The sequence below is a fragment of the Microcebus murinus genome, chromosome 1 (assembly GCF_040939455.1).
Source record: "Microcebus murinus isolate Inina chromosome 1, M.murinus_Inina_mat1.0, whole genome shotgun sequence".
NCBI classification, from domain to species: Eukaryota; Metazoa; Chordata; class Mammalia; order Primates; family Cheirogaleidae; genus Microcebus; species Microcebus murinus.
The window spans coordinates 21266755-22420187 of NC_134104.1; the positions used below are offsets into that span (position 1 = coordinate 21266755).

The 1153433-nt window shown below is 33.0% G+C and overlaps 1 protein-coding gene and 1 non-coding gene across 3 annotated transcripts; one reads left to right on the forward strand and one right to left on the reverse strand.

The window, feature by feature from the left end:
- Positions 1-226693: 226693 nt before the first annotated feature.
- LOC142874946 (U6 spliceosomal RNA) lies at positions 226694-226801 on the forward strand. Its single transcript, XR_012922532.1, has one exon. It is a non-coding gene; the product is annotated as a U6 spliceosomal RNA (small nuclear RNA).
- Positions 226802-237064: 10263 nt separating this feature from the next.
- Positions 237065-740456, reverse strand: NCAM2 (neural cell adhesion molecule 2). Of its 2 annotated transcripts, XM_012735842.2 has the most exons (18): positions 740174-740456; positions 474461-474535; positions 470819-471025; positions 468657-468800; positions 461795-461932; positions 436247-436364; positions 426101-426261; positions 423409-423554; positions 395343-395493; positions 369192-369379; positions 363806-363902; positions 346767-346940; positions 310688-310807; positions 307441-307562; positions 297543-297723; positions 267601-267805; positions 244777-244896; positions 237065-241089 (listed from the first exon to the last, which is right to left on the reverse strand). In XM_012735842.2, the coding sequence occupies exons 1-18, from the start codon at positions 740226-740228 to the stop codon at positions 240978-240980; spliced, it is 2514 nt and encodes an 837-aa protein (XP_012591296.1). In that variant the 5' UTR covers positions 740229-740456; the 3' UTR covers positions 237065-240977. The 2 variants fall into 2 exon arrangements, with proteins under 2 accessions (XP_012591296.1, XP_012591297.1); XM_012735843.2 differs by lacking the exons at positions 237065-241089; positions 244777-244896; positions 267601-267805 and adding an exon at positions 290431-291648.
- Between the last annotated feature and the right edge of the window lie 412977 nt (positions 740457-1153433).

The following is a 1153433-nucleotide window of genomic DNA, read 5'->3' on the forward strand; positions in this document are numbered from 1 at the left end:
AAAAGCAACTACCATTTATCAAGTACTTACAACAACAAAGGCATAGTGCTCAGAACATTTTATACATTCCCTCTTTTACTCTCTGTCACAGCCCTGGGAGTTGTTACACTGTTATCTCTATTTTACAGATGAAGAATCTGAACTTTCTATAGATTTACTAAATTGACCAGATGGTAGAAAGTGCACAAGTTATTCTCATGTATATTAACTAAATAGTAGGAATTTTTAAACATGTTGGAAGAGGATAAAGTTGAAGCTATTTTTATGAGGAAAAGTTTAAAAAAATTAAAATATGTAATGTTATTCTGCATACCATAACAAAGATATAATAATTCACAGAAGCATCTATCTAAACTTTTTGAGTAATATTATAAAATTTCAAAAACTATTTTCATTGCTTCATAAATATCCCTCTCAATCTAGACTTTAGATGTATTTTTCATCTATATTTGTATTTTCATGTATATATGCATTTTCCATATATATGCCAAAATTTATTCTGCTTCTTAATGGAATCTTCACAAGTAAATAGGCTGAATCCTATAATTATTTTGGAATGTGATAAATATTTCTAACATCCCTCTTTGATTTATTCAAACTCTATACTACATCTTAGTGAAAGTGCTATAAAATATCAGCAAATACTTAAAGAAATGAAATAGCAATAATGTTTCAGAGCAAAGAGTAATACATTTACTCAGCATACACATAGTTGTTTGTGGTCTTGCTATTTATTTATTAGTCTCTGGTCAGACTTTTCATATCTCAAGGTCTAATTTTTCCTCCCATGAAGATAGCACTGTCTTGTATTCTTCACACAGTTGCTGTAAGGGTCAAATGAAATCAGGGTAAAATGTTTTAAAAACTGTCAGCTGCCATATAGAGAAAAGCAATTAAGGTATTATTGTTAATAAAGTAACCATTTACAGGAATTTTTCATTTATATTCTCCACTAATGTTTCTCTGATGGAATGTTTTGCCTTAGCCACTTAAACTATGTCCACCATAGATAACCTTTACCATCTTGACTTTTTCTGGTGCCAAATAATAAAATCTGTGTTCATGATTTTGTCAAAATTCTATTAAAAAAATCCAAAGGGCTGACCTTGCCTTTATTTCCCAATGTTTGCTGTATGAAGATGTGCCACTTGTGAGACTCTGTCTCCATGGGATTTCTGTTAAAAATGTTTGATGATTTTAGTGTTAACATAAAGGATCCTTTTGGTCCCCTAACCTTAGAAGTTCGGTAACTGCTTCACCTCCGATGATCTTGTCCTTCAATCATTTCCTCTGTGGTCATGCCCTAGTTCTTATTATTTCCAGCAACCACATCCCTTCTTTAATATCAACTTGAACCTTCACACTCTTGAACCACCACTTCTTATCTTTTCAATCAAACCATTTATTACTTCAGAATTCCCAGAACATTTTTTTTTCTATCAGAACCTTCTCCAATCTATCGACCTACTGCTGCTTGTCAGCTCCATGATGTCTTTACTCATTACCTGCTATGGTTTCTATAACCTATCATTATAATCACTCTACTCCATGAGCTTTTCAATGTCCTTTTTCCTTTTCCCTCTGCATTTTGGTACCTTTAAAAAAGCCCCCACCTTAATTAAGTTTCATTGTTTACCTGTTCTATGCTTGCATCTGAGCACCTCAAATTAGCTGAAGAAAACCACACCCAGCCATACTGACTGATCTCACTTTTACCTCATGACAAGTAACCTTAATTTACTTCTTGCTCAGAGATCCTATTCAAGGTTTCTTTAGTATGTATTCTACAATTCTGATCTCAAGGACTACATCACACTTTAGTCTTTTTGTGAAACAAAAATTATAATGAACCAGAAGTATAATACAACAATTTTCCATGATCTATCTATCCATCTACGTGTATTTTAAAAAATAATTTTTATTTCAAAATATTAGGGGATACAAGTGTTCTTGTTGCATGGATAAATTGTATAATACTGATGTCAGGGCTTTCAGTGAACCTGTCCCCATAATAGTGTACGTTTTACTTTATAGGTAAGTTTTTATTGCTCACTCTCCTCCCACCCTCTCCCCTTCTTAGTTTCCAATGTCCTTTACAACACTTTATGACAAGGTGTACCTATTATTTAGCTCCTGCTTATTAGTGAGAAAATGTGGTGTTTGTTTCTCCATTCCGGAGATACAGTCACTTAGAATAATGATCCCCAGTCCCATCCACATTGTTGCAAATGACATTATTTTCAGCCCTTTTTGTGACTGAGTAGCACTCCATGAGGTATATATACCACATTTTCTTTACACCTACATTTCTGCTCTCTCGTTTTCCACCTGGTTTAAAGTTTGTCTTATCAATGTTATTAGCTAAGGACAAAGACCAAATTCTCAACTTGGGCAATAAAATTATCCCCTCTCAAACTATTTTGCCAGGTACCTTTTCAGAGTATTTTTAGTCATGTGAATTTGTATCAGTTCAAAATCTCAGTGCAGAATAAATTTCAAAATATTTTTGACTACACATTCTCTCTGCTAGGCACTAATTATATTGCTTTCCACTTACTTTATAGTAAAACTCTCCAAACAGTCTATTTCTTCTCCCATTTTCTTTTGAACTCAGTCATGTCAGATAGTACAATTGTAAAGTTTCCAAAGAAATTTGGTTGTTAAATCTGCTGAACAATTATTTGCTCTTGTCTTACTTGAGTTATTAGAAGCAATTGGCAGAGATTATTACTTACTTCTCAGAAACAGTTTTTTTTTAACTTGGTATGCAAGACCCATGTCATATTAATTATTCTCTCATCTCACCTTTCAGTCACTTTTGCTGATTCCTCCTCTAAATTTGCCATGCTTAGAGCTCAGTCTTGAGTCTTCATCTTTTCTCTGTTTATAATGACATTCTTAGTGATCCTATTCAGTTTCATAGCTTTAAGAATTGCATAAATGTTGAAAATTTTATTTTTTTCTCAGTCTGGATCTTTTATCTGAGGTATGTTTACTCAAAACATACACTTTCATTCCTCAGATTTATCACAAACTTAGTATTTTGGGGGGGTTGTTTGTTTATTTATTTCAGAATATTATGGGGGCACAAACATTTTGGTTACATGTGATGCCTTTGCCTCACTCAAGCTAGGACTACAGGTATGCCCTTCCCCCATACAGTATGCTCCACATCCATTAGTTTTGAGTTTATCCACCCCTACCACCCCTCTCCCACCTGACTGGCACCCAGTGAATATTACTACCATATGAAGACCTTAGTTTTGGTCAGTTAGTACCAATTTGATAGTGAATACATGTGGCGTTTGTTTTTCCATTCTTGTGCTTGTTCATCCATTCTTCGAAGGATAGGCTAAAACTCTATCCAGGATAACATAAGAGGTGCCAGATCACCATTGTTTTTTGTAGTTCAGTAGTATTCCATGGTATACATAAACCACATTTTATTAATCCTTTCATGTATTGATGGAAACTTGGGTTGTTTCCACATCTTTGCAATTGTGAATTGTACTGCCATGAACATTCAAGTCCCCATCAATAAATGGGCAAAGGATGTGAACAGAAACCTTTCAAAAGAAGACAGAAGAATGGCCAGAAAACATAAAAAGTGCTCTACATGTCTAATCATTAGGGAAACGCAAATCAAAACCACAATGTGATATCATCTACCTCCAGTGAGAATGGTCTTTATCAAAAAGTCCCAAAACAACAAATGGGGTGTGGGTATAGAGAGATTGGAACACTCCTACAAATTAATTAACAACCCCTGTGGTAAGTAATTTGGAGATATCTTAAAGAGCTAAAAATAGAAATGCCAGTTGATCCAGCAATCCCACTACTAGGCATCTTAGCATGTTTTAAAATGTACTTTGATTTTCACTCGGCCCTAAACTTACTTCTTTTCCATGGGCCCCCGTTTCTTTCTGTTGCTCATACTAAAATCTTAGAGTTTCCTGGACTCATCTGTTTCTCTCTAATTCCATATCAATAGCAAAAGCTGACAGTGATTACTATGTGACACATATGCACACACACAAGATACACATATATGCAAGGAATTTTCACAGCTCTCTAAGGTAGGTAACATACTCACACGTTTTTCACAGATAAGGTATCATAGAAAGTTTAAGTAGCACCTGACACTATAGTAAGAAACAGGCTATTTTGAGATTTAAACCAAACTAGTCTGGCTCCAGGGTACATACTCTCAATGACTCTATTATAGTTTCAAAATATAGTTAGAATCAAATCAGAGTTTAAGGCCTTCACAGTTACTGACTTGCTCTAAGCCACCAACATCTCTTAACTGTGGCATTGTAGACACCACAGTCTATAGGTAGGCCTGTAGTCTACCTTACAGGCCCTGCTAGAATGTCCTTCTCCACATACATGCTTGTCTTGCTCTCTCCCTTCCTTCATGTCGGTTCAGATGTTACCTTATTAAAGAGGCTTCCCCTGTTCATCCTGTAGAAAAATAACACCAGTCCCTTTCTCCATATTGCTTGGCCTTGTTTTCTTCATTGCTCAGGGCTCTGTTAGATCAGGCGAGTTTTCCTGTTTTTTCTCCCACTGCTTTTATTTCTGAAGTGCGACAGATATTAGTAGATACTCAACAAATATTTATTAAATAAATTAATCATCTGTACATGTGCTGAAAATATTCTAAGTTGTCCAGACACTTTATAGTTAAACTAAACTAAGCTGAAATCATGTTGCGCATATTCGTCTTCTTTTCAAAGGAGATTGACACAATTAGCTGCTTATCAAGTGATAAATACCAATTTTTGGATAATTTGACGTGAAAATATCTGGAACTACTTTGTCATATTCCATTCACAGGTGTAGGTGGAACAGAATAACTATTTCACATCCATCACAAGTCTGGAATTAGACAACTTCCTAGTTACCAAAAGCTGATTTAGTTGCTATACTCCTGAGACTGTTTGAAAGACTCCAGATACCATTCCCACACCCTTGGTTAGCTGTGGTAGAGCTCTCCTCTGTATTCTCTAAAATAAGTTTTCCCCAAAGTGGGGTGCATGTATCAAGGAGATCCACTGGGGTGTAAAAATAAAACATTACAATGGATAATATTTAAGCATAAAGAAAATTAATGTTACTACTATTTAATATATGGAAAAATACTGATGTTCTCACTCCATCTTATGACAAATAGGAAATTGGCTATCTGGTGCAAGATGTTCCATGAAGGGAGGGTGGTAGTTTCAACCAGGGGAAGTGACAATCTTACTTCTTTCTTTCTCCCCTAACAAGTTGTCATGGATGCCGCATACCTATTCCAGCTTCAGTGAATTTCTGGAGAATATTATTTCATTTTAACCAAAGTAAGTCTTATAAAATGGACAAGCAGCTGAAAAACATCCCTGCAAAGAACCATGGACCAATGATATTGGTAACAGTATAAACAGAAGCAAACAAGAAATGATAGAGCATATACTTCTCTTAGTTAAAGCATGAGAACTTTGTCAATAACTATGGAATAAAACAAATGTTAGTATAAGAAGATTTCAAGGGAGGATGACAAAAATTGAAATGATCAGAACACAATTGAAAATGTGCATTTAATTCTCATCTTATTGTGTGTTATACACTGAGATAGTAGTTAATTATAGTGTTTAAGCATAAGCGTTAGCAAACTGTTAAGAATTAAGCAATAAGAACTGCCAATCTTGGTTTTATTGAGAGTAGTAAGTATTCATAATTATTTTATAGGAAGATTTTTTGTGAATATAATGAAGATATAAAATAAAATATAAAATTATATACCATTACTTTTATCATTATTTAATTTCTTTTAATGTTTAAATTTTAACATCTATTTTGTAGATATTTTATACATAACAGTATGGAAGTATGAATATATAAACTATAAATGAATAGCATACATATTTGGAATATGTGCTCAAAAAATTTTAATGGCAGAGGTGCATGATTGAAATGGATTGACACTGAAAGGCTCATAATCTGCATATGGTATTCACATAAATCTCAAACCACTAATGGAATTTTTTTATTCAAGCAATTGATTAATTTGATAAATATTTAAAATCCATTTTACAGACTAGTTCTATGCATAAAAAAAGAAAGAATGCATTAATACCAAAAGGCCTATATTAAAAAATGAGAATTTTGAAAATGTTTTAGATAGTTTATTTTACATGTGGTGAAGTTAGAATAATTCATTATATTACATAAACATAATACTAGCCCTTCAAATATAGGCAGAACAAAATAACAAAAATAAAAACAAGTGATATTTTCACATAGCAGTTAAATCATGCTTATGCATAAATGAACATATATGGATTTTTAACTCTAAAAGCTTATTTTTAATAATAAATTGGTATACTTAACATAAAAACAGTGTATAATTTATACTATACAGCCTTAAACAATAAATGTTTTAAGTACAAATGCTTATATCAATGTGAATTATATTGTTCCTGTTTGTAAAAAATATAAACATTTTAATGTAATGCAATTGTGTCTCTAAGATATTAAAATATTATTCTTGAAATATACAATATGTATTGTTTGCAATTAGATAATAGTACACATTTTATAATAAAATATCTGCACATGGTGATCATTCATATTTATGGTTTTTAAAATACAAAGTATTTTAGCAAATGCAAGAAATCATCTAAGTTTGTATTCCACTTAAAGTTGAGTATTTAAAATTAATATAAAATATCCTTTTGAGAAATAATTTGTTCATGTATTTTTTTTTTGAGACAGAGTCTCACTTTGTTGCCCAGGCTAGAGTGAGTGCCATGGCGACAGCCTAGCTCACAGCAACCTCAAACTCTTGGGCTCAAGTGATCCTTCTGACTCAGCCTCCCGAGTAGCTGGGACTACAGGCATGCGCCACCATGCCCGGCTAATTTTTTCTATATATATTAGTTGGCCAATTAATTTCTTTCTATTTATAGTAGAGACGGGGTCTCACTCTTGCTCAGGCTGGTTTCGAACTCCTGACCTTGAGCAATCCGCCCGCCTCGGCCTCCCAGAGTGCTAGGATTACAGGTGTGAGCCACCGCGCCTGGCCCTATTCATGTATTTTTTTACTTAAAAGTTGGTAGTATATTGTAAGGAACACCCAAAATAGCTAAAAGAATAGTAAATCATGCTGTTATGTTCTTACTTTGTATTTGAATATCATAAACTCTTTAAACTTCCCAATTAGAATTAAGGTATTTAACATTATTTTTGAATGAGATGAATAAAAATTTTAAATTTAATTTTTTCAGTGAGAGGAACAGAACAGAGATGAGATTGTACTTTGTAAATATCAAGCTTTTTATAAGTATTGGGACATTTTTTATAACATGCTAACTTATGTAATATTTAAATTATGATTATAATTTTTCAGTTAGAAAATAGTAATTTAGTTACATCTTATTCAAATAGTGTGATTTTGATTTTGCTTCTTGGGATTCCAGGAAAGAATATGTTAGGAGAAATAAAATCTCCTGAGCATTTGTGGAATTTTGTTAAACCCACTGTGTTTTTCTTCCTTTGATACAGAAACTAAAAAGTAAAAGAAAAAGAAAGAAAAATGAGGAAATAAAGAATCTGGCAATCTTTAAAAAATGCTTCAAATAGAGAGAAATTCACAACAGTTCTATTTCCAACTCCCTGGCTCAATTGGTATTTCAATTAAATATGAGGTAGTCAAGTAGGGTAGTCAAATAAATGTAAGATAATGAAAAGATGAAGAGCTCTTAATATAATCATCCTCAATTTAGAGTGCAGATAATAAAGTGAACTCACTGATGGCAAACCCAAATGCAAAGCAGTCCAGGCATTAATATTTATCATGTTCAAGGGAAGTTCAACAATTGAACTAACATGTAAGTAGGGTGAAAATTTTTAATACCTTCGAGACACAAATTGCCTTTCTGTAAAAATGTTTGCATTATCTAATAATCAGGAGCAATTATAATTCACATGGTTGTAAGCATTTGACCCTTAGATAAAACTTCTTAACGAAAAGACATTGCCATGATTTGAGTATTAGGACATTGCACCTCCCACTTCTAATAAGACAACTAAGCCATTCAGCTTCACCTCCAAAGCATCTGTCTCCACAATCTGCCTTTGTCACCTGCACTACACTGTAGTCCCATTTCAGTGAGATATAACATCTCTCAACTTCCGTATTAAAAATATCCCCCTTACTCCTAATCTTAGATTTACACTAGCGTCCACTGTCACAACCTAAGTTACATTTCTTAGAGCAAACACCTGTGATGCTGGCATCCCTGTTTAAAATAACAAATAATAATAATAATAGACTAGCAAAAAGCAAGCCCAAACAAGTTAGCTACCTATTGCCTTACAGATAAGTTTATGACCCTAGCTCCTGATCTTTGCCAGTAATGTACTACTCAATCTTTCTCCAGACTGTTTAAGTCTCATCACATTCAAAGCTCAGCCTTCTACACGGAGGATACTATGCTCTTGCTACTGCAAACTTTTTGATTGTTTCACCAGAATACATATGACCTGTTAAATGCACTGGACCTTTACAAGTTTAAAGGTTATAAAAAAGATGCAAGAAATAAATTTTTGTACAGTGTAAAAATGTCTTTATCAAAATATGTATTTATATTACTATAGTGTATTTAATTTATGTTCTCAAATTTGTTGATATTACTGCCTCTTGTAGGTGGAGCTTAAATCCCCTCCCATTGACCTAAGATTACATGTCCAGTTTCTGCATAGGAAACTTTAGAAGTTTATGAAAGGAAGTATAGGAAGTTTTGATACACAGAGATTTTGTATGTATTTGTAAGGAACAATAAAATCTGTCATCTTGAACTTTCTGGAGTCTCTTAAAAATGTCTATTTTGAGTAACTTCAGATTTTTCTATGTAATTGAAACAGATGAAATTATCACATAAGTTATAAAATTACTCAAAACCGTATTGAAAACTCTCTTGATTAATAATACATTTATCAGGAGTAGATTTTCAATTTTGGGGTAGTAAGAGGAAAGTTAAAGCAACTTACAGACCTTTGTTTTCTTTTCCTCCAAACTTAAATCACACCTGGTGTAGAGGCTATTGACTTTAAAAGGTTGGTTATAATTTTTTAAAAATTACTTTTTAGAGCAAATCTATGAACTCAAGTTAAGAAAATGTTTCAAATTTGCTTAAATCACAGACCCATGAGCACATCTGGTCCTATTCCCCAGTCTCATAAGTAACCAGTCAGCACACACAGATGCTAATGGACATTCAAAAGATAGTCCTGTGGGAACCTGCACAAATGTGGTAAGCTGTATAGTACTAGGTTATTAGTAGTAGCATTTAAAGAGTGGTGTTATTTTTTTAATTTATATCTGGAAATAAAATTAATGCTTTATTAAAGTTCATTTCCTTTTGCTTAGTCCTCTGTGAACATAAAAAACTGCATTTCCCTCCTAATTACTCTATGTATGACTCATTTCTATAATCAGATCACCCTTGTCCTTCCTTTTTCTAAGCTAAACAAATCTAATTCATTTAGTATCCTTATTTGCCAAAAGGTTAATTATCTTTGTTTCTCTTCTTCGACCATCTCCTATTATTCTGCCCTTTTATTTAAGGTCAGCATGCAAAATTTGACACAATTATAGAAACCTGATTGATGTAGAACAGTGGAAAGATTGCTTTTCACTTTTTCCATAATTATATTTAATAATTCTCAGTATCTTCTTGCATTATATTTTATCATGGCATTTCACTGTAGATTTCACCATGGCCATAAATGCCAGTTTTAGTAATTCTTTTTGTTTTTAGCCTTATAGATTTTTTTGTTTTTAGTCTTTTTCCCCCAAAAAAGCTCTCTTCCCAATGTATTCCCACATCAACAATTTTGCAGCTCTGACAGTATCATTTATCCTTGTCTCTCTCCTCTCCAATTTATATATCTTCCACCATCAGACTGATTTTCTTCAAGTAGCACTAGTTACCCGCATCTTGCAGTTCCTTGTTAACTATCACATCAAGTCCGAGATCTTCTGGCCAGTTGCAAGGTGTTGCTTATTCCATCCCTAGACTAACCATCCCTAGACTAATGACGGGATGTCTACGCTCAGTTATATGCCCTGAAGATTCCTCCTATAAGATTATCTTCCTGCTCTATCATAGCATTTTTAACACTCTAAGTTATATTTAGTTGTCTTCCTTGTCCTACTCTAAAAACAGACTATTTGATTCACCTTTGTATCTTTATAGCCTGGAGTTCTATGCTAGTGCTAAAATAGTACATTTTGTTAGAATAAATACATAAATTAATTAACATACAAATAATATTGTGAAAATAGTAAATTAATATATTTTAAATACTTCATAATTCATAATTAAAGTTTCTCTTCAACTCTTTAACAACATCCAAATCAAAACTTTTGTCTATCCCGTAAAAGGGGGAAGCATGAATGTTATCTTGAAAGGAGGAGACCATGACAAAACAATAGTCCCATGAAATTAACTGTGCAGAGAGGGAGAAGGAGCAGGAGGACAAGCAGTAGATTCCAGGTTCATGAATCCTCGTCTAGGTTATAACTTCATAGGGAAAGGACCATTTAACTATAAAATGTCCCCAAATAAAGGAAAAGGGTTGGATGTATTAAGACTTATATTTATCTTCCCATTGGAGAATCTGGACCTCCTTGAGAAAGTTCTATACCTACACAATTTTAGATGAGAAATGGTCCTTGGTTTGTTTAGATTCAGATAAGGGCTTCAGGGTATTCCTTATGCCCATGCATCAAGTCCTAAGTGCTGTGCAGAGATAGTTTAGAGCCAGTAGCTCTATCGTATTGAGAGTGTGTGTGGACCACATTATAAAGACTACAGCTTAAAGGATGTAGGATACATACTGAATGGATATGTTTGAGGGCCCAGGATTGAACAGTACCAGCGAGAGCCATGGTGGGGATAGATCCAATAGGAGGGCCCTGCAGGATTGGACTATGGAAAAAGTACAGATGAGCTGGCCCAGCCACAACTTGCAGCCTAGATGGCAAGAAGACACCAGCTGGTAAGGAGTATTGATGCATGAGCCAGAGGACATCCCAAGGATCTAATTTAGACCTTAACTCCATTGTTCCATTATGATGAAGGTGCATAATCAGTTTTCTACATATCAGCCATAATAAGGAGAAGAATCCTTAGAAGACTGGATATTTTCCTCAAAGGAGATTATTTTAAAATGAAAGGAGCTGCATTACTATTACCTGTAGTTTTTCAAAACTCCCCTGCTCTTAGCAGAAATGGAAACTTGTGAGTCGAATAAGAATTAATACTAATATATTTTCTAGCATATCTAAGGGGTGAAATGCATTTTGCTCATTAACAGATAAATAAGAAAATGATGTGCCTCATTGCCACTGTGGCAGATGCATGGAACTTTTTGCCTCTTCACAAACTCTGTGCATTCATTCTAACCCTGCATTCAGAGTCAGAATCAAAACCTTCCTACAAAATCCAGATCTAACACATATACTTGAGCCCATCATCCACTGGGCATTAATATCTATATCCTCCCTAAATAGATTTACTAGTCATATTAATCTCTTCATTGTTTTACACAGTTTCACATCTTTGTGACTTTCTTCATAAATTACTTCATCTTTCTCATTTTTTCCAGTCCACTACTACTGATTTTTAAAAACCAAGTAGACATCTACTTCCTACATACTAGCATACCTACATCTCCCTCTATGCAAGGAATTCAGAGATGCATGATTTAGCTCTTAATTAAATCTGTACTCCTCATTTTTCTTTATTAGACTTGCTTCAACAATTAGACTTTGAATTTCTTAGGGAAAGTATGCATTGTTTATACTTATTAGATAAATCCTACATACTCTACAGAAAGTTTGATAAGTGAGTACATTATCTAAGCTTATGGCCAGTGATTACCTTTCTACGTCTACTTCATTTGTAGTTTTGTGATGTCATGCTATTATCATATATTGTTATTGCACATTAGTGGTTAATTTCCTTTCCAAATGTAGTTTTCTTATTGATTTCATACTTTGTATAGTTGTTTAGATAACTGCATATTTTAGTTAGTTTATTTTTGGTTTTTAAATTTTGCTATGTGTTCACATATTCAAATATCCATGTTTCTTATTTCCAAGTATCATTCTAACATGTCTAAAATATTGTAGAAGAAATAAAAAGTATGGAGTCAGAAGAACATTGGATAAATGTCTTAATTTCTCTGAGCATCATAGCACCCTCATAAAACTGTTAAAAACACTATTCCGTACTTTATTCTAAAGACCAAATAAGAAAGTATATGAAAGCATATTTAAATCATGAAGAACTATAAACATATTTTATTCTTTAGAAATATCAGATATTTAAAATCACTATAGTGCTAACTAATTGAATTTTTCTAAACAATTTAAAACAAAATGTCATATTTTGTATACTTCTGTAGATGTCAATAGTTTATCAAATTGATTAATCATTTTATTATTTTCTTCAAATATAACTTCTAATTGTCTAATTTAGTGTGGCAACTATAATGATATCTTTTAAACAACTATTCTGAGGGGCAAATTTTCTAGGTAAATTACAACAAACTTACGTATGTCAGTTACATACATTAAAGTGTTTATTAGAGTCTCCACTTTGCTGCCATCAAATCTGAGGATTTAATTTTACCAGTTTTCTATGTCTTCCTTTGAAATAAAAGGCCTAAATGAGATAAAGAAGGAAAGGATGATAGAAGATGTTGAATGATGATAATGACAATGAAGTTGGGTTTACATAACAATGGACCTGCATTCCAAGAAAAGGCACTTTTGCATGGTCCAAAGAGGTAAGAAAAGGCCAGGAAAAAATTACCATTGCCTCTTGTTTGGGACATAAAAGAATATATGTACATAAATAAATGTGAATATACAGGTATGCATGCACATGTACATTTCATAATTTCTTTTTTTCCTATATCTGATATTTACTCTATTGCACTCAGAGTGAGAGCCCTGGTAGATCATTTACTGTGTCATATGTTACTGATCAACACTCAACCCCACCAGACCATTGTTTCTAGAAAAATCTTATCCTAAAAATACCTAGCATCTCAAGCTTGATTTACAATTGCCATTTCATTAGCAGTCTCATATGGTCATATCAAGAAAGAAGAACTTTTTAACACATAAGATTCATTACATAATGTCTTGTTCTTGGTTTTATCATCTCTGAATTGTATATTTTCATGATATTACATTTTTTAATCAAACTAAATATTGCTATGCTGTTCATAGAGTACAAAAAAGAAAAATTCAGTATTAAGGACAATTATGAAGTGTAACTGTCATTTCTATTTGGCTATTACATTTCAGATCAATATGACAGCAGCCAGGAAGCATAGGAGGTAATCTACTCACTAATAAACTGTAAATGAAGCTCTGTGATTTATTATATTTTTAGAATTTAATGTGCACATAAATATTTCAATTTTCTCATTCCAAATGTATTCAGAAGCATTCTAATAGATAGTTGGATAACACCAAAGTCATGAGGTCTGGGATTTTAAAATTAAATTATTATTCTAAATGGAAATAACCAGTAATGAATAGTTATTTTACTTATAATGTATCATACTTTATATTTTACTCATATTTTACTTATATAGGCTTTCCCCAGGAATGTTCTTTCTTACTCTCTCTATTGGCTGAAGTCCTACAATTCCAGAATAAGGGAAACTTTTATGCCTGTAATTTCCAATTGCATTTTATTTTTATTTCTAGTGACATACAACTTTCTGAATTATACTCATGTATCTATGTATCTCTAGTTTTCCATGTTAGGTTCTATTAAAAGTATTTGAGGATATAATGTGTCTACCATCTCATTGTTTTCTACAGAACCCAGTACAGTGCCTTACATAGAGTAGATATTCAGTATATATCTCCTGAATCACTAAATTTGTAACATTACTAAAGGGAAGTTTTTTAACTCACTTTTGTTTGAGATATGAAATTAATAGATGTTGCATTCCTAAGTAGCTTGTAAAACATAACTCCAAGGAGACATTTTATAGCGAGTACTTAAGAGCCAGTTGAAGAACTCACTCATATCTAGCATATAAAAGGGTCAGATGTGTCTATAGAATATTGTAAGGAGGGTGTAATTGGAAAGATCTAAAATTTCAATCTTCAACAATGTGGAGGATGCATGCCCCTCACCTCAAGTCTGTGAGTGCAGCACTACTTGAAAAGCTTATGATTCGTCTTCTGATGCTAGAGATTCAGGGACTAATGCCTAACCCATGCCTGACAAAACTGAGGGTGGGAACCTGACTAGAGCAGCCTGTGGTGGCTGAGAAATGGAATCAGAAGATGAAGGAGAGGCCCAGTCTATACTAGGAGAGTTGCAATTAAAGTAGCCCGACATGGGGCACATGACCATAGAGCACGAAAGCACAAGGAAAGCAAAGCCTTTTGTTTCACCTTCCCCACTATTTTCAGGCCAATCCAAAGGTATGGTAAAAATAAAACATCAGATATAATAGAAGAGAGAAGAAGGCCTCCTAATCTACTTTCAAAGCGGCAGGTTTTCATCTGCAGCAGGTACCAGCTGGAAGTTTAGTAAGACAACTTACTGTTATTCTTTGAAAAAGCTATCTTGAGGTATAACTAACATAAATAAACTGCCCACTTTAAAATGTAAAATGTAATAATTTATACACTGTGAAATTATTGCCCCAATCAAGGTAGTGAACATATCATCACACCCTCAAAACTCTGCATGGCCCTTTGTAACACCTTCCTCTCATCCATCCTAACTCTCACCCTTCCATTCCCAGACAACCACTGTCTGGTTTCTATTGATATAGGTTAGTTTGTATTTTCTTAAGTTTGACATAAATGGAATTATATAATATGTTTCTTTTATTGGGGAGTGAAGCTCCTGGATTATTTTATTCAGCATAATTATTTTGTGATTAATCCATGGTGTTGTTTTTATATTCCATTTATTGAGTACACCATGATGTGTTTATTTATTAACCTATCAATGAACGTTTGTGTTGTTTTTGGTTATTACAAATAATTCTGTTATAAGCATTGATGTATGATGTGTATATATGTATATTTCTTCTTATTCCTTTGGGTAAATACCTAGGCGTGGAATGGCTGTACCATATGGTTGACATATGGTTAACAAAAAAACAGAACACAACAAAACAAAGCAAAAAAAGGTGCTAAACTGTTTTCCCAAAGTGATCATATCATGTAATATACACATCAGCAATGCATATGAGTTCCAGTTTCACCCCATCATCTATAATAACAGGAATAGTTGGCCTTTTTTAATGCTATCCAACTTCATCATCACATAATAGTGTCTCATTGTGGTTTTAATTTGCATTTCATTAATGATTAATGATGTTGAGCATCCTTTTATGTGTACATTTGCACTTAACAAAAAAGTAAACATTTTAAATTACAGAAATGATGCAGTTTATATGATTTTAAGTGACTATAAGTCTGTTTCTTGCTGATGCAACATACCAATTATAACTGCATGAACTTCTTTACATTTCATTATTTCAATAAACTGATCCAATAGGTCAGTAATTCTGTACACGTTGTTTGTTAAAAGTTACACAAAGTTATTATTGTAGTTGATATTTATTTAAAGAAAACTACATTTTAGGAAACATTAGAGTAGTTTTTAACACTCATAGCACCAGACAAGACATTTTCCAAAAATAAATGCCAAACAGAATGATAACATGATTATTTGTTATTGGAAAGATCTTTTTTAATGTTTCAATATTGGTTTCAAACAACTACTTCAGACAAAAGGCACTACCCTACCTAATGAATGAAAATTAAATATATTAATAAAATCAATAAAATATAACTGCAAAGTCAATTTCAAATTATTCTGTCTATTTTAAACACCAAAAATATCCTAAAAACCATGGGATAGAAGAGGCCTCAAATCTATAAAATGTTTTAATATTTGTAGAATTTTAAATCTAGCACAGGAAGAAATTTATGTTACGTATTCTTGGATTCATTGTTTTATTCTATTTGCCAATTATCCATACATTTCTCCCAATCTATTTTCTAACTTGGCTAATAAAATCTCCTATAGTTATTCATTGATTCAGTAAAAGTCCTTCAGTAATATTTTTTTTAAATGGGGAGGTGGTAACACTGATGAGCAGCCACAAGATATTTCCAGTTTGATAAATGCAAGTCCTTTGACATTACATTAGACCTTTTGCATTATTGATCTAATGAGGAAGAGGAACATAAGAATGGTGATTTAATATTAACTCTCAATACTAATACTTCAGCAGCATCCTGTACTGTTAGTCTACTAAGATGATTATAATAAATTGGAAAGAAAACTCACCCTAATAAACTGCCTTATAATGAAAGATAAAATGATCACAAACTCAAAAGTTTCTTTTGCCAGAGTATACATAGTCTGAGAAACTTTAATTAATTTTTCATATAAGTTTTTGATAAAATTTTACTTTGGAAAATGAAAATGCTAGGAAAGAAGAAAAGTGATTTCTACTGGTTACAACATATTTTCAAAACCCTGTTCAACACCTTTTATGAAATATAATCAGTGCTCAAAATGGAAGACAAGATGAATTACTTTTGCTGGATAGAAATCTAAGAAATATTGTCCTCTAATTAGTTATAATGTCTTGGTGGAAGAGGCTTGATCTGCCAATTACTGTCATATTATATCATATTATATAAATAAACCTTTTTAACACTTTATAATCATTTATCACTATAAATATTCATTTGCTTAAGTTATGAAACATGACATCAAAAAGCTAATTCAAAGGATAAAAATATAAAAGCAGGTAAAAATATGTGTGAATAAACCCTGGAAATTTTAGTAATTATCAACTGAGGGATCTTGAACTTCAAGATCAAAATGAAATTGACTATAATGTGGGAAAGAAGTCTTGAATCCCTCTAGATGTTTTTGAGGAGAGGTATTTACAGCACTAAAATAAGTAATACATACCTATATAATATATATAGATTTATATATCCATACATACATATCTATGTAACTAGTAAGTTAGTACTACTAGTTCCAATTCCACACTAAATCTGTTCTATTCCCAGACCCCTTTCCAAATGGTTATTTTATCTTTCAACAATGAAACATTGCTACCATTGTCCACAATATATAACCTCATTTGTCTTGGGTTACACAGAAAACAGTTTTAAAATCACCAATCCATACCGACACAAAACCCCTACTAAGTTTCAGAACGTTTTAAAAAAGTATTTTTGTCTTTACACTGAAAGAAATTATAGTCAAAATACCATGATACACATTAGTGTTTACACCTTACTGTTTATAAGTTACTTGGGTTAGTTCTTTGTTCTACTCTTCACTTTGGTTGTGTTATTTGAATTGTCGAGTCACAGTCTGAAATGTTGGTTCTTGGTGTGCTCTTGCAAAGAATGACCAGACACACCAAAAGCAAGGTAAACATGAAAATAGGTTGATTGAGAAGTGAAAGATAGGATTATAGTGCAAGAGCAAGATACAGCTTTACAGAGCAAGAGAAATATACATTTGCCATAGACAATGAACAGACCCCTTGTCCTAACAAAAAGACTTTGGTTATGGTCTGGGGTCTTGTTTTATGGAGTCTGAATTGGGCCCTCTCCATGGCTCAGATGTCACCATGAACCAATTTGCTGGACAGTTGGGAGTTATATGACCTCAGTCTTACTGCTCATGTGGATTTCCCATCAGCCTCTCTCAAAGCCTATGGGATGGGGGTCGGCGGTGAGCTGCAATGTAGATTTAAGCTAATGACATGATAGTTAGCCTCTAGTTGTCCTAAGTCACCTTCCAGACCCTATTGTACTTCTGCACTCTTTTGTAGTTGGTGTGCTAAGTTCCGATTGGCAAATTCATAAGGCATTCTCTCCTCACCTAGATGTAGCAATCGCTGCTGGGGGTGACTGCCTTTGTCTCCAGGAGGGACCGAGTCACTCACTAGCTACCTAACAGAAACACTGTTAAGTTTATTTGTTTGTTTTCTCATTTTAAAGTGTTTTTTTCCCCTCAATTCCTTTATTTTTAATTTTGTTAACTCTATAAAGTATTAATGCAGATCCAAAAGTCAAAAACAATACCAGAAAGAGGGGATCTGAGAAGCTCACTCTCTCTCTAATATCTTTTCCTCTCATTTCCATTTGCTTTCTATAGATAGATATATTCGTTTTCTAAGGGTGTCATAACAAAGTAACACAAGCTTGCTAGCTTAAAACAACAGAAGTTCATTCTTTCATTGTTTTGCAGGCTGCAAGTCTGGAGGGTCACAGTCTGTCTAAAGTCTCCAAGGACAAATCCTTGTTTGTTTCTTCTACCACCTGGTGTCTTCAGCATTCCTGGCCTTGCAGGAATATAATTCCAATATTTGCCTTCATCTTTCCATGACCTTCTTCCCTCTGTGTCTGTGTCTCCAGGTCTTGCTTTCCTATTATAATAAGGGCTCCAGTCAGTGGATTTAGGGCCTATTCTAATTTAATATGACCTTGACTTAACTTGACCACATCTGCAAAGATCCTGCTTCTAAGTAACATAACAACCACAGGTTCCTGGGAGACATGACTTTTTAAGGACACTATTCAGCCCACTATAATGGGCAATATCATTAGTTTTAGCTTTATCATTTTGGGGATTTGTTTCACAAAAATTATTAAATGTAAATATATTTCCTATTACTTCTTCCTGTGGGTTTTATTTCTCTTAACATTCTATGGAAGTTACTTCACACATGTTAAAACAGATCTTTTCTTTTTTATTTAATCAGCTGCATAGACTTCAGTGTGTAATTGTAACATAGTTTACTCAACCAATCTCATATGTTGGTGAATGTATTTTCAGTCACTATTTTTCTTGTCTGTTTTTTTTTTTTTGAGACAGAGTCTCACTTTGTTGCCCAGGCTAGAGTGAGTGCTGTGGCGTCAGCCTAGCTCACAGCAATCTCAAACTCCTGGGCTCAAGCAATCTTGCTGCCTAAGCCTCCCGAGTAGCTGGAACTACAGGCATGTGCCGCCATGTCCGGCTAATTTTTTCTATATATATATATATTAGTTGGCCAATTAATTTCTTTCTATTTATAGTAGAGATGGGGTCTCTTGCTCAGGCTGGTTTCGAACTCCTGACCTTGAGCAATCCGCCCGCCTCGGCCTCTGGCCTTCCAGAGTGCTAGTATTACAGGTGTGAGCCACTGCGCCCGGCCTCAGCCACTATTTTTCAATCAAAAAAGCAATAAAGCAATGAATAACTTGTTGCATGTGCAGTTTCTATATGTCTTAACTCCAAAAACTGAAATTGCTAAATCCAAATGTAAATACACATTTATTTTAATATATACAAAGGGACATTCTCTTCCTTAACTTCTTTAAAGGCTATACCAACTTATACTTTTACCAGTAATGTTTGAGTGTTTTTATTTCTTCTCACTGTCTTTCTCTTTCTATATATACATGTGTGTGTGTGCGTGTTCATTTTATATATATATATAAAATTTAGAGGTTATAATACATTTATAAATTTCCTTTAATTATATCTAGCATATACTATCACTTTTATAATATTTTACAATATTATGATAGTTTCAAGAATATTTTTATAAGTAAACCATTTTATATCAAAATAAATCAGAGCCATGGAATGACATGGATATTTAAGTGAGTATTTTAAGCAATTAATAGTTGCTATATTGTATAAGTTCTATATTCTCAAATGTGAATTTTCATTATATATAAATACAAAAATACTTTTTCATTTTGACAATTTTTAATTTTTCCATCTTTTCCTATGAAATTGGCTTGTGGAGCCAAGTCAGTTTTAACCTATGTTTACAAAAAAATTAAAACATGCTTTTGTATATGACTTGAGAAACTTAGAAACAGAAATGCTAAAAGAACATTAAATATCATCCAGGGCATTTTCTAGAAGTTCCTGCTTTCAAACTGATTCAAGGGATGTTCTTACAATAAGAAGAACCTAGGCAAAAAACAACACTATTTGAATGACTCAAATCCTTTCTGTAGAAATGTGCTTCCTATGGTGATTACTGGGGAGAATTTATGTTCTATGGAATGAATTGGAGATGTATATTAGATCCAACAGTTTTTTAGTTTTCTTGTTTTGCAGGCTCTTGGAAGAAAAAAAATTAATAAGAATAAGTAACCTTTGGGGAATAGTGGTGTTCTGTTTATATGTTTGTTGGTTGTTAATGTTGTTGTGTTGTGCTTTGTATTGGTATCGCAGAAAAGCAAAAAGTGAAGAAAAATGGTGGTTGTTAGGATATAGTAAGGATAATTGTTATTATTTATTGAATGTTTACAAAATGTTTGAGTGCATGCTAAGTGCAGTACATCAGCTATATCTTTATTTCTCACAAAATTCCCATTTTATAGTAAGTAAAACTGTGTATTAATGAAGATAAATCATTTACTCTCAATTCACCCAAGTAATCATTGGTGATATCAAGTGTGTCACTCAGTGTTCAGTCAGGGAACCACAAAAAGATAAATTGATAGAAATTCGACGTCATGCAGTGATTTTAGAGGTTTGACCTCATGAAAACTGCTTAAGCAGTATCTGCAAATATCTTGCCTTTTGTCTGATACTGGGTCTGTAAGTACAGAGGGCACAGGACCCAAGGAAGGATACATGTCAGGTGGGTGACCGAGAGCATTAAATAAAACCCGAAAGCACAAGATAAAGTCCAAGAGGACAGAATAAAAGCTGGGCCAGTTGTTGCCTCTGAGCCTCAGCATTACAAATGCTTTGCAGAAGATAGGCCTTCCTCACAGACCTAACAAAATCCTGAAGTAGGAGTTTATAAATCCAAAGGAGGAACAGTGGGGTGGAGGAGTATTTGCAGGCTTGGTCACTGCCTCACATTAAGGAAATGAGTTATCAAATTAGCCACGAGGTATGATAGCTACAAAATAGCTGCTACTTCACTTTCATTCTCAAATCTTTCACAACAATCTTTTCTGTAGCACAATTAGCCAGAAACACATAGGAAAGGAAATAATGGAAAAATGTATTTCGGTGTAGCTAAATTGGCAAATTATAAAGCTACGGTTAGGATTCAATCCCAGTGTTTTCTGTTTTCAAACCCTGAGTTCTCAAATCCAGTACTTTGTAGTTAGCTACCATTGCCAGAAGTTTAGAGTCTTCTCTCCATGGTTTCTGAGTGTAAGTAGAAGAGAAGCTGCTCATTTCCAGGCAATTAAAGAAAATGCATTCTCATAAAAATGATGCCTAACCAGAACTGGCAAAACCTAGCATTGTGCTTAACACAATTGCCTGGCAAAAATAAGCACTCAGTAAGTACATATTAAATAAAGGGCCCAATTGGGGAAAGTGGAGAAAGGAGGGAAAACATAAGCCGGGACAGATGAGAAAGCAGGACACAGAATGCCAGAAACCTGAATGGCCTGAAGAACCAAAAAAAAAAAAAAAAAAAAGCCTGAAAACCAAATCTTCTGAATCTTCTGAAGTCAAACTCTGGATTTTCACATGGTACTTGTGATCTAATGAATAGATGGTCTTCTTTATTTCCTTGTTTTAAACTTTCTTCTAAATCTTTACTTTAACAGAGCTTTTAACAAAGTTTTCTCTGGATTTAGTATTTTCTATAATAGGAACTAGAAAATTCTTTTTTTCTACAATCATCCATACCATATGCATATTTATAAAATGGACTTAGATTTGTTAAGAAATTAAAATGGACAGGCTTGAAACTCTGGCTCAGGTGGGGCAAAGGCAATATATCTAACCCAAACATTTGTACCCCTGTGATATGAGGAAAAATAAATAAATAAAAGGAGAAAAAATTAAAATTTATTGTTTTTAGAGACGGGGCCTTGCTCTATCACCTAGACTGGAGAGCAGTGGCATAATCATAGCTTGCTGCAGTTTCAAACTCCAATTTTTAAAATTCTTTGTAGAGACTGGGTCTTGCCATATTGTCCAAGCTGGTTTTGAACTCCTGGCGTTAAAGGATTCTCCTACCCCGGGCTCCTGAAGTGCTGGAATTATAGGTGTGAGCCATCATACCTTGCCAAGAAATTAAAATTTGTATATTCAGTAAACAGCATGAACTCCAGTAACTATCTTCCTTTAAAGCTATTGCTTTGATAGCAAAGAAAAAAATAGTTTCTGAAGAATTTTGAAGGAATGATTTTGTCAAGAAAGTGTTTATTTCTTTTATGTTTTAAGTCTGTTAGTTTTGTTTATTTTAATTTTAGTTGATAATAATAACTATAGGGATCCATGGGGTGATGTTTTGATACATACAGTATATAATGATCAGATCGTGATGACAATTAGCATACATATCATCTCAGATATTTATCATTTCTTTGTGTTGGGAACATATAATATTGTCCTTCTAGCTAACTGAAACTGTAATATATTACTGTTAACTATAGTGATCCTACAACTAGAACTTATTCCTCCTATCTAGCTGATAGTGAGATACTTGTTGAATGAATTATTCAAATAATACATTTTTTGACTATATTTTTTTAGAAAATATATTTTAAAAAATTGAACAAGTATTATATTTACTTCAGGGAGACTTTTAAGTGCAAATAAAAATGAGTAATTCTTAAATTTTTATTTTTAATATTAGATTAATATGATAGGCTAGTCTATATTATCAGAGACAATCATTCTAACATAAAAGATCATGAAATATTATTTTGTCTAGGATTTCAGTCTTAATGAAACATAAAAGCAACCTGTATCATATACAAATTATTTAAAAATCAATAGTGATAAGTGATGGATGAAAAGTGGAAATCTATAACTTTGAGAGCACTAGAGAATATCATGTGTTCCAGTTAGAGTTCATGCAGGTAAAATGTGGGAATTAGTTTTGCAAAAAGCACAGAGGAAAAAAAATGGAAAGCCAGTCATTTTTTATCTTAAAATACCATAGAGTATTCTATTCATTAGCCTTTGAAGTTTCCTGTTTTTCCATTGATTATTCAGTATAATTATAAGCATGCATTCCAACAAGGTCACCTAGGACATAACTGAATATAGAAAGCTTGAGTTTTAGTTTGGAGCCTCACTCCAAAATGGAAATGAGTGCAGTTGCTTAGAAAAATCATTCTCAAACCAATTAACACATTCCCATTCTTTCCTTTATGATGCAAATTGCCATTAAAAGCAGTACAAAATTTTACTGCACATCACTTAATGAAATGAAAAAGTTCATACCATCTAACTTTAAGATGTGGAAAGATTACCGTTATAAATGCTTCCAGCATTCTGAATTGTATCTTAAACATTTCTCAACAAAGGAAACATATAAGCCAGCCATAACTGCCAAGGCACCCTATTTTATTTAGCATATAAATATCCTGTGAGGTGGAACAATAGCGTGATTACTCATAAACACACACGTCCACACACATAACACAACCTCTCTAGTGGTCAACCTTGTGGCTCTACTTCTTCATTCACTTAGAACTTAAAGACCTACTTTAAAGACTTTCTCTCTTCAACTGCTGTTACTAATCTGATTAATACCCAACTCCATATGGGCTGCCTGTCCAATACTGAAGCCTTACTTTTACATCAGAAGCTGAAACAATTTCCACCCCTGAAATTTTATTATCACATAGAATATTTCAGTCTCTAAAATCTCACTTCATTTTTCCTCACCCTAAGGCATATATTCAACAGCTTGTGGTACTACTGCCACTGCCTTTCATACTCTGGGTTGTCTTATTTCCACTGTCTACTCCCTAACCAATCCCAACTTCTCTGAGCTCACTCTCCTTTTTCTTACATATCCTCATCCTGTACACAATACTAGATTTGCTGAAGGAAAAAATAATAACATGTCAACAACTTATTGTTGCTATTGCAAATACATTGTTGTCGAATATCGACAAATCAACCGATTCCATCTCTCTTATTATCTTATCACTCAGCTGAATTCCATATCATTAAACATTTAAAAATGTTTTTGAAACATTTTTTTTTCATCTGTGGCAGAAACATTCTTGGGTGTCTTCCTACAACACTTTTTTTTTCCTCCTCAATCTTTGCTAGCTCTTTCTCCACTACTTTGTCTCTAAATATACACAAGAAGCTGGTCTTTTTCTGGATTTTCCTCTATTCTTTCTCCATTCTTCTTAAGTTTGTTTATTCATTTATTTCTATACCTTCAACTCCAATGGTATTGCTGGTACTCGTAATATAAAAAACAAATATTGTCCCTAATTCTTCACTGATGCTCCCTGTAAGAGAATTAAGGCCCTCCCCAAATATCAGGATTATGATGACTTCCTTTAACTGATAAAAGGTGATCAGAAATGATGTATGCCATGTCTAAGTCATCTCAGTTGAAGTTTTAAGGGCTGCAATGTGTTTCTGCAATTCTACATTCTTTTTCTCTTTTCCCATGAGAATGTCTTCTCTCAGAAGGAAGTGTTTCTGCAACTTGCATTCAAAACTGAAGAAGACAGGTGGCAGAATCAGAGTGGATCATCAGCTGACATGTAATTGAGTAAAAATAAAATTCTGCGTCTGCATACCACAGAAATCTGGGATTATAAGCACTCCTTCTTGTAATTTTCCAAAAGAGTTGTTCACACTTAGAATAAAATTCAAACCACTTACTTTTCCAAAAAAAAGTTTTACATCATTTGATACTTGCCTAATTATCTAACCTCTTCTATTATCCTTCTTGCTTCTCTCAGTATGTTCAGGCAACTTGACTTTTTGTCATTTTCTCCATGGGTCATTTTTTCATCTATTACCTACACTTGGATTGAACTGTTATCCTGATTTTTGTATATGTGGCTCCTTTTGTTTTCTTCAGGTCTTGGATTAAATGGCATCTGAGGTAGACTGTTAGCAATACAAAACAAAATAAAACAAACAAAAAAACAAAAAAACCCACACACTAATTTCCCCCTTTTTATATATATGTTTTGGTAGTGCCCTTCCACACTGACTCTGGGCTTGTCCATGTGACTTGCTTTGATTAGTGAGACAATAGTAAATGTGATCCAAACAGAGCTTTCCAATTGCTCATTGGAACTCACTTCCTTTTGGTAGCTGTTGAAACCACTTCAATCCAGTGTAAACAAGATCAGGCTAGCCTATCAGATAATGAGAGGCATCTGGCCTTGATATCTTTTGGCCAATAGTCTGCTAATTTCCAAATATATAAGTGAGATCCTCCAAGGTCACCCATTTTTACAGCTGATTGAGGACACATAGGGAAACCCAGAACAGAAAAATCAGAAAACATCCCATAGAGTTCAGAAATAAAGAGATGCTGGGTGGTTTAATTCTCTATGTTTTGGGGGTATATTATGAAGCAAAAGCTAACAATCATACATCAAAGTCATTCCCTTACCATCACAAACAGAGAAGCCTCTCCATCACCTCTTAACATATCATACCATTTTAAATTATCTGATAGTATTTGTGACCATCTGATTTTTGCTTCTTTTTTCCCTGTATTTCCTCTGCTACATTGTAAGCTCTAAAAGGGCATTCTCTTTACCTGACTTCTTCACTCACATGTCCCCACAGCCTAGAACATTTTTTTGACAAATAATAGGGATTCAATGAATATATTTTCAAATAAGGAAGAAAGAAAGAAATGAAGTGTGTTTTGTAATCATAAATGCACTGTCAACACCAAACTTTAATACACTCATCCCTTATGAATTCTCTCAGGAATAATTTTGAATCTTCACCAAACACACTTAAAAAAAACATTATTTTTTTATTCTTTTATAAAAGAATTTGTTTTTATTTTGAATGCAAACTCTACGAGGTAGTAAAAATTGTATTTGTATCTATTTATGGCATCTCAAGCCTCTGCATAGTGAATAAGACCACAGATATTTAGGCAGTGCAAAATATCAGGGTGGTATTTGCTACTAGTTTTTCATTTTTTAAAAAAATTTTCCAGAATCTTCCAAGAAGTTCATGTTTTCAACTGATGGCTGGATATAAGTCAATATAGTCTTGGAAGCATTTATACATTTCCCTTCCCCACCCCACCTGACAACTCTAGGGCTACCAATAATTCAATGTGGCTGTCTTGGGCCTTCCACCTATGATGTCTTACTTTACATTAATATATATATATATATATATATATATATACACACACACATATATATATATATAATTTCTACTTCTTGTGGATCCATGTTGTGGTGTGCAAAAAATCTATGAAATTATCTAAGATCCTCCAATTTTATAGAAACTCAATCGCATTTACAATCCAGTCCTCTAGCAATGCTTGCGCATGCAAAATCTTTAGGACTATGCTATTATCCTGGGCAAAATTCTGCTGTAAGTTTTAGCTCCCTGTAAGTTCTGCTTACCTTTCCAGACTCATCCCCATAGGCAAAACTCTGCTTAGGATCAAGTTTTCTTGTCTAACTCCTTCATTTTTCTTACAACATTCCCTTTCCTTCTCTGGTCCAGGATCAAGTCACACTATCTTCTTATCTTCTAAATCTTTGCAGAAACACACTAGTTGGATTTAAATCACCAAACATTCCTATTCTTAACCTGTGTATACATCAAAGGTAGAAATTAGTAGTCAACTTAAGGAACTTTCATTAGTAGACTATCAAATCTTAAATCAATTCAGCCACTCCAAATATTAGGGTAGGGCATATCTTTTAGCAAACTCTCACCAAATATCCCTCAATAGCATGTGTTTCTGAAAACTTATATTTATAGATATATGTGTTGGAAAACAGATATTATCAGTATTTCTAAGAGTGCAAGAATGACTTGCCTGCAACAGAATCACCTGGGTGCTTGCTTAGAATGAAAACTCTTGATTCACAAATCAGAACTACTTCATGAGAATGACAAGGATTAGAGACAAGGGATTTGATTCTTTTGTATTTTAAAAATAAATACATGTTAAAAAGGAAACAATGTAAAATGTACATAAGAGAAAGTGCTTATATAGGTTTAGATGATGTAACTAATCCACTAACAACTTCACACGTACTTATCCTTGTTTTCATGTTGTAGAAATAATCCAATTCTATCCTCTTTTTCAGGATAGACTGATTACTTAGTCCTAATAAAAATGCTATCCATGTGTATGCAATGACCAAAGAGAACAGATATGTAGTGAATCCTTCCAGAAGTTAACCACACATGTAAACATAATATCATATTACAGTTTTTCCAAGAAATTTGGAAATTTTAAACACTATTGATTACATCTGAATAATGCAGTTTAGCTAATATGAGCTAAGTAGCCTACTTGGTTAGCTTCAAGACTCTGATCTTGGCTTACTTTCCAGGACTTCATATTGTAGAATGAGATTTAATTCATAAACTTGCTCCTAATAAGTCTGTGTTTGAAGAAACCTCTAAAGTAGCTAACCAACTATTCACTTTCTTAAAACAATTAAGTTAATTGATCTATGGAGATTATTAATGTTTAATATTTTAAAATGTATTTTTACAAAAGTTCTATACAAGAATTAACTTTTAAATATCCTACACACTAAGGAAAATATTTTTCCTTTCAATTATAAATAAATATTTTATACTTGCCTGATAAAAAGGTGTCAATCAAGACATTCAAGAATGCTGCTAATCAGCACAATTCACAATTGCAAAGCTGTGGAAACAACTCAAGTGCCCATCAATACATGAGTGGATTAATAAAATGTGGCATATGTATACCGTGGAGTACTATTCAGCTATAAGAAACAATGGTGATATAGCACCTCTTGTATTTTCCTGAATAGAACTGGAACCCATTCTACTAAGTGAAATATCCCAAGAATGGAAAAATAAGTACTACATATACTCATCAGCAAATTGGTTTCACTGATCAACACCTAAGTGGACATATAGGAATAATATTTATCAGACATCGGGCAGATGGGAGGGGGTGGAGGAGATGGGTATGTACATACATAATGAGTGCTGTGTGCACCATCGAGGGGATGGACATGCTTGAAGCTCTGACTCCTGGGAAGGGGAAGGGGGGAAAGACAACACATGTAACCTAAACATTTGTACCCCCATAATATACTGAAATTAAAAAAAAGAAAAAATAAATAAATAAACTGAAAAAAAAGAATGCTGCTAATCAGAATACATTACAAATACAATTATTTATTTTTAATATCAATTAAGAATAGATATGTATATTCAAAATTCTCCCAACAATTAACACTAAATATCATTCTATTTCTGGAATTGTCTTAAATATGTGTGAAACTCAGAGAAAAGACTTTGAGAAAATAGACATTATGGTAATTATGAAAATGCTCATTGAGTCTTGCAATATTAATTATTTACTCCCTAATTTAGCTTCTAATCTAAAGCCAAGTAGAATAAGCAATTAAGAAATGGGTTCTGGATCCAGACTCTCTGGTAACAGACTTCAATCATATCACAATATTAAATGTTGTCTAAGTCTCAATTTCCTAATATAGATGATTTGAGGACAAAATAAGTTATTAATGTGACATGTATTTAATGTTCACTAAATGATAGCTATTATTAGAGCTTAGAGTTTTTGATTAGTTATGTTGTTTACATATCCAAAGTAGCTCCATTTTTTTTAATGTGGACCCTTCTAGGTCTGACATTGTGTATGTGTTACACACACATATCTGAGCTTAAATTTCATTGACTACGTTTCACTCTTTGTTGTAATAAGAAAGGAATTTTTATAGAGCTGTAAAGATTGTCCCGAGGACTGTGGAGAGTCTCACATAAACCTGGAATATAAAATTCCAAGACTCAGACTAAGAAATCTACTTTTGCTTGCCAGTACGTTCCAGTAAAAACCATATGTCCTCCCTGGTAGATTTATTCAGTCACACATTTTTAAAAGACAAAATGACTGTGATTTATTCGAATTAAAATTTAAATTAGAATTATTGGTGTATTTTAAAATATCTCAACAAAATCCCACTTCTATTTTCTTTGGTTTTTATTTTACACGTGATGCTTATAAAATGCTATATCAAATAATCAGCATCTTTTATAAGCATATTGTGACTCTAATCATCACAGCTGTGGCCACAGAGACAACAGACACAGTGGGCTACTCTATTACCATATGATGTATATACTCATGTAAAAAAAATCAAAAAGTGAAGTTCATCTAGCTTCCATTCTCAAGTGATGGAATATGATAATAAAGAGCGCGGAAAGAAACTATGGAATCTCAGCCATTTCATTAACCTCATTGAAGGAAGGGAATTACCATATTAGATAAGAAGGAGGAAAAATATGACATTCTGCAGTGTATTTGTGTAAAATATAGTACTGTATATTATAATGTGAATAAGATTTTTTAAAGAAAAGACTTAAAAATGTAATCTTCTAATTTTGAAACTTTTGACTTAACCTTAAAAATCCTATTTTTCATTTTCCTCAGGCTATTCCAACTCCTTCTAATTTACCAACCAAATTGGTTTCCCCAATTCTACTGTCTGCCTATTCTAATAGAATCTACAGAGCAATGTAATTACATAATCCATCTATTATATGGGATAAAGATAGTAGAGTTAAAATGTCAAATAAAATCAAGGCTATCTGAATGAGAAATATTTTCCATTGTAATTTTTTCTTTCCTAAAGAGACGTGAAGATATACTCTTTTTACATGCATGAAATGTTATATTAAGCTTCCAAAAATAAAGGTCTCAAGAACCATTTCAAAGTACAAAGTGACCCTGGACAAATTTTCTAATTTTTCACAGCTTCAGTTTCCTCATCCTTAAAGTAGAAATTAGAAGCCAAATTGTCATTGTGCTCTCACTGTGTTAATAACCAATGGCTTTGAGACCACCAAATAATCACTTTTTTAAGAAAAGAAGTCAGTGCAATTTAGCAATTTAATGGGATTACAACAATTATAATATCAGATTGACACTGAAAACTAAATATTTAATTGAAAAGTATTGTATGGGAAAAAAGTTCATAGTACAGTTCATACCCACATGCTTTGAGCAACTCTTTTTATTTTTTATTTAATTTTTTTGTCTACTTCAGATACCATGCATTACTGCAAAAGGATGCAACCCAGAAGCAGGGAGGAAGCAAAAATGAGAGAACATATCCAGAGCCAATTATAATTATTTTGTGAACATTTTCACTAGCCCTATATATGCACACCTACGATGGAGAATGGGAATGAGAAAGAAAAACTAATCAACACTTTATCTGTAACACCTACACACACAACCCTTTGCACAGGAAATAGATTTGATCTTTGCATTGTCAGTGGATGCAAATGAAACAATTTTATTGAAACCCTGAGTAGTATGGAGAATCTGAATAAAAGAATCTAAATTTTAAAGAACATGTAGCATACCTTCTTTCAAGAAATGTATTTGAGTGTTTAATATATCAGCCACTTGAAATGCATCAGTAAAAACAAATCAAAGATTCCAGCTCTTATAAGGACATTACCTTCTTATTAATAGTAGACAAGGCAGGTAAATAATATAATACACTGAGAGCAATATGTGTTTGGGAAATATTAAAAAGAAGGAAAAAAAGAAGAAAATGAATAGGTAAAGGGGATTGAGAATACCTGTTGGCAAACTACTTTTCAGTCACTTTCAGCTACATGCAGTATAGGCAGGCAATAGTCAGAGAGGTGAATTTAACCAGGAGTTTAAAAATGAGTATTTGAAACCAAGAAAGGGAAAGGAGATCTGGGATGTAAGCAAGGGAATGATTATTGTGACTAATACATCATTAAGCCTAGTAAACAAGAGAGAGAAACCATTAAAGTATAGAAGAGCAGTTGAAAAAAATGATATGCAGGATCAATAAAATGCATGTTTGTTGGATCATGAAAGAACATAAATGAGAAAATAAGAAGAGATACATTCATTCTATATCTAGATACTTTCGTTGATCTGATGGTAAAGTGGATTGCATGAAATAGAAATGATGGAGAGATTGTAGAAATTGGTAATATCTCAAGTAATAAAGATTCTTGTCAAGAAAAAGTAAAACGGTTGATATTTTTATAAAAACATAAAGCAATAATTCAAGAACATTCTATAGTAAATCGTTGAATATTTTAATAGGAGAAATAAAATTATTTCAATCATATCAAATTTAGTAAAGGAAATGGTGTAAAGGTTTTGTATTTTATTTTAAAGTCAATATCCACCACTGAAATGACATTTGGAGGTTTACATCCACTTCCCTTAGTCCATATTTTGCAGATAAGAAAACAGTGACCCAGAGAATTAAAATAACTTTCTAGTAGACTGATGTTTTAGTATTCACAGTAAGCAATCCACTTTTGCTTGGCAGAACATTCCATGAAACACCACATGCCCTCCCTGGTAAGTATATTCAGTCACATTTCTATATCACATTGTGAATAAAGCAATACATACAGGTAAACTTAATTGTAATGTCAAAGGTGAGGAGTTTTTATATGTATATTACTTAAACTATAATTTACAATATTATTTTATATAACATTATAATAATGATATGTAATATATAGATACATACAAAAATACACATAGTTAGAAAATTATTATAACAACTTGAGGGAATATAATTTTGAATACTCTGTTTGTTAATTCGGAGGAAGGAGGAAAAACTCTCAAATACCTTGAAATTGAATTTGATTAATTGCATTTTTCCCAATCTCCATAGCAATAAAGTGCAATTTTTCTTATAGCAAAGATGTCAATGATTGTTTTCCTAACAGATGCAATAGTGTCCAACTTCATGTAATCCTGACACCCTCCTTGAATACAAGGCAATATATCATTTTGCAATTTTACTACAATGAATACCCTTCAATGTCATTTTTTCTCTTTGTAATGTAATAAATAGAGGTGAAACTATTTTATTTTCTATTCTGCATTGAGTTTTCATTTAAAAGAATAAAAATTAATATTAGACCTTTTGAATGAAATGCCATTTAACCTTCTTGTCATATTTTGAAACATGCTAAATTCTTCAGCTAGAATTGATATAACTAAATATTCTTATTCTGTCCAATAATTCTAAAAGAAAAAAAAAACAGCCTTTTTAGTGCATCTCAAAAAAATGTTAAAATCATCAGTGACAAGGTTAACATTCCAGGGCATTCAATCTATCTTTTGAATATGCATTGTCAGGCAAGCCCTAGATACCACCAAAATATGTTTCCCTAACAGTAAATCATCATCATGATTGCCATTATTGATCTGTAGAGTCAGTAACTGAATCTATCCATGGGATTCAACACCATCTATCTTGATATTATATAGCTCCATCCTCCTGCTAAACCCATTAAACTGTCATCTGTGGGTTTACATCATTTTTATTTGAGGGACCTAGTGAAACTTTGCACTTTACTTGATTTCTAAAACAGTTCTAAGACCAAACTATCTCATCAGGAAAATTCCATTATTTCCTGTTAACATCTGTTGTTTCCTGTTACATCTGTTACCAAGACTGGAGGCCACAATAACTTTAAGTGGGAGGATAGCCACCATCACAAAACATAGCATGTCATATAGAATGCACATATTTATTTTTATGTCTGCATGTGCACTTATGTGAATGTATATGATGATAATTCAATATCTATCAGAACCTGAGAAATATTATATAACAATGTCTTCAGATTCATTTAAGAATTGGTGAATAATACTATTTTAATACTGTTACCCATTTTCCCAAAGTAATGAAATAATATTAAAGAAAAAAAATATAACTAATAGAGTATATACTTCATACTATTTGCCTAGAGTTAAATTAAAGATGTTTTGGTATTTGAAATCAAGTCTTTCATTACTTTCATTTCCAAAGACTTTCCAGGGATTTATTAATGGATTTCAATGTTGTGTGTGGATATCTTGCATGCAAAGATTGTATCTATGTAGATTTCTGTTAGCAGGTGAGGAAAATATCAATAATTTCCAATTCTCAGGAGAACCCCTAATTCATAAATTACTAAAAGGTAAAGGATAACTAGAAAACATTATTTTAATATAATGAATAATTACAAGAATGAATTTACTGAAAATAAAAATGTGCTATATTGTACTTAGTATACACTCAACACATTGAAAGTAAGCATTGGATATTGTTTCAATATCAAAATTAAACATGAAACATATCTGTATTTTAAAGCTCATGTGTTAGAAGCTTTTAGGAAAAAGCAGGCACATATTTTATTCAAGAAGTAGAAATATAAGTATGTAAAAGTCTGTAGAATTGTATATAATTTGACTCATGAGTAATTGATGCTTTTGCCTATAATTTCTGTATTCTATTACATTTTATACTTAGAAAAATATTTTGTCACAATATGGCAAGCTTGTCAAACATAGGTGATGAAACTTTAAATTTTTAAATCATAAAAGGTGTGGAAAATTGAACATACATTTTCTAATATCTATTGTAATTATAAAGTAAGAAAATAAACTATAGCTAATTGAAAAAAAAATCACTTCTGTTTTTGTTCCCACATAAGTAACTGGAAAGAAAAGTTGAGAGACAGGTAAAATAACTTCTATTAACTTGATATAAATTGTACTATTCTATAAGTGAGAAAACAAAATCTCTCCTGCCCATGGTTGCAAAGCTGCACTGTTGTTTCTGAAAGCCCTGGTTCTAAACAGTAAACTTTTCACTAAACTAGCTGAGTTTGTTTTTTTTTTACTTTCTCCTAGAAGATATAATTCTCTTCATCATAGTCAAATTTCTAGAATTTGTGAAAGCAATATCACAAATATCAAAAGCAATATTTAAAGAAAGTAAACACACAATTTCCTTTTATTTTTAAATATTGTGTCTTCTTTAAGAGAATCCCTTTCATATAGGTTGATTACTATATAGATAGATGATAGATAGATAGATAGATAGATATGCAACACACAACATAACATACTTATATAAGCATTCAACAATAGGGCAATATACTGCACAACAGACTGTAGGCATCAAAAGTGGAAAATGTTGTCAATCCAGTATCCCTACTTTCAAGAAACTCACAGTCTGGTGAATTATATAATTATAATACAATTCTAACACAATGAGGATGCTGTAGTGACAAAGATATTCCCAAGGCAGGACTAGTGAGATGCTGAAAATATTTTCTGGGGAAAGTGAGAGCAGGACTGCATGTCTTTACCTCCACCATTCTGCGAATGTTATGATCACTTGCCCATCATCTTGTGGCACTGAATATAATACAGAGCACATTGCAAAGTACATCTCTCGCATTAGGCGTCTTGTAAATACTTTATAGTAAATATAGTTTAAGGTATATATTCATCCATATTTTATCATTTCCACCATACTTAGGCCTAAGCTCTTTTTCTAAACCTGGATTTAAACAGATTTTTGAGGACAAAAGTTGAATATTACTGAGAATGTATATGCCTCCATTTTTGAGGATTTCTAAGATTTGGTCAACTTATGCCTTAGCATATTGTTTTGAAGTAAATCTTATACGTTATGTCACTTTATGTTTAAATATTTCAATATGTTACTTAAAAAGATAAGGTTTTTTTCTTTTTTAGAAACTGATTATTTATATACCTATAAATATAAATATATAGAGAGTAATAAGTAACAGACAATAAAAAGGTATCGACAATATAGTAACATACAGAAAGTTGAGATGGATCTTGTTATTTGCTGTAGCCAGACTATAGTAAATAAACTTTTCAAGGTAGATAGATGAGTTGTTCATATTTAAAACATATTTAAGGTCATTTCCAAGCAGTTACTGATTTTCATATTGAAATCATTTCTTTGAAATTTTTCATAATAAATCTAAATGTGTTTGTCCAACAGAATCACATTTCATACTTTTTTTTAAAACAACAAAAACATTTATTGAACATGTGGTGGACACATTCTCCATCTTAGACATTTAAAGGAAATAAGAAATGGTCTTAAATCTGTGGACCCAGAAAAATGTATTTTGTGTGATATGTTCCAGGAAAAAAAAACAAAAAACAAAAAACAGTTATTATTTTCTGGGTCTTAAGTTTAAAAAATAATTATCTTAGCCCCACCACAAGATTACTAAGTTTACCAACAAATAAAAGGGAATGGCATGTGCAAGAATGACTCATTGGTATGAACGAACTTGGCGTGCTCAGGCAGAGGGAAGGGTTGTGTTTGGTATGTGAGGGTTTAGGTAGAGATTTGGTATAAGGAGGAAAGAAGTCAGGGGAGATATTGTGCTGAGGAATTCAAAGCATTATCCTCTAGGCAGAGGGAAGTGACTGGAAGATTGAGAAGTGAACTCAACGCAGGAGAGACTGGAGCAGCAACAGGAATTTTTGCAAGAGCTGAAAAGAGCCACTACCTGCCCTGATATAGCCTTTCCCAACTTTTTTTTTTTTTTCAGTAAAACCAAGTGACAGTTCATGTTTTCTCATTCATTTATATGCCACGAGTAAGGTACTGGGAACAGTCTACTCTGGGTGCAGGCAATAAGGGTGTACATTCTATGTGAAGAAATTTAAAACAATAATAAAACTGAGTAAAAGTCAGTCTGCTTTTTATTATCACCATGAGCTGACAAAGCTAAAATATATCAGAAGATATCTTTTGTTAGTCTAAGTTCTAAATGATTGCTGCAGTTCATGTTTAGTTTTACTAATACATCTGTAAGCTACAACATGTCACATTTGTTTTATCCGATAATAAACATTATATTAGATGTGAAATTTAATGCAGAGAATTCCTAGTTATACAGTCAACACCAAGTGCAATGAGATTCACCTACACATGTTCATCTTGAGAGGAAATTTGTAAGAATTAATAATTGCTTGACCTTCTTTCAGTTCATTTTGCATTTTTAACCTCAAAAGTATTATATAATTCTGTATTCAAGAGCTGTAGGCAATTTTTCTTTCATGAGATATATTTTTTTTCTTCTAATGTGAAGTTTTAAATGAGGTTAATCAGAAGCAAAATACATTCACAAACAGCCAGAATTAAACTTGAAAAAAAAAATATTCAGTGAAACACTAAGCTGAAATCATTCTTTGAAAATCAGTGCATGGAAAGTGTGGAGTAGACCATTAATTATGCAACCACAACATTAAGGAAATGCATCTTTCCAAAAAATGTAGAATCAAATTTCTAAGAAGACCTGGAGAACTGACAAAAGATGCTTGCTTTACAGTGTCAAAGATATCAAAAGTGGAATGGTTTACTGCCTTGATTGTTTTCATTAGTAACTGTAGGCTCATTCTAAACTGATGAATCAATAATGCCAATGTTTGTTATTATTTGGCTGTTTTCTACAATTTTTTTTTTTTTTTTTTTTTTGAGACAGAGTCTCGCTTTGTTGTCCAGGCTAGAGTGAGTGCCGTGGCGTCAGCCTAGCTCACAGCAACCTCAAACTCCTGGGCTCGAGTGATCCTTCTGCCTCAGCCTCCCGAGTAGCTGGGACTACAGGCATGCGCCACCATGCCCAGCTAATTTTTTATATATATATCAGTTGGCCAATTAATTTCTTTCTATTTATAGTAGAGACGGGGTCTCGCTCTTGCTCAGGCTGGTTTTGAACTCCTGACCTTGAGCAATCCGCCCGCCTCGGCCTCCCAGAGAGCTAGGATTACAGGCGTGAGCCACAGCGCCCGGCCTGTTTTCTACAATTTTTATAAAAGAGAAATAGCTGAAGTTTTTAATAAATAAAATTGAAATTCATGGTGTATTTTCTTTTGAAGATAATTAAATGGAAAATTTGTGAAAGCAGAAAACATCATTATAATAGATTCCCAAATAGGATATTTATGAATCTCTGCAGAAATCATCCAAGATTTTTATATTGAACACTTGTATATTTATTCTTTCCTGTGAAAGAAAATTTTCAAAACTAAAATTAATAAATATGCATTCCTTGACCAAAAAGGAGAGAAAGGTAGACTGACAAATCTGCTTATGATACCTACTAAATATTAAAAAGATCAGTTTCAATAAAGTTATTGAAAACTCAGTGTAAGTTAAAGCCCCAAAGCAAAATTATGATATTTATTAATGTAACAGATCAATATATCATCATATTTTTTCCTTTTTCCCAAAAATTAGATGTAATTCTATTTAAAAGTATATAGCAATTATTTTCCTCGTTATAATTGTTTTTTAAATTTTTCTGCCAAGATTTGACATATATGAATTTCAGTAAAATAAAACTCTCACTCTCCAATTTTTTAGCCATTATTAGCACTTATTTCAACTTATTTCTGAAAATAATTATGTCATATAAACAAGGAAGGGCTAAAAAATTGTTCATCCTGTGGCTATCAAACAAGCCAGGTATAACAGTGTCTTCATTAAAACTCCAAACACCTTGATTTAAATCACTTTGTGGCAACTCCTGGAAAAATTTAAATAAATTCTACCAAAAATTAATTGCATATATTGAATACAATTACATTCTTAAGGAATTATTATAAATGTTATTAAGTATAATAATGGCATTGAGATTATATTACAACATGTGAAAGGCCATGAAGTCTGAAATATGCTTTGTAATATTTCATCACCAAAAAAGAAAAAATTAAAGCAGAGAACAAGGAAGATCCTAAAAAGAAATAAAACAAGTTTAAAAAACATTGATTACATTTTAATTTGAATGCTGTGAATTTGGGAACTTAGTATTATATGCTATGTGGGGAATGATTAAAACTTTTGATAATTAAAAAATAAACTCTAATCAAGAATGAGTTCATCTTTTTATATGGACCTGGACTGACACACTATATTATTATGTTTTCTGAGAGAGATTGACTATCAGCAGGACAGAATAAAAGAAAACAAAAATTTTTTTGTACTTGTCTTAAAGGACCAAAATCTACATCAAAACTGTGTTAGTCTTTCACAGCAGAAATACTTAATAATATTTTGTAGGAAAGATATAATACTTTTCACAGTCTGTCTTAATCTTTCTCTCTTTCTTTCTCTCATTGTTATATCTTATTCTACCTCCATTCAGAAATTGCACCTTGAAAAATAAGCAGGTCTTGAAATTGAAAAACTATTGTAAATGTGGTAACAAAATGGTAAACCATATAAAGAGTTGTTCTTGTTGCAATGTATCATGGGAATTATAAATTAGTTTATTAGTTTATGAATTAGATTATAAATTATGAATTAGTTTATTCATTACTTTATATGAATTATGAATTAGTTTATTCATCAGTTCAGAGATTCCATGAAATACTCAGTGAGAATAAAAGAATCCAACTTAATTAAGTAATAGCCCACAAATGGTCTGTTAGTTTTTTACTTTTTATGTTCCAGCATCTCTGCTAGTTGGTTTACATATTTCTATTTCTAATTCATGAAAAAAATTAAGTAAAAGTGCACTAATCTAAACAAAAAGTAGGAGCACAAAAAAAAAAGTAGGAAAATCTTTGCACTAAGTAAGAAAACATTTGCAACATGTATAGCTGTGGACTTGGGCAAAAAAAGTACAGATCTTGCAATGAGGAAACTGAACCCAAGCAATTAATCCATCACCCATGGAAGCATCAAGACAGGTAAGGCAGCTAACCTGTATTAGTAAATATGTAGAGTTAAGGTAAATGAAGCAATCCATCAGAGACTTACATTGACAAGGGTCACAGGAAAGGAGGTAAACAAGGTGGGAGAACCTAAGTTTATATAATTATTCAAGAACCAATCTGTTTTTGGAAAGTAGAGAGAATAAGAAAAGACCATTTCTGCAGAGACAGGAGCAGAATATACAATCAGGAAGTCTAAAGGGCCAAGAATTAGGAAACTCCATAGGTAGTGTCAAGGAAAAAATTAAACCTGACAAAGTTAAAAAGATAAGGAAGATTTTATTCAAGACTATTGCAGCAGAGAAGAAAAAAGAAAAAGGTAGTTTGAACTGAACTCTCCTGAAACAAAAGTCTTGCAAGTGTAGGATAATGTTGTTGTATTTGCTAATCAGCTTTACTCAAAGCAAAAGAGTAAACTCTCTCCTTTATCATAGAAGGGAATTTTACAACTTGAAGTTAGTCTTCTATGCTCAGAAACTGTGAGCTAGGGTGCTGTCTTCCTTAACGATTGCATTTGAAAGGGGCGGCTCCCAGGTCCTTCAAAAAGACAGTCCTAGGCTGTAAAACCAGCAAGAGACTTTTAAAAATGATTTACATCTCAGAGGAGCAGAGCATGAATTTTCAAGTATATATTTTCTAAACTATATACTCTAGGAAAAGGGAGTTCAGGGGCTTAGAGTCAGGAAGAAGCCTGTCCAAGATTTAGTCAAGTTAAAGGGAACTTAATTAAGGCCATCTTGGCCAGAAGATTGTTGTTAAAATGGAGGAGTAAAGAACAGAACTATCTCCAATTAGTAGTTACCTTTGAATTTCTTAAAAGAAGACCCTTCTGTGCTTTAAAGGGTTCCCAGTCATTAAGATTAGCCCTAATTATGATCAAATGATGCCCTTCTTCATTTTGACACTTCTTTCACCAAGGCACATTTCCCTTCTAAGATTTAGGCAAAGGTATCAAGTTTTGCTTCACCAAGGTCTTCAATAGACCTGGAAAGTTGATCATAATTAAAAGGAAATGAAAGTTCCAGAGAAGAACCTATATATGTGGTCAATATTAGAGATGATGTCAGTAGATGAGGTAATAAAACTCTTTCTATCAAGTTTCTTCTTCAGAGTTTCTCTTTGGAATTAGCCAATGAGACTAGTTTGTGTGATACAAATGCAGAGAGAAACTAAGGAAGTATTTGACCATAATGCAGAATGGACAGAGAAGGGCAGCTGCTGATATTAAAAAGATAGAAGAGATACCCTGGGTATGAGTCAACCAATATGTGAAGGAAATGAGTTAATTAAAGGGTGCTGAGGCAATGTTGTGAAGAGTCTCCAGAGTGCTCACCAAATCATTCTTTTCTTCCTGGATACAAGGCTAAACAATCCCCTTCTTGCCTCCCACCACCATCTACCATTTACCTACTACCTCCATGGGAAGGTGAGAACTTAGGATCAGGTTTTGGCTGACAGAATGTGGGCAGAAGTGAGGTACCTCTTTTCCAGGTCTATTCATTAAATTTCCTTTCTCTCTCTTTCCTCTTGAAGACTAGGCAGATTAAGATGACCCTGTGAAGAACTTCATTTTCCTAAGATCCATTGGGACCACTTGATAGATGGATGCTATAGTCTGCATCTCTAGTTCTTTGATAAATGCCATCCACTAGAGTTGTATGTTTGAGAAATCTACTTGGCCTGGGAAGAGCAGAACATACACATTAGTTGTGTTATGCCAAAGAGATATTTGATCATTCATTTTAGCAATTTACTGAATTCTAGAGCTAAAATTTTAAAAAGCAAGATTGGAAATATGAATGTAGAATGTAACAACAAAAACAGAAATGAATAAAATCTGAAGGGGAAAGAAAAAGGACAAAAGAATGTTCAAAAATAGAGATTTGGGAATATCAAAAATTAGAAAACAAAAGGAGGATAAGTAGTTATAAGAGCAGAAAATAATCTGATTATGGAAGAAAACTGTAATTAAATAATGTCATTAAAATGAAAAAGTGAACATTTTTCTAAATGAGAGTTTAAACTGAATAAATAAGATTCAGGATAATGTTTATTAAATGTTTACATGAGAGACATTTTGAAATTTCATTTTAAATTTATCATAAAACTTGCAGATGACTGAAAACATTTTATTCAGTATTCTCATTTTAAGAGAGATGTAGATAAAATAATATAGGGAGAATAGATGATTAAAATTGTGTTACATAACTCTTAAAAATATAGCATATATTTTAATCAAGATAAACTATCATGAACATTTGAGCAACAGATATTTTAGGAAGATTTTTGTCTGTTTTTTTTTTATGTCAAGCTCTATGCCAGATACTAAGGTAGTCAATGTAAAAGTAGATTGGATTTCCGCTCTCTTATTCTAAGGAAATTATTAGGAAGTTGGGAAATTCTTTTTTGTATTAGAATGAAGTTTCCCTTGCATTGTTTTTATGCAACAAAGATATTAGCAAAAATATATCTAAACCTATAAATAGCTATAACATATAAACAAACAGAAAATTCTAGAATGTGATGCAATTGTAGATTCTGACTCTAAATTATTTAGCTACTAGAAACCTTTGGGGAATATGCATGAATGAGCTAAAGGTTGTTATTACATTCTGTAAATTAAAAGTAAAATGCCAAGTACAAGCTATTTTCATGGAGAGAGGAGGTATAACATTCACTGAAATTTCAATATGTCCATGATTCCAAAAAGTTCAAAAGCCACCATTATAGTTCAATTTTTTTTCCTCAAATGTGGCATATGAAATTCAGACCAATAAAATGTCTTATATAAAGTCAGACAGGTAGTTAGTTATAAAATTATAACCAGAGTTTATGTTTTCTTATCTACATTACTATTCTTTTCCAGATATTGCTAATATTTTTACTCTTTTTTTTAAGAATTCTAGAAACAATGAAAAATTTCAACTCTAATAATTTAGTTGCAGTTATATTGAGAAGCAGGGAATTTTTTACCCTGTTCTGTAAGAGCTTATAGCTGTTATATTCTGTTACTTCCTCTCAAAAATGCCTGCAACCACTCTAATAAGCATAACACTTTATATGATTAGGCATAGTTGTTAAATCTGTCTAATTCTTTCAGGCAAGATATCGTCAATTCGACTTTTTCTTTCATATCATATTGTCCACCACTTTTGTATTTGCTCTATTATGAAAGGTCTCAAAGTGTTTCCTAGGTATTTTTGTGTTGGATAACTGAAAATAGAATACATGGTAAATACAAAATGCACATTTCCAGGAGCAATTTTTTTTTTTGGGACAGAATCTCACTTGCCCCTTCTCACTTGACTTTTCCCCCCCATCACTATAATCTTCCTGAGAATTTCTACTTAAAATAGTAATATGAGGACATATTTATTGAAGGATTATGTTTGAACTCTCTATCTTTTCCTAGGTACAGGTTTTATTTTGTATAGTATATTAATATGTTTAAAATATAAATTGTGTGTGCGCTTGTGTGTGTGTGTGAATGGTGGGGATGATATGTGTACATTTTCAGCTTAGCATAGAAGAATGATACTACTGACTCCTTCTTAAAAAAATACTTTTACTTCCCACAGCTTCTTATTTTCCCATTATTTGTCTAATAATTTATCTCTAAGAAGTATTTCTTAAAAGTTTGAAAAAAAATAATCCAAATTCTTAAAAGCTTGAAAAACAACTAAGTCTGAAAAACATAAATGAAGAGAACTGGAATAATACTATATACTGTATAGTCAGTGCTTTATTGAAATAACATATTTATGTGTCCCAGAATCTCAATAACTTGAAATGCCTCACTTATTTTTTTATTCATTTATTTTCACAATTAATTAAAAATATGTTTACTAATATATTATGAAGAGTCACAATAAATAATTGATACTACTGTGAAAATAGATATATTTTGTTGTTTGAAATATGCATATTACAACTATTGCAAAAAAATAAGAACACTATCTTTTCCAGATAAAGAATAGTAGTCAATAAGTTAGTGTCTGAATTACAGTATGATATAGCACAAGGCAACACAATACGTCACAATAACAACATTGAGTACAACGTACCTCTCTGAGCTATAAACTTTGAATTGTTTTATTGATGGCTTGGCAATGTAAGTATGAGTATCTGGTTATAATTTAGCATGAACAGTGTTTCTGCAGGCATTTTAACAAGGGAAATTTTTATTGTTGGTCAAATCTAGCTTCATGCAAGACAGGTATACATAAAACAAACATGACATGTTACATCATTTTCATCATTTAGTGACCAATACATCCAAGAAACACTTTTTCCAAAAGCAAATAACTTTCCCATTTGTTATGTTAAAAAAATAAATATTTGTCAATATTGAGTTTAGTGAGGGTTGTGTATTTTACATGTGATTTTTTCACTGTTATATACATGCATAGATTTTAATACATGTAACTTTTCATGCTTAAAAATCTATATTTCATTTAAATAACTGAATTAATTAATAAAACATATCATGGCTCTTGGAGGCTTACGTTGGTTTAAATATATTAGGTACTCAACACAGAATGTGCTACTTAGACACTTGTTTCTTTCAATCTCCCTTCTTTATTCATTTAAAGTTTATGATTTACTTTCTATAATCTGTTAAAACTTAATTTACTGTCAATCCATAAATTAACAGTGTATGTCAAAATTCTCCCCCTCATCCTCAAGGCTAAAGCAATCTCTTATTCTTGAACAACCTCATCCTTGGAGTTGTCATCTCTAGGCAAATATCTCCCAAATTTTAAATTATATCTCATTTTATTTTCATTTGTTGGTCTAGTCACAAAGATGTGCTGAATACATATTTCACTCTAATCACTATGCTGGGCATGAATAGTGTCAATGAGAAAAATAAATTTCCTGTCCTTAAAGGCCTTACATTTAATGGAGGAAAACAGAATAGAAGCAAATAAGTAAATAATTTAATTTTGAAAAGTTTTCTTTGCTTTGAGAAACCAACAACACAGAATTATGGGTCAATGTATGACAAGAGTCAAAGCTGCTTTGGAAGAATATTGAAAGAAGAACTCTTTGACAGCAATGTCTCCAGCATCTTATTGATAAGTCATGTGATAATCTGAGGAAAAGACCATCCAGGCAAAAAAAAAATTAAAAAACAAAACAAAACAAGAATAATGCCTTGATATTGGAATAAGTTTGATTCAGCAAAGAAAATAAAATTGCCAACTTCAGTTTGCATCACAGAAAAAGCTTTCTAGCTATTTTATCCTTGCCACCTTATATTCAGTACTCCAGACACCAGTGTTTATATATAAAAACCTCATCAGATGCTTCACTTGGCTAGTGATAAGACTTCAGTAGCTTATTTTGAAATGTAAAATAAATTTCAAATCACTTACTATAGCTTGAAATTCCATGTCATGCTTAATCCTATCTCTGTGGCATCATCTCCCTTCAGTGTTTCCCTCATTCACTGAGATCCAACTACAATGACTTTATGGTGAAGGGTAGAACATTAATACACACATACTTTATCCCTTTGAAGTTGAAAACTGTTTGAGGTTTAAGATGTATCAGTGAAGGTGACTAGATGTATCCTAGGCTTGGAATATAATCATATTTGATAATCTGTAGAGTTATAACATAGAAAAATAGCCAGAATATTCCTAAAGTGTTGGTCTAAGAAAGGAGGTAAGAAAGCAACATGAGTAGATATAACCTGGGAAAATCTAAATTTATTATTGCTCATGCAACCCCTCCAAATCTAACCTTTTGCTCCATTACCAGGCAAGTCATTCACTGGAGTTTTTCATATTTATTACTTTTGTGCCTCACATCAAATCAGTAATCAGATCTAGTTGATTATAAAGTCTTAATATTTTTGAGTCTGTTCTCTCTACCAGAATTACCTAGGTTAGTATCACCAAATATGTATATGCTGATCTTTCTGCTTTTAATTGCTTCTTTTTGAAATGCTATTTCCATAATGCAAATCCAACCATGTCATGCCCCACAGAAAGTCTTTAGTGACTTTTTATCACCTTTAAGTGGACCTATAGGAGTAACATTTATCAGGTGTTGGAAGGTTTGGAGGGGGGAGGAGGGGATGGGTTTATACAACCAAATGAGTAAGACGTACAATGTTTGGGAGATGGACATGCTTGAAGCTCTTACTCGAGGGGGGAGGGGGGGAAAGTCAATATATATAACCGTAACACTTGTACCCCCATAATACGCTAAAATAAAAAGAAAATAACAACAACAACAAAACAAATGTAAACTTAGTAGAATTGGATATATATGTGCCTCCATCATGAATTCCACTTCTACCTTCAACCTCATCTTTTACTGTGTCCTATTTAGTAGTTCTTGCTTTTTGTTATTCTAAAATAATGACATTTAAAAAAGGAATGCTTCATAATTTTATTTATGCTTTTTTTTCCCTCTTCAATGTCTTCTTCTACCATGAATACTTGTTCACATTTAAAGACTCATTTTAAGGCATTAAAATTCTTCATTACCATAACGAAATTCACCTATACATTGATCATAGTCTCCTTTATGAACTCAATGGCCATAATATATTTTTGTTTCTCTTTAGCTTTCTTGATTACAAAAAAAAAAATTATAGTCAATGGTGACAGAGATGAATGTTATCAGCATAGAGAGAGTACCTATGATACAACAAGGAGGAAGTAGCTCTAATGGGTATTTAAAGACATGACTCAAAGAGAGCCAGCCATCATGGAGATTAGCTCTGTAGCTAGTTCTAGATTCAATGCCACCATGTGAAGTTTAACAATATGACTTTATGTCAATTTTTTCTCCCTTGCTCTGTATTGCCCATCTACATTCTAAAGCTGTCTTACTGCCCCTCAATTTACTCAAAGTTTCTTTTTCTTTCTTCATCAAGGCCCCCATAATTCTAATATGAATAAAACTCAGAATGTTCTCCAGTCCCATTGTTTTTTTTTAACAAATGTAAAATTATATCTGTTTTTTAAGTTAAAGTTTAGAAAAATAATATGAATAATTCAGCTGAACTTGATAGGACCTATGTTACAGAATATATACATATATATAGAATATATATAAGCTTCTAGATTTATTGCTCTTCATTGCTTACTCTGGATCTATAGCTAAATGGTATAAACCAAAGTATAAACTTTGGTATAAACATGGTATAAACTTCCTAGAAGACAGGACTATGAATCAAGATAGACTTCCATTATATGGAAATATGGATGAGATAAACAAAAAATATGTCATCCTCTGTTATGTATGCTATTTATCTGATATGGCATCAGTGATAAAAATGTTGTTTTATAAATGTGATCTAACCATCATATGTAACTATCATAATCACCTTCACATCCACCTCATAAAAGTATGATCAGAGATACAACCTACTATTTAATCCAGAGGTAAAGAAACAAACCCTCTTTCAAGGTAATTGCCAGTCTTAGACTCCACGTTTCCAAGCTGTATTCATTAGTTTTTTAGTTCAGTCACAACTCCATTCTAGATTATTTCTAATTCTTGTGAATCATATGGAATAAATAGTGACTGTAACCACTAATGACATAAACTAAGTACAATACAGTATTAGAATAAAAGCCAAAAACTGCAAAAGCAAATTCCATTTATAAAAGGACAAAACAATATATTAGTTGCTGACTGTTTTACTTATCCATTGCTGTATTAAAAAATCCAAAACTTAGTGGCCTAAAAGAATAATGGTCATTTATTTTGTTCCTGTATCTCTCACTTGGGTCAGGCTTGTGAAGGGTTTAGCAGGGACCATCTCTTTGATTCAAGAAGTTTAGATGAAGCAGTTGAACTAGGAACTGGAGAATCTATTTTCAAAATTGTTGACTCATATAGGTGTAAATTTAGCTATCATTTGGGATCTCAGCTATATTGTCAGCCAAAAACTCATGTACACATCACTTCAGTGGAGTCTCTCTGCTTTGTCTAGTTGAGCATTCTCACAGCATGGTGGCTTTTTACCAAAAGCAAGCCTCTCAAAAGATCATGGTGCATGCTCAAGGCATCTTTATGTAATAAGTGAAGCAGTCACAAAAAGCCATTGAGTTTCAAGGGGAGAAGGCATAATCCTTATTATAGGTCACATTGTAGAAAAAACATATGGAATGGAGATACTGTTGTGGTTATTGTTGAAAAATGCAATCCTTTTCAATAATTGTGACTACACACCCTATACTCCAAAATATATCATTCCACATTTACAATGTCTAGCTCCCATTTCAAAGCATTCAACTACTTGTTAGAGATAATGGATTTGATTGACTACTTAATTACATAGCGAATAATATTTTTCCTTCTTTGTTTCCTCATTCTTTGTTGACATGAAACAGGATGGTGGGAAGAAGCTCAGTTTAGTCTTGGTATGAGTCACATGTTGTCTAATGGTTATCAGGCTTGGGATATTTTGGCAATTCAATTTCTTTCCAAAGGACACGTACATTCTCTAGGAGTATAAAGTTCTCAGGGACCTATTTCCTCAAAGTAACTACACCTACAAGGCTTCCCTTGCCTAGCAGATTCCCAGGCAAACTAACTCTAGCTTGCTTATCACAGTACTCAAAATACATAACGCAAATAAGATACTAATAGCAAGGAATGTGCTCTTCCAACATTAGGGAAACATGGCCCATATTTGCTTCTGTAGAGGAACTCAATTGATGAACTTTGAGAAACTTCTATACCACTCAAAGGCAATGTCTTTATGTAGTCTTAGTTCAAATGTTTATGAAAAAAAGTATGCTTAGATATTATTACATTTCTAATCCCATTTTTAAGACTGTAAGTATGTGTGAATTGAATACTTTGATGTTGCATGAACTTCATGATCAAATCACTATGATCATGGTGTAAAGGTCTAGTTCATGTAGTATGAGGCTTGACCACAGAGGCAGATAAAGCAATAGGGATGCAGGGTAGGGATGAAGCAGGAATAAGTAGTTTTCATTACAAACACATGCGGAGAACAGAAATAAAGGTTAATGTATCTAGAATGACACAGCAAAACTTTCGTTTTTGTTTTTGTTTCAAAATATTGAGGGAATACAAATGTTTTTGGTTACATGTATTGTTTTTGTAATGCTTGAGGCATGGCTAGATAAGTGTTCCTGTCATCCAATTAGTGTTCATTATACATGTTAGGTAGGTTTTTGCCCATTCCCTTCTCCCTCCTGTCCTCTGCTTGATTTCCATGTAGTTTTTTCACTTCCATCTGTGCACATGTGTGCTCATCAGTTAGCTCCAATTTAATAGTACATGTGGTATTCGTTTCTTCATTGTTAAGATACTTCACTCAGGGGAATTGTATCCAGGTCCATCCAGATTGTTGTAAAAGGCATTAATTTATCCTTTTTATGATTCAGTAGTACTCCATGGTATACATATATCACACATTAATCCACTCATGAATGTATAAGCACCTGAGTTGGCAGTAAACATTCAGATGTCTTTTTTAAAAAGTAACTTCTTTCCCTTTGGGTAAATAGCAAGTAGTGAGATTGCTGGCTTTAGTTCTTTAAGGAATCTCCATACTGTTTTCCCTAGAAGTTGTACTAATTTGTAGTCCCACCAACAGCATATGAGCATTCCTTTCTCTCTGCATCCATGCCAGCATCTATTGTTTTTGGACATTTTAATAAAAGCCATCCTAACAGGGGTAAGCTAATATCTCATTGTGGCTTTAATTTGCATTTTTCCCTGATATTAATGACATTGAACATTTTTTCATTTGTTTATTGGCCATTTGTCTATCTTCTTTTAAAAAGCTTTTGTTCGTGTCTTTGGCTTACTTTTTAATGGGGTTGTTTTTTTCTTGCTGATTTGCTTCAGTTCTTTGTAGATTCTGGATGTTAGCCCTTTGTTGGATGTATAGCTTGTAAATACCTTCTCCTATTCTGTAGCTTGTCTATTTGCTCTGCTGATTATTTTCATATTTATGTAGAAGCTTTTAATTTAATCATGTCCCATTTATTTTTGTTGTTTCTATAATTGCCATTGGGGGGCTTAGTCATAAATTCTTTGCCTAAGCCGATGTCTGGAAAAGTTTTTCCTACATTTTCTTTTAGAATTCTTATAGTTTCATGCCTTACATTTAAATCTTTTATCCATCTTTAATTAATTTTTGTGAGTAGTGAGAGATACAGATCCTGTTTCATTCTTCTGCATGTGGCTATCTAATTTTCCCAGTGCCATTTATTGAATAGGGCTTCTTTTCCGTAGCGTATATTGTCGTCTGCTCTGTCAAAGATCAGTTGGCTGTAAGTGGATGGTTTTATATGTGGGTTCCAGAATAACATAACAGAGCTTTCATTTTCAATATCTGGCTTCTTATTATATTTCACCTCTTTTGTTCAGAGGGCATATATTGTTTACATTCTATGCACTATGGCTAGCACAAGGTAATCATCCACTAATGCTATATATATTTATATATATTAATAAATGAAAGAAGGACAGAACCAATGGGTTGTATTCATTGTTATGGGCTTATGACACAGAGAGATTATTGTAAATAGAGTTCATGTCAACTCTCATTTACTGTTATAATATGAAACCGTGATGTATATGACAAAAAGTCAGACAATTTTCAAATACTGAGCCAGACACTCTCTACACAATGGAAAAAATTATCTGTGAAGTAATTTGCTTTAATGTTTAGTTAATCAATTATTTAAATCTACCATATTCAATATATTTCCAGGAGGTATATGTGCTCTAATTTGCCTTTTAAAGGGCAATATTTCATGCTTAATGCCTAATCAGGAGCCAGACATAATACCTTTCACTTAGTGCATTCTTTTTAATAGATAACATGAATTCACCTTTACAAAGCACTGAGATACTGGAGTAGAAACTCAAAATATCAGTGACAAGTTTTGCAAATGTTCTGTTCAATTCAGCTACATACTCCACTAAAGCACATTAGAAGTTTGAGTTTGTTGATATTGAAGATGGGGCACAGAAGAGTGAGAAGGACAGGGTGGAAGAAGCTTACCAAGACAAAATGATCTGCATCAGTTAGGAGTATTAATTTTGTGCAGCTATGTGCTGAGAAGGTACATAAATAGCAGCAAAAATACAAAGCAACTGTTGCAACAAATTTCGTGACAAAGTCATGCACAAATCACTTCTTATATATACATACACACACACATATGTGTGTGTGTGTGTGTATGTATATATATATATATATATATATATATATATATATATATATATATATATATATTAGTTTTCCCTAAGTGGAACAAATGAGGACAATTGGATAAAATCACAATGACAGAGAAATGATTCACTTAATGCTTTATATGATTGGTATTCTGTCTAATATTAGGATTTACACAATAGAGTGGTGGGTGGAAATCCTGGATAAAAGATGTGCTTAAAGTAGAGGACATTAATCGATTTAACTTTTTGGTAAAGTTTTGTAGACATGATAGTTAACTTTCGCAACACAATATTTCTAGTGATGCAAAACACTGATAAGTACCAGGGGCATCTCATTCTAGTCATAACTACTGTCTGTACGGAAGCCTGACAGGACATTGGTCATCTTTTTCTGTGGACCTTTTCTCGCTGCAAAATGATACAGTGTGTTCTAGGTGCTACAGAACATGTAATCTTTGTGGCCAGGTGTGCATATGAATGTGATCATTTTATGAAAATTGCGTAGTTTCTGGAAAGACTTGGAGAGATGAAAATACTTGCTCTCCTACAAGGAGTTTGAGATTGATCCATTAAACTTAATGTAGCAAAAACACACTGTTTGGGATCATTGCATAGCTTGCTTTGGATTTTCATATGTTTACTGCAAATCTGTGGTATTCAATAATTCCACATAGAAATATCTATTCATCAACAAGATAAAGTTTCCATCTCAGTGCTCTCAGGTATTGAAAAATATATATGTAAACATATGCACATACACACATATATATGAATACATATTCATATATATTTGAATACATATATATGTAATACATATATATGAATACATATATATGAATTAATATATATATGTAAAATCAAGCTGTGCAACCAAGCTGTAGATATATTACAGAGATATCTAATGTAAAATAAAATAATATAAATATGACTAAGCAGGGAAAATAGTTATCTGTATTGATTGCTGTTAGAATTCACCCTAGATCACTAATGCTTAATGAAGTGTTTTTATAATCAACATTGCATTTTTTCTTAGCAGGTTGACATGTTCTCCATGTTCTCTTTAAATACTTTGAGGAGTAGTATGGTCTGAAAATGTTCACTAAAATTTATGTGTTGAAACAGTTTCCATTGTAGTGGTATTAGGAGGTGGGACTTTTGGGATATGATTGAATCATTAGGGTGGAGACCTCATGAATGGATTAAGACCAATATAAGGGGCTTCAAATAGCATTTGGCCTTTTTCTTTCTTTCTTTCTTTCTTTCTTTCTTTCTTTCTTTCTTTCTTTCTTTCTTTCTTTCTTTCTTTCTTTCTTTCTTTCTTTCTCTTTCTTTCTTTCTTTCTTTCTTTCTTTCTTTCTTTCTTTCTTTCTTTCTTTCTTTCTTTCTTCTTCTTCTTCCTTCTTTTCTTTCTTTCTTTTTTATTTATTTATTTTTTGGGGGGTGCCTTTCTGCTTTTAACACCATGTGAAGACACAAGTGTTTGTTCTCTTTGGAGGACACAGCAATAAGGAGCTATATCTTAGAAGCAGCCTTCAGACACAAGACCTGCCAGTGCCTTAATCTTCTACTTCCTAGCCTTCAGGACTGTGAGAAATAAGTATCTATCATTTAGATATATATTTGTTTCTATATTTATCATTATCTGTTACCCAATCTCAGGTATTTTGTCATAGAAATGCAAAGGAACAAAGACAGAGAGGCAGCAAGGAAGAACCGAGGGTCGTTCTACAAATAGAAGTAGCCTTTTAAGGACTAGGAAGGAAAATATGGGGTTTTTCAACCCATTAACAGTCACTTCTCTAATGTCTTCTATTTCCTGTAGGACAAAATGTGGTCTGACCTCCAAGGCTCTTCATAATATTACTTCACTTATTTTCCTAACGTCCTGTCCTGCATTCAAGAGATTAAGAAAATGTTCAGTTCTTTAAACAGGCAATGGAATGTGATGCTTTTTGGTCTACAATTTGCCTGTCATAGCCCTTCCTACTTTGTTCACTAGCCAGTTTGTTCAGTTCTAGCAACTTTGAAGGTGCATGTGTATGTCAGTGGCACGCCTTTCCTGCGGCAGCCTTGCTACTGCTTCCCCACTCCTCTCAGCACCGGGAATGTTGTGCTGGGATTATCTGTACATACACCTATCTTTTTAATCAGATAACAATTTTCTTGAAGTCAGGGACAGTGTTTCATTCATCTTTATATGTCCAGTGTGTAGCAGAATGCAGTAACTGGCACAGAGTAAACACTTGAGAGAGAAATTCAGCACACGCACACGCACACACTCACACACACACATATATAGCAAATGTTATATAGTATGTAGTAAGCACTCAGATAATTATTGAATAAATAGATATAAGACTGTATTTAATTTTAAAAATTTTTCACAAAAATAATGAGTTCTTTAGAGGAAGCTTTCATTCCATAGTAATTTCTTTAAATATGTTAGTCATCTGTCAACTTCATGTGGCTATGGTGTCCAGTTATTTGGCCATGCACTGGTCTCGATGTTGCTGGGAAGGTATTTATGGATGTTATTAATACTTACAATAGAAGGACTTAACATAAAAGCAGATGGCCCTCCTATATGGTTTGGATGTTTGGCCCCTCCAAATCTAATGCTGAAATTTAATCTCCAGTGTTGAATGTGGAGCCTGGTAGGAGGCGTTTGGGTTATGGGCGTAGATCCCTCATGAATGGCTTTGTGTCCTCCCCATGATAATGAGTACTCCCTCTATCAGTTCACTTGACAGCCAGTTCTTTAAAAAAGCCTCCTCCCTTTCTCTTGCGCCCTCACTCACCATGTGACACACCTGCCCCGCCTTCGCCTACCACTTTGATTGGATGCTCCCTGAAACCCTCACTAGAAGCAGATGCTGGCATGATGCTTCCTATACAGTCTGCAGAGCCACGAGCCAAATAAACCTCTTTTCTTCATAAATTACCTAATCTCAGGTATTTCTTTTATAGCAAAGCAAAACAGCTAACACACCCCGTAATGTGAATGGGCCTCATCCAATTGGTTGAAGGCCTTAAAAGAAAAACAGAGGTTTCCCAAAAAGAAGCAATTCTTCCTAAAGACTGAAACATAAAAACCCTGCCTAATTTTCCAGCCTCTTTGCTCACCTGAAGATTATTTCAGATTTAAGGCTGCAATACTATCTCTTACCTGAATTTCCAGATTGCCACCTACAAATTTCTAATTTCTTAGCCCCCATATTATTATAGACAATTGCTTAAAATAAATCTCTCAGTAGATAAATGATGATGATGACGATAGGTAAGAAAGGAAGAGAGAAAGGAAAGAAGGAAGGAAGGAAGGAAGGAAGGAAGGAAGGAAGGAAGGAAGGAAGGAAGGAAGGAAGGAAGGAAGGAAGGAAGGAAAAGAAAGATAGAGAAGAACAAAAGAAAGAAAGGAAGGGAAGAACAAAAGAAAGAAAGAAAGAAAATGGATAGAGCTATTAGTTTTGCTTCTGTGGAGAACCCTGATTAATACAGTTAACACATTTTAATTAATGATGGCTAAATTTTTCTTTTTTCTTTTTTCCTATCACCTAGTTCATAGCAACCTCAAATTCCTGGACTCAAACAATCCTTCTGCCTTAGCCTCCTGAGTAGCCGGGACTATTTGCATATATCACCACACCAGGTTAACTTTTTTTGTTTTTAGTAGAGATGGGGTCTTGCTCTTGTTCAGGCTGGTCTCAAACTCCTGACCTCAAGTGATTGTCCCACCTCGGCCTCCAGACTACCCGGATTACAGACGTGAGACGTTACTCTCAGCCAATGGTTTAATATGAGCTCTGTCCTTAATATTGTTCAAGCCAATAGGAGATAGATACAAATAAGTCTTTTTAATCTCTTTATTTTGAATCTTAAATAAGATTTATACTTTGGATTTTTTTTAATTGCTTTTGGCAGTGAAATGTTATATTCCCAAAAGTTGTGATGGATAAAAGAGGAAGAATATACTATGAAGATAATCTTACTTTTCATCAACTTTCCTTATGTGTCCATGTTAATTATGTAAAGCTAAATCTTAGTTTCAATGGAAGATTAGATGACTTAAGGATGTCATTACGAGATAAATTGCTTTTAAAAAAGAGTTTTGGTTGTTATATGTGTTGGGATATATTTTTATATCTTTGTGATGTGTTCTTTGGCAGAACGTCTATATAAAATAAAATGAAAAGAGTTACTCTTCTGGGTAGGTATATGTCCTGTGGAAATACTAAGAGCAATAAAGGTCATAGCAAGCAAAGTATGCACCTCCCCCTTAAAAAGATGTCCCAATTCTAATCACCAGATCTTGTTAATATATAACATTATATGGAAAAGGGGATTTTTTCAAATATGATTCAGTTAAGGTCTTTATATTTGAAAGTTATTCTGGGCCTGGTCTAAACAAATGTACCCTTAAAAGTGGAGATTTTTCCCATCTGTAATTAGAGGGAGATGGTAGTAAAGCAGAGAAGCCAGACAAATGCAAAGGCACCACTTTTGAAGATGAAGAAAGTTGGCCAGGAGCCAAGGAAACAAGACTGTTTCAGAGAGCCTCCAGAACATAATTCAGTAGGTATTGTCACTTTGAATTTAACCCAGTGAGGCCCGTGTCAGACTTCTAACCTGTAGACATGCAAGACAATAAATTTGCGTTGTTTTAAGCTACCAACTCTGTGGTAATTTATAACTCATTAGAAAATTGATATAGAGGTTTTATAGTAATTATAGTATGGAGACACACAAATAAAGTTAAAAATACAAAACAGAAAACACAATCATCAGGGAAATGCAACTCAAAACCACAATGAGATATCACTTAACTCCAGTGAGAATGGCCTTTATCAACAAGTCCCAAAACAATAAATGCTCAGATGGATGTGGATGTGGAGTGATAAAAACACTCATACATACACTGCTGGTAGGACTACAAACTAGCACAATTTCTGTGGAAAGTAAGATGGAGATACCTCAAAGAGTGACAAGTAGAACTACCATTTGACTCAGCAGTCCCATTACTGGACATCTACCCAAAGGAGCAAAAGACATCTGCACTCGAATGTTTATAGCAGCACAATTCACAGTTGCAAAGATGTGGGAATAACCCAAGTGCCCATCAATACATGAGTGGTTTAATAAAATGTGGTATATGTATACCATGGAGTTCTACTCAGCCACAAAAAACAATGGTGATCTAGCACCTCTTGTACTATTCTGGATAGAACTGTAGCCCATTCAACTAAGTGAAGTATCCCAAGAATGGAAAAACAAGTACCACATGTACTCAACATCAAATTGGTATTAACTGATCAACACTTAAGTCCATATGTAGTGATAACATTCATTGGGGTTTGGGCAGGTTGGAGAGAGACGGAGGGGATGAGTATGTTCACACGTAATTGGTGTGCTGCGCACCATCTTGGAAATGCATGATGTCCGTTTTTATCATTAAAAATTCAGTCCCATTTATAAACATGACATACTTTGTGTAATATTTTAAGGCTGAACTCATATAGCCTTCTCAGATTTACCAACTCTGAAGTCGTCTAAGCCCTTTAGCTTTCTTTCACAAAACAAATGAATAATTCACCCTTCAGCTGATCAACTAATTCAATTCACCTGATCATGAAATACACACAATTTTATTACTTGCAATGTGCTTGGCAACATCATAAAACGTTTGTATGCACTAACAAACACATTAAAGTTTTTATCCTGGAGAAAGATGTGGAGAAATATATGGTATTCACAATGTTAGTGATTAAATGTCAAGAAGCATATGAAAAGGGACATTAAGATCTTGCAAAATGGAATGAAAGAACATCTACAATTGTTCATTAATTAATGGGGAAAGTGGGGAAAAATTAGGTTTATCAAAAAAAAAATGTGAGTTGAAATTGATTAAACTATTCCAAATGACAGGAATAAGTTTCAAATGCCATGAAGCCCATATTTCAGCTGTCAGGGAGAATTGACTCAGAACAGAATACAGTAATGGATTTTGTACACACTCACAAAACACATGCATGCACACACACACCCATGCACACATGTTTTATTTTTGATATATGATTGTAATAAATTTTGGTCCCTAGATTTTTTTTATTGTGTAGGCCTATTTATTGTACTCAATAATTCATACATTTATTTCTAATTTATCTTAATAATGAAGTTGGTATTTTCATTATCTGTGTAAATGAAGGGGTGGTAGTTTATCAGAGTCAGCAAGCTGACTTCATGAGCCAAAACTCAAATACCTAATCCCAGTGTTAAATGAATTCATAAGAGAGAGAGAGAAAAAATTCAAAGAATAAATGCTTAATAAATATTTATTTTTAACCACTTCGGTATCACGCTCACCAGCCACTAAACCTTGCCCACAGCCGGCACTCATAGTCCACACGATAGCTTGTGCTGTGCATTGATGATGAATCCGTTTTGCTCTTGTGTGATGAGGAAAGCTTTAAAGCACTGAAAGCTTGTTTTATTTTACAGGCAGCTTTACTTGTAATGTAAATCAGAATAGATAACATATACATATATGTTTTCATTACGTTATTTTTAAATGTTCACAATTTAATTTTGATAAATGAAAAATTAGAAAAGTTATATCATGGCTGTCGGCTAAAGTCGACGCTTGGCTGTCAGCTAAAGTCGCTGTGCACATTCATCTGTGGCTATTGACTATAGTTGATGCTGGTACTGAAGTGGTTAAAAACATATAAATTAAAAAACAGTGAGAAAGAGAGAAAGGGAGAGAGAGAGGATAACCGGATATGAAGGATGAGAGGGCAAGGAAAGAAAGTAGGTGAAAGAGAGGAAGGAGAAAGAGAAAAAAGAAATGAAGAAAACAATACATTTCTGAAACTCTAGTGATAAATATGCAAAACTCCTTGATGCTGTTCTTCCTATGACCATTAGTTACTTCTTTCTTCAACTGAAACATAACTGTGTACTGTAGTGTCGGCCAAATCTGTATTTCAATGGAGAGATTGAATCCTGTTTCTTTCAGTAGAACCCCTATTCTTCCATTTGTTTAGTCTATCCTAGAAGCTATTTTTAAAAATGCACTTCTTTTGACATAAATTTTAATAGCTTCTCATGAACTACTGATACTATCTTCTAAAATATCTGTATTTCTTTTAAATGTCTGCTTCCATCCCTGTATTTAGATTGTTGTAACCACCACTTTAATGATTCCCAAGCATTAGTCTCTCCCTATAGGCCTACTCAAAACTCATAAGTAAAATCTATCAGGTTAATTGTCAAAATCCATGCTTACTTGCCGTCATTGCTTTAAATGGTTCTTCATTTTGTACAATATCATATCCAAATTTGTACTCTTGCACCATTCCCACTTTGCTACCCAATTACATTTCTAAGATATTTTTCACTATTTCTAGGCGTAAAAATCCTTATATCCTCTCAAGCTGAATATTACTTTCTAAATATTAATATTTAGAAATATTACTCTAAATATTACTTTCACATGCCCACCTTGTCATATTTTCTCTGGAGTTCTCCAACCTTGAATCTTTTCCCCTCACCTCTACTTGATAACTCTTACTTCCAATCCCAAGCACACCAGACCCTACTCTTGTTGCAAGCTTTCTGCTGCCAATCCAGTGCATGTTGCTCCTGGGCTCACCCTCCTGCTCATTGCAGCTATGGTCAGAACATCTATTTAGCATGTGCCAACCAGTGTTCAGTGTTTTTAGTTAACATTTTTCAGAGGACAGCAGGCATCTCCTTATTATAGGTTAGAGGGGCCAACACAGGATATGGTAGGCATCGTGACATCATGGTTAAAAGCATGGATACTGAAACCAACCAAACCAAAATACACATGCTCTGGCTTTAATAGTTACTGTCTTAGGCAATTTAGTAAGCAACTCTGGATCTCAAGTTTTGTTTTGTTTTTTTTTTCCCCAACTGTCAAGTGAAGATAATTACAGTATTGCTTTAATAGTTCTGCCATGAAAGGTAAATGAGTGCATATAGGTAAAGCTCTCTGAACAGTGCTGGGGCATAAAAATGATGTTTTAAAAATGGCTATATTAATAATAACCAGTATTATTATTACTTAAAAACCACTAACATTTGCTGAGAAATTAGGCATGTTATTAACCACTTTACAAATATTACATTTTTTAAATATCCATAACCCCATTTTACTGACAAGTCAACCGGAGCTCAGGGAAGTGAGTAACATGTTTTAGGACACACAGCTGTTAGGAGTGACAGTGAAATTCAAATCCATCTCTGTCTCATTTCAAATTCTTATTAATAAGCCCTCTGCTATATAGATTGAATGTCAGTTCCAAATAAATATTTTTGATTTTTTATTGATTTTATTGTCTTTTGAAAAATGATGCTTAATATAGCTGAAGACAAGTTGTAATGCTCTTAGTACTTTGATTTCCAAAGGCCAACAATTAGTTTACTCTTTTACTTCTCATTTTTCAGGCTATTTTTATGGTACTACATAATATTTCCAGTTTTTTCAGGTCTTTAAATATTTGTAATACTGTTACCTATGTATCTCACCATATGTTGAGTTAATCTTCCTAAAGTAAGTGTATAACAACAAAGAGTATTAAGATAGCTGGATAGTAAGGCCACCTAAAACTAAGATAAACATGCAAGTAGCCCACTTCCAATTTTAGAAAAAAAAAAATCAGAGCTTATTTGTAAAAACTAGTGCCAGGTGCTAGAATATGTGTAATGGCTATTAAAAAGCGATCAAAGTAATATATGATCCTAAGCATTTTGCTACATGTACATAATATAAGAAGAAAGCACATTAGGTAACTAGTGTGACATATTTTAAGCCTTTGAAATAATACATCCTCTAAACTATTATTATTCAAATGTATTACAAAATAAAATTTTACTAAACAAAGTAGAAATATTATAAAACAGTTATGTAAGAAGACTGCATTTTCAATGATCACTCAACAGATTTCACTCATAGTCGTAAGTAAATATTGGACTCTTTACATGCCATTGTACCATAATTTTGTCCTGCTTTGGTTGGACTTGAACTACTTCAAGTGCTTCTTCAGCCACGATTCTTTTCAACTGAATATACTTTAAAGTCTGTCATAAATATCCTTCCATTTTTTTCAAGAAATCTGGTTCAAATGTCAAGTTATTCCCCATAACCTCTTATTCCTTTTAATTTTGAAATTAATGAAAAACAGCATAAAATATACAATTTCTACTGTACAATTTATAAATATCTAATATTTTAACTATTTTATTATTATCTTATCATGCATTAGTTTTTTACCTCCCTAACTAGATTTCAACTTTTTTAACTTTATGCTTTGTCTAAAACATAATGTTAGACAATATTAGATTAATAGTTTCAGGATAGGTTTCTCAATGATTTTTTAAAATTTAAGTAAAATAAAATTACTATCATTTTCCTTCACATTTAAATATCATATTATTAAATTATTGAGGTGGTACTCGAAAAGATAATATCTGACTTGAACAGATAGGAGTTATAGAATTGAGTTTTTAGCATTTAAATTGAAATCTGAACCTCAAGCATTTGTATTTCAAATGTTGATTTCTTAGGGAATTATTAATCGTAATTATACTTTGTAAATTTTTATATCAAATGCGTTCAGATGTAAAACTTTTGTTGATGAAAATCTTGCACTTGCACATAAATTTACTTTCTGGATTAGGTTATGATTTTACATTTTTAGCAAGAACTAGAGTGTTAATTCCTTTTCTTATAGATAGAGCTTAGCAGAGTGCAAATCACATAGTGCTATGTGAAAACAATTTGTAAATTATAAAACACCACAAACTGTAAATTTTTACTACATTAAATACAAAATATTAAAAAAAGCTTTCCTGGATACATAAACCATCTCCTGAGATATTACAAATGAATGAAGAATAACAATTGCCAAGTATACAGATATGGGTCACGGTTTTAGTTTTAATAATTTATAGTCACCTCTGTTTATTAAAAGTATTTATACATATGTAAATAAACACACTCACATTTCAAAATTTTCATGAAATTTGTCACTTGACCTTCTGACAATATATGGATAATTTGCTGTGTGTCCATATTTACAATTTTCATTAAAATCTAATATTCTGACTTGAGCTCGCAGGTAGGATCACACCTCAGATAGAATCCAAACAGGGCCTGAAAAAAGAGGGCCTGAACAAGATTAAGAATAGTATAATCTTGTTTATGAACATAAATTATAATTTTCTTTGGTCCCTTAATAAAAAGCAGTTAGATTTCGGATAATATTACAAATACACAGATGGTTTCACATCTTTTCACAGCATTTATATCTTTCTTTCTTTCTTATGTGTCTTTATTTGAAAAAGTCTAAACCTATCAGGAAGATAAAAATATATAATGAGTATATGCATGTCCTTCAGCTACTTAATTTCATTAATTTCAATGTTTACTTTTATTCAGGTCTGCTTACTCTCCTTCTACTTAAACTCAGATGCAATAACACACATACACAGACACGCAGAAGTATTTGAAAGTAACTTGTTCAATTTATTCCCAGAAAACTCTATATATCTACCATGAAATAACCTTCATAATTTCTTTTTTAAAGATATTGATATTTTTTGAAGAGTCCAGCCGAGCCAGATGTCTTATGTACAGAAATAATTAAAGACCACCAAAGTGAGAACAAGCAGTCTATTCATTCAGAGCTTGTTACGCAAGGAGCCAGCCACCATCTCTTGTATTTTGGCAGTGACCCAAAGACAGAGAGTGAGAAAGCTTTATAGAAGAAAAAAAAAAAGAAAAAGAAGAAGACTTCAAGTATGTCCTGGTTGGGAACTTACCATAGGGAAGCTGTAGACAAGTTAAGTAGAAGCAATACTTCCTTTGTGATTTGTTAGTGATGAATATTTGCTTTCTCCATTTTGTCCTAAGTTGGAAGGAGGGATAAAAGCTGGGTAAGTTCTCTCTTATTCGCCAAGTCCTGGTCATTTAGAGCTGATCGTTATGGGTTATTTTTTGCCTTCCTAGACTGGCTGATAAAGATAATGATGTGACATACAATAAGTCTTATTTGGAGATAAATAGTAGGTTGACTTTATGGGTTAGTTGCTGCAGATTGTGGACCAGAGTTTTATTTTTACATTAGGTTTGGCCACTGTCCATTGGTATAATCAGTTTCTCATATGGAATGTCACACAATCTGGATATGTGTTATCTTTCCTTATGATTATAACTAGGTTAAATTTTATTGCCAAAAGTGTTACACAATTGATGCTATATTTTCATTGCATTGCATATGTAGAGGCAGAGAGTCAGTGTGTACCATTATTTGTGTGCTAATTTAATTAATTGTTTAAGGTGGCGGCCATGAGAATTCTCCATTACAAAGGTGTTCTTTTTTTTTTTCTTTTTGCAATCAGATATTAGCGAGGTGATATGTTGTAATGCTGTAAAATGTCCTATAAATATCCTGCTCTCCAACAGCATTAACCCAGTCTTTTAACTCCATTGATGAATGTTGCAGTGATGGTGGCATGATGTTTTCGATTCTGTCATTTCTTCTCTGTATGTTAGCTTTCATTGTTTAGCAAGAAAGAGCTCTTCTCCTTACCCTCTTCCCTCCTTTGTTAAAGCATCATCACATCACAGATCCATGGAAACTTTTGTTATTCATTTTTTAAATCTATTCCCATCAATCATTTTATTTCTTTTTTAAAAAAAAATCCATAATTTGTCCTAAATCTGATTCATGGGAACACCTTATAAGTAAGTTCTGACTCTTTTAATATATTCACATCAGACTTTTAAAACTTCCATGCTTTCTAGAAGATGTTAAATACTCATTTTCTATTTTGCTTGTCTTAAATATGGAATCAGTCATTTTTCCATAGATCACCGGTGCCTTTTACTGGGAGCATAGTTTCCATTCCTTTCAATGCAGATAGCTGAAATAATATTTTCTGCCTTATGGGAATATTTGTTAAGAAAAAGCTGTATTAAAATATTAGTAATCTTAACATTGAAAAAATTATTCTGTGGTGACCAAATAATCATTTTCAATATCACATATACCTCCAAATTATTACTTAATAATTTACTAACCGGAAAATGGTTTATTGAACCACAGTGATCTTTGCACTTACCTTTGCACATGGAACTACATACGGGTATTCTTGGACTAACTGATAAAATAGTTAAGACATCCAAGGAAAAAAATTCTGTTAAGTATCTTTTTTAAGGCACATATTTTCTTTACAGAAATTTTTATTTTTCAAAATGGTAGTAAGCAAATAGCAATATCAAATTCTCTTCAAATTTTGGAGTGTGGGAGAAAACAAAAGTAGGAGAAGTGAAAAGTAAAGCATTTCGTATAACATTTTTGAAGTACCCCAGGTAGAGAAAATATTTGCTAGTAGTCATAATGGGAAAATCCTTGAATTTAATAAGTAAAACAAGTTTGAAATTATTCATGCTATAAAGCAAAGGTTAGAAAATGCTTAGATTAATTATCACACTACTTTATAAGAGAATGGTAAAGGCTGACATAATCAATTATATTGTAATCTGATTGATATGTGATAAATGAGATATCATTTAAATATTAAACAACACATCAGACATGTAGAAGGAAATAGCCTAAGAGTCAAGTTTAGAAATCAATTAAAATTTTCATAATTCCTTAAAATAATTTCTACATTAAATATAACCTTTATATTTTATGTCAAGTGGATTCGATTTTTAGCACATCAAACTATCAGTAACTTACATAGTGCCCCTTCTAAAGAGATAAAGTAATTATTGCTAAAGCAATGTATTACTGGATTGCTGCAAAATGAATTTATGATAATTTCAGTTGGATTTTTTAAAAAGTGTCTTTCATTTACATATCTAAATAATTATTTATTATGAGTGTTTTCTACACTATTTCCAAGTTTTATGCTCCCTTTTAAAAGAGGAGCTCTCTCAAAACACTAAAAAATGAAATTGACTCTAAAAGTTAAATTCATACATTTACTCTTTTTAAAGTCAACTCTGATCTCATTGGGAAATTTAGTGAGAGTGCTGTATATATTAAAATGTAAAATGAAATATTAGAGGCATCTTCCAAATTAGTTAGAGAAGAAGAAAATTTAAAAAGTAGAAATTCCATCCAGATATGTTTTGACTTCTATCTGGCACATGCTTATTGATTTAACAAACCTTTATTTAGCATATATTGAAAATGAATTAGAAGTAGGAACATGAAAGTTTGTTTAAAATAATAAACACAGGAAGAATCCTATTACCTGACACTGTTCTAAGTGCTTGACTAACTCATCAATCATGCCAACAATCTTTCAAGAGAGATATCATTACTAGTGACACTTTACAGATGAGGAAACTGCAGCTCAGATAAATTAGATAATACACCTGTCGTAGCTTAGCCTTGGATGAAGGAAATGAGGCTCTAAACCAGGCAGTATTATTCCAGTCTCTTGTTCTAAATCATGTGGAAATATGCTTCAAAAACAGAAAATATGCTTCAAAACAATGTTAATCAAAAGGAAGAAGAAAAATATAAGCAATAATATGAAACTGCCTTAACATTTTAACATAAAGTATTTCATTTGAAACTTAAAAAAAGAATGAGATAAGCACACTGAATTTTATTTCCTCACAATTTAATACAGACTAACTTTCTCTAAAGTTAAGTGATTTTCCAAAAGTTTAGAAAGTGCTAGAATTAGGATCAAGTGCAGATTTTCTGAAATTAAGTAAGATTTTATTTTTGTAAGAGCAGAAAGACTGCTAATAAAAATTATCAGGATAGTGAATAATTAAATAGGGTAGAGTGGGTGCAATAATAATAATCTTAAATGTAATGCTTACTGAGTGCTAGCTACCTGTCTAAGTTCTACATATTTTAACACATTTAATCCACACAGCAATCAGGTGATACAAGTTTTTTAATTATCCTCACTTTTGAGATGAAAGAATTAAGGCATGAAGGACTTAATAAATTTGTCAAGATAGCAAAATGAATAATTAGTGAAGTCAAGATTCAAGTTCATGTAGTTTGGCTTCAGAGTTCTTGATTTTTAAGTCCAAGGAAATTCCAACATTTACATTTTGTGTGAGTGGGAGGATATCTATTATTAAGGTGGAGAATGCTGGGAAAGCAGATATTATTCCACAATTTTATCCCCCAAGAAATTGAAAAGATGAGTCAACATTTTGCATATATTATGTTTGAGATGTTGAAAACAGTGATATCCGAATGGAAATACATTTGATAATAAGAATAATATATGGGACTAAATGCAGCACATAAATTGAAATAGAAATTTGTAATTCATCTACTATAGGGGATATAAACTAAGAGAGAGAAAATGATAATAATCATAATAACCACTCTTAAATTATATACCACTCTTAAATTATAATTATATAAAATATATAATTATATATTTAATTATATAATAATTCATTACTTTTACATTTACTTTATAGTTTATAACTAGAGTGTTTGTCATACATATTGTCTCCTTTAACTAAATATATTATTTAATTTTATCTCAGTGATCAAGTTACATATGGAACATAAGAATTCCAAGGCAACTCGGGAAGAAGAGGAGTCAACCAAGGAACCAAAAGCAGCAGAAAAGTGAAATGACCCAGAGCCACAAAGAAAGAGGAAATAATTTCAGAGGAAATAAATTCACGACTTCTCAGGAGTTACCAAAAACACAAAGATACTAACTTATTGAAGAAAGCCATTGAGAATAATTAATCAATATTAACCTGATATAAAGAGTATGAGTGGTGAATAGACAATGAGAAAGACAATGACACTTTCACTTTCAAAGTGAAAGCAGAAAAATATGTCTATATTTTCAAAAGGTTTTCAGGGAAAGAAGAGAAAAAGAAAACATAATGAGCTGGAAAGATGTACTTTTTGATGTATCTTTTAAGATACATCAAACAGGAACATATTTGCTGGAGGAAAAAAAAGGACTAATAGAAAGAAACTGAAGTACAGATGTGAAGGACAAGATGGTGAGTAAATTGTATTTCTTCAGAAAAATGGGTACATGAGGACAGAAATCACCATATTCCCATGAGAGATCAAGAATAACTACAATAAGGGAAGTTTCAGTATGAAATATGAGGTAAATATCCAAAACACTAGAGACTGATGACTTCAGAGGGATAGAAGATTAATTTAGCTATTGAGAATAAGTAATAAAGGAAGAATATACCGACAAAAAAGATGGCAGAGACACTGCAAGGAAATGCATTAGTGGATCAAGAAGAGAAGCATTTTCAATAAAAACTGTGTCATCCAATATTAGGAGGAGTGGTTTCAACTTTTCCCCATTCTGTATGATTTGGCTGCCCATTTTCACCAGGTTTATTCAGTGTAGTACTCTACATCCCAGCCAGAGCAATCAGGCAAAAGAGAGAAATAAAGGGCATCCAAATTGGAAAAGAGGAAATCAAATTATCTCAATTTGATCTAGGGAACCCTAAGAACTCCTCCAAAAGATGATTAGATTTGATGAATATATTCAGCAAAGTTTCAGGTTATAAAGTCAACATACAAAAATCAGTAGCTTTTCTACACAACACTAATGACCAAAATATGAAGAAAATCAAGAACTTAATCCCATTTAGGAATAGCTGAAAAAAAATATTAAACACCTATAAGTATATTTAACCAAAGAGGTGAAAGATCTCTACAAGAAACACTACAAACCACTGATGAAAGAAATTATAGATGACACAAACAAATGGAAAAACAGCCCATGCTCATGGATCAGAAGAATCAACATTGTTAAAATATCCATAGTGCCAAAAGCAATGTACAGTTTCAACGTAATTCCTATCAAAATACCAACATCATTTTTCACAGAATTAGAAAAAAACAATACTAAAATTTACATGGAACCATAAAAGAGTTGAAATAATCAAGGTAATCCTAAGTAAAAAGAACATACTGGAGACATCATATTACCGGACTTCAAATTATACTACAAATTATACTACAAATACTATACTATACTACAAATACTATACTTCAAATTATACTACAAGGCTATAGTATGCAAAACAGCATGACACTGGCATAAAAGCAGACACACAGATCAATGAAACATAATAGAGAACTCAGAAATAAAACCATATACCTACAACCAACTGATATTCAACAAAGCAGATGAAAGCATAACACTGGCTAAAGAATAACCTATTCATTAAATGCTACTAGGAAAATTGGACAGCAATCTTCAAAAGAATGACACTGGATTCTTATCTCTCACCACATACAAAAATTAAGTTAAGATGGATTAAAGTCTTAAATGTAAGATCTGAAACCATAAAAATCCTAGAAGAAAACTTAAGAAAAATTTTTCTGGACATTGGTCTAGGCAAAGAAGTTATGAATAAGACTCTCCAAAAGCATATGCAACAAAAACAAAAATAGAAAAATGGGATTTAATTAATTTCTGCACATCAAAGGGAACAATCAACAGAATAAATAAAAAACCTACAAAATGGGAGAAAATATTCCCAAACTATGTATCTGGCAAAGAACTAATATCTAGAGTCTATAAGAGACTCAAACAAATCAGCAAGAAAAAACAAACAACCCATTAAAAATGGGCAAATGACATGAACAGGTGTTTTTCAGAGAAGATATACAAATGGCCAATAAACATGAAAAAATGTTCAATATCACTAAACATCAGGGAAATGAAAATTAAACCTACTATCATACTCAGAATAGCCATTATTAAAAAAAAACAATAGATGTTGGTGCAGGTATGGTAATAACTTATAGACTCTTGGTGTGAGTGTAAATTAATACAACCTCTATGGAGATCAGTAGGGATATTTCTCAAAGAATTAAAAGTACATGTACATTTTATCCTGTAATCCCACTACTTGGTATCTACCCAAAGGAAATGAAATTATTATATTGAAAAGATACCTGTGCTCATATGTTTATAACACACAATTTAAAATTGCAAAGATATGGAATTAACCTAAGTGTCCATCAACCCATGAATGGATAAAGAAAATGTGGTATATATACCATGGAGTACTACTCAGACATGAGAAAGAATGAAATAATGTATTTTGCAGCAAATTGGATGGACCTGGAGGCCATTATCCTAAGTGAAGTAACTCAGGAATGGAAAAATAAATGCTGCATGTTCTCACTTATAAGTGAGAGTTTAAATATGGCTACGTAAGGACACACAGAGTGATATAACAGACATTGGAATTTCCAAAGGGAGGAGGTGAAGAATGAAAAATTACCTTTGAGGTACAATGTACACTATTCAGGTGATGGGTACATAAGCCCAGAGCCCACTATACAATATATACATTAGCAGAATTCAACTTTTATCCCCTAATTGTACTAAAATTTAGAAAAAAAAATAAATAAAAGCCTAAGGAAAAAACGAAAACACTGTGGCATCTATCAGGCCACTTTCAATCTAAAGTAAGAATATAGTTATTAATCACTTTGGTCTTCTTAAATTAAAAAGTAAATTTCATATTTCACTCATAATATAATTATTAGATGCTTAGCTAATTGTTGTGCTACATAGGTAGTTAATGATATAAGACTGAATGAGTTCTCAAATGGACCTATAAAGGATTTCTGTCAGCATAAAATTTTAAATAGAAAGTGATTTTTAATTGTTATTATTATGGGGCTGCAAGAAGGCCGTAAAGTCAATCACTAAATCATTTATTATCAATTAATGTTTCAATGTCCATATGGAATCCCACTGTTACTCTATTACACAACAGGCATATGTAACAAATTAACTTTTAAAAATCTTATTTAATTTCTCTAACTACACTTTTAATTATTTTAGTGTTTATCATGTAAAGCTATTTTTCACATGCATATGTGTCTAAAATATGTTACACAACTCTTATCAGAAAACAAAATAAGAAAATAATTTAAAACTGAGAAAAAACCTAAGTTTTGCTTCTAATAGCATCTAATTTACTAAGATTTGTGAATTGCATAGAAAGTACTAGGCAAATATAAGTCCATGGTTTTTTAACATTTGTATGTGAATGAAACTTTATGTAGGGCTTTAACAATATATATGTTTATGAAATCTCCTAAGGATTTCTAAGAACATCCAGACACAAATCATATACAACAATCAGAAAAATGATGTGACAGAAAATAGTACCTAAATTGTGCCAAAATCACAGATGCGTTTTCCCTGTGCAATGACGATTAATTTAGTGCCTCAATGTAGAATTAGTCTGTGTACTGAATAGTTGTCTTGAGTATGTATTAGAATTATTTATCAGAGATTTAGCTAAATACTGTTTGAGAAACTAAGGCAAGAACAAGAAGATCCTTTTAAAAACAAAAATGAAAATTCATTCTCTAAATATGCTATGACCCATAAGGACAAAGTTAACAGTGTTAACTTATCATACAGCATGTGGCATTAGTTTCTATAGCTTCTATAACAAATTACTACAAACCTGGTAGCTTACAACAATAAAAATTTATCCTCTTACACTTCTGGAAGCCAGAAGTTCAAAATCAGTTTCACTGGGATGGAACCAAGGTATCCACTGGGCCACCTTTCCTCTGGAGGCACTGAAGGAAAATTGTTTTCAACTTCTAGAGTTGTATTCCTTGACTTATGGACCCTTGTTGCATTTTCAAAGTCAGAGGCATAGCTTCATTTTCTGACTCAGCCTTCCTGTGCTTTCCTGTTCTATAGTATATGTTAAATCTCTTTCTTTTTTTTTTTTTTCAAAATTAAGTTTCTGTTTATTTCTGATATATAGGGATGCAAATGATTTCTGTATATTGACTACATTCACTAGTCTTGCTGAACTTTATTTTAAATTCTAATCATATCTATAGATTCTCTTAAGTTTTCTATATTCATAAACATATGTTTTTCTTTTCTTTCCTCCTCTTATCCCATTTAAAAATTTTCCTTCCCTCATTTGACTGGCTAGAATCACCAAAAAAATGATAATAGAAGAAATATTAGGGGCATTCTCAAAACTTTCATGTTTGACATCTCACTATGAAGTATGATGTTTGCTATAGTTTTATTTTTGCTTTATTGTAAAAGCAGAATATGTGCATTATAGAAAATTAGAATATATAGATAACTAAACATAAAAAATAACACTATGTTTCTCTCACACGGAGATTACAATTAACACCTTAGTGAATTACAGTATGTATATTTTTTAACAGAATATTAAATTGTACATGCTGTAGTATAAAGATTATATCCTATAAACTGCTTTTCATGCTATAGGTATTTTATTCTCCATTATCTTTTGTTTTTAAAGTGTTTTCATCCTAAATGGGAATTCAATTATTTAAAGTAGCTTAAAACAAATTTATTATCTTACAGTTCTATAGCTCAGGAGTCAACCATAGACCTTAACAGGTATAGATTAAGGTATTGGCAAGGTGCATTCCTTTCTGAAAGTTCTAGAGGAGAACCATTTTATTCCCTTGAGAATTTGATTTTATCAATTTATTTCATTCAGAGAATCATAGGTTTTATTCATTAATGAAGTAATGTCCACTCGAATAGTTTTAATAATATTCTTAGTTATTTGGGGAAGTACATAGGGGTATACTTGTAATCTGGAGAGAAAGTTTTCTAGCTCAATTAACCTTGGGTGTGCTGATTCTAAAACATCACTATGTTCAAGTAGAAATACACTTAACTTTTCCTTCTATGGCATTTAGGGCCCACCTGGGTAATTCCAAATAATCTCTCTACTTCAAGATTCTTAATGTAATCTCATCTCCAAAATCCTTGCTTTCTGTGTAAAATAGCATTCACAGGTTCTATGAATTAGGATGTGGTTATATTGGGGGAGGGTCGTTCATTGTTCAGCCTACCACATTAAGTAAGGCATACAATAATCTATAATTTGCTACCTTATGCAGGTTTTCCCTTATCTGGTATATAAAAAGGATATTGTCAGGAAAAAAATTTTAATAGTTGAGAACTTGCACACTGAAAGGAGAATATGGACTTTAGAATATCATGCTTCTATAAATACATGAAAAACAGGGTAAGCTCTTGTTCTAAGAAACTGTTACTTTTTTTACCCACAAATCTCCCATAACTGATAACTATGTGAGCATTTCCAGGTTATTTATGGACTTTTCCTGTCAAGGACACTATCTAACAAGCGTTTTCCCATGGACAAAAGAGTAGAAATATAAGAATGAAAGCAGACTATCATGAGGTCAAATCAAAATCAAGAACCAGGTGAACCCAAAATGCAATCAGAGTTGTGTTTAGAAAAAGTATCAGGGTATTCATGTATATGTGTGTGTGTGCATAAAATTGGTGATTGATTTCTTACAAGTATGTGTGACATAACAGTTTGGATTAATGGTGTTGATCTAATGATATCTGTCAAACAACAATGGCAGAAAACTGCAAGGTATTTAAAATGTGTTGTTTTTTTAAAATCACAAATCAGTAACATCAGCTGGCATCTGCTCAAATGAGTTCAAATGAGAAGGCACAATCATGCTTTGGCAGTAGAGACCTGGACATATTTTGACATGGGCTTATTTTTACATGACAAGTATGCAAATTCAGAACTTCCTAAGTTCCTAATGAGGAAACAAGGCTCAGTGTACATGTGCCACAAATTGGGCTATTATGCATTAGCATCTGCTGGTTATCTATTCATACTTTTACATATCATCTCTTCAACTAGAATTGTTTGCCTGTCATGGAAAAGGGTATGGTTTAGGCACAAGACATTAGGGTACATCACAATACATTTTCTGAAAAGAAGATATTATTTCCCTTTCAACAATGTCAAACCTAAGGGTTCAAAGTGATTGCTGTGTTCGAAAGTCATGCAAGTAAAGATTTTGTATTTTGTTTTTCAGGGATTTTTTGTGGTTTATTAAATTCTCAAAGACAATATTTTGTGGATATTGTAACATATTGTAACAAACAAAAATTTTGAATCCATTGTAATGCCTAGGATAGCACCTAGTACATACTATGTAACCCCTAAAAGGATATCAAATAGAACTCATCAATGCAATTTGTGAAACAGAATCTATGTGCAGCTAAATACTTTATTTTCAAAATAAACAAAAAATATGGGCTCAACATCAGGAAAGCCCTAACTAAATATGTTGTCATGTTTTTCTCAGGCAAAATAATACTACTTAGCCACTGATACGAAGGTAGACTCTCCTCATTTTTCATCTAACTCTTTGATTTGCAGCTTGACTTTACAGACATTGCTCAGATGACTGACAATGGCTTAAGATAATTTCTCATAATGAAGAAAAAGAGCAATATATCATAAAGACTATTCTATCTGGATGCATGATCGATCAACATAAAAATTATATTTTTCAGTCTAATTTTCAGCTGTGTATAGTCTTGAAACTAAGTTCTAGACACTGGGAGATAAGTATATATAATCTTTGAAATTGCTGAAATATAAAAGGAAAGAGTCCAGTCATTTTCTGTTTTAAATTCCATTTTTCTGATTGGAATTTGGACATCATGGTTGAAGCTGGAGAAGCCATCACATACCATGAAAAATCTTTGTAAATGGAGACTCTCACAGGTTCAGTTCTCCCAAGCAGACACTGAAATGGAGTTTGGTATGCAGGATATTTCTTAATAGTGACTCTTGGGTCATTCAGAGTAAAAGATATACAAAAGAAACCAGATTAGACAGAAGAAGATTTGAACTGAGATAAAGACCCCACAACCTCTTGAGATGTATGGATTTAGAGTTGTCCTTCAGAATAGTTCCATAGTGGTGTGATGTGGCCAGAGCTTTATACTCTTGTATTGCTCATTCATTGTCTGTGAGTTACCCTGGGACAGTATGAGACCTTGGAAAAGGAAGCTCTTTGCAACTGAAACAGCCCTTTCAGGGGCTAACAACTCAACACCTGGGAAAACAAATCTTTCAATGGTGGGCATCTGAACAGTGCATCACAATGTCCAATGAAGTGATATGAGCAATAAATATTAAGTAATAAGATAGAGCAGTATCAGGAGGCCTGGACCCCTGACAGAAGTTTCTAGTCCTGGATGCTGACCTCTAGCAGCCATTGGTATGACTTTAAAAATCCAAATACACTCACTGTTGCATCTCCTCCACTAGCATGACTTTTATTAGCATTTTTATTTGAAGAACCTCAAATCTTTATCTGTAATCTAGCTCAGATATCAGACCCATACATTCAACAAAATACTTGGCATCTCCAGTTGAAAGAATGACTGCATCTTCAGTTCAGCTGGTTCAAACTAAACATCAACTTCTACCAGACAACTAATATTATTATTATTATATTAATTTATATTTTTATACAGTTATTATTCTAGTTACTATTGTATAATATTATATAATTATCCATATTAATTATAATATTAATTTTTATAACTAATTTCAGTATATGTTATAAAAATCTATGTATATATTCTTGTTTTGCAGTCTGAATTCTTAACTGTGCTCATGAAGCATTTCATGAGCTGACTTTTCTTCTATCATCTCATGGTAGTCTTTCTTTCTTTCAGTTCTCAAACTTTCTTTCAGTTCTGTAATTGGGCTACTTTCTCTTTTTTCTCTAATCTGCTGTCCATTCCATTCCCTCTTTCTGTATACTCTCATGCTCTGTCCCTTACCACCTAATTTCTATTCTTATGAAATGCCTCAAATTAGTCACTCTCTTCACATTGTAAATTAGTTGCATTTATAATTATTATATTTACCTCCAGCATATAACTTTTTTCATGTCATTACATTATTGTGTCTCCAGTGCTTACAACCATCTGGCTCATTGCAGATGATTAATAAATATTGAGTAGATTAATGAAAGCATGAAGGAATGAACAAAATTCTTAGTTTCATTTATTCCAGTTTACTCTCCTTTGTGTCACCATCCAGACTTCACAGCTTATAAAAGTAGTAAAAGGTAAACCTGAAAAACATATTAGGATCAAATAATAGACAATGGCAGATATTGGGAAAAAGTAAATTGGACTTAATTTGTTAGACACTGTGGAGCCATTTAAAAATTGTAAGAAGTCTCCAGGCAAAACCATGAGTTAAAATTCCATGCTGTAGTCAATTAAAGTTAACCAGAATATTCACTGAATTAATTGAATTCCTTCGAGAAGTATGTGGTCAGTGTTAAGCTGTGAATCATTTTACAGAAGAAAATGTAAAATCAAGATAATAGAAATCAACTGTTCTCATTAACTCTTCAGATAAAATTAAGCAGCAAAAGAGGAAAAGAATGTGGCTTAAAATCAAGGAGATATGGTGACAATTTAAAGAGAACTCCAGGAGTAGAAAGATACATAGAACAAGATGCATTAACGACAAGATGAGGTAAATATAACTGAAGGGAAATATATGTTTTAAAATGCAAAAGTACAAGATGTGTAAGTGTGACAGAAACATAGCTAAGTGTCATAGTAGATAACAAACTGTCCATAACCAGTGGTGCAGCTCTGAAGATAGCAAATATCGCACTGAATTCTAAGTAGGAACAGTGCACCCAGAGAAAATATGGTGAATTCTCAAATTATATTCTCAGTGCTTTGGCTATTTTTTTAAAAGATTTTATTTTTTAAGCAGTTTTATGTTCACATTAAAGTTGATAGAAAGGTACAGAGATTTCCCACATAGCCCCTATTCCTACCTACATAGCTTCCACCTCTATCAATATCCCCACTGAGTGGTATATTTGTTACAATTGATGAACCTACATTGATACATCATTATCATCCAGAATTTAAATTAGGGTTCACTCTTGATGTTTTACATTTTATAGGTTTGGACAAATGTATAATGGCATGTGTCCACCATCATGGTATTATACAGACTAGTTTTACTGCCCTAAAAATCTTCTGTGCTCTGCTTCATCATCTTTCCTGGGTTTCCACTCATTCCCTGGTGACCACAGATCTTTTTACCGCCTACATCATTTTACTTTTTTCAGAGTGTCCTATAGTCAGATTCATACAATATGGAACATTCTAGATTGGCTTATTTTACTTGGTAATAAGAAATTAAAATTCCTCCATGCCTTTTCATGGCTTCATAGCTCTTTTCCTTCTTCTTCTTTCTTTTTTTTGTGCTGAACAATATTCCATTGTTGGGATGTCCCACATTTTATTTATTCTCTCACTTATTGAAGAACATCTTGATTGCTTCAACCAAGTTTCAGCAATTATAAATAAAATTATGATCATTCACATGTAGGTTTTTGTGTAGAGATAAGTTTTTCAACTCCTTTGTGTAGATACCAAACAGTATGCTGGCTGGATTGTATGGTAAGCATATCATTAGTTTTATAAAAAACTGTCATGCTTGTCTCCCAAAGTGACTGTATCATTTTATATTACCACCAGTAATAAATGAGAGTCCTTGTTGCTGGCTGTTTTGTTGTTGTTTGTTTGTTTGTTTGTTTTATATACTCTGCAACATATGGAAAATTTGGGGCAAATTCAGAGGAGGACATATAGCCTGTTCAAAAGTTAATTAATAAGTTCAGTAAATGAAGAATAAAAAGAGGTGACCATACTAAGAGGCAACTAAGAGTTATGTTCAGCACATAAAGGGCTCCTCTCTGCAAAGGGTGCTGCCCAGGTAATTTCCACCAAGCCTCCCAGCCCAGAAGAAAGTGAGAACAAAGAGTAATAAACAGACTTCATAGGGGAAATGATTGCTTAATATTTTACAATAAGCACCAGAATGAAATGCTAGAGATACAAAAATAAATATTTATTATTTTCTTTGAATGATTTGAATAAAATTATATTGAAGAAGAAATGATGAAATAAAAACCTTTCTGTGTCACCCATATTCATCACAAATATTTGGATTCTATCATTTTTAATATTGAGGTAATAAGCTGACTTAAAAATTGATACTGTCCAGTATAGATATAATTATAGAGAAAAAAGTGGTGATGTGGTACAGAGGGCTAACTATGAGGCAAACCTGCTGCAGTGGAATTAATGCCAGCCGTATAGATGACCTTGAAAGTGACTATGATGGGTGTTTCCAGTGAATCGGTAGGTTCTACACCAGGAATTAGGCTGCTCCCATTCAGTGCATGGTGACACTGTATACTTTTGGGGACTCTTCAAATAGATACTATCATCATCTTCAATTTTCCTGTGGGTAAACAGAGGCTTAAATAGATTACGCAACTTTCACACACCAATACAACTAAACTGTGTATGCGAACCCATGTTTGTTGAACACAGAAACACATATTATTATTTTGATTTAAATTGACAAATAACAATTGCATATTCACGAGATAATAGTGATGTTTCTATACATATAATGTATAATGATCAAATGAGGGTAATTAGCATGTCCATCATTTCTTAACTATAAATAATACTAGCGTTTGAGTGTTAGGAAAACAGGAGAGTCAGGTTTATTTTTGATTGCAGCTCCATAACCCCAATGTCAAGTGTATGGTATTTACTTAAATATTGTTGAAATACTATTATAAATTACAAGTTTTGTAAGGTGAATTGAGATAAGATAGGAGATTATAAAGAAGAAATGTGGAGATTAAAATGTGCTCCCCAGTGATTTTAAATTGGGTGGTGTTATGGAATGAATTGTGTCTTCTCCAAATTCATATGTTGAAGCCCTAATGTGCAATGTGCCTGTCTTTGGAGATATGGTTTTTAGTGAGTTAAGTAAGGTAAAATGAGGACACGAGGTCCTAATCTGGTAGAATTCATGCTCTTTAAGACCCCTCACTCTCACTACAGGTACACAGGGGAAAGGACATGTGAGGACACAGTGAGAAAAGGGTGTCTGCAAAATGTACCCCTGAGAAGAAATTAACCCTGACAGCACCCTGATTTTGAACTTCTGGGCTCCACAAATGTGAGGGAAGAAATCTGTTATTTAAGCAATCCAATTTATGGTATTTTTTTATAGTAGCCCTATCAAAAAGGTGCTTAGATTACCATTCTTTATATATATACATATAAATAAAATATATATATATACACACATATAAATATACATATATACATACACATACATGTTTTATCAATCAAATCAGGCTTATGCATTCTTTTGTCTATGTTTTATAATTTCTGCTATCATTACCAGTTATAAATAGATATTTAAGCTTATGAATATATTCATTTATTAAGAAAAGGGTTAAAATAATATTAGTGAAATAAATTCACTCAGAACTATATTAAAATTTCATTACAACAATAAGAGTTTACAAAAGTAGGCAGAATCCTGAGTTGAAAACTGAATAAAAGTAAAAATAGTTTATGTTCCAATTTTCTAAATAATGAAAACAATATAAATATGATAAGGACAAAACTAATGGAAGCCTGAATAATGGAAAAGATAATTATGGGAATATGGAAAAATTATGAGCATTGTTCCTGGGATTGATATATGTTATGGACTGTATGTATGAGTCCTGCCCAAATTCATATATGAAAGCCCTAACCTGCAGTGTGGCTGTATTTAGAGTAAGGAAGTAATAATATTAAATGAAGTCATAACAGTGGGGTCAAGAAACAATGGGATTATTGTATTTATAAAAAGAGACATCTTATAAATGAGAGAGCTTCTTATAATGAGAGAGCTTATTCTCTCTTTCCCTTCCATGTGAACGAACAGACAAGAAGACTATCTCCAAGCAGAAGAGAGCCCTTATCAAGAATCAGATTGGCTGTCACCTTGACCTTAGACTTTCCAGCTTCCAGAACTGTTAGAAAGTAAACTTCTCTTATTTAAACTACAGTCAGGCAGTTTGTGATATTTTGTTAGGTCAGCTGAAGCAGATTAAGACAGTGTCTTTTTATTTAAAATAATTGAACTAAAAATCATATAGTTTTAAAATATCAGGTTAATAGGATGAGAAATTGAGTGCAGACTTTAATATCATAAAGATGATGTCAGAGAAAAAGTCGTGAGGATACTGTCTATTTGTAAGGGAGTGTGACTTTCAAAGACATTTTGCCCTTTATTATTCACTTCTTAGAGGAATAGAGGGAAAATTATTGCTGTCATCATCATTGTTATCATTTAGTTTTTGAGTTTTTTTAAATCTAGAATAGACACAATTCTCCTGAATTATCTCTTGTTTTTATTTTTGATTACGTCATCTTCTGCTGATATGAAACATCAAATTTTTTAAATATTCATGTAATATTTATAGTAATTGCATATTTGTAGGAAAATAACATAAAAAGTAGGACCAAAGAATATCAGTTGGGGGACACAATAAGGAAATTTCCTCATGGGGGGGGTCCTCTATGGCATTTTTTCAATACTCTTTTTTTCTATTTTTAATATCACTTCATAGTCTATGGGCTTGGTTGAGAAGAAACTAGCCTTAGCTTTAGAAGAACTAACATGATATCTCCCTTTTACATAATTCCCAACAATTTTTCTGTCACAAATAGGAATTTTATTAATATAGAATTTTTTAAAGTATGAATATATTTATGTGTACTTAAAATTGTACAATAAGCAAAAAACTTTGGAAAACACAAATTCACTATGTCATTTCCTTGATTAATCTTGAGTTGCTTTATCTCAGTTACAAAAGGTTTAAATGAAAATACTAAATAAACAAAATACATTGAGTTTCTTTGAAAAAAGGCACGGAAGGGTTAAAAGGGATTAGAGTTAAAAATATGCTAAATGAATATATAAAGATTTTGCTTTTTCCAAAATACAACTTTGTTGATAGTGATTTGGTTTTACATTCTAAGCCATAATTTCATCTTTTTCCCTTACTAATGAATAATTTATTTTCTGAAAAGTAATATTTTTTGTTTTGATATGACATCTGATTCAATATTTTAAAAATGTTCTTCATCATTTCCTACTGAAATGTGGGGAGGCTGTTAATTATTAAATTATCATCATAAATATTGGTTTTACTATTATTAATACAACTTCAGCAAAGTGTATTTGACTATGACTATTTTTTTTTTTTTTTTTGAGACAGAGTCTCGCTTTGTTGTCCAGGCTAGAGTGAGTGCTGTGGCGTCAGCCTAGCTCACAGCAACCTCAAACTCCTGGGCTCAAGCGATCCTCCTGCCTCAGCCTCCCGAGTAGCTGGGACTACAGGCATGCGCCACCATGCCCGGCTAATTTTTTTATGTATATATATCAGTTGGCCAATTAATTTGTTTCTATTTATAGTAGAGACGGGGTCTCGCTCTTGCTCAGGCTGGTTTTGAACTCCTGACCTTGAGCAATCCGCCCGCCTCGGCCTCCCAAGAGCTAGGATTACAGGCGTGAGCCACAGCGCCCGGCCAACTATGACTATTTTTAAAGTGTAATCTCTCCAACAATATATCATTCTAGTTTAATTCTTCATTATTTAGCAATATTGGAAAAGTTTACTGTTTTCTGCTTCAAATTTTTAGGTTACATGGGTCACTTTTGTAATGCTTGAGTCCCAGCTCAAGGTGTGCTGGTCATCCAAATACTGTTCATAGTACCTGTTAGGTAGGTTTTTGCCTTCCTCTCTTGCCCCCTCCTGTCTAGTGGATTTCCACTGAGTTTTACTTCCCTCTGTATATGTGTGTGCTCATCAATTAGAAGTTATTTTTCTGTTCTGAGCACATAAAAATGTTTTATAAAAAGAATGTGTTTTAATTCATAGAGAAGTTTGTAATACATAGCAATAAAAATATTTATGATATTCCACAAGAAGAATAAAACACCTTTGAGTGATATGTATAGCATTAATAATTGTTTCAACTTATATGGTTAAAAAATGTTAACACATTCAATAAGTGAGTAGAAGAGATGTAAAGATTGAAACATAATTTAAAGTAAATTCATTAAAAAATAAAATGTATAATATGTACCCAAAAATAGATCCTAAAATTTGAAAATACCATTTTAAGGGGAGGGATTATATGGAAACTCCATGGTTTATTACAAATGTATTAGAGAAAAATAAAGCATAAAACATTATTTTCATTGCCCAAGTAAAATATCTTAGTGAAAAATAATTTTAAGTAACATGCTGTGCTATGCTTAAAAACCAAGTAAGACCATCTCAATTTCACATTAGCTTTGTAACCTATGCAAATTGAAGACCGTTTTGCATTGTCATTTCCAAAGTCCAAATCTTTTGTATTTAAAACCACAACAAAAAATTGTCACTCAGAATCTAATTAGATTTGTAATAAATTCCATTTTGAAAGGTGCATCTGACAGAAAGCCCGCACTTGAATTTCACTAAAGATTTTTAATTCTTATGTTGCATTATTTGAGCCTCTGAATCTTAAGAAGCATTTAAAGACACATTTTTGTTGTTTGAGTAGTACTCTCCATCAATGTTAATGAAGATTTTTACAACATAACTTGTAAAGAACTGTTCCATCCATTAAATTAGATGGGACTGTTAGCATCATCTTGAAAAAAAAGATGCATCAGCTGTTTCCAAGTGCTTTTATGTATGAGGTATATAACGTATAGACTACAAAATGAAGTTGGCAGAAAGCATATAAAATACTCTTGATATTCTCATACAAGATTTTCTAAAACCAATGTCATTAGAAGGGGTAAAAGGTTAGATTAAAAAAACAGGCTGGATGTGGTGGCTCATGCCTGTAATCCTAGCACTCTGGAAGTCCCACGTGGAGTATTGCTTGAGCTCAGGAGTTCAAGATCAGCCTGAACAAGGGTGAGACCCCATCTGTACTAAAAATAGAAAAATTAGCCAGGCATGGTGGTGTGCACCTGTAGTCCCAGCTATTCTGGAGGCTGAGGTAGGTGGATTGTTTGAGCCCAGGAATTTGAGTTACAGTGGTTATGAAGACACCACTGTACTTTAACAGGGACGACAGAGCAAGACTTTGTCTCAAAAAAAAGAAAGAATGAATGAAAGAAAAAGAAGGAAAGAAGGAAGAAAGAAAAGGAGGGAGGAGGGGAGGGAGGGTGGAAAGAAAATGTTGGAAAATTCTGAGAAAAAATATAATGCTTGATAAACATGTTTAAAGCCAAGATATGTTTAAAACAATATTGGACATAATCTTCACATCTGTTTAAAAAGTGATGAAAAGTTGTTTCTGATCAAATCAGGGTAATTAAGATATCTATCTCCTCAAACACTTCTTTGTGGTGAGAACAGAATCCTCTCTTATAGCTCTTTTTAAATATACATTGTTGTAACTCTAGTCACCCTACTGTATAACAGAACACCAGAACTTTTCCTCCTAACTATAACTTTGTAGTCATTGACTAAACTCTCCCCACCCTTACCTTGCCTTCCCTCTACTCTCCCCAGTCTCCAGTAACCATTATTCTACTTTCTAATTTTCTGAGATCAACTTTTTCAGATTCCACATATGAGTGAGATCACATGGTATTTGTCCTTTCGTGCCACTTAACATAATGTTCTCTAGGTTCATCCATGTTGTTGCAAATGACAGGATTTCATTCTTTTTGTGGCTGAATAGTATTCCATTGTGTATATACACCAGAATTTTTTTCTATTTTTTCATCCATTGATGAATAATTAGGTTGATTTCATATCTTAGTTATTGTGAATAGTGATACAATAACTATGAGAGTGTCTGAAGAAAGTTTTAACATAAATATGATTACCTTGAGACAAAAACAGGCAAAGATAAATTTAAAATATGTGCTAATATACATTTTTGATATTTTTCACTGTCTTTTCTTCCCAATGATGTAAGGAATATTAGAAAAAGTTTAAACAGGCTCACTAAATTTGAGCCTGTTTTCTGGCTAAATGGGTAGGCTTTGGGAAATACTCTAAATGTATGTAACAGGAAAAAAAATCTTAATAATTCCAAAAGTATGAGAAAATGTCATATTTTTCAGTTTTTAAACAATATTAAAGAAAAATAGGCATTTATGGGATAAACTTTCCTCTCAGATATCACTTAACTCCAGTGAGAATGGCCGTTATCAAAAAGTCTCCAAATAACAAATGCTGGCGTGATGCGGAGAGAGAGTAACACTCCTACACTGCTGGTGGGACTGCAAACTAGTTCAACCTCTGTGGAAAGCAATATGGAGATACCTTAAAGCGATATAAGTGAATCTACCATTTGATCCAGCAATCCCATTGCTGGGCATCTACCCAAAAGATCCAATGACATTCTACAAAAAAGACACCTGCACTTGAATGTTTATAGCAGCACAATTCATAATTGCAAGGCTGTGGAAACAGCCCAAGTGTCCATCAATCCAAGAATGGATTAATAAAATGTGGTATATGTATACCATGGAGTACTATTCAGCTCTAAGAAACAATGGTGATATAGCACATCTTATATTTTCCTGGTTAGAGCTGGAACCCATACTACTAAGTGAAGTATCCCAAGAATGGAAAAACAAGCACCAGATATATTCTCCAGCAAACTGGTATTAACTGAGTAGCACCTAAGTGGACACATAGGTACTACAGTAATAGGGTATTGGGGAGGGGGGAGGGGGGAGGGGAGAGGGGGGTGGGTATATACATACATAATGAGTGACATGTGCACCATCTGAGGGATGGTCATGCTGGAAACTCAGACTTGTAGGGGGAGGGGGGAAAGGGCATTTATTGAAACCTTAAAATCTGTACCCCCATAATATGCCGAAATAAAAACAAAATTAAAGAAAAATAAATTCCTGTTGAATGTTTTACTGTACAAAATATTAATAAAAATACTGTATTTGAAGAGTAAAAATAATTGAAGTTACTCAACATTTACCAAATCAAACTGGTAGAAAGTTTATAGAATAAATATTTTATTTCATCCATATTTTATAGGTCTAACTTCCAAATATTTAAATTTAATAGCAATGTAGCCCAGAACATAAAATATTAAACACATGTAATAGGCAGCTTCTTTCCTCCAATAAATCTAATGGCAAGTGAGCTATGTTTTTGGGAAAGCAACTATAGTTTCTCTGTTTCAGAGGCTTTGGAATAATACATCTGAATACTTATGGGGAACAAGTATCTCCAGTATTGTAAAATATGGCAACACAAAATACATTGTGAATCATCCTCTGGACATCATTAAAAAATATATCAAAATGTCTGTGTGTGTTTTATGTTTCTCTTTCTGCCAAAAACATATCCTTCTATAAACTACCAAACTGTGAACAAGTTTCAATTAAGCATGTCTTATACATTTTATGTATATTTCATTATTCAATTGGTGCTCAGATGCAAATTAAAGATAGTCAATATCCTCTTTCCAATTCAGTCAATATTAAAATATAGATCAGATAAATATCTGAGAGCTTAAGCTTTTGTATACAGTTAGTCTCATTATAGACTTGACAAAGTAAATCTCCAGTCTCTTCAAAGTTTATGTATTCTAAGAAGCTTAAAATTGATTTCTAGTTCTTTAGTTAGGGCACCCTGCATTCATCAGATGTCAAGGCAACACATAGGATTCAGCATTAATTTAATGCCTAACCCTATGACGTAAATTTGTATTCTTTAATCAAGCTGTTTTTAGGTTAAAGTGACTGTATATTTGTAGTGACAAATAAAATATATAATGAAATACAAATGCTTGATCACTTATCTGTGATTACAAAATTCAAAAACTCAAAAAAAACTGAAAATGTTTTCATTACTTAATCACCTAATTGGTAGTAAAATTTGACCTGCTCTGTATCCACTTAGTGAATGAATAGATTTAAGTTTATTTATAGTTTTTCCTTTCCACTTAGTGTGACTATTCATGATTTGTTATGAACATAAAGCTGTGTTTTATTTCAGACCCCACTAGGATTGTTATGTAATATATAGTTGATGTGCACATTGCTCTCCAAGTATCTCTGAAATTCCATATTCTAAAATGGATTTTATGGGTTTCAGAAAGATACATCTATATATGCATATATATCTAGATATCTGTATATCAGGATACATATAGTTATCTAGATATAGGTAGATGTGTATGTGTGTGTGTATATATATATTATTTAAGGACAACATTAAATAAATAAAAGAAGCTTGATATTTTCCTTAAAGTCTTCTTTTCTGAGCTCTTTATAACAAGATCAGAACTATGAAAAACCACTCTGACCTCAGATCTGTATCTACTCCTGTCCACCCTGAAAGTCATGTCTACCTGGATGTTATTGTACTATCACTGCTTCACTTTTTGGAAAGTCTCAAAAGTTAAAGCGGAACCTGGAATACCACTAAAGCATCCTCCTCTACAATGGGAGAAATGAGTTCTTATGCTACAATTTTACTCAAAGAAAATGTTTCCTTGCCTCCATAGTCAAAACTGCCCATACCATGTAGCAGCCTAGTCTGACTGCCCTATGCCGAGCTTGAGTTACTGCAGGAGCCACCAAATAGTTGACCTCTTCCATTATTGTGACTGTACACTGTCTTGTCAATAAAGCAGTTGGTGTAACTCATGTCAATCCTTTGTTAAAACCTTGCTTTTGTTCTCAGTTCTACCCAGAGTCACACACAAATCCCTGCTAATGTATTTATAAGTGCCTGTGGGTAGGGCCGGGCGCAGTGGCTCATGCCTGTAATCCTAGCACTTTGGGAGGCCGAGGCGGGCGGATTGCTCAAGGTAAGGAGTTTGAAACCAGCCTGAGCGAGACCCCGTCTCTACCAAAAATAGAAAGAAATTAATTGACCAACTAAAAATATATATACAAAAAATTAGCCGGGCATGGTGGCGCATGCCTGTAGTCCCAGCTACTTGGGAGGCTGAGGCAGGAGGATTGCTTGAGCCCAGGAGATTGAGGTTGCTGTGAGCTAGACTGACGCCATGGCACTCACTCTAGCCTGGGCAACAAAGCGAGACTCTGTCTCAAAAAAAAAAAAAAAAAAGTGCCTGTGGGTTATTTACTGCTTCTCCTACCTTATGTCTGGTGACTCACTCTCTCTTCCTCTCAGCTCCACCTATGTTGGCTTCTGAGGGTCTTTTCCTCTTGCACAGTTTAAAGACTTACACTGGCTACTTCCTCTGACTGAAGTGTTGTTCCCTTAAATGTCCACCTAGTTATCTTCCTTATCTCCTTCAATCCTTTGCTAAAATGTCATACCTTAAATGAAGTTCAACGACTATCTTTTTCAAATTTTAGTAGTCACCAAATGCATTCTCTGCACTCCAAATCCCACTTAATCGGTTCCCTTTTTCTATGGTACATTAAAATTTTTCACACACAACATAATTCATTTATTTAGTAGTTGTAATGATAATATGCAATTTTATCTGCATGCCAAGTCCATAAATCAGTTTTTGTCACAGAATAGACATCTATTAAATAATTGTTGTATGAATGAATGAACTATTGAAATAATGGTATTGGTATGGATTTAAGTCAACTATAAGTTCAAAAAGTGTTGGATTACTGAAAAAATTGGATAAAGAACTAGGAAATCTGGAGTCATGTTTATTTTTCTTCTAGTAATTGATTATACTAACATTGGACAAGTTACTTAACATGGGTTTCAGTAATATAATATCACAACAACAACAAAAACGGAATTGGACAAATTAATTTATTTTCTGTCCTTTTTATTTTCTATCCTGTCACTCAATAAGTATTATATGGTTTCCTATAAAATATGTTAAAATATGTCTAACAAACAATTTATAAATATTTGCAATGCATGCTCTATTGTAGGGATTGAATAGCTGTTGAATAAATGAATGTAGGTATGAATTAAACTTTTTAAGTGTGTAATTTTAAATATTCAAATTATAAGCTGATCAGAAAATAATCCTGGGACTAAAAACAGGTTGTGGAACACAGGTACTACAGTAACAGGGTATTGGGCAGATGGAAGGGGGTGGAGGGGGTATATACATACATAATAAGTGAGATGTGCACCATCTGGGGGATGGTCATGCTGGAGACTCAGACTTGTGGGGGGAGGGGGGAAAGGGCATTTATTGAAACCTTAAAATCTGTACCCCCATAATACGCCAAAATAAAAAAAAAATAAAAAAACAGGTTGTAGAGGCACTGCCAACTCTCCCACAGTATGCACATAGAAAGTGGTGGAACGATAATATAAAAGTCATTGATAGATCATATTCTACTAAGTGTAATGAGAAATGATTCTTGTGGGACTGTAGAAAGAACACTTATGGAAGTGTGCCATGCCTGTGAAATTCTTTCTTAATCTTGTTAGTCTTAAAAATGCATCTGCAGTTGGAAATGGATAATGACCTTTGGGAAATAAAGGATGATCTAAGCTTTCTCAATCTTGTTCTGAAGAAAATAAAATATTAGTTCAAAAAGAAATGTTGGCAACAATTATTCCATATGCTGTATTTCTGAAAATGTTGCAATCCGTATCTCTAAAAAAAGACAGTGACGTCGTAGCGCATTAATTTGTACTTTCACTACTAAGCTAAAAAATAAATTGAATTCTACATGCCAATAATTGATCATACCCTTCAAATTTAGACAAAGGTTATTTTGGTAGTATTGATATACACTTTCCAAAATGAACTGGACTTGTCAAAGTATTATAATCATAAATAACTTGACTCAGAATTAGTGGTTTAGTGCTGATACTAATATTTCTATAATAGGTAAAAAAATCACTAGAGATAAATGCATTTAAATTTATTAAATCCATTCACATAAGATGAATATATTTCATTGAAAACAATCAGAATTATTAAAGCTTTTTTTTTTTTGGTCATAAATAAGTAAGAAGTTATATCTGAGCATTGTTCAAAAGATTAGGATAAACTAGGAAGGAAGATAATCCATTGTACACAGGACAGACAGGATCAGATGAAGAGAGTCCTGTGGACTTTGTCAAAATCAGTAAGAAAGAGAGAAGAATCTAAAGTAGTGTGAAGCCATAAAAGTGCTGTGGTAATTTGAAATATAATTTAAGAAAAGCCAAGTCCATAACTTATGATTCAAAGTGTTTATAATATCACAAGGACAGAAAGTAGTAGGAAATAAAACAGGTGGAGGCAAATTATCTGGTTTCTAGAGAGTCAAAAGGGCAGCATGACAAGCTATTCAGAAATAAGTGTGGGCAACCCGAGTGTAGAATGTAAGTTAAGCAGCTGCCCCTTTAAGGGTGTCTGTTAAATGTCACATATGTGGTAATTTTAAGGACCCATAGCTGTTAACCACACATAACAGAAAACCACTCTGAATAATAAGCCTTCTTGCTTATGATAATAATTGTGCTTGAGAGAAAATGTATTGGAAGTCAGGGAACCTAGATTCTAGACTTAAGTATGATATGTCTCAAACAAAAACATATCATTAAACAAATAATCTTAGAATTCAATCTCTTTTTCTAGTCTATAAAGATTATTAAACAGCATCTTAATTTCAATCTTACTGTAGTTCTCAACAGTGTTTTAAATGCATAAACAATGAGCAGTATTTATGTTGCTATCCTTCCCCTATTCTGAATCATATTAGATATAAGTAGAAATGTTTTATTTGAATTCTCTCCACTTAAGTTAGTGATCAGTTATATAATAATTAATTTGCAACACTATTTTCCCACATCTTCATGCTTTCTATTATCTCTGCTAAAAAACTCTCAATCCTTTTGTCCTTATGATTTTGAAAATCAGATTTTCTTTTACCTTGGTTCCTTCCACACCTAGAACAGTGCCAAACACCTGGAAGAAACTTAAGAAAAATATGTTTAACTAAGCTAAATTTTGACTACCCTTAGAACATCATACGATATCAAAATCAAAATGATTGCTGCAAAGTATCCAGGTATTCCCTTTATTTTGTGAAAATAGCAAAACGTTAACAACTCTGCCTAAATATTCTTGTATTGTGTTTCTTAGTTTGTGTTCCTAAGAACAATGCTTGAAATAATGACTTGAATGTTCATAGGTGCTGGGAATGACCCTAAAGTAGCAATGGAGGGTAGAAAGAGAAGAAAGGAGGAAAATTATAATACAGAGGTCAGGAAGGAAAAGTATAATAAAGGAGAAATGACTGATATTATTATTGGTGTTAGCATCTAGGATTCCATTCCCCTGGGACAACTGTGCAGAATAGACCTTAGACTAGTCATGTGACGGACAAGGAGCTGCAACATTTATCCATCAACTCCCATACCGGGTGGACGAGGTTATTACCAGTGTGCTTAACGTCCTAAACTTCTGTGCAGCTCCTTCAGGCAGGTTGAGTGTTCCTGTATTGCTTTCAAAAAAGGTGTCAGGCAAAAAAGCCAAGAAACTTCACACAGCACTTTTCAGGTGCGACACAGTCTACAAGGCAGGTCCACCACAGTTGTGCTGAAATCAGAAGTATTCTGAGGTGATGTGATATGGGGTACAAACAGCATACACTTTACAAGGAAAGCCCCTAATATTCTCTTTTTAAAATGTTACAGACCATATTCATGAAAAGATAATGGCAGTAATTTGAATATTCAATATTTATAAAATGCAAACACACCATTTCTATAAATGGGGAAATATCAACTGCATTTTCTATGTTCTTTTACACACAGCATGTCTCATAAGTTACTCAGTATATTATTTATTCATTTATGTTTATGTGTATACATAATATGTATAAATATATAGTTAGTCATATATACACATCAAAGGTTAATTATAATCAGGCACTGTTACAGACAGAGGGAACACTTATTGATAAGATAGAGAAGGAACTTCTCTCTTTAAGCTTTTATTTTATAGGGTGGAGGTTCCAGGTATTATATTATGCAAAAGGTAAGGAAAATTGGGTCATAACCATTAATATAACTTAGTGCTGCTGTCCCCAACCCCCCAGTCCTCTGGCCCACAGCTACAGATCAATGGCCTGTTAGGGACAGGGGCTCAGAGCTCTGCTGACCTGTTCCTCCCCCCCCCACGCCCCAGCCTTCTCCACCCCCACATCCCCCTGTTAGGAAGGAGGGAGGGGCACACAGCAGGAGGTGAGTGGCCAGCCAGCAAGCTTGAAGCTTCATCTGTATTTACAGTGACCCTATCACTCACATCACCACCTGAGCTCCGCCTCCACCTCACAGTCCGATAAATTGTCTTCCATGAAACCAGTCCCTGGTGGAAAAGTATTGGGGACCACTGACTTAGTGGATGTTCACAGATGGCAAAGCCTTGGGAAATTTTGTTTTCCTAATTAAAATTTAATATGTTTCATACTATATTTTCTATATTAACCTATAAATAAAGCACATCGAGTGTCCAAATCATGAAAATATATGCTAGGTTCTGACTGCATTTTAGTTTTACCTATCTCATATAGTAAATCAAATTAAATGGTTAAGTGAAATACATATTATGCTGTAGTATGAATCCAACTGAATGAAGGCTGCTTGAATTAAGTTTAAATATTCCTTGGACTGGTAACAATAATAATAACATCACCACATTGTGACTGATATTTGTTCAACAGACAACTAGGATAATAAAATTTATATAATGAGTACTTTAGAAGAGGTTAGATGAAATGAGAGCAGGGAAAAAAATGTTATTTTCATCAATAGTGATGTTGAGAAAATAGAAAGAGCTGTATTGCATAACTCCATAGTCTGATAGGTTATATACCAGACTTCCTATGTGGAGTCTGAATATGTTGTTGTCCAGACATTATTTCATTTGCAAGGAGTTTATTACGATACTTATACACCATGAAATCTGGGTCCCAGTGGGGGATCTGTCACTCCAAGTGTGGTACTGCTACTGCCCAACCAGGTTCATTCCCCACTGCCCAAGAGGAAGCCAATTCACCGAGAAACAACAGGTGTTACAGCAGGAAAAGGGTTTAATTCCACATAGTGCTAAGTTGGAAGAAGGGAAGGATTTCTTAAATCTGCTTCCCAGAGAATTTGGGAGACAAGGTTTTTGAAGACAGTTTGGTGGGCAAGGGATCAGGCAATTGGGGCAAAACCTTGTGTTGGATTTGTTCCTGTGTTGGGGGTCACAGTTCCAGTTGAGTCAGTTTCTTTGTATGGGCCACAAGTCTGAGGGGGGTCAGCCAATCCACTGGTATGTGGGACCCAGAGGATATCTCAGAAACTATGTTTAGGTTTTGAAAAGGTAATGTGATCTATAGAGAAAGTTAAGAATCTTTATGGCCATCAGGTATGTCACTCCTGACTAGCAATTATAGGGAAACAAACTAGGAGGAGCAGTGACTAATTATTATCAAGCAAACGAGGATACAGTGGCTGATTATTATTATTGTTGTTGTTGTTGTTGTTAGCTAGGTTCCTGCCTTCACAGAGTTTGAGCCTTTACGCCAGGTCTCACCTTGCACCCCCTTTATTGATTTGTAAGGGTGGTTTCAGTAACTATGTGTGCGTCATTTCACTCTGCTATGCATCAATTAAGTAAAAGGTTTAAACTCAGTATGTTCTCAAAAGTTTTACAATTAAAATGTTCTTCATAAGTTCCCTGATTCCATAAATAATTCTTGGGGAAAATAAAAGTGAACTGATAAAACCAGGGTTTTTATTATTGGAAATGTATCTGCTTGAATAAAACAATAACTTTTACCTTTCAATGGATTATATACTTTTAAAACTAAAAATATCACTTTAACCTTTTTCCTGTTATTTACTTACACAATGCTTATGAATCTAGATTTAGAGAGACTCAGCGTTAGGAATCCTCATGATGTGCACACCAGAACTGGTCAATATGTGTTCTATTAAAATATATTACATTATTCAGGATGAACAGCCATGTATCATAAACTTAAAAGAATTAGAAAATACAAAAATAATAAAGTATACCTTTTATCTATTTCTAATGTCTGTGCTTTATAGTTATAAAGGGAGAAAACCCATATTTTAATTCATACACAGCCTATATCAACAAATGAAACACTTCCAAAAATACATTGCACAATTTAGTGTCTCCTGTAGCTATAATAGTTCTTTATTTTGGAAAAAAAATAACTGTTAACCTCAATAATGGTGTTTTACGGTTCAGTGATAGAATCACCAAGAGAGTGTGCCAGTCTATGTTCTTTAAGCTACTACCTTTCAACTCTAGACATGGAACAACCTTCTGTGCTTCATTTAGTGATGTTGGGACTGCATCTTAGCAAGGTACATCTTTTCTTTCTGGCTTTGTAATCTGTTCTGTTAATAAGGAAAACTATAAGGAAATTGAAAGCAGGAGGGCAGGGGAAAAGATCGAATCTGTTCTATTAGCAAGGTGTTTCTAACAGCTTCCCCCAGAAATTAACGTAAAAACAAGCAGCAGTGAAGAACCTATCAGTTTTGGTTCCAGCTTCTTTCAGCTCACCCTTTGTGTAATCCCTTCCAGAGGGGCCTGCAACAGCCAGGCAATATCATATTCTGGGAATCTTAACCCCATTTTAGGGGATCACTTCTCCAATTTTATAGGTTTCCAGAACCCCAAATTCCTCCTGTTGCTTCTCTAGACCCATACTTATGCTACCCAAATGACCCTTATTTGCATTTTTAGCTTTCTAGCACCCATATAACAAATCACTCTCTACTAAGTTGCTTCTAGGAAAATACTTCATCTGGCTTAGGTTTTTCTGAATGACTCTTTACTGATACAAAATATTTTCAAGGGTGTATTCTCCTAGAATATTTTGCCTGAACCAATGAGTTTCATAAACCTAAACAATCTTCAGAAATTAAAAGTTAATATAAAAAAACATGCTGACTCTTGGATTGATCCTCAATATTTTTTTAGTTTTATATCCATTAATGTTGAAAAATAAGACTAAAATATTACAAGAACAGATGATAAAACATTTTCTAGTATTTAAGTTGTTCTGGCAAATAGCATTTCTGTGACTATTGACTAGTAGGTTGCTTACGAAGAGGATTATACACATGTATGCACACATACACACACACATACATACACTTTAGATTTGAAAGTTGACTCATTATAACAATCACCAGCATATTGACAATAGTTTGTATGGTTTTTGAATAAAAATAATTCACCCAGCTGCATTTTATCAGTAACTTTTCAGTAGTTTAATAGAAAAAAATTATCAATTTTTAGAAGATTATATTTCTCAACCTTCAAAAATAACACAGAAAGTACTATCATAATGCAGCAGTTATTTTTTCTTTAATGCATACTTAAATGTCTTTTAAGTAAGGCCAGATAATTTTGAATCCCTAGATGAAATTTAGAGTACTTCATGGTATTTCAACAACTATTGTAAGATCTATAGAGAAAATGAGGACTGCATGAATCTAAATTGTGCTTTTCCCTTTCTAAAATAAAAGAAACCATGAATACTTATGTCAGATTGGGAAGGGAAATGGAGAAGTAAAAACAGAGATTATATCATATATTAACTTCTAATGTGATAGAAATATGAATTACTCAAATTCTGATGGAAAAACTTTGTGAAATCTAAACCAAATTAGATAAGAGAGTACATTTTAATGACATTGGACAATTTTTATCAACCACTGCAGGCAAAGAATTGCAAAAGAGGTAATATGGATATTAAGTAATTTCCCCTTATCCTCGGAGGATACATTCCAAGACCCCCAGTGGAAGACTGAAACCTGTATATAATGTACTATGCTTTTTTCTATGTATGCATACTTAAGATAAAGTTTAATGCATAAAATAATATAATAAAAATTAAAAGTAATAACTGCTGATAAAATGGAATAATTATAACAATATTCTGTAATACAGGTTTTGTGAATGTGATCTCTCTCTCAACATATCTAATTGTACTGTACTTATGGTTCTTGTGATGAAGAAGGAGTGAGAGAGGGAATGTGAGATTGAGATGTCAAGATGCTACTCAGAAAGACATATAATTTAAAACTATGAATTTTTTAATTCTATAATTTTCTTTGATATTTTTGGACTGTGATTGACTTTTGGTAATTGAAACTGTGGAAAATGAAACTGCAGACAAGGGCAAACTACTGTAATCCCTGCAAGGGATTTTTTTGTGTGGTATATGAAAAGAGTGTTGGATTTAAATACTAATTTGCAACAAGACAATTGTAAATCAATGTTATGAGAACACATACAAGTGATTGAATAATCTTAAAATACTAAATTTTTAAAAATTACCCAGGTAACATAGGTAACTGCTGAAGGGAGGCATTCTTTCTTACATTTCTTAAGAAAACTTTAGATGAGAAGAATTCTAATGCATAAGTGTGTGTATATATACTGGAGGGCAGGCAGTGGACAAAGGACACTATAGTCTACAAGCAGGGAATGGTAATAATATACTACAACTGATAATATAAAAGCATATTAAAATACAGAGTATAATACACCTAATCTAACTCCCTCTTAAGTTTTCTGACATCTGGTTTCAAAATGCAATTTGATCTATAATTTTCTGTCCCATACATATTCAACTTGGTTTTGGTTTGGGAGGATAACCTGTATAAATTAATTAACTAATTTTGAGAATTACAAATATGTTTTATAAGCAATAAATTTCTAACAATATTTGATATAGTTCAGCCATTCCCCTTCAAAAAAAAAAAAAAAAAAACAGTTCTAGGTAGCATGACCAATACATTGAACACTTTTCCTACATACCTACATATCTACAAAGTATTTGGATGCTCCAATTTTAGGAAGCATATTTTGTGAAGAAGTGTCATCAACAACTCTTCACTGTGTCATGTTGATAACATTTTCAGTTCACTTAATTAGGTAAATTTCTTGCATACCATATTATGAGGCTCAAAAATAAGATATTAAAAGTAGAAATATGCCCACCAATTCTCTCACACTATAAAAAATTAGAGTGGTGTTAAAAAAATTAGAGCTATCAATCAGAGATTTCACAATTATTTTTCATCAAATCTCATAGAATTTTTTTTCAAAATACAAAATCAAAAATTCTAGAAGATTAGAGGAAGAGTAGTATAATAACCTAATAAGCAGGAGGAAAATAAGAGAAGGAGGAAGAGGAAGAAGTGAAGGAAAAAGGGAAACTATGATATTATCACAGCCCTTTTTCTCACCAACTTTGAAAATTATTTTTTTTTTACTAACCCCTAAGTTTTAGGAAATACAACTAATTTACTAAAATTTATAAATGCATAATTTTATCTTAATTTATTTCTGATAGTATAAAAAGTATTTAATTTTTCTTATTATACTTTTAGGCACAAAGATGGACCTTTAGACTTTTACTCTTTGAGAAATTCAGGCAGAGAGCAGTGAATATTCACAATGGGAATCAAAGATGGGGTTTGCATGTGCATTAGGAGAATTGGAGAAATAATAATGGTTATGACTTCAATATTCATAGCACATTTCTGCAGCACTTTAGGAAGTGGGGATTGATACATTTTCTTCTCTTTTAGTACCTCATTAATGTCCATGGGTAAATAAGATCCCCAAAATCTGCTTGTGGAATTTATTCTGCTCAATCTAACCCATTCCACCAAAATGTTTCCGACAGAATTACTTACATGGGGGTAGTGGGGCTGGAGCAACGTTTAAGTTTGGAATGATGTTATAATATTATATGTGATACAATAAAATTTTTGATTTATGTATTATTATAATCATAGATTTTAATAAAATCTATTTATTAAAAGAATGCTTAAGTCTACTGTTAAATTAATTGAATACTTATAATATGCAAGGTGCTATAACATGTTTTATGGAGACAGATATTTAAAAATGCATATTTAGTGTGTTATATAACTATTTTACACTAATCAAGCCTTATCATACATACTGTTTTCCTTTTTCATAAAGCTTGCTGCATTTATGTATTTATTTACTTCCTTATTTACTTATTTTGCCTGCCTGTGCTTCAACTATCCATGTGATAACTTATATTGACACCAGGAAAATAAATGGTGAAAGCAGCAGCCATCTCTCCTCAATCAAGGGAAAACATTCACATCCCCAGGAAAGAAAAAAGACAGGTCATTGGTAATGCCACATTTCCCATCAAACAGGTCATTGGCATTTGCTAAGCGTGGCTTTCTGGAAAATGTCATGTAAGCTTTATAATCATCTGGGTAAAATAGACATGGTCTACGACTGAGATAGATTTTTATATTTTTGATATAATTAATCTATGTGGCCACAGTCATTACTTGGAAACCACACATTTTAATCTTGGCCATAACATACTCAATGTCATAGGAAATCGCCTGATGAATAGTGCTGTCCCTGATTCATCCCTGCATTCCTTATGCCTTGTGACTCCTTACATACTTAAGATTTATAATAAAAGTTAATTTTGGTTAAAAAATCTCCAATTTTTGTGAATCTAACATAACAGTTGGATTTTTTGGGTATTAAAATCAATGTTTCATTAGTCAGGGTTATCCACAGAAACAGAACAAATAAGTTGTACAAATATGGAGACATGAGTCCCAAGAAGTACAATTGTTAAGCTAGAGACCCAGGAGAGCCAACGGTGTAGTTTAAATCCCAAAGCTGACAGACACAAGGCCAAGAAAGAGCTGATATATCAAGTCCTCAGGCAGGAAGGAACTAAAATCCCAGCTCAAGGCAGTCAGTCAGCAGGAGTTCCTCCTTACTCATGGGATGGCCAGAGGGTCAGAGGGTCAGCTTTTTTGCTCTATTCCAGCCTTCAATAGATTGGGTGAGTCCTACCCACATTTGGGAAGGCAATTTGTTTTACCCCGTCTGTCAATTCAAATGTTATTTTCATCTAGAAACACCCTCACAGACATACCCAGAATAATTTTTGACCAATTGTCTGGGAATTCTGTTGCTCAACCACACTGGCACACAAAATTAACCATCACCATGACACATGCTATGCATTTTTTTTTTTAATTCAAATGACATACAACTTTTGCTATACCTCGTTTTTTTTTTTTTTTTTTTTTTAACTTAAAAGTGACTTAGAGAACTCTCCCAGCTAAACTGGAATGATGAATATATATTAATTTTAATGCCTATGTAATTTTCCATGGTATGTATTTCCATAGCATAAACATAAATATTTTGTCTATTTTTATTGATGACCAGAACTTCCTTTCTAATATTTGTTACTTAAAAATATATTAGAATAATCTCATTGTGCATATATTTTTATGTAATTTCACTTTTATTTCTTTTGTACAGCTTTTTAAGAAGTCAGAATGTTGTGTTTAAAGACATACTTTTTATTTTAATAATTGTTTCCAGAAAGAATTCTAAAACTACATGTGGACACTGTCATGCTTTAAGTTATAAAATAATGGATTTTCATACACTAATTTTATTATACATTCTATACAGAATGAATAAATGTCCTAATAGCTTATGAAGGAGGAAGATTGTCTGTCACTCTTTGTTCCTTTGCTATTGCACAACTGACAGAATTGTTTCATGGAAATATTAGTGAGAAAGCTCTCTTTTTTTGTTCGTATATTTTTAAACCCTAGCTATCTTTTGATGACTTCTCTGAAACCATTACCTAGGGCCAAATGACTAGCATGGGGTACATACTGACTTCAAATAATCTTCATTTAGCACTCTGAATCTTTAAGTAGACAATCCTTTCTTTAAGTCAATGGGCTTCAATTCTCTCTTTCCTTAGGTTAGTTATTTACCAGTAAGCAGTTTACGGAAAGTGACTTCCATTAGCAATTCGCCAGATTTCCTAACCCTGTGTAAGATACGATAGATCTAGAAAAGTGGAAGCTTTTAAAAAGGAAACTGAGTAGTTGAGGGGGAAGAGGCTTATGGAAATGCTATGAAAGTTGCCATTGTGCAGTATTGTTGTAATGTTAAAAGAATAATGAAATGAAAAAAAAGAGTAGCAAAGATTTAAAGGATGGGCAGAGAAATTTGATGTCAATTATAATGAAAGAGAGAAGACATTATATTAGAGTGGTGGCAAGGGAAAAGGGTTTTAAAAGCTAGAAAATCATAAGCATTTTTGTAGTTAAAAAGGATTCCATGGAGAAAGTTTTGAGAAGCATGGCAGAGTAAGGAAATAATGGAACAAAATCCCCAAAGATATAGAAATAGATTGAACTGAGGACACAAATGACATTTGCTTTGATGAAAATGAAGGTGACTTTTCAGTGAAAGATAGAATAGGTTAGAGAGAAGGGGGATGAAGATAAAGGGAATTGTGATGCATAGGGAATGTGAATTCTGAAAGTTCATATTGAAAATCACTTTTACATTTTTCAGTTAATTAGCAATCTGAGCCAGCTTTTGAAAGTAAAAGTATGAAATGATGAACTGGGGTAACTGATCTTCCCAGCAGAGAGAAGTCTTAGCCTCTTCCACTGGACCCAGAGAAATAGAGTATGTTGCTTTATTTACCTGGCCTGAGTGAAGAGGTGGGAGGGATATGCCCATGTGTGGAGTCAAAGAACACAGGAGAAACAGTTTCATAGAAAATTCAACATCTAAATCCAGAGATATATTCTAACAAAAGTGAAATAGAGAGAAATTAGGTAGGATAGAAGATAATAAGATAGAATCCTGGGATATCAAAATAAATACTTTGGGTAGAACACGAAGTTTATAGAAAGTCTGTGAACTCTGTGAAGAAATTCACAATTGGGGTATGTGTGTGTGTGTGTGAATGTGTGTATGTACTTATGCACATTTAAATGAAGAGGCTGTTGCTTCATGCAGTGTGTTGAGAAAGCGATTAAGAAGACAAACTCAAGTCTAACCAGGAAAATTAAGGAAAGTAGGGAAAAGATTGCAAAACACACTGGATTATGTGTTAAGGAAAATAATTTAAATATGTGAAAAGCAACAATGAGAAATCATCAAAGTTTGGATGAAAGAAATTTAAGTAGGCAATCATTTATTTTTATGACTTTATCTTGCAACAATTAGTAGTGATGTAGTGGTATAATAAAACAGGCTTATCCAAACGTTGGGAGTTTTATGATTGATAAAATTGAAAACCAGAGAAAAATCAAGAGCGCTATGGATAGAGTAAGTGACATGCTTCAACATGGGCTGGATAAGAAGAAAATTAAGACTAAAAGAGTAATTATGATCTCTGAGAAATAGAATATTTTAAAGAATACATGATCATAATGAAGGAAAATATTAGATGTACTAAACATGAATGTATAATAAAGGGGAAGGATGAGATAGAATAAATAGAGACAAAAATAAAGTATTAAGTTTGGAAGGAGTGCAGTTCTGTGTTGTGAAGAGCCATTGTATTTGTTTTCTAGGGCTGCCATCAGAAAACACTATTGACTGGGTGACTTAAACAACAAAAAGTTATTTTCTCACAGTTCTGCAGACTGGAAGCCCAAGATCAAGGTGTCAACATGGTTAGTTTTTCCAGAGGCTTCTCTCCTTGTCTTGCAAATGGCCACCTTGTCATTGTGTCCTCACATGGCCTTCTCTCTGTAAGTATCTCTGGTGATTCTCCTGTTCTTATATGAACACCAGTTATATTAGGTTAGGGCCCACACATGCCACCTCATTTAACATTAATTACCTCTTTAAAAGCCCCATCTCTACATACAGTCACACTCTGAGGTACGCTGGGGATTAGAACTTCAACCTAAGAATTTTAGGGGCCAGCAATTCGGTCAATAGCAATCACATTATATCCCTGCCTGTGGGTATGAGAAGTGCAATAGAGAAGAAAATGATCAAGGAAATGTTGAAAAAAACATAAAAGATAAAAATTAAACAAATGTGAAGACAAGTAAGCTAAGTTACTCTGTGAAAGTAAGTTTGAGTCACATAATTTTGAAACACACTAGGTAGCTATTAATAATTAAATGATTAAAGCTATATTAACAAATTTATTTAGACTATTTCCCATGTCAGATGTTGAAATAACTGCTTTATCCATTTATCACGTAATATTCATAAGACCTACATGAGATTGGTGCTACTGCTAAGCCTCTTGCACAAATGAAAAATCTGGAAAGAATTTTTCTTAAAAAAGAAAAAAACTAAGGCTCAGCAACAAAGCCTCAGCAATTTGTCAACAACCAGAATAACAGTACTTGAGTAAACTGGGATGCAACTCAGGGTAGTCTGATTTTAGAACCCTTACTCTTGGTTATTGCACATAAAACTGTACTGATTTATTAAGTTTGTCAGTCTTTACTTAAAGATTGTATAGTATTAAGGATTTTACTTGCTATTTGGATTACAAATAATATAATTCTAACTAATGCTTTTAAAGAATCATTTGCAACAAATACTCATAGCCTATTCTTCTCTGTTACATAACTGACTGAAACAAAGTTTAAGTATGAATCAGGTAGGTTAAGTTTTATTTTGACTTATGTCTTTATTCTCTTTCTAAATCCGGTTTTTCCCAGCTGATCTCTGTATTTTTTATTCTCTATCATAAGAAAAGTTACCAGAGAGCTCAAACAGTTCACCACATTACTGACTTTTAAAATATTTTCCCACAAAAATGTGAATTGAGGGCTAGCCATAGCACAAGATATCCACAAAAACTAAGTAATATTATATATATGTAAAATAAATATGTGTATATATACTCATGCACACATATACATATACAAATGCATTTTTCAAAGAATATTAAGAAAAAAACTTTAAGATCTTCACACTTTTTGAAGATCTATAGTATTTTGAAACTATATATATATACATATATATACTCATACTGGTCTATGCCTTAAAAATTACAGACATTTATTATAATAATATTTCTAAAGAAAGTAGCTTTAAGTAATGCAAAAAACACAAAAACAGTGTATATAAATTAGTATTTCCCATATTTTGTATCATCGTCTTTTTAATATTCTAAATTTCCTTTTCAAAGCAAAATTCACATTTTTCTGTTATTAATATGATTATTATCCTGTTTAATAATTGATTTTCTCCAGGACCTGTTTCTGATACATTTACAGGACTCTGTGAATGTATCAGATTATTATATTTTGAATAGAACAGAAAATATGACATGGTTCACACAATAGTGATCTAATTTGTGCTAAATCATGATATAATTCAATAATAAATTATATTTAAATTCAATAAAGAATTGAACAAATTCTAACAGAAATATTTTTGAGACATTACCTGTTAGAGATTTGTATATACTATACCTTAAAGGTTTATTGTTGAAAGAATCCCAAATATTTTAGAATGATAATTTATATGTTATAATAACACCACTGATTCTTGAATTTAGGTAATAGTGAGACAAATGTTAGCCCCCACTGCCAAGTTGAGTCCCATATACTTTCTTTATCAGTCAAAGATCATTCAATGAAGATTTTAGCATATTAAGAATTCTGAATCCTAATGAGGACTGTAAATCCTTCCTCTTTCTGATATTTCTGAATAACTAGCCTACTGATCTACTGTGGTTTTATTATTTTCTAAATTTTGTAAAAGAACTTACAATCCCAGTTTTTTTCAGAGTACAAAATGTACCAAATTTTATTTTTGATTTCTTCTACTTGCTAGAATTACAGTGAAGCATTAAATCAAAGAGTTGACAGAGGTTTGAGAAATTCAGTATGCCACAGTTAGAGTTTTGTTTAATATTACAAGAAAAGAATAATTTAATTCACTTTTGACTTTTTCATCCATTATAAGAATAACTAAGAATAGTTATAGACCTTTTTAAAGGCTCATGGATTTGCTACTATAGCTAAATTTTAAACACCTTATGAACAAAAGACCATGTTATTGATGTATTTTTAATTTTTATATTCCAAATAAAACCTTAAGACTTTTGGTTTTATTTCATTGTTTTTCACTGGCCAAATACATTTGTTAAAAAGTGACCATTTTATATTTTAAGAAATTAAAATTGTATTAACATTTATTAAGTTGACTATATTAATCTACTTTCCAATATGTTTTCAAGGGTGAAATACTATTTTTATTTACCCAACACATTACTGGGAAGAGCTTAGCATAAACTGTGATTCAGAACCATGTAATGTACTGGTGGGGATGGACCACAAGAATTCTATTGACAGACAGGACACTCCCGGGAAAGAACTCATCTTAAAGGATAGGGAAACCAGACACAATGAACCTGACCTAACTAGCCCTTTACATTGGAGAAAAGGTCATCAATTCCTCCTGCTGATTCTTCTCTAGGCCATAGGCCAAATTTAACTAAATTCGAAAAGAACTATTTCTCTACAACCATTGTATGACATACTTTATTGTACCTTAAGCCAGAATAAATGGTCTAGTCTGTCAAAGGCAGCTGAGATTTCTAATATGATAAAGACTGAAGAGTACTCTTTGGTTTTAGAAACCAGAGACTTTATTTTTGACCCTGACATTAGCTCCTTTAGAATAGAGTATATAGAGAAAGTGAATGGTGACAACTCTTGAAAAAATTCTTTGGGGGAAACATGGGAGATAAGTAGGATTACACCTTCATGGGTATTGAATGGACACAATGAAGAGAGAGAAACTTCTGCTTTGTTTTTTTAAATGTCTTCTTGTTTATTTCTTACATGCCTCCTTAGAACAATCATTTTTAACAATGAGAGAAAATTAAGCCATGATATGAGAACAGAGAATTAAGCAGTAGAAAGAAAGACATCAGAGATATCAGAGAGAAGCAGTTAAATGACATGGCAGGTGCAAGAAAAAATGCAAGGATGAAAATCACAGAAGATGTGGAGAGTTGAGCCTTTGCTAGGAGCAGATCCTCCCCCATTTGTGACAAGAGAGAAAAAGAGATGAATACAGACGTAAAAACCCTTATAGAATTGGCAGCAGACATTCAAGATGGCATCCACCTTATGACTTCAGTGGTCACTGTAAACTAAGAAATGAGATCCTTTATACAAGTTATAGTGTGCCAGTGAGGAAGAAAGTAGGGGTGAGGTCCAGAAATTTGAAATGATAGTAATAAATACAGCATGTTGTAATTTTCAAAGAGGGATACAACAGTATTTCCCATTTCACAGGCTCTTTAGCACTGTGGCATTACCACTTTCCAATTAAGAATTAAAGTCTATTTTTTAGTCTTCCTGAATCTGACCAGTCCCAGTGACTGCTTTCACCAATAAAATACAGCCAAAGTAACTCTGTAAATCCCAGATGTACCCTGTAACTGGACATTCAGCTTCTGACTCCTCTTCTTGGAAGATGGGTCCTTGTTAGAAGTATGGTTGTGCTGAGTCCATCATGTTATAAGAAGCCAAAGCAATAAGAAGTGGCCATGGGGACCAGATGCCATACAGAGAGAGCTAGGGAAAAGAGCACCAATGTAGCAAAGCCACCTTGAATGTCCCACACACTTAAGAATTCAGGTGACTCTATGCTAGACACCATATGTCTTCAATGGAAAGAGATAACTACTCAGTTGAACAAAGGCAACCCAAAGAACTTTGAAACATATAGTTTATAAAGTATTGTTTTGGGGTGGTTTGCTATATAACAATAAATAAATAGAAAATAACATTGAATATGCTATTTTGGAAGGTATTAGTGTAAACTAATTCAAGAAATATAGTAGGATGTATAAAGTAATATTGAATGCCTAAATAAATGTTTAGCTTAATTTATTTAGGTAAATTCTACATGCAGTAGGATTTACTGCTGGAGTAAATCCATCCAGCAGTAGGCATGAGGTAATTATGAGCACTGATCATGAAGAAAAATACTTGGGCTTAATCTAAAGTTAATGTTTAGCCAGAACAGGTATAAGAAAATGAAAATCAGTCAAGAGAGTGGAAGATTGTAATAAAGAATTATTTGAATTATTATTTCAACCTAAAATGAATGTTTCATTATCTTTAGTTTTGTATCATTTTTATTCAAACTATGTTCTGGCATGCTCTGAATCACTGTCCTCATCCTCCTCATCATCCTAAAACCTGCTCTTTCACTGAATCTAATCAGTTTCTCTCTCCATCAAAACAATGGGTGGGAATCACTACATTTTTCCTTTGGGCTGCTGTACATAGTTTCTAATCTTTCTCAAATGATTGGCATTAATTATAGATCATCGTTCTTGGGAGGATATGTGCTTTTCCAATGTCTGATTTGGCACTCAAATTTCTCTTTGTTCCTCCTCAAGTTGCTGCTTATAATATAAAATCTAGGAAATTATATTGAATCTCGAAATAGCAGGCAGGCTCTCCTTTCCAACATTTTCACCCTAAATAAAGTTCTTCTTTTGCTGGTCTTTCTTTTCTTTTTTCTCCATCTTCTTTTTCTTTTCTCTTCTTTCTTTCTTGTTTTTTTTTTTTTTTTTTTAGAAACAAGAACTCTATTATGTCTACTGTGTTATTTAGGATTATATCAGGTTTTATCAGAGATTAGAAAAATTATTTAGAATAGGAAATGAACTTCCTCTGCATTTATTTTTAAAGCAATCTTGAGTACGTGAAATTGTTGATGGTCTTAAGCCAGCAATTTTATGATGATAAGTCACACCCCTACCTTTTCACCACTCTTCTGAACTGTGAGTCACAGTTACAATTGCCAAGGAAATCAACGAGTGCTTTACATTTTAATAACTGATTTGCTGTGTTTTTTGTTTTTCTGAGTGCCAGAAAAGAACTGCTAGTCCTTTTTTATGCCAATGTAAACTGAAATAGAATAAGATGTGTTTACTCTGATGGTGCCAAAGGGGAAGGATGTGAGAAGCTGATATAAATGAAGTTGAAGTGTTCTTTCTAGTGTTATTTCTTAGGAAATAAAAACTTAGGAAAGGGATTTGCCTAAAAAAATATGAGAATCTTAAAATCAGCAATTTATTTGGAATTCATTTTTAAATTAAAAATTGAATTGGCCCTAAATATATTCCCTGTGTTCTTCAGCAAAGAGATGAATATTTGATGGAAATTTTAATTATTTATTTATTTCAATAGATTTATGGAGTACAAATGATTTTTTTGTTACGTGGATGAATTGTATAGTGGTAAAGTTTAAGCTTTTAGTGTACATGTCACCCAAATAGTGTACATTGTACCCAATAGTAATTTTTCATCCCTCTCTCTAAGCTATGGGTATGCACGGTCATACCAGGTGTCATAATGGACATTGGGAAATCTTTAACAGCCATGCAAAAAAGGATGTAGAACAGCAGGGTGTACTCCTTGCACAATAAAAATGTAACCCTGTTTTTTCTACTCAATCTTGCAGTCTCCGTTATAGCCATTCTATTAAGCAGTGCAGTCATGTCCAAGAAAGAATAAAATACAAGGGAAGCTATTTGTCTTCTGAGGTAGCTTAGCCAGTAGAATTTATCCTCTCCTTTTTAAAATATAATCCCCATAGATAGTCAAGGTTTCCTTTATTTACATAATAAGGGATTAGACAAGTTCATGTTTATATATTTTTTTCCTTTTTCAAGTGCCATATCCTGTCATCTGAAATTGTGTGATATTTTTTTCATAGGACAAGGACCCAATACATCATTACTAAGTGATTTTATTAATAGCACTTCTCTTGATTCTCTAACCTGTAAAGAGTTACATCCACAGATGGAAAATAACAGGTCCCTGCCGACTATGTTATATTAATATTAATAGTAAACCCTGAGACACCTGCCATTCCATACTTTTTGTTAGTAAACCCGCTTTGAAATATTTTAGACAAGCAGTTGAGTGTTCATGCTGATATTGATAATCCTCATTTTCAAAGTGAATACCACATTGGCCAGTATTTATCCTTCAAGACTTTGGATTGTTGTCCATTGGGTATACCTGAGCTTCCACTTGAATAGTAAACTTTCCCTCATAAATTTGGGATGTTTCTCAAGTAGAGAATCTCAGCCTCAGGCAGTGGGACACCAATCTCAACTGCCACCTGCAATTATTCCCCATGCCATAATCCAGACACAGAGCAGGGCTGGCTGAGGCTGTCACTATGAATTCCCAAAGAATTTCCCTCTTGCTACTTAAAATGACTTCACCATAATCTACTGCAAAACAGCTGCTTGAGGATTCTGCTTGCTCCCTTCCATTCTTCATACAAGATTATGTCTACATTGCTGTTCTAGCATGGTTCATACACTGGCAGCATTGCTACACACCAGGACTTTTTATCAGTGACCTTTGTCTCTTGATGAAGTGCCAGACTCAGAGGTAAAGCTTCTGACATTTTGGAAAAAGTCAAGGTCTTAAAGTCTAAAAGTTGTTTACACTGTAGCATTGTCTTAAAGACTTCAGTTTTGTTTGAAGTTGGAGGTCACATTTGACAAAATATTCTGTCTCTCAGCCTTATATATTTCCAATAAACCACAATAGATAATATTATCCCAGTGTTTTGCAGCTGGTCAGAACCTGGGCCCAGAAGGTCAGGGAACTTTCATAGAGCAGATAAATGTAGTTAGGATTCAGACTCAGTTAAGAGCACACCCAGTGTGACCTCCATGAACAGATAAGTAGAAAGGAAGAAAGAAAATCACAAAAAGTAAGATGGATTTTATTCTTTTTGAGAGAAGGGAGTGAGAATTAATTTTTTAAATGTATGTGCACACATGTCATGATACCTTATTAAATATGAGGTGGTAAACTTTGATCAATTTAAGGAAATTCTTTTATGTAAATTAATTATCTGTAGGAAGGGCTTCCAAAATGTCCTTTTTCAAATAATAAAATAAATTGATATAACCAATGCATTATTTCTATATAAACTTGTGTTATTTTATTCCTTTTCCAAAATAGTTTTGTAATTTTTTATGAGAATAAGATTTACTAAGAAACAAAATCTCATCTTAAAAGATGCAGTGCTATTGTCAGATGATATTTTGAGAAAATGTTAAACTCAGGTGAATGATTTTCTTGAATGATCCAATACTAAACATTTAAACATAATCTTGGAACATTTTGATATTATAATTCTCACTGTGAATCTCTAAAGTATTATAAAACTTTCCCTGTTAAAAATGTGATCATGCAATATAACCCTCAATTTTTACTATAAATAATACATAACAAAAATATTTTTATTGTTCTACACTTAAATGGTAATATTTAAAAAATCAGCTAACAATATATGATGATTATTCTATTTTGGATGTTGACATTTTGTTTCTTTATTGTATGTCCTACTAGCCGAATAAATAATATTTTATTTATATTATTATTTTTCTTGATAGTTTAAATGTCTTAACCAGTTATAATCATCTGTATATTTAAAATAAACTATATTTCTACATTAGAGGTCAATTTTAAAATGTCTCTAATACTATTATTTAGCTTGCCTACCTATATTATCTATAACAGCACTACCCAATATAAATATGCAAGTGGCATGTATGATTTTAAATTTTATACTAGCCATATTTAAAAAGTTAAAAGAATGGAAAATTTATTTATGAAACTATCTTATATAAACCAGTAAATTAAAATATAAATAATACAAAATTATAAATAGTATATTTTACATTTTTATATAATATATGAAATTCATTGTGTATATTTCAAAATAACTAAAAGAATAAATTTCAAATGTTTCACCACATAAAATGATAGGTAAGTGATGTAATGGACATGCTAATTAACTAATTTAATGATTTCACCCAGTATATATATATCAAAACATCATATTTTACTCCATAAATGTATACAAGTATACTTTATCATTAAAAACAATATGTAAAAAAGAAATTTATTATGTGCTCACACATTATATCTCAATTTCAATTAGACTCTTCTCTAGTGCTCAATATTCACATTTTGCTAGTGAATATCACATCGTACAATGTAGTTCTCAGAAAGCTGAAATAGTGTCTTTAAATTGCTCTCTCCAAATTTGTGGATAAAATATTATTCAGAAATAAAAATAAAATGAATAAAAAATATAAAATATAAAAAATATAAAAATAAAAATAATATATAAAATAATATAAAAATAAAAAATATAAAAAATAAAATAAAATAAAAATAAATACCCAAATGCTATCACTTTCTCTAAATTTTAAGATTGTTTTAAACTTTTATAATAGAAAATTTTAAAGCAATTCAAAAGTAGACTCAATAATGTAATGGATTCCTTGTGTTCAATACCAAACTTCCAGAGTTATCAACTTACGGTAGTATTGCATTCCGTATCAATTCACATTTCATCTATATCTCCACCCATGTCCATCCTTTATTTTTGTTATACAATTGAATTAGTAAATAGTAAATTAGTAATTAGTAAATTACAGACATAAAATTTCATTCATGTAGAATTAAGTATATATCTTTAAAAGATAAGACTTTTAAAAAAACATAATGTCACTAATATACCTAAAATATGTATAAATACTTTAATATTTAAAGTCAGTGCTCACATTTTCAATCATTTCAAAATTGTCTAAATATTTAACCTTGCTTTGGAAGATACTTACAATAAAATACTGGTTTTTTAAAAAAGTTTATTTTCCTCTACAGATTCTCATTTCTCTGTTTCTGTCTCTCTGTCTCTGTCTCTCTGTCTTTCTCTCTGTTTCTTGCTGCCCCCTTCCTCTTTCTCTCATTTTCAATTATTTGCTGAATAAACTGTTTTTGTTTTTTGTTTTATTCCGATTTTAAAAAGTTTCTGTTGCATTTTCCATATTGTGCTCATTGTACTGCTATGGAGTAATCAAACAGTGTTCTCTGTTTGTTGTGAATGAATGGATAGGGGAAACAGATTGACTTGTACATGATTCTCTTTGTAAATTATATTAACCTAAGAAACAGACGTTATATTAAAAATGATTCAGGCAAGGTTTGGTTGCATTCTTGACCATCTTTCCTGCTATATATTGAGATTACTGGGAGGGGAGAGGAAGGCAATTGTTCTTTTTCATGGGTCAGTTTGGTTTATGGAAATAAAGGGAAAGCCCCTTCCAATGGCTATTGACCTCCAAGCACCTTTAATTCAAAAATACCTAGGAATATACTTAATAAAGGAGGGGAGAAAGCTCTACAAAGAGAACTATGAATCACTGAGGGAAAAAATTACAGATGATGTAAACAAATGGAAAAACATATCATGATCATGGATCTGCAGAAATAACATTGTTAAAATTTTCATACCACCCAAAGTAATTTACAGATTCAATGCAATGTTCATCAAAATACCAGTGTCATTTTTTGTAGATCTAGAAAAAATAATTCTATGCTTCCTTTGGAACCAGAAAAGAACCTGAATAGCCAAAGCAACCTTAAGCAAAAGGAACATATCTGAAGGCATTATTTTACCAGACTTTAAGCTATACTACAAGGAAAACAGCATATGACTGGCACAAAAAATAGAGACATAGACCAATGGAACAGAACACGTATAAAACCATCCTCATATGGTCATCTGATCTTTGACAAAGTAGACAGCAATATACACTGGGGAAAAGAATCCCTATTCAATAAATGGTGCTGGAAAAATTGAATAGCCAGATGTAGAAGATAGAAACAGGATCTATATATCTGACCACTAACAAAAAACTATTTCAAGATAGATAACAGATTTAAATCTAAGACATGAAATCATAAGAATTCTAGAAGAAAATGTTGGAAAAACTCTTCTAGGTATCAGCCTAGGCAAAGAATTTATAAGAAGAACCCAAGGACAATTATAGCAAGAACAAAAATAAATAAAGGGATCTGATTAAATGAAAATGCTTCTGCATAGCCAAGAGAACAATCAACAGAGCAAATGGACAATCTACAAAATGGGAGAAAATATCCGATAAAGTGCTAATCACAAGAATCTATGAAGAACTCAAGCAAATCAGAAAGGAAAAATCAAACAATCCCATTAAAATGTGGACAAAAGACATGAACAGAAGCTGATCAAAAGAAGATAGAGTAATGGCCAAAAATGTGAAAAAATGCTCAAGGTCACTAACCATCAGAGAAATACAAATCAAAACCACAATAGAATAGCACCTAACCACATTTAGAATGGCTTTTATCAAAATGTCTATAAACTATAGATGCTGGTGTGAATACGTAATGTAAGGAACACTTATACTGTTGGTGGGACTGTAAGCTATTGTAACCTCTATGGAAAAACAGTATGGAGTCTCCTCAAAGAACTAAAAGTGGACCTAACATTCTATTTAGCAATCCCGCTACTAGGTATTTACCCACAGGAAAAAAAAGTCATTTTATCAAAAAGACACCAGCACTAGAATGTTTATTACAGCACAATTCATAAGCACAAAGATGTAGAATCAACCCAAGGGTCCATCAATTCTTGAGGGGATTAAAAAATGTGGTATATGTATGCTATGGAGTACTGCTCAGCCATTCAAAAAATTAATTAATACCTTTTGCAACAATATGAATGGAACTGAAGACCATTCTCCTAAGTGAAGTATTGAAAGAATGGAAAAACAAACACTACATGTACTCACTACTAAATTGCAAATAAACAATCAGCACTCATGTGCACACATGGAAGTAATAGTCAGCAGAAACCATGCAACTGGGAGGTGAGAGGATGAGATGGGTGCAATCATACCTAATGTGTACAATGTACACTATCTGGGTGATGGACACACAGCTTTGATACAAGCATTACAAAAGCAATCCATGTAAGCAAAACATTGTACTCCCATAATGTTTTGAAATAAAAAAAATACTCTTTATAACAAGAAGTCCTATTTGGGGGTGAAATTTCCTGAGATCCTTCAATAGACATGTAAAGTTAAGATTTTAAAAAATCAGAAACATTTTAACAAAAACATATTTAGTTTTTTTGTTTGTTTGTTTGTTTGTTTGTTGTATAGAATGAAAGACTAAGAGTCTGATATTTTGCTTTGCCATTGTAGTCTTTCTGGAGTAAGAGCTTCATAGGTTACCAAAAAGATAAGAGCACATGGCTTCCATATGAAGGGAAGTCTTCATAGTCTTATAAAGTTTACAGGTTTCATTGGAATATATTTTTTTAGCCCAGAACAATCATTCAGTTTGTTCCTGCAAGGGAAGGGAGTTAGATCTGTTATATTTGTTTGTCACTTAGAGTTGGAAAAAATGGCCAGTGAATCTACATCATCTTAGAAATTGGTGTATGCTTTCTAACAACCTTTTATTTCCTCTGCATTTGAGAATTCACATTGCCCAGTAGATAGTAAAATTTACCCCCAGCAAGAGGCATTTACTTTGTATAAGTGTCTTATATTCAATTAAGCTTTGCATTTTAAATAGCATTTATTAATATGTTTCATTTAATGGATGATAGATCCATGTGAGAAGAGTTTGCATTAAGTAATGTAAACCAATTCAGAATTATCCTTAAGTAGTGATTTTGAATTGCTCCAGTCATAGCTAATTGCCAAAAACCTAGTTTTAAATCCTTTCCATTTGTCTTCTCTCCTAAATTTAGCAAAGAGAAAAGATGTTGATGGTTGAGGTAGTGTGTGATTTACTCCAATCAGAGAATTTTTGTCAGATGTTTATACTTGCTCTCTGCAGTGAAAGTTTACATGCCTAAAATACCTGGAAACAAACTTAGGAGGAATCATAATTGTCATATTACCTTGAAGACACATCTGGGAATTTGTGGCGTGCTTGCTTTAACCAGAAAAAATATTTAAAAATATGTATATATCTGCAATTCCTTTACAAACTTATTATGAGAAGGTCACAAATACATTGATCTTTTTTATATATGTTACATATAAAGTTAAAAAAAATCAAATACCCTGTCAACTAGACTACATATTTTTTTTTAAATGTAAACACCTAGGAAGTCAATTCTCTCTCAACTTTATATGCTTTTATTTCATATCGTAGTAATCACAAATGTAAAAAAAATACTTAGTTAAAAAATGAAAGAAACCTTCAACCAACAGCCTGATGTGGTGCATGCATGTAATAAGGAGCACATGTGAGCAAAACATGCTAAAATGTGGAAAAGGGAAATGTCTTGAAAGAAAGACAGAAGGTGTAAAATATGCAACTTTTCCTTAAATCATAGATATTATTGATCTCTATTGAGCATTACACTATCCAATTACAGAGATACATATTTCATTTAATAAGCCATCATAACGTAGCATTAGCATGTTTAGACAGAGGACAAAGGATAGCACAAATAATGATGATGATCATGATGATGAATCATAGTTTGGAAAATGGTCATGAGCATATAGTGCTTTTCAGATGTGCCCCTCTATGGCCACTATTAACCATAAGCTAGTTTACTATGCTACAATTTTTGGGAATTCAACCAAAGGAATGAGGCTCAAGATAGGTACGAAAGAAAAGGCAGCAAAGTATGAAAGAAAACTGTAGCTGAAAGTATGTGCACAGGGTAGGCAATTGAGTGTTGCAAAGAATCTCTGTATCTAATTTTATTATGAAAAGTATTTACCTGTTTCACCATATTATAATTTTTAAATTATATATATTTTCTCCCATTGCTGTGAATAATTCAGAGTTGCATCTAATTTATTAATATTTCATTTTTATAGACCCCAGCACAAGATTAAAGTTTTTATGATTTAGAAGGAAAAAAATACTCCAATATTTAATGATAACCATGACAAAAGAGATACACTGAAATTGGGGGAAAATAAATGACCTAAGTATCTTATTCCTTTCCATTGCTACCTTCATGATACCCTTCAGGCAATTAAGCTCCTTTTAATTCAGATCTTGCAGATATTAAATTCTAAATATTGAAGAAACCACATTTCATTGAAAAATGCAACACTTTCATTTTGGAATAAAAGATTTAGTTCATAAGAGATGAGACTCTAATCTGAATTTCCCATTTAAGGGTATTACATTTCATTATATGGCAGCTCTACATATAAATGAGGATGATAGATTATTTTTTCCAAACTTGTGATATTTAGAGATCCCTTCAAAAATGTTCATTTTCTCTTTACATATGGAGATTTGGGTTCTGAATTAATAAACTGCTACTGTAACACTGAAAATAGTGTGTTAGTCAATCTAAAGTTCCACTCCACATCTTCACATGTGTCATCCACTTCTTTCATAGCCATTATTTCCAGAGGCATGGTAGGTGGCCCAATTCCTAATTATAATTATAAGAACTTTACTATGCCTCACACAAGGAACAGGGAAGAATTTGCAACTTTATTTACTGTTTCAGAACCAAGCTTTTTCTACAAAAGTAACTTAGAAATCCCTAGGGTTCTTGGTGACCCAACCATCCTCTATACACAGTCTTTAAAAGTTCTAAGATCAGGAGACAAGTGGTTTCTAGTCAAATCACTCCATAAAACCTATATTTGTGAACACCTAATTAAGTGCTTACACAAAATACAATCTTAATATTTAAATTAATAAAGGAAGAACAGATGTAGTTCCTTATGTAGTTTACATAAGGAAACTTGAGTCTGAGAAGAGCTTACAAATTATGCTCAATAAGAAGTGGCTGGTAAAATAGAAAAAAAATTTTACTTATAATCACTTTGCTCCAAATACAGGTTTCTTTGTACCACAGGGTCTTTGTGTGATATTTCAGAGTCAAGCTTAATAAAAACTGAATGCCCTGTGAGACACATGGACACTGAATTCCACATTCTCTTTTTACCTCCTAGTGTTGAGCATCTTGGGATTAATTTTAGGTCATGTTTGTCATGCTCATTTACATTAATTCCCTCGGGCACTTCACCCCTCCAGAGATATTGTTAAAGAAGGATATATTCTGACACTTATTAAAGATGATAAGGAAGAGACTTTATTCCAGGGACTACTGCAATAGGGTTTTGCAGTAGAGGAGAGAGACTGAATTCAACTCTGAATACAGCATGGACAAGTGGGAATTCATAGCCGAGGAACAGAGATGATCAGTGGATGGAAAATTACTAAAAGGAAACATCAGAGGTAAATGTGTATTCTGGTAAATAGATTTAGGATTCTTGCTGAAGACAGGGCAGGGTGGTCAAATATTACCTGGGGGATGGTGGAGGATGAGGAATTTTAGTAGATGTTAAGGGTGATCAGATGTTGAGGGTGCAGGTTCTCTCAAAACTGATTCGACAAGGCTCTTGCTAAAACTGGGCTCTTGAGCACAACAAGCCCCAAGGATGAGGACTAGCTGAAAGGGCTCAGAGTACCCTGGTTAGAATCTGCACAAGGAGAGTCTTTGTCAATATCAACATTGGTCTTTAAGCTCATAATAACAGTATCTCCACCAAAGTCTTATCTTTGCATTATATATATTTTTTAAAAATCTCATGTGTGCAACCCTACCAAACTCCTTATAGATGGCCTACTTATATTTTAAAAATAAATTCTTAATTTTTGCTTTTCTACCCAACTCTCCTACAATACCCAATAGTTCCACCATTGCCATTACACCTCTGTGAGTTCCCTTTCCCATGAACACTCCAAGTTTACTAGATTTGGGGTCATAGGCATCATTGGTCTCTTCCCACTAGTCCCTCTCTACCACTCTCATTGTGATCTCAATGCTAGTACTTGAGGAAACGTGTGAAATATGGAATAGAGATATTTACCAGGGTGATGAAAATAAACACATTTCAAGGAACTCTTTAAAATAACCCACATATTTCTATGAAGAAAATTTTCTACCAAAAATGTTATTAAAAATTTTCCTTGTGCTACAATATTTAAAAAAAAAGAAATCTGTGATCATTAGACTGAAGTTACTGAACTAATTGCCCTTTGTAAAATATCTCGATCTATTAAGAGATCATCTCTAGATCTTCCAGATTTTTCAGATGCTTCTATCAAATATGGCTCCTCCTCAAATAATATTTGAACTTCTAAGAACTTTTGGAAAACAGCTACTCTCTTTAAACAAAGAATAAGGAAGAATAAAGGAGTTTTAGATTTTAGTTACTACAGCACATTGTATTTCTGGTAACTTCACCATTTTCATTTCTCGTTCTTGTAATTTACAATTAACTTTCTCCACATGGTCATACAATGGTATAAAGAACATGGAAAACTAAAAAGGGGGAAGGAAGGGAGGGGAGTGAGGGATAAAAACTTACCTATTGGGTACAATGTACCGTGTTTCCCCGAAAATAAGACAGGGTCTTATATTTATTTTTCCTCAAGAAGACACCCCAGAGCTCATTTTCAGGGGGTGTGTTATTTTCCCCTCAAAGCCTCAGCTTGCAGAACACACAGGATGTCCAGGACCTGACAGGGGGTGACAGGGGAAGCCAACCTTGTTGGTGTGTTGGTGGGGCTGCCCGCCCCTTTTCAGTCACCTCTGGAATAGTAGCTGTCATGATGGGGCAGATGAGAAGGGCTGCTCATCTTCTTTGCTGCTCTGTGACAAAATGCATGGGTTGTGCAGATGCGCTGCATAGCTATACCCATCACTAGGTCTTATTTTTAGTGTAGGGTAGGGCTCAAATGCTTAGAAATCCTACGAGGCCTTATTTTATGGGTAGGTCTTATTTTCAGGGAAACACGGTACATTATTCTGGTGATCGGGCATAGTAAAAGCCCTGATTTCAGTATCATACAATTCACCCATTTAATAAAAACACTTGTACTCCCCTAATATTTTGAAATAAAAATTATTAAAAAAGAAAATTATGCATAGGTAATAATTGAAGAAGATGAATTGGTTATTTATGTTAGCTAATGTTATTATGGGCAATTTTCTACTCTGCTTTTCTAGTTTTTGAATTTTATCTAATATGATTACATTGCTTCAATAATAAAAATCGGGTGGGGGCATTTTTTGAAATCTTAAAATTTGTACCCCCATAATATGCCGAAATAAAAAAATTAAAAAATTAAAAAAACGAAAAAAAGTAGAAAACATAAAAATGATCATAAAAATGATCATTATGGATAAATATATAGAAAAAGTGCAATAAAGAGTATGTAGCAGACTATGAATGATGTGTTTTTTTTGTTAAGAGAAATAAAATTGGGGAGGGAAGTATGAGTATGATAATGTAGCTCCCTGTATACTTTTGTATTCTTTGAAATTTTTATACAGAACATTTATTCATGCATTATTTATGTAATTAAAATAAATTCATTAAATTTTAAAATAAATTATTTTAAAAATCCTTTCTTGTTGCCACCATAATCATCCTCCTAATTTTTAATCAATCATTCAATATCTATATTTGCCATCAGCTGCTGATCCTGGATCCTGCTCTCTTTTGTATCACTATGTGAAATTCAATTTACTGAGTGTTCTTATCTCAGAGAAAAAATTTCCTTGTGTTATGCTGTATATATTTTTCTATTTTACTTAATTTAAGTTAGTATTTTCTTAATACACTTTCAAGTTTTCCTTTCTTCTTTACCAGTATTTATTCTGTTAGCCATTTCTCCTTGACATCATTAACAAATGAATGGCAAGTCTAGGTATTGTCAGTCCTTTTCATAGAGGCTAAAAAGTTTGTTGATATCTTTTATAAATCACTGTTTCTCTCTAGGAGTTATTAAAATGGAAGATGATGTCTCTCTAGGTGTTATAGCCAATAGCCCATTTTGATAAGACATTGATGTTGAACACTACTAAGGATTTACCCAAAGGGAATCACTATATCAAGAAGATACCTGCACTTGTGTTTGTCACAACACAACTCACAATCACAAAGATATGGAATCAACCTAAGTGCTCATCAACTGATGAGTGTATTAAAAAATGGAAATATATATATATAAAGATAGATAGATAGATATACCTATAACATAATTCAATTTTCACTCCCTAAATCTATTGAAATAAAAAATAGTTAATAAAAAAGGTATTGAGTAAATATGTGAGTGAATGAATCAGGAACTATCTGTTTTCTTTGGAAAGAAAGTAATTTTAGAACATAATGATATATATTGTTATATTTTACAATATTTATTAGATGCTGACTATTACAAATGAGCTAATGAAGAGCCTTTGCTTTTTAGGATAGGATTTATAGGAGAGAGGCATCCTTATGTGTATTCTTTATTCATAACTTCTATGTAAAAATAGTACTGCAAGCAGCATTCCAAACAAATTACTGATAAACAACAGAAAAGTCAGTTTCAGACAACACATGCATCTTAAAGTTTTAAAAAACTCTTTATTGCATAATCAAAAAAATGTCCTTTGTTACACATACTGAATGATTTCAAATACTGATTTCTTTGAAGCTATTTTAGAAACTGATTTCCAAAGTTCATCTTTCCATTTTAATAGCATGTTGAAATCTAGTGCATTTAAAATATCACTTTTTTAAATACTAATTTTTTCTTTTGTAGATTTTGTAATTTAAAAAATTTCTAGTATTCTTATTTCATAGATTGATATGGTTTAGTTTATCAAATGTATAGGAAAATTCAGGTAAATCACATGTTTTTCCCCCACAGAAATCTATGTAGCATCTGTTATTTTTTGTTTCAGAATTTGGTAACCAATGTGGTTATAAAGATGAATGAAAACCATTCTGTGTCCTAAAGTAATTTATATGCAAATGAATTTGAGGGAAGTAAACAGGAAATTATAATGCAATTTGTTAAGTGTAACAATTAAAGTGGAGGTAAGAAACAAGAGGAAAAACACCCATCCCAGGCTTGAAGAAAGAGATCAGAATCTTACTTAAAATTACTAGAAAACTAAATATGGTATGAATATTTTGTATTACATGGGAGTTTTTGTAGTTGCCAACTGTTTTCTGCCTGCCTAGTAATATGGGAAAACCTCCTATCCATTATCAGCATAACATTATACCTGTAATCAAACTATTAAAATATATCTTTAATAGTTTTTACTTCTTCCATATTCTATTCCTTTTTTTCTATATAATTAGTGTGATTCACTCCCTTTTCCAATATTTAGTTAAATTTCCTTTCAGATATAAGCTTCAACTTATTTGCTGAGCCTCTTTTTAAAAATGAATATTTAAATACGTGTTTTTAGTTATAGATTTACCTTTTTGACTTCCTTCCCTCTTTCTAAAATATATACTTACATAACGTTCCAAATGTATATTCTTAGGCTTGGGTAAGTCCTTTACTTTTGAGTGTAAGGGTTTTTCCTTTTTCTTCCAATCTCAAAAAAATAATTGGAAATGTGGAATGATTGGGAAATGCAATTACACAAATTATGTGTTATAACTAATGAGATAATATCTGGTTTCTGGCTAGTGGTCTACAGTCTCATTTTTAACTCAGCGGCTACTCATTAAACAAAATACACGCCTTAATACATGCACTCTCATATTTATAAAGTTTGTGCTTTTATTTTTTTAATCCTGGCTTTATTGGGATAATTTTTAGCCTTATAAATCGCATCCACTCAAGACGAAACTTAAAAAAAAAATAGCCTCTGTTGAGTCAAGATTCAGAGATAGAGCATTGGCTTCGCCAATCAGATGAACTCACAAGATACTTCAATTTGTGGGGAACCATTTGGTAAAAGAGAGCACATGTCCAGGCTTCAGAGGTGCTGGATATTGTAAGATTGAGCTTCTGTAGTGGCTATGGGATCTTCCCCTAGAGCTTAGTTGGGGCAGCCCGAGTTGGGATGGTTTCCTGAGCGTCCTGCTCCGTATTTTAGAAAGCTTTGTTTCAAGCTTGGCTCTCCTAACCCCATAGTACTTCCATGGACTATCAAAAACATCTACTCAACATCAAATTGGTACTGACTGATTAAAACTATGGTTCTCAAATGGTGGCAATGCTCACCAGGGATTCGGGAGGGGAGGGACCCAATCTTAGGGAGGTGGCGAGTATTTTGGAAGGGAAGGGCATAACTAACCCTTCTTAGGGAGAGGCAAAGATATACAATGTAACCAAAATGCCAAAAAAAAAATCAAAACAAAATTTTTTATCGGGTGGTGGGCAGGCAGTAGGGGGGAGGAGGAAAGGGGTGTATGCTTCCATAACGTGTGTGATGCACACCACCGGGGGATTGGACACATTGGGGGGAGGGAGGAGGGCAGGGGTAATATTTGTAACTATAACAATATTTGTACCTCCATAATATGATGAAATAAAAACAAACAAACAAACAACAACAAAAAATAACAATCAAACAAAAATAAAAATAAAAAAAGAAAACTCTCCTTCTGCTTAATTAGTAAGTTATATCTGCTCCAAACAAAACCAATTATTATGACTCTGAGATGGTTAAATCATAAAACCTCTCTGAAATTGAAAGCCTATATTTTTATACTATCATTGCACTTAGAGAAGTATAAGATGAGAAGCATCAGAAGCAGCCAAACAAAAAAAAGTTCTAATTGATGTATCAGTGTGTTATTTACTGATGATTGAAGGACAAACTACCCCCAAATTTGGCAGTTAAAACAGCACATACTTATTATATTACAGTTTGTATGGGTCAACAATCCAGGTACGGTGTAGCTGGGGCCTCTGCTTCACAATCTTCCATTCAGCTGTAATCAAGATGCTGGTCCAAGGTCTGTGTGGTCTCACCCAAATTCCCAACTGGAGAAAAAATCATTTGCAAGCTCACTCAGTAATTGTTGCAGCATTTCATTTCTTGCAAACTGTTGGACTAAGGACCACAGTTTTTGCTGGTGGTTGGGCTGAGGCTGCTGGTAGTTCCTCGCCATATGGCACTCTCTCAAATGGCAGTTTGCTTTATAAAAGCATGCAAGTTGAGAAGGTAATTGAGAGAGTATACTATCAATATAGAAGTTACAATCTTTTGAAACTTAATCTGGGAAGTAATATCTCAACTTTGCTGCATTCTGTTGGTTAGAAGCAAGTTAATGGCGGGGGGGGTAGATATCACATAAAACTAAGGAAATCTGGAAGCAGGAGTGGTTAGAGACCCTTTTAGAGTCTGTCTAACACAATTAGACATTAATTATCTTACATGTGACCTTTTTTCATGCTTATACAACAAACAGCTTAAAAATAAATCCATATGTTGAAAGCCATGGAAAATACTGGCAGATAGCTAAAGCAATGACATTTATTAAAGCATTAATGTAGGCTAATGTAGAAGGGGATTTAAACTTCAACTATTTGTGCAGAATGTGCAACATAGAAATTAATAACCAAAGAACTATAGCATAAAAGAAAAAAAATAATCTCTGCTTATAGAGGAAAAAAGAGATTTGCAAATTTTAGAGTATGTCTACAAACTTTCTATAATGACTGTTTCAACACTCATACAAATTGGTATTCAGTTGTGAACTATTGTAAATAATAATTGGCTATAAAATAATATGCATTATAAAAATGAGACCAAATGAAGAAATCTTATACAATAAAAAGGAAAACACCATAGCCTGGTGAAAGATTTGATGACAACCAGGGAAAATTTTAATTTGAGACTGATTATTTGATTTACAAAGAGTTATTTTTTAAATATTACTATAAGTTTATGACATGAGCAATATAGATTTGTGACTCTCCAAAGACTATCAGAATAGCCTATGGACCAACAAAAGCTAATATTATTACCTACTATAGTAAGGGAGAGCATCAACCTTACAAACTTATACTGCTTGGGAAAAGGGAGGATGGGGACAAAAAGTAGTGTTGTTAGCAATAAGACCTGTTTCTAACAAGGATAAAAATTGGCAAATCTCCTTAAATAATCAAAAAGTTTCTGGAAAGTGTTTTTCATTCCAAGGATAAGAAAATAAACTCAAGTTGTTTGGTCATTAGAAAGAAGACAGAAAAACAGGAATCTGATGTTTTAGGAAAAGTAGATGAGGGAGAGATTAATTAACAATTTTCACTTCTCCATAGCACACATTCTAAGGGTAAAGAAGTAGGGGATAAATACATTCTAGGGATAGGTTTTATCAAGAAAATGAATAGTTAAGTCCAATGCTTGCAACTTTCTAAGTGCTGTAGAAAACATTTTTAACTGCTTAAGTTACCCAAACTTACACAATTGAAAAGTGGCTGACAGAATCAATATTGGAACCTAAGAATATCTTATTTAAAAATCATTTGGGCCAGGTGTGGTGGCTCATCTCTGTAATCCTAGCACTCTGGGAGGCTGAGGTGGGAGGATTACTTGAGGTCAGGAGTTCGAGACCAGACTGAGCAAGAGCAAGACCATATCTCTACTGAAAATAAAAAAGAAATTAGCCAGAAACCGAAAAATGTATAGAAAAAATTAGCCAGGCATAGTGGCACATGCCTGTAGTCCCAGCTACTCGGGAGGCTGAGGCAAAAGGATTGCTTGAGCCCAGGAGTTTGAGGTTGCTGTGAGCTAGGCTGATACCACAGCACTTTAGCCCAGACAACAGAACAAGACTGTCTCAAAAAAAAAAAAAAAAAAAAAAAAAAAATTCTTTTAAATATTCTGAAATCAGGGATCATGTCGTCTTGCACATTGTTATATCAAACATTTAACAGTTCTATATATATAATGGGTTCTTGCTATGGACTGAATATTTGTATTCCCCACAAATTTATATGTTGAAATCCTACCCCTAAGGTACTGGTTTTAAGAGGTGGGTCTTTTTAGAGGTGTCAGGATGGAGGAGCCTTTATGAGTGAAAATAGTACCCTTATGAAAAAAGAGACCCCATAGTGCTCCTTCAGCCTTTGTTTTTTCTTTCTTTCTTTCTTTTTTTTTTTTTTTTTGAGACAGAGTCTCGCTTTGTTGCCCAGGCTAGAGTGAGTGCTGTGGCGTCAGCCTAGCTCAGAGCTACCTCAAACTGCTTGGCTCAAGCAATCCTACTGCCTCAGCCTCCAGAGTAGCTGGGACTACAGGCATGCGCCACCATGCCCGGCTAATTTTTTCTATATATATCAGTTGGCCAATTAATTTCTTTCTATTTATAGTAGAGACGGGGTCTCGCTCTTGCTCAGGCTGGTTTTGAACTCCTGACCTCGAGCAATCCACCCGCTTCGGCCTCCCAGAGAGCTAGGATTACAGGCGTGAGCCACCACACCTGGCCTCCTTCAGCCTTTCTACCATGTGAGGACACAGCAAAAAGACATCCAACTATGAATCAGAAAGAAGGCCTGCATTAGACACCAAATCTGCCATAGCTTGATTTTAGACTTACCAGGCTCCATAACCATAAGAAATACATTTCTGTTGTTAATAAGCTACCCAGTTTATGGTATTTTTTAGAGCAACCTGAATGAACTAAGAAAATCTCTGCTATATACTGGATGAGTAAATAAATATTTTATGCTGTCTCTAGCTTTATACATTGATGATGACGCCTCACTAATTTAATTGTTTTATCCATCTATTATTTACATATGCATAAATATGTGAAGAGAAGTAAATACATTGCAGCTTATTTTGTACCTTGTGATACTCAGAAGGCAGTGTAATCATGGATACATATTCTGATGATATAAAATTATTTCTTTTTTCCAACCCTTTTTACTAATAAGTAGAAATAAGATAATTTTTAAATTTATTTTAAAGAAGAATTTGCACTGAACATCTGTTCTAATTTATTTTATTCAGCTTTATTTAAATGTCACTAGTTATACACAATAATTAAATGCTTTCTAGCCATAAGTAAGAATGTGGAACTAAAAAGCTATAGACAGTGAAAGATACAACACTTTCATCTGTTTATATAGTTATTAAATATGTATTAATTGATTACTGTATGCCAGGGACAGTTTTAAGTGTTGGGTATACAGTGTTGAAAACAACATAGTTTAGATTCTAGGACCCTTACATTAACATACTGCCAGTGATAAAATAAGTTATAGTATAATCATACATAAATATACATATTTTGATTTTATATATATGTATACACACAGATATTTACATTACATATCTACATATACATATACATGCACACATTTATAGCCTATCTTCCATTAAGAAGTTTGGAAAATAACCTTTATCTCTGAACACTAACATTTGAAAATGGGCAAAGTGTTTTACTTTTTATTTTCTTTTTGTTATAGAATATTTGGAATAATTTTACTTTTACAAAAGCATATATTACTTCATAATTAAAACTAAAATTAAATTTTATCACTGAGCAAAGTTCTAATTTAGTAAGATCCTTAAAAACAATACTATAGTAAGTGTCAATATATCTAGATCTACCTAATAGACTGAATATTATATATAAATAACTTCTAATTAAATGACTTGAAATAAGTCATTAGTTTTAAAGTACAAAGCATACCTTTTTTAGACTCCATTCCCTCATATATAATCGGGGCATTTATTTGTATCATTATAAATGTCACTTCTGGTTCTAATGTCCTCTGATTTTAAATCATATTAAATTGGAATATCCATGAGGGAAAAGCACAAAGAGTAAGGAGGATGGAAAAATAAACTGATAACACAATGGTCTCTCATTAAAGTTTATACATAAAAAGAAGAATCCACAGATTTGAAAGTATGCCTTGAGTTTTCTTCATGATTGTATAAGATTTGTTGGATATATCTGCCGATTGCAATTCACAAGAATAGGGAAAAGAGACAATCTCTTAGGAAAGATACCCAATTTAAATTCTCAGTTTTCTCAAACCAGGGTCTTCAGAAAACCAGAAGCAGAATCATTACAAGAAGTTTTTTAAACATGCAGATCCCTGGGCTGCATAGAAACTGGAAGTGGATCTCAATAATTATCACTTAGGATAAATTGCTCAAGCTCTACTGATAACATCTGAGAACCACCTGAAATTAGAATTAGGAAAAAAAACTGTAGCCAGTAATAACTACAAAACAGAAACAACAGGTTAATTGCAGATTTCATCATATCTGATTTGTTTTCTAACAAACTTCTCATGTGTCATCTATTCTGTACCTGGATGATCACTGCTTCCAAGTTATGGGAATTTGAATTGATAACCTTAGAAAGAATGTACTTATTTGATATAGCTAATGCAATGTTATTGGATATAACTAATGCAAAATTTCCAGGTTAGTATAGAACTAGATTTCAGGGAATAGTACCATGGTAGGTAAGGTGGGAGGGAGTCTGTTCAAGCAGTTCAATGAGACCATAGGAATCTTTACTACTATAATCACTCCCACAGCAACCTGACTGAAAGTTCTCAAAGGCAATGCAATCCCATTGACTTTCTGATTATTAGCTCTGAGAGAAAATGTGGCTGTATCACCATGACTCCAGAGACCGTGTTCAAAGACAAAGTGGATATTCCCAAATGTTCCTTAGTGAACCAATCAATGGGTGATGATTTGCCATCCACTGAATCAGAAATGACAAAAATACAAATGCAAAACTTAAACTTATGAATTTTTTTAGCGGTCCACTTAAACCAAACCATTTCAAAGGATTTCATGTCAATAAGGCCAGCATGGTGGCTCACACCTGTAATCCTAGCACTCTGGGAGGCAGAGGCAGGAAGATCATCTGAGCTCAGGAGTTTGAGACTAGCCTGAGCAAGAGCGAGAGCGAGACCCCGTCTCTATTATAAATAGAAAGAAATTAGCCAAACAACTAAAAATAGAAAAAAAAAATTAGCCGTGCATGGTGGTGCATGCCTGTAGTCCCAGCTACCTGGGAGGCTGAGGCAGGAGGATTGCTCGAGCCCAGGAGTTTGAGGTTGCTGAGAGCTAGGCTGACACCACGGCACTCTAGCCCAGGCAACACAGTGAGACTCAATAAATAAATAAATATATCCAACAATTTTAAGAAATGCAAGTGAGTTAGAGAAAAATATTTTGGGGAAAAATAAGAGGAATATTTCTATTTAATTCTTTCATTTGAGCAATACATTTATAAACTGCAATAAATTTATAAATTTATAAAATGTTTTTGGTAAAGCCATTTGTCATTTGATTCACAAATGTTATAAATGTCATTAAGAATAATGACCATAACTTTATTAAGGTCACAAACTCAAAAAATAATGAAAAGTTGAGATTTCTCACAAGTAAAGTGCATATATAAAATAAATTTCCATGTTTTCCATAATCTCTTAAATCTCATTCATGGATTATAAATTTTCATTTTAGAGGGTATTTCTGGAAAAATAGTTAAATAAAGTAACAAGTATAAATTGATTTTATTAGAGATTTAGCTTTTCAAATCTGGCAAAGTAAAAGGTGCTTTATGATTTTTTTTTAACTGTCAATCACACCAAAGCATGAGGTAGGTTGTTCTACATATTAGTCATTTAATTTCATCTGTCAAAATGGAAAATATGTGGGTAGTCACTTGAAAGTTCAAGCAAATTTAAATGAATTAAAGGTTCAAATAAGTAATTACTGTCATTGAATAAAAGGTTACTTAGGACTAAACCTGACCACTCTGTCTATTTTATAGTCTCCAGTCAAAGTTAGGTAGCTGTATATCATTGCCACTCTTTTTAAAAAGCTGACACAGGCATTAGTATGCTGACATTGAAACTAATTTTACAAGATATTTTGAATGTAACTAAGCATGAGGCCTGAGGTCTAAAGATATCCTATTCCTCTTTAATTCTAAGGACATATCTCTGACATATTAAGTGCTATAAATCTTTTATAGATGCTGTAATGAGTGTCTCCAAATGCCATTCAATGTCCCCATGATTCTTTCAGAAAAGAGAGCTCAATTATAAGTAAATATACAAGTAGGGTAGCAAGAAAATCAATTTTTTCAAATAATTAAAATGATTAGAATTTCATAAATTAGTCAAAGTGCTCAGACAGAATTAATGATAAAGAATGTCAATTGCAAGCTTGAAATCTTTGAGAGTAAAATATTAACAATAAGAATAATAAGATAAATAGAAGGCAAAGAATAAGTAAATTACATGATGTCTAAATAATGACACGTAATGAATAAAAATAATAACAGTTTGCTGAGTGCGTACTATGTGCTAAATATATTTTATTTTTAAAGTTTATCATCCTCAAAATTGTACAAGTTTGTGTCCAAAGTTTTATTTTTTTTCTTATGGCCCAGTTGAAGTGATGCAAAGTTAAGAGACTAAGGGTCACGCAAAATGAAAGCGTCAAGGTCCAGATTCAAAATCAGATCTTGATGGTCACAAAGCCTTTTTCCAATTAAACAGAGATTTTTTAATCATTTAGATTAGAAATGATGTTATCCATGTAGTTAACTAAATAATTAACCTGGTTGGAATTCATATCAATTTACCCTTGCTATATCACAATGTCCGCCTCTTTCTCCTCTGAAAAAATTAGTGGCTCAAAATAAATCGTTTTTTTTTTCTTTGACAGTTGCTTAGCCAGGTGATTTGTTTGGTATGGGCTGGGTGTTCTAGCATGGTTTCTCTCGAGTATGTGGAGTATTAGCTCGGACCTGCATACTCTGGCTGTCTTTTACAAGTGGTCTCTCATGCTTTAAAATACTATACTTGGCCTGTTCACACAAGGACAAAAGGATTTCGAGGCAGACCACCAGGCAAGTCTCACTGGGCAAGCACTTTTTAAGCTGCGGTTACTTTGGTTACTTTACATTTGCTTCTACTAGCCAAAGCAGGGCATGTGGCCAATTCTGTGCCCAATACAATTGGTCTCTGGTAGAAACTGACTCAATCCTATGACTATTAAACAAAACTTTTTTTTAAAACAATTAGTGTTAGTCTCCAAAAAACAGACAACATTTTTGAATGAACAAGAACTTTCAAATAAGCAGTGAGTTTGCATACTAAACAGAAACAGAACTGTTGACCCTCCCTTCCAAATCTGCTCTGCTGCAGTCTTCTATATATCCAGCTGATGGCAACACTACCCTTCCAATTATTCAGGCCCAAACCATAAACCCCTTTCTTGACTCTTATCTTTTTCTCACTTTCTTCTTCCAATTCATCAGGAAATTCTGTGGCATTTACCTTGGAAATACAAAAAGTGACCACTATTCACCACCTTTATTACTAACATGCTGGACCCTGACACTATTGTCTCTTATCTATATTTCTGTAAGCAATTGTATCTCACAGTTATTTCCCCTAACTCTACCCTTACATACCTATGGCCAAACAAGTAGTCTGAATGCCTCTGTCAGGCAGAATGCCTCATTCAGATATGTCAAAACCTAAGGTTGGCTCCATATTTCAATCAGAGTATGAGCAAGTCTTTGCAGTAGCTCATAGGTACACTTAGTTATCTTAGATTATTTGCTGTCTGGATGCCCCCCCCTTTTTTTAATTTCAGGAAAATATGAGAGTACAAATATTTTGGTTACATTTGTATCTTTGCCTCTCCCTAGCAAGGGTTAGAGGTATGCCCCTCCCCTCTACAATGCTCACCGCATCCCTCAGTTGTGAGTCTACCCTGCCAACCCCCTAATCCCTGGAAAACACCACCACCATTTGAGCAGCACAGTGTTTATCAGTCAGTACCTTTTTGATGGCAAGTACATGTGGAGCCCATTCTTCCAATCTTGTGTCACCTCACTTCAGATAATGGGCTCAAGCTGGATCTAGAAAAATATAAGTGGTGCTAGATCACTATGATTTCTTACAATTGAGTAATATTCCATTGTATACATATACCAAATATACATATATGTATATGTATACTTATACCAAATTAATAATCCACTCATGTATTGATGGGCACTTGGGTTGTTTCCACATCCTTGCAATAGTGAATTGTGTTGCCATAAATATTTGGGTGCAGATGTCTTTATTATAGAATGTCTTATGCTCATTTGGGTAGATGCCTAACAATGGTATTGCTGGATCGAATGGTATTTCTATCTTTAGCTCTTTGAGGTGTCTCCAAATTCTTTTCTACAGAGGTTGCACTAATTTGCAGTCCCACCAGCAGTGTAAGAGTGTTCCTGTCTTTCCATATCCTCACCAGCATTTGTTGTTTTGGGATTTTTTGATACAGACCAATCTTACTGGGGTTAAGTGATATCTCATTGTGGTTTTGATTTGCGTTTCTCTGATGATTAGAGATGTTGAGCACTTTTTTATATGTTTGCTGGCCATTATTCTGTCTTCTTTAGAAAAGATTCTATTCATTTCTGTTGCCCATTTATTGATGGGGTTGTTTGATTTTTTTATTGATTCTTTTAAATTGTAGATATATTCTTGTTATCAGAGCTTTATATGGATGGCCCCCTTTTGACATTGCCCTTAGCAATAATTTTGGATATCATAAAAAACTTCAGGCAAAAAAATATACTGTGGGACTATGACTAACTAAAAATGCTTCTGCACAGCAAAAGAAACAACCAACAAAATAAAAGACAACCTATGGAATGGGAGAAAATATTTGAAAATGGTATATCTGATAAGAGATTAATATCCAAAATACATAAGGAACTGACACAAATCAATAGCATAAAACCAAACAACTCAATTAAAAAATGAGCAAAGGACCTGAATAGACATTTCTCTGAAGAAAAGATAAAAATGGCCAACAGGAACAGAGAGTAGAATGTTGGTTACCAGGGCCAGGGAGTTGGGGAGATGAGTACAAAGTATGTAATGGCATAGGTTGAGTAAGTCTAGAGATCTAACATATAACATGATGAATATAGTTAATAATATAGTTGATAATGATGCATTATATATTGGAAATTTGCTAAGAGAGTAGCTTTTTGGTGTTATTACCACACACACACACACACAGGGACAACTATCTGAGATGATGGATATGTCAAGTTGCTTGACTGTAATAATTATTTCACTATGTAAATGTATATAAAACATCATTATGTGCACCTTAACTATAAGCAATAAAGATAAGTTTTAAATAAAATAACAAAGAACAATTATGCATTCACATTATTCCCAGATATTGGAGTCTTCCATTAGAAACAATTTCCTCTGTGTCTAGTCCTAATTCCTCATGCAGAGAATGGGCAATAATAATGAAATAGTGATATTTTAAGCCTTTAAGTTGTAGATGTTAAATAGTTTGTAATACCACAATAAATAATTGAAACACGTAGTACTAACTTCAATGACTGATGAGTGTGATTGTATGATTGAATGACTTACAGTAACTTCTGTTCTTTTTTAATTAATCAAGATGCATTTACAGGAGCAATTCAAAATTTTTGGTAGAGCTATATCATTGGTTCCTTCATCATGAATACAGAACTAGATGCTGTATATCTTTCAAGGCACAAACTACAAATTTGTTAGATCTCCATAACCACTTCACTGAGCATGGTCACCAGAGCTGACCACAAGCAGCACTTTCCAGATAATCTTGTCAGAGAAAAAATAATGCTTCCACAGAGTAAACTGTATACCATTGCAGCCAAGGGAGTCAGAAAAAGCTTTAACTGATCTTGTGGCTATCATACAAATAATCTCTAATTAATTAAAGAATAAAAAGAAGGAAGATAGGAATCACTGCTACTGTCAACAGATACAGTGAAAGCTGATAAGATTTAGTTGGTAAGCTCCAAATCATAATTTTAACTTTAAAAACTATTTTGTAATACTATAAATGTAACTTAAATTGAATATCAACAAACATACAGAAGAAACTAAGTTGTTCAGTGAAATGAAGACATCTTAATTTTTCAATTGGCTACAAATTAATCTGCAAATAAAAAATTTCAAAGGCAATAGACTTTTATGCTGTGTGACATCTTTTACAAAAAAGACCAATCTCTGACTAAAATTTATATAGCTGGATTTTAACCATCAAAAGCAAATTATGGCAGTAATTAACTAGATCATCAGTAAATATTTTGATTTTAATTAGTTTTACCCACACTGTCATTGGCTCAGGGATTATTAATCTGTTTCATCAATAGTGCATTTCAGTTATGTTCATTTGCTTGTAATTTTATTTACATTTCTATTTCATTAAAAATCTATATAACTATATGTGTGTAATTACATATACACAATTATGCTTGATCAAAACTAAAGCCATTTTCAAAAATTAAAATGTTTTAAAAATAGGTTTATATTAAAATACATTACATTATGAAATTTGCATTTGTTACCAGAAAGGTTTTTTAATTTACCTGTTTGTTGTGATGGTTAGTGTGAAAAAAATAACTAGAATTAGGGTAATATTCCTGTAAAACTGAATCAGCTATGAAGATAACAGCTATTTACCAAGAAAAGTATGTCCCAATCAGATAACTTTTTGTGATTTTCTTGAATTACCTACAAATAATGGAATTATTTTTTCTATTCACATTCAGTTCATTGTACATTTTCTCTCCTCAGAAACTTTGTTTAGAGTTACCTCATCAGGAGAAGTTTTAGAAAATGTAAAAATATTTGGGAAAATGTGAAATGATCTGAGAAAGTAGAAAGGAGAATGGAATAGAGACATACAATTCCCACATAGCAGCAGGGGCTGAAAAGTACAAATAAATGCATCTTCTTGAGGGAATAAGTTGTGTATTAACTCCCTTTGTTCATCCACAATATTGCTAGAATATCTACCACTTGACATTTCCTAGATATTTATTCAATTAAATTGAATTAAAATGAATGCTGTATGGTTATGACTTATCTCTGATTTAATATATGACTTCTCATGCATATGAATAATTCTATTATAGGAAGAAGGAATTTTAGACTTGCTCTCTTGGTTGCCTTTCACCACTACTGCTGGGACACAGATTAGAAGTCCTGGTGTTTGCCAATGTTGCTCTTTCTCTCTCTCTCTCTCTTGCATATGATTTTTGTTATATTAGTTGTTGCCCATTCTCTGGGAGAGGTATACAAACTTAATGTAGGACTTTCTTTGCTTGGATCATCTCCATGGGTACCAACTTAGGTGATTCTAGGAAACAAAGCCCATCAGTTTATTAAGAACTTCCTTTCAGAGCTTCTTCCTGTTATTGCACTGCTGGGCTCAATTGATCTGTCCCCCATCACTCTACCACCTCTTCCCTTTTAAAATGTGCTTCTTCTCCCAATCTCCTTGAAAACTGAAATGTCCCTCTTCAGTAAACTATTCCAGTTGAGAGAAAGCAAAAATATCAAACAGGTTCCCCTACCTTTCTGTCCCCTTTTTTTCTCTTCACCTTATTATCACCTCCAGGGCTCATTTTATGATACCAAAAACCTACAAACAGCTTGCCTAAGGGTCAGAACATAATAATTATTCTTTATATGTACCCCCCTTTTTTTTCCTGAGCATCCGGATGATACTAGCTCATGAGCATTGAATCAAATTAAATTGTAATTTTACACATCATATCGAACCTAATTTAATGTAGTAATTAAAATGACTTATAGCTCTATCATTTTTCTCTTTTCAATTTGGACACCCTTCCTTCCTCTCCTTTTACTGAACACCCTCATGCACTGCATTGTGCTTAGCAGAGGAGAAGGACAATGTTGAGAAGTATCACATGAGTTCCTTTTCCTCAGGACATTTACAATGTTAATAAGGAGACAAGAAATGTATGCATAAGATTTTTTAAAATGACTGTCAAATTTCAGTATAATAATGAAGTCCAGAGAATTACATTTTCGGTATAGGTGAGTTTAGTTTAAATGGTGTCAGTTAAATGGTGTCAGATGATGGAAATGCATTCAAGTGGAAAAGTCCTGCAGGCAGTTGAAAATGCAGGACTGAAGCTCAGAGAATGCTGAAACTAGAGATTAAGGTAAATTATTCTTTTACATATAAGTAGGTGGGTTTTTAAAGGGAGTTCATTTCCATAGAGAAAAATTACCATGGAGATGAATTTAATAAGATGAATGAACACCGTTGAGACATTTGAGTCAAACAATGGATTAAAACTTGGTTCTACATTTTTTACCTATGTGCTATGGCATAAATCACTTGCCTTTTCTGATACTCCGTTTCTCATTAAGTGGTATAATGAAAAGTGTATATATTTACAGTGTATAAAATAGATGAAAGTGGTCCAGGTATAGGTGTTGTCTGCTGGCACCATCAAACGATAATGGAATGATCTGTTAATCAAACAAAGATAAGTTTATTGGTTCCACTGCAAAAAAAAAAAAAAAGTCTCAAGTCTTTGCAGTGTTTCAGAATGGAATGGTTGGAGGAAAATATGTTCAGGATATTGGAGTCTGAGGTAAAGGATATTTTTTCTAGGTCTTTCAAAGAGGAAATTAATTGGGTTTGAGCTGAGATTGTGACACAATTAAGATCAGCAGATAGAGTGAGATGAGTGCCTTGATAAGTTAGCCGTTGTTAAATAAGCAGGCTGCTTGGACAGGTTAGAAACATATTGTCTAAGGAGAGACTTGCTTGTCTCAAAAGAGCTAACTCTTTGTGTTAGAAAAAAATAATTTGTAGGAATTTCTTGAATGAAAAAGTAAAATTGTTTATTGATTTACAACCTTATTTTCCTGGGTAAAAATATCTGGACCAAATAGATAAATCATGATAATGTGGTTGATCTTAATTCTCAGTCCTTAGTTCTCAGGTGTATAGATGCAGGAAGTCTCAATTTTCACAGATGCACGATGTATTAATGCAATTATTTTCCGTGAGAGATTTGCTTTCTATTGTGAGCTACCTATTCTGACATTGGCAGAAAATTTATTCATAGCAATTCAGGGTAAATTATATAATTTTACAAATTTTCTAAATAGAATCAAGATAAACTGTCAGTTTGGTAATCCCTCACCAGATCACCTATTTGACAGTGAGCATGTATAGGGTATCAAGTGGAACAGGGTGCCATTGGTCTGCAAAATAGATGATAGAGCTTGAAGGTGCCAGCTTTGCAGCCAGATTCCCAGGGTTGAAACCTTCTCTCTGTCATGCAAGTCATGTTACCTAAACATGGATCTTGAGATGCAGAGATGATCTTCGATTACTCATTTGGGTATGATGTAATCACAAACAACTTTAGAGGAGGGAGGCAGGAGTTCAGAGTCAGTCATAAGAGATATGATGATGGAAGCAGCAGGTTGGAGTGATGTGAAGAACAAGCCAAAGAACTCAGGCAGCCACTGGAAGGAGAAAGGGGAAGGAAATGAATTCTCCCTTCAAAGCCTGCAATCTACCCTGTTGCAACTTGCTTTTAGCTCAGTGAGACTGATTTTGAACTTCTATCTTCCAGGGATACAAGATAATAAGTTTGTGTTGTTTTATACATTATGTTTGTGGAAACCTGTCACAGCAATAACAGGAAAGGAATATAACTTCTAAGTTCTTTTCATGTCATAGCTGAAAACTGAAATTCACAAGGAAAAATTTTTATTTATTTCCATATTGAGTGTATCTGGTGTTTGTTGAGCAGTGGAAGTAGATATGATCAGGTAGCAGGATAGGAGGAAGATAGTCCTAAAAACATTTTTCCAACCTAGGTGCATATTAGAGTTACTCAGAGAACTTAAACTATAGTAGGCAGAATTCTAAAGATCTTCCCACAAAATTCCCATCCTGTGGTTATTCAAACACGGATCTAGGACTGCTATAAAGTGATTTTGCAGGTGAAAATAAAGTTATTAATTATGATCAACTCACCTTAAAATAAAGAGATGGTCTTAGATAATGCGGGGTGAGCCCAATGTAATCCCATGGGCCTTAAACGAGAAAAAGAGGAAGGAAAAGAGTCAGAGAGATGAAGCAGGACAGGTCACAGAAATTTGATGTATGAGAAGGGTTCAACTCAGCATTGTGAGTTATGAATGTAGTAACTGGTCACAACTCAGGAAATGTGGGTGAACTGGGATCTGAGACCAGTCTGTACCTTATATCCAGCCAACGACACAAAGACTTTATTCCTACTACTTCAAGGAATTGAATTCTGCCAATGCCCTAAGTGTGCAAAGAAACACATTTATCCCCAAAACCTTTAGAATCATACCTGCTGACACCTGGCTTTTGGCCCCCTAAGACTAATCAGAGAAACCAGCTGAGCCACACCATATCTATACTTCTGACTGACAGCACTGTGAGATAATAAATTCATGTTGTTTGAAACCACTACATTTGTGATAATCTGTTATGGCAGCAATAGAAAACTAATATGCAAACAATATGCAAAACTAATATGCAAACAATACAATATCTGGAATGATCCCAGATCAATTCAGATTGAATCTGTTGGTAGGAGATTGGGCATGGGTTTCTTTTTTTGCAAAAAATCCTCAGATGACTTGCATAAATCATGAGAACCACTGCATTCGTCCTGTGTAAATTAAGACATTTGGGCATCCTATATCCAAAGTGAAGCTATACGGAATATATGAGATGCTATTCAATTGTACCTTGGAAATCACTTTTAAATATCTTTAAAATTGCTCCCAAAATAGTTTATTTCAAAACTATTCATACAATTCTTCCTCTATCTGCACAATGATCATTTGCATAGTCATGTAGATACCTGTAACCTAACTAAAACTTTCACTGAAAATCTTTGTCTTCTTGTAGGAAGTCCTGCTTTGTCATTTGCATACTTTATAACAGTTTAATCATGGGTTGAAACTCTTACTGTCATTTACTATGTATAGGTACACCAGGCTGAGTATTTCCACATATAACATCTCAATTAAAGAAAGAAGTAGAAGTAATCCCCTTCACATTGCATTGTTTCTGTATTCGTATTTATCAATTTTTTACTTGCTCTGAATGAAAATCAGTATTCAACCTTAGTAAACTTATATGGATATTTATATACTGTAATGTGAACATATTTCTTTTTCATTGCTAGTGATTAAATACTTGTAGTTTATCTTACTTATGAATATTTATTCATTTGTATTTGAGCAGTTCTCAAAAAATCATTTTCTATAATAAAGAACATAATATCATTAAAGCAAACATCTCTAACTATCCATACCATAGTGTCTCCCTCAATGATAATGTCATTCTCTACATTTTCTATTAAAATATTCCTGCTAAGCAGTATTCAAAGAGGCATAAGGCAAAAATTATTTCATCCTCCCAAATGCATCCTTAGCATAAATGTGACATGAATATAGATTTAAAACATTTATGTATTCACATACTAGAATGAAGTTTAGTAAAAAAAATAACAAATCAGAACAATTAATATGTCAGATTGTGGAATTTTAACTGTATAATCTAAACAAAAAAATAAATGAAAACATAAATGTGAACCCTATAAACAAGTACCATTAGGATTTTTCCATTTATCAATGAAAATAACAAAGTAAAGAAGATTAGAAAATCAAGTTGTTTTTGCTAAAACCATCAAATACAACTTTTGATTAGAGGAGTTATAGGCACTAAAATTAAGACAATAAACCTTTATTTTCCTTTGAGGATACCTTAACCTATCCTTGCTTTGTCATGTTCTCCAGGTGGATCTCAATAGTCATTAGGTTTTATTTCATACAAATAGTCCTTGAGACAGAATATCTACTTCAAAAATTGTTATACTTCATATTAAATATTAGCTATTGCAAATTTATGTTCTATTTTTATAGTTTATGCTTACTCTTTGAAAAAGTGAAATGAGGTTAGAAATTATATTTGCCTTTATGTCACATCCTTCTTGATATATAAATAAACGTGATGATTTTGGCTCAATTGATTTTTAGCTCAAGGAAATATAAATATAGAATGGATATGAATATCCTGTATTATTTTAACCAAAATATCCCTCTAGCCTCAATTCAATTGATTGAATCTTATCTTTTTTAAAACTACTTCCAAAAATACCTTAAAATTTCTTTTTTTGAAGGACATTTATTTATGACATACTCAAATGAAGTATTTTCTGAACAATTCAAGACTTTTTTTTCCTTATAGAGGAAAATGTCAAGTTATATCATTTGATCAAGGTAGTTCACACTTTGACCACTTTCTAAATTTAGTACTTTGTATTAAATTGGATTCCTCATGCATGTTTCCACAATGGCATGTTCAAAGGACCTGAAAATATTTAATTTGTTTATTGTCATAGGCTTGGTCAAATGATGAGACTGAGTATAATATGAATAAATTAGTATTTGTTAACCTCACCTTCTTCAATTTGGTTATCTTAAAAGCAGGGCTATTACAATTGTGTGTGCCCACCAGGGTGAGCACACACAAAGTGGCGCCTATGTGTCATGCCCTTGAAAAGTCTCCTCTCCTCGAATGTGGGTGAAACCTCTTACTTATTTTTGTCAGTGGAATATAGCAAAGGATCCAGGGGAATATAGCAAAAGATAGTCACTCTTGTTATTGTTACATTACATAAGACCCCATCTTAGCAGAGTAAAGCTGGGAAGACTCTTTCTCCTCTTGAAGAATTAAGCTGTCATGTCAGAGCTCTATAAGAGAACCGGCAAAAGGGCCTCATGGCAAGAACCTCTGGGTGGGCTCTGTGAACTAAGAGCATCTGTCTCCCATCTGACAGCCAGCAAGAAAAGTGAGACCAACCATACTCCTACAGTAGCAAGGAAATGAATTCTATCAATAATCCTATGAGTTTGGAAAGAGAACCCCAAGTTTGAGAAAGGAATGCAACCTAGTGAGATTCTGAGCAGATGACCAAGCTATATCATCCCTGGAATTCTGAAACACAGAAATTATGAGATAATTGGTTTGTTGTTCTAAACCTCTATGTGTGTGCCAATATGTGACAAAGCAGTAGAGACCTATTACACCCATGCATGCTTTGGTTCCTAAAAGTACTAAGACAATTTTAGTAATATCTTAGACCTTGACTATGTTTTATGTGGTGCTGAGTTGATTTCAAATGGATCTTGAAATTTTTTCTCAGTTTTTTTGTAATATAAAAAGAAATACTGTTTGCAATCTTTCAATCTTAAGGATAACAACATAGTGGATTCCAATTTATAAAGAAAATAATTCATGATAAGTAAAAATACCAATACTTAGAACTGACATATGACATATCTACATTTTATTTGACAATGATTTTATATACAATAGTTTAGTTTCTGTGCATGCAGCTCATCAAATCAAGCTTTGAGGTAACTAGGTCCTCAACAGAAAAAAATTAAAGAGGAAAGTTAGCTTTTGTAAAATCCATGCAATCATCCTTTATACGAAGAGAATGGCACAGGATGAAGTAGAGATGGGAGAAATTCAACAATGTCAAATGAGGGAGTGGTTCCAGCTAGGGCTGGGAATAAGGACAGCATCCCTGCCAGGGACTACAGAGCCAACCACAGCTGGAAGCCATTTTGATTGCTCTATAATATGCTTGATTGAGCCATCCTCTACAACTAGAGAGGAAGACAGTGATAGCAGGGTACACTTCTTTCACACGGGGAAGGAAATGTGTCCCCATTGTAGAGAAGGAAAGCCTTGCTGTTGGGAATTTTGGATGGACTGAATTAGACTTCAGATTATAAAAAAAACTAGGGTGAGAATAAATACTCATTACAGGTGTTTCAGTTTATTGCCTACTGAAGAAACTTATTTTCACACAACACTCATACCTTCCTATATTTTATATAATTATTTGCTTTTTTCCTATAAAACCACATGCATTTTAGAAATTTAAAGCAAAAATAAATGTCCCACAAACAGTTGAATAAAATAGAATAATTCTTATTCCAACCAGGTAAAGATAATCATGTTAACAGTGTTTGTAAATCTGTTTCTTTTTTTCTATTTATAAAAGTGTTTCATAGGAATGGCATTTGTGCTACCTATTTGGTAATTTCAATTTTTGTTTTTGAAATAACACCAGTGTGTGAAACATATGTATAATATTAAATGTGAGTTCTCTCTACCCCAATCCTAGAAATAAGCATATTCATTCATTATTTGTTTATCCTTCCAGTAATTTTTCATGTATGTCAGACATATATATCTATCAAAATACACATATTACTTTTATTCTGTATGATAGAAACACACCGTAATCACTCATCCTTACTTTTGCTTAAAATGGTTAAGTCTTTGGTTTCAGAATCTCAATGCCTCTACTTTGTAGACCATTGGACACTGACAGGGAGTTCAGCAGTTTAGTACAAAAGAGGTTTATTAATTGGTGCCTCTGCATAGCAATACCTATGAGAGGGAAGGGAAGGAGCAGAAGTGTCCAGAGGAGATGTAGGCCCTACAGACTCAGTTGATGACATGGTGAGGCTGGAGGTAGCATGGCCCTTCAAAATTGTCCCAATTTGGCTCATGATGTCCAAACCTTTATAATCTGGCATTAATCAGCCTTTGGATGAGGGTCACCATGGAAGATGGGGGTGACCTTGGGCCAAGTGGCTTTCTGTAGCACTAAGGCAATCCCCAAGGGCCTGACATCTGAAAAACATCTATCTGCTGAGAGAATGCCCAAAGGCTGGAGCAACCAGTCCTTCATAGCAGGGAAGTCTGGGTTGTATAAGATAAATTCCATCACACTCTTTAACCTCTGCTTTTAATTTGCAATATAAGCTAATAAATAATAGTATTCTCAACAGGTTGTAGAAAGGTATAAATGCAAAAATACACTTAATCACCTTACTATTCATTTTGACTCATAGAATTATGTAATAAATATTACTACTTCTATTATTTGTACTAGAGTTATCACCGTTGTTAAAATTTATTGAACAATTTATCAATCTAATAATACAATGTTTAAGAAAAATGATTAAAGGCCATCTTGTTATTAATCTGACAATAAAATATATATTCAAATTAGTACCTCATCTTATTCAATGGTGCATAGTATTGAAGTATAAAATTTTATTTATTAGCTCCTATAAATGAACATTTAGATATATATTGATTTTTAATTATAACAGAATTTCATTAGACATCATTCTACATAAATTTGTGTGTACATATGTGAAGGCACATGAAGATATTTAATTGCTGGGTCACCAGTTATTTTCATTTAAAAATTTTCAACAGCTACTATGTAATTACCCTATGATCAGTGTGTTCTAACTAGCAAGATTGACAATAGTTTGACTGGTATTTTCACAATAGTTTAGCTAGTATTCTCACTAACTACAGGTTTCAAACTTTATTATTTTGTGAATTATGTGTAATATGGTATCTAACTATATTAATTTTCATTTCTCTATAAATGAATATACTTATAAGTCATTTTAGTTAAAATTTGTATTGAGACAATGGCAGATTCAAATGTAGTCATTGGACACTCATTATTTTTCAAGCAAAAACATAAAAAAATTATTATTTTTTATTAGTTAATATTAATAAAATATATGCTTGTTCATGTTGGAGAACAAACACATTGAAAAGAAAATAAAATTAAATTATAATCATGTAATACCAAATATATTGTTTTGAGGTTCTGTCTTTATAATCACCACTATTTGGCCGGGCGCGGTGGCTCACGCCTGTAATCCTAGCACTCTGGGAGGCCGAGGCGGGCGGATTGCTCAAGGTCATGAGTTCGAAACTAGCCTGAACAAGAGCGAGACCCTGTCTCTACTATAAATAGAAAGAAATTAATTGGCCAACTAATATATATAGAAAAAATTAGCCGGGCATGGTGGTGCATGCCTGTAGTCCCAGCTACTAGGGAGGCTGAGGCAGGAGGATTGCTTAAGCCCAGGAGTTTGAGGTTGCTGTGAGCTAGGCTGACGCCATGGCACTCACTCTAGCCTAGGCAACAAAGCGAGACTCTGTCTCAAAAAAAAAAAAAAAAAAAAAAAATAATCACCACTATTTGATGACTACCATTTCTTAGTAAATACATATAAATTGATTCAAATTATCTGGTGGCAAGCAACAAAAACGAAAGAGGATACTTTAAACAAGCAAAGAATCTTATGTATATAGACCGGCTCACAGAAGCTATATAGAGAAGCTAAAGAACTGAATGAGCTCCAAGAATACAACCAACAGAGACCAAGCAATAATCAATTTCAGGTGCCCCTGTTAGGATTAATAATCTCTATCTGTTAAAAGTGACTATGATATTCCGCTCAAAAGCCAGGAGAAGGTTGGGCACCTGACTCTCCTCATCGGGGCTCTTTCTATTATGTGCGTGCTTTGGTGGGGGAAGGGGTGGTAGTTCACAAAAGCTAATTGGTTTGAGTTGGAAAAAAATTGATGCAGTTCCAGATGCTACAACAGATGCCCCATACATCTGTAATGGAATTTTAATGGCTTGTTAGTATTCCACTTAACAGATTACTTAATCAATCACTTTCTACTGGACATTAACTGCTTTCTAATTTTTTCCATTTCATACAAATATTGTGATTATTATACTAGTAATTGAGGTTTTCTTAGACATCTCCAATGAGCTGACTAGATGCACTGTAAACTTTTTTCAATTAATTGCCCATCAGAACATATGTACCAGTTTCAACTTCAACTGCTAGTTTAAAGAACTATTTCTAAAACAAGCATGAGAGCTTTTTTGTTGTTGTTTTATTTCATTGCTATTTCATTTGTATTCCTTGGATTTTCTGTTAGATCAAACATTTGGATATGCTATTCATGATGAGTTTTTCTTTTGTGTGTTGTCTGGACTAACCATAGTTCAATTTTTCCACTAGAAATTTTGTCTTTTAATTTTCTTTTGTAAGAGATATTTAAATGTTTTCCTTTTTAATCTTTGTATTTCATATAGATTGCAATTATTCAAAAAATGTTGCTTATCATTTACCATTTCTTTTATACTACCTTCTGTTACACAGAGGTTTTACATTTATATAGGGCCAAACTACTAAGCTTTGCTTTTATAATTTTTGCTTTTTCTCTTATTGCTTTGTAAGGTTTCTGGTGTGAAATATGGTTGCCTTTATTTTGTTTTTAATGATTAATCAGTGTACCTGCATGATAAAGTAGTAACTAGTTTATCTTTAAACTACTTAGTTGAAATCTTTTCTCTATCATGTTTTTTTTTTTTTAATTTCCATACTTGGTGTTAGTAATGAAAATTATCAGGTAGATGAACACACATAGAATTGAGAATATTCATTTTGGAAGTTCCTCTTTTGCCTCAGTTGCTTGAAAAGAGGGGTTCCCCCCTGGATTAGCCCACCATGGCCATGGGTACAATTCCTTCTTACCACCACTTTGAAATATAGGGGGAATCTGGTTCTTTATAGCCTCCCTAGCTGGATGTCTGAAAAACACAGACATTGCCACATGGCTATCTCATAGGCATTTCAAATTCAAATGACCCAAACAAAATTCTTAATTCACCAATGACTTTACAAAATCACTTTTCCCCAAGTTTTATTCGTTTGTTCCAAAAATATTTATCTAGGAACCATTTTTTTACATAATTCTCTGCTTAGTTCTCTAAGCCATAAGCCAAATCTGATACACTATTTTGAATCTTCCTAATACATTTTAATTTTCTTACTCTAATATTTTTTAAAAACTTCCTATTCAAATGAAGCTCAAAATTAGGTAATATGCAATATTTATAATAATAAGTTAATAGTATCTACTTGAAATTCCGTCTAACTTATACAATATCATAAATCTCTATGTAACTTTAAGTATAAAATCTACTTCTTTGTTTAAAAAAATATACATAAAACTGACATTTTGTAGGTCAAATGTTAGATGATGAAATTTTTACTTTTTTCTCCTGATTTTTATTATTGTATATGCAAAGTCAAAGTAAAGCACAAATTTAAAATGATCATTGAAGATATTATTTAGTACAAGTTACATTTTAGTAAAATAAAACTGCCCATATTTTGGTAATACATACCCATAAACCCTTATCTCAATATAAATATGCAACAAAGAAGTTCTGAAATATTGCGTATCTATTATCTGCAGAGAAGATTCTGAGTACTAATAGCAAGTGCAACTGCATTCAGAGACTGATTTATAAAGATTTAAAAGTACTTGAAGCATAATTGCTACAGCCAAACCAACAAATAACTCCTTTGAATTGTACTTTCTTCAAAAGCTATCAGCATAATAATCTTTGTTGATGAAATAAAACTTTTGAAAGTTTAAATGTTAATGGTAAGCTCTCACAGAGTTTATACAACTTACACAGTACCAGTTATCACAGAATGAACAATTTTGTTTTTAAAAATGTTTTATTGATCTTATGATATGAAAATAATAAGCAGTATTTTAAAAAATGTATCTTCAAAAGACAATTTAAACATAGTAAAATTTAGAATTATTAACAAAATTTATTGCAATATATTTTCACAAACATATGAAGTTAACTACAAAGTTAATATATAATATTTTTTCATATAGATTTTTCTATGAGCACAAAAGTATAATTTTTATGTCACACATCCCCATTAAGGCCATACATATTTTTAAAAGAAAATATTGCTGCATTTATTTTCCTCTGGACCCATCTAATGTCTACATTATCCTAAAGCTTCGGAATTTCATTACACAAGCCAGGGTCTTGCTGTAGTTAATGGCCGGCTTTCACTTTTGTGATTTCATATAGTTGTAACAACAGTGATATTTTTTTTAGGCTACACTCCAGAGTCTTGATAACAAGAACAGACTCCTTTTTAGTTTTGTTTTGTTTTGCTTTTTAAAGCCTGAATGTTCTTTTCTTCTTTTACTATCAGCTAATACAACAGCACTTGATTCAGTGTGTGAACTGTGAAGCAGCAAGTGAACCAGTTTTGGAATCAGGACGTCTTGATTTATGGTCTATGTGCTTTTTACTAAAGATATGGCCTATGGTGAAAGGAGTATGGTATGGTGGATTGAGCATGGGCTTTGTAGGCAGTAGAGATGCAGTCAAACACAAGTCATATCTTTTCATAGCTGCATGAACTTGGCAGGTTACTTAATTTCCTTGAACCTTGGTTATTTTGTAAATAGAATGATTATAAAAGAATAATTTAAATGTTATGCCCAATATTGCTGTATATCTTAACTAGGAAATGTTTCTAAAGAGTCTGATCCAAAAACACTTCACAAAAATTATTAGGTGTTTACCACTACTCTCTCTTCCTGTGCCTCAGTAGCTTATTTGTACATAATCCTTCTCTATCCTTATATCAATAATCAAATTGTCCCTTGATAACCCCCTGCTTATAGTCACAATCTTGTTCCCTCTACCAGAGATAGTACCTCCTGAATTCTCATTTTTAATAAATGAGATATGTGTTTCCATTTTTCTCCCATACAACCTTCTCTTAATTGCAGCTCTCATGCTCAACTGCCTTTGCTCTCATTTTCCCCATTAAGCTTGGTAAGATTTATATTCTGTATTAAAACTAGTTATGTTTTCTAGACTGTGTCCTGAAGTGATTCTAAAAAATGCATACCAACAGAAAACACTTACATGCCCACAACTATCACCATTCTTCTAAGTTGAACAAAGGGTAAGCAAGAATTTTACTTGTTACATTTTAGGTTCAATTTCATGATTGTGCCAGTCAGGGGAATGCTGATGACACCAAGTTTAAGTTACATCTCTGCTTTTCATATCCAACACATATGTTTCTTCTATCCTCAAGATTTTCAGTGCTTACCCACGTACTATTTCTATGGATGCCCCATTTTTACCAAGACACATTCCTCCCTCTGACTGAGACTTCAAATGGACACACCCAGGGACTTCCCTTCTCTACTTGCCTGGGTTTTTTCTATATTAATTATTTCCATTTTTTTCATAAAAGGTTTGGTCTTCACCTATAGATTTTTTATTTCATCAAACTCAATTAATTGGTTGTAGAGATATGAAAATTCAAAGAAAAAGTCATTTTTCCAGAGATCTTTAGAGGCTTTGCTCTACTCTCATCTACCCTCTTTTGTTACTGATGGGATATGGGATATCAATTTAATTAAAATCAACTAAGGTCTTCAGTTTACTTTGGATATTGTAACTATTTTCTCACCCCTAAGTAGCTGGAAATTTCACAATGTTACGTGATGACTAGGTCTTTTTGTTTTTCCAGTAATTGTTTTGAATAATTAATAGGCTATTGAAATCAGAAGCATATGTCCTTTTTCAGCAATGGAAAAAGTATCTTCTGTTAATTCTTGATATTTTCCTCTTTTATTCTCTAATTCTCTGTTTGGGGAAATCTTTTAAGTATGGTATTGAGTCTCCTTAATTGATCTCTTATGTCTCTGCTCTTTAATTATCTGTTTCTCAAATCTTTTTTGTTGTCATTATTGTTGTTGCTGAAACTAGGAGATTTTCTTGGCTTTCTCTTTCAACCCTTGTTATTGTTTATTTTAGTGAATTAAAACTGGCCTTTGTTACTATTGTTCTTTGCTTCATTTTGAGCAGTTTCTATTTCTGTTTCTTGGATGCAATACTTCCTGTAATCTTTGTCAGAATATAATTAAGCTTTTCCTTCCCTTAGTTATCTATTGTCCCTCAATTCCTTTTAATAGCACTAAGGTAAATTTTCCCCTCTTTACTTTTATAATTTCTTTCTTTAATGTGTGTACCTCTTGGAGCCATCTTTATAAAATAGAATTATAGATGTGCTTCAGTGTTGTTTTGCTGGCAGCAAATGGACAGAGGTGAGTGGATGGAGAGCTGGACATTTTGCTGAGGGATCTTTCTTCCTTTCTTCTTGGAGGCTGAGCTGGGGAATAAAGCAGAAGCAGATAAATTTTTCATTTTAAATTTTTTCACTAATTCCTATGTTTGGGGCCTCAGTTTTCATCGCTACCATATATGGTATCTGCTTCCACTTCATCAAGGACTTCCCCAGGATTTATCAGCAGAATCGCCGCCTCCTCTGAAGAGAATCTCTCATTCCCCAACATTTTCAAGCTATCATTTTCTCTAGACAGCCGGTCAACATTCTTCTACTCTCTCTTAATCCCATTGATTTGTTTAAAATCTCTCATGTGTTGACAATCTCTATGCCATACAGTGATTTTGTAGCTCTAGTTTACTTTTTCCTCTGCTATCATTTTAATAATCTTCACAAGAGGAGATAAGTACATGTTGTCAATGTAAAGCCCAACTTAGCTCTCTGAGGATTTAGAAGTAAATAAAACATTCGCTGCCATTTTTAGTCAGACCCAGAATTCCACAATTTGTTATTTTGTGGTGATTCTCAGTGAAAAGTGATGTCCAATCACAGATGCCTGCAAATCTTCTACAACATGTGCAGCTCTTTTTTTGCTTTCATATGCCACCCCAGAGACAGGGCACAACAGAATCTCCAGCAAGAAGACCATGAACAAGTATTGAATCAAAATAAAATAAGACAAGATAAGACTTTCCTAGGAACCTCAAATAACACTTCTTAAACTTGGAAATCACTGAATACAAAAAAGTTCCTTTTATTCAGTCTGCTCAGCCAAATTGCATCTAAATATATCTTGTCATATCCTCCTTAGGTCTCTTCATTATTTAGCTTGTTGGCACTTCTTCAGAGGTGTAATATTCAAACAAATGAAAAGATCTGTGGCTGAAAGGTGAGGTGTTTAATGTCTGTGCTCCATCCCTTTCAGTGTGCCCTAGTCAGAGCCGTGTCGAAGAGTAAGCCTACTTGCTGTTTCTACTTAAGAAACTTTATGGTTAAACTATTTTACAGTCTGCCTGCCTTGCTTACACTTTAAAGTCCATAGAATTTCTTACTTGTGATCATCTTGTAACAGGGCTAATGACCTGAAACAAAAAAAATGACAAAGAGATTTTCTGTCTCCTTCAAACTTCCCCCACTCTTTTTGGGAACTGCATTCTGGCCTGCATCCTTGAGGCAGTTTTGTTAAAACTCCCAGGTGGTGCCAGCCCCTCAGGTGGGCAGCTGGTAGAGTTTACAGGCTTTGTTTTTAGCTGAGATGGAATGATTAGAATAGTTAACCACAGTGATAGCCTAAAGCCCAGAACGCTCCCTTTAAAAGCTCCGTATTTCTGCCTCTGTTTGGGAAATTTGTGATTTGGAGATTACAAAGTCTACCATATTTCCTCCTTTGTCAGCAAAGCAAACTCTCTTTCCTTCTTCCTCAAACCCTAGTTCTGATTAGGCCTCATGGCCAAGCTTTTCGTAACAAGCCAAGCCAAGTGGCCAAGCTTTTTGTAACAAAATTGTCTTTGACAAAGAAGAAAAAACTTACATTGTGTATAGGTCACCCTATTTAATAAATGGTACTGAGAAAACTGAAGAGCAAAATGCAGAGGAATGAAATTAGATCCTTATCTCTCACCGTACATACATAAAAAGTAATATGAGTTGGAGTTTAAGACTAGAATGTAAGATTTGACAGCATAAAATTTCTAGAAAACTACATAGTACAAACTCTTCTGGACAGTGGCATAGGCCAAGAATTTATGACTAAGATTACAAAAGCAAATCTCAAAAAAAAAAAAATCAATCAATCAATAAATAAATGGGACTTAAACTAAAAAAAATTCTGCACAGAAAAAGAAATCATCAACAGAGTAAATAGAAAACAAAATGGGAGAAAACAGTCAAAAGCTATACTCCCAAGAAAGAGATAATATCCAGAATATATAAGGAACTCAAACAAATCAGCAAGAAATAAAAAGTAAAAAGTGGGCAAAAAACATGAACAGAGATTTTTCAAAAGAAGATATGCAAATTGCTAATCAACATATGAAAAAGTGCTCAACATCACTAATTATCAAAAAGAGGAAAATTAAAACCACAATGGAGATACCACCTTACTCCTGTCAGAATGCCCATTATTAAAAAATCAAATAACATTAGATGTTGGCAGAGATGTGGTGAATAGGGAATACTTACATACTGTTGGTGGGAATGTAAATTAATAGAACTTCTATGCAAAAGAGTATGGAGATCCCTTAAAGAACTAAAAGTAGGCATACCATTTGATCAAGCAATTTCACTACTGGGTATCTATCCAAATGCATCATTATATTAAAAAGACACCTGTACTCATATGTTCATGGCAGCACAATTCACAATTGCAAAGATATGAAATCAACCTAAGTGCCCATCAACTGATGAGAGAATAAAGAAACTATGATAATATGTATACATACTATGTATATATATTTATACACACACATCATGGAATACTACTCAGCCATACAAAAGCATGAAATAATGTCTTTTATAGCAACTTGGGTGGAACTATAAGCCATTATCCTGCATAAAGTATCTAAGGAATGAATAAACAAATACTATATGTACTCACTTATAAGTGGGAGCTAAATGACAGCTAGAAATAATCGTACAGAATGGTATAATGGACTTTGGAGACTCAGAAAGGGGGTAGTCTTTTTGGGGACCCAGAGGGGAACTAGGGATCAGAAATTAGCTCTCAGGTACAACATACATAATTAAGGTGGTGAATTGCCCTCATGTCACCACTATGCAATTCATCCATGTAACAAAACATCACTTGTACCCCCAAATCTATTAAAATTTATACAAAAATAATGGAATCAGAAAAAAAGCACATTAAAATAAAGTAAGCTAATTTATTACTTTATTAAAGAAAATGTTACTAATAAAATCATAAAGAAGAGAAAATATACTTACTATTTGTCAAGTGGAAGTGGATCTTCACAAAGTTCTTCATTCTCATCATCTTAATCTTGAGTAATGTGAGGAAGAGGAGGAAAAGGAGCAGTTGGTTTTGCTCTTTTGGGGTTGCAAAGGTGGAAAAAAATTTGCGTATATGTAGACCCATGCAGTTCAAACCTGTGCTGTTTGAGGGTCAACTGTATATAGTTTATGTCTCTTAAATTCCAGCTCTATTATCATTAGTCTCAGGGTGGATCATCCCATCTAAAACTATTGGAAAATTAGGCCCAGGATGTCCATATATCATATCTATACTGACTTAGTATCGTCATATATAAAGTAATTACTAACCTCATCAAAACAAGGTTATAGAGTGACATACCCCAAAGAAAAACAATAAGGAAAACTGAGTTTGGAAATAGAGCATTAGTTATTTTTCTTTCATAGTCTACTAATTCTCCACACTAATCTTCCTATAACACTGCTTTCATTATTTCTTCTTGTCTACTCCACACATTCACTGTCAAAATATTTCTACCTTGGAGTCAAAGTAGATTCCAATCCTCCCTTTATTATATTAACATATATTTTTTTGCTATTATCCAGTATGCTATAGTCAGACTAGCACTTTTCCCCTACATACATATACATGGAATAGCAAAGACAATTGGGAAGTGACTACAATTTTATCCTAACTTTATTTAAAAAAAATGTTGAAGTTATTTTAGATTTTATTAAGAATCTTTATATAAAAGATTGTATATGATTTCAAAAATGGATGAGGAAAAAATATGAGCAAATTTTGAATTTCAGCCTTACTGCAATCTAAAAGCAAGGATACACTGTGGAAAGCAAATATTTTGTGCCTCTTTGTACCTGTCAAAATATTATCTTCCACAAATTCTACATAATCTCATTTTATTTTTATAATCTTCTTCACCAAAAAGCTTATCTGAGTGTTCCAGCACCTTCGTTCAATCTCTTTTCTTTTTTTCAATCCAACTGTGCTTACTACTACAAGAGCAGCTAGATCAATTGTACAAAAATAGTAATTGTATAAATAAACAAAAACTACAGAAAATGCCTTGGTTCAATAAGTTATCACTAAAAAGCCTCTCAAAATTATTTGGCAATTAGTAAATGCTTAATAATTCACCTATGTTTAGATTTTTATAGTAAAATAATCACATCATTGCTAATCTAAATCATGTAAAGATTTAAGTATACCAATTAAAATTTTTCCAGAAAAAATCAAGTTAAATTGTTTCAAATACAATCATAAACTTATAGCATTTCTTTTTTTGCTAGTATGATCTGTAATTTTATAGCAACCATGTTCTGCTCTGTAACTTTTCTTTTTTGAACCACTCATAGCAAAATTGGTACAGCAGAAAGGATATTGTTTATCTTTACAGCATTGTTCTCTCCTGTTTCAAATCATGTTTAATTTCTTCACATTGTTGTTTGAAAAATCAGCTATTGGCTTCAAGGGTTGTAGAACAGCCCTGAAGAATTCTGTTTGTTTTACAGGTATGTAAGACATGTTTAATCTTCAGATTCCTACAAGTTCATGATGACAACAGAGTATAAAACACACGGTTTGTAGGTATTTGTAAGAATGTTCATATCACAAAACACTTGTTTTTCTTAATAACTTCCAATATTTGTTAAAATAATATTTCTTTTTTTGTATTAGCCAGTATGATTTTACAACATAGAATTTTCAGTTCAAATTTTTCTTTAATTTATTCTTTTCTCAGAGGAAGCTCCTGGAAAACCACTCTCTCCTAAGAAGCTACCCTATATAATTCAAGATAAATGATGTCAATAATTTGCCTCTTATAAGTAAAATGAAAAGACAGTATGCTAAATATTTTTAGTTCCAATTATTGCTAACACTGCTATTAAATTATGAAGCTCAAGTTTTCTGGAATAAGTTTAGAGTGTGCTTGGTATGCAATACAATTTTTGAAATGTGGAACCTAAGTTAGCATTCTGGCAAGATGTAGGTTTGGTGATTAAACATGTATATAATCAATTTCTTGCTGTAGTTGAACTTCCACCTTATGAGAAATGTACTATTGGTTCAGATTTCTCTTAGAAATTTAATGTGAGAATTTGGGCCACAATTAACCATCACCCTAATTTTTAACTTCTCCACAGAGACATCCATCTAATCTATGCAGGAAGCACCTTTTACCTTCAAAGCATATTCAAAGTTCAGAAGTTCAGAAAGTTCAGAAAGTTCAAAGTTCAGAAAAGATATATGCTGTACAAAAATGGATTCTAGAGACATAATGGCATGCTGTATTAACATAGCATTCTGATTTAAAATAACTTTTCTTCTTTTTATTTTCAATAATATTTTGACATATGCATGCCTATTTAACAGAAACTTGGAGATGAAATAATTTAATGAATGTAAGATTTTATATGATGGTTGTATAGTGAAACTCTTGAGTATAGGAATCAGATAGAAGCAAACCTCCATGGTTACATATTATTTTTCAGTGCACAGAGAGAGTATTTGTATAATAATATTTCAAATATCTTATATTTCTCTATTAGGAATGAATTAATAAGATGATAAATTATAGTACCGTGGAGGGGGAGAATGGGTTCTGAATTTTAACATGGGTATGATTACTGGATGCATCAATACTAACTTTTCATAAAACTTCTTAAGCATCTTAAAACCCAACTCTTAAAGGCAGAGCTAAACTGTAACCCAAATACATTCTGGACAATAGGGTGAGTATTCAGAAAATTTTGTTTTCCTGCTAAGTTCTCACTTCATGAATGATAATTATCAGTTACCAATAAAGCAACTGGGCTAATGATTCATTCAAAAACCAATTACAGGATCCTACTGAGTATCTGGTCTTTTTTCTTTTACATTAAAAAAATTGTTAAGTATTATAGGTGTAATAATATCTGGATTACATGTGAGTACAAACTGGTCCTAGATATCAGCTGTCCCTACTGTGTGTCTGTTCCTGAATTAAATTTGAACATGACTTAATCTTTGGCACCAGAAACTCACAATGAAAGAGCTGTTAATATTTTGTTATCAGATCATCTCTGGAGTAATATACTAAGAGTGAATTGCCTTGGGAAAGAAATACTGGGTATGCTTTTACTAGAAATCCTTATCTCACTATTTTCATGCAATATTATTATACAGAGGATTTCATTGTAAAGATTTTGAAGGACAATAAAATAGCTGCATGTAAAAAGATTGTCATCATAAAACGAGACTCTGCCTTGGATTATACGTTTAAGAGGGCAGAGGTTTTGCTTAAGTATTTGCCTTACATGATACTCAACAAATACTGATTATGTGATTGACTATCCTGGTTCAAGAACTAAATGTAGATAGATGCTTTGGGTGAGAAAGGGATTCCAACAAATGCTGCTCTGATTTTGTTTTCAGTGTTAATATATTTCCACAGTGTTTGTCTCTATAACTCTTTTCATTATCACACACAGGACCTAGGTATTATGGTTTGAGTCTGTCTCATAGAATTCATATGTTAGAAATTTGGTTCTTGGTGTGGTAGTGGTAGGTGGGTGGGCCTTTAAAAGATGATTAGGACATTAGAGGGATTACTGCCACTGTCACAGGATTGGATCAGTTACTCAGAGAGCAGGTTGCAGTAAAGAACAACCCCCCGCCCCCATATTTTGCCTCTTTCCCATGCATGTTCTTGTCCTCTTGCCATGTGATGCCTTCTACCATGCCTTCACTAGATGCTGGTGCCATGATCTTGGACTTATCCTCCAGGACCATAAGAAATGAATTTATTTTTTTACAAGTTATCCAGTCTAGTATTCTGTAACAGCAACAAAGAACAGACTAAGACATTATGTTAAAAGTCTTGTTAAAGGGGAAAAACTTGTCTGTGACTACAGCCCCTCTCACATACATATAGAGTCCCAACCTTGATGCAGTCATGTTTCTACTGAACCATCAACTTCATCCCAACCAGGTAAGATGATAGCTTCTTGAATATAAAATACATGTCCCCAAATTATTACCCAGACAGGTATGATTTGAATTTTATAATGACTGACCTTCAAGAAAAATATCCAAATTAATTGTCCCTGCTGAGAATGAACAAATCTTTAGTGGGTGGGGAGGTGATCTCAAGAAACAATCATTTGTGTCATTATTTTTGTTTTCAAAGAGAATGAATTTTTATTTCTCCTTTTCATCAGGGCTGACTTAAAATTTCACAAATGTAGCATCATATTGAATCATTACAACATTGAATTTACGATGAGGAAAGTGGTCCCCAGACTTTTATGTCCTGCTACTAGAATTCTAGCTAGCAACCCAGGTAGCAACTGATATGTCCTTCAGAAAAACGAGGCAAGAAAAAAAAAATGAGCATGCTAATTTTAATTACTTCTGCCATTTTACCTGTCCATCTTTCCATTTAACTTTTTCTTTTTTAATACTAGGCAGTCTACAGGAATAAGCAATGCCTTCTTTTCAAAGATGGGGGATATTGATATCCTTGACCTGCATGACTCAAAAGTGACTGTTTCAAACACTGATCTTAGAGTCATGTAGGCCAAGGGTGTCAATCCTGGATTCATCTGTATCTCTTCTAAGACTCAGAAGACTCAGAGTCTGTATCTCTTGTAAGACTTTACACTTTTGTCAAATACCAATAAAAGGTGCACGCCTCATGGAGTTATAATGATTAAATAGTATAAAACAGATGAAGTTCTTAGCCAAGAGCACAGTATATAATAAATGCTGGGTGAATCCTAATTATTCTTAATAATTATTCCATAATACTGATGAAGAGTCATATAGCCATCTAATTTTTGACAAAGCAGACAAAATCATACACTAGAGAAAAGAAACCTTATTCAATAAACAGTGCTTGGAAAATTGCATAGCCACATGTAGAAGACTGAAACAGGATCCTCACCTTTCATCTCTCACAAAAATCAACTCACAGTGGATAACAGACTTAAAACTAAGGCATGAAACTATAAGAATTTTAGAAGAAAATGTTGGAAAAGCTTTTACAGACTTTGTCCTGGGGAAAGAATTTATGAAGAAAACCCCAAAGGCAATCACAACAGCAACAAAATTAAAAAACTTCTGCACAGCCAAGGAAACTATCACGAGAGCAAACAGAAAACCTACAGAATGAGAGAAAATATTTGCATGTCACACATCTGGTAAAGGGCTGATAACTAGAATCTATTTAGAACTCAGGAAAATCAGCAAGAAAAAAATCAAACAACCCTATCAAAAAGTGAGCAAAGGACATGAACAGAAACTTCTCAAAAGAAGATTGATTAATGGCCAACAAACATATGAAAAAATGCTTAACATCTCTAATCATCAGGGAAATGCAAATCAAAACCACAATGCGATATCACTTATCTCCTGTGAGAATGGCCTTTATAAAAAAGTGCCCAAACAATAAATGTTGGCATGGATGTGGAGAGACAGGAACACTCATACACTGCTGGTGGGACTGCAAACTAGAACAACCTCTCTGGAAAGTAACATGGAGATACTTCAAAGAGCTATAAGTAGAACTACTGGTTGATCCAGCAATCCCATTACTGGGCATCTATACACAAGAACAAAAGACATTCTATAAAAAAGACATCTGCACTAGAATGTTTATGGCAGCACAATTCAAAATTTCAAAGATGTGGAAACAACCAAAGTGCCCATCAATTCATGAGTGGATTTATAACATGTGGTATATGTATACCATAAAAAATGGTGATCTAGCAGCTCTTGTATTATCCTGGATAGACCTGGAGCCCATTCTACTAAGTTAAGTATCACAAGAATGGAAACACAAGCACAACATATACTCACCATCAAATTGGTACTAACTGATCAACACTTAGTGCACATATAGTAACATTCATTGGGTGTCGGGCAGATGGGAGGGGGGAGGGAGGATGGGTATATACTCAGCTAGTGGATGTGGTGAACACCATCTGGGGATGGACAAACTTGAAGCTCTGATTCAGGTGTGGCAAGGGCAATATACTTAAACATTTGTACTCTGATGATATGCTGAAATAAAAAAAATTTTTAAAAAGAAAACTCAATTATTCACATTGCTGCTGATATGGGTATTTTCTTTATTATGTGGTAAGTTCACTTGAACTTTTTCATGATCAATAATTCTGTGATTTTAAAATTTACATGATTGCTTAAAGTTTTTCAATGACAATAATAAAAATCATAACTTTGTTAAATCTATAAATTTGAGATATTTTATACATAACAGATGTGAAAAGTATTAAAATCTATCTCTCCAATCAGTAAGGCACTCTAAAATTGATTGATGGATTGAATTTTGGAGACAGGGTCTGATTCTGTTACCCAGGCTGAATGCAAAGGCTTGATCATAGCTCATTGTAACTTGGAATTCCTGTATTCAAGGGATCCTCCCACCTCAGCCTCATAAGTAGTATGTGCCACCACATTTGGCTAATTGTTTTTATTATGTTTTGTAGGGATAGGGTTTCACTATGTGGCCTAGGCTGGTCTTGAACTCTGACTGAAGTGTTCCTCCTAAAACTTGGCTTCCAAAAGTGTGGGGAGTATAATGTGAGCCATTTCGCCTAGCCTCTGAGTTTTATTTTTAAGGGATTTCTTGGAACTATAATATTTCAGTAATCACCTGCCTTTTTTGATGGATACCCTTTTAAACGGAGATGTAATCTGCCTAAGGGTGCAGTTCATGTCATGGGAAAAGGAAACTACCTGTTTAGAAGATGGACCACGGAGCTTTGCTTTTATCAGGTTTGTGCAACTATTAGTTGATGGTGAAGATCACAGCTGATGTTTAAAAATTGCCTCAGATGAAAGGTGTTAGACTGGGCAAGGTGAAAATCAAGAGCTTGTGAATACATTATAGGCTGAAAGAATTTTTGGAAACTATTTCCAAGTATATGTGATGCACAACTTCTAAAATGAGTAAAAGTTTGAAATATGCTTTAAATAAAATGTTGAAAAGATGTAAGTGTAGCTACTTTAATCTTAATCAATGCAACTTGTGATGAGGTAATGAAGAGCAGGCAATCAGTCAGAACCCAATCTACCCAAATGAAATCTCAAACAACAACAGAGGATTTTTTTTTTACTTTAGTTTGTGTGAAGAGAGATGGGCAATGTAAGTGGTATGCAGATTTAATGTGCTAATGAAATCAATTCATCAAGTTTTAAATTATGTAGGAAATTAAAATAAGAAACTGTTCTGTACACAAAAGAGACTATGCCCCAGGAGAATATCAAGCCTGGTAAGAACAACCTTAACAAATTTTAGATGAGATTTTTTTAAAATACTATATATCAACTGCTTTTCAATATTCTTTTTTTAAAAGAATTTTTTAAAAAAGTTTCCCAAGGGTGTCTCTAGAACTTCTATTTAGGAAGGATTCTAGAAATAGAAGTCTGGAATGGGCAGCCAGATCCACTGGGGAACTGTTTGCCTAGCCAGTGTAACCTTGTTCTCAGAGTCTACCAACTGGGTTTGGGGTGCCCACTGAAATATCTGAAGGCATATATGTGAGTACAGATATTTTAAGAGACACAAAGCAAGTCTCAAAAAATTTTAAAAAGTAGAAATTATACCATGTACCTTCTCAGATCACAGTGGAATAAAAGTAGAAATAAACCTTAACAGAAACTCACATTTCTACACAAAAATGTGGAAATTAAACAACATTCTGCTAAACGATTACTTCATAAATGAGGAAATCAAGATGGAAATCAAAAAATTCTTTGAACTTAATGACAATGAAGAGATAAGTTATCAAATCCTCTGGGACACAGCTAAAGCAGTACTGAGAGGAAAGTTTATTTCCATAAATGCCAATATCCAAAAGTCAGAAAGATCACAAATAGGCAATCTAATCAATAGACACAAAGAGCTGGAAAAAGAACAGACCAACCCCAAACCCAGCAGAAGAGGTGAAATTAACAAGATCAAATCAGAACTAAATGAAATTGACAACAGGGAAACTATACAGAAGATTAACAAAACAAAATGTTGGTTCTTTGAAAAATAAACAAATTGACATGCCCATGACTAGATTAATGAAAAGCAGAAAAGAGAAATCTCTAATAAGCTCCATCAGTAACAAAAAAGGAGATACCACAACTGATCCCACAGAGATACAAGATATAATCTACAAATACTACCAAAACCTTTATGCACACAAACTGGAAAATGAGGAGGAAATGGACAAATTTCTAGAAACCCACAGCCTCCTTAGGCTCAACCAAAAAGAAATAGAATTCCTGAACAGACCAATAGATACAGCAATTAAAAACCTTTTTAAAAAGAAAAGTCCCAGACAAGATGGTTTCACACCCAAATTTTACCACATCTACAAAGAAGAACTGGTGCCTATTCTTCAGAAATTATTCCACAACATTGAGAAGGAAGGAAACTTACCCAAGTCATTCTATAAAGCCAATATCACTTTGATGCCAAAGCCAGGAAAGGATGCAACTAAGAAAGAAAACTACAGACCAATATCACTTATGAATATAGATGCAAAAATTCTCAACAAAATTCTAGCTAACTGAATCCAGATGATTATCAAAAAAATAATCTATTACGACCAAGTTGGCTTCATCCCAGAGATGCAGGCAGGGATGGTTCAACACATGCAAATTGATAAATATAATTCACCACATAAACAGAAGCAAAAACAAAGACCATATGATCCTTTCAATAGATGTAGAAAAAGTATATGACAAAATTCAACATCCTTTCATGATAAGAACACTTATTAAATTAGGCATAGAAGGGGCATACCTAAAAATGATACAAGCCATACATGACAGACCCACAGCCAATATCATACTGAATGGGGAAAAATTGAAAGCATTCCCACTTAGAACTGGAACCAGACAAGGTTGCCCACTATCTCCACTTCTATTCAACATACTGCTAGAAGTACTGGCTATAGCAATCAGACATGAAAGTGGATTTAAAGGTATCCAAATGGGGGCAGAAGAGATCAAACTTTCACTGTTTGCTTATGATATGATATTATATTTAGAAAGGGAATTAATTTTTAATTTGAAGAATTCCACCCTTTATGTTAAATAAGAGCCTTTGTTGAAGCTTCAGGTCCTACTTTTCCACCATGCTGTAATAAATTTTCAACTTTTGAAAATAATATACCTCTATATAGCACTAAACTCACACAGGTGATTGTCCCATAAAATTGCAAAGATTCAAGGGATCACTAGAGATATCAATGAAATATTTTTATTGGTTTTGAGAAAACAAAGCATTTTAATGACAGAATAAAAATATATATGTTTGAAAACAAAATGGTTTTCCCCTATCAGTTTTTGAACAAAACTAAAGGCGTTAACTCCTTTAATTTTCAGCTGATAGGCCATTCGTAAAAAACATTTGCTGAGGAAGTAGAATGAGACTTTTGCAAATATCCTTCAAAGAGTTCCAAGATGAATGACATTACTAGCATAACACACTTAACCTCACTTATTTATATAAAACAAGATATTTCAAAATCTACATATATAAAGATAAGCCAAAAATTAATAAAAAAGAGAATGTATGGTAAACTCTATCTCATTCTACCAATAAATCATTCATTTATAGATATCAGACTCAATATAATTAAAAAGTCCAGCACATCTCATAAACAGCTATGTTTTCAATAATAATCACTTTAATGTGTTAAAATTATTTATGAAAATATATGATAAATTTATATTGTCTGTATTAATTAAGTAATAATATTTGCTATAACAATAACTTATTCCTGAAGTAATTTTTCAAAATTTAGAAAGGCTTATATATACAAGTAATAAATTATATCAAGAAAACTATTTCTATCCTAAAATATATCACACTGATAAAAATTAATTTTGGGGAATTGAGTGAAATTATTTTGAAGAAAAAAAGAAAAATGTAAAATTTCTGACTGTTAAACAAAACATTGTTAATATATTTTTAAAACTGATAATAATGGATACCAAATCATTTGTGTTTTAATCCCATTGGGAATGCTTCACAAAGTGATATAACAGCTAAAATGCCAATATCCATATTATGCTGGGAATTAAACTCTTCATAACTATGAAATCTTACAATAAAAATTATAACTGTTTAAAAGAATTTATAGTATTTATAATTAATATAAATGTATATATAAATGTAACAATCAGAGCAAACATTTATTTGTGGTGGCTTCAACATGCTCAAGAAAATTTGATGGCTAATAATTGGTGAACACAGAAAATTTCCATTTCCTCACTGTTAAGTAGAATTCCATTGGCTCAATATCCTTATTTACATTATAGTTTCAGCAAAATCTTTTAAAAAGTTAAAAATTTTACACATTTTCAAAAAATGATAACTTTTTTAAAAAAAGTATTCAGTACCTGGTATTTTCCATGGATTATCTCGCTTAAACTCACAATAGCTCTGTAGCAGCATTACAGTCAGCTCTTGGAGATAGAGGCACTAACATTCTGAATGATTAATGGAATATTCTATGATCTCCTACCTATAAGTAGAAGGACTGAATACAAATCCAAGGAGTCAGCCACTGCAGAGTGTCCTCTTACCCAGTATCCTTTTGTGCCTTGATGTTTATCAATTTCTGAGACAAGGGCATTAAAAAGAAAAGTATGACAATCTGTGATGGTTAATTTTCTTTGTCAGTTTGACTAGGCCACAAGATACAAATATAGCTGATTAAACACTATTTCTGAGTGTGCCTGTGTGAGTGTATTTCCAGAAAATATTAGCACTTTTAATTTGTGAAGTGAGTGAAGCAGATGGCCCTCCCCAATATCATTAGGTCTCATCCTATCAGTTGAAGGCCTGAACAGAACAAGAACATTGAGTACGAGAATTGTCTTTTTTTGCCTGACTGTCTTCTACCTGGAGAATCAGTCTCTCTTACTTTTTATTTTATTAAGCTCATGGAATAAATCTGCATACTCTTAAAATGTGTAAGGCAATTTAAAGAGCATTGGTGGAGTAAATGTAGATACTCCAAAGCAAACAGAATGTAGCAGAAATCCAAGGACTGGAAACTTTTTGCATCATATCTGTAGAATTGTGGTTAAGTGGGGTTAATATAGGTAAATAATTGATGTTATTTATTTATGTTACCTACTAGTTTTTACTATTTCCCATTAATTACACACATATGCACCCACAAACACTATGTATATATCTATGTGTGTGTGTGTATACACATCTTCCTGCTTCTACAGATAATAAAATAGTAAAGCAATGAAAATGATACATAAGTGTATTATGAAACAGATTTCTGTAATGTCTGACATTTATATTCAAGCTTTCATTCTAAATGATTGGTATGTTCTCTACATAATGTATGAATAGCAGGTGTTTCAACCTCCAAAAAAGAAGCTCCTCTGAAATGGAAATAAAGTAATTGTTCTGCTTCAGCAACTGGGAGGATTTTTTTAAATGGGAGGAGCATCAATTTTGCAACCAAAATAGAAATACGGAAGGCAAGACAAGGTCAATCTTATATTAATTATTAATAATGGACCTACAAGGTTGGCTCTCAAGGCCTACAGTTGGCAAGAGTCATTTGCATGTAACATTAAAAGAGAGAGAGACCCTGATTTGAATGCATTAAAGTACATGAATATTTAAAGTTAAATATAAAATAAATCCGAATGACTGTCTAAAGCATTAACTTATGATCCATGTAATAGCCCATAGTTTATTTTGCTGAAGCTGTAATTCTTAGGAAGAAAAAATCAGAACTTGGCATAATATTTGAATTATTCAATTATAGCTTATTTTATTTTAACTAATATAATCACTTGATTATTAGAGATGAATTATGATAGTTAAATGCATTCAGATTTTTGAAGTGTTAGAGTCAATAATGTTATATTTTAAAAGTAGAAAATATTTTATTCTATTAGAGCACTTAAAATGAAGACTTCAGAATTTTTCAAGAAAATACAGAAATTGTGTATATAGGTCTATATGTATGTAGGTGCACATATGTGTATATATGTGTACATATATACACACAAATATATGTGAGTATGCAGATATATAATATATCCCTTTTCATGTGCATGTAGCACACATACACATATACTGTCTAATGGATGATGAAGAGAGTATTGTAATTTTTCTAGACTTACCTGTAGAGATAAGAACAATGCATTAAATCTAATCAGGAATCATTTTTAGCAAAGGACAGCTACTGTTCTTTGCACTTCCTCAGACTGCCTGGCTTCCCACAATTACTTGTTTTATGGAATCTGGACTTCCATCTCCAGCAGATTGACAAAGGATGTATTTGTTGGAGTGGAGTTTCAACTGGATTTACCAGAAAAGTAACTCAGAGTCCCTCATTGAAGCAGGTAAACAGCATATTATTTGGGGTTTAGGAGTTCAGATATTGCTATAATTATAAGTATCAAGAAAACAGAAGAAGAAAATTTAAAGAAAATTAATATATTTTTTAAAAATTTGTAATAAATGTAAGTGGTACATTTATTACAGGTTGAATTATTTTATAATATATTAATATATTTTACAGTGTTGAAGTCTTGAAATAAAGATGATTTTACGATTACATACACATTAATGATGTAGATATTAGTAAAACACAGTTTCATTTCAACATAAAACTTGAGTCATTCCTTCTTTTTTATGATCCATGAAAGTTAAAAAATATAAATGAAAATAAAGCAATTAACTTAGTTATCTTGAATTTTAGGATAATAATAAAAATTAGCTGAGGGCAATCAATTGATCCAACTTTGACTTGAAATGGTAAATCTATAACATAGCTCCCACCCCAAGGTTTTCAAATTAGAATAGACATTCATAGAGTTAACATGTAAATACAAACTATTATCATTATTCACGGTAATTATGTTTTGTGCAGTCACTGTGGACACTGAGACAGCCAGTATTGAACCCATTGCTAATAGGGAAGACACAGTGCTAGAAGTGCAGTTGCTGTGAGACTCTGGTCACAACATTGTCATTAACCTTTCACACAACTTTGTTTTATGTGTGCTTCTATTTAAAGGCAACTTATTTAATATATATTGCTGATTCATTAACATTGACCTCATGGCCAATAGCACTACAACTCACGCCTGAAGGAAGCTTATCTCACATATGTATTTTTTCCAGCTCCTTGCAGCCTTCCTGTTCCTTGGAGCCCTAGATGACAGTTCAACTATACTTGGGGAGCATTTTAAATAGCAAAATCAACAAGAAAAAACACACAAATGAAGAAAACATGGCACTAAATAGACCATAAAAAAGGACAAAATATTTACAGTGTGAGAGCTGAAGCAAGAAGCCGGAGAGTGGTCTTTCTCGTTTGACCTCATCTGGAAACGTTTTTTGCTTCTGTGGATATGTCTGTGAATGATGAATAAAGATCTGGAAGTACTGATTTGGGGACTGTAAATAAATGTTAGCAATTTGGCAAATTTGCAAATATTCAGTCTGCGAATAATGAAGATCTCCTGCATCTCTCTTTCTGTGCCACCGGTCCCTGATGATACAGCCCCAATGGATATGACCAGCTGGAATTTAGGTAATTCTCAAAAGCACTTGAAATACCTCAAAATAGAAAATGAGATGCATACAGGTTGATAGTACATTAGTCATAGCTCCATCATTTAGCACAGACATGAAAGAAGATATTATAGTTCACAACTAAATATAAGAAACACATCGATAAACCTTTTTCCTTAGTTAAATTGATCATGAGGGTTTTTTGTTTTGGCTTTATTTGCTTTTGTTTTCTATTATGAAGGGATTTAGGGAAAAAAGGATTGATCTGAAACTTGAATTCCTAGACCAGGGTAAGTCTGTGGGCGAAATCAATTACTTGGTTTATGGAATCTGGGCTTCTATCTCTAGCTGATTGACAAAAGATGTATTTGGTGGCATGGGAGCATCTGCGAGATTACAAAATGCTTTGGAAGCTGTTATTTCTCAAGTTTTCTTTTTCCAAACTGACAGCAACTAAAGTTGCAATATGCCACATCCTTCTGGGGTGTTTCCCAAAAGCAAATGCTGACTGACTTGTCAAGGTACCTGTGTATATTTACAGGCCACTGATTTTAAGGACATTGTTAAAGTATAGGTATCTTTCTAAAATCAGTTTTGAAGGGATTGATGTACCCTTATATGTGACTATAAAACAAGTCAGGGATATTACTAAAACCTGTTAGCAGAAGCTTAGGGACCTTAAAATCACTTCTGAGTTATTTGTAATCCTTAATAAAAATTTAGTAAATGCAAACACTTTAGGGAATATAAATGGAAATTTTTAGGTAGAAAAATGAGTACACTTGGGGACAACACTCAATATGAAATAGTTACTTTTTTTGAAAAAAAAAAGAATCCTAAAAAACATTCAAATATTAAAAATGTATTCTATATTCCAAAGAGAATATGGAATATAAAATTCAGAGGCAACATGGCAGAAATAACAGAGATTGAAGTGAAATAGTTAGAATATCCAGGAAATCTATGTAGTTGGACCACATATCATTATTTTCTTTCTTATTCAAAATTAAAATACAAAAAATATTTTTAAACTGGAAGTTAATATGTATAACTGACCCTTGAACAACATGGAGGTTACAGGAGCCAACCCCTGTGTAGTCAAAAATCCATGCATAACTGTCTACTCCCCCAAAATACGACTACTAATTAGCCTACTGTTGACTGGAAACCTTATATTGATAATACAAGTAGTCAATTCACACATATTCTGTATGTTATATGTATTTTATACTATATTATTACAATAAAGTAAGCTGAAGAAAAGAAAGTGATATTTAAAAAATCATAGGGAAGAGAAAATGTATTTACTATATATTAAGTGGAAGTGGATCACTATAAATGTCTTCATCCTTACCATCTTTATGTTGAGTAGATTGATGAAGAGGAAGAAGAGGGGAGATTGGTCTTGCTGTCCCAGGGATGGTAGAGGCAGAAAAGGGAGAGGAGATGAAAAGGAAGGCAAGAGAGGAAGGCACACTAAGTAAAGCTTTTATTGAAAAAAAAAATTATGTGTAAGTGGACCTGTGCAGCTCAACCCTGCGTTGTTCAGGGGTCAGGTGTAAAAACTTTAATAAGACTTCAATGTATTTTTGAAAAGTTGAGCAAATAGAGATGCAGTAGTTGACTTGGTAAGGTAATGAAGAAACAACTTAAAAGCAACCTGATCTGATCAAAGCCCAGAAGTGTTCCACACTTAGGACATCTGGTAACTTGAAAACAGGAGTGAAGATGGGGAGCTTGAAGTTGAAATTGGAAACAGAGGATTGGGGAGAGGATCCATAAAGATTAAGAAGGGATGTTGAAATTCATAGATCATCTGATATTCAATCACTTGGAAAATAATATTTTTAAAAAGTATTTGACAGGCTTGATACAGCAGATGAGTGAAAGCTATTTAATTGAAAAAATGTATCCTAATCATAGCCTCCTACTTTTTTAGCCATCTGTGACTGTTGGTGAAAGTATTAATGTAGTTTAAATGTTTACATAGTCCAGATAAATACTAACTCATCATTTCACCAAAGATCAAGATTCTATTTGAGGGAAATGGAGGTAGGTGGTTAGTATTCTCAACTAATTTGTCAGGAAGACCTTTTCATCCTTGCCTTTTAATTGAGTTTTGTTATAATAAACTAAATTTGGCCTGAGGATATCTCCATGCTTTAAGTCCCTACATGACAAACTTCAATCTAACTTAGTTTAAAAATGAAAAATGAAGAAGGAACAGTACAAGCATATTATTTAGAAATATAAAATCAATATATGAAAAAAGAGCTAAAAGGCTTGAAAGTATTTTTCTCTTGTGCTGCAATTTTGAGAAGGAGGGAGGCAAAAGTGGAATAGGCCAGAAAAAAGCTAGTTGTCAGTATAAACCTTAGTAACATTTAAAATATATATATATACACTTGAATGTGTTATTTTTGCTAAAATAGACACAAAAACACAACAAATAATGTTGTGAAGGGAATTTGGGCATTGCTTATAAGTGATTCATGGTATCACTCATGAATCTTACAGGGTCAGTTATATTCAAAAACCTATATTTTTGAGATAGATGATAAACAGATGATAGATGATAAATAGATAATCCTTTCCACTATTTGCTACTTGGCTTATTCTTGTTAGACTCATTTCATTAATTTCAGTTTTGTATTCCATTGCTTAAATATTAATATGAGTGTCCGTAGGGCCATCTATGCACTGTCACCTCTGCAAAATTGAGGCTTTCCCTTTTACAAAACTTTACATCTAATTTCATACATGAAGCTCATATTAGAAAATTAGCTTTAATTTTCCCACTTGGACTTCTTTTTTTCCCCTCCGTGTTGGCTCTGCCTTAAATATTCCTTTTCATCCTTTCCTCTTAATTGACTCTTCTTATAATAAACTAAATTTGGCCTGAGGATATCTCCATGCTTTGAGTCCCTACATAACAAACTGCAATCTAACTTAGTCCTTAAACTAACTGAAAGCCTAATTTAGGACTATAGTTTTGTATCAAAAAGCTGAGCCTCAGCCCATCACAGCAGCTAAACTTCAGTCAGTCACAAGCAGCCAACTGATCAGCCCATGCTGAAATAAGGCAAACACTGAGCTGTAACCCATCAAGCTATTTCTGTAGCTCACTTCCATTTTCTGTCCGTAAATGCTGCCTGCCCACATTGCAGAGCAGAGCTCTGTGAACCTCTCTTCCACTTCTTAGAGCTGCCTGATTCGTGAACCTTTCTTTGCTCAAATAAACTCTTAAATTTAATTTGTCTGAAGTTTTTCTTTTAACAGTCTTAAATAACACTCAGGGTTCTGCTCAAATCATCCCTAGAAGCCCTCTTGGGCCAGCGCAGTCCTCAAGTGATTATTGTTCCTGTGTGAATGTATCAGGACCCATTTAGTACTAGTGCCATGAACCCCATCCCAACTGTCTTACAAATAAAAGGGATTTATCAGCTCACATGGCTGGAAAAAAACAGGAGTGGAAGAGACTCTGGGCGTAGCTGGCTCCAGTAATACCTCCCTCTGTATCTTTCAATCCTGCCTTCTTCAGAGCTTGTTCTTAGAATGCTCTTCTAACTCAGAAGCAAAGATGACCATGAGAGCTTCCATGATTTCATCCTACTAGCCTATGATTCACATAGACTTAGTTCCTGCTACATTGTTCTGTTCAGGAAGCAGATTTTCACTGGTCTAGCTCCAGGCAGTGTGGCTAGGGGAAAGAACATGCTAATTAACCAGGCAGGAGTCACGTTCAAATTCTTGAACTTGTGGGTTCATTTTACTCTTATTATATCACTTGGTCTGTACATTTGCAAAAAATTTTGAACTGACAAAAGACAAATTTCCACCATGGTTTCCTTCTCTACCCTGCTATATCACCTTGCATTCAGGATTTACCTTAGATTACTGTAGCTACACTGTATTTTCTCACTTACTAAATATATTTATGAATGCATATGTGTGTTCTCATCTAGACCATAAGCCTTCTTAGGAGGCTACATTTTATAGTTGTTCTTTATGCTCAGCAACTAGTCCACTGATCTTTACCTAATAAAAGTTCAATTAGCATTTGTTGATAATCAGAATTATAGGGAAGGATGTCTAGTAATCAGTATATCTTAAGCCATCTTGTGTGTGAAAGCCTATGATAGGGAGATATTTTATTAAATATCATGTCACTTAATATTGATACAGAAAAGTGGCACCAAAGCTTAGCATCTGCCTGGAGGCCAAGTGGGTTCTTAGTTTCACAAGCCAACAGAGTAAAGCACAAGCAAGTTAATTAAAGTAAGAAAAGAAAAAAAAAAAAAGGAGACTTCCCTATACACAGGGCAGTGGTTATATCTTAGAGTAAGACAGACTAGCACTTTGTGAGTTTCTGGTGTCTTATATTATACTTTTTCTTTAATTTTATGTTAACCAGAGGGAGGATTATTCATATGATTTCTGGGAAAAGGGCGGGGAGTTTCTGGAACTGAGGGTTCCTCCCCTTTCTAAACCATGTCTGTTAACTAGTAGGAGTTGCTATGGCATTTGTAAACTCTCATGGTGCTGGTGGGAGTTTCTTTTCACATGCTATACATTATAAGCAGGGTATAAAGAGCAGTGAGGGTAACCTGAGGCTATTTTTCATCACCATCTGGGCTCCAACCGGTTTTGACTGGTTTCTTCATTGGGTCCTGTTTTATCAGAGACCTTGGTTTGGGTCCTGTGACTCCTTATCGAGTAGGGCCTGTCATTACTCTATCTCAGTCAGTATAAGGGTCTGTTATGAAGAAATGTTATATACAGGAAAGTCTAACCTATTAGCTGTAGCTCTGTTCTCCTAAAGAATAAGAATTGATTTAGTTGGTAAAGCTGCATATAAACAGGGAGAAAATAATACTGACCTTATGCAACAACAGAGCATGGTATTTGAGAAACCAAAAGTTTTAAAGAAACACATTATTTAATAAACTGGAAATAGTGGTGACATTTTAGATCTTAAAGGTGAATGGAAAGGGCATTTCATCAACATTCATGATGTTGTAAAAACAACGGAAATTACACTCCATAAACTGCATTAAGTAGCCAACCACTGTTTCTCCACATTGTTGATTATTCATGAGGCATCTGGATTGGTCTCTACTGGCTCATACACTGCCCTGCCTGGCACCCTTCTCTGTGGCCTCCACTCACTAGGTCACATCCAAAGCTGCCACCTCAACTTCGAGGTTGGCCTAGGCCACCACTGTGGCTTCTGAAGCCATCTCATAGCTCAAGGCTCTCTGGCTGTGCCTCCAGCTGAGACCTGAGCTGCGGCTTCTCATTCCAGGCTCTGCTGTGCATGAACTGAGCTGACAGTGTGACACAGGCATAAAGCTCTGGCATTCTTCTGCCTGTTCTCTCCCATTTAACTCTTAGGTAATGTGTGCCTGCAGGAAAAGTACCAATGGATCTGGAGAGGACAGGGACTTGGAAGCTGTCTAGTGTGAAATTAATGATTAAGCGCTATAAAATAATTGGGAGATTGTGGAAAAGCTGTGGCTGAAGAGACTGTTAGGCAACAGACTAGAAGGACCAGGTGGAGGGTAACCAGGTCTACATGGCTTAGTGACATGTGATATGTAGCAGCTGTCCTTGAAGTGTGGTCTGAGGATGTCTGGGTTTTCCAAGACTCTTTCACAACCACATCTATTTATTTTTATAACAATATTTTTTTCACTCATTCTCTTAGGAGCTTACAGTGTATTTTTCCAGGTACTCATAACATGAGTTTGAAGACTAAGAGACTGTGTGCTCATGTGTCTAGGACTTAAAATTGTTTTAATTTAAATACATATAACAGTGAACAACCAGACATATGAGCTACATACACTAAAGTTATCTGAGTTCTTTGATATAGTCATTCCTTGCTTTGCCTGGTTCTGATATTAATGAGTTTCCACTAACAGGGTACTATACAAAGTAAGGGTAGCCTACAATTTCAAGAGTGTAAGGGGATCTTTTAGATAAGCATCTATAATGAAAAAAGGATTGTTCTAGGAATCACAAGGCCTATTTCTAATTTTGACTAATGATCTAACAGTATTCATTGCAATGTTCACTCTTTGTTTCCTGATGTAAAGAGGGCATAAGGGTCTCTGTTCAATCTACTTCACAGATTAATTGTGGGCTTTGGTGACCATTAAGACCTCAGAAATGAAAAAAGCCTTTAATAACAGTAAATTTTAATGATATACTTCCTGTAACAATAGCTAATGTGAATACTTCTTATGTGATAAACACTGTTCTATGCAAATGGTATCTTCTGACTTGGCCATATAACTACTTTATGAAATAGATATTATTATTACCTACAATTTAGATTTAATGAAACTGAATTCTAGAGAGGTTAAGTAACTTTTTAAAAAATTAATGAATTTTATTCTTAGAGTACCATTAGGCTCATAGCAAAATTGAGCAGAAAGTACAGAGTTCCCATGTAACCCCTGTTCCCACACACCTACAATCTCTTTTGCTATCGACATTTCCACTAGAAAGGTACATTTGTTACAGTCCATAATAATAATTATTATGATCACTCAATGTTCACAGTTAGCATTAGGGTTCACTCTTGTTATACATTCCATGTGTTTGGACAAATGTGTAATAGCATATGTCCACACTGTAGCATCATACAGAATACTATCACTGCCCTAAAAATCCTCTGTGCTCTGCTTTTTCAATCCCTCTTTCCTCCATAACCCCTGGCAACAATTAATATTTTCATTGCTTCCATAGTCATCCTTTTCCAGCATGTCATATAGTTGGGATCGTCTACTATGTAGCCTTTTCAGATTGGTTGCTTTTACTTAGTAATATGCATTTAAGTTTTTTTCCATGTCATTTCATGGTTTGATAGCTCATTTTTTAGCATTAAATAATATCCTGTTCTCTAGATGTACAAGAATTATATTTATCCATTCACTCACTGAACGGCATCTTGATTGCTTCCAACTTTTGGCAATTATAACAAATCTGCTATAAACAACTGTGCACAGATTTTTGTGTGGACATAAAGTTTCAGTTTATTTGGGAAAATGACAAAGAGCATGAATGCTGAATTATCTGGTTAGTGCATGTTTAGTTTTGTAAGAAACTGCCCACCTGTCTTGTAAAGTGGCTGTGTCACTTTCATTTCCACTTGCAATAAATTAGAGTTTCTATTGTTAAGTAACTTTTTAACTTGTCCAAAGTCATGCAGCTAATAAGTGGTTGATTCAGGATTCAAACCCAGTAGCAAGCTAACAGGCATCACAGAAAGGAAAGGAAAGGAAAGGAAAGGAAAGGAAAGGAAAGGAAAGGAAAGGAAAGGAAAGGAAAGGAAAGGAAAGGAAAGGAAAGGAAAGGAAAGGAAAGGAAAGGAAAGGAAAGGAAAGGAAAGGAAAGGAAAGGGGGAAAGGGAAAGGAGAAAAGAAAAGGAAAAAGAAAAAGAAAAGAAGGTAAGAAAGAAGGAAAGAAAAGAAAAAGAATTAGAACTTGAAGCTCTAACTCAGGTGGGACAAAGGCAGTATGTGTAACCTAAACATATGTACCCCTGTAATATCCTGAAATTAAAAAAAGTTAGAAAAAATAAAATAAAAGGGTGTGACAAATAGCTTTTATTATCCTAAATAGCTACTATTATTAACACACACACACACACACACACACACACACACACACACACAGCAAACTATATATCTCCAGCCCTCTCTCCTTTCCCCATACATACACAGGCATGTAAAACTGACTCATGCTCAGAGATTTCTGGTAATTTTTGAAACTACTGTCCTGTGTAGCAGGAACAGCCCAGAATACCCTAGAGTTGCATTCCAGGAACAGGATAAGTGAAAATTGCTTACAAAATTCCACTAAATCAAATTCCTGTAGTTTCATACATATTTGCAAATGCCTAGGAAATAAAATTACAGCTCCCAAATGTTCTCCAATTACATATAACAAGGCTTTGTTAAATTTGTTAATAATCAAGGAGAAACTTGACACAAAGTAACTTAAGTAAGAGCTTTTACATACCTAATAATGATTCATGAATTCTATACAACAACAGATTGGGAGTCATAGGAGAAAGTGAAAACATTCAAACTGCTTTTCTTTTGTCTGTGATATGCATTTTATAAAGATGCCTCAAATTATTTTTGCATAGATCTACCATACTTATTCTATAATATAAAGCCTTTTTCACTCACTTTCATTTTTTTCATTTTGTATTTTTTATGCTTTTGACTTGTCAACAATGTTTTCCAATGGAAATTGAGAAAGGACTATAAACATGATACCTGCATTGTCTCTCTTCTCTTCTTTCCCAAAATGGACACAGAGATAGAAACTGCTAAAGCGAAATAAAAAATGTGTTTCTGTTATGATGTTTGAGGAAAAAAATAATATATCTCAAAAGTAGCCCTCTGGTCCCCACACTCTGCCATTAATCACCTTATGCTCCAACACAGAAAATGCACTAAATTTGGAGGGCTCACAGCAACTGATTTACTACAATATTGTTGCTTATGTATAATGGTCTTTCTAGCATGTACTAAACAATAATTGAGTTCCATGCCAGCGGCCTACTCTCTACAAGAATTGGGAGATAAGGGACAATTACACATCCCCAAGGTCTCTTTTCTACTTTAGGTAGTTTTCTTGGGGCAATTCTGATTTACACCTCTCCTCCAGCATTTGCCCTAGATTTTTCACTTTTTAATGGGTTATATTACAAGCTGTTGCATTAAAATAAGCCAGAGAGATTGCAGCAAAGTTCCACTTGTATTCAAGTTCTTGCCAAGATCTCTGTTAGTGATATGTGAGGTACATGCATAGTGAGCAAAGCTAACAGGTGGGTATATCTCACCATCACCAGCAAAAACCTACCACTCTTTTTCCAGCACTTTCCCATGGGAACATACCTAAGATTGGCCTGCTTTTTAAGATGGAAAGCAGCAAACTCGTCTGCAAATTATCTACAAAATATTTTACTGGATGCAATTAGGCAAGGAAGACTTCATGCAAGACTATTGCAATAGGGAAGTGACATTGAAGTCAACTCCACTTAAGCAAAAACACACCTTGATACCAAACTCTGCTTCCTGGTCGCCTTCACTCTGGCTTTGACTGTCTGGAGATTAGCTATCCTTCTGGTTTACCTTTCTGATCTTCAGGCCTCTGCTTCTGTTTCATTCCAATCACTTTAAGTCAGCCACATATCTTTTAATTCCACATATTTATTTTAAAATATAAATAAAAATATCAAACATTGGACTATATTGCTGACATAACAGTGGAATAAACAGGTAGGTTAGTGTCAAAGGATAAAATGAGGTCCAATAATTATCAGAGCAAGATGAGAACTTTACCTCGTTGGATGTCAAATAGTATTTTTTTAAATGCTTCTGTCAGGCACAGTTTTTTCTGTGGAAGGCAACACTCGGTTGGTCAGTAATTGATCCCACAGTCAAAAAATGCCAGGGCCATTAAAGTTCCTGAAGTTGGATTTCAGGGAAACTGATGTAATTGTTATCATTTCTATCACTCAAGAAACCCCGCTAGTAGGCTCAGGTGTGACTGAGGCAATAGGACACACCACTACTTTAAAAGGGCAGTGGGTCTCCTGGGATACAGGTTTGAGGTATCATCAAAATGTCATACCTCTAGTTGATAAATCATTAACTGTGAAATGTGTCCTCAAATCCACTTTAGATTCATTTGAAGATGTTTTCCTCCACATAAAAATGCATATTCAAACATTTATATTCAAGTACAAATTTAATGAGCTCAGGCAATGTTGAAATATGACTTTGATAACCAAGCTGATAGGCATATTAAAAAAGGATCACTGTGTTGTGTTTTCCTAAAAAAAATGTGCATTTGGAATATTGATTGCTGACAGCATTAAAACATTTCTCCATCTCTCTCTATTGAAACAACACACCTCTAGTCTCCTGATTGGAAGCAATAATGAGAGTTTCCAAAAGGTCTGCATTGTTTCTTCTCTATACCCTTGTCAGTTTAATAGTGCTTGACATGGCCTCAGCACATAAAATTCATGCCTTGCACTCATGTAATGAGATAGTGAGTCTACAGCTCAATTTGGATTCGGAGAGGTGTTTACCAATATTCTAAGACCGTTCATGATGGAATAGTCTGTTGAGCTCCTGTTAATGGCATTGTGTCCGAGCTATTTTTAATACCAATAAAGTGATACAGGTCTGTATTATACACCAAGTTCTAATCAAAATATTTTACACACCTGTGCATGAGGTCATAGCAATAGCCTGAGAGCTGATATTAAGGTATGTCTCATATTTCCTCAATAAATTGAAAATTGTTAATACCATCATATTGGTTTAGAGTCTGTATGTGACATAATTGTAAACTTTATAATCGTCTATATTCAGGTGGAAAGATAAAGGTTACCTGAGATTTAAAGTTCTAGTACTCACTAGATTGTAAGCCTCTGAAAAGTCTGCTCTGCTTCATTTGTCTTCTTATATCAAGCACCGAAGAACAGTATGTTTGTTAAGCCCAGTCATTTAGATAAAGTGTTTTGATTCTAAATATTGATAGGCTTTCCCTTACCTGCAATTATTCCTATACCTTTGGCTGCCATTGTGATTTTCAAACTAAGTTTTTTTCTCATATTAGGACTCTTTAATGTTGCCTCACTATCCCCAACCACCTTTCACATCTCTATACTCAGAGGACAGTGAATGTTCCCTCATGTTCAGTCACACTTGAACCAGTTCAACTCCACTTTTTGTGGTTTCAAAGGTTAGGCTTCTGTATAACATTTCACTGGGAGAAAATAAATAAAAGGGAATGGGATTCCACTGCTAATATTGCAATATAAATTGCAATATTGCAATACAATATACTAAATTGCAATACAATTTTCTGGATTATAGTCTATCAATGGCTAATTCAAGAAGTTGAATGTATATTAACTTTACATAAATGGTTTATACCTGTCACTTTTAGGAGCCACAACCTTTTGACTTATTCTAAACCATGAAACCATAGGCAGCACAAAATTAAACCATAGAAATACCTTGTTCAAATAAGAATTTCAAGACAGTGACAGCAGATCACAAAACCACCCATGGGATCCTTTTAAGCACATGGCCCTTGCAATCGCACAGGTTGCAAGCCCACAAAACCCTCCCACCCTGACCACAGGAAGAAAGTCTATGTATTAGTATTCTAAATTATAATTATTTGAGACTCTTTAAAAGTCTTTTCCTACGTGATGAATTATAAAAGAGATAGTCTTTAGTAAAAAATGAAGTCAGCTATTCAAGCACAATTCCTTTTTGAGGGCTATAGCTCTGAAATTCATGCATAAAGACACAAACCACATCATGTATCTTGGAGTGTCAGCACAGCTCTGTTTTGACAATAAACTTGAAGGAGAATGAGGTCATTTTTCAGCCAGCTTTGGCAAATTGCCTCTTTAAAATTCTTAGTTCCTTAACTGCAATAAATATCCATATTTCCAATCTCTAGACCTGTAAAAGAGAGTTGTAGCCCACTGGTGGTGATTTCTTACTAAAAGTAAGGTGAACAGTAGATAGCCCTACCAGGATTAAAAAAAAAAAAATCATTGAAATGAGTAGCATGGCCACTACTTGTTCCACAGGATCACCATGTATTTTGAAAGCAAATGCATCAAAAAGGACTTGAATTAAGCTAAAGTTATTTCTACTTAGGTCAATGTCCAACTAGAGAGAGATCACTACAGGACAACTCTCAATGTGTTTAATATCCAGGAAGAGTATAAGAAAGTTTTCATTTTTTTCTGCACAGGTGGTTTTTATACATTCATTTTCTCTGTTCTTGCAACTAATATAATGGTCATAATAAATAAGAAATTCTATATACAGATATAGTTTTATAAAATAAATAGAAAATATGACATAATATACTTAACTTTTTTAAGTGGAACAAAAGAATACTTGTAAGGGCTAATGTCAAAGTACAGTTATCACTGAGTTCTGATCATGTAAGTTACAGACTTTGAGGCCATTTTCTCTGTGTAGTAATTTAATTTTGTGGAACACTAGAGTCAATTAAGTCAACATTTTTATGCAATGGTTTTGTTTAAGGCATTTTGCTGTTTCCAGAGAAATACAAAACTGATGAATATGGTCTCTGACCTCAAAGAGCTAATCCTTTATTGGGTGAGGTAGGGTACATTAGGAATATATTGGGTTTATATCAGTGTATGTAATCAGTTGCAATTCATATTAATATTATACATGTTATAGTTTTATAGACAAAGTGTTATGGAAGAGCATATATGGAAGTGATGAATTCTCAGTTATGAGTCAGGGAATCTGGGTAGGTGACCTATCAGGTTTTGAAAGATGAGTAAAATTTATACATAAAAACATAAAGAAAATTCTACACAGAGAATAGCTGAGCAAAGGTACAAACACAAAGAAGTGTTTGACATGTGTAGAAATTGTACACATGGCTTCAAAGGCCCAGTTGCTTTTGATACAGGCATGTGTGGGTTATTAAATATTTCTTCGCTGTTACTCTTTTCTTAATTTTTCATAGTCATCATATAATTCCATCTATATGAAAAGACAAAGAAATCTAAGGAGAGAAAAATATAGGTAATCAATCAGGTCATAAAATGGATGGCTTTGGGATAAGCATGTGAGTTTATAATTCAACCTACATTATTTAAAGCTGAACTTCTCTCTTTATCAGTTGTCCAAGGGGTAAAGGTCCTATAACATGGAGTAGTTAGCTACAATGACTTTTTAAATTATTCATTAATCAAACCACTTAAGATGCTTTAAAATCCATTCTTTGGCAGTTATATGGTTTCAGAAATGCTTTTACTCTTGTAAAATCTTATTGTTTGCATTTATTCACTCTCCAGTGTCATTTTAAAACAATATAATGGGACCTCTGAAAGAATCACTTAAGGATTATTTCCAGAAGTTCAAGCACATCACATTCATGTAGCTTTTTTGTTCATTAAGTTTGTAATAAGTTATCCTAATATATTCTATATGAACTTACAAACAAAGGCTCTAAGACCTAGTATATTTGAAATGTCTAATTGAACTTGTAGTCAACACTAATTATTTAAGTGTGAATTTTGGACTCAAATTTTACACATTCTTAGTAACACCTCATGATTCTACTTGTTAGTGCCTTAGTGATTCAAATTAATTTTAATATTTGTTTATGGTAAATAAATCTTTTGTATAAAGCACATACATTATTTTTGCTTCTTTTTTCTTTTAACTAGTGAGAGCAGTCATGAAGGAAATTCCCTAGAATGGAGACTCAAACTATATCAACATTGATCCCATTCAGGGTGAGAAGAAAAGAGAACAATTTAGGATTTTAGGTTGAGTGACTTGTAAGGATATCAGTAATTGAGATGAGGAAAACTGAGAGGGGAATAGCCTGGAAGTATAGAGAAGGAACTCATAATGGGACACATTTAATATACATTTCTGATAGAAATCAAATTGGAAATACTAATGAGATACAGTTGAAGAGAATGTTTTGTAGATAGTTTTTAAATGAGAATATACTGTGAACAAATGAGTGGATGAATAACTACAGTTTTAGATCTCAAAAAAAACCTTTATGAATTTCAGTTTGAAGATCTTGATTAAAACTATGGGATTAGGTCAGAAGGATAATCAAAAGAGAGATGAGAAGACTAACAAAGATAACCTGAAGACTAGCAACAAGTTCTAGTCCGTGAGAGGAAGAAGAGGCAGCAATTGCTCCTGAGAATGAGTCACAAGAAAGAAAGAAGGGGAATCAAAGCAGAGAATGATTCAGAAACCAAATGGCGACCAATCAAAAAGAATATAAAGAAGGCCCTAAGTTTGGCCTTTATAAGGTAGATGATTGATTTCAGCCTTGGAATATTGGAAACAAAAAATAGATCATTTTATGTTAAGGCATATTTATTCTTAGTTATGTTGAGAAGTGAATAAAATGAATATGATAAATCAATGTTGTTTAATGAAGTTTTTATTAGTTATTAGGCTTAGTCTAATCATCTCTTGCCCCATCCTCATTCACCCTTTTCCCAAGCCAAATTTAATCCATTAGTTCAGCTGCCTGTGAGGTAAATTCTGGTCAAACCTGAGAGCTGGCTTTTAGCTAAAATTGAGCAGAGACTTGAGGGCTTTATAGTGCTTAACTCTGAGTAGATGGAGGCAACCATAACTTAATTTTAAACTACCCACAACCAATAATTATAATTCCATAATTTATTAAGTGCCCAGGAAGACCAAGAGGATTATGTAATAAACGATGACAGACCTGGGATATATCCTATGTCTCTTGGATGATAATTGCCAGAAAAATTTTGATTAAACTTTTGAGTCTGTAAATTGAAACAGGCAAAGCCAATTAATGAAGGCTGCTAGAAAATGTGCTGACAAAGAGAAATCAAACAATTTATGTTAAAGTTTTTCATTCACCACTTTAGAGTTATGCAGATTACTTTTCATCTCCAAGCCTAAATTCTACTTTGTATGATACGGTGATAATCATACCTTTCCCTTCTGTCTTACACTGTTGCTGAACAAAAAAAGTATGTGGCAGATTAGGTCAGATGGATAATAAAAGAGAGATGAGAAGACTAACAAAGATAACCTGAAGACTTTCATATACTGGGAGTTTCTGTGGCATAATAACAGCTTGCTAAATTTGTATCCACGTACCATGAATATCATTATAATTTCTTTGTGAAGTATAAGATAAATTATTTTCCATATCACAACTTTCCGTTGTAAGGCTAAAAAAAAATGTCCAGACAACACTGCTTAAAAGTTTCTTTTGAAAAGCAAAATGGCTGACTAAAAAGCTCCAAGCCCTCATTTCCTCACAGAACTGTTGAAAAACTAACTAGAAACTGGCTGAACTAACATTATAAAAGTCTAGGAAAACAGTTAAAGGCCTATACCAACCAAGAAAATAATCAAGAAAAAGCCGCATTTAAAACATTAAGAAATTTCATGATGTATTTATTCACCCTTGCTTCACAGATATCTGTACACCAATGTTCATAGCAGCACTTTTTACAATAGACAAAAAATGTGAAAAATTTTAACATCCATCAGTGAGTTAATAAACAAACAAAATGTGGTATATACTTACAGTGGGATATTATTTAGCCTTAAAAAGAAATGAAATTATGACATATACTACAACATGAGTGAACTTCATAAACATTATGCTAAATAATGTAAGCCAGACATAAAATGACAAATATTGTATGATTCCATTTGCATGAGGTACTAAGAATAGTCAAATTAAAAAAGAAAGTACACTAGTGTTTCCTGGGTAGGAGAGAATGAGGATTTTTGTTGAATGGCTACAGAGTTTCAGTTTGGGATAATAGAATAGTTCTGGAGATGGACAATGGTGATGGTTGCCCAACAATGTCAATGCATTTAATGTGACTGAATTAAATACTTAAAATGGTTAAAATGATACATTTTATGGTATGTATATTATTTTACAATTTTTAAAAAAGTATTTCTAGCGCTTTTTCTTTTGAAGTGTCAGTGCTTCCTCATAAAAGAGCAGGGATTGTTCTTACAGGTCTATTAATAACCGGGGGGAAAAAAGCCATCAATCATTCTGAATTCACTAAGTAGAGATCAGTTATTTCTACTGAAAGGAAGTTTAACATTTCCCACTATGTGTTTTTAGGGAAAAAGAGATATGGGGGGAATGTTAATGCAAGGTTTATTTTGTGTTTAATGCCATTAAGTGTAATTTTTCAGTGTAGAAAATAATATTCAGATATTATCCTCTAGGTTTATAAGTTAATATTCATTACATTTCCAAACACAAAAATCTTAGTTCATTTCAAAGTCTTTAAACTTAGAAATATCTTATTTGTGAATCTAGTATGTTTTGATTTTTTCCCTATTTTTTAAATTTTAGTCACATTTTCTTAAAGGTAGAAATTCAATTCTTACTTAAACTGTAAATAATATTTATATCAAATAGAATTAAATCATGTTAATTGAAAAACTGTAGAAATATTTTAATATAATTCTTAACAGTATAACCATGGCTAAATGGGAACTGTGAGCCTCATATGATTACATGTAATAAAAATACTAATAAATATTAACACAGGAAATTATTGGTATTTTAAAATTTTGTATTTCTATAGGTTGTTTAAAATTTATTTAAATAAATTGAATGATTAGAACATTCATTTGAATAAATGTGTTTTGGAAAATCACTTAGAGATGAAAGTAGTATTTAAAATGTCATGAAAATATTGTCATAAAACAGAATTTGTATTACACTAGGTTGCTTAAAATTTGTTTAAACATGTTTTAATGTTTTGAACATTCATTTCAATAAACTTGTTTTTGAAAAATGACTTAGAGATGAAAGTGGTATTGATACTTAAAATGTCATGAAAATATTGTTATAAAATAGTTATAATTAAATAAATATACATTTATATTTTTAAATTATACTTTTGAATATATTAGAAAATGACTTAAAGCTTGTGACAAACTAAAATACAGAAATATCCTCTTTTGATTGAAGGTATTATTCTCTGACTCGATGGGGGAGGGAAGGCAATAGTAATGTATGTAACCTTAACATTTGTACCCCCTTATTATTTTGAAATTAAAAAAAAGAAAAAAATGTGCTATTAATATTACATGAATGCTCACATATTGTGAGTATTCTATTTTGAACAATTTATTGTTTTGATCATTTGTGTTCAACCAAATTGCTTTCTACAAATCTAATTTCCACCAATTCTCTTGGAACTAATAAATGCCAAAGAGGATAGATATTTTAGCAGCTAGTTGTGGTGAGGTGGTTGGAGTTGAGCTATTTCATAATTCAGAGTTATTTACCAGTGAAATTTTCTCTGAGTTTATCTGCTGTGAGGTGCTGGAAGTGAGGAAAGTGGTTTAAAGGTGCTTTGAAAAGATTTGAAACCACCTTCACAGAAGTTAGTATAGAATAGAAGAAAAAGATAAAACATGGAATTTATTCAACTGGGATTTGAAATCATAAGCTTGTCAGCAGCACAGTTTTGTAATATTGTGAACATTTTTATCATACTTATAACCTGAACCCATGATCCAAAGGCTCTAGTTTAGACACTTTTCCTCCATTCCCCCCCTCTTCAGAGTTGCCTGAGGTTTAGATATTTGGTATAATGCACATATGTTATCTGTGCCATACCAAAAGACCTGCTGTGGCTTTTCTGTTCTTAAATTCCAGCTTTTGTTTCAAGCCCAGGCTGGCACTCTCTTCTACTCTCTCTCCTCCTCCTTTTCCCTGCTCCTCTTCTATTTCTTCTTCCTCTTCTTCTTTTCCTTCTCTTTCTTCCTTCCTACCCCTTTTCCTTTCTCTCTTTTTCTCTCATTATTGCTTTACCTGATCCTACATCATGTTTCTAGGCAATTGAAGAGAAATATCGAACCTATTAATTTCTAAGTAAAGAATTTTATTGTGAATCACTACAGCTAAATAGACTAGGATAACACATGACATTGTGAAATTAAGAGTACAGAATTCTCAGAAGTTATAGAGGTTATAAAACGTTTCACGTAGACTGGTTTCAAATACAGACTTCGTTCTGACATGGTAACTTGTCTCTATTATTTGCCTTTTCCTTGAAATTATGTCCACTAATTTTTAATTTTTTTTTTTTTTTTTTGCTTCTGTCTTCACTTTCTATTTATACAGCTGAACCGCTTGCTTGGTCCTCACCTCATTCCCTTATCTTAATTTTCCATTTGTGATGGAACATGCCTGTTTTTTAATGGTACATGCATATTTTTTATCTCTAAAAATCTTCAGGCTTCCAATTCAAGAGACCTAGGGCTGAAATAACCTCCTGCCACTTCCACAAAAAAACTATTAGTTATGAGGTCTCAGGAGTTAAGGATGTTCACTTCTACATCTTCAAGCCCTCCCAGAGTTTTCATGTCCTTATTTCCCAAAATATTTATCAAGAGGCAACTTGTGCAATGTATGCAATCAATAAATGTTTAGTGTCTGAAATATATGCTTTTATTTTTTATGAATTCTAACCACAGTTTGGTGTATTATGATGTGCCTGTGCCCTTTTGGCTTATCCAGTCAATTTTGGGTCCATTGAAGTGCTGAAAGTGGAGATTCCTAAAATTTGCAATTTTTAATTCTAGTTCTTTATTTGAGAATATGTGGCTCCATGTAAGATTATTACTAAAAGTGTTATAATTTTTTAGAAGTATATCTTTCTTGAAAATAAATTGTCATTTAAGCTTAAAACAAAGTATGAGTTGCTGTTTTTACTTTTTTGTGAGAGTTTATTCTAAGGGAAAAGTAAACTGGTAAACCAACTTCTGGATAACTGATTTCTTGATTTTGTGCATTGAAATTTCTTTGAAGGGAAATTCTACAATAATGTCACAATTATTTGATAAATGGATTTGAGGAAGCATGAAGGCAGCTGAACTAGAATTTTTAGATTTTAAAAAAATTCAACCTTAGATACAAGTAGAAGCTCTTAGGAAAATTTCCAAGACATGAAAATTGACAGATAAGATTACTGGGTTTTCTTTCACTGTATTTCAATACATTGTCTAGTGATCCTTGAAGGCTTATCTGATTTTATGTGTGTTTTCACTTTTAATTGTCTTTATATTGACTAGGCTATTTTAAAACTCTGTAGGGGTAGAAGTTAAATTGTAGAAAATAGACAGAAATGCAAATAATTCTTATCCATAGCAAGGAAAATGAGTTTTTTCTAGTGGAGATAAAATAGATTTCTGCTATGTAGAAAATATAATCCCAACTGTTGCATTTTATTTCCCTTTAAACTAAGAAACAAATTTTCATCTGTTAGCAAATTTGTTTCAGAATCTCTGATTGTGTGTATGTGTGTATATATATATGTGTGTGTGTTTATACAAACACACACACTATATATATGTATATATACATATGTATATTTTATATATAATGTTCTTTGACTTCTTTGAACTGGTTCCAACATCTTGCTAGTTCCCATATTAAATAATGAGTTTAAACTTTTGACACACATTAATTTTATATTCACATAAGAATCATACTTTTATCTTTTTTCTAGTTATAGTTTAGCAGCACAAATAAGTTACAGATAAGAGCTTTCTTGACCCTTCCTTCATAGGCCTCAATCCACATAAAAGTGGTTCAGAAGGTAAGCAGTCCTCAAAAGAAATAATTTTAGACTACCACTTCAAAGAAACTGCAGATCCTTCATAGAATTGTTAAAATGGGAACATTAAAGCTATTATACTTTTGCTTCAGAAGCAAGAATCAGGGGTGTAGTCCCCATTGTTCATTGATCAGGAAGGAGCTCCTAGTTCTGTCCTCTACAAGTCTGGTGTCTTGGGTTATGTATTAAAATTTAATGACATTTCATGAGCTTCAGCTGGTTATAATCATAGTACAATAAAATACAAAATCTAGTTTTAAGTCTCTTAGACAAGTTGTGCTCTCAAACAAAAGTTTGTTTTTATATCTTTCAAAAACCCATCTAAAATCAAAATTCATAATTTACAATTAAAAGTTTTTTCTTTCTAAGATGAATTTTCAGTGTTTTAAAAAAGGATATGTTAGCTGGGCATGGTGGCTCACACCTGTAATCCTAGCACTCTGGGAGGCTGAGGAGGGTGGATTGCTCGAGGTCAGGAGTTCGAAACCAGCCTGAGCGAGACCTCATCTCTACTAGAAATAGAAATAAATTAATTGGCCAACTAAAGTATATGTACAAAAAATTAGCCGGGCATGGTGGCGCATGCCTGTAGTCCCAGATACTCGGGAGGCTGAGGTAGTAGGGTCACTTGAGCCCAGGAGGTTGAGGTTGCTGTGAGCTAGGCTGATGCCACAGCACTCACTCTAGCCTGGGCAACAAAGTGAGACTCTGTCTCAAAAATAAAATAAAATAAAATAGAATAAATGAAAATAAAAAAGGATATATTATTGATAGATGTTAACAATCATTGTTTCCACAATTCCGGATTTTGTACTTTTGACAAGCTCCAGATCCAGATATGGCTTAAATAATTATTTATTTATTTTTATTTTGCTTATAATTACTACTTCTCACTATCACCTATCTGTTCTGAAGTCTATGTTTGAATTTCAAATAATAAAATTTTCTTTGCTCTGTTCTTAATATCTTAAATGATCCATTTTTCTTATAACTAATTTTCTACAAACATCAAATCTTTTTTCACTCTTTTACAACATAGTGAAAAAGTATCTTTTGTTATGATCCATGTTCATCTGAACTAGATTCATTTTTAACAGACTCCTGGAACAGATTCATCTCTCTGAGATAATGACATTCATAATACAGTATCAGGATGGCTAACCGATTAATGCTCTTTATATTCTGAAGAAATCCCAATGATATTCTCAACCTTTTAACAAAAAGGGAAAATAGTAATATGGAAGACTCATGAACTTTATCAGAGATAATGTGCAATGTTAACATTTTAATATAAAATTCATGTTGAATGTTTTAATATGCGAGCATTCTATCTGATATATTTATTTTAGATTCTAATGTAGTCAAACCTCTGAATAGACAGTGATTTATTTAAAAATGTATGTAGAAATAAAATGTTGAAGAATATTACATTTAAGCCAAGCAAGCATAGAAATATAATAGAGTTTTAATCATTCATAGTACCTTGATGAAAACAAATATAACAGATACAAAATATGGACAAACATTTTTCTATTCACTTCCATGGAAATTTTATTAATCCATAAAATTATGACAACACAACTATTCAATTTAGTTTATATAAAAATTGAAAAGCATTATTGAAAATTAAGAAAAATTCATTAGCATTTAAAATACATGTGGGTTGTTTAAATAATAAACGCTTTTATTTGAAAGATATTCAATATTGGTAGGTGGTTAAAAACATATTGTTCATTCAATCACCTAATCAACAAATGTGATTATTAAGCTAATAGATAAATAATATCAAATGAAATAATTTTCCACATATGTTTGTTTACATGAAGAACACTTAAACTACTTATTGTATTTTAAAATTCCTAAGATAATGTGCTATCCAATTTAATACTATACCAAAATAATTTGTAAAATTTTAACATGACTATCCCAATGACATTAATAATAATCATAATGATAATATATTTTATAACAGGATAGGGATTAAATGCACAAGATATTTAAAGAATGATTTTAGAGACTATGAAATATGAACGTAGTAACTAGTTCTGAACCATTCTTTTCATTGGCATAAAATCACCAGCAAAGATGTGAATTAGCTTGTAACATGCTGTTAAATTATCAGATGTATTTGAATCGGACTGAGACAAGAATCTTTTATTTTGAGCCTGCGTTTTCAACAAAGTTCTATATTTTCTGCCAGTTCTAGATACCTTTCCAGAAATAATGACACTTTTGTGTCTTTCATGAAGTAGAGACTACTTTAAAACATATGCTGAATAGCCACTCAGGGAATATAGCCAAACAATTGAGTTTGGAGTGGGATTATTCAAGCTAGCCCTTCACACTGCCCTCTGTACACATATTATACTCTGCTCAGGCTCTGCAGAACTCCTTTATTGTGTGCAAAGAAAATATAGTAAATTATCTCTTCCATCTAAATTTTGAAAAATAATAATAATACCAAGAATATGAATTAGGTTGGGCGGGCATAAGTCCATAGGACAACTATCCATAGAAGGAGAGGGTGTGTATCTTTCCTTAACTATTTCTTTAAGAGCTTGAACTTCTCACTGAACATCTATTTCTTAGACTTTTTTAAACCTTAGCTAGTCCAGCAGGGTATTAACCTTAATATCCAAGTCAACAATTCTAATTTTTTGTATTCTTATAATTTTCTGCAATGTTGACGTTATAGGTCTTTCACCTGCAGTTCTGAAATCCAGAAAGCTCTGAAAACTACAATATCTTCTATGACTCATTTGGAAGCCAAACCTGACTTGAACTGACATGAATTTTATAGTCTTTATTTATTGTACTCAGTGTGAATATTCATTTGTTTTGCTTTAGAATGAAGTATTATGAGGTGGTGTCCCAGAACCTGTTGATGAATGCTACAAATATACCATTTATGCATTCTAATAACTTATAAAGTCTGAAAAATTCTATATTGCATACACATATGGTCTTAAGAATTTGGATAGTTTATGGAACTGTTTTGATTATTCCCTAACTTTTTAATCTCTATAATTGCTTACACTAACAATCTATTATCCTATATTTGTCTCTTCTCTTTACAGCAGTTTCCCCTTATCCTTGGGAAGAGATACATTCTAAGTTTCTCAGTAGATGTCCAAAACCATGCCTGGGCAGGACAAAGTGAAACAGTGAGAGATTTAATTATGAATAGCACACAATTTAAAATTTATGAATTATTTATTTCTGGAATTTTCCATTTAATATTTTTATTTAATGGTTGAACACAAGTAACTGAAATCCCAGAAAGTGAAATCATGGATAATGGGGGACAATTGTACTCTTTCTCTGTTTCCTCTAGTGACATCTTTTCTCATATCAGCTCTGCTTCTTGGTGACTGTCCCACTTCCCCTATATGTGTTAGCTATTGCCACATACCTACCACAAAATTCAGGGATTTAAGGCAGTAATCATGTATTATCATTCATCCACCTGCAAGTTGACTAGTTGCTCAGAGGCCTTTGATTGATCTCTGGTTCTCATTGCAGCTCTGCAGGAAGCTAAGGTGGCAGATTCCAGCTGCACAGGATGTGTTACAAATCCACAAAGGGGTTTCCATCTAGGTCCAGTTACTCCCCACACAGAGAGCCAATTATTGAGATAATGAAGATTGCCCCAAGGAAGAAAGGCATTTTTAATATGAAAGACATCTGTGGAAAAAACAGGGAATCAGCCTCAAATCCATCTCCTTGATTAACAGAGAGTTCAGGTTTTTACAGAGGGGCTATAGGCATTGGAGCAGGTTGTGTTGAAATTAACACAGGGCTATGTGCATTGGGGCAGGTAGTGGAGGATGGTGAGTCTTGGTTTCAGGAAGCCTGTGGGGATGGGGGGGGGGGCTTCATTATCTCAATTCCTTTGTCTTACAGAAATTCTGCATTTCCAGGGAAACAACTCAAAAAAGTCAAATAATTAGTTAAAAGTTACAGAGTTTTGATTATCAATCCCCACTAGCCTCAGAATCTGAAACATGAAAGGGAGAGGATTATAGTAAACACATAGAGGTCAGTGAAATTTTTTTTTAGAGCCAGTAACAAACAGATGGGGCAATTCAGTTCCCAAGTCCCTCATCTCCCTCCTGGAACCAGCAGGTTAGGGAAGCCATGCTCTTTCCACGGTGATGCTGAGGTGCAAAATAGCAAAGATTTATTATTAAACTCCAGGAATGGAAGAAGTGGGAGGAAGGAGGAGAAGAGAGTAGAAATGATGGGAGCAAATGACTGTGTCTGATAGACTTTTAAAATATGATATTTTGGCTACTTTGTTCCCTCCCTTCTAATATTATATGTCATTGAGCATGAAGGAGATCATAATGGCTGATATGGCCACTTGTGATGGGTACAAGCACTCAAAATTAGAACATAAATAAAAACTGGAGAATAAATTACCCTATTACATTATAACCAACCCCCATTTTTAGAAATTACAAAAATGGGATTTGTACCATCTAAAATAAGTACTTCACAGTATGACCCTTGTATGGATTACTCCCAAGTTTACACACTGGGAATGTTTTCTACATTAAAATCTTTCCAAGAAGGAAACAAGTATTGATCATGTTCTGAGAGTCAACTTTGTATATTATACAGAAATTTGATGTAAGAACACAATTATTGAACATATGAAAAGTATTCTATTATCAATGTCTCATTCAAAGTTTCCACTATTTTTGAAGTGTTTAGATATTTTAGTTACATTCATACTACTTAACAATTAGCAATAACAATTAGCAATTTTCAGAACCCAATGGAATTCAATCTTTGATTTGGAAGTGCCAAGTAATATAAAATTTTAATTATAACTACTCAGAAAAGGCAAATTACACAGTTATTTAGCAAGGAAAAAGTTGGCATAGGTTTCAAGAGATAGAAGAGTTGCTCCTTCAGGTTTTAAAAAAGAAACTTTTTGTTTCCTTTTTCTGGATTTAAAAACTGTATTTCTCTGAGCATAATTCCCTAAACCTCCAGCTTGGGGCATTTGTTAAAAGTACAGATGCCCATGCACAGTCTCTTCTCAAGCCTACCGTTGAGGGAATTCTAATTGTGTGAAGTGAGATTTTTCACTTTCATGAACACTCTAGCAACTCTTAATTACATTTGTGTTGTAGGGCTCTGGAAGCTGTATGATGCAAAGTGGTTTTTCTTAATGCTGTATATTTGCTGGCTGAAATACGTCATTGATGTTTCAAAATAAAACAAATGCTGATTAAATCAAGGAAAGAATGCATGATTATTTATATGCATGAAAATTACCTTTCTACAAATATATTTATAATTGTAATAGGAACAAAATATAATGAGAATTAACTAATCAATCTACCAGCATAACACAATACAGCTGTGTCTACAGAAGTTGTCAGGCATTCAGAAATAATTTTGCTCTGAGGGACAGCATCTAGTACCATTTTGGCAAAAATATAAAGATGCTAAGGACTATGTAAGGAAAAAATACTTTCTATCTTTAGATTTTTGTAATTTTTAGATAAGCCACCTCATACAAAAAGAACAAAAACTCCCTGACTTTCATTAATGAAATTGGCACCTCTGATAGTATTCTTTAAATGCAAAAGTATTCATTCAAGGAGGTAACAGGCGTTCAACTCTCTGATTTTATAACAGTGGGTAAGATTCAAAATGTAGTAAGATAATAGTGCTAATACTCTTTTCATTTAGTAAATATAGATTAGCCATTTCCACAACAGTGGCAAAATGATTAAGAACAATTTGTGTAAAGAAAATCTTAAGAAAATGGATTTAACCCACAGAATAGCCTTGGGGGTAACTACAAATGACAGTTTCTGCTGTGCAGTTAATTACAGTAAGCCATGGCCATGAGTTCTTTATTTTCACCATCTTTTCAGAGGAAATTCAGGGAGTAATCTTTTTCCTCATAATATCCCTTCTCATTTTATTTCACACTGTCAGCTCTGGCCTCTTGGTGGACTGTTGTCCTGGTTCTTTGGTTGCTTGCTTGGAAAATTCACAAGGAGGGCCAGTGTGATGGAGTGACCACAGATGGGAGGCAATTCCACACAAACAGCTTTTATTGCAGAAAAGAAGGGAGCTATACAAAGTGACAGTATGTTCCAGAGAGAAATGGGTCAGTCTCCACTAGTAGAGAAAGAGGTTAAGGACTCCTAGGTAGGTCACTTTCATTGGCCTGGTCTGGGGGAGGGACTATAGGAGGAGTGGGATGTTACCAGGTGATTGATATGCAGGACTGTCAAGTGTTTTGCATTTTCCTGCAGTCCTTTCTCCTGATTCTCCGCCCCTAGGAACTACTGACCTCCTGCTTTTCTCTGCCATCTGCAGATTTGGTCCCTGTCTAACTAACAACACTTCAAATAGCAAAAATTGCTCTCACAAAACATTTAAGAAATGTCAGATGTGATATTAAAAAGTTTCATTATTTATATTCTTTTTTAGTTTGCCAATGCTTTCATACACATATACATTATATGTATGTGTTTGAATCACTTTCTATTAGAAAGATCATTTCTTAAAAATCAGTATATCCATCTTAATCATGGCCAAAAACCGTATATAAAATTAAGGAGTCTAGTCTCTGATACAGTAATCTCAGCCACGTGCCTTTCCTTTACTCACGTTCCTCTCCCAAGCCTGAATCTGCTGAGATTTGGGAATAGAATGTGATTGCTGGTCAAATGGGGAAACCAAGGCAATAAAACTCAAAGAATGTGCTTAAAGTTACAGCACACCTCTGACCCTTCGTAAAAGACTCAGTGACCTGGAAATTTGGTTTTACTTATATTTTGCTCATTCTACAGATTCTACAGAAGCTAAAAATGAGAAATAGTGAGGAAATATAACTAAAAACATTTATTGATTTTCCAAATATCTTCATTTTCAAATGTCTTCTTCTTCTTTATGTATTTTAATTTTAGAAAAAACTGATCAGTTTTCATGATATTATATTCATATGTCTTCTAAGGTGTAAAGCACTGAATGTTGTCCTGAAATTTAGCATTCTAGACATTTTTCCACTACGTTGTATGACAGTGGGATATGATGTGACAAAAGTGACAAATTTGAAACAGATGCAACCTAAAATACACATCTTCATAAATGCAAAGTGATCAAAGAAAAGATACCTGTTGTCAAGAGTGTGCAATTATTTCCAGTCTCGCTATATACATTGGAATGTAGTGATAGAGATGAGTCTTTTCACTGTGAATAACAGTTTGTAGAAAAATCTTAAGGAAAGCCCAAGTTGTTTCTTTAGAATATAGTCAATTATAGACCAGAAAAGATGATGTTAACAACTTCGTAAAATTTCTTATGTCTTAAATTTTATCATGTCAATTATTATTTTTTTTTTTATTTGCTGCCTTTCCATAAAGATAAACAGAAATGTTCTAAGCTAAGTCAATCTGGAGGTTTGTTTCCTTTAATAGCAGCCAAGAGCAGCTGGAAGCCTTGAGACTAAAAGAACACCTAGAATTGAGCAACAACAGCTATCAAAGGGAGATGGTAAATGACTGAGGCCTAGAGGCCTGCTGCACAGACAAAGTGAATCCTCTGGCAGCAGCTTGAGGCCAAGACAGGATCTGGTCCTGAAGAGCAGAAAGTGTTCTTTGTATAGTCTCTGCCATTTCCAACAGTTGCATCTTACAATTTTACAAAGTCTCAAACCCTTCCTCTTCCTGTCTGGCAAGCAGATGATTGAGAAGAGTGTTAAAGTATAAAAACCCACAAAGCAAAGGAAAAGGGGAAAGAAGGAAAAAAGGAAAGAAGAAAGGAAGGAGGGGAGGGGAAAAGAAAAGATGAGAAAAAGAAAAGAAAAGAAGAAAAGAAAAGAAAAGAAAAGAAAAGAAAAGAAAAAAGAAAAACTAATGTCATAAATAGTCATAATGTCCTGTGAAATGGCAATGTGTTGAGACTCACAAGTTGCAAACTCTTTGCTCTGAGGGTAAGTCATTTCAATTTTTGTAACTTAATTTTCTCATTTTAAGTGAGGAAGACTAGATTATCTCTACCATTTTTTGAATTCAAACATTCTCTACTGTCCTCCAATTCTAATGATAACACTGCCCCTACCTAGCTATGTAGCCTTAAAGTATTAACCAACTTTAGATGTTAGTTTCATCCTCTGTAATAATGGGTGAATGTAATAGTTAGCAAGGCTGGCAGATTAGCAGAATCACCTGAGATCCTAGTTAGAAATGTGGATCCTTTGACTCTACACTACATCTGAATCAGTGTTCTGAGAATCAAGGAAGCTGGGGACTTGATATTTGTCTTCGGATACAAATTAAAGCCCTAAAAAGCTACCTTGGAATCCTGTTGGAGGGAATGCCTATGTTAAAATAGATTTATAGTATTCATGTCAGATCTGCTCAATCTCGATCTTGTGAAGTGATACCCAAAGTCTATATTTAAGAAGTGCTTCATTACTTTAAGAAGTAATATCAAGAGGATGACGGAAATGAAAACTACTGGGATAGATGTCCTAGTTATAATCATGTCAAAAGATAATTTCCAGAGTCCTCCATGATCTGACATTTTGGACTGGAATTGGTCTTTATTAAAGGTGAAGCTCTCAGATATGAACAGGTATTTTCTATGTTTGAACTGGAGTAACACCAGATAATCATAATTTGACCCTTTTTCCTTACCTGTGGTTATAGTAGAGAGACTTAAAGCAAACAAACAATAAAAGGTCTGAAATTGTATGGGCCAAGTAGGTGGTCTTACTGCTATTCCAAATATTTCTGATTCTCTTTCGGGAACATGGAAGGATTGCACTTTCCACCTTCTTGAAACTATATAGGATCACATGATTTGCTTTAAAACAAGACATGTAATAGGAAGTTGCATGTATGTTTTTTCTGGGCTAAGCAAATAAGAGTCAGTATTCTTTGTAATTTTACAAAGGTGACCAAGCCATTGCTAAATACTTGCTGTTGTCATTATAAAAAAGAATGACTCTGTGCTTCCTTAGAGCAGGGACCCTTTTTATGCAATTTCAGAATTCTTGCACCTCAGATCTTTAGTACAGTGCCCAGCAACTCCTCAGTGGATTTCACCAACATGCACATATGACTTTAGGCAAATTTAGCTATATGAAGCAAAAAATACACAAACAGTCAAAAAAATAAAGTATAGTCATATGCCACATTATGGTTTTTTGGTCAACCATGGATCATATGTATGACTGTGGTCACATAAAATTATAATGAAACTGAAAAATTCCTATCATCTAGTGATGTGGTAGCCATTGCAACATTGTAATGCAATTACATATATATATATATATGTATATATATATATATATAAATTTAGTGTAGGCTAAGTATACAATGTTTATAAAGTCTACAGTAGTATAGGTATTGTCCTAGACCTTAACATTCACTAATCATTCACTCACTGACTTACCCAGAGCAACTTCTGGTCCTGCAATCTCCATTCACAGTAACTGTCCTATACAGAGGTAACATTTTAAATCTTTTATATTTTACTTTTACTGTAGTTTTTCTATGTTTAGATGCACAAATACTTACCATTGTGTTACAATTCCATCCAATACTCAATATAGTAGCATGCTGTGCAGATTTGTAGCCTAGACTATTATTCCATATAGCCTAGGTGGATAGTAGTCTGTACCATCTAATTTTTTATAAATACACTCTATTATGTTTGCACAATGGCAAAATCACCTTACAAGGCATTTCTCAGAATACATCTCTGTTGTGAAGTGATGCATAACTGTATTTATATGATGCCACCAACTCTATCTACCTTTGTCCTCAATAAGAAATTTCTTAGAGGGAGTATGAGATAAAATACAAAACTTTCTTCTTCTCTTGGTTATTTCATTATGTATTCATTCCATGAATATTTATTGAGTGCTATATATTCCAGCTACTTGAGATTGTTGCTGAACCAAATAAAAATTCCATGCTGTAGAGAGCTTATGGTTCTAGTGGAAGGAGACACACAATAACCAGTAAATCTAATAAATAAATAAATTATGTAGCTTGTTAAAATTGACAAGTATGACTGAAAATGGAAAAAGTAGAGCAAAATGAGGGAAGATTTTAGTGTCATGATGGTGTAGTTAGAGAGGAAGTTATAGGACTAAATTAAGTAGTGTAGGTAGACTCCTTTGAGAAAGTCAGATCTGAGAAAAGAGCTGAAGGAGATGAAGGAATTAGCTAAGCACATATTTTTATAAATAGTATTCCAAGCAGAATGGATATCTAGAACAAATGCCCTGAGATTTTTCTCCTGCATTTGTGATCAGTAGGCTAGTAGAGATAAGGACAGAGAATTAACAGGGGTCTTATGGGTATTGTAAGAACTATGTTCCTATTTCTGGTTAAAAGAGGAATATATTGTAAGTTTTTAAGCAGAAAAAATACATGATCTGACTTAAATATTTAAAAATCTGATGGCAAATTTCAAAATAAAACAGACTAAATAGGATAGAAGGAAGGGGAACATTTAGCATGCAATACTGACAGATGACTGTGGAGGATTTGATGAGAGAAGTGACTGGGAAAAAAAGGGTTAGGTGCAAATCACTTCATCTCTTTTATTTATTGGAAGAAAAAAATGAGAAATATAGACATTTAAAAATTTAGCAAAAATTAAAATCTAGCCTTACCAAACATTGGATATTCAGTCATAGGGACTATCATTACTGTTAGAGGGAAATACAAATTCATTCAACAACTTAAGAACAAATTTTGCATAATTTGTGAAATTGAAGCTTTACATATTATAATTATAAGCTTTCCATATAATATACGTGTGAGTGCATTCCCAATGAAACTTTTGTACATACATACATGAGGACCTGGATAATATTTTCCAATACAATTTGTTTGTTATAGCAAAATATGAAAACTCTTCTAGATATCCTAGACTGAAAAAAAAAAACACTTATAATTGTTTTAAAATAGGAACTTATAGAACTATGAGAAAAAGATATTTGTCATGGGGGAAGACAGAGTTAGCAAAGGCTTACTAGAAAGCTTTTACAAAGCTAGAAAAATATAGTCATGTCTTGGAAACAAACTACTTCAGCTAGAATGAGAGATTTCTAAAGGATATATGTGGTATAGATTAAACATCCTTAGCCTGAAAATCCAAAATCTGAAATAATTCAAACCTGAAACCATTTAAGTGCCAACATGAAGCCAAAAGTGAAAAATTACACACCTGACCTCATGTGACAGGTCAAAGTCAAAACACAATCAAAACTTTGTTTCTTGCAAAAGTTACTAAAGACATGGTATAAAATTAACTTCAGGCCATATGCATAAGATGTATGTGAAACATAAATGAATTTCATGTTTAAACATGGATCCCATCCCCAAGATATTTCATTATGTATATGCAAACATTCCAATATCTGAAAAATTCTGAAATCCAAAACATTTCTCATACCAAGCATTTCTGATAAACGATACTCAATCTGTATTTCTAAAAAGGCTGGATAACATTAAATTATGGAAGGCTTAACATGGCAAGAAATATATACTTTAGTCTGTGAACAGTGGATAATAAAGTAGTAATAAAAAAACCCAAAATCACAGACAATAAGAAAACATGTTTATTCACAACTTAAAGCAGACAGTGAGACAGTGATAACAAGTATTAGTGAACAACTATATTTGCAACATAGAGCAATAAATACCATAAAACCCAAGAGAGAGATTTGTATTAACAACTAAATTTTATTGCAAGTTTTATGCCATGATCTACAATGTAGAAAAAACGAAAACAATAAGAAGTATGTGGCCAATGTGGTTGCTGAGCAGATAAGCTTTCAGGGAGTAATGACTAAAATCTCGGGGCTGCTAATCATGTGATTAGCACACTATTCCTGGTACGGTGGGCTTGTGCCTATGGCTTGATCATCCCCTGCTTAGTAGGAAGCAAAGACTCTCAAATAAAAGACATCTGCTGAAATCACAAATACCTTGTTTACCAAACCCAGTAATGGGAAAAGCCTGCTGTAGCTCAGCTGTTATTGCTCTATCATAATTAGAAAATAATATCTGATTTCATGGGAAATCAAGAAAACAAGGGCAGCATGAAACATCAAAATGGAAAGCCTCAATAAAAAGTGATTTCAAGCATAATTGTTCTAGCCTTTTCTCTTTTATTCAAATCAATAACAAAAGGGTCCTAATCAGGTAGGTGGATACTGTTTTTATATTCTTAGAAACAAAGTAGTTTGAATCTAAATGAAACTATTATGCCAACACTAAGCTTCACCAAAAACAATATTAAACATTGAGAAACATCTGCTAAGATATTCCCAATACATTTTAAAATATTTTCTTTGACATTTGGCCAAATATGTCTTTCTTTCATTTGCTATTTTTTGCAAGCTGACTTAGAGCCAGTATTTTTGTAATTAACAGATATGTTCTCATATGCTTTTCAAAGGGCTGTTTCTCTTTAGTACAATGTAACATAAATTCAATAATATTAAACCTGATGTAAGAAGCTATAAATCACTATAATGATTATTGTTAAAAGCGATTTATTAAGTTTCTATCTGCACAGCTGCTCTCCTGTGTACTGCATAAAGTAAATTAGCATAAACTTTCTTTTGGCACCTGATATTTAACCAAGCAAACAAAAGAAGCTCCTCTTTTTGACAAAAAATGTATATATAAAGGTGGTGAAACTAGCCTTTATTGAACATGAGTGTCATCATACAATTAATTAAATTTAATTCTCACCATTTTTTTTATGAGTTTGGTATCACTCTCCTTTTGGTCAAGATGGAAAAATATGTAGCTTGCAAAATTGAAATTATATTATCATTGCAGAAAATGGAGGATTCCAATCAAGATCTCTTTCACCCAAAACTTTATCATTTTACATAAATGTCAAAATATACTAATCTAGAGTTGTTTGAAGCTACTGTATCTGTGCCTCTGAGTCTTTTGGTCTGGAGTTACTAATCAACTGTTCCCTCTCACCTCTGGGACTTCTACAAAACATCTTCCTGGATTCATTCCCTTCACTTTCCCAACTTAGAATGTTTGTTCCACATACAAATTCCTGGGTAAAAAGTCAAATATTTTGATTCAGTAGAGATAGAGTGAGGCAAGCAATTTGGCATGTGTAAGTACGAACAGGTTACTCTAATTCAGATGATCTATGAATCACACCTTGGAAAATATTATTGATTCTGAGAAGCCTTCTTTGATCACTCATGCCTAGCAAAGATGTCCTTCTTGTATTTTTACATATTGCTCTCTAAGTATTTATTTAAAATGCTCACCACACTATTACTGTGATTGTCCATTTACTTTGCAGGCCCCTTGACTACATTTAAATATTCTTGAGGCAAAGATGCATGTTATTAGTCTTTCCTTACCCTGCATCCAAGTCAGTTTTTAGGATCTAATAGTTGCTAATAAGTGTTTGTCTAAATGACTGGCAGGCTGATTGAATGATAAATGCCATTTATAAATACCATTGATAAACAATTGGCTGACCAACTGGATGAAGGTATCAGTCAATTTTATCAGCAGGTTCTTTGTTCTAAACAATAGTATCAATTATTACTGGTTGAAGCAGAAACATAAGTAAAATTATATTAGATAGCACACAGAATCACCCTGAGGCCTAGAGAAACAGAATTGAGGCTCTGCTTCTGGGGAAAAAAAAACATCAAAAAGAAAATTTTTTTAATGAAAACACTTGCAGTTGCCACTGCTACCACCTAACACTCAATGCAAAGACATTGACTTATCTGTAACCACCACTATCCTACAGGGATGCTACTTCTGAGTCAAGAACTTCACATTTAACTATGGCTTTCCCTAACACTATAGACCTCTACCACCCCTTGCTCTAGAAAAAGGATGGCTTAATGCAGCTCTGTGTTTGCATGTTGTTCACATAATCAAAGTCTCATACAGGTGTATCTGGTTGGGGGAATACAGGTTGCATGCCCACATCCTAGCTGCAAGGAAGGCTGGGAATTTGAGTCATTTCTCCTCTATGCGGAATGACATGGGGGCTTAACCAAATATAAGGACACTGATCAGAAAATGCTGGGCAGATGACACATATCCACTGTGTCAGTCAAGTATTTTTCTACACCTATTATGTGCAAGGCATTGAACCAGGCTTTGGGTGGGGGAAAATCCTCTTTAAGTTCAAAAACTCTAAGATTCACTTTAATCCAATATGACTTTAATGTGGTTTTCCTGGTGCTGAATTTTTAGAACATCTATACATTACTGAATTGACACATTTGGATAATCATAAGGGAAAATAAATCCTCCAAAACTTTTTGATTAACTTTAGAAAATAAATTTGAGTGGCACATTGGTATATAAGGGCAAAGCTCTTTCTTGTCTCCTGATAGTATTCATAAAAGGGTGAAAATAAAAACTTGGAAAGTCTGACAATAAAATTTTATTGCTAGAATGAACTTATTGGTATGGAAATGAAAGTCAGGTGAAAGTTATTTAAAATGAGGGAAAGTAGAATACCAGATCTTAACAAGGACAGGAAAATGCCTAAAACCTGACACAAAGAGCATGCATAACATTCCCTAAGCATTTCTAGATAAAATTCAAAATTCAGCCACAGTAAGGATGCACAATTTCTTACATTATATATTAGTTCACACATACATCAATATGTTATACATTAAATTTATATAGAATATATTCCTAAATATTCATGCTGGTTGTCATGAATTCATCTAGGAAGTTTTATAGTCTGTTGCTACATTCATTATTTTTTTCTTTTTATTGTGATAAAAAAATATGTATATAAGAAAAATTTGCCATTTAATTCATTTTTAAGGATAAAATTCAGTAGTATAGGTACATTCACATTTTTGTGCAATTATCACAACTATCCATCTCCAGAACTTTTTCATCTTCCCCAATTGATACACTATACACATTAAACACTACCCATTCCTCCCTCCTCACCAGCCCGTGGTAACCACCATTCTAGTTTCTGACTCCAGATGCCTCATATAAGTGGAATCATACAATTGTTGTTCTTTTATAAATGGCTTATTACATTAGTCTTTAATGTTCATCCATGTTGTGGCATGTGTTCTGAATTTAATTCTTGCCACATCCATCCATCACATTTTTCTTAGGAATCTGTGAAATATTCATAATAAAAGATATGCTTATATTCAATATGGAAAGGCATAAGTCATGCCTGATATAAATATGTCTGCTGAACTTTTGTATGTAATCGCCCACCTTGTATTAGTCTACCCTCAAATAATGAAAAATTGTGTATGGTTCACCTCACTTTCATGGTTCAACAATAGGACAAGTCAAGAAAATGTCTTTTCTTTGGTAGTAAAATAAATTTTCTACCTTGTTTCCCTATTTCCATTCACCTAATCCTGTCTATATAGCAGCCATCGTAATTTTTTTAAAAGTTAGATTATGTCATTCCTCAGCTTACAATCTAAGCAATTTTCAATGCTGTTAGAAAAAAACTGAGCTCCTTATCTTGGTATGATCTGGCTTCTCCCGCCCATCCCAAATTAGCCTCTGGCAGCCTTAGATTCTCTCACTACCTTCCAGCAGCCCTGCAGGGCTCCAAATTCTCCATTCTTGCAGACTTTGCTTTTCAGTTTCCTTGTTGTATGCACTCTTCAATTCTGTATAAAGCCATACCCTTCTCTTTTTCCTCATAGAGAGCTTGATTATTTTACATAATAGTATGTATTACAATTTCAAAATTTATACTGTGTTATTTTTAAAAAAATATGTGTCTTCCACTGGAGTATAATCTCCATAAGGACAGGCACAAAGTGTTTTTGTTTCCCATCACCAAGCCAGAACTGAGGCATGACACCTGAAACATAGCAGACACTCCAATAAATATTGATTAGATGGATGCATGAATAGTGTTATGCTATGAAATTGAAGAATAATTATTCTCTAACACATATATCTAGCAATTAGTGGATAAAATCTCATATAATTACTGGGAACTCCAGAAAATCCCTTTAGAACTTATTCACTTGTGAAACCAATATCTATGGGTCTACCCACAGGGCTGGGATTTGTGTCCCCGGAAAGTCACATGAGCATGTGAAAGAACATGATCATCGATGAGAATCTGAAATATATATCCTTTCTCCCATTTTACAATGGCTCCCTTATTTTACAGTTGAGGAAACTGAGGCACAGGAGAGTAAAATGACCAGCTCAAGGTGGTACAGCCAGAGGATGGCAGAGTTGGGTGTGAACCCAGGCTCCCTGGCTACCGGTCCCTTCCGGCACATCATGCTTCCCGTCTCGGGGGAGTTAGGTGAAGTTGAAGGATGAGACATCTACCAGTTGGCCCTGAGTAAAGTGCCAGCTGTGTAGTGACACTGACAGTGTCCTCACCCTGTGGTCAGGCCCTGGTGTTATTGCCCTGTCCTCTGAGAGCTTACTGTCCCACTGAGGAGATGAGGGCTCCCCCCAAGAAACCCTCCAAGAGAAACAGCAAGCAGTATCTAGAATCAAGGCTCACAAAGCTGATGTGAAAATGCTCAGAAAATGGCACCATTAGAGTGGTCTCGTCTTAGTGTAAGTTCTATGGATCTACTTCATAATCTTCATCCCTATCTGAAAGATGTTTACAATTGTGGGTAATACCTTCCTTATCATACACAAAGTTGCTAACATTAGATATCAAGGTTAGATGTTTCTATGGCTCTTTTTGATGATTGGAATATAAAACCATGAGTTAAACAAGTAATCTAATGATCAATGGTAGAAGAAAAAAGAAAGCAAAAAATAAAAATTCATATTTTTTGAAATCAGATAACATCGAATTTGCTTTGTTCAGACAAATATAATGATTTTGAAGTAAGAATTGTTTCCAATCCTGATTATTCACTACTTTGGAAAATTTATTATATTAATACATGTGGGGTTGCTGTCTCTAATTTATTATTTTTTATTTTATTCATTTTATTTTATTTTATTCAGACAGAGCTTTACTCTGTCACTCAAGCTGAAGTGCAGTGGCATGATAATCATACTTCACTGTGACTTTCAATTCCTGGGCTCAAGTGATCCTTTTTTCTCAGCCTCCTTAGTAGCTATGACTACAGGTACACACCCCCAGTCTCAGCTAATTTTTAAATTTTTTGTAGAGATGAGTTCTCAATATGTTGCTCAGGCTTGTCTTGAATGCCTGGCTTCAGTTAATCCTCCTGCCAAGGCCTCCAAATCACTGGAATTACATATATGAGCCTTACTCCCAGCCCAGGTGACTTTAATATTAAATGCAATTAGTAATTCTTGCTCCAGCTACATTCTTGGATTGTTGAACATCATTAAAATAAAAAATGACATCTTACACTCTTTAAAGTGCTTTCCAAAAATGTTATAATAATACATATATGTGGATGTAGTTAAGCATAAGTTTCTATACGATGTTAGTGAGTTTAATGTACAATGTCCTTAAATCATAATTGGTTTATGCATTCCTAACAAATAGGAACCAAAGAAAGAATATATAGATTTTGACTTTTAAAAGAATAATACTGTAAAATAATGGAATCCTTTCAGGTTTGTTAATGTGGTAACTAGGTCAATTCATTGATTTTGCTGCTGATTTATTCCAGAGATAGTAGCTGAGAGCAATGGCCACATTCTGTTTGACATGCTCTATTTCACAATATAATTCCCAGTTTTCCACTTCTATTGAGAGTTATGCAGACTGTTTTTCATTAAAACTATGGCATATTTTGATTTTCCCCTTCAGTTTCCCAGGGAGGGAATGTCTCTGAGACCAGTCATTTGTGTTGCATTCCCCCTTGAGAAGCACCACTATTAATTGGAACAAAAATGTTTGAATAGCAAATGTCATTGAATCTCTCAGGATGTTTCAAGTCTCTGCAGCTATGATAAAACATAAAGCAAGTCATCACTGCATTATCTGGATGAGCTAATGAAACAAGAGGAAACTTAAATTGTACCAACACGTTACAAGTGGCCTGAGAATTTTGATGGAATTCAGCAGTGAATGGCATTTACTACATATCACTATACATCTATGCATTTAACCTAGTTATAAGGTTCCAAAGATGATCAAGAAACCACCTCCGTCCTTATTGGATATTTGATCCACAGAGGGTGAAAGACAATGTCAAGGCAAAGAATAATGTGGTAAGTGGAGTGTGATGTGTTGTTGACAAATCAGGGTCAATAAAATCTGTCTATGGATTTAGGATATGTGGACTAGTGAGTTATTGCTGTGAAACTAATCACTCCAAAATTTAGTGACTTAAAACAACAAGCATATAGTTATCACTCAAGACTGCAGAATGGTGAGCAATTGGCCTTCTTTCGCATCAATAGTTGGATGCTGACTGTGATTGGGCTATCACATGTCAGGGGCCTCGACTGAGAAATTGGGCTGACTCAGTTCGGGTCCATGTGATCAATATTTTTCAGCATATTATCTCAGACTTGTTTACACTGAAGATACAGGAGACCCAGAGAAAATGTAGAAATGTGAAAGGGCTTTTGAAATCTAGATATAGGACTTGCATTAGGTCATGTGCACAACATCCTCTAGGTCAACGCTAGTTATAGGTTTTGCTAAGATTCAAGGGGTAGAAAAATGGACTCTATCTCTTGATGGGAAGAGCTGCAAAGACATGTTGCAAAGGGGCATGGATACAGAAAAGGTATAATTGTGGCCATTTTTGCAGAATACCTACAGTAGCAGATAATAAAGAACAAGTGATTTTAACCTGTTCCTGGAAGTTTGCCAGTATATTAGAGGAGGAAAGGACATTCTTTGATAATACTGAGAAAAGACAAAGATGATTCTAAATTTAATATGTTTTACATATTTTTTCATTTCATCCTTATGCCAAACTGTTTATAGAAAATTAAGGTTTTATAGCTAAGGAAACTGAAACTCAGAGAAAAATAAGTTACTCCAGAGAACTTGTACAAATAGTAAATGGTAAGTAGAAAATTGTCCCAAATTGATTTGACTCCGAAGGTGATATAATTTTGGTTTTATTGCATCATCTGTTTAAAAACAATACAGAAATCTCCGAAAATATAATGTGATCCATTAATTTGTTTGTTTCAAATCTTCTAAGCTTTTTAACCAATTTCCTTCTTATTCATTTTTAATTATCCATTTATTCATCAGTATTATTTGTTCATATATTTGTTTATTATCTATACAGGGCACAAATTTATTGTATCAAAAATGTTGATTCATACCAGAATAATTATTTATTTTCTTTTTTTTCTTCCTGAACTAAACTTTACTTTTCTCATTTACTGACACCATACCTCATATAACTCAAGACCTCTATCTTTAGCTGAAGAACTGTATTTCTCCTTATTTTAATCCAATTGATGCATGCTATTCTGAGGTTACTCTCCATAGTCCAAGGCCAAGCTCATGACCTAAATTGACCAAATCTAGCTGAAGGCTTTGGAAATAGTAACTTTGGGAATTGTTCACATAGTTGTGATTATGACAAGCACCCCTTAATATTTTGTGAAAAGAAACCAGACATAAAAATTGCTTCCTTGTAGGATGAGCAGCTAGATGAAAATGATCCTATATGATACCATAAACAATTGAGCTCATTTTCACTTTACCTCTGAATTACAAATTGTAAAACATAATGCCTTTTTTATTAGATTATTTAGGCCAGTTTTTTGTTATTGTTGTAATTATTGGTGGTGCTGCTACTGCTGTTGATTTGTTATTACTTGCAGCCAAAATAAAGATCTGCTGACCTATATCTTGTAATGTTCCCTATACCATCTCCAAATCCTCACCTTTCCCATCACAGTCCTTTTCTCTTTTGGTTCTTAAATTATTCCTGCTTAAAAAGTTGACATCCTTGTTTGCCTCATTACTGACACAAATTTATTTAGTCATTGATTTTTGTTTATCCTGTTTCAGGCTTTGATAATCTACCTAAGCTCTTCAAATTCAACTTCTTACATAGTATAGAGGTGATAATTTTGCAAGACAAATACAAAGATCAATATACCTGTAGTATTAGCAAAAAGTGGTGGTAAGAAAGTTTGGATGGATATTGAAGGAGATTGGGTTATTAAACTAACTTCCAGCTAATTATGAAGAATCATATTAAACATTCCAAGGAATTTTGACTTCTTTCTGAAAAAGAGTTTAAAAACATTGCCATTAATATCCGTACAAAGGGGAAATGTGATATTACAATAAAATAAAATTTACAAACCCTGGAAAATCAGAGGAAAAAGGAGATATATGGAGTTGGAAAGCTGTCTGATTGTTATAAAAATATAACAGTAGATGCTCATAGATATCATCTAGAATATCAAGGACCTACAAGTGTGAGCTAAAATAATTAGGAAGTCATATAACAGTGAAGGGAAGTGAAGAAAGGAGAGTGATTAATGAAGTGTTATTAGTTTCTGAAAAATGAAAGAATTATATAAAAATGGAATGACACATATGTAAGGCTTAGCTTAATTTACCTATATCAAAAACTTCTATCAAATCAAAACTTCCAATATTATGTATTATTGAAGATTTTTGGTCAAGTGTAAGATGACAATAAAACTTAGATTTATTATTCTGATCCCATTAATCAATTTATCATTACATAAATTGGTACTAAAGTGAAAATTATATCTGGTATGCCAATATGGTATCATTTACTGCCTATAATTTTGTGTTTTGTATATTTGTTTTCTATAATTTAGGATAAAACTTGTATCTAATTGTATCATCTTAGCAAAGGTATAATTTGACTTGTAATTTCTAAAAAAATTCTAACTAGTCTGTTTATTAAAATGTTTAAGGAATGAATGAAATTGATTCTTATGCTTTGATCCACAGCAACCAATAACTTCTCTTGTATACAAAACTTTAAAGACTATATCCTATAATTTATAAATCAGGAAAATGTTTGAAACTAAAACAAATATATATAAAATTTATTTTAATATCACAAAAATGTAAAGTATTATAGTTTTTAGATTATAATAATGATTATAAATAATAGTTGATGTTCATAAAACAGATAAGATAGTGTTAGAATTGTAATGGGTAATACAATGATCATGAATTTAAAAGTATAAAGTTAAAATGTTCGAGAGATATAAGTTCTAGCTTTGGTATAATATTACATCAATGTTTTTCCATTCTTGAGATACTTCACTTAGTAGAATGGATTCCAGCTCTATCCAGGAATATACAAGAGGTGCTATATCACTGTTGTTTCTTAAAGCTGAGTAGTACTCCATGGTATACATATACCACATTTTATTAATCCACTCATGAATTGATGGGCACTTGGGTTGTTTCCATAGCTTTGCAATTGTGAATTGTGCTGCTAAGATGTGCAACATTTGGGGGATGGACATGCTTGAAGCTCTTACTCGAAGGGAAGAGGGGCATGGGCAATATAAGTAACCTTAACGCTTGTACCCCCATAATATGCTAAAATAAAAAAAAAGAGTTAAAAAAATATTACATCAATGTATTATGACAAACTGGCTTTTAAAAATAAATAAGCTAATTTAAGAGCAAAAGAAAACAACAAAAACAATATAATCCTTGTAATCAAGGATTCCAGGGTATAATTCATTTTTCAGTGGATCCAAATGTCAGTGTGTTTTACAAATTTGTTTTGATAGAAAACTTATCTAGAATTCTCTACTTTAATTAAACTTGTATAAATTGATAGAGCATATTCCAGTCTAATGTATCATTTTCAGAAATAAGACTTTTACTTTGGGGCAAAGAAAGTAATTAAAAACTAAAAAATTGATTATAAATAACTTAAGAAAGTAAAGTATAGTTCAGTGAGAAGGAAGAAATTAAACAAGAAGCATGATTAGCATAAATTAGTATTTTAATGTATGAATATCTGGAAAGAAGCTTAGTTAGACTCAGAATAGAAAATAGAAAGTGACAAATATGTAAAGACAGTAAAAGAAATGTTTAAATATTTAAATGTAAATTAGGGTTAACATAACTGAAACAAATGAAAACAATAAAATAGCTCTGTTTTGCTAAAATAATTAAAGAATAAAATCAATTTATTAATTTAAAAAGCTACATGAGCCTCCATTAAGGATTTTCCAGGCTCAATTTATAAATAAATCTAGAAACTTTTTTTGTATATAAATAAGACTTAGGCTCTCTAAATATTTGTATCTTATAGAAATGTGTCATTTATAGAAGGGCAAAGTCAAATTTGGAATCATATTAAAAAATAAATTTTCACAGCTTAATTAGTTCCTCTTTAAGGCTGAACTAGTTACTTGTTGAAAACAGCTTTGTTCTCAATTATTTTGGGTGTTTAGCAAAGATAAGTTTAAATGTTGGCCTGTTCATTACCTCTATTAGACATTCAATTCAAGAAGATGGCTCCTTAGCTCTAGGCTGACAGAATGTTTATCTACTAAAGTTTAATGAATGCTTTTGGATATATGATCAATATGAAGAAATGAGTGAATAAATGAGCTATGGACATTCTACCCTATATTGGATGAGAAGAAAGGCAAGAAACTTCTTGAAACAGTGCTGCATCAGTGCAACTGGTGGCTCCACTATGATACCAATTTCCTAGCTTTTTAAAAGCAAATTACTTTGAAATTCCCCAAAGAAGGCAAATTCTCAGTTACACATACATACAAATATATGTATAATATGTACATAAATATATGTATAGTTATACATACATACGAATATATGTATAATATTAATTTATAATATGATATAACATATATATAATTATGCATACAGTAGACTTTGAACAACATGGGGTTGGGGCACCAAGAGTGTGTAGTAGAAAATCTATGTATAACTTTTGATTCTCCAAAAGCTTAACTATTAATACTAATAACATACTGTTGACTGAAAGTCTTACTGAAAATGTAAACAGTCAATTAACACATATGTTTTATGTTCTATGTTTTATATATTATACTCTTATAATAAAGGAAGCTAGAAAACAGAAAATGTTATTAAAGCAAACCACAAGGAAGAGAAAATACTATTCATTAAGTGGAAGTGGATCATCATAAGATTTTCATTCTCATTGTCTTCATGTTGAATAGGCTGAGGAGGAGGAGGAGGGAAAAATTGCATATAAATAGACATGCTCAGTTCTAATCGTTCTTGTTCAAGAGTCAACTGTATATGTTGACTTTGCTAATAATCAATTAAGAAAACAACACCCTGTAGATAGTAAGAAACAATATGGACATTAAACAGCCAGAAATCCAGAAGGCACCAGGCTACTTCACACCATTTCTTAACATACCACTGTTCCAGGTCTTTATTTTATACATAAATAAAAACCAAGATACCTTCAATCACCACCTACCTTGTCAACTAATTTTGGTATCTATAGGAGAAGGAGTCTGTTTTACTAACAAATACACAAACTTAAAAGAATTGCTAATATTTTTATAAGCAATTGAAATATATAGATTGATAACATGAGACAAAAAAGGAAATGAAATCAAATATAATACATATGGATTGTTTAAAAAATATTTAAAGCACATATTTGAAAACAAGAGAAGACAATGTAAACAAGATGAAACATTTAAAAATATATCATATTTCAAATATATTTTTAAAACAAGGCTGTTAAAGTAAATATTATAAAACATATTTGTTTAGAAATACTCAGATATGTGTGAAAAGAAGAAGAGTCACAATATTTGGTCAGAAGAATAAACAAGAGTTTGACAATGAGGAAGAAAACATGAGCATTTTAAGTGAAATTTTAAACGGTTAAAAATTTGTGACATAAGCTCCTATCGATTGTGGGAGAATGAAAAATAACTCATTATTCTTCCTTGTGTGGATATATAAATGTACACACATTTACTTATTATAACTCAGTTCCTGTATGTTAGGAGTCTCAATGTGGCTTAGCCAAGTGCCTCTGGCTCAAGGTCTTTACAAGTCTACAAAGAAGATGTCAGCCAAGGCTGCAGTTATCTCAAGGCTTGACTGGATGCCTTTTAGATCATCTCCAAGTTCACTTACATGGTTATTTGCTGAGGACATCGATTCCTTGCCATGTAGGCCTCTCTACAAAGCTGCTGACTAAGCAGGTCATTGCTTTCCCCAGAGTAAGGAATCTGACAGGCAGGGAGGGGGCAAGAGGTAAAAGAAAAATAGAGAGAGAGAGAGAGGGAGAATGAGACAGAGGGAGAATGAGAAAGAGAAGAGAGAATCTCTTATGGTCTTTTATAGCCTAATATCAGGTTGACATCCACAAACTCCTGTTCTATTGTATTCATTAGAAGAAAGTCTCTCTATGCAACTCAGATCTATGTGGGGAAGAATCCAGACAGGCAGTGATCTTTGAGGACCATCTTATAGGGTACATGTGACATGACAACTGTAATCGTCCAGTGTAAGAATTATTTGAAGAAGGTAAATATTGTCAAAGGTAGGAAAGGAAGATTTCCCTGTTAGGCAGAATCACACAACTGAAAACAAGACTGTAAACGCCATATTGAGTTACACTGTACAGTGATTTTCCTGTACATGTGAGTAGTTTCTCAAGTAGTTTCCTTCATTTCCATACCATTCTTGAGTCATCATTGCGACTCTCATTCAATTAACTGTGGATACAACAGCTAATCTCTCTTTAAATTCAAGTTTAAAGCTTCCATTGTGTACCACAAACATAGGGCTGTCCTTCTGGGCTTTCAGGAATATTAGTGTTATTTTTAATTTATAGAAAAGTCAGCTGAAATATCTGTGTCTGTGTGAAGCAGCACCTTGGCTCGCTTGCTCACACTTATGCAGAAAAGGAAGTTGGAAAAGGAATTAGTCTTGGACAATGACTGCAAGTATTGGAAGATCATGGACCTTCTCATGATAATATATATGGTGTAAGCATCAGTGTCAACTAAACTGAACTCACATATAGACCACCACCACTTTGTTTGCTTTTTACCAACTAACAAGATTTACATTGGAGGCTGCCTAAATCCTTCCTTGAAATCCTTTAGGATTGTGCTGTTAAATGGTTTAGCTGTGAGAGTGTCTACCAAGCTCCTCAAATCACCATTCTACTATTCTGAAATTCCTACTCATTAAAACAATGTAATTTTAAGTTTCTTTGAACTTGATAACAGTTCATCATTTTTTCTATTATCTTAGGATAATATGTTGTAAAACTCTTAAAGATACATAAAATTATGTGCTATTGAATTCAGGATACTTGCATATCTATTTTATGGTCTAAGATGGCAATATAGGAGGTCATTTCCAGTAAGTAGAGTTAGATAATCTTTTCTATGTTATTTATATTTATGAATTTTTGCATTCTTTCTTGTTATAATAAATTTGTCAGTGTAACAAAATGAATAATTAACAAGACCCAGCAAAAATGCATTCTATTCTCTTCATCTTCATGAATACACTTGGTTAACATTTTATTTTTTGTGTTTCATTATGGACTCGTAATTTTTCATATTCACTGTAAATTAGACAAACTCAATATTCTTTTAATCTAAAACTGTCTACATGTCCAATGTGATCCTCTGTTAATTTACTTTCTGGGTCATTCAACATGAACCAATTAAATTTGAAAGATGTCTTGCTTTTGGACATAGCAATGTATTCCAGGCTAATCTTGTACTTTCAACTCCAAACATCAAATTCAGCCAGTTCTCTAAGGAGCTGTTATTCCATTTAGAGGAAAAAAGTATTAGAAACAAGAATTTATATACTTGTATGAATCATGGACTTGAAATTCTGCATGGGAAATTTCAATGGATATAGCTGAAAAAATACTACTTTGAATTTAATTTTATTTTGTAATTCATACTGGCATGTACAATGCAGATAATAGGACAATTTTCTGCTTAAGTTGTTTATTCTTTCATTGTACTTCTTCTTAAAGTGCAAGAGACAGCTTTTGCTATGGGTCTGCTTATTAAGCTAAATCATTTCTTTATTATGTAGGGCTCACTATCCAATCTCATTGCAGGGTAAGTCACAGAAATTAAGGGCTAGGGGAGGAACTTAAGAAGTTACAGATTCTAGATAAGAGCAAGAAAAAATTAAAGAGGAAGAATCTGTGGTAAAAATTCTATTCATGTTCTTTTCATTCTTTCCACATGTCAAATCTTTGCATGAAATGAGATCTGTACAGGCCTCCTTAAGCCTTTGTTCTTGGAACCTCAATCTCCTGTCTTTAATAGAAAGAAGAGGGATGTAATATGAGGTAGTAGTTAAAGAGCTTGAACTCTGGTCCCAGACAGATAAGGGTCCAATTTTGGTTTTGCCACCATTTAAATGTATGACCTTGGAAAATGTCTTAAACAATCTTGGGCAGAGCTTCCTTCTTTCTATAAAAGAGCAGATGACAATAGTCTCCACTTTAGAGGGTTGTTATAAGGATTAAATGCATTAATATTTACAAATGTATAGTATTAAATGAGTTAATATTTATAAAACACTTAAAACAGTGCCTGGTAAAGATTATTATATAGGTTCAATATGATCCTTAAAGAATTCTTCCTAACAATGAGAGTTATTAGACCACAACATTTTTTTCATAATGAGTGTACATTTTCTCTGTCCAATCTCTTGGCAAGTTATTGAAACATTTTTGTGAAAATATGTCTTAAGACATATATAAATCTTAAAAAAAAAAGAAAAACCTATGCAAAAAGCAAAACCATGGATAAACTATTTTATGGATAAAGCATGAATAAAAAATGTTTATCAATCCTACAAATATATTGTCTTTAAACTAATACAATAGTTTAAATCAAGATAATTTATGCTTTTGAAAAAGAATACTTTAAAAAGAAAATTAAATTGTGGCTATTTGCTCTGAATATTCACATAAAACATACATCACTTCAAGGAAGGTTTACAGTAGTATAAGAAATGATTATTAAGGTGACTGTTCTTTCTTCTACTTGTATTTTATAATGGGAATTTGCCTCAATTGTTGTTTCTGATGGAGGCTATACCAGATGTGTTCCTGATGGTTTTTAAAACATATGAGGTTCCTGGGGGTTAATTTCTGCTTCCATGGAAACTACCCTGGTGTGCCCCAGTTTTAAATGACTTCCTGCAGACTGACACCTGGAGGCACCTGCTCAAAGAAACAGCTTTCTTAGGACTGGAGCAACACACAAAATGAGAAAAAAGTTTCATACTTTCTTCTGCATTAAATACAAGTTAACATTTTCAATTTTTAGGAAATGCTTTCTTCCCCCCCCCTTTTATTTCATCATATTATGGGGGTACAAATATTGTTAGGGTTACATATATTGCCCCTACCACCCCTCCCTCCCCCTGACGTGCCAGAGATTCAATCCCCAGGTGGTGCACACCGCACACATTATGTAAGTATACACCCTTCTCCTCCTCCCCCACTCTCGCCTGCCCACCATCTGATAAAAAGTTGGTGTTTTTTGTATGTTTGATACTTAGCTATAATTTTTTCAAAAATGTTCATCCAAGTACTTAGCAATACTGGCAATTTAAGAACATCTCCACTGACATGTAATGTTATTGTATTTTTATGACATTGATAACAGAATCATCAGCAAATGGGTCATTTGCTTATTAATTAATTAATTTATTTATTTGACAAGTGTTATTTGATGTGCTAACAAAAAAAGAATAAGATCCTGACCCTAACAATCCAGTAATCTAGTTATAAAACAGACCCACAAAAAAATTATTCTAAGACAAACAGGAAAGTGCAATTAATACTAAGTATACATGATAATATGTGGATACAGGTATTTGGAAGGTACACATTCCCAAGAGTGGAGCAATGCAAGTCATGTAGAACTTGTTAAAGTAAGTTAGAAGCATAAGGAACAGGGCAGTGAGAAGGCAAGCTAGGAGTAGCAAAGAGAATCAGTTTGGTATTTGGATATATACAGGATGTGGTAAGTTATTTGTAATTGTGCAAATAGTAAGTGCAAAGGAGGAAGTTTTAAAAGGCCTGAAGGTATCAATAATGGGAAAGATCATGTAATCATTGTATTATGGCTCTTATCCTATATTTTCTACGTGAAGGGGAGCCATTGAAAGCTGTACAACAAAGAAGAAACATAATTGGAATTGATTTTTCAATAGGTATCTCTGATGGACATGTTGGAAATGGGTCAGAGAACAGGAGATTTGGGTGAGGATGGTATTGTAGGGGTCTAGACCAAGAAAGATAAAAGCCTACAGCAGCAAAATGAACATATATATATATATACATATATATGAAATATATTAAATATTTGAATGGAAAAAATCAAATCAAAAGAACTTGAAGGATTGGTTGTATGGGAGAACACTGACTCAAACTACTTATTTTTAGGTCATTGGTGATTCCAACAGCTTCCATAGACAGTATTGGATGTGATGAGTTTATGATGACTGTGAGTTACTTGGAGATGACCAGCAGGAAGCTCTCTTTGTTTGATCTGAAGTGTAGGGGAAGACACTGAGCTAGACATAGAGACTTGGGGCTCATCCACATAGAAGTAGTTACCAAATTCAAGTAATGGGTACAATCACTCAGTCAGTATAAATGAGTAGACAAAAACAGCAATCATCCAAGTATAGGATCAAAGAATTGCTGAAATATCCATGCTGCTCCTCCTTATGAATGGAGTCAGTTTAAAGGTATCAAATGTTTGGTGAAAAACCATAAAATAACTTGGGAGGTCAATGACAACAGGAGAGTTTGAGATTTTCCTAGTTTATAACTAATACATACTATATACATGAAAGTTAAAAGTCTTTCTTCCTTCTTTATACTTTTAATCCCAGTTTACACAAGTGACATATTAATATCAATAGTATTGTTTTTTTCTCAATTCTTTGACAACTATTCCATTTCTTAGTATATAAACTTTAGTCAGGATGTACTAACCTTCCTCTCATAAAATATAATTAAGTTAACACCTGGGCCTTGCTTTAGAATCTTTTTATAATTACACAGAAACACATACCTTGAAGACATTATGGGTTTGGGTCCAGGTCACCACAATAAAGCAAATATTACAATAAAGTGAATGACATGAATATTTTCTTTTCCCAGTACATATAAAAGTTATGTTTACACTATACTATAGTATATTAAGTATGCAGTGGCTTTACGTCTAAAAAACAACAAATGTATCTAAACTAAAAGATACTTTTTTGCTAAAAAAAATGCTATCATTTGAGCCTTCAGTAAGTTGTATCCTTTATACTGGTGAAGGGTCTTTTCCTGAGGATGATGAACACTGACTTAACAGGGTGGTGGTTGCAGAATTTTTGGGTGGCTGAGACCATTTCTTAAGGGAATGAAGTTTTCCACATTGACTGCCTACTCCTTTAGTATGATACTTATCTGGATTATGTGATGCTATTTGATACCATTTTATCTCCAGTAGAATTTCTTTCAAAATTGGAGTCAATCCTCTTAAAACATGCCACTGCTTTATCAAATATGGCTATTCAATATTCTAAACCATTTATTGTCACTTCAACAATATTCAGCATCCTCACCAGGAGTAGATCTTATCTCAGGAAACCACTTTATTTGCTCATCCACAAGAAGCAACTCATCATCTTGAACATTTTATTGAGATTTCACCAATTCATTTATATCTTCGGGCTCCACTTCCTATTCTAGTTCTCTTGCTATTTCCACCACATTCCTCCACTGAAATCTTGAACCCCTCAAGGTTGTCCATGAAGGTTGGAATCAACTTTTTCCAAACTCCTCTTAACGTTGATATTGGGACCTCTTCCCATGAATCATTAACATTCTTAATGGTATCTAGAATGGTGAATCCTTTCCATAAGGTTTTGAATTTACTTTTCCCAGATCCATCAGAGGCATCACTATCTTAAATAATAATAATACTTTAAACCTGAAATTACTCCTTGATCCAGGAGCTGCAGAATGGATATTGTGTTGATAAGCATGATAACAATATTAATCTTGTACATCTCATTCAGAGCTCTTTGGTGACCAGATGCATTGTTTAATGAACAGTGATAATTTAAATCTTTTTTGCTAAGTAGTATGTCTCAACAGTAGACTTATAAACCATGCTGTAATCTGGACGTGCTGTCATCCAGGCTTTGTTGTTTCATTTCTAAAACACAAGCATAGTGAATTTAGCCTAATTTTTAAGGTCCCAATGGTTTCCAGAATTGTAAATGAGCATTGGTTTCAACTTAAACTTACCAGCTGCATTAGCACCTAAGAAAAGAGTTAGCCTGTACTTTGACGCTTTACATCTGGGCATTGACTTCTCTTCTCTAGCTTTGAAAGTCCCAGATGGTATCTTCTTCTAATAGAGGGCTGTTTCATCTACACTGAAAACCTGTTGTGGTAGCCAGCTTCATCTGCCCAGACCATTCAAACTTTCTCCATATCAACAATAAGGTTGTTTTGCTTTCTTAGCATTTGTGTGGTCACCGGAATAGCATATTTGATTTCCTTCAAGGACTTTTTCTTTGCATTCACAACTTGGTTAACTGTTTGGCACAAGAGGCCTAGTTTTCAACCTGTCTTGGCTTTTGACATGCTTTCCTTGCTAAACTTGATTATTTATGTCTTTTGATTTAAAATAAGAGGCATGTGATTCTTCCTTTCACTTGAAGACTTAGAGCATTGTTGAATGACTAATTGGCCTACTTTTAATACTGTTGTGCCTCATGGGATAGGAAGGCCAGAAGAGAGGAGGGGAAGCAGGTGGTTGTTGGAACAGTCAGGGCACACACAACATTCAAAGTAAGCTAAGCTCTTCATTTTATATAGGCACAGTTCATGAATACCCAAAACAATTACAACAGTGACATCAAATATCACTGATCACAAATCACAATCATAAATAATAATAACGAAAAAGTATAAAATATTGTGAAGATTATCAAAATGTGACACAGAGACATACATGAATGCATGTTGTTGGAAAAATGGCACTAATATTGCTCAATGCAAGGTTGCCACAAACGTTTAATTTGTAAAAAAATGGTATCTATGAAGCATAATAAAGTGGAATGCAATAAAATGAGGTGTGGCTGTAGTTCCAATTTTCATACTTTATGTTGTCAAATAGTCTAATATTTACATTCTGCTCTCAAATGATAATTAAGCTTCCGTTCTTATCTATCTACTGTTTCTAACATTAAAAACAAATACCCGGCATTTACAATTCTGCAATTATGTAAGTGTTGACTACTTTAGAATCAAACTGTGGGATGTGACACATAGTCAAAGAAATGCAAACTTGGAGCCTATATGTATTTCACTTAGAAAAATATGTTACAGGCATCTTTAAATAGGCGTTGAGCCGGTTCTATTATGGTTCTCAATTCAATTTTTAATTAGTTACTCTTATTATTTCTCCATGTTATATTCCTGTCAGAACAGACTGATGTGAAAAGTATATTTTGCTGAAGTGTTTCATTGGATAATATCAACGCCATTCTTACTAAAGCATCATCCACTCTATTATATATATTTGTTTATTTGGCACTGCTTTTGCCACCATGAAATTCAAGTTTAGAAAAGATAACTCAATCTGGGAATCCTACCACCAGGAAAAAAACAAATTGCAGATTCCTTAGGTAGTACATAACTTTAACCTTAGTAGTAAATTTTAGGTAAAAACATGAACATATCTTGATAAGTTTTGGAAGTAGTAACAAAAACTATGGACATAATTTTACAAGGACTTGGGAAACAAGCTAATTCTTGTTAATGATTATCTCACACTCAGTGCTTCCAATATAAAGTTTAAGATAACAAGTTGATTATTAGGGATGAAAAGTTAATGAAATACATGTATACACACCCACAAAATAGTGTGGAACCTACCAGGCTCAACTTTCTATCTAAATTCAATAAAGTGCTTTATATTAAAACTTCATTTATTAGTTATATGAAATTATGATATCCAATTATGGGTTGGGAAAATGTTGCTTTGAAAAAGAATACTTATATTCAAAGTGATATAAAGGTTAGTAGGTATAGACATTGTGAAATTTGTGTTAGATAACTAGAGCCACCTATAATGTTTGTAAACTTTATTTTGTTCTCAAATTTGGATATTGTATTCCTGGGAGCAAGAAGGTCTACTAGATATATCACTTGCCAGGGGAAAGGTAGGATTTCAGATAAAGGAGAAGGGGGTTGGAAACACAGCTCAGTTGTAGAGGTGCTGGAGCCTGCCAGGGACCTCACATAGGAAAATTGCAAAGCAGAGAAGGAAGAAAATAAAGTAAAAATAATATTGGTGAGGATCAGACCCACAGAGGCTCAGAGCCCAGTGAAAGAAAGGGTGAGGAGAGATCCCTCCCAGTGTTGTGCAGAGTCCCACGCAAGCAGGTCTGACAAACAAACCAGAACTTTTGCCCACTGGACTCAAGTGGGTTGCTGGGGAACACATGGGAGAGGTCTGGGAGCTGGACATAGATGGTGAGGGAACCCACATTGGGTAAGGAGAGATCCTTGGATAGAACTGATTGGAGAATACTGTGGGGGTCCAAGACATAGTGATCTGAGAGAGCACTCATCCCGCCTGCAGGAAACCACCCTTTAATTAGGGTGGGTCCTCTTGCAAAGAAGAGCCCAGCTCCAAGAGCCATGGCAACCAAGCATGGCACATTCAGGCACGCATGCTGACTGGGAACTGTGGCCCCTCCCCCACCTGTGGCAATCAGGAGACCAGTTTGAGCCAAGAATTTGGCAGCAGCTTACTCTTTCCAGTACAGGGGTATACTCTAGGCTAAGACCTCCACAGAGAGTTGGGCCCATGCCTCTTCCCTTGAGGGCTCCAGGATGCCCAATCTGGGAGCTCCCTGCTCCCAGAATTTTGCAGGGACATATGCCATTGGGTCAGATACACAGGCTGAGGGGGCGTTAAAGAACTGGACTCAGGTGTAGAGGGAGCCCACATGGACAGAATTGATGGGAGAATACCGTGGGGATCTCAGATATGGTGATCTCACTCCCTCTCCTAAGGAAAGCGGCTCTTTTGGATTAGGGTAGGTCCTCTGGCAGGGAAGACTCCAGCCCAGGGTGCCATAGCAACCAAGCATTTAGGCCCCACCTTCACAAACAATCCTCTAGGTCTGGAGAGCTTGTCCTGACTTTCCTTCTGGTGGCTTTTCCCCCTAGTGGCTTGGCAGGCAACCTCTCAGGCATGCCAAGGCTTTGCAAAGCCTTCAAGACTCACACAACGTGATAAATCACACTCTGCTTTGCTCCTCCATCATGGTGGACATCACACAACCCTCTGGTACCTACAGGGCCCCTCCCAAAGCATGGGGCACTCGATGAGATATCATTTTACCCTGATTAGAATGGCTTTTATTAAGAAGTCGCAACACAATAGATGCTGGCACAAATGCAGAGAGAAAGCAATGCTGGTACACTGTTGGTAGGACTGCAAATTAGTACAACCTCTATGGAAAATGGTGTGGAGATTCCTCAAAGATCTAAACATACACCTATCATCTGATCCAGCAATTCTACTATGTGGTATTTACCCAAAGGAAAAGAAGTCATTTTATCAAAACGATACCTGCACTCGAATGTTTACTGCAGCACAATTCACAATTGCAAAGATAAGGAATCAAACCCAAGTGCCCATCAGTTCATGAGTGGATTAATAAAATGTGGTATATGTGCACCATGGAGTACTACTCAACCATTAAAAAGATGATTTGATACCTTTTGAAACAATGTGGATGGCACTGAAGCCCATTCTTCTAAGTGAAGTATTGCAAGAATGCAAAAATACCACATGTACTCACTATTAAATTGGAACTAACGAATGAGCACACAAGTTCACAGAGGGAAGTAAAACTCAGTGGAAATCAACCAGGGCACAGGGGGAAAGAGGGAAAGAGAACAAACCAACCTAATGAGTACTATGAACACTATTTGGTTGACAGGCACACCTATAGCCAGGAATCAAGCATTACAAAAATTATCCACATAACCTAAAACATTTTTACCCCCTTAACAATAAGAAATAAAACACATATTTGGATATTGTAAGAACAATTACATGTGGGTTAGGAGATTTAGAGATAAATAACAGCTTATTACCTGGAAAGGGCATTGCTAAAAATGGGTATTGCTAAATTTAATTGCTAAACCAATTAAAATGAGATATTTCTGCACTGGACTTTGCTTATTCTTGATGGTTTCTCAGCCTTAAACTATTTGTGAATGAAGATTTGTTGGCAAAAATCATGTAATAATAACATAGGCCCTTTTGGAATATAACCATGCCCAAACCAGGATTGCAACTGGCTCCACACTAAGAAATTCATCAGAGAAATATAAAAAGTAAAACAAAACAGATGAGGTAAGTGTCTCTTGGTGTGTGGGAGGTGTGTGTCTCTGTGTATGGGAGAGTATATAAGGGGACAGTGGGCATAAGAAAAATTGGGTAGCTGGAAACAGGCTGAATGTCAGGAAGACTCCACAATCTGTTCCTGCACTCAAATATGGGACAAAAACTTTACTCATTTTCCACTGCACTTTAACAACACATAATGTCGATCAAGCAGTCTTAGTCTCAGGAGCTAAGATGAGCAGTCTCTGATTTTATCTTTCTAGCATATTCATATAAAATAATATAACCAGTATGAGATGAACCATCATTAAAATGAATGACACTAATCAAACAGCCTCGTTATTTTGAATACTAGTTTGAAACTGATTACACACAATTCAATAAAAAGACACATGGTATTTTCTCATCAAAATCATACAAAGAAGACATTTTCAAAATAATGCAAATATAAAAGTCTTATAAAATAATAATGTATGGTTAAATCTGCCTGCAGCTGGAACTTACCCTCTAGTGATATACATATATTTCGATTCTAATATTTACTCAAGTATTCATTTTACCTGGTTAATACCCCATTAATTCCCCCTCAAAATCGCCCACATCATGCTTGAAAACACTGCATCATTTAGTTTTACAGAGGGTTTCAAATTTATAAAACTTTTACTGCTGAAAGTGAGGAAGAAAAAATTATTTTTCTTCTATTAATAGATTTATTTTTATATTCTATAATTCTCATATGCATTTTTCTATTATTAATAATTCAGTTGGCATATGGGTATACCATGATTAGGTAATAAATGCTTTCTTCAGTAGAAGTTCTAAGACATATCATATTTCATATTTCCCTTAATTTTTTGCACTGAATAATCTTCCTATTCTATTAGGAACAAAATAAAAACATAGCACCAAGGGAAACTGAAAGCAGATAACATTAGGATGAAGTATTTAAATGGATAGCCAAAGGAGAATTCTCAGCATAAGAAATGAATAAATGACCTACAAGAATAATAGAACCAATGTGTATTAAGCATTTACTATAAGGACAATTTCATGCTATGCAATTTCTATGAGATGAATCTATTTAATCCTTGAGTACTTTTATACAAACTGTTCTATTATGCCTGTTTTAAGAAGATGAAGCAATTGGAACTCGAGGAGTCTGACTGATGTGTCCATGATCACATAACGAGCATACAGAGTATTAAGGAATATCTGTGCTTACCATATCTGCTCCCCCTCTGCTTCTGGGGCTCTATGAAGACTTTCCAGCCCTCCTGGAAGTTCCTGGAGACATTGTCACTATCCTGACTAATGAACTGTGAGAGGAAGTTGCATGTTTCACTTCTGATGAGAGTGTTCTAGGAGCACATGTTAGTTCTCCACATTTTCTTTTCTGTTGATATTGTAGCCATTGAGGCCATGAAATCACTTAGCAGAGCTGCAATATAGAAGTAGCGTATACTCCATGCCATAAGATGAATGTTTGTGTCATATGTTGACATCCTAAACTCAAAGGTGATGGTATTAGGATATGGGACCTTTGGGAGGTTAGACCATGAAGGTAGAAGCCTTCTGAATGAGATTCATGCCCTTACAAAAGAAACCTCAGGGAGAATCTTCATCCATCTCGCCATGTGAGGATGCAGTGAGAAGGTGCCAACTATGAAACAAAAATGGGCCTTCATCAGACACCAAATGTGCCAGTGCCTTATCTTGGACTTCTCAGCTGCCAGAACTATGAGAAATAAATTTATATCATTTAAAATCTACAAAGTTTATGGCATTTTGTTACAGCAGTCAAAATGAATTAAAAAATTATGAATGATAACCACCTGCTGAGCACATCTACCAGGTGCCACTGGATTTAGAATGAGATACATAAAAATTTGTTTTGTTAAGCCACTGGGATTTTAGGGTATGCTAATTAGTTGAACAGCGTATTCTATCTTGGCTAAAATATTGAGAGGAATATAGTACATTTTCCTGGTATTATTAAAAACAAGGAGAAAGAGCAACTCACAGTATGAGTATATTTTAAATGCAACATCACCAAACTGTATTAGACAATATGATAGCAACTAGTTTCTCGTGGGAAATTACAAAATTAAAAATCCATATGAGCATCTCTTGGTTTTTGCCTTTTAATAATGGGCTTGCTGACAGGAGTAAGGTGGTATCTTATTGTGGTGTTAATTTTCATTTCCCTGATGATTAGTGATATTGAGGATTTTTTCATGATTCTTGGTCATTTGTCTATTTTCTTTTAAAAAATTTGTTATGTCTTTTGCCCACTTTTTAATGTGGTTGTTTGCTGATTTGTTTGAATTCTTTATAGATTCTGGGCATTAGCCGTTTATTGGGTGTTTAGTGTGCGAATACTTTTTACTCACTCTGTAGGTTGTCTGTTTACTCTGCTGATTATTTCCTTTGTTGTGCAGGAGCTTTTACATTCAATTACATCCCATTTATTTATTTTTGTTATTGCTGTATTTGTCTTTGGGGTATTAGTCATAAATTATTTACCTAGGCTGATGTCAAGAAGACTATTTCCTATCCTTTCTTCTAGAATTTTTATAGTTTCATGTCTTACATTTAAGTCTTTTATCCATCTTGAATTAATTTTTATATATGGTGAGAGATAGGTATCCTGCAGGTAAATGGTTTTAATTTTGGATTCTCTATTCTGTTTCATTGGTCTATGTCTCTCCTTTTATACCAGTATTGTGCTGTTTTGGTTAATACAGCATTATAATATAATTTGAAATCAGGTAATGTGATGCCTCCAGATTTGTTCTTTTGTTTACATTGCTCTGGCCATTAGAGCTCTGTTTTGGTTCCAAATTAAGCTTATAATTATTTTTTTCTAGTTCTGTTAAATCTGATGTTGGTATTTAGATGAGAATTGCATTAAATATGTTATTAGGTTGGTGCAAAATAACTGTGGTTTTAGACTGTGAATTTTAAATCATTATAAGTAGGCTCAAATGCATCTTTACTAATCAAAATGGGAACCATTACAATCAACACATTTTTGCCAATGAGAAATAAGCTTGTTTATTCCTGTATCATAAAACTCCATGCTTTGGGATTCAACGAACTCTTGAATTCGTCCCGTTTGGGAATGAAGTCTTGCCAAAGTACTTTTGGCATCCTGCTGGTTGTGGAAGCGTTTTCACTGCAAAAAGTTGTTGAGATGCTTGAAGAAGTGGTGGTCGGTTGGTGAGAGGTCAGGTGAATATGGCAGATGAGGCAAAACTTCGTAGCCCAATTTGTTCAACTTTTGAAGCATTGGTTGTGCAACATGCAGTCAGGCATTGTCCTGGAGAAGAATTGGACCTTTCTGTTGACCAATTCTGGCTACAGACATTGCAATTTTTGATGCATCTCCTCTATTTGCTGAGTATTCCTCTCTGATGTTATGGTTTGCCAGGATTCAGAAAGCTGTAGTAGATCAATCCAGCAGCAAACCACCAAATAATGGCCATGACCATTTTTTTGGTGCAAGTCTGGCTTTGGGAAGTGTTTTGTAGGTTTTCCTCAGTCCAACCCCTGAGGTGGCAATTGCCAGTTAATGTATAAAATCCACTTTTCGTCGCACATCACAATCCAATTGAGAAATGGTTCTCTGTTGTTGTGTCCAAGAAGAGAAGGTGACATTTCAAAATGATGATTTTTTTTTTATATATATTTGCTCAGTTCATGAGGCACCTACTTATTGACCTTTTTCACCTTTCCAATTTGTTTCAAATGCCAAAGGACAGTTGAATGTTCAAGGTTCAGTTCTTCTGGTACCTTCCCATGTAGTTGTGAGAGTATCAGCTTCGATGATTGCTTTCACCTGGAACAACTTCCAATGGCCGCCCCCTGAGCTCCTCATCTTCAAGGCTCTCATCTTCATTGCAAAATTTCTTGAACCACCACTTTACTGTATGTTCATTAGCAGTTTCTGGGACAAATGCGTTGATGGTGTTATGAGTTGTTTCGCTGTTTTATGACCCATTTTGAACTCAAATAAGAAAATCACTGAATTTGCTTTTCGTCTAACATCATGCCCACAGTCTAAAATAAATATAAAACAAACATCAAGTAGTAAGTCATTAGCAAAAAAACATAAAGTGAGAAATGCACATTAAAATAATGTATAACATAACTGCAGTTACTCAAGAATGTATTACAATATCAAAAGACAAATTTCAAAAATGCTAAAACTGCAATTACTTTTGCACTAATCTAATACTTAGCCATTTGTCATATTATAGGTGCTAATGGTTACTGTATCAGATAGCACAGAACATTTTTAATATCACAGATTTCTATTGGACAGATGTTCTATAGAATATTATGAGGGACACTGATTCCCTCTTTATGTATTCCAGATATTGGGAGTGGCTCCAGGATTAAGTGGATGATTGAAGCAGATAGTTCCTGAAATATTTTTGCATCATAGAACATTTTGCAGAAAAGATCATTCAACTAAAAATAAAACAGCTTATGGAAAAAAATAAAGTCATGGGTTTTGTCCTTTTTTGCCTTTAAAAAGGATATACATCTATATGTATATGTAAACTTGAGTATTCATATATTATATACAATTGTGCTGGGAAATATTAGAATTTATACAGCCACTAAGCAACACAATACTACTAAACTATTATTTGTTGTTCTTGTTCATACATACACATTAAAAAATCCACACGCTCCGCTTCTATGCCTATTAGCATCCACAATATTAGAAATTCACTGCATATACAAGAAGAAGATTGTAAGCAAAAATATCTATTTTTAATTAAAATAAAATCTTATGAACTTATTTTTTACCATTGCTCCTAAATCTATGTGTGTGATGTGTGCGTGTGTGTGTGTGTGTAAAAATAGAAAGGAAAATAAATTGAACACCTGGAACGGGTTAAAATAAATAGGGAATAAGAAACTTTCTGAGCCAAAGTCAATGCCAACTAAGGCACAAATAGTTTTGTTACCTTGTAACACCTTGAAAAATTATCTCACTGTCTCAGCAAAGATTTGAGCTTTTATTTTTCTTTCTAAATCAACTTCCCATCTTTCTTAGAAACAAATTAAGAAATAGTATTTAAAATTAATACCTTTAGAAATTCTCTGAAAGAAATTTCTCAATGTACCAGTTTTTCCTCAAGTTCTACTCCTATCCATCTTTATCAAGAAAAACTGGACTACTATGAAATTCATTAAAGTAATATCTGGGGAAATACCAGCAGCTCTTTCCTCTTTGACTCATAACCATGACAGTGGAAAGGGGGAAAAAATAGCCACCATGGCCACTGGATTCCACTTTGTCTTATGATCAAATGCACAACTGGCTCCATACATGACAGGCTCCACTGTTGACCTTTGATCAGTGGCATGCCAATGGAGATAGGGCACTGGAGCAGTCTACCCTGCTAGGAGGAACATTTTATTACTGATACTGTTTGGAAATTTCAATATAGAATGAAAGCAAAGAAGCAGAACAAAATTGAGTTGCCTTTCTTGTTGTTTCATTTTATTCCCCACAGAAAATGTATTCCCTAATTTCTTGCACCAGAGGCAGATCACTGTCACTGACACCCCCCCCCCCCCCCCACACACACACCAGCTTGGCAGCCTCTCTAACTGGTAATATGGACTTCAGGTGACACATATCCTGTGACTATGTCTGGTCTACAGTGTGGAAGAGATCAAATGCTTACTTTTTCCATGGCATATCCATAATCCTATGAAAATTCAGCAGCTTTCTTTTATTATAATAGGACTCATCTTATCTCAAGTTATACAATTTGGAATAGACTTTTTCCACTTTTAACTGATTCTGGATTTAGTGTCAAATGCCCTATAAAATATTTTCGTTTATTCTGTCTATTCGATACTTCCTTAGATGTTTGTTTTGTAGTTTTGAATTATGCTAATATTCTTTAGGGCATAGTTGGTATAAACCATGACAGCAAAAGTAAGGATAAATTACTGTATGAGTCAGTGCCAATTAACTTTAAAGGAATGGATTTTCTAACCATAAGAAAAATGGCTCACAGCAGGCTGAGGGTGAAATAAAAACAAAACTGAACTAAACCTTTGAAACCATAATATATACCCCGAGGCTATTAAAAACATTATGTTAGATGGATCTAGGAAAAAAATAGTTAATAAAATCCACATTTTAACAGAATATATGTTGGGATTCAAACAAAATGAGATTTTATTCAAGTCAATTATTTTTCTATGAGAAAAAATAAATAAGAGGAAAACTTAATGAAGGAAAATTTTAACAGCAATTCACTTTAAAGTGAAAAAGTCAGAGGTAAGAATGTTTAATTTTTTGTATATATTACCAGGTATCTAATAAATTGCTATTGAGATCAACTAATAACTCATAATTTTCTTCTTCCTTTACTACACCTTTGTATTACATCTACACCTTTTCAGATTCACCATAGTAGTTCCCAATCAAATGGAACTAAACACAGAGAAAAGTGTCAAAATATAAAGGTAGATGGAAATATATACTGACTGGTTGATAAACTTATTGAATGAAAGAGAATCGCTCAAAGACTATCATGTTGTATTCTTTGAAAATGGAAAAGCCAGGTGTTGTGCTGAATAGCTACAAAGAAACCAACATTTTAAGATGATTAATTAAAAGTTGTGATATGCAATCATCTTCATCCCAATTTCAAGCTCTCCTTCCCTTCTCTTCTACTCTTTGTCAGGAATCCACAACTCTGTTAATCACTGCATATCTATAAAATCTAAAGAATTTAATTTTTTTTTTTTTTTAGTTTTTCTCAGACCTTTCTTTGAGGTTCAACTCAAATGAACTATAACCTAGAGCACTATGAGTCTTCAAAAGGAGAGGCTGGGCTACCACTGCTGAATTCAATAAAATATATATGTATGTTTTTAATTTAGGGAGATTGCTAAAACATAAACAATAGCATTTGGAAAGATTTTGATCATTGTTATTTTAGGAACATAATATACTATGTTGCATGTGTTTGGTGTTTTGTACATAAGGCTGAGTTGCATATATTTAAGTATTAAAATAATAGCTACTGAGTATATATCATAACAGATAACAAGAGAAACTTATCAGCAAAACATAGTGATTAAGAGAATAAGGACCTTTGAATCACCTACTTTTAATCTTATCTTAATGTATTATTACTGTGTGGTGTCACATATTTAACTTATCTGAATCTTTATTTTAGCACCTGTAAAATGAGGACATCACTACATATCTCATAGGATTCTATTGAGGATTTAATTCATTTATATACATAACATGCTCCTTACAAGTTTCTAAAATGTTTTAGGCATCTACAAAGTTCTAGCATATCAGTAGTCATAGGTTCTAAATTATGTGATAATCTTGAAAAGAATCAATGTCAACATGGTCTTCATCAACTAGATGTAAATTTCATAAACAAACATGGCAACAAACAAACAAACAACAATTATTTATTTGTTGCTGTGTGTTAGAGCCTGTCTGTAGCAAGTTAAAGTCAAGTCATATTCTGGTTAAGGGTATAAGTAAAGATTTCACTGTGGTTTAAATTCAGAAAAATGTGGAAGAGGTAGGAGAATTTAGCTATCCTAAAGTGCAAATTAGCATAGGCATACTGAACTAAAACAAACAAGCAAAACAAAAACAAACACAAAAATAAGCAGCAAAATATTTACATCTCAAGTACAGTACTATCTGATTGTGGTCCTTTACTCAGTAACTTGGAATTGTTCCTTAGAAATAATAAATAATACAAATTATATTTATGGGTACATTATTAAATTGATTGTTCCCTTAAAATAATGGGAACTTATAAAATTGTTTTAAAAGATATATAACCATAACAATAATAAAACATCACAAATGAGGATAAATTATGTTCTGAATAGCTAGGCTTAAGGAAACAGTGAAAAGCAAAATGTGCACTTTACTTTCAAACACAACTCATTGGCATTACAGTTTTAATAAAATATGATATCCATTGTATTAATATATTGTGGCTAATTCAAATTTTATTGACATTATGGTTTTGTTTGTAATTATTAATGTATTTGTTGGTTTTATATAGATAAAGGCCTTAGACATAAAAAAAAGCTTTTATTTTTGTGACTGCAATGATTTGAATGTGTCCTCTAAAATTCAAGTGTTGGAAACTTGATCACCATTGCAGCAATATTGGGGGATGGGGCTTAATAGGAGCTGTCCACCCGGGTTATGGGAGAACCACCCTTATGATAAGATGGATTAATGCCATCATCTCGGAAGTGAACTCATTATTATAGGAATGTGTTTCTTATAAAAAGATGAGTTAAGCTCCCCTGTACCTTCCCCTGTCTTTGTCTTTCTGCCTTCTGCCATGGGAGGACACAGCAAAAAGGCCCCTGACAGATGCCAGCTCCTGGATCTAGGAGTTGCCAGCTCTAGAACTGCTAGGAAATGTGCGTCTGTTTTTACAAATTTCCCAGTTTCAGGTATTCTGTTATACAAAATAAACTAATACAGTAATTATGTTAAAAATTGTATAAAAATACTAACTTGGTAATTTTCAAGATTTTGGTATACACAAAATTTACTCTCTCATAATCAATAATTGAGGCAACTATATGACATCATAATTGTTCTTTAGCATACTGAAAAAATATGAAAACTATATAATGTAATGATTTTAAGTGTTAATGTTTGTTAGTTTTTGCTTAGGTTGGTAAAATTTATCTCTCTTTCAGTAAGCCTATATTTCTGCAGCATAAAGACTATTTTTATAACAAGGATTTCCAAATTCACAGGATAGAAAATTTAGAGTTGAGTAAAACAAACAAGAAAAAGAAAGTTTTTTTTTTTTTTTTTTACTTTTTAAGAACAGAAAATATACATTTATAACATTCATCTTACCTTTGAATAATATAGAAGAGGGACAAAATGTGATTGCACAACAATGAGAGGTTTGTTACATATTCTGATTGTAAAAAAATGCAACATGAAATACACTGTGATTTAGGAAAGCTACATGTTGACATGAAAAAAAGATTCTGATGAAGGAAGTGAAAGAAAGACATTGGAAACAGAAAACAAAATGGGTCAATATGTGCATAGTAAGAAGAAATTAGAAAAAGTCATATGAAAGGAAGAAAGCCAGGAGAGGTCAAAAGTAGAGGAAAAGAGTCATTTATTCATTCAGCCATGGAAGTAGGCAAATGATACACTCACCAAGAACATTTTGAATTGTGGCTGAGTGCCAGGTTCCAGGTTAAGTGCTGAATACGTAGTCAGGAGTAAAATGAACACTTTGCTTATAGACTATGGCAGAGATAGTAATTAACAAAATGAAAAAACAAGGTAATATACCGTTAATTCTACTCACTATAAAAGAAAATAGAGAAAAACACCTATTCTCTTGAAAATCCTAAAAACACATTTGTGCCATCAAGCAAGAAAGGAAGGTATAGAAAATTAGTTTTCATAGTTACTCTGAGTTTACAACCACACAAGAGCAGTTTATTATTTTTTACTCAACATATGAGATTTTTGTTTTTTTAGTTTGTTTTCAGTTTTGGACAGAAGCAAATGGATTAATGGTTAATTTGGAGATAAACTGTATTTCACACGCCGATATTCCCTCACACTGTCCATTGAATCATTCATTAATTCCAAAATAGAACATTAGAACATAGAGTGACAGCTTTTGTTTTAAAATGCCTAAGTCCATCGCTAAACTACATGTTACTACTGATTCATGCAAACATTTCTGAAAATTATAATGTATTTGAGACCAGTAATAAGTTAACTTTCAAAGTCATGTTCTTATCAAATTAAATACAGCATTTCGATCTAGTATCATCACTGCAGAAATATTTTCCAAGGAACTCTAAGAAATAGGAAAACAAAACAAAGAGTTCCCTACTGTTTCTGGACCTTCAGCTTTCTCCTCCAATCCCTTAGAGCTGTGGTCCTCAATCTCTGTTATGTATAGCAGTGGTTCCCAACCTTTTTGGCACCAGGGACTGGATTCATGGAAGACAATTTTTCTATGGACCAAGGGTGGGGGAAGGGCAGGCAGGAGGATGGTTTGGGGATGATTCAAGTGCTTTACATTTATTGTGCAGTCAAACCTCTCTGCTAACGATAAATCTGCATTTGCAGCTACTCACCAGTGACAGCATCTCCACCTCAGCTCCACCTCAGATCATCAGGCAGTAGATTCCCGTAAGGAGTGCGCAACCCAGATCCCTCACGCAGCACAGTTTGCAGTAGGGTTTGCGATCCTATGAGAATCTAATGCCACTGATAATCTGATAGGAGATGGAGCTTATGTGGTGATGCCAGCGATGGTGAGCAGCTGTAAATGTAGACGAAGCTTTGCTTGCTCACCTGCCATCCACCTCCTACTGTGCAGCCAGGTTCCTAACAGGCCATGGACTGGTATCAGTTTGTGGCCCAGGGTTTGGGGCCCACAGATGTTTAGGACACATGTGAGAATCAGTCTGATCATTTTTTGTGTGTGTGTACTTAAGCAAACATACTCAATATTTAGATGAATTTCATAGATCCCATAGATGTTCTTTCGTCTATCTTTGAGCCTAAAAAATCCTAGAATAATTAGATGAATTTCATAGATCCCATAGATGTTCTTTCGTCTATCTTTGAGCCTAAAAAATCCTAGAATAATTAGATGAATTTCATAGATCCCATAGATGTTCTTTCGTCTATCTTTGAGCCTAAAAAATCCTAGAATAATCTTGAAAGCATTTTTAATTCATTGAATTATTAGAGAGTTTTCGGAAAAAAAAAAAAAAAACAACCAAACAAACAAAAATCTATGCTATGCAAAATGAACTACACCTCTTCTTTCCCAGCTCAGTTTGTTGAAGAACAGAAGCAAATATATAAAAGGCATGAATGGGTTACTGTGGGACTAGAAAGAGGGTAGTAACTGAGACAGGAAAAAATTGCACAGAAACTAAGTTATGAGGTAGAACATAAAGACTGGAAGGAAGTGTTCAAAGTACAGAAGACAGAACATTGAGGCCATAATAATCATCCCAGGCAAGGTCATAAGAGGGTCTGCGGTGTAGGCAATGAACACAGGGATTGCTTTATGAACTGAACACACAGAGACAAGGACAGTGGGTAGAGAAGAGGCTAGGACAGTTTCAACAGCTTTGTATGTATCAGGCTGTGGTGTCTGCAACTAATCACTTAGATCACTATGAAATAGAAGTGAAATAGGTTGAACAAAGGATATTATCCTTGGTAGGAAGCTGAATCTTTTCCAAATGAGTTTTCTGCTGGTGATAGAACTAATGTATTTGGTTTGCTATTAAGCACCCCTGTAAAATAAGCATTATGGAAAATGTTTATGTGGTCATTTATTTCCTCCATGGAATACAAGCCTGTCACTGAGTTTGACATTTCTATGGATATGTGACAGGATAGAGATGCATAAAGTGTGAGAATAGACCAGGTATTTGACTTTATTGGTGAACTACCTAATAATCTACAAGCAATATCCATTTGAATGTATACAATTGGAGCCCAAATACAGCTATATGATGCTTTTAAAACATCATTAATTATTTTAGAATTCCAAATATGGAAAGACTAAGAATTTAAACAGCATAATTGTCTTTTAAATGCTTCAATATCAATTTTGATATAATTTATGTCATTGAAACAAAATTGTTTATGGTTCATAATACAAGTATAGTCTCCCTCAACCTCATTGCCATCTTAGGATGTCCTTTATTTAGATTAAAATTTTACATAGCAAAAACTTAATGACTCTTTCATTTTCATAATCATTTACGGCCATTATAACATAGGTCACTCACAGCTTCTGTTATTACCAGAACATTAAAGACCCTGCTGGGGCCTCTCATTGTTATTTGCTTGACATCCACTTAATATTTACCACTGGGAACATCACAGATGGCTCAGTTTTCTTCTGATCATAATAATGAAGAATAATTGTTATTTTTATGGGTCCTTCTGGGGTACTCTGTCTGTAAGTAAATAGCTTATGGAAAGAGAGAAATTATATTTGAAGAGGCATTATCAATTGACCACACCCCATGCCACCCCCCAAAAAATTGCACAATTATATTGGACCTAGACTCCTCAAAGTTTAATCCACCAGGGAAGATATAGATAGGATAATGAGTTAAATAAACATGAAAGCACATTGTAATTGTTGCAATGCTTACAAATATTTTGGATACAAGTAAGAAAAAACAAAAACACCTTAGTCAAACTGCTTTAGCATAGGGAATTTATTATCTTCTATAATTGAAAATTTCAAAAGAAGCAATCGCTTCAGGCACAGTTTTTTTTTAAAAGTTCAAGCAATGTCATTGGTTTGTCTGCATAACTTAACTCTGTTTCCCTAGTTTACTTCATTTTGTAATATCACTGCCCAACTTCTGGGATTACATCCACATTTAGTAGGAAAGAATTTTTACACTGGCAAGCCCTGTTGAAATTCCAGTGCTTCTCTTTGAATCAGATGGCATATCATGCCCAGCCCTGAACCTAGAGCACCAAATTTATTGTTTCACCCTGGCTAATGCAATGCATATGTGCTAAAAGATGAGAATATAAAGAGACCCAGAGTTATGCTAGGTAGCTAAAGCAACAAATTGCCCCAATAATAAAATACTGTTAAAAATTAGCTGATGTGATTGACATTAGTAGTGGATAGTTTAGTCATCAAAGTCAGTTAAAGCTAATGTTTTATAAAAGATATGTATATGTATATATTTAAATTTAAAAATATATCTATTTAATACAAATGTTTGGATGTAGATCCAAGGCAACTATTATAGCATGGTATACAAGATTGTCTTCCTTTCATAAACATAATAAAACATACCCACAATACATATTCTATGATTTCTATTTTCATTCTTTATAATAAATATTGAAAGATACTTACAAGATAATCTGATTCCATAATTCTTATTTTTGGGAATTTCCCTCTAATTTTACAGTTGTGTTTTCTCGAGGATTAACACTGATGTCTTTAGAAATTCATAGAGCATGGTGTTGCAGGACAACACCCAAAGTGCATATTCTTGGGTTTCTATTTTTTTGCTTCCTTTAAATTGTAGTGAGAAATTTTCAGTCCAGACAAAATGGTGTAGATCCATTTCACTCCTTTCTTCCCTCCTCTTCTCCACTAAGTACAACTATAAAATCTTGAAATAACCCAAAGATAACCAAAAATATACTCTGAAATGCAGTAAAAAAAGTGAATGGTTTAACTGTCCAAGACTAAAGGAACACAGAGGAACATGCAACACACACACTCACACACACACACGCATACACACACACACACGCATACACACACACACGCATACACACACACACATACACACACACACGCATACACACACACACACACACACACACACGACCTCCAGGAGCAACAGAAGGCAGCCCATGTAGATTCCTTCCTCCCCTAAATCAATCAAAAGATCCTTCTGACAACATCAAGAGTACAGGAATCAATCAGGAGCCCACAAACATTAAGCAGCTATAGGGAACTCATTGCCCTTTTGGGTCAAAATCTGAAACTACCTACAAGGAAACCTCCTTGTCCACATAGGGCTGATAGATCCTCTTTACTTCTCAGAGAGAGCTTGCTAGTTCAGGGTAGGAGAGAGTGTGGGTTACCAGTGAGGGTTACCATACCCCTCCTCTACACCCTGCCAATCTGGGAAAATCCCTTCAGCTTCCTCAAGCAGCATCAGCAGGGAAAAGCAGAGTACCAGCTACAACAGGTAAAGCAAGTAGACTGCTATGATATGAATACCGTATATCTCCAAAATTCATATGTTGAAATCTAATCCCCAATGACATGGTGTTAGGAGGCGAGCCTAAATAATGCCCATTTGGGGTTAGGACCTTTATGAAATAAGTACCAGAGAGTTCCCTTGCCCCTTTTACCATGTCAAGACACAGAGAGAAGATGGTTGTCTATGAATCAGGAAGAAATCCCTCACCAAACATCAAATCTTCCATTTCTTTGATCTTGGACTTCTGAACCTTCATAACTGTGAGAAATAAATGTATAGTGTTTATAAGCCTCCCTGTCTATGGCATTTTGGTTACAGCCACCTTAACAGACTAAGACACAGAACAAAACAAACCTGTGAAGGCTCTGAAAATTCTACTGATAGCCTGAAAAAGTAGGCCAATACCTGTGGACTAAACCTAAACAAGGTGACTACCTAATAAAATAGTAAGTAAGAATAAAAATAATTAAATAGACCCAGAGTTCCTAACTGTGGAGAAATTAAACTTTCCTGGATTTTTCAGAATTCTCATAAAAAGTCATATAGTTTCCTCAGTCTTTACACACCATGGGAATTAGATCTGTAGCCATTTGTCTAATTAATTGTTCTGATCCAGAGTATAGTATAATTTCTTCTATCTATTTGAAAGGTTCCAATGATTACACAGTCCCATTAGGTTCCTAGATTAAGCCACTAAGGAACTAGGAAAAATGGGAATATCTTCCTCAATATTTGCATTTCAATGAAGAATGGATGGGCCTTGCAGAGAACTCTAGATAGTATCTGAGACATGAGGGCCATTAATAATCATTACGATTATTTTATATATTAACATTATATATGTATATCAAATGCCTAGAATAAGGACACACTTTCAGGAAAACAAGCACATCATCCTCTTTCTACTTTATCAGCAAATTATTATTTTCTTCTATCTGATCCATGACATATCCAGCTCTTCATGTATGAAGAGTTTCCATTAGTTCTCATCTTGTCTCCCTATAGGCAAGAAAATTTACCTTAGGGGGCCCTACCACTTATGATTTACAGTGAGGCATACTTAATAAGAAATCTGTTTCTGTGCTTGCTTCAGCAGCACATATACTAAAAAATGGAATGATACAGAGAAGATTAGCATGGCCCCTAGGCAAGGATGATATGCAAATTCGTGAAGCATTCCATATTAAAAAATATAAATAAATTTAAAAAGAAATCTGTTTCTGATTGAGAACACTTCAGGTATGCATCCAATATAAAAGATAGATATGAAAGCCTCAACTGACATAATAGACAAACTGATCAGAATTCAATTGAAAATCACAAATCATACAAAAAAACCAAGAAAATCATGACTTGATTGAGAAATGATAATCAACTGATGCTAACACTGAAATGAATCAAATGTCAGAATTATCTAAGGAGGATTTTAAAGCAGCTAACTAAAAATACTTCAATGATCAATAACACATTCTCTTAAAACAAAGTTTAAAAAAGGAAATAGCCAACAAAAAATACAAGATAAAAAGATATAAATGGATATTTTAGAATTAAAACATAAAATAAAAACTCACTGGGTGGACTTAATAGTACAATGAATATGATAGAAAATAAAAGAAGTAAACTTAAAGATACAACAATAGAATTCAACAGTATGAACAAGGAAAAAAGTACCCCAAAAATCTTGAGCGGATCTACATAGACCTGTGGAATAATAATAAAACATCTCACATGTATATCTTCAGAGACACAAAAGAGGAGGAGAAAGAGAGTAGAGCTAAAAGAGTATTTGAAGAAAGAGTGTCTAAAAACTTTCCAAAAGTGGCAAAATATACAAACCCACAGATTCAAAAACCAGAGTGGACCCTAAATCCAAAGAAATTCAGAACAGAGATATCATAATTAAATTTTCAAAACCCAGATGTAAAGAGACCTAAATGGAAATGTATTTTCTGTACTTTACATCAAGTAGAAAAAATGTTGATACTGGTACATTGCTATAAATTACATATGTATATTGTAATACTCAGAGCAACCACTATAAAACTATATAAAAAGATTCATCAGAAAACCACAATAAATAAGGTAAATTGAGAAGTTAAAGGTACATTTTTTTCAAAGCAATCTGATTAAAATATTTTTCTTGTTTTTGACACTCCTCCAGTTTTACAATTCTCTATTCCACATCTAATCTGACATGATTATTTTGAACCCCAGGGTCCAATTAATTCCTATAGAATTAGTTGCTGCAAACATATTTTTTTCACTGTGTAGATCAAAACACCAGTCTCGGTTAAGGTATTTTGTGCTCTTATAGTTTCTTTTTCTAACATGTACTAAAGCTCTTAGTAAATGATCTCCAAAACTATTGTATAGCATCATTTCAAGAGCTTTTATTTGAATGAGGCCATATCTCATATCAACAATGTCAGACTTCTGAGGATGAGATTGAGGTGAGAGTTAGGCATTATTATTTTAAAATTTTTCTAATGTTCAGCTAAGTTGGAGAACTAGTGATCTAAGTACTTGCTTAACAACTTTCAGTCATCTTTGGTTGAAGAGATGACATATAGTTTTAGTTTATGAACCCTTGGAACTGGAGGAAAATATGCACACAAGCAAATAAGAATAATAATTACTGAAATGATCAATAAGGCAAGTCATCATTTATTTTAAGGATGTATATTTCTAAATTTGGGACATTTAATTTATGTTGTCATGATCATTTCCCAAAGGACTTTTAACTGTCTATAACATTAAAATAAACCTTAAAAGTAAAATGATCTAAACACAAATCATAGTAAATCAGATGCAATAGCCTTGGACAGTGACTGTTTGGATTCATTTTGCTGCCATTTCTAATTATGCTTAACAATAGTTGAACATACATAATAGAACATTTGATGAGACTCTCTTAAATGCTCCTTTTGATAATATTTTTTCTAAGGTTGAATTCTTTCATTATTTATTCTCTTTTATTCTATCTTCTTTCTTTCTCCATTTATTCGTAATAGACAGATTATTTATTTTACTTTTTTCTCCACTTTGAGTTTTAAATCAGGGTTTAAATTTTCTTCAATGACTACTTTTAAATGTAATTTTAAATTCTAACTCATTTATTTCAAAGTTTAATTATATAACAAAGCTACATTAAAATTTTCCAACTTGCAAAATAAATAATCCATTTCATTTAGAAAAAAATTCAAATTTATTCACTTTAAGTCTCTCATTGTAAAGAAAAGGCTACTTACTCAGTTTATGACAAAGTATTTGTAGTAATGATGCTTTGGTTCTGCTGTAAGTTATCTCTGGTCTATGTTAAGATAAATTTTGAATTGAAATTTTGATTGATTTTGTATTTTAAAAAATTAACTCAATTTTACTTTGATGCCCTAAATAATTTTTGTGTTGACTAAATTTTCACTTGTCATTTTTACTATATCCCATTCTTATTTTTGAAAATTAAAGTTTGTACAATTAACATTAAAGAGCTTCAAAATTTCACTGCTTATACCTAATGAAAATCTTCTAAAAATATGGAAGAAGTGTTTAATTGATTACCTGACATAGTATTTTTAATAAAACCGCCTTAGAGTGGTGGGATGTTGGGATGTCAAAATGGGAGAACTTAAAAACCAAATTATACAATTATTTTGGAGTATATTTCATCAGTTATACTTATTTGTTTGGATTTTTCATACAGAAATTGAAAGGTACTGGATAAATAATTTTCATATCTTCAGAGTAACATGCATTCTTCTTTAGAAAAATCATAATTTGATATTATCAATTATACACAGCACAAATTTTGGTATGTTTTGACCAGAGCCATAGACTGTGTGTTGCATTTAAACAGTTTTATTGAGGAATATTGGTAAACAACAAACTGCTTGAGTTTATGTATACAATATGATCAGTTTTATTCAAGGTACATAACTATGAAAGTAACAAAACAATCAACATAACTATTACCTTAAAGATTTCCTTCAGCACTTTGTAATCTTTCTTTTCTATCTCACCCTATTTTCCCCAGGCCCAGGAAATTACTGATATTCTTTATTTCACTATGGATTAGTTTGCATTTTTTAGAGTTCTTTGGTGTGTTTTGTATGTTTTTTAAAAATAAATTGAATCATAAAACATGTGATCTTTTGTTTCTGGCCTTTTGTACTTGGCCAAATGATTCCGAGAATCAACTATATTGTTTTTGATGATAGTTAACTCCTTTTATTGGTAGCTAGTATAGTGGCTATTTTAATATCATACAAAATAGATTTTAAAAGAGGGTATTTTAGCAGGGATGAATAGGATCTTTTTATAATAATAAAGGGGCCAATTCATCAAGAGGACATAATAATCTGAAACATTTTTACATCTAATAATAAACTTCAAAATAAAAAATGACAAAGTAATAGAATTGCAAGGACAAATTGACAATTGACAATTCACAATTATAGTTGCAGATTTTAACAACACTGAATATTAGATAGAACCATGCGATAGAAAATCAGTAAGTGTATAGAACAATTAATTAGCATTTTTAACCACATTGACATAGTTGACATTCATGGAATACTCAAAGAGACTGCAGCAGAAAAGTTTACCTAGACATTTACCAAGATATATTGTATTTTGAGGCACAAAACAAGTTTTAATGACTTGAAAGGCATTCAAGTCATACACATTGTGTTCTTATAACACAGTTTTTTAATTCATTTACCTAATAATGTACAAGTGAAAATCATAAATGTTTCTCACTTTATAATATATGGAATATCTTAATATCTTGATAGTGAATAAATGACTAATTTATAACCCTCAATAAACATGGATTATTACAAATATGTGTATTTCAATTAGTGATCTATGAACAACTTCTTGTCAATTGGAAGAGATAGAACATAAATTATAAATAGTAAATAGTTCTCCCCTTTTAAGAAGTACTGAATTTTTAATTTAAAAAAGTAATTAAAGTATTTCATTTTTGAAATAATTTTTTCATAATTTTCTTTGGTAGAAGGGGTTATTATGGCTTCCACATGGCCTTTTCCACCATAATAGACCTCACTTTAAGAGTAGACAACCTGCAAGAGTTGGAGTTCAACTTCTTTTATAATAATTTTGGTTGAAGAATTAAACTCTGGAAGTTCTTTATAACTCTGGTGTGAAAACAAGGTAGGTGATTATCCAAATCAATTTTATTTGGGTTGATGAATTTTTTTCTAACGCCTACATGCCAATGCTCTAAAACATGTTCGATAAGGTCATTCTTTATATTTTAAGACTATTTATATTCCATTTCTTATGCTTAAATATACAGAAATAAGTAATAAAATATACTTTTAAAAATTTTATAGCTGATTCTAAAAATGTTTTTTCATTGCAAAGTCTAAAATGCATATAAAGAGTATAACTTTATATATATATACACACACATACATACACACATATATATGTCCTATTGTCCTATTGGTTTTGTTCCTCTGGAGAATTCTGACTAATACAAATTATGAAATTTTGATACAAAGAGTGGTTCTATAGAAAAAAAATTTTAAGGAAGAGTTTTCTAAAAAGGTTGTGGGATTTCTGGCATTGGCTCTCTAATCTAATTAGGTTTACAGATGCTAATGTCTCCATTTCCAGCAATGCACAAAGCACTGATTGTCCAAGTTGTGAACTGTTTCTAGAGATGTGCAAAATGTCTGTATTGGACACTGCTAATCAACCACAAACAAAAAGTAAGGAGATAGGTAGGTGATTCTGTTTATGGCACTTTAAAATATTTTTGGAAAACAAATAAATATAATGACATGAGTTATTTGCTCCTAACGTCACTGAACAAAGTAGTAAAAAAAACAAAACAAAAAAAAAAAACCCTGTGAACTCAGGCATTTAAATTTTCATCTCAAGCATCATATCAATGACTTCAGGACTTTTATGAATACCCTGAAGGAGAGCCTTATTTTCAGTTAGTCACAAGGCTGAAATTACTGAAAATCAAACTCAGAACTTCACCCTGTGACTGGCTAAATTATAAAAGAAGTTGAACTCCTACTCTTGCAGGTTGTATACTCTTAAAGTGAGGTCTATTATGGTGGAAAAGGCCATGTGGAAGCCATAATAACCCTTTCTACCAAAGAAAATAATAAATCAAAAGCAATATCACATTCCCAGAGGGACTTCAGAGATTAGTGCCACCATCAAGGACTGGAAGGATATAGGGGTGATTCCCACAACATTGCTATTTAACTCACCTATTTGGCCTCCATGGAAAATGCATGTTGAAGAACGACAATGGATTATTATAAAATTAACCAGGTAGTGCCTCCAATTGCATCTGCTCTGCCATATTTTGTTTCATTGCTTGAGCAAATTAATACATACTTTGGTATCTGATATAAAGCTATTGTTCTAAAAAATGCCTTTTTCTCCACAACTATCCATGAGGCTCATCAGTATCAGTTTGTTTTCAGCTGACAAAGACAAAAATACAGCTTCACTGTCTTTCCTCATAGGTATATCAACTTTCTAGCCCTATGTCTTAATTTAGTTTTCAGGGATCTTTATTACATTTCTCTTCCATAAGGCATCATACAGATCCATTACATTGATGACATTATACTGATTGGACCTAGTAAGAAAGAAGTAGCTACTATTATAGATTTATTGGTAAGACTCTTAAACATTAGAGAAAGAGGATTAACTATTACTAAAATTCAGGGTTCTCTACCTAATAAATTTGTAGGGATTCACTAGTGTAAGTCATGTTAAGATATATATTTTCAAGTGAAGGATAAATTGTTCAATCTGGCCTCTTCTGCAATTAAGAAAGAGGCACAGTCCCAATAGAAATGTAAGAAAGTACCTTGTAGACTTGTTTAACTAGGTAAATTGGCTTTTAAAGTTCTTAAGGTCATTATTCAATAGGACCCCTTTTGCAGCTCAACATAGAGTGGGGAACTGTCTTGAAAAGATTTGAGAATGCGGCTTTTGTCTATTGTAGTAAAATATAATTTGAAACATAGAAAAAATTCATGCTGTTTTTAAAGAAGTTGTATCAGCTTGAACTTAATGGGATTTAGACAGTTTAAATGAAAATAGGTTTCTATGTACTAAAAATATCTAGCCAAGAAGCAAGCCAAGAAATTTACTCAGTTATAATCACACACCATTTCCTACAGAAAAGTAAGGATATCTCAAAGAGTCACCCTAACAGCCACTAAGACCAATAGATTTAGTAACCACCCCCAGGGAGTAGAATCAAGCCCTAATCAAGGAAAATTTCCTATGCTGGAGGTTGGGGGAAGGGAACTAGTCATTTTTGCTGGCTAGATCTCAAAATATCCATAGACAAGTAACTGTTAAATGCCTCCATTTCCTCCTTCATTTTTTGAATGTTAGTGCCTATTGTTATATTCTGTTCCTGCCTTACAACTGTCTGAAGGGTATTCTGGTGCAGTGGTCAGGACTCTGCACTGAAGAAGTGCACCTAGGTATAATACCTGAGAAGTTATTAGCACCTTGAATTGATTTAGTTGAATAAATTCTGAAATTCTAGCTTCATACTGATAACATGAAAATATTAAACTTTAGATCTTTTGGGAAGGGGTGAATCAATTTTATCAATTTGATACATGGAAAAGATGTGAAATATTAGGGGACACAAGGAAGATTGTGCTACATCGTAACATTGGTGGTGCTCACTCAACCATGTCTTTGTTTATACTGCCTATGCATACACATTGACTATGTGCTTATTAATATGACTTAATTTGACCAATTGAACATTGCAAGTGTGATGATGCAAGAAGTTTGATAGGTACGTACACACTGGGACTTCATTTAGGAGCCAGTTGCCACATAGGTAGCTCACCTACACCATAATTTGCAAAATAATTGCCAAGTTTAATCAAACAAGCATAAAACCATTAAAAATTCTTGTTTTAAACTACTACATTTTATTTAATTTGTTTCAGCAATAGGTAAGTGTCTAACTCAATTTATCAAAGTTACTGTTGAAATATGGCAGGTATAAACATAATCATGGATGCTATATATTGGTATAAGTTGTGTGGTGCACATTGCACAAGGAACTTCATAAACATTATCTCTATATCTCCTTAAATCAATTCTTAAAGATAAATTTATTCACTTTAGAACAACTATTTTATAGATGAGAAAACCAGGTTGTAAATTTTGGTATAAATTTATCAAGATCAGAGTGAATAATAAATAGGTGCTGGAATTGGAATGTGAACATAGGTTTATTCTAATCCCAATATCTGGGTTCTTATCTATTTTTCAATATTGCTTCAAGGATTCCAGTTCTAAACACTTTGTGTCCCCATTGCAAAGATGTGCAAAATATTTTCCCATCTTTTTTTCTTTTCTCATTTGCTTTCTGACTTAGTGAAAATTTTATTGATGCTTTTCTGAGGGTTCTTTCCTTACTACCCTTATTGGTGGAGGAGTCAAACCTGGCAATAAAGCTTCCCCAACACACACTGAGTAATCCTGGGTACATGTCTCATCCCCTTCTCTGGATTCAGTTTGGGTCCTTTCTTACAAATAAGATGCTCATTTCCTTCCCTTCAGCCAATGTCTCCAAATACAAAAAAAAAAAAAAAATCTTGCAACTTCCTTCAAGAATCCTCCATTTTAAAATGACTGCTCAAAGAGAATTTGTAATTTCTTGTCTCCAGATGTGATAATATTTGTGTTTTGGACTGATTTGGGTAATTATCTGTTCCTCATATATCTCAGTCTTCCCAGGTCAGTTTCAGACAGTAATCATGATGGTGATGTGTAAAAGACAGATGAGGAAAGTGAGAAGTGTGAAAGTTGGAGGTGCAAGTAGAAAAGTTGATATGAACTAAATCACCAAGTCAATATTTTTGCCCCCAATACTAAGACATGTAAGTACTAGAAATAACTGCCTTTATAACTTGATGTATTAATAAAAATCAGAGCAAATTAAATTTTGAGGAATTTGATATAATTCTATTCTAGTGGCTACCCCCTGCCCCCAAATTTTTTAAATGCTATGTATGAAAGATGAGTTATACTGGAAAATGAAAATACACAAATGTATGGATTTTTACTGAATAGCAAAGTTATGCTAAAGATAAGTACATACACAACACACTTCACACAATATATAAAGTATATTTTGAGAAGATTCTAATTTGTGTATTAAAAACTCATGGCTTGAGTGAGGCAAAGTCATAACATGTAACCAAAATGTTTATACCCCCATAATATCTTGAAATAAAAAGAAAAAAAAAACTCATTTTAAAAACTTAGAAATCTAAAATGCTGAAGCCATATAGGGCATGAATCTTAGGAGTTATTTTCATTACCAATACTAAAAATAAAAAGAGTTTATATTTAGGTAATGGTTTGGGTTAGAAAAAACTAGAAGAAATTCTCTAAAATATTAATAGGGTTATCTGAAAAATTTCCAAAATACATCAGGTTCTTCGTTTTGACCTCATTCATGTGGTATAATTTGCATTACATTATGCCTTTTCTTTTAACAAATCTAGAATACTGAAAGAAAAAAGCATGATTTATAAATGCCCTTTTGTTCATCCATCAAAGTGCATTTAATATTGTTTTTATTTTATAGGCATAGCACTATGTGAAATTTGTAAAGCTTATGTTGAAAATTGCCCCTTTGTGGAAAGTTGTCATTTGGCTTAACTTTTTTTTTTAAAGAATGAGTTATATTTTACACTGGTTTACAACAAAATGAAAACACCTCCTTACATGTTTTTACAAGGTGATGCTGATGCTGCTGGTCTGGGGGTTACATTTTGAGAACCACTGCTCTAAACCAACTATTTATTCATGAAATTCTCTGAGAAGTCAAAAGATTGACTCATTATGAGGCTAGATGACTGAAAACATTCTCTTCTTTAAAATATCTAGAGGTATGACTAGGAAAGTTTAAAAAACTAAAAGTATTTGTCAAGTCATAAGCTCGCCCATCACAAGATATTATTCAAAATAAACATAAATGCAACACTTTATTAAAGTAAAAGTATCTTTACTATTAATATACAAATGGTGAAGTGTGACAAGTTTGATATACTGTAAGTCATACTTTCCATGTCTCTCATAAATACAAAACTTCAACATTTGCAGTATAATCTTTACAGTTTAGATATATATACAGCATTTCATCTGGACATATTATATTGAAACAATGAGAAACTTGTGGTAGTCAACTTAAGAATAGAATTTAAATTGATGTATAAGTTAAAGAAAATAAAAGATAGCATGTTTTAATGCATATTGAGCACAGCATAGAATTCACATACCAAAACAAAGGTGTTCTTTAAAACCTTTATTTCTAAGTTCATACATTTCTAACAGGGTTTAGAGGCAAATGCTAAACCATAAATATTTCTTTAAGAGTTTAAACAAATAGGTTGCTCTTTAAACAGTATCTTTTATTTTATAGTATGCATGTTGTTCTCTGAAAAATCCTATTTGCAAAATTGAATCCTAGGTTCTATCTCTGTTAATTTTCTCCTCTGGATTTCATTAGGTTTTCTTCTTTGCATCATCATGATTGGCTTTAATTTTCATCTAAGCAATGTTTCTAGTCCCTTATCCGGTGCTTTCCCAAAGTCAGGTCCTACTAACTTATCTTAAATGTAGGAGTTCAGTTTGCCTTTCTGGATTCTTTTATTTGTTTGTTTCTCTACTCTCTTATGTCTGATTGTGATTTGAAATTTCCAACAGTCACTACTTTGCTTACTCTTGTCCATGGATGGCTAAAAGCAGATGCCAGAAGTTACGTGTTTTCACTTCAGAAAAGAAAAAAAAATAGGCAGTAATGTTTAAATTTACATGATCAACAATTACGAATATTGTGTGGTCAGAATTCCAAAAATTGTATAAAAAATTTAAAGAAGTGATACCAACTAATATATTTAAGTTATTGGTAAAATCCTAAAGTGAATAATAAACTATTTTTCTAAGAATATTGTGTTATCAAATAAATATTTACCATTATATATAATTTAAAATCTTTTCTTTATAGGAGGGGAAAGAATTAATCTATTAGCATTCTTTTAATAATGTTAATTGGCTGTATTTCATGGGTAAATGTAATTTTTAAAGAGGGGTTGAGTGAGACCTCAAAGAAAATTATCTGCTTAGCAACTACTCTATGTCTCAGTCCTTTTATAACTTTCTCATTTATATGTATAATTGTTTTATTTCAGAACATTATTAAGCCTATGAGGAGAATACTTTCTTTAAACATTTCCACTTTAGGATTGAAGTATTTTATTTCTGTGGCCAGCAGCATTTGAATTTCAGCATATGTCAATACATCCATATGTAAGATGTGAGAATTTTATAATAATAATGCTTTGAAGGTTAATAAACAGATGCAAATATTTCCTCTCTAATGGAAAATAATGCTAACAGTCTTATTTTAAAAATATTTTACCTACTCATAAAGTGTGTGTTGAACATGAACTCTGGATATGATTATGAAAAAGTACTTCATGAGGGATTTAAATTGAACATTTACATTATTCTCCATGAAAAAAAAAACATTTTAAATTTAAAAAATAATTTTAATATTTCTTAAATTAAGAAATGAAAAATATTATTTCTACCACTTTGTAGTATTTTTATGAGGGATCATCTTATCAACAATAATAAAGGATAATTTATGATTCTAAATCAAATATGTATCAGAGGATTAATAAAGACCCAAGAGACACCATAGTAATTTGCTCTATTTTTAAAAGTTCTATGATATCTTTGTCTTATAACTGGTAAAATTCAATTTCAACAATATCTAGAATGTATGTAATGTATAGAAAAACAATACAGAACTGATTAAAAATATTTCCAGTGTGTATAAAAAGAATTGCTTTGTCATGCATGAAAATAAATTACACAGTATAATTTTTTATATTTAGATTTTATATTCAAGATAGAATAGTTTAGATTGAGCTTATTCATTGGATGTACATAAGACAGTTTGTTTGAGTGTCACAGATATGAGCAAAATATATCAGTAATAATGGTAATTATAGATTTTTCTTTTGATAAAGCAGAATGTCATGCTAATTCAAAGGCACAAATGCATCTTAATTACTTAAAATAAATAAAGGTATGATTATAAAGTTACAAGTAATTGTTGGCACACAAATAAATAATTTGATTAATGAAATCTATTTATATAAATATTTAATTCAAAGATTAAGATTTATAAGAAGTGTGCTGGACTAAATAACCTTTCAAAAATGCTTTTATAGGTATTAATATTAAAAATAAAGGAAAAATTAAGAATCATTACATTAATGTTAGACATTAGTATCAATAGAATGCCAATATGTCTTACCCCACAAAAATAAAAAATAAATCTTTAGAAATCAAAAATATTAATTAAATTCCTTTGCAAGTCATTGTAAAATGCAGTAACACATTAATTTGTGCCACTTTTGAAAGTAAGATAAGTATTAAAACTTGGATATTACTTTTTCCTCTTTTATGTTGAATATAGATTGTCACTGCCTAATTTCATATAACCTATCAAGGAATACAAATATTTCAGTGATATCTTTGTCTCTTGGTTTAAAATAGTATAAGATTCAGATTATTTTAACAGTACTTATATTCAGTCAACCCTTTGAAATTTTATACTAATACTTAAGAATACTCTCAAACAGTAAAAATAACATTTACACAGTCATATGGGTATGTTTAGAATAAGAATGAAGCATGTTATTCAATTCTACTCATAATTTACAATTTTCTACAAGCCATCTCTTATTTGGAAACTTTTTATAAACAGCGTAATTTGGAGCATTCCATTGAAATATTAAAAAAAATTATCACAGTATTGCCTTGCTCCTGCATGGCATGGATTTCAAGAAGTAAGAATCATTTGGACAACTGAAACAGTGCACTTCAAACAGTCTGTCTACAATTAGCTTTACATTATCTGTTAATTTCATCACTCTATGTGAGTGGCAGGAAATTTAACAGCATATATATATATGGAATATTTAAGTCATTTTTTACATGAAAAATCTAAATAAATGAGAACAAAATTTCAAATTGAGAAAACACAAAAATATTTTCTTCTTTATTATGATTTCTCCACTCTCGCAGTAAAGCACAAATATAACAATGGTAAACATGTGGAATCATTTTCTCAGTCATCCTAATTCTTTCACCATCTTCAGTTGAAAACCATGTGTCCCTATCTAGGAAAAATTAGCATTCATGGCTATTGCTTCACGGACACTTTACTACACTTATTCACTTTACACAAATAAACTAATTCAAGTATTTTGACAAGTTTTAGTACATTGATACAAAACAAAACAAATGAAAACACAGTAAAATAAAGCAAAAGAGATGATCAGACAAACATAAACTAAAATAGCAACAGTCAAAACTATCAAAGACCAGTTGGATGATCAAGTTAGTTAAAATGACCTAACCGATTTATTTGCTTAGACACTACTCAAATCCCTAGGTAGGCACAGGAATTCTGTTCTTTTCATCAGAATCTGCCAGACAGATAGCAAGAAGAGATTCCTGCATTATAACACTGCAGTGTATGGCAAAGACACTGTGGTGACTTGTTGCCTTAACATGCAGATGGTTATAGTCTGTCTTGCAGTCAGCCGGAAAAAAAATGAGAAATGGTATAAAATTGTCTCTTCTTGGCTGACAATTTCAAGCACTTTGTAAATAAAAATATTCATGAGTGCCATTAATATTACATTTAATAATCATTAAATTATCTTTACAGAGAAAAACTCCTAAACCAGGTATCTCTTCACTGTTAAAAGTTCCCCCAATGTTCTACTGGAACCCATTCTCCAACTAGTCAATATCTGAGCTATAATATGCCTGGAACACCAAAGGTTCTAAATGTGATGAGACCTAAAGAAACCTTTGGCTTTCTAGGTTAAGAAATAATCTAAAACCTGCTCCCAATTGGTATCTGTATTTATAATCATATGTACTTTTTAAAACTTTATATGTAAGTTAAAGCATGTTTCAGTTTTTACCTCTGGGAGCTTGCATAGCTTGGAAGTTAATAAATATTTTATTCTGGTATAGGCCCTACCTATCAAGTGATATTAGAAAGTTTGTTTTGAATATTTGAGGAATTTCTTCAACCAAAATTGTTTATCAAAATCTTAAAATGACTTCTAGCTAAAACATCCAGGAAAAAAAACACAGAGTGGCAATTCAATTATTTATCATTTACACTTTTATGATACATTTAAATGTTAAATAATTTATTCTTAATTTAACCAATCTTAAATTTATAATTTCCATTAGCCAATTATATGTAATGATGGAACTATAACAATGGGAAAATTAGCTCTTAAAGATTACCTACAACTATGAGCTAAAAATGTGTCTGAAGATATGATTTGAAGTCTTGGAATATTAATGACTTTTTTGATAAATTATTCTAAAAATAAATGATAATCACATATTTATAAATATATCAAGACACCATATTGATGTTGTTCCCATTTCAATTTATTTTATTTGAAGCTGAGGGCAGAAATCAATATCATTTTCACTTGCAATACATTTATTTTTCTGTGTAATCCATGATGAATGAATATGACACATATAAAGAGAGATTTAGGTAATCTTTCTAATCTAATTTTACACACAATGTATATTCTTTCAAATGGGTAGCAATTTTGATCTGGCACTTCTGTCTACCAAAAATCAATGTTGAAAATGTACTGAATAATAACTTGAAAAGAATTCTCCAAAGTTCTTCTCAATTTTTAATATCTGCTTAAGACACTGGCTCCTTCAAGCCCGTATTCCCTGAAATTCCTCTGATAAAAAGTATGATCTTTATTAACTGCTTTCATCTTAAGCTAAAAGCCACTTTAGGAATCTATTTGCCCAAGATACGTCCATAAACATGCAGGGCTTTTTTACATGTGTAGCTCACAAAGCTTTTTTTTTTTTTTTTTTTTCCTTAAGCCCCTATTAGTTAGAGACGTTGTACTATATTTGTTGGTTTTAAGAAATATAGTTCTTAAGAAATAGAGCACTTTAGCCATATAACAAATTGCAGTACGTCAGCCATAGAATCAAATTAAATACCCAAGAGTTGGTGCCAGTCAGGTCTCTATATTGAAATTCTTAACAAAATTAACAACAACAACGACAACAACAAAAGGAAATAGACCATGGGCAGGAGTGTTTGATCGTATGTATATGTGTACAAGCTATTCCAAGCTAGAAGTTTCCCAAGAAATTAAGGTCAATGGAATAGTTTTGGTCATAGGGTCACTGCAATCCAAATGCTCTTTGTAGTGTTGTTCAAGCTGTTGTAATATTGTCGTTATGCCTTGCTGTCATCTTCTTTCGATTGGATGATATCATTAGAAACTTTAATTTCTATAGTTTCTGGATTTAGAACTTCTTTCCCATTTTCTTCTTTTAAAGGCAATTTTCTGGAAGAAAATAGAAAAAATAATCTTATTTGCTAAGGTATTTTAATAGATATCCTTTAACATTTAAGTATTTTTATACAGGAAATATGCTACAATAATTAGAAAGAAAAAAACTATATTTATTAAACTAATTTCAAATTGATATAAAATAATATAAAAGATAAATATACAATGAACTTTGTTTATTGTAAAAATGTAAGGTAGAATAATAAATGAAATAATACATTTGTAAAGTTAGATGCACCAAATTGTTCATTATAGAGTGCTTAGATTTGGTAACTTGTTGCTGATATTAAAAATATAATTAATTGTTTTGGAAGGTAAAAAGTCAAAACATTTTCATATGTCAACTATATAATTTATTAGGTCTTAAGTTTTTCAAGGAAAACTAATGAATAATTGTCACCAGAATCTGTTACATAAAATTAGAAACTGGATAAATTACCAATATTCTTTGGAACTTAATACAAATAAAATATATTTTATGACTTTTTCATTTTTTTTATTTACTGTGTATGTTTTCTCTGGTCTCTTTTCACTATTATTTTGTTCTTTTCACTTTTATATAACTTATGAGAACATTGTTTGAGAATTGTTTTCAATTGGAACCTGTGGAGCAATAACAACTATTTCTTAATGTTAAGACAGCCTCATAAATCTTACTATGATGTCAATGAATCATGCTTTGCAGTTTTTTCTAACATTCTCAAATTCAATGGTATATCATTACGTCTTTTGTATGTAATTTTGGGGAGTAAATTTTTCTCCCTTGACAAAATGTTTTTTACACATCAAGAGAATTCATTATAAATAATATATTTTTTTTATTTCTGCATATTATGGGGGTACAAATGTTTAGGTTACATATGTTGCCCTTGGCCACCTTCACCTCCTGCCCCAGAGTCATAGCATCAAGTGTGTCCATCCCCCAGATGGTGAGCATCCTACTCATTATGTTTGCATACACGCATCCCTTCTACCCCCTCCCACCTGCCTGATGCCCAATAAATGTTATTCCTATATATGCACTTAGGTGTTGATCAGTGAAACCAATTTGCTGGTGCTTATCTTTCCATTCTTGGGATACTTCACTTAGTAGAATGGGTTCCAGCTCTATCCAGGAAAATACAAAAGGTGCTAGATCACTGTTGTTTCTTAGAGCTTAATAGTACTCCATGGTATACATATACCACATTTCATTAATCCAGTCGTGTATTGATGGGCACTTGGGTTGTTTCCACATCTTTGCAATTGTGAATTGTGTGGCTATAAACATTTGAATGCAGATGTCTTTTTTATAGAATGTCTTTTATACTTTTGGTAGATGCTCAATAATGGGATTGCTGGATCAAATGGTAGATCTACTTGTATCTCTTTAAGGTATCTCCATATCACTTTCCACAGAGGTTGTACTAGTTTGCAGTCCCACCAGCATATGAAAAAATGCTCAACATCTCTAATCATAATAAAAATGAAAATCAAAACTACAATGAGATATCTCTTATCTCCAGTGAGAATGGCCTTTATCAAAAAGTTCCAAAACAATAAATGTTGGGGTGGATGCAGAGAGATAGGAACACTCATAAATAGTATTCTAATTCACCACTGTGGCTTTAACCTCGCCATTTTATGAGGGAGTGAATGTTACTATGCTAGTTTCTCTGAGACTTATTTGTAATTTATTTTAAATTTTTGAATAAGAGTAATACATTGTATTCTGAAGATCAAAACAATCAGAACAAATCAGTCAAAAGTAATCATAGGCAAAAATTAATAAGATCCATTGTTGAATAAAGAACCATTGTACCAACACAAGCAGGCTCTTTACATGTTATAAATAGTGCACTCATTGTTCTTTCTACTGTTCCCAAGTACTGAAAATATTGACAATAAAAGTTATAAAAACAATGAGTCATTTCTACCTTCAAAATGTAGATAAATTTAGAGCTGTGGTAGGAGGTTAATATAATGCTTAATATATCTCTTACTCTTAGAACTATGTATTGAGGTTTTTTGTTTGTTTGTTTGTTTGTTTGTTTGTTTTTTGAGACATAGTCTCACTTTTTGCCTGGGGTAGAGTGCTGTGGCATCAGCCTTGCCCACAGCAACCTCAAACTCCTGGGCTCAAGCGATCTTCCTGCCTCAGGCTCCCGAGTAGCTGGGACTACAGGCATGCGCCACCATGCCCGACTAATTTTTTCTATGTAGTTTTAGTTGGCCAACTAATTTGTTTCTATTTATAGTAGAGACAGGGTCTCGCTCTTGTTCAGGCTGGTTTCGAACTCCTGACCTTGAGCAATCCGACCGCCTCTTGTTTTCAAGTAATCCTTGGATGATGTATTTCTGCATATATAATGTCTCACTACTTATGTTTATGTTAAATATTTTTAAAGATTACTGTTATTTCTATTATATTTTATGGTTAATACTTCTATGACTGAGACCTATAGTAGTTAAATTATATTTGTTCCCCTAAATATTGCCCAGTTCAATGGCATTGTCTTAACTAGTTTCCACCCATATCAATATAACACTATAAAGTTAATTAATAAACAGGTATGTGTTTTGTTGTGTAATATTTTGCTTCATTGAAAAGATTTCTAATTTTTGAAAGTTGCATTACAAAATCCACTTCAAAAACAATTAACTTCAATTGAGAATGTAGTAATCTCTAAATGCAATCACTAAAAAATGGCTTCAGGATTTATATTAAAACTTTTACTGTAGAGTGGTACATTGTATTTATATAAATATTAATCATTTCATCCCCTTAAAGGCATATAGAGAAGCTTTCAAAAAGAACATCATTTCTGCAGCTATTGCAACACTTTGTCTTTGATTTAGGGTGAAAAATCTAAATCAGGTTACTCTGCAAAAGAATACTAGCTGATAAAGAAAAAGAGCTATTTGCTTTGAACAATAATAAAGTTTAAAATTAATTTTGGTAAGCAGTGAAGAAGATTGTGATCACTATGCCTTTCTTAGTACTATATACGTTCAAAAGAACACATTTATTACAACTTCTTAATAATAGTATTGCTTTGAATCATTTTAATTTTAATGTACATTAAGCTAGGCACATGTTCCTCTCTGCAGGTTTACTTGAGATATCTACGATAGTTTTAAAGGAGCTATAAGGGATGCAGAAATGAATAACATAGTCTCGAACGAAGATCAAGCATCCTTTATTACATGGACTTTAAAATAATAGTTTAACTGTATTTCTTCCTTTTCTTTGAAAATATTCTTTTTGTTAATAGTATTGTGTATATTTTACTGTCATTTGAATACTTAAAGTGCTGACTAGTGTTCCAATAAACTTTTATTTTAGTAATAATCAATTTTTTTTTATTTTGAAAGTCAAAGTATTATATTCTTTAATAGTAAGATTAGTGTTGGAAAATCCAACTCTGTAACATACTTCTTTCTGTTTTTTTTCATATTCTTGCATAAAAGTAGAGATACATAGTTAAAAATGGACCTTCACTGACATTGATAACAGTTTTATTTGAAATTTCTCAATATATATGGAATTTAAATATTCATATATGCTTTCAGTGGAAATGAAACAGCATAATTCTTTTACAAATAATAATAATATTGTGAATACACATTACAAGTAATGATAATGGGTTATTGCTTTTAAAATACTGACTTAAACATAAGTAAGTATCTCAATATACATACTCAGGTTCTGTTAGTGGTGTGGTTTCATTTGGTTCATTTACTGGGCTGCCATCTTCATGATTAGTAATTCTTTCATCCTCTGTTCTCATCTCCACTATTGGCTCTTTTGATCCATCTTTCCTAGAAACAGAAAGAAAAAATAATACCTGTGAATTGTAAAAATCAATGCATTGTGGAATACAGTTTAAAGCCCCACCTGATCCTACCTTCCTCCAAATAAATCCAACATGTTCAAATTAAAAATACCACTAAGAACACTAAGAATTTTTTTAATTTAAATTTATCTCACCCTATATTTTCACTCATAAAAAAGAAGAAATTTAATATTGTTTATATCTCTTTTTCTCATCAAAATTGTGTCAATTATTTTGTAAAAGTAGTTCACATTTTAAATTCTATTGTACAGTTTCTGTTTGGAAATAAATAAAAATATTTTCTTAAATAAAATTTATAGCATGAAGTGGCTATATTTCTCCTAATATATAAATATTTTAAAATATTTTTAAAGTGTTAAAAAATTTTAGAAAAGGATTTGTAAAATATTTTAAAACATTTGAATTGCATAAGAAATATTGCTTTGATTTTAAAATTTGGAAAACAAAATATATATCTATCTTTTATTGTTCTAAATGTCTTCTAATCTATATGAAAGATTTTGAATATAATGTAATCATTGACTTTTAACATCTTTCCATGTTTCCAAGAAAATAGTTTAAATAATAAAATTATTGCAACACATATGTATGGATTTTCATTTATAAGTTCACATCCTAATGTCATCTCCTAATGAAATGTCATTTCATATTTTAGAAATCTATCAGATTCCTAATCTGATAGATTTCTAAAATATGAAAGTGCAATTCTTCATAAGTGATGAAAAAATAGAAAGCTTACTAAAAACTGCATACCTCAATAAAATGAACAAAAAGACAGAATAAAAAGGAAGCCATTTGGTAAAGGATGAAGTGAAATAGAAGGATTTGAAGGGATGTACTCTTCATACAGATTTCAAATATGGTACAGAAAAAGAAATAAGAAATGGATGGGGGACTTTGACTATCCCGGGACATAGTCTTACCATATAATCCAGCATTTGTGCTTCTACATATGCAAATGAGTTGAAAATTTATATCCACACAAAATATCTGCACATGAATGTTTATGGCAACTATATTCATAATTACCAAAAATTTTAACCCACCAAGATGTCTTCTAATGGGCAAATGGATAAACTGTGCTACATCCATACAACTGGACATTACTCCTGATAAGAAGAAATGAGCTATCAAGTTATGAGAAGATGCCGAAGAACTTTAGTTGTACTTACTAAGGAAATTAAGCCTGTCTGAAAAGGCTACCTCCTGTGTAATTCCAATTATATTATATACTAAAAAAGACAAAACTATGAGGACTATACTAAGATCAGTGGTTGCCACTGATGGGGATGGGGGAAGTAGAGATGACTAACTAGGTGGAGCACAGGGAGTATTTATTAATAGGAAAGTGAAACTATTCTATTTGTTACTATATCGATGGACACAGGACATTGAAATTACTTCTTAAAAAGCATGTAAACTAGGATTACAAATAAAACAAAGCAAACAAACAAACAACTACAATGGCCTAAAGATTTAACAGCCCCCACGAGTGCTGAGATTTTACAAACAAATACTAACGATGATAAAACACTTTTGGTGGCAGATCTGATATTGTTGCTTTTATCTAGGTGTGTATCTACCTCTAATAGATGTACATCAAAATTTGAAGAATGGGTGTTGGTAAAAATGAAAGAAAATCTGGAAGTGGATAATGAAGAATTGTTTTTATCTACGAAAATTAGATGTTTGTAAAAGATAGTGATTAAGACAGGTTTAGCCATATTCTCTGATCAGGAGCCCCAGTGAGCAAGATCTATATAATTAGTAAAGATGATTCAAGAGCCCATCATCATTGGATTTTTGTTTTGTTTTGTTTGTTTTTTTTTTTTTTTTTTTTTTTTTTTTTTTTAAACTCAATTTTTTTTTTTTTTTTATTTTGGCATATTATGGGGGTACAGATTTTAAGGTTTCAATAAATGCCCATTCCCCCCCTCCCCCCAAAAGTCTGAGTCTCCATAATGACCATCCCCCAGATGGTGCACATCTCACTCACTATGTATGTATATACCCGCCCCCCTCCCCCCTCCCACCTGCCCAATACCCTATTACTGTAGCACCTATGTGTCTACTTAGGTGCTACTCAGTTAATACCAGTTTGCTGGAGAATATATCTGGTGCTTGTTTTTCCATTCTTGGGATACTTCACTTAGTAGTATGGGTTCCAGCTCTAACCAGGAAAATATAAGGTGTGCTATATCACCATTGTTTCTTAGAGCTGAATAGTACTCCATGGTGTACATATACCACATTTTATTAATCCATTCTTTGATTGATGGGCACTTGGGCTGTTTCCACAGCCTTGCAATTATGAATTGTGCTGCTATAAACATTCGAGTGCAGGTGTCTTTTTTGTAGAGTGTCACTGGATCATTTGGGTAGATGCCCAGCAATGGGATTGCTGGATCAAATGGTAGATTCACTTGTATCGCTTTAAGGTATCTCCATATTGCTTTCCACAGAGGTTGAACTAGTTTGCAGTCCCACCAGCAGTGTAGGAGTGTTCCTCTCTCTCCGCAACCACGCCAGCATTTATTGTTTGGAGATTCTACAACTAATTATATTAAAAAATTCTCCCTGATATCAATGTTCTTGATAACATAGAGGATGATACCTATTTGGAAAAATGTGGTTATTGATGATTATTGTGGCTTAGCACAAAAGTGATTCGATTTTTTAAAAATTATAAACAATTGGGGCAAATATATGATTAAAGAACTAGCGAGTTTGGATTTTAGTTGTAACTTCCTTACCTAAAATAAACACGCATACAAACACTTTTAAACTAGAAAGTGTTTAACTTTACCGAAACATTACTGAAAGGAAATGAAAGGCTAACAAGAAGAAATAGTTACTGAAGAGAAACTAACAAGAGGAAATAGTTACTGAAGTAACTAGTTCCTCTAACAAGAGGAAGTAGTTACTGAAGTGGAAACATTACAAAAGGAAATGAAAGGCTAACAAGAGGAAATAGTAAAATCTTTATTTTCATTTTTAGTGATCTTCTTAATTTTTTAAAAAATGTTTTGTTACATATTTTCCAGGGTTATTCTATGAAGATAATAGCACATATGTATTAAAATGTATAGTTATTTTTAAACAAATAATAATATACTTGACTGAATGTAATTGTGCATTTCAATTAACACTAGGTATTACCTGGAGTCTATAAATAAACATTTAATGCTGCCTCAATGGAAGAGGTATAGGCCTCTCTATCTGTGCGGAGCTCAGCCAGGAGCACCCGCTGAAGAGAAATGACCACCTGCAAACTTCTTAGTGCACAATAAAGTAAAATTAATTAATAAATAAAAATGTTCTATCACACAAAAGCTGCATCTTTCTTCTTCAAGTGTATAATATCCCATTTTACTTGTACACTACCACATATATGACCAGTATCCAATTGACATTATTCTATTACAATAAATACTGTAAGGAATATCAAGTGCACATTTCACTTACTCTTAGTTTACCATATCTGAAGCATCCAAATAATTTACATGAGTTTAATATTCTGTCTTCTATAAATTATATTCCAAGTATATTTGAGGTGATACCAAAATTATTACCAAACTTTCAGTGCAATTATAGAATGAATGAGACAATGTTTTGTCAAAACTGGCACAACAATGTAATATGGATTGGTTTTACAATTTATAGACTGGCTAACATCATATAAATTCCTACTAGATTTCTAGAACAGATATTTAAACAGAAAATTATGATAACTATAGCATCGTGGTTAAAAGTATGTTTCCTAGAATCAAACTCTGTCCTCTGCTGCATAGTTAATAAAACACAGATGATAATGACACCAAACTAATTCCTATGGAGAGTACTTAGAATAGTGTGTGACATATATGCGGCACTCGGTCAGTGTTAACTGCCATCAGAATCCCCACAATGGAAAGAAGATTTATGTTAGGAAATACATTATTGAAATTTGCAACTTGAATAAACTTTCCAAAACTGAAAATGTTGTGATAGAACTGAGAAAAATATTTTATAAAATTTATGAATTCTTAGATAAAAAATATAAAGTTTCATGTAATCAATGGCATTTTAAGCAAAATCAAACTTCAGGATACATTGGGAACAATATTTGCAACAAATACAAAATCAAATGATTAAGGGACAAATTTTATAAGCAACAAGTAAGAGAAAAAATTAAGTAACTATGAAAATGCGTAAAGACAAAAAAGAGGCACTTTTTTTTCAAAAGTGGCAAAAAAAAAAACAAGCTCAGATAAGATCTGATAACCAGAAAAATGCAAATCTTAAATAATATCAAAATGATATTCTTCACTTAGATTGACAAAAATTAAAAAAATCAATAATATTTAATGTTTTAGAAGTTGTAAGGAATACCCATTTTCTCATTTTGGGGAAGTATGAGTTGGAATTGACTTTTGTAGGCAGTTTGCCAGTATTTTTCAGTTTTAGCCTTCAACTCTACACCTAATAGTTTGCTGTACATTTGTAAGATTAATACATAAGGATTTTCAAATCAGTACAGTTTAATATAAAGATATTAAAAGTTTCATTTAAATTTTTATAATAAAGAAGTAGAGAAATTATTATATCTAATACTATGGAATACTGCTTATTTATAAAAAGAATGAGACAGAAATTGATGGGCTGAAATGGAATATTATTGAAGCTACATTGCTCTGAAACAAAAATTTGGTGTAATTGATATATATAAATATATATGCACATACATATAAATAACTGTGTGTGGGGGTGTGTTCTAGATCTTATGTTTTTACAAACTTAGACTAAATGGAAAATTATTTGGAAGTAAATACATAAAAGTGTTTATGATATTATTACCTGAGGAGTTAAATAGAATCACTATTAAGGTCTTTGATTTCTACTTTATATATTCCTTTGTTGTTTGAGTTTTTTAATAAAATTATATATATATATATATATATATATATATGCACTTCCATTGTAACTAAAACTAAAATATTTGGTTACTTAAAGAAACACTAATACTATGCTATGTTATATTAACAGAGAGACAGAGACAGAAATAGAGAGACAGAGAGAAGTTTGCATTAAAGGTTGTAAATGTCCAAATGTACTCTGCACTATCAGATGTCATCTGGTCTATCTCGACAGGTGATATTATTGATTAATTAATAAACACACAATGTCAGAATGTAAGGCTTTCAGGAAATTCATAAATCATGAAAGAAGCATTAGAAATGATTAGTTCAACAAAGGGAGGAATGGGTAGTTATCTTAAAATGTAAATCTGTATGACTAATATTTTAAAAAATTAATTTATTCTATGTTTTATTTCAGCAGGCAATATTAATAAAAGATTTAACTCTCATATGAAGGACTTACCTGCAAAGACTTTTTACTTAAATGGAATGGAAGAAAATGTAAAGCAGGATCCAAATAAAGACATTCCAAAACAAATTTAGTACTGAAAATTCCATGTTCCTTATATCCGCATTTGACAGAAAGTATCATAATGTGACTTCTTTACTCTTTATTTTCTCAGATTTTATGATTGCTTGCTTGTGACTCAAGTTTGGGATCATATATATAGCTAAAACTGAGTAGCAGGTATTCATGCAAAGTTTGACTCGAAATAGCAGTTGGATCCTACTGTCATTATGCTTTAGCAGGGATTCATGAGTTAAAGGGGGGTTGGGGCTGAGCATCCGAAAAGACCTGATTCATCTTGTGTTCTTTTTTTTTAAATCAACTATGAGATTATCCTTTTATAAATTATGGAAGGGCTGAAAGTCATTCAAATATACCAATTAGATTCTCTCAATATCCAATTACAGCAAATTTTCACTCTCTTTTGTAATCTGCATGCCTTGTGCTTCTCAGGGTTTATGATAACTTGCTGAAATAATTTAATCTGTCTTCTGGAATATTTGAAATGGATTTTATTCTGTATCTTCACTGCTCCCCAACATCAATCTGTCTTCCTTGTTTCTTTCTTATTCTTTAGAAGAAAGAGTGAACCAATACAATAGCTATATTTTCAGATGATAAATGTGTCCTTGTCCTAGAGGTAGTAATAAACATTTCTAAGCACATATATGAATATGTCCACTAGAAGGTAAATCTGATTTATTATTATTATCATTATTTTTTTTAGCTTTTGTACTTCCCCATCCCCATGCTTTCATTATTACAAAGCTGTTAAACAAATGCATTCTTTGGACTGTTATTTCAACATCAGGGAAATAAGCACTTAAGATGCCAAGTAATTACAAGCTACAAAGAATAATTATAAAAATTCCATTTTTATGCACTACTTATTTAGAGCAATCTTAGGTTCACAGCAAAACTGAGCAGAAGCTATAAAGATTGCCCATATTCCCTCTGCTCACACACATACATAGCCCCACCACAACCATAATTATCAACGTCTCCCACCAGAGTGATGCATTTGTTATAATCAATGTACCTACTCCATTTTAGCAATGAATAATATTTCATTATTGGAATGCACCACGGTTTGTTTATCCATTAATCTACTGAAAGGCATCTTGATTGCTTCCAAGTTTGGGAGAATGTGAGAGTCAAGTTGCCTTAAACGTCAGTGTGTAGGTACTGGTATGGGCATACATTTTCAACTCCCTTGGGTAAATATTCAGGAGCTCAATTGCTGGTTCATAAGATAAGAATACGTTTAGTTTTGTGAAAAACTGCCAAATTGTCCTCCAAGGTGGCTGTACCACTGCATTCTGCATTCCCATCAGCAATGACTGGATTTCCTTTTTAAATTCTTGCCTTGAAACTTTTCCCTTTGCTGATTTTCTTTTTTGGCATATGCAATTTTATCTTGGAGGGAGGGAATATAATCCTTTTGTAAAAATAGATTTAGAGGGTACAAGTGTTTTTTTGTTACATGGCTGAATTGCATAGTGGAGAATTTTGGGATCCACGTACTCTCCAGCATTTAGTGTTGTCAGTGTTCTGGATTGTTCTAATAGCTTGTAGTGGTACAGTATCTTGTTTCCATTTTTATTTACCTGATGACATAGAATATGAAACATCTTTTCATATGCTTTTTTGGTATTTGGATATCTTCTTTGGTGAGATGTCTGTTAAGGTCTTTGGCCCATTTTCTAATTGGATTGTTACTTTTCTAAAAATCGAGTTTAAAAGTGTTTTATGTAAATAACAGTCTTTAATCAAATATGTCTTTGCAAATATTTTCTCACAGTTTGTGGCTTGTCTTTTCATTCTATTAGCAGTGTCTTTTGCAGAGCATAACTTTTTAGTTTTAATGAGATCAAGCTTACAAATTCTCTCTTTTGTGGATTGTGCTTTTGGTGTTGGATCTAAAAGTTGTCACCAAACTGAAGGTCATCTAGATTATCTTCTATATTAGCTTCTAGGGGTTTTATAGTAAATGTAAGTCTCTCTCTCTCTGTGTGTGTGTGTGTGTGTGTGTGTGTGCGTGTGTGTGTATGTATCTGTCTCTTTCTCACTTTCTCTCTCTCTTTCTCTGAGTTAGCCTGGATAGAGGTTTAGTGATTTTATTGACATTTTCAAATAGTCAGCTTTTAGTTTTATTGATTTCTCTATTGATTTTCTATTTTCGAACTCATTTATTTTTGCTCTTATGTTATCAATTTGTTTTCGTCTGCTTATGCTGTACTTTAATCTGCTTACATTTTCTAGTTTCCTCAGGTATAAATTTTGATAATTCATTTTAAATCTTCCTTGTTTTGTAATATATGCATTCAATACTACAAATTTCATTCTAGATAGTGCTTTCACTTCCTCTCACAGATTTTGTTGTGTTTTCATTTTCATTTAGATTTTAAAATTTCTCTTGAGATTTTTTCTTGAATTTTTTTCTTCTTGTGTTATTTAAAAGTATGCTGTTAAATTTTCAATCATTTTAGGTATTTTTTAGCTATCTTTCTTTTATTGATTTGTGTTACAGCTATGATTTGTTTTATTTAATATTCTATGAGAGCTTGAGACAAATGTGTATTCTGCTATTATAGGATGAAGTAGTCTATGTATGTCACTTACATTAACATATAGTTGATTGATGATGTTTAGTTCAACTATGCCCTTATTGATTTTTATTTATTATCTTTATTTTTCTTAATTTTTTAAAAAATTTACCTTCTTGTTTCTTTTTTCTCTTTTGTTCCTTTTTCTCTTTTTTCCATGTTTTTCTGCCTAATGAATCTGTCCAATTCTGATAGAGGAATATTAAAGATACAACTATAATGATGGATTCATGTGTTTTTCCCTAAATTTTGTCAGTTTTTGCCCACATATTTTGATGCCCTGTTTTTAGATATACACATGTTTAAAATTGTTGTATTATTTAAAGAATTGATCCCTTTATGATTATGTAATACCCTTTCAATTCCTGATAACTTTTCTTGCTTTGAAGTTGGCTCTGTCTGAAGTCAATTTTCAGTCCTGCTTTCTTTTGATTACCGTTAGTATTGTATATCTTTCTTTACCCATTTATTTTTAATCTATATGTGTCTTTATATTCAGTGGGGTTTTGTAGACAATATAGAGTTGTGTCTTATTTTTTGATCTACTATGACAATCTCTGTCATTTAATAGGTATATTTAAACCATTTACATTTAAAGTAATTATAGATATAGTTGGGTTAATATCCATTATATTTGTTACTATTTCTTATTTGTTGCCCTTTTTCCTTGTTTCCATGTTTGCTTTCACTGTTTTTCTGCCTTTTGCTATTTTAACTAAGCATTTTGTTTGTTTCCATTTTCTATCCTTTCTTAGCAAGTCAGTTATACATTTTTTTTACTTGCTCTATTGTTGCTCTAGAATTTTAAATATACATTTACAATTAATCAAAGTCCACTTTTAAATAACACTATCCTGTTTCATGGGTTATGACAGTTCTTGATAATAACAATTTATTCTTAATTCTTCTCTTCTATATTTTATATCATTGTCATCCATTTATTTTATAAACATATATAAAATACATTGATGCTATAATTATTTTCAATAAACTGTTATCTCTTACATCTATTAACAGTAAGACAATAAATAAAAGTTTTTATTTTACTTTTACTTCTTCCTTTGCTGAAGTACTCCCTTACTTTAAACACATCAAAAGGAAAAGGCAATCTCTTTAAAAAATGGTGCTAGAAAAACTGGGTATCCATAGGCAGAAGAATGAAACTACACCGCTATCTCTCACTATACAAAAAAATCAAATCAAAATGGATTAAAGACTTAAATCTAAGACCTGAAACTACAAAAAAAATGAAAAAAAAAAAAACATTGGGGAAATGCTTCTTAACATTGATCTGGGCAAAGACTTCTAGAGCAACATCTTAAAATCACAGAGAACCAAAGCAAAAACAGATGAATGGGATCACACACAGCTGCCTCTGCACAGCAAAGGAACCATCAACTAAGGGATGAGACAACCTACAGAATAGGAGAAAATATTTGCAAATTATTCAACTGGCAAGGGATTAATAACAAAAATATTAATAACAAGAAACTCAAGCAACCCAATAGCATAAAAATAATCCAATTAAAAATGACAAGATCAGTAGATCTGAATTTCTGACCTAAATCATTTTTCTTGTCGCCAAAGAATTTTCTTTAAAATATTTGTTACAAGGAATGTCTATTGGCAATAAATTTCCTCTACTTTTGTCTGATAAAATCTTTATTTCTTCATATTTGAAGGATAATTTCACAAAAGACAGAGTTCTAGATTGCTGGGGTTTTTCTCTCTCAACAGTTTAAATATTTCACTCTACTCCCTTTGTGCTTTCATGGCTTCTGCACATAAGTCAGATGTAAATTTTATTTTGCTCCCCTCTTGGTAAGGTGTTTTTACTTCTGACTCTCTGGCTTCTTACAGCAGGTTCTTTTTTTTATATTTGATTTTCTGCATTTTGACATTTTGAATATGATGTGTTTAGGTGCACTTTTCTTTTTTCTTTTTTGGCATTTATCCTAGTTGGTGTTCTTTGAAATTTCTGGATCTGTGGTTTGGTCCTCACATTAATGTGGTGGAATTCTCAGCCATTATTGCTTCAAATATTTCTTCTGTTCATGTATCTCTATCTTCATTTTTTGCTATTCCCTCCCCCAACCTTAGTGGGATGAAATGACTAGAATGGGCTGAAGTTGGCTATTTCTAGGGAGAAGCCTAGGGCAGAGTGGTGTTCAGTTTTTCCCTTCCCCCAAGTCGGTTAGGCTCTGACAACACCTCAGCAAGTTAGGCTCTGGTTAAATAGTTTCTCCTGTGGGTAGACTTTGTTAAGAATAGAATGCTTTGGCATGTTTCAAGGTAGTTACTCCCCTCTTTTTCATTCTCAGAAATATGAGATTTTTTTCTCCAGTAGTCACTGTAAGCACCTGAAGGTAAAATTTTCAAAAGTGTAGGGCCCCCAAAGTCTGGGTTCCCCTGGAGCTTTCAGCTGCACAGACTTTTTCCACACTGAGCCCCCAGCAATTCATCAATAATATTTCACATTTTTTTCCTATCCCAGAACTGGTTCTGATAGAGGTTTCTGCATATATGTTTCTTCTCTAGTAAATTATAATTTCCTGTACCCTTCTCTCTCTTTCTTCAATTTTGAAGACAGCAGTTTGCACTCTAACTTCAATTTTTAACAAATACAAGAATTGTTGATTGTCATATTGTTTAGAGTTTTACTTTTTAATAGGAGGAAGTAGCAACCTTTAATCTCCTTACTTATTAGGCTTACAATTGAGAATGTTAACTTTTTTTCCCCTCTATCACTGTTACCCAGAAAATACACATTTAATATTTCATAAATATTTCTTCAGTTCTTGGATCAAATCATGCTTTCTCTTACAACAAAACCTTTTATCCAGTCTATTCCCTATGCCTGAAGAGTCACTTTCCACACCCTCCCCTATACACACACACACACACACAGGAATATACTTCGGCTAGTTAATTCTTATGCTTCCTTTACATTTTAGTTCTCTCATGCCTTGCTCAGATTATTATAATTATTTTACATGGCATTTATAAGAAATATTTTATTTATTCATGATTTTTAACTAAAATTTTACTAGAACAAAAGTTTCTTGCTGGCAAGGGCTGAGTCTGCTTTTCCTCACAGATGTACTCCCAGAATTTAGGACAGTGTCTTTTTATGTATACTATCCTCTATAACATTGATCTTAATTTCTCCTCTTTTCTGCTACATGATGCTACCAAAACAAAAATAATCTAACTATGTAATTAATGTGTTTGTAATAAACTATCATAGTCATATAATTTTTGATAACATGAAAAAACTAGTCTCAGAATGTTTGGGGTCATGTTTAAATCTAGTATAAATCCAAATAATCAAATCAATTATACCTTATTTCTCATTTAGATTGTGTATCTTTTTCAAATATGAACAACATTTTTTTTTAATTTCAGGATATTATGAGGGTCCAAACATTTTGATTATAATTAATGACTTTACCTCACCCAAACCAGGGCTAGAGGCATACCCTTCCCCTACACAGTGGGTTCCCCATCCATTAGTTGTGAGTTTACTCACTTCCATCCCCACCTGATCGACACCCAATGAATATTACTACCATGTGAGTACCTTAGTGTTGATCAGAATATGTTTTTGAAAAAAAGAGTTGAAAGCTGCTTTCCGAAGGCAGAGAAAATTATTATAAAAACTGATGCAACCTATTAACCATTTGTTTCATATTCCCAATTCTTTCAGGTTATTGAACTCAGCAGGAATTATTGACAGAAATGTTAGTGGACAAATTAATAAACAGTAGAGTCAAATAAAAATAAACAGCAGAATTTACATGCACCAGCCTCTTTTGCACATGGTTACCACCATCCCTCCCAGGTAGTCAGGACAAAAACAGGAATGTCCTTTTTTGATTTCTCTCTTTCCCTCACGTCAAAGTAAAATCAATCAACAAGTAGGTGACACTACCTTAACTATATTGAAATCTATCCACTTTTATATCCCTACATGCCTGTTGGCCTTGTGCCAAAAGATTATAATTTTTCATATACAGTATTAAATATTTCAAGGTCCTTTCACGTTTTCTCCCTGATTCTACCTCTCTTTTCTCTATACCTACCAACCCCTATTACTCCATTCTTCACACTGTAGCTAATCTTCTTAAAACTCTTCTAGTAGTTTTCAATTTCAAATACAATTCCAATCCCTTGTTTTGACTCAGAAAGATTTAACACTATGGCCCCTAGATTCTCCAACCTGATATTTGTACTAGTTGCTCTCTCTCTGCCTCACATGTATTTGTTTATGAACACAGCAATCTCATTCCCACTTTAGGGCCTTTGTGTTAACTGTCTTACACCTCCCTGGAATGTTCTGCCCCTCAATTACTATGTTGCTGGTTCCTTATCATTCACCCTTCAGCTTAACTGGCATCTCCCAGTGTCTTTAATGACTAAATATCATATAACACATTATCATTCCACTTCTTAGTGGTTTTTTTTTAAGTGTTTTTTCTTAGTGTTTATCATGCCCGGACATTTTAATTTTTAGTTAATGTTTATTAACCTCCTTCTTGCATTAAAATGTGAGCTCCATTGCAAGGCTGTGGAAACAGCCCAAGTGCCCATCAATCCAAGAATGGATTAATAAAATGTGGTATATGTATACCATGCAGTACTATTCAGCTCTAAGAAACAATGGTGATATAGCACATCTTATATTTTCCTGGTTAGAGCTGGAACCCATACTACTAAGTGAAGTATCCCAAGAATGGAAAAACAAGCACCAGATATATTCTCCAGCAAACTGGTATTAACTGAGTAGCACCTAAGTGGACACATAGGTACTACAGTAATAGGGTATTGGGCAGGTGGGAGGGGGAAGGGGGGCGGGTATATACATACATAATGAGTGAGATATGCACCACCTAGGGGATGGTCATGATGGAGACTCAGACTTTTGGGGGGAGGGGGGAAAATGGGCATTTATTGAAACCTTAAAATCTGTACCCCATAATATGCCGAAATAAAAAAAAAATCTATTGTCTGTTCAGATATGAAAGAGGAATTTAATAACAGGATTTTAAATTCCTAAACCCAACAGTTAATTCTAGCTAATTTTGGTCTTTCAACAATACTACATGTGAGTCTAAAATTGCATTGTTTACAATGCCATTAATATTCTTAACTGTTCATGAATATATCTTTGGTGGATTTCCATAATATATTGCTTTTGAATTATGGTATTATGGATAGTAAACTGAACTTTTCCATTGAATTCATTTTATTAAAATTACCTTATTCAATGAAATGAGATAGAAAGAAATCAGTATTTTTTCAAATTTGGAAAGTTTAAATTAGAGAAAATATTTTTGAATTGGCAAAACAATTTGCTTTGGCTGTAACAAATGATTAAAAATAATTCTGTTTAAAATTTAGAGAATATATTGATGATTTGAGGTATGTTTCAAGGGTATATATATATTAAAGACAAGTGGTTACAAGTAAAAATAATTTTTTAATTAATTATTTAGCTATAATAGCATTTTAATGAACAACACCTTATTGGAGTAAGAAAATTGACCTTGAAGTTGCTGCACATAGTAACAAAATAAGTCAAGGGTGCTATTAACATTGTATTAATAGTTCATGTGAATGGCCCACTCAGATTTGTGCAGAACAATACCTGCCTGGACATACACAGCAACTTGAGAGGGCTGCATGTGAAAAAACATAGTGCTTTTTGAATTTCATTGCATACATGAACCTAGACTCTTTTTTAAAAAGCACACATACACAATTATTAGTCTTTTGATTGAAATATTTGTATGTAAACATATTAGTTCTCCCCAATTAGTCTATAGATGTAATGCAATCCCAATCAAAATTTTAGAAGATTTTTGCAGAAATTCCAAGTCAGTTTAAAGGATATGCAAGTCAAGAATATCGAAACAATATTAAAGAACAACAAAGCTGGAGGACTTATGCTCTCAGTTAGCAAGAATTATTATAGGTATATAGTAGTTAATTAAGTTTGTTATTGGTGAAAGAATAAACATATTCATCGGGTGTTGGGCAGGTGGGAAGAAGGAGAAGGGGATGAATATTTTCACACCTAATGGGTACAGTAAGCACCATCTGCCCTGAGGCCATTACTAACCTGCTGCTGAGTCCGGGAGGGAGGGACCTGGTGATCTCTCATGCCCAAGGGACAAGTTTCTCCAACACCACTGTGGGCCACTGTAGGAACAACAAGTACTTGGACCATGATTTCCACCCCTCCCTGCTTTCATGATAGCTGCCCACCTTACTGCTCCCATAGAAAGGGGCAAACATGCCCCAGTGGCTAGACTGCATTGGAAAAGAAGTTGATCTGCTTGAGTGTTCTCCTGGCAGCCCAGGACCAGCCTGTCTTTCCCTGTCACAGTTACAACTTGAATCTAGGACCAGAGTCAGATCCACAGGCCTGATCCTGTACCAACAGGATTTTATCAGATCATTCAGGGGCATATAGGGGAAATTTGTGAACTGATCTCAAGTGGGAAAGGAGCCCACATAGGCAGAACTGAGAGGAAAATGTGGTATGGATCTGTGCTGCAGAGCACACAATGGGCATCCCTCACCCATGAGGAACAGTCAGGGCAAGCATGCTTTTTGTCTCCATTGGGAAGGCTTACAGCCTGGTGTGGCTTTGATGCCTAACTGCAGTCAACTTTTTACTGTACTGGCTGGTTTGGCCTGCTACCAGCAGCCAGACACCGAGAGGGATCCATCAGGTCAAAGGAATGGGAGGGGAGAAAAACTCCCTTTTGCCTGCGGGACTGTGGATTCTGGACATCCACTCCCCCATGAGAAGGTTCTTTGGCATTGAGGGGACCCCTTTGACACTCCCTGGAGGCTTCCACCTGTGGTCTGGGACTGACACATGACTCCTGTTGCACCTGCCTTTGGGAAGCCTGGATACAGGCAACCCAACCCTGGTCTGCCCAGCTTTGCCCCGTCCACTTGCTTTGTCAGTGGCATAATAAAAGAAGGGAACACCTAGGAGTTCCATGGCCCTGCTCATCACATGGGATGTCAGCGCACTTCTTCTGATTGACTAGGTACCACAAACACCACTGCACCTGGCCCTCTCATGCAAGTGCCACTTCCTGGCAAGGAGGTCAACTTGTACAGACCATTACAGCATTTAGTGATTCAACTGTACAGGGCTTGGCTGACTCTTACCTGCCAGAGCCAGCTATTGGCTGGAGAATAGACTGAATGTCCCATATAATTCATACTGTTACGAGTGCACAGGGCTGGGGAAAGAGGTAAGATTGTGGAGATCTCCATCTCTCCTTCATGATATGAGCCAAGGAACTTGCCCACACGCACAGTACACTGCTGCTACAGCTTACCACTAGTGAGTATTTGAGAAAACAACCATACTATGACTATCTATATCCAAGGAATTCATTGAGAGTCTTGGCTCCCTGAAAGTACCTATAAGAAAAGACAAAGGTCCTTATCCAACATACACTACAATTACACCCTTAATAGGGGGAAAAAGTCCCATCTAAACAAAAGTAAATTCAAAAATAAGTAGTAACAACTTATCCAGATAAGAAGAATCAGAGCAAGAACTCTGGCAGAATGAAAAACAGAGCTTAATGACCCCCTGGAAGGACCACACCAGGTGTCTAGTAATAGATCCGAACCAAAATGAAAATATTGATATGACAGACAGGGAATTCAAAATATAGACTCTATGGAAATTCAATGAGACCCTAGGTAAAATGGAAAACCAACTCAAATATACCAGAAAAAATAATTCAGGATATGAGTAAAAAATTTACTAAAGATGTAGATATATTTAAAATACAAAATAGAACTTCTGGAAATGAAAGAGGGGCATTTAGAAAATACAAAGCAGAGAGGAAATTTTTAACAATAGACTTGACCAAGCAGAAAAAGAATTTCAGAGCTTGAAAACAAGTCTTTCAAACTAACACAAACAATAAAAAATAAAGAAACCAAAATCAAAAGAAATAAAGAAAGTCTTCAAGAAATATGAAATTATGTAAAATGCCCAAACATAAGAATCATAGATATCCCTGATAGAAAATAAGATAAAGCAAAAAAGTTGGAAACCTTATTTGAAGGTTTCCAATAGAGAAGGTTTCCCATAGAGAAAATTTTTCCTATTCTTGCTAGAGATTTAGACATCCAGATACAAGAAGCTCAATGAACTCCTTGAAGATTCATTGCAAAAAGGACATAACCAAGGCACATAGTCAAAAGTCTAGCCAAACATGAAGTAAAAAATTCTACAAGCTGCAAGACAAATGCATCAAATAACTTATGAAGGAAAAACCATCAAGTTAACAGCAGAGTTCTCAGCAGAAAGGTTATAAGCTGAGAGGGATTGGAATACTATCTTTAAACTTCTTAAACAGAATAATAGTTAGCCAAGAATTTTCTATCCTGCAAAACTAAGTTTCAAAAATGAAGAAGAAATAAAGTCTTTCTCAGATAAGGAAACACTAAAAGAATTCATCACCACTAGATTGGGACTACCATAACTGCTCAAAAGAGTTCTAACCATTGAAATGAAAGGTTGATATTCACCAGTCTAAAAACACTCTACGTATAAAAACACACAGATTTTATAAAGCCATAACATGAGGCATAATGCAAAGCAACTATGTAACTATCAACATGATGACTGAAACAATATCTCACATATCAATATTACATTGGATGTAAGTGGTCTAAATGCCCCACTTAAAAGATACAGATTGACAGAATGGATTTTTTAAAAAGCCAAATATCTGCTGTTTCCACAAGATCCACTTAAATCATAAAAATTCTCATAGACTAAAGGAAAGGGGGTAGAAAAACGTTCCGCAGAAAAACTTAAGAGAGCAAGAGTGGCTATTCTGATATCAGATAAAATAGACTTAAATAAACAACAGTAAAAAAAGACAAAGAAATTCAGTATTAATTATAAAATGAACAATTAAAATAGACTATGTAACAATTCTAATCACATATGCACCTAACACTGGAGATCTCAGATTCATAAAACAAATACCTCAGAAAGAAAATAAACAGCAATGCAATAATAGAGGAGAAATTCAATACTTCACTGACAGAGCTAAGCAGATCACTGAGGCAGAAAATCAACAAAGAAACACTGGACTAAAATAAAAGTATAGAACAAATGAACCTAACAGGCATTTACACAACATTCTATCCCAAAACTACAGAATATGCATTCTTCTCATCAATACATGGAACATTTACCAAGGTAGACCATATGTTAGGCCTATGTTAGGGCACAAAACAAGTCTCAACAAATTAAAAAAAAATGAAATTCTATCAAATATATTTTCAGTCAACCAGACATTTCAAAAAGAACTCTCAGAACTGTACAGACACATGGAAATTAAACAACCTGCAGCTGAATGATCATGATTTCATCATGATGAAAGTTTTAAAAACTTTTTAAATGAATTATAATAGTGAAAAAATGTTTTCATCATGATTTCATCAAGATGAAAGTTCTAAAAACTTTTTAAATGAATTATAATAGTGAAAAATGTTTTCAAAATCTCTGGATACAGAAAAAGCAGTGCCAATAGGGAATTTATAATACTAAATGCCTACATCAAAAAGACAGATCACAAATATACAAACTAACATCACAACTCCCAGGACTAGGAAAACAATAACAAACCATCTCCAAGGCCCTCACAGAGGCAATAAATAACAATGATCAGAGCATAACTAAATGAAATTCAAACCAAAAATTTACAAAGGATCAACAAATGAAAAGATTGTTCTTTGACAATATAAGCAAAATTGATAGACCACTAGGTATATTAACTGAGAATAGGGAGAACTCAAATAAGCTCAATCATAATTGAAAAGGAGATCTTACAACTAATACCACAGAAAAAGGGGCTTGGTCAGTGAGCTCCCTTGTATCCAGCACTCCCTGGTGTTGCTTGACCGGTGGCTCTATCAGAGCAGCACATGATGAAAAAGGGACGGGCATTGAAACTGCTTGGTCAACTTGTGGGCAACTCAGGACCAGCATGCTTCTCCCTGGCAGAGTCAGTGATTGACTTTTAGGGACCCAGGGTTGGGCCTGAAGGCCACTTCCATATCTCCAGATCTTAATCATGTTGCTTGGGGGAATGGAGGGGAGATTAGTGAATTAGTCTCAGGAGGCAAGGGAGCCCACATGGGAAGATCTGGGGGGAGAGTAAAGTGTGAGTCCTAGCTATGGCATGCTTGTAAAGCAACCCTCCCTGCTATGCTCCCTGCTATGCTCTCAGCTCTGGCTGGGATCCTGGGCAGGAAACCTCCTGGCTCAAAGCACAGTTATGGGGGAGCTCGAGTGGCTTGATCTCATGCCGTTGGAAGATACTAAAGGTAGACTGTAAAGTAAGAAAGGGGGAGTAAAGGAAGATAAACTCCAGACTACCAGATTGTGAATCACAGATAGCCTGACCATAAACAGACTTTCTGGTTGGGTGGGGCCACTTCAGCTGCTCTGTGAAAGCTTTACCCAGAAGCTTGGAGCAGACCTTTGACCTTTCCCAAAATAACTATCTTGTCAGCTTTTGTGGAGCCTGAAGGCAAGCTCACCTAACCCAGTTGCATTCCCTCACCTGCCTCTGCTGTGCCAGAGAATAAATACTCACCTGTAAGTTCCAGGGTCCCACTCACCATCTGAGGAATTTGAGTGCTTCTCCTGAGGGACTAGAGTTGGTCACAGGACCCCCAAACCACATCACAGCTTTTCCTTCTGACAAGCACCACTTACTGACAGGGAGGTCAATTTGCCTGCCCTTTATAACATTTACTGACCCAATTATGCAATATATGATTGATTCTCACCCATAAACACCACCTACTATCTCAGAGAATAAAGTGGGTGTGCCATTACAATTTACACTGTTAAGAAGACAGCAGGGTTGTAGAAAAAAAAGGATTTCAAAGCCCTCCATCCTCTCTAATCAAGGAGAGAAAGCGAATCAGCCCACTCACATAGCTCACCAATCCTATAGACTACAAACAACTAGCAACTGAGAAAACCACCACACTAAGAATATCTATAACCAATGCATTCATCCAGAACACAGATCACCATCAAAGCACCCACCAGAAAATCCAAAGGTTCTTACCCAACATATGCTACAAACATACCTGTATCAGTGATGGAAAGGGAAAAAGCCCAATATAAACAAAATAAAATCCAAAAATAAGAAGCAACAGCTACTCCAGATGAGAAGGAATCAGCAAAAGAACTATGGAAATATGAAGAATCAGACCAAAAGGACACCCCCAAAGGGAACATCAACTCTACAGTAATGGATACCAAACAAAATAAACATAATGATATGTTTATAATGTCATAAACAAAATGACAGAAAAAGAATTCCAAATATGGATTGTAAAGAAGCTCAACAAAATTGAAGATAAAATGGAAAAACAACTCAAAGAAACTAGAAAAACAATTCAAGAAATGAGTGAAAACTTCACTAAAGAGATGAACATCTTAAGAAAAAACAAACAGAACTTCTGGAAATGAAAAATTCACTTAAGGAAATAAAAAACACAGTGGAAAGTTTTTAAGAATTGACTAGTCCAGGCAGAAGAAAGAATCCCAGAACTTGTAGACAACTCTTTTGAATTAACTCAGTCCATCAAAAATGATGAAAATGATGAAGAAGAATAAAAAAAGCCTATAAGAATATGGGATTATGTAGAATGGCCAAATATAAGAATCATTGGCATCCATGAGGGTTCTTTGAAAAGATAAAGAAAGTTGATAGACCTTTTGCTAGATTAACCAGGAATAGAAGAGTAAATACTCAAATAAGCTCAATCAGAAATGAAAAAGGAGAATACAAATAATGCCCACAGAAAAACAAAATATCATCTGTGAATACTATGAAATCTACATGCACATAAACTCAAAAACATAGAGAAAATGGAAACATTTCTGGAAACACACAAACTCCCAAGATTTAATCAGGAATAAATTGAACTCCTGAACAGACTAACACTGAGCAACAAGGTTGAAGTAGCAATAAAAGTCTCCCAACAAAGAAAATCCCTGGACTACATGCATTCACAGCCCAATTTTACCAGATTTACAAAAAAGAACTGGTAGCCCTATTGAAGATTATTCCATGACATCAAGAATGAGGGAATCCTCTCAAATTCCTTCTATGAAGCCAGTATCACCTTGATACAAAGCCCGAAAAGATACAACAAAGAATGAAAACTGTAGATCAATATCCCTTATGAAAATAGATACTAAAATCTTCAATAAAATGGTATCAATAAAATTCAACAGTATATCAAAAAAATAATCCACCATGACTTAGGAGGCTTCATCCCAGGAATGCAAGCATGGTTCCACTTATGTAAATCAATAAATGTGATTCACCATATAATCAGAACAAAAAAAGATCATATCATCATCGAAATAGATGGATGAGCATTCAACAAAATTCAGCACAATTTCATGATAAAAATCCTCAACAAACAAAAGGCATAAAAGGAGCATATCTCAAAATCATAAAAGCCATATATAACAAACCCACAGCCAGCATCATACTTAATGGGGAATAGTTGAAAGAATTCCCACTAAGACCTGGAACAAGACAATTATGCCCACTGTCACCATTTCTATTCAACATAGTGCTGAAAGTCCTAGCCAGAGCAATCAGTCAAGAGCTCAGGGTATAAAATCAATGTACACAAATCTCTAGTACTTCTATACACCAATAATAGTCAAGCTGAGAGTCAAATCAAAGACTCAATTCCATTCATAGTAGCTACAAAGAAAATAAAATACACAGGAATATACTTAACCAAGGAGGTGAAAGATCTCTACAAAGAAAACTATGAAATACCGAGGAAAGAAAATACAGACAATATTAATACAAAAAATTGTAAAAACATATGTTAATGGATCAGTAGAATCAAAATTGCTAATGTGTTCATGTTACTCAAAGTGATTTACAGATTCAGTGCAATCCCCATAAAAATATTAAATTCATATTAATATTTCACAGATGTGGAAAATATAATTCTATACTTCACATGGAACCAGATAAGAGCTCAAGTAGCAAAAACGATCTTAAGGAAAAGGAAACAATTGGGAGGTATCTAATTTCCAGACTTCAAGTTATGCAATAAAGCTATAGTAACCAAAATAGCATAGTATTGGCACAAAAATAGAGACATAGACCAATAGAACAGAACAGAAAACTCAAACATAAAACTATTTGCATGCAGCCAGCTGATCTTGGACAAAGAAGACAACAATATACACTGGGAAAAGAACTCCTATTCAATAAATGGTGTTGGGAAAATTGGATAACCACATACAGAATATTGAAACAGGATCCATAGCTCTCACCAATCACAAAAATTAATTCAAGATGGATAAACAACTTAAATGTAAGGCATGAAACCACAAGAATTCTAGAAGAAAATATTGAAAAAAACTCTTCTAGAATAATAAACTATTGCCCTGGGCAAATAATTTTTTTAATTTTTTTTTTATTTCAGCATATTACAGGGGTACAAATGTTTAGGTTTGTATATTGTCTTTTCCCTACCCATGTCAGAGCTTCAAGGGTGTCCATCATTCAGACGGTGTGCACTGCACCCATTAGGTGTGTATATACCTAATTGTATACCCCAAATGGATGGTAAATGTGTTTGTTGAAAAACTCTTCACAAAAAACATGCACTATAAAGAGTTTAAGATAAAAAAATAATGGAGATGTCTTGAACTCTTAAAAATGCTCATGCTTATTTTTGATTGCTGGTCTTCATACATATAGAAAGATGTATATAAACACTCATATATACAAACACAAACCTGTGTGTATATACGTGTGTGTATTATTTTCTGTTTTTGCTAATTTTTTCCCATTGAGCATAATGTACTTTTGAGATGCAAAAGTATTTGTATTTTTTAAATACAAATCTATGTAAAGATAAAAGGCAAAACAAAACAAAATTACTAAAACATTTTAATTACCCTTTTACACAAGATAATTTTCTATAAAATTCGTCTCTACGTATTTTATTGGAATTCATATTCCTTTTAATTGAGACTTCACAGAGAACTCTAAATTATAAAATATAGTTGAGCTTTTATCCAAATTTGAAAGAGTAAATTCAGAATCTAACAATGTATTACATAGCACATACCACATTTTCTATACAAAGAATCTTGAAACCTACATGTAGTCACTTACACTTGCGGGAGTTGCCATAATTTTGTTATGTTTTTAAATAAGTTTGAGTTTTTAACTTAGATTCCTGTTGAATCCATTATTTAATCAATGTAAACTGAAAACTGGTAGGAGAAATAAAAACTGAATACATTTGCATAATTATCCATCCATCTATCTATCATCTTTAAATGATGGCAGTGATCGTTTTCAGTGAGCATCCCATTTTGAGGTTTAATTTTAAGCAGATCATTATTAAAGCCATTTGTTTCTATAAGGTGAAATACTAAGGTTGAGAGGTTTAAGACACAGAGCAATTAGTGCTGTGCCCAGTGTCCTATAGTCAAACTCTTTACCTTGCTTAGAAACCAAAATCCCCCAAGTAAAGCAGTCAAGTTTGACGGTGACACTTCACGTAAAGTAAGGCATAAGCCTGATACTCACAGATACGCAGCTTTTCCTTCTTCCAGTTCTTTACTTTTGCCACTGGAGCCACTTTTCTTTCCACACATTCTCCTGGTGATGCACATCAATAACCCGCATTGCCGAATAAAAAAGCAGCTGACATCTGTTACCACTAGGATTAGCAGAAGTGCAGCAACTCCAAGGCCAATGACTGCTCCAAGCCCAAGCCCATTAAAAAGTGTGTCTTAAAAAATAAAAAAAAATATAGAACCACAAGTTAGAAAATATTAAATGATTATATTAAAAATAAATCTTATCCAAGAAATAGTCACCTAAAGCGATAAGAAAAAGTGATAGTAACTCGCAGACTTCCAATCTCATGATTGTTGAGATCTACTCTCTGGTTTTCAAACAATATTTTAAGTAATTGATCTGTTAATTATTTGGATATTTTCTCAAATTTTCTCTTTAAAAAAATGTCTAAGTAACTCTTATTTTCAATATATTTCTTGATTCCCTGTGGGCAAGATAATGAATATTCTCATACCTCTAACTGTATTTTTTTGGAAAGTCATAGCCATTCATAGTTCATCAATATTGAAAATAAATTTTAGTCAAAACTCTAGTAATAAAGGTGTAAATAGATGTTCCATATGAAATTATTTTAGTTTTAAGACTTAAAATTGCAAATGGGTGGTTCCAAGCACCTTACTTTGACAGAGACTATATTTTAAAATACCTTTCTATGAATATTTAAAAAATCACCATCTTAGACTAAATGGTTCACTTTTCTTAGTTAATATTTTAACAAATAGATTAGAGGCAAATTTTTAAAGAGTTATGATACTGAGGACCTTTTGTTAGATCCTATCATGAAAAAACAGGGGAAGTTGAGAGCCAATTTTCCTTCGCATGTGGTTGCAGGAAAAATCCAAATACATGTAGATAGTACCCACCAAAGTGGTGAGTGGGAATAAGATGGAAAATGCTGATTGATAAACCAGAAATGTCAAGAGGGCACTTAGTAATAACAATGAATCAGTCATTATATGTCTGTAGTGTAATAAAAGGCTATACTACACAACTGTAACAGTATACATTAAAAAATAAGGACAATGGAAATAAATAAATTAAACTGGTTATATTGTGTTATTTAGAGGAAAAAGGAAGATAACAATTTCACAGATATTCAAAACTATTCTCAGTACATATGTTAAGAATTTGCTTACATAACACTACAAAATTATAATTATTCTTTTTAATAGTAAAACACATTTACTATTCAGCATAACCATGGAATATTTTCTATGTAACTGATGTGGAACACAAGTTACAGACACATATGCAGATATAAATTTGGTTTTTGAGAAAAACACTTTTGAAAAATATATGTATGTAAAGCAAAGTTTTCCTAAGTCATATTTTTAAACTTAAGCTTCATAGTTTAATAGTGACTTGAAAAAAATACTGACTCAAAGCAATCAGAGTAACTGCTATCATTCTAAATCTACCAGAGCAGGTCAACCTTGAAAAAGTCACACCTGCCTGAATTTTTATTGTTCTGTAGAACAATAGAATCTCATGTCTACATTTATTTTATTTTTCCAGGAAATAGATATAAGTTATTTACATTTTTTAACACTCTTGCAGCTTGCAGCTAGACTAAGAAAAATCATGCTGTTGGTGACATAGTGACCTGGATTTTTATCCAGGCAACATTGTGGTTGTCATGCTAGAACACATGCTAGAACACATGCTAGAACACAAACCTACTTCTACAGTGTCACCCGATGTGGCAAATGAGAATTCCTTAATCCCTGAATCAACAAATTTAGAGCTTACATGCCCAAGAAATGAATAATTTTTATTATAATTCTTTTGTTTCTAATAAAGAAAACCAGGTAATAAACACACAGCAGTGTGAGAAGGAAAATAATTTTTCATGCCATTTTCAGAATCTCCTTCTTCTACTAAATTTTAATATACTGCTTAGATGGTGATGATTTAAGAAAATTATTTAACTAATGTCCAGAGAAATTATTGATTTTTCACAAAGCTATTATCTTATCACATCAACCCACTTTAAGGAATGACTAGAGGAAGAATAGTATTTTTCAGCCATGGGGATTTAGTATCTTCACTTTTCCTTTTTCAAAATCCCAATAAGCAAATGGAGAGTGACATTCTAATGATTATTTACCAATTTTCCAAAGGTATATCTCTATGAATGATGTAAAAAAGAACTAGTGCCTTGTGCTATAAAAATAATATATCAAGCAAATTAGGATTTCTGTTATCAACTTAAAAATAAATAATTGCATGCATTTTCTTCCATTATCTATTTACAAATATAAATGATCTTCTTCTGAATCTATTATTACAATATAATGAAGACAACTTACCTAGGGAACACCTCTGCTTATATGTAAAACTACAATATTTTCTTCAAAATTCACATGTAATGATTTTAGATAAGCTGCACACACTTCAACAACCAAAGCTCAGAAAAACGGAGTGAAAACATACCTACATAATTGGGCTTGATCCTCTGTGGATACACTGACTTAGTGGTTCTATGGTTTGAACTTGTCACTCCTCTCCTACTTCATTTAGGTTCCTCTCACATGCAGACATAATTATAGGCAATAAATCCTACAGATCAATAATAATGTATCTGGCCCATTATATAAATTCTCATTTACCTTTCCAAAGCATAAAGAGTATTGCCTTTGTACTTAAACGCACTACATTAGGAGTCAGAAAATCCTAGTTTCATCACTTACTGTTGTATGTACTTGGGATGAGCCACCTAATTTCTCTAAATGTGAGATCCCTCTTTATTAAATCAGGGGCAGTTATGATAACAATGACAACTGCAAGCTAGGGCACTGAGTTGCTGAGAAGATTGTTGAGAATATGGTGAAGTATTAATACTTAACACCCCTAGCACTTAAATGCCTAGCACAAAGTAAAAATGTAATAAGTATTGATCATTATTATTATTTTACTATGACAAAATTCTAGAGAAACAATATTTGGTAGAAAACAATAGATCATCCAAAATTAAATGTTAAACTACTCTGTAAACATATCTCTTCATCAGCAATCTGAGGTGGGAGGGTTTCTTTTATTAAGTACTGATTATTCTATTGAGAATATAATAACTTTTTAAATTTTATAAAAAATTTATTTATTTATTTATTTCAGGATGCTATGCGGTACAAACATTTGGTTAAATGTTGACTTTGCCACACCCAAACCCTGCTACAACACTCAGAGCGCCCATTAGTTGTGAGTTTACCCAACCCCAACCCCCTAATCCCTGAAGAATAATAAATACCATTTAATCCAGCAATAGCACTATTAGGCATCTACCCAGAAGAACAAAAGACAGTCTATAATAAAGACACTGAATGTTTATGGCTGCACCCAAATGTTTATGGCAGCACCTGAATGTTTATGGCAGCACAATTCAATATAATTACTTTTTTTTTTTTTTTTTTTTGAGACAGAGTCCCGTTTTGTTGTCCAGGCTAGAGTGAATGCCATGGCGTCAGCCTAGCTCACAGCAACCTCAAACTCCTGGGCTCAAGCGATCCTTCTGCCTCAGCCTCCCGAGTAGCTGGGACTACAGGCATGCGCCACCATGCCCGGCTAATTTTTTTTTATATATATATATCAGTTGGCCAATTAATTTGTTTCTATTTATAGTAGAGACGGGGTCTCGCTCTTGCTCAGGCTGGTTTTGAACTCCTGACCTTGAGCAATCCACCCGCCTCAGCCTCCCAGAGAGCTAGGATTACAGGCGTGAGCCACCGCGCCCGGCCTACTTTTTAAAAAAATTATTCGAGTTTAGCTAGTTAGCATCTAAATGACAAATATTTGATTCATGAGGTTTTTAGCATTAAAGCAGTATTTTGATTTGCTTCATTTCCATTTTCAGAAAAAGTTCCTAGAGAAATTTTTTTAAATCATCTATAGTGAATAAATATAGATGCTAAAATAACTATTACTTTTTCTAGATAAAATAACACAAAACCTTTTAAACTTAATGATTAAAATTTTTGAAGGTTGCTTAAAGTTATTTTTATGAGAAAGTAAATATATTTTTATCATTGCAGAAGATAGGAGTGGATATCACATAGGACTATATTATAAATATTTAATTAAGTTGTCTGTTGAAATTTGTTTTTTATATATAAATTAATGATTAATAATGGATTTAAATGTTTATACTTTCTCATATCCCATGAGGTTAGGCAACAATAACTAATGAAAACTCAGTTTTCTAATGTTTTTCATATTTATTTCAGCCACAAGTTTGCTCCAACATAAAAAGTTTATTTCTACTTTGTATTTTTCAAAAATAAAACCATAACTACATATAAAATAAAATCATTGGGATTTGGGTACTAGCAATGATTTATTTTCTCAATAATGTATAGGAAATTCCTTCTTGATCAGTTAATTATGGTTAATTACTTAACAAATTGAAACTGAGCATTCATAATTATTTCAAGGATTTTAAACTCATTTTTTTCTTTTTAGCTTTCCGGAATACTTACACATATACTTTATGTGGCAATTTTTATGACAAATCCATTATGTGGGAAAACTATATTATGAGATCTGCTTTACAGATGAGAAACTGATGTTAAGAGAGGTCATTGACCAAAGTCATACAATAACCCTTAAAATTAGACCTGCACAAATGAAGCACTACTTAACTCTAGGTTTTGTAGTTTTTATACCTGTGCTAGAGCCAACATTTTACATTGTATTTTCACAATCAAATTATGAAAATATAAGGATAAGTATAATATAATAAATACATCATAAACATATTATTCTTATAGAAAAATTCCAATAGTCATTTACCTTTACTATTAGTGAAGCAACAACTTTTAAAAGCTATGTACATGAGGTACAACAATGTAAATTATTTATCTGACTTGTATCTCTGCTTTAAGCTTCCTCTTTAGTTATTTTTTTGAATTATTCTTATGAAAAATGGGATTTATATTAGAATTGAATAAGAATAAATAATTTAGGAAGCAAAAACTTTACTTCTGTCTTTGGTTTATATTTTATTATCGAAAGCAAATATGAGAATCAGACTGAGTTTCCATAACCATCCTTCTCAGCTGCATTTCTCCAACCCTATGAAAATTGGGAATTGGCTTACTAAATCTATTTCCCTAGATCTTTATGTAAATGTATTCTAATTTTCATAAAAACATAAAATCAAAGTATTAAAATAAGAAAATCTGAGTTCAATTTAAATTTGTTATGTGCAACAGTTGCCCTTTATCCAAAGTTTCACTTTGTGCAATTTCAGTTACCTATGGTCAGCTGCAGTCTGATAATATTAAATGAAAAATTCCAGAAGGAAACAATTCATAAATTTAAACTGCATGCCATTCTCATTAGTGTAATGAAATCTTATGCCCTCTTGCTCTGTCCCGCTCAGGACGTGAATCTTCCTTTTGTACAGCATTATCCATACTTTCTATGCCAGCTTCCCCATTAGTCACTTAGGACTGTCTCTGTTATCAGATTGACTGCCACAGTCTTGCAGTGCCTGTGTTAAGTAATCTTTATTTTACCTAACAATGGCCCAAGTGTAATCATGGTGATGCTGGAATATTATTATAATTTTCCTATTTTACTATTAGTTATTATTGTTAATCTCTTACTGTGTCTAATTTATAAAGTAATCTTTTTCATAGTCATGTATGTATAGGAAAAAATAGTATATACAGGGTTCAGCACTGTCTATGATTTCAGGCATCCACTGGGAGTCTTAGAACATATCCCCTGTGCATGGGGTGGACTACCATAAATCTCTTTCATGTTTCTGTTGCATAAATCAAGTCACTACCAAAACACTGAAATAATTTTCTATGAAATTTGATATATTTGATAATATTAGTTTTCAAAAACTAATATACTAGTAGATTCATAAAACCAGCCTTGTTTTTTGATTCCCTGAATAATAAATAGTTTAATATTTTAACTCTTCTTCTATGTGTACATTTAATCTTCTCCAAGTACATTGAAAATTAATTTCGAAACTTGGAAAGGTGCAATAAAGACATGGAGAAAAAAATCAAAGGGTTATAGAATGGAGATTGATTGTTGCTTCCAGAATTTTCATAAGAAATATCGCTGGAAGCAGTTAGCTAGTAATTTAAACATATGAAAGGTAAAGAGAAGATATGAAACCAATGGTCCCAAACCTTTTTGGCACCAGGGACATGTTTCATGGAAGACAATTTTTCCACGGAACTGGGGAGGGGTGGTGTTAGGATGGTTTTGGGATGATTAAAGTGCATTATATTTATTGTGTAAACTTCTCTGCTAATGATAACCTGTATTTGCAGCCGCTCCCCAGCACTAGCATAACTGCCTCAGCTCCACCTCAGATCATCAGGCATTAGATTCTCATAAGGAGTATGAAAACTAGATCCCACACATGCATGGTTTACAGTAGGGTTTGTGCTCCTATAAGAATCTAATGCCTCCACTGATCTGACAGGAGGTGAAGCTTATGTGGTGATAGAGTCATGGAGAGTGACTGTAAACACAGATGAAGCTTCCCTCACAAGCCGGCTACTCACCTCCTGCTCTGCAGCCCAGTTGTGCAGTCCAGCGTCTAACAGGACACTGACTGGTAGTACCAGTCTGCGGACAGGGGGTGGGGAACACATCATTAAAAAACCTTGTTTGGTGTTCAGCATGACATTACTAGATACCATATCTTCCCACATTACAGGTAAGTCTATGTGACTCATGATTATATGTTCTTCCTTCATCCTGCCTAGGGTCACAGAATTCCAAACATCAACTGATATATAGGAAATCTTGGCATTCGTCCACAGCAAATACATGTGTGTATATGCCCTATTCGGAAAGAGATGAGAGAAAATAAGGAGGACAAAAAAGTCCCCTGCAACTTATTGAAATTCCACCTGGTGATGTATAATCATGGGGAATGTTTGGTTTGCTTTTTAGATAAAGATAAATAGAAATTAATTCATCAATAATGTTGTGCAGTCTTATGGAAGTGAATTTAAGTTCAGAATATTTTAAAACATACTGTTACAAATATTATCTCAGAACTTGAATCATTTAAATAGTCCAGAGTTCATCCTGCAATTAAATAAATGTGATACATTGATAGAACATTAAGAGAATAAATAATGGTTCTTAAGAGTTCTGAAAAAATATTTTTAGAAATTATCTGTTATAAAACATACACAAAAGTATCCTTGAGATGCACGTATATAACCCAAAGTTTCAACAACTTTAATTCAAAAGGTTTCATGAATACCCAAAAGAAGATGACAAAATATTAAAAAATATTACATTAACTTAAAACAAAATAGTCAAACATAATAACTAGACAACATTTTTTTCTCATAGAATACTTCAGGCAGTGGAAAGGTTTTCCTCTAGTAAAGATATTCTTTTTTAAAAATTTGGAGGGTATCTAATTATTCTCATTTACCAATTTCTAGACAATTTATTTTCTAAGTTGGACTTCATGTTGATGTTTCTTAAAATATTGCTGATTTGTATTTTAACAGATTTGTAAAACACCAAAGTAAAATAAGCATCATTGTTATTTGTGATATTTAAATTTGGCATATTTAAACTATAAGAGTAATTTGTTAAAAATCACACCACTGTAGTCAAATGGTGCTCTCTTTGTTGCATATCTGGTATGCAAAACATGGAGCAGGCGTCTTTCAGCAGTTGAGCTCCATCTATTGTGGAAATAAAACACCCACATTCTCTAAAGACTTTTGTGGCTATGTAGTGACAGAAAAAAAAAAAAAAGTACCATCAATCCATTTATGCTTCACAAACATTCATTGAGTGTACACTAAACTTGTGTAGAACTGGAGGGGTTCCCTGAAATGTACTATAATAGAATTAAAGTGACTATAGTCAATAAAAACTTATGATATGCTTTAAAATAACTAAAAGGGAGGAATTGGAATGTGCCTGATACAAAGAAATCATAACACTTGAGGTAGTGAACACCCAATTACTTTGTTTTGATTATGATATGTTGTATGTATGTATCAAAACATCACATGTATCCCACAAATATATTCAATTATGTACACATAATAATTAAAAAAATTTAAAAACTAGCATAATTCTTTAGGCTTATTATATATCAACTTAAGTCTGTATTTACTTATGAAGCATTATAAATTCTCCAAATGTCATTTTAGTCATTGATTCCTGAGACACAACAAAGGAACAAAGGGATAAGATGTCTATATTAACAAGGGTATATTGTTAATAGTAAGAACTTTTGCTAGCATGATGATAATATATTTGCATTACAGAAGACACACTCCAAGATAATACTTAATTTTAAAGAAAAATATATTACACTAATTTACAAACCAGCTACCTAAGGATTTTACAAAGTTTCTTGTTTTATCTTAGAAAAGCTGTTTGTCAAGATTATCTGTTTCTTATAGACTTGGAAATTACCTTAAATTGATGTTTATTTTTGTGATATTTTCCCTAGGATCTCCTCAAAAAATAAATATCAAAATGTAGTACAAATAATGTGTATCAGAAAGTAGAAAGAGCCAATCAATGTAGAAACTAGATTCTTTAGGTCAGCAAAATCCTATTTAAAAAGAAATTTTAAAATATTTAATGTTTCATAACTTTAAAAATGGTGATGATATTGAGAATGAAGTGTAATCACCATGTTCTTCCAGTATAGACCAAATGGCAGCCTTTATATTTCATGACAGAAGCCCTTTGTCAAGAACTAAAATAATATTCCTTAACTTTATGGAGTTTTACAGAGAGATGCCTTATTATATATTAATAAGAGTTTCTATTCCCTGGAGGGAAGACTGGACATGTTCATTAGAAAATTAGTAACCAAATAATTTAAATTAGTTAAGATTCATGTTTGGAATTTAACAGTCATCTCTCAGTTAAACTCAGTGGAGAATCAAAAATAGAAGTATAAATGTTATCTTTATATATTTATAGGTCTTAAGAAAAAACTCTTCCAAAATATCAATTTTTATATATTTGAAACATTACTTTCAAATCACATTTGCTGTTGTTGCAATCCAAAATAAATAAAAGTAAAAATAAAATTTTGATTCACACATTATAAAATTCACTGACATATATAAAACCATTTATATTAAATCTGAGCACAATGTAACACTAGTTCTAATTTTCTAAACACCATTTTGTCTTCTGTATCATAACAAGGGGCTTCCTCCATTTCTGCTACTTAGTGTGTGTCCATCAATCGATGTATCCATTCAATTTTAATTCACATTTAATTTCCCTATTTGAGACAAAATGTTTGAACTTTCGAGGTTTCCAATATCTGGTCAATAACTCGTCAACTATATCAATTGGGAAAAAAGGAAGAAATCATTGCAAATTGCATCAACGAGACTATTTAAAAATACCATTTGCCACTCATTCAAAATTTTAAAAAATAAACAAACAGCAAACTTGATAGAAGCTATGATTAGATTTTATATTCTGCTTCTTCACCTTTTTTCTTTCTTCCCCTCTAAATCTAGAAAAAAATTGAATATACCCTCCCAAGATATGTGTTATTATTTTTAATTATGAACTGGTAATACATATATATGTATATTTAAATTTTATTTTAAATTATTAAGTATACATAATGGTTGTATGTCTTTATGGAGTACCTGTAATGTTTTGATACAGACAATGTGTAATGATCAAATCAGGGTAATTGGGATATCTATTACCTCAAGCATTTACCATTCTTTGTGCTAGGAATATTAGTTATTTTAAAATTTTATATTTATACATTAAAACATTCATGCACATTATAAAGATTTAAAAAGTAGAAAGATGAGATAACAAATGTTACTAGAAATTTTAATATTTTTTTCTCTCTTCAGTGAATTATGTTGTTCACCCACTTTGTGACCCATACACTATAATTGGAAATACCTAAATAATAGTTACTCTCAGTTTCACTGCTGATAAAGTTTAAATACTGAAACCTTTATATCATAACTAAAATAGAACCATATAGATTTTATTACACATATCTTCCTATACAATATATATACATATATATCTTCCTATACAATTTTATATCTATATCTATATATCTATATGTATCTATATATATTGTATAGAGACACACATTTTAGAAGCATATATAAAAGTACTTTGGAAATTCCAAAGCATTATACAAATATGTCATTATTTCAATTATTATACCTATTATTCTGAAAAATTTTATTTATAGTGAATTTTTGTTACTTTTCATTTATTTATACCATCTTTTGAAAAACAAATTAGATCTTCTCTATTTTTACCCAAAACCTTCCTAGACTTTAGAAAATGCAAACATTAGAACATTGTGGACACTCCTGAATGATGATGCATAAAAATAATTGGGAAATGCATACTTTTATTTTACATTTTATTTTACTATGGCCTAATGCTTAAAATCATTTTCATTCTTCTTGTTTTAGGTATGAATTTTACTGTTATCAGAATTAAACAAATTTTATATCTTTATACCATTTCATTTTTTTATTTTTTCATTTCTTATGTAGTAAAATTTCTTTTTGGTCATTTCCTTATTTCTAAATGTCATTTAAAAAATCTTTCTTGAACTTTGTAAGACTAATGTTAAAATGCATGAAAGCCATATAACTATTAGTAATGCTCATATTGTCACTTATATGTGACATTGACTTTTGCTCAGTTTCATTTAAGAATATATTGTAATATTTTTGGCATTTTCTCCTTCCATAATTTATTTTTTTCTCTAGTTCAACAGTAGTTTTTGTTATCATTACTGTTATTTTATTGGTATTTTACTCAATATTTTAGATAAATTCATCTTCATTGAAAAAGAAAATAAGATTAAAATTTTCATAAGATTATTAAAAAGTGAATCAAAATCACCTCCCTAAAATAAAAACTGTTATTCATTTGTGTTCTAATCTTTTACTCTGTCAAGTCTTGGTTCCCCTTTGGATAGTTCATGGTATTTATGAGATTTAAAAAATAATAATAATAATTTATAGCTGTTAAAGATCAGTTGGCTGTATATAGATGGTTCTATATCTGGGTTCTCTGTTTTGTTCCACCTGTCTATGTCTCTGTTTTTGTGCCAATACCATGTTGTTTTGCTTAGTATAGATTTGTAGTATAATTCGAAGTCTGGTAATGTGATGCTTCCAGATTTGTTCCTTTTGCTTAAGATTGCTTTGTCTATTCAGATTCGGGCTCTTCTGTTTCCAAATGAAGCACAGAATTATATTTTCTAGATCTTTGAAATATGACATTGGTATTTTGATGAGGATTGCATTGAATCTTTAAATCACTTTGGGTGAGTTCAATAAATGGAGCTGGGAAAATTGGATAGCCACATATAGAAGAATAAAACAGGATCCATATTTTTACCACTCACAATAAAGTGATTCAAGATGGATAAAAGATTTAAATGTAAGGCATGAAATCATAAGAAATCTAGACAAAAATGTAGAAAAAGTTCTAGATATGTAGAAACCTTTTCTAGCCAAAGAATTTATGACCAAGACACCAAAGGCAATGACAGCAACAACAAGAATATATAAATAGGATTTGATTAAATTAAAATCCTTCTGCATAGCTAAGGAAATAATCAACAGAGCAAACAGACAGCTTGCAGAGTGGGAGAAAATATTAGCAAACTACATGCAATCAAGGGCTAATATCCAGAATCTACAAAGAATTGAAACAAATCAGCAAGAAAAAAATAAAAAACACCATTAAAAGCGAGCAAAAGCGGGCAAAAGACATTTACATCTTTTAACATCCTGACAAAATGCATTTATTAACAACTTTTTGAGTTCACTCAAGTTTATGTTTTTCAGATATACAACTGATTACAGAACTAATTAAATGAAAATGGTGTGAGTACAACATGTAATCTCATGCATTTTTCAAATAACAATTTAAAGAAAAGACATATGTAATGCCAGTATTATCTGTGATGGTTGTGGATAGAGTATTGATATCAGTGCAGAGAAAACTATGGAGCCTTATCTAAGAGATTACATTCTGGAAAAGGAGTCTTGGCTTATAAAAATTAAAAGGTTTAAAAATATTAAAAATAAAAATTGAGTTACAATCATGAAAAAGTAATTAACTATACCAAATTACACCAGTTCATAGATTTTTTGTGAACAGTTTGAGGGATTTTTAGTTTTTAGAATCATGTGAGAGTAGTATATTCTGCTTTCAAATGAATATGTATTGAGTTCATTGAAGCTCTTTATGTATCTAGAAACAGATCTCAAAAGTTTATGTTAAAGGTGAGTACACTTTTGTGGATCTTCATTTTATATGATTTTCTAACTTTCTTATTCTTGATAATAGTATTGGCAGCATCTATATATTATTTGGGGAATTTGAAAACTTCAGATTTTAAAAATTGTGAGTAAAATTTACCAACAATTTTTAATATTACTTAATATATGAATAAAACCTAGTGTTGATATTTATATGTGTTACGTCCTTAGGCTATTTTTGGTACATTTAATAAAGTGGTAATTTATTTTCTTTCTATCATTTTATGTGTATTTAGCTAATCTTGATGCAATCAAGATGTAATGTCCCCTTTTCTATTCCATGTCCATTTCCATACTCCATACAGGCAGGTCAATTTCCTTGTTGACGATGAAATTTTATTGCTTACTAACAACTTTTTTCACACACCCTCCTTATTTGGAGGAGAAGATTGTATTTTCCATCACTTATTTTTACCACTGTTTCCATTCTCTAGTCATTTTGAATGTTTTGTGGAAATGTTCTGTTACATGTATAACTGTATGATAGATAAACTCAATAACAATCTAAAATTTTCCTTCAAATCAGTTCTCACTACTGAGAAGTATTATTTGGGAGGTGGAGGGGTAAAAATGTAGCACTAATAAACCATACTCTTTTAATTATTTGTTTTTCCTTAATTTCTAATTTAGGCCAAGAAGTTTCTAATTGAGAATATTTTGTTTAGTAATGGGAAGGGAATTATAAACATATATACTGTATAAATGGCATTTAAGTTTGTAAAACTTTATGCTTTTTTCTAAGGGTAACTTTTCCTATACATGTTTGTTTGTAAAGGTGAAATTATAAATGAAATATTTTCTCAAAATGTTTTCTAGCCCTCTGATATTACAATAATAATATTTTTGCCCAGGTAAAAATTGGTCAAAATGTGTACTCATCCTTTGATTTGTCCCAATGTTATTAAACAATTGTGTGAACCAGTTGTGAGGATAAAGTAAGAATAAGGCAAATGCCTCTTTTCTCTTGGGTATTATGATGTACTGGGAAGAGTTATTAAAATATATCATTGAGAAACTGGAATGCTGTGTGATTGTTTTTCTATTGGCAAATAATAATGTGACCTGAGGAGATAGGTGGGAGATGCATACAAGTTAGTGGCCAATGGTCACACATAATAGAGAATATAATGTTTGAATGGTTTTCAAGAATAAGAACAAGCTTTCTATTCAATGTGGGAGTCTATTTCAGTCAGAACATGGGGTGAACAACAACAAAGTATGAAAATATATGCTATATTCTGAATTTAGAAAGAATTAGAGGTAAGGTATTATAGGTGACTGGTGGGGGTTGAGTTTGGTTAGGTGATGGATAACGTTAAAAAGAATGGGACTTGCAAGTGAATGTATTAACTAAGAAGTAGGGAAACCAAAATAAAAAAATAAGAAATGAATAATGCCACCAACAAACTAGGAATTATGATTTTTTTCCCCCAAAGATAGTAGGGAGCCATTAGGGAGTACACAGAAAGGGATATAAAATCTATTGAGGATGATCAGAAGAGAGCTAGTGGAGGCCTGGGCCAGGGTAGTACCTGTCAAATGTCTGTCCAGTCTGCCTCCCTTCCTGTCCCATGCCCATATTCAAACTCTGTACAAGCATGGCAACTCCTTGTTGATGTTTGGATTGGAGAGCTGAGGAAGTAATTAGGTTCAGTCTCTTATATGTGATTAGGGATTGAATTAACATTATATGATTAATTTCCATTAATATATTTTAAAAATAGACAATGAATAAAATAATCCTATAAAATTATATAACGCATATGTTTATAATTATGTATAACTATTCTATATACTTCTAATTGAAATGACATTTTAGTGGTCCATCATATTCACCCTGCTTCTAAACAATCCTCCTTAAGTTTTTGGTATCTATCTTTTTAAACAATCTTATGTAAAAAGTGAATGATTAAAATATGAGGTTGCTATGTTTCTATGGCAATGTTGATGAAAACTTGTCAAACTCTTGGTATCCTTTAAAGTAATGGAGATTTTAACATAAGAAAGAGAATTAAAGATAATTAACTGTGCTAATTTTGAAAAAAGTCTTGGCTAAAAACAAACTAAGAGATAATAGCTCTTTTGTAATAAAAGTTTCAAATTACTGAAAACTTTAGAACTGCATATTTTAAAATGTTGCTTTAATAAATCTCACACAAGTCTAAATTATGGGAAATTATGAAATATCTAAAGTCCTTGCACAACAAAATATCTAGTCTCTTTACTGACATTGACATTTCAAATTGTTATGTATGCTGGATCTGAGATCATTTTGCCACCAAACCCTCTCCAAAAAATGGCATAAGAGACCATATAAAATACTTTTATATGTTTTATCTAACCAATCAAACTACTACTTTTGAAGTATATTCTTACCTCATTAGCTCTATACTTTGTTTAAATCTGATGATATGTATTCAGTTTGCATTCATGAATGTGTTTTATTTACCTCCCATAAAAAAGTAAAGTTTTCATTTAGTTGGGAAAAAACTTCAGAGATCTGAATTAATGTGATCAAAACAGATATTGGCCAGTGATAAAGAAGAGAATAATTTAAATATTAGCTCCTTCATTCAACCATTGCCTGACCAGTTTTATTTTTCTGTTAATATTAAAAAGTGATCCGATATACAGAAAATGGATAATAAATTTTCTTTGTGCAAATTATTTTTTCTTAAATACTATATTATAAAATTAAAACATACTTATATTGCATTATATTCCAATTGGTATTTTATAATTTGCTTTGAAATTCAAAATCATTTAACCTATTTTAAAATGAAATTTTTACTTATCTTTAAGACTTATAAATTTTCTAGACATGTGGCAAAATAAATGAAAAATGTGAACAAATATATGAATGGCAAGTATTGTTAGTTTCCTATGAATGTATGATAATATATTAGGTTTTACAAAATTTTCAGTTTTAGATATTCATTGTATTGTGTGTTAGAGATTTCAATTTCTACTTAGAGTTATACCAAACAAATCCAATATACCATATTAAAACTACATATTTTAACCATGTAGGTTCATATAAACATCTACTATAATATATTGCATCTGAATTAGTACATTTTATACTATGAGTTATAAGAGATATAGAATTCCGATTCATTTTAAAAATACCATGGCTAGAAGTAACCAAGACATATTTGAATGAGTGAATGGATAAATAAACCACTGTGCATCCAGACAATGGAATATTATTCAGCACTAAAAAGAAATGAGCAAACCATGAAAAGACATGCAGAAACTTTAAATATATGTTAATAAGTGAAAGAAGCCAATCTGAGAAGGCTACATAATGAATAATTCCAACTAAAAGACATTCTGGAAAAGGCAAATCTATGGGGATAGCAAAAAAGATCAGTGGTTTCCAGGGACTAGAAGGGGTGGGAGGGATAAATAGGTGGAGCACCATGGGTTTTTGGAGCACCCCAACTACACTGGATGGAACTATAATGGTGGTTTACATGTCATCATAAATTTGTCCAAACCTACAGAATATACAACACCAACAGGAAACTCTAATATATCCATGCACTTCGGGTGATTATGATGTGTCAGTGTGGATTCATTAACTGTAATAAAGGTATCACTCTGGGGTTGGATATTGATAATGGGGGAGGCTGTACCTAACGTGGATAGGAGGTACATGGGAACTCTTCTTACCTTCCCTCAATCTTGCTCTGAACCTAAAATTGTCTAAAAATAAAGTTTCTCTAAAAGAAAAAAATGCAATGGTAATATTTTCAAACCTGCATGGGAATGGATAATATGCTTTGATTGATTGCAGATGTTTATAAAAACAATGTTCATTCTTTTATTACCTTTAATAACTAAAAAAGAAAAAGACCATATATTAAGTAATGAGTAACAAACATATATGTCTTAAATGTTTTTAGCCTCCTACTTTTGGATGACAGAACCCATCAATGAACTATACTATTTCCTGCTTTAGTGAAATACTTCTCCCTGTAAATAAACCTTCCTGCATAACTGAGCCATTCAAAGGAAAAAAAAATCACAGGCCACTATAAAAAAAATACCATGTAAACATTTTTGGTTTTCACCAACAAACGCTGAGGAGTAGAATATTTTTCTGGTCATTTTCCTGAAGGCTCAAGTAGTTTTGCATTTAACATTCCATGCAATGATCATCCAATGCAACTTTTGACAAATTATATAGAAACAGTAGCAAACTGAAAGCATGTTGCTCAAACTTCTTTAAAACAGAAATGACAATTTGAAGAGATGACTTTTACTTTTAATATTTAAACATAAAAATAAAATACTCTACTATTAATATTTGTTTTTAAACATTTTACATTTCTCTTTGTAGTATTAAATAAGAAATCAGTAGAGAAGCAAGCAACATAGCTGCTATGCAAATTATGAGTATTGAAACTATTTATTTTGATTTCTTAAAACGAAAGGATAAATATTGAGATGCAAATATCTATTTTATTTTTAATAGACAGTAAATAAAAGGTATCATTTATATTAATAGAAAATTATCTATTTCTACCAACAAGATAAATAAGTAATTTTAAAAGATGTTTTCAGAAACTGTGTAAAAACAAGGAAGTGATTAAAATTTAATTTGATATTCATTTAAAACCATAAACTCACTGTCTGTTTATTTACATTGATCATGGGAAGTGGCTATATGTAAAAGTTTGAGTGAGAAAGATAGCAGCTGACTAAGAGAAGTATTATGATTACTGGAATAAACTGTGGTTTGTGTGTGCCTGGCCTCTTCTGTGTCACACAGTATTCTTCATTGGCCAATCAAGAAGAAAGCAGAGGAACTAGGCTGACAACATAACTTATAGGCCACAAATTTAGTAATGTCAACTTTAACTTAGTGTAATTTGTTTAAAAAAACAAATAAAAGGAGGAAAACTGAGAGTCCAAGATTCTCGACTATGTTAATGACTATTTGGTTTCTCTGATCCTCAGTTTGTTGACAACAATAAAAAAATAGAATAGGGTTAGACTATTCCCAGATTTCTTCAGATCTCTTTAGTTTCTTCATAATAGCCCAGAATAGTAGAGGAATATAGAACTAACAAAGTAATAAGTGTTTTTACTTGTGGCTTTTCTCTATGTAAATTATTGAAATTCTCTAGTCCTCACTATCTTATTGAAAATATGCGAGAAATTATATTTATTTCAGAAGAATTTTATGAAGAGTGAATGAAGCATTGCATTTAGGACATTCTTCACAGTGTCTTATATAGTTGATGTCCAAGGAGAAGCTGCTTTTGTTTTTGTGATTATTATTTTTCATAAGTTTCCAAACCTATTATTTTTGTTTAATACCTTGGCAGTGGACAAGCACAGGATGTAAATAATTTTCTGCAACTGTATTCTCATGGTGCTCAAACCAAAATAAATTATAGCGATGCAGGAACCAAAGGAATTCGAAAAAATCTCTTTAAGCATTTATGTCTGCTTTTATGAACTTTTGCTAGCAATGGACACTGCTCCACAAACTCTACATTATTGAAATTATTATCTATGTGCATGTGTTTTGTTAAAATATCATATGATCATTTTGACTTCCACTAGTGATCAAGGATTCTATGAAGACCCTAGAACTAGTTTACTCTGAAAGTAACAATATTTGATATTATTTCTAAGTTATTTTTACAAATAAGATAAATTGTTATGAGTGTGCTGATGATGTATTGGTTATACAAAATTGAAATTATTCAATTAGTTTCCAGTTTCTGACGAAGTAAATAATTTTTGAGATATTAAATTTGATCAAGTTAGACATGAAAACACACAACAAGGACAAAAAGGTTGTACCAGTAATAAAGAAAACACATATAACAAAGCTTTTCCTCAGTTTTCTTTATTACAACAATGGAGACACAGAGCTACAGAAAAAAAAATGACATTTAATATACTATGAAACACATGCATAGGGTTACATATAGTGTTGGATATTATGTTGGGGATTTTAAATAAGATGATACTGAAGACAATACACTTATAACATGTACATTTTTTCAAGAAAATAAGCTATGATGAAAACAAATGCAATTAAAATGATCAGAAATAGTCACTTTAAAACAGAAGCATTGTACATAAAATCAAAGTAATATGTGAGATAAATATATTCTAGACCGAAGCCAATGAATTGTGTAGCTTACTTTTAGGAAAAAATAAGATTATCTAGGAGACTTTTTGTAGTTCCCGTTTAGTACATACATAGAATAAAAGTAAACTCAATATAATTTCTTAAATGGTGTTATGTCTTAATCTTATGCATTCTTTGCCATGTGGAACTTTATATTTTTATTACCTAAAATGGAATGATGAAGAAAAACTGAATTTAACTGAAACATACACAAATTAAGAAAATTTGCAATATACCTAGACTTAATACAACCATTAGATTAGTTCACACTTAAAATAAAATTTAATTCAATGTCAATGAATGTATCCTTAAGAAAGTAGGTATAAAATAATCCACCAACAAAAGAAATCAGATAGACTTAATACCCTCTCAGATACACTAATAGAAGTCTTAAACATATGTATTTTATACATTCCTTAGATATTGATTTTTTCATTTTACTAAATATTAACTAAAATAGATGTTATAGAATGTTTTATTCTATTTTTAATATTTACTAGCAGATATTTTAGATGTGGAGATTAGTTAATAGTTGTGGGGAATGGAGGATTATTGCTGAAGATCTTTATTGGGTACATAATTTTAGATAATGCAACAAAACTAAAGGTATTTGAGAAACAAAGTATTGATATTAAACTCTCATCTTCATATTTCAAAAAATAAATTAGATAGAAAGTGAAGACTTTTTTGTCTTAGATAAAATTGAGATTATGGTTATATACTTGAATAATCCTTATGTGTTCATTAAGTTTTTAAGTATGATACAGTCAACAGAGAGACTATTCCAACTTTGTATTTAAAGTTAAAACTAGAATACTCCAATTTGGATGATAATTTGTAAGAGAACATATTTATAAGCCATTAGAAAGAGTTATTTTCCATTAGTTAAGTTTTAAAATATACTGTGGTCATATCTTTTGAATATTAACTATTAAGATTTAAAGATAAAATAATACTCTTCATTTTATTTATGACATAACTGATCTGGAAATGGCTTACAACCAATTTCAACTTATACTATAATCATTTCAAGGGCTATTTGTACAATATTTGTATATACAATCATTTAACCACTTGAAATATATAAATTTGAGCAAGCTATGTAATATATTAGACTTGTTGAAGGTTTTATGACATATTTCCATACCGTTGCAAATGCTAGGATTTTAAAACTTACAAATGATTAAGAGAAAATAATAGAAGAAACATAGAAGAAATCAAAGTAATATGTGAGATAAATATATTCTTGACTGAAGTTAATGAATTGTGTAGGTTATATAAAACAATAGTTTTAATTTATGGCTAGATAATGAAAGAGAGGGAGGGAGAAAGAAGAGAGAGAGATATGGGAGAGAACGGGAGAAAGAAAAAGGGGGGAGACAGAAAGGGAGAGAAACATAATTAAAAGAGAGAGATCAGCAATAAAGAAGGAAGAAAGAAAATAAATTTTTAAAACATGAGAAAACCTACCTAATTTATAAGATTGTTTAAAGGATATAACACTATGTCTGCCTTACATATATTAACCAAAATAAATCACATAAAATTACATTTAGGTAAGTCCATTATAATCCTACATCATTATTCACTGAGTAAAATCAAAACACATAAGGGCAATAAAAACATAATAATAGTATTTCATTTAGGTAATTTTTAACTGATTACTTCAAGCTCTTAATGCTGCTAATATCATAGTAAGTATTTTAAGATAATGTTAGATGACTAGGGATATTTCTTAATGTATTGCTACATACTGAAAATATCATCATGCATAATATTGGCTATTATTGAAAGCTAGATTCAAATATACCTTATTACTGTATCGGTGGAATAAAAACCCATACTGATTGATAAATCATATATAATTTTAAGATTTTATTTCACAATTCTTAGTGTAAGTATACCACATAACATTTAAAATACTTTTAATGTATCTAAAAGATACATAAAGTATCTCTGGATTCAAAAGCACATGGCTTCTTTTTGCACAATGTATTTTGTTTAATATAAATGAATAAATCCAACTGTACGTGGTTGAAACTGCTTTGGAATTTTCCTTCTTTTATTTTTGACTTATATCAAGCATAATAAATGGGTATTCTTACATAGAAAATTTTAGAATTAAATTATAATTATATCCTAATTGACTCCAATTGTATAACATGAGCACTACTATACATATTAGTGACTTTAATTATTAATTTTAAAAATGTTGAATATTTGAAAAGTCAAATTTATTTGCAATGAAATCATGTATGTATTTGTTTTATATATAAAAATTTAAATTACACTTATGTAAATGTTAATACAATACCTATAATATGTGTATATTAAAATCTTTAAACATTTGAGTTTCAAATGTTTTTCATGTCCACCAGTAATGAAGGCATATATGTGCATTTGTGTAATGTTTTGGGGAAGAATATGAGTGTCAGGTTTACCAAAATTATATTTAGTACTTATAAGCAAAAGCATTAACATAGTAGGATCTAAAATAGAAATTTACGTAAAGTTCTTCCATGTAAGAAATTTCACAGGAAAGAAGAATTTACTGCTACCTCCTAGGCACAGTCTGTGAGCATATCTGAAACATGGTGTCTGTGGGCTTACTAGTGAGCTGATAATTACAAAAGTTTGAATGGGGTAGAGAAGCTGGTAAGATTGAATGTAAAATGGAGGAAAGAAGAAAGAGTAGGAATGGGTTGAAAGGAGAAAAAAGGACATATCCAGGTCCATAAAATTAATTCTGATAATTCACATGCAGATAATGGTGATCATGTATAAGTACATCAAGTTAGTTTTATAACTGTAATAATATGATCAAACAAACTTTCTAAATGTTTTAACATTGGGAGATATGATACACTCATTATTAGACATAGACATATATTTTAGATTATATGTAGTGATTAAACCTTACACTCATCTCAACACACAAGTTTATATATACACATGTTCAGACACATAATTTATTTCAGACTCACCGTATGATATAACTACTGGATGATATGAGGAAGATATTTAAAATAAGCTTGAATTTTTATGTCTTACTTATCAAAAATCACATTAATTTAAACCTATAGACAGATGCTAATTAGACTCAAACGTAAGCTGCCAGATTTTATTGTGGCATATAACAATGGTAAAGTTCAGGTAATAAAAAAGATAACTCAGTAACACCTACATTATTAAGATTTTTTAAAACCTGAGAATTTAGAATTTCTAAGGTCTCATTTATTGAAATGCAATACCTTCAATGCTTACAGTATGTTCTCTCCAATTTCTTATAGAAAACAAAGCAAAACACAAAGTCTATTATTTCTTAAAATAATAACCTCAGAGAATATTTTTGAAGGATTTAGTAGATCTCAGATCTGTAAAATTCATCTAAGAATAAAAATATGACCAAATGAGAGATTGCTTATAAATTTCGGGATTAAAAACTGGATCTACATTCAGATGTTCAAAAAAATCTAAACTCCTTAAATGTAAACAACTGCTGAGATAAAATTTTAACTTTATAGTCTACTCTAACCTATCAAACTGTCTCATTTTCATGTAAATCTGACCTTGAGTATTCCTTGTGTCATTGTTAGTGTCCTTGAGTTATGTAAAATTTTAAAATAAATCAACTTTGTGTTCACTTAAAAAAGACATATTACATGTTCTCAAAAAATATTTTGTGAACCAAAGTCACAATAAATTCTACATGACATTTTCCTGGAAATATTTATAACTTATTGGAAAGATCCAGTAGGTTATAGTGAATGTGAAAAATAATTCTTGGAGGTGTTACTAGAATTTCTTTCTTTCTCAACACTTTCTACATATTAGTAATCAATATATATTTTTCTAGTTTCAAATATCAAGGAATATAATATGTGATTATAATTAGTTTCTAATAAATGGAACATTGGCTATGGTAATTTGAAAAACAAAACTTTTCCAATAAATTGGTTAGATTTCAATATTGTATGAATTGGGGGATCCCTTAGTCTTAGCAAGGGAGAAAGGAGAGAAGCAGAAATGTGTTTACTCAGTTGATGGTTTATTTCTGTAGTCTACAGGTCTACTGTTAGATGACAAGAAATAACAGCAGTGGACAGTAAAGAGTTTGGAAAAGATTAGTTAAAAGAAAACTCGCTACTAAAGGTAGGCCTAGCCCTAGACCTCACATGAAAGTGTTCTGCAGATATTTCTTTAAAATGAGACAGAGAGAATGCTTTTGGCCACAAACTAATTGCTTTTGATGAGTGAATCTCAAAGCCCAGATTCAAATCATTTGATTTATCAAGTAAGTAATGGTCACTTTTATGTGTGTGTGTGTGTGTATAAATCTGGTTGCTTCCTAATTTTGTTGAATAAGTAGTAAAAATCAGTTGATAGAATATGGTTTCAAGTGGAAAACACATTCTTCTCTTATTTTAAAATGACTGGAAATGCAAAACATGAAAAATAATTTTCATGCTCCCTCAAGTGGAGCTTTCTGTGAAATTTAGAATCTAGTAATACCTCCCTCCCAACTTAATTTCGTCTTCTTGAAAGTAGTGGCTAAAATATTTACTTCTGTCTCTCTGATCCTTGCAAAGAAGCTAACTTTCAGGTGTTCAGACAAATGGAATAAATAACTATATATGTTGTTAAAACAACAGGATTTGATGCCAGCTCAACACATAATACGAACCCAGTGAATTGGGTGTAACTATTTAGACATATTAAAATTTAATTTATTATTAACTATGGGGCAGTTGCAGAGAGATATTTTTACTTTATGAAAAAAAATAGTGTCGAATTTTAAAAGAAAAAAATTGTTGCGCATTTAACCTTTAAGACATTTTAGATCAAGAAAGGAAAAATAGGCAGTGCAATAGAGATACACATCTAATAAAATATCATGTTTATGTTTTATATAAATGCTAATGTCTTGAAATATTAGAAATGTTCATAAAGTAGGAAACTTACAGGTACAAGTAACAAGTGAAATCAATAGAAGTGATCCACAATTCTACATAATAAAATTACCATTTATACAATGTATGACCATGGATATTGAACTATATTTGCCAAATAATGAAATGAAAGAAGATTAGATGTAGCAAATGATTAAGTTCCAAGTACAAGTGACATGATATTTAACAAGGTCAACTTTAGGAATTAAAGGAAACTTTAAAATAAAGCATGTTATGCAGTGAATTGCTATCTGGAAGAAACAATTCTGACTAAATTTCCTTCAGTAATTTTCTGACAAATTATCCACTTCAAAGGTTGACAATTTGGAGAAGGGAATAAAAGACTAATTGTTCATGAGCAAAAACACATGCATAATTAATTGGGCCTTAGAAAAATTTTATTATAATTATATAGCCTTGTAATTACTATTTTTTTAATTTTCAGGGCATATAAGGAAATTTCATCTGATATAACAACAGCATTAAAACACACAAGACAAACTTATGGCTATAATGAAAGAAAACCCAGCAGCATTCAGCTGCCATGACTGGCTTCCATTTTCGCCTGTATTCGCTTCACAGCATTTATCTGTATGATGAAAATTGTTTTTGAAAATAGAATAAGAATAAAATAATTAAGAAAAAAAGAGTAGTTACAAATGTGAAAATAAAAAAAGAAAAAACATGACAGTAGGAAAGAAAAAAAAAGAGAAAATAATTAATGCCAGATTTACACAAAGCCATTAACAGTTACCTACAAAAATTACTTTGATACAAGACAAAGTCTAAAATATTATATAAAGCATTTCTAAATAGTTATCACACATTAACAACTTAGATGAGGATCAATATTAATAATACTTATTTCACATTACTCAGACATTATTGCTGTCACTGATTATTTAAATGTGAACATCTTTCACTTATAAGTTGAAAATATAACTTATAAGGGAAAAGTCATCAGTACTTCCACTGTGTTACCAGTAAATTCACAGTGCTATATTTAATATGAGATAAACATATTCTACAATATTTGTTGATAATTTTTTCTATCTTAATTTCCTAGAATACATATTTAATGAAAGCATTTATATTTTAATAATAAATGAACTACCAAGAAATATAAGTGATAATTACATCCTCATATAATGAAAATTTGCAATAATAGAAGCTAAAAGCATTAGCCCAGTTGGCCATAGGCAAACTCTAGATATATGTCATTGTGCCCCTTTTAAAACAATTTTAAGATGTGAAGATTATGAATGTAATTTATAGACTTATTTTTTCATTATGTGCTAAACAAAATAAATATATTGTGTATGTAGTATCAATATTTAGTTCTGAGTAAGAATTACAGAGATTTAAAATTAGTTTTCTCCAGTTAACTGGACTTCACTTTCACCATTGTTTTAGAATTTCTTTAATTTATGTTCTATAGCAACCATAAACTTAATCTTAAGACAATAATTGTGTTTTCTGCTCCTGTTGAATTATCCAGAAATGAAAGTGTATATTCATGTTACTTGAAACTAGACTAAAAGTCATCAAAATAATTTTACTCTATAGTGCATTAGAAGTATAATTTAAAAGCCCATGAAAATACAAATTAACTGAAAATTTTTAGCAATAAATTTCTTGACCATTTATATAATTTCTTTTTTTAGCTTATCCATTTGAAGACCTCGTATGTATGTATTATATGTTACCAGCCAGAATTATATTATCACTGGATGGTAAGAATGTATGATCAGAATTTTTGTCATCAAATTATATTGATAGTCAATGTTAAAATTAGACATACCAACTCAGAATAACAACAGGAGATAAAGTACACAATTACTGAAAAATACCAAGGTCATCCTTTGTTTAATTAAAGACAAAATCAAACATGTTGTAAGCCAAAAGAAATGGTTTTCAAAACAAATTTATCTCCAAGGATTTTTAAAGTATTACATTATATCCAATTGATGAATGTGTAGTATTTTTAGTCGTTAGAATTATAGAACAAATCAATAAATGCTTTTATCAGCCTCTAGTTCCATAAATAAGTTTGTGATAATTTTTATAACATTCAATTCACCATAACTTCCCAACATTCTTATTATTTATAAAAGAAATAAAATAGAATTATGCTGCATGAATATTCCAAAAAGGAACATGACTGATTCTGCATATTTTATTTTTATGTAAATCCAAAGGCACATCTTTCAAAGTAAGCACATATTTAATAAGAAATAAAAATAGGACAATATTAATAATTAGAGAATACTTTTAAAAATCAGAATCATAAACTATGTAGATCTGGTATTCACAAAGATATATGTAAAAAATTTATTATCAATAGAATATATTGTATATTAATGCAAGGTGAGCAAATTTAAAAAAAATGCTTTAGTCAAACAAAAGTACTCTAGGTTTAGCCTACTGTTTACAAAAATTACATGTCTTGATGCACATAAGTAATGGAATTTTAATTGAAAATTCATAGAACTTATTTGGACAATCTACAATGCATGATATACAAATATAAATAAAAACAAATTAACCTTTAAACTCTATTTCTTCTCCAACTTAAACAAAAAGACTTAAGACCAACTTAACTTATTTCTAATGAGTTTTAATATTTAAAAAAAATGGAAAAAATAAATCATAACTATTAGAGTGGTTGCAATGAAAGCATTTTTCCATTTTTTTCAAATACATAATATTAACTTTATAGGATTTTGTGGGTTTGAAGGCTCTCAAATTCCCCATCATCACAGCCTTTAAAGGTGCCTCAAGAAACCTAGGTGTAAATGGAGCAACTCTTAATCTATAAGGACATGTCTTTGATATGGGCTTTCCGTGAGTCCTTAGCAGTAAGTGGATGCAGTCCAGTAAATTAGACATTATTTTGTGACATTTTTATAGATAAAATAGTATGTTATTTTCCCTCTTTCCAATAAGTTGTGTTGACTTTGTATCAGCTGCACAGTCTAGAGGGGGTGGATACCATTTCCTACCTTCTCAGATAGCTTTGTCTATATGTTTGTTATGTGTTTTCCATGACTACCTGATCTAGTTCATCTAGTCTTTTCACCATAAAAGTCCTTCTAACACTGTCTTTTTTCTCCCTATTTTCATCTTCACAGAAAAACTTCTTGAAAGCTTTAAATAAACATGGAGCTTAAATTTCCTGCCCTTATGTACAGTCCTTAGCCCATTCCTACCTAATTTCTATCCCAACCACTTCAGCAAAGCTGCATGTGATAAGGACATTTCACATCTGTTTTGGTTCAGTTCTGTTGAACTCTCAGCATCATTTGACTCTTTTTACACCTTTTCTTCTTGAAATATAACTTCCAAAATGCTACACTCCAGTATTTTTCCAGTGCCTCTATTACATCTAAGTCTTGTTGGGGGAGGCGAGAGGGGATGTGGTTTCTTCTTCCCATATAATATTACAGTTGCTTGGGATTCAGTTCTTAACCCTCTACTCTTCACTAACTCAAATACTCTTTGAATATCTATGCTGTGCCAGTAGTCCTACATGGTAGGAAACATCAGTGAGTATCACATATACCAATCCTTTTTTAGAGTAATATCTAAAATTAGATATTATTTGTTCGGGGATTTTATTTTCACCCAGGCTTCAAACACCCTTCACTTGTTAAGACTGACAGACTTATGTAATATGTCTCCAAGCTGTAGCTATTTTCTTATATCTATACCCACATATCTTACTAATGATTTGACATTTCAAATTTTACAAGTACACAACTGATCCTATGTTTGATCTTTATTCTTCAAATCTTGCTCCTCCAACAATATTCTTCATCTTGAGAAATGACATCAACAATGCTCAAGTTGCCCGAACCAGAAAGCTAAAAGTCATCATCATAGACTGAATCCTATGCATTGCAAAGGCAGAGTTAGTCTAGTCAGAAATGTGTGTGGAAGTTATTCATTCCTTTCTTTTTTTGTTCCCATTCAACCATAACTTTCTCTTATTCATACGAGCTAGAATAATCTGTTTACAATGCCTATCTATTAATATAATTTTCCTGCTTAAAATTATTGCTTCTTTCAGGATCCGTTTTAAAATTATGGTTTCTAGAAGCCCTTAGATCATCTGGGTCCTATTTGTACCTTCAGTCATACACCTCCAGGTTCTCTTCCAGACATGCCTTTTCTAGTTCCTAAAGAAGATCAAGCTCTTTCTTGTCTCAGAGATTCCTTGCATGTAACATATTTTCCCTGGAGGGTTCATTCTTGCAAGTTTCCTTTGGAAAATTACTTTCTAAATGAAACCTTTCTTAGTTGTAACTATTCATTGATTATTCTAACTTGTGTTGAAATGCCTGTGTAGCCTACTAGACTGTGAAATTTGTGGGGGCAAGGGCCAGTTCTATACTTTTCACAGATTCATTCTTTGTACTCATTTAAGTACTTGTCTTAAAGCCTGGTAAATCTGGAATGAATATGTGAATAGATCTTAACGTTGCAGACCCAGAAAAAGTAACTTTACAGATGAGGAAACAGACATCAACACAAGTTATGTGTCATGAAAAAGTGTGGGAATATGAACCAGAATTCTATCCATTTTCTTTCCAAGTCTTAACCATAGCTTTCAGCTCACAAGTTTCTCAAATTAAAAAACAAAACAAAAAGCAATATTTTTAGAGAAAATTCATCACAGCATATTTTGGCTATCATTGATCCTTTATATATATTTTGACCTTTTAATATTTTTGACCTTTTGTCTATACCTGTTGTTGTTTTTGTGTTATTAACAATTTCTTATAAATATGGCAGAGCCTCTGGATGTATCACATTAAATAACCTGCTAAAAATCTATTTTTAAAATTCTGTGTTTTATCTACAAAATGATATTAAAGTTTTGCCTTCTACTTCATAGAATACTAAGTTTTATTTTAATAAAATTACTTCCTCCATATATATGTATATATATATACTAAATAAAAAATTTAGAAGGAAGAAGTATACTGTTGAATGGTAGAGGCAGTCCTTCATATTTCAAACTCACAGAGGCAATGAACTTGTTAGTATATTCAATCACTCTAATAAGGGAATCACGCTTATCATGTCACTAAAAGTAGGTCTGATCTTGAACAGATCATTAAATTTCCTATAACCATATTTGTAAGATATGGATAACTCTTCCTTATCTAACTTAGATTTAAGAATGAAAATGAGATAATGAACATAGAAGTACTTTTCAAATTAAAAAGAAAATGTCATCATAATATGATGCCCTTATTATTTCTAGAGGCTTCTGACTTTATAATTTTTAGTTATAATTGATAGCATTGATTAATATTAGCAATAAGAAGCCACCAATATCAATTACTTTTAAATGTTATAAACAATAGTAGTTACTTTCAACTGAAAGATTAATTTCATAAAACTTCTTTCAATTTTTTAAAAACCTGATGGACATTATAACAACATCATTAAAAATGAGATTAACATCAGTTTGAAATTACAAGAAGGTTAAAAAACATGACTGACCTGGGAATTTTTACTTATTTTCCAGTTTTAAAAATAGTATGTACCAATACCGATACCCTATTATAATAAGATTTAAATAAATCTTGGTTTTATGGTTTATGCTGCTTTTATATCTCTTTCTCTATATAAAGATTACACTATATATAAAAATATATATGTTATATATGTACATGTCAGTATAAAACTTAAATATTAATGGTAATACCCAAGGGAAAATAAATGTTTAAATATGACCAATATGGCAACTCATTAACAGAAGGTAAAAATGATTTTGAACCAGGATAAATTACCTCTCTAGCATGTATCTGAAAAAAAATTAATATCATGCCTCTGGACATTGGCAATATTACTAATATACTACCATGTAATGATGTAAGCACTGTTATCTTTCAAAAGTACAATCTACCAGTGTGTTGTGAAAACCAACTGACTCTGATTGTCCTGCCATATTATGAGACCCCTTGAGATTCTGGTTAAAACTCTTATGGAGTTACATTTGTGACCATTTCTGCCTCACTTTGTAAATGATTTTATGTTTCCAACATCAGATTGCTTGATCAGGCACAGATGGGCTCATCGTTACTTTTGGCCAAAACTAACAATAAGTGGAGCACCAGCCCCCACACAATTGACAGAGAAGTTGCCTTCTTTGCCAAGCTTTCTTCTGGTTTCAACAGAAATCTTTCATGTTCATTATCATCAATCACTCTTACTTTCTTTCCTCTCCCTCTGCTCATTCTCTACCTACCACTTCAACTGTCAGGGTGTCAAAGTATATTTACAAGTTAATAACCAACAGCAAGAGCAATAAGAAATGTTGAGTATGATGTGTCACCATAGTCATGATTAGAACATAGACTTAGAACTTACAATTCAGTTTTTGTTTTCATTATTAAGAAAGAATTTAAAGGACTTATCAAAAGATGATATCATATTTATGTTCAGCCTGAGAAAAAGTATTCTTTTTCTTACCTTTAATAATGTTGGGCTTTGGTGGCATGCTGAACTCATAAACTGTTGGTTCAGAATATCCCAATCTGTTGGCAGCTGTAATTTGAACTTCATATCCCATTGTCCACTGTAGATGCTCCAAAATTATGTGATCTTTATTTCCCTGAACTTTTTTCTCTAGCCATTGGTCTTCCTTATCTTTCTGTAAACATGATAAAAATATATTTTGGAAATATTCATACACTAAAGTTGTGATTTTTTAAAAAAATAACTTATCTTGTCATTGGAAAAAGTAGTTTTATTAATTTCACAAAAATAAATTTTCTTATGTACAGGAATTAAGTTACTATGTCAGTAAAGTCCCTATTATCTCTAACATTCTTCTATATAAAATTTAATGTTATTTGTATCAGCCAAAGAGTGATGACTTTATAATTAATCCTTGATTAAGTGGTTAATAATAAACCTCCATTATGTTTTTTTATATCATAAATATAAATTTGGTTTTGGATAGTTTGTTTATTTAGTTATTACTGATATGTGAACAGAGAAATAATATATACAGGAAAAAAACTGTATTGTGTCAATTAAAATAACTACTAGAGACTTTTGTTAAAAGTTTCTTGGGGGGGGATAAAATGTCTTGGAAGCATAACATGGGAATTATTTATAGACTTGTATTATCACTGAATATAATTTTTACTACTGTTATTTTTTATGATTTATAATGAAAAAGCATACAAGGGAAATTATACCTGTGAAATAGGTCATTAGCATAGGAAAATAAACATTCCTTAAACATTCCTCAAAATAAATTTATTATTCTTCAAAATAAACATCCTCAAACATTCTACACTTAAATACTATCTAATTATTTTTCTAAAATAAAAGTTTTAGGCCATATGATATTTGAATTTCTCTTTATTTGAAAAAAATAAACCATTATATCAAAACATATTTGCACTTTTATATTTATCACAGCACAATTCCCAATTCAAAGATAGGGAATCAACCTAAATGTACATAAACTGATGGAACAGACACACACACACACACACACACACACACACACACACACACACACACACCATGGAATACTACCCAGTGATAAGATATAATGGAATAATGTCTTTTGCAGCAACTTGGATGGAACTGGAGGCTGTTATCCTAAGTGAAGTAACACAGGAACAGAAAAATAAATGCCACATGTTCTCATTTGTATGTGTGAGCTAAACTAGGGCTATATAAAGGCACACAGAGTGTTACAATGGACACTGGAGACACAAAATGGGAGAGGAGGCAGGAGGGTGAGGAAAGCAAAGTATCTATGGGCTACCATGTACATACATTATTTAGGTGATGAATGCACCAAAAGCCCAGAATTCACCATTATACAATGTGTATGTGTAACAGAATTCAACTTGCCCCTTCCTAAATCTTTTAAAATAAAAAAAAAAAATGACTACAACAATTAACAAAGAAAAATAAATTGATATAATTTTATGAATTAAATCAGTTGAAGCAATGTGATCATTTGGCTTTGCTGTATGTTAACTATTTAAAAACGGGTAAGTTCCTGAACATTTATTTCTTATTTCCCTGCTCTTTATAACAAAAATGATGGTTTCAGCTGCTTTGTCAGCTTTTTCAGGGAGCAATGAAGAACACTGAGTAACTTGTGTGTACCAGGGCCTTAGGGATAATAACCATTCCACAATAATAGCTATTTTTAAGGGATAACTGTTTCCATAATAACTGTATGGAAATGAAACATTTTTCTCTGGAATCATGTCTCTAATAATCTGTCATTTATAATTGCAAATCTAATTTTCCCAAGGTATAAATAAATTATAGCCTGCTTATAGTAATAGACAGATATTTTTTAACCTCATAGCTAACTAAGCTGGACCTTACTTTATGTTGAACCAAAATTTTACGATGTTTCTTTGACTATAGAGAATAATAATCAAAGTTTTCTGAGTTTATTGTAACAAATAATTTATCCTGTAAAATCAAATTGTGGAAGTTGAATTCATAATTGCATTAAATTTATAGTACTACAAACATGGAGTGTTCTTCAGATGGAGACAAGAAGATATTATGGTTTTGATATCTTACTATATCATTCTCTCCATCTCCTTAATTATTTTGTAGTCACACAGAGCTCTTTGCAAAGGAAACAGCTTGGCCTGTTCTGAAGTTTCACCTAAACCTGAAGATATTAGCAGCCTTAATGAAGCCATGGTACACATGGTCAAGCATTTAAGCAAGAGGCACTTGCCTTGCTTTTTGAAACTTATAATAGATGCATTTGTCAAAGTGGCCTGCTTCCAACTACTATTTAAAATGTTATGAAGTGTACAGGAAAAGCCATGTGAAAAACAAACAGTTTGGGCCAGAGAGATTTTAACTTGTCTAAGTCACTAAATGACTAGTAAACCTAAGGAAGAAATGTAGACATGAGTTTGAAGTTCTTAAGACAGATGTACTAAACAGCCACAGTTTTGCCAGCACTCTCTGGCTTTACCTACTCATGTATCAATTATTCATTCAGGCTTAATTGGGTGGTGAGGCTTTTCTAGGAACTATGAACAAGATAGTGAACAAGACATGTGCAATACCCTTATCTTGGAGTTTACAAACCAGCACAGAAGATTGACATGAGTTCTTTGAGGATTGAGAGGGTGCAATAGGGGCGTGTAACAGAGAGATCCTAATAGAATCCCAGGGCCAGGAAGATCTCCTCTGGGAGAGATGGACATCACATTTACCAGATATTATAAATATTGTACCATTTTTTTTCATTTGTCTTAACCTTGTTAATGAAAGAAGGTGTGAGTTTTTTTTACAGGGATTTAGGTACAAGAATAAACAAAATGATTTTAAACCTCAGAGAGATGCATAATCACTGGGAGATGTATAAATGAACACTGTAGGCTAATGGTTTCAAATAAATTCAAAAATGTTCCATAGACATTGGCCAAAACAATAAAGCTTAAAAAGGTCAACACAAAATTAATTTTAGATGATATATGATATGTATGTATATATATGCATGCATGCAAACACATGGAACCTATAATTTGTATGCTATGTATAAAATATACACATAAATATAACATATTTTTACAAGTCATATATTTTGTTTATACATACACATAGAGGAAGGAGAGTGTGTGGAACAAGGAGACTGAAGTGTTACATGAAGACAAGTGCTACACAAGGCAGAAGAGAGCTGCATGCCACTGTGGCCCTGGCGCCACCCCACTTATTGAGTACATCCTATGCAATTATACAATTATGTTATGAATGAATATTTTTGTAGAAGTCCAAGGAGTTGAATTTTGCTTTGGATTTGAGTGGAGATGTGGGTGAAAGAGCCAGAAAATAAGCCAACAACTGAAATCTGGTTTATACCATGAAGAAAATCTATTCTTTAGAAGGATAGACAGACTTCATGTCCTTCAAGTAATCCTTCAAAAATATCATTTCTGGGAATTGGGTATTTTAGGTGAAACTTCCTGAAAAGCACAAGAGATACAGATAGTCCCTTCTGAATTAAGAATCATTTAACTCGATTCTTGAAGCTCTTAACATGATAAATTAAAAGCCCCTCCCTCCATCATTTTAAATATTTGGACTGATAGTGAAAGGAACCCAAAGGGAGTTATAATATTTTCCCAATACAAATCAATTTCACTTTCCATTCAACATTAGACAAAGAGGCATTTAAATTCCCTAATTGCTATTCCTAGGGAATAGGAAAAAAATTAAAGTGGGTGTTACCAAATACTCCCTTAGGCATCAAAATCTAAATCATGCATTTGTAGAGTGTCTAATTTACAGAATTTAAATGGCTAGGGAACAATTTAAGATAATCTAGTTGCAAAATGTTCCCCTAGGTAACTTAATGAGATGATTTGCTGAATAGGGCTATTATTAATAAGCCAATTAAATGTTGAAGGGAATCTACTGAAAAAAGAAGTCATTTGCTTTGGTATAGCTTCTCTTAAGTTAACTTTTTTGTTAGAAAATAGATAGCAGAGCCATATGACAATTAAGGGCACTTCCTATTAGTAATTCTAAAGTCATAGTATCAGCATTTAGAGAAATGCTTGCAATTATATGTATACAGAGGAGATTGGAGGAAAAGTTTAAGGGGTCATTAATTTCTTATATGTAGAGGGCTCCTCCATGCTTTTATTCATAATAAGAAATAGACCACTTTCTTTTTGGGTTCTCATGGAATACATTGGCAACAGCATTATAATAAAAATTGAATAATTCTAAAATGAGAGGAAAATAGAGGAGGCAGGCCATATTAGCTAGATGAATTTCAGGTTCTTCTGACTCTCAAGTTCTATGATTTAAGATTTTGTGCATATGGAAAGCAGTTCCTGGTTCTTGGATTCCCTGGTAACACAGTTCAATTATTCAAATTTATTTGACCTTACAGAAGGACCCAGAATTCTGAAAAATTCAAGTTGTTACTCTGACTATGAGAGAGGTGATTTAGCAATCTGGATAATATATATTATACATATATAGTATGCACATGTGTATATTCTATGAGCAAAAAGATGCTTTACTGAGATTTGGGAAGTTATAGGTGTAGAAGTTTTAGAAGAGTTATAAATTCTAATCGAACAGGTTGGATTAGAATTTAAAACTGTTCAAAATTGCCTTGTCATATCCTGAAACTTGGTAAAGTTTTTTTAGCTAGGCATATGTAACCTGATTCTAGTCTCCACCATACACATACTACTTAAATGGCAATAATCTTAATATTTCCTGTTTGTTACCTTCTGCATTTTCACATCAATAAAAACTGGCAGAGCAAGATTTTTTCCTTATTTCTCATATTTATTAATCTGCTTATAAGACTTTATAATTGCATAACATAGGCTAATTTATTCATTAATTTATTGTTGCATTTGTTCATTCAGATAACACATAGTCTATTTTATACTATAAAAACAAAAGTGAATAAAACTCATCCTCTTTACTCACAGCAAAGAAAAATTACCAAAAGCTACATACTCTTTAATGTGCATAGGTAGTTATTTTTGAGGATATTTCAAAACTTAAACTTTAATGGCTTTAAATAAATTTCAATGTACAAATGTACACATTATTAATAGGGAAACAAGTTCTCTCAACAACCAAAGCTCAATTTTACTTTTTTATTATTTTAATGACCTTTTCCAAATTACCTTTTATTTTTCTATTACCATTGAGATAGTAGACAACTTCCTGGGCTTCAAATAGCTTAAAAAGGTCAATTAAGACTTATAAACATACACCATAAGAACTGTTACTAGTCCCTAAAATACCTTCCTCACAATTGATTTTAAGCCACCAATTTTCTTAGCTCAGGAAATTTATTTAATATGCCAACACAAAGTGCTAATTATGTTCCCATAGCTATCATCAAATTAGAGAGAAAATAGTAAAAAAACCCATAGAAGCATGAAAAAACTATTTATTAAATTGTATGAAGTTATATTGATATTACAAGTACAAAGTAGATATAAAATATTCTGTACTAAAAATAACCTCTTACATTTTTCCAAACATTTTATGCAATTAATATGCTTGTCTTTATTTTCCAAATATATGGTTTAATCTTACTGACATTGTGAGAGACGTTAATTTTCATGAAGGGTCCATTAGAGATATCTAATACTGCTTTTATTACCCTAGTTCTGTTCTAATAAAGTCTGGCCTTTTATTGGGAGAGTGAACAAAGCCATGTGCTTGGTTATAAGATAACATAGTACAATGGTGCTACCTAGTTCATAATCTATAGGAAATTGTACACTTTCTATATTAGGACATGGCTGGCCTTGTCCTTTCACAGGGAAATCTAAATCAAATGTTTAAATCCAGTGTTTGCTAGAAATCAACAGTCATACTAAGAATTCATTGTATGGCTTGTGTTGTTCTGAGTATATAAAATGCCTAGTCCTATGCATAGTAGATTTGAAAGATAGGGCCAAAGAAGAAATCAAGAAGTGCAAACCTTAGAGGTGTTCCTTATTTTCATGATTCCCCTTTCTACTTTTTAAATAGAAGTTATCCAATTAAAATGCACTGATCATATCTAAATTAGTTTTCAAGTTATTCAGTTGTACTTTACTATACTGTGGAATTCATGTAGTTTGAAAAATTAATAGGTGAAGTATATTGGAATCATACAAAGAGAGCAGATGATCAAGAACCTTTTGAAGTAATTATTTCACTTTTTATTTAATCATGATGTCTCCAATTGTAACTTAAGAGCATGATGTTAACAGGATGGAGGAGATAGAGAAGGGAGAGACAAAAAATAGGGATATGTAGAATATCTTAATGTGTAGAAGTAGAAAGCATATGATTAAATGATACAGACAAGGACATGTGTGACAGAAGGGTTGTATCTGGAAGCACAGGAGCTGGGCAGTTGAACTGAGATGGGATAGTGGTTGAGGGGTAGATATAATCTCTGCAGGTAAAGTCCTTTTTGGTCATAACTACTGCAAACCATGTTTAGACAGGAAAGTCTTACATTCTGATGACTGCTGCCGCTCCCCAATTCTCTAATTTTCAGTTTGCCCTTCAAAAAATGTTAAAAAGTAACACTTACATTTGATTAATTATAAAATAAAGTCTCAAAGATAGAGCCATGTCTTTCTTATCATACAAAGGGTATTGAGCCATTCCTTCCACAAAACTTGCCTAAGTGCCTAAGTGTCTACTATTAAAACAATGTTCCCCATTAAATTGCTAGCAGCTCTAAGACAAGTAGTATAGTAGTTTATTATTAATAAATTACAGCTATGTTTGAATTAATGTAATTTATTACTATTATAAAATTAAAAACAGGCCCTAAGTACTTTTGAAATTAGAGAGGGCTGCAAATTAGAAATGGAAAGAAGGAGTATATGCAGACAGGAATGAGATGGAACTGGGGAGGGATAAAGATTCTATTTTACTGGGAGGGTAAACATAGACATTGAGTAAATGGAAAGAACCAATAAAGTGTTGCTACCATTAGATTGGGAAGAGAAAGAAAAAGGCAATAAAATGGAAGATAGAAATTACTGAAGGGAAAATTTGTCCTTATTCAAATATTAATATAAGACTAAGTTATATCAACTAATCCTTATCAAAGGTAAATTTTATTAAGGAACATTATGTAAACTTGAGTCTCTACAATCTTACCAATTTCATCATGCTTAAAACTTTATTTATCTGTATCAAAATGAATTTTACATATAATTTCTCAAAAATGGTTAATTCTAATATAAATATAAAGAAATAAAAATAAATTTGAAGTTGATTTTAAAGATATTTATATTTTAAAATAAATTATATATATGTTCTCTCTGTGTATATATATATGTATATGTATATATATATATATATATATATATATATATATATATCCCAATGATTGCCTGTTAAAAGTTGTATTCTCTTTACTTGAGGAATAGTTTTGGTTTCAACAATGAACAGGGCCTCTATGACAATATAATCAATGTGAGCCAGTGATGTGAAACATTGGGTGGTAGAGTTCTGGATAGCCCAATATTATATCATCCATAATGTCAATAGTATGCATTTTAGATATACATAACTAATGACAGCCATTAAGATAATAAAATAATTATCAGATCTTATTGTTTGGCTAACTCAAATCTTCATGTTAACCACTTTTATGGAAGAAGGTCATTAGATATATTTCTATCTAATTGAGAGATAATTTTAATTTTGTTTAGTGGGGTTTTACAAAAAGATTTACTGTACTGACAAAAAAAGAGATAAATCCACCTGAAATAAATTATTGCCCCCTTTGTTCTTTTGACTTTCTTCACATTATGAGTGTGGATGTGAATCTACCTTCTTAAAAGCACAAGATAATCTACACCAGGATAAAAGAAAGCCAACATACTTAGAATGAAAGAACATAAAGAAAAATAATTTGGATTCCTAATTTTATTGCTGAGCTTCTCCCCTAACCCTGGATTGTCTAATACATTTGTGTTCAATGTGAAAAACAATCTTCTGATTTTAATACCCTTTAGTCATGTTTTCTCCTATCCAAGTACTAACTAGGCCCAACCCTGCTTAGCTTCCAAGATTAGATGAGATCAGGCACTTTCAGGGTGGTATGGCCGTAGACTTGTCATGTTTTCTTTTATCTGCAGTCTAAAAGTACATTTTAAAAAATTAATAGCCTGTATTGATTTCATGACTAAAATGTATCTAAAACTTACTGACCACTTTCTGGAAATAAGATATTAATAGGTTTTTGAGTAAATTTGTATTGTTTTTATTTATTGTTTAGTAAATGTTTTAAGAAATGTTCATGCTGTGGGCAGCAATGTTCTTATTAGTTTCTAAACTTCACTTTTGGATAACTAGAAAGGGAAATGGCAGCCTAAAAAAGTCACAGCATTCCTAATATATATATACATGCTTTGTTAAAAAAAAAGCCACTAATAAAAGAAATGAAGAAGATGTATAATAGGAAATAATAGTAATAATAAGAAGAATTTTGTTGCTATCCACCTGCATTTTGTACCATAAATTCTTCTGAGTAGAACTGTAGGCTACAATCTGTATGGAGGCCTCTTCTCCCAATCCAATTCATGAATTTGGTTTTCCTAGACAGAGAGACTCTCTTTCTTCCATAGATTTTCCAGATGGGTGAATAATAATGACTAAGAGACCTGGCTGGAGTTGAATGATACTGGCAGATTCACTGAGAGTCCAATGAGCCTTCCATAGCTGTCTTGGGGTAAAGGCATAAAGTCTCCATGGCAGAGTATCCAAGACACACACAGCTACTCATTATTGCCTGTATGAAATCTGAGATGAAGTTGAGCTGTGAAGGGACTATTAATCTTAAATTTAAAACACTGAATTGATGTCTAAAATTAAACTGTGCTATTCAAAATCAAGTTTCCTTTCTTATGCCTCAAACTTAAATATTTGAATTTAGAAGTAGCAATATTATAGAAAATTGTGGATTTGTGGAAATTATTGAAAATTAATCCACTTACTATTAAGGACCAATTATTTAAAATTCTGTCTGCTAAAATATATTTAGTTTAGATAGCACTAATAAATATTAAGTCAACCTAAATATAAAATTCATGCTAGATCATAGGGACAGTCTAAACATTAGTAAATAAATCTTACAGAATTTTATTTAAAATTATGTTTAATTTTTATCACATTCTATGGTAGATACAAATACTCTATGATACTTACGAAAAATTTTTTTGGAAAAGTAATTTTTAATGACCTTTGACATCATTTTCACTAAAGGCAAAGAGTAAAGTCCACAGGGTTATATTCTTCATCACTCTGCAACCAGTGATCATCTTTCACACCCCCCGCACCTATCAAAAACCCCAGTGCATCTTTAAGTTTTCCAAAGTCCCTTACTAGCTAGTGCTGATTAAATTTGAAGAAAACTATTTCCTCTTCCTCAAATTCAGTGTGGCCATTATTTATTAACTTTTAAGGCTTAAACAATATGATTATTTGATTAAAATAATTTATTCTAAGGTGTGATTTTCTAATAATCCTAACAAATGTAAGTATGATTGATGAGAGAACTTAGCCCGAAGTTACTAATATCAAGTAGAATGGGAAACTTGTCAGGAACCTGGGAAAATAATATTTCATTTCTGAAATGCAGACAAGTCACATTTCACACCTAGATGAAAACCATGAGATTATTTTGATGATCTACACTCAGATCTTACAAAAAAAATTTCACCATTTATAATGATGAATTTCAGGAATAGAAAATTAGCACTTATCATTGTGGTTACCGAATATGTATTTACTCTCAATCTTTCTATAAACTCAATGCAATTCTTAATATAATTTGAAAAAACCTGATATCAAATTATAACATACTTACACTTCTATATTTCACTATGTATTCCAAGATAGGGGCCCCTCCATCATCCTGTTTGGTGATGCTGAGTTTAAAGCTCTTCCCACTGCTTGGCTGTCCATGTATGGATGGAGGACTTGGCTCACCTAGATATACAATACAATAGTTCTTCATTTGTACACATTTCAGATACCTGGAGAAACTACATTTTAATCAAAAGAACATAGTCATGTAATCACAATATATGATGTTATGCTGGATTTACCATTTAATATTCACCCTATGATGTGATATGATCTCGGATCCCCATTTTTCCTACCCAATAAGCAGAAACATTCATAAATCTAGAAGTATCATGCCAAAATTTTGAAACTTCAGGACTAAATCTATCATTTATATTGATTTTCAAACATTCTTAAAATAGCAGTGCATTATATTAAGAGTAAAACTTTATTTCTCTTATTAGTAATAACATTCAAACCTATTTATTTTCTTAATGTAAATGTATTTGGTAAACATTTATTAATATAAACATATTAACACATCAATCCATATGTGTTGTATACCTGTCAGGAATGATAATGACTTGCAGTTACTTATATGGTTTAATGAGCATTTTCTTCCCTAGATGCAAATTTGAATACAATTTATAGTATCCAGATTCATAGGCCTATGTTTCAATAACTTATTTTTCTTCTACTTCATGAGCATGCCTGCCTTTGATGTTATTCTTCAACATATAGATCACCTTGTAACAAAGATGCTTGTAATATTTTAAATAGAACAGGAATATATTGAAGTATAAGGATTTTCTGTGTGAAGAGTACCAGCACTGTTCCGCAACTTGGAATGGGAGCTCCCTTCTCTGTGTCACTGATGTGACATGCTTGGGCACTTGGGCACCTACTGGCATCTGTCTGCCTCTACTTTTTCCAATTCTCTACAGACATGATTATGGATATGGATATGATAAAACCAAGGATCTAATGCACACATTTTAGTATGTAATGTTCCAAAAACTGAAATACCCAGTCTTCTCTGAGTAATGCCAGGACAAACAAAGAACAATAGAGTAAAGAGAATTGCCCACCTCCAAATGTGAAGAACCTGGTGTTTCTCTTCTCATCAAGTTATCTTTATTTCTAATATGGTGTTTATACCTTAAACAAATAAGGAGTTTGTTTGCAGGAAGATGGTCATTAAAGAAATATGACAACAGGGTGTGTTGACATGCAAGTAGGTAAGAAAATAGCCTTGCATGATAAAGCCTTATAGAAATATTGAATAGAGAAAATGTAGAGTGTGCATTAAAATGAATTAAATTAGAGTGCAGATATTATGGCATGATATTTAGGTATAAAATATATTTTGGATGAATATATTAAAACTTCTGTAAAAATCAGTATATTTTTTTAACAATATTTAATAACAAATTATGAGAAAAATCTAAATATTATACAGTGAATTTTATAGCTCAGATCATTTAGAATCATTTCTAAACTGGAATTTAGAATGTACATGTTATACAGTATAAATTTATTTAATAATGGTATTGCAATATGCTATTTTTATATTACCATTTTGATGCAATTATAAAGCAGAAACTATTTCTATGGAAACTATTTTACATATTTAAAAATATTTATGCATATATTTATTTTTACCATACATTAAATGTGTGACTCTATTACAATTGATACTTTTTTTGAAAAAAATAAGTTTCAGAACAAAGATTCTATCACAGAGAAATAGATTAGTGGTTTATATTCATGATTACAATACAATGCTCATGCAAAAGTAGTAATAACAATACTAATCAATAATTAATAATAGTTATGGCATATTAAGTACTTTGCATAAGACCTCATTTGAGGTTCAAAACAATCCTGAGAAACAACTAAAAATACGTATTTATTACTTAAAAAATACAATGTCTCTACCCTCAAAATGCTCACTGCAGGAGAGAGGTTGACAAGTCAACAAAAGTACACTAAGAGAATAGAAGCATTATAATTTATTAATAAAAGGGAGAGAGAAAAAGGCAGAAACTGGTGATTTAATTTTGAAACACTAAGAGAGGTGTTTTACGAGCAAATAAAGGAAATGTGCCTAAAAACAGGAGGAAATAAAGTTGGAGGGCTTATTTGGAGTGTTATGGAAGAAATCATGCCATGACTGTGGGTTGATCTGCAGTCAGAATGCCCAGTACTGTGTGGAAAGAAAACAGCATTACCAAACTATAGTTCGACATCCTGATGCAGACAACTTCCTGGTAGTTAGGAGAGAACGTGTGAGATAGCAGGAAGACAAAAGTAGATATGAGAAGAAGGTGGGAAACTAAGATGATGCTATTGAGAATTACAATTTCTGAAAATTACTTAAGAATCATTTTGGAAGATGGGTTAAGGGAAGACTAGACTGGAGGTAAGATTATGAATCAAAATCTATTTGGAGTCATCTGGTGAAAAAATAATGAAGGACTAAAAATGATACTAGCCTTGGGAATAGAGAAATGGAAACTCATCTGACAGATTTTATGACAACCAGAGAATTATTGGTCACAAATTAAGGTAATATAAATTATTTTGGTCAATCTGACTATCCTAACATGTATATATAACAGGCAGGATTATGCACAGATTTTATAATAGCATTTGTTCAGTCATACTCATTATGTTTTCCCATATTTTAAATAATTTATTCAACCTGAAGGAAATGTAGGTCTTCTTCAATTTAATCTTCACTTCACATAAACTCAATTTATTTCACAATATGTCAAAATAGGATAGCTACCAGAACAAGGCTACAATAGTTATTCTTCTCCTACAGTCACTGTTGTAATGGATTAATTTCGTGGTTCATTTTTTTCTCACACTTACCACCTACATAATTTGTGGGTTAAAGGCAGTAGTCATGTCTCATCAAAAGAACAGAATATTGTACATGTTACACAGACATTTTTCTACTTTCTCACAGAATATATTCTGAGCACTACAATTCAATTAATCAGACTATGAATAAGAAGGGCACCTTCATAATGGAGACAATTTCCTGATAGCAGTTTTTACTGATTGTATTCTAGTGCACCTTTTCTTCTTGCCTTGGTCCAAAGCAAGGTTAAAGTTATTTTTAAAAGTCTGAGATGTCACCATCTTCAGAAACCACTTCAACAAAGACATATTTCACTTCCCAAAAATGTTGAAACATCTCCCTGCATTTTAAAATCTATTAAATTGTAGAGAATGGCAACAGAACAGTAATGATTACTTACGGACTGGTAATGTTTGGAAAATTTCTATTTTACTGTAGTCTCCTTGTCCTTTTCCATTTACAGCTGCAACCCTGATTTCATAAGTTGTATTTGGTTCCAGGTTGCTCAAAACAACCATTGCTAGAAGAAAAAAAAATATGTATATATGTGCCTACGTTTAGTGAATTTTAATAAGGAAAACAAATCAATCTAGTATTACAATGCTGAGTGCATAATTTCACTATAAAACTTTTTATGAAATACCTGAAAAAATAGAAAATTCATAAAAGAGAATGATTTGTGAGCATTCCTTTTTGGCACTTCTGTTTCAGCTTCTAAACCCAAGCGTTAACTTTCAAAGAAAAAAAATTAACAAACTGCAAAGTAAAATCTTTTGTTTCACCTTTTTTAATCTGCAAAAAATAAGAATGATTTGAATAAAACATCTCTTTTTTATGTATTCCAAGTATTTTGTCTGCTCCAAATGGAGTATTTCCATGGAATTTAATGGAGACATGGAGTTCAATATATAGAACACTGATTTTCAGCATAAGGTGTTTTGGTCATGTCAAAGAAGTGTCACAAAGTTGAAATTCCAGCAAATTCAGTTCATTTATTCTACAATCTCAAATCAAATCAAATTATTTAATGCTATCAGAAAGCACTCTCATAACTTGAATTTCCTCTCTGAATTTTTTTTCAATTATAGACTATATCAGACCTGGATTCAAAATGACATGAAGGAGCAGAAAGAATTTCAAAAGATATAAGAAACTAAAATTTATTTTGGCATATTATGGGGGTACATAATTAAAAAAAAAAAAAAAAAACAGATATATGTTGGTCACCTCCTATGTGCCAGGCACTGTTCTAGGCACTGGGGCAAAGTGGCCAATAAAACATGCAAAAATCAATGAACAATATAAACACAGTAAAATAAAAAGCATGTTTGGTGGTGGTATGTACTATGGAAACATATAAATGAGTCAGGAGAGAGGAGTAGTAATTTCAAATAGGAAGGTTAGGGAAAGTCTCTATGGGAAGGATTTGGAGAAGGTGAAATGTGGTCAACTACTTAATCATCTGGGCCTCACATTCCTTGTCTTTATGAAACAGGTCTGGATAACATAGCTCTGAAGATTCTTCCAGCTGGGAAATCATATGTTTCTGTGATTTTATGTATCATAGTTACCTGTCTGGTTGTTCTCTATGCTTTACTGGACTGTGAGATAATAAATGGGTGTTTTAAGCTGTTAAAAAAAAAAAAAAAAAAAACAACTAAAATTTATTAGAAACATCTCCTAGGTCATGTCAACCTTTTTAGTTTGACAGATAATTTTTGATTTCAAAATATCACATCTTCAAAGATTCTTCTGATGGAGCTAACAAAATCCCATAGTTGCCTCTATCCTTAACTGCTTTTGTTAAACAAAAACAAAGATTTAACTAGTGGAAATAGCAATGTCTTGATGGCAATCAAAAAGAAGTTATTTCTGATTTACACAATAACTTCAAGTCAAATGATCAGTTTATACTAGAAGAAGATATATAGTGGGCAAAAGACATGAAAAGAAACTTTCCTAAAGAAGATAGACTAATGGCCGACAAACATATGAAAAAATGCTGACCATCTCTAATCATCAGGGAAATGCAAGTCAAAACCACAATGAATTATCACCTACTCCAGTGAGAATTACTTTTATCAAAAAGTTCCAAAACAACAAATGCTGGCATGGATGAGGATATTAAGGAACCCTCATACACTGCTGGTGGGACTGCAAACCTCTCTGGAAAATAATATGGAGATACCTCAAAGAGCTACAAATAGAATTACCATTTGATCCAGCAATCCCATTACTGGGCATCTACCCAAAGGAAAAAAAAAGACATTGCATTAAAAAAGACATCTGCACTTGAATGTTTATAGCAGCACAATTCACAATTGCAAAGATTTGGAAACAACCCAAGTGCCCATCAGTACATGAGTGGATTAAAAAATGTGGTATATGTACAACATGGAGTACTATTCAGCAATAAAAAATGGTTAATTAATACCTCTTTAATTAACCTGGATGGTTCTGGAGCCCATTCTTCTAAGTGAAGTATCATAAGAATGGAAAAACAAGCACCACATGTACTCACCATTAAATTGGAATTAATTGGCCAACAATTATGTGCATATATGGAAATAACACTCATCAGAAATCAAGCAGATGGGAGGGGCAAGGAGAGGATGGGTAAATTCAAAAGCAATTTATGTAAACAAAACATTTTTTACCCTTATAGTATTCTCAAATGAAAAAAGAAGATATATAAAAGATTAAATCATAGATAATCAGGATCATACTTGCAGAGCTATTGTTTTACGTGAATCATGCCTAAAGATGACATATATTCAATAAATAAAATCAAATTTATTAATATATTATTTCTGATAATTATAATGCAGATTCACTTGATGACAGTTTGTCTTTTTATACTGTATGTAAATCATGGTATCTATTTAGCTTTTTATTGTAATTAATTAAGCATCAATTAATTATTTATTACATTCTATTAATGGAAAAGTAAAAAGTTGCTGAATACACTGTAGAGTTGTTTCTTTGTCTAAAATGCAGATGCAAAAATATGTAAATTACTTAACGTCAGGTAAATATTAATGACCAAAAATCATATTCCAGATATCAACCAAACCTTATTTAATCCCATAAAGAAATAATACATTTTCAATTGGCAAAATTTATAATTGTATTTCTTAATTTCTCTACCATATAAGAAAACTGAATTTGTTTTTCAGAATGCACCACCTTGTCAAAGCCCCAGGTTATAACACACAATGTCAGACTTAAGGAAGACCAATTGGGAAAAGCCTGACTGGCATAAAAGTTCAAATCATTAGAAGCTTCAAGGGTAAATGGGAAGACCAAGACTTCAATTTAACAATTTCTGACAGGCTAACAACTTGCAAGCTTTTTCACGAAACCCAAATCCAGTTAGTAACCTGGTGTCAAGAAATACAGAAGTCCGGCACCAGAAAAAGAATATAGCTACAATGAAGAAAAGTTGCGTGTATAGATGGAGCTGGGTATACAGATTATGGAAAGGGAAAAGGGGCTCTAAGAGTTAGGAAGCTAAAATGCTAAAATTTCACATTCTTTTGTCCTTAAGAGGGAAAGCTTTTGCTTAAAGTCAGAACAACAAGGGATTCAAGAGTTAAAAATTCATAACATTTTATCAATCTAATCCATTAGTAAATATTAAAAAAGTTAAAACCAAAGCAAATTAGGCTAATATGTCCCCATGCTACATATGGGCTTGCTTCCTTAGGGTAAAGAATAATACAGTTGAACATGACTGCTCTAAGACATTGTATTGACTGTCCAAAGGTGTATTTTTCTTATAAGGCTTGAAGAATAAGCACACTTTCATAAAACAGACAACTTTGATATATGCTACACCTTTCCAAATTTCTGTGATATAAAGATGCAATTGCAACCATCATCTTAAAGACATATGGTAGATTGTAACTTGTCTGTGTTGCTCAGGGAAACTGGTAATGCTTATATTCAATTGTTTTAATACAATTAAAAAAGAAAAACAACAGAATTTAAAACATGACTTTAATGGCAAATAAAATTCCACATACATTAGACAGTGTTGTGGTCATATTGTAGATACGGTCTCTTCATCTTTTTAGCTTAAAAATTGTTGACAACAGAGCTATCAAAGTACCAGAGCATATATAATAAGATAAAGATTGAGCTATTACTCAGGCTAAACAATGAAAACAAAAAAATGTCCCCAACACTTAAAAAAAAAATTACAAAGCAATTCTACATTTTACTTGAATTATCTGAGTATTTTTAGCTGTTTCTGGCTTGAATTGTCAGCATTGCTTTCTTATAATATTTCACAGGGGCCATGAGGAGCGTTGAGAGTCCCACTACCTCTACCAAAGAAAAATCTGTTTCGTTCCCAACTGGGAACAAATTTTTCCCATGTTCCCTTACATTTTTCTATTCTTAGTGTCAAGGCTGTCCCACGTGCTAACAGAATTTCACAATGCAGCAGTTGGCAGAGGAGAGGTGCAAAGAGGGCAACCATCATTGGATGGCTAAACTGCTTTTACAATGCTAGGCTAAAGCACTCACAGTTAAAGTGCATGAGGTGTTATAGATGATTTTCACAATTACAGGGTGAAAAACATGAAAGTAAACCTATTGATGCAAGTTTTACAAAGTTTATGTACAAGAAGTCAGTTTGTTTTTGACTTCTGACTATAAAGATTTTGGTACAATAACTCTTATTATGAAGCTTATTAACATTGCATGAATGACTGTAATGATTATTGTGTGAAACAGAAAGAACTCCGTACATTGAGACCAAATTAAAGAGAAGAAAAGGAAAAGATTCGGGGGAGGCAAACCTTGGAACTGTAATTTGACTTGCCTTTCTTAAATGAGAGGATATATACATTAAAGCATCTGTAATTTACTGGCAAATTACCAAACATAGGGTTTTTGAACACCCAAGGTAGGGCCTGAAAGCAAACCACCACTTGAAAAATAAAAGGCTGTGCACTCTATAATAGAGTGGTACCTCAAATTATGAAGTTAGTTAATGGAAGACTTTCTTTCCCTAAATGTGCCCATACAATAGAACAATAGATATGCAAATTGAGGTGTAGGATGGGTTCTTATCCCTACAATTTATTAGAAATTTCAAACTCCAAAATTAGATGAAAGTAGAGCTAGATTACAAACTAGTAAAAGTAGTAAAAGTTCTCTAAGGACAAATGGCATAAATTAAGGTATTTTATACCTATATTCAATCAGCATGGTTTGGAAATCAGAATAAAATTATTCTAAAAATTACAAATCATGAATTTTTCTTTGACATGGCAACAGGGATGGGTTCTATAGTGAATGTGGTTTCCCTCACTAATTTAATATTTCTTCTTGATTTACATATAATTGAGTTTTATAAATAACCATTTGTCATCTGGCTATAAAGGCAAAAACTACAGCAAAACATTGAAATACATTAAACAATGATATTTAAACTGGTAAGTGACAGGAATATATAAGACTTTTTATTTGCTTTGTTTATGAGTTTGGAAATCATCACACTTGATAGAAAATTTTGACATTTGATTCTCCTTTTATAAGAGAATCAGACTTTATTAACAGGAGCTACGCAAAATAAGGTTTTGTTCAGATAACATATAGTAAACCTCTTCCTTTTGGCTGTCAAGAAAAGCAGAGGCTACAGAAGATTTACAACCCTGGAGGGGAAAAATATTTATTAACTAATTAGGCTGGGCAACATTCTAGTGAGATTAGATTTATTCATGCTCTCTTCCCTTTCTCAAATATTAGATTTCTCCATGGGGTTTTCCTGCCATTTAGTGTAAGCAGATAAGGTCTCCCTTGATGCAGAATTGCTGTATCACCCACCTAAAATGGAACTGTTTATGTTGTCAGAAACTGTGAAACAATTCAGATAGCTATGAAAAATCACAAAGGTTAGCTGTGGTAGAGCTGATCATGCAAAATTACACTTGCTGTTAATCTCAGATAGATCTGAGAATACAGTGAAGTCCCTGAAGTTTCTCATAAGAGAATCAGCTTTTGCTCTGTAAACAATTAAAACAAGCAAAAACATTTGTTTTTTGAAAGAGAGAATTCTCTGACTCATTTCTGCAGGAGTTTTCAACAAGCTTGAATAATAATAAAAGTAAATTTTTACTATTTCTATGCATGAGTTAGAATTTTTTAATATTTTGACCCACATAAACATGACTTCAGGGATAATTTCATTACTAATGGAAATTGTTAAGCTTTCTTAAGAAGTTTATGTATGTAATCATCTCAGTTTGATTATATTTCATTTGCTTTTGGAAGTTAAATTTTCACTTTTGAACAAATTATATTGTGGTTTCATATTCCCATTAATTACATAAAAATATTATCTCATATTTTAAAAAGTACTTAAAAGACTTTATGAATTATAATATATAACATGGATCAATATATACTTTCGTATAAATAATATTTATGAATAAACTCTTTGTAATAAATAATTCATAGGTATATATATTTTTATGAAGAATAGAAAGAAAAAATAATCAAATGATTATGTATTATTTATCCTGGGCTGTTACCAAAACGATATGTTGATGGCACTATTTTAAGATCACAATCCAACATTTCAAAATTTTCATTATCTATTTACCATACTGTTTTTTATGTTGTTTTCCATCTAATATAAGTTATGCATAAAAATAAACAACTGACAATTGAGTTTTAATTGATATGAGATTTCATATAGAAAGTACATGTTATGCTGTGAAATCAGATGGCTTCCCATTAAAATATAAAAACTTCCTCTTATATAAAAACCTTAGAGTATTATTCTTTAAAAAAATAAAAGAGTCAAAAAAAATAAAATAAAATTATGGAAGTGTTGTTCAAGACTAGTGGATACAAACTTGTATGCCAAAGATGATTCCATTTCTGTAAACCAGAAAGTAGAAAATATAATATGTACAACACTATGATATTCCAAATCAAATTATAAAACACATCAAATTAAAAGGAACTTTAAATAAATAATTATTAAAAAGCATTAAAGTATCTAAACAAACTAATATACCATTTAAATCTAAAAAATTAAAAAAGAAAAACTTTAATTTAACAATGTTTCATCAAATGAAATAGTTTTCATAAAGAATTCATACATTTTCATTTCAAATATAAGATACCTTAGTATACATAAAGTTATTTATCCAAGAATTTAATTAATAGATTTTTTCCAGACCCACAAACATATAGATGTATAATTACCAAATATTTTCTTCTACAGGAAAAAAATAAGTTTTCATAAAATACTCATGTAATATCTTGATGACTGAAAATAAACTGAAACTGATTTCTCACTCACGAAATAGATAATTTTCCAAAATGTCCATACCACAAAACTATCTACTACAAGCTTTTTATGTTTTATTTTTATTTATTTTTGGCAGTTGGGTGGGGATAAGTTAATATTTTATATTAGTAATTAAATGCCCCTCTCTCCTTTGTCCCTAGAGATTCTAAACTTCATTTTAGCCATTTAACCTCCTAATAACCTCTATACATACATTTTTCTCAGTTATTCATCATGCTCCCATTACTGTATTTGGCTATTTTATTATAAGAAAGTTTTTATTATAATGAGAAGAATATATATCACATATATTATAAATATTGTCACCAACTCTCAAATATTAAGTGGAAAACAGTAATTCAATAATGAGTAGTTGAGTTGGCATTTTAAAAAAATATTTCAAACAAAACACCACTTCTAAAGAAACTGACCCAAAGAGGACACTTGCTAAACCTATAGTTGTTATCCTTTATCATTTATTCACTCTGCTCTTGTTGCTGAACATTTAAAGTACATTGTACTTCTCCTAGTAAAACTTTTGTTTTGAAGAAGAAGCTGCTTTATAGATGATATTTCATTAAAACTTAGACAAACACAGTTTGGTTACATTATCCATTTCATATATAAGTCAATAGAGGATAAGAAAGTGTACCAGCCACTAAACAGCAGAGCTTGGATTTGAGCAACATTTCCATCTTAAGTTAAAGCTTAGCATAGCCCACAATTTTATGCTAACCTATAAAACCAGAGTACAGAAAAGCCTCTGTAAAAAGGAATAAAAAAATCCTTATAAACATGAATATAACTAAAACTTATTCTCTCTTCCCAAAGACATTAATTACATATAAAAATAAAAATGACAATATTGTATATATGCTTTTCACTCCAGCTTTATTGAGAGAGACAATTGACAAATAAATCTGTACATGTTTAAGATACTGAATTTGATGTTTTGCTACATATATACATTGTGAAATAACCACCACAATCAAGCTAATTAACATATTCATCACTTCACATAGTTACCATTTTCTCTCTGTGTGTGTGTTATGTGTACATTTAAGATCTACCCTCTTAAGACATTTCAAATATACAATATGTCATTGTTAATTATAGCCACATTGCTGTTTGTTAGATCTCCAGAACTTATTCATCTTGCATAACTGAAACTTTGTACCCCTTTACAAACATTTCCCCATTTCCCTCACATCCCAAACCCTGGTAATCACCATTCTATTTGCTGCTTCTATGAGTTTGATCATTTTAGATTCCTCACTTAAGTGAGACCATGCCATATCTGTCTCTATGTCTGGCTTATATTATTTAACATAATATCCTCCAAGTCCATTCACGGTGCCATGAAAGGCAAGAATTATTTTTTAAGGCAGATTAACATTCCATTGTGTGTGACTGTTATGTGTGTCTATATATTTATACCATACTTTCTTTATTCATTCATCTATAGGTAGACACTTAAGTTGTTTCCATATCTTAGCTATTGTGAATAATGCTGCAATGAGCTGGGAGTATAGATTTCTCTCCGAGATCCTGATACCATTTTCTGTGAGTAAGTTCCTAGAACTGAGATTGCTGCCTCATAAACTAGTTCTACTTTTAATTTTTTGAAGAACCAAGTGTACAAGTGTTCTCTTTTCTCCACATCCTCACCAATACTTATCTTTTCTCTTTATGAAAATAGCCATGCTAACAGGTGTGAAGTGATATATTATTGTGGTTTTGATTTGCATTTCTCTGATCACTAGTGGTGCTGAGCATCCTTTCATATACCCACCCATTGGTCATCTGTGTGTCTTATTTTGAGATATATTAATCAGGGCCTTTGGCCATTTTGAAATTTGTCCTATATTATTAATCTGGGTTATTTGTTCTCTTGCTGTTGAGTTGCATGAGTTCCTTATATATTATGGATATTAACCCCTAAGCAGATATACTGTTTGCAAATATTTTCTCCTATTCTGTAGGCTGCCTTTCCAAACTGTTGATTGTTTCCTTTGCTGTGCACAAGAAATTTGGTTTAATGCAATCCCATTTGTCTATTGTTGTTTTTGTTGCCTATGCTTCTGAGGTCATATCCAAAAAGTCTTTGCCCACACCAATGTCAAGAAGTTTTTCTCTCTATTTTGTCTTTGTTTAAATTGCTATAGCAGAACACCATAGACTGAGTGGCATATAAACAACAGAAATTTATTCCCCACAGTTTTGGAGGCTGAGGGGTCCAAGGCAAAGGAGCCAGCATATTCAATGTTTGATAAGGGCCTGCTTCCTAGTTCATAAACATCTTCACACTTTTTTCTCACATTTCAAAAAGGGCAAGGCAGGTCTCTCAGGGAGAGGAAGTTCTCTTAAAAGGGCACTAATTCCATTCATGATAGCTCCACACACTCTCATTCCATTAGACCTTAAACCTTGAGAATATTCTCTTTGGCTCAATTCTCTACCCTCCAGGTCCTCTAGGGTGGAGGTTCTGTCTTCTGGACCCAGTGGTGCAGAGATTTTGGCCATGAAGTTTTGCTAAACAGGATTTGGACCACCAAGGCTCCAGAAGGCACTGCCCCCATGATTTTGTGCAGCCCTGCTCACATGAATGCTCTGTGCCTCAGTCCCACTCCTGCAGTAGTTCTGTGCTTAGGCTCTGTGCCAGGAGGCCTGTCCTTTGCAATCCTCATGGAGTTAGCCATGCACCCAGCGCCTGTGCACTCTGCATGCCAGTGAGGACAGTGCCATAGAACATGACCAAAGTTTCCTGCCTGTGCCCTCTAAAGGAGAGCCCGCCATGACCTACCACCACACCAGGGCCCACTGGAGCCACATCTGGGCCAGTGAGGATCCTGGTGCCAGAGTGCAAGGAGCAGAGTTTGCAATGTGAGGTGGTACCAGGAAGTCCTGCAGGCACTTCTGATCCCTCCTTTACCATGTCTCTCCTCAAGGCCCTTAAATCCTGGTCATCTGATGGAAGTGGTGGCTCTAATAATCTTCAAATTGGTTCATGATCATTCTCCATTGTCTTGAAAAATATTAAATAGTTCCTGGATTCTAATATTGAGATAGCTGATCCATACTAATATCCTCACCAAATATTTTCTTGGCCAAACATTTAATGTTTTTTCCTAATCTTTCACATATTTTTGCAAAATGTATACGGTGAAATTTTTCCAAATATTTAAATTATGCATCCCTTTTGATTAATAATTCCATGTTTAAATCATCTCTTTCTCTTGCATTTCATTAATAATATAAGTAGTCAGGGAAAACCAGGCTGCCCTTTCGATACTTTGTTTAGAAACTTACCCAGTCAAATATCTGACTTCATCACTGGACAAAATATTAGGATATGGGCACAGTTCATTCAAGTTCTTTGCCATTTTATAGCAAGGATAGGCTTTCCTCCATGGTCCAATAATATGTTCTTTATTTTTGTGTGAGACCTCATCTAAATGGCCTTTAGTGTTTATGTTCCTATCTGCATTCTGTTGAGGATTAATTAAGTATCCTATAAGAAAAGTGAGTCTTTCTCTATACCTCTCCTATTTTCTTTCTGGGTACTCACAATGATTTCCCTTAAGGGTCTGTTCAAGGCAATGTAGACTTTTACCAGCATGTATCTCAAAACTCTTCTAGCATCTACCTGTTATGCAGTTCCAAAGTCTCTTCCACATTTTCAGGCATTTGTTAGAGCAGCATTTCTACTTCTTGGTAGAAATCCCTACCTTAATTTATTTGAACAGCAATAATGGAATACCATAGACTGAGTGGCTTATAAATAATAGAAATGTATTTTGCACAGTTCTGGAAACCTGAAAATTCCAAGGTTAAAGTGCCTTCAGATTTGATATATGGTGAGGGTCGATTTCCTGGTTTGTAGTCATTTTCTGACTTTGTCTACACAGAGCAGAAGGGGCAAGGCGGCTTTCTGAGATCTCTTTTTTAAGGGCACCAATCCCACTCATAAGTGCTCTGCCCTTGTGACTTAATCACCTACAAAAGACCCCACCTTCAAATACCATTACTTTGAGAATTAGGATTCAGCATATGAATTTTGAGGTTACATAAATAATTAGTCTATGGCAATTTTCTTCCAGTAGTTTTATGGTTCTAGGACTTACCTTTAAGTGTTCAATTCATTTTGAGCTGATTTTTGCATATAGTGTAAGACATTTTAAAAATTTAATATAAGCTGTTAGAGGACATAATGTCTTTCTTAGAACACTTAATTATGTTTCTGAGATCTCATTAGACTAAACAATGTAAATCCATGCTGATTATTTTCATGAATTCTTACCACTCTAAAATGGATACAATTCAGTGATTTTTATTATAGTTCACAGGAGCACATTATAATCACAGTAAAAATACAAAGAAGAAAGGTTTAGAACAAAGTCATGTTAGACTATCTGATTAATGAGAGAATGGATCTTTAAGCCTCTTGTAGAAAAGAACCACTTGCCAGCCACTTCTGCCTATTGTAAATTCTGGTGAATCTATTCTGTCTTTTTTTTAAACAACCAAATCAATCAGGTTATTTCATGTATCCCATTCAAGACTCCCAGTCGCATTTCCAGATAATAAGGAATGAACTGTTCTTGCTTTGTCATCTATATTTTGCACTATGGAATGTATCAAACCACACAGAGACAAACCACACAGAGATACTATTAGAATGTGAACAAGATTTGGGATCAGTGCCCCACGTTCAACATTGACCAGGTTTTTGTTTGTTTGTTTTTTAGATTTTATTTTTCAAAGTTTTCTCTCTTTATTTTTAAGAAATGTGCAATATTACATTTTTGGAAAACATAATCATATTTAAAATTCTTCTTTGATAGTTCATTTCTTTCTGTAGCTAATTCAGACATCTGTATTGTTATAATAAATTGCTTTTCATTTTTCAATGAAATCAGGACAGAAAAACATACTGCTATCTCAAGATATTTGCAAACATGTGTTCCTTTCTATCCCTTGTTGCTACTTCATAGTAATTTATCATTTTCTCTCTAAATTTAAATGTTTCAAATTAATTCACATGTATGTTTGCCAAGATTTTCACATCTCTAAGAAAATTTTTATAAAAAATTCATAAATAATTCAAACACTGAATATTACATTATATTCCATAATGCTGTTTTAAAAGGTTACACATGATTTTCACATAGAATACTGTAAAATATGTTTTTTGGAGAATTTAAATTGTGAGGACAGTAATTCCATGACTAAACTTTGTGCACAAAGCTCATTTTCTTATGAGCACGTCATACAGACCAAGGATGCTCACCTGAATAATTTCATCATAAATTCTCCAAATTAAAAAAAAATCATGTGAACCTTGAATTTTAAAGCTCAAAGAATTAATGTATATATATTAAATTTTTAATAAATGCAAAGATTGTAGCCAGAAAATGTTAAAAAGAACAAATTAAGTTTACTTCAATAATTTTGATTTGGGATGTTATGGCTGTATTGAGTCATCAAATACGAGTGAAATAAGATATTTTTTAAGTCAAATATTTTCTCTTCAAAAAGACACTCATTAAAGGAAAATTGTGTTGGACTTGGTGAAGAAATCATATGACCTAATTTGTTGTATGAAGTTATAATATTAGATGTAAAAAAATTTACAATCTTCTTTTTTGAAATCCACCTGTGTTTAGTAAAGCTTAATAAAATGCAAAGAAGAATAAATTACTAATCTTAATTATTATCCTTAGGCAAATTTGTGATAATTTCCCCTTGCATCTATAGAAGGAAAATGTATATTAAGCTTATGAAAATTCAAATAATGGTACTAACCACCTGTGTAATGAAAAAGGCAAGTGTAACCTGTTTCTGTTTATAGTTCTTTTTATATGTATTAAGAAATTTGAATACTTGATATCTGCTACCATCCTTAAAACACAGATGTTTATAAAGCTTCTACCATTTAGGTCATTTAATAGGCTAATATTTATATTCAGCCAGATCTATTTATATACTTAAATTTTTGAGACTCTCTTTAGTATGTTTCTGACCTAGGATCGCAAAGTTTAGTTTTAATAAGATTACCATTTCTTGAAACAGGGACAGATTAATAGAATATTAAAAATAATTTTATGGTATAACACATATTCTTTTGAATACAGTTATGTATGAACTGCGTGATGTGTGTTCATATTTACTAACTATACTCACATAAAGATGGGAATAGTAACACCTTATAAAATGAAATTATATCCCAAACTTACCATTAGAAATGATAAACACAAATCACTGAAATAGGTACCGGAATGTGAAATTCAAAAATATTGATTGAATTTATCTGATTTAGACTAATAAACATAAACTGAGAAAAAATAAAACTCTAGTGAGTACACACATATCTACATATTACACATGCACAATTTAACATGGAGGATAAGGTAAGAATTTGTTTTGTAATTGTACTCTCATTACATTGAACAGTGTTTTGCATATTGTAGATATTAGTTTAATGCATGAAAACCTAAATTTCACTGTATAATTTTGTGATTAACACAAGAAAAGTATGATTTTTATGATTGTGTCTGTGTCTATATATGTATTTAGAAAAGAGTAGATGGCCATATTTCTATAAAGTCAGATAAATAAATTTCCACAATGTGGTTATAGGGATCCTAGTCATAATAAATCATAACTTAACTTTAACATACTGTTTAAAAATTCAAAAAGAATATCCACAGGACACCAAATTATTGTTATTGTAGACCTCTATATTTCAAGAATCAAAACATACCATCAAACAAACAAAACTTAACTATAAATATCACTTTACATTGTGAAGACTAATTCACAAATATATACAGGGGAAAATATAAATTTCAATATTTTGAGAACTAGTGAAAATGAAAATTTCAAAAATAACACAGAAATATTTATTCAGTGTAAAAAATAATGAAAATTTATATAAAGTGATATGATATACTAAGTGTCCTCCATCTTTACTAATGCATAATGGAAGGAAAAATGTTTTTACTTTTATAAACCAGAATTTTGCTTCATGTGATAAAGGAGAATTTGAGAAAAGTTCTTTCCTAGTTACAAGGATGTCTTTTTAGTAATGCCAGTACTTGAAAATAAACTCATCTATATTGTTTTAAAGGATTTCTTATGAGGCTCTCAATGATTTTCAAAGACATTAAGAATAAAATGCAAAGTCCGCTCTGTAGTCTGCAAGTCCCCATTGGATTTGATCTTGGCTAGTATCTACTTTTACTTCACTTAATTCCACTCTTAGGTCATGGCATTCTAGCCATGATGGCCTTCTTACTGACCTCTGTGTAGGCCATGCTTCTCCAGATATTTGTATGATCACTCACTTCATTCATGGCTTTGCTTAAATGTCATTTCACAAACTCCTGCTCTGACTCGTCTATAAATTGCTCCCACTCCCACTTCTATTTACCTATCATCTTTTTGCTTTGCTTTATTTTTCTTCATACATCATATCACTAAGTGATTTTAAAATAAAAATATATAATTTTGATATAATAAATATCATTATATATTTATATATAAAATTTGTATTTAATCAATCTATCAAATATATCTTCTCCTACTAGAATGCAAATTCTATGAAGACAAAAACTTCAAAGATTTGTTCACTACTGGATCTCTAGCACCTTGAAATTTTAAAGTTTACCTGAACATTGTAAGTAATTTCAATTTTTTGTTAAATTAAATGAATGATCCTGTATTATTTTAATTAAGATGATCAAGTAGGGAGCCATTTGTATTAGAATATGTATGTACGCACATACACACACATATATATGTGTATATATATGTATATGCACGCACACTCAGTTCATATCTATAAATCAGAGGGAATAAATAACCTGCCCAAAATTACACAGCATAAGAGATGAAGTCACTAAGAAACTATCTTCTAAGCTAAAGGAAGAGGAGAGTTCATTAAAAGTTTTCAGAATTTGAGCACACAGAAACATAGAAGAGGACAAATATTTGTAGGATTAGTAAGAATCATTGATCAAAGCAGGCGGTGGAAGATAAAGAATGTAGAATGAATGGCTCCACCCATAGATTGGGGTGGTGAGGAGGAGAAAATGTTACCCTGGGCAGAAAATTATAAACCTTATGCCCCAAATCCAAAGCTCTTGCCATGTGTTTCTGTGTCAAAACGATTCCGACTTGCAGGGATGAAAGACCTGTCCCAACCTGAAGCAGCTTCACGGGGCACACCATTTTTCTCTGATGTAAGAAATATGTTAACTCTCCACTGATACGTCCAAGTTACCAGAACTGCACAGGCTTGGCCTATCACCAAAGGAGATTTCCTTCTTCCTCTAATGGTAGGTAAGCTAGTAGCAGCGGCACATGTCACAAAGTGATTGAATGCTGCTTTTTGGTCTGAAGGGTGGGAAAAAGAAGTAGGAGCCATTAAGATTTTATTTTAGGCTAGGTGCGGTGGCTCACGCCTGTCGAGGCGGGCAGATTGCTCAAGGTCAGGAATTCGAAACCACCCTGAGCAAGAGTGAGACCCTGTCTCTACTATCAATAGAAAGAAATTAATTGGCCAACTAATATATATAGAAAAAATTAGCCGGGCATGGTGGTGCATGCCTGTAGTCCCAGATACTCGGGAGGCTGAGGCAGGAGGATTGCTTGAGCCCAGGAGTTTGAGGTTGCCGTGAGCTAGGCTGACGCCATGGCACTCACTCTAGCCTGGGCAACAAAGACTCTGTCTCAAAAAAAAAAAAAAAATTTTTTATTTTAGAGGAAGAGAAACTGCTATCTCTATTACTAAAGAATCTACTTATTCAGGCTTAGAGTTAAAAAAAACAAAAACAAAATTTTTAAAAAAATCTTGGTGAAATGAAGGTTTACTCATATTCATTACAATTAGTTATTGAGGAACAATTAATTTTATAACATTAGTTCCCAGAAAAAAAGCTTGTGGATTATCTTTCTGGAAACTCCAAAAAAAGAAGAAAACAATTAAGCTACTTAGATTGTTCAATTTAATTTGACCTGCACATGGTGAAATTTGTAGATGTTTGGAAATAATAATTATATAATCTTATTTGGGTATAATAAGCAAACCTAGTAATTAAGTAATCCATTAATTTGTCTCATAATGAATATATCATGATTGAGGTGATATAGATGATTTAAACTCAGTAAACTCAGATGTGCAGTCAAGATGGATAGACATGCTCATAAGTGAGCAGCTGGTAAAATATTAGTATGAAGAATAGATACTTTTAGGGCAGCAAATAAAGCTAAAAATATCTCTCCTAAAAATAATAAAATGAATCTTCATATAAAAACTTGTATTTTTATTGGGCCTTGAAGGATAGACTTAAAAAGAGTGAAAGGAAGAATAGCATAAATTCAGATATGACTATAAGAAAGTAGTATGAATGCTGGAAAGTGTGTCATCAGGCTTGAATGTTCAAGTATTTATGTAGGGGAATGATATGAGATCAGATAGAAAAAATGGTTAAAGTATTAATACACAGGAAGCACATGCATACATACATATACATGCCTATTCTCATATACATATATATGTGCAATAGTATACATATACATATGCATATGTAATAGTAATATCAATCATTTATTCAAAGTGATTATTTTAATTATAATTAAAATAATTATTTGAATCTATGATTTGATTAGAGAAATGAAAAATATTGTATGATTTATCTTTATGCTCCCTAACTGTTGATCTTTCAGACACCCTGGAATATGTGTATCCTACTTTAGATATCAGTTATATGCAATGGTGGTTTTTTAATAAAAGAAAATCAAAGCAGTGCATTAATTTAAAAGATTAACAAGAAGGTTGACAGACACTGACATGTAGGAAAAAAAGGAACAGAAGAGATGGCAATAGTAAGACAAAGTAATAACATTATCACGATGATCCACACATAAAGTGAAAGTTGTGAGAAATAGGATGGTATCGGTTTCTGAAACCCTATCTAATTGTACCAGTCTGTGGGGTTCATCAGCCCCTATAAAATGGTGCTATTGAATGAAGACATTAAAACTTTCCAAATGCAAGTATCTGAAACCACTTAGTGAATAGAGGAATGGCTCTATAATCCTCCTCAACCCTTAAAGGTATTCACATACTATAATAGAGAAAATCAATAATGTTCATAATTAATTTTAACAATCAAAAAGTCAAATGTTTAACATAGTGAAGTATATTTGCCATGATTTCAAAAATTTTAGTGATGTAATTTAAATATGTCTTCTAAAATGTTCTAGCAGTAAAACTCACTATCAAAATAAGCATGATAAGTAAACCCACCAAGAGTCGTCACTGGAATGAAGAAGACTTTTTAAGCCACATTCTAGGAAAGATCATATTTACACTAAATCCTAAAAGTATCCAGAAGAGCATATCTTTGAGCAGTGAGAATTAAAATTTCTGGGAACTATGAATATTTTCTTCCTCTTGTGGATTAAATTACTATAAAATACTCATATTTGTTTTCTCACTGCTCACAAACACCTTTCCTACATAAATTAATATCCTTTCTTTGTACCGTTTATTTGATTCATAAAATTATATAAGCAGAGAAAAACTCATTAATTTTATTGAAAAATTTAAAAAAATATTTGCATAGAAGCTCTCTTTATCATATAGCAGCAAACAGGCTAGATACATAATTATGTATAAATTTATGTCTTTATATTGAGCTATGTGAGGAAGTTTCTCACAGACAAGTAATTTTACTGAAAACTGTTATTATTCCTTAATTTCTCTCTGAGGTTAGTGATTGTATACTTAGAATGACATAGTTTAAATTCATTAAGAATGTAATTATATATAAAATTATAATTTAGCTCTGGTTCTCTTTATTGCCATAGTGAAAACAGTCTAAAATTGTCTTGTTTTGAATTTTAATAAACAGAAACCTTTACACTATATACAATTCAGAACAACTTTTCTTTCACTGAAAATATGGAATTAGTGTAGATTATTTCCCCCCTTTTTTTGCAATTCATAAGTCTGAATGCACTTGCATTCAACATAGGCAGATGCATTTTACATTCAATTTCTTCTTTACCATATGAAATATAGAATTTAGTAATGATAGTCATTTCTATTTGGGCATATTTAAGCTGCAAATAGTGTAATCATAGAAAATATTCCTTTTAGAGAATTTTTAAAAGGCACTGAAACTCATAAAGATTTTAAAATCTGTAGTATATTAGAGCTAACATTAAACACTGGTTATTTTTAATTGTTTTTATAATAGTGAAATTGAATAGTATGATAGCAGGAGATCCAGTTTCACTGAGGCAATTGTGAATATCCTGGATTAAAAGAAACACTGCAGGATAAGCACCCTGAAGCATAACTTGAACTGATGTTACAATAACCTTTAGCTACTGAGAAATCTATATACTCTACAGAAAAACCACTTCTACTACTATGGAAAAAGGCTATCCCTCATTGATTATTTAAAAGTAAAAATTTAGACTCCTGCCATTGTAATTGGTAACAAAAGAAGTTTGTTAAGATCTGGCATGCCACAGCATTTCAAAAATGAAATAATTATCAATGGTTCATTGATAGTCAATGGACCACATGAAACTCTTACTAATTGTTTAAAAAAACATGCCTGATAATACATCATACAACAAAAGAAAATGCACAGTAATATATTTTTTCACAACACCAAAACCAAGCAAAATAGAGAAGAATAAAAAAATGAAAAAATAATAAAGTCATCGGTGTTTGGGGGGGTGGGAATTGAAGAGAGAGAGAGAGAGAGAGCGAGAGAGAGAGAGAGAGAGAGAGAATTGTATCATGCAGGACAATATTCTGAGTTGCATCCCCCTCCCCCAAATGCAAGTAAAATAGACTCATATCAAGAATTGTTTTTCATTATTTTTAATGGCACCATAACACAATCTAGAAAAATTCCCTAGCAATTTAGAAAACTCACAATTTAGATAACATTATTATATGGTAAACATATTTGAGGAAATAATATATATTAATAAAAATACATAAGTAAGCTATACAGTGGCTCAGTCTATGGATCTGTTCTGTTCCCTCTTTACATTTATTCCACTGGTATTTTAACACCACCATGAATTCAAACATCTAAATGACAATGACTTCTAAATTTGCACCTCCAGTTCAAACCTCTCTAAGCCATCCTTTAGTGAAGGTGTAAATGTAAATGCTAAATCACAAGGCTTATTTCCACTCACCACACAAAATCCACCTGTTGTTTTCCCCTTCTCAGCATTCTCCTAGTGGAGATGTTAGGTATAATAGCTCAGAGTTAGCTTTGACTTCTTTATCACTCTTCTTTCTGTTCTATGTCTTATCTTCCATGTTCTTACCCATATAAGAAAATGCTCCTGGCAGCACTTTTAAAATATGTCTAGAATTTGACCACTTCTCACATCTCCTGAAGTTCCTGGTTAGAATGCTGAATATCTTTCATTTAGAAGTTCACCATTGGCTCTGAACTGGTTAACCTAATTGTTTTCTTCTCTCAACAGAGTAGGTAGAGTGATACTAAAATATTTCTGGTCAAGTCACTCACTGTGCACAAACACGCTTATGCATCAATCCCCCTTCTACCTGAAAAAAATTGAAGTCCTGTGCTGTCCTCCAGTGTGTTATATCTGTGCTTCTCAAATTTTAATGTGTATGTGAAAACCTGGTTATCTTTCAAAATGAAGACTTTGATCTAATAGGATTATAAAAGGACCCACAGGTCTGCATTTCTAATAATTCCTGATGTCAATGCCAATAGTTCACATTCATTACGTGACCTAATCCCGCCCCTAACCTTCCACCTGCCTGATTGCATCTCCTGACTGTACTTGGTTTTCTCTCATCCTACCATGTTGACCCTGTGTTTTAAACAAATAAGCCTACTTCTGTCTAAGAGCTTGTCTGTGAGGTGTTACTCCTAAGAAATCATCCTCACCTTTTCAAGTCTCTGCTCAATAGTTACTTTTAAGATAAAATGACTTATTTTACTTTGGGTAGATACCCAGTGTATTCAATGGTGGCTCAAATCAATACACTGGGTATCAAGTGTATTGAATGGTAGCTCTACTATTAGTTCTTTGAGAAATCTCCATACTGCTTTTCACAGGGTTGTACTAATTTTCAGTTCCTCCAAAAGTGCATAAGCATTCTTTTCTGTATTCATGCCAGCATCTATATTTTTTTTACTTTTTTTTTTGTTTCAGCATATTATGGGGGTACAAATGTTTAGGTTACATACATTGGCTTTGCCACACTTGAGTCAGTGCTTCAAGCATGTCCATCCCCCAGACAGTGCGCACCACACATCCATCCCCTCCTCCCCCCTCGCCCCTCCCAGCTGTCTGACACCTGATGAATGTTACTACTACATGTGCACATAAGTGTTGATTGGTTGCAATTTGGTATTAACCAAATGTGGTATATGTATATCATGGAGTACTACTCAGCCATAAACAGTATGAATTAATGCCTTGTGCAGCAATTTGGATGGAACTGGAGACCATTATCCTAAAGTGAAGCATCTCAAGAAAAGAACAAATAAACACCACGTGTACTATCTAATAAATTGGAACTAACCGAGGGACACATACGTGTACAGAGGGAAGTCAAGTCATTGGAAATCAAGCGGTGGGGGGGAGGGAGATGGGAAGGAGCAAAAACCTACCTACAGATATAATGAACACTATTCAGATGAGGGGCATACTTATAGTCCTGACTCGAGTATTACAAAAGCTACCCTTGTAACAAAAACATTTGTACCCCCTTAATATTTTGAAATACCAAAAAAGAAAAAAAAGTTACCTTTCCACTAAGTCCTACCCTGACTATTTTATTTAAGATTGCTAAAGTCTTCTAACCTTCTCAGTTCTTTAAATTCCTCTTTTTATTCTCTTCTCTCCATTGCTTTTTTAAGCTTATAAAATAGTATATAATTTAAATATTCAAAATGCATACATATACTTATATCTGAATCTATTTGTTAGCATGTAAATTTTATAGGGGCAAAGAATATTTTTGTTTTATTCACTGATGTAGCCTAAATTTTTGGAATAATGAATCACTGGTAGCATATACTAAGTACAGATTATGTTGGGTAGTATTAAAAATTATCTTAAGGGTTTTTTTGTTTTTGTTTTTTTGTTTTTTTGAGACAGAGTTTCACTTTGTTGCCCAGGCTAGAGTGAGTGCCGAGGCATTAGCCTACCTCATGGCAACCTCTAACTCCTGGGCTCAAGCAATCCTACTGCCTCAGCCTCCCAAGTAGCTGGGACTACAGGCATGTGCCACCATGCCTGGCTATTTTATATATATATATATATATATATATATATATATATATATATATATATATATATGTATATATATATATATATATATATATTAGTTGGCCAATTCATTTCTTTCTATTTATATAGTAGAGACGGGGTCTCACTCCTGCTCAGGCTGGTTTCGAACTACTGACCTTGAGCAATCCACACGCCTCAGCCTCCCAGAGTGCTAGGATTACAGGCGTGAGCCACCACGCCCGGCCTATCTTAAGTTTTTTTGAAGATGTGAAAATTAATTTGAGTATCATCTAGCTATACATGCATGTATCCATCCATCCTCCAAATAAATACTGAGTAATCAATCTGTGCCAGAACCTGTACAAGAAGTTTAGGATCTGGTGACAAATGGAGATTCACTGGAATGGCATTTAAAAGTACTTGTTTTTACAAAATTCAACACCCTTTCATGATACGAACACTTAAGAAAATAGGCATAGAAGGGACATACCTAAAAATGATACAAGCCATATATGACAGACCCATAGCCAACATCATACTGAATGGGGAAAGATTGAAATCATTCCCACTTAGAACTGGAACCAGACAAGGCTGCCCACTATCTCCACTTCTGTTCAACATAGTGCTGGAAGTCTTGGCTACAGCAATCAGACAGGAAAATGGAATCAAAGGTATCCAAATAGGGGCAGAAGAGATCAAACTTTCACTGTTTGCTGATGATATGATATTGTATCTAGAAAACCCCAAGGATTCAACCAAGAAACTCCTGGAACTGATCAATGAATTTAGTAAAGTCTCAGGATACAAAATCAATACACAGAAATCAGAGGCATTCATATACGCCAACAACAATCTAATTGAGAACCAAATCAAAGACTCAATTCCCTTCACAATAGCAACAAAGAAATTAAAGTACCTAGGAATATATTTAACCAAAGAGGTAAAAGACCTCTACAGGGAGAACTATGAAACACTGAGGAAGGAAATAGCAGAGGATGTAAACAGATGGAAATCCATACCATGCTCGTGGATCGGCAGACTCAATATCATCAAAATGTCTATACTACCCAAACTGATCTACAGATTCAATGCAATACCTATTAAAATCCCATCAGCATTCTTCACAGATATAGAAAAAATAATTTTACGCTTCGTATGGAACCAAAGAAGACCCCGAATATCAAGAGCAATTCTAGGCAACAAAAACAAAATGGGAGGCATTAATATGCCAGATATCAAACTATACTACAAAGCTGTAGTAATTAAAACAATATGGTATTGGCACAAAAACAGGAATATTGACCAGTGGAACAGATGTGAGAATCCTGATATAAAACCATCCTCATATAGCCATCTCATCTTTGACAAAGCAGACAAAAACATACGCTGGGGAAAAGAATCTCTCTTCAATAAATGATGCTGGGAAAACTGGATAGCCACCTGTAGAAGGCTAAAACAGGACCCACACCTTTCACCTCTCACAAAAACCAACTCACGCTGGATAACAGACTTAAACCTAAGATATGAAACTATTAGAACTCTAGAGGAAAAAGTTGGAAACACTCTCCTAGACATCGGCCTGGGCAAAGAGTTTATGAAGAAGTCCCCAAAGGCAATCACAGCAGCAACAAAAATAAATAAATGGGACATGATCAAACTACAAAGCTTCTGCACAGCCAAAGAAATAGTCATGAAAGTAAACAGACAACCTACAGAATGGGAGAAAATTTTTGCATCCTATGCATCCGATAAGGGACTGATAACTAGAATATACTTAGAACTCACGAAAATTAGGAAGAAAAAATCAAATAACCCCATTAAAAAGTGGGCAAAGGACTTGAACAGAAATTTTCCTAAAGAAGACAGAAGAATGGCCAACAAACATATGAAGAAATGCTCAACATCTCTAATCATCAGGGAAATGCAAATCAAAACCACAATGAGATATCACTTAACCCCAGTGAGAATGGCCTTTATCAAAAAATCTCCAAACAATAAATGCTGGCGTGGTTGCGGAGAGAGAGGAACACTCCTACACTGCTGGTGGGACTGCAAACTAGTTCAACCTCTGTGGAAAGCAATATGGAGATACATTAAAGCGATACAAGTGAATCTACCATTTGATCCAGCAATCCCATTGCTGGGCATCTACCCAAATGGTCCAGTGACACTCTACAAAAAAGACACCTGCACTCGAATGTTTATAGCAGCACAATTCATAATTGCAAGGCTGTGGAAACAGCCCAAGTGCCCATCAATCCAAGAATGGATTAATAAAATGTAGTATATGTATACCATGGAGTACTATTCAGCTCTAAGAAACAATGGTGATATAGCACATCTTATATTTTCCTGGTTAGAGCTGGAACCCATACTACTAAGTGAAGTATCCCAAGAATGGAAAAACAAGCACCAGATATATTCTCCAGAAAACTGGTATTAACTGAGTAGCACCTAAGTGGACACATAGGTGCTACAGTAATAGGGTATTGGGGAGGTGGGAGGGGGGCGGGTATATACATACACAATGAGTGAGATGTGCACCATCTGGGGGATGGTCATGATGGAGACTCAGACTTTTGGGGGGAGGGGGGGAAATGGGCATTTATTGAAACCTTAAAATCTGTACCCCCATAATATGCCAAAATAAAAAAAAAATATATATATATATATATATATATATATATATATATATATAAATAAAGTACTTGTTTTTGAGCCAAACACAGTGCCTTTTGCCTGTAATCCCAGCCACTTGAGAGGCTGAGTTGGGAAGAATGCTTGAGACTAGGAGTTTGAGGCCAGCCTGAGCAACACATCAAAGTTGCATCTCCCAAAAAAATGAAAAATATTAGCCAAGCATGGTGGTGTACGCCTGTATTCCCAGAAGCTACTCTGAAGGGTGAGGTGGGAGGATTGCTTGACTCCAGACATTGGAGACTGCAGTGAGCTATGATTGTGGCACTGCACTTTGGCCTGGGCAACAGAGGGAGAACCTGTCTCTAAAAAAATTAAGTAGTTGCTTTGTTTTTTATAGTCTATGCTTCATAAAATAATAACTGCCTTTTTAGTCATGTAGATATGAAACATATAGATTTTTAGTCATGTAGACATAGAAAGAGATATTTCTTATGAATAGTGTATTAAGTTTACCTGAAGGTGATGTAAATATTAACTATTATTGAAGCAGAAACACCATCAGAACTTTTAAAAAACCTATAAATTTGGAGTGATATATGCTGAGAGGGAGAGAGAAGGATATTTGAAAACTTTGATTTAGAAGACTAAAGATTATTAATAATTTCATAAAGTTTTATTTGACATACTGTTAATTCAAGTCACTTAAATTAGCTTGATTATTAACTTTGACTTATATTTCTATCTAAATGTGATTTTAAACAAACAGGGAAGTAAAATACCTTTAAAATTTGTATTAAGCTTGGATAGTACACACAGTTTTCATTTGTTAAATAGAAAATCTGAAATCTTTAACAAATAGAAATTATTATGAATTTCTTTATGTTTGCACTGTGATTAATCTAACAAGATTTTTCTAATGGGAGAAAACTACATTATAGAAAAGCTGTTTGAAAATGACATTTTACAATAAAGTCTGTGGTTTAGTTAATGTTAGTGTATCCATGTTGATTCATTAGTTTTGATAAGTGTACCATACTCTGTTAATATTAGAGGAGGCTGTGTGAAGGGTATATGAGAATTCTTTGAACTTTTCTATAAAACTAAAATTATTTCTACATAAAAGAAGGTTACTCTGATGACATATTTTAAATGTCATGTTGTTAGAAACATGCAAGCATGAATTTCTACCTCTGCAGATAACCGAACCAATATGTTGAACCTGATGTGCTAAGAGAGATTCTACTATAAACTTGGCCCTGACTAAATCAGAACATTGTTATTGTTCGACTAACACAGCAGGAGTTACACATGTTCCTTGGGTCAAATCATCTGTTTTATAAGATTTTAGAAGTTTTATTAGTTACTTATTTTTCACTAATTAAACCAATGACTAAGTAGATGAACATACACATGTTCTATATTTGAATGCATGAATACATTTTATGTATTCCCAGCTGTTTCTTAGGATGCAGTAGTTTTCTTTGTCAATCTATACCACAGGTATAGATTAAAACCAGGTATTTTAAAAACATTTCCACATGTTATTTATATAAATAGGAGCCATTTGTTTCACTGAATGCTGGCTATATTTATTGTTGGTATTGATACTGTGCATATTTGCACCTAAGATCTCAGTATTTAATCTATTAATCTTCACTATATTCAATTCAGGCTTCTTTTTCAAAATTGCTTTGCTGACCCATCAGGCACAGGTATATATTTTATAAATCAAAATCTATACTTCAAAACAGTCTTGGAAAAAATTTACATTGAAAACAAGAAATAACTGCTGTTCCATAAAACTGAAAATGACATTCTCTAAATATATATTGATTTTTCTTTCAGGTTTTATTAAAATAAGAACTTTTGCTGAAATTAAAAGCTAAATAAAGTTTGGAATTATATACAATAATGCCATATGTACATAACCTTAATTACAGTATTTATAAACTAAATACTATACTGAAAGTACAACCTACAAAGGCACATTAAAATTTTAGTGGAACTATGCATTGAAAAACTGAAAAATCCAACTGTGTAACTGTTTACAAATTATAGTCAGCTATTACATCCTCGATTAGTGAAAATAGTAAGAACTTGAAAATCGATAAGTTACCAATGAAAATTCTATTTAAAAAGGCTATTATCTTGAAATAAAAATTATGTCCCTTATTTTTAGAAACAAAAAGGCTATAACCTTAGCTCTGAATAAAGTAAAACATGCAATAATTCTGGTTAAGATTGAAAGGACTTCTATCAGTGATTATAGCTGGCTAAATATTTCCAAACTCAAAAAAAATAGACCATCTTGTTTGAGAGAATCGCTTTATGCTTTGTTAAAAAGTACTTAATATTTTAAAATAGTAATTTTTCATGTTTATTTTGAAAGCTGGAAGAAATTAGCTGTTTTTCAAGATTATTATTTTCTCTTCATTAAGTGTCTGATGAGGTGCATGGAAAACACAAAATGTTAAATGATATGGCAAGAACACGTAATAGAGCTCTTCCAACAAAAAGTTTTGTTACACCTGCAATACATGCTTCTTGCTCAAAATTAAGTGTCAGAATGACTCATATTCTATATTTGAATAGTTCAAGTTGTTTGTAACTGAGTTCTTCCCATTTTACCAGTTTGAAAATTACTTTCATGTTCTATCATTGGTTGGATGATTAGTAGGAATTCAACTAAACCTTGAAAAAGAATATAATAATAGGTCAGGATTTGATTGCATCCTAAACCTAGACCCAGGTGCAGAATGAGCAGGTGACGTTCATAGAAAATTAATTGATGATTTATTTAAGGTCAGAATCTATTAACTATAAAAATTTCATGCTAAAATTTTCCAGCTAAAATAATAGTATTGCAATCAAGCAAGAACTGATATTTATTTCCAGGTGATGACATCAGCAATTAGAAGTAGACACATGAATAGTATATAATGAATTATAGATATTTACTAACAAGGAAAAGTAACTAAACATGTCCTAAACTCACATGAATTAGGATAAATAAATGAAGCCATTCTGAGTAAAAAAAAAAATAGCTGAAATGTTCATGACCATATGCACCTGAATTTTCATAGATAAACGTCAATCTATTTTCTCACAAAGCTTCAAAGGCAAGGAGGTATTAACAGTGTTTTCGTCTCTTAAACTTTGAGATGCATTATTAACACAATTTAAAATTAATAAAAGAAAGGCACAAATAAAGCATTTTGTTACTATTCATATATATATACATATATGCTTTAAAATATATTTAGATTTTCAGCAATATGTTCACCTACATAGCCATAAAACCAAACCTTCTAAGTACAGCTACAAATAATACATACTATTTTCAAAAATCTTTGTACATGCACTGATTACATCACAGAATGAAAGGGAAACCCTTAAACAACAATAATGAAGTGGATGGAGGAATCTGAAGCTAAAGGGGCAGACATGTAATTTTTTTTTAAATCAATATTAGCAGTCTTGCTGAAAACACCACTGTACTCAGATACTCAGAGATTTTGCATGGATCCCTGATGGGGAATATGGGGTTTAAATGGCCTCAGTAGATAAAAAAGATCAAAATGGGAGATGAAGCTAAGACCCTTGTGTGAAACCAGGACCTTCAATGTTCTTGGAAGGAAACGAAAAAGATATGCTAGAAAACACACACACACACACACACACACACACACAAAGCTGACTTCTGGCAACAAAAACTTGTCTGGCTTGACTTTGAACTAAATCCTGGTTTGTCAGGGAGATTGAAAAATACTTATTTGAAAATTCATAACTATAGACTTGCTACCATTGTATAGCAAATTCTAAATCAAGAATTTAATTTAGGTTGCTTTGGTGCTCTCAGCTTTGTAATCCTCCAAGGCAGCTGCCAGAAGCAAAGGGATATCTTTTGTGGAATAATAGACCCCAAACCCAGGCCTTGCATTATTTCCAGTAAATAGGGCAGGCAATATATGTGATAACAATCTAAAATCTTAAAATACACTAGCAAATAAGCCACTCTGAATGAGATTTTGTTGAAACAAACTAACCAACCAATACAGCAAACAAACCAGATAATAAGAATTTGAATTTGAACATTCACAACTTCAAAAACTGCAATATTCAAAATCCAAATACAGAATAAGTAGGCCTAAAATACGTAAAAATCAAAAGAATCATAAAAAATCATTTAAAAGACAATTCAAGCTACCTTGGACAAAACCCAAATAGCATTTATGTAAATTCAAAATATGGGCATTAAAAACTTAATGGTGAGGTTAAACACCAGATTAAACATAAGTGATCAAATAATTACTGTTATGGAAGATAAAACTGAACAAATTACCATAAATTCAAAATAAAGATTGAAAACAACACAATATAAAATGTATGTAAGAAGATATCATATACTAAACTCTCAAATAACAAATTAGCATATAACTTGCATTTTAGAATAAAACTAGAGAAAGAATGGAGGAAGAAACAATATTCAAAAAGGCAATAATGTAACATTTTCCAAAACTGATGAAAGACATGTTTCTTCAAATTTAGCTATTACACTGAATCCAAAGCAGATTAAATAATACAAATCAACATTGAAACACTGGGTAAAATAGATATCATAAAATCACCCAATCAGAAAAAAAGTCAAAATATCTACAGAGAAATGATAATTCAAAACCATAACAGTAAAAGCCAGAAAAGAGAAAAAAACTTTCTGTTTAGATTGCCAAAGCAGTGTAAATATCAAATTCAAATTGTATACTCAGCTAAACTATAATTTGAAAGCAAAGTTAATAAAAATATTGTAAGATAAATTTTTTAAGAAATTAATGAAAACTATGGACTTCCTTTCCAAAATATTCACATGCAAACAATTAAAGAATTGCATACAACTTTTTAGTTTCTCTTAAGGGCTGTTACCTGCCCTCTGCTTCAGGTAATGTAAACTACATCAGAGTTGTAAACAGTAGTCTCTTGGTATCTGCAGAAGGTTGGTTTCAGGAATCCTCCTAATACCAAAATCCATGGATGCTCAAGTCCTTATATAAAATGGGGTAGTATTTGCATATAATGTATGCACATCCTTTCAAATACTTTAAATCATCTCTGGATTCTTTATACCTAATACAACGTAAATGTCATGTAAATAGTTGTTATACTATATGGGTTTTTTATTTGTATTACTTTTTATTGATTCATTGTTATTTTTTATTATTTTTGCCAAATATTTTTGGTCTGAGGTTGGTGTACCCATGAATGTGGAACCCACAGATATGGAGGGCTGATTGTATTTGGGCTGGCTTCTTTAGATGCTTTATAATAAGGCTTTTACTAAATTACTCTGATTTTTATATAATATGCTTGGTATTCAGGCGCATTGAGAAGAAGCAAAAATATAATTATTTTTTTTCTCAATTGTGATGCTTTTGAAAACACCAATTACCATATCACATAATCTGACAACACACATATATAAAATATTTATCATATACTGTCAGGGTTCTTCAGTCACTGTAAGGTCTAATCAACTACCCATACATGGAGTAGAGTGAATAAACATATTTAAAATTCCTACTCCACTCTTGTTAAATTACAAACTCCGCAAAACATTAGACTTTTTGTACTCTCCAGGTTACAAATTTGAAATCTTATACTATTAATAGTATATTTTTAAAGCTTTAGAGCACATTGCATAAAATTTGATTCCTTCTTTCCCTCTCTCCTTCCTGCCTTCCCCCCTCCTGCTTTCTGCCTTTCTCATGAGAAACTTCCTTAAAACATTGATACTTCAACTTTGTAATTTATATTTCACAGGCCTAGGCAAATCACCCTATAAATTTTCTATACAACCACCTACCATTAGCTATCCAAAACACACTGCACTATATATATACTCTATAGGGCAGCGACTTGCATTTCATTTTTTTCAACTCTTAATAGCAGGTGAAAAGTGCATAATAGTCGATTTTATAGGCTTTGAAATCTGACTTCTTGCCTGGGTTTGATTTTTAGTTCAATGTTATTTATCAATATGGCCTAGGGAGAAGTTGCTAAACATTGTGAACTCAGTTTTCTCATTTATATAAATTATACTCAACTTTTCCTCTGTAAAATAAAGGATATTGATATTATCAAATTCTTCAGATTGTGGTCAAGTTCTATTGTTAGAATCTATTTTAAGTATTTAATGTAGTCACTGAAATAGAATTGATATTTAGGAAATATTAGCCATCTTTAATGCATGTTAATTGCCCAATTACTGGAATTTTGCTTCAGCAGGGAAGAATGTGATCATTACTGAAGGTTATCAATATAGAATATGGATGGGATGAGTCAATTTTAAGAGTAATTTCACTCTCAAGGATTGTGGGTAAATTATAGGAGGTAGGAGCAGTCCCTAGCAAGGAAATGAGGACCTTGATTTTATAGCTGTGAGAAACTGAATTTAACCACAAAAGAATCAAGGTTGGAAGTACATTCTTCCCTAATAAATTCTAGTGAATACCTTAATTTTTGCCTTGTATGATCTGAGCAGAAACCTAGCCAAACGGTACCTGAACTTCTGCTCTAAAGAACTTGAAGCTAAAAAATGGGAATTGAATGCTTTTAGAAAGAAAAAGACTAATTTCCTTCAAAATAATACATACTCTGTTAATTATCATGTGTTAAATGAGAACATGCTTACTCTTTAATATATGCTAATTTTGTTCCCTGGATCATCTACTAGAATACTTGGAAATATATATGTAAACATTTTTGAGGAAAAGGGTAATATATTTAAATATATTAATGGTTTATTTAATAGACAGAAATCATTTTTATTGAAAAACTTGAGTAATAGTCATAAATAAATGAAAATGATAAATTTTGAGGTCTATATATATGCATGTTCATGACTATGCATAGACACATGGATTGTAGAATCTATTATATCTGACATTTCAAATTTCAACAAGGTTTTAAGATCCATAAAATTAGATCAGCCTTTTAGATTTTATTTATAAGAGATATGTACTAAAAAAGATATTATGGTAGATATGAGGATTTCAGTTCAGATCCCTTTTTCTGCCCAGCTGGAGGAATACAGTTAGGGTCTGTCTTAGATGCAGAGAGCTGACTTGACTATAGTTATGCTCTTACCAGAAAAGCTTGCATCTGAGTAAATGACGAGGCCAGGATATAAAAGGACTGGCTATTTTAGCCCTGGGCATACAGAGTGGAAGTAATTATCATTTTGGAGTTGGCTGAGCCATCCTAAGGCCTCCAGTTTGGAAAACCTTCCCTTCTGCCTAATCTAGGCTATGCTTCCTTTTACAGGATGTCTAGCTGCCTAACTTCATCACTGCGTCTGCTAAGGGGTAATAAATACATAGAATAGTAGATACCAGAAGCAGAAGATACTAGAGTGCCTGATGAAACAGGTAATAAGATACAGCATGCACTAGTGAATGTGGTGCATAAGACTTTTGTGATTTGTAGAGGAAAGAGTAGCCCATTTTCTAAGTAGTGCAAAAGACTACCACACCAGGTTTGAACTGGGACAGCAGGGAGAAAACTTCCTGAAACAGGTACAAGCAGTAGTTCAAGCAGCCCTGCTATGTGGGCATATGATTGATTTGGTGAGACTGATGCTCTTCAATACATTAGAGGTAGAAATAAATGTTATGTGGAATTTTTGGCGAGTGCCAGTGGAAGAATTGCAATGAAATCTCCTGCTTTCTTGATCAATGCAATGCCATAATGTCATATACAGTACAAAATTGTATATATTAAAAAACAAAAGAAAAGAAAAAATACCTCCTGGCATTCTCTACTGGAATCTGCATCATTACAGTTTACTCCATTTGCCTAATACTGCTTCTTCCTCACTCTTTTCAAAAGTGTTGATCCCTAATAAACACTTTGAACAATAGTCTGCAAAGAAAAGTTGCTTTCGATGGAATGAACAATATTTGATAGCACAAGAAAGCAACTATGATCAACAGTAAGTTAGGGTACACTTTATAATAACTAAACGAGTTAGGAATGTTCCTAACACAAAGAAATGATAAATGCCTGAGGCAATGTATACTCCAATTACCCTGATTTGATTAATACACACTATACACCTGTATCAAAACATGACATGCACCCTAATGATATACAACTATTATGTAGAAAAAATAATTTAAAATAACTATAAAGCAATGTCACTTCTATAGACATATATTTATAGAAAAGGGATGTATGATTGATTTACTTATAAAGACCCAATCAGAGGTACTATAAAATAATCCTTTCCATTATTGCGCCTCTGCGAAATTTCAACATTCTCTCCACTCTAAAGTTTTGGTACATGAAATACTAATGAACAAGACATACCAGAGCTTGTAAACTAAGATAAAAGATAGATCACAGAGTTAAAATAGAATAAATTTAATATAAACTATACTACATGTTAAAATATATACAGTACAATATAATGTAAGAAATAGGATGTCACTTGCCAGTCACTCATTCTGGGGGAAGAGGGAATCTCAGTGTGAGAGCACTTCCAATGAGTGACTGCAAAAGCTTGTTGTAGGTGGTTCAGGGTAAAATGATTCTGGACAGTGTTAAATGGACCTGAACCTGTCTGATGGAATAAATGTGAGTAAGGTTGAAAGGTTACATAAAATGACACAGTGACTCAATAAAACCACAAGGCTCAATGGCAATGTGTGTGATTAAGGTAGAAAGTTTAAGTCAAAACTATGTTATATGTTCTGATAATCAGATCATTGCTGTTACTTTACAGTAAACTTCACTGTGATTATTTACAGGACATTTCACATTTCTAGAAGCATAAATAGTTTTTCTCATGAAAATCTTCACTATATTTTTACAAAAATGAGAAAGAATAGTAAATGCTAGAAACACATGTCTTAGAATGTTAGAAGTGGTCCCAGTGGAGTTACTCAGCTTCTCTCCCAGACTAGCCATTGTTATTTATGTTCTCTTTTTAGTCACATATTTGCATTTATGCCTGTCATTCAATATGGGTGCTACACTAAGGAAAGCTTAAAAATATGTTTTTATATATAAAATGAGATCATGTTGCCATTTGATATATTAAAGCTTGAAATAAATCACATTACAAAGGTGCACAATCTCAAACAGAAACAATAGCACCAGCCCAGCCATAGAAACCTGTATGGAAAATTGAGTGGGCATGTTTCTGCAGTGCTGGAATTCAAGCAGTACAATTCATAAAGAGAAAAAAGAGACCTCAAATACTAAACAATTGAGAGGAAGACAGGCACCCTTGCAGAGCTGAGTAATAAGAGGTTGAACTGGGTCTAGAACTCTAGCCATGAGGCTTCAAACTCCACCTACACTGCCCTTTTCCAATCATTTAACCAGAAGACTAGAGGGAGAAAAAAAAATCTTATCATTGGACTGGTGAGTCTTCCACCCAGGAGAGTGTGCTGTGATGTCTCTTCTCTTCCTGGTAGGTGAAGATAATTAAAAAAGATGAATAAAATCCATTGGATGTTTTTTGCATAACAGATAAGAGGAAGGGTCTGGCATTTCTATCCCCATTTGGACTTCTGCTTTTATAGAAGACTTCTATCTTCTATGTGTCTTTGAAGTGGGGTAAAAGAAAAGTGGAGAAAGAGAACAACTCTGAAGAAACTAGGTTCTTACATTTCAGCTTAGTAAAGATGTGGAACTTTTCTCTGGGTCAAGTGAATATTACATAAAGAAAGTGGGCTGCAGTTACACTTAAAATGAAAACTGTTTAAGACAAGGGTGAGGAGCCTTCTAATGTGTTTGCACCCTAAATGTGCACCCTGAAGTCATGTATTCAGGTTCTTGTACCACAGAGACTAGATGTCAAGATGACCCAAAGAGACCTACAGCACCAGAAAATTAAGAGATATTTGACTCCTTTCCCCTTCCCAAAAGAAGATGTAGTTCATGCTTCCTCTAATCTCTCCAGGATATGGTCTAGCTGTCATGGGGGTCAAAGAAAATATTAATGCAAAATTAGACATTATTATAAGTTTTAAACTGTGCAAAATGACAAATGAACTTTTTATATACTTGAAGATGGTCATAAATCCCTCATGTCTTCCAAACACATGATTACATAACAGAAAGGGAGATTCAAAAAGAATGCCTTAAAGAAGTAATTAGATTTAAAAAACAAAACAAAACAAAAAACCCCAAAACTCATGTTTGTACTTTGCTGAGTTGAGATCATCCAATGCTTTGATTACATAATTTAAAGTACTAATTAACAGATCTATGAAAGAAGAGTCAGACATGGAAACTGGAAAAAAAAAAAGTATTGATGCAGACTTTTTCCTCAGATAAAAGAGAGCAAGCTCCAGTCATAGGATTTTGAGTAATTTTCATCTTGTTGGCAAGCTTTAAAGCTCTCCCAGTGTGAAGCCATTAAACATCTTATTTATGAAGCTTCCCTTGCTCATATTCTGGATTCACCAGACAAGTTTCTGACTCATATTTTATTTCCTACATAATACAGTAAAGGGTAAAGAAGGTACTTTCATATAGACTCTGAACATTCTAATTTCTGGGCAACCATTTTTCATTTTAAATTAACAAATGTGTTTTGCTATTATATATCAATCTTATAAACATTGAAATCTGCTTTAGATAGATGGATATATGTGCTCCAAAGTCAGGTTTTGTACTTGATCAACTTGGCCTGATCAAGGCCATTATAAGTTCTACATGGAATTGCAACTTTGTAAGAAATCTGGGCAGGGTCTATTAACATTCTCTCCAATGTGACAGGGGTCAGATGGTTGTCATTCAGCACCCACACTGAGTTTTCCGCAGTGTGAGAAATAATTCATTGTGCCTTTCTGTGTCATACCTACCAACCTCTCTTCTTTTCTCTCTCTTAATAAAACCAAATTATTTTCTAAAAAATATTATTTTTGGCATCCAAGTTAATATTTTTTTCTATAGTATTTGGCCTCACTCAGTTATTCTTTTCTGGGCATTGTCTTTATAAATCTCTACTGAACCACATAGCATGTGCATTAAGAACATTATTCAAATAGTTGATCATTAAAATAAATAATAAAAGATCACCTGTTTAAGGACATTATTTGAAGCAGGTGGTAAATAACTGATGCCTCATTGATTAATACTTCTTATATATCTCTATCAAAAGCCTGTAGTTATTCTCAGTGAAAACTGAAGAAGCTAGTGTCAACAAAGATGAGACTAGAATGATTTAATTTCTTCCCTCTTCAAGTTCACTGAGATTGAAGTTCTCTCTTTTCTTCTCAAGAGAGCTTTGCCTTTTACTGAACCCCTATGCCATATATGTTAGGGTCAGGGAAGGATCCTTATAGGATGTACACTATGATGCATTAATTTCCTCACTATTTTCTACTACTCTTTTGGACCACTCAAAGTAGTTCTATGTCTTAACCAACAGAGTCCAATACTGGTAATTTCTTATTATTTCCTACTTTATTTTTCTCTCCTCATAATGAGGAAAAAAAACCCACATTTTCGGAACATGATCAAATTTTCCACAATTGAAAAGAAGTTCTGTGAATTGTTTTGCCTTCTTTATAGAAATATAAAAGTAAATATACAATGCTTACCACTTCCGTCAGATGTGGGTTGTGGAGGAGAAGGGCATACCTCTAACCCTTGCTAGGGAGAGGCAAAGATATAAAATGCAACCAAAATGTTTGTACTCATATTTTCTTGAAATAAAATAAACTAAAATAAATTAAATTAAAAAGCAAATATAAATATGAAGGTAAGCATAAAAATATAAAATTCTATAAAAATTTCTGAGGTGGCTTAATGAATACACATATAAGACAATGGCATTTTATAGTATGACTTTAGCACCCACTTATGGAAGAAATATTAGTAAATTAAACACAAACACACATTTTAGAATACCCAACCATCGTATCTAACACATCAGAAGGCCTCTTTTAACCAACAAAATTTTAAACGGTAACTTTCCCACCCCCCAAGAATAGAACTTTGCTGATTCTATTAAGCATTTCCATCTAAAGATGGAAACCTTTCCACTCTGTATTGACATTATTCTCAAAAAGAATAGAGCAGTGAAAATGTCTTCCCAGCATCACTTTATTGAAAGAAAAAAATGCTGAAGGAAAATAAAAAGCTAATCACACAGGTATATTGAAGATAAGTTGGAATCAATCAATACATTTTGAAATTACTGACTCACTTTGAACTCCATGGGAGCGTACTATTTTCCAGATTTCTGACGCCACTTCTTTGACATCCACCTGATAGTGATGAATAGGCACACCTCCATGGGAGTCCGGTTTGTTGAAAGAAACCTTGGCTGTGGTCTGTGACAGCTCTATAACCTTCACTCCATAGGGACTGGATGGCACATCTGTGAAGAAACAAACACAAAGGAAACATAACAGGTAATGTGGGTAGCCATTATTAAGACTTATGATTTTATGAGAATTAATAATGAAGGAAAATGGCTGCTTATATCATTTAATAGATGTGAGTTTCAGAGCTTGCATAAACACCTGAATAATAATCTTCAAATTATAAGAGAGTACACACAAGTCAATTTTTATTAGCACAGCAAATAAAAAAGTAAAACATTCAATGTCACATTTCATTTATTGAGGTGATATATTAGTTCTATATTTTCTGAACAATATAAACATTGTATTTGATGTTTAAAAAAACTAGTGTGTGTTTATGTTTGTATGTGTGTGAAAGAGACAGGGAAGGAAAAGATAGAGATAAAAGAGATAAAAGGTAATATTTAAAATATAAGAATACCTTTATTATTCAATCATTGCCATAAATAATAATATCTTGTGAAAATGTAATTTTTTTTTGTTTAACAAAATTATATTACCTTTGGCCAAGTGTTAAGTATAGAAAAAAAATGTTAGTATTCTGAACTAAATAAAACTGCAAAATGTCTAGTCTAATTTCATTTATATATTATATAATTTAAGTAAAACTGTAGTTGTGATATTTGTCTCATTAAATTATTTTAAAAACAGCTATAAAATTTTTCTAGTACTTGTTATTACATCAATCTATTATTTACATCATTTAAAGTTCAATCTCCGGCCGGGCGCTGTGGCTCACGCCTGTAATCCTAGCTCTTGGGAGGCCGAGGCGGGCGGATTGCTCAAGGTCAGGAGTTCAAAACCAGCCTGAGCAAGAGCGAGACCCCCCAAAAAAGTTCAATCTCTTGGGGGAACCCTTAGTTTCTAATATGCAAACTTTTAAGAAAGAATTAGCTCAAAGGCAGAACAAGCAAAATTAGAAAATAAGAGAGAAAAAAATTTTAATGAGGAAATAAATGAAAACCGTACTCCAGAAACATCAAGTTTAGAGGCACATTAAACATTAAAGGAATTTCTCACTCTATCAATCTCGCTCTCTCTTCCCATACATCACATTTGAAATAAACTTTGGAAAGGAAAACAAATATAACTATTTTCAGAGAAAGAATATATTATATATCTCTCTATATATACTTGATTGACAAAAATAAAGTAAATGTAAATTTCTGTTCTTGATTGAGTATTCAGATAGAAGTCTCAAATGTCAGTCAAAAGTCAAATGTGCTTTATTTGCTGGAGCTAAAAAAGAGTACTGTAGATCACAAGAAATTATGCCTTATAAATGGTACTGTACAAGAGCCAGGGGGGTAGCTTTATGGTGTTTTGTTTGTGAATATTGTAAAGAAATGTCACAGTGTATATTTCAGCTATAATTAGTAACTGTAAATTAGAGAGTCTATGAAGTACATTATGTTATGACTGTCAGGTTCACAAACACATTTGTAGAAAATACTGATGCAGCCAAAAGCCATAGTGCTATTAAAGTATTGTCTGGAAATATAATTTTAAGTTATTTAAATGATACGTTTAAACTGTTATATGTAAACAGTCTAATAGTTTTCATGTGTCTTTAATCTCTAAATTAATCTATAGTTCTTTTCTTCTGTAAGTTTGGTCCAAAAATTTCATCTGTAGGTTTGATCCAAAATAGAGGAGAAAAACAATCGCGCATGGATGCCCTTATTTAGATTGTCAATTCTTCAATTTATACTGAGTGATTTTCTAATGTCCATTAGGTCTAAGTTGGACATCACAGTGATTATAGTCTTCAGTTTTGAGCACACATCAAAAGTGAAGGTAGTATATCCTTAGGAATGAGGAGAGATATTATTTTCTTGGGATCTCACCTTTGAATACATGGCAGGTATATGATTATTTATTCTTACTCTGACTGTAGAGGTGTGCACCATTCATTAACCTGTGTTCCTGACCTGGTGCATGAACAGAGAAACAAGATCTTTTTTTTTCATAGCACAAATGTCCAATCATCAAAACATAGGCCAATGACTACCCTTTTATAGCCATATAGTCTATTTTCAATGACTCTAGTTTTTTTGTTTAATTTATATTATTTTTTGGCCTCTGCTTTCTGTTATTTTATTAAAAGCAAAAGCATGCTTATGACTTGCAGCACTAGTATCTTTCTAAACATTTTTTAACATTCTGATTTTTTGTCAGCCACCAAATGTCTACTAAATTATAAGTATTTTTGAAAAAGAGACAAATATTTATATACACAGAGACATGCAAACATATATTTATACATACATACATGTAACTTTGAGCACAGTGACTAGAATATTGTGTCTTCAGGAAATATTTAATGAATTAGATATTTCAGTAATTAAAAATAATATGCAAGGATATAGAATATGTCCAAGGGAATAGTGTCTGATGTGCCTAGAATCAATACCACTAATTCTTCAGTCTCTCGATTATTTTCTAGTTGCCTTCATCCTTGATTCCTATCTATTATATACATTTCAATTAGTCAAGATATTATTTTAATAATTTCTACATTGTGACCCTTGTATCTATTTCTTCCCATTTCCTCAATTAACTCCTAAACTCTAGCCCTGTCTGACTCTGCCTGCAATGTTATTAATGGCTCTCAGCTTCCTTTTCTATTGGTTGTCCCACAAAAAATTCAATCCATATGACATGCAAATGCAAAATCAATCTGTCTACAGAACCACTCTAATCACCTCACTTCCCTGAGACGAGTATTCAGGAGCTTTATTCTTCTTACAACATCAATCTCAGTCTTTTCAGTTTTATGCTTAGGATCCTGGGTTATCTAACTAACTGAGTATATGCAAAAAGAAGAGCATATTGTGAAAGACTATCAAACACAGCCTTGTATTTCAGCTGGGGCTTATGGGTGTTCAAGCTCACACACAGTTCTCCCCTCATTGTTACCATATTTTTCTAAACCATTTCCTAGTATTTGTCATCTCAACAGTGAATGAATTCTACCCACCACTGAATGAAAACAATTGTGCAAATATATATTTATTTAATTACTTTCTTTTTACCTCTACTAGTGCACACTAGTGCTGGTATTATGTTAGATTAAGAGACTGGGTATGTTTCTCAGATCTATGGATCCAAGGAATGGCCTTGACACTTTTGTCAACTGCAACAGTGGACAACCTTTTAATTCTGTGGTCCCCAATCCCTGGGCTGTGGACCAGTACTGGTCCATGACTGTTAGAAACTGGGCTGCATCGCAGGAGGTGAGTGGCAGGCCACCGAGCTAATCTTCATCTGTATTTACAGATGGTCCCTATTGTTCACATCACCACATAAACTCTGCCTCCTGTCAGATTAGCAAGAGCATTAGATTCTCAGAGGAGCATGAACCCTACTGTAAACCGGTCACATGTGAGGGATCTAGGTTGTGCGCTCCTTATGAGAATCTACTGCCTGATGATCTGCAGTGTAACTGAGGTGGTGAGGCTAGCACTGGGGAGTGGCTGCAAATACAGGTGATCATTAGTAGAGAAGTTTGGCTGCACAATAAATATAATGTGCTTGAATCACCCTGAAACCATGCCTTTCCACACCTTGTCTATGGACAAATTGTCATCTATGACACTGGTCCCTGGTACCAAAAAGGTTGGGGACTACTGCCTTAATCTTTCACATATCAGTATTTTTCTCTCTAAAATGAAGGTTAGATTAGTACCCACTGCTAGGGTTACTGGGAGTATCAAGTAATGTAGAGCACTTAACAGAAACTGGGATGCATTAAGCACTTAGTAAATGTCAGTTATTATAATTTTTGCTAAGGATTCCTGATAACTATCCTCCTTACCTTATGTTCTCTTTTTATTCATTGACATCAATGTTTTAGTCAAAAGGTAAGTAATGGATACAATATCTTAGTTCAGCTTAGAAATTTTATGCTGTGTATAAATAGCAAAGAGCTACTGCTATGATTTAGGAGTCAGGTAGGAACAATCTCTGGTGTTGCTGTACGGAACCCGGGTAATTAAATTAATTTGGCACTAGTTTCCTCATAAGTAGAATAGTAATGATAATGCCAACATTAAAGTTGTTATGAAAATAAATTGATGGATATAAATCACTGGGCATTCACAAATACTATTCTCACTTACCCTATCCTTAAAAATAGTTATCCATGTACAAATAATGTTGGTAAACATGTTATATTTATACATATACCTTTAGTCATGGTTTGGTCAAAGTATAAATGTGAAACTTACTAAAATGTCTGTTTTGGTGATAATTTTACCATGTAACAGGTAGAGGAATAATGAAAGGAGTTGCTCCTCTGATGTTTCTTTGATAAAATAAAGACATACAATTAAATAAACAGGAACTAATAAGTGAAATGAAAGTGCATGAATCCTTACAAAAAAGGAAGAGGGTAACAATCAAATATATATATATATATATATATATATATATATATATATATGTATAGAGAGAGAGAGAGAGAGAGAGAGATATTAATGGAAATGGATTTGAAAGAGTAAAGAGCACATGAAATATTATCTTCCTGTCTAACAATAACAACAAAAAAGCTTCTGAAATGAAGATTCAATATATAAAAAAAGTCTTGAGAGGATAGGCCCAAAGGTACTAATGTGGGAGAAAAGGAAGGGAGCTAATGAATACTATACAATGTGGCTGTAAGGAGATCGCAATGAACACATATTTTAATAACATTTTCAAAATGAAGGAGAATTAGCATTTCCTAGGCTTCAGAATAAACTGAGATTATAAAATGTTGAGGACAAAAATGACAAAGATTAGTTGTCCATATGTGTGTGCATGTGTATGTGATGTGTTTTAGCTCCTTCTCAACTGCATTCTCAATTCTCAGCAATTAAGCAAAAATCAACATCAAAAGTGAAAAGAGGAAACATAAAGCAAGTTCATGCAAATTGTACACTATCACCTCATTTTTCCTACTTTATTGAGGTATAATTGAAAGATAAAAATTTTTATATGTTTAAGGTATCCAACTTGATGTTTTGATATGTATGCACTATGAAATAATCAGAACAATCAAGCTAGTTAATATATCCATTATCTTATATAGTCACCATTGTGTATGTGCATATGTGGTATATGCGTGTGTGATGAGAAAACTTGAGATCTATCTTCTTAGAAAATCTCATATATAAAACAAGTATTAACTATAAACACATTGCCGTACATTAGATTCTCTTAACTTATTCATCTTGCATAACTAAAACTTTTTATGCGTTGACCAGTGTATCCCCATTTCTCCTTCCGCAGCTCCTGGCAACTGGCAACCACTATTCTACTCTCTGCTCCTATGAATTTGACTGTTTTGTAATTACACATACGAGTGACATCACATTGTATTTGCCTTTCCATGTCTGGCTTATTTTACATAGCATACACATACACATACAAACACATGTAAATATTTTCGTATCTTGCCTAGCTGGGTTATTGTGAATAATGCTACAATGAAATCAATATCTTTAAGAAATATTACTGCTTCATTAACCCATAATGAAAGCCTATCCTTGTATTTTTCCAAAGCTAAACACTCCACCTCTGAATGAAATTTTGTTTTTACTTTATTTCTTTTTCAGAATTCTGCTTCATCAGAGAGCTCTTCTCATCTTTTTTCTTCTTTTTTGGAATTTTAATCTTTCTTCTCGATCTTATTATCATGAATTATAAATATCCTCCAAATGACAAACTTTCTTCAGTCCTACTCTCTCTTAAAACAACAAATTCTTCTCCTTCTCCTTCTCCTTCTCCTTCTCCTTCTCCTTCTCCTTCTCCTTCTCCTTCTCCTTCTCCTTCTCCTTCTCCTTCTCCTTCTCCTTCTTCTTCTTCTTCTTGTTTCCTGTCACGGTGTTTAAATAGGTTGTTCCTAATTTCTGCTCCAACATCTTTACTTATGGAAATTTGATCTCCTAGAATGCTGAGACGCTGGTGACTAACTAAGGTGTGGTTTAGAGACACTGACTCAGCTCTTTCTCCACAGATGAGAGGCTGTTGTGTTGCTTAACATAGATCAAGGAATCTGAAGAGTTTGATATTTGTAAACTCTCTTTCAAAAGGAAGTACCTACATGAATATTCTTCCAGAATGTTGCTTAAAAGATTATCATAGGTACTTTCTATTAACACTCAGCACCAAATTCTATCATTTAAGCTACTGCTCTTTATTATAGAAATGGTAGGTTAGAATCTTCATTATCCAGACTCATTTGCTGCTATGGTTCATGTAGGCAACTTAGGACAAGAGGTACATATATATGGCTTAGAATGCTGCAAGGATATGAATGCTGGTTCTATTTTTCTCAGGAGATGCATGTGGACAAGAGGACCTGCAGATGCTAATAAGGGTAGCAGCTGGATTTCCCTCCCCATTCCCCAGTCTGTTCACCCCGTTTCTGATGTGGGGTAGCTGTGATATCATCACAGGAGTAGCTTGGCAGCAAGGCTTCCTGACCTCTAATTAGCGGTTGCAGACTTGATCCCTGGACCTCATTTGAGCTATTTTGTAACATTGAAGGCGGAAGAGTGGTGGCTGTCTTCTGTCTTTCATTTTATCTGCCTTTCCAGTGATCTTATAACCACTTAATTCTCTGTAATACATTATTTTTGCTTGTTTTCCTCACCAATCTCTGTCTGATAAAAGTCCAAATAGTAAAAGCATTGATACTTAAGTAATCAAACCTCCCAGATACAGTAAGGCTATAACATGCAGAGTGTCACCATCAATTGCTCGAACTTCAGGAACTCTAGGTTGAGATGGGTTCATCTGCTTTTGTTTCAGGTGGCCATTTAATTTCCAATTAGTTTATATTTTTTTTTTTTATTATTTAAACTGTGGTCTGTATGTTGGTATCCCACCAAAATTCATATATTGAAATTTAATCCCCAATGTGATATTACTAAGAGGTGGGGCCTTAAGGGATGTGGTTATAACATGAGGCCTCTTCCCTTATGAATGAATTAGTGCTCTTATAAAAGAAGCTGAAGAGAGCATGTTTGCCCCTTTTGCCATGTGAGCACACATAGAATGCACCATCTGTGGAGAACCAGCTTTCATCCAAAACAAAAAAAAAAAAATTGAAACTGATGGCACCTTGAGTGTAGACCTCCTATGCTCTGGAACTGTGTGCAATACATTTCTGTTGTATATATGTTAACAGAGTCAAAAGTATATTATAGTATGTTATAGTAACCAGAAAGAAGTAAGACAAATTGTGAACTTCATCTAATTTTATAGCTTATCTACATCTAGTGAAATATGAAGGAATTTACAGAGTTTCAGTTTCAGATCTGTAAATTCCTTCATATTTCACTAGTTATCTGGTTTTCTCCAATTTCCAAATCTAAATCACTATTTTCTTGATTTTTCTCACAGCATTTGATCACATATGTTTACATTTTTCTCCTCAGACATAGTTACACTAAATTTCTGAATAATTGTTTTCAATTTCATTTGTTTACATGCTTTTAAGTCCATTGACTAAACTGAAGTCATCCAGGGATCTGACCTTATCTCATTTTTAACTCTCATATTCTCCATGGAAGTGTTCACTCACTCCTGAGGTATCAATAAAAATTATTTCCTCCTATATATCCAATTCTTGACACTTCTCACAAGTCATGGGCACCTGGGTCCCTTTATTATTTGGGCTTTTCAAAAATGGCTCATAAGCAAATCAAATATAACACAACAAACCCTTCATATAGCTAATAAATTTATCTAAAACTACTATGATTCAGAAATTGTACATTGTACATTGCTTATGTACAATGTTATTCAATACATTGTGTGTGTATATATATATTATATAATGATATAATGCACCATCTGTGCATCTGTGTGTATATACCACATACACACACAAGCACACACACACAGAGATATATATCTGTCCTCTGGAATAGTAGACATTACTTTGATATTAGAGTTTATATTTACATATTTCAGCTACTTGGAGAAACATGGAAATTGACAATTACCCACAGGTTATGCTATGTTGAAATCAGTCTCTAGAATTCTACCAAGATAGTTGTTCCAAGATAAATGGATCATATTGCCTAATCACTAAAAGACTCTAAACTTCCCTTGCTGTATACAAGACAGAATATAAGCATGATGAATGTTTTTAAGGAGATCCATAATTTGATCTCTCATTACCTCTCTATTCACATCCACTGGTCTCCTCACACAATTACTCCTTCTGTGTTCCATTAAGTGCCTCATTTCTTAACAGTTCACACTATTTCACAATATCGTGCCTTTTTACAAGTATCATCTTGATTCTTTTGGTCTTTCCCTTTCTTCTTTACTGGACCTGTTTCTACTCATTCCTTCAGACTCAAATCAAAAGCTGACACCTGTTAGTAACCTTCACCGAGAACTCCAATTGTAATTCAATTTGTGTTTACAAGCCTTGATTCACACTTCTATAGCAATTTTTATCTTTTGAACTCTAGCTTATGTATAAAGACCAGGTACCATATATTATTATTCATCTTCAGATTCCAAATCTAGAACAATGTCTGGCACCTACATGAAATGCATTATATATTTTTTGAGCGAGTGAATTAAGAAATGATAAGGATTGATGCAAGCATGGATTCTCTAAAAATATTGTCACATTATCCTTATTTCCTTTTTTCCATAGCAACATGAGAATGAGCTAATACAGAGGGTGTTAAGAATAGTTTCACATTCATCACTAAGTTTGCCTCATGACTTCTGGAAAAAGATCAAGATGTAGACTTTTCCGGGCTAGATCATAAAAATGATTATGTAAAAGAAACTTGGCTTTATATTCAGGTGAAGAAAGTGTGCTTCCAAATGAACTAATTTTAACCAGCTTTCAAGTTCTGTGGAATAAGCCTCTGAACAAGATACAGTCTGGGTACATGGACAAGTAGATTGTCTATAATTCTAAATCTATAGAATTCTGTTCAAGTGATCCAGCTTAACCTCTAAGCAGGTCTCTGTTCTCAAAAATGACTTACATAGGCTTATCCATGACTTTGGTGAAAATACAGAAGGCCACTTCATGATACCGTATTGGCGAAATAAATTAATCTTGAAAAAAGAGCTCAAATATTTGATTTGACAGGATATCAGTAGGTTCAAAAGATCAGCCAAAGTGACAAGATGAGATTTAATAGGGGTAAGTCTAGAGTCCTGAACTGAGGTTAAATAAATCAATTGTGAAGCACAGTATCAGAGACCTTATTTAATAGCAGTTTCTGTAAAAAAAAAAAAAAAAAAAAGATATCAGATAAGCTACTAGATGGGAACAAAGTGGCCAAATCAAATGAAAATTTATATTATTTAATAGAAATATGGTGTCCAGAATAAGTAAGGCCATTATCCCATTTTCCTATGCTTTGTTCTATGACATGTAGATCAATGTATTATATCTAAAGAAACATTGACAGGAAAAGGAAAAGTGACCAATATGAACTATAATTTGTCCATAATAATAGCTACGTAATATTTGCTGAGTATTTGCCATGTGGATGGCACTCTCCAATCTTTCCAACATGTGCTAGGAGCTCATGTGGATGGCACTCTCCAATCTTTCCAACATGTGCTAGGAGCTTCAAATGCATTAACTTGCTTATTCATCACAACATTCTCATCAGCTAGATCTTAGAATGACTGCTATGACTGCCATGGGGCACTGCTCAAAAACCCTCATGGTGCTGAGTTTCTCATTATTAGGGGCTGAATGTGTTGCCTGATGACAGGTTACAGCCAACTCCCTCCCCTAAAATTGCCCAGGGGTAGATGACTTTATTAGATAAGGATATCAATTAATGAAGCAAAGGTGAGATCGCTGTATTAAAGACAAAGGTTTAATATAAAAAGTTTAAATATAACAACAATGAATTATGAAAGTAAAAATGTTGAATTAAATTATTTGATAATAAAATTTAAAAGTCAGAGTGAAGCTCTTTTAAGAGAAGAAATGTAATACATGTACAAATATATGGAATGGCTCATGAAATCAAGATCTTTTTGAAGTAGAAAACTATAAGGAAGAAATAGCACTATATAGTCACAATTTTATTTAGCTTTATGTGTCCTACAATTTTAATTTGCTCCAAGATAGGTATGTAAACCCCCAAAGAGAGGATACTTCCTAACTAGAAAGCAGTATCACCTAATTTTATAGTGAAGTCAAAAAATATAATATGTATATATATTTTTATAATGAAGTCATAAAATATATATGCCTCTCTCATGGCTACAGTTGATATTTTGATAAATGAAGCACATGTGTGAAATATCTCATATTTTCCATAAAGTTAAAGAAAAAAATCCTTTTTTTTCCAATTTTCAATAGAGAGGAAAGATAGATCAAAGAGAATTAACCTAATTCTTGCTCATAAAAATGAAGCCAGCATTTAATGGCAAGACCTTTTGCAGGTTTTGTTGTTGTTATTGTTGTTGTTGTTAATTTAAACCAAGCATATTTCATTATCTTTTATTTAAGAACATAATTTGAGAAATTAGCAATCATTGGTTCTTTGGAATTAGTTTTAAGAATGTAAAAAAAGAATTAAAAATAAAAGAACTTGAATCATTAAGATCACTTGTAGAAAACTGTATGACAAAAAAGAGATGCTCTCCTGAGGCTAACTCTTTACTTAAAAGAACCCTTTGATATAGCCAATGTTTAATGATACTCATTGTTTAACCCATAATAATAGTAGATAATAATAAAACATACTGTGTTTATATATATTGTTCTCTAATTTGTATATATATTGTTCTCTAATTTGTAAACCTATTTTCTTTCTGTAGAATAGGTATGAATAATAGCTCATGTACTTAATTGAGCTAAAAATTATTACAATGACTACTCATAATTCAGTTTGGCAAATTATTCCTGTCTTCTTAATATATTTTACCAAGCTTTTGTTCTCCACCAGAGACAATGGCAGAAGGGAGTGTGGGGCCTATCTGAAATATTCAGATAATAAATATCTGAAAAATCTGAAATATTCAGATAATAAATACATGTGGCTGGCATCTGTATATCTTATTTCTAAACCCTGTTATAATTACATTGTTACTAAATACAGATTGTTATCTCCATTGTTAAGGACAAAGTTATTATCATATTTATTAAGATATTTAATCAATCCAAGAATGGATTAATAAAATGTGGTATATGTATACCATGGAGTACTATTCAGCTCTAAGAAACAATGGTGATATAGCACATCTTATATTTTCCTGGTTAGAGCTGGAACCCATACTATTAAGTGAAGTTTCCCAAGAATGGAAAAACAAGCACCACATATACTCACCAGCAAATTGGTATTAACTGAACAGCACCTAAGTGGTCACATAGGTACTACAGTAATAGGGTATTGGGCAGGTGGGAGGGGGGAGGAGGGCGGGTATATACATATATAATGAGTGAGATGTGCACCATCTAGGGGATGGTCATGATGGAGACTCAGACTTGTGGGGGGAGGGGGGAAATGGGCATTTATTGAAACCTTAAAATCTGTACCCCCATAATAGGCTGAAATAAAAAAAATAAATAAATAAAAAAGTTATTTCTAAAATATTGCTGTATTTTAGGGAAAAATCATATAACTGTGTATTAGAGAATACTAACAATATGTGAACTATTATGTATTTAATAATATGCAATATGTTATCTTAAACAATTTTAATCCATCAATAGGGTCATGCTATATATATATATATATCATGCTATCTCATGCATAGCATGCTATATATGCACACAGAAAAGATGTGGATGATTATTATCAAGAATGCTACTTATTTTCTTGAGTTGTTTCACTTTTCTAAAGCTTCTCTATGTTATGCATATTTGTTTATTTGCCTGAGCTTTCTTCACTTTTTAGTTTTTCTTTTGAAATTGTTTCGTTTTTATAGAAAATTTGTAAAAACAGTACATAGAGGTATTTGTATCAGAAACATTTTATCTAAATCATTTAAGTTGTGATCATGACAAATCTAGTGTGTATTTGCTACTAACAAAACATAGTCTTACAAAAGCGCTACAAAACATTTGCATTGATTATCTATAGACCACTATCACAGTTTACCTGTCATTTTAATAATGTCTTTTATAGTAAGAAGATGCAGCTCAGAACCATGAATAGAATGTATTTGTCATGTCTCTACTATCTTTTAGTCTGGAGAATTTTCCTAAGCATCCCTTGGTTTTCATGGCTTTGACACTTTGAAGTTATTTTGTAGATGGCTCCTCAATTTGGAGTTGCTGTATGTTTTCTCATACTAGACTTTGATTATTCATTTTAGCAGAAATATCATAGTAGTCATTCCATGTTCTTCTCATTGACTCTGTTAGTACTGAAGTTTAATTTTCTATTACTAGTGATTTAACTTGGACTACCTGATTAATGTAGTATCTATTAATATTAGGGTTATCAACTGTAAACTTACTATTAGGTCATTAAATATGAAATATCCAATTTTGAATCAAAAGTGTAGTTTATTGTGCCTCAAACAAGAAGCAGTACAATTAATCTATGTATGCACCTAAAGTATCGACACAGTTTTGCCATCGTAACAATAGCTTGTTTATGCCAGCAACGAAAAAATCCTGGTGAGTGAGTGGCGATGAAATTGTGAAAGGTGTTTTTCCACAGCTTGTTGAGAATTGAATATTTTTCCTTGCAAGAAGTGTTCAAAATCTTGGAAGAAGTGGTAGTCAGTTGGTGCAAAGTCTGGTAAATATGGTCAATGACAGAGAGTTTCCAAGTCCAGCTGTTGTAGTTTGAGTAGCCTTGTTTGTGTGACATGTGGTCCAGCGTTGTCTTGCAAGAGTATTGATCTGTCTCTATTGACCAATCTCAGTTGCTTAATCACAAGCATCTTCATCATTTTGTCCAACTGGCTGAGGGCACACATCTACTGTAATCAATTGATGAGGTTTCATGAAACTGTAGTAGATAATACCAGCGCTGGACCTCCATACAGATACTGATAGCTTTTTCTGGATAAATATTTGGTTTTGGACTGTGTTTCAGCACTTCATCTTTATCCAACTATTGTGTCAAACTCTTGTAATTGTCAAAAAGAATCTTTTTTATCACATGTAACAATGTGGTATATAAATGGTTAACCTTTATGTCATGACATCAAAGAAAGGCAAACTTTGAGACTATTTCTCTTCTGACACTCATTTAATTCATGTGGAACCCATCTATCCAGGTTCTTTACCTTGCCCATCGGTTTGAAATGGTCCAGTACTGTTGGAATAGTAATATCAAACTGTGCTGCTGATTCACACACAGGTTGACATTTCTACTATAGTTTTCAGTTCATTATCCACCTTGTTCTCAGCTTGCCCACATGGCTCATTTTCAAGATTAAAATCACCAAAGTAAACTTCTCAAACCATCCACATTCTGTGCGTTCATTAGCCACATCCTTCCCAAATATTTTGTTGATATTTTGAGCTGTCTGTGCTGCATTGGTTCCACGACGGAACTCATATTCAAAAATAACATGAATTTTTTACTTAACCATGGTTTCCCAAAAATTGCTCGAAAAAAATTTGAAATATAATCACAAGCCAAACTATGTATTTGAGAGATGACAATGTACCTTCACAATAAAAATAAAACAAGAAGTGACAAAATGAAATGTTAGAGATATCAACTATCAAAGAGTACTTAAGAAAATTAGACATTTTATGTTTAATAACCTAATATAATCCTTTTATAATTAATTAGTAATCTGAGGATAAGTACATTAAGCCTATTTCTATTTATTATTTCCTCATCTAACTTTCAAGTACTTGCCTTAACAACCATTGTTGTTCCTTGACTGAATCCATGTATGCTTTGTTTTTCATTAAAATTGGCTATGGATTTTTTGACATGTTCTCATCTTTTTATTTTTTTTTAACTTCATTAATTTCTGACACCACAAGTTGTTGCAAGCTTATTTTATACTTTCTCTATCCCAGTTCTGGAATCAGCCATTTCTGTCAGGAGCCCTAGTAACATTCAGTCAAGAATGATATTTGGGAATCAAGATCTGGCTTCTAGGTGTGCTCATTGCTACTGGAGTGTTGTAAATCCCACGTCCTCTCAATCCATAGAGCTACCTCAGAAATTGTTTCCTAAATGGCATTTCCAAAAAAACTCCTTGTAGAAATGGCTGCTTACAGTCAGACACATACAAATGCACACACATACACATCTACACCCCTTTACATTGTTTTTCCTTTCTTTATCCACCTACATAAATGAAAAACATGGTTCATACAGATCCCACCAAATACCAAATCATTAGTATACAGGATCATTTTAGTTTTCGACCTTTCTCTAACTGTAACTCTCTTCTTCAAAAGTGAAACAACTTTTATAATACTTCTAATATGTACCAATTTTACCAATGTCATTGGAAAAATCGATCCTCCATCACTCTAAACTCTCTCCTACACCAACCCAGGTTATGTGGACCCTCCCCTTTCCTGATCAGACTCCAATATTCCTCTCTATGCTGCTGTTTTGTTTTTTGGCACATGGACACTTCTTTTTACCCTGCCTGGTTCCCAACACACCTCACTGGACCCAGAAGTACCCCCTCACTCCATTCACTCTGCTTAGTTTTTGACACTCAAAGCCAGGCTGTTGTTGTGCTCTACTCCACCCCAACAAAGAAGCCTACCTTGTCCAATTAAGTAGAACTAAATTATTGAAGAGAGAAAATGGAAGTAAAGAAGGAAGGAGGAAAGGGAAGAAAAAGAGAAAAAGGAAAAAAATATTTTTGAAATAAAATCCACTAGACAGGTAAATCTGTTTTATATTTTTCACTGAATATGTAACAACATTTTATGCTAAACTTTGGCTCTTAATGTTTTGCCCTTTGGAAGTAAGGTAATCTGTTACAGTGTAAAACATCATATGCCAAATGATCTTGACCTTTTACTAGGTCAAATAGGCCAATGAAATATTAAACTGTGATATTTACAAATATTTGGAACTTAAATTTATGTTTTTCTTACATTTCATTTAAAGTCAGATTATATGCTTAGTGTTTGGATTCTGTAGGAAAAATTAAATTTTCTATGATATATTAGTTTTAAAGGCTCTTATCAAGGATATCATATTTATAAATATTGATGTTTAAATACATGTTTCCCACCTAAGGGTCAGTGTCTAATTTATTTTCATATCTCTATTACAATTTAAATTGAGAACAGCTTTTCTCGAAACAAATTTTTAGCCTGGCATTGTATAAAACTCGAGCTATTAGAGAAATTGCAGCATTCAAAAAAAAAATTCCAAAACATTCTCTTATTTAAAATGAATAATTTCAATTTATATTATGGTTGGGCGGAGGGAAATGCACTAATTTTATCTTCATGAGAAGGGTAGTCATCTAATATATTTTCCAATGAAAAATGTAATATACAGTAAATATTGTGATATTCAAAGGTACACAAACATTAAATATTTCTGTGAATTTAATGGTATTATTTAAATATCATCAATATAATGTTCTCTTTTTCATATATTTTTTCCCAAGATTTTAAACTCTTGATCCTAAGTAAATTCTGATCATTTATCAAGTTTAACCTAATAGAAAACTATATAATTTATAAAAATAGCCATATATAATAGTGCAAAATTAATGTATGCACATATATTGATCATATATGCAGTTATTTATAAAAATTTCACACTAATTACAAGGAAGTTCACCTAATTTCCTAAGGCTCAAAATTAACCTTAGTAGTGAGTGCTTCTTGTCAGTACAGTTGATACTTCAATTTATTACTAATGAATATTGATGTATCTTGTTACATTTCATTTTATTAGAATTTAATTTGCTTATAAAATTGTTTCTTGATATTTCTAAATGTGAAAAGCCTACTTACCATGATTTCCATTAAAAATAAATTCCTAATGACTTCATGGTAGACAATAAATATTAGTTTATTTTCTTCCTTCTTTCATCATTTCTCTCTTTTCCCTTCTGTCTTAGCTCTCTCTTACTTTGAATTTTTCTCTCTGTCTTCTAGCCTCAATTCCTTCTACACACTATCTTGTCTCCTTTCTTCCTCAGTGTAGTAAAACTTAAATTGAAGAAGAACAGCTTTTCTAGTTTATGTAATAATTTGAGTATTTTGAGCTTAATAAAAAAATTTCCCCATGTGGCCTTTACAACTGATGACATTATGCCTGAAAATATATTTATATAATAAAATGAACATCTTTCATAACTTAATATACAATTACACTTACATATAAGATCTCTATTACAAATGTTTTAAAATTTCTTCACAGAAGCTGTTTATTCTATTAAAACATAGCATTCAGTAATTTTATGATATTTCCTTATCTAGTCCTAAAGGACTGTTAATCACATTTTTCCATCTGAGCTATACAAACTATTTTTAAAAGAGTATTTTCAGATTCTAATCAATCTTGTAAAACAATGGCAAATTTCATATATATACATATATAAAACTAAATATATGGATGGGTTTCTGGTTAAAATGATTTTTTTTTTTTTGCTTTCCATGTTATTTCTACATCTTTAAACTTTAAAGCAAAATTACAGTGTTTTTATTTGAATGAAATGAAACATTTTCAAACAAAAGAAATCAGGGTTTAAAATCAGTCTTGATCAGCAAACACATTCTAAGTCTTCACTATATGTTAGATACAACTGTTATAATTTTTAAGGCACTGATTCATTCTTTTAAATAATAACCTGTATCATGACTCATAAAAATGCAAAAGATATTATTTGCTAACATTTAAAAATAAATGATACAATATTACCAATTTAAAATTTTATTTGCTTACAGAAATATTTTATATCTCAAAAATTATTTTTCTACACTTACCAGCCAAAGCAAGAATATATTCTTGAAATCTTGTTCCTATGCGGTTAGTGGCTGTGCAATTATATCGTCCAAAATCATTGTCAGATGTAGGTGCAATCTAAAATAATCATAATAATAAAAGTTACATTTCTAAAGCATCACAGAAGTTTTAAAATAAACTATAATAAGCCTACCACTTGCACACATGTTCAATTATTTACCCCACAACTCCTTGCCATAACTGTTTTATTTTCTTTACAAGCAAGCATTATAAAATAACATAAATCATTTAAAGATGTATCTACAAAGTGATACTATCCATAGGACTAGATGGATCATAGTGTATTTATTAATTGATTAAGTGGACAAATGCCACCATTTTGATGTATCTGTTGAATAGGAAAACCATTATATCCTCCTATACATTAAGTTCAGAAAGTAGCATACGCTTGAAAATAATGTATAGCAATCGATGCAGGTGTAAACTTGAAAAACGAAGGCTCGTTCCAAAAACATTGTTACCTCTGTTTTTTCTCTTTTGCTTCAGACCAGGCAGATTTAAATTTTAAGAAAGGCTCAAAATATTTGAAGTTTTCTCCCTTTCTTAAGTTTACTGAACATAAAATGCTAATGAAGGATGAGAAATTCTTAAAAGCAAAATCTTTCCAGGAAGGTATTCTGCAAGAAAATATTACCCTTGTGCAATAATCCCTGTAGACAGGTACTTTTTCTTGATATCTAATAACGGTATCTTGCCTCAATTTCCATTCAATTCCTATCATTCTCTTTCAGTTTAGGCGGAACATAACTGACCTTAATCATTACACATTTGAAATCCATAATTAAGTTAACCTTAGGGGATTCTATTGGTGAACACTGGGACCAACCTAGTAATTCTAATGTCCAGAAATCTGATCTAAAGTATCAATTTAGAAAAGAAATTTGATGATAGTAACAGATATAATTTTCAATCCCAGTAACTATTATTAAGAGAGAATATGCTCTTAACAAGAGTTGCTGTTAATTTCTACTCTATCCCAAAAGAGGGAAAAATGATTTTGTGGTAATAGGAGGCTATTAACTAAAAGTGCAATTTTGAGGTCCATTGAAGATGATAATTCTTAAATGGCACAAAAAAGCTGTGTCATTCATTTTCTAGTCAGCTGTCCATTTAGGAAAAAATCATACAATTAAAGTTTAGAAGTTTTAACAGCTCATATATGAGTACTTATAAGTGATTAAAATATTAACATTTATTATATGTGCAGCTTTTAATAAACAAGGCTAATTTAGCTCTAAAATAATTTTACTAATGAGAAAGATCTAACAATACATTTCCTATTCTACAGGCATATGCAAAAGTTATCTGTATATTCAACAAAGAAGAATGTGTTTTCTGAATCAATACAATATAAAGACAGGATAGCCACAAGAAAGAACTGTGGCTATTGCACAGATCCTTAAAATTAATAATTTAAATACAGCCATTTTCCTTGGAACAATTTTAAAAAGGCTCAATTCTTTTCTTTTCTTTTCTCTTTTCTTCTCTCTCTCTCTCTCTCTCTCTCTCTCTCTCTCTCTCTCTCTCTCTTTCTTTCCTTTCTTTTTTATTACCTGACTTGGAGTGCAGTGGCATCATCATAGTTAACTGCAACCTCAAACTCCTGGCCCAAGTGATCCTTCTACCTTAGCCTCCCAGGAATCTGGCACTATATATGGCAGACATATGCCACCATGCCTGGCCAATTGTATGTGGGGTTTTTGTTTGTTTGTTTTTTCAGAGATGAGATCTCTCCAAAATGGTCAAAATATCACCATTATCAGGAATTTGGGAAAAGTTGGTTCTACCTCTCATGGATGACCACAAGGGGTTCAAGACTTCAGTAGAGAAAGTAACTGCATATATGGGGAAAAAATTGGGAAAACTGGAATTAAAAGTGGAGCCCTTGGCCGGGCGCAGTGGCTCACGCCTGTAATCCTACCTCTCTGGGAGGCTGAGGCGGGAGGATCACTCGAGGTCAGGAGTTCGAAACCAGCCTGAGCAAGAGCGAGACCCCGTCTCTACTAAAAATAGAAAGAAATGAATTGGCCAACTAACATATATAGAAAAAATTAGCTGGGCGTGGTGGCGCATGCCTGTAGTCCCAGCTACTCAGGAGGCTGAGGCAGGAGGATCGCTTGAGCCCAGGAGATTGAGGTTGCTGTGAGCTAGGCTGATGCCATGGCACTCACTCTAGCCTGGACAACAGAGTGAGACTCTGTCTCAAAAAAAAAAAAAAAAAAAAAAAAGTGGAGCCCGAAGTTGTGAATGAATTGCTGCAATCTCCTGTGGCAACTTTAACAAATGAGGAGTTGCTTTTCAAGGATGAGTAAAGAAAGTGGTTTCTTCAGAAGGAATCTGCTCCTGATCAAGATGATGTGGACAATGTTAAAATGACAAGAGAGTTAGAATATAACATAAACTTAGCTGATAAAGCAGTGGCAGTCTCAGAGGATTGGCTCTCATCTTAAAAGATGTTCTATTGTGTGTGAAATGCTATCAAACAGCATTATATAAGACAAGAAAATATTTTGTGGGAAAAAAGTTAATTTATACAGCAGACTTCATATTTATCTTACTATAAAAAATTGTCACAGCCACTCCAACTTTCAGTTACCACCATTGTGGTCAGTCCGCCACCTACATCATCCACACCACGGCAAGACCCTCCACCAGCAACAAGGTTATAACTTGCTAAAGGCTCATATGATTGTTAGTATCTTTTAGTAATGAAGTATTCTTTTTTTTTTTTTTGAAGATTGGGGTCTCACTATGTTGCCCAGGTTGGTTTTGAACTCTTGGCCTTAAGCGATTCTCTCAACATCCCAACATCCCAAATTGCTGAAATTACAGGTGTAAGCCACCAAATATAAAGTAGTTTTTAGTTAAGGGATATACATTGCTTTTTTTAGATATAATGCTACCGCATTCTTAACAGGCTACAATATGGTGTAAATATAACTTTTATAAGCACTAGCAAACAACAAAAAATTGTGACATGCTTTATTACATTACTTGCTTTATTTGAAGTAGTCTAGAATAGAACTTGCAATATCCCCAAGGTATGCCTCTATCTAATGAAAATAAATTTAATTTATTTTATGACTCTAAGCTTTGATAAAATATAATCCATTGAAAATAAATTTATTTTATGATTTTAAGCTTTCACAGAATATAATGGATCAACAAACACAGTTGTGAACATCTAAATATAAGCTGAGACTACAGTGTTAATAAAGACACTTGCTAGTGTTTCAATCAAAAACTTGATTTCTTCTTTCTACGACTTCCATGATAAGAAAAATAATTGATGTAATAGTTAGCATCCTTAGAAATCTATTATTGACCAATTTGTTAAGTGCAAATTTGATTTATTATATATTTTATTATATCTTCCTTAAGTGTTAGCACTTATGTGACTATTACAATTATTAAATAAAAATACTTTCTTATTCCAAGAAACTATGTATGCTACTAATTAAATATTAGTAATGCTTATTGTTGTGTTTTCTTTTCTGTTATTGTTGTTTTGCTATACTTTGTTTTCAAGTTGTAATAGTTATACATCAATATTCTTTATTCAGGATTTAAATTTAATTTGTGCAAAACAGTCTGCACATAAAACATGTATGTTCAAAGTCAAAGCTTTAACCAGCATATCCCTTAGCTCTGTGCAAAGTAAACAAAAAATGTTTATTTTTCACTTTGGAGTACAAAGGAATGCCATTTAAGCAGAAGTTTAAATAGCATGAAATATTTATATAATTAAAGTATATAAAGGTTGTGTCTATAAAATGTCCCTTAACATTAACTACGAAGAATTATGAGTTGTCCCCAAAACTAAAAAATGTCAACATGAAGTAAAGCAGATATTACTCCATCATTTAAACATAAACTTAAATTTACCTGTTTCGGACTGAACTATGTCCAATCCTCACCCCTGTCAAATTGATATATCGAAACTATAACTCTCAGTGTGAATGTATTTGGAGATGGGATCTTTAAGGAGGTAATTAAGTTTAAATGAGGCCATAAGACTGAGGCCTAAACCAGTAGGCCTGGTGTCCTTATAAGAAAAGGAATAGATGCCAGATTAGGTGCCAGAACTCTGTCTCTCTTTCTCTCTCTCTCTGTGCACAGGAAAGGGCATGCGAGAACACAGTAGGAAGGTGGCCATCCACAAGTTAAAAAAAGTCCTCTCAAGAAACCAACCCCATGGGCACCTTGATCTTCGACTTCCAGCCTCCACAACTGAGAAAATATATTTCTGTGATTTAAGCAATCCAGTCTATGGTATTATATTGTGGTACTCAAGGAGAATACAGTAGTACCCCAACTGAAGTTAAATCTAACCTCATCTTTTAAACTAAGGTAAATCCAAAAATTTAGTTTAAAACTGCCCAATTTTTTGGTGAAATTGGCATCCCTGTCAATTCACGAGTAGCTAGTTCTAATATGATTTCAAAGAAACTTATTTAAATCGAAATACATTTAGACAAAGTGTCTTAATTACCAAATAGTTAGTTACCCAAACATGTGGAAATCTGATGGCTAAATTCTTTTATTGTACAAACCTTTTTCTAAGTCTAATAGTCATTAATGAGGACACCCTAAGTTAATGCAGTATAAGCATCGGATGTTACTCTAAAACATGCATTTCTTTTAGTTCATATACACTGAATTAGTGAATAAAAATATAGGAGCTTTTTAGCTAAATAAGGTGGTGCTGATTTCCAGTTATTCTACCAACATTGTAAGTTAAAAGGACTCCTGATCATTTCCATAAATGTGTATAAACTTTTGAAATTGATAAACACACAATCTGCAATTAATAAATAAAGGCATTTTATTCGAACAATATTTACAGGCCAGTCACTTGGCAGTATAAGAACAATTACATATAATCTTAATTTTAAAAATAAGATAAAATGAGGCACTGAACAAGTAAATTTGGTTTATTTAGGAACCTGAATGCAGTGGAATTGTAAATATGTAGCCAGCAGATAGGATTTAAGTATACCAGTCTGAGGATAACAAAGTTACACTGAAGTTGAATTATTGGTGCTCCATAACTGCCAAACTATTAATATTTTTTCCCTATTTGTTTCCTGATATAATTGTTTTTCTTTCTAAAAGTAAATTCAAGAAAAATAATGGTTTGGGCTAAATACCTATATTTCTATTTAAGTAAACACTAGGACAAATCAATGGGTCATAATCCAATTGACCTTTAAGTAAATAAACTTTATATATTTAAATATATATATATTTAAATATATATTTGTATATGAAGACATTTAAATATATCTAAAATGGTAGATAATTGCTAAAATAATACAATTTATTGATGTATACATGCATACTTACCTCTAATATCATCTTTTTTCCTATACTGTATGTCTTTAAATTGGTGGTGTTTTTAGCAGGTAAGACTAATTTTTCTTTTCTCCAGTGGATTGATGCTGGTGGGTTTGATTTCACATCACAACTTATATTGATAGGATTTCCTTCCCAAGAGTAATAAATTGTTTGGTTTGATGTAAACTTGGGAGCATCTAAAAAACAATATAATAAAACATATAGATAGCTTTTTAAAGTTAAATAATCATTTAGATTTAATTAGCATAAATATTAGTAATTTTTACTTGACAATAAAAATAAGCGATACCATTCTAATTTCACATACAGGTAGGCCCCGAGTTACAGACAAGATATATTCCTGAGAACGGCTTTAGGTCAAAACTGTATATAACTCAGATCCTTGATGAACAGCCCATATATGATAATAATAATAATACTATAAAGGTTCATATGTGGTAATAATAATACACTGTAATACTGTAATAATAATACTCCATATTGTAATAAGTTACAGAAGCTATTGTGTTCTTTCTTTTAATTCAAACAAAAAGAACATAAAATCATACAAGAATTCACATTTTATGACTGTATGAAAACATCACATGTACCCTGTAAAGATATACAACCATTATATACACATAATAATAAAAAATTAAAAAAAATTAAAGTTTAGCTGGGAGATAGGAGTAATTTCAAAAAAGAATATTAAATGTTAACACTCATCTAATGTTGTGTCAACCCTAGGCTAATAGGAATGTTACGCTTATTATGATGTTCTAACCAAATCAATAATAGCCTTTCCATTTCAATAATTCATCCACTACTCTGCTTAGTAATAATTGATGCCTTCAGTGGAGCGCTGCCTTTCACATGTACTATAATTCTCACTTTATCCTTTATAACTGTTCTGAGAGTGGAGTGACTGAAGCCTAATGCTTTCCCAGTGAATGATGGCATCTGCCCTCTCTCTAAATGCTTAATTATTTGTACTTTCATTTCCATCCTAATCACCTTTCTCTTCACTGCGGGCTCACCTGGACTTGCAGTGGACTTTCATTTTGGAAGCAAGATCAGAAGAGTCAACACAAACTCACAAAATTGGATGAAAAAGTTAAAACAAAAGTGCTGCTGCACCTAAGCAACAGCATAAATAATGAGACTAGCCACTGGCATAAGATGCTGCACCAACAAAGCGCTTATGCCATGCAGGTTTGTTTATGTGCACGGAAAAGACTAGTTCCCGAATTATTAATCTAATTATTTAATTATAAATTATTTTATGTGGAGCCTTGTTCATAAGTACGAACACCATTAAGTTGGATCGTCCATAATTCAGGGACTGCCTGTATTTCATATATGGCATCAGAACTCATACAAGTATGCTATTTGAATATTTCTTAACATGATTATAATATTATTAATACAAAAACATTCATATCTAGCCAACTATTAAAATATGAAACAAAAGCCAGAGTTTAGTTTGTTCTTAATCTGACAAAAGTTTCTATCAATTTAATTAATGGCTGTCTACATCTCTAGAAATTGTTTCTGGAACAAGCTATATTATAAAGTAAGAGTTTAGTATAAAATCTAGTTAAATCAATGGTTCTTATGTCACTTAAATCTAGCTAGGCATAATAATTTCTTCTATTAAATATATATGTGTGTATATATATATACGCATATATGTATATATACATATATGCGTATATATATATATATATATATATATATGTAAATAGGGTCTGGCTCTCTCACCTAGGCTCAAGTGCAGTGGCACAATCATAGTTTGCCACAGCCTAACACTCCTGGACTCAAGTGATCCTCTTACCAAGTAGCTGGCAGGCATTACCATACCTGGCTAATTTTTTTATTTTCCTAGAGACAGGTTCTTGCTGTGTTTCTCTGGCTGGTCTCAAACCCCTAGCCTCATGACATCCTGCCTACCAAAGTGCTGGGATTACTGGTGTGAGTTCACTGAATCTGGCTTCTTCTGTAAAATATTTTGAGAAGCATGCATGAAATCTAAGTGGAAATGGCAACATCACAACCAAACACCAATTTTTTTTCCTAAGGTATCTACATTTCCAATTTTTATTAAACCAGAGTTGTTCTAAATTCATAAAAAAACAATTAATTTGAATATTAACAAGTCCCCATTCCTATGATTCCATGCCAAATTTCCGGTCTCTACACCAGAACTCTCTAATAATAGCTGAGAGAAAACAGACAATATATTATATCATTTTATTTTTAATAAACCTAATTTTAAAGAAACATGTTGTTTTTACTCTTGCTCTACTCCAGAACTAGAACCTATAGAAAAATGCCAAATATTATAACCTCTTTGAACATTAATTTCCTGATTGCATGATTATTTGAGAGGATTGTTTTTTATTTTTACATAAAAACATGATTTTCAATTAAGTTGTATTATATACAACAATTAAGTTGCTGGTATTTACACTGATTATTATTGTTAGTAATATTAACTACTTAAACATAATATCGTTTCATAAATTATCAATTTCCATTGTCTGTTTTAAACATTTTATTACTCATAATGGCTAAAATAATCTATATAAAATTTTGTTATAGCTACTAATTACATATCAGATATGTAGTATAAAATTATAATCTATAGTCAAATTACAGAAGCAATAATTTTAAAAATCTCTGTCCCATTTTTAACATATAGTTTTAATGTCATAAAGCTGAAATGTTTATTGACTTCTTTCTACATGACAATAAATTTATACACCTATTCCATTTGATATTTTTAATAATTTCATAAGGAAAGTATAATCCATATTTTATCGATGAAGGATTGGGGGTTAGAGATGTCAATCTAATTTCAGTACTAATTTACTAATTTTAAGGGCTGGAAGTTGAATCCAAGGCTATTTTAACCAACATTCATTATATTCCCAATCAAACCCAGAAATAAAATTATAATATTCAATGCTAGCAACATTTTGGTAATGTGAACCCTATCATACATTATTGAGTAGCATATAATTGGAACTATTTCTCAAGAAGATAAAGAGCCTTAGAAAGCTTTATAATCTTGATTCTGCAATCCAATCCAGTTTTAGGTATCTTTCCAGAGAAAATAATTAGAAATATTATAAAGGTTTATAGAAAGGACTTTTAATGCATTATTATTTTCATAACAAAAATTCACAACAACTTAATGCTGTACAGAAGAGTATTTACTCAATAAAATAGTGGTATAGCTTTATACTTAGGTGTGCTAAATATTACACAGACATATTTGCCCATATATTTTGTTTTTTGGCAACTTTGCATGTGCCATCAACAAGCTGCCTTTAGAACTAAGCTCCACACTTCCTAAACACAGCCTTTCCACGCCTTTCGATTCTGGGTGAGTCTCCCTACTTCATGCACCCACAGCATTCATGTTCTCTGTCATGATAATCACCAGGCATTGGAAGAATTGATTTATTTCTTCCCCAAAGGATCTGCATTTGTGGGTTAGAATGTGTCTCAGTCATAAGTATTTACCTGATAGCTTACATAGTGTTCTCAAAACTCAAAAACTGCACATCAAATGGACTGAAAGTTAAACAATGACTTAAATTTAATTGAGCAGTTCAACCAAATTGAAAGGAAGATATGTCCAAGAGAGAAAACAAAAACCAAAAAGCTTCAAGTAAGAGAAGTGAAGAATCTAAGAACACATAACTACTTCAAAGAACAACTATATGAGAAGCCAAGCTTCTTGATATTCACAGTCAAAAGCTAAGCTTATATATATACACACAATATATTATTACTGTTAAATATATAAAATGTAATTTCCTTAGCATTATGCTATTTATAGAAAGGTTTATAGATAGTATAATTACAAAGAAATATAGCCCAATATGAAAATCATACATGCTAATGAAACTATTAGCAGCTGACTCACAGTCATACTCTGTCCACAATGTGATATCTATATGTATGTGTATTATATTATTATAATTTAACTATAAACTTATGGTAAGATTTGGTTTTCCTATAAAAGAAAGCAATTGCAACTAATTGCTTACTTGATGATCTCAGTGGGAACTAAATTCAGAATTACTGATGTTGAATGTAATATGTGCTACAGGCAATACATGCTATACTAAAAGCCACATTAAAAATACATATTTGTGGTGTGAGGCAACAAAATATTGATAATTCTTGTCTACAATAAAACAAGAACTAAATTTCTGTCCAATAGCAAATATCAAAACAGTAGCAAGGCAGCAATAGTTACGGATACAAGGTTAGCATATTAATGAAATTAAAGAATTGGTATTGGGTCAATGTGGGATAAAGGATGTGACTGGCACAACAACATGTGAAAAGGGTAAAAATCGTAGCAATATTTCATGTTGGTATACCAAACTTTGTAATTTTCAGAAAATAAGAAGGGCTTTTACATCATGAAAGGCTTCAAATGCTGTACAAAGGAAATATATTTTGCTTTTTAAAAGAAAAACAGAAAAGAATGAGAAGAGAAGAATATGACATGAGCAAATCTAGAAATATCAGCAATTGCTGACATATATATATCACATATATATCTCATATATATCAGATATGTATGAAAACTTTCACCATGAAATTATTAATATTATTTTCTATAAATTTTGCACATTTGACATATTAGAGTTAAATAATAATCTATAAGTTTATTTAAAATTGTGAACTGACAGATAAGTTAACCAGTTGTTTCAATGGACATGCTTGAAGTTCTGACTCCGGTGGGGCAAAGGCAATATATGTAACCTAAACATTTGTACCCCTGTAATATGCTGAAATAAAAAAAATAAAAGAAAGTCAAAGACGATCCTGTAAATTCCAGTTTGAGAATTTTAAAATACCATTATGAATTAATACAAAATGTTTAAAAGTATTAAAAATGTATTTGCTTATTTTTTTGCCTAGAATTTGTTCCCTATATTCTATGCATAGAGAAAATTAATTCCTAATTACATAAAATAAAGCATTATGGAAATATTTCTTGTCTTTCCCCAAATTCTATTAAAGTCAAAATTAATATATTATTATAATTACAATTCTAATACTAATTATAAGGAACAGAAATAAGTTTATTGGAAGAACTGGAAGAACAAATTTTTCTGAGTAAAGTAGAAAAGAAAAATCAGAGAAATCTGAACAGTGACAAGATATAAATATATCATTCACTGGGTGTGGAGGGAGAGATAGCCCTTCAGAAAGCCTCTGGTGCCAGTGAAAACCAGGAAAGTGACAAAGACTCCGTCCTTGACTAAATTTTAGTCAGGATCCTCTAATCCCATTTATCAATTAGACCATGGTCCTGGCCCTACCCCTGGCTTGCCATTAGCAAGGAATCCTGTTAAATTAGTTTAGTGAGAATTCCCTCATCTCAATTTCTGATCACCCTTGATATATGACCAAGTTATTCATTCCCCACCATTGTGGTCTAAGTCTTTGGCCCACCATTAGCAAGAATCTGTTAGGCCAGTTTATCAAGAATGCCACCAAATTTGAAATGTATCAAGTTCCTTTTAGTAATTTTTAGAAGTCTAATGACCCCCTCACTCTATTTGTTGGCTATAAATCCCCACTTGTACTTGAAGTTTAATTCAATCTCTCTCCTCTTTTACAACAGTCTTGACCACTATTGCAGTGGTCTTGAATAAAGTCTTCCTTACAATTTTAACAATTATAAGTATCATTTCTCTTTGACAAAAGAAGGTAGTTCCAAGAAGGGTGATTAAAAGGAAAACATGTTTCCCTTTCTTAAAGAGAGAAAGACAGAGACACGTCTGAAGCAAATACATCACTGATAAGAATTGTTGAATTTTTTTCTGTAAATTTTGCATATTTGAAATATTAGAGTTAAGTAATTATCTAGAAGTTTATTTAAAATTGTGAACTGACAGATAAGTTAACCAATTGTTTCAATATCAGAAAATCAAAGATAATCCTCTACATTCCAGTTTGGGAACTGTAAATACCTTCCATTTTGAATTAATAAGAAATGTTTAATAGCGTTGAAAATGTATTTGCTTATTGTTTATAGACAGTATCTGAATTTCAAAGGTGAATTTCAAAATTGCACTCTAGCCCTCTTGTGATTAAGAAATTATCAACAACTTTTACCTTTGATATAGTAAGGACATTGTAGCATCATTCACAATAGTCAAATGGACTCAAACTAAGTGCACATCAGTAGATGACTGGATACAAATAATGGAGTATATACTCAATAGAATACTAGTCAACCTTAAAAAAGAGAAGGAAATTCTGTCATTCATGACAACATGGCTGGACCTGGAGGCATTAGGTTAAGTAAAATAAGCCAAGCACAAAAAATATCATTTGATCTAACTTACATATGGAATCTAAAACATTCAAGCTCATAGAAAAAGAGAGTAGATTGGTGGTTATCAGAGACCATGGTGGTAGGAGAGACGGGGACATGCTGGTCAAAGGGTATAAAGTTTTCTTTAGAAAAGAGGGGGGAAATTGAGATATATTGCATACTATGGTCATTATATTTAATAATAATATATTACATGATTCAAAATTGCTGAGAGTAAATTTCAAATGTTCTCACTATAAAAAAAATTATAAGTATGTGAGATGATGGGTATGTTAAATAGCTTGACATAAGCATTCCACATTGTACATTTAAATCAAAACATCACATTGTGACTTGCAAATATATATAAGTAACTAAAAGTAATCTGGAGTTGGGCACACATGCACACATGCAAAACATAGTGGACAAATAAAACAGAAAATTTGTAGTTGTTGCTTAAAAGCAAAGTATTGAATTGAAAATAGCATTGACCTTGCCATTGGATTTGAGTGCCAACTCTGCCAAGTAGCAAGGACATGACCATGAGTTTGTGTTTATTAGTTTGGGATTTTTTTTCTTTTTCTTTTTTCTTTAAAGAATTAAAAATTTCCTTAAATTCTGGGAGTCCTTTCACATGGCCTTGGGACAAATTTTAAAGACATACATGAATATCATTTTCACTATATATAAAGAGGCATTGGACTATCTAAAATGTGATGTTTGCTTTTTGTAAGAATTAAATAAACTTCTCAGGGTAATGTTAATTATTTCATGTTTTTAAAAGTTTCTAGCGTACTTTACTACATAAACATACATACATTACAATGTAAATATATGTATTATAATTAAAATAAAAATAATTATTTGATAAATATTATTTCAGTAAGTTCATTTCCTTAAAAACAGAGACTATGTGAGGGAAAATAATGTAATCGTCCTTGATGGTAAAACTATTGACTATCTTTAGTCTCCCAAATGTTCTATTTAATGACTACATAATTAATAAAAAATGTATGCATTACTGCATAGATTGTAAGAAGGGGAAGATTGCAAACAGAGAGTAGTATGACTATAGACTTTAAAAAACAAGGAACTGTGCTCTCTAGCTATTATCACACTGAAATGATCCCTAAAGAGAAATTATTTAGATTTAATTAAATGGCAGCTGTACAGGCAGAAGGCTGAGCAAGAACATTTAATCAATTCTTATATCCATGACCTTGACTGAATCTCTGAATTAAAGTTACCAGCATCACGAGAAACAGTGACCAGTGCCAGGATCCGAATCTGTCACCTTCCTCAAAGTTTCATTCAGGATAAGATTATTCAGTGCCAGGAGACACAAAGAAACTTTTAAGTCTACTTTAGACTTTGTGCCAAGTTACACATGTTGTAATAAATGATAAATCTCCCCCCTCTTTTCTTTTTATTTTTTTTCTTTTTTTTTTTGCCTAATTATTGCTGAGACTAGAGCTGAAGTTGAAGCCAGTACTCATCACTGCATTCTGCTACTATGTGAGATTTTTTTTTTTTTTTTTTTTTTTTTTTTTTTTTTTTTTTTTTTTTTTGGGGTCATCCTTTAGCTTGTATATGTGAGATTTTTTGACTTGATTACTTGCATAATGCAAGCTTTCCACTTTCTATTGTCATTCCTGCTTAGGCTCTGAAATCTCTTTTCTGAACTTCATTTATTGTGGTTGGTACCTGTGACCTAAGTAAAGTCTTATTTCTTGCTGAGTCCTGGCCTGGATTCCTGAATTCTGCCGGTGCATGAGCAGGCTGAAGCTGATAACAAAGCCTAACACAGGCTCTGGGAACTGAAATATAAAAATCTTTGACCTGAATTTCCACTAGGTCATGAATATTAGAATAAGAACTCACTGTACAAACTCACTATACACTATGTGTTTTATGAATCAAATCTAAAAGACATCATTAGGGAAATATTTACAATCAATGAAAAAATATTTAAGTCTTTTAAAATCATCTTGTTAATAATCATAGGTATTGTCCTTATAAAACAGTATTGGATTGTAGCAAATCTGGCTTATACTCTTGTCAAAGCATTTAAATACTACAGTGAGTTCCTTTCTTCTCTCAGCCATCATATTCTATGGTATAAAATTTTCAACTTTTTTCTTTAATATTAGATTTTAAGAACTAAAAATAATGACAATAGCAATCTTAATGTGGAATAGGGTATTTGATTTTAAGAGCTTTGCCATTCATTTCTCACCATGACTGTACATTTTGATATATTTCAATTTATTGTAGTGGTGTGTGTTCTATATCCCTAATTAATAATTTCCATGAGAGCAAGAACAATGTTCTGCACCTGAATATATTCTTGACACTCAATAGATACTCAGTAAATAATAGTAAAATTGGTGAATGAAAACCCTGATAAGTATGTATTCTAGATATCATTACTTCATTTAAAAAGAATGAAAATAATCAAATTTGTTTGCTATTTCTAAACACAAAATTTTGGATTCCAATCCACTGTGATTTCCATTGTAATATACCGTCTTTCTTAGACTTTTATTGTTATTTTGTAAGGAAGTTAGTCCCTTATTAGCTAAGAATTAACTGAACACTTTAAAAAAATATCTTAAGCACCTTGACTCTTTTTTTCAGCTATTTGAATTTTCTCATTTGATTTAAACTGAGGGAAACTACCAAGGGAGTAAAAACTAATATATCCTTTGGCACATTTAGACGATAATTCAATTAATGATTTCATAGATCTAGTTCTACTGTATGTTCAGTCATATGCAGAATCAGCTATGGCAATTAAATGGATTCAGACCATGTACCAGGGGAATTCTAACGGCTATGTGGAATATAAAATTAGATGTGTGCTTATTGCCAATTAACCATAACACTGAATGTGCAGTTTTTGTACTAAATTTGAATCTCAGCATACCTTATGAACTTTGAGTTATAAGTATAATTAATATTAAGGGATGCCTTTATGTGACTTCTTGGCACACACTGGGTTTCTCTCTAACTTGACTATTTTAATGATACTGGCCATATGAAAAATTAGATAACTAATGTGAATTATTCATTTTTCTAGTATTATTTTTTCCTTGTTTGGATATCTCTAATTCCTCAAATCATACATAAAATACTAACAAACATACTATACTTGTACTGTGAATGGCTACTTTGTTCCTTTATTGTGACTTTATATAATCAAATTTTCCATACAGAACTAGATTATTTTTAAATTATTTAAAATTATTAAGCATAATTTCAGATGTATTATTAGGCACAATTTCACATATATAACAAATTATTTAATGGAGCACATTCATAAAAATTTTTGAATTATCAAAAAAGAATGTTTGGGATATAGATATATCAGTGTTAAAATTGTTTTATACATAACAATAATGCCTATTTTTTCAGAATTTGATGTTTAAAATAAATGGACATATTCAAATACAATTATAATCTTGATTTAGTAATGGAACTGGAGGAAATTGCTGTAAGTGAAATAACATGTGAGGTAATGAGAGTGGAAACCCTAAGATGGGATTAATGCCCTTATAAAAAGAGCAAGTGACTTGAGATCTCTATGTGTATGTTCATGCAGCAATAAGTGAAAGACAATTACTGTATGTTCTCATTCAGATTTGGGAACTAAAAAAATTGATATCCTGGAGGTAGAAAGTGGAATGATGCTTACCAGAGGTTGGAAAGAGTAGTAGTGGAGGAATGAAAAGAGGATTGGTTAGTGGGTACAAAAATACAGTTAGATGTAAGGGTTAAGATCTACTGCTTGGTAGCACAATAGGACACACCTCTAGTTAACAATTATTTTTCATATATTTCAAAATAGCTAGAAGAGAAGACTTGGAAAGTTCCCCAAACAAGGAAATGATAAATGAGGTGACGGATATCCCAATTACCCAGCTTAGTCATTACACATTATATGATTATATCAAAATATCACATGTATCCCATAAATATGCACAACTATTATATATCCATAAAATTTTTAAATAAAAAATAAATTTAATAAACATTATTGAGATATGTTCCATGTTTTCTTATTTTTCTTTTGTTGTTTTTTCTTTTTTTGGCAATCTCCAAGCCTGCTATCAGCTTCACACTTAAATGTATCTCACATTAGGCACTAGATTTGTATTAAGAAAAATTCTTCTGCATTTAGATTTCATATAACATATGGCTAAATAAGTACATTCACATACTCAAGTTGTTTCAAATATACTTAAAAATATTTGAATAACCAAATTGAGTACTATATTTTAAATTTAAATTAATTAAAGTAAAACAAAATTAAAATTTAATTTCCTCAGTTGCACTAGTCACATTTTAGGTGTTCCATAGCCACATGTAACAAGTGGCTGCCATGTTGGACAGCACATCTCTATAACACTAGCCACTCGCTAGCTTCATGGCCTCACCTTCTGTTCCTGTCTCTCTCTCGCCCACTCAGCTTCAGCAACATGGACCTCTGTGCTGTTCCTTGAATTCACCAGAACTGCTCTTGCTTGAAGAATTTGTACTTTATGTTCTTTCCCTGGAATATTCTTACCCCACATTTGCAGTGGGTCCTTCTCTTACCACTATATCTAAAATGTCACCTGCAGCATTTACTTCTAAAATAGCTTAAATTATTCAGCCAGCATTCACTCGAAAGACCTCCCAATATGAGTATGTTACCCTGATGGATTGATGTTTAGCTTAGCCATCTGCCTTTTCTGCATACAACATGAACAAACACTTACACTTTGCTTTCATTATCAAGCTTGTTTTTTTGGTGCTTCTGCTATCAACCAAGAGATGGCTTCCTTTCTATATTTCTTGTCTCTTCAGCCTGGTTACACCTGTTGCTGGATCCATGGCATAGAGCTAAGCATTGCTCCTTGAAGCTAAACTGTTTATTCAAAACTGGCTTGGGTCAGAGGATTCTAGTCAATGTGAGAATTACTACATGACATCAAATTTGGGATTGTTTATTGTGCATAATTATTATGGTCACAGTGGGTTGATGTATCTTGTTGCGCTGCTTTATTTTTTCACTTTTTGGACCTTTTCACTGTTTCCTATATATTTTGCTATTTTATTTTATTATCAGTTTTCCTTGCCAAGGGTCATAAAAGCAAGTATTTTTGCTTGCTTCATTCAATTCTGTATACTAAACCCTAGAAAAAAATGATTGGTATACATTATATGCCTGATAAGTATTATTGAAAAAATATAAGTAAAACCCTAACCTCAGTATGCCTTAATTCAAAGAATAATAAGAGTTTAGATATATTTCTTCCTCTTTATAAATCTGGATACTGAAATTTGGGTAATATAAATGACTTAATCTTAGCATTAGACCTATCAGATTCATTAAAATCAAAATAGAGCTACTGATATTACTGAAATCTGTATATTATTTTAGCAAAGTCCTCTGCCACAAGATCTTAGTATGTCTTTCAAGATCTTCAGGATGAAAAATGTCTTGAAAGTCAGTGAAAGTTCAATATGATGTGATCTCCATGGGCTGTCTCACCCTGTGGAAATTCTGCACTGGTTCCATCTGTGAAGTGTCTTTCCTACTGTGGACTGAGTGTTTGGCTCCCTACAACATTCATATGTAAACGCCCCATGCTCAGTGCGATGGTATTTGGAGGTGGGGCTATTGGGAGGTAATTATGTTTAGGTGAGGTAATGAGAGTGGAAACCCTAAGATGGGATTAATGCCCTTATAAAAAGAGCAAGTGACTTGAGATCTCTATGTGTATGTCCATGCAGCAAGAAAAGGCCATGTTAGTACATAACCCCCCAAAAAGGACCCTCACAAAGAACTGGATACTCCTGATCTAAAACCTCCAGCCTCCAGACTGTGAAAAAGAAACGTTTGTTGTTTAAGCCACCTAGGCTTTGATATTTCATTATAGCAGCCTATACTGATTAAAATACTCACTGTCCCAGTGAGAACTGGGATCCTCAGGGCAAGTCTTCATTCCAAAAAACAACAACAACAACAAAAATCTATGGTCAGTTAGAAGTAGAGTCCATGGTATTTCTGGCTACTAGAGTTAAAGAGATGCCAAGAGGCAATGATAAATCCAGTTGTTATATAAAATGCCTGTTTTTATTAATTTGCTTAATGTTTGTTCATTTTTAAGGTTTATCCTCTCAAGAGTTGGATATTTCCTAAAATTCCTTAACAACTTTTCCTCACCATAATCTCTGAAATACATTTTAAGGACAAGATTTGATCTGAATCAAGTAATGTCTGTCAGAGAGAGACGAAAAGGCATAAAATTAGAATAATTCATAGTATCTGTACACATGAGAAATGTGATACTTAAGATTTTCCCAGGGGTTCATGTAACCTTTGGGTTAAAAAAATACAGCTGAACAATAAAAGACTTTGCACCTTTCTTTTTTAATGTCCTGTTCTTTTTATCTTCTGGATAAAGAGATATACTTTGCATATTTCTCAGTTGCTGTCCTTGAAATTACCATACTGGATATAAAACCTAAATAGTTGCAGGCAGTAGAACCAATTTATGTCTGCAAATGAGCCATCTTCTTTAAAGTTTAAATGGCTTAAATGTACTATGGTGATTGTAAAAGTCAGGGTCATAAGACAAATTTTTAATCACAGACATAAAATGTGTATCTGCTATGACCACAGAATTTTTCTTATTTCTAAATATTTACTAAAGTGAGTTTCTTTAAATGCTAAAATCATGTTGACAACTTATCTACCTCATCGTATATATGCAGCCAATGGTAGTAGAATCACTGCTATATTGAGAGAATATAAAACTTGAGTAAAGAATTGTTTAATAAAGCATCTATCTATCAACTCTGGAATGTATGTAAATATAGAAGTAAGATGACACTGTGTTATAAGATTAGTTAATATTACTATAACTTTAGAATATATCTGATCTTCCTAACTTCCTCTTATACACTACAGGAATAAATGCATTTACAAATTGCTATTATGTCTAAGAAGAATTAAAGGTAGGTGCAGAAGCTCAGTTTGAAACAATATAAATAAAAAAATTCACTGTTTTTTAACATGCATTGTTACCGTATAACTGTTCAATTAAATTTATACATAAAATAATTAAGTCTAATTATTAGTTAATATGTAATGACTACCTCGTCACAAAACTTAATGATACTCTAATTGTAATCAAAAGTACTATGTAATCGGTGCTTATTGCATTAAACTACCTATCACATGCCTGTTACCTCCTTTGTTTTATAAATTAGAACCTTAGTTCAACTCTTGCTTCTTAGTAAAGTAATGCCTTTGAAATGTTGAAAAAGAACTGGCAGGATGCCAAGGAATCTGCTTAAGCTGAAACACAAAAGAGGTTTTGAGCAAAAAAAAAAAAAGGCTTAATCTTCAAATAACTTAGGTTTACTGCTATTACAGTAAGTGGGGCTCATATCAAATTATTAATATAAATAGTTTGATTCTTTCCCCCTCATTCTTAGCAACATGATACTGTAGGTACTTGGTCGTAAAGACAGTTCTGGTGTTTTTTGTACCATTTTGTAATGTCTTTGTCATTTTCATAGTTTCTATACCATTTTGATGGCAAAAGATTACAATAAAAGTATTCCAATCACTCTTAATATGTAAATATTTATTTACAACAATAGCTTTTTATGGCATTTCATGTAAGGTACTAAGAAGTTTATTACTACTATAGATTTTTTGCTAAATAAAATATCTTATAACAGATCAGGCTTCAATTACCAAAAAAAAAAAAAAACAAAACTCATTAGATAGCTTTCATATATAACATGATCATTTGGTTGTATTAATAATATACAACTACAATTTCTACTTATCTTAATATAAGATGGATAAAAGACAAATGTTAGTTACAAAATCAGAAAAAATTATAGGAGGTTATAGAAGAAAACATAGGAAAAATTCTTCTAGATATTGGCCTAGGCAAAGAATTTATGACTAAGACCCTAAAGGTAATTATAACAACAACAAAAATAAATGTGAGTCTTGTTTAAATTAAAAAGCTTCTGCACAGCAAAGGAAATAATCAACAGAGCAAATAGATAATGTAGAGAATGGGAGAAAATATTCTCAAACTATACATCCAGTAAAGGGCTAATATCCAGAATTTACAAACAGCTCAAGCAAATCAGCAAGGAAAAAAACAACCCCATTTAAAAGTGTGCAAAATATATGAACAGAAGCCTTTAAAAGAACATAGACAAATGATCGGCAAACTTATAAAAAAAATGTTCAATGTCACTAATCATCAGGGAAATACAAATTCAAACCACAATGAGATATTGCCTTACCCCTGTCAGAATGGCTATTATTAAAAAGTCAAAAAGCAATAGATGCTGGTGTGGATGCAGGGAGAAAGAAATGGTTATACACTGTTGGTGGGATTGAAGGTTAGTACAACTTCTATGGAAAATAATATGGAGGTTTCTCAAAGAATTAAAAGTAGACCTATCATTCAATCTAGCAATCCTACTACTGGGTATCTACCCAATGGAAATGAAGTCATTTTAACAAAAAGACACTTGCACTTCAATGTTTATTGCAGCAAAATTCACAATTGCAAAGATGTAGAATCAACCCAAGTGCCCGTCAATTCATGAGTGGGTTATCAAAATGTGGTGTATGTATGCCATGGATTACTACTCAGCCATAAAAAAGAATTAATTAATGTCTTTCACAACAATTTGGATGGAACTGGAGAACATTTTCCTAGTTGAAGTAACTCAAGAATGGATGAACGACCACATGTACTCTGTGATAATTTTGAACTAGTTGATGGGCACACATGGTCACAAAAAGAATTAAAAATCATTGGAAATCAAGAAGCAGGAGGGGGAGGAAGGGAGGAGTTAAAAAGCTATTGTAAAATGGATACAATGAACACTATTCAGGTGATGGGGAAATTTATAGGTCTCACTAAAGCCTTTTAAAAGCTATATATGGAAGAAAAGCATTTAAACCCCTTTAATATTATGAAATAAAAAATAATTTTAAAAAAGAATATAAGATTTAAGTAGTGGTGATGCAGAGGTAAAACAACAACAACAACATAAACCACGTTTCAACCTTCATAATACAATCACATTGATTTGCAAGTACCATAACTGAAAGAGAAGAGTAGGCTAAGTTTTAAATGACAATCATGGTTTTATATTCCAAATTATTATTTTAACCAATACTGCTTAATATATTAAATGTAGATATATACTTCATGGTATTTTCTGTACTTCTACTACAAGAATAAAATCTAAACTTTAGCAATGTCAACTGAAGAATGACCGGGTTCATAAATTTAGAAAAGAGAGCTTTATTTCTCATAAAATGTTGCAGCATGCAGGGTGGCCACTGTGACAAGCTGGAAAGTATAGCCTCTGACTGGAAGATGGAAACATGAAATTTGAGGGGAAGCCAACAGGAACAGGAATTTATGCTGAGCAGAGTGGCTGAATATACATATTTTGAATATTTATGAAAGGAAAAACATGAGCATGCACAACTAAGCTCAAGCTACTTTATGGGATCCATGTACAGAAGATGGCGGTGTTAGCATGTTCTGAGGGTGGAGTTTTCAGCCCTCTGATGTCAAAGAATGAAGCAGAGGACATGAAAACTCTCACTATGCATCCTCTGTAGCCTGGTCAGAACAACTTCACAACTTCAGCGGTCCCTTATCAGGAAGGAAGGTTGGTCAGTTGCAGTTCCAAATTCACAAAAGGAAGGAGCAGCATTAGGCAGTTATTGAAATCAGGGGTGAAACAAGTCCTTTCAGAAGCCTGATTCTGTTTTACCTTTAGAAAAGAAAGCCTAAAAATGTTTAACAAGGAAGGGGGTTTAATGAGATGTGTCTGACGTCCCATCCTGTCATGGTTGGGATTTCAGTTTTAGGGTTTCTCTGGCACTCACTTGGCTTAAAAGGGGTCTCTTCAGACAACTGGAGGGCTTAGGATTTTATTTTTACTTTTCCGCAATTAGTACAATTAATATTAATAATTATATTATTTTCTACTTAAGTATAAATCAATCTTTCATAAGCATATTTTATATAATTTATCATTAGTGAATTTCCATTATATTCATGCACTTTGGAAATATTTACAGGATTTACTTTTTAAATACATTTTCGTAATCTTTTAGAAGGTACTGTGTTTCCCCGAAAGTAAGACCTGCCCATAAAATAAGCCCTAGCAGGATTTCTAAGCATTTGCGCAATGTAAGCCCTACCCCTAAAATAAGACCTAGTGATGGGTGTGGCTATGCAGAGTATCTGGACAACCCATGCATTTCCTCACAGAGCAGTAAAGAAGAAGGGCCCTGTGAGAACTCTCATCTGCCCCATGAGAGCTCTATTGCTCAACATGAGAGATTGGGCCCAATGGTTCTAAAGGAAATAGAGTCACACGAAATACAGGATGGGATTCGGGTTTGGAGAGTCATGATAATGTTCCAGAAGAAGATGACTTAACTATATTTGAATAAATGTAGACTGTTGTACCGTACCAAAAAAAAAAAAATAACATATCCCCTGAAAATAAGCCCTAGGATGTCTTCTTGAGGAAAAATAAATATAAGATCCTGTCTTATTTTCGGGGAAACACAGTAATAATCTTATATCCATAAAATAGTGAACAGGTTAGGCAAATATATGAGCAAATAAATATCTTACTAAAATTAAAATTTACTCTGAAATATAGCAAAATGATAGAAAAATTAGATAGGATTCCAATATATTTTGTTTTGTCCTAGTATTCATGGGTAAATTTAATTGTGAAAAGTAGAAAATTCTGACTAATATATCTAAAGAAATACTACAAGAATATAGATTAATCAAAGAGGAAACTAGACTGCTAGAGACTCATTAGATATTTAAGAGACATTCATACCCAGAGATATAACAAGAAGAAACAATTTGTATATAGAATATGGACAATATAACATTCACTACTTGGAGATGATATCCACAATAGAAAAGCTTTTCAGTTGGAGTTTGAAGAAAAAAAAATAGAAATATATCCACGGAATCCATGATAAAAGTTTGAGAATTTGCTTAGTGATCGTACATATAAAATATTTTCTTTTGCTTTATATGAAATTCAGTCTATATGAGTAGAAACAACTCATAAAAGTTAACTATAAAAGTTAAAGGATACTATCAAAAACTCTAAACATCTAACTCTAAGCTCAGCTAACATTATATCTCTCAAATTAAAATTTAAAATAATTTACATATTTTACCAGTAAACATACTATACTTTCCAAGAAGGCTAAGTTTTTGTCTATAGATATTAGTGTCAACACATACAATGCTAATGAAAAAGATATTAAACAAAATTTCACAGAAGACTGAAGGGAAGAAAAGAAACCCTCCAATCTTTTTAGAATTTTTCAATTTAAACAATCGTAGATTAGGAAAATAATTTACTTTAGAATATATGACATAAAATATTCAAACAAAAAATACATTTGAAAAAGAAAAGGAAATGAAGAAGCAAATTCAAAGTGTTTCTGAAAGCTGAAAATAAGATATTCAGTTCCAGGCACTGGATTAAGCAAATATTTTCATGCATTAAATGTATTAAAATAGAATATATAGAAATTTCTCTTTATATAAAGTCAGTTTAATCCCATTATAGCCCATCTCACTACTGATAAAATTATAAAACTCTGAAAATAATACAAAACAAATTTTTTAAAAATTAACTATCTAAGGATTTTCTAAGGAAACAAAATCAGGAAGATTGTGAAGAGGAATACAAACTAGTTCTCAGGGTTTTGTTTCTTTTTCTCTCAAAGCTTTGCCCAGAGGGTAGGCTTTCCTTGAAGGGATTCAGAGTGAACTTGGCAACTACAGAGGTGATTTCATGCTGAAAACATTCTCCAGATGTCTATCAAAAGCAGACTGTACAAAATAACTTTTACAATGTCCAGGATACAATTCAAAATTGCTTGGCATTCGATGAGCTAGAAGACTATTACCAATTTTAAAAGGGAACAGACAAGTAACAGATGCAAATCTTAAAATTACCTAGATGTTGAATCTATCAGATTGGAGACTTTAGAGCAGCTATTATAGAACAGCTTTACCCAGGCTTGCCAAGGTGAAGGAAAACATACTTAGAATGAATGAAAATATAAGACTTGGCAGCATTGAGACAAACAGTTTAAAACAGAACAAAATTGAAATTTAAAGACTAAAAAAGTAGTATCTGGAATGAAACAAACAAACAAAAAAACCCCTCATGATTGGCTCAATAGCAGAAAAGAAATAAAGAGATAGTTAACTTGAAGGGGAAACAACAGAAAATTATTTAATGTGCAGTGAGGCGTAAGATAGGTGAAACTGAAAAGTATTTCATGAGCCTGTAGGATACTTTCAAAATGTCTAATGTGTATAAGTAAAATCCCACATATGAGACAGAAAAAATATTTAAAGAAACAATGGCCCCAAACAACCCAATATATTGACGAATATAAATCTATAGATTAAAGAGCTCAGCTCAACCCAACCAGGAAAATTCAAAGAATACCACATTTAGACACATCCTAATCAAACAAATAACAAAGATAAAGAAAATAGCTTGAGAGCACCTGGAGGAAAATGATACATGGCATACTCATTTCCTTCAGAGACCAAAAAGTCCAGAAGACAGTGGAAACACATTTTAAAATAAATGTCAACCTAGAGTTCTTAGTGGCAAGAAAAAGAAAATCATTTAGGAATAGGAATACAGAGGTGGAGTGGACATTTTCAGATTAAAAAAAATTAATAGAATTTATCTCAAGCAAATCAGTTATATAAGAAATAGAGGATACATTTCTTCAGGCTAAATGAAATCTGGATCTTCAATGATGAAGAAAGAGCAAAAGACATTGGATTTAGATAAATACATAAAATATCTTTTTAGTTCCTTAAAATATTTGTAATTGCTTAAAACAAAATTTATCATAATGTATGATGGAATTTTAATGAATATATAAGTATTATATATGATATAAAATAAAAAGATCACTAAATAATGGGGTTGCAAGATATATGCATGGTTTTTACATTTAATGTAAAGTGTCAAAATATTAACTCTAGGTAGACTGTGAGAATATAGGTTTTTATATTGTAATCCCTAGAGAATCACCTAAAAGATAAAATAAAAACTAAAGAAATATTGCAAATATAAATTAAAATAAAATACTAAATCTTTACATAACCCAAGAGAAAGTAGGAAAATGAGAACAGAACATACAAAAAGAAAAAAAAGTACATACCTAAATGAGATGTTATCGACAATTATATTAAATGTAATGGTCTAAACTAGTGGATACCAAACTAGGGCCTATGGACATCTTATAAATATGGCTTAGAATGAAGAATGATTTTACATTTTTCATGGTTTGTAAGAGAAAAAAAGAAACGTGACAAAGACTATTTGCAGTCCAAAAAAACCTAAAATATTCATTTCCTTATCTTTTAATTGCTGAATCATCATTTAAACACTCCAATTATAAGATACATTTACAGAAGACATATTTTAATTTCATATGAGCTATAAGTAAGCATAAGAGGGCAAGAGTAGTTATTTAAATCTTATATATAACACATCATATAAGAGATTAGCACAGAAAAAGAGGAATATTTCATTCTGATAAAAAGGATAGTTCATGAAGAAGACATATGCAGGAGAGAGAATAATGACTGCTCAAAGATACTGGCATTATTATCCCCAGAACCTGTGAACATGTTATATTACATGGCAAAAAGGACTTTGCAGCTGTGACTAAGGTTGTTGAGATGGGAGAATTGGCCTGAGTTACTTCAGTGGATACAATTAACAACTAACAGCAGTAGAGTCCCCGACAGAGAAGCAGTTGTGAAGAAGGAAGTAGAGTTCAGAGTGATGTGATGTGAACTAGACCTGCCATTGCTGGTTTTGAAGATGTAAGGGGACCATGAGCCAAGGAATGTGGAAAGCCTCTTAGAATCTGAAAAAGGAAAAATAATGGAACCTCCCCTAGAGTCTCCACAAGAGAATACTGACCCACTGATGCTTGATTTCAGCCCACTGAGAATCATGACGGCCATAACTTTTAAGATAATAAATTTGTTTTATGATATAACTAAGTTTGTTGTTGTACTTGGTTATAGCAGCAATAGGAAAGTAATACGACACACAAAGTATAAATATGCACATGCCTCATTGAGCCTCAAAATACGTGATGTAAAGATCAACAGGATTAAAGAGAGACAAAAAAAGTCACAATCATGGTAGATTTTGACACCTCTTACTCTGACAGCATAGCTACACAAAAAATTCAATAAAGACAGATTTAAACGGTGCTATCACCCACCTTGATCTAATTGGCATCTACAGAGCAAAATATCAACTGAAGAAGGCATATGCTTTGCAAAAACACATCGTGTATTCACTAAAATATTTCATATTCTGGAACATAAACCAAATCTCAATAAATATACAAGAATCAAAATCATACAGAGTATTTTTCTGAGCACAATTGAACTAAATTAGAAATCAATAACAGCAAAATATCTAGGAATACCTCAGATATTTAGAGGTTAAAAGGATTTTTATGAGTAACCATGGGTTGAGAATAAAATCAAAAGAAAAATTAGAACATGTTTTTAACTGACAACAAAAATGCAACATAACACAATTTGTGGGATGCATTTAAAACACTGCTTAAATTTTTGGGGGGGTTTATATGGTTCTTTTAGAAAAGACAAGATATATAAAATAAATGTGCTACAATTACTCTTTAAAAATCTAGAAATAAAGAGGAAGGGAAATTCAAAATATATAGAAGAATGAAATAATGAAGATAAAAGAAGAATCATCAAGCTAGAAAACAGAAATATTATAGAAAATATAAATTAACAAAACAAAAATCTGAGACTTTGAAAATATCAACAATCATGGCAAATCCTTAGGTAGGAAAAAACTCTTTCCAATAACTAGTGCTTGATCAACTACATGTGTGCATGGAAAGATAATGAACACCAACTCCACAAAAAAGAACTCAAAATGAATTATAGACCCTAATGGAAATCCTAAATCTATAAAACTGTGAATAAAAAACATAGACATAAATCTTTATACCTTTAAGTGACGTAATGATTTCTTAGATAGAAAACAAGCAGTATGGAATATAAAAGTCCAATTACTAAATCTGATATTAAGAAAATAGATTTCAGGAAAATTAAAATATTTTGCTCTTAAAAATCTATTTTAAGAAACCAAAGAAAAATGTTTATTGTAGAAAAATGAAAATATATTTTCACACAATGTTCAAAAATGTTCACAGTATGTTTTTTCCATAAATAAAATCATCCAAAATGTCCTTCAACAGGTACTAAATAAACAAACCCTATTATATCTATGAGATACAATAACAGGAACAAGTATTATAAATTATCGAGGCACTCAGACATATGTCAATGTATACTGAATGGAAGACCTCTATAGGGACAACAGTACAGAATGGGAGAAAATATTTGCAACCACACATATGAAAAGATAATATCCAAAATGTATAAGAAAATCAAATAACTCAATAGTAAAAAAAAAAACAAAACCTGATTTTAAAAATAGGCAAAGGACCTTAATAGACATTTATTTATTTATTTATTTTTAATATTTGCCCTTTGGCTATATGAATAGACATTTATTAAAAGAAGACATGCACATGGCCAATAAGCACAGGAAAAAATGATCAGCATCACCAATCATTAGGAGAAATGCAAATTAAAACCACAGTGAGCTATTTCACAACTGTTAGAATGGCTTTAATCAAAGAGATGAAAGAGAAGTGTTAAAGAGAATGCATAGAAAAGGGAACACTGTTGGGGGAGAGGTAAATTAGGATGAACACTATAGAAAATGGTATTGAGTGTCCTCAAAAAGCAAAATACAGACCTATCATATTATCTAGCAATCCCTTGTCTGGGTATATATACTCAAAGGAATTGAAATCACCCCCCAATAGAGATACTTGCACTCCCATGTTCATTACAGCATTATTCACAATGACTCAGATATCAAATCAACCTAAGTGTCTATTAATGGATCAAGGGATAAAGACAGTGTGTCATATAAACACAATGAAATAGTATTCAGCCTTAAAAAGTGAGAAATCCTGTCACTTGGAACAAGATAGATGAAGCTGGAGGAAAGTAAGTTAAATAAGCCAGACACAGAAAGATAAGTACCTCACAATCTCAATCATATATGGAATCTAATAAAGTTGAACTCATAGAAGTAAAGACTAAAATGGTGATTACCAGAGCCTTGGAGGAAGGTGAAAAGAACAGACTGGGGAGTGTTGATCAAAGGGTACATACTTTAGGATAGATGGGAGGAACAGGTTTTGAGGTCTATTGCACAGCTGGCTGACTATAGTAAATAATAACATATATTTCAATATAGCTAAGAGACTAAATTTCCAATGCCTCACCATAAAAAATGATAGGTAAGCTAGTGGACAGACATGTTAATTACCCTGAGTTAATCATTTAACATTGTATACACATATCAAAATATCACATTGTACCCCATAAATGTATACAATGAAGACTGGTAATCAAAAATAATATTAATAATATTTTTAAATCACTAAATTGTACCTCATAAATATATACTATTTTTATGTGTTAATAAAGGTAAACTAAATTTTAAAAATTAATGTAAAAATAATACTATATGACTCCATATATAAAATTCTTAGTAATACATGTATTACATAATCTAAATGTAGACTAAATTATAGTGATCAAAAATAGACAAATGAATGTCTAATGATAAATGTAAATGAAGAGATAGATTGCAAAATGACCTGGGAAGACTTTTGGGGTGATTATTATTTTGGGAAATTTTTATTTTGATGATTCCGATAGATTTTCAAGTGTACACATGTGTCAAACTGATCACATTTTACACTTTTATATGTGCTTTTTGTTGTACTCCATTGTACTTCAATAAAGTATTAAAATAAAAGATATTTATTTTTATAATTATTCCTGCTCAAGTAGAAAAAATTTAAATGTTTTACTTTGAGCAAAAGGAAAAATTGATCAAGCATTAGAAGAGTCATAAAACTAACTTTCAATAATATTTGTGGAAAATTAATATTTAATGAAAACAAAAAGTAGTCATTTTTAATAACAGTTTAATCAATGGGAAAAAAACATTGTATTGTTTTCAAGATATATTTACCCAGTCAGCCTCTAATCAACACGGTGGCAACAATAATCTCAGGAAATGTTCAAAGAGTTCTCAAAACATCTATTTACAAGACAAGATCTTTCATCCTGTTTAAATAGGAGAAACTACGTAATTTTCTGGTGAGCTTTAGTCTAAACATTTACCTCTGAATAATTCAGTAGAAAAATAAACCGATGTTTAAATCTGTAATGGAGGAATGAATCTGTGATCAAAAGCAACTTGTACTTTGTTGAAAATCAGTCCTTGAAAAATGGAGTATCCTAATACCCTAAACACTTTTTACTAAAAGATCACAACAGCAAATAATTCATACTGCAATATACAATTGTTTATCGAACCCATTGTTTTCCACCTAACTGAAACCAATGATAAATAAAAATCTCATGCCATCATATATCAGCATTTTACAATACCTTGATATTTTCTCCATCTATCACTTTGAAATTTGAATATATCCTTAGGTGCAATTTAAATCTCATTTGATCGTAGTGTTCTCATAAAGGGGGAGCTATATTTTATTCATTGTTCTTTCTGCTATCACTTAACACAAAATCTGAATATTAAAGTGGACTTTGTACATTTTCAAAAATTAGTTTCAATAAGGTTTTATGATCTATACACATAGAAACCATAGATCTTAGTCTACATTTTTATTTATTTCATATAAATACGTATGCTGGCATGCATGAAGAATAATTCAGAAGCTCCAGGCATCCTTGATAAATGTGGATATGATTGAGTAAAAGTAATTTTAATGTTTGAGGTTGAAGAGGCCCCATGAGTCTCTTTCTTCAACCATCTTATTCTATAAATAAAGAAACTGAGGTGCCAGGGATGCAGGTAATGTGACTAATTAGCATATTAGCTAGTCCTAACATTCTAGTATTGGCATATTATGAGCCATTCTGCTTTACTGTGTTTGGAAACATCAAAGATGCTCAGTTTCCATAAACTCCACTTATCTGAGTATTTCCAAAAGAGATTTCATAATAATTTTATGATATGTCAAATATCTTTGAAAGTATTTAGAAAATACAACAAAAAGAATCTTTAAATATTAAGTTTCATTAATAGAGTGCATTGCTTAGCACTTTTATAGGACAGTGAAAAGAGGACAGAAATATTCTAAGATTTCTCCTCCAAAATGGTTGGGCAGTTCAAATAGAAATCATATCTTGGCATCTTTAAGTTTTTGCTCACTTAGATTCACATTAAAGAAAACAAAAAGAAAAAAATATATATATATATATATATGAAGTAAATTTTGGTTTAAATATATAAATATCAAATTATAAAATATAAGCAAATGTGTTAAAATATTGAGAAATGTTTATAATCTGCTAACAATATTTTGACCTAAAAAAGAAACATATATATGATAATAGCAAAATGGTAGAAAAGAGTTTTAGGGGGAAAATCATATTAATTAAGTTATCAGCATCAATTCCTTCTTTGTGCATTCTCAGTATCAGGCTATTTTGTTTGTTTTTCAGGAAGTGCGATGGCAACAAAATGACTTTCCAGGAAATTGTCTAACATTATCAAACAAAATCAGTAATCCGTGATAAAAATCAAGGTGCCTTCTTCATAATCCTTTTAGAATTTGTTAATTTCTTTCTAAGAATTTCTTGACAAACACAGTCCATATATATGTACAATAATATGAAGTACTTTGTTCTTGAGAAAATATTTTCTTTCTAAAGGCATTATCCATTAGAAAATGCATCTTGTTTCACAGTTACCATTACAGTCCATCAGCATTAACGTGCTGGAAATGTTCCAATAGAAATGTTTTGTCAATAGGAGTGTCTCATACATTCCCACCAAGACAGTTATGTCCTTTCAAGCATCAAAGAACCTTCAACACTGATTATTCATAAATATTTATTGAGAATTATGTTAAATGTGTTCATTTTCTAATAACAGGTATACTAAATTATTTTGAAATTCCAAGGCAATGACTTAAGGTGAATTGTGAAGGCTTTATTCGTGTTAACTGTTCCACTTCCCAAATCTCACAAAGTTATGAACATATTTTTATTTCTTCTAAAAACTATCCTGTTATAGTCCTCCCTTCTAGACAGGCAAAAAATACTATTCTGATAAGATATAAGTACTGATATATGCTACTGAAATTAAAATACTGTTTTATAGTATATGAGGATGTAAAATAATTTACCAAACCAACTCGAATTACAAGTGAAGACATTGCTGCATGTCTGAGACACAGAATCATAAATACTATAAAGAAACAGACAAAACTATTAGGATAGATTGACCAAATGTGTTTTGGGTTAAATATAGCAAAAAAAAAAAAAAAAGATAGTCACTGTTTTCAGAATAATTAATATCAAGATCATTAGATATACTGTGAAATGTCCCATAGCATCCACTAGATGTCTCCAATAACTGTGTTTTAATGGTTACATTTCTTCCAAAGCTATGCAAATACTAAAACATAAGCTACATAAGTATTGTGATTTTTCTATAAAAATTCTTATTTTTTAAAGCAGACAAAGCCCTTTTAATAAACATACAAAAGGAAAAAAACTTACATTCAATATCAAGGTACATGCTCTTTTGGTGCCCTCCAATTCTACTTGCAGCTTCACAGTCATATCTCCCTGAATCTGACAACTTCACATCTTTAATATGCAGTGATGAGCTTCCATGCTGCCCTTTGACTTCAATACGGCCATCTGGGCTCTGTTTACATTGATTCAGAAAAAAAGAAAGATTTTATGCTTGTTTGTGCAAAATAATGACCAAATACATAACATTATGTTATTTTCTATGTTTCTCTGATGCAAAAATCATTCTAGCTGCATAAAATATTTCTTATAGCTGAGGATAAGTTTTTTAAAAATCAAACTTTTTAAATTCTCATAACAACTTCATGAAGATTTCATGTCCCCCACCTCTATAATCATAAATAACATTGCATTGCCTCCCAAATAAAACACCAATCATTCAGCCTAAAGTTTAAACATCTCCATGTAGTATAAGTTTTCTGTGCAAGCACATTTTACAACTTGGATACCATTAATTTCAATCATTTTGAATTACTTGTGCTGTTTTGAATGTCCTATGCTTTCCATAAGCACTCTTCACAGACTTGTTGCAAATATTTCCCCTGTTTTCTCTTCCATATTTACATGTCAAGATATTACTGCCCATCATTTAATTTACTGGCAAAATATCAATTTATATTTGAAATTGTCCTTGATTGCCTAAATAAATAATTATAACTTCTTTGAATTCCATATTTTTGGGGGGACACATTGCTTTTACTAAAGTCTTGTTAGAACTTCAGAATTCATCCTGTAGGATGATATTATAGTTGAAGGAATGTGAGAATATTTTTATGGAACTTCATGTAAAAGATACCTCGATGTCTAGGAAAGAAGCATTATACTTTAATATTTTTATATAGCAAATTAAGTTATAGTGGAATTTACAAGTAGTTGAGAAAAGAAAAGGTCATCCTTCAGTTACTATTTACTATGGATTAAAAACTTGCATGTAGTTGTTTTTATTAGAATGTAGCAACAAGATACTCTATTATAATAATGCAAAGTAAATTCTTCATTTTATAAGAAAAATATATTCTTTGAAATTACTAAAAAAGTGCATTTTAAATTTATAATTTTTTTCCCTTGAAAATAAACATATTTTCTTGTTATTACCTGTTGTACATGGTATAGTTTTTAACATGTGAAAACTATTGGTGTGTAGATAATATTAGCATGCTATTAGTAAATGTGTTGGTATTTAAATATCATTAATGATGTATCAGAAATTATTAACAGAAATTCTGGAAAAACATAAATTTGGGGAATTCATGTGACTCCTTAGGAAGTTCTAGTCATTTTCAGGCTTAACATTGACTCTGTAATGATGCAGGATGTGCAGCTGACTCAGATATTTTCAATAGAAGACCAAAGACATTTTTTTCTAAAGGACATGTCTCTTTTTGTGTTACAAAAAGCATTACACATATCTGAAAGAAAATTCATTTATTTCTTGGCTTTAATTCAACACCTACTGCAGATTAAGACATCTGATATTTGATTGAGACAGGTTAATGGGCATTTTAGCTGTCTGTCTAGTATTTCCAGGTTCTATCACTGAATTAAGTCAGATGATTAGATAGAAAAATGTCTGACTATACATTATTACTCCCATTCTTTACAGAAAGGTACTCTCTGAAATTTGATTTGATGTTATAGTCTTTGTCTTTCTAGAAGGTCAGTTTAAGAATTGCTTATTTGAATATTATTTCAATATTTTTATAAAAGGTTATTTTTAGAGTTTATTGTCCTTTTACGACTCCCTTAATCAAATATCCATGTGATAACCACCTTATTTGGTTTCAAATTAAATTTTGTATTGGCAATTTCAATTGAAATTATACAAAGTGTTATGTTTATAGGTTATTTTTGTGACCTTACCTGGCTAGACATTTATTATCAAATTTAGAATCCAATTGTAGTATGCAGCATATTTGAGGTGGTCAGTATTTCCTAACTTTCTTCATTACACTGTGTCCTTGAACATTTTTAGAGTCACTAACCCCTTTGGCCTTTTGAGATAGGCCAAAAATTGTGTGTGTGTGTGTGTGTGTGTGTGTGTGTGTGTGTGTGTGCCTGTGTGTGTAACATTCTACTATAAAGAGCTAGGAAGCGGGGATACAGTGCTGAGCAAAATGGAATAGTTTCTACCTTTAGTGGCATTAAAGTTAATCAGAGAATGTACATATTAATTTTAAATTACAATACAAATAAATTGTGAAAAATACCATGTAGGAAGACCACAGTTTCATTTTGGGGGTGACTAAATGGAAGGACAGGGTGGAGTCAGAGGTATGTTTCCTGAAAAATCAAAATGTGAATTGTGCCCTGCAAATGGTGAAAGAGAGGTGGTATTGACAAGTGAATTCCAGGCAGATGTGCCAGGAGGATATACGGAAGAGAGGGAAGCAAGCAGATGCACAGAAGCGAGGGCATGTCGCTCTCCTGATGTTGAACAAGCAAATAGCGACCACATGCAAAACCCAAGACAAATACATACACACAAAAAATGTGCACCCAATTTTGCAGCCTTGCCTTATACATTCTGTTGGTCTCATTCCTACTGGCATTGTTTCACTATTGAATGTAAAGTAAACTCAACTTCAAATACTTGATGGTAAAGACAATGTGTAACTGCTAAATATGTCAAAAGGAAAACCAACACTCTCCAAAGATCATAAGCATTAATTTATCTATACTAACATCTCAAAATTATTTTAATATTATGTTAATATGACAAAGTTCTACAGCCATACCAAGAATTGTAAACAGAAAGATTATTTTTCCTCCTTAGAGATCCTTTTATTTACTACTAGCTATATTCTCTTTGGTCTGGGTTTGCTCCCAGCTTTCTAATTTTCTTCCTATTTTGATTTTATGCACTGAGCTTTTTTTACAATTATTCTTTCTCCTAGCAGTGGAAATGATGTCATAAAGAGAAATAGGTGCAATAAAATTGCTTAACTTAGTTTCTTCACTAGGCCCCAGTGCTATTTTGTTTTCATTGCATATATTGTCAATAATTTATTCAATAACTAGGAATTGAAGACAATAATCATTTTAGGTAATGCATATGATAAATTATACCTGTTTAACAATATTCTAAACATTTTACATTTACTAGTTCATTTAATCCCAATGATACCACTATAAGGTTGGGACTAATATCATACCCATTTTAATATGAGGAAACTGATGCAGGGAAACATTAAATAACTTGCCATATCCTACAGCTTATAAGTGATAGCAGGTGGATGTCCAGCTGTCTGGCCGTGGAGTTCATGCTCTGAATTACTTCTGCTATATAATCTACAACCAAAACCACAACTATGAGGTTGCACTACACATCAACCACATCTATGTAACACATACTCTACTGGATTCTGGAGATGGAAAGGTAAATAAAAAGGGCAAAGCTAATAGAATGGAATAGGAATGTTCCTAACACAAAGAAACGTCAAATGCCTTAGGTAATGAGCACTCTAATGACTCTGATTTGATTAATTTACATTGTATTCCTATATCACAACAGCACATGTACCATATAAAGATATACAATTATATACCCATAATAATTTTAAAAATAAATTAAAAAGTGTAAGGAAGAATAAAAAAGGAAGGCAAACCCCTTAGCAGCCCAGGAAATAGGATATAGAGGAAGAAAATGACAAATTATAATACATGCTAGTGTAGAAGAAATTCAAGAAGAAAATCATATTTGGTCTACAGAGATAGGAAGTTTCCTATAGGTATTTCTGTCTAAACTGAAGGACAAGTAATAATGATAAGCCAGGCATTGGACTGGCTCCATAATTTTCAGGGCCTACTGCAAAATAAAACATGTATTTTCTTGTTTAAAAAATATTACATTTTCAAGCTGAAGGTATCAACACATTTAACCAAACATGGGGTCATTCTGGGTGTAGGATCCTGTACAGGTTGCATCCCCACAAAGTCAGCTCTGGCCAAGCAAAAAGGAGGGAAAGTGAAACAGAGGGAATGGCTTGAAAAAATGGCAAAAATATTTTCTGTCTCTTTAAAACATCCTGCATCTCTTTTTTGCGAACTAAAACTTGCATCCCTGCCTCAGGCCAGTGGTTGGGAGGGTCAGGGTAATGTCTTCTGTCCTTTGTGCTACAGGAGATGGCTCAGCCCATGACCTGGCTGAGGGAGATCTCGAGTGGAGGTCAGGGGATTGTCTGCAGTGGATGAGGTGGAGATGGGACAATCAGTATCATAAACTCTAGTTGAACAACACTTGCCTGAAGCTGAAAACCCACCCTTTAAAACCTCTGTATTTCTGCTTATTATCATGAAGATGGCATTTTTCATACAGTAGTCCCCATCTTCCTCATTTACCAGCAAAGTAATAAATTTATCTTTCCTTCTCCTCAGACCATTTGCCCTCATTCTTCTGATGCGGCCTTGAAGTCAAGTGCCGAGCTTTCGGTAATAAAAGTAGGTAGGAAATACGAGCTATATGGACTTGAGGGAAAACATGGTATGTTAAAGAATTGAAGGAAGCTCACGGTAGCTGTGATACTCAATATGAGGTGGAGGTAATGAGGTATAAAGGAGTTGGAGAAATAAACAAGAATACAATACAAAGCCTCAAAAGCCAAAGAAAAGGCAAATAAGAACATGGGAAGATGCTCCATATCATTAGCCATCATGAAAATGCAAACCAAAACCACAGGACCACTTCATACCCACTGGAGTGGCTATAAGCAAACAAAAAGACAGGTAATAACAAATGTTCGCCAGCATTTGGAAAAACTAGGACCCTCATGCCTTATGAGTGGGAATATAATAAAATAATGCAGGTGTTGGATAAAATGTCTGAGAGTTTCTCAAAATGTTAAACGCAGAGTAACCACTACTCAGCAATTATTAATGCATTTCTGAGAGAAATTAATACATATGTTCACATAAAAAGTAGTAGATAAATTTTCATAACAGCATTATTAATAAAGCCAAAAAGTGAAAACAACCCATTCACTGATTCATATATATATAAAAGTGGCATATCCACACAAAGAAATATTATGTAATAAAAATAAACTATTTACACATGATTTAACATGAATGAACCTTAACAATATTATGCTAAGTAGAAAAAGGTAGTAACAAAGAACACATATTGAATTATTCAATTTATTTAAAAATTCCAGAAAAAGTAAATTATATAGCTACAAAAGTATAGTAATGATTGCCTATAGCTGTCAGGGTAATGGGGAGTGGTAGTGAGGAGATTAGGGAGTGATGGGCAAGGATGACAAACATGTTCTAAAATTGATTATGTTGATGGTCGGACATCCCAAAGAAGAAAAGGCTTTTAATTGTACAGTTTAATTGGTGAATTGTATGCTATGCAAATATATGTAAATAACACCATTATAAAATGAAAGCCAATAGCAGGGGTTTGTGTGTCATGCTAGTAATTGGAGAAGTACACGGAAGATTTTAGGCTGAGGCATTGTAATTTGAAAAGGTCACTCATGCTGCAGGGTGAAGAATAAATTATTGAGAATGCTATGGTCTGAATGTTTATATCCCCCCAAGTTCATTCATTGAAATCATATCCCCCAAGATGATGGTACCAGGAAGTGGAGCCTTTGGGAGCTGATTAGACCATGAGGATGGTAAAAGATACTACAGAGAACTAGCTATTCTCTTCCTCCAAATAAGGACACAAAAAGAAAATGCCATCTATGAGAAAGTGGGCCCTCAGCAGATACTGAATCTGCCCTACCAGTAACTTGACCTTGGACTTCCCAACCTTCAGAACTGTGAGAAATATATTTCTGTTGTTTATAAGCAACCTAATTTATGTTATTTTATTATAGCAGCTTGAATAGAGTAAAAACAGAGGGTCAGGGACATCTACTGCAAATTCATTACACTGATAAAATGAAAAGGTAGTGGTAGTTAAGATGGAGAGAAAGAATTGAGTGGATTCCATAGACTTACTAAGGTGGAACTGAAAGTCTTTAAATGGGGGTTGTTGATTAAAGAAAGGAAAGAAGTATTTCCAGAATTTTGTCACAGACCCCAAGGTAGGAAATATTATCTTTTTAGTGGATTCATATATGTATATTAAATTATACTATCTGCAGACATTCACATTTAATATAAACACATGTTTTTTAATATGTATACATTCTATTCCATATTATATATTCAGTACCTTAAAAATAATATTTAAAATTCAAATATTATAGTAACTAAATCATAAGTAGAACAAACCTTTTAGAGATTTTTATTTAAAAAAATTAGACTAGGTGCATTTCAACTGACAGTTATAAAAATGCTGGTTTTCAGAATGAGACCTGAATTTTTATATACTATTACTATATGGTCGTGCTACCTATTTTAATATAATGTAATAGTTAAGACTTTAGACTTTGTAGAATCAGACTGGATAGGTTTATATCCTGAATATGCCAGCTATAAGATCTAAGACCTGGGGTAACTACTTAGTTGTACCTCAGTTTTCTGTATCAGGGGTATAATAAGAACGTATATTTCATATGATTGCTATGCAGAATAAATGAGTGAGTATTTATAAAGAGTTTAGCATCTATTAAGTATTTGATAAATTAGCACAAAACATCTGATATCCAAATATAAGCAATAAATACATGAGTTTTATACATTTATCCATCTCACTGTGATTTCCAAAAGCATCATATGTATATTCTATCTCAAAGTAAAATAATAACTTCCCCATCTTCTATTTGACAGCATATCATTGCTGTTAGACTTTTATCTTGATCCCATGAACCATATGCAAATCATTTATACTATTTTGTCCATGACCCATATGTAAGATATTCAGTAAGGCACAAAAGTATGATTGAGACAAAGAACTACCATGAAACAGGAAAATTACTACTGATAAATGATATAAAATTTCACATGACCCCTATGATATCATTATTACTTATTATGGTCATTCATTGTGATTGGAGCTCTAACAAAGTAAATTAGAATAAGGGGGATGCGCATACAATATGGTTGAACATAATTTTAACATAACTGATGTTTACTCTGACAAAATATTTTGGGGTGTGTATGCAATTTTGATTGAATTAAAAGATAAAACATAGTATTTGATATCAAGGTACTTTGGAAAATTCAGGACATGCATATTAATGCCACAATATGGGCTAGAGTAGAAAAGCTGGGACTTGAAAAATATCACTGGTTCAAGCTATTAATCCATGTAAAATTTCATTGCTTTCTCTAAGGTTAAGAAACGAGGAATAATAGAATGATTTTGAATTCCCAATTTGTCTTTATATCCTTCATAATGGAAAAGAACAAGTAAGAATATCTATCTATTAAGAAATCAATAAGAGATAACAAAGCGGAGAAGGTATTCAGATCTGAAAATTGCATCTTATTTTGAGGTAAAATATACTTTCATGTCATAAAGCAAAGAGACCACAACAGAGATCTGAAAGAATGACACAAATAATATTATGAAACTCTTCCTACTCAACATTTATTATAACATAGTCATATGTACTGTGATGATTTATGTCTCATAATTGAACTCACCCTGTGAATGTTGATATCATGTTATTAAACTACACTACTCTGAAATAATGCAAGCAGTCAGTACTAAGTACTGACTTCACCATCTCAAGGCTTTCAGGAAATCGCAAGTCATATGGATCAACTTTTTCAAAATTAAACATGTTCTGCTATCTAACACAAAGATCAAAATTACCTCTGGGAAAATAGATAAAAATATTGGACTTGGAATGGCAAAGTGTTGGTAACTATTGAAGCTGGGTGATATACACAAAGTATTTTATTTTACCATTCTTTAGTCTTTTGTCTTGTTTTAAAATTACATTCCACATTTTATCATGGAAATTTTCAGACAGTATATCCCAGATGGGATCATTTCCTGCAGCCTGTTTCCTGAATCAAGAGAATATGTAGAACAGATCAGAACCCAAATTCCAGTGTAGAGCATGCTGCTGCAGCCTACTTACACAACCATAAATTTTTGTATTAAAAGCCACAGAGATTTCGATGGCCTTTATTTTGCAGAGTTATGACAGTACAAGTGGACTAATACCCAATATTTAATGTTGTTTGCTTTTACCCACATCTGGTGAGAACTAATTATGTTTAGACAGGCTCAGTGCTAGGTATATGCTAAATATGATTATAATCAGTGATGTAATTAGTATCCAATGTCTAAGCAGTATGGGAATCTAGTTCAAACTTGGACAAATATCAGGTAATGTTCTAAAAGCAAGAAACAAATACTCAATAGGAAATAGTACAAAAATACTATAGGAAATCTTTATAAAAATGCCTGAGATATAGTACATATAAAACAAATGTTAACTGCAGTCATTACACTTTTTCTTCAGTATGTTTTTATATAAATCTCTGTAAGATAATCTATGGTAGAAAAAATACAGGATGAAGAAACTCAAAATGCTTTGGGAATATAATTTCTTTGCTCCATCTACCAAGACAAATAAGAGCCCCATTTTAAGCCTTTGGCCACTTCTTACTTAGGGCACAGAAAAGACTATGTAAAGGCTATATTAGTCATAGTCCTGTCTGTGTCTCAGTTGGATAGGACATATTATTATAGCTTTGATTTTCCTAATCTTTTTTCTCTGCAGCATCCAATCTGCTGTTAATCCTACACAATGTTCTTTTCATCTCAGGCATGTTGTTTTTTAAATCTCCACAATTTTAATTTGATCTGTTTTATATCATCCATATTTCTCCTTATTGTGTTTGTGCTTTCCTGTATCTTGTAGTACAATTGTAGTATATATAAAAAAGTGATAGGTTAATGTCCCTGTCTACTGCTACCATCATCTATGTAATTAGTGGATTCTTTTCTATTGATCAGTCTGTTTTTCCTTATTATGGGTTACATTTTCGTGCAACTTGCATACCTCAGAATTTTTTATTTTATGCCAGATATTGTGATTTACATACTTTGAGGACTGGATAATTTTTGTACTCCTTTAAATATATTTGTTCTCTTTTTTGAGATACTCTTAAATTACTTGAGAACAATTTTGCTCTTTTGAGTCTGGAGCAACCTTTACTTTAGGACTAATTTGCTCACACCGCCAAAGCAACAATCCTCAGCATTCCAGGGGTTCTTTCCATGGCTTAGCATAGTTTCCTCACATACATGCAGATTAATTTTGAGCTGAATTCTCCAGAGGAAAGCACTGAAGATCTCTAGAGTTCTCTTTCCACAGAGCTCTGTCCTTCCTGGTCCACCACTGGTGAATTCTAGTAACCTTCGTCACCCAAACCCAGAACACCGTCTCCTCAACAAGGAAAAAAAACAAAAACAAACAAAAAAAAAACTGAAGTCTTCATCCCTGTGCTCCAGTCTGGAAACTCTCTCTAGACAGTAGGCGTGAACAAAAATAGAGTTTACATCATTTGTGTTTCTTCTCTTAGGGATCAATATGCTACCCATCACATTATATATTTTGTTTTGTTGTTGCTGTGGTTGTTTAAGTTCAGAGTGTAAATCAGGCCCTATTTAATCCATTATGCATGGAAAGGGAAGGTCTAAAAAGTATTTTAAATTGGCATTAGTGCCACAGTTAATGTCAGAAAATGCAATGCATTTACCGTCTAGTGACCACATTTTGTTACAGATATGAGATTTCTTATATTATACAACATATCACTCTTAACAGCATTGCTTTTATTGGAATGATACCATAAATTTCAAAGTGCCTCACAATATATATGTACTGTTTTCCTTTTTTAAAAAATCACATTATGCCAAATACATGGTGAAATATCTATGCCATTGGCTATATAAGAAATTTTATATAACTGATGTATATAATTATTGTATATGTTGATGGTATTATCACAAATATATGTTTCTTTTTGAATATGGAGCCATGATGAGTGTTTCATATTCTGCATTTGTTGTAATGCCTCATAACTACATATTGGGTGGGAAGAAGGTATGAAACAAATCCATATAGTGTGCTCTGAATTCTCCTCAGGCTTTCTTGCCATCTAACTCATATATAATTGATTAACATAATTATCTTTAATATAAGAAGTCTGTATTTACTGGGAATATATTAAATATTCTATAGAACTTCAACATGAACAACTACTTACCAAACACCAAAATACGGAAACCACATTTTCATTAAATTATTTTTGTTATACAAACATAGAAATAACCTATCTTTAAGAGATGAGAGGCTAAAAATTAAAACTATAGATAACACAGAGATGAACACAAATATAATGTTCAGGGGAAACAAGGTTGAAAATGTTGATGAAATTTTGTATTTTTTAACTGAAAGCCAGAAGGTTTATTAAAACTTTCCCAGTATGGAGTAAAAGAAGCAATTCTACAAACATAAACCATGTAAAGGAGAAGATACACTGTGGACTTTGTCAAAAATATTAACAGAATACAAAGTACCCTATATTTCTATATTATATTTTTGTCTCTAACAGAATCAAAGACAATGATGGATTAGAAAGGTTTGTTATGAATTATTATTTTTTTTTTTGAGACAGAGTCTCACTTTGTTGCCCAGGCTAGAGTGAGTGCTGTGGCATCAGCCTAGCTCACAGCAACCTCAATCTCTGGGGCTCAAGGAATCCTGCTGCCTCAGCCTCCCAAGTAGCTCGGACAGGCATGTGCTGCCATGTCTGGCTAATTTTTTGCATATATATTATTAGTTGGTCAATTCATTTCTTTCTACTTTTAGTAGAGACAGGGTCTCACTCAGGCTGGTTTTGAACTCCTGACCTCGAGCAATCTGTCCGTCTCAGCCTCCCAGAGTGCTAGGATTACAGGCGTGAGCCACCACGCCCAGCCTGTTATGAATCTTTACAGTGATGTATATCAATCACTAGATGATTAAAAAAAAAAACACTATGAATATTATCATTAAAAAAAGTCTGGTGTCAGATGTGTTAGAGACCCATGAAGCAGAGATGGTCAGGGAAATTATATGTATCTTTGCTAGAAGATATAAAAGTGATTAGAAACAGCCTTCATCTAGCTTCTCACTGTGTTTTGGGAAATGCGGGTATGAGAAGTGTTCAAGTACTTATACTTCAGGGAAAATTGTTGTAAATTTCATGAGAGGGTATTTTTAAAAATTCTACTTAGTGGTAAAAACATGTAATGTGCTTTCTCATGGTACTGATCAAAACACAGCTCACATATTTCCTATAATTTAGGAAGAGGTAGATAAAGTCACAATATACTTCCAACATCTCCTCTACAGTACATATAAAGAAAGTGTACAGTTTCATTGCTTTCTAATTTCCTCCTTCTATAAACTTGTATATGAGATTTCCTCATTAATTTTTTTCTATCATTTATCCCTAAAGGAGAGTTTGTTATAGATAACATTATTAATTCACTAAACAAAGGATTATATCTATTCATGCAAATGTTTATAAATGAATATGCTACTATAACTTTAAGATAAAGTTGTGCTTCATTTTAAATTTTGGTTCCAATATTATCAAAGCTCCTACTACTCTACTGGGTACAGTGAACTTCAACATTGAATGCAGAGATCCATATATAGAAAATCAACTGTGTAGTGTTTCATATGCTTAAACTCTAAATTGGCTTCTCATTTTGTAAGTTAATTAACAGTGGGCTACACTTTATCCCTAGTTTACCTAAAGACCTCCAAAATTAACCTAAAAATATTCATAATTATTACCTGTTAAAATCAATAGTTTATGATATAAATTTAAGGTTGGCAGTTCAAGGACTCTCTTAGCATATCCAAAAACAGTTAGGAACTGCAGTAAGTACTTCAGTTTTGAGATAGTTTTCACTACACTTATGATTTGAAATGTGTAATAAATATACTAGATGGATAAAATACACACTGCAAGCCACTGAAAAGATAGGAATGCCCAAGGATCACAAAGATTGATGGGAGAAAATATGAAATTTCATTTGGTAAAAATTAGTTGATCTTAATAGTAGGGTATAAAGCAAAATAAGAGATAAAGGGATTGGGAGAGTGGTCGTATGTTAAGCAATGTAGGTAATAGCCAAGAATTCCAAATGATATGAAACTATTAAAGGCCTCTGAGAAGGACAGTGATATCATCTAGCTTTGTTACAAATGGATCAATCTTACTATTTTTATGAGAATCACAGAGACTAGGGTGGATGCATTGAGATCTCTTAAGTTATTGCAATAACACAGGCAAGTAATTATGATGGCCTGGATAAAGGCATCAACAGCTAGTTTTTGAGAAATTATTAATTATGAATACATTTAAATTAAGACTAGCAGGATTTTCTAAAAATATATATGTACATATAAAAATAGACAATATATAAGGATGATTGCAAGAATTGTACCCTAAAAGAAAGGACCGACCCTGTGTTGAGATTTGTATGATTGAGGGAGAAGCATTTATGGGGAAAATGTACAGTTGAACTTCATATTTTAACTTTGAAAGATGTATTTAACATTCAAGTAGAGCTGTTTTGAAAATCACTGGACACAGAAGACTGGAGTTCACTGTAGAGGTTCACAGGTGAAATTTGGAGAATGTAGAATCCAGTTAATAATTAAAGCCATAAGACTAGATGAAATCATGAAGGTGCTGAACGTAGAGAAGAGAAGCCCAAGAATAGACTCCAGACTAGGACTCTCAATTATTTAGAGGTCAGTTAGAAGACAAAGAATGATCAAAGGAGATTGAGATGAGTGAGTAGTGTGGTGAGAGAAAAACCAGGAAAGTGCACTGGAAGTCAAGTGACATGCTTCTAATGGAACACATTGTTCAACTGGGTCACCGCTGCCCCTAGGCAGAAAAAAGTGAGGACTGATTACTGACCATCAGGTTTCAGAAACAGAAGGTTATTTATTGGTAACTTTGCCAGAGAATTTCAGTGGAATGGTGTAGTCAAAGCCAGACTGGAGTATATTCAAGAGATAACTGGAGGAAGAAAGTTGGAGAAAGTAAGTTACAAACGATTTACAGGCGATTTTGCTGCAAGTAGAGAAGAGACAGCAAGTTAAAAACAATTTACAGGGGATTTTACTTCAAGTAGAGAAGAGACAGTATGTGTTATCTGTCTGTCTATATGCACAGGCATAAATATACACTTATTTAATAAGGATATGTATGTGTATCCAACAGTAATAATATTTTTGAGTTTTGATAGGAATTACCAGTGAGATAGTATATTAAAAGTCTTGGGGATAGAGAGATAAATTAGTGGACTGCAAAATGTTAGAGAGGATGGGATCTAGTATCCACATGGAAATTCAGGTCTATTTCATTCATGATAGCATATAGATTCACCAATGTTTGTGGGCAGGTGGAATAGTCATGATTTGTTACCGCTTTATTCTGATTGTTTCTATTAATTAGTAAAATAGGAAGGTGAGCTTTTTGGTTATAGAGAAGATTTGTAAGTTTGAGAATAAAAAAAAGTATGAAGTTGTTATGTAAAGTGATGGCCAAGAAAATGGGTCTAGAAAAAAATAAGATTAGGGGTAGGCAGTACAAAGAGCTCACATTAGGTTATAGGTCATAATATTCAGTAAAGACCATGCAGAATGATTATGGGTTTATCCATCTAAGTTCAGTTGTGCTACTGCTTGTGGAGAAAGAACACAGAAGTAAACTAAACTATGCCTGGTGTTTTGCCAAATATGTTTCATGAAGCAAAAAAAAGAAGGAAGGAGGGAAGGAAGGAAGGAAGGAAGGAAGGAAGGAAGGAAGGAAGGAAGGAAGGAAGGAAGGAAGGAAGGAAGGAAGGAGAAAGAAAGAATATCAACTGATTTCTTTTAGCAAATGGAAGCATTTGAGAAGAAACTTGTTTAACAGTATGAACTAACACACATATCTCTTTTCCTGTTTGTAGGTATTAGGCAGACTTGATTACTTCAATATCGGGCTCTATTATGCAAATGGAAGGATAAATGTCTAAACATGAACAAGAAAAGATTAAGGAGTAACCATGATGCAGTGACTGTAATAATGTACAATGAAATTTAAGCTAGAGATGAAAAGAAGTGACAAAGGTAAGTGGTATAGACCAAGGGAAAGATGGTAATATTCACAAATATTAGACTTAAACAGTTCCCACCTATGTGATAGAGTATAAGGAAAACTTAAGTAGGTACATTATTAAATATATATCTAAAAATTATCTGGCATTCAAGAATGAAAGATCGAGAAAGAACTTCTGTGGATCACAAAACAGAAGTAATGATGCTACCCCAAGAGATCAATCATGATAATATAACATAATGGCCAATAAAGATACTTATCTAGTAGTGGTTTTTTCCCCTTCAAGAAACACAACATGCTATTAAATCCATGGATGATCCTATAACTGAAGATGGTTCTTTAATATATCTTATTTAAACTTATTATTTGTTAACCTGTGAGTCAAGAACAAGGAAGACATTGCAACTACTGTGTTAACGTAATTTTCGTTATAATGTATTCAATTTCATTTTTTAATTATGGTGTAACTAGTATTATCTTATGTACTTGTTTTTCTTGCATATTTAAGCTTCACAATGGAATTAATCAAATGTATTATTTTGCTGCAATTTTGTGTTTTTCTCAAATATTTTCATAGATATACTATATCTACTTATATACAATTAATTCAAATTTCTTATTTCTATGCATATATTTTTAAGTTGAACCAAATTATCTGCATTTCTACATGCATTTATTCAAACTTATTTCATCATATTGATGAAATTTAGTTAGTATTATCCACTAGAATACCACACACATAATTAAAATTACATTTACAGAAAATTTGTTGTTTTGTGTTGCCCATTGATATTCACTGATGTCTTTATTTCTTTATAGCTTATGATTTTACATTTTATTCAGGGCAGTAGTAGATCACTTTATAAGAAGAAGTAAATACCAACTAAATTCTCTATGTAGGATATGCTATTTACAAGAAGAAAATAATATATTTTCTGCTGTAGAATCATATCAAAATCACTTTTAATATACAAATAGCATTTTACCAAAAAACAATTACTATAAAATTTTGAACTACTACCATGTCATGTTACAAATCTACTGATAGATTATTTCAAATGAAGCTCTTATAACAGACTTCAAATAAGAGATCATTGATAAATGATTTTTTAAAAAAATAACAATGGCATTTCATTTTTAAAAATACTTTTAGAATTCTCTCAAAAATAGTTTTTTAAAAGGACATGTTCACCATATGACTAGACTTCTCTGAGAATCTTTATTCAAGCTGTGGGCTGATGGGCTGAAAAAGATTTCAGAAAGTTGTAAATGATTGAAAACCCACCTCTCAGCAAGCTTAGAAGCATCAAGGAAGATTTCTAACATGCCTAATTATATTCCACCACCTACATCAGAGGGTGAATAGAAGTATCCATTTTGCCTATTGCCCAGCAGGGACCTATATTACTGCTCTCAGAGCACTAGTATGAAAAAAATGCATTAGGTAAATCTTAAAAATGTCATTCAACTAAAAAATCCTCTAGGAAAGCCCATTATCTCTGCAAAGGGGGAAAAAACCTATTGGCGTTAAAATCTACAGGTGCCAGAAGTTGGTGGTATGCTCTTTAGCATTCTTCTCCACAATCAGAGATTGACTTTTTATCCAATCTAAAGGTATTATCAAAATAATCTTGGATTTTATTACTAATTGAGTTATATGGAAAAGCTAACTAGATGAAAATTGAAAAAACAAGTTATTAAAAATTATGAACTGAAAAATTAGTAAATATCTATATATGAGAGCTTAGCACAGAAATAAAAACTGCATCTTAAAACTTATTAAATTTACTGAGTCAACTGAAAGATTTATAGGATGAGGAAATATTAGAAATAGAAGGGAATTTATTTTGTAAATGATGGACCTGTACCTCAGAAAAAAACATGTTAATTTACCTGATATCACAGAGCAAATAAATCAGTGTTACAACCACCCTATAACACTAATTCATTAAGCTATATTTTTATAAACTTAGAATTCCAAAGCCTACATGACTAGAAAGCCATGGGTTATACAAATTAATTTCCTTAATATAATTTAGTCTGTGTGTAGCTGTATTTAATGTCAAGATTATAATAATTTTTCTAAATAAATATTTCATGAGTGTATATTTGTGTGCAGTGTGTGTGTGTGTGCATGTGTGTTTGTGATGGAAGAAATACAACCATTTCAAAGATAGAGGATCTCTACAGAACATATACACAAGAACATTTTCTAAGCATTTCAAAATATGGCTTTTAATTCTCACCAAAGATTTAGTGGATCAAAAGATCTAGGAGATAGGATCAGTCAGATCCCAAGGAGTGAGGCTTAGTCACACATATTTGTATACAGCTGCTTATGTGATTCTGATGTATAGATTTGGTTCAAAACCACTACCCTGAATACTAACTCAGAGATTTCAATCCTTAGCAAGGCAGAATATGACGAAAACTAAAATTATTTGAGACCCTCTAATGCAACATCACAATCAAATGAAAAGATTTTCCTTTAGACATTAATAATCTTGGAGATTTGCTAGAGAAACTTGAGGGAATGAATTGACTCTCATTTGGAATTTAATATATTCTATTATCTGTAATTTCTTATTGTTGGAAATTCTATGCATTTTTATAATGTCAGCCTTATTGTCATACTGCTATCCATGGTAATTAAGCTATGTGTCTACTTCAACTGCATATATAACTCTAAAATATTTGAACAAACATACCATTATTATTCCTTTGATCATTTTTAAAACATTTTATGTTTATTTATTTGTTTTTCACATGAGGCTTCTCTCCTTGACCTCTGTTTTTAGTTTAAATGTTTTGTTTCATATTTTTTAATCAATCTTAGAATCAAGCTTTACAAATTGCCCATAATTGCATCCCAGAATGAACCTGCAGAGTTTGGAAAAAAGGAATGAATAAAATTCCTCATTAAAGTAATAAAAATAAAGGTGTAAAAAACTTCCCAGAAGCATAACTACTTATAAAGACATATGAAAATACTGTTCTTCATTCTTAAAGATAGTGTTATAAATATGCCATCATCTTTTCTATATTTTATTTAGTATATCTTATCATTTGAGGTCTTTTTCTTAAGTACACATACTTGAAACTCTACATTTTCTGTAGTTTTAAATTAATAATTGTGGCTATTTCACTCATTTTGGTGATTTCTATTTAAGGAGAAAGTTAAAAATCTTAAATTGTCTCCTATATTATAAAGATGTTGTCAATTAATTACACAGTTACATATTTTTAAGGTTTTTTTAAGTCCGAGTCTAATCAATATTTTTAGCCTGAAACAAATTAGGATATTCTGGTGAAAGTAGACATTATTTGCAACATGAACCAAAACAGAGACCTGTCAAGAAGCAAATGGTAACGGGCTTCTGATAGTGCAGAGAAATAATATGCCAAAACTGTATCTGTGGCTTTGTGGAAGGCCACTTCCATACCCAAAACTGGTGCTTCCAAGATGAAAATTGCATATTTCAAAACTGTATATTCATAAAGATATGATTGGTAAATTTAAAAGTGCTTTGATTTTATCTTCATTCTGAAATTGTATGCACCATGAAGGAAGAAACTTGTGTTTTCCATTGCAGCATTCCTTGTGCCTAGAATGGTGCATTCCAACATAACCGCATATTTGTTGATAGTTGGTAAGTGAATCGGGGCTAGTGATAAAGGAAATATTAGTCACATAAATTCCTATCACTTTAATATTGTTTCCTTGCTTATATTTTATGAAATTTATCTTCAAAAAATTTGCTGGAAGAATTGAAAAAAAGGGAAAATACATAAAAGGCTAATGTTATCTTGACATTTTGTATATAAAAATGATCTAAGAATTTTCAGTGGCAATTTTCATGTGATGTGAAAAATTCACCCCGTCATATTCTATCTTCCAATAAAAATGGTTTAAGTAAATAACTTTTTTAAAATATGAAGTTTCCTTAAGTAAGTCCAGAGCAAGAACCCCTTTGTTAAATGATAACATTAAATTACACTAAATATTTGTACATAAATAATAAAGAATATCATTCTTGAGCTTAAAACAATAAAATAATAAATGCAGCAGTGTTATAACAAATATTTATATGTTGAGATATTTAAATTGTTATAAACTTTAAAGTACCATATTTTACTCAGGTACTTTTATCTAAGGAACTGTCTATCTTTATTATTGGGAGAAATCCCTTTTAATTTGTATTTTAGTTTGCAAAAGCATTTTAAGTATGCATCTTCCAGATCATAATGCTTAAATTCATGGAAGAAAATGCTTACCATTTCTACAAAAATGTAAAGGAATGTTTAGGTGAAACTAAGTGTTAAAGTTGACTATTCCTACTTTGAATTAAAATTAAAAGAAATAATCTTAAATTTCAGTTTGAATACATCTATTTATTGAAAGGAATAGAAGTGAAATGTACTTACAGTACAAAAGAATACTGATAGTTAACTCCCACATATGAGTGATAGACATCCCTCCCAACAAAATGTTAATGTTGAACCAGTAAGGATGTTTTCTTTAACACAGAAAGACACATTATTTTTCAAATGAATGTAAAAGAACATAAAATCCTAATATTTTAATTACAAACTTTAGAGGTGATCTAAGCTCAGACTAGGACCAGCATTTCATATTTTGCTTTAGTTGAAAAAAGGAAGAAATTTTTTAAAAAATTGATTACTCTGCTTTATTTATTCAGATTATTGGCATCATCTTGAAAGAACAATTTGGTGTTAAGGATTGAAATTAAATGAGTTTCTGGTATAATGACTTGTGAATGAAGTCTGTACACGTTAATAAAGTAAAGCATATTATTTATTAGAGGGAAGTATATGACCACACAAATAGGATGATGGAGAATGGGTTGGTTCTATCCTCATTGAAGCATCTTTAAATATGTTTCACTCAAAATTTCGTAGCTAAATTATACATGACATTAATTCAAAATATGTTTGACATAAAAGCAGCATTTCTCAAAATGTGGTCTTTGTACTACATAGGTTATACAAGCTGAATTTAGGTATTCTTTTAAAAAGCAATTTTTATTGTGTAGTTTTATATTTATTTTAAAGTCCATTTAAAATATAACTAGTATATGCATCATACTTTGGATTTTATGCTAATTTGGGTAGGATAAGAATAAATAAAAATTAATTCAATTTAAAGAAAAAAATGGGCATATAACAGTCCATGCAGTATTGAATATAGAAAAGAGATGAATCTGGTTGTCAAATGACTGAAGTTTAAGAAATGTTGCTTCAAGACAGTTATAACTTATTGCTGTACATTTCAAATACTTCTTATTCAATGAAAAGTGGAATTAATTTCTATTGGATGTAGACCTATAATTTATTTACTAGGACAAGTATAACAGGAATAAAATAATTATAGATTCTGTGTCTTAAGAGTAGATAAATTACACAAGAGAGAAGTCATCAACTAGACAATATAATAAGCATGTTATAGTTATTATACAAAACATTCTATTCACATACATGAAATTGCTTACTGCTATGCTTATCATATTTTAAGAATTCTAGGAGCAAAAATCATCCCCGTGGTAGAACTTTTTCCTTTCATTTAATACTAAAATTGACAAGTAATGTAATATTTCTAGGAAAACGTTTAAATGAAACCAGTTTTATTATATGGATATAAAATCATATTTTGAAAAATTCATGGGAACAAAAAATTCTTAAGCAGCCTTTTTTTTTTCCCATGGAGCACAGCATATTCTTTTTACTACTACCTTAATGCCCTGTTTAGATACTTCTTAGAATGTGGAAGAATCATGGCTGGGTGCAGTGGCTCATACCTGTAATCCTACCAATCTGGGAGGCCAAAGCTGGAGGACTACTTGAGCTCGGGAGTTCGAGACCAGTCTGAGCAAGAGCAAGACCCCATCTCTACTAAAAGTAGAAAAAATTAGCCAGGAGTGGTGGAATGTACCTGTAGTCCCAGCTACTCAGGCAGCTGAGGCAGGAGGATCGCTTGAGCCCAGGTATTTGAGGTTTGCTAGGCTCATGCCACAGCACCTAGCCTGAGTGATGGAGAGAGATTCTGTCTCAAAAAAAAAAAAAAAAAAGAAAGAAAGAAAGAAAGAAAGAAAGAAAGAAAGAAAGAAAGAAAGAAAGAAAGAAAGAAAGAAAGAAAGAAAGAAAGAAATTGGAAGAGTCAATTGCACATCAGTATTTACTGCTATATAATATGGAAAGTATGCAAAGGCCCAGGAGACAAAAATAACTCATTTACAAGAGAGGAAAACATTGGAGGAGTGAGGGAAGATAGATGTGGGAGAAAGGGAAGAAGATAATAATGTAAAAAATCTGTGATATTTCTGAGGGAAAGATTCTGCAGTTTCTGTACCACCTAACAGGAACACAGTGCTAGCCTGGAGCACTTAGCAAAATTGTTACAAAATAGACTAAACAGTACCAAGATAACCACTGGGGCCTGGAAAAAGGCCCAGTACTTTCCTGCCCTCAAATGGCTGACTCAGACCAGCCCTGACTGCTTTAGAGGTGCTTTGGTTATCCTATAGTGCCCTTCAGCTAATTGTAATACTAAAATCCCTGCCTGTTGAAAAATTGCAATGTCATTAACATAACATGAGTTTCATGACAGTGTATGATGATGGTATTGTGCCAGCTGTGATTTGTTTCACCGTGAAGAAGCAAAGATACAATGTAAAAGCTTTACATTACTCATTGGGAAAGGATTTAAAGCAACCCCACAGGGTGGGTAGATGCGAATTTTGAATATTAGAAAGCTCCTGTTGAAGAAATTCCTGTACCACACAACAGCAAGGGCCCTTGTAAGTAACCTCTAATAAACTCATCTAACTCATCAAGCTGGGCTTAACTGAGTCATTCTTTGATCTCTTAGCTCCCTCTCAGTTTATGGGTGGTTTTTCTACCCTCTCCTGGGATTTTTCAGGCAACAATTTCTGATTCTGATTTTGTGTCTCAGAGGAAGAGACAGCAGTCTTTGCCGCTTAAGTGTGGCCTCAGAATATATCTTATCTATGATAGGAAGCTAGAGACCTCCTCTGTACTTCCCTGTATGGATGAAGATTGACGTCAAACATAAGGTCTTCAAGATAAAATCCAAATGCATATTTCTGATATTGTCAACATCCAAGAGGAATGTAATATACAGTCAAAAGATTTGGAATTTGGTGTGGTAAGACACCTTGATAGCTGAATTATTGAATTAATGTTGCTAGAGATTATTAGAGTAAACTTCTATGTAGCTATGTTAAGGGTGAAAACTAGGGGTAGAAGACTCAGTCAATTTTCTGGACAATATTCCTTTGTAGAATACATATATGTCCATACTCATAAAAATTTTATCTGGTCACTTTCATGTTAGCAATCACTAAGACTTAACATATTCACTTTTTTCATTTATCAAAAATCTAAATGCAACATAATAATAGGTATCATATTTAATAAGACTGTATACCCCCAAGGGCAATAAAAAATAACACTTCTGAATTGCTCAGTTTGTGTCAGAAATATTGTTATGTGTAATCTCATTTCATCTTCAGAACATTTTTCCCTGATTTATATAGGCAGAAACTGGAATCAGCATGAGAAGCAATGTGGTCAATGACACACCAAAAGGAACCAAGTCAGAAGTAAACTTTGATTGTGTGACAATTTCCATGACTTCCCAATATAATCCGTCAATATCTGTGATTTCAGCAAAATCAACTCGCAGCAGATTTAACTCATGGTGGACTTAAACCTAAGGCATGAAACTATAAGAATTATAGAAGAAAATGTTGGAAAAACTCTTACATACATTGCCCTAGGCAAAGAATTTATGAAGAAGGACCCTAAAGGCAATCATAGCAACAACAAAAAATAAATAAATGGGACCTGATCAATTTAAAAATCTTCTGAACAATGAAGGAAACTACCGTGAGAGCAAACAGACAACCTACAGAATGGGAGAAAATATTTGCATGTTATACATCTGATAAAGAGCTGATAACTAGAATCTATATAGAACTCAAGAAAGTCACCAAGAAAAAATCCAACTATGCTATCAAAAAGTGGGCAAAGGACATGTACAGAAACTTTTCTGAACCAGATATACCAATGGCCAAGAAACATATGAAAAAATTCTCAACATCTCTAATCATCATGGAAATGCAAATCAAAATCACAATGAGATACCACCTCACTCCAGTGAGAATGGTCTTTATCAAAAAGTCCCCAAATAATAGATGTTGGTGTAGATGCTGAGAGATAGGAACACTCATGCACTGCTGGTGGGACTGCAAACTAGTACAATCTCTGTGAAAAGTAATATGGAGATACCTCAAAGAGCTGCAGGTACAGCTACCATTTGATCCAGCAATCCCATTCCTGGGCATCTACCCAAAAGAACAAAATACATTCTATAAAAAAGACATCTGCACTAGAATGTTTATAGCAGCACAATTCACAATTGCAAGGATGTGGAAACAACCCAAGTGCCCATCAATACATGAGTGCATTAACAAAATGTGGTATATGTATGCCATAGATTTGTACTCAGCCACAAAAAACAATGGTGATCTAGCACCTGTTTTATTATCTTGCATAAAGCTGGAGCCCATTCTACTAAGTAAAGTAACATAAGAATAGAAAATCAAGCACCACATGTACTCACCATCAAATTGGTATTAACTGATCCATAGTTATGTGCACATATAGAAGTAACATTCAGTGGGTGTCAGGCAGGTGGGGAGGGGAGAAGGGGCTGGGTATATTCATACGTAACGGGTGCAGTATGCACTGTCTAGGTGATGGACACTCTTGAAGCTCTGACTGAGATGGGGCAAAGGGAATATGTTTAACCTAAACATTTGTACACCCATAATATGTTGAAACAAACAAAAGCGAAGACTTTTTAAAATTACATATAATGCATTATATTTAAACATAATAATTAGTTTAAGAGAGCTCTGCTTTTAAGCATTATGGTTTTTGGTGTCTTGTTGAAAGATATTATATTTTGCAAGGATATTTTATGGAACATTAATGTGCATAGTTCAATAGTTTAATGTCATTCACAAATAAAGAGAGGGTTATTAGCATTAGGAACCAGAAGAATATGGGAAATTGCATATAATAAGACACATTTTTTTCTCAATAGCATTTGTGTGAAATTAATATGATTCTATCTCTCATGGAAGCTGACCTGGATTTTAGTATAAAATTGTGCCCAACAATAAGAAAAAAAAAAAACAGGATCACATAGTAGTTATTAAGTTAGTATCATTAAAACTTTAACCCATATTTATTAAAGAGAAACTCTGAAAACATTTATTTACTATCTTAAATTAATCATTTATTTTATAAAAATAATAGTCCTAAGATTCTAGATTGTTTCTTAAAGCATACACTTTCAAATATTTTTGGTAACATCTATTATAAGAAGTAATTTTACACATACATATTTAATTAAACTCATTAAGAAATTTTAGTGTTTACTGACCATCATATTTTAATTAGTTTACAATAGGAAGTATCAGATTACAAACAAGTTTAAAAAATGAAAGTTTCTTCTGACTTTTCATTTCCATTTGATTGAATGGAAATATGTAAATGAGTATGAGAAGGCCAGCCATACTCTTTAATGGAATCCTAATGCACCTGTGTAGGCATGTACTATGAAGAATGAGAGACACAATTCAAGTCCTGGAACTGCCATTTACTCCCTGTGGGACCTTGACCAAACCCCTGTATTTCCCTGAGCTTCTGTTGCCTCTTCTACCAGCCTGAGAAAACAAGTGGACTTAGCTCATGGGAATATTTTGGGGATACATTGTTGCAGATACATTTTCAAAAGATAGCCTTAACAGTATCTCCCATCCAACATACTTCTCTATAATGTGATTGTGAATCCTTCCTCATCAAGAGAGGAAGTCTAATTCCTCTCTGGGAATTATGTGCTGGCTTCATAATTTGTTTGTGACCATTATAGTGTGGCAGAGGTGACAATGTGTGACTTCCAAGACAAGTTCAGAAAAGTCCACGTAGTGCCTGTCTGACCTGATTGTCTTCCAATGTTCTCTCTGGAGAAAGCCTGCTGACACAGGAGAGGACAGACTTCTGAAACAGCGAAGCTACAGACACTTTCATGTAAGTGTTCCCCAAACAGCTACAACTGAGCTTGTAGCCCACAGCCAGCAGTGACTGCCAGCAACTTAAGTGAGCCATCTTGGCTTCTCAGCACAGTTGAGCCTTCCTGTAACTACAACTACAAACAACATCTGAGAGCAAGCACATTAGAAAATCCAAGTGATATCCACTCAGCTAAGCCTTACTCAAAGTCCTGATTCACAAAATCATAAACAAAATAAAATAGTTGGTTTATGCCCCTATGTTTTGGGGTCATTTATTAGGCATTAAGAATATGAAAGATAAATTGGGATAATGTGCATATAGTGATTACTAAAATGTTATAAGCATATTGCTAGTTGAGCAGTGAATACTTCTCAAAGTCTCTGAATATTTATTCTATGAGAGGGGAGCTCTTCTAACATACCACTCCTGGACTTCCCAACTGCTTTACTTCTCTCAATAAGTATATATCTGATTGCTAACTATGGGGATACCAAATTGGATGCACTTCCTTACCGCTCCTTTTCTTTTCATTTTCAGAAAGGATCATAGGTGCTCTACTGCTCTCATCCATGATGGTAACCTTAGTGTCTCTTCTCCCAGGGCAGGGCTGCAAGGTCTAATGCTACTTGGTACTGTATAGGGTACATTTATCCAATTCTCAAGTTTAGTACAAAAACATTGACTTACCTATAGATTTAAGCCCTATGATATTTTATCCTCATTTATTTATATTGTCTTATTTGGTGATTGATTATGAATTACACAAGGAAAAGAGATTCTGTTAACTGAGATTCCACTTTGAAAAATGTACAAGGATGAACGTATTTGCTAAACAGAATTATCATGTTGTTGGATGAAATTATGTTTGAAGTATAGGACACTGAAGATATTTCACTGCCTATGACCTACATGTTTGAGATTTTATCAAAACTTTGACTGGTGTGTGCATAATTGGAACTTTAGTTTAGTTTAGTTTTGTATTTCCCAAGTCCCTATTGGGTGCCAACTAATCTGTTAAGAGCACTTTTCTGTTGAATAGATTAGTTGTAAAATTTCATTTTGACTTAGAGTTATGAGTTGTTTTCTAAAATATGGCCTGAAGACTGTCTGACACCAACTGATGAGTTTATTAAATATGCATTCCTAGGCCCCAGGCTAGACATAATAAATTAAATTCCAATAGTAGGAATCTAGAATCTTCATTAGGCTGTCCAATGGACGTTTATAGAAAGTACAATCTCATGCTTTTTCCATGACAAGAATGATATGATCTCAATAAACTCTCTGATAGTATTCAATCAAACCTTTGGTGTCAGATTTTATGGAATCTATTAGCAACCAGAATTTAATCAGAATAATAGCAACAATATAAACTATGCTTTAAAAATTATGTAATATGGCAAAGATAAAAATAAAGTTTATTGAATATTTATAGTATACTAAACATTTTGACATGTATTTTATAATGTATTTCTCATCTTTCTGATGACAATAAGGGAAATAAATATTATTGCCAACATTTGAAAGCGGAAGAAACTCATATTAAAAAGTTCAAATAACACTGCCAAAGTAGAAGCATCATAAATGGCAAAGCTGAGATTCAAAACTTGATCTGCTTTACTTCAAGGCTCAGCTCGACCATTCAACTTGTGAATTTTGTTGTTGAAGAAGCTATGAATATTAAGAGAAAAGAGGCTTACTAGAATTCAAGAAATAATTTGGGGATCTTAAAATATATTTGGTGAACCATCATGATAGAAAGACAATGGCCTTAATTTCTTTATCCACTGAATAAAAGTAGTATAGAAAAGCATGTTTGGGATTCCATAATTGTTTTGTGACAAATAAACCATGTCAAAAAAATTTAAAAGATTTTTTTAATTAGGATAATCCTTAGCAAACAGAAAATGAAAGATAATTTTTCACAGGTAGTATAGAAAAATTTTTGTGTGTGGTTGGGGTGCCCTGGACATAGATCCTAGAATAAAATATCACAGCTTTTTGATTACTTGATAAAATTTCACCAATAAAATAGCTGAATATAATTTACCTCTCATTTTCAGCATATATATATATATGTATATATATATATTAAATGGAGAGTAAAAGTTTTCTTTGAGAAGAGAACTATTAGAAATTTTATAGTAGACATGAAAATAATTAGAAAGCATAGCACTAGAAATATGAAGGTACAGTTAATAAGGGCTAAAGGCATGAAAATAGATACTTTCGAGTGATCTGATATAAATACATGTGCAAAATTCAACTATAAAATAATCTCCAATCATTTTAAATATATCATTACATTTTTGAAATTTTATGAAAATGTAATTCTTTTTGGCTTTGGCAACTGTGCCACAGTAATACCTATGATTTTCTGTTAAGAAAATATTAAAGCAAACTGTAACATTTCTCTGAGTTGCCAAAAGACTTTGATTTTAATTCACAATTTATAAATTTGATATATTTATAAATTTGATAAAATTGAATATATAAAATATATCAAAATAGCTCAACTATTACCAAAAGAGATATATTTTGTTCAAAATGTCATAAAGAAGAAAAATGGGACAAAAAAGGTTGATATATATGATAACATATTCTTTCAAAAAAGAAGTAATAAATGGGTCAGAGAGATATGCCTTTTTATCATGTTATGGAATAGCATGCTGTTAAGTAGAATACAATGAATTGAGGGCTAGAAAATATATTATGGACAAAATGATTTCTATTTATTTTTACTATCAATGTTAGTGAGTCAAAGGTACATTGATGTGCACGGATATTTTAGAAATCAGACTTTTAGCAGAAATCAATCTAAATTAATGAAAAAGTTTAAAGAAGGTTTCCCTTTAACACTCAGTAGAGAAAAGCTATCTAGTAGCCTAATTTTATAATCTTTACTAATATGAAAATGTGAGTTTCTTTATGTCAGTACTTTGCTATCTTTTCCTCCCTCTCTCACCTTTGTGTGTATTTGGAGTTTTGAATGAATAGTTGTGAAAAATAACAATAATTAAAATCCATGAAGGGTAATGAAATATATAGTAATGTTTAATTGATTTCTAAATAACTCGAATGCATTCTTGTGAAACATCACCAAAGTACAGTGATTTGTATGTACTTATTTTCTCTTTATAGATTCAAAATTATATGAAAGGACAAACCTACACTTGTAAGCACAAAGACAATTTTAAAGATTAAAATGTTAAATTATAGCCAGACTTATTTGAATTGGAATTGCTTTTTTTTCCTTTTAGTTTCAATAAAACTTTATTTACTAAAACAGGCTGCAGGCCAGATTTGGCCTGTGGGAGATAGTTTTTTGACCCCTGCCTAAATAAAAAGGAAATTAAGTGAATTCAAAATAAATATTTTCCTTTGCAAATCCCTTCCAGCACTCATCACTCACTATAGTAGTTTCTAAATGCACAATCATTTATTTAACAAACTGAAATTGCTAAGGTTTAAAGTCAAATGTACTGATTTGTGAATCTTTATTCTGTTTAAAATGGCAATATTATTTGTTTCAAGTACTTTTCTCACTGTCAATCTAGTCTCAAAGGCCAGATACTTACACAGCAGGGGTAGAGGTTAAAATTGCAGTAACATGTTTTAAAGATTTAATGTTTAGTCCAAAGTCCATGTAAGCAACTCTAAGAAAAATACCATCAGCTTAAGAATTTGTGACTTAATGAATAACATCTTTAAATATTTCATATTGACATTTTTTCTTCTTTGAAGCTACCTTTTTAAAAATTAAATCATTTGTTTGATTTCTACAAGTGACTAAGTTGGAGACTATGAGAGATTTAATAATATTCAAAACACTGGAAATTGCAGTGGTATTAGAAACTACTACATATTGAGATGCTATTACCTTATCGCCTTCAGAAAATGTGATGCCATCCATAGCTCTTTTCCAAGTGATTTCTGGAATAGGCTCCCCTTCCGCATCACATATGAGTGTGACTTGACCATTCTCGTACGTTGTCTCATTTTTAAGCTGTATTATGTGAGGCTGTACTGTAAAGAATATATATATTACTCAATCGGTATTAGAGGAAAATATTACCACTCAGACATAAAATTTATGGTGGGCATTTAAGTTTACTTTAGTAGAGTAGGAGACTATTAACTTTGTAGCAATCACAGTGACGTGCTTTGCTATATATAAAACTGTCAAGAGAGTTGCAAATTACAGGAGAAACAGGAGAAAAAATTTTAGAAAATAATGCTCATTATCATAAAATTAATTTGTGGTTGCCTAGAAACCAATGTACACATTACAATTCCTTTCAAAATTTTCCCAATTTAAAAGCTATCTTATAATTTATTTTCCTTTATTAACACCACAAAATTAAAATTTCTTCCTTTAAAGCTACATGTGTGTGCATGTATGTGTGCAAATATACATGTATATACACTATAGTATCCATTTATTCAATGATTATCTCTAGAACTGTAATAACAATTTCACCAAGGAGGGAAAATGATGATTTATCCTGAATATGTAGTAAATATAATTATATAAAAGTGTGAAAATACTTACAAAGTAAATATATAAGCATATCATTTACATATATTATTCCATTTTATTTATTTTGACTTCATTTTACTTAACTATACATTAGACATTGTAATTCTTTCTTTGCAAATTATAACTTCTATAAAAAATTATACTTACAAATTTAAATGATCTTAATATTAAAAATGTCCCTCCATAAAATTACATAATACCACAGACCTTAATTTTTGAACTTTGTGTTATCTGCATTTCTTAAATTTTTGCTTGTTCAGACAAAACTTCAATAAAAATCCAGCACTTTTTATTTTAATACAATAATTTCTTTTTAAAAATCTTTTAATAAAATTAACCAGGGAATATAAATAATTTGTTCTTAATATCAGAAAATAACATTTATGGTGTCAGAAATTTCTGATATCAGACAAAATTTTAACAATTCATTGTTTATTCTCTTCCCTTTAATGGATTCAGTTATATTCTCATTATATGTACATGCTTTTGTATCCAAAGCAACCAAAATTTGTTTAGTGTTACCATACAAATGCGATTACAATAGTGACATGACATATAATATTTCATGCATTACTTTCTATTTAAAAGGATGAAAATAGAAACTTTCTTTTATTTATCTCTTTGCTCTCACTCATGGCCACCCTCATAACAAAGAAGTAACTAAATAGTATTTCACATGATTCCACTGAGATCGATTAAAAACACCCATCCTTTGGAATTATCTCACACATTACCTTTTCTAATTAATTAATTTATTTTTATACTGAGTCATATTTGCTTAGTGTTGTAGTTTGCAAAGAAAACCATATACTTAAGTGGAGAATATTGCTGGCACATGTTAAGGACTTTCTATAATTTCTAATAGTTTTAAGTTTATTGGCTCTTCCCTCTACAGGAACAATCTTCTCCACCCTCTTGGCTTGGCCTACTTTTCATCATTAAAGCTTTTTGTGTCAAGACAACCTAGACATTATCCTTCTAAATGACTTTCCAACGTCATACCATCCATGATAATGGTCCTCTTTATCCAACACCACCTGATTTATCCAGTATCACTCTTCTTCTTGAGACATTGTATTATTCAAATTTAAGTTTTTAAATACATTTTGATATACCTGTTTATTTTCCGTCTCACTCTACTAGAATATAAGCTTTATGAAAATCTCTCTGGTTCAGAAAATGCTTCCATCAGAGAGAGTGACCACAGGACTAATCCACAAAGACCACATCCACACAGGTATTATCCTGTGGCCAGTGTAAATCATACCTCTGCACCTGCTAACTGTAACTATTGGTCCTTCTAACTCTCACAGAGTTTCTCCTTCTTCTTCCTCTTTTTGTTGTGAAAGCATTTTGATAGCAATATTTTTAAAGATGGTGAAAATATACTAGATGCTAATACTACATGTGATTTTTAGTGTTATGCTATTTAAACAGAAAAATCACATTACAAGTATACACCAGCATAACTGTCCTTCTTCTTGCAAATATGATGATGCTAAATCAATATTTTTGAAGTACTAGTTTCCTATGATTTATAAGTTCTCAAAAAAGGACAATATAGCTCTTGGTAAATATGGACAATATTTACAATTTCTTTGAATATAAAGAAAAAGGAATATTTAATTATAGGTCAATATTTATCAATTACAGCCTTACAGATGTGCTCTTTTGATATATATTGAAAGTAAAACTAATCCCTAAATTTGTCATTTAAAGACTTATGAAGATCAACACTTATATAGATATATTACAATGTAATGTAATACATGCAATTATATATAGGTGTAATTTAAATGAATTTTCTTTTGTTTCTCATGAGTCAGGGAATCTCACAAAAATTTGCATATGCAATGTTATATAATTCTGAAAATAATTCTAACTGATAGCTGAAAATTAAAAATATATTACAGAGAAGAAGAAACTAGGTTTAATTATTAAAAGTTTAAACAGTTTGTATGAATGACAAAGTAAATTGACTCATATCTTCCTCTGGATATAACAATTGTAACCACTATGCTACAATACTTACCAAAGACTTGAAGGAATGCCTGTTTTTCATCTTCTCCTGCCTTGTTTGTGGCCCTGCAGACATAAGGGCCCCCATCGCTATTGATTATGTTTCTGACAGTGAGTTCTGTATTGCTTCCTTTCAACATGTACTTTTCATTTTCTTCAATGAGCTTGCCATTCCTAAATAGAAAAAAAAAAAGGTTGATCTTCACAAATCTGACTTTATAACTCAAAAGATTATAATCAACTTTTTGAACTCTAGGCATCAATTATTTCATGGTTAGTATCACTGGCAGACATGGCTGTATTCCAATAAAAAGTATACTTTTAGCAGCCCATTAATACAATGCATAAATGTTAAAATTATCTTTAAAAATTGTTTTCATTTTAGAGACAAAAATAACATTTGAGCTATGTTGAAATTTTGACATTAGTCAGACATAAAAAGCACATCAGTTCAATTCCTACTTTGATTATTAGAAAAAATAGATTTCTTTGTTGATTTTCAATTCCATACGTAAATGGAATTTAAGTATAAATTCCATACTTAAATGCTGGTATGCCAACACATATTTTAAAAATTATGTATTAACTGGCTTCCTGGGACACATTTAAAATAATTTATATGGAAACAACCTTTAAAGAAGTTCAAAATGAATACAATATAAACATATAATAAATTTATATTACATATAAGTACTGTTAATAAAAAATGAGAGAATTATGTGAAAACACAACTAATTTGAGATATTATGCTGCATATGATGATCTAACTCATTAACTATGAGAATAAATCATTTTTATACTTCCTCTTAGACAACAATAATTGTCAATATTCTCCAAGTTCTTTCTGGACTGAATGGATCTTATTCTGCTCCCATTTTAGTCTTTGTAGCGCTTTAGAATAATCATTTTCAATACTTTTTACTATAATCTACAGAAATATTTTAAATATATTATAATCTGAAATATTTCTACAGTGCTTCTTAATATTTGTGTAATATTCTTATATTATGAATTTGCTTCACTTCCTTTTTATTCTCCTAAATTCCATTTTCTCCTCCTTCTTTTTCTTAGAGTAGTAGTTTGGGTGGCTGAAATAATTCTAAGACTCACAAATGTAAAAATTTGGGGATCTATTATTTTGGTTGTGGAGATATACTTGTCCATACAATTTTAAATTCAAAGAAAAAAATGTCTATGGAGATTATTAAAAAATCACTCTTGGGATAACAGATTTCTCTGATACACTAAAATTGTCTCCAGTGAATTCTGGTTCTACTTCCCAGAAAACACTGACATAGATAGTAATACAAGCCTTATTCTTCTATGACTCAAGAGCACTTGTTTTTCCAATTTCTCATGACATCTCTAAATATAGTGTGTAAAACATCTTTAAGAAGAGTAGAGGATCAAGGAGTTACTGTTTATTAAAATAATAATAACAAAAGCATATATACCATCCTATACTTCTCATGTATTTACTCATATTTTACTAATTCAATCTTTATGACAATTATAAAAATAACATTTCAGCATTTTTGTCTAGAATTTAATGCACATATTGGGCTTTCACCACAATTAGTGATACACTGTATTTCTCAATCTTTTCAATGAAAATCATTCATTTGGTCATTAACAATAACAATAATAATAATACAGTAGAGGTTTCAGTAGCTTACAATTTTTAAAACACTTTCATTGTCTTATTTTATTTATCAAATACAATCATCCTATAGATTTGCATTTTCTTCCTCCATCCACATTCACAAATCAGAGAACTAAAATTGATGTATATTTCAAACTTTCAATTCACAAATGAAGAGACTCAGGCTAATAGTCATAAAAGGAGCAGGTTAATTAAGTTCCGGTGTTCTTTCCAATAAAAAAAGATATTTCCCTACTTCATATGAAATACTGCGCTAAATGTGTGATGTATAGCAAATTAGTTGTCACCCATCATGAAGAATTCATAATCTTGTTGGAATTAATACAGGATAATATAGATTCCATTAATAAACTTATAATTTTTTTGATGACTGGTCTGTTATAGTAGGATAAAAAAGAAAGGAAGATGACTTATACTCTGATAATTTTCATTGGAATATATAAAAAAAAATACCTTGATTTGGTCTTTGAAATAGATGAGTGCATCTAGAACAGATTTGGAGGAAATAAGTGCATGAAGAATACATTCCCATTAATGTTTAATTAAAAAATCATTAAAGTATAATAAATAAGGTAATATTCTTAATATCTCTTTCCCAACTAATAGGTTTAGAATATGCTCCTATTGTTATTTACAGCCCATTTCTATGGGATGTCAATGTCTGAATAAGCACTCCCAGAGGATTCTGATATATTCCCTTAAGTTCATATTTTAAGTGCCCCTTTTTAAAGTGCTCACTTTAAAAAGGGGCATCATAAGTAAGTGCTCACTTATTTAAGTGCCCCTTTTCCAGGTACAAGAAAATAGGAGTCAAAATTACAGAATTAATGGCAACAATACAGAATGGTAATAATTGCATTTTTGACAATAATGGAAACAGAGGAGCCACATTTTCCCTCCCTAATAACAAAAACATTAGCCTCACATATAAAATTGCAGTTTTCAAACACTGGGCAACAGGTAGCACATGAAAGAGGCCACAGAGGATCACCATATCTTACTGCCTGAACACTTTTCAGGTTGCAGCTGGGAGAGGAAAAACCTGAACAGAGTCTGGTAGTGTATGCGGGTTGAAAGACAGATTTTCCAGTTGGAAAAGGTCAAAGTGGCTAGGATTTGCAGGTTAGAAAATGGGAGAGAAGAGAGCTGTACAAGCAATAGAGGTACAGATATCAGCAGAGGGTCCCTAACAAATCTTTAACCGAATATTGATGAGTGCATGCCAGTAAAGCTCTCTCAGGCTAGGAAAAGAACCATTGGAAAAGATAAAGTACAACAATCCCAGAAGCTTACCTAATATCAGGAATAACTTGTATTTCAACTATCCAGAGTAGAAGATCTCCTAAACACACAGCTTTAAGTTATGTCCTTAGAAAAATAATGCCTCAGTAATGGAGATAAATTAACACTAGACTAAAAGTTAGTCTGGATCCACATAAAAGAGCCCAAAAGAAAGCCTCAAGAAGAAAAAACTTTTTTCCAAGTAACTCAATTGTACTATAAAACAAAGTAGAAGAATGCTAAAATATCCAGCACCCTAATGTATAAAATTATCAATACTAGTCACGCAATAAAAATTATCAGTACAGTAAATAAACACAAGAATATGATCCATAAAAAAGGAGAACGTCAATTAAAATGATGTATAAATGACGTAGATGTTAGATTAGTAGACACGTCTGTTAAAACAACTATTAGACATATGTTCTTATAGGTTCAAGGAAGTAAAGCATGAGAATGAAAGGAGAGGAAAGGAAGACAAACAAAAGGCCTTCCTCAAACTTGTAGAGATAAAAAAAAATGGATGATTAAAATAATATTCCAGTGGTATTAAGAACAGACTAGACATTACAGAAGAAAAGACGAGTGAATGTGAAGACATAGCAAACTGAAAAACAGAAAGACAGGACTGAAACAAAGTTCTACCTGTTATCATTTCCTTGTCTCTAGTCAAAGCTCTTCAGTAATTTGTATAGTACTGATCTGATGTGGATAAATGTTTATACACACAATAATAGAGCTTCAAAAAAAAAAAAAAAAACAAAAAAAAAACCGGAAGAAAAACAGAGAGAACTGAACATTGAAATAGATGGGACCAGATGGTTTCACACCTGAATTTTACCAGACCTACGAAGAAGAACTAGTGCCTATCCTATGGAAATTATTCCACATCATATGCAAATTTATAAATGTAATTCAACACATATATAGATGTAAAAATAAATATCATTCAGATTCAATGCAATTCCTGTTAAATACCAACATTATGTTTACAGATATAGATTAAATAATTCTACGCTTCGTATAAAAACAGGGAAGACTCTGTATAGCAAAACAATCTTAAGCAAAAAGAACAAATTGGCAGGCATTACTTTACCAGATTTCAAGCTATACTTCGAGGCTATAGTAACGAGAAACAACATGCAACTGGCACAAGAACAGAGACCTAGATGGATGGAACAGAACTTAGAACCCCAATATAAAACTACCCTCATATATCCATCTTATCATTGACAAAGGAGACAAAAACATACACTGGGGAAAAGAATCCTTATGATACTGGGGAAATTGAATAGGCACATGTAGAAGACTGAAACAGGATCCACAGCTCTCACTTCTCACAAAAATCAACTCACGGTGGATTTAACTCATGGCCAACTTAAACCTAAGGTCTGAAACTATAAGAATTCTAGAAAAAAATGTTGGAAATACTCTTACAGACATTGGGCTTGACAAAGAATTTATGATGAAGACCCCAAAGACAACCATGGGAACAACAAAAATAAATAAATAGGGCCTGATCAAATTAGGACCTCACCTAGGGAAAGAATTTATGAAGAAGGTCCCAAAGGCAATCACAGCAACAACAAAAAAAGTAAATGTGACGTGATCAAAATTAAAAAGCTTCTGCACAGCCAAGGGTGCTCTCGTGAGAGCAGACAAACTACAGAATGGGAGAAAATTTTCCCAGGCTACATCTCCAATATAGGGCTGATAACTAGAATCTATATAGAACTCAGGAAAATCAGCAAGAAAAAATTCAAACAACCCCATTAAAAAGTGGGCAAGGGACATGAACAGAAACTTTTCAAAAGAAGACAGACTAATGACCAGCAAACATATGAAAAAATGCTCAATATCTTTAATTATCAGGGAAATGCAAATCAAAACTACAAGGAGACATTACTTAACTCCAGTAAGAATGCCCTTTATCAAAAATTCCCCAAGTAATAAATGTTGGTGTGATGCAGAGAGATAGGAACACTCATATACTGTGGGTGGGACTGCAAACTAGTACAACCTCCGTGGAAAGTAATATGGGGATACCTCAAAGAGCTTCAAGTGGAACTACCATTTGATCCTGCAATCCCATTACTGGGCATCTACCCAAAGGAGCAAAACACAGTCTATAAAAAAGACATCTGCACTAGGATGTTTAGAGTAGCACAATTCACCAATTGCAAAGGTGTGGAAATAACTCGAGTGGATTAATAAAATGTGATATATGTATACCATGGAGTTCTACTCAGCCACCAAAGACAATGGTGATCTAGCCCCTCTTGTGTTATCCTGGATGGAGCTAGAGCCCATTCTACTAAGTGAAGTATCACAAGAATGGAAAAACAAGCACCACATGCACTCACTATCAAATTGGTATTAACTGATCAACACTTAAGTCCACATATAGTAATAACATTCATCAGGTGTGGGGCAGGTGGGAGGGGGAGAGGTGGGGGTGGGTATATTCACACCTAATGCACATGGCGCACACTGTCTGGGGGGATGGACATACTTGAAGCTCTGACTCGGATGGGGCAAAGGCAATGTATCCTAAACATTTGTACCCTTGTAAGATGCTGAAATTTAAAAAAGTAATATAAATGAAGCTGGGAAATAATGAAAATAAGAAAGGATATGGAAGACTCAAAACATACTATCAAGCAAATGGATCCATTTAATATTTACAAATTCCCACATGCAGTAATATTAGAATGCACACTTCTACTATTATAAATTTTCAAGTATACATAGAACATTTACTAATATAGACTATAAAATAAGACTCAATAATATTAAATAAATATGATTAATAAGTAATTTTGCCTGAAAAGTATGGAATTTACTTAGGAATCAATCATGGAAATATTTATGAAATATACCCAAATACTTACAAATGAGTCAGCACACTTCTAAAGAACTAATATTAAAAATAGCATAACAAGGAAAATTTTAAAAATATTTGAGCTCAACAGAAATATAAATACCATAGATTAAAATTAGCAGGGTGTAATTAAAGAATTAGTTACAGAGGAAATGGTATGTTTATATTTAAAAAGAATAAGTGATTAAAGTCAATGAACTGTGTCCACTTTATGCAACTGAAAGGGAAGAAAAAATTAAGATCCAAGTTAACAGAAGAAAAATTATAAAGATAAAAGCAGAAATCAATAAAATACCAAAAAAGAAAAAGAAAAGAAAAGAAGTGAAACCAAAAGCTAACTTATGGATCCCATTGTGTTTATAAACTCACATATAGATCAATCAGGATTAAAAAGTAGAACAAATAACCAGTTATGATGTTATCAGGATGAGAAAGTGAAGACCACTATAAATAATACGCAAATTAATGTATAAAAAATGAAAACTAAGAATATGATAGTAAATATATATTTTTTAAAATGGACAAATTCCTAGAATTGCATAAATCATCACAGCTCAGTAAAGAGATTATCAGAATAGTCCTATATCTATGGAAAATATAAATCTGTACTTAAACCTCTACATAACAAAAACTTTAACACAGGTCCTTTCAATGGGAATTTTTCCAAACCTTTAAGTAGGAAATATAAACATTTTATACAAATTCTATCAGTTAACAGAAGCAGAGGAAATACTTCCCTACACACACACACACACACACACACACACACACACACACACACACACATATATCACTGTCTTCTACCACCATATCTCATCTCACTGCAAGGTCTTCAGGAGTAATACCATGCATGGAGCTATGATAACAATGCCTTTTTTTCCTGGACTATCTCCTCAAGGACCTGCCTGAGTTTGCTTTACTGTTAACTTTTCTCTTTTATAAGTAGAAGGAGTCACTCTAAAATAATGATAAAAACTATAGTAAATATACAAATCAATAATATAGTCATTTATCAAGTACTATGTACTATACATAATTGTGTGTGCTATACTTTTATATGACTGGCAGCACAGTAGTTTTGTTTACACGAGCATCACCGCACACAGGTGATATGCCCTGCTATGATGTTATGATGACGAAAATGTCACTAGGCGATGGGATTTTTTTGCAGCTCCATTGTAATCTGGGGGACCACCGTGGTGAATGTGGTCCATCATTGACTGAAATGTCATTATGTGGGGCATGACTACACATTATGATCCAGTGAGTTTTAAACAGGAATGAAAAGTTGTTTCAACATTTGAAAATCAATGAAATTCACCAAATTAATGGGATAACAATAAAAATTCATATTGTATTCCCAATAAATATAGATGTGTGTGAATGGAAAAGAAGAGAGGAACTTTTAGAGTCTCTGCTTTCCTCCCACATTGACTTAAATGCCACTAAGTGTTCTTGATTCTTACTGTGAAAATATCTTAATTCTGATCCTTAATTGTCTTCTTTACTGGTATTATACACTAAATTGTTCTTACTGCCCCCCCAATTCATAGGTTGAAGTCCTAAACCCCAGAGTGACTCTATGTGAAGAAAGGGTCTTTAAGGAGGTAGTAAAGGTTAAATGAGGGCCTTAATTGAATAAGACAAGTGTTATTAAAATAAGAGGAAGAGAAATCTATTTCTCTGTGTATTTGCACACAAAGGAAATACCAGGTGAGTGTTAATGAAAAGGTGGTCATTTATAAGCCAGGAAAAGAGAGCTCACCCTGCTGGCACTTTGATCTTGGATATGTAACCTCCCAAACTGTGAGAAAATAAATTTCTGTTGTTTTAGCCACCCAATGTGTGGTATTTTGATATGGGAGCCTGAACTGACTAATGCAACTGACTTTATTCATTGCACTTGGGATATTATCTCTATCCAACACTTAGTTTGGATCTTTGTCTCAAGGCTGCTACCCAATGTTCCCTGAGGCTTACAAAAATATTTTTCCACAAATATGACATATCTAGAAATAAATAGATCAAAATTTTAAAAACATGTCCTCTAATAATAATTTTATCCCTGTTAATCTCACAACCACATTCTCCCATTACTCCATTGTATATTTTACATCCAGAGACTACATAAATTATTTAGGTTTTAAGTGAATTATTATTTCATCCTACCCAAAGAATAAAACTTATGCCATATGAAGATATGGAGAGGATATATAATTGATTTAAATTGCTTGCTATGTTATACTATAAATCTGATTTATATAATGTTTTAAATTAAATATAAGAAAACAATTTTGAATAAATGCGAAACTAAGAAATGAGACAACAAACTAAGCAAAAAAGAAACCTCTCTGGAAAACCAAGCCCCTTTTCCAACATTCCCCATCTGCTAGGGAGTCTTGGTGCTCTAGGTATAATAAATTGGCATATTATTAATTGGAAGAGTATTTGCTATAGATAACTACATATGGACACACCAAAAGCTTATGTCCCCTGAAGATGAAACTAATGACAAATTTGTGTAACTTAACGTCAACTTACATAGGTGGGAAAACTGAAGTTACTATCAAACCTGGAATATCTGTGATGAAGGCTAATAGCAGATATCTAAGAAGTAAAGAACTCTTAATTCTCAGACTTGGGGTCATATTCTTCAGGGGCATACATTCTGAAACTGTAACAAGCATGTCATTTTCATATATTTGTCCCTCAGAAATGATGGAGTTTAAGCAAATATTATTTTAAAGGATAAGATACATGTACATTTCTTGCTCTCGAAGGTAGGCAGTTTCCAAGCCATCTTAACCCTTTTACACAGAACAACTTGTGTTTTATAACATTCTTAAATAAGTCACTCAACATAATTAATTTCAAAACAATGTTTATCCACCAGTTTGTGGAGTAATCAGTTTTATTAGTCAAGACAGGCCTGGGCTTGAAGTTTAGAATGTTTATCCCACTGCATGTCGAAGTGATACATGGGTATCTCAAGTTCACTTTAATTTTTCAATTTCCCACTGGTACAATTATTTTGCTTCAGTTTCCTTATCTGTTGAATAAATCTTGTTTAAGGAAAAATAATAAGTCTCTATAAAAGAAGTCTCTATAAAATCATTAGAATAAGATTGTACAACCATAGTTGTTCACTGCATTACAAAAGCTCTTATGCAAGAGCTTTTCTGTGATGCAATTAGATCTAAGATTGACTGTTAAGAGTCCACCTTACTAAACCAGCAGTTTCTGAGATATACAATGATCATCTGGGGTAAATATGTTAATATTTGATGTGTAATCCAATCATCTAAAACCATATTATCTGAAGAAATATTTTTATTGTTATGTGCTGTATTAGATGGATAAATTGGATAAACAAAGGTTGGAAAGTTAAAGAAAACATCAGTAAATACTCAGGGAAAGTAATGACAAATTAGTTTGTATTTTAATTATTTTCCGTATAATTATTATTTTTTAAAACCTAATCCTTAGTATGGACACTTTTGCACATTTAAATGTATTTGTTGCTGTTTTCTTATGATTGTTCTCTCATGATTTGTTCATGATTGTTCTTATATAATATGCTTTATGGAGTAAAGAAGTGATTCCATAAATATTTGTAGCTAAGATTTATGTACTAAGCTGCATTATCAATGTACATTTACAAAACTATTCAATTTTAAACTTTAATATTTAAACTTTAATATTTCCAATTAAGTAGTTTGAGCCACAAACTAAAATAATGGAATGTTTTAACATATGCTTGATCTTACTGGAAATCAAAGAATATTTAAAAATTCTGAAAAAAATAAGTAAACTGTGAAAGTATATATTTGGTATAAAGATATTACTAATTTGATGAGGTAAAATATTTTTAAATGAAATATTAAATTCATAGAATTTTAACCTTCTATAACAAGTGTTTTTCTGAAATATAGTACACAAATACAATATACAATTATATTCTAATAAAATATGATTTTGTATACATTCAGCAGTGGTGCCAGCAATACTAGGATGTCTATTTCAAGACACACTGAGTGGTAACATTAAAATATATGACTCAGACACAGGGTTCCTGGACCCATTTTGGCCAGAAATTTGGTCTTATAGGTAGAATAAGTACAACGGGCACAGTTTTTGACTCAGAAAATTAGGGCATGCTCATACTGTTGATTTCTTTAGCAATTAGCATCTTATATGAAAACAATAGCATCATGAATATTTTAACAAACCTAAAAAAAATAGTTTCCTACTTGCCAAAATTATTAAGATACCAAATATTATTCCATAAGCCTGATTATGGACACAAGCCACAGGGATGTGGGTGCATAACTTACCTGTACCAGGAAATGGAGGGTTCAGGAGAGCCCGAGGCCCTACAGAAAAATGTCATCTCTTCTCCTCTCTCTGCTGTGGCATTAAAGGATTTCTGAGGCATCGTGATTGCCGGCGGCACTGAAGGAAAGATGGACATAGAATAGACATAAAAACATCTTCACCAACATCATTTCAGAATTTTTTGTACCACTTTTATTTTAATGCTAAGCTACAGAACTTTATAGTTCACTCTGTTCTTTAATTACTAAAATTGACTTGGTTTCATAGTAAAAAAAAACTTTAAGATCACTGATCTGCCTTCCAATGTATAATAATTTAGATCAATTTATTATAATGCTATTTTACTATTTTAGTCTATTACACTAGACTAAATGATGAACTACACATTTTAGCCAACATGTATACTCTTATGAAATATGTTTCACAAAAAGAGAGAAAAATACCACCCTGATTTACATCAATACTGAAATCTACTTTGAGCATAAATGGATTTCCTATTTGAGATCTCATTGGTCTGTGTAATGCCATAAGCAATCAATCACTGCTTGAAGACACTGCTTTCAAATTAGGTGTCAAACCATAATGTTCTTTCTGATTAACTACACTTAATTTCTTCAAACAACTATAGAACATTTTATGAAGAGAAACTGTGTAAGCCGTAGAGAGTATGAAAATAGATTTTCATGAACTGTTCAATTTTAAAATTAAGCGTCCCCAATTTCTAACTAATTACATTGTAAAACTGTACATGCTGCACATTTTGGACATGTTGAAACTGTTACATGTTGCACTGTTTGCAATAAACAAATAACTAACATTCACAATAGAAGCTAAATTTCAAAGTACAGCATAAATTGCGACTCAACACACACTTTCATGATTTTAAATTGAATATGACAAAGTAATATTACTAAAATTAATTATATCAATCAATTTGGTTTTTTTACTATTCTAAACAACATGACCAGGCAGGCATTTAGAAGTATAATTACAATTACTTATATCTACAATAGCAGTCAGGTCAGCTTTGATGCTGTATTGTCCCCAATGATAGTGAAGATAAGAACTGATATGTAACTTAGTCATTAAACACAAAAAATTAACATTAAACACATTAAACACAATAAATCAAGTTTCTGCCTTTATGAATTTAGATATAAGAAACATGATCTGACACACTGTCTCTAAAATGACATAATAATTACTAGTATTAGACATTACAGACATTTTTAGATATTAACTCTGAATTTTAAGTACATTGTCATTTGACTTTCTATAGCCTGTTTTCCTTCCCTTATAATTATGGAAAATAACATTTTAATCAAAATGCATTGCTTTACCTTTTATGTATAAATGTAGTTGCAAGAGAACTATTACTATTTTTATTATAATAATGAAGACTTTTAACCCATTCAAGAATTACAATGAAGATAAACTCTTCAACAGAAATTCTCTCTATAGTTAAGTATTTATGTGAATAGAAATACTTCCAAATTGAGAACCAATTGCTGCAGTTCATATCCTGGTGCTACTTCTAATTGAAACTTATTTTATCTTTATCATAATTTTCTTGCCTATAAAGTATTTAAGCTAGGATCTCTAAGAATTGACACATCTTAATGTTTATATTTTATGATACATTGATTCTGCCAAAGTAATATCTGCTGTTACTTTACAGTGTAGTTTAGCAGATCAATACTAATACTGCATATTCAAATAGTACTTTGATTCATGTAGCAATTCCAGAACTATTCTGAAGAATAATAATATCAAAATCTGAGGAGGTTTTCACAAGGTTAGATGCCAAGATATTTAAGGAGTTTGTTAGCCACTGTTTTAGACTATAGAAAGCAATTTTATGTATATTACCTCATTTTGTTCTGAATACCATGTTGAGTTGGATTAAATGATTTTAAAAAGAATTGCAATTATATTTCTTCTGAAGTTCTTATTTTCATTATCCCACATCTGCCCTATTTTTACTCCCTAAAAATATTCTTTTACATTAGACTACATCCAAAATATCCAGTTTTAATATCTTTACTGAGATTTGTTTTCTGTATATGTTAAATAGTCAACACTTTCTGATAAGTTTCTATTAAAATTTTCCTTCTTTAGCTGTAGAAAACATGGTGGTGTGCAGAGAAGTGGCTCTGTAACTCTCACTAATATAGTGGCTATGCTACTATAGTTGCTATGGTCCACCATCAAGGTATAATTCCCCTCATTGGCTGCTTAGCCACCAAATATACCACTAAATTGACATTTTGATTTCCTTTTCATCAATACTGGCATCCAGCAATTTCATATGTCTTCTGAATCTTGCAAGTATTTTTCCACTCACTTCCCCTCAAATATTGCTCAGTAGATGAAAAACATGATCCTAATCAGGGAATACTTATTCATGTCACAGTTAGTGTGATTCAGATTAACCAGCACTCACTAATTCCTCCAAATTTATTCAGAGTAAGGATAACTGATTCCACTCCACCATAGTCAGGAAGGCTAGTATTTTGTGATTCTTTCCCTATTCAGGTCTAAATATAAATCATCAAATAAATTCTTATGTAGCTCCTCTGTCTGGCAGAGGCCTGCTAATCTTAAGACATTTCTTTTTTGTTTATCTTTCTCTGTTTTTAAGTTATAAAGCTGTGTGACAATTAGAAAGTCACAGAGCTACCTCAGCCCCTAGCCAAGAGAATAGATGAACCACATTAACACGGAAGTATCTTGTCGTCTTAACATTCTATATGGATATTCTCAGTCTGTATGGAAAGCAAATTAGTTTATTTCTTCAGGTCTTCTCATGACTTCATTAACACATGGTTCTTTCCATTGCATATTAATGTTGAATATAGAAAAATTGAAATGACTAAGAAACTGCATTTGTAAAGCTGATTCAAATTACTAAGGGATGGTAGAAAATGGCTATTTTTTTAGTTAATTTTAAGAATCTTCTTTGATAAGGGAGCAAGTATCCTCATTTTGGAACTTACATCTTTGACAATTTTCATATAATTAATTGCTTATATTAATAATAGCATGAAGTAAAGAATGATTGGTATTTTAATATTATGTAGACTCTCCTTATGCAATAGGACATCTCAATTATAAAGAATACCATTGTCACCACAATTTGATCATGTGATTGTTACTTTCTGGCCGTCATATTGGGCATCAATTCAAATCACAGCTGTGTTGTTTTCTCCTTTGTTTTAATTTTGTTTGTTTTGCTCTTCTCTACTGCCTCAAATGCAAATATCAGTTGTTAATTGTACTACTTTTTCATTTTGCATTCATAAGGGTGGCCAATATTAAGAGCTGTTAAATAACAGGAATTCTTTTCTTTTTGAGCTCAAAACACATACATAACATAATAAATATAAAGTATAAAATTATAGGCATAAAGAAAGATAATTAATTTTAGAATTTCATTTTTAAAAAAGTCAAGCACACTCATTACAAAAAACTAAATACATATAGTGAGTTCTTTTTAAATTAATGCAGTTTAGTGGTCTCCAATATTGAGTATCAGCATACTTAGTATTTCTGCCTTACTACAAAATTTAATTCATGCAGCATTTCCTTATATACTTGATTGTTAACAAATTTTGGGGCATTTTCTATGTATTTCAGGCTAATTTGTGACTATAGTATAGCAGTGGCATAATTCTAATAATCTGGTGAGCACTGAGTATTTTTTAATTTTTTGTTTCAGCATATTGTGAGGGGTATAAATGAAGCACTGAGTTTTAAAAATCAAACTTATCTGAGGAAAACATTAAGAACTTTATTTATCAGATTACAGGATAGTGAGGATCAAATTGGCTTATTATATTTGTTTTAAAAAAAAACTCAGGTGAGAGGTTTCCACAGACATTTAAAATTCTCTCTCAGCAAATCTTAATATAAGAAGAATCAACAATTTAATCAAAGAAATGTTGCCTTCCATGATAGCAAGTACAAAAACAGTAAGAAAACATTAATCTTACGCTTTGTTGCATTTTCATAATCATGCTTTTCTCAATTTTCCAAATATTTGCCAATGGACCTAATTACTACATCCTTCAGAATTGATTTTTTTAAATAGATCATATTCACAAGTTTGAAACTTAAATAAAATGTTAGACATTTAAAATCATTGACCTTACCTCTTTTCTGGTTAGTTACTTTTATTAATCATTGTCTTCTCTTGGTATCCATGGGGGATTGTTCCAGGAAAGCCCTTGGATACCAAAATCCAGAATGTCCAAGTCCCTTATATAAAATGGCATAGTATTTGTATATAACCTATGAACATCTTGTATACCTTTCTTACATAAATTTATAAGATGCAGGTGATATTTTATTACATGCACAGATTGCATAGTGGTAATCTTTTAGAGTATCCATCATCTAAATAATGTATATAGATTATTTACAATACCTAATGTAAATGCTGTATAAATAATTATTATTCTGCATTTTTTAATTGTATTTTAAAAAGATTTTTGATACAAAGTTGACTGAAACCTTGGATGCAGAACCAGGGATCCATGGATATGAAGGGCTAACTGCACTTGAATTTTTTGATGAAAATATTAACCCATATTTTCATGTTTTCCTCCTCCTTTTACAAAATATACTTTCTTTGTACCATGTTTCTTTTCCCAAATTAATGGTATATGTAAGAGACACATTTATGTCATTGTGTAGAAAACATTCTCACTTTTACTCAAATTGCACAGTACTCCAAACCCTGTGCATATTCTATTGCATGTGTATTAAGTCTTCTGGCCAAATATGGCCAAATATATATTGATTACAACATTTATCTACTGTAATAAATCCTGCATTTCATTACCTAGAAGTGAAATTTATAGGTCGAAGGATAAATGAATATTTCATATTGACTGAAGAAGACCAAGTCAGATATTCCTAGAGCCCTCAGTAAAATTATGCAATTTTCTAAGGTAAGAATGGATTGTTTTATAATCAGAAAAGTATAAAGGAACAAATAAAAAACACAATAATAAAAACTGAAATGAATAATTCCCATTCAACTTACTAAAGCTAATTCATAGCTAGATTTCTATGGCATTAAATCTCCAAAATAAAACACTTATTAAAGAAGATAAAAATAAATAATTACAGTTGAAAGTATGGAAACTACTGCTTTTACTTTCTTTTTGTTTCTGCCATAAAAGGTGATAATTAAAGGTCAAATTTAATATGGACGATCTCACATGCCAATAAATAAATAATAAAAGCCTAACATTTCTTTTAATTCTTGAAAGATAGTTTCACCATTAAACAGGGTCATTTTTATGGTGCATAAAAATGAGTGCATTCTATGGTTAACAATAATCTAAAGCAGAGGTACTCAAAGTGTGTTTCAAGAAAGCTAGGTCCACAGCACTCTTTCAGAGGATCGCTGGAGCCATCCTTTTTCCAATCAAGTATCTGTGCAGAGGGAATTTTTTTCCTGCAAAAGTCAGCTACTGGATTGTGCTAATGGAGGAAAAGTTCAATAATCTCCTTATCTGAAAGAGTCCTTTTTTCAGGTTCAAAAATATATCTCAAGAGATTGAATGCAGCAACTGTTCTGTGAATCCATCTGTCTTCTGTTAATCCACACATGAAAGAAATTTGCAAAAATGTAAAAAGAAGCCACTCTTTCACTATTCTTTTTGTTTATATAATATAGTTATTTTTTATATAAAATGTTATTCTGGTTAGCATATTTATAATTTTTGACAAATTAGTAACTTAACACTTTAAAATTTAAATGTGATCCTGAGATATATTTAAAATTATTTCATTTTAATGTCTACTATAACATATAAATAGGTATGACCCACATAAACAAAAGTTTTGGGAGTCTTCAATAGTTTTACAAGCATAAAAAGTTCCTAGGTCAACAAGTTTTGAGACCATCTGGAGTACAAAAGAGAGTAGAATACAATTTGGTAATTCAAATTAGCATTTTTAAAAACGTCATGAAACTACCCAGAAAAAAATGTACCAAAAGCTATAGTGTCTGTTTAAAAGTAATCTAAATGTATAAGATTTCAGAATATATTCTGAGAGAATTAGTAAAAATCACTTTTGAGAAATTCTGGAAAAAAGAATCCATTGGGATGCATAATGAATTTGAGGATTTCAGGACTGATCATGAGAAAAAACATGATGGTAAGTGGCACTAATGCACAATGAGATTGACTTAGGTGCACTTGGACAAGTTGCATGATATGGGCAGTTCCTCAAAGCAGGAGACCTTTTAGAGACAGTAAGTCTGGCCATGACTTGCTGGTGGAGAGTAAGGGAACTCTTGGGAAGAAGGGAATCTGAGGGGAGGGCACGAATGTGTCCAGGTGATGTCAATCAGTAGCATAGCAGAGAGTCTCTCAATCAACAAGCCAGTTTCTCAGAATTCAGAAGGGCAGCTGCCAGTGTGGCATCTCACATTGTCTCAGGAGTTTGTAGCTAGCAGAAGTTGAGCGCAGTTTTGCAGTGTGCAAACAAAATATGCTTATATTGGACTAACTTTAAAATAATTGGATACATAAAATTTTAAATTTGGTGTTGGTAGGCTTTTGAACTGATCATCCCAAAGACCACTATACAAAGGCTATGTTTGGTTTATGTATATTACAAGAGTAAAGGGGAAGTTGGATGATGATGGATATTATGGGGAGAAAGGGTTATTTTGGTCTGTTTACTATAACATCTTAACAATACTAGGAAATCATCAAAATATCAGGAGGTTCATAATTTTGGCAAGCTACTATTACATGTTTTTTAAAAAAATTTTGCAAGACCAACAATATTTCCACCTTTGATAAACTTTCAGAAAGAAAGAATTTTAACTTCTTTTATTCTCTTCTCTATAAGTCTTTTATTTTTGTCCCATCACATAAGTCAGATAAGTGTGATCTTAAATATACAACAGTCAATAAGCAGTAAGGAGTATGAGCTTATCCTAAAGTGTAAGAAAAATGTTTAGTGTTACAACAGAGTGATAAACTGAGTATTAATCAAAAGAAGGAAAAAATACACAGCATCATTAATCATCAGAGAAATGCAAATTAAAACCTCTATTGGATAACAACTTATCCCAGTCAGAATGGCTATTATCAAAAAGTCAAAAAATAACATGTTGGTAAGAATGCAGAGAAAGGGGAACGCCTGTACACTGTTGGGAATGTAAATTAGTATAACTCCATATGGAAAACAGTATGGGGCCTTCTCAAAGAACTAAAAATAGAACTAGCATCTAATCCAGCATTCCACTACTGGGCATCTACCCAAAGGGGAAAAAAATCATTATTTCAAAAAGATAACTGCACATATATATTTATCACAGCATTATTCACAACAGCAAATATATGAAATTAACCTATGTGTCCATCATGGATGACTACATAAAGTAAATGAGGTATATGTGTATACACACACACACACACACACACACACACACACACACACACACACTAGAATACTTTTCAGCCATAAAAAAGAATAAAATTATGTCTTTACAGCAACATAGATGGAACTGGATGTCATTATCTTAAATGAAACAACTCAGGAACAGAAAGTCAGATACTGCATGTTCGCAGTTGTAAGTGGGAGCTAAATAACGTGCACACATGGACATAAGGTATGGAATAATAGTCATTGAAGACATAGAAGAGTAGAAGTGGGGTGAGGGATGATAAATTATTTAATGGGTACACCATACACTATTCGGGTGATGGGTACACTAAAATCTCAGAATTCACCACTACACAATATATCTATGTATCTAACTGTATTTGTACTTCTTAAATTTATACAAATAAAAATAAATAAAAGCCAAAAAGTGTGAATAGTTGCAAACCACTTCAGTTAATTTTTCTTATTAATTCTTTAGACTGAAAAAAAGGAAAAAGAAACTTGAATCATATACATGCTAATAAGTTTAAAAATATTTGCCCATGATTCTAGTTTGGGGTAAATTGGGGGAACCTCACTCAACCCTCTATCTCCAATTAATATGGCTATTATACTTGGATAGAATATACAGAAAGTCTATTTGAGAACTCTGGAAAGTAAAAAATATCAGGCATATTGTAATAGAAAGATGCCAGGATTTTAAGTACCACAAGACAAGGTGTGAAATTATAATTTTTCTTTGGACTCTCCTAGCCTGAACTGAAAACCCAAAGGTGGGCATCAACATTGCCTGAGAAAGGTCCAAGAGAAGACTTCCAGTTAAGACTCAAGGGGCAGGAGAGAAATCTGGTAGTGATAGTGTCAGCAGAGAGGGCCCACAGGTGCCTAATTTTCTGAGAGTGGGGATTCTTCTTTTCCAGCCAATGAATTATGAACCCAAGAGCAAAATTCCCATTGTATTTCTGCTTCTCATTTCTTTGATCGGTTGGACCTAAATGGCATAGTTAGGGCAAAAATTGTAAATAAAGTTCTAGCTTTCTGACCAGAGAACTAAAACATGCTGAACAAAGGGATAGGAAAGTATAGCAACAATCACAGAGTGGGAAGAGCTTGGAAAAGCAACCACAACAATTTATTTATGAAATTTTGAGCTTTCATTTTTGAGCTGTGCTTATGTGGATCTGAGTAAATAGTACCAAGACTTTGTGAATTGAACTAAGAGATGAACCACCACACAGGTCCTGGAATGGTGATTGGTACACATGAAGGACAGACGTGAGCAGCACTGAAAAGTTGTGAAAATAAAACTGATTTTGAATCCATAAGTGTCAAAGGCTGGTCAGAATATGCAGTTTGATTCAAAACAAATTGATTGTCTGCAAAGACAAAAAATTCAATATTCTTTATGGAACTGAAATAAGATCCAGGGTCTTACAATGTAATATGAAAAATCCAAAATATCTATTTTTTTGCATGTAAAGAACTAAAAAAATCTCACTTCCATGAGAAATGCCAATGGCATGTTGACACGTGTTACATTATCTAAAAACTATTTTAAAGCAAATATTTTAAATATGTTCCAAAGAGTATGGTAAACCTTTCTGAAAAAAAAAAAAATGAAACATAGAAAGTCCCTGAAAAGACATACAATATATTTTAAAAAGTAAATATTAGAGCAAAATTTATATTAACAACAACAAAAATCCAGGAATATAGTGGATGTTTATGACATAGGAAAGAGTTATTGAACTTGAAAAATGACAACTAGAAATTATTCAATATTCAAAACAAAAGGAAAAATATTAAAGATTCCCAGTGAGGGATCTTTGAAATATTAATACAATTAATAAACCTCCAGCAAGACTCAGGAGGAAAAAAAAAAAAGATGACACTTATTGCCAATATCAAGATTGAAAGGAAGGACTTCACTACAGCTAAAAAGATTTTTTAAAAAGAATAAGTCTGACAAATCTATGCACATAAATTCAACAATGTTGAAGAGATTGACCACTTCCTTGAAAAGCAGAAACTACCAAAAGTTGCTCAAAATAAAATGTGTAACACAACTATTTCTGTAATTACTAAAGAAACATAATAAGAAGTTAAAAGCCTCCTGAAAAGAATTGTCTAAAACCAAATAATCTAGCTAAATCTTCTGAATAACTTGCTACAATTTCTATATCAGCACTTCCTGCTTCACCTTGCACTTTATGTCATAAAGAAAGCTTCTTTCCCTAAATCTCATGAACCAATCTCTGTTAGCTTCAGACTTGACTTCTGCGGCTCCCTCACCTCTCTCAGCCTCCACAGAATGGAAGAGAGTTAGGGCCTTGCTCTGGATTAGGCTTTCACTTAAGGGAATGTTGTGACTTGTTCGATCTTTTATTCAGGAACTATGACTTTCTTCATATCAGCGATAAGGGCTGTTTTGGTTTCATTTGTGTGTTCACTGGAATAGCACTATTAATTTTTTTCCTTTGCACAACTTAGCTAACTGCTTGACACAATAGGCTTAGCTTTTAGCTTATCTCTGCTTTTGACATGCCTTCCAAACTAGGCTTAATTATTTCTAGCTTTTGATTTAAAGTAAGAGACATGCAACTCTTCCTTTCACTAGAGCACTTAGAGACCATTGTAGGGTTATTAATTCACCTAACATCAATATTGTTGTGTCTCAGAAAATAGGGAAGCCCAAGGAGAGGATGAGATATGGTGGGATGACTAGTCAGTGGAGCAGAGAACACATAACATATATGGATTAAGTTCACTGTCAAGAGTGCAATTCATGGTACCCCAAAACAATAACTATGGTATCATCAAAGATTACTAATCACAATTCACAATAATAGATATAATAAATATGAAAACGTTTGAAATATTGTGAGAAATATCCAAGTGTGATATGGTACATGAAGTGAGCACATGGTATTGGAAAAATGGCAATAATAGACTTTTTCCAAACAGGGTGGATGATTCCATTTATATGACACTCTTGAAAAGACAAAACTATAATGGCAGGGATCAGAGTGGTGGTTTTCAGGGGTTAGAGGTTTAGAAGTAGGTGCAACTGGGAAGGAATAATATAAAGGAGTGGAGTGATGGAACAATTCTGTGTAGTGATTGTGGTAGTGATGTATGAATCTGCGTTAAAATTCATAGGATTTTCATAGGATAACATTAATTCATAGGATAACATTAGAATTCATAGGATTGCATGATTAACAAAGCAAATTTTCTCATATGTTAATTTAAATATAATACAAACATACACATTTTTAAAGATTACATTCTGTGAGGCTTTTTGAAATTTAGAATTGCTTTATAACAATTACTATCAGATTCAGTAAGTTGATGCACAGAAATAGTCCTCAAACCCTGAAGAATTCTATTCCTGATCATTGTAAAACAGAGAAAATTTTAAAAATCTCCCTCTCTGAGGGACACTTGACTATGTTCAAAGAATTCCCATCTTTAATTCAGTGTATCAGACTCTTGACCTTTTTTTAATTCATTGCTCTGATCGGCCCAATGTACTTGGAATGTCCTTTGAATCTCATTGCTTGTCTTTATCTGTCATGAACTTTAGATTGCACTGCTTCTATATTCTTCTTGTTTATGAGTGACCTAAAATGTTGGCCGTGTTTCAGTTCATCACCTTAGTTCTTTCAAAGTAACATTGTGATGTGATACTCTGCTATAAATTATTCAGAGTCAAAACTGGAATACAATTTAATTATTTAGTTAAATGATTAATTAAAATAATTTAAGTATGGTATGAAATGTGTGAACAAAATAGGCAGAAAGTAAAATTTAGATATAGATCCATTGATATACATATCTGAAACTATTTTGAGCTTAGTACAGAATGGCAGGCTGAAATATTTTGAAATATTGTTTTAGGTATAAGTAACACTACATTAAACAAAATATATTATTATGACACATTTTCAAGACCTTTGAATACCGTGTAAAATTTTGTTTGCTGCACTGAAATATATATACAAGAATGTCTGCTTTTAGCCAAGATGTAGAAACAGGTACCCAATTTATCCTACCACCTGAAACAGGTAAAAATACCATACACATTGTATAAAACACAAGTTCTCAAGACACTATATATCAATCAATAAAATCAGTAAATATTGATCTCTGAAATGTGGGGTGAAATGAGATGAGTTCTAACACTGCCTCAAATTACTGTCAAATATTGTCCACTGTAGCATGGGGCAGAGGATCCCTGTTGGAGTCTGGAAGTCTCCCTGACCGAGAAGGTAGGGCTAGTCATCCAGGGCTGTGAAGATGGCTGTATTTCACAGTGCAGAGCGCATGTGAGTATTCCTTCAGATTTTCAATGGGCTCCTTTGGTGTCTTCAGGTGAGTACTGAAAAGTGCACTAATGAGAGGAGACTGAAGTGAGGGAAAGTACTATACAAAAGAATTAGAAGGAACAATGTCTGAGGCTCAGAGTAAATGCAGAACACAGGTGGTTCCCAGGTTATGGACAGGATATATTTCTGAGAATGTCTTTAGGTTGAATTTGCATGTAACTTTGATAGTGCATATATGGTAACTTTAATAATAATGATAAAAATACCATAATATAATGACTTGCATGTGGGAAAAATAATACAATGTAATATTGTAATAATAATAATACCCCATAGTGCAATAATAAGTTACATAAATTATTGTGCTCTTTCTTTTTTTTTACAAACAAACATAACATAAAAACAAACTCATATAAAAAGTTTAGATAAGAGGAGAAATTTCAAAAAAGTATATTAAAGGTTAATACCCACCTAATGTTGCATCAAAGCTAGGCTAATAGGAATGGTACGCTTATTTTAATCTTCTAACAAAATCAATAATAACCTTTCCATTTCAATAATTCATCCACTACACTGCTTAGTAATAATTGATGCTTTCATTGGAGCACTGCCTTTCACATGTTCCATTATTCTCACTTTATCCTTTATAATTGTTCTAATAGTGGAGTGACTGAAGCCTAATGCTTTCCCAATGAATGATGGCATCTGGCCTTTCTCTGAATGCTTAATTATTTTTACTTTCATTTCCATCGTAATCACCTTTCTCTTTGCTGCAGACTTACCTCTAATTGCAGTGGGCTTTCACTTTAGAGACATGGTCAGAAGGGTAAACACAGACTCACAAAATCCAGTAAAAGGTAAGTGATGCTGTTTGTAAGTGACCATATAAACAATAAGATGAGGCTCTTGTTTAAAGATGCTGCACCAACGAACCACATATGCCATGCAGGTTTATTTACATGCATGGAAGAAAATATTTCCCAAATTATTAATTTAATTATTTCATTAGAAATTATCCTTATGGGGAATCTTGGGAGCCCATTCTTAAGAATAGAATGTGATTAAGTCAGGTTGCCCATAACCCAGGGACTGCCTGAAGTTCCCATTCCCATGAGTCGGAATAAAAAACTTCATAATGTATGGAAAAGATCTGTACCTCAGGAATAGATCAAAATAAGTCCTGGATTATTCTATCAAACCTCACAAAGCATAAAAGCATGAGCTGAATGGATTGAATTGTTTCCAAGCAGCTATGTACATTCCTCAACAAAGGCCTAAAATATTTTAAAAACACAACACAAAAAATGGTCAGCATATAAAGAGGTAAAATTCACAAGATCTAGCATTCAATCTAAAATTATTATGAAAGAAGAAGCAGGAAATATGAGACATGATGAGAAAATACAATCAACAAAAAATGACACATATGGTACTTAGTAGTCAAGAACATTAAAGCATTATGATTTAATTTCATGTATTCAGAAATCTACAGAACATATTGATCACATTAGAGAGTTGGAAGATTCTTTAGATGTCAAACATCTACATAATAATACTATGACACTGTGACTGGGATGAAATATACCCTAGATGGAATTAACAATGGATTAAACATTGCAGGAAAAAAGACTAGTGAACTAGAACATAAAGCAAGAGAGACTATTTAAAAATAAATAAATCCAAAAAAAAAAAAAAAAGAAGAAGAAGAAGAAGAAAAAGACTGAAAAGAAATGATCAGAAAATCTGAGACCTGTTGAGAAAGTTCAAGTGGCTTAATATATGTGAATCTGGAGTCCCAAAAGGAATGTGAAACAAAGAACAGTATGTGAAGATCTAGTGGCTGAAATACTGAAACATTTCCAAATTTGATAAAAATTACAATCAAAGTCATCAACAACACCCAGGTATAAGAATACTGAAGAAAAAATTCCACGAAGAGATAAAAAATCTTCAATAATCTGGTGGGACTGGAGGGATGGGACAGAGGAACAGAGTAAAGCTTACAGCGGACTTTTCAGGTAAAATAACTCAAGCAAAAAATAATGACAATTTTTAAAGGACTGAACAAATAAAAGCTGTTAATTTAGAATTCTATATCCAACAGAATATTATTTTATGTATGAAAGCAAAATAAAGGCTTTCTCAGATACAGTAGGTGAAGTTAATCATCAACAGCAGATGTGTACTAAAAGAAATGCTAAACAAAGTCATTCAAGTATCTGGTAACTGATACCAGGTAGAAATCTGAATATACACAAAGTAATGAAGAACCCTGGTGATGGTAACTATGGAGATAAATACTTTTTCTAATAAATTTCACTGCTAATCATTAACTTTAAAATTGATTAATTAATATTAGCTCATTGGCAGTTAAAAGCTGCACACACACACACACACACACACACACACACACACACACAGAGTAAAGTTGTAGGCAGAATAATGCACCTCTCCAATGATGTCAATGCCCTAACGCCTGACTACCTAGGAATATGCTAAGTTACATAGCAAGAGGGACTCTGAAAATATGTTTAAAGTTACAGACATTAAGTATGAAGAGCATCATGACAGAATTATATCTAGTAAATCTACAACTATTTGGAAGCCAGGTGAGACCAATCACATGATATTTTAAAAACAGAGAACTGTCTCCAGCAAGAAGAAGAGGAAGGCAGAAGAGATAAAGCAGGAAAGAGATGTCAGAAATATTCCAAGTATGAGAAAGATTTTAACATGCTGCTGTTGGCACGGAGATGTACAGACCCACATGCAAGGAACAGAGAGAAGTCACTCAAAGGTAATGGCAGCCTTGTGCAGGGAACATCCAGCTAGGAAACAGGACCTTAGTCCTACAAAGGAAAGAGATTGAATTCTGCCAACAACCTGAATTATATCAGTAGAGATTCTACCCCAGAGCCTCGAGAAAGAAACACAGTCCTGCCAACATCATGATTGTGGTTTTGTAATACCCTGAGCAAATCCCAGCACAGCTTACATGGATTTTTGACATACTGAAAATGTGAAATAATAAATTTGGTTTGTTTTGAGACAGCAAATTTGTGATAAGTTGTTATAGCAGAAATGAAAAAAAAAAGAGAGAGAGAATGATTGTGAGGGTTATCATTTATGTAAAAATGTATGATGAAACTACCACAAAGGCTGAAGGGGATATCGTTATGCTATATTTGTGAAGTAGTGTAACATTATTGAAGGAAGACTGAAAACCAACTACTGAAAAAATATAACAATGACTTATAGTTAATGAGCCAAAATAGGAAATTAATTTAGTCATAAAAATTATCAAAAATTAAGGAAGCAGCAATAGAAGAAAAAGGGAACAAAGAATAGATAAGACAGACAGAAAATAAATAGCAAGAGTATAGATTTTAAACTCAACTAAATCAATAATTAATGTAAATTGTGTAATACTACAATTCAAAGTCAGAGGCTATCAGAATGAATTTTAAAAAATGAAAGATCCAACTATATACTCCCTACAAAAACCTGCTTAAATGTAAATAAACATTTAGATTAAAATTAAAAGGAAGGAAAAATACCTTAGAAAAAGTAATGGAAAGAATGTTGGGTGCACCATACTAATATCAGTCAAAGTGGATTTCAGAGTTAATAATATAGTCCTGGATAAATAGAATAATTTCCTAATGAGAAAGTAGTCAATTCATCAAGAGAACATAAAATTATAAACTTTTATACATGTAATAACAGAGCTTCAAAATACAGGAAGAATGAATTGATGGAACTGCAAGGAGAAATAGACAAATCAGTAATTTTAGAAATTAAACAGCTCTCTTTCAATAACTTATAGAACAAGTAGACAACATTAAAAAGCATATAGAAGACAAGGTTAGCATCATTAGCTGACCTTAACCTAATTGATGATTACCCAAACTCCAACCAACAGCAGCAAAATATACATTTTTTTAAAGAGCACAAGTAATGTACTTGAAAAGATCTAAACCAAAAAAAAAAAAAAAGTCTCTGACCATATTAGAATCAAATTAGAAAATCATGACAGAATTATATCTGGCAAATCTATGAATATTTGGAAGCTACATAACACAATTCTAAATATCCCATAGGACAAATAAAAAAACAAAAAGGAAAATTGCAAAATATTTTAAACTAAATGGCAATGTGCACATACCCAACATATCAAAAGTTGTGGAATGTACTTGACACAGTACATATAAAAATTCTTGAGCACTAAATGCATGCCATAGAAGAGAAGAAATGTTTCAAATAAATGTTCTCAGATTTAATCTTAGTAAAGCCAAAAAAGAAGAGTAAGTTAAACCCAAATAAGCCAGAAAAGATAAAATAAAAAGGATCAGATTGCAAATCAATAAAAATGGGGAAAAAAAGAAAAAACAAGTATAAAATCAAGGAAACCAAAAGCATTTTCTTTGAGAGATCACTATATCTGATAAAATTGTAGCCAAACTGGTCAGAAAAGAAAAAGAGAGAGAAAAAATAAAATAAAATAAATAAAATCTCTTAGTAATCTAGAAAAAGGTCATTTTCTCAACCTGATACAGAACATCTCTGAAAAGCCTACAGCTAACACCACCTTTAATATTGAAAGAATGAATGCCCTACCTCCCAAAGTTTAGGGACAAGTCTAGGATGGTCACTTGTATCACTTCTATTCAACATTATACTGGAAGTTCTAGCCCATACAATAAGGCAATGAGGGAAAAGGCATATAGATTAGAAAGGAAAAAATAAAATGTCTTCATTTGCAGTGACATGATTTTCTATGTAGATAATCCTAAGGAAACTAACTATAAGCTAACTCTAAGATAAGTCTAACTATAAGCAAATTTAGTAACGTTTCAGAATAGAACATTATCTTTCTTTTAATACTTATATATAATGTCACAATTAGAAATTAAACTTAAAAGATAATGTGTTTTATAACAGCATCAAAACACATGAAATATTTAGAGACATATTTGGCAAAATGTTGCTAGGACTGTATACCAAACTCTTCACAACACACCAAGCATATGTAAAGATGTTTAATAGCCTCAGTCATTAGGGAAATGCAAATTAAATTCACTATGTGAAACCATTAAACATGTATAGAATGTCCAAACATAACCATTCTAACCACGTGAAGGTTTTAGTGAGAATGTGAAACAACTGGAACACCCATACACTGCTTCTGGAAATGTTAAATAGTACAATCAGTTTGAAAAACATTTTTGAAGTTTTTTTTTTTTTAAAAAGCTAAGTGCATACCTACCATATGATCTTGCCCTACCTCTCACAGGAATTTGCCCAAGAGAAATGAAAGCATATGTGCATACAAAGACTTACATATGAATATGTAGAGCAGCTTTATTTGTAAGCCAAAAACTTGAAGCATCCCAAAAGCCATTTGGGTGAATGGGCATGCAATTTGTGAAATATTCTTAAAATGATTATTACCAAGCAATAAAAAGGAATGACATTGTTTCATGGGACAATGTGAATGAATCTCAAAATAATTCTGCTGAGTGAGAAAAACAGTGAATCCACCTAAACAAGAGTATTATATTTACTTCGTGGTTACATTTATAAAATTTCTACAAATTTTTGTGGGTGATGGATATATTCACTATATTCATTATCTTGATTATGGTGATTATATATACATATGCATATACACATACATATCTACATATATATGTATATATAAAAATGTATATCTACATTTTATATGTGCACACTTTACCGTATATCACAAACTGATAAACTACATTTAAGATAACTGGAATTGGATTAGTAGATTGGTAGTATAAGGCGGAAGTGTTCCCAAGGTAATAGTAAAATAATTTGGATCATTTAATCTAAAAGAAAACTATATAGAAATAATTATCAAATAAAATACCTTTGTGATTAAGGAAATCACATTTTTGCACAAAATAATTAAAAACTGAATAAATCATTCCAGAAATTATAGACTGCATCCTCTATGCAAATCTCTAAGATGTACCTTAAGGCTATAAAACATTACTTTTTTTCTTGAAGGATTAATGTTCTAGTCTGAGATAATTTCATACAGAAACAGATAATTTCAAGTCAGTGTAAAAGATAGAATGTTAGGGCTGTAGAAATGGAGTTGGTTTATAGTTAAACTGGAAAATTCTATCAATATTTTCAAAAATACTTATATGGCTGGTATTTGACTTTTGGCCAAGGTAAGAACATTGGAATTTATGATGTACCAGAGATTTCCCTAGCAACTCCCAAAGTCATTTTCTGTACTAACCATTTGCACCTGATCTGAACAATTTGTGAAGCCTGGTTTGATGTATCTTAAGGGTTCCCAGCTGAGAGTTTCTTTGAGCTGCCCCTTTCAGATCTTGTTGTCTTTAACTGAAGATACAGCCCCACCTTGTATGTATATTGGGCTCTTAGAAATCTTGTGCAGAGGATTGTTGACTACATTCTTTTTCTATGGCTACACCATATTCTTTCCTGTAGAATAAAACTTTTCCATGAGTATAGTTAGCTTTCCATATCCACAAGTTCCTCGTCCAAGGCTTCAACCAAGCATGGATTGAAAATGTTTGAAAAAAAGTAATAAAAATAACAACACAACAATAAAAAACAAAACAAATTTAAAATACAGTATAACAGCTATTTGCATAGCATTTACATTGTATTAGATATTATAAATAATCTGGAGATGATATAAGTATACGTATATATGTGCACAGGTTATATGCAAATACTTGGACATTTTATATAAGAGACGAGCATCTGTGGATTGATATCCTGGGGGTGGGTGATGGGTTCTGTATCAATTTCCCACAGATACAGAGGGATGACTGTACTCTATGGAGTCTGGTGAATCCTTTCAAATACCTGAACTTGGGAAAAGTTTATAGAGGTGAACCTTACATTATGAGATCTCATGGAGCAAAATCTTGTAAGGAGGCAGATAAATTGAGAATTCCTTGCTAGAAATGATACTTGGACTAAGTCTTACAGGGCAAATGGAAATCAGCCAGGCAGAGAGGAAGAGGGAGGGAGGGAGGGAGAAGGGAAAGAGAGAGGGATAATGAACCACCTTTTACACGAAGATCGTATACTTTTCATCCTAGTAAAGTTAAATGTACCTGCATAAACAGGAAAAATATACTGTGCTTAAGAAGATCATATAGAACAGGAAAATAGTTTCACTTACAATTGAGTGGTTATTTACTTTGTATATAATGTGAATTAAGCTCTTTCTGCTGCTTATTTTCACTGTTATAAACGCACATGCTCTGGATGCCTACACTTTTATTAAAAGCCATAGGATATGACACAAACAAAAGGTGGAAACGAAAGACACTGGTCATAAGTAACTTTCCATGTGAATAAAATACCAACACTGCTTCCTAAATTGTCTTTTATTGAAGCACAGAACTCAAGAACAGAAGAACAGAACTCAAGAATGTCTCTACAAAGTAATTTAGACATTAATTGTCCTGAATGCCTTTTATCTCCACAGTGTAGGTGCTATCTTGATGGTACCTTTTATTTTATTCATTTACTCTATGAAATGTTAAAATTTTGCTTTGTTGCAGTATCTTGTGTCACCATATAGATTTCTTAAGGTTGCTATTATTCTTTTCACAAATGACAAGATACACTTATGTGCTTATCAACCAAATGTTAAAGGAAAAAATACAAAGAGCAATCCCTATTTGACCAGAAGATTGCTATCCTGGTGACAGATGAATTTAGAGTGGAGATCTGATTCAACAGTGAGAAAATTCTGCCTTCTCTTTTAATTAGGGATTACAATCAATATGTTGAAAAATGAATACATGCTTTTCTACAGCCCTCCAAATATGATATTATGCTAATAAGTACACTTAAGAAATTTGGGTAAAAGAGAAATAAATATTTAAGGGAAGGAAGGAATTATTTTAACTACTCAAATCAATCACTTACATGAAGGAGAAAGAAATCTGTGCCTAAATTGTGTAGGTGATCCATCATTTCTATCTACAATATCTATCTAGATTCTATAATCTGAACTTTTCTAAAATAATGGTTAGTTAAGAATTGAGAATAAATATTTTTGTTTTCTTATATTCTCAGACTGTTACTCTTAGAAATTTAATGTTATCATTGGGGACAAATAAAATTAGAAAATACTATGGTTTTATTAAATGCTTATTTATTGACATGGGTAAATTATATATTGTATATTATATATCATTGTGACAAATTCCTTCATAAATTTCAGCCATTAGACTGATTTAAAATAGCTGTCTATATGATTAATTCAATTATATTATTGATAAACAAAAGCCTACTTCACTGTCTTTTATACTTATGTATGCTTTACATTATAAAAAATTGTATACAATTTAAAGAAAAAATTGGACTTAATTTTTTAATTATTATAAAAAACTATTTTCCTCATTTTCTTGACTTCAAGAAATGGCTACAATAGGTAGGAATACAAAATCAGTGCCTGGGAGTCCCTGAGGTAACAAAGTACACTATACATTCAGACACCCACTTGCACAAATATCTCTGGCCATTATCATCCACTGTTGATTTTAATGTTCAAAGGAAGACCAAAGACACAATTGCTTTAAAATTGTATTGCTAAGTGTTTTTTCATCCAATTTCAATTGTTTCTGCCTCCATTACCCCAAATTTGAACCTGCCGTTAGTGGATCATTCCTTACAAATTTACAAAAGATGCGGAAAATAACGAGTCATTTTACCTCAAAAGAACATTTTATAAAAATAACACGCTAATGACCGCATTTTAAATTTAGAGGTTATTTCCAGACTTTTCATCTATATGGACATTTTCTGTGTAGCATGGAGCATATTTATTTAACTAAGTGCTAGGAATCAAATGGTGGGAGGATATATGAGAGGTTAAGCAATAGAAACCCCACTGATTCTCTTTTAAAAGAGTATGTCCATGATAGTATAATTATCTAATTAAAAGATTACATGAATTTATAGAAAAGATGGCTAGTCAAATGAGCAAATATCTCTGTTGATCTGCTTTTGCAAGATTTCTCATAGTAGGTCAGAGCCAACCAAGGCATGATAATAAATGGAAGGCAGTCACTGGGAGGCTAGTGAACAGAAAGGTCAGGCAAATTAGAAAGTTTACCTGAAGATCCAATAAAAAGCAGACATAAACACATACAAAAATATAGAAAAAAATATTTGAGAGATATCAAGAATACATTGACATTTGCTAGGTGAGAGAAATAAGCTAATTGAAAATAGAATATTGATGTTATATAGGATTTCTCTCAAATTAATTGACCAAATCTACCTGTGAATTTATTCTCAGCCTCATTCATTTTTTGCTCATTTCCTCCAAGTTCAGAATAAAAGATATTCTGTTTATGTTCAATGAAAGTCTTTCTTAAAAATGTCCTAAAACTCCAACCAAACCCTGTAGTTTCAACATCTCTACTTTCTGTACTTTCATTCTTAGATGAATGTACTTGTACATTATTCTTCAATTTATTGTAATTAGAAGTTTACTCAGGCTATGCAAGCGATATTATTCACGCTGATGTCTCTTACAACTTTGTAATTGCCAAGTTCAGCAGATGTGTTTTTGTTCACAACTTATTGGCCAGCTCTGCTACATTGGAAGACCTAAAATGCCCATTGGAAGTCTTGAAATTATGCTTGGTCCTTCTTGCCTGTGTGATACACGTGTAACATGTTAACTTTGCTTCAAATATGACCTCATTATATGGCTCACTCTTCATTTCCTTATCCTTTAGTCCAGGCCTTAGTTATCTCTCCCTTGAACTCACTTTATCTCTTTGCCTGTATCCTTCCGCCAACTTCCCTGCTCTCCAGGTTACTTGCTTCTTAATGGTAGCTCATCTTAGACCCATAGAAGAAAATCAGGTTTTTAATGGAGTATCCATAGACCTCCATTATCTTCCCTACTTGGTTTTCAGCTGCCCTTTCACAGAATCCCCAAACCAGCTAACACCATTATTACTCTCATTCCTGCTAAAAATACTAAAAAATAGATATTTTTCACATTCTAAACTCTTTTTGTTTTACATGTGGTTCTGTCTGCAATATATTCTCTCTCTCCTATTCTACTACATAATACTTTATCATCATCAGATTTATCTCACATACGAAGAAATTCTCTCCTCTTTTCAGCTACATGAGGTGCTCTTATTATAAGATAGTCTGTGAATATCCATAAGAACTGTACTTACTATATGTTTATGAATCCAGCTGCTCCATAAACAACAAAGAAGTTTAGTAAAGTCGATTATTTTAAGTCATTGAGATAAAACTATAAATGCAATAATGAAAATGATGATGTACTAGACCTGTCAGTATTCCCAGAATAACATAGTATAAAACATATAGCTAGCACTTTGCGTGTATCCGTGGAATAAACATATTAATGCAATATTAATTAATTAATTTTGTAATGATAGTAAAAAATATTCAGTTAAATTTTAAATATCTTCAAATGTGATAAAAAATTGTGATAAATGATCAGGGAAAGTGAGAGTATAAGATATCTAAGGGACACTCAGGTAGGTAATTTCAGAAGTACCCCTAGGTCAGATAATGTTTAAATTGATTGTCTAAAGAGGAAAAAGTATCAGTGGCATTGTATTTGTCTGCTTTTTTTGTGATAACAAACAGCTTTAAAATTTCAGCACTTAAAATAACTTTTATGCTTTATTTCATATTCATCTTATGTGTCTGCACTTAAACAGTATCAGCTGTGCCTCATGTTTTCATCATGGGGCCAAGGATGAAAGGGAAGTCCCTATTTGGAGCATGCATATTAGTTTCAGCAGAAGAAAAGAACAAGGGAATGTAAGAAAACATAATATTTCTTGAAGCATTTCAGCCATGGTGTGTATTATGCTTGCTTATATGCCATTGGCCAGAGAAAGTCACATGATCCATTGGATGGGGCTGTGTAATCCCCCCATTGGTGGCAGCATACTTCACATGGCAATAGTGAGTGGTGTATAATCTTCTTCAAGTGAAAAGAAGAAATATTTGTGAAAAATAACAAACGACATTATGAAATACATTACGAAAGTTATGGAAGGGGTTAAGGTAAAAAAAATCCTTACCTTAATATTTAGTATTGCTGGCATGACAGAAGAACCTAGCAAGCATATCTTTCAACTAATTGTTGAAACAAAATAGTATAAATTGGTGCAGAGAAAAGGTTTGCAAAGAGCAAACAATGTAATAAAGAGCAGAGCCTCTTTCAGAGCCAAAATTTGATAAGGAAGCAGTGTATGTGAACAAATACATGACGGGAGCATAGTGTCAGGACTTCAATATACTTGTGGGGGAAGGAGATGAATGAAAAGGAACCGGGATAAAGGCAAAATAAGTAAAGATAAAAATTCGTAGCAAGTAAATGAAAGGGCTTGGAATATAAATTGAAAGGAAGGGCATAGAACATGAGTCAGATTTTACAATTGAAGAAAGAAGTTAATATGGATAAAAGTAGTGCTTTAATTTTATTGTTACTTCTTGTGGCCTTAAACTTCTCACTGAAATATTTTCAAGAGATTTTATAAGAGAGGCATACTAAGGCAAAGCTTTCAGAGAAGCTCAAGATTTAAAAGGAGCTGGTAAGCAGGCTAAGAGTCAATAAGACTGAAGTAGAATAATTTTTCTGGCTGAGTCAAGGCAAAATGTGACAGAGAAGCACAGGTGTCTGATAGCATTAGTCAATGCAGTCTCTCGACAAGATCCAACTGCATCACCCACAAGAGGAATCAATTGATGGTTGATTCTGTGAACACTGCTATTTTGAAGAGAAGAGGTTCTAGGAATTTTAAGGTATAGAGCTGGTGACCATAAAGGGAAAATATGACTAATTAGCATAGTTCCAAAACAGGAGATGAGATTAGGATCTATGGTTGATTCTGTTAGAATAAAGTGGGATATGGAGGAGGACTTGCTTTTGGGAAGGTCAGCTTGACATAGACAAAACAGTACATTATCTTCATGGTTGATATCAGTGGCACAAAATAACATAATCCAGCATTGATCTCCCTATGGATACTAAAATAAATAAGTAGAGAAATGCAATACTAAATATTCCAGTTTTAATGTAAACCATGACAGACATGAGGACCTAAACTTTGCTAATTGGATGCACACCCATATCTGAATAATCTTTCCTTCAAAATAAATGTAATCATTATTAAACAAACACAGATCATCTAGTATGGAAACAGAACACACTATAAATGCATTAAAGAAGGCATTAAGGAACAAATTACAATAGCAGAATGGGTAATAAAGGGTTACTATGCCTGCCAGATAATATTTGTTTTTTAATGTCATATTTGAATTAATGTTTTAGTTTAAAATATATATAATTACTTATACATTTGTATTTATAACAGCATAATATAGTAAATATATACTACTTCCTATAAACATCACTTTTTAAAGAACTTTACATATATTAATTTATATTATAATTTCCATTTTCATAAGGCACTACTGAACACAAAGACTTGCTCATGATGAAATATGCTTTCATATGCTACTTTAAATCCTTTTGGAAACAAAATGTGGGAGACAGGTAAGTCAATAATTAACAAACTAAATAGCCACTGTATGTTACCTTTGTTTACTGTATATAATAGAGAAAGAGATAAGAGATGCACATAAATATAGATATGAATAGACAGCTCCATATTTAAACCTAATCCTTCAAGCACTGAAAGTGGAGTTCAACCCTCCAATGATTATGGCACCCTTAATAATGGAAGACTTTCTCTCCTATAAAGGATGCTGACAAAATTTAGATCTCCTCTAAGGATCCGGTTTCCCTATGGCTTAAATCTTGCTTGCTTAGGGCAGAATATTTAAGGAAGGGGGCCAATCACAAAAGGTTCCTATGCCATGAAAAGCAGTTGTTTTGATTTCATTTTGAAGGTAATGAGAACCATGGAAGAATAATCATAGTTTAAAGGTTTGGTGGTGAAAATGGTGGAATTGTGAGATTAAGAGTAGAGAAACCAAGCTGTGGCAATTTAACCCTTTGGACTCACTTGCTTTTTTCTCATTATCCACTCGACATTATCCACACTCAACATCCGAGTGCAAAGGGTTAAGAAAAGTCATTAGAAAGTATCAGCACTCTCATGGAAAACATGATGATAGACAAAATAGACTATGTTTAACATATGTTGAAAAATACAATAGGCATGTCTTGATAGCACCTTAGCTTACCAGGAGACATCTAGGATAACTTTGATATCTCTTTTAGCTTCATAGAATGTCATGTTAACACAGGCAGAAAATATAGTAAGAGAAGCACTTTTGGAGGAAGAGAGGTCATCATGATTTCATAAACTTAGTTATAATGTTCGGTAATAGTTGAAAAGTTAATCTTATAAATTCAATTGTTAGATTTGAGAAAAATTCAAATAAGGTCCAATAATTTATAGAAGTAATTAATGTAATTTAAAAGTGAAATTTAGTGTTATACTTTATTATGCTTATTGGACATTCAACATCTAGAAATCTGATAAATAGGCAATTACCCTCATATAGACTCTTTAAGAAGTACTGTGAAGATGACAGTGTAAAATAAGTCATGGATCCTGCCTTGAGGTATATTACAGTGTAAGAGATGCCAACGTAGGAGTGGAGAGATTTCTTCCAGCATAGAAGAGGTTAATTAGGAAATTCTTGTGTTTTGAGTTTACACAGTTGCTCTTTTAATAAACATATTGCTAAAATGAAACATAAAATGAAGCATAACATATGTGCAAATTAATGACTGCTTACCATTAACAATAACAATGATATCACGAAAGTCAATTTCTCCCCTGGCTTCCACTCTTCCTTCACACCTGTATATACCTTCATCACTCTTATTGATGTTGAGAATCTGCAGATTATTGTTTGCTAACATAGCGAACCGGTCTGGAAAGTAAGCAGAGGGGAGAAAATGATATCAGTAATTGAAGGCTGAGTCCAGTGTACTCTAAATTGCTAAGAGTTAAAATATGGCACTGTCTGGCACTATCAAACTTTTCATCAGCAAACAAATTCAAATTTGAAAGTAAAATGTAATTTCATGACTTCAATGTTTCCACTCCACACTGCTTTGTTATACCTTTTTTTTTTTTTTCTAAATAGCATTCAAGACTTTATATCCACATGAAATGGTTAGGATATTATTTTCTCCTTGGTGCTTTGAATGCAGAAATGATACATAAAAGAACAATGTGGAGAGATTAGATATCACAGACATGAAAACTTTTGACTGAAAATCTGTAGCAACTTGGTTTAGAAAAGGATAAGAAAATTTATTGAACATTCTACCTCATACAATAATTAAACTAATAATTTTGCATACCCTGAGGAGGCAGCTAAATGATACAATAATATTCAAGTCACATAAAGGATATGAAAATGGTTATACCTCAAAGTTACTTAAGGGATTTTTTTGGCTAATGAGATAATCTGTTTTAGGAATGAATAGTTCAGACTTCATTAATTTTATTTAAATCTTCCATTTGTGTGTATGTGTGCACTTGCATACATACAACAATAAGCCAGTATAGAATGTGCATTAAATTATTTCTTAAAGTAATCTGCTAAAATAGTCTGAGATGCCTAAGCAGCATTGAGTCTGGAAAATATTTTCCATGTCTGGCCTCAGTTTATAGCCATCACATTTTGTTGCAGTGCTAAAACTGTTTCTCTTATCATTTAAGGAGGGCTTTCACACCTAGTCCTATTTTGAAACATGTTATACAGGCAAAATCTTTACATATTCATTGATCTCATTGACCATCATCCATTTGCTAGATACTGTATTTAAGATATATTGATGAATAAGTCTCTATCCCCTTTGGGTCTTTTGGTCAAGTATTAATACAAATACCGTTATTTTAAGATATGTAGCCCCTAAGTTATCTACAGTCTGTAGGTTACTATGTGGATCTATTCCAATGTCTACTGCTTTTCCCCTATGTGCTTGCTTGGTAGGGAGGTTAGAGCTATCACTGAAGTCACATGTGAAAAAAGTAGAGCCTCTGTCAGTCTGGATAATTGAATGGTTGGGTGGGGTGGAATCCTGCTTTCACCCTTGCTGCCAATTGAGATTTCCATGAGAAACTATGGTAGGAAGCCACATGGATTTTCAGGTTAATTTGCCATGGAAATTCATTAAATGGGAGGGGAGAAGTTTGGGATAGACATAAAAAATAGAGGCGTTATTAGGCTCTAGACAGACATTAAAACAGTCAAGCAAGTGATTATTTGTTATCTAAGAGATAACTAAAAGGGAATGAAAGTGTGTAGATTCACAGGCTCCCTCAGAGAAAAAATACTGATTATAAAATTACAGCCACATGGTTTTCAGTCCAGGAGGTATAACTTCTCCATCATGTTTATTTCTTCTTTTGCTTGACCCTAAGAAGAGAGATTAAAAAGACTATGCAGATCCTTTCTCCTGGTAAATTAAAGAACAAACATGAAATTTCCTCACCAAAGGAAAGAATAAAGATTAAAAAAAAAAAAAAACAATCTGCAAGAAACTTTAAACTATTAAAGACATAAATAGTCCTGGAATAACTCAGAACTCCTGGAAATCCATACATTTCAAGTCTATTAAAATATCCTCTTTTAAAGTGTGTGGCAGAAAATTAGAATGAGAAAAAAATATAAATAAAAAAGTTCAAAATTAGGAGAGACACACTAATAATACTTAGATCATTGTAATATTGCATTTTCTAAGTTGTGAAAATACATATCATCTTTTAGTTATAATACTTGTTAGTGGTTACATTTCATTTGAATTAGGAAAAATCATACAGAGAAGCATTTTAATCAGGCAGGGAATACTTGATATGAAACAAAAAGAATTATAATTACATAATACACATTTTTGATGGGAATAAATTGGCATTTTTTGTAACTGAAAATTTTATTTTCAAATGGCCATTTTAATGCATTATCTCTACTGTGAGAAAACCATTAGTACATTAGGAAATCAGTAACTACTTGCTAAATCTAAATGCATGCCATTATGTATGTTTATGTATACAAAGATTTCTTTCCACACAGAAAACAAACTTGTGAAAATTGCATGTCAAATACCAAATGTGTGTTTAAAGCCCATGGACTATTGCTAGAAAGCTATATAAAAAGAGGACATCATGAATATGCATTTCCAGAATACATTTGAAGAAAGCACTGCTTCAACCAGTCACACATAATTATGGAGATTAAAACTTTTTTAGTATTACAGATTATGTTTTTCCCAGTTATACATAAATCCAATTTTCATTATCAAAGTAAGAAAAAATAAATGAAATCAGGTCATACGCAGTAAGATGTCTGCTTTATGCTTCTTTAACCTAGTTATTTCTAAGTCTTTCTTTTTCCTCATTCTACACTCACTCAATGGTTTGTCTCATCTACCCTTATAATTTCAAATACTATCTATCTATTAATGATTCAAAGTTTTTCTTCAGACCAGACCATTCCTGTGAGTTCCATAGCTGTTTAACAGTCTACCAGATGTGCCTACTTGGAAGGGTTATAATTATCTCAATACCAGCATGTCTAAAATTTAGCTCACTACCTCCACTGCAATTTCTCACCTGACATTCTCCAGTTCTGTCTTAACATACCTTTACATGGAACTAGTTGCCTAAGGAAAAATACGCAAGTTATAGAACTCTGTATGCAAGGCAAATTCCATGAGTCTTCCTCAATATCTAAATGCCCCTGAGTCTGCAAACCCAATCAAACCCCGTGTCCTGTCACTCCTCCCTTTATCATTACTTAATCTAAGCCTTCTCCCTCAGCAATTATTTCATTAGCATCTGGACTATTCTCAGTGTCTAAAGTTTTGCATTGCCTCCCATCCAATTCATTTTTACTAACTTACTAATATCATTCTCAAATATATATTAGGTAATGTCACATATTAGGTGATGTCCCCTTTTGAATAAATTACAATCTCCTTAGCAGATGTCAAGGTTCTGTTATTTGGGTTGGCTTTCTTCTCCAGCTTCCTTTCTTATTAGTCCTTTACTAACGAGCCCTACTTACATTTATCCACTAGAATAAGTATTTGAGTTGTACTTATTCATAAGTTTTAGTTATAGTAAACATATGCCAGCTTCTGGAATGTGCTTTCCATACTTTCATCTCTGGGCCATTGCACATGATGTTCTGTCTTCCTGAAAATCTCCACTGCCCTTTGCAGGGCTAATCTTTGTTTATATTTAAAGGCAACTTTTTCCTCCCGACAGGCATCTTTGACATTCTCTCTTGACCTAACTAGTTTAGGTGTTCTTCTTTGTCATTCTCTATTACTACACTTGCCTTATCACAGATTCAACATATTTTGTTTTTACTCATTTATCAATTAGGGATCTTTCCCTCTAGACTATTAATAATTTAAAGGTAATATACTTGTTTATCTTGTTAACGGTGAATCACCCACATCTGGTACACCAGATGTTTAATAACTGTTGAATGACTCTTTTATACTAGTAATAGATTATATTAAAATTCCTCTGAACAAGATGACTTCATTCATAGATTATTTTAATGCTTGCATACAATTATGTATTTTTGTTTTGTTTTGCTTTATTTTTTATTTCTAATTATGAGTACATAATAGTTTCACTTCTTTCTTAGATGTGATGTGCATCAATTAGGTGTTGATCAAAGCATTAATGAAGTTTAATTAGCAAATAGAATATTTCTCCATCAGAATGACAATAAAATTCCAGATATTCAATTTTTATAATATAATGTGTTTTACTCCCTAAATGCTTGGATCCTCCAGCATATGGATCTTTCATGAGCAACATGGAAAACCTCCACTTACATTCTGTAGGAATTTTAATTCTGAATACCTGCCCCACAGCTGTGATCAAAAGCATAACTAATAAGATGAACTTTTCCAAGCCTTTATTTTTTTATTTATTTATTTTTTTGAGACAGAGTCTCGCTTTGTTGCCCAGGCTAGAGTGAGTGCCATGGCGTCAGCCTAGCACACAGCAACCTCAAACTCCTGGGCTCAAGCAATCCTCCTGCCTCAGCCTCCCGAGTAGCTGGGACTACAGGCACGTGCCACTATGCCCGGCTAATTTTATATATATATATTAGTTGGCCAATTAATTTCTTTCTATTTTTATAGTAGAGACAGGGTCTTGCTCAGGCTGGTTTTGAACTCCTGACCTTCAGCAATTCGCCCGCCTCGGCCTCCCAGAGTGCTAGGATTACAAGCGTGAGCCACCACACCCGGCCTTCCAAGCCTTTATTGTTTCAACTGGAATATCTAAACTTTACTTTCATATCACATTAAGGCAATAGGAATTTACCAGAATCCATGACATTATTCTAATTGCCCATACACATTCCTTTGATAGTTATAAACCTAATCTTACTCCATTAGCTTTAATAAAGGAACTATAGTTCCAGAAAAGTGTTCCTTCTTCACAATTCACTTGAATACTTTAAATTCTATAATAAAAAAAATAATTACTATTTTATTTCCCTTTTCTGTTTTGTTTTTGCCTGCTATGTAACTCAGTGTTATATTTCATGTTAAACTATTGTCACTTTCCCCACATTGGATTTTCAGGTCTTAGATATAATGTAAATTCATATAGATTTGGTAAAACTGATTCCAAAATTTAAAAACTCAGTAACAAGAAATGAGAATGATAAAGTTCATTTATTGAGAACCTGATATATAGTCAAATAGTTTATTAATTCACTTAAAAATAAAGTACAGCTGGGCCTCTGTACAAGTGAGTTCCCCATTCTTGGATTCAAGCAACTACTGATGAAAATATATATATTTTTAAATTGCATCTGTATGGAACTTGTACCAAGTGTTCCCCCATAATCATTCCCTAAACAATACAGTATAACAACTATTTACATAGCATTTATATCATATTAGGTATTTTAAGTAATTTAGATATGATTTAAAGTATACTGGAGTATCTGCATAAGTTATATGCAAATGCTATGTTATTTTATATCAGGAACTTGGACATATGTAGATTTAGGTATTTGTAGGAAAGCCTAGAAATTGTTCACTGAGGGCACTGATGGAATATTATATGACTCCCGTCTTATTTACAACTCAAAATCAGTGTTTTAAAATGGATGCAATATTCTATTGTTTACAGGTGAAGAGTGATTTAGGCATAGAACCATTAGAAAGTTTGTTCAAAGCCTCAAGGTCAGGGAACACTTGGCCAAAATGAAATGTAAGATTTACATCATTCTATTCTGGGATCTTGAGACAACATGTACAAGCCATAGCATAGAAGCATCACTCTTCTATCACCACCACACTTGACCATCAATCTTTGTTTTGAGGCTTCTACTCATTTCAAAATCTTCTTGTAATTAAGATTTACAACAAACTAGGTGTACACTTGAAGCTTAAGGTTTGACAATCTGAAAATGTTTAGACACTGTTATTTTACTGCTATGAAATAAGTGCTCTTTATTATTGAGAGGAAAAAGTGCTGGAAATGTATCACACAATTACACAATTTACTCATGAGACTTGTTAATAAAATCTAAAGAGTAATGTTAAAATAATGCAAGAGGAAATAAAGTATTGCTTCTCATTAACTTATTATAATAGAAACAGTTTTAGTCCATAACTGACAAGCAATGAATACGCCAAGCTCAGAAATATGCTCTCAACATTTAAAAAATGACTATTGAACATGATTATGATACATTTATTCCTACATATTCAAAAATAGATGCTGTCTTCATTCTCTCCTTTATGCTGTAGAAGTTCCATCCCTTGGAAACACAAAACAGAATCATCCAAGATAGAAAGTATTTTAAAGATTCAATTATTTTGTACCTCTGTGCAATGCAGGTGCATTGAAAAATACCCTAAATTGAAATTGCTCCCTATGCACAATGGTAAAAGAGCATAATGTAAGCAAATTATGCTTTCAATTTCAGATGTCATATTATTCTGAAATTTTAGCTCAGTCTAAATCAAAATCATGGAGACAATTTGAGTGAATGTACTTTCTCTGTCTATTATCTATATGCACTTTCCCATAATATCTGGAACATGTAGATGTCTTGGAAAGAACAGCCCCGGAATAATAAACAGTACTCCTACAGATATTGTCTTAGGTTACATATAGTGAGCACATGGGATCATGTGTGAATTAAAAATACAGAATCTGAGTGCCACAGGATTTACTCCTTGATCTACTTAGTACTGTTTATAAGTATTAATCTTTCTCTGAAACGAGAGCAAGGGTCAGAAAACTTTTTTAAAAAAATCTTTCCAGATATTAACTACTGTAGACTTTGTAGGCCAAACCATCTGTGCCACAGCTGTTCAACTCTGTCCCCAAAGCCACCATAGACGGTATGTCACAATTGAGCACAGCTGTATTCTGATCACAGCTTTCCAAAAAGTGTCAGTGGGGCGAATTTGACTTGGGGTCCCTAGTATTTTATTTTGTCAAACCCTAGTCTAGAGCTGTAAGGCTCTCAAAATAGTTGTTTGATGTTTAGGGTCATAAATTCCAATTTCTATAATCAGCCATGTAGATTCAGTATTTTTTTTTTAATTTTCAATATTATTAGAACATATAACTTAGGGAGTTACCAAAATACTAACTGTCGGAAATAGTGGTGACTTCCTCATTATGATACAACCAGCTGACAGCAGGAGCAGGTGAGCTGCTAACTCGGCAAACAACTTCTGCATCCTCTCCTTGTTTGAATTCTTGTGGAGATACTACTTCTCTGAAAGTGAGTTTTTCTGTATGAGGAAAGTAAAACAAATCACAAAAAGTATATTATTATTTATTTCTCCAATAATATGTTCTGGATTCTATGTTTATCAGTGCTATAATAAATAATTAGGCAAGGCTAAATACTTTAAAACTTTATGATCTAATTTCTCTACCCAATAACTTCCCATCTCACTGAGAACAAAACCCAAAGATTTTACAATATTGTACTAGATCCCACATAAATTGGATTCTACCCCATAACTCTGATCCCAATTTCTCCCTCTCTTTTTAGTCACTGTGATCCAGGCAAATCGACTTCTTAGAAGTTACTTGAACACACCAAATTTGTTCTCACCCTGGGCATTTTACACTCTCTCCGATGCATTAAGATTATTTTCTGCCCAATCTCCCTTATATAAAATAGCAATATCCCTTTCAATTTCAACATTCACTATCTGTCTACTTCCATTTTATTTCTTTACTGTAAAATCCTATGGCATTAACATCTAGCATTTATGTATTTTTTGGCTTATTTATTATTTATCTGTCTCTATCTGGGGCTTGGAATAATATTGGGTACACATTTAATAAGTGCATTGAATGACTGAATGAATGAACATAGATATTTACGCTTGAGAAGAAATTTTCACAAAAGTACTGTATTGTTCTTGCAAAACATTTTTTTTACCTTCACAAATAAAGTATCAGGGAATCTCCCTTTGTATCATTTAAAATAATAAAATAACTTTCCAAATACTGTCTATGTAATGACCATTTCAATTTAATTGTTTGCTATTATGAAGTAGATACTTCAGGGAGTAACATAAATTAGGAAAATATCATTACTTGAGAAGCTTAGAATCTAATAGGAAAAACAGGCTAAGTCAACAAAACAAAACAAAAGCAACAATATGGCAAGATATTGCTCTGGTCATCAAACAGGAAGTCCTACTTTGGTAATGTTCTAACTTTGTTTTTCATATTCTGTTTCTAGATTAATATTTCAAAAGCTATAAGCATGAGCCAGCTTATATGCTTACATCTAAATATAATATATATATAATTATATATATATATAATTTATATTTTTATATATATATATAATTTTCCTCTGGTGGAAATGCTAACTATCACATATTAGTTTAAGGCACATTTTTTAAGTGCTCCAGTATTTTTAATGCAGTCCTCAGAACAAATCTATGTATGATGAAGGTTTAATTATTTTATTCATTTTACAGATGAGGAATCTGGAGACAGAGGTAAGGTAATTTGTTCAAGGTCACCAAAGCAATTGAGAGACTGGTTTCAAACCCAGAGAGTTAACAGTTTTCAAAAACAGTGTTCCTAAAAGTAAAATGATTCCTAAGTGGGAGAAAGGAAAAGGGACATAGGAAGTATCCATCTCAAGTCATAAAATGAAATGAAATTGTGAAACACCTTTTTAATGAAAATGCCTCATGGTAGAAAATCCTGGTAGAAATCATGGTAGAAATTACTCTCTACTAGATTAGTTTTCAGCTTTCTATGTACTCCTATTCATTGACCCTTCCACAAATTCTAATTCTAGAATGGTCAGTGCTATAACATATGCAATTTCATTTCTTCTAAGCAAGACAAATTATTTTAGAGCCAAAAATTATTCTTAATATATTCCATACCACTAAATAAACCACTATTTCCTATTGAACTAATGAATTTTAGTAGCTTGAGAAAATGTAAACAATTTTATTTATAGTATTTAACTAACAGAATTGGTCCCATATATATGTGTATAGCCACCTACTACCTATTATCTATTCTAAGATGCAATCTAGGAAAACATAAATAAGCTGATATTTGTTGAAAGTCTAGACTTCATCACTATACAATTCATCCATGTAACAAAGCAAACAAACAAACAAAAACAAAACAAAACAAAAAAAAAACATTTGTACCTCCTAAATTCATTGAAATTAAAAAAATATAAAACATACATTTTATGTTGTTTGAGTTCTTTCTAAGCAGCTACAGTTTGAATCAACTGAAACATAAATACAGGACTTACGGTAAATTTCCAAAACTACTGTAGCTTCTTGTGTCTGTCCTTTGGCATCTGTTGCTTGACAACGATATATCCCTGCATCTTCTATATTTGCATTGTAAATGGTTAATCGTGACCTAACGCCTTCCTTTTGCACCACTACCCTCTGGGTTGAAATTATCTTCTCTCCTTGAGGATTATACCAGTCTATACTCTCAGGTTCACCAATTGCTGCAAAGAGTCATGGAAAAGAAAGATTTGAAAATACATTTTGAATGATTGTTTTGGCACTGACATTTACTATTATATAACAATTTTAGCAATTGAGAAACAAATGTAAGTAAAAGACTAGAAATCTGAAAATCTTACAAAATTGAAAGTAAACACAAATGTTAACACAAATGTTCATTTTTGTTTATCCAACATTGAAGATTCAATCTTATTTGAGTAAGCAAAACCCAAAAGTTCCTTAGGAAATTTCCTGTACAATATTTAAACTGTGGTAGTTGAAACTATAACTGGGAAATCAATAGATTATTACTACATTTAAGTACTAAAACTGCCTTAGTTAATGAGCTAGACATAAAACACCCTTGATAGATAATAAATGAACAGAAATATGATTACTAAAATTATTTCACCTGCACAAGTATCTCTGCTAGGGTCAGGAGACAGCACTTCTATCTCTAATAATGCAGAGCTAACAAAAATGTAAATCTTTTACAATACAAACTTTGGCCTTTGATAATACTAAATTTTGAATTAATTTCCCAAGTTACTAAACTTGTGTAGATAAGGCCAATGACCATTTTAAAAATGAAGCCATGATCTCTTTTCCCAACTGAAATGAGTAGTTTCATAATTTTAATCTAAAACTGTTAACTATTTAATCATATGATAATTAGAATGCATTGAAATGATACTTACACTGCTAGGTAATTACAACCAAATCATTACAGGGTAAACATTTATTTAAGTTTTCCAATTCAGAATCTAGGTTATTATCCTCTTCTTAAAAGCTGAAGCATCCTGTGTTTGCTTTTAGTCACCAAAAGGATGTATTTCACCTAATTACTTGAGAGATCATTTGTGGAAGCAGCATACACTATTAACTCAAAGTATCAGGGGAAAATGCGTAAAGTTAACTAACATCTGCAGGACCTCTTTGAAGAAAATTATTCCTTCTCATTTTTTTCTAAGAAATGGTTTTAGAAACAAATCATCCTACTTTCTATAACAAATTAGACGTGCTTGAGCAAAAGTATGAAAGAAAGTTTGGTGAATCTTAAATGGATCTTAATTGTGTTATCTTCAGTTTTTCTAAACAAATCATAAAAACATGGTGGTTACAGGATAATGCATTTGAAGTGGGAGATTTGTTTTAATTCCTCCCCCCACAAAGAAGTAACAAAAGAATAATTTAAATGAGCATCACTTTAAATTTAAACAATACAAAAATCTCATTTTATACAGTAAATTAAATAGGATATTCTGAGAAATGGTTTAGATATTTTCATTCTTAATAATATGATAGAAAATGTCATCATGGAGAATTTATTCCAGATTTTCATAAAGCAGTCATAATTCTCTTTTTCCTGTCATCTCTAGCAAATTATAATTTTCATCAAAACTTTCCATAGTAGTTAGACTGTACTATTGTACAAAATATTTAAAAATTTCATTAAATTTTCATTTTTGCAATGTTGTTATAAAAATGTATTTACTATATATGACACTCTTTTTTTTAGCTCTCTGAGGGTATAACTATCTTCTAGTTTAAATTTAAAACAAATTTATTTTATTTTATTGAATTTTAGATGTCTATGTTTTTAAGGCATCTAGAAATTTTAGAGTTGTATCTGTATCATCATCACTGTATTAATAATAGAAAAAACACATACTAGCATTTAGATTTGCCTAGTTTTCCACATCTTTTTTTTAGAATCTTGTTTTTTACTATATTTAATATAAATAAGACCATTTTCATTACTACAGTACAATTCTTGGTGATACATCTTTATATGAAAGAAAAGAAGGTTTACTTAGATTGCCTTATTAAGAGCAAAACTCAGTACAACTGAATGTTAATTCACATTTATAAATTGCACCTGAATTTGACCTATGTAATACATAAAGGCAATTGCATTATGTAATATATTCTTTACTGATATGAATAAATAAAAATAATACAATTTCATTTTATTTTAAAAATTCATTTTAACTATTTTATTATTCTAACATTATATGATGCAATTGAATGTGTGTATATGTGTGTATGCATATACACGTAGATAAAATATGGATGATATTTAGAAACAATGACCTATATTCTTTTGCCAAAGCCCTTATGACATAATACATGATGTCAAATAGATGTCAATCTGTCCTCTACTCCCTGATATTCCATATGTCAATATAAAAAAACTATGTATTAACACACCTATCAATTCTGACCTTTGGAAGGTAAATGTACGATGAAATCATGGGCTCTATTAATGTTTAATGAGATGAGATATTTTGGTACTTTCTACACATATACTGTAAATATGAGTAGTACATATGTTATTATAACTACATTTTTTTAAGAGAATACTTTAAGGGTACTCACTATGTTGCCCAGGCTTGAGTGCAGTGGCTATTCACAGGTGAGATTATAGCACACTACAGCCTTGAACTCCTGGTCTCAAGCGATTCTCATACCTCAACACCCTGAGTAGCTGAGACTATAGGTGTACACCACATGTTTCTAATGATAGTAATTTTAATAATAATTAAATAAGCCATGCTATTCTCTAGACAGCTTTTATAATACATTTTATGTCAATAATGCCTAGTTTAATCTAGCTTTGAATTGCCTTAGTATAATCAGGATTAGAAATAAATCTAAAATATTCTCATAAGGAATTTTAGCACTAAGTGAATAATTTTGAAAACTAGGTATGACGGCTTGCATTTATAAAAATGAATATGATGAATCTAAATAGATGTAGAATGTGTTTACTTGTGAGTTCCACAATACATTGAATTAGAATTTGATGCTGAAGTATTTAAACATCTTCTGAAAAAACTCTGTTTGTACATACTTACACTGAATGAAGCCCATATATTAATGATTTCCCTTAGGAATCATGATATATGATACTTATGACTAATAGTCACAAAAACCTTGCAAACCCTTTTCTGATTAAACAATTATCTAATATTTAAATGAATATTCACTTTTTTAAAGAATATAATACTTTTGTTCTAAAATTTTCATTCAAGTGTAGCTATAACGCAATGTGACATATCTAATTTATTCACTGCATATTCACAAAGATGATTCAGTTATAATGTGTAAATTCATCCTAATATTACTATTTAGACATAAATAATATTTAGATTTATTTAAATTTAGACATACATTGTATTTATTAAGTTATTTTGTAAGTAAATGATCTAGTTTGGAAGCCAAAATTAATAAATAAGAATGAACAGAAATAAAGCCCATAGTGTTTAATATGCAAAATGTGATTATTAACACTTTTCCAATCACTACAAACCCAATGATAAGATGATACTTTTACAGAATTGGGTTTTAACTATTTAAATTTAGCCAATATATTTTATTTAGTAATAAATTAAAGCAGAAAACAGCAGTCTGAAAATATTTATAGGAATACATACCTGTACATGTGAAGAATTTAGATTCTCCCACACTAAGCTCTACTTTGCTCAGTGAAATTGTCACTTGAAGAAGAGCTGAAAAAAATGAGTAATAATCAATTGTGGTTTTAAACATGATTTCTAAGATTTTAATACAAAATGTCTAAACCACATGGTCCAAACAGCAATTACTTTCCCTACAAAATTTTATTATTTATAAAGAAAAATGAAAGTTTTGTAAAATGATATGCAACATCATATATGTTACATTATTACACATTTTACAGCCAGATCAAATAACACATTCAAGTTAATATGTTGAAATTTTGTTGTTCAAGAAAATGATCAAATTCATATTCTGACATCTGTTCCATTATATCCTGATATTTTGGCCTTATTCACAGGCTAAGCCTTATATGTACTACCAGAGTGAGCAATAACAAAAGGTTGTCCAAAAGTTGGAACTTAGAAAAAGTCCTCTACTGCAATTACAGCAATAAAAACATATATATAAATTACATTTTGGCTAGCTACTAAAATATTTCCATGCAAGGAGACATACATAGGGAAGGGAGCATTGTGGCGTAGGGAAAGGTGAATGAGCATTGATTTTCACAAGATCAATAAGCTAAGTTAAGGAACCAAGACAATGGCAATGAAATAGAGGAGATGCTCAATATTTTAAACATTTGTTGTTAACATTGAAATAAAATAGCTGAATATTCTAGAATTTTAGAAGATAATGAAAATGTCATTTTAATGTGAATTGACAGACATATTTTTAATAATATGATGAAAAAGATAGTGTGACCATTCCCCCAAATTTACTCCACCATCCCATGCTCTTAGAAATGCATAGTTGGGCTTTCATTAAAGCAATGAAACTGCAAGGGATAGATGGAAAATGCACACACACACACACACACACACACATACACACATATATACATATATATCCAAAGCTTATTTAGGTGAGTGTGAACTACACAGAGATAAGATCCAAACTTGTTTAAAAATAACAGAAAGATACATAATACTAGACAACACTGGACCAGAATAATACACATCCTCAAAGGAGGTTGTAGAATCAATCAACTCACCAGGATTGGGATATGACAGGGAGACTTGCCTCCCTTGAGCTGGGTAAAGGGGAAATGTTTCTCCTTAGATTAACTAGATGTTCTGCCATATCCAAGGTTTGGGATTTTAATTATAAACACTGCCATAAACATTCAGGTACAGATATCTTTATTATAGGATGTCTTTTGGTCTTTGGGGTAGATGCCTAATAGTGCTATTGCTAGATTGAATGGTATTTCTATTTTTAGCTCTTTGAGGTATCTCCAAATTCTTTTCCACAGAGGTTGCACTAATTTGCAGTCCCACCAGCAGTGTAAGAGTGTTCTTGTTTCTCAACATACTCACCAACATTTGTTGATTGGGGATTTTTTGATAAAGACCAATCTAATTGGGGTTAGGTGATATCTCATTGTGGTTTTGATTTGCATTTCTCTAATGATTAGAAATATTGAACATTGTTTATATGTTTGCTGGACATTATTCTGCCTTCTTTGAAAAGTTTCTGTTCATGTCCTTTGCCCATTTATTGATGGGGTTGTTTGATTTTTTTCTTGTTGATCTTTTTAAGTTCTAGATATATTCTTGTTATCAGCCCTTTACCAGATGTGTAGAGAGCAAATATTTTCTCCTATTTTGTAGGCTGTCTATTTGCTCTAATGATAGCTTCCTTGACTGTGCAAAAGCTTTTCAATTGGATCATGTCCAATTTATTTACTTTTTGTTGCTGCTGTGATTGCTTTCAGGGTCTTCTTCAAAAATTCTTTACCTAGGCCAATGTCTAAAAGGATCTTCCCTACATCTTCTTCTAGGATTCTTAAGGTTTCATGCCTTAGGTTTAAGTCCCAATTCACTATTTCAAGAACGTGGAAGCAACCCAAGTGTTCATCAATTCATGAGTGGATTATTAAAATTTGTTGTATGTATACAATGGAATATTACACAATTATAAGAAACAATGGTGATCTACCACCTCTTATATTTTCCTGGAAGAGCTTGAGTCCATCCTCTGAAGTGAGGTGTCACAAGAATGGAAGAATAGGCTCCATATGTACTCGCCATCAAACTGGCACTAACTGATCAACACTATGGTGCTCACACACGGTAGTATATTCTTCAGAGATCAGGGCTTTGGGGTGGGTAAACTCACAACTAATGGATGCAGTGAGCATTGTAGTGGGGAAAGGGCACACCTTATATCATGGTTTGGGTGTGGTAAAGTCACAACATGTAGCCAAAATGTTTGTACCCCCACAATATCCTGAAATAAAAAAAAATAAAAATAATAATTATAAACACTGGTTCTTTGGGAAAACCCAAGCTGAGAAACTAAGCTAAAAAGTAGTCTCACATGTAGGGCTCACAGGTAAGTAGAAAAAGCAAACACAAATCTTCAGAAGAATCATATCTTCAGACAGATTGCCCAAGAATTTTATAAATGAGGCTCTCTTTAATCTAAATGTACATTCTGACATTTAAAAAAACATAGCGAAATAAGGCATTGTGAGCAAGAGTTGGCAGAAGTAATAAATAGGAGAGATAAATGCACATAATTTCTAATAATTTTTAGGCTAAGAAAATAACATGATTATGTGAAAATGTTTAAAGAAATAAACTGTGTCATCAAAAGTATGAGAAAAGAACAAAATATTTAAGAAAAACCTGTCAAATATGTTGTTTAAGGTTTTAAAAATAGGTTTCATGATACTTCCCATCTTCAATTGTTAAATTAGTTCTTCCTTTTCAAACACATCTCTGGAAAACTTGAGGTAGGTTACATGGCTTTCTTCTCTCCTCTCAACCTTGGATCTTATTTTTATTTATAACTCCCCAATTCTCAGAGAATGCTTCTTATATTATAGGGGCTCAACAAATGTTCAAGTAAATATAATATTTCAGAGAGAAACAGATTAAAAAAAAGCAAAGTCAGCAAGAAAAGAACGAGAACTAGTAGAATCAAGGAAAAAGAGTATCTAAATAAACATCACAAATGCCAATTCTAGTGAAAATTCACAGAAATTTTTCTTTTAAAGAAGTAACAATTCCATAGGTGAACTTGGTTTCAGTGGAATGAGATTAACAGAGGTAAATTACAGAACTCAAGAAGTTTGAGATTGCCCTTATAAAAAGCTTGAATCTGAAAAAAAATGGATGGAGTTATTGGGATCCACAATTCTGGGGATAGGGGCAGGGATTTCATATATTGGAGAAGACTTGAGAATGCCTATAGATAGAATGGAAGGAGGCAGAAAAGAGATTTTAGGGTTTTTTAAAAAAAAGAAAAAATTATAATTATGTCCCTCATTCTCCTTTCTTTCCTCTCTTTAGTTTGTCCTTTAACACACCATCTTATTTCATGGCATCAATTCCCTTTTCTCTCTGTACTTTTAATTTGTATTTTCCCAAAATATAATCCTATAATCTCCAACTCGCAGCTAATATTCAGTGGGATAAAATACTTTAATTTCAAACTTTCTATTTGAAACTGAACCCATTACCATTTCACCAAAAATTTGCTCACTGGTCAACATGAATCAGCTTCCAACTCTTGGTGATATGATCCCTGAAATATCATTTGTATGTGCTTTTGTTTATTTTTAACAACAAACAATAATTATTTTTACTTTTATTAATACAGAATAATTATAAATATTTATGGAATGCATGTGATATTTTGATACATGCATCCAAAGTAAAATGATCAAGTCAGGGTATTTAGGATATCCATCACCTCAAATATTTATCACTTCTTCGTGCTGGGAATCTTTCAAATATTTTATCTGTTTTGAAATATACAGTAAATTGTTGTTAACTAGAGTCAGCCTAGTATGCTATCTAACAATAGAACTTATTCCTTCTATCTAACTGTATGTTTGTACCCATTAATCAGTCTCTCTTCATTCAGCCCCAACCTTCCTAGCCTCTGATAACTATCATTCTATTCTCTAGCTCTATGAGACCAACTGGTTTAGCTTCCACATATGAGTGAGACATCACAATATTTCTCTTTTTGTTCCTGACTTATTTCACTTAACATAATGTCTTCCAGTTCTATCTTGCCATGAATGAAAGGATTTCATTTTTTTTTTAAAGAACAAATGATCTGAACAGACATTTCTCCAAAGAAGGCACATAAATGGTGAACAAGTTGAAAAAAATGACCAACATTACTGATCATTAGGGAAATGCAAATCAAAACCACAATGTAGTATCATCTGACCCCAGTTGGGATAGCAATTATTAAGAATACAAAAATTATCAAATGCTAGTAAATATGCATAGAAAAAGGAGATCAATATATTGAAAAGACATCTGCATCCCCATGTTTATTGCAGCATTATTCACAATAGCCAAGATATGGAATCAATCTAGGTATCCAACAACAGATGAATGGATAAAGAAACAGTGGTATATATACACACCATGAAATACTATTCAGCCACTCATTAATTTTTATTCAATATATTTTGTCAGCCTTCATATTTCTTTTTCTGACTTTTATATCTTTACATGTCTTTTCCCTCCAAAATATTTCTTGGGCTACTGTATACACACCCTTCTAAATCTGTATTTAATTTCATTCTCCTACTCAAAGTTCTTAAAAGTGGATTTGCTTTATCCAACTAATATCATACAAATTTCAATTGAAAGAAAACATACCTTTCCAAGTTTATTTCCAATTATTCCTCTAGAATGTTTCTGCTGCTATAGATGACTAGGATTAATTCCCTCCCTTCCCACATTTGCTCATAATGTTTCCTGTGTCCTCATGAAATCTAAAATATGAGTAGATTTACAAAACAATGCATGATAGCTCTATCTATGATATCAATCAATAAATATCTTTGATCAGTAAGTATTCTCACTAAATAAATGAAACATTGTTGATAATTATATTCATTATCTACCTAATTTGAATATAAATTCATGGAAATCAGGACTCATCAATCAAACCTTTGTACTCCCAGACTGATAATGTATGAATGGATAGCAAAATAATGGAAAACCACTTACTCAGAGCTCATTGTATGCTAGGTAAGGAACATTGACAGTATTAACAGCATAAAATTTTGGAATGACTTCATTACTTTAAATTGTATTTAAGGATATCAGAGAGTTTGGGTAATGCTTTCCAATTACTACTTAAATAATTCCTACCATTGACCTTTGGAGTATATTTCCTTTTTCTAAGGAAGAGTGTATAGAAAAGACAGAACTTGAAAGATAAGGGCACTTTAAAAGTTAAATACAGTTCTGTGCAATTTTTATACTGATTTACTGATGAATGTTATAAATAATATATATTCATTGTAATAAAGTGAAATTGAGCATGGAATTAATTAGTTAATTTATATTAAAATACTTGGTTAATTTTTCATTCAGTACAAATTATCAATTCACCCCTTAATTAAGCCATATTTTTCATGGACATTTTGGTGCCTGGGCACAATGATGTATTTCACTGCTATATACAATTAAAACATATAAAGAAAACATACTTCTCTACTACATTTCTCAAAGGTCAGACTGGCTCTAAAATTGACCTCTACAGATATATTAAAATATTTTCATGCCAGTAAAACCTAGAAAACTAAAATTTGAGGTCAACCTTCCTTAATCATTGCTCTAGTGATTTAACATCCAGGGTTTCTTCTTGTGATCAGTCTAGATCTGTGTCCACCTCCAAATGACTGATTCTAGACACAAATGTCAAAAGAAAATTAATGGTTTCCTAATTCCAAAAAGTAGTCTATAGAGAAAACTGGACATGAATGATACATTTGATTGCTATCCAGCTATTCATAAATATCATTAACTATCTCACGAGACAGCCTTACATAAGAAAAGATTTTAAACCCAAAGACTCAAAAATGAAACTTTGATAAATACCTGTTCTCTGTGAACACTTCTCAAAGAAGTACATGCAATAACAATCTTTGGAGTTGGATAAATTAAAAATTATTCATCATAATCATTTAGTATTTATGAACCATATACATTTGGCAAATCATTCTTTTAAGCTATGACCCTATGCTATGGTCCTAACCTCAGGACATAACCATCGCTGATTGCATCAAGGGATATGACAATTATTTGGGAGGACAATGGAACTACATAAAATATATGAACAGAAAAACAAGAGGATGTGTATCAATTATGGCCATTAAAAAATCTATGATCAAGAATGCTTCATAAAGAACAATAAAACTAAAAAAGACCAAAAAAATGGGATAGATAGTGTTGTAAAAACACAGAAAGGAGGAGTGCATTCCATATTGGGTAAGGAAGAAATATGCAAGTAACATTCAGGAAATATAGATGAAGTTCATCTCACACAGTATATTGTTGATATATTGAAGAAATCATTTGGAAAAGACTCTGGAGGATCTCAAAAACCATAGCAAAATCTGGACTTAAATTTCCATCTATTAATTATTTATAAATAGAAACTAACCTGGCAAAATGGGCTTTTAGTTGCAACTGGTCAGGAGGCAGATGACTGACAAATCCAATTAAGTGGGAAAAGCACTGTAAGATATGCTGTAAGGAGTATCTGGGTTGAATAGTAGCCAAGAATATGAAAAGGTAGGAATGGAGGTAACAAAAGGTAGGAATGGATGTAACAAAAAAATTCAAAGTAAGTTTTCTCTGTGATTAATTAGAACATTAGTGATGAAGGGGAAAAGTCAAAGATATTAAGATTTTCTATTTCTGCCACACAAGGGTCACCAAAAAGAGAAAGAGATTCAAATATGAGTGTTTATATGTGAGAAAAGAAAGGAGGTGAAATTTGGTAAATTTTTCATATTCAGGTTAAAGCAGGAGAAAATATAAAGCCTTAAATTTATTTTATAAATGAAAATTATTTTTCCAAAATAGAACTCAGGCAATATTATAACAAATGTAATTGCTGTTTTCCATAGAGGTTGTACTAATTTACATTCTCACTGGAAGTCATTATCCTAAGTGAAGTATCTCAAGAATGGAAAACCAAATACTTACTGCATGTCCTCACTTATAAGTGGAAGTCAAACAATGGGTATATGGTCACACAGAGTAATACAAAGGACTTTGGAGACTCAGAAGAGGTGAGGATGAGAGGAGTATGAAGGATCAAAAACTATCTATCAGGTACAATGTATACTATTCAGGTGATGAGCACACTAAAAACCCTGAGTTCACCACTGTACAATTTATTCATGTAACAAAAAAACACCTAAACCCCCCTAAATCCACTGAAATAAAAATAAATAAGTAAATGAATGAATGAAGAATGAATAAATCAAAGATAATTGCTAGCCTAACAAAGCTTACATTAGTATTTATAATTTACCTAAGCATTAAGATCAAATAGATAATCAAAAGGTATTTTTTTTAATTTTACAGGAAAATAAATCCAATTAAATCATTGGCATTTTTAATTTCCATCGGGAGAACAAGAGTCCTTTGCTTTGATATAACATTTAGTGAAGTCATTTGAAATGGCCAGTTTATCACCTCCAGAGATTTAAAAACTGACAATTAATCAGTGTACTACCTGTCTCACACAAAGCAGACTTGGATTCACTTAGAATCCCAACAGATACACAGAGATAATTTAAGGCACTGATTTAAGGCACTGATTTATGTTGGTACAACGACTTGCAATATTTTTCAAGCAAGCACTGTATTTTCCTTGTCCTCCACATCAAGGGAGTTAAAAGATTAAGACACTTATTTAGTAATTACAGCAACTCTCAGAGTCTTATTTCTGAAAGGTCCTAATAAATTATTGATTATATCAAATGAATATAATTTTCTCATTGAAGCATATTTTAAAATTTTATCTACTCTGAGAAAATTATTTACATTATTTATTTATTCTTTTTTATTTCTTTTATTTCAGCATGTTACGGGGGTACAACTGTTTAGGTTATATATATTGCCTTTGCAAAACCTGAGCCAGAGCTTCAAGAATGGCCATCCTCCAGACAGTGCACATTACACCCATTAGGTATGTATGTACCTAAACTCTCCTCCCTGCTCCCATCTGCCCAACAAAAACCTCTTATAGACATTGGCCTATTTATTCTTTTTATTTTGGGGCTATTGGATTTTCACCATATTAAAACAATCTATTTGGTCATTAACTTCTGAAAATTGCAAGAATATTCATGAAATTTGTCAACCTTTGGATCAATGAAAAGAGAAACTCTAACATCCAACATTTTAGAAAATCTAATAACTATAAATGTTTTATCAAAAATATTATTTTTTCATCTAATTTTAACAAGAAAATAAAGTTAAACTTTTTCTTGTAATTCCTCTCCACCTCCATACTTCTTTATATCTACACCCAAATTTCTTTACACTTCTTATTCTAAGATAGAAAAATAAATATTTCAGTTGCTAGATTACCTGTCCTTTTTTAATTAATTAATTAAATTTCAGAATATTACAGGGGTACAAATATTTAAGTTACATATATTGCCTTTGCACCATCAATCAGAGTCAGAGCTACAAGCATGTCTATTCCCCACACAGTGGGCACTGCACCCATTAGGTGTGAATTTACCTAACTCTCTTCCCCACTCCATCTGCCTGACATCTGATGAATGTTATTACTATATGTGCACTTGTGTTGATCAGTTAATACCAATTTGATTGTGAGTACACGTGGAACTTGTTTTTCCATTCTTGCCGCACTTCACTTAGTAGAATGGGATCTAGCTCTATCCAGGATAATACAAGTGGTGCTAGATCATCATTGTTTTTCATGGCTGAGTAGTACTGCATGGTTTGTGTGTGTGTGTGTGTGTGTGTGTGTGTGTGTGTGTGTATACCACATTTTATTAATCCACTTATGTATTATTGGGCACTTAGGTTATTTCCACATCTTTGCAAATGTGAATTGTGCTGCTATAAACATTCTAGTGCAGATATCTTTTTTTATACAATGTCTTTTTTTTCTTTTTGTTAGATGCTCAGTAATGGGATTGCTGGATCAAATGGTATTTCTATTTGTAGCTCTTTGAGGTATCTCCATATTACTTTCCATAGAGCTTGTACTACTTTGCAGTCCCACCAGCAGTATGTGAGTGTTCCTAATTGTCCACATCCATGCCAACATTTTTTGTTTGGGGACCTTTTGATAAAAGCCATTCTCACTAGAGTTAAGTGACACCTCATTGTGGTTTTGATTTTCATTTCCCTGGTGATTAGAGATGTTCAGAATTTTTCATATGTTCTTTGGCCATTAGTCTATCTTCTTTTGAAAAGTTTCTGTTCATGTCCTTTGCCCACTTTTTAATCATGTTGTTTGATTTCTTCTTGCTGATTTTCTTGAGTTCTATATAGATTTTTTTAGCCCTTTATTGGATATGTAGCATGCAAATATTTCTCCCATTCTGTAGGTTGCCTGTTTGCTCTCATGATAGTTTTCTTGGCTGTGCAAAAGCTTCTTAATTTGATCAGGTCACATTTATTTATTGTTTGTTGTTGTTGTTGTTGTTGCTGTGATAGCGTTTGGGTCTTCTTCATAAATTTCCCTGATGTCTATAAGAGTTTTTCCAACATTTTCTTCTAGAATTATTATAGTTTTATGCCTTAGGTTTGAGTCTGTTATCCATTGTGAATTGATTTTTGTTACAGGTAAGAGGTGCGGATCCTGTTTCAGTCTTCTACATGTGGCTATCCAATTTTCCCAGCATCATTTATTGAATAAGGATATTTTTCCCCAGTGTATGTTTTGTCAGAGATCAAATGGCTAGATGTGGATGGTTTTATATGTGGGTTCATAGTTCTGTTGATCTATGTCTCTGTCCTTGTGCCAATCCCATGCTGCTGCTTTCATTACTATAGCCTTGTAGTACACTGTGAAGTTTGGTAAATGGATGCCTCCAAACTCGTTCTTTTTGCTTAAGGTTCCTTTTGCTATATGAGGTCTTCCCTGGTTCCATATGAAGCATAGAATTATTTTTTTCTAGATCTGTGAAAAATGATGTTGGTATTTGAATACAGATTGCTTTGAAGCTGTAGATCCCTTTGGGTTGTATAGACATTTTAATAGTGTTGAGTTTGACAATCCATGGGCAAAGTGTGGTTTTCCATTCTTTTAGGACCAACTGGTCAATCTCCTTAGTGGTGCTTTTTCTCTTGACCCTTTCCTACCAAGCTATGAACACTATTTAGTCACTGTCATCCTATACAATAAATAAAACAAAAAGAGAGAGAAAAACAAAACAACCAAATAATATGGAAAGAAAAATAATCATCTCTCTGTTTTTCTCTCAAATTACTATGCTATATCCTAATTGTCTTCATTTTATTTTCCAAAAATAAATAAATAAATAAATAAATAAATAAACAGACTAACTTTCTAGGCACCATTAATTATTCAATTTTTATTCTGTCCTCTCAATTCTGCTGATAAGCTTAGTGTTCTTAAAATCAATCATAATCTTCGTAATTTTCAAATCCAATACTATTTTTCAGTTTTCATTTAATTTGATTAAATGAAGAATTAGATACTATTTCTTTCTTCCTTCACTGCCCTGTTTTGGATACCTGCATGTTTATTCTCTGCTCATATTCCTGATTATTACTGTTTTTCATTTTTGGGTTACGTCTCTTCTTCTACATGTACCTTAAATATATGTGGTTCTTAGAAATCACATCTTTGTTTTCTTTTCTTCGAGTACTATATACTGAAAGCACATAAATGATATTAAATATGTGCACTGCTTTAAGCAGCATGCTTATACTAACTAATATAATCCTCAAACAATTATATTAAGTATATACTATTATCATTCCTATTTTACAGATGAGAAGCCTGAGGGCAGGGATGGTGGTATTGCTAATGGTCACTCAGCCAATACAATACATGTTGAAACTAGATCTGAATCCAGCCATTTGTTTCCAGTGTCTGTGCTCTTAACCACTGTACTAAATGCCCTTTGCATATAAAAAGTACTCATTGTAATGTGCCCCTTTGTGAACACTCCATACTCACCTTCTATGTGCCCACTAGGCCCTTTTCTACTTATAATTACAGATGTTGGGTTTGTGCTCATGTCCCTATCCTCAATTTTGAAGTCTGGAAACATACTTGCTAAATATGTAGGATACTCTTTACTTCGAAAAACATATATTTCTCAAAGTCAGCATATCAGAACTCAAGTGTATTCTCTTCCTGTCTTACCTATTTCTCTGTTGCCCACCTTAAGTGATGCAACTGTTATTTAAGTGATGCAAAAAAAAAAAACCCCGAAAATATACAAGAAAAAAAGAAATATATAAGAATCTTCCTCCCTCTCCTCTCTCAAATATAAACACTTGCCAAATTCAATTTACTCTTTTTCTTACAAGTTCTTCAAATATGCCTGTTTTGCATCCTCAGTGTCTTAGTTTCATTTCTCATCATTGCTAGGCTGGTCTAGTGAATGGTCTGCAAAATTGAGCAATGGCAGTTATTCAGTTTATCAGGAACATCTGAGGAACATCTGTGTGTGTGTATGTGTGTGTGTGTGTAATTTTTTTCTGCAAAAATGTGTGCATTTTTCTGTTTATTTGGTTTTAGCCCTGTTCCTGGAAATTCTGATTCAATATATATGGTGTAGGGCCTAGGGTTCTCTATTTTCAAGCAACTTCCATGTGGTAACCATTGCTTCTCAGAAGGTGGTCACCGGTCCAATACCATTGACCTCAACTAGGAGGTTCTTTGCAGTGTAGAATCTCAGGTCCCATTTTAGACCAACTGAGTCACAATCTACAATTTAATAAGATCCCCTGTTGATTCATGTGCACATTAAAGTGTCATCATCACTGGCTTGGACTATGGCAGTCCAAAATGTTTACCAACCTGTAATACAAATATACTCCCCATTGTGTATAGATAAAACCCAAACTTCTTCACATTTGACATGTAAGACCTTTAAGAGTCTGGGAAATTTTGCAAATAGACCCCACTTCCTTATTTCTCTATTTCACCTCACATTGTACTCCTTATTTATTAGAGCTCTTTCCTATTTCTCAACTAAGGATATGCCTGTTATTTTCTGTTAAAGATTCACATGAGTCTTCAGGATAGCCAGAAACTTTCAATATCTTCTAAAATGCTTTTTGTAGAGCATTTAACACATTGTATAAACATATGTTGGTAATAATTATATGATTTTAATAAGCAGAAAACATTAATGTATGTTTTAAAGTCAACATATTGCCTTACCCCAAATCATTTGGTGCTATTTAAGTTAAAATTAATCTAATTAAAGAAGTTTACTTGTTTTTAATTTCCATACTACTCTCCAGTAGCACTTAATAACTCAATTTTATTTATGCATCTGTTTCTCCACTGGACTTTATACTCTTGGAAAATGATGACAATGCCTAATTTATCTTAGTCTATCCACCCAGCATGGGTCTGGAAGAGATCCATGCTAAAATATTGGTGCATAAGGGAATTGATGCTATAGTAAAATAAAACAAAAACCAAATAAAAAGTTGTTATTCATCTCTCTCCATGGATCTTTTTGTGGGTTTTAAAAGTTGAATCCAATAAAGAATAATCTAAATCTAGTTTTATTCTCAGTAGAGTTATTACATTTTACTTACTAATCAGACAAAAGTTTATATAAATTTAATTAGTGACAAATTGAATTTTGAGTAAAAATTTTGCTACTATGTGATTATTAGTAGTGCGTATGTATGTTTCAATTCAAATATATATTTCATATGTGAACATAAAATGTACAAAAATGTGATTTAAATGATTGGTACTCAAAAATTAATTGAAGTCCAAAGGAGGTCATGTGAATGAAAAGGAAGAGCAAATAAGGTTTAAATAAGAAAATAAAGAATTAAAATGAAAGTGAGAATATCTTCAGGAAAATGTTAAGAAATGATGAGTTTAGGAAGACCATGATTGGCAGACATATTATTGTATGATTCTTACACAATCATCAGTCATCAAACTACAGAACTGAGCAAAAGTCAAATATTTACAAACCTGGGCTTACCAAAAAATTACAAAGAATACATCACACTAAAGAAGAAATATCTGTGAAATAAAGTTTATACCGATTTGAATATATTTTTGTTTTGAAAACAAACAGTATGATTTTCTTCTAAAATACATTATACAAAATTAAATATCATATAATAAGTTTAAGAAGTAAATATAGAGGGCGTAGCTCCAAAAATAATTATATACTTTATTGCATAGAAATACTCAGCAAAGTTTATTAATAAAAGTAAAATCATTACTTAATTTTAATATTTATTAAACAAGAAGCAATAAAACTACCTGTCCCATATTCTGTTTTAAACTCAATCCTTTAAGAAAAAAAAAAAACTATATTGCTATAGTAAATAAAACTAGTACTGCATAATGCCAACTAGGCAGGAAATGTCCTAGTGATGAGTGAGGTGATCTGTGCTTATGCCGCAGTCAGGCCCCGAGTCCATTATAAGACCAGGAACAGGTCGCTCATCACTTATTTTGAGTGTGACATTTAATTAAAACTAAAATATGTTGAAGAGGCAGCTAAGCTCCAGTTCTACATCCAATCCAAGTTTACTTCAACTGGCACCACTTAGACATGTAAATTATTAGCCAACTTGATGAAGCCAGCATAGAACATAGTATAAAATTTTTTATCACCACTAATACTGTGCAGTAATAAATTAAATTATGGGGGAGTGTTTGCATTGGGCCTACTACTCAAATCTCTGGATGCTTGTGTAAGTGTTTTGTATATCCCAAGCATGAGTAGTTTCTCTTCAGAATAAGATCAGCATAAACTTTATTTATAAGCCTGACAAAAGAAAGCAAACACATCTGTCACGGAACAGTTTAGTCAGAAGGTTTCACTTTCCTTCCTTTCATGAATGATAGTATAATACGAGCTATTTTACACTTACATTGTTTAACAATAAACTATGATATGCATTGTCAGAAAATGTAAAACCCATCAGAGTATCGTTATTATAAAATAGTGTAGGAAGAAAAAGAAACACAACTTCTTCACCTTTAGGAACAAAGTGTTTAGAATTAGAAGCATTAAATGAGAGACCAATAAAAGATATCACCCTTAATGTGAGAATATAACTATTATCTATTCAGTAAAAATCATGACATTATTATATCATGAGAAATTTATATTCCAAAATATTTCTATAGAAGTATGCTTCTAACTTAACTGACCAACACTTAAGTGCACATATAGCAATAACATTCATCAGGTGTTGGGCATATGGGGGAGGGGAGGGGGATGGGGATGTTCACACCTAATGGGTGTGGTATGCACCATCTGGGGGATGGACACACTTGAAGCTCTGACTTGAGCGGGGCAAAGGCAATATATGTAACCTAAACATTGTGCACCTGTAATATGCTGAAATAAAAAAAAATACAAATAAATTTTAAAAAAGAAATATGCTCCTTTAAAGCAAACAATTTAGAATGGCTATTACAAGGCATGCATCATAGTGTAATTCAGGATTTCAGTAGCACATGGTAGCAGTGATCACTTGAATAAAATTGGCATTTATAATCAAAGATATATACAACTATTTATCTATTAATTAAGTGGTTCATTGAATAACCACTAATGGAAACACTGAGGAGCTATGCTTCAGCTGATATTAAAGTTTGCTTTTATGTATCCATGGGAAAAAGATTTCATGAGACTGAAAAATTCCAACTTTTCACAAAATAAACAATTTATTTGTTCTAAATAGTGAACCAGAGTTCAATGTCTTATGCCTTCAAATCAGTTGTAGAAGCACTTTATATTGGTACAGGGGCACTTATATTTAGAACAAGATTTAAGTATTAAACAAAGAAAATGCATCTTGCAAAGAATTTATTCCAAAGTGTTCATAGAGATAGAAGAGAAAGAGAAGTTTTAAAAGGGGCAATAAATTCAGATGGTTAAAAATACAGAAAACATTCCCAGCAGGGGTAGGGAATCCGTGGCCTTCTAGGCCCTTACATGCAGCCTTTGACTGAATCCAAATTTTACAGAACAAATCGTTTTATTAAAAGGGGTGCAGTAGAGAAAGATGAAGCTTTTCTTGCCTCCTATGGTGCTTAAAAAGAACAATCTTGAAATCATGAGGCTGCACGTTCCCCACCCCAAGATGGTGCTAATTTGTTGTTACTGTCAAAAAATTAAAATGTGTTAGCAAATTCCGCATCCACTTAGAATGGAGGAAATTTCAATTTGGGAAAAATTCCTTCCAAATTGGAAGAGACAACAGATAGCCTACCCCTTCTCTCATGGAGCAAAGGGAATCAGAAGAAAGGTGAGAATTATGGGGTTGCCAGAACTTGTTCTTGTATAGCTTAGACTAAAAAAAAAAGAGTGGATGGTTTTCCACATGTTGCAAGGAAGGCTGGGGAAAAAAAGAGAAACTGAAGCTCATAATCTTGTGTGGCACTTTGTGTGTATGTGTGTGTGTGTGTGTGTGTGTGTGTGTGTGTGTGAGAGAGAGAGAGAGAGAGAGAGAGAGAGAGAGAGAGAGAGAGGGTACATGTGTATGAGTGAGAGAATAGGGTGAAGTAACTCTGTAGATGGTGATCCTGCATCAATCAGCAAAGGATTGCAGCAGCAAAGGAAAAAATCGCTGTGGCACAAGTTAGTCCAAAAGAGAACCAGAGTCATGCCATTGTGTTATCCTTGACTCCTGTAAGGTGTGGAGAGGTGCAATGTCTCAAAATCCAAATAGCACAAAGTAACTTCCATCATTATACTTGCTGTGGGAGGTTTTCTGGTAAGAGATAAATGGCTGACCCTGAGGCACAAGCCAGGAGGGAGCAAAACAGAAAGTGTAGCTTAACTCTGACAAGTCACCACCGGAACCAGCGGGAACTGAGATTGTGCTGATGCAGCATGAGGAAGTCCTTTGTCCCTTACCAAGTCATGAGTGTGAACAAACCACACATTCACCAGCACTTTCTCTAAAGACACCAGTTCAAGGAGTCAGAAAACCCACAAGAGCTGCCAACCAGAGGATGAGAATGTATCTAAGGGTCAACGTATTGGCCAGGGGTTTACATGATCGGGATTTTTTGTCTCCCCACCAGACACACAAATATCTTGGAAAGGTGTATTAAACTCAGAGTCTATCTATCATAAGATTTTGAATTAATTGTATAAACTACAAGAAACCAAAAATTCTGTTTTAGTACTTTCTTATAAATAATGCTGATATGATAATTGTAGCTCCATTGCTTTGTGAGGATTAGTATAAAGCATTTAAATTAATGTCTGATGCATACTAATCAATAAATTCTAACTACTACAATAGTAATTCCTTATCTTAATTAACTCTAGAGGGGATCAGAAAGACAAATTTTATATTTTATGTTGGTTTTACATAAGAAAATCACTCCACATTTGTACATCATTGTATTGAGGTCACCAATAAAAATTATGCTCGTAGATTCTTTTCCTTCCAAATAAACTGAGAAATTCTTTACTCAATTCTAAATTAAAATGGAATGCATTTAAGCAAAATTACTTCACCTGCATTCAATGATATTCACTAAAATGTGTAAGATTTCCCCTAATGAGGTTGTGCAACAGGCTGTAGAATTTGTTGACATATGCACAAATATTACAAAAAGTTCTAATGCTTATTTCCATGATTCTTTATTACCCCGGTGAAGAGTCGAAAATGTAGTACAAAATTTGAAGTTTTACTCTTATGAACAACAACAACAACAAAAGGCTATTTTCTTAATAATCATTTGAAGAAAATTGTGGACCAGACAATGCTTATTATAATGAAATAAATTCACTTGTAGTGACCAAATTTCTAAATACACATTAAGGAAAATCATAACACTATCAAAAGTGGTTTGTCTATGTACAAATAGTCTGGTAATAATCACAATTAAATAGTAAAGTATGCTGTGTGCTTCAATTTTCTCCCATGTAAGTATCAGTCCTCCCCCTACTGGTCTTCCTGGAGAGTTGCTATTTACACATCAGAAATATCCTCAGACCTTGCGCCCTTCTGTCCTTCTATTGCAAACATTCTACTTCTATGTCCTACCTTCACTTTGATCTTTCAGAATTAGATTGTCTTCCTCTCTCTCCTCTCTCTCTCTCTCTCTCTCTCTCCCTCTCTCTCTCTCTCTCTCTCTCAGTGGTTCTATCTCCCTCTCCCTCCACACTTCCTCTTTTTCCCTCTCCCTCCCTCCATCCCTCTCTCTCCCTCTTTTTCACTGTGCTGCTATACCTCATTTGGGGAATAATTATTTGTCTATATGGCCATATCTCTAATTAGAATGCAATTTGTGCTGAGAAAGGACAATGACTTATTCAGTTTATTAAACCCCGGAGTCTTTCTTGGAGTCTGGAACACTGCAGGCATCTATTACATTTCTTAAATAATGAATAAATACATTGGATGAATGAATTAAAAAGTTAATACATTTAAATCTAAATTTTCCAGATAAAAAGGTGCAACTCTATTCCTCACTTCCATCCCCAGGAAGGGGAGGGTAATTATTGTATGAATATTTTTTAAAGAGTTTCTAGAACCAAACCATTTTATTTGGATATCAGTTAAATAATGAAGGAACTAAATGTATCTGAATATGTTCTACTTGATAGATTGATTGTAAAGAAAGACGATTATTACTGTATCAGTGAGTTCTATAATAGGCTTCACAATCAAAATAACACCTTCACATATTCATTAATCTTTTTCATTCAAACATGTTATGTCTCATATAACAGAGCTGATTGTATAGAGGACAATTTTTTATACTTTAGTATTTTATTACTTAACAGTTCCTGAGTACCCTAACATAAGTGAAAAAAGTATTACCAGTACATATCAAAAACATATATCTTAAAATAGAACATTCACAGCCAAAAATACACATTGTATGACAAATAATTTTCAACATTATTTGCACAAGTTGCTTTTTAGCATAATTCAATGCGTGTTAATGTGTCCTGAACTTGTGATTTAAATTTCATGAATTAGTCCCTTTTGACACCAGTTCAAGGCATCTGAAAACTAAAGAGAACCCCAAACCAAAAGCAAGAGGAAGGTGCATGTGACTGAATTTCTCCCCAATACCTGATGTGGATTCCCCTCCTCATAATATGTGTGTGGATGTAGCTATCAAATAAAAATCAAAATCATGATATTTCTCATACATCTTTGGTTTCCAGGTTCCTGATTTTAATTTTTTGTACTGTTTTGCCTGCCAAAAACATCTAGGACATTGCTAGATTGCTTAAGTTCTTACCATCTCAATGCCAAGCAACCTACTCTAAGTATTGCCAAGAAGATTGTATAGGACATTTTATCTGGCTTCAAATGTACCTGAAGCTTTTGTATTCCATTTAGAATGAGGGATAAAATCATGTAAACAGTTTACTCCACTCTCCATTTAACTGATGGAAAAGAGTGCTTGGCTGTCAATTCTGGGATTACTCCAGTGAACAGCCTTTGTTCATAACCTCCAGAGAAATTTGGTTGTATTCCAATTCAATCCATCTCTTTCTTTTACAAGCCAAAGAGTTTATAGTTTAATGGAAATCCCTGACAAGTGGTTTCTGTTTTTCATGACTTGTTTATCAGAAATACTGGAATAGTACAAAGATCTCCTCCTACATACACAAAGCCCATAACAATGCCTCTTAGGACTGGGCATCCTAAATCACTGCAAAAATCCATTCTACTAAGGTAAATGATTAAGGTTAAAATGATGAATAGTTGCAGGGCAAATTTAGGAAAACCAAAGGAGGGAATTCACAATGATCTCAGCAAAGGTATCACTATTCTTGGTAAAGAATAGAAGATTCTTCCTTTTCTAGAATTACTGAGTATACACTATCCAAGATCACTGCTTTTCCAGCAATCTTTTATGAAACTGGACTTCCAGGGTATATAGCAACTCCTCTGGACAGTGAACACAGGAGGTTCCAACACAAATAAATGATTTCCCTTCTTCTAAAGGTCCATTAACAGGAGAGTACTTAAATGTATATATTTACAAGATACAATGGAACCATATTATAAATTGCTCTGTTGATTATATTTTGTGTGAGTCTCTGGATCCAGCATTAGGATCCATGGCACTCCTTAAGAAATGCATGTGATTGTAGAGGTGGAACTTTATGTTATACAAAAATTAGGAGTACTCTCTCCCAGGATCCAAGTGAGGGAGACTTTCTAACAATCAAGGGTGATTGACAGTCCATTGCAAAAACAACCTTGACAGAAATGGAGGACCTATCACCCTAAGTCATGTAAACTCACTGAGGTGGCCCCCTCATTCTAACACCCCTACACACACGTCATGCATATTTATCCTGCCTCAGAAGTATCCTGCTTCATTTCAGCTCTTTACACCTAGATGGAGCAAGTGAAAAAGTGAAATGAATTGAACAATATAATATGGCCAACTTTAGCAAATAGCATGGTAAGAAGAATATGGTCTGGATGACTGGTTATGGTCTAGTCTTTAAAGTCTACCTTTTCTGGGAAAAAAATGCTCCAGAGGAGGAAACATGAAAAGTATGTCAATTGATCAACATGTAATTTTCTGATCATCCACAAACATGAACTAGCTGTCAGATAAAAATCAAAGCTACAAATAACAGTTTCTATTACAGGCAATTGGCCTAGAATTCTGAGGAAGAGTTGTGAGTTTTTAGGAGCTTGAGGCTGACATCAGACCTGAATAAGATATTCTACCTTTGCCACATGAGAGCTGTACAGTTCAGTTAGCTTTCTGGATCTCTCATTGTTTCAGATTCTTCATCTGCAACGTGGCAGATGAATAGCACTTATGTGTATGACAAGTAGTCATATAATAATAATAATAATAATGATGATGTAGTGAGCTTGGTATAGTGTTTGATACAAAGTTTAAGATAAAAATATAGACCAACAAAACTTAATAAAATAAAATAAAAATTTGACTGTCTTGATTCTCATACTCCTGCAGTAGAACCTTTGTTTTGGTACTTGCTTTTCCAATAGATGTCTTGGTTTAACACATCTTTACATACTCCTTTTAGATTCTGAGAACTGGGCATTCTGAAAAGGTCTTGAATTTTATAATCCCTCTGAATTTTGGAATTTCTTGCATTCTCATATAACACAGAGGATATCTCACTGCAGTATGATGCCAAAGAACCTGAGAATATAACCACGAGTGTTATGTCTTAGAAATCTAGGCCAATTGCCTGCTGGATCCTAGAACACCAGTGTCTAAGCTGTTTTCCTTAGGTGGCTTAGAAATAATAAATATTTATTGTTATTCACAGTTATGGAGGTAATATCAAGAAACCAGCAAATTCTGGTGAGGGTTCCTTTCTTGGTTCATTGATGGGAACTTCTAGCTAAGTCCTCATATATTGAAAAGGGTGAGGCAACTCTCTAGAGTCTTTTTTTTTTTTTTTTTGAGACAGAGTCTTGCTTTGTCGCCCAGGCTAGAGTGAGTGCCATGGCATCAGCCTAGCTCACAGGAACCTCAAACTCCTGGGCTCAAGCAATCCTCCTGCCTAAGCCTCCCGAGTAGCTGGGACTACAGGCATGCGCCACCATACCCGGCTAATTTTTCTATATATATTAGTTGGCCAATTAATTTCTTTCTATTTATAGTAGAGATGGGATCTCGCTCTTGCTCAGGCTGGTTTCGAACTCCTGACCTCGAGCAATCCACCTGCCTCGGCCTCCCAGAGTGCTAGGATTACAGGCGTGAGCCACCATGCCTGGCCTCTAGAGTCTTTTTATAAGGAAATTAATTCCATTGATAAGGGCTTCACCTTCATGACCTAATCACCTCCCCAAGGCCCCACCTCCTAATACTATTAAATATAACAGTGGTAATTAAGTTTCAGCATATACATTTTGAAGGAGCACAAACATGCAGACCATAATACACTGTAAATAATATGTATTGAAGACTTATCATGTAAAGGAGGAATTGTTCTAAGTAATGTTAAGGATTACCAAAATGAGTCAGTTTCAGTTCAAATTGCTCAATGAATTTAGCAGGGAACATAAGACATACTCACCCGTGGTGATATTCAAGAAAGAACATGAGAATAGTGCATAAGCAAAATGTGATCATATTAAAAAGACTGGTGACAGCAATACTGGCAGAGTGCTGTAAAAGCACTTAAAAGAAGCAGTCCTGTGAGGCAGCTTTCTAGTAATTGAGCAATCAGGATTAGAGAGAAGGGAAAAGGAAAAGAGTACAATCAAAGACACAAGGAAGGAAAATAAATGGCCAGTTTTTAAGTAGTTTTCAGTACTGAGGAATTTGACAATTTGGAGACAGATTGTAGCAATGTTTCTAATACTATAACAATAGATAAGCATTAATATATAAATAGATGAAATGGAAGGCTTAGACCTGAGTAGTAGGATAATGATGTCCCTCCCCGCAAGGACAGGAAAGGCAAGAAATGAGGGGAAGGAGAGAGGGGGGAACAAAAGAAAGAGACAGATTGGGAGGTTTTTGACAGAGATGATTTTATTTTTACTTAAGTTGTTGTTGGCTACTATTATAGTTTATTCAATGCAATTTCTCAAGTGTTTAAGAATATAGTAAGAGCAGTAACAGTACACGGGTATGGAAAATAGCTTCATTTGCTTAATTGCTTGACATAAAATAGCATTATTACTTAAAACAGCAAGGAATTATATATGTATTCTTCTTTTATTTTATTTTGATTTCATTTGTGAAACGTTTTCCTGCATAGGTATCCTGTGTTTTGGCATCTTCTATAAATCAATTCAATATACTATATATTATATAATAAAATGTTGGGATTTTTATTTAAAGAAAAATATTTGGATAGCTAATAAAGCAAAGATGGTCATGGATTGTCTGTCATGGATAGACAAAGTTATCTGTTAACAATAATTCTAGTTTATGTATGTTAGATAGAGAACACTTAGATTTACCTAACGACATATGATCAAAATGAAAAAAAAAAATCACACCACATTTATTGCTTTCTTAGTAGGAAGAATAGATGAGCCAGATGTTAAAAAGAATCATGTGTTTAAGTTTAATCTAGTTCTGCACTAGTGGAGACATACTATCTTATAACCAATAAGCAATTATAATCATGTAATATTAGGATAGCTACAGAGAAAAATCTGTTAAAAATTGCTACAGAAAAAAAAAATACAGTATTAAAAATACAAGAAGGCCAGAAAGTGAATCGATTAAATAGCCATACATGTTCTAAGATCATCTTTATAATTTCACCAGATGAAATTTAATATATTTGATGACATACTCATAGTTAAGTGAAAGTTTGGAGTTGAAATTTTCTATTAGAGATAACAAACTGGTACTCAATGAATATACAGTATGGCCAGTAGAACTGTTTTGTTTGTCTCACAACATTGTTTTTTAAAAAACTGAATTTGAATTCCTTCTGAGACATCATTCACACTCAGGTTTGTTAAGATCTCTACCTTGCCTCTGCATTAATATCTATATCTACCATGTGTTGCATGTTATGTTTATACTTTATTTGGTTCTTTCTTTTCCTTTTGTAGAAAAAAATTAAGAAGGAAAAGGATGATCATCTTTCATGTATTTTTTAAAATGAACTTTTCATCAAATACAAACTTTGGACTCATATGGCATATGTGGTCACATTATATAAAATGTCAACTGGAAATTTTGTCCAATTTGCTAATGATTAATGGCAGTGAAACTCAGGGTTAAAGGAAGCATCTCCCTGCACAGCATGCATTAAAGCAGGACGAAAGTGCTTGTATTAAGTTTGATACAAATACAATTTTTCCTGGCATCCAGTTAGAATTTTGTCGACTCCAAGTGTACTTTTTTCCTTATAAGCTTTGTCTTGCCCAATTAGCTTTCAATGGTGCTTGAAATTCCCACTTGAAGTGCCTTATGTTGACCTGTCCATTTTAATCAAGTTAAATACTACCTGGGAGGAAGATATATTAGCTATCACTTAGGCACAAATTAGTCTATCTGAACCTATTACCACACATTATCAACCAACACAGAAGAGGGCCTGAGGGCAGTGGTTCTTGAAATCATTCAAATGCCAGACCATGAAGAGGAATGGTACACTTGGTGGTATACTTAATTCATTACTCTTAAAAACAATTAAATATATTTGGTTGTGCTAAATCAGATGTCATTTTATACTGCAATCTAATACAGTAGAAAAAAATCACAGATTTAAACAATTTAATAGAAGATAATTTTATTATGAATATTTCATTCATTTAAAATTTTAACAATTGTTCATACATTTTACCTGTGGAAAACATCTTGTTTCCTGCAGAGACACTCTGCTATAGACCTAAATAATAGGAATAAACAAATAAAAAAACCCCAGCAAATCTATAAGGGGATATTGATTGTCTGCTAAAGAAAGCACTCAATCTTCTTGATCTGAATAAGTCATTTATCGTAAGGCAGATCATTGTCTTTGTAAAAAATTATCAGGAAACAAAGAAAATGTAACTTTATGGAATGTACGCTATGGCTACAAGAAACATTTGAAGTTTAGAAATGTGAAAACATGTTTACACTATAACTGAAGATGCAGTTCTTAATGAGGAGCACTGATGATTTGCCCTGGTTGGGTAAGGAGTGAGGTGGGGGAGATGGATACTGTTTCAGTACCTTGGGGATAGAGCAGCCCTTCTGAACCACAGTTCAACATGAAAATTAAGCTCCAGCGCCCCAAGGTATTGTATGCAATATATTAACTTCTCTCATATGCATCAAGAATGGTATTAGCTACACACCATGCTTGAGAGAAATGAGAAAATAATTACTCAAATCATTTTCTATAAAATTTAATTCTCTTCTGAATCCCAGTTGAAAAGGCTGGGAAATAGAAGTGTTGACAAAAGAAATGATCATAGATGTAGGGAAAAAAATCAATATATTTTGAATTTATCTTCTAGGTAACATTATTAGTTTAACCACGTGACATTGTTATTATTATTACTACTATTCTTTACTCATAATCAGGAAAGACAGCTAGAAGATTACGGAGATATATAATAGCTTTTTCAAAAATTAGCATTACCTCACCTTCAAGATATTTTTCAAACCCATATAGTCGAACAACCTAGAATATACCTGGGCTTGGGATCTCAAAAATGTTTCCCAATAGGCAGAATGCTATTATTTAAGATGAAGTACAAGTTTAATCAGTCTTTGCTCCTAATTTGAAGGCAATGACATTTTGGCAAATGAAGAAATCCATAAATCTTAGTGTACTCTATTCATAAGTGAGCAAGGTCTCTTAAGCATGACAGTTTTTATTTTAGTCAAGGAACATTTAAAAGAACATTGACAGATTATAAAAGGGAAAAGTAATGTTACTCATTCATTTAATGATAGTTAAAATAAAATTATTTAAATGGTGAAACAATATTAATAATTAATTTGCTAACTAGAAAGCAAAAAACAGTGACTTAGAAATTATGATTCAGGTTACTTTTATATAACCACATCGTCTGAAGAAAGTTGAGAGATGAACTAAGCATATGGATCAGCAAGTTAATTAGACTCTTTCTTCTTGAATATTTATACCTATAAAGTGGAAATAATACTATCTTCGTTCATCTCATGGAAGAATTCCCTGCACAAATGAAAATTATTTATAGCATACATATATATTTATATTTAATTGAATTGATAAAAACACATCGTGTGTGTCACACACAGACACACACACAAATGCCTCTTCTCCCCCATTCTTTCATCTCTCTGTCTATGCCTTCCACCAAGTGTAGAATTGTAGTGTAGAAGTGTAGTGTAGAAGTGTAGTGTAGTGTAGAAGTGTAAAGTCAGTTTAAACTCTTATATTAAATGAAATGGAAGGAAGGAAGGACCGAGGAAGGAAGAGAGGGAGGAAGGAAGGGAGTAAGAAAGAAAGAAGGAAAGAAAAAAAGGAAAAAAGAAAAAAAAAAGGTCTGTTTGCAGTGATGAGTATTAGTAGAAAAAATTCTCCTCCAGGCTAAAAAATATGCCTCTTATTACGAAAAAATCATAGAAAGTGTGTACTGGGCAATGGAAATAAAACAGGTGTGAATAGAAATGAATGTGCATTTTTTCATACTTTTAATACCATAATTACATGGCAATATGAATCTACATGAGCAAACGCTGGTTAAGATAACCAATATGATTATATGGTAACTCATTTCATTCAACACAAAGTTCCTTGCTGGATAAAAAATAATTCATCATAAATTACAAAGTGGTTATATTTCACTTTCACAGTAATAATTTTAGGACTACCTGCATAGACTTTCACTCACTGAAGCATAATAAGTGGAATGCAGATGTTCCAGAATAAAATGAATTTTAAACTTTTAAATTTCAAAATTCCATTTTGGATTTTTCTAGTTAATGGATTTCCCTGAAATAGTCCCAAAAGAACTAAAATCTCTCTGTTTCATTATTCAATATATTAAACTCTGCTATAGAGAGAATGCAATAGAAAGGTGCCTATAATTCACACACTAGCCACCCACCTCCTATATTGTTTTAGAATTTTTAGTTTCCTTATTCACAAATTAAGTTTGAAATCATTGTATTCCAAAAGGCAGGAGAAGATAATGACTAACAGCATTCTCAGAAGTTTCAAAAATTCATCTTTAAATTTAAAAATTTTAACCAAATATTGAGAGGAAGGAAATTACATTGGCTTGACCACCAATATTTCATTGATGTATTTTGTTTCTTTTCACTCGGTGTGATTATTGTGACTATCTAGAAAATGCAGGTAAGAATAAAGGTAGGAAAAATAAGTAAGAAAAAGAAAAAAAAAACTTGCAGATTTATGTGAAATTTGGGTGTTATTACCAAAAACACCCAAGCGTATGACAAAATTAATTTATATAATATGACAGCTATCATTCTATCATTACATATATTTTTTTAATTTACAAACATATTTCTGTAGTAGCATATCTATATGCAAAGCTATCTTCATCTTTCTATATTTCTATCTCTCCCTGATCTATCTATCTTCCATACTATATTATCTATTTCAGCATATTAAATTACCCCAAACATAATAATCTAAAACAACAAATAGTCATCTCACAGTTCCTGTAGATCAAGAATTCAAGAATGGCTTATCTGGGTGGTTCTGGCTAGGGTCTTTTAAAAGGCAAAAGATTTATATGATCTGAAGAGAAACCAGAGTATAGGCTAGGGTCCTTTGTGTTCTTATAGTCAGGATGTCACCTGGGCAATTCACTTCCAAGATCACGCACTTATGTGAGTGGTGGCAAGAAACTTCCATTTCTGGTCACATGAAACTCTACGTGGGTTCTTTGAGAGTTCTTATGACATGGCAGGTAATTTCCCCAAAAGTGAGGGAACCAAGACAAAGTAAATGAAAAGGAACACTCAGTACTTTTTATCACCTTGTCTCCAAAACAGCACACTGCCATTTCATCTCTAATCCATTTGTCAAAAGTGAGTCACTAAGTATAATCTACACCAGAAGAGAAGGGAATTAGGTTACATCATTTGAAAAGAAAGGTATCAAAGAATTTATGGACATATTTTAAAACCATCACATATATTACCTGTCAGCCATATCATATCCACCTACTTATCTTCCTTCCTTTTTATCTCTTACCAAACATCTACCATTTACTTCTCTATCATCCTCCTATCTCTCTTCTACCATTCACCTAACTTTCTCTCTCTCTCTCTCTCAAAAGAGAAAGAAAGAATTCAATTGAGGAGTTAATAAGAAAAGTATCTGAGAAATAAAAGTATAAAATAAATAAATTATGAGCCATAGTATTTGCAACATAATTTTTGGAGAGTGGTGCAGTGGAATACTTAGACACATATAGAAAAAGGAAATAACTTACCAAAAGAAAAAAATGAGGGTCTTACATATATGCAATCAGTCAGATATAAATATACAACATAATAAAACTGAAAAACTTCACAGAATCACGAGGGAGTTAGTCATTGGTTATCTCAGGCATGGAAGTGGTGAGTGCAGTAAACAGAGAAGGGTTCAATGATTGGTAATAGTTGACCTCTGAATGAAGAATAGGTGATTTAGGGAGAGAAAGGAATCTAGCCAGAGAGAATAGCGAAAGGTTGGAAAGATGCAGGTGCATGCAATTTTGTGGTGATGAAACTTGTAAGGAGTGGTACCAGATATGTCTCAACACCCTCAATCCTCTAGTCACTGCAGGAGGTAGCCTCCTTGCATACAGGTTATTCTCAACCTTAAATGGTGATTGGAAGAATTTTGATGACTTCTAGCTCTGTGTCACTAAAGAGGCATGTAACTTTTCATAGATTCATTTCAAAGGAACAGTTGGAAAGACAGATATCCAATGAAACTAATGGATATCACAATGAAATACTGTGATAGAGGATGTCCTTGTTTTTTTGTTGCTGTTTATATATAATTTGGGCGTTTAATATAGAACGTATATGCTAAACCCAACCCAAAATATAATATGTATATTTTTGCCTGAGATCTAAATTAAATATTCTTCTAAGGAGGAAAAGCATCAAGGTTTTTGAGATTTTAAAATAAGGGTATCAGAATCCGCACAGATTTTGTATTGCATTTGACTTCAATTTGTCAAATTTAAGCTAACTAAATATTTCAAGCCACTATGGTTTTTGGCATTTCTACTCCTTCCACTATTTTTTCCTTCTAGGGAGAAATAAAAGGTTTCCTTTCATATTAAAGTAATTTCATTGTTTTGACTGTCTAGCTGAAGCTTTTAGGAGATGCAAAAAAATACAGTACTCTGTGTTCCTTGTTCTAGGACTTTATACCAACCTAAATCTGTCTCACCTTATTCAGGCAAGCAAATACCCTTCCTAATCTAGACCAATGGTTATCACCTCTGGTTGCCCATTAGATCACATTGGAAGGTTTTAAAATTTAACAATGCTTGGGTCCCATCCAAGAACAACTGAACCATAATTTAAATGAAAAGATATAGACATTAGAAAAAAAATTCCCCAGGTGATTTTTTACATGCATTTTAAAACTAGGACCACTGCTCTTTGTCTTTTTCATGCTATAACCTTATTATTTTTAATTTATAGTCTTTTTTCCTTAAATAGGACCAAAGCATTATTCTTTCTGTCATGAGTTTTTCAAATACATACATGTATGTTTTAGGAGCTGTTCTAGTGGAAAAGCTATGGATTTGTAAGCCGTTTATATTTCTACCTTCTAAGCAGTGTTTGAGTGTGGGAAAATGGCTTGGAAATCTTTTCAGAAGGATGGATGGTCTCAGGTATTCCTCAAGCTAGGTAGTCAGGTTAGTCTACTACTATGGGCACCAATTCAGGACAAGATGTCATGAGTAACTCAAAGGTAGCCAACTGTAACATGGAAAATAGCTTTGAAGGCTTACTTCTCAACATATCTTAAGTGTAAAATAAATTTTTACCAACTGGTTAGCCCAAGCATGCCTGGACTTCTTAAAACCCAAAATCTGAAAAAGAGTAATACAGCACCAAACACATTTCAATCAGTAATAATTGAATCTCCTCTAAACTTTATGAGCTATAATATTTCCCCTACAAAAAATGTAATAGTATTTTATGATTTTTTTCAAGGTGTAACTCTCTTTCTCAGATGGCCTGGAACATATCTATGCATTTTAATTTATTTCTTCCTGTAGTTCTAAGACTTTTGCTCTTTATTAATAGAAATACTGAACCTCTGGGACATCGAGTTTCGCACAACCACTGCCTGCGCTGACATCATTTTATTTCTTTGGTTCTTAAAACCTTGCAAGTGGCCGGGCGCTGTGGCTCACGCCTGTAATCCTAGCTCTCTGGGAGGCCGAGACGGGCGGATTGCTCAAGGTCAGGAGTTCAAAACCAGCCTGAGCAAGAGCGAGACCCCGTCTCTACTATAAATAGAAAGAAATTAATTGGCCAACTGATATATATATAAAAAAAAAAAATTAGCCGGGCATGGTGGCGCATGCCTGTAGTCCCAGCTACTCGGGAGGCTGAGGCAGAAGGATCACTCGAGCCCAGGAGTTTGAGGTTGCTGTGAGCTAGGCTGACGCCACGGCACTCACTCTAGCCTGGACAACAAAGTGAGACTCTGTCTCAAAAAAAAAAAAAAAAAAAAAAAAAAAAAAAAACCTTGCAAGTGTCTGCCCTATGGGTTTTCTGTATCTCTTTTAAGATTCCCTTCTTCATCTCACAATTAATAACCTATATGTATGGAGTATTAATTTAAGTATTTACAATACCTTAGCTGATAGTTCATCTGATTTTATTTTTTAAAATAAGAGGGTCTAAAATACACAGTGAACAACTATCTTTCTCATATATATTTTTTCTTCAGTCATTTTCCTACTATTCTCATTTATTCTCTGATTGGCAAAGTTTCACTCATTTGCCATACACCTCTTTCTCTCCATAACAATTCCAAAAGCCTTACCTCCTGCTTAAATACTAAGAACAAAGAAGAGAAATTTGAAATCATTATAACAAAGAGATATGTGTATTCCCATATTCATCACAGCATTATTCATAATAGATAAGATATGGCAGCAATTTCTGTAGCCATTATCAGATGAAGGGATAAAGAAAAACATGCTATATATACTCAATGGAATGCTATTCAGCCTAAAAAAATAAAATAAAAAAAAAAACAAGAAGAAAATTCTGTCATTTGTGACAACATGGATGAACCTGGAGGCTACTATGCTATGTGAATTAAACCAGGTAAAGAGACATATACTACATGATCTCACAGCAAAAAAAGTCGAATAAATACAAGTAGAGGGTACAATGAAGGTAACCAGGGTTTGGGGGAGACAGGTGGTTGGGGAAAGGGGAGATATTGATGAAAGGGAACAAAGTTTCAGTTAGACAGGAAGAATATGCTTTCAAGATGTATTGCACAGATTATCAACTATAATAAATAATAATGCATTGTACATTCTGAAATTGTAAATGAATTGATTTTAAATGTTTTTAGTACAAAAAATGATAAGTATGTGAGGTGATGGATTTGCTAATTAGCTGATTTAATGATTCCATGAGATACACATATATCAAAATGTCTTAGTTTACCCTATAAATATATATAATTATCTGTCAATTAAAATATTATAAATAAAAGTTAAAATAGAAAATAGAGATTTTTTTTGAAAAATCAAATAACTGGTTAACATTTGTCTATGTACTTTTCATATACTACCTTGTATTCTATCACCCAATATAGTTTGAGGAATTAATGGGTATTCAACAATTGTAGTGTAATGGCTGACTGAATGTATGAGACAATTTCTATGGTTTTATTTTGAGATCCATTATTTTATTGTTTTCTGAATTTTTATTTGATTATATTAGCCTGCAAGCTCTCAAAATAGATTTGTAGCTAGGGTTTATTTTACAATTACCAGGATTCTTCTTCACGCTTATACTATCAATTAGTGTAGAGGCTAAATAATGAAGGCAGCTTTTTAACTTTCAAGATCAAATTTCATTGATCAAAAACACAGCATTAACATGGTGCTCAGAAGTATGCAACTTTTGTACCAAACCATAGATTATGTTTAAAAAAATGAATCAGAGACTTGGTTTCAGTTCTTTAAATTACCTGGAATAAACTCTTTACAACTTGGCATAGGTTTCACATGAATGGAGTTGGCAAAATTTCTTGGACTGCTTGCCATTAGACCCCTTTCCAACATCTGTCCTACTGAAGTGGGGTAAAGCACATGCAATCTGCACTGAATAAATCTAGGTTACACAGTGTGAACTCCATTGCACATTCTCAGTGAGCCTGGCCAAAACAATCAGCATGTATTTATTTAATTCCATAATTTACAAACTATGGAAATTAAAATTTTGTATTCTATATAGATTCAAACTGGGAATATAGTATATAATATTTAGAATGGTTTAGAAAAAGTATCTTTTTCTTATAGATAAATCATCAGGAACTTAAGATTTTTTAAGGTCAGTAGAAATATTTTTTTAAAACACAGCATGTTTTCACAAAGCATTTTTGTTTCTTGGTTTTTTTTTTTTTGACATTTGAAATGTCAGATGACTTTCTGTTTTTAACTGAATGTGTCTGGAACACATACTGGTCCAAAATGTATTTTGAATTTATTAATAACACTTTACAAATGGAAACTATTATAGTTTTCAAGATACTTCCAGATGCTATATATAATTTAGTCTTATAGGAGATCTGGTCCTAGCAATTTTAACTATACAATAATAATACTACTAATAATACTCTTTTAAACACCACTACCACCAATAGTAATAATTGAGACATTTATTTGGTACTTATTTTTACCAAAGACTGTTCTAAATTTTTTGTAAAGATTAATTCTCACAATCCTGTGAGGTAGATATAATTATCTCCATGTTTTTTCCAATGACAATTGAAGCATAGAAGATAAATAACTGGCCCAAATTCACTATGAACCCTTAACATATGCTATTTATCTGGGGCAAAGTTTCATCTTAATTGATATGGGTATTCCTCAGATACTTCACTGGAGTTCACAGAAAGAAAATATGATATGATGATATAAAATAAACCTTATGAACTATTAGAAAATTCAAAATTTTTCCAGGAGACTAAATTTTCCAGAAGACTACATTGTCCCTCCGAGATGTTGGGTAATTTCACTAGAGACAATTTAAGTAATTAGTGACAGAACAAAAACCAGGAACTGGGTTAAGTAAACTTTCCACCCACCATTAAAGCTCTCAGATTAAAAAGTAGCTGGAATTGATAAATGAATTTAGTAAAGTCTAAGGATATAAAATCATACACACAAATTAGAGGCATTCCTATATGCCAATAACAGTCAAATTGAGAACCAAATCAAAAACTCAATACTTTTCATAATAGCAACAAAGAAAATAAAGTTCCTAGGAATATACTTAACTAAGGAGGTAAAAGATCTCTACACGGAGAACTCTGAAACACTGAGGAAGGAAACAGCAGAGGAAATAAACGGATGGAAATCCAACCATGCTCATGGGTCGGCAGACTCAACATTGTTAAAATGTCTGTACTACCCAAACTGATTTATAGATTCAATGCAATCCCTATTAAAATCCCAACATCATTTTTCACAGATATAGAAAAAATACTTTTATACTTCGTATGGAACCAGAGAAGACTCTGTATATCAAAAGCAATTCTAGGCAATTAAAACTAAATGTGGGGTATCAATATGCCAGATTTCAAACTATACTAGAAAGCTGTAGTATTTAAATCAGTTTGGTATTGGCACAAAAATAGGAATATTGATCAGTGGAATAGAACTGAGAACCATGATATAAAGCCATCCTCATATAACCATCTAATCTTCAACAAAGCAGACAAAAACATTCACTGGGGAAAAGAATCCTTATTCAATAAATGGTTCTGGGAGAACTGCATAGCCACTAATAGAAGGCTGAAGCAGGATCCACACCTTTTACCTCTCACAAAAATCAACTCACGCTGGGTAACAGACATAAACTTAAGGTATGAAACTATTAGAATTCTAGAGGAAAATGTTGGAAACACTCTCCTAGACATTGGCCTAGCCAAAGAATTTATGAAGACGACCCCAAAGGCAATCACAGCAGCAACGAAAATAAATAAATAGGACCTGATCAAACTAAAAAGCTTCTGCACAGCCAAAGAAACAGTCATGACAGCAAACAGACAGCCTACAGAATGGGAGAAAATTTTCGCATCCTACACATCTGAGAAGGGGCCGATAACTAGAATCTACTTAGAACTCATGAAAATCAGTAAGAAAAAATCAAACAACCCTATCAAAAAGTGGCCAAAGGACATGAACAGAAACTTTTCAAAAGAAGACAGAATAATAGCTAACAAACATATGAAAAAATGAAAATGAAAAAATGCTCAACATCTCTAATCATCAGGGAAATGGAAATCAAAACCACCATGAGATATCACTTATCTCCAGTAAGAATTGCCTTAATCAAAAAGTCCCAAAACAATAAATGTTGGAGTGGATGTGGAGAGATAGGGACACTCCTACACTGCTGGTGAGACTGCAAATTAGTTCAACCTCTGTGGAAAGCAATATGGAGATACCTTAAAGCGATCAAGTAGATCTACCATTTGATCCAGCAATTCTACTACTGGGTATCTACCCAAAAGATCAAATGACACTCTACAAAAAAGACACCTGCACTCGAATGTTTATCACAGCACAATTCACAATTGCAAAGCTGTGGAAACAACCCAAGTGCCCATCAATTCATGGATTAATGGATTATGTGGATTAATGAAAATATGGTATATGTATACCACAGAGTACTATTCAGCTCTAAGAAATAACGGTCATATAGCACATCTTGTATTTTCCTGGATAGAGTTGGAACCCATACTACTAAGTGAAATATCCCAAGAATGGAAAAACAAGCACCACATATACTCACCAGCAAATTGTTATTAACTGATCAGCACCTAAGTAGACACATAGGAATTACATTTATTGGTTATTGAGTGGGTGGGAGAGGGGAGGAGGGGGCGGGTATATACATACACAATGAGTGAGATGTGCACCGTCTGCGGGATAGTCACACTTGAAGCTCAGACTTGTGGGAGGAATGGGGACAAAGGCATTATACACAACTTTAACATTTGTACCCCCATAATATGATAAAATAAAATATTAACAAAAAAGTAGAATAATTAAGTAGCCTTTCCTCTGGCTTGATAGCCAACTGTCTTAAACAGGTTTCAAGTTTCCTTTCACAAACAATTCATGCAAAATTGCTGCTTTTGCTTTTAAAAATATTTTAACAAAATAATCTGATATATTTTTGCATGAGAATATTATTTTAGTAGTTAAAAATTTATAAACTTTTGTGAGAAAATATATTTGTGCTTTTGAACATTACTTTTTAAGTATATATGCCACCACCAGAGGGATAGTTGATGGTCTATAAATGGTTAAAAGTAATCTTGAGTAATCTTGAGCATTTCACAAGTCCTTTTTTAAAAAGTTTTAATTTTAAGCTTGTTTTTAACACTTCTTCAGTAGAGAAATTTTATAACATTAAAAATATGTATTTTGCTCAAACACAACTTCCTAGAATAAACAGAAGGTAGATGATAATATATCATTATGTATATGATACTGTCCTTGTGTTTGTGTATGTGTGTAAGTTTTTGTGAGTGTCAGAGTGACAGAGAAACAGTGGGGAAGAGAGAGAGAGAAGTGATTAATTATCCTAAGGTGACTGCTGTTGGGAAGAAAATATACTTCAAATTACGTAACAGAATTAGCATTTTAATATACATATGTGTATGTATACATGTGTATGTACATATACATATGTGTGTATATACATACACACAGTATTTTTAAATATCTCTGATCTTAATATTTAAAATGCTAGTCCATCAATATTCACCTGGGCTCAAGCAATACTCCTGCCTCAGCCTCCCAAGCAGCTAGGAATACTACTTAAAAGTTTTAAAGGATGATTATTTGGTCAAAATGATGCCTTCTAGTTCAATGCTAAAAAATAGAAAGTCCTAACTTTTATTATAATAATATCACCCTAGCATTGAACAATTCTGAGGGATGGACATGCTTGAGGCTCTGAGTTGGGTAGGGCAAAGGCAATATAAGTAACCTATACATTTGTACCCCGTAATATGTTGAAGTTTAAAAACTAATAATAATTAAAAATAAATAAAGGAATATCTAATTATATCTTTAAAATTTATAAACTTTTGGGAGGGAATTTTTATTAACATTGTTGGTTTCAAAGGGCCATACCCTATGTAGAGATTAGCCATCCTCTTTGTAACCCAGCAATGGACTGGTTACCTGCTGTTTCTTCCATCAATCACATTTTTTTCCCTCTTAAAATTGTCTGCTGAAGATACCTCCTTGTTGAGCATTGCATGAAGATGGTTGCAGAGGGAGGCACTCTTTCCCTTTCCACATAGAATCATTATATATTTTTTTAACATGGGTTGCAAATGCCTCAGAGAAAAATTCCTCGCCAACCCTTTTATCATCAGACTTGCCCAACATCTGAAATTACAGTTTGCATAAATGTTTAATTTAAAAAATAAACATTCTAGAGTCAAACCTAAGGGAGATGAGGGAGCTGTGTGTCTCTATCTCTTGTACAATGTCAATCCTCCAGTTTATTGCTATATAAATGCTGACAACATTATGAAATATTCTCATGTGAAGGAAATTGAAAATCTAATTTCATTTAGTCCAATTGTATCTAGAGATTACAAATGCTTCCATTATCTGCTGTAATGACCCACAGAGGGGAATTGCTCTGAGAAGATTACGCCATATGATTGAAGCCTTTATCATTATTTTAATACCTATTTGAGGATCTGCCACTTTGCAACCTCAGAAAATTGAGGTAAACAACTCTCTGAACTTCCAGTTGATTATGTCAGTGGAAAATGGCTATCTTATTACAACTCTTTACAAGAAAGAATATCACTCTAATGTTTGTTACCAAAATGACTAAAGATTCCATTTTTACATGTTTTACTCTCTTGAAAAGTGCTTTGATGTAAGCCTGAGTTAACACTAATGTTAAGAAAAAAATTGAAACACCCCATTCTATATAACTGAGAACAAAAACTTATTTTTAAATAATTTTTCCATGAAAAATAAAATATTTATGGTCATAAATATGTCTAATATTTCATCTCTCATAGTTTCATATAAAATAATGTATTTTATCTTCTATAATCTTTATGCTTAAAAATATATCCTACTCTACAATTAAAAGGTAAAGTAATGCAATTTGCCAAATTTCTAATGATTAGTGTTATGTAAATACTATTTGGTTGAGAAATAATTTAATCTATGTATCATTTTAGAAGAAACAAAATGAAGTAAATCAAAATAGTTGTTCTGATTTTTGTTCTAATAATCAATTCCTATGGCAAACTACACAGCAAATGAAAGTAAATGGTACCTATTTTGTAATTTATCTTGATATTGGGAGTTTTCATTTTAAGGAATAAAATGCCCTGGATAAAATATAACAAAGAAATAAAAGATCCTCAAAATGTCAAAAAATAGCCTATATTTTTTTAGTATCTGCAATTCAACATTTAATAATGTCTAAAACTTACAATAAACACTAAATATGAACATTGCGTAAGAAATGCCACTGAAACCATAACTATATTGCAGGATTTGTGGAATTAGATTTAACTGTTTTGTTTTTTTTATTTTTTGTATTAATGTCCTTATTAGGAAATACAGCTGTATGGCAAATTGAATTTATCTTTACCTAAAATTTCTTAAAATACAAGTCTCACATTAATTTGAAGAAGAGTAACCTTCAACTCTCCAATACAACATATGCTTTCATGAGCAGGAAAAGGAATATAAAATAGATATTGTTAATCTAGGAGAGAAATTCTATAATTAAACATAATCTTGGGTCTGTAAAGTTAGCTAGAAGGTTATTTAACCTCTAACTTTTCAGAGGTTAGGAAATAGTGTTGCAATTCATAAAGAAGTGAAAATTTTTTCTGTGAGTTGAAATGACAGAAAGAGAAAATAGTAGTCAAAATGTTCATAATGATACCATCATTTCTTATGAAATACTTAAATATGCTGAGGGTTTTACTTTCCATCTTATCTATTGTCATAGCTAATTATACAAAGTAGTTTGATAGAACTTTTTCCTCAAAAGATATAATGATATGAAACCTTAAAAAATTTGAAACCACAGTGACAATATGAGCTGATCTCTTGGGGCTCTCTGCAGGATTAAATACTCTGCTAAATAGGATGCCTGACTAATGAAAGGATTATGGAATTAGGTAGTCATGCCCATTACAGCTGTATTCTTTCTGTTCATTCTCCTGAAAATACCAACCATGTGCCTCCAGAAATAGGATTAAATATCAATCAGTAATTAATGATCCGGAAAGCAGAGAAAGCAGGGATAGAAACACAAATAATGAGCAGAAATATAAGGTTAACAGGTTTGGCCTTAAGGAAAATAAAAAGACAAAAAGAAGCATTGAAAATAGACAAACGTGATAGGGGAATTGTACTAAAACAAGATTATCTACATAAGTCTATTTTCTATTATAAACATCCAACTCTGCCAAAGTGCCTTGGTTAAAGATTCTGTTGTTCTTTGTGAGATGTTATGGGTAATAGGGAAAACATGGAAGCTCCAAATTGTATTTGTAACATACATGTGCGCACGAGCGTGCGTGCACACACACACACACACACACACACACACACACACGATGACCTCTGTGGATGTTGCTTGAACCTGAGAATTTTCTATTTTTCTGTAAGTTTGTTGATCGGTCCTTTTATGTGCTGTGGACAACAACTATCTTGAATGTAGACTTTTATAAATACTGCAGCATCATAAAATTAAATCCAAAGACCCCAAGCCTAATAGATTTAATTTTAAAATGCCTACAAAAGTGAGAAACAATTATCTTTCAATAGTTTGCAGCAAAGGTTAGTTTATCAGAGCACTGTACTTATACTTCCCATCCTATAAAGAAATTACCAAAGTTCATAAATGAAAGTAAAATTATTAAATATATATACATATATATATAGATAGATTATTTTGAAAATAGTCTTCCCTCATTTATCAATATAAAATATTTTATCTATTATGGCTATGCATACTCCTTAGATATTCAAAATCTCCCACCAAATATTTTTTCAAAAAGACCGGTGTTATGGGGGATGGACACGCTTGAAACTCTGACTTGGGATAGGGGACAAGGCAATATACATAACCTAAACATTTGCACTCCCATAATATGCTGAAATAAAATAAAAAAGAGCAGTGTTAAAAATATAGAAAAATCACTTTCGTTATTATCTAATTGGGTTTAGTAACTACCTATGTTGTATTTTTATTGTCTGTCTAAAGCTTCATTTTTTAGATCTCGCATATCTACTTATTTCATTGAGATTCTACCCTATAGGAAAGAGAACCTATGAAGTTGCCTAATAAGCATCTACATGTTTATTAAATACTAGGCATCTTAAAAAAGAATTGTTTATATCATTTTACTTACAAATAGATATTTAGAGACTACCTCGTAACAAACATCAACTTTATATATCTTAGAGGATAAGTAATTTAAAAGCAAGTAGTCATATGTGTTTAATTTACACCAATTTGATGAAATTCAGTTTTGTAGACTGAACAAATCAGGATTCGAATTCCTTTCACCTTAAAAAAAAAAAAAAAACACTGCTGGTTGTAACACAAGTAAAATCTACAAATCTTCAAATAATAGAAGGAGCACATCTTTCACTTAAGTTATGTATTGACTAAAATATTTATTGATAGCTGTTTATCAGTTAATTCTTCATCACGCAGAATTGAAAGAGAACATAATTTTGTTTTGACTATTAAGCACGTTTTATTTTTTTAATTTTTTAAATTCAGGATATTATGGGGGTACAGACATTTAATTCAGGATATTATGAAGAACCTGGAACAACAGAGCAAAAGACTATATAATTTTTGCTTTCCAAAGTTGACAATTAAGTAGAAATTACTATACTGTGTTTATGATTATGATCAATGACAAAAGAGAGAGATAATATCTCCTGGGGTTTCCAAAGCAAGGGAGATTTTTTTTAAAACCCTCTTTTGCGTTGTTAGTTATGGAAGTCTCATAGAAAGTAAATTTCAGCAGAGCAAGATGCATTGACAATTTCTAAACAGAGGCCAAGAGAAAGTATCATCATTCAGAGTGTTTATGTCCATGGTCATTTCATGTGTTAAGAATGGTAAAGGATTCTTGACTGCATTCAAGCATTCATTAATCTAGTGTAGATTACATACTTATGATATGCCAGAAAGAAAAGAATTATAAAACATAATAACTGCATTACTACTACTACTAATAATAATGTATACAGTGAAGAAACAATAGATGGTTCTATGAGGACATCTAACACTGGGACTTGATCTAGTTAAGTAAAGACAGGGTTGTGGATAGGTCTTCAGTGGCATTGACCTTTGAGCTGAGATCTGAGTGTAGAGTGGGAACTAGCTAAGTAAACAACTGATGGAGAGGTTAATTTTCTGCTGAGTTTGAGCTGTTGGATAAAGCTGCATCTACAGTCTCTATGCTTTTTAGATAGATGAGTCAATTAACTCTGTTCTTTATGTAAGCCTGTTTTATTTCACTTTTCTGTTACATTCAAATCAAAGCATCCCAACTGATTTGAGAGCATACTGACCACTTGCACTTCCATCATTTTCAGTTTATAATTTTAAATATTTCTGGAGAATTTTCTAACTAATGAATTTAATTTAATACACTAAATACAAATAATAAAGTAGACTAGGTCAATCTGCTGATATATATTTTTCAAACCCTGGTCAAGTTAATTTACATAAGTAATATAATAGTTTTGATATTATTCAATCAGAAAAGAAATACATAAAAATATATATATTACATTTCCTTGCATGTAAAATTCTTAAACTGTCTCAATCCCAACTACGTCCTTGCCAAAAGCTAAAACATAAAATATGGAAACACATTTTACTACCTGTTTATAAAAATTAAATTGGTTAAAAATGTAAAAAGATATTTTATCTTTTTATTATAAAAGCATGTTAAAATTAATTTTAAATCTTTATTTTCTTTTTGTTTGTTTGTTTTTTTGCCTGTATATCAGCCATAAGATTATCTAAGACTAAGGTGTTTAAATAATTCAATTTGATGCCCAAACTTGACTTGCCTGATTCATATGTAGACATTGTTTTAAAACTCTTTTGCTGCAATGGTTCACTCATAAAAGTATAAAATATTACAGAGAACATTATGCTATTATAAAAGTAGACACTATAAAAGTAAAAGATGGAGTTAAAATACCTTTAGCAGAAAATTGCTTATTACTAAATATCTATTCGATTTGAAAAATTATCTTCTGAACAATTTATTCATCATTCATTTAAATTCTCTGCACAGTAACAGCAATAATGACCTCTTGGTCAGGCATTTCCTGTAAGGTAATGACCATATGGATCAAGGGTCCTCTACTCTGCTTAAAAGCTTCTACTACTGCAGACACTCATTAACTCATAGGAAAAGCTTGGGCTAAGAGGTCATTAATGTTGGGAAAACAATTGCATATATGATTCACACCATGGATAATGTGCAAATGAGAAATGTCTTCATGAAATACAGTTATTATAAAATTGAAAATCAGTATATTTCAGTATGTATTTCCACTGAGTACTTTAACACAGTAAATGTTTCATTGGGAATGAATCAATACTTCAACACTCTTTAAAAAAATGTACATGCATATCTACATTTAAAAGAGGTTTAAGTTGCATATTTAATATTTTTTCTTTTAGGGAATCTTCCTGATCCTGTCTTACCTAAGTTAGATCCTTCTATTATGTGCTCACATAGGATCATATATTTTTCCTAGCATTGCCCATATTTGCCCACTTTTTAAATTCCTTATCTTTCATGAAAAATTGTCAAGTTTCATTAGGGCAGGGTTCTATCTTGCTCTTGCTCTAATTATGGCATTGCTAGGGCAAGGTGCTCTTCTAGTACACAGTAGATTGTTAATAAATGGACAGATAAATTGCTGCAGGACCCAATATACATTTTATTCAAGCAGTGATCCAATATCAATAAATTTTCTTTAGGCGAATACTAACAAAATCTCTATGAGAATTTTAAATAGCTTTCTTTAATTGGGTGTATGCCAACCGAGCATTTGTGAAAATTATGAACCTACACATGCTGTTAAAGTTAGTACTGCATATACCTATTGATAAATGGACATTCCATCATACACTGTATAAAAATTAAATCTTATTTCAGAAGTTCAGGTATTTATATTGATAATAGCATTTGGTATGATGACCAGATTTAATTCTATTACTTCTTTTTTTTTTCTTATTTCAGAATATTATGGGTTACAAATGTTTAGGTTACATATATTGCCTGTGCCCCACCTGAGTCAGAGCTACAAGCATGTCCATTCCCCATATGGTGTGCACTGCACCCATTAGCTGTGAATATACTCATTCCCTCCCACTTGCCCAATGCCCAATGAATGTTACTACTATGTGTGCATGTAAGTGTTGATGAATTAATACCAATTTGAGGGTGAGTACATGTGGAGCTTGTTTTTCCATTCTTGTGACACTTCACTTAGTGGAATGGGCTTTCTCCCTCTCTCTCTCTCTCTCTCTATATATATATATATATATATACATATACACATATATATATATATGTGTATATGTATATATATATATAACTGACAACAATCAACAATTATTATTTTAATGATATTTCTTGATAGCAAAGTATATTGTTACTAAACTTCATAGAGAAAAATCTATTATTGAGTTTCAGCATCTTTAGGGGTTGCTGATATATAATTTATTGTGGTTTTAAGTTTCATTTTTACTCATAGTGGTGATACCAAAAGTTCATTTATACCCGCAATATACCTTAAAACACTCCCTTAAATTTAAATATCCTCGACATCATTTTCCAGATAACAATAAATACTTAATGTGATGATCTTTATCTAAACAATGCTTTATAGTACCCTATATGAACTGATAATTTCAAAAATGAACTTGAATAAAATGTATACATAGAGAAAAAGAAAATGACATGTTAAATTAAAAGAACTTTGTACTGATACCGACAGGTTATGAAAAATGTATTTTCGACTATTAGAATAAAAAGAAATGAAACTATATCCAGGTGAAGGTCATTCGCAGGGAATTCTAGTGCAAATGAGGTAAACTGAGAAAAACATGTAAAATTGGAGCTTTGTGGGAAACAAAAAAATGGTAGGATATCTTTTTAATGTGCCTAGCAATTGTATGTTTCCAAGATAGGGAAAGTCAACTTTCATGCTGCTTGTGGTGAACATGTCTTAGGGAATTCATAGACAATGAAGGAGAAATAATTAAAAACAACAACAACAACAAAAAAGAAACAAAGCTAAGAAATAAACAAAAAAAACTTGGAAGATTTTATCACTCATCTTCCTTCTGTCAAGAATAAGGAGGAAAAAAGTATGTATATAGAAAGAAGTCACAGAAGAAAACCAACAACTACCTCTTAAGCTTAACTTAAGACCAGGAAAAAAGAAAGTGCCAAATAAGGAAATTGGTAATATTTTAAGTAGAGCACCTAAATAAGTCTTTATAGCTTTTAAAAAAATTAGAAATATAGGTATTCTCAGCAAAACCCCAGGAATCCCAGGAGTATGGAAATTTTCCTGTCTGCCAGAATTAAAATATGGAAACCAGTTAATAATCAAAGCTGTCAAAGAATTCTGGATTGGTTTAAGTCTGAGTCAAATTCAACACAAGGGTTAGGTCACTCATTGTTAATAACACTGATGGAAAAGATGTAATATAAATTGAAACAATTTTGGGATTCCACCAGGAAAGTATTTTTAAAGCTAGACTTATTTTTAGATTTTTTTCTTAATAATGTTTATGCTTAATTAAAAATAATGCATTTAATATATGTTTATATATCTAGCAAAATTTTGTTGTATTTTTGTATATTATTTTCCCCATAACAAGTTTAATTTTCTGTAGATCATTGACTGTATTTTTAAATGCTCTCAACCCCATTTACCAGAAAAGAAGCAAATTGTCCTTTTGAAATAAAAAACATGACTGCCATCAAGTGGCAATTTATACAATATTCAAACAATTCTGTACAATTTAAACTTAACAATGATTATTGACTGATTCTTCTAAAGAGAAAAAATATTTAGTTCAGAGGCTTTGTGAATAGGACTGTTAATATTAACTGAATAAGTTAATGTATTTATTGTTCATATCATTAATTTTAGTTTGTTTTCCATTGGTAATTTAAATATGAATACACATATTCTTTAAAAATTATTTCCTTCGTATAATTTGAGTGTAATAAAAATTTATATATGCATGACTAGTTTAAATTTAAGTAACATCAGCATTACTTGGAGGACAGGAATCTAGAACTTTGAACCATCTGAAAGCTCCTTATGAATCAAATATCATTGGAGTTATGCTTATTGCAAGGTAATTGGGAAAAATGCTGAAAATTGTATTTAAAATTATGCATATATTAAAAATAATGTGGATGTGTAAAGGGGTATTCCTGAGTTACAAGCTAAAAATGTAATGATCCATGATCATTTAGAGAAATAGATTCAACAACAAGGAGACATAATTTTATTAAAATTAACATAGTTGGTTTCATAATGGAAAAACATCATCAAGAAGGGTTATTATTGGGCTGAGTATATGCTATTTGAGTAGGCATAAAACACACAAAAATGCATTAAAATATTATGTAAAATGGTAATGATGTACAAAATAAGATTTGACACTTAAAGAGTTAAACATCAGTTGTTTGGAAATCTTAACCCGTCAATAGATGGAAAAATAATACATTAAGATAAGGTGTATTTTGTTGGAAACAATATGATCTGTGTAATACTCATAGATAATACCTCCTCATAAGTGCCCTTCAAATCAAATAAAATTATTGTATATGATCCTAACTTCAATGGATACTTTTTCTAAGTTTTTAGAAACAAGATAATATAGTAAATACACTTTCTTTTAAATTTTGCTCCCTTTCTAATTTCTAACAATGATTAAATCAAGCACACTTTGAAATATAGTTAAATACATACAGTCATGAACCAGCCCATAATAACATTCATTAATTATATAGCATAATATTATAGTTAAAATAAGCCAAGCCTTTTGGCAATTATATTTAATTTTATAGTCTGTTACTTTATCCAAAAGTGCATATCTTACACTATTTTCCCAGGAAGTATATGATAATGATACATATATTCCTGTAAGTTTCTTGTCAGAAGTTTGCTCATTAAATTATAAAAGGGAGAACTGCCATATAAATCCTACAGTAGTTCAATTTATTAGGTAATATTTTGGATGTTCCATGCACATCTCTGTTTTATGAAAAGTTCTGTTAAATTTACTGCCCTCTCATCCACTAAATCAGCTCTATAGCTTCAAGAGTTAGGCAACCAGGTACTTTTGGCTTTGTGCTTTTAAATTTTCTTAGTACAAATCAATATACAGCTTCTGGGTTTTTTAGCAAGAATTAATTCTCAATTGATAGTGCTTCCATCAATCTTAATTGCCTGATAATTTTGTGAGGATGTCAAAGTTTTAGCATCCAGCACAAACTGGACTAAAATAATCAAATATACTTTATAATTGCACAAATTGATACTGTACATCTCTCACATCTCTTACTGTAATGAGATATTCCACTCACAACTATGGGCTTAAGGTGAGAAAACATACTCTGTCCATGGTTCTGATCTTCATTTGCATTGTCAGAAGTGTTGTTACTGAACCAACACCTAAGTATATGATATGTAATATTTATGTGCTTAGATTATAAACCTCCAGATAAAACATCAACAAAAGCTGTAAATTTCCAATTTTCTGGTTCTGACATTGCAAGGTACCAGTTTTGAGGGAAACATGATTTAATTTTGACAAAATCCTTAAAAATAGATTGTGGTTAAGCAACCTACTGACAGCAAAACAATATAAAGAGATGAATAAGACAGACTTGGTATTTTTCATCATGGTGAGATGACAGTGGGAAAGAGAGAGGACAGAGGGGGAAAAGAAATAACACAGATTAATATTTGCACTTATAGGATCAAAGCTCCTTGTGACCAAAAGAGAGTGCTTTAATATCTTTAGGCCTCAAGCTTGAAATTCATGGTCCAGTAAAATCACATAATGAAAACAAAATAAATATTCTGAGGATAGATATAGGGTTGCCAATTTTTATGTTTTTAAGGACATTAAAATCAATCAAGCTTGAAATCACCTTTTGTCATCATATTTTCAAAAAATAAAGTGATTATTTTTTTAAATAATTTAAAATAAGCATATAGATTAAATATAGAATAAAGTTAGCTCTTTTTAATTTAAAATATATTATGGCTTAATTAAAATAAAACAAAAATAATATTTCTTTACTCTTTATTTTCTTTGAGTTAATGAGTAGCATTTTATGACTACTGATAGAAACCCATCATCCAATTCTGGCAACTCATAGTTATGAGAACTTAAATAAATTTCTTATAATTTCTTTGCCTCAGATTACTCATCATGAAATGTATGTATTTTTCAATAAATTGATATATTTAAATCATTTAGAACAGTTCCTGGGAATGTATGTTTTCAGTAATACTATATAATATTTTTATTATTGTTATAGAAGATTTAGTATGATCTCCAAAACTCCAATCAACTGATAATTCAGATAAGCCTAAAAGCCTATGCTTATAAACACATCTGAGATGGCTAATTTAATTTTTGGAGCATTAAAAATCTTTACCACTTCTGCATTACCAGCCTAAAAAATTGAGTGATACAAGTACACTTTCACAAAATATTTATAAAACTATTTAGAGAATAGATTCATATACAACATAGACAAAGGGATTCATACACAGAAGGGATGAGATAATGAAATAAGTGCATATTTCTGAAGACAGACTATCAGAGTGCAAATTCCAGATGTGTCACTCAACTGGCTACGTAACTTTGGGCTAGTTACTTGACATTCTTGACTCTGTTGTTTCATCTGTAAAAACTGTACTTGTCATAAGAGGATAAATAAATGTATATATGCCAAATACTTACAAATGAAAATACTTATTAATATAATACCTAAAATGTCAACAAATAAAGTTGTTAGTAAAATAATATCTTATTACAGATACTATTTTATGTTGTATTTGTTACACATAATATTTCAATAAAGTTCTGACATGAACAAAGTCAGCAGCTTGTATAGAAAATATATTTATAATTTTATAGTTATTAGGCTCCATAGTAACCGACTTAGCAAATCCAACAAAAATTCTTAAGATATGAAAATGGTAAGCATTTGAGAATGCACCGGTGGACATTTTATTATTTTTAAATTATCTTTATACATTAAAATCCCCTCAAACACCACACTAATGCCTCTAAGCAAGTTCAATGTGTTTTATGGGCAGCAAAGTGCAGGGGAAGTAATTGAAGAATCAAATGTTGACCATTATTATTAATCTAAGCCATTCACAAAACACACACACAAGTGTGCACACATATTTTCAAATACACAAGAGTGCATGTAATCTTATTGAAATCATTTTAATGTTACACAAAAGAATTTAAATATAATTTATTATAAAATTACTTTTTCAGTTTAAAACTAAAATAATGAAATGTAAACATAAAGTACAGAATAAAAGCATACCAATGATTACCAAATGTAAAAATATAGTATTTTACCTTATTTTATCTATATTTTCCTCTTTAAAAACAAAGTGTTAAAGCTGATACCAGGGAAAGCTAATATTCCATCCCCATTTCCTTTCCTGTTCTCCCTCCAGGAGTAAAATCTATCCCCAAAGTTGTGTTGATGGTCCCTATAAATAGTTTTTTCTTTAAGCTACGTATTAATATATATAATATAAATATATATATAACATTTACTGTGTTTTAAAGGTTTAGATGAATTATATCCTGTTTCCACATTTTTGAAATATTTAATATTTTAGTACTTCTACCAATATTAGATGTTTAAAAAAATGTTTAGTCACCATGATTCATGAAGATGTACCTCAGTCTTTTTCACTGGTATATATTATTTCATTGTGGGAATAAATCACAGTTTGTCTATCTTCTAACTGAAGGACACTTAGGTTTATCCACTTTTCTGTTACTACAAACACTGCAATTCAGAACAATGAAAAGTTACACACGCAAGAATATATATCAGCCAGGAAATTGCTGATGTATAGGTATATGAATCTTCAATTTCCTAACTTTAATAAATTTTATGGCTTTCTACTCCCATTAATCATGTATAACGTCCTGTTTTTGGATGACTATTCCAGCATTGGATGTTATTAGACTTATATTTTTTTTCCAGTATCCTTGGTGTCAATGGTATCATTTGTTAAAGTATGTGTTTGTTTAATTACTAGCACGATACATTGGACATTTAGTTTTCTTTCTCTATGAATTGTCTGTTGACTTTCTTTGGCAATTTTATATTAGATTTCCCTGTTCTTTTGTTATTGATGTGTACCTTTTATATATTCTGTATCTCTATTTATTATCAGTGGCATTGGTTGTATTTGTGATTGTGATTAATATTTACCTTGTGCTTTTATCATTTTTCTCATATCACAGATTTCTTTTAATTTTATGAAATTTGTTGACCATCATATATTGGATTATGTTTTTATCCTTAACTAATCACCATAAAAATCATTTATATTTTTATAAGTTTTAAAATTTTACTATTCACATAAGCTCTTTAATGCATTTGGAAAGATTTGTAACATATAGTATGAGACAAGGATATAACTTTATCTTTTCTACATTCAGATAGCCAATTTTCTGAGAATTATTAGCTGAGTTATTTCCTGACAAATTAGAAGTCAAGTTAATACAATTTTTAATTAAGCTTACTACTTGCTAGAAAAAGTACCCTACCTTGTTTTCTTCTCCAAAATTATCTTTGCTGTTCATGGATGTTTATATTTTCAAATTCACTTTAGATTCAGAAGATCATATTCATTGGAAAACTTTTAGTAAATACTGATTGGAATTGCACTGGAATTATACATTGTTTTATGAAATTGTTCATCAATATGTTACAACATATTTCAATCAATGAGCATATCTTTTCATTGTTTGGCTCTTTGGGACTTCAATTATGTTTTACATATCTCTATAAAGCACTTGTACATTATTTTTATTTTTAAATGTCTTATCATATTTACTTCTCTAAAATAGCATCTTTATATTTGAAATTAAATATACTTTTTTGTGACTTTATAGTAACTACATTTTATTTGAAATGTAGTTTCAGTGATCTTAGTGAACTCTTCAATGGACCTTAATAGTTTGCCTGTAGATTCTCTTGGATTTTCTGTCATCAATTATATCATCTGCAAAAATAATATATTTTTTTAGTTCTTTTAATTCTGTTTATATATGTTTATTTAGCTATCGTGCTGATGTGTACCTTTAATTTTAAGTTCAATCAAATCTTCGATGATAGGAATATTGTCTTATTTCTTACTTTAAAGAGAATGTGATATAAGTCCTCCATTAATTATATACGCTATTGATAGATAGATTTTTATCAGATTAAGAAAGTTATATTTTATTCCCAGCTTGATTGTAGTTCTTGTTATAAATGAATTTTAAATTATTCCATTTCTAATATCAACTGAAATAATCTTATGTATGTATATTTTTTCTCCTTCCATCCATTGATTCAGCCAACGTATTAATAGGCTTTCTAATGTTAAAGTAAACTTACATTCCTAGGGTAAAATGTATGGTGTGTGTGAATCATAAGAGTTCTGTTACTAAGGTGATTCAACTCTACTTTTGCAGAGTTCCAAAAGCTCTAGTGCTTATTACTCTCAGATACTACGATATCCTTTGTTTTTAAGCAGATTGTCCTTTCTGAACAACAATCATCAATATAGTTATTTCCAGATAGTCCAAAGTGAATCCAGTGACCTCATTATGGCTTTTGCTTTGTTGCTATTTTTAAGGCCATGTAGTTCTTTATATATCTTTATCTCTGAAAAAAGCATAATAGAAATTATAGCATTTAGTCCAAAAAAACTGCTGTGCTAAAATTCATATACATCTCTTTTGATTTTTGCAGTCCAAATTATATCAGGCATTCCTAGGTGTTGGTCTGAGTTATATTTAATAAAATTTAAGTCCGGTGCAATGTCAATTAATATATCTCATAGAGATTTGTATCTCAGTCTTCGTTTATTTTACCTATTCTTAAATCCAAGAACAACATATTTTAGATATTACTACAGATAATAATAGATAAGTATCTCTATAAATTCACTGGTTTGTTGATCTCATTCCAAGACAATTTTAGAATATACTACATGCTGTGGTGTCTAAAAATTCAATTTAAGTTTTATTTGCTGTAGAATTTACAACTTTACTTTTAAGCAAAATTTATGAGTAAAGATTAGGACATTAAACAGAATATGATATAAGCAGAAAATTTAAAGAATATAAATGGGTTTATATCTAGTATTAGTGCTAAAATATACAGGCATATTCAGATGCCTGTAATAAGTTATTTAGTGTCAGTTGAATTAACAATACACTGAGGTAGGAAGAGTGAACTATGACATTAACAATGTAAACTTTGAGAGATTCTGTAAACTTCCTTTTAGGTAAATTTCATAACCTTCAAAACAAACAGTATATTCCATATAGCTGCAGAATGCATAAATTTTTTTGTCCTGATGTGCAGGATCCAAATGTTCACAGATGCCATTATAATATATAATGAATCAGAGTTTCTATATTTCTGCTGTAGTTGACAATGCTTTATTATTATGTTTTAAAGATACTATGCAAGTAACTTTTTGATTTCATCATTGGTTTTAATGGCTTTAAAATTTTTAAGAGAAGTTATAAAAATAATCCTCCACATAAGATTAAAATCAATTAATGTTCCAACAGCTTCCCAGGATAAGGACATCTGTCCAGGTTTAAGCACTGTAGATATATAGTAACATCTGAAGCAGAATGGAAAGGGATATTCTTTAGCTCTTACAGTAAATAAGATTGCTTTTCTCTTTTGGAGAAATTTCTTTCTTACTCACAGAAGTGTACAAATGTGAAAATACCTTCAAGCCTTAAAGACTTTTCAGTGTTTGATAACATCCATGGGGGAAAATTTTGTCTTTCACTTTCTGTGCTGACTCTTGAATTGCTGCACAATTGTATGGCTGGATTGAAAACTCAGTGCCAGTGTCTTCATAAAAAAAGTATTTACAGAGCTCTACTATGATAATAAATGTTTCAGAGAGCCCTGGACCTCCCACTCCCCACCTTGTCATGTACACTGTTCAGTAATTACTTTCTCCTTCATATGGACTATATATTTTTGGTTTCTACAATTGTGTTTGAAATCGGATGATTTCAAATGCCTTTTCTGCTTTGTTTTCTGTTTTTAGATGATGCTTTATTCATCTTAGGCATGTCACTTTATCTCTGTTTGCATTGTATGTAGTTTGCCAGTGTTTTCAGCTAAAGCACTGGTTTCTGAATCTTATTAATGAAACAGTTTTCTCTTTCAATTGTATGCCTCACTCATACTCTAATCTGCAAGAAACTTCCAAAGCAAGGCTGCTTCCACAGTATAGACGAAATCTGCTATATATCTCATACCATTGCATGGTACACTCATTCATTCTTTGTTTTCTAGTTATATAAATTCTTAAGGGCACTTCATGGCTCACAAAAATCTAATACTGATACTATCTAGGCTGGCTATTACTGATCTGAAAACATATATACTTGATTTAAAAGAAAAACAGTAATATTTTCCTCTCCATTTCTTTACCATTTCTTTTATATACCTAAAAATTGTGAACTTTGTAACAGATGAGAAAAGAAACATTAATTTTAGAGAATATAACTGATGATTATGACTTTAAAAGCATGGAATTGATTATGTTTAATGGTTTTCACAGATATGAAAAATAAGAGTGAACTTTTAAAAATACTAAATGTTATTAAATTTGTCTTTACTGTTTAGGTATTTTTGTGATTTCAGAAATTTTCTAATTCAGATAAATATTTATAGAATAAAATCATGTATGAAGTTATATAAGGGGATTAAATGCAATGATATCTAACCAATGCAGTTTAGCAAATAGTGTGGGGGCTAAGAGAGCACATGGCTGTGCACATATACGTGCTGTGTGACATACAAGGAAAAGGAGAAGTGTTTAAATGTAGGAGGGAAGACATTATTCTCTTTAGAAGGATCTTAAATAATGTTAGTTATATGTATGAATTTAACTTAGCTTTTGAAGAATGAGTGTAATTTCAAGGAGAGTACACTACTTTTTAAAATTACAGAATACTAGCAAATTAAGCCTTTGAACAAAATACTTTGATGAATAACAAATAGTTTGGTTTCTCTTCAAGAAAGGTACATTCAATAATAAATTAGGAAGATGGGCTGCAGAGAGATTCTCAAAAAATTGAATATACATAAATTTTAGTCTTTGGAGTAGCAATGGTTAGTCATTGACCATTGTGAAATACACATGTTAAGATAAAATATATGGATCAGGAGGATATTTTGAGAATAAAATGGAGAGTTGACACAAAATAGAGGAAACAGAGCAGAGATTAATGCAAGGTTCAAGTAAGCAGTGAAGAAGGGAGATAGGTACCTGGACCATAAAAATAATTATAGGTAGTAAAATAATAGGATAATATTTATAAACATGAGAATGGATAAAATTTACAACAGAAATAACGTGTAGAGGAAGAAGAGAGTTCAATGGAAGAAATTTAGAAAACTCATACATCTCAAGACCACGATCTCAAAAATAAATGTGTAATGTAATGCAACCAAATTTTGAAGTGTGATATGAACTGTGGTAGGTTTTTTATAAATGTTTTCCATTCAGGTGTCATAATATCCTTGCAAGATAGGTGTCATTGTTAGACACTGATGGGAAAACAAGTTTCATAAGAATGAGGTTTGCTCAAGATCGTAGGATTCTAATCCAGGTCTGTTTCTATAACCCATTCCCTGTCTGCCACAACATGCTACCAATTGATGATACTGCCAGAGAAAGGGGAGGGAACCCATGGGAGTGTTGAATACCGTAATGCCCAAACAAACAAAAATTTCCAAATCTCCCACAATGTTCAATGGCTCTCTGACATAATTTAATCATTGGATTTGGCGATCTTTCAGATACTGGTGATATCTGAATGAATAAGTTCAGTAGTTTGGTAGAAGCAGATGTGACATTGCAGAGGAACAGACACATTTAGACAGTCCCTCATGTGAATCATGACTTCCATTTGAAGGCATTAACGTTGCTTAGCCTTTCTAAACATGTTATTTTATCAGTGTTGGGGAGGGTAATGTTTATGTCATCAAAGTTTTTATGAGTATTACTAGGATATATATAAAGCCCTAAGCAGAGGTGATTATATGATATATAATTTTGTATGCCAAGATATAGGGTATATTCTTTAAAATAATGGTCTGAAAGGACATGTATGCACGCATGTATTTATGCAATAGCAACAATATAATACAAATAATATAAATGTCATTTTTACATCTATTAGTATAGTTATCACTAATTGAATAGTTATTATATGCAAAGAATTATACATTGTTTTTAATCACAATCCTGTGGAAATATTATTTTCTTCATTTTTATGAGATTATTCATCTTAGAGTCTGATACACTTTAAGTGAGCTGCCTGTGACTGTGACTTTACAGTCAGTCTCTATCAGAAGGACTTAAATCCACTTAGACCAGGCTCTTTTCTTTTTTTCCTGCTTAATCAGCATTGTAACAATAGCATCACAACTTAATCAATGGGGAAAAAAAGACTTATTGCTAATGTCAATGGATTTCAGTCAAAAATATGCAGAAGAGATATTTAGAGTGTTCATAAATTTAACACTTTTTACAGTCTTATTTTTCATGAGAATATATAAAATACATGGGATTCTGGCTAAATGTGTATAATATGAACTCTTAAAAGAATTGTGAAGCTATTCCATTTTTAAATATTTTAGCTTCATTATGCCAATGATTTGCATACCAATTAGTTCATTATATTTTCCTTCCACTGTATTCACTCAATTAGTTTTTGTGCAACTGGCATTAATGAAAAGGATTTTTAATGTATTCTAATAGGCATTACTAGAATGTAAGGAAATTTAATGTTTTAGTGAATAATATTACATAGTATTTAGATCTATTTATTAACTTGTTCACGGCTATGAAATCTAACTTCAGTAAAGCCAAAGGGTTAAAATGTGAATGAAACTGAAGAAATATGCCCAAAATGAGTAGAAAGAACCAAATACAACAGGGGAAAAATACTAAGTTAAAAACCAGATGTAGTACATATATTGATAGGAGATCAAATACAGGAAGAGTTAGCTGAAATTTCATCATAGTAATATTGTATCAAAATAAGTAAATTACAGTTATTCTGCAGTGCAATGTATACTCCATAATGTAACCATGATGTTTAAACAAGGGGATAAGCCATTAGAACTTTTGAACATAGAGCTGAATTCACACGATGTGATTTTCCTCCATGAGTGTCCCTCATCTGGATTATACTCACTTTCTGTACCTATGGAATATTTCAAAGTGACATCTTCTAGAGTATCTGTCTTTATTTTTCCTACCTGATAAATTATAAGAACATATGATTTGACCAACAATTCTGCAGGTATATTAAATTTGTAAACATAAATTTTAAGTTTGACTTATTTTAATAAAAGTACTTTCCAATGACTTATATTTTTGCATTTCATATAATGAGCTCAATTCCAACAGTATTATAGTCTTATATTAATTTACTAAAATATACATCAATTATGATTGAGTTTAATTATATTATCATACAGGTTCCATGATTTAGAGAATGGGAGCATTGAATTATACATTCTCCTTGTAGGGATAGCATTTCTGTGATTCTGACCTCCACTGACTTCTTAAAGACTCTCTCTCTCTCTCTCTCTCCTCTTTCTCCCTCTATCTCCCCATCTAGCCATATATCTAATATATAAATATATTAGATATTGGTATATATCTATTGATATATATATATGAGACTTCAGTAGAAATTAAGATATCTAACTCATTTTATCACATGAGGCTCTTAATCATTTCAAATATAGTCATCGGATTAAAAATATTTAATGTTGAATCAAGTCATTCATATATATATGAACATATTTATATTATTCAATTTTATGTATCCATTTGGCTAGGCTATAGTTTCAGTTGTTCAGTCAAATACAAGTCTAGATGTTGCTGTGAAGGTGTTTCATTTGCAGATGTTATTAACATTTACAATCAGTTAACTTTAAGCAAAGATTATGATCAATAATATGGGTGGGCCTCATTCAATCAATTATAGGTCTTAAGAACAAAAATTGAGGTTTCTGAGAAAAGAAATAATTATGTCTCAAGACTGTAACAAGGAAATCCTAATTTCCTGTTTCCAACATGATAGCCAAACCTACAGATAAAAGAATTGCCAGTCCCCACAATTATATGAGTTAATTCCTTAAAATAAATCTTGTTTTATATATATACATATCTATATGTATGGGTGTTTATATGTTTATATATGTGTCTATGTGTATTATGTATGCATGTATATGTATTTTTATGTGTATATATGTTTTATATATCTGTATGTATATATAGATGTATATGTATGTGTATATATGTATATAGATAGATACACACATATACACACAGCATATATACTATTGCTTCTGTTTCTCTGGAGAACTGTCACTAATATGTATATTTGTATGTATAAGGACATATATATTGTAGTAATCATATGTATAAATTAGTCATAAAGTGTATATGTATATATAGTATGGGTATGTATACACATATATTCCCCAAAGGTGCATTATTTGGTTCTGAGTAGAAATATATATAAAAGCAATATTTTATATATTATTTGGGAAAATAATTGCCTTTCTGAAACAAAGATTAAACATAATTGACAATATGAATAATAACAGCCAGGGTTCACATGGATCAATAAAGCATCATATCCCAAAAGAAAAAGTATAGAAAGAGAGTAAAAATAGAAATAAAAGCTTATAATATTTTCCTTTGCATTTTCTAATAAAGTGAAAGTGGACTGGCTGGTAGCAAGGGGAATCCCTTCCCACAGAGAAAAGATAACACAATTTGCCTAGCACACAGGGTGAAATACAGCATTAAAAGGCTTATATTCCCTACTCCTCTATAAATATAATAATGTTAAAGATGGAGAAGAAATCAAAAGGCAGAGAAAGAGAATAGCAAAAATAAATGTAGTTATCGATTAAATGATCACAGATTGTCGTAGTCCTCTCAAACACATGAATCTATGAACAATTTCCAAAATAAAGGCGTTTATATTTGTCCACTTTTCTTTCACTAGAACTTAAAATCTTTTTTAATTATTATTTTTGGAATGAGATTTGTCTTGCAATAATTTCTTTGTAAGATATTATTCTATTAATAAATCATGCTCAGTTATGCAGTGAAACTCTAATGACCATAAACAATGGAATAAATAATGACCTCATCATTTTCAGAACTCACATATTATTTGAGAAATAGGAAGAAAAGAATTTCTACAGATAAAAGTTTGGAGATGTCTGTTATAACTAACTGGTTTTACTCAATGTTCACTAAAGTAGCATAAGGATGATTTAAACATCTAGCACTTTAAAATGTGTTAAAAGGAAGATTGGACTAATAGAAGAAGAGAGAAGTGCTCCCTCAGTGAGTTAACAAATTAAAAGAGTATATACACCTTTCTAGACCAGCACTAGATAGAAATATAAGACAAGCCAAAAGTGTGAGCCACATATATAGTTTTAAAATTTCTAGTAGCTATATAAAATAAGAGAAATTAATATTAACATATTTTAACCCAATATATCCAGATTATTATTATGTCAACATGTAATCAAAATAAAAAGTACTAATGGGATATTTCACATTAACCTTCAAAATCTGGTACACTTTTGCATTTATAGAACATCTCAATACAAATCCTGCAGTGATTATATGCTCAATACACACATGGCTAGTTGTTACTGTATTAGACAGTGACATTCCAGACCAATGAACTTCAGCCCTGAGCTGACAGACTGCTGTGATCATCTGGGAGCTTTAAAAAAATAAAAAAATAAAACAAACAAAAACTAATGTTTTGAGTCTACCACCAGAGATTTTTCTGTAGTTGATTTCAAATGAAGCTTTTTAAGAAAGCTTCCTGGATGATTGCAAACCATGAAAATCTTGGTCTGAGACTCAAGCAAAGGGTTGTGAAGAGGACTGCTTCCAAATTTTGTCCAGATTCTGGAGTACTGACATGCTGGTGTATGGCTGGGAGAGGTAAATAGATGAAATGCTGGTTCACAGAAGCAACACATAACATGAATCTTATTGTAGTCCACCGTTTTTTGAATTTTTCCCTTACTAAACATCTGGAAGCAAATTTACTTCCAAAACTATACTAGGTATTTTAAGTAGTATTAGGATAGCTACCTTTACTCTCATTAAAAGTAAATTAAGTAATACAGTGATGTAAGCAAGAGAGCTGAAACAGCCTATCCTTCAGACTGGTATTAGGCAACACATTTGGTTGATTATGTACTGCTTCTACCCTACATATTCTTGCTAAGTGTAAATCCACAATTGGAGAATCTAAGCAGCAATGAACTGAACACCAAGAGGATTTTCTGAAATTATTCTTGATCAAAAACTTCTAATGTGAGAAATAATTCTGTTATTTCTATTTCCATATATGCTCGATGGAATCTGGTAACTTATATTTACCGCACACTGGACTGTGTGAGCAGCTCTTGGTTTCAGCGTGTAGGCAGTGCTCACGAGTACAAGTATGTCCCAACCAATAGAATACTTTGAAATCACTTGTGTAATGTGTTCTCCGTTGCCGCAGTAATAAATGACCACAGATTTAGTGCCTTAAAGAACGCCTGTTTATTATTTCATGGTCAGAAGTATGTGCACAACATGGTAGAGCTAGTCCTCTGCACAAGGCCAAAATCAAGGTGCTGTCAGAGATGAATTCCATTCTGGAGATTCCACAGAATTCAGTTCCATGTGGTTGTTGGACTGAGATTTTTCAGTTTACTTCTGGCTTTCAGACTGGGGTTGTTGTCATCTTCCAGAGGTCACCTTCCTTCCCTGGCTTTCAGTCCACTTCCTCTACTTTCAATGCCAGCAAATGTGGTTGAATCTTTCTCATCCTTTGACTCTCTCTGCCCTTCCCTTCTACATCATGTCTCCTCTGCTTCCCTTTTCTGAGATATTTCTCTGACTGACACCTGTAAAGGCTAATGTGGTTACATTGTACTGACCAGGATAATCCAGGATAATCTTCCTATTTTAGGTCAGCTGATGGACAAATTAATTCTACCTTCAAAGTCTTTACCTAGCAGTACCTAGATTCATGTTAGATTGAATAACTACAAGATAGGACTCTTGAGGGGTCATTTTAGAATTCTCCCCACCACATATAAGAACACCCCACTACATATAAAAACTATATTTATGGTTGGGCGTGGTGGCTCACGCTTGTAATCCTAGCACTCTGGGAGACCAAGGCGGGAGGATCCCTTGAGTCAGGAGTTCAAGATCAGCCTGAGAAAGACTGAGACCCCATTTCTACTAAAAATATAAAGAAATTAACCAGACAACTAAAAATAGAAAAAATTAGCTGGGCATGGTGGTGCACACCTATAGTCCCAGCTACTTGGGAGGATGAGGCGGAAGGATCGCTAAGCTGACACCACGGCACTCTAGCCGGGGTAACAGCAAGTCTCTGCCTCAAAAAAACAAAACACATATATAATTTTTTTCATTTCTATAGTGCCTTACAAACTTTCACTTCTGCGACGGAGACATGACTAAATAAATTAGAGAAATAAAAATATATACCCAAATACTGATTAGGTACCAGTAGGATGTACTTGATTGGGATTTCTTAATTCTATATTCCAAGGCCATGTCCTGTTTTCGGACTTGTTGCTCTAAGGTTTATAGACAGCTGAGATCTTAATGCTCAGCTTAGATACCTGAGCATTGATTTTTCACTAAATGTTATTTGTACTAAGCTATCTCAATGCCCTGGTGGCATGTTACATTATGATCATTGTCACTGGATGTCAGATATATTCTTCTCTGCTTCTCTAATTTTTGTCCTGTCGGTATTCATATCCCCTGGCAGTAAAAACTAAATTTTTACCCAGAGAAAAGCTACTGGGTACCTTCAGCATTTCCACTGTTCTATGTACAACCTCTACTTTCCCAATCTTTACACTGGTAATCCTTCCAGGTTTAAGTTAACATTTTTTTGTTTCTTTAGGGAGTTTCTGCTTGCCAAATATTAATCACTTGCGTTGGTTCATAGATAAAATTTCAGCCAAGGTTCCCAAATTACCTGCTCCAACCAGTAGATGCTTACTTAACTTAGGATTTTTTTTTTTTTCTGTTTTAATTTAGCACATGTAGCTCTGGCCTGTAATCCAGGGTTTTTGTACTTGTACCTAACAGAGGGGAACTTGAAGTAACTCTTATTCTCACTTCTAGAGGAAAGAAACCTCCATTTACATCCTTAACAGGATTAAAAGAACAACTCTGCCTATCATCTAAGACCTCGTATTCACTATAACCAAGAGAGGAATAGTCAGTATAATTGATGAGCTAGAGAGAAGGAATTGGGCATGTTGATTCAGCCCCTGGCTGGGAAGGACAGTGCATTCAGCTGTGTTTCCCAATCCTTCAGTAATGCTACTGAGGAAAGCCCGTAGTTTTGAAGGAACAAGTTCAGCTCAGAGAATAAGTATTAGGATACCAGATTGCAGCCCATATCTAGGTCATGTCCTTCCTACCAGTTTTAACAGTAATAAAGCTAAAGTTTTGTTCTCCATCTGTCCAACTCCATGTTTATTTCTCAGTTGGTTTGTAACTCACAGGGGAAGAAAAAAAATGTGATTAATTATGACCCCTCAAAACACAGCAGTATCTTACATCTGCTCTGGTATTTTATCTACTCTTCCTCCACATACTCCATTTATTCAGTTTGTGCTTTTTCCACTTTTGTCTTTTGTTATATTTTCTTTCCCAGACGTTATAGATTCCTGGTGCCAGATAATTAAGTGTCTAGGATTTTGATAATCTGATATTTTCCTGGTGCCTAGAATAGTGCCTGCAATATAGTTGAAACCCAATAATTACCTATTGACTATTTCTGCTAAAATTACAAGCTAAAAATTGCCTTGGGGATAGTAAACTTGATATCCAAAGACCTAGGAAACAAACAGTGCCTGCTTTAGTTACCAAAAGAATTGTTTTATCAGCATTGTATCATAGCTCATATTACATTTTAGCTCTCTCCTTGCCATACTATTTATATTTCTTCCCATTCAAGTGGAAACAGGCAGGAAAAGGAGAGGAAAATGGTTTTTCTTTTTTCTTTATGAAAAGAATTGGTATCAAATATCTCACAACCCTGAATATACATAAACACACACATCCTCTCAAAGAAACTAAATAAATGTATTAGCTGTCTTTATTTCATATAAATAAAGTTCACCATTTAAGAACTGCTTAGTTTAGTGAGCTGTTTTTGTCAAAATGATCCTTACATACATTCTTCAAATATCTCTTAAGAGTTTTGCTGCTGTAACATGAGTACGTGTCTATGACTCTATTCCATACAATATTGCCAAAGTTATTTTATCCTGAAAATTTTTTTTTTTTTTTTTGAGACAGAGTCTCGCTTTCTTGCCCAGGCTAGAGTGAGTGCCGTGGCGTCAGCCTCGCTCACAGCAACCTCAGACTCCTGGGCTCAAGCAATCCTCCTGCCTCAGCCTCCCGAGTAGCTGGGACTACAGGCACGAGCCACCATGCCCGGCTGATTTTATATTATATATATTAGTTGGCCAATTAATTTCTTTCTATTTTTATGGTAGAGATGGGGTCTCGCTCAGGCTGGTTTTGAACTCCTGACCTTGAGCAATCCGCCCGCCTCGGCCTCCAAGAGTGCTAGGATTACAGGCGTGAGCCACCGCGCCCGGCTATCCTGAAAATTTTTGATACATCTTGCATTACTCTTTCCATAATGATGAACACATACATATGTAGAGAATCTATGAATAGAACTTCAGTAGATTCATGGAGCTTCTGGATTGGTTCCTAATACTGCACCATCTTTACTTCATCACAACTATTTTATTTAAAGTTTTGATGTCACAAATATGAGGATCAGTGAAACTTCAGTACTAGCTACTCCCCCTCAATTTTCCATAGCCCTAAATTTATTCAAAAGACATTTAAAATCAGTATATTTCCAGGATTCCATCATTCCTATTGTCAAGATTTTCTTGTTGTACTAACTCAAGCTAAAATTAATTATATCAGTGTTTAAGTCCTTCTAATAAATTGATCCTAATTTCATTTTTCCTTTTCTTTATAAACTTCTTTTCTATATTTGAGGCAGTGACAGTTTTGTTGATTTCCTGTGATGTATATATCTAAATATATTTCAGTATCTAAAACTCAATTGAAATTTTCCTTCTGTATAATGCCTGGTGCTGATAGCACATCTTAACATTTTTTCAAGAAACAACACTTCCTAGGAATTTCTAAGAAGTGAAAGATAATTATGTGGATTGGAAGAAAGAAACTCAAATCTTAAGGCATTGTAGTTAAATAGCTAATCATCCTGGCATCTCCATTAAATATGCGACCTTACTGAAATTAACTTTTCACTAACCTTTGCATAATTTAATAAATACTTCACAGAAAAGATATGGAAAGAATATTAGAGCTGGCTATTTAGAAATACAGACATTATTAAAGAAGCAGGGTATGGGTAATTACCACTCTTATTTCAACAATCTTGACCCATAAGCATTTTTCATAAAATGCTTTATTTAGATAGATTATAATTCTCCAAAACTGGAAAGCTACACAAACATAAGCTGAAAGCACAGAAAACACCCACAGAGCATCATTAGCTCCACTTCCTACACATCTTTGGTGTAGGTGAAATTCATTCACTGAAGTAAGGGAAATAAAACAAACGTAGAATTTAGGGATGTTATATCTCATCACATTGAGCTTAAAGTAGAAACTGATATTCAGATATTGTCCTCTAAAAAGAATCAATGATTTCAAATGAATATGTATATTTAATGGCAACTGTCAAAATGTAATTGTCATTTATTCAGTTCTGTTGGTCTGAGTTAATCAAGAGGTCTAGTTGTAGAATATCTGGAATGTCCTTCGAGCAATCACTCTTAAATATTGTGTGTATGTTTACATTAGACAAAGTATGTTGTGTTTTTTTGTTTATTTATTTTATATTATTTATTTATTTTTTTGCATGTTGAAGGATATCTGAGCTGATTCCAGTTTTGGGCTATTACCAATAAAGCTGCTCTGTACATTGATGTGCAGGTTTTGTGTGAATGTACATTATCATTTCTCTGGAATACATGGCCGAGAATGAAAGTGTCGGGTCATATGGGTAATCCCATGTTTAGTTTTATAAGAAACTGCAAAACTGATTTCAAGAGTGGCTGTACCATTTTACGTTCCCAGCAACAAGGTACAATTGGTCCAGTTTCTCCAAATCTTCACAAGCATGTGAGGTAAAGAAATGGGAATCAGGGGGGAAAAGGAATCGACAAGGTCCTATCCTCAAGAGCTTATAATCAAGCCAGACCAGAAACTCACAGGCTGCAGTTGACAGTTGATAGTGTAGTTCTACTGCAGTGCACTATGGAGCAAAGGCAGTCATTAGTCAGTGAGAGAAGGCAAGGTAAGCCACACGTGGAGAGGAGCAGTGACTCCAGCAGAGAAGAAACTAATAGCACTTCAATATTGGAATAAGCTGCTCTTTTAAAAAAAACAATGTGTGCCCTGCTTTCTCCAACACACATATTCCATGAGATATTTTAGTATACTTTCACCTCTTAGCCTAGTTATTTTCTGTAACTAAAAGTTATAACAATAATAATAATCCTCACTAACACACTAGGCGGTAAAAGGTATAACTATGGTTTATGGTACCCAAATTAAGGCTATTTCCAGAAATATATTGAAAATGCTAAAGACTCTGCAGTCGGGCAGATTTGGATTAGACTCAAATCCTGGCTCTTAACGTATGTATGTCACATATAATTGTGGTAAAGATTAAATGAAGTTTGTTCCTAAATGATTTATCACAATTCATGGTAAATACCACAGTATGTTGTTTCTACACATAAAAATATTTTGCCAGAAATCAGATACAGTATTGCTAAACAAGATGTTTTTGTGGGCCCGGCGGGGTGGCTCACGCCTGCAATCCTAGCACTCTGGGAGGCCGAGGTGGATACATTGCTCAAGGTTAGGAGTTGGAAACCAGCCTGAGCAAGAGAAAGACCCCGTCTCCACTAAAAATAGAAAGAAATTAGTTAACCAACTAATATATATAGAAAAAATTAGCCGGGCATGGTGGTGCATGCCTGTAGTCCCAGCTACTCAGTAGGCTGAGGCAGTAGGATCGTTTGAGCCCAGGAGTTTGAGGTTGCTGTGAGCTAGGTTGATGCTATGCTACTCTAGTCCAGGCAACAGAGTGAGATTCTGTCTCAAAAAAAAATAAATAAAAAAAGAAAGGAAGAAAGGGGAAAACAAGACGTTTCTGTGCTTTTTAGGTGAAACTACCCACCAACCGCTAAGTCTGTATGTGGGGAGAAGACGGTGTTGACCATGGAAATGAATCAAAATGAAGGCATAATTTTTAAAATAGCATTTACTATTTGGGTTTGTTTAGTGAAGAGTGTGAGATTATTAAAATTTATTTAGTGATTTATAAAAGAAATTACTGGTAACAATTCTTGACATCACTAACCCATTGTGTGTGTGTGTGTGTGTGTGTGTGTGTGTTTGGGGAGAGTGTTAGAAAAGTCTGGTAGCACTTCTGTGAATATATAGAAGGTTCCTTAGCATCCAGTGTGGTGATTTCTTCCTATTCCTCACCCTTCTAACTTACCCCCAACCCTTGTGCCTTACTCCATCACTACTGGTGATTTATCAAAGCATCCCTTTGAACTACAAAACATATTCTCCCTCTAGGGGAGTTCTAATAAATAAGATGTTCTCCACCTCATTGCCTTTTAATGACATTTTGACAGTCCTTATAGATTACAGCCCTGGGCAACTGTCCAGCTGACCTGTCCCATAATCTGTCTCTAGTTGCCTTTCTTCAAGATAGAATGCTTCATTGTGTTTCCAGACAACAAAGAAGCCCTGTCTATTGTGATAATAAAGGTAAACTTGTGCTCAAAAACCAGAGCTTGCCATTGTGGCACTTTTTAAATAACTCTGGAAGGAGAAGAAACTTTTCTTTAGGTATAATCCTTCAGTTTTTAATTATTTGTCCTTCTTAAAGGATTCTTACAGTAAATCAGTCATGGAGTGTTCTGGTGCTTTTAAATATCTCACTATTTTGAGAAGGCTTAAAGTAATCAATTATTCAGTTTGTAGATAGGAGATTAACACTTTTTCAGGTTATGACCATCAAATGATAGGGTGGTTTATAATTATCTCAATTTGTAAATAAACACTCCATTTTTAGTTTTTATATATTTCCAATCTGTTACCTAATTTGTAATACATTCAGTGAGTACAAAAATGTCAATATCCAGCAATAACACAACTCTTGCCAAATAAGCTTATTTTTCTAATATAATTTCTCAAAGTAACATGTATTTGATCAGAGGTAAGAGAAAAAAATGAATTTAATGGTTGAGCTTAATCTATTACAGCATTACCATTATTTCAGGGCAGAGAGAACAACTGTTTATTATCTGTGTCCTTCTCTAAGACACATTACAGTAACATGAGCTCTTGACTTTATAGCAGACAGTTAGCCAGCACTTCCAACCCAACACTACTTCTCAGATATTGCTAAGAAATTCCCCAGAAATCTGTCCTCTGGACAGGTTCCTCAGGATCTTCTATTCCCAACAGTTTGCCATGGTATCATGTTACTAACTTTGTTTAGGGGTTGAGGGAGGGAGAACATGTGGCAATCAACATTATTTTTTAAGCTAGCAGGACTCTTCCTTCTCCTTAGACCTCTGGTTTAGGGACACGCTCCAGCCCTTGTCTATTTTATTGCACATGTGGAATATACACTGTATTTTAATTTTTCAACAAAGCACAGAGTCAGAGCTTTTATGATAGCAGATGATAACAGAATGTAATTACAATACAGATAATCTTTGCAATAACCTGTACCTTTGTAGACGGGCCCACTTCCATGACTAACTGCAAATGTTTCTGCTCTTTTCCCACCCTGCCTCCTGTGATCAGGACCAGCTCCCATCATTACCAGATATATCACCAAGCTTCAGAACTAAAGCCAAATCCATTAAAAACCCTAGAAATGGCAATTTATTCCTAACCCTAGCGAAGGGCTCATTATCATTTCATGTTCTCAAAGTTATCTCTTAATAGGATGCTGAGAATGGAAATGTCAAGGTGTCAATAAAGCAATCACACGAAAGTACAAAATCAATATATTTCCCAGAGTCAGGATTATTTTTACATTAAATCATAACACAGAGGAGGCATCAATGTGCTAGTCCAGATTTAAAATATGATCCTGTTCAATCCCTGTTTATTAAGGTTAAAATCACATAGTCTAATCTCAAACAGGTTTACCTAATTAAACATAAAACAAAGAAAAAGAAAGTGTGTTTATAAATGTAAGCAACTAATTTTGGTTGAATTATAAAACTTACTGAGACTAAAATAAAATGATGAAATGAGAAACTTATGTTGGGTATTTTAAGAATTGAATAGTTATTTTTCTACTGTTATTTTTGCCCATAAACTAAGCAGGTACAGGAAAGAAATATTAAAGAAATTATTTTTCTTAAAATCTCATCTTTTTGGTAGAGACAGAGTCTCTCTCTCTGTCACCCAGGCTGGAGTGCAGTGGCAGGATCATAGCTCACTGCAGCCTTGAAGTCCTGGGCTCAAGTTGTTTTCTCGCCTTAGCCTCACAAAAAAGCTAGGACTACAGGCGTGCATCACCACGCCCCGATAATTTTTTCTTATTATTTTTTTTGTAGAGATGGGATTCTTGCTATGTTGCCCAGGTTGGCCTGGAACTCCTGGCTTCAAGTGATCCTCCTACTTTAGCTTCCCAAAGTGCTGAGATTACAGTCATGAGCAACTGCGCCCTGCCCAACTGTTTTATAATAATCTCTACACAGGTAGTACTGCTTTTCAAGCTTTCATATTAGTTCATAATTGGAATCTGATATATCTTTAGTTGCACCCATTAAATGAGAGTTGAAACTTACAATCATGTACACGTTGCCATAAAAAACTAAAATAAAAAAGATGGTTTAAGTCTTTTACCCAAGGTCATCCTAACATTTAAAAAAAGATGAACTAGGAATAAAATTATTATATTTAGGAGATATCTGCCCACCTAGGCCCTAAATATTACAAAGTATTCTAATTGATATTAATATTACAACAGAGACATCAATTCCATCCTCCCCTGCTGCCTAGTACAGATTGCATTTTATTAGTCTGAAGACTTTTAAATGGTTTGAAGTGATAATTAAAATGTTCCTTTAATATGTTCCATTTTATTCATTGTCAATTGATTCAAGGTCATATGCCATTGTCCACTGTTACATTCAACACTTTAAACATTTTTCTACTGCAATTTATACCTTGGAAGTATTTATAGCTTGGTATATTTTTAATATATCTTGGAAAATTCTTTCCAGCAACTAATTGTAATTAACTTCAAAGGGACTTATGATCTAACAGCATTTCAATTAATTTGGTTACTCAAGTTCACAGTCACAAAAATTTAATAATGTATTAAACAGTTATTTCATAATTCATAGGTGCAGTTTTGCTTATTTAACTAGGAAGAATGGCAATCATACCTTTTTTAAGGAACATGTTAAATAGCACAATTAAAATTATGTCTTAAGAGTTTTTGTTTAATTCTTTCTGACAAGGCATACGAAAAAGAAGACTAAATCATTTGTATTTCCATAATATTATGAAGGTTACTTTCACTGCAATAATCTAGGAGTCAGACTTTTTAAGCACATGAATTATTGATCTTTTACCTTTTGGAGAGGGATGAATCTTCTTATATTTAAAGGTTTAATTTCCTGCTGTGACATATTCTCAATCTCCGAATGGTTGACCAATTCTCATGCTATTCTGGAATAAGTACCTAGAATAGGTACCTGAATAAGCCTACATAATCTCTAACTCAAGTTTACACTTGCACGTCAGAGATTTTTGTAGACCCTTAATGATTGTGTACATGTTTCCGATAGTATACATTTCTAATTGTGAGATTCTTATTAAGTTCCCTGTGGGCAAGCCCCAACTGACAACTCAGTTCAAATGGTCATGCTCTTGTTTTCCTCTCTTGTGCTAGAGTCCCACTCTTGGGTCCCTGCTTGGCATGACAGATTCACATATAACAGAATGATTTTAATTCTCATTAAGCACTACAGTTCCATCTTTCAACCCCTACCCTAGTGTGAAGTTATAGGAAAATTTGGCAAAGATACAGACCAATAAACATCTGAGATAGATAACACTCTGCTTCCTTCTGAGTGTAAAACACACCCTCATCCACATTTTTCCACATTCTTTAAATCAAATTCACATTTGCTGGAATTTTCCTCAATTAAAAAGACAACTTGTGTTTCAACATAACAATATTCTGATTCACCTGTGTTATATGCTATATGATTGATAAGGTGTCTTGTTCTGTTCCTCTATTTTAATATTCAATAATAATCATAATGTCTATACTTTAGTTTTCAATTTTCTAAAGAAAATGTGAAAATTCTGAAAGATTTCAATGGATATGATTTTGGCTTGTTGAGATACTGAAAAATACCTTGTATAATCTAAATAAATAAATATCGGCTATCACCTGATCCATGTGCAAATTATTACCTTATAATGTTAACAATAATGTTAACAATACATTATTTAATAAATATGATGATATGAGTTAACTGTGAATGTTATAGATACTGAGCCAAGCAGCACTCTATATTACTTCATTGGGTTCCTATTGAATAAATCTGTACAGGCATCCTTTTATTTAATAAAGATACAAAAAATAGTTACATTAATTCCAACTTAACATACTAAGAAACTAAGGTACAAATTTAAGACATCCTAGATTCCAAACTGTGACAAAATCAAAGAAGTTATTAAGCATGTCATTATTTTGCAGAAGCATATTACAACATCTATAACCTGGAGTCACAAAAAAGAACATCAGATCTTCAGAAATACTTTCTTAAAGCTTTTTTCTTGTCACAAGAATATATTGGGGGTGGTGTTTCTGATGCCATTAAATGTTCAAACTCAGTAGGACAATGTGATATTTCACCATGCTAAGGAGTCTATTTGTCATGTCATAGCAGCATTGTGGAGCATAATTAGCTTAGAATAATTGGGCGGATCAAGTATAATTAGGTGAATCTACTTTTATATTACTTCACTGTAATTTATATAAGTTATTGAATGTTCTTTGAATAGATTAGTGATAATAGAAGTTTCCAAGAGCTTTCACAACATGAAGCTGTGAAAAATCTATCCTATCAAGGTGTAATAATGACTTTATTATTGCATAAATGATAATTTACAACCTTGACATAAAATTTAATACATAACAAATTAAAAGATAATAAAACTCAAGTTAAGCATCATTCTGTCACTCATATACTTCTTCTCCAAACACTCTTCATTCAATCAACTAACATTTGCTAATCACGTGTGACTTCCAAGAAAGCATACTAAATAGTTTGAGAGATATGGGATTGGATAAGGTGCTAAGTGTATTGCTATAGTCTGAATCTTTGTATCCCTCAAAAATTCAGGTGTTGAAACATAACCACCAATGTCATGGTTTTAGGAGGTGGGACTTCTGGGAACTAACTAGATGATGAGGGCAGAGTCCTCATGAGTGGGATTAGTTCTCTTATAAAAGAGACCACAGAGAGCTACTCTACCCCTTCCACCATGTAGGGACACAGCTAAAAAGTATATGTATAAACTAGGAAACCGGCCCTTGTCAGACACCTGATCGGCCAGTATTTTGAACCTGGACTTTCCAGATTACAGAATTGTGTGAAATAAAGTCCTGTTGTGTATAAGCTACATAGTCTATGATATTTTGTCATAGAAACCTAAATGGACTAAGGAAAGTACTTCTAAAGCTTTAAAGTTTTTTTTTTGTTGTTGTTTGTTTGTTTTTAACTAATGATCCTGAAAATTCCTTTTGAGTAGGCAAATACATACAGGTAATTTATAGTGTTGGTTGCATTTCCTTCCTTGTTTTCCATTTTAAATGAAAAAAGTTTAACCTTCAAAATCCATTGCTAGTTACTGAAAATTCTTTAAACTTAAAAAAAAATTTTACAAAATATAAACCAGAAATAATTTCCATAGAAAACAGTAGCTCTCAAGGATGTTAATGTGTGTCAGAATGACCCAAGAAACTTAAAAAAGTGTCATGTCCAGGCTGTATTCCATTAGAATCTGATTCAATTGGTGTGTAATAGTGCCCAGACACTAATGTAAGCTAAAATATAATTGAAAATGGCCACAGTTAGTTCTGACATGAGAAATATTCAATGTAAAACACAGAATACAGTTTTATGAGAAATTTGTGATGAGAAGACTACAGATACACATAGAAAAAAACCAATGTTCAGATTGGATATTAATATATATTTAATTTTTGTCAGCAGGTGAAATATATAATCTACATCAGTAATGAGAGATTGTAAGTACAAGAAATTGATAAGTTTCACTTTCTGACTCTTTAGTTTGTGTATGCATGTGCTATACATATACATATATTTATAAATCTATATACACACATGAAAGGCACATGTGTGTATATAAATATATGCATTATATATGCAATTTTGTAGGAACTTCAAATATGTCACATTTAGAAAGAAGGTGAATATCTGTGCCTAGAAAATTAAATTTAGAACTGAAACAAAGGAGAGAAAGGGTGAATGGAATGGGGATATATCTACTAACAAAAGATAAGTTCCATATTTATGTAGAAATTGTAGTCATGAGACCTCCAGTAGCTTCTTGCTGTGCATAACACCCCAAAAAGCAATTAAGAGAAATATTTGCCAGATGGCTGTATGCAATGATATGAATAAATTGGCAACAACCCAATTTTTCTAAAATATTTTACTATATATTAGAGAGAAGAAGTATCAACAGTCTTATAAAAGTTTTTCGAATAAAGTGGACAGTCTCATTCAGTCTACGTAAATATTCATGGCAGAACCTATGGGGTCTGTGTTAAGCTGAATGCCAAGGTTACCTGACTTTGTCAGAATATTGGCTAGAAGCCAGGTCTGATTTCCAGTGTGGCTTTCTTCCTAGCTTTAAAATCATCACAAGTTTGAAAATGTTATTAAAAAAATAATGAACAAAACAAATTTCTTTCTATCAAATAAATCCCTTTGTCCAAATTGATTTATGTAAAGTAATAAAGGTTACAACAAAGGTTATATAGTATGTGTTTAGTACCAAGTACTCTGTATAACAAAGCTATTAGAAATCTCCAAGCTCAAATATGTCAAATAATTTCAGCAATAACTATTTTGGGCACCATAAATACTATTGTTATGTTTTTATTTCATGGCAGGGCTCTCTATGAATAATTGCCATGCCAAGATATTGGTAGTAATAGATGTCAAAATTCAGAGCTATACTCTAAAACTGTAAGAAACAAGGAAGACAAAGGCAGAATCTTATTTATTTATTTAGATTTCATACTATTATGGTGGTACAATCATTTGGTTACATAAATTGGTTTTGTACTGTTGGAGTCAAAGTTTTAAGTGTGTCCATTTCCCAGATATGGTGCATTGTACCTGTTAGGTGTGAATTTACCCAACCCTCCTACTCCTTCCCACCTGCTTGATTTCCAAGGAATGTTATTTCCATATGTGAACATAAGTGTTGATCAAGTAGTTTCAATTTAATGGTGATTACATATGGTATTTGGTTTTCCATTCTTGTGATACTACAGTTAAAAGAATGGTATCCACTTCCATCCAACTTAATACAAAAGGTTCACCATTTTTTATGGCTGGGTAGTATTCCATGATATGCATATATCACATTTTATTAATCTACTCATGTATTCATGGCAACTTGGGTTGTTTCCACATTTTTGCTATTGTGAATTGTGCTGTATAACATTGTGGTGTCTTTTTTATTGAATGTCTTTTTTTTTTCTTTGTATAAATACTTTGTAGTTGGATTGCTGGATCAAATGGTAGTTCTACTTTTAGTTCTTTGAGGTTCTCCATACTACTTTCCATAGAGGTTCTACTAGTCATTTTTAAATGAGAGTACTGACTCAGTAATTGTACATATGTCAAAATTGAAAATATGGAGGATATGTAGTAACGAGAGGCCATACTAAACAGGTATGTTAGGAGATATTTGTTGATATTCAATGGGACACTTGTTGAATAATGAATGACTTTCGTTGTTAAATAAATATGACAAATATCCTGCAATGATATCAAAATTGTTTGTTCATTAATAAGAAGAAACACAAACAGAACTAATGGACATAAGTAAACTGATTTTAAATTGGCATAGCTCAAAGAAAGAACTCATATAAAATAGATGTCTAATGAACTTAATTTCCAAATAAACCTCCACAGTCATAAATAAACCAGTTTGAACCACAGTGATAGAACAAAAAATCAATATCTTAATAGTGACATATTTTTAAAAGTAAAAAGAAAAATCTTTAAATCTTGCGTGTTTCATATACTGAGGATTATATCATTCAATTTCACATGGTTGCCTATTTCAGGCCTTCTACAGCAAAGTAGCATCACCTGGAGTTTCTGTTATTTCTTCACTCATAAAATAAAATATTGATTAAGCATCTACTATGTGTTAGGAAAAGCACCAGGCCCAGGAGATTCAGGAATGAATGATACAAAGTTTGTATCCCATAGGAAACTAATCTAGTAGGCAATTTTATTTTATTCTAACTCCACGTACCCTGAGGTCATTATTCTCTCTCTCTCTCTCTCTCTCTCTCTCTATATATATATATATATATATACATATATGGATAGATATGAAATGATACTGGAAAGGAACTTTGTACGGGCAAAAATAAATGTCATTAAACCCATGTTGAAAAGTTTGTTCAGTTTATTCTTATGCACTTTCAAAAACTAGATAGTCTTATAGAGACTAGATGTTTTTCTAATTTCCTGGATGAAGTATGCAAGTATAAGTAAATAATAAGCAGATCTACAGCTAGTAAAAAATAAGAAAGTGTGGCAAGAAAAAAACGGAAAGCAAAGAACATACAATAGAAAACAAAGAAGCAAATTAATTTAAAAATTAAAATTCCTCATACACAGGAATCCTTAATATTTTATTTTTTTTAATTTTTCAAAATTTTGTTCCAAGGACTCTCTTCACAGTCTGATGACTCTGACTCAGAATTATAATTTAAATCTATAAAATAAAATACAGTTCCAAAACTACTAACTATATTTATGTAGAGTTCAACCAGGAAATTGTTGGTGTTCTTGGAATCTAGGTTAAAGACTGTAGGTTTGAGCAGCCTTTGTAATTGGAGACAAACAACTGATGTTAATATGAATATTAATAATAATGTTTGGAGCAGCAAATAATTATATCTGATATACCCTGATTTAAAAAGATGACGAAGTATACATTTTAGAAAAGCATCTCTCCTAAACTGACAATTTTTTTTTAAAAAAAGATATTAGTTAAATGAAAAATCTTCATTTATTTATGGGATTTCACTTATGCAGGTTAAAAGTCTGGGGATTTAATTTAATTATTTTTAGTTCAAGCTACTCAAAATAACTTAATGGCTTTTTAAAAGTATATAAACAAAGCATAGATGTTCTCTTTATATTCAAAGCATGTTAACTATTTATGTTAAATAACTTAAATTGATAGTGCTGTAGCTCACATTTATTAAGTGTTTCCTTTGTGCCATGCACAATTTTAAGTGTTTTACATTGCTTGATCCATGTAATAAACACAACTACACCAAGAGGTACGTAAAATCATTATCACCAAATTTACATAGTAGTAAAATGAGGCACAGAGAGATGAAGAAATTAATACAGAGTCACCAAGCTAGTAAGTGGCCAAGCATAAATTTTAACCTAGACTATCCCGCTCCAAAGCCAGTCTTGAATCCCATGACTCCAGAAAACAACTATGTTATACTGTCTCCTCCTTTCAAGAAGATCTGGGATTTATGGTTTTCAAACCTACTTTTCATTATACTTGCAAAGAATTTTTATGCAGTAATGATGGCTGGGCACCATCCTAGATTCTCATTCTCAAATTTTATTTTTATTTTTGACAGTCTCACTCTGTTTCCCTGAGTAGAATGCATTGGCATCATCATAACTCACTGCAACCTCAAACTCCTGGGCTGAAATGATCCTCCTGCCTCAGCCTCTGAAGTAGGTGGGACTATAGGCTGGTGCCAAGGTATCCAGATATTTTTTTCTATTTTTAGTATAGACGGGGTCTTGCTCTTGCTTAGGCTGGTCTCAAACTTCTGAGCCCATGAGATTCTCCAGCCTTGGCCCCTCAGAGTGCTAGGATTGTAGGCGTGAGTCATCATCCTAGGCCTCATTCTCAAATTTAGAATCCAGTAAGATCACCTAGAAGGCTTTTTTGAAAAAACATTTTCAGAACCCACCCATATTTTCTGACTCAGTAGGTTTAGGGAAGACTCTAAGCATTTGGATTTCTAACATGTTCCCAGATGATGTTGAATCTATAGTGTAGACATTATGCCTTGAGAGCCACTGTCTTAGTTGAATGGAAACAAAAAATCTAGGAGTGAGTATATCTCCTTAAAGGAATCAAATGCACAGCTAGGGATGAGAACCACTGCTTTAAATGATAGATTTTATTAAACATGTGGAATATTAAAATGGCGTACATTAAAAATAACTATAGTGAACTACACTGTATAGTTTAAGCATCACAGATATCCATCTAGTAACTATTTAATCTTCCTCTGTCTTCTAACTTCTTTTCTTCTGGATAATGCTTTTCTTTCCATTAATTTACTATACAATGATATCATTATTGTCCTTGAATTTTTCAGAATTTCATAATCATTTGTTGCCATAGAGTCATGTTTAGTTTACCTGAGCTGAGATTCTTAGATTATAAACTTGCTGTTTTGTGATTCTGGCATACACGTACTAATTAATCATAGGGGATGATGCCTGTGTCATTTAGAGGCATTCCTTGCAAAAAGGCAGTGGGAGCAGCATACTTGAAAATCATGATCTTGAGGGGATACCTTGTCTTTAGGTATCAACTTTTTCATATCAGCCCAAAGACAAATTTCTCTGAACTGGACACTAAACTCATGTTCATAGTCTTACTTGCCATATCTTCTAATAACTCTTAAAATAAGGCATACACATGCATGCTAAAGGAATGGGATGAAAATGGGAAAGCTGTTTCACTACAGAGATGGGCGTAATTATCTGCACATAAAATATTAGGAAATATCAGTAAAATCTCTCACTGTGTTTCACTTTCATTATTGTATTCTGCTGCCAAATTTCTTAGAAGTGAAAATGTAGATTTAAATAATAAAAAATTTTATTCTCTTCATTTCTGTGCACTCTAGTATATACAGGTGGAGAACAAGGATCCATAGTCAAATTATCATGGTACCCAAGAATTTTACAATCTAGGATTAGGAGAATGCAAGACAAGAAAACTCACGTGCACACACACACACACACACACACACACACACACACAAAATTTATGAGGATGATTTTGTTTCTCAAAGATTCAACCAAAATGCTGTCCAGAAATATGAAGATTAAAAATTAAAGAACCCCATCAATTAGAAGATATATTTTCAAACAATCATATTTTGATTCCTGTCATTAATTTCACTGAGTCATTCCCTGATAAATAGAAGATAGTGTAATAGAAAGTTAAACAGCAAGACATTATTTAAAAATGTAATCTGCATTTTCTATGTATCTCATTTCATGTTCCATGGAGAGCAGAAAGTTCTAAGATTTTACATATTATACCTGTGAGTTTTATCTGACCACCTATTAGTTTCTAGCTTATCTCTAAAAATTGGAAAAATAATAGCTAGAGAAACTACTAATGAAAGACAATGAAGATTTCAGTTTTCCTTCTGGTATGGTATTATCTCATTTGGAATTCTCAGAACCCATTCCTGAGGGTTGATCGACTACATGAGTCATGCAACTTCTGAGAACCATCACACAGTGTTTCCTGGTATGAAGTAAGTGCTGTCACCAATGCAAGTCCATTTTATTGTTATCCAAAGTAAGTGCCATTTTTCAAAATGCATTTCCATTTATGCTTTCATGGCACTGTTACTAGGGGTCAAGCCTGGATTTCATGGGGATAGTTATTTTATCTGTCAGCTGAGTTAGCCCAATCCCAACTTTACCTTGGTTTGTTATTCTCTTTCCTTTCTTTTTAGGGCTGCCTCCTTGTGAATAAAAGAAAATGGAGACATATTCTTTTTTGGAACCCCTCACAGTTTGGGAGCAGTCTTGATATAGTAGCAAAAAAATTATCTTGAGTTAATGTATATATAGATATAATTAAGAGCATGCAAATTACACTAGAGTTTTCTTTTCTCCATCAATGGCCATTTATTAAAGTGTATAAGCCACTGTATAAATGCTATAGAGTATTCAAAGGGCCAGGCTAAAAACATGAAGTATTTTGTCAAACAGAAGACCCAAGTTATGACATGAACAGCTCACATACATAAGCATTTTATAGGAATTTCAGACAGTTATATAACAAGACAACAAAATTTGTATAATAAACCTTTCATAAACTATCTGAAATAGACTTTCTCCTATTCAACTGAAAATAATCTATGAAGTGATATATGTATATCCTTATGCAGATATTAATTTTACTTTATCATTTTCTTATTCTCTATTGAGGTCATGAAGAAAAGCCACCCAAAGTTAGTTAGGATTATTGTCCGAATGGGGTTGCTATTCATTTTCAAAGGAAGAGGCTCTTCAAATAATCAGAATTAGAGAATGGGCTTAGACAGGAAGAGTCAGGAACTCCTGTCTCCCTCCATGTCTTGCTCTTGTGGGCCTGGATGAAAATTCTGGACATATTAGATGTTCCTTGTCAGTGGAGGAAGACTGACCCTTACCATAAACTGTAATATAAATGAGGAAGAGGATATCATCATAATGTTGGGTAATCATACATGTGTCCAAAGTCTTAAAAAAGGACATGTATATTTATGTTGGGGCAACAAGCCAAAATGGGACAATTCCAGCAAACTAGGATATAAAATTACCCTACCTATCTGAGATCTTAGATTGAGCTTGACTTAACCACTCAAATACATGGTGAAAAGTTAATTTTCTGTGTTGGTACTCCTTTATCTCTGAGACTATGGTAAAAATTCTTTTTAATGCTCCATTCTCCTCTCTGACATTTATTTTCATTAAGAAATTAGGTATCAAGTATTCGTTATATGCCAAGCTCTGCACAGTTGATTTCAGGATATATTGTCTATAATATAGAGGGGAACACAGGGAAGTTTATAGACACATTAGCAGGAGTCTTAAAGGACACATATGTATTTTTTTCCTGTTCCCCCATCCTTAAACCAGTAGTAGTTATTAACAGACCTTGAGAAGAAAGTGAATCTTGAGGACAAGAGTAAGGGTAATAAAAATTATTTTTCCTCCACTGCTAGCCTTGGATGGCCAATGTTTGATTTTATTAAGTGAACCAGCAGTTTTCCACTCAACTTCCAAAGCATTTTAATTCATTTTTCTGTAAGGTCATTCTGTATTCAAGGCAAGAAACTGCTAATTCAATGCATTTTTGATATCATTTTCTTTCCAGTAAAATACATTCTGGCCAAATTGAAAGAATGTATTTTTCATTGTATTTCTGTATGATTATTGGAACTCAAAGTAAATGCAAAAGAGAAATTTACACTAACTTTAATTGCGTTTAAATAGATAGAATCAAGGTAACTATATTAAAACTGAAAGAAGACAGATCTACAAATGAATATATACAGTAGATTCTCTTTGGGTAGACAGGAAAAAAATCTGAAGGATAAAAACAGATATACATAACTAACAAAGTATTTTCACATACATTAATTCACCTGATCCTCCATAAGTATGATATGAACCAGGTAAGTAGGAAGTTTTATAGTAACATAATTTAACAGAGAAGATGAAGCATGGACAGCATCAGTTATATCCCTTGCCACAGTTAGTAACAGTGGAGGCAACATTGAAACTCAATTATTTGTTACCAAAGGTGGGGTGGTTTCCGCTTCACCTGCCTACGTGATATTTCAGCTCCATGTTAACCGAGTTCAAGAGCTTCCCTTCCACATCGTCCGTTTCCTAAGAAATTCCTCAGCTCATTCTACTGTGAGTTTCTTAACACCCCCAGTGATCTCTATACCGCCAACTCTTTAGCCATAGAGTTGGAAGGGAATTGGCAAAGCTTATCTTTCATATTAAAATTTGCAGATATAATATGCACTAGACCTTTCACAGTTTTATTTTAGTTAGAAAATGTAAATGCTAATCAGAATCTAAGATTTAAACCCCTGAGTATTGCTTTGATTTTATGCCTCTTCATACCCAACTTTATGCTTTGAAGAGTTAGCAACAGGGAGTCTTCCCTTTTGGTTCTAATATCTATTTTATTTGCCTCATAACATTTCATTTTCATTGAATTTTATTTTTCTATAGGACGTTTGTGCTCTCAGTTTCTGGCCTCTATCATACCACTGCCGCACTATTTTATACTTTAACTGATTCACTGAACTAGTTGCTCACTTGACTCCTGGAGAATTTGATCTTGTGACCCTAGAGCCTACATGATAAATTTGATATGAGCTTCAAATATCTGATATCATAATATGGATTCTCTGTGATATAGACTCCAAGAGAAATTTAGTGCTCAGGAGTCAACCCCTTGGAAAGGGAGGCAGGAAGGGAGAATTAGGAAAAGGGGGAAATTCAGCTGTGATGCCAAAGGTAGACCCACTGGGCTCAGCTATCCTCACTAGGGACTACAGATATGAAGGCTCACCTGAATTATCTCATGTTGGGATGGAATGGTCAGGTCTTTTTACACCTATATCAATCAGTTAGATGTGGGTAACTCCTGGAAGGACGTGACTTCAGGTTAGGTGGCTCTCCGCAGTTGAAACAATCTGTAAACGTGCTGACAGCTATATCTGACTAAATTTCCAGAAGCAGGACCAGCAAGTCCTTTCATAAGGTGGGAACTGAGCAGTGCTTCTCCCTGTCTATTATTACACCGCAGCATCCCAATCACACCAAAAGGGTTTTGGTTAGAATTTAGAAAAAGTAGGTTGACAAAAGCTTCACATTCTTCAATTGAACTTAAGCTGATTGAAAATGTCAAAATATGTTTTTAGAAGTCAGATTATTTTAATTAAACTCAGATATTAATCAACCCTATCATCATTTTTAAACAATTGCCTTTATCCTCATAATAATTATATAAGGTCAACGTCAATTACAATTTTATTTAACATTCAGTCACTTACTTCCTAGGTTTGGCACATTTAAATGTATAAAATAGAGAAAAATATTAATGGAATCTAACATTTCATCTTTACAATTTGAATTGTGCATTCAGCTATATCAATAACATCTTCAGTATTGCACATGCTGTCAAAATGCATGTTCAAGAATCAGTTTATCAGCCGAGCGCAGTGGCTCACGCCTGTAATCCTAGCATTCTGGGAGGCCAAGGCAGGCAGATTGCTCGAGTTAAGGAGTTCGAAACCAGCCTGAGCAAGAGCGAGACCTTGTCTCTACTACAAATAGAAAGAAATTAATTGGCCAACTAATATATATAGAAAAAAAAATTAGCAGGGCATGGTGGCGCATGCCTGTAGGCCCAGCTATTTGGGAGGCTGAGGCAGTAGGATTGCTTGAGCCCAGGAGCTTGCGGTTGCTGTGAGCTAGGCTGATGCCATGGCACTCACTCTAGCTTGGGCAACAAAGTGAGACTCTGTCTCAAAAAAAAAAAAAAAAAAAAAAAGAATCAGTTTATCATACACACATCAGAGTAATTTTTAGTCATATCATTTTCTTATAATTTCACATGAAATAGAAAATGTCTTTTAGATTCTAGATTTTGTTTTTTACTTATCTTATAAAACACTGTTATATTGATGCCAATTTTTAGAGTTTTATGCCCTCAGGATGATTTGCTACAGATAGAATCTCATGTCATAATAGAAGCAAAAAATAGGAATTTTGAAAAAAGAAAAAATTCACATTTACTAATTATTCAATTTTTTCTTTGGAATCTTTTTTTAACTGAATATTCTATGTTCTTATGCATGCACTTCTGTATAGATCTTTAAGATAAATATCCAAAATTTTTTTGTAGAACAATATTACTGAAAGGCATAAACATAGCATATTTTTAAATTCAGTTTTTTTTATTATTATTATTATTCCATGGTTTAGGACGCTAAGTTGAGTGTTATAGTTCATACATTTTTATAATTTTACATATCTATCATTTATTTCTTTCAAGTTATATTTGGTTTCCTACTGAAATAGTGTGATACAAATAAGTGAATGATGTTTATTAATGTTCTCCATTCCTTATTTCCTCAATTGTTGCTGTAACATCTATTCCTTATTCCTAAAGTCACCTCTACCCCTGTCCTTATCACCAATTACATGAAACTGGACACACAAAAAGAAAAGTACTTTATGATCTCACTTATATGTGGTATCCAAAAACCTTGAACTTATAGAAGCAGAGAGTAAAATGGTGGTTGCCAGAAGCTCTACATGGAAAAAACAGAGAAATGATGCTCAAAGGGTACAAACGTTGAGGCAGAAATTGAACAAGTTCAGGAGGTCCAATGTACAGTAAGCCTGGTAATGAATATGTTAATTTGATTGCAGTATTCATTATACATTATGTGTGTATATATATATAAAATCATCACATTGTTTGCCCACCTTGAATATATACAAACTCTATTTGTCAATTAAATATTTATAATTAAAAATACAAATAAAATATTGAAATTTTTTATATGTTTGTCATTGTTATTTTAGTTTTTTAAATTTGCAATACATAGCTAATAGTAAGATTTACTACTGCTATTGGACTCTACAGAAACACCTAAGTGTACAATAGAGTAATCAGGATCATTTTGGGTTTGCCCTTTACTAGGTAAACCACCTTGTACTACTTAAAATCTGTGTGTGTGTCTCTCTCTCAGTTTGCTCATCTTTATAACAGGAGATTTGCCTACCAATTATGAGAATTAAACAAGTTAATAGATGTAAAGAACTTAACTCAAGTCTTAGCACACTATCAGAACTCATTTTTATATCTCCCCTCATATTTAAAAGTCACTCTAGCCTGGAATGCTTTCCTCATAAAGAATTAGAGAATGACCAATCACATGGCAAAATAAAATATTTGTAAATGAAACATCATATACTGATTACAATATAGTTTTAATAAAAAGAAGTTAGAGATGTTCATTAAAGTTAGAATTTATGCTATGATAGGCTTAAATTATGTATTAGGACACTGTCTCTGTATAATTAAAGGTGGGTTGTTTGTCTTCTCATATTTTCATTCTTAACTTTTTTATTTTTTGTTTTCTTTGTTTTTGAAAAATTCTGTTTGTTTTGGTCTTTTCATATGAAAGTGAAATGTAACACATGTAGCATATAATTCAGTAAAACTAAAGTATCAGCAAGATTAGTAAAAATGTTCTAAGTTCAATGTCAATATTTAGTTGTAACAACTGTATTTCCTCCTAAATTTGAAATAATAATGAATAGTATAGATATGTTGAATTTCTAAATAGATATTATGATATTATATGTCATGAAAATGAAGTCTACTGATCTTCCGCTGTTCTTTGTGGTTTTTCACTTTTTTCTTCATTGCTGTGGCCAGAATTATTCCCAGGAAAGGCTCCTCATGCAATGGACAGGCTGTACTTAACCTTTATACCAGAAATCAGTAACACTCTTTGTCTTTTCTGCCTGTTAGCATGGCCCAAACAGGTCAAAATGCATAAGAAAATTTATTAAATATTAAGGAAGGAAATAATATAATAAAATATCAGTATTGTATAACTAAAATACATTCACTCATTCAATTGAAAACCGAGAGTTTATTATGGACACAGACTGGCCGAGACATTGTAAAGAGATGTTTCTGTTAGCATGGACTGGGATAAAGAAAGAGATGGGGATAGAACTATCATTTTAGTTAACTTTCATCCTAATAAAAAAAAGAAGCATTGGTTTAAGGTCAATATCTATTTAATTCAAAGCTAAATATTTTATATAGAAAAGTTAACCTAAAAAAGAAAAGAAATAGCGCATGATTTATAAGTGTGTTAAACTTTTCTTTTACCTTTTCTAAAACTGTGTGCCTTTGTCTACTTTCTCTCTCTGTTCCACTAGCCTGACAACGCTAGCACATACAGATGAAATATTGATGCAGGTACTCTGGTCAACAAAACCTCTTTCCTTTCAAATCTCTTCTTATTTGTATTAATTATTAGATCTGTATTACTGATCTCAACCTGCAATTTCTTTATGAGCTCTTCCCGTGCTAGAACCATGTCTTGTTCACTCAGCATTTCTTCCCTTCATCATCTGTCCCAGCCCTTTATGGAACATTCTGCCATGCCATCCTGCCTGAATATCTCCTGTGTTCAAAATTATCCCTTCACTTCTCATTCCCCTCCAGCAAACATCCCAATTCTCTGCATCCTGTTCAGCCACATTTTTTTGTAAGGGATGTTTATTTATCTTGCCTCTACTTCTCTTTTTTAATTCACTACTAAATCTCCTTCAATTTGGTTTTAATCCCCACCATTGCAATGAACAGGCTCTGTCAAGGGTCCAATAACCTCCTTGTTTCAACATCATACCTGTACTTTACTGTCACCTTCGTTTGGATATAGTCTCCTCTACCTTTGTTTTGGAGCACTCTTGTAATTTTCATCCCACCTGAAATGCTTCTCTTTCTCACTCTCATTTGATTCTTCTCCCCTGCTCAGCTTTTCAGTATTAGTCCTCTTCTCAATTTTCCCCAGATGATCTAACTCATTCCTTCTCTAAGCTGACAAGTCATAAATGTAAGATTGCTGATGATCCATTCCCCCCAGTAAGCTGTAAGCATCATGAGGACAGTGACCTCATCTATCTTGTTCACATTTGTATCACCAGTAACTGTCTTTATGCCTGCTGCATGGTGGAAACTCAATGAGTACTTAGAATGTAGAATCAGTTAATGAAGAAAATTAAGATTAATGAAAACAAACAAGTGTCAATATTTCTCATACAGGTCTATCTAAAATATGTCTGACTTGCAGAGCTTCATAAATCCTACCAAAGACAGGAGAAATCAGATAACTCTTATTAAATATTTTTATCACAGTTGTTAAAGTAAATTAAGTCATATCATAAGAATTAAAGTACATATAGAAAGGTAATTTAAAATAAAGCATGTACATTTATCCTAAGAAAATAATTACATATTTACATGTATAATTATGAAACTTTTAGTTTGTTCTGAAAACATTCCTGTATGCTTGAATATGGAAAGGTCACAACAGGATTAGAGAACATCAAGAAGTCAAGGGAATCCATCATTGGTCTTATAGCCTATAATCAGAACATCATTACAAGCCAAATGAGCATAATTTGTCACTTTGAAAATTCTCAGGTTGAGAATCAGGTCATTTCAAATACCAATTTTCACAGGGCAAACAGGTCGTGCAGTCCACCTGTTCTGTATATTTCTCCCAGATAACTTTCGAAGCGGCTGACTCTCTATAAACTATCATTCATTACAAAAGGGACCTCCTGACGTTTCCCTTCAGATGGCCTCCATTTATAAATAGCTTTTTCTTTTAAATCTAGACAGAGTATTATTTGTAAAAGGCTTTTAGAGGGTAGTTTGACAGTGTCTAATAAATACTGTATGTAAATATTCATGACCTGTGATCTAACATTGTCAGTAACAAGATATCCAGCTTACTCTCATTTATAAAAATATTAGCAACAATAAATAATCTTGTGGAAGTTTACATATGCTAGGAATTGTGCAGGTCATTCACTCCTCAAAAGAACCCTATCAGGGGCATGCTATTCTTATGCCCACTTCACAGATAAGCAAATTAAGGGACCAAAAAGTTAAGTAAATTGCTGGAAGTCACACCATTAGTAAATGGTAGAGCTAGAACTTGATCCCCAGCAGTTTTGTTCTAGAGCAGTGGCCCCCAACATTTTTGGCACCAGGGAACAGTTTCATGGGGGACAATTTTTTCATGGACCAGAAAATGGGTGATATGGTTCCAAGATGATCCAAGGACATTTAATTTGCTGTGCAGTCAAACCTCTGTGATAATGATAATCTCTTATTTGCAGCTACTTTCCAGCACTAGCATCACCACCTCAGTTCCACCTCAGATCATCAGGCAATATTCTCATAAGAAACACACAACATAGATCCCTCATATGCACAGACGGTAGGAGTTATGCTCCGATGAGAACCTAAGGCTGCCACTGATCTGACAGGAGGCTGAGCTTATACAGTGATGGGAGCAATGGGGAGTAGCTGTAAATACAGATGAAGCTTTGCTTGCTTGCCCACTGTTCACTTCCTGCTGTGCAGCCCGATTCCTAACAGGCCATGGACTGGCCTGGGGGTGACCAGATCACTGGCCAGATCACTGGAGTTTGGGGACCACAGTTCTAGAGTCCATTCTCCTAACTTCCTGCATGCACTAGGCTGTCTTAAACAAATATACACACACAGAGAGAATTTTGTTAGGGGAAGAGCAATAGGAAGATTTAAAATCCAAGATAGGGGTACATACTCAATTCTGTTTCCAAATGTATTGTTAGCACCAGTGGCAAATCCTTAAATCAATACCCAAACAGTACATGCAAGGGACATTGGAAACCAAGAAGGGGAAGCTGGGAGGGAGTGATGGAGGGATGAACACTATTCTGGTAATATACACACAAAGAGGCCCAACTTAAGCATACACAAGGTATCCACATAACAAAAACATTTGCACTCCTCTAATATTTTGAAATTAAAAAAGTAAATGAGCAATCTGATAAGCAAAGAAATAGTAACAATAGTCTCCCAAGCTAATCAGAGTCATAAGGTGTTTTCGTTCCTTTTAGAAAATAAAAGAAAGCATTTTAAGCATATGTTCTTAAATTATTTTTCAGAAACTCCTATGAGATGAAATATGGCATAGTTCTCAGATAAGGGGCAACTGAGGACTGAACTCAGACTACCCTTCTCTGTTTTAAATTTCTTCCTGAGAGGGCCCAGAGAGAGAGCTACAAGCAGGGGCCAAATCAATAGATAACTTGTATTTATTTACAATTTTGCCTACAACTTCTGCTTTCCTGGATTATAACCCTGTCTTTAAAAACCTGCACTTGTAACCCTACTGGGAGTTAGGGTCTTAAGAGTTAGCTTATGGATTGACAGAATTAACATTGTTAAAATTTCCATAATCCCCAGGGTGATTTATAGATGCAACAAAATCTAATCAAAATACCAATACCAAAATACCAATACCAATACCAAAATACCAGTGTCATATTTCACAGATCTGGAAATAATAACTCTATTCTTCATTTGAAACCAGAAAAGAGCCCAATTAGCCAAAGCAACCTTAAGCAAAAGGAATAAATCTGTAGACATCACATTACCAGACTCTGAACTATACTGAAAGGCTATGGTAACCCAAACAGCATTGTATTGGAACAAAAACAGAGACATAGACCAATGAAACAGAACAGAAAACTCAGATATAAAACCATCCATATACTTCCATCTAACCCTTTGACAAAGTAGACAACAATATACACTGGGGAAAAGAACCCCTATTCAAAAATGATGCTGGAAAAATTGGATGGCCACATGCAGAAGAATGAAACAGAATCCATATCTCTTACCACTCACAAAAACTTATTCAAACTGGATAAAAGACTTAAGTGTAAGGCATGAAAGCATAAGAATACAAGAGGAAAATGTTGGGAAAACTCTTCCAGATATCAGCCCAGGCAAAGAATTTATGAAGAGAACCTCAATGGAAATCATAGCAACAACAAAAATAAATAAATGGGACTTGATTACATTAAAAAGCCTCTGTGCAGCCAAGGGAATAATCAATGGAGCAAATAGGCAACCTACAGAATGGGAGAAAATATTTGAAAGCGATACATACAATAAGAGGCTAATAACCAGAATCTACAAAGAACTAAAGCAAATCAGCAAGAAAAAGTCAACCCCATCCAAAAGTGGCCAAAAGACATAAACAGAAGCTTTTCCAACGAAACAAATGGCCAATAAATACATGAGAAAATGCTCAATGTCACTAATCATTAGGCAAGTACAAATTGAAACCACAGAAAGATGTCCCCTTATCCCTGTTAGAATGTTTTTTTTTTATTAAAAAATATAAAAAATAATACATGCTGGCATGGATGCAGAGAGAAAAGAATGCTTCTATGCTATTGGCAGGACTTTAAATTAGTACAACCTCTATGGAAAACAGTAGGAAGATACTTCAAAGAACTAAAAGTAGACCTACCATTCTATCCAGCAATCCCAGTAGTGGGTATTTACTCAAAGGAAAATAAGTTATTTTATCAAAAAGACACCTGCGCTTGAATGTCTATTGCAGTGCAATTCTCAATTGCAAAAATGTTGAATCAAACCAAGTGCCCATCAATTCATGAGTGGATTAACAAAATGTGGTATATGTATACCATGGTATACTACTCAGCCATTAAGAAGGATGGCTGAATGCCTTTAGTAATAATTTGGATGGAACCAGAGACCACTATCCTAAGTGAAGTATCTAAAGAATGGAAAAAAAAAATCACATGTATTCACTATTAAATTGGAACTAATGAATGGGCACACATGTGCTTAGAGGGAAGTAAAACTCAGTGGAAATCAAGCAGGGGAGTGGGGAGGGGGATGGGCGATGACCTCCTTAATAGGTACAGTGAACACTATCTGGGAGATCAACACACTTATAACTCTGACTCAAGCATTATGAAAGTGATCCATGTAACCAAAATATTTTTGCCCCTGTAATGCTTTAGAATAAAAAAAAAAAGAGTTAGCCATAAGTTCTCCTTGCTTCGTGCTATGCAATAAAATGCCTTTTTCTCTTGCTGCAAAGAACAAAACAAAATAAACATAAATAAAAACAGAAAACAGAACACTGAAGAAGCAGGATTCAGAGTCTAATACTAAGAGCAAATTAATTTTTCTCCCATTGACCTATATCAATTTGTTTAGTGGGGAAATTTCTTCCCTTGCCCCTTTGCCCCTGGGTGAAAAGTTGGGGATTAGAGATGGGTAGATAAGGGAGGTAAAAAGAACTAAAACCTTATTTGATTAGTAATGTCCAAAAATTCCCTGTGCTTCCTGGAACTGGGAGATGTTTAAAGCTAACTCATGTGTTCACAGTACTCTCCTCTAGGTATATGGAGACTTCACTTCCAGTAGCTTTTTTTTTTTTTTTTTCATTTTAGCATATTATGGCGGTACAAATTCTAAGGTTTCAAATAAAGCCCTTGCCTCCCCTGCCCCCACAAGTCTGAGCTTCAAGCATGACCATCCCCCAGACGGTGCACATCTCACTCATTGTGTATGTATATACCCGCCCCTCTCCCCCCTCCCACCTGCCCAATATCCAATTACTGTAGTTCCTATGTGTCCACTTAGGTGCTGATCAGTTAATACCAATTTGCTGGTGAGTGTATGTGGTGCTTGTTTTTCCATTCTTGGGATACTTCGCTTAGTAGTATGGGTTCCAGCTCTATCTAGGAAAATACAAGATGTGCTATATGACCGTTATTTCTTAGAGCTGAATAGTACTCCATGGTATACATATACCACGTTTTATTAATCCACTCATGAATTGATGGGCAGTTGGGTTGTTTCCACAGCTTTGCATTGTGAATTGTGCTGCGATAAACATTCGAGTGCAGGTGTCTTTTTTGTAGAGTGTCATTTGATCTTTTGGGTAGATGCCCAGTAATGGGATTGCTGGATCAAATGGTAGATCTACTTGTATCGCTTTAAGGTATCTCCATATTGCTTTCCATTAGAGGTTGAAGTAGTTTGCAGTCCCACCAGCAGCGTAGGAGTGTTTCTATCTCTCTGAATCCACGGCAACATCTACTGTTTTGCAGTAGCTTTTTCAGCAGCTGCTTTAACCCCTAGGAATCCAATGGTGTCTCTCCAGCTTCTCTCTGGTCAGTCTTCATTGCCCAGGATAGAGTCTAAATCAATCCTCTTCTTCCCTAATCCATCTCTTCTCCATATTCCAAATTGTGTCAGCTAAATACACATGCATTCTTCTCTAGGATAAAATCCAGAAACTGAGAATGAACAGAATTTAGCAGCTCCTCTTCTTTGCCCATCTCTCTTTCTACAGACTACTCAGGGATGACACAGACACCATTTATTCTGTGTCTCTCTGGCCATAGGACATTCATATTGAGATCTCTAAGTGGTCTCCTTTCTTGCCGATGGGAACAGACAGATGCATGAATCTCCTTTACTTGGGGTCTGAATAGAGTAAATTCTAAGCAGTTTTCACCAAAGATACTTACTTCAAAATATCCTTCCATAACCACACTCAATAATTCATCATTTTTATAACCTGTAGGGGGTGAGGATTTAAGGGTAATCCAAAAGTAATCAGGTATAAAGTAACTGTTTTTTTTAAATATAAATTTTAACTTTGGATTATCACACTTTCTAAAATCTTGCTGTAATCAAGTTTTGAAATTTTAACATTCAATTACTAATCCTTGAAACCCTCATTCACACAATTTTTAAATCTTATCTAGAAGTAAAGGAATTTTATATTTTCAGGCATTATTAACTTCAAGGCCATTCTTTAAGAGATGATTCATTTTTATTCTTATTTTTATCATACTTTCAAAACTGCACTTAACTATTTGCTATTAAATTAGGGACCAATTGAACAAAAATTTAAGAATAGAATGGATTTACTACCTTTCATTGGGTTTCAAAAGACATAGTTTCTGACTACTTCTTATGGACAACCACAAAACCTAATGAACTTTAGTATCTCATTTGTATAATAAAAGAATGAGATCAGATAAATGTTAAAGTTTTATTGGTTCTAACATTGTATAATTTAAAATGCACATGTGTTCTGCTGAATGCTTGTGATCCCTGGAGGGTTCTCATAAGTTTCTGGGCTGGTTTCCAAGACACCTGCCCTGTTTTAATCAGCCTTGCTTTTATACTTTGTGTATGATGAGGTCTTACATTAAATTGCACTTGAAGAAAAGGTTCCATAGTCTGAGTGTTGTTTTTTTTTTTTTAATTTTTGAAACTACTGCTCAAAGGACATTGAATACATCTAGCTCTTTATACGTTTTCATTTGTTAAAATGGACAGAACCATTTACATCTCTTGTCTTGTGTCCGTTGTGATCCTCATGGTGCTTATGATGTAATTAGCTCTATCCTTTCTCACAATTCACTGGCATTATGTAGTTTTGCCATATGCAATGTACATAAACATGAGTAGTTCATGACTTGAAAACCCAAGGGCATTTATGAAATTATTTATCAAACACTTGTTTTAATCCAGAGTATTGCTGACTGTTAATGGGGCGTCTCTAGTCAAAATTATATCCTGCCTTATTTATTTATTTATTTATGAGACAGAGTCTCGCTTTGTTGCCCAGGCTAGAGTGAGTGCCGTGGCGTCAGCCTAGCTCACAGCAACCTTAAACTCCTGGGCTCAAGCAATCCTACTGCCTCAGCCTCCCCCAAGTGGCTGGGACTACAGGTATTCCGTATACCATGCCCAGCTAATTTTTTCTATATATATTAATTGGCCAATTAATTTCTTTCTATTTATAGTAGAGACGGGGTCTCGCTCTTGCTCAGGCTGGTTTGGAACTCCTGACCTGGAGCAATTCACCCTCCTCACCTCCCAGAGTGCTAGGATTATAGGCGTGAGCCACCCACCGAGCCTGGCCTCCTGCCTTATTTTTAATAAGAGCTTGCATTACAATGGCATGAGAATACCAGGATTATTTTAAACCATAGCCACTTACAGAAATTTTTCAGTCTTCTATCTTAAATAACCCTTTCAATTTTAAAATATATTTATTTAAGAACTTTTATGGGCAATAATTATGCCATATGCCATTATTGAATATAAAGAACAATTACCTATAAAATCTGTTCTGATTTATGTACACTACTAATTATTTACTAAAACTCAAAAGTATTTATTAACAGTTGTTACTAGCTGTTAATAAATAATAGAAATAAACGGGAGTGGGAAGGCTTCTTAAATCATTTGTAACCACAGTGTCTAAAGTTATAATCATTTCATTTTAACCCTGTAAAACAGAACCAGTCAAATAAAGCTTTATTTTTGCAGAAGTATTTATTCTTAATTGTAGTAAAAAGTACATGTATAACATTCATTTATTTTAAGTTGTGATAAAAAACATCTAGAAATGTTTTTATAAAGTTTTCAGTCTAGACATTTAGAGATACTATCTATCTGACCCTTACTGACATAATTTTCCCTCTAGATTTCAAGTCTCCAGATAACTTGATGTGTTATCTCACTAATGTGCTCATTCAGTAGTGAGCCACGTTTAATGAATACCCAAGGCACAACAATTATACAAACTCTTATGTTGTATTCCCAAGGAAGGGATAACGTTTTAATAAATAACGAGAACCACTCATGTCATGACCTTCTATTTACATGGTTTATGTCACATAATAATTATATTTTGCTCAATAACTTATTTAACCTTTTAATTTTAAATTACATCATTAAAAAAGAGAGAATAAAAGACCTTTTCTCTTTTGAAAGCCTTCCACAACCCCACAACCTACATATTACTGATAATGGAATAGAGTCTGGAAAAATGCAATTGATTGATTGATATAGATTTTCCTTTCTTATTTTTTTAAGTCAAAGATAAACCAATTTGTATATTTAACATTAAAACAATCATCTGCATTTTTACTTTTAGGCAGAAGTTTCAAAAAAATTGTATTTCTACATTTTTCAATTTATCTTAGAAGATATACTAAATCACTTATTCTTAGTCATCAGATATTGTTTTATATATGAAAGAATTCAAAAATGTAGAAAATTATAAGTATAGCATCTACTGAGATAAATCTAGACTTACGTACAAATAATATTTTTTCACATTGTAAACTTTTATTAGAGAAAAAGTTATATTTAAAATTTGTATAATATAATTTCTTGAGGTTCATATGTATTGTTGTTTCGTATAGATTTCAAACAGGATGAAATTAATTACTGCCAGTAATTACATAGTTTCTTACATAGTAGTATTATAATAGATAGCTAGCATGGTCTTATGTATTTAATTTTATGAAAATGAAAAGAAAAATATTTGCAGGGCTTCACTGTAAATTATTCCTGAAATTGCTAATTTAATTAGATGTCATAGAATTCATAGAATTCAGATGTTTTTTTTTAAATTTTTCTTTTGTTGAATTGAACTAATTTCAAATGTAAACTTGAAATGTTTATTTAATAGCCATCGCATTTCATATATTACTGGTCAAATCTGGACACAGGTTACTTAAAGAAGGGGGGAAAATGAGAAGACAAAAATTTGGGACCATACTCAAATGACTATTACCCTTGTAACTTTTAAAAAGTCATTTAAGCCAACTGTGTCATAATTCAGTTCTCATTATAAGAGGACTAATAACAATTTATTTTGCCTACTCCTTAAATCCTCTCTAAAAACAATGCATTTGAAGGTAAGAAGAGAGAAAAAAAGATAAACTCATGGCCACCTGGAAATCATTACACTCATGCCATACATGATTTGCTGTTTACATAAATGTCCTAAAAGGATACATCATTTGTAGACTTTTAAAATACTTAATCAATATTTACACATACCCACAAACACACACTTTATGCAACAAAAGTTTAACTATGTCTGATAGCAATACTTTCTCATTTTCAGGGCAATTAATAATAAACCATGTCCCTCCTACCCAAATCATGCCTAGTTATTCAATTAGATCTACTCCAGGATAATAGGGGTAATACTGAGGCAATATGTTTCAAATATTATCCATATAGTTTTGCTAATTTAAAAAAAAACTGTTTGTATATTTAAAACAGTGAAGGACTGCAAATATTTTTCTTAAAGTTATAGTTCTATAGTTTTTGGAGATAACTTTTAAAAGTAAGAACTAGAGCAAATTCATTATTTTACAATAAATATTCCATACAAAATGTAAGGTCTTGCAAGCATCTAAACAGAAAAGGGGTGAATGAAACAGATGAATTAAAGGCAAGAAGAATTGAGTTCAATTGTCTTTCATCATAATGACTTGAAGCATAATCATCAAAACATTCATAAAGATTTCAAGTAAATAGGTGTATCTTAAATGTACATATTATCATGCCATTTAAAATTTACTTTTAAAATGTTATTTAAATATTAGTTCACACACATATACATACATATACCTTTAAGAGTGTCATGTTCCTAAATCTTGAAAACAGACTGGGATAAATTATAATATAGGAATTATCATATATTTGAGACAATAGAAACAGTTGAATTTCCAGGCAAGTGTTTGAAATCAGAAGATTTTAATCATAATATTACTTATATGCTTACTTATCATACTTAAGAATTATCATTAGTAATTTATTCTTAAGTATTGCATTTAAATGTTACTATGTCTTTATAAGACTGTCACATGTCTCTTCAAAAAGACAATATAATACCCAGGCACAGTAGCTCATGCCTCTAATCCTAGCACTTTGGGAGGCAGATGAGGGAGGATTGCTTGAAGCCAGGAGTTTAAGACCAGTCTGGACAACATAGCAAGATCCATCTCTACAAAAAATTTAAAATATTAGCTAATCTTGATGGCAGATGCCTATATTCCTAGCTGCCCAGAAGGCTGTACCAAGAGGATTACTTTAGCTCAGAAGTCTGAGGCTGTGGGTAGCAATGATCATGCCACTATACTCTAGCCTAGAATGAGATCTAGAATGAGATCCTGTCTTGAAAAAAGATAATATGATTTCCCGGGATTGGTTTATTTCTGGAAAATTCTGCAGACAGGGTATATTTAAAAACAGGTAATACTGTAATGCATGAAAAACAAGTAAAAATCTTCCCACTTGATTGAATTAGTTGATTTAGTCTTTTAAAGGACAGTGATAAAACAACCTTTAAAAAATCAGGAACAAATTTATTCTCTCATACTAATGATTTCTAAATTGTGATAATCTTAATTTCCATTTACTAATTTTTATAATCTCTTGATCATTTAATATAAAATCTATCTAAATTGTGTTTTACTAAGTAAACAATGAAAGTTAAATAAAGCATTAGAATTTCCCTGAAAAAAACTTACTGAAAAAAAATAAAGCATTAGAATTTTCCTGGAAAAAACTTTCCCTGACAAAAACCATAATTCACAATAAATTACAAAAAGGAGTCAGTTTACTTATTTATCAATCACCTTAATTATCACATTTTTAACCTTTTAAAAAACTATATTTTTTTCTTAGAAAATGGTTTAAAGTTCATTTAGTATGTACACAAGACATATATTAAGTTCAAAAGATTAAGAAACCTACTGGATGTAAAAAGTAGGATAATTGCAGCTTGAGAATAAATCTTAGGTCTCCTGTAGGAATACATAAGTGATTAAAATTACCATTAACTACTCAACTATTAGTTCAAATAGTATAAATATAAAATAAAGGGAGCAATTAATATTTCACTTCTTAAAATATCAACGCTTTAACATCTAGAACTATGTTTTGCTCTTTGCAGTAATTAGAAATTCCGCCATTAACGTGTTCTCTAAGTTACTTTTAAGAAGAATGACAGAAAAAAAGAAAAAGATACATCCTTATGTTTGGTATGTTCAGAGTTTCAGCTCATGTTCTGGAAAAGTTTTGGGCTTCCCTCATAATATTTTATTAAAGAATAATATATATGATAAGAATAAAAACGCGTTCATGTGTAAAGTTACCTCTCTCTGAATTTTCATAAACTAAGTAACTAGAAACTATGTCAAGAAAGAGAACCATATCAGTGTTCCAGAAGCATCTCTTGTGCTGCTTGTTATTACCATTGCAACCAGCTTCCTCATGCTGCCCTGGTCCATGACTATCACTATCCTTTTCTCTAAAATAATATATAAGTTTTGGCTATATTTTTTCTGTATATTAATGAAACTATATATTATATGGGTAATTTTTGTTTTCATTCCTTTTTTTCAACATGGTATATTGAAAATTATACATTATTATGCATATAACTTTGGACATTGTCATTGCTGTATAGAAAGGTGAATTACCAATGTATTTATCCATATTAATAATGATTTGCAATCATGTAGTTTCCAACTTGATGCTAATTGAAATAGTGCTGATATGAACATATCTGTTTTCTTTCTGTTGTGAATATATGTAAGAGTAGAAAAGTTGGGTGGCAGTGCAAAACATGTAAAGCTTTGGAATATTCAGCCAATTATCCAAACTAGTTGTATGGCAAACTTTTAAGTTAAAATCAAATAATAAACTTTGATAATTACTTTTCCATAAAGGTTTAGGGAACATAAAAGAATAGATAATTTTTACAATTAAAGTATAAATAATTTTCTAATGAAGATTGCGATTTTAAAAGTCAAAAGATATATGCTTGAAATTGAACATCATGAGCAGATTAGCTAAAGATGAAGTTGAGTATATGAATAGAAAATGGCACATAACCACATACCATTTAAGTATGAAGACCCACCAACATTGAGACTTAGCTACCTGCCAGCTAATCTGAAAAGATAGAAAATAAAAATCACATCTAGAGCACATTGGATGAATATGAGTTTTGGACAGACATTCTTATTGATTTAATGCATAAACCTAAAAAAAAAAAAACAATAATGCACATTTGTACATGTAAGAGTGTGTTAGAATTTTTTCATAACTGTAGAAGATTAAACTGTCATTTTAACTTGCTTTGTGGTACTATCAAATTACTGGAAAATGCATCATTATTTTGCATATGCACATTACTTTCCTCCTACTGAGAATATGATGCCATTTGTCCACATTGACTAAATTAATGCTGACTCCTCTATCAGCTCTGACAAACACAACTGTAAGTATAGTCTATTTACAGCAATCCCTCCCACTCCAAGTCATAAACTTCTTTTGTAAAAATAGGCTTTCGAAGTGCTAAAATGACAGTATTTGGTGAACAGTTTCTAAAATAATATGTTTCATTTTCTCTTCCTAGAAATAGCCTAGGGTTTTCAATGTTGATTCATTTCATTAGAGATTCATTGGGAACAAGGAGCAACTTCTTTCAATATTAACACTCTAGGTATTTAGTAGAATGGAAAGTTGGCAAGAAACTGGGACCAAAGGACACTGTTATTTGAATATTAACTCTTTCCAACTAATAACCATCCTAGTTTTAATTAGCTCTAGAGACCTGGATTGGTTGTTATCAACAATGGTTGTGCATTAGAATCACCTGGGGAGCTTGAAAAAATATATTCATGCCCAGGTCTGCACCACATCCTGTACCAATTAAACCTAAATCTGTAGGGGGAGCCCGGGCATCAGATTTTTAAGGATTCCCATGGTGATTCTAAGAAGGAGCCCATTTTGAGAACCACTGTACAATGCCATTAGCTTTTAAAATGCCAAAATCTACCCCACAGTTAAAGCAGGGAATGTTCAAATACTCTTTGAAGTTAGTATAATAAGAGTTACTGCGTTTTTTTCTTTTTTCTTTTCATTTCTTTTTCTTTTAAAAATCCCAACTTTAAAGCATTCCCTTGGCATATGAAGTCATTAGCATTTCGTGTACTGGCAGAAACTAATTCCCTGGTTTTATTCTTTTTACTCTACAAATTCCCCAACCTTACTATCTGATTTTGTCAGAAGTATGACCTCGATAAGCTAAATTACCTCTCTTAAAAGCACTTTATATAAAACAAACAAAAATTTTACAGTAATATAATAATAAAATCCCTCCAAAGCCTAAGTACATGTCCCCTCTAATATGTTTATGAATGCATACATATTTCACAATAAATATTCTTATCCTTTCCTATATTTAAACATCTTAGCTAGTAAACATTCTGGTAAATTCTTATTATGATCATAAACTAATTGTAATGATCAACATTCAATTCCATCTCTTTACATGTACCAACTGCTACATCATTCAAATGAAAATGTGAGATTATAGAGTTGGTGGGTTTTGCTTTTTTTATTTTTCTCATTTAATCTCATTATAGTAAATTGGACTTTGACACCTAAGTTTTCATGGTCAGTTGGGACTGTGGTGTTATTTTAGGCATAGTAGAATGAAAATATAACAAGGCTAAGAACAAGTACTCTCAGACTTACCTACATTTGAACCATGTACATTTATCAAGGAGAATTCTCAGGATATCATACTTACAAGTTTTTTAAATTTTTGCTGAGATGTCACACCTAGTTAATTTACCATTTCAACAGTATCTGTTCAGTGCATTCTCTGCCACATACTACCATAGTGAGGTTGGGGAATATAACAGTGAAAATATAAACAATTTCACTTCTTCACTATTTGCTCGGGCACTTGTCTACCAAAGCTGGTCCAGTTGGCCCCTCTAATGTGTTCCCATAGCATTTCTTACTTCCAGTAAAGGGAGGCAGATCTATTTTTTTATCTGTCTCATAGACACTATCTGCAGTGGCTGTTATTCACAGTTTTGTGGGAGGCAGCAAAGCATTGAGATTAAGAGACTGGCTTCTGAAGTCAAACCACAAGCATTTTAAATCTGGCTTCCTAATGTATCAGCTGTGTGACCCTGGCAAATTTTTTCACCTTGCTGTCCCTGAGTTTCCTCTTCTGTAAAATGGAAATGATAAATTAATGCCTGCCTCATAAGGTTGTAGTACAGACTGCATAAAGTAATTTATATAAGGTTCTCAGCACAGTGCCTAAGATTTAGTAACTTCTCAAGAACTGCTACCTATTCCCACACCCTATGTTTATCACCAAGTATATCATGGAATATATGCATAGTTAATGCTGGTTGAATGATTTATCATCTGTATTGCATTGCTTAATACAAACATTACAAGAGTACATTTTAAAAATTTGGTTTTAAAAATTATTATAGAATTATCTTACTTTTCTTAGACTATTTCTTATGTCTCACAGAAGAGCAAATGTTCCATAAAACACATTGAGCAAGTGACTAAAATGATTTGGATGAGGCACACATACATCTTAGTAGGAATAATACTGCCCAATGTGTCAAGTTGTCAAGTGTTTAATCTCTGCCAAAATCATAACTAAAGTATATTTTACAAAGATATTGGCTTTCCAGTGCACTGGGGTATGATAGCAATTGTGTGTGAAGTAACATTCTAAATTGAACAGCTAAAATAAAATTGGGTTGGTGAAGATAGCTAATATAAATTTTATCAAAGCCAATTCAACTAGAGCAAAACACTAATGAAAATGATAAAAGAGACATATGACAAAATTTATATTGGATGTTATTCATGACCATGAAACACATTAATAGCTGGTATAATAGAGATGAATGTCAAAGATAAAGCTACTGTCTTTACAACCCAAGACCAGAGTAAACATAGAGGCATTAATTTCTTTCAGAAAATATGAATTCCAGATTTACTATGAAAACACTAACAGCACTCAATTTTGACTAAGTGTTAAAACATTTTTATACTTCTCAATGGTTCCTGTAAAAGATATATGCTCCCTACATTCACTAAGATGTATCAATGTCGAAATTAAGATATATTTCTTATTCCTGTTGGGGAGTTGAACATTGTCATAACGTTGCTAAATGATGTTTTATGAAAATTAGCATGTGAAAGTTTACATCAACATTACTTAAAATATATTTGTTAAATATATCATAAGTATTAATGCTGAGTTATTTCTCAATAATGATCCATATTCATTCAAAAATATTATTAAGTGGCTACTAGTATTAGTAGCTATTCCAGGTAATGACAATATTGAACTGAAGACTGTCCCCTGAGGTCACAGAGATTGCATCTAATAGGTGAGGGAGACAGACAGCACACTGATAAATTAATACAATATATTATCTATCTGATGGTAATAAATGTTGCACAGGCAAAATGTAGAAAGAGCTTAAGAAACATTAAAGGACTGAGGGGGCTGTCACAAAGACAGAAACACTTCAATAAAGACCTGAGTATGGGATAAAGAAGCCAAGACCTGAAAGTGTCTGGAGAAAGGTATTCTAGTAGAAGTTTCAGAAAGTGTAAAGGCCTGAGGTAGGAAAAGGCCTAACTGGTGAGTAGTTGTCCCACAAAGGATGTTTGGCAAATCAGTCATTAGCACGCCAATAAAATGCATATTTTAAGAAAATTATTTTAATTTATTGCAATACACATAAGCACTCAATAGGGTTTCAGTAAGTATGATAACATCAGTTATTGTAACATATAATTCTGCCTCAACACTGCTTATTCCACTTCTCATACTAAATATAGCCTATTAGATGAGAACAGAATAGATTTTTACTTGCATAAAATGCTTAGATTATTATAAAAAGACATTCAAGTACTACCTCTTTACAGAAGAAACTATACATAGTAGTTTTGTCCCATTAAAGATGATATGAAATTAGAACTCAAATCAAAAGTATTTTTCCTCCTATAAGCACATTCCTATATTTCAATGAAACTCAAGGGAAAGATATCTAGGGAAAGGCATGCAAAACAGTGTTTGCATTTTTGCAAATGCAATTCAAGCAAGCTCTTTTCTAATGTGGAAATGTGTAGTTATATGAGTAAGTTGGATTTGAGACTATGGCTTGTTTTCAATAACACTGAAGTTGAAATATCAATCAACAAAAAAAGATATGCAAAAGGAGAATGACACTTTCATGTACCTGGCATGAATGTGGAATATCACAACATTCTTTTAAAACACACATGCATACACATTCCACACCCTTTTGACAAATATCACACAGGGATAACTTCATCCTAAAAGTATATTTGCTCCTGAATTTACTACAGCATTGGTACAGTCTGAGTCCTGAGACATCAATTCAATGTAAGTATTTCTCTACATGACCTCTTCCTTCTTCCTAGGATGATGGCTTTTTGTTTGTATTGCTTTGCTTATTTATTATCTTGGAGTGTTTTATAAACCATAATAAATATATTAATATTTATGAAACAAGGCAAATAGTGAATAAGAAATTAACATTTGAATGGATAAAACTCATCTTCCAGCACTCAACATCCATGAAGTCTTTAACATAGCAAACAACATTTGTGGAATACATAAACTTGTATTTAATAGTAGTCTAGGGAAGGTAACATAGATTTAGCTATTTAACTATGATCTCATCCCACAAAGTGTTTCAATTAGTTGAATGTCATAAGAGTGACAATTAGTGAAGTGACAAGACAACCTACACAATAGCAGAAAATATTTACAACCTATTCAACTGACAAGAGATTAATAATCAGCATATGTAAGGAACACGACTCAATAGCAAAAAAACCCAAATAAACTTATTAAAAATGGGCAAAATATTTGAATAGACATTTATGATATGTCCTTATAAACATATACAACTATTATGTATCTATAAAAGTTAAAAATAAAAAAACAAAAAGAGTGACACTGTGTAACATGGAAGTTTGAGTCCTAAGGGCTGCACAGCCTTTTCCATCACCCATTGGAACATTCCTTGTTGGAAGGCAGCCATCATTCTGTGAGGAAGCCGAAATAGTGATGAGGAGAAGCCAATGTGAAGGACAAATGAAATTCCTACTCAAAAGCTTCTGATCTGAGAGATCAGATGATAGTGATACCTACAGTCAGTCATTTAAGTGAGGCTGTTTGGGACTGTCTGGCAGCCCAATGTCCCGGTTGACAATGAAAGAGAATTTCCAATCAATCAACAGAATAGTGAGGAATAAAAAATTGTTTTTCTTTTAAACTATGAAGTGTAGTTCTGCTTTGTTACGCATCAATAAGAAACTGGAACAACAGATGAATGCTCCCTCTGCGGTGATACAGTGTGGCTTCCTGGGGACATATCTGACACTGAAGTTTACAGCAGAGTCAATCCATGATGTCCTACAGCTGCCCATTGAAAACTGACCTTAAAACAATTGTGTATTCCCCATGAAAGGGCACACGTAACAACCAGAGGTATTTACTTATATAAAGAAGTAAATACACTTTCTAATTTGAATAAAACAGTCCAGATACACAATCATCAGCCAAACAATGAAGATGGCTTTTTGACAAATGTCACACATAAAAGAAGCCAACAGCTGTTGGGATTAATTGTAGTTAACACTGGCAGCATGTTGTGAGAATGTCTTTTTAGGATTGACTGGAATTTCTGATTAGTGTTTTCATGCCAAGAAAACAATTTCTTAAGGCAAATCAGTTCATGAGTGGAGGAAAAGAGGAATCTAAGTGAGAAATTTAGTCTGTTTCAGCCATACACGACTTTGCACTGCTTTCAAATATACAGTATGAGCATTATATCAAGTCAACTATCAGGAAACATTAACTAAATGATAAAATCGGCAAATGTAGTTAGTATACTTTCCAAGTAGCCATGCAAAATATGAAGTTAAAGCTGATAATGTCACTTCTGTTTAAGGCATAAAGGCTTATTATCTTAAGTTTTTCAGAAGGAAAAGACATGTCAAACCTTAATTTCATAAAACTATTGCATGAGAATTCAGTGGCAGCTCTGAACGTTCTGACAATTATCAGAATCTGGGTGTCAATCCCTCTGGCCTGAACAGCATTTAAATATAATGATTCTTCATTCTGAATCTGCCCTTACCAATTCCAGGGCAAGTAATAAATAGTTGTAAAATATGCACTGCCTTTGTCATAAAATTTCACCCTGAACTTGTAAATATCTGACATACATGAACTGCCAAAATGTATAGTCCCTTCAAGCCTGAAGCCCAAGCATATGAGGACTATTTCATTGGTAGTAGCAATAATTAATCCTTTTTAATAAAAATACATAAATATTAAAAATGCATAACTTGAAGACATGTAATTATAACACTATCATTTGTAAGTGATTTTTACTGTCAAATAATGTATACAACTTTCTATATGTATACAAATACATATATTCTAAATGTATACAAATACTAGAATACAACTTTACATAATTCAATGAGGTAAAGGTAGATTATTAATTGTTACATACTATAAAAATACAGATTTGGAAATCCTAGAGAATGGGGTTAGCAAATATCTCAAAATTCTCTCTTTCAACCCTAGTGTCTAAGCTCATAGTATAGACTCAAAGTATAGTATTGTCTTCTGTTAAATGGCTTCTGTAGAAAATATCTATCTCTCCGGCAAAAACTCAGAAAATTAAAAATTTGCTAGGCAGAATGAATAGTTTATATAAGAATAGAAGATGATAAAGGGAAATATAGAGTAATCATAAATTAACTTAATAAATCTAAATCTTTAGATTAAATTAAAGGAAAGCACTGCTGACTATATTTGCCATAAACTGCACTAGCTTGCTTATTCCTTGCTTAAGCATGCATGCTCACACACTCTCTCTCTCTAAGAAAAATCAAGGCTACTAATCAAATTCAAGCCCATAATTGTTCTATCAGAAATAAAAATAAAGATAAAATAATTCATCCATACTAGTTGCTTTGGCAAAAAAAAGATCTATGTGAATTGTTTATCATCCTAAGAAGAAAACACCAATAAATTGTCTTTTATTATGTATTTGAATTGCTAAAATCCTTACATTTAAATTATGTGATACAAAAAACTAATTTTCAACTTAACTTATTAATTTAAAGCAATGTCATAAAAATAGTAATAGCTTAATTCCTATTCAATATAAAATCAAACACAAAAGTGCATAAAATAGTTTCACAAAATATTTAACAGAAATTATCAAACAAAATATTTCTCTTTTTATTTTATGAACTTACCTATCAGTAATATTATCCCAAGGCAAAAGCAGTGATGGTCATTATGACAAGGAAGATGGAGAGCAATTCATTTCATTGAGAGGAAAGTGTCCAGTTGATTGTCAGAAAAAGGGAAGAAGAGGGAGGGAAGGGGGGAGGGCAAGAGAGGAAGTCAGGAAGGGAAAAAAGAGAGAGAAAGAGAAAGAGAAGACAGTGAGAGAGAGAAAGGGAAAGAGATGCATGTTAACATCGCATTACTTTTTACAAGATATGATTTTCATTAAATTTAATATAATATGTAATTCCCTTCAGTTCATTGACTTATATGTATAATTTATGATAAAGAATTTTTATACAGGTATATGAAGCAAAAACAGTCACATAATTCATTGTTATTATTTGTTGCTATTCATGTGGAATGGTAAGCATTTCAAGGGCATTTAGTGATGCTATTTAAGAAATATTTCTAAATTGTTTATTATAACACAGTAAACATACAATAGTAAGTTTCTAGACAGTCCATAAATTCATTTTGAAACATGATGAACAAAAAAGGATTTTGGGTTAGAGATATGATAGGTGAAACCTTTAAGCAAACATATAATTGATATTTAGAAAGTAGTTACAAAGGAAAAAACAAATAGGGCTTAACAATGATTCATTTGTAGGGTATAAGTCACTAACACTGAATTAGTAAACACAGGCTCTACACATAATTTTCATCTAATTTTTATGTTCAAACTAAAGGTGATTTTAAAAATAAGTTGTTTGAGAGATAATTGTCACAATAGCTCCTAGAATACATTCTTTCTCTCTAATGTGGTTGGCATTGTCTTTCCAGAATACATTAAAATTGATTGATCCAATAAAATAATTGGAAATGTTCCAAGGAATTTATGTGGAATACAGCCTAGACATCTCTATTTATATGAACTTTTTAGTTGTAATAAATTGTGATGTGGGGAGATATTTTAATTTCCAGCACTTGTTATGATTTTTTGTTTTTCTCATTCCATCAACAAACAGTTCTATAATCCTAAGCCATAAGGAGTTAGTACAGCAATTATCTAGTACAGAAAAATGTTGATTGCAAAAAGAAAAATATATCATTTAATCTGTCTATTTTAACAAAACTGTGCTTCATGATCATATCCAATCTGGAAAATAAAACATATAATATTTTCATTTAGCAAAGAATTTTCATATGGCAAATACTAATAATAAATATATATTTACTATGTAAAATTTTGAAATTTGCTCATGGAAAACAAAACTCTAAAAAATATAATTTTAAATATTCTAATATAAAACTGTCCTAAATATGCTATTATTTTCCTCTTCTAAGCATTTTTATGTATATTTTGTTCATCTTTCAATTTCTATGCTACGTTATAATAAATGTGTCAAGTATCCACTTACATTTCCATAGAAAAACTCTAGAGATGATATTTTGATACTTGATTGATATTAGGCTATTTTATTAAACCAAATTAGTAAATGTATGTGAAAGACAGATGGTTAATAATGAAATTCAATTATAATTATCCATCACCATTAAAAGGATATTTCACTATCTAGATATGTTTAAAATTACACTTTCATTATTTATGGTTACAGAACTTTTTCAGAAATATTCTGATGTTAGCTTTTAGTCCAGTTAATTGGAAATGGCACTGGTGTTATCAATATAGACTTATGCTGTATGATTGATTTTATCCTAGAGTTCTACACAAATGATTCAGAAAAGGTAATAGGATAATACAAATAGCCTAGTTCTTCAAAATCAAATAAATAACAGGTGTTATCTCTTAACTGAAAGAACCCAATCTTTCATAATGATTTCACAGCATTATGGTAGCTAATGCTACCTAAACATGCTGTACATTGCTGATAGGGAAAGTTAACTTTTGGATATTTCTGTTTTCATCCAACCTTTCTACAGAGAATTTATTGTCTAGAGCAAGGAAAAAAACAAAAGGTTAAATAAACAAAATTAGTAGTTTGGATTACCAGGTGGAAATGTTGGGGTACTCATTTTAAGAATCACTTGCGAAATAATATAGATACCTACCATAGTACATATCCATTCCTCACTAATGATCATAACACTCAATTTTACTTCACAAGCCTTCTCTCCAACTGTTTTTCTCCTTAGTAAATGCATTGTTGCTACTCCCAGCAAAAATGCTGAGTCAGCTTTCATTCTCATTTTCTGTCAGACCCAACAGCTAAACCCTCCGCAGTTCCTATATGCCCACATCATTAATTCCAAAGCAAACTTTAAATTCATCCACCTCTTGTCATCTTTAATGCTACCGCCATGGTTTTTCAAGTCTACCATCACCAATGCCCTGGCCCCCCACTCTAGATTACTACATTTACATTTTAACTTGTCTCCCAATTGGTATTCTTGCTCTTCTAGCATCTATTCTGTTAACCAGGTTCATTTTCTAAAAATACAAATCAAATTATGTTACTTTTCTGCTTCAAGTCATCCAACTGCTTCCCAATTAAAAAAAGGGAAAAAATGAAAATTTAATTTCTTATTATGACTTGCAAGCATCTGTATAATTTGACTATAAAACTTTTCACTATATTCCAGTAATAATTTTCCATTTAATGAAGTCTTTTCTTGATTTAATGATGTAGGAAGAGATTTTAATTTCCAACATTTGTTATGTTTTGTTTGTTTTTCTCATTTCATCAACAAACAGTTTTATAATCCTGAGCTATAAGTAACTAGTACAGCAATTACCTAGTACAGAAAAGTTAGTAAACACAGGCTTTGCACATGATTTTCATCTAATTTTCATCTAATTTTCTGCTGAAACTAAAATTGATTTTAAAAATAAGTTGATTTAGGGTTTTATTATGTATAGATTTGTGCTCCCTAGAAAGATTTTATCTTAGTTTGGGGAATGACTTACTCAGACCATTCTTAATCATCACTCCTTGGCTCAAAGGGTATCCCCTCAGCTAATCTCTCCCTGGCCTCTGTCTAAAGATGATCTCTCACTCACTCTCTCTCTGTCTCTCTCCCTGTCTTTCTCCACTCCCCTCCCCACACACACCACCATTATATATATATATATATATATTTTCTGTCTTCTAGCTAACATGAAGGCAGCAATCCTATTTGTTCACTGCCAAGCACCTAACAAGATTTCCTACATCAGGTAGGCACTCAGTAAATATTTGCTGAAAGAATTAAATTTAAAAAGGAAATTTATACTTATTGCCTTCCGGAGAAACAGAGTCTGTGGGAAGTTCATTATCCCTGAGACAGTACTGGTCATGTGGTAAAATTGAGGCCCACCCTGGTCTACCCCAGATGGCTCAGTAAAGGCTTGACCCAGATAGAAAACAGAACACTCAGTTCAATTTGATTTTCAAGTAAAATGGATTTTTTTTGTTGTTGTTGTTTCTATAAGTGTATCCCAAATATTACATGCAGAATATTTATACTAAGCAGCTTACTGGTTAGTATAGTCACTATTTATCTGAAATTTAAATTTAATTATGCATCATATATTTTTATTTTCTAAATCTAGCAATCTCGCCACAAACTATACTCTGTGCAGAGGGATGAATGGCCCACTCTTTAAAGGAAAAGTTTTATTTAAGCCTCTTATTTTCAAAATGATATGTCAACCATAGGTTTTGTGTCTCTTAACGCCCATGGATATGCTAATTACCAGCCACAGGGAATCTCAATGCTCCAGGCTCAATTGTCATCAGTAGTATCATTGGCAAAAATGACATATATGGCAGATAGTTTGAAGGGTATCCTAAATATTTATTTATCTAAGCATACTAATTGTTGTTCCAAATATACAGGATGATTCAGGATTTAATATACCAGAATATTAGTGTATTTACATCAAAGTGCCTAGGCCTCTCACAAAAGAGGTTTCATGGCCTTGCCTTTGGAGTTATGCTTTTGAATTACTCTAAGGAAATCTAAAGAAACAACTAAATACACCCAAGTTAGCATGCTTCATAGGGAGTTATGCTTTTGAATTACTCTAAGGAAATCTAAAGAAACAACTAAATACACCCAAGTTAGCATGCTTCATAGGGATAAACTTAAGGTTGTTCTCTACTGCATTTCCCAATGTTCACTAAATGAAGGTGCACATTACATATTATGTCTGACTTCATTTCCATAGTACACTTTTAACAATACAAGACTCATTGCTATTGACAATTTTAGAAACCGAAAGGAAAAAAAATGTCATTAATTTGTCTCCAAGTAAGTTTGCGTTACTCAGAAATGTAGCTACTCTGAAATCTCTAGAGAGAGAGAGGGAGAGATTGATAAGTATCAAATTCTTCATTACATTGCCATACTTAATTCCACTGAACATTGTCCACTTTCTTTCCAATGAAAAGCAGGGAATTAGACACCAAGTGCAAATAGTTCCCTAAGATATATTTCTATGCCGGTAGAGAAATTTTCTTTTATGTTGCTAAATACATGAAAAAATGCCATAATTTTCATAATTCATTTCTACAACATTTGAATACCCTCTATGCTCCAGGCATTGTGTTACATTAATTATTTACATGACTCTGTACTCTCAAATCCCCTGGCAAGAAGCGAAATACATTTTACACTATAACCATTAGTCAAGTCCAGTATTATTGAATCTCATAAATAATATTACAGTGTAAAAATTGAAGGCAGAAGAGGATCAAACAGGAAAAGTGAATTAAACAAATACATTTTTGTTTTTCTGTTTATTTATTCAGTATTTCTTCATCATAAAATATGTATTTGGGAAATAATCGATTTTATGAGATGTATGTGAAAAGAAAATTCAAATGTCTATAAATTTTAAGAAAAATCTCAGCCAATAGCATGTTTGATGTAGTTTATAAGTGTCCAATTTTCAGTTAGATAAATATTTTAAATGTCATATAATTCATCTGCTAAAGTATTAATGAATTGCCTGCAGTTGTAGATAAAACTGATAATGTCTTTTAGCAAGTGAGAGGAAACACTTTACCCACTTAAATATTGGAATACTTTTAAACCAATGCACTTGCTTCTTCTATATAATTAGGCCAAATTTTAAAAATGTCAATCAAGTTATTATATATATATGTCTAAAACTGTACAATGTTCAATGTACATGTAAAATATATAATTAAGACAGAATTATTTTAAGGCATCTTTTTACAGAACTTTCCACATTTACGGATTGGACATGACTACAATGAAAAGGTTTAGAAAAAAATAATTTTTTTTTAAATCCCCTAATGATTAAAATTATGTTAGGTCAAAATGAAATATAATTGTCTTAAATAAAATGATTTATTATTGGATGGTTTAAAAAACATCACCAAATATTATAATATTTTAAAATAAGGTTGGTATCACTATCTAAAGATTTTATTTTTTAGATAGTAATACCAGCATGTGGAAACCTCTTATTTTTTCCTCCTAATATACCAAACTGATGACTTTGCCACTATCTGTCAGAAAACAATTTAAAACAAATGCAAACTTGCTATAAAAAGTTTAAATAGGACAATACACTAAAAAAAAGATCATCTATATTTGCTGAGAAAAAAATCAAAATGTGGAAGAAACATTCTATTAGTGCTATGCGGATTTATTAAGGTTATTTGGGAATAAAATACATAATTTATTCATTTGCTTACAGTGATTTGGCTTTTTTAAAATGCAAGGAACAGAAATTCTCACAATTTAAAAATATAAATAGTGTATAAGCTACAGCACTACACTAATTAGCATAATTAATTGTATTTATTCTACACCTACCAAGAAAAAAAAAGATTCTGCTGATTAATATTGACCTTTTATTCCACCTACAATAATTTAGCATTCTCAGGTATAATAATTTTATCATGTGTTTTAATTCAATCAACTGCACTCTACTATCATTAAGCAACAGAAAATATTTTCAAAATATTCCTCGTTTTGTTTCTCTTTGACCATCAATCTTCTCAGATGGAAACTGACCTAGAAAAGAGTAGCATCAAATATTTTCTGCAAAACTCAATGCCCCTGCTATTGCTGTCAGTGGCAGTCAAGAGTGTTTAAGAGACACAACAGAGCAAATTGGGGATCCATATGAGAAAATTGCTAGAAGGTCTACTCTGGAGGCAAGAACCACTTGATACCCTGACTCCAACATTTTCTTTGTGACTTTAAGAAATGTATTTACTTCCAAGTACCTCACAGTTTTCTTCATACCAAAACAAGACAAAATATACCCTACCAAATAGGGATAATCATCGAAGGATTAAATAAGATTACCGATGCAACCGCTCTCACTACCAGGCCCTGGCACACACGGATGTTCACTAGAGTTTAGCTTTAATTACAAATATCTTCTAAATTCTATAGGCTCCATCTCTTACATATATATTGTAGTACAGGCATTTGCAATTTGGAATAGTTCCTTAAGAAAACGTGCTACAAAGTCTTAGTCATTCCCCAGTTTAAATAGTAATAATCCCATGATCATTTTAAATGTGGTTTCTAAGCCAATGTGTAATGCATGGTAATTAATCATATTAGTGGCTGAAAGTATAACATTATAAATGTATTACCACACCCTTGTTTAATTTATCATGCAATCTATTACAATATCAAAATTTATAGCTGAAATGTGTTTCTAAATATTCTTTGAATGAAAAGCAGAAGTTTGCAACTCATATTTTCTTTAAATCAATACATTGTATTTTTCAGAACTGTTTTAGGTTCACAACAAAATTGACCAGAAAGTAGTGCTCCCATCTACCCACCATGCATTGCCTCCCCACAATCAGTGCCCTTCGCCCCAGTGTTACATTTGTTACAACTGAGGAACCTAAATTGACACATCGTTATCATACAAAATTCATGGTTTACACTAGGGTTCATTCATGATGTTGCATGTTACATGGATTTTAATAAATACATAATGACATATATCCATCATTGTAGTATCATACAAAATAGTTTCAATGACCTAAAAATCCTGTGTTCCCCAATTTATCCTTTTCTTCCCATTAAATCCTGGAAAACACTGATCATTTTACTGTCCCTATAGTTTTGCCTTTTCAAGAGTCCTATATACTTGGAATCATACAGCATGTAGTCTTTCAGATTGGCTTCTTTAACTTAATAATACTCATTTAAGTTTCCTCCATGTATTTTTTTTTTGCTTGATAGATCATTTCTTTATAGTGAATAATATTTTATTGCCTAGATGTACCACAGTGTATCTATCAACCTACAGAAAGACATCTTGGTTGCTTTCAAGTTTTGGCAATGATGAATAAAGCTGCTATAAATATCTATGTGCAGGTTTTTGTGTGGATATAAATTTTCAGTTCATTTAGGTAAATACCAAGGGGTGCAATTTCTTGATCATATGTTGAGTATGTTTAGTTTTGTAAGAAAGTGTCAAACTGTCTTCCTAAGTGGCTATACTGTTTTGCATTCCCACCAGCAACGAATGAGAATCCATGTCATTCTACATTCTTACCAGCATTTGTTGTGTTTTAGATTATGGACATTCTAATAAGTGTGTAGTGGTATCTCATTGTTGTTTTAATTTGCAATATCCTAAGGACATATGATGTTGAGCATATTTTCACATGCTTATATGTCAACTGTATAGCTTTTATGATACAGTATATGTTCATGTATTTTGACCATTTTTTAATCTGGTTGTTCATTTTCTTATTGTTGAATTTTAAGAGCTCTTTGTAAATTTTGGATAACGGTCCTTTATGTACCTTTAGAAAATATTTTTCTCAGTCTATGGCTCATCTTCTCATTCTCCTGATAGAGTCTTTTAAGAGCAAAAGTTTTTAATTTTATTGAAGTTCAGATTATTATTTTCTTTCATAGATTGTGTCCTTGTTGCTGTATCTAAAAAGTGATTACTACATGCCTGATCACCTAGGTTTTCTGCTAAGTTATATTCTAGAACTTTTAGAGTTTGGCATGTTACATTTAGGACTGTGATCCATTTTCAATTAATTTTTGTGAAGGATTTAAGCTCTGTGTCTAGACTCATTTTTTTATGCATGTGGATGTCTAGTTGTTCCAGCACCAGTAGTTTTTTGTTAAAACTATCTTCACTTCATTGCATTAATATTACCTTTGCTCCTTTATCCAAAAGTCAGTTGGCTGTACTTATGTGGGTCTATTTCTGAGATCTCTAGATTCTGTTGCATTGATCTATTTGCCTAATTTTTGCACATACCACACTCTCTGTACTGTATGTTTATAGTAAATCTTGAAGTTCAATAGCATATTCTTCCAACTTTGTTCTTCTGCTGCAATATTGAGTTGACTATTCTGAGTCTTTTGCCTCTCCCTGTAAACGCTAGAATCAATTTGTTGATACCCACAAAATAACTTGATGGGATCTTATTTGGATTGTGTTGATCTACAAATCAAGTTGGAAAAAACTGACATCTTGCCAATATTGAGTTTTTCTATGTATAAACTAAGAATATATCTACATTAATTCAGTTTTTGTTTGATATCTTTTGTCACAGTTTTGTAGTTTTCTTTATATAGTTTTATAAATATTTTGTTAGGTTTATACCTAAGAATTTCATTTTAGTAGGTATTAATATAAATACTAATTTCTTTAAATTTAAAATTCCACTTGTTCATTGCTGGTATACAGAAAAGTGATTGATGTTTATACATTAACCTTATATTCTTCAACCTTGCTATAATTGCTTATTAGTTCCAGGAATTTTATTGTAGTTGATGATTGTTTTGTATTTTTTTACACAGAAAATCATGTCATCTGTGAAAAAGACATTTGATTCTGATGCTGAATAAAAAAAAAAGACATTTTAATTTATTCCTTCCCAATCTACATACCATTACTTCCTTTTAGTTAGTTTTTTTTTTTTTAATTGCATTAGCAAGGACTTCTATTACAACGGTGATAATTAGTGGTGATACTGAATACCTTGTCCTTGTTCCTGAATCTTAGTGGAGAAGCTTCTAATTTATTACCATTAATCGAGGTGTTAGCTGTAGGTTTTGGTAGATGTTCTTTATCAAGATGAAGAAGTCACCCTCCATTCCTTTTGCAGAGATTTTTTATCATGAATGGGTGTTGGATTTAATCACATACTTTTTTTGTACCTATTGATAGGTTCCAATGTTTTTCTTTCTTTAGCCTGTTGATGTAATGGGTTATATTCATTGATTTTCAAATGCTAACCCAGCATTGAATAACTGGGATAAATGCCACTTTTGTTGTGCTATATAATTATTTTTATATTAAGGTCATTAAAATGCAATGTCTGAATTCGAATCAAGAGTTTAGTTTATCATATGTCAAAGAAGAAGCAGTATAATTAATCAAAGTATGTGCCTAAGCTATTGACACAGTTTTGCTATCTTAACAGTAGCTTATTTATATCAGCAGCCAAGAAGCCTGGAGAGCTAGTGGTGATGAAATTGCCAAAGGTGTTTTGGACAGCTTGTTGAGAATTGAATATTTTTCCTTGTAAGTAGTGGCCCAAAGCCTGGAAGAAGTGGTAGTCAATTGGTGCAGGTCTGGTGAATACAGGGAATGACAAAGCGTTTCCAAGTCCAGCCTCTGTAGTTTGAGCAGCCTTGTTTGTGCAACACGTGGCCAAGTGTTTTCTTGAAAAAGAATTGGCTTGTCTCTGTTGACCCATCTCAGCTGCTTAATGGCAAGTATCCTCATAATTTCATCCAATTGGTTGCAGCAGACATCCACTGTAATTGACTGACTAGGTTTGATGAAGCTGTAGTGGATAATACCACTAATGCTGCACCACTCAACAGACATCATTAGCCTTTTTTTTTGATGAATATTCACTTTGGGACTATGTTTTGGCACTTCATCTTTATCCAACCATTGTGTGGAATGCTTGCAATTGTGAAAATGATCCATTGTTCATACGCATAACAATATGGTTTACAAATGGTTAACCTTTATGTCCTGACAGCAAAGAAAGGCAAGCTTCAAGACAATTTCTCTTCTGATGCCCCCTTAATTCATGTGGTATCATCTATCCAGCTTCTTTACCTTGCTGATTTATTTCAAATGGTCCACTATTGTTGGAATAGTAATATCAAAGCTTTCTGTTAATTCACAGGTAGATTGAGATGCATTTGCTTCCACTACAGCTTTCAGGTCATCATTATCCATCTTTGTCTCAGGTCGCCCACGTGGCTCATTTTCAAGATCAAAATCACCAGAACAGAACTTCTCAAACCATAAACATACTGTTCATTCATTAGCCATATCCTTTCTCAAAAACTTCCATGATATTTTAAGCTGTCTGTCCTGCATTAGAACCCAAAGTGAGAACTGCACTCCACATTGGAACTCATATTAAAAAATAACACGAATTTTTGACTTATGAATGGCTACACAAAAATTGCTCTAAAATTTTTTTTGAAAGATAACCACAAGCCAGTCCATGCATTGGAAAGAATGAGGATGTGCCTTCACAATAAAAATAAGTCAAGAAGTATCAAAGTGAAATGTCAGAAATGTCAACTTAGAACTTAAGGAAATTGGACATTTGATACTCAATAACCAAAGACGTTGTTGGATTTGATTTGTTAGTGGTTTGTTAAGGATTTTTGCTTCTGTGTTTGTAAGGTGTGTTGAGCTATACTTTTCTAGTAATGGCTGTCTGGTTTTTGTATTATGGTAATGCCAGCCTCATAGAATGATTTATGAAGTTTTCCCTCTATTTCTCTTTCCCTTTGGAAAAAGAATTAGTATAGAGAATCAGTATAATTTCTTCCTTAAATGTTTGGTAGAATTCAGCAGAGAACACATCTGAGATTGGTACTCTCTATTTTTGGAATGTTATTACTTATGGAATCGGTGTCTTTTACGTGAGCCTATTCAGATTATCTATTTCTTCTTTTGTGAGTTTTCAAAGATTATGCCTTTCAAGGAGTTGGTCTATTTCATGCATGTTATCAAATTTGTAAGCACAGAGTTTTTAAAAATAATATTATTTACTACCCTTTTAATGTCCATGAGATCAGAAGTTATGTCCTCACTTTCATTTCTGATATTAGTCATTTCTGTCTTTTTTCATTCATCTTAGGTAGCCTGGATAGAAGCTTCTTGATCTTTTCAAAGAACATGTTTTGTTGATTCTCTTTACCAATTTCCTATTTTCTTTACTTTTTTTAAATGTAATTTAGAGTCTACTCAAGCCAAAGTGAAGATAGTTGCCTAAAAGACTGAGACCCAAGTATCCTTAGATATGAGCTCCATTTGGCCTTTAATACAAGTTTTTTTTTTTATTGCAAAATATTACAGGGGTACATGTATTTTGATTTCATTGATTTATTGTTTTGTTCTGTTTAGTTTGGATTAATTGTTCTTCTTTTTCTTGTTTCCTAAAGTTCAAGTTGATATAATTTTTAAGGGTAATATGTTATAAATATGATATCTTTCTTTTATGTTATTCAAACTAAAAACATACTAAATTGTTATGCAACATTAAATACTATCTCTGGTAACTGGTCCCTATTGAACAAATTTTAATGACCCCTGTATAATCCTCTCCCATAACTCTTATTAACTACTTGAACTTTTGAGTCATTTCCCAGAAATGGTGGATTTTATGCAAGACACAGGAGTTGAGATTCCAAAGGCACCCAAGTAAGATTCCTGATTCCAAGAATCACTACCCTCCATGATCTGCCCCAATGAACATGACTTGCACCAGTGCACATAGCCTCTTTTGTTAGTTATACCATGACCTGCCCAAAGACCTATGGCCTCTCCTTTAAAAGCCCATGATTTCCCTTAGTCAGATAGATAGAAATGGATTTAAGTCAGCTCTTCGCATTCTACAGGATGTCATATTAAAAATTCCTTTCTTTCTTCCCGCACAATAAATGAATCTTTGTGCAACAAGCAACTGAATCTCACGACCAAAACTCCCTTGCAGTTTCAACATTTTCACTGTGTCTTGCCTTTTTCTTCTTCAAAATCTGTACCTAATTATGACTACATTTTTTTATAATATGATTATAAAGTGCAATAGATTTCAAGAAAAGAAGGAGAAAGAGATGTAGCTAAAATTGGCAGGCCTCTCTGAACACTAGAAAAGAATGTTCATTTTTTAATTCTTACCTACTCATTCACCAGTAACACTCCCAATTTATCCCCCCAAACCAAACAAAAACCTTAAGAACCATTTCTATAGAGGTTAGTCACAAAAAAGAAAGAGAAAGTAAGAGAGAGAAAATGGCACAACAAAACCAAGAGTATCATTTGAAGATAAGGCAACAATTAGAGCAGGGTAGTGAACAGGTTATGGCAAAGGATTTAAATATTTTTATACAGGTTATCAATACAACTTGATGAAATAAAATTCAAGTCTGAATATTGTGACTAACCAGAAAGGTTCTATTCCACCAAAAAAACCTTTTTAGGAAGACAAGGACTAAGGTGAAGAATAAACAACTGCTTGCAAATCCATGAAGCGGTAAGGGAGTGCTATTATTTGAACCTGTCAAGTTCAAATAAAACCCTGCTAACCTTCGTGGCATCATTTTGTGTGACAATGTGGTCATACAATAGGAGGAGGATGATTTGGACTAACAATTGATGACTGAATGGAACTCTAGTAATATCTCAGTGTCTTTTGACTCTTAGTTTTCTGGTTACATGTACCAAAAAGGATATCATTTAGGAAGATATTTCCAAAAATATTACTCTCCACTTGGCCATCAGATGGTGTGGAAGACTAATCACTGTGTAACTATAAACTTTGATGACCAAATGCATAGAGGTGTCCCAGTTACAGTGGACAAAAATGGCAGCTGCATGCCCTAAATGTCAAAATGTGCTTTGTCCAAATACAAGTCACCTTGTTTTGGTTGATGGAAAGCTATTAAATAGAGTTGAAAAATACATCAGGTTTCTAAGGGAAATAAAGTAATAGGCATCACAAGGTAAGTCCAAATTCCTGTAGTAAATGGCCCCATCATAAGATAAGGAAAGTTATGAGAGGTCTTATGGCATGCTAAAACTAAATTACATCCACGTGTGATTACCAGTAAGTAGTCTCAGTAAAACCCTGTGACCGAAACAGAGTGACTTGGTTTGTCCCCAAATGACAAGAAGCCCAGAAATAACTAAATATGACCAATTATAATGACTTCTGTCCATAGTAAAATATGTGCAAATTCTGTTGGCAAGGCATAGCAAATACACCTGCGATTTTTACAGATTTGTTCTGTGAATAAAATATAAATGCCATAATGAATGTAGATGCTTAGGAAATATGACTGTTTTACTGTAAGAGAGTCTAAGTCAAGGGTGGATTGAGAAGTAAAAAGGTGGACTCAGTAGACCTACATGGTGTTCCAACCTTCACTGGCACTTAAGAGATAACCTTCACACCTTGGAATGTTCTGAGTGATAAGGGTGTTTCTGTATGCTTGAGGCCTTGGGCTACACTGTATCTGTGTTGAACACCAGTCTTGGTATGCCTGAGGACTTTGACCACAGAGTGCTGGTCTGTTAAACCATGTGGTTTATGGTGAACATCTATTTTTGCTCTGGACTGGTGTATGAGTACTTGTGGTCAGAAAAGAGGGTATTGAATGTCTATCTGATGACCCTAATAAAAGTTCTGCACACCAATGCTTAGGTGAAGATCCTTAGTAGACAGCATTTAGCATGAGCTGTCACACATTGTTGTGGGCAAAATTAAGTGTGCCCCCGTGTGATTACACTGGGAGGAGACACTTTGAAGCTTCTGCCTGGCTTCTCCTGTTTGCCCCATGTTCCATTTTCTTTTGCTGAATTTTGGATCCATATGTTTTCACTGTAATGAATGGTATCCATAAATATAACAGCTTGTTGAGTCCTCAGAGTCTTTCTAGTGAATTATAAAAACTGAGGATTGTTTGGGAGTTCAGCAAAACTCTAACTAACAAGGTTCATATGAGAATTAAATAAAATGGTGCGTGAAGAGTACTTAAGATAGTACCTGGCACATGACTCAGTAATTTTACTGTCATTATTATCTTAAGTCCTTATGTGTTGCATTCAGAAAGTGAACAAAATCATGATATTTATCTACCTGTGAATTAGCTGCTCTTCCCATTAGAGAGTAAACTACACAATGGTAGGGTTTTTTTTATCTGTTTGATTTACCATTTGATACCTAATACCAAAGAGTAATCACTTAATATGTATTCAATAAAAAATTAATAAATATGAATAAGAAGCAGAGGAATTATAATAAATTAGTTTGGAAAATAACTCTAAAAAACAATATTTTTCTTAAAATAGATGAAGAAAAGTTAAGTTGCAAAGGACTCATTTTGTTTTATAATGTTTCTAAAATTAGAACTTGGAATAGTAACAAAAAAGTTATGAAGATACAGATTTTGGCTCAATTTAATGACCCAGTACTCTGTGTCATCTAATGAAAGCTGGCAAAGTTAGTCTCTGGGGTTGTATTCCTTACTATAGAGGTTAGAGCAATATCTCTATTGCTTTGCAGAGATATAGTAAATTGAATTCAATAATTCCATATGTTTAAAATGCATGGCCTTTTAATTTCTTTATAAATTTCACATTCTGCTTCACAAAAGGCCATACTTTTATAATTTCCCCTAAAAGAATTTGTATTCAACTATAAAATTTTAATATTCTCCTTTTTGGATTGTTTTTCTAATTTAAAATAAAAATGAAAAAAATTCCATCATAGCAAGATTATTGGAATCCAGAACATTTCGATATTTCAATACTGAAAACTACAGAATTGCAAAAACCACTAAGACTATGCTTGCCCAGCCAAGGAGTATCAGGGATGTTGCTGCATCCATTTTTAATTGTATTTGGTGCCACCTGGTGGCAGTTGTCCAGTGTAGCTAAAATATAAATGGAGAGACTTTTCCCAGTCCTGGATGGAGTGTTGGCTGAGACTTCCAAATAACCCTGCAGTATTTCCAGGAATCATTGTTAGTTTTCTTTCATTGCATTGGTCCCATCCAGAGAGAGAGGGCCAGGAGAAAACTGGAGCCATCAGAACCCAACTTGGTACCACTATAATATTAATAATTAAGAGGTAGAACATAAGACTCTGGGAGCAGAATATAAGATTCATTTTTCAAAAAAAAAAAAAAAAAGATTCATTTTTCATTCCCACAACTAACTAGATGTGAAACATTTATATTTACCTAAATTTGTCTGGCTTCAGTTAGTGTATCTGTAAAATAGAAGTAATACTAGTAATTTCTCCTAGGATTCTTGTAATGATTAAATGAATAATACATGTAAATTCTTAGTAGTGCTCCTGACATTGCAAACAAAAATAAACAGGGAAACAAAAAGCTATGAGTGTCATATCATGTTGGTAACCACATAGAAAGCTACTCTTAAAACACCTAAATGCATTAATGCTTAATACATATGTGTTATATCAATCAACACAAGCATAGAAAAGAAAAAAAATTAGCACATGCAGAATCGATATTATGAGTATAACAATAAATAATATCCTAAGCAAAGAAAAATAAAGCAAACTGAAATATGTGAGGATGGCAGAATTGTGGAATATATTTAACATTATATTATAGATATATGTGCTTTTTTAAGAATTTTGTATATGTGTGAGGAAGGAATAAATCCTTTAAAATATCACTTATCAAAATAAAATGTCTTCAAGAGAGAAGAGTGTTGATTAATCAAGAACATTTAGCATAGTAGAGAAGGGGGCCAGAGAGACTAGCTATACTCTGGACAATAATGGAGATTTTAATCTCTTTTCTACCTTCCTACATCTGATTTAAGCCTCTTCTCTTTTAGTAAACTGTCTTTGAAGTACTTCAATCATGCTCTCTCCTACAGGTAATCACTGACCTCTATTTTGGCTGTCACCACTGAACACAATGCATTTGTCTTTATTTTTACTGGACTGTAAGCTTTTACAGTAGAATTGCTGATTTTATTTTTTCGTCTGTGTTCCTGACATCATTAATTCAATGCCATACATCAAGGACAGAAATACATGATTATATGAACATCTCTTTTTGCTTCAACATTACTATTTAGAAAGGAGATGAAAGAATATGCTAATTGGACACTTCATTATTTTAAACACAAGAACTGAGTAAGCAATTGGGACTTCCTGTTTTTAATCTATTCACAAAAGCAGTTTAATATCCTCACAGGAACTGCCAAATTTCTTTCAAGTGACAAACTTAAACTACCGTTCATGATATTTTTTGACAGATTAAACATCAACCTGGTTTCTTCACCAATAACGGATATATTTCAGATCAGTGTTGATGATGGCAACATTTAGAAATAACGATTACTTGCTTCCTAAGGTTTTGGGTAATCTGACAGGTTTCTTACAGGCCTTTGTCTGTATCTTGGTACATGCCAATCATTACCAATAACTTTTTAATTTTTTTTCATGGTTGCAATCATTTAAGTACATATGTCAAGTGTAACACTGAAATATATAATGCAAAATGTGGACTTTTTCAATAAATGTGTAGAGACAAAAGTGTATGAACTTGAGAGGACCTTTCTTTTTCATGCAGACTTTCTGCTGATCTAAATATACTCCAATTCCCTTAACAGACCACAGTCATATGTAAATTGTGATATTTTATGCCCGAAATTTGCTAAACTGGTATTTAAAGTTTTAAGCACAATTGCTTATGAAAATTTACAATCTGGTGAATCAGCAAACATTCATCTTTATGTTTCATGTATGTTTTTCAGACTTGTGACCTGTTTTATTTTTCCATTTCTTAAGAAGAACCAGGAGGCTCAGGAAGACCCCTTAATTTGTATCCAGTCTGTCAGAACTTTGGGTGGCCTGGGAAGCCCACAGACTGCAGCTGGTGTCTGAAGTAGGGACCCACTTGTGGAGCACTGAGCCCTTAACCTGTGGGGTCTGTGCAGAGGCCAGGCGGTGAGTTTCAGAATTAAATTGCAGTACACCAATTGGAGTTGAAACAGAATAGTGGCCAATTATTCAAAATCATATCTCCTACATGTATATTTCAAAAAGTATGTTTAAAGATATTTTTCCTCAAACTTAAAAAATTACCTATAGCAAAGTAGATTAAAGAAAAAAGTATTCTCATGTGTACTGAAACTTGACAAACTTAATATTAATAAAAACTCTTTAGTTTATTAACTGATTATAAAATTCAAACTAATCTAAAACATGTTTAAAGTACAAAATAATATGATTAAACTCTTTTGCCTGTCATACAGACCTATTATATCCCTTGACTGGTACCACTGCAAATTCTCTGCTCATTTTGCCTTTCCTTGGCCTGAATGTATCAATTATCAATTATTCATTGGGTGTACCTTCTGCTCTCTAGCTCTTCTAATTAGTCTATGGACTTCAAGTATACATTGGCCCTTACAATAACACTAATAAACATGTGTATATATATATATATATATATATATATACACACACATATATATCACTTATATATAATACATATAATTCATATATATATATAACTTATATAGGTTTTCACATACACACACATAAATGAGAGGACTGCAATCACTCAACACTTCTCAGTTATGAGATTGTCTTTAAGTCTAGCAAAGTAGGCATCATCTGAAATAACTTTTTATGATCATCTAGTTGTAAGTACATTAACCACTTTGGTACAAACGCACACAGCCAAGTGTAAACTTTAGCCAACAGCTGTGATATTACTTTTCTAATGTTTCATTTATCAAAATAAAATTGTGAACATTTAAAAATAACGTAATGAAAACATATATGTATATGTTACCTATTCTGATTTATATTATAAGTAAAGCTGCCTGTAAAGTAAAACAAACTTTCAGTGCAGACTTTTCTCAGTCATTTCCTACCTCAGTCAATAACAATACATGCCTATCTTTTATGTGCTTTTTCCCCCTCTATGTATAACTCATAAGGTCCAATGTTGGAATTCAATATAATTCATATATATATATTCTTTTTACATTATAACAAAACTTTTTACATTACAAAAATTCAATAGAATAGTACACACATATACAGTATATACACACATAATATACACCCTTATACATACATATATATATATACAGTCACATGTTGCTTAAACGATGGGTATACATTCTGAGAAAGGTATCATTAGGTGATTGCATCCTTGTGTGAACATCACTGAGAGAACTCACACAAATGTAGGTGGTATAGCCTACTACTCACCTAGGCCATATGGTGTATGTAGCTCATAGGTTACAAACATGTACAGCATATTACTACTGTACAAAATACTGAAGGAAACTGTGACATAATGGTAAGTATTTATATATCTAAACACATCTAAACATAAAGAGGCACAGTAAAAATATGGCATAAAATAAATGGTATGCCTGCAAAGGGCAATACCATGAATGAAGTTTTCAGTACTAGAAGCTGTTCTGGATGAGTCAGAGAATAAACCATGAGTGCATATGAAGGCTTAGAACACTACTCTACACTAATGTAGAATTTATAAACACTGCATACTTAGGCCACACTAAACTTAATGAAAATAGTATTCTATCTTTAATAATAAATTAACCTTAATTTATTGTAATTTCTTACTCTCCAAACTTTTAAAATATTTTTACCTTTTTGATTCTTTTGTAGTAACACTTAGCTTAAAACACATTATATAGCTGTACAAAAATGTTCTTCCTTTATATTTATATCCTTATTCTATAAGGTTTTTTCTAATTTTTTTTTTTTTTTTTTACTTTTTAAATCATTTTATTTGAAAACTAAGACATAAACACACACATTAGCCTAGGGTCTACTGAGGGTCAAGATCACTGTCTTTCATCTCCTCATCTTGTCCTACTAGAAGGTTTTCAGGGCCAATGACACAAATGGAGCTGTCATCTATGATAACAATGACTTCTTCTGGAATACTTTCTGAAAGGCCTGCCTGAGGCCATTTTACAGTTAATTTTTCTTTTTTTTTTTTAAGTAGAAGGAGTACACTATAAAGTAATGATAAAAAGGATAATATAGTAAGTAAATAAACCAATAACATTGTTTATTACAATTATCGTGTTATTTACTGTGCATAAATAGGTGTTCTACTTTTATACAACTGGCAATGTAGTATGTTTGTTTATACCACCATCACCACAAACGTGAGTAATGTGTTGTGCTACAACATTACTACGGCTACTATATCACTGGGGGATAGGAAATTTTCAAGGTCATTATAATCTTATGGGACCACCATATATAGTGTCCCTCTTCAACTGAAATATTGTTATGTAGCACATGACTGTATGTATATGCACATACATTTAGGTGTATGTAAGTAAAACACTGTGAATGTTTTTTTAAATGTAATTGATCATAGATTAAGATAGAAGAGAAAAAAAATCTAAATTATAATATATTCAGCAAACTATATGCCATATATTTTGTTCATTGTCCTAAACTATCATATTTAATTTTTATGAGTCAAGGAGGTTGACTAGTACAGTTAAATAACTACTTCAGAGTAAACAAACATATGGGAAAACATCAAGGTAAACTTTACAGAGATTACATGGGAAATTTAGAAGTGAGATTCAAACCTACATTAGGCTGAGCTCAGAGTTTGGAATCATTCACCTAAAAGGCTCCCAAGTAAAAGCATTAAGTAAAAGCATCTTCTATAGCAGAAAGAATGAGGAGCGCATTTAGGTTCTACATTTCTGTTACTGGAGAAAAGTTGTAAAAAAAGGCTGCTCCATTTGGCTAGAAATAAAATAACACGAATGAAAAAACTTTAAAGATCACCATTTTGCCTAGAGTATACCCTTCTAAACTTCACCTGTCTTGGTACAAATAGAAACTGTGTACTAAAATATTTCTGTCTCCCAGCTGCAAGTACAGGCAGCTGTTCTTTGCATGTTTTATGAACATCCTTTTAAAAAACACTGATCATTCCTTATAAACAAATTTCTCACTCTGGAGATTTTATAACAGGGAACACATTATAAAGTGTAATTTAATTAATTCCTCCCCTTCATTTACTTGACAATGTACAAAGATGGTGACATATGATTACTTTCTAGAATTTCAAATATGTAATTGCTTTATGATTACAAGCATACATGGTTTCTTCAAGACTACCAACTATCCTGTGTTCAAAATAATTTGTAAATGTACAAAAGCAGAATCTCCACCAAGGCATGGAGCTACTGAAATCTGTAACATTGTGTGCAAAATATAGTTAAGACTAAAACCCAAAGTGTGGCATCCAAGGAAAAATATTAATGGTATCACATAGGACATAACAAAGTATTCACATTTCTTCTCAATGTGGAAGCTAAATTTAGCTCATAATTCAAGCAGTGAATTACTTTTTCTCCTAAAATTCAGCACAGGATATGATTCCTTTCTATTAAAGCAGCAGTGAGTAACATATCAATTGAGTGAAAGTTACAGTCATGCATCCACAGATAAATAGTAAAGTCATTCTTTGGAATTAGGAACATGTAGCAGACATCTTATAGAGTCTTATCACAGAAGAATGAAAAAGAAAATCTATGGGAATATAGTTCTCTGCAGTGAATTGAACACCTGCAGGTGCAGGAACTTAGAAATTTTTCACAATGATTTGGGTTTTGATATAAAGAAGAGCTATTAGTCCAGCATGAGAGAAAAGAGAGGTGGAACTTACTTGATCAATAAGGAGACATTAAACCCTTCCTAGAACACATGCCATCATCTTAGTCAACAACGGATTAGATTTCCTCCATTGTCTTTGTTAGCAGGTAAATTAAAACTACTTTATGTTCATACCCTTATATACAATAAAGAATGTGGTTTCCAGAAGAAATTTCTCATTTTTTTAATTTAAGTTCAGTCATTCTCAACTTATTTTCTTTTTTGCTCCTAGAAAACGTCATTAAAATAATACCATCCATCCCAGTACTAGGAAATATAGCTCTAAAGCCATATATCTATAATAGCACATCTATCTATCTATCTATCTATCTATCTATCTATCTATCTATCTATCTATCTATCTATCTACACCTGGCTTCCATAGTTATGATTTTGATGTTTAGTATATGCATACAAACAAACAAAACATTAGCATAACTTTCATAGGATTATCAAGCAAGTCTTTTTCCTGCCTAGGTATATTACACTTGTATTGTAATATGTGTTCCACATACTCAGACTAAATATGTAGGGCAAACATTTCTTATGAAACATTTCTTAATGTCAAAATATTGTTGTGCTTGCTGAATATATTACTATCTAATCAGCAGTGTTTAAATGTGTCCAAAATAAATCTACTCCTTTCAGAACTCAAATATCAGTAATTTAGAATTTACCTTAATTTTGTTTGTTTCTATTGTTTTTAAAAAAGGAAAATACTTCCTCTTTTGTAATAAGAGACAGAAATATTAGAGAACAAGCATGCCACAGTAGCATGTACATTTTTCTTTTGACATTATGGTATATGGGAGCCTAAAAGAATTGATGGGAGATTGAATGTGGTTGGGATTATATCTGAATATTTTCCAGATATTGAGTCAAGGGCAGGAAGCAAAGAGTACTGACTACTAGAAACTCCCAATGAGGACTTAACTAAAGTAATAAGAACCTTCCACATACCCTTCCCCCATACAGTGTGCTCTGCTTCCATTAGTTGTGGGTTTACCTGCCAACACCTGACTGGCAACCAATGAGTATTACTACCATGTGAGCTTCTGTTGAATATTACACTAATCTTAAAGAAAGAAAGAACAACTATGAAGAGTGGTAAACTTAAAAGCTACCAGAACTCACAAGACTGAGTTATTTCCAAGTTCCATTAAGGCAGAGTAGAGTTATTTGCTAAGTAACTGGCTCATTTCTTAGGGACCCAAAGAAAGCAAAGCCTTGGAAGTAGGACTAAGCTAGTTCTAAAGTACTGGCTCTTCAAAGTTTACCCTAAAATATTTTAAAATAGGGCTTAAACAGATTAACTTAATCCTCAAATATAGCAATTGCTGTTATAAATAAATACAACTCTCTTTTAAGGAAAATACCAATATCTAGAAACTCAACAGTGTGACAATCACAAAGACCGGCATACAACAAAAATGAGTAAACTAATGAAAAATGATGAAAATATGACCCATAATCAGGAGAAAAACACATCCATAGAAATAGATATAAATGACAAATGAAGTGGAGTTAGCAGACATGTTCATGGATTTAAAGAGAAATGGAAACTGTAGCAAAAAGAAATAAAATGGAATTTTAAAGCACTAAGTGCAATATATAAGTTTAAATACTCATTGGCTGTGTATAAAAGCAGATTACAAAGTACCAAAAAGAAAAGATTAGTGAACTTGAAGACATGACAATAAAAAGTACTTTGAATCACAAGGAGAAAACAAAAAATAAATGAAGACAACATCAACCAGTTCAACACACATGCCATTAGAAAAATACAGAGTGAAAAATTTCAAAATGTTATGAAGAAATACAAATTCACTAATTCAAAAAGTTCAACAAATTAGGATAAACAGAAGTCACAATGACGTACATTGTAACAATATTGCTAAAAATCAATAATAAAGATTTTGAGAGCAGCTACAGAAAAACAAAGTGACTTTATAAACAAAGGAAAAATATAAAAACAGTAGAATAGGCAAGAAAACAGAAAGAAAATTATAAAGATTGGCAAGAAGTAAAAATAGTTCACAAATGACTTATAACAAATTTACAGAAACTCTATTAAAAAACCCTGAGAAAAAATAAATATATTCACAATGTACAGGTCAATATGCAAAAATTATTATTTTTCTCTATATCAGCAAAGATAAATACCTTTGCTGTAAAAAGAATACCATTTACAATAATATGGAAACATGAAATGCTTAGGGAGAAATTTAACAAAATATGTGTGACACCTGAACAGAGAAGAAAAAATTTCCTGAAGATCAAGTAAATTGAGAATAATTCATGATTTTAGATTAGGAGAATCAATATCACTGATAATTCTCTACAAATTGATAAAAACAATCAATGTAATCCCCCAATATATCCTGTAGACATTTTCTTCTGAGGAAATTGCCAAGAAGATTCTAAATATATATGGAAAATGAAGATTTACAATAGCCAAAACAATTCTTAAATAAGAACCACGTAAGACAATGTGCATTACCTGATTAAGACTTTATATAAACCTATAGAAATCATGGCAGTTTGGTGCTGGAATAATGATAGAAATAAATATTAATAGTACGCAACAGAGTCTAGAAATAGACCCACATAAATATGTTCAGTTGATCTGAAACAAGGTCCTATGATTATTGACTCTAGAAAGATAGATGACAATAAATATTGCTGGAAGAACTGAATATCCTTTTGGAAAAACAAATGTATCTATGCATACACTACAAGTGAAATCAATAATTTCAGTAAATATTGTTTGAAATATATAGCTTCCAAATCACACTTTATTTATTTCTGCTCTAATAAATATTTGCAGATTAGAAAATAAATTTTGATTACTTGTTATGCAAATATTTGAACACCAACTGCATATACTGGGAAATCTAAGGGAAATTCCCAGAACTATTAATAATTATCACAATTTAAGCACTTATGAAAACTTCTCACTGCAGTTGCTAAAAAAAAATGCTTCTCACAAAGAAAGTTTCAGACCTAGAGTTCTTTTCTACTTTTAAAGATTCTAAAGGAAAATTAAAGAATAAGATGTCTATTCCTAAGGTTAAGTGTCAAATGTCTATTTACCTACTTTTATGTTTGTTTTAAAAAAAATCCCCATTTTAACAGTATCTTCTTCTCTCTGAAGGAGAAATAAGTTTTTCCAGTAAGCCTGTCTGATTAAAAAGCAATCAAAGAGAGGTGACCTTAATTATGAAGCATCTTCCAGTGGCAGTTACTTAGTAATCTGCTTTCTTGCTAAGCCATGATGCCCATCACTGCTTGTTCCACAATATTTAAGATAGAGAAAGTCTTCATTTCTGCAGTCATAATATTTAATCAATTTAATATTTAGTCATAATATTTAACCTACACAATGTTTATTAATTTTATGTGTCAACCTCACTGAAGGCAAGCCCAGATATCTGATCAAACATTATTTTCTAGGTATATCTATAATAGGATATTTCTGGAAAGGATTAGCATTTCAGTTGGTGTGATGAGTAAATCACATGGCTCTCCCCAATGTGGCTTGGCATTATAAAATCCATTGAGTACCTGAATAGAAGAAAACAATGGGAAGGTAGGATTTGTCCTCTCTCTACCTGAGCACCTGAGCTAGAACACTGGTCTTATTCTACCCTTAGTGTTCCTGGGTCACAGGTCTAGATTGGAGCCTACACAACTGGCATTCCAACTCTCAGGACTTCTAACTATACCACCAGCATTCCTGGATCCCCAGATAGCTCATAGCAAATCATAGGAGTTGTCAAGCTTCATACCAATGTGAGCCAATATCTTGTAATAATAAATATGTATGTATATTTTTATATGTTTGTGTATAATCTCCTATTTATGTTATATAAACTATATATTATCATATATATACATATATGTATTATCATATCATATATATTATCATATATATACATATATTATCATATAGATACATATATACAATATACTATGTATATCGTATAATATATATCCTATTTGTGTGTATGTATATATCATAGATATATATAATCTATAATATAAATATATTTTAATATATAATTATATATTTTAAAATATATATGCTATATGGTTTTTATATTTTTAAAAATATATATAAATTCTATTGATATATATATTGTTATTGGTTCTATTTCTCTGGATAACCCTGAGTAATATACTCTCCAAGTAATTTCAGTCTATATACAGTATTAAAATATCACTACCGAAGACCTAAACATCTGCTCAGAAAAATCAGATCAAATTCATGTCAGAAAGACAACCTTTCCTTCATAATATTTTACAATCAATATAAAAACAAATCCCTGGATATAAACTAAAGGTAAAGTAAGGCTGTGATAATACCTGTAAAAATAGTGTGTCTTCCTAAAGTATATTTGTATGAACTATAATATTTAAAAATATTTTATCTAGTAAAATATTATAAATATTTCATATACACATATTCTGGAATCTTACATTTTAACATTTTTACAACAGCATATTGTGATAAAAATTATTCAATTCATAGTCTCACTTTATCCACTGTTACTTTTTAAAACTATTGAAAAATCTGGTTCTCTAAGGTGAAAGTTTCCAGGCAGAACTGCTATTTTAATATATTGTCATCTTTGCTGTGCCAGCTCCTCTCTGAAGGTTTCCTGGCCCTCCTGCTTTCCTCAGGCAAATTCAATCACACTTTTCAATATTTTACCAAGTTCCTTAAGTACAGTGGTATTGTTAAATGTATCACACTCCACCTGAGTCACCGACTATCTTCCCTACAAGACTGTTGTTAAATCCTTGGATTCTAACAGAGCATCTTATTTATTCTTCTTTTAGTCCTCAGTGGTTTGCATTGTGCCATGCCTACTGGAGGTCATAAACCTTCTCTGGATACATCTTTAATTTATACATTCTCTTGTATTGGCTATATTTTACTATCATATTTTCCTTTGGCAATAATCTTTCCCACATCTATTTTGACTTCATATTATTGTTTTTACCACATAGCTTTATAAAATGCTTTAAAATTTTGCAGAACAACTAAGAACTAAAATGTATAGCACATAAAAATTATGAATACTCATCTGTCATAAGTAACTGTTTTCCTCAACATTTAATTATCTATGAGATATACTGCTTAGTTCAGTGGGAGAAAAAAAACCTCATGAACATTGTTTGAGTAATAGTGATTGAAATACATTTTAGTAAGTTGTTATTAGCTTATACTGTGTCAAATTATTCAATTTTAAAACATCTAAGTAATGGTCAACATAGTGAAAACATTACACATCATCAGAAGCAAGTAAGCATAACTTAATTTTTTTGCTTTTGTTCTCTTTCTTGTTATATTGAATGAATCCATTGTAAAAACAATTTGCAATTCATATTAGCATGAGCTTCAAAGCCTTCCATTCTGCTTTTGCTTCATCACTGTCAAAGGTTTTCTTGTCTTTAAATGATAAGAAATCATGACAAATTTGGTGAAGTCATCATAAAATAAAATGACTTTAATGTAGCAAACTGCATTGGTTATCAATTTAAATCTCTACTAGGAATTCAGTCATATAAAGAGTAATATCACTTAAAGGATATTCATATCAGTGGCAGTGAAGTTTTTCAATTCTCTATAGTCATTTTTTCTTTCAATATCATTCACTGGTTAAGTTCCACTAATGTCGGCATGATTTCTGCCTGTTTCTCCATATTTTCCTATATTTCACTTATTGATTACACATTTCATTAAACAAGCTATCTTAGATTTCCTAGTCTTGCTTATTTTGTCTATAACAAAATCTATGAATGCAAGAAGAATAAAAGATGGAGGCATGTGATATCTTAGATTTCCTAGTCTTGCTTATTTTGTCTATAACAAAATCTATGAATGCAAGAAGAAGAAAAGATGGAGGCATGTGTTGGGCATTTGAGAGTAGAGGTGGTTGATCTAAATTGGGGGGGATTTCCCTTTTGCTGTATAATGAAAGGAATTCAAAGATGTCTCATGAAAAGAAATCTTAAACCAAGAAAAAGAGAGAGAGAAAGAGAAAGAGAGAGAGAGAGACATTGTGATTGAATGGTATGTCTATATCAATTTGGGAAGCACTGATATCTTGACATCACTGGATATTCCAATCCACAATCACCATATATATCTCTGTGTTTAGATTTTATTTGATTTCTCTCAGCGATGCTTTTAGTTTGCAGTCTATAGGTCTTCAAGTCATTTGTTAGGTATATCATATCAGTTTAAAATTATTTTAAATGCTTTTTCTATTTTGATAATTTTAAATTGTGATTTTTAATTGTATAATTATATAATATGGCATAAAATAAAAAACTGACTTTGTAATACTGAAAATAATAGTAAAGTATAGAAGTAGACACAAATAATTAAAAAACAAGTACTATATTCTTGGAGAGGAATAGTCCACATTATAAAGACAAGTGTCCTCAATAAACTAATTTAAGCATTAACAGCAATGCCAACAAAATCATAATTCTTTTTTTCCTGAAACATGAGAATATGATTAAAAAGTTAATTAAAAGAACAAATATGTACAAGTAATTACTAGCCAAAAAAGTTTCCTGAAGAAAAACAAAATAAGCAAAAAGGAGAAAAGGCCTACAAGATGACAAATATTTTAAATATTCTAAAACAATGTGTTTTTGGTATATAAATAAACAGAAAAGCAAAGTGGTCAAAATAGAAAAATGGCATGGAACACTCAAGAAGAAGTGGGCTTATAAAGAAGTACTGTTGGGATAACTAGGAACTATATGGAAAAGAGAAAATTGGATCAACTCATCCTATCATGCATCAGGATAAATTCCAAAAATGGCTGGAGATTGAAATGTAAAAAGATAAAACCATACACATAATAGAGGAAAACTTGGTTACCTTTTCTGTTGGTGCAGCGGGGGAGAACCTTTTAAAACTATAATTTAAAATGCAAAAACAATAATAAAATATTTTGATATATTTGATGACATTAAAAAACTTGCATGGCAAAAGACACCATAAGTAAACAGACAAATGTCAAAGTTGGAAAAATAATTTAAACTTAAAATATCAAATGGCCAATATGCTTAATGAAGAACATTGAAAATTAGACAAAATTTTCAACAACCTTATCAAAATAGAGAAATAGACACCCACTTCCTAGAAAAAGAAAGAAAAATAATCCAGAAACTGAAATGTCATTATTCTTACCTACTACACTGGCAAAATTCCAAAAGCTTAACAACACATTCAGCTAAGTAGGGAGTAGCTAAACATGAACCTTTATATATTGCTAGTGGGATGACAAAAAATTAAATTTTCTATGAAGAGTAACTTGGCACGTGTGACAAAATTATTGAATCATTTACCCTGTGACCAGCAATATAACTTCTGGGAATATATTGAAAATATACACTGGTAAAAATATTTTTATAAAGATTTATCACTATGGCTAATAATTTATCACTATGGCTAATAATTGGCTACTCTATGAAATGGAGGGGCAGTGCCCCCTAATCTAGTATCAAACAAAATTCCTGTCCATAAAGATCTAGTTGAATAAAGTACCCTACACCTATGCAATCATACCTCTAAAAAGGAATGAGGAACACTTTATATATAGTTATGGTTTGTAAAATGCACATAATATAGATGTTTGTACATACATGCTTATATGTGCTTTTCTCTACTTCGCTTTTTGACCCAGTAACCACACAAAATATTTTACAAAAATGACAAAAAAATAAAAAGAAAAAATAGTGAACTTAAATATATATCTAGTTATTAACCATGCACACACATGTGCAAACACACAAACATGATTCCAAGTTACTTTAAATCATAAAAAATATGTTTTTAGCAAGATATACCTTAAATACAGAAAGAACTATAAAAGAGTCTTAAACTATTTACTATATTCAAATTAGTTGTTTGATATTGATATCTAAGACCAATATGTGTATCATGGAGTAAAGCAAATATTAATTTATTTCCAATATTATTTTAAACCTTAAAAAAAGAAGATCAAGATGTAAGATAAACAGATTATACAAAACCCCTTAAAGGCTGAATTTGAATTGGAACATTCCTATGAATACTTGATTTATTTAATCTATTTCTCTATCTCTATCGCTGCATGCCTATCTATCACCTTTCATGTATCTATCATTTCCATGGCTCTGCTCTCTGAAATACCTAGAAACAAGGATCAAACTCATAGTTGTTCGCATACCTAGCACTCGATTATGGTGTCCAGCTAAAATTTCTCACTAAAATCAATCACTTCACTTTGAAGAAATGTCTGATTCCTAGTCTAGGGTAGGAAATACAGAACTTAATCCTGGAACACTTTGTTATGCCAGATAGCAGGGAATCTACCAAAGACTATTAGAGCTGTAATGAAAGGACTTAGCTAAATTGAAGAGCCTCTCATATAAAAGAGGAGAAAATTTGAGCATTAACAAGGAAAATATATTGAGTGGGTTGAAATTCATCAAATATGCTTATGTTTAAGTGTGAAAAATTATGTTTATAAAAACTAATAATTGCTTACAGATGAAGGTGTTAGGAAAGCAAAACTTTTATTTTGGAAACTAGTTATTAATGGTAAAGAATTAAACATTTATTCTGTCTTTCTGATGACAATAGTAACCATATAGTTGATAAGAGGATTTTTTAATAAAAATACCTGCTAATAAGTGAGAGAAGAATTCTAGAATTAAAATAAGCATCATCGTATGCCTGTATTACAACATCACGTATACCCTATAAACATACAACTATTATGTACCCATAATAATTAAAAATTAAAATGAAAACTAAAGGAGATAATAAAATAAGAATCTTTTCCAACTGCTGGTGGATTAATGGATCTAGGAAAAGATCATCAACAGCTGCTAACATCATTAAATGAGTCACCAAACAAACACATATCTCCTGATGGAAGAATAATTTATAGGAAATAAAGAGATGTGTGTTAAACTGCATCATATCAAGTTTACGTACACACATGTGCAGTGATTCTATAAAACTCTAGCAAAAACACTTGAAAAACATTTTCAAGTAAGTGTTGAAGTTTTGAAATTATGAAATGTTACGTCCTCTAATCTTATCAGGATAAAAAAAAACTATACAAAAATGTACAAAGTTCTGAAAACATTTATTGTTTAGGATACTACATCATTCTCAAAGAAGAGCATTTTTGCTTCCAGGACTGCAGATAAATAGTCCATTTTGATAGTTACAGAGGCCTTGAAGGCTGCATGCATCTGAAATCAGGATTGAATTAAGAAATTAGTTTCTCTCTGTGGTTGCTGCTCCCTATAAGCCTTCAAAGAATAACCTCTACTGCCTGGCATCACAGTAATATGCATAGATTTTTATCAATGAATTAATTTGTCTCCTCAAATTTCATTAGCATTTATTCTTGAAAAGTAAAATGTGGATTTAGGAAACATAACATGTTAAACTTATAAAACAATAGGTACAGTGATCTTTTAAGATTTTACTTATGGTGGTCTGAATAAAAGAGAGAAAAGGAGAACACCAAAGAATAATGTATTGTAAGCTCTTCGTGAGCACCTCTGAATAAAATAACAGCTGAAAAGCAGGGTACAAGATTCGGGATCCTGATGATTCCACCAGGAGAAAGCAGTTGATGAGGCTTAGAATGAAGAAAGTGTGCCAATCTCAGGTGATTTTTTAAAAAAATATATCTTTATTTTTTTTTTTTTTCTTTTTTTTGAGACAGAGTCTCACTTTGTTGCCCAGGCTAGAGTGAGTGCCGTGGCATCAGCTTGGCTCACAGCAACCTCAATCTCCGGGGCTCAGCGATCCTACTGCCTCAGCCTCCCGAGTAGCTGGGACTACAGGCATGCGCCACCATGCCCGGCTAATTTTTTGTATATATATTTTTAGTTGGTCAATTAATTTATTTCTATTTTTGGTAGAGACGGGGTCTCGCTCAGGCTGGTTTCGAACTCCTGACCTTGAGCAATCCGCCCGCCTCGGCCTCCCAAAGTGCTAGGATTACAGGCGTGAGCCACCACGCCCGGCCAATATATCTTTATTTTATATTTTATTACAATACATCTCATTTATTAACATCAATAAAATAATTTACTAAAGCCCAAAAGGAAAATAGTATCCTGTTTCTGTTAATAGCTTTATTTTCACTAAGAATTACTTGTTGCAGGTATGGCTTACTGGGTGTATAATATTTGCTGTGCCCAGAAGCCCCCATGTGAATGTTCAGATGCTTTAGCCCACATAACTAAAGCAGAAATGTTTAGCTTTAATGCCCAAGAAGATGTAATCATTTGTCTTTGTATCCCACAGAGTTTCAAGACTTCTGGTTCCTTATACTTATTACTTTATCACTTTTAAAATTAATAAAAGCAATAACATCATACCAATCATAATGATTTAAAAATGAAATTCAATATAATTTTCTCACTTTCTAAAAGGTAACCTGGCAACTTATTCTAGCCATAGGATACATTTTAGAAACCATCATCACTTGTTTTATGTCCTAAATTTTTGGAAATACTATCTTCTTCAGTCAGCAAATGATATAATTGTTCAAGATAAAAGATTTCTTATTACAGAAGTTACAAGTATGTTTCCAACAAAGCAAACCCTTATGAAATGTGAACGTGAAAATAATTGTAGAATTATTTATACTAGAGTAGTAAATCTTAATAATTAACAAATTGTGTTTAATAAATAAGGGTATCTAGTTTTTTTACACATAAAACTAAGTATTCATGCATTGGTATTTTATATATTTTTATAAATATGCATGCATACATATGTTATCAGTTATTCTGCACAGTTATATTGTAGACTTCTCATCTGTTCCCCAATATTTGTAAACAATTTCTTCATTCCTTCAGCATCTGGATATTCTAAACATAAGAATTTTAAAAATCTACCTGAATATTTATCCTATATAACATGTAAACAGATACTAAATGAAATAAAACTTCCATTGACTGTTGCAATTAGATTTTTTCTGCATAATTGATATATGTATTTACTTCTTGTATTCTACAAGGAAAACTGTATCGGCTGGGCGCGGTGGCTGACGCCTACAATCCAAGCACTCTGGGAGGCCGAGGCGGGTGGGTTGCTCGAGGTCAGGAGTTCGAAACCAGCCTGAGCAAGAGCGAGACCTCATCTCTACTATAAATAGAAAGAAATTAATTGGCTAACTAATATATATAGAAAAAATTAGTCGGGCATGGTAGCACATGCCTGTAGTCCCAGCTACTCAGGAGGCTGAGGCAGGAGGATTGTTTGAGCCCAGGAGTTTGAGGTTGCTGTGAGCTAGACTGATGCCATGGCACTCACTCAAGCCTGGGCAACAAAGCAAGACTCTGTCTCAAAACAAAAAAAAGAAAGAAAGAAAGAAAGAAAGAAAGAAAGAAGGAAGGAAGGAAGGAAGGAAGGAAGGAAGGAAGGAAGGAAGGAAGGAAGGAAGGAAGGAAGGAAGGAAGGAAGGAAGGAAGGAAGGAAGGAAGGAAGGAAGAAAGAAAGAAAGAAAGAAAGAAAGAAAGAAAGAAAGAAAGAAAGAAAAGGAAAGAGGCCGGGCGCGGTGGCTCACGCCTGTAATCCTAGCACTCTGGGAGGCCGAGGCGGGCGGATTACTCGAGGTCAGGAGTTCGAAACTAGCCTGAGCCTGAGCAAGACCCCGTCTCTACTATAAATAGAAAGAAATTAATTGGCCAACTAATATATATATAGAAAAAATTAGCTGGGCATGGTGGCGCATGCCTGTAGTCCCAGCTACTCGGGAGGTTGAGGCAGGAGGATTGCCTGAGCCCAGGAGATTGAGGTTGCTGTGAGCTAGGCTGATGCCACGGCACTCACTCTAGCCTGGGCAACAAAAGCGAGACTCTGTCTCAAAAAAAAAAAAGAGACTTTTGGGGGGAGGGGGGGAAATGGGCATTTATTGAAACCTTAAAATCTGTACCCCCATAATATGCCAAAATAAAAAAAATAATTAAAACTTTAAAAAAAAAAAAAGAGAAAGAAAGAAAGAAGGGAAGGAAGGAAGGAAGGAAGGAAGGAAGGAAGGAAGGAAGGAAGGAAGGAAGGAAGGAAGGAAGGAAGGAAGGAAGGAAGGAAGGAAGGAAGGAAAGAAAAGAAAAGAAAAGAAAAGAAAAGAAAAGAAAAGAAAAGAAAAGAAAAGAAAAGAAAAGAAAAGAAAAGAAAAGAAAAGAAAAGAAAAGAAAAATAAATGTATCAATGTTTGCGAAAAGAGTCATGCTAAATCTTCAGGAACAGGTGCCTGAAACTAGAGACATTAACATGTCTGTATTAGATTTTTGTAGCCTCCATAAAAAATTACCACAAACCTAGTAGCTTAAAACAACAGTAATGTATTTTCTCACAATTCTGGGGCTGAAAATATAAAGTTTGGCAGGGCCACACTCCTTCTGGGGCCCTCAGGTAGAATCTGTTTCTTGCCTCCTACAGCTTCTGGTGGCTCTCAGCATGCCTTGATTTGTAGCTGCATCACCCCAGTTCTGTCTCTGCCTGCTCTTCTGTCTCAAATGTCCCTTGGCCTTTTCCTTATAAAAACATTTATCATTGTATTTGGGGCCCATCCAGAGAATTCAGGGTCTCTCTTTGTATCAAGATCATTAATTCAATTACAAATGCAAAGCCCCTTTTTCTAAATAAGGTAACATTCACAGGTTCAGGTATTTAGGATGTGGGCACATCTTTTGGGAGTGTCACTATTCACCTGACTGCATTATATAACCATTCTTTATTGTTAAACTGTTCTAACATTAACAGAATGGCAATCATGTTTGAAAAATAATTACTACCAAGATTACAAAATAGAGGTATTTTACCTACCTAAGTTAGCTTCTAAAATGTCAGGTAAATGGTCAGTCATATATTAAAGTAGAAACATCTTTTTGGTATTACCATGCTTAGTTATAAGATTGTGTTTTGATTATCGGGGGTATTTTTCAATATTATACAAACCTATATATACTAATTATTTAATATGAATATGTCACTACCAAAATAAGTTACCTGTTGGAGTACAATGGTCACATATATGGGACACTTTTTGTTTATAATATTGATGGAGATTTTATAAAATTTTTAAAAAGGCAACATTTTTTTTCTAAATTGTATTGAATACTACAAAAATCTCTAAGCTGACTTGAAACATTTATATGCACTTTTAAATAGTAACATTTTAAAAAATGTACTTTATCATGAAATGCATGCCTCTGTTAGAAGTTCTAATTTATAAATAATTTCTGTTAAGTAATATAATTTCTATATGATACACTGGCATAAGAAGTCATATTTTTACCATAATATTGGTAGTGTATTTTTCTAATTTCTAAATTTTACAACATAGGCAACATGTGTTAAACATACTTTATAATAAGTTTACAGTAATTTTAACTTATTAATTATATTCTAATATTTTGTTATCTATTTAATAATGTATTTTTATACATGACTATGGATTTTGGGAATAATTTAGAAATGGCAATAATTGTAGCATCATTTTAAGTCAGAAAGTAAATTATATGTGCATTGGAATGCAGGTAAAAGTAATACTATAAAGTATATACATAAGATAGGGAAATAATGATAGATACAATAATATAAGGGTAAAAGAAGATAAAGAACTCAAATGGCATTGCACATATTACTTACGCCTCTTCAAGATGCTCTATTAACACTGGAAGCTAAGTGCTCAGTATAGAAGGGATACACATAGAGCCAAGCCTAAAGAAAAAGCTTTTTTTCTTTAAGGCACTAAAATAATGTTTATATATAAGTATAATTATATTTTGCTTAACTTTTGGCAGCATATTTTAGAAATGGCTACAGAGTACAAAATATGCGTGCCTTCAGATGTTACTTTTTTTTTCTTTTTTTTTTATTTCGGCATATTATGAGGGTACAGATTTTAAGGTTTCAATAAATGCCCTTCCCCCCTCCCCCCACAAGTCTGAGTCTCCAGCATGACCATCCCTCAGATGGTGCACATATCACTCGGTAGATGTTACTTTTAAAATTAATGTTAACTAAATAGTAAACCATTTAAATTTAGGAACAAAAATATCTGATGATGATGATAGTTTATCATATTGTCCTAGGTGCTGAATATTTCTTGAAAATAACTACTGATATACTGTCAGCTATGACAGATGATTATGAGGAAGTGAACATAGATCTGGCTAATGTTGAACTCAACCTCATTTAAGTAGTCCTCAGTCCACAGAAACATGTAGACATCCTGTAATTATGTAAAGACTTTTGACCTTCCAAATCTAAGTTTTCCAATATATTTGATCTCTAGAAAATGCTATACTCAAAAGTGGTAGATGAGAAAGATTAAAGTAAACTATAGTATTTTTATAGATATGAGTTTGGATGATTTTCAAAACAAGTAAAATTTAACAGGGAACATTAGGAAAAGCAGCAAATTTTCCCAGCATAGTATTTTTACACTGACACAATCAATAATAGTTCCCTCAAATCTCTTAACATATATAGAGCTGTAGTAGAAAGAGATATAACAAAACTTGAAGTGAAATCAGTAACCAAAGTTTTAGCCAAAAAGTGTCTACACTTGAATCTCAAACTGTCACCAGAGACCAAGCAACTCTGTCATGAAAGGGCACTTGTCAGGATCTATTTCTTGGTGGTAACAGTAATTCTGAAAATTACACATTTTGTCACTATTTATCACTATTGTGCCTTTAAACAAGAGATATCAATTATTTTCTACCTACTGACACTTAAAATTTAATTTGAGGAACGGCTGACTCTAAGTTTGCTTTGCATTGGTGTCTAAAACAACAAAAAGGATTTCAATGCAAGTAACCTTTTGTGGAAGAGGAATTTAGAATGTGAGTATGCCATATTTAGATAAAGCTGAGGATTTTTGAATTCTGTTATCATTTGTGGTGTTTTACAGTGTTGTTCACTAATGTTGTTTTCCCTTCTGGATACATGGTTGGATTGTATTGCCATTTTCTCTTAAAGTTAGTCATGGATATATGACTGCATCTAGCCATTTATGTGCAAATGGTAATGGCCTATATCAGGAAAAAAAAAACTGTTAAGGAACAGTAAGGATTCTGCACTTCCTTTATTTTTCTCCATCAGGACCTATAATGATTGCATATAGTATATGTTCGAATAGTTTAGGTCCAGATTTTAAAGTAAAAAAAAGCCCAGTCAACCCATAATAGATATGAAACAAGAGCATTAAATAAACATTTCTTGGCAAGTCACTAAGACTTGAAGATTTTTTGTAACTGCAGCATAACATGATCTATCACCTCAGAAATTGGTACCCAGAAGTCAAATGCTGCCATAACAATTTTTTTCAAATACATGGGACACTGACTTAGAGGTGGTGTAATATGCATCAAGGAAACACCTAGGATGACCTGGAAACATGGAATCTATGATATATGTTGTGAACTATTTGGTACAACTGTCACTTATAAGAACTTGAAAGCCAAATCTATGTACCTAAGGAACTTGGAGTCTCAGTGGACAAAAATGGGAAAAAAGCATAGCTTGGTTCTTATTAATTTAATTTGGCAAGATATCACAAGAAAGGAACAAGATGAGAAAACATTTAGTGAGTTAGCATGCAGAAATAGTAGGGAATAGTGAGAGTGCAAGTGTTGCAAGGACTTGCATGGTTAAAAGCAGCAATTGCTCATCAAAGCCAACTAGTGCTACATAAAACTGAGAAGGGCTTTGAGTGACTATGTCAATTGAACTCAGACTGGCAGCAAGGATGGACTGAAGGTTAAGACTATCATATCCACTGTTAGTAAGGAAAACTTTATCAAAATATTTCAGAACAAAAACACAAATAATATGTTTGTCACACACTAAATCCTTTCTATTGGACAAAATGTCACCAGAGAAAAGCACTGGTCTTTGAGTATGATTTCATGATTGAAGGGTTCTTTTTGGATTGGCTCCATCAGGGAGGGTGAATATATTTTACGGACAGAAAGGGAAGTTATTTGAATATTTGACAACTAATTAATACTGCAGTTTTTGAACTTACTTGTGCAGTTCACCATATATGGGTCTTTTTCCTCCAGGTACACCATGAGATTATACTTGCCTGCTTCCTTGAAATCAGATATGGACATTTGACTTACATTGGCTAATGAATTAGGAATGGAAGTGAACTGTGTCAGTTCTGGGCAGAAACCTTAAGGGACAGAAAACAACTGACCCATTTACTCATTGCCTTTGCCACGGAAAGTGTCAATATCTCTGATATGGCTGCTGCTTCAGACAGTCTTAAAGACCACGTTGAATAGACTGGTGAGGATTGTGTAGTGAGACAGGTCAAGGACTTTGGAGATTGTTACCACAGCATATTCTGATCAATTCTGAATGATTTCTTCATGTTGCTATTATGATTTTATCTTATATCAACTTGTACTTATTCTACTGCTTCTAAAACAGCTGCATTGTAAATGAAATCAGTGGAATGCTGTACAGAAATTAAATAACCCAGAATCACATACAAAAGGATGAATCTTAAAAATATAACTTGAGCAAAGAAAATAAGAATCATCAAAATATAGAGAATATGATTTGATTTATATTATAAAACTAGGCATGAATATATTGATTAAGGGTATATGTGTAAATGGTAAAAGTTATAGAGGGAGTGATTACTATAACTTAGGATAGTGGTTATGTCTAATGGTTTGACCCTGGAAGGGGCATGCCAAGGATTCTAGAGTGCTGGTAGGGTTGTTTACTTGCATTATGTGGCGGTTATGTGGGTGTTCATTTTAAAAAGATTCATTATGCTGCAAGTTTAAGCTTATGTGCTTGTCTCTGTTTTATATTCCATAATAAAATGTGTTCATAAAATGAATTGAGATTTATCTATGCTGATAATACAAAACCAAAATCTGTGTTTATTTTTGAGTATGAAGAAATTTACTCTGAAGTATTTAATAAGGTTTATGGAATTTAGTAGTAAGTTATTTTAATGTGTATACAGACTATGTTACAATCTGAAGTTAGAATATTGAGGCACTTTTTCTTTCATTCAATATATACTCATGCATAATCAAATACAAGCTATAACAGAAATGCTGATATACTGACTGTGGTAGACAGAGAACCACCCCCTGCCCCACCCCTGCCGCCCGAACTACTAAGATGTTCATTTTATGTTCCCTATAACCCTGGAAGCCTGTGAATATGTTGATTTATATGAACAAAAGGACTTTGCAGATGTAATTAAGTTAAGGGTCTTGAGAGAAGATGGGAAGCCTATCCTGAATTACCCAGGTGGGGCCCATATAATCACAAGGGTCTTCCTAAGGAAAAAAGGGGGCAAGGAAGTCAGAGAAGGCTATGTGACTACAGAAGCAGAGGTCAGAGAGAGAGAGAGTGAGGAAGCAAAAGTATGAGTGAGGGAGAGGGAGTGAGAGAGAAGGATTTGAAGACGCTACACAGATGACTATGAAGATGGAAGAAGGGGTCCTGAGCAAATGCATGCAGGAAACCCCTAGAGCCTGCAAAAGGTAAGAAAAAGGATTCTTCACTTCAGCCTTGAGAAGTAACATATGCCAACACCTAGATTTTACCCCTGTATCATTCATTTCAAATTTCTGACTTCCAGAGATATAATAAATTTGTGTTGCTTTTAGCCACTAACTTTGTGGTAATTTGTTACAGTAGCAATATGAAACTAAGATACCGACTTAGCTATTCAAATAAATAAAAAATTTATGTAAACTTTATATTATTCACTTTTCTACATATAGAATCTTGTACAGTGCCTTGGCCACAGTACAAGTTTAATATGTATTGAGAAATAAATGGATGAAGAATAAGAAATAAAATGAATAACCAGCCAAGAGAAAAAGAAAAATTATGTTAAATTACTCTAAGAGATAAATTTTAATTAATCTTGTGATGACATTTTCAGTGGTGATTTTTATGAAACCTGTTTAAGTTAAAAACCTTTTGAATGAAATATAAAATTGAATAAATATAAAGTTTTCATCCAGCACTATTATATAAGTAGAGTCAAATATGTAGCTATATATATATAATTATAGAAATTAGCATATCTAGACACAAAGTATTATTCTACATACATAGAAGTCAATGCACAATTTTAAAATAGTAAAGCATGAAGTCTAATTGGAAATACAAATTATTCCCTAGAAATAAAATGAATAATCTAGCTTTGCTTTTGGACATGCTTAGTGAATGATGGATGATACCTTTGCCTATATCACAAACCTCACCATTTACTCCAAGTATCAATTAGAAGTGTTTATATTAGCTATTATTTTCATAGGTATTAACACAACTTGACATTTTTAGATGAGGATTTCAAACTTAATTACATGAATTTTCTATTAGTTTTCCTTGTGACATAATTATTCACATACGGATCATGGAAGCAACCAAGAAAACACCTAGGGAATTTCACAAGAAAATTTTAAATATATTATTCAATGTTTTTGTTTAATATCAAGCATAATAATTTTACACCTGAAACACCCAGTTTAACTAAACATCATAACTTTAGTATGGTCAATTTCTATAAATATAAACTAAAATGTTATTAAATTTCCCATGTATATGTTTAGATATATGTATTACCATTTTTACTATTCACCTAAAACATATTTTCAACTGGTTTTGATTTGATAAGCTAATATTTCTTTTAACAATGACATGACAATGTGGTAATTTACATAGAGTCAAGAGTTATAGCACAGAGTAAGCAAATAAAATTAAATCATTTCCTCAGATATGGATGGCATTCAATGGCAATGATATTATAAAATGTCAAGTTAACATAAACATATTAACTCATCCCTGCTGACTATCCCCGACAGATTATCAATAAAAATTGGAATTAGTTATAATTATAAGGACTTTTTCCTAATACATTATATTGAAGGTTTTATATTAGTGAAAATGTTATTAGGAGAATAATTACATAGGCAAATAAAAGTTTGGGAGATCGATGCCCATAAAGTTATATGTTATTCAACATCTTTGAGAATTGCCAATATTGACTAAAAAATCCTTTTAAAAGCCTTTACAAGTGTTCCACTAAATATGTCATTAAGTATCTTTAATAAAATCTTATTGACAATATTTATTTCCCCAGGTGAACAGGATAACGTTTGCATGATTTCCAGGTGTACAAAGCTTTGCATTATCAACTGCTAGATGATAGAAAATTAAAATGTTAGCACTATTTGACAGTGCATAAAATTGTAACAAACTATCCAAAAGACATGTCATGCATAATTTTGTTATTTAAAATATATTTAGACCATATGCTAGATTTTATTTCGTATATTTCTTTATTTTCTAGTTTTTCCTTATTTAAAGTTTATAGAAGTATGAATATCTGACAATGTGATTTAGAGTAAGAAGTCCATTATCTAGCACAACATATTAGTTCTTCTGAGGACATTGGTTTCATCTTCCTATTTAAATGAAATGATGCTCCTTCAAGGAATATTCTGGGCAAGGGATTCATTATTCTTGTTCAATGGTTGCATTTTCCAAATCTAAAATCCACTCCCACTAGAATCTGCTTAAATGGGTTCTTATAAAAATATACAAATAAATCATACAAATAATTTATATACTTGAGATCGTTGCTATGCTGAACTTTTGCTATGGACTGAATGTTTGTGTCCCTCTAAAATTCAAAAATCTAATTCCAGTGTGATAGCATTGGAAGGTGGGGCCTTTGAAAGGTGATTAGTACATGAGGTGGAATCTTCACGAATGGGATCAGTGCCTTTATAAAACAGATTCTAGACAGCTAGCCTCATCCAACATGTAAGGACAAAGCAAGAGAAGACACCATCTATGAAACAGAAAGAGTTAGCCTTCACCAGATGCTGAATTGCTGATGCCTTCATCATGGATCTCCCAGTCTCCAGAAGAGTGGAGATAAATTTTTGTTCTTTATAAGCCACTAGTTTATGGCATTTTTGTTTTAGCAGCCTCATGTACTAAGAAAACTATCTACTGCCAGCAGAATTTACAGGCAAGTTAAAAATCTGGAAAGACTAGTTGAATCATTATTTAAACCTTCTTTCATTTGCTCTAATTAAATTAATAAGATGTTTGGATGTGTTAATTAAGTTGATTGTAGTAGTCATTACATAATGTGTAGGTATGTCAAATCATCACCTTGTACACCTTGAATATATACAATTTTTGTTGTGAAATAAGTACTTTTAAAAAGCAGAAAACTGTGTTTGGTAAATATAAATATATATAGTAACTGATATAAATTATTTCAGTCTATTAATTTTCAAAGACTGTGAAAAATTTTAATATTATAATGACTAGTATGACCAATAAATTTGCCATAGCATGCATATGTAAATACATGCATGTTTTAAAATTTGTTTACCTATAAAATTGATAATGGCTATTTGCTGAGGAGTTTAAAAGTAATTTAAAAGTTAATATTTGTTGTATTTGGCTATTGTGTTCGTATTTGTTTTAATTTATTTCTACCCATTATTCTTTTTTATTTTATTTTATCATATTATGGGGGTACAAAAATTGTTAGGGTTACATATATAGCCCCTGCCATTCCTCCACCTCCCCTCCCTCGCCGCCTTACCAAAACATCAAGTGTGTCTGACCCTCAGGTGGTGCGCATTGCACCTATTTTGTATGTGTAAATTCTTCTCCTCCTCTCCCCTCCCATTTGCCCACCACCCAATAAAAGTTTGTTTGTTTGTTTGTTTCCCTTTTTTTGACCTTTGGGTTACATTATATATCTTAACCTTTCCCTTGGAAGGGTTAGATATATTCCCTCCCCCCCCACTATGCTCACCACAACTCTAAGATGTGTATCTCCCCCTCCCCCAAACCCTAGTGGGCACTATCCCCATTTGATCACCACAGTTTTAATCTGACAGTACCAATTTGATGGTGAATAGATGTGGAGCCCATTTTCTTGATCTTGTGTCACCTCACTTAGGATAATGGGTTTAAGCTTAATGCAGGATAGCATAAATGGTGCTAGCTCACTGTCATTTCTTAGAATTGAATAGTATTCCATTGTGAGCATATACCAAATTTTAGTTATCCACTCAAGAATTGATAGACACTTGGGTTGTTTTTTGGGGGGGTATATTTACATTGATTTTTCAAAAGTATCTTCTAATACATTGTATTTAATTATTTTAAGATTTTCTTCTGATATTTTATATTGTCTTTAATACAATTATTATTTCATTTTGTACAGTAATAATATTCTTTAGGATTTCCAAGGTAGATTTAATTAAGTTATTTATCTATAGTTTCATTGTTATCCTATTGTGTCAAAACAATTTTTATCCATTAACATATGTTTTTCAACTCATTTTGATTTCTTGTCTTTTAAAGTTAAAAAATTTTATATTATACATGCAGATTTTTTATGTTTCACTCAGAATTGAATCAAATGACATAAAAAAATCAATAAATCATTATTCAACACTACTGTTGCTTTGTTTCTTAAGGATCTACAAATTCTAACTTTTGGGTGTAGTAGTATAAAATGCTCAATTTTTATTTTTGCCCATTCTTTATTTTTAATTTTTCTTAACTCTTAATTAAGAAGAGATCTTAATCTTTTCTGTACATGCTATCTGAAGAGTTCACAACATAGTCATTCTGTCTACTCATCTGTATGCTGATCAAGTTCTCCTATCAGATGCTAAGTTGGGAGTCAAGGTGACATCCACAACCCTTAGACAAAGTTCCTGTGAATACCAAGTATATGTCTATTTTAATACCAAAGTAAAGAATTTAGCTTACTCTTGTAGTTGTGTCCTTGAAATATAAGAAAATAATTTTTCTGTAAAATCTGATTCACTCTATTTTTTCTCTGACCAACAAACAACAATCACAAATAAGCATTCTTTTCCTTAACCATTGTCAACTACTCGTAGTGCATTTTCTGTCTGATTTCAACTTCTTTGAAATTCATACCCCAGATGTAATAGGTAATATTTTCTTCCTGGCATACAGTTCTTGTTTTTCATTCATTCATGTTTTTTTTTTTGTTTTGTTTTCATTCAAAGCGAAACATGGGGTGACAAAGTTACCAAGCTGGCCATCACAAATTGCAGGTCTCATCAGTGAGGTAGGTGCCAGGTATCCAGTTATTAATATTATTGTTTGTTCTCTAAAGAGGTGGGAAAGTTTAGCATATAAATGTACATGTTTAGAGAGAGAAATATGAAAAATGTGGTATATGTACACAATAGAATATTATTCGGCCATAAAAAAAAAAGAATGACACCTGACATTTGCAGCAACATGGATAGAATGGAGGCTAATATGTTAAGGGAAATAAGCTAGGAACAGAAGGACAAATAGAGCATGTTCTCATTCATATGTGGAAGCTAAAAAAATGATCTCATACAGGGAGAGAGAGGGTTGTTACCAGAGGCTAGGAAGGATAAGGAGCAAAAGGGGATGAAGAAGTTTTGCTTAATAGGTACAAAAATACACTTACAAAATGAGTTCTAGTGTTTGATAGCACAGTAGGGTGACTATAGTTAACAAGAATTTGTAGTATATTTCAAAATAGCTAAAAGAGAAGATATGGAATGTTCCCAACACAAGAAATGATAAATGTTTGAAGTGATGGATAGCCCAAGTACCCTGATTTGATCATTACATATTGTATGCATGTGTCAAAATATCAGTCAACCTATAAATATGCACAACTATTATATATAAATTATAAAATTTAAAAATAGAAAAACAAATAAATTAATTATAATCAATTTCTTGAATATACTTGCAAATGTTTAATTTTAGCATTTTTCTTTCATTTGAAAATGTATTTCATGATACTTTCTAGATATATATTGAAGTATTATTTTAAGATTATCTTAAAAACTACTTATAAATTGTTACTATGCCATTTTATTATATCTATTATTAAAAAGTAATAACAAACTCATAATACAAATCTGTTAAATTTGAAATATTTACATGACTGTTTTATTTATAAGTATCAATTATCTTTTACATTTCTTATGATAGAAGTACTTGAAACAATAAAATTTAGATGCAGGTTTGTCTTATTTCTACTTTTTTTTCTAGAAAGAAATAGAACCACTGTGTTGTGTAGTTTATGTATTTAGCTTTAACATTTTTCTCTTACAAAAATGACAATGACCTTTTAAAATGAACACATATGACAGTTAAAATATATTGTTTATGGAAAATATGTCATATTTTTCAATATTACTGCTAAGCAAACTAATATTTTATTTGATTGCTAATACTTCTGTAATGAGGTCATTACTTTTCACTAAGCAGATAACATATCCACTTCATTTTTGTGTTAAGATTATCACCTCTTTCCTCAGCAGCTTCTGTTAAAATTTCACTTTCATTAGAAGACTATGTTAAGTGTTTCAAATATATTGACTATATATGATTTTCCACAAGCTTTAACCATACACAGGAACAATATACCCAAACACAAACAAGCATGCACATGAAGTTAATATTCAAGATGTTTAATAATTACTTGGCATATTATGTTCCTGTTACAGAAATATAAACAAACAGATCAAAGATTAAATAACATATTCTCTACTCTATCTAAACTGCATATATGTGTTATATATATGTACCTATGTAGGTATGTTTGTATTGTTAATATTACAAAATAAGCAGATCTGTTTAGATACGTTTCACCATTTTATATAATCTGAGAAGTGGGCCATCATAACTTCAAAAATATTCTCACTAGGTTACATTAATTGAAAGAAAAGTTATCTCTGTATTTTACTTAATGTTCTATGATAGTATCAGAAATGGAAGTCAAATCTGGCCTCATCTTCTCATACCACTTATTCCAGTAAAAGTTCTCTCACTAAACTCTATCAAAAGCAATTATTTCAGTATGTTTTGCTGAGAAAAACAAGCCTCATAAATGAGACAAATAGAGCATCTTTACTAGGAAACATTATTGGATGTAGCCAATTTTTGAAAACATGTTAGATAAATATTACAACATTAGTAAAGGCTTAGGAATTCTCTGGCTTCAACAGATTAAATACTAAAGCTTTGCATAGAATTTTTTTTGGTTAAATTCGCTACGCTGGCAAAGAAAGGAATGAGGCATTTGCTTAACTTTCTTTCCATGATTGCTTTCCATCAAATCTGAAAATGAGTGGAAAATAAACTTCATTCATTTTCAATTTAAAGACTATTGTGCTGTGTTGATTTCATTCCAGTTCAACAATTTTTGAAAAATAGGTTTGTTTGATAAAAAAAAAAAAAAGGATATATGGTTTCTACTTTGACTGAAAAACCTCAATCTTTTAAAAAAATATGGTATTATCTCCAGGCAAAATTTTCAAAACAGGTTTCCAAGAAGCAGTTAGATGAACTAAATTTCACATCAAGGATGTGATACAGTCAAAGAAATATTCTGTGTTGAGAAATGATGAGAATTCATGTGGAAAAAAACTCATGATAGTTCCCACACAGAAGTGGCAAAGAAGCCACCAATGTGACATTAGTGAATGTGGTATTCAAAAGAGATGCAAAGTAATATGGAATTATATAGCATTTTCACCATACATATATGCATACAACAGACATAAATAATATAAAGAACACAGATAATAGTGATATGTAATAAAATACTTAGGAAGTGATGAGTTTTAGGTATGGATTACTTTTGCTTTTACTATAACTTATATTTATGGTTTACATAATTTAATTCTTAATAATAGCTGTGTTCAGCAATCAGCTTACAAATGTCCTAAAAATTTTAATTTAACAATCAGTTTTCCTAAGTTGATATTACAAGGTTCCAGTACATCCCTGCCTTCTAGTTTTACATGGTCTATCATTTTTTCTAAGGATAAAAACGGTGACAACATGTCCCATTGAGACTCTTCATAAGAGAAGCAGGAACAAATTTTAGTTGTTTCAGAATGGCAAAAGCTCTAGGGTGGGAATTTGAGGTTACTGTAGGAGTGGTATCATTGTCTAAAGAAAAAGAGCATGGAAGAATGAAAAAATTTATAGTTAAAATTACTATCATATGACTCGAGTTTTAAACTACTTCTTAGGCTTGGTTCATGATTCAGGAAATCAACACAATGTGTTTTGCTTAAGTTTCAAAATTTTCCTGAGAATAAGTTTTTACCCTAATTCTATGTCTACCAAACATTTCCCTTTTCCATCCTTGCTAGTTCAATTAGCAAATGTAACCCTTAAAAATTGATGTCAGTCACTATTTTAGAAGCCTACTCTAACTATTAAAAGTTCTAAAATATTGCAAGTGACTAAAACATGCTACTTGATATTGCTTTTTTATGTAAACCAGACAAAATTCAAGTTGTCTGATCATTGGATTATCCATGGATACTTGGAGATAGTGCTACATTTTAAATATAAAAATGCATTTCAATTTCACTATTAATAATTAAGAAGTATTGAGGAAAATAATAAGAGTTTGTTCAACATTACCTGGTGTGCTACTGTGTTGATTAATCTTTGAAATGGCCCTTACATTTGCCAAAGATAATCAACTTGAATGTCATTAGAAAGCAATCAAGAAGGAATTCAAATGTGAGCTATTTTTCTGTGCCTTGGCTTCATCATCTATAAAATGTGGATGACAATAGTACCTAAATAATAAGGTTGTTGTAAAGAATAGATTATTAGTATAAATACATAATACATATTTGCTCTTCTAATTTATTTATTTCATCAAATCTCACAGCAGAACACATTAATTGGAATGCCCATCAGAGATATTTGTTAAAGAAATAAAGCAATGAGACGAAAATATTCCAAGACATTTGTGGCATCTCACAACAGCCCTAGAGGTTGCCTTTAGTAACCAAGTTGTTCCAATCTCAGTCTTTGAGGGTAGAATTTAGATGGAAGAAAGTTAGAAGATAATATTAAATAAGTGTCAAAGAAGAAGAATTGTAGGCATAAATTACTGTTTTATAAAAAATATTTTTCATTGCATATAGTAAAAGTTCAAATATGTACTTAATAAATATTTTTAAATTTAATTATGTCTGTGTATTTTTATTGGCAAGGACTATGCACAGCCTGCATAATGAAGTGTTCATTTGAAACTGACTTGCTAAATTACCATTAGAAAGAAACCAGTTGAGGAAGACTCATTCAGGATAGTCACTTTGTTTGATTTGCTTCTTACAAGTGTACAGAAGATTGCAGTAGATGATATGCAATACAGTTTTGCCAGTCTTCTATCAAGAGTTGTAGCTTATTTATCTCTTAATTTTGGGCTAGCTTTTAACTTGCCTGGGCTACTAGAATGCAATTTAAGTCAGAGTGTGTCAGTTCTGATCCTAGTACACATCAACTCTTGCATGCTTCCAAAAACTCTTTGACCTCTGCCTCTAAGAACACATGGCCAGCTTGATGGAAGATGTGAGACATAATGTAAGAGAACTGAATAAACCTAGCCACGGCCCATAAAGCTTCCAGTCACAAACTAACTGCAGATGCTTGAGCAAGCCCAGCCCACATCAGCAAATATGGGCTCAGATTGAAAGAATCACCTGGGCTGGGCATGCATGGTGGTTCAACCCTGTAATCCTAGAGCTTTGGGATACCAATGTGGGAGGGTCACTGGAAGCCAGGACTTCCAGATCAGCCTGAGCAACACAGGGAGACTCTTTCTCTATGAAAACAACTACAACAACAAATAGAAAAATTAGCCAGGCTTGGTGGTGTGTGCCTGTAGTCCCAGATACTTGGGAGGCTGTGGCAGGAGAATCACTTGAGCCCAGGAGTTGGAGGTTGCTATGAGCTATGATAACACTACTGCACTATAGACAGGGCAGCAGAGTGAGACCCTGTCTCAACAATAACAACAACAAAAAATCACCCAGGCAACTCACAAAACATAGAATTGTAAGCAATAACAGTAATAGATAGTTGTCATTGTAATTATTGAGGTAGCTTTTGACACAACATTACCGTGGAAATTTACAACCAATGATAAAAGTAGTCTCTATCATAGAAAAAGTATCCATAAATATCTTTTTTCTACCTGTTACTAAAATTAGGCCTCTAGATTGAGCATTTTATGAAACTCGGGCTTTATACAGTACACGAAGGACCCAAGGCTTTTGTCATATTGAACCACGTGTCATTCCATGTAATCACTGTACCAGATTATGTTAAGAGCCTATATTAATAAATAAGATATAACATCCTACATTAAATTATTAAATTATGCATTGCAATCACAGAACAAAATTTCTCTGGTTAAATGGTTGACTTTAATTTCTTTTCCTAACCTAACAGTGTTTGCTGCCTTTAATATTTAACTTCATAGTTTCTAAACATTAACAGACCTCCACTAATAACATTAATTTATTTTAGTTCCCTGTAAAACCCAAGTGGGCCAAATCCTCATCAGATATGGAATCAACCCAAGTGCCCATCAATTCCTGAGTGGATTAATAAAATGTGGTCTATGTATACCATGGAGTTCTACTCAGTCATAAAAAATGGTGAATATACCATGGAGTTCTACTCAGTCATAAAAAATGGTGAATTAATACCTTTTATAACAACCTAGATGGAACCGGAGACAACTCTCCTCAGTGAATTATCACAAGAATGGAAAAACAAACACCACATGTACTCACTATTAAATTGGAACTAATTAATCAATACTCGTGCACATATGGAAGTAAAACTCAGTGGAAATCAAGCAGATTGGAGGGGGAAAGAAGGGATCAGTAAATTCCCACCTAACAGGTACAATGCACACTACCTGGTGATGGGCATGCTTACGAATTGACTCAAACTGTACAAAAGCAATCATGTAGCCAAAACATTTGTACACTCATAATATTTTGAAATTTTAAAAAAAAGAATGCACTGATCAGTCTAAACCACATACTCTCACATTTCACAGTTGTTCTTGGAAACAGGTAGAATAACTCTTGAGTTTAGGTCAATGAATTGTCTTTTTCACTTCAACCTGTCCCATCATTTTAGAAGAAATGTACATCTGGAGCCTGCAGCTGTGGTATTGACTTCCTGATTTATCATATACCTAATAATGACACAAGCAGCAGATCCATCCATGGGCTGCTTGCACAGCATGATTCTGGCAGAAATTCCTAAAGGCTCCGTCTATATGTAGCCTTTTCCATCAGACTTCCCAACATTTCAATGAGCAAGCTATAATTTATGGTATATCCTTTTTTGCTTAAATTGGCTAGAATGAATACTTCTATGTTTATTTTTGTGTTTTTATTTTTATTTCTATGTTTATTTTTATTTTTAGATTTTAAATGTGATTATTTAAGGACAATAAGCACTTGGCTTTAAAAATTAAACTTTATATAACAAATAGAACATTTGAGCTTCAATATAGTTATTTATTTTTTTCAGCAGATTATGGGGGTACAGATGTTTAGGTTACAATATTGCCTTTGCCCCATCCAAGTCAGAGCTTCAAGTGTGTCCATCCCCCAGACAGTGTGCACCTGAACTTAAAAAAAGGATCATGAATACTTTGTATCCTTTATCATGTCTAGGCCTATATTAATTACTTAATAAATACAGCTTTGCCATTCATAATTTGAGCCCAATTCAAAGTTGTTCAGATTTTCAGCTATGATATGTATCTAAATGTAAATTTATGACAAAAAGAGAATTGTTCCATTATTTGGACTTTGTACCAAATAATAATATCAAGTAAGACTACTGATTTTATCAAGTCTAAACTTGACATTAATTAATGTACTCAGAAGATTTCAGCACTATCGTAAATAAATATTAAAGAATAATTCTTAATGAAGGGCTTAAAGATGAAAGAGGATGAAAAACAAAGAAAAGAAGGAAGAATCTATAATGTCCATTGTACTCATAAAGAGCTGTTGAAATTAACATGTCAGAATGTAATCATTCATACTTTGATGAAGACAAAATTCTGAGATATTTGTTAGAAAAATCTGCAACATTAGAAAACAATATTATAAATAATTATCACATGAAATATCAGTGAACTACACTACAGAGAAACCCAGAAAAGATATAAGGAATAAACATACAGTTTCTTAGAAGAAACTATGTAGAAAAATGTGGAAATACACATCAAATTCTTTTAAAATTGTCACTGCCTTTAAAATGTCATAATACTTTCCCTCTGTGTTGGACCAGTGGGATTTATTCTCATTCTGGAAAACACTAGCTCCATTTTCCTTGCCGGGACTCAGAATCAGCAGCTTCCACTGCCTGGAAACTATCACCCCCTCTCAGCCACCTACTGTGATCTCATGCATCCAACATCAGTTTAAAATCATTTCCTTGGGAAAACACTCACACACACAGATAACACACACTCACACAGCTAATGCCACTACATAAATCCATTTTCCATCCCCAAATAAATGTCATTTTCTTCTTCATTGCAAATCAGTTGAATTTTTAGTCACGACATAATAACTGCCAACAGTCAAGTGACATCATTTCTTTTTTAAGTTTTCATTTTAAAACAAAATTTGAGAGTTCATGAATTTATGTCATTATTCTTACAAATCATTGATAAAGCTGTTAATTCCAACAAATTTCCATATATTTAGAAAATGCATTATCATTCTACCTAATAAACTAATGAAACCTCATCCTCTACAGCACACAAGGAACTAATACAACCAAGAAAACCTCCTAACAAATAAGGCAGCAGATTAAACCAATTATCAAACAATGATGGAGCTTTAATATAATCATCACTACTAACCAAGCAACAAGTCAAGCACTGAAGTAATAGATAAGTATCAGCGCTTAGGGACTAATGCAGGTTAAGATCACATTAGGATTTTATGAATATTTAAACCAAAGGAGAAAGGTTATACTTGAACACAGACAATAGAGTTTAACATCCACTTATCCATTAATGTTTTAATATCCAAAACTTTCAGTGGAATAAACATAAGGAATACTGATTTCTATATTTATGAGCTGAATTTGGAATTACTTATTTTTTCTAAAAGTTTGGATGTGGTGTTAACAAGATATATCCAGAAAATTTATTTTTCTTTTGTTCCTTTATAAAATTATCAAGAAAAAACTAAGTTTATAAATGAATATTCTTAAGGATCCTATGAAACTTATACTATTTTCTAATTTGACTTATTAAGTAGGATGATAATAAAATAAAAGGTATGTTAAGACACATCTGATTAGTTTTTATACATTTGGTGCCATTTTATAAAGTATGAATGATTCTAGCAATAACAAAAATATATTAGCTGCAAAGCAATTATTGTTTAATATGCAACTTAAGGCCAAGAAACAATACTACAAATCTTTAAAATCAAATACCTTACAAAACAGCAAAAAGAAAAAAAAATCCTTCATTAAAACACTAATTTCTTCTTATTGATGGGGATGCGGAATAGCTGTATGACTATCATAACCACAAGAAATTGGAGCTTATAGTCAGCTAATTTAAGAAACAAGATATGAAATTAGTACCCTGGGGCTGAAAACAAGCACTTAGAATTGAGATGTGACATTAATTAAAGTAAGAAAAAGACTATAATATTACTGTGAAGTAATCATTATGCTAAGGAGAACATATAAAAGAGAATTAGAACTGAAAGCAAATGCCCAATTATCTAGACTCTGAATGAAGTTCAAATGCAATATCATGATCTCCCAAATGAAAAATTACAGTAGAACTTTTGAAAAATAATGCATGGTATGATCAAACCGAAATAAAATGTAAACTAACAACAAAGGAAACCATAAACAAAAAAGGGAGGTGATGAGAACGAATATATAAATACCTTTATATTAGTGCTCACTAGTACAAAAAACCAGGAATGGACATAAAGTTAATAACTTCAGTATTAAACACAATTTTTTCTTTTGTTCTTACTAACACAGTGATATTGAAACATTGAAGGGAGGGAGGCTTATCTTTTAATATCAAAAAGTAAGGAGTGTGGGGAGAGAGCAAATGAGCTATCAAACACCCTAAATCCACTTGTGTGTGTGAGAGAAAGTGTGAGCTAGGGATGCAGTGGGGGAAGGGAATATTAATAAGTAGAAATGTTGGGAAGGATAAGTATGAGACACAAGAAGATAGAGAAGAATAAAGATGAAAGAAGAGGACAGGAGGGAAAGAGTAAAAGAAAGAAAAGAATGAGAGAAAGCAATAGACTATGTTTTAGGGTTACTCTAAATAACATGGCTACTGATCAGTTCCAATTACATACAGTAATTGAATGTGGAACATTCTTCCCTACTGATTTCTCTTCACCTACAACGTCCCTCACCCCTTCTTGTTAGCTTGTCTGAATTAGCTAAGCCTTCAGGGCCCAGTTCAGATCACCTCTCTTGCAGGAAGACAGAATGACCTCTCCCATTCCTGAACTACTAAGGTGCTTGTTCTTCAATGTATTTTGAGATTTAATCATATTCTGCCTCTTTTATGTCTTGGTGATTGTTTATAATAAATAATTTGTTAGAACAGATGGTTAGGCATGCATAATGATGATTTGAACACTTATCCCTAGTTCCCTGCTGATGAAGCGATCTACATAACCAATCAAGGCTATTGAGCAAGTCAAAAGAATATGATGGATTCTCATCTTGAAGAGCATCCAAGGTTACACAAAAACCTCATCACAAGAACTCATTCTCTATTTGTTTGAGAGTCTCGGTAAGCACTTGAACAGGCAAACATTTTAACGGGAAAATTGGGGAATTTTTTTCTCATTTAACATTCACCAAGAAATTTCCCATTAGAATTTGAAAAATTATTTCTAACTCAATGCAAAGCCATTTCCATGTCTATTAATATATTTAAAAGCCATGAATAACAGGCATCTTAATTTAATTAATCTATTTATTGGTCTATTCATTAAATAGAATCCAGTTACGTTTTTAACATGTCCATAATACTGAGCTATGTCGCTCAGTATTATGCACATGTTAAAAACGTAACTGGATTCTTGAAATCAAGTAATGGAGACCACCAATAATCAACACAAACACACATGTAAATGTAGAATCACAGTGAGACATGTTTTGAAGTAAAAAGACCAGGTCCAATAATCCTCAATCAGACTTCAGAGGATGAGTGAAATGATGAAAGAGAAGTGTATAAATTCAAAGGGTAGAGTAGCTTATTTCACTTACCATAATGCCCTTCAAGTTCATCCATGTTGTTGCAAATGACTGGATGTAATACTCTTTATGGATAAATAATATTCTTATATTTATACATATATAAGAATTTATTTATCTGTTTATCTGTTGATGGACACAAGTTGATTTCATAATTTGGCTACTGTGCATAATGCTTCAGTGAACATGAGAGTGCAGAAATCTCTACAAGATATTGATTTTATGTCCTTTGGATACATACGTAGAAGTAGAATTGCTGGATCATATTATTGTTCTATTTTTATTTTTTTAGGAAAGTCTATACTGTTTTCCAAAATGACTGTACCAAATACTGTATGATCTCACTTCTATATGTAATTTAAAACATCTAACTCATAGTAACAGAGTAGAAGAGTGGTTCCTAGAAGCTGAGGAGTGAGGAAAGTGGGGAGATGCTGATCAAAGAGTACAAACTTTCAGGTACAAGATTAATAAGTTCTGGGGAATCTCATGGGTAATGTGGGTAGTCATAGATGTGTTAATTTGATTGTGACAATTATAACACAATGTGTAAACATATCAAATCATTAATTTGTGTACCATGAATATATACAATCTTTATTTGTCAATTAAGTATTTTAAAATTTAAAAAGGTAAAGAGTAGTATCAATGGTATTCTGCTTTTCTTCAAAAACAACTGCCTTGAAATTTTAATTATTTTTGATATTTATTTATTTATTCATTTATTTGTCAAGTTGGTCAGTGAATATTTCTTGAGCACTTATTGTAGTAAATGGGCCAAGCAGGTGCTAAACATAGTAAGCTTTACTGATATGTCCTAAAACTAAATAGACAATCCAATAAAGGGGAAAGGCCCCTCTCCAGCACTATCTAGTTGTTGTATATCTATGATATTTATATGTGTGTGTGTGTGTGTGTGTGTGTGTGTGTGTGTGTGTGTGTGTGTATGTAGCACTCAATCAACTATAACATACTTAAAGGGAGGTTCTATGCTTTATATTTAGTCTATATCATCTCCCACAGAATCTAACAATGTGCTAGTAAACTAATATTTTCCTCTCAACACAATGGTCAGAGTGGTGATTTCATCCAAATAATCATGACAACCCCTTCACACAAGAATATGATTCACTTCTCAAGTAGAAGTCTTCTGGAAGCATCTGAAGAACAATCAATTGATCCTAAACTAAGGAATGTAAGAAAATGCAGCCTCTTATCTTTCTCTAGACATTATTGTGGCCAAACATGATGCCTGAAACCTCTCATCTACATGAAACAGGCTGACTTAGAAGAAACCCAACCCATGAAAGAGAAAAAAAGAGAATCTCAGAAAAGTGGAACTGAAATGCTGAACTCCAACCCTATACATGAACTTCTTGTCATCTCAGAAAACATATTTCAATATTTTGGAGCCAATTTTAATTGATTGCATTTCTTTAAATGCAAGACATTGCAAATTTTACACAGAGACACATATGCATGCACAATATCCCCATAGTTTCAAACTTGCAATTAATCTTATTTAGAAAAATAATGTGTATTTGTTGGGAAGGATATTTTTAGAATTATGAGTACTCAAAGCAAGACAATAATTAAAGCAGATTGTAGAACTATATAAAATAGGTATCAGGAAAAGTCATCTCAGGAGAAATTTTTCTTAAAAACCCTATTAGTAGGAACAGAAACAATTAATGCAGGGACATTTCACAAACATAGCCACAGAAGCTGGTAATAGGACTTAATAATCTGTAAGAGCTGGACTTCTAACCTTTGACCTGGCTATTAGAATGAGGATAGATCTAATATTCTAAATGCCAAGAAGAGATGTGGTGAAGAATTAAGTAGGCAGAGAAATTGAAAATGAATTCGAAGATTTTAATGTTTTCAATTAACTTAACTAATTCCTGTAGAATTCATACCTCGAATCTCCATTTTATGGCAATTAAATAATAAGGACGTTAAATAGTGACTGAGCATTCAGATTTGGGGCAGACACTAAAGGGCAATGCCACAAGCAGGGGCTGAAACTTTATTAAAAGCATTTGTTCTGTAAAATTTGGATTCAGTCAAAAGGCCACACTCAAGGACCCAGAGGCCACATGTCACCCCAAGACCCCAGGTTCTCCACCCCTGGGCTAGATAAAGCTTTCCTAAACTCTCTTTTTTTCATGCTAATCAATAGCAGTAGATATATTCCCAAGCAAATGTAGTATTGGACTGAGGACTCATGAATTGGGACTTCATATGTTTTTATGCAGGAAAATTTTGTTTTCAAATAAAGCAATAGACAAAAAACAAGGTGAACAAGGTAAAAAAAAAAAAAAAAAAAGCATAGTTGCTTCAGTTGAAGGGGAGGAAGCCCTGGGATCTTCTTGGTGTGCCACTCAATTCTCCCTATCACCTCAAGAAAATACTGATTGATGGTCCCATGTAATAGTTGTTAATAGATGACTTTTAGAGTACTCTTAGCGTCATCAAAATAGCCCAAGCTGTATCTTCTGCCAAACCCTGTAGATGTAAGAAAGAACTTTTGTATTTTCCTGGTTAGAGCTGGAACCCATACCACTAAGTGAAATATCCCAAGAATGGAAAAACAAACACCACATATACTCACCAGCAAACTGGTATTAACTGAGCAGCACCTAAGTGGACACATAGGTACTACAGTAATAGAGTATTCGGCAGGGGGGTGGGGGGAGAGGGGCGGGTGTTAACATACATAATGAGTAAGATGTGCACCATCTGGGGGATGGTCATGCTGGAAACTCAGACTTGTGAGGGGTGGAGGGGAAAGGGCATTATTTGAAACCTTAAAATGTGTACCCCCATAATATCCTGAAATAAAAAATAAAAAAAAAAAAAAAAAAAAAAAAAGAGCTTTTGGCACAGACAACACATCCACCCTTGTTACTAAGCTGTTCCTATGGTAGAGCATTAACACCGACCCTTGTAAACTAAAGGTTATATCCCAGGAGGTCCATTACTACATAATTACACTTGTATTCCCAAACAATTTTAGAAACACATTGATGCAAGACCAACTGCAATTTACAAATTATATATTAAACAGACTATAGGAAAATAAAATATTACTTATAATAAACCACATTTCCATTTAAAGAATAGGATTTTGTTATAGAGCAAAAGAACTTTAAAAACTAGTATCAGGAGGAGAATAAGATATCAGATGTTTTATGTTACTTTCAAGTGTGTACATGCCGAGAGATTCTCAAGGGAAGCCTGTCACACTTTTCTGCTAAAACCTGTGTGACGAATCAGGATCTCGGAGAATTAGGTGTAATCTAAAACACTCAAAATGTTTACCAGTTTTCTAATAAATGCTATAGAAAATAAATTGGAAGGTTTTATTCTTGTTTCAAAAGTATTCACAGACTATTAAAAACAGTTTATAAAGGTGCATACTAAAAGAGGGAGAGAAATGATGGCTAAACAAGCCATGGCATATTTGATTATGATTCCAGAGTGATTACAACTCAATGGTCAAGTCAGAAAATAATATGGAACTTTTGGACCATCCCTAACCCTAAAATAAAACAATTATCAAGAAGTTGAGGCCATACAAATTGAAATGAAGAATATTTAATAATATCATTATCCATAGTAAAAACCAGCATTTATATTAAATTACAGCAAGGCCAATAGAAGAAAAGAGAGGCATTAATTTAAGTCCTCAAATCTTAGACAAATAACTTGAGAAAAAAATACACATCAAACATTCTTAACATGAAATATTTCTATTTAGCATCGACTGATTAAAACATAAATTTCATCAACGTCAACAAATACCATCAGTGTTTCCTTGATGCAGCAGATCCATTTTGTGCAGTTTTGAAGAACAAAATTTGCTAACTATCCAAATAAGAATGATCATTGTTTGGTACTCATTTTTTTTCCAATAAGAATAATGACCCATGTTTAAAAAAAAAAAGGCCCCTAGTTTAGCTCACAACTTAAATAACCCACACTTGCTTCTTCCTCAAGATAATTATTGTGTCTGTTTGCAGCAGAAATGTTTTATATGATTCAATTTTGCCACAATAAATAGTGAAAAGATGTGCCTTTAACTGTTGAGATATAAAACATTAATGCATTTTACTGCTTTTTGAAGGACATTCTTAAATAAAATTGGCTTTTCTCGTCCTGTGATAGTGTGATAGTAAAGAATAAATGACTACTAGAACAATATCATGCCACTGTCTGAATTTTGCAAAGGAGTATTGTCCACCATTGCTTTTGTACCACTAGTGCAAAGAGCAACACGCTGAAAAATTCCTATTACTGTCTTAGTATTATTATCAAAATAGTTTTGTTTTGTTTCTAACCTTGCAGATCCCCTGAAAGCTATATTTCATATATCTGAGGTATGTTGCCACTTTGAGTACCACTAGTATATGTCTTCAATTTTAAAAGCCCTGATACCTCGAACATATGGATAACATAAGCTACCACCTTGCAAAAACAAAGTTTTATAAGAAAATAATAATGTGCAGAAAAGCAACGTATGTATTACACATGTGGGATCACGTGCAGGAAAGCAAAAGAATACAACCCATTCTTTCTAACCCTACAAAGCCAACTCTAAATGTAAGTAGTTTAAAGAGCTCCCAAGATATACTTTTACTAAATACCTGTTATTGATTCAAGAGTGAAAAGATGAATCCAGTGCAACTTGCTCAATCTTGTTGACCAATCTCCTATAATAATCTGCTTTTGAGCATTCTTTATGATCTGTACTGTCCTTTTGCTTGACCATTTGCTTGTGAGTGATAAGGCCTGATGATAACAAGTTTTCTCTTCACACATTTCTTAAATGGAGTTATCAGGATGATACCATCAGGCAATCAATGTGTCATAAAATACCTGACAGAGAGCAGTGACTGCAGCCCTTGAAGTATGAGGAGAAACAGACATTTTGATTCATTTCAAGGAGTATTTAAAGTATATTTGGGGTACCAGATATGGTTCAACTTTATTTCAAATAGATAATCAACAGTGTTGATAGAAATTGTGATAGAAACAGGTTAAGAGAAAATAAATAAGAAAGATGGGCAACATCTTTAGAAAAATAGCCACCTTGTGCAAGCTGCTTTTCTCTGTTTTCCACAGATAAATAATATGTCTCGATGCTCCATTCACAATTAAGAGCAGAATGTAACAGAAAAAAAAAAAAAGCAAAATATATTTTAGGGAAAAAGAAAAGAGGAAGAGAGACAGAGAGAGATGGGAACAGGGGCAAGGTAAAAACAAAACACAATGAACCATTATACAATATTATGCCTTTTTAAAAAAGGAAAAGAGGCTGGATGTGGACTGTATTCCCAGCACTTTTGAAGGTCAAGGCAGGAAGACTGCTTGAGGCCAGGAGTTCAAGATCAACACTAACCTGGGCAACATAATAAGACCCAGACTCTACAAACAAAGTAAGATAAAATTAGTTGGGTGTGGTAGTGCACTCCTGTAGTCCCAGCTACTTGGGAGTCTCAGGCAGGAAGATCACTTAAGCTCAGGAGTTAGAAGCTGCAGTGAGATGTAATCAACTTAGAGATAGGGGTGAGACCCTGTCTCAAAAAAAAAAAAAAAAAAAAAAACACAAAAAACAAAAAACAAAAAATTAAAGGATAAGAAGGCAAAAGCAAGTTCAAATGTTAAAAATACAATATTTTCCTTTAACAGAGAAGAGGAAAATAAAATATTATATGAAAGAATTACAATGAATAAAATTATAACAGAGCATCAACAAATTATTGAAACCAGTCAAAATATTAGTAAAACAAGCTTTAACACAATTATCATGTGATTCATTGAATGAACGGCTCAATAATTTACACAACGAACATTAATCTACACTGCTAGAGACCATGTATGGCACTTTACATCCAATGAACAGACAGCTCAGTTTGTTTGCTTTGAAAAATGCACAGACCAATGAGAGGACAAAATATCTTTCTGTTCAAGCTGAGCTCCCAGTCTTCTAGGAGAGTAGAGCTTTTCAAGTCCCGCGTTCCTTCAACCTCAAACATCTACTACTACATCCTCCAATTCAGCAGATTGAGTGTGTCTCTAATTTTGTTGGAAAAGGAAATAGTACAAATCTAAAGGGAACTTCAACCTTTCCTCTTCCACCAAGTCTATGAAGCATCTTGCTTCTGTAACCATCTGCTTTACTTTCTTCCTGTCCCAGTGAGTAGATTACCCCTGCTCTGAATCAGATCTTCTCTGATCTGTAGTGTGTGACACAGCGTGGGGGGAGGGGTGTCTCTTTCCTTGTACTACCTGCACTTGGCTTCTGGAGCTATTTTTACTTTGTTCTCCTCCATCTCCATCTCAATCTTGTGAGATTAACTTCATATTCCAGCCCCGCTATGGGAGATGTCCCAGATCTTAGCCTGGTATCACTCGTACCATTCACCCTCCTCCTGTGAAGATCCTATTCCATCCCATAGCATCAAATAACATCTCTATGCTTTCATCCTCAATAAACAACTCTAATCTTGATTTGCTTATTGAATTATGGACTTATATATAAAAAGACCAGTATTGTATGACTAGTAAAATAAAGTCATCAAGACTTGAAAAAATATAGTTACTTGCAATTTATTATTTGAGTTAGGTAGAAATGTAGAAAAGATTAATTAGAAAAGAATATATAATGAATTTTATAATCTCTTTTTCCAGATGAAAGTAAACATACTCTTTTGTTTGGAGAATAACCCTTTGCCTAGAGCTATATTGTGTGAAGAATTAATTTTGTTGCCTCTTAAAGGATAATACACAACAATTACATGTTTCCTGAAATATGTGCTCAATGATTTATTTTTATGTACATGGTACTTTGATATATCTCTTTATTCAACTGTTGCTATTAAACACACATTAGATCCAAGCTCTTTTGTCCTCTTAACTTTTTGATAATCTCACCAATTATTATCTGCATTTAATTAAATAAAAAGCTGAAGCTACTGTATTAAGGAACTAAGTTTGCTTCATCTATAAGTCGTAGAGCCATTATTTGGTCACATATTCTTTGTCCTCTTATAAAGGACAGTATCTAATGATAGTTTTATGGTAGAGAAAGATGCAATCTCCAAGTAGATGTTTTAATAAAATCTCAAAATACAATATTCAAAAAATAGCTCATAAAAGGCATTCTGGGGTACTTTCATGAAAAGATGCAGATTCATAATAATTTATTGTATTAATCTGATGTACCCTAGAGCTTATTAAGCATAGAGGAAATTATTTTTTCATTATGTAGGATTCCCATTTTCCCCTATTTTCTTTCTTTTTCCTGGCCCAGAAAATCAGAGTGCCTTGAGTGCTCTCTGACTGACCAGATATATGCTTTCCCCTGTAGGCTTGAACCCGATCTAGGGCTGGAAGACACCGAGAAGCATTCTGACACCCAGATAAAGTTCAAGCATGTTGCTAAACACATAGAAACTAGCCTTGGCCTGAGCCAAATTCATGAAACTCTCATATAAACTTTATAGCATGACCCCCTCATTAAGAACATACCTGGGTAGAACATCTTTTCCCACCCATCTGTCATGAGGATGCTGAAGGTCTCTGTATATAAATTCCCCTAATACTGTGAATGATTGGGATTGATCACCCTGGCGTTTAGTAGTTCTTCGTTTGGAATCCCAACTGGCCCCATCTTGGGACATTTTGGAGTAATACTTTGCAGAAACTTCCCTGCCACAGCTTTGGGGGCAACTCCGGCCATGAGTTCAGCCAGAAAAAACACATTATATACCTGAATTTAGAGAGTAATTATGCGCATGTGATATCTCACACCTAACTTTAATTATGTACAGAAAATATATACCCTGTGTCTCCCTTACATAATCTAGCTGGAATTTTGTGTTTAAGACCCTTGTCTTGAAACATTGAGTTTTTACTACATGCCAAATACTGTCTTAACAGTTGAAGAATAAAGAGATGAATTAGACACCTGACCTATCTTCAAAAGTAAATAGTTAAGATAAAGAAAATATTTTAGTTGATTCAACAATTTGACTATATATTTACAAGAGGCAGTATAACAAATATTCAATTAGTTCAACCCATTGTCAAAGTCTTACAACAACGTAAAAAATGAGATGAAAGAAATAATTCAGTGGGAAAAATATTTTCACTGAACTGCAATGAACATTTTTAAATTTCAATTAACAATTAAATGAAATGAGGGAAAAAAGACAAGATATAGAATGTTAGGAATAGTGACAAGTAGAGTTATTGTAATTTGCCACTATGAAAGAAAAAGGGTTTAATTTTATAACCATATTCTGTGAAAGCCAACTGATATAGTAAATTTTTATATTAAAATTATCTGTGGTGCATGCATAAAACAACACAATTCAAATACTTAAATTGGATCTTTCAAGAGTTTCCAGTCAGTGCTGAACCATATTTAACTGGTAATTCATATCATTCATCTTAAAGAATAAAATCATACCTCACTGACAACAGGCTTATTCTTAGAAAGGCATTTTAAAGGCAAGATGTTTATATTCAATGAAATATAAAAGTATAACATATTCCAACACCTGCCAAAAGTATTGTTGATCTTTACAGATTGGCAGTGACTCACAACTTTCACATATATGTTATGCTATTATCACAATTACTTGGACACCAGAAAAAATATGTATTAAAATAGAAATCATTATCAAAACTATAGTAGAAGAAAATATGGACTTTCACCCACAACCTTTGATGGTGATACCTGAGAGTTAGCAAATAATGAGGTTGATTTAGCCTATACTTTTTATATGTGATCTGATTTAGAAACAAATGTATATGATGGCAAATTCCTGAAATTCCAGTAATTTCTATGCTGGATAGTTGTCCCAATACAACATAGAACAGGGAGGAAATTCATGAGCTATGTCATAAGGAATTCTGGATACAGGTAGATATGTCCTTATTCCAAATTCCTATGCTAAAGAATACAAATAATACAGTCTCTTTTCTTCTCAACATTATTATTCACAAGAAATTATAAATTTAAAAAATCCATCTACTGTAGGATTATCAAATTATGGCCTGCTCTTACAATTTGATAAAGTCAATTCACCTTAAAATCCATGTTTTATATAGAGTTCTTATCTATGCTTGATAAAATTGCAACACTTAATTTCATAGCCAGAGATTTTCAATTAGCATACTCATTTTTGACAGCAATTTGGATGCTAGTGTGACAGCTTCAGTTTAGCTTCAAAATTGAAAGTGCATCAATGGCCAAATGTATTCTAGAGTGCTATTTTTCAACTTTTACAACAGAAATTAAACTGTAAATGAAATTCAGTTGTATGAAAATCTGGCCTCACTTGGCAGAATTCTTGGGTAGGACTTAAAGCCTGGGATACAGTACTTGTTAGTAAGTGTTTATTAAAAATAATCAACTTTTACCAAAGTAACTTTTAAAAGTATTTGATTATGATCAGTTGAAAAATTCGGCTTTTCAAATATAAGAACTTTTTTGTGACATAATACATAAAAATGAATAAAATTACACTATGAAATTGAAATAATTAAACTGCATGATTATTCATATATTGCAGCTGCTTTTACTTTACAGGAAATGAATTTCTGCAAACCATGTGAAATTTAGGTACTCTAAGCCCAACAACATATACTAAGAACATTCAAATATTTGTTAAATATATTAATAAACTGTGGAACAAGATTAGATAATATCCAAATGGTACATTTTGAATAAGATTCTGAAGTAATCAGGATTAAAGAAGAAATATATGTAATTCTTCTTCCACTAAATATATTTTAAATCTTAGTAACAGCATCAAGGTTGAAGCAAAGTTAGTTTATATCATATCCACTAGATAGTGTTGAAGAAATAAGACTAAAATTGTCAATAATGATGCACTTTGGAACCAGTTGCTCTACCTTACTGTTCAATATTTTCTATAAAATCCTTTATATCTTTGAATTGCCTAAGTCAGCTCCATTAGCACTACAGTCTTGTCTCAAGTGCTTATGTACAGTAAATTCAATATATTGGAAGTTTTTTTAACTTATTTTTAAATGGAAGAAATAGCACAATTATACACAAATAAAAAATTAAATAGGAAATAAGCAACTGACAAAGTTTACTAGGCAGGTGGAAAATGTAGGCTGGGAAACTGAGGTGGAATGACACTTTTCAGAAAAAAAATGTCCTGTCCGTATGCAATAGTGAAATCAACTGGGATATTTTGGAAACTGTGTGAATAAGTCTGCAAACATTGCATGAAGAAAAATCTGATTTACTTTTTGAAGACATAATTTCATTGTAGGCTCTGAAGTTAGTGTCCTGCCCCACCACTTACTAGATTCATAGTGCTAGACAGGTCATTTAACCTTTCTGGGCTTCAGCTATCTTAACTCTCTAGTGGAGGCCATTAATCAAATCTAACCTATGTTGCGATAAGAATAAAATCAACAATGCCTGTGAAACACAAATAGGAGTAATAATCACTTAAGTAACTCACTATTATTATGGCTGCTATTGCCAGATGTTTTAAGGCCTCCAGTAAACCCCTAACAAGATAGATTAGTATCAAATAAATAAGGGAAGCAGAAATTTCTTACTAATTTTAGATTTAATCTTTGGTCACTCTCTAAAGAAGCAAGCTATAAAGCAGTATTTTACTGGATATGATTTTCTTACCACTACTACCTCAGAGTTTGAATAAAGTAAAATTTCAGTGGGAGAATAATTTTTGAGAAATAGTTTTATCCTACTGAATGGTTTATTCAAAGACTGACTCAAAATAAAAGCATCATTTTAGCAACCACTACATTTGTGATTAGCCTCTGATTGACTTGAAAACCAGGGAATTTTATATTGCTAATAAATCTGTAGTCTATAGCTTTATTTTTTACTACATATCTTGATTTTTTTCTCATTATCGATCAATTCAATTTTATTTTTCTCACTATTCATATGATTTTTTTCTTCTAACTAAAATCAATGTATAAAAAAGTTTTCTAAAGACTGAAAAATGTAAGCAGAAATATACTACTAAGAATCTAAAATTATTGCTATGAAGAAAATATTTGAATGGAGAAAATGACAAATGAAGCTATTTTTGTAAGTATTTCTTATAATAGCAAGTCATGATATCGGTAAAGTTTTTTTAAACATCTTCATCAGTTAGCTTTCTATATTTTACATTTTTGTAAATAGCTTTGGATTATTTTTACTGGTAAAAACAATGTTGCCAAAAGGAACCTCTAAAAAGAGGAAAATATAACTAAGAAATTAAAAGTTATCTCTAAATCTAACACCCAGAATTAATATTTGCTGAAGTTTTTATAAATATTGCCTTTTTTACGTACATATACCCAAACACACCATGAAATGCAGCATGGATGTATACAGTTCTACATTTACATACACGGATTCATGATAAACATGCCATCTTGAAACGTGTATGTTATTCCATATTATGCCATAAGCAACATTACATATAACATGACGAGCTTATAAATTGCTTCCAGTTTCCACCATTATCAACTGTCTTGCAATGATCAATGAGTGTGCATTAATATTACAGACATTTCATTGGAATAAATTCCTGGAGGTAGAATAACTAGAAGAAAGTGTATGAACTTTGCAGAGCAGTTTCAGAGGTCACGTCAACTTTGATTCATACCTACAATAAATGGCAGTGAATAATTTTCCAGTCTTATCAATGAAAGCCTTTAATATTAGTCTTTTTAATTCTTCAGGATTAAAAAATATGTCATTATTATTGATATTTTGCCAATACTAATGAGATTGAGCATCTTTTAAAACATATTTTGCCATTTGTAAATTAATCATTTGCCTTTTATTTTTCTCTTTGATGGAAAGTTCTCATGCATATTAGAGATACTCCCATCTGTAGCCTTTCTTGCCAGTTCAATCTCCAATTGTATGACTGAAGTCTCCACTTGTCTCCATTTTGGCTATTTTACTCTAATCAATCTCTTACGTGTGGATTACTCCTATTAACTTGACATCCTGATCCATTTAATGCCCCTTCAAAGTACTGTGTACTCAAGAATCAATTCATTTTTATTTAAAACAAAGCCAAAACATGTTGCATAGACATTTTTAAATTTCAAATTACTGCTGATTAACTTAAAAAAATCCAAATCCTCCTATGGTCTATGAAGTTCTACATCATATCACTCCATTTCTAATCACTCTGTCTTTTTTATTCAGTATCTATTGCTACATAAAATTATCTCAAATTTTAGGCTCTCAAGATAATAAACATTTATTATTCCATACATTTTACGAGGAATGTAAATCTTGGAAAAATTGAGCTAAGCATTTCCGGCTCAAGATCTTTAATGAAGTTGCAGTCACGCTGTTTGCTAGAGAGAGTTACAATCTCTGAAGACATTTGGGGCTGGGAATTCATTCTAGGCTCCCTCACATGGTTGTTGGCAGGAGACTAGTTCTTCTCCCTGGGAACCTCCCCACTGGGCTGCTCACAACAGGATTTCCCCCAGAGCAAGTGATCCAAGAGAAAGGAAAAACAGCAGCCAAGAGGGATGCCAAAGTGTCTCTTATAACTTAATCTCTGAAGCAACATCAATTCTGCCTTATTGCATTGATCATATAAACCAATCTTGGTACAGTGTAAGAACAGACTCTTTAGTGGTTATTACACATTGCTAACTATACTCCAGCCACAGAACCTTCTTTCTGTTTCTGGCATATTACCCACTCATTCTTTCTTTAGAAACTTTGCATTAGCTGTTCTCTTTGCCTGGAACATAATATGACTGATTCTAATAAATGCATTCAGTTCTCAGTTCAAATGCATCCTCTCTGAAGAAAATTTTAACCTCTCTAATTGTGTTTACTTATTAACTTTCTCATTCTCTCTTCTTTACTAGAATATATGCTACATGAGGACAAAGAACATATATCTACCTTGCTCACTGCCAAGCATAAAGCAAATGCTTGGTAAATGATAAGTATCTTTGTGAAAATTATGTATATGCTAGCATCTATATGAAAAAAATTAATAGATAACGAATGTAACGAATATGGCAAATATTTCCATGCTTTTATTTTTCCATCATGTATTTTGCATTTACATGGAGATATACACAAAACACTAATGCACTAATATGTATATTTGTGTATATCCAATTATAACTATTGCTTAAAAATCACTTAAGTCTCTTTGGTAACGGGGAGGAGAAGGGAAGACATTTACTGAAAATTTGTTATAATATGTAGTAAAAATATAAAAAGTTTTCTAAACCCTCCTAAATATATGCATTTTTCACATTAAGAAATTGAGTTTCAAAAAAGTTAATTAACTTCTCCAAAGTCACAAAAATAATGTTGAAAGTGCAAAAACATTTTAACTAGATCTGTAGGATGTCAAAGACATCCCTCTTTGTAGCTCTACTCCATAGTGGCAAACCTAAGTCAACATGTTGAAAATTCCAAAACCACATTTATTTTCTCAATTGTTATTTTTTGTTATCAGAGAAATGGTACTAATACATTTCATTTTTAATTTGTTAACCTAAAATGTTTCTGATCAAGATGCATTGATAATAAAGAAATAATTAACACACACAAATAAAATGACTAACATTTGGCAGTGTTCACCCAATTCCAAATCTCTATTTTCCCATGACAGTAAAATGTATGCCTATCTTCCAAAGCAGCATGACAGTATAAAACATATATACAGATTTTTAAAAACAATATTCCATTATGCAGCTCTTAACATCTAAAAGGGAACAACACCAACTAAATGAGCATGCTACATACTTACATGACAGTATAGAAGCATTATAGATTTTTTTCCTTGTAATAGCAATTTTGAAGCACATTTAGTGCAAGCTCTTAATTTCACAGGGAGAAACTGGCTATTTCATGTATTGTTAATTTTCATATTTTACATTTTGGAATACATATTTCTCCATTATGTCTATTTATTTTTCCTAATTAATTGCTATTACATTGCCTGATTATTTATTCTGTTTGTGCTTTCTGGATTTGTATTTTTCAGTGTTTGTTTGATGACCATTCCCTTCAAATAATCAGCCTTTTGTTAAGTTTCCTGAGTTCAATTGCAGTTCCACACAGCTCAAGAAATGGAAAGTGTCCAGATCTGGGTTTCATTCATTTTTTTTTCTGCTTGTAACAAATTACTAACCATAAATACTGTTAAAGAATTTCTTAGACTAAATTTAAAAATTAGGTGAGATTTCATAGAATACTTCCTTGGAAGATTTTACCCCCAATAATAGCTGTTTTGTAAAACTTGGACTTTCTACAGCTGCTGAATTTTTGAGTTTCCTAGGAGACAGTAAGCTAGCGTCACTTTCTTAAAAACGATGAAAGCTCTCTTAGTCTGGGTCTATGCCTTGTTGATTCACAAGAATGAATCCTTTGATAAAAAGACTAGACAAAAATGCATGCATTAGATGATGAGATTTAAAACTATGATAGACTTAATATAGAATTATAAAGTTAGAAAAGTATTGTAAGACATTAGGATATATTACATAATTATATAGGAGGATTTATTTTTTCTCTCTGCCTTAATCAACACCTTGAAGGAAAATAACATAGAGAGAAGGACTCTTGCCTGCCTCTCTCTTTTGCTTTCTTTCTCTCATTCTTTTCTCTCTCTTCTTCTTTCTTTCTTTCTTTCTTTCTTTCTTTCTTTCTTTCTTTCTTTCTTTCTTTCTTTCTCTCTCTCTCTCTCTCTCTCTCTCTCTCTCTCTCTCTCTTTCTTTCTTTCTTTCTTCTTTCTTTCTTTTTTCCTTGTCTCTTTCTCTCTCTTTCTTTCTCTTTGTTTTCTCTCTCTCTCTCTCTCTCTCAATAAATAAATAAATAGATAAATAAATTCCAGAACCAACGACAGGTTAATTCAAAGAAAGGTCTTTTCAAATGGTTTAACAATATATTTATGATATTTTCCACTGGAATTTTTATGATGAGCATCATTAATTTAGAAATTCATCATATATGAACATCTCCTCTCAAGAATTTTCTTTTTTTCCCTCAAAAACGGATCACAGTGCTTTACATGTAGTTACAGTTGAAAGATGTTCCTGAATTTCACTTATTTTGACTGCAATTGTTTTGGTTTACATCTACGAGTTGTCAGTCAGTTAAGTGCCAAAAAATGCTATTAAAAGTCCAATTCACCTCCCTCATACATACTGTTATGTTTAAAAGCTTTCTGTATGGCCCCCAGAACTTAATAAAAAGTTATACCATATATTAAATATAACCTGAGAAGTATTATATTTGGAAGAATTAAAAAATTAATTAAACTGTCAATTTCTCACAACCTTTCAAATTGAGAATTACAGGTAAATAGGGATTCTAGTAAAAACTTATATGATATTATATTCTTTTTTATAATTTTAAAAGTAAAAAACAAACAAACATAAACAATGACTCAGAATCTAAATTAACATTGCTAAAGTCAAGATTGTTACAGCTCTATTGCAGTTACCTACAACCCTAAAGTGTCATGTTTTAAAACAGAAAGGGTATATATGTTTTGCTCTTGCTTCATCTCCAGCTGGTCAGCAGGGGGCTCTCTCATCATGGCACTCAGAGACTCAGGATGATGGTACCTCCACAATCACCAAATCACTGCAAAGTGCTTCAGCCAAGAGGTTACACATACACTCTGACTCACACTTCATTGGCCAACGTTTGTCACATGCCAGGCCCAACTTCAGAGACAAGTGAGTACAAACCTAGTACATAGTCAAAAACAGTGGGAGCTAAGTATGTTTAGTAAAGCCCATTTGTCAAAGATATGGTTCTGAGTAGCAGCTTTCGGTCAAGTAAAAAAAGTGAAAGCAAGATTGTGAGACAAATGATTTTAAGTTAATTTTATTTATTTTGTTCATTTAATTTTTTGTGCAAGGGCTTAAATGCATTTGTTTCCTTCCACTTTTGTTCTTCTGGTTATCTTAAAATCAGAAAAGAATACACTATAGTGACTTTGTTGAAAAATGATTATATATATATATATATATATATATATATATATATATATATATATAAACAAGCATTATAATTAAAAGTAATTAGTGTTTTCAGACACCTAATCCATTCTATATCAATATTAGCTAGTGAATCACAATAACTTGCTGCTTTTGCCTGTATAAATACTGTGCCACCTTCACTAAATCAGAAGTATAGATTTGTAACAAAAGAAAGCTTTAAAGTTACAATGATGAGCTATAGTAAGAATAATAATAAACTGCTAACAATTATTTAATGCCTACTAGGTGCTTCACATTATTCTGTTTAATTCTTGTAACACTATAAAGCAGATATTATCATCATTTTATCAATAAGGAAACAGGCATATAGACATTAAGTGACTTGTTCAGAGTCAAATGGCTAATAAATAGTGAAGATGGAATTCATATATGGGTAGAAAACAAGTTAATTATATTGTCTCTACCTTGTTTCTCAAGAGAGTTTGTGTGTCTGTATAAGTGGTATAGTATGTACTGCTTGTGCTTTCAAAACCAAAAAGTGCTATCTAAGTAATCATAATCACAAAATGAAAAACACATAGGAAATCAATTATAGATTTTTATTTTATAATTAGCTCTGATTATGTGTTTGCTATATTTTGCATATATATTTTCTATATTCTATTAATACATATGTATTGTCCATTATGTGCATAGCTTATGGGGGGTATGTTACCTCTACATATTATATTTTAAGGAAAAGTAAAAGATGCCATTTAATATTTATTTGCAAATTCTAAGATTAAAATTAGGTAATGTGTGAAAACACTTCATAAAGAGTAAATCCAAAAGACTCACATAAATTAACAATTATTATTCTCTTTGTAACATGTCAGAAGGTAGACAACATGATATATTACATATACAGTGTGTCCTCACATACTACCACGTTCTTTAGTCTTCTTTGAGGAATACTCGTGGGAACATTTAGGGCATAGTCAGTATATCAATGTAACAAACCAAATTCATTAGAATCTAAGGGACCAAGAAATTCGATCGCAGGAAAACACATTTATTTGTCACAATAAGACAGATAAAATGGCACAGAGATCCTTGAAAGACGTGTGCTCTCAAGAAAATAGCTCTGTATTTCTATGTATAGGTCCTGCATAGGTGACGAAGAGGACAAAGAACAGAGTTACTGAGAAAGGTAACAAACCAAACAAACTAAATAGAAAGGGGAAAAGAGGGAAGTATAAGTATTAATAGAAGAAAAGGCCAAGTACCTAAAAAAGGCAATATTCAGTGGAAATATATTCAAGCATAAGAAATGTAAAAATACTTTTGACTTACTAAACTGATTCTCTTTTGCAAGACGTCATTCTGCCTGATAACAGGAAATGTAATATAGGGAGACACAGGTAAACCTAGTCACTTGCAGTTTCCTATATTCATATCAGAATTTCCCCCTCTCCGTTTCTACGTGACATCATGTTGGTTGGGGTAAATACCTGGCTTTGGCGATCAATGCCAGCATCCACTGATATACTTCCTCTTGTCTACTGGGGTATCACTGACATCTATCTTTGTTGGCCTCTACTGCAGGCCTACAGGTCCATTATAGTTTCTGGTCTTTAGTGATTGCATTCTGCAAATCCTTGATTACTCTTGATATTATCTTATAAATTTTATGCATTGATTTCTTTGGGACTTCTCTTTTGTTGATCAAATATAGAACATACAACCTTTCCCTCTTTAAAAGCCATGGCCTTTATGATGCAGACATCTTTTAAAAGTATACTTCGTGGATTTTTAAAATACTATTTTAGACATGAAAGCTAATAAATTTATATTTTGTTCACTATATTTGCCTGTGTAGGCCCTTTTCTGGGGGCAACAATCGTGATCGGATTGGATGTTGAAAAAGCGGAAGGGTTAAAAGTGAAGGAAGGGAGGAAATCAAAGAAAAGACAGGAGGAATGCAGGAAGGGAGAGCAGAAGAAAGGAAGAAAAGGAAGGAAAGATGGAAGGCAAGAAATTAAAACTATGACAATAAACAACACATAACTTAATTCCTTAATCTGTGCTGATTAGCAGAACAAAAAAGAAAACACACACAAACACACACAGTCAAAAAAAAATGGCAGGATTAGCGAGTTTCATGACTAAGGTATGGTTGGTAGTGTAGAAGTAAAGATGAGATGGATTAGGTGAATTAGGATAGCTATTATAAATTCTAGATAAATGGAAAAAAGAGAAATGGAAGAATACTGCCAGTACTGCTTCTGGCACTTGAAAACCAGCTAAAACTAGCAACCTTCACCCTTTTCTTAAAGTCTATCTCATCACTCTTACTGGGTACCTCTAGTGTAGTGTGCCTGAGCCAGGTCATCCTGAAACTCATAATTAATAAAGGCAAAATGTATATATGAATACTTCAGCACAATTCAAAGCATTGTCAGGATCCATCTTGCTATGCTATAAAATTGTTTGATTATTGATCCTCATTACTCACTCACCTTGTTTCATTTTATTATTATTATGTATTTTGTTTTTTGCTATGGCCCTTGGATAATGACTAACATATGGTCTTAAGACTGCACATCATCTATAACTATCCACTGACACAGGAGTGAATATATGGTTTCTGGATAGTTACACTCCTTGGACTTGGCTATCTCATTTGATTCTTAACTTTCTTTATGTGCTTTTACTAAACCTCATCCCTAGTTCTTTCTATGCCTGGTCATTTCAGGCAAAAAATTTTCCCTTCATCAGCCTCTCACAATTGCTTGCTTAAAATTGTGCCCTAGAGGACACCTTAGGACTCTGAACAAAACTCAATTTAAAAAAAGTTAATGTGAACCTACAAAGGTGCTCCATTTTTTGTCCATCTTTATGTCTCAGACCATTAGAATTAATGAATATTCAGAGCAAGTTATGAAGTACATTTCAGGGCACATCATAGAAAATACTTCAGCTTTAAATTTAAATATAACAGATTTTACTAACTAATACATTGAGCCTCAGTTTATGTGACTGCAAAATGGGGATAATAATACTTCTTTTATAATGTTAATATAAACATTAAATATGCTATACATAAAGTGTCTGGTCCAATACCTGACACACAGCAACACATTTAAAAATGGATTGTGCCTCTTCTGGAATTTATTTGGATATTTCTAATATAATATCAGTGCCAGTAGGATTATTAATAATAAAACTGATTCTCTAAAGATTAATTCCCAAAACTATCATGTTATAAACTGGTCTATTGTGAAGATAGATATAGAAAAAAAAATCTAATAAGCTTTTATAGTTGGGAAATATAGTGATATAATTATTAAAATTTTGATATTATATAACTTTAAAATATGTTTACATAATAATACTAATACACATCTTTACAAATATTAGGTTTCTAAAAATTAAATTTAGAAACATCAAAGGACCAAAACAAACTAAAATTTATAGTTAAACTATTTATACAACACTAATAAATTTAAAGTAGCTTAAAACTATATGACACATATATATACTTTCAGTTTTATAAAATTAAACTCTAAAAGTTTATATGAGAGAGATCAAGCAATTTTTGCTATATTCATAAATCATTTAGATTTGCCTATCTGAAAGAGATATTAGACTAACAATTTAATATGTTCATTGCATTTTGCCATAATGAGGAAGAAGCTTACATTGGCTTAATATTTATTTGCTCTTATCATTTTGACAAAGTAAATTTAAAAGCTTTACAATTCCAATAAATATAGAAACATGGGTATAAATTTGTACAAATTATAATACAACTATTACTATGAATGTTTGCGTAAGGTATGTTTATGTGGGGCAAATATCATAAACAAAAAGATTTATGTTTAGCTTAGAAAAAATGAATAGTTATGAATCCAATCAAAGGAACTAGATTTTATTTTATTAATTAACATATACATTGAATAATGCCTAATATTATGCATTCAGTTAATAATATATTTATTTCTTCCTGTAAATAGATGGAAAATCAAGGAACATTGAAGATTTCAGTATTGTCAGGGAAAAAAAGGCATTTTCACATCATAAATATCAATTTCATTAATAATTTCTCTTTAGTTTATATTCAAAGGATAGAATTTATGTAAAATCTTGATAATTAATCCTTATGAAAATGAACTAAAAATGACTTAGTAATAATTCTAATTTCAATAAATTTAGTATTGGGAACTCATTTGTACGCTTCTTTTTATTGCTATGACCACACTTTTTTTTTATTCCATCATTTGCACCTGGAAAAAAATACATTTTCAACAGACAAAATATTCTAAATTCTACTTAAAATTAACAAGAAAAGGGGTTTTTGTTTTCTCTGGTCTTAATTGTTTCTATGCTGCAAAGCTAAATGATGATAAACTATAACAACGGTAATTCTTAGTTGCATATGTCATAAAGCCATTTTTCTAGCAGACGATAAATATCTTAAATTATTTTCTTAACTTTTGGAATTAAGCACATATGAATATTTGCTAAAATAGCCATAATCAACTCATTGCCTGCAGACTCTAATCCGGAGTCCAGGGATAAAGTGTCTTCTTCCTGTGACTGGTTATGATAGTTCATCATTTGGATAAATGTTACTACACAGACTGTCATTTCCTTTGTCCTTTAATGTCCTTTAAACATCCTTCATTTCTTTTAAGTGATTAAAAATTAATAGAAAATTGAAAGAAAAGTAAAGTAGCCTTTTAAGCCATGAAAAGTACTATATTTTACAATAATTACTTCCCTTGTATGTGTTGATTATAATAATTTCAGATTTAAGGATATAGTAAAGATCAAATCTTTCTGGGAATTTCAGTTACAATAACTTGTAACTTCAACTGGAATAAATAATCTATTTTATTATTTAATAGAACATTAGTTCATTAAATGGATACTTAAACCACAGAATATGCTATAAAACGAACAATAGAAGATGAATCAAGAGGGGCAAAGGTTAACATCTACTGTAGAATTATACTCATGGAAACATATTTAGGGAGCATGGCAAATGCACACCTGGTAAAGCATAATTTGATTAATTATAGCCAGCATGAATTCAGGCAGGGGAGGTCAGGCTTAACAAACCCATTACAATACTTTGAAGTTATTACTGCCAAAATAATTCAAATTCAATTCATAAAGTGCAGCTAGACTTTAGGAAAGCACTGGATTAGAATTATCATAGGATGTTAATAGATAAATTAAATACCATGTAATGGGAAGTAAAATTAATTAGGATAGGAGAGTATCTTTAGAAGAGAAGGCAATAACATTAGGATGGAAATATTTCAAACTAAAAATAAATTCATAATGGAGATGAATACTGTTAAAATCCTGTGTTCTCATTGACAATAGAGAAAGATTACTATGGTTAACTATAAAATAATATATTGTTATAAGTCCCAACATTAAGAAAAAAATAAGGCTATAGAAAAACTGGAGTGATGTAATTGGAAGGCCATGGAGAAACAGTTATTTTGGATTATGTTTCCTTCTTGTTGTAGGAAGAATACACATTAAATAAAGCCCAAAGATGGAATATGGATATTAGCTCATAACTTCTGAAGAAATGCAAAATTTCTTATGCTGAAGAAATGCAAAATTATATTACAAATATCTAAAAGAAATGTTTTCTCAAAATACTTAAACAACAGAGAAGTACAAGAAAAAAATGAATGCAATTTGTTAACAGAATTCTAGTTAATCCAACTAGACTATTACTTCATTTCCTATATTAAACTTTATTTCAAAAATATATCTAAAACTTACATCTTTTGGTTGATCAAACTATTGTGGTTTATAGCACACCTATAATATAGTTGGGACTGAAATAGAAAGTATAAAATCAAATACTGTATTAAAACTTAATTTCATAAATAATATTACATTTAATATTAACATATAACTTAATATTACATTAAGGGCAAATTCTACATTGTATTTTATACTAGATAATAAAATGGTTCAATCTTTTCCTAATGGGGTAAGAAAAGAGCTCTTTTGATTTGGCCACAGTCAAAAAAGCCACCCTTTGATCATGAAAGTAATAATTGTAATGTGTGCATGCTTACAAACATATACACACAAACAATGAATAAGATTAGCCATTTACAGAAGTAAACCAAACATAGTGTGTGTAAACTTGTTCATGATGAGGTATAAACAAGTTGGTGACAAAATTGGGCTGTGTTTCAACACTTTGTCAACAGTCCTGTGTGTATTCTTAGGCAAACATGACTTGATTTGGCTGATGTAAAGAAAATGTAATCTGACCCAATTACACTGCAATATGTCTAGAAAGAGCAAATGATGCTCATTATACGAAAACAAAAATAAAAAACAAATTTAAGAGAAACAATATAGTTAATGCATTTTTTACATTAATCAAACTCAACAATAACTAACAGGCAGTACTCAATTGTCAGGCATATATCTAAAGTGCTTAATACTTCTTATTAACTTATTTAAATTACATTATTATTTTCTATATTTGACAGATAAGTAAATTGGGAAACAAGAATGTTAAGTACCAGGCCTGTTGTCATACAATAAGTAAATTGTGAAGTTAGGATTTGAACCAAGGCATTATGGTTGTAAAGCAGTACTGTATAAAAACACAACACAAGCCACATATGCAATTTTAAGTTTTCTGTAGGTACATCTTAAAAAGTTTTTTAAAAAATTGAAATTAATTTTAGTAATATATTTGATTTAAACCGGTATATCCAAACAATATAATTTTAACATATGATCAAGGCAAAAATAACCTGAGATTTTTAGATTAGTTTTTCATAGAAGTCTTCTAAATAAAACACTTAGATTTTAATTTGGACTAGTCACATTCCAAGTGTTTAATAGTTCCTATATGTCTAGTGGCTACCGCACTAGGATGTATTACTCTAAAGTATGTGCTTTAAAGTATTAGGCATCCTGACTCTCAACAGGCCTATATAATGGGAACATTTACTCATTTTTTTGTTCTTGGTTCAACCAAGCCCACCAAATGATCAGCTGAAGGTAGGAATGAGGTTCCTATCTGGGAAAATACATACTATAAACCCACCATGGCAATTTTTATCCAATTCATGGTTATATTTGTGATTGTCAATTGAAAAACTATATTTGGCTTATCAATTGCTTTCTTGCTATTTTGGTTAGAATGAAGCAATTCCAGAAGGTCTTGTAAACAATGAGTTTCCTTGTGGTTCTAGATGTACAAAACTGTAGACTCTTCCTTGAACACTATAGCCTTGGCAGGCCTGAAAGAGCCATATATAATAGTATTTTTTTTCTGTGCCCTCAGTAGGTATTTATGTATCCAAATTAGTGCAATGTGAATGGGATCATCTATTGAAATCTACATGCAATTATAAAATACAGAAACTCTATATTTAAAATAGTAAACCCATAAGAGGCTATAACTGACATCTCACTGTTAAAAAATAGATATTCTACATGTCCACACATAATAAAATTATCAATATCCATAGCCAGTAATAAAAACTCAGGTAGTCTTCAATTTTATACAGCTCCAAAATGCATGAATCTTGGTTACCACATGCAGTTTAGTGAAATAATATCAGCTTCTCACAATATGTTTTAAATTTTAGTTACTATGGTATGTGGATTATATATTAATTGCATAAAGTATAAATTTTGCTGCTAACTCTTCAGTACATGGATTACTATGTAAATAACATATGTTTATCATGACCAGTGACCAATTATGTCACTTCATAGTCTCTTGGTAATTGGCACTGTGCACCTATTTAGCATTTGCCTCTTTGTTTCCCAGTGATAAACCCATGTGACTTTTAGCCAAAATGGATAATGAGAGTAGGGACTGGCCAAGAAAAATGAAACTTCAAGAAAGAAACTATTGTAAAAGTAGTAACACTGTAAATGAAACTCAAATCAAAGGTAAATGCAGTAATAGAAGAAATAACTGACTTGGGACTGTTGACACTGATTCCATGGAAGAGGTTTAGATAGGAAGCCAGAATAACTTAGCTGAGGGAGACATCGGCACAAATGAGGAAATTGGTTGTGATGAAAAGGATGAAGATATTCCAGAGGAAGTGGCACCAAAACAAAACTAAACTAAAACTAAACATTAAAGTAACTCTTGGAGATATTTCATGACATTGAACAAGTAAAGAATAAAATATTGGAAGATGATCTAAACGTAGAAGAAAACATGACAATTCAAAATTGAACAAGGCATAGAAAAGATGTTTGTTCATGATACTGATAATAAATTATACAGGGGAAGAGAGGCATGGTTTAAACTATTCTCAATAAAATTTTTACAAAGAAAGAAAGCATTTTCATTCCTAATATGTCTAATTTAAGAGTCTACAGAGTACTAAATAAATATTAGTTTACTATTTTTTCTCTATACATTTATATGGGAGTAAGGAAGGTTTTAGTGCTTTGATAAAAGTATTAAATGTCACAGAACAATAATTCTTCCATAGGCTTGTTTGCAGTTTCAATTTGCACTATCATTTTAATGATCCTCCACTAACATGCAGAGAAAGGGCTGTCTCTGTGCTCTTTAAAGGATTATTAATAGTGGATCAAATAAAACTGTAAAAAACAAAATTCACATTAAGCACTTTGGAATATTGAAGAAATGAATTGAAACATTTATAGTGAACATCTTATCTATTCTCATTTAAAGATAATTGGAACAACCTGGCAGGGTTACCCTTGCTGATAAGAATTTTTGGAATTATCTAGTGCATTAACTAAAATTATGAGTAATAGTTAAGAGGTTTTCTGTAAGACAAAGACAAAAATACAAGGGGAAATGAAGACTTTCCATGGATGCCCCCATTGGATAATTAAGGACTTTCTCTTTCTTATAAACAGATGTTCTGCTCTTATTCTCTTTGATACATATCTGCCTCATTAGTTTCATCTCTCTTGTCTCTCACTTTCAATTCATTTTAAATGGTACATCTGTGAATTTCTGATGGGAAAGTGTAATATTCAACAGTCAACCCTTAATGAGTTCCACTGTGTGTCAGGTACTGGGCTAGATTAGAAATATAAATGAAAGATAAATAAAATCACAGCTCTCTGAAAGATACTTTGGGAAAGCTGAAAAGTAAAAGTTAACATGCGAGTTTTCTAAAATAGGTGATATTCTAATATTTTCTGATACACTGATTTATTTGTAATATTCATGGTAATATCTTTTAGTTATTTTTTCAGAGGTATTCAGTATCTTCTTTGTAGAAATGGTCATATTCTTAAAGCTTCTTATGACTCTTGGTCCCTTAAAGAACTTATTTAGCTTTACTTACTTATTTTTCTTTCATACTTAGTTTTTGGACATGTACTTCTTGTCTATACTCTTGATTTTTTTTCTCTTTTTTAAGGTGAAAATAGCTGTCTTCAGGTAGATAATATATCAAAATGTGACTTTAAAATACTTTTAGAAAATGTATATATTTAACCTAATAAATGACCAATTATATTAGCCCTTCAATTTTATTATCCAGAGTCTTTTGTATGTGTGTATGTACGTGTGCGTATACCTATATATTGTTTGTGTGTGTGTGTGTGTGTATATATATATATATATATATATGATTTTTCCTCTGATCAATCTCACTCATTTGTACCAAAATGTGGCCTCAAATGAAAAGATTAAATTGTAACTCACTAGCATTGAAGGAATCAATTTGCTGGTTTATATTCTTTAACAATTATGTTGAATTTTCATTTTAGAACTGATATGTAATTTACTACTTAAAACACGAGATATAACTGGACTTGACTTTATGTTTTTCAAAGACATTACAAGATAACAATACTACTTTAATAAAATGATTATATTAGACTAATAAACTACTAGTTAGTTAATGTATATGGAGAAAGCTAATGAAATAGTTACATTTTAGTGGTGAATATCAATGTTCATTGAAATGTAAAACTCCTTTAAAAGTCAACAATTATGCCTCTAATATGCACCAATATTTTTATTATGCACTGATTTTGATTAAAGTCCCCATGGAAATTTTCCAATTGAAGTCTTTAATTCCAAATTTTCTTAAATCTTCATAAGTAATCTACCTTTTGAGAATTAAGTAGTTAAACATGACCCACTAACATCTGTACATAAGCCTTCCAATAATGTCATATCTGAAATTCCTGCAGAAAACCACTCTATAATATACATAATTTTGTAAAGTTCAAAACAAAACACTATATTTATTCATTCTGAGAACATATTTAGAAATGTTGCAATAACTAAAATTCATAAAATCATATTAAATACTTTTATCCAAGAAAATCTCAATTTCTTTAGTTACTCTTGAAATTCTAAATAGTAGTTTATCTAGAAGAGATATATTTAATTAATGTCTGAGTATATTCCTTATCTTTCAAGTAACAAATATTGCGCAAGGATTAACTGTCTTTATATAACCTTTTCTGGAGGCTTTCTTAGGGTATACTATTTCCATCTTTTTCCTGGTACATTTTCTTTTTGAATTATCTAATTGAGGATTTATTTTCTTTGTTGTTTGTATATTTTACAAACAACTCAGTTTCTCTGTAAGTTAATTTCAAATGTACTTTTTATATAAAATATAGACAATGAACAGTTGAATTTTTTCTTCATCCATCAATATAATTTAATTTTTAAGTTCTGATGTTTATCAATATTCAATCTATACAGCCAGTTACAATACCCTAAACATCAAACAAATCAAGTATATAATCAAGATTAAGTATAAAATCTGTGTCAAATGAGGCAATGGGTCTCCTTTTGCAGAGTTGACAGGGGGAACATAAACATATCTTTGGAAACAAAATACATATACATTTTCAACTTTGATGAAAAATTCTTAGAGAAGAGGCATTTGACCTACTCAGAGAAATTTCCTTGAGGAAAAGGTTTCTATGAGGAGAACATACTTTAGATAAAACGTAAAAATGAAGAAAGAAGGTAAGAATATTCTAGTCAAAGAACCACAAATGAAGGAATTGCAAAAGGACTGAAATAAAGACGACGATTTGGAACCTAGAGTTCAATGTCATTCACACGGAGAAAGATGCTGCTGGCTGTGGAGGCAGAAAGGCAGTAGTCCCGACACAGACCATCAAGGGAATTTCCCCTACGTTAAGGTATTATACTTCACCCTAGGGCTAATGACAAGGCATTAGTTTATTTTGTAAGCAGAAAAAAGCTGGTATAATAATACCAGCAAAACAAAAAGGATGCTCCTCCCACAGAAGAGCCTAGAATAGATGAGAACACTTATTGAGGTTACTACAGCATTGGACCATGATGGAAGCTTTAGAAATGAAAACAAGTGGATGACAGTCACAGATAATTTTATTTAATGGTTGAAATCTGCACAATTTGTTAATGGATTGTTTATGAGTAAGTGATGTCCAGGATAATGCCAAGATGTCTGTTGGGGCAATGGATGAATGGCAATGCTATTTACAGACACAAATATTAGGAGTTGAGAAGTTTGAGGATGGGAGTTTATAGTACATGGCCACTTCTGGATTGATCACAATGTTCAAGAGAGTCTGGCATGGGGATCCCTAACTAGAGAAGATAGAGAGTTATGCAATCTCCAAAAGAAGAATTATTCTATTTTCATGAGGAAGAGGAAAGTGAAGAAACAAAATAAGCAGTTGCCACTACAGGAGGCAGTTGGCAGAATTTCAGCCTGCCTTCCTGTCACGCACATTGTATGTTTGCTCTTAAGCACCATCTCATTCAAACCTTTACCCAATTTATTAATATTATCTTTATTGAATGATTTCCCCCGACATGATCTTCCTTTGATATCTGTGTTTACTGATCTCTTTGGACTTGACATCAAGTTATGAAGGTCATGAAAAAGTTATGAAGGCTAAAGGTAATGTCAAATTATTGATATTTTATGCCCTGCTACAAAAATTCTGTGGAACATTTGATAATTCTATTGTTGTTTTAATATGTTATATAAATATTAATAAAATTTTATTTAATAAATGATAATCACAACCAAATATTCACAAAAGACATATAAAATACTATTTTCTATTACATAGTAATAGAGCTGTAGACCAGTTCAATATTTTGGAACATGTCTGTGATATGTAACTATTTCATATATATATATATATACACACACACACACACACATACACATATATACATATTTTTTTTCATGTCTGAAGTAGGAACCAAGAACTCAAGTTGTTATTCTAGATTTCCCAATTTTTCCCTCCTTTGTCATCATATTTTGTTTTCATCTTTAAAATAGAAATATTATATCACTTGACTTGATATTCAGGTGACATAACATCCCCATTAGTATTCTTAGAAATGTTACTCATTTGTATATTTTCTACTAACACCGAAGCAGGTGGCTACTATGAATCATCATTGTTTATACAGTAAAAATAATTATTCAAACTAATAAATATTCCTACTATAATTGAAAGGCAAAGTTAATTATATTTTTCATTCAGTAAATTCTTCTAACCTAGCTATAGAGTTTGTAGTATATAAAGGTAAAATAAATATTTAGTATTATTTTTGAGATTTAAATTGAAATTCAATTCAAATGAAGTTATTATAAGAAATCTACTCATTAAAGTAAATTAAATGATATTTCAGAATTTTCCTACCTTTAAGTATTGTGTCTACCACAATAGAATATTTAATAATGCTGCAAAGTATATTTTATGCAACTCTTGGTCAAAATTCTCCTAACCAGCCACCTATTCCATTTCATATAGAGAGCTTCAATAAAGAGACCTGGCTGATCATAGGCAATTTCTTCATAACTCAATGAAAGGACTTAGCCATGCTATACACAGATAAATACATCTAACATAAATTCATTCATTAATTCATTCATTTGTTCATCATACTCTTTTAAGTGCTAAAAACAGAAGTGTCTAAAACCAATTTCTTAGTTAATATAGAATGCATAAATGAATATTAGTTTTCACAATGTTCCTGTGCATATTTTCACACTTTATAAAAAGTAAAACCAATTAAAGGGAAGAATCTTTACAAAAAAAAAAATATTTCCCTAACATTGAGACTTAATTACAGAGATAAATTGCATTCTATTTCTTAAGATACTCTACCTAGAATGATTTATTTCAGCATCAGATAATTGTGAGGCTAACTAGTATACTTAAGGAAAGTAACAGACAGTTTCAAATCTCTTTCTTAGAATGACAACTGAGTAGTACTTGGAATAATCTTTATTATTCTCAGTAAAATGTAAAATCATTTGCACTCCCATTCTGATTTGAAGAAAAGAAACTTTTTCTAAGAATAACTGTATGTTTTCATTGTATTGTATATTTCCTACTTTAAGTTGCATTTATGCAAACCAAGTAACAAAGTACAGCTTAATTATTTAGTTTAAAATAGAGTTGATAATTAATGGTCAGCACTCACAATTTAAGAGAATTGAAGACTATGTTATGTGTGCCCTGATTAAACATACTATGTTATAGGTACATTTGGAAAAAAGGTGATAGAGATGTAAAATTTCCAAGACGGCAGAGAAGTAAATACCCACAGATAGTGTATCTGATCTATAAAATTAAAAAACAAGTCTTTAAGCATGAGTTATAGCTGAACTATATAATTACATAATAAAATCACCTTCAACTGTGTAGTCCTGCCAAGAACAAACAAATCAAAAGCTCATAGAGAAGTGAGTAGTGTCAAGTAATTTGTAAGCAAGGATGTAATTCATTCATACAACAGCTAGTATTAAAACTCTATTCTGTATGTGCCAAGTGTTGAATTCAAATTGGGGATACAATGTGAACAAAAAACAGAAAGTTTTCTTCTTTCACAGGACTTATATATAATGGGAAATTATATATAATATATATAATATATACATATACATATATATATATATATATATATAAAATGGGGAAAGACACGGAATAAATGAAACAACTTACAGACATCTAATGGTGGTAAATGCTCTGGAGAAAACCATTAACGAGGGGGATGTTAAGGTGGGGTTGTTGAGGGTTGATCAATTTATAGTATCACCAGGGAAGGGCTGACTGTAAAAATGACATCTGAGAAATGTACTGAAGTGAGTGAGCAAGCCACACACACATCTGAGGAAAGAACACTGAGACAGAGTTTGCCTAGGGGGTTGAAGGAAGAGCAAGCTTGCTAGGGTGGTTGGATAAAATTTAGAAAGAAAAACTAGAGTGAGGTACTTTCAACAAGTTTACAAGCTGTTGTCTTTTATTCTTGAGTAAGATAGAAGCTATTACAGGAACTGATAGTTTCAACTTAGGTTTTAAAAGGGTCAGCCTGGCAGCTGTATAGATAAAATGCACTGGGAGTTGTGAGGATGGGTAGCATTATAGATAAAACAGACCAGCGATATTAAAAACTAAATAAGGCTTGACATATCTACTGATGAAAATACTTGAGTTTTTATTTTACTATGAACTGTTTTCGATGTTTAGATGTTACTATTTCTAGAAAAAACAAGAAACCTTATTCTGCCCATAGTCACTCCTTGATATGACATGTTTTAAAATAGAATTTGCAAACTGCTGACCCCATGGAACCAATGACATTTGCAATGTGTTTTATTGTTCCTAGAAAATGTAAAATAAAATAACAACAATAACAAAAATTGAATCAGCTAAGTTTTTAAAATTAAGAACTCACTCACAAAAAAAAAACATATACCTAGAAAGTAAAAAATAAGTCAGAATATCTGGCAACACTAGATAGGAAAACACAAAGAAAGAAAAAATGGGAGAGCAAAGCAGTGTTTCTTAACTGTAATGTGCACACATCTCACTTGGGAAAATTGCAAAAGACAGATTCCAATTTAGACATTCCGGGGTAGGGCCTGAGATTCTGCATCTTCAACAAACCTCCAGTGGTTGCTGATTAAGGTCCTTGGAGCACATGTTGAGTAGAAAAGAGCTGATGGGCAGTAGCAGTTTACTACCACTCCCCATCCTTACATCTCTGCATATTTGTTGTTGATTTTGCTGGTATTATTGCATTGATGTTTGTTAGCTTTTGGGTTCGTATTCTCTGTTTCAGAATATGGTCTCTTAGATAAAATAACTAAATAGGATGGCCTTTTTTAAACCAAGAGTTGTTATTTCATGCAAACTAGCTATATACTTATAAACAGAAAAGAAATAATATTATCATGTTTCATCATTCAAATATAGGCATTGACTTTCAGAAATACATTGCCAGACAACTTAAAAGCACTTTGTAAAGAGCATGAGAAGATCTCAATGGACAATGCAATGGAAAAGATGGGCAGGTGGCACAATAACTGAATGATGTAAACACACACACACACACACACAAAAAAAAAAAAAAAAAAAAAAAAAAACAGAAGAGAAAACAGACAGCAGTGGCTTTAGATGTCAGGCACATCCAGACACAAATCCCAGTTTCAGACAAAGTCATTTGGGCATAGGCATTTAGTTTCTGTTTGAAATGGATGTTTGTAAAAATTTCCAGCCTTGCTGCATCAATATCTGTAGTGAGAGAAACTTGAAGAACTAATGGAAAAAATTTTTTTTAATTCAGTTCTTTATTGTGGGCTTAGATTGCTACTAATAGCTAGCAGATGGGATAGATACATTAGGGAGAGAACATGCTCACAGAACTTGTCTGGCCAAAATAAGCAGTTATATTCTAAATTGCCTCATAACTTTGAGAATAGCAACATTCTTTTGGATAAATTTTTTTCAGAAAACAAAATTATTTCTAAAAAATAGGTTTCTTTATTAACAGTAGTTGTTCCAAAATACTTCTACTGGAGTAATTTTTAAATTGTTTTCAAATACAGACTCTATTTTCTCACAAAGCATAACTTCTTTAGTTCTAAAATTCTTGTATTGAGTGGGAAATATAGAATGGCCAGTTTTTGCTAAAAAACAAAACAAAAAACAAATAAAAAACTCAACAAGGGCTACTATAATATAGCCAAACACCAAAAGTGTAAATATATAATCCCTGAAACCTAAAAACCACCATGTAAGACTGTCTCTAGTGACTGGGCGTGCTCAATTTAACAGTTTGCTAAACACTGAATGTCAAGGTCAACAAACTCCAAAGTTGATCCTAAATAAAAATATCATAAGCACAAAATGAATCTCTGGAATGCAGGGCTATACAAAATTTGTCTGCATGCAACATAATTGATCATAGAGCTTGTGATTTTGAGTTTTCCCCTTATGTGAAAGTTTGAGGTAACAACACTGACATTCTGTTTTTAATTCATTTTCACAAGATGTGAAGAATTCCAACAAAAAACATTTTTTTGAAAAATTACAGTCTATAAATGCAATTATACATAATTAAAATATAGTTATATCTATCGATACTATGGATAGCAGTACATTAAACAATTCCATATGAATTATAATTATAATATAATATAATATCCATATTCTGGATTTGCATTATTTAAATTTTTATTAACACATATGGATTGTAGGAATGTCATGCTCCTCCTAAAGTGATCTAGGTAATGTACTTCCTTCATGTTTGTATGGGTGGTTAATCTGATACACATCAATATTTAACTATTTGGAAGCTTAATTTTACACACAAATTAAAAGAATTATATTATTACTAAATATAACATCATATATTCGCCATATGCAATTACAGTTCTACATTACTTTACAGAATTTCCACATATAAAACACATAAGAAAATATTTGTTTCAAGATAAATTTAGATAGCATACATGCATGTGGATGGTGATATTCAGATAGTACAAATAAATTCAATGGCTTACTCCTGATATTACTCTTAGACTGATTCCTTTATGTGAACACACAATTATTGATCACACAGAATATCAGATTTGCTGGAGATGATATTAAGCAGACCTTCATCAATTTAGCCTTTCAAAGGTCAAAGCCAAAGCTAGACAGAATATTCTGGGTCTAAATCTCAAGGCCAGGATCCAAATGTGATACATCTTTAGCAACTTATGCAATAATCTCACACTTTCCTGTCTCATTGCATGCCCAGTCCTGTCTGCGACCCAGAGTGCTGTATCTCCCCATGGTCCCAACAGGAAACAGATGGCACACTCAAATTAAGATAACACCTTATTTACAAAGGGACTAATTACAAAGTTGTGGGTGAGGTGTAGGGGAATAAGAGTGAGATCAGGGACCAAGGCTTAGCAGCAGAAGATCTGTTGCCACTCTGGTCCAAGGGACTAATGGGAGAAGAGGCAATGGGAACCTAGGAGGAGAGACAGTTGTGGGATTGGGCTAGAGTGAGCTGGCTGGTGGTGTTAGGTGAGGACAAAGTTTCAAGGAAAAAGTCAGGAGAATAAATACTCAGATCTCTTTCTTCTCTTCAGTCACTTGATTTGGCTCATCCTTGGCTAATCTTAACAGGCTAAAATACAATTCAGTTTCACAGAACAAGAATAGGGTCCAGAAGAGAAAAGAGGAAACCCGAAGAGACAAATGAAACATAACCAAAATAAATCCTCAGCAGAATATGGAAATTATCTTTGATTGTTTGCACAAATTGACATTTCCTTTCTAATGCTAGTGATTATTAGAAAAGAACTTAAGGGAAAACACACACACAGACACACACTCACCCCTATAATCTTAAAGACAACGTGAATTCTCATATAATTTTTGTCACCTTTCTTGGAAGACATATTGCAAAGTGAGATATGTCCACAAACTATTTAAAAAAAAAAAAAAGGATCAACTTAGTTTTGCATTTAAATAATAGATAAAATCAATCCATTTTAATTTGAAAAAAAATCAGCAAAACATAAGTACCCTTAAGACAACTGTAAGGCCTAACAATAGGAGAATACACACACATAAATACATTCATGGATTTCAACTGGGAACCTCTTGAAGCATACACTGTGTAGTTCTCAAACAAATAAAACTGCTCTGCACACATGCTCTGGTTATATTAATTGCCCACTGTACTTGGACTCCACATTTCAGCACTACCACATCCATTGTTATTAAAAACATTTTAAAGGTCTAATGAAAATATCTTATGTTGTTGCATTTTGCTACACTGAAGTACATTTCATTTCTCTTGATTCTGATCCCTGCAGCACTTCAAAATCAAAACTATATGTAATCCAAGTATTGTATTACACCAAATGAAGGGGTATAGGAAAACAAGATAAACTTGCCCTGACCATGCAATATATAAAATATATCTTTTGAACAGCTATCTACTGTAAGAATGCAATTCTGCTAATTATATATTTTCATACGAATAGAATGTAAAATGTGCAAGTGGATTTTGAATAGCTCTCCCCCTGCTCTCTCCAATGCGAACTATTGAACCAAAGGCTGAAACATGCTTCAGCTAAATTTTCTTTCATTTTCTTGAGGCACCAAAGTCCTCTTCGTTTCTGTTTTGAGATTCTCTTTTGCATTTCGTGGTCATGGAAAATATTCTGATATCTCAGCATCAGTAATGTTATGTGTCTCTTCAGCTTCCATACTTTCATTACTTTTTATTTCATTTACACTAAATGTGTTGATTAATAACAAGGAACATTTCATCTCTTTTAAAGAATGTTTCCTCACATGTTACTCTTCAGTCATGTGAGAAAGCCTTCAATGTATTCCTATAATGTTATTCTGCAAATGAAATATTAAAATGTCCTTAATAATTTCCTTTAAATACATCTAAGCACTTTCAATTAAATCTGAAGGTCTTATGTGGTTTCCATAAAATGCATAATAAATTAATTTCTTCCTATGATTTTCTATAATAAACTATACATGCTGAATAACAGATTTGCTCCTAGATTGAAAGCAATTAAATGAAATAACTTTCAAGAAAATAGCAATAAACAACTGGAAACTAACTTTTATTCATGGTAAAAGTCTCTAGAGATGCTTTCACATGGTTAGAATCTTATCTCCAGAAAGCTTTCCTCACCCACACCCTAGCAGAGATGGCACAGTGGTGTTCTGTGTATCAGGACCCCAGGTCTCCAGCTATGGCAGCTGGACTAGTGGTAAAAACCTAACAAGAAAGGAGCCCATCCAGTGGTTGGCCACTAGCCTGTGGCTTAGAAGCCCAGCTGGAAATAGGAGAATTCTAGCAAAATGGACATGAGATAGAGACTGGGCTGCAACTGGCACATAAGAGGCCAACGTAAGCAGAGGAACCTAGCCAATGGAGAGAGAACCAGAACACATGTGCACAGGGGGAGGTTCCATGACAGAGACAGTGGAGAGAGTGTTCAATTCTGAATGTGGCTAAGCTCTTCACTCCTACCCAGGTTCCTGAGCGTGTAGATCCTTTCACAAAACTCCCTTTTAGCATGAAGTTAAGTTATAATAAGAGACTCTCCATTCCTTGTGAACAAAAGATCCCTAACTGGAACATACATGATGGTTAATTACATCAATGAGAATAATGATAATTATAATAAGAAAAAAAATTTATAGGGTTTACTTTAGTCAAGAATATTTTTAATAAAGAGATTAAATTTTAGGCTTTCATAATCTCATATTAATGAAATAACTTTTACCATTGATTGAAAATATTAACTAATGAGTAGAAGTGGGGTAGAAGAAAAGGTGTCTAGTGCCTCTAAAATCACACCATCACAATGACCAACTATTGAAACTCAACATAAAATATTTTATTTACATGAGCAATGATTATCAAATACAAAAGGTACTATTGTTAATGTAAGCCTAGAGTATAAAACTTTACAATTTTAACTATTAAGAATTAACTTATTCATTCATATAGACACATATTTATTAAATTTTAACTATATTACCTGTGACATACAAGAGAGTTGGAAAACAGAAGAACTAAGGGAAAAAATAATAGTTCCTACCTCCATGGCATAGAGAAGAAGTATCCAAATATGACACTCTTAAACATTGACATTAAAAATGAAAGTAAATTATTATTATTTTATTGATTACCACAATATTTCAAATTGGAAGAAACTTAAGAAATGACACACGGTATGATTTCACTTTTATATGATTTTTTAAATTACAAAATTTTAGAAATGGTGGGCAAATTAGTGGTTTCTAGGAGTTAGTGGCTGAAGCAGAGGTCAGTTGGAGAAAAGTGGGTGTGGTTGTAAAAGAACAATATGAGGAATGTGAGTGGCGTTGAAACTGATCAATATCTTGATAATAGCATTAGGCAGAAAAATAAACAGGTGATAAAATTGTATATGACTTATCACCAGTTATGGTGTGAATATTTAAGCCCCAAGGTGATAATATTAGAACAGGCAGCCTTTGGGAGGTGATGAAGGTGGAATCATCATCCTTATAAAACAGACTCCAGAGAATTTTCTCACCCCTTCTGCCATATAAGGACACAGCAAAAAGATGTCCTTCTATAAACCAGAAAATGAGCACTCACCAGACACTAAAACTGCTGGTTCCTTGGTATAGGTCTTCCTAGCCTTCAGAACTATGAGAAATGTCTTTCTGTTATTTAAGTCACACAGTCTAATGTTTTTTGTTATAGCAGCCCTAGTGGACTAAAACACCACCTACCTTCCCTAACATTCATACGAATGAGTACAAGTAAAGTTGGGAGAAATTTGAGTAAGATAAAAATACCAGACCAAAGTCAATATCCTAGTTATGATGTCATATTATAGTTTTGCAAAATGTTATCATTCGGGCAACTGGGAAAGGTAAATAATGAATATCTCTATAATTTCTAACAACTACATGTAAGTCTACAATTATCTCAATAAAAATAAATTTAAAAATGAATGGGATATAGAGTTCAGCTGGGGTCTAGATTCCAAGTTCAGCTTGTATGTCTGTGAAGAAAGAATTTCAACCATATGAACTTCGGTTTTTCCCCTCTTAAATAGAGATTATAATTACCACCAAAGTAATAAATGGAGTAATAATTACCACCAAGTATCGCAGGTACTATATTATTCGTTTATTCATTCCTTTATCCATCCAAAAATAAGAGATGCATTGTGTTCCATGTACTATGCTAACAAACTGGAAATATGAATGCTACCACTTTTAATTTTACTGCTGCTGCTACTGTTATCATTAAGACTCCTGCTACTGTTATTATTACTACTACTAATTGTAATAGATATTCCTGACCTCAAGGAATGCATAAGCCAGTAAGAGAACCAAACTTACATATTTATTTGTTTTAACAAATAAATGCCTTGGTAGAAGTAAAGGCTGTTCAAGGAGCAAATAGCAGATCTCTAACTTAGATTTCTAAAAAGAGAGACTAGGAAGCTTTCTAGAGTACAGGATTGTGGATATTTGACCTCAAATCTGAAAGTTACATAGGAGTCCAGCAGAATGGAAGAGCTTTTCAGGCAGAGGAAACAGAAGTTCAAAGGCTCAGTGATCTAAGAGAGATGGGGAATTTGTGAAAAATCTAAGGGAGCCAGTACAGCTGGAACAAAGAATAGGAGAGGGGAAAACTGCAGTTACACTGCAAGAAAACACGAAAGGATGCCCATAATAAATCAGTCCATTAAAACTTCCAGTTGGCATCAAACACTTAGATAAGATCCAAAGGACCCTCCACAGTGCCCAGCAAATATAAAATAATTGATCTGTTAGAAGTAGTTATATCATTAGATGTAGTAGCAGTTGTAAAAATAACATAGTAGTAATGATATCAGTATTACTTTTAAAGAAAGTCTCTATTTAAATGAAACATAATTTTTATTGAGCTGGTTTTTATAGGCTAAATTTAATTATCATATGGTAGAAAATTTAAATATTCTGTGAAGCAAGATAGTTAAGTGCCACCTATGACAATGATCAGATGATGACCTAAAACATTTCAAAACATTAGAAATTTCTGAGCAATTTTCCAAACATATAGCACTTCAATAATTATTATAATCAAGTCTTTTTAGAGTTCTGATAAGTATAAAGCATGAGAGAATTCTTAATAAATAATATACTGTCTTTTGAGTTTAAGAAACTCACAGATGATGAGAAAAACAGAAATTTACCTAACAAAATTTAAAATAATTTGAAAAGCATTAAATGTGTGGTGTATTAATCATTGCTTTTTAATGATGCTATGGATTCTGACTCAGAAAGTCCAACACTCCATTGAAGGAAAGATGAAATTTTAATGTCACCATTAGGGTGTTGTTTTGTTTTGACATTTTATCTATGTGTTTATTTATTTTTAACAGCTTTATTGTGTTATAATTATTACATAAAAATCCCTGGAATTATTTAATATATACAATTTTATGGGGGTTAAACATATGCATGTCCCCCTGAAACCATCACCAAAAGGTAATAAACATATCCATCATCTCTAAAAATTTCTTTCTGCCCTTTTGTTTTTATGTTGTTTTGTTTTTTCTGTAATTTTTTGCATATGTGGTAAGAACACTTAACTTGAGATCTACTCTCTTTACAACATTTTAAGTGTACAATACAGTATTGTTAGATATGGGCATTATATTGTACATCATTAGCATCTTTAAAGATAAACGTTATTATTCCAAGCAGGAGCAGCAAGGGAAGAGTGTTCTAAGCACAGGAGCAGAAAATAAATAAAGTTAGAAAATGGAACTCATTCTACTAAGTGAAGTATCCCAAGAATGGAAAAACAAGCACCACATGTACTCAGCATCAAATTTTTTTAACAGGTCAACACTTAAGTGCAGATATAGTAATAGCATTCATCAGTTATCGAGCAGATGGGAGGGTGGAGGGAGGGATGGGTATATTTACACTTAATGGGTGCAGTGCACACTGTCTGGGGGATGGACAGGTTTGAAGCTCTGACTCTGGTGGAGCAAAGGCAAAATATGCAACCTAAACATCTGTACCTCCATAATAAATTTAAATAAAAAATAAAAAAGAAAATGGATGTTTTATGTAGGGGAATAGTTATAACACTGGATTTTGAAAAATGAGACAGACATAGTATATCCAGCTGGTGAAGGAACACTTGGGGTAAGCCAGGAGCATGGACTTAAATTTCATAGGGATGGGAAGTTGTCAATATTTTTAACCAAATGATTCTTTTAAGAAAATGCTCCAGTGATAATGTGGAAGACAGACTAAATGGTTACAGGGTAGAAACAAAGCAGAGGCAAAGGAAGTTATAACGATAAAGCAGGAGAGAGAAGGTGATGATGGCCTGAATAGGAAAATAATGCAATGACTAAAAAATAGGGCAGAAGAGTTTCTACCAAAGCAAAATTGAGAAAATGTAGTAATTATGTCAATATTTTATTTATCCTCTTAAAAATACCTTATTGTAAGTAGTCTATTTAGCATGATTTTTGATGCATAGGCTTATTTCCACTCTGAATATAAAGTTCTTGAGGTTCAAGATGTATTTTCATCTCTGACATATCCAAAAATTCTGTCACAGCTTCTCACTCATGGGGGTGGCTTACTAAAAGTCTACTTGAATGAAGACTAAATGAATGAATGAAATTCTCTACCAATAAAGAGAAAAGTGATAGTCATCTCTGAGATGAAATAAGAAGAGTTACAAGTTCAGATGCAATTAAATTAAAAAGAAATACTACTTTTTACATGTCTGAATAAATATAAAGAGATTTGTTTTATTCTATAACCAAAGCAAAATCACCAATGTACAGTGAGTTATCTATGAATATCAGACACTTCATCACCTTTGGCTACATCTAGACAAAGCTGGATGATAAAATAATTAATACACTAAACCTATTTATCTATTTAACCATTATAATATGATTAAAACACACATATACCCAAGCACTCAAATATACTCAGTAGCTCTCAAACACATAAACATGCTATCTTTTGTCCTAACAGGAATATTTGGGAATAAACTAGAGGTAATAATACTGAATGCTTCTATTTTTTATATGTTAGCATGAAACAAAATCAAATATACTCTCTTTGTATGTTAGATGGAATATTTTACTTAAAAGTAAGCCATATTCATAATGTAATATGAGTTAGCATTTTACCAACTTCAATTTTACTATCACTAGAATTCAGCTATTATTTCTGTTATCTGAAAACAAAAATTTGTATAATTCTGTAAATGAACCTTCAAAATTCACTGTTGTACTTCACAAAAACTTTATTTTAAAAGGTTAGATGAGACTTGGCCAGTGAAAGTCACATATCAATTTTCTCCCTAAGAAAGAGAGTAATGAGCAAATGAGTAAAACAGTATGCTAATAAATGAAAAAAAAATCATGTGGCATAAAACATTTATGCCACATAAAATATTTATGCCTATAAATAGTCTATTTTTAAAAATAGTTAAAATACACTTGAAACTGTTTGCAATGGAGTCAGTAGAAGTTAATTTCAAATTCATCTTAACATTTTGAGTTAAACAATCTTCTGTTTATTTAGACTATTTTATTTGCTCTTCCAGAAGAAACATAATATTTATTTTGTACTTCTCTTTAGTTTTTACTTATAAAATTTGCATTGTAAACATGAAAGCAAAGGTGCTGGGTTGCTTTTTAGAGCATAAAAAATTGGCTACATATGGACATTCTCATTTGCAAATATTACATTCTGAGCCTTTTTAATATGAAATTGAGAAACAGATGGAGAAACAAGGGTCTATTGTTTTTATTTTTGTACAATGACCAGTAGATGATTCTTGCTCAATAATCTTTCAATTATCCAATGTCTATTGAAGATTTATCCTACCAATTAAAAAAATGCAAACCTAAAATCTATAATACATAATTTTTTTAAGTTTAAATCATTGAATGTGAAGATATTGGGATGAAGTAAAATGCTATGTCAATTCCAAAGCTATATGTAATTTACATTAACTAATAATCATATCAGGTGTAAATTGTGGAATAATCTATGACATGAACTTTACCTAAAATATTTTGCCATAAAGTTTTCTAGAAAAATAGGAAAAATTGTCCTAAATGAAAATCTTAGACTAAGAGAATCTGGGCAACTCAAGATCACAGACCTTTTATGTGGTAGAAAATGATTCCAAATCTCATTTTTTGACATATCTACACCAAATACTGCTTCCTTTACTCTTATAAACAAACTGATAATAGAAAGAAATAAGCCTCAACAATTTGGCCAAGGTTGCAGTCACCTCAGACTGTATGTCATTATACTCATTCGACAATGGAGAATTGTCCTTGAATTTTACATCCCTTTCTGGTTCTAAGAAAGAAGAAAATTGAGAGTTTATGCACTTAAATGGCTTATGAGATTCTTCCCATAGTGCTATAGAGAAAAGGACAATTTGAACAGATTTGTGTTGTTTTCACTGGGCATAAAAATAGCCAATTATGAACCTGTACAGTTTTATATCTTCATAGATTTACCTTGTGAGTACTGTAAAACCTGTATTTTATGAATCATAAGTAATATAGAACATACAAGGCTTTTTTTGTTTTGTTTTGTTTTGGAATCAGTAACCTTCAAAATGTAAGGAAAATGAGATCAAAGTAGACTGACCCAGTTTTAAAACAGATGATGGTTAGAGAAGAAACAAAGGAAGAAAGAGGGAATGACATGTTTCAAACTCAACTGACAGAGCTATAAAGATCTTTAAAAGAGAAAACTAGACAAAGCAAAATGTACACAAAAGAAGATAGTTAAAAAATGAAATGGCTCTAATTTTCTAACAAATTTTTGCAAGTATAAGCCTGAAATAATTACTTAGCAAACCATTCAAAGAGATCACAACAGAAACTAAAGACATGCTTTTTGTTTATTTTTTTAGTAAATTATAAGGTACCAAGTTCCATTATGTGCTGCATTAAATGCATAGTCAGCTTAAACAAATCCAATAAAAGTACTATAGAAGAAAGTTTTCAGTTCATTTCCCTTGTAATACAAATTACACTTTTATCAAACTTCCTTTGTAAATGCTGAACTTTATAATCATATTCTTAAACTACATCATAAAGCTTTTTTTATTTTTTAACATACATTTCTCAGTTTATCTTTAAGGAAGATTTCATATACAATGAAATGTATATTGCTATATTGAATCACATTTAATATACAGTAACTGTTTATGTCTTAACATATGTTGAAATCCTAGACCCCAATGTGATGGTATTATGAGGTGAGACCTTCGGGAGGTAAGTAGGTGTTGTCTGGATGAACAGGCTGAATGCCCTTACAAAAAGACATAAAAAAGCTTCCTTTCTCTCTCTTAGCCATGTGAGACTATGATAAGATGATAGCAAATTATTATGTAAACAAATAAGGGGGCCTTCAGAAAGAACCTGACCTAATGGCACAGTGATCTTGGACTGTGGAAATAAATTTCTGTTGTTTAAGCCACGCAGTCTATGATATTCTATTATAGCAGCCCTAATTGACTAACACAATGATCAAATGGGATTTAAAGATTGAATACTCCAATAAAAGAAAGTCAACATATATTTAAAACATGGGCAATTGTTCCAGTTATAACGTCTTTGGAATTAAGTAGAGGTCTACTTGAACAGCATGATATGAAAATTCATAAAACTGCCATGTAGATCTGCCAAAACCTGTCTGCTCTGCAGCAAAATCTGGTTTATATGTAAGCCCCTAATTTCATTTGGGCATTAGCAAACACAGGTAAATCCAAAATTGATTATACATTAAAAGAAGCTGTCCTTTAATCACATCTTGTTTTTATCACCTTTTTGCCAGTATATGCTATTGAATTGCCATGTTTCCTAGGCATTGAACATACCCACTTAGCCATTTAATCCTGAAGAATGCCTACCTATGTAAACTGGATGCTACCTATCACCTATTGCTCCCACCAATAACTTACTGGTTCTATTCACCTCAATAAACATTTGTAGAATTGAGTACTTGATTAGCTATCAGAAACTATTTCATTATATGATGAGTATTTCCCCAATACTAGTGCTAAACTATGACTCAGGTTAGAGAATGTGGTTCTGTTAGCAATTGCTAAAAAGAGATCTGAGTCTCACATATGGACTATTCACACATAAAACCATCAACACCATCATCAACAGAGACATGACTGTTTGTAGTTTCCCTACAGTTTATAGTTTCCCAACCAATTATGCCACAAAAATCTCTCTAATCTGACTTTATGAACATGAAAATGGACAAGAAGAAAAGAGAGAGGAAGCCAGGAAAAGCAAGTGTTAGCTTCACCCTATCCAGTCTTATGGATGGTTCCAGGTTCTCCAGAAGCAAAACAATTACTCATGCTTTTCACCTTTCCCACCTACCAGACCCCACTCTACTGATGGAACAGTCCGGCACATAAACCTGGATTCTAAGATTAAGTCAGATGAGGCTGCTTTCTACCTGACACTTAATACTAAAGTAAACCTCAATAGTATCTTTATATTTACCATTTATCTCACAAAGTCATTTTATTAAAATTATTTAAAATATTTAATATTTAATTTCATTAAAATATTATATATTACCTATTACATTTTTCTAATATTAAATTGATAACAATTAATAACATTTATTTATATACTGTATCTATATGATGTACAGAAATACGATATACTTGAATATTTTTTCTAAAGAGATACGATATTAAATTTGATCTTCAGAGAGACAATTTCAATACATAAATGGAAATATAATTATATCAAACCAAGGTTAAGCAAATAAACTTGTAATAAAAATAATGCAATATTAGAAACTACCAAAAATGCTCTATTGTAGAAAAAAACTACAGCAAGTAATCAAGAGATCTTAATTTTATTCCTAGCTCTGACAAAAATTTTGGACCCTCAGATAGTCACCTAAACCCTCAATGAGAATCTCAGTTCCTCTTCTGTAAAATATGAGAAATAAACCTGCCTAACATATATCGTGATCATAAAGATGGAAAACAGGCATAAATTGTATTTTTGGTCATCTTACATGATCCATAAATGCCCACATTTCACAAGCTAGGAGAAAGTTACTTGGATGGTTCCAACACAATGGTGCACCACTATACCATGCCCAAGTGGTGAGGAAATTGTTGAATGGCAGTTTCTAAAATGAATTGAACATTGTGTTACTATGGAGTGTGCTTGAAACATCCAGATGTGGACTTCCTTAATTACTCCATCTGGAGTATAGTAAAGGTGCAGTGAATCAGAGACACAACTCCTCTATAGCACATGAAATAGCATATTCAGGGTCTTATGGAAGTGCTGGCTTAATTGTTCATTGCAACTTTGCAGGACACACTGAATTATGCATTATGATTGAGGAACGGCACATTAGATATACCACATGTGATATAATATCAATAAACTTTAAAACTCTATAGTCACCCTGTAACTTTATAAATGGCCATTTCCAAGTAATATGCTAAAGAAGAAACACTTGATTAAATATTGTGATACATATCTTACATTTGCAATTCTTTCTTAGGTATGGATTTATAGTAATATACCATCAACCATAAAATCTATTTACCTGAAAATCTTCATAATCATAGTGTTTACAGCAGTATAACTAAAATCTTCATGGAATTTTAAAAACAAGGCTTGGAGAATAACATTTATAAATGTGTCCATTAATACATGAATGGACAAACAGAATGTGGTATATACCTACAATGGAATATTATTCAGCCTTAAAAAAGGAAATTTTGACACATGCTACAACATGGATGAACACTGATGAAATTGTGCTAAGTGAACTAATCCATCAAGAAAGGAAAAATAATGCATGGTTCTGCTTATATGAGTAACTTAGAGTAGTCAAATTTATAAAGACAGACAGTACAGTGATGATTGCCAGGAATTTGGAGCAGGAGGCAATTGAAAGTTATTATACAATGGGTATAGAATTCAGTTTGGGAAAGTGAAAAAGTCCCATAGATAAATGATGGTGATGATAACAAATGTACTTACTGCCATTGAACTGTACATTTGTAAATGGTTAAAATGATACATTTTATGTTATGCATACTTTAACACAATAAAAAGATATCAACAAATTTAAAAACACCTTAATATTCTTACATTTATTAAAATATACAAAAGTCAGAATACTAAAATAAATAGGACAGCAATAAAATTTACACAACTAGTAATAACAGGTACTCAATAATTTTCAATTCTTTTAATAATACCAATAGGATTTCCATGTTTGGAATTTTCAATAAAACATTCTGAGATCCATTTCCCTTTGTGCATGACAAAACCCATACTAACAGAAAGTCTTATTTGTCTATTCCTCTGTAAAACTTTTTAATGATATTTTCTATCATCAAATATTGTCACTGAACCTTTCTCCTTCCATTCCTCTATGTTATATCAAGGGACAGAAAGTATGATTTTAACTTTTGAGGTTTAGTAAGTATTCAATAAGTATTTCTTATTTGTTTATTTATTAATTTCTTATTTTTTCTTAAATGAAAACATTAGATTTGTACATTAGAGCTTATCTATTTTTGATACAAAAAAATTTAGAGGCATCCAGTATACACGTGCCTGCTATTTTCTTTACAATACAATACTGTGAAAGAAGCCAATATGGATCATGTAATTTCTGATAATTCCACTTCCATTCAAACCTGTCATATTTGCAATCATCAAATTCTAAGTTTCAAAAATATGACAAATAATTGAGTAATATACCTTTTCTTCATTATATAACTAAAATTTGCTGATTGAAATGCTATTTGAATCACTCTATCTTAGAGTAATTATATTTTGTCAACTTCCTCAACTTTTTGAAAAGCCAAAAAAAAAAAAAAAGCAAAATATTAAAAGCAAGTTGATATTATGACTGGTGGCTATAAAGTATTATTTTCACTTCTAAATCTATGAGGGAATTCTATATCTCATAGCTACATAAACCCACTTCAACGTAGCTTCCACAACCCCACTTTAAAGACAAGAAAATGTTAATTGTCTCAAACACAAAATGAAATGCTTTTCTTAGTCATCTTGACTCCTACATGCTAATCTTTGGTTCCACGTTTGTTTTGCAATTACCCACATATTTCATTTTAAAAATTCCCAATTTACAAAGAAGTTGAGAGACAAGGTTATCAATACTTCCATGAAATTCACTAAATTCTACCAATTTGCTTCATTTGTACTAAATTGATAGCTAGCATAACTTTCTCATTTCCCCCTTCCCTCCTCATCTCTCTTCTTTTCCTCTTAAATATGAGTTGCCTAAAGTGGACCACTAAGCCTTACATTCTTCACTTATTAGATTCTCTTTCTTGAAGATGTCATTTACTCACATGAATTCATTTATCAGCTTTTGGTGTACATGTTGAAACCTCTCTCTCAATCAATGACTGCTCAGAAGCTTTGATTGCGTATTTGTAATAAACAGGCTCACATTTCTTCTTTGATAATCTTCATTTCAATTCATAAAGTTTAGAAATGTGCTCTAATTTTTTGTTTCCCATTTTTGTTTTTCTTTCCTGCTTTTTAATAATATCATCATTAAAAAGTTTTCTAGTTTCCCAAGCTCATCAGAGGCATTTCTGATTCTTTAAGTATCCTTCAAAATTAATAAATAACTACTTTCCACTTGTCCTCTCACAATATTGATTGGATGCCCTATTCCTATCTGGACTCACTATGACCAACCTAGTTAGGTTCTTACTAATTCATCAGTAGAGGTGGGAAGGGCTATTGAAATATACATCATTATCACAGTCTACCCACAGTTAGTTCTTTTGGCACACTGTTACAATCTACTCTCCCAGCAACCCCATCTTGGTCATACAATCCCTCTATCTAAAAATACCAAATGACTTCTTCACATATAACATGAATACCACAGTTATTAACACAACATTTTAGACCCAAATTTCATCCTACTTTCCTTCTCGGCCTCTAATAACTCTCTACATGACTAATCATATTTTCACATCACTCTCCTCTTCCACTCAATCCTACTGGCCTCTCCCTGACCTCTTATTACTGCTGGCTACTACTCTTTCAGTAGTTGCATCTGTTCTATAATTATACATTTAATTATATGGCATTTTGACAGTTAAGAGGTACTACCACTTAACAAGGTTTTGTTTATATCTATCATCATGAAGATTTTCCTTAAATTGATGATATATACATATATACACACACACTCACACACATATATATGTGGTTAAATGTATTTTACATGTATCCTAGATTACATATAATATCCACACTTTCATACTTTTTAGTATAGGACATTTTATGTATTAATTGTTCAATATTATTATTGATATGAATTGCCAATAGGGTGCCTATTTTAAAGACAAACTCTGAAATTAGGAAAATGGTACTGAAATAAACAAAGACTAGAAAGTTTAAAACTTTTAAATTCAAAGCATTTTGATATGCTTTGAATGCAAAGTATATCAAGAGGTAAAATAATTCTCAAGTTTTAACAATGGTGACTATTTTACAATCCCAAGAGGCCCTTTCCCCAGCTCTCTGGTATCACATTCAGTTAGAGAAACAAGTATCAACATTTTATAAAAGTGTTGTTAATTTTCTGTTTTATTGTTTAATATTTGGCCTACATAGCAACATGCCTGGAGTTTGATTTTTATAGGGTCTCTATTAAATCTATTTCACTATATTTTCTTGTACCAAGCAATAACATTACCATTCACTTTACCAGTTGTGAAATTTTTTAGCATGCAAAGGACACATTTAGCATATATATTCACGTGCACACATACAAACACACACTTTAAATTGCCAGAGTTTACAGTGTATGAGAAATTAAATACAAGACAATGTATTGTAAGAACAACAGAAAGACAAGAAATGTGTAGGTCGCCATAAAAAAGGGACTTGTGAAATCTATCTTGCAATGTCTCTGAAGGTCCCCAGAGGATGTCTCACTGCAGTTGGATTTTTAACGATTAAAAAACTTTCCAAGTAGACATAGAGAGAGGCTGGAAACAAGAAAAGTAAAATTCAATCTGGGTTTTCTTCTTTATTAGCTTTGTACTTCTATCACTGGAGAATTTCTTATTTCACCACCGATCACTTTCCTGCCTTCAAAAATAGCAGCATCGTGGTATTTACCTAGTCCCATGATTTGTTTCCTATATTTTATTTCTGCAATTCCTGAAAACATATTTCAAAAGAGGGTTAGGTAGAGAAGTGTTTGGGTGAGTACACAGTTGCAGAATTATCACCAGGAACTACCTTACCTATAGCAAAGAAGTACTATTACACTATGCCTAAGCTATGAAAAGAAACATTTTGTTTGCAAAAAGAAAGAGAATGAAACCTCTTTTTTGATTTGCAATTACTAATCTAGGAAGATATTTAAGTTAAGGAAGAAGATAATGTTTATATTATAGCTAACGTGTTATTTAACCTAAAGGGTTTTTCACTAATTTCAAGATTGAATAAACATTCACATACAATTTACATTGTTTCTGCTCCTAGAAAGTGATTTGGCATAATATACAATAAAAGGCACATAGTGTTAATTAAGTGCATATTAACAAATTACTCAAATTTTTTCTTAGATATGAATTAGCTAACTCAACTGGTTTCAGTTTGAAATTTGTATTTGAGGAAATAGTATGCAGTTACGAAATTTCAATAAGTTTTTAGATATTCTCCACAGTACATATAATTACAATTGTATTTTAATCATATGCAATTTATGTAGAGTACATGAAATTTGATAAAATAAGTTTTTAAAGTAAGATAAAACAGTATCCCTTTTGCAATTATAAAGTATCAATTTAGTGGAGTGATTCTAGGCTGGCATTTGGTTGTGGAAATATGACAGCATTTTATATTTTTAATGAGCCACAAGGTTGAGCAGCAGTGAAGAAAATGATGAATGGTATGAAAATGAAAGTGTTTTAGAAATACAAAGAGTTACTTCATAAAGTGGACTATTAACAACTTCAAAAAGAAATTCATTGATTACCCAGATAACGATACAAAACAAGAAAGCAAAAAAAAAAAGTACTTGGTCATTGTAAAAAATCCAGTACCATGAATGCCACAGGACTCTGTTTAGTTGTTTGTTTACTTATTTACATATGTCTTTCCTGGTTTAGGTACCTTTAGGTGTGAACTATGCCCTATTCATCTTAGCATCACCACCTTGGAGGATGAAGTGCTGCACCATGATTGCTGAAGGAAAAATCAGTATCATTATATCAAAGCAATAAATAAATATTATATCAAAGTGAAATGTCTCAAATATTCAAAATATTTTGAAATATTGAGCCTTAAAAATTACATCTATCACTGTCTTTTTCTCTTTCCAGCAACTGCAGTTTTAGGACTTAAGTTTCAACTACCAATTTTATCTATGCCAAAATTTAAATTAGATACCCAAAACCTATTATAATAGTTTTTAATTCCATAAGTTTTATTTCTTGTTGAAATAGCTGAAAGGATATGAAAACTCATGTTTGAGTTCATTCAAAGTGATAGAATGAAAATAAAATAAGACTTATATTAATATTTTTATTTGGTTGTTTCTCCCCCATGTACTCTAGATTTGTACCACTTATCCTTTCATTCCACAAGCAACTGAGTACCTATTCTCCAGTATACATTATATCATACAAATAATTCAGAAGTGTTGAGTGGAATGCTTTTATATGCTTTTGCAAAACACCATGTTTTGATCAGTTGATTTTATTGAATGGCAGATAGCAGTCATTCTGATTACTTTAATAAAAGGTCAATTTAAAACCCATTTTAAAAATTGATATATAATAAATCATATTTCTTATAATTACTCATTTTTCCTTGGATTTCAAAAATGATATACTTCGTAACCAGCAATCACAAATGCAAAATCTTATTTCCCAAGAAGAAAAGTCTTATCTTACAAATTCTAAAATCCCTCCTGACACGCCTTCCCCACTTACTTTTAGCTAACATTATAATTAATAGGTAGCTATTAATTATAGTAGTACAAAATATTAGTAGGTCGTGGTTCGAACCAAATCTGTGGTGACTTATAATTCTCAGTGTTTTTACTAATAAAAATAATCTTAAAAGGTGGTAATAAAATTCCCTAAAATTCAGAATATATTACAAACATGATTTTAAGTAAAAGCCAAATAAAAAAATGATTTCTTATATTTCTTGAAATATGTCAACAGTGTCTGTTACATTATCTTCATCATGGTAGTGACTTAAAGTGAATCACTACTTGTGTAGGTGGTTATATAGCTTGTCTAGGTGTTAATGGCTGCCATTATAATTAATAGATACATCATGCTTCAATTAATAATCCTTATCATGGAAAGTAAAAGTAATTCTGCCAATAAAATAGGTTACCAAGAGAGGTTGTAGAGCTTTATTTATGTTGACCTCTTAAGCGGTTATGATAGATAAACTTATGTTTGCAAGAAGAGACATAAACTAATGACTTTTGGGGAGGTCTTTTTACCTCAATGCTATGTAAACTCTTGCTAACAAATGCTTACTCCACCATAATCCTTTTGAAGAGAAACAGAGTATGTGAATGATGAAAATATCCATCTTCATATTGCTATAATTTATTCAAAACATTTAGATTGATTTCTTTTTTACTATTATTGTAATGATGATGATCTTGGGGAGAGGGGTTTGGATATGTGTAGATATTGTTTAAGAATCTTATTGTATCCTGGAACATTAAAAGAAGACTATATATATATATATGAAATATATATATCAAAACCAATTTCTTCAAGTAAAATGTTCTTTCTTTAATCAAGAAAGTGACCTTTATAAAGAAAGCACTTTGAAGAAATTAATTTTCCCTTACCTATCTCTGTCCAAATAGCTCATCTTCTGCCCCAGTATACATAATCCTACCTCTATTATAACCAATGTTAACAAATCCATGGGCTACATTCTATAATTCCTTAATTATACAAACATATGCAAACAAAACATCTACTGATTTTTTGTTTACCTAAAGAGAAATATTTTATAGATACAACCCTGCCACTTCATTTTTTCTTTTATAGCTCATTATGTTCTAAAAATAATTTATGCTACTCTACTTTTTTGTCTGTACATAGTAATTTAGGATAATTTTATATAATCAATGTAAGTAGAAAAATTATATTAGATTTATACAATGAAGGTCTTACCAGTGTTTGAAGAGTAGCCTGTAGAAATGTAGTATGATGCAAAGAAGCATAAAGAATGTCAATATTAAAACTTCTAATATTCATTAACCAAGTTCTTATGTTTTTTATGCAAACATGGTACACAATTCCTGTAAGCATACAGGTTTATAAAGGGCATATTTTTTCTGTAAAAGATTACTTTCAGGCCGGGCACGGTGGCTCACACCTGTAATCCTAGCACTCTGGGAGGCTGAGGCGGGTGGATTGCTCAAGGTCAGGAGTTCAAAAACAGCCTGAGCAAGAGCGAGACCCGTCTCTACTATAAATAGAAAGAAATTAATTGGCCAACTAATATATAGAGAAAAAATTAGCTGGGCATGGTGGCGCATGCCTGTAGACCCAGCCATTCGGGAGGCTGAGGATTGCTTGAGCCCAGGAGTTTGAGGTTGCTGTGCGCTAGGCTGATGCCACGGCATTCACTCTAGCCTGGGCAACAAAGTGAGACTCTGTCTCAAAAAAAGAAAAAATTATTGTCAATAATTCATCTTTAACTGAATTATTATTCTTTCATGCCATTCTGGCTTTAAAAATAATTATATATAATGATTAAGTTTTGCAGTTACATTTACTTCATAGTACATTTGATTATATTTAAATAATTTTAAATATAATTTTAAAAGAAACACTTATTTTTAAATAATTTTTAAATATAAATTTAAATATATTATTAAAAGTTTAATTTATGCAGACAGATCCTTTCTTAATAATTTATATTCTACCTGTTCATAAACCTACTTAACTGGATGGGCATATTTTCAAATATTTCCAGTAGCAAGATAATATTTAGATAACATTAACGTAACATCCACAATAGACTGAATATCTGTAACATATGCTACAGTTATACTGCGGCTCTCTCAAATTGTTAATATCAAATGAGCACTTTCAATCAATAACATAGTGATTTGGCATTTCCAGAGAAAACTGACTTCAGACCAGCTAAAAATGCTGTGCATACATGAAACACCTGTCAACAAATTATAGCTTACTTTTCATATATTTGCTATAGCTTTAAATTTGAATATACTTATGTCACTTTTAAAATGTAAATATAGTTATAAAATCATTCTAAGTTTTCTTTGGGTTTCAAAGTAAAGAAAGAAAAACCAACAACCTAAAATATGTCATTAGAATATATATTTTATAATTTTACTATGTATATACGTATATATATATATATATATATACACGTATATACAGACACACACAATTTTCCTGTACACAGAAGCACCATCACTAGTATGGCAAAAGATCAAGCCTTGGTTTAACAGCTCCATTATCTTTTATCTAACACTAATAACAAGAGCATAATTTTTTTTCAGCTAACTCCAATAACAAGTGCAGAAACAACAACAATAGTAAAACAAAAAAATAATTATTTGAATTTAATGCCTTAAAAGTGTATATGTATGCATGTATATCAATATACAAATATGTTACATAAAAATAACGCATTCTTAGTCATGATATGGAATAATTCAAACCAGGTGTCATTTTTTAATGTGCTAATACAAACATTAACTTAAAGATCAATCTTCATTGTCTGGCAAGGGTATGATAATGGAAAAAATTGTATTTAACAGCAAAACTCTGATCATAAAATCAAGCATTTATTGAGTTGTAAAGAATATGATAAATTCCTCAGCAAAAGATGAATCTTGTTTAACATTTTCAAATTCTGCCAACTGCATAGAGAACTGCATAGAGAAATATCCAAATTACATAGAGAACATCCCATGAGGAAGTATTGTCCTTGTGTCTGTAATTTGAAATTCATTCACTTATCACAGGGACACTAAAACAAGGACACTCCCAGCTCAGTAAATCTGGAGACAGGTCATAGAGGCATCTGTTCTCCATATACCTATTTAATGAGGTCATTTGGTACACATACCATGCATTGGGGAGTGCTTAATTTTTAGTAGCACCATTAATCTAGCTAAGAGTTAGTGAATTAAAATTATCATTGAGTTGAAATAGAACACTCCTTTGTCTAATTTGCTCAAATTTATTGACATAAAACATATGTATAAACCATTTTACAAATGACTAATAATAAATATATTAGCTGTAGTACACATTACCCTCAAAATAACCAAGCACTTTCATGACCTTGAAAAGTAATTAGAACTCAACACATTTTAAACAATGAATATTAAATGTGCCTAGTAATAGCTGTCCTCCATGATTTGGTACTCTGGAAACCCTGCTGTGTATTGATTATAGGAATAACCTTTCAGGCCATCATTTTTAATAACAAGAGATATTTACATGAGTAGAAATACTTTGTAAAGAAGAGTCACCTAATCAAAACTGAGGAAAATAAAAAAGTAAGTGTCCATGCAATGTCACATAACTTATTGCATATGATGTTTTGACTGTGGGCTTATTTAAGGCATTTGGGTTTTTTTTGTTTTTGCTGCTTTATGTAGTTTGTGTTATCCACAAATCAGATATAAGTAAAAGCAATAAAGCTTGAGTTCTTTAAAAATCGAGTTCACCTGATCAAATGGAAAAAATAAAAAACAGAGGGCCATACAATTTGAGGTTTTCAAGATAATTTCATATTAAATGGAACTCAAGAAGGAGAAGTACAGTTGCTCTGTAATTTCTTTAATTTTCTATTATTTGGAAGCGAGACTCTTGACCCTAGAAAAGACAGAAGATAGAGTAATCAAATTGCCCATTGAACAAGTTCTCTGATTTACATCTAGGTTTACATCCTCGAAAATACGGTAGCAGGCCCCAAACCAAATAAAGTTACAATAAGCTAAAAATCATTTCCTGAGATATGAGATGAATGTTTCTCAGTTTTCTGGAGCATGATGCAGAATTTCACTACCAGAAACCATCCCTGTGAATTTCTAAGAAAAGAAGAAATCAAAGTGACAAAAAACTACACTTCTCAGAGAGTGTTTTACCCGGAGGGACATGGAAACACTTGGTTCTACCACAATTCCTAGAATGATTAGCCTGGCTATTGACCACCTGCAGATGGAAGGCAGGGGTGTTGAAAAAGGAAATAAATGAGAGGAAACCACAACAAGGGGACTGCATAAAGACACCAAAAACAGGAAATAAGACAATTTTAATAAGTGCTACAACAGAGAAACTTTGCAGAATATGTATCTTAGAAGCTTTCTACATAGTTTATTCCATGAAAGTCCTAGGCTAGCCCTTTTAAGAATGCCAGGAATAAAGATTGATAAGAAATCCTAGCTCTTGGGAGGCCGAGGCGGGCGGATTGCTCAAGGTCAGGAGTTCGAAACCAGCCTGAGCAAGAGCGAGACCCCGTCTCTACTATAAATAGAAAGAAATTAATTGGCCAACTGATATATATATATAAATTAGCCGGGCATGGTGGCGCATGCCTGTAGTCCCAGCTACCTGGGAGGCTGAGGCAGAAGGATCACTCGAGCCCAGGAGTTTGAGGTTGCTGTGAGCGAGGCTGACGCCACGGCACTCACTCTAGCCTGGGCAACAAAGCGAGACTCTGTCTCAAAAAAAAAAAAAAAAAAAAAAAAAAAGATTGATAAGAGTCTTCAAAATAGCTACACTGAGTCTTCTTTTATTATATTCTAAGTTTAGAGAGTTACGTACTTGAATTAAAGTCATAATTCTTAAGATGTCCTCAGGAGCTGGTGTAATCTTACCCCCAAACTATACCTCCAGCCTCTACATTTAACGCTGTGTGCTATAGACACACTGACAGAAATTTATTTCCAACATGAACTAACATCTCACAACTCAGGACCTTCATAGATCCTGTTACTGAGATTTGTGACCTCTAATTATTTTCCAAGAATATCTTAGTGTCCCTTAGGTCACAGACATGTCACTTCCTGAACATCCAAACCCAAACAATTGCCCTATAATTATCTCTCATTATATTCTTTAATTTTCCTTTCCCCCATGGCTATTATAAAAATATAATTGTGTATGCAAATATCCCACGTCCATATCCAGAGCAGAAGAAACTCCACTGATGTAAGACACTTTACATTTTCTATCATTTTACCTCCAGAACTTAGCAATGTGCCCAATAGATAATAAACTCTTAATAAACCTCCTGAAAAATTTAAGTATGCATTAATTGGAACAAATGATATCAGAAATAAACACTATAAAAACATTGATATTAGTGCACTAAATATTGTATTGCATCAGTTTTTATTTTATTTTTATTCTCCTTCAGTTTTGTTTGCATTTTTTTCTTTTGTTTAAAGTGTCACACATACTAAGGTGAGTATTCTATTTACTAGGAACTTTACTTTCTTTTGACATTGAAGATTATATAAACATTTTTAAACTTCCCAATTATACATGTCATTTGTCATTAAGACTATAAAGGTAAGTAGTACTATGACTTCAGGGACAACTGTAAGATTCGGTACTAATTTACAGAGATTTTAAATCTACTTAGTTGTACTACAGAACTGGTTTTGCCAGCAGTAGGTAAAAGAAAACAGAGAGGTAAGATGAACTTTGGACTAAGAGAAAACCATTCAGGATTTTTGTTTTGTGCTAATGTCCATGTTCTCTTTTAGAGCTTTTGCCCAGTTTGGATTTCATTACATTAAAATATAAAACTAACACACACTACGGAGATACTTATAATTCAAGTGCTTTATATTTTGTGAACTCTGAATAAGAATTTTAATTACTTCATATGTCTATTATTTATGATCATCTTTCTCATTGTCTGACACAAACAATTCTGATAAACTTCAGAAACTTTTGGTTTTGGAAAATGATTACATTGCATGATTTTTTAAGTACAAGTATGCAGTATAATTGACCTCCTTATCAATATAAACTTGAAAACAATGCATTTTTGTATTTAAAACACTAACTTACTACCTAATGCATTCATTTTCTAGGACTGCGATTACAATGTACTACACATTGGGTGGCTAAAACAAAAAAATTCTGGCTCAGTGCTAGAGACTAGAAGTCTGAGATATCAGTAGGGTTAGATTTTTCTGAGAACAAGTCCTAAAGGGGCAAGCTTGCTGTTCCCCTGACTGCCTAACACATGGCACTGAGCAGATGCCTAATACTTGTTGCATGTGTACTTCACTGGGATACATGAAAGTGTGTATGTTGTGATTTACAAATCAAATGTCATTTTTGTGTTTTATTATGGTGCTTAAAATTAAAATTCTATACTTATAACATTATGGATGGTGATAATGATTTCTGTATAATTAGGCAAAAAAAAACACAAAAAAGAAACAAAAAAACCTTTTGAGATATTGCTATTGGTCAGCCTTTTGCAGATGGAGGTAATTTTGCATATATAATTAATTACTATCTTTCATCTTTGTTTACACATATGTAAACACCGATATTTATTTATTCTTTTTTTTATTTTCATTTATTTCTATTATTTCAGCATTTTATGGAGGTACAAATGGTGAGGTTACATATGTTGCCTTTGCCACACCCAAGTCAGAGCTTCAAGCCTGTCCATACCCCAAATGGTGCCCACCCATTAGGTGTAATATACTCATCCCCTCCTCCCCATCCCACCTGCCCAGCACCCATATTTAAAAACAAAAAATAACTCCCTCCCCTTCAATACATTTTCATCACTTAAAGCAAAGTCCCCTTCCTTCCAAATTAAATGTTTAAACTTCACATTAAGCCAGTTCTAAACAACTAAGAAATATATGAGTGATATTTCACTTTACCATTTAAGTGAGGAGAGCTGGAATTATATGGACTAAAGGTGGCTAGGCAATTTATATTTTGTAAAGTGGGTTCTACTCTACCTTCTCCATTATTGCTGATTTCCAATATAGAAAACACATGTGATGGCAATCATTACTACATTGAAATACTCGTAATAACCCTGTAATATTATGTGACTGAAAATCAGAACACTATAAATTATTATTTAAAGCCACCATAAATATTTAATAGCAGATTAACAGAATTAAAATAGCAAGACAAACTTATATAAAGGATTGTAAATAGTCAGACTATTAAGGCATATCTTCATGTCAAACCAAATTTATGTTTTAAATATTTAATCAATTTCAACAACTATTTTATTTCTATTATTTTGTCAGAGTCCTGATTTCAAAAGGAAAAGATCCAAAGAGAAGAAATTCTGTAATTCAAGTAGTTTTTTTTCTGTTTAACTCCTCATTTAATGGATTAATTAAAAGTTTCCATTCAGATTATTGATTGAGTACTTCACTTTTTTAACATGGAAAGCTCTAACGTCTTAAACTCACATAAGAAAAGGAACATGCGATGTTTTGCTACAGGCTACAATGTGTATTAATCAAATCAATATTTCTGGGATATCCGTCACCTCAGGAGTTTATCATTTCTTTGTGTTAGGCACATCCTAATTCCACTCCTTTAGTTATTTCAAAGTGTATCCTAACATCGACGATTATAGTCACTTTACCCTATAAATATACACAACTATTATGTGACCATAATAATTTAAAATTTAAAAAGATTTAAAAAAGAAGGGAATCCTGAATGCTTATCAAGGTTAACAATACAAAATGCAGCTAAATCTAAATGGCCTGATTTTTTAATCTTTAAAACAGGAACAAAAGAAAAGCACAATACCTGACAATAGAAAAAAATGTGTTGAACGGTGGTTGTTTACAGCAACCAGCTATTAACAGAAATCCAGCCAACTCCCAGGGATATCTTGGAATGACAATAATACTGTTTTCAAGAACACTTTCAAAGAAACTATGTAATATTTAATATAATCTTCAATGCTCTTTTAGAATAGAAATATCAAAGAAGATGCAGATGATATAGATTGGTACTATTCAGCTAAATACTTCAAACTACTTGGTAATGTCCACAGATGGTTTCCTTTCTATGAACAGGTACTCCGAACCTTCATTTCTTTTCAAACCTTATACTATCCTTACACCTTTACACACTGCACATTTATACCTTAGAAAGAGAGAGAGACGACATATGAGAAGCTCTCTTACAATACAAACTTAATTTTAGGCCCATCTTCCTTTAGCTTCTTCCTTTCCTCTTGTCATTTTCAGTTGCATGGCTATTGTCCAAGAATAATCTCTTTACCTAGGCCCTGGATGATTCGCCTTCCATTCATGGGCATTCTCCATCAACCAAGTTTTCTCCACTTTACATCTTCTATTCCGTCCCCTTTATTTGCTCTAAGGTTCATTACAATTTGCCAACAAACAGGTAAAAAAAAAAAAAAAAAAAAGACAAAACAAACAAAAAAACTTCCCCTTCCAAATAAGACCATATGCTTGTCTAAATGTCTGTATGTGTGTATTCTACTATTTGCACTCCCACTAAGCTATGATTTTTGAAAATGAAACATCTCACAATACCAATTTGGTCACTTTTTAATTCTGCTTAATAGGGTATGATAAATTTAGACTCCATAATAATAGACAATTTTGTCATTCAGTATTATTAATGTTTCCATATGTCTTGAAAACTTGTTCCTAATAATGTTTTGATTTCCAAAATTGTCTGCTTAAAACAAAATTTTAAATATCTGGATAGAAAATAAAAATAATAATAAAAAATAATTCAATATATACATCCACTGACTTTTTTTCTTCTCAACTGACTTTTTTCTTCAGATATTTTATAAAGTACCAAAAGGATTTACGCTAAAAAATATACAAACACATATACAGATGTGCTTATACATTAATAACATAATACATTTACACATCACTGCACACTAGAATTGAAACTAATATGGTTTGATTATTAGTGACTATTTTCACAGATGGTATAATCAGTAATGCAACATATTAAAATGCATCAAAATGTTACTTTTAAACTGGACATTTATGTATAAGAAATTCAATTAAATTTAGAAGCAGTAAATACACTGCTATTAGTATAGCTATAATAGTCGCTCATTTACAAATATATGTCAATCTTGCAAAAACATAATCCTCACCTTATTATCAGATTAGTTCATACATGTAAATGGTATATTTCACATAATTAATTATAATTATACTAAGTCCATTTAGTTGTGCATTTCCATAGCTGAACAAACAAATTGCCAAAAATAACTGTCCTGACAGTACAACCTTCTAATTTCCGGTGCAGAATTTCTTTATCTCAGCACTATTGACATTTTGCAATGGATAATTCTTTGTTGAGACTGAGGATGCTGTCTGTGCACACAGGATATGTGCACAGCTCCCTTGGTCTCTATCCACTTGATATTAGTAGCACACCAGACACCAATGTGCAGTGTGGCAACCCAAAATGTTTCCAGAAATTGCCTAACATATTCTGGGAAACAAAGCCTCCCGATTTAGAATGACTATTTTAAAGAATGAGAATGTCTGTTAATCTAAAATCAAAGAAGACATTGTACAAAACCATTTTTAACTTGTCGATAAAATGGCGCTTGTAAGAGAAATGCTATGTAAAGTATAAAGGTCTAGATTAATACATACAACAAGCTATTATTTCTGAATATAAAAAGTTTCTTATGTTAAAATACTCCCTGAATAGTATGGTCATTTAGCCCATAGTTCCCATTTATAAAACAAGTCTTGGCATATAGAACTCAGCAGCCACAAAGTCTAGAGTAAGATATTAATGTACAATGTATTTAAATTAAGCTAACCAAAGTTGCATCATCTGAAGTTTTGAAATACTATATTTCTGTTGCACTATTTTATTTTGATACTCTCACTCATTAATGTCCCCAAGTCTCTGATTTATTGAGCTTCACAACTTGACTTTAAATATTTTCTTCTGGATCAAATGACATAGTATAAGGCTATATCCTTGACTTGGATTTGCCCTTCTCCCTCGTTAACCATTTCAAATTAAAATGATCTCATGCTATGAAAGCAGAATATATAACTTGCTTACCCATTCATAAATAATTGCATCTCTTCATTATATGTCAATAGTTTCCTTGTACTTGTTGCAATCACTCTCCTTCCTAGTAATCTTTTCTACCTCCATGTAACTACTGATATGAATTCCTTATAATATTTTTATCAATGTTTAAAGGAGAAGTTTAAAGTATTTAAAGGAAACATTTTAACTCATTTTAGAACTGAATCTTTAAATCTCTTTTAGAAACTGTGGGTCATGCTTTCAATATTATAGTGGTTTAATTCCTTTAAGATTTTTTTGGGAAATATATATATATATGATTTATATTTATATATATCATATATATGAAATGCTCTTTAAGAGGTCATTTTACAGAGTAGGATTGTTTATAATAAGACAAAGAAATATTTCATTCCAATCATTATTAAAGAGGCTATATAATGTCAGAGAACTAGATGAGGAGAAAGAAAAAAGTACAAAAAGGCAAGAGTTTGGTGTCTTTACTGTTACCTAATTCCTGCTCTAATTGTAAAAATGTATCGTTCTCAAATCTCCAGGTGACCACCTTCTCATCAAAATATTCATATCTATCTCTGTTTATCCTCAATTTAAAAATGTTCAAATCAAAACTGTACCATAACATTCTATGAACGGCAACAATTCCACAGTACGATTCCAAGGTGAAAGAGTTTTGCCCCTTCTTGCCTTTTAGATCAGTTTATTACTTCTAGAGACCTATCCTACTTGTTTGGTTTTAAGAAAAGTAACAAAACGTCTTTTGTGTAACAAAATAATAATAAAAACCATATCATGTCATTTGCTCTCCACTTGCAATTATTTATTTATTTTATTGTGTCTCTGGGAGAATTTGTGCACTTGACAAATGTTTCCTTTAATGAGCCAATAAATGTGCAATAAAACTCTACAAATGTAAATTAAAATTATAGCATCGGGAAAAAAGGGAAGAAAAAGAAACTCAAATAACATCTATCTCTTCATTAACTCCAATTGCAATTCCACAATGTTTCTGCCACCCTCCCTCAAAATTATATTCAACACCCATGGTTGATCAAAGTGTAAGCTACTGGAAAGTTTCATGAATAAATATGACTTCCCGGCTCCATGTTTAGATCTAAAAATGAATCATGTCAGTACTATGTAGCGTTTCTAATATATAAATACACAGAAACATCTTTCCTGTAATTATTTTGTTATTTTGTGTAAGGACAGTGGTTAATTCACTGCAAATAAAAATGTTTAAGCCAGAATTTCTCTCCCCAGAGAGTAAACAGTTTATTGGCTATAAAGATATTGCTAAAATGAGGTACTTTAAGAACAGCTATACTATTTTTCTTTTATTGGCTATTTTTTCTTTCATTAGTCCAAAGGACTAATAGATTCCTAGTCCTATGGAAATGTGTAATATACATTTAGGGATGTACAATTGTAATATTAGTGGTGTCAAGTGCTACTAATGACTGAACATGGTCTGTGCCAGCATTGTATTTACATTGATTTTTCTCTTTTAATTCTCACATCAACTATGTGAGCTGGGCTCCATTATTATTATAATTTTAAACATGAGGAAAGTAAGGTTTAGGAAGTGTAAATAACAGCTACTAAGTGATGAAGTAATTAGTCTAATCCTAAATCCCACATGAGGTGCACCTGAGCTTCTCCTAACTGCCAACCGCTACCACGAGTTACTAGTGTTCTCCATTTTGTGCTCAAATGTGCTTTTGTTCTTACATATTATTAAGGAACCATTTGTTTTCCTTAGAGTTCAGTATACTTCAAACAAATCAGTAAATTAGACTGAGAAGACAGTGGTCAGACAGGACTACTCTCAAAGCTATTCAGGTTTCCCATCATTAACCTATACCCAAGGTAGAGGGTGTCAATACAATACCTTAAAACTCCCATTATTTTAGTAAAAGAAATGGTTCCTGTTTATAACCTACTAGGTAATATCTTGCTAGATCAAGAGACATAATAGAGTTATCTTTAAACTATCCTTTCAATGTCCCCAATAGGCATAATCACATACACAAAAATTTAATGAATAGTTTCATAGGATGATCACACAGTCAATGTTTAAGTGATGTGGGGATGATTTAGGTGATTTTAGTGACTAGTCTGTTTTAACTCCCTTTCTCAGTTTATCCAGCAATAATCAAATATATACTAATACTTAATAGATAATAGATAAGAAAATTTGGTTGTCTGAAAATAAAAAGACCTTAGAAAAATAAATTATGTGTGTGTGTATATATATATTTCTTGTAGCTTATTTTTAAATTTTCTTTTCCCCTTAGGGTATTGTAATATACATTTTTCCCATAGACCTCAAAATAAAATAAAATGGTCCCAACTTAGGGACTTATGCTAACTTCCTTATTTCTATATTTAAAAAATTTCATTCTAAGAAAGTGTTTAACTGCAGATTTATGAAGTAGAAAGGGTATCATTAATCATTTCTTCACAGATAGGAGAGAGGAATCTAACAAAAGTTAAAGGCTAGTTTTAAGTAATATAGTAGGGTATTATTCCTGTTTTGTCATGTTTTCCCACACCGATAGATCTCTTCAAGATAAATATCCACAATCTACATTTATCAGGCAAATTAATTTTGACAAAAAGCATATTGTTTAGTCAAATTTTCAATTTAGTTATCTTTTAACAATTTAAAATAAAGCTTGATATCATGATTTTCAGAATCAATGCAGTTGTTTTTTAAATCACTATTGTATATTAATAGTTGTTAGTATAGAATTACCTGCAGACATTACTTTTTCTCATATTTTAAAATTTAATTTGGAACTTATTTACACGAATGTATATACTTCTATATGAAACTTTCATATTTGTTTAATAATTAATTGTCTCAAAATTATTAATCATGAAAATTTAAAATAAGCATATATATGATCCTAGATAGTCGTGTGTTAATATTGAGGTGAGTATTCTTTGGCAATACATACTGATAAATATTACTCAGTCTATGATTACAAACCATGCCTTTAAATTGTGTCATTAATCATAAGCAGAAGACTAGTGTATGAGAAGTATATGTTCATGTATTCAATCATAGTTACATCTTAACAATTTACATTAATCTGTTAGAGCACAGGTGTACATTAGTGGTGAGATTTACAAACTGAAGGAAAAGAATTAAAATATATTTCTAAAACTTAACCATCTATTTGAATACCTGATACCTTTTATAGTATGGTAACATTGGCCAAAGTATACTCAACAATGAATTTGTATTCATGTTTAGACTCCTAATATGTAACATCATTGAAGAGATTTGTAATTCAGATATTCAACAGCACAAAGTGATAGCTTCAACAATAACTGTTGATGGGGTAGAAATGATCCATAGTATATAATGCTTATTTTATCAAAATTAGAATTTGTAATTCTGAAGTCAAACCAGTAAAAATGTTGAGTGACCTTTTAGATGTTGATTTAGAGTAAATAATTGGCATTTCTAAGAATGCCTTTGAAAACCTACTTGGAAATCAAAACTGAGATTTAAAATTATAGAAAGATGCAGGGTCAGAAAAAAAGAAAATAGTTTAAACCCAAACGTATGAGAATAACTGAAGCTGTACTCAGGAATTTTCAAAATGCTAAAATGTTTATTATTTAGAAAAGTATAAACAATATATATAATAAGTAGAGAAGGAACAACAAAGTAAACCAAAAACAATTTAAGAGAGTAATTAATATGGATAAAAGATTAATTTAACATAATAAACAAAACACAAGATAATAGAAAGAGGATGAATAAAAACAAAAACTCATTCCTTAAACACACAAAAAAATTAGAGGGAAAAAGGTATAGAGCATTAGGAATGATATAAAAGGACACAAACATGTAATAGAAAATTAATAATATCATAATATTATACCATATGGAAATAAATGGCAAAAATTAAAATTTAGAGAAAATTTTTTTAATAATTTATAGTCTATATAGTTGACTTCCCATGTTCAGAAAACTAGAAGAGGAAATAAAAACACAAAAAGAACTGGAAATTAATTAAATTATTTAAAATAGTACTTGATCCACATGCTTCACAGGTGAGTTTCATTAGAATTGTTAATAAAGATAATTCCTTTGTAATCTAAATAAATCATATAGAATAATATGCCATATTCACTTCAGAGGATGGATGCAAATTTTTAGAATAAAATTTAGGAATGCAGAAAACATAAAAGAGTGAGGAAAAGTTTTTAACTATATTTTGATGCCTCCATAAATATTTATAATGCAAACTCATTTGCCCTTTCAACATTTAAATGCACAATCATAATATAAATATTTTCTTAGAAGCAAAATGTAAATGTTAATTAAAATCTATTAACATAATTTCTAATGATATAGAATTATAACAACTATTTCTCAATACCTTCACAATGGAAACCAGCAATCACAATTTTTGCAGCCATTCAATAAGTATGTTGTCTGCTCTAAGTAAAATAAATTTATACACACACTGTTAAAGCATGAGTAATAAATGGCAAGGAGAATGATGAAGCAAAGCTAAACATAAAAAGAGAAAAAAAAAACAAGCAAAATAAACCCTTAGAAATGACTGTGCAAAGATTATGAACCTTATTGTCTTCAAATTCCCTTTAAGAGGCCACGAGCTTTGTGCAAAGTGGTCTAATATTATCTACTTTTATCTTACTGTTGAAGAAACAGTAAATACGAAACTACACATTTAATTTCTAATTATAGTGGAAACCCTAGATGGTGCCTACATTGGGTCCATGAGAGGGTTTCTCACCTGTCTATACGTTGTTTGGTTATTAGGTTTACAGGCCACTGGAGGTCTATTTGCCCAACAGTTAAGATGCTTCCGGAAAAAGACTTAATTCCAAGGGAGACTGAGTCTTTGGGTCTGAGAAAAGAGATGGTTTTGAAGACTCCCTACTAAGGACAAGTCCTCAGATTCTTGTTCAGTCTAGGCCCTGAAGAATCTTTACTGCATGCTAGAGTGAGAGATACTACAAGTCACACCTGAAATAGAATGTGGATTAAAATCTCTGGAAAACATCAAAGAAAGGGGCATCATGAGTTTGAGTCCTCATTATAGAGCTTAGTAAAATCACACTTAAAAAAATATTTTTTCCATTGGAGAAGCCAACTTGGTTGCAACAATAACAGTGGAAAAAGGTTTCTGAAGTCACGTACCTGAGCCACTCTTTCTACAACATCAGAAACTTTAGCTGTGCATAGGAGCAAAATAAGAAATCAGTAAATGTCTTGAGTAAAATAAATGAGGATATTCATACAATTTTATGAGAATCCAGAATGTTGACTGGCAAAAGGAGTGAGCAACAGAAATTGTGAGATAGCAAAAGTGGCCAATGTACAGAAATGTCTGCCTGCTCTTTCACACAACTGTGTTTCCTGTGAGCCTATTATGGCAGAAGACACTGTGATAGGTGCAGAAGCTACAATGTTGAGCCAAAACACCTATTATTATTAATATGAATTTTATTCCCAGCTTAACACACCCTAGGGAACCTGAGTGCCAAATAATTTGGATTGAGAAAATAGAGTTCTTTATATTTTGTTCAACTCAATTCAGTATCTACTTTTAAGAATCTGAGAAGTTATAGCACTTTGTATCTCAGACTGGGCTTCCTGGGAACAGCCTTTGAGGTGATTTGTAAAACGTGCCCTCAGGCTCAACACATGGAAAAAGGAAGGAAAAGATGCAGGACTGGGAAGTGGGAGAATTCAGCCTGCAAGAGAGACCCAAGAGCAACCTCAGTTAACTCACAGGGGAGCTCTGGAGCAGAAAAGATAGGACTCTCCGGAGCTGAAGCAATTCCTAGAGACACTGAAATTGGCTTTTGATAGCCCTCCTTCCAACTGGGACACACACCTCTTTCATTGAAGGGAAATCTGCCTGACACATCACAGTGGACACCCAGTGACACCAGACCCTGACTCCTTGGTCTGAAAAATGGCCAGTTTAAAGCATCTCGATAAAAAGAAATCAAGACCCTCATGCTGTTAGCAGAGAAATATTTAACAATTTCCATATCCAAATTCATTTTTGACAGTGTTATCAAGTTTCCTACAGCCTCAAGCATGAGCTTTAATGATATCTAACAATAGCTAACAATGTTAGTGCCTATGTATGGCAAGCACTGACGCATTTAACTCTTACAGCCCTGCAGCCCTCCAGGTATTGTGTTCATTTTCATTTTGCAGATCGGGAGAGTAAGGTACTGAGAGGGTAACACCCAAATATTAAAACATCTTTCAAGCTCCTTGTTAGACCCCCGATATTAGATCTCCACAGTGACAGGCCTTGTGGAGAATCCAAGACGATTAAAACAGGTTACTAATGTTGAGATCTCTCATTCTAGTGGAACAACAACAACAAATGTTTATTGAACCAATAGGCTAAATGGGGTTGGCATAATGTAGAGCTGGAATAAAAAAGAAGGAACCAAAAGGGGTCAGCAAGGAACACAGAAAACACTATGAATAAATGGCCCTTTATTTTAACCAAATGGTGGTACTTGAGACACTAACATTATGTTAACACTCATAAGTGTCCCCTCAAAAAATAATCATATGAGTGGCACAGGATCTCTCACTTAACTCCTGCTAAAAACAGGTTTTGGAATAATTGAACTACATGGCTTGTAAAATGATAGCTTCTCCAATGCATCCTTAAAGAAGTTTACCCTTTTTACCTTCCTATTTCTGGTACAAATTGGAAGAGTGTGTGAAATACAAAATGAAGAGTAGATGAGATTAAAATGGATTCTAAGAAGTAAAACCATATTTTTTTTTTGCATTTTACAATATTCAATATTAATTGAATAAAACATCCAAATTTTCCAAGTCCAGTGAGACTACTTGAGGAGCCATTTGATCAGTCACAATCTGAGGTACACTGTGGGATACTGTGCCTCTAATCATGTAGTGAAATAAATTAGGTTGTCTGTAAATGCTCCTACCTCAATGATAACATTTCTACTTCATACTGTGTATAGTTTCAACATCTCATTTATTATATTAATGATAATGTAATACTAACAATATTAAATGGAAACCTAAGACATCTTTTAAGTTTCTTACAGGAACATGAAGAAAAAGTAGTCACTGTGATTCTAATTTTCATGCTCTTTTTATTAGGCAATCAGAAGGGTCTATGCCATCAATTATGAATCCATTAAAAAGAATCAAACATGTAATTAGATGCCTAATCTAGTAGTATTTTATGGACATGAAAAATTACATTAGAATTTGATCATTATAGGGTAATTTGTATAGTTTAATTGTATCAGCAGACACATTCAATATAAAAATAAATAAAATATAAACTTAATATTGTACTATTTCTTCAATAATGATAAATTATAATTTAATTCCACTAATCCTAAAATGTGCTCTATATTTGGATGAGGGGCTATGGTTAAAACCAAAACAATTTGATTTCATCAGCAGGCATGAAGAAAAATTTAGAGAAAAGCTGTGATTTTTGCTTTGGTGAAAATTTTAGGAAGGTAAAGTAAAATTAAAACTGATTGTTAAAGAAAAATTAGTGCTTAAAGGCTCATAAAAGGAGGTTATTGGCACAGATGGACTAGTAAAGGTTTTATTAAGGAAGAGGCTTAATGACCTGCTTCTTTGAAAATTATCACATAGAAGTCCAAAATGTAGAGTTCTGTACCTGAAAATTAGTTATAAATGACAGACCAGAAGAAAGTAGTGAAAAAGTAGTCATTTTAAATGGAAGAGGCATCTGAATGTTGAGATTTTTCTCTTTGAATATAAGCAAAACTCATTTATTTTTCCAAATGTTTTACTATTAAAACTTTAGTAGTAAATGTTAATAGTAAATAGAAAATATACAAAATTTCCTAATGCTTTTGTCAGTTTTTTGTAAAGATGTTATGAGAGATACTTAATATATAAGAAATCTCAGGTCAGTAGAATTGAACCCAAGATGAAAGAATGCATGGACATATAGACTTGACAAACAAAACAAAAATCCCAGAACTTCTTAATTCTGGAAATAAGCAGTAAAGTGGTCATTAGCAAGGTAATGAGATATAAAAGAAGATAAGCTTTTAACATTGTGTCAAATATGAGTTGATTACATGTATTTCAATATCTTTATTAGTGTTCCTTGTGTATTAGATTTACTCCTAAAATTGTATCAATATTTTCCTGAAATTTTAATGTGAGTTTCCACACCATACTCAATTTTATTTTTAGAATATCTTTCCATTAAGCCTCATCAAGTTAAATACTTTCTAGTCTTTTTTTGTTTCATCAACACATCTATACATTTAGTCTGTATGAAATAAACAAGCAAAAACCTGTCTATTCATTTCTGTTGCTCATTAAACATCTGCTCATTAGCCACTTCCTGGTTAATGAATACTTTGAATCTAAATGGCATCCCATTAGCAAAACTAGTTTTATTTTCAAGGGTAATTTTCTATTTTTCAAATAATTACTATTTTTAAAAATATGTATTTAGCCAAAATTCACTTAATTATATCAATGAAACCATTGAAAAATTATAAGTATTGTCTTAAATACCTCAGTAAAAATAGAAATTTCCTTAAAGCATGATAATCTTCATCATTAAAAGCAAACCTAATGAAACTATTTCACTATGAATGACACAGCTTCTTTAACTTTTACAAACCAAATGATAACACAAAATCCTTTATAAGAAAGAACATGAGCTTTTTCACAAAGCAGCTGTAAAGACTTAGGCAGATTTTCTTAATCAAATGGTGTCCTAAAGGTAAATACTAACTTTATTTTCTTAGAGAATAATTAACAATAAAAGGTACATAGGTAGGGAGAAGAACATCACTCAAAAAAACCACTTAGAGGAAAACTTTTCATTCTGACAAAATAATTATTGAACTTTCTTAGATAGTTCTCTGCTATTGTTTGATTTGGTGCTTGTTTGTTTTTCCTTGTACTTTCTTTTTGGCAAGTAGCAGAAATTAGAGTTTAATTTCTTTACTTTCACTTATTCTTGTTTAGACACTATCTCTTACGAAACTGGAAAAAACCAACAAGAATAAAGTTTATCTGAACTACAATATCAATGTAGACATGTGACTGAAAACCATACTACACGTACATTTTGATGCTGGCAAGAAAACATGAACCAAAAGGGGAAGCAAAAAGAGTCAGGAACGAAAATCTGAATCGGTACAATAACAATCTGGAATATGACAATAAGTGTTGGTTGGAAGAGTAAATAAAGGTTTTATTTGAAAAGATATTTTAAGAAAAGAATATATACATATATATACATATACATATTCACACAGACACATACATATACACACACATACACAAACATACATGTGTTTATATGGGGAAAATTTGAGATTTAAATGTTTCAATTTATAAACAGATTATCCAATAGCATTCGGAAGAAAATTTAATCTTGGCCATGAGGGTCACCAATTTAAATATTTAGGGCATTATGAATACCTACAAATTATAGCAACTTCTTTTAATGTTAAATATAACAACCACCCAAATAGTAATCCCTTGCTAATTGCTCTACACTGAGATATAATTTAAATATAGAAAGATAAGAATAGTTTCCTTACTGTCAAGGAGTTTACAGTATCCTGTTGAAGACAGACATATAAACTGGTATCATGAGAGACCATTAGGTAGAAAACAATAGCAAAATCTATTGAGATCTTAGATTTTCTAAGTGTTTTATACATTATTACTTCATTTAGCCTGCATGCCCATCCTAGCAGTTAGCTATTTTTGTTATCATAAGCCATTTCCAGGCAAGCAAATAGAGGCCCAAAAAGGTTAAGTAGCTTGCTCAAAGTCAGACAACCAGTAAATGGTGCTACCAAAATTTGAACCCAGAAAATGTGGCTCCAGCAGTAGTAAAAATTTGCTATATATATGATATATAGCATCTGGTATTTGCTGATATAAATTTGCTATATATCTGGTATACCGGCTAGGTCAGAGAGAATGGTCTTGAAAGAGCAAAACTTCTGCAGATAGATAAGAAGAAAAAAAAAACTGGCTAACTTCATGTGAAATACTTTATCACATTACATTTAAGGAACTTGAGGGCTCAGATAATTATTTCTTATTTAAATAGATCTATTTTAATTTTGAAAGCAAGCCTATCTAATGACAGAAGCATTGATTCATTAATTCCCCTAATATCTAGTTTCTATCTACTCTGAGGCATAGCTTGCATATCAACATTTGTAATATTAATTCACTTAGTATCTATAATCATTTCATAATGCAAGTTTCACTATATCTATCTTAATAAAAAAAAAACAAATTAAAAAACACTCTGATCCTATGATATTTCTCTCTCACCCTGTCCAAGTTTATAGTTATATAACTTTTAACAACAGATCAAGGTAACATTCACAATGGAGTGGAGTAAGCTTAAATTCCTTCAAATTCATCATTGAATATTATGTATTTTAAATGTAATATTGAAATATCACAGCAAAGGGGAACTATCTATTATAAAAACTGCCCTTGCTCCTCAAGATCCTCTATAGCCTTTGAAAGGAAGATCAACTCCTTAAAACACAAATCTGCAATAAGACCGTATTTTTAAAGATTATATATATAAAATAATACCCTTAAAATATTGACTGAAATTCATATTTTGGTAAGTGAAAAATGCATTGGAATGTTTTACAGTGAACTTTGTCCTTTCCCATTAATTAATAATCTCTCTCTGTCACACACACACACTCACACACACAAAGTCTTCAAATACATATCTGAAAAGAAAAAAACCTTTTCTATGGCAAAAATGATCAAAGTATCAATTATAAAAATACTTGATTGGGTGGTTCCAGTAAAGCTTGTTTTAAATTTCACAATCCACACATTTTGGATTGTTTTAATCTTTCAAAGGTTTGCATATATACTTTGCCTTTTAAATGAAAACATAATTTGATTGCATTATCTAATAGAAATACAAATTACTAACATTGTATCCAACATTATTTCTTCAAAACAATTTATTTTGCCTTTAAAACAAAAGCTACTTACTAGGTACCAGATGTGTTGCTATCCAATTTATATGCTATCTCATTTAATTCTCAAAATAACCCCATGAGATAGAGATTATATAATCATTGTTAACTTAAACATGATTAAATTACTTATCTTAGATTCTTTCCTGTGTTACTGAAATTTTGTATTAGTTTTACTAAGCTCACAGCTCTGGTTCTAAGCTAGTGAGCTATGTCTCCTATATAAATTCAATTACTGTGTTTGTGATAATGGCAAGGACTTTAACAGAAAGACCTCTGTAGAGGGCATGGGGCAGAGAAAGGAATAATCATTTACCCTAAATCCTATGGGGGCTTGATACGTAAATATTTACCCATATATAATTAACACATGTAAATTAGTTAAAATTTGACATTTTAAAAAGAATGTCTCCCATTTCATTAGTCTAACAATATAAGAAACATAAATGCCTGGGTAAGTTATATTGATAGTACATGTTACAATAAAATTGAAGAATAATATTGATATCTAGATTCCAGATATTTTTTTTGTTTTTCTTGCTTTCTTATAAAACTTTCAAACAAAATATAGTAATGTGCTTTCTGAGATATACAAGTTATATTGTAATTTAAACCAATTAACAAAGGATAGTTCTTACAGAAATTAAGATTTTTTTTTTTTTTTTTTTTTTTTTTTTTGAGACAGAGTCTCACTTTGTTGTCCAGGCTAGAGTGAGTGCCGTGGCGTCAGCCTAGCTCACAGCAACCTCAAACTCCTGGGCTCAAGCGATCCTCCTGCCTCAGCCTCCCGAGTAGCTGGGACTACAGGCATGCGCCACCATGCCCGGCTAATTTTTTTTATATATATATCAGTTGGCCAATTAATTTCTTTCTATTTATAGTAGAGACGGGGTCTCGCTCTTGCTCAGGCTGGTAGAAATTAAGATTTTTAAGCTTGCATTCCATTTATCTAGCCAATCCAATTTTTCATTACTTTGAAACTCTAGTCTGTTTCAGGTGCCTAACATTAACCCTGCTTAACAGATGCTAAGGGAAACAAAGGGTCTGAAGAGAATAATTCATTTTTTGTTGGTGATATTTCTCATTTATAGATGACAAAATTGCAGCTCAAAGAATTTAAGATACATGAAAAGAAGAATCCCTGAGATTTTGCATGTTAACATTTACTTCTAAATTTAGAAAGATGGGCCTTCTATGTTAATTTCTAAACTTATAAAGTGATCACCCCAGAAAGCAAGGAATAATGTCTATTTATCCAACAGAACAGTCTATTAGAAATAGAGTCAGACTGATCTGTAAATATCTTCTAAATTTTATATGCTTAATTCTGTTTATATAGCATATTCTCTGCCCTTTATATGTTATCATCTGAGAAAACATACAGAAATATGTTAGAAAGGGTTCTACTGTGCTTAAAAATAACAAACGCTGTTATGTTATTTAACCTGTTACTAATCGATTATTCTGTCCATATTTCTGTATCTTACCCACAAGGTAAGCTTTTGTTCAATGCTGGGCTCAAATTTGGTATCAAAGGGTAATATATATTACCTCAAAGGGTAATATAGAATTACCCTTATTAGTGTGGTCTGATGACTAACAACAAAGTCAACCAAGATCCCACTCTTCTAGGCCAAATACACACATAGACACACACACATTCTCCTCCCTCTCCCATTCCCTCTCCCTCTTTCATGCTATATAATATATTCCAAAGTCTTTCCCAGGAGCAAAGTCAAGTTCACAGACCTATAGTTTGCTGCATCTACTTTGTGAAAAAGCTCAAAACATTCACATCCTTAAAACAACACTATTACTATTCTTCTTTAGCTACTTCAAAGATTGCATACTAACGTATTCTCACTCATGTTCAGACATTACTCTATGATATAATCTGTTGGAATAAGGAAACTGAGCAGCACGTACAAGAGGTAATTGTTTAAAGACTTCTCACCTAACTCCACTTTCAGTACTCCTGTATCATCTCTTCTGAAAGTCATTCTCAACAAAGTCACAGAGAAGTGTATGTCCATTTTTTCTTCTGTCGTCAGCTAACCCTACAGTTGTTTTATTCAAAACTACCTACATACAATTATTAAATGACAAAAATCTATTCAGAAAGCACCTGACTTCCTACATGCCTTTTTATCATTGTCAGCACTTTCCAAATGCCTCATCTTATTCTTATCTATTTTGTAATATTCTTATAGAGAAATGACCTAATTTTGTATTCTTCATTGGTTCTCTGTTTCTGTTACAGTTCTTTGTAAATGAGTCTACAAGACAATCCCTTTTCAATTGATAACTGTCTATTCTTTGTGTTTTTACTTTGTTGTTGTTGTTTTCCATAGTCCTCTGTTTCTTCTTTTTCTAAAACTTATTTTCAATGAATATAATAATTGTACATATATATGGGGTTCAGAGTGATATTTGCATACATGTACATAATGTGTAATGATCATATCAGGGAAATTTGCATATCCATCATCACAAATATTTATCATTTCTTTGTCTTGGGAACATTCCAAATCCTCTATTTGAAAATATCTAATAAATTCTTGTTAATTATAGGCATTCTATATAGTGATATAGAACACTATAATGAATTCCTTCTATCTAGCTGTCATTTTGAATCTATTAACCAATCTCTCTATAACCTCCCCCTCCACTTCCCAGTCTCTAGTGAGCGCAATTCTATGCTCTAGTTCTATGAGATCAACTTTTTTAGCTTTCCCATATGAGAGAGAACATGCTGTATTTATCTTTCTGTGCGTCGCTTACATAAGATAATGTTATCCAGGCTTATCCATGTTGCCATGAATGACAGGATTTCATTCTTTGTTATGGTTGAATAGCATTTCAGCCACATTTTTTTAATCCATTCCTCTTTTGATGAACACATAGATTGATTCCATATCTTTGTACTCACTATAGAATTTTGCACTATTCTGTAGTGAATATTCCCATTGTTTTAATACTGTAATATAAAACATTACAGTAAGACTAAAAAAGACATATATAATATTTACACACCTCTATATGTATGTAATGGAGCATTCAGTCAGAAAGAGACAGAGAGAGAGAGAATGGATAGGATGCTAGAATGAAAACTGCCAGTGACGAGTCAGTTGTCTGACTATATGAAAGTGAGTTAAACACCTTCCCTAGGCCATAGTGAGTCTTCACTACTGAAAAGGCATCAGTATCTTCAATGGGAAAATGAAGATTCAGATAAGATATCCTCTACAGTTTTCCCTCTTTTTCTAAAATTCTATAATTCTATAAAAATGTACATGGGTGGCAGCTGTTGGCTTGGTAAGAGGAGTAAATAACTCTGTGGCATGACAGAAATTAAAATGGAGGACTGTAGAGAGAATTACGATGTGCTAGCAAAGGTTGCCCTTAACAGTAATAACTGGCAATGTGTATCCTCCTCACTGGTATGAAATATCTGCAGCTACTCATCACAGAGTCTCCTCTCTGGGAAGCTGTCAGAATAAAAAACACTCCTAACTGTTTTGAAATATAATAACTCTAGTTAATATGCTTTCCTGATCTGACAAGTGCTGATTTATGATGTTAACCGAGGATTAGGTATCAACAAGCAATCCTAACATTTACCGATGCACTTGAGAGAGAATCTCATCAGTGACCCTCTGGCAACTTCAGTGTTTTGCATATGTCTGTGGCAAAAAAGTTATGAGATTGCTGCAAAAAATGTTCTCATTTTAATTTTTAATGTTTTCACACATCAAAAATCATTTTGATTATTCAAATATTAACTTAAAATATGCACACATTTGAATATAGCTTCGCTTTTTTCTGAAGTTATGGGGTTTTTTGATACAAATATCTGTATATATTTATGGAGTGTATGTGATATTTTGTTACATGCAAAGACTGTGTAATGATCAAGTCAAGGTATGTGGGGTGTCCATCACCTCTAGTATTTATCATTCTATGTGTTGAGAACATTTCAAGTCCTCGTTCTTATGTTTAAATACACAATACTTTGTTGTTAATTTTAGTCACCCTACTCTATATTGAACATTAGTTTTTTCTCCTACCCGGATGTCCGTTATCCATTAACCAACCTCTCTTTATCCAACCCCCACCCCCACACACACACCCTTTGCAGTCTCTAGTACATATGGTTCTATTCTCTACCTCCATGAGGTCAACTTTTTTAGCTTCCCCATGAGCGAGAATATGTGATATCTTTAAAACAGATTTGTGTTTCCATCTGAAACATATATCCCTTATTAATCCACTATAGTAAAAGAATAGGTTTATAAAAAATCACCTGTTACAGCTACCATCTTAATCAACTGAAGTGTTATAAATTATAAAGAACAAGTGAGAGAAACATTTCTTTATGGAGATTATTACTGAAATAAAATACTGTTATACTTGTAGGTCTTAGTTTCTCTGACCAAGAAATATATCCTTTAGCTTTATTGCTGGAAATGTGATTCATCTGGTTAAGATTCTAAGATGACATGAATGGACAGAATGTATTTCTATAGAAGAAAGAGATTCTGCCATGTCATGGTGTTCCTTATTCAGAGCCATTCTAACTGAAACTAAACCTGGGAAGCATGAAGACTGATTTTGCATTCAGCCTACAGTCAAATGGGATTACATAAATCATTATATTTCAAGAGTGACAGTACAAAGTCAGGATTTGCATTTTCTGAGTAATAAGTAATGTACAAGTTTTTTTTCTCTCTCACAAAAAATCATTTAAAAATATGTACTTAATTTAACTCTGGATTTTCTTTTATATAAAAAAATCTGATGAAATAATATTTCTAAAAATCTGTATCATTCTTTTTTTGGGGAAATTACTAACAGATGACAATTCTTAGCATGCCTATTAGACTGCTCCTTATTCTCTGTATTCTCAATAAAAATCAATCTTGTCAGCTATTAAAATAAATTTAGATTTGGATCATGCCAATTGATAATTTAAAAGTAGCAGCAGAAATATTCCCAAGAGAATTGTGAACAGAAGCACCTCAAAATAAACTATGAATTATGGCTAGAATAAAAGAAAGATCTTCTGCAGTATCTTTTCCTCCCAATTTTCATAATCTCATGAACAAAGGAGGGTAATTAATTTAATAAGATATCTCAGGACAAAATGATGATATTATTTGCCTTAACGTATATTCAAAATTGGCATCCCGCCTGCTGAGCACATAACTTCATGTTATCATACCAACACTATCAGAAAATTGAACCTTATACTCTGTCTTCCAATTTTAATCAACTAAACATAAAATATCAACTTGAAGCAAGTAGTATATAAAGGAACTACATGTCAAAATGAATCAATCCATTCAAACAAACATTTTTTTTCTACATCCTACACTTTTCCTGCACTTTTAGGTTTAAATATTTAATTGACAAAAGGTGAATTCCATTAATACCTCATAGTTTGCTGTTATGCTTTGGTTTGTGGTAATCACAAAGCTTTGACTATTGGGCTGCAAATAAGAAAATCAGATAAGCATCTGTAGTATCCTACTGAACATATAGCCTAAAAATATAATTAATGCCTGGAATTTCTTATTAAGAATTATATCAAACTGAAACAACTTTAAGTGAATAATCAATTATAAATCATTTAGTCTCTCTCATTTTGAAGAGTTTAAATATGTTTCATAATTTCATTTGTCTTCTTAGAAATTCTTAACTGGCTTAGTAGTTTTTAGTAGAATAACAACATGCAATAAAACAAGAAAACATGGACTATTACTGGTATGAAATTATATTTTATAATCAGTATCATTCAATATGTAGGAAAGATATAAACATTTTTTGATACTATTACCTTAGCTCTAATCACTTATCAATAAAAGAAAAAAAATTCATCTCAAAATACACTTCTTTCACATATTTTGAAATGACTATTCAGAGGGCCTGCAGACAGGAATAGCCCTGAAAAGCAGCCTTTTGAGGAGATTTGCTTCTGTAGAGAAAAACCCACAATAGTGAAACAAACATCCAGGCTTTCTCTGCCCTGCCCCAATGTCTGGATGTAGGGAAGATTAACTCAAACTCAGGCTCCTATTTATTCTTTCTTTCTGTAAGCAGCTGCTAGATTACCTGAGATATTTTTATCTGCATAACAAAGAAATCGTTGCATTATATGCTTTTCTCCCTCCATTGTTCAATAACCTGTGATACCACTTAACCTAGAACCCAGAGAAACTTGGTCCCAGGCCACTGTTCTTTGGGCTTATTCATTTTGCCTGAACATCATTTACTCCTAAAGTCCTCCAATTTCCCCTCTCCCCAACGAACAGAATATTTCAGCATCAACCATCTAGCCCTCTTTTGAGTCTTCATATTTGGCATGACTCTCGTGCCTATATACATGTGAATAAATATGTATGTCTTCTTTCCTGTTAGTCTACTATCAGTTTCATATACTTACATTATCAAAACCTCTAGAGAAATTTAAACTTCCCTACAGTTTTGGTATCTATCATAAGAGCTAGTAAAAGACTTTTGTTTAACTTTGAGTAAATTGCAGGAAAAAAAAAAAAAAAACAACAAGAAGGGGAGAGAAAGAGAAACAGATTTTGTATGTCTCATGCTGTCTTTATTAGGCCTTTGTTAGAAACTGAATCTCCTCTGTATCATGGAGTAAAAGATTTAGTGTCTTTTAATTATCATTTTTCCTAAATAAATCACTATAATTTCACAGTTACCTGTGATCCTATCTTAATCAAGTGTTTTAAACATTTGATATATTTGACATGCTTCCCAAAATCAAATTTAAAATCCTAAATTTTTTCTGACTTCAAACTAACTTTGAGGTGTTACAGAGAACTTTGAAGAAACCAAAACAGAGAGAAAAAACCAGCATATCTGATATGTTAAATAATATGGGATGCATTGTCAAATAAAAAGATATTTAATCTTCTTTGAGTTATATTTGTATGACTATGTCATTAATACATGTTCCTAAATTGTATAAGAACATTAAAAATCTGCATGTTAAATTGTTATAGAACACATAAAATGACCAAATTTCTTTGTCAATTGTCTTTAGCAATGGCAATTTTAACTCTTGTTATCTACAGTAAATTGCTTTATATTGATGCTTTTTTCCCTAAAAGCTCTTTTCAAATCATAAAGTGTTTCTTCAGTGAGGTTTATGGAAAAGACTACATCAATAATCTCAAAACCAGGTTTAGGACAAATTTTAGATTATAAAATTGGACTGGTTAAGAATCTTGAGAACTCCAATGGAGAAACCTACACTTAAAAAAATACTAATCTAACATCAAGCAGAACATGAATTAATAGCATGAGACTGAACTTATGCAGAATTAAAATTATTTTGACTTTTTTTCTTTGAAACATCACTGATTAATTTTATCTTTTGCTTTCCAGAGTTAAAATAACTTTCTTTTAAGCTATTTATAGCATACAGTCATTAAGTATACTTTTATGAACAAAATTCAAACATTTACCTTCTTCTTTACCTGATCCTCCAAAATTTAAAAACTATCTATGAGTATTCTTATTTTATGGCAATAAAGTTATTTGCATAATTTCAATACAATCTGTTTTCTTTGGTAACAGGACACAAGTGGAGACACTGGTTGTTTTACTAATACCAAGGCTTTGGAGTAGAAGGCTGTATTTTCAGATATATCCAGACTGCTTTGAGGGATGTATGGAGCCAATAAAAAGCCTTTTGGAAAGGCTAGCCTGGTACCTTGTCTACACAGTTCCCTTATAAGGTATCTGATATGTGGTAAATAAAGAATGTCACTTTCTCACAGGTGTAAGAACCTCAAGATATGTTGGGGAACTTGAGAAGAGAGGAATTCACCAAAATCATACAGGTATTATACATAAGTTGGAGGGCAAGGAAAATCCTCTGCTTGGCTTCCTACCTGTAGTTGCTTTTAAAAGTCTAATCTGAGATTTCTCATGAAAAGTTCCAGTGGAGCCAATTTAAAAATAATCTATATGATAAAGCATTATTCTTACAGCACTTTACATAAAAAATAAGGCCAAGTTAATTAAAGTAAACTTATTTTATGAACAAATTAGCCATATTTTTTGGTGGAAATGAGGGACTATAGAGAAACATTATATTTCAGAAGTAAGCTATAATGCACTTTAGCCTTGTCCATTGTTTTTGAGTATTTTTATTATTTGGACTAAATCCTGACTTTTAAGGTCCCTCCAATATCTGACTGTTACTCTCCAAACTGTTTGAAATTTGTCTCCCATTTTTCTGACTTAAAATAACCAGAAATTAAAACTGTGCTTCTCTTGAAGGCCTATGAACTGAAGGTATACAATATATCAACTTCAAAGGAAATCACTGCAGCAAATTATATATAAATAGCCTCCATGCCTGTTGATGCATGGATTACTGAGAAAGTTCACTGGAATACCTGATTCAAACTGCAGTCTAGAAAAATCTATCAGATTTTCATTGCCTGCCTACTTAACTGAAGATGACTCAGAGACTCTATAAAAAACTAGCTTAAAAACTACTCCAGATATTAACCTTTGTTTCTTCTCAAACCTTTGCTGTTTCCATAAAATAAAAATAAATAAAGAAAAATTCTTATTAGATACCTGTATGCTTACAACATACAGAGGTGATTACACATACAGAAGCCTAACTTTGATGGGAGGCCATCTACAATGCTACCCCCTAGAATGGGACACAGCTGTTAAACCCAATTGACTTATACTCAGGACTAAGAAAAGCCATAAAGGAAGATATAAAGCAGTGTATTCAAATTTGTTTTTTTTTCTTTCTTACTTGTTCTAATCTTTGCTTTCTCCCCTTTTGCCTATCTCTTATCTCACAACATGTGGAAATTTCTGAAAATAAAGTTTCAAATGGGAGACTAAAGAAAACCAAAAAATGTTTAACTTCAAAATATGCTTTTTGACATTTTGGGGGATGGTTATTTAGAAGGCCTACAGACAGGAACAGCACTGTAAAACTGTCTTTTATGGAGGAGATGTGCATCCATATAGAAAAACCTATATTAGTAAAATAAACAGCCAAGGTTTCTCTGAGGCCCCTCTCTTACTTATATGGACCTAAGAAAGATTAACTCAACCTAAGGATATCACCTATTCTTTCTGAAGCAGATTCTAGATTGCCTAATATATTCCCATCTGCATAACAGGTCATACGTTTGGCACGCTTTCATAACCTGTGATGCCACCTCCCCCAGAGCCCAAAGAAACTTGGTGCTTGTTCTTGGGGAAACTATATTTCCCATGAAAATTGCCCTTCCTCATCGCCCCTCTCCCTAGTGAAGAAGACATTTAAGCATCAACCATCTGTCCTGCCTTTGAGCTTTCGTATTTTGTATGATTCCCATGCCCACTTGCATGTTAATAAATTTGTATGCCTTTTATTCTTGTTCATCTATTAACATTTTGTTTTATAGTCTCAAATTATCAAAGCTTCAGGGGATAAATTTAAACTTTCCTACACCAACTTATTGTCCCATGTGCCTGAAAACAATTCGGTACACATTATAAATCTTGTATAAAAAACAAGAAACCATGTGCTGTTCAGAATTAAACTTACTACCAGCAAAGGAAACAGTACAATTTTTTGCTAAGGTGTATAGATAAATTTCTAAATATATTTTATGAAAAAGAGGAATTGAGATCACATGAAACTACTGATGACCTTGTTCCTAGCTACCAACAACCATTAATTTACCTTATAAAATAAGATAATAATTGTGTCTCTGACTACTGTATTGTTTGAGTAAATTGGTACTTGAAATAACATTTTCTTATAGTTTCATAATGCACTGTAATTATATTCCTTTAAAAAAAAACACTAAGAGCTAATCCCTATTTTAGATAAGGCAAAATGAAGAATTGACATGTGAAGTATTGAGAGATTTATTTTGATTTGCTGTAGTCAACACATATTTTTCTCTTCAAATGTAATGTAAACATTAGTATTACTTTGCTGATGGTGTTTCTGGCAATTACAATAATATTTGCTGGTGCTAATGTATAGCCACCCTGTAATTTACAGACTAATGCCAGTGGTTTCTGGAAGAAAGAATCATAGAGACTTATTAGCCCACATCACAAGCAAAATCTCATAGCAAACTTTAAATTTTAAAAATAGCCATTTTATACATTAGGCTTAAGAAAATATAACTTATAATTTAATATACTTAATAAATAAAAATATATTTAACTGCTTTAGCTTTCTTTCCATTTCCATAATCATTGGCTATAATATGTTGTCACTATGTAGAGATTACTTCTTCAGGAAATATTCATGGAGTTAGAATAGATTTTTTTAAATAAATTAATTTAAAAGGATCAACAAAAGCTAAATATTTTCCTTAATTTGTATGTTCACCCTTACATTGATTCGACATCACAAATGGTGACCAATAATCTTTGATTTGATTATAAATACATTTTAACATTAAAATTTATCAAGCCAAATTTGCCTTGGTGTTACTCTATGAAGCATGCTTTGTTAAGATTTCTGTGTTAGCCGGGCATGGTGGCACATGCCTGTATTCCCAGCTACTCAGGAGGCTGAGGCAGTAGGATCGCTTGAGCCCCAGGAGTTTAAGGTTGCTGTGAGCTAGGCTGACGCCACCACTCACTCTAGCCGGGGCAACAGAGTGAGACTTTGTTTCAAAAAAAAAAAAAAAAATTAAAGATCTCTGTGTGAGGACTACAAAAACAAAATAATAATAATAATAAAAAACAAAATCTACCTATATCGTAGAAATAATATAACATTCAAGTATACTTTTACAAATAAAAATAAGAAAGTGTGTGTGTGTGTTTACACATGTCTCAGAAAGAGAAAGGGAGGGATGGAGAAAGACAGAGACAGAGAAAGAAAAAAACTGAATAAATGTTAAAGAAAAAATATTAACCTAGAAAAAGCTAATATGTGGACATTAAATATGTCTCTTGGATTTTGCTCGCCAAATCCAATGTCCACCATTGCCTACCTGCATACTGAAGACCTGCTTTAGAGTTTCATAAGATACAGATTTCCTTTTCCAAAATCACGATGGTCTAGATCACACCAACAGACAACTAGTATTGCCAATTACTAGATGATACAAATGAACCTACATAAGTAGGAAAATCAGAAGGCTAAGAGTGCATTTATCTCTGTCTTCAATTTGGGAGGTGGTTTGATACAGGGGCAGCCACCTAAGTCAAGTGAACCAGGTAGCTCACAAAGCTCTGCTACTAATTAGTTGTGTGACCCTGATGAATTTACTGAAATTCTCCATGTCTCAGTTGATGGCATTTTCAAAATTATAATTAATATCCTGTGTGGTCTCTATAACCATTATAGCAGGTTATAAAACAACTCAATATAAATTGGGAAAATTGAAATTAAAAATATAATAAAAAACAAATAGTAAAACTAACAATACATGTTAGTTGCCAAACCTCAACAGAGATAATATTTGATAAAGCAGTTTTAAAAGTCTAAGTTCTATTGTCACCAAGATTATTATGAAATCAAAGAAGAACACAAATTAAATTTTTTTCAAAAACAATAAAGTGTTATGCAGTTAAAGTTTATCATAATGTAAATTATTTCTCAGTTTATAGAAAATTAAACATTGAAAATGAAAACCTTTCTATATTCACCTTAGTTCTTGCCTTTGTTTTTTCTCTGGATTGTTAAATTCATAACTATATTAATATTTACCAACCTGATTATTGTGATAAATTCCTTGCTGTACAATTTATGTAGTTTTTAAAGTCCACTATGTCTTTTATTTCTGCATTATCTAATTTTTTAAGAAAGGTTAGTTGCTGTGTTTAAATGGTGATACTATTTGTCTGAATAACCAATTAACAATTAATCATTCCTTTAATGCTCTTCACAAAGGAGAGTAGAAATACGTTCTCCAATGTATCTCCCTTATCACAATTCATTCTAAGACGCATTGTCAAAAGTCAGTTAGTAGAATATACTTGTAGGCAAACTCCCCTTAAGACATTCACTTCCAAATCCCTGGAACCTGTGAATGTTGCCTAACATGGCAAAAAAGATTTTGCAGAAATGATTAACATGATCTTGACATAAGGAACTTATCTTGAGTCATCTGGTTGAGCCCTTATAAAAATAAACATGGGTCTATATAAAAGTAAAAGGAAAGAAGGTCATTCAGATGGAGATGTGATAACACAAAAGGAGAAAGAGACTGAGAGAGAAGGGTGGACTACAGGAAAGATGTATTTGAAGATTCAACACTGCTGGAAGGAGCCATGAGCCAAGGAATGCAGGTGGCCTTTAGGAGCTGGAAAGGCAAGAACATCGATCCTCTTTTCTTTCCTTTTTTCTTTCCTTTTTTTTTTGAGACAGAGTCTCACTCTGTTATCAGAGCTAGAGTGCCTTGGTGTCAGCCTAGCTCCCAGCAACCTCAAACTCCTGTGCTCAAGCAATCATTCTGCCTCAGCCTCCAGAGTAGTTGGGACTACAGGCCCATGTGCCACCATGCCTAGCTAATTTTTTGTATATATTTTTAGTTGGGCAATTAATTTTTTTTCTATTTTTAGTAGAGATGGGGTCTCGCTCTTGCTTAGGCTGGTTTTGAACTCCTGACCTTGAGCGATCCTACCGCCTCAGCCTCCCAGAGTGCTAGGATTACAGGCATGAGCCACCACGCCCGGCCTTCAATTTTTCAATTAGAGTCTCATAAAAAAACACTGAACACCTTGTTTTTAGACCAGTAAGATTTCTGACTTCTAGAACAGTAAGACAATAAATTTGTATTGTTTAAGACACTAAATTTGTGGTACTTTGTTCTAGTTGGACATGCCTTTTGAAGTCAGGCTACCTTGCCTTGAAATTCAGGGGAGTCGCTTAAAGTTTGTAAAATGTGTTTAGTATCTACGTTATAAGATTAGGTTTAGACTCAAGGGTGATAATATATGTCTAATGCTCAGCAATGTGGTTGGAATAGTAAATGTTCAAGAAACATGACCATATTTTCATAGATCTATTCTTAAATATGCACTACTTCTTCCTCCCCCCATTATTGTGAGTGGCAAGAAACAGGAATGGCAGCTAGAGCCATAGGTATAGAGTAAGGGCTATGTAGAGTCATCAGAAATGGATTTTGAAAAGTAGACAAGCATGGTTTTTGAATTCTTATGCTTCACTTATCAATCGGAAAACCTCAAACAAGTGATTCACTTTTTCTGAGACTTAGTTTGGTAATTGGTAATTTATATAAAATAAACATTCTTCGTAGATTTGCTACTAACTTTCATTCAAGGCATGTAGCATAAAGTTGGGACACAGAGAGTATTAGTCACTGAATGTGAATTTTGTAATCTCTAATTCTTACTTAGCCTTAATGATCTGAATATCCTTGAATCATGTAACAAAAGTGAAGTACATTGATATAGGTGAAGATAGGGAAGCCCAGAGAAACCAAGTTAATGCTGAATTTGAATGCCAGGATTCTGTTTTCAAGACAAATGCTTGTTCCCTATAACACACTTGCCTGGAATATTAACAAATCATTCAAAAAATTATAGAAAACCAGGTAATGAGTGCTTTTGAAGGTTGCTGACTTTCACCTCCAGCTAAAGAGAAGAGATTTTTAGACACTGAAATACCATGGATAATTATGTAATAAGATTTTTAACATCTAATTTTTTGAATTATATCACCTTTACATGAAATTTATTGAAGATTTACATGAAAAGCATAGGGCAGTTTAAGACAGCAAATGTAATGCCAAGCAAAGATTTAGTTTATGAACATTATTATTTGTTTTCTAATTCTGAAAGCTAACACTATTGCTATAAATATACATTAACTACAAATTTACTGTCCTAAGTTCCCTTGCCCCTACATTTCTCTCAAACTGACAACCTCAAAAGTTAATCACAGACATAGATTTGGCAGGCATCCCAGCACAGAAAAAAGGATGTATGGATTAAAACTACTTGGCATTCTAGTCACAAACAGCACACTAGCAACATGACAACCAAGAATTTTACATCAGAAAGAATCTATTGTTCTCTGAATTGCATTAAATGTTTGTGATTAAGTCAGGGTACACCTTGACCACTGTCACAGATTTTATTTGAAAAATAAACAATTAAGGTCTGGGATAGTGTAGGAAGTCAAATAGAAAAAAAAAAACAAACATTTTAAATCTTTCTATAAAAGCAGAGATATTCGTTAATGAGCTTATATATTTTTTAAACCAAAGATTGTGGATTTCTGTTTATGGGTTATAATATAACCTTGATACATAAGCTAAAACATTTTATTCATTTCAGCATAGTTCTAAGTCCACATTACAAGTTAGCCTGAAAACAGCACTTTCCTTCAAAAACATACTGTCAAAAATTAGTTTTTCCATACTGAATTTTCATAATAAAAGTGAATATGAATACCCATATGAATGAAAAACATTGATTATATATCCATGATGGTAGCTTACATAACTTTTAAAATTTGATTATAATATTAAACACTACCCCCACAAGCACACACTTGTTTTATTGCACTATACTTCAATAGAATGTTAAATGTAATTATGTAGATTCATATAAAAACACTAAGTTTTATGTGATATTGGTATATTATAGATAAATCACATATATGTCATTACTGCAAAAATAAAAGACTATATGGACATTGTGTATATCAGTAAAACATTGCTGGCTTACATAATTCTGCATATTGCTTTGCAGTGTCTCATTTTAATTCAGTTAAGGTAGTCTATGCTGCAGTTTTCTGTCCCTGATTATTTGCAGGCTGCACACCAAAGTTTTCTGGCAATAACGATGAGATGCTGAGAAGACTGAAGTACAAGGACAACAACAAAGTGACCTCATACATGACCCAAAATAATTTAGATTGAAGGTCTGTTTGTGAAATGTGAATCGCTGTTTGGTTTTCTCTCAAAAGAGCTGGTCAGGCCTCATTAAAAAATCTTATAAGTAAATATGTTTCACACAATATTAACTTTTGAATCAGATTATGATTTTAGCATTTTTTGTTCAATAACAAGATGATTAGAATTAGGAGACTTACATCATTTCAAAAGAGAACCAAAACAACAAATTCAGTATATGAGAAAAATATCAAAGTTGGAAAGTAATTAACAAGCCAGTGAGCATAAGAGATATTTTAGCAAAAACTCTGTTCACTCTTAAGACTTAAGAAATAGACCTAGTGCAGTGGTTCAGTATTTGGGGAGGCCAAAGCGGGAGGCTAGGAGTTCCAGGGTGTAGTGAGCTATGATTATGCCATTGCATTCCAGCCTAAGTCACAGAGAGAGACATTGTCTCAAAAAATAAATAAATAAATAAAAATTTAAAAATAAAGAATTAAACAAAGAAATATAATTCAGAGGAAAGGGCATTGCAAAGGAATTATTACATATTTGGAATTCACTTTGATGTATTACTGGGGGAGATAATATATATCCAGAGAGATTTTATACACACACACACACACACACACACACACACATATATATCACATAATGGGCTCTGTAATTAAAAGGAAGTGTAGAGGGCTCAAACAATAAGCCCATGCTAAACATCTGTAATGTGAACTCCTTGTATGTGCTAAACAAATAAAAGTATTTTTATTCATAGTATTTCCTTTGAGATAGACATGCTTGAAATTCAGTTACAGTCTCATATTTCACAACTGATGTAATCATTATACATTGGAAGCACACTAGTCAAATAATATGAAGTGATATATCAGTATTATTTTAGTTTACAAATTATTTCCATATATGAGAGTTTGGTTATAATTAAAATATTGTATTGGAACAATCTGCTCAAGTGCTTTCTCTGAAGTAAACAAAAGTTCCTTGAGGACACAGGCAATGTTTTATTTATCTCTGTGAATCAAATTAATATCATAATCTTACCATAATGACTGGCAAACAGATGATTCTCCAAAGATATCTTAAAATTAATAAATACATAAATGAACCTACCTTATCTAGCAAAGGAAAATAGGGATAAATTAATACCCCAGATTGCCTGGTCAATTAAAAATTGAGTACTGCCTATAGTCAATTAAAAAATGAGAACTTGGTAAGAAAAGGAGAAAGTTGTCATGGTTAAAAACCTTATGTAGGATTAAGAAAATTATGAAAATAAAAAAATTGATATTTTCTCCTCAAAATTTATTAATAACAAATATCACAGAAGTTAAGTGCACAGATATATCAATGCAAGTCTTGTTATAGGATGAAATTTCTTAGGAACTGGGAAACTATGTGATGACCAGGAAATATACAAATTTGAAATTTTCAAATAAGTTTTTCTTAGGATAATCTTAAATAATCTTGGCTCTCAGAGAATTTTCCATTCTGAGCATTTAAACTTGAAAAGACTTTTACACACTTTCTTCTCTAACCTCTTCTTTTTCTCAAAGAAACTCTAGCTATTGCCAGATAACCACTGTTTTATTCTCCTTTAACACAATCTTAGAAGATGGGTCAATCTTATGCTTGCTTAATTCCAAGGGTCATATCAGCCTCTCTCTTCACCACCATCACCATACCTCAATAAATCCATGTTATACTGGCACTTCCCAAGTTCACTCTTATCATTCTTATTAAACTTATTTCTTGCTTCTAACCTTTTAAATGACTCTAGTTAGAATAAGTTTTAAGTTATTCTCCATCTGATTCCTCCTACCATTCACAATTCAATAAAAATCATTGATTGTCCTTGAACTTACTAACCTCTACCTTCACATCAATTGTCCAAAGGCATTATCAACTTACTCAACACTTTTCAGCCAGGACTTGGCATATACTTGTGGGTATAAAATCAGTCACTTTGGGTCCTCTCTCTCATTCAAATACAGAATAGTTCATATATCCAGTTCATTCATTAGCTCCATCCTAACAAACTGTTGTATTCTTTTGTCTAGGAAGTAGCAGCAGTTATTTTCATTAATTTTCTTTTAAAATACCTCGCCTTTATTAAAAAATGCACATTTATATAACAGAATAAATTCCTGGGAAATAAAATATTTTGTTTGATTCAAAGTACAAGTAACACATTTCTTCAAATTCAGTTAAGAATTATCTTTAACAACATCGATTTCTGTATTTAAGAAGATAAAAATTGAATTTCTACAATTAATGACAAAATATTAAAGAAACAGTGCAACAGACACTCAATACCTTGGGAATGCCCTCTCTTATATAAAGGGATCACCACTCCTGGGGAGACTGAATATCATTTAAAAATACTTGTAGTCTTTAATTTCTAAATCCTTTACTTTTAGAATAAAAGCCCACAGTGGGTATTTTGGAAGAAAGAATGCAACCAATAACTGGGCACATTTAAAATGATTTTTAAAAGCACATGAAATTCTTCCCTAAAAGGTCTAATTTTTTTTCCTTAGTATGAAACGTTTAAAGTTTATTTATTTATTTATTTGACTCAAAAAGTTGATCTAGGACCAAACCACGCTATGTGCTAGCTGTGAATAATTGAACAAGTCACTTAATTTTTAAGGGATTTTTTCTTTGTATTTGTAAAATTGGGAAGTTGTATTAAAATATTTTACATGTTCTCCTTTTATAAATAAACATTTCATTTTCCTCTGCTTTTTCCAGGATTTCTTGGAAAACAAAAAACCTAAGCATCTCCTTTGCTCTATGGGAGAACTACATGTGCCCAAGCAAGGTGTCTGCCCCCAGCAGTAGTGGTATGACAAAAGAACTGACATCACTTAAATGGTAGAACAAAACTGGTTGATTTTCTACTTCTTCCTGAGTCAGTGACTCATTTCACTGTGTTGTTTCAATCAAATTGTCAGCACTTCGTGAACATCCATACAATCAAATAGCATTCACAGGCTGATATCACATTTCCTCACTTATATGGAAATATCGGATATTCTTTGTGTTATTGCTTTGGGAATAGTGTATTATTATTGATGCTAGGTGGTAAATCCCTTGAGAAAATGATCCTGAGTTTATACAACTTTTTATTACCCACAGGGCTCAGTGGCTTCACAAAGCAAGGATTTGACAAACAGGAATGAGGGAAGTCGAAGCCAAAATCCTCAAGACGTGTTTTTAAACATTGTTTTATTATACGTCATTTTAAATTACATTATAATACCTTGCTTTAATGTAAAAAATCTGATATAACTGAAATAAATAAAATATACAAATAATAAATGCTAAACAATGCTCATTTTTATCATATATGAATGCATATTTCCATATAAAGTTATATATGTATATATATTCACATATGTGAGTAAATTATATTACAAATAAATACAACCCACTATGCTCTAAGTTCTTCCAAGCATGATTATTTGAAATGATACTATGAAAAACATTTTGAGAGACATCATCTAAAACCAGTATAGGAGACATCATCTATTAAGCTGTTTAACATTATCTAACTTGATTAACCATACAATAAATTAATTTTAATCTTCTTTCTGGATAAATAGTATGGGCTACTCAATTCATAATAAAATTTATACTACATGCTATCTTATTTCTTTCTCAGAAATCTCAGAAATTAAATGTAACTTTTAATAATGTAACATAAATATTTCAGATTTTTGAGCCCTTATATATCCTTTTCTCATTTTCTTATCTAGGTTTTAAGGAGTACTGTTGAATATATGTCTTTCACAATGTGACCACACATATAATTCCACATTTGCAGAAAATAAATCCTAATTTTAAAGTAAATTAAATATGTGGTACTATTTTATGTAAAATCACAGGCATTTTTAAAATGGTTAATTTATTCTACTCTAACTTTTGTTATGGTTTGATTATTACTATTTTAGTTATTTAAATATGGTATAATATATGTGCATATAAAATTACTTGACATTCTCACTTTTCCATGTTAAAATTAAATTTAACTAAAAAGAGATTATAGATTTTAACATTTCTTTCATCAAAGTGAAACATTATAAAAAACAATAGATTGCTCAGAATTTATTAATACTCAATATTACATAAACACAAATAGAATATATAAAAGAAATTATGTTAAAATATTTTGCATTTTTAAGAAATGCTATATATGTTATATTCTTTAGATAAAGATGACAGTCATAAAGAATCAACTTGGGTGTAAGTATTAAATAATATAAAAGCTTTAGTAATAAAATAATTAAAATACTGTATATTAGGATGGTGCCATTTAAAAATCCATTTCATTTTTTATAGCTAAAATTTATATAAGTATAGAAGATTTAAAACCAAGCAAATATTGAAATAATTTAGTAAGACAGGACAAGAAAATAACTAACAAAAGCATATACACAAAAATAAGCTTTTAGGATTTTGGCTATTACATTTACTTGCTATCTTCCCTGATAATTTGTAAAAAAAAAAAAAAAAAGCTTATTGAGAAAAGGAGTATTTTTTATTAAGTTGTGAATAAATTATTAACATAAATAAAAAATAAAACACACACATATGAATTTAATTTTTTAAGTATATATTTTCAAAGAACTTGGAGGAAACTTTGATTATTTCACTTTCATTTTCACCTACACTGTTCTAATCAGATAAAAGTGTATGTTGACCTGTAAAGTCTTCAAAATACTAAATATTCTTTATCAGTATAATATACTCACTTATAACAGCCATTACAAATATTTATTTACTTTATTTAAACTAAATTTCTTTTGTTACAGTAGTCTCTTCTTTTATTCTAAATACAAATAGCAATGTGATGGTATTACTCATTTATTTTTTTCAATAACTGTTTATAGAGCATCTACTATGTAAATTAAATAACATAAAACTTTCGTGGATAGGAAGCTTAGACTAGACTCTAGAAGACACGATTAAATAAAATTAAAACACTCTGAATAACCCAGGACTGTATGAGATTATATGTCAAAATGAGCAGTACTAACCTATGTTCTAGTAGTTTATGAGAGACAGAGAAATGTGGTTTAAGATGACTAAGAAAGGTTTTAAAAATTAAGTATGGATTAATTTGGATTTTATATATTAAACTGAGGTCAATGGAAAGAACTAAATAATGCCAGCTTGTGAAAGGTCTAAAAAGCTACCTCTAGAAAATTATTCTGGAATTGCAAGTAGGGGATCAAATCAATCCTAGTTTTTTAAACATAATTCAATTTTCTCTCCCTTTGTTTATTCTCATTTCTTTATTACATGTCTACATGTTGAGTCTTTATTGCCCTGCAGCTCTCTAAAATCTGTTCCTCCAGGCTTCCCACCCAGTGAACTGAGCCATCCATTGCTTGACAGGGACTGCAAAAGCCAAGAACCAAAAAATCAGCATGAGCTTTGATTTGCAGACATCACTTTTTAATAAGAGCACTACAGAATGAATACCCTTGAATGCTAGGCTTTTAAAATAAAAATGCAGGCATCTGAAAGAGTGTTTTCCTAATAAATGCCCCTTTTGAATACCAATAACTAAGGTTTATAAGGTTTATAAAAAATTATCTTAGAAAAAGAATAATGCATTTGTTTCCCATACCCTTAAAAGAGAAGAATGCAACAAGTTGTTGGGAAGGATGAAAATAGGAGATTTCCAAGTGTCTCTTAGTATACTACCTTTTCCTTTCTTGTGTTGTAATTTTGGTGGTGCATCGGAATAATGGGCTATGATAAGGTACAAAGATAGGGAAGTCTACTTGGCTGCAGAAGGCCTCAGTTTCATCTCTTCCCTACATCTTTATTGGCACTACTGCAATGTGCAAAAGATTTTAAGAAGTGTCCCTATAATCTCCTTATTAGGATGAAAATATTGGAGAAAAATATATTGTTACTGAACCAGCTGAGGAAATTACTAAAACTCAAAATGGGAAACCCAGTAGCAAAGGTGATGGGGGAATTCCACCACGAAGCCATAAGGGAGAGACTGCTAAGCCTCTGAGCAAGACCGAGTCAGTGAGAGCTGAGGTGGAGCTTCTTTCCAGTATTGTGGAAACCACTGTGCCTTAATCATGCTGTGAAAACAGACTGTCCATAACATCAGGAGTACAGACACCGCCCACAGCCCAGGCAGAAACAAGATCTACACTTGAGCTACGGATGAAGAGCAATGGAGAAAAACACCATAGGCTTCCACCAGAACAGGGACCACAGACTGAGTGGGGCCCAGAGATGGAAACTGAACTTTGCACCAGATTCATGATTTAAACAGTTGGTCAAGTAATAAACTGAGTGAGTATCCTCAATTCCACATTCTTCCTCAGTTAGGAAGCCCTGCCCCAGGATGAAACACAGCTAACAAAGAGGACAGACAACTTCTAGATCCTATTAAGGCCCCCAAAGCCAAATCAACCAGCTGCCACTTGCCCTTAGCAAAATGCGGGAAATGATACAGAATGTACCAAATGGCAAAGTGGCACTGTAGCTTTCCAAACTAATAATTACCTCAAAATAAACATGCTGACATTTTACCCAAGCATTGTTTTTCATACATCTAAAATTTCTTTGAAAGTTTTTCAAGGATATTTAGTGAATAAATTATCAAAAATGTGTAATTATAACTTGGCTGCAGAGAAGAAAGCTAGTATATTAATTGAATATTATGTTGCTAGCCCTATTATTATCCCCATTCTACAGATGAGGGTATTAAGGAATATTCTTAATAAGAAGTGAGTCACTTGCTCAAGATTTCACATTGAGTGAGTGGGTGAGCAGGAGTTTAAGGTAAATCTACCAGACTTCAGACTCTGTGTTCTCAGCTGTCATACAGCCTCTGGCACAGGAAAAAAATGGCAAAACTCAAAGCTTTTGCATACCCACAAACAAAAATAAAAACTTTTACAAGTATAATTATCAAAAATTTTGCTTTGATTCTAAAAGGAATAAAAAAAGAAATTTAGACATTTAAGTATAAATAGAGATCTAGGCTTTACCACATGTGGAATAGAATTAGAAATAAAATACATACATTGAATTATTTGTTTAAGATATAATTTGGGCCACAGGATCCAAATTAATTCACAGGAAACCATTATCAACCTGTGCATGGGAAAGTGTTTCAGCCCAGCACTAAGCAGCCATTGGCCTCAATGCCTGGAACTGCCATGTGCTGGCTCAAATCCATTTAGTACCCAACCGCTCAGCCAGAATGCTTCAATGACCAGCCACGTGATGTGAATTCTGAGAATCTTAGAAACAATTTTGACTGATGCCACCAATCCATAAGGAGTAAAAGAAAATCAAATAAATGTTTTAAAATGGAACTATTCAATACTGGTTTTAGGAAAAGGAAAGCTCCTCTCAAAATATTTTTCTTTCCATAAAACTGTAAACAAGCCACTAGTAAAGTTAATCGAAACTACCAAATTCGAACCCTCTTCTGTTGCTGCACATAAGTACTGTTAGTTGTCCTGAATACCTGCAAATATGGAAATGCCTTATAAGAAAAACAGAATCAACTTATCTCAAAAAAGCTCTTTACACAAATCAATTTGTTCTCTGTCATCAGAAATAGAAGCAGATTATCTATTCAGTAATCCTCAAAAGGGACATGACAATCAACCACTGATACACAAGAGAATATGTATGGATAGTTTTAGGATCCATTCCTTCTTGTTACAAATATGTTACAAATTTTCAGCAGCTTTGTTCCAAGAAATGGTACAATTCAGTTATGCAGTGCAATGCAAAAGAGGGGATAACACTGTTAGAAACTTAGCAGCCTTCATCTCTTTAATTATAAATTGGGAAAAATGAAATGGAGAATTCAAGCCTGTGCATGCAGTTCAATCACAGTCCCTGAGCTGGAACCAAGGCACTCATGTTCCAAATGCCGATTTTATCTATAGTCACTGAATATGTTTTGATGGAAAACATCATCAATTATGAATACTTGTTTGCCGGGAGTTTCTTTAAAAAATAAGGTAGGAGAGCTCTTTAGCTGTTCATTTTGTGTAACCGAGAGACAACAGATACTGTTTTGTAGTCTTCAGAAATTAAATATTGGCTAATTAGTCTTCAGATATACAAAGCGTGAATAATAAGTACAATGTTTTATAATGGAGTACACTTTCTTCTTAGAGGCAAAAATCAGCGAAGAATAAATAAAATAAAATATTCATGAATTTCAGTACTAATGAAAGTAATGAAACAAATGTGGCAAACATTTTGATACAGTATTGAAATATTTTGATACAGCATAAAATTTTTCCAAAGTTCTCATATACATATAAATTTAATATGTGTATGTGTATATATGTACGTACACACATATGCACAAATATATATATATTTATACATACGCACATCTATATACACACCTATATACAAATATATATTTTATAAACAATTTTAATATATTTTACATATTTGGCCATTTGGAGAAACACTGTGTTGGTGAGAGTATCTGGCAAAGAAAAGGGAAAAAAGTGGCTATCTATAAAAGATAAATTAAATAACTCAAGTGCCCATCAATACATGAATAGATTAACAAAACATGGTATAGGTATACCTTAGAATACTACTCAGCCATAAACAATGGTACATCTGATACATCTCATATTAACCTGGATGGAAGTGGAGACCATCCTTCTAAGTGAAGTATCACAAGAATAGAAAAACAAACACACAAACACCACACAAACACACAAACACCATTAAATTGGAACTAATTGATCAACACTTATGTGAACATTTGGATATAACACTTATCGGAAATCAAACAGGTGGGAAGGAGGAGGAGAAGATGGGTAATTTCACACCTAACAGGTACAATGCACGTTATATGGGGGATGGACACACTTATAAGTTTGACTCAAACTGTACAAAAGCAATTCAGTAACCAAAACACGTGTACCCCTGTGATATTCTGAAATAAAAAATAATAAAATAAAATAAAAAATAAATAAAACAAAAAAGGAGAAATTACAGAGCATGCACATAATTTCATACACATGGTGCCTCAATCTCTGATTTTGTACTAATGTACCTTTTAATTCACTGTGCAGTTTCAGGAAGAAACTGCCAGAGGCAGGGAACTGGTGCAGCTCACAGCTTATTCAAGGTATGAACCCCGATAAGTTAAGTCCACATGATTACTCACATTTCAATATTTAATCTGCCTCAGTAGTTAATTTCAAATCAATACTCTTCATTTTTAGTTTCAACTTCTCCCTCAAAAGAAGATCTTGGTTCCCATTTCTAATTTTTAACCAAATCTTCTTCTTCCAGGAATCAAATGACTATTTTTCTCCCTAGCTTTCCTAAACTTGAAAACATTATTTTCCTATCTAGTCTAGAAAAGAAAAGAAAAGCAATTAAATACATTTTCTTTTAAAAATTTTAGTTTCTTTTATATTATAAGCTCCTGGAGGGCTAGTCAGGTTATGTAATTTGGTTTATTCCAAATTTATTACCAGTACCATGCTATACATTGAGGACTGTCCCCAGGATTTTACAGAGGGAGGTACTCAGGCCTTCAAAGTCAAAGCAAACCTGCACTCACGCCTCATCTTGGCCAATACATACTTGTGTGACCTCAGGCAATCACTTTCTCTGTTCCTTCATTTCCTTATTTTTAAAATTTTAAAATAATAATAAAAGTTGCATGTAGATATAGGTATTAAATAAGCTCAAGCATAATATTAATCATTTTCTTTGGACAGTGTGCAGGACATAGCACCTTCATAAAAGAACATAGTATCCTTACCTTATCATTCATCAACTTAACAACAGTAAAACTATGCACAATGCTAATAGTTTCCTTTCATGGTGACCTGGCAGGAAGAAGATAACTCTTTTGCCAGCCAGCCTGAGTTTGAACTACAACTTTTTCACTAAGCAGCTTTGTCAGTTTGGCAAGTCATTAAATCTTTTCATTTTCTTATCTACAAAAGAGAATCAACCTCAAAAGTAAGTCTGAAGACTTATATGAGCTCACACATGCAAAGCACATAAAAACAGTACACTGTAAGTACTTTATAAATGTTGGCTTTGATGCTTTTTATATTCTTTGCCAAAATGGGTCTTTTCAATATTCCTGCGGCAGACACATTTAACTACACTATTCTCCTCCTTCATTCTTCCATAGGAGATAGACACTGAATTTGATGGTCCAGTCATGTACTTCAAGGGAGGCAGATCTCTTCATCAATAATAAAAAAGTTAATTATTTAAGGGATATCATGTTAACGTCATTATTCTCACCACTGACTAGTTTAGAAGTGATCATATGAAACAATTCTATTCAATGAGAATTGAGGGAAGTCAGCTAGACAACATAGGAGGATTTTTCTTTCGAAGGAAGCCAATGAAAGAAACACAGGCATAGCTTGGAGATATTACTAGTTTGGTTCTAGACCACCTCAATAAAGCAAATATTGCAATCAAGTGAGTCACAAACTTTTGGTTTCCCAGTGCATACAAATATGTTTACACTATACTATAGTCTATTAAGTCTATTAAGACTAACTATTAGTCTATTAAGCAATAGAAATATGTCTAAAATATACATACCTTAATTAAAAAATACTTTATTGCTAAAAATGCTGATGGTCATCTGAGCCTTCAGTGAGTCATAATAATTTTGCTGGGGAGGATCTTGCCTCAATATGGATACCTGGTGACTAATCAGGGTGGTGGCCACTTAAGGATATATTTGGCTATGGAAATTTCCTAAAATAAGATAACAATAAAGCTTGGTGCATAGATTGATTCTTCTTTTCATGAAAGATTTCTCTGTAGCATTCAATGCTATTTGATAGCATTTTACCCACAGAACTTATTTCAAAATTGGAGTTAATTTTCTCAAGCCCTGCCATTCGTTTATCAACTAAGTTTAAGTAATGTTCTAAATCCTTTGTTGTCATTTCAACCAGGGTCATGAAATCTTCATTAGGAGTAGAATCCATCTCAAGAAACCCCTTTTTTTGCTCATCCATAAGAAGCAAATCTTCATGCATTGAAGTTTTATCATGATATTGCAGCAATTCAGTCACATCTTCAGGCTCCACTTCTATTAATAGTTCTAGTTCTCTTACTCTTTCCACTACATTTGCAGTTATTTTCTCCACTAAATTCTTGAACCCCTCAAAGTAATCCATGAGGTTTGGAGTCAACTTCTTCCAAACTCCTGTGAATGTTGACATTTTGAACTTTCCCCAGAATCACAAAGGCTCTTAATGGCATCTAGAATGGAGTATCTTTTCAAGAGAGTTTCAATTTATTTCGCCCAGATCCATCAGAGGAATCATTATTTTTGGCAGCTAATGAAATGCATTTCTTAAATAATAGAGACTTGAAAGTCTAAATCACTCTTTGATTCATGGGCTATGGAATGGATGTTGTGTTAGCAGTTTTAAAAACAACATTATCTTTGCACATCTCTATTAGAGCTCTTGGTTGACCAGATACATTCTCAATGAGCACTTATATTTTGAAAACAATATGTTTTTCTGAACACTAGGTCTCAACAATAGACTTACAGTATCCAGTAAAATACGTTGTAAACAGACGAACAGTCATCAGGCTTTGTTGTTGCATTTATAGAGCACAGGCAGAGTAGAGTTAGCATTAATTCCTAATGGCCCTAGGATTTTCAGAATGGAAAATCAGCACTGGCTTCAACTTGAAGTCACCAGCTGCATTAGCCCCTAACAATAGAGTCAGCCTATCCTTTAAAACTTTGAAATCAGGCATTGACTCTTTCTAGTCATTAGATTCCTAGATGGCATCTTCTTCCAATGGAAAGCTGTTTCATCTACATTGAAAATCTGTTGTTTACTGTAGCCACCTTCATCAATGATATTGGCTAGATCTTCTGGATAACTTTATGCAATTTCTCCATCAGCACTGTTGTTTAACCTTACACTATTATGTATGGAGACAGTTTCTTTCCTTAAACCTCAAGGACAAAACTGTGGTAGCTTCAAAACTTTTTTTCTGCAGTCTCTCAGCCTTCAAAGATTTAATGAGAGTTACAATCATGTTCTGGATTAGGCTTTGACTTACAAGAATATTGTGGCTGATTTGATCTTCTATCCAGAAGCCTTCTCCTTATCAGTAATAAGGCCGTTTCACTTTTTTATTGTCCATGTGTTCACTGGAGTAGCACTTTTAATTTCCTTGAATAATTTTTCCTTTGCATTCACAACTTGGCTGACTGTTTGGCACAAGATGCCTAGCTTTTGGCCTGTTTTGGCTTTCAACATCTCTTCCTCACTAATAATCTTAATCATTTCTAATTTTTGACTTAAAGTGAGAGGCATGTGACTCCTCATTTCACTTGAACACTTATAGGCTATTGTAAGGTTATTAATCGGCTTAACTTCGACACTGCTGCGTCTCATAGAGCAGGAGACTCAGGGACAGGAAGACAGGGAACCACCAGTCAGTGGAGCAATGGAGCAATAAGAACATACACATTTATAGATGAAGTTCGTCATCTTATATGGACATGGTTTGTGATACCCTAAAACAACTACAGTTTTACCATCAAAGATCACTGATCAGAGATCACCAGAAGAGATACTAATGTAATAACGAAAGAGTTTGAAATAATACAAGAGTTACCAAAATCTGACACAGACATCTGAAGTAAGCGCATGCTGTTGAAAAAATGGCACCGATAGATTTGACACAGGGTTGCCACAAAACTTCAATTTATAAAAATCACAATGTCTGTGACATGCAATAATTCATAGCACAATAAAATGAAGCATGCTTGTATTTCTTGCTTTCCTAAACTTCATATATTATTACATAAGAATGTAAAACATGGAGTCGCTGAAGCCAGGTTTTTTCAACAAAGTCAAGTAAAAACAACCAAAACGATGAGTCAAAATGTGAAATTCAAATCTGCCTGCATGTGGCCTCTTACATGCTATAATAGATTTTTATTTTTAAGCCACTTTGAATTTGTTGTTCTCTTCTTTGCCCCTAAAAGCATCCTAAACTGATATAACTTCACTATGAGAGCATTCAGTAAGTCAACCACAAACTGATGACTTACTGAATTATTAATAATAGTTTCACAATAAAAGAAGACATTTAAAGATATAGCTTATATTTAAATATTAATGTTTATATAATCCTTAATGAATTATACTAACCTGAACAATCAAATTGTCCCACCTTATAACCACCCCAACCCCCCACCCCCAAATAACTCCAAATCTTACTGGTTCTCCATGCTCATTAATATTTTAAGTTGATAAAAGATTTGCTCATTTACTAATTGGCAGTCACTAACCTGGACTTGACCACTCAAAAGAAATGGCCAGATACTATGGTAGTTCTCTGTTCGTAATTTTTTTAGGAACCTCCATACTGAATTCCAAAATGGCTGTAGTAATTTGCATTCTCAAAAATAGTGCACAAAGCTTCCCGTTTTTTCCACATCCTAACCAACATTTATCTTTTGTCTTTTCAATAATAATTATTCCAACAGGTGTCAGGTAATATCCATTGTGGTTTTTAATTTCCATTTCTCTGATGATCAATGATGTTGAACATTTTTTTCATAAAATTGTTGGAAATATTTATGTCTTATTTTGGAAAATATGTATTCAGCTATTTGGCCCACTTTTTAAATTAGGTTATTTGTTTTCCTGCTGTTGCAAGTATTTTCTCCTATTCTATAGATTGTCTTTTCACTCTGTTGATTGTTTCCTTTGCTGCACAGAAGCTTTTTAGTTTGAAACAATTTTTTAGTCTGATGCAATTTCATTTATTTATTTTTTCTTTTGTTGCTTGTGCTTTTGGGGTGATATAACCCAGCAATCCCACTTCTGGGTGTATACCCAGAGAAAATGAAATCAGTATGTCAAAGAGATATCTGTACTCCTGTGTTCATTGCAGCAGAATTCACAATAGTCAAGATATAGAATCAACCTAAGTGTCCATCTATGGATGAGTAGATAAAGAAAATGTGATATATAAATATATAAAAATATTTAATATATGTAGTCTCTCTATATAACAAAACATTATTCATTCTCTAAAAAGAATAAAATCCTGTCATTTGTAACAACCTGGATGAATATAGAAGACATTTATGCTATATAATATAATCCAGGCTCAGAAAGAAAAATACTACTTGAGCTCAGCTATATGTGAAATCAAAAATAGTTGAGCTCACAGAAGTAGAGAGTAGAACAGAATGGTAGCTGCTAGGAGCTGGAGGATGGGGAAAATGCAGAGAGGTTGGTTAAAGGGTACAAAGTTTTAGCTAGATAGCATGAATAAGTTCAGGAGATCTACTGCGTAGCACGGTGACTACAGTTAATACAATGTATACTTGAAAACTGCTAAGTGATTAGATCTTTCATACTCTACTACAAAAGAGATAACTATTATGAGGTGATATATATGTTAAACAGCTTGATTAAATAATTTCATAATACATATATATGTCAAAAATTATTGTATATTGTATATTGCAATATATACAATTTTTATTTGTCAGTTACACCTCAAAGAGCTGGGGGAAAAAATAAATGACCAGAAGAAAATGGTAAAAACCTGAAGTGAGAGATACTACTAGTGATTGCTTTCTTCCTTCAACAATTCCTTTCTACTTCAAGGAACCATGCTTTAGTCAGCGGAATGAGTATAATTTTAGAACCAACTGATTCTGAATTTGAATTGCAGATTTTTCATTTATTATATGCTACATACCTTTTATGTAATTCTATTCCCTCATCTGTAAAATAATAGTTCATAATTCCTCGATATGTTTTGAATAAAAAAATGAAGTAACCCCTATGAAAATACCCTGCAGAGTAACTGACAGATTTTCTTCTTCGTTCAATAAATTCACCAAATATTTACTGAGGACAACATAAATAAACCCTATTCACTGAGGAAACAAGGTTGCCAGTAATCATTCTATGTAGTGTTGGGCATCTCCTTCTCCCCTTGTATGCATGTAACTAGGTCAGATTTTATCTAAGCTCTTCAAACATCTGGCACAACCACCCACATCCCCACTTTCCTTTAGCTGATGAATTATCCTCCTTGAAACAAAACAGTGATTGATCTTTACTATGAGTGTTTACTGTCCTTTATCATTCAAACTCACTCAGCTCTCTGCATGCATTTCTGCTCAGGGGATTAGAATGTGTTTTGAAGTCATAATTCGTTCAAGACATTGTACACTTATAAAAACTTACCTCCTCCCATCACACACCCACATCCATGTTGATCACCTGAGACATGGAGACTTATTAGTGAGTTTGGGCGGGGATGGGAGCTCACTGACCAGGAAGAGTCAAGTGAAACTGAGTCCCCTTTCCCGCCACGGTCTGTAGTTTAATTCTTTGATTTTCCTGGCAAGAGGGAGGTATGTCCTACCTTAAGAAGTCACTGTTCATCAAACAATTGCTGTATTAATGCACAGTGTAGGAAGGAGGATATTTTTAATAAAATGTTTCATTAGAATAGAAATGAAACAGGGACTTGAAAGCAAAAATACATTAGCAACTTGGGGCATTGCATAATAGCTCAGCATTTTGTATAAAGAAGTGTCATTTTAATAACATGAGAATACTAAAGTTGAACATTTCATAACCATTTTGGATATAGTTGTAAAAGTTTTCATAAAGCCTAAAGGATGGCATAATGTCATTTAATAACCTATGTTGAATTTGTTTTTAAATTGCAGACCACCTGCAAACCCCACAGAGGTAGAAAGCATTAGCATGGGGCTTGTAAGGGGGCTTTGAAATAAAAGGACTCATCCAGACAACTAATTAAAGTGATTATAAAGTATGTCACATTTGAGGGGGAAAATTAAGGCAAAAATGGATAAATCAGAAGCAGTAGTGAGACCTTTAATTGCAAACTGTGTTTCAAGTTAAAAGCAGCATAGACAATAATGGTAACATTAATGGATAAATGGTAGGCAGACAAATAAATAGGTGATAAAAATATTTTGGAGTATCTGGAAATGTATTCTGTCCAATTAACTTAAATGCTTTTATCACTGAAGTTAGACCTAGAGAACATTATAAAAATCATGAGAAAAACACATCCATCAGACAAAAGAGGATTTCTGAGGTTAAATAAAATATTATAAAAAAAGATGACAAAATCCAAGTGCCTGTGAAAAAAAATAAGGTAAAACAACTCTTTTCTTACTTTTCTCTTCTTACTATACATAAAGTTTAGAATTGGTTTCCAATAAGCATTGAATGAATAATCAACCTTTAATTAACCATAGGGGATTATGTTGATTTTGAGAACTTTAAATACTTGCTTTAATGACATATCAGACATTTACTATCGACAATATTTAATCTGGTTAATTATGCCATTATCAACATATCATATCCCTCTCATTTATTTATATATTTCAATATATCTATTGAAGACTTTTGAAAACCCAACTACATAACTGCCTCCTATGCCTCACATAATGCTTCAATAGAACAAATCTTATGACTAGATTTAAGTTTGTCTTATTCCTAGACAAATTAATTTTCAGTGAGGAGATAAGATCAGGAATAAAGCAGGTCATCTTTGCTATTCCTCCTGAATTTTTCACTGTGACTTTATTATTTTATAGACATTCATATATTTACTGAAGGTCTGCCAGTGGCATGCCAGTAATATAAACAAAATGCTTGAAATAAATACCCAGACCAACATATAGTATATTTTCAACAAACAAAATCATTATTCAAAAGCAAGAGTAAATATGTTTTTTAAAAGTCAGTCAATCTGGTTCATGCTTGCTGGGTAATATTTACATATTAATTCAACATATATTTGCTAAGCATCTACTATGTTCCAAGAATACACATGAATTTACAGTGAACTCTACTCAAGTACACTGCATTTCATGGGAAGCCAACAGGGAAAGACATTCGTGCTCCCAAGGAATTCACATGAAAGATCACAGCCGAGTACTGTGTGTTTGACCTGCAGAATTCATGTATGTTATCATCTTTGATTGACTCTACAATGCCTTAAACAATGACTTGTATGTAGTAGGCAATTAATGTATATTTGTTAAAACAATGAAGGCCGTCTTCGGTGATGAGACACTCAAGCTGAGTCTTGAAGAAAAATAAGAAAACATGTGCAGGCAAAGAAAAGTAGGAAAAGTATAAAATATACAGGCTATATACACACAGGGTTCAAGGCTGGCAATTCTAGGCATGGTATAAAAGTATGTTGTGTGCATAGTAATGAGCAAGGAGGCTGAGAGAAGAGGATTGTGCAAATTAATAAAAAGCAAAAGTATTAATATTTCTAAGTCAGGAACTCCCAAATAATTGAAATGAAAGGTAGATATTTAATTAAAATTAATAGCATCCTGAAAGCATAGTCCAAAAGTAAATTTGAAGATCATAATGATAAAAAATATGTACAATATCATAAAAGAATCTTTGATAATTGCTGCATGGGCATGAGTAAAAGAAACATTTAGGTAAAACCAGAGACACTGTAATAGGAAAATGTGACATATCTAGAGTAAAATATATCACACTTCACCTCTTTGAGGTTCATTTTCCTATGTTCCAAATCAGAAATAGTATCTGACTTTCAGAATAGTTGTGGTAAATAAAATAGGGAAATTAAAGTTGACTAAAAAAGAGTTTTGTCAGTTACTGTGCCTCACAGTGTATGGTATATATATTTTGAAATGTTGTTTTTATAGCATAATTTTTAGCCTTTGATAATTCAAAAGTTCTACATGGTGTAAAGTATTAGTATACAATCTCTGGAATAGGTGGTGGGAAGCCAGTTATTCCATGCTAAGGGGTATGAGAAAAAAATGAACAGGATTCAAAATGAGCTTCATTTCAGTTGGTATTAGAAAGTTATTAATATAAGTGCTGTAAGTAAATAAATTTTAAAAATCAAAAGCATATAAATATCACAGATCAGTACTCTGGCAAAGCATGTGGCACATACCTATACCTATATTATATATTAATCTTTATTTTATTTTTTTGAGACAGATATTCTCTCCGTGGCCCTGGCTAGAGTGCCATGGTATCATCATAGCTCATTGCAACCTCCAACTCCTGGGCTCCTGAGGAGTAGCTGGGACCACCTGGCTAATTTTTTTCTATTTAAGTTAGCTCAGGCTGGTCTCGAATTCTTGATCTCAAGCAATCCTCCCACCTCTGCTTGCCAGAGTGCTAAGATTACAGGCGTGAGCCACTGCCTGACTGATCTTCGCACAAACTGTATTTAATATTTCTCTCATGCATGACACTTACACAGTTACTGCTAGAACATAAAAATGCAACTGCTCTGCTCAGCCAATGTATTCAATATTTGTGATTGGTAAAGAATAATAATCAGAGAAAAATTAAGGACAATAAATTAGGACAATACATATAAAATTAATCAGAAAGCCTAGTATTGGAAATACTAGACAACTCATTGGGAATGAACGAGTTACAATAATAGAAAAAAGGTCCACAAGTCCTGTCATTAATAGTTAGAATAAAGTATAAGTGTGCTTATTTTCTTACACTGAGACCTATTCATATTACAACATAGGTATTAGCCATACAACATTGACTTATTTTTCTAGCAGGGACATGCATTTCTGCTATAATGATATATTTGCATCCCTGAAAATCTCTTGTGTCTACAACATTGTTCAGTAAAAAACATCATAGTTTATGGAAAGAAACAGGATTAAGAGGCAATCATTCAAAACTCACAATTTGTAACCAAACACTCACAAAACCCATTAACAATCTTAATTAAAATATTAGCACAGTTCATCCTCTAATGGTATTTGCACCTAGCTTTTGTATCTTCTTTCAAGATGCAAGGCCTGAAGGGCATTCACTTTATAATGCAAACTATGATCCACAATGTAGCTTTTAAAAAATAAAAATGAAGTAAACAAACAAAACAAATATCATTTTTCACAGGGCAAAATGACTTCCCAGTTTCTTTAGCTACACTCTCTATTTTGCCATATGCATGTTGTACTGGAAATCAAAATGTTCTTTTTGGTTAGGGCTAGGGTACCAAGATGTTCTTTAGCTACTAAACAAATACTTGTACTAAAAGAAGGTATTTGAGTTAATTTTTTTCTATATTTTCCTTGATGTCTTCATAGGTTGATTAGGCTTTCTCTTAATTGCGAGAAACCTTGCTCTTGAGCACTTAAAAATTAATAAGCTGAGAAAATCATATATGAATTGCCTGCTTTATAATACACCACCCCCCTTTTTACTAATGGTTTAACAAGGTCAGATGCATCAAAGAAACATATTGCAGCAGAAAAATCTGAATTGTATCTTAAATGCTCCCTGGCTACTACAAATGTGGGTGTTGATGAACAGAACATATTCAAAACCTCTAGGTAAATCAGTCACTCTCGATCTCAAAAATGTAATGTATAAAATGTGATTTTTATCAGGATTAAATGAGATAATGAGTGAAAATGCCATCACAGGTCCCCAGCATAGAATAGGTACTCAAAAATATTAGTTTCTTTTTCCTCCTTTGGACACTAATAAAAGAAAAAAAAATTCAACTTTATATATTCAATCCCAAAGATCTTTTTGCTTTAAGTTTTTAGGTTTGCCCCCCCCCTTAGGGTTTTTTGTTTGTTTTTATTTTTATTTTTATTTTATTTCTTTTTATTCCTGGTAGTCTAAATAAAAAAACAAAGAAAAAAAAACAAAAACAAAACCAAAAAACTATGGATCAAAGAAAATGATTTAAATGAAAAATATATAAGATCAAATTTCAATTATAGGCTTTTGAAATTTTATCCCAATTTCTAAACATATACTAAATAATATTTAAAGTACAAATGGAGTTGGAAGAAGGTGGTAAAGGTAGCTATTAAATAAAAGTAGAGAAACGATTCTAAAGAAATGACAAATAAAAAAATCAACAGTTTGCATTTTCAAATTTATTATTGATAATTTTATCTAGATATCCCATGGATACAGCAAAATTAGCATGTAATTTTTTAAAATAACAAGTTAAAATTGCTAAAAATAAGTGTATTTTTTCATATTTATTTCCCTATTTCTATTAAGAGATAATTTTTCTTTTCGTTAAGTAAACTTAAAATTTCGAGTACCACCTTCCTCCCAATTTCTCAAACTGAATTTGTTGCTCAGATCCATTAATCCTGCCACAGAAACATGTGGCATGTTCACTCACTCTTTTCCCTTGTCCTCTGTTCCATCCTACACATGGCCAGCAAACTAAATGAAGTTTAAACCATGTTATTTTCCTACCCAAACAATGGCTCCCAAAGATCTATATGAGACTCAAAGTCCAGCATGGCCTTGCGGTCTTTCAGCCTCCCATTCCCACCAGTATTTCCATAATTGAGTCTAAAGACTCACCTTTCCAAAACGTTTAATGAATCTAAACAGTTTTATAAATTCTTAAACTGGCTTCATTAAAAGGGATTACTTCTGTCCTCTGAACATTTACCTCCTTTCCTGTAATTTGTTCACCCATTTTGTTCTCCATATATTATTTTCTTCACTTAGTCTCACCATGTTGAAGCCCTCTCTGCTTCAGTGGGTGGCAAGGTTCTGCTTCAGAGGCTAGACTCAGGACTTGTCCCAAGTTCAAGTCATTGCTTTCTAGCCGTGCAACTTTGTACATTACTTAAATTTTCTATGCCTCATAGCCCTCATATTTAAAATGGAGATGATAATAGGATAAAAATTAGAGGATTATGATAATGGAAGCTGGCAGTTAGTAAACATCCAATTTTAGGTGCTGTACTCCTAAGGACTCACTTAGATTATTTCGTTTTTAATTAATAAAACTTCCTTTTCCACTTTCCAACATTTCATACAACAGTTTTTTTATATCTGTTTTATGCTTATTTGGCTTTTCAAATTTATATATTTTTGTCTTCTCAGCTATCAACATTGAATTCTACATACCGCCCTTCCCCCCTTACATGCAAATCTTCAAACAAATATATCAAATACATTTAAAAATTAGGCATTGAACTAGAAGCAGAAAATCTACTTCTAATTCCAGATAACTACTAACTATAATTGATACATAGGAAAATAAGATAATACTTCTATATCTCAATTTCTTTATCCATTAAAAAAAGCTAACAGTTTCTTGGCTTCTTAATGATCATAAGTTACAAGGTGATGGAAAGCACTTTGAACAAGTGGTCTATACTGTTATAAGGTGCTGACATTATACTCATTGTAAGGCATCAACAAGTGTTTGTTAATTGATTAACTGACAAAATAACACACAATTTAAAATCTGTTTCTTTAAGCTGAAGACATGTTAGATTAATTTTTAAAAATCGATGAACAAGTTTAGTGTTAAGAGAACTGAATTAGGAACTTGGAGACCACAGAGTTATTAACCCTTTTGCTTTTTTGTTTGCTCTTTAGTAAGTCACTCATCCAAATTCTTTGCCCATCTTAAGCTTCTTGGTGACTAGTAAAAACTTGATGTTGGCCCATAGAAAGGATTCATGATATATAAAAAGCAACCCATTCCTCAAGACCATTTACTGCCATCTGCTGGTGGAGTGTAAAAATAAATATGTATTCTATCACGAATACTAAAAGTGGCGCCTCCTGGAGTTGAACCTTTGCAATCATTCCTACTAATCCTGACCAATGAGGTGCCTGAAACAGAGCAGGTATTCAATGTTAGATAAATGAGTAAATGATGAATGAGTCATTCTCATTAGTGACTTAGATAATCTGTCCCCCCAATATTTTTTAAACACAAACAGCTTATGATGATGTTTCAAAAAATTAAATGAGATTTTTTAAACCATACACAAATTTATATGTAAATATATTATTAAAAAATATAAAGAATGCCTGGCATAGTAGGGTTAACATTTTTCAAGACACCTATACATGTCTATTATCACAATTGTTCCTCATGGCTGAGTGTCAAGATCAACTAGTCAGATAGTTTTATATCAAATTTTCAGATAAACATATAGTGGATCTAAGAATTTCAGTTGCTTCTTCAAGGGTAACAGACTTTTTGGAGTCTAAGTCTTCTGATTCAAAATACAATGCTCTTTTCCCTTCCCTGTTAGTTCTAACAAATAAAATAGAATCAAAAAAATTTGATCAATTCACCTGAAATTCTTCAAACTCTCATCTTTTTACTGCCATGTTTATAAAATTTCTTAAAACTCCACATCATCCCTCTTAATTATTTAAATTCAGGCAAGTCTATTTCATTGCATCATAGCTTTCTAACATGTCTTAGCATGTCCGATGAATCGTTAATGGTACAAGAGAACAAGTGAAACTAGGAAATATGTTGAAAGCTATTTGGGACCAGCACTATTATTATAACTCTAAATAGTTAAAAAGTTATTAAAATATATAAAAGCTTACCATAGAGAAGTACTTCTATTTGCTGAACAATTAAAGAAAGCTTGGCTCTATGAAGTGCAGGAATATTACAACTAATAAAAGCATAAAAGCACTAGTTGCATCTTAAAATGTTCTAATATCATGTAATTTGCAAAATTCAAACTAATATATAATCGTTTAAATAAGCCTATCCTCAATTTAATTGGGATTGTATAAAGGGCACAAGGAATTTAGAATTTAGGGCAATAAAACTTGAAAAACAATGATATTCCCTTGATAAGAATATTAAAATTATTAAATTAATTTCGTGCACACCAACACTGAGAGGATTAATTTTATTTTGGACCAACAAATAAAATAAATAAAAGCAATTTAGACTCACTCTACTACTTATCAAGCCCTTTTCTTCATGCTCCCAAAAGTTCATTGCTAGGAGAGATGACCCTGAAAACAGATACGTTAAAATGATTTCCCCAATGTCAAAAGCCAGACAGGGAAGCAGGACCAGTTCCAGAGCATTCAGATTGTCAATCTTGTTATTACTTGCATTGCTTCCACACAAGGAAAGAGGCAAAAACAAATCCCACTGTTCGTCTTGGTTACTAGCCTCAATCTCTGTAGCTCATTTCTCTGACCCATTACAAACTAGCTCTATTTTTGAAAGAAGGGCATTTTATTTACAAAATTATATGAAGTTTGACTTTCTTCAGGTACTGAATGAGGTTCTTTTGTTCCATTAATTGCTTCTCTAGGAGGACATTACCCCTGGGAGAACATTAGCCCCCATGTCATTGAAAAGACTAATCTGACACTCTGGGACCCACCAACTTCTCTTCTTGCTCTAGGGGCTCCGAGTCAGCATTAGAATTAAAGTGAGAAAATGCTCTGCTTAACTCCTTTTACATGAAGTAGGGAAGGAAATCTTCTGGGTTATTCATTGACAATAAAGATATTAATTTACAAAGCCTCTCTTCTCAAAGTGCAAATGAATATGCAGTTGATTTAACAGAAACCTTGCACAATGAGGCTGATATCAAAGAATTAGAGCAGGGTAGATAGAAAATGGAAAAGAGACACTGTAACCATGTAACAACCCAGACAGAAGATGAGCTTGTGGTGATCTCTCCTGTAGACTTGAAACTAGTAAACACCTACACACCTGTGTTCTATTTTTAGAGGGTAAATTTCTCTAATGAACAATGACTTACTAATACTTAATCTGAAAGAATAAGCAGATGCCTGGTTTAACTAATTAACTGGGCAATTCTCCCCTCTGTCCCCATGATTTTGGCTTAGGTCCCCATGATTTTGGCTTAGGTTAGGGTTCTAACTATGTATGTCTGAACTGGATTGCAGGAGAGATGAATAACACTATTCTTACCTTAAGGTTTAGTACAACAGTGCTTCTATTTTATCTATGTAAGCATCCAAGAATAGATGTTTATTAATCATACTTGAATAATTTTTAAAAGGAGAAGAAAATAGTTTTAAAAATTAAAAATTCTCAGAAAAGTAACCCATGTATACTACAGTTTGGGAATTTGAATGTACAAAGATCCAAACAGCAAATGCACTGTTAATCAGAAACTCAAGTTATCATTTGTGATATATGATGACAGAGACTATGAACAACTTTTGAATACAAAAGAAAAATAATTGCAAAAGTTACAGAATTACAGAATTTCCCTTCCATTGACAATTAAATTCAGACTTGACAATTAAATTCCAACCTTACCTCATTAGATATTAATCTTACAATGGAAATGAGAGGCTTTTAAAGGGGTATTTCTGCTACAATAAAAACTGCTCTCACTACAGTAGAACAATAAGGTTATGTTCAGCATTAGGAGTAAAACTATTAGGCCTCGTTAGCTAATTATGGTATTGGCATTCACTTAAGTTAGTCAGTTTCTCACTTATGTCATTTTCTCCTATTCAACTGCTGCAGTTCAAAACGTTTTGACTGCTTAAAAGGGAATACATCATTGTTGCCTTTCCCCAGTCTAACTGCACACCACTTTCCAAAGCAATAGCTTCAATCATGCTTCATAAAATCCCCTGCAAGTATATTGTTGGAAACATAAATCAGCAAGCTAGGATTTTAGTATTTCTAAGGCAAGCCTAGGGATCACTGACTGGCAGTTTTTCCATGGCCTCATTTAAAAAAGAATAAACAAAATTCTGAGTTACACTAGGTCTATTTTTTAAAACACAGCTTCCAGTGGTGTGTCTGATACTTGCTGCTGCATCCTTAATTAGAGAACAAAACACTAGCATAAAGGAATTGGGCTCCGGGATGAGGATTTCTATTTCCAGGCATCTCTGACTTCATTAGGACACACAGCACAGAAGTACTACATGTTTCTTTTCACAAAAGCTAGGTCCCTCTGATATGCATCTGTGTCTCCAGGAGTGCCATGCATTCGCATTCTGAAATTGTACTAGATAAGAGAGATCATCTTTACAAGGATACTCTCCTTCTACTGTTTCATTACAGTGAATATGGGCTTTCCTCCAGACATGGTTCAGTCTCAGAGCCCCTCTTTATAACCACCTCTATTCAGAATTATAAATTAGCTGAATTACAATGTCACATATACATTACATATATAGACCCAAATTATATATGTCTATGTGTAGTATTGAAGCCTAGCTATCTAAATATTCCTAGATTTCCCTTATATCCCCAAATTCCAACACACTTAGGCTCTGCAATGATAAATGCATAGATTCTTCTTCTCCAAACCACTCACAATGTAATCATAAAGTCTGCATAAACTTGCTTCCTATTAAGCCCCCATCTTTCTCCACACTATCTACACTTACTTAATTGCAGTTGTATTTTAACTGAAACGTTCAGGGACTGCTTCTTAGTATTCAGAAATACCTGTCTATATTATAAATGAACAGTTAAACACAATCAGCAGGTCTCCAAAATCAAAGCAGCAAATCTGTAGGGCATAAGTGTATGTTAATCTTTGCTATAAGAGCAATTGAATGAACAGTCTGAGCTGATACTAGTTTCAGATGGACATAACTACAATTTTGCTAATGCTGAAATATTCCATGCTCTGTGTTATTAAGGGAAAATGAGTAGCAAAATGAGTACCAAGACACTTTACAAACTATGGCAATATATAGTATTTGCATTCTGATTTCTGAACTAAAATCTGCATCCCATCGTGTTTCATCAGCCACTAACACTACAGCTTCAGGGAGAAGGGCAGAGAAAGGAAGGCTTCACATCCAAAATGTCAAGCCCTGCTGAAGAATGATAGAAAGACTAGAAGAGCAGAAACAACCATTTTCTGGCTTAAAATGGAGTTCTACCACCCCCTGCTGGACTAAATGAGCAATACAGGAGCAGCTAAAAAATGCTTAGAATTGAATATAGTGGAGATATTTTAACTTGTCTTGTAATTTATTATTTTCTTTAAAAAAAAAAAAAATTCCATGCCACACTAGTAATATAACATTATCTACAATTATTACACATCTCAAAATTAGTGCTATTTTCATTTCCTTTAAAGACTTCCACTAAATGCATGTTTTAGCATTTTGTGCCCCCAATTAAATGTCCAAACTTGTCTGGACAGTAGAAAATGCTTCCATTCATTGTAAATATATTTTATGTGACGGTGTTGTATCTAAACAAGCAAGACAGATTCATATCTATGTCTGTACAGACAAACAGAGGTAGCTTCCACAAATTCTCTCTCAGGTTATCCTACTGGGCTATTCATTTTTTCTTTTAGAGATAAAAAATCTCCTACCACCAGTTCACCACAACCCCCAAAATCTCTTACAGGTGCAATTACAATCTAACGTTATAAAATTTTTCAACCTTGCTGTATTAATAAGGGGTTGGGAGGCAGGGGGGTCAAAAATGAATGACTGCAACACATCCCTAATTTTATCCATTTGCTTTCTTACACACAACATCCATGGCCCCTCTCTTAGTTTCCAACAGAAATAAGCCATCATCGTTCACTTGATAGTCAGAAATTAGGGTCTTGGAGAGAAGGGGGGAAAAAAGTCCCAAGAATTGAATCTCTTGCACACAACAGATATTTTACAAATGAGTTTAACGTTGATAGTTTTTCCTGCTTCTGTAAAGCACCATCGTGCCCTTTCCTTCCGCAACCTCAGCTATTTAACTGTTAAAACACACCAACATGCTCATCCAATTTTTGATAATGAAAATAAGAGAAAGCCAAAAATCCCAGGAAAAGAAGCAATTTGCCCCGATCTCCTGCTCGTTGATCCCCATCTTCAATTCTGTATTTTTTTTTTTTTCTTTTTCTTCTTCTCTTATTTAAGGGTCTCGACAAAACGGATACAATTTTAGGGGCAGCTAACAGAGAGAGCGAAAATAATAACAACAACAACAACAACAATAACTGTAACTTTAGTTATTTCCTTTAATTCTTCCTGCGCCTCCCTCTCTGCCTCTCTTGGTCGGGTGGAAGGGGGAGGGAAAGTAAATGCAATAAAGCACCACACTCCTACCTTGCCCGCTACTGACAAGCAACCCGAGCAGGTAGAAGGAGAGGAGGAGGCTCATGTTCAGGACGTGACACCGGTGGACAGTTTCAAAGTTATTAAGTCCAGCCCTGGAGAGAGAGAACCTTCCGCTGCCCTGGCCGCCTCTGCTAGAGCCGCCGCCGCTCCCGGGGTGCCCCAGCCGCCCGCAGCCCGCGCGCTCCTCCTCGCAAAGTGACTGCAAGCTCCGCTCTTGCCGCACTATATCCAGGCAGCGGCGGCGGCAGCGGCGGCAGAAGCAGCAGCAGCAGCAGCAGCGGCCGCCGCGGCGGCAGCAGAGCCGGGCGGGGAGGGAGGCGGGGGCGGGGGCTCGGGGAGGGGAGGCGCGGCCGAGGCGTATCCCTCCGCGCCGCACGGCGGTCGCTCACTCCCTCTAGGCGCGCAGCCTGGGGATTCGTCCGCAGTCGAGCCCAAAGCCACGGGTTCGGTCCCCGGTGCCTCCAGCTAGGGTTGCCGCCGCGACCCCGCGGCCGCCACCGGTACGCCCGCGAGAGACGGCGCCACTCGCCTGCCAGCCATCTCCAGGCTGATGGACGCCTCTGGGCCGAGCAGGGGGAGGGCAGCCTCGAGCTCCCTCGCAGCCGCCGGCCACTTCGGGGAAGCCGAGCTGCTGCTGCCGCGGGGCCCCGCACCCCAAGCGCGCCTGGGCTCAACTGGAGCGGGGCTCCCACTCTGGGGCGGCGGGCGGTGGGGGTCCCGCAGCCCTCGCTCCTTCAGGGGCGTGGGAGGAGGGCGATTCTGTGCCTCCCCTCTCGCTCCGGCCCGGAGCAGGCTGGCACCTGGCGCGGCTGCCCGCTCCCCACGCTTGCCAGTCGCCGCGGCAGAGAGGAAGCGGTTGTCCTCCGCCGGTGTCTACACTGCCCGTCTACTCGGACGCTAGAGAGGCTAGGCGGAAAGATGTGCGGAGTGTTTCTTTTACATCTCGACCGAGCCACTGCTGAGAGCAGTGCCTTGAGGGAGAGACCCTGGGGAGGGGTCGAGGAGTGGGGAGGGCTGCGTTCAAGTCTGCTGTCGGCCTTAGCCGTGTCCTTAGAGCAGTGCAGAGTCTCGCCTTGCCTCACTCTGCGGGCTCTGCCCCCGTCCCCAGCGCGCACCGTAAGTCAGGTCCCCGCGAGGGGTGCGCCAAGGGAGGTCCTGCGAGTGCGCCAGGACGAGTCGTGCGGGGACCCTTCCTCAGGCCAGTCCCGCCTGTCCCCTTCCCCCACACCCACCTGCCTGCGTGTGTGCACGAGTGTACACTGAAGTGAGGGGGGGGGTTGACACCAACCCATAACTAACTCTTTTTTTCCTGAAGGTTGGGACATAATATTATTTCTCCTGGAAGGGTAGGAAAAGGATGGTCAGATCAATGTCAAATCTGCTGCAAGAGTGGGTAAGAGCCGGGATCACTGGACCCAGGGCCTTTGTGGTTCTGGGCCCCCACCCTTGTCATAGCGACCTGCTACAACTGACTGACTCCTCAGAGTACTCAACTGCCTGCCCCAGGCTCAGGGAGGACTTTTGGCTCTTTCCTTATCAAAGAGGGCACGGAAATAAGAAGGGATATAAATATCCTAGAGCTCGGAATCTAGCTCCTGCCTGGGGACTCGATGCTGGAATGGACGTTTCATTGCCTTCACAGAGAGGGCTAGGAACGAGAGTAGACAGAAAGTAGCATGGATAGGGGAGATACTGTCTGCGGCGAGTCCTCTCCAGGCAGAACGGTTTATACAGATGATTCACTTACTTGGCATCCTGGGATGGAGTTATCAGAAAGAGAGCAGGAAGAAAGGCAGGTCTCAACGCTCACCATTGCCAGACTCCTTTAAGCAACAGTCCTCTCAGTACCTCACAGCTTGTGAGCCTCATTTTTCCTCTTGATTTTATAGCAGACAATATATTTAGGAAGTTATTTTGCCAAGGCACCCTCCTCATACGCTTTACTAGTTCTGGGATGTACCAACCCCACTTAAGCTCAAGATCAGATCTTTGCAGGAAAAGGTGGAAACAGAACATTCATAGGTGTGAAGGACCAATAAGTGATATATTGACACCTTTTCTTGATTTCTCTAGGGGGTCAAGAAATGCTATACAGCCAGCCTTCCATATCTACAGTTCTGGATCCTCAGATTCAACCAACCTTGGATGGAAATTATTTTTTAAAAGTAAAATAGAATAATAATACAATGATAAAAACACTACAAATAAAAACAATACAATATAATGACTATTTGCATAGCATTTATATTGTATTAGGCATTACATGTAACCTAGAGATTATTTAAAATATACAGAAGAATGTGTTTTAGTTATATGCAAATACTATGCCATATAAAGGACTCGAGCATCCAAGGATCTGTGGGGGGTCCTGGAACCCATACCCCTGCGGATACCAAAGGATGACTGTACACACACATACACACACATGCACACACACACACAATCACAGAACATAGTTTAAAGGATACTTACTACCTGTGCCAAATGGCCTCTTTACCAAACCTGCAATTTTTCAACCTGACATCAGGAATAGCCAAGTGCTTAGCGCATGCACGCACACACATACACGCGTGAGCGTGCCCTTTCCTCCCCCTCCTCCACAATCAGGGAAATACTGACAATTGGTTTCTCTTCTACATCATTACAAGTCGAATTACTTTTATCTCAGGCAATGGGTTAAACCATGCCAGAAGAGAATTTGTCTAGAAGCCTAAGAGGTAATTTAGACATTAAATCTTCTTAGGGTAAGGTCAGTGAGGAAGTGGGTAGCAATAATCTATCAGGCATTAATGAAATTTCTGATTAGTGGTTTGTCTTAATATTGTAATCCTGTGTGTAGGTGTGTGTACGTGTGTGACAGAGAGAGTACATCCGTGTGTATAGAAAAGATAATGGACAAACCATTGGTACTCAGGAATATAGAAGGGTGATACAACTATTGATTCTGTCCCTCAGTTTCCTAATAGTCTCTTGTTGGAGAGATCAGGCATAAGCACACAATTCGATCATATAAATCAGGTTGTAAAGTTGACATAAGAAATGTGAAAACAAGTTTCTATTGTGGCATAAGAGGAGGGGATCATTTCTGAATAGGGGATTAAGAAAGGCTTTGAGAAGCTTTGAAGAAAGGGTAGAAATTAGATAGAGACTTGAGCAGAGCAGAGAAAAATTTAAGCAAAGCCTGGGGGTGTGAAACCACACAACGTGTGTGGAAAGCACAGAGAAGTCTAATTTGAAAAACACGTGGAGTGTAAAATAAAAAGGTGGGATAGTTTTGCTAAGAAACCTGATAATTATTTAATTTTTTTATTTTTAATAATTATGGGTATGTAACAGCTGTATATATTTATAGGGTACCTATGATGTTTTGATACAGGCATGCATATAATGCATATTAATCAAATGAGGGTAACTGGGGCATCCACCAGCTTAAATATTTCTCATTGCTTTGTGTTAGGAATAATCCAATTCCATTCTTTTAAAGTATACCATAACTTGTTGTTGACTACAGTCACTCTGTTGTGCTATCAAATATTATTCATTCTATCTAACTATTTTCCCCCAATTAACTATCCACACTTTATCTCTCCTTTATCTCCCCTTTATCTCCCCTTCTCACTACCCTTACCAACGTCTGGTATGATCATTTATTCTATTCTCTGACTTCATGATATCGATTGTTGAAATATTTAGTCCCACATATGAGTGAGAACATGTAAAATTTGTCTTTCTGTGCTTGGCTTTTGTCACCTAATGTTCTCGAGTTCCATCCATGTTGCTGCAAATGACAGGGCTTCATTTTTATATGGCTAAATCATATGCCATGTGTATATGTTTATATTTTCTTTATCCAATCATCCACTGATTGACATTAACGTTGATGCCAAATCTTAACTATTGTGAATAGTGGTGCAATAAAAATGAGAGTGCAGATATCTTTTCAATAGACTGATTTTCTTTCTTTTGGATATATATCTAGCAGTGACATTGCTAGGTCATATGGTAGTACTATGTTTAGATTTTTGAGGAACCTCCATACTGTTCCTTGTAGTGAGTTGCACTAATTTGCATTTCCACCAATAACGTATGAGGGTTCCCCTTTCTCCATATCCTCACCAACGTTTGTCATTGCCTGTCCCTTTGATAAAGGCCATTTCAATCAGGGTGAGATATCTCATTATAGCTTTGATTTGCATTTCTTTGATGACTAACGATGTTGAGCATTTTTTCATATACCTTGTGGCCATTCATAGGTCCTCTTTTGAGAAATGTCTGTTCAGATCTGTTGCCCATTTCTTAATAAGATTTTGTTTCTATTGAGTTATTTGAGCTCATTGGATATTCTGGTTATTAATCCCATGTCAGATGGATAGTAAGAAAATATATTCTCCCATTCTGTGTGTTGTCTCTTGACTTTGTTGATTGTTTCCTTTGCTGTGCAGCAGCTTTTTGCTTTATGTAATCCCATTTGTCTAATTTTGCTTTCATTGTATATGTTTTGGGGGTAGTACTCAATAAATTATTGCTCAGACCAATGTCCTGGAATGTTTCCCCAATGCTTTCTTTTAGAAGTTTCATAGTTCTAGATCTTAGATGTAAGTCTTTAATGCATTTTGGGTTGATATTTGTATATGGTGAGAGATAAGGGTCTAGTGTCATTCATCTGCATATTGATATCCAGTTTTCCTAGCACCATTTATTGAAGAGACTGTCCTTTCCACAATGTATTTTCTTGGCACCTTTGTCAAAAATGGGTTCACAATAGATGTGTGGATTTATTTCTGGGTTCTCTATTCTGTTCCTTTGGTCTATGTTTCTGTTTTTATACCAGGACCATGCTTTTTTGGTTACTACATCTCTGTAGTATAAATTGCAGTCAGGTAATGTGATTCCTCCAGTTTCGTTCCTTTTGCTCAGGATGGCTTTGGCTATTCTGGCTCTTTTTTGGTTCCATGTAACTTTAGGATTATATTTTGTATTTCTGTGAAGAATGTCATTGGTATTTTGATAGGAATTACATTGAATTTATAGGATGCTGTGGAAAAGTTTACAATATTGATTCTTCCAATCCATGAACATGGATTATCTTTCCATTTTTTTGTGTGTCCTCTTCAATTTCTTTCACCAGTGTTTTGCAGTTTTCATCGTAGAGTCTGTTCATTTCTTTGGTTAATTTTATTCCTAGATGATTTATTTTATTTGTAGCTATTGTAAATAGGATTACTTTCTTGAAGAAACAGGATATTTACAGCCTCTCAGAATGTAAGTCCTAACGTGCATAGTCAAGAAGAGTCAGAACGGCTGTCTCCATCCCCAGGGCCAGAAGCCTAATTGTGAGTCATAGACTCACAGGAAGACGGTGATTTGAATGTGCCCCTCAAAAAGCATGTGTTAGAGACTTAAACCTCAAAGCTGCAGTTTTGATAGTTGGGGTCTAATGGTAGGTATTTAGGTTATAAGGACTCTACCCTCATTAATGAGTCGATGTCAATTATAAAAGGCCTAAGGCTGTGAGTTTTTGCACACTCTCTCTTGTCCCTGTGATGACTTCCACCATGCTATGAGGCAGCAAGAAGGACCTCACCAGATGTGGCCCTTTGATCTTAGACTTCCCATTTCCCAGAAGTGTGAACTAAATACACTTCTATTGTTTATAAATTACCCAGACTATGGTATTCTGTGATAGCAGCCAAAATAAACTAAGATAATTATTAGCTAAGGCTTTTGTGGATTTTCTCCATCATGGTCCTATATTTATGCTGCTGTGATGACTTAATAGCAGAATGTCACATACTCAAAGAAACTTTCCTCAACTGCTTCTTAGCCAAAGGTAGAAGTGCTTCCCCAGGGCTCCGTCAGAAGCACCTTCATTTCCCAGTGCAATGACAAAGTGATATATTGCCTGACATTTGCTTGGTCAGTTCCTCTTCTTAATAGATTGATCATGTGATTACAACATGTAGAAAAATCCTCTCCACTCATTGTTCTCCCTGCTTCAAAACAGTGCTTCCCATTATGCAGACCTTGAGTACTATTATGAAATACACCAAAACTATGAACATGACTAAGCCATGTGCACTGTGTAGGATATAAAAGGTATAGAAATTCATCCTCCCTCCTTTAGGCGACTCATAATTTACATTTAAGGCCATTTATCAACTTCATCTACCTGAGGAAATGTTTCAGAGGCTTAGTTGGAGCTTTAGTTATTTCATTTATAAAAATAAGAGCAAGTTGAACAAAACTCAGGAATCTATGAAAAGCTGAGTACCAACAGGACTGGATGCATGGTTAAATGAAAGCAGATAAATTTGATTTAAAAGAATCAATAAAATGAACATGAAGGAGTAGCAGAGAGATAGAAAACGATAAGGTGCATTATATGTGGAAATTATCTTCTCAGAGAGATTCTGTTTCTTACATTTGCAATCTGTTCTTGCAAAAAGTATACAGGTACATAATGTACACATAAAGTCTATGTGAATGGTGTGCTGTGGCAAGTATTTAAATATGATTTTTATTTGTGTATTTCTAATGTTATTTTTGTTTAATCTCTCTGTTGATGGAATTCATGTGTGTTAAGATCATAGTATTAGGAAATTGGACACGCCATGTGTTCATTTATATTTTTAAAATGTCACAAGCCATTATACCTATTCATTTACTTGTCTAGAAAATTGCCTGTTTTGACTTTTTTTATTACCACAAAGAAGAAAAATACCCACTGTATATAAAGACAGATAGCCCAAAACGTCTATAAATAGATGATCCTGCTACTGCCTTCCCCTCTCCATTAATGCCACTTTTTATAATGATCGTGTCTTTGAAAATAATTTCAACTTTCTTGATACAACATTTTAGACACTTAACCACGCTATTTGTGAGTATATGACAGCAGCTAGTTTAGTGGTAGATTTTAGATTTTAACACCTTCCTTTACAAATGCTGTACTTTCTCAGCTGCTCTACAGGAAATTAAGAAACAGAAGAGACAGATTTATAGTACTGAGGCACCCTAATTGTCCCAGATTCTTACTTTTTAATTTCTTTCAAGATACATGGGGTCATTTTCCTTCATGGCTACTTCATGTTCCCTCTGGGCAAATAACTGCTCACTTCGCTCTGAAATTATGCAATAACTGCCTATAATTTGCCACTTGCCAGAATAATATTTTTCTTAACTCTAAGGGGATATATTTTTCTTCACCAAGACATTCCTGGAAAATATAATGATGGACAAAGCAGAAAACGTAACAAACCTATAACACATTGACAAAACTGTGATTGACACAATTTCAAAAACATATTTAGGACAAACACAGACAGGAAAAAGGAATCAAGCAGTAGCTAGCAATGAAACTATTTGATATGACAAGGATCATGATGTGAAATGCAGGTTGCCCAAATATTGATCACAGCACTCAGAAATCATATTTTTGTCCATGGCTAGTATTGACCAAGATGATGTTTGCACAAATCCTATCATTGGAGGGCAGTTATTACATACTAGATAACAACAAATCCTTCCTCTCTAGCAACTGATCCCATACAAGCATAGATTTGATAGGACACAGAACATTAATCAAATTCATTTTTTGTGGGACAATAAAGTTGGTAATTAAATTTAAAAATATTTTATTGCACAGAATCATTTGGTTCTTTTCTTACTTGAGATATGTTTCTGTTAATTTTCAAGTTAGATAAACAATTCTATTAGTAACTAGAAAATTAGTTGTCTCAATGAGATCCCTTCCCATATAACCAAATCTATTAATATTCTACATAATAATCAATTAGTGCATGTTATTTAAAAACACATATTCTTTTATTTCAGTGTTTAATAAAAAAAGAAACAGAACTTATATCTTACATTTATGTGAGATGACCTTCACTTGTTTTAAGGAATACAAAACATTCCTCTGCCAATATTCTTTATTGTTAGTCCTCATATTTTAAATAAATATGTATTTCACACTTGTTGCTGGATATAAAAGCTTTCCTAAAACCATGGAACTTGAATGTTATGGAAGAAATATACTTGAAAATAAATATCTGGGAAATGGAAAATAAATTGGAATGATGAAATATCTGTACGTATATAATTATAAATTAATAATTATTCTTCTTAAATTCCTGAATGCTAGTTAAAAAGAATAATAGAGATGCCCATACCCTATCAACCAGATGGAGTTTACCTCTTGAACATTTTGGCACATTTTTTCCTAGTATTTCACAGTTTCTTTCTTAAAATAGCATGAAATTTGGCATCTTTGTACTTTGTTTTATAATGGAAATAAATTTTATATTTTTACACATTTTTACAAATATAAATTTAATAAATTCATTTGTTTACATGGACTGCACATAGTACACCTAACAATTTGCCTACACAAAGACATTAAGAATGTCTCTGTAATTTTGTATTATGATGAATAACACTATAGTGTGAAGAGCTTTGTCCACAGAGCTTTGAACACAATTTATATTACATGCATAGACTACTATAAAGTTAACTAACTTGGCAAAAAGTATGACCATTTGTAGGTACTGGATTAATATTGCTCAAATTGTTTCTCAAACTATGTAATTTACCCTCTAATCAGAAAGACATGAAAACATTTCACTTCTATCAACATTGACTGTTTATTTTCATTTTATAATATGTATGTGAATGTCCTGAAAGTTTCTATTCTGTAGTTTCTTATTTAGTCTTTTTAACCCTAGGATCCAGAAATAATTTTAGAATGAGATGTTGAAAAACTGTGTATATGGATGACCAAATAGTCTCAATTACTCTAGCTCACCAGCTTCAAACTTTTCATATTACACCTACACAAATAAAGTCTAAATATCCCAACTCATTTGCAACTAGGGATATCTGAGGATGCCTGAGAAATGTTGGTATGTTTCACACATAACATCAGGTAAATGTTTCTCATTTCAGCTCCATCTCTGCTCTATCTGCTCAACTCTCTGGAGGTAAGTTTTTGCCATCTTATGACAGGCTTCCCAAGGCTGCACCTTCTTTCTGTCTCACCTCATCTGAAGCCTAGACACAGTTGCCTGTCTTAACTCCTCAGGGCCCAACAGAGATATACAGCAGAGATAATACAGCATATGGAAAGTTTGAGAATAACAGAGACATAATAAAATATAAAAGGGAAATCCAATATTGAATAATAGATATCTACCAGTTCTCCTAGGGACTACCGGCTACATCTCCGTTTCCCTATATAAAGTGCCCTTCATGAATTCTCTTTCTTGGTGCCATAAATTGTTTAGTACCAATTAGCTCCCCAAGAAGAGTTTCTCTAACCTAGTGCTTCACAACTGAGTACTATTTTGTCTTCCAGGAAACTTTGACAGTGCCTGGAGACCTGTTTTTATTGCTATGACTGGTAGGATGCTGCTACTGGCATCCAGTGTGGAAAGGACCCCAAAATGCACAAGAGAGCCCTCCACAACAATTAATTCTCAGTCCAAAATGTCAGATTGAGAACTCCGACTCCAAACTGTCTTTCTTAGGCTGAGTCTAGGAACGACTTCCTGGATCCCCAGAAAAGTAGCAATTTATTTGTTTCTCTAAAAGCAAAGCCTGTCCCATTTTCTTCTCAGAAATATTTTTAATGGTATAATTCTCCTCTTTCAGAGAAAAACTTTACCCTTCATAGAATATGTTGTAACCACTCATGACCTAGTAAAGACAGTAAAATCATGTGGAAATTTAACTTTCTAAAGTTAGATTTTCCAATCTAAATATCATGTTGGGAAAACCAAAGGGAAAAATGCTTGGTAACCCCAAGGGTGTGTCCACATTATTTACATAAACTTTCTTAATTAAGTGTAAATATAAACAACCGAGGAGGATACTGCTCTGCCCAATCCAGCTGACCTGAAATTGCCTCTCAATCTCCTTATAAAAAAATAAGAAAAGGCATGGCTTTGGAGCAGGGATAGGGAAGGAATACCATAAAAATGAACTACAGTTTTAAAGCTAGTATATCTTACTTCATTAAGAAAAAACAAATAAATTTTTAGGAAGGCCTGTCTTGCTAATCAAACACTCACTTCATGGTTTAAAATAATGTCTTTAACATTTAAAAGTGAAAACAGCTGCACACAGATGACTTAATTAGGTCAGGTATATCCCAGAAAAAATTGGTATATGCCTTACACTTACATCTCCACATTAAAATCAGTGGAATCCCCCCAAGAAAGGAAAACATCTGATCCGAGGTCACAAATGCAGAAATTGCTAACAATCTCCTGAAATGGCTGCTTACAAAATGTTAACATCCAGACTTTATTCAACAAACTGTTATATATTCAGGATGCTAAAATAATATCATCAGTTTATTTTATCACAAATAGTATGTTGCTGTAGAAATAGATCATAGATAAGAAAAACCACCAAGAAAGGGTGAAAGCTTGGTTTGGTTTCCAGAAGGATTCATCAGAGACATTTTAGTGGTTAAAACATATGAAGAAATGGTTTGTGTTGGTCATAGTTATATTTCCAGCGCCTAGAAAAACTACTGGAAAATAATAAGGATTCAATAAATATTTGTGGAATAAAAGTGTCAAATTAAAAGTAATGAAAGAAGTCTGATAGATAAAGGGAAAGGTGAGGAAGACAGATTCTGCATCTATTATTTGTCCTGTTCGATTGAAACCTTTTAAGATCAAAACAATTAAAAATTCATTGTAATCATCTTTAGGAGATATTTCATTTTTCCACTAACAGTTGGTATTTAAATAGTGTTTTCTTGTTAAGTGATATGAGCCCCTTTTCAATATATTTAATACTCCACCACACACTAAACAAAACTACATAAGATGATGTCACTCATACTGGCTTGCAGCCAACCCAGTAACAGCAATGTCAGTATGTTGTTTTCTTTAAAAATGTAACCAGGTATCTTAGTCTCTTTGGGTTGCTATAATAAAATACCATGAATTGGGTAGCTTATAAACAATGGAAATTTATTTCTCACAATTTTGGAGGTTGGGGAGCTCAAGATCAAGGTGTGAGCATATTCAGTGTCTGACTGGGGACCGCTTTCTAGTTGATAGATGGCTCCTTCTACCTGTGTCCTCACTTGGTGGAAGGTGCAAGATAGCTCTCTGGGGCCTCTTTTATAAGAGCATGAATCCCAATCATGAGAGATCTGCCCTCATTACATCATCACTTCCAAAAGGCTCTACCTCCTTATACCATCACACTGGTGATATGGTTTCAACATATGACTTTCAGAGGGCCACAGACATTCAGACCATATTTTCAGGTAAACCAAAATGGGAGCATCCATGGGGGCCTCTGATCAATCTGTGGAATATCTCCAGATTCACCTAAAATTTCATTGTCTTTCTTGGTTACTCCATTATTGGCTTTATATTTTGGTTACTCATCTCCTTTAAGCATGTCAGATTTATAGTCCTGTTATATACTCTGGTGAGTCTATCTTTGATTTTGATCCATCCCTTTCTTACCACTTTGAATCATGAATTCTCATATTTCACAAGGACTTCTTACCTACTACCATGGTAACTGCCCCCTTCCTGTACCCCATACTAACTTAGGGCTGAATCTCTTCATTGCTCTCATAGATGTTTCCATAATATCACTAATAAACAGCCATCAAGACCAGCCCCCTAGAAATATGAACATAGCAGTGTTCCTACCTATGCACAGCACTTATCATGAAGGGATAAGGTCATTCTGAAGTGAATCACAGAGTTGTTTATCAGATATAAAGCAGCATTGTCTTAAAAAAAAACTTGAGGGGCTGTTCTTTAACTTACCTTAAAATACAACTGTTGTCTAATACTGGTTGCAGGGTGGAGTAGAAAAATGCTGTAGGGAGGAACAAGGAATATGGCAACTTCAGTGAAGCCTGCTACTCAAATAAACTTTTTACTGCTGCCATTATTAAAAAAATAATTATAGCTAATGCACCTTGAAATTAGCAAATGGCAATATTAAAGGGTGGTTATAAAATGTAACTTCAATATCCATTGTTCATACAAGAAAGATAATGAATGTTCAGAAAATTTGACCTTTAAGTATATCTTTTTCAAATTATAGGTGGTGTCCCAAGAAAGTATCATAGTAAGTCCTAACTATAGTAAAATTCAATTCATTCAGTATTATAAAGACTAAAGTGTTGTCCAATACAATGTTTCCATATTTACTCCATTTCCTTGAATACATTATTTGGTAGATTTGTAAGAAGACATTTTTTTCTACTCTAAAATTAAAACTTATAATATTATTTATAAGTCTCTTTTATATGGATTATCTTTTACTAGGAATCATACATAAAACGGTAAACATTTTGTTCTCTGTACCATCATCATTTGTATCCTAATCTCAATTAGTCATAGGTATTGTATGAAAGAGTTTAGATATAGCATATGAGTTTGACTCTAAATTTACAAATGAAAAAAAAATTACACTAAAAAAGATTAAATGACCTGCTCAATTTTATAAAGCTTCAAGAACAAAACTATGATTTGAATTCAGGGTAATGATTTTTTTACTACAGAATGCTTAAAAATGGATATATGCAAGATTAATTTCCCAATCACTGAATAACAAAATTCTATAATTTATGTCCTAAATGAAGTGTGAAAATATTGCCTATAAAGACATTTTTTCAAAGCGAAATTCTATTCTAATAATTTCAGAAGGACAGTTTTATTTATTGGTAACTTCAATGCCATTATTATATATTAATAGATTCTTATCTTCTTAATTCAGCTTTCTTCTCTAATTACTAGAGTGTCTACAGATACAAATGCCAAAAACTGATTTAAAGTGTAAAACTGAGCCAAATCATTATAGGGTGATGATATATTGGCTAAAAATCCAAAAGAAAAAAACTAGTTTATTATATTTCTAAAGATGTCTGATCAACAAATAGATGCTCAATAAATAATAGGTAATTGGCTGCAATCAACTCTTTGAGCAAAATGTGAAAAGAGAAAAATAGAAGTTATATTAATGTAATTAAGTAGTTCAGAAAGCATTATCCTATCAGTTCCATAGAATAGACCCCCTTTTCTGCTTTGTTACATATAAAATTGCTTTGTTACATATAAAATTGATTGTAGGTGCTTACTAGATCTCTATTGAAAGGAAAAATTTTATTTGATTTGCCTATAATTAAAATTAATAAACTCTTATTATGATGACTATAATACAAATGAGAAAAAGAACATAAAGTAAGCTATAATTATAGAAGGAAAGCATCTATTAAATATATTCAATGTTTTATGGTATAATATAATCTATGTGCTATATCTAAAGCTAGATAACTCACTAATATTCACATTCATTAGCAATTTTGTAAATTTTGAATAGGTAACATGTGCTAGGTACTGACTTAAACCTGTGGTCCCCACCCCCCAAGCTGTGGACTGGTACCAGTCAGTGGCTTCTTAGGAACTGGGCTGCACAGCAGGAGGTGAGGGGGAGGTGAGGGTGATGGAAGCTTCATCTGTATTTACAGCTGCCCTCCATTGCTTGCATAACTTCCTGAGCTCCAACTCTGCTACCCACTCCCCCTAACCCTGGTCCATGAAAAAATTGTCTTCCATGAATCCAGTTCCTGGTGCCAAAAAGTTTGGAGACTGCTCATAAACCCTTTAAACACATCAAGCATTTCTCATAGCAATTTTATAAGGAATGTTAGCTTTCTCATTGTATAAATGAGAAAGTTAGAGACATAAAGATCTAACAATTTTATAAGATTACAGAACCATGTAGTATCAAAGCTATGATTTGGACCCAGACATTCCTGACTATAAAGCCCTTTCATTCAATCAGTTTAAAACATCTTTTTTTTTTTTAATATAATGCACTTATAAGCTACTTATAAAAGGTTCTTAGGGAAACAAAAATATTTTTAAAAAAGAAAAATATGGAAACATTTCAAAAATTTCCTCACAGCCCACAAATATGATATACTTAGATGAAAAGAAACACCATCAATTTCAACAATAAAAATTATAGGTAGATAGCTTAAAATTTAAAAAAAAAGTAGTTTACAACAATAGTCTACTCATCTCTGGCAATCATAAACTTTAGAGACATTAATTATGACATCTATATGAAATTACTTATGATGTATCTATAATGGATAAAGAGAAAGACATGTGTGTGTAACTCTCTCTGTCTCTCTCTCTGTCTCTCTCTATATAGAGTATATGGCTTAGTAAATTGTACAAAAAGAAAAGAAAATAACTGGCTTTCCTTACCAAAAAGTGCACTCTTACAAACAACTTAAAAACAGAAAAAAATACTTAGAAGAATTTCTTAAAATATTCTGGTGGAAAGAGGATAAAAGCAGCACTTATAAATTTTAGGCCTTAGTGTTTGTAGGCAATTCTTTTCTTGCCACGTTTCTAGTAATTTTCTGAAGTGCTCATGAGCCAAATTGCTGATCTTCACCAAGATGAGTAATTATCCAAACAGAATGCTTCCCTGTGAATACTGCAAACACAATTAAAGAGACACTAACCTAAATTATGCTAGTGTGTACAACTGTATTATTTATTTTAGTCTATAATTATATTATTTATTTTATTCTATTGGTAAAGAAATCTTGAAAATAGACACAAAATATACTATTGGTACCATTTTAGTTCTAATATCCTTAAAAAACTAGTGACATATAATATAAATTTGTTGTGATAATAAACTGACAGAAGCTACATTGCTACATACCATCATCTTACAGCTTCATCTTTCATTAGAGATAACCATTGTGTTTGTGAAAGCTGTCAGTGTTTTTGTTGGTCTGATTTACCTGTCTAATTCGGACTGCAATTATGCCCACTAGGTAGAGAATGTGACTAACTTTGAGTTCGGACAGCCCCTGGTGCACAGTTGCAGTTTCACTGGGTGTTGTATCTGCTGAAATCAATTTAATAATAGCAAAATAGGCTGTTTTGCAGTGAAATTATTTATTAACTATAGGAATTACTGAAAATATACTAACTTAACAAAGAATGTACTGTACATGGGGTCATTCTGTCCTACAGGAAATTTCCATGTATCTCCTGAGTGTATTTTCTATTTATAATAGGCAAGAATCAAATAGTAAACTCTGAAATGCATGAAGTGCAAGTAAAAGAGGAAAAGAGCATGGACCATGTGTCATGCTGTTTTGGAATGTTTTTTGAAAAGGTTGGCACATATATTTAAAAGCAGATGCAGCTCTCTAGGTAATCCATGTGCCATATACTGGCCTTTTAAGCCATGTAACCAATGAGAGTACATGCCCTAGGATCATAGGATTCTATAGCTGCAAGAATTTTCAGAACTGATCCAACCCTGTAAGCTTCAAACTAAAGCCCAGCCATAGTAAAGTGACATGCCTGGAGTCATGCATACATTGAGTGTACTATTTTCACTATGCTACTGTGTCCCAAACCAAAAAGAAGAAAACATATTTTTTTGCCACAGGCACAACCAGAAAGCTCTGTGCTTAAAATGATATCTTATATACCATTCTTAAAAAAAAAAAAAAATTAAAAAACCTGGGAGACATCATCAGGATGAGTGTCTAGAGGCACCTAACATTTGCCTCCTCCAAAGAGAAGGATCAAAATAACGAATAGATAATCACAGTTCAAACAGAGTAACTAAGGGAGAACATTTAAATTCAGGAAAAAAGTGACAAAGTCTCCCTGTGGCACAGAGACTCAAAATGGCAGCACAGAAAGGCAAGGGAACTAGCCAACTATGATTGGTTCAAGGCCAAGAGGAACTCCCTATTGTGGGAAAAAGCTAAGTGGGAGATCCCTAGACATCTGCATTCCCAACACAATGCCATGCCTGCAATCCTGACTGCAGGAAAGCCCCTCAAACCTCATAGGTGCTGAGCTTGATATAGCTTCCTGGAGTTCCAACAACTATATGTCCCAGAAAGGAAAGTCACGATAGGTATCCCCCAACCCCAGGACTCCGGCTGCTGTAGCATTGCACCATTTTGAGAGCAGACTCATCATAAGACATTATCCTAACCTTCAGTGCAATAGCACCTGTATCTCCACATCCCTGGGGAGACAACACCAGCTGAACACAATGGTGCAGCCAAGTCCTCAGCACCCAAGCTGATGCATCACTCTTTATACCCAAGGAAAAAATGGTCCAGCACGTCATGGAGGCTGCCTTCAAGATATAGGCAGCCAAAGTGCACATTCCCAAAAACACGAGTATCATCTTACTGGGGCTACTGCCACCAACATTGACCCCACATCTTCTACCAGTGGAGAAATGGTGCATGTGTGTGCCTCCCACGGGCTCAAGAACCTGCCCAAATTTCATTTCCATCTGCCACAAAACAGTCCCACATTCTCCACAAACAATTACAGCTTAAGCCACTGGGAAACTTAAAAACACAGTTGATGTTGATTACAGCTAAAGAAATCATACTGATACTACACTACTGTGCCCATTCAGAGACAAAGCCAAAGAACCCTACCCAATTGACACTAAAGATGCATGTAAAAGAAAACATCTTTCCGTATGAAAGCTACTCCATAAAATTGATAGAAGTGACCATCACACCAGATGTGCAGATATCAATGTAGGGACACAATAAACATGAAAAAGTAAGGAAACGTGACAGCTCCAATGAAACACAATAATTCTCCAGTAACAGACCACAAGGTGAAGGAAATCCATGAAATATTGAAAAGGATTTCAAATAATAATCTCAAGGAAATTCAATGAGATACAAGAGGACACAAATTGACAATACATATATTCCTAGGTACTTTATATTCTTTTTGCTATTGCAAAAGGTACTGAATCTTTGATTTGATTCTCCACTTGACTGTTGTTGGTGTACAGAAATGCTACTGGTTTGTGTACATTGATTTCATAACATGAAATTTTGCTGAATTTATTAATTACTTCAAGGAGTCTCTTGGCAGAGTCTTTGGGGTTTTCTAGATATAAGATCATATTATCACCAAAGAGAAATAGTTTGAATTCTTCGTTCACCATTTGTATACCCTTGACTTCCTTCTCTTGCCCGATTTCTCTGGCAAGAACTTCAGCACTATGTTGAATAAAAGTGCTGACAATAGGCAACCTTGTCTAGGTCCAGCTCTAAATGAGAATGCTTTCAAATTTTGTTTTATATGCCTTTTATAATTTTGAGGCATATTTCACCTATGCCTATTTTGTTGAAGGTTTTTATCATGAAAGGATGCTGAATTTTGTCAAATGCATTTTCTGCATCTATTGAGATGATCAATGATCATTGTTTTCACTTCCATTTATGCGGTGAATCATATGTATGTATTTATACATATTGAACCATCCTTGCATCCCTGGGATAAAGCCCACTTGTTCATGGTGGATTATTTTTTTGATGTGCAGCTGAATTCAGTTTGCTAGAATTTTACTGAGAATTTTTGCATCTATATTTATATGAGATATTGGTCTGTAGTTTTCTTTCTTTGTTGTGTCCTTTCCTGGCCTTGACATAAAAGTGATACTGGCTTCATAGAATGAGTTCAGGAAGATTTCTTTCTTCTCAATGATATGAAATAATTTTTGTAGTATGGGTTCCAATTCTTGTTTGTAGATTTGGTAAAATTCAGCTGTAAAACCATCTGGTGTAGGACTGTTTTTTGGAAACTTTTTGATTGCTGCTTCAATTTCATTGCTCCATATTGGTCTCTTCAGGAGTGCTATTTTTTTTTTTTTCTGATTGAGCCTAGGGAGGTTGTGTGTTTCCACAAATTTGTACATTTTCTCAACTAAAACTAATCACTGAAGGGGAAATCACAAAGGATGTGAACAAACAGAAAAAAGCAATGTCATGCTCATGGATCAGCAGAATCAACATTGTTAAAAAATGTCCATACTCTGCAAGGTTATTTACAGACTCAATACAATGCCCATCAAAATGCCAACATCATTTTCTACAAATCTAAAATAAATAATTCTATGCTTTGTTTGAAACCAGAAAATAGCCCAAATAGACAAAGCAACCTTAAGGAAAAGGAACAAATCTGGAGGCATCAGTCTACCAGACTTTAAGCTATACAACAAGGCTATAGTAACCAAAACAGCATGGAACTAGCACAAAACAAAACAAAAACAATCCCTCCCCCCAAAAAATGGCATGGTACATAGACTATGGTCTCTACATAGACCAATGGAACAGAACAGAGAACCCAGATTTAAAACTATCCACATATTGCCAACTGATCTTTGACAAAGCAGACAATTTACAATGGGGTAAAGAATCACACTCAATAGATGGAGCTGGGAAAGTTGGATAGGCACATGCAGAAGATTGAAACAGGATCCATATCTTTCACCACTCAATAAAATTAATTCAATATAGACAAAAAACTTAAATGTAAGGCAGAAACCATAAAAATTCCACAAGAAAACATTGGACAAACTCTTCTACTTATGGGCCTAGGGAAAGAATTTATGAAGAAGACCACAATGGCAATCACATGAGTGGATTAATAAAATGTGGTATATGTATACTATGGAGTTCTACTCAGCCACATAAAACAATGGTGATATAGCACCTTTTGTACTAGCCTGGATAGAGTTGGAGCCCCTTCTACTAAGTGAAATATCACAAGAATGAAAAAAGAAGAAGCAATGTACTCATCATCAAATTGGTATTAACTGAGCAACACTTATGTGCACATACAGTAGTAACATTCATCAGGTGTCAGGAAGATAGGAAGGGGGAGGAGTGGATGGATATATACACACCTAATGGGTACAATGCACACTGTCTGGAGGAGGGATGCACTTGAAGCTCTGACTTGGATGGGGCAAAGGCAATATATACAACCTGAACATTTGTACCCCCGTAATATGCTGAAATAAAGAAAACAAGACCAAAACATACATAAGTAAATGGGACTTGATTAAATTAAAAAGCTTCTGTAAGGCAAGGAAACAATCAACAGAGTGAATAGCTGACATACAGAATGGGAGAAAATATACATCCAATAAAGGGCTAATAATCAGAATCTATAAGAACTCAAGCAAATCAGCAAGAAATAAATCAAACAGCCTTATAAAAAAGTGGGGAAAAAGACAGGAAATGTAGCTTTTCAATAGAACATAGACAAATGGCTGATAAACATATGACAAAATGCTCAACAATACCAATCATGAGGGAAATGCAAATTAAAAGCACAATGATATATCACCTAACGCCAGTGAGAATGGCTTTTATCAAAAAATCTCAAAACAGTAGATGCTGGCATGGATGCAGACAGAAAGGAGCACTCCCATGTTTATTGCACACTATTCACAATTGCCAAGATTTGGAGTCAACCTAAATGTCCATCAACAGATGAATGAAGAAAATGTGGTAAATATACACAATGGAATATTATTTAGCCATAAAAAGAATGGAATCCTTTCACTTAAGGCAATATGGATGATCCTGGAGGACATTATGTTAAGTGAAATAAGTTAGGGACAGGAAGATAAATACATGTTCTCACTTATATGCAGAAGCTAAAAAAGTTGAACTCATAGAAGTAATAAGTAGAACTGTGGTTATTAGAGGCTAAGACTGGTAGGTAAAGAAAGGTTGATTAACAGATAAAAAATTACAGCTAGATAGGAGAAAGAAGTTTTAGTGTACTATAGTGTACAGGGTGAATATGGTCAATAATAATTTGTTGTATATTTCCCAAAATCTAGGACATAGAATTTTGAGTGCTCCCAACAGAAAGAAATGCTAAATTTATGAGGCAATAGATATGCTAATTTCACAGAATTGATAATTACATGTTATATACCTGTATTGAAATAAAAATGTACAATTATTATGTGCCAATTAAAAATAAAAGGAAAAAATTAAGATTATCTCTGCCTAAAATTATATTCATTATGCAGGTATTAGGTCAAGCAAACACTGCCATCAAGAATGGAAATTAATTTAATGGCATTATTGGGTCCTGGATACCATTCAGTTCTTTGTTAGAAAATCTAGTATGTTATTATGACTTTTATGCACCTATCTTATCTCCATTCTTATTCTGAATACTTGTTTGAAGCAATTTCTATCCTGTATTCTTCCCAGTGGGGTTTTCATTGCCCATCCAAGGCTCGTAATTACTTTGGTCTTCTACACATACATCTCTGATACATGAAATGTCAGAATGACAGTAGCATTAGGTACATTAGCAACAGAATTTCAACACTTCTGTCTTTGGATATGCATTCATAGCATAGTACTTCTGTTTCTATCCCATAACATTGTTATGGCCAGTCAGTGGATCTTATTTCCTTTTTTTTTTTTGAGAGACAGTTTGGCACTATCACCTGGGCTAGAATGCTGTGGCATCAGTCTAGCTCACAGCAACCTCAAACTCCTGGTGTCAAGCGGTTTTTCTACCTCAGCTTCCCAAGTAGCTGGGAGTACAGGTGTGGGCTACCACACCTGGCTAATTTTTTCTATTTTTACAGAGATAGGGTCTCACTTTTACTCAGGCTGGTCTCGAACTCCTGCACTCAAGCAATCTTCCCACTTCCTCCCAGAATGCTAGGATTATAGGCATGAGCCACCACACCTGGCCTAGATCTTATTTTCAACAAAAGCATGATGTAAATGAAATGATTTAAAAATTCTGATGATCATACACATTGAATGCAATTCCATATGTGTTATTTGCTATGTATTATAAAGTTCCTCTACAAACTCTGTTGATTGCTAGATTATTAGTAACTCTTTGTGACAAAACATTGCACATGCTTTTATAGTTTCAGATGTTATATAAATAGGACTTTTAGGATTGTGTAAAGAGGGGTTATGTACTAAGAAATAAAAATGCTTTCTGATTTACCATTCATTTGCTTTATAACATTTCAAACCATTTCTTATGTCCCTTGAAATAATAATTAAAATAATGATGTTGCCTACATTTTTTGCCTCTATACTATTTCCACACACTGGAGTTATGCATGTCTTCCTCTAAATGGACATGGCATCACTTGAATAATACCTGAGGATTTCTTGAAGTTAACAAGCATAATTATCTCTTTTTTGTGCTGTCGAAAATGAAAATGCTATGACAGAGTTTATATTGAAATTCTTTCACCTTGAAATGTGTTTATCTCTTATAAAAATAAGTCAGTTTTTGACTAAATAGAATTACAAAATACAAAAATTTAAGCTAGAAATAAATGCTAATATTATGACAGAACTACTAAAAATAATACCACTAAATATGGTACATTTTTAAGTTCATAATATATCTTCTTTCAAGGAAGGGAAGAATAAGTGCCATATTTATGTCAACTTCTAGATGGATTAGAGCACGGTAGACTTTTTGTTTGTTTTCTACCCAAGTGGTGTGTTTTTTTTTTGCTAAGAGTCAGGAATGCTGTATCTGTATTCCTGTACCTCACTCCTGGGATGGGAGTAATGGTATTAAGTTGACCTCCACTCTTGTCTTTCCTTGGGTGAAATGACCTGCGGTGATACAGCATGCTAACCTAGAGTGAAGGCAAAAAAGACCTTATTTGTAATCTCGAAAAGATAACTCAATTACCTTTCTTTACTCTTCCTTACCTAAGAAACTAATGACCTATAAGACTTAGAGTCCAAAAATATGCAAAACGTGAGTCCAGGTCCATGAAGTTGTTTATTGCAGTGTCAGAGTCAGATAGATTTCAAATGAGCAGAACAACATGTAGAAATTTGAAATTGCAACTCTAACAGAATGGTTCTTTTGACAATAAAACAGTAAAACTTTTAGAGCTAGGATTTCTAAAAAGTGGCTTTGCCAATTGGACTCAACTTCTTTCCAAAACACTCTTTCTTTTTTAAAATCTCTCTGTATGGTCCCCTTGCCAAGTGCAGCACTTCAGACTTCCTTCTAATGTTAAGAGGAGCTCATTTTTGCTGAATATATGGGGCTATTCCTAGTGAAAGATGGTGGCTTGAGTCATAAGAAGAGAGAGAATCAAAGTAGATAACCAACACTAGTCTTTATCTCGCACCACACAGATATAGGGATGATTTTCTCTGTAGTTTACCCAATAAGCAAAAAACTTATTTTTTAGTGGTTATGCTCTGTATTTACAAAGGAAGGAAAGAAATCCCTTTTGTTTTTGTCAGTAGGGTTTCCTAAAATCACAGTAACCTTTAATAATGGCATTAACTAAGAAGCTTTAGATTTCTTCCTTGGCCAGGGTACTTTGCAAGGATTAATTAGCACAAGTACAGATTCTGTTTTCGTTGTTGCTGTTGATTTTAATTTTAAATTCTTGTTAACCTTGATTAGAGGAATTGTGGGTTATTTTAACTATATAAACACCTTTTGCATATGTTTGACCCTTCTTTCAGAACTGTTTCCTACATTTTTAATATGACAAAGTTTTCCAGTATCATGTGATATAATTATGAAATATTAGAAGGCATACACTTATATATGGGCATACATATATGGATACATTACATATCTTCTTTGATTACATAGGTATGTATATGTGTCTATCTATTTAGTTGCAGTTTGGTATAATTTCGTAGAAAGACACTCAGATTATATCTACCACCAAAACTGAGAAAAGAAGTGAAGTTTTAAAAAAAGTTTGGCTGCATACTTGCAAAGGGCAGGTCAGGGAAATTTTGTTTTCAAAATACATATTCAAACACAAACTAAAGGTTTTTACACATTGCTTTTGTTTAGTCAGTCCTACTGAGCTACATTTCTTTAAAACATAATGTGCCCTCAATAACAAGATTTATATTATTATATATTTTTAATTTCCTGGAAAAAGGATTCATCTTAACAGCAGATTTGTATATTTAATACATTTCCTTTTTATTTTCTCAAAAATCTTGTATTTAATGAATAGTCTTCCAAATGAGAAAATATTATATTTATTTATACTCTATTTCTTAAAAAAAGACCTATTGTTCCTACAACTGAAACAAATATCCAAAAACTATTATATAATACAAATTGACAATCAAGATATAAAAATATGGAAAAATCATAATCAGGAATATAATGAGTATTAATATATGAATTTAAAACAATAGCAAAAAAATTAAAATTGACTTTTAGATTTAGCTGAGCTGCTACCAAGCAAAGAAGCCAGAATGCTAAATTTATAAGCAGTCATTCTCACAATTACAGGGCACAATATATACTTTAATAAAGTATTTCCAACAGAGCCTATATCTAGTAATGTATATAATTCTAAAACTTGTAACCTATCTAGCTGACTGAAAAACATTTCAGGAGAAATGGTTGCATTTGGATACAAAGGCAAAAACAAATAGACATTTTCTAACAAGAGTCGTATAAGTTGCTGGGAGGGACTTCTATTTATTGGACATCTGTGTGATTGAAGGGAAAATTTCAAACACATTTGTCTCCCCTGTGCTTAGGAAGTAGTCCTTCTGTAGAAATAGTTGAAAGACCAAAAAAGTCATGAAACACAATTTCAATTTATTTTCCTGGATATTTAGGTAGAATTTATCCTAAGCCCTCTTAAGATATACATACACACACATGTACACTCTGATATTGATAGATGAGAATATTTCATACACTACTAATATATTTATAAGTTCTTCCTATTACATCTTAATAAAAGACTAAAATTTGCAATGTATGCCTAGTTCCCCATGTTTGTTAACACACCCTTCCTCTGCCTCCATTCCCTCCCTATGTTTGAATCTATGCTTGTGTGACCAGAGCCTGTTCCTAAACCAGAGGAAGATAATGAGCTGCTTTAGCTAACACCAACACAGGGGACATTGTCAAGTCCCAAGGTAACTTGCTGCTTTCCCTGCATTGATCTCATGCTTCAATCTCAGTGACTGAATATATATCCTTTTCTTTTATGCAAAAGTCTGTGTGATACTCTATTCTATCCTTGTTGTGGCTGATTTCTTGTCCCTAAAAACTAACTCCATGTCTAGGAAATTAATATCTCTGAAACAAAAAACATGGTTCTTCCTAATTAGTGGAATCCTCACAAGTAGCCTGCAGCAGTGTTTTGGCTAAAGGCTACTAGGAAGCCTGGCATTCTTAAATGATCCGCCATCACCCTTTTTCTCTTTCTGGCAGAACACACACCTGGTATTCACTCCCTGATACTAACTGACTCTCACAATTGCCAACTGTTACCTTCCCATTCTCGCCGGATCCTAAACTTGTTCCCATGTCTATGCTGATCCTGAGTCTTTTTTCATATCAGTGCTAACACTGTGACAGTTCCTGAATGATTAATGATTACGTTTTCCAGCTTTAACTAACTCGGATTGGACTAAAGCACTGATTAAACATTTATACTAACAGATGTATTTGAAATTTTTTTCATATTATTTCTATGTTTTGGCTTTTGTTCTTGAGAAGTCAAATGAATATTCCATTCCTCTTTCCCATCTCCATGTATTAAATTAGATAAAAATCCTGAAACCTTATAGCAACTAAAAATATGTTTATTGCATAATAGGCACTTAATACATATTTTAAAATTGATAAATGAATGAATGGATAAGTACATGAATGAGCCATTATTAAACTACTCCCTATGCTAGCTTATCCTATCTCTGGGTAAAAAATTCCAAATTTATTTACTAGATTCCTTTATCATTAACTTTTGTCATCATTTAATTATTATTTTGTGTTTTCTCTTTTGTCTTCTATTAAAATACTTTCTACTTTAAAGTTGGAGTATATATGAGCTAGTTATTACCTGATTCTCACAGCGACTTATACTTAATTCTAGAGAATTATACTTTGTATTTAGAGAATTATACTTTATTCCTTGAATATTTTATCTAATTTTAATTATCCACTTTTAAGATAGCACTACATCGATGGTAAGCATATATGAGAACATATCAGTGGCTAATGTTGTCTATGCCCTATATAATTTATATAAACATGTAATTTATATAAATATTTATAATTCATATAAATATATAATCTATACATAAATGTATATCATTTATATAAAGGTAAGTAATTTATATAACTTATATAACTGTATAGTTATGTAATATTTATATATGGATATGTTAATATATAATTGTGTATATATACACAGAACAGAAACTCCTAAGATTGTATACCAGTAAATATTGATAATAAATAAGCATTCCTTGATTATTAAATGCATGGGAATATGGCTTTATAGAAACAATGAAAGTAATAAAACATTATATCCTACTAGTAGGCACTATAAAAATTAACAAAAATAAATATTGAGTAAAATGTATTTCTATGTATAAGGCTTAGAGTATAAAATTCTGTTGAAATGTTCAGAACTAATTCCGCAGCATAAATATGACAAAGTTGAATAGATTTAAATAGACACACTCATACCACAGAGTTTAATAAAGTAAACAAGGTAAAATATCAGGAAATAGAGTATCTTTTATATAGTTACAAACTCTCACCTCATCTCTGTTATTTTCCTTAAATCATGTAATAGCCTTTTATAAGTTTTATAAGGCTTGTAAAACTTGTGATATCTTTCTAGAATTTATTCAAATTATCTCTAAACTTAAATGAAAGTTTTGTTTAAGGCATAAGTATTGGCGGTTAAATATAGTGTGTTTTTTGAATAAATATTTTGATTAAATATAGTTAATTGGCATATTAGCTCACCTATTAAATAAAAATATAAACAATTTTTTTCTTAGAAATGAATAACCTCTTATTTTGGAGTTTAGAGATTTTTATGACAAAATTACTAAGGACCATTCCTACATTACATTTATCTTATGTTCTTATTTCCAGTAAGCAACAGTTTCTGGATATTAAACATCTGCCATAAAAATGCCCGTTTATTTTTCTCAAATTAAACTCATACTCATTTTTTATGGAAAGTAATTTTCAAATTTCAGTTATTCTTGCTATTTCTATGACAGTTTTTATTATAGAAGTTGATTTTTTAAAATCTTGATCATTTTTTTTCTTTTTGCTACTACAAAAGGGACTAGGCAGACAGCAGAGGGAGCCCAAAGTTACCTAACCCTATTTTCAGGAGCTAAGGTGACAGCGTCAATTATCTTACTCACAAGCATATTTAATATTCAGAGTCAGTCCAACACACCTAAGAATGGAAGAAAACAATTGGTAGCCTAACTACGTTTTTAAAAGGTAGGCTTCAAAATACACATTCACTATTTAACATTCCAATTAACACTTAAATTATTTTGAATGTTTCCAATAGATTGCAAAGTCACGAACAATTTCTAAAACAACTTGTAATCTTGAGGAAATGAGTATGAAGGATAATGCAGACACCTTTAAGATCTGAATTTCAATGTACTTGGAAGGCATGGTCCATCACCCTCCCCTGTTAAAAGAACATTTTGGTCTGCAGTATCCACAGTCTATCATTTTGTTTTTTTGTTTTATAAATAATGAAACTTTTCTCTAGGCTAGTATTGCATTTCTTCCTTTTCACCAACCAGACTTAATTTTTTTCCCTAAAAGCAAGGCATGTAAAAAAATACCTAGAGCTAAAGCAATTCACTTTTTCACTTGGCCTTCAGCAGTAACAAAATAGAGATTCCAACATTTCGCCATACTCATGATTTAGTAATGCAGGGTTTCTCTTTGAAACAAGTACACCAGGCAAAAGACAGGGAGAGCTTGTGTTTGGGTTCATGCTTTTTGGCTACAGTTCAAACATCTGGAGCTTCAGCCTTTGAACAACAAAAAGAATTTCTAAATTCCCTTTTACAGCTTCTTAAAAATGCTTATTGATTGCATGTTTTTCAAATAATTCTAATGCCAATTCATATAATCATATGAAAATGATATTCTATTTGTCAGGAATATCTAATGTGTTATGGAGTTTTAAATTTTTTTTGGTTTTGGTATATTCTATCATAACAAATAGTGTGTCTCAAAGCGGCAAAGGAAAAAAAACCCTCTGGTTTATTTACAACTAGTCTAGATATGAGACTCTCACAACTGTTTTTAGAAATCATTCTTCCAAATTCCTGAATAGGTTTTAATTACTATTGTTAAGTCCTCATTTAAAAATAATTTTGCCAGTGATTTTTAAACTTAATATGTTATTTGAATATACCTTTCAAAAATTAATTTTGTCCTTTTTTCTCTGAATTATAATGTATATCTCTGATTCTTTTCATTCATCCATTTTCCTTCTAGTCATTCTGTCCATTGATGAAATTTACCACAATTACTGAGAGCCTCCTTTTACTGCCACCATTTTCCAACCCCTTTTTCTCCCAATCACTAGTTCTCTTCTCCTTCTCTTAAAACCTTCTGTAAGAAAAGGAGTAGATATCAAATATGACACAAAATAGATTAAATCAATGTGTTTACAATGTAAAGAATCTTTGCATTTCTCTAATGGCTCCATTTTAAAGCTGATTAGGGAGTTATCAAGTAGGAAGAGTAGAACTTAAGGGGCGAAGTGTTATTTCTTGACCGTGCATATAAAGTAAAAATGGCCACACTTTTTAGGTTGCCTACATGACTTTTTATTGTGTACAGATATTTGTGTTTCTGGAAGAAGCAAATACTTTATTTTAAAAAGTATACTTACTATAAAGATGGCTGGTATATATAAAAATGTGTATGTTTTCAGAATCAATCACTTGGGAAATATTTACAGGCAAATTTTCAAGAAATTGGCTGTTTTTCTAACAAAATAGAAGAGTATACGAGTATTTCAAAGTTTTATTAGTCTAAGGGCAAGTGAGATAAGTTCTGAAAACCAGAGGGTGGGCAAGAATTTATAAAGGATAAGAGATCATCATGCATACTGGTACCACCTATTGATCATGTGATTTTGATCATATTTCTTACACTTTTAATACTCAGTTTCCTTGTTTGCAAAATTCTAAAAATTTTATGCATCTCATGAAACTGTTGTCACAATGTAATGGATACTTTATATAAAACATTTGTCATAGTATATTTCATAATTGCTATTTGATAAATATAAAATATCTTTAATTTTTTCTCCAGATTAATACTATAATTACATTGAAAATAAATTTTCATAAGTTTTCTCTCCAACATATTTAACTTTCACTGAAAGTTAGATGAACAATAGATGATTGATAGATTAGATGGATAGTTAGACAAAAGGAAGTATTGTACTGAAGTCATTCATATACTAAAGAAGATATTACAGATCAGTCAGAACTGTGTTTTACATGCCCTTCTACTAAAAACACTTTCATGTGTGTATGTCTTGCCTTGGTAGTAATGAAGTAGGATGTGGATGTCTTTGTCAATTACTGAGATTTTAAAGTCATTTACACTCTGCAATACACACTGTGTTAACTTAAATCTTGAGTTACTATTCAGCATCTCTAACTACAGTCTACATACTACGTTCTAGCCTTGCCTCTGCCTCCCCTGTCTCCTCACATGCATCTTCTGTTACTCACATGCAACAGTCCTGTCTGGATCCTGGGGTTTCTCTCTTCATTATACTGAAGATTTTCAATATATTATATATATATATAAAACTCCAAAAACCAAAGCCCACTCTACTCACTGTACTCTACTCACTTGGAGTAGGAATGACAAGTCCTAACGTGGGATTGAAGATTTATCAGACTACTACAATGGCATATTTGGTCTTAGAACTGCTTTCTGCTTTTAGGTCAGTAGGAAGTTTGACATCTAAGCATTCCTTTCTTAGCTCAAAGTATATTTCCTAGAGTAACTGACCTAAATTAATAAGTATTTTCTGAAGACTTGTTTGGGATAGAACACTGTATCCATAAAAATATTAAGTGAATGCACAAAAACATGTCACAGACTTGATAAAAAAGGTTTACTAGTTTCTGTTGGCAACATATGTCTTAGTTTAATTTAAATATTTGATGAATAAATATGTTCCTTAAGTACCACATGCGGTAGAAATATACACAAAATGAAATACTGCAATCTTCTTACATATTCATTTGAAGAGTAGCTTAGGCACATGGTGGGTATGCAATATATAGAACTCCTGATATTAGTTATAATATACTGAAAAAAATCACATTTATTCACCATAACTTGGATAGAAGTAGCAATAAAAATATATTTCATTTTTTAAAGTGTTATAACCTCCTCTTATATTAATCATTGTGCACAAAGAAGAAAAACTTTCAAAAGTCTACGAGCTGCCTGCATCAAGCAAGTGTATCCATAATTGAACATAATTTTGATAAGTAACTATTTTCCAAATCCCATTTGAAATTACATTTGTACATTTTAACCATTTTCTTTCAAAATGTATAGCAAACTCCTAGTGAAGAGGCATTTCTCTGTGTTCATGCCATTGAAGTGGTACATTTGCTACATACTGATTTAGAGACGTGGCATTCAATTATAGGGAAGGAACCTGTATATCCAATTCCCCATGCCCAGACCACACTAGGACATTTCCCCTTCATGCTCCTGTAATCTGGATCATCCAAACAGAACAGGTGGTTGCCATGGGCAGCAAAACATTAGGGGAAGCATGCTCGGTTGGTGACTGCTAATTGTATAAGTTACTGTAGTCCTGTAAAATTTGAGTTTCTGTGTTTTCTTTCAGAATGAAAATCCTAGAACTATTATGTATGAAAAACTGGAGAAGGCCTGCTTTTGAAATAGATTCCCAGACCGGCAACATTGAAAGAATTTAACCAGCTTCTCCTTGTGTAGGGGTAAAAACACACCAAATAAACCTCATTTGGAATCTGTCATTAACACTGAATTAATTGCTGCATTAAGATTGTAAAGTCATCATATAGAAACTAAATGTAATTTGTCTTTCTCTACTTTTCATTTTTTGTGGGTTTTAATTACACTTTCCAAAATGCCTACACAAAATGGTTTGTCAAGAATTAGCTAATTCCATGTAATAGATTACATTCCTTTTCAATTGTTTTGACTGATAAGCAACTACTCCAAAATTCAGTATTCAGTAAAATGTTATCAGAAGGAATAGAGTGTAGCCAAAGCATAGATAATCCAAAGTGATTAATAATATAAAAAATTATTTCTAAAATAAGTTTAGCTTTACATTTGCAATTTGAAGAAATTAATCTAGCATAGTTTTTCTTTTTATTTATACTTTTCAAAAAGGAGGTAGTTTCAATAACTTTAAATTTTTCTAATTATGAATTCTGCCACATTTTGTTTTAGAAATATATAAATGCTCACATATATATTTACTTTTATCCTTCTGTTATAGTTTCCAACATCAGAACCTTCTTCAATCATTTTCTGTCCCACCTACCTCAATAAAAAGCCTTAGCCAACATTCTTGAAAAATACTTTGTATGTCTCAGTGTATAACAACTCTAATTCAGAAGAAAAAAATACATACGCATATCAAAATAAAACAACAACAACAAAAGGATGATGGAGGAATACCAAATACAACCTGGAGCCATTATTAGAAAAAGTCAGTACTTTGGTTATATAGTTGTTTAGTGCCTTTGATGGGTATTTTAAACCATATTAAATATTCATCTCCAGGTGTTCTGAGTCACAGACATATTTCAAATTGTTAGATAATCATAAGACTAAAATCTTCCATTGCTAGTTATTGAATATGATCTGCTTCCCATTAAAGTGGTTTTTCCACCCTAAAATGTTGGTTCTAAACATGAACACCTGACATATCTGGTGTTTCCTTTGAGGTGTTTCATCCTACAACCCAGTGGTTGAAGCTGATTATGAGATTGACATATCTTAAAAATGCAGAGTTATAGAAATAAGAAACATGTTTGTATGGGAATAATGGAAAATTATAGAAGTAGAATAATTTCAATGAATTAAGGATATCTATAGTTTATACATATATATCACATATACACATACATATATGCCACTAGTTTAGAAAATTTAAAAAAGGATAATATAAATATGTAAAAATAATAAGTAATAAAGTTAAGTTTACTGGAGTAATCATTATATATAAAATTCTATACAAATGGAACATGCAAATCTCAATGTCTGAAAAATTGAGTTTATGTATTTCTTAATATTATTTCTATATCTTTTCATGATTAGAGCTCTCCTACCAAAAGCTCTAGCATCTACAAACAAACACAGTGATAGTTACACATGTTTCTTAAATACCTGCTTCTTATGGAAATAAGGAAATCTTACTTTGTTATTAAGTTGCACAGACACAAGAAAAAAAATTGTCCAGCAAATTTAAGTATATGAGACCATAATCTCTTATGATATATTTGAATTAAGTGTTAAATTAACAGCAAAGGTAAAAAAAAAAGTAATTGAACTTTATTAGAAATATATAGGAAGTCATAGAAAAACAATGAAATGAATAAGCTAAACGGAGAAAAGAGCATGTGGATTACAAGAAATAAAGTAAAAACTTTTCATTTGGAAATAAAGTTAAAAAAATCATTTCATTAAGAAGCAAGTATGTGGCATGAATTATGACTACCATCTATGAAACAGGATTCAAATAATGGTAACATATAAGTAAATATAAAAACAAAAAAATGCTATATAGTAACTCAATTTTAAGAACAGTTGAGATTCATGAAAATATTAATTTGAAAACACAAAAAAGTGCACAGAATAATGAAAATTTTTATGGGTAGAAATGTAAACATTTTCAATAAAAGTCAACCAAGATTAAAGGAGCATATGAACATGTATTCCTCCACTGTGTGAGAAATTTTCTGCGTGGGTTTCCAGTAACAGAATTGCAAATAAAGACTGTTAGGTTCCTTTGCAGTGTTAATATCTGCTTTCTAAAAATGTGCACCCAGATTTACAGAAAACACAAAATGTAACGGACATTATTTGTTAAGGATGCAGTATTACACTGGGTACCAAATATATGCTGTAGTGGATGTCTTAGTGGACACCCTAGAATCATTCTCTGGTCATTAATCTTGTGTAGACCTCAGAGGTCCCATGCCTGAGGAATCTCCAGATCATGTTATTACAGATTCATTCCAGGTCATCACAGTGCTCAGAAATGTCATTAGAGATTAATTAATAGTGATACATAAGTACTTAACATTTTATTTGGGAAGTGTTTTCACACTGAATAACACAGTGTAACTTCCCTTTCTATTTTATTCCTTGACCATGAGCTTGAGTATCCTTCAATGCATCAAAGGCAGATGCTAAAGCAAATGTTCTTCTGAACAGTGTTCTATTAATATGTCTGACAGTCAAACAAGGTCCCTGTTTACCATCTTGTAAAAAGAATGGAGGATGAGGATTGTCCTGGATTCCCTTAGGTGATTTACAGATTTCTCTTTTCCATCATTGTTTGGGCAGGAGGAATTTATGCTTTCAAGCCCATCAAGCATGATGCCCTCCAGGTTCATCCATGTTGTCACAAATGGCAGGATTTCTTTTCTTTTTTCTATTTCAGCTTCTTTTTAAAAGTTGAATAATATTCCATTGTATGCACATACCACAGGTCATTATCCATAGATCTGCTGGTAGACACTTGGCTTTTTTCCATATCTTGACTATTGTGAAGAGTTCTACAATGAACATGGGGGTGCAGATATCTCCTTGAGTCCCAACTTCAATTTTGTTAGATATATTCCTAGAAGTGTGATTACTGGATCATAAGGTAGTTTTATTTTTAATTTTTTGAGAAATCTCCACACTGTTTTCTATAGTTGCTGCACCATTTTACATTTCCACCAACAGTGTGCAAGGATTGCAATTTAAACCTCATCTTACCGACATTTGACATTGCTTGATTCTACTTGCATGAGGTACTTAAAATAGACTCATAGAAGCAGAGAATACAATAATTTTTGAAGGGATGGCAAGTGGAGAATGTGAGGAGTTGTTATTGAAAGGGTGTAAAGTCTCAGTTATGCTAGATGAATAAGTACTGGAGTTATGCTATATGACACAGTACTTAAAGTTAACAATATGATATTGTGCATGTCAACAAAAGGATAGATCTCATAAAAAGTGTTACTAAAACACACATACATACACAGACACACACGGGAATATTTGGAAGGTGTTGGGTATACCCATTATTTTGATTGCAGTGATGGTATCGTGGGTGTTTGATGTGTCTATCAAATTGAAATAATCAAAAGAATAAGAATCCAGTTTTAAAGGGTTTATTCAAGTGAAAATCTGGGAATGACCAACTCGGGAGACACACACTCCATAGAAATGGGGTCACTTTTCTCAGGTTAAAGGTTAAATTCTTGCTTATATATGTAGAAAACAAAGAAGCTTAACAAAACAATGTAGATAAGGAATAAGGCTAATCTCTAATTAGAGAAACAAAAAGTATAGCTTTTTAGGTTAGGTTACATCTGCTTAGGTTATAGCTGTGTTTCACATGATTCAGGCTCAATAATCAGATTCCTTTAAGCCTTAAAATATAATAATTTAGAGTTCTAACAGGTTAGATTTTTAATTACTTTTAAATGTTCAAACACTTCAAATTACACACATTAATATGTTTGATTCTTTGTGTATTAGTTATACCTCAATAAAACTTTTTTAAGAAGCCCAATTATAAAATTTAGAAGTGAAGGAATTGCAGAAATTTGTCAATTCCCATTCACAAAGACTTGGTAGCAATAGGAATTGATTACTAACTCTGTCACTTTTTATTATTCATAAGAAACATTTGGTCCCTTTATTACAGGGTATCTTTTTTTTTTTTTTTTTTTTTTTTTTTTTGAGACAGAGTCTCGCTTTGTTGCCCAGGCTAGAGTGAGTGCCGTGGCGTCAGCCTAGCTCACAGCAACCTCAAACTCCTGGGCTCGAGTGATCCTTCTGCCTCAGCCTCCCGGGTAGCTGGGACTACAGGCATGCGCCACCATGCCCGGCTAATTTTTTATATATATATCAGTTGACCAATTAATTTCTTTCTATTTATAGTAGAGACGGGGTCTCACTCTTGCTCAGGCTGGTTTTGAACTCCTGACCTTGAGCAATCCGCCCGCCTCGGCCTCCCAAGAGCTAGGATTACAGGCGTGAGCCACAGCGCCCGGCCTTACAGGGTATCTTTTTTAATCACAGTATGTATATTATTTATCTATGATTGTCAAATAACTGTGTAAATATTTTTTAATCTTAATTTTATTTTTATATGAATAATTTACCTTGGTATAATGGGGTGCCTATGAAGAGAGAGATTAAATACAATGCCCTTTTATAGGAGTCCTTAAAATGTCATTCTCCTTAATATCCCTGAAACTGACAAGATTTAAGAAATAAGTGAAATTATACCTAATTCATAAAGGAAAGGTTTCTTTTTTTTTTCAATTTCTTTGTGCTTTACATGGATTACTTATTTAATTGTCATGACAAATCCATAAAGTAGGTATAATTTTAATTATCATTTTATATATGAGGAACATGAATCTTATAAATATTGAATGCTTTGCTCAGCGACACACAGATACAAATTGTAGATGCAAGATTCTATGTATTGTACTCTTCATTGTAATTCAATAGCATGTGAATATAAAAGTAATAGAAAGTTTTCATGACAGGTGAATGTTCATATCAGACTTTCATCAGTCCAACTATCAGATCTAATAGATTCAAGCCAAGTGAACGTCAATCAGTGAAGTGATTTAATAATCCCTATTGACACAAAACATTTTTGAACAATGTAAAATAGTTGGAATTATATTCACAAAATCTATAGCTTTCCCTTTTCCCATTTACACCAAGGATGTGCTAAAATGTTTCATATAATTTGAATTGTTTTCAAATAAAATCAAACTTTTACAAATCAAAACTTTTAAATTAATAATGAACAAGTAGAAGTCAGCATGAGGCTGTACTTTCTACCACTTAAAATATAAGGCTGCAAATGAGAAGTATTACAAATATGAAAACACAGTCTCAAGTCACTGTTGGTTTTAATCCTTCTATCTTCCTCACCTCCATCCCCAACTCCTATTCTCTGTATCTTCAGTTGCTTACTGCGCTATTTAGGCACATAGACCCCAGAATTTTCCCACAGCCCAGAGGCCTCTTATTTATAAAGGATAGAGTAGAGTCAATTGTTGCAACTAGCTGCTGAAAAGAAATGCCAGGATTATGCAAGTTCCTAGCCACAGACACGCATAATAACATCAAGTTTTAGATTCTCCTATGGTACACATTGCCTGTAAGGTCAACAAAGTGACCTTTTGAGTCACTCTTTAATCCTCAAAAGGGTTGACTTGGATTACTGGTGACCAGTCCATTATCCCTGGCTGCCCCGCCCCCCATTCTACCAGGGTATCCTGTGGACCATGGGGCCCAATTCCTCACAGCTCACCTGTTACTCATTTGGGACATATCAGGATGCCATAGCATATCATTTATAAAGATCTTTCCTTGAGCATTCTCTAGACTCCTATTATTGGCCTGACTTCTGTTTATAAAAAATAAAATAAAATATACAGTGGGAATATTTATGTTCCCACCAATAGTGTATGAGAGTTTATCTTTTTTCACATCCTCACAAATATTCATTGTTGCCCCTATTTAGGGTAAGAGCTATTTTTACTAGATAAGATAATATCTCATGGTAGTTTTGACTTGTATTTCTCTGATGATTAGTGATACTTTTTCATATAATAGCTATTTATAGGTCTTCTTTTCAGAAATATCTATTCAGATATTCTGCTCATCATTAAATTATTTGTTTTCTTTTTTCCTATTGAGTTATTTGAGCTTCTTATATATTCTGGTTAGTCAATGAGTACAAAAATACAGTTAGAAGGAATAAGATCTAGTAGCAAAATAGGGTGAATATAGTTAACAATAATTTATTGTATATTTTAAAATAATTAAAAGAATGGAATTGGAATGTTCCTAATACAAAGAAATGATACATGCTTGACATAATGGATATCCCAATTACCCTGATTTGATCATTACACATTGTATGCTTATATCAAAACATCAAAGGTACCTCATAAATATTTACAACTATTAAGAGTCCATAATAATTAAACATAAAAATACATAAATAAAACATACAGGTTGCTGCATACCTGATTTGGATTTAAAAACTTAGGATAAAAATTTAGTTCTTCATATATTAGTATTTATTTTGATTAATGTCTATATGCAAGCAGTTAGAAGTTACTATTACTAAACATTGCTATTTAATTTACAACTTTAGAAAAAATTTCTGGAAAACTGAATTGTCTACAGCTCGCCCTTCTGAGTTAGCAATTCCAGTCTTTTGCTGTCTTTGAGCTGTTTTCTACCTGCAATTTGTATTTAACTGATCAACATACAAATTATGCCCTATTTAGTAGAGATTTAATTGACTTTCTTCATCCATGCTATACAAAACCTAAATTTGCCTCCATGTATGTACATATTTAATTGACTTCAATATTCCTAATCTACGAATGTGTCTGCTTTTTGATTTCCCTTTTGAACCAAATACAACATCTGCCTGGGCCCTTCATTAAATGAGTTAAATAAATTGTTAACATGTGTTCATTTCCATATATTTTTTTCCTAAAAATTATTCTATTTCTGAAAATCACCTTTTAACAAAATGGAGAGCCTCCATTACTATCTTGTAATCCATATAGAAACTGTAAATTTAAATGAGATAATGCATGTGAAAATCCTCTGCCAACTCTGAAACTTTTTGCAAACATGGAGTTATTACAGCAACAAATTAGAGAGATATGAGAAATACATTATGAAAGAAAATCTAGTAATTTCACTAAAACGAAAATTGGCAGCTTTATTTTCTGTTTGAATTCAGGTACACTGAAAACAACAGGAAATGCTGATCAGAGTTGAGAAAACAGATCATTCAGAGAGTGACAAATTGTTTAAAGAAAATCAGCCTGGATCACAGGAAGACAAGCACATCTGACAAACCTGATAGTATTTTGCTTGATAAAATAATGCAGTTGTCAGAGAAAATTGGGGGCATAATTTTCCTACAGTACAAATTGTTCCTTAAATGACCAGATAGAAAACTAAATCTACAAGGTCAACCCTTATGGAGGGATGTGAAAGACAGCTACTTGGATAAAGAACTGTCTCAAAGAATGAAGACAAATGATAACAAGAGAAGAAAAACCTCAGTGTGGATAGAGGTGACAAGAGTGATACATCAATGACCCACATCATTTCCAATTGTAGAAAGTTAAGACACCACTGATGTAAAAGGCAGAATACTCAGCAAGATAAACAAGTGCTTATATGAAAAAACAGAGCTGAAAGTAAGCAATTCATTCAAGGATTAAGGTCAGTATTTTTCAAAGAGTTGTTGTTAAAACTATGTTGAAGAGTGCTTTCAATAGACCAGTGATTTAAGTGTTACTTGTTGTAATAACACTAGGATAACTAGACACCAGCAAGGAAGAGAAAATGTTAAATTCTCCCAGGTTACAGCATATTTAAAAAATATTTTGCATATATAATGTGTGCATACACACAACAGAATAATCTCTGTATGTTTTCTAATGTCCTTTACTTTTTCACATAAACCAGAAGAGCCAAAAGCATGTCATCATCTCAGATTTCAAGAAAAACTCGCCTATTTTAGCATTTCAGAACATATTAATGAAAAATAGTGCTAAAATATTCATAAATGTAGCAATAAGCAGCTGAATTGAAATTGCTGTGCAATTTCAGTGTCTTGGGTTTTAAAAAGAGAATTTCTGCATATAAAAGTGTCTTTAGTTAGTGGATTATAATCAAGGAGACACTAATTACAGATAAATACGAAAACTAATAAAGAAAAATCCCAAATAGGTAAAAGAAGGAAGTGAAAGGTTAGGAAATGAATTGTAGGAAGAATATTACATAATCCTTTCATATTGCCTTATTGTGTTTTTCTCAGTTTAATGCATGAACAGTATGAAAATATGGCAGAGAATATAAAAGAAAAGCCTTTTAAAGAATGAATATTGATCCTTAGGTCTTCCTGGTGAAAAAATAATGAATATTTGAATCTTAACCTGTCACGTATGTAACAGTTTCATTAGGTTTTTCGTTTACTTGATTTAAAAATTAAAAGGACAAAAGTGTTTAAGTGACAGCATTATACTAATCACTCCTGTAGGCATTTTTAACATAAAATATCTCAGTTTTTAGAATATTTTATTGGTAATGCAGACATATAACACATAGTTTATTGCCATCCACAGAGAGATGAATGGAGCTTATGATTTTATATATAATGATATAGGTCTATCACATTTTTTTCTATTCATTTTCTCCAGTACAATGTACAATGTATACTAGTAATAGAGTAGAAATGTAAATGATTACAATTTTAAAACTAAGTTTCCATCTAGAATACTAAAAAATTTCACCTGATTGAGTGGAAATGATGTATATTTTTTTTCTAACAAGATCAGCACTGTCTAATAGAACTTTCTATAATAATAAAAAGTCAATAATTGATGCTGTCTAAATACAGTGGACACTAGCTACATAGCTAGCTATTGAGCTATTGGGCAATTGAGCAACACTAGTTATTGAGCAATTGAAATGTGGTTAGTGAAACTGTGAAGTGATTTTTACATTTTATTTCATTTTCAATAATTTAAATAACCACATGCGACTAGTGGCTACCATAATGGACAATGTATATATAGATAATTACATTTTAGCCCTAGATAAAAATATATATACTTTCTATTTCAATAAAGCAATCCACATGGAGATGAGAGAATCACCCCTTGGGTACTTTTATGACTCCCAAAAAGTGATGAAATTCTTAATATCTATGTTCTCAATAGCAACCTCACTCCCAACATCATTATCACACTTGTAAACATATGATTCCTTCAAAATGACAAAGACTCTGTAGATGTTTTCATGTTTTATGTTTCCTAGATGAAATATGAGTGAAAAAAAGCAGGTAACCTGAACTTAAGGTAGAAAATATTAGAAAAGAAAGGCTAAGTCACTAGAGTTTCAAATGTCACATTATCTTCAAAGCTTGTTATCTATATTCCTTCCACAGCCCAGTTCAATTGGAATTCATTGAGCACTTCTAATGGATGCCATTATGCTTGGTTTTAGGGAGTGATACAAATATTAATGAGAGATCATTTTGACTGTGTGTCCTGGGAAATGTGTTCTAATCACTCTTCTTGTTGCATTTCTAACTCATATTTTATTAGTATTTTTTAGTCTTTCTTCAGATTCTGGCAATAAAATATGGGATATGTGTTACTTAAAAATTTATAGCTTCTCTCAAGGTATTCACAGATCTTGGAATGGTAATGCTCATATAAAACTATAATGAAAATGTCAATTTATGTTGTAGACTATTTAAGGAATTAGAAAGAACTTACACATTAGGCCTGTTTTGATACTCATAATTTAGTGAGTCGTGTAAAACATTAACCAGTGGTAAACTGAGACACCAAGTCATGAATTGATGATTGACTAAGCAAAGACTTGAACCTCAATGTCCTGATTTTAAATCTAAGATTAATTCCACTGCACCAAGAATCTAGTTAGGCCAAAAGTGATGTCCCCTTCACTCACCAGAGGGGCTGTATTTGAGTGATGCTGACACTTGAAAATGCTCAAACCGTGCCATGTAAAAATAATCTCTATATACTAACGGTTCAAATGGAAAATATATTTTTAAAATCATTGAAGATTAGTTTGATGGTTTGGCCTGGAGGTTCTACACATTTATAAGTCCCCATAGACTTACTTTAAAACGTTGCCTCTCAATATAATATACAAATCACCATGCATGTGCTTCAAGACTGACTTGTTAAGTGATTTCAAGGTGGTACACATTATTCACAATAAATCACATAAATATTTGTAATAAAAGTATTTAAGTAAATTAAAAGTCTAGGGCCATAATACTCTACTCTATATGTTCAAGGAAAACCCCAAATGTGTCAAGGAAATCATCTCCAGGACTGGAGGTCAGATAAATGGTAACTGTCTCCTGTTTGGTAATCTGAGCACCTGTTGGGTTCTCAAAAACTATGAGGAATTGACAGAAAACTGCATTACTCAAAGCTTATTCTTTAATACAATAATGTCTAGGCTGTTCATTCAATATTTGCATAAAATAAACAAAAATGTATTAATTATAATAACCAAAGAGTTGTAACAATTTGAATGGTTTCATTTACATTAGGATATCTGATCCCTTAACACATTAAATGTACATGGTGAAGAGGGATAATTTGTGTTTTCTAAACTTTTTACAAGCTAAAGACATTGTTTTTATTTTCCATGAAGCCTCTTATAATCCTGCTTTCATTTGGAACATACTTTGAGAAAAACCTACTATAGCATTATTTCAGCCTATACTTCTTGTACTTGGATTCTTAAGTTTTAGCAACAAGGACAATGATTGAATGGTTTAATGGCTTTTGCTATTAGTATCATGATGAGGCAGGGAAAAAAAAGAACATATTAAGAGAACTGAGTTCTAATTCTAGCTCTGATGTTATCTACTATTATTATCTTATGCAAACAATTTAAACTCTCTAATCATCAATTTTATCATTTATAAAACACAGGGTGGGCTTTGTTGACAGTAAATTTATTTTCTCCAGGATCTGGTATCTGGAGATACCTTTTTTACTCACTTTAAAAATTTTTATTTTACTGAGGCATATGTTACTTTGAAAACTATTTCTAACTTATTTTACTTCTTCCTTATCTGTCTAGTTCTTTACATATCTCTCTACACAATATAGGTATAGACTAAAGGTAAATAAATCCTTTCCGTTCTTCTTATTCCACTGTTCTAATCTTTTTCAAAATTGGGAAAAATAATATTCCAGCAATAAACTGATCTTTAATTTCAAGGTGCTGTTGTAAATGGTTAAAAGATGTCTTGCTACTAAGAGGCTTCAATTGATATCTTCTCAAATTAATTGAAAAACTTGTCATTCATTACAGAACAATCCAAGGTTCTATTTGAATATGAAAACTTCACACAAAAACATTTGTCTAAAATTTGTAAAATATCTGTTGTTACCATATTTCGTACTACTGCATTATAGTTTTCACACAATATATATGAGATAGAGGTGTTATTACAAATGTTTAAGTGATTAATATGTAAGACAGAGAGGTGAAGGATGAATTTATCATTCATTAAGCAGTCTTTTTTTAAAAATTATTATGCTAAGAAAAATACGTTGAACATTTACATCTCCTCCTCACAATTGCATAGGGCACATGCTATGTTTTGGTATTTCACAGGTAAGAAAATAAAGAGTCAGATCTTGCTCTAGAAAACTTATCCAGTAATTTATAGAACCAGGCTTCAAACAAGGTCTTTCTAGAGTACACATAATTTAAATGCAAAATTTCGTATCACACTGGAAAATAAGAACAAGAAGAGACAGATTAGGAAGGAAGGAAGGAAGGAATAGTAATAGTTATTTTTATGTTATTTTTAAAAAACAGTATAAATTATCAGTCTCAAAATATTTGCTCATGTCAAATGGATTTTAATTGCCATTTTGACTAACAGAGTTATGAAAACTTTGAACCAATGCTTAGAGATAAGAACTAAACTATATTTTTTTATTTCAGCATATTATGGGGGTACAAATGTTTAAGTTACATATATTGCCCTTGTCCCACCCGAGTCAGAGCTTCAAGGATGTCCAGCCCCCAGATGGTGTGTACCACACTCATTAAAATTAAGTTTGTTGTAACTTTTGTCTTTTGACACTATTAAACTCTGATAAAAATTCCTGTATTTGTGTTTAAATGATAATATGAAGCTCAAGTGGGGCTTATTTCAGTATTGAAAGATGGTTGAACATTTAAAGATCAAACCCCTCAGTTAACAAAAAGGTAGAAAATATCATAATTTTATAGATATAGATAATTCTAAGACAAAATTGAACATATATTTATGATATAAACTCCCAGTGAACTGGGACAGAAGAAACCTCCCCTCATTTTTTAAAGAACACATGAATAATAATTCAAGAAAAATACATAATTAATAAATTACTATAAGTATTCCTTGAAAATTAGCAATGAGACAAAAATATCTGCCATCACCACTTCTGTTCAGAATTTTACAATTGTTAACACTATAAAACATGAGAAAGAAATAAAAGGGAAGTCATTAGAAAGGAAAATTAACAAAGCAATTATTTGCTGATCAGCATTCGTAGAAAATATAGAATTTTATAGACACACATAATAAGAGTGTATAAAAGTTACCAAATACCATGAAAATCCCACAAGTTAAACAAATTATTCTTATTTCCATCTACCAGAAACTATATTATATATTTTTAAAAAATGATTTCCACTTACTGTTATCAAAATCAAATATCCAAAATAAAATAACAAAATATTTGACTAAAATCAAATTAGACTATAAAAATGGAGGGACAAGAAAGCTCAATACAAACTTGTCATTCTTGCATACATTAACAGGTAGATTCAATGATAACCCAATTAATATTCCAGCAAGTTTTGTACTGTGCATGTGTGTGCATGTGTGTGCATAAGTAGGTCAATTTAAATTTACATGGACCTGCAATGTCCAAGGGTATACAAAGCCATCTTGAATAATAAAAGAAATTAGGCCGGGCGCTGTGGCTCACGCCTGTAATCCTAGCTCTTGGGAGGCCGAGGCGGGCGGATTGCTCAAGGTCAGGAGTTCAAAAACCAGCCTGAGCAAGAGCGAGACCCCGTCTCTACTATAAATAGAAAGAAATTAATTGGCCAACTGATATATATATGTAAAAAATTAGCCGGGCATGGTGGCGCATGCCTGTAGTCCCAGCTGCTCGGGAGGCTGAGGCAGAAGGATCACTCAAGCCCAGGAGTTTGAGGTTGCTGTGAGCTAGGCTGACGCCACGGCACTCACTCTAGCCTGGACAACAAAGTGAGACTCTGTCTCAATTAAAAAAAAAAAAAAAAAAAGAAATTATTTATTATCAAATTATAGTAATGAAGATAGCATGGCAGATACAAAGGTAAAAAAAATTGTCTAGAATACAGTATAGACCCATTCCCTTACATAAACAGCCACCCGACAATGGCAGTAGTGACATATAATATGGCAGGTATGGTCTCTCAATAATTGGGGCTAGATGTATTGGATATTCATACAGAAAATTAAATTTTTCCTGAGCTCTTCTTCCCACCATAATACTCCCCCATAATATCTGGTGGATCTTAGATTTAAATGTAAACAAATAGAATTAACAATTTAGAGAAAAAATATAAGAATGTCTTTCAGACCTTGAGTAGACAAAGGATACTTGACTGGGATACAAAAAGTGCTAAATTAAAAAAAAATAAAGATAAAGTGGTCTACATTAAAATAAAACTTCTATTCATCAAAATTCAACTTTCAGTGAATGAAAAGGAAAACCATTGATTCAGAGAAGGTGTTCACAATACATTCATACAATAAAAGACGCACATCCAATATGTACAAAGAACTTCTGCAGTTCAATTAGTAAAAAGGCTTTAAGAATGTAAGTTGGATTCCAGCTCGAGATAGAGCAAAATGGGCAAAATTGAACTCTCCAGGCATCATCCCCCCATAGGAACACCAAATTGAACAATTATTCATCCAAGAAATACCTTTACAAAAACCAAGAATCCGGTGAGCAATCATGGTAAGTGGTTTGAACATTACGTCCAGAAAAGCAGTACTGAAGAGCATATGAAAAACAGTCTTGCATTGCCTATACCACCTCTCTCGGAGCTAGCATGCTTGGGATGCATACAACTCAGTCAGACAACCAGCAGTCACTCCTTTCTCAATTCCAGGTAGTGCAGCTCAGAGAAAGACTCATTCTCCTGGAGAAAAGGATAGGGAAGAGTACAAAGGACTTTGTCTTGCAACTTAGGTCCAACTCACCTATGGTAAAATAAAGTGCCAAGCAGATTCCTTAAGCCCCTGATTCCAAGTCTTAGCTCCTGGACAGTATTTCTAGACCCACCCTGGCCTAGAAAGGAACCCTTTGTCCTGAAGGGAAGGACCCAGTTCCAGCAGGATTCACCACCTTCTGATTAAAGAGTCCTAGGACCTTGAATAAAATCAGCTATAGCCAAGCAGTAGTAGGGCCCTGGTTGAGATCCAGTACTATGCTGGCTTCAAGTACAACCCAGAGCAGAGCAGTCCCAGCTGTGGTGGCCATGAGAGTGCTCATCACCTCTCCCCCAACTCCAGGCAGCCCAGCACAGAGAGTGAGACTGCTTCTGTTTGGGGGGAAGTGAGGAAAGAGAATGAGAGACTTTGCCTGGTCATCCAGGGAATTCTCCTGTATCTTAAGAAAAAACAATGAAAATGATCAACAAAATGAAAAGTTGGCTTTAAGAAAAGATGAACAAAATTAATAAAACTTTAGCCAGACTAAGAATAGAGAATAAAATCAGAGATGAAAAAGACATTACAACAGATACTGAAGAAAATCAAAGCAGCATTAGACACTAATATATGCCAATAAATTAGAAAACCCAGAAGAAATGGGTAAGTTCCTAGACACATACAACCTACCACAATTGAACCATGAAGAAATCCAAAACCTGAATAAACCAATAAGTAGTAATACAATAGAAACAATGATAAAAGTCTCACATTAAAGAAAATCCCAGGACCTGATGGCTTTACTGCTAACTTCTACCAAACATTTAAAGAAAAACTAATACCAATTATTTTCAAACTATACCAAAAAGATTGAGGAGCAGGAATTCTCTCAACTCATTTTACAAGTCCATCTTCACCTTGATACCAAAATCAGACAAAGACACAACAACAATAGGAAATTACAGGCCAATATCTCTGATGAACATAGATGCAAAAATCCTCAACAAAATACTAGCAAACTGAATTCAACAATACATTTAAAAAGATCATTCATCATGATTAAGTGGGATTCATCCAGGGATGCAAGGATGTTTCAAAATACCAAAAACAATCAATGCGATATATCAACAGAATGAAGGACAAAAACATATTATCATTTAAGTTGTCGCTGAAAAAGCAGTTGATAATATTTGACACTCCTTCATGATGAAAACTCTCAATGAATTGGGTATAGAAGAAACCTCCCTCAAGATGATAAAAGCTGTATATGACAGATCCACAGCTAGTAGCAGACTGCATGGGAAAAAAAACTGAAAGCCTTTCCTCTAAGATATAGAAAATACAAAGATATCCTCTGTAAGAACTGTTATTCAGCGTAGTATTGGTAGTTCTAACTAGAGCAATCAGACAAGAAATCAAGGACATCCAAATTGGAAAGGAAGATGTCAAATTATCCTTGTTTGCAGATGATATGAACTTATATAGAGAGAAACCTAAAGACTTCACCCAAAAACTATTAGAACTGATAAACAAATCCTGTGAAGTTGCAGGATACATACAAAAAATCAGTATCATTTCTATTATTTGCCAACGAAAATCTGAAAAAGAAACTAAAAAGTAATTCCATTTACAATAGCTATACATAAAATAAAATATCTAGGATAAACTTACCCAAAGAAGTGAAAGATCTTTCAGGGTTGGGTTTTTAAAAGTGAAATGTCCTGGTTCCTTGGCTCATTGCTTGGAAGAATCACCAGCAGGGTCGGTTGCAATGCAGTGAACACAGACAGGAAGCAATTCCACACAAACAGCGTTCATTGTAGAAAAGAAGGAAGCTACACAAAGTGAAATACGTTCCAGAGAGAGGAATGGGTCAGTCTCTACGTGTGATGTTGAAGACTCCCAGGTGGTTTCCTTTTATTGGCCTGGTCTGGGGGAGGGCTTACAGGAGGTGTGGGATGTTACTCGTTGATTGATGTACATGATTGTTAGGTGTTCTGAGTATTCCTGCAGTCCCTCCCCCTGATTGGCCCCTGGCTTTTCTGCCCCTAAGAACCACCCTCCTGGCCTGTATCTGCCACCTGCACATTTGATCCCTGCCTAACATTACCCACGAAAGACATAGGACCTGGAACTCTTTGGATTATGGTCAAAGGTCCATCTTCTGTAACTGTAACTAGCTGAATATGGGTGTTATGTCAGTTCTCAGGTACTCATGCTCTTTTAGAAGGAGGAAGAAGTCACAGATGGGATGCCTGGGCACTCTGGTTCAGGGGCTCATGTTGTGATGTTCTCTGATGTCATTAGCTGGTATCGGCTGGAACCCTCTGGCAAACATCAGCTTCATATGAAATTGTTGTAGTCTGGAAGATACAAATCTCACCACAAGGTTGAATGAATAAGGACCAAATAAAAGGAGTAACAGAATTGAAACTATTGGTCCCAGGAGTGACAACAACAAGGTTAGTCTTGATAGCCATTTAGCTTGTTCATATAGTCATTTTACATTTGTTACCACTATTTCAAATTATTGATGTAAGTGTAACAAGTTTTGTTAAGGACTATATACATCCCTCTTTGTTTTGCTACGATATAAGGTAGGGCAATATAGTTATTAAGAACAGCACCAATAACAGGTTTTGTCATCACCTCTTGGGCTTCTTGGAGTAGCCAGGTGAGCCTGTGCAGCAATAGCCATTCCCAGCTATTTAGACTGTTGGGGTCCCTCTGTTATTTCCAGATCCTCATTGTTGTAGACAGTGGAGGCCACTGACAATAGTTGAGTAGTACTTGTTTGGGGTCCTGATGTTAACTTCTGAAGTTTCCTAAGGATTTTAGAAAAAGATTAATGAAATGGGTGTTGATCACTAGTGCTGCCTTTGCCGACTGAGTTAGAGTCCATGCTGGTAAGATAACTAGGAAGAGAGGTAGAGAGGAGGAGGTGAGCAGTTCCCTTTCCTTTACCCTGTCTCTCCTCTAAAGTTTGAGGCTTTTCTGGAGCTGAAGAGGCACCCAGATGTTTTCCTGTCCCCCCGAGAGACACTTTTCCACACAGGATTTGCAATATTGGGGGTTTATCTCTCAGGTATATAAAAGCCTTAATATAAGGAATGTCTGAACATTTCTCTTTCCCTATATAAAAGAGATATACTTGTAAGATGATATTGGGGTTGAGACTCCTGTTCTCAGGCCAGGATTCTCCATTTGACAGCTGGTACCGGGGCCAGGCCATGTTGCAGAAAAAATATTCATTTCTTTTTTCCAGAGGCTGTCAAGTACAAGGGGCTTTGAGATTTTCTTAATAGGCATTCCAGGAGAGAGTTGGTGGGAACAGAGACTCCTTGTACCATGGTCTGAAGCAGGCATCCTCAAACTATGGCCCATGGGCCACATGTGGTGTTTTGGCTCGTTTGTTTTTTTACTTCAAAATAAGATATGTGCAGTGTGCACAGGAATTTGTTCATAGTTTTTTTAAAACTGTAGTCTGGCCCTTTCTGAGGGACAGTGAACTGGCCCCCTGTTTAAAAAGTTTGAGGACCCCTGGTCTGCAGCTTAGTTAGGCAGTGCCCCACTCTATGGGAGAAAGGCTAGAGAGAAGAGAGCATCGGTTACCTGGCAGACTAGGCATCCCCATGTCCGTCAAGTTTGGCTGAGAACTCGCTTAATTAGGTCGTGCCTTGAAACTCTTCTGCGTTGAGGCAGGGCTTGCTTAGTTAGGCTGTACTCAAATCTCTATTCCAACTGCCCGTTGAACCAGGTATTCCCAGTCTGGGGCATTAGCTGGCCTCCTATTTAGGCATCCATCTCTGGGGTGGCCCTGTTTACCATAAAGATGCCACACACTGTCCCTCATGATTGAAGCTCTGAGGATTCTGGTGAAAGTTTTGGCCCCAACACCATGCGGCATGTGGGGGGCCCTGAGGCAGTGCAGAGCAACCCTTGTGGGGCACATAACTGCCCCTACCTACACTATGGCTCTTTCTCTTGGCCTTGTGACTGCCCAGTGATCACCCCCAATACCACCCCTTTACCTTTGCCTCCTCATGATACCTGGTACATATTGCTTCCCATTCCACCTGGGTTTTGACTGGTTTTCACAAGGTGAGGGCTGCCCACTGGCTTAGCCAAAAGGGTTCCAGACCTTCCTTTGGCTGTCCTACATGGTTAAGGACTGCTCTCTTTGACTCCATGTAATGGGGAGTGTAGAACCCCGTAGAAGATTGCCAACTGAAACAATAACAGAGGTAATGAAGGAGAGCACTAGAAGCCTGACAGGTCAGACTCCAGTACCTTATCCTGGTGAGCAAAGTTTCTTACCAAGGGCCTCTAAATATTTCCTCAAAACAAAATGTTTCCCTTTTTAATTATAACCAACTTGATCACATAAAAAATTGTGTTAAAGGAGTTAGGTGTACTAACTTAACCATTTTATTTTCCCCGTCTGGGGTAACTGGGAAGCACAGAAAGATATGAGCAGAGACCAAGTTTCCCAGCAAGCAAGCAGAGAAGCAGTAGAGTATTAGAGTATGCAGGGAGTTTATAATTTACTTCCACTCCCACCATGGAGATAGGAGAGAGATGGAAACAGCAGGCTCTGAAAATTCAGGAAGAGTAGAGTGAGTGGGTCCAATGTTAATTGAAGTTAATTTGCTTACTTATAGAAAGAGTTATCCAGGGCTCAACCATCCCAGTGTGATGAGGTTAAACTTGTTCCAAAGCTGTGATCTGTGCATCAGGGTGAAGTAGTTCTAGAAGGTCCATGGGTGTGGAGGATGCCAGCTCAAGGGGGGGCTCCCAATCTAGTGCCCCTTCCTTTTGTAGAGATAGCACGGTCTCAGTGCTCTCTGTCCCCTGGGGCATTTCTTGCTCCAGGGCCCAGAATCATAGTAGAGGTAGGACTCAGTTCCTGGAGAAAGTGTGGCCCTGATGTCTTCTTGCCTATGTCTCCAGGGCATCTCTGTCTCAATAAAACCTCTCCTATGTTAGCTACCATTTGAAAAGCTTCCTTCTGCTTTCAGGGCTGCTGTTAGCCCCACATCCTCTCCCTCTCATCTTGATTATCAAAGACCTTAAAGGCCAGGTTTAAAGTTCTGCTTGTGAAGTCTGAGGCCCCTCTTGGCTTTTGGAGTTTGTGCAGAACATCAGGGGCCAACTGAGAGATGACGTGCATTGCCAGGCTGGATTGTCCCTCCCTGGTGCCGGGATCTAAGCAATAAAGAGTGGAAAAGCTTCAAATAATCATGAAAGGCTGAATGATTTGTAATGCCTTTTGACCTAGCAGCCTCCTAAAGAGGAAGTATGTACACAGGCAGGGAATGAGTTTGGCCGGCCTGGGCAGATGCAGTGGAGATGAAGAAGGAAGGGGGTGGGCTGAGAAAGCTGAAAGAGGGAAGTAAAAACAGTGAGAGAGAAATGTGAATATTTCTCCCGAGTTTCAGTGCCAAAATGTCAGGGTTGAGTTTTGAAAGATAAATGTTGTCCTGCTTCTTTGGCTCCTTGCTTGGAAGAATTGCAAGCAGGGCTGGTGCAAGGGCGTGAACACAGGAAGCAATTCCACACAAAAAGCTTTCATTGTAAAAAAGAAGGAAGAAAAAAGAAAGCTACACAAAGTAAAAATATGCTTCAGAGAGAGGATTAGGCCAATCTCCTCGAGTGAAGAAAAAGTTAAGGACTCCTAGTTGGTTTCCTTTAATTGACCCAGGGGAGGGCTTACAGGAGGTATGGGATATTACCAAATGATCGATATACATGATTGTCAGGTGTTCTGGATTTTCCTGAAGTCCCTTCCCCTGATTGGACCACCAGCTTCTCCACTGCTAAGAACCACCCTCCTGGCCTATATCTGCAACCTGCTGATTTGCTTCCTGTCCAACAATCTCTGTAATGAAAACTATAAAACATTGATGAAAGAAATTGCAAAGGACACACACACACACAAATGGAAAGATATTGCATGCCCATGGATTGAAAGAAGTAATATTGTTAAAATATCCATATTACCCAAAGCAATCTATAGATTTAATGCAATCCTATCAAATACCAATCATATTCTTCACAGAAACAGAAAATATAATTCTTAAATTTATATGGAACTAGAAAAGGTTCAGAATAGCCAAAATCATCCTGATAGAAAAAACCCCAAAACTGGAAGAATCATATTACCTGACTTCAAATTAAACTACAGAGCTAGAGTAACCAAAACAGCATGCTACTGATATAAAAACTGTCACGTAGATGGAACAGAATAGAAAACAGAGAAATAAATTCACAATTCTATAGTTAACTCATTTTCAACAAAGGTGTCAAGAACAGCCATTAAGAAAAGGACACTCTTTTCAATAAATTCTGTTGGGAATACTGGATATCCATATGCAGAAGAATGAAACTAGACCCTTTTGCCATTTACAATAATAAAATCAAAATGGTTTAAAAATTTAAATCTAAGACCTGAAACTATGAAACTACCAAAATAAATCTGTGGAAAAACACTTTGGGACATTGGACTAGCCAAAGATTTCTTGTGTGATAGCTCATAAGCACAGGCAACCAAAGCAAAAATGTACAAATGGGATCACATCAAGCTAAAAAGCTTCTGCACAGTAAAAGAAACAATCAAAAAAGTGAAGAGGAATTTGGATGAAAATATTTGCAAACTACGAATCTGAAAAAAGATTATAACTAGAATATATAAGAAGTTCACACAACAACAAGGAAAAAATTGAATAATCTGACTATAAAATGGATAAAGCACCTGAATAGACGTTTCTTAAAAGAAGACATACAAATGACCAACAGGTATATGAAAAAAATGTTCAACATCATTATTCATCAGAGAAGTGCAAATCAGAACTGCAATGAGATATCATATTATCCCAGTTAAAATGGCTTTTATCGAAAAGATAGGTAATAACAAATACTGATGAGCATGTGGAGAAAGGGGAACCTTCATATGCTCTTGGTGGAAATGTAAATTAGTACAGCCACTATGGAGAACAGTATTGAGATTCTTCAAAAAAATAAAAAGAGAGCTATCTTATGATTCAGCAATATCACTGCTAGGTATATAGTATATATCCCAGAGAAAGGAAATCACGATATCCAGGTGATACTGCACTCCCATGTTTACTGCAGCACTATTCACAATAGCCATGATTTGGAATCAATCCAAGTTTCCATCAATGGATGAATGGATAAAGAAAATATGGTACATATACAAAATGGAACATTATTCAGCCAAAAAAAAATTAAATCTTATCATTTGCAACATCATGAATAGAACTAAAGGCCATATGTCAAGTGAAATAATCCAAGCACAGAAAGACAAATTTTGCATGTTCTCACTTATACATGGGAGTTAAAACTTTTAAAAATAAATTGATCTCCTGGAGATCAAGAGTGGAATTGTGATTACCAGAGGCTGGTAAAGGTAGCAGGGAAGAGGCAATAAAATGGAGATGTTTAATGGGCACAAAAATATAGTTAGAATGAACGAGATCTAGTATTTGATAGCAAAATGGGATGACTATATTCAACAATAAATTGTCATGTATTTTAAAATAACTAAAAGAATGGAATTGGAATGTTCCTAACACAAAGAAATAATAAATGTTTATGGTGATGGATATCCCCATTACTCTGATTTGAATATTACCCTTTTTATGCTTGTATCAAAATATCACTTGTACTAAATAAATATATACAACTATTATGTACACATAATAATTAAAAATAAAAGAATTAAAAAGAGAATATAAATTTGCCCTCCCTTTTGGAAAATTGTTGGGCATTATCTAGTAAAGCTGACAATATTCAAATATTATGACCCAGACCACACATTTCACTCCTAGATATACCACAGAAATGCACCTAACAATGGTCACAAACAAGACATGTAAAAAACAGTTATATGTGAAACAACTGCAAATTAGAAATATCCCAAATTCCCCTCAATTTCCAAATGGATAAACAATACTGTATTTATAAAATTAAATACTGTATAGCAGTAAGAATGAATGAACTATTGCTCTATGGGAAATGAATGAATTTCACAAATATAATAGTCAATGAAAACTTTAACATAAAAAGTATATAGCTGGAGCCCATTCAACTAAGTGAAGTATCACAAAAATGAAAAAACAAGCACCACATGTACTCACCATCAAATTGGTATTAACTGATCAACACTTATGTGCACATATAGTAGTAACATTTATCAGGTGTCAGGCAGGTAGGAGGAGGGAGAAATGGATGGGTGTATTCACACCTAATGGGTGCAGTGTGCACCATGTGGGGGATAGATACACTTGAAGCTGTCACTCAGGTAGGGCAAAGGCAATATATGTAACCTAAACATTCGTAGCCCTGTAATATGTGAAATAATAAAAAAGTATATAGTATATGATTGCAATTGTATAAAGTTAAAAACTGTCAAAATTCCTCTGTGGTTTTAATCAGAATCATTATTAATATGTCTAAGGGGTTAGCAGGTTGAAAGGGCCATGAGATGGGCTCCTGTAATATTGAAATTATGATGGTGTTTGATCTGAGTGTCTGTTACCAGGGTATTATATTAGTCTTTTATTTCTGTGCAACAACATTCCGCAAACTAAGTGGCTTGAAACCACACATTTCTTATCACCTAGTTTCCATCGGTCAGGAGACCAGGAATGACTTAACTAGATCATTTCTGTAGGTCATTTTTCCAAGTCTTGCTGCAACCAAGGTGTAGGCTGGGTTGTGTTCCTTCATGGAGCTCAGGGGCCTCCTCCCAGTTCACGTGCATGTTGGTAGCATGCATTTCCTTTCAGGTGTAGCGCTCAGGTCTCTGCTCTCTCTTTGAGGGTCAGCTAGAGGCTGTTTTCAGCAACAGAGGCTGCCCACAGTTCCCACGGGCCCTTTGAAGAATGGCTATTCGATTTTTTTAAGATAATTGAAAAATCTCCCTGACTTCAAATCACTCACTTCAGAGAAGATCTGGACTCTTTGTAGAGGCTCACTTGACTTGGTTATCATACCTGGGATAATCCTCTTTTGACTCAAAGTCAACTGATTTTGGACCTTAATAACAACAGCTTTGCCACTTATAGTAATCTAATCACAGGAGTGGATCACATAACGTTGACAAGTCTTGTTCACATTCAAGGAAAGGCACATGGAGGTTGGGATCTTGTGGGCCATCTTTTATTCTGCCTGCCACAGGTGCATTCACTTTTTGAAAATTCAAGCTTTATGTTTATGGTTTATCCACATTTTATTCATAAGATGCTCCTAACAAGTGAGCAAGAAAAAACAGTGGAAATAGTCAAGTAAGACAAAGAACATAAAAAATAAAGCAGATGTTGTAGGATAGCTATGAGTACATATTCCTAAGACACAACAAGAAATACTAGATATAAGTAATACTAGAATGGAGAAAATATTAAGAGGTGAATTATTAGAAAAGATAAAGTTTCAGGATGACAAAATTCGAGGCAATATTTTATTCCAGTCAGAATCATAGTGTTTGCTTTATTTTAAAATAGAGAGCACCCCTAGAGCTTGAATTGAAAGGAAGTGGTTGCCTCTACATTTGCTTAAATGAAGATGCATTTCAGGATCAAATATTAACCACTGAGTATTCTCATAGACCGAAAGACTAGTGAGATTCAAGAAGGCAAATTAAGTGAATAGGATCAACATTTCAGACAAGCCAGTTAAGATAGAATTTCAAGAAATGATATTTAATTTGTCTAAATTAAATTGATAATCTTTGCAATGACAGATTCAATGAAGTGGAAAAAGAATAAACTAAAAGAAATTCCATTGGTCATGTTTACAAAGGAAGATGGAGATTTAGAAGCTTAGATGGTCATTCATAATTCTACTATTTTAACAATGCTAAGATAAAAAAAGTGAATGAAAAAAATCCCCTCCAACAACAGAAAAGTGATACCTTAAACTACGGTGTAGCTGTAAAAGAGAATATTCTATAGTAAATTTTAGAGAGTTTATTTTTGCAATCATATAATAATCATAGAAACAGAGACAGTGGATGTAGTTCATAGACGTTACAATTTTAATTATGAAAGAAATAATAAATTGTGGACATATGAAAGAAAATATTTTTGTATTTGCATTCTTTATAAAATATTGTAAAACAATAGGTGAGTGTAATTTAAGGGAGAAAAAATAACTATATAAAACATAAAATTACAGCCATCAGAATATAGATTTTAGAGAGCCCTTAGAAATTGAGGGAAGAGTTAGAACAAAAAGTGATTCAGCAAATAGACTAAACAAACATTACCAATAGTCAATGAGGGCAATTCTCTGGTCTAGAAAAGAACAGGAGAAGCAATGGGTAGATAACTCTATCATTTAATTTTCAAGATTATTTCTATATGACATTTAGAAATAGAGGTCATATAAAATAGGTAAAATTCTTTTTATTTGTATATATTTTTAAATTCAAAAGTACTTTTTCTGTTAGTATCTGGTCTTCTCCCAACAGCCCTAAAAATGAGGAAAATGAAGGAGTCATCTGGACACCTCTTGTTTTTAAGTAATATTTTCCAAGTTACACAGATCAATTTAAAAATATTTCTAAAATGCTTTATACCTCTTTGTAACAATTTGGTTCATTTTGCAATTTCTTGGGAGTGATCTTGTTTTTAATATCTTAACAGAAGAATGGACCATTGTCACTCTAATTTTCTACGTTGATCTTTCTTGTTAATATTAGGGTCACATTCCCACATATTCTGTAATATCAGTAACCTGCACGTAGAATAAATCCACTCTTCACAAAAGGATTTCTCACTGTATTTCAAAGGGTGGCTTAAGAATTCCTTTGAAGAATAATGCAGTCTTTGATTACTTTTAACTTTTCCTGAGCTTTACTTTATTCCTCTTTCTCTTCATACTAGAAATTGAGAGTAAATTGAATCTGAATATGTAAAGAAATCAGATGCAGAATTTCATTTAAATTAGTCGTGATATTGTGGATTGAGCAGTAAATATGGCACTGAATATATGGATAAGAGTGATTAAGTATCTAGCTAATCAAAGAATATATTAAATACCACTTGGGCTTATATTTGCCTAGGGAATTGCTGTAACTTTGAATTCTTTTGCATGCATAAGTATTAAAACTAAGGAACTTCCATCAAGTGCATTTAATATGAACCATCAGAAAAAAGAATTCAAACTCAAACAGCCTATGCCAGAATAATTTTCAATGTTTTCTTAATTTTCTAAAAATAATAATGATTTTAATTGAGCCAATTCTTTATGTAGAAGAAAATAGTTCAAAGGAAAATCTAGTTTTTTGTTATTTTTTTACCCATCATTTTGTTGCTAAAATCAATTCAGGAATTAACTTAGAAATTGACCAAAAAATAAAATTAAAAAAAAAATCTCTTATCCTCAAATCATAATCACTTAATTGATTAGAGATTTTACATGAGTCATAAAACCTTTCATCTCTAGGTCACTAGTACAAATACCATCAAGATTAGTTATGACTAAAATTTGCTGTACTTTGATGGATATTCAGTGACTCATGAGAATTTGCTAGTGGTTTGATTTTAAGTTCTCAAAGGCAAAGTGCCATATCTCAAAATCATGCTTGTGACAGTTATTAATTTAATACATTAGCCTTTAATAAATAGTTCTTTGGAGTAAACTGTCTGCCCCCAATAAGGTAATATCCAGAAGAAATTATATTAGAGATTTATGTACTTGCACATCTCATTGCATGAATAAACATATCACTATATGATTTATCTTGATTTGAATAGTATTTAAAAGGGCTTATCATTTAAAAAACCAATCAAATAAAATGGGGTCAATGCATTATTAAAGGTCTTTGGAAATCAAGGAAAGTTGAGTGAGGAGGAATAAAAACTTAGATATTAGGTATAATGAACACGATTCGGGGGATGGGCATATTAAAAGTCCTCAGTTAAGCATTATAACAGATATCTGTGTAAGAAAATCAGTTGTACCCCTTTAATATTTTGAAATAAAAAAGCAATAGATAGGTGTTTTTATCATTTTTTTTACATGCTAGAATTAGAAGATATACTAGTGGGAATTTTGCCATTTATTCTTCAGCTGAAAGTACCAGGGCTAGCTAAGCATCTTGACATATCCGTTTAACCTCTGCTTTGTATCTAAAAGCTGAACATTTATCAACCTCCACAGCCTCGGCTCTTTGAATTGCTTAAAGTGAGCATCTGTATTCAAGCATATGCTGTGGATAACTACAGAGATATTTTAGCCAGTTTGGTTCAGCAGCTGTTCTGTAAAAGTGAGATGAGTAATTTAATAAGCAACTCTCCTTGACTCTGATACTCTTCCCCCAGTGTATGCCAACCTCAGCCAGAAATGCAGCCTAAAAAGGGCTCCCTGCTTGTGAGACATAAAGACAGAATAATGATTTATGCAGAGGACCATCTTCCAGGCGCTGACAAGCGCTTACTGTCCCACACAAGTCATCGCTGCTGCTCTAAAGAGAACAGATGGCTCTGCACACACCACTAACAAAGAAGGAATTCTGCACAGATAGCATGCAACTTCACTACTTTTCTGAACACATCTTGTCATAAGCAAGCAATAAAAAGAACTTGCCAAAATGCCCTTGCCAAAATGCAACAAATGTGAACCTTGGCCTTTCTCCTAGCAAAACATAACATAGGGCAAAAATGTTTTAAAAAATAGATGAGGGCAAACTACCATATTTGTTACTTCCTTATTGTACCAAATAGATATTCTCTCAACATGAAAGTAAAAAAACTGCTTGATGTATTTGAAAGACTGTGACTGAAGCTATCAATGCAAGGAAAATTTCTGAATTAAATAACATGAGATCGAATGTTTCCTCATTCATAAAGTGGTTGAAATGTTTAATGATTTAGCTAGAAATGTATAGCAGTTGTATATTTTAGAAAATAAAAAGATAAATCAATAGACAATATCCTGATTAGCAATAATCCTTTTGGATGTTTTATTTAATACAATTTTATGTAATGATTGTTCAGGGAGTGTACTCCCAAGCAGTGACTCAATAGATTGTGCTTTTATTATATTACACCAATCAATTTTTATTATATTATTACCTTACAGCATATTCAGTATATTGGACCTTAAAATATATTTACTAATTTATAGATAGACATGTGACTATTATTCAGAAAGAATATTTGTTTACAATTTGATCCTAGAAAAATGAGTGTAGATAAGATAACCAATTCTAGGACACTGGCAAATCTTCATACTCTCCATTGGAAAAAAAAAGAACCAAAATATGTATCTATTTGCAACTTGAAATTTTGAAGTTTCTGTATTAAATTGTTAAAAAGGAGATTGGGCAGTATATCCATGGTTAAAACTCTCACATTTTGCTGAACTTGCAATTATTGCTGTCATATCTTCTGATCCCTGGCTACCCAAAATGTAGTAATATGGAACACTAATTTTGGCATCACCAAAGATCTTCATAGAAATACATATTCTATGACCCAACCAATACCTGCTAAATCAGAAGATCTGTCTTTTACCAAGATACTCAAGTGATTCACATACACATTAAAATGTTGGAAACACTGCTCTGACCCATTGGTATCAAGATAGACTCAAAGATAAAGGTATTTGAGGAATTTTGAGATAGTAACTATGCCTGGGAACCATACACTGTATCATATATTAGTCTGTAAATTAAGTGGGAACAATAGAGTTAAGGCCTCTGCTCATTTTGAGAATACAGTCTAGTATTTTTACCCTTACGTACATGTGAGTCCATGTGCAGGGCTTGAACAAAAATTAATAATCATTGAACATTACCAATAAATGGATTTAATGCTAACACTTCAAAAGCCAAACATCTTTGTTGACACTATGAGGCACTGTTTGATTGGATCATGATCCCTTTTATTGAACAAGGACTGTGAAAATGCTCTCTTATTCTCTGCCTTCTTAACAATGAAAAGAACCATAATTTCAGATATATGAGCCACAAATTAATCTGAATGATCTGTATGTCATTGTCCAGTCCATGACATGTCCAGGCCATGTCTTTATCAATACATGAAAACATGCCTTGGTGAATATTTAAAATATTTTCATATATTTTTGTCATTGCTCAGATGTATATCAATAAAGAGTAAATACACAGATGCTGTCTTCATGAGGCTGAAATAGTAAGCCAGCCAGGAAACAGAACAGAACTGAACAACACAAAGCCAAACTTCATAAACATCAAGAAACTGGAGAGAAATCCTGAAATAACATTTGAAAAAATCTGAAATAATTGTTGATTTTTTAACTGCAGATACATTATTCAGATTCATAGCAATCTCAACTGTGATGCTTAATAAGATAAAAATGCCATCTGCTATGAAAACAATGCCATAATCTTTGAAATACAACTATTATTGTTCATGCAGAATAAAATAAATTATAAAGCAATTAAATGATTGACATTCTGGGATATTGGTGCAAGCGATATGTATGTATGCATATATTTTACAAAACTGGCAACATTTTATTTGTAATTTTGAATAAATTATATAATTTAACTAATTGTCTATACATTACCTCTTTATATTTGTATACAGAGCTACAGTTGATTCTTTTCCCATTTCAATCACTGGCATATGCAACCTAAGAATCACATTAGGCAGGTATTTATGCTAGTTGAAACTTTTCCTATGAAATGAGAAGCCAGTTTTTAACTGCTAAAATCTTCTGGAGTGGGGAATATTTTTAGTCCTGACAACTCCCAAAGTCCTGCCATCACCTCTTCAATGTAATAATAGAGTGCCTTGTCACCTGTAGCCTTCCCTGACCTGCTCTGCATTTCATACTAACACCACTATTCCACAGAATGCCATTTCTCCATTTCTGGGTCCCATGCAATAGCTGGTAACTTAATTTCTGGTCATAAATATAACCTTACCTGGTGTGATTGTTCCCCTTTTGTAGATAAGCTGAGGAAGTACAGTCACATCTGAGTGGGCTAGGTCAGACAAATCGCTGACAAGGCTCCCCTAGTCCCTGTTGCAATACAAGTCGTGTAGGAGCTGACAAAGCTTTCCAAGCCCAGAATTTATTTATTCCCCTGTCAGGAAGTGTTGATTTAGCACAGAGCCAAACTTTCTCATGTATCGTTAAATAGCTTTGAGTCACAAGATGGAGAGATGATGGATACTCAACTCCCAAAGCCAGGGTTTGGGTGATGTATTGGTGACAGAAAAGGCCCTTGGTGTTTAGAATTAAGTAAGCCTTAAGTGGTAGACAAAAGTGTAATGATCAAGTTCAAAGGACTAAAAAGACATGTGATTTACAGCCTTTCTCCCAATATAAAAGAGAAAACTATTTGAATTAAGATTATTCTAAACCCTGACGTTACAAAAGACAGTACTGGCTAAAATAATGAACAAATTGGTGTCTTATGTAGAACTATCAACGCATCAGAATATGGTGATAGTTGTGGTATTTTTCACTTCAATTAAACTTATTTCATTAGAGAAATTTTGTGGCAAAACTCCAATCTCCTCAAAGCCATTTTTTATTCTAGGCCACACTATGTCTAGGTCCAAACATTGTGTTTGGAGCAGAATAGGTACTTGCTAAATATTTACTGAATAATGTGCCCATATATGTTAATTATTGTTATGGATTCTATATACTTTAGTTTTGTCCTTAAACTAAAAGCATTGCATTCATTTATCATCTCCCAGATGTGACGAGAACACGGGTAATCTAATCTTGGGAATTCTACTAGAGCTGCAGAGTTCAATTGTGCAGACAGTGGCAATATAATACTTGATTTCATCATAAGTGATACATGGGCTCTCAATTTACCCACCCAGGGAGAACCAGGTGCCTGAGTTCACCAGCACCAGTTAGTCAACGATCAGTCTGGGAGGCTTCCCTTGACAACTTAATTTTAATATTCAATATACTCTCAGGCAAATGTAAGTATTTTTATATGGGTAACTGTAATGTTTAATTTTGCATGTGCCAAGATATTTGATTAGACATTATTCTGAGTGTGCCTTTGAGAGTATTTATGGATGAGATTAACATGTGAATTGGTAGACTGAGTAAAGAACATTGTCTTCTCCAATGCAGGTGGGCCTCATCCAATTCGTTGATCTAAATATAATAAAAGTCTGAATAAGGAAAACTTCTACATAGCAAAGCAAATAATCAACAGAGTCAACAGACAACCTACAGAATGGCAGAAAAAATTCACAAGCTATATATCTAATAAAGGGTCAATATCCAGAATCTACAAAGAACTCAAACAAATCAAGAAAAAAAAAAAAAAACATGGGAATGTGGGAAAAACACATGAACAGAGGTTTTAGAGAAGAAGATAGACAAATGTCCAAGAAACATATGAAAAAATGCTCAACATCACTAGTCATTAAGAAAAGCAAAGTAAAACCACAATGAGATACCACCTTACTCCTGTCAGAATGACCACTACTGAACTGTCAAAAAATAGATGCTGGCATGGTTGCAGAGAAAAAGGAATGATTATACACTGTTGGTGGGACTGCAAATTAGTACAATATCTATGTATGTAAAACAGTATGGAGATTCCTCAAAAAAACAAATATAGACTTACCATTTGACCCAGCAATCACATTACTGGGTGTCTACCCTAAGGAAAATAAGTCATTTTATCACAAAACTCCTGCACTCAAATGTTTATTGCAGCACAATTCACAACTGCAAATATGTGGAATCAACCTGAGTGCTCAGTAATTGATGAATGGATTAAGAAATACGGTGTGTATACATATAAAGGGTTACTATTCAGCCATAAAAAGGAATGAAATTATGTCTTTTGCAGCAACTTGGATGAAACTTAAGACCATTATTCTGAGTGAAATATCTCAGGAATTGAAAAACAAACACCACATGTACTCTCTAATAATGGAGAGCTAATGAATGGGCACAAAGAGATGTAAAGTTCATTGGAAATCAAGAAGTGGGGATGAAGAGAGGAGTTGTAAAAACCTACCTATTGGGTACAAGGAACACTATTTGGATGATGGGCACACTAGAAGGATAAAAGGTATCTATGTGATAAAAGTTTTTGTACTCCTTAATATTTTAAAATTAAAAAAAAGATAAGACATATCCAGGTTGGGAAATACAAAACAAACAAACAAAAAACAAAGTAAATTATATAGTGGGTTAAATATCAATAAAGAAAGAAGCATATCTCTGGGGAAAAAATTGAATAAATAGACTACTAGAGAAGAAGTTTTAAATATAACATTTATCCTTGAAAAGACACATCCCGATGTGTAAACAACATAGTGAGTTTAAAATGAATATTGAGAATAAAATGTACTCAATATAGGTTATATCTTGATGAAACAAAACCATCCAATTATACTGTATTATGAAAATACATCAAAAACTAATGTAAATTTAAGTAAATTATTTAAATTTTAAAAATATATAAATACTTATACCAGAATACTACTCAGCCATGGAAAAGGATGACTTAATGCTTTTTGCCACAATTCGGTTGGAACTTATTATCCTAAGTGAAATGTCTAAAGAATAGAGAAACAAACACCATATGTACTCACTATTAAATTGGAACTAACTGATGAGGACACATGTGCATAGAGGGAAGTAAAACTGAACAAAAATGAAGCAGGGAGGTATGGGGAGGAGGAAATGTGTGAAAACCTACCTAACTGGTACAATGAACATTTTTTTTTAGGTAATATGCTGTTGGCATAATTTTATTAATTTTAAGACATTTCATGCACTTCTCCGTAATTTGCTTTGAATTTAACTATATCTAAATACTTACATTATTTAGAGACACAGCCCAGAACACTTGTTGTAGAATCAGCAGAAAGTATCAACTATCTCTGGAATTTCATCATTTGTAAAATAAGAAGGCTATATCTTTATATAGATATAGACCTCTTAAGTCTTTTCTGTGACAACAGAACAGGAAAAAAAAATGTCATATTGGAGTAATATTAAATTACCAAATGAAAAATATACTATCTTCCTTTTCTCAAATTCATATTTAATCTTCAATTAAAAATGTCAAAGAAGTTTTATATTTAAATTCATGTGGTTAGTCTGGTACAATGAACATTATCAGGGTGACAGGCACACTTATAACTATGACTCAAGCATTTTAAAAGTGATCCATATAACCAGATATATTTGTTACCCCATAATACTTTGAAATTAAAAGAAGTAAATAAACACATAAATAAATAAATTTGATCTAAAAAGAAAAAATTATTTTGTTCTGCTGGAATCTCTTTGAGCTGGGATATAAGTCTTCTCCTGCTTTCAGAATCAAACTCAGACTGCAACTAAATTATTGGCTCTCCTGGTAGGACTGGATCTGTACCATCAGTTCTTCTGCATTTGGACTTCTCAGCCTTCAATCATGAGAGTCAATTTGTTGTAATAAATAAACTAATGAACACACAAACAAATGAGGGAGTTATGATGGCTTGATTATGATTTTCCGACTTCAAGATAGTGTGATAGTGATATGCATTCAGTAGAAACTGCACTTTATGTATCCATACAATCATTTTGTTTCTTACATTCAGTGTGGTTTACAATAAATTACGTGAGAAGTTCAGCACTTTTTAGTAAAATAAGCTTTCTGTTAGGTGATTTGGCCCCAACTGTAGGCTAAGTAAGTGTTTGAGCACATTCAAGGTAGGCTATGCTATGCTATTATGTTCCATAGGTTAGGTATAGGAAATGAATTGCAACTTATGATATTTTTAATTTGTAATGAATTTATCAGGATGCAACTTCACAGGAATTTGAAAAATATGTGTGTATGGTGTGTGTGTGTGTGTGTGTGTGTGTGTGTGTGTATTTTCTCCAAATGGTTGTGTTCCTCCTTTGGAGAATGCTTGCTAATACAGTAACCATAGATAAATCTCACCACTTTCACAAACAATTAGCTCATGGAAGACAAAAAGGACAAGCTGAAAGTAAATTACACAAACTAATAATGCACAGAAGAAACCAGTAAAATGAGAGAATAAAGCAAAATAATGTACAATCCTTAGAAACTTTTTCTGTTATTTACTTTACTTTAAAATTGCTGTCAGTTAAAAAGCATAGCTGCAAAGAATCCTTATTAACTCTTACAATATTTGTTATTCTGCATACAAGATGCAAAATATAGCTCTTGGCAAAAATGCTTAAAATCTGTCAGAATCAATGTTTTTTTTCAATTACAGATATATTTCCATGGATTTTTTTTTTAAAGATAGCAGTAGCCCAAGAAAAACACATTTTTTTACTTAAAAGCTCATTTACATTCTTTGAAGAAACAGTACTATTAGAACCTCAGCTGAAATCTAAGCCCCTACACCATTGTGGAGAGAGCAATAAATACATTACACTTGGCTTTATACTTACCAATTCAAGTTTATGGGTTTAATATTATGAATAACAAAATACAAAATTATCTACATTCAGGGAAGTAACTTTTAAAAATCAAGATGTCTCAATTGTTAAATGTTATTTATTATGCGTATAGATGTGTGTAAAATAAATACTTTGGAGTTGTACTCTGATGTATCTCAGTGGCTCCTTAGCATACTTTGAGTGATCTATTAGTTAATGAAATATGCACAGTGTTAAATTGTAAGATGTCCTTTTGCTACACTAACTGTTACTTTGGAGCTCTTTGAAAAATATGTTGCTAGTTCAGAGAGAAGCACCACAATACAGGCAGTAGTATTTGGACGAGGGGGCAAGACTTCATGTCAATATTTGCTAAGATGATTTTTTAATCTTACTTGAGATCCTTGCTGATGTGCTTGGTGAGTATAAAAAATGCCAAAAGAAGATGAGCTTCAGTCTGTTAAAATGCTTTCTTCTTTATCGTATCTAAGATTTATAAAATATCAATTTTATAATGTGTTTTCTGTAAAGGTCACTTTTACTAGAAAATAAACAGGTACTTTGACAATTGGTTAATCCAGTGTATATGTTTTAGAAAATGAAAGATTGACATCACCAGCAATTATCCTTCAGAAAACCAAGATATACATGGTCTTTCTTTAAACTCAATTCTATATTTTTTCACATCACATCACAACAGTATTTTTTACAAGTTTTTGTGAATTCATATGTTTATATGAGGTCACATATTTCTGAGATGATTTATAATTTTTCATCCATATTGCAACCTTAGTGTTAAGAATTTTTTTGATTTTATCATTGCTAGGTTCTAGCAACTGAAATCACATATACATCTCTGTGTGAGAATATCTTTTGTTTGCTCAGCATCGTCCCCATTTTCTTCTACCCTTTCCCCTGGGGAACACAAGGCAATCCTTTAGTGGGGAGCAACCCTTTTAGTGGGGCTCCTGGTTAGGCTAGGCTGATGAAGGGAACTAAAATCCATTGTTCTTTAGTCCGTTCTCAAAGTAGGTATATGTAAATCTGCAGGCCTTATATGTGAGTTATTGCTCTCAGTTTCCAGATGAGGAAATTATTAATTTTGTTCTACAGGCAGTTGAGATAATATGTCAGAATGTTTTCCAGATCGTGGATACCACAGCTCTTTCAAACTAATCTGTAAACTTCTAATTCCCTGTGTTACATTCTATCCTGTTAAATAGTTCCAAACACCTCTTTATTTTCCTGACCTACACACTGTCTGTTGTAATATTTACACATGCGTTTGAGATCTAATATCTAAGATACCTTCAGATATGTTTGCCTGCTTTTCCTATTGATGACCCAAGTTTCTCTGGCTAACTGGGATATCTTGACAAATGGTTAAATCACCAAATGCTTGCAATAGAATGCTCAGTTTCAACCCTTGCTTGCAGTCTGAGTTTCAACTCAGGTGCAAATATCAGTTATGAGAGTCCAAAATAAGAAAATCAAAATGAACAGAGTTTTAAAGAAAATGTCTGAACTAATTTCGTGACTTTTAAGTACATCTTTCTCATTCAACTAACATTTTAAAAATTAGAAGAGGTGAGTGTTTTTATGAAATTGTATTGCAGAAGAAATACTGTTAATTCCATTCCATCTCCCATGTAAGAGAAGAGATTGCTACTCCCTCCTTCAGTTAAAGGGCAGGGGGTATTCTTTAGACCTTCAGTTGATGTATCTGCATTTGGGGTCATTCGGGTCTGTGGGCTTATGTAAGACAGAGCCAAGAGAGTATTACTACCCTGGAATGCCCTGGTTCTCCAAAGTGTTGGGGCAAAACACTCAAACATCATGAGTGTTTTCAACTCATGATTCAGATGCATTCTATATAGGGGATAGCAGTTGCCCTGTGTCCTGTTCAATAAGGCTGCTCAGATAAGTGGGGAAATCTCAGCAAAAAGAAGCTGCAGGTGGCTACAAGATGCCTAGAGCTAAGGAAATTGTTGCAAGCAGCCACTTTTATGAAAAAGGCAGAGCTCTTTCTACCCCAAATAAGGTAACTACAGAAAAGAGCCTAAGAAGAAAATTCAAAAGAAACATTTGCCAGATTCAAAGAGGGTGAAGCCCAGTCATCGTAGAATCCTTTCAAATGAAATCTTCCCTTTCCTCTTGCCAGTACCTGTCATTATTCAACTGACACCAGTGCACAGATAATAAATAACTAGTTGATTTGTGGGGGGATTGAGGACAGAAAGGAAGATAAATGTAAATAACTGAACACAAAAGTTTGACCCTCAGGGCTTCCTATCTCACCCAGTAGTTTCCCAACTTTAAGCAGGCCCTAGTCTCAAGAGGGAGGAAGATTTTATGTTAAATCAGTTTCATAGTATTGATTGACAACTTGGACTGGGCATTCAATTTCTTGAATTAAGATGTGTTGAAATAATGAGAAATCATATGTGTGTCTATTTCCTATAAGAGAGCAGAAAGGCCATGGAATCTATAGGAGTTTTCATGAAGGAGCAAGTCAAATTTCATCACCAAATACCATTTAAAGCAATGATAGGAGACAAACTTGAATTGGAGTTTAGGTTGCAATTCATATTTCACAAAGGTACAACTTAATTATGTGTTTTATTCCCACAACAGCTATTAGCATACTGACAAAGATTGGGCAAGTAAAAAATCCAAATAATTATTAGAATTCTCTGATTAATTTCCATTTAATCCCTTTCCTTTGTCTTCATAAGAGTTGAATTTAATGAATTATATTAATATTTAAGGGAATTACTCCCTCAAAGTACATTGTGCTATTTCCCGAAAGGTAATCCTATAAGGAGGAGTTCCTAGAACAGTTGTCTAATAGTTCAAACTTCTTATTTTTTAAATAGAGAAAAATAAACCAGTAACTTTGAAATCAGACAGGCAAATCTCTGAGTAATTATTGGCATAATTACCATCTTCGAGTTTCACTTTCCTAAACTTAAATCAAAAAGCTGAGAGGAGAAGGGGACAGACAGAATATCAACATCTATCCCATGTGATGTTATTATGAGAGTTAAATTAGTGACACTTGTAAAATTCTCAAAATCAAAACAAGTTTTAAGTTCTTTCTTCTTTATCCTCCCTTCACAAAGAAACAAATCAACAATGGAGGTTTTTCTGATTTGAATCAACAAATCCTTTTCCGGAATAGTTTAACATTTAGATAGAGAGTAGGGAGTAGAGCCTCATGCATCCCCAATGCATGGAAAATAAGACACCTTTAGTGACTCAATGTTGAATTAACGGGATGAGAATTGGTTTATAGATGTCTCATAGATTGTAAATTTAAAAAAGATTGCAATATAAAAGTAAAGCTAGCCTTAAAACCAAATTGAATATGCATTTATAATTTTGATATGTTAAAAGAAATTTACTTTTTTATCTGAAAAACACAATTTCCCATATGTAAGTCATATTAATATAGCTACTAGATTTAATATTAACTCTAATTCTTTTTGGTGTCTCCTAATTCTTGAAGATGTGCTCCTCCTCTTCTTTTTTTTTTTTTTCTAAATAAATGGATCTGAGAAATATATGCATCTTACTGTTTTTTTTTTCTCTAAATCTCAGCACAGAAAGCCACCAAATACTAAAAACCTTAAAAAGCTGCATTTATAATTAACCTTTACCCATAAACCTCATATCCCTTTCTTAAAACATTAATAGGAAGAAGAATCCTGCTTATCTTTTAGTAGAATGACTGACTCCTCTTTAGCAAAGTATTGATTAACTCAAACATTGTAGTGTTCTTTTAATCTTGAAGGTTCCACTGTGATCACCATTTGTTCTCGTTGGGCTGAAGCAGCATTTTGAGATTTTGTAGGTGTGAACATTGATTTTTGGAACTGACAGCTGAGGTCAGCATTTAATTTTTCTTACTTTGGTCTCTTACTATTAGAATATAACCCACAACCCCATGGTATTTGTGATTAGTAGGAGTGGCTTGCAGAGCCAAGATATATTTTCTAAAGTGCAAAGCACTGGGTTATTTTATCAATCAGTTTGTAGTAGCTCCAGTATAAACTTAAAACAAGTTCATAAGAGTGACTTTGTTTTCAAAGTTTCCTCTGTGTAGTAGAAATAGGTTACTCATTTAGTCATTATGTAGATCACATGTTCTATTGTTATTTATTGCCGGTACAAGAATAAAAGCACAATGTTAGCTACAGGAGAGGTATACAACTAAAATATTTTAGGCATTCCTTAGGTGGAGACACAGGGGTTATTGGCACATAGGATAGGTATGGGATCAGAGAACATGGAGGAAATCCTTGCTTATTTAGTTCTTCACTTATTTAGCTTGTCAGAGAAGATTTTTCAGGCATTATAGTTTAACAGATGCTAGATGAAGGGCTGAAGTTACCTTGATGAGTAAAGTAAAGCTGCCCCATATAGGGCTGTCTCAGAATAATGGCCTCTTGGCTTTCTTTCTTAACCTGTAAAATAGCATTCATCAGAATTCTCAGTTTCTAGATTGCTTGTGAGGATTAAATCAGATGATCCATTGAAAATGTTTTCTGTACTGCCAAGCACTCTGTAAATATTAGATGTATACTCTGTTAGGGTGATAAGAGACCTTAAATTGCTCTCTGAAGGGCCAATGTGTAAGTGACTTGCCAACTCTCACCCTCTACATATTAAACTTTATATGCTTTATGTTGTTATTAATATGCAAATCAATATTTGACATATTATACATAGCATTTTCATGATTTGGCTCTACGATAAAGTCTTGACCTAAAGGTTAAGCATCTTGTACTCACTTAGGGCCATCTTTGTGAACATCAGTAAGCATTGATTGCATGTTACCATAGACATACATGGTTGGAAAGCTTGGCCAAATCTGTATTGTTGTAAGTTCCTTTTAAAAAATAAATCATCAGAAATTTTTGCTTATAATGCATGCCATTCTTACTACATAAACTGCAAACAATTGGAGGGAAAATGCAGTTACTCGACATTTGACAATGGAACATTTACACAACTTGATCCACTTTTCCACATATACACACACGCATACTTACATGCCATTTCTAGATAACCTCATGATCCAAGTAGACAATTGTATCAGTCAAATAGGTGAGCTGCTGTAACAATCCCAAATCTCAATAAATTAATATCATTAAAGTTTATTTCTCACTTATGCAGTCTGTTGTGGATGTTCTTGGGCAGATAATTCTCCTGGACCATTCTTCTGGGAGGAGTGAATTAGGAAATCAAATATCTTTCATTTATTGGATCTGTGGTTGCTTTAGCTCTTGCTTTAGATCAGTCCTCTGCTTTCTGCTACTGAAACCAAGCACAAAATGGAAGACTGTGTATGATATTTTAGGGCCAGAACTGGAAGTGCCCTACATCCACCACTTCCATCCACATTCCATTGTCCAAAACTTTTCACTTTGCCCCACCTAATTAATAGGGGGCTGAAGAAATGGAGTCTTTCATGTGACCAGGGGGAAATGAAATAGTCTAATCAGATTATATAGCATTGCCTCAATCATGAAAGTCCATTATTATAACTATATTTGGATTTTTAGAAAAATACACTCTGTCATTATCAATAACTAAAATATATTCTAAATGCCTCACAGTTGTTTACTATATATTTATAAATAGTAATACAATGGATAACTATAATTTGTGACTATGAGATTCCTTCCATATATGCCCATACCACCCTGAACATGCCCAATCTCATCTGTTCTCGGAAGCTAAGCAAGGTCGGGCCTGGTTAGTACTTGGATGAGAGATTCCTCTCACCTGATGTGTTAACCCTAGGCTTTAACAAGATTTGGGCAGTACAGATTACTAAAAAATATGTTATTGCTGCATATCCCCTTATTTACCATTTTTTGTAGATTGTACAAGATAATGATATTCTCTAAATAACTTTTCACTTACACTTAATATTGAAACAAGACTTGTACACCAGAACTCAGGTGTTTTCATAAAACGAATACAGTTTTGTTTTACTGAAATTGAAAATATGCAACCACAAAGAAACCTCTTTTCTTTTCAGTCATAACAAATTTGAACATACATATATTCAGATTCTGTAATGCAATTTCTTTTCCTGAAATTATGAATAAAGTACAGTTCATTGTAATCTGAGTAATATTTCATGGGGTGAAGCTTATACAGTAAGCACACATACTTAAATTTCTTTGAATCTTTTTAAAGTTGTTGTATGTCTCTACACCTGAGATAGTCCATAAAAAAGCAATATGGTAAATAACTTATATAATTATCTTAAGATTGATAAGTAATGAAACATTTGAGGAAGGGTTATATATATTTGTGATAAAAGATGATTTCAAATTTGTGTTAGATAAACTCCCTTGTCTCAACATCATAATTAGAGCAATGACACAATTAACCATTATCTTACTCAGACTCTGCCCCAAATGTGATACAGTAAAATCTATTCCATAATTTAAAAAAAAATTGCCATGATAGACAGTTATTTGGCTAATAATGCTTGAATATTTAATAATTGTAGATAAAAATAATCAAGTATATTTCATCTCTAGTACACATAAAATTTAATAGAATTGTGATGCAGATGAGTAGTCCACTAAAAATTTCTTTTTGGAAATGAATTTAATTCATTTTTCTTTGGATTGTCAGCTTTGTGGTTAATCACAGGAGAATTCTAATTTTCCCCAATTAGTATATCTGTTCATCTAGTCAAGAAATTGAAACACTTACTTTATATAAGAAAAGAAGTATGCCTAACAAAGGACTGAAAGATAAATAACTCTCAGTTCCTATGATGAAATTAAATTTACCATAATTTTATTTTAATACTATATTTCTCAATAAGCTGTGAGTCACTTTACATATTAATAGAATTTTCAGTATATATGTTTTTCTTTTTGTGTTGGTGTAATTTCAAACTTAATAAAAAATTGTAAGCACAGTGCAAAGTAGTCTCACAAAACTCTTTGCCAAGCATCCCATTCAAATGCCAACTGTCCCAGTAATGTTCTTTAAACAAATCTAATCCTGGATCATTTCTTGCATTGATCACCATGTCCATTTAGTCTTCATCATTCTGAAATAATTCCTCAGTGCCTCTTTGATCTTTGTGATCTTTGGCTGTTGAAGAATATAGGCCAGTGATTTTGTAAAATATTTCTCAATTTGAGTTTGATGTTTTCTCATAATGAAATGCATAGTATGCATTTTTGGCAGGAATATCACAGAAGTGAGGCTGCGTTCTTATCATTTCATGTCAATCTATCAGATTCCTGGAGATATTAACTCAATATCACTTAATTAAAGTTGTGTGCTTTCTGTGCTATGATGTTACTTTTTCCCTCTTTATAATTGATAAGAATTCTGCAGAGACACACTTTAAAACTATGCAAATATCTCAATGCTCATCCAACTTTTACTTACTAGTTTGAGCATCTACTGATGTTTGAGTTAATTATTACTATGATGATTACCAAATGAAGACTTCCTATTTCAATAATTTCTCTTACACTTACTTATCACTGTATTTTGAGGAAGAACTTTCCTCTCTCTCTCCGTTTATAATTAGTCTGTTCTTTAAGTTTATTTTTAATTGACAAATAATAATTGTACATATTCATGAAGTACATAGTGACATTTCAATATATATAATGTATATGATCAGATAAGAGTAATTAGCATATTCATACTATCATTTCTTTGTGTTGGAAACATTCAATATCTTTCTTCTAGCTATTTGAAATTATATATTATTGTTAACAATAGTTATTCTACAGTGGTATAGAATACTAGAATACATTGGTGTAGACACATGGATTCCTGGCTTTCAATGTTATTCAAAAAGACGTAATTTGTACTATTGTTAACCATGGTGATAGTCATGTTATGGATATGGCTCTTTGGGGGTGAGGTGGATGGGGAAATGACTTGAACAGTGAAGTCAGGGAGGCAGTTCAATATAGATTATGCTAAATTTTTGGGAGACAATATCTTTCTGAATGGATAACTCCTGGAGAAAAAGAAGCATTTAAAAAAAACTTTGACAGCATTCTACTTCCTATGTTACACTATTTAATACTTTTTGTTGATAATCCTAGGTTTATCTTACTCTAACCCTTTCAGAAGACTCAAGATTGAGACTCCAAAAATCACAATTTGTGAATATCCTCAGAAAAAACACTATATACTTCTACCACATGAGGTATATCAGTACAATTTGTTAAAATACACCTGATAAATCTGTGGGAGCTCATTAAAATTGCTAATATTTATATATTTGCCCTAAGATCAAGATAATATGCTCCTCTAAATTCTCCCCACACGACTGCCTATGTCATGTAACTTCATACTAGTATGATCATTTGCAAAAAGTTTAGCCATGAAACAAATAATTTTCATAAACACATGAGACTAATATAGTCTCATATTGATATAACCATGCTGCAAGACTGATCCTTTTTGGGTTAACCAAATTCTACATAAATAAAGCAATCTGTAGAAAGGACCTGGATTCCCACTTTGATGAATCAAGACATAAATGTAAAAGACATGAAAGACATAAATTACCAATAAATGACATCAAAATGAATTGCTGAGTATCCACAAAATGCTGTTTAAAACAGAGCCTTTGCAGATAAAGCTAGAATTAACCATAGGACAAGCATCTAAACTATTTGTTTTTCAACCTTCTTCATTTTGTCAATTGAACTTACAAATCTCGTTAAAGACTTTTAAATACTGTTAAGCCGAAATTTAATACTCAGCTTCTCTGAATCATAGAGATTTTATGGAATAATTTATGTAAAAAAAATTAACTAATAAAATTGAGAAACTAAATTCTATTTCCAGATTGTACTCTTAAAGTGGACACATATCATTATGTATTTTGTAATAAAAACTGCAGGAAAACTAAACATTTATTCTACTATGATTCATTTAATTATTATACTTAAATAGATTAGAAGTTTTTGTACTAAGGAACTCCTTTTTTCTTTCATTAGATTCCTCAGAGGATAAAGGAAACCTATGACATTGCAAATGTAGCCATGGTAGACATTCTATCTATTTTTATTGCTTAGATAAAAATTTTCTCACAAAACCAACAACAAACAGCTTGGGAAAAGTAGAGACAACTGTGAAAAGGCTGCAGAATTTAAGTGAGAAATTGCAATGACTCCAAATTTGTTCTAGAATAAGTTTTCTATTATAGCAATTTCTTTTTAATCTCTTTCCCAAAAGTCAGTCTTGAAAATAACTCAATGAGTGTTACAGTGTAAAATTTATGGTAGTGAAAGATTAATCTTATGTAAAGATTAAAAAATGTAAATTGAGTATTTATATTCCACATGTAGAGATATCAGTTATATGCTCTCCAGTTGGAGAATATTCTTCACTGATTATATTTAATAACAGTAGATAGAAGCTTTCTAATGCTATGAAAACTTTCTAATATTTTTTAATGTTATCATGTAAAATATATGAGAATATTCTTCAGTGATTATATTTAATAACAGTAGATAGAAGCTTTCTAATGCTATGAAAACTTTCTAATATTTTTTAATGTTATCATGTAAAATATATGAGCTAGATACAATATTTGTTAACACTAGATGATATAGAGAAAAGCTTAGAACACATACACACACATACACAGATAACAGTATTTCAGTGATTTAATCATCTGTATATTTTCATTATATTAATAGTTTAAAATATTCAATATATAAATTTGAATGTATTTTATCTATTATTTATTGTTTCATTAAATTTATGACAAAAGGATAAATTATTTAAAGTATGTATTATCAGTAAGCTTAATTTATAGTGAAAACCATTGTTTATATTTTATTTCATCATCTGCTTTTAGCAATATTTTATTTAAGTAATGGGAAATCCCAACCTCCCATGCCAAAATCCTGTGTATGTGGTTCATATTTTGCTAACTTACTATCATTAAATATGCACATATATTAAAACTGCCATTGTGTGGAATTTAAACAAAAATATTTAAATGTACCCACTATTCCTCTATAATTGGAATTATTTTAACAATATTTTAAAGAAATGAATTATTTTTTGCACATTGTTTTTTATCATCAGTGCTTCATATTTCAGTCCCACCTGCATTTGCTTTATATTTTTCAACAGCTATCATACTTATTGCTTCCAATTTGCTTTTTTCTTCCATTATGTCTTCTGGAAGGATTATAATTCAACTAATACATGAATATTTAGCACTTTACCTAGAATTTTGATGCCTTAGAACAAGTTATTTGGTTAAAAACAGTTGACGTTTGTAAGCAAACAACTGATATCCTTAACACAATAAATCTCCACCTTGTCCAAATGGAAATTTTCACTGATACTACCTTTAAAAAGTAATTTATCTATTTGGTGTAAAATGTTAATTTATGAAAAAATAATAGTGACAATTATAATATGCCTGACATTGGCATTCAATAAATATTTTTCAATTTTTTTATCAGGTTCCATTTTTGTAGCCTCTATTTTTAGTTCCCGGGGTACTTGACATTGATTTGAGTGTGTGTTAATGTGTATATGTGTGTGTGTGTATGTATATGTATATGGTCTTGTCATCTCCACTCTTAGAGAAACTTAAGTTGTTAGATCTCTGATCATATCACAATTCCTTTCATAATATTTATTTTCTCATGCAAAAGCTCTACATCTGAAAAAAGAAGCAGGAATTCATCAGCTATTCCTTTGATCTTTAATTCTGCTAAAGTATCTTCACAAAAAATCAGGCCCTAATAAAAGATTTTATACAAGCAAGTTTACCTGCAAAAGAAGTCCATATGTTAAAACCAAACCATTTTTTTCTAAGAATGTGATATATATGCTAAGAAACTTAGAACACAATTTTTAAAATTAATAAGAGAAATCTTATGACAGTTTTCTCCTGTTTTTTTCAAGTATACCCTTAAAACAATGTATTTATGATTTTTTTTTAAAGGTAAAACTCATGATAGGAATTTTTTTTTTTTGCCTTTTCTGGGTCCAGTTGATTCCCATTTGATACAGATTTTGAATACTTCTTTATCTTTATAAATAAATCAGTGATGTGAAGAGAAGTCTATCATAGGAGAAAAATGCTTTCACAGCTGTCTGTGTTTCAGTAATTAACACTTGCTTCTTAGTATACACAATACTGGGCTCATCTATGTACTTGTTTATAAAATATTTATTAGGTGAATGATAAAAATAATTCATTTTACATGTGACATCCCAGATTGATATGTTTTATATTAATTTATGTGGTGTAGAAATCAGAAACCATAGCTTTCAAACACATTCCCCAAACAACTAAATGCTTATTGTAGAAAAATATATTTATACCAAGAATTTTAAAAATACTGAAAAAAACTCATGCATGGAGGGAAAGTCATGTGATATAAGGAAGATATAGTTATTTTCTTTCATTAGTTTATTAAAAAATATTATCAATTTAAAGAACTTATAGTTAACATGGAAGGGGAATCTCTTTTGAGGGTCATGTCTGAAAAGCCATGGTATGTTAAACCATTAAAAGTGCTTTAAAAAGGCCGGGCGCGGTGGCTCACGCCTGTAATCCTAGCTCTCTGGGAGGCCGAGACGGGTGGATTGCTCAAGGTCAGGAGTTCGAAACCAGCCTGAGCAAGAGCGCGACCCCGTCTCTACTATAAATAGAAAGAAATTAATTGGCCAACTAATATATATAGAAAAAAATAGCCGGGCATGGTGGCGAATGCCTGTAGTCCCAGCTACTCGGGAGGCTGAGGCAGGAGGATCGCTTGAGCCCAGGAGTTTGAGGTTGCTGTGAGCTAGGCTGACGCCACGGCACTCTAGCCTGGGCAACAAGTGAGACTCTGTCTCAAAAAAAAAAAAAAAAAAAAATGCTTTAAAAAGATAACATATATAACTATATATTAGTGTATATATATATGATTATATATTAATGCATATATAATTATGTATTAATTATATATAAATTATAATTATATAAATACATAATTTTTTTAGCTTGAAAAGGCCAAGACAAAGATTCTTTGGAATTCAGATGTCTGCTCAAAGAGCAGATGAATGAACTGTTAGTCACCACAAAAACAATTCCTTAGAAATTTGACTTTTATAACAATTATTCTTGTCTATCAATTGATCAAGAGATTAAGATTTTCAGATTATGTCTCCAACTCTCTCTCTAATTTTTTATGCCTAAATTTGCACTGTCTAATTGATTCATGAGCTTTCAGGTTCAGTATCTCCCTGCTCCTGTCTCAGAACTTCTGACTGCTAGAACTTGCTGGGATATTGCTCAGCCTGCTCTACAAACATGATATTAATTTGGTAGGGGGAGAGAGAGAAAGAGAGAGCGAATTGTATAATTATCTAAACTCTTGGGTGGAGAAACTGAAATTGTTGGAAAGCTAGAGCCTTGGGCTAGTGCACGTAGTCACATGTCCTCTGCTTGTTGAGTCAGTCCTGAGATCTGGAGGGCAGCAGGCTCACCCTCAGTCCCACACGTCTCAAAATGATTCTAGATCTCCCTATCTCTGATCCAACATCTGCAATAGCTGTTTTTCCCTGTTGTCTGATTCTAGTGTTAAATTCTAGGAGTAAAGCATATGAAATATTAGGAACGTATTCATATCAAAATTGGATACGTATCATCAAACAATAACCTTTAATACCATTGAAATAGAAATCATTTGTACTAAATTTTATTTGCTATGAATCTAGGAAAAAGGATATATGTCAGCATATTGTGGGAGTACAAATGTTTAAATTACATGCATTCCCTTTACCCCACCCGAGTCAGAGCTTCAAGTGTGTACACCCCCCAGATGGTGTGCACCGCACCCATTAGTTGTGAATACACTCATCCCCTCCTCCCTTCTCCCACCTGCCAGGCACCCAATGAATGTTACTGCTATATGTTCACATAAGTGTTGATCAGTTAATACCAATTTGATGGTGAGTACATATGGTGCTTGTTTTTCCATTCTTGCAATACTTCATTTAGTAGAATGGGTTCCAGCTCTATCCAGATTAATACAAGAGGTGCCAGACCACCATTGTTTTATGTGGCTGAGCAGGCAATTGTGAATTGTGCTGCTATAAACATTCTAGTGCAGATGTCTTTTTAATAAAATGTCTTTTTTTCCCCTCTGGGTAAATGCCCAATAATGGGTGCTAGATCCAATGGTAGTTCTACTTGTAGCTCTTTGAGGTATCTCCATATTACTTTCCACAGAGGTTGTACTAGTTTGCAGTACCACCAGCAGTGTAGGAGTGTTCCTATCTGTCTGCATCCACTCCAATATTTATTGTTTGGGGACTTTTTGATAAAGGCCATTCTCACTGGAGTTAAATGATACCTCATTGTGGTTTTGATTTGCATTTCCCTGATGAGCAGAGATGTTGAGCATTTTTTCATATGTTTCTTGGCCATTAGTCAATCTTCTTTTGAAAAGTTCATGTCCTTTGCCCATTTTTGATAAGGTTGTTTGATTTTTTTTTTTTTTTTTTTGCTGATTTTCCTCGGTTCTATATAGATTCCCATTATCAGCCTTTTATTGGATGTGTAGCATGTGAATACTTTTTTCTATTCTGTAGGCTGTTTGTTTGCTCTCATGATAGTTTCCTTGGTTGTGCACAAGCTTTTTAATTTGATCAGGTCCCATTTATTTATTTAGCTGTCACTGTGATTGCCTTTGAGGTCTTTGCCCACGCCAATGTCTATAACAGTTTTTTCAACATTTTCTCGCTGTTTCTTTAAACATCAAATGACCAACGGTTAGTTTTCCATTATAATTGGGTTGTATATTCTTTCTTATTTCTACTTAGTTTATTTATTTTAGTGCTTTATCCAGAGAACAGGATTTACTAAATGTTAAATCCACTATTTTAATTCTGATCTTTCAATTTCTATTCCTTTCTTTCACCTTCTTTATTTCATGTTCTTTTCTTAAAGTTTTGAGTTATATGTTAAATATACTATGTTTTAATTCTTAATTTAATATAACCTTTTAGAATTATCCACTGCCCTTGTGATAATTACTTTAGATGTGTCCCAGATGAAAATGCAGTTTGATTTCCTTTTGACTGGAGTTATGCGAAGAAGAGTTTTTGTTATTTTTTCATTTTTTAATTTTCATGTATTTTTTATTCCTGATTTATTATCCATGTCTAGTTTCATTTCATTGAAATTAGAGAATGTTTTCTGTGCTATTTTTTCTTTCTGAAATGTATTGAATTTTTCTGTAGGAAAATGAATATTTCCTGTTACATTTAATCACTGTTTAAATTTTTCATGTACATGAGAAAAGAAAGTTTCATCTTTGTCCTTAAGAAATACAATACAATATATTAGAAAAATAGATCCAACTTATTGTTAAGTCTTATATATATATATATACATATATATGTATAAATAGATATTATCTCATTTGGCTTGTCATAAAATGGTGTGGGTTAAAATTTTCTTCCTACCCTGTTTCTATTTTTTCTTTTTGTACCTTGTAGTAATTATAGATGCAGATGCAATACTATTTGATGCATAAACATTTGTGTAATATTTTTTCATTATTTTTAAATGTTTGGGCAAAAATGTTATTTTTAAAAAGTGTCTTGTTTTTCAGTTACTTGGAATAGCCCTCTCCCCCACTCCCAAAAATCTCTGCCTAATGTGCAGGTTATTGAACTATTTATTTTTTGATAACGAAATGGAAGCATACTGATATTTTGTGTGTGAATTTAATTTTTATTTCCTTGACCACCGAAAAGAATGATACACCATTTGACATATAATTATTGACCATTTGGTTTCGCTATTTGTAATTTTTTTCATATAATTTTTCCATTTCTTGATTGGATTTGATTGTGTTATCAATATATACATTTTTATGTAGTAGGGATATTAACCCTTTATTTGATCTTAAGTTTCAATATTGTTTCTATTCATTTTTTATATCCTGGTTTTGATTTTCATCAAAGTTTTAAATTTTATATACCTAAATATATTTTATTTTTCTATTATAGTACCTGTTCCTGTTTTGATTAGACAGTTATTAGTTTGATTAGAAAGTTATTAATAAAGATCCTCTTAAAACTATTAAGTATGATGGTTTTAAAACATAAATATTCTAATTGTGCTTGACACAAATATGTATTCTTAAATTATTGGGTGTGATATTTTATTTTTATTCACTAGATAATTTATATTTGCCTTCTAATTATGTTGGTTTTATACTATGTGCCTTTATTAATTTTTCATTTGTTTAGTGCAACAGAAAAATGTTTCATAAAATAACAAGGTGAAATTATTCATTTTTTCCTTCTATATTTTGTCAAATTTTTATTTCATGTACTTAGAATCTATGTGATCTTTTGTATAGAAATTTTGAATCTCATCACTGTGAATTGAATATAATTATTTTTAATACTATTTTATACTTATAATATCTTTTCCTCAAAAAGTCAATTATTTTTGTTATATTATTATACTTAAGCTAAACCAAGTCTCCTTTTGTTATCATTTTTCTGGCATGCATTTTTTATCTTTTACATTTCAATTTATCTCTTTTATATAGTCAGTATATCCTTATACACAGCATGCAGCTGGATTTTCTTTTTATTCAGCCACACCATATTAGTCTTTTAGTTGAAAATTTTACTCCATGAAATATATTGTGAATACTCATATATATTAATTATTTCTAACATCTTATTTTATGTTTCTCTTTTTCCTACTTTTTCAGTTTCATTTTTGTTCATTTCTTTTATTGTGTGTGTGTGTGTGTGTTTAATTGACTGAAAGTTTTTCATACTAATCATTTTATACCTTCACTCCTCTTCTACCAGTTCACTGGTTCTTTGCTTATCTACAACATACTATTAACAGTTATAAAATTTCCTTATATAATTATGTACAAAGAATACAATGACCTTGTCATTCCTTTCCAAATTAGATACTATATTTTTTGCCAATAATATTCTTATTGATTATATTATTTTCTTTGCCTTCTCAGTAAGACTCAGAATTAGTTGGTGAGGATAATAATGTAGGGACCATGTTTGGAGGTACAACAATCTGTTGCAATTGGTTTAAGTAGGAAGCAGTTATTTTCAGGATCTAAATGCTGAGTTGCAAATGCTGGCAAAATCTCCAGTTCTCCAGTTGCACTGGGCAGAGAAGAATCAATTCCCCCTAATTTTTTCACTCTCTAAGACATATTCACCTATGCTAAGTTTACAAATATTTGTAGACCAAGACCTCTACTTAATCTACTGCTTAATATACAAACTTCTCCTTGATTTCTTCCATAGTTTTCTCCCCTCGATTCTATATGAGTACCTAAATATTTCTTTACTACTTCTAGAGGCACTGAAGAGATAAAGTATATCTAAGGAGGATGGGGACAGCAGAAACATTTTTTGTCCAAAATCTATCCAGAAACTAGTTTATTTCATTGATCTCACTAAAGAATCTGATATGTATATATAAATATCAAATTATATATAATCTTGTATATATAATGCATATTTATTATGTATTTATTAAAAATATGTCCTCAGGTAGAACTTGTTTATTTTTTTATTTTTTTTTTTGAGACAGAGTCTCACTTTTTTGCCCAGGCTAGAGTGAGTGCCGTGGTGTCAGCCTAGCTCACAGCAACCTCAAACTCCTGGGCTCAAGCGATCCTGCTGCCTCAGCCTCCCGAGTAGCTGGGACTACAGGCATGCGCCACCATGCCCAGCTAATTTTTTCTATATATATTAGTTGACCAATTAATTTCTTTCTATTTATAGTAGAGACGGGGTCTCGCTCTTGCTCAGGTTGGTTTCGAACTCCTGAGCTCAAACGATCCGCCCACCTCTGCCTCCCAGAGAGCTAGGATTACAGGCGTGAGCCACCGCGCCCGGCCTAGAACTTGTTTAAATCTCATATCTACATTTTACTGTATCTTTGACCTTGCGCACTTCCATTATATCTCTATGTCTTAGTTTCTTTTATGTAAAATGGAGATGTGTCAGCGTTACAGGACTGGCAAAAAGATTCAATACAAAAGATTCAATTCAATACAATACAGAATACTGAATACAAAGTCAGAAACTGAGAATAGCTCAAGGATTTACATATATAGCTATTCTTCAGTTTTTCTGTTTGATACTTCATTGATTTATACATTGAAAAAATTGCATCCCAACAAATACATCTCTGCTATGGATATTATTATTCGTTTTATTTTCTTAAGATAAATGTTTAATTATCCCTCCTATTTTTAAATAATAAAAGACTTTAAGAATACAGTTTTTCTTTTTGACACAGTTTCGGTAACATCCCTAATTTTTTATTGGTAATATTTTCATTTTCGCTATAATTTAAAAATAATCCATGATTGCGATTTTTGGACAGTGTTACATGAAGATTATTAGCATAATATATATAAATGTTAATGTTTATCAAATGCACTTTAACGTTGTAATCATGAATATAGTCAAACATAGGCTGTAAAGTCATCTACATCTCCAAGATTCTGATTTGGAAAAAAAGTCATTTAAGATAGTCATAAAATGGCATATTGCTAAATTAATTTGAAATTATATTGTAATATATATTCAAACCTTTGTTAACATTATACTCATTTTCATATTAATTTTTACTCAAAACTCTAGATATCTATTAGCGTAGATATGCATATGTGTGTTTTTATAATATTCAAATGAAGTAAATTAAAATCTAGGGATTTAGGGTGCAGAGCTAGCCATTTTATTTTCCACAGGAATCCTAGAGTTGTCCCTATGTAACCTCTAAAGATTTATTGGAGCATGTGGAATGGGGTAAATTACTATTGTATCAAGTATTTGTGGAAATATGATAAATATTCTTGTATATTGTTTGGATTCAGAACAATAAGTAAAAATGTTTTAAAAATTATATTTAAAATATACAGATTATTTTTGTTTTTAGAGTACTTTACATTATTTTATTAAGAATATTTATAGAAAGAAATTAATTGTCCAACTAATACACATAGAAAACATTAGCCAGACATGGTGGCACTTGCCTGTAGTCCCAGCTACTTTGGAGGCTGAGGCAGCAGGATTGCTTGAGCCCAGGACTTTGAGGTTGCTGTGAGCTAGGCTGATGCCACGGCACTCACTCTAGCCTGGGCAACAAAGTGAGACTCTGTCTCAAAAAAAAAAAAAAAAAAGAATATTTAGAAACTTCTGTAAGTAAGCCAGCTCCGCTAACAATGCTCTCTCTTCCATCCAAGCCCTGGAGAAATTATGATGCAACTTCTGGGCTCTTTATATCATCTGCTGAAAATCATAGCCTGTGTGTAAAATAGCCCCAACATTGCCCCTTGATATACACTTTTGTATATGTTGTTAATTTAGGTCTCAAAATATGGAAAATCATAGAATATTTTAAATAGACCATCTTGAAACAAAAGTTGTGTGGTCAATATCTTTATGAAAGGTTTTTTGCTTGTTTTTTTTTTTTTTTCTTTAGGGTCTTACTAGGGTCTTACTCTGCCATCCATTCTGGAGTGCAGTGGTATGATCATAGTTTTCTCTGTAACCTGGAATGACTGTGCTCAAACAATCCCGCCTCATCCTTCCAAATAGCTGGGATTACAGTCATGTGTCACCATGTCCAGCTAATTTAAAATATATATATATATATATTGTAGAGACTAAGTCTCATTATCTTGCCCAAGCTGAGCAAGATAATGGGACTGGCCTTAAGAGATCCTCCCATCGAGGCTTCCCAAAGTGGTAGGATTACAAGCGTGTGCCACCAGGCCCAGCCAAGAAAAGTTTTTAAAGCTAACTTTAGTCACTGAATCAGAATGTATACAGTAAACAACATAGATGACATATAAGCACAGTGTATAAAATATAAAAATGGAAATACTGTATAAGAGATAAATTTACATGGATATCTATAACTAAGGGAAATTATTCCATTACTTTCTTTATAAAGATGAACAGATGATATTCTTCAATGTAAACAACTAACTTGCTGTCAAGTAGATTCCACAGGAAAAAAGTTTATTTTTTATCTGGCAAAAAAAGTATATAATTAGGGATTGCAATATTAATGAATATAGAATCTTTTAACTTATGTCTTATGAGAAAATTGGAAAGCATAAAAATAACAAATACATTTTTTACACTGAATATTTCTTCTATCATGAATAGAACAATTTGACCCTTTCACAGTGTACTAATTAAATGCTGTTTCTGCTACACAGCAGTTTAGTCTGAAGGGAATATGGGATATTCCAAAAGTGGCAGTACATTTTTTGTTAGTATTTATTGCATGCCTAGAACTATATCTGACACATAATAAGTAATTAAATTATAAAAGAATTAATAAAAGAATGAATGGGTGAAAGAAAATATTGAATATGTCCATAATGTATATCACAATCATTTGACAGCATCATTTCAGATTCCATTAGAGATGTATAAAAGACTTTATTAATCTAACTTCTCTCTCTCTTTCTCTTTTTCTTTCTCTCATACACTTGTATGCAAACCCATACCGTGTTAAACACAACAGTTTACAATACTCAATAAAAACATATTGCTTTGACTACAGAACTTTAAGAAATAGTATTATATCCAAATGCCTCCTTTCCTAGGACTCAAACATTCATTAGAGTTTAGAGGGTCATAGTGGGAGTACTTGAAAAAATGATGCCACTTTCATTTCTAAATCTCTAAACTCTTCTAGAATTTATCCTTAGTACTTGACACTTCAAATATATACCTCTTTGTGTTGGCATAAATTGTTTTATTACTATTAGCCATATTCTCCCCTCTAAAAAGAAAAATAAAACCAGTTGCAAGGGTTGAAACATCATTATATACTTAGCGCATAATTTTAATTGCTTAGAAGACTTGGGATTGCAACAAAAGCAAATTTTCACTAAATCAAAAGCAAGTCCTAGCCAGCCCAAATCTTATATCTAGAATTAAACAATTTCCATCATATCTCCTATAGTAACAGATGGGTGCTACTTAAAATTCTTCAATTGCTCCCTGGTCTTATGTTAAAAAGGTGTTTTCAACTGGTTTGGTTTGTATACTGCAATGATGTCTCCCACCTCAGGTCTAAATATTTATTTACCACTCTAAAATTCAGCTTCTTTGAAATCAGATTTATTTTGCAACTCCTGTTGTTGACAAAACATGAGCTGAATGATCATGAGTCTATTTAGAAGGTTTTCGTTTTCCTGCTGTTGTCTTTAATTTCAATTAATATGTGCATGTTTCATTCATTTTATTTGTGAAATATTACTATGTATTGCCAAAACCTCACTGAAATAATGATACACCATAATTCTGCCAATTTATCTTTTTAAAATATGGAAAATATGAATTCTGAAACATAGATTTTTGCCTTAAAGATTTTTAAGCAAGAAACAGGGAATCGGAACCATTTATTGAGTGTATATGAAGGCTTTGCCTTCTCAAAGGCATATGCAAGAATTTTTTTAAATAAATAAGCTCTGCTAAATACTGGACCAAAATAATTTCTAGTGTGGAGAATCTGAATCTCCTCTATAGAAAACAGAAAATAATTTTTTCAGATTCAATAGTTTAATAAGAATTATAACAATAAGAATATTCCTCTAAATAATTCAGGTGATCTAGGTTCAGTTTCTGTGAAGCAGAGAAAATATACAGTGAGAAAATAATCCATATAATATTTCCTACATCCTGTATGTGTTCTTATATTGGTAATTCATTTTGAGGGTTAGCACAGTTCATTAATATTTAGTGCACCTAACTCAGTGCTTTGCACATCGACTTCAAAGTATGGGTTTGAAAGTAAATTTAAATGGCATTTTAAAATTAAAACAAAATTAGAAACCATTTATAAGAAACACACAATAAAAGTCCTTTATAATTCCTATTAAACAGAAAATAATCTTCAATACCTAAACTATAAATGTTTAGATTCTTCTGGTTTAATAACTCTGTCCAATGACATTTAAATCTACTGCATTTTTAATTTACTAGATTTTCCTCAGTATATGCAAATCTGCAGTATTTATCTTCTCATCATTATGTACTCTTCATTATTCTTTGCAATATACATGCTTTCCTTGATAAAGAGAAAGAATGTATTTGTTCTCATAATAGATATGTTTTTTACATTTATTGATATAAAATTGAATTATATGATTAACTTCAAAAAGTCAATGAAAGGACTTCTGATGTGGATATAGAGGCAATTTGTTTCTGATTCTATCTGCTTTTCCTTCTTTAAATTATACAAAATGGTTCATAGAAACAGAAACTCAAAGTCTTGTTAGCTGCATTTATAGCAAAACTCAAAGACAGAAAATATCCTCATCATTCACATTCCTTGTAGGTCATGACATGCTGGCTTGGAGTAGCACAGCCCTGTGAGAAGATATTTAGAAGTTGTGACCAAAGTAGTGAGGAGCAGCAGAAAGGGTCATGGGGTTTTATCAGTGGCAGATCTCAGAAAAGTCAATAAAAATATGTTACTAGAAACTAAGTGCCTCGCCAAAAGTGGGAACTGCTGTGAAAAGGGCTGAGAGCAACCGGAGTAGAAACACTGAACAAGGAGAATCAGAAGGCTCATAAAATACCCAGGTAGACTGGAAATTGAAATTTTGAAAATATACCTGCAAATCTATCCACTTTAGCAATGTCCCGCATCTTAGAGTCAGCAGCTAGTGAATTCATTGGGTAAATCAGGGCTAGAAGCCATCCTTAACCAAGTGGGGTATGGAGGGAGAGAAGTAGGACTACATAGCCACTGCAATTAATTGAAATAATCCATGAAAGCAGCAACAGAGAGAGCCCTATTAATGTGAAAATCCTGTAGTCTACTTGGCTCCTTCCAAATGTTCATTTTTCCAAACATACTGCAAATAGCAGGACAATTAAAATCTAACTAATTTAAACATAAAATTTTAAAAAGAAATCATCACATCATCTATATATAGGTATTATAAAAAATGGATAGTGGGAAAAAGCCAAAATTCTCACAAGTGAAACAACAATAACAACAAGACAAAGAAAGGGAGGAAAAGCAGAATAGTTGGATGTAGGTAGAGACAAATTTGAAGATGCTGAAGTGGAACTTTGGCAGTTATGAAATGGTCACTTGAAGAGGAGGAATGAATGGACTAGAATAAATGAAATAGAACTGCTGGGTCATAAGAGGGACCTATTTAAGTTTTATGGCCATTAATTAGAAGTGAAATTAGTTAGTATGGCTTGTGCTGGAAATAAAATTTTACCAGGTCCAGTAATATTTAAACTATTAAATGTTATTATTTCCTGTACATGCTCCTGCTAAAGAATAAAATTTGCACCTGATAGCAAAATCTTAATTTTTAGACCATTTGATAGCTAATAGTTACATGAAATATAACCCTTTACAGTTATATGAAAAGACCACAAAATTAAATCTAATATTGATAAGATGTAATTTCATTGTCAAGGCTTCAAAACATGTAAAAATCCCATCCCTCTGGAAAACAAATGTAATGGCAATTGGAACAACTTATATTTTTAGTATAAATGATATTATGAAGGGCATAAAACAAGAAAAGTAACTTAAAATTATAGTAGACCAAAAATAAATTTATTACTGTTATAACACAAAAATAATTATATTAGTAATAAAAATTACCATAATTTTTTAGATATATCTCTTTAGTGTTATAAATATATAACACTAAAATAATTTTATCAAAAAGAATAATGACATAATATTTTCTCTTACTAGTGAAAAACTTGAAGTTGCTCTTTAATGACCAGCAGATAGAATTGTTTGGGTGGAAAAGAAATTCTTTCATGTATTAAATTAAGTCGGAAAAGATAGCAAATAAAGGTAAACTGATACACACTATCATATTTTTTTAAATGTTTTCACTGCTTTATCACTTCCATCACTTTATGCAGATAATGCCTTTTTCATCAAGTAGTAAGTACTTTTTATAAATTGACTATTTTGGAAATCAATAACATTTTGTGCAATATATATTTCACCTTCTACTGGTAATGATGTCTAGACCTCATTGATTTGAAAGGTGAAAATTAAGCCCTATATATAGGATTCAACAGCAAATGTATTTGCCACTGGGTAGGTATATTAGTCAGGGTTCTCCAAAAAAAGAGGACCTAAAGATAGATAGATAGATAGATAGATAGATAGATAGATAGATAGATAGATAGATAGATAGATAGATAGATAGATAGAGAGAGATAGAAATTTATGAGGAATTGGCTCATGTGATTGTGGAGGCTGAATAGTTCCATAATTGATGATTCAGGAAAGTCAATTTCAGCCCAAATCGAAAGACCTGACAACCAGGATAGCTACTGATGTAAATTTTAGTGAAAGGGCAAGAGAAGAGAGATGTCCTAGCTCAAGTAGGAAAGTAGAGGAAAAAAACGGGTAAATTTTTCCCTCCTCTGCCTTTTTGTCCTATTCAGGCCTTCAGAAGATTGGATGATGCCCACTCACATTGGGAGGGCTGTCTGCTTCACTGAGTCCACTGATTCAAACCTAATCTCTTCCAGAAACACCTTTACAGAAGAAAAGAATGTTTAATCTGATCACTCCATGGCAGAGTCAAGTTGATACATAAAATTAACCATGCACTAGGGTAAAGGAAATTACAAGAAAGAAATACGTCCGAAGTTGCCACCAGCATTCTAGATGGTCTAAGGTAGATGTGTTGACATAGAAACCACATCACGCTTGCATGTGAACAGGGATTTAAGCGACTCTTTGGTATGTTTTATGAAAACCTCAAATCCCACTCTACTAGAATGGCTTCTAATATACGAGTGAATGAGAATTTAAAGATTATGTCCTATTATTCTATTTGTCAACACATTAAAATCCAATTAAGTACTCAATTAACTTACAATTAACACGTTAAAATTTAAAACAGACCCATTTGTTGGAGGTATGGGCATCAATGACAAGTTTTAAGTTGTTTCTTTTACTCAGTCTACACTGTGGCATTATCACCCAGGGTAAAATGCTTTTTCAGGCCATCTTTGTTAGTTTGAGGGTTATAGACAATATGACCAATTTTCCCCATTGGCCACCATAGTATTGTTTTATATCTGTTTTCCAAACATAATTATTAATATCATCCCTTTTTAACTCTCAGAATCGGTTTAAATAATAACTGGCAATTCAACCTACTTACAGAGGGTGTAGGAAGTCTCCTGTGTGTTCAGAATTCTTTCCAGTCTGGGGATAGAACAAGGCATAGCAGGGTCTCCATGTATTATCCCAAAGCAGTGCTTCTCAACCAGGAGCAATTTTGCTCCCCAAGGGACATTTGGTAATGCCTGGAGAAAAACTTTTGGTTGTCACAAATTAATTGAGGTTGGTGGAAGAGAGGAAATGGTTGCTACTGGAAAAAGGTTAGGAATGGTTGTAAACATTCTATTATGTTCAGGAAAGTCCCTCAATAAGGAGGGGGGTAAATTATTAATAGTGTCTGGGGTAAGAATTCTATTTTAATGGGATGGATGTAACACTAACTACAATGGACTCTCTCTGCCAGGGCCAGCATTCAGACCTCTCCCTGTGGGTGCTTTTCTCCCAGGGTCTGCCCACTAGAGCAAAGATAGCTCTCTTTGCTGACTCCTTCCTCCCAAAGTTCCCCACTGGACTGGCTACATAAATATGCAGGGATTAGTGGAAAATGAAAAATTAATAATTTCAAGACAATGTGAGCATAATATTAAACTGAGTAAGAGTCCCATATGTTGCACACCCATAAATTTGGTCCTTGATGCCCCATCAGCAATAAAAGGTTTATTTATAATGAGTTAATTTCATGAAGACCCAATCAGAAGCTTGAATGATAAATTATCTTTGATATCCATAGTAATGTTACTTAGAGAGACAACTATATTAATTGAAAACATTAGGCTAATTGGGTCAACATGACCATTGATGTTATCTTTTTATTTACAAACTATCTGAATCATTTTGAAAACTAAAAGCATTAACGTGAGTTTTTTTACTTTTAAAAAGAAGAAAATCCGTAATAATAACCTGAAAATATTTAATATACAAATAGACACTTGCTTCTTATCACATCCTGTCCATCAAGGTTAAAATGCTTCATACAGAACTTTCAGCACATTCTTTGGCACGATTTACACTAGCACTTCACTGACAGTGGTTAGAATATTGATAGTGATAAGTAATCGATCTATTCATTCCTCTTCATATCCCAAAGAGTACTGATATTAGCCAATATATTTGAATCATGTTACACATTAAAACATCAAGGCTCACAAATGTTGAATCTTGGTCCCATCAGCTCATTTTATCTTCACAATATTTCTAGACAGGGCACCCTTGCGGTAATTGTCGTTCCTTTAAAAATATCGAGGATATACCTGTCAAATTTACTGTTGTGATTATTTTTTTCCTTCTTCCTCTTATATTATACTCATCTTACCTTAGCTAATCATAAACAGTGGCCTCTTTATAAATAATTTTTTTACATTTGTCTGGCAGTGATATTTCAGAATATTTAATCTTACAAATCAATCATAATTTGACCAGATCAAAAAACCATATAATCATTTTCTCAGCACAAATCCATAGAGATTTGATACAGATACAGTTTTGACATAGAGATTATATAGACACTTGAGCACAATGACAACATCATTTTCAAAGGGAGAAAAGTTTTCACAATCCACAAGGTAACTTTTCTTTCTGAAAGGTGAGTGTAGCATATCCCTTTCAGGTTACATTAAATGGGGCTTTTCAACTTCTGCATTATTAACATATTGAACTGAATAATTATAAGAGGGCTTCTCTGTACATTATAGGATGTTGACCAGCATCCTAGGTTACTATCTACTGGATGACAGTAATACCTTCCCAGTTGTGAAAGCCAAAAATATTTCCAGACATTTTGCAAACTGTCCTCTGGAGGCAAAAATCATCCTTAGTTGAAAACCACTACTTTAAAAATAAATATATCAGATTTTTAGGTTGAAATTTCTTTCATATTCCCCAAAGGAGCTGGGCAAATTTTCACACAATGATCTATAAAGCATATTAGACAAAAAAGTAGAGATTCTATTTTTTTGATATAACAAAATTTCCAAATACTATGGATGTATTGTTTATACTAAATTTAAAAAGAGTTACTTTGAAAATGACATGATCTGGAGTTGTGCCTTGACACGTTAACTCAAATATTACTTCCATTGTCATTGTCATATCACAAATTGTACTAGGTTAAAATATTCTCTTCTTATTTACCAAAATGGAATAAAAAAAGGTAGCATTGTCTTTATAGCTGAATGTTTGTTCAATTTTCACAAATTCAAATAATCATGTCATCTCAGGCTGTGTCTACTTAACAATACAACCATATGAACAGGAAAAAATCAAACAGCTGTGGCATAAAACTGGAAAATAACTATTTTCACTGATTGTTTTTTACTGTCTACTTGCACAGATTCCTAGATCTCTCATGTTTTTGATTGACCACTTTCAAAGGATGAAGAAATCATGGTATTATACTTGAATAGTAAGGGATGAATTAACTGGTCCTTTGGAAGGATTCAAATTAAATTGGCAGACCTAAATATGTGTTTATATATATTTTCAGTAAAGGTTGAATTATATACATCTTTTATTATAGAAATAGTTATATTTCCTATTTTGTAAAGCCTCCTTATGATTAGGCCTTATTTAATATTTCCCTATTTTGTTATTCAAGATAAATTAATTCTAAAAACTAATTTCAGAAACTCTAAACAAACATAGGTGCACTGGAAGATGCAGGCTAGTTAAGACAGACAATTATAGATTTAACACTATTTCTACACATTGTTTATTAATGGAAACTAAGACAATGAGCAATAAAGTATTGTTACTTCAACTATATACAAGTAGGCTTAGCTTACTCAACTAGTAAAATTTGATTATGGAAAATGTAATGTTCACTTTTAAAGAATCAAACACTTCAAAAATCATTATAATACTTAAGTTATATTTTTAGGTTGATTGCTCCATTGATCTCTTTCCCCCTTCAAAGCAAGAATGAAAAGTGCTTGAAATATGAATGAAAACATTATTTCTTTGTTTTGACCTTTGTTGAATGAATACTTATTTGCATTGTCATGTAATTATAATTTTGAGGATGTAACAAGAATTTTAAGAAGCATGATTAGAGCTTTACTTTTTAATGATGTTTATATTTTGGGGAGGGTCTTAAGAGTTAGTGAAGATTGGTTTTCAAGTATTACTCACAGAAGACCACAGAGCTCTGTCAAAAAGGGACTTCCTTAATGTCTTAAATCATACAACATCTAGAAATACCTCTGCTTTGAAGTCTAAAATAAAAATGGATTAGAGTATACAAATATGAAAAACCTCTAGCACATAGATTTCTGAGTCACTCTTGGTATTATAGTCCTACCACTTAAAAGTGAATTATTTGAGAAAAATATTGCAATCAAGACATAAAATATAATAGACAATCAATATGCAGAATGCCAGCAAAACATCATATAAACTATGCATTTTTCCTTGTTAAAGTCTTATGTGGGCTATGAATTATGCAAAACAACCATGAGATCCTATTAAAAAGGTGATACATCTTCAGGATCCTACGACATGAAAGACCATTTGAGCTTTCCTCTCAAGGTTATTATGGAGTTATCAGAATTCCTCAGAGTCTGAAAGTTTTAAATGGAAGTAAGATAGTGAGGATATATTGCAAACTATATGCTATTGGAAGAGAACTGCTAAAGAAAAAAATGTTGATGAAGTAATCAAAATTATTTATTTACTAGGCCACTCATTTGTTCAAAGCATAATTCATAAAGTGCTTTTGAACAATTTATAAAATGCCTGACTGCTCCAGTGATACCACTAGATAGAGTATGTACATTGAAATCATTTCCATTAATGTGCCCAACATATCACCCAATAAGAATTTATATTTATTTACCTGGCAGAAATCAGCATGTCTTTTAGATGGTACAGTAATGATGCCCTCTCTCTCTACAAGCCACCCAAACTATTTGATAAGATGTAAAAGAGTTGGGTAATCAGTTAGTTACTTTCTTTATGGAACTCTCACCAGTTAATTACTTTTCTCCCAATTATTTTGGCAAAACCAATTATTTTGGCAAAACTAAGACTGATGAATTTCAGTGAGATATGTCTACAGAAGTGAAGGAATCCGTAATCTGATAAGCTGGTTAGCCAATGAAAGGAATAACAAAATGCCCTTGGGAACAATTTAAATAACATAATTTTTACTCCCAGTACATCTAATTTGCATAATCTTATTTTGAGCTGTTAAATCCCCCCAAGCATAGACACACACACATAGTTTCAATTTAAATAAATGCATACTACATAGAATTAGGCAATATAATGGTTAGAAACAAAGCATGACATTAAATGTGATGCTACTATTTCAAATGTTTGGTAATATTGCCTGAATTGAATCAGTCTGGGAATATATCCTAGAGAGTTTATATATTATACAAACACACAAACAGAACCTTGATTCTCTATATTACATTAGCATTCTGAGATTACCATGTTCTTTGTAATAAATAAACATTTAATATTTTTACTAAAAATGATGCAAGTGGTAGCAAAGAAAGGCTATTATCCTATCAACCCTTAATAATCCTAGAGTTTACTAACCTTGAGGGTCAGCATAGCTGTGGGTCAAGGCATGGGCTTTGGAACCACAGCTAGCTGTGATCTCAGATGAGTAGCTTGACCTGTCTGAATCTCATAGCTGCCTTCTCTTTATAATAGGGATAACAAGGTAGCACAATAAATGGGGTAGTTACGATGTGTGCTGTCCCTGTGCTTTCTTTCAGTTGTTCTGCTTCAGATCACAGAGGGCATCTACTCCTACAGTCTATGCTTTCCAGTTTCTTAGTCAGCTGATAATATTTGCCACAGGAAAGCAAAGGTAGGGGACTGTTGGGCTAGAGGAAGGAAGCCAGAGTCTAGCCTCTCTGCATCGGATTGCTAGGGATGCCATAACAAAGTCTCATTCACAACTCATTTATTTTCTTAAAGTTCTGGAGGCTAAAGGTACAAGATGAAGATGTTAGCAGGTTTTTGTTTGTTTGTTTGTTTGTTTGCTTTTGTCTCTGAGGCCTGTCTTCATCATGCAGATGGTTGCCCTTCACTCAATGTGTTGTCTGTGTCCTCATCTCTCCTTATAAAGGCACCAGTCATATTGGATCAGGGCCTCCCCATATGACCTCACTTTTTTGTAATTACCTCCTTAGAGTCCCTGTCTGCAAACAAAGTCACATTCTGAGGTCCTGGATATTAGGACTTCAACATATGAATTTTGAGGAAACACAATTCAGCCCATAACACTCTCTCTGTTTCTGGTGCTCCCCTAACAACTGTGCCTCCTCCATGGTCGCATCTCCCCTTGGACAGTGGCTGCAGCTCCCCAGGCCAGGGACAATGGCTCTAGCTACTGTGGGATAGTTCCTCTGCCCCAGCTTCTGTTGGGGGACTTGGGCCCTAGACTCTGGCAATTTATGCACCTCTAATTCCCTGCCCCTCTCCCACTCAAAACTGGCACAGGTTTCTCCTGTGGCTAATTGGGATGCCTCACATTCTCTCAAGTTATCAGCTCAGCTCTTCCATTTGTAACCAAATCCCTAGATTAAATTTCTCTTTGAAATACCTTGTTGAGCTTCTTTTTCTGTAAAAGAAAGAGTGAATAGATACAGGGACAGAAAGAATAAATGAATTAATGCTTGCAAAATCAGGAGAACGTACTGTAGTAAGCACCATGAATGTGTTTAAAAACAAACAAACAAACAAACAAACATTTCTTTATTCTGTGAACATCCTCTGAATATCTTTGCCTCAGAGGAAATTACGAGCATCTTTAAAGTTGTTCTGCTCAAGCTCTTTGTTATGACTCCTCTCTTTCAATAAGTCTTTGTTCCTGAAAAGGGAAATTTTGGAGTAAATTTGAGAATTATGATAAATATATAAAAATTTATTTTGTGTTTTCAAAATACAAAGAAAAACTATCAGGACAAGTTTTCTAGATCCAGTTATAGCCTCAGTTCTGTCATTTCTGAAAGTATGTTACAGTGATGAATGGGATAATATGAGAAAGTTTTACTTTTAATTTATTTTCTTAAAATTTGTTTTCTAATCCTGGTCATGCCCTTTAATAACTGTGCTAGTCACCATTTTCTCATCTATAGATTTACATCTGATATTTGATATAAAGATTCAATGAGAGAGTGGCTTCTTCAATTTCACTCATTTCCTATCTTTTTCCTGTCATCATATTACTATAACTTGAATAAGCTTGTCCACCCCTTGGAATAATGTCATTATGTTATGTTTCTAAAATATGAATAAAACTTTACTCCTAAATACTTAAAAATTTATCATAAGGATTTCACATCAATTTTATCACTTTATGCTTTATTAATAACCCCTTTCATTACTTCATAATTTCTACTGTGTAAACTGGCAGTTGTCCCCTGTGACTGCAAAATTCTCAAAATTCTGTTCATTTTCCCTTATCAATGATTCCATCCTCAACTCCATCCTCAATTCCAATCTTTACTTCAGGTTTCTTCCTTTGTCACTTTTTTCTAACTACTTTTGCCAATGTTCCCAATAGCTTATGAATTATTCATAATAATATTTTAAATATCTTTTCAATAGTATCTTCTTTGACCTCTCTGTAACCTTTAGCATTTTCAGCTACTGTGCTAGTATTTTTATTTTATTTTCTTTTATATCTTTTCAATCTTTTGGGACTTCAGCTCCTTTTTACTGGACTGAAAAACTGTCTTTCTGGAAAGTTCCATCCCCTAGTTTGCTCTCTTTGTACAATGTTATGTGAAAGATCATGCCTATACTCAGCATCATTTTCTACCTATATCTAAAATTCACAAATACTTATGCCTGGACCATATCTTTCCCTCAAGCACTGAATGTTGCCCATGTAATTAATTATATGTAAACTTTCTCTTCATAGAAGGCCTTCAGGCAGGGCAATGCATTAAATATGTGGAATTGAACTTTTCTTGTCTCAACAGGTATGAATGCTTCCACTGCTAAAATATTTGTCTAACTTCAAAATCATCTACTTTTATTAGATTACCCATCCAAGTATTTATTATTATATATTTATAGCCCCCTAAATATACAAAGTCTCTAGTCCTCATTACTATTGTTTTAAACTTTACTATTTTCTCATCGTTAATTTTAGTGAATTCTTACCATATACCTAACCTTCTTGTCCCCTTGTCTTGCCCACCTTCTGCATGGAACACTGCACTCTCACCCAAAACCATGATTTCTGAAACTGTGGAGCATTCTCCTACAAATGCAAACATGATTAGTTGCTCTCTACTTAAAATAATCCCATAGCTCCCTAATGACTACACGATGAAATTTATCCTCTTGCTATGACAACAAGGTTTGCTATTCCTTGGTTTCCTTACACTGTTCCAAGTTTAATTCATCACTTCATGTTTCAAATTCTGCTCTCTAGCCATACAAGCAGAACTAGCTCAGAAATATATACTGAGATATATTTATACTTATATACTGTAAGATCTTCATTCAGCAACTTTACTCCTGTTTTTCACTCTATCTGGGTGAAAAAATCCCCAAGATTTTTTCTTTGACCTAGTAATTCAAGATAGGGCTTTGTTTGTTCATAAGTTTTTTAAAATTTCATTTTATATGTATCCACTGCTAAGAGGCTTTTTGATTACTCGATCTATATAAATATCAAATATTAAAAAAGATAGAGATTCAGAAAAAAATGGCAGAGTAGAGGTAACTCTCTGGACTCCTGGTCCCAGAGAAGAAGACACAGATTTTGGTCTCCTACGTGCGAGTGGTTCTCCCCACTAGAAGGACAGCGTTGAGAATCCGCAGAGGAGCAACGTGGAACTCTCATAAAAGGACAAACAAGGTGATCGGGAAATAAGATCACATCCTCTGGAGAGTGTAAAGCAAACAATAGGGCACGTGGGAGGGCGCCGGCCTGCTGGGCTAGGTGGTGAAGTGGGATCAGACCCACAGGAGAACTCCTTGCTTCCCCATTGACCTCCACACCCACCCAGCCAGAGACCTGTCTGAAATTGGTGTGAAATAGCAGCAGAAGAAGAAGGTGCTGGAGGGTGTGGTTGATGGTGAAAGGTGGCGGTGTGGTCCCCCCTGAGCCCTGTGCTAGGACAGCTCCAAGACAGGAGGAAACTGATCTATGCAGCCCAGGGAGGCGGTTAGAAGTCTCACCTCTGGTAACCAGGGAGACTAAGCTGGGGCTCTAAGTTGGAACTGCCCCTAGTGAATAAAACCACACAGGGCGGGTCAGTAAAAGCATGGGCTCTGACTAAACAGGCAGTCGGGCAGGCGGCCTGGAGGAACCTATGGGGTGCCTCCTATTGACCCAGGCCCCCAACCTGGCACCAGCTGCAGCCTAATCAGTCACCCCCAGTACTGGTGCTCTACGAGTGGGCTAGCGATGGCCATTGAGGGGGTCCAAAGCCCAGCCGAGAGCAGGCAAGTCCCCTGCCCCCGCCAGCCTAGAGTCTCCCCTGGCAAATCCCGCCCCTACACAATCTGCGATTGGCTCGTCAGGCCTGGCTCTATCAAGGATCTACTGAGAAGTCTAGCAGCCGAGGAGAATTACACCCACTGGGATGCAGGGCGTGCAGGGCAGACTGGGGAGATACCGCCTCCCCTCAGCCCGCCTTGCCCTCTCTTGCCCAAAGTGGTAGACTCCACCCCTGGAGGCAGGGCGAGACAAGAAAACACACTTTCCCCAAAAGCTACCCCTGTCAGGGGAACCTTCCAAGTGTGGTGGAAGAGCTCTCCCCAGTGGTTGATTAAGAAACTACAAAAAATAGATGACTGAGCTCTAGCAACTAACCCAGATGGGGAGGGCCCAATCAAGCCGAAAATACTCCCCCAGGAGATACACCAGCTCTCAAGAAATGGAGTCTGAACAAACCCAAAACACTAAAATGTCAGAAGAAGAATTCCAAAATTGGATTGTAAAAAAGCTCAATGAAATGCAAGAATAAATGAATAACCAACAGAAAGAAACTACAAAGAAGATACAAAAATTGGAAGAAAGATTCACTAAGGAGATCGACATCTTGAATAAGAATCAATCAGACATCCTCAATATGAAGAATGTATTCAGGGAAATTCAAAACACAGTGGAAAGCCTCAAAAATAGGGTGGACCAAACAGAAGAAAGAATCTCAAAACTGGAAGACAACTCATTCAAATCAAATAAGTTATTCACAGAGTTAGAGCAGAAAAATAAGAGACATGAGCAAAGCTTACAAGAATTGTGGGATTATAGGAAGAAAAATAACCTGCGGGTTCACTGGATTACGGAGAAGGAGGAAAAAAAAACCCACAGGTTAGATAAGCTTTTTGAAGAAATAATTGAGGAAAACTTCCTAGGTCTAACCAGTAACCTAGAATTAGAAATACAAGAGGCCAAAAGGACTCCTGGGAGATACAATGCAAACAGGAAAACACCACGCCATGTAGTCATTAGACTGACCAAAATATCAACAAAAGAGACCCTCCTACAAGCTGTTAGGTGCAGGAAGGAAGTTACATATAAAGGAAAACCGATCCGAATAACTCCAGATTTCTCAACTGAAACAATACAAGCAAGGAGGGAATAGGGACCCACTCTCACTTTTTTAAAACAAAACAACACCCACCCTACAATCTTGTACCCTGCAAAACTAAGCTTCATATATGAAGGAGAAATTAAGACATTCTCAGATAAGCAAAGTCTCCGAGAATTCACCAAGACAAGACCAGCCCTACAAGAAGTACTCAAATCAGTGTTACGCACGGAACACCATAATAAAAACTCATGAATATAAAAACAACCAAAACCAAAAATTAAAGGACAGATATTATAATGGCTCAAGAGAGAAATCAAAGCAACAACATCCAGCCCAACAGAATGAACAATAATCTACCTTACCTATCAGTTCTCTCAATAAATGTGAATGGCTTAAACTCTCCACTCAAGAGACATAGGCTGGCTGAATGGATAAGAAAATACAGGCCAAGTATATGCTGTCTTCAGGAAACACATCTAACCTGCAAGGATGCATATCAACTAAAAGTAAAAGGGTGAAGATCAGTATTCCAAGCAAGTGGAAGCCAAAAGAAGGCTGGCGTGGCAGTTCTAATTTCAGACGATTTAGTTTTTAAACCAACAAAAGTAGTGAAAGACAAAAATGGCCATTATATAATGGTGAAGGGCACAGTTCAACTAGAAGAGATAACAATTTTAAATATATATGCATCCAACTTAGGTGCACCCAGATTCATAAAGCAAACCTTACTGGAGCTAAGCAAATGGATTAATAGTAACTCCATAATCACCGGAGATTTCAACACCCCACTGACGGCACAAGACAGATCCTCCAAACAGAAAATTAATAAAGAAATAATGGACTTAAACAAAACTCTAGAACAATTGGGTCTGACTGACATTTACAGGATATTCTACCCCAAATCCACTGAATATACGTTCTTCTCATCAGGTCACGGAACATTCTCTAAGATTGACCATATCCTAGGACACAAAGTAAACCTCAAGAAATTTAAAAAAATAGAAATCATACCATGTATCTTCTCAGCTCACAGTGGAATAAAAGTAGAAATCAACCCTAACAGAAACTCACACTTCTACACAAAAACATGGAAATTAAACAACCTCCTACTAAATGATTACTTCATAAATGAAGAAATCAAGATGGTAATAAAAAAATTCTATGAACAAAACGACAATGGGGAGACAAGTTATCAAATCCTCTGGGACACAGCTAAAGCAGTTCTGAGAGGAAAATTTATCTCCATAAATACCTATAACCAAAAGTCAAAAAGATCACAAATAGACAATCTAATGAAACAATACAAGGAGCTGGAAAATGAAGAACAGACCAACCCCAAACCTAGCAGAAAAAGTGAAATCAACAAGATCAAATCGAAACTAAATGAAATTGAAAACAGTGAAGCTATTCAGGAGATTAATAAAACAAAAAGTTGGTTCTTTGAAAAATAAACAAAATTGAGACGCCATTGGCTAGGCTAATGAAAAGCAGAAAAGAGAAATCTCTAATAAGCTCCATCAGGAACAAAAAAGGAGATATCACAACTGATCCCAAGGAAATATGATATATAATTTATGAATACTACAAAAATCTTTATGCACACAAACTGGAAAATGTGAAGGAAATGGACAAATTTCTAGAAACACACAGCTTCCCTAGGCTTGACCAGGAAGAAATAGATTTCCTGAACAGACCAATCTCAAGAGCTGAAATAGAAACAGCAATTAAAAATCTCCCTAAAAAGAAAAGTCCTGGTCCAGATGGTTTCACACCCAAATTTTACCACACTTACAAAAAGAACTAGTACCTATCTTGCAGAAACTATTCCACAACATCCAGAAGAAGGGAAATCTCCCCAACACCTTTTATGAAGTGAATATTACTCTGATACCAAAACCAGGAAAGGATGCAACAAAAAAAGAAAACTACAGACCAATATCCGTAATGAATATAGATGCAAAAATTTTCAACAAAATCCCAGCTAACCGAATCCAGACGCTTATCAAAAAAATAATCCACCACGACCAAGTGGGCTTCATCCCAGGGATTCAGGGATGGTTCGACATATGTAAATCTATAAATGCAATTCACCCCTTAAACAGAAGAAAAAACAAAGACCACATGATTCTTTCAATAGATTCAGAAAAAGCTTTTGACAAAACTCAACACCCTTTCATGATACGAACACTTAATAAAATAGGCATAGAAGGAACATATCTAAAAATGATACAAGCCATATATGACAGACCTATAGCCAACATCATACTGAATGGGGAAAAATTGAAAGCATTCCCACTTAGAACTGGAACCAGACAAGGCTGCCCACTATCTCCACTTCTATTCAACATAGTGCTGTAAGTCCTGGCTACAGCAATCAGACAGGAAAGTGGAATTAAAGGTATCCAAATAGGGGCAGAAGAGATCAAACTTTCACTGTTTGCTGATGATATGATAATGTATCTAGAAAACCCCAAGGATTCAACCAAGAAACTCCTGGAACTGATCAATGAATTTAGTAAAGTCTCAGGATACAAAATCAATACACAGAAATCAGAGGCATTCATATACGCCAACAACAATCTAATTGAGAACCAAATCAAAGACTGAATTCCCTTCACAATAGCAACAAAGAAATTAAAGTACCCAGGAGTATACTTATCCAAGGAGGTAAAAGACCTCTACAGGGAGAACTATGAAACACTGAGGAAGGAAATAGCAGAGGATGTAAACAGATGGAAATCCATACCATGCTCGTGGATTGGCAGACTCAACATCATCAAAATGTCTATACTACCCAAACTGATCTACAGATTCAATGCAATACCTATTAAAATCCCATCAGCATTCTTCACAGATATAGAAAAAATAATTTTACGCTTCGTATGGAATCAGAGAAGACCCCGAATATCAAAAGCAATTCTGGGCAACAAAAACAAAATAGGAGGTATTAATATGCCAGATATCAAACTATACTACAAAGCTGTAGTAATTAAATCAATATGGTATTGGCACAAAAATAGGAATATTGGCCAGTGGAACTGATCTGGTAATCCTCATATAAAACTATCTTCATATAGCCTGCTCATCTTTGACAAAGCAGACAATAACATACGCTGGGGAAAAGAATCCCTTTTCAATAAATGATGCTGGGAAAATTGGATAGCCACTTGTAGAAGGCTAAAGCAGGACCCACACCTTTCACCTCTCACAAAAATCAATTCACGCTGGATAACAGACTTAAACCTAAGGTATGAAACTATTAGAATTCTAGAGGAAAACACTCTCCTAGACCTCGGCCAAGGCAAAGAGTTTATGAAGAAGTCCCCAAAAGCAATCACAACAGCAACAAAAATAAATAAACGGGACATGATCAAACTAAAAAGCTTCTGCACAGCCAAACAAACAGTCATGAAAGTAAACAGACAACCTACAGAATGGGAGAAAATTTTTGCATCCCACACATCTGATAAGGGCCTGATAACTAGAATATACTTAGAACTCAGGAAAAAAAGCAAGAAAAAATCAAATAATCCTATTAAAAAGTGGGCAAAAGACTTGAACATAAACTTTTCTAAAGAAGACAGAAGAATGGCCAACAAACATATGAAAAAATGCTCAACATCTCTAATCATCAGGGAAATGCAAATCAAAACCACAATGAGATGTCACTTAACTCCAGTGAGAATGGCCTTTATCAAAAAGTCTCCAAACAATAAATGCTGGTGTGGATGCGGAGAGAGAGGAAAATTCCTACACTGCTGGTGGGGCTGCAAACTAGTTCAACCTCTGTGGAAAGCAATATGGAGATACCTTAAAGTGATACAAGTGAATCTACCATTTGATCCAGCAATCCCATTGCTGGGCATCTACCCAAAAGAACCAATGACACTCTACAAAAGAGACACCTGCACCTGAATGTTGATAGCAGCACAATTCATAATCGCAAGGCTGTGGAAACAGCCCAAGTGCCCATAAATCCAAGAATGGATTAATAAAATGTGGTATATGTATATACCATGGAGTACTATTCAGCTCTAAGAAACAATGGTGACATAGCACATCTTATATTTTCCTGGTTAGAGCTGGAACCCATACTACTAATTGAAGTATCCCAAGAATGGAAAAACAAATACCACTATACTCACCAGCAAACTGGTATTAACTGAGTAACACCTAAATGGACACATAGGTACTACAGTAATAGGGTATTGGGCAGGTGGGAGGGGGGAGGGTAGTGAGTATATACATACATCATGAGTGAGATGTGCACCATCTGGGTGATGGTCATGCTGGAAACTCAGACTTGTGGGCGGAGGGCAAGGGCATTTATTGAAATCTTAAAATCTGTACCCCCATAGTATGCCAAAATAACAAACAAACAAAAAAAAGGTAGAGGGTACCATCCACTACAGTAGATAGTCATACTCAACCCCAGTAGCAAGTTTTTTCTCTTTTCCTGTGTTACAAAGTCTGGGAAGCTAAATTTCATTCCTCAATTCTCTAGTGACTAGGATTATGGGTGCTATTGAGGCTCTTCTAATGAGATGTAATTTGAAAACATCTGAATTTAGAGCCCATTTAAGAAAAGAAAGAATGCCGACACTTGGTACTGCATGAACTATCCATGTGCAACTAATGATCCAAGAGAGAGAGTGTGGTTTTAGAACCAAATATTGAAGCAGTAGCTCCCTGATCCATGGGCAGAAGTGACAATGTATTTCTGGAGAAAACAGCTGTAGAATGGCTTATTCTAACTCTAATTCTGAAGTCAGGGTTTTAGTGTACCCATCATGAGAATAGCATTCATCGTACCTGACAGGTAAGTTTTTATCCTTTGCCCATCTCCTATCCTGCCCCCGCCCTTCTTGGTTTCCAATGTTCTTTACGTATCTTTGTGCCTATGTGTACCCATCATTTAGCTCCAACTTATTAGTGAGAATATGTGTGTTTGTTTTTCCATTTCTGAGATACCTCATTTAGGACAAGAGTCTCCAGTTCCATCCAAGTTGCTGCAATAGACGTTATTTCATTCATTTTCATGGCTGAATAGTACTTTACGAATAGTGGAATACACACACACACACACACACACATATATATATATATATATACACACACATATATATGTTCTGATGAACATATATATTGAGTTCCTATGAACTCAATACGATAAATTATCATTTTGAGCTTTGGGATAAGAGGAAAAATATAAATGCATATTATTTCAGCACTTCATACTTTAAAATTGCTCCTAAAATGCATTTTGAAAAATGTGAATATTCAATTGCCTTATTTGGCATATCTACAGATAAAGAAACTAAAGAAAATATAAGATTAATTTGAAATATCTCTACATGGGTAATAACTTATTTCCACTATTGTATCATAAATATGCCATGGCAATCTTATTAACTGATTCAATCTAATTAGTGTCAAAGTCATGGTACATGTCCCAAATAAATGATTGCATTCAACAATAACCATTAGGGCCAAGATACATGAAAGGAGACACATTTTTCAAAGAAGTACTTTCATAGTTGGGACTCTGAGAAGATTTTATAGGATGCTAGCTTAGTTTACTCCAATACATACTTTCTGAGTACTTGTCACTTACACTGTGTACTAGCTTCTAGGCATGCACAAATGAATTAAAAGCAAATCCCTCAAAGAGTTTACTGTAGGAAAATTAGATATTCAAAAATAAAATTCTAATTACATGTGACAAGTGCAATGAATAAAGTTTCAAAGAGTTTTAGAAAAGAAAAAAGTAGGATATTTAATCCTTCCTTGAAGATTGGAGTTGGGGTAGTGACAAGAGATATGGAGACACCTGGTTACAGTAACATCCGAGTTAAAAGCTAAAAAGTGTTGGAAACTCAGACTTGTGGGGGGAGGGGGGAAAGGGCATTTATTGAAACCTTAAAATCTGTACCCACATAATATGCTAAAATAAAAGAAAAGCTAAAAAGTGAGAAATAAATATCCAAGAGAATTGAGTGGGGGCGCAATCTTTTTTCAGGTCAAGAGATGTGCAAAGTTCTAGAGACAAGAAACTAGTTGGTGTGTATGGGGATCAAAAATAGCTTACCAAATTTGGAGTATAAAGTGTGAGGTGCAGACTAGTGGAAGATTACATCATTTTTCAGTAATAGAAAGCATTCATGTCATGAAAGCCCTTTTCTGCAAGGATTAAGAGTATGTGGTGGAGGCTTCCCAAAATATCAATGCAGTATAGAGTTTTGCACAAAGGAGATGTTCTATGAATGCCATTGCCTTATAAATAATGCAAGAATTCAGTAGTAGAGACATAAAGATAAAGCTAGCACCCATTAAATATGGTATTAAGCAGTTATCTAATGTGAATACTCTTTAATATATAAACAATAATATTGAATTTAGTAAGGCATCATAGAAGATACTTAAACCTGAAAAGTGTGGAATCAGGAGAACTTTCTGTATCAGCCATTAGGCAGACTTTCACTGGTGGGCTACAGTTGTATCCTAACATTTTGTAAAATATGTCCTTTTAAACTTTGTCAACAATGTATGTAGTCTAGCATGCAGGCAACCAGAGAGTCTAAAAACTGAAGCTGTAAAAGGAAGTTTACAACAATACCATGGTAAACTTGTGAGATTTTTTAACTGATCCTGGTTGAAACAAATTTCACACAGAATATTGCAATCAGTTCTTTAATTTGGCTTTCCTCGTCCACTTTTGCATGCTTCTAAGCACAAGATCTTTTTTTCTTTTTGAAGCTACTACCAAAGTACTCATTTCAAAATATAAGCTTCACCTCAACTTCTACCCCTCAGTTAGAACCCTTTACTAGATATGGACTGCATTTAAGACTAAAAGGTAAATCTTTAACATAGCCTATCATGCCCTGAATGTTCATCTGTTCTCTGTTAAACTCTCAGCCCTACTTTATCCTGCCAAGAACACCTTTTTCTCTCAAACCAGCCCCATGGGCCTTGTTTTTGTCTGGCATACCTTGAAACAGTGCATGAGAGGTTTACTATGTCTAAGATGTTATTCCTAACTCTCCCTAAACTCTACTTTTCCTATTATTAAGTTAACTTGTACTCAACATTCAGATATCAGATAAATAGTGCCTTACCTAGAGAAAACTCTACAGACATTTTTATTGGTCCAACCATCTTTAGAATATGTCTCACAGCAACATTTACCTCCCCTTTTAAGCAATTCTGATAATTTTACAAATTATTATTATTGTTGTCATTATTATTATTTGAATATTGTCTAATTTCCATTCTAGATAGTAATCTCCATAACTTTTGTATTCTCCATTGCATCTCCATAACAATGCCTAATATGTAATAGCTATAACAGAAAGTTAAACTCAAAACTTTCAGCTGAGTGATCAAAGCACAAAATTTTTTTTTATCTCAAAAGCCTTGCTAGTTCATGTGAATATTTAAAGCTGATGAATGATATGGGGTTATCTTGCTCAAATCCAGGAGGTAAAGTGTCTGATGGTGTGGATATAAAAGGAAGCGTTTTGAGCTAGATTTTTAGGAAGTGCATTGAGTCTTAACGTATTCAGTAATGTGAGGATGATGTTTTTTCTAACCTCAAGGTTAGTCAGAGGGGTGTTATCTTGATTGATTCAAAATTCTATAACAAAATGCCATAAACTGGGTAAATTATAAACAGAAATTCTTCTTCATTTCTCACAGTTCTGGAAGCTGGAAGCTTAAGAATAAGGTGCCAGCAGTTTTGGTGTCTGGTGAGGCCCTGCATTCTTATTCATAGACTGTGCCTTCTGGCTGTGTCCTCACATAATGAGGAAAAGACAAATGAAAAGACAAATGATCTCCCTTAGGCCTTTTTCATAAGGGCACTAATCCTATTCATGATGACTCCACCCCCATGGCCTAATCATCTCCCAAATGGTAATGTATCCTGACATCATCACAGTGATGACAACATTTCAACAATTCTTTCAAGTAAGAATTTCTCCTAAATCGCATAGTTCATTTCCAATTCTGAATGAATACTATACTTTTGCAATTTTATTTTCTAGGGACACAAGTTTTCTAGGGACACAAACGTTTAGACCATAGCAAGTTTCAACTAGGTCATTCCTATAACTTAACAGTCTAGGAAGATTTTAAGTTGGAAGGCCACAGAGAATGAGATTCTGATTCACACTTGTGGAAAGTAGTAACCAATGATATCAGGAAGGAAGGCTAAAATTTGGAAGCAACTATACTACTCTCAAACAGTGAATTAAATATGTGTGATTTCTGATCCCAGATGTGGCAACCACCAGAGGAACGTCAGCCCAAGAGACAGTGTGTCAGGATAGTAGGACCCCAGTGATAGGAGGCTGTGGTCTGCTGCACAGAGAGCAGATGCTGAGGGGTAAGAATCTGAAGTGGGCAGTATCTTAGTTTATTATCTGTTACTATAACAGAACACCTGAAGTCAGGTTAAAGAAAAGAGGCTTATTTTGGCTCATGGTTCTGGAGGTGGGAAGTCCAAGGACGTGGCAGCAGCTTCTCACAAGGGCTTTCATAATTTGTCATGACATGCCTCAGACTCAGAGGGGGAAGTGAGTATGTCCAAAAGGAATGAAACAAGAGGGGTAACCTTGCTTTATAACAACCTACTCTTGGGTAACTAATGCAGTCCCTGGAGTGTGAGAACTCACTCACTCCTGTGAGAATTTACTCAGTCCCAGGAGACCAGCATTAATCCCTCTTAATGACCTAATCACCTCTTAAAGTCCTCACCTGCTAACACAATCACACCAGGAAAAAATCTTTTCAACACATCAAACCTGAGGGATACACTCAAACCACAGAAGCTGATTGAAGGAAACACAGAGCCCATGTGTTTCCTATAATGGAAACACATAATGGAAGGATAATGGAAGGACCCAGCAGAGGATTCATGAAGATACCTGTGAAAGAATAAGCTTTAAATATTTAGTAATCAAGAGAATGCAAAACCATCTTACATAATACCAATGGCTTAAACTCCTTGTGATTTTCTCACCTCTCATCTCTCCTAATGGGGTTAAAATAGCAGAAAAAGAGAGGGGAAAAGGTGAATGATAACAGAGTAAAGGAAGATAACTACATCAAAGCAACTGGCAGCTCATTATAGCTGGCTTTAGCTGGGGGGGAGGGGGGAAGAAATCTTATCATTAAATGTTGAGGTTGATTAATATACTGGGTGTTTTTAATTACTGAATTAAAACTGGATTTCCATTATAAAATGACTGTTGGGCTTTTTGTTATTTAGTCATGATCATAAAATCATTCTAGCTTTTCAAGCAGGTTTAAGAGAAGAGTATCAAGATTGAGAGGTTAAAAGGATAGAAGTAAAAATTAAATTTATTATAATTTTTTATTAAATCCCATGAGTACCACCAATTCAATGTACTTGTTGTATAGTATTATACTTAGTGCACATTTGTTGAACGATTGAGCCACATTTTTACCTTGCCTTCTATTAATAATCTGTGAGATCTTAGAAAATGTCTAATAAAATTGGCCATATGTAAAAGTAAGAATTTCTCCTAAATCGCATAGTCCATTTCCAATTCTGAATGAATACTATACTTTTGCAATTTTATTTTCTTAGAAATCATCTCCAGAAAGTGTAGAAGGGTTTAATGTCTTCAAATGATAACTATTTTGCACTTTTAACACAGAAAATATCAAATAGATATATGAAGCTGAACACTTGTATGAAACAGAAAACAAAGAATTACAATGTATTTCATAAATGCAATGATAAAGCATGAAATCTAAGGATATCATATGAGACACATTTAACCCCTTTAAAAATGTCTTGGCTCTTTCTGTGAAAAACCTGCATTAAAATCTGTTTTCTAATTATTTTTCCCAGATAACAACTATATTTCATTTTTCAAAGTTTAATCTTGTTGCTAAGATTGCTCAGGATGTTTAAAACTTCAAAGTCAGCCTAATTTTGAAAACAAAGAATAAGTACTTTTAAGATTTATTTAAAACTGAGGTCATGGTTAGCATCAAGTTTATATGTAATAGATTTCTTTGTTTCATTTTATTAATTGTTGTGGGCAATCATAGCTTAATAACATGTTTTTCCATATATCATTGGATGCTTGGCTCAATATCCAATTTAATTTCTAAGTACATAAATTTAACCTACAAATGAAAGTCATTGTTTGAAATGCTTAATTAGTTGTATAGGGCAGCGTTTAATGAATCCAAAAAAATCATATAAAGTTCATAGCTTGTATTTGCTTTGAAAAAATGGAAACATTTGTCTTCTTTCTTGTTGCTGTAATTCACATAATTTGAATAGTTTTATTTTGTGGTCATTCTTGAGATGGACACCATGAAATGTTAACTATGAGAGTAGTGGTAAACTGTTAAGTAGTTTTATATCACAAATGAATTTTATTAGAAAATAGCTATGAGAAAAAAACAGAAGGATTAAACTTTGACAAATGAAATCTAGTTGCTATCTGGGAAAAATAATTTGAGAACATATTTTCAGTGGGAGGGAACAACCTGGAATATTATGTTGCCAGAAGATACCTAATAGTCACAGACAGTGAATTAGATATTAAACATAATATGAAAGCTTAAAAAATAAAACCTTAGACACTGAGGTTTTGAATTTTCCTTTCACATTTACATTGAGGCATATAAAGTACTTAAGTTCTGCTATGTGAATGTATATAGGACTAAAATATGTAAGTCCCAAATCTCTTCTTTTCTATTCTAAATTGTCAATTTACATAAGCCACTGACCCATGCACAGGTACTCATTTAGATTGAGGGAAAAAAATGACAAAAAAATCCAGAGTTTTTGTGATAATTTAACACAGCTTAATTTGTTTTATTATTGGAAACATGATTGCTTTTAAAAGTAGCAAATTAAGACATTCAATTAGCTTTAAAATATTTACAATATTTTAAAACATTTACTCTTAAGAACATTAAGACATAAGTGAGAACAGCTTTGTGAATAATATATATCATATTAGGCATAAGTCTGGGTACGATTTTAAATATTGATTAAAGATATAAAGCAATATTCTCACTAAAAATTCAGAATGCTATTAATGAATGACAACAGAATCAGAAGGAAATACATAAGGAGCTTTTGTAATAGACTCAGTTGGCATTGGGCAGAGTAGAAAATGTAAAGTCTATGTAACCCAGTAGGAAAAAAATAGAACTCAAGTAAAAAAAGTATATAAAAGAAATCATAATGGTAGATAAATATTATGAGATAGAGTGTTAGCCAAAACAAATGTTTCTCTGTCCAAATATGCATTCTTCAGAGACCTTCTATAAATTGAGAAGAAAGATAGCTTCATAATATACCATAAATTATACACTGTAAAATCTTTCTTCAACATGCTTTATGAGAGTCTATGTAATTCTTTTGACATCGATCAAAATGTAAATACAAGAGGGCTGCCATCTAATAGTCATATATTAGGTTCCACTATAGCTTACGATTTCTTTAATGAGAACATCTGCCAGAAACTGAACTTAGTAAATTAGTAACATAAGCATTTACTGTACATGAAGAAGTCTTGGGGTGTAAGTCAGTTTATCATATAACCTGCCAACATAAAAAAAATCGCTAATTTAATCTACATATTGGTTGCATTATCTCTGCTTGGAATTCTGTGGATAAGAAGAGATATTCCTGGTGATGAAAATAATAATTAATACTATTCACATAGTATTACCTAGAGTTGTGAAATCATTCTCCACATGTTCAAAGTAGCCCTTTCAAGTAAGGGTTAAAGAAAAATGATGCCTAGAGAAGTTAAGAATCTCATATAATAGCACAAAACTACACACTTTGTTTTCTTTATTTGGCCTGTCTAGTCGTTTCCTTTGTCCATTAATAAAAATGTTTTACAGAGCCCTTAAGATTTATGCCTTCCTTGCTAGAAAGTGAGACTTGCAAGATATGATTATTGCTGTGGTAGCCAGCCTCCAGTATTGCCTCCCAGGTTCTCACATTGTGAAGTCCTTCTCTACATGAAATCAAGCTGAATGGTGTCTCCAACAGCATATTGTGGACATTACAAAAGGTGCCCTCAGGGCTAGGCCGTTAAGATATTTTGGTATTGTGTTGGTCTATTGGGTCCTTCTTTGGGGGAAGGCCGCTTACCATGTCTAAGTCCATTCCAACACTCTTATGGAAAGGTCAATGTGGTGAGAAGCTGATGATTCCTGCCACCAAACAGATCAATTTACCAGTTCTGGGAGTGAGCCCATCAGATCCTCTAGCTACGGTCAAGCCTTCAGATGACTACACCCATAGCTTTAATCATGACAGCAACCTCGTGAGGGATTCAGAACCAGAACCACTCAGCTAAGCCACTCCAGGATTCCTCAACCACAAAAATCATTGAGATAATAAATGTTTACTGTTTTAAGCCAGTAAGGTTTTGATAAGTTATTGTGCAGCTAGATAACTAATACAACTGCAATCATGTTGGCAATTGAGTACTAAATTTTTTATAAACTCTCTCTGTGTATCTATTCATATATTTTATTCTTTATAATCACATTTGTACTTGTTCTTCAGATACATAAGAAAGAAACATTGAATTTGTAGATATTAATAAAAAAACTACTCCACACAGTGGATAATTTCCCCAAAAGAAAATTAGTGAAAGCCAGAAAAGTTTGCTTCTAAATTGCTGATATTCATTCCCTTAGCAATATTTTTGAGAGTTTACCATGTACAGAAAAAAGAAATAACATATACAATCTCTTCTTTCATATAGACCACATTCCAGTATGAGAAATAGAAAATAAACAATGAAGTAAATTAGACTGTGGTCTTATACCACATAGGATAATAATATACCACAAAGGATAATAATATATCCTTTAGGTGGGAGGAAAAAGCTTGGGAGTAACACACACTGACTCATGTTTTAGTAGAATTCCCAGGGTTGACAATGCCAGTAGGTACAGTTTGAAAAGCTTGCACTGAGGCATAACTACCAGTGGATGCTAGAAAATTCAATCCCTGTGTTTATAATTTCAGCATGGTACCTGATTTTTCATATCAATATTTCCAGTTGAAAATACAGGGAAAGTGTTGCCAGTTGTTGAATTAAAAATTATTTGACCATAGACTAGCCATAAAGTGTTAAGTTTATAACTGTGAAGGGTCTATGATTTTACCCTACTTGCAAACTAACAAGATAGCCTGCCACAGAAAACCAGGGACTGTGTTGCCATTCTAAATCCATTTTGTTACGTGTTGTGAAAGTAGCTGCTGTGTTGAATATATATCTTTAGCAGACTAACATTAATACATATGACTCCTGAGCCAGAGACAAAGACCATTTATCACTCTTAGGTTGGTTCCCTGTATATCAATTCACACAGAGTACACAATGAGAACCAGATGTTATCTGTACACTCAGTGGAATACATCATGGAAAGGAAACCTAAACATTAGGCAACTCTGGTTGTAGTTAGGGCTGCTGGTGTCCTGTCCATCCTCCCTCCAAAGAGAAAAGGAGAAACAGAAATATTGTATTTACTCTGGAATATAAGCAAATATTTCTAGGGAAAAAGAGAAAGGCATCTCTATGTTTTTTACCTTGAGATCTAAATAAATATCCTGCAAAAAAGAAAAGAAAAACTTTACTATCCTGGAATGTTTCTATATATAAAGATTGGCTGTAAATGCGTTTGCTTAGAGTACTCAGATTATACAGAAATGCAAGAAATCCATGGAGAAATGTCCTGCGATACAAGGAAGGCAAGGAAAGTGAATATGGCATTTTCAGATTTGCTAATGAGTTTTAGGCTCTTCTTCAAAAGGTAGAAGATTCTGCAAACATAGAAGGCAACTCAGATGCTGGATGGACAAAATGAATGCAAAATGACTGCTAAAATTTACCTCTAACACTGGGTAGTACAAAGTGAACACAAACACACTTTCTTCTCGTGTCTCCATTCTTCCATCTTTAGTTGATTTAAACCTTTTACTGTTATAACCTTGGTAGTAGCAGATTCAGCATTATATAAAAACGAAAACAGCAACATCAACAACAGCAGCATCAAAAGCAACAGTGATAATCATAATACATTTTGAAAAATATAAGAAATGCTATTTTTTCCTGTGGCTTTCATTTATGAATGAGAAAAGTTTTCTTAGTAGCCTTCCAGTAGAATTTTCTTCTTGTTCTATTGGCTAGAATTGGATCAGTTGCCTTTTTCTGAACCAAACTGCCACTAGTGCAGAGTATGGAATTATCGGATTGCCTTAAATTAATCAACTAAGGTGGATATGGAAATGGCCACCAGAGGGTGCAATGGGAATGGGAACTGACCCGGATTTGGAGGATCACGAAACTGATCCAGAAATACCAAACTGGTAGGTGAAGTAAGAACTAAATATTTGAAGGGAGTCAAAGAAAGTGTTTTAGACAGAAAACGCAGCATAAGAAAAGGGTGGGCAGCTATAGAGTTTTGCAGGAACAGAAGGGAGTTCCATTTAAATGGGCCATTGTGTTCAAGAGTCTAGTTACCCAAAATAAGACCAAAATGGCAAATAGTGTTTAATCACCAAGAGCCAAGAATAAGAAAATTTTAATTTTCCTAAGAGCTATATGTTTGCATAGTGTCATATATAACAATTTCATCATAGTTGATTTTATAACTTCATATAATACATTTCCTACACTAATATTACTTTCAAAATTTGGAATTTCTTTTTTTATTTTAATATTTTTATTTTAGCGTATTATGGGGGTACAAGTGTCAAGGTTGCTTATGTTGCCCATGTCCCCCTCCCCCCTCAAGTAAGAGCCTCGAGCATGTCCATCCCCCAAACGTTGTACATCTTAAAATCAATTCATGTTTATTTCTTGAAAGATAAGTCTTCTGTTTTGTTTTTTTTTTTCAATTGAGAATTTTCTTTTATTATTGCATGCTACCTTATGAGAGACAAAAATTCAACATGGGCCAACGTTTATGAATAATGATGGAACGGCATATATTAATCATCACAAAACTAAGACAGAAATGTTCGAAGGGATAATAACTCAGTAGTCTTTCAATTAATTTGTAACTTGATACTTTTTATTTTTTTTTCAGTTTCTCACTCTGCATGTGGAGAAGAAGCCACAAAATTGTAGATGGTGGACTTTGGCAGAGAAGAAAGGATATGAATATCCAAAATAAAACTAGTTCTATGGGTCCAGGAGGAATTTTTAGCTTGAAAAGATTTGCTTAGCAGGTGGTACCTTAGTATCAAATAATTAGATTAGCTCCCACAGAGGAGAAACATAATTTGAATTTCTTTGGTTTAAGAAGAAACATGCGTGCACTTTCCTGGATTTTACCCTCAGGTGGCCTGTCCTGCTCACCAGGGTAATACGGAAGTTCAGTATTGACGAAAGATACTCCAAGTACCATTCAGAGCCCAACTGTAGAGAAAGGTAAAGTACACAGAAGGAACTGTAAATAAATCATAGTCACAATGTCATCACTTCTTCCCGTTTCACTTTACAGTGATGAGTGTTGGGGACAACTGGAGAAAGAGAAATACAACTTCTAAGATATCATTTTAAGACATTAGAATAGGAGTGTTTTAACTACAAAGTATTGAGAATGTTTCACGAACGTATTTCTCCAAAATTGCAGGTTTTTTTCCCACTCAAAATGAACATCAAACACAAATGATGACAACTATATTATTATGTATGTATTTGGAAGTAAAACTAAGCACTTCTGTTTTCTTATTTTGTGGTTTTTATCTCTTTGATAACTTCATAATAATATTACCACTTCCACAATTTCTCTCTTATTATACCTTTACCTCTGAAACAAAACTTCAAAAGTTATATGTGGCAGGTGAGTGGGAAAGCATAGCTGGATTTTAGGGTGTGAGTGCGTTCATGGCAAGTAAGAGAAATCATTTTTCTTTGCTGACCATACCTAACTCTTCACTTTCAGTTTCTTATGGAAATATACTAAAAATTGCAATTTATGCTTATGCATTTATAGCTTATCAACTCCAACTCCTCTTTTTCTAGAAGAAAGTATATAAAATTTGTTCAGGAAGGTCCAACTTGTTCCACTATATACAAATTGGAATAATTCATAGGTGCATAGAAAAACCACTGAAAAAAAGACATCATGAAAATTTTGAAAGCTATGTGTGTTATATTACCTCCAATTTTCCTCCTTTGAGAAATTATATTCAATTACCCATTCTTTTATTTTTAGGAATATACTATCAATTTACACTGTATCAATTTGCATTCATTTGTAGATTGCTATTAGTAAAATATTTCTTAATGTGTGAATGTACACTTATTTTTCTATTTCCACAACTGGATGAAATTGCGTGCAGGACAAGCACTTAATTGACTGTCTGTGTCCCTAAGCTAGGAAAAATGTTCAATAACAGTTTATTGGAAATGAAAACTCTTGGCTCAAAACCACTCTTTACCACCAAACACAGAAACTGTAAAGAAAAAGATTGACTGGGCCATAAAACATTCTGACATTTGTGCATGAAATGATGGTAAATGAGCAAAATTAAAAAGTAAATAAAAATTGAGAAAATATAGACAGCACGTATGACATAGGAAGCTTTAATTATTATATAGGAGTTGTTTAAATAGCAAAAAAAAAAAATGAATAATCCAATATACTAGTGGCCAACGGGGTATAATCATGTAATTTGAAATGAAGGTTTGTTATACAAATAATCTCATCTAAAATATATGGACACAAATAGTAATCAAAAAATATGAATTAACCAAATGTAAAACATATATTTACCTCTTAAATTACCATCAAATATAAGAATAATAATACTTAATTTCAGCATATTTGTGGAGGAATTAGAAACTCTTTTAGACCTGTGGGAGGGTGTCAATTGCTATAGATTTAATCGAGAGAGTTTTTACCATGTGAACATAATTGTACTCCTGAGAATTTTTCTAACAAAATTTAATTGTATTTAATAATATAAACTTGTGGACCATTAAATTTATAAACTAAAAAGGGTTTAGTTTTCAGACAGATTAGTAATCAACACAGAGAGTTAATTTGACCACAGTTTGCTGGTTGGTGTAAACGTACATTGTGTAAACGTACTGCATAGGATGGATGTGGATTTTACTTATAAAGTGAAGTATATATTATATCAAAAATAGCTAATTTTTATAGTTTAAACTTTTATTCAAATTATTACTTTATAATATTTCTTTTATCAGTAATTTATACCTTGCTAACTTAGAGCTTGCATTGTAACTTACAATTGTTATCCAAAGGCAAACTAAATTAGATAGACAAAACTTATTCCCCAATAAGATAATAGTATATAATATTGTTAATGTTATTTGTGGCTAATTTTATATTTTTTTTAGGAGACCATGTTTGGGATTATTATTTTAAATTCAACCAATTTCAAAAATGAGGTAATATAAAATGCAATTTTTTTCTTGAAAGAATAGCTGATGATAATGTTTAGAGTAATTGAATTCCAAATTACATATTATTTCATATGACCTGAAAGTATTGCAGAATGTCAGTCATTGATACAAAGTTCATACTCTTGGACCTTCAGCATGACAAAAGGAAAGTAGTTTTTCCTGATTGTAAGTAATCAATTAACAATTGCCCTGGGAATGTAGGAGTAGCATAAAAAAGTCCCTTCTTGAATAGTTACCTTTACCAGTAAACACATTGTGTTTATTGTTGCTTTTCTCAGTCTTGAGTATTTGCAAAATGTTTTTGCAATATAAACATCTGTTTGCTTTGTTTGTGGTTATAATACTAACAGAAAGGAGCTAGACAGAGGTATGCAATTTGTTGATCATATTTTTCCAAATGTGAAAACAAAGTAATGAGAAAAGTAGTAGTAGTTTTAAAGTAGTTCAGCATAAAATCCCTTAAAAAATTAAAGTATAACACATGTAGCAGAGTGACCATTACCAATTCAAGTGGAGGCTATAGGTTATATTGGAGAATAGCCTCAGAAAATTGTAATGGAGCATATATTTTAGGAAAAATATTACAGTTATAATATTTAACTTACAAATTTGTGAAAAGGATAAATTTTAAAGCACTATTTAAAGCAAACCTAAAGTCCTGATTTGCTGTGCTGTGAATCCTATTCCTACCCCCTAACTCTAAATTATGATTTTTTTTCTATCTATAATTTTGAGTAGATTTGTGGATAAATATATGTATATATGTGTATATATGTATATATGTGTGCATGCATGTGTATATCTGTGTATATATGTAGACATACATATATATATTCAATATTTGTTCTGCAAATATTGTAGCTTTCCCCTACAATATTTGTAGGGGAAAGCTGCTCAGGAAGGTTTTCAATTGTCATTGAAATATCTCTTGAAACAAGGTTTAAAGCAAGGAGTGACGGAGGCCTAATTGTATGACATCCTGGAAAAATGAAAGCTAAAGAGAAAGGAAGAAGATTAGTGGTCGTCAAAGGTTCAGCCGAAAGGAGAGAAGGATGAAAAGGGGAATCACTGGGGGATTTTAGGGCAGCGAAACTATTCTGTATGATACTGTAATGGTGGATTCATTTGCCAAAATCCATAGAATATGCAACACAAGGAGTGGACCCTAATGTAAACTGTGAACTTTAGTTAATAATTATGTATCAATATGGGTTCATCAATTGTAATAAACATACCACACTAATGGTAGGGCACTAACGAGTTCATCTCTTATACCACTCACATTGCCTTATGTCTCACAATACATTCTCTCTGTATCACAATGCTTCTTTATGAGAGTGGCAATACGTAATTTCTGAGGGAAAAAATAAAAGGAGAAGTAGCAGAACAATCTATAGTAACCACTGTTATAATTGGTACTGGGGCTAAAAAATAATACTTATAATATTCTTCCTCTACACTTGATCAGGTCTAGGTTGCTTACCTTATGAGATAACCCAGACCTCCATTCTCAAGAAATTGAGAACTTCAATATGATCCCTTGTCAAACTATGATTACTTATGATTATTACCCAACTTAGTTGTGCCAAGAGGTTATCCAAAAAATCACCTCAGGTCCAACCAAACTCCTCCTGCCTCTGTGGTATCACAACAAACCAGCCCCACTGTTATCATGATAATATATAGTAGGGTCAATTTTCCCTGTAAGAATGGTAACTGTTTTTGGCGTTTGCTGTCTTACAGTCAGATTGAGGCCAAATGATCAAGAAGCACCATTAAGGTTAGATTTAGTGAAACCCTGCACAAGGTTCAGTTGACCTAGGTGAGCTTGGTTGGAAGGCTCTGCATGTCTAGGCTTTGAACTTGCAGGTTGGGTGCAGGTCTTAATTTGTTCATTCTGGAATCCAAGATAAAGAGACAGTGACTCATCTATCACAAGAGCCTAAGAAGCAAGCTAAAATGTGCAAACACCTAAAGACCTCTGCTCCCGTCAAATGTGCTTATTTGCCAAAGCTAGTCTTAAATCCAACTGCAGTCTTATTTGGGTGGGGTAATAATATTTACCCAAAATGGGTGAGGGAGGGAAGGAATATTTGCTGAGCAAAATTAATCCAGATTATTCCAGAGGCTTCTGTAGTTGTCAGACAATTCAATGAATTAATGTTTTAGTCACATAAGGCAGTACCTGGACATACTATATTGAATACTATATATAGTATAAAGAATTAGCTAAATAAAATAATAAATAAAAAAATTAATTTAGCTAATTCTTTATACTATATATAGTATTCAATATAGTATGTCCAGGTACTGCCCTATGTGACTAAAACAAACCAGTGAACAAACCAGTGATAATTTGTGAAATCAAATAATTTCTCCAGTAATATATGTTCTTAGTATCAAAATGAACTGTGATCTGCTATAACTCTTTCTTCAAACCATCAGAACTAATCAATTAGATGATAACTTGATAGATTAGAAAAAGAAAACCATATATATATATATGTGTGATATGATATGACTATTAAACTGTGATAGTAAAAAACTCTTTCCAGAATACCGAATGCTTAAATTTCTTTTTAAAATATAATTTTTTAAATTTCAGAATGTTACAGGGTGCACACATTTTGGTGACATATAATTTGCTTTTATACAGTTTTATTCAAAGTTATGTGTGCCCTTCACCCAGATAGTGTACTTTGTACCCATTATGTGTGAATGTCCCTATCCCCTCCTTCCCACCACCTACTTCATTTCCATTGAGTTTTACTTCCATATGTACACATAAGGGTTGATCAATTAGTTCTAATTTAATATTTAGGAGGTATGGTGTTTGTTTTTCCATTCTTGTGATACTTAACTTAGAAGAATGGTCTCCAATATTCCATTTTTTATGGCTGAGTAGTACTCCATGTTATGCATATACCACATTTTATTAATCTGGTCATGTATTGATGGGCACTTGGGTTATTTCCACATCTTTTATATTGTGAATTATACTGCTATAAACATTTGAGAATAGGTGTTATTTTTAAGAAATGTTTTTTTTTTCCTTTGGGTAAATACCTAGTAGTGGGATTGCTGTATCAAATACAAATTCTTTTTTTTTTTTTGCACTTCGACCTCATATTTATTTATTTATTTATTTATTTTATTTATTTTATCATATTATGGAGGTACAAATATTATTAGGGTTATAAATATTGCCCCTGCCCTCCCCCCTCCCCCCGATGTGTCCAGTCCCCCGGTGGTGTGCATCACACACGTTATGGAAGCATACACCCCTTTCCTCCTCCCCGCTACCGCCTGCCCACCACCTGACGAAAAGTTTTGTTTTTGATTTTTGTTTTGACATTTTGGTTACATAATACAAATTCTTAATAAAGCAATATTCCAAGTTCTTTTCAGCCTTCCCACAAAAAATTTAAGTCTATTATAGAAAAATATCAATAAAGCAAAAGGTTGAAATGCAATAAGGTGAATATCCAAATTAAATTTTTAAAAAGCTATTGCTTATACAAGATTATTGGCAAGGAATACAAATCAGAGAGTTATACAGTCATTACTTACATTGTGAGATGTGAGATACTATATTAAAAGCACCGTTTATGTTTTTAGATATTTATAGTCTATGTTTAGAATTCAAAGTTAATATGCTAAAAACAATAAGAAAGAGAATAAAGTTATCTGCAATTCCCCCAAATCTTGCATTCTTTTTGTGATAATTACTTTTAAATTATTAAGTATACCCTTTAAATATTAATGTATATGATGCAGTGTTTTTTGTTTTTAATTATTGCTATAGAACCTGTTATATTCTTTCCATATACATCTATGTTTCATATCTATAAAGTATCTACTCTGGGACATTGGTCATAAGTGACTTTCTGAGGCACAACTCTCCACAAGCTGGTTTCTGTGTTTAACCCAAGCAATGAAATTTTAGAAGCCCTAAATGGAAAGATCTTATTTTCTCTAGATGTCAAATAAAAATCAAACTATTAAAGATATTTTTCCCAGACCTTTTGATTATCTATTATTTCTCCCTACATAATACAACTTTCCAATTGAAAACCACTCTCTAGAATAACATTTAAAACATACCAACAGCAGAAACCCAAAGAACGGAAGTTAGTGGTGGCCTTTTCAGCCAGTAGATGCTGCTGTTGAACAATGTGACTGGGAACCACATTCTGGGAGCAAGGATCACAGATTGACACTTTGATTATAATAGATTATGAGGTAAGTAAACATGTCTGGAATTTAAACTAAGTTTCTAGCAAGTAAGACTTCCACTGTATATTATTATATTCTATTCTATCATAACAAATCCCATGGTAACCCATATGTTATTTAAAATACTTTCCTCAGATTTATTAGACAGATGTATTATGCTGCTTAAAAGAATTAGAGTTTGATGCTCCATTTTGCTCTATTTTCCCATGTGTACCATTGGTAAGAGGAATAGAAAGCTCTTAATCAAATATGCTGTTTTTATTCTACATTTTTAACTAATACAAATATGTAAGTTGATGACCTCTGCTTCTTCTAATATTGAGCTATAAATAAGTAAAATGAGGAATGACTTATTGCAACTGGAAAATATCTGGATTCAGTCACATTCATGTATGAATTATTTTCTCTAAGCCTCAGAATCATTTAAACAAAATGTGTATTTTCTCTTGGACATTATTGGATCTATAAAAATATTACTAGACATTATGTCACTTCAGTGCTCCAGCAATGTGGTAATGTGTTTCTCTTTTTGCTCCATTTTAAAATGTTACATTACTGAAAAGAAGCATTAGGATTTGTGATATCATTGTATATAAAATTAAGTCATATAGACTGACTTCAAAAATAAGTTGATCAAGTAAGATACAATGTACTGAATCACTGCCTTAAATTACTAACTGATGGCTTTTGTCAAAAGAAAAAGAATTTCATAGTGACTAGAAAGTTTATAACTTTGCACTATCAAATGGATATATAAAATGTATCATATATCATATATGTGTACATGTATATTACATATATGCATTTAGGACTAGTATATTTATATGACATACATGCTATATATAACATTATACATAATATCATGGGTAATATAATATACACCTACAACTTTTAATAGAGATCACAAATCCAAATGCTTTCAGTTATGAGTTGAATAATGTCCTGTCCAAAATATTTTGAAGTCTTAACCCTGAGTACCTCTGAATGTAACCTTATTTGGAAATATATTCTTCATACAGATAGTCACTTTAAGATAAAGTAATTAGGATTGGCTCTAATCCAATATAACTTGTATTCTTATAAAATGGGGAAACTAGGATACGGGGACAACACAGACAATGGGAAGAAGATGTGAAACCACACAGGGAAAAGATGGCTTGTGCCTGGACCAATGTATCTACAAGCCAAAAAAAAAAAAAAAAAAAAGACCAGGATTGTAGACAAATAGCAGAAGCTAGAAGCAGCAAGGAAGAATTTTCCCCTAGAGCATGGTCCTGCTGGCACCTTGATTTCAAACATCTAGCCTACAAACTGTGAGAGAATAAATTTCTGTTATTTTAAGCCAGCAAGTTTTGGGTATTTTGTTATCGCAGCCCCAGGAAATTCATACGCCTTCTTATTTATTTTTTAAAAAATGCCTGTACTGGCTGACGAAAATACTTATGTAGGTTGAATTTCGCCCTTGAGACTTTGTTTTGCATCCTTAAGCATAGTTGCATTTTAGTCAAATGCGTGGTTAACGCAAATCTGAAATTGCTACTTAATATCATGGATGTCAGAATCAAGATTTAGAATTATCTCAATACCCTGGAAACATGGGTTGGAACCAACAGCTATCAACTTAATGGGGATAAATGAAGTGTGAAAATGCACAAACTCCAAATGAGATGTTAAAAATTGTAGAGTTTGTTAGTTATGAGAATGTGGCCACAAAGACATAAATTGCTAAAAAATAAAAAAAAATTGACATAATTTGAGAAGACTGTATTAAAAATATTACAATTATAGGAACATTTATTCTAAGATGCATAACATAGTATATGAAATCATATCTAATTATAAATCATATTTTAAGTGAGATTATGCAGGTCCCAGTTGTCAGGGTAGAGGCTATGTAGTATAAAGGCAGCAATCACTGGATTGAATTAAATGACCTGCATTTTGGTACAAACCTGGCTGCAGAGTACCTAAGTGACCTAAAATAATTTGCTATCCTCTTGTGGCTCAGTATCATATATCAAAGAAAGTGTTCATATTAAGTTCCTATTCCCTAAGATCATTTGGAGCTACAGGATACGTCCTTTATGCATTCATTTAACAGCTATTTCTTCAATATCTATTATGTGCCAAGAATTGTTGTATATACTAGGGATTAAATAATGAAGAGGATAGATATGTTTCTTTTTGTAGGGAATTTGTTTTAATTTATGAAATGAGATAATGAATATGTGTTAAGTAAAATAAATTAATTCACACAGTTCTAAGCACTCTACAGAGAGGAAAAAATTCATGGCAAAAAGGATGAAACATAGTATAAGAGATGACTAACGTGTTGATCTGAGTGGGAAGCATTTCATGAAAATAATGCACTGAATTGTGGATATCAGCTTGAAAGAAAATGTTAATATAAGAAATAATAGTACATTTCAAATATTTTAACAGACATGATATTTCAGAAAATCTTATTTTATGTATTTCATTAAGGTACAATTAATACTGTATGGTAGGTGGAAGATAATAGTCACAGTTTTAGATTCAGCATAAAAACTTTCTGAAAATAAAAAATAAAAATGGAATGGACTATCTCGCTACCATGAGTTCCTTGATGCCAATTTGACAGGATATTATTATGGGAATTCTAATATTGACAAAGGTACCTTCTATCCCTGACATTTAGTATGCTTCCAATAGCATAAATCATGTTGGATCCATAAATGTGAATGATAAGCATATCAATTTGGAAAAATCTCTGAGAAAAATTAACAAACCAAGAGAGATTTTTCTTTTCTTTTCCTTTTTAGTAGAGATGGGGGTCTCTTGCTCAGGCTGGTGTCGAACTCCTGAGCTCATGCTATCCCCCCAACTTGGCCTCCCAGAGTGCTAGGATTACAGGCATGAGCCACCACACCTGGCTGAGAGATTTATTTTACTTTCACAACTTAAGAGAATTTATAATTTCTCTATATGTTGTTTGTTTTATGTAAAAGTATTGGAGTGTGTATGTCTCTGGATGGAGTGTGGAGTCTCTGTATGTACTTGCCTTGTAGCTATGTTTAGTTGTTCAATGGAATTATTGTGTGCAGATAATTACGTAAAAAGAAAGTAAGGGGAGCGGAGTATCAACTTCATTACAATATGATGATGTTATGAGCAGGGAATTTGGGAGTGGAATGTTTTTGGGGGATGATCAAGAAGAGTATCAAGAGTCTATTAGTGTTGTGTTGAAAGTGGGCACTCGTTCTTCTGTATCCTTGCTGCTGCAAGACATTAATTAATGCATTCTCCCTCTAGAAAAGTCAGACTCAGCGATTTAAGAGTGCAATAGTGAGAGTATAGAGAAAAAAAATCCAGGTAATAGTGAATCTACTACATCCTTATTTTGAACTTACCTCAGACACAGCTTCATAACAACTCCAAAGATCATTTTTGCATAGTTGATTTAAAAATCTTCAAAGTAAGTTTTCTCACACTAAATGTTGAAATTATTTTGAGACACTACATCTTATTTTTTAACCAAAGCTACTGATTTTTATTCTTGGTTCTATCTATGAATGCCTGGGAGGCTACTTCTTATTTTCTCATCAGCTCAGCAGCCCATTTATAAATGGATATAATATTTAAAATAGATTCAAAGGGCCATGCTAAAATTAATTCATTTTTACATGGTACACTGATATTTTTGCTTATTGCCTCATTTAAGAGAAAGAAAATCTCAGCTTAAGAATATATTAATGGTATCATGGTATTGTTCAATAAAATTTAAGTGCCAGCTCTGTCCTAGTAATTTTTCAGAACTAAGTGAATATCTGAATTTAGTCCAGACATATAAAACCAAGGATATCCACTATTCTTTGATAAGTTACAATTAGGAGACAAGCAACTGCTTACAAACACCATGGTATAGCTGGTGTGAGCAACAAGATATTCTTCCTTATTTTCTATAGGAAAGGCATTCCCATGTACATCTTTATACTGGCAGATTGTGTGCCACATTAAAAAAAAAAAAGATTGTGATTACTGGGTTTCTGTACTTCATAGTGCGGTGGGAAAGCAGTGAGGTGTGGAGGATGGTGGCTGGCGCATAGCCATGGCAAACTATGTAGTATAAATTGACATGAGCTTTTCTCAGTGATGCAATGGGGAGTTAAGACCAATTATACTACAGACTGCAAAGCTGTGATTAGAGGAATTGGTAATAACACTGGGCATCCTAGTAGGTCAGGATTTCCTTCCACTAGGTTTCATATTTCCCTGGAAGATCTACTTAAATAAAGGAGGTATATTCCACATTTTTCTAATTATATTCAAAAAAAGAGGAAAGATTTCACAGAAATAACCTAACAGTTACTACATTGAAAAAAGATATTAAAATAATATTCCAGTGCATTGCTGTTAAATTAGTGAGAGGGCACTAAATTAGCAAAGTAAAAAAATATTTAGAAATTAAATCATCAGGCTAAGTTTATGATTATGAGAATAAGCCTAAGTTCATTCAAGTACAGTGTTAGGTTTGATCAACTGCTAAACTGTATTCAAAGTATGGTACAGATTAAGTGTTAGTAAGACTTAATCATAATACATATTAACTAACAAAAAATCATGACTTGGAAAGATAGTTTTTAATATTCTTGTTAATTAAAAACAATGAGCAGAGTTTAATGTTTGGTTTTATATGTATATGTCTATCATATGTCCTGCTAACTACTCAAATTCTAAACTTGTTTATACAGTCCTATAGATCCCTAAATAAAAAGGTATAAAATGCATTTATTTTAATCTGAAAATATAATGTGCAGTTTCTAAAGGGAAAAGGAAAAAGATACTGCTTTGTTTAAAATTAGAAGCAAGCATTATTCTAATCCTGTCCTAGTCATTTTGTATCCCAGATCCACACTCATTTCCAGTAACGACAATGGTTAGTCAAAGATCTATTGAAGATTTACAAAAAGTAGCAGGCTTATGAATAAAATGATACATAATAGTTATTCATAGATATCTTTAATAAAAGAGCATGAAAGCATAATTACAATGCAATGATTCCAAATGGAACTTAATATTGAGAGGTATTTTTCCAAATTAATATGCAAGTTTTCTGTAGTTTAATCAGTATTCAGGAACATTTATTTAAAAAGTGATATATAAGCAAGGACTTAAAGAAGGTTCAGGGCTTAACCAAGAGGACAGATTGTAAGGGAAATTTATCTTGGAAGACCTTAAGGTTGAGACATGTTTGTTCAAACAGGAGCAAGGAGGCCAATGTGGCTGGAGTGTAGTGAGAGACAATAGATAGAATGAGGATAAAAAGGAACAAACAGGGAGCCTTTTAGGTTATTGTAATGATTTTGACTTTTATTGAGTAAAGTGGCGAATGACCCATGGGTTTTGAGCCAAGGAGCATATAACATTAACTTTTAACAATATCTAATATGCTGGGTGTTTAAAAGAAATTGAACAGCTTAAGAAAACTTCAGTTGGGAGTAAAGAGCAGTAAAATTGAAGGCAGAAAGGGGTCTGCTTCTATAAAAACAAATTTACTCCAATCTGATGCTATTGTGATTTAAGATTTAAAGGTGTCACCTCAGTGACTGTGTTGCCAAGTGTCTGGGAGACATCAGTAGCAGCTGGGGCACTTGCTAAAAGGCAATTTCTGTATAGACGGGAAGATGGGAGGTTGAAATAGGCTAAGTCAGTGCAGATGGTAGGACACAATTAAATTCTGCTACACTTTGAAGATAGAAACAATAGAATTTTCTGGGGGATTGTGTGGAGGGTGTGAAAGAGAGACATCAAAGATGACTCCAGGTTTCTTGGCCTCAGCAGCTGGATGCACGTTGCCATTGATGGGGATTCCAAGGCAGGAGTGTGGCATGATTGGAAAGGGAGTTGGAGGACCAGAGGTTTAGCTACTTCCCCCACTGGTAACCAGTATGTATTGATTAACACAAAATAAATTAATATCAAACAACTCTAATGACCATGGTATCTATATCTTGCCCATTTAACATTTCCCCATTAGCCCATTTAGATCTCTTTGTTATTTTAAAGGAATATCCAAAATTTCTCTAAGCAATAGGAATTGTACCTAAGGTAACCCCATTGATTGAAAAACCCTTTCTCAATGTATTTCTTATGTCCTTCATGAACAAGCATAAATTCTTTTTAATAGGCCATAGAAGGCTATTATAAGTGCTTGCTTGTATCAGCCAACACAGAATATTCTCTTAGTATTCCCTGTACATGTTGTGTCCTCTAGTCATTCCGTGAATTATTACAGACATTTAAAGAATTCATCCCTGTTTGTCACCTCTGCTTTTATACATGGCATCGCAGCTGCCTATAATGCCCTACATATCATCTCCTACCCTGCCCTTCCAATACATTAGCATGTACATACGTGTGTGAATATGTGTGTACATACACACCCACTGATTTATTTGGGGTTTTCCTAGAAGCAGACCCTGAGAAAAGTATTTCAGTGCAAGTAGTCTATTTGTGTTCCTAAGAGGTGACACAATGCCTATGATATAGTAAATACTGCATACCATGTATTTGTGAACCACAAAATGATACCGTATGGTGACAAATGATACCTTACTAATGTTTGCTTAGTGTACTTATATTATTACTAAACTGATGTTATACATACCACATTAATTAAGCCAGTCAGAGTAACTGATAGAACTGGAATCTTTAACATAGTGCATTCACTATATTATACTTTTTTTCTTATTATTCATAAAATAATCTGAGAGCAGATCAACCTGTATAGAAGTATGTGTATATAGGTTGGTAGTGGTATAGTGAAGACACTGGAAAGATATCTGTTTTTCTGAGTTGATCTATTTCCAATGTGTAGATTCCTGACCAAATCTTATAGGTTTTTAAGGTCTAAATAAAAGCAGGAGGGAGGGAGGAAGGAAGGAAGGAAGGAAGGAAGGAAGGAAGGAAGGAAGGAAGGAAGGAAGGAAGGAAGGAAGGAAGGAAGGAAGGAAGGAAGGAAGGAAAAAGAAAATAAAGGCTTCTGAGACACAGGAAAGTAATTTGACACATGATGGCTCAGGTATAATTAAACTGAATATCGCAATAGTATGAAACTCTAATCAAGAAACTTACGAAAGATTGAATAGCAGTGAAAATGTTGTATCAATAATGAAAATTTAATACTATTTTGGAATTTCTTCATTTTATTTGTGTGAAATACCTCATACCTCTGGAAGTTTCTAAGAAATGAGCCTTGGTATGTCTTTAATCTTTATATATATTAATTTTCTTAAACATCTCCAGCACTTGAAAAGTGTTTAAAAGGAAAAAAAAATTAAGTAAATATATCACAGCATATTTTTGCACTAATGCTATGAGAGTTTTAACTTGGAACTTAATGTGTAATTCTTTATTTTAATGCACCAATATTATTTTTTGAGGACATCATTTTAGGAGCTCTCATTGGAACATTAATTTTCATAGAGTTCTATATTATCACATTTGTTAGCAGGAAATTCAGCCCAATGTAGCTTGGAAATAGTGATTGCTTTCTGACTGGAAATAAGGGTGGCTGTATTTAGAAATTATTCCTTTGCTGTAACAATTCCTTATCCTAGCAACCCCAATTATAGACTCTGAATCCTGCTGCCTTGTTTTCTTTAAGAAAGTTCTATACAATTTTCTAACTTTAATATTGAATCTGATTGTGTTCTTGTTTTTCTTTTAGATTAAAATAGTTTCTTGATGATTCTAGTAAAAATAATAAAAGTAATTATTTTTACTTTTACTTTACTGTCCAAATTCGCACACACATGTAAACTTATCTTTTTTACAATTAAAAATGAAACTATTATGTAGGAAGTTATTAAAATGCTTAAATCATCATAAGGAGAGAAGCCTTAAATTGGTAGGCATCCTTTCTGTTTGTACTTCATCCCCCTAGTTAGATGGTAGGCTCTTTGAGGTCAGAGGGCTCTGAAATTATTTTATTACTTTTTGATTTCTTGTACACATGGCACAGTGGCTTGCATAGTGATGAATTTACAACAATGGTATCTTAATTGAAATTGCTGAGCCTGTTTAGCCAACAGGATTCCACTCTGAGAATTTCAGATGGCATGTGTTAAATGCTCACACAGTGAAGGATGTGATTTATAGTAGTGGCTATTATTAATAACAATGGGATGTACTCTGTATCATAGAAATCTTGTAATTATTTCAACATGTGTAAAAGGTTGAAAATACTCAACAGAGAATCTGCATTTGCAACAGTAGATCATTTTGCGAACATTTTGTTCATTTTAAGAGTTTGCAGAGTGTGTGGATTTTGTTCAGAATATATCCTAGCATTTTCAGAGGCATGGTATTTATTATTGAAGGATTCTTAGCATATTTATTTTGCATTACTATGCATATTAAAGTGTAACCATGTAGAACAATAATCAATAGTATGGTGGCATTCATATTTTTAATTCATGCAAGGCTGCCTGGGAAGAGCTTATATTTAATATTGTACAGAAGTTAATAATGGATGATATGCATAAATATGCTCATATGGGAATTATATTTAGCTGGTACTTGAATTTCAACATAATCAAGCAGCTTAACTTTGCAAAACACATACTTTTTCTAAGAATGTTGCATGGAAAAATCTCTTACTCTTTCCAATGTCCCTCTTATAGGAGCTGGGACATATGATAAACATAAATGTGTCCAGAAAAATTTGTTTGACATGTTGTTTTTCTTTTTTCTTATTTTGTCCATATCTGTTTTATCACTAAAGTTTATATTTTTAATTTTCTAAATATTTCCTATTTGATTGTTGAAAAATCAGTAAAATAAAGCGCATTAATGAAAGAACCATGGAAATATAAATAAAATTGGGATTAAGAACAATCCTCTAATAAAATAGACATAAGCATGACTGATGGATGGATCAGTTTGAGGTCTGTAAAGTAGTCTGCTCTTGTGGATAATTAGCACATTGTCCTCACCTTTTAAATATTGAACAACATTTACAACTTAATATTTAAACTCAAAAATACCCTTTAGAATTGGTGCAGAAAATGAAAGACAAATAAAAACAAATAAATGCTTGGTGAAAAGCATTACTATAAATTATGTAAGCTAAATTTCTGTAAATGCAATTGATGTATAAGGGAAGTAATATCACAAATTAAGAAAGACTTCAGGTGAAAAACAAAAAATTAGAAATAGTAGCTTATAGACAAAGGGTTAACAGAATAAACTTTCTGAAGTTTTCATATCAAATTAATTTTTGAAAATTTATATTAAAATATTTATTTTTCTTTCATTTTTATAACATATAAGTACATATACATAAATGTGTATGTGAAAATACATAGACATATATACATGGCTAGACGCATATACCTACATACATAGAGAGTACATGTTTATCCAAGGTATCCATTTAGAGTGCAAAATTTCTTATCCTTTAGCTGTCCCCTAATTTTTTAGCTTTGAGGCAAGTTATATGATTGAGCATGAAAGTGTGGGCCTTATTATAGGGAACTTGACAGAAATGTAATTATCCTGGTGTTATTTGAGTGCTAGTATAGCTAATTCTCTCATATACTGATAACGAAAGCAACAGTAACTTGTAACCTGCAGCTAACATGTTTTTATTTATTTCTTCTACAGTTTTGATATTTCATTATAGATTTTGACACCTTATTTTGCTTGATCCCCTTTCTGTACTCAATCTTAATTTACTTCAGTATATTGAGAGAAGATATTTTCTATTTAATGTATATTACATTCTTATCCCTTCTCCCCTTATAGGGGCATTGAATTTTTAGTTACTTCAATGCATTACGTTTTCTCAATGAATAATGTCTTCAGATAGGGCTCTCAACTCAATCCAATAGGTTGTTTTTATGTTACATAATTACAACTTGAAAGACTATGAGATAACCATATATTTTAAGACATTTCCTCTTTTTTCAATATTGTCACTTCTAAAATCTTTCATAGTGAATGTTTAACTCATCAAAGTATTAACTAAATACTTAACATTGACTAGCATCTCATTAAAAATATCTATCAAATTAGTTCCAAATTTATAAATTTTAAGAAGTACATGCTGTTTATACTGCAATCTATACCATAGATTGTACCCTACTTTGATGAGGATAGGATTATGTCATATTTTAATACTCATGGACCTAGTACCAATTCTATTAGGTAAAACAATAATAGGAGCATTGTGAATTTATGCATTGACCTAAGGGTCAGGGTGACAGGCACTGCAAGTAATTAATTGTCTTTAGTTATGGAAGTTACATATTGTGAGGGCATTTTAATTAATCACTACCTTTCTCTCTCTCCATGTATTGTTATCTCATTAACCTCCTGCAACTCTGACCATATCATTTCACTATTTAATCATTTCCCTATTACTTTCAGAATAGTGTCTGAATTTCCACGCATATATTTAATGCTTAGAATCCACGATCTGGCCCTCCTTTCCTTATTGGTCCTGTTTTCAAACATCCCAGTGAATTTCATCCAAAGGTCACTTGTGAATCCCTTTCCTTCATGGCCTGACTAAACCTGTTGTGTTTGCTTTTTGAGGAACAGCACAGAGTAACTTAACAAACTTAGAAAAATCCAGCAGAGTAAAGCTCACATGCCACCTCTTCCAAGACACCTTCTCGCCCCATAAAACGCAGTAACTTTCTCTTGCTTTGTTATTCACTTCACTGAGATGGCATAATGAATCTGTACTGGAAGGATTTGAATCATGCCTTCATCAGGTGCCAGCTGTGGAACCACGAGACCATCACTTTGTTCTCTCTGTCTCAGTTTCTTCCTCATACATCTGAGTTGTGAAGATATTGCAGGCCTTCCAATTCTGAAATAAAAAACTCTCGGAAAAATGGAAGCTTATTTTGTAATTCAAATGGCTGCAAATTCAGCCTGACCTAAGCTCTTTCAGAAGAAAAAGTTAACTTGAACTGATCGCACTTAGTGTGACTATTCATGTTTTTAATACAGAAACACTCTTGTATTTGACTGCAGGTTGCTCTCCCAGATGCTTCTGAACATGTTCAAAAAATACTATTTTGCATCCTCAGTAGTGATATATAAACAATGTTACAAATCAATAAGCAGCATCCCTAACAATTAGGTGGTGACTGTGTCAACTCAGCCTAATTGTGTATACCCAGCATAAGATTTCCACCTCCTTCTGCCCTGCATTTTCCAGAACTTGTACATTTAGTTTAAAATGAGTGCCTAGATTAGGTAGGTACTATCTTGGTAAATACATCTTAATAACAAACTTGAGGGAAGGCAAATCTAACATAGCTCTAAGGGAATTCAACCTGAGGTTCTCTGTTTATTTAAGGATAAATACAGCATAAGGAAAATGATGTTCTCCATCAAAAGCCTTTTCAACTAGAGGAAAAAAGTGAATAGAAGTAGGCACATTTGAACAAACATGAGAATGATTCAAGCTGAGGTTGAGTTTAAAAATCATTTTCCTCACAAATTTGGACAATGAAGTTCACTCCAATTCTGATTTAACCTTTCTCTTTTAAGCCTTCATCAGTATTCTTTCATCTCGTATTAAAAGCTTCTTTTATTTTTCCTTGCACAAGCCAGACGGAATTTATATTGAGACGATCCAAGTTACCACACATCAGTCAACCCGTAAGTGGGGCATAGGGGAAGTCTAAAGTGGTTCACAATTATCCGAGAATACACACATAGCATATGGCATTTTAAAAGCCTGGGGACTGTGTGGCAATCAGCCTCTTCATCCAAAGAGTTGAGGGGTTAGTTCCGTAATTAGAGAACGGGAGATTCCTAAATGGAGAGGCAGATGGAGTGGAAAAAAATTTAAATAGAGTAGAAAAGTACTCACAATTGAAAACACACAGCATCACAGGTAAACTTTTAATCCCTTGCTAGAGAAATACACACACACACACACACACACACATATGTTTTTATATATATATATATATATATATATATAATCAGATGTATTAACCTGCTAGGATTCCATAACAAAATGGTGAGATTAGGTGGCTTAAACAACAAATGGGAAGCTGGCTGAAAGCCCAAGATCTACATGCCAGGTGGTTTCTGCTGAGGCCTCTTTCTTCACAGCCTACAGATCACTGCCCTTTTGCTATGTCTTCACATGGCCTCTTCTATGTGCACTTGGAGAGAGAGAAAGTCTGGAAGGACTTCCAGAAAGAGTCTGGAAGGATGAGTCTATAGGAAGAGTCTCTTCCTCTTCCTATAAGGATACCAGTCCTATGGGATTAAAATCCTACCCTGATGACCTAACTTAACCCTTATTACCTCTTTATTTATTTTATTTTATTTTGAGACAGAGTCACACTTTGTTGCCCAGGCTAGAGTGAGTGCCGTGGTGTCAGCCTAGCTCACAGCAACCTCAAACTCCTGGGCTCAAGCAATCCTACTGCCTCAGCCTCCCGAGTGGCTGCGACTATGGGCATGCGCCACCATGCCTGGCTAATTTTTTCTATATATATTAGTTGGCCAATTAATTTCTTTCTATTTATAGTAGAGACGGGGTCTTGCTCTTGCTCAGGCTGGTTTTGAACTCCTGAGCTCAAGCAATCCGCCTGCCTTGATCTCCCAGAGTGCTGGGATTACAGGCGTGAGCCACCGCACCCGGTCCCTTATTATCTCTTTATAAGCCCTATTTCAAAATATAGTCACCTTAGGGGTTAAGCTTCAACATATGAATGGGAGGGAGGAATTCAGTGTCCATCAACTGGTGAGTGGAAAAAGAAAATAGTATGTACACACACACACACACACACACACACACACTATGTAGTACTACATAGCCATAAAATGGAATGAAGTATTGTTTTTTGCAGCAACTTGAATGGAACTGGAGACCATTATCCCAAGTGAAGTGTCTCAAGAATGAAAAAAACAAATATCACATGTTCTCACTTGTAAGTGGAAGCTAAACAAGAGGTATATATGATCAAAACGTGGTGTAAATAACTGTGAAAACTAAGGGGGAGGGTGGGAGGAGACTGAAATATAAAAATCTACCTGTCAGCTTTAATGTATGCTATTCTAGTGACAGGTATACTAAAAGCCCTGAATTCAGCATTACACAATTCATTCATGTAACAAAAAACATTTGTATTCCCAAAATCTATAGAAATAAAAAAAGAAAGAAAAATAATAATCATGATTTTCCCTTACAAAGACAAAATACAAAGGCAAAGAAGTTTCTTGGGGGCTTTGGATCATTGAGGGATGAATCACTGAAAGAGTAACATTGAGTAACCCTAATTTATGCCTGCATTTGAGTAAATCATTAGTTTAAATCAAAATATTTAGAAAGAAATTTTTTTCAAAGTATTTGGGGTCACTTGAAATATACATACAATATGTATAATTGACTCCAATTTCACAGATCTCTCTCTCTCTCTCTCTCTCTCTCTCTATATATATATATGCATGTATACTATATACATACATACATAAAACAAATAGTATATCCACTATTCAGTTTATATTTCCTACACATCATTAATATAATATTAACTATCTAAACATAATAAGCAGTATAGCAAGATTTTTTTGGAAAATATGCCTAACATTGTCACTTGATAATTTTTATAATACATCTAAATGTGGCTGATCTCCAAGATTTAAGTTAAAAAAGAAATAAGCATAAGTAGAAACATAGTTTTGTACACAACTGTAGCACAAATTATATCATGCTGAATTCAACTCATGGTGCTACTGTTTAATCTTTTCCAAGTATATAAAACTTTTGCCAGATATCCGAGTAAGCGATACACCTACCTATTCCCCAGCATGCATTCTTTTTTCTTCCTTTTAATAAAATGAACTTCCCACCCAGAGTTTAAAGTGAACACATAGCCAAAGACTACATTTCACCACTTTCCTTGCAGTTATGAACAGTCACTTAAATGAGTTCAGGCCAGTTGGGGGTGGACCGAAATGATGTGTTCCAGTTCCAGGCTTCGGCTTTAAAGCATTGTGTGTGAGGTTCTCCATTCTCTTTTTCTTTTTGTAAGCTGGAATTAAAATATGACTATACTCACTCTCAAAAGATACGGAAGAGGATGATGCCTTATGCAATGGTGAAATAATAACTGAACTCTTGATTAATTTCTTGGGAGTAGTGCTGAAATATCAAGCATTTTTTGTAAGCTGCTAGTACTGTTTTTGTATCAACTTAGCCTTCACTTTACCTTATGTACTCTGTAAAATTCATTTCCATTTTAGTGCAAATATCCAAATGTTTGTACATGGTAAACAAATCATGCCTCTATCCTTATGATTTAATTTTATAGTGACTCCAGCATAAGATAAAATGCACAGTCTTTTGTAAAAATATTAATCTTAGAAATAAAGCCTGAAGAGACACATACATACACACATACAAACATACTCCCATACGTATTAAAAAATATATAACAACTAAATTTAACTATTTTCACTCAAGTGAGAAAACACTATTATACTTTATTGAATACGTGTGATGATCATTTATTCTCTCAGAACTCAGTCATTTTTTTTCCTCAGAAACTTCAGTTTCTACAGCCATGAGGCACAGGGCCTTAAACCCTTCACCATAGGGTTTAAGAAGATTGAATTTATACATTTATTTCTAGAATAGGCCTTTTGAAATCCAAATTGTAATGATGTTTTAGAAATTATTTAATATTCATAGAGCATCTGAAAATAAGTACTTATGAAAATGAAAATCTTGGCACCCTCCAGAGGTACCATATTGACCCGAGTACTCAGTCTCTCCATTTTCATGTTCCTGTGAAATCCCTGATAATAGCGTAGGCAACACAGTCTTCTTCAATTGTTGATGGACAACAGTGATGTATGCATGCTGCAACTTGATTAAACTACACTTAATAAAAACTTGAATCTCAATATCTCGGTTGAGTTAAAAAAGCATTGGAACGTAAGAAGAAATTTTTTTTTCTGTTTCATTAATCTTGTAGTGAATGGCCATTTCCTACATATCTCATGCTACTGAATAAATTTGTTCACTAGAAGGAAAAATAATAATTCATATAATGTTCATTTAGGTGAATAATCAATTTCATGTGCAGTAATGGTGCACTTATAAAATTTATTTAATAGTTTAAAAATAAGTTTCAACCATAATTTTGATTTCTTTTGTGGAGTCTAGTCAAAGATCAAGCATATACTAGGTATCATGATTTTTTTTAACATTTTTATTTTGTATTGAAATATCATGGTTGTATATATTTTGGGGATATATGTGATGTTTAGATACTTATATATATAATGTGTAATAATCAAATTAAGGTAATTAGGACATCTCATCTCAAATATTTATCTTTTCTTTGTTTTGGAAATATCAAGATTCCTCTTCTAGTTGTAGGTATCCTGATTTAACAAGCACAAATAAGAAATATCCAGCATGGAAGAAAGTCTATAAAAGTGACATAATTTTATGCAAACACAAACACACGCATATATGCATATACATGTATATATGTATAGCTATAGATACATGCATGTGTAAGTATGTGTATATATACATATATACATATATGTATACATTGCTCTTGCAATGAATAATATACAAATAATATAAAAATAATATACAATAATATACAAATAAATGTCTGTCTACGTAGACATCTATTTGTATATTTTTAAATGCATGGACAACAAAACAGCATTGAAGGTATCAAAGAAAAATGTCATCATTAATCCTAAAATCAAGCAGGTTAAAAATGTCAACTATTGTGATAGGCAACTAATGATTTTTATATAAGATAAATAATTCTCGTCTTCTAGGAGATTTTCATTTTACAGGGCTTTTAATTTTGATGCAGAAAAAATTTTTAAACTTGTTTATAATATAATGTGATAACTGTTATCATAAAGGTGAATACTAGGTGTCATGAAATTTTCAGTAAGAGGCCCTTAATTATCTCCAGTGTGGGTGATATTTCTAAAATGAATAATGTTGAAATTGTCTTCAATTGAAAACAAGAGATAGCAAAACACACACACCAGATATTTCAACACATAATAGAAATGTCCATACTAAGACAGAGCAATCGGGGTTGCATGTGGATTGGTATGTCTGGAGAGTACTGTGCAAATAAGATAAGGGTCATTCTTCAAACCAAATGCCTTACTCAACCCCCAGCATTTCTCAGTTTTCATCCTTCCAACAACAGGTTTGATAACACAAACAGCCATCTTAACAAAGAAGAAAATTTTGTATTAAAATGAAAATAAAAACATGAACCAAAAGCACTTGAAACTGATAACTAATATGATTGGGGATGGGTGGGGAAAAAAGATAAACTTTTCCAATAAGTATTATTTTTTCTTATCAATAGATATTTTACTTGTTGAATATATTTCCCAATTATTAAATAATAGTGACTAGTATATCGAGATATATATTTTTCATCTTGAAGAGGATATTTCATGTTCAAGAAAGGTTATTAGTAAAATTATACATTTAAGAATTTCCTGTGATTTTTATTGTAGTTGCTTCTTCATACCTTGGTGTTTAAAACATAATGGTTTCTCCCCGACACCTTTTATGAAGCAAATATTACTCTGATACCAAAACCAGGAAAGGATGCAACAAAAAAAGAAAACTACAGACCAATATCCCTAATGAATATAGATGCAAAAATTTTCAACAAAATCTTAGCTAACCGAATCCAGACACTTATCAAAAAAATAATCCACCACGACCAAGTGGGCTTCATCCCAGGGATGCAGGGATGGTTCAACATACGTAAATCTATAAATGCAATTCACCACATAAACAGAAGCAAAAACAAAGACCACATGATCCTTTCAATAGATGCAGAAAAAGCTTTTGACAAAATTCAACACCCTTTCATGATACGAACACTTAAGAAAATAGGCATAGAAGGGACATACCTAAAAATGATACAAGCCATATATGACAGACCCATAGCCAACATCATACTGAATGGGGAAAGATTGAAATCATTCCCACTTAGAACTGGAACCAGACAAGGCTGCCCACTATCTCCACTTCTGTTCAACATAGTGCTGGAAGTCTTGGCTACAGCAATCAGACAAGAAAATGGAATCAAAGGTATCCAAATAGGGGCAGAAGAGATCAAACTTTCACTGTTTGCCGATGATATGATATTGTATGTAGAAAACCCCAAGGATTCAACCAAGAAACTCCTGGAACTGATCAATGAATTTAGTAAAGTCTCAGGATACAAAATTAATACACAGAAATCAGAGGCATTCATATACGCCAACAACAATTTAATTGAGAACCAAATCAAAGACTCAATTCCCTTCACAATAGCAACAAAGAAATTAAAGTACCTAGGAATATATTTAACCAAAGAGGTAAAAGACCTCTACAGGGAGAACTATGAAACACTGAGGAAGGAAATAGCAGAGGATGTAAACAGATGGAAATCCATACCATGCTCGTGGATCGGCAGACTCAATATCATCAAAATGTCTATACTACCCAAACTGATCTACAGATTCAATGCAATACCTATTAAAATCCCATCAGCATTCTTCACAGATATAGAAAAAATAATTTTACGCTTCGTATGGAACCAAAGAAGACCCCGAATATCAAGAGCAATTCTAGGCAACAAAAACAAAATGGGAGGCATTAATATGCCAGATATCAAACTATACTACAAAGCTGTAGTAATTAAAACAATATGGTATTGGCACAAAAACAGGAATATTGACCAGTGGAACAGATGTGAGAATCCTGATATAAAACCATCCTCATATAGCCATCTCATCTTTGACAAAGCAGACAAAAACATACGCTGGGGAAAAGAATCCCTCTTCAATAAATGGTGCTGGGAAAACTGGATAGCCACCTGTAGAAGGCTAAAACAGGACCCACACCTTTCACCTCTCACAAAAACCAACTCACGCTGGATAACAGACTTAAACCTAAGATATGAAACTATTAGAACTCTAGAGGAAAAAGTTGGAAACACTCTCCTAGACATCGGCCTGGGCAAAGAGTTTATGAAGAAGTCCCCAAAGGCAATCACAGCAGCAACAAAAATAAATAAATGGGACATGATCAAACTACAAAGCTTCTGCACAGCCAAAGAAATAGTCATGAAAGTAAACAGACAGCCTACAGAATGGGAGAAAATTTTTGCATCCTATGCATCCGATAAGGGACTGATAACTAGAATATACTTAAAACTCACGAAAATTAGGAAGAAAAAATCAAATAACCCCATTAAAAAGTGGGCAAAGGACTTGAACAGAAATTTTTCTAAAGAAGACAGAAGAATGGCCAACAAACATATGAAGAAATGCTCAACATCTCTAATCATCAGGGAAATGCAAATCAAAACCACAATGAGATATCACTTAACCCCAGTGAGAATGGCCTTTATCAAAAAATCTCCAAACAATAAATGCTGGCGTGGTTGCGGAGAGAGAGGAACACTCCTACACTGCTGGTGGGACTGCAAACTAGTTCAACCTCTGTGGAAAGCAATATGGAGATACCTTAAAGCGATACAAGTGAATCTACCATTTGATCCAGCAATCCCATTGCTGGGCATCTACCCAAATGATCCAGTGACACTCTACAAAAAAGACACCTGCACTCGAATGTTTATAGCAGCACAATTCATAATTGCAAGGCTGTGGAAACAGCCCAAGTGCCCATCAATCAAAGAATGGATTAATAAAATGTGGTATATGTACACCATGAAGTAGTATTCAGCTCTAAGAAACAATGGTGATATAGCACACCTTATATTTTCCTGGTTAGAGCTGGAACCCATACTACTAAGTGAAGTATCCCAAGAATGGAAAAACAAGCACCAGATATATTCTCCAGCAAACTGGTATTAACTGAGTAGCACCTAAGTAGACACATAGGTGCTACAGTAATAGGGTATTGGGCAGGTGGGAGGGGGGAGGGGGGCGGGTATATACATACATAGTGAGTGAGATGTGCACCATCTGGGGGATGGTCATGATGGAGACTCAGACTTTTGGGGGGAGGGGGGGAATGGGCATTTATTGAAACCTTAAAATCTGTACCCCCATAATATGCCAAAAAAAAAAAAAAAACATAATGGTTTCTATGTATGTTTATGTTGAGAGTATTTGAAATCCACTAATGTCCACACTACAAATATGAATACAATTTTCACTTTATATTGTTAAGTGTTTTTCTTAAGAAACAGTTTTCCTCAAGTCTATTTTCTCATTTACTCTTCTAAATTTTACTTTCAAATTGCATTCCAGATCATTGCCCCTTCACCCTAAAATTTTGGTTGCACTTTAAATACAATTTAAGTTTTATATTTATAGATTGAATGTCATGTGGCTGAGTACTATAACTGAAATGAGTGTTTTTCACTTTAATTGCTCATATTTGTAAATATTATATGTTTTGCAATTCAACCCACATATAGCAAATTGCCTTTTAATGGTCTACCTTGCAAACAAGGGTAGCATGTGCAGAGTTACAGAGATTTTTAATAGCTTTTGCCTGTGGCATCTTTCTGCAAAGGATGAATTGCAGCTGCTGCCTAATTTAAAAAAAAGGGGGGGTGGATTGCAGGTACCCAATTTTCTGTAAGCACAAAAGATTAAAATGAATCATAAGCATAATTTGTTATTACTTGTATTAAAGCAAAAATAATACTATGCATAAAAATAAGATGATTTAGTCAAATGTCAAAATAAGATCATATGGAGGGAGGAATTCTTCGGGCGTTTAAGTGGCCAGGTTACTTGGACACACTTTGGCACATTCTACCACTTCTTTTGCTTTTTCCCTTTTTGAACTCTACTTCTGTCACAAGAGCAATACTTGATTATCAATTGATTACTCTGACCAATAAGGAGAAACAGTAATACCTGTGTCCTAAAAGTCTTAGTGCATATTAAGCTTTAATAACTTCAGGAGTATAAAAACTATAACCGTTTTTTAAAAAAGGAAATTTGTTTTTTAAATTATCTGAAGTATTCCCCTAGTTTTATAAATTTTAAATAACAAAATTGTATTAATATAATTATTTTTGTTCACTCAGATTGAAGCTAGCAATATGCCAAAATAAACAAATTTATGTTTTTATATATATTTGTGTATATATTTAAATCCCAAACTACCTGTTTGTACCTTTTACATCATATAGACCTAGGTTCAAATCTTAATTCTGATTCTGTTTGTGGGAATTCTGAGAAAAGAAGAGTTATCTCTAATAAAAAACTGAACCAAGGATGGGCTTTTTCTGTTTTATTTGTTGTTGTATTTCCAATGATTAGAACACTATAAATCCACAGTAGAATTTCTTTTTGTTGGATGATTTATTTAATGGACTATCTCTATATGCCTAGATTCTTTAATATCTTAGCTGTTCAAAATACAAATAACTATTACTGAGGATATCACTTTTTAATAGTATGGGAAAACTGGCAAAGGATATAAAATCACGATGTCTTCTCCTATGCTATCACCAAAGATTCAGCAGCACAGAGATTTATTTTTTTCACTGTTTTGGTTTATATCTCTCCACCTCTTAGAAGGCAAAAACATGTGTAAATATTTTCAGAATAAAAAAGTATTGCCTTTTTTATAGGTCTATTATGGAAAAATTGGAGGGGGAAGAGTGTTGATAAAATTCCTAACATGATGCCAGGTGCATCATAAGTTCTCAATAAAAATATTTCCCCATAAAATAGAGCTCCATACCTACATCAGTCATTTGTCATTTAGAGATGCAAGATGTGATATTCAAGTTCATGAAATTGACACTCATTTTATAGATGAGGGAATCTGATATTAGAGAGGTTAATTAACTTGTCCATGGGCACACAGCTTGGAGGGACAGATCCAGGACTGAAAATCAAGCCTAGACATTCTGGCATTGATTAATTGTAAAATTTTGCAAAGGTTCGCTTTCAATCTGTTGCTTATCAAATCAGAGGCATGAAACAATCATACAATGTCAGTGAACCACAATTAGATTGCTCAGCTATTTCTAAGACTCCTTTTTGGGGAACAGTAGACTGTAGGGTAACTTTTTATAAAACATGTTTAAAATATTAACATGGGAAGCTGAATATTTCCCAGCCTTATACAAGTAAAAGGGTTTTTCATTTTTTATCTTGTTTTCTCCCTTTTTCTTTTTCTCTTCAGAGTCAAAGCTAAATGCAGTTGCTGATATGAAAAAACACATTTGCACAGAGGAGACTAGATTTAGGTTAAATCATAAGATATTTTATCAACCCTTTACATCCTTTTAGAAGATTCCCTTTGGGTAGGATAACTATTTATTATCAGGGTCTGTTCAGTGCATTGTAGGAGGTTTAGTAAGATCTCTGGCCTCTACCCACTAGAAGCCAGTAGCAACTCCCCATTTGGGACAGCAAAAATTATCTCCAAAAATAGTTGGCAAATGTTCCCTGGGGAACAAAATTGTGAAAAAGAGCTTTAGATCATAAATCAAGACATAGTACTACAGTGACTTTCAAAATTTGGTCTATGTCAGAATCATCAGAAAGCACTTAGTAAAACAGCCCCATCCGGGGCCCACATTGGGAGATTCTGATTGAATAGGTCTGCTGAGGGTCCAGGCAATTACTTTTACACTAAATTTCCCGGGTGATTTGGGCACACACAGAGGACTGAGAAATGCCACCACTGAGAAGATAAAACACGCGGCATTGACACGAGAGGAACACACAAATAGACTCTCAGTAGTGAGGGCATCACAGGAAGTCTGCATCCATTGCTCCACATTATGAAGGATGCCTGAGCCAGGGAGATATCTGCATAACCAAAGGAGCCTGGGACAATTGACACATACACTAATAAAGGCAGGGAGAAAAAGCAGCTAGGTCATCTACTCTCCTGGAGCCCATTTTAGGCTGGAAACAGTGTCATGATAGATAGCCTTTTTTACTGAAAATGAGAGTTACAATGGGTCACACACAATTTTACATTTGGGGCTTTTTTTTACCCCTTCAGCTAACATAAAGACAGAACAACACAGAGTTCAAGAGCATGGTGCTCACTGTATTTGACTTCAAGCGCCAGTGCTCATTAGTGATATAATCTTAGATAACTTACTTGATCTATTCTAAATCCTGGTTTTCTCATTTATGTAATGAGACCAGTAATGGTTATCTGTGGTAGACAGAATAATCCCTCCCAGAGATGTCAACATCAGAATCCCTAGAATCTGTAAATATGTTACTTTACATGGTAAAAATGGTTTTACAAATGTGAATAAATTAGGGGTCTTGGGATGGGAGGTTATACTGGATTATTTGGGTGGGCCCATTGCAACCACAGGCGTCCTTATAAGAGGGAGAAGGAAGGAAATTATACTACATGAGAGGAGCAGGTAAAGTAAAAACAGAATGAGAGATTAGGATGATGTGGCCAGAAGCTGAGGAATGTTGGCAGCCTCTGGAAGAAGCATTTTATAGAAAAAATGATTCTTACGGGGATAAAATCAGGATATTGGCAAAAATAGTTACTTTCTAGAGGCTTCAGGAGAGAATCTGTTTTGTACTTCTTCCACTTTCTAGAAGCTGTCCATTTTATAGAAAAGGCACCTGCACCTCATGTTTACCTCAGCACAATTCACAATTCCAAAGATACGAAATCAACCTATGTGCCCATCCACTGATGAGTGGATAAGGAAAGTATTACTCATGGAGTACTACTCAGCCATAAAAAGGAACTAAATAATGTCTTTTTTAGCAACTTGAATGGAACTGGTGACCATTATTCTAAGTGAATTATCTCAGGAATGGAAAAAACAAATGCCACATGTTCTCACTTATAAGTTGGAGCTAAATGAGGGGATATATGATTATAAAGTGGTGTAATGGACTAAGAAAACGTGAGTTTGGGAGGGGGAAAGGATGAAATTCTACCTACAGGGTACAATGTACGCTATCCTGGTGAACAGTAGACTAAAAGCCCTGACATTATACAAGTCATCGCCATAGCAAAAAATACATGCACCCCTTAAATCTATTGAAATAAAAAAATACTGTTAGAAGAAATAAGATCTAGTGCACAGTAGGGTGACTGTTGTGAATATTAATAATTATTATATATTTCATAATAACTAAAAGAGTGGAACATTGGAATGTTCACAACATAAAGAAATAATAAATTATTGAGGTGATGGAATTCCAATTACCCTGATTTGATCATTACATATTGTATACTTCTGTCTAAATATTACATATAATCTATAAATGTGGGAGACACATTGGGATTACTTGTATAGACTTAGCTCAAGGAAACAGAGATTAATACAGTAAAGAGTGCATGACTTCGGAAGCACAAACACCACAGTGGCCATCACAGTCCTGGACAAGAAAAAGCTTCACAAGACACCAGGGAAGTTCTCAGTATTCTGTCTGATGAAACACTGTGCTGTCCATACCTTCTTACCTTATCTATGCTCTTCATGCAGAGAATTTCAGATGACATTTTTCTGGTACTCTTTATCATGAGCTCCATATTTTTTTCTGGCAACAATTTGAGAGAGCACTAATTGGCTATGGTTTGTCACCTTTGTATTGTTCTAAGTACCCATGACAATCCACTGTGGCTCTGGCAATAGACGACCTCTTTCTTTATCAGGGCTCTAGTTTTATTATAACTCTAATGATGGCCACTATACAGGGGTGAAAACTGCATAGGTCCGCCTTGCCTGCATGTAGCAGACACTAAAGATGAAAGCACACTTCCTTTACTCTGATCAGATGGTTACTGCATTACACCATGCTGCTGACTTATGTTGCATGAAAGACTTTCATTCTTATGTCAATGGGAAATGAAATTTTATTCTGTTGTATAACATGTATTATTTGTCATTTTAGAAAATGATTTAGCAGTGCATTTTCAAAACTTTTTATATTTGATAAGTGAAATTTAAAAATGGGGTGAAATACTCAGTATTCTACAAGGGTGTCAAATTTAATACACAACCTTCCTGACATTTTAATAACTATGTCATGTCTACTGCTGATAATTATCAAGTAAAGTGGAGACCTTTTTTAACCTTCTTAGCATAATCATGGAAATACAGTGATATCTATGCCAGCAGATCTATTATTTGGTCATTCACAAACTCATATTTTTTTCTTTTTTTTTTTTTTTATTTCAGCATATTATAGGGGTACAAATGTTAAGGTTACGTATGTTGCCTATGCCCCCCCCTTCGGGTCAGAGTTTCAAGCCTGACCATACCCCAAATGTTGCACAACTCACTCATTATGTTTGTATATCCCCATCCCCTTCTCCCTCCTCCCACCTGCCTGACAGCTGGTAAATGTTATTCCTGTATGTCCACTTAAGTGTTGATCCATTAATACCAATTTGCTGCTGAGTACATGTGGTGCTTGTTTTTCCATTCTTAAGATACTTCACTTAGTAGAATGGGTTCCAGTTCTATCCAGAAAAATACAAGAGGGGTTATATCACCATTGTTTCTTAAAGCTGAATAGTACTCCATGGTATACATATACCACATTTTATTAATTCATTCATGTATTGATGGGCACCTGGGTTGTTTCCACACCTTTGCGATTGTGAACTGTGCTGCTATAAACATTCGAGTGCAGGTTTCCAATTTGTAGAGTGTCGTTTGATCTTTTGGGTATATGCCCAGTAGTGGAATTGCTGAATCAAATGGTAGATCTACTTGTATCACCTTAAGGTATATCCACATTGCTTTCCACAGAGGTTGAAATAGTTTGCAGTCCCAGGGCAGTGTAGGAGTGTTCCCCTCTCTCCGCATCCATGCCAACATTCACTGTTTGGGGACATTTTGATAAAGGCCATTCTTACTGGAGATAAGTGATATCTCAGTTTTGATATCGCAGTTTTGATTTGCATTTCCCTGCTGATTAGAGATGTTGAGCATTTTTTCATGTTTTTTGGTCTTTATTCTGTCTTCTTTTGAAAAATTTCCGTTCATGTCCTTTGCCACTTTTTGATAGAGTTGTTTGATTTTTCCTTGCTGACTTTCCTGAGTTCTAAGTAAATTCTAGTTATCAGCCCTTTATGGGACATGTAGTTTGCGAAAATTTTCTCCCGTTCTGTGGTTGTCTGTTTGCTCTTGACAGTTTCTTTGACTGTGCAGAAGCTTTTTAATTTGATCAGGTCCCATTTGTTTATTTTTTTTGCTGTTGTGGTTGGCTTTGAGGTCTTCTTCATAAATTCTTTGCCTAGGCCAATGTGTAAAAGAGTATTTCCAACACTTTCCTCTAGACTTCTAATAGTTTCACACCTAATGTACAAGTCTGTTACCCAGCGTGAGTTGATTGTTGTGAGAGGTGAAAGGTGTGGGTCCTGTTTCAGTCTTCTACATGTGGCTATCCAGTTTTCCTGGCACCATTTATTGAATAAGGATTCTTTTTCCCAGTGTATGTTTTTGTCTGCTTTGTCGAAGATTATTTGACTATATAAGGATGATTTCATATCTAGGTTCTCTGTTCTGTACCACTGGTCAATGTCCCTGTTCTTGTGCCAATCCCAAGCTGTTTTAATTACTATAACCTTGTAGTACAGTTTGCAATCTGGTAACTTGATACCTCCTATTTTGTTTTTATTGCCTAGGATTGATTTTGCTATACGAGGTCTTCTCTGGTTCCATATGAAGCATAAAACTATTTTTTCTATATCTGTGAAAAATGATGATGGTATTTTAATAGGGATTGCATTGACTCTGTCGGTCACTATGGGTTGTATAGACATTTTAACAATGTTGATTCTGCTGACCCATGAGCATGGTATATTCTTCCACCTGTTTACTTCCTCTACTATGTCTTTCTTCAGTGTTTCATAGTTCTCCCTGTAGAGGTCTTTTACCTCCTTAGTTAAATATATTCCTAGGTACTTTATTTTCTTTCTTGGTATTTTGAAGGGAATTGAGTCTTTGATGAATGCCTCTGATTTCTGTGTATTGATTTTGTATCCCGAGACTACCAAATTCATTTATCAGTTCAAGGAGTCTCTTGGTTGAATCCTTGGTGTTTTCCAGATATAATATCATGTCATCAGCCCACACTCACATTTTTAAAAGTAAACTTCAAATGGAAATTTTATTTTCCTTTTGTTGTTGTTCTTAGGTATTGGTTTGATCATAACAGTGAAGAAGTTTTCATTTTTCAAATAAAAATTAAATATTCATTGAGGAGATTTTCTTCATTCATGAAGGATTACTGAATTCACTGTCATGACAATTTCACAGAATGAAAGATATTACTTTAAATAATTGCACAGTCATCCATATCAAGTGTGAGCAATTCAGAATTAGCTCCCCTTTATTTCATTAATTCTTACTGATTCTTCTCTCTTTCTAGATTATTCTTTTGAAAATACAATATAAACCCTAGATTCTTGATACTAATACCTACTCTAGAAAATTCTGCCATCAATTATCCTTTTTCCGCTTATATTTTTAACCCTCATTTTGTTGCCTTCTTATTGTAAATTGAAGAAAACAAATAACATTTTGGTCTTATCTCTTTCTCAAAAATATACTTTCAACATCATTTATATAATTAAGAATAAAGTCCTCAACTATGATGACAACCACTGACTGGCCCATATGAGTATCACTGATCATTACCTTATTCTTACATTTTATTTAACAGTTGATTTTTAATTTTACTTCAAAGAGAAAATATTTATATTTAATTTTATGTTTTAGATTCTCCTTTGAATGCCTCCCATATTTTCTGAGCATTTGAATTTTCTATCATAAAACGGAGTATTAATATATTTTACCTGCTACATAGTTAGATTTTATAAAATCATCTCAAACTAAACTTTGATACTGAGTTATGGTTATACATGCTGAAAACTTTGAACCTCCTTTTAGTACAGCCGTGCATCAGAGGCAATACAGGTCAGTAATTAAGAACATCAACATTGGGCAGATGACTGTGCTCATGTCTGTGCTTTAGTGATGTACTAAGTACATGATCTTGAGCAAGTTACTTAAGGTTTCTTTCAAAGGTAAGACTTGTATCTCAGAAGTAATATCTGCAGTTTAATTGAGCAAATATTGCACTTTAAAAGAGAAACACAAATATAACTTTAAATAAATGAATATTGGTTTAAGTAAGGTTATCTTAAGTGGAAACTTTAGATCTATGAACTTTGAGTGTCAAATAATAAGTGTAAATTTCCTGAGAGGTTTTTCAATGTTTTAGAGTCCCAATTCACATAAAATATTTTGAACTATAAATGTCATAAATAATAATAATAAATCAGCAGTTACTCTTCATTTCAAGAAACATCTATAAAATTAACATTTGTCATCCATTTTATATGACATATATCATTACATTCATGTAATTTTTTAAAGAAACTATATAGGTAGTTATCTACATAATTATCCCATTGTCATATTTTCAACCAAAAGGGGTACAAAACATTTAATAGATTTTTGTACCTCAACATCTAAAGTATAAAAAAAACATCATTGGACTTGGTGATATTCAATATTGTGACAAAACATTTTAGTATCTTAAAGTATATTTTGTCTCTTCTTTTGGCTAATGATTTCTTAGAAGGCAACTTTCCCATGGATGGCTGAAGATACAGGAGTTACTCTGAGAATCCGCTGTACTGCAGATATATTGTGTCTCTTTTGTCTTATTTTTATGTTTAACATTAACATAATGCATTTCTTTGAGAACGGATAGTTAATTTTTATCACTCCCCATAATGACTGAATATCAACACAAATCTAGTTAGATGGATCCATTGCTTATAATTTTTGACTTTTTGAATTAAAAGAAATTTTGCTTATTATCAGATCTGATTCCTTAGTTCTGTGGATCGAAATAATTAACTCAATAGAATTTCCCAAATTCAAACCCTATTCTAAACTCATTGCAAGATTTAAATGCAGAGTCAGTTTCTCATTTTTTTCACCAATTTGGCTCCAATATTTTTACATGTTCTTCCAACCTAAATAATTCATTTCCTCTGGAGAATAATACTTAATTTCTGCTGTTTGAGTACATTGCAAGTTATCCATTTTGAAAATGAATTTAAGAAAACTCCCTTCTCATCAAAAGTACTTAATGAATGCAGTCTTCTAAGTTACTTCAACACTAGCAGTCTAAAACTGACATCAGCCAGATTTACTGTTGCACAGAAACAAGGGGGGAAAAGACTCTAAATTTCAAAGTGCTGCTCTTGTAGATTTTAAAAATGCTGTCTCTGCTGCCAAGTAGTCAAGTAGTTTTAGATTTCAGATGATTTACCTCTGAGACTGGTGAGGATCAATAAGAGGGTTGAAGGAGTAAAGAATGAGTGAAATAAGGAAAAAAAAAAAAACCTGAAAGAAACATAGAAAAACAAAAAGATCTGTGGTGTAAAAAAAATCCTAGGCCAATAGAAGAGAGAGAGGCTTTAAATATCAAAGGATGAAAGACCTGTTCTTAGGATTAGATTTAAAAAAAAAAAAAGATAAATACAAAAGAGCAGGGAAAATAAAAGCCATGACATTTCCAGGTAGATTAACAAGTGAATGCATCTCCCAAAGAATATCAGCATATTAGGAGTCCTGATAGTTGAACCAGTAAATAAATACACATTTGCATCTAGTGAATGGTATGCAGCTGCCCACCAGTACTGAGTTTTCCCTGCCCACACTCCCAACAACTTTCTCAGAAGGACCATTTCAAAATAAGCAATATGGTCACACATCCCTTAACAGTGAGGATATGTTCTAAGAACTGTGTCCTCAGGCAATTTTAGTTGGTGCAAACTTTATGAAATGTACTGGCAAAAACCTACATGGTATGTTCCACTGCACACTTAAATTATATGGTACGGCCTATTGCTCCTACACTACAAATCTATAGAACATATTACTGCATGAAACACTGTAGACAATGGTAACACAATAGTAAATGTTTGTGTGTCTAAGCATAGAAAAGGTACAGCAAAAATACAGTGTAAAAGATAAAAAATGGTACAGCTATATAGGACACATAACGTTAATGGATCTTACAGGACTGAAAGTTGCTCTGGGGTAGTCAATGAGTGAGTGATTAGTGAGTGTGAAGGTATAGAACATTACTATACACAACTGTAGACTTTATGAACACTGAACACTTAGGCTACACTAAATTTAGAAAAAATATTTTTCTTTCTTCAATAATAAATTAATCTTAGCTTATTATAAGTTTTTTACTATAAGAACTTATTAATTTTTTTTTACTTTTTGACTCTTTTATAATAACAATTAACTTGAAACACAAACCCATGGCACATCTGTATAAGAATATTTTCTTTCTTCATACTCTTATTCTATAATCCTTATTTTATTTTTAATTTTTTACTTTTCAACTTTTTTTAAAACTAAGGCACACATACTCACTAGCCTAGTCCTACACAGGGTCAGGATCATCAATATCACTGTCTTCCACCTCTACATCTTGCCCCATGCATAGGTGTTTAGGGGCAATAACATACATGGAACTGTTATCTGCTATCATAACAATACTTTCTTCTGGAATATCTTCTGAAGAAACTGCCTGAGACCCTTTTACAGTTAACTTTTTTCTTTTATAGGTAGAAAGAATACATTCTAAAATAACAATAAAAAGTAAATACAGAAAATACAGAAACCAGTAATAGCCATTTATTATCATGATCGAGTACTACATATTGTACATAACTATACATACTATACTTTTATATAACTGGCAGTGCAGTAAGTTTGTTTACACCAGTATCACCACAAACACATGAGTAATACACTACATTATGACATTATAATGGCTACTACATCGCTAAGGCATAGGAATTTTTTAGCTCCATTATAAGCTTATTGGACCACCATCATATAAGCAGTCCATCACTGATGGAAACATTGCAGTGTGGTGCATGACTCTATTTTTAAAAGAAAATCCAAACTGTAGGCATATCTCTACCTTTTATAGTGTATAAGTTCTCACATCTTCTGCTAAAACCTTTCTGAGCTCATAACGCCCATATCTCAATATGGACATAAGGCTAAATCTCACACATCATGTATATATTTATTTTGCACAATCTCTAGTGAGTGGCAAGATCTAGTTATATTTACATGTATAGAACTTAGATCAAGATCATATTTGATTCTCCATTCAGACAAACATCTAAGACACTGCTTCACATTCAATAGACTTCTCTACCTCCAACTTACCTAATAATTCCCATGATCTCAGAATCCATTATCTCTTTACAAAATAGTTTACATGGACAATGATGTTCAGAATTCCATTACCACAGTTGTAATTAGCTAAAAATCATAATTACCATAACATTCATGTAGAATTTATCCTAAGTTTAATAGCTGAGAATTCTGAATTAATCCATATCCTGCACAGTGTGAATTGGACAAAATTAAAAATTTATTTTTATTTAAATTATGTAACATGAACATAAAGTCTGGAAACATAGAGCATATAATTTTATCTTGTATTGTAATACAACCATTTTGTAATGTGAATTTCATAATATAAACATTTAAGTATATTCTATTCCAGACTTTATAGCTACCCTGAAATTATCATGCAATATATGGAAATATTTATAACAAGGTTGCTGACTTCAAAACTGTAATAATCATGGAATTAGAAGGAACTTTGGAATTATTGTAAGTTGTTGGTCTCCTTTCAAATATAGGGATTCCCCCTTGAAAATTCTTGATGAAAATTTATCCAATCTCTCCTTGAATAATTCCAATGAAAAAGAGGTCAGGAATATTTAAGGCAGCTTATTTAATTGCTCAAAAAATTCAAAATGCTAGGATCATTTTGTTTTATTAATCTAAAATCTGGAGACAGAAATAAGATAGAACAGAAATAGACATGGAGGAGACAAAAATGTTAGGTTTAGGAAGAGCTATAAAGAGAATAACTGGCAAACACTCCACCTTTATTTTCCTAGAAGTACATTTAATGAAATTCATTTCATAGGCAAAATGTGATATGATTAAGTAAAAGCACTATCCTTTTTATCTCCCAGGGAAATAGAAAAAAAGGCTTTTTACTTAACTACCAAACTTTTATTTCAGTCTGCAACCAAATTTAATTTGAAGCAAAATGTGGATAGAAGTTTGGATTTTGTGTTTTTCTTTAATTATTATGGGCTTATAATATTTAAATATATGTTTGGGGTGCGTGTGATGTTTTGATAGAGGCATACAATGTGTAATAATCAAATCAGGTTAATTGGTGTATCTATCACCTCAAGAATTTACCATGTATTTGTATTAGAAACATTCCAATTCCACTCTTTTAGTTATTTTAAAGTATACCATAACATATTGTTGACTATAGTCACTTTGTTGTTTTATCAATATTGTTCATTCTTAACTACCTAACTGTATTTATGCACCCATTAACCATTCCCATTTTATCCTCCCCTCCCCACTTCCCTTCCCATCCTCTGATAACAATCATTCTACTCTCCATATCTATGAGATCATTTCTTTTAATACTTAGCTCCCACATATGAGTGAGAACATGTGAGATTTGTCTTTTTGTGCTCAGCTTATTTTAATTAACATAATGCTCTGCAGTTCCATCCCTGTCTTTGCAAATGACATGATTTCATTCTTTTAAAAGGAAAGTGAAATAGAAGAACTGAAATATCAAATAGTATCTTAGTATGTTTAGCATTTATGTCTCTAATGTTTGAGGTAACATTACCTTCTGTCATTGTCCACACACACACACACACACACACAAATTAAAAGTATGTATTTTTACTAATGCCTGCAAATTCATAGGCCAGACAAAGGATTTGAGGCAATTTGTAAACAGAATTCTAGATTGGCAGTGTGAGGAGATTCACAAATGGTGTAGTGGTGTACCCAATATGCCCATTAATCCCTCACAGAATTAATATTTACTGGCTTATATAATGGACATGAAAACTCATTAAGTCTAGCTCTTAAGAAATCTTTATTTCTCCAATTTATGAATTCAAACAAGGGGATTCAAGTAAGTAAATATAATCTTTATTAAAAAGATTGCCCCTTGAAGACAACATCTATTTTATCAAGAAATTATATTTCAGCAATTATAAAATCAAGATATTTGTTCCAAAAAGTGAAATTCTTGAATATGAATATGTTTCATGGAAGAGTAAGTAGAGGTATTTTTCTATCATTACAGGTAACACTTTAAGGAACCTAATGTTCTGGCTATATGATGGCCAAGCTATACTTGAATTTTAGAAAATATGTGTTTACAGTAAATAACAAAAATGTTCCTATACCACACATTATATCTTTCTTTCATTATTTTATATTATATAGTATTTCAAGTTGGTTTGTCAACATAATCAATGTTTCATTTCTCCAAACTGCTGCTACATAATGTATGAGGAAAGTGAAACAAACTAAGAGGTGGTTAGAATAACATTTTTCAAATTTAATCCATTAAAAGAGTGCCATTAATATTTTTAAGTGTTTTATGATATTTATGAATGTATATAGTTTAAAGAACAAAATAACTCCCTGCTTCTTATGAAAAATACTGGCCTCTGCTCTTCTCTTCTTTGCTCTCTATTCTAAGACTCCTTCTGTATTATCTCACTGCTTTTCAATTTCCAGTTAATTTTATGATTGTGATGGTATTTTTTTTATTTTTTTAGGTTGAAATGTTATTGACTGACACTGATGTAGAATTATTTCTCTTTTCTTCCCTCCCACATCAGTTACTTGAATGCACTCATCAATGCAGTAACATGATAATTTTGATTAGATCAATGGTTACATTATGAAAACAATGAAAACACTGTTCATAGATAATTAAGCAGTAAATTATGATTATCTTTATTTGTTTTCTATTTTCTATTATTTCTGTAATTCCTAATTGCCTTTTTTGTCATTGTTGGTAGTGATTTGCTTAACTTACTCTTTCTACTGCCCTTGTTCAAATCTAAATCTCTTCTTATAACATTCAGACCCCCATCAGATATTTCATCAGTTTTTTCTTTCCAAAGATGTCTCTTAGAGCACTTAATGCAGATCCATTCTGGAATGGTTGCTCTCTGTGGCAGTTGCATAATTGTCATATTGCGATTCTTTTAACAATTGTCCTGGGGACTTGATCTCTAGTTTGTATATCACTAGGCTTTCTCTGACTTCTTTGCTCTTGTTTTGGTGGAGCACAGCCATCGAAACCACCCAAAAGGGCAAATGGGAGAAAAAAAATATTTGAAAATGTAAAATTAAAATGTATTCATTCTTCCATTTTCTTAGATTTGCCAAATCATATGCTTAGCTACAGTTTCATAATTTTGAGGCCATAGTACAAAATGAAAATGTTGTAGCTCTCATTCAAAAACCATTAAGAATTTCAAGACAGCAATAGTAGCCTATTAAACCAACTGCAAGGCATCTCTATGTTTGGGGACCTGTGTGACTGCACTGGTCGGACACATGCAACCTGCCCCACATTTACTAATTCCCTATCTGTTTTCAAATCTCAAGATTATCATGCTATTTTTCCCTTTAAAATGTTGTCTGCCCTTATAACATTATGATTTTTACAAAAAAATATATTCCTATACTGTCTGTTTTTGGGGGGTCCATGGGATGTGAAAGAGATATATTTGTTTACTGTGCCATCTTTATTTGAAATTTTGGGATTTCCCTACCTAATATAATGAAGGGTTTGGTGTTTTTCACTTTAACTGAAACTTTCTGTTCTGATTTCATATATAGAGGCAGGAACATATAAGATTTTAAATTTTGTATTTAAAAATTAACAAATATATCACACATTCAATACAAGCAATTTGAGAATGGAAACTTAACCTTACTTAACTCATTAATTCATCTTCTCAGATATGTGCCTTATAAATCATGATAAAAATAAAAGCAAAATATGAGCTTCTATTTTTCCTTAATTTCACCATCTTCCTTCTTCTTATTCCTTCCTTCCTTTTTTCTTTCCTTCCTTCTCTTTATTCTCTTTTTCCTTTTAATCTTAGATATTGACCAGAGTGGGAAAGTTAATAGTAAGGAAATACATTGCTCTAAAATTTAACTCAATTTCCATTTTGAAAGCCCCCTCTTTTCCAGGCGGATGAAAAGTGTCACCTTAGTAACTCTTGAAATTTTCCTCCACTTTTAGGACTTGCTACCATTTGCATGTGTCCCCCCAAAATTTATATATTGAAACTTAACCACCAATGTGATATTAATAGTATAAAGAAGTGGAGCTTTGAGTAGGGGATTAAATCGTGGAGGTGAAGCTTTCATGGATGGGATTTGTGACCTTACAAAAGAGAAGCTTGAGAGCTCTCTTTACCTCTTCCACCACTTGAGGACATTGACAGAGGTGCCGTCGATGAACCAAAGTGCAAAACTTCAACAGACACCAAATATACTGGTGCCTTGATCCTGGACTTTCCAGTCTCCAGACTGTGAGAAATGCAATTCTATTATTTATACATTACCCAATCTAAGGTATTTTATTATAGCAGCCTGAACAGACTAAGACAAACCTTTTCCCAGTCTTTTTCCTGAATATTCTAATTTAGCTTCAACTGTTTTAACATATCAGTTGAAAAATCTCATTGACTTAAAACAACATAACCTCTTGCTCAAGGAAAGTTCAAAATGAATGTTTGTCACTGACAGGTCATCTTCAAGTGGAGATTTAGGGCTTGTGTTCACCTTCCATAGTTTTGGCTGCCCCATCTTAAAGCTTGGCTTCCAACATCACGAGGTGAGGGAGGGGTACTATAATTCTCCTCTTAACTATAAAAGACATTGGAAAATGTAGTCTGTGTGCCCAAAATAGTTAGCTAGCAATCTTTGTCACACAAGGATTGTGTCAAAGTTTTTGAATATTCTTTGATATCAAAGTAATCCCCTACAATGGTTCAATTTTCTATGATGTATGATGTCTCTGTTATATTTCTTGATTCAAGTTTATGAAGTATTATCTAGAAATAAAGAAATCTTATCACTATTTCTCTCAAATATAAAGTTAATATCAAAATGAATTATAACATTGTCAATAGAACTTTGGCTCTGAGTACACATTCAATGTTATGATAAAGTCAATTTAATATTAAACACTATCATTCAATACTGTGATGCATACTTTAAGAAAAAGAATTGGGTTGAATGAGAAATATAAACTGCAAATCTTATTCCATTGCCTTTCATAAACACTTCATTAGCAAATCCATTAGTTTTTTACAAATAGAAAATTGATGCTAAGTATCCAGTTACTACAGTTTTGATGAATAGATTTATTTCCATGAGCATTCATCAACATTCATGTGATATAAAATTTCAAGTGGCTAACACCAGTGGCAAATAAAAGAAAGATATGTATTGGCAAAGGAAGCAGAGGCACTAGTTCCTATGAACCCATCACATAAAAATGAGAATTAATGAGATAGCAAATTGAGATGCCCTGAAAATCACATCTTCATGATTTTGTATTAAGGCAAGAGGAGTTAGGGTCAATCAGCTACTTCAGTAAAGAATAGGGGATATGTTCATTAATACAGCTCAGATCAGTGTGGTTGAATTTCTTTCTCTCATTAGAGGAAGAACACAGTAGTTTCTCTTTGAGTTCTAGTTGACTGGATATTTCATCTTCTAATGAGAAAAGAGATTAGAGAAGAGAGATTACCAATGAGAAAGAGAGTACTAAAATTATCCTAAAATTCTATTGCAGATTAGATGTCATATAGGCAAAATTAGATTAGAAAACCATACTTCTCAATATCTGCATTGTAAAGTTTTGTGGAATACATTTTTTTTTCAGAAATTGTTTTATTCTGCTACTTTTTCAGATAGAGAATACATTTTTTATCTGCAAAAAAAAAATCAAGCAAAAAGGTACTAAATCTAAACTTGAGTAAAATTTTTTGACAGTTTTAAATACTTATCATGAGATACTGAAAGAATCAAAGGCTGACGAATATATATTTAATACTTTTCTATAATTACACTCAGAGTAATCCTTGGGTTTTTGACTGGAAAATATAAACATAATGATGACAGAATGATAATCTCAAGATTATCTGGTCTTTTCTGATACTTCTGGTATGTATTTTTCAGAAGGCATTCAGTTTATTGTTTTATATGCATATCATGAGGCTACTTGAACTTTAGCAATCCTTTCAGTCATTTTTTTGCCACACATTATTATTTTATCTGGTGTCCCTGTTTCCTATTTCACCTTCATTTAATAAAAAACACACCTATCCCAGGCTATTTTAGGGGAATATTTCTATAATCAACTTTCTCCTGGCTAATTCAAGAATCTCCAATGATCCCCTCTTGCCTAAACCATTAATATATCCAAGGTCTTCAGAATTCATTTTTATTCATCAATATTTTTAATAGATGACAGACTAGTCTCCTTACAAGTACAATATACTTAGTCGTGTAGTACTTAGTCATTGTAGTCATGATTTTGCTTAGGCCATTTTTGAAAACAGAAATATCTTAATTTCTCTCTTCTGACCATTTAAATATTATTCTTCCCAAGTCTTGGTTGAATTCTTACAGGTTCCACAGAGATTTCTCAGGCTTCTGCATATCATAACCCCCTATTCATCTGCTCCTATTCTGTTATATTGAGATGTTTTACAATTATTTTTATGCTTTCTTACTACTCTTAGGTACTTTATTATAAAATAAATGCCCCGTTGGATTGCTAAATAATTTTAATATTAAATATTAGGGCTTCAGAACATTGGCTTGAGAAAAGGTTTTATGAATAAAACCTCAAAAGCACAGGCAAAAAAGGCAAAAATAAAAAAAATGAGATTATATCAAGCTAAAAAGCTACTGTACAGCAAAGGAAACAATCAACAGGATGAAAATGCAGCCTACAAAATAAGAGAAAATATTTGAAAACTATTCATTAGGCAAGGGATTATTAACAGAATATGCAAAGAACTCAACAGCAAAAATACAAGACAAAAATATGATTAAGAAATAAGCAAATGATCTGAACAGAAATTTCTAAAATAAAACATACAAATGGCCAACAAATAGATAGATAAAATGCTCAACATCACTAATCATCAAGGAAAAGCAAATCAAAACCACAATGAAGTATCTCATTGCAGTTAGAATGACTAAAGACAAAAAATCACAAATGCTGGCATGTAGAGAAAAGGGAACTCTTTTATACTCCTGGTGAAAATATAAACTAGTGCTGCCACTATGGGGAACAGTATGCAGCTTTCTCAAAAACAAGAAATAGAACGACTATATGATCCAGCAATCACACTATTGGTCATTTATCTGAAGAAAAGGAAACCAGTATATCAAAGGAACATTGCACCCCGTGTTTATTGCAACACTATTCACAATAGCCAAAACACAAAATCAGCCTAGGTGTCTAATGACAGATGAATGGATAAGGAAAATGTGCCATATATACACAATGGACTGCTATTCAGCCAGAAAAAATGAAATCCTGTTATTTGCAGCAACATGGTTAGAATTGGGGGCAATTATGTTAAGTGAAATAAGCCAGAAACAATAAAAAAAAAATTGAACAGGAAATGTTCTCACACATACGTGGAAGCTAAAAAAGTTGATTTCATAGAGGTAAAAAGTAAAAGAGAGGATAGGAGAGGCTGGGAAGAATGGAGGGAATGGGAAGATAGGGAGAAATTTATTAAAGGTTACAAAGTAACAGCTAAATAAAAGGACTAAGTTCTAATGTTCTATACCACTGTAAGATGACTATAGTTAACAAAAATATATAGTTTCAAATAGCTACAAGTATGTAGAAATATTCCCAACACAAAGAAATGATAAATGTTTGAGATGATGGATATGCTAATTACCCTGATCTGATCACTATGCATTATATGTATGGAAATTTCATTCTTACTCCATAAATGTGTACAATTAAAGTATGTCAATTAAAAATAAATTTATAAAATTAGGCATGGACAATATTATGATGTGAATAAAAATTCATGCAAGTTGCTGGAGATAATTTAAATTGATAGGACTTTCTACAGTGCAAATTTGGCAATTTCTCTCCTGAGCTGAATAATATCCGTGTACCAATCAATTTCTGAAAACCCCTGCTCTTTTTCTGCATGACATTAAAACACACGAAACACTTGAATGAAGCTAGTTAACTATAATTTCTTCTATATTACAAATACTTTATTTCTTCAATATGTGACAAGCTTGTAAAATTATAAAGAACAGACCAAGGATCTGATTTTTAAAATCATCACATATGTGAACAGAGAGCTTACAGAAAAACATATAAAATGACTCAGACTTTTTAAAAAGCTTAATCTCAATCTTAACAGATTTACTAAAAGCTAAGCTGAAGTAAAATAGCATTCATTTTAGTTATTCGATTAGCAAATATAATGAAATTTATTAAAAATCTGTGGGTGGGAAAATGTGTAGAAAAACACACATTTCTGGTGTGAATATATAAGGTCATTTACAAAACTGTAAATGGACCTATCTTAACCCTTGTACAAAAAGACATATCAATAAATATAATGAGAATATAGCTTGAATATCCTATTCATATTCCCTCTACATTTTTACAAGAAAACTATTTCATGTAAAATATCTGCATTTTAAGTTTGAGGGCTTTTTTTTTTTTTCCTGGCCATAAGAGCATGCTCAGACTATGCACAGAAATATCCAAAACTACTAGAGAGCTAAAAATCCCCTGTAGGCAGCCTTTATTCAATGATGGACTAGATGGGGAATTGTTGGACAAATGTCTTAGTTCCTGACTCCTGAGTTAGAATAACTGCATGGCATGTTCTACACTGTCTGCCGGAGTTCTCCAGCAAGACTGAGCTCTAGCTGCCCACAATGGTAAGTTTTTTAAAACTGCACTCTTTATTAAATTTGTTTCTTTGCCTGTGTCTCTTTCCCCAATCCCTTTCAAGTTTCTGAGATCACTACCAAATAAATTATTTGGACCCTAGTACTTATATCAGGTCCTCTGGCCCTTCTGGTAGAACCCAATCCAAGATAGATACCCATTGCAACCTTATCTGTAAAAGGAAAGCGGTTGGGGAAATTTTTATGTTTGATTTTATTTTGTATTTGTTTTATTTATTTCATTTTTTGTCACAGGGTCTTGGTATGTTCTCCAGGCTGGTCTCAAAATCCTGGGCTCCCACCTCAGCTTCTCCAAAGGAAAATATTTAAATACATTTTAATAAAGATTGACTGGACACATTAAAGTGCATCCTTTCAGTGGAATACTAGGTTTCCTTTAAAACAAATGAGAGAAGTTTCTACATACTGATAGTAAATTATATCTAAGCTATGACACTTTAAAAAGGTAAAATATGAAATTACTTTAGATATATGTTTTATAAGCATATCATATCTCAAGTAAAATAGAAAGGAATTGGTAATAAAAGTTATCTATGATATTAGAATTTAGAGGCTGAGGGACATAGATGAAGAGAATTCAACATGTTTTATAGCCCCTTTTGTGCCTTTTGATATATATTTCATGTGCATCATGTGCATGATATATATTTGTGCATTTTGATATATATTTCATATTTGCACAAATATAAACATATTTGTGCAAATATTGAATAATGAAATTTCAAAATATAGGATAGATAACTGTCCCTCTATACAATTTTAGGTGGACTCTTATCTGTCTGTAAGGCCTTGAGAAAACTGACCTTGACAGAAAAGTAAATATGTATGCCAAGCCTACTTTGCCAAGATTCTGTTAATCCTTAGTAAGCCTCAATTCCTTAGTAAACAGTATTTTTATACACAGAGTACTATGAATGACTAACCAAGAACAAAATAAAAATCAAAACAAAACAAATTAAAAATTGACTTTCTAACATGGTCAAACTCATATTACAAATATATATGACAACCTTGAAGGATTTTGAGGCATGTGTTTTTCTTAAAGAATGATGCATGAATTTGGCAATGAGAATATTCAATATTCTCATTGAACATTAAGAATATTCAATGAGAAATTACAAAGGTTAGATTAGCTTGTATGCAGTATATAAAAGGAATCCTGTATGTAAAAGAATTCTGAAATCTGCCTATGAAATGGAAGTGTATATTTTTAGCTATTTTTATATAATTATTGTATTCATGTTTTTCAATCAAGGAATAAACAAAAAAAATCCTATAAGCAAAGAATGATTTGTAATAATTTATTCTTTACTTGAAAAACACAGACTGTCATTGACTGTTTCCAAATTAAAATTCCACATTAGATCTTTCTATAATATATAGAGTTCTCAATTTGTTCTTTTTTCCCCCTTTTCTGCCATAAATTTCTGGGTGCTGTTCGCCTTGTTCAATAACTAGGGAGTTTAGCTTTTTGAAAAGATAATGAACCTTTACCATTTTGGCTTATCTGGCAGTATCTAAGCATATCACATAAGAAAAGACTTGTCGCCACAAAGAGCTGTGAAATGTATTTGAAAATGAAGTTTAATTGCAGTCAGCATTTCTCAGACCACTGTTGTTAACATCTCTCTCACTTTACAAAGGTGACAAGAGTGTACAATGTTGAGAACCTAGCATGGGGTAACACGTTTTATAATACAGGATATTCTTCATGGGCTCTTCTTTAGTGTGAAAAAAAATGATGCTATTGGATGGGAGGGTAGAGAGAAAACCATTACTTTTAAAATGGGGGCTGCAAATTACAGCAGAGACAAAATTATAACAAGATTCCTTTTAGGTCTATTGGTATATTGATGCTAGTACTATTTACGTACACTTTAAAACATAATGTCTAGTCTTAATTTTGATGAAATATACTTCTTTAATATTTTTCTAGATATGTGCAGCTAACGAGGTCTGGTTGCTTAAGCTGGGAGAAGAGATAGTAAATAATCTTTTAATTCTTTTGAATTAGAGTGAGATAAATAGTTCACAGAAGGTAACATAACCAGTTAGGCATTCAGAAAATGATTTTCTAAGAGTTGCAGAGCTGTACCACTCAAAGGAAAACCATTAGCTCCTTATCAAATGATTTTAACTAGAGATACATTGCTGTGCTTTTTCCAACTGTGCTTGTTCAGAAGAAAACTGCACTTTTGAGAGGTCAGCCCTAAAATAGCACATTAAAGACTGTACCTTTAGAATGCCTGTAACATTCATGAACGAGATTTAATAGATAATATGAAAGAGGTAGCTGTAACTCCTCTTTAAGATATAATAGCATATGTAGGTAGTAAGGAAGATGCAGTTCAAAACACAACTGTTGTCATTGACATGGACCAGTATGAGGACACTTCGCCTACAAAGATTTTGACAGGAAAAATATTCGTAATAAACTCTTATGGTAACTCCTTTGCCAAAATTACACAAGGAAGCAACAACAAAAACGAAATGTATTGCATCAAATTAAAAACTTGTTTGTTGAAAAAATTACGATAGCATACAATATCTGTGTGTTTTCAGAGTCCACTCCAAAATATTTAAGGGGAAAAGGTAAGTGAAGAGTATCACAAACACAAAATCCATTGGGTAACTAAAATTATTCTAGTCTGACTGAATTACACTTACTCAGCCTTTTGTTCATTTTATAAATTCCAAAACATTTATTGAATGCCCCTGTTGTTTGGTGCTATATATTGAAAATTATTTAAAATGCTTTCAAACATTAAAATATTAATGTTTGTTAGTAATGTTCAATCTTTGAGTTAAGAGATATAAGAATCCCAAATGTGGGTATGTTTTGGTTGTGGTGTGTATGTTTTGCGTGTGTTTGTGTGAGAACATTGTTAGAAAGAATTTCCTTAAGCTTTTGACAATCGCCAATTTCTATAGAATTCAGTGAGTGAATTCTTATTTTTTTCTTACTAGAGATATTTTGTTTTATTATTTAAGATATACATATAAAGCTGATTATCCACCAAAATATGAACTCTTAGATGAAAAAAAGGGAAGGTGATAGAAATTCCCTCCAGCTGAGATCAATATTCTGTCAAAAAATAAATGTAAAATCTACTAGATGCCTTGTCAGTTACTACAAATGTGACTTTGGGCAAACTACATATATTTTCTACATTTTTTAAATCTGTAAACCTCATGTAGCTTAATTTATTTTATTTTATTTTATTTTTTTGAGACAGACTCTTGCTTTGTTGCCCAGGCTAGAGTGAGTGCCGTGACGTCAGCCTAGCTCACAGCAACCTCAAACTCCTGGGCTCAAGCAATCCTGTTGCCTCAACCTCCCGAGTAGCTGGGACTACAGGCATGTGCCACCATGCTCAGCTAATTTTTTTTTCTATATATATTAGTTGGCCAATTAATTTCTTTCTATTTATAGTAGAGACAGGGTCTCACTCTTGCTCAGGCTGGTTTTGAGCTCCTTTCCTTGAGCAATCCACCCGCCTCGGCCTCCCAGAGTGCTAGGATTACAGGCATGAGCCACAGTGCCTGGCCTCCATGTAGCTTTTAATAAGAATTAAAAAAATAAGTAAAATACTTTTAGTGAAGTGTCTAGAAAAAGGCCTAGAATACAAGTGCTAAACACTTTAGTTTTTACTATTTCCACAACTACTATTAGTCTTGATATTAATATTGTTATTAATTTGCTATTATTATACTTACTAATATGTAAATGACCTATAATGATTCACCTCCATTCATAGCAACTATGTATTTTCTTCATATCCTTCTTATCACCTCTATTTTCTTATTTGTGTCTTCTGAACAAAATGGGTAAAGGCAAGGGCTCTGGAGTCAGACTGTCCAGTTTGATACTTTGATTATAATATTTTATTTATTGGAATATTTTAGTGTGTACTTTCCTTGAGATTTTCTCATTAATATTTTATTCCAATTCTTTGCTAGGTTTCTGTAGAAGATACTAGACTTACATTAGAAAAAATAATTACATTAGTATTTCTTTAGGAAATATGCATTGACTTGTGATAGTCCCAAAAATCATGTTGTTCAACATAACAGTAAGAGGCATGAATTGAATAATTCTGGAAAAAAATTGATGTATAGCTCCAAGGACATATGTAAGAGACAAATATTTTTTATAATACTCTAGAGTAAGTTATAATTTACTGTTCTAATCATTCTAGGAGTGGTGGATACCACTGAAAGTAAAACAAATAAACAAATACTCATACAACTATATATACCTAATTAAAGATTCTTCCTCCTCCACCCTGGGGAATCATTTGCAGTATGAAGGGAGGCAGATTCTTCATTAGTATTAATATCAGAAAACAACATGTCCCACAGTTTGACAGAGAAAAAGAAATCTTAGATGTAAATCTATTTTATAAACAAAGTAGAGGGAAGCAGGTCCACACAGGGTATGCTAGTTTGTTGAAAGGAAACACTGGACACAACACTAACTTCATAAACAATTAGAATACAGATGTCCTTTTGTCCACATGTAGTCTAGGACAGGGGCGATGCTGTATAGTAATTTACATTAACTGAAGAGATCAGTTAATCAGAGTTCTAGCCAGGCCATTCTATTGATGTTTATTCCCATTGTTACAACTGCCATTTTGTTAGCTTTCAAAGATACTGTGAGAATTCAATGTAGATAATATGTATTATTGGCATATTTATTACTTTCTAGCTCTTTTCCAATATCATTTATTGTATTACTTTGCCTCCATCTTTGAAATCAACAATTAATGGAACTTCAGAGTATCTGTTAGAGTGAATTAGTTGCATTATTAGCATTCTTCCAAAGAAGCCATCATTGTTAAGGATTATTAGAGTGATCATGGACAAGATGTCAATCAACCTCTCATATTGTACAAGCATTGCATATGACTGGTATGGTAATATCACTGTCTTTGTTCATGGTTGTCAAAGAAAATTTCACCAGGCAATGTTCAATAGGTAACAATGACTTTATCCAAGACTATTACATTAGAGGAGAGAGGCAATAACTAAGTCTGGACTTAAAGCTGGTGAAATAAAGGATGGTAGGGATTTTAAGGGATGGGATGACCTAGTGAAAAAGTAATGGGAAATATTAGTGGATTTGATCAATGAGCTGGGTCATATGAACTGAATTATATATTGAATTTGTGATTAGGACCAGTTGCGTGGAATGCTTTGCTCTGTGATTAGACTACCTGGATTCTGTAAGGGCTAAGGTGAGATCAGGAGACTCTGTGGTTAGCCCACCTGCTGCAGAGTGAATGGAGGTCAGGTACCTAGAGACAGGAAGAAGCCTGTTTAAAATTTTGTTAAGCTGAAGGGACTATTAAGGTCACCTTCGTAAATGCAATTCATTCTAAGTAGCACTCTGAGAGAGCAGCAAAGCCATTATAAAATAAAATAAAGGCATATCTAGGATTCCTCAGAAAGTACTTTTCCAAAGGTCTTCAGCAATAACCTCGAGAAAATCCTATTTTTCCAAATATGGTAAGATATTTTGAAAGCTCATAACAGTTACAGCTCTTGGAAATAAGTGTCAACTTTATGTTTCCAAGTCTTTTTTGGGTTAGCATTAGAAAACATAAATATTACTGTGTTCCCTAAAGCAGAATGGAATATCTGACCAAGTGATGGATTTAATAGCTCATATCACTTGCACCAAGGTAACTTTTCATAAACTAGCTTTCATGTGAATGCCATTGTATTCCCTTAAAACCAAAATGTAGGAAGAAAAATAAATCAGACGAAACAATCACCAGAAGCTTAGCAACTTGAGGACTAATGAGGAATGATACATGCTGACGGAACCATGAGATCAAATGTTTAACTAGCCACTTTGGAGTTGTGATATTTAGGGCATGGTTTATCTATTTGTCTTCTTCAACCAAGGGGAAAAAAAATTGTTCTTGGGATATTTCCATGCAACGAAGCTTGCGTCCTCTCCCAAGCTGGATGCAACAAAAAGGAGATGTAATAACAAACCAGCTAATAGGGCAATATAGATTTCAAATGACACATGCCATTTCAGAAGTTGAAGCATGTTATGCTTTTAAAGATGATACCAGCTGGGATTTATTATGGACAACATTGTTTCTTAGAAAATTTGCAAGGAAGCTTTAAGAAATCACCAAGATTATGATCCAGAATTCTAATAGGCTAGGTTTTGGGACTAGTTTACTTCTATCTGAAATGTAAGACACTTACTCTTAAACTGATTTTATCACTAAGAAAGCACATAGGCAGTAAGTAGATAATATAGCTTTGTTGCAATGAGAAAAATATGTAGATGGGGAAAAAGGGCATTAGCACTTTTCAAATAATCTAGGAGGCCTCTTTCAGCATCAGAATGTCTGGAAAATATTTACTTAAATTTTATAGTAATAAAACTACCAAGAATAAAACCATGAAACCGATTAGTCCTAAAGTTATTTTTTGTTTGCTTGTTTGTCTTGTTTTTCTTTTTCCCCCTACAATCTTTCAAGGCCTCATAGTAGACGATCACATGAGCTAATTTCCTCTGAAGAGAACTGCATATGTAAATATCAGACAGAAACTGCCCTTTAACACAATGTTTTCAATTGTAAATGCACTCTACTTGTCAGTAAGAATGTGAGAAAAAACAATTAAGGTATTAATTTTGAGATGCCTAAAAAATTAACATGTGTTTTCAACTGAAAGTAATGTTTTGAAGCTGGAAACAATTTGTTTTTGACCTGTTTCTGAACCAAATTTTAATCTGATGAATACTGAAATAAATTTTGAGTTTTCCTTAAATACATAATTTAATTGATTAAAATATTACTCTTCTAGAGTTTATAATATAAAAAGATTTATTAGAAAATGATCACCTAGCTGATGGATAGCAGGGGACTTCCGCCTTGGAGAAATGCATAGATTGAGTGGAACATTCTAGAATATGATACTCATAGCAAATCAGTGGAGGTCCTTTTTGTTGTTTTTATAAATTTTACATACATTTATATTCATGAAGTGTAAGAAAGCTTTGATTAGAAATTCTTGAAAGGTAATTGCTTCTATATTTTCATGCTTTTTGTTTTTAAAAATAATAGCTAAAATAAAAACATACGAATATATTTAACACTTCTCTCACTTCATGGCATCTGGTAAGCAAGCATGTGTTAATTCATGTGACCTATTATCTTCACCATCTTTCTGTTTGTGGTTTCTACTTTCAGAAGAATTGGCATTAATTATAAGAGTAGAAATCATTTAAAATGTCAGTTCAAAATTTTACAGCTTGAAACAGCTCATCCTTCAATAATTAAGTCAATAAAACTAACTTAATTTAATTTAAACAGTGATGCTGTTTTTTAGGCCTTGTGGAGTCATTACAATTAGTAATTCATAATTAGTATTTTATTGATGTCCATGCACCATGTTGCCGAGCATCATCAAGAAACTGTGATGATTGGTGTTAATTTGATAAACATTCAAAACCATTGCATTAATTATGTGCCTTCCAATTACATCTGAAGTTAATGAATGTATGCGGATATTGTGGAGATGAATTTAAAGGACAGCTCAACCTTAATTATAAGACAGTTTTTTCTAATATTCTAATTATAACTTTCCTAGTTATCAGCTTTTAGACAAAATGAGGCTTATCTAAAATATTAAATGTGAATATTGTTCATACAACAATGTTTTCTAAAATGGTAGTGATTAATTCAAAACAGCAGTGAATGTAATCTCTGCATAATATAATAAATAAGAAAGCTACAAAGTATCTTTTTGATTGAACTAACAGTAGAAAAAAATACATAAATATGGTGACTAGAAAATCTTAAAAATTAAAGTAAATAATTTTCCTAACATTACTTTTGTTTTTTAATAAAAAACCTTTATAGAACCTATGCCAAATATAACTTTACTTATTTATTTATTCCTGACAAATTAAAAGAATTACCAAAAGAAGAATATACATTCTCATGAATAGAAATAGCTAAAAGTCATATATCAATCAAGATCATAAATACCTTTCTTTTTCTTTATTGATGGACCTGAGGGATGAGAGCAGGGCCACAATTGGTTAGGTTCATTTAAACTTAATTAGCACTGTATATTTTGAGTAGCCATTACAATTCTCTAGAAATTGAGTAGCCATTACCAATTCTCTAGAAAGTCAATATATACATATTTTCAGTATGAGTGAGAATAGAAACCTGTGGTAATGTCCATAGTATTCAGATGTTTAACTTCTTTTTTTAATGTACTATAATTTATTGATCTGTTATTTCTAACAAGTTCTTAGAGACAGAATTCTTAACAAGTACCAGAACTGTATTTTGTGCATATTTCTCTCTAGATCTAAATTTGTTCTACTTAAAAATTCCAAAATGTTAAGTATTTTTATGAAACTTTACATCTATCTTCTATATAAATACAAAGCTATTAATTTTCTACATTCAAAATGACTAACTCTGGGAACTATTAATATCACTTAAATGAGCACTTAAATAAGCATGAGAAGAGGTATTTTGGTATTTACACAGCAGAGGGGTTTTAGTTGGAGTTTTCATGTTCTAGCATTTTTTCCTTGCTGCTTCTAACTTATAAATTTATAATATATTAAAGATGTAGGATCATGTGTCAAGAGAAATTTACTAGAGTCTCTTTGCCTAAGATTGGATTATCCAATTGCCTCGCCCACCATGGTGATAACACATCTTAAAACTTTGAGTCTGTTTTCTTGTTTCTATAAAATATAATTCTACTTACCAATGAATTCCTTGGCTTCTTGTCCTTGCTAATTGCTAGAAATTGTATAAAAACAAAACAAAATTACTGGAATATGAGGAAATGGTATTCATGGGATATTCAACAGAGAGATATCAGTTTTACAAATGTTAATTAATATGGGTTTGTTAGTCTATTGTTATTAAAAGTTCACAAATTTCTGTATTTATTCACCATGATATCTCACACCTTTAAATGAATAAATGCTAAGCAGTATTTATTTACATTATAAAGTATGCATGAAGCCACAAGGATACTTCTTTCTCTAAAGATGATTATTAAAATGTGAAAGAGTTTTAGAACTTTCTCTAAAAGCAACCACAGTCTCTAATTTGGGGACTAAAATAAATAAGTGATTTTTATATTAATTAGGCCATTAATTTAATTTAAAGTTTAATTAAATTTTGAGGTCCAAATTATTAATAAAAATGACTAAGACAAAAGGTTAGTAACCCCTCAAGAATTATATGAACACATTCTTCAGAGTGGGAATTAAACTTGAGTCTGCACTGTCACAGCCTTATTCTATCATAAAGATAAATGAAGAAAGGAAGGAATAGAGATAAAAGGAGGTGGCCATCAAACATTAGGAAACAGTTTTTCTACTCCAGATTGCTTTACATATACAGATATAATAGTCAAATCATGATATTTCAGATTTAGAGGAGAATCTGAGTTTCTTTTTCTAAACTCTCCGTTTTCTGATAAGGGGTAATGTAAAGAGAATTGATTTAGAAGCATTGAATAGTAGAAATAGGATTTGGGCTTATTTTCTGCAATAGAAAGTATTACTGAAGATTTTGTGAGGCTATAATAATATATTTTATTCTTAAATAAACTCTCCAATTTCTTGTGTTCAGTAAATTTACATAGAAATAAAGAATTAGGCACATACTGCCCAAATAGAGTTCACCATCTCTAACATTTCAAAAGTGGTAAAACTCATTTCCTTTAAGACAATATTTCATTCAAAATCATGAGCACAAATCCAAATTATCTAAGTAGAGAATCTATCATAAAAATATAATATTTACCATATCACTATTTAGACTATATGGTTGTTATAAGAATTAAATAGAACATAGTAGTCAGGTGTTTAGAACTGTGTCTAAAAATACTACATGTTTTTTTTTTTTAATTAAAAAGAAAGTGAATGCATCCAGTCGTTAATTAAATAGCTATGCATTAAGTGCCTAGTATATGTTAGGTCATAATGTTCTAGATGCTGGGTATAAAGTAGTTAATAAAAGACTATAGTGTATGAAACCAAGTTCTTATGTTTCACTGTGTCAAATTTTGCATTTTATATCTTCATATATCTTCATTTCAAAAGATCAACAAGATTTATTCAATTGGAAAAGATTTTTTTTTGGTTTTGTTTTAAAAGAAACAGAGCATCATTGTCATCACCCAGACTGGAGTGCAATGGCATTATCATAGCTGACTGCAGCCTTAAATTCCTGTGCTTAAGTGATCCCTGTAACTCAGCCACTTGAGTAGCTGGGATTACAGGTGCCAGCCACTACACTTGGTTACAGAAAAGAACCTTTAAGATATTTTTTATTTCAGTATTTCTATCATTTTGTGATATATGTATATATGCATACATATGCATGTGTGTATGTGTATAATGTATTTATGCATACATGTATAAAACCATTAAACAGTCTAACAAAATTTGCCTAATCTAAAAACATTCAAATCAGATACATTAGAAGCCTTCAAAGTAAGATACAGTTAAAGACAGAGGAGAAGATACAGGTACTGGATCTAAATTTTAATCTAATTTTCATTGTTGCCTAAAAACTTAGACACAATTTTAATGTCTTTATGGTTTCTCCCTTTATTGCCATTCCAAGCTTTTACCTAGGCTCATTCCAACCAAAACCAGCTATCAAATACTTGAAAATTTTTAAATCTGATTATCACTTAGTGTAAACCTAATATTTGACCTTAAAAATATGTAAACATTAAGACTCTCTTACATTTGTTAAAGAAATGGCTTGATCTGTTTATGGAAATTTTATTTAATTTGATAATAGTGCTGAATATGGTGATCTTGGTAATGGTACTATTGATGGACCAAGAAGCGTTCTACTGTTGCTGTTATAACTATGATATTATCACTACTGCTACAGCAGCCACAAACTCAATCTCTGTATCAATTCAAGCCTAATTATGTCACATTTAAGTCAGATTCAATACCCCAAAGTATACGAATTATTAGTTTTTCTGTATTTTCTGTATTTGCTACAGAAAATAACCCCCAGAGCTTCCGTAGCTATTGGGGTGAGGGGTCTTTTTTCATGCTGGAAAATGAAACAAATGAATACATATAAAGGATCCTTTTCATCTGTGTAAAAAGGGTTGAGCCTTTCATTGTCATGGTGAGATTGACTACATCTAATAATTCAAGGTTTTATTTTCAATCCTGAATCAAAGACACGATGAGTTTCCAGGCAATAGGTTCATGTGGTAAGAAAGTAGCAGAAATCTTTCTCCTAGGGATTTAGGCTTATGTAAAAGATTGTAATCTAGCAGAGAGAATAAAAAATGTTTAAATGTAAGGGTTTACCATTATGTCTATAAAAGGCTACATTATTGAGAAATTTTACCAATAATATGTTTGGCTGTAGCTATTTAAAAGCAGAACATATATTTATATAGTTCAAAAATGTGAACACAATATAACATTTAGAAAATTCTCTTATTACTCTAATTATTATTTATGATATAAATATAAATGTTTAAGAGTAGTATTGCATTACTTTTGCAGTTGGCTTCAGCTAAAAAAATGTAAGTGCTATAGCTTCAAAAGCTTGGGACATAGTTTGATTTTTCTGTGGTTGTTGTAAAATGCTTTTAGGAAAATTTATATTAAAATCATATTTTAGCACTAAAACAATAATATCACTTTGTGGGACTCAGAGTATTTTAAAAATGTTCAGAACAGAAATTTCAGTGACTTTTTTTTTAAACCTTAGAATAAAGTCTTATGATTATCACTTGGACAAAAGCCTGCAAAAAATACAAAGGCCGTATGTGCAAGTGGGCCAAAATTCCTCAAGTTTCTAAATTGTAGTCTGACATAATGGGTGCAGGAAGCTTTCTCCACGGAGTTACCCCCTGGAGGAAAGCTTATTATTCAGCCCAGTGATGAAAGTGATTGTGTCATCCCTGATGCCAGTGAAAGATGTTGCCCACACAGAGTGGGAGCTTTGAAGTCTTAGCATTTCAGTCCTCAAGTTTCCATGTGTCAGTTCCGAAAACAAAATGTAGAAAAAAGCTACACAAGAATCTCCAAGAATAGCCTGAGTTGGTAGCAAATGAACAGTCATTCGGTTGGACATATTGATTCAGTTTGTAATTTTCCCACTGCTTGTTAAAAATCAGAATATACTTAGATAGCAGTGGGGAACCTGTAGCCTTAAGCCTACATGTGGCCTTTTAGGTCCTTAAGTGTGACCTTTTGACTGAATCCAAATTTTACAGAATTTTTTATTTTTATTTTTACTAATACACTTTTTTTCTTTTATAGTTTTATTTTTTTAAATGAGTTTTATTTTTTAAATTTTTTATTTTTTAAAATACCAAGGAATAAGTTTCAACAGAATAATCCTCCTAGGGTGACTGGCACAATGAGAACATTAGGAAGCCATAAGGGGTAAATTGTCAGCTGCTATGTTCATGATCTAGTTCTAACTTCTCCTGCATGACTGTTGCTACTACCACACAAAGCTGATTGGTGAGAGTTTATGAGGGTCAAATACACCAGTCTATTGTCAGCTTTTGACAACGGTGCACTGTGTTTCTTTTTGAAGTGGAATTTGTGAATAGTTGCACAGCTTAACAGTATTTTTTGATTCTGTTTGCTTAACAGCCCATAATCTCAAAGAAGACCAAGAGAATGTTGCAGGAAGAAAACAGATTTTTAAGGAGGATTGGGAAATTGCAATATCATCTTGTTTCAGCTAAAGATAAGATGATTTGCTTGCTTTGTGACATTGCAATATCAAAATTAAAGAAATTCAATGCTCATTGGCATTATAACACTCATAAGGACCACAGATATTTTAAATTAGAGGAGGAGTCATGAAAAATTGTGTTGCAAAAATTAAAAAATGAAAAGCAAAGATAATCCTTTCAAGCAGCAATAAGACCTGTAAGTAATGCCACTGAAGCAACTTATAAAGTAGCTTATATACTTGGGGAAGAAAAGGAAGTCATTCAAGTGATGCAGAAATTGTGAAAGAATGGATTGTAGACGTTAAGGATGCTTGTACCTTGATGATGTCTCAAAATACAAACAGCTGCCTCTTTTAAGGAGAACCACAACTGATCAGCAGCATGGATTAGCCTTCAACTTGACAGAACAACTTCATGCAATATTGAAAATGAAATAAATATTTTCTATTGTTTTGCATGAATCAACTGATACTACTGACTAAATACAGGTTTTGTACTCCATTGGGGTTATAACAGAAGATTTTCTTTGCTACCAAGAGTTACTTGTTTTAGGCACTCTTGTGAACAGAACATGAGGAATAAATATTTTCAACAACTTTCAAGATAAATGTCATGAATTTGGACTGAATTTGGTAAATTTAGTGAGTGTATGTGCAGATGGTGCACCTTCCATAACAGGAAAACATGAAGGGTTTATTGCACAGTTCAAAAATGTATTAACAGATCCAGATGCTCTCATTTCTTTTCATTGTATCTTGTATCAGCAAAATCTCAGTGCTGAAGCTACTATTTTTAGTGACACTTTGGAACAAGTTATAAGTATTGTTAACAATATTGGTGCAAATGTAACAGCATATCATCAGTTTCATAACACACTAAAGTTGAAGGATGAGAGTATTCAGTGTGGATTTGCCATATCATTCTAAAGTGTGTTCACTATCACAGGGACAGGTGTTACCAAAATTGTATCTCTGTGAGAACAGATAGTTAAATTTTATGAAGAAAAGAATCAGTAATATGAATTATTGAAAGAAGATTTCTATAGGAATGCAGGATTTCTGTGTGATATGTCAAATCAAAACAACTTGTATATTTCTTTGCAAGGTAAAACTAAGTGTATATATGGTATGTAGCAAAAAATACAAGGCTTTTCAATAAAGCTATCTTTTTTCAAAACACTTCTTCTTCAAAAGGAAATTTCAGATGAACATTTTCCCCAGTTAGCAAAGTTCATTGATGAGCAGGATGACATATGTGAATCATTTGAAGAATATGCAACTGTTACAGATCTGTTAATTGGAGAATATAATATAGGTTCACTGACTTTGAAAATCATGATATTATACTTATATTGGGATTTCAGCCTCACCTAGTTGATATCACCAAGGCACCTAAAGAACTACAGATGGATTGATTGAGTTCTTGGTAGATGACATTTAAAGTCATTGTTTGATGCTAAGAAAGATTCAATTGAAAAATGGAAAAATACAGTAGAATATCTATGTGTTTGACAACATGCCAAAAACATGCTTTTTTGCTTTTCAACCATTTATTACTATGAATCTATATTCTCCTACTTAACCCAAATCAAGACACTCTTAAGGTCACAAATGACTTATACTCATTTAGGGAATCAACTGAAACTGCACACTTCCATGTTGCAAACAAATATTCAAATGCTTTTCAATGAAAAACAGACATAATAAAGTCATTAAAACGTTAGTTAACTTTAAAATTAAAAATAGTTTTTATTTTTTGAAATTGTTAGTACATAGTAGTTTTACAAAATAATGTACATTTTTAAGTATATCTAATTGAAGTTTCTTGAATGTGGCCTTATTTGGTTACAGCCAAATTAATATGCCCTTCCAGCAAGAAAAGGTTACCCACCCGTGACTTAGATCCTTCTTCTCTGTATAGCATAATATGGTATTGATCTTTTTATAAAAAGTATTTATTGGGGATTATCTGTCCACTTGAGCTTTTACATGGGGCAATTGTTGACTTCAAATGCAAAGTTAAATCATGATGAATGTATTAAATGGACACATAAATGAAGAGAAAAAAATTAATGCTAACTTATTTTTACCATATTTTCAGGGTCATGTAATGAAAATGCAAATCTGACAGAAATGACTTAGACATTGCTGGTTATAATTCCAGCCCTGTTTCATAAGGATAATGTACTCCTCTCACTTCACTGCTTCTGAAAATTTCACATTCAAGATTAGTACTCTTGCTCCTTAGAGTCCTTAATTTATTTACATTGTTTAAATATGACATTTTTGTATGAAAAAGATAAATTACAATGATGGAACAAGAGGAAATAAAAGAGAACCATACAGAAGATAAACAATGTAAAGGAATTGCTCTTTTAACCTATAAATATTTATTGTCTACTACATGCTCTATATGTTTGGGGTATGGTGGGGATGGGGATTGGGGGGAAGCATAAAGATCGATAAAGTATTCCCAGGCCTGTAATATAATAATTTAAAATATTTGATATTTAAGTAAATATTTAAAAAGTTAAATCAGAGATTTAAATTGAAAAAAGCCCCGTGGATATGTGAGATTACAATTATAATCATAATTAAGAGAGTCATTAGAATGTGTAAGCATAGGATATTTAGAAAAGGCCAGGCAAAGAAAATAGATACTAAATAGAAAATTACAAGGATGAGAGGAAGGTGGATTTTCAGGAGATGCAGCATTTCAGGCAAAAGGAATGATGTATACAAGAAAATAGAGAAATGAAATAAGTAGAAATATTTAGGAAACTGTTATTAATTATACTACCTTGCCAAAAAAAGACAGATTTGAGAAACATTTGGGAAAATCAATGGTTAAGTAGTGATATTACTGTAATATACAAGATCTCTGTATGATCAAGAGAGAATGGTTTCAAAGCAATACTCTTGTAACTATGCTGGTCCTTTGCCCACCAAGCAAACTATATCCTATGATTATTTGAACTCTCTTTTCTTTTTAAAAAGTGTTTAATAAAACTTTTTATGAGTCATCTTTATTCGCCAAAAAATCCACTGCAGAGGTCAGAGAAAAGAATCACTTCAGATGAAACAAAAACTATATCTCTATTCATGCAGTTTCAGTTCTTGCTTTTATTCCAGAAAAAAGAAACAAAAAAACCAAGCAGAGTTTCCCTAGAACCAATGACATGCCCTACCTTTCCATTTTTTCACACACTGAACATCATCTAGTAAAAGCTTCTGGGATTTCTTCCACCATTCTGAGAAACATACAAGAAGAGAAGACAAGTTTTTGGACTTTTTCTATAAATTTTTCAAATTGGTTCTCAAATGAGGCTTAAGTTTTGCATATTTAAATATTTCAACATTAAAGCACTCCTATTCTTATATGAGATACATTGCTTCTCAATAAATTTGTATATGTAAGTAGGTAGGTTTAAGAATCCTACTAAAATTTTACAGCTTGTAAAAGTTTAAGTGGAGATATACACATCACAAAGCTACCCAGTGAGTATTTTTAAAGATTAGGCAAATCCACACAATTATAGTTCTGTCTAAGATCCATGTTACAGAGCTATATTAACTGTACTTGCAATGACTAAGAATTTTAGATATTTTAAGAAGTGATGTTATTGTAAAATAATGGTGATTTTAAAACTCTCTATAAAAGGAAATCACTTTTTTCTAAGTCAAATATTCCTTTAAAAGTATGAAAAATATGAGCCTCTTTAAGAATAATGTTAAAAAAGCTATTCTGATAGGGTATATTGAATATATATATATATATAATCTGTCAGTAGCCAAAATTTGTAACTATCTGATTTGAAAAGAGAAAACATTAAATATCCTTGTGAAAGGATAAACTAAATATTAAGATGTATTAAACCAAAAATCAAGTAAAAATCTAAGCTACTGATCTTAGATTTTTTTTTAATTTTTAGGATATAAGCTGAACCTATTATACATAAAATTTGGAAATATGTGCTATAGATTCAATGTGTACTTGTCTATATAATTTAGTTAATCTAATTTATTATAGCCAGTCTATATGCTTCTTTGGGGAATTGGAGGCACTATATTGCTGTAGAGAGATTTATTGTGCACATATTATGTGTCAGACACTGTGCTAAAGTCTCAGGAAAACACCAGTCAGCCAAAATGTTTGGTTTCAGCTTTTGTGAAAATTACTACCCAAGAGGAAAGATGAACATAAAGAGTCAAACATGTAACTAATTTTTTAAAAATGTGCATAGCATCATAAGGGCGTATACCATGGAAATTTGCCCTGGACATTAAGAAGATGTCCCTAAGAAAATGTCCACTGTGGGAGATAGTATAATTATTGCAAGTTTGGAATCAGAGGGCAGGATGCTTGGGTTTAAATATCACGGCTCTGCAGCATATTAGCCTGGTGGCCTGGGTAGTTATTACATTTTACTTATACTCAGGTCCCTTGTCTATCAAATGGGGGATAATAATAGTACCTGCCCATAGAGTTGTTGTGAGGATCTAATGAGTTAATGTTTATAAAATTATTAGCACTGGCATGTAGCATATGCTCTATAAATATAGTATATTACTATATTAACAATCTCATTCCTATACTTATTAGTTACTGTGCTTTGTATATCAGTAGAGGAAGACTTAGAATGGGAGAAGATTATGTGCAAGAAGGAAACTGAGCCCTAAGGGACTGGAGAGTAAGGGCTCTGTTCTAAAATATGAAATTAAAGGGGAGATAACAGAGAGAAAATCATATGCTGACATTAAGGATTCTAAATCTACATACACTGGAGAAAATATTGAAGATGTGCAAGAATAATGGGGTGGGGGAGGTGGTAAGAAGACTGTTGAAGTGGTCCAGATGAGAAATTTTATCTGACACTATGAAAACAGTGGCAGAAATAGACACACAGCTAATTGCTTATCTTAGCCTCATATGAAATTAGATATGGGGTATGCACTATGAATTGAAGTATTACACTTGCAGGCCTAGATCACAAAAACCTTTCTCACTCAATATTTATTATTATTCCTAATTAACAGCAGGTTAGATTAAAAGTAATTAAATCATCCTTCTTCGTGGCTGAGTAGTATTTCACGGTATATATACACAACATTTTGTTAATACTCTCATGAACTGATTGGCATCTGGGTTGATTCCACATCTTTGCAATTGTGAATTGTGCTGCAATGCCTTTTGCCACAATATGGATAGAACTGGAAACCATTATCCTATGTGAAATATCTAAAGAATGGGAAAAAATATCAAATGTGCTCACTATTACTTTGGAACTAACTGATGAGCACATATGTGCACCAATGGAAGTAAATATCAATGGAAATCAATCAGGAAGGAGTAGGAAGGAGGGGATGGGCAAAAACCTACTTAATGGGTACAATGAACACTATTTGGGTGACCGGCGCACTTATAATCCTGACTCAAGCATTACAAAAGTGATCCTTGTAACCAAAAACATTTGTACCCCTGTAATACTTTGAAATTAAAAAAAAAACAAAAACAATTAAAAGACTCCAAAGAGGAACAAAACAGAACAAAACACAAGAATGGCTTTTATCAAAAAGATCCAAAAAGACAAATGTTGAGAAGAGAGAAAAATTGTATAAACCAATAAAACCACAGCAGCAATAACAAAAGGCAGAATCGTTCAATGCTACAAAGTACACTGAGTCTGGTTCAACTCAGTCTTAAGAAGGCACCCCTTCATGTGGCCAGGAATGAACAGCTCCTGGAAACTTGACTCAGAACTTTCCAGTTAAAAATATTATTTTAGGTTACTTATCTTTCCTCTCTCATAGCTAACTGTAAAACACTTTCTATAGAAAAAAAAAAAAAAAAGCAATTCCCGTTTGTGTAATTATCTTGTTCCAGGAAATTGAGAGTACCCTTGTGCTATTCTAGTTTCCCATAAGCTTAGAGGATTTATGTTGTTTTGTTTTAATTTTTCTTTCTTTCTTAATGTGTAAAGATGGTGACAGCAAAGTTAGGAATAGGGACCTGGGTAGATTGAAAAGTAGAAGCAGTAACAAAAATGTTTAAGATTATTCCAAATGATTTGGTAACTGACAAGTTCAAGTTCGCAGAAGTTGCATTTATGTCCAATCTTCCTTGGGATCCACTTGATGTCAGCAGGCTGTGCAACACGTGGAGGAGTGGACCAACCTGGACTGGAGCCAGATCTACTTTCCTGATCACTTTCCCTTTCTGGCCTCCCTGCTCACACATCCCCTTGCCATTTTCTAGCTCCGCCTTTGCATCCTACAAACTTTAAATTTCCTACCACTTACCTAAATATACCAATCTAGTAGCTGCTCTTTTAGAATGAAACAAGAGTCACAGCGCTATTATAGTTATACAGACAAATAATGTAGGAAAACCAAAAGGGCTCAGAAAATCGTGCTCTTTCCATGAACTCCAGGAATGTTTGTTTTTGTTAATATTTCAGGACATGACAAATTAATGTATACTTTAGTCAATATGTTTACATATAATTGGATTTTCAGTGACAGCACAGAAGCATTAGATATTTAATTTTTGCCCGATTTGAATTGCCCATAAATTTCAGTAGACTAATCACATTTCAGGATATTAATTTGCTTTTCTGTAAAATGAGACCATTAGACTTGGAAACTCCTACTCATTTACCTTTGGTAGGAGGTAAACTTACATAGCTAACACATTTATCTACTGTTCTTAGTTATTTGTAATAGATTGTGCCCATTTTAATCAAGGAAAAATTGGGAAATGCTATTATCGTAGAACTTTAGACATATAAATTGGAGATATACAGTTTTTACCTACATAGTAAGTAAAACAATTATGTATTTTAGCTTACTTTAAACATATACAGCTCTTACAATTTTTATATCCTTATAATTATATGACTTAAAATTGCAATGCAACATTATTATAACATTATTTCAGCTACTTAATACAATATTGGTTTTCAAGTAGGGGGATAATTAAAGGACAGAAGAAACTTTCCAAATATCCTACTATATATCCTGGACTTACCTCTTCATTTTCATTCAAGTTAGTATCATCAAATCAAATCCCAAAGAATTTAAAATTGATACTGAAATTTCTGCTTTCTTTTAACTATGTTCGATATATGTGTAATTCAACTAAAAGAGTAAAAAAAAAAATGCCTAAGCTGAAGTGTTATAGAGATTTTTAAATGGGCAAATAACAAGGTTAAAAAATAGACAGAGACCAAAATGAATTTCTTGACATGAGAGGTTGTTAAATATGTGAAGAAGCTCCTGAAGGAGTTTGTAGAACTGAAGGGCTTTAAAAAAATAAAATATTCTCCTATCTACACTACAGGTGATGGTTTGGGTAAAATTATGACTAAAGGCAAAATAATAGGTCTGATGAATACAAATTACATTTTTCAGCCCTGTAGGTCTAAGATTTATTTTGTAACTATGATAAAATCAGATTTAAAAGTCATGCTTCATTATAAAATCCAACTAGAGAAGGAATTCGATTTAAGATATTTTTAAGCAATGAAAATGAGAGGAAATTATTGTCTACCACACATTAATACAGTCAGTGTCTACTGTACACAAAACAAGAATTTTACATTCAAATCACATTTGTAAAATATTGTGGGAAACATTCAAGTGTACGTAGTTGGGAGGAGAAATATAGAATTTCTCTTATGGAGAAAGATCATCTGACTTTAGCAAAGTATTTTGATGGTGCATTTTTGGTTGTAAGAAGTTACACAGGATCTTTCCTGTGGGCCAGGAATGAGGCATCTAAACAGATCATCAGGAAGAAATTTGTGGATGAACTTTAAGTAAGTAAGAGAAAGGGTGAGAGTGTCTAAGTTGATGAAAGGGGCTCAACCATCCATAACCCCAGGACCAATATATGCAGCTGCCCCAACCTTAGTCTCAGCCTTCCTTCATCCTTCCTTGAAATATTCTAAGGCACCCTCCAGTGCCTGGGGCCTGCCATGGCCTGCAATTGTCTCAGTGCAGCTCCATGGGCCTTGAGAAGGATCTGCATGGGCCCAGGGTTCTTTTCCTCCATTTAGGTCCTGTATGACATTCTCTCAACCCCCTCAGTGGGGTCAACCAGATGGCCAGAAGAGCTCTAGGGCTTGCCCCCTGGGGTCATGTGGAATCCTCTGAACATTTAAGTTTAAGGAGGTGGCACAGAAAAGCTACCACTCTACAGGTCAGGGCTGTAATTTTTCACAGGATCACAAGAGATGGGGATACACAGAATGGTGCTGATTGTTCATTTAGGTGGCTTTTAGAATGCAGGGCTCTGAATTGTTGACATTTGTCTCTTGAGCTTTGGTTTGAGCTACAACGTAGGAAGCAAAGGTACATGTTCACCATGATAGTTTCTTTGGTCTATGGCAATGGAGAGCTGCAAGAGTAGCAGCAGGTGTCCCTCACCCTATGAGCCATGCTGCAGGCACCCAGGGCAGTGACCCCACTACTGCTGCAAGCTCCTCACCACATGTCCACCAGTCCTCCAAGGGTGGCTACATCCATGTCCTCTGAGTTTTTGAGACTACTGCTCTAACATGAAGGGACCCTATTACATAATGAATGTGGATAAATATCAGACAATCCTGCCTTATCTATCTTCCCCACTGGAAGTGATATGTGGGTAATAGGTATGTAGTCAACACTGAAAGAGATCAAATTCTAGAAATATGATTATTGTGACCTAGACAGTTCAAAAGAAAATACATTTACCATTTATATTTACTGCTAGAAAATTCAGAATGTTATATGTAACATGACCAAACACTGAGCTATCACTCATATATTCCTGCATGATCTTGATAAGACTTCTATTCATGGCCATCATCAACAATGCACAGTACTAACCTGTGCTGTAGACTCTTTGATAAATACTCCACAAAAATAAATGTCCATAATTTGTACCTCCATAATATGCTGAGATAAAAATTTTTTTTAAAAAATGCCCGTGGACCTCTTCTCTATTACCAGTACAAACATTCATCAAACATTACTATGCCGCAGATAGACCATGATATTTTAACACATTAAAAAATGTTTATATAGACAGAATCCCTACTAAAATTATTTTCCTACAACCATGCACACCTCAGGACAAGGATAAAATGAAAAGGATATAATGAAAAGGATAAAACTTTTCATTAAGACATAATTTGAGTTTTCTGTTATTTGCAGCCCAAAGTATATTAAATAATATACCTTGTTATTATTTAAATTATAGAACTCTACTGTTTAACTTTCAATTTTGCAAATATGAATTCTATCAGTGATCTGCTGTATTTTTCTCTGATTTTTCGTTTTTTCATAGCCCAGAATATAATGATTTTAGTATTTATGACCTCATAGTATGACCTCTTAGTATTTACTATTTATAACCTTATAGTAGCCCCAAACCTACAGAATCATGGACAAGTGTATTGACTGAATTATTTGTGATACCAAATAGGCACTTGAAAGTGTTGTGGTTCTATTTATATGTCATTTGAGCCATTTGAATAAAACATCATTTTATATAGCCAAGGCATTACATCTTCACTTCTTAAAATCACCTAATAGTATCTTAGAATCAAGATTACTTAATTCAGACAGTATATTTCTGTCAAATCTGAAGGGCAATGAGGACCCAATTGACTGAGACCATCATTATCAAAGATGTGTGGATGAAAGAAAAGGTCAAATTCTTTAAAAATTCTTTTCGTTCAGTTCTATCTCTAAAATACTAAAAATTTAACATAAGTTTTAGTTGCAATTTAACTATAAAATTATTATCTCTTCAAATGTTCATCAGTTATCCCTAATAGATAATTGCATCAGCTATGCTGATATTTTATATCTATAATTCTACATTTTACAAATAAATGAATACCACACTGAAATTCTCCAAATGTTAAAATTTTTAGCAAGCTATAAAATATGAGTATTTACATTTCATAAATGAGAATTTCAAAAAGTGATATCTTACCCTCACCACATATATCATTTTCAATAATAAGATACATATAATACAAAAATTTCAAATTTTGATTTCAAAGTTATCTGTCCATAGCATAAGTCTCTTTCAGAGGTAGTTCCCATTCAGTTATCATTAATTATATGTATATTAAAGAAAACATTTTTAAATAAAATTGCTATTTCCCTACCTCTGACAGTTCTTTGTCATCATAGGGAAAGTCAGAAAACCACAAAAAGTATTACTTATATTCACATTTGACATGTCTATCACCAACAGCCCTAGATTCCAGGCTCAAAACTGCATTTTTTCAATCAAGTGACCACAACTACTTTTCTCAACCTATAATTCAATTGATTAATATTTGTTTATCAGTATTTTATTAGTTTATTTATTATTAATTAATTTTGACTGTTATTTATCATCTCATCTGTGAAACTCCTGGAGAATGTTTGGGCAGTCTTTTGTTGTTAAAAAAAAACTTATATTTAATCCTAACATATAATTATACTGTATCATAACTTACAATCTATATTTTCTTTCCAATTTCTGAAAATTAGATCCAAATTCTATATCATTGAACTTTCACCATTGACTATACTAGAGTCTTTCCCTATCCTCAATATGAAAGATAGTTTTAATTTATTTGGGAAATATTAAGTCAGACTACCATCTTTGCTGTTATATACTGAACATTGTGCTAAGCAAAGGAATATAATACAAGGACTTAACCTTTCTGAGGTCATAATCTAAAAAGGAACACAACACATTTAGGCATAGAAAAAATAATAGGGGCCAGGCACAATAGCTCATACCTATAATCCCGGCACGTTGGGATGCAGAGGCAAGAATATCCTTTGAGGCTAGGAGTTCGAGACCAGTCTGACAACATAGCCAGACCCATCTCTATAAAAAATTAAAACATTTAACTGGGTATGGTGGCATGTCTATAATGCCAGCTACTTGGGAGTCTGAGGGAGGAGGATTGCTTGAAGCCCAGGAATGCGAGGCAGGAATGCAATGATCTATGATCTTCTGGCCTAGGTGACAGAGTGAGACCCTGTTTCAAAAAAAAAAAAAAAAAAAAAAAAAAGCACAGTGATACAAGTCAGTTCCATGAGACTTTCCTTAGAAAACTATTTGCTTAGTAAGCCCCATTAGCATATTAGAAAATAAGTGCTGTGAGTTTATAATAAATGAGTGCAGTGATATGATCAGAAATAATTCTTTGACAAAGAGAAATTGGAAATATCCTTTAATATGAAGAGTATTTGGAGAAGTGCAGAGGAGGGGAGGAGGCCTTCCACATGGACAGGGTGGCATAGTGAGGGACCAGACCTGGGAGTGCTGATGGTAAACTGCAGACGGTGGATGGACCACTGAAAAGTGTGTATTAGCTAGTCGTAAGAAGACAATTTGAAACTGTGTCAAAAAGTATAACTTGTATGTTCTCTAATAATATTCTTGTTTAGAGATTAACTCTTCCATAATCTTGAAATGCTCAAGTTTTTCTGCCACAGAGATGCCTCATAGGATATGATAGCAACAAAATAATGTTCAGGGACATTTTATTGGAGAAGCAAATCAACATTAATGAAACAAACACATCATTAAGTATCAGACTGAATTATTTAAGAAGCTTAACTGAGCTAGTGACTCAACCTTTCACATTTTCAAACTGTTTTCCCACTGAGTAGCCAATATGTTTTCGCTTGTTTTCCAAGTGAAGAATTGCATTAAGCAGACTTGCTCAGTCTGACAATACAGGAAATAACTCTGTATACAGCCAACATGCCTACTTGCTGCATGTTCCCAAGTTTTCCAGGTTGCTTGCTTGTGTCACCTTTTCTTTTACTATTTTAGGAAAAATTAGTTTAAATCAACTTTCCATATACAGTAAGGGAAAAATACTTTGTTTCCAATGTCCCTAGGGATCCCTGGAAATATGGAGGAAGGATCACCTACATTTATTTCTCCCAAGGATCTCAAGCTCGAAATTCCTACTTTTGCTTCCTTATCTCTCTTATGGATCTTCTCTTTTCTCCATTACCTACTGTCTATTTGTTACACTGTGCTAGTCCCTAGAAGTCACATTTTCTGTATTGAGTCACTTCCCATGAGCCATCTCCTCTTAGGGACCTGGATCCAAGGATGTATGTATATCAGACTTTACTCAACTTTCAGAGAAACAGAGAAATTTCACACAAGAATGTGACAAAGCAACAGTCTTTCATTAAATATTAAAGAATGTATTTTTAAAATTTCCTTGAACTTTTCTGCCTCCAGGAAATTTTTCCTGATCAACTTGTTAATACAAGTCCCAACCTCCCACCAACACTACTACTGCTATTAATAATAATAGTAGTCAATATTCATGGTTCATTAAGCTAGTAGTAATAATATAAAGATAACCAATAATTACAAAGTACTCTATATGAAATATTAGTTTTTACACTATTTCAATGATGTAAGAACTATTATATCCTCATTTTGAAGACAAGGAAAATGAATAAAAAGAGTTTAATTTGTCTAGAATCTCATAGAGGTGGAGGATGAAGTGGAAATTAGAAAGCAGATTCCACATCACGTGACTGTATTGACCATGCAGTACCATGGACTATCAGTACTAACCGAAGGATATGTGAAGCTGTGAGCACATATTTTTGTACTAATCATATGTATGTATATTTTGATTTTTTTAAAAAAAAATTTAAACTGTGTGGACCAATATAAGATAGAGTGATTTATTAATGAAAATTTAAATTAATGGGTAGGAGAGAAGTATTTATATATTAGTTTATTGTTTTATCAGTGTACAGGAAGATTATTTGTAATATCCTAACCCATCTTTTCTTATTCAGACCTAAGGACCATATGCTCATATTATTTATTGTACAATGTGCCATTTATTGCTAATTTTATGACTCCCACCATGAAAAAGGTAGTAATACTGCCTTAATAATACTTGCACATAATGATGTGGCTTTTCTCAGTCTGTTTGCATGGAAACAATATGGACATTTTTGCCTTTGTAGTTCTCTAATATTATCTATTGAATGCTGCCTGCATCATCCCTCAGGAAACTTCAATCATTCATTGTGCCACATGTGAATACTGGCTTCAAATAACTCCCTCAAAGGTTGCAAATGTGCTTCATTGATGATGAAAACAAATGCAACCTTATCCATAATATGCAGGAAAATTGAATGAAAAAATAGTTTCCTGATCATATTATATTTAACATTGGGAGTTTATGGTGTAAATGTAGAAGAACACCACCTTGAACCTTGTTCAAGAACCGATGTTCTCTTGAACTCTTAAGGCTATCAACAGTCACTGTATTTGTAGACTATAATATCTTTTAATGCTGACATTGCACACTTCTTTTCTACACACTACTATGGAGGGGAAAGGATGTGGACTAGATGAGGGGCCTTATGAGGAAATAGAAGAATCTTTCATGTATCAATACAATGTCCATCTCTTCTTTAGCTCAGTTTATGACCTACTGGGAGAAAAAACATGACATCACATTGATCACAGGCAAGGCATATATATTATTGTTTGGAAGAGCCCATGGCATTAAGAAGCAACATGGTCTGAAAAATCCCTCAGAGAATATACATATGGGCCATGCCCAGTGACTTCTTGACAGGCATCAAGGAGACCATGATAGAAGTAGATGGACTGTCCTCAGGGGCACTAGTGGCCACACACATGGAAGGGTGTTTTCCACCTCCTGAGCTGTCCTTGGGTAGTGTGGTCAGAGGCAGTGCTTTAGTTGGAACACAGATGGGCAAGGACTGTCTGTTGAGCCTACACATGCAATTCAAGCTCCAGGGCCAGTGGTAGACTATCAATAATCTGGAGCCCTGCATCCTCCCTGTACTGAAGGTACAAAATTGTTTACTACAGGTAAACAATTCAAAATTGTTACATCAGCCAAATCCTTCATTCTCAAGAGAGTGACATCGTGGCTAGGAAACAAAGTTCCCAACAAGACTCTGTCTATATGCAGTTGTTTGACTGAATTGAATATTCCATCAATTTATTTTTCAGATAGCATATATTTACTCACCTGTAACTTTGGAAGTCTATAAAAAGCTTTTTAACAAAAACAAAGAATAAATATTCCAAAGTAAAAATATCTATCAGAGACTATCCTGATAAATATATTTATAAAGGAAAATGAAAGTTAAATAAAATTGAATCTGCCCAGTCGTGTAGGAAATTACCAATTACATATAAAATTTATAACTAGAGATATCATTACTAGTAATTCCAGAGATCTGTGTAAGGGTGTTGAAATAGTTATGTAGCCTTGATCAAATAATCCCCTTTCCAGGTAGTCTTAATCTTATTCCTTTTATATTTCACAATATTACGGAGATGCAAATGTTTTGGTTACATGGATTGCTTTTGTACTGCTTGACTCAAAGTTATAAGTATGCCCATCCTCCAGATAGTGTACATCGCAACCATTAGGTATGATTTCACCCAACCCCTCGTCTCCCCTCCCACATGCTTGATTTCTGCTGTGTTTTACTTCCATCTGTGCACATGAGTGCTGATCAATTAGTTCCAATTTAATAGTGAGTACATGTGGTGTTTGTGTTTCCATTCTTGTGATACTCCACTTAGGATAATGGTCTCCACTAACATCCAAATTGTTGCAAAAGGCACTTATTCATCTTTTTTATGGCTGAGTAGTACTCCATGATATACATGTACCACATTTTATTAATCCAATCATGAATCGATGAGAGCTTGGGTTAATTCCACATCTTTGTGATTGTGAATTGTACTGCAATAAACATTTGAGTGCAAGTGTCTTTTTGAAAAAATGGCTTTTTATTCTTTATGTAAATACCCAGTAGTAGGATTGTTAGATGAAAAGATAGGGCTACTTTTAGTTCTTTATGTAACATATATAAACATTATAAAAGTCATTTACAACAAACCTACAGCCAACATCATACTGAATGGGGAAAAGTTGACAATATTCCCACTAAGAACTGGAATAAGACAAGGCTGCCCACTGTCACCATTTCTATTCAACATAATACTGGAGGTCCTAGCCAGAGCAATCAGGCGAGAGAGGTAAATTAGGTATATTCAAAGGGGAAAAAGGAGGTCAAAGTATTGGTCGTTGCTAATAATATGATCTTATATCTAGAAAACCCCAAAGATTCCACCAAGAGACTCCTGGAATTGATAAATAAATTCAGCAGAGTCTCAGGTTACAAAATTGATATATAGAAATCAGTAGCATTCCTATATACCAACAACAGTCAAGCTGAAAATCAAATCAAATACTTAATACTTTTCACAATAGCTACAAAGAAAATAAAATACCTAGAAGTATATTTAACCAAGGAGGTTAAAGAGTTTTACAAAGAGGACTATGAATCACTGAGGAAGGAAATTGAAGATGATGTAAACAAATGGAAAAATATATCATGCTCATAGATTAGCTGAATCAACACTGTTAAAATTTTCATACTACCCAAATTGATTTATAGATTCAATAGAATCCTCATCAAAATACCCAGGTCATTTTTCACAGACCTAGAAAAAATAATTCTATGCTTTGTTCGAAACCAGAAAAGATCCCACATAGCCAAGACAACCTTAAGCACAAGGAGATAATTTGGAGGCATCACTTTACCAGACCTGAAGCTATACTATTAGGATTTAGTAATCAAAACAGCATGGAATTGCTACAAAAATAGAGACATAGACCAATGGAACAGAACAGAGAACCCAGATATAAAACTATCCACATATTGCCATCTGATCTTTGACAAAGCAGACAACAATATACAATGGAGAAAAGAATCCCTATTCAATAATTTGTGCTAGTAAAATTAGATAGCCACAGGTAGAATATTAACAGGATCCAAATCTCTCACCACTAATAAAAATTAACTCAAGATGGAATAACAGACTTAAACCTAAGACATAAAACCATATGAATTCTGGAAGAAAATGTTGAAAAATCTCTTCTAGATATCAGCCGAGGCAAATCATTTATGAAGATGACCTAAGTGCAATCACAGAAACAACAAAAATTCATGGGACTTGATTAAGTCTTCTACACAGCCAAGGAAACAATCAATAGAGCAAATAGACAATCTACAGAATGGGGGAAAATATTCACATGCTATACATCCGGTAAAGGGCTAATAACCGGAATCTACCAAGAACTCAAGCAAATCGGCTAGAAAAACATCAAACAGCCCTGTTAAAAAGTGAGCAAAAGACACGAACAGAAACTTTTCAAAAGAACATAGACTAATGGCCAATAAAGATGAAAAAATGTTCAGTGTTACTAATCATCAGGAAATGCAAATCAAACCACACTGAGAGATCACCTAATCCCAGTGAGAACGGCTTTTATCGAAAAGTCCCAAAACAACGTATGCTGGCATGGATGTGAAAGAAATGAACACTTATACACTGTTCGTGCACCTGCAAACTACTACAACTTCTATGGAAAACTATATGGACATTTCTCAAAGAATCAAATCAAACAATTAGAATCCTGAGAAGTGATTTGGCTACTTGAAAAATTGTCTCTCATTGAGGAAATTTATACATAATGGTAACGAGAACTCATTAGAGTATATGAAGGAATGCTCTTGAGGACAAATGTCTCTACATTGTTGTGGTTCTCTCTGGAGATAGGTTTCTCAGGTATCAGTATCAGGAAAACAAACAAGCAAGCACACAAGTGCACAGAAAAATGACAAACTTTGATTAAGTGAGCAAGTGATTTCATTTTATCTTAAATGAGGAATCTCAGAATAAAGCCTGTTTACTCTTTAAATTTAGCAACCAAGAATATAAAGAGTTGAATTTGCACCTCATCCCCGTATCTTTGAACAATGACACTAGATAAGTACTGCTGGTGATAATTTTACTTCAGATTTTCATATTCTTATTTCTTTTTTATATACTCCAGCTCCCTCATCAATACAATTTAAACTCATGTGCTATATTTATTTTTGTTGGTATTTGTGAGTTTAGGGCATGTAGGTGTCTGAGTTTCCTCAATCACAAGTGGAGAAAATGTGCAAAAATAAGCTGAAATCTTTGAATTTTAAAATTTCTATGTATCTATGTTTCTTCTTTCAGTTAACTTGATGCTAATGTGTTATGACACATATTCATTGATATTAATATTTCAAGACATGTCATTGCATCTCTAGATAAAAATATCATCAATGGGAGAAATCAATTTTAAATAAAAAAGATTAGAAGTACTTATCCAAACTGTCATATATAACCATATATTTTATTACTATTAGGGCTTTTATTTGTCTGTAGAGCTAGTGGCTATTTTACCATAGTGTATTTATTTTTTTCTAATTATAGTGATGTTTCATAAAAGGTAATAATTACAAAATGACATGTCCTGATTTTTCTAATAGCATACTTTTAGAAAATTCTTTTTTTTCCAATTTTAAATACAGTTTTATTTAAGACATTGCATTTTCCACTTACAATGCAGTGCTTACAAAGTGCAATGCTGTTTCCTCCCCTGTGCACATGTTCCATATTCAAGTATTGAGAATGCCCCATAATTTACTATAGCAGCTCAACTTTAAATCTGCCACATAATTTGCTACAAATTCACAACCTTCAATGTTTTTACTGTTAGGCATTGGCAATTTAATTTCCCTAATCATGTTCATGTATCAATGTGCATACAATGCTTATTGCCTACTAACTTAAAGAAGAATATGTTCTAAAATATGCTCCATGTGGACAAAATAAAATGTCCCTCGACTAAAACACAAACAGATGAAGCTAGATTCAAGAGATCTTTCCATATAAAATTAAACTGCAAAAGGGCATTTTACATATCATCTTCAACATCTTTATTCTTATTTGACATCCCTTGGAAGTCAATTCTAATGCAAATATCAAATTCCATACAATGGAAAAATACATTTGTCTAATGCTTAGATGAAAAACATTCAAATATATTTCTAATCTCTTCAGACTTTAAATGATAAGACTCAAAAAATGAATTAGAAAAAATGTGGTTTATGTAACACAAATGCTAATGGTTTTGGAAGAATCCTTTTTTTCTCCTAGATGAAAGCGGGGACACAGATTAGTTCAGGTTTGGGGAAACTGGAACATCTGGCACAGCATCCCTATTACAGAGCTAATCCCGCTTGTCTGTGGCAAAAACTTCTAGGCAAGGTTTGGCAAGAGAGTCTATTTTGTTTTGTTGTGACCATGGACTCTCTTATTTATTTGCTAATTAGTCTAGTATCTACATTTTCACTTGATTCTCATGAAAATAACTGCGCAACTTGTAGAATATTTTATAGGTTTCTGGTGGTCTTCTCAGTTTCAGACATCTTAAATAATTTATTCTGATTTAAAATAATTCTTGTATAGCAAGCTCTGTAAATATTTGTTAGGTCCATTTGATTTAGAGTTCAGTTTAAGTCGACTCTTTCTTAATTTATTTTTTGATTTGGTGATTTGTTGAGCTTTGACAGTGGAGCATTGTCATCCCTGGCAATTACGATGATGCTGTTTACTTCTTTGCTTAGCTCTAGTAAAATTCACTTTACTTATCTGGGAGCTCCTGTGTTGGGTTCATATGTATTTACGGTTGTTATGTCTTTTTGTTGAATATGTTCCTTTTCCATTACATAATGACCCTCTTTATCTTTGTTGGTCTAAAATCAATTTTATCTCATATGAGAACAGCTACTCCTGCTCTCTTTTGATTTCGATTTGTATGGAATATTTTTTTCCATCCTTTCGTGTTGAGTCTGGGTGTGTTCTTGTAATTTAGATGTGTTTTCTGGAGACAGCAAATGTTTTGGTTGTGTATTTTCATCCACTCAACCAGCCTATGTCTTTTCAGAGGTGCATTCATTCTGCTAACATTGATTGATAGCATTGATATGTGGGATGTTGGTCTGTTGATCCTGTTGGGTGGTCTTTTATTGCTCTGTTTCACTGCTTATTCTGTTGTTTTGTAGGAATTGTGAGTTTGGGAATTTTTTGTAGGTGAATTTACATTGTTGGGTATCTGTTGTGTATTTTGAGTATTTCACTCAGGGCAGATCTGATCATGGCAAATTCCCTCAGTGTTTTCTAGTCTGGAAAAGACTTAATTTTTCCATCAATTGTAAAACATAGTTTTGCAGGATACAAAATTCTAGGCTGGAATTTCTTTTGTTTAAGTCATTTTCAGATCATTCCACCCCAAAAATACTACAGAATATGCATATTTCTCAGCAACACATGGGACATTTTCCAAGATTGATCATATCTTAGGCCACAAAACAGTTCTCAAAAAACTTGAAATCTGACCACATTCCTTCTCAGGCCACAACTGAGTAGGACTAGAAATCAATTACAAGAGAAACACTAAAAAATACAAAGTCATGGAAATTAAACCTATTGCTGAATGATTACTGGGTCAAGAATGAAATTAAGATGGAAATCAAAAAATTATTTTAGCTGAATGACAAAGGGGCACAAGATATCAAAATCTTTGGGATACAGCAAAAGTATCCCTCAGGGGAAAATTCATAGCCTTAAATGCCTACATAAAAAGACAAAAAGATCACAAATTAACAACCTATCATAACATCTCAAAGAACTGGAAAAGGCAGAACAAACCAAACCCAATGCTAGCAGAAGAAAAGAAATAATGAAAGTCAGAGAGCTAAATAAATTGGAAATAAAAATTACAAAGGATTAATGAAACTAAAGGTTGGTTTTTCAAAATGATAAACAAAAAGACCTCTTGCTACACTAACAATGAACAGAAGAGAAAGGACCCAAGTAAGCTCAATCAGAAATGAAAATGGTGACATTAAAACTGATACCACAGAAATACAAAACATCATCCATGAATACTATATAAATCTCTACACTCATACGCTAGAAAACACAGAGGAAATGAACAAGTTCCTGGAAACGCACAACCTCCCAAGTCTCAATCAGGAAGAAATAGAACTCCTGGAAAGACCAATCACAGGCAATGAAATTGAAGCAGCAATAAAAAACCTTCCAACAAAAAATGTCCTGAGCCATATGGCTTCACAGCTGAACTTTGTTAGACCTACAAAAAAGAATTGGTACCCATACTACAGAAATTATACAGTAACATCGATAAGGAAGGAATCCTCCCCAACTCATTCTAGGAAGCCACTATCACCTTGATACCAAAGTCAGGAAAGACACAACAAAAAGAGAAAACTACAGATCAATATCCCTTATGAATATAGGGGTATTCTATCCTCAATAAAATACTAGCATACCTAATTCAATAGCATATCAAAAAATAATTCACCAGGACCAAGTGGGCTTGATCCCAGGTATGCAAGGATGGTTAACTTTATGTAAATCAATAAGCACAATTCACCACATAAACAAAAGCAAAAACAAAGACCATATGATCCTCTCATTAGATACAGAAAAAGCATTCAACAAAGTCTAGCACCCTTTCATGATAAAACCCCTCAACAAACTAGGAATAGAAGGAACGTATCTCAGAATAATAAAAGCTATACATGACAAATTCACCGCCAACATCAAATACTCTCCTCAAACTCAGATTTAATTTATATATTAATAGTTCCTTTGTCTGAACTTTACATTCTTCTTCATTATTTTATACAGCTTTCCCATACAAACCTAATACATTATGCTATGTATTTTTATAATAAGACATGCAATATATATATAAAGTATTATCTTAATAAAAAGTGGTCAAAGTCTTTAATTTTTCCTAAAGGGTCAAGGAAACACTTAATGAACTTTAGAATCCATACAATTAGCCAAGACAGACGCATGCAAATCTAGGTTGTGCAGTTTTGCTTAAATTCTTCTTACTTATGTTTTAAAAACTCAGAATTTCATTTATATAGTTTAGTAATTTAACCCTCTGTATAGTGAATATTTGCTTGGAGGTCTCCCTTTCCAATAGAAGACTCTTTGACTCTGATATATATGGTTGTCATTTTAATCTAACAAGTTTACAACCCTAAATTCTATAACATTCTAAATTCTTCAAAATAACACAGATTCTCTTTAGTTATAAATTAGATTAACCAACAAGTTAATTGATAATTAAACATTAAAAACATTCTCTGCATCCATTCAATTCCTGTTTTATTTGAACTCAATCTACATTGAACAAACATAATACTTATCTCACTCCTTTCGACTTATCATAAACTTAGCTTAATTTGAAGAGTGGTCCAGGGGAGAGGCAAGTTCTATTTCTTACATGTTTTCTCCTGTAGTTTGTTATTAAAGTTTTCAGACTTTCTACATGTGAGTGGGGGGGGATAATTTATGATTATGTATATCTTTTTAAATCTTCATCTTTTCCAAAATACAGTGTTCCATCTGTTCATGGAATTTTCTCAGGTTTTCTCTGATTCAGGATATAGTATCTCAAGAGCCATTGAGGGAAAAATGAAATGTTGGTTAATCTCTGGTGTACTACTTAATGTAAATTAGGAAATTAAATAGGTTTAATTTAAACAGAGCAAGGTAAGATTTCCTTCCTAAATATTACACAGCAGAGCATATATAGAAAGTCAGTCTAGCATAGCAACCAAATTAGGGCACATAGAAAAATACCCACCCCATCTCTCAGCATCTATCTATTTATCTTACTATCTATGCCCTCCAAAGAGGTTAGGGTAATACTGAGACTAAGCTAATAAACAGGCTCAGTCTATGATCCCTATTTGAAATGACAAACTGTTTTCCAAACAGAAAATAATGCAGAAATCGAACTTTGCAATGGAATCTTTTGGCTGGTGAGGAAAGATAATGAAGATGATTAAAGGAAGATACATAGCAAGCAATTATACAATTTGAAAACTTCATCCTTCCTATATAGCCTATATCCTCCCACCCAGAAATCCATAATTTTTCAGATACTGCCAAGAATTTGCCAAATTATTGCTAAAAAATGACTACAGATGAGATGTTTTTGGAACATGGATTTTGTCATTTACTTAAGATCTATGAAGTGGATATTATGAGTAGGATCAATCAGAAGCCTGAAGCAAGGGATTATGGCTGCCAATTTTGATGAATGTAAATATCTGAAACAAAACTTTCCTGTATTTGAACACTTATTTCCTATTAAAGTTTTGGCTACTTTAAAAATTTTCTTATGCAAATACCTTCTACATACATGTTTATAATATTTCTGATTACTTCTATAAATAAGAATATGAAAAGTAGAGAGGCAAGGTGTTTATGAGCTCTTCAGACAGGCACATGATTTTGAAATCTGGCTTCAATATATCAGCTGTGTGTCCTGAGTTTAACATCTTAGTCTCTCAGTTTACTCATCTGTAAAAGGGAAATAGCAATAAGTACATCATAGACTTGTGAGATTATACAGATTAATATATGTAGAGCATATAGAGTACTATTTTGACTAAAGTAGTAATGTCAAAAGCACATTTTAGTATTTTGATATCTAGTATCAAATAATCTTCCAGAAATTATTAATGGTAGTAGATTTTTTTTGTTTCAACAAGCAAGATATGAAAGACCAATTTTCAATATCCTTAACATCTCTTGTATATTCCTTTTTTTTCTTTGACAAGACAGTAGAAAATATTGTGTTTAAGTATGTAAATATTGGTTATTAGTAGCTTTTCTTCCACAATCTTTTCTTTATATATATTTTTTCTTTCTGTTCTTTGCCCATTTGGGAAATTTTGTGAGTTTTTTAAAAAAATCATTCTGTAAAAGCTCTTTAATTTTAGCAAAACTTGGTATGTATTCATCAAACAGATTATAAATATTTTCAGAGCATTTTCTTTTTATTTTGTTCAAATCATTAAGACTATAATTTTTTTCCACTGTGATCTCCATTTTCCTTTGGGTTTTTACTTTTATGATTAGACATATTCTGATCTCAATATAAAAAAAAATTAAATCTGTGTTATGGTTTCAGTTTCTTCAATTAATTATGCTAATCTCTCTGGAATTTATGCAATAATATGACATGAGATTACATTATACCTTAATTGTTTTTGAATTAGTTAACCTATTAGCACAACCCCTCTGATATTTTATGTAATAATTATCATTTGTTTTCATCTTAACTATTCCATTAAGTTGTCTGTCAATCCAATCTCATGTCTTGAGGTAAAATGATGTTTTTTTTTACACGATTATAGCTTTGTAGAATGTAATTTGATATATTTTTGTTTTGTTTTCTGTCCATTGACTTTCATACCTCCTCTCTTGCAGCAAGGACTTGGGCATGTGTTCCAATCCTGTCCACCTTTTGACCTAAAATGAAGTGTTCTAAAGGATTTCTGGAAAGATTTACTTTCTGATTGACAGAACAGAACAAAATAGAGAAAGATTAGCAGAGAGACAGAAAGTTAACCTTTTAAATCCTGAATTTGGCTTGATCATGTGAGTATGTGATACTACATCTATAGGGCAGCCATCCTGTGCACAAGAGAATAGTATGAAGCTGACCCAGAATCCTGGTAATGCTGAGAAGTGGAATTATCCAATGCTTGACTCATCTACTCTAGACATAATTTAGTATTGGGTAATTAAAGGCAGCAATAATATATCCAGCTTCTAAGAATATCTTAGCTGGTTTATTTACTGATTATAATGAACTGAAAATGTCTTTATTGAATTAGCAGCTGATTTACTTTTTCCCCTGATTCCTACAAAGTAAAGGCTAATGTTCTTAGGTCAACTTCAGATTCTCTCTCCTGTCTTATTTGCAGCCTCATTTCTGGCTGTTTATTGATGAAGCTGCATATTCAGAGTCACCTCCTCTCCCTAGATTATAGCTTTTTTAACGTACAAACAATCATTTGTAGCTAGAACATCCTTTCCTTCCATATTTTCTTATTGAAATTCTTTCTGGTCTTCAAGAATAGTCATGAATTTCAAAAGTTTATGAACATGTTTTCTGGCATCATAACTGAAATATGATGTTTCTTTAGCCTGAACACCAACAACATTTGGCTTATATCATTCAAATGACAATTTTACACATGAGGACTGAAACCATTTACAGCCACACAGCTTGTTGTCTAAACTAACATAAATTTACTATTCCACTGTCTACAATTATCAAGAAGTAAATAGTCCAGAAGTTTTTAACCCAGGAAGATGAAGCTATTGTAGGGGCCAAGGTAAAGCTTCCCTTTTGCCTTCTGCAGGTTCACTGAAAATGAACTGACAATAGACACATTAATAGGAGAAAAGGCAAGAAAATTTATTTAACATACATACCATGAAAGAGTCACAGGAGAATGATTACTCAATAACACAGTGAGCCCCAGATGCTTATATACCCTCCTTCAAGGGTAAGAGGAGATGAGGCATGCATGTGTAAATGTTTTCTAGGGGAAATGAGTGAGCCTAAAACACAATAGCCAAGAATTAAGTTTCTTCTGAACCCTCAGGGAGGTGGTAGATAGGTGACTGGCTAAACTTCACTGGGAAAAATGTTTTCTTATTATGCAGATTAAACCTCTGAGGTACTCTCTCAGGGAACTGCCCTCAGAAGAATAGATGGAAATCTGTATGGGCATGATAAAAACTCCAGTTTTCTCTTCTCCCCTGGTTAACTTTTCCTGGTCATTTGATGAGATTCCTAGGGAGGGCTTCTTAAGACAATAACACTTCTTTGGGGAAGTTTTCTTAGATAAGGAATTTCTAAGATGAGTCTCTTGCAGTGCTCCCAGAAAGAGGATTAAAGAGACAGGGAAGCAGGGAAGTGGGGAAAGGTTAGAGAGAGACCTTGAAACTGCTACTTTAGTCAAGCATATCAAAGTGCCATATTTTGGGGTGTTGTTTTCTGAGCCAGCAGTGTAACAACTTAATGATTTGCTCTAAAAAATTCCTGACTGTCCATTTATTTGAATAGACTAGCCTACTTTCCCTCCTGATAGTAAATGCCCCTTTCTCAGAACAATACATGCTCAATTCAGTGGAATCAGCAAACCTTTACAGTTCAAGATTCACTTAAAACCCTTCTCTGACTGTGCCTATGAAACCTAAACTATTCCATCATGAACTTTGCCAAGTTCCAATAGGCCCTGTGCATTTGAAATGTCAGGGAAATATAATTAAAAATAAAACCGTTTCCCTACCTAGAAATCCTTTACACAAAGGCAGTATAGAAAGACATTTTTAATATTGAATAAGTTTTTTTTTTTTTTTTTTTTTTTTTTTTGAGACAGAGTCTCACTTTGTTGCCCAGGCTAGAGTGAGTGCCATGGCGTCAGCCTCGCTCACAGCAACCTCAATCTCCTGGGCTCAAGCGATCCTCCTGCCTCAGCCTCCCGAGTAGCTGGGACTACAGGCATGTGCCACCACGCCTGGCTAATTTTTTGTATATATATTTTAGTTGGTCAATTAATTTCTTTCTATTTTTGGTAGAGACGGGGTCTCGCTCAGGCTGGTTTTGAACTCCTGACCTTGAGCTATCCGGCCGCCTCGGCCTCCCAAAGTGCTAGGATTACAGGCGTGAGCCACCGCGCCCAGCCTGAATAAGTATTAAACCTAAATGTGATGTATACCACAGGAAATCTATTAAGAGATCAAAATAACAAAAAAATTTAATCTTTTATATAGTCAAGAGCACACTTTTCATTACATGCATATTCTCATTCATTTATGATGGGATTACATACCAATAAACCCATGAAAAATTGCAAATATCATCAGTTGAAAATGCATAGTCTGGCCTCCCTTAAATGTGCTCAGGAAACTTTCATTAACCTACATTTTGGGAAAATCATCTAATACAACTTATTTTATAATAAAGTATTGAATATCTCATGTAATTTATTGAATGCAATACTGAAAGCAAAAAACAGAATGATTGCATGGTACTCACCATTAATATATACAGCTGAAAGGATCAGGTTTCATTCTGAAATGTTGGTTCTTAACATGCTCACGGCCAAAGAATGACCAGACACACCAAGGTAAGGCAAGCATGAAAATGAGGTTCATTGAGGAAAGAAAGATAGGATTATAGAGCAAGAAGAAGATGTAGGTTTACAGAGCATGATATATACACCACAGATGATGACTGGGCCCATTGTCACAGCAAAGGGAGAACAAAGAGAATGACAAAAAGGGCCGGGGGGGGGGGGGGAGAGCTTGGTTATGGTGTCAGTCTTGTTTTAAAAGTGCCTGAATTGGAACCTCCCTGTGGCTTAGAGGTCACCATGGAACCACTTTGACTGTACGGTTAGGAGTTGCATAGCCTGAGTCTTACTATGTATGTTGGCGCTAGATCACTTTCCAAACTCTGTTGTACCTATACTGCTTGGCCTGTGGGCTAGAGACTCCTCTGCATTCTTTTGCAGTTGGCATGCTAAATTCTAATTGGCAGATTTGTAGGGTGTTCCCTTCTCCCCGAGGCATGGCAGTACTCAGGAAAGGATTAAGATGGGGCAGGACTAAGATGGGGGCCTGGGGCCCAACCTTGTCCTTATTCCTAGGTGGGACCATTGCACCAAGCAAGGCACAAACTTTTGTCCCTAGGAGACCCGGAATCCCTTGCTAATTACCCAACAAAAGCGCCATTGTAAAGTCAAAAAATTGTAAGTTGAACCATTGTAAGTCAGGGATCATCTCTACATATTTCAAGATAACAATAACTAGTCCTCAAGTCAGAGGACTTGACAGCACCATGCATCACATATAATTTTTCTTAACTTTGCCATAAATGGAGTGACATTTAGATAGAGAAAAAAAGGAACTTCTCATATTTTTGTGATAGGAGGTAATTTTATAACTTGAAGAGAGGTGCCCACTGGACTTATTCTCCTAACCTCTCACAGCAGTTGGAATATAGGGGTATTATGTCCCTTGATGTTTACCTTTCAAATAGGTGACTCTCAGTCCTTAAGAAAGACATTCCTAGGACTCAAAGCTGACAAAATGCCAATTTAGTCTTCAAAAGGCTTTATTATATATAGATTTCAAAGAGAGAAGAAAGTACTTAAAATTATATGTTTTCTAAAGTAAATGCTCAAAGAAAAAGGTAGGGAGGGGAATCTCAAAATTCTTATTTTGAATTTCTGCTTGTTTTTATAGAAGATCCATCTTAAATGAGATCTCCCAAAACCTTTTGAATATACTGTTATTGATGTCTCTCATCTGAGACTCTACTAAGACTCTATGACGGCAGTGGCTTCCCCTACTGCAATAGGAATAAATTTGGCATTGCTTTATCCACAGGTTATTTGGATGCATTTTGGACATCAAATAACTACTGGCAATAAACAACTACTATCTCATATTAATTTTTGAAGCCATCACATATCTTTTGGTAGCTAGAAGATTATAAACTACTATAAGGTAGAAAATATTTCCTATGTAAACTTGTATTTTATTTTTATTTTCAGGTTATTTTTATTTTTTATTTTATTTTATTTATTTTTATTCTTGTGGTTAACATTAGACCCTATACTTATTTGATAGTCAATGAATAAACAAACTTTCTATTATAGTCACAACATTGCCTTGTCTATGTTTTGTGATGTGAATAGGGTGAAATTAACAGATTCTCTCTGGCAGATAATTTATAATTGCCTTTCATTACTCTGAACACAATTTAATCATAAATACAAACCAAATAATATTTCTCATTTAGTACAAACTCAGGAAAATGACTGAAACAATTGATTACAAAATGTCTGTCATAAATTAGTATTATTTATATCACACCTACAGAAAAATACATGCAAACTGCATGATTCAGCAGAGAGAAATTACTAGGTTTCTTAATGTACTTTTGAAATTACTTCTTATTCATTAATGAACACTTTCTAGTTCTGATCTTCATGATTATTGGCTGGTTCTTCATTATCTAAAAGAATATGCTTCTAAGAAACACTTCAGAGATGCATAAGTCTGCATCTCTCTGAAAATGACCTCCCAGAAGAGATCTGCTTGGGGAGAGATGTTAAGCCCTTTTCATTCCTAATTAAACCCCTACTCAGGCATTGTGCAGTTTCTCAATCATCATAAAAGCCACAGATTTCTTCTTTTCTGTAAACAGGCTAGAGAGCAATGGGTCCTGCTGTTACTAGACAAAAGCAAGTTGCTAATACAAAGTTAGCCATGACCTTTATCCCCCACCACTGTCATCAAACAGTAGCTACTTCAAGATCACAGATGAAATAGCAGGAATCCAAATGGTAATAAAATCTCTGTTCTAATTAGGGGAAAAAAAGATATTGCAATTTTTTATTTGATACTTCCATTTAACTCATAGGAAGCCTACTGAAATTGCTGAAAACAAGTTAGGGAGTTTATTTGAACTATGCATTGCAGTTATCAAATATCTTCCAAGACAGGCAATTAAAGTGGCCTAGTAAAGAGTTCCCACTCAGTGAAAATTTCACTCTCAAATGAAGTAAGACATTTACCTAATTTTAAAAATGCATGCAAGAGTTAATCACCTGTTTCTTGCCTATGTGCTAGACATTCTCCTGAGTCATGTTTGGTTTTATAATTCTGGAATTTAGCAATCTTTTAATTTCAGCCAGACGTTTGTTCTCAAAGTTAGGTGACTACTGCCAGAAAAATTAATGAGGCCTGTTATAAAGAAATAAAAGGGAATTGGCAAGCATGTTATTTTATTTTATATTATAGTCTTAAAGATAAATAAACAAATTAATTAATATTAGAATATAAATATTAGAAAGGTGTACTCTGTGGGTGTGGAAACAAGGTGATCCCTTTCACCTTCTTATAAGAGTCACTGTCAACACCCCTATATCAAATGATGGGTTGACAAGAGAAAAGCTTAACACATTTATTAGCATGCATAGGCAAGAGACCACACAAACACTTGTGAAAGCTCAAAGAAGGGTCAGATGGTTGACACTTACATACTCTTTTGACTGGGGAGAAGAAAGTGGAGAAGCTGTAAATGAATGAACCCAAAGAAAAAGGTTTGTAAATGATTTTCTTTGGATGCTGAATGGGACCAAAAAACAAACAATAGATTGTGGACAAGTTACCTAAAGGTGAAGGGCAGATATGCATAGTGAACCAAGGTTGTCTGATTATGCAGGTATAGTTGCCCAGGTAATCTCTTGGAGCTGCCCTCAGAAGAATAGATGAAAAGTCTGTCCAGATGTGGTGATGACTCTCAGTGTTTCTTCTCTGTTGGTTAGTTAAACTGTTCTGGTTATTTGATAAGATTCCTAAGGAGAGAGTCTTAAGACAATTGCATTACTTTGGGAAAGAAGTTTTCTCCTTCAGATAAGGGAACTTTCAGAGAGAGTCCCTTCTAGCACTTTGGAAAAGAAAGAGGATCACAGAGACAGGGAGACAGAGAAAGGACAGGTATAGGTCAGAAAAAGACATTGATTCTGAAGCTTATTTCTGAGGCCTTTCAACTTTCTATATTTCAAAGCCCTGAACATGCCAAAGTGCCATATTTTGGGGTATCATTTTCTGTGTGTGTGTGTGTGTGTGAGAGAGAGAGAGAGAAAGAGAGAGAGAGAGAGAGAGAGAGAGTGTGTGTGTGTGTGTGTGTGTGTAATGAATTCATATGAACTAGTCTGGGACGTCAGAAAAATGACATAAAAAAGTGACTTGGGTCCTGAGACATAAAAATTAAGGCACCATCAACAAGGCAAAGAAGAGTCAGTACATAGTGGTCCAGCAGCTGGAGGCTCTGTGATTCATAAATATTTAGAGGAATAAAAAGGAGAACAAAGGAACCTGGATGCAGATGTGTGGTAGTGAATACATCTGGAGAGTGATATAAGAACCAGCCGGTACAGGGCCTTTGAGGTTGACAAAGATTTTTTGCTTGGCCAAACTTCAGTCAGGCTTCTGAATGTTCTGCTAGATTCATTTATGTGCTTCCTTGTAAAATCCAATTTTAATATAGAATCCCATTAAGTCAGTTTAGGAAGAACACCCATCCTTGATTCTGATCAGTTTTCTCATGCCCCACCATGCCCCAGGTGATGTGTGATCACCTTGGCCTGTTTTCATCAAGAATCAGGTTAGGTTGGTTTAGCCAGAGTTCCTCTTATGCTTGGTGTTTCCTCTTAGTACTTTTCCATCCAGTGACCCTTAACACTATTTGTTCCTTGGCTATAAATTCCCACTTGTTCATGCTGTATTAGAAGGTGAACCCAAACTCTCTCTTTTCACTCCTAGACTCTGTCACAGTGGTCTCTACATCTATTGCAATGGTTCTGAATAAAGTCTTCTTTATTGTGCTTTAATAAGCATCATTCAATAATTTTTAACAAAGTTATATGGAGGATATTATATATCCTATTACCAAGGAAAAAAGTTTAAATCTTGTAAATAGCACTTAATAAATACTGTTAAACTCAGACTTTTGGGGGGCGGGGGGGGAAATGGGCATTTATTGAAACCTTAAAATCTGTACCCCCATAATATGCCGAAATAAAAAAAATAAATAAATACTGTTAAAGAAAACCATAGCTGGATAGTAGTTATGGCAATAAAAACAAATTTATTCAGAGCTACTGCAATAGGGGAAAGATCTCAGTTTAGAACTGTGCTCAAATCTGAATACAACAAGAATAGTGGGGATGTATAGCCTAGAGGCGTGGGTCAGTGGATGAAAAATTGCTAAGCAGAAACATTATAGGTAAGGGGAAAGGGATTTAGCTAAACCAATCTGACAGGCTTCTTTTTGCAAAAGGCAGGGCACAGTAATCAGACATCACCTAAGGGGTTCTCTGAGATGATGAATTTGGTTACATGTTGAGAGTGATCAGATACCAAGGGTGAGGGATTCTCACTAAACTGACATAGTAAGACTCTTACTACAACTGAACAATCTAGTCCCAAAGAATATGGATGCAAAAGTTGAAATCTAGAGGACTTAACCAAACTTCAGTCAACCTCCTCTAAGTCCTCTAGACTTCAACTTTTGCATCCATGCTCTTGGGGACTATATTGTCAATGCTAAAATATCTGATAATGTGCTTTAACATGATTTTAATTTAAAGATTTACAAGCATCCAGACACTCTCACATTTACAATTGCACAAAGAAGGAAAATATGAAGAGTTCATTTTTTTGTTAAGTAACATCTTAATCAAAGGAACTGGTGCCACTCAGTTGAGACTAAAAAATAAAATAACTAAATGATCAATGAGTCACTGAATTACTGAATTGAGCCACCTTGTTAAATACTTTAATATCTGCTCATGTTAGAACTCATTTTTATGGCAATAGATAAATTTATATTTTTATAAATAGATAAAATATTTATATTTTTATAAATAGATAAATATAAATAGATAAAATTTATATTTTTTTTCAGAAAATGAGTTCAATTATCTAATGACAAACAAAGGGAATTCCTAGGTTAAATAAAAACAAACACATAATTTTCTATTGCAGACTACTTACCATCTATAAATGATAAAAAAAAAAAAATTAGCCATGCCGAAAGTATTCATTTCTCAGAAAAAGAGAAAGAAAATTTTCTACAGTGTTCACCTGTCATTTTGAAATAAACTCTTGCCCCCCAAACTTTGGCTTTGATGACATTAAGATTGAAAGAAATGTCACTGATGGCTCTACCCTCTGGACCACAGGTCTTAGGTCACATAGTTCAAATATAGCCGTTCTCAGTAGCTGACAGTGTTATCCTCTTACTGAATAAGACACCACAGCTACTGTTACACAAGCTAATATATACTAATATTTAGGAGTCAGAATCTGGTTAAGCAATGGCAATAATTGTAATAATTCTGCCCCTTTATTTTTTAACATCCACATTAATCAGATTAATATTGAGATCAATTTCTAAGCATTTGAACTCAGAGTTAATGGATGTTTAAAAGATTTCATATTAGCAAATTAAAATTCAAATATGTTCTAACAAATTGTAATATGAAAGTGAAAACACTGGAAATATGTTTCCTTTCTAGATCCTCTCTGTGACAATTCAGAGCACTCCAAGAAGAAAGTAGCACATACATGAGTCATAAGACTTCCAGCACATACATGAGTCATAAGACTATAAGAAGCTAGCAACATGGGACTACAATATAGGCTGGCTATGCCATACTGTTGTGCCATTCATAAGCCCCAGAGTTGGTCTTACTATCTTGCTTAGATTTTCCATTTTTTATCATTCTCCTTCATGAAGTTAGTTCTATAATCAGAATTGTTTCTCTATTCTATCTCTAACAAGCCAACTTTATAACCAGGACCTCACATTTACTGTTGCTCCTACCTTTGCTTCAAATATACTTTGCTTTATCCCTTTCTTATCCAGATGCCAATTCTCTACAATATGACTTATTTTCTTTTTTGCAATGGAAAACATTAATTTTTGTTACAGTACATAAAATGTATGTGTTGATTGAACATAGGCAATAGGTAAGCTCTGAGTTTAATTAATGTCTAGAGTAGGCTGGACTTAACTGGATTCAGATTGGCTCCATGTATTTTCTAGTTCCGGAACACAAGCTAGCATTGACTACTATCTGGAATATATTTTTCTTAAGGCAAGAGTCTAAAATAAATTACATAGGTGTACCCAAAGAATCTGCTCTGTTATGTTAAATGCTACGTCTACTCTTATTCCATTCCAAAACAAATAACTTACCCAAGACTGACATTGGAGTAATAAAGTGTATTTTACTTTCTGGGAGATACTGTTATATAATGCTGGTAGAGGGAAGAGAGCCAATATTCAAACAATAATACCAATTACCCTAATCTGCACATATGTGATGGCACATAATTCACTTTCCTCCTACATGAAAAATACACTTAATACTTCTTTTATGAATAAATCAAATGGCTTTTCCTACTCTAGAATAACATGCAAAGTCCCATATTTCATAATTTCAATCAGGTCTGGATGTAGCTCTTTTTGACCTGGAAATTTATGAACTAATAATATAAGTATATTCTCTATCCACACTCAATAGTTTCTGGTGAAACAGGGATGCTATAAAAAACATATCCAGTCAGATAGAGGCAGAAGAGATGACACTCAGAGTCACTGCTTCCTGACAATTAATCCCTGTGTGACAATATTGAAAGTCGGCCATATCTAAATGCAGAAAATATTTCCTGATTAGACCCAAGTTCTACTCACTGCTTGTAGATTTCCAATCCTTGCTTCACATAACTTTAAACATGCCCTTTGCGAGGCTTTGTTTTTTACCCACACCTTCCTTGGCCATATCAGAAAGGTGCATTGGAGAATATGTCTATCATCACAGCTAAGCAAATTTGCCTGTTTGCTACTGTTATGAAATTCAGGTCCTAACGATTATTTTGCCTTTTAATTATAGTTTCTTTAAACCATATTTGTGGCATTTTGAAAAATACAACTTGAAAACATTTTCTGGATTTTAGATATTTGATTTCAGTTAGCTCATTGTGCTGATAGTCACATCCACAGTTCTTTTTGAGACATACAGTATCTCCTGTCTAGACAAGGTAAGGTGATCTTATCAGGCTACTTTGGGGTCACTTATTTGGTTTCTTTTCCTGATCATAAGTCAATGAGATGTCTTAGCAAAGAGTTTGAAGACTGCTTCACCATAGCCCTCCTTGATTTATTGGTACCAGACCTGTCTTCATTGGGTTTTGTGGTTCATGTGTTTTTCAAATTTATGTTTTACTGACTGGAGTTGAATGTATCTTTCAAAGATACAAGTCATGAATTTTGTTAATTCTCTTTTTGTCTCTTTTATCTATGTCTGCCAATAGCTTAACATTTTTTATAAACTCACCTCTTTTCTGTGGTTTCATACTAAACACAGCTAATAACAAAACTAAGGACAAATTCATTATGTGCATTAACTAATTTAGTGATAGGCAACAGTTTTACCAAATATTTTGGCTTAAATAACATGGATTGTCATTTATCTAACTTCATTCATAGTTTCTGCACCACTTGTCATTCAGCCCAAAGACAGTAGTCCATGTTTTGGTTTTATGTGTGCTATGGTATAGCACTTTTACTCTAATATTAATTTCTGTACTATATGATTCCTACAATAACAACAATCTCAAAATCTCAGCACTTTACAACATTTATGTCTCACTCATGTCACAATGAGGATGACAAGTTGGCAGCTGTGCTGCTCAGTTCTGTCCTCATGTCTTCTCATTCTGGAACTGAATGAAGCAGCCACCATCTGGGGCATGGTATTCTCTCTGGAAGAGTGCAGAAATGAGAAAGGAACTGAGTCAGGCCATGAAATCACTTTTAAAGTTCTGTTCTGACGTAAATATCACCATCATTCACATTCCATTAATTGAAGTATACTGTATGATAAAAAGCTAAAAGCTAGTGATATAAATGAATAATTTCCATGTACAAAATGCCTGGGAAAATGATATGATAATAGGCAGGAATCTATAAGTCTATTATGAGGGAGTACAAATACTTAGGATAATAATCTATTCTATCACTCTTCCCTTCAATGATATCTTTTTATGTTCTAAAATTTGTACTCTTTTTTACTATAAACTTTTGTTTCAGGTTAGTAAATATTGGCTTTCCAAATAGATTGCAACGATTTGATACTTTGATGCTAATTCCGTATCTTTCACAGCACTAAGTACTTTTCTGAAGATCAACATATTTAATTATCATGAGGCTTTTTTTTTTTATTATTTCAGAATATTATGGGGAAGCAAATGTCATGAGGCCGTATCAGTTTCAGTCCAATCATGTTCATGCATGAGTTCAGTCCTCTTACAGGATTTCTGCTTACATGTGGGGTGCCGGTTGTTTTTCAAATATTCTGATACGAAACATACTAGAATTACTATATTTTTATCAGTTTCATAGGGATGGAGGTGAAAGAAAAGCTAACTTATACTTTTTTGAAACCTGTATATGAATACTCTAAAAAGAAAAAAAATACAACTGAAAATAGTCTGGTTTTGTGTTAGAAAAGGTAAACTATAAAGTCTTTGAAAATATTATTAATTCAAGTAATATTAATATTAATTCAAGTAATATTATTAATATTAATATTATTAATTCAAGTAATAAATTATTATTATGCATATAATTTTGTACAGAAAATATTTTGGTCATAAATGAATACAGAATAGAGTATTTATCTTATTTAATTATCTAGAAAAGAAGCTACATATCAAAAAACTTAAATGTAGACAAAATTTGCCCCTCCAAAAAATCTAAAAAATATTTAAAATGTAAATAGTAACAAAAGATTAGAAATATAAGAAAATACTATGTAGGACTTAGGAGATTTGGGTTAATATTACCTAGCAAAAGAAAATCTCTCTCTCTCTACATATATATATATATACACACATATACATATACATGTGTATATATATGTATATATACATATATACACATACACACACACACACATATATATATATATAACAAAATGGAAAAATATGATAGATCGATTCTGGAAACTATAATAAATTTGAACTACTAGAATATAAAGAATAAGGTGGGACACAGAAGAGAGAAGTTTAAAATGCAAGGGAAGACAGAAATAATAATGGTCTTGCAATACCATGCTCTAGAGTTTAAAATCCACCGCATGGTTTGCAGTGTTAAGTATAGCCTTTACTCTTCAAAAATGTAGACCTTTTTAGCAATGATATTGTTTTAAACCTAGGGCCAGTTACTAATAGATTTTTATTCAGCCAATGAGAGGAAAAGCAGTTACTAAGCACCTTTAGTGAAGAATCTGAGTATGTAAGACTCTGAGAAATTTTAAAATATTTAAGAATGTAGCATTTAATAGTTGGAGGATTTTAAATTGGTAATATGTCTGAACTATATTTATATCATCAATGGTTAAACAAATTCAAGGGACCCTAAATTTGACCAGAGTTGATGAAACATATCCAAATAATTCTTCAATTTATGAGCTAGCCCCCACAACCTTAGAAATATGTCACTGGTTTTGAGGCAAAAGTTTTCTGTTACTTTAACCAGCTCCACTTGAATTGGAAGCACACATGTATGATAAAATCTTTATAATTCACACATATCCTCACTAGCCCCCCATTTAAATCAATTAATCTTTTTGAAATTATGAATAAATTATAAAAAAATGACTCAGTAATTCTTGAAAGCATAATTGTATTGAGTTGCTGGCATTTATACCATGAAAAATTAGTACAGTCTACACATATGTCAATGAAGTCTAAAGCTGAGACATCCAATCAGTTAAAAAAATTCAGCAATGAAATTTTTCCTTTGCAGTTTCAAGTGCATTGAGTTCATAGCTCATATCCTTAAGAAAGAAATTGTAAACTTGTTAGCCCAAACCAAACATATTTGTTAACAAATTAATCTGAAATACCACCTAAGTAAAAATGTCAGCAAGCTATATTAAAATACATAAAAGCTCCACAATCATCTTCAAATCTCCCTGAATTGATTTTAAAGAGGGTAAATATAAAAATGTCTTATTTTTAAAGTTTCTTCACATCTAGTGGGAATCTGATTTATAAACTTTCATAACAAAGAACACAATCTAAACCTGGTACACCTATTCTTTTGACTTGAATCTTATTTTCTTGTACATTTCAGATACCCCATCTGAGTATTTCTAAATGTAGGCCCATATTTTTATGATTTGTACTTAAAGGTGGTTGAGATATACCCAATTAGGTAAATTAGCTAATTAGGCAAATATACAGTTATTAAAAATAAGAAGCAGGTGGAATGTAGTGGTAATGCTGATTGAATTTATTGGAGGGTTAGCTGTTAGGTAACCTCATCTTGGGCTTGGAAGTATGAGAGAAGTTCCCCAGTGAGTCCTTACTGCCAACCAAAACCTCACTGTGGGTTGATTTTTGGAGCTAAATAGGAAGTGATTTGAAAATGTTCTCTATAAAGCCAGGATGATTATTATTCAGTGTTTTGTTCTTTTACTATTAAGTTTTAGAAATGCCTTTTTGAGATTGATTTCTGCATATTAATAAAACATTTCCCTTTTTATATTATTTATAGGGGAAGTTTCACACTTTTAATATTAAGATAATACACTTTTGTTCCAAGGCTACCATACAATGTTCATCTTTTATACGTTTCTTAATTCAAACCGTTTCATATTTAGAGTAGACTTTTTAATTGATCATGTGAAATATACAATAGGTATGCTCATCATATAAACATCTAATCATTCAAATTTAGAGGAAGATTCTGATCGATCTAATCAGCAGAGAGTTCATTAAAAGTAAAGATGGGGAAAATGATGCTTTTAAATTACAGGAAACTAAAAAAAGGTATGTGATAAATTAAGTGATTTAAAATTTTTATTTCCTCAAGTTACCATTTACTGGGTCAGAAACCAATTGTACCACTATCTTCTTTAATAGCTTTTCATTCTAATCCCTTAGTTGAATAGATCTATTTTTTAAAATAATTACCTACTCGACAATTCTGCTAGATAAAATACAAAGGCAAAAACCTCATCACTATAACAAATCTTTAGTAATGGAATCATATTCACATTTCCAGCAATTTCTCTAGTCCAACATCTAATTATATACATACCCATTACTTATTTCACAGAAGTGAATGTCGACCTAATTAGGACTTTTTTATTAGGCTCTTCATCCACACAGAAAATAAACTCGAGTCAGATTTGCTAGTAAACTGGAAGGTTATTCTATATGGGACACTGAATGCATTCCAAGATATTATTCTCTGAATTTATTGCTGCCACAGTGCAAACTCCTTATTGCATAACTCTTTTCACTTTTTGACTTCTCCAATACTTATGATAGTGAAGATAGTACAGATTAGATGGAACAAATTCCTTGTGTCCCTGGCAAGAACCTTTCTTTTTTTGCACAATGATACCAGCATAATCAGCCTTAGAAAGCATGAAGACAAATTTCATTATGTACTTTGTCTTTGTGTATCAGGCAATACAAGACACCAAAAAATTCTAGATCATGCTTCATTTCCTGGAAACACATCCTGTATGCATATGTGCATTGACCCCATGTGCCATTCATGCCAACTTCTGAAATTCTTCCATCGTACTCTTAAATCAAATGATCCATTATTAGCAAAATCTCCTCTAACCGCAATCTCTCCCCTGATCATTTCCCTCACCACCTCACTCCAAGTGATGGCTGGCTTTCACCTGAGACCATGGTTTCTACCTGCAGGTTTCTACTAAACCTGAAAGTTGACAACTATTTTTTGTTCCTCATTTCCTGAGACTTATTATTCTACCTACTTTCACATCCCCTGCTCCCTATCACTGCTTTAAAACACTTACCAGATTTTGCTACACATTCTCCCTTTTGTTTTACACTTATTTATAGAATCCTTGGTCATTTAGCCTTCATTTCTTTAAAATTTTAACTCTGGACTCACTGAAACTGACACTGATTCTATAACAACTTTTATTAATAATAGTACATACAAAGATGATCCTACTACTTCTAAGGTGGGGCAAGCTTCAATACTACTACCAAATATTCTGATTGTCTCCCATTCAGGCAGAATTTCACTTCCTTGTTTCTTTGTTGGGTGATGGCCTTCTGCCTAGCTCTGGTATATAATTTGTAAGTACAAGGGAATTAAGTATTCCTTGAAGTTGGACCATTTAAATGTCTAATTCAGACCCTTCAGAGCCTGAGTACAACTATCAATGCTCTATCCTCACAGACCATGATGGACATGTAGTGTGGCTAAGAAATAAAATTGGATTATTTTAAGTGCTAAATATTAATCATTTATCTTATTTTCTGCATTATAACTTACTTTTTCTTAATTGATACACCTTGCACCTACATGGTATAAGGCCAAACATGGTTAAATCCTATTCTCTATTATAACTACTAATATGTTGCTGAAAAAATAGACTAGCTTACTGATTGGTCTAATTTTAAATTCAGGATCACGAATAGCATGTGGCCTCTTAATGCTCTTCTGCAATTCAGCCGTATTTCCTTAGTCCATTTAACCTCCCACTCACAGGCCACTATTACATACCTTCTGCTCTATCTTTGAACATATCCTTTCATGCTTTACAATAAGTAATAAATAACAGTATTAGAAAAAATAGTGTTAGCCCACTGAAGCTAGATATTAACCATAGTCTGTAATCATTTTTTCTACAATGATTTAGTAAATATCTTTGGGATACTAAAAAGGGAATGTTAAAACATACACTCATAAGCCATTATTTTTATTTTCTGTCTTGATTTATACATTGTATTTTATTTTCATATTTAAAATTATCTTTCAGTGCCTGCTGAATGCCAAGCAATGATACATTTTTTATAGGTCATGTCTCATTTAGTCTTCAAAATAATGCCATTTTTTTCTACTATTATCCCCTTTTCAGTTCAGACAGTAAAAGCAAAGATGTTAAATACGTTATCTTAAATCGCACAATTGGTAGTAGATGTGGGATTTGGACAAGGTTGATTGTGGATCCAGAGGCCATGGGTCTAGCCACTACATACCTTGCCTTTCACAAAATATCAGAGACAGTTTGAATGGTTTAAGAGACGAGGAATAAGAAAGTTTATATTGCTTCCTGAGTTTACAAATTTAAGAGTTTTTATATAGATTTCCATGTAGGAAAAAATATTGTCAGACATGAGTTCATTTGATAGTGTTACACCATGTGCTGGGGCTACAAAGAAAATCATATATTGCACTCTACTGTTATTAAAACTCAACAACATTTCAAATAATGGTATCTCTGGCATTTAGATATAACTTGTTTTATTTCATCTTTGCCACCTCTTATTTGACTTTAATTGATTTATTTTTATCATGAATATATCATAGTAATTCTAAACAACAACAACACTGAGTGATACCAAGAATTTAGTGAAAAGATATCTATGTCAGACCCTGACCTGTAACCTGTGTTACAGGTTACTCTTTCTGGACTTTAGCTGAGTTTGGGATAAGCTGGGTAAGCTGGCCAATGTGATTATCCTGCCTTCTAAGAATTACCAAATGTACTTTTGGTAAAGCACACTTTTTAATTAGTATCAAATGTGTAAGATATTTTAGACTTGTATCTAACCATACCCCATACCTACCCCCAATCTACAGTTACAAATCCCCCTCAAATATAGAAAAGAGAGACTCAAAACTCATCTAACAAAATGGTGGTGAGAATCGAATGCCATAAAATATACAGATTACAGGAAAAAGACAATGAGGCTGCCTTAGAGAAAAATATGCCTGTTAATGAGAAAGAACCCTAATGAGGTGAGCCATACCCAGCAGAGGGCTCACATGCTAGAATTTAAGCAGTCAAGTGGACAGGTTGTTCATTGACCTATCAACATTCTTATCTCAGGCATACTGGAAAGAAGACTGCATGGTAAGGTCTGTGAGATCCATGTAAGTACATGCTAAGAACTGTGTCGTGTCACGTGGCTGCCAAGAAATTCTGCTTTCTAATCTTTTGCTACAAGAATCAGACATGATAAAGGGAATCTGTTTTCCTAGTCACCAGAGAGAGAAGCAAACCTCATGGATAAAGAAGCAGGTAAAGATGATGGAGTTCAAAGCCATGACTGCAGAGTGATTAATTTCCCCAAGGTTGTCAGAGATCAACTACAGTACAGTGACTCTGGGGAGTCTGCTCAAGAGAAACTCACCTCATAGAGCAGACCACTGCAGATGAACTGATGCAGAAGAGAAGCAACCAGACAAAGAGCTTAAAAGCATGTTAAGGGAACAAATTAGGCCAGAGATCTTATAGGCCACCAAGCAGTAGGACTTTTGTGAGAAACTCCTACTTTGGGCATGTCTAGAGCCCCAAATAGGGTAATGGGCTGAGGCTTTTATTTTTGGCAGGTGATGTCCAATGATCCAAGAATATTGGGGGCAAACTGCTAAAATGCTTTTTCTGGGATCCTTAAGCTATTAGGTTTCAGAGCAAATTTGGTTATATTAAGAAAAATATCTGGTAGATACTGGCGATCAAGGAATACTGATTCCTTCTTTCACAATTCTATAGGCCATTCTATATAAGTAGGAAATGGTTTTAATGTACAAATTTTTATTAAACATGAGTTATATTGTATGGAACCATATATTTTGGGTGATAGTTAGAAAGGAATTTTAGCTGTTTAATGCATGTTCTATTTTTTCCTTTACTAAAAGCCAGAATTCCATTCAACTAAACAAACCGATTAAATCCCCACACTGTTTTTGGTTGTTGTTGTTTGCAATAATACTTTTTTTTTTTTTTTTTTTTTAGCGTATTAGGGGGGGACAAGTGTTAAGGTTACATATATTGCCCATGGCCCCCCTCCCTCCGGGAGTCAGAACCTCAAGAGTGACCATCCCCCAAACGTTGCACATCTCACTCATCGTTTGTACTGGTTTTGTAAACTTTGCTTGCTTATAGTTAGCCTGCCCAAATATGATAAAAAATTGTCAACTTTCTACTTTCTTTTATAGCAAGTAAACTTGTCCTAGAAAGTAAATTTAAGGATTATTATATGTTTCTATTACTAGCTGTTTGTGCAAACCTTTCTGCATTGTCAAAATAAAGAGTTTATTGAAGGAAAGTAAAATAGAAAGGGACTAAAAAAAAATAAAGTTGATGGATTAGCTCAGTATTTCCCAGCAGGAATTTTTTATTCTCTTACGTTTTGTAAGTTCTTATCTCAGTGGACTATAGCTCTAGTTTTTATCAATTACCTTAGGGGCATTTCTCTATAAAGTACTTTCAATTCTATAGACTCTTCTGGCAGACCTCCCTGTTACCTTTGGCTCTTTATCTCTGGATTCTATCAGAAGCTTTCAAGAGAACTGTTTTGCAGCCAACTCTGGGAACCTGAGCAATAGACTGTTTCAGATCTTCTTTTCTCTGTGAAATAGCTAAGGTTCCCAAGATACCTATTTTAAAAGCAAACACCATTTTGTAAAGGACGAAAAGTCCCTTTGATTCAGTCATGATAAGAAAATTTTTATAAATTTTATTTATATTAACTTGTGTATTTTACAGAATTCCTATGGAGTGAATATATGTGTATATATATGTACATATATATAGAGAGAAAGAGAGAGGTATTCTATATTATTAATTGTTGCTGACTAAATTTTTAAAGATAATTTTGTCTAATATAAATGAGTAGCATTTAAAAATGTATATTTCCATTAAGCAATGACTCTTATTCCAGTGTCTTTAATCATTTAAGTGTTTTATGAAATATGTCACTATATATCAAAAATAATTTCATGAGTAGAATACAGTATACCCATTTTATTGCACTTTATTGTACTTTGCAGATATTGTAGGATTTTTGCTCTTTTTCTTTTTTTTTCTTTTTCATTTTTTTCTGTGTCTTGTTACAACTTGAAGGTTTGTGGCAACCTTGCATTGAGGAAGTCTATGATACAATTTTTTCCCAATGGCATATGCACGCTCCATGGCTCTGTGTCACAGTTTGGTAATTTCTGAAATATTGAAACCTTTCTCATTATGATTACATCCATTATGGTGATTCATGATCAGTGATCTTTGGTGCTACTATTGTAATTGTACTGGGGCACCATGAACTGTGCCTGTATAAGATGCAAACTTGGTTGATAATGTGTGTGTTCTGATTGTTCCACTGATCAGCTGTTCCCCTGTCTTTCTGCTTCTCCTCAGGATTACCTATTTTCCTGAGACACAACAATAATGAAAGTAGTCCAATTAATAACCTTACAATGGCTTTTAAATGTTAAAATGAAAATCAAAAGCTTGAAATAATTAACCTAAATGAAAAGGACATGCCAAAAGCTGAGACAGGCTGGAAGCTGGACCTCTTGTGCCGAAGTTTGCCAAGTTGTGAACGCAATGGAAAAGTTCTTGAAGGCAATTAGAAATGTTACTCCAAAGGACACATGAATGATAAGAAAGTGAGATAGCCTTATTGCCAATATGGAGAAAGTTTTAGTGGTCTGGATAGAAGATGAAACCAGGTATAATATTCCCTTAAGCCAAAACTTAATCTAGAGAAAGCCCCTATTCTCTTCAATTCTATGAAGGCTAAGAAGGCGAGAAAGCTGCAGAAGGAAAGTTTGAAATTAGCAAAAGTTGGTTCATGAGATTTAAGGAAAGAAGTCATTTCCATAAAAGTACAAGGTAAAGTACCAAGTGCTGTTGTAGAAGCTGCAGCAAGTTATCCAGAAGATCTAGCTAAGATAATTGAAGAAGGTACTTACACTAAACAACAGACTTTCAATGTAGGTGAAACAGCCTTATATTGCAGAAGATGCCATCTAGGGCATTCATAACTGGAGAGGAGATGTCAATGTTTCTCTTCAAAGCTTCAAAGAAGAGGATTCTCTTGTAAGGGACGAATGCAGCTAGTGATTTAAAGTTGAAGCCAGTGCTCAATTATCATTCCCCAAACCCTAGGGCTCTTTAGAATTATGCTAAATCTACTCTGCCTGTACTCTATAAATAGGAAAACAAAACTTGGATTACAGTGTATATGTTTGTAGCATGGTTTTCTGAATATTTTAAACCAACTGTTGAGACTTAACTGCTATGAAAAAAATATTTTTTTCAGTAAAAAAATCATTGCAATATATTAGTGCTCATTGACAATGTACCTTGTCAATCAAGGGGTCTGATGGAGATGTACAGGAGATTAATGTTATTTCATGTCTGATAACATGACATTCGTTCTGCAGCCCATGGATCAAGAAATAATTTTGATGTTGAAGTTTTATTATGTAAGAAATACATTTCATAAGGCTATAATTGCCGTAGATACTGATTCCTTGATGGAATCAAAGGAATCCGGGCAAAGTAAATTGAAAGCCTTTTGGAAAAGATTAACCATTCTAGCTGACATTAGGGACACTGATGATTCATGGGAGGAGGTAAAAATATCAGCACTGGCAGGTAGAAGTTTGGTAGAAGTTGATTTGGTAGAAGTTGATTCCAATCCCCATGGATGGCTTTAAGAAGTTCAAGAATTGAGTGAAATGGAGCCTAAAGATATGACTGAATTACTGCAATCTCATGATAAAACCTGAACAGATGAGGACTTCCTTTTTATGGATGAGCAAAGAAAGTGGTTTCTTGAGATGGAATCCACTCCTGGTGAAGATGCTGTGAACATTGTTGAAATGACAGTAAAGAATTTAGGATATTACATAAGCTTAGTTAATTAAGGAGTGGTAGGGTTTTGGAAGGATTGACTCCAATTTTGAAATAATTTCTACTGTGAGTAAAATGCTTTCAAACATCCTGAGATGCTACAGAGAAACCTTTCCTAAAAGGAAGAGTCAATCGATCTGACAAACTTCATTGTTGTCTTATTTTAAGAAATTGCCACAGCCACTGCAACCTTCATCAACTACCACCTTCATCAGTCAGCAGCCACCCGTATAAAGGCATGATCTTCCACTAGGAAAAAGATTATGACTCTCTGAAGGCTCACATAATCACTAGGGTTTTTAATAATAAAGTTTTTTAAATTAAGTTTATGTACATTATTTTTTAGACATAATGTTATTGAACACTTATTAGACTACAGCTACTATAAACATGGAATTTTACATGTCCTGGGAAATCAAAAAATTTATGTTACTAATTTTATTTCTATATTCATTTTATCGTGAATTCTCTTCATGGTGAATTCACTTTATTCAGTGGTCTGACACTGAAGCTGCAATATTTCTAAGGCATGCCTGTATGCATTCATAAACTTGGATAAAAAAATATAAGCATTACACATTTTATTCATCTACCTTTCATCTGACAGTTAACATTTATTTTTCATTTATATGTGTGGATGACAAATCACAGCAGTATTTGGAGTACATTTTTACCAATGGAAAACATACATATTTTTTTCCTATTCTATTAATGATGTTATATGTGTTTAATTTTACATTCATCACTACTTTTCAATCATGTTTACTACACTATTCCTTGTTAAGGCATATTGATGTGCTTAGTAATGAGACATTCATATTAGTATACCATGAAACATTTATAAATTATTTTATATCTTTATTTCAATATATTTGTGGGTTTTTAAAATTCTTAATATTTTATTTTAAGGATTTTAAAATATTCTGAGAAGGCTACCAAATATGTCATACAACTGCCAAAAGAATCCATATAAGGAAATTTATGGAACACTGAGTGTAAAATTTTAGGAGTCTAAGAAAACTTAGATTATTGGTATTCTTAAAAGATTATAATGATAATAAATATCTTCATTCATATGGTTCTTTTAATTAGGAGAGGATTTTCAAATATTATTGTTCATTCAACAAGTATTCATTGAGCATCTGTCATGTGCTTAGCATTATTCTAGTGACTTGAAGTAAATGGAGTGAACATAATAGATGCAAATAGACAATATTTGCCTTTGCCATTTGGTATTTTACATTTTAGTGTAAGAGACAAAAATAAGTAAAATCTAAAAGCAAATAATAAAGTTAAAGGAGTCATGCTAGTTTTTTTGCAGCACTTGTTATAAAGCTGCAAGAATTATGACAGTGTAGTATTGACAAAGAAGATTAAAGATTAGAACAATGGATTAGAATAGGAATCCCAGAAATAGGTCATTTATAGATAGTCAATTGATTTTCAAAAAAGGTACAAGGATTTTCAAATGGAGATACAATAGTCTTTTCAACAAATGGTGCTGGGACAATTTGATATCCATATGCAAAAAAAGAAAAAATGCATTGACTTGACTCATATCTTACATAATATAAAATAATTAACTCAAAATGGATCCAAAAATTAAATATAAAAGTTAAAACTACATTTCTAGAAGTAACCATAGGGCAAAATCTTTGTAAACTAAGATGTATAGTGATATCTCATTGTCATTCCCTATAGGCTAATGATGTTGAACATCTTTTCATAAACATAGTATTTGCCATTAATATTTTTAAATAAATTCTCTGTTCAAATATTTTGCCCATTACTAATTAGATCATTTTGTGTTTTATTGAGTTTTGAGACCATTTAATATATTTTGGATACAAGCCTATGATGAAATATGTTTGTCAATATTTTCCACCAGTCAGAGGCTTTTGACTTTATCTTCTTAAAATAAATTTTTGAAGAAATTATTATTATTATTTATTTTTCAAATTTATTTTGGCTCTTCTAATTCCTTTCCTTTCCTGAATAAAATTTAGAATCATTTTGTTGATTGCTAAAAATGAAAGTGAAATTATTAGAAAAAATTGGTACAATTTTATTATATTTGAATTGAATCTATAGATAATTTGTGGGGGAGCTACCATCTTAACAATATTGAAAATACAGTTAGAAAGAATAAGATCTATTCAGTAGCTCAATAAGACTACTACAGTAAACAATAATTTGTTGTATATTTTAAAATAACTAAAAGAATGGATTTAGAATGTTCCTAACACAAAGAAATTATAAATTCTTGAAGTGATATATATTCCAATTTCCTTAATTGGATTACACATTTTATATGCCTGTATCAAAATATCACATGTATCTGATAAATATGCACAACTATTATGCATACATAATAACAAATAAAAATTTTAAATATTTAAAATTAAAAAAATAAAAGTAATTAAATACTCCATCCACAAATACATTTTATTCAGATAGTCTTTAATTATCTTGTTTTACACTGTAAAATTTTGAATAGAAATGGTAGGAATGGATATCTTTGCTTTGTTCCTGGTCTTTGTATGGAAGAATTAATTTTTCACCATTTCATATAATAATATATGGTCTCTTGGTTTTTTTGTTAGGATTATTCTGGCCTCATAAAATGAGTTAAATATTATTCTCTCTGCTTGTATTTTCAGGAAGTGTTTTTGTAGAAGTTATATTATTTTTTCCTTTTAAAATTTGACAGACGCTAGTGACACTACCTAAGCCTGGAGTTTTGTTTGTTGGAAATATTATAATGATTAATTCAATTTCTGTAAAATATTTAGGGCTACTTAGGCTATCTATTTCTTCTTGAGTGAGCTTTGATAGTTTGTGTCTTTAGATGAATTTACCATTTCACCTCGTTTTCAAACTTAGGAGCATGAATTTTTTCTAATTGTCTATTGTTACCTCTTTGATGTCTTTAAAATCTGCAGTAATAGTCATTCTTTCATTCTTAATATTGGCAATCTTTGTAGCTTCCCCTTTTTTCATTGGGCTTTAGGATTTTTGATTTATTGATCTTTTCAAATAATCATGTTTTCTTTTAATCTTCTCAGTTTTTTATAAATATTCATTCATTTTTCTCTTTTCTTTATGATTTCTATCCTTCCGCTTGATCCTAGTTTAATTTTCTCTTCTTTTTCAATTTTCTTACAGTGAACATTTAAACCTTTTTGTGAGCCCTCTTCTTTTCTGCCATTAATATTATATAAGCTTTTAATGCTATACAATTTTGCTATAAACTCATCTGGTTTTGTGTTGATATGTTGTTTTCATTGTCATTTAAATAAAATACTTTTTAATGTTCCCAGTGTTCTCCTCTCTGATAGAACTGTCACTCAAAAATAAATTGTTCAACTTCTAAATTTTAAAGAGATTTTTCAGTTTTCTATAATTGATGTCTGGTTTATTTCTGTTATATTTAGAAGATCACTTAATTTGATTTTAATTATATTTAAATTTTTGAGGTTTTATTTGTTTTATTTGGTTGATAACTTCATCTATCTTGCTAAATATGTTCTGAGTATATAAAAAGAATATATATTCTGATGTTTATCTTTCTTTTTCTTTGGTAGAAATGTTAATTAGATCATTGGTTGTCAGTGTTGCTCAGGTCTTATGTATTCTTACTGATGTTCTTTTTACATGGTATATCAATTACTAAGAGAGGAGTGTTCAAATTTCTAACAATAATTGTACCTTTTTCTATTTCTAATTTCAATTCTGTCAGTTCATGCATTTTAAAGTTTATATTTTTGAATTAACCTCTTTATCTTCATGTAATGTCCCTATTCATGGCTAGTAACATTCCTTGTTCTGATGTTAAGCTTGTCAGTTACTAATCCTCTTCTCAGCTTTCTTTTGTGTTTTCATGGTATCTATTTTTAATCCTTGCATCTTTATACTATGTATGCCTTTGTATTTGACATGAATTTCTTTATCTGATTGGACCATCTCTGCCTTTAATTTTTATAGGAGACTATTTGTATTTAATATAATTTTTGGTATGATTGGATTTAAATCTTCTACCTTACTAATTTCTATTTTTTCTGTTCTTCTTTCCTTCCTCTGACCTCTATTTTTAAAAATTTTGCTCATTTGTGAATTGTCTGTGTGTTTGTTTATTTTCTCATTAAAATTTAACTTTGCCACTATTATTATTTGTACACACACAGATTCTTTGTAAAAAAATTAGTAGTTATCTTAGGGTTTACAATATCATCTTTAATATATTACAGTATTTCTTCAAATAATGTTATGCCATTTTACTTTTGTTATAAGAACCTTGCAGATCTATATTTCTAATCTCTCTCCCAATTTTTGTGTTATTTTAATCATGCATTTTAATTTCAGTTATGTTATAAGCCACAGAATATACTATCATTTTCCTCTAGAGCATCAACTATATTTTACCAGGTGTTCTTAATACTTACACTATTTACATTTTGGATCAGATAATTCTTTGCTCTTGAGGACTGCCTTGTGCTATAATATGTTTAGGAGGATCTCATGTTTCTACCCACTAGATTCTAGTAACTCCTACTCTCCAACATAAAACTAAAAATTGTTTCCAGAAATTGCCAAATGTGCTCTGAGGCACAAAGTTGTTTCTGCTTGTAAACCTGCTATAGAGTCATTGGATATAAAAGAAACATATTTACTTTTATTATAACAATTTCTGAAGACTTTCATTTTTTGTGTGTGAACGTTCTTTTTTGTCTGGTATAATATTTTTCTGGTCTATCTTGCTCTCTCTTTTTTTTGTCTGGAATTCAAATTACATGTATGTTACACTGTGTTTTTTTGTCCCACATTTTTTGTGTGTTTTAGTTTGTGTAATTTATATTGCTTCCAGTTAAGTAGTTCTGTTCTTAATAGTGTTGAGATGTGTGTGTGTGTGTGTGTCTGCATGTGTGTGTGTGTCTGCATGTGTGTGTGTTTTCCACTAAGCATCTTCACTTAACCTTTTCTTATATCATTCATGTCTCTGCAAAAATTCTTTATATAGTTTTTCATGTTATATTTGATAGTGTACACTATTAATAAAGTTCTTATAAATACTTTCTCTATGAATTTCACCATGGGGTCATCTCTGAGTCTGGTTCTATTGATTGCTTTGTCTATTGGTAATACTTTTTTCCTTGCTTCTTTTGAGTGTCTCATATTTTGTGATTGAATGTTGAATACTGTATTTGTAAAAATAGTAACTGAGTTGTGGGATCAAACAAAGCTTTACTTTTATAGTTTATCTGGATTTTATTATTGTTTAAGTAAGTTTCATGCTCTTATCAGCTTTCTACATTCTAGGCAGATGTGAAAGGAGAAAACCATTTATAGTATAGAAGTGATATGATCTGATTTATGTCTTTGTTGAATGATAATGCTGCTGTACCCATATGCTGTACCCTTATATATCAGGTATAACCTGAAGACATCAGTCAGCAAGAGATTACTATAGTTCAGACAATGGTTGAACATGTAAAAAGTTGTTAAATTCATGACATAATTTAAAGCAAAAACTGACAGAATTTTCTCATGGATTAATGTATGTTGTGAGGTAAAAAGGTAAAGAAAATGCCCAGGTAAATGTCCTGCGCAATTGGATAGAATGTGGTGGCATTTCCTGAGATATAAGATAATAAGTAAGGAGTATTTCCCAGGAGCAAGGGGAGAAAAAGACTGAGTCATTCATTTATTTATACACCAAATATTGTTACCATTTCATTTTATTTGAAATGCTAGGGGTCCCTACATGAGTAAGAAATACAATCCTTATTCTTGAATCGTGAGAGATATAAGAGTATAACCAGGAAATACCAATTCAGTCTGACAAATTTTAGGATAGGTAAGATTCAGTACATTATCAGAACACTCAGAATGAACTCCAATCCTATCTGACTCTAAATGTTGTTCCTACAAAATGTGAAGAATCTAACTAAAAACATGAAATTAAAATGCTAACTCATCCCTTAAAATTTAAAATATGAGAGAAAAATTAAGAATGACATTTCCCTGTTTCACTTTTTAAATACCTTCTGACTGTCTAGGATTTAAGTATCTTAGTGTTAACACACAAATCTTTTCTTATATACTTCAAGTCTCTAAAATTATTATCCCTTCCCTCTCTTCTATTCATTTTCCATATGACTTTTCCTCTGACAAAAGCAGCTTCTCCTCCCACATCCCCAATTTGAGGTACCATCTGGTAAAATCCTACTCAAGCTTAAATAATCAACTCAATTATGACCTCCTCACAGAAGCTTTTTTGCAACACTGCAGAAAGAGTTGGCACACCCTCTCCTATGCCTTCAATTATTTTCTGTATCCCTTTTTTCTTTGAATTTTACTTATTTACATGTTTCTACCTTAGACTCTTAAACCCTTTTATTTTTAAATTCATAATAGAGTATTGCATATATATATAAGATAGTATATAAATGTTTCTAAAGTAAATAAAGGCATAAATGAGTAAATCAATTTCTGAAACAATTATATTTTGAACTCAATTGGAAAAATACATTGACTCCTAAGCACTTCTTTCTTCTTACAAATGGATTGCCTTTGACTATAGCTAATCCTAGATTACTTAGAATGTAAAGGAACTACCATTGAAGCATTGACACAATCATAATTGCTTTCAAGAAATCCTACAATAAATGTCACCTATATGAATGTGCTCGTGTGTTTCCAGGAAGGAGATTAAAAATATTAGTAAGTAGGGAAAATATGTTTCAGAGACAAAGACAGGAAAGTAGAAAACATAAAAATAAGACTGAATTTCTTGATGGAAGGAATATATCTTGATCATTTTCTATCTCTAGAGTCTGATAGAGGAAATAGTCAAAGAAAAATGATTGTCAAAAAGGTAATATTGACTTTCACATCTCTTAATACTTCCAATCCAAAACATTCTCCTTTCACCATCTATTAAAGTATAATTTTAAGTTTTTATTTTATATTGTTTATCTACAATAATAATAATAATAATAAGCTGTATAAAGAAGTGTAAGACACTTTCATAGCATTAATACATTTACCTACTTGCATGGCATAGCTATTCAGTTATGCACTGTTAATAAGATTATGCATGACTTTATTAGTTAGTTGAAGATGGAAAATGTGTCACTGTCTTCTCATACCTCCTAGTTCACAGTATCCAAATTGAATGTTATTAAAGAAAATCTCATAAAATTTTAATGTGTGAAAATTGTGGCATAAAATCCCTTAAGCAATATTCCTTAGGAAATTTAAACCTTGAATGAAAGCATATGTATTTGTATGTGTGTGTGCGTGTGTGTGCACACATGCACGTGCACTTGGAGCAGCTCCAACATCCTCTAAAAATGTATATACATATCTATGTATATGTGTATACAGTGTATATATTATTATCAAGGACATATTCTTGCATAATAAACAAATTAAAGTTCAAATGCAATTTCTTAAAATATTTCCAGATATATTTGTGGAGACTTAAATAACTGCTATATCAAATCAAGCCTAAGGGTGGCAGAAAGCCTGATAAACCCTTCTTTGGTCACCTCTGATAGTTACCAAGCTGAAGAGGAAGATATACCCTTCAATTACTGGGTAACCATAGTGTCATATTCTCCTAACGAATTTTATTTTTTCTTTGAAAATTACTGCTTTGAGCTGATTTTTTAACATGCGCCTTAAAAACTAGTTGTAAAAATAGGAGTACAAAGTATTGATTACTTAGTAGATTGTAATTTTACATATGTGCAAATTTAAACTTGAAAGGTAGCTACAGCCTATGAATAGCTCTATTTCAATGAAACAAAGTAGAAACTTTGAAAATCTTTACTGAACAAATTATTCTATATTTATTTGATGTCCAGAGTTTCCTATAAAATTTTCCATCAATATCTCTTATTTTCTGTATTAAGAAAGAATGACATCTTCAGAGAATTTCAATAATTTGCTTTGCTTTGATTACATCAGAAAAATTTCATGGCGTGTGTGTGTGTTTGAGAGAAAGAGAGAGAGGAGAATATGTGAGGGCAGCACAGGGGTTCTGTTCAGGAATCTATTTATAAGTGACTAACTTTTTTCATTTATTGCTCATTTTCAAGTTCTACAGAGTATCCAAATTTTCCAAATTCCTCATAAATATGATTTATAGCTTGATACTAGGGGACAGATTATTGTATTTTTTCTCTTTTCTGCCCATCCCGTCTCTTTGTGTGTCCGTATGTGTGCGCTAAAATGAGACAGTTTTCTCCCGTTAAAAAGAAAGAACACAATTAGCTGTGTGATTCAGGTAAATTATCATTACTTTTGAATTTGAAAATGGATAAAAGGAGACTAAAAAATTAGCAGTGCTAGTCTTTCTGTAAAATAAAATCACATCAGATATTTATTATTTAAAAAGTATTATTGGTTCATTCTCATTTAGCTGTGTGTGTTGTTTGTTTATGTGAGTCTTATACGTTAGTTTGCTGTAGCCCGTTTTCTTCTCATAATATTGACCAATAATTTAGTAGTGCTTGGATATCCATCTGAGAGGGGAAAAACATGTATAATAGAAGGAGTATATATGTATTTATTTAAAATAATCAACAACAAAATTTTTTTTTTCAGGGAAATATGGTTTCCACAGGGCATTAACCTTGTTCAAGGTGTTATATTGCATGATAAATTTTGTTCCTTTGCTGAACTGAAATGCTATTGAAATACCATTTTCATGATTCTCAATTTTTCAAATTTATGCAGGTGCTGTACCGCATGAGAATATCTGCATTTAGTATGCGAACTGCAATTGGAAAAGGACGATGGCTGCTCTCCTGCTAACTTTAAATAAGTCATGTCACAAATTGTATGTAAGACTTATAAAATATTAATATCAGGAGACATTGAAACAAATCAGTTTTACTATTAACCTGGGAAAAGATCTTCCAAATATATATCTAGTGTAAATAAAACAAATACTCAAAAAGTTTTACTTCTAAAACTAGGTGTAAGATATATTTTTCCAAAGTTTGTAAGATTATTAGGAAAGTGACTTAAACAGTAACAACAACAACAACAAAAGCTGAAGTTGTTTATTCCAAGAACTCATCCAACACTTTGCTTGCTTGCTCTGATGGATTGGCAAATCTTCAAACACAATAATACTTCCTAAATTAAAAATGGAAAAAAAGGGTGTAGATAACACACATTATGCACTTTTTTTCCCAGGCTTCTTTTGTTTTATTTTTTTGCTTTGTCCCTGTACTGAAGCTTATTTTTGAACACATTAATTAATGATACTTTTACAATAAATAATTGTGTTTATAATAGTCATAGGGGTGCAGATTATAGTTTAAGAAAAATTAAGTTAAGTAATAAATTATACACTGGCAATTAGTTTTTATTATTATTATTATTTATTATTTGCTCCTTGGTTTTCTAAAATGAAGAGGATAAGTTGTCAAGCTATGGTGGACAACGATAAACAACCTAACTTGGTATCTAGATTCATTCTGCTTTCTTTGCTAATTAGTATACAAAGTGGGAAAAGAGTGAAGATATAGGAAACTCTCTTTTATTGACTACATCTGAAGTGTACATGCACACAGGTGCTAGAGAGAGAGGGAGAATGAGAAAGACTTTGTCTAATGTCAACTTTATAATTTAAACTGTAATTAAGCTAGCTTATAAACAGTCTAGGTTTTATAAAATATGTAGATAAATGATAGACATAAAGTAAGCAATGTAAATACCTTTTAACTAAAAATTGATTTATTGGTAACTTTCTATAATCTTAGTACTAGGGTAGATATTGCAGTGGAAACAAAAGTAAGACACAGTTGCTGTAGTCAAGGGAATTATAATCTTGTCAGGGGGATAAGTCATATTTACAGTTTCTAAATTGAATAGATCGATTATGTGAATACCTTGAACACTAAGCCTAGAACTTTGAACTTGATTCTGGGGGCATAATATAGCCACCAACTTCTATGAACAGAATTTTGATAATAATTCGAGATATTTTAGAAAAAGGAATCTATCAACATTGATTTCTAATTGTGAAGGCCATTTTGTAATTCATATTTTACTGAAATATTCTAGTACAACTGATCCTGCCAGTCATTTCCTCTTTGAAATTTTCTTTTTTCTTGACTTTTGTGCCCAGGATCTACTGAGTCACCCTAAATAATTCTGGCTGTTATTTCTTTATTATTATTATTATTTCAGCATATTATGGGGGTACAAAAATTAAGGTTTCAAATAATGCCCTTGCCCCCCTCCCCTCACAAGTCTGAGCTTCAAGGGTGACCATCCCCCAGACGGTGCACATCTCACTCATTATGTATGTATATTCCTACCCCTACTATATTTATACTTTCCAGTGCTTTTCCCTCCTACTTAAGACAGCCAGGATCATCTTCTAGTGCTTGTAGCCTACAACTCTGTGAGCATTACCCTGTATTGCTATATCTTTTTGTGCCTTTATGATCCATCCAGGTACCGAGTACACATCCTGGATTAATGTTTACCACCTCACTAGCCCTACTCCCTACATCAAATATAATCCTACACTCCGTGTCAATCTTTCACTTTCTACAGTCACTTTACTTGAGAGGAACTCCATGGCTGCACTCTCTTCCCTTATTATCTTATTATTCTGCTTCCAAAGTTTATGCTTCTGTTTCTGCTTTTAATTTCCTGAATTCCACTGCACTCATTCTTGGTTGTTGTTGTTTCTTTAATTTTCTCAGCCTAGAACACCTTTTCCACGATCTCTCTAATCCCATACTAAATACTGCTTTTAGACCTAGCTTAGTAGTTACCTAGAAAATCACCTCTTACTTCCCAAGTCTGGGTAAAGTCTTTTCACTGTGAAACCACAACTCTACGTGAATTGCTATTACTGAACTTTTCACATGTTATTATAATGTCCTGAAATATGTCTCTCTTCACCATGAAACTGTGGGTCTGTGGATTGAAACTCTAGTTTTGTATTCATTTTGGAATCTTTATGTCTTACACATGCCTCTCTGATTATAATTCTTATTGTAAATCTCAAAACATGATAAATAAGCTATAAAATAATTCTATATCAAGTAGATGATTTAATTAAGATAATCATATTGGGTCATAACTAAAATTAAAAAAACCTGAGAATCTGTGTGGCTAGGAAGTCATTGAAAATGTCACTGTATTAAGTTGAGTGCACACTTTGAACTGGGAATTTAGAAATTCATGAGCCCACTAGGGAAAGATTGGAGAATTAAAGGAATTCAAGATATATGTTATCATAATTATAAACATTTTTCTATGATATATGCAGCTCATTATAAGAAGTGGTTTCATACAAATTACCATACGAATAAATTTCAAACTAGTAAAGACCTGAAGATTAGCAGAAGCTCACAAAGCACAATGAAGGCTTTGCAATTTTTGATGATTAAAGATTATATTAACTTTAAATATGCAAAGTTATTTTCAAAACTCACATTTTAGAAGTGATTGATATCTATATACTGTAGACATAAAAGTAGAGATAGAGGAGTTAGTTATATTAAAAGAAAACTGGGCACTGTAGTGCATGTTCCTGGAGTACTAGCTATTCTGCAGGCTGAGGTGGGGGGACATTTGAGCTCAGCATTTTGAGTCTAGCCTGGACAATAAAGTGGGACCCCATATCTTTAAAATATATATATATATATATATATATGTATACATATACATATATATATATAAAGAGATGTTCATTATCAGTACTGATTATGACATTTATAAAGTATGACTTCCAAGTGATACAATGACCATGAGACATAACATGTTTTGGTTTTTTTTTTTTTTGTCCTTCATTTAACACACTTAACCTTACATTGATTATCCACATTTATTCTTTTTTGGCAAGAAATGATGTTTTTACTCACAGCTAAAATATAAGACACTAGAAAATTTTGCTTTAATTACATAATACTAGAAAGGCTAGATTTTGTTCTTTCTTTCTATTTATTATTTGTTTGTTTTTAGAGACAAGGTCTTGCTTTGTAAGCCAGGCAGGAGTACAGTGGAGCAATAGTAGTTCACTGCAGCCTCAAATTCCTAGTCTGAGGCGATCCTCCTGCCCCAGCCTCCCAAGTAGCTGGGACTATTATAGGCATGTGCTACTATGCCCAGATAATTTAAAGTTTTTGTAAAGATGGCTTCTTTCTATGTTGGCTACACTGGTCTTGAATTCCTGAGCTCAAATGTCCTCCTACTTCACCCTCCAGAGTAGATAGGACTCCAGGCATATGCACTACAGTACCCAGTTTTCTTTTAATATAACTAACTACTCTATCTCTACTTTTGTGTCTGTCTATAATATGTAGATTTTAATTGCTTCTAAAATTTGAGTTTTGAAAATAAGCCACTGTGCTCAGCCAAGGCTAGCTTTCTGTCTAGACTTTTTGAGGATTGATTTTTATGTTATAGTCTTTGCCTAAAAATATTTCCTCCTGAGGAAAAAAAAATCATATTAAGATCTAAAACTGAAAGTTACCTAATCAGAGGAGATGATTTTATTGATATACATAGTCAGATTTATTCATCTTTCTTTAAATATTATCTGCAAATCAAAATTCCTTATCTTTTACCCAGCTCGTTATTTTAAATTGTAAAATATGAAATGAGTACTGATAACTGTCTTGCCAATAGATTGTTTCAGCATCCTTTGTAGATGTAACATTAAATCATATTTTTTTAAAAAACATAATACTTAAAATACTTATGCTCATATAATCTCTATCTCAATAGAACTGTAAACAATTTTTTAAAAGTTCAAAATGGCAATAGATTATTCTCATCAGAGAACATATATCATTTAAAAAGAAAGAATACATTTATGCTTAATCTATATTTAATCAGATTTCAAACTTTTAGTCTTATGGAGATTCCATTCCATGCCTATACAAATTTGTACATTTTCATCAAATATGCATTTTGATTTTGACAATGTAAAAATCATTTATTTATGGAATAAATTTGTACTACTCAGCTCCTACTTATTGTCATTACTTGAAACATTGGCTATTTTTACTACAGAATGTAGCATTAAAATGGACAACACTTTTATTCTTAGAATCTCCTATTTTATCTTTGGAAACTGATAATTTTATTCAACCATGCTTCCAAATTTTTATACTATTTGGCATGTTCTTTCCAGAGTTATAAAAAACTGCTCTTTGTATAATGAGACTTCCTTTAATATCCACTTAAAAACCCACTGCAATCATATTCTTTAGATAGGTGAGTAACTCAGAGTAATTTATAGCTTCAGAACATTCAGTAAGTATGCTTACATTTTTTGTGTTAACTGATTTCCAGATATTCAGCATAATAGTCTACCGTCTTTAATATCTTCTTGATTGATATTTGTTTCTTTTGTCTAGCTCTCAGGTGTTTCCATACAGATCTCTAAACTAAACTATCTTCAAGACCTTTATTCAATTATGATGTTAATATTTAAAATATATAAAAATCATGCATAGAATACTTTCTGTTTAAAGTATTTAAAGTATTAAAGTGTTTAAAGTATTTCTGTTTCTACTTTTTAGAAAATGATAAAAAAATATATATTACATAAATTTTACCCTTGATGTTTTTGAAATTCTTTTGCTCCACCTCATAAAGATAAAGGACTCAATTTTAGTAGACTTGCTTAAAGAAAATGTTATCTAAGACACATTTTCTGAAAATTTCTCTCATATATACATCAGGGTATTCTTTAATATAGCAAATTTCTTGACTATACTTGAAATTTAAATACAGTATGTTTAAGACACTTCCATATCTGTTTCCTGATAATCTTTTTCCACATTCACTTTCTTCTTTGTGATCTTTACATCCCCCAAATTCTGAGCATTCAAGGTTGTTCAACATGCCATGTCCTTTTATATTTCTCTATATTTTACTGCACTGATCCCTGTAACTTGAATGCCCTGTTATCAATCAGCCACCTCTCTTTGATAATTCAACTTTTAATACTTATGAGATATAATCTTGAGCAGACCTTTTCCAGTTGCTCTGGATTTTGGAACTAGGATTTAAGGAAAAAGAAAAAGAGACACTAAACACTCCATGTTCCAAATCAATGACCATGGAAGCATTATAAAATTACAGTATATATTTTTTGAGGATTTAATAATAGATGGTCACATAACTCTGTTACCCAACAAAGACCACTCCAGTTTCCCACCCATCTATCTCCACGTATGTAGACTGCAAGGGAGAATAAATGAAAAATCATTTGCCTGGGAATTTCTGAGATGTTGCCTTTCTAATTCCTTAAGCCAAGCAAGGAGGCAATCCCTTGATATTGAAGTGTTTACAGTCAGGGGAAACTGGCATCTTCATCCCTGGTAGGAAGTTTGCTAAACTATGGAATTAGCATATAACCAGGCTGGGGATAGTATGGGCAGACTGATATGTAAAATGGAAGTTTGAGAGTGATGAGAATTAAAGTAACATGTCATATAATAGTGGGGAAGGAAAAAAAAGTGGATTGGAAATTCAAGTGCAAAGAAGTTTCTTCAGCAAAACCTTTCTGTTTATAAACCACCAATATGTGTGCCAGGATGACCATGAGGCATTTATATTATTTATTTATTTAGTTCAGGGTATTATGGGGGTACAAATATTTTTGTATTACATGTATTTTTGTATTACATGTAATGCATTTGCCACCATGAGACATTTAATTCTGAAGATTGTCCAAGTAGCAGGTGATGAAAGAGTGTTTTAAGAAACTTATCAAGAGGATGGTGAGGGCAGGCAAAAAATATTAATGTTTTGTAGATATGTTTTGCTGAATTAGTCATCAATAGTTTCCAAGAGAGATTGAAACAATGTTGCATGATCTCTGTATTTTAACTTGAGCTCATTTTTAGATAATGAAGAGGTAAAGAATTAAAGAATAGAGAAACATGAGTATATGTATGTGCAGGGAACTTGATGCTTCATTTCTGAAAATGTTAATACTTTTCATATCAATTAGATAAATAAAAACAAATTAATGATAATACAATTAATGTCACTCAGTAGGAAAAATGTGATTAGTCATTTTCTGATAGAATTGAATGCTTACTTTTGCTGTGAACTTTTTCTCCTTTAACTAAGAATTAAGATTGGTGACAGGTTGTGCTGATATACCATTTGTCTTATTTTCTGAAGAAATTATAGACTTTGTTTGTGGCAATGTCAATCTTACTCATTGTTTCCCTTGCAGAGATAAATGTTTCATCACATCTAAATTATGATATTCTTTTTTCTTCTGATTGAGAAAAAGAGAGAAAGCACTATAGAAGAATGAGTCAAAAGAGTTTGAAGAATGACTTTATATTCCTATGTGACTAATTGTAAGTTTTCAAGGGCAAAAATTTGGCAATGACTTTAATAAATCTTGTAGTTTTGTACATATTTATTTTGACATATGTCTTTACGTCAATGCCACAAAGACATTTGGTTTCTTCCTTCCTGGGCAGCACAAAGCTATTCAGTGCTAAGTATGACAAGAATGATTGGTAGAGGGTCTTTCAAAGGATTTAGAGTCATCACTGAGGGAAGAGCAAGAAGAAAATGCCATTTATAAGATCCAAAGAAGAACAAAGTCCCCATTAAGAACTGAGACTTGAACATCACTTAACAGTGATGAGTTTCCTATTAGTCTCATGTGTCGCTTGAACATTATTTAAACTTCAAGCACAAAGTGAGATAGGGTAAGATTAAAGGTCTAACAACCTTACATTTCCTTTCTGGAATGAAGTTTCAAGGAGGATAGCTAAAATTATGATTCATCTTGATTTTTTTCTAGTTATTATTTTGGGAGTATGCATATCATGCATGTCTTTACATTTTACTTTTAAATTTTACTTTTACATTTTGTTGGGGACATCATGCTTACACTTATATTTTACAAAGTTTCTTGAAAGCAAGATCTAGATAGGGATTAGCTCAAAAGTCATAGAATAGTATCAGACATCAGTTAAGGTAAACTTTTCATCTTCCTCAACATATCACCAATTATTGAAGCAGAAAGAAAAGTGGAATAATTTCTTCGTCCCATATTATCATTTGTTTGAATTTTTTCAGGATGTAAATAATAGGGCATTTATTACTTCCTCTTTTATTTTAGTATGTTTTTCTCAAAGACAAAAAGAAAGTTGCGGCCCATAGTGAGGTCATTTAAATCATAAATTTGTTTCTGATTAAATTATATACTTTTTAACACTCCATATTTATCCCACCAAATTTTGACAAGTAATTTCACACAATTTTTTATAAAAAGGCTTTTATCTATTTAATATCATATTATTAGAAAGATTCAGGAAGTTAGCATCATACAGATTTAAAAATATAAATCTAGAGAGACATGATCTGTTATAAGACAAGTAAAGAAAGTCCATGGTACAGAATTAAGCATATGATTTAAATTGGGCACAAGGACAGGATTCAAATTCTTACTCTGACACATAAAAGTTGTAAACTTGAATAAGATGTTTTACCTCTCTCTATTCCGTGTTATACATTTGTAAAATCGCTACGTGTCATGAGTATAGTGTACATTAAGTTAATTATTAAATATAAATTATTTAGATAAATATATAGCACATATTAAGTCATTATTATAGATTAGCCATTTTCAGCTATAAGCTATTAAAATTCCATTCTTATATAAGTAAATTTGGGAACAATATATTTCTATATTTCCTCCATTGTTTTCCATGACATATAAGTTCAATATAATTTATAAAAGTTACCAGGGTGTGCACAGATACTAAATTTCAAATTTAATATTCTAACATAGAAAACATTCTGTTTCTGAGAGAATTACCCTACATTGTTTTCATGTAAACGTTCATGTAATGATTGATGCTGTTATCAAAATAAAATGAAGAGTTGACAATTTTTTGGCTAATATAGTCTCAAATTTTTACACTGAAAGTGAAGTTTTTGACTGTCTGTAGCTTTTGTTCTCTCTAGAAGTTCTCTACTTTTACCATAATCATATATATATATATATATAGACACATACATATTTAAATATTTTGATAAGAATTTAAGTAAGTAGGCCTCTTGCTGAAATATTTTCCATCTTATAAGAAAGAGCTGAAAGGAAGGGTTGAAATGGCTTCTTTATTTTTATCTTTTAGGGATTAAAGGAACCTGGTGCAATGAGGCCCACACATGTGCAAGCCTCTTATTGTACCAGAGTACAATTTAGCAATGCTTCTGAGGAAGCAATTACATAGATATCTAGAGAGTAAGGCTAACAGATTTATAATAGAATAACAGCCTCAATATTTTTGGTTCCTCTCCAGTAAAAATCACAAAGAATATTGCTAAATCACTAAAACGCTTTTGCAATAACCTAAGTGCATACAGCTATATACCAGTGTAGCTCAGTTACTAAACTGGAGTAAAAGCATTTCTTTCATGTTAAAAAATTGAATGTCTCTGGTTTTATAGCAGATTTGCAATTATTAATATCCATGCCAATAATAGTTTAATGCTGTATCTGTTAATATATATGGAAAGACAATGTGTATAGACAGATGTGTAAAATTGAAAAATAAACATATAGCAAAAGAGAAATATCTATTGAACAGACAATATACATATATATCAAATAAAGCAGCAGTTTTCATGACCATAATATTTATTTCTCGTTTTTACATTGGTTACACTAGTGACAACTGAAAATGGCAGTTGGTAATGCAGCTAACAGGCAAACAGTTTTAATAAAAGTATAAAACTAAAGCTTTGTTCAAATAGCATTTCTTTCTGCTTTTGTAATCTTCAATTGCAAAAATTTACACACCTAAGTAACCATCTGTTTTCTTCAAGAAGAAATCATTCTCATTTCTCTTTCTCATCTTGAAAACAGCTGTCAGCCAAGAGGGTAAAGCTGAAATTTATTGCTTGCATCACATGAAGCATGGAACAGACTCCACTAGTTCTTCAGATTCAAACTTTGCCTCTCACAAGGCTGCCTTTGTTTTTATCTTGTCTGTGGTTCTTCTCCAATGTTGTGCTCTTTTCCTTCCTTCTTTTTCTTTCATTTACTGACAATAATCAAATTTGCAAATGACTATATTGTTGAATGACTATCTCAGTTATGATAATTCTCTCAAGAAGTACTTGAATATCAATTCATTGACTCTAAAAATAAATTCTTATAGGCCATTTTCAACTTCATATATATATATATATATATATATTTATAATCACAGGTCAATTAATTTTCACAAACTGAACATACAAAACTAGCGTTCAAATCAAGAATGCAAATATTGCTAGAATTCCAGAAGTTTTTGTCATATTCCACCAGATGACTACCTGCCTACTGGAAAAGTAATCACTACTATGTATTTTTGCTGGTTTTTTTTCTTTATCTCTAACTGTGATTCATATATTTTCTCTTGACCCTGGTTTAGTTCTATCAGGTATTTAAAAAAATTGAGTTAAAGTCATCTCATAGTGAAATATACAAATATTTGTGTTTATAATTTGATGAGTTTTCATAACTGTATATTCCTGTATAGTCATTGTCTCATTTGAGATAGAATCATCCAAGAAAATTTCTTTGTGCCTTCTTACAGTCAGTCTACACATCACTAAAGACAAAAACTTTTTCAGATTTAACACCTTACATTTATTTTGCTTAATTTTAACATTTGTCACAAATGAAATCATGTAGAGTACACATTTTTGGAGAGTTTGGCTTCTTTCACAATCAAGATGTCATTATAAAATTTCATCCATCTTGCTGCAAAACCCAGAGGTACCAGAAAGCCAATTGAGAAAGATGGCTTGTAGAGAGTTCCTAGAATAACAAGGCTGAGTACAGAAAACTGAATTTGAGCCTGAAACATGAAATCTTAATAACTGGCACAAACCAAGAGGTAAATATAAAGGCTATCATAATAATTGATAGTGTATTTAACCAACACAAAATAATTTAACCAACTTCAAAATCATTGTGATAGACTCAGGCCAGAAGCTAGCTAATTTTTTGTGTTTTTTTTTAATCACCAGAGTAGAAACATTAAGATAACTGATATCAGAATTTGGAAGATATTTCCACAAGCTATAAGGTTAATGGAACTAAGACTGAGAAAAATAATTATGGACTTACGAATACTTCACTTATGACATTGAGCAGACTCAACAGCTACAGATAGAAGAAAATTTCATTTGTTTTCTAACTCGAATATCTGACCCAGAAACTCAGGTCTCTACTAACTGGAAAACCAGATAGTTACCCTTATAATGTGCAGTGGAAACATTCCGAGGAAGTTTTTGTACTCTTGCCCATAGTTTTATAGCCACTTGGGGATTGCAGTTCTAAGAAATCAATGCATCAGGGAGTCAGAAAGACTGAAAATGGTGTAGAAGTATAAAGTATTGCAACCTAGAAGCAATTTCATCCAAAATAAAGCACTTTCAGCAGGGTGGATATGAGAATATTCTTGGAAATAGTGAATTCTCAGCATCATGTCATCCTTTATTTTAGATTATCAGAAAACCAAGCAATGATCTTATTTGAGGTTGAGTACAGGAAACCTGTGTTCTGTGAATTCAGTGGCTAATGGGAATTGGACAGAACACTGCATCCTAAATATCAACTTGTCAAGTCTAGATATGGGAAAGTTTAGATAGCATTTACGTGAAAAATGTACCTAGGTAAGGGAAATTCTTATGTATTCTTGGTCAGTGAAAATAACGGATTTGAATAAATTTCTTCTTGCTAGATCTATAGTAAAGAAACTAATAAAGTAAAACTAAAGGAGCACAGTTTCTATGAAATTTCTTGTTAAGTGAAGTAAAGGAAACAATACCATAAAGATACACTAGAAAAGCAAACAAATATCTTAAAATTATCTACTACAAAGCCCCCTTCCAAAATTGTAGATATTTTTTTCATAGAAAAGTGGGCTATGAAAGAACATAAATTAGTAAGCAGAAAACAGGAAGATTGCTTAAGCGTAAGAAATTTTGGTTGAAATAAATAGAAATCTACTTCTACCAAGATTTAAAAAAAAAAAAAAATCAGAGAGATTTTATGAAAGGATCCAGGGCTTTAACAGAAAATTCAAGGGCAGCCAATCTTCAGAAGGGACTCTATTCAAGAAATGAGAAATTTTGGGAAACCTAGCCCAAGGTCACTGCACCTCTCCCTTAGCCATATGTCTTCACATTTGCTTCATTTTTCTTTCCAAAGGGAAGTTGTACATGCTATGTAAGCCTGACAATGCCTTGAGCAACAGAAGTTGGAACTCCAGAGCAAATATCATTCACCAGTGTTGTTCCCTATCAAGGTGAAATGGTTAGGCCTTTATATTCTCATTTCTTTTGGTAACTGGATGTGCACTTTCCTGGGTGCATGCTACCTTCAGAGAGGCAGTTCTCTGCAGCTAAGACAAATCACGAGGGAAGTGACAGCTGGAGGTGTCTACAGGCCAAGGGGGAACAGGATACAGCATCCCTGTGCTTGCCACAGTGTACCCCTGTGCCTCTTGGATCCATTTCTCCATACACTTTCAGTGATCAACTTCTCCATGAATTCATAGTGCTCTTTTCCTGAAGGGAAACCTGAAAGTGACAGGCTAGTTAAGTGAACTATAGCCCCAGTGTTGTAGTTATTCTCAGGGCCCAACTGATACTCATAGACTCTTCTATTTTTCAGTCTTTTTCACACATATCCTCAGCTACCACCTCTGCTGGCCTCATGGGTGACCTAATGTTTAGACCTAGATCTCCACCCCTGAGGGTCTCACCTTCTGTTCATCACAGCTTCTCAGTCCAAGTTACTGTATTTGTCTTTTTGCAATTGTTGCGATCGGGCAAAGAATTACCAAGAGGATTACCTGGGTCCCATGCATATTCTCCACTCCTCCATTGGGTAACAGTACTTTTACATTTTCCTGAAAATCACAGTCAATTATCATGGCTAAGAATGTGACTCCATTTCTTGTCTGCTTGTCCCTGGAACAGAAAATTCAAAGTGCCCAGATGGCAACTGTAGTTTCTAGCTGAGTCAGACACTTGATTTTTATGACAAATTGAGAATCTGGATGTCTACTCTGGAGTCTAGAGTTGCAGTTGTAGGGAAGTACAAAGTCCCCTAGTGAGTCACCAGAATGATGACTACCACTTGCAGTCCTTATATGGATTCTCTCTCTTGGACCACAGAGCCTTATAATGGTCTTTGATGCAATGTGTATTCTGCCTCCTGGTGGACGGTCTCTCATCTTCACAGAATATTGCCTCTAGACTGGTGATTCAGGTATGTACCAGCTATTGCTTCAATTCTATATCATATCAGCATATCCTGGGTGGTAGTATTATATAATCTGAGCAGGAGACTTTGCTTGATAATGAAATTAGCTAGATCAGCTATGATAGTGAAAGTCCATTCTATTGGGCCATATGCACATTCTCCAACTCTGCTTTTAGTGACCACTTCTTTCGTGTGCCTATTGGGTTATTTTTGAACTGGTCAATGGCAGAGGCTGGTGGATGTCCACCTATTCAGTCATTTTGTCTACTTGGTTATCTAACTGAACATCTGTGAAGAAATGTCCTCTAGTATCTAGTTAATATATTATGAAAAGAACTTCACACTTTGTGCCCACTCCCATGTGTCTATCCTCATGTCTCTACCCTGAATTCCTTACCTCTCATCTTTCAATCCATTTCTTCTAAGACCCTGACCCACTGGCCAGGACATCAGCCACTAACTACCCATAAGACCATATATTTGCTAACCGTAGGATCCCTTTTTTTTCACATAAAGTGCGTGATGAGATGCTGCTTGTGAAACTGCCCATTGGGAACATTTTTTTCCCAGTTCTGTCTTTCACGATCACCCCAGAAAGAAGCATACTGCAGCTGCCATCTATTTTTGATTTGTAATCACATACTGAGCCAAGCCATCTGTAATCCAAATAGGCATTTTTGCTATTTTCTTAAAGTGGTCCCTATATCTGCACATAAGTTGAAGAGAGAGTACTGGCATAGCACTGTTGGAAACTATGGAGTTCTGGTCTACCTTCCTCAGAAGAGGAATGTTTAAGGCTTTTTGCTTTGTAATGGGAAGGTGTAATGTAAACCTTTTCTGTCTTTTCCACAAAAGCTTCAGTAAATTTTACATCACTAAAAATGCTTTTGTTCAAAGAGAGTCTTCTTGAGAATTTTGAAGAAAAAAAAAAATGTTCAAGCTGACACTTAAATTACTGATGTTTTATTTCACCTTCAGTGTAGAGAAGTAACCTTATTTTAAAATGATTGTTGAGGAGATTAAGGAAGGAAGGAAGTGAGCAAAGACACATTTTTAAGGGGGTAGTAGGACTAAATGAAAATAGTTTTTATTAGGAAGATTTTAGAAAGCTAAAATGACTTATGAAGCTGAATAATGGCCTCCAGAGATGTTTGTGTCTTAATCGTCAGAATCTGTGATTCTGACCTTATACAGTAAAGGGGACTTTGTAGTTGTGATCAAGTCATAGAACTTGAAATTGGGAAATTATCCTGGATTACACAGGTGGACCCACTGGAATCATAAGGATCCATTTAGGAAGGACACAGGAGGAGACAGAATCAGAAAGAAGACAATGTAACTACTGACACAGAGGGACAGAAAATGAAATTTGAAGACATTACATCTTGGGCTTTGAAGGAGAAAGAGGCTATGAGCCAAAGGACAAAAGCTGGAGAAGGCAAGGAAACGGGGTTTCCCCTGGAGCCTCCAGATAACACAGCCTTAGTGACCCATTTTAGACTTCTGACTTCCACAAAGAAGAAATCTTACAAATATGTTCAAATATGTGCTGCTTTAAGCCACTAAATTAGTGGTAATTTGTTATAGCAGCAATAGAAAATGAATACAATGTGTTATTTTTAAAGCTTATTTTTTGTTAGAAGCTATTTTTTGTGGTTTTTTTAACAATTGGATTTTGAACTCATTAGCTGTTATCAATATTTTTGTCATTAATATACTCTGAATACTCAATCATTACTAATGTAAAATGTGTGATGTTTGTTGCTTTTTATCCCAAGCATGAAATAAAGAATAATTTAATGATTTGCCTAAAAGAAGAGAAATATATTCCCTTTAGTGCCTAAACTTATTTGCTTTCTTATCTTCCTGAGCAAAAATAATTCAGCATACACAACTAACATATTTATATTTCTTTATAAATTATAGTCATGTGCAACTATATAATGTATAATCATATTTATGCAATACCTATACTAAGAAATCTACACATTTAAAAGATGAAAAATAAAATAAAAATGGAATAGATAGAGCACAGTGATTAGGATATCTAATACTTTCTGTCAGCATCTCACTGTATTAGGTGACCAATACATATCTCTTCCTACCGTTTAATGATTCTCTCCTTTTACTATTGTGAGCTTGTTTTTCTGTTAATGACAAATACAGTACAGATCTAGTTAGATGCTATGGGGTATGATATTGAATATGCAATGTGACTAATCCTCATTGTGTATTCACAAGCTGACTCTTAGTACTCTATTTTCATGTCTCCTGAGCAGTGTAGCTTATTAAAATCGTCTACTTCTGCAATGTTTCAATGAAAGGTATTATGATGCAGTATATTTTCTTTCTTAACTTGCAAAGGTGATGAACTAAAATTATATGATCATTGAGTTAATGACATTAATTTATCTGTGGGAATATGTACTTTAAAAATCACATGCTGTTATGGCAAGAAATAAGATAAAGTTTCTCATATTTTGAAAAATCAGATAATATATAAGCCACATCTAAAAAGATACTTTGTTGAATGAACCTATTTTAATCTCAGTATGATGATGCCAATCTCATGTGGTTTTTTTTTTCATATTAGAGTGAAATGTAAAATGGAGATTTTCTATTTTTGAAAATTCCTGGGTTTCTTTCAAAGTTTTTGGCCTCCAGACACCCCAAGTGACCTAACCCATCATTACAATATGCTATAATTTACACGAAAAGGGAAAACAAGCCATAGATACTGCCATTAATGAGATGGCTCAAACAATCTGCCAACATTGAATAATTTAAGTGCAAGAATGACTTTAAAAGGACAGTGGTGTTTTGAAATTTAAAATATCTGTTAAAATTGTTTTCTTACAAAGGACCCTAGTAACCTCCCACAGCATAATTGAATTCCTGTCAGTAATATTACGGTCAGTAAGATCAAAGAGAGAAATAATAGACAATCTCCATTAATGCATCCTTGCCTTCAACCTTAAACTTGATTTTTTTCTTAAAATGAGTTATTTTGTGACCTTGAGATTAAATTTTGTCTGCAGAATATTTAAGTAACATCTTACAATTCAAACCAATGCCTAGAAATCATTTCTCTTGCTTATGATTCAAGTGGATGTTGATTTAGTATTTACTGTTGACTTACTATATCTAACTGTGATAAAGGAGTAGGATTGTCTGAAATGACCCTGAATCTTCACTTTGTCCTGCCTAGACAGTGAGGCAGGGGTATCTCTCCAAGAGCAGCACCCCCATGATACCCTGGAGACCTTATATATATATCTGCATATGCCATGTGGACCAAGGCTTGAAACACCGTTACCTGAATCTTTGGCAGAATATCCTGATATTCCCTGAATGGGAAAAGATGGAAGCCTTGCGAGGCTCTTTCTCAAGGCCATTGCCAACTCGTCCTCTCTTTCCCCTGGGAGGCTATTATGAAATAGTTTCTCATTGTCTCCAGGGTTCTGAAGACATATGTCCCCACTGCACCTCAGGGTATAGTTGCAGACTATAAAAGGGGTGAATCACAGCCAAGAATTGACTCTTAGCAGTTTTCTACAACTCACACTGCAATTATTCACTGCCTTTTTTGTAAGTGTCATCCTGTTTGGTGCGTGGGATAAGGAGATAGGGAACTGGCACCTTTAGCTACTATTCCTTACACAGTATATGTAAGTAATGATCTTGTCTGAATCTGAAAGAGGCTGTTGTGTTTTTACGGGCTGAATCAGCCAGGCTTTGGCTTTGGTCTTGCCGGCTATATGCTTCACAGGACCATGGCTGCCACTTGTCTTCTCATGCAAGTGACTACACCAACATTTAGTTTCCTGTGAAACTAAGAGATTCAATTTCTAAGACACCTCTATTTTCAGACAACTCTTGAAAAAAAGCTGGAAGTCAATCCAGACAGCCTGGCACCCAAATCTGAGACTTGTATGTATCTCTCTGTGGATCAGTTTGCTCTAGCACTTAGCTTATAGAAGGTCCCTTCACTAGGCTATAAGCCCACGGTGTGTGACCAGCAGATCTCCCAGTCCCCAGCATGTCTCTCTGAGGGATGATGGAAAGATGATCTAAGCATGTCTTTCCTCCTTTTGCTTAATCTTGATTTCTAAATTTTCCTTTCTCAGAGCCCACACCATGGTAGTATTTGATATTTGTATAAGAGATGGTAATATTTGGCCTCCAGACACCCCATGTGACCTAACCCATCATTACAGTAAGCTACAATGTACACAAAAAGGGGAAACAACTCATATATACTGTCATTAATGAGATGGTTTCTGACTAATATTTAAGGAAACATGCTGTATAGCCTGGATTGTGTCCCTCCAACATTGGTATGTTGAATTCCTAACTCGCCAGTACCTCAGAATGTGACTGTATTTAGAGACAGGTCTTTCAAAAGGTTATTAAGATTAAATTAGGCTGTTGAGGTAGTCTAGACCCTAATCCCATTTGACTGGTGTCCATATAAGAAGAGGAAATTTGGACTCAGAAAGACTACAGGAGTGCACATGTTCAGAAGTACTACCATGTAAAGAGGCAGCAAGAGGGCAGCCATCTGCAAACCAAGGAGAGAGGCCTCAAAAGGAACCAAATCTGGTAACACCTTGAGCTTGACTTCAAGCCTCCAGAACTGTGAGAAAATAAATTTCTATGGTATTTTCTTATGACAGCCTAGCAAACTAATACACGTGCTAAGTAGGGAAGATCATGATGGATGCTGTAATTTATTAATGCATTGGAAAGGGAGAATTCATTCAATCTTTATGCAATGATTATCAGCATCCAATTGCCTTTGAACTTAGAAGACCCATACTCACATAGTGAAAGAGAATTTAGCTAGAAATGGTTACATTATAATCATTTTTTATATTAATAATGTAAAATACTTATTACTTTGAAATGTGGAATACTTACTATTAGCATGGTGAATGTCAGAATATTAGCATAAAATCCTTTACTTTCAATCCAGAAGCCACATGGCATGGAGTATTGTACTGGCTCATTCTTGGCAGAATGAATATATCAGGTATTTGACCCCATATGGAACTACCTAGTGTCATGTCTCACCACTGTTGACATTTTGTTCAATTACAGAGTTACTGCTCTAGTCCAATTGCTGACTCAGGCCATACCACCACAGACTTCAGAATTAATGGGAGTCATAATTTGACTTTCCAGACCATTGAAACCTGACAGTGGTGGGCCTTTCATCACAAATCCCACTCAACAATAAGTGATTATCAAAGGATTCAATGGGGTGTCCATGTTCCTTCCCATCTGCATGTATCTGGTATTTTTGAGCATTAGAAAGGCCTCTTCAAAAATTGACATACATTTTTTGACTACCATTCTTACCTTATCTCAGTTCACAAATACATAAGGTACGTTGTAAAAATCAATGTGGTTATCACTAGAAAGAGACAATCTACTCTCAAGTTCTTCCTGGGTAATAATCAGGATGAACAAGTTGGGAATAATATATACCCATTTCAGGTTTGGTTTCTACCATCACCATTCCTGGATATGGTACTTCATTTTTTTCCTGTGAAAACAACACAAGTTCTACCTGACTAGAATACACTCTGAGTAGCAGCCTGGACAAAAAGGAACCCAGGGAATTTAGACTTTAGTTCAGTTACCTGGACTCTTTAGGTAAGATTGGCATAGTCCTAGATCATAAATATAGTGATTGCTTTGTTGAATATATTATAGTTGGCAACACAGGCCAATCTAGAGAACATAATAGATCTCTGTAAGTTCTATTTTATAAAAATGTCCTTGCCCTTCATAAACCTGACCTTCCAGATAAAAATTCTGAGTGCAAAAGAAGATGATTAGAAAAATAGGTAAAATTATATCTACTGAAATGGGACACATGGATTTTGTGGTAGTAAAGGGAGAGCAACAACCAGCTTACCTAATGTACCAGATAATAGGTATATCAGATCCTGAGAAGTACTGGGGAGGGAGGGACATCGCCTTTGGAGTCTTCTTCTTGAAAGAAACACTAGGGGGCATCTCTCCTGAACTGTTGCAAGAACTTTCAGTTTAACTTCCTGCTGAGTTAGCTATGCTCCCCAGACATCTCTGTCCACAATTTGATCACAATTCTCCTTAATTTTGTAAAGAAATTTATAGAAAAGAGGAGAGGATGTCTCCTGATCTTGCATGTCCTAAGCAACCTGTAACACACACATGTACCGTCTGATTCACATCCATTTTTATAGCTGCCCCTCAGTAATTCCCTGGGGAAAGGGATGCCATCCAGCTGATAGCAGAGACAGTACAGATTGAACAGAATGCCCTCGGCACGCTGTCCACAAACAAGAAATAAACCCAATTATTCAAGCTAAACTGTGAACCCCAACTGGAAACTACTGTACTGTATTTCTCCAGTAGAAGCCAAGTGTTAACTTTCTCCTTTCTGTAAACAAGATGATTTGCTCATTAGAGGTGATCATAAGAGAAATTCAAGTATTTAAGGAAATATTACTTGGCCCTTTCAGGTCAGCCTCAATTCATTGGCCTATTTTGGATTTAGAAGTGTTCTAGAATCCCTTCTTGCATGTAAAAGTGCAATCTATGTATTCGTTAACACATTCTGTTGTTCTTAATTGATGACTCTAACCACATGGAACAGCCATTCAGAAACCTAAGGAGAAAGTCATATGGCTTCCTAAGGTAGATCCTAATGGATTAGGGGTTTGTTCAGCTGGCTGAGACCAGAATGTTGGGTCTTGATTGAAATCTGCAGTCTGGCCTCATCCTGCTGTTTTCAGTCGTATTGATAGTTGCCGAAGTTAAACGCTAAAGAAGACAAATTGAACATATTTGTTCCCAGCTACTAACTGTCAGATTAACCAGAGTAGTCAATGGAGAGTGTATTTAAGAAGATATTTTCCAGATGTCAAGATGGTAAAGTAATGTGCAGATATTATTGGGAGACAATCCTCTATGATCTCTTTTATTTCTGTACTTGTTGGTCTGGATTCCTTCCAATGATGTTTGTGTAGTGAAAAGCGTTGGAAGATAGAAATAAAATCTCCCTTAAGCACAAAGGGCAGATTTGTTTACTGTCTAGTACGGTCAAATAATGTCTATCTCTGGAGCAAAGAGAAGGCATGCCTACTGCCCTTATAGAAGGATTAGCTTTCTTAAATTCAGGATTTTTCTCCTGTTAACACAGCTCACTTTATGTGCAAGCTTCCCCTAACTGTCTTTGGCTTGCCCTGGGGGAATTGGAGCTTGAGAAACTTGCTCAAGAAAATGTTGATGTTCTGGCTACTGGAATTGTTGTGACTAATACATCCATTTGTGCCTCACCCAGGAGTGTCATATCTTCTGCCAGCATCCATGAAACAGTGGCAGGCTAACTTGTTGGTGTGCAAGAGGAATAAAATCCAAGCATCTTCTCAGTACTCGACACTTCTGAGACATACTGTTTGGCTATCTCAGTTATGATTAAAAAAGAAAAGGAAAGTAAAGAAAATTATCAAGAAAGTATTAAGAAACCAATGTAGATGATATTTAGTCATTACTTAATATAATCCTAAAAAGAAAATTAAAAGAATCTCCATTAATACTCCATATAAATGTGTCTTTTTAAAAAAATTCTTTCTTTGATACTCATATGAAAGAACAATTTAATTAATTCAGTGCAAGCATGAAGAAAGAAGAATCTCTTGTTCTTTGGGAATAAGCCTCTAAGAAATTGAGTAAAAGCATTATTGAATAATAAAATTGAAATAATAGGGAGTATCTTCATTACGAAGGACTCTAGTAACTGCTGCAAAGGAAAAAGGCTCCCAAATCTGTTTATAATACAGAATGTGCTCTTGATCTGCAAGTCCACATATTCAAAGCTGATATTCATCCTAGTATAGCAGTATGACTGTGAACATACACTAACAAGCCAATTAAAGCTGCTGTCACACCTTCTAAGTCTCATCTCTCTGGAATGGAAATTTTTGCTCTAATTCTGGTGTGCTGGATCTTCCAACCATGTAGCAGTTAAACACCTTTCTCCCTTTCTGCTGCCTGGCATGTCAGGGAGCCCCAAGGGCCCTGCTGTAGGGAGTTAGCCAATATCCATCCTGATTAAACATTGCCTTTGTTGTATCAGTCATCAAATATTTTCAACATCACCACTGCCTAATTATTATATTAGTCATATTGAAATCTTGATTAATGTACCCCAAACCAATCTCTTTATCTTCCCTCCAAAACCTGTTCTTCCTACTTTATATCCTGCCTCACAAGGAGTCACCTTTAAACCCAGTCAGTCTGTTCCCAAGGAAATCTTTTCTATTTCTTTCTATCTTTCCTACATCCACATCCTTTCTATTGTATTTGTTATTCTTATAATATACCTCCTCATTTTTGTCTTTCTCTCCATTTTCACTGCTTTATTTCTCTGCCTGTTGTTTCAACTTCCTTCAATCTATTAATTCTCAAGACAGCTATTGGAATAATCTTTCTAAAATACAATCTTAGTTGGTTTGAAATTCTTCAATAGCCTCAGTGTAAACTTTTCACCTGGCTTTTTGAGAGCTGGTCTCAGATGACCTAGTTAAACTCAGGTCTCACCAACCCACCACTCACACCCTTGCTCCAGCATAATAGACTACTTGTTATTCTCTATAGCTGCTCCATTCTTTTAACACCTCTGAGCCTTTATCACCAGGAACAACCTCTCCACATCTTTCCTATGTTAATTTTTATGCAACTTAAAATATTCAGCACAGATATCCCCTTTGGGAAGCATTCCTAGATGATGAAATAATCTCTCCTCTGCATTATAACATTTGTATATTTCATTTTATATTTCTTATCTGGTTACTTTCTATCTCTTACAGTTCTTTAGAGTTGTTTATGATACATTTAGGATCTCAATAAATATTGGCTTAATGAATACATTTATTCCTAATAAAATGCCTTAAATGTTGACTGTTGGCATGTGCCAGTTTTTAAAAAATATGCACGATAAAGGGTTATGTATTGAAAAAGTCCTGATATATTGATAAAAAGAGCAGCCATCAAATTTTCATCATGTCACACAGTAATTGTGTTAGTATTATATAAGTAGACCATTAACTAAAAACTAAAAGCTTCCAAGCTATGGAAAAATCTAGGAAGATATTTCAACAAAGGACTCTCAGACTATTGAAGGCATGCTTTCCCCAGCTCCACATTTCATCTTCCAAATGTTTATATATTAAAGGCCCATAAAAATTAGTGAAAACTGTTCACATGAAAATGAAGCTATATTACAATAAGTTGTTTTTCATAGAGTGAGGTTAGGGTAATGCATACTCATTTTATAAATGCTTTTATTATTTGCTCAACAATAACAATTTTGAGGAAAAGACAACCTAAGAAATATTTGTCCTAGAATGAGAAAGACCAGTTGATAATTTCTCTTAAATGCTTAAAAGTATGTCATTTGCCTTTTTGGACTAGTTTTAAATCTCTGCCTATATAGAATTTAATGGGCTAGATATGAAACTATAAATTGGGTCATGGATAACTAGACATCCCCACCTCCAACCAGAACTGTTTCTTTTTCTTGGTGAAGGAAAGAGACATTCCAATTATATATTTAAGTTTCAAGTCCATCTGTGTAAGTTTTCATAATATTTCTTCACAGGGAATGGTTTCAAGTTTCAAGAAAGGTAAAGAATAAGGTGCAGATAGATATCTGTGGAAACCTGAAGTTCATCCAGGAAATATCTGGGTGAGCAATCACAGTGTTGAATTACTATAAAAACTTTTCCTATCTAAATGTGTTGGTGAATTCTATGAAATTAAGTGGAAAAAAACTCAGTATGATGTTGTTATCCAAAGATTAACTGTAGTTTTTTTGAAGTTTTGTTGACCTATGTATTTTTTATTTTTTCCTTTCCTAGTAGCTAAAGTTAATTGCATTGAATTAGGAAAAAAATATCTAAAAAATGTAAGTTCAGAAAGAGAAACCTTCATCCATGTTTCAATCTCTGTTAGTTATCGTGACTGTGTTTACACTCTTTTCAGTTAAATTCCTTGCTCTGTATTACATTTAAACCATGACTTGGTCTCATCCATTTTTCTTAATGAAAGAGAGAGTTGCTAGGATTTAAAATATCGCTTTCTGGTTTTGTTCTATTAAAGCACTTTCCAGAGTCTACATGGACTCACAGATATCAGAGAATGGATTTTTTCTTTTCTTTTCTTTTCTTTTTTTTTTTTTTGGTTTTAAAGTATATCCACATTCTGTTGTCCTCTATGCTTATGCTTCTCTAGATCTAAAGAGGCAAATAAGATTATTTCTCTCTTTACAAAATAATGTGATTATTTATTTTGCCACAACTTCTGGACAGCTTAACCCCTTCCTCCTTGAAGCAGTATCCCTATCTCAGACACTGGGACTAACAACATTTTAGGCAGAAGGATGTCATAACCTCTCATTCCATATAACTCAGAGGCTTATGGTGAAGTCATATTCCCTACAGTTTCTCTCTAAACTAATATTCTGATTCCATAAAATGACACCCTTTAGGACAGTCATCATTCCAAAAACTACCATTAAATTCTATTAACATTACATGTTACTGACATTGATGCTGGATTTTAAACACTGAAAGTCCTAGGTACTTCAAGAAACACACATAATATATACATATGCTATTGATTTGGGGGAATTTTTCATTGCTTCTCTTCTTCAATAACCTGGAGGTTGGGGAGCAGAGGGAGATTCCTTAGAGGGCAATAACTAGGTCCCAATCTCTTCCTCTAGGTCTATTTTCCATTGCTATTCCTATTTCTAACAACATGTCACCAGCTACTAGGATTGTGCATCTTTTTTTAAATTGAAAATCCTCAGATTTAACATCCACCTAATTAAAATTCCACTAACAGCTTTGTTAGAAATTTCTCCAATCATATGATTTTACAAATTTGATGCATATTTTTCACACATTTGTAGTTGCTCCAAACAATATCTACCACAGATTGATCTATAATATCTTTTGCCCAATCAGTACCTCGAACACATCCACTTGACAAAGTGTGGAATGAAGGATGATAATTAAGATGCTTAAGATTATAGAATTTATTTATGGCAGGGCTTGGAAATATCTACTTGCATTTGTGATTCAAGATACTTAAGTGGGTAAAGATACTAGAATGCAGATGTTTGCTCCAACATGGGAGGTTGTAGAATACTGAGAAAATTATGGCATTGCTCTTGTCATATTTCTAATATCTTAAAAGAACCAAAATCTTTATTTTTATATAATATCTCTATTTTTTAAAACATTGGCCAATTTAAAAAAAATTCAACAGGTCAAACAAAAAATATTTGAGGGACAAACTTTGCTCTTAGGCTACCAGTTTTTAATGTTTAATTTGGGGATTACATTTTATCCCTAACTTTTGTTCTTCTTTTTAAAATAAAAATTTGATGAGTTGACACTTGCAAACATAAGCTGAGGACATTTGGTGAGGAAAATAAATCACAATAAGGAAATTCCTTTGTAATTCATTAGATAATGAGCAAAGAGGAATATGGTATTTGTATCTTTTTTTCCCAATATATTGAAACCTTCAAAATAGATCTACGGAATTATCATGCTCCCTTATTACTTCAACTGTATACATTCATGAAAGGTTATAATATTAGAAAGAAAAAAATATATTTGTCTATGAAAGAAACATGCCTTTGCTTTACTGCATTTACTGGAAAAACTATATTACTGAAAACAAAAAAGATGCTAATGGATTATTCTGCAGATCATTCTAAGATGTGTGTTTAGTATAAACTTGTACATTAAATGGATTACTGTCATCTATTTAAGGATTACATCAATGACCAAGTCATTAATCTCTCAACTGAAGCTTCACAAAGCTGGCTGAAAATTAGAATTACCTGAGGCAATGCTGAACATTCATTTGCCTGAAACCCACCTGAAAGGATTTTGATTTTAATTATCTGGAGTATCTTTCCATAGTTATAGAAAGTCTCTCAAAAATAAGTATATACAAAATGAAAACAGATCTGAACATCACAATTAACATACTTGTACTAATTGATATACATAGAACATAGAACACCATACACAACAGAATTTACCTTCTTTTCAAATGTACATATGAAATCAAAATCAACCATGTGATAATCTATAACAAAGCCTTAACAAAACTTAAAATGTTGAAGCAATTCAAAATGTGTTGTATAATTATGGGATTAAGACGGAAATCAGCAATAAAATTATAACTAGAAAAAGATCTGCTTCCTGGAAATTAAAGAATATGCTTCTAAATATCCCATGGATCAAAGAAGAAATCAACATGGAAATTAGAAAATTATTCAATTGAAGTTTAATAAAATATGCCAGATCCAAATTTGTAAAATGCAGTTAGAGAAATATTTAAAAACTATAGCTTTATATGCATACATGAGAAAGAACAAAGGGTAAAAATCAACAGTTAATGTTTCCATCTCATGAAGAAAGACTATGGAAAGAAGAAAGGAATAATAAACATAAGAACAGAATTGAATGAAATAAATAATGTAGACTAGAGAAAGTAACAAAACCAGTGGTTTCGATGGTTGAAACTTTCAAAAGAGTAATCATTAACATTGATCAAGGTGGAAGAAGAACAAAAGAGAATTCCAAAAAAAATGGGAACACAAATACAAACTCTATACATATGAATAAAAAAAGAACATTGTAAACTTTAAGAAAAGGGATTTGATAATTTTCTGGAAACGAGTACATTCCTCCACAAATACAATTTACCAAAGTTAAGGGATGGCATATACAATCTCAGTAGTGAGGCATCTGTCAAATAAATTAAATTTTTTATTTTAGGAAAGTTTCTACAAGTAAACTCCAGAAGCAGATGGTGAAGGATAGTGAGTTCTTCCAAATGTTTAAGAAAGAAACAATCCCAATCTCTACAAAATCTTCTAAAAAACAGAGAAAAATGAAGATGACCTTTCCTAACTACTTTTTTTGAGGCTAAGAAAATCATGATTCTAAAAACCATCAAAGAAGATTAAGTAAAGAAAAAAATATATATCAACAGAAGTAGAAAAATAAGCATGAGACTAAAATTCAGCCTCCCTAAATGAAAAAACGTTGAATAAACTTGTAAAAAAAGTGAAATTTTAAAAATTATAAGACATAACTGCAGAAAACCTAGAATGAGTATACATTCAGTGATTTAAAAAAGAAAAATTTGAAGACTTTCCCCCATAGAGGGGAAAGAAGATAAGCATACTCACTATTGCCACGTTAATCTTGTAGCAGAGAGCCTGAACATTGCAATAAGGCAAGAAAAAAGGGAGAGAATTGGAAAGAAAGAAATGAAGTTATCATTTGTTTGGATATAAGATAACAAATAGAAACTCTAAGATATCGTATAAATTATTTGACTAAATTAGTAAATTTACAATTATCACTGGATCCAAAATCAATATGAAAAAATAAAAACAATATCAATTGTATTTCTACCAGAAATAAAACAACACAGTTGGAAATTTAAACAGTAATAAAGCAATAAAATCATTATAAAGCAATAAAATCAAATATCTAAAAATAAATCCAGAATATTTGCAATGACATCATACAAAAATCTATAAAATATTATTAAAAGAAGTTAATGATGGCCAAAATAAATACTATGTGTGTGTTCTGGAGACTTGATACTATAGAGATTTTGGTTCTTCATAAATGTATCTGTATATTGGCAATGCCAAACAAAATATTTGTAGGCTTTTTTCCCCTCAGAAATCTACAAACAGATTACATATTCATATGTATATTCAAGGTGCCAAGAAAACACAAAGTGACCTTCAAATAGAAGAAAAAGCTTAGAGTTATTAATGTATCGAATGTAATTCTATCGTAAAGCTATAAAGTTTTATTTAAAAAATTATGGTTCTGGCAAAAGAAAAGAAAAAAATGAAATGCGATATAGATTCTAAGAATGACCCCAAATGTATATGTTACCTAATTTATGACAATGGCGCCATTTCAGTGAAGTGGAAAAATAATTGCACTGTCAGTATATATCAGTTGGATATTGATTTATGAAAAGGATGTATCTTCTCTCTTTTACACTGTACACAAAAATAAACTCCAGATGTACTGCCAATCTAAATGTCAAAAAAATAATAATAAAGGTTTGAGAAAGAAATAATTTTTGATCTTGGAGTAAGCAATAATAACTTTACTTCTATCTCATACTATAGACAAAAATGAAACACAGATGGATTGTAGATCTTAATATTAAAAAATAAAAATGCTATGTATGATTTTAATAACAAAATTACCATGGTTTGAGGGGTGTTGTTTTGAAAGGGAAATATAGAAGAAAAACTTTGACCTCTGGACAGGAATAATTTCTTTTTTTTATATTTATTTATTTCATCATATTATGGAGGTACAAATATTGTTAGAGTTACAAATATTGCCCCTGCCTCCCTCCCTCCCCCCGATGTGTCCAATCCCCCGGTGGTGTACATCCCACACCTTATGGAAGCATACACCCCTTTCCTCCTCCCCCCTACCACCTGCCCACCACCTGATAAAAAGTTTTGTTTGGATTTTTTTTTGACATTTAGGTTACATTGTATATCTTTCCTCTCCCTAAGAAGGGTTAGAGTTATGCCCTTCCCCTCCAAAATACTCACCACCTCCCTAAGATTGGGTCCCCCCCCCGAATCCCTGGTGAGCATTGCCACCATTTGAAAACCATAGTTTTAATCAGTCAGTACCAATTTGATGGCAAGTAGATGTAGAGCCCATTTTCCATGTCTTGTGTCACCTCACTTTGGATAACGGGCTTAAGCTTAATCCAGGATAGCATAAATGGTGTTAGCTCACCGTCATTTCTTAGGATTGAGTAATATTCCATTGTGAGGATATACCACATTTTAATTATTCACTCATGAATTGATGGGCTCTTGGGTTGCTTCCATGACCGTGCAATAGTGAATTGTGCTGTTATAAACATTCGTGTGGAGATGTCTTTATAATAGACTGTCTTATGCTCTTTTGGGTAGATGCCCAACAATGCTATTGCAGGGTCAAATGGTATGTCTATTTCTAGCTGTTTGAGGTATCTCGAAATTCTTTTCCACAAAGGTTGCACTAGTTTGCAGTCCCACCACCAGTGTAGGAGTGTTCCTGTCTCTCCGCATCCACGCCAGCATTTGTTGTGTTGGGATTTCTTGATACAGGCCATTCTTTCTGGGGTTAGGTGATATCTCATTGTAGTTTTGATTTGCATTTCTCTAATAATTAGAGAAGTTGAGCATTTCTTTATATGTTTGCATGCCATTATTCTGTCTCCTTTGGAATAATTTCTTAAACAAGATCCAAACTTGCAAAAATGACAAATTAAGATTTGTTGCCTGGTTTTGGTCTCAGGGTGGATGCAACAAAAAAGAAAACTACAGACCAATATACCTTATGAATATAGATGTAAAAATTCTCAACAAAATCCTAGCCAGTTGAATCCAGGAGCTTGTCAAGAAAATAATCCATCACAATCAAGTGGGCTTCATCCCAGGGATGCAGGGATGGTTCAACATACACAAATCTATAAATATAGTTCACCATATAAACAGAAGCAAAAACAAGGACCATATGATCCTCTCAATAGATACAGAGAAAGCATTTGACAAAATTCAACACCCTTTTATGATAAGAACACTCAACAAAATAGGCATAGACGGGGCTTACCTAAAAATGATACAAGCCATATATGACAAACCCAACATCCAATATCATACTGAATGGGAAAAAACTGAAAACATTTCCACTTAGAACTGGAGCAAGTCAAGGTTGCTCACTATCTCCCCTTCTATTCAACATAGTGCTGGAAGTCCTTGCTACAGCAATCAGACAAGAGAGCGGAATTAAGGGCATCCAATTGGGAGCAGAAGTGATCAAACTCTCACTCTTTGCTGATGACATGTTATTATACCTAGAAAATCCCAAGGATTCAACCAAGAGACTCCTTGAATTGATAAATGAATTTGGTAAAGTCTCAGGATACAAAATCAATACATAGAAATCAGATGCATTCATATATGCCAAAAGAGTAAAAGTGAGAACCAAATCAAAGACTCAATTCCCTTCAAAATAGCAACAAAGAAAATAAAGTACCTTGGAATATATTTAACTAAGGAGGTAAAAGACCTCTATAGGGAGAACTAGGAAACACTGAAGAAAGAAATAGCAGAGCATGTAAACAGATGGAAGAATATGCCATGCTCATGGGGCAGCAGAATCAACATTGTTAAAATTTCTACACTACCCAAAGTGACCTACAGAGTCAATGCAATCTCTATCAAAATACCATCATCATTTTTCACAGATATAGAAAAAATAGTTTTATGCCTTGTATGGAACCAAAGAAGACCTCATATAGCAAAATCATTCCTAGGCAATAAAAACAAAATAGGAGGTATCAATTTACCAGACTTCAAACTATACTACAAGGCCATAGTCATTAAAATAGCATGGTATTGGCACAAGAACAGAAACATTGACCAGTGGAATAGAACAGAGAACCCAGATATAAAACCATCCTCATATAGCCAACTAACCTTCAACTTTCTTCGACAAAGCAGACAAAAACATACACCGGGGAAAAGAATTCTTATTCAATAAATGGTGCTAGGGAAACTGGATAGCCACATGTAGAAGACTGAAACAAGATCCACACCTTTCACCTCTCACAAAAATCAACTCATGCTGGATAACAGACTTGAACCTTAGGGTGTGAAACTATTAGAATTCTAGAAAAATAGTTTTCTAATAGAAAACTATTAGAATTCTAGACATTGGCCTAGGTGAAGAATTTATTAAGAAGATCCCAAAGGCAACCACAACAGCAAGAAAAATAAACAAATGGGACCTGACCAAATTAAAAAGCTTCTGCCCAGTCAAAGAAACAGTCAAGAGAGCAAACAAACAACCCACAGAATGGGAGAAAATTTTTGCAAGCTACACATCTGATAAAGGGCTGATAACTAGAATCTATTTAGAACTCAGGAAAATCAGCGAGAAAAAATCAAACAACTCTATCAAAAAATGGGCAAGGGACATGAACCGAAACTTCTCAAAAGAAGACAGAATAATAGCCAACAAGCATATGAAAAAATGTTCAACATCTCTAATCATCAGGAAATTGCAAATCAAAACCACAATGAGATATCACTTAACTCCAGTGAGAATGGCCTTTATCAAAATGTACCCGAACAACAAATGCTGGCATGGATGCAGAGAGAGAGGAACACTCCTACACTGCTGGTGGGACTGCAAACTAGTTCAACCTCTGTGAAAGCAATATAGAGATACCTCAAAGTGATACAAGTAGAGCTACCATTTGATCCAGCAATTCCACTACTGGGCATCTACCCAAAAGATCAAAAGTCATTTTATGAAAAAGACACCTGCACTCGAATGTTTATATCAGCACAATTCACAATTGCAAAGCTGTGGAAACAACCCAAGTGCCCATCAATACATGAATGGATTAATAAAATGTGGTATATTTATACTATGGAGTACTATTCAGCTTTAAGAAACAACAGTGATAGAGCTGGAACCCATTCTACTAAGTGAAGTATCTCAAAAATGGAAAAACAAGCACCACATGTATTCACCAGCAAATTGGTATTAAGGGATCAACACTTAAGTGGACATATAGGAATAACATTTATCAGGTGTTGGGCAGGTGGGAGGGGGAGGAGGGACAGGGGAATATACATAATCTTAACATTTGTACTCCCATAATATGCTGAAATAAAAAAAATGAAATTAGCTGGACAACTATATATATATATATATATATATATATATATATATATATAATTAGCTGGGCATGGTGGCGCATGCCTGTAGTCTTAGCTACTTGGGAGGCTGAGACAGAAGTATCGCTTGAGCCCAGGAGTTGGAGGTTGCTATAAGCTAGGCTGATGCCATGGAAATCTAGCCCAGGCAACAGAGTGAGACTCTGTATCACAAAAGAAAAAAAAAAAAAAGAAAGAAAGAAAGAAAGAAAGGCTGGTGACTGGCCAAGTGCAGTGGCTCATGCCTGTAATCCTAGCACTCCGGGAAGCTGAGGCCAGAGGATTGCTTCAGTTCAGGAGTTCAAGACCAACCTGATAAAGAGTGACCCCATCTTTACTAAAAATAGAAAAATTAGCCGGGTGTGGTAGTGTGCACCTGTAGTCCCAGCTACTCAGGAGGCTGAGGCAGGAGGATTGGTTGAGCCAAGGAGTTTGAGATTGCTGTGAGCTAGGCTGACACCACAGAACTCTACTCAGAGCAATGCAATGAGAATCTGTCTCGAAAAAAAAAAAAAAAAAAAAAAAGAAAGAGAAAAAGAAAAACTGGTTACTGGATTGCATGAGTCAGCTTGTAAAAATTTATCAAGTTGTACACTACAAAATGTGCACTTTTCTTTATATATACTATGGGACATTGACATCTAAAATGAAAACAACATTTTGTGGAGTAGAACTCAGGGAAAAGCTGCCTCTATGCAGGCAGGATTGGGATCCGTCACTCTCAGCTCTCAGGGCAGGGAAGTATGTTTGATGGCTGGGACTAAGGCTGATCACCTCTAGCAGCATCAACTTCTTTATTTTGCTTTCTTGAGCTTGTCTGGTTTTCTTTTTCCCCTGACACAAAATATGTGACATTTTTCCACACCAAGAACCAATTCTCTAATTATAGAACACAAGCTGCATGTTCAACAATTGTGTTCAATTCTGACACTAACTCCTAGAGTTAGTGCAGACTCCACAGGTTGAGGGCTCAGTCCTCTCAACCCTGCCCCTTCGGAGAGCATTTGCACATGGGCTTCCCAGGTTACCCATGCTTTAGCTTGGCCAACTACAAATTTGAGAGTTCCCATAACCCACTCCTCAGGTTCGACAATTCATGAGAATGACTCTCAGAACTTAGAAAAGTGCTCTACTTACAATGATCAGGTTTTCACAAAGGATACAATTCAGGAGCAGTCAAGTTGAAGACATGCATAGGACAAAGTAAGGTGGGACTGGTGACAGCAGAGAGTTTTCATTCCCTCTGTACATGTGCCACCTTCCCAGCACATTGATGGGATCACCAATCTGGAAGTTCTCCAAATCTTGTGGTTCAGGAGTTTTTATAACCTGGTCTCCAGTCTCTCTTCACTCTCCAGAGGTGAGGGATGGCACTGAAATTTCCAATTTTCTAACCTTGTCCTTGGTCTTTCTGGTGACCAGTCCCCATCCTGAAGCTAGGGACCCCACCATGAATCAACCCCTTTAGCTTAAACTCAGGTGTGGTCTAAAGGTGTTCTTTATGAATAATGAAAGATAATCCTATCACTCAAAGAATTCAAAGGGCTTCTGGAGCTCTGTGTCAGAAACCAACTGCAAAAACCAAATGTACATTTTTATTATACAATAGTGCCCTAAAAAGAACATATTGTATGTATGAGAAAGCTGAGAAACTCTCCTGAGATCAGCATTTTTTCCAAATGTCTTTTATAGCTTATTAGTATTCCCAGCATCAGATTTCATTTTAGAAAAGAAATCTTCATCTATTCTTTGCTGATTGTATACACACTAATATTTTATAGCTCTTTCCATAGGAAAACCAAGGAAAACCTGTGTAATTGTTTGACATAATGTTTTTCACATATTTAAACATAGCATTTTTTGAGTGCTTGTGCAATGCCTATTAACTAGCCCAAGGGAAACTATGGTTCTAAAGAACATGTTTTTGGAAAACCATCATTTTCATTTTTTATTCCTTTTCTATATAGTGTTAGGAAAGTACTTTCCCAGGAGAGAAAAAAAGGAAAGTTTTCATTTAAGTATTATATGTAAAACCCACAAAGAAAACCAAACGTAAATCCCAAGTATTTCTCAATTTTTCACTGAGTGTGTAATTTATCTGTCAACTTAAATTTATGTTTTGTGAACCTATCCAATTCAAAGTTAACTAATGATATAAATATTGTATATTTTTATTTATTGATGGTGTTTTGGGATACATGCATGTATATATTTATACCTGTATTTATAACTTTGTATTCGGAGGAGATATTCCTGTGCTTCTCTGAAATTCTACCTTCTCCTTCCAAATAATCAAACTGTCCTTTCTTTTGTTTAACTTAGACACATTGTGCCTCCTAGTCTTGATCATTATACCATTAATACCAATCTGGAGAAGATATTCGCCATTCTTGAAGTAACAATTGTGAGATACACACATTTACCCTGAGCATTGCATGTTTCTTCCTCCTCCATTTTCCTAAAGTTTGACTCCCAAGTGCAATCTTTGTAGGGCAGTGCAAGTGACATAGTGACCAGAGCTGTCATCATAATTGCCCTTAAGCCTAGGAGATTCCCTAGAAGCCCTGGCTGATTAACTTTATGTAGTTGAATAAGCACTTGAAAACTTCAACAGTGACTCTGGTTCTAATTATTCTTTTGGCTTCATTTTATAATATATACAGGATTGAGTGGGTCCATAATTATTAATACATGAAAATTGACTTTCTAGCAGTAGCTTGGTAGTTTATATTTACTTATAATTTTCAGTTTACATATCAAGATTTTCTATTCTCTGACATAGCATTTCAACAGCTATATAATATATATATATACACACACACAAATGTGTGTATGTAATTTGCATATTTATATGAGTATACACATAGACATAAGTCATTGTTATGCCACCAAAGCTGATAACTAATATGCCACTTGGAAATGGTTCCTAACTTTGTCATTCACCCCTGAGAGCGTGTCATGGCACTCTCCTTCCTGAATATCAAGAGGTAAAGTAAGAAATGGGTGCTTCCAATCATCATGATTTTAAACGATTTTAGATGTAAATATACATGACAGCTTCACTGACTGCTCTGTTCTGGACTGAAAATTCTCTGCTTGTTTAAGTAAATGTCTGTAAACTAGCTTATTTAGGCTGGTCCTTGAATATTTTATTTCCATCAGTTTGAATCATGCCAAAACTAGCAATCTCAATATTGTTCTCCTTGTTTGGAATGCAGCAGAATAGAGAATCCTGTACTAGAGAATTTCCTCTCCAATGTTCTCAGTCTTCATTTATAGTCTGCATCATGATGTATCCCTGAGCCTATGGTTCCCTGCCTCAAGTATAAGCACTGTACTGTCTTAAAGTATGTATTAATTATTGAAAATTATGCCATTCCAAGGCTAGGATGTATTTGTGTGCTATGACTTTCTCCTATGCCACCCAAATTAATTGCAACAATAAAGGAGAATATTAGAGGGAAGCTCTCAGATTCCTTGAAAGCTTGGGGATGAGGCAAAAATAACCTAGTTTCAAATGAAGTGAGCTCTACTTTACATATGCTTGATCATTGCTTGGCTCTCTGAGCCACATTCCCCAGTCTCCCTCTGAACTGCCTTTTGCAAACAATATTTTCATATTATTACAAAGCTAAAATTCTTTTCAACTTCTTATACCAGATGGCTTCACAGTCCACATATGTTTTCTTGGCACTTTCTATGCTGTAAACCTCCTCATCTAATGCCAATAACCAGTCAAGTACAGGTAATAATGCAATCTTGGCTTTCACCCCAGGTACCACCTTACAGGCCACCAAAGCTTCCATAAACTGTCTGTTTCCTAAGCTCTCAGAAATTTTATGCTGTTATATTTGTTTCTTATCTGCTATGCACCATCCACATGCTTCATCTTTCAACACTCACTTTGCTTTCTTTGAAAAATTCCTTAGATATCTGTATCTGGTAGAATTCAGATTGGGCTATATGCAGAAAAGAGTTAACATAGCAGGCCTAAAACCCTTTTTCTTTTGAAATGCCTGTTTGCAAGACTGGTCTTTGGCTGGCATCTGGGATTTAGGGAGAGTTTCCACTATTCCCAGAACTAATAGGAATGGGTTACAGTGCCTAACCTGTTTGTTCAAATGATGTGGTTTATGCTGAACACCTGCTTTCCTTCTGGAATTCTGGAATTTTGGAACATACCAGGCAAGGTGTACTTCCATGCACAGCCTTCAATTAAAACTCTGGGCACTGAGTCTCTAATGAGGTTTTTCTGGTTAAAAAAAAAATGTTTTACATGTGTTGTCACAGCTCATTGCTGGAGAAATTAAGTCCAAAGTGACTCAGTTAAAAAAGAACTCGTGGAAACTAGTACCTGGTTTCCTCTAGAAAAGCCTATATTAGCCAGCTTGCACTGCCGTAACAGGATACCATAGACTGGGTGGCTTAAAGAACAGAAAGTTTTGTCTCACGGTGCTGGAGACTGGAAGTCTGAGATCAGGATGCCAGCATGATTGGTTCTGGTGAGGGCTCTTTTTTTTCTGAAGAAGGAGAAAGAGAGAGAGAGAGAGAATGAGAGGTAAGATAGAGATGGAGATAAAAGGGAGAGAAAGGGAGAGAGAGAAAGAAAGGAAGCTCACTCTTAGATATCTCCTATTATAAGTACATTAATCCCATCAGTTCAGGGCAATCATCCTTATGACCTCAACAAACCCTGATTACTTCTCAGAAGACGCATCTCGAAATACCATCACATTGGGGGTTAGAGCTTAATATATGAAATTTGTGGGAATACAAATATTCAGTCCATAACAAGTTCCATGTACCTCTTCCTTTTGCTAGTTTGGCATCATCCTCTTGCTGTATTAAATTATTGCTATGAGTATGACCTCATGCTGAGTGCTGTGTGTCCCCCTAGGGAATAATACAAACCTGTGGTCAATACTGGAGTCCCACGGCATAAGCTGCATCACTTAATAGATCCCCTGTCCCAGGGCATCAGTCCAGAAACCCGGTGCTTCTTACACTGTATCTGTTGTTCTGAGTCCTCACCCCAACTTCATAACATTACTCAGGAGTCTGCCTTCCTTCTTAAGAAGTAAATCTATTCTTTTTAATAGTTATGTGTTGGACAATACATGTATGTGTACTGCTGTCTGTGAACTGCCTTGCCCCAGATGTCTCCTAGAGGGACTTGTATGATAAAATCATATGACAAAGTGAAAGATTCACCTTTGTTCAATGACCTACCCTCAAAATATGATACACCAATCAATAAACATCTAGAGTTGTGATCACTGTCCTTCTCCACGATATCCATCTCCTGAGAGAATTACTCTCAGAACCATTACTACGTTAGCCAGGTATTTTTATGCTTTACCATTATATAATTAAATATTTATATGACTATAATTTAGTTGTCAGGGTGGTCTACTAAATGCATTAATTCTATAATGAATCAAATTCAGTTATATGCTTAGATTCAAGTTTTAAATTACATACTGCAATTTTCCTATAAATTGTCACCCTAAAAGACATAAGAAAGCAACATGTAATTTATAAGTCTTATTTGATGGCAAAATTTGCCTCTCTTCCCTTTCTGACCTAAAGATGGTGCAAAAAGCTTTGTATTTTTCTTTGAGTTTATCAGTCCATACTCAAATCCACCTCACATAGATACAAGAAGTTCCTTATCTGTGACCTCTTTCTTTTCACCTCTATTGCCTCAAACCTTTGTGCACAATTTGTGCAATAGGATCTACTTCTTCTTTCTTTAATACTATGAATCGTTTTTGCCTTTTTTTATTCAGCTCTGTTATATTTTCTTTCCATTGAACTGGAGGATTGTGTTTGAAACTGGATTATATTTCTGTTTAGAGGAATAGAGAATAAAAGATCAGTGTCCTTTCAGGTCTCTCACAAAAATCCAAACTTTCTATGGTCTTTATTGATCAAGCTATAGCATTAATAGTCAGTATATAACTTATTACCTATCCTTGATACTCATTTTTTAAAAATCTATACATCTGACATCTACTGTCATCTCATAATCTGCATGTCAATTGTGTATTTGATATTTCTGCTTAGCTTGAGCAAAATTACTTTGAACTCAACATGTTTCAAATTGAAATTATGATTGACTTTTTATTCTTCTTTTTTTTTTTTTTTTTTGAGACAGAGTCTCACTTTGTTGCCCAGGCTAGAGTGAGTGCCGTGGCGGCGTCAGCCTGGCTCACAGCAACCTCAGTCTCCGGGGCTCAGCGATCCTACTGCCTCAGCCTCCCGAGTAGCTGGGACTACAGGCATGTGCCACCATGCCCGGCCAATTTTCTAGCTTTTAATTGGCTTTCAGTTCCTCAAGCACCCCATATCCTTTCTGGGACAGGACCTGTACACAAGAAGATCTTATGTTAGAATGACTTTCTCCAACTTCCTCTAGTTAATACTTTCTTTATTTTTCAGTTCAGTTGTTTCCTCTGTGATGTCTTCCATGATTGCTATGGCCAAGTCAAATCCTATTATTAAGATTCTAATGGCATAATTCATCTCTCTTTTGTAGTGATAATTATAATTGTTTGTATTTTTGAATGATTATCTGAACACTATTTTACTCACTAAACTGGGTTCCATAGGTATAAAAAGTATGTTTTTATTTACAATTTAAATATAAGTACCTAGTATATATCCAGTTCATAATTGGTTCTCAAAAAATATTTGATGAACTAATGAATGAAAGGCTGTCCTTTCACTTTATTATTCAAAAAGTGTTCATTTTTATCTTTTTAACTTGCCTAAAGACCTCATTCTGTTAGCATAGAGTCTGGGATTACCAGGGACCCAGATATAAAAATGAGTATGATACCATCTTGCAATAAATGTGTAAGTGGAGAGAGAGAGGTGGGGGAGAGATTCATTTTCTAACACTTCTAAGCTATATCACATTAAGAAAATCTTAATTTTAGAAAAATCAGTTTATTGAAACCCATAGATGTTTAAAATGAGTCCTAGAACTCAGAATAACCTTCTTCAAAATACACAATTCAATAAGTATTCTTAACTTATTAGGAAGTTAATACACACTGGGCACAGTGTGTATTTTAGTATGATTTTTATTCTTTTCAATAGACACATTTTTTCTCAAGTAATAGTCAACTTGTTTTCCTCTCTTTGGCAGGTGTTTAATGTTATCAAAGTAAGACATCCAAATCTAAAGAATTGTTAAATTATCTTTAAGATGTGATAATTTTTTCATCAATTAAGGGTATTCTATTCTTTTTTTGCCCTCATATTCTCTTAAATCTTAAATTCTAACTTAACATAAATGTCCTTATATCTCAGTTGCAACTGACCTGTTTTTCTTTTCTATCCCTTCTCACTTCACCATTAATCAAGCTTAACTTTTTCATTTTGCCTTATGACTGACTTTACAGTCTTTTACAGACATGAACAATTGTAGACTCTTTTGTCTCTGGGGTGGAGTCTGGTGCCAAAATAGTGTGTCTCTGTGTGTGTGTGCGTGCATGTGTGTGTGCGTGAAGAATATGAGCTGGGTCTTACCAGTAAACTATACCCACATCAGTCATGATCCTTACTTTAGGGATTCAATCAAAATTTTATACATAGATCAATGAAACAATTGATTTGCTTTCTTTGACTTCCTGTGCCTACCTCCTTCATTATTGCTATTAGTACTATGATTAGTTTTTAAATTGTAGTGTCTTTGATGAAAGAAATCATATCTAAGCTCTCTGTGTTTTTTATCTGAAATATGAGGTATAAAGCCTTCTGGTTAGGTCCAATTTAAAATTTCCCAATATATTATAAAAACCAGTTTTGTTTTGAATAGGCTTAGTTTTCTCTGAAGTAAAATAGCTCAGAACACTGGCTGAAGTCTTGAAGCTAGGGACTATCAAAGACACTCTCGGGAGAGTTTCTGTAAGCATCATGAGCAGGACTTGCTCAGCATTGAGCAATGACAGGTTCTCTGACTCCTACCCAGCAACTGCTTTTAGCCAGTATATACAAGCAGAGAAGAGGTTTGTGAGAGAAGATACTATTTCTTTAAAAACAATAGTAGTCGTTGCTGCACATTTATCCTTTTTGTAACTTCAAGTCACATGTGTGCAATGGAATTGAATTGTAGGACTTGTGGAATGTGAGAAGGAAGAAGCTGAATACTCACTGACTTGTGTGGTGACAAAAATTCTTTTCTTGACCAAACTTTAGTCAGGCCTTCTCCTACATTCACTTTCTTGTAAAAATCCAGTGCACTTCCTTGTAAAATTCAATTTTAGCAAGAACCTTGCTAAGTCACATTAGCAAGAACCGCCCCCCCCCACCTTGATATCTAATTGGGTTCCTCATTCTCCACCATCCTCTAGGTCAGGCATCTTCAAACTACAGCCCACGGGCCACATGCCAGGGTTTTTCCCGTTTGTTTTTTCACTTCAAAATAAGATACGTGCAGTGTGCATAGGAATTTGTTCATAGTTTTTTGTAAACTATAGTCTGGCCCTCCAATGGTCTGAGGGACAGTGAACTGGCCCTCTGTTTAAAAAGTTTGAGGACCCCTGCTCTAGGTGATGTCAGATCATGTCTGGCCTGTCTTTAGTAAGAATCATGCTGTGTCGGTTTAACCAGAATCCCCCTTACCCCTGATGTTTCTTAATAATTTTCCATCTACTGACCAGCCCCCCCAACACATCCTTCTTCTTGTCTCCAAGTTCCCATGCTGTATTTGGAGTTGAGCACAATCTCTCTCCCCACTGGAAAATCCATTGCCATGGGCCCTATGTCTATCACAACTGTCCTGAGTAAAGTTAGCTTTACCATGCTTTAAATTTCACAGAATTTTTTTCTTTAAAAATACTCCAGTATTGCTATGGGACAGAGCAAAGTGATAACATTTTGGGGGCCAAATTGAACTACTGGGGTTTTTGGAATGCAAAAACTGAACCTGAGTCTTTCTTCGATAAACCTTAATATGAGAGTCTGCTTGGAGCGTCCCAAGATGATAGTACAATTTCTTTTCTAGGCTATCATAAGAGCCACTTTTCTTTTCAAACTTTGATTTGCCAAAAATGCAGGGCACATTATTGAGCTAAGTGGACATAGTAGAAGGAAATTGATCTAGATATATTTTGACCTTTTCTAAGTAGACAACTTATGAGATTGAGGGTACTTCTACAGAAAAACATGGTGGCATGGTGGTATATGATTAACTTTTGTTATGGGAAGTCTTAAGTTGAATTGGAGAGTGCATTGTATTTAAGTCTGGGACTAGCTTTTGAGTAGGGGGAGGCATGTGAAGAACATACATAAAAGAAACAGTCACGTGACTTAGGACCACACCAATGCCAATGAAAAATTGTCTTTCTAAAGTGAGATCTTTTGCTCACTTGTCACTTTCAAAATCAGCCAGCCCCTTTCCCTACCCAAATTTGTTTAGAATAATTCAAGTTGCTAGATGTTAGGTGCATTGAAATTTAGTCTAATTCGTTTTGCTTTCCCCATGAAACCTAACAATGTGAAGAATGCTCAAAGTGGCCACGTTCTTCCCACCACGTCTTTTATATTAAATACGTTTTTGTTCCAGATTACCCTCTCTGTTATGGTTCTAAGTAAGCCTCCTGACACAATAGGCATACATACATTGTTTAATGAAAACAATTATTAATAGTAGTGAGAAAAAATTGTATTTTTTCAAACAATATTTAAAGCACATCTTACAGATATTGCTATTTGCATTATTTCTATAATGCATGAAGAAAAAATCTTTTGAATATAGAAAGTAATCAAGAGCTATTAATATCCCTTAGAATTAATTAACATTACTAAGTCTTAGACCAATGTAATTTCATTATGTATAGTGCAACACATTAGTAAGAAGAAAAGATGGCAGGCTGGGTGCGAGCATGGTGGCTCACGCCTGTAATCCTAGCACTCTGGGAGGCCAAGGCGGGCGGATTGCTCGAAGTCAGGAGTTCGAAACCAGCCTGAGCAAGAGCGAGACCCCGTCTCTACTATAAATAGAAAGAAATTAATTGGCCAACTAATATATATAGAAAAAATTAGCCAGGCATGGTGGCACATGCCTGTAGTCCCAGCTACTTGGGAGGCTGAGGCAGGAGGATTGCCTGAGCCCAGCAGTTTGAGGTTGCTGTGAGCTAGGCTGACGCCACGGCACTCACTCTAGCCTGGGCAACAAAGTGAGACTCTGCCTCATAAAAAAAAAAAAAGAAAAGAAAAGATGGCAGCATTTAGAAAATGTATATATATTTTGAAATGGGGTCTCATTTTATTGCCCATGCTGGAGTGCAGTGGTGTCATTATAGCTCACTGCAACCTCAAACTCCTGGGTCCAAGCAATCCTCCTGCCTAGGCCTCCTGAGTAGCTGGGACTACAGGCATGCGCCACCATACCTGGCTCATTTTTAAAACTATTTGTAGAGACAGGGTCTGCCTTTGGTCTTGAACTCCTGGCCTGACGTGATCCTCCTGCCTCGGCTTCCCAAACTGCTAGAATTACAGGCATGAATGATGGTACCCGGCCTTAGAACATACTTTTTTGGACATAAAATTCTTAGACTGAAATATATTTGTTCAGAAAACCATAAAGGCATATTAAGCTTATTAAGCTGCTGTTTGTGTATATTTTTTCTTTTTCATCTCATGTTATTTCCTGAAACAATTTTTTTTCTGTGAATATAAAGCAGTCAGTACTTTTACTTGAGGCTTTACTTTTCTTCTTTGTCTCTCCACCCCTACCATATTACTTAGTGTTATCTGAAGGAGATAACAGACCCTTATTTAAGCCAGTGGGAGAATCCCCTGGGGATATTAAACCAGGGCACTTTCTCTCTAAAACAAGGGAGGTTACTCAGCTATTAAAAGAGTGTTTGGAAAACTCACTTTATCAAAGTAAAAGAAAATTTCTTTAGAGTCTAGACACACAGCCCCAGCACCCTGGGTAGTTTGAAGTCAGGGAATTTAGCATCTCACATAACACAGTCAGCAGATGTGAACTAACCTTACAATCTGCCAGTGGCAGGTGAAAGATGAATGTTAAAACTTTTATTGATTGTGGCTTTTCTAAAACAAATTTGCATAAATATGAATTCACAGACAGGCCATCTTTCTCATTTTTGTGTTATTTTTCTGAGTCACTCAAAAAGAGAACAATGTCAATGCAACCTGAAATCAGTAGCTTCCTCTCTCATAGCAACAATCATGTAGCTGTGTATTCATTGATGAATTCACAGAGGGACTGGATAAGTCTACGGTTACCTGTGCACTTAGCAGTAAGCTCCAAGGCCAAACCATTTGCCACATTTGGCTGTCTGTGATTGGGAGGCAACCTGGCATATTGAGAAGGAATTTATAGCAATTTCACAGTCAGAGCAGAAGGCAATAATGTTTGATGGAATAGGGGTGGCATTTCCTTTAGACTTTCAGGTGAATGGTATTCCCTGAAGCTGGGCAAAGAGGATAAATGAAATCTGAATTTTGATTCTGTTGCTTACTTATAAGTGACCTTGGACAAATTATTGTAATTATTCCTGTCCTAATTTCTTTACCTTAAAACTGGGCTAAACTTAAATTTCTTGGTACTTGTGACAAATAGAAATACTATTCCTGCCACACAGAAAGCAATGAGTTGTAGTTATATATGAGCTATTTCACAAAGACCTAGATGTCCTAATGGGTATCATAAAGATAGTCCTATCTAGTAAAAAGAGCAGGGTAATTTTAGAATTAGAATATTAAAAAGTGATAAAGTAGTGAATGTACTTGATGAGTACCTAAACGAGAAGATTAAAACCCTGGAAGTTGAAATGATTGACTCCTCTCTGTTAAGATAAAAAAAAAAAAAAAAAAAGATAAGTGATCTGGTATGCCTTACTTTTAAATCTTCTGTATAGCTCTCCTTCCAGAGACCCTGAGTAAGACAGTATTTTCCCTATAAAGTGTCTAATAATGACTAATGAAAAAGTCTTTATCCTTTTCAAAACTGTTCTGATGCCACCTTTAGAATTGTAAATCATTTTTTATGTTCTTGAATAATAAATAGTTATTTAAAATAATTAGAAACTGTAGACTATCAATAAAAAGAAAATAAAAGTCACCTATAATCCCACTACTCAGAGATAACCACTGTTATATTTTCCTGTTTTTGTAGTTAGACAATATAAAAATGCATATAAAGGTCAATTACATTTTCTAAATGAACTAGTAATGAAAAATTTATGGCGAATTTCAGAGTACTAAAAGATAGTATCATTAATATATTATAAACTGTAAATTCAGTTCTACCTCTCTTTTTTAATATTTGGGATAATATTTTATTTCATAAATTAGAATCTAATATAGCAAATATAACAGGAAAACACCTAAAGAGTAAAATAAATAAATTTGCACAATCATGTTATTATTGTAGTAGTAGAAATAAAGATTAAAAAGTTGAAAATATGTATTTTTAAGTAATAGGAAGCATGTTCTTTGGGTGGAAATGATGGCATACATTTTTATAAATAGCATTTGTAGAAAATATTTCTCGGTAAGTGCTTAAATATGCTTATGAAAACTAATAGAAAACTATACAATTTGAAGAAGGAATTTTTCAAAAACATCTGCAAAGTCAGTAAAAGTAATTATTTCCAATTAATTAGCAACTATTACAGAGAAGCTAGGGAAATAAAAGCGATTGGTAGGTTAGAGAGAAATGATGAGTTTTGCTAGTTTTATCCTTATACTGGCAACGACATACTGTTTGAAAGGTGAGAACCATAACATTTAGTGCAAATTGCTTCTGAGTCACTTACTCTGTTCCTGTATATGCTACATGATCAGTTAGCTATGATTTAGAAGTAAGAGTTTGCAAAGCATTTTGTTGTGCAAAATTGTTTCTTTTGGTTATCCAAACTTTCTTCTATTAGGCAGTAAATTTAGCAAAGTACTGTTTGCAAGGCCAGGTCAGCAAAGGAAGAGAAAGGCCAAATTTTCCTGGACTCTTCACACAGAGTCTTTTCAGGGCCTGTGGTGCTCATGTACACAGTGGTTTATGTTCTAGTGGAGGGACATCTCCTTCCCTTTATTCTTCATTTTATGGAGGAAGAATGAGAAAATAGTATTGTAAGTGGGAAAAACAAAGGCAACTTGGCCTCAGATAGTGTAGAATTTTGATGCCAGCCCTTCATAGAATTTATTTGGGAATACCAGCTACACAGCACCCATGAGAAAGAGCTTGGGGCCCATGAGATGTTATATCCTCTCCTTTCAAGGAAAGATAGCAGCTTGTCCTGTGGGAAGCTGAGCTTGGGTGCAGCCCTTTTTGGTGAGAGAATAGGATGGGGGTGAGTGTTGCTCCCAAGGATTAGCTGGCTCATTGACCGGGAAATCCAGGGTGAGCTCCCATGGTCGATTTGGGAAAATTCAATTCATTTCACCACAAAATGACAGAAAGGGGGCATTTAAATCAAGCCAAGTCTTTCAGTGGGACAATTCATGATAGAGTAGTCTTTTTCTTTTGAGGTAAACTCAGAACAATTAGAGTAAGTCAGTTCTTTACACACATAATACTTTCCTAAGGAGATATGGACTGAGATGAGATTTTAAGTTTTTTGCTATTTCTATGGCTTAAAAACATAGAAGCAATAAATCTCCAATAAATATTAATAGATGGAGTGATTAGGGAGAATATTTTTATTCTAGGTACAGAGTAGAAGTGAAGTAAATGTGAAACAACATAAGAGAAAATAGTCAAAATTCTGCTAAAACAAGAAAAAGCAACAAGGACATAATTCTGGTCAAGTTCTGGGGGACCATGGCTGTATACTGCAGATTACTTTAACCAGGACCTTAAGGAGAGAGGATGCATATAATGCAGTTTAAATCTGGGCAAGTAAATTACATGAACTAGCTTTAGGGATTATTGGCTTGAGGAATCAGGCTATTAGTGATGCATACAGTCTCCCCACACCACAGCTGACTCCCAGAAGTAGATGAATGACTTCAGCCATGACTTGCTCTTCTAAGAGGTGGTGCTAGATAGGATATAAAGGAAAAAGCAGGGAGTTGAATTCTTCAATGCGTCAGTTATGGTTTGACTGGTGCCATGAGTTCTTTACTTCTAAAATTGTGATAACACTTGTATTAATATAAACGATTGCAGTTTGGGATAGTATATGTGAATGTACTCCCTAATGTATACACTTCTATTATTTTAGTTATTATTAACATTTTTAACTGTTATCACACCTCAGAACACATAATTCTACACAATCCTGAATACCTCTACCAACTCATTTTTTGATAAGAACATTAGAAGTATTCATTTTTGGGGGTGAGTCCACTATATTAGTAATCATCATCTTTCCATTTGTCATCTACATGATCTTGTATGATATATGAAATATTTTGTATGATCCATTATATCCTTGAATGACATACTCTTTTATGTCTATTTTTTCCTCCTACCCACTTTATTTTTTATTTGCATATGTGTGATAAGATCAATAAAAATATATTCCTAAGCAAAATTTTAAGTGTATAATACAGTACTGTTAACTATAGGCACTATACTATGGAGTAGATTTCTAGGACTGACTAATATTTCTTCATGTCTACCTTCTTCCAGTGCCGTGCAACCACCACTCTACTCTCTGCTTCTATGAGTTTGACTATTTTAGATTCTTCACATAATAGGATCATGTAGTATTTGTCCTTCTGTGTCAGGCTTATTTCACTTAGCTTAATGTCCTTCACGTTCATTTATGTTGTTGCAAATGGCAGAATTTCCTTCTGTTTTAAGGTTGAATAATATCCCATTGTGTGTATATATACCACTTTTTCTTTCTTGATTTATCTGTCAATGGACATTTAGATTGTTCTCATGTCTTGATTATTGTGAATAGTATTGCAATGAGAATAGAATGCGAATGTCTTTTTTTTTTTTTTTAAGACAGGGTCTGGCTCTGTTGCCTGGGCTAGAGTGCCGGGGCATGAGCCCAGCTCACAGCAACCTCAAACTCCTGGGCTCAAGCAATCCTTCTGCCTCAGCCTCCCGAGTAGCTGGGACTACAGGTATGTGCCACCATGCCTGGCTAATTTTTTTTTTTGTATGTATTTTTAGTTGTCCAGCTAATTTCTTTCTATTTTTATTAGAGACAGGGTCTCGCTCTTGCTCAGGCTGGTCTCAGACTACTGACCTTGAGCAATCCTCCCACGTTGGCCTCCCAGAGGGATAGGATTACAGGTGTGAGCCACCATGCCTGGCTATGAATGTCTTTTATATATTTAGATATTTTTTTTGTTCTCCTTTCAATCACAATCAGGTACACATTTACACTTCACCATCATTTTTTTTGTTTGTTTGTTTGTTTGTTTTTGAGACAGAATCTCGCTTTGTTGCCCAGGCTACAGTGAGTGCCATGGCGTCAGCCTAGTTCACAGCAACCTCAAACTCCTGGGCTCAAGTGATCCTACTGCCTCAGCCTCCCGAGTAGCCGGGTCTACAGGCATGCACCACCATCCCTGCTAATTTTTTCTGTATATATTAGTTGGCCAATTAATTTCTTTCTATTTATAGTAGAGATGGGGTCTCGCTCTTGCTCAGGCTGGTTTCGAACTCCTGACCTCGAGCAATCCACCCACCTCGGCCTCCCAGAGTGCTAGGATTACAGGCATGAGCCACTGTGCCTGGCCTTCACCATTGTTTTTATCTTCACCAATACACTATGAATGGAATAGATCTTTCTGTTTCCTAAAAAGATATGTTCTTGAGTAAAAATGAAGCTGGAAATTGATTCCTAATTTTTCCCTGGTTTAACTGGATCAGCAGGAATTATTCATTGAAAAGGGGACTCAGTAGTCTTCAGGTCTAGGCACAACTATGGAGTTTGGGAGGTTGAGTCACAAGCCTGCTGAGGACCATGGAGCTATAGGGGCAGAACCTTAGACTTGAGCACAGTGAGAGCTTCAGAGCTGGCTCTGAAGATTTTGGAAGTTGAGTCACCCATAGAGGGGTTGTTCTACCAGTATGGGGGTTGCTGGTGCCCAGTCACAAAGGCAATGATTTCTCTCAGTGGCCAAGGCTCCATGTAGGTGGGCCGGAACTGCTGGTCAGCCAAGGTTGTCCTCCAACACCTAGAACCCACTGAGGCAGGGGCCCAAAGCTTCCCAAGTGGTGCCTGTGTCATCTGAGGCTGCCGCTCTGTTCGGTTTCCATGCTGGGGAAGAGGTGTGCTCAGCCTCCAGGCACAGGGCTCGACATGGGGTGTCACCTGTTCCCTCCCCAGCCTAGCGGTGGTGATGCTAAGGTTACTGTTGGATGGCTGAGTCCTGAGCAGACCTGGCTCCATGCACCAGAATGATCAGGATATCATCAGTCGCAGAAGCCTAGTATTGGCAGACACCAGATCTCTGCTGTGCCTGCTGTCAGGTGGGATGTCTCTGCAAAGACTCTGAGCAGCTTCCCCTTCAGCCCAGAAGTTTGCACTAGAAGAGGGAGATGCCTCATGGATTGAGCTGCCTCTAACTTTTGTTTCTCTTCTAAAAGACAGTGTCTCCCTGGGTTACCTCTACCCTGCCGTCTTCACCTCTTCCCGGCAGTATGAATTATATTGCGTCCCCCAGCTTAATGTTGGAAATGATGAGTGTTACTTGTGAGTAAGAATCAGCCACATACTATTTGATTGAGTTGATAAATGCTGTAATGAACTGCTGTAATGAAGAGTTGTTCTCCTTGTCAGTTGTTGATAAGGAAAGAGACATCTGACCAGATGTTCTTTTGTGCTGCTAATTCTAGTCCCTCAGGTGGAGCACTTGAATGCCCCAGGCTTTGAGAGGGGCCCTGTAGCTGAATGTCTACCACAGCAGCAGAGGTGAGTGGAAGAGCCATGCAGAGTGTGGGAGGTTGGGAGAGCCCCAAAGGCTTTGCAAAGCCTTGGTGGGGCCCAGAGGTTGTTTTCCTGGCCACTAGGGAGAGCCAGGCAGAGTGTATCCCCCAGCAACCTGCTTTAGTCTATAGAGGCACAGCATCTAGCCTGCATGTCTGACCCAGTGCTGTGCATCTCTACAAAACTCTGCTAGTCAGAGAGCTCCCAGAACATGCACCCTGGGTCCACTGCAGGTCCCTAAGAGAAAAGGTGAGGGTCCCACTCTCTGTGGAAACCTCAACCTGTAGCACAAGCCCAATGGGCAGAGGAGGCTGCTAGCCAAATTCTGTACTCAAACTGCTTTCCTGGTTGCATTGAATGAGGGGGAAGGGAAGGGAAGGAAAAGCATCTGAATTGAAGGAAGTCAGCTCCCCAACCTCTCTCATCAACCTCCTTGGAGGGGAACCCCACATGGAATGTCTAACCTCTGGGATCACACAAATTCTGCCCAGTATTCCGTGTTTGCCACCATGCTTGGGAACATAGGGGTAGAAAAGCTTCCAAGAAATTTGGTAGCCCACTGGTCACCAAAGCAGTGTGGGAGGGCAAAAGGACTCCACCACACCCCTTCACTGGGCTTTGAGCCTCTCTGGGTTTGATCCTTCCCAGTATCTTTTTTTCCTTTATCTTCTTCCTTCTCTGCTTCACAATTTTCCTCTGTGATGTCGCTGGCACTTCTCTCTATGATCTACAACTTAGCTGCATATTCTCTCCCCTCTCGTTTATCTGAAACCCTGTCTTCCATAGGGGATGGTCAGGCAAGTAATGTCTCCAGCCAGCTATCTTGTCCCCCCTCCTATAGGCATCACCCTTTACTCTGGCTTATAGTATAAACAACTTTGAAAACCATTGGTTGAAAAAAAATTTCATTAATCAGTGACCCCTGAAGACTTACCTAAACTCCCAAGAAGGATCATTTATATAAAGCTCCTTTTGAAGCTATTTTGTTTTGGAGTCAATTTGTTATAACAGTAAGCAATACCCTGACTAATATAATTGTGCCTAAAGGAAGAAAGAACTTGTAGGTAGAAGACAAGTAATTTTACATGGCTGGAATACTCTGATGCTGTGTACCCGGTATTAATAGGATAGCGATTAAAAAGTATAGCAGAAATTTAGGTTGGAAAAGCAGATTAAGCAAAACTTCTGTTGTTCCTATGTAGAATATTAAATATGCAAATGTATAGATAAGTCCAACTGAAAGGTATTAACAGTGTGGATTCTTGGGTCTGATGGCATTTTATGAATCCTAGCATGACCATTTTACTGGCTGTTTATCTTTGGCATGAACTATGTTTGCACTAAACTTAACATCTCTAGTATCTGGATGCAACTTATAATTGGTATTGTCTTAAAATTGATGTCAGCTGGAGAGTCATGATGGCATAATCATTACTGCCTATACATTTTGGAAAAATGAATATTCAGCTTCAAAAGTTGTAAAATGAGTGGCAGGAAGATGGAGGAAAATGTGAATGACGATATTAGAATGTCCTTTTATATTTTAAGGATTTACATAGGCAGGCATTGGGGAGTTTGGGAATCAAATGTTGTGAAGAGTAATCTCAAAGCGGTGTTTTTATAAAGTTAAATTAAGGCACACCACCACCAGCTTTGGGTTAGATCATAATTATTTTCAGAAATGTTGCAATTGGATTCCGAATACAAACACATTACAAGACTATGATAATTAATTATAATTATATTTCTTTTGTATTTATGTACAATTATGATGGTTGATTAATAAAATCTATGTCTAATTTTTCTAAAAGGCTCTGATGAAAAGGAATTGTATCATTTTAATTGGCAATTTCTTTCCTTCTTTCTGTGTTTCTTTCCTTTCTTTCTTTCTTTCTTTTTTTTAAAGACATTCTCTTGCTCTGTTGCCTGGCTAGAGTGCAGTAGCATCATCATAGCTTACTACCTCAAATTCCTGGACTCAAGTGATCCCTCTGCCTCAGTCTCCTGAGTAGCTGGGACTCAGATGTGTGCCACCACATTCAGCTAATTTTTTATAATTTTAGTAGAGATGGTGTTTCACTCTTGCTCAGGATGGTCTCGAACTCCTCTTGCCTCGGCCTTCCAGAGTGCTAGGATTGTAGGTGTGAGATACTGCACCAACCTCTTTTTTTCTTGATGATCTATATTAGTATCTTATATTTAATGAGAAATAGTAATAATACATACTCAGGAGGAGAGAAGATTAATTTATCCATGCAAAATCTAATTTATAGAAAGAATGCCCTAAAACATATTATTATTTAGCATCCATGGAAAACTATGAACATAGACCCCAGAAGTCTGAAAAAAAATAATAATCTGATGATTTAAGTCATTTAAAATTATTCCCTGCATTATCTAATGTTTATCACTTTGGAAATTGTGTCATCCCCTGAGGGAACATTTAGAAAAGTTCAGGCCGGGCGCTGTGGCTCACGCCTGTAATCCTAGCTCTTGGGAGGCCGAGGCGGGCGGATTGCTCGAGGTCAGGAGTTCAAAACCAGCCTGAGCGAGACCCCGTCTCTACTATAAATAGAAAGAAATTAATTGGCCAACTGATATATATATATATATAATTAGCCGGGCATGGTGGCGCATGCCTGTAGTCCCAGCTACCCGGGAGGCTGAGGCAGAAGGATCACTCGAGCCCAGGAGTTTGAGGTTGCTGTGAGCTAGGCTGACGCCACGGCACTCACTCTAGCCCGGGCAACAAAGCGAGACTCTGTCTCAAAAAAAAAAAAAAAAAAAACTTAAAAAAAAAAAAAAAAAAGAAAAGTTCAAAAGGCTAGGCTTTATTTATTTACTTATTTATTTTTTGAGACACAGTCTTGTTCTGTTGCCAAGGCTGGAGTGCAGTGGTATAATCATAGCTCAGTATAAACTCTGACTCCTGGGCTCAAGTGATCCTCCTGCCTCAGCCTCCCAAGTAGCTGGAAATACGGGCACATGCCCAGCCAATTTTTTAAATTTCTTTGAAGAGATAAGGTCTACCCTATGTTGCTGAGGCTGGTCTCACATTCCTAGGCTCAAGTGATCCTCTAGCCTCTGCCTTCCACAGCCATGAGCCACTGCACCTGCCTATTTTAACACATTCTGAAGAAAGAAAACCATGCAGCTTGAATGGGGTACAGATATACACTTAGATAGAAGAAATAAGTCCCAGTGTTTGATAGATAAGCAGAGTGACTATATTTGACATTAATCGATTATACATCTCAAAATAGCTAGAAGAGAGTAATTTGAATGTTACTAGCATAAAGAAAAGATAAATAGTTAAGGTGATGGATATCCCAATTATTCTGATTTGATTATATGAATGTATCAAAATATCATATATACCCCAAAACATGTACATCTAGTATATATCAATAAAATAAATCAATTTTAAATAAAATAAAATGATGCAGTCTCAATTATCTGAAAGAAAAGGAACACCAACTTGAGTCAGAGTAAGTTCACTTATTCTACCTGCTGAAAGAGTTCTAATATATATTTTTTAACAGAACTCCTGGTCTAGGCATGAGTGGTAATAACCACCAGCTGCACTGCTCTTCCCTTGAGATCTTATTAGTTCTTTTGTGCTCTGACCTTCCCTATTCTGGCAGTTTTATTGGCCAGTTCTTCTGGGAAACTTGGGGTATTTGTGAAGCAAAAGAAGCACTAAAATATCCTCAAGTCCCACAACTATTTTCTGCAAAACATGGTGCTTTGTTACCACCATACTGTCCATTACCCATTATCCATCACGGGTTTGTGAAAATAAGTTACATGAAGTTCCAGTTCAACTTCCAAGTGCAGAGTGATTTCCACAGAAATAGGGGCAGGGGAGGGGAGGCAGGAAAAACTTGTCACATCCCACTCAGATGTCTATTTAAATTTTATTTTTGAGTAATCAGGACAGTCTCATGAATACCACTATTTTCTGTTTACTATATTTTTCTTCCCTTTAGATAATAGTGGCTATTATTTTAAGACTAATCAATTTCATTCTATTTACAGACTTAAATAATAAATCAAGTAAGCCTTCATATTGAGGAAATATTGGTACTACTAAATATTCATTGGGAGTGAATGCAGCACTGTGTCTTTGTTACTGTGGTCTTCTGGGTTTAGTTTTGTGACTTATTTAGCTAAATTCAATTGAACTTAATTGATTTAGCAAACCCAGGCATAAAATATAGAGAAATGGAGTGCCTTTGAGAGAACAAAGCAGTTATGAATTCATAAGTAGAAACAGATATAAGAATTATAAATGAGATCTAGGATGCAGAGCATAAAACTTAAGGAGATAAACATGAGAGAGTTTGTGACACTTTTGCCTCAATCTATTTATTATTAGTTTTCCAAAATATTTAACTTATGTGACTGAGCAGCTGAGTAACTTTGACATCTTCCCCCACGCCTTGCTGTTAATTGCACTTTTGCTCCTAAAAACACAGTTAATGTTTCACAATGCTTCTCTGAAGGCACGGACCATCTTTAGTGCCATTCCAACATTTATTCTATTCCCAGGAGCACAATTCTTTAATTCACTTATTTATTCAAAATCATATCTTGAATGTCTACTACCTGATAGATACAGACTGGTTCTGATTAAATATAGGGAAAGAGAGAAAAAGAAAACACCCATAGTATCAGAATTCTAGTTCAAACAACTGAGTTCTATTACATGAGATAAGAAGTGAGGTGAGAAACAAAGGATGGGAAACAAATTTGATGCAGGGGTTACAGAGAAAATGATTTTTGTTTTAAGTATGATGAGTTTGAAATACCTGTAGGATATATAAAAGAATGTAATAATAGACCATTGGATACATAGATAGGAAGCCATGTATCCAATAAAAATGATCCATAAAAATGATCAAACCTAGAGATAAATTTTAAAAACATATACATTTGAATAAGCACATCTTACTTGGGCAGCAGGGGGGATACAAAATGAGGATCTATTTTTTGTTGTTGGGTGGTGATAAATATTCTGTTGGTTGTGAGAATTATTATTTTGTTAGCCAGGTTTATGGCTAATTTACATACAATAAGATTCAGCCACTTTAGGTATACATTTCTATTAAATTTGAAAAAAATGTATATAGTTGTGTAACTACCATTGCATTTAATATATAAGTGATTTTTATACTTCAAAAAGTCTCTTTGTTTCTCTCTCTTTTTTTTTTTATTTTGGCATATTATGGGGGTACAGATTTTAAGGTTTCAATAAATGCCCATTTCCCCCCTCCCCCCAAAAGTCTGAGTCTCCATCATGACCATCCCCCAGATGGTGAACATCTCACTCATTATGTATGTATATACCCGCCCCCCTCCCCCCTCCCACCTGCCCAATACCCTATTACTGTAGCACCTATGTGTCCACTTAGGTGCTACTCAGTTAATACCAGTTTGCTGGAGAATATATCTGGTGCTTGTTTTTCCATTCTTGGGATACTTCACTTAGTAGTATGGGTTCCAGCTCTAACCAGGAAAATATAAGATGTGCTATATCACCATTGTTTCTTAGAGCTGAATAGTACTCCATGGTATACATATACCACATTTTATTAATCCATTCTTGGATTGATGGGCACTTGGGCTGTTTCCACAGCCTTGCAATTATGAATTGTGCTGCTATAAACATTCGAGTGCAGGTGTCTCTTTTGTAGAGTGTCACTGGATCATTTGAGTAGATGCCCAGCAATGGGATTGCTGGATCAAATGGTAGATTCACTTGTATCGCTTTAAGGTATCTCCATATTGCTTTCCACAGAGGTTGAACTAGTTTGCAGTCCCACCAGCAGTGTAGGAGTGTTCCTCTCTCTCCGCAACCACGCCAGCATTTATTGTTTGGAGATTTTTTGATAAAGGCCATTCTCACTGGGGTTAAGTGATATCTCATTGTGGTTTTGATTTGCATTTCCCTGATGATTAGAGATGTTGAGCATTTCTTCATATGGTTGTTGGCCATTCTTCTGTCTTCTTTAGAAAAATTTCTGTTCAAGTCCTTTGCCCACTTTTTAATGGGGTTATTTGATTTTTTCTTCCTGATTTTCGTGAGTTCTCAGTATATTCTAGATATCAGTCCCTTATCGGATGCATAGGATGCAAAAATTTTCTCCCATTCTGTAGGTTGTCTGTTTACATTCATGACTATTTCTTTGGCTGTGCAGAAGCTTTGTAGTTTGATCATGTCCCATTTATTTATTTTTGTTGCTGCTGTGATTGCCTTTGGGGACTTCTTCATAAACTCTTTGCCCAGGCCGATGTCTAGGAGAGTGTTTCCAACTTTTTCCTCTAGAGTTCTAATAGTTTCATATCTTAGGTTTAAGTCTGTTATCCAGCGTGAGTTGGTTTTTGTGACAGGTGAAAGGTTGGGTCCTGTTTTAGCCTTCTACAGGTGGCTATCCAGTTTTCCCAGCACCATTTATTGAAGAGGGATTCTTTTCCCCAGTGTATGTTTTTGTCTGCTTTGTCAAAGATGAGATGGCTATATGAGGATGGTTTTATATCAGGATTCTCACATCTGTTCCACTGGTCAATATTCCTGTTTTTGTGCCAATACCATATTGTTTTAATTACTACAGCTTTGTAGTATAGTTTGATATCTGGCATATTAATGCCTCCCATTTTGTTTTTGTTGCCTAGAATTGCTCTTGATATTCGGGGTCTTCTTTGGTTCCATACAAAGCGTAAAATTATTTTTTCTATATCTGTGAAGAATGCTGATGGGATTTTAATAGGTATTGCATTGAATCTGTAGATCAGGTTGGGTAGTATAGACATTTTGATGATATTGAGTCTGCCGATCCACGAGCATGGTATGGATTTCCATCTGTTTACATCCTCTGCTATTTCCTTCCTCAGTGTTTCATAGTTCTCCCTGTAGAGGTCTTTTACGTCCTTGGTTAAGTAAATTCCTAGGTACTTTAATTTCTTTGTTGCTATTGTGAAGGGAATTGAGTCTTTGATTTGGTTCTCAATTAGATTGTTGTTGGCGTATATGAATGCCTCTGATTTCTGTGTATTGATTTTGTATCCTGAGACTTTACTAAATTCATTGATCAGTTCCAGGAGTTTCTTGGTTGAATCCTTGGGGTTTTCTAGATACAATATCATATCATCAGCAAACAGTGAAAGTTTGATCTCTTCTGCCCCTATTTGGATACCTTTGATTCCATTTTCCTGTCTGATTGCTGTAGCCAAGACTTCCAGCACTATGTTGAACAGAAGTGGAGATAGTGGGCAGCCTTGTCTGGTTCCAGTTCTAAGTGGGAATGATTTCAATCTTTCCCCATTCAGTATGATGTTGGCTATGGGTCTGTCATATATGGCTTGTATCATTTTTAGGTATGTCCCTTCTATGCCTATTTTCTTAAGTGTTCGTATCATGAAAGGGTGTTGAATTTTGTCAAAAGCTTTTTCTGCATCTATTGAAAGAATCATGTGGTCTTTGTTTTTGTTTCTGTTTATGTGGTGAATTGCATTTATAGATATACGTATGTTGAACCATCCCTGCATCCCTGGGATGAAGCCCACTTGGTCGTGGTGGATTATTTTTTTGATAAGTGTCTGGATTCGGTTAGGTAAGATTTTGTTGAAAATTTTTGCATCTATATTCATTAGGGATATTGGTCTGTAGTTTTCTTTTTTTGTTGCATCCTTTCCTGGTTTTGGTATCAGAGTAATATTCGCTTCATAAAAGGTGTCAGGGAGGTTTCCGTTCTTCTCTATGTTGTGGAATAGTTTCTGCAAGATAGGTACTAGTTCGTCTTTGTAAGTATGGTAAAATTCAGGTGTGAAGCCATCTGGACCAGGACTTTTCTTTTTAGGGAGATTTTTAATTGCTGTTTCTATTTCAGCTGTTGAGATTGGTCTGTTCAGGGAATCTATTTCTTCCTGGTTGAGCCTAGGGAGGCTGTGTGTTTCTAGAAATTTGTCCATTTCCTCCACATTTTCCAGTTTGTGTGCATAAAGATTTTTGTAGTATTCATAAATTGTATCTTGTATCTCTTTGGGATCAGTTGTGATATCTCCTTTTTTATTCCTGATGGAGCTTATTAGAGATTTCTCTTTTCTGCTTTTCGTTAGCTTAGCCAATGGTGTGTCAATTTTGTTTATTTTTTCAAAGAACCAACTTTTTGTTTTATTAATCTCCTGAATAGCTTCCCTGTTTTCAATTTCGTTTAGTTCTGATTTGATCTTATTGATTTCATTTCTTCTGTTGGGTTTGGGGTTGGTCTGTTATTCTTTTTCCAGCTCTTTGAGTCGTTTCATTAGATTGTCTATTTGTGATCTTCTTGTCTTTTGGTTATAGGCATTTATGGAGATAAACTTTCCTCTCAGAACTGCTTTAGCTGTGTCCCAGAGGAGTTGATAACTTGTCTCTCCATTGTCGTTTTCTTCATAGAACTTTTTTATTTCCATCTTGATATCTTCATTTACGAAGTAATCATTTAGTAGGAGGTTGTTTAATTTCTACGTTTTTGTGTAGAAATGTGAGTTTCTGTTACGGTTGATTTATAGTTTTATTCCACTGTGATCTGAGAAGGTACATGGTATGATTTCTATTTTTTTAAATTTCTTGAGATTTTCTTTGTGTCCTAGGATATGGTCAATCTTAGAGAATGTCCCGTGAGCTGATGAGAAGAACGTATATTCAGTGGATTTTGGGTAGAATGTTCTGTAGATGTCTGTCAGGCCCAATTGTTCTAGAGTTTTGTTTAAGTCCATTATTTCTTTATTAATTTTCTGTTTGGAGGATCTGTCTCGTGCCGTCAGTGGGGTGTTGAAATCTCCGGCAATTATGGAGTTGCTATTAATCCATTTGCTTAGCTCCAGTAAGGTTTGCTTTATGAATCTGGGTGCACCTAAGTTGGGTGCATATATATTTAAAATTGTTATCTCTTCTTGTTGGACTGTGCCCTTCACCATTATATAATGACCCTCTTTGTCTTCTACTACTTTTGTTGGTTTAAAAACTAAATCGTCTGAAATTAGAACTGCCACACCAGCCTTCTTTTGGCTTCTATTTGCTTGGAATATTGATCTCCACCCTTTTATTTTTAGTCTATATGCATCCTTGCAGGTTAGATGTGTTTCCTGAAGACAGCATATACTTGGCCTGTATTTTCTTATCCATTCAGCCAGCGTATGCCTCTTGAGTGGAGAATTTAAGCCATTCACATTTATTGAGAGAACTGATAGGTAAGGTAGATTACTGATCATTTTGTTGGGTTGGATGTTGTTGCTATGATTTCTGTCTTGAGTCATTGTAATATCTGGCCTTTAATATCTTTGGGTTTTGGTTGTTTTTATATTCATGGGTTATTATTATGATGTTCCGTGCATAACGCTGTTTTAAGTACTTCTTGTAGGGCTGGTCTTGTCTTGGTGAATTCTCTGAGCCTTTGCTTGTCTGAGAATGTTTTTATTTCTCCTTCATATACGAAGCTTAGTTTTGCAGTGAATAATATTCTAGGCTGGGCATTGTTTTGTTTCAAAAAAGTGAGAATGGGGCCCCAGTCTCTCCTTGCTTGTAAAGTTTCATTAGAGAAGTCTGATGTTATTCGAATTGGCTTTCCCTTGTATGTTACTTGCTTCTTTTGTCTTACAGCTCTTAGAAGGGCCTCTTTAGTTGATACTTTGGTCAGTCTGATGACTGCATGTCGTGACGTCTTCCTGTTTGCGTTGAATCTCCCTGGGGTCCCCTGAGCTTCTTGAACTTGCATATCAAGATTTTGAGCAAGTCCTGGGAAATTTTCCTCTATTATATCTTCTAACAGCTTGTCCAACCCTTGTGTGTTGTCTTCTTTCCCTTCTTGTAACCCTATGACCCTCACATTAGGTTTCTTCACATAATCCCACAGCTCTTGTAGGCTTTGCTCTTTTCTCTTGTTTCTCTGCTCTATTTCTGTGACTGATTTATTTAATTGGAGGGTGTTATCTTCAAGCTCTGAGATTCTTTCTTCTGTTTCATGTACCCTGTTCTTGAGACTTTCCACTGTATTTTGTAGTTCCTTGAATTGATTCTCCATTTCCAGGAGTTCGGTTACACTTTTCTTCAATGTGTCTATTTCTTTTCCCATATCCTGGAGACTTTTTGTGGTTTCTTTGTGTAGTTATTGAGTTGTTGTTGCAGCTGGGTGAGTGTTCTTATGATCCACATACAAAATTCCTCTTCTGTCATATTGGTTGCCTGATTTTGGTTGGTGTCCGTTTCTAGGGGGCTGGTGCACCTCTTTGGGGGTGTGTTTTCCGTTTGGTTCTTCATATTTCCTGAGTTCTTTCGCTGATTTCTTCCCATGTCTATCAGTTGTTGTTTCTTTCCTTAGGTTATTGTTTGGGTATTCACACACCTTGTTTAATTTCTGAGGCGTTAGGTGGTGTCTGTGGGTGAAATTGGACCACTCCCTGTATATTGAGTCACTGGGCGCCGTGGACAGCCTATGCAAGATGCCGTCCCTGTCAGTAGGTGGCGTTTGCTTGGAGGAACAGGCTATACTGTTGATTTTGTGTGCTGTTAACAGCTCTTGTTCTGGGCGGGGCTGGGTTGGGTAAGCCTGCCCTCAGGCTGTTAGCAGGGGTCAAAGTTCTGTTCTCTGCTTCCAGGGAAAGGTGTCAGGGTGGGGCTGGAATGGTCCCGCTCAGCCAGAAAGTCTGTGTGTGGGGGTAGGGCTGTCTGATACCCACAGTCTGGAGCGGGCCTCGCTTCTTTCCACCCTCCCCAACTCTGCAGCTACTCCTGGGCCTCTGCCAGCAGGCCAGACCACAAGCCACCAGGCCTCCCCGGACTGTGATGCCGGCGGGGAGGTTCCCTGCTCAGGAACGCCATCTGTGTTGGGCGCACGGCCTCCTCCGTGCCTACAGGAGGGTTGCCCTGTAGGACGCCGATCCGCCCCTGGAGGCACACACACCTCAGTAGGCTGTTCAGGTATAACCCTTCTGTGCCCCGGGCAATGCTAGCCCTTGGTGCAGGGGATCTGGTCTGCAGGTCCGACCTCTGGGTCCCAGAGTTCAAACTGTATTCCCACCAGGGAGAGGATTTCCGGTCCTAATTCACCCACAGGGAGCCCAAGCTGGGTCTATGTCTCTCAGCCTCTGAGTCGGCACTGTTTTCCTGGGAACACGGTGCCAGCAGCACCTGGGAGGGTGGGCGGGGTCCCAAACGGGAAGGTCCCGTTCCCTAGAGGTGCCTCTGGCTGGTGGCTGTATTGTATCTCTGGACAGCTGCGGGTAGGGTTGGCGGAGGGGAGGAGGAGGCAATATGGCGCCTGCCGCGGGGCTCGGGTCTGTGCACACGGAGGTGCCCGGAGGAAGTTGGGAACCTGGTGCCACGTCTGCTACAGGCTCACCGTTGGCAGGCGGCGGTGGTCTCTGGGCTGGTGTCCGCAGGTCTCTCCACCCGCTGGGGAGCCCACCAGCAGTCCTGAATGCAGGGGAGGGGAAACAGTGAATCCACCTACCCTTGCCGCTGGTCTCCGGGCTGCTCCGGTGGTCTCAGCCTCCAGTTCTCCTCGGCAGCCTCCTCCCTTGGAGTCTCCCGGGGTCTCAGGTACCCCTCCTTCCGGCCCTTGTCCGCTGTATGCTCGTCTTCTTGCTTCTTTCCTCTAATTTCTGCTAGAATCTGTCTTTTCTGCAGAGACACTCTGTCTGGAGGTGTTATTCGTCTGCCATCTTGCTCCGCCCCTGTCTTTGTTTCTCTTTTTAATTAGTCTCCTTTCTCCTTTCCCCAGCCATGGTCCCTGGCCATCTCTAAACTCCTTCCTGTTACTAGAATTTTGTCTTTTATAGACTGTTACATAAATAGATGCTATTACACACTATGTAACATTTTGAGAGAATTTTTTTTCATTGAGTAGGATATCACTGATTCATTCATATTGTGGTTATTAATACCTTGTTCCTTTTTATTGCTAAGTAGGATTCCATGGTATAGTATAGACATTCAACATTTTGTTCACTGATTCAAAATTTGATGGACCTTGAAACTGTTAACAGTGTTGGGTAATCATAAATACCACTGCTATTAACATTCAAATATAGGTTTTTATGTCAATATATGTTTTTGGTTCCTTTGAGTAAATGTCTAGGAAAGGAATTATTGGGTTATATAGTTAGTATATAGACACTTTTACCTCATAATAAGTCACCAAATTCTTTTACCAAAGTGGCCATGCCATTTTGCACTCCTACCAACAATGTATGAGCATTCCAGTTACTCTGAATCCTTGTCATCACTTGATATTGTCTGTTTTTTTCTAATTAATTTTCATAATTGTGTAGTGATATCCTATCTTGATTTTAATTTATATCTCAGTAATTACATTGTGCATTTTATTATGTGCTTACTTACCATTAGGATATTTTTATTTTATTTTCTTTATTGGAATGTTTACTCGAAACCTTTCTCCATTTTTAAAAATTGGATTTTTTTGTTTTCTTATTGTTGAATTTTGAAAATTCATTACATATTCTGGGTAGCAAGTCTGTAGTTTGTATTTCTTTTACAATTGTGTATTTTCAAGAGCAAAAAATTTTGCTTTTGATAAAGTCAAATTAATCAAATTTTTTCTGATTCATAAATTTGTGCTAAAATTAAAAAATAATTAAAACAAAATCATAAATGTTTTGTTAGTATTTTGAATTTTTATAAGCTATAAGATATGGTTTGAGTTATTTTGATTTTAGGTTTTGGTTTTATTTTTTAATTTGTTTATTTTGCATATACACGTATATTGATCCACCAACAAGACTATTACTTTCACATTGAATGGTCTTCGAACATTTGTTAAAACATCGGCCTGGGCAAAGAGTTTATGAAGAAGTCCCCAAAGGCAATCACAGCGGCAACAAAAATAAATAAATGGGACATGATCAAACTACAAAGCTTCTGCACAGCCAAAGAAATAGTCATGAAAGTAAACAGACAACCTACAGAATAGGAGAAAATTTTTGCATCCTATGCATCCGATAAGGGACTGATAACTAGAATATACTTAGAACTAACAAAAATTAGGAAGAAAAAATCAAATAACCCCATTAAAAAGTGGGCAAAGGACTTGAACAGAAATTTTTCTAAAGAAGACAGAAGAATGGCCAACAAACATATGAAAAAATGCTCAACATCTCTAATCATCAAGGAAATGCAAATCAAAACCACAATGAGATATCACTTAACCCCAGTGAGAATGGCCTTTATCAAAAAATCTCCAAACAATAAATGCTGGCGTGGTTGCAGAGAGAGAGGAACACTCCCACACTGCTGGTGGGACTGCAAACTAGTTCAACCTCTGTGGAAAGCAATATGGAGATACCTTAAAGCGATACAAGTGAATCTACCATTTGATCCAGCAATCCCATTGCTGGGCATCTACCCAAATGATCCAATGACACTCTACAAAAAAGACACCTGCACTCGAATGTTTATAGCAGCACAATTCATAATTGCAAGGCTGTGGAAACAGCCCAAGTGCCCATCCATTCAAGAATGGATTAATAAAATGTGGTATATGTATACCATGGAGTACTATTCAGCTCTAAGAAACAATGGTGACATAGCACATCTTATATTTTCCTGGTTAGAGCTGGAACCCATACTACTAAGTGAAGCATCCCAAGAATGGAAAAACAAGCACCAGATATATTCTCCAGCAAACTGGTATTAACTGAGTAGCACCTAAGTGGACACATAGGTACTACAGTAATAGGGTATTGGGCAGGTGGGAGGGGGGAGGGGGGTGGGTATATACATACATAATGAGTGAGGTGTGCACCATCTAGGGGATGGTCATGATGGAGACTCAGACTTTTGGGGGGAGGGGGGAAATGGGCATTTATTGAAACCTTAAAATCTGTACCCCCATAATATGCCGAAATAAAAAAAAAATCTATTTACCATAGATGTTTGAATTTACTTTTGAACTCTCAATTCTATCCATTGATCTATGTGTCTTTTTTTATTCCAATATTACACTGTTTTTACTGTTGTAGCTTTATGGTAAGTTTTAAAATTGAAAAGTGGAACTCCTCCAACTTTGTTCTTCTTTTCCAATTTTTTTGGACAAAAGCAATGCATGTAAGAAAAACATTTGCACCCCCTTAATGTTTTGAAATAAAAAAAATAATATTGTCTTCCAATTCATGAACATGGAATATCTTTCCATTTATTTTTAAATGGAAATTTAAATTTAAATTATTTCCATAGATTTTTAAATGGTTTCAACAATGTTTTGTAGCCTGAGTGTATAAATCATTTTGTTGTTGTTGTTGTTAAATTTATTCTTAAGTATTTTAATTAATTAACTGATTGATTGATTATTTTACAGACAGGGTCTCACTCTGGTACCCATGCTAGATTACTGTGTCATAATTACAGCTTACTGTAACCTTGAACTCTTTGGCTCAAGTGATCCTCCTGCCTCAGCCTACAAAGGTGCTAGAATTACAAATGTGGGTAACTGCACCTGGCCCCTTAAGTATTTTATTCCCTTTGATACTATTGTTACTGGAGTTGTTTTCTTAATTTCATTTTCACATAGTTCAATGCTAGGGTATATGAGTGTAATTAACTTTGTATGTTAATCTTGTATCTTGCAACTTTGCTGAAATCATTTATTAGCTCTAATGGTTGATTGTAGTGTGTGTGTGTGGGGGGTGTGTATTCTTTAAGGTCATGTCATCTGCAAAGAAAGGTAGTTTTACTTCTTTCATTCTAATCTGGGTATCTTTTATTTTATTTTCTTGCCTATTTATTTTGGCTAGAACATTTAGCACAATACTTAATAGAGGTGGCTAGAGCAAGCATCTTTGTCTTACTCATGATCTTAGCTGAAAAATTTACAATATTTCACTATTAACTAATAATGAAATGTCAGCTGTGGATTTTTTTCAGATGACTTTTATCACATGGCCATGAGCTAATTTTGTTAATTGATATTTTCCTATAAAATGTATTGGTCTGTGAATTTTACATAGATATTGTTGAGATTGAGGTCTTCTTTATGTTTAGCAGCAGTTTCTGAAATATAGGAAGCTGTCATTAAATATGTCTTAAATAACCAGGTGTTAGATTTTTTAAAATACTATTTGCTTTGAAGTGTAATCTGGAAAAGAAAAATAGACATTATCTTCTCCCTTCTATAGATTTCCCAAATTTTAGTATGCCTAACAATCACTGAAGACTTTTTTTAAAAAGGAATTCCTAGGCTTCATCTGAAACCAGCTAAACCTGAACGTTTTGAATGGATCTAGAGCAAGTGGTCCCTAAACCTTTTATAAACACCACACTAGACTGTTTCTTGCTAATTTTCAGTCAAAAAAAAGTGGGAGAATGAAGCACATTCTACTTGAATTAAGAGAAAGCAAAGACAAGTTATTATATTAATCTCTTTATAAGCTTAACAACAGCATGAGTAGCAAGTCATGAGTCATGTAATGATTGAATCTGGAAAAATACCACATGTACCTAATGACACAATGATAATTAAAATACGTGCTTAAAATTTTTCAGTTAAAGATGTAATAACCTCAAATTTACTCATGAGGAAGTCTAAACAGAATGATATATTTTTGATTCTCACAGCTTAGACAAGGCTATTCCTAGGGGGAATCACATATAATTTGTGATTTGTGAAAATATTTATACTACCACTTTGAATATTTTAAGTTTATCAATCCAGAAGTTAAGAAATAATGCTAAACAATCACTGGAATGCACAAAACACAGAGACATACTTTGCCCATAATATGCATAATAGCTACTGAACTTGATGCAAACTGCAAACACATGTCTCTCTCATAATTATTAATATTATATCTTTTCATCTTATATATCAAATATCATTTTTATGACAAATTGTTTTAAAAGCAAATAATTCTATTTAATTAAAGGTAAAATGTAAGAAGAAACATGACTGTTCACACTACCAAATTAATTTTCCTATAACAGACAATATGTTTTCCCTTTATAGTAATTGCAGTTTTAATAGCTCATGCAAACTCATATTAAAATTCTTAAACCAGAAATGTAAGCACATTTAAAAATTTTTCAAAACCTCATTATATTAAAATTACTAATTTTCATTCACTATGAAAGTGCGAAAATTTTCTGTCTCTTTCTCTCACACACATATACACATGCACACATACATAGGCATAAACTCCAAAATAACCAACCCCAGTAACAAAAGCATTGCTTTTGCATTACTTTGAAAAGGTGAATTTATCATTTATATTTCAGTAAATTGACTTTGTGGCTCCCAAGCTAAACATATTCCCTTAAACAAATAAAATTACAAGAAGTAAAAATACAGTTAGATCAAGAAACAGGCTAAGCAATTGTTTAAATAAATTTATCACATCTTAACTTATAATTTTAAAAATTGAAAGCTGAGGAGCTTTTGATGAATATCTTTAAGTCACACTAATCTAATTGATAGAAGAAAGGCTAAAAATCTGTGGCTCCTTCTTAGTTCATTGTTGGCTTTGTAAGAATTTTCTGCCTCTATCAAAAAATTTGGTAGCTAATGTGAGTGAGTGATTAATGGGGGCATGGAAACATATTTGTTTTTCTGGTTTTTTTATTTATTTTTTTTTAATTTCAGAATATTAAAGGGTTACAAATGTCTTTGGTTACACAGATCACTTCTGTAATGGTTGAGTCAGGGCTGTAAGTGTGCCCATCACCCAAATAGTGTTCATTGTAACTGCTAAGTAAGTTTTTGTTTTTCCCTGCTCCCTGCAGCTTGATTTCCACTGAATTTTACTTCCCTCTGTGCATATGTGTATTCATTAGTTAGTTTCAATTTAATAGTGAGTATATGTGGTGTTTTTCATTCTTTAGATACTTCACTTATGGTCATGGTTTCCAGTTCCATTCAAATTGTTGCAAAAGGCATTAATTCATCCTTTTTATGGTTGAGGAATACTCCATTGTATACATATACCACATTTTATTAATCAACTTATGAATCAATGGCACCTGGGTTGATTCTACATCTTTGCAATTATGAATTGTGCTGCAATAAACATTTGAGTGCAGGTGTCTTTCTGATAAAATGACTTATTTTCCTTTGGGTAGATACCCAGTAGTGGGATTATTGGATCAAATGGTAGTTCTACATTTAATTCTTTGAGGACTCTCCATAGTGTTTTCCACAAAGGTTTTACTAATTTGCACTCCCACCAATAGCATATACACATTCCTTTTTCTCTGCATCCACACTAGCATCTATTGTTTTTGGACTTTTTAGTAAAAGTCATTCTAACTGAGATAAGATGATATCTCACTGTGGTTTTAATTTGTAATTCCCTGATGATTAGTGACATTGAGCATTTTTTCCACATGTTTGTTGGCCATTTGTCTATCTTTTTAAAAAAGCTTCTGTTCATGTCTTTTGCTCACTTTAATGGGCTATTTGTTTTTTCTTGCTTGTTTGCTTGAGTTCTTTGTAGATTCTGGATATTAGCCCTCTATCAGATATATAGTTTGTGATTATTTTATACTATTCTATAGGTTGTCTATTTACTTTGTGGATTACTTCCTTAGCTATGTAGAAGCTTTTTAGCTATTGTTTGTTTTTTTAATGAATGGGCTTTATTTCTTAGAGCAGTTTTAGGTTTACTAAAAAATTGAACAGAGAACACAGAAGCCTCCTGTCTCTCCAGGCCCGTATTTTCCCCTAGTATTTTTCAGTGGTGAGGTACAGTTATTACAACTGAAGGACCAGTATTGATACGTGTCTCAGCATAGGCTATCATAGGTTGGGTTGCTTAAATAATAAATATTTATTTTCTTGCAATTTTGGAGGCTGGATGTCTGAGATCAGGGTGCTGGTATGGTTGGGTTCTAATGGGGGCTCTCTTCATGGCTTCAAGATAGCTGCCTTATCGCTGTGTGCTTAGGTTGCTTGATGTATACCTGGGGGTAGAAAGAGAGAGATCCTTACCCTTATAATCTCAATGAATCTCAAATACAGTCACATTGGGGATTAGGGCTTCAATATATGAATTGAGGGGAGGGATATAATTCAATCCATAGCATTTCATTATTGTTAACTAATGTCTATAGCATACATCAGGGTTCACTCTTTGTCCTGTACAGTTCTATGGGTGTTTCTAAATGCATAATATCATGTTTCCCCCATAACAGTATCATACTCTACCTATTCATACTTTTTCTCCCTGCCAACCTCCTAATAACCATTGATCTTTTTACTGCTTCTATAGTTTTGCCTTTTCCAGAATGTCATATGATTGGAATCATACAGTGTGTAGACTTTTCAAATTGGCTTCATTCAGATAGCAATATGAATTTAAATTTTCTTCATGTATTTTCATGGCTTGATAACTCATTTCTTTTTATCACTGAACAATATTCCATTGTATAGCTGTATAAGAGTTTCTTTATCCATTCAGCTATTGAAGAACATCTTTGTTGCTTCCCTTTTTGGTAATTAATAATAAAGCTGCTATATTCATTTATATGCAGGTTTTTGTGTGGACACAAGTATTCAACTCATTTGGGTGAATGAATAGGCGTATGATTGCTGGATGCTATTCATCAAGAAGACTATATTTAGCTTGCTAAGAAACTGCCAAACTGTCCTCCAAAGTGGTTGTATTATATTTTATTCTGACCAATAATGAATGAGACTTCCAGTTACTCCCCATCCTTGCCAGCATTTGGTGATGTCAGTGTTTTAGATTATAGCCATTGTAATGGGTGTATCACATTATCACATAATTGTTTTACTTTGCAATTCCCAATGACATATGATGTTCATCATATCTTCATATGCTTATTTGCCATCTGGATATCTTCTCTGCTGAGATATCTGTTCATATCTTTTTTTTTCTCTGTGCTCTAGTTTTGCAAAATTAAATTTCAGAAAAACAGACATGAAAGCAGATTTACCAAAGAAAGATTATCCTTGTTATAAAAGAGTTTTTGCTTTACAAAAAATTTACCACAGTGATGCTTTAGCAAAGTGTTTTAGAAGATTCTTAATATTGTCTGATTTATATGTTTAAAACATATACCCATAGCACAAAAGAAAATAAAACTATATTATAAATTTAGATGCAATAATCAGAAAATGCATAATATCTGGCAACAGTCTTCAAGGAAAACATGATTATTGATTTTATGTTTGTTACTTGATATTATAATATAATTCTATAACTCATAAGAAAACCACTTTTTCCAACTCTGGACTGGGTATATTACTATGAGAAAACAGGGAAAAAAGATGCTGATCTTACATTCAGTCTTACCCTCAGTCACAAGGAGCATTTTTTTTCTGAAAATTTATGATCACTGAAGATCACATTTCAAGCCACTACAAGCAGCAACCTAGGAATGGGAGATTAGAGAAATACTTTCTATTTCAAGAGAATTTCTAGGAAGTATGTGAAAGTACCAAAGAGAATATTGAACTCATAATTAGAAAATCAAATTTAGGTTTTGCCATGTATTACTTATGTAACTATGTTCAACTTATTTTGATGCTTTGGTTTCCATTCCCTTATCAGTTCAATTAGCAGGTTATGTTCAATGCTTTCTAAGGCTGTACTACCTGTTAGTCTCTATTCTAAATTCTTGCTTATATACAAGCTAGGCCTTTTATTCATAAATTTAAAAATTAAAATATATGAAAAGATATACAATTTTTATCTCAACATATAATAATTTAAAAATATTTAAATTTAATCAAAATTCTGATATCACTTTTTCTGAGAAAAATGTATAAGATGAAGGAAAATGAAGCTGTAAAATACAGAATTATTATGGAATTATTAACAATGTAATCAGTAAATTGAGAGATGTTTTGAATATTGATAAAATTATTTTTCAAATACATGCATATATAAAAGTAAATGCATATGTCAAAATTTACCAGCTTAATAAATTAATAAAAAAACAATGACAGTATTAATATAAGTCAAAGTGGAATTCAAGTTGAAATCTACTAATCAAAATAAAATGGGACATTATATATGATAAAAAGTATACTTAATGAAAAACACATAACAATCAAAAGTATGTAAAACAAGAAATCAACTACTCACTGTAATCATTAAAAATCCAAGAAGAACTTGATTTTAATTCATTTGGATTGTGAGATTTTAATAAACCACTCTCAGAATTGGCTAAGTATTTTTAATAAAGCCATTATTAAGAAAAATAATTAGTTAATGATCTTGGTTTAATATCTATAAAAAGTACATCTCTCAAAAATCTTTCATATGTTCATGAAACTTTTGTAGCAATTTACCTCAAATAAATGTTTATGAATTCAAAAAGGTAAAAGTTTTATAAGTAATAATCTTTGAATAGAATCCAATAAAGTCAAAAATAAATTTTAAAAGGTCATGAAGCCATCATAACCACTGGGAAATTAATATTCATATTCTAGCTTAGATCAAAAAGGGACATAACGTTATCTAGAAAGCAATGAAAATAGAGCCTTTCACAATAAAACCTTAAGGTAAATAGTGAAAGCCGTACTTAGAAATGTATGACTTTAAATGCCATTATTAATAAAGAAAAAAATATTGAAATGAAAGTCTTATTCTTTTCAATATTGTCGTAAATATAACTTAAAGAAGAATTAATTAAAAATGAAAGCTGAAATTAATGGAAAAAGTGTAGAATGATATAAACGGTTAATTCTGGAAAAAAAGTAAATTAAAAAAAATTCTATCATAAACTTAAGGAAACGTGTGTTTGTGTGTGTGTGTGTGTGTGTGTGTGTGTGTGTGTGTGTGTGTGTGTGATGGGGGTAGCAAAATATACGAGCTTCTGAAGGAGAAAGGACATATAATCATAAATAGAAGAAAAATTGACAGAAAAATATAAGAACAAATACCTATGACTCTACTGCTTTAAATTTGCAAAACAGTAGAAAATGGAAAGTTTTCTAGCAAAAGATAAATTTTATATCTTGACACGAGAGGAACAATTGAAAATATGAAAAGTTTAAGAGGTGATTATACTTCCTCAACTGGTAAAAAAAATAAAACAAGACACCAGAAAAAGATAGAGCAAGAGATCTTTTTCTAGATCTTTTAAAATAACCTATTATTTAAAGTTTGTTTTTATGCCATAGAATAAAACAGCAAGTGTTCTCATTTATTTTTGAAAACCTCCAAGGCTTTAAAACCAAAGTCTGAAAAAAACTCAGTTTAAAACTGTAACTTCAAGCCAATATGATGTGTAAATATAGTTGTAAATATTTCAAATACAATCATGTTTAGAAAATAGCAATGTATGAGAATAATGGTATACTATGACCAAGAAGGTTTTTGTTCTTGAAAGGCAATGATATTTTATCATTAGCAAATCTATCAACAGAATTCATTTTATCTAAACTGTAAAGGAAATAAGAAGATATGATTCTAGTTATAATTGCTATGAAAATGGTAAACTATAGCAAACATTCTTATTAAAAACTAAGCAAAATAGAATTTTTAAGAAGAAAACTAATGTACCCAAATGGAATCACAAATAACATCTTAAATATTGAAATCATATAATCATTTTCTTGAAATTAATAGTTAAATTTACTTTGGCAATAAGCACTTAAAATGAATGTGGACATAGTTGCTTTACAATAATGACAAAACTGTAAAATAATTAGCACTAAAAATACCTCTCAGTTCCCATTTAAATAAATCTATCAAATATTATGGAAATATATAAAATAAGACATGAACAAATGCAAAGACATAATATGTTTCTGGTGGGAAAGAAATTGTGATAATAATAGCAATTCTTCAAAATTAATAGAGAATTTAATGATATTTCAGTTAGAATTATAGCTGTATTTTCTTTGGAATATCTCTTGCAAATGTTATCTATGGAGTCAAACTGCCTGAGTCCAACTACCATCTTCTGCAAATGTGTGACTTGTGGCAATTTTCTTAATATTTCTATTCCTTATTTTCTTTATATATGTAAAATTGGAATAATAATAATAGTACCTAATTAATCAAATATCTGTGAGAATTACATGAGAGAACAAATTTAAAGTTAGTTCCAGCTGTTATATATTTTAATAAACTACACATGCAAATCTTGTGCATCAAAATTTTAACACATGCCACATTTGATCTTTGTCTAGCTTGGAGTCAACTAACTAGTGCCCATCGGCCAAATCCAGCCTGTTACCTGTTTTACTGGAAAACAGTCATGTTCATTTGTATATTGTGCATTATCTGTGGCTGCATTTCTCCTGCAATGGGGGACTTGAGTGATTGCAAGAGGGATCATAGGACCTGCAGAGTTAAAAACATTTACAATGCAGCACTTTACAGAAAAGTGTACCTGCCCCTGACCTAGACTGGTCTACCTCAAATTTTCTTAGCAAACTATTTTATTCTTCAGGTGTTATATTTATGTCACTGCTCAGTTGGACATTATATCACAGACTAATTTACACTCTTCTTCCATACCAAAAGTTTTAGTTCTTTATCAATTTGTGTAGTATGTTCTTTCCTTATTGACTATATATTTCATAAAGGTAAGTCTTTTTGTTCATTACAGTATACAAATCAGTTTCTGACAGCTTTTAAAATATAGTATTCAAAAAAGACTTATTTAATAAATCAGTGTATAAAATAATGAAAGAATGCCTAATATAAAGTAATGAATTATCTCTTTTCTTTTAGAATAAGTTTAATCCAATTATTTATTTTTAGGAAAATATAAAAATATAAACAAATTAACAAGTAAATAAATTTATAATCTTGTAATTCAAACTAATATTTGTGATTTTAGTATATATTTTAATATATAAATATATTTATAAATATGTGTATATAAGCATATATTTATAAACAGTGATAGTATAATATTCTTCAATATTATATTGTATTTTGCTATTATTAAAACTGCCATGAAACTTATTTGCTACGTTAGCAGGATTTCTATTGTGTAAGTCTTCCTGAGAGCATGGGTTCCAACACTCTACTGTAAAGTCTTAAAGGGCCAGATAACTTTCTTGGGCATCTGACAAAGTCTCAGTAAATTGGGTGTTCACATCAGAGACAGTGGTACTATGAGGTCAGTAGTAATGATACTAGATGTTCTACAGCAATGCCACCGACAAGACTTCACAACCAATTATTTCTGTGGAATGTTCTTGGATTTGCTTATTACTGCAGAGTTCCTGTCCTGATTAGCTATTATATCTGACATCCATCTATCCTGTGATCTTTCCATTATTGTTCCAATGATTTTATTTTCTACCTGAGATAGCTTGAGTCCATTAATCTAATTTGTAGTAAGATATTTTGACTGATAGTATTATAATATTTATTTATTAATGTATTCATCTATCCATTCATTTTAAAGAGCTTTGGCCCTGTACTAGTTACTTGAGATGTACTCAGTATAGTCATATATAACACTAATTTATTTTCTTTTGCCCCTTTTTCTTGATCAGGATCTCAGTTTGTGAATATGTCTCTACTAGTCCTGAGACCAGTGGTAAATTTGTCCTGAGAAATATTTCTGACAGTGATACAAGACATTTTGTTATATTTTCTGGATGATTGACATTTATATGGCATTATCTAATTTTGTTGCTAATTTTACAATAATAACAATTTTTAAGCCAACTTTTCATTCATTATCTGAGCTTCTAACTTTCATCTTTTACATAGTTAATGAAAGAGAGAGTAATGTGTTTTTATGAAGAAGGTTTGCTCCTGCCATGGTTGACATTTGTGAGGAAAAATGTGTTTGGATTGAAAGCTAATGATTACTAAAAGTCAATTAGAAGTCAGAGTTTATAATCAAGTTTTCTTGACAACAGCAAAAAACACCAAATGGCTTCATTGCTACATGACACCTATTTTATGACTCCCTACAAACATACTTTCATCTATTGACACCCATTTCATTTAGAAGGTTTTAGCCATAGGAACAGATTTGTAACAAAGAGGGCACCAATATCAGGAGCTAAAAAAATCATCTTCTAAAGTCTTAAAATATTATTTTAAAGCGATGTAGTTTTTGGTTTGCTAATTGTGCTCAGCTGTCTATGATTAGTATACTTTTTAAGAATTGAGCTAAACAGTTAAACATATTGCCTAAATTAATCAAATTAAAAGGACAGCTTCAAAATACATACTTTTTAGCATTCCTGATAGTAACCGTACATGTTACTTTACTGTAACATGTTTGAGCTTGATGAAAGGCACTACTCTGGCACCATTTTCACTGGGCATCTTCCTTCTCTTATTCTCTTCATCTTCTATGGGCAACAGGCCAAGCATGTGTCTAGCCCATATTTGGTATTATCCACTAAACAACATGGTCTCTACTGCAGCTCTAGTTGCTGCCTACCTGAGGGCACTCATGAGGCTGAGAAATCCAAAGGGTATTATTTTTAACTGAAATGAAGTATATTATCAGGTCCTGAAAATCCGGGTCTTGGCAACTTCTGCTGAAACTAATATCTCCACAGAATTTACCACCCATACTTTGGGCGTGGTGGTGTATGAACATCATCAAATCTCTCCCATTTCTGTCTCTGTACTGCTGTTTTATCTACCAAAGGATAAAATAATATAATTCAGTAATAACAGCAATTTTGATCTGATTGTTCCAAGAGGAAAATATATTTTATTTCGTGTGTTCCAAGAAATGTGTTCTTGTAAATTAAAAATGCAAACAGTATGTGGCTATGGGTGTATTCCCACTATGCTAGTCTCCCTGCTGGCACCAGAGTTTCATAAAGGAAGGAAATTAGGAAGAAACAGTGTCTAGTTGGAAGTGGAAGGCATGGATGTGAGCTGAAATTGTGTTTGTATAAAAAGCCCATTTGCTTTATGCTTTTGTGATATTTACATATTTTTTCACTCAGTTGCACAAAAGTGAACTAATCATAATTTGTTTTCATAATACATTCTCAATCTCTGGTCTATGTTGTATGTACTTTTTAAAAAAAGTTATTGGTTTTTAAAAACAAATTAGTAATTTAAAAAGCAATGTAAAAATTACATCTAAACCAACCACCTCAACAAAATTGTCATCTTAAACATAATTCTCACTACTTTCCTTACCTAACTCCCTCCTTGTCTTCCTCTCAGCACAGGAAATTATTTTTTACTTACATTGAATGTAGCTGTAAAAATGGCAATTTCCCAATATTTCCCACTGTATCTAGATATTAATTTTTAATATCTTATACATTTTTTCTAAAATTTAGTCTCTTCAATGTAATACCTTTCAAAATGTTCCTATCATAAAATAGCATGCATGTATATTTTAAAATCTGGAGTGGTTTTATTGGCAGAGACAAAGACTGTGGAGACTGAAGTCCACCACACATCCACCTAAGCCACTCTATGTAGCAACACTACCATCACTATGCTAAACTAGCATTAATATAGTCCCACCATTAACTCTAGTGAAGCCACAGAATTTACCATTAAAACTCTTGATTTTCACTTAAAAAGTAGACTCTTAATCCTATTCCCTCTGTCACCAAATGGACAATAAAGATGATTGGAGAAAACTTTTCTTCCTTTGATTTTAACTGCTTACACTAAACTAATATTATGATTTAAATTTCTTGGTACTCTTCCTGTGGAACAAGAAAACAAGTAAGATTTAAATTTTCTGATCTTTATCTTTATCTTTGTTGAGATAATTATTATTCCATTTTGGGCTGAGAATTAAGACTGTTTTCTGATTTAATGGTGCCCGCTTATTAGGGCAAAGGGTTTGGGTATTGCTGAATTCCACCTGTGGATTTTTGTGTTTTGAAGTAGTGTTTTCACAATATTGAATCAGTTTCCTATATTTGTAATGTTCAGAATTCATATTAAAATTAAACTTGTAGCTTCTCTTGAAAAATATCAGAAATACTAGAAATGCTAGGCTGATTACCTCATGGACAATTGGCTTGAGCTAAGTAGCAGTTGATCCCTTTTGAAGAGTAAGTACACTTTAACTCACCTCCCTCAACTCAGCACAACCTGCTATTTGTGTTACTTGTTTAGCTCCTATTGAATTTGGCATTTCATTTCCTGAAGCAGAGAATATTAATGAAATGCCCACCAGACTACTGGGATTCTAGGCCTGAGACTTTAGTAGTTTTAGTGTTGCATCCTGGAAATTCTTTGAATTCTCTGAATCTTGGTATACTCATCTGAAAAATGACAATAAGTTGGAATACTACTGTTGAGGAAATATAAACTCCATTTTATGCATTCCAAAGAAAAAAATCCACTGTATGTGTTTGTGTATGTGCATGTTTTAAGCACCTGAAATTGACTGTATGAACTACAATAATAATTTAGTAACACTGTGGATCAGATAAGCTTATTTAGGATTTTCTTTTTTTTCTTTCTTTTCTTTTCTTTTTTTTTTTTTTTTTGAGACAGGGTCTAGCTTTGTTGCCCAGACTAGAGTGCCTTGGCATCAGCCTAGGTCAAAGCAACCTCAAACTCCTGGTTTCAAGTGATCTGCCTGCCTCAGACTTCTAAGTAGCTAGGACTGATTTTTTTCATTTTTTAGTTGCCCAGCTAATTTCTTTCTACTTTTAGTAGAGATAGGGTCTTGCTATAGCTGAGGCTGGTCTCAAACTCCTGACCTCAAGTGATATTCCTCTTTGGCCTCCCAGAGTGCTAGGATTACAGGTGTGAGCTACAGCGCCTGGCCAACATATTTAGGATTGAAATGTAAGGATTTGGCTTCTGTTTTTTGATTGTTCCTGTCTATAAAGTAGGTTGCAAACAAACCCCCAGTATGTATGCGTTTAGATAATAACTGATGGGTTGGCATCTGTTGCCTATATAAGCATTTAATAGAGAAAATGACTTCGGAGAAACTAATTCTAATGCATTTCTCTTACTTTTTGAATTTTTATTTTTCATGTTCTCACACTCTAACTTTGGTACACCAATTAAAAAAATAGCAGAATAGCTAAAACTACCAATGTTGAGGGCTCTAGTTCATAAATTTATTACTTTGCCTTATACACTTTTAACAGAGATTTTGCTCTTTTGGTCTCCATGGCTTTGGCCCAGTTTAAATGTGACGTGCACTGAAGTTACAGAATGGATGCCATAGTAAAATGTTTGCACATATTATCTGGTTGATTTTTCACTGCATGTAGGTAGGCATCAACTGCTGATTCTTCCCTTAGTAGCAAATGCTTCACTTTGTTCTCCTTAGGGCCCTCAGATAATTGCACATAGCTTTTGAATAGTCCCATTTTCTCTGTGTGTTATGGCCTAATTTACTTTTTAACAGACTCATATCACTGGTGCCAAAAAGATGTGCTATAGTGTAGTAATGAAATCTCCCTGACAAAAACAGACATAAAAGGAACAAGTAAGCCACAAAAATTTTCTTGTTAATTGCTATTAAATGATTATAGGTTCACCCCACTGCTTTCTGACACTCTTATTAAACAGTGTAATATGATTATCAAGGATGCTCATAAAGATTAAAAATTACTCAGTATTGAATCATAATGCCTCCTTATGCAATTAAAAATCTCAAAGATTCCTCTAGATTTTTCTTGCAGGCTGAGTTATGGAAATTCCACCATTCTCTGGAGATAATGCTACAGAATGGAATTATGTACAGTACACATAAAGATATATTAAAATTACATGGCAGAACAAAAGGTGAACTTGGTAAGTAAATGTGACATTTAAAAGTCCTTGTTATTATGGCTTTTAAAAACTCAATTATTTATGAACATTCATTTTCAGTTCTCAGTGGAATAATGACCCAGTTATTATTATGCTAGTTGAGGAAACTCTAGGGGTGCAACATGAAAATGATTTACTTTTGAAATTGCATCTGTCATATCTTTTATTGCTGGGGGAAAACATTTTATAAAATGTGAAAAATATGAGCATGGAATGTTTTGGATTTTGTTTTACCAAAAAAGTCATCAAAAGTAAAAATGTTTTATATTGTATGTAGGCAGACCAAGAAGAGAGTTCAATAAATAAATAGATTCAGAATTCTAGCACTTTTGCTAAATAAACCCAGTTATTTCTTCTACTTAGGCGCCATGTATTGACTATCCATATTATTAAAATTCATTCATAAAGAAATTTATCAAATCACAGTGTTTTTGTCCTCCTTATGTTTTGCTGTTTTGTTTTACAGGGACTTTAATCCACATGCAGTAAATAGACTTTATGTATTTATATTCACTTAAAGCTTTTTTTAATTGCCACATAATAATTGTGTATATTTATGGGATATGCTACTATCCCCAACCTTTTGGACACCAGGAACCAGTTTCATGGAAGTCAATTTTCCCACGGACTGGTTTTTGCGGGGAGATAGCAAGTGATAGGGAACAGCTGTAAATACAGATGAAGCTTTACTTGCTTGCCTGCCGCTCACCTCTTGCTGTGCCACCCAGTTCTAACAGTACCAGCCCACAGCCCAGGGGTTGGGGAACACAGGTTTGTTTTGACATACGTGTACAATGTATAATAATAAAATTAGTGTAATTAGCATGTTCATCATCTCAAACATTTTCATTTCTTTGTAGTGTGAACATTCAAAATCCTCTCTTCTAGTTATTTTGAAATATGTAGTATATTAGTAACTATAGTCAGCTTACGGCACAATGGAACACTACAACTTACTCCTCCTATCTAACTGTAACTTTATGCTCATTGATCAACGTCTTCTCATCCTCCCTGACCTCCTACCCTTCCTGGCCTCCACTATTCTATTCCCTACTTCTATGAGATCAGCTTTTTTAGATTTTATATATGATCGAGATCACACAGTATTTGCGTTTTTCTGCCTGACTTATTTTACTTACCAAGTGTCCTTTAGGCTGATCCATGTTGTTGCAAATGACAGGATTTCATTCTTTTTTATAGCTAAATAGAATTCTATTGTGTAATATACCACATTTTTTTTTAATCTATTCATCCCTGGATGCACACTTTGGTTGATTCTATGTCTTGATGATTGTGATTATGCTTCAGTACATATGGGACTGCAGATATCTCTTTGACATACTGATTTCCCTTCCCAGTAGTGGAATTGCTGGATCATATGGTAGTTCCATTTTAATTTTTTCAGGAACTTTCATACTGTTTTTTTGTACTGATTGTACTAATTCACATTTCTACCAACAGTGTATAACAGTTCCTCTTTCTCCACTTCCTTGTCAGCATTTATTATTTTTTGTCTTTTTGATAATAGGCATTCTAACTTGGGTAAGATGATATTTGATTGTGGTTTGCATATGAATTTCCCTGATGATTAAGGATGTTGAGCATTTTTCATACATTTGGCTATTTTTATGTCTTCTTTTGAGAAATATGATTCAGATTTTTGTCCATTTTAAATCAGATTATCTGGGTTTTTACTATTGAGTTGTCTAAGTGCCTTCTACAATCACCCTTCAGTATCCATGAGGGATTGTTTCCACATCTCACAGATACCAAAATCTGTGCCCAAGTTCCTGATATTAAATGTCATATTATTTGCATATGACCTATGCACATCCTCCTAAATATTTTAAATTATTTCTAGGTTACTTATAATACCTATTAAAATTTAAATAGTTATGCTATGTAATACTGTATTGTTTAGGGAATAATGACAAGAAAGAAAAAGACTATACATGTCTAGTATAGGTGCAACTTACTTTTTGAATAGTTTCTATGCACAGTTGGCTGACTCCATGGAGATAGAACCCACAGATATTAAGGTCTGACTGCATGTTCTGAATATTAACCCTGTGTAAGATGCATAGTTTGCAAGTATTTTCTCTTATTCTGTAAGTAGTCTCTTCACTATGTTGATTATTCCCTTTGCAGAAGCTTTTTTTTTTTTTTTTCTTTTTTTTGATACAGAATATCACTCTCTTCCCTGGGCTAGAGTGCTGTGGCGTCAGCCTAGCTCACAGCAACCTCAAACTCCTGAGCTCAAGCAATCCTACTGCCACAGCTTCCCGTATAGCTGGGGCTATAGGCATGTGCCGCCATGCCGGAATAATTTTTTCTATATAGTTTTAGTTGTCCAGCTAATTTCTTTCTATTTTTTTTTTTTTTAGTAGAGTTGGGGTCTCACTCTTGCTCAGGCTGGTATCAAACTCCTGACCTTGAGCTATCCTCCTGCCTCAGCCTCCCAGAGTGCTAGGATTACAGGTGTGAGCCACGGTGCATGGCCCAGAAGCTTTTTCATTGGTGTGATCCCATTTGTCAATTTTTCCTTTTGTTGCCTATGCTCTTTAGGTCTTATTCATAAAATCTTTGCCCAGAACAATGTCATGAAGCATTTTCCCTATATTTTCTTCTAATAATTTTATAGTTTCAGTCCTTACTATTAAGTATTTAATACATTTTGGTTTGCTTTCTTTTTTTTTTTTATTTCGGCATATTATGGGGGTACAGATTTTAAGGTTTCAATAAATGCCCATTTCCCCCCCTCCCCCCATAAGTCTGAGTCTCCATCATGACCATCCCCTAGATGGTGCACATCTCACTCATTATGTATATATATACCCGCCCCCCTCCCCCCCTCCCACCTGCCCAATACCCTATTACTGTAGTACCTATGTGACCACTTAGGTGCTGTTCAGTTAATACCAATTTGCTGGTGAGTATATGTGGTGCTTGTTTTTCCATTCTTGAGAAACTTCACTTAATAGTATGGGTCCCAGCTCTAACCAGGAAAATATAAGATGTGCTATGTCACCATTGTTTCTTAGAGCTGAATACTACTCCATGGTATATATATACCACATTTTATTAATCCATTCTTGGATTGATGGACACTTGGGCTGTTTCCACAGCCTTGCAATTATGAATTGTGCTGCTATAAACATTCGAGTGCAGGTGTCTTTCTTGTAGAGTGTCATTGGATCTTTTGGGTAGATGCCCAGCAATGGGAATGCTGGATCAAATGGTAGAATCACTTGTATCACTTTAAGATATCTCCATATTGCTTTCCACAGAGGTTGAACTAGTTTGCAGTCCCACCAGGAGTGTAGGAGTGTTCCTCTCTCTCCGCAACCACTGTTTGGAGATTTTTTGATAAAGGCCATTCTCACTGGGGTTAAGTGATATCTCATTGTGGTTTTGATTTGCATTTCCCTGATGATTAGAGATGTTGAGCATTTTTTCATATGTTTGTTGGCCATTCTTCTGTCTTCTTTAGAAAAGTTTCTGTTCAAGTAATTTGCCCACTTTTTAAAGGGGTTTTTTGATTTTTTCTTCCTAATTTTCGTGAGTTCTAAGTATATTCTAGTTATCAGTCCCTTGCGGATGCATAGGATGCAAAAATTTTCTCCAATTCTGTAGGTTGTCTGTTTACTTTCATGACTATTTCTTTGGCTGTGCAGAAGCTTTGTAGTTTGATCATGTCCCATTTATTTATTTTTGTTGCTGCTGTGATTGCCTTTGGGGACTTCTTCATATACTCTTTGCCCAGGCCGATGTCTAGGAGAGTGTTTCCAACTTTTTCCTCTAGAGTTCTAATAGGTTCATACCTTAGGTTTAAGTCTGTTATCCAGCGTGAGTTGATTTTTGTGAGAGGTGAAAGGTGTGGGTCCTGTTTTAGCCTTCTACAGGTGGCTATCCAGTTTTCCCAGCACCATTTATTGAAGAAGGATTCTTTTCCCCAGGGTATGTTTTTGCCTGCTTTGTCAAAGATTAGATGGCTATATGAGGATGGTTTTATATCAGGATTCTCACATCTGTTCCACTGGTCAATATTCCTATTTTTGTGCCAATACCATATTGTTTTAATTACTACAGCTTTGTAGTATAGTTTGATATCTGGCATATTAATGCCTCCCATTTTGTTTTTGTTGCCTAGAATTGCTCTTGATATTCGAGGTCTTCTTTGGTTCCATACGAAGCGTAAAATTATATTTTCTATATCTGTGAAGAATGCTGATGGGATTTTAATAGGTATTGCATTGAATCTGTAGATCAGTTTGGGTAGTATAGACATTTTGATGATATTGAGTCTACCGATCCACGAGCATGGTATGGATTTCCATCTGTTTACATCCTCTGCTATTTCCTTCCTCAATGTTTCATAGTTCTCCCTGTAGAGGTCTTTTACGTCCTTGGTTAAGTATATTCCTGGTTACTTTAATTTCTTTGTTGCTATTGTGACGGGAATTGAGTCTTTGATTTGGTTCTCAATTAGATTGTTGTTGGCGTATATGAATGCCTCTGATTTCTGTGTATTGATTTTGTATCCTGAGACTTTACTAAATTCATTGATCAGTTCCAGGAGTTTCTTGGTTGAATCTTTGGGGTTTTCTATATACAATATCATATCATCAGCAAACAGTGAAAGTTTGATCTCTTCTGCCCCTATTTGGATACCTTTGATTCCATTTTCCTGTCTGATTGCTGTAGCCAAGACTTCCAACACTATGTTGAACAGAAGTGGAGATAGTGGGCAGCCTTGTGTGGTTCCAGTTTTAAGTGGGAATGATTTCAATTTTTCCCCATTCAGTATGATGTTGGCTATGGGTCTGTCATATATGGCTTGTATCATTTTTAGGTATGTCCCTTCTATGCCTATTTTCTTAAGTGTTCGTATCATGAAAGGGTGTTGAATTTTGTCAAAAGCTTTTTCTGCATCTATTGAAAGAATCATGTGGTCTTTGTTTTTGCTTCTGTTTATGTGGTGAATTGCATTTATAGATTTACATATGTTGAACCATCCCTGCATCCCTGGGATGAAGCCCACTGGGTGTGGTGGATTATTTTTTTGATAAGTGTCTGGATTCGGTCAGCTAAGATTTTGTTGAAAATTTTTGCATCTATATTCATTAGGGATATTGGTCTGTAGTTTTCTTTTTTTGTTGTATCCCTTTTTTGGTTTTGGTATCAGAGTAATATTCACTTCATAAAAGGTGTCAGGGAGGTTTCCGTTCTTCTCAATGTTGTGGAATAGTTTCTGCAAGATAGGTACTAGTTCTTCTTTGTAAGTGTGGTAAAATTCAGGTGTGAAGCCATCTGGACCGGGACTTTTCTTTTTAGGGAGATTTTTAATTGCTGTTTCTATTTCAGCTGTTGAGATTGGTCTGTTCAGGGAATCTATTTCTTCCTGGTTGAGCCTAGGGAGGCTGTGTGTTTCAAGAAATTTGTCCATTTCCTCCACATTTTCCAGTTTGTGTGCATAAAGATTTTTGTAGTATTCATAAATTGTATCTTGTATCTCTTTGGGATCAGTTGTGATATCTCCTTTTTTATTCCTGATGGAGCTTATTAGAGATTCCTCTTTTCTGCTTTTCGTTAGCTTAGCCAAGGTGTGTCAATTTTGTTTATTTTTTCAAAGAACCAACTTTTTGTTTTATTAATCTCCTGAATAGCTTCCTTGTTTTCAATTTTGTTTAGTTCTGATTTGATCTTGTTGATTTCACTTCTTCTGCTGGGCTTGGGGTTGGTCTGTTCTTCTTTTTCCCGCTCTTTGAGTCGTTTCATTAGATTGTCTATTTGTGATCTTCTTGTCTTTTGGTTATAGGCATTTATGGAGATAAACTTTCCTCTCAGAACTGCTTTAGCTGTGTCCCAGAGGAGTTGATAACTTGTCTTTCCATTGTCGTTTTCTTCATAGAACTTTTTTATTTCCGTCTTGATTTCTTCATTTACGAAGTAATCATTTAGTAGGAGGTTGTTTAATTTCCACGTTTTTGTGTAGAAATGTGAGTTTCTGTTTGGGTTGATTTCTAGTTTTATTCCACTGTGATCTGAGAATGTACATGGTATGATTTCTATTTTTTTAAATTTCTTGAGATTTACTTTGTGTCCTAGGGTATGGTCAATCTTAGAGAATGTCCCGTGAGCTGATGAGAAGAACGTATATTCAGTGAATTTTGGGTAGAATGTTCTGTAAATGTCAGTCAGACCCAATTGTTCTAGAGTTTTGTTAAGTCCATTATTTATTTATTAATTTTCTGTTTGGAGGATCTGTCTCGTGCCGTCAGTGGGGTGTTGAAATCTCCGGCGATAATGCAGTTGCTGTTAATCCGTTTGCTTAGCTCCAGTAAGGTTTGCTTTATGAATCTGGGTGCACCTAAGTTGGGTGCATATATATTTAAAATTGTTATCTCTTCTTGTTGAACTGTGCCCTTCACCATTATATAATGACCCTCTTTGTCTTTCACTACTTTTGTTGGTTTAAAAACTAAATCGTCTGAAATTAGAACTGCCACACCAGCCTTCTTTTGGCTTCTATTTGCTTGGAATATTGATCTCCACCCTTTTATTTTTAGTCTATATGCGTCCTTGCAGGTTAGATGTGTTTCCTGAAGACAGCATATACTTGGCCTGTATTTTCTTATCCATTCAGCCAGCCTATGTCTCTTGAGTGGAGAGTTTAAGCCATTCACACTTATTGAGAGAACTGATAGGTAAGGTAGATTATTGTTCATTCTGTTGTGTTGGATGTTGTTGCTATGATTTCTGTCTTGAGCCATTGTAATATCTGCCCTTTAATATCTTTGAGTTTTTGTTGTTTTTATATTCGTGGGTTATTATTATGATGTTCCGTGCGTAACACTGCTTTAAGTACTTCTTGTAGCGCTGGTCTTGTCTTGGTGAATTCTCTGAGCCTTTGCTTGTCTGAGAATGTTTTTATTTCTCCTTCATATATGAAGCTTAGTTTTGCAGGGAATAATATTCTAGGCTGGGCATTGTTTTGTTTCAAAAGAGTGAGAATGGGGCCCCAGTCTCTCCTTGCTTGTAAAGTCTCATTAGAGAAGTCTGGTGTTATTTGAATTGGCTCTCCCTTGTATGTTACTTGCTTCTTTTGTCTGACAGCTCTTAGAAGGGCCTTTTTAGTTGATACTTTGGTCAGTCTGATGACTGCATATCGTGACGTCTTCCTGTTTGTGTTGAATCTCCCAGGGGTCCTCTGAGCTTCTTGAACTTGTATATCAAGATTTTGAGCAAGGCCTGGGAAATTTTCCTCTATTATATCTTCAAACAGCTTGTCCAACCCGTGAGTGTTGTCTTCTTCCCCTTCTGGTTACCCTCACATTAGGTTTCTTCACATAATCCCACAGCTCTTGTAGGCTTTGCTCTTTTCTCTTGTTTCTCTGCTCTATTTCTGTGACTGATTTATTTAATTGGAAGGTGTTACCTTCAAGCTCTGAGATTCTTTCTTCTGTTTGATCTACCCTGTTCTTGAGACTTTCCACTGTATTTTGTAGTTCTTTGAATTGATTCTTTATTTCCAGGAGTTCGGTTACACTTTTCTTCATTGTGTCTATTTCTTTTTCCATATCCTGGAGGCTTTTTGTGGTTTCTTTGTGTTGGTTATTGAGTTGTTGTTGCAGCTGGGTGAGTGTTCTTATGATCCACATACGAAATTCCTCTTCTGTCATATTGGTTGCCTGATTTTGGTTGGTGTCCGTTTCTAGGGGGCTGGTGCTCCTTTTTGGGGGTGTGTTTTCCGTTTGGTTCTTCATGTTTTCTGAGTTCTTTTGCTGATTTCCTCCCATGTCGATCAGTTGTTGTTTCTTTCCTTTGGGTTATTGTTTGGATATTCACACACCTTGTTTAGTTTCTGAGGCGTTAGGTGGTGTCTGTGGGTGAGATTGGACCACCCCCTGTATATTGAGTCAGTGGGTGCCGTGGAAAGGCTGTGCAAGATGCCATCCCTGTCAGTAGGTGGCGTTTGCTTGGAGGAACAGGCTATGCTGTTAATTTTGTGTCCTGTTTTCAGGCTATGCTGTTAATTTTGTGTCCTGTTATCTTGTTCTGGGCGGAGCTGGGTTGGGTAAGCCTGCCCTCAGGCAGTTAGCAGGGGTCAAAGTTCTGTTCTCTGCTTCCAGGAAAAGCTGTCACGGCAGGGCTGGAATGGTCCTGCTCAACCAGAAAGTCTGGGTGTGGGGGTGGGGCTGTCTGAGACCCGAAGTCCGGAGCGGCCCTCACCTCTTTCCACCCTCCCCAACTCCGCAGCTACTCCTGGGCCTCTGCTAGCAGGCCAGACCACAAGCCACCAGGCCTCCCCGGACTGTGATGCCGGCGGGGAGGTTCCCTGCACAGGAACGCCACCTGGGCTGGGTGCACGGCCTCCTCCTGGGAGGAGGGTTGCCCTCTAGGATGCTGATCCGCCCCTGGAGGCACACACACCTCAGTAGGCTGTTCAGGTATAACCCTTCTGTGCCCCGGGCAATGCTAGCCTCAGTGCAGGGGATCTGGTCTGCAGGTCCGACCTCTGGGTTCCAGAGTTCAAACTGTATCCCCACCAGGGAGAGGAGTTCTGGTTCCAATTCTCCCACAGGGAGCCCAAGCTGGGTCTATGTCTCTCAGCCTCTGAGTCGGCACTGTTCTCCTGGGAACACCGTGCCACCAACACCTGGGAGAGCTGGCGGGTAGGGAGCTCACAGTCTGAGTTCCCCTGAGTCAGCTGTAGGGTCCCAAAAGGGGAGGTCCCGTTCCCTGGAGGTGCCTCTGGCTGGTGGCTGTATTGTCTCTCTGGACAGCCACGGGTAGGGTCGGCGGATGGGAGGAGGAGGCAATATGGCGCCTGCCGTGTGGCTCGGGTCTGTGCACACGGAGGTGCCCGGAGGAAGTTGGGAACCTTGTGCCACGTCTGCTACAGGCTCACCTCTTGCTGGCGGCGGCCATCTCTGGGCAGGTGTCCGCAGGTCTCTCCACCCGCTGGGGAGCCCACCAGCAGTCCCAAATGCAGGGGAGGGGAAACAGCAAATCCACCTACTCTTGCCGCTCGTCTCCGGGCTGCTCCGGTGGTCTCAGCCTCCAGTTCTCCTCCGCAGCCTCCTCCCGTGGAGTCTCCCGGGGTCTCAGGTACCCCTCCTTCTGGCCCTCGTCCGTTGTATGCTCTGCTAAGTAGATTTTTAAATGTTCTTGTCAAGACTAAGTGTGGTGGCTCACGCCTGTAATCCTAGCACTCTGGGAGGCTGCGGTGGCTTGGTTTGCTTTTTGTAAATAGTAAGGGATAGGGGTTTTGTTTTATTCTTCTGCATGTGGATATGTAATTTTCTCAGTACCATTTACTGAAGAGACTGTCTTTTCCCCACTCTGTGTTCTTGGCAAATTTTTAGTTGGTTGTAAATAGGTAGATTTACTTCTTAGTTCTCTATTCCACCCCATTGGTCTATGTGTCTGTTTTTAAATCAACACCATGCTGCTTTGGGTACCATTGCTTTCTAGTATATCGTGAAGTAATATACTGCGATTCCTCTGACTTTGTTCTTTTTGCTTAGATTGCTTTGGCTATTCAAAGTCTTTTTTGCTTGTATACAAATTTGAAGATTGTTTTTCTCTATTTCTGTGAAGAATGCCATTGGTATTTTGATAGAGATTTATTTCATTGAGTCTGTAGATCACTTTGAGAAGTACGGGCATTTCAAAAGTATTCTTCCAGTCCATGAACATGAGATGCCTTTCCATTTTTTTGTTTCCTCTTTAATTTTTATCGTTAATGTCATATAATTTTTTGTGTAAATATTTCATCTCTTTCAATAAATTTATCCCTAAGCATTTTATAGTTTTTGTAGGTATTGTGAATAGAATTGATTTCTTTTTCAGATACTGTGTTATTGATGTATAAAAACACTACTGATATTTGTATGTTGATTTTTTATTCTGAAACTTTACTGAATTTATAGTTTTAACATTTTTTTGGTACAGTCTTTAGGGTTTTTCTATACATAAAATTATGTTTTCTTCAAATAGGGACAATTTGACTTCCTCCTTTCCAATTTGAATGCCCTTTATTTCTTTCTGTTGCCTAATGGCTCTAGCTAGGACTTCTAGTACTGTATTGAATAGGAGTGATGAAAATTGGCATCCTTATCTTGTTCCAGAGTTTAGAAGGAAAGCTTTCAATTTATCACTGTTATCATGTTAGCTGTGGGTTTCTCATTTATGGTCTTATTGTATTGATGTACATTCTTTCTATACCTAATTTTTTGAGAGTTTTTAGCATAAAGTGATGTTGAATGTTATCCAAGCTTTGTCCTGCAGTAGATCTTAAAAAGGCTCAGTTCTAGCTCTGGCCCACTGATTCTCAATTTAGTAGGTATTGATGTCATTAATTTATAGATATAGAAAATGTCTATAAATTAATAACTTACCTAAGTGGCAATACTAACATAATAAACTGCAGAATCAGCATTGGAAGTCAGGCTTCCTCAAAATCTGTAAAGTATTACTCTGGAATTTTTTTATAGAATAGTTATAGTTTATATTTTATAATTATTTTGAGTTATATTTTATATATAATGTTGGAATGGTTATATACTCATTTTCTACATGTTGAGTAAGAAAAGAGAAGCCTAGCCACTTATTCTAGTTATTCCTAATTCAAAATAAAACATGAATATTCCATTCTGTGTTGACAAAACTTATAATATGTGTTGTCCATAAAACATTAATAATTTTAGAGATAGAAGTCTTAACAGTTTTAATAGTGTCTAAACACTATTATATAACAAAAAAGATTCTCTTTTTTAATGCATGCATGTACCACTTAGGAGAAACAATGAATGCAACAGCCAGATTCAGACTGTGCTCAAATCTTTCTTTATTCAAAGAAGAGCCTCTAAATGTTTCATTTTTAACCTCACTGATGACTATAAGTAATTTTATAGATATTTTGCCTGGAAATTTCAAAACACATTTTTTTTTGTTATTTCTAGTGCCTATTTGCAATGTTCCTAATGACAATGTTGAATTTTACCTGAGTACTGTGACCTAGGTAAGTGCTAGAAGTTAAGAAATGCCCCCTTCTGTTTTATGTTTCCTGAAAAGTCCTGCTGCCTTGAACCATTTTCAAATGATTTACATAGCACTCATATATGTTTCCCTTGCTTACCTATGACAAAACTAAAGAAATCCTCCAAATTCTCATTCTTTGCCTCATAAATGATTAGCTGAACTTCAATGCCCCACTGATCTATGAACATAAAATGCTGGCCAAAACAAAACAACACCACCACCAACACACTTTGGTTACGTTTCTCTCCTTTCCCTGGTCTTTGACTTTAGTCAGCACTCAACTCCTCCTTAATAGCCCTTTCTGAGAATAGGCAGGCCTCAGGATAAATTCTCTGATCTCCTATTTGATCACACCTGGTGTTTTTGTAGCCTTGTTCATGCCCTCTGTAAAAGAAAAAAAAAATGTACCTGCCTATACTTGAGATGCTTGCAGATCTGATTACCAGAATGTTCTCCCCATTGGAATACTGCCTCTCTCTCATTGTCATAGTCCTTTCCTCTCTTGGAATAATCCTTTCAAATAGAGTCTCTCCTTAATTACTCTTGATTTGATTTTTCTTAAAAACTGATGAAAAAAATGGAAGAATAGCACCTTCATTACCATTAGTATGTAACCTCTCTGATAAAGTTTATGAAGATGTGTTAATACTAGTGCTGAAAAATGCAATGAATAAAAACAGCAGGTGTCGTCTAAGCCTGGCTGTAATGGTGGGTACCGGAACAAGGTAGGATGCTTCTTTTTCCTCTGTGAATATAGTTAACTGTCTTTATGAACCTAAAGACAGAATGAAGCTGGTAATAAAAGGTCATTTTAGTAATATATTTTAGCTGCTCAAAGATAAAATTGTGGTTCCTGGTCCACAATAGCATTATAACTACCTTGTGTCATTGTGAAGAGCAGTTGACAGGTGGTACTTATTTTTCTGAATAACCACTTTGAAGAAACATGAATACCTTTCTTAATAAAATGAATACATTTTGATAGCACATTTTTCAAGGAATTTTACATTCAGATGTAGAAATAAAAGGTATATAACAATGTACTTTGTGGCAATAGGGAACGTGGATTTTGGTAGGAAAATGTTATTAATATTATCCAAAATAATCACCAAATGACTCATAAAATAGTTGATGTGTGAAATTTTTAAATATTTTGGAGGGCAGGAGGGCACTAAAAGGACTAAATGCTCTGATCATCAGATCTGCAGGCATCTCAAGGATTAGGCAAAAGCCAGGAGAGGGTTGTTGCTAGAAGCTAGAGAGGCAGACAAATTTAGGTTAAGTAAAAAAATGCTAAGAAAATTTTGGAGGCAAGTGACATGCCATCAGTCTACTTTGTGCTAGTCATAGCAAAGAGATTCTAGGCAATGGAAAAAGCCATACATGCCAGAATGTGGGCTTTTCCATCCTAAGGATTTCTGGTCACTCAGAAGCTCTCGTCAAGAGCTTCCTAGTATTCGTGATCTCAAGGAAATGTTTGCCAAGAAAAAGTCCTTCTCACAGGTGGACCATCCCTGACCCAAGTTACTGCACATTGCAATAAATAAGAAGCACTTTCTAGGACTATCAGATAGTATGATTTCAGGAGCTCTTTTGTAGCTCAAATATTTTTCTGCTTTTCTCAGTAACAGGCCATTGTTCCATGAAGCATAAATGGTTTTTCTTTTTTTTCATTCTATATTAAAATCAAAATACTTGATTAGGATACCAATGCATGAGTAACTCTGTCTTTAGACATGCTCAGATGAAACTGATTTCATAATGTTGACTCTTCAGTTTTCTTTGTGTTTCTTTTTCTGGCACTCCTGGCAATTTAGATATTGGATTGCATGATTTCCCCAAGTCTTTTATCTCTTCTTTCATACTTTCCAATTCTCTTTCCTTTGAGAGTAATCCTCAATTAAAAATGCTTGCTGATTAGTTTAATTTTCAACAGTATCCATTTTGCTATTTAGCCTAAGTATTGAGGGGTTTTCTTTATTTTAGTTTTTAAAAGCCCTAGTTTTATTTTATGGTGATACTGTATCTGTATGTGTATGTATGTTTAAAGCCATACTTATTTTAAAATCCGATTTTATAATTTTGTTTCTTTGTGTTTAATTGCTTCCCTTCACTGAACCTGCTGTTTCTCTGTTTTGGTATCTGCTTTCCTCAGTCCTGCTTCATCAGTCTTGATACTGTTATGTTGGGACTCCCTGCCGAGAACTGAGACACTCTACATTTCCAGAACTTACTGTCTGCATTAACATGCCTTTCCTCCTCCACTGACTTCATCAACTTAACTTTAGTATTTAGCGTTACAGCAAACTCTTGCTCAAGAAGAATAAAATTGCAAATGACTGTATTTTTCATTTCAGGAATTTACTGAATGGCGAATGTCAAGACCTTTTGAATTATTTGCCTCAGAATTCTCACCTCATTGTGTTTACAATTTTAAGCAACTGCATTATGATTTTTGCCCAACCTTAACCAAGCCCCTACATTATAAGACCCACCTAAATCAGATTTCAAAATCTCAATAAATATCTCTTCTCCTCTGCTGAAATAGTATTCTCCTTTACACCTATGGTTAAGAAATGAACTCAGCTTTGTTTCATCAAGTTGTTTCAGTGGTATTTTAGTGTGTCAACATCCAACATTGCCTATGACTGAACAAAATTGTTAAATTTGAGAGCAAGGAAAGTGCTGAATGTTTTGTGTTGTTTTCAGCAAGAGTAGAGGCAAGTAAGCTCTGCCACTCAAGAAGATGTCTGATCATTGAGGGATTTCCATTTCTTTTGGATGATACCAGCCCATAAAGATTGACTTTTTTTCTATTATCTCCAATACCTCATAGTCACTGCTTTCCAACTGGAGTCAGAGAGCATTGTTCAGGCTCACTCTCTAATTAGACAATCACTCATAAACCAGAAATTTAAAAACCATAATTAATTTATATTTAATTGTGAATCAATTCTAATTAAGTATAGACTGTTAAAAAAAGTGCAAATAATTTAGTATCAAATCATTTTTTTGATTTATAGGCAGGGGAATGTGATAGAAGAAGAAGTCCCAGAAAATGGTTACTAACAGAAAAGAAAATGATTATAGAAAATAATTCTATCAGAGGATAAGCCTCAAGGAAGTCATAACCTTGATTAAGATGAGCCCAATTTATTTTGACCTCTTTGGGGAAGAAGCTACTGATGATTTTCCATCATAAAGCTACTCATACAGACAGCTGTTTTCATTATGAAAATTTATTCAATATTTGAATAAAATAATTTGGTTTTAAAGGCATTTTTTTCTTTGAGGAATCACAGTATTATGAACTTTGATTTTTTTCTGAAACATTTATATACTACATTTTATAAAATACATGAAATTTCACTTTGTAATATGCCTTTCAAAAAATAAAAACAAAACAAAATCATAAACAATTTTTTTCTTTCTTCCTTCCATTTTTAAAATCTTGTTTGCTACTACTTATTTTATTTATTGATTCACTGATGAATACAAGTTCCCAAAGATTTAAGATGGCTCATGAAACTATTAGCAGGAAGATTTGTGTTTAGTCTTAATCGTCTAAATCATCTTTCTTAAAAGAAAACCTTTTGTAAATGCTTAGGTTAACATAGTTAATATTCCACATATTCAGCCTCATATAACTCAGGTCAGTCTTGAAAAGTGACAATTTAATATGGTGTCTCCAAAGCTGGATGATTTGTCTGTTTAGATATAATTCTAGGGAGGTCAGAACAACCTGAAACCCTCAGTCTTCATCATTAGTTGTTCTTGTATTTGAAAGCAGTTTTTGATCTTGAACTTATACTCTTACTGCAGCATTTTAATTCATATAATAACATAATTTGAATATGGTTATGATGCTTTAATAGGAAAGAGAAGGATTTTAAAAAATTTTTATTTCTTATAATTTTCTTCTCTAAATAATTGCCATTACATTCCAATGATTTTTTATGATTTAAATTTTACATTAATTAACATTTTAAATAAATTTTGAAACGATTAAATAGGTGAAGGGCACATGATGGCACCTTAAGAGTTCATATCAGTGATGGAAATAGCAAGCAACTCATATTTGCATATTCCTTTACAGTTTGTTAGGTAACTTTAAAATATCATGCCTGCATTTGTATTGAGCTTATCCCTCTGATGCAGTTAAAATCAATAAAGTTATTTCCACTTTTAAAATGAATAAACTAAGGCTCATCTTAATCAGATCAAACGGCTATCTGGTAGAGTTGAAAGTGATTCTTAGATACTTCTCTATGTCTTAATTGTTCAATTATTACCACAATTACTTACACACATACAGAAGTAAACAGAAATACTATTTCTTTACTCTTGATGTTCTGAAAGTGGAGATTGCTTTACTTTCCTACTCAGAATTCATTGTGCTTTTTCAGGTTAAGAATACATTTTTATTTGTGGATAAAATTAATTTGTTTCTTTTTGAAGATACTTTCTTTTTCTTATCCCCCCCACCCCACCCTGATGTTTCTTTAGATATACATTCAGACTTTTACTCTATCTGACTGGTGCAAGCATCATCTTAAACTCACTGTAATGTATTCTTGGTATTTTTTTCCAGATTGATTGGCCAAATAAAATAATTAACAAATAACTAATTAACATTGTAATACACCACCTTTTAATTTAAATAGAAATATTAATCATTTCTAGAATTCACATATTTTAAAAATGTTCTAGGCCCATTAACAATTTCTTTTTTATTTCTTTGAATAATTTAACTATATTTATTGTAAAATAAATTTTAGACTGTTATATATCTGTAGATTCTTCAATGTGAATTCTCCTTTATTTTCTGCTAACTCACTTTCAGAGGAAAGGAAGTATTTTAGTGGTTTATAATTTTCTGTGTGAACAATGAATTCTGCAAAGGAATTGTCTGCAGAAGAAATATCACATGTTGTCAGGTTGTAGAAGTATCTATGTGGAATAGGAGAGCGTTTACCTCTGCAGGACACTGTGCTAGGTTGTCCAATATCAACTTGGCATCAACCTCACCACTCCTTTTGAGGTTTCCTCTGTACTATTGAGAAGCAGGGAACTTCCTTTTCTAGAACCATTTTTTCCGATAAACTTTTGGGCTATATCTACCAATAAGAGAAACAAATACAATATTTAGAAAGTATTTTATTCCAGTCTTGTGGGCAGATTGAAGAGTCACAGCAGGTTCTCAATAAGCATGAGAGAAGCACCTACTTTGCTCTACTGAGAAGACAGTTGATAAGAACTTTTAATAAGCCAAGGTTTGAGAACCATCTGATTTAGTGCTTAAGTAGAAGACTTTGATATTTGCTTTCCTTACCTCCCGCCTGTAAGGAAACAGTAGGAGTTTGGCAACATACAAATGCTCAATTTGGCAACAGTTCCTCTGACTGTAGTTCTCCTAGCTCTCCCTACAGACATGTATTCCAATGCATTTATTAAGCCAATTATTTCATTAAAGTATTTTGTTTTCCTGATAGAACCAAACTAATACAAAGCTGCACAGAAATCCTTTCAGTCTGAACAATTTCTGTTAGTTTTTCAGATAGAGGATTTGTCACCAGAAACTATGGGGTTCAAGTTTAGGCTTCTGTTTAGTCATAGCTTATGCTCTTTCAACTCAAACCTCTCAAATCTGTCTGCTTCCTGGGAAGAGTTGGCAGTGTGTCTTTCCTATTCATGAGGATTGTTTCTTTTGGTTTTGTTGTGGTCTGTGGCCTTGTCTCTGCTATCTATTCATGGGCATTACCCAACACATTTGAATTCTATAGCCCCATGTCTATAGTGACCAGATAGATACATTTTCATCCAATCCAGAAAAAAATATCTGAGAGTATAAGGAGTGCTGTTAATTAAGCCAGTACGATACAATAGGCATATACTGGAGCATCCAGGCAAACTAGGTCACTTTAAACATATGCCACCTATCCTTCACCTCATTTGCTTATTTGCTGCTAGGGCATCTGCACATCTCCCTTTCTTAATTTCAAGCTTGACTCTCTCTCTCTCTCATTTGAATGTGGTATCCCTTCCAAAATTCATGTAGAAACTTAATCACCAAGGTGATGGTATTGGAAAGTGGGGCATGTGTTGTGATTAGGTCATAAAAGGTCATGAGACTCCTGCCTCATGAATGATTTATTTATGATCCTTATAAAAAGGGCTTATAGGAATAGGTTCACTCTCTTCTGTTTTTCTGCCATGTAAGGATGCATTGTTAGTCCCCTTTTTGCCCTTCTGCCTTCTATCATGTGATGATGTAGAAAGAGATCCCTCACCAGATGCTGATGTCTTGACCTTCAACTTCAGAACTGTGAGAAATAAATGTCTGTTCTTTATAAATAACCCAGTCTTAGATATTTTGTTATTGCAGTACAAAGAAATATTAGACATTATAATCAGCAATTGTATGTTTCAGTAACAGAGATATAGCACTCTTTGTCTCTCTGTATTTGTTATATATGTTACATATTATATATTTTATATATTATATATTTTACATATTTTATTCAGCATTTGTGTTTCAATAGTAGAAATATAGCACTCTGTCTTGTAAGCCACATATTTATTCCATACTTCCTTTCTTTACTAATGTGCATAGCTTTTTTGGGTAATATTGATAATCAACAAAATAGATCTCCTTATACAATTACAAATATATAAAAAAAAGATTTAAAATAGTCTGTCACATCACTTATACTGAGAACATCTTTTAATAGAAAATACTAACCTTTAATGACCATACAAAATACTCTAAACTGACGGCCTAGAAATGTAGGTCCCAATTCTTACTCAGCTTCTAATGAGATTTATGGCTGAGACAAGTTCCTTAACTTCTCAGCATTTTCTTCTATTGTAAAGTGTGGATTTAATAGTTGTTGGTACTGAATATCTCTTCTACTTTAAGGATTCAAGCCTATGATTCAAACAAGTGTATTATTTTTGTATGTACAGAAGAACACACATTTCAGCGACTGTCTTGAAACTAGAGGGAATGATATTTGCCCTTTTGATTATGATTATATGACCTCTTTAGAGCTCTTGTTTCTTGCATCACCCTATTCTTTCACTAGTGTTCCAAACATGGAATACTTGCCTTTGACAGCTCTGTCAGTTTGTGAGCTAGACTACAAAGCCTACTCCGGGTTCAAAGACTGTCAAGGATGACAACCCAAACTCAGCTAAAATTGCTGTCATTTCAGTTTGCCACTGCCCCAGCAAATAAGGAATACAAAAGAAATATCAGACAAGGATGTGCATGGGTGAAAATAGACTCCCAGTACCTATCTCCTTAGGGACTTCATGAAAGAGACAGAGACAACATTTTTTGTTCAATGTACTCCATTTAGAATGAAAAATTAAACAGGCCAGAAAAACAAACAAACAGACAATAGACTTGAAGAATTTTATAACCTTCAGCTACACAGAGAGCCTATCTTTACCAAAAATAGTGTTTGATAGAAAAGTTTCATACTTAAGTGGTGTTTCAGCCTGCTTAATTTAGACCAAAAACAACCTTGATCATGGCCAATTGCAGTATTTTTTATAAACAGACATCGGTTTGCAAAGCTATTACACTATTACATTTACTTTTTAGACCACTTAAAGAAACATAAACTTTAAAAAATTTAGAAGCAATTGAGTATTTTAAATAGAATTATTTTATTTTAATAAACTAAAATGACAAGTTATATATATGACAGTCTCAGATAAACTTAGTTACTTAAAAGTAATGACAATTATAATAGTTATAGGTTCTAATATTGGTAAATAACAACTATAATATTTATTACTATGTGAATGTTAGATGTCATAAACCATGTTTTTAAAATGCTGACTAATTTATCTATAATTTATTAGGTCAATCATAATTATATTAATTATTCTGAGTTACATTTTGTTCTATTAACAAAATAGTAAGAAATACATAAAGAAGATAAATTGTATGTGTCTTACATATAAAATGTATCTTCTGTGTATTCAAAATTATTGAATTTATCCAAAGTCAATTATTCACAAAGATGCATTTTGGAGATGCTTGAAAAATGATATGCTGACTTGAAAATGGAGGGCACTAACTAGGAACAAAGTCTGAGGAATAAAGAATCTATAATTAGTGGATATAGCAAATCTGACTTACTGATTTTCCTACATATATCTGTCTTTTCTAACCTTGTTAATATGTGTGGAAAAATAAAGCTGACCACAATTTCTTTGATACTTTTCCACCAAGAGGTAGAAGTGAGTTTATTTAGCTTCTCTTTGAATATAGGAGGTTTCTGTGAGTGCTTTCGCTGATAGTATATGTCAGAAATAATGCTATGATAATTTCTAGGCTTAGGTCTTAAGAAAGTGACAATTTCTACTTTCTGACTTTTGGAATCATCTCTCTTAAAATCCAGCCAAATCCTGGGAAGAGCCCAAGGTAGCTTTGAGGAGAGGCCCATTAGGAACGCAGCTGAGATTTGTTGATAGCCATTCTGGCTCAGCTTGCACTAATAAGAATGAGACCTCCTGGAAGTGGATTATCCAGCTTCACTTGAGCCAAACCAGTGACACCCTTTGGAGTAGAGAGGAGCCATCCCACCCAAGCCCTGCAGAATTGCAGATTAGTGATCACAGTAAATAATTGTTGTTTTATGCCACTAATTCTTGAAGTAGTAGCTACACAACTATAACCAAAACAACAACTTTTACAACCTCATATTACTTTGTGTATGCTTCGTGCAATACAATGATATATGGCATTTATTTTGTTAACTTAGAATATTTTTCAGTCTCCATAACTAAGGTTTAGCTAAAAATATCTGAAGTTTTCCCTTTTAACCATTTGTTCTATAAAAATTTTATATAATGCTAATATTTGTCCATTATTTAATGTAAGGATGCTGGACATTTGCAAGGATATGTAAAATTCTTCCCTCTGAAATATGAGCAATTCAAATATAATTAATTTTCTTGTAGGAACAACTTGGCTGCTAAGACATATCACGTGATAACAACCATTTTAGGTAAAGAGAATTACATATGAGACTCAAGAGAACAAATAGCAAAGATCACACTTTTATTTGTAATTTTGCCTAATCTTATTATGTACTATTATGGTAAAAGTAGAAGGCTGAACTGGGAAGAATATGAACTTTTTGAAATCTTATTCTTTCATCAAAGTCATGTTATTATATGCTGATGGAATACTTCAAGGTAAATAAAGTTTCCTAATATTCTGCAGGCCAATATATTTGCTACTAGTATAAATTACTCTGGGAAAACTACCTACGTGACTTCAACTGAGATGGAGAGAGACAGAGACAGAGACAGAGTTAGAGACTGTGCCAGCAATAAAATTAATTACCTAGCTACAACTAAAAAATATATTTTATCTAAAAAATGATCCAGAATTTTATATATAGGTTTTGTGCACATGATTTTACAAAGTTCCCAATGCATAGTCAAGCACACTGCTGTCTCTGACTATTATACACACACATATACCAATGTTGTATCCTTCCAAATATTTAAATAGGCTTTTAGTTTAAAGAATTATAAATCTGCTTCTCTACTTAGACTTCTTTAGGAATCTGGAACCAAAGAATATACTGGACAGAAATTTATCATAAGAATACTTGAATTACAGCAAAGAATTTATTTTAAACCCACCAGTTTAAGAAGTTAGTATTAAAACTGAGAACTGTCCACGGTCTTAATTAAATGTTGCTTGATATATATTTAAGGTACTGCAAATTTTCTACCCTGCTTTTAGATTTTTATACTACTTGGAATAAAATGGAGCATAAGAATTTTTGTCTAAGAACTCATTTTCTTCAATAGAACTTTGGAGAACATTTGTGGCTACTGAATGTTTCTTTTGAAGGACATTTCTTTTGAAGAGAATGTATTTTAAGAAGCTTGCAAATGTGAATTTTCTCCATCTTGAATATACTTTTAACTTAAATTTCTTCATATTTCCCTTTTTGTTTCTAGCCCTTTCTGTCTTCCATCACTAAATTTTGGAGCTAGCCAATACTGTTTCTCCTTTCTGTTTTTCACTTGTTTCTTAAGCTTATTTTTAAAAAAAACAAACTAAAAACAATAGAAAATAAATGAAAGCCCTGTTTTCAGTTTACAGCTGGGATTTTGCACAGCATGTAATACTAACTGCATCTGTGCCGAAATACCACCATATGGGTGGGAGGGGAATCATTTAATTTAGTTCATATGCATGAAGTAAGTGAAGAGTTGACTATATTTTAAATCTTACCAAAGCTAAGCAACAGCAGAACTAGGAGAAGAATCCAAAAAGTTTCATAATCAATTTTATTTTCTTTCTAGTAAACTACACCATCTTTTAAGGCTGTTCACTACAAATAATATATCTTCTTAATTTGAAAATGTAATTTTAAATGTATTTATTTTTATGAGTCTCAGTGTAAAGAATATATTTTATTTATAATTTTATCTTTGAATTTATATCTGTGAATTTCTTTGGCAAAATGTCTTAAATATGCTATTTCAGAGGAAAGTAAAAATGTATGTAATACTTGAAAATGACATAGCCATTTCTGAAAAAGAAATCAATGTGTATTACATGAATAAGGATACAATTTTAATCTAACTCTAGCTTATATAACTTAGCTGATGCAAGCCTGTAGAGATTTAAAGGAAGTTTATGATAGTTGAGGCTGGCAATTGGAACACTGGAGAAATATTTATCTCTCAGAAATAAAAGGCAGAGAGGATTAACCATTAGAAGGACATCTCAAGAGTAAAGAACATAAACCTAATACAGAAATTTATGTTCATCATTTTTAATAATGAAGTCATAAAAATATTCCATTTTATAAAAAAATTATGCAAATTCTTTTAGGGGATCTTTGAGCAAATAAGCCTTCAGTTTCTTTATTTATAATATGAGGTTAAGAATGTCTACTTGGTGGAATCACTATGAATATTAAATGAAAGGATAGACATATGTTCTGTACCTTCTTGGAAAAGAAATTTTAGAAAAGGTAGATTCACTATTCTTCTATTTTAAATAGTGTTTACTGCTACAGAAAAATGTCTTCTCGCTGAATTGTCTTAATTATAAAAGAACTATTACAACCATAAACTAATAGGAAATTATATAAAATATAAAATGATAGAGACTCACATTTCTTATGTCTATTAAAAAGGAGGATACTTGTATACAAAAATATATTATATTAGTAAATCCTTAATGTTGATTTTCTCATGGCAATATCTATATACTACAAGATCTCTTTCAATGAGAATGCATTAAAGCAACTATTAGAATTAATCAACATTTTCCATTGCCATGCTGGTGATATTTACTGTAATTTAAAAGAAAAGTTCAATAAACTAATGAAAATGCTTGTGAAGACAGCCCTTTATTCTATTAAAATTAAAATAAATGGCTTACTTAAAAAAGGTGAATCATTAAATAAAGTGCTACCATATTAGATATAGATAAGGCTACTGTAAAAGTAACGGAGGTAAAGTTTACTGAATATCCAGATTTTTAACAAATCCATGCTTTCTTGGTTACTTTATATTTGAATTCAAATGTTTTGTACAACATTTTAAGTCATTTAAGTACATTTCAAAATAGCTAGAAGAGAATAATTTCATTATTACTAGTATAAAGAAAAGACAAATATTTAAGGTAGTGGATATCCTAATTACCCTGATTTGATAATATGAATGTATCAAGTATCACAAGTAACTTGAAAATATGTATATGTATCATGTATGAAATAAATAAATACATAAATAAATAAATAAAATATCTTCCAAAAATCTATAATATATGCCTGATCTATTAGAGAAAGATTGTGTGGCCTTGGAATTGTTTAAAATTTTTAGATAGTGAATGAATGAAGACAGATAGATAGCTTATGCTATCTTTTACAATTCTCCTGGTGAACAAACTAATTACCAAACCCAATTTGGTAAGATAAAAATATAAGAATACTTCTACATATCTTATAATGTATTTGTGTATCTTTAAGTATTTAAAATCTGTTTAGGATCCATAGAGGAACAAAAGAATTTGAATAGTATAAGAAAAAAAAGTGCAGTGAAGATCATACTTAGTTTCCACTCATGCATCATGAAGAGATTTTTTTTCCTACAATATTCTTGCCAGTTGGTCATCAAGCCATTGTTTGTCAGAATATTTCAATCACAACTGAGGGATATATTCTAGTTTTTGGTTTAGTTGTACATAATGGGAGGTAAGCCATATTCTATCATTTTGCATTTCATTATAAGCAAGCTAAACAAATATTTAGGCTACATAGATGGTATAAGAGAATACTGTAGAAATGTATAAAACTAATATCTTAAATTATAAATATGGCTATAAATTTTTTAAAACAAATATTAACTTATTCTATATTTTATTTCAGAAGGCAGAATTACAACAGCTTTAAATATATGTAGAAGAACTTATCTGCAAGAAATTTTGACTTAAATGGAGTAGAAGAAAATGCAAAATAGAATCTAAATAAAAGACATACCTGTTGGCTGCTTGTGACTCAAGTTTGAGCCCATGCATCTAACTAAAATTGAGGAGCAGGTATTTATATAATATTTGACCCACATTAATGGTTGGATCTTACTGTGATGATGCTTTTGTAGGAATTCATGAGTGAAAGGAGGATTGTGCACCCAAAAAGACCTCATTCATCTCATGTTTTTAGGACTTAATTATTAGATTTTCTTTTTATTAATTAAGGAAGGGCTGCAAGTGTTTCAAATATGCCAATTAGATTCTTCTTAATATCCAATTATAGCAAAATTTCGTGCTTTTAAAAATCTGTGTCTTGTGTTCCTCAGGGTTTATGATAAATGGCTACAGTATTTAATCTCTCTTCTGGAACATTTGAAAATATATTTCTTATAGATTTTATTCTTCACTTTTCACCAACATCAATGATTTTTCTTCCTTCCTTTTTTCTTATTATTTAGATCAGTGTGAACCAACATAATAACCACTCTTTCAGGTGATAAATGTGTGGTTGTCTTGGAGGTAGTGATAAATATTTCTAGGCACATATGTGAATATGTCTACTAGAAGGTAAACCTGATTTATTAATGTTTCTCATTTGTAGTCTCTTCACTTTCCCACCTTTATGCATTTATTATTACAAAGATTTTAAATATATGCATCCTATTGATAATGCTTTTAACATCAGAAAAATAAGGTTCTATGACACACAGCAATTACAAACTAAAGAATAATAATTTTAAAAATTGCATTTTTGTAGACTTCATTTATTTAGAGCAGTCTTAGGTTCACAGCAAAATTGAGAGGAAGGTACAGAGAGCTACACATGAGTAGTCTTCCCTGTTATCAACATTCCCTACCAGAGTGGTATATCTGTTAAAATCAATGAACTTATATTGACACATCATCAACCCAAATCTACATTTTACATTTGGGTTTACTCTTGGAGTTGTATTTCCTTTGGATTTGGAAAAATTTATAATGAATTTTTTTTTTTTACCATTGTTTTATCATACAGAACAATTTCAATGCCTTGAAAATCCTCTGTGCTCCACCTATTCTTCCCTCCTTTCTCTTCAACTCTTGGCAAACACTTATCTTTTTTCTGTCTCTATAGATTTTCTTTTTCCAAAGTGTCATATAGTTGAAATTATATAGCACGCAGCCTTTTCCAGTTGGCTTCTTACATTTAGTAATACACATCTAAGTTTCCTCTATATCTCTTCATGACTTGATAGCTCATTCCTTTTTAGTGCTGAATAATATTTCATTGTTGGGATGTACCACAGTTTATTTATCAGTTCATCTAATGAAGGATGTGTTGATTGCTTCAAAATTTTGGCCATTATGCATAAAGCTACTATAAACATCAGTGTGCAAGTTTTGGTGTACATTTTCAATTTTGGGGGGAAAACACTAAGGAACCCAATTGCTGAATCATAAAGTCAGAGTATGATTAGTTTTGTAGGAAGCTGCCAAATTGTCTTCCAAAGTGGCTGTAGCATTGCCTTCCTGTCAGCAATGAATTAGCTTTCTTGTTGGTCCATGTCTTCTCCAGAATTTGATGTTGTCAATGTTCTTGATTTTGACCATTCTAATAGTCTTAAAGTGGTACATGTGTAACTTAGGAATATTGTGGGTTCTATTCCAGATCACTGCAATAAAGCAAATGTTATAATAAAATGAATCACACATTTTTTTTTTATTTCTCAGTGCATATAAAAGTTATGGCAACACTGTGCTTAATCTATTAAGTGTGCAATAGCATGGTATCTAAAAAATGTATATGCTTTAATTAAAAAGCATTTATTGCTATAAAACCCTGACAATCATCTGAGCCTTCAGCAAGTTGTCACCTTTTTCCTGGTGGAGGCTCTTGCCTTAATGTGGATAGCTGCTGACTCTTCAGGCTGGTGGTTGCTGAAGGCTGGGTGATTGTAGCAATTTCTTAAAATAAGACAACAGTGAAATTTGCCACATCAATTGAATTTTCCTTTCACCATACTAATTGATAACATTTCATCCAGAGTAGAACTTCTTTCAAACTTTGAGTTAATCCTCTCAAAGCCTGCCAATGGTTATAAACTAGGTTTAAGTAAAATGCTAAATCCTTTGTTGTCATTTCAACAATGTTCATAGCATCTTCACCAGGAATAGATTGCATCTAAAGAAACAAATATCTTTGCTCATCCGTAAGAAGCAAACTTTCATTCATTCAAGTTTTTCATGAGATTGCAGTAATTCAGTCACATTTTCAGGCTCCACTTTGAATTCTACTTGTCTTCCTATTTTTCCTCCAATCTGCAGCTACTTCCTTCACTGAGGTCTTACATCCCTTAAAGTCCTCCATAAGGGTAGGAGTCAACTTCTTTCAAATTCTTGCAATTGTTGATCTTTCAAGAGCAAGTTGTTCAACTTCCATGTATATGCATAGTTTTGAGGGTTCCTCTTACAATTGATTCTTAGTTTTATTCCACTGTGGTCTGAGAAGATACTTGATATGCTTTGATTTTTTAAAAATTTATTGAGACTTTTTTGTGGCCTAATGTACGGTCTATCTGGAAAATATTTTATATATTGATGAGAAGAATATGTTTTCTGGATTGTTGGGAAGAATGATCTGCAAATGTCGGTTAGGTCCATTTGTTGTATAGTCCAGTTTAAGTCCAGTGTTTCTTTGTTGATTTTCTTTCTTGATGATCTGTTTAGTGCTTTCAGTGGGCTGTTCAGTTCTTCCACTATTATTGTATTGTTGTCTATCTCTTTTCTTATGTCTATTGGTTTTCTGAATCTGAGTGCTCTGGTGTTAGGTGCATATATATTGAAGATTACTATTTCTTTTTGTTGAATTGATCCCATTATCATTAGATAATGGTCTGCTTTGTCTTTTTCTACTGTTATTGATTTAAAGTCTGTTTTATCTGATAAAAGTATAGCTATTTCTGCTCACTTTGGAATTCCATTTGTATAGAATATTTTTTTCAACTATTTACCTTGAGTCTATAAAATCTTTACCAGGTAAGTGAGTCTTTTGAAGATACCAGATATTTGGGTTCTGATTTTTTTTAAAATCCATTCCACCAATCTATATCTTTCAAGTGGGGCATTTAGTCCATGTAGGTTTAAAAGTAATATTAATTTGTGAGATTCTGTTCTAGTCATAATGTTGTTACCTAATTGCTTTGTATTCTTAATTGAGAAAAATTTTTATAGGACCTTTGAATTTTATGGTTTTATATGTCTTTATGATAATGAGTACTGGTCTTTCATTCCCATGTTTATAACTTTCTTGAGCATTTCTAAGAGGGCAGCTCTTATGGTGAAGAATTCCTTTGGCCTTTACTTGTCTAGGAAAGGCTTCATTCCTCTTTCATTTATGTAGCTTAGTTTAGCAGGGTATAAAATTTGTAGTGATGGTTTTTTCTTTTGAGAATATTAAAAATAGGACTCTAATCATTTTTGACTTGTAAAGTTTCTGCTGAGAATCCTTTTGTTAGCCTGATGGGCTTTCCTTTAAAGGTAATTAGACATTTTTGTCTTGCTGCTTTTAAATTGTTTTTCCTTCGTGTTGAGTTTGGATAATCTGACTGTATGCCTTGGTAAAGACATTCTTGCAAGTACTCTCTGGTTTTCACTGAACGTCTTCTACCTAATGTCTAAGTCTCTTGCAAGGTCAGGGAAATTTTCTTCAATTTTCCCTCAAATAGGTTTGTCAACACATTTTTCTGTTTCTTTTTCTTCCTTGGGGACACCTATGGCTTGTTGTTTAGACGCTTTACATAATCTCGTATTTCTCAAATATTTTATTTATTTTTATAATTATTTTTTATTTTTGTCTGACTTTTCTGTCTTTTTTTTTTAAAAGATCAATCTTTGATCTCTGAAATTCTTTCTTTGACTTGGTCTATTCTATTGTTTGAGCCTTCAACTACATTTTTTAATACCATCAATTAAAAATTAATTCTTTCATTTTCAAAAGTTCTATATGTTTGTTTGGTATCTATCTTGATAGTAAGTTTTTCATTCACATCCTCAATTAAATTTTTGGTTTCTTTGTATTGGTTTTCAACTTTCTTTTGAATCTCCTTGAGGTTCCTTACAGTCCATATTTTGAATTCTTTATCCGTCATTTTAGAATTTTCATTTCAGTTGGGATCCATGGCTAGAGAGCTAGTGTGATCCTTTGTGGGTGTTGAAACATTCTGTTTTCTCCTCCTGCCAAAGTTCTTATGCTTCATTGTTTTTATTTGGAGAAGCTGTCATTTGTTATTTTTGAATGTACTTTCATTTTGATGGAACTTTTTTATCTTTTTGTTTTTATTATTTTTCCCTCTTGAACCTTGAGGGTGTGACTATAATGTTTGCTGTGTTAGGTTGCTTTGCTTTCAATTTGGGTGCTTTCAGGTTCCCATAGCTCTGTGTGTGTTCTTCTTTGGTTATAGATAGATGTTGTGTTGTGGCTGTCTCAAATGCTGATTGAGGTGGAGATGTACTGGTATATGAACAGATTCACTATCTCTGTCAGATCGGAATTATGGAAGTCTCAGGAAACTTACTAAATTATCCAGCACTATGCCCTTCTGACAGCAAGTATTATATTGTGTTGTGCATTTCAACCTCCACGGACAGTAGGTGGCACTATGTGTAGGAGCTGGCTGCAGCAGAATCTGGTGGGCACTTGATTGAACTTTTTCTTCTTTTCTTTTTTTTACCAGGATAGGCTCTCTATTGTCTCAGGTGATAGACTAGTGTGTGGAATGCCTGGTGACTTGAGTTCCCTGCTCAGGCATGGAGGGAGTGAGGGATAAAGCCATGCAGGGCTAGACCATCAAGATCACCCAAGGATATGCCAACGATGAGTACAAGGCTCTAGTATTGGTGGGGTGACAGGGGGAACTCCTGGTTAATTTCACCAAAGCCTCCACAGAAGAGGAGAGTTCTGTACCACCTCCTTGTCTTAGGCTGGCAGGAACTCTATCTGCTTCCTTAATAACATCTCTGTCTTGGGCATTGTGATTCTCAGTTAGGTCAGATACTGTTATCTATCTCTAGGCCACAATATTATAAAAAGTCACAAAAAATTCCTGTCCTGTATCTCTCTGCCTAGATGGTTTTAAGGCAGAACCTCTTCCCTCAGCCTAAAACATAAGGCTTTGTGGCTTTCCTGTTCTCCACTGTAGGGAATACTGATGCTCCGTGTGGAGAGAGAGAGTCGCCCTGCTTTTTGGCACATTCAAATTGCTAACAATTTTGATAGGTACAACCTAAGACCTCTGTGAGAGTGTTCAGGCACCACCCATGGCAGGCTAGAGGACTAGGTTAAGTAATCCCCAGTCCCCAGCCCCCTGGGGGGACCAGGCTGGAACTGGGATGGCAAATTTGTCCTCAAGTCCACCTGAGTTCAGGACCTGGCTGTGATAGGGAGGAGCAAGGAGATCCCCTGGTGAGGGGCAGAGCACTCAAGCCGGAGCAGTGTGGGTGCACTGTGGGCCTGCCACGGGGCAGGGGTTAGGCCTGTCTCAGAAGGATTAGCAGAAATAGGCAGCTGTAGAGCTTGTGGGACACAATGTGGGCACCACAGGACACATACCTCTGGAGGCTGGGCTGCCAGCATGGTGTCCCTGGGCTGTAACTGGAGTGTTCAGGCAAGACAAGGTGATGGTGCTACAGACTTTCCACTAGGGAGAGTGGGCCCCTTTTAGTGGAGGCAGGTAGCTGTGGGGAACATGAGCTGCTCACATCTTTGTCCTCCAGCAGCAACAGAAGACGCCATTCTTAGGGAGCTCAAAGGCATTGGCTTCCATGCTTCCTCCCTGGCCTGGTGTCCATGCTGATGTGGGGGTAACTCAGAGCTCTGTGGGCTGGGTTCTCAGAATATCTGTGGGCTGCAGCTGGAATCCTGGGGAGGGGAAAGGCAGTGTGCCAAGGAGTTGCTACCAGGGAAAGCAGGCCCCTCTCAGTGGAGGCAAGTAGCTGTGGGGTCGAGGCTGCTCACACCTCCCTCCCTCAGTGCTGGCAGCCGTTTCTGTCATCAGGTGTTCTGTCTTTGTGGTGCAGGAAAGCACCTGAATTGCCAGCTGCTTCTCTGGCCTGGCAGAGGTGGTGGCAGTGGCAATAGCTCAGACTGCTGAGGCTGGGTTCTCAGAATGGTTGAAGTGTTCACTTAGGGGAAGAGCATTTGTTTTGTCGACTTGCCACAAGGGAGGGCAGGTTCTACTCAGTGGAGGCAAGCAGCTGTGGAGCACTGGATTGCTTGCACCACCTTCCCTCAGCAGAAGCACTGGTATTTGTCCTTGGGGTGCATGAAACTACCCAGCCTCCCTGTTCCCTCAGTTGTCTTGTGGCTATGGCTCCAGTAGGGAAGGTGATGGCCCCTGAGCAGGACGGAGACCTTTGGAGCAAGGGCTGTCTGAATGGCTCAGGGCTCAAGACCCTATGAGACTCTCGGCAGCTGCTCAGGGCTCAAAAGCCTGTGGGACTTCACAGGAGTTTGATCAATTCATCTGTATACTTTCTAGCTAGCTCCTTGCATTAGTCTGGGGACCCACTAGGGGCTCTCCTGTAGCTAGGATTTTAAAAGTCCCTGACTACAGTATGGAACCCCGAGGATCTCTCACTCACACTTTCCCAGCCTCTGGGAGCTTTTCTCTTCTTGTAGATCTTGGCTGAGCAGAGTGTCATCTGGCTTCCCTCTCTTATCCTTTCTCAATTCTTGTCACTTCTCTGTTAAATCCCAGTTTTGTCTCTTAGACTATCTGTTCGAAACACGAATATTCATTAATTTTGATTCTTCTATGTGGGACAAGTATACTGTAGTTGTATACTCTAGTTGTATCTAGTCGGTCTATCTTGAACCAGAACTACACTTTATTTTATGAGTTTTGATAACAAAATCTACATGTGCATTGTGAAGAAGTCCATATCCTAGCTTCCATGATGTGACAAACATCATAATATTAATAAACTACCTAAGATTCTGAGAACCAGAATAAATGCTATATAAAAGTTGGACAAGGTGATCTTGGTAGTTACAACATCTAGTAATTTTGAGAAAACTCACCACATAATGCAGCTTTTCTTTTGGGCGGGGAATGGGAGCAGGAAAAATTGCTGCATTATGCTGACTGTATATTAGCCAGGCACCACATTACAGCTTTGTATGTTATCTTGTTTGTTCTTCAAACCAAGAATTTTATGGAGTAGGGATTACTAAAACCATTGCAAAAACAAAATTCTTGAGATTCAGAAAGGTTTTATGAGATCATACTGTCAGAAAGTAGTAGAGGCGGAATACAGTGTGTGCAAAAATATGTAAAGAACCTGTGCTTTTACTGGTTTAAGCAATTTATTATCATTTTGTGGTTAGAGCAAGAATAGGGAATAATTTTCCATCATTTACTTCTTTATCTTAGGGAATAAGGAACTCAGGTAAGAACAATTTGAAAGTCGCATGTTGCTTACAACATATGGCCAACTCACTTATAATTAACTTATTATCTTTTTTTTTTTTTCCATTACACATATCAAACACTTGAAAGCTTCTGGGGATACAGAACTCAAGTTGTCATTGCTTTCAATGCCCTGTAGTCTAGCAGAGAGAAACATATATAAAAATCATGACATACTATGTGTTTTCAGTGCCTTTGAAAAAATAGGCACATGTATACCAGAGGGACAAAAGGAGGAATTATCAGTTTTGTTCATGAAGCTTGAAATTGTCATCATAATAGATGACCCTTTATGCATACTTTAAAAGAAAAATCCTTATGGAATTTTCAAAAGTTTTGTATTGAGGGAAAAAATATTTTCTGTGGAAGATCCATACTGTTGTAATGATCTAAATTTAATTAGAAGAAAAAGTCTTGTATACACTAAATTCTTTGACAAAAATCTCAAAAATGTTAAGAGTAAAGATGAGGAATTTGGGGGGCAGCTTTATTTTCTGAAACACAGCAGAAGTGTTAATGATCAGTTGCTTTAAAAAGTCATATCTTATGTACAATTCATCTCCATTATTTATCACATACCTATGCTTTTTTCTAGTTATTAGAACATTTGAGTGCAATTAACAGAGGACACTAGAGCAAAGAATGTAGAGTAATAAATGCTTCAGTTGCGGGGGGAGAGAGGCTGGAAGAGCATGGTACTCTAATTAGCTATTTATTAATAATAGACTATCTTACCAAAGAAGAAGCCAGGACTCAGTGATAATAAGTGACTTGCCCAACATCACACAACTAAACAAATGATAGATTCCAGATTCACTTCAGTCCAGAAGACTAAATTCTAGTCTTCTCTTTCCAGTTTCAATGTTTTCTCCATTGAAGAAGACTAATGATTTTCTCAGATCTTCATAAATAAATAGAGCCTAGGTGACCTTTCTGAGAGTTACCTTCTTTTGTAGATCCTCTGAAAACACTGCATATTGCTAGTGGGAAAAATAGTACTTTTTTAAAAAAACATATTATTTGAACTAACAACTCTATATTTTGAAAGTTGGATCTTCCAGAAACAGATTCTGACATATAATTTTGTGTGCTCAATCTTTGATAAGCATCAATACGTGTGAAAAGAAGGGGAAATACTACTCACTGCACTTTGCAGCACTGGGCAGCAAGTTCTTTCTTACAGGGGCATCTGGGCATCTCATCTCTGTTCCTATCACATCTTGCATCCTAGCAATGTCCTTGATTCTTCTCTATTTCTTCAGAAACTTCTAAAAAACATCTGACTTTCTATTATATTTATTTCTCTCATCATATTTTGCAACCATTTAATCTCTCTGACTCAGTAAACACTGTGAAGAACCAGTTTTTCTTAAATCATTTTCCAGCAGAATGCTTCAAATCCATTCACAACACATATACATTATGAGGGTCTCTGGCCAGGAAGGTTAACATCACCTACAGATGGCAGGTCCCTGAAACAGTGACTTTGATGTACTTAATTTCACAATCCAAATACGATCTGGTTGTACTCCTCTCAACCCATTCTACAAAGTTCTCTTTTTCCATTAACCGTATGAATCCAGGTTCCCAGTCACACAGGTTCTCAGAGGAATTGTGCCTTTAAGCTTCCTGACGTTGCCCCATATGGTCCTTTTTAACCTCAGTTGAACTCCCATGCATTAGTGCTTGCTCAGCCATAACTTAGCCAAGACTAAAAATTCAACAAACAGAGACCTTTGACCGGTATTCAAAAACCTCTTAGTTTCTTACACATTTTTTTCCTGTACATTTTCCCAACTGAATTCAGTATCACAGCCAAATGTTACTTCGTCAAACACCTACTCTACAATATTTCTTTCCTCATTTATTCACTCAGGGCTTTGGCGGGGAGGTAGGAGGGAGGAGAGCCAGTGAATAAGGCAAGTGCTTAGTGTTAGTATTATAAATTATATACTTTTTGCAAATTTCATAACCATCTTCAATCTTGTGTTTTCGTTCACTTGAAAAGGAGGATAATAATATCTAATATTAATGCAAATATTAAATTTGATACTATATTTAAAGTTCTTGACATACGTAAGCCTTCAAACACTTTGATTACTTTCAATTCTTTTTTTTTTATTTGACTCTCAGTCTCTACTTGTAACATATCCTTATTCACAGTATCCCAGTAATGTTAAATAGTACTATTAATCATACTCTATTAAATACTGGTTGGAAAGAGCAGACAATGAATAAAACTATCTCATATGTTATTGTACTCTTTGGATTTAGTCCTTTAAGGCCCATCTTTGTCATTTTTTTAAAGAAAATATTCCTTAGAGAAAAGAGAAAAGCCATAATAATTTCTCTTTTCTTCTTTTTTTCATCATTGAAAAGTAGATTTCCTCCATGTATCTCAACTTTCATAGAGCACACAGTAAATTCAGTTATGATTTTGACATTTATCATTGATTGGACATTATAAGCATTAAAATAATGATGACTATTACAGTGAAAATGTCATCCTCTAGATACAAACTTCTACCTACTTTTAAAATTTAACTTCTAATCTTTAAGCAACGTGAGTACCCAGAGAGATATGAAGAATGTTGTAATTCAATTTTATTTGGAGGCAGAAAGGATCACTTTACATCTTTTGAGAAGATTGAACTCTTCAGCTTTCATCTATTTTATTCAGATATATAAATAGTAGTTAAGTAAAAAATATTCATATAACAAAAGGCTTATCAATGTTCTTTGAATTACATCCCTGTTCAACCCACTGCTGAAGAAGTGAAATAGACAAAGAATAGCCAGCTTACTGAGTATTGTTTCTCTCTCTTTCGTGCTATTTTGTAGAGTTAAAGATAATAAATTTGGATTAAATTTTAATGATAGATAAATATATACATATATGTATATATACATACACACTGTAACACAAATACATACAGACATAAAATAATGCTTATAAAGTTATAATTGCAGTTATGGAGCATGCATCATTTCCTACTGTCAAACATCTTCTGTTGTTTATTTCAAAGATTTTTATGAGGTAGAAAAAACAAAACTAATTTTCATTTACTTCTCTTATTCATAACTGATTGAACAAATTCTCAGTTTAGTCATCAATTACTTTTTTATTGGTTGCCTAACTTGTGGATTTGTTTTGAAAAATTTTACTGGGAGTTCTATTTGACTGTATTGGTCTCATTACAGTTGAAACCCAATTCTGATCATAGAAATATATGTGTATTTTGAATTTAAACTTGTATGAGGAGTAAACACAAGAAATTTTCCAGAGTTTATATATTTCCTTTAGGCTTAGGAGTGAATCATCTAGATTTATACTTGAAAGTACTTAAAAAGGTTAACTTTGCAAAAATATTTGATCATGCTGATTTTTGATGATGCTGATTATAGACAATAAACATACAAGTCAAATGGTAATGCTGTGTTTTCCCTCAAGTAGCTGTGATAAAAAATAGAATATAAGTCCCAGCCAAACAAAGGACTTACCTATCAAAAGGCTTTTTTTTTTTTTTTTTTGATGAAAGATCTAATAAAAAAAGCTACTATATGGGATGTAGAAGTTTGGAACAGAAGTTTCAAACACATGATGTTAGAGCAGTCATGCATGAGCCTTCACATAATATTAATGTGACAGAAAATCTATTTATCATTTTATCCAATAAGGTTTTTAAAATTAATTAATTAACTTTTTGTGATGAAATGGAAATAAAAAGAATGTATCATTTTAACCATATTTCAGTGCCATTAGGAAAGTCACACTGTTGTACAACCACCACCTCTATCTATCTCCAGAACTTACTTTGTCTTCTAAAACTGAAACTCTGTACTTTCTAAAAATAATTCTCCATTGTCTACTCCCATCCTCCTCCTATGTCTTGGCAACTACTATTCCACTTTCTTTCTCTAAGAAGCTATTTTCAATAGCTCATATGAATGAAATCATATAGTATTTGTCCTTTTGTGATTGGCTTACTTCAATTTGTTCTAAGTTCACTTAAAACTTCAAGGCTTTTTTTCTTCATGTTGTAACATGTAGAAACATGTAACAGAATTTCCTTCTATTTTAAGGCTGAATAATATAGGCATACATACATATAAACATGCCATATCTTATTTATCCATTTATCCACTGATGGATACTTAAGTTGCTTCCATCTTTTGGATACTGTGAATAACGCCACAATGAACATGGGTAGACAAATATGTGTTTGTGTCCCTGTCTCCAATTTGTTTGGGTATATGCATGCCCAGAAGTGGAATTGCCAGATTATGTGGTAATTTAAATATTGTGTTTCTCAAAGAATGATGTTAAAAATATTAACTTAGAAGTTGAAGAATTGAATGTGATTATGGTTTGCAACATTACTGCCTCAGGAGCTGTTAGGGTGACCATACTTTCAAATTACTGAAATTAGTGGAAATAGAGCCAAGGAGATTACTCATAGGTAAAGAAGTGAGAAAAAAAAATACAGCTCATTAGAATCCTTCCAGTGAAAACTTTAGGCAATGGAAATGCAGATGCCTCTTATATTTCCCCAGGTTTTTCTCTCTTAATGCATTGGGCTTATCATAAACTCATGATCCATCAGGAGGTGGTAATGTCCTTTTGTAGAGACCAGCAGAATGTCAGGGCTCTTGGCTCCTACTTTTCATGAAACTGCTTTTCCAACAACAGCCACTGCCTTTGTGGATTGGGGTTAATTCTGTAGTTGCAGCATCTTTTGTGTCTTCCATAGGGTGGTTCAAAAAGAAAAAAAAATAAACTTATTGGTCCTGGCTCCTTCACTAGTTCAGAAACTCAGTTCAGATCAAGAGTTTTATATGCCTTATTTTTTAGTATATTGAAGAATAGAACACATAAGATCATCTCTGAATCAACCTTAATGCACTAAATTGAAAAACTACCAGCAACCCCTGCTACTATAGCAGGTTCCCCAAACATATTGAGACTCACCAAACTCATTGTTCAATCTCAACTTTTGTTTCTGTTGCTAACAGGTGCTCAGTGTTCTATGAGGAAGTAATAAAGTTAGCTTCTCCAGTAAGCCAGTCCTCCTATGTCAGTTGTTTATATACCTTGGCTTATGTACTTGCGCTCTATTTGAAGAACTGCTCATTAAACAGGTAATTTTGGCATCGTCCAAAGAACTTCCAGCCCTCCCATCTCAGAAGTCAGTATTTTAAGTTTTTGTGTCTGCCTCTTAGTATGGGAATGTTTACCCTAAAAAACGTACTTATTTTTACACATTTGTTTCTCAGGTGCATATGGAATATGAGGGCTGTCCAGAAAGTATCCAGCCTTTTTAATATTAATATAAAGAGAATGGTTTGTAGGATATATGTATAGCCTGGCATACAAGGGGAGTGGACTGCAATGCACATGCTTAAACAATGATGACATATTTGTACTAGTCAGTGGGATGCTAGACGCCGTTGAGTGAGCATGTGCACTGTGTGGCCATTGCATTCAAAATGACTGAGCAACTACAGCAATGGATCTGCATTGAATTTTGCATTAAGCTTGAACTTTCCTCTGCAGAAACTGTTTGGATGATTCAGAAGGCTTTTGTGGATGATGCAATAAAAGCAAATAAAATTGTGGCACAACCACTTCAAAGATGGTCGAGAATCTGTTGAAAGTGATCCACTTTTTAGAAGGCCTGCAATAAGCAGAACACCTGAGAATGTTTAACGTGTATGGGTTAGGTTAAGAGATGCTGGGAGAACTGTGTGAGGTCCTAAGGTGCCTAATTTGAAGAGGAATGAGGCATCATTGTCTTATGTACAATGTTTCTTGTATTTTGTATCTTCTTCAATAAATATCTCTATTTTTCATATTACACGGCTGGATACTTTCTGAACAGACTTTGTATTCTCTGGGATATACTATACAGCAAGCTATAAAGTAAGTTCCAAAAAATTAAGAGAACTGAAATCATACAAATTATGTTCTAGAACCACGATTAAATCAAATTAGAAATCGATAGCAGATAGAAAATGTGGGATATTCACAAATATGTGAAAATTAAATAAGTTTGAAGAAACTGCTTATGCAGGTTCCTGCACTGAATTTCCTGGAGGCTTGCAGAGGGAGCATTAATAGCCTTACGTGTGTTCTTTCCTAAAGCCTGTTTTTTCTTAAAGCCTGGCTATTTTTGGTGAAATTTTGAAAACCTGAGCATGTATACTCTGCTCCTATGACAATAATTATCTGAAGTCAGGGGGTGTTATGGATGGAATGGTCGTGTCCCCTGAGAAACCTTTTCAACATCTCATATGTTGAAAATCCTCATCTCTAATGTGGTGGTATTAGGAAGTCAGGCCTTCAAGAAGTGATCAGGTCAGGAGTGTGGAGTCCTCATGACCCATGAACGAGATTATACCCTTATGAAAGAGACCCAATAGAGCTACCTCACTTCTTACGTCATAAGAGGATACAAGAAGAAATTGATAGTCTGCAACCCAAAAAAGAGTACTCACCAGAATCTGACCATGCTGGAACCCTGATCTCAGACCTCTAGCCTCCAGAACTATGAGAAATACGTTTCTTTTGTTTAGCTATCTAACAACAACCCCACTACTGGATAACTATCCAAAATAAAAGTTTGTATTTTTTCTTTTTTCTTTTCTTTTCTTTTCTTTTTTTTTTTTTTTATGAGGCAGAGTCTTGCTCTGTCACACACGGAAGAGTGCAGTGGCGTCATTTTCAGCTCACAGCAACCTCAAACTCCTGGGCTCAAGCAATCCTTTTGCCTCAGCCTCCTCAGTATCTGGGACAACAGGCATGTGCCATGATACCTGACCAATTTTTTTCTGTTTTTAGTAGAGATGGGGTCTGGCTTTTGTTCAGGCTGGTCTTGAAGTACTGAACTCAAGTGATCCTCATGCCTTGGCCTCCCAGAGTGCTAGGATTACAGGCATGAGCCACTGTTCTGGGACAAGAAATGAAGTCTTTATATCAAAAAGACACCTGTACTCAAATTTTTATTGCAGCAAAATTCAAAATTGAAACTAGCACCTCTTATATTATCCTGGATGTAGATTGAGCGCATCCTTTGAAATGAGGTATCATAAGGATGGAAAAACATGCACCACATGTGTTCGCCATCACATTGGTACTAACTTTTCAGCATTAAGGAGCTCACATGGTAGTAAAACTCATTGGTTGCTGACAAGGGGAGTTTGAGGTGAGGGAGGTAAACCCACAACTAATGAAAGAGGAGTGCACTGTGTGGGGGAAGGGCATGCTTATAGCCCAACTTGGGCAAGGCAAATGCATTACATGTAACCTAAATGTTTGCACCCCTATAATATCCTGAATTAAAAAAAATAGAGGTGAAATGCAAAAAAAAAAAAATGGAGTTCATATTAAAATTACTACAATACAGGTTTTTAACCAAAAAAAAACAAACCAAAATTGAAAGATATGGAATCAACTTAAATGCCCATCAACTGATTGGTGGATAAAGAAAATGTTGTGTGTGTGTGCACACACACACTGTAGAGTACTAATAAGCCATAAAAAGGAAAAAAAAATCGTGTGTTTTGCAGCAACTTGGATGGAACTGGAGGCCATTATCTTAATGAAGTATCTCAGGAATGAATTAACAAATACCACACGTTCTGTTTTGTAAGTGGAAGCTAAATGATGGGTATGTATGGCCATAAAATGGTATAATGGACATTAGAAACTAAGAAAGGGGTAGGGAGAGAAGGAGTGAGTGATGAAAATTACCTAGCAGGTACAATGAACTCTATTCTGGTGGCAGGTACACTAAAAGCCCTGACTTTAGCATTATTCAATTCATCTATATAAGAAAAGACACTTATACCACCTAAATGTATTGAAACAAAATAAAAGAATTTATATAGAGACAACCATGTTGTCTACAAATAAAGACAGTTTCTTGTCCATAAAGAAAAAGAAGCCACATAGTCTATGATATTTTGTTATATCAGCCTGAAGTGACTAAGATAGGGGGAATGTTCTTATCTTTCACTTTTTCTCTTCTGTTTCTCTTATAATTATTCTAGGAAGGAGAGCTTGGTCAAGATTTAGATTCTAACCTGCATCCCACTCATCCCTTTAGGGAGGGCTATCATAATTTTCTGGGTATCAGTACTTTTTTTTCCCTTCTACTTTATCTTCGTTTCCTGGGTGAGACATATGAATATCTACAAACACGTTGCCGAAGATGATGATCAGTTAATGCCAACAACTACCATCTATCTGTATGCTCTTACTGACAAAGATTCTTTGACCAAACTTTAGTCAGGCTTCTGAACCTTCTTTTAGGTCCATCTGAGCATCCTATGATGGATAAGGCTCCTTAATCTCTTTATGAAACACTGTTCCCCAAATCTCAATCCTTACCTATGTCTCAAGATTAAAATGAATTGAGAGTTACACACAAAGACTGGCAAATAGAGATAAAAATGTCAACTTAATGACACATAAACTCATTGGAAACATGACTTTAAATTTCAGCCAAAATAGCTTGATAATATTTATCTCAGGCACATACGTAATATTCTACCTCACTATTGGCATAGGTAGACAATTTAGCCCTTTGTTCTTCCATTTGTCTCATGAATTCCCATCGGCCCACACCAAATCCAAAAGGGAGGAGAGCCTGCCTTGATAAGGTTATTTAAAAGGATAAACCAGAATGTATCCTTTTTTAAGCCAGTTAAAATTTACAAAAGAGTACAGGAAAGAATCAGACATGTTCAGTTTTTTTTCTCCCCAAACTCACCATAGGTCACTAACTTTGGAGAACAGAGAGTGAGAGGCAGGAGAGTCAGGTGTGTTATTTCAGCTGAGGACTCTCCACAGGAAATACAAAGCCAGGGAAACAGAGGCTTCCTGAAACCCTATCTAGTAGATTATGTGAATCGTTTTGTCTTAAAATCAATATTTCCTGAGTTAAGTAAGTGGTCTCGACATAAGAAAAGTTCAAAAATTTCTTTAAATCCTAAATTTTCTAGAATTCAGGATTCCTTCATACACAATAAAATCAAACTCTTGGAACTGAAGTTTCCTAGAAAACCAAACAATTTGTGCACCATATATGGAAAATCATGAATCACACTGTGAACCAGCACGAAACATGGCCATCTTAGATATATCACTAAGAAGATACATATAATACTTATTTCTGGGGTAAACTGCCCTGGGCCTGAACATTTCATAGAATGTGGGACATAAAAAATTATCTTTCTATGAAAATTGAGATACCAAATCACCTTTGCCCTGTGGAATATAGAACTATGTGTTAAGTAAGAGAAAACATATATTATAAGGCATTTCTGTGTCACATTCTTTTTTTCTATAAGCACTTATTTTCTTATCGATATCTGTTATTCAGAACATATTTATTAAATTAATTTCCTTTTTAAGACATTTCAAAATAAAATTATTTTTCAAATTTGTTATTCAAATACAAATATTGCATTAAAAAAGACTTTGCCACATTAAGAATCTCTTTTCCTATGGTGATGATTTCTTTTTAAGGACTCTACAAATAGAATAGTATAAAAGGGATTGCTGGTGTGTAGCTCCTGTGTTGTTTTATGGGAGAAGGAGAAATAGAGAGGGTAGAGGACAGATACAGTATCTTAGATTTTAAAGGTAAACTTTAAAAAAAGAGGAAGCGAATTCTGCATTTTCAAATGTGCTGTCCTGAAATCTTCATTTTGGACACTTATATTTTTATTCTTCTTTTCAAGTAGATCTGATAAACATTTTTATCTCAGTTCATATATGGAAAAACATTTAGCAAGTCTTTTTCTTGCCTGATTTTAAAGACATCATCAGTTATATAAGAAATGTCCACTAAAGTGAATCGATTGTTTGTTTCAATTTTTGGCAGCAGCTTTCATCCATAGCTCTGTATTTGAATCACCAGGGGTACTTTAAAAATATATACTGATGTGCGAATATCAGTGTATTTTAAAATCTCTCCAGGCTAGAGAAATAAACAGCCAGATTTGAAAAACACTGCTTCAGGGAAGCCCTAAAAAATACAACACTAAATTTAAAAATGTGGTACTGAAGCAAACATACTTTTAACAATCCTTGTGAGAGTTCATATTTATGTATTTTTTTTACAATATTAAAGCATGTGTAGTAGCTAATCTGGACTAGGCTTTACTGGAAAAAGTGAAAAACATGGATATGGGAAAATAAATCTGTGTATGTTATTATACAGTGAGTCAGAAAGTAGAAGAGGTTGAGGGGAATGAGCACAGCCACACAGTTCCAGGCAAAAATGACAAATGGTGGATGTTTGTCATTAGTAATCCCGTATTTCTCCTTCACAAAATCCTTCTGTTTTCCCCAGTTACTTTGTGCCCTCACTTTTCTTTCTGACTCAGTAAATTAGCCCTACAAAACCCACCCCTCCCCTCATTTACACACACTTGAAAAGTTTGTTTTCTTTTTCCCATCGCTATATACTTAAGATGCCCATTTTGTTCTCTTTACCTCAAGATGTTAGAAGGAAAGGAAATAACTAAACTAAGTTATACAGATGGCAGTCCTTAAAACTCCCAGGTAATTTATGCAATAAACTCCAAACGTGTTACTCAAATAAAAATTAATGTATAATATCTGAACAAATGTGACCAAATGAAGTTAAAAATACAAAATTTGTGTGGTTAGAAAATGTTTTTAGTAAGGAATACTTCCTTATTGCCAAATATTTATTTAATATTAACTATATATTCTGGTACTAGTATTGAGTATTGTTAACACCAAAATGAATGTACTGTAGTTCTTGGATTGAGGAAAATTTAGTAGGAAAAATATAAAAGTAAATGAATGAGTCAAAAATGGTGTAATGAATTCTATATCAAAGGTCTATTAAAATGTTACATGAGCATGAAGAAATAATTCCCAGTAGAGGATTTTCAAAGAACATTAATAATCATTTTATCACACCAGTTAAACAATGGGTATCTTTACTTCTACAGATGGATAAAATAAATGCTTTTCTTGTTTAAAATAAATTAATGCATAAAGTAGGAAAATAATTTTGAATTACATATTTTTTGAAAATTTGAGAATGTGTTTATATTTATTCTCTTAAAATGAGAAGGTAAAATTAAAATATTACATATTTAATTACAATAATTAAACCATCTTATTTTACCATCTTTAATTTTGCTTCCCTATACAATTTATTCTACTCTTAATCATTTTAATAAAGATTAATTGTTTGATGCTAAAAGAGAAATAAAGAAAAATGTGGAACTATTCCAACAATGATAGGGAGATAATGTGAATAGTGAATGATAGATAGTGAATGATATCTAGACATTTTAAAAAGTGAGAATGTATGTGAAAAGAATGTATACTTTTTAATTAGATGTATACAGTTACATTAAATTGAAGGTAAGTTATTATATAATGAGAAAGAGTGGATATAATTTACACAGGAGTTGGAGGCCAGATTAGACAACATAGCAAGATTGTGTTTCAAAAAAACCCAGCATTACACATGGCACACAATTTGTGATTTTATATTTGCACACACCTGAGCAATGCATCCTGGTATCAAGATATAGAAAAGTTACATCCTCTGAGATAGATTTCTCACACCCTTTCCCAGTTAATCCTTACCTTCATTATCCCCCAAACAACTATTATTTGATTTTTATCCCATCTTTTCACTTCATGTGGATAAAATCATGTATTCTTTTTTATCTGGTATCTTTTTTGTATAATTTTTAAAATTTTAGTAGATTTAGCAGGTACAAGTAGGATTTTGTTATATAGATATATTATATAGTGCTAAAGTCTGGGCTTTTAGTATACTCAGCACCTGAATAGTGTAATTGTACCTAATAGATATGTTTTCATCCTTTATCTCCTTTCCCTCTTCCTCCCTTTTGAGTCTCCAACATCCATTATACAAGCTTGTATAATCATGTGTAGCCATAGCTTAGCTCCCTCTTATAAATGGTAACATTTAGTATTTGTTTTTCTGTTACTGAGTTACTTCACTTAGGATAATGATCTCCAGATCCATCCAGATTGCTGCAAAAGATATTTTGTTCTTTTTCATGACTGAGTAGTATTCCGTGGTGTGTGTGTGTTTATGCCTCATTTTCTTTATCTACTCATTGGTTTATGGGCATTTAGGCCAATTTCATAACTTTGGAATTGTGAATTATACTACAAAAAACGTACAAGTACAGGTATCTTTTTGATATAGTGATTTATTTTCCATTGGGTAGATGCCCACTAGTGGAATTTTAGGATCAAATGGTAGATTTACTTTTAGTTCTTTTAGAAATCTCCATACTGATTTCTACAAAGATTTTACTAATTTACATTCCCACCTACAACATACAGGCATTCCCTTTTCACCACATCTGTGTCAGTATCTATTATTTTTTGACTTTTTAATAATGGGCATTCTGATTGGAGTAAGATTGTTTCTCATTGTAGTTTTAATTTGCATTTTTCTGATGATTAGTGAAATTAAGATCTCTTTCTATGTTTCTTGGCCATTTGTGTATCTTCTTTTGAAAAATGCCTATTCACTTCATTTGGTGTCTGGAATCTTTTGCTTAGTGTGTCACTAGGGATCATCTGTGTTATTGGAAATTTAGTAGTTTTGTTTCCTCCCTTTTGATGATTCAGTGGAACTGCATTGTATTCGTGTATAAAACTCAGTTTATATCTTATCCTTTATCCTGTTGACGGAGGGATATTTGGGTTATATACAGTTTGGTTTACTATGAAAATCATTTATCTATAAGCCTTTCTGTACAAGTCCCCCTTTTTCATATTAATATATACACATCTTCATTTCTCTTGGAGACATCAGTATTTCCAAGTTTGGCCATTTTCATAGAGATTAAGAGCTCCCTCTATGTGATTTTAATTTATATTTCCTGATAGGTGATTTAATATTTTAGAGGAAGAAGTGGAAGAATACATATTTAATGATGTATAATAGATGGAAGGTGGCTATGGGGTGGTCACTAAGCACAGAGTTTTATGTCTTATCAATCTCTTTATGGTAGATGAATATTGGTTACTGGTATTATGAAATTAAATAATATTTGGATTAGTATATAAGACCCAACTTTTAAGCAGAGCGGAAGATTTGGAACAATAAATTATAGTCACCCACAGTGCTGACACTGCCATTTTAATGTGTTAATTACATAACCAATAACTCTCGTAATTCTTTTTTTTTTTTTTTTTTTTTTTTGAGACAGAGTCTCACTTTTGTTGCCCTGGCTAGAGTGAGTGCTGTGGCGTCAGCCTAGCTCACAGCAACCTCAAACTCCTGGGCTCAAGCGATCATCCTGCCTCAGCCTCCCGAGTAGCTGGGACTACAGGCATGCGCCACCATGTCCAGCTGATTTTTTGTATATATATATTTTTAGTTGGTCAATTAATTTCTTTCTATTTTTAGTAGAGACAGGGTCTCGCTCAGGATGGTTTCAAACTCCCAACCTCTAGCAATCAGCCCGCCTCGGCCTCCCAGAGTGCTAGGATTACAGGCGTGAGCCACCGCGCCCGGCCTTCTCTTGTAATTCTTAATTACATTTAAAAGTAAACCTCTATTATTTAACTTACTTTTCAGCATTTATTCTCTTACCTGAAATTGAAGGACCCCTGAAATGAAGTGACACGTGAGAAAGCCTGGGACTTGGAGAGGTCTAATAGTTTGGTAGGAAAGTTTCTGTGGAAAATAGATGATTGGCCATAAGACATAAGATCAGAGCCAAGCATCTCTGTGAATGCTACCGGGTTGGGATGACAATGTTAGAACCAGATGAAATGATGTCCCCACCACATATGTGTCTGAGGATGAACATAATGAGAGATGATAATTAAATATCAGAGACTCTCTTGCTAATGTACTGACTGCACATACACATTTTCACAATTGTCACCTGCTCAGGGAAGAAAGAAAAGTGGGAAAGGTAAGTTGACAAAGAAACTCCTTATTTGACTAGTTTTCGTTTAATTAACATGGATCATTTTAAAATACTGGACAAAGCTGGCATTCATGTTAGCATAAATTCAGTTCAAGAGATTTAGGTTCATTTCTGCATATATGTGTGCTGAGATTTTTATTATTGTATATTCTCATTTTGTTTCTTTAAGTTCAACTCAGATAAGCACTTAGATATACCTCTTATGTCTGAATCCATCCATGATGAGATTGACTGAAATTAATTACACTAGTGTGTTGTAGTTCAGATGTTATTACATTTTTGATAGCATAATTAAAAATGTGCATTTCCAAACTTTAGTTCTTATTTGGAATTAAAGGTCAAGTAGTCAAGTATTCAAGTTTTATGTATAATAGAAAACCTTAATCCAAATCACTTTGTCTTCTTTACTTTTTGTGGATAAAGAATATCCTCTTTCAATTCACCTCTTGACATGTGAATTTTATTCACCTAAAATATAAAACCTGTCTCCTTTCCTCAAATTTGAAATGGTGAATGCTAAGGATAGATTCTGACACATTCCTTGTAGTTCACAGTTGGCTCACATTGGACTGGCATTCTGCCCTTATACTGTTATAAAGCAGGAAAGGAAAGATTATATTCAAACTACTTTAAAACATAAGCTGAAGTTTATTTTTATAGTACCTTAGGTTGTAAAAAAATGTCAACAGACTCTGGAGTCATACTTGGTGTAGATTCTTTATTTCCCATGAGACAGGTCACTCAGCAAAGAATACATAAAAACTTCTGGACTAAAAACTATGAGTTAATCTGATTCAAACTAACTAAACTAACTTATTCATTATCAAAGACCTGTTTAAAATGGAATAATGGGAATTTAGATTTGGGTTTGGATGAATATTCAATAGAGATCAGTTATTACCAGAAACGTGAAAAGCCCTGGGATTTTACATAAATAGACAATTCCTAGGACTTTTATCTTTATTCCTTCTCATTAAAGAAGCTTTCCTCTTTGCCTTTTTCCTTCGGTACATAGGCTCCTACCATCTCTCTTCTTTCCTCTTCTGATTTATTTGGCAAATTTTTGTTTCATATATTTTCTTTAATGTCTGCATTTACTCTTCTTTGTTTCGTTTTCCTTCTGTAAATTCCTCTTGCTTCCTGGTGAGTCATACTCAAATGTACTTGGAATCTGGAAGATATACATGTCAACCCAGCAAAATGTGCAGTCCTCTGATATAAATTGAAAGTTATTTAATCATTACAACTATACAATAAGAAATCTTGAGATAGAAAATACAATTTGTCACAGTATGTAACAATAATGCACCCATATGATAGGAATAGAACTTTTAACATATTTTTGAAATTAGCAAGAGAGACAGAAAGAGATCTATTAATAGTTTTTTCACTAATGAATATACACTGTTTAAGACCTATTTATAAATGGAAGCTAGATTGGAAGAAAAACTTAACTCGGAGCCTAAAATAAAATGTAACTAACTTGAGAATGGAACATAGTGTCAAGGAAAACATTGACTTAAAAACTTTTCCACACAATATATGTGTCATTGGCTTTCTTTAGAAAGAATTATTGATGTTACATATGATAAGTGTTCTGATCAGTCCATTGGAAGGTGAGGGGGTAGTGACATACAGAAACTATATAATAGAATGAAATCCAAAAGGAATAGCAAGTTAGGTATAGAAAATGAAAAAAATTAGAGATATTTCAAAGTCATTATCATTAAACTCCTGATATTATTTGGGATGTCTCAATGTAAGCAGAGGCTGAAATATACCAGCCAGTTATATATACCAGTTAGTTATAAAAGCAGAAACAGGTAGATGTAGCAACAGAGAATGTGGTGGATGGTGCTTAGAGTCCTCTCTATGCAAAATACTTGGAAATCAAATACTGAATATTTATTGAACGTTAATTATTTTCAAGGTAGTGTAACATGGGTTATAGGAAATATTTTAAAGTTGGCTTATCAAACATAGATTATAAAATAATAATACTTTAAGAATATAGAGATGTCATACTTCAGTGCATGCCTATCTGTGACAGTGGTGATACAGAAAAGATGAGCATTGACTGAAAGGCTAGAAAGATCACTGTGAACTGAATGATCATAGGTGAGTGACATAGAAGAATATCTCAGTACTGACCAAGCTTGTTGATATTGATTATTATCATATTATTTTAATGAAATGAAAAGTAAATTTCTTATCATTCCTTGGGGTGCTTCAGTTAGAGCAGAAGCTGATTTATATATACTAATTTTATAATCTGGCTACCTATGCCTGGAGAAAGGGAGGAAAAAAACAAGTGTTACTTGAAATAAAGCTAATGTCAGGGAAAGTGTTGGGAGAGACAAAATCTACTTATAATTTACATCAAACAGGAAAAATTTATTTTTCATTTCAAAAAGTTAGGATTTTTCAATTAATGTTGGGGTCTGGATGAGAATAACCAATACTTTCCTTAAAAACAAAACAAAACTAGAAATAGTTTTTTTGCTTACATTATATATTATAATGAACAGTGATATTTTAAACAGCATAACATTGTAAATAATTAATATGGTATTTATAATACATAAAATGAATTATATTGCTAGTATGTCTTTATTATATACATGCCTTTAAACCTGACCCTTTCCTCCTTTTTTATCCCTCCTTCCTTTCTTTCTTTTCGTTTAGACATGGAAATTATGATACCTGGGATATAGAGATATTTTGAGAATAGAACTTGTATACAATTATAGTGGTTAGAATATAGTCAATCCCAGTAAATAGCAGTTTATTATAGTCATTTTAATTTTAAATAATGTCACATGATTCAATCTAGCATCTTAGTGTTAAAAATACATAAGTTGCCCATCTCTATCTATACTGAAATAAAATTCAAGAAACGTATTCCCTATTGTGAACCAGTAGCAATAGGTTTATGTCCAGAATCACATGAATTGATAGTCCTTGAAATTATATACTAATTTGTATACTGTTGGTAGTGCTATGTACCTGTCAATCTCTATTTGTTACTTTTGCTTTTAATATAGTTGTGGAATATGTTGCTACTAAATTTCATTAGTGTCCTTCTTGTCTGCACACAATCATTTCTCACAATAAAATTAAAATTAAAATTAAAAGTGATGAAAATGAGATGGCTGTTTTAACCAGGCTTGTGATGTCACTGTAGTGGCATAAATCACAGTAAATAATCTATAACATTCTTTTGTTTTCCTGTCTTCCAGATTGAGTATGTAATAGTCTACTGAAGCCTTTTTGGGGAGTTGTAAAAATTAACATTCTAAAAAGGCACTGTACTTTAATTTTCATTTTAGTTGATGCAAAAGATGGTAGACACATGAAAGTGGCATTGAATCTAATAGCTTTTAAAATATTTTTTCACAAATCCAAATATATAAAGTTATGAACTATCAAATTATTTTTTCACACATCAGTAGTTTCTAATGAACTCAGTGGTTATTCATAAACTTAGAATTAGGTTAGGGAGATGGAGACTTAAGGATTCACATATATTTTAGAATGTATATATATGTGTATATATATATATGATATTACTATTTAATATGAGATGGTGTAGCTAAACCAAGTAGTGCAGTAAAAATTCCTCAAAATTATTTAAACACTCCTTAAAGGAAACTTTAAATTATATTCTCATTCGCTTTTTTTCCCCATTTGCTTAGAAATCCATCATACCATTTTAGGTAAGTTTATAGCAAATATTATTATCCCTGTATCACAAATTTTAAAATTGAAGTGTAACTGTATTTCTTTCCCAAATACATACAGCAAGTTAATGAAATAAAAATGAAGAAAAATATTGAAGAATTGTTACTGCTGTTTCAGTGCTATATTCCCTATCTCATACTAAATGTTTCATCATTTTATACATTTGTTAATATCAACTCAGTGAATGAGAGAAACTCATGAATATCCTGTGGGACTCAGCACTGATAATAAAGAGATGACTTATTGGAATTAAATAAAATTATATTTAGATATCATCATTATTAATGTTAATATTGAAATAACATAAAAAGTAAGATTTACTTAAGTTATATTTTACATATCGAATGCTTCATATCTAATAAAATTATTTCTGTTAGTCCAAAAAATTAAAATATTAAGAAACATTTGTCAAAAGAATATTTATTTTTTAAAAGTTACTTTAATAATTATAAATATATTTAAAATATGAAGTTTTAAAATTATCTTGCTTTCATCTGTATGAATTCTATGACCTCTACTCGTACAAAGTTCAAGGTCACCTACACTTTTTCCTCTGGAACTAAAATCCTTTTGTCACTCTGTGCAATGTGGTCATTCCTTCCTACCTTATGCTCTCATCTCCTTTTGTATTCAGGTCTCTGCACTATCTTGGATTTCCTCCTACTTCTCCTGCTTCTCTTTCTCCTCTTCTGCTTCTTTTTAGTGGATTATTTTCTACAACTTTCTGAAAGCGAACGTGATGCAACATTAGGTCATTGGTCATCTATTCTTCCATTTTTTACACCATCTTTGAGAACTTATGTATTCTAACAACTTTAGAAATCTACTCTGTATGGATAATCCCAAATTTTGTCTCACAATAAGTTTCCTAAATTCTAGGGTCAAATTTTCAACTGCCTCTTGAGCCCTTTCATTTGGAAATCTTTCTATTATCTCCAACTCAGAATACCTAAAACCTGAGTCCCTTCTGGGTAATTTTTCCACTCTCATTCATGTTACCAATTTAGAGATTAATAATTTTCAAGACCATATTTTATCTTCAAGGCTACCCTGTCAATTTTTTTTTGATTCTCTTAACTTCAGACTAATAATTATTTTTCTAATTTTAGTTAGCTCCTTTTTACAACACATACTACAATTATAAATATATTACTTTCCCTAAAACACAAATAATTAACCTTTTCTATTTTCACTATGATTAAGAATTTCAAAACTATAAGCTTTTAAGGGGTTCCTAGTTTGCTACAAAATACATGTTAATCCATTAATCTTAGACTGCTGTACTAATGTACTCTACTAAAAAGAATCTTTCAAGCATTTGCCCAATGTCACATTTTTTCAGGCCACCACATTATACAGATTTAGCTCACAGCTTTGATTTTTTAAATTAAATTCCTAAATATTTATATACTGTATATTAATTGTTTTAATTATTATTTTTTAAATTTTGAATCTCTAGAATTTAAAACTTACCTCCCTAAAATGCAAGTTCCAATAAAGCAGAAATCATTGTTAATTTTGTTCACTCTTGTTCTACAATGACTAAATATATACCTGGTACATAGTAGGTATCAAGAACTATGAATGGGCTGATATTTTATTCTCCTTTCAAAGCTACCCCAGACTTCTGCCTCAGATACAAAGACTTTTTTTTTTTTTTCACTTACAACAAAATAGATACCATGAGTTTTATGCTTGCTCTGGCTCCACATGCCTCCAGGGTCTTATGGCAGTGAATCAGATTGGTGATGGATGTAGCACATGCAGTGTTTTTGTGCACATCTGAAGAACTCCAATTTCAGAAAATGCCAATATTTTATCAGGTGATACGATCAAATCTGCTCAACCTTTGCCCCAGAGTGAGACATCAGCTTTTTACTATGGCTAGCAAACACTTCTCTCTGCTCTAGAGAAATACACTATCTTTATCTTTCAGAGTGGTACATATACACACAACTTTTAAAAATGTAGTCTAAAAAATAAGCTGTCAGTACCTGGGCTTGCAAGTGTTCAGATACATAAGGAAGCCATAGAGAATCATCTCCCCAAAAAAGATGGTACTTAAAAATATTTTTAGACTGATTAATGACAGAGACTTTTGAGTCTTTATCTTGTTTCTCTATCTTAAATTAATTCTATTTCCTGTGTCTTTGATTTCCTTTTCAACAGGCTTTTCCCCATCCTCTTATAATATTGTATCTACTTTCCATTCCTTAAGGCTCAGCTCAAGTTCAACTCTGACCATAAATAACCCATTTATTTTTGTCCATTGAATCTAATATACAGTTCAACCAATTTCTTCTCTACTATATACATTTATTGTGATTAGGAGATACTGAAAGGGGAGCAATGCATTATGCCTCAAAATAAATTGTTTTCCTCAAAATTAAACTTCTTGTGCAATGTTTGGCCATCATCAGATTTTTCTTTAAACTTTTTTTCACTAAGAAAATTTCTTTTATATTTAAGTGTATATGATGACATTAATAGCTAAATATCCACTATAATACACAAGCATGGTAGAAAAACTCTAGATAAACATGTATTATTTCTAATAAATAAATAAACCAATAGTTTGTAGTTTAAAATGGGACCATTTGTCACAAATGAGCCACTGCAATTTCTTCCATCTAGAAATGAAGTCAAGTGTTGGGCCTCATCATGAGGGTGTGTTAACTGAGAGATCATCCTTCTAATTCGATGAATATTTCTCCCGGAGCTTGCAATCTAGCTAGACTGTGATAGCTAAGACAAATGAAATAATTCATAATCCAATAAAATGAAGTAGCAGAATTCCTAATGAGGTTAGAAAGGTTATCAGGGAAAGAATTCAGAGAAGGGAAACATTGGAGAAAACAAACTAGGGGAGAGAACAAACTAGAGTTTGATGTTATTATAATGTGCTTCAAAATAAAAAATAAAAAGGAAGGAAGGGAAATGGCTGTCTTATTTGACTCTTCCACTTACCGTGATGCATTACTCTTGAATTTTATAACTAAGAGGTTTTCTGGTAAAAGGCCCTTATTTAAGGCTCTCTTCTAAGAAAAATAATATAAAATCTAGTTAATTTTTTATGACATTCAAGTATTAAAGGAAAAAAAATCCCAAACCTCAATTTCAAGCATTATCTACCTATTCTAATTTGTCCCCAGGTAAAGAAGAAGATGTCTCCCTGATTAATCTTTTAAAATATATTTTTCTTAGTTTCTCTATAAATTACTTTGACCTTATATTATAGACTACTTTCTAAATCTCTATTGCCACTATTTGATTAACTTTTAACATGAGTTTTGTGTAATTAATGTTATCCTTGTCATAGCTTAATGATGCTACATTTTTATATGTTTCATAGTGCTTCCTGAGCTAGTATATGCTCTTAAAAGTAAATAATTAAATTGAATATTTCCATTATGATTATATAAAACATCGAAAATTGGTACCTGAAGAAAAATAGGCTATTAATTTTTCACTGCCAATAAATATCACTATAAGAAAATATAATTAATAATAAATCACTTCAACCCATATGATCTCTAGAAATACATTACATATATATATTCATATGTATAGTAATGGGAAAATGATGAAAAAACATCAATGTGTTATGCATCAATAACATTTTTTTCCTTAAGATCACACTTAACTGTTGAACAATTATCTGTTCACATGTACTAGTCACACTGGATTTTGTTTCATTTTAATTCAATAAGAAGATGCCTCTTTAAGTGCATATAATGATATTTTTGTTACATGTATTCAAATACATCAAATGATGTGATAGGTGAACTCTAGATAAGCATGTATTATCTCTAATAAATAAATTAAGCAATAACCTTTTGTGGTTTAAGCAAGAACAGTCTGCCACAAATGATTCTCTGTACTTCACTCCATTTAGAAATGAAGTCAAGTGGTGTGGCCCACCACGAAGATGGGTAAATGGAGAGATAGTTCTTCTAATACAGAGGGTGTGTCACCATTTGCCAACTGGGGGAAAATAACATTTCACAATGACTATGGCCTCTATTTCACCTCTTCCTTTTATGTAATAATGTAGGATGTTAAGTGTATTCTTGGTTTTTTAAAATTCTTTATATAATTATATCAATAGTCATTTGAAACTTTGAACATGTACCACAGTATATACTATTCATTTTAAAATAAAAATTGGTTTAATGGAATAAGACCATAATATTAATATTTTCCATTTAAAATAAATATATTTCCTCCATTTTTCCATTATCTTAAATATTTTCCTTAAACTAAAAATTCCATTTGACTTCTAATTTATTTTAGCTTTAAAAATAGTCATTACTCTAGTTTTCAGAATATTTGCTTCTATTTGCTTTCATGTACCCTAAAGATGGACTATTTTAAATATATACATATTTGTATTATGTGTGTGTGTGTGTGTGTGTGTGTGTGTGTAGAATAAAGGGCTATGTTTTGCACAAATTCCTTAAGATATGAAGTATCAATTGAAACTTGAATCACATTTGTGATCCTTCTTCTATTCAGACCATTAAAACTGTCTCCATATCAGCAATAACACTGCTTTCTTTTCTTAATATTCTTGTGTTCACTGGATTAGCAATTTTAATTTTCTTTAAGAACTTTTTCTTTGCATACACAACTTGGCTGTTTGATGCAAGTGGCCTAGCTTTGACCTATTGCGGTATTTGACATGGCTTCCTCACCAAGCTTAACCATTTCTAGCTTTTGATTTAATGTCTGAGATGTGCAATTCTTCCTTTCACTTGAATACTCCTAAGAAGCCACTGTAGAGTCATTAACTGGCCTAATTTCAATATTGTTGTGTTTTAAGAAATAAGGATGGAGAGGAGGGAGATTGGAAAGCAGCCATGGGTAGGACAGTCAGAAGACACATCATTTATGAGTTAAGTCAGCTGCCTTATGTGAGTGTGGTTTGCAGCACCCCACAATAATTACAATACAACATCAAAGATCATTGATCACAAATCACCATAATAGATATAAAAATAATGGCAATATTTAAAATATTGTGAGAATTACCAAAATGTGACACAGAAACATGATGAGAGTATATGATATTGGAAAAATGGCACCACAGACTAGCTTGGAGCAAGGTGGCCACAAACCTGCAATTTGTAAAAAATTGCAAAAACTCCAGAACAATATAATGATGCTTGCCTGTAAACTAATGCAATTCACATTGTAATGTAATTCAAGACTGCAAATATCTACTAATGCTAGAGATTCTTTTATTATTCTATATTGGGAAATCCTATAAAATTAACATATTTTGAATTTACTCATGAAGGAAAAAATCAATGATTGTAATGCATTAACATTTCACATTATTGGGCTATCCTTTGTTTTCAATACAAACATTATGCCTATAGCTCATATATTTTGAATGGCCAAATAAGATGGCAAAGGTATCAGTTTACATACAGTTTATCTTATAGACATAACAATGACTTAGCAAAACATTTGGGAAATAAAACTATAGGCAAGCAAAATGAAATAAGAAAATAAAATTGTCTGTTTTTCTATTTAAAATAAATAGAAAAATATATATTCAGATTTTTCTGCTTTCATTTCATATCATTCATTACTTTGCATCATTAAAAAACCCAATTATACAAATTAATAGAACTGTGCATAGTTCCAAATTAAATACAGATATTTATGAGAAAATATGACTGTTCTTAATATTATACTTCAAGATAGCTTTCGAGCTGTCAACTGCTGTACATTTTAGGCTAATTTAGATTTACATATAATCCTTAATGAATGTGCAAGGACTGAAAGAAGAACTCAGTAATTACTTTCTCTAATTATCTATTTAAATTATATTCTAGCTATGTGCAAAAAGGAAGCAATCTAAGCGATCTTCATTTATGAAAGCTAAAATCAAAGGCTTCCTCTATAAGGATGCTTTTCTTAAAGGTGTGTGGGTAGTTATTGCCACAAGTTCATTATTCACTTCCTCCCTGCAAAATATGATTTAACACATTAATAAGTAAACTTTAATTTTCAAAATAGGCCTATTATAATGGAAACATGGAGGGGAAAAATTCTGCCATTTTCTAAAATTTTAAACATTATTTCTTAAGAATGGCACAAAACATTAGCTTTGTTTTACAATATATGATCTTTCTATCTTCAATATATATTTCTATCCTTTTTCCAAAGGAAATCCCAAACCATTTTTCCCATCAAACTGATTATATGCTGGTTATCTTTTGTAATATAATTATCTTTGAATGTGTTATAAATAATAAAATAGCTTAAATATATAAATTACTTGCTCATAAATTATCAAACAAACTAAAGAATTTGAGTATCTGTCAAAAAGACTAGAGTTACTTATTTTGCTATCATATACCCATGTATACAGTTTGTATAGCAACAATTATATAAAATTATAACACTTACAGATTGTGAAACTTTTTAGAACATTCTGTTCTCCCTGTCTCAGGAAATATTCTAGCAGAACCCAGATAATCTCTGTAAAAGGGTATGTGCACAGTTATTGACTTAGATTATTTTAGAGATCCCTTTAATAAATATATATGCCAATAATAATAATGATAATAACAAAACAGCAATAAAACTACCATCATTGAGTACTTACTTCTTAGCATTTGTATTGAGTACATCATAAATATTGCCTTAGTTAATAGCCAGGGTTACATAAATAAAGTCTCCACTTGCCTGATTTTTCAAGTAATGAAATTAAAAATGAAGGAAAATCAATTACTTGTTGAAAATCATACAGATAGTAAGGTGGGAATCAAACTGAGATAAATGTTTCTCCAATTCTACACTCTTTCTCTAACACTATCTGTTATTCTTTTCATTAGATCAGATTTCTAGTAATCATGATTTCATTATAAATATATACATATTGATATATACATATAAAACACATAAATGCATAGTACGCAACATTACGTTTTTAATCCTTTGGAGTTAGACTTTTTAACATCTGGAAAGGGACAACTACAATGACCTCCGTCCATTTTCAAATATTTTAAAATATTTACTTTTTTAAATTATACTTCAGAAATCTCTCCCTATGTATTCTCTCATATTTATTGGGGATGATTTGAAAAAAATAATGTTTCTTTCAATCACCACCAACACCTAAAATTTTTTTAAAAAGGAAATTACATAGTTTTATTACTATACTCAATATTATACTGCATTGCTGTTCACAAATTTGTACACATCTACACAATTTCCCAATATGTAAAAAAATTTTAGGAGCAAAATCACTATATCAAATAAGTATGCATATATCAAATATTGCTCTAAATATAGTCAATGTAAATATCCTGAATTTGTCCACTGATTATCTTTTTATATGTTTATCAATTATATAGACGAAAATGACTCTGTGTCATTTAAGTAATTGAATATTTCCCATTATTAGATCTTGCTTGACTTAATGAGGGCCTTTCAGGGTAAACTCTAAAATTTTGGAATTTTGGAACATTACATAGACTCAGTCCCTGTACTTCGTACCAGCATTTGCATTTGCTCCCGAAATCTTATCAAGGATAAGTTTATGTATTCTGATAGCAACCTGCACACTCTCAGCTATTTACGTATTGTATTTTTAAGGCCTAAAGGATATGCTTTAAATGATTTTGGGAGATTTAAAAAGGATGTTTACTATATTTCATCTAATATCTATCTGTAATATGGCAGAAATTCCTTTAGTAAATCTGCTCTGCCATGCTGGCTCTTAACACATTTTTCCCTCATTTGTTTTCAAATTATCTATTTTTAGTTAACATTACATAGTTTTTGAAGATTAATTATTTCACTTTCTGAGACTTCAAACAATAAAACATTCTGTAGCTAATGAAAACAAAAGGAAGTTCCATATAGTCTCACATGCAATGACGTCTTTTTTAACTATCTCTAACACACACGTGTTCACACACACACACACTCAACATAGAGAAACATGTACATAACACCTAACTTTTCTTACAAATACCAATATTTAACTTAAGGCAGTACATATATTATAAGCTAATGACAAGTATATATTAATAGAAGGTTAAAAGTAGCAGACTCATCTTCCACTTTATATATTCTGGATTTTTTTTTAAATGAATACTTATTCATTATTTTTGGCTTGGATAAATGCTGATGTTAGTATTTTGAAGTAAAAGTTTTGTTTCAGACTCATTTCAAGTTCCAAATATGCAATATTTTGGACAAAGTACTTAACATAGTCAAATTCTATTTACGTATGATAATCATATTTAAAATACTTAAAAATAGTATATACTTCTATATATACTACTTCTATATATAATAAATTTAACATGTGAGACTAATATATAATTGAAAATGTATTTGTTGCAAAATATATTATTTTCCATAAATTTTGACAAATGAATGACTGCACAAAGGCAGTCTGCTTTATTTCCTCTTTTTAAATTAGAAATCCATTTTATATTAAAAATGAAAACCAATTTCACGACATCATTGTTTATGAAATTTGTAAAGTATAAGTAATAAACTGGATCATAAATTAGTTTATTTATTTATTTTTATTGTATATATTTAAAATGTATAACATGATGTTTTGACATACATATACATAGTAAAGTGTTTACTACAGTTGGACAAATTAACATATTCATCATCTGAAATTATCATAAATTAATTTAAAATATAAGATATTTAAAGCCCAAAGGAATTAGTTTATCTTAAGAAATACACTGGCAACTTAATCTTAGAAATTATTATTTAAAAATATGTTTATAAAAAGAATATGGAGCTTATAATTGGAATTTATATAATGGATTATGATATAAATTAATTATGATATAATTTCCCATTCAATGGTTTATATACTATATATATGTATATGTATGTATAGATATTGGTGTACTCACACATGCACACCCATTTACAATTACCACTTCACATATATTAACAAGCTTATCAGTCTGATGACAACAATTTGTTTTCATTTTTAATAACTAAATTGTAGTTTTAAAGTATTATTTACATTTATTCATATATAATATCTACTTATTGTCTGTTACTCTTCCACATAACATGTTATATTATTGGTCAAATACACAGGTAATGAATTATGTACAACAATGAATTTTCTTTTTCTAAAGAATTTTCTGCAAAATGTAATATTTAAAAAAAGATTTGTGGTTGATTGCCAAGCTGAGACAAGATGGCTGACCTGAGACATCAGCTTCCAGATCATCTCAGAAAGAAGAAAAAGTTTTAGATGAAAAGGGGGGGGGGCATAGATTGGGTGCAATTCCAAGGGAAAAGGGCCAGAACCTACCACCGCTTCCATGGGAAGAAGTTGTGGAGCAGAACAGGAAGGAACAAGATACCAGCAGAGACATATGCACAAGTAGCTTGAACCCTGGTGAAAACAGTAGGTGGGGTGGTTTGTTTCTCCCTTCTTCACATCTCTGGCTGTCAGCAGGGTCCCAACCTGCCGGAGAGCCTTTCCATCCTCATGAACCCCAAAGCAGCTTCCACCAGTGAATGGAGAGCTTCTGGAGGACAAAGAACCAGGCTGTCAACCCCCTTGTGGTGACTTCCCATCACCACAGACCTGAGCCAAGATGGTAGTTGCCATATTGCTTCTCCATCCACTGTGTGCCTTTGTCTTCCCCAGGGAGCTTCAGACTCAATTTTTGTCTCACTCATTCCCACAAGGAAAATCATGCTCTTAGGCCAGGGCAGGATCCTGGACAAGGGAACCCCCATCCTGTAGCACCTTTGCTGGGTAGCTGGGCTGGTTTGGGCTCCTGCCTACTGACAGATGCCACAGAGAAACTGTGGAGCAGGGAAGTGCGGAGAAGAGTGAAACCCACTCCTAACAGTCAAATCATGAATCATAGGTGGCCCTGCCCAACAAGAAGACTTTCTGGATTGGTGGGGCGCTTTAGCCCCTCCCTCATGCCCAGCAGCCTGGGAGGGACCTTCAGCCCCACCAGAAAGCTACCTTACTGGCTTTTGTGGAACCTGAGGGCAGTTTCACTCAACCCAACTCTGCCCAATAGAGCTCCACACCTGCTTCTGCTGTGGTGGAGAATAAGAACTCACTTGAAACCCATTACCCCCTCAGACATTCTAGTGCTTCTCCTGAAGGACTAGAGCCAGTCACAGGTCCTAGAAAACACTGAAGGTGATTCTTTCCAGCAAGCACCACCTACTGGCAGCAAGGTCAATTTGTAAACATATTATGTATCAGTAGAATCAACATTGTTAAAATGTCCATACTACCCAAAGTGATCTACAGATTCACTGCAATCCACATCAAAATACCAGTGTCATATTTTACAGATGTAGAAAAAATAATTCTGTGCTTTGTTTGGAGTCAGTAATGAGCCCTAATAGCCAAAGCAATCTTAAACAAAAAGAACAAATATGGAGGCACCACATAACCAGGCTTCAAACTACACTACAAGTGTACAGTAACCAAAACAGCATGGTATTATCACAAAAATAGAGACATACACTGATGGAACAGAACAGAGAACCCAAATGTAAAACCATCCACATACGGCTAACTGATCATTGACAAAGCAGACAACAATATACAATGGAGAAAAGAAGCCCTATTCAATAAGATGGAGCTGGGAAAATTGGATAGCCACATGCAAAACATTGAAACAGGATCCATGTTTCTCACCACTCATAAAAGTTAATTCAAGAATGATAAAAGACTTACATGTAAGGCAAGAGACCATAAGAATTCTAGAGGAAAATGTAGGAAAACTTCTTTTAATACCAGCCTAGCCAAAAAATTTATGACTAAGACTCCAGTGGCAATTACAGCAACAACAAAAATAAATAAAAGGGACTTGATTAAACTAAAAAGTTTCTGCACAGCTAAGGAAATAATCAACAGAGCAAATAGACAACTTGTAGAATGGGATAAAATATTTACAAGCTATACATCTGATAAAGGGCTAATAACTAAAATCTACAAAGAACTCAAGCATATCGGCAAGGAAGAAAACAAATAGCCCCATTAAAAAGTGGGGAAAAGACATTAACAGAATCTTTTCAAAAGAAGATAGACAAATGACCAATAAGCTTATGAAAAATTTACTCAAAATTAATAACCATCAGGGAAATGCAAGTAAAACAACAATAAGATATCACCTTACCCAGTTGGAATGGCTTTTATTTAAAAAGTCCCAAAACAACATATGCTGACTAGGAAGCAGAGTGGGACTGCATATTAGTACAACCTCTATAGAAAACAGTATGGAGATCTCTCAAAGAATGATAAATAGACCTTCCATTTAATACAGCAGTTCCATTACTATGTATCTATTCAAATCAAAATAAGTCTTTTTATCAAAAAGACACCTGCACTTGAATGATTATAGCAGAACAATTTAGAATTGGAAAGATGTTGTATCAATCCAAGTGCCCATCCATTAATGAGTGGATTAACAAAATGTGGCGTACGTATACCATGGAGTACTACTCAGATATAAAGAAGGATGGCTTCATGCCTTTTACAATAATTTGTATGGAACTAGAGACCATTATCCTAAGCGAAGCATCTAAAGAATGAAAAAATAAACACCAAACATACTGACAATTAAATTGGAACTAATCAATGATCACACATGCACAGCAAGAAGTTAAACTCAGTGGAAATCAAGCACAGGGAAGCGGGGAGAAGGGAATGGGTGAAAATCTGCCTAAAGTGTACAATGAACATTATTTGGGTGATGGGGACACGTATAGCCTTGACCCAGGCATTACAAAATAGACCCATATAAACAAAAACATTTATATCCCCTTAATATTTTGAAATAAAATTAAAAATAAAAAACTGAGTATTACCAAAAAAAAGAATAAAAAAAAGAAAACTACACAGAAGAGGTATTTAACAAATTGATATAAATGTGCACTTTCTTAAATTACTTTTTACTGATTGTGCATTTGAAAAATATTTTTCTTTTCTTTAGATTCTGAGCTTAGCTAATTTCTTGTGTAGTTTTTGTGGTGTCAGTTCTGACAATGAATAAAGAAATTTTTTCCATGAAAAAAAAAGATGATTAATAACTTTCTAAATATCTAAATGCCCAAATGAATGAACTTATGACAATATTACACATCATATTTTTTAATTTCTTTTTTAAAATTTAACATTGTGTTACTGTATAAAATATTTTATTATTGACTCAACTTAGAGAGCTCAAAACATTGTTCCATAAATTATAGGCTATTTTGTTTTAGTTTTGTTTTTTCCCTGATATAATATTGGCCTATTTATCTGCTCTTTAGGTCTCCCAACTTCCAATAAAATATTTAAATTTACAGAGTTAATTTTTGTGGCTATAGTCAAGAAACTTGAGAATAAAATGCCCCGTTGAAATGCAAAGGCTCAGGGAGTTGAATGAATGTTATTCTAGTACTATATAATGCATGCAACCAGAATGAGCTCTTGATTATTAAATGGAAAAAAAAAATCAAAGAAAATCAAACCACGCCACTCCCTCTCCATTTTCTTTACTGGATTTCTGTTTTGTATAAGTACTATTATTACTTAAAAATTATATCCACTCCAGAGTCTTACTTAGAAGATAATACTCCAATTATTATTTTAGGTGTTTTGTCTGAATATAATTTTAATCTAGGAAAAAGAAATTTGTAGACTCTATAAAAATGAAATTTGGGGAAACAAAATTTTCAGAAAATTAAAATGTATTTTCTCTTATGACCCTTTTATATAATTGGCTAATCTCTTTTTTACTATTACTTAGGTATAAAATAATTCATAATAAATTATAATATTGACTTAGGAAAAAAGTAAGCAAAGCATAATTAATAGAGATATGGCATATTTCTATATCATAAAATTCTTATATTTCATGAAACAATGCACAATTATTTACTCATTATAAAAATTGTTAATAGTTTGATGTTTTGGAAACAATTAAAATACTTTTTAAGGAAATTGTCCTTGTTTATTCTTTGATATTAAACACACCATGAAAGCAATAATGCCTGTTAAAAATCTCAGAATATGAGGGGAAATTCCAAGGTTTTGTACTGAAACAAGCTAAAGAAATGAATGCTACATGCTCTGTTATTTGCAGGCTTCACAGTGAATTTCATGTGTCCTTCAACTTTGATCTAAACAATTGCAATTGATAAATGGAATAGGATCTTGTAGGCAATGTAACAGACATTTCCCCAATTTCTAAACAATTTTGTTGCTTATAGGCTTTCTTTGGAAGAGACATTTCAATTTACACACTAGTTACTGCCCAGCAGAGTTGGATGAAGGTAGAAATATTTTAAAAGACCAGAATTCAAGATCATTGGTAGAAATGTGGAGTGAACAATTCAGATACAGGAGAGAGGCCTGCCTATAGAGTGCAAAGGAAAAGACCTATCAGCTGGTATTAAATTTCCCTCTGTCTCTTAATCTTGTTCAATCATTTCAAAATTGCTTAGCCCCTTTTATCCTCATTTTCCTTTCTGTAAAATACAATAATGGAATCTTAGCTGATTATGAAAATTAAAAGAAATCAAGTTTGTGAAAGGTAAAATATAAGGTAAAACCATAATATATTTTAATATAATTTTCTTTCATCTAACTATGATGATTACAAATTAATCTGATAGGAATTACTTTTTAAAAGTTTTTAAATAAGAGCCTATAGAATCACATCTACCAGGAAAATTTTAACAGAGGTCAACCTAATATTAGTTTTGGTATAGGAAATAGAATATACTCATAATGTTATAATTAAATAATAATTTAAAGGAATGATGTAGATCACAAACTGAAATTGAATTCAGTCAAAGATATAGTTGTATACACACAAATTATAAAATATATAATCATAGTATAGTCACATTCCTATAAAAGCATATATTTTACAAATATTTAATAGTTTTAATAGTCACAGTGATTGGTATGATGCTACTGACATTCACTGAGGGGTGGCAAGAAATGTTAAGTAAATGTTAAATAAATCTTGCAATGTGATATGCAACTGCACAAACAGAAAAAAATTCAGATATTCCATGTTTTTAAAATATCTCACAATATAACTATCCAGATGAAAACATAACAAACCATAGAACAAGAGATAGTTAATGCGCATTAGATGAGCTTAGTCCTTAAACTCAATTTGCATGTATATAATAAAAAATACTTAGCATTAATTTAATATACTTTTAAAAAGTACCCTGTAGGAGGAGCAAGAGGCTTCCAACATGATGGAATAAGAAGTTCAGCAAATCTTCTCAGTTAAACAAAAAATCAATTCATTTAAATAATAAAACAATACTTTAAAGCATCTGGAAATTTTCCTAAGGAAATATAGCAAGTAGAACAACCTTCATTAAAAAATTACTAAATCCCTCTAAGAATGGCAAAAGCCTATGCCCTTTAAGTCATGACCTCCTCTCTTACACTCCTCCTGAGCAACACCACACAGGAGTTCTACACAGGAAATCCTGCTGCAGGAAAGTATGACCAAGAAGATGGGCTCCTCCCTTCAGCTCTCATTCTTCCCCAGCCTTAGGCTGCAGAGGCTCTAGCCCAGGCAGGTGTACGTTGATAAGAACAGGTGTCTATTCCTCACCCAAACTGCATTTATATGGTGGAAATTCTTATCCAAGCATTTCAAGCCAAGCATACTGGAGTCTCAATCACCCCTACGTCAGCTCATTTTTATGACAGAAGCAGAGCTCCCATCCTATAGGGAGAGAAAACAAGCTGAGAAGAGCAGTGGCTGCTAAACCTCCACAACACCAGCTCATAGAAGAAAGGATGTCACTCCAGCAAAATCTCTTCCTAAGGAGACTAAATTTTGAAAGAGTTAAAAAATGCCATCATCACATATTGACAAAGTTAAAGGTTATTGAAAAACAGCAGGCGCAAGAAGATCACTCTGACCTTTGTGATGTTTCTTAAAAGCAGAAGATGAAATTCCCATGTGAAAGGTGCCCTCTCTATACTAGAAAAAAAGCAATATTCTAATAATCAAAGATAAGAAAATTAAGGCCCAAGGAATTCTGTACAAAAGAGCATTTGTTAAACTTACCCTTATCTTTCTAGCTACTTCTCTGCTCAATTAACTACCCTGGCCCAGGCTCCTTTGCCCTATCACATTTTCACAGTTTATTAAGTTTATTATCCTTTTTCCAACTTAGAATATAAGTAACTGACCCTGGTTCTTTGGGTTTTTATTTCTTTATAGGGGCTCATATGCCATGTAAAACTTGTGATGTGCTTTTCTCCTATCAATCTATCTTACATCAATTTAATTCTCGAACCTAGTTGTGAGCCCTAAGGAAATTGAGATAAAGTTTTATCGCCCCTTCACTTTATTTGGGTAAGAGAATGGAGTGCACTATGCCTACAGGTGTTGTTGTTCAAAAAAATGGAGATCTTGCTGGAGGTCCATGATACCAGCAAAATGGTACAATGGATAGATGATTAATAGAGAGAAACAAACAACAACAAAAAAAGAAATTCAAGAATAGGTCTTCAGGGATGACAGTCATCTCTGAAAATTGGAAAGCTTATGTACATGCACTAGTTTGCACCCCCTCAGGAGTAATCGGGCAGGATGTGAAGCTGACTTGAGTGTATCTTCAGGCCACAAACAGGCTCATCAATGTAGGATGGAAGATCCACTGGCACAATGGATTAAACAAAATGTCTAGCCAAATGCTGACTAAATTATAAGCTACTCTGAGCCATAAGTAACTTTAAAAACCTAAATTAAAACAAAATAACACTCCTCCTCGTCAGTCTGGAAGACTACATACTCAAGGCCAAAATTTCTTAGAGAAATGAACAGGACCAGTTTGGGTAACTTGGGTAACAGTTACCAGTTTGGGTAACTTCAAACTGGTGGTCTCTGGGTGAAACTTAGAATATAACAAGACACACACACACACACACTTAAAAATCATTTGTAAGGCCGGGCGCGGTGGCTCACGCTTGTAATCCTAGCACTCTGGGAGGCCGAGGCGGGCGGATTGCTCGAGGTCAGGAGTTCAAAACCAGCCTGAGCGAGACCCCGTCTCTACTATAAAAAATAGAAAGAAATTAATTGGCCAACTAATATATATATATATATATATATATATAAAAAATTAGCCGGGCATGGTGGCTCGTGCCTGTAGTCCCAGCAACTCAGGAGGCTGAGGCAGGAGGATTGCTTAAGCCCAGGAGTTTGAGGTTGCTGTGAGCTAGGCTGACGCCACGGCACTCACTCTAACCTAGGCAAGAAAGCGAGACTCTGTCTCAAAAAAAAAAAAATCATTTGTAAAATAAGAAGCTTATGCCAACTCAAGGGTAAACCATGGGTAGTTTGGTAGTTTTAAAGATAAAAATAAGGAGAAAATAATCTGAGCAGGGACATCAGATACTTCAATTTCCAGAGGAAATAGATTTCATAGAAATAGTTCAGCAAAATCAGTAAACAGATAAAAAATAACCAAGCAAATACCACCACCAACTTCTGGGAAGGCAATATCAGGATAAGAGTTGCTATACTATATCATCTAAAATGTCCAGTTTTTTACAGAAAAAAAAATAAGATATGCAAATAAACCAAAGACTTTACACATACAAAAGGGGGGAGAAGCAGGCAATGGAAAATCTTTTATTTTTTCAGGGTTCTCCAGAGAAATAGAACCAATAGAAGATAAGTTGATAGATAGATAGATAAATAGATAGGTAGATGAAGATTTATGATGACGAATTATCTCACAAAATTATGGAGGCTGAGAAGTCCCACAATCTGCCTTCTGCAAGTTGGAAACCCAAGAAAGCCAGTGTTCTTTAAGTCTGAAGGCCTGACAACCAGGAGAGTCAATGGTATAAATCCCAGGCAATGGGCAGGAGAATACTAATATCCTAGCTCAGGAAGGCAGGCAGGAAGAATAAAAAGGGAAAACTCCTCTTTTCTCCAATTTTCTGTTCTTTTCAGGAGGTCTCAACATATTGGATAGTATTCACCTACATTGAGAAAGGTAATCTACTTTAGTGAGTCCACTGAGTCACATGCTAATCTCATCCAGAATCATCCTTGGAGACACACTCAGAAATAATAGTTAATCTGGGAACCCCTTGCTTTAGTAAAGTTGACACAGAAAATTAATCATTATGGACCTCAAGAACCTGTCATAAATAAGTTAAAAAACTAAAGAAACTGTGCTTAAAAATACAATATATGATGACAATATATCAACAAATAGATTATCAATAAAAAATAGAAATTATTATAAATAATAAAATGAAAATTCTGTAGTTGGAAAATACAATAACCTAAAGGAATCATTTACCAGAGAGGTTTCAGAGTAGTTTTGAATTGGAAGAAAAAAGAATAATCAAACTTGAATATAGATTAATAGAGATTATGCAATTTGAAGAACTGGTAAAAGAAAGATTGAGGGAAAATCAATAGTGCCTAAAATAAATGTGTATGCCTTTTTTCTTGTTAAGTCTTTTAAGTTCTAGATAGATTTTTGTTATTAGACCTTTATCAGAGGTGTAGAGAGCAAATATTTTCTCCCACTCTGTGGGTTGTCTATTTGCTCTACTGATGGTTTCCTTGGCTGTGCAGAAACTTTTTAATTTGATCAGATCCCATTTGTTTATTTTTGATGGTGCAGTGATTACCTTGGGGGTCTTCCTCAAAAATTCTTTGCCTAGGTCAATGTCTGGTAGGGTTTTCCCAACATCTTCTTCTAGGATTCTTAAGGTTTCATGCCTTAAGTTTAAGTCTGTTATCCATCTCTATTGAATTTTTGTGAGAGGTGAGAGGTAGGGATCCTGATTTGCTCTTCTGCATGTAGCTAGCCAGTTTTCCCAGCACCATTTATTGAAGAGAGATTCTTTTCCCCAATGTATATTTTTGTCAGCTTTATCAAAGATTAGATTACCGTATACTGATGGTTTCATCTCTGGTATCTTAGATCTATTCCAGATATCTATGCTTTTGTTCTTGTGCCAGTCCCAGGCTGATTTAACTATTATTGCTTTATAGTACAGCTTGAAGTCAGGAAGACTGATGCCTCCCAGTTTGTTCTTTTTATTTAAGATTGCTTTGGCTATACTAGGCTTTTTCTGGTTCCATACAAAGTGAAGAATTATTTTTTCTAGATCTGTAAAGAATGCTGATGGTATTTTGATGGGGATTGCATTGATTCTGTAGATCACTTTAGGTAATATTGACATTTTAATTACATTGATTCTACCAATCCATGAACAAGGTAGATTTTTCCATCTGTTTAAATCTTCTGCAATTTCTTTTTTTAGTGTTTCATAGTTCTCCTTGTATAAATCATTTGTATCTTTCGTTAGGTATACTCCTAGATATTTAATTTTCTTTGGGGCTATAGTAAACAATCCCATCAAGAAATGGGTGACAGAAATGAAAAGAAACTTCTCGAAAGAAGACAGAATAATGGCATGCAAACATATAAAGAAATGCTCAACTTCTCTAATTATTAGAGAAATGCAAATCAAAACCACATTGAGATATCACCTAACCCCAGTAAGAATGGCCTATATCAAGAAATCTCAAAACAACAAATGCTGGCGAGGATGTGGAGAGACAGGAATGCTCCTTCACTGCTGATGGGACTGCAAACTAGTGCAACCTTTGTGGAAAAGAATTTTGAGATACCTCAAACAGCTAGAAATAGAAATACCATTTGACCCTGCAATAGCATTGTTGGGCATCTACCCAAAAGAGCATAAGACATTCTATTATAAAGACATCTGCACCTGAATGTTTATAGCAGCACAATTCACTATTGCACGGTCATGGAAACAACCCAAGAGCCCATCAATTCATGAGTGAATAATTAAAATGTGGTATATCCTCACAATGGAATATTACTCAATCCTAAGAAATGACAGTGAGCTAGCACCATTTATGCTATCCTGGATTAAGCTTAAGCCCATTATCCAAAGTGAGGTGACACAAGATATGGAAAATGGGCTCTACATCTACTCGCCATCAAATTGGTACTGACTGATTAAAACTATGGTTTTCAAATGGTGGCAATGCTCACCAGGGATTGGGGTGGGGGGACCCAATCTTAGGGAGGTGGCGAGTATTTTGGAGGGGAATGGCATAACTCTAACCCTTCTTAGGGAGAGACAAAGATATACAATGTAACCATAATGTTAAAAAAAACCAAAAACAAAACAAAACAAAACTTTTTATCGGGTGGTGGACAGGTGGTAGGGGGTAGGAGGAAAGGGGTGTATGCTTCCATAACGTGTGTGATGCACACCACCGGGGGATTGGACACATCGGGGGGAGGGTGGAAGGGCAGGGGCAATATTTGTAACCCTAACAATATTTGTACCTCCATAATATGATGAAATAAATAAAAAAAAAAGAAAAGAAAATAAGAGCTAACTTTTAGGATCACTAATCACATGGCCATTGCAATAAGTGTTGGCCATAGTATTCAATCCAGTATATGTGTGTCAACTTCAACATTTTGGGGCTAATTTAGTTAATTAAACCATGATCTTAATATAAACTAGGAATTTCTTACAGTCCATTTTATTTGAAATTTGAAAGAAGTTATAATAAAGGGTAGGCTACCTAGCCTTAGCGAGGCACCCTAGAAATGCATGCCGCTGATAGTAAAAGGAAGCAGAGAATGCTGAGATGTGATAACACAGGATAAAAACAGACTATTGAAGATGAAGGTGGTCATCAGAATTATTTGTAAAGATGATGGCAGCTACATTCTATGTGTTATGCCTTTTATATTCAAAGAGGTGCTATCTCAGGTTTAATATTATGACATCTGTGGTAAATTATAGATAATCAACTCTGGGTCTTTTTTCTGAATTATGTTATCCTGGAAATGTCTTCTATAAAATAAGGACCATTTAATTTTTTTAAATTAATTTTAAAAAAAAAGAAATGTGTATGCCATTAGCCAGCAATATATGTGTAACTGAACTAGAAGAGGAAAATAGAGAAGATAAAGGAGAAAAAGAGAGATAAAAAAAAAAATGACTGAAAATTTTCCAGATTTGCTAAATGGTTTATGTTTTTACTCAAGGAGTAAAACAAACTCCAAAGAACCAATAAAGTAGGAAAATTGACAAAAAATAGAAGGCTTGAAAAAAAAACATAGAAGGCTGAACAAAATATAAACCAAATAAACTTTACTAACAACTATAGCACACTTCCCTCAACAAAAGTAGATATATACTTTTCTTAAATATAATTAGTGCATACTTTTTATGAAAATATTCTTGGCTTAAATTAGTCTTTTTTGGTAAAGACTGTGATACATAAATATATTTCTCCCACTATGAAAAGATCATAGTAGCTTTATAATTACACTTTGATTTTAATACAGAAAATAATAATAAAGTGATTATATTGATAATAACAATTTTGTGTATGTAAAATTTTATCTTTTCATATTTTTAAAAATTTTACAATATTCTTTACTGGTAGATATTATCCCCATTTTCTAGAGGAGGAAAGTGAGACAATAAAGTTATTTAGCATTCTTCAAATCCCATGCATTGAAATATATAAGCTGAAATTCATATCAAAAGCTTTTGACTTAAAACTCACTATTCTTACCATTTTTACTCATCATGATGATTTTTCAAATAGTGACTTTTGGATAATTATTTTATGAATGTACATTGTTTTACACATATAAAATTTACATCTCTTAAGTGTGCTGTGAGTTTTGACCTATACATACACTTTATAATCTAGTGGACCTTTCCATTTAAACATTACATCTTCCCTAGGGAACTCACTGCTTTGTTTTTGATTAAAAATACACATTAGTTTTGTCTGTTTGGGGCTTTATGAAAAGTGAGATTTTCTGTCTATGTTGTTGCTTGCCTTTTTAATATATTCCCTTTTATTTTCTTGTGCTATGAGAATACATGATAGTGTATTTATCCATTTTCCTTGTAATAGATATTTCGTTTTATTCCAATTTGGGCTATTATAAAAAAAAAAGGAGTTACTATGAACATTCCTGTAAAAACCTATTTGTGGACATATGTTTCCACTTAGCCTGAGTTAACACCTAAAATTAGAATTGCTAAGTCATAGAATTGATTGTACATTTAAACATTTATGAAACTTCAAGATCAATTTTCAAAAGAGTTATACAAACTGATACTTTTCACCAATGTATGAGAATTCCAGGTACTCTTCCCTTTTGTCAAAATTTTCCTATTGTCAGGTGTTTAAATTTTTACTTTTTTGATTATAGCCATTTGTACTTTTTAACAGACATAAACTAATTTCTTATCATGGTTTTAATTTATATTTCCTCGATAGCTAATGTTATTTAATTTGTATAACTCTTTTGATGAATTATCCGTTCAAGCCTTCAGCTATTTTTTATTTATATTTTTTTAGCATTAGAGTTAATGATTTGTTCTGGATTCGATTCAGTTATTAAATATATGCATTGTGAATATTTTCTCTACCTTTGGAGTTTGACTTCATTTTAAAATCTGTCTCTTTGTCTCTCTAGCTCTCTAGTGCTGTTTTTGAAAGAAGTTTTTGATTTAGATGACATCTAGTTGATAATTTAAAAAAGAAGTTTGTGTCCTTTATAAGAAATATTTGCTCATCTAACGATCAAAGATTTCAAACTTAAATGTTTGTTTCAACACAAATTAATTTTGTGTAAGAAATGAGGTAGAGTTGAAATTTTATTTTTTTTGTGATTTTTAGTTGCTTCAAGATAATTTTTTGAAAATACACTCTTTCCTAATTGAACCACTTTGCTAGCACTATAAAAATAAATGACATAGGCTTTAAAATATCCTGGCTCTTTATTTCTTCCACTGGTATATTTTCCTCTCCTAACCCCAATAGCACATATTCATAATTATTATACCTTTATAGTAAGTCCTCCAAATTTTTTCATAATATTATTTTTTAAGGTTTATTTTAGCTATTTTTCTCACTTTGTATTTCTTCAATAAATTTAGAAATAGATTGTCAATCTCTAAAAGAAAATTATAAAAACTTTTGGAATTGTCTAGTTATTCATCTAGTTGAGTTTATAGATGAATGGAGATAAGTGACATTTTAAAATATTTAATCTTCCAATCCATGATTTTATAATATATCTTCATCTACAAAAGTCATCTTTATTTTCAGAAATTATTTTTACTTTTTTAGTGTAGAATGTATATCTATTTATATTTCTATCTATTTAAATGTATCTTTTGTATTTTATGGGTTTTGATGTCATTGTAAATGGCATTGTGCTGTTATTTTACTTTTTTTTTTTTTTAGTATATAGGGATGCAGTTGATATTTATTTGTTTGCCTTATAGTACATGGCTTTACAAAATGTACATATCAATACTTGTAGCGGATTCCTTAGCATTTTCTGTGCATCCAACCGTGTTATCTCCAAATACAGTTATTTATTCCTTTCAAGTCTTGTACACAATTTTTGCCTTATTAAATTGGCTACAGAACCTAATTACATTGCTGAATAGAAGTGATGACAATAAACATCATTGTCTTTATTCTAATCTTAGGAAGACATCAGGTAGTCATTCACCACTAAATCCCCCACCCCCATCTGTCTGTGGAAAAATCATCTTCCATGAAACTTAGGAAATGGGGCAGGATGGGGGTGTGGAGGGGCGCACAGCAGGAGTTGGAGGGGAGCCTGCGAAGCTTCATCTGTATTTACAGCTGCTCCCCATCATCACATCATGGCCTGAGCTCCACTTCCCAGGAACCTCCCCCTTGACCCGGCCGTGCGTGTAAAAATTGTGGTTGGGGACCGCTGATTTATTGGACTGAGAACATTTCTTTGTCTAGTTTGCTGAGTAGTTTAAATAATAAATTTTATCAAGATGTTTTTCTTCATCTATTGGAATAACAATATGGTTTTCTTCTCTATTAGGTTACTGCAGTAAATTACATTAATTTTTCAAATGAAACTTTCAAGATATATGTGCCTTTGTATTTAAAATTCATATGCTGATAGCATACAATTGAGTGTTGGTTTTTAAATAAAAGCTGCCAATCTCTGCCTTTTATTCTGAGCACTTAGTCCAATTATATTGTGTGTAATAATTTATATTGTTGTGTTTATATTTATATACTAACTTTCAACTTTTTCGCTACCTCATCCACTTTTTATTTTTCTATTTTTTTCTCTTGTCTGTCTTCAGTGAAATATTTATGAATATTTTCTATTTATTTTCTTCATTCACTTTTTAATGGTACCGGGGAGTAGTAGCTTTTGAGATCACAATATGCACCCACTACAATTGTCTACTCATAGTTAATATTGTACTACTTTGGGTAAATCATTACAAAAGAAATTTTTATGGTTCTTTTTACGTCTGGGCTCAACATTTATGTTATTGTTGTTATTTTCCGTCTATATATAATATAATAAATTATACAATATAAGGCCATTTTATCTTTTTTGTCTTTAAATTGATGGTAATCTTAAGAAAATTAAGAGAAAAACCTGTGAGGGTTCTGTAGATGTAATTGAGGTTACAAACTTTAAGATAGGAAGATTATCCTAAAGGGCCCAATCTTGATCACATGAGATCTTAAACACAGAACCTTTCTCCAGACATAGGCCAACAAGTTGTGCCAAAGAAGAAGTAAAAATAATACAAAATTTGAGAGGGGCTACAGAAACCACTGAAGGGATGGAAGTGGGGAAGGGCACAGAGCAATTTTGAGAATGAATGTGAGCAGAGTCTAGGAGCAAAGATGATCTCAGGCTCAAAATTACCAAAAAATAACTCAGTTTTATCACCACAAAAAACTAAATTCAGCCAACAACCTTAATCAGCTTATAAGGGAAATTATCCCAAGAGTCACCAAGAAGGAATTCAGTTGTGCCCAAATTTCGAATTCCCAATTTGTGAAATTATTAGCAGAGAATACAGCTGGGTCATGCTGGTATCAGAACACCTGATCTACAGAACAGTGAGTGGATAGATTTAAGCCAGTACATTTGTGGTAATTTTTTACAGCAACAATAGAAAACTAATACAACCGCCTATATTTCTGCCTTGTTCCTATTTCTAGTGTTTTTCATACTTCCTAAGGATTCAAATTTCCATCTTTCAGGGTTTTTTATGGCTTAAAGAACATCTTTTTACGTTTTTTATGGTGCGGTTCTGTCTTTGGTAAATTCTTTCAACTTTTCCCGAACATGTCTTTAGTTCTCCTTAATAAATAAAGAATCTGTTTGCTGGATATAAAATTTTATGTACTTTAAACACATTTCCATTGACTTGTTTTTTCTTGCAGTTATCCATCATTATTATTGTTCTCTTCTCTTGTATACCATGAATCTTTTTATAATTTTCAGGATACTTTTAATTATTTCCCTTTTCTTTTTGTGTTCATCAGTTTGACGATGATGCTCATATATATGTATATATTTTTTTACATGAGCCTCACTGAACTTTTTTGGATGTGTAGGTTAACACATATAAGCGAATTTGGTTAAATTTGAGCAATATTTAAAGATATTTTCTGCTCCTTTGTTGACAAATTTTACAATAAACATTAGCCAGACAACTCAATATTGTATAAAATGTCAGTAACCTTATCTTTTTAATCTTTTATACCCTCAAATTTTCTATTTCCATAATTTGTTATGGTTTTTCCTCTTTTACGTACTTTTTTTTCCCACCTAAACTCTCCCATTTGCTGTTTCTTTTTTTTTTTTTTTGATTCATAAATGTCTTTATTTGTATAGAGTGCACTCTATTCATTAATATTTGGCTGATTACAGTGATTCTTGGTAGGTTTCTTTTTAAATTTTTTTTTATATTTCAGCATATTATGGGGATACAAATGTTTAGGTTACATATATTGACTTTGCCCCACCTGAGTCAGAGCTTCAAGCATGTTCATCTCCCAGACGGTGCACACCGTACCCATTAGCTGTGTATATAACCATCCTTTCCTCCCCCCAACATTTGCTATTAATACAATTCAGTAATATTTTAAATCAGAATTTGCAGTTCCAGAGTTTTTATTTGGTTCATTTTTTGGTTTCTATTTCTCTACTGTCATAGTGTTGTTAGATCCATATTTCTCTTTATACGTTGAACATATTTATAAGAGCTCTGTTATAGTTCTTGTCTGCCAATTTCTATGCTTGCTTAGATTGATTTATGCTGTAATTAACTGTTCTCTTATTTTTTAAAAAAATATTTTTAATTATTATCAGTATGTAATATTTATGTTTATTTATAGGGTACATGTGATGTTTTGATATAGGCACACAATGTGAATTAATAAAATTAGGATAACCGAGATATTCATCACCTCAGGAATTTATTATTTCTTTGTGCTAGAGACATTCCAATTTCACTCTTTTAATTATTTTAAAGCATGCTCTAACTTATTGATGATTATAGTCATTTTGCTGTGCTATCAAATATTGTTGATTTTATCTATCTACTATATTTTTGCACCAATTAACCAGCTCTGCTTTATACACCCCTCCCTGCTACCCTTTCTAGTTGCTGGTATCTGTCATTCTATTCTCTGTGTCCATAAGATGATTTTTTTTTTTTTTAATTAGCTCCCTAACATGAGTTAGAACATGCAAGATTTGTCTTTCTGTGCTTGGCTTATTTCACTTAAGATGATGTTCTCCAGTTCCATCCACATTGTTGCAAATAGCGGCATCTCTGATTTTATTGATTTGAGTTTGCTCTCTTCTTTATTAGTGTGGCTAAAGATATGGCATTCGTTTATCTTTTCAAGAAACCAACTTTTCGCTTTGTTGATCTTTTGTATTAATATTTTGTGTTTCAATTTAATTTATTTCTACTCTGATCTTTATTATTTCTTTTCTTCTACTAATTTTGGTATTGGTTTGCATTTTTTAGTTCTTTATGAGGCATCATTAGATTGTTTATTTGAAGCTTTTCTACTTTTCTGATGTATGCACTTATTATACACTTTCCTTGTATTATTGCCTTTGCTGTATTCAAAGGTTTTGATTTGTTTTCATTTTCATTAGTTTTTTTCCCTTCAGCTGTGATGTTTTATTTTTTATTTATTTCAGCATATTATGGGGGTACAAATGTTAAGGTTACATATATTTCCCTGTCTCCTCTTCCTCCTCGAGTAAGAGCTTCATGTGTGTCCATCACTCAGATGGTGCACATTGCACTCATTGTGTATGTGTATACCCATCCCCTCTTCCCATAATGTTTTATTTTTTAAGCACAATTGTCAGTTTTCTTGGAGGTGGGTACTGGGGTATTTATTGTAGTACACTGTGTGCCTTTATGCATTTTAAATATTCCATAATAAAGAATCTATAATTTGTATGTAGAGAGTCTTGCCCAAAGCCCATGGTTTTTTTTGTCCGGCTATCTCTAATGTTTATTCAAAGCCCAAGGTATGTTTACTCAGCAGGTGGTGAATCCTGCTATTACTGGGTCCTTCTCTTCAGGGTAGCATGTTTCCTTCTGGCCAAAGGTAGGTCTAGAAATGCCATCCAGGAACTATGGTCTGGAATCAGGGCTTCAGGAGTCTGGTGGGTATTTTATTTTCCTGTGGCTGAGCTGGTACCACAGTTAGAGCTGCCATTAGTGGCAGCTTTAAACCAATACAAAATTGAAACTATGCATATAGGTCACTTACTCTGTCAGAGTTGTAAACATAAATTCTAACTTAGCACTTTAGAAAAAAATGCACATTGCTTCCTCAAAAAGTAAAAAATATATTAATTTGCTTGCCATCTTTTCCCAGCATGAAATTGTGATTATAGTCTTATTCTAAATTTAAAGAAAGTTTACGTATGAAAAATGACATTTTCTGCAAATGTTATCATTTCCGCAACTAAAAATGTTATTGAAAAAAATTTGAATTGATTTTTAGCGTCATGATTCATAGTTGCTTGTACAACTCTACTTGAAAAGATAATTATTTCACAGTTTAGATGTTTAAGCTTTAGATTAATGATATAACAAGATTTTTGACCTTCTATTGTTATATATAACACAAATAAAAACATTAATCATTGTGATAAAGGTTTGGGTTATGTAAAGCAATGAGCATAGTTATGTGTATTTACATGATTGCTACTATATTTGGTACTTTTTTTAAGATACAAAAATTATTTTCTAAAGTTTAATAATTTTTCCATTTTTAAGTGTTTAAAGACTGGTTAATTAGCAGTGATATTTCTCAATTATGATTTGAATTTGTTTATTGTTTTATTAGCTAGAATAATTACATTTTCTAAAGAATCATGTTAATATGGGCTTTGTCCTCAAAGTTTTAGGCAGTTTAATTCAAGGACATTATTCATTTTGCATTATAACATAAAAGTTAGAATTCATTGGTGGTAGCTCTAAACCAGCACAAAACCAAAACCACACATATGATTGAGTCTCTGTTAACCAAAAATTTTTTGATTTATTTTTTGTGGACCCGCATATTTTTCCAGTCATCCTTGCAATTGACCACATTGTAAGGTCAATTGAAATGGCCACATTAATGTGTTCTAATCAAAGGATTTGAAATAGAAGCTATATTTAGCATTATGAAGCCAAGCCTTTAATGCAGAGCTATCTATGTTCCCTCCATGCTTGCTTACCTACTTCTTCTTTTTTTTTTTGACAGTCTTGCCCTGTTTCCTGGGCTAGAGTGCCATAATGTCAGCCCAGCTCACAGTAATCTCAAATTCCTGGCCTCAGGCAATTCTCCTGCCTCTACCTCCAGAGTAGCTGGGACTACAGGCATGTGATACCATGCCTGGCAAATAGTTTCTATATAGATTTTTAGTTGTCCAGCTAATTTCTTTCTATTTTTAGTAGAGATGGGGTCTTATTCTTGCTCAGGCTGGTCTTGAACTCCTGACCTCAAGCTATCTTCCCGCCTCAGCCTCCCAGATTGCTAGGATTACAGGCGTGAACCACCACACCAGGCCGCTTGCTTTCTACTTCTGTGGAAAATGAGGACAAAATGGTTGCTAAGGCAGAATCATGGAAGAATTTGCCTCTCTGTCTCATGGGTTCAACATACTTGTCCTTGACCTGAAAATGTGGATCATCTTTGGAGTAGTCAATCTTTTCTTTCATGGAAGCACTCATTGTCATTGTAATTATGAAACAATCTTTTTGGATATCGAGAATTTATTTGAGAAGAAAATCTCCTGAAATATGATAGAGGCTTTTTTTTCTAAAGGGACAGTTCTCTCAATTTGAATTTTTCATAGTTTGTCATTAAATTTGAGAAAGGAGGAATACTATAAAGGGAATCTCTATTACTATTAGGAGGAACATGTTTTCATTTAAAACATAACTTCTATTTGTTCTTAGGAAAATATTGAGTACATTTTCCAGAATCTTCAAAAATGTTACAAAAGTAATAGACATACTTGCAATATTGATCAAATTCTAATAAGATTTTAGTATTTAGTGGCATATATGTTTTTTACAATATAGAGCAAAGCAACATAATAGGTATAATAACGTTTAACAAAAACCAACTGCTTGGAGAGAACATGGCAATGAAATCAATGAAGAGGGCTGCACCACAAATGCAGCCACCCATACAACTTGCAATGGAACATCATTCCTCTTGCAAATAGGTATTAAGGAGTTTTTATTATACATAATCCCAAATCTCTTCCCAAATTACTAAAGTTAATTATTTTAATATTACAATGTATTGAATGAAATATTTGATCAGGGAAATACTTTACAGAGAGTAAAATTTGGTGTGGAATAATTTGAATATCTCTACATAAATCTTTTGTATCTGCTGTACATGTCTTTTAAAACACGAATTTATTAGAGAGAAGCTCTGAATTAATATGTGGTAATTGGCATGTTTGTCTCTATTGACTTCATTCTACTGAAACTCTGCTAATTTCATATAATCATAGCTTTTCATAGCCTGAGGGGACCTCAGAGGTCAATTTGTGATTTCTATCCCCTTCATTACTGATCAGCACACTGAGGCTCAGAGAAGTTAAATGATATTTCATAGTTCTCACAGCTTCTTAGCAAAAGACCTAATACTAAAACTTGGGTTACATTTAATTTTAAGTGCTAAGAGAACATTTTTTTTCATAATTAGATATTCTTGTCTAATTTTTTTCTTTAGGCTTTTTAAAGAGCCCCAAAAGATTGAGATAACTAATAATGCACTATTTATTTCTTTCATACAAATAATAGCATTTAGATATTATTTGAAAGGATAATAATTCATACTTTAAATTTTTCACATATTTTATTATACTTTTAATAATTGCATCTACTACTCTAATACGAACAGTGCTATATGAAAGTGCTTTCTCCCTTAGTTTCCTTGCATATCTCTTTGGAAAAACTGTTAAAATAGTCTTTAATTAAAAGCTTGGCTATAATTTTATTCTACAATGTAAACCTGACTACTGATAAATAAGAGCCTATTCTTAGGCTGCTGATTTAACAGAACCAATGTGAGTTTATATTGCCTAGTCTAAAAACTTCTAGTGAAAATAGTAAAACGTGATATTTTAATGTTTTTAGCATGTGGTTTATGAGACTTTGATCTTAAACTGCTCTTAAATTCTGGTTCTACCACTTAATTACCATGAGGCTTTTTAGAAGTTTCGTTTTCTCTTTATACTCATTTTTTCTTACTTGTAAAAATAGGATGATAGCAGGTCCCATCTCAGATTATGTTTGTGAGTATTAGATCAGTTGGTATAGGCAATGGTTTCAGTAAATTTCCTGGCATATGATAAGTACTTAGCAAATGCAATTTTTAAAAATTTATCATTAGCTATGATGATTTAACATACTACTTTCTGCTAATAAGTACAGAAAACAGAGCTGTTTGGGTGCAGTAAATACTAGTATTACAATCATGAGAAACACCTTAGATCATGTCAAATTTTCCATTGTCTGTGAAGCTTCCTTTAAAAAGGAACACAGAAATTTTCTCCAATTATAATCTTACATTTTATATGGTATATTTCTAATTTAATATCTTACAAAACCAAAGATCAACTGGAGAGCTAAAGGGACTTTTCAAATTCCTCAGAATCATTATGTTATAAATGTTTTCTGATTCCTCTTCTGCTTTAATTATTAATCTAGAAAAATAGTATCGGAATGTGTTTGTGTTTGTGTGTGTGTGCATGTGTATAAGATATTAATTTCCCATGAAGTATCTATTCTTCTCCAGTCTTGCAAAGACTCTGTTTTTATTTTCTCTCAGGTCCCAAAGGATTCATAGCAGTTCACTGCCATAGAATTTATACTTTCCCATTGTAATTGTTCACTTCTCTGTCTACCTTAAATATAAATATTTAAGCTATAAATATTTTAAGTAACATTTCTGTGTTTTATTTATCATATCATTTGTTTCTTGTACACTATCAGTAAATGCTGAACAAGTATTCAATTCCAAGTAATCCTAATACATTCCAAAGAACTTCCTGTATTTAGTTCGATAAGTACCTAATAATTTCATATCCATGCTGTTCTGCATGGATAATTTCATATCCATGCTGTTCTGACTACAAAGGTAAGGAGAGGTGATTTGGACTGTTTCTCTCATACAAGCTATTCCAACATTTGCAGTTCTTTCCATTTGGCTTATTACACAAGTGTGTCATACAAAAACATCTTGAAAATACATTTTATATCTCATTGTTCCATTAAATCTGCTAAGTAAAATGATTAACATTCAAATAAGTCTATAAGTGAAGAAATAGATACCAGATTTTTTTTTCTGGATGTAGTTGAAATTAAATTTTGAAAGTAAACCTGTCAATATAAAATAATGATTAGTTACAGCCACATGTTTTATAGTTTCATAGTTACTCTTCATACCTTTTTATTGAAAGTGCATAACTTTGGATAAAGACTTTTGCTGAGCTGAATCTCAGCATTAATGCAACTTTTCAATTATAACTCAACATTCCTTCAATTCTGTTTCAAATTCAAAAAAGCAAGATAGCAAGAACATTTTTCCAGAATTTAATTTTTTAAGGAAAATACTGTTATAATTATGAATATGATCTGAATAATCTAAACCCTAATGTCAAGAATTAATAAATACTTCTGTGTAATCTCCAATGCACATGATGTAGTGAATTGCATTGTTTACACACACAAGTTTCTTCAGCATACTCTTTCAAATAAAAATCAAATATTTCTCTTTTAAATGGAGGACTTACAGAAGCAGGTTTAAAAAGAACATTCAATCAATAGATAACCTTGATTTTCATACAGTCCCTTTCATTTATATAAGGACACAAGTGTCCATGCCACTGCCATGCTCTGGCACTGTACATTCACATCCAATAGTCTTTCATTCACAGTACCCAAATCTGAATATACTTTGGACTTAGTTCAATTGCAATGTCATGATATGCCACAAGAGTTCCAATTCTGATGGGATTTTAATTTTTCTAAAGAAAAATGAGATAGTCTTTGCATGTCTTTCTACACATCTAATGGCTTTTTCTTGAAATTTTCTCTCCTTCTGCTTTTGGGTATAATTGTTCTCACAGGATTGGACATATTTTTCAGTTATTAATATTTTCTATGTTATATTAAATGACTTTGATGGGTTCTTTTTGGATTGCAATAAATCACCCTGGAAATTCAACAAACTTGATGGTTTTACTCACCATTCTGATTATAAAATGCCCTTACCTTAACTTTTATTAATGTCTTACTTTAACTCTCATGTTCTTTTAAACTCATACTTATTTACAATGGACACTGCATTCTGAAGATGTTTTTATTAACAGCATTATAATTTTTACCTGAATTTACCATAATCACTATTAAACATTTTCATGATACACTTAATATTAACAATGTCACTTGTTTCATAGCTCAGGGTGAGAGAAATTTCGAAGGGAACTAGTGATAAAGGAAATCTAAAGAAATATTGGATAATTCTAAAAGTGTTTTTTGCTCTTTCATTTCCAATGTATGTTCAAGAATTTTCCAAATCTATATAAAGTAGAATTATAGTTCCGCAGGGTTCAGAAATGTGGTTTTGGGAATTATTTGCCTAGTGGAAGGTATTTCACTTATAGGAAGGAATATTGCTCTATTTCTAATATGCTGTTAAATGACAGCTACCACTTACTGAGATATTACTGTGTTCTAGACACTTATACTAATTACTTTGCCTATATTATCCCAATCTGCATAATAAATCTATCAGTTGATATTATTATCTCCATTTTAAAGATGATATAACTGAGGCTTAGATATTAGATTAATTTGCACAAGATTATGAGACAAATCTACAGGGAGATATAATTTAAATCCCATCAGTTTCCATGCAAACTCCTCAAATATTTATTAGACTATAGCACTGTAAGTTAAAACCTTTTCATAGATTAAAATACCAAACAATTAGGGATCTATCAGTAAAAATACATCTTCTTCCTTTGCATGTTCATATTTACTTTACTTACTTGAAATCACATACTGAAACAATAATTTCATATTTGAAATGTCATTTCCCACCTTAATTGCAAGTAAATCAGTGGTCAGAGCAATTGTCAACCTTTTAAGCTACTCCTGTAATTATAATTATTAATATCTATCCAGGTTGAAACCTATTATTTTTGAAAGCATTGTGTATGTGTGCATGTGAAAAAGTGTTTTTGTTTATAGTTTAAAAATGAATGAGAATGTTTATGTAAATACTTTAAAGCTCTTTGACATACTGTCTTCATCCTTGTATGTTCAGCTCTTAGCACATATAGATGCTCAATAAATGCCTATTAAATGAATACAAAGAATAAATGCAGGAAGGAATTAAGCTTATATCTTTTCTGTAATTTTTAGCATTAAACCTCCACATAAAGAGAATGAATTTAGGGTCCACATTTGGGACATTGCATGGTAGAGGACACTGGGACCCGGGATGGCTCTGTCTCAAGACTCAGAACAAAGGATGAATTATCATAGTGGAAGTACAGACAAGTAGGTCACACATAGTATCTGAGAAAGAAAAGAATATATGAACACAAAGCTAATTCTGTAGTTTTAAACACACTCAAAGTCTTTCTTTCACCAGGCTTATTTTTTCTTCAGTATTCGTCAAGTAATAAGAATAAATGGACAACACACTTACACTGAATATTTAAACACCAAAGTATGTGTGACTTTTCTCATTGAGACTAGTTTCTGCGAGGAATATAACTTCTAATTATGGTCATTATCTTTTTGAGAAATTGGGCTTATCATACAATTCAGACCTGAAAATTATGTAGGCTTTTATAGGTCACGGTATTATATTTAAAATGAATTATTACTAGAAAAAAATATGATAACACTATAAAATTAGCGTATTGTTACTTATGCTGTTAGTACATTCCCAGATATCAGATATCTTTCCTGATATAATTTAAAGAAAAAATACACTAACAATGACTAAAATAATTCCCACTGAAGATCAATGGTTAAGTTTGTATATTGTTGGGTATTATTTCAGCCAGCATGGTAACCACATGTGAAAAATTTACTTTCAAACAGTAAATCCCTGCTGCTGCCAACACAATTCCAGTAATTTATTCTAGAATTCAAGTCCCTACAGAGCATCATGCTTGTTCCCAGGAGAGTATAATTGTTCCTGTGTCCTTGGGCTCTGACACTTGTCTCTCATGTAACACTAGTCAATGAAATAACAATTGTGTGAAGAGGGGACTTAGTCTCCTGGGTTCCTTAGTCAGTGCAGTAAATTCCTAAATAAATATCTTGCTCTCAGAAGCAATTTCTCCATGTATGATAGGTTCAGTTGTTTATTCAAAGACAAAATCAATAAGAATTTGAACATACAGTATTTTCATAAGCTCAAAATCATGTCGTTAAATGACATAATTCAGAGGATTTTTTTCTTGCTTATTCATTAACATAAGCCTACATACCCACATACACCCTCACACCCAAACACACACACACACACACACACACACACACACAAAAAAAAAAAAAAAAGACAGAGAAATTTTATCTGATACACATTAAACAGTGAAGATAGAAAATTTAGACTGAGTTCATTCATTTAAAAGTGATAAAAAATTTTTCTTTTGGTTAGTTTACTGGTATATGTTCAAAGCTCTAATAATTGTTTATCCCCTTTTCTTTCCCTATTTTATTCATTTTCTCTTCCTTATCACTCTTCAGTTTACAGACATATAAAAAGCAAAAAGAAAATATGTAATGGCCATAGAAATGTTGATAATTCTTTCCTGGGTCAGTATTACAGTGCATTTGATATTAAATCTATTAAAGATGTGGAAAGATATATTCAATCCCAAATGTAGCTAACACTACCCTGCTAAATAAAATGACTTAGATTCAAATTTTATATTTTTCTGAAGACATAGCCTTATAAAAAAAGATCAGTTAATATTGCATATGATTCACTTAAAGACCAACTTTTATTTATGTGAATATATTTTTAAAAATTGATTAATATATTATTATAAAGAATATGTTTCAATAAATGCCATTAAACACCTTAAAATATATCTATTCTATTTAGCCTACCACCTACCTTTTGGTTTTTAATCTTATATATACTCTTCCTTTATATCCTTTGATTAGTTCTGCATAAAGTTGCATTTACTAGAATTTTAACTAGCAATTTGTTATATAAATTGATTTAAGTTTAACCTTGATATCCATTTAAGTGAAAAAGGTTCAAAGCTATCAATTTTATAAATCCTTACTAGGTTATATTAATATTCAAATTACTTAGAACAGTGTCTAACACATAGTAAATATTACATATATGTTAACAATTGCATGCACAAACATATTTGTGTGTGTGCTTCTGTGTGATATTATTATAACATTAACAGTTATGTAGTACTCACTACATGTCAAGTATTTTAATATGCACTTTATAAAAATTGAATTATTTATTCTTCACTAGCATCTTCTGAATTTATAAAGATGAAAAATGAGGCACAGACAGGTTAAATAACTTGACCAAGGTAACACAGCAGAAAACCAGTGAGTTAAGATTCAATAAACCACTAATAATGTAGAATAAAAGCAAAGTTTCAAGTTCTTGATTTGACTCTCAGCTTGATCATTATTAGTGTATAGAAATGATATAGACCTATTTTTGTACATTAAAATTGAAGCCCAAGACTTTACTGAATTTATTTATCAATTCAAGGAATCTTTTGGAGGAGCCTTTAAGATTTCCTGCACACAAGATCATATTATTGGCAAACAGAGATAGTTTGACCTACTCTTTTCCAACTTGGATGCCTGTTCTGGCTAGGACTTCCAGTACTATGTTGAATGCTAGTGGTGAAAGCGGGTATCCGTGACCTGTCCCATTTCTTATTCGGAAATATTTTCAACTTTTCACCATTCAGTGTTATGTTGGCTGGTGATTTGTCAGATATAGTTTTTATTATTAACAGATGTGATCCTTCTATGCCTATTTTGTGGAAGATTTTTATTATGAAAGTGTGTTGCATTTTATCAAATGTTTATTCTGCATCTACTGAGATGATCCTATGGTTTTTATTGTTTTTAATTCTGTTTATGTAGGGAATAACATATATTGATTTGCATACATTGAATGATTCTTCCATCCCTGGGATGAAACCAACTTGACCATTGTGAATTATCTGTTTGATAGGTTGTTTGATTCATTTTACTAGGATAATACCTAACCAAGTAGGTGAAAGATCTCTACAAAAAGAACTACAAAACAATGATGATAACAATCATAGATAATACAGCAAATGGAAAATATCTTATCTTATGCTCGTTGACTGGAAGAATCAATATTGTTGAAATGTCCATGATGCCCAAGATGATTTACAGATTCAGTGCAATTCCCATCAAAATACTATTGTCATTTTTTCACAGAATTAGAAAAATAAATCTTACATTTCATATGGAATTTAAAAAGAGCCTGAGAGTCAAGGAAATCCTAAGCAAAAAGAACAAATGTAGAGGTATCACATTACCTAAATTCAAATTATGCTATAAGACTATAGTAACCACAACAGCATAGTATTAGTGTAAAGGTAGACACATAGATCAGTGGAGCACAATAAAGAAAGCAGAAACAAAATCACATACTTACAACCAACTGATTTTTGACAAAGCGTACAAAAACATACAAAGGAGAAAAGATGCTATATTCAATAAATGGTGCTGGGAAAATTGAATAGCCATATGCAAAAGAATGAAACTGGATCCCTATCTCTTACCATATACAAAAAATTAACTCAAGATGTTTGCTGGCCATTATTCTGTCTTCTTTGGAAAAGTTTCTGTTCATTTTTGTTGCCCATTTCTTGATGGGGTTATTTGATTTTTTCTTATATATTGATAACAAACTTGATGTATAGTTTTTTGGGGAGTACGCAATGTAGTAGGCTTTAAATGGCTAAAAAATCTGCTTATTTGGATACTGTGTAAAGCAATTGGACGTGTAAAAATTTGATTTTGTTGCTAGCAGGATGTTGAGCTAATCATCCAAGCAGACTATGAAAAAGTAAGCAACATATGACCAATATACAGGGACAACTTTTGGCTTATTTATATAACAATGGGAAATATCAGTCTACATTTTTATTGTCTTTTGATGTATTTGTCTATTTTGGGTATCAGAGTAATGCTGGCCTGATATAGTTACGAAGTTTTCCTTTATTTTCCATGGTTTAGAATAGTTTGACAAATTTTTCTATTAATTGTCCTTAAATGTTTGGTAGAATTCATTAGTGAATCTAACTGTTTCTGGTCTTGTGAGAAGTTTTCTGGTTACAAAATTAATGTCTAGTTTTTAAAGGCTTTTTTCAGATTTTGTACTTTTTTGATACAGTTTTAATGTTTTGTATGTAACTTTATCCATTTCATTTAGTTTATTTAATTTTCTGTTATATAATAGTTTATAGTTTTTTCCCTATAATCTACAAGGCCAGAATGTATGATTTCTACAAGGCCAGAATGTATGATTTTATAATAAAAATTTGAATCTTCTCCCTTTTTTCTTTGTCAGTCTATCTAGATATTTACCATTCTTTTAATCTTTTCAACAACTTTAGCTTGATGTTTTCTATTATTTTCCCTTCTGAATTCCATTTATTTACACTCAAATCTTTATTATTCTTTTCCTTATACTTGCACTGGTCTTGTTGCTCCATTTTTTCTAGTGTCTTAAGATGGAAGACTAGGTTATTGATTTAAGATCTTTCTTCTTTTTTAATATTGGCATTTATATCTATGAATTTCCCTCTACACACTGTTTTAGTTAAATCCTTTTTATGTTGTGTATTTATTCTCATTTATCTCAAAATATTTTATAATATCTCTTGTGATTTCTTCTTTAATCCACTGGTTATTAGGAGTTTATTATTTAGTTTTCATATATCTGTGAGTTGACTAAATTCTATTCTGTTGTTACTTTCTAATCTAATTCCACTGTGATCAGAGAACATACTTTTTTATGATTTCAATCATTTTAAATTTGTTAAAGCTTATGTAATAATCTAACTTATAGTCTACCCTAGAGAACATTCCATATACACCTTAGAAGAATGCATACTATTGTAGTTTTGTGGAATGTTCATCCATTGTACTAATACTGTCATACAAAATACATCTTAAAACATGTTAAGGCTATCAATAAAGTTTTATAGTATTTAATAATGAAGTTTTCTTTTAAAATGATAGGAGGATAGTTACACTGAAATGTTTGTACTGTCTTTTTTAATATCTATGAATTTAGTCTACCAACACACTTTTTTTCTTTGCATGGATTTGAGTTACTGTTTGGTTTCCTTTTCTTTAAGTCTAAGGATTCCATTTTATATTCATTGTATGGAAATGGTGCTCACAATCCATTTTTTCCATTTTTGCCTGGTTGAAAAAGCTTTAATTTCTCCTTCACTTTTGAAGGAGAATTTAGTTAGATACTAAATTTTGAGTTGGCTTGCTTTTTCTTCAACCCATTAAAAGAATAATCTCGCTGTCTTTTGGTCTCTATGGTTTCTAAGTAAAGGTCAAGTTTTAATCTTATTAAAGTTCCATCATATCAATGAGTCATTTTTATCTTGCTGCCTTGAAATTTTTCTTTTTGTCTGTAATATTTTGTGTATGGTCATTCTGAGTGAACCAACTTGTTTATATCCTACTTGTTTTATTCTCTTTATTGATCTTCATTAATATGTGGATTTGATATTTTACATAAAATATATATTATATATTATAATATATATTATATATATAATAATAATATATTTTGTCATAATTTCTGAAGTATTACTTGTGGCCCTTCCTCCTCACCTTCTTGTACCCTCATTATGCTTATTTTGATAACAACCGATGGTGTTCCACAGTTCAGTGAGCTTCTGTTCATTTTTCTCAATTTTCTTTCTGCTCCTTAGCTTGGGTAAATTCTATTGACATACCTTTCTGTTTACCGAGTATTTCTCCCAGCAAAGTTTCCATTGAATTCCTCTAGTGATTAGTAATTTTTAAAATTAATTATTGTGCTTTCAAACTCTCAAATTTTTATTTGACTCTTTTTTTATGATTTCTATTTATTGATATTCTCTATTTAGTGAGAAAACACTGCCATATCTTCCTTTAATTTTTCATTTTATAATGGTTTCCTTTATTCTTTGAACACATGTATACTGGTGATTTAAAGTTTTTGTTTATTTACTCCAAAATGTTTGACTCTTCAGAGAAATTTTAGATTATCTTTCTTTTCCCCTATATGTGCACATAATTTTCTATTTACTTGCATGCCACTTAATTAAAAACTGCATGTTGTAGATTTTAAATAATATATTGCAATGGCCCCGGTATTTTCCTAATATCTAATTGCATCTCTAATGGTTATTTTTGTTCTTTGCTGAGCATTTGTTTAGCAACTTTCCTTAAATAATCTGTATTTCTTAGATTTTGTAATTACTGTGTACTCTGCCACTTTTATTTAATTACATGTTTTTGTTTTTCAATCTACCTTCCTAGGGTTAACATCTAGGATGGTATGATTGAATAGTCAGGCAATGATTGGCCAGATTTCCTTAAATATTTTGACTGTATATTTTCCACCCTTTTACAAGGGAAATCTGTGTGAGAATGTACACATTCATACCACAGACAGTTGACAATACAGCCATAATTTTCACTGCTTATTTTTGCAGCCAGAGATCAAAGCCTGGTACCTTCTCCTTCTCTAGGTCTTACCTGGGCATGGGTACAGTCTGGAATATGCAGGAATGTCACTAACAGGAATATGGGGGAGCTTTTCAAAATTCCTTATGGATCTATAAAATGACTGTTTTGTTACTTCAGAAGAGATAAATGATAAATCTGAGAAGATGAAAAGTTTATTTAAATAATTGATGGTGGAGGGGGGGTAATCCAGAGCTTATTGATGAAAGAGACATCCAAATACTATTTCCTATAAGTCTAAAAATTCTTCATAATATAGTTTAAAAAGTTTATTGCTAATCATTAAAGATATTTATTTGAGAGCTTTGCTAATATTTAGTGGGAATATGAGATGCCATATTTTTTCCTGGCAATAGAAAAGCTCTCAATTAAATGGGGGTAAAAATTAGAGTTTATGCCTGAAATATTGATACAGCATTCAAGTAAATAATCACCAAGAAGGATAATTTATTTTTACAGATGATTATCTTTGGTTCAGTGAAACCTATTAACAAGATATAAAATATTAACATATGCCATTAATTTTAATGTTTTACTGTTAAGAGAAGTCATACCACTTACATATTACTTTTGTACCCTAAATTATTATTTACAATATTTGGAAATTTTTTTTTTTTTTTGGAGACAGAGTCTCGCTTTGTTGCCCAGGCTAGAGTGAGTGCCGTGGCGTCAGCCTAGCTCACAGCAACCTCAAACTCCTGGGCTCGAGCGATCCTTCTGCCTCAGCCTCCCTGGTAGCTGGGACTACAGGCATGTGCCACCATGCCCGGCTAATTTTTTATATATATATCAGTTGGCCAATTGATTTATTTCTATTTATAGTAGAGACGGGGTCTCGCTCTTGCTCAGGCTGGTTTTGAACTCCTGACCTCGAGCAATCCGCCCGCCTCGGCCTCCCAAGAGCTAGGATTACAGGCGTGAGCCACAGCGCCCAGCCTGGAAATTATTTTTAACAGTGGCTTAGAATTAATTTGTTGTTATAGATATGGAAATCAAATATCAACCTAAGCCCCAAAACTTGTTAAGAATAGTTTCTGAGAAAATATTAAGCTTAAGGAGTTTTTAACAAATTTAAAATATTCCTTAAAATTTTATTCTAGTCATATTACATATACATAAATCTTGGGCATAGTGATTCTCATCTGTGGTCTTAGCTAGTTGGGAGGCTGAGGCGTGAGTATACTTTGAGCCCAGGGGTTTTGAGTCCAGAAATTTGAGTCCAGCCTGGGTAACATGGTAAGACCCTGTATCTAAAGAAAGTTAAAAATAAATTTTAAAAATTATAAAAAAACATGTCTTAACTATAGCCTTATACTTACTTAACCATACTTACTTACTATGCTAAGCAATAGTGTACTATTTACAACAGGCAAATACTCAAAATAAATCATCAATTGCACTTTCCTGAAGCAAATGAATAATATGCTCATAGCGATGGTGATACATGACAAGTATAACAGAATTTATATTCATAAGAAAGTGTTATTCTTTATAATAAGAACAAAGTAATATAAAAGCTATATTGTATAAATGTTAAAATGTAAATAACTTAAATTAATAATCTTAAGTTATTATTATATTTAATTCAGCAGTATATATTAGAATGCCAAGTGTGGTTAATAGGAAACACACACACAAAAAACACACACATATGAACATACAAAGTTTATGAATAAAATGTCAATTTTTTCAATGAGTAGCATTTTATAGAACCAACATCTGGAAATTGGGTAAAGTTTTTACTTTTCATCAGACTATTTGGTTCTTCACTTTGGTAACATTTTTGAAAAAAAGTGAATAAACCGAGAATATGTTGATGGTCTAATAAACATGTGTTTTATCATTAATATTTTTATAGATTTCAAAGTATAAAACATTTTGGTTAATACTTTTGAAATGAAAATAATTGAAGAGATGTAAAATGGTGATACACACTAAATTTGTAGATACTTGGAATTCTTCGTGCATTTTGAAAAAGGGAACTTGATGACTTATAACATGCTTTTAAAATTAAATTTTAAAATAATGTATTTCTATTTCCAGGTTTTACAGGAAAATGGATAGATTATCTCCTGTTTAGAAATTATGTTTTTATGAATTGAAAAAATAAGTGTACATTTATGACAGCTGGTAGAATTATAAACAGGATGTATAATGATGAGATCCAATGCGTGTGAGACATGGAGTCCAATTCTAATTAAGTAAATTCTCTAAAATGTAAATTAATTGTGTTTACCACCAAAACACCATCTGCTTCTAATAACTGAAAATTGTTAAGTAAATGGAAGAGTTGTATTATGCTGAAAAATATCTCTCTTATTTCACAGTAGAAAAAGCAAAACAAAAAATCTCTTAACTGTTGTGAACATCATAACAGAATTTTTCTAACCACTTGTCAGTTATGGGACATATAACCATTTCTGTCTTGTTACTTAACTTTCGATATGTGTGTGTGTATGTGTGTGGCTTGAATATCTATATCTATATTCCTTCCCTTGTGTATGAATCAAATGCATTTTCCTATTCTAGTGAGAAAGACAATTTAGTAAATTGGTATTGTTTTCCATATATTCTCAGATTTTTTACTTTCATATGGTAAACATGTATTTTTCTGGGTTAATAAAATGGCCCCAAAGCATACCAATACTAAATATCTTAAGGAAAAACTACCAGAAAGCTTATATAGCAGCTAAAAATTGAATTCAATTCGTAAAGTGAGGAACACACATGAATTCTAGTTTATTCATTTTGAACTCATAAAGTGAAGCAATAAAGTGTTTGAAGATGAATACTATTACCATGATTTTTTTCTTTTTGTCCCAATATGTCTAGAGACTAAAGTTTCTAATCCTATTAATATTTTCTCATTAGAAAAGCCATATAATTTGTTTTGCAGTATCATGAATACACTTTTTGTGTTACTCAAATTGTTTTGCCACAATAGTTTAACAAATCTGTTGAGTATTATCTTGGTAATAATTCTGAGTAAAAATAATCTGAAATTGAAATGGGAATATATTGTAGTGCCTTTGCTCCATTTCTTTTCTCCTTCCATCAACTGGATGCTAATACATTAAACTCCACCTGGAAGAATTTAAACTAAGAAATTGCATAACTCTAAAAAGCTGGAAATCTCATTATAATATTTGAAAGAGCTTGCCTTTTCCAATTTGTGAAAATATAGTTCCTACAAAATTGTGTTTCTATATATTTTTAAAATGAGATCAACTGTGTACTGTACACAGAAAACATTGAATTAGTTAATATTAAAATAATTCTTTTTGAGGTAATATTATTTTAGTTAAATTGACATGTAATTATAGAAAATAACACCCAACATCACCTGTTTATTGATTTCATTCTTTTTCTCTTGCTTTTTTATTGACTTTTAGTTTTTTATTGCCTCTTAAATTTTGTAATCTTTGTTGAGACCTTACATATCTATAGCATTTTATTTAGATACAAAGGATATGATATAGGAACAACATTAATTGGAAGTTTGGGGGAATCATCTACTTTTGCTAATAGTTCCAAAGACATCATGCCTACAAAACTCTAGGTATAAAGTTACAATAAGAATGAATTAAAGAAACTAAAAGTTTCACATGAAATTAAATCTGTTTGATAGTGGAGTGTTGGATCAGAGTAGGGAATCTTTAATTGTTGGGTAGGGTGAATAATTTGATAATGCAGAAGAACCTAGGGTAGACTCAGGGAATAGAAAAGGAGTCAGCATGTGGAAGTATTTCAGTATGACTTGAATTAAACAGTGACAACTGTGTAATCAAGTTGACTATACTTTTCTGTATTACTGTGAGTCTGAGCCACATAGGCATGTCAGAGTCTGGCACATGGTATACATGGACTCAGATTCTTGCTACTTCTCCCATTAAGAGGTGGAGTCTAAGTCTACTTCCTTTGAATCTGGGTTTTCCTTAATCGTTTACTTCAGCAATTGAATGTGTGAGGAAGAAAACATTCTGGGATTTCCAAAGCTACTTCATAAGAAGCTTTGCAGCTTCCACTTAAGCCTCTTGGAATGCTGCCACAGGGAGAAGCCTGTCATTATGTAAAGAGCCCATCAACCTCGGCACTGTCACAGTGTGCAGAGAAAACGAAAGAAAGGTGCTCAGACAGCCTCTGCTAGTCCAGCCAGCCCAGCCCAGGAGTCAGGGATGTGATTGAATAAAACATTTTCAAGAAGATAAAACAGCCAAAACTGAGACCTCAGACATGTGGCTCCAGGTATGCCATCATGGCCATTTTCACTTCCTTCAACCACCCAGGCTCACTCATTCCGAAGAAAAGATGAGTTGTCTCCATTGTGGTCTGCACAAATTTCTGACAAATAAAATTGTGAGTGCATCACAATGGTTGCTGTTTTATACAACTTCATTTACGGTGGTTTCTTTTGCATCATAGATGCCCAAAATAACACCTAATAGAAACAATATAGTGAATAGCTGAAAGACACATAAAAATGCTTTTACAGCACATCATGATAGTAATAATGGATAATATTAAAACTTACTGTCCTTGGTCAAAGTGCGATTGTGTCAATTTGTGCATGCTGTGTGTGTCCATGTGTGTGTTGGGTGGAGAGGATGTCAAATTGGATTTCATAGGAATCCAGGACTTCAATTTCTGTAGTCCATGTAGGAAATGTAGTTTTGTCCCCAATTATTCTGTTACTAGTTTCTTGATTTAAAAACGTCAATATTACCATGATACAGGAGAGAACTACACGAACAGATTTTTTAAAATGCAGCTAGTAAGAACACATAAGGCTCAAAATAGAGTAATTCATAGAATAATATGAAAATCAGGCAGCATGTCACAGAGTGTGCAGTACATCCTTGCCTTATGCATATTTAGCATTTGCAAGTTTGACTACACTTGGTATATCTGTAGCAATGAAGAATTGAACTGAGGCATTGTGTGTTTCCAGACTCTTGAGGGGAAGATTATCTTTTAATTAGATGACCAATGGTTTGACTGGCCTGTTATCCATATGGATAGTATTTTTGAATCTTTCTTTATTGGTCATTGTTTTCCCTGGCATTCTTTGGGAGAGCATTCTTGGGTAGTGTGTGAAAGCCACCTCAAGAAAGGAGACAGAGAGATGAAACAAGATATAGGCATATGAAAAAGAAGTGTGGGAAGGAGATAAAAGGTAAATTAAGAAGTTCAGGCTCAAGGTGTTTGTTTCTTTCTCTCTGCCTTCACTGCTGTACCAGAGGGCAGAAGGAACTGGGCTACAGAAACTTTTAGAATGATTTTTTTTTCCCCTTTGGCAATATTGCCAAAAGGGGATAATTTAGACATTTTTCAGGTCTTTTTCACATTAACTATGAGTTTGATCCTCAAATGCAGTGAGATGTTACATGTTGTGCAATCAGTGAAACAATCTGGCATAAGGAAGATTTGATCTGCCCAAAATACCATCAGCTGATGCTTTCTCTCACAGCAGCCTGATTTCATAGAAAGTCTGTGCAAAAGCTCATGACTTGAAGAGTCTGGCTCTCCCAACGTTGAGTCTGTGTTCAAAACCCTGACTCTGCTACATGATTTCTGTTTGATTTGGGGATGCCTCTTAACCTATCTATTCTCCATTTTTTTTTTTACAGTAGGAATTAATTGTAATTACCTGAAAGGATTATTTGAGCATCATGATTTACTATATAGAAAGCCTTTAGAACATCCCAAGTCATATAGCACTTTCAAAATATAAGATAATATTTATTTTTGTTGGTGTTATTATTTCTTTGAAGGAAACTAAGAGATGGCCTGAAGTTATACTACTGGATCATTATGGCTAGCATGTAATGTGAAGTGGATCCAGAAATACCCTGTGTTCCCTGACTTAGATCATGTCATGGGAAGAGAAGAGCACTGAGAGTAGACATCACAGTGACTGGAGGAAAATGTGGGATTAGTTCTCACCACCAGTAATAGTTATTGCATGCCCAAAGGTTTCACAGAATCAGTAACATCATCAGTAAATTATGGGAAGATAGAGACACATCTAGAAACAATACACTGGAAAAGACACTTTAAACAGAGACCAGTTTGTAGCATCTGAGACCTCCCTTCCAGTGAGTCCATAGCAGATCTCCATAAACTCAGACTTCATATTGTAACTTTCAAGAGTAATGAGAGAGAATCTGAATGAATATTTTTATAAATGTAACTACATTACCTAAACAAATCTATTAGAATAAGAAAGACTGAGACATAATTCAAGTTAAAGTTTCTTACAGTTTGTTTTTATTTAGTAAGTGGTTGTAGGTAGGGGGATGAAAGTTGGAGAGTTGTGTATAGGGGTAGAAAATGGGAAGAATGGAGGCATGACTATAAAACTTTAAATAATAAAATTGCGTCAGTTAAAGGAAACCAAGAAGTTACAATTTGTGTGCGGTTGTTTGCAGTGAGTTTATTTGCTGCCCAAATCTAACCCAAGTACAGCCCAAATTCGTTCTCATCACATCTCTTTGAAGTGCTATCATTATTCTGAATCTTCAAATTTGTAGATTGAGGAAATTATATGTTTTAGAGATTTTTTTTTAATTTGGAAAGATGTAAAGATCTTAGGGCTTTGTCCCTCACAAATTATGTCATATCTGAGAAATCAACATTAACATCACTAAGACATTGGTTAATTAGAAAACTTCTTTGGATTTATTATCCTTAATTTATTTATTGTCCTCTTAGTGTTCTAAACTCAAATTCTTCTACATCTGTGTTAGTCAGATATGTGGGAAGGATGCCTGTTGCAGGCAACATTTCAGTGTCCATAAGAGACAGAACAGATAAACAGTCTTCACCTTTTTGAAATTGCCTTCCCCAAACTTATGTCTCTGGATGTGCTTGCACATATTTTGTCCAGCAAAGCACAGGTATAAAATTTAAAAATATTTAAATGAGGCCATGTAAGTAATATGAATGAATAAAGGGACTCATTGTCTAAGTGTGTGTGTGTGTGTGTGTGTGTGTGTGTGTGTGTGTGTGTGTGTGTATACAATACTCCTCTCTTAGCCCTGGTTTAGCTTTTTGTGGTTTAAGTTAGCTGCAGTACAGTATAATATTTTGAGACAGAGATAAAGAGATCACATAACTTTTATTACAGTATATAGTTGTAATTGCTCTATTTTATTGTTAGCTATTATTTTTAATCTCTTCATGTGCACAGTTTATAAGTTTAATTTAACATAAATACATATGTATGGGGGAAACATGTATAGGGTTCATTGCAATCTGTAGTTTCAGGTATCCACTGGGGGTCTTGGAATGTATTTTATGGATAACAAGATACCACTATATATGCATGCATGTGTATATATGTATGTACATATATATCTATATGCTTGTGTGTATTGTGTATATATATTTTTCAGAGCTAATTTTTTGCCTGTTTATGAAAATGAAATCTTATCTTTCACATGTCATTCACAATTCCAAGAATCAAGACATAATTTCTTTTTTCCTAAATCTAACATCGTATATACAGTTTGAATATGGTGGGAAATAACTGACACTTATGCTGAGATGAGTGAGCAGTAAGAATTGTGGTAGACAGAGTGCAAGTCCATCTAAGGAGAAGAGCCCCTGCTTATCTCCAAACAGTTGCCCCTTTTCAGAGGTGTTTACAGACCATGTTCACAGGCCTTCAGATATTGTTGAGAGATGCTGAAAACTGAAATTTTATGTTAATTTTTACAATTACCAAGTGTTAAAAACTAAATAAATATATAAATTTTTAAAAACACAGACCATTTCTGTTAAGACAATAAAACAAAATTCATTTGTGGACTAAATTCTTGTTGGGGATTTGAAATTACATCACATTTTTAATATAAGATGATGAAGGGACAGAAAAGAATTATGTGTCAAAAATCTGTCCATTTTATAATTCTTCTAATAGAGATTGATATTTCTTTATGGGATCCAAATAAATGATTTAGATGATTGTTTATATGACACTTTTAAGTAAATTTTTTCCAAATTTTGGAAGCTTGAATAAAGGACAGAATTTATGTAGGATAATCTTTAGCTTTTTCCTGCAGCCTGTTCGTTCCAACAGGCTGTTAGAATGTTCATTCACTCTGTACCTCTAATCTGTTATATGATCTTAGACAGCTGCTGCTCCCAAGTCAGAGAAGTATTTGTAAACTGGGATTTCTCTCATTATTTCAAGGGCTTCCTGCATGACTCGATATCTCATGCCTTTAAGAAATTAGGATCAAACCTCTCCAAATTCCTCTTTTCTACTTCCAAATGTGTGATTATTTCTTATCTGTCTTTATCTCAGCTGCTATCATCATAAAGGCAAATATTTGAATTCTAGATAAGCTAACTCTTCTCTTCTACATATGCTGTTCATTCTAAACAACCTCATATTCCTTTTTTTTTTTTTTTTTTTTTGAGACAGAGTCTCACTCTGTTGCCTGGGCTAGACTGCTGTGGCATCAGCCTAGTTCACAGCAACCTCAAACTCCTGAGCCCAAACCATCCTCCTGCCTCGGCTTCCCAGAGTGCTAGGATTACAAGCATGAGCTTCTTTAACCATTTATTTCAATAAGTCTTACCATTCAAGACTTGAATGACTTATATTCAACTGTGCACTCCCCAATAGATTTTTTTTCTTTTATCTACATCCAAAATCTTACATTCTACTCAGGCATCTTACATTCTAAAATTGTTACTTATTTTAATCATATTGCTTCCTTGAGCTATTATATTATTTCTGCTCTCTCACTTAAAAATTAATTTAAAACTATCATTTGGAAAAGTAGTCTATAATTTTTAGCTGTTTTTTCACACTTCCATTTTGCCTTATATACTTTGTAAAATTGCATTGCTCTGATAATTTTGAGGAAGCTATAATAAATAATCACAAATGTTGGGGAGTCATTCAATTTACCTTTTTACAAATTTCTTCTAATATCTTTTATAATCATATTTTACCATCATTCTTTTCCTCCATCTATTTTACAACTCTTTCAAGTTTAATATAAGTATTGATATATTTTAATTTGTACATAACATATATAAACATTCATATTTGTCCCACTTATTTTATATTCATTTTCAATTCTTTCTTTTCATCTTCTAATGAAATACCATTTTTATGTATTGTTAAATTTTATTCACAACATTATATCAAAGATGTTTTCTGCATCTATTTTCATGAGGCATTTGGATTTATGATTTATTTTCAGTTAATATCTGTCAGGTATTATACAGCGTATATACTAACCTTACAAACTAGTTTGAAAATATTCCTATCTATCAATGTTCTAATTGTTATTAATTATTACTTTAAATGTTTGATAGCATTTGCTACTTAATCTATATGGGCCTGGAGTTCTCTTCATACAAAAATGATTTCATTTTAATTTTATCTCTTTAATAAATATTAGAGGATTTCAATTTTCAATTTTTTTAAACCAGTTTGGTAAGCTGTGTTTTTCAAAGAGTTGTTCATTTCAACATTTTCAAATTCATAGGCATAAAATTAATCATAATATTCTTTGTAACATTTATAGCCTCTGAAATGATATTACCTGTTTCCTTCTTGAAAGAAGTCTTGAAGGATGTTTACCAATTTTATTAAACTTTTTAAAAATAGAATGAAAATTCATTGACCTTTGTTTCTGGTTTCTTTTCTACTTCATTGCTTTATGATTCCATCTTTATTATATCCTTCCTTATATGTATTTAGTACAAAATTTGCTAATTTTTCTGGCTTTTTAAGATTAAATGTTAGATCCCTAGATTTACATATTTTTATTTTTTAATATATGTGTTTATGCTTATAAAGTTATTTCTAAATAATGATTTTCTTCTATATTACATATTTGATATATAGGGTTATATGATTTATTTTGAAGCATTTTCTACATTCTCTAGTCATCAATTTTGACACATTATTTACATAGAAATATATGGCTTTCTTGCCAATTTCAGGTATACTATGGAGATATTGCAGGTTCAGTTCCAGACTACTGCAATAAAACACATATCTTAATAAAGCAATTCACGTGCATATTTTGGTTTCTAAGTGTATATAAAAGTTATGTTTACATTATACCAGTCTATTAATAAATAGACAATATTATTATGTCTAAAAACAATGTGTACATATCTTAATTAAAATATTTTATTGCTAAAAATGCTAATAAATATCTGAGCCTTTGGCCAGTCACAATCTTTGCTGCTGGAGGATGTTTTATATTGATATTGATAGCTGCTGACTGATCAGGGTGGTGGTTGCTGAAGGTTAAAGTGGCTGATGGAAATTTCTTAAAATAAGATAACAATGAAGTTTGCCATATCACTTGACTCTTCACAAAAGATTTCTGTAGCATGTAATATTATTTGATAGCATTTTATCCACAATAGAACTTCTTTAAAAATTAGAGTCAATTCTCTCAGACCTTGCCATTGCTTTATCAACTAAAGTTTCAGTGACATTCTAAATCATTTGTTGCCATTTCAACAATAGTCACAGCATTTTCAGGAATAGATTCTATCTCAACAAACCACTATTGTTGCTCATCCATAAAATGCAACCCCTCATCTGTAAAGATTTAATATGAGAACGCAGCAATTCAGTCACATCTTTGGGCTCCACTTCCGATTCTAGTTCTCTTGCTGTGTCTACCACATTTGTAGTTCCTTCCTCCACTGAAGATCTGAATACCTTAAAGTCATCCATTAAGGTTGGAATCAGCTTCTTCCAAACCTACTCCCGTGAATCATGAATGTTTTTAATGGCATGGAGAATGATGAATCTTTTCCAGGTTTTCGATTATGTTTGCACAGGACCAGAACAATCACTATCTATGGCAGCTCACCCTTACAAAATGTAACCATAATTTATTTAGGTCATAAAATTTAGGTCATGAATTTATTATAGGTCATAAAAATAAAAAGAAGCTATATAAGTTACAGAATGGTAACCCAGCCCTTACAGCTGGGTACTGGGGGCCTCCACCCTGGTCCCTGCTCTAGCCTTTCTCTGGCCATGCCCAAGACTGAGGGGTCCATGGGGATAACTGGAAATACCCTCTGAGAGTCTGCACACACCTCTATTCTTGAGTATGTTTGAGAAACCTGGAGCCCCAAAATTCCATGCCCAAGTGAATTAGAGTCTGCTTCCAGGCTCTACATGAGCTTCTTCCCAGGTCTGTCTTCCTGAGGGTGGACCAGCTTGATGGTGACAATTCCTACCATTTACTTCCCATGCCATGATAGGTTTTTTTTCCATGTATACTTTATTTCACTTGGTATTCACATCATCTCAGAACTTCTTTCTCAGGCAGAGGCAAGTTTCACTTAAATGTCAGAACTCTATAGTTTTCTGTAGGTTTAAATTCATCTAACTATAATCATCAAGCACTGTAAACAGTCAGTTTGCAAATGGCCTCTTTCCTCAGTTGAGAGCTCACCAATCTTACTTTCAGATACATCTCTCACTAAATCTCTGACTTACAGAACTTTGACTCACATTCATGTATTGTGTGTTTTTTCTCTAAGAACATGCTTGACTTTTAAGAACTCTGTAATGTCCCTTCCTCTTTTCCCCTTAGCTGAGCTTTCTGAACTTGATTCCTCACTTGCTTACTTTTGCTATTTTTCAGCTCTTTCCTTTTCAATGAAGTTCCTGTTCTGGTCTCTTTCTGATCAAGTTATGGTATTTTCTCTCCCCCAAAATATATTTTTTAAATAGTAAGACTTGAAACCCAACATTATTCCTTGGTCCAGGGGTGCAGAATGTATATTATGTTAGCAGGCATAAAAATAACATTAATTTCCTTATACATCATCACCATCAGAGCTCTTAGGTGACCAAGTGCATTGCTAATGAGTGGTGATATTTTGAAACACATCTTTTTTTCTGAACAATAGGTCTCAATTGTTGGTTTAAACTATTCAGTAAACCATACTGTAAACAGTTATGCTGCCATCCAAGCTTTGTTGTTCCACTGATAGAGCACAGACAGAGTAGACTTAGTATAATTTTTAAGGGCTCTAGGATTTTCAGAATAGAAAGTGAGCAATGGTTTCAACTTGTCATCAAATATCACCAATCACAGATCACCATAACCAATATATTAATATTAATAATAATGAAAAGTTTTGAAATATTATGAGAATTACCAAATTTGAGAAAGAAATGAAGTGATCACATGCTGTTAGAAAAATGATTCATATGGACTTAACAGTCCATCGCCTCAAACCTTCAATTAGAAAAAAAGAAATATCTGCAAAGTGGAAAAAAGTAAAGTACAATAAAACAAAGTATACCTATACTTGAAAATTTTCTAGATATTTTATAATTATTGGATTCTAGTTTATTTCATCATACTCAGAATACTAATTCCAATCTTTAAAAACTTTTTTAGACTTACTGTGTGACTCAGCATATCGTCTGTGTTGGTGAATATTCCATACTTATTTTTTAAAAAAGATTGATTATGCAGTTGTTGGATGTCATATTCTATCAATGTCAATTTGGTCAATAAGCTTACTAATTATTTGTTTATTTGCGTATCAGTTACTGAGTGTAAAGATAAAACCTCTATTGTGGCTGTGGATGTGTCATTTTTTCAGTCATATATTTGAATCTTTATCATTGGGTGCATATTAATTTCATGGTCTTATGTACTCTTGATAAATTGACACTTTTGTCCTGAGGAAATATACTATGTTTAGTGACTTGTGAATATTATTTTTTTAGATATAAATAGAGCCAGATCAACTTTCTGACATTTGATATGTATTCTTCTGATATTCATTTTGCACTTTTCTTGTATCTTTATATTTAAAATCTCTTCCCCTCCCGTTTGGAGCCTTGCTTTCTTATAAAGTCTAAAAATATCTGCTTTTTAATTGGAGGGCTTAATTTATTTATGTGAAATTATTTGTATGGTTATGTTTAAGCTTAAATTCTTTATTTTAGGTTTTGGATATCCCAGTTCTTTGTTTCCTTTTCCCTTTAATCCTCTCCCATTTGGGGGATAATTAAATAGGTTTTATTATTTTGCTTTATCTGTTTTATTGACATTTAGGCTATACTTGTTCTGTGTTTTGAATTTTATTCAAGGCACTAGAGCTGGATTGTCCAATAGAGTTGCCAATACCTACTTGTGCCAAGTGAAGTATCACAAGAATGGAAAAACAAGCACCACATGTACTCACCATCAAATTGGTATTAACTGATCAACACTTAAGTACACATATAGTAATAACATTTATCGGGTGTTGGGCAGACGGGAGGGGGGAGGTGGGGATGGGTATATACACACATATTGGGTGTGGTGCTCATCATCTGGGCAATGGACATGATTGAAGCTCTGACTTAGGTGGGGAAAAGGCAATTTTTGTAACCTAAACATTTGTACCATTGTAATATACTGAAACAAAAAAAGTAAAAATAATATTTAAAGATAAAATTATATATCATTGGATTTTAATTTTGCAGTCACCTTCAAATTATCACTAGCCTATGTAGCTAGTGGCTACAGGATTGGACAGCATAGATGAATCAAAGAGTTTTGTCACCACAGAAAGTTCTATTGTACAGTGTTACCTTCAAAATTATAGTATGAATCTTTAACTTATCACACTGAATCGGCAAATATTATACTATTTAAATGTTGTAGGAATCTCATGACAATTAATTCTATTTGTAACTTTCTTTATTCTTTGTGCTTTTGTGTATATAGTATAATTCCTACTTGCCAATACAATATAGCCCCAGAATATATATGTAACACATTTGATTCAGTTGATAGTATGTAATATTTTAAAAATTTTATATGTATAAATACACATACATGAAATCACTCATAAATAGTAATAAAAAGGTGATATATAGTTATCTTCAATTTTCACTTTCCTAATGTTCTTTCTTCCTGCAGCTCTATATTTCCATCTTGCATCATTGCCCTTTATTCTGATGACTTTGTTGACTATAATTATAGTTCTTTTCTATTGAAGATAAATTCAGGAATTTCTGTCTGAATTCTTTTTGTTGTTTTAGCTTCATTGTAAAGAATTGTCCCACTAGGCATCTAGTTAGTTTTTAGATTGATAGATTAAAAAAATATTTTAGAACTCTAAATATGTTATTTTGTTATCTTCAGCTCCCACTGCTTCTCATGAGAAGTGAGCTGTATAACAATATTCCACTGTATGTAATTCTCTTTCTGCCCTCTGGCAGATTTTAAGTTTTCCCTTTGCTTTTTGGGAGTGGAATTTAAGAGGAGGGTACTCTGAGAACTGATAGCCTGGGCTTGAGAACCAGATGTGAAATTTCAAAACTCTGTGATATTAACAAGTTACTTGGCTGTCAGTTGTTGACAGTGTCCATCTATAGAGTGGGAGTAATAACAATAAACCACAGTGTATTAATGATTAAATGAAGAGATATGTATGAATGCTTTGATCAATAGATGGTACATATTAAATGATCTGTGAATGATAAATACCATCATTTACAGAAAATGTTTACTCATATATACTGCTCACTATGCAGATTGTAAGCTTTTTGAGATGAAAAAACACCATGTGTTATTCATTTTTCTATTTTCCCAGTGCTAAACCTTTCTTCATTCTATCAATATTTCTAGAGAGAATAAATGTAGAAATTATATGTGGAATTTTCTTTTCATTAGTATTTGTTTTGTCAAAATGAAACTTATTTTGTAGCATATGTGTGCTTAAGTGTGTTCCATTTTTGTGTTTAGTAAATACATTTGTTTCATATGTCAGTTTTACTGGAGTTTTACTGGAAATATTGTCTTTTTTTCTGGTTCATTTCAAGGTCCATATGTTAGAACAACTATAATTTTTCACTAAAGAGACAAATATTTTGATGTATAATAAATTTTAAAGTATCTGCATTAAATGGGAAAATGTTATTCATAAGAGGAACAAAAAATGTTCAATAAATATTGATTCTTTTAGTCAACCATGATAATTTTGTATCTACTGTATTTAAGCATGACCTAAGTGCTGCCAATACATTAGTGAATTAGAAAAAGACCTAAAATTATGTAAGTATTTTTCACTGTAGGAGATGCAAAAACAATAATAAAAACATTTAGAGTGAGGTTTCAAATTTGTCACATAGTAACTCTGATATATAAAGAAATATTTTTCACTTTTAACTTTTTATAGCTTGTTATACTTTATATTGGTTTCTTCATTTACTGGATGGTAAATCGTAAATGTATACATTTAATTTATTTCTGTAAACACAGGTAATAATATATTTTTTAATTCTCTAGTGAATAATTTATTTTTTATACAAATGTAACTGTATAATATTCTTCAAAGGTAAAAAATTCCTTCAATGCCCCCCCAATACAATGTGGTTTAATAGTAATTTTCTTCTCTATTAAAACTAATTATGTAATTCATAATATGCAATTGATTTCTAGCATCATATTTTTGATTTTCTTTTCCTTTATTTGAACCAAAGATAAAGTCAATTTAAATCTATACTGTTTGCACTAAGACAAATCAGATCTATTTTAATTAGACATGATAAAATGCTAACTGGTGATGCTGATAAATGTAAACAATCTTTTCATAAAAAGCTTGGATAAGTTTGCTGTGGCTGCCATAACAAAATGCCATAGACTGGGTGAGTTCAACCACAAATTTATTGTCTCATGGTTCTGGAAGCTGTAAGTCCAAGATAAGGCACCAGCATTTGACCATTCTAACTGAAGTGCAGATGACCGTCTTTTCCCAGTGTCTTCATAGGGCAGGTTAAGATGGATTTTTTTCTATTACAGCTTTCCGCTCATCGTTATCCACCTTGGTTTCAGGTCACCCACATGGCTCAATTTCAAGATTAAGTTTCACCAGAACAGAACTTCTCGAACCATCTACATACTGTGCATTCATTAGCCACATTCTTCCTAAACACTTTGTTGTTATTTCAAGCTGTTGGTGCTACATTGGTTCTACAATGGACCTCATAATTGAAAATCAGAGTAATTTTTTACTTACCCATGGTTTCACAAAAATACACTAAAAAAAAATCAAAATATAATCTCAAACCAAACCATGTGTTTGGAAGACTGAGCATGTACCTTTACAATAAAAGTAAAATAAGAAGTGTCAAAGTGAAATCTCGGAGATATCAGCTGTCAAACTTAGTACTTAAGGAAAGTGGACATTTCATACTTAATAACCTAATACTCTGTTGCAGGTCTATGGTAAATTAATGACAGACCATGGGTGGCCTGAATATAAAATATATGTCCTCCTGTACCTTTCTTCTGGAAGAAGAAATAAATAAAAGAAAATATTACTATGTTGGCTCAGAGAGCAAGGAGAACAGCATGTTCCAGGGGGACGTTAGCAGGATTCTCTCCCCTCCGCTGTCCCCCTCAGCCCCTTTGTTGTCATGGCAGGTGACTGAGAGGTGTCAGGACTTCAGTGTGCTGCTGCCTAACTGGAATGGGGAGGTGAATGCCCCAGCTGTTCAATCAGTCACATGTATCATAGATAGTAATTTAAACAGTCTATGTGTTTAAGGCTTAGTTTTATATGATGAAGTGTCCAGGCTCTTGGTGATCCACATTGGTCTCACACTCACACCTGCTTCTCTCTTTTACACAACATGTGAGTGCTTGGTAAACAGAGGACTGACAGTGACTTTGTATTGTCTTCTGGCTCTTCTTGGACCTGTTCTATGCTCTCTCTATATCTGAAATCCATGTTTGATTGAACTCATGATTTGTATTCTTTCAGTTGACTCAAAATGTGGCAACTTTGGCTGACTGATTTGGCTTCATCTGCCTTGGCAGAAGCAGATCCTGAATTTCTGCTGTGCTCTCCATCCAATTTGTTGGTGCTAAGATCCACCAGTAGCATCTGTTATTGTACAACTCAATCTAAAACAGTGGTCCCCTTGGGAAATCCACTGACTCTCAACACAATACCCACTGCAGATGGGTTTCTTTAGGTGTCTTAATGTACTGTTAAATGTAATATATGTGCTCTCTGAGGCTCAACTTGCACCATCAACTTGACTGGTCCATGTTCTAGGAAAAGACAACACAGTCTGATGTTGACATTTCCCTCAGAATTATAAAAGAATTTCAATTATTAATGCACCTTGTAATTTGCTAAATCTGAATGCAGAGAAGATAAAAATTAGAAAGAAAAATATATTAAAAAATTTAAACTATCCATTGATTGTGTTTCTCTTGCTTCTTTCTTCCTGAATCTTCCCCAGGTTCCCACACCTTGATGAAATATGCTTTTCCTAAAATCATCATTTTCTCTCTCTTCCCATCCTTCTGGCTAATGCCCAATTTGTCTATATGGTAATCTAGCAAATCACTTCATTTGGGGGTGTTGGTGTGAGAATGTGAAAACCTGCATTTGTAACCATATCCACAAACAAATTTTATAAGAAACTTGACAGCTACAGCTTCAGAAAAAATATACTTATTTTCTAAATCTGGAGGTAATCTTCCTCGTTCCTATAAAATACTGAATGTTCTTGTTATATAATTCTATAATCAGGTATTTGCAGTTGCAGCATTTGTATGGAAATGATTACAAGCACATGCTCAAACATCTCTTTAGTCTATAATAGAGGAAAGTCTGGAAAAATAAATGCATAACTCGAGATAGACTTTGGGTCTACCTTTTTTTATATGTAATGGTAATTAATACTGACTTTGGGAAAGGAAGTGTTGAACTATTGTATTGTTACCTTGACTGAGCTTTAAGGTTGGGGAGTGTTTGGAGTTTGCTCAAAACTGTATGTCACGCTGGGAAGGATTTTATTCAGAGGCAGCATTAGAGGACTCACCAACGCAGGACTAAATTCAAGGTGGAAGAAAATTATTTTTCCCTCTAGGATCCAAAAATGAGCTGGGTTCAGATGCTTTAGCTGATTTTTGTGATTGTGAATAAGTGACTCCTGACTGCATGAACACACAAAAGTGACTAATAGGAAGCTAGCTAGGGGAGGACACAAGTGCAATGTAGCCTTTGTAAGTGGGTAAAAAACATTTTTTTCTGGAGGAGGGTCACTTCTATTATATCAACTTCTATTACCACTTCATTAAGGTATCTTCATCCTTGGCTAATTCATAGGTAGAGTGACGTGAATATTTCAGAAAACCAGGGACCACATTGCCTGAAGACAGACCTTAAAATTCTCTAAAATTTCCCTTAGTCATTGGGCCTGGGAAAGTTTTGAATAGCTTGCATGCTCTCAAGCAAAATGGTTTTGTTTCCTTGAGATAATTCAGTCTGTGTTATCAACTTTGAACAAAATGTTCACTTATCTTTAGAACCCTTTGTTTTTTTCTGAGCTGGAAGTATAAGTAGATAGATGGAATCAGTCTCAGAACTCATTTCACTTTTAGGATACTACAGAAGGTCATCCACACATTAGATAAAAGTAAAATTAGAGGGAAATTTAAAATTCTTTTTACAAGTTCTGGTTGAGGACTTGAGAATAGCACTCTGGGATTCTTTGAGTAGGAGGATATGAATGTTATAAGTCCTGATATGGTGAGTCTTTTTATCCAGTAAGCCTTCAACTGTATTAATTTGTCTTTCTTTACCTTATAGTTTAAGAGGTTCTTTTGTGAATTTAAGTAGAAGTTAGATGGGTCAAGGTGAAGCTAAATATGTTCAGCCCAAACATTCATGCTTCTTATATCAGTAGAATTTTTGGTGTACAAGAAATCCCACACCAACTAGAGTCCTTTAATTTGGGCTTGATTTAGGCACAGATTCTAGTAAGCTTCTTTCAAAGTTAGCTATGACCTATTTTGAATAAGGATTTCAATATAGAAACCCTCAGATGAGCACTATTTTGGTGATTCTATTTGTTCAGTGAATCCCTTTCTGTTAAGTTAGAAGGTGTAGTTTCACAAGGGAAGAACCAATATTTCCTAATTAAAGGTTAGAGGAGACATTTATGGGCTGAAGTTTGGAGAACATGTGAGGATTATTACCAGGGTAGTAGTTTGTTGATGCTCAGTGAAAGGCTATGTAATAATAAGTTTGTATCTGTATCAATAATAATTTTGCAATATCATCGTTCAATATGTAGAGAAATGTCTTTTTGTGAGTTTAAGGGTAAAACAGGAAACTGGCTCCTGATTCTGTGTTTGAGAACCTTCATTGATCACTAACTTTATTTTATTTTTTTAATTTTAGCTCCTTACTAGTGTGGATTGATATATTTTTTTCCAAAGTCCTTTCTGTTTATATTATCTGCAAGAATATTTCCCAAGAGAAACAATCATTTCACTGTATTTATTGACCAGAGTGAAGTTATATAGACGTTTTGTTTTCTCTATGTGAACAATTTATTCAGAGACTTTATTTTGATAAGTTTTTTCAAAATGTACAGCTTGGCATTGTAGATCAGGCAATGGAACTATTTTTCATGCTAGTTTTTCCTGTGTGTTAAAACCCCTATGAGGCCCAGTCATATATGCTTCAGGATCTACTCCTGAATTCTCTCTAAATGGGCTTATATCAATGAAATTGCCAATGCCCTTTCTTTTCCTTTGATACTGAATCAGAGGAAAGACTTTGGAGGTAGGCTCTTAAAGATCTTTCCAACATCTACAGTTTTTCTAAAAGAACTCTGGTGGCCTATTCCATTTGATATCTTTTATATGTCAATGTCTTTCTGTTTTGCCTTTCAGTATAGATGTTCAAATATTCCTCCCCTCAATACCATCAAAACTATTAGGTTGGTGCAAAAGTAATTGTGGTTCGGGACTGTGAATTTTAAATCATTATAACTGGGCTCAAATACATCTTTATTAATCAAAATAGGAACCATTACAATAAATACATTTTTTCCAATGAAAAATAAGTTTATTTCTGTATCATAAAAATCCATGCTTTTGAATTCAATGAGCTCTTGGAAAGCATTTTCTGCAACCTACTGGTTGTAGAAGTATTTTCCCTGAAAAAGTTGTTGAGATGCTTGAAGAAATGGTAGTGGGTTGGGAAGAGGTCAGGTGAATACTGTGGATGAAGCAAAACTCCATAGCCCAATTTGCTCAACTTTTTTTTTATTTTAGGAAAATATGAGAGTACAAACATTTTGGTGACATTTTATATCTTTGCCTCTCCCTAGCAAGTGTTAGAGTTATGCCCCTCCTATCCACAATGCTCACCACATCCCTCAGATGTGGGTCTATCCCCTCAATGCTCGAATCCCTAGTGAACACCACCACCATTTGAGCACCATAGTGTTTATCAGTCAGTACCAATTTGATGGTGAGTACATGTGAAGCCCATTCTTCCGATCTTGTGTCACCTCACTTCGGATAATAGGCTCAAGCTCAATCCAAGAAAATATAAGCGATGCTAGATCACTGTCATTTCTTATAATTTCTATATATAATATTCTATTGTATACATATACCAAATTTTAATAATCCACTCATGAATTGACAGACACTTGGGTTGTTTCCACATCTTTGCCATAGTGAATTGTGCTGCCATAAACATTCAGGTGCAGATGTCTCATTATAGAATGTCTTATGCTCTTTTGGGTAGATGCCTAATAATGCTATTGCTGGATCAAATGGTATTTCTATTTTTAGCTGTTTGAGGCATCTCCAAATTCTTTTCCACAAAGGTTGCACTAATTTGCAGTCCCACCAGCAGTGTAGGAGTATTTCTGTCTCTCCACATCCTTGCCAGCATTTGTTGTTTTGGGATTTTTTGGTAGAGGCCAATCTCACTGGGGTTAGGTAATATCTCATTGTGGTTTTGATGTGCTCAACTTTTGAAGTGTTGGTTGTGCAACATTCAGTCAGGTGTTGTCATGGAAAAGAATTGGTCCCTTTCTGTTGACCAATGCTGGCTGCAGGCATTGCAGTTTCGATTCATCTCATCGATTTGATGAGCATATTATTTCTCAAATGTAATGGTTTTGCTGGGATCCAGAAAGCTATAGTGGGTCAGACCTGCAGTAGACCACCAAACAGTGACCATGACCTTTTTTTGGTGCAAGTTTGGCTTTAGGAAGTGTGTTGGAAATGCTTCTTGGTCCAACCTCTGAGCTGGTTGTCACTGGTTGACTGTCATATAAAACCCATTTTTCATTGCATGTCACAATCAGATTGAGAAATGGTTCGTTGTTGCATACAATAAGAAAAGACAACACCTCAAAAAGATTGTTTTTTTATTTTTGATCACCTCATGAGGTACCCACTAATCTAGCTTTCCCACCTTTCCAATTTGCTTCAAGTGCTGAACTACTCTAGAATGCTCCACGTTGAGTTCTTTGGTAACTTTACTGCAGTTGTAAGAGGATCATCTTCAATGATTGCTTTCAATTGATCCTTGTCAACTTCCAATGACTGGCCGCTGTACTCCTCATCCTCAAGCCTCCCTTCTCCTTTGCAAAACTTCTTGAATCACCACTGAACTGTACCTTAGCAATTCCTGGGCCAAATGCGTTGTTGATGTTGCGAGTTATCTCTATTGCTTTACAATTCATTTTGAACTCAAATAAGAAAATCGCTCAAATTTGCTTTTTGTCTAACATCATTTCCATAGTCTCAAATAAATATAAAATAAACAGCAAGTAAGAATTCTTTAGCAAAAATTCATAAAGCAAGAAATGCACATTAAAATGATGTGTACCATAACCACATTTATTTAAGGATGTATTACAATATCAAACAGCAAATTTCAACAATTCTGAAACTGCAATTGCTTTTACACCAACCTAGTATGTGTTCATAGCATAAATCTCAGTTTGTTCTTATTTCATAAAGGAGATCACTACCTTGAAAGAGTGCAATTATTATTTTTTTAAATTATGAAATCATTATTTTACTTAGCAATTATTTGGGGCAATTATCTTCATGCTAAAATAGCAGTGGATTCCTATAGAGAGGATGTATGTTTCACCTGCCAGGTATTTAGTGCACTGTCTGTCTTGAATCACTTTAAATTAACTTGGTTACTTTATCGCTTCTTCTGCATTCAATTTTTGAGTGCCACCTTCAAATTGACAGGTAGTCCTGATTGAGGATGAAGCTTTTCACAGAATTTTTGTGTATGATTCAGACCTACTTGATCATAGTATGTATTTTATCAAGATTCTCAAGTAATTCTTATGAACATTAACATTTGAGAAGAACCTTTCCAGCTGATTGGATATCTGTCACTTGGGTGAACTGATTCCTGACTCCCAATCCCAAAATATGCTGATTTAACTGGACTTACTTATGATCTAAATAGGGATTTTGACAGACTCCACAGGCAACTCTAATGTGCAGAGAAAGCTAGAATCACTTTCTTTGGACATGTTGTTTCATATCTCCTTTGATTCTCACAGTATTTTTTTTTATTTCATCATATTATGGGGGTACAAATGTTAAGGTTACATATATTGGCCTTTATAGAATTGCTGCTCTTAGTTGGTGTTCAATAAATGCTGGTTTAGTTAAGGTTTCTCTATGTACACATATTATTTTTTCTAATGAGATTGGAATAGTTTCCACTTCTTTTTTAAGACAGGATTATTTTTACCTTGATATCACCACTCAATAAATGCCTTCGGTTATAGATACTCCAATTACTCTGATTTGATTAATGCACATTGTATGCCTATATCAAAACATCACACGTACCCTATGAATATTTACAACTATTGTGTACTATAATACTTAAACATTAAATAATTTTTTAAAACAAGAAAAAATACATCCCTTGTTGTTCACACCTTTACCAGTCATGTAAATAAGGTAATTACAAGTAAATTAGTTACTTAACAATGGCTCAACTTCACAGACTTGATTCAGATGTAAACGAATATCTTCCATAAAACAGGAAAGCTTGTAATAGTGATATCTTACATTGCTTTTTACACCTTACTGCATACTAGTTATAGACTTCAAGGATTTATGCCAAGCTTATAGTTTGGATAAACAAGCTATTTTTAACAGACGTTTTTGTGTATGTGCATGTGCTTGTCCACACAGGCATGCGCACACACACACACACACACACACACACACACACACACACACACAATGGCCCTATCTCCCCAAGGCTAGGATTTTAAAAAGTTAAATCTTCTTTTTTTCTTTCTTTTTTTTTTTTTTACAGATGAAACTCCTCCCAGCAGGCTGTGTTTTCACTCCATAAACGTCGCAATGTTCTGTGCTATTGAATGATTCTGAGTTGATTAAATTTCCCCAAACTCAAGAGATCTTGACTTTCTAAAAAAGAAAGGGAAAGAGAAGAAACCATTATATAGAATGTAGCATGTAGCAGTACAGTCAAAGATTTATATAAAAATAAGGTAAAATTTGAATGTTTTTCAAATCCAAGTCATCATCTAGGACATTTATTACTTTATCCCTGATCGTGTAAGGTACTGTTTTTCTTTCACTTTTTTCTTTTTAAGTAACAACTGTAGGGTACCTTGTTATGTTACCTGTCTCATTTCAATGACATGAAGTATATGATTTTAGGTATATACATGAGGCTTGTTATCATCCTCACATCATTTAAACTGGGAAATAAAAACAAATCTCTATTCTAGGGGAAAAATGAAAAAGAATTAATCTTGTCAAGGTTTACTCTTTGTACAGAGTTACTTCTGGCTTCTCTGATATTTTCTACATGGCATTATAATGAATTATAATTTTCATTTCAAGGTTAATTCTTCTTATTTGTTATATCAAAGGCAATTCCTTCCATCATGGCATATCTCTTTAAAGGGCTTCCTAACCCATGCTATTAATAAAAGAATTGCTGCCTCAGTAGAATACAATCAATTATCATAAACACAATAATAAATTCTAATACAAAAATCTACCCTCTTGGAGACATCAGGTTGAGTTTGGGATTTAATCACCTGAAACTTGCCTAGGCAGTTTGTAGACATTTGGCCTTAGGCTGCATTTCTTTACTTGTTTTGTCTGTAAACAAGGGACTTCTGTCTTCAAGGCAGCCCATCTGGCTATTGTCTGCAGACCTAAATTGCTTTGTACATTCTGGATGTGCAATGAGCCAGACTTTCCAGGGAGAAACTGAGTGTAAGCATTTTATGAAGCTGCATTAACTCTTCAGCCACAGAGGTGTCCTGTTAGCTAGCCCTGAGGGTTCTCACTTGATAGACATCAGTAGATAATTTAGAGGAGTCAGAAGCAATAGGCTTAACTTCCCTGGGAGGTTGCAACTCAATAAAATTGAGGCCTGATAGAATATTTTAATATGCATAAAACATTGTGATGGAAAAATGTACTGTCCAGAATTTATAAAAGAATGTTTAACTCCTTTTAAATGAATATATGTAGAGTTTATTAGGCCAGAGCAGGTCAGTTTCTGTATGATCTTAGTTCTCATTCAATGTTCTGAATTTGCACGTGTATACATATTTACATTTTCAGGTATTTTATACTTATTTAATATTTTATCTATTTAGTTACAACATCTTTGGCTCATAGAAGGAAACAGTATTTATTATTAAAATAAAAATATGTCAGCTCTAAGGCTACGAATTAATTTCTTATAATGTTCTTGGTAGACCTAATTTCTGATACTTAGAAAAATAAAATAAGCATATGTTTTATATTCTTTTTTAAAAAATAAAATGTCTTAGGCTACTGTCAAGAGAAGGACAGAGGGAGAGAGAGGGAGCAAATTGAAAATAATTGTAATAAATATTTCAGTTGGCTCTTTCCAACAGTTTTCTCTACTGTGGGATCTAAGCATTTCAGTTGATTCCACCCAAAGTGCTGTACCATTCCACTTAATGCTGTAGCATTGAAGAAACCAGTGCATCAAGAATGACCTAAAGTTTATCGACATTAAAATCCTTTAATGATTCTCTATATTTATAATAATTTGCATAACCATTAGCTTTGCACATAAGTTATTGCATCATCTAATTTTTGCTTATTTCTCTAGTCTTATTTCCGATGGTAGTATAATATTTGCTGTAGACTTATGAGACTATCATAACTGTAATAACCCAAAGGGTATATATTGTTTCAAATCTAGTAGTCATTCTAAACAAAAAGTTTTCCTCTTTATTTTAATTAATATAGTTGGGTCCCTATTCATTCTTTGCGAGTCATTCCACCTGTAGAAAAATTTTTTGAAAAATTCAGCATAACCTAGACAGTGTCCTTTATCCCCACATCCCTAAACTAATGCAAAATTAACACAGAAACAATTATACTATCCTAGTTACATTGAGTTACTCTACAGATATACTGTGAAACACTTAATGGCAGGAAATGTTAATATTTGAATCTGTTTTACCAGTAACTATCATTGAAGCTGGCACATTACAAAGGTTCAATAAATATGTATTAATTTATAGTAAATACTTTTTGCATTAATAGTACTTTATGTCAAACAGAATGAGACTCTTATGTAATATAACCTTTGCCAATTAGCATAATTTCAGATAATTTTAATCAAGAGAAAAATGTTGGAATTCAACATTGTCTCATGCATGGACTGACCTAAAGACTACTTTTAGAGACCATATTTATGAGGAACTCCAGGAACAGTGTACAGTAAGACCATTTTGAAATAGCTATGTTTAATAAATCTGTGACTTTTTGTCTTATATTTTCCCAGAATCTCAATACATAAATGAAGTCCTGTTAATTGTCACTAAAAGATCTCAAAATTTAATATCATGTTTTTACTAATAAAAGATGCATTGGAATTCAGTTTTAGACATAATCTTCTCAGTAGCCACCTTTTCTCTCTTCCCATAAAAAGCAAACTTTTCAAAATTTCCCAACAAACATGTAAGTGCAGTTTTATTCCATTCATTGTTTTATAATAAGTTTTGTATTAAAATCACCAAATTCCTCTCCAGCCAAGCAGTTTTCTTATAGAGACTGGTTAGTCTGATAGCAAGAGAAAAAGTGTTCTATCCAAATTTACATTAAAATGAATTTTAAAGCAATTCAGAACATTGACTTTTGGCAGGATTTTACTTATTATGAAGAGGAAAAGAATGGAATCTGCCTATCAAAATGATGAAACTGAGCACTCATCTGCCAAAAGCAGTATGTACGTTGCTGAAATGTATTATTAACCTTGAACACAATATGTTTTGTCAAATAAAAGGAATTCCTTTAAGACTGCCAATTTTAATATCAGTGACATAGCTCTATTCAAAAAAAAAAAATCCATGAGGTTCTTGCGTTTGCAAGCTTCGTGTATATTTTTTGGCAAATCTAGTGACTTATCTATAAATGAAAACATGATATGAAATATTGAACTCTATCTTATTACAATTTTTGGCTAGTAGGAAAAAAATAGCCTATAGCCACCATAAATAAAAACATGGTTATTTTTTAAAATGCTTCATAATCTTTTCAAAGTACAAAGCTGAAAAATCTTTTTTTTTTGATACTTTGATAATCTAAGGCACAAAAATATTTAGTCCCAGGATCCACTCACAACTCTATCTCATGGAAATTCTCAACTAGTTTATGTCCTGACAATACTTTATAAGTGGAATATAAAGAGGAATGAACAGAAAAAGTTGGGGTAAAGTGTATTGTCAACTAGTATAAATGGCACAGACCAGTGTTCAGTGCATATCACAGTATTATTTGTCCTGCACTTCTCCGTGGAAAACTTGGTATACTACAAGTATTTGTTTTGGTTGCTGTCATAAACCTGCCCCATCAGTTTACTTTGCAGTCTGCTTCCTTTTATCTTCAGAATATTTCCTTTATAATGAATAACTTCTATTATTATTAATATTACAACCAGCATTTATTTTCCTATACATAATTCCATATTGGTACTTATTATTGCAGTCTTTCAAATATACCATTTCCTTAAAGGTATATGTAATTCTAGTTTTCCTATTAAATCAACATTGCCTGAACTAGAAGATTGCATTGATTAAGTAAGAAATATCTATGGTACAGACATGGTGAGAGTCCCTGAATCTCAGTGCCTAAATCTCAGTGTCCCGAATCTCATATGCTATACATTCCAAGAAATGAAGAGTCTGGCCTCAGAAAACAGAATCCATGATCAGAACATAAAAGAAAGAATCCCTTTTACTGCCATTCAGGATAAAGGCATCTATTGTTCACTCAGAGATGTGGAGCTTGTATGTTATAATGTGACAACTAGGAAGGAATTGAAAAGGATTACAAAATAAACAGGTAGGATAAACATCAGAAAAAAATTGATTTAAAGCTAGATTTAGAACATCACAGTGTATGTTTTCT

Bases quoted from the DNA above. Each gene is read 5' to 3' on its own strand.
- NCAM2 (XM_012735842.2), bottom strand. From the start codon at position 740,228: ATGAGCCTCCTCCTCTCCTTCTACCTGCTCGGGTTGCTTGTCAGTAGC. The intron at 468,801-470,818 runs GTAAGTCCTGTA...TTCCTCATACAG, and splicing joins AGTAGTTTTGGAAATTTACC to AAAAACTCACTTTCAGAGAA. The intron at 426,262-436,246 runs GTAAGTTATGCA...TTTTCTATTTAG, and splicing joins CCCTCCATTTCCTGGTACAG to GAATGGCAAGCTCATTGAAG.